Source organism: Polypterus senegalus, chromosome 4, assembly GCF_016835505.1.
Source record: "Polypterus senegalus isolate Bchr_013 chromosome 4, ASM1683550v1, whole genome shotgun sequence".
Taxonomy (NCBI): Eukaryota; Metazoa; Chordata; class Cladistia; order Polypteriformes; family Polypteridae; genus Polypterus; species Polypterus senegalus.
Window position 1 is genome coordinate 31064403 of NC_053157.1, and position 1153433 is coordinate 32217835.

The 1153433-nt window shown below is 38.6% G+C and overlaps 1 protein-coding gene across 3 annotated transcripts; it reads left to right on the forward strand.

The window, feature by feature from the left end:
* The first annotated feature begins 67123 nt into the window (after positions 1-67123).
* On the forward strand, positions 67124-909489 carry dcc (DCC netrin 1 receptor). 3 transcript variants are annotated; one of them, XM_039750409.1, is made up of 29 exons: positions 67124-67380; positions 388999-389316; positions 457144-457431; positions 471039-471189; positions 471380-471516; positions 585473-585627; positions 596636-596756; positions 662301-662457; positions 668039-668193; positions 685104-685252; positions 692574-692712; positions 710749-710798; positions 749613-749754; positions 759788-759898; positions 763742-763936; positions 788607-788702; positions 796003-796241; positions 799866-800004; positions 802575-802682; positions 814220-814414; positions 818060-818092; positions 823597-823662; positions 837615-837777; positions 847825-848048; positions 855544-855660; positions 859944-860099; positions 873367-873585; positions 898697-898839; positions 908257-909489. In XM_039750409.1, the coding sequence occupies exons 1-29, from the start codon at positions 67290-67292 to the stop codon at positions 908344-908346; spliced, it is 4347 nt and encodes a 1448-aa protein (XP_039606343.1). In that variant the 5' UTR covers positions 67124-67289; the 3' UTR covers positions 908347-909489. The 3 variants fall into 3 exon arrangements, with proteins under 3 accessions (XP_039606343.1, XP_039606344.1, XP_039606345.1); XM_039750410.1 differs by having other exon boundaries at positions 859944-860093; XM_039750411.1 differs by having other exon boundaries at positions 796063-796241.
* Positions 909490-1153433: the final 243944 nt, after the last annotated feature.

The following is a 1153433-nucleotide window of genomic DNA, read 5'->3' on the forward strand; positions in this document are numbered from 1 at the left end:
GAAAACAAATGTACCCAAAGCCTCCTCCCTAACAAAATAAATCTTTGGCATTTAAAGGACTATTATGTCCAGTCTTTATCTTTGTCTGGCACTACATGAAAGGGCAGAGATTACTAAAACTTTGCAATACCTTACAAAAAAGGTGGGCACTTAATAAAATATGACTAAACCTATGCTATATAGTTGTCACAAAGCTGAGACATACTCAAAGAAGTTTTGGGGCAGCCACCCGTATATTTTGGTATCCTGGCTGCAAAGTCGTTTTTTATCATAACAACAGCACTAATGTGCATACAAATGAGTCCAAGACAAGACTGAGGGTAAGGGGAAAAAGGACAGGCTTTTAAAGGGGAAGACAGGAAGTGAAGTCATGGGAATCGGCCACGTGTTCGCCACTCATTGGATCAGGCCCGGACGTGACATCAGGGGGGCTGGCGCCGGTTAGTTCTGTCTCCATTGGTTCGGTCCCGGAAGTGATGTCACGAGAGCCAGGTGGAGTCTCCCAGGGATGGTCTACAGGGAAGTGAGAAAAAGAGTCAGTGCACTCTGCCACAGCCCGCCTGTCTCAGAACTGCCGTCACTCAAGCCCTTTAGCTGCCTCCCATGCGCACGTGTGTGACAAGGCCCCCCCTTAGCCCAGACCCATCAGGTCGGGCGACCCTAACCGAGAGGTCGTGAACCCGAGAAAGAGCATCAGCGTTGGCATGGAGAGCACCCCGACGATGAACGAGCGAAAACTTGTACGGCTGCAGGTCAAGAAACCACCGGGTGACCCGGGGATTCGACTCCTTGTGCAGGGCCATCCACTGTAGAGGCGCATGGTCCGTGACAAGAGTGAACTCCCGGCCCAACAGGTAGTACCTCAGCTGAGTAATCACCCATTTAATCGCCAAAGCCTCCCTTTCCACCACTGCATACCTGGTTTCCCGGTCCAACAGTTTCCGCTTAGGAACATGATGGGGTGTTCCACACCATCAACACTTTGGCTCAGCACGGCGCCCAGGCCTGTGTCCGAAGCGTCCGTCTGGAGGATAAAAGGCAAAGAGAAATTAGGTGCCATCAAAATAGGTGTGGACGTAAGGGCCTGTTTCAAGTCACTAAATGCAGTGCCTGTGTTCTCAGTCCATACCACAATGTTCGGGGCCCTCTTCTTTGTTAAATCAGTCAAGGGCGCCGCTCTCTCCGAGAACCGGGGTACAAACCGGCGGTAGTACCCGGCTAATCTGAGAAAGGCTTGGACCTGCCGCTTGGTTCGCGGACGGGGCCATTTCAAAATGGCATCAACTTTGGAGCACTGTGGCCTCACGGTACCCGACCCACCAGGTAGCCTAAATATTTGGCTTCACTTAACCCAAAGAAGCATTTCTTGGGATTAATCCGGAGCCCGGCCTCACCAAGTGTTCGCAATACCGCTCGGACCTGCTGTAGGTGTTCTGTCCACGTGCTGGAATAGATGACCACGTCATCCAGGTAGGCAGCACTGTATGAGTTATGTGGCCGGAGCACTTTGTCCACCAGACGCTGGAAGGTTGCTGGCACCCCGTGTAACCCAAATGGAAGGACACGATACTGCCAGTGTCCGCTAGGAGTACTAAACGCGTTTTTCCTTCGCGGAGTCCGTTAAAGGAACCTGCCAGTACCCTTTGTCATGTCAAGTGTGGTCAAGTACGAGCCTGTCCCAGCCTCTCGAGAAGGTCGCCCACTCGAGGCATAGGATAAGCATCGAATTGGGAGACTTGATTAAGCCGACGGAAGTCATTGCAAAACCTCCAACTCCCGTCAGGCTTACCGACGAGCACAATTGGGCTGGACCAGGGACTATAACTTTCCTCAATCACACCTAGCTCCAGCATGCGCTTGATCTCAAGCTCCACTTCAGCCCTTTTTGCCTCGGGAAGATGATACGGGCGTTCTCGGACAATAACCCCGGGCTCTGTCACAATGTTGTGCTCAACCAGAGAGGTCCTTCCGGGGTGTTCACTGACTACCTCCCGGACGGCCCGGGAGGGAGGGATCGGGGTCCCTGTCCTTCCACGGTTTCAGCTAGTTCACATGATAAACCCGCTCCTTTGGCCGACGATTGGGTTGACTCACCAAATAGTCGACCAGCCCCTTCCTCTCCTTAACTTCGTAGGGGCCTTGCCAATGGGCAAGCAGCTTAGAGTGGGAGGTAGGCACTAGGACCATGACCTGATCTCCCAGGTGGAACTCCCGAAGAGACGTGCCGCAGTTGTAATAACGGGCCTGTGCTGCTTGTGTTTCTTCCATGTGACTTTTAAGGAGAGGCCGAATCTTTCCCAATCTATCGCGTAACTGCGCAATATACTCTAATATGTTTGTAGAGGAAAGAGCCTCTTCTTCCCACCCTTCTTTTAGAATGTCTAATATGCCCCGAGGTTGTCGCCCATATAGTAATTCAAAAGGGGAGAACCCCGTGGAGGCTTGTGGGACTTCCCGATAAGCAAAAAGGACGAGGGGGAGGAGCTGATCCCAGTTCCTTTCATCCTCGCTGACCGCCTTACGTAGCATTTGTTTGAGAGTCTGATTAAACCTCTCTACTAACCCGTCGGTTTGAGGATGATACACCGCGGTCTTTAAATGCTTTATCTTCAGCAACTTGGCAGTCTCCTTGAACGTCTCCGAGGTGAAAGGTGTCCCCTGGTCTGTCAAGACTTCCTTGGGAACACCCACACGCGAAAAGACCCCTAGTAATTCCCGTGCGATAGCTTTGGATGTAGCTGAGCGCAACGGAACAGCTTCGGGTATCGTGTAGCGTAATCCACGAGGACTAAAATGTACTTGTGTCCTCGGGCTGAGGGCTCTAGGGGTCCAACCAAATCGACCCCGATTCTTTGGAAGGGAACATCAATCAGGGTATAGGGACAAGAGAAGCACGGTCCCTCCTGGGAATTTGTCGCAGTTGACACTCCGGCAGGAAGTGCAAAAGCTTACGAACCTCCCTCATTGACTCCCGCCAGTAGAAACGGAGCTTGATCCGCTCCAGAGTTTTTTCGGTGCCCAAGTGGCCACCTAGGAGGTGGGCGTGTGCTAGCCCGCAGACCTGCCGCCGGAAGGTACGCGGAACTAGCAGCAGCTTTCTCTCCTGCCCATCATGCATTGCTACACGATAAAGAAGGTCGTTGTCTAATACAAAGTAAGGTCCCTGTGGTATAGACTGATCAGTGCGCTGGCCATTTACAAGGACCACTGCATTTTTTGCAAATTTCAGGGAGTCGTCATTCCACTGCTCCCTTCTGAAAGAAGCCGGCGTCTCTTTAAATTGAAACCGCAATACAGAGAGAGGGTCAGCGCCGACCTCAAGGGGCGTGGCCTCCTCCCGTTCCGTCTCGGCTTCAGTGGATGACATACCAGCACGCGATGGCCCGAGGGTAACCACATCACTCAGGGAAGCCGCTTCGTCTCTCTCTGCCAGCTGATTACACGGCGTGGAGGCAACCTGAGACGGCTCGTGCCCGCCTATAACAAGGCCCAAAGTATTCCCGGGAGTGGTATGTGTCTCACGGTTTTAATTTCAGGCCAGTTCCGCCCCAGTATCACCGGGTGTGGAGGATCAGGAAGGATTGCCACAGTTAATTTCCGAACCGATCCCCCGTAACTGATGACACACGTGGCGGCCTTGTACCAGCGGGTTTCCCCGTGGACACAGGTTATACCGACCTTATAATTTAACCACTGTCGCGGTAGCACAAAACGGCGAGCAACAATGGTAGTGTTGCTGCCGGTGTCTAACAGAGCAGACGCTTTGTACCCGTTGACGACCACCATGCCTGTGTGTGGAACCGCCAACGGGTTTATCAGAGCACACCAACCCCTCCTCCCCCTCCACCTGCATTCCGCCTCATTCCCAAGCGGTTTGAGCGCCCGCGACCCTGGGGACTCCGGCACAAGCTCATGGTTGTACAGGGGGCTAGGTGTTGGGGCATACCCCGGTTGAGTTCGGCTAGAGGATGGTTCAGCTCCCTCAGATTGTGAGGCCGTCCTTTGTTTCTCTACGAGCTCTATGAGCTCTGCCATGTTTGTAAATTCTCTATCCCAGACCGGCTGGGTGAAACCACGGGGTAGTGTGTCCAGAAGCAGGTAGCAAGCCACCTGCTCTATGACTTGGGAGGGCTTATGTCTGTGGCGCAGCCACTGCCCTACTTTTACCCATAGGGACCAGGCTTGCTGTGGGGTTGGCCGCTCCGGGTCAAACCTCCAGTTTTTCAGGTTACTCACCTGCCAGTCTGGGGCACCCCTAGGTGGAAATCGGGGCTCTGGCTTCACAGGGAGGCAGGCACTCTCCTCCGAGAGAGCACAAACAGCCCTCTTCGCCTCCCTCTTCCAAAGCAGCCCACGTCTGTGAGCCCCTCCCGAACACTCCCTGGCCTGTCTAGATTGCCTAGTAGATAGATAGATAGATACTTTATTAATCCCAAGGGGAAATTTACAAAATTTAGTGGAGCATGCCGGGAGCAGAGCCTGTACCGGGCCACTCCGAAACACGGGCCACCCTCCCCGCCTGAAAACTCGGCCCCGGTACGATCCCACCTGGACGTGTTGCAGGTCCTGTCCCCTTCTCTTCCAGGACTTCTCCATCCTGCCGGCTACGCCAATGTCACAAAGCTGAGACATACTCAAAGAAGTTTTGGGGCAGCCACCCGTATATTTTGGTATCCTGGCTGCAAAGTCGTTTTTTATCATAACAACAGCACTGATGTGCATACAAACGAGTCCAAGACAAGACTGAGGGTAAGGGGAAAAAGGGCAGGCTTTTAAAGGGGAAGACAGGAAGTGAGGTCATGGGAATCGGGCACGTGTTCGCCACTCATTGGATCAGGCCCGGACGTGACATCAGTGGGCCGGCGCCGTTAGTTCTGTCTCCATTGGTTCGTCCCGAAGTGATGTCACGAGAGCCAGGTGGAGTCTCCCAGGGATGGTCTACAGGAAGTGAGAAAAAGAGTCAGTGCACTCTGCCACAGCCCGGCCTGTCTCAGAACTGCCGTCACTAAAGCCCTTTAGCTGCCTCCCATGCGCACGTGTGTGACAATAGTAAAGTACAGTTTGCCACCAAAAATATCGCAAAAATGACCACTCTATCCAATCCTATTCTTCCTTCATGGAAAAAGTAAAAACAAAAATCACATTTGGAAACTTTTCTGTGCAGCATCCTTGTTATGGTAGATAGTATTTAGGGGGACGTGCTGGATGTTTTTATAGTGTCACGCATATGTGCATATGGGGCTTCTCCAAGACTTCTATGACAACTGCAATTCCACCCCCAGACAAAAGTCGGCTCTGTCTCTTACATGTTTCATTCATTTGATCCCAGATCACTGAATACTGACATCACTTCAGTTCATCCACTAGAAGCCCCACCTCTTCTGGTCCTGAGAGCTATGTATTTAAGACCTGACCTCACCAGAATTAGGCACTCATTCTACACTAGCATCAGAACAAGACATTTCAAAGGAGCAGTATGTTGGCTATATTTGTTTCTGGGTTTTTTGGCTAATCAATCCTCTGTTAAACAGGGTTTACCCTGTGGTGCTCTAACTCTTTATGCTTGTCATTGTTATTTACACTGGTTATAAAACCACCCACTCAGACCACCACCATCTGCAATAGTTTTCTTCATGGCATTTTTGCGATTGCTGGATAAACAAAACATTCCAGAAATTTTGGTTGTTCATTCCATTCCTGAGTGGTTTGTGTTACAGATAGACAGACTGACAAACAGGGGAGCATAGAAATTTAACACAATACTAACTTTTAAAGGAACTAAAAAACAGCCTGTCAGTCTGAAAATATGCACAAGCCCTACTAGTCAGTTCGCTCTCTCCCCACAGTGTCAGCTCTGTGGTGTATCTCAATAAGAAACCATTAAAGCAGCTGAAACATTAAAGAATAATAGGAATAAAAACACAAAGAAATGGCTGTGGTTTTAAAAGCTTGCCGAGGTGATTATCGACAGAGTGCTCTGTTCTTAAGCTGCGTGATGTGTCAGAATATATCAGTTTGCTAAGTTGGCATAGTGGACTGTGTTCAATTTAGCTTCTGAATGATGGCGATAAAGCAAATTCCTTTAACACAGTGTGCATAACACTTGCATCCAAAAGTGTGAAATTGACATTTTTTTTATTTTCTGCTCAAAGTACAGAAATCTGAGGAGATGTCTAGAATATAGATCCATGCGTTTGGCTTCATCACCTGGTTTGAATGACATAATTCTTTTTAATTTTTTTTTTTTTTTTTGTAAAAGCACTACAGAAAGTGAAGATGGAGACCATTGATTTCCATTTTTTAAAAGAAATAAATAAATCATGAACTCAAAATTCTTAATTAGGCTACTTACAAATGAAGACAGAATGTGCACTAATATATAGAATAATCCATCTATTTTATAGACTGCTTAATCCAAATAATGCACTGAAGAACCTGGAATGTATGTTATTACCATTGGTGTTAAATAATTAGACTCATCTTTGACCTCACTGATTCTTTAAACTAAGTTCTTTATAGCAAGTGCAATCTCCACAGGTTGTCCAGTCAGAAGCAGGAGACGTCCAAATAATTATTTATTAAACTACAAATCCATGCCAGTCAAATTTTCAAAAGTTGTTTATACCAGAGTTGGATAATGATGATTATATAAATGATACACTGGATGTATGGTTTCCTTTAACAAAACAGAAAGATAAAAATACTACTGTAATAAATGCAAATAATAACTAAGAGAGTGACTGAACTAAACACTGTATGATAATAATATACGGTAGAGAATAAACTGCAATTAACACTATTATACTATAATGGATAATAATGAATAAAATACTATTTGTACTTAAAACGTTATGCACATGACACTGTCATTAAACAAGCTTGAAGCTATTAACACAGTTTAAACAACATTAAGAGACACTCTATTCATGAACTGCATTAGTGGTTACAAATAGCAATACATTTAAAACTACAACTATCTGAACAATATATAATAAATGTATATAAAATAACATGCAGTAAAATTGCTTAACAATAATGATATATATATATATATATATATATATATATATATATAGTACAGGCCAAAAGTTTGGACACACCTCCTCATTCACTGTGTTTTCTTTATTTTCATGACCATTTACATTGGTAGATTCTCACTGAAGGCATCAAAACTATGAATGAACACATGTGGAGTTATGTACTTAACAAAAAAAGGTGAAATAACTGAAAACATGTTTTATATTCTAGTTTCTTCAAAATAGCCACCCTTTGCTCTGATTCCTGCTTTGCACACTCTTGGCATTCTCTCGATGAGCTTCAACAGGTAGTCACCTGAAATGGTTTTCCAACAGTCATTAAAGGAGTTCCCAGAGGTGTTTAGCACTTGTTGGACCCTTTGCCTTCACTCTGCTATTTTATATATATATATATATACTGTATATATAGAGTGTATAGGGGTGGCGCAGTGGGTAGCACTGCTGCCTCACAGTTAGGAGACCCAGGTTCGCATCCCGGGTCCTCCCTGCGTGGAGTTTGCATGTTCTTCCTGTGTCGTGTGTGGGTTTCTTCCCACAGCCCAAAGACATGCAGGTTAGGTGCATTGGTGATTGTAAATAGTGTGTGTGTGTGTGTGTGTGCACGTGCTGCAGTGGGCTGGCGCCTTGCACAGGGTTTGTTTCCTGTCTTGTGCCCTGTGTTAGCTGGGATTGGCTCCAGCAGACCCCCGTGACCGTGTTGTTAGGATATAGCAGGTTCGATAATGTATGGATGGATACAGTGTGTATATACACTCACCTAAAGGATTATTAGGAGCACCATATTAATACGGTGTTTGACCCCCTTTCGCCTTCAGAACTGCCTTAATTCTACGTGGCATTGATTCCACAAGGTGTTGAAAGCATTCTTTAGAAATGTTGGCCCATATTGATAGGATAGCATCTTGCAGTTGATGGAGATTTGTGGGATGCACATCCTGGGCACGAAGTCTGTTCCACCACATCCCAAAGATGCTCTATTGGGTTGAGATCTGGTGACTGTGGGGGCCATTTTAGTACAGTGAACTCATTGTCATGTTCAAGAAACCAATTTGAAATGATTCGAGCTTTGTGACATGGTGCATTATCCTGCTGGAAGTAGCCATCAGAGGATGGGTACATGGTGGTCATGAAGGGATGGACATGGTCAGAAACAATGCTCAGGTAGCCCGTGGCATTTAAACGATGCCCAGTTGGCACTAAGGGGCCTAAAGTGTGCCAAGAAAACATCCCCCACACCATTACACCACCACCAGCAGCCTGCACAGTGGTAACAAGGCATGATGGATCCATGTTCTCATTCTGTTTACGCCAAATTCTGACTCTACCATTTGAATGTCTCAACAGAAATCGAGACTCATCAGACCAGGCAACATTTTTCCAGTCTTTAACTGTCCAATTTTGGTGAGCTTGTGCAAATTGTAACCTCTTTTTCCTATTTGTAGTGGAGATGAGTGGTACCCGGTGGGGTCTTCTGCTGTTGTAGCCCATCCGCCTCAAGGTTGTGCGTGTTGTGGCTTCTCAAATGCTTTGCTGCATACCTCGGTTGTAACGAGTGGTAATTTCAGTCAAAGTTGCTCTTCTATCAGCTTGAATCAGTCGGCCCATTCTCCTCTGACCTCTAGCATCAACAAGGCATTTTCGCCCACAGGACTGCCGCATACTGGATGTTTTTCCCTTTTCACACCATTCTTTTTAAACCCTAGAAAGGGTTGTGCGTGAAAATCCCAGTAACTGAGCAGATTGTGAAATACAAGGACCGGCCCGTCTGGCACCAACAACCATGCCACGCTCAAAATTGCTTAAATCACCTTTCTTTCCCATTCTGACATTCAGTTTGGAGTTCAGGAGATTGTCTTGACCAGGACCACACCCTAAATGCATTGAAGCAACTGCCATGTGATTGGTTGATTAGATAATTGCATTAATGAGAAATTGAATAGGTGTTCCTAATAATCCTTTAGGTGAGTGTATATATATATATATATATATATATATATATATATATATACCTATATATATATATATATATATATATATATATATATATATATATATATATATATATATAAACTGCTCAAAAAAATTAAAGGAACACTATGAAAACACATCAGATCTCACTGGGAAAAAGAAATCCTCCTGGATATCTATACTGATAGACTGGGTAATGTGTTAGGAACAAAAGGATGCCACATCGTTTGATGGAAATGAAAATGATCAACCTACAGAGCCCTGAATTCAAAGACGCCCCAAAAATCAGAGTGAAGAAATTATGTGGCAGGCTAGTCCATTTTGCCAAAATTTAATTGCAGCAACTCAAAATTTAACGCAGCACTTTGTATGGCCCCTGTGTTCTTGTATACATGCCTGACAACATCGGTGCATGCTTCTAATGAGATGACAGATGGTGTTGTGGGGGATCTCCTCCCAGATCTGGACCAGGGCATCACTGAGCTCCTGGACAGTCTGAGGTGCAACCTGGTGGCATTGGATGGACCAAAACATAATGTCCCAGAGGTGTTCTATTGGATTTAGGTCAGGAAAGTGTGGTGGCCAGTCAATGGTATCAATTCCTTCATCCTCCAGGAACTGCCTGCATACTCTCACCACATGAGGCCAGGAATTGTCGTGCACCAGGAGCCACTGTACCAGCATAGGGTCTGACAATGGGTCCAAGAATTTCATCCTGATACCTAATGGCAGCCAAGGTGCCTTTGTCAAGCCTGTAGCGGTCTGTGTGACCCTCCATGGATATTCTTCCCCAGACAATCATTAACCCACCACCAAACTGCTCATGCTGAATGATGTTACAGGCAGCATAATGTTCTCCATGGCTTCTCCAGACAATTTCACTTCTGTCATGTGCTCAGGGTGAACCTGCTCTCATCTGTAAAAAGTACAGGGCACCAGTGGTGCATCTGCCAATTCTGGTATTCTATGGTGAATGCCAATCGAGCTGCATGCTGCTGGGCAGTGAGCTCAGGGCCCATTAGAGGACATGGGGCCTTTGGGTCACCCTAATGAAGTCTTTCTGGTTGTTTGGTCAGAGACATTCACACCAGTGGCCTGCTGGAGGTCATTTTGTAGGGCTCTGGCAGTGCTCATCCTGTTCCTCCTTGCCCAAAGGAGCAGATACTGGTCCTGCTGATGGGTTATGGACCTTCTATGGCCCTCTCCAGCTCTCCTAGAGTAACTGCTTGTCTCCTAGAATCTCCTCCATGCCCTTGAGACTGTGCAAGGAGACACAGCAAACCTTCTGGCAATGACACGTATTGATGTGCCATCCTGGAGAAGTTGGTTGGTGCAACCTCTGTAGGGTCCAGGTATCGCCTCATGCTACCAGTAGTGACACTGACTGTAGCCAAATGCAAAACTAGTGAAGAAACAGTCAGAAAAGATGAGGAGGGAAAAATGTCAGTGGCCTCCACCTGTTAAACCATTCCTGTTTTGGGGGTCATCTCATTGTTACCCCTCTAGTGCATCTGCACCACAGCAGCTGAAACTGATTAACAACCCCCTCTGCTACTTAACTGACCAAATTAATATCCCATAAGTTTCATTGACTTTATGCTATCCTCTGATTAAAAAGTGTTCCTTTAATTCTTTTGAGCAGTATACAGTAATCCCTCCTCGATCGCGGGGGTTGCATTCCAGAACCCCCGGCGATAAATGAAAATCGGCATATGTTTGTATGGTTATTTTTATATATTTTAAGCCCTTATAAACTCACCCACACTGTTAACATTATTAGAGCCCTCTAGACATGAAATAACACCCTTTAGTCAAAAGTTTAAACTGTGCTCCATGACAAGACAGAGATGACAGTTCTTTCTCACAATTAAAAGAATGCAAACATATCTTCTCTTCAAACGAGCGCCATCAGGAGCAGAGAATGTCAGAGAGATAGAGAGAGCGTGACAGAAAAACAAACAATCAAAAAATCAATACGTGCTGTTGGGCTTTTAAGTATGCGCACCGCGATAAAGCAGCCGCAAAGAAGGGAGCAATGTGAAGGTAAGTCTTTCAACATTTTTTAAGAGTAGCCTCCGTATCTTCTAAACAAACAGCCCCTCCGTCAGGCGCAGATAACGTCAGAGAGAGAGCGCGCGAGATTAAAGCAAACAATCAAAAAATCAATACGTGCTTTCATATCTTAGAGGAGCGTCCATATCCTCTAGGCAAACAGCCCCTCTGCTCACACCCCCTCCGTCAGGCGAAGAGAATGTCAGAGAAAGACCGAGAAAAGCAAACAATCCGCTCGGGGAAGCACATCGTATATCATTGAGGAGTTTGAGTTATGTAATACGTGCTCTGATTGGGTAGCTTCTCAGCCATCTGCCAATAGCGTCCCTTGTATGAAATCAACTGGGCAAACAAACTGAGGAAGCATGTACTTTAAATTAAAGACCCATTGTCCGCAGAAATCCCGAACCAGCGAAAAATCCGTGATATATATTTAGATATGCTTACATTTAAAATCCGCGATAGAGTGAAGCCGCGAAAGTCGAAGCGCGATATAGCGAGGGATTACTGCATATATATATATATATAGTCATTAAAAATGACCAATAGACATATTTGTATATTTTATAGCCATGTGGGATTTTCAAATGTAATGAATTCAAATATGAGGTTAGTTTTGGAATTCAATTTGTTTTTTAAATTATTAATGCTGAATTTTATTTGGGGTTTTGGTTGCAGCCACTTTATGAATCCTGTTTATGTGAAGTGACTCCCAGTTGCTGTTCTCATAGGTCGTGACATTTGATGCCATTGATGTAGTTGGTTAACAGTCAGCAGTTATGACCTCTCTTCATCTTAGATTACAGATAACTGAAACCTTTTGCTAGTAAAATTCTTTCTAATAGTCTTTTTGGTTTATGATCCTTTAGCTTGAAAATTCTGAGCATGATTTATATTTACCATTTTGGGCCTTGAAGACAGTATTTTTGAACCTACTTTTGTTTTCTAACGTCTCTTTTTCTGTTCCTACTCCTTTTAATTGCTGCCATCCATCTCTAGATTAACTCACTTAAGACATTTAGGGTTTTAATGTACAAAAAAACAAGCAAAAATGCAAAATTATATGTGATGTTACTAAAAAAGATGATGAGTTGTAACCAATCTGTTTATCTGTCCAGCAAATCATCACACTTCTTATTACTGAAGCAAATGCAAAAATCTTTTGCAGAATACCTAATGGTAACTAATAAATATTTTACTGTGTTTGCTTAAATAATTCAATTATGTCAGCACTGTCACTAGCTGAGAGTGTCCGCATATGGACAGAATAAATAAGATAGCACAGTAGGAGGCAAACATCTAGTTCAGATTATGAGTCACTTTTCATTCAGGAATTACAGCACACCCCTTATGAGTCGGACCATTGATGTGTTTTCTGTGAATGAAACATTTTCAGTGCCTGTCACTGTAGGAATGCAGTTCTAGGAGGCATCGAAACAGGAGCTCAATGAGTTTTACAAGGGTGGCATGGTGGCGCAGTTGTAGCGCTGGTGCCTCGCAGTTAGGAGACCCGGGTTCGCTTCCTGGGTCCTTCCTGTGTGGAGTTTGCATGTTCTTCCCATGTCTGCGTGGGTTTCCTCCGGGCGCTCTGGTTTCCTCCCACAGTCCAAAGACATGCAGGTTAGGTGGATTGGCAATTCTGCATTGGCCTTGGTGTGTGGGTGTGTTTGTGTGTGTCCTGCGGTGGGTTGGCACCCTGCCCAGGATTGGTTCCTGCCTTGTGCCCTGTGTTGGCTGGGATTGGCTCCAGCAGACCCCTGTGACCCTGTGTTCGGATTCAGCGGGTTGGGAAATGGATGGATGGATGCATGAGTTTTACTGCACAAGAAAGAAAGCCTCTTTAGGTGGTGTTCTCTATGAAAGATTGCCTATCAGATAAAAATGAGAAAGTCAAAAATGTTCATATGAAGAAGAAATTTGTAAGCAGACAGTGCTCAGTTGTGGTGTGCAGGTAAGCTTTAAAACTCACCACACACTTAACAGTATTTTGAAATAGTCAAAGTGTTTTGTCAATATTCAGTATGTATTGTATTTATTGAGGCAGGCTCTGAAATGACACCCCTAGCTCTTCACTTGCTATGCAGTAAGCAACCTTTGCTAAGTTCATTTATAAAAACACACCGCTTGGTACATTCTGCTTCCTATCAGCTGCTCAAAACAAGATGAAATGTGCTCATTGTACATCAATCATTGTGTTATGATTTTGGAGTTGTTGTTTTTTTTTTTGGAGCTATATAAACTTATTTTTGATCTCACGTTTTTATGTGGTTTAAAATTCCAGAGAATCCCTTGCATCTTTGGTTTGCTATTGTTATTTTGTTTTAGGCATGTTAATTTAATTCAGGGTGGAGTGGTGGCTTTGAGGCTAGGGGATCTGCACTAGGATGCCAGTTCAAATCAAACTGACTGTACTCCTTTAGGCCCTTGAGCAAGGCTCTTAATTTAACTTGCAATTGCTTCATCGAGGGTATGATGTTAATCTCCAACTTACAGAGAAAACTTGGGGGTTACTGGCAGGATTGGCACTGTAGTCACTGTAAAAAAACCTCATGTTGTTCCAGTGTGGTGCTGAGCTGTCACCCAGTGCACTTGGGTCCCAATCCAGGTGGTTTGATGTGTGGTTGCTCCCAACCTCTCTCTCTCTCACTCATGTTGATTTAATTTTTCATTATATTTTTGAAGCGTTGGCACGATGCATTGTCCTGTTGGTAGTGTGCGTGTACACATTGCATCACATGACATTATCAGCACAACAGTATATAATTTGCTGTCACAAGTGACTCATTGTTCAAGTTTGTGGATACTCCGTGGAAGCCTTGTACAAACTACAGGTTTTCAGGCAAATGAACTAACACTCGTACATAAGTAAACTTTGGTTTACTTTTGTTATATTTTAGCCAGGGTTCCTTCCCTGGCTTATATTTAAATTCCTTTTGTCATGAATTGGGCAGTGGCTTGGGGAGATTCTGAGACTTTAAACCCTGACACTGGCTCTGTGCCGCTCACTTTTAAAATCACTTCTGTAACCCCAATGTTAAAAAAGTCTGGTCTTGATGCTGACAATCTTAACAATTTCCGGCCTATTTCCCACTTACCTTTCCTGTCAAAAGCTCTTGAGCATGTTGTAGCTTCCCAGCAAACCAATTAATTAATGTGTAATAATTTGATTGAACCCTTTCAGTCTGGTTTCAGGGTGCAGCACAGCTGTGAAACTGCTCTGCTACGGGTAACCAATGATCTGCTTATGGCAGCAGACTCTGGACAAACCAGCATATTATTTCTATTAGACCTCAGTGCAGCATTTGACACTGTCAGACATGACATTCTACTGTCTGGAATGGAGATCATGCTGGGTATCTCTGGCACTGCCCTCCAGTGGTTCACGTCCTATCTGACTGATAGGCAAGAGTTTGTTAGTCTTGGCATCAGCAGATGCAGTTCAGCGCCAGTCACACAAGGAGTTCTACAGGGCTCTGTCCTCAGCCCTCTTCTCTTCTGTATTTATATGCTTCCCCTTGGCCATATTATTTGTAGCTATGGACTGGTTATCATTTTTATGCAGATGACACTCAACTCTACTTCAAAGTTAAAAGTGGAACTTCATCAGAGCTTTCTCAGCTCACAACCTGCCTTAGTGAAATTAAAACCTGGATGGAGCAGAACTCTTTAAAATTAAACTGCAACAAAACTGAACTCCTGAAAATTGTGACTAAAATGCAACTTAATAAAATGAGCTCCTTCCCAGTCAATCTTGGTGGTGATCTCATCAGACCTGCCTCTACTGCAAAGAATCTTGGTGTCATTTTTGATTCCTCCCTTTCTTACTCCACCCACATAAATCACATTAACTTTCTTACTTTCACCTCCGTAACATATCCCGTGTTCGCTCCTTCCTCTCCTTTTCTAATGCTGAGAAACTTGTCCATGCTTTTATCACATCCCGCATAGATTATTGTAACTTGCTGTTGGCAGGTGCCACTTCTAATCTTATATCACATCTTATATCAAAACTCGGCTGCAAGAGTCCTTACTCAAACCAGCAGCAGCGAGCACATCACACCCATCCTGCTCCGTCTTCACTGTCTCCTGTGTCTTACAGAATCGAATATAAAATCCTACTAATAATCCACAAAGCCTTAAACGACCTTGCACCAAACTACATCAGTGACCTTCTCCATCACTATGTGCCTGTCTGCCCACTAAGGTTCTCTGATTCTGGCAATCTTGTTGTGCTCCACACTAATCTTCACTCCATGGGTGACAGGGCCTTCAGCTGTATAGTGCCCAGACTCTGGAATGACCTACTGAAATTAATCAGGTCAGCTGACTCCATGAATTCTTTTAAAAAACAACTTAAAACTCATCTGTTCAGGAAGGCTTTTAGCTCTACTTGACTTTATTACCCTTCTCTCAGTTCACCTTTCTGTCAAGATGCTCATGTAACCTGTGTGTGTGTGCTAAACCATCAATTATGCTGTCTGTTAGGCTTTTCTCTGAATTTAGTGTCTTAATCTTCTTTACTTATTTATTTGCTTTGTACTATGCTATATACTGTATACCCTGCCGTTCTTTCTTATATTCTGTAAGTGCCTTGAGCATGGGAAAGGTGCTATATAAATAAAATGTATTATCATTATTATTAATAATGTGTCTTTTCATTTTCTTTGCATATATTTATATGTAATTATTAAGTCCCCACCACTGTTAGTGACATTATATGTATAACCTCAAACTCAAAACCCCAAGATGGAATCCGTTCCTGAATACTTCATATGTCACGTCATGTCATTTAACATACTTAATCCAAACCAGGGTTTTGGAAGCCTATCCCAGTTAGCAGGAGCAAACCCTGGATATGCCACTAGTTCTTACTTGCATGTGCTAATCACTTACCAAACACACACTAAAGCCAATTTAGCATTGCCAATTCACCTGACCTGCTTGAGCACCCAGAAAAAAACCCACACAGACACAGGCAGAACATGCACACTCCTTACTGGGGGTAGGCAGCAGCACTACCACTGTGCCACCATTCTGCCCTACTTTATATGTATATAATCAAACTTGAAACCCCCTGAACTGAGGGGACTAAGTTGTGTCAAATCTAAAACACAGGAGGAACACGACTCCGAAAAAACATACTGACATTAATTTGGTTTCTCTTCAAGCAAAAATTATATGCTTTGAGGTTGATTGAGAGTGCAAGAGCTCAGAGAAGGAGGCTATCAAAGAGGAAGCTAAGTCCCTGATAACATCAAATCTTAGAAATGCCCTTGGAATCGGGTTGTTTAAAATATGTTTTCTAGTGTTTGTGTATTAAATGGCATTCTCTTACACTGCTTTTGGGAGTTTTTTCAAGGTGAGAAATCTAATGTTGAAGTAGTTTTTTTGAATCATTGCTTACTTTTGGTGTTATTAATTATTTTTTTTACACTTGTTACGGATGCTGTTATTTGTTTCTCCCATTTTTAGGTCAGTAACCTGTGTTTTTAGGGGTATTTCTTTGAAGGTCATAAGCTCTCAATACATAAAAAGATCGTCTTTTTTGAACACATCCTCATCTGAGTTTGTGGATAAAAAAAACTTTTTTCTGAATTAATTTATTCTATAAGCTAATTACTCAATATTCGTTTTTGGTACTGACCCATTGTTTGTTATTTTTTGACTTGCTATCATCTATGTTAATATAGTTGTCTTTTTGTCTAATTATGTATCCTACGTCAATTTTATTTTATTACTATTTAGTTCATGTTTTTCTGTTTCTTGTATATTATGAGTGGACCCCCTAAGAGACAGGGACACCAGTACATCACTGCTAGGGACTGCCCCAGTTCATAAATGGAAGGTTGGGAAATGTAGTTGCTGCGGTTCATTGAATGCACTTTGGTGGAGTGTTCGTGTTCTTGAAAGCATTGTGCTTGTCTTTGGATTTTCTAGTGTTTATTAAACTTTTTGCTTCTCTCTGATTTCAGTTTAGTATTTTATATTGGGATATTTTTTTCTTTTGTTGGCAACACCTTTTGTTTCTTTATTGACCTATTATGAACATTTTGTTACATTTTCTTATTTTTATTCATATATGTCCTTTTTTAAAGATTTTTAGCCATCTGTCTATAAGCCAGGGTTTACAGTATTTTGATTATGGTATTTGGGACAAATAAATGTTCCATCACAAATAAATGCAGCATTCAGATAAATGGTGTGGCAAATTACGGTGTGGCGAGTCATTAAATAACTTTGTCTTCTCAGCTCACCAAAGTATAACATTCCAAATTTTAACAGCAGAACTACTGTATATGTTGTATAGAAACCCAGAGCTAAATTTTTAAACTTGGGTAAAAAAAAATTTAAAGAAGTACCCCTAAAACAACAAGACTCCTGGATTTCTGGCCGCTGGTATTATGTATTCACGATGATGCATGGTGTGCTGTGAAAACCAAGGCGCAACAAATGTGGCAGGCAGGCGTGATACTCGTGCATTGAATTTCTAAGTGTACAAAACATTGTAAAGTGCATATAATAGTAGCTGTTATTTCCACAGTATTTCATTTGATTGATATTATAATCTTTCAGGTCATGGATTACATATCCCTTAAAGCACTAATGTCACACAAATTGTTTTTTTTATCAAATTGTATGACCAAAAGCTGAGAAAGGTTAATTAACACTGTACTCTAATACAGTGATTCCCAAACTCGGTCCTGGGGACCCACTTTCGCTGCAGGTTTTTGTTCCAACCAACTTCCGTTTTTCATTGAACTCTCAGCCTAATTAAATGAGTAATTATTTCCCAGTTTCTGAGTTTTTAAGTCAATGTAGAAATTACAAACTAAGTTTGTTTGATTTTTATTAAAATGTAATAAGCAGTTATATGGGGAATATACATTTTTTTAAAGTCATTAATCGCATTTTCAACCTAATTTTCATTCTGCTTTTCTGGTTATTTAATTGATTTTTTACTAATTAGCGGGTCTGACACTGAATTTGTTGCTGCATTCATCATCCCAGGTGTCAGCTGGTTGTTAATTGTCAATATTAGGGGTAAATGAAAAGAGCAAACTACACAGGAAAAGGAGAAAACAAGAGAGTTAGTTATACTTATTTATTTATTTCTACTTATCACATAGAAATATTTCTAAATGTCTTATAAATGTAAAAAACATACTGTTTAGAGTAAAAAAGACGACCTAATGAAATGAGATCAGTTATTATTGATTATTACCACTGATTGTAAATCTGGTTGGAACAAAAACCTACAGCCACAGTGGGTCCCCAGGATCGTGTTTGGGAACCACTGCTCTAATAGATACAGCATAAGGGTTATTCTGAGACATATTCATATAACAACATTTATTTGCATGAATACCGTATATATTGGGAAATTACGTATATTTTCTTTTTTACTTTTGAAGCCAAAGACCACTTGGCCGAATGCACAGTAAGCCAAAGCCAGCCATCAGAGTAGGCAGACAGTCTGCTTGGAAGTGAGTCTTATTTGACTAGACTAGTAGAGAGTTTGGCCTGCTTTTTGGCTCTCATTTGAAGGTCTCACATCTTTTTACCATTCTCATGCGTGAATCATTACAACTCTATTGCTTTACAGCAGAACAGGCCTAATTTATTGGTTTTGAATTGGCACATTGCTGTCTCTCGTTTCATCTTTTGATCTGTTTTCCTCTATGGTATGCCACTGTTCACTTTTTGGTAGTAGATATCGCAAATGCTGTGTACTTTCTTATAGATAGATAGATAGATAGATAGATAGATAGATAGATAGATAGATAGATAGATAGATAGATAGATAGATAGATAGATAGATAGATAGATAGATAGATAGATAGATAGATACTTTATTAATCCCAAGGGGAAATTCACATAATCCAGCAGCAGTATACTGATACAAAGAAACAATATTAAATTAAATAGTAATAAAATGAAAAAATTTAAATAAAATTAATGTTAGCATTTTCTTCCCCGGGTGGAATTGAAGAGTCGCATAGTGTGGGGGAGGAACGATCTCCTCAGTCTGTCAGTGGAGCAGGACAGTGACAAAAGTCTGTCACTGAAGCTACTCCTCTGCCTGGAGATGACACTCTTAAGTGGATGCAGTGGATTCTTCATGATTGACAGGAATTTGCTTAGTGCCCGTCGCTCTGCCACAGATGTTAAACTGTCCAACTTTAATCCTACAATAGAGCCTGCCTTCTTAACAAGTTTGTCCAGGCGTGAGGCGTCTTTCATCTTTATGCTGCCACCCCAGCACACCACCGTGTAGAAGAGGGCACTCGCCACAACCGTCTGGTAGAACATCTGCAGCATCTTACTGCAGATGTTGAAGGATGCCAACCTTCTCAGAAAGTATAGTCTGCTCTGACCTTTCTTACATAGAGCATCAGTATTGGCAGTCCAGTCCAATTTGTCATCCAGCTGCACTCCCAGATATTTAAAGGTCTGCACCCTCTGCACACAGTCACCTCTGATGATCACAGGGTCCATGAGGGGCCTAGGCCTCCTAAAATCCACCACCAGCTCCTTGGTCTTGCTGGTGTTAAGGTGTAAGTGGTTTGAGTCGCACCATTTAACAAAGTCTTTGATTAACTTTCTGTACTCCTCCTCCTGCCCACTCCTGATGCAGCACACAATAGCAGTGTCATCAGCGAACTTTTGCACGTGGCAGGACTCCGAGTCATATTGGAAGTCTGATGTTTATAGATTGAACAGGACCGGAGAAAGTACAGTCCCCTGCGGCGCCCCTGTATTGCTGCACACAATGTCAGATCTGCAGTTCCCAAGATATAATATAATAATAAAAATAATAAGATATAATAAGTTAATTGGGTATTTCTAATGTTGTACATATGTTTTGTTAACGAATGGTAAACAGGACATATGCTCACTTGTAATAGTATTTTGATTTTAAGAAGGTTGATGAGCTGTCTAAACTTACAACCAAAATTTGTTTTACATTGTAGACTACAAACTACCATGCTGGTAGTTTGGATTAGCATGGTGCATGCACACAGCCTACTTAAGCAGATTACAGTTTACTTCAAATCATCATTATGACTTTCTGTGGAATTAAGCATTTTTGAATAAGTTGTTTTACTAGGATACTTTTTTGGTCTCTATGCATGCTAAACTGGCATAAGAGATTCTCCAAGTATTCTCTCCAATGACAAATGTAATTTCTACAACAGCAGTTAACTCCCAGTTAAGCTCTGTACCTACAACTTTTTGCTCAAAGAGTTGGCACTACAGTACTGCAGCTGACTGAGATCAAAGTCCTTTGGTGAATCGGAATTTGCTATATTTTTCATTTAACAAACAGAGAAGGGCCAACTGCTTTGACTTAACTCTCCATTTATTAAATCTGAATAAACTCTGCAAGCAGAAGTAATACTGCTGTGTGCCTTCAAGCTAAATCACTCTGCTTTTACCATCCATCATTCAGTACATAATACAGTATTGATGCACAGTGCACATGGATATGCAAGGTCGGTGGTTCACACACTTTAATCTTTACAATCTTCAATGCATCCTAAAACTTCTTAGTGTGCTAATGCAGACAGGAAAAAACAGCAAGATTCAGACGATTGTGAGGCAGCATCCAAGGAAACAAAAGAAAGATATGTACAGTAAAATCAAATGAAACTACACTATGCCAAGCAAATATGGTGTATAGTAGTAAACCTGTTAGAAGTAACATATAAAGAACACAATGTGTACAGATGTACGTGTAACACAGTCAATTAGCAATTACAGACAAATTTAGATCAAAAAGACAGACACAATGCTGCTAAGCATGTTCCTGCCGTAATGATAGACCACAAGCTGTTGTCCAGCTACGTTATTACTTGGTATACTTCAATGATTACTTATGTAAGCATTTGAGTCACAAATTTGGCCAAAAAACAGCAATTGTCTGAAAAGGCAAGTAATTACCCAGAACAATGTCATCACTTACCAGCAAATGTTGGCCAAATGTTGAATGTTGTGATTTTTTCCACACATGGATAGCACAAAACATGGCTAAACCATAACAAGCTGAAGGTTGAAATCCTAAATCAATAGACAGCCAAACAGATATAGGTTAATACTAGTTAATACTATTGTCTTGGCACTAAGGCCGAGATTTCTGTCAGATTTAAATGGCCTGAGTCAGTCCTACACCTGAAATGTCAGGAGGCCCTACTCCCCTTGGCCGAACACACAAAGGACACAGAGAATAACTAGTAATATCAACCCATAGAAATAGACAATAAATACGAAATCTGAAATAAAGTATATACCTATTAAAGAAAAATAAAATAAAAATGACAAAATATTTTTAGAAGCATAATTTACAGAAGAATACACAAAGATAAAAAATAAAAGGAAAGGACAGCAGAGCCAGGGATAAGGCCCCGGCCATGCCACAACAGTCTGAAGACATTGATACATATTTATTGTTTTTTTAGGTGGTCAACTGGTAGTTTGGGCAATTGAGCAAGTGTTTGAGATATACTGTATATGTGTTTAGTGTTTAGTAAAATAGTGGTGTGCCTTGGGATGATTTTGGTTACAAAAAGTGTGGAAAAACAGGTTGGGAACATCGATGTAGACCAGGAGTGTGCAAAGCCGTTCCTGGAGAGCCTCAGTGACTGCAGGTTTTTGTTCCAACCCAATTGCTTAATAAGAAGCACTTACTGCTTCGCTTGTTTAGATTGTGAACCCGTATTGCTTATTTTAGTCTTAAACAGCTGTATTTTGGTTTTTAATTGCTCCTTATTAGCAATAAGCTGCAAATGACAAAAAAAATCCATTTAACTTGTTTCCATTTACACCTGTTTGATTTAATTAAATACTTTGAAGGAAAGTGAAGAGAAAAAAAGTGAAGGACTGAGAATTACCCCTCCGTTTTGAGTGATATCCTTAGAAAGGAAAAAAAAATCTAGGATATGTGAATGATCTGAATTGGCAGAGATAAAGCACTAACAAGCCATGAAATTAAATTATTGGCAAGGATTGTTTTCTAATTAGGCAACTAGGTTGGAACAATAACCTGCAGCCACTGTGGCCCCCCGGGACTGATTTTGCCCACCCTGATTTAAACAGTAGTATGAGGCAACATTTCTTTGGCTAGCTTATAGAAATTACTCAATTTAATCAGAAAGTAACTGAGAAATTTTCAGGCCTGAAGGAAAGGAGGGCAAAATGTATGGAGGAAATATAGGTATGCTGATGGTAAAGGCAGAATAAGATTTAGTTTGAACTTGTCATGTGGGTGTAGTACAATACAGGTTGGGGAGGGCGAGTTATGTTTTAAGATGTGCAGGTCTGTGGATCTTACAGTGTGAATTTGTCCCCAGGTGAGATAAGCCTGGCAAACCTGCATAGGAGTTGGCAGACTGGTAGCAAATGTAGAATGCAATTAGGGTGGGAATGACTCTGTAGGTGCAATAAATGATAAACTGGGATACATGACTTGAGAAATATCCGAAGACTAGTGATTGTATGATGTCAGTTTTTAATATACAGTGGAAATGGCCAAGGACTGGGCACTATATTAGCAGAATACGATTTGGATTGGATTTATGCTATGAATGTGTTCTAGGACAGACGGAAGTCCACATTATTAGAAGATTATGGATGTGGGGGTGTGGACATTATGGTGTGAATTTTGGCAGAAAGGAGAACTGGGCAAGTTGGGAGAGGATTGGGCAATTTAGAGAAAAGTGTAGTATAAAATTTGAGTGGCAGGTGCACCCGTTCCTTTCTACATCTATAGGGCAAGTTATGGAAAGAATAAGGGGACTGTGTAAGTCACAGACTGAAGTTTTAGAGCACATTAGAAATGGGAATGCTAGCATCAGATTGGGCAGCATGGTGGAAAGGGTATAATACTGATATCCATCCATCCATTATCCAACCTGCTATATCCTAACCACAGGGTCACGGGGGTCTGCTGGAGCCAATCCCAGCCAACACAGGGCACAAGGCAGGAAACAAACCCTGGGCAGGGCGCCAGCCCACTGCAGTATAATACTGATAATACACTGGATTTAAACTATGGGTCTTTTATTGGACAGGCCAAGATGAGTATTGACACTATGATAAGGATCATAAGAGCATGTGGAATGACTAGATAGATAGATAGATAGATAGATAGATAGATAGATAGATAGATAGATAGATAGATAGATAGATAGATAGATAGATAGATATGAAAGGCACTACATAATAGATAAGTCCTGCTTCCCCAAACTGTGACCCTGTCAATTTTTTTTACACCAGCTGCCACTGCGCTATTGTGTAATGCAGCAACAGACTAGTAAAATAGCTTTGTGGGAAAAATAAGGCTTCCTTTACACATGGTATTAATATTAACTTTCAAACATAATCACAATGAGATGGTACTTGACAGCATTAATAACCTGCTATACAGTAAATGCACTTATGATCGGATATAGATTGAACCAACATTTGTATGTAGGCAAAAACCAAATACAGCTATGCCCAACACAAGTGTAAGAAAAATGCATTTTCTATAGGTATTGTAAGAAAGACAAAAAAAATGGTTTGGGGTTCTACCCAGTATATTCGAATTCCTATGAAGAAAATATATAGTGAGTCTCAATGGATGTGAGTAGTTACTTTGGACTGTGTCGAAAATAGAATTGAGGAGTTAAGGGAAAAAAGTAGCTGTTTTTATAGGTGCTGAGGAAGAAAGTGTGTGTCCAAGGGGCCGGAACTGGAAGTGAGGTCACTGGTGGGGAAGGTTCTGGAAGTGAAGGAAGAGTTAGGCAGGCTTCTGTTCAGAGGGTCTGGAGGAGAGAGAGAAATTGCGTTAGTGCATCCCATTAACTCCTGTTCCAGCACATCATGTTTAACCAAGCACGTTGACTGTCTCCCATGTTCTCATGTGTGACAGTATACAACATTAATGTAACCTGTTTCGAATTTTGTGAGGAAGCAGTAACACTTCTTGTGTATCTAGACACAACATAGACATAGGAGATGCATTTTAAAACATGTTGATTACATTTAATGAGTAATTAAAAGATACAGGTCTGCACAAATAGACTACCTATCCATTCACCCATCTTCTTAACTTGCTTAACCAAGACAGGGTCATAGGGTTGATTGAACTAATCCCAGCAATTTTTGGATGCAAGGCAGGAACAACACCTAAGCAGGGTGCCAATCCATCACAGAATGCATACACACAAGGGCCAATTTAACAATGCCAGTTCACCAGCATAAACTCACATGGACATGGTGAGAACATGCAAACTCCATATAGGGAGCACCCTTCCCCAGCCTCCTTGTTGCAAGGCAGCAGTGTTACCACCGTGCCACTATGCCAACCATAGTTTAATTAAAAGACTTACTCTTAGCAGTAATTATGAGATAACAGGTCTGCTTCTCATATTTTGTTTTAACATGCAATGCAAAAACTTAATAAATCTGTGCAAGGATTTTGGAGTATTTCACCCACCTCATCAAAAGCGATAATTTGACATTTATAAATACTAGTTAATATCCGCGGTGTGCTATTAATTATGATAAGATTAATTACTTTCCACTTGTCATTTATCTACTGGGCATAGAGTGGATAATCTAATTTCAGATGAATTACATAAAATATGTATTTTGAGAAACATAGCCTTGTAACAAGATTGCTCACAGATAATTTTGAAAAGAAGCTCAATGCAATTTTGCACTTAAGTACAATTTCTGATTTTATATCACCATTCACTACTCTGTTGCCTATTAGGGCACAGAAATTGTTGTGAAAAAGCATCAGTTTGTTCATAAACTACATTTGAATTGTACCATTTTATAAATGAACATCTTTTGTAGCCAACTACCTGCTTGTAATTTAACAGTCAAAAACATCAGTGGGAGATTTTGTGAGCCCAATTAAATATAACAAGGATTCCCAGTGGAAAAGTAATGGAAATGTAAAGTAATGGATGGTCTGCAGTGTCAGCTAACAACCAAGGTTTACAAAGACACTGATGGAAAATAGCCATCATATAGAAGGGCACTGTCACCTTAGAATCTAATCTTCTCTGACTTAAAGCTAATTATCATCAGTATTATCAACACTGAGATACAGGCTCGGATGTTCACTGGCAAACTTAAGATGTGCCAACAGATGTGCCTTCTTGAGCAGGGGGACCTTGTGGGCGCTGCAAGATTTCAATCCATTACAGCATATTGTGTTACCAATGATGTTCTTGATGACTGTGGTCCCAACTGCCTTCAGATCATTAACAATCTCCTCCAGTGTAGTTTGGACTGATCCCTCACTTTTTTCATGTTCGTCCTCACCCCATGAGGCAAGATCTTGCATGGAGCTCCAGACCGAGGGTGATTGATGGTCATTTTATATTTCTTCCATTTCCGAAATGATCGCACTAACAGTTGTCACCTTCTCACCAAGCTTCTTGCTGAAGGTCTTGCAGCACATTCCAGCCTTGTGCAGGCCTACAATCTTGTCCCCGATATCCTTTGACAGCTCTTTGGTCGTGCCTATAGTGGTGAAGAGGCTGGAATGGAAGAAATTGATTCTGTGGGCAGGTGTATACACATAACGAGTTGAGATCAGGAGTATCTGTAATTGACTGACTGATTGATTGATTGTAATCTGTGTGACATGTGGGCACACAGCCAATCTGTGGGAGCCAGAGTTCTGACTGGGTTGGAGGGGATTAAAGAATTATTTCTCTCAAAGATATTCAAATCAATTTATAACTTTTATGTAATGTGTGTTTTCTGGATTTGTGTCTGATATTCTGTCTCACTCCGTTAAAATGAAATTACCATAGAAATGAGAGACTGTTCATTTCTTTGTAAGTGAGCAAACTTACAAATTCATATTTCCCCCGCTGTATATACTGCCCCTTTCCAGTTTTTTCCACAAACTCTAGTCCTCCAGCATCAGTTTTGCCTTGTTGTTCTTCTCTTGATATTTATATTTAAAAATGCTATTGCTGATACAGTGGCCCAAATACCAGCTTAAATATGTACAGTATACACAATGATGAGCTAAAACATTATGACCATTCCCATATGAAGAGGATGTTGTTGACTCTGATGTAATAATGGTGCATGTCGAGGTCAGGGATATATTGGGTTTAAGCTGATATTAGGTATTTGTAGCTGATGTGTTCATTGCAGAAGATATGGGCAGGTGACTTTGACAAAGGCCAAATTGTTATGCTCACACTACTGGGACCGAGCCTTTACAAAATGACAAGGCTTGTGTGGTGCTCACAGTCAGCTGCGGTGAATACATACTGACAGTGGTCCAAGGAGGGAAATAACACGAACTCCCAACAGGGTGTTGGGTGGCTAAGATTCCTTGAAGCAAGACGTCAATGAAAGCTATCATGTCTAACACTACTGTGATTCAAATCACAGATCATTTTAATTTAAGGAGTGATGAGTTGCGACATAGTGCATTAGTCCCTACTGTATATGGCACTGCATAGCCAAAGGCCATTTATCACGAATGAAAGTGACAACAATGGGTATGTGAGCATTGGGACTGGATCTTGGATCAGTGGAAGAAGGGTATCTGGTCTTATCAACCATATTTTCTGTCACATCATTTGGCTGGCTGGATACAAGTGTGTCATTTACTTGGGCAAGATATGCCACCAGAATGCACTCTGGGAGGTGATAAGTTGGTGGAGGGAGTGTGATGCTTTGGGAAATGCTCAGCTTAGAAACCTTGGGTCTAAACATTGATGCGGATGTTACTGTAATTTGATGTGCACCACCTACTTAAACATTGTTGCAGACCAGGCACATCTCTTCATGGCAATAATATTCTTCAATGGAAATATCTTTCAGCAGGGTAATATAGTTAGGATTGTGAGGAGCTCTGAGTCCAGTTTGTAAGAGGTCTGCATATATTCCTATGCTTATGTGAGTTTTTCCAAGTTTGTCCAGTTTTGTTTTTACATGCCCTGGTACTTAAATTGGCAGCTCTAAAAAGGGTTACATTGCTGTGATGGTGAAGCCAATTATTATTGTTGTTGTTAATACTAATACTAATAATAATAATAATAATAATAATAATAATAATAATAATAATAAAAATAATATATTTTTAGAACTTAGCATATTTATAAGAACATCAGAACATAAGAAAGTTGACAAACAAGAGGAGACCATTCAGGCTTGTTTGTTTAGGTAATAGCTAAGCTGTCCCAATATCTCATCCAGATACTTATTAAAGGTTATCCATTATTTCTGCTTTAACTCAATGTTTTGTACCTATAGATTTTTCACAACTCTTTGTGTAAAGAAGTGTTTCTGGGCTTTGGTCCTAAATGTATTTCCCCTTAATTTCCATGGGTGTCCTTGAGTATGTCATTCAATGTTTAGTTGAAAGAATTCTGCTGGATCTGCTTTATAAATGCCTTTGAGAATTTTAAAGATCTGGACTAGGCCCCCATGAAGTCTTTCGAGGCTAAACAGGTTTGATTCTCTGAGTCTGTAGGATGACATTTCCTTACCTTCTGGGATGCATCTGGTTGCTCTCCTCTGCATAATTTCAGGTGCTGTTATGTCTTTTTTGTAGCCTGGTGACCAGAATTGCACATAATACTTCAAATACATGCTCACTAGTACATTAAATAGTTTATGCATCATGCCCATTGATTTGTATTCAACATTTTATTTCCTTTTTAATAGTTTCTGCACATTGCTTAGATTATGAAAATGTCAACATAAATACCAAATTTCTTTTTAGAGTTTGTTTCCTTTAGGACAGCGTCTCCCATCTTGTATACCTTTTTTAAATAAATTATTCTAACGGAACTGGGGACAAGAAAAGAACCAGACCTGGACAAGAAGAAGGACCATCACACACACTTGTCAGAGATACATACATGAGTAAACTGTGCAGATTCCACGCAGATAACAAATGGATGTGGACTTCAAACACAGAGTGGTGGATCCATGAAGCCACAGCCAAAGATAAACTATGATGCAGACATTTTCACTGACTACAAAGTAAGAGATAAGAAATAGAAAACAATATATTTTCTCTGGGATATTTGGAATTCTGACCTGGTTTGGTTTTTGCCCTGTGTATGGTACTGCCATGATAGACTCTAACTCTCTGAAAACTTATAATTGAAAATAAGACTGCGAACTTAGTTAGGTTAAATAATCTAGTATTGAATTGTTCTGCTATTTAAAGTTGTTCTTATTATAAACAAGTGTGGGATGTGGCCGGCTTGTCATCCCGGCCAATACCCCCAGGCCGCCAGATGGAGACCAGCAGGGAGTAATGGGACATATAGTTTTTATACAAGACCCTGCTGGATACCACAGGGGCCGCAAGAGTGAGCTGCAGGGAGGACCGAAGACTTCTTTGTGCCCTTTAACCCGGAAGTTCGTCAAAGGAAGAGCGACGGGCTTCCGGGGTGAAAAGAAAGGACTTGTACCTGACCCGGAAGGGATTGAGAGTCACATGGACTGGGGATTGGAACACTTCCGGGTCAGGGAATATAAAAGGACTATGGGAGCTCCCAGACGGCAAGCTGAGCTGGGTGGAAGGGTGGCAACGCGTCTGGGAGTGGAGGAATTGTTTATTGTAGTTCTTGTGTTTATTATATGAGTATTGTGGTGGAGAGTGTGTTTTGTGCACTGTGGCAATTAAATAAAGTCGAATCTTGGACTTTTACCTGGTGTCTGGAGTCGTGGACAGGGGTTCAAGGGAGCGAAAGCACCCCCTATCTCTCACACAAGATAATTAAATATTCAGTTATTTTTTTAGGATACAACAAGATACTCAAGTATTTGGAAAAAACAATAGGAGAATTTCCACACTCCAGGCTGATAACCGAACCCAATTCACTAGAGGTATGAGGTTCCAGTATTAATCACTGTGCTGTAATTCTGCCCACATTTTAAAGTTAAGCCATTCGTAATACATTACACTATTTTTCAAAACAACATATATTTTGTCAAAGGACACTGAAACCTCTCATAGTTAAATGAGGTGTAGGGCATTAGCCAGTCTTGATAGGAAAACCACTCCATTAAAGGGCACAGTCATCTATACTATGACACTGTGACAGTTTAGTATGAGAGTGTCAAATCAGGGGTGCTGGCACTTTGGAGTAAGTGCACTATCCACTATGTCAACACAACATCATTTTTTAAGCAAAGGGTCGATTCTGTAAAAAGCCAACACAAGTTCACATCCCTCACAGTTGTTAAAGACAACATAACATAACGTTTTCAAATCATTTGATCCAGTTGAAGGTCTGACAAACCAGAACAAATCCCAGCATCATTGGACCCAGGCAGGAGCTGACCTTATATGTCAGCCCATCACAAAACCATATACAGTACATCCGGAAAGTATTCACAGCGCATCACTTTTTCCACATTTTGTTATGTTACAGCCTTATTCCAAAATGGATTAAATTCATTTTTTTCCTCAGAATTCTACACACAACACCCCATAATGACAATGTGAAAAAGTTTACTTGAGGTTTTTGCAAATTTATTAAAAATAAAAAAACTGAGAAATCACATGTGCATAAGTATTCACAGCCTTTGCTCAATACTTTGTTGATGCACCTTTGTCAGCTGTTACAGCCTCGAGTCTTTTTGAATATGATGCCACAACCTTGGCACACCTATCCTTGGCCAGTTTCGCCTATTCCTCTTTGCAGCATCTCTCAAGCTCCATCAGGTTGGATGGGAAGCGTCAGTGCACAGCCATTTTAAGATCTCTCCAGAGATGTTCAGTCTGATTCAAGTCTGGCTCTGTCTGGGCCACTCACAGATTTGTCCTGAAGCCACTTCTTTGATATCTTGGCTGTGTGCTTAAGGTCGTTGTCCTGCTGAAAGATGAACTGTCACCCCAGTCTGAGGTCAAGAGCGGTCTGGAGCAGGTTTTCATCCAGGATGTCTCTGTACATTGCTGCAGTCATCTTTCCCTTTATCCTCAATGGTCTTCCAGTTCCTGCCGCTGAAAAACATCCCCACAGCATGATGCTGCCACCACCATGCTTCACTGTAGGGATGGTATTGGCCTAGTGATGAGCGGTGCCTGGTTTCCTCCAAACGTGACGCCTGGCATTCACACCAAAGAGTTCAATCTTTGTCTCATCAGACCAGAGAATTTTGTTTCTCATGGCCTGAGAGTCCTTCAGGTGCCTTTTGGCAAACTCCAGGTGGGCTGCCATGTGCCTTTTACTAAGGAGTGGCTTCCGTCTGGCCACTCTACCATACAGGCCTGATTGGTGAATTGCTGCAGAGATGGTTGTCCTTCTGGAAGGTTCTCCTCTCTCCACAGAGGACCTCTGGAGCTCTGACAGAGTGACCATCGGGTTCTTGGTCACCTCCCTGGCTAAGGCCCTTCTCCCCCGATCGCTCAGTTTAGATGGCTGGCCAGCTCTAGGAAAAGTCCTGGTGGTTTTGAACGGATGATGGAGGACACTGTGCTCATTGGGACTTTCAAAGCAGCAGAAATTTTTCTGTAACCTTCCCCAGATTTGTGCCTCGTGACAATCCTGTCCCGGAGGTCTACAGACAGTTCCTTTGACTTCATGCTTGGTTTGTGCTCTGACATGAACTGTCAACTGTGGGACCTTATATAGACAGGTGTGTGCCTTTCCAAATCAGGTCCAATCAACTGAATTTACCACAGGTGGACTACAATTAAGCTGCAGAAACATCTCAAGGATGATCAGGGGAAACAGGATGCACCTGAGCTCAATTTAGAGCTTCATGGCAAAGGCTGTGAATACTTATGTACTGTACATGTGCTTTCGCAATTTTTTTTATTTTTAATAAATTTGCAAAAATCTCAAGTAAACGTTTTTCACATTGTCATTATGGAGTGTTGTGTGTAGAATTCTGAGGAAAAAAATGAATTTAATCCATTTTGGAATAAGGCTGTAACGTAACAAAAGGTGGAAAAAGTGATGCACTGTGAATACTTTCCGGATGCACTGTATACTGATAATTGTATTGCTAATGTAAAAAAAAATGTCCTAAGTGCTCATTTTACATTTTGATTTTGGTAAGCAGATGGAGCTGTGAGCTATGTTATATGGGTTCGAGACGGTGGCACTGACCAGAAAGCAGGAGACAGAGCTGGAGGTGGCAAAGTTAAAGATGCTAAGATTTGCTTTGGGTGTGACGAGGATGGACAGGATTAGAAATGAGAACATTAGAGGGTCAGCTCAAGTTGGGAGACAAAGTCAGAGGGGCGAGATTGCGTTGGTTTGGACATGTGCAGAGGAGAGATGCTGGATATACTGAGAGAAGGATGCTAAGGATAGAACTGCCAGGAAAGAGGAAAAGAGGAAGGCCTAAGCGAAGGTTTATGGATGTGGTGAGAGGGGACATGCAGGTGATGGATGTAACAGAACAAGATGCAGAGGACAGAAAGATATGGAAGAAGATGATCTGCTGTGGCAACCCCTAACGGGAGCAGCCGAAAGAAGAAGAAGAAGATGGAGCTGTGAGCCAGTGTAGTAATACGCATTTTGCTGCGGTAACCAAAATGTGCTTATCTGGTTGTAATTTAAGGAGTACAGTTACTCCTAAACTATATTGGTTGTCCTGGCTGAGCTACTTTAATATATAATCAAACACTAAGGTCTGAGTGCATGTCCAGTCCCTCAGAGCAATGTGATTGGTCAATTTGGCTTTGGTGTGATTGGTCATTTTGGCTTCAGTGACGTGATCAAAAGAGGAAGTGCAGATGTGAGACACAGAAGGGGGAGAAGAAGTATAGGAGGCACTCTGAGATAGCTGCCCTCAAGGACAGGAGGTGACAGTCAGGAGAAGTTCAGACATACAAATACAGAGGAAAGGTGCTGAAGGTGCTCATAGGGCAAAAGGTAGATTAATTAAAAACAATACTAGCTATTACCTCACTTCGACAGATAGCTGTGGCTAATAACATATAAAATGGCATTGTGCTATCATCGGCCATTCATCTATTCATTTTTTTCTAAGTATAATTAATCCAAGTTTAGCAATTACTTTCTAAAGAAGCCCTGTTTTTAGTGGTTGTTCAGCATGTCCACATTTATTTATTTATTTATTTATTGTTGTTTTCATAGAAGGGCTTAGTAACAAATGAGGGTCCTGTATACTAGGTTTGTTAATCTTGATTTATTGGCTATAGTGTGACACATATGCCTTGAAAGCAGCTGTTCGACTAGACATTAGGAACGTAATTATACTAATTAATCAAATACCAATTCTGCAAGTGTGAACAAACAATTACTTTCTTTTAAAGAAACTTTTGCAGTTCTTCTCTAGTAGCAGCAGCATTGTTGTAAAATGTGGCAGGTGGTTGATAGTTAATGAAGATGAACATACCAAGAAGAACATAGAGGTCCACTCACAATTGCATTGATACTCGTAGTCTATGGTTGTGCATGTTAATCAGACAGTGATCCCTGTCAATCAAACTTTATTTTACTTTTACCATAGCCTCAGTCTCAACTCTGAATGTGTTGCTGAGTCTGCTTGTGACACAGAATTATTCTTTCTGACTCACATTTGTAAATTATCCAAGATCCACCTTTTCCACTATGTAGGTACACTTTATTGTAAGTGACTCAAATTGTGACTGGCCTTCATCCATGTATACATCCATTTTACAACCTGCTTATCTAATTTACGGTTATGGAAGAACAGCATCGCCATGGCCCTGAAACATTGCCACAGAGGAACGTGAGCAGCAAAGTGAAACACAGAGCCGGTCTCCTTTTAAAAATTGCACAATCTCACAAAATACTTTGTCGCTTTCTTTTACTTCTTAAAATGACATTGATGCACTGTTTTGACATATGTGCACAATTGTTAGGCGCAGATCAATACTCAATAACATTTTTGTCTTTAAAAAATGGAACTAGTCAGTAAATTTTTAAGGCTTTGTTCATATTGGCTTTTATCATATTCACTGGTACCGTTTAGCTTCATTTTAAATCTCAAGAGCAAGATGATTATTTTTTTAAATATAAAATTCATTTTAGAGTGCAATTTAATGTGGTAAATTAATATAAACCATGATTGTGAAAAAATGCCAAACTTTAAGATGAGAAATGCATATTTAATGCATATTTAATCAGATCCTGACTTTTTCTAATTAAAATCTAATATCTAAAGCTGAGTGTTTGTGCATTTGTACAGTTTACACCTTCACACCATTTACTCTGTCTCTGTCAAATTTTTCACATAATCTCTATTTATAAGGAGAAGAGCCATGTGTTATGAAATTTTGCCTCTTGGAGAACTTTATTTAGTGACTGCATCATTTCTTATTAAAGGAAGTGCCCTTAGGAGCCACATTTGCCACTTTGCACAAAGGACCCCAACAACTACCATACAATCATCTGCCCACCTGACAATCTACATCTACAGTCACTTTTACTCAAGAATCAAATCTTCCCAGATAAGTAGAAAGGTTGACGAAAGGTGTCTAGAACAGTGGTGAGCAATATCAGGCGAGTAGAGAGGGTGGCAAGAACTCCAAGACGCACAAGTCAATTCAGAAATCTTTTCAGTAGTCTGACGACGATCATCGTAAATTGCATTGTGAACTTTTTCAAGATTTTCGTCATTCCTAATTGTGGAAGGACGGCCAGATCTTGGTTGGTCTTGAAGTGACATTTCCCCTCATTTGAAAGTATTTTGAAAAAATATTCAGCCTTGGGATAAATGTGTTTGTTTTATAGAAACTAGCTTCTCAAATCTGGGCTCTGTATTCGATGCATACATAATGACATCATTTTCAAGTTCAAGGAAATTTTTAACTTTTGTTTTGATGGCAGTCATGGACGAGAAACTTAATTCGCATAAATACAATGTTGTAAATGCTATCAAAAATTTAAGAGCTTTGTTTGCAAGCTTGGGATATTCTTGGATTTTTTTGGCCCAAAACTGGTCTACTCTCTGGTGTTTCAGTTTTTCTTTCATATTTTTTGGAATTTCAGTCAGTTGAATGAAACTCTCTAAAACCAGATTCATTATCCATCTGTGATTGTTGTTACTGTTTTGACTTTTCTTTCAGAAAATACTCAAAAGCATTTTTTTAAACTAACTTGCATGTCTGCAAAAACGAGCTTAAAATTTACCATAATAAACACAGCTAAATTTTCCATGAGTCCTTAAATGGCACTTGCATGAATCAAATGTCTTTGTATATTGTCAAGTGAAGTCTACTAGAAATGAAGTATCTTTATAAATCTGTTGATTTTTATCCTGGCTGTTATTATATTAACATTGTGGCCTTGCAAGCTACTATTCAAAGTGTTCAAGTGTTTGAAAATATCAGCAAGGATAGCTAGCTAAAAAAGCCAAAGAGAATAGGAAAATAGGTTTGCACGCACTGATTTAGTGTCTTGTAGGTACATCAAAAATTCTGCTCTTAAATGGAAAAGTCTTTTCAAGATGTTACCCCTTAAATGCCATCTTACTTCTGTGTGATAAAGAAAATTTTCATATAATTAATCCTTTTGTTGACAATTTTTTCAAAGACTATGAGACTGCAACGTTTTTTTCTTTACAAATACTATGAAACTATGAAATGGGCGCAGTTGGAAATATCTGTGGATCTTGTACTTCTTCATATTTTCAAGACCTTCTGTTCAAATATCTTCTGCCATGTCACTTATTCTTCTTAGGATCGTATTATTGGAGAGATGTGCTGTATTGAGCTTGTCAGTCTCTTTTTCACCAACCATTATGTGCACCATATCAACAGCTGTCGGTAAAATCAGATTTTCTGCAATTGTATGTGGTTTAATGGCTGTTGTAATGCGAAATGCAACTCGATAACTTGCTGATAATGCTTTTTCATTAGTTATGGTTGCCTAAGTAAAAATGGCTTGCTCCTTTTGGAGGTTGTTTAGCTTTTTTTCAAAGAATTCCAAAAGGCTTGACTTTTTTCTCTGGATGTTTGGTTTTTAAATGTTGAGCTTTGATGGCCTCAAACTTTCTTTTGACAACATTTCTCGAGAAACTACACACTGGGGTTTATTGGAAACACCAGTAAAACCATATTTGAGATATTCATTGCTGTATACTCTATTTTTCTTTAAATATAGTCAATGCCAGATGTAGAAGGTTCTAATGACCTTTGCAAAAATGTATCCACCAACAAAGTGGTTATAGCTCGTACTTATCTTTCAATATTCAATATTGTACTTGTCACTCAACAGCACAGTGCACAGCTTGGAAATTATGCATCACACTTTGCTGTTTATAAATAAATCCAAAATTGATATTTCCAGAAGACTCCAGTGCCATCGAGCAACAATGCAGTGATTAAAAATAATTAGCACATTCTCTCTCAAACATGGTGGAAAGTCCAAGAAACATGAAGAACAAAGGCAAATTGCCCTAGTGGGTAACAGATGATGCCAGTATTTCTATTATTTGATAACTGTTTTGCCACCGCTCAGCTGCTGTTTGTTGACGAATGGGGCTGAGTACGGTACTGGAGGGGTCACAAACACAATTTTCACCAAAAAGTGGGTCTTACCTTAAAAAAACTTTGAGAATCACTGGGTGAATGAGGTGGTTGCAGCAAATGCAGAAAAGTATCTAGGGATTTTAGGCATGGGTTGAATTGAATAAAAGATAACATTCAACTGATTGCTCTATACCTTGATAGTTGAGATGTAGTCATGGAAATCTACCAGATGTGTCTAATGATCATTTGGTTTTTGGAAGTGTCGATGAGCGAATGGAAGACCAAGATATGGGTGTATTACACAGGTGGCCACATCAGCCCAGAAGGAATCGCCATTAGGAGAGATATTTTTCAAGGTGACTTCTTGTCTTCCTTACTGTTCTGCCTAGCACTGATATAGCTAACCAACATGCTAAACAGCCTAAACCTTGGATTTGAAGACACCAAGAATGACCAAGAGTAACCAAGGCTGCCACCTTATTTATAGGAATAGTATATAGACAAGACCAAGATACAACAAGCCCTTACCACTGCCATGACATTCAGTGACAACATCAAAAAGGAATGTGGGACAAATGTGCAAAGGCAGTTTTTAAATGTGGCAGGCTAGTCAAAACCCAAAAGATCCAAATGACTGACCAGAAAGGGATAAGAAACCTAGATTCTTATGAGACATAAAAGTCTCTTAGTGCCGAAGTGAAAGATGGTGTCAGCAATTCCCGCATGAAGATTATCACAAAGGAATAGTATCATTGAGATCATTGGATACCAAAAACTGAGCTGAACTGCAAGAGCACTTCACAACTATCAACAACATAGCTGTCCCAGTTGTAGCCTATAGCCGTGCTGTAGTCGATTGGTAGAGATCTGAGATCAAGAGTATGGACCGCATGACTCACAAGTCCTGACTATCAGAGGCACCCATCACCTGAAGGTGGATGTTAAAAGACTTTACATCAAGAGGTGGAATGGCGGACATGCAGCAGCAGCACATCTACAGTATGGTTACAACTTGGCTATCATCGGCCTATACAAGTATGTCAGACTAGGAAAAGATAAGTTCTTCTGGATAGTGAGAGAGCATGATGCCAGCAAATCCAAGAATTCTATCCAGAAAGAAACCAAGACCATTATGGAGAGACTGTTGCTCAGAAAAAACAGCTAAAAGCATGCACTGACAAAGAGAAAACAGAATTGACTTCAAAATCTTGAGAGACTGGCAGTCATCAAAGAAATGTCCATGGCATGGATATGCATTTCCAGTCTCAAAGGTGAAACAGAGAATCTGATTATCAGCACATGGAATTCAACACCAAGTACCACCAGAAGAGCATACTGAAGCAGCAAGTTGACAGCAAGTTCAGGATGAGCAACAAAGCAGACGAGTACACAAGCCACATAGTTGCTGGTTGCACAATGCTCACACTGTCCTAATACTGTATTCCTACAGACAAAACAAGGTAGATAGTTACACCCATTGACCCATGTGCAATTAACTATGTGTACAAGTGCCTGACAAGCACTATGGATATGTCCCAGACAAAGTAGTCAAAGTCAACAACATATCCACCATTGTTTCATGCTATGGGTAAATTATCTTTCCTTTGTCCATAGTAACTGATAGGACAATACTAGCCAACTGTCCTAAAATAGTGCTGCTCAATAAAAAAGACAGGACATCACTCCTGACTGTTGTAGTTATTCCAGACGATGTGAACATTTTGCTTAAAGAGATCAACAAGTCCAGCAAGGGCAAGGACCTGAAAATTCGAGATCAGCAGAATGTGAAATGTCAAAATAAGACTTGTGCCATTAATACTGGGAGTATTAAGAAACACGCAAGAGGGGATGTCATAACTACCTTTGAATGTTCCCAGGCTAGCTAGTTAGTGAAGTGCAGAAGAGCACACTCATAGGAACTACACACATCCTCAGAAAGGTGCCAGGATGACTGAATTGCTTTGATCTCTTGTTGATATCTGAACTCAACAGAAACTGCCAAAAACAGGTGAGAAGGTGAAAAAAGTTAAAATAATAATAATAATAAAATAATAATAATCAACAAAACATAACCAACTTCTCCTCGAAAACTACTCCATGGTCAGTTCTACAGTTTGACATTGAACAAATATGTTGACAAGAAACAGACCTTTGGGTGAGTGTTAGGATCTGGGCTGAAGAGCCAGGCAGCGAGTCTCCTCATGGCAGCTTAGGATCAGTCATAAAACATATTATCAGAAGAATATACTCAAGATGGATGTTGATAGCAAGTGCAGGATATGCCAGCAACAAGAAAATCACATCAGTTATATTTTTGCTGGATGCTCAGTACTAATGGCTAAAGAATATGTTAATTGATACAATCAGATAGCTAGTTTTGAGGTTGGTTGCCCAGTGTCTGATCATTGGTATGATCTTAAGCCTGGACAGTTCTTTCAAACAGAGAAATTACACTATTATATACTGTACAATATGGTTATGAACACCAATCGTACCATTGTAGCCAACCAACTGGATGCCTACGTAGCCATTCTGGATGGCATGAACGTCCCAGTCAAAGAGGTAGAAAAAATGGAGCAAATACAAACAACTCAGAATTGCGATTTCCCACATGTGGACCACAAAGGCTTGTGTGATTTTGATCGTATTTGGAGCACTTGGAACTACTTGACTTCTTCTTCATGTTTTAGATGCACCCATCTGGGGTTGCCACAGTGGATCATCTTCTTCCATATCTTCCTGTCCTCTACATCTTGCTCTGTCACACCCACCACCTGCATGTCTTCTCTCACCTCATTCATAAACCTTCTTTTAGGCCTTCCTCTTTTCCTCTTGCCTGGCAGCCGTCATAGAACTACAAAGTAAGGTGCCACCCAGGTTCAAAAGATTGCACATCTCTGAAATATCCACATACTTTGTGAAGTCCTGACCATCAGACAATAAGACTTAAGGAACCTGATGGGTTCCTGGTAAAGAGCAAGCAGCCCAAATGCAGAAGTAGGAAAGATAATATTAATAATATTGGCCCTTTAATGGTTTGACACCCTATCCTGGATTAGTTCCCTTTTTGTGTCAGCAGGGTTGGAGCCAGGCTTTATGGGGCCTAAAGCTTACATTTTTGGGTCAGCTTTAGGAAAAATAACACATTGTTACATATTCAAAGTTATGCATAAAAATAAATATTAACTTGGAATGAGGAAAGAAAATTCATGCCAACTGCAAATAAAAAAATCACAAATTTCACAAACATCATAAAATACATACAGTATGTTATTAATTAACAGGCAGACAGAAGTAAAAGTTGCTTTTTTCCCATAATATTTCTTGCTACAGGCTCTTTGATCGCCTCTTATGACAATGATGAATAGAAAGAAAATGTTACTTTTCCTCCAGCACTGCTGATTGAAATGAACTGATGGTCTCAGACTATGGTGTGCCACAGTCAGCATGGACAGCTTGATCGGCATAGCACTCTCATAAAACAAAAAACATGTACAAGAATAATTTAAATGGATTTAAAACCAAGCTCACAATTTTGCAGTCAAATCAAATTTCTTTTACATTACAGTGACTCATTGATGAATATGTATATGAGTTTTGTGTCAACCAGACTGCACACTTCTGAGCTGCAACAGCAACATCTTGTGTTCACCCACAAACAGAAGGAAATTCACTTGGCACTGAGCACTGTTCCTGCCTCTTTAACGCAGGTGCTGGGAGTTTTCCTGTAAGCCATTCCTTTACTGGGACATGTGGGGAAATACTGACCCGAACATCGAAGAAAGAATTAAACCACATAAATTGGTCCAATCTCTTCCCAGAATCGACTTCTCCTTAGCAGAATCTGACCTGTACCTGCAGCCTGATGCCAGCCCTTTTTGTTGAAATGCACTCAATTCTTTGAGTTGTTATGTGCAGCTTTTATCTGGAGCATTGACTATTTCCTCTGAGGTAAAAGGAAAACACAAGCCTCAATGAGTGATAAGATGCAGCCTGTGGGCAATCCATGTCAACAGGCATTAGGGATAATGTGATGCTGGAAAGACTGGTGTGAGAAGAGGCAGTAGTCTAATCAAAAATATTTTAAAAATATTACTTTTGCAAGTTCAATGAAAAGATGGGAATATTTGAGCATAATGATAAATCTGTCTCTGGCTGAATAAAATGAAGAATTAGTTGCAATGTTATGTCTTATGAGGTGAGACACAAAAATAACTGGATTGGTAAAAAAAAATATTTTTTAATGAATTACTGGATTCTAAACATTGTCTCTACACCGCTCCAAACGTATTTTCCATTGATTGAAACAGAGCTGGAAGTCTTCTTGCTTGAGGCTCTTCAACAGGCTTGCTGTTTTTGTCTTCACTTCATCCGTTGAAGAAAAATGTCCCTTCAGGTCACTTTTGATTTTCGAGAACAAAAATCACAGGGAGCTAAATTGGGTGAATAGGGAGGATGATCGAGGACAGGACTGTGTTTGTTAGCCAAAAACTGCTTTACAGAAAAAGAAAAAATTTGCGAGAAATTTGATGTTGATTCATTATTCGATTTTTTCTCCTAACATTATTGTGACAACTTGTGTAACAATTGTTGTGCAAATACTAACTGGGCTATTCACAGTATATACCTAGACGGTCGGCGGTTTCAGGGAGCGTGTAGTAGTGGATATAGTTCTATGATTCACATCCGGCCAACCTCCAGACGGTTTTCCAGGAAACCCCTAAGCCCAGTCTGGTTATTTTTGAATCTCACCTCGTATTACAATTATTATTAAAATTACTGATAATTTAGATTACATTTTTTAAAATATTTTTTAAGTAGTATAGAGTTCTGTCAGCCTTACCCTGAAACCTTAATAAAGTCTTCTAGGCCATGGTTTATAAGAAGTTAGAAACTGACATAATATTCAGGGATGTTTGGGAATGTAGTTAACTGGAACATTTTGCATTTTTTTGGTTACTTTATCTAAGATTCACTTATCAAATATTTTGTTTATTAAATATTTTGTAACAATGAAACTTGGCTGGTTCACTTCTCCGCTCTTTGTATCTTGTTAGTTTCCTGCATACTTATTTGACCTTCTTTATTCCTCCCAGCAATAGAGTCCTTGTCTATATGATGACTTCTAACTCCAAGTTCACTGGTTAGTGAGCAGAACAGGCTTACAAACAATGGTGTTATGGGGAGTGATCTAACAATTCAGGGGAACTCTTGATCAACATCATGCTGACCCAATTGTCTTCACCCTACATTTATGTTCCAGGAATAATGAAAAGTTGATCACCATCCATTATCTTCAGTCAGATTACCCAGTGTTGGTGGTCTTGTGCAACTGGTGAGTTTGTCAGTGTCAGTATAGTTACCATCAGATCACGTAATGACCCAACACCTCTCTTGTATGACTGCAATTAACCTTCAGTTGTTCCCTGTACTGGGCCTTCTGTAACAATGTATAATCAGCAGTTTTGGAATTTCACATAATAATAATAATAATAATAATAATAATAATAATAATAATCTATTAATTCATCTTCACAGTTACCCAGGGCAGGGTGACAGGGCAGCTGGAGCCTATCCCAGTAATCAAAGAGCACAAGGCAGGAACATTTCCTGGACAGCTAGACAGTTCTTTTCAGATGATGATAATAATAATAATAATAATAATAATAATAATAATAATAATAATAATAATAATAATAATCCATCCATCCATTATCCAACCAGCTATATCCGAACTACAGGGTCACGAGGGTCTGCTGGAGCCTATCCCAACCAACACAGGGCGCAAGGCATGAAACAAACCCCGGGCAGGGCACCAGCCCACCGCAGAATAATAATAATAATAATAATAATAAGTACAGGCAGCACAGTAGTACTACAGACAGTGCTGTTGACTCACTGTTATTGTGTGAATCCTGGCCTGTTTACTGACTCTTTACTGATAGATGTTCTCACAGTTATTCACAGACTGTAGAAATGTGGTTAACAATATGCAAAATAAAAATAAAACGAATTAAGAAAGCAACTTAACCACACATCCACTTCATCTTTGATCACCAAGTGACATTGCTTAGTTAGCGGATATGATATTTCTGTGAAAGCAGTCTCCTCTAACCCTAGGCCACTTCCCACATTGCCCACTCAATAATCTTTTCTTAGGATATTATAATCCATGCACAGGATGAAACAAACTCCCTCAAGCAAAGCTTTCATTTGCACAAATGAGATTAAGTAGATTATTATCCAGTTTTATTCTTATTTTAGCAGTAACATGAGATAAATATTTAATGGTCAATCATACTGAAGTTATTAGCATCAACATTTTTCCTGCTGGGTGACATGCTAATGCACTGGTTAGAGCTGCTACCTCACAGTTCTAGGGCACCAGATTTGATTCCCAGCTTGGTGGCTTTGTAGATATTGTACATTCTCACCTTGCCTACACAAGCTTTCTCACATGTCTGAAAAAAACATGCAGTTTAGGTCAAAATTGCAATTTTAAATTGCCCTGAGTGGGGTCATCTGTCTATCCAGAGTCGGTTTCTACCTTTTACACAAGGTTGCTCTGGCTTGCGACACTGCTATAATATGAAAAGCAACTTAGGAAAGTGAGCTGAATTTCTCAGAAACATGAATGAATTTGGACATTATTTTCTCTCTTTGAATTACATTATATGTGTATTTAATAGGTGTAAATAGGAAAAATTACTGAACAAACCTTTCTTGGATGGGTGCTGGATGATGCATTATAAGGGTACACAGTACATCATATTAGTACTAGGTGAGGTAAAATAACTAGTTTAAATAAATAAGAGGGGTGTTCAATAATTTATAAACCTCAGTAGGAAAGAAAAGAGTTTTCAAAAATGTTTGTTTTATTTTTCAATTTAGTCCTCTGATAGCTCCATCCACTCTATCCACTTTTCATGCAATGACTTTAACTCCTTTGAAAAGACATCTTCTGTTTGACCATAAAACCAGGACAGCACAGCTGCCTTATCATCTTCATCATTTGAACACCCCTCGTATCTATCTATCAATCTATCAATCAATTCATCTATCTATCTATCTATCTATCTATCTATCTATCTATCTATCTATCTATCATGGTGTGCAGGTTTTTAAAGCTAAATTCAGAATTAATTTTAACTTTAGCACCTTGATAGACAGATAGATAGATTTGTTGCTGTTTGTGACCATTTTATAATTTTCCACATTAAACTCAGACTTATAAAGAACCTTGGTAAAGCAATGTATGAACATGGGCACAAATTCACATAATTAAGAAAGGATTAGTGACGGCAAGATCAAAAAAGGAATTTTTGTAGGACCACAAATAAGGGAATTGATTCAAGATGAGTCATATGATGACCAGTTAAACGAAGTTGACAGAGCTGCATGGCAACCCATTAAGAGTATGTGCAGGAATTTCTTGGGGAATCATAAGGCAAACTTCTACTTTGAAATAGTGGATGATCTTTTAAAGTGAATCAAAGTTGTGGAATGTAACATGTCTTTAAAAAGTCATCTCTTAGGTTATTATCTGGACTTTTTCCATTAAAGCTTTTATTATTTACTGTACTCCATTATTTACATGACAGTTACAATTGGATACTAACCTTCACCTATTCTGTTTCTCTTCCCGGTACTCAAATGTGGCACTTGGTGCCACAGCCCACCTGCCAAGTTGTTTTGCCTGCCTATGGTAAAGTCATCCCTGATGGAGGATCGCAGGAATCATGGGAAAGAGGGATCCTTTCATCGGATTGGCTGGCCAAGCACTGTTTCAGCCGTGAAATGGCCAAATGGGGGAGGCAGCTTGATGGATGAGGTCTCCAGGGGCCTCATGTATAACGCCGTGCGTAGAACTCGCATTATAACATGGTGTAAGCACAAAAGCCAAAATGTGCTTACGCACAGAAAAATCCAGATGCAGGAATCTGTGCGTACTCCAACTTCCACGTTCTTCCGCTACATAAATCCCAGTCAGCGTGAAACTCCTCCCAGAATTATGCCTCTTTGAATATGCAAATCAATATAAATCGCCCTTAAGCTCAGCCTTCTGTGAAAAGACAATGGGAGAAGCACGGGGGAAAATATAAGAATTTCAGCGAATACCAAGTGGAGGCAAATGAAAAACATAGTATTTGTTCAAATAAACGTGGTATAATCAACAAAAGGAAGTTGATCGAGTGACATAACGTTTTGGAAAAACTTGAAAGCTCACGTTCACAAAGTCGCAAGGTGCCAGAAATAAAAAAGAAGTCACATAACAAAGTCGCTGTGAAAAGGTGAGTTGTAGCCCACTGTCTGAGTCATATGAAATATTATTAGGGTACAGAGAAAAAAAAGGCACACAGTGGAGAAAAAGCACAAAATGTCAACTTCAATCTTGACATTTCCACTTTAATCATGTAGTTTATTTTGTCATTAAAGTAGAACATCATAAACTTCTTCTTAAAATCGTTTAATTAACCAGTTTCTCAAATCACATCGTAATTAAAGTAGCACGTTAAATGCTTTGTTTTGTATTTGATCTTCTATGTGCTGTGTGTGTGAATCACTACTTGCTTCTTAAACCGGCTCTCTTCCTCCAACTGGACACAGAATCCATTACATTCGTATATCGGATATTACAGCTCTCTGAATAACTAAAATACTGAGATGTATACGTGATATCATTTTTATGATGATAGGAGTTAAAGCACGTTATTAAACATGTGTTTCACGGCGCAGTGATTGTGTGCGACCTTCGATGAAATTTTTTATTGCAGCAGTACTCATGGGTGCCTCTATGTCCAATAGAAAAAGTCCAATGTCAATATGTTATCTTATGCATGGTGGATTGCCACACAATCAGCTCTGTAATAGACGTTAAGCCATCTGTAAGCTTAGAGCGCTGATTCTTCAAAACGTTAAAAGGAAATATTTTTGTAGTACATGTTTAATTATTCTATCCTTCACGCCAGTCCCAGTGAAGAATTTAGATTATTTAAATGAAGTTAAAGTTTTATCTGTAAAATATAATAAACATATTTTGCTGCATTTCATCTTAAAAATGATATCGTCATCATATGTAAAAATGCGCTTTATAAAGATGGCGCAGGTTGTGTAATATTATAACTGTAGTGCAAGTTTACAGTGAGGTAATTGTACTTATAAGTACAAACAGTTCTACAAGGAGCACTTGATTGAGTGTGTTTAAAGTTCTTGGGATGAAACTGTTTCTGAACTGCAAGATCCGTACAGGTAAGGCTTTGAAACGTTTTGCCATGGCCGAGACAGCGTGTGCTTAATGCCGTATACTGATAATTCTCTTTCTGATCAGGTGCTGCTGTGATTCACACTCAGATACAGTGATATAAATACTCCAAGTGGTGCAGTAAGAGTAGTATGGAAAAAGATGATCCGCTGTGGCAACTCCTAATGGGAGCAGCAGAAAGAAGAAGCAGTTAGAGTAACAATGCTAAAGCAGTTATGGTATTTGGTATACTATGGCTATTCCCTGGACCATTATATTGTTACAAGTTAATTACAATCAGATGCGTTACACTAATAAACAATATGCGGTTAGTTTAGGTGTATTTTTAAAGCCGCGTCAGGAAAATAAGGAGTAACCACACAGGAACAGTAGCATTGCTTTGATGCTGGGTGCCGCCAGTTTGCAAAACCGAGCGGAGAACTTGCATACGACAAGGTATAAGGTACTGTGGAAAAGTGCGTGGCTTTACGCCAAGTGTAGGTTTTATATATCGCGATTTGAACGTGGAAAAGTTCTTACGCAGCATTTCTGTGCGTACGCACCGTTTATACATGAGGCCCCAGGACTCTAAAAATATCCAAATCTTATAATGTGATATCATCTACTGTTAAATTCTGCTCCATACATCTATAATTTTTATTTTTATGCTGTATTGAGGATTTGTTCTGTTCTGTGTATTGTATTGTATTGACACCCTTCTTTTGACACCCAATGCACGCCCAACCTACCTGGAAAGGGGTTTCTCTTTGAACTGCCTTTCCCAAGGTTTCTTCCATTTTTCCCTACGAGTTTTTTTTTGGGAGTTTTTCCTTGTCTTCTCAGAGAGTCAAGGCTGGGGGGCTGTCAAGAGGCAGGGCCTGTTAAAGCACATTGCGGCACTTTTCTGTGTGATTTTGGGCTATACAAAAATAAACTGTATTGTATTGTATTTATTTCAGTGACACAGTACATAAAATAAACTATTCATCAAGCACAATACTCACTAGAGAAAAATGGTGATGAGAAAATTGTGTTTTCATTTCCAGGATATGTGCGGTGTCACTGAATTTAATAAATAAAAATATAATTAAATAAATAGATAAATAACCAAAAACATATTTCATGATACATTTAATTATTTTTGTGCATATATCATTGTTTTTTTTTTTTATTTGGTGTCACAATTCACTAAAGATTTTTTTATTTGCATGTGTAATTATATCCAAAATGGCTGTCCATACAAGTCTACCATGTCATCTTTTACTATCCTCTTTCATACTCAAAGTATAAAGGACTAAGCAACATTGTATACTACTTTTAATTCCAGAAAACACCCAGATTAGAAGTAGTACATCGATATATCATAATTTTTAACACCCTAAATTGTAGATGTGTAAAATCCAGATGGAGTGACTGGAGTGAAATGTTGTTTTAATTTCAACCATGCAGTGGGTATCTCCTCTTCATTCTTTCTTTTTCTCTGCAGATAAGCCACAGGATTACGAAGAAGAGCAAAATGTATGGAATAATTCTATCCTGCCCTTTCCCTCATTCCAACCCATTGCTACACCCCTCACTTACCTTCTCACTCATTCCAGTTCCACATTGTGTTAGTACCAGAGTTGAAGTGCTTGTAGGATGCTTATAGGATGCTGCTGATTTAGTGTTTTTGAGCTTTTTTTAAGGTGAGCAGCACCACATTTTAAATCCTGACTAGAATCTCAAACAAATTCTATAATGTGTTTTTATTTTTTATTTAAAAAGGTTCTTTTAAGCCTCATTGCAGCTTGCGAAGGAGAAAAAAAATCAAACAAAATTAGATGGTCTGGGACATGCTTTATTCAATTCCTTTATTTTTCTTTCGCTGAAATGTCTGTAATATCACTCATTCGACGAGTGACGGCAAAAGTAAGCAGTGAAAATGAGTGGCTCTATACGACGAGGAAAGGATGCTGGAAAAGAAAGGAACTGAGTGCTTAATAATATTACCAGACCAAATAGACAACCCACGTATCTGTTGCGTTTCCTTGTTGGATATTGTATTAATATGTCTTTTGGCAAAGATGACAGTCGCATACAAGAAGCCCCATTTTAGAACTTTTTTTATAATCAGTGATTGACGAGCTATGTTGGGGTGAATGGCCCTTTTTCATTAAATGTATTGAACATGGTTGAACAGTTGCTATAAAATTAGAAGATAATAGGATAATTATAATAAAAAGCCCTGGTGAAATGAACTTTGAATCTTAACACTCATTTACTCTGTTAATAATAAGAAAATCTGTCATTTAGCCTATTAAAAAAGCATCACTGAGCAGCACTCTTTTCTATATGTAATTCCTCCTTTTTTTCTTGTTCTTTGTAGTACGTACGTAATAATTACTGTATGGTCAAGTATTACCTATATCAAAATGCACAGGCATTGTTAACTCAAAAAGACGCAGAAAGATATTTGAAAGAGGATGTGCTGAGAAACCATTATGCACAATAGGAACAATAATAATAATAATAATAATAAAAGTACACTTATGTAGAATGGCTCCACAAATCCAACTGTGGTTTGATTGGTGGAGCAGAGGTTTGTTTTTACTTTATCATTTCTTTGCCTTTCTTGAAAACTGTTTGAAAACCATGGATCCATTTATTAAGACAATTAGTGCTGAGAAAATTTTGCACAACACTCCAGAATTATTGTATCTGTTTTTTTTTTTTTTACTGGGGGTGCTGTGTTGATAATGGGCAGAGACATTTATATTTTTTGAAAGTATAAGACAATGGCTAAAAGTAACTCAAAATTTTTTGATTAATGCTTCTTAATGAATTAGAGTTTTCCTAAAGCTTAAAAAAATAATCTTTAAATCTATTTTGGCGTATTTCTAACTCAAAGAATTGGAGTGTTTTTTTATCTGGATCCTTTACTCAATAGTTGGTAAATGAATAACATTATTTTTGACCTCATCTTGTTTTGGTAATGTGTGCTACCATTTTGAGAGCTTTGATTCTCCTGTTGCCTTGGTAAAGCTCCCATCCTGCACCAGGAGTACAAGTTGATGATGTCATCAAGAGTGATGGCATAAAGGTTGCTCCTGGCAAGCCCCGAACTATCCAAGATTGGATAAACTTATGGATTATGTGCGATTCTCTCCTTTGTTATTTTTGTATTTGATCCCTGGTTGAACTGAGACTTTGAATTTTCCCTTACTACTATGAGTTTTAACTATCAATTCTTGACTTCTGGTTTTGACCTCTTTGTTTTTTTGACCACAATAGTTTCCTAGGCTCAAATTTCTAATTTCCTACTCTCTCCTTCAAGATAATACACAACGGCCATCCTAATGCATAGATTTGGGGAGTAATTAGGAAGTGTGTCAATAACTCATTAAAAAAGATATTATTGACAAAACTTCAGCCAATTATTTATTTATTTATTTATTTAGTTTGGTATGTTCCTATTTGAGTCTTCTTTTTTATTTTTTACTAAAGATTCAAAAGATTCTTAGTGATTTGTGAAGTCCTATGGACACTGAACAGAACAAATATCCTCTTTAATAAAACCCCTGTGTGCGTCCAGGTGTCCGTGTGTGTGTGTCTTCTGGTGAAGTGTGCATGCGCAGGGCCACACGGCACGTGTTCAGTCTCTTCCTGTGCATTCCCTGTGTGTGCAGAGAGAGAGAGAGAGACACACACAGGTGTGCGCGTGTGCACGAGAGACAGACAGACAGACACGCAGGCCCGTGCTAGAGATAGACACGCACGCATGCACAAGACCGACGCGCACACGCGCACGCACGGCATACTCACACACACACACACAGGCAGGCCCTCATGGGGGACAGACACGCACACACACACACGCAGGCCCGCCACAGAGACAGACTCGCACGCACACACACACGCAGGCCCGCCACAGAGATAGACACGCACGCACACACACACACACACACATACACACACACACACACGCAGGCCCGCGACAGAGACAGACAGACACACACACACACACACAGGTGCACGCGTGCATTGTTGCAATGTTACTTTTCTTGGTTGTTTATTAGATTACGGATTTTTCAAATGTTCATTTTTTCCCCTGTGCTTAAAACTCATTAAAAAAGGTGTTTTTAGCGAGCGGGTCATAAGGCTATAGCACAAACTCTTGCAGTGTTAGTTTTCTCTGTTGTTCAAGGTTTTCTTAGTGTTATTCAATGTTTTTACATTTAGTTTACTATTACGCTGCATGCATTCAATGGTATTATTAACTATATTTGTGCTTAAAATCTTAAAAAATATATATTTACATACAGTTCATACGGTCTGGAATGGATTAATTGTATTTACATACAATCCTATGGGGGAAATTACTTCGGTTCCACCGAGGTTCCACTGTATTACTGTCCGACAAAATTACAGGCATTTTACGGAAATACAAACCAGTATTACTGAGAGAAAAAATTAAAGGCACACAATACAGTGACACATATTACAGCCACATACAAGGTCCCTTGCCATTTAATATAGACTGTTCCTACTAATGTTCATGCACTACTGTTCTAGCGCCCGTTATTGTAACGGGCTTAATGTCTAGTAACATAATAAAGAATGTAATATCAATTCCGCTATATCCTAACACAGGAGACTTCTGGAGCCAATCCAAGTCAGCACAGGGTGCAAGGCAGAAACAAATTCCTGGGCAGGGCACCAGCCCACCGGAGGGCACGCACACACTAGTGACAATTTAGGATCGCCAATGCACCTAACCTGCATGTCTTTGGACTGTGGGAGGAAACCGGAGTACCCAGGGGAAACCCACGCAGACACGGGGAGAACATGCAAACTCCACATAGGAAGGACCCAGGAAGCGAACCCAGGTCTCCTTACTGCGAAGCAGCTGCACTACCACTGCGCCACCGTGAGATATGAAATATATTACATATTATTATAAATTACAATATTATAAATATTGCGCATATATATATATATATATATATATATATATATATATATATATATATATATATATATATATATATTGTCAAGGGTAGGTCATAGAGTTGCACAAGAGATAGGAAGATAAGACTAAGTTTCAAGGAACAATACCTTTATTGTTGATCAGGCAGAAACCGTCTCAGAAAAAGAGTTTATCTTCTGCACACAAGCTCACAGGTTACAGCTGGCAAACATCCTCCTCTAGCACCCTTCTTCAGTTTAAAAGAACACAAAGTCTTCCACATCAGGAAGGTTCAGTGGCTCTGAAGCAACAGCTGGGGCAGATGCAGTCTGGAGGAGAGAGGACAGAAAATTTCAGAAAGTTTAACAGTTTAGCTGGTCAGAGCGTGTGCTTTTAAATGTTCGAAACATTGCACGAGAAGCACATTGTGCGGTAAGCTGGCAAACCTGCAGTTGATCCCGCAGAAGACTGGTTAAGAGTGTGTTTGTTTCCCATTGAAATACTGTTTAAAAGGGAGTTTTTGAAGGGCAGCTGTATTTCTTTGCCATTGGTTTACTGTTTAAGAGAGTGTCAGCTTGCAGCTGCCAGCATTACACAGCAGGGATACACAGCAGAGGAGTTACTGAGCTGTCCTTGAGCGATTATACACACCACTGGTGAAAAATTTTACAACACCTCAGTTTTTCCACATATTTAATCAGTTGAAATACAATGAATGGCATAACATAAAATGGTAAAAATGGCAAATTTAAGAGGTTTTAATTTAGAGTTTAGGTTAGCAGAAACTGAAAGAAGGGAAATTTCAGAATATTACAAATGGGTCTTCCTCAGGGAAAAATTAATAGGTTACGACTTAGAGATGTTCTGCATCAATTAAAATAAATTAAGCCATGCAAGAGGAAGCAAACAATTTACACAGGTGTCCCAACTTCTGTTGATTAATTAAAGACCCCCCATGTCTCATAAAGCAGAATTTGAACAGACAGTGTTACTACACCCTCTCCACTGTGTAATGGTTTAAATTCCAGTGATGACAAGAAAGCTGCAATCAACAAATAAAATGAGACAGAGCAATAACATATTGCAAATGTTGTATATAATTATACTGTACAGTATATGTTGTATGCATGCTGACCACTGTGTACATTTTATTTATTTTTAAATTTGTATTTTTGTCAGTTGATCTGAGGAGAGATACAAGTATGAATTTCTTAGTAATATGTATCCATACAGATTCTTAATTTGGTAACAATTGGGAGATCATATATTAGTGAATTAGATTTTGTGGTTAAGCTACAAATTACTTTTTGTATTGAATTTTGAAACAAATATAAAGGTATCCAATCTAGAAGATAAAGCTACACTTTGTCACAAAGAGAATCAGAAAAGATGTGCAACAAAATACAAAACCACATGCGCCTGCCCAACTATCTAACTCCCCCACATCCCCCAACACCAGCATCCAAAAAATAATAAAAATCAATAAATAAAAAGGAATAAGACATTGTTGTACTTAACTTTTCATTGAGACTAAACAGAGAGTTACAAAGACTAGAAAGACACAAACACACACAAAGGAGGGACACAAATTTAGCAGAATTAGCTGCATTTAACCAAGAAAACCACATCTTAATTGTAACATTTAATCAAATAAGCAATATGTTCCTTAACCTAAACTGTGATGGCAGGAAAAAAACATTTATTTGTGCTGCTGATAGCTCTAACAAAAGTTACTAAAGGAAGACCTCCATGATGTAAAAAGTAGGGATATCAGGATTCTTCCATCTGGAGAACAGCAAGATTTTGGCAGCAACAACAACAACATTCATTTATATAGCACATTTTCATTGAAACAATGTAGCTCAAAGTGCTTTACATGGTGAAGAAAACAGAAATAAAAGACAAAGTAAGAATTAGAATAAGACAGCACTACTTAACATAGAATAAGAGTAAGGTCCGATGGCCAGGGAGGACAGAAAAACAAAAAAAAACTCCAGACAGCTGGAGAGAAAAACATAAAAAGATAACAAAGGAAAGGAGAAAGAAGAGAAATCTGAAAGCAATAATAATTGAGAGCAGGGAGTAGTTATTCCCCACATAGCCGCAACGTAACATGAGATGAATGACTAGAGCGAAGCTACAGGGGGACAGTCCTAGAACATACTGTATGTATGATGATTTGAGGCATGTTGAGTGTAAAGAGCTAACAGAGAGGGTCAGGCTTTATTCCTAGCGAAAAATGTAATCTTGGTATAAGGTATGTTATTGTACGCGCTGATAATTTGAATAGCTTTTAAAAGGTGTGCCAGCACATAGGTCAGTAGCCCATTTCCAGTCATGACAAAAGATGCCTTGTTGAGACACCGTGCTACCAAGTGTCTTGCATAGGAAGTCATTGCATATATAAATATCTGCCAGTGCAGTTCAGTTCAGTGGATACAGTCACCTATGGCCTAAACTTAAGTTCAGCATTTCTTCTGGTATTCACTCAGTATATAATTGAGTATTCCAATATTGCATTAAGGCAGAGTGAAGCAGAACTATTTCATGTTTGATAAACTATTTTTTGGCAGATTAAACATTTATAGATGGGTGTTTCATTAAGTCTTGCTAATTTATATGTTGCCCAATTGGAAGAATCATATGTATATGCACCTTTAAACTCCTTTACGCAGAAACTCTTTAAAGAATATATAAATAAATATAAATGTATGGAGTATATATATATATATATATATAAAATGCAAAGATGACTGACTCACTTACTGACTCATTCAATTACTCATCAACAGTAACATTATTTCTTTTTTAGTTAAAAAAACTGAAGTTTGACTGGATTTTATAGTCTAGGATGTGTCGATCCGGGGTCCTGCTCCATGCTCCCTTTTCACTTTTGGGAGCCTCTTGAACCCGACACCGTCGGTAATGTAACTGGATGAGCTGGACAATGAGGACACTAATCAAAGCAATGGGAAGGTGCAAACTGCAAACAGTGATTTTATTAGAAGCAGTCAAAACCATAACAGTATCCAAAACAATACTGTTCCCAAAGTTTCATAAATAAATTCATAAAAAGGTAAAAATTCCAAACAGTTAGAACAAGGCTAAAATGAGATTAAAATCCTATATCAGGCATTGGGGTCACACCAACCAAGCACAACTCCTTCCCAGTCTCTCCAGCTCACCCAAGGCTTGCTCTGCTGGAGAGATTTCAGCCACCACGGTCCTCACACTACCGACCCACATCTTGGCTACCTCCGCTGGCATCTGCCAGACCATTTGGGGTTGGTTGTCCTCTCGGTTTCCTTCTTGCACACGCAGCAGGATCCCTAGGGCGGACTCCTCCACAATCGAACCTATTCTTCCACATCATCAGTGTTAAAATTTTATTGTCTACATCCTGGGTATGATGTTAATCTGCATCCATGTAGGCCCTTCAGCCTACAGGTAAAAACTTGGGGGTTGGTGGCAACATTGGCATTCCAGCCACCATAAAAAGCCTCACACTGTTCCACTCCATCTGAACTGGTGTGGTGCTGAGGTGTCACCTGTTGCATGGCTGCACTCGGGTCCTAATCTGGGATCCTGAGTTGGTTTGTCGTATGGTGGATGCAGCAATGCGCTGTATTAATGTGTGCTCCTAACCTCCCTCTCTCTCTCTGGCTTTTGGAGTAAAGCCATATTAATAAAATTAAAAAGCAAATTAATAATAATACTTTTGTACTGCAAACATAACTCCTATCTCTGCCCCCACCCCATTCCTGCCACCTGAACATGTGACTGGTGATAAACTCAAAAACAAATTCTTTAGTGTACAATTGAGTTTAGTTCAGTTGGCTTCCTGTTACAGTGTGATATGCAAATAGTGAGCACTGCAATTTTAGATTTGTGGTTTGCTGTACTTTTTAATGTGATTTTCAAATGTTTATTTGGGATTTATTTCATTTCTTATTGGTTGCAATTTTTTATTCCCCACTTTCTCGGATGTAATCTGTTGTTCCAATACATTAAGCTTATTTCAGTTTGTAAAATGTTTTGATCTAAACCCTCCAAAATGTTGTAATCACATAATCTCTGATTGAACCTACCACTTTTACAGGAAGTGCTACAGTGTGAAATCATATTTCTACGCAAAATTCCCATCATCCCCATTAATTACCTGTTTGAATTACAATAAAAAATACAATCTATCTACTATATAATACAATGCTAATGTCTGTGTGCCCAGCTGCTCTGAACAATCTGATTGGTCAGTTTCACTCTGATGTGATTGGTCTGTTTGGCTTTGGGGACATGATTGAAAGAGACACACAAGTAAAGGCGTAGGAGGCACAGTGAGAGTCACCTTCAAAGGTGAGAAGTATAAAAGCAGACAGGAAGCAAGCAAGGCATATCGAAATCACAGAGTCCAAGGAGCAGATTTAATGGGACAAGATAGGTTCAGACACATGGGAATAAATAGGAAAGGCGCTGCAGGTACACATTGGGCAAGAGATATCAAAATATTTTTAAATTTATACTATTACTTGTCTTTGACAGGTGATGTGGTCTAGTTTCCTATAAAACTGTGTTTTGCAGCGACCATCAACAGAACCCAAGGTCAGTGAGTAGGAAAAGTAGGAACTGATCTAAGGCAGGTATGTTTTAATCCTGGGCAACTGTAAGGAATAAGGAGATCAAGCGTACTAATAATATTAGTCCCTGGTTGATATAACATAAAAAACAACAAATATTGTATACAAAAAGTACATAGTACTTCAGATGCATCCAAAAAACTGATGGAACTACAACTAAGGCCCATTGTCTTAGGAAAGCCAGGTAACACAGCTAGTAATTCATATAATTAATAATATTTTGTGTGGGGTCCATTGATGATATGCTTTTTTACTATTCACTGGTTATTTCAATGGATGTATTTAGAACTTGAAGCCAATCTTAAACGCAATGTTATACAAAACCTACACATAGAAGTTCTATGTTTCACACATCTAGCTATCATCAAAGAGCATTCATTATCATGACATGCTGGAAAATATGTTCAGAGAAATGTGAAAAAGAATTGTCAAAGATAAAGACATTGGATGGGTAGACAGAGGATTTAACAGAAAATCAGATAAACACACTTACAGGAGAAACCAAATGTTTTTCTAATATAAATATTAATATATACTTAGCTTATTGAATATTAAAAAAATAGCTTTTACTCAGAAATGAACCGTTACAGGTAATGTTATGAAGACTGACATGAATTAATAGTAAGCCTATTTGGTGATATATACCTAATTTGGGCCATTAAAGTGCATGAGGAAGACATTATCACAATAAAATCTTTTATCTTTCAAGTTGGAACATTTTTCTCACTGTAATTCGACAGTGTTATTCTTTTGCTGCTCTGTCCAAATCCAATAATTTATATTAGACAAATTATCAGAGCTATGCACGTGAGAATTTTAGAGCATAAGACATTTTAAGGAATGCACTCACAAGGTGAATGACCTCAAGTTCGTGGTCTTACAAATTCAAGTCACATCTCCTGCTTGAGGATATAAACAAGCAATTGTTACACAGGGAGGCCTTGGGGAAAGGTGGCTGACTTAGTTGTGTTTGCTTGTAAATAGTGGATTAGGACACTGTTTGAAGATCTGAATGAATCAAGAGCTAAGGCATTTTTTGTACTACTAGAAAAATGTAATGGGCACAAATTACATGGGTTTACTAATTGGAAGGGTGAGTCTGGATTTTTGTTTGCCTTCATGTTTCATTTATGTTATCTTTGTATTTGTGTACAGGATTTTGAAATTTTAATGATACTTTTGAAGCAGAGGATTGAGCAAACATGGATCTCTGAATGGGGCTGTTGGGACCCAGGCCTGGGGGACTCTCATGAGAATTAAACCAACTGATTAAATTAAAAAACGAGACAGGAGCCTTTATAAGGTAGAACAACCTATTTATTAATTATTATTCTATATTTTGTCTTCAGTTGTTTTTTTTTTCCTACAATTAGACCTGGTGATAGGTGTTGGCTGTTGTGATTGATTTTTCCAGTGCCTGCTTGTAATGTTTGGATCAATTTATATATGTTGTTTATAGGGTTTTAATGAGTTACAATGTTCTTAATTTTTTTTCTGGATTTATACTGTTGGATAAAATTCAAAATCATACTGTTTTAGAGGAAGATTTACATTTAGAGAAGGATTTGTTTTTTGTCAAGATGCTTCATTTAAAATTATTATTTTTTAACAACATTTTGTTTCCTTATGGACAGTGTTTTGTTGCTTTGACTATCCTTCCCATAATAAAGTTCACCAAATTTATTTCCAGGCTATCTGAGATGTGGATACTAAAATAATAAGAAAATTTGACTTTCTTTTTGATTCTGTGACTGAATTCCACTTGTTCTTTTGACACTGATTTTCAGTTAATGTTAGTGATTTTGACAATCTTCTATCTATCTATCTATCTATCTATCTATCTATCTATCTATCTATCTATCTATCTATCTATCTATCTATCTATCAATCTCTAGTCAGTGAAGGATATTTTGAGTTACACGGGTTTCCCCCAGATTTACTTCCTTGTATATGTCAGTTCTGCATCCAAGTGAATTTATTTCATTTTTGGTTTTGCTTTTTTTTTGTGCCTTTTTTCATTTTTGTGCCTGGTTTTGTTTAATGTTTTCCCTAGCATGTCAATGCTATTTTAGTCACTGGGAGCTAAATCCGTTTTGGCTGGCACTTACACTAACCACATAGGCTGAAATGAATCAGTACTACTATCTGTTCCAGAAATCGGGAATTCCCTGCAAAATCTGTAAATTGCCAGTCCTCTTGTATTATATGTGCAGCATTTAAAGCAAAGTAATGCCGAAATAATAAACAGCTTTATGGTTGTATTATTAGTATTTACTGCAGTAATGGAAAAAGCATAATTACTGGTAAAAATAGGTGGCTCTAGAGAAATTTATAAAGACTGTACTTTTATGATATATCAACTCAGTTGGCTGAGCTGCCCTGTGGGACATCCTGAGACTTTGTTGGATCCCCTCAAGATTGCTGGATATCATGGCTGGCCTATGAACTGGTTCTCTGAGTGCTGTGCAGAATGGACACAGAACCTCTGCATTTTTCCCAGTTTTGGGGTTCATCAGGGGTGTGCTTCTACTTTGTTCAATGCTTGCATGGACTGGGTGTTGGGCAAGGACGTGGGGTCCAAAGGCTGTGGGGCATCTAGAGAGATTTACTGATCTTGACTTTACTGACAATGCTGTGATCTTTTGTGGAATCAATGCAGGCTCTGATCGGGGCTCTTGAGAGACTGAGTGAGTAGTCTTGCGTGTCTGGGCTTGCGAGTGTCCTGATAAAAACCAAGATTCAAGCCTTTAATGAGCTCTTAGGCACAGCTATCAGCAGTGGGTCTGTCTGAAGAGACCTTGTCGAGAAGTTTACTTACCTTGGCATTGACATTCATGTCTCTGGTGACTCTTCCTGTGAAGTCAGTAGATGGATTGGGAGAGCATGGGGGGTCATGAGATCGCTGGAAAGGGATGTGTGGAGCTCCCGATATCTATGCAAAGGTCCTATTTTGCTATATGGTTGCGAGACATGGGTACTATCCAGTGACCTGGACTCCATTGGTACTGTGTCTCTTTGGAGAATCCTTGGGTACCGCTGGTTTGACTTTATGTCAAATGAGAGGTTGCTCATAGAGTCTCGAATAAGGCACATTACCGGCATTGTGAGGAAGCATCAGTTACGGCACTATGGCCACGTGGCATGATTCCCAAAGGTGATCGACGACCCGAGTTGCTGGACCAGGCCAAGGAGACGCACACATAACATCTGGCTGAGGCAAATAGAGGGTCATTTCCAGAGGGTGGGACTGGGCTGGTCTGCCTTGGGGGTTGCCAACCAGGATCCCAAGCTGTTTTGTTGTGTGGTGGGTGTGGCAACAGACTGTACCAGTGCATGCTCCCCAACCTGACCTGTCCTGATTAGATAGATGACTAGGATAGGCATTTGATCATAGACAGAGATAGATAGATAGATATTACAGATGAGTATTTTTTTGTATTTAGAACATAGTTAATATAAAAGATTTAAATCTTATAAACTACTAGCTACAGAAACCAGTGTTATTTGTATAAAAGGTTACGGTAAGAAAGCAAATATTTATATGTGTTTTAAAAGTTTTTGTCATTGCTGGCAGAAACATAAAGGTCTCATCTGTCATCTACATTAAAGCTCTGATCTCTGTGAATATCATTTTTTTTTTGCTATCATGAGTCAATAATTTGTTCTTTTTGTCAAGGATTAGCCATAATTGCAGTAACTCTTTTGTTAGGTAGGAACCATGAATGCTACTTATTTTTATTTATTTATTTTCTGGTTAATTGTGGTATAGATGTTTCATCCCACACTAATAAACTGAATGGGTTGTTGAATAATTTAACCTCTGATACAACATGAAAGCCAAGAAAAAATACCATGTTTTGCTTGTTGTTCACTCTATAGAACCACTATTAATGATGAAATTTTTGAAACTCCATAAACTTGATAGGTTAATATCAATATTTTGCATATACATGCAAAATTTTCTGAAACATTCACTTAGCTTTTTTGGAATAATGCATGGCTTTCGTGGTATGGGCACTGCCATTACGACGCCCCAATAAAATTCTTGAAACTTCAAGAAGCCAATACTTTTATTGTGCATGAACAATAATGTAAATTCAATATTTTATGAAAGCAGACACAGCCATTTTTGGGTGATGCCCAGTTTTTTTGTTGGCCTACCATTGCACCACAGACTATTTTTTCCATTGAATCACTAATGTGGAACATAGCATTCACTGTAAGTGGTGCCGAAACAAATATGTCATATTCATTGCCTGCACCATTTTGGTTTTATAATCTCACTTCTCAGTGGAACCCCTGAAAGGCCTTATAGTCTAGATTTATGGTTGTATCAACAGTAATATGCATGCAAAATGTAATTATGTTTGATTCAGCCATTTTAGAGTGATGCCTCTTTTGCCCCCCACTCCTATTATAACCATCGTTCACAATGGATTTTTGAAATGCAATGTAGTGTGGATTTTAAGTTGGTTTAGATTTCTTAAACATGCAAAATTACACTAAGATTGACTTAGCCATTTTGAAATAATGCAGGTTTTTGGTTATTCCCCCATTACAACCAAGACAATTAATTTTATGAAATGCAATATAGCTTGTATTTTAGCATCCTACATGACAAATTTTGTAAAAATTGGTGCAACCACTTTTTCATGATAGGTGAACAAACAAACAAAGTGTTACATGCAGGCAAATTAAATATTAGTTACAGATAAAAGAACATCAGTCAAAAATGGAAGCTATTTAGTGGCTGTGCTGCAGGAACATTCTCTTCATCCAGGCAATACACAGAAGCAAAGAAAAAGACCATAAAATTATTGGATCATATTGTAAAAACTGTTGAATGTGAATTAAGGGACCCTTTGTTCAGATTCTGTTATGTGCTATTGAGATTACATCTGATGAACTGTGTACTCTCCTTTTCAACCCTGAACAAAAAACACATATCAGCTCTTAAAGCAAGGGAGAGAACAGCCTCGACTAAATGGCATTTCCTGCTGTGACAGGCTAGAGGATTAGATCTATTTAGTCTTACACAGAAAAAGCTACAAGGAGACGCAGCCCGGTCTTCAACATTCTCAGCAGCATAGATAAAGATGATCCTGTTGAATTTGTTTAGTCAAATCACAAAAATCCTAAAAACTGGGACGCCACTGGAAATTAAGGGGAAATACACTCTAGAGACAACTTCTTTACACATAGGTTTGCCACGATCTGGAATAAAGCACAGAGTTGTGTGGTTGACACCTTTTAAAAACATATCTGAATTAGATATTGTGATAACTTAGCTATTAGCTATACAAATGACCCTGAGTTCTTCTCTCATTTACAGCAGATTCAGAATTTCTTTAAGGACTGATCTGTATTTGACCTCATTCATCCTCCTCACAATTTTCACCATTCTCCCTGTTCCTTCTGTTGAGAAGCACCTCCATAGCATGATGCTGTCACCATCATGCTTCATGTAAGGATGGTATTGAGCAGTGACCGGTGTTTGTTTGGAGTTTTACCCATATTGTTAAATTTGTGTTTCATCACACCAGAAAATCTTTTCCTCAGGCTCTCAGAGCTCTTGAAATTACATTTGGCTAACTCCATGTGGGGTGTCATATGCTTTTAACTGAAGAGTGGCTTCCATCTAGTCATTCTACCATAAACGCCTGATGGATAGAGTGCAGGTGAGATGGTCATTTTTTCAAAATGGGGTTCTTGGTCACCTCCCTGAGTAAGACCCTTCTTGCCGATTACTTAGATTGGCCAGTGCTCCTGGGAGCACTGAAGGCTTTGGAAATTGTTTCAATGCCTTGCCCCAATCTATGCCTCACCACAATTTTATTGCAGAGGTCTGCAGAGAGTTCCTTGGATTTCATGGCTTGGTTTTTGTCCTAACATACATTGTGAATTGCTGGACTTTACATAATATTTAGTTTGCCACAGGAGGACTCCAATCAAGTTGTAGAAACATCTCAAGCATAATTAAAGCAAAAAGGTTATACCTGAGCACAATTTAAGCTGTCTTAGAAAAGGGTTTGAACACTTATATGAATGAGCGATTTCAGTTTTTGATTTTTTATTAAATTTGCAAAGCTTTCTGAATATTTTTCACTTCGTCATTATAGGTTATTGAATGTTGATTATTGGGAAAAATTGCAAAAATATCTGTTTAAAATAAAATTCACAGCACAATAAAGTGTGCAGAAAGAGAAGGGGTCTGGATACTTACTAACTTCACTGTATAAAACTTTTCATGCTGCTAATAGCCTGACAATCCATTCAAAAGTGTTTCTGAAAGAGATAAACGAGTTCATGAAGACATTGCACATTTTCAGTGTTTGTTGTTACAAATAAAAGCTGTTTATAAAATGTATTCCTCTTTCTCTTGTAATGTGACACGAAGTAAAGTGTTTTTCTAGGATGGAGTCCTGTGGTTAATTTTTTTGTTTTCTTTTTTGTAAGATAATAAACATTAAGGGTCAATTTCAGTGTGCAGGAGATAGTACAGCACAAAAAGTGGATCAAGACCAGACTATGTTGTACAGTACTGAGAGAACATGATCCTCGTGTCTAAGTACTGACTCAGGGCACAGCCATCTTAATGTATGGGCACAATGGGCACTGGGTGGGATCCTCAGGAGCATAGGGTCCCACAGTGATACCTCTGTATGTTGGGGAGCCTATGATGCTGTTAAGATGGCTCTGTCACAGTAAAAAGCAGAACAAGATATGCTCTTCCACGTGAAGCCTGAAAACCATGCGGACTGATTGAGATCATTTATGTTAGGTAGAATGCCCAGTGAGGGCTGGGTGGTCTCGTGCCTCTGAACCCCTGCAGATTTTGTTTTTTTTTTTTCAGCCCTCTGTAGTTTTTTTTTTTTTGGTTTTTTTGTCCTCCGGGTGATCGAACCTTACTGTATTCTTTGTTACTTAGTATTACCTAATCTTATTTTTATATTTTTCTTTTTTCTTTCTTCATCTTGTAAAACATTTTGAGCTACATTATTTGTATGAAAGCATGTGATATAAATAAATGGTGTTGTTGTCCCAAATTTAACTAATCCTCAGCTAGTACTGCTTTGGCTTTGTGTTTCCCGTCGGTTTGTTCAGGTGGTCACTGGAACGCCCTCTCTCAATTAATGATGTTCAGCTACACATTCCTCTAGACTTGAAAGAACATTGTACAGGGAAAAAGAACATCATCATGTAAACTTAAAAAAATAACTGCAATCGTTAAGTGACATTTGATCGAAATGAGCTACATTTGTTTGAAATGACTGTTGCTATAGTTTCTGAGCGCAGCCCCTAGGGGACACAGCTGCTCCTCCGAGACCCCCTCTTAAACAATGTTACAATGAGAAACAAACACAGCCTTTCACCTCCTCTTTGTGGGATTAGCTGCTAGCCTGCTGCCGTGCTGCATGATGTGTTCCTCACGTGGGGCTTCAAGCATTTAAAAGACTGCTCCACAGGCGACCTTGCATCTCACTGCCTTGTGTCTCTTCCCCCAGACACCCTCTGGTCCTCTCGTTGCTCCCAAGCCACCCCACCCCTTTTAAGAGGAAGGCTTTGCGTTCTTTTGATCAAGAGTTGGAGCCAAGGCGGCCAGTTTGTCAGCTATACCTTGGGCAGTCGGATTTCTCCTGAAAGAGACTCGTGTTTGTTCCGCCTGGTCTGGAATAAAGTTTCTGTCTCTGGGAAAACCTCCTCAGTCCTCCTGTGCAACATTGTGACCCAAGGGTGACAAGTTATTGTCAATGTTATTCTCTTTGAGTTTATGAAAAGACCCTTAAATCCCTATGCCAAAAGTAATGATGATGAAAGGTACAAGTTAGGAAAATTGTACCTGCAACATAATTGGCTGTCCGTAACTCACGGCCGAAACTACCATCCAGGTGACCATGGTGGTGCGCACCTTGTGGCTCTGGTCACCAAGGGGCCCTTGAATATGCAAGTAAATTTAATGCCAGCATTTTTTTGATTGTGTTTTAACCTTGCACTCTTCTACACAACATTCATATGCAGTTACTTGTACATTACATCTCCTTGCCTTGATATGACATATGAGTGAACATGTGTTCATATCTCTAATGGGAACCCCCTATTTGTTTTATTTTTTTGTATGATATTCATAGAATCTAAATATATGCATATGATGCCCTGCGGTCTGTGAGGATCTTAATCTGGACCTGATGTAACTCATTTCTTTAATTACATAGAAAATAAGGAAGAGTTCACAATTGTCATTCATTATGCACCTAGCTTTTTCTAATAACCAAATTAATGCAACAGTCACCAAAGCATTTCAAATACCTAATCAGAGGATGGATATTATTCATGAAGGATGTGTCATCACAGCACCCACTTAAGAGTAGAGTACAAGCTCTGTATAATATGTATTACCAGTAATGGCGCACTGCACGATAATGTGCAGTGAATACACCTGATTTGAGCATTCCTAGTTTTCATCCTCTTTCTCTGTACGTTTAGCATTTGTTTGCTCAGAGGTTGATGCGCTTGCTGCTTCCTGAGCAGCTCTTCTTTTCTCCGTCCTAGTGGCCCGCTTCTTCTCTTCTTTGGCCGGCGTCTTCCTGCATTAAAACTGATTAAGTTTGTGTTTGTGTTGCAATAACTTAGTATGTTCTCTTTCATTTTTCACTTCTGCCTCAAGAATGATTTAAGATAGGAAGAGGTAGAGAAAGTGACGGTGAAGGTGATACGGATGAGAATGGCACCTATACGCATGTGCCGCACGACCACCCTGCAGTGCGCTGCCGAGAGTTGATTTTACAATAAAATAAAATAACAATAAAAAGAGAAATAACCTTGGAGGTCAATCATCACCCCAAATACGGATAGCAGACGTCACGTAGTATATGTGTACCAAATTTTAGGTCAATAGGTCAAACGGTTTGCGATCTACAGGTGATTTAAAATGCTGGACAGACAAATGGACAGCCACAATAGCATATTATATATAAAGATGAGTGATCTCCTATCAGATCTGGAAGACATCTGCAAAGACTTTGCCACGACACTCCGAAAAAATACACCATGGAAGAAACTGGCAGCATTTTTCAATATGTACTTTCGAACTGGAGAAGAAATTATTTCTTAATTTTTGACGCTGACTCTTCTTCTTTTTGCTGAAGATTAATATTGGTTAAAAGTATGTGGGTATTTTTCTGTTTCATATATTATGGAAAACCAGTAACGGCGCACTGCATGATAACGTGCAGTGAATACACTTGACTTGAGCATTCATAGTTTTCATCCTCTTTCTCTGTCTCTGTTTAGCATTTGTTTGCTCAGAGGTTGATGTGCCTGCTGCTTCCTGAGCAGCTCTTGTTTTTTCCACACTAGCAGCCTGCTTCTTCTCTTCTTTCATTGGCATCTTTTCGTGTTAAATCTAATTAAGTCAGTGTTTGTGTTGCAATTACTTAGTACATTTTCCTTAATTTTTCACTTAAGCTGCCACTTAAATCTTGAATCTGAGTCAAGAATGATTTAAGATATGAAGAGGTAGGGGAAGTGATGGCGAATCTGGTAGGGATGAGAACGGCGCCCATACACATGTGCTGCACAGCCACCGTGCTGGCCGCTGCGGAGAGCTGATTCTACAAAACAGTAAAATAAAATAAAAAGAGAGATAACCTTGGAGGTCAATCATCACCCTGAAAGCGGATAGTAGAGATCACGTAGTATATGTGTGCCAAATTTCTGGTCACTAGGTCAAACGGTTTGCAAGCTACAGGTGATTTAAAATCCCAGACAGACAAACGGAGAGCCACGGTAGCGCATTATATAAGAAGATAAATATCCCCATGTATCGCTTGTCTTTATCAGTGCCATTAAGTTAAATATATTTAATTGAGCATCACACTATACTTCAGTCCAAATATACATATCAAATATCCATCCATCCATTTTCTAACCTGATGAATCTGAATACAGGGTCACAGGGGTCTGCTGGAGCCAATCCCAGCCAACACAGGGCACAAGGCAGGAACCAATCCTGGGCAGGGTGCCAACCCACCGCAGGACACACACAAACACACCCACACACCAGGGACAATTTAGAATCGCCAATCCACCTAACATGCATGTCTTTGGATTGTGGGAGGAAACCCACGCAGACACGGGGAGAACATGCAAACTCCACGCTGGGAGGACCCGGGAAGCGAACCCGGGTCTCCTAACTGCGAGGCAGCAGCGCTACCACTGCGCCACCGTGCCGCCCCCATATCAAATATGGTTTCCATATTTTTAATTGCATATTAGTGTTTTTTCATTTCTGTAACAGACTGTCTGATATGTGCAGAATTCATTTTGTAACATTACGCACAGTACTGTCTGTTAACTCTGCTCACAAGGTGGTCTAAGTTAAAATACACAACTTTGTTCCCCTTCTCCAATTCAAAGAAGCACACTTCAGCTGCCCTTATTCTTAGTCCTGGTCCACTGCTAGTCCACAGCTCTGTTGTACACTGCAACAGTGCTAAGCCCCAAAATTAGTCTTGTTACCTTAAATACAGACTAAGACCAGATCAGCACAGGATAATCCTGTGCTCACAGCACACTGTGGCTGACCCTAAGGGTTAAAAAGGGGTGTGATGGGAGCACTGAAAAAAATAAACAAAAGGGGATTTTTTTTACATATCAAATTTAAGTTAATTTAACTTCAAATGATCATGTTTGCTGGTAATACTGTAGATATGTGTTTGTGGGTATGACATAAATCACATTAACACAATGAATTGATGTTGAAACAAAATTATCAGATTATTTTCTCTTAATCAGAGGCATAATCTGTCTCAGGTATTGATATCATTTTTCACCTATTTTATGTTAATCATACTCAAAATGAAAATATTTTTATACTCAAAACATGTAATGTCCATTTTCATTATACGCTGTTGCATTAAAAAAACAAGTTATATGTACCATCCATCCATTTTTCAACCTGCTGAATCCGAACACAGGGGTCTACTGGAGCCAATCCCAGCCAACACAGGGCAGGAACCAATCCTGGGCAGGGTGCCAACCCACCACAGGACACACACAAACCAAACACACACTAGGGCCAATTTAGAATCGCCAATCCACCTAACCTGCATGTCTTTGGACTGTGGGAGGAAACCCACGTAGACATGGGGAGAACATGCAAACTCCACGCAGGGTGGACCCGGGAAGCAAACCTAGGTCTCCTAACTGTGAGGCAGCAGCGCTACCACTACGCCACCGTGCTGCCCAGTTATATGTACCTGGTTGTTCAATTCTTGTACACATGACCGTTCTATATTTACATAAACTGATATTTTGTATAAAGAACCACCCCATTCGTTGCATTGTGGTCCAAGTGATCTCCACGCCTTTGTACACTTGGAAAGTTAAAGCTTTTTGGAAACAGTTTTTTTTTAACTGAATGCTGTGGATTTTGAGTGGTTGTGGAAATTGATTTATGATACTTTTTTGAAACTCTGTCAAACTTGTCACCCACCATACATTAAAAAAGCAGCTTTTTCTTATTTTTCAATACCACATGGCAGCTAATTGTAGGTTTGCACAAATGGTTCCATTAATGCATGTTAGCATTATACAATGACATGTGAACCATTGCACAGCTTTAATGAAAAGTATTACTTGTGCTGATAAAATGTACGACTGATTGACTGGCTGATTTTAAGTATTCAGTTAATTGAACATAAGCACGTACTTTACATTTGACTAAGGCAACGTATATTTTATAGCTATACGACAACTGAAACTTATATGAACCTAAGTGTTTGTGTAAAACTGCAATAAAAAAATCTGACAGAATAATTGTACGATTTCCGAGAAACCTGTTGACATAACTAGAGTCCAGCATTTTATTATCTGTTTTTCAGGGAGGAGTCGGAGAAGTGATAAGTGACACACAGATCCCAGGTTATACATGCAGTTATACAAACGCCGATTTTCTAAAATCGCTTTTTCCAGAGCAGGGCCGTCCATCAATAGGTTAATAAAAAAAAGTAAAGCTCTAAAACGGGGTGAAGCAAACGTCACCACACGATAGCTTGATTTTATTTTTTTGCAAGCAGTAATAATGATACAATAACCCCTTAACGGTCGTTAATGTCTTTCCTAATGATATTTTTTCTGTGGCTGCAGGGTTGGGACGATAAAGTGAAAAATATTGAAACAGTCCCGTGTATATTGAGTCCATCTGTAGTATGGCTGCCAAAAAAGTGTGCATCATAGAGATTAATACGAGTGAGCCTGTCTCCGGAATAGCGTCGGCACTCGTGCGCTTGGATACCCATCTTTTTGCGTTTGAATCTCCTCTCCCTTTTGCCAAGTCCCCGTCCGTGCCTTCGCAGTAGAATTCGCAGCACGCACATGTTTGCACTGCTCGCTCTTCATTGCGAGTGAAGGCTGCTCACTTCACATTTTGCCCAGAGATGGCATTGCGAGCTTAGCGAACGAGCCGCTCTGCACACTGAATGGGAAAGAGAAAAAAGGCAGCAAAGGGGCAAGTAGAGACTCCGTTCCGTAGGAGCCGGGCGCCCGCTCCTTAGCTCCAACCTGAGCACCTCTTTAGATCAATGGATTCACAGATCCAAGTCCCAGTGCTAGCGGACAGCTCCCGTAACAAGTGAATCTCCCGGTCTTCTCCTCCTCCTCCTCTTTTCCTTTAGCATATGCATTTTTTCCTCGCTTGCCTGGAACGTTTCAATAAAGATGGAGCAAACAAACATTTGACTCGGCTTGCGTTGGTCTTTGACTTTTTTCATTGGGAAAATTATTCTTTTTTGATTTGCTTTGAATTTGTGGGCTATTGTTTTTCTCTTTTTTCAATTTTTGATTGTCTTCGTCTCCCTCACGATGTTCCTCTTTTAAATTAAACTTCACTACTTAAAAAGGGACAGCACGGCGGAGCGTGGAGTTTATGTCTGTGGGACAGAAGCGTTTCATTTGAGTCATGGAGAATACTCTTGGATATATTGGTCTGAAAAAGCTATTTTTTCTAGTACTTTGGCTAACCAATTTGAAAAGTGATGCTGCAGCAAGTGGTAAGTTAATTTTCCTCGTTTGAAATCCTATCAATGACGACAGCCCATAACGTGCTAAATAACTAATGATTTACCCATGTATGATTTCTGTGCATTCACTAATATCACTGGTTGTGGTGGTAATGTCTGCAGTCCGCCTTGCACGGTTTGAGAAGGATTTATTCTCGTCGTGAGAATTGCTATTAGTGGTTGAGCTATAAACTATATATATGTGCATATATAAAAACTCATATCAACGTAAACTCAAGAATTTTTAACCTGAATTGTAGTTCCCTTCTTTTCTCTGCATTTGATATTTTTAAATAAGAATTGATTCCCAGTTTACACTAAGAGGGCATATTTTACATTTTGCAAATTTTGCTTTTCAGGTAAGTCGACATATCGGAGCATGGGCTGCCGGGTGTTGTATTGTGTCGCATTTGTCATAAATAAATCAATTACCGTATACGTCTGTGGGGGACTTCTTAATACTAGGATATGGATTCATATCGGGATATATTCCCATTTGATTCAATCCTTGCTGTTGGGGACACCGCCTGCAACCCTAATTTAAAGACCAATTAATTCGCAAGCCGTAAGAGACAAACACACATGTCACATTACTGTGTTATACATACGCTTGTATGTGGTTTTATAAGGGATGTTCAGTCGAATAGCATATTATTGCCAGTTAGATGCTTTCAAGGAGGTGGGCATGTCTTTAGGTCATCGGCTGTGCCTGATCATTCCGGCTTTACACATCTTAGGTGCGAATGTAATGAATTCGTGTTTATTATTTTTATTTTGCATTGGAGTGTTTGAATGCCGTCAATTAATTGATAAATACACACTGTGGTCTCCACTAGAACCGCATAGCCTTCCGTTTCCATTTGAATTAATTAACATGATGCTGCTGTTTAAGACGATTCATTTTATTAGTCTTTTTATTGAAAAAAATGTTAAATTCATGTGATGCATACAACAAAAGTGAAATTGCTCACGCAAGGAAGGTCTCTTTCCACCGCCTCTTGGACGACTGAGCTGGAAGACCAAGAGTTCGAATTTTTTAGGATCGCTAGGGGTCACAACCCTCCAGAATCAGTGGGGCTGCTGAGCGTATTGTTTCAACCGTTGAAAAAAACCTAGCTTGAACAGTTTGTGGATTAATCAATCAACACTTCAGCAAGCATTTTGGTATAAGTAGTATGATTTGGTTTTCCCTCTTTTAAGTCGAAACGGCCTTATAAGACACCTTCGGCTGCTTACGTTCAGTTGTGTGCAAATCGATACCCAAACCTAGCATTTTAGTTTCGCGCTTGCAGTAGAGCCCTCCTGTATTTTAAAGTCACAGCTCTACTTTCCATTAGCAACATGGAAGCACGCGCCTTTTGGTTCTTTAGATTTTTCTGATATTTGGGTTTGTTTCTGACCGCTTATCTGAGGATTTGTTCGGTAAGTCGCGCACTGCCCCGCTATTAGTATTCTCCACGAGTGGCAGCGCAGAGAGATAATAAAGCGCAGCAGATGAATACTTTACTTTAACATCCAATTGCCGACGGTTCGCCAAGATAAAACGTTTGAAAATTAGATTGCGGTGCACTTTAACGACACATCGGATCCGCTGCCCTTCTTTTACCTCTTAGAATTTAAAACTCCCGTCAGTTGTTTTAAAGAATATCCTTTTTGTAACAGGTATTCAAACATGTGCCGAATAAAGTTTTTTGTTTTTAGTTAGATTTTAATATTCGTAATGATTATATTCGATCGTTAGCTTACCCCGTTGTTACTGAGAATACACACACACACACACACACACACACACATATATATATATATATATATATATATATATATATATATATATATATATATATATATATATATATATATATATATATATATAATTTACTTTAATTGTGCATTTGACTCTAATTTTAGGCATAAACTACACCATCGTGAGATTTTTTTCGTACTGTCCAAACAATTATTCGCATTTTCTGTATCCCATCTTTGTCCGCATATTCGTTGCGTTGAAATGTTTACATGTAGCGTCATCTATAGAGAAAAACTGAATATAATCGGAGAATTAAAATAAATGAGAGGAGGTTTACACAGATCGGGACTGCAAAAAGCGTTTTAGAGCCCTGATTTTGGCGATTTCATTTTGTAAAGCACGATAAAGCCTTCTCTCTCGCTCTCTCTTTCTCTCTCTCTCTCTCTGTCTCTCTCAGGAGGCTGTGGTGTGGTGCGGGCAGACCCTCTCAGCCGGAGTGGTGCAGTATAAATCAATGCCCTGTCACTGCATCCATTTTAAACTTATTACCAAAGCTCCAGGGCTGCCAGCTGTGTGGAGCATGCAAAACGGACTGTTGGTGTGAATTCCGACCTTTGAAAGAGCAACCCGGCTTGCCTGGGAGTAATTGGTGCCTTTGTTTTGTGTGTGGATTTTCCTGCGTTTTGCTTAGTTTAAGGGGTTGCTTCCGAGTTTATTATTATTATTACATATACAGTAGTTTCCGATTTCTCACCGTCGACTGCTACCCCATCAGTGGTGATCTTAAGTCCCTAAGCCCACTGCTACTTACGGAATGTGCACTTTCTACACCTGCCCCATCCCAAAGAAGGCTTGAATGGGTGAACTGAACATCCTTTTTAAAATAATGTTAGGTTCAGTTGAGTTTAATAAAATGAGGTTGTCCTCAAATCAGGTGTTCTGAAGTCCAGTTGGATCCTATAGAGGTGAGAATTTTTAAAATGATTCCAGCTTGGTCACCTCTAGGTGTACAGTATTTAGATATACTGCAAGATTGTAAGAGAAGTTTTGAGAACAGTAGCAAATTCAACGTATTTAACCTAACAGTTCCAAGATCTGAAAGTCACAAAAGTTCTAAAGTACAACACATTGTGGCTCATGGTTTAGTTTGTGATGCAGTAATTCCCAACAGTAGAGTGCAGGTGCCATGGCCAGCAGCTATACCACTGCTCTGAAGAACAGGTACTCCACCTGAAGCTATGCATGTTTGGGTCTGGCCAATACTTGGATGGGAGACCAATAAGCAAAAGCTTGGTTTGTTGCTGGAAGAGGTGTTGCTGATCCATCAGGGTTTTTTACCTTGTGGTGTGTGCATGTATCCCAATGCTCAAGTGCAGTGATGCTGTGAAAATTGTTCACCATGGCCTGGTCATTTTTGCCCTCTAACCATCCCGTCTTTCTCAATCCATCACCACCTAACAACTAATGTGTGACGAGTGTGCTGAAGCAAGAATACCTACTGTCGCATCATCCAGGTGGATGCTACTTATTGGTGGTGGTTGAAGGGGTTCCACGCTATCAATGTAAATAGCATTGAGTAGGTTAGAAAAGTGCTATATAAATGTAATTAATTATTGAAGTTTATCCATTACCAGCATGTGTTCCTGTGCTTTTACTGAAGAACTCATTACCAGCTAGCATTTCAAATCAAACACTTTACTATTAACAAGCATTGAAATGCCCTGTATTAATGAACTCATAGAAAGTTACACTTTTTTTATAGGACACATTCCATTCTTTGAAACTACTCATTTCAATGCAGCACCGTATGAGCCTGACATGTACTACACAGGTCCAAGGTGGGATCCAGCCACAGATGGGGCAATGATACATCTTAGAGCAAGCCTACACACTCACAAATAAAAAAAAAAAAAGAGAGAAAACTTTAGAGTTGCCAGGCACATGAAGATAAGTTAGAATCCTCACAGAAAACCCACACACTCAAAGAGAACATGCAGAATGTTCCTGAAACCACTCCATCTGGGAATGAAACTGGTGAGCAAATGCCAGAGGCCTCAGTGGCACTTTTTGTTTCTTCATGTTGGTGACAGATCCTTCTGTTTATTAAATTTCCTTCCCTCTTTCAAGGTAGTCCGAGCCTTTCCTGGAGCCATAGAGACGTGAGGCACATCAATCTGCACAATAGGGCAGTAACATTCAATAAATAAAGTTAATAGAAAGCTTAGTTATTAAAGCACTGTCAGATCACTGGAAACAAATTGTTTGTAACAAGTCAAAGTATTATAAAATGTTCTGTATAAATATACCTGAAGTATATATTAAAATAAGTAAAATGAAATATAATTTCCTGAAATGCCTGCAGCCATGAGCATCTATCGTTTCTCAGACAAATTTCTAATGTGATAGGTAGTGTCTATTTCTATCTATTCCGCACCTGTTCAGAACAAAGCTACTCAGTCATTGCTTTTTTATTGAATAGTACAGATAGTTCATGCTTTTCTGGGACCAACAAGAATTTGTAATAAACCATAGTGAGTCAAATTTAGCTGTGAGCAGTGAACGTGGCAGGCCAGTTTTGGTCTTGTGACTGTAAGAGGTGCCAAAGAAGACTTGAGAAGAACTGTGTTGAGGCTCTGACTTTCTACGGCCTTGGGCCCTACACTTTGGGACTACTTATGAACTCTGTTGTTTTAAGTATCATCTTGTATGTTCCACTTAATTATACAAGTTACAAGTATTATGAAGTCCTCTCTTTGTTTGTAGCCAATAAAGTGACAATTCTCTTTGTATCTTGATTCAGTTTTCTAACTGGACAGCATATAGTGCTGTTAACAGTCTTTCCTGAACAATCAGGTTTCAATATCAGCCTGATACGCAGTACTTTTCTACACACCATTTTTTTGTGCAGAATGTATCAGCTCTTTTCAGAGGAAACAGATAGAGAAGAAATGAAATGAACTGATTATTTATGAAGACATGAATCTATTCAGAACAAGCAGTCCTGCTGGATTCTTTCTGTCTGAGCATATTTAGGTTTTGAGAAGGTTCATTGGAGCAGCATGTGCTGTTTAAATCGAATATCAGTTCCAGATATTAATGGGGTGTGCAGCCACAGGTTAATGGTAGAGTATTCAACATATATCAATAGTTCATGAGGTTAAAATTTTAAACTTTAAAAATTGCAAAGACACTTCATATTTATTAATTTTCCGCCCTTCACCAGGAGTAGTTTAGTGTTTCTGGTATCAATTACATCCACAGATTTTCAGTCACATTGCACATTTTATATAATAACCATATAATCTATAGTCTACCATATAAGTTTCTAATGTGATGTGTTAGTTTTTTTTCTGTATTCACTATCTGTTAAAATCAGAACCGGTCAATCATTGTTTTGCCTTGAATGGTACAAACAGTATTGCTCCTGTTAAATCAATGCTTAATTTTAGACAGTATTTGTAAGCAGTGGTACCACTTGTAAGAGCTGTGTTGGTTGTTAAACACTTAAAATAATAGTTCTTTGCTGGCACTTTATAATTCTTTACTGGGCCTTGTGGTTTCTTGCAGCACTATTGCTTGACAAAGCATCATTTCATTCTGGAAAGGGTTAGTTTTTGTGTTGCAATTACTTAGTACGTTTTCTTTAATTTTTCTACTTAAGCTGGCACTTAAGTCTTCAATCTGCCTCAAGAATGATTTAAATGATGAAGAGGTAGGGGAAGTGATGGTGAAGGTGGTAGGGAATGAGAACAGCGCCCATATGCATGTGGTGCACGGCTTCCCTGCTGCGCTCCCGAGAGTTGATTCTACAATAAAATAAAATAAAAATAAAAAGAGTAATAAAAATGGTCACCCCAAAAGTGGATAGTAGATGTCACGTTGTATATGTGTACCAAATTTCAAGTCAATAGGTGAAACGGTTTGCGAGCTACAGGTGATTTAAAATCCTGGACAGACAAATGAACAGCCACGGTAGCGTATTTGATAAGAAGATGAGGAGCCTAATACGGATCTAAATAAATAAAGGTTCTTTCTGGAAACTTCATGTGGATGGACCTTTTGGGAACCAAAAGTGGTTCCTTTATGGCATTGCTCTAAAGAACCACACTGGTAGCTTTTTTTTTTTTTAAATGTGTACTGTATAATATTTTATAATCCTGTTACATTCCAAGCAGACATATTTATAATTTGTTGTAGTTTCTTTTAGAGATGATATGTCTGGTAAAGTACTCTAAATTGCTTTAGAATCTTGAGATTTTGTTTGTTGTGAAATGTACCAAAGGAATTAAAGACTGGTTTTCTAGAAGTGTTGATACAACTTCAACATGGTTTGGAACATATGTGCTAGGAAGTCACATAAGTTGCACAATGCATTGTGGTTTTTCCTGGGATTCTACTAAATCCATTTACCTTAACTTAACCAGTGTCTTGTTATAAATCAGAAATGCTTATTTTAGAAAACTACAGATGAAGGCAAGGATGTAATTTCTATGTTGATAACATTCCTATAACACATTTGAAACTTGTTACAAATAGATTAAAACCATAGATGAAATGGATGACGTTATTTTGGTTTTTTTTGGAGGCGGATTTATAGGGCAGTGGATATGTGGTGATTCTTCTTCACAGGTGAAGAACCCCAAGCTTGTTCTACATGGATTTATTTATTTATTTAAACAGTGTAAAACTGTGATTATTTTAATGATTGCAATTGGAAATATATAATAATAGTATAGTGGTTCTGAGGTTAATTCTGCTGCCTCAGAGATGACACAGAAGCTTGGGTTCTAATCCAGCTCTTGATCACCCTTAACGAAAATGAAATAGATTGCAATATACTGTACCTGAATAATGTGTATATTTTGCAATGTAATATAAAATATATGTAGATCAATGTATATTTTTAAGGTTATATCTGAAATATAATACAACATAATGTACATTTATCTTAATATATTGTAACAAACATATTTCCAAGTGCATTGTGTATGTTCTGAAAGATCATTTATGGCTCAGGCTTCCCACTAACTCACTATCACTTCATTAAGCAGGTAGACGTGTCAGCATATATGGGCTGCAATGCATTCCATGGTCAAACATGTACTATAATCTCAATATTTTCTGATATATTTAAGAAAAATCATTGTAAAAGTTACAATATTAGCAATTATTTAAATGTGTAATTTTTCAAAATTTACAATTAATTAAATGTGTAATTTTTCAATATTAGATTCTAGAGATTAATATATTTACTAGATATTCTAACTGGAAATAAATCGAGAAAATTAGAGCACCTGTTATGCAGATTTTTATTAGTGGAAAGTTAATAACTGTACAATGTGGCATATATTAAAATACATTGAAATATCTGTATACTTTAAAAATGTATAATATACAGTATGATAGCTAGAATTTAAAGCATGTTTAAAATATTTTATAACTAGGGGCTTCGCTCCCTGTTCGCTTCGCGCCAACCGCTCCCACCCACGCCAGTGCTATGTGCCGTTGTGAAGAGGGGGGCTGAAAATGCCAGAGGAGACTGGGCGGTCTCATGGTCTGGAATCCCTACAGATTTTATTTTTTCTCCAGCCGTCTGGAGTTTTTTTGTTTTTCTGTCCCCCCTGGCCATTGAACCTTACTCTTATTCGATGTTAATTAATGTTGATTTATTTTGTTTTCTTATTGTGTCTTTTATTTTTCTATTCTTTATTATGTAAAGCACTTTGAGCTACTGTTTTGTATGAAAATGTGCTATATAAATAAATGTTGTTGTTGTTGTTGTTGAAAACATCCCAAGGATATGCGGTCACTCCTCCAAACCCCCTATTAAAAGGTGTTACAATGGGAAACAAATAACCGTTGTTTTTTTTTTACCTCCTCTTTGCTCAATCAACTGTTGGCTTGCTGCTGCTGCCATGCTGCATGATCTGCATTTTGTGCGGCGCTTCGAACATTTAAAAGCCTGTACAGCAGCTGTTTTCCTTTGTCTCACTGCCTTGTCTCTCTTCTCCTCCAGACATCCTCAAACACTATTCGATCTCTTTTCGCTGTTCTATTATTTCACAGAGTAATATTTTACGTTTGTTTGCGCTAATGCGATCTTTACTCACTTTTTTGAGACTTTCCAATTTTCCTACTTCCATTATCTCTAACCTGTTCTGAATGTGTATCACGGGACTTGCTTCCAAAGGTTGTAAGTATGACATAACTTGAACGTCGCGCGGGATGTGAAAGTGTCTCTCTGTCTCTCTTCCAAAGATCATGTCTCGTCACAGGAAAAAAGTCTCAAGATTTTTTTAATAATAGTGTGCTTAATATTTTTAATATGTGTGCTTTACAAAATATTGATCCTGCAATATGTGTTTTTATATTTTAGATAAATTTAAATACATTGCACTATACAAAAATGACAATAATTTACATATTTGACAGTATATTTCTGTGTAATGCAATCTATTTTAATGTATTTACCTTGAAATTATGTTGCAGCATGTTTTAAAATATATTCATATTGGTAGTGATATATGTAAAAAATATTTTACATTTATTTAATCTTTTTAAGGGTATAGTTCATGTGAGGTCTGTATGTTCTGTATGTACCAAAGAATTAAATGCAGTTAGGTCAATTCTTAGTTCCAAATTGTGTGTGTATGTGTGTGCATGTATACATGCTTGAGTCGAGTCAATTTAATTTTATATAATGTAGCTTACTGAGTGCAGGCCTAGAGCGCTGCACCAAGTTTGCAGCTACAACTTACATGAGATATTTCACAAAACACTTCATGCACACACAGAAATATACAGATTAGGTTTAACATACAGTAAAGCAGATTGATTTCAAATTGATTAACCCAAAGAGGGAATGTAAATAACTTAATTTTATAGTTGAGATATGGCCGGCTTACAAATGAGGAGAGGAAGATACAAACTCCAATCAGCATCATTCTTGGAGAAAATAATATTCTCTTTGGATTCCATGGTGAATTATAATAGAACACAGTTCTATAAATGTAGACAGTTGACTGCTCACTCCCTCTTGAGCATTCCAGGATATTATAATATTATGGAAGTAAGCCCTGTGATGGAATGGTGCTGTGTCAAGGATGTTGTCCAACCATATTCTCAGTGAAGTCTGGAGAAGCTCTGCCTCTACACAAATCTGAATTCGATTTTTCAGATTCAAACATATTAATTTATGTACGTTCATATGTCTTGAGAAACTGATGTTATGTTTGTTAAGAAGGAGAAAAAATGGCTACAGCTGATGTTTGTTCTGTTACTGCAGTGACATCATGCCTACAGAGACTTTATTTTGCTTTTGATGCACCTTCTAATCAGTCTTGTATATAGTGTAATTTGCTTTGTAAATGTCTTTGGATAAAGGAATCTGCTAAATAAATAATAATCATAAGTAATAATTTATGCTGCTTTTACATATTATGAGAATTTGTGTAGTTGCCATCTGTGATGTCACCCATTCCTACTTAGTGCTATTCATGTGCCTTTCTGGTTGAAATTTTGGGAGAAATGCAAGCTCTTGTTGATTTACTGCTTGATTTGCATAAAATGTAATTACACATTCGATCTATTTTCTGGTGAAAATAAAACTCGGAGGAAAAGTGTTAAATGAGAATCTTAATGCAACATAAACAAAAAATGTCATCTCTAGCAGAGCTTGTTTGTCTCTTCTTTTATTTTATTGAAATGAAGTGAGTGGTTTGCATGTTACGACTTAACAAATCTGTGCAAGTTATCCCCCTGTTGTCTGAATGGAAGAATTTTCACTAATGAGACTTTCATTTCCACACTGAATACCTGTTTTGAAGTCACCCTAGACAAGTTGACTGCTTGTTGTAGTGGCCAGTCCTAATTTAACAGTCAGCAGATCACTCACCTGTCAGTCTCCCCGGTGCCACAGAATCCCAGCCAATATATTTGGGAGTTGGGGTCCTCTTAAGTCTCATTTCACAACAAATCTCCCCTAAAAGTTGCCAAAGGAGATGTGTGTTAAGGTCCTTACTGTGCACGTTCTACCACCTTGCCCTCCTACGCTTTGGGGCTACTTAAGAATGGTGTTTCAAATATTATCTTGTATTTTCCTCTTAATTATACATTTAAGAGTGATATTTACCTTAATTCTTTATTAAGGATGTGCCAGCAATGAAATCATGTTCAAGTTCTAAATGTTACAAAGGCCTTTCTTTGCTTGTAGCTAATAATGTGCCAATTTTCTTTATATCGTGATTCAATTTTTTGAAGGGACAACCTACAGCTTTTACAATCCTTCAAGAGTGATCAGGTTTAAGCATCTGCCTGATACCCAGTAATTTTCTTCACACAATTTTCGTGGAGAAACATTTTTACAGAAATGTTTCAGCTCTTTTCAGAAAAAAAAGATAAAGAAGAAAGGTAATGAGCTGATTATTGACCAAAATATTAATCTAATCAGAAATGCAGCCAACAAGCAGTCCTGTTGGATTCTTTTTGCCTGAACATATTTAGGTTTGGTGAAGCTTCATTAGAGCAGCATATGTTAGGTTAAATTGAATATCAGTTCCAGATATTTATGGGATTTTCAATCACAGACACTGTTATTTAACTCAACAAAAACACTTGCCTCAAAGCGAATGCATTTAGATTGACTCAAAGGAGGATAATGGTGGGCCATTCAAAGTATACTAATGGTTCGTGAGATTAAAATTTTAAGGTCTGTAAATGTCAAAAATGCTTAATGTCTACTAATTTTCTGCATTCTTCCAGCAGTAGTGTAGTGTTTCTGGTTTCAAAAGCAGTCACATTGCGAATATTGCAAATTAATAGGCGACTGATCCTTCAGAGGAGACACTCACATATCCACATCCACTCATGTTGAGTTGCAAATCAGACTAAATCCATTGCTTTTGAAGGAATTCAGTGTTCTGGAAGGAAACACTCAAGAACATGATATAAACTCTATACAGAGGGCACCTCAGATGAGGACTGAGTTGAGGTTTAGACAGCAACAATGGATCCTCTGCCTGCATCCCATCTGCTTCAAAAACAGCTAAGGCTCAAATAGAGGTTTTAGAGGGTGTCTGTGGTAAACGATAAGAAATAAAACTGAGTATAAAGGTTGAATTAGATTTGAAGGGGAATTTCAATAAAGCATGGGGCATGTTTTTTAGGTTAATTTGTGCTTAATACTGAAAGACCCTAAAAATCTAATTGATTTGATTAATAAGACTTGGTATTTTTTCACAGTAATACTTCCAGAAAATTCTTTTAAGAGTTCTGATATGTATATTGCAGCATGGTTAACACTTTAATGGCATAATTATTTTGGAAGAGTTCAGTGAAGAAGTGGCATCGTGTCCTCTCCCCACTTTGATGGCAACATTATTTTGGAAGTGGTTTGTGAAGAAGTGGCATTGTACCCTCTCCCCAGTTTTGATTTGTAGTATGGCTAAAAGTAGAATCATTTAAATTAGAACATATTTCATTTGTTGTTTACTTTCCATATCTTAGAATCCTAACATCCCAATGAACCATTGAGAACAAAGCTCTATACCATTTCAGCGTTGCCAGTGTCTCCTTCAGGAAACTGCAGTTGTGGATCTTTGAGGATGATAACATCTCAAATAGAACCTCTGGCTTTATCATCCCATGGTCAGTGATTAAAAGATTTGGCTCCTCAATCATCTGTGATGGTTGTTAAGTCATTCGATGTGAGTGTTCTTCTGTAGTCTAAAAGCATGCTGTGAAGGTAGACAGCTGTCATTAGTTTACACTTGTTTGTTTGAGAGTGATAGAGAATGTGTCTGTGAGAAGTGTTCCTTGTGATGGACTGATATTCTATCTGTGGTGTGATCCTGGTTCCCTGTGCCAAAACTGTGTAACATCCTCGCAAGCCAAAGACTTATTCAGAAAAGCAACTAGTCATGTGTTCCAAAAATGTCTATTTTTCAGCCTGGATACAAAGTTTAAATAACCTAGTATAAATAACCAACAAAATAAGCAATTCAGCTTCAGCAAAACCAAGAAATTGGTTAGTGACTTTTGCAGCACCAAGGAGCCTCTATGTCCGGTCACTATTCAAGAAATGGATCTAGAGGTGGTCCACTCCTACAAGCACTTGGGTGTCCACATCAGTGACAGGTTGGACTGGTCTCACAGTACAGATGAACTACAAAAGAAAGGGCAGATCATGCTCTTTATTCTTAGGAAACTGCATTAACGTGTTAGCCACATCCTGCACATCGTCTACAACTCTGTGTTGGCTGGTGCAGTTTTCTATGCTGTGGTGTGCTGGGCTGGTAACATAACATCAAGACAGGCCCACTGAATCAACAAGCTAATTAAATAGGCAGACTCATTTTTGGTATGCACTCTGGAACCCCTGGAGGTTGTAGCAAAAGAGAGAGCTAAAACAAAACTGTCTGCCATTATGAACAATGCTGCACATCCTTTCTCTGACACACTAACACTGAGGACTTTCAGCCAATGAATTATTTAGCAGAAGTGTGTCAAGAAACACTAGAGCAATATGTCTGCATAGTTTCCTTGCTGCAGCTGGGCCTGTTAAATTAGGTAAAATGTATTATTTTATTATTAAATTATTATTTATTGTTAATTTATTATTATTATTTTTATCAGAGGCTGCTTGGCATGCCAGGAGTCAATCACCAGGCTCTTTTGTCTTACTGATGTTGAGTTGCAGGTTGTTCTCCCTGCAACACAAGACAAAGTCCTACTCTGACTCATCTCCATTATTAGTGCAGCCTGTGATGGAGGAAGCATCTGAGAATTTCTGTAGGCGGCAAGCGCTACAATTGTACTGGAAGAAGACTTTTGTGTAAATGGTAAACAGGAAGGGAGACAGGATAGTCCTTCTGGTATGTGTTCAGACCCTGGTGTGTGTGTATGTACAGTATATATATTTATCTATTTATGTATTTATTTTTTTAAAGAGTTTCTGAAAAAAGGCAAATTTTCCTCTGCAGACAAATAAAGATCTATCTATCTATCTATCTATCTATCTATCTATCTATCTATCTATCTATCTATCTATCTATCTGACCATAAACTATATTCCTATTGATTGTTTTTGTCATTCTAAGGTGGTAGATGCATGCATTTAGTTAGTAACTTACAACTTAACTAAATTTCAAATGCTGGGAAGTGTGAGTTTTGGGTGAATGTCACACTGAGGCCATTGATACGCTGCTTAGTCTGTGAACCACCTGATGTGATGAAGCTCTTAAAAAGATGCAATTAGTCATCCCATTTCCACATATTACAATTGAAACTAAAAGAATGGAACACTTTAACAATGCATAAATTACATTCTGTGTATTAGCCAGTTCAGGGAGAAAAGGGGAATTGCTTATCCGATTTGATAATATGTTTACACCCAAGCTCAGCTTGAAAACCAGATATACATATGTGTGTTTTCTGAAAATATTGTAAAAATGTGTTTCTTAAGGAGAAGATGCTACACACCCATTGTTGGAATGTGAACAGTATTGGGGAGCTGGGTTATTAAAATTATACATTAACATTTTATTCCTCCTGTATAGTTTGGGAAATATAAAGTAAGCAGCGTTCAGGCACTTTGGTATTGAGACTTCCATGTTTGTGTGTTACGACAGGCATAGCAGCACTTCAAATATAATTTCTTTGATAGTTTTAAAAAGTCAAGGCTGAAAAATACCTTCATCAGAGACTTCTGTGCTTATGCTTGCTTTTATGGATTTCCTTTCTCATCACTAGCAATGCCTCAAAGAAAATTACCTTGTTGTATTATAAGCAAAGGCAGTGGTCTCCCTTTAAAAATATTGCATCAACCATGTGCTCAGAGAAAATCTTGTACTGGGGCCAAAGCGACCATTGATTGATACTCCACTTTAGTATTTTACCTTGTCCCAGGAAGGCAGGCACAAATTGTGTGGATTTATGAACTATACAGTGTATTTGTGCACAATGGGAAAGTCGTTGAAACAGAGTTTTAACTAGCATGTCATCTACACTGGGATGCTACAACAGAAAGAAAGGAATAGTTTTCTTATTCCTGTTTATAATACTATTTTCAATATTTAAAATACACTTTTAAACATCAACTCTATTACTGTATGTCTTTCTTTATTCTTTACCTAATAACAAGTTGTATAGGAAAGCCAACTGAATTATAATTATTAGCAATAGTGCCGTGAGCAATAATTCATATTATTTATTGTATAGTGGTTTATTAAATAAAGTAATTGGTCTTTAGTTATAGCCAGAATTGTTCCACAAGTTTTTAATTCTAATTATTTATAATGTTTTATTCAGAATTTCTCCTTCTTCTTGATTTTACCTAAATTACTAAACAATAAAAAGGTTTGGAGGTTAGTACTTCTGTGTTGATTTAGATGTTTCTCGTGTTGGCAACTGCTAAATAAGGCCAAATGTACAGTTTGTGAAAAAAGAACAAGTCCCGTGGACTCTGTATCAGTCCGTAATCACCTCTGATTATACCTTGGTGACCATAATACTATTATTATGACTACTACGACTGCTGATAATAATAATAATAATAATAATAATTACCAAATTTAGTCTGCTACAGGGCCATGGAAAGCTGGAGCCTAATCCCAGAAACGAGATAGGAGAAAACTTCCCAATTAGCGATAATGATAACAATGATGATACTCATGAAAGGCAGCATGGTCGTTCCTTCAGCACCTCATGAATCTGGAGTCGTGGGGTTGAATCCCACGCCCCTGGTCATTGTTCATGTGAAATCTGCATATTCTCCATGTGTCTGCACAGGTTTTCATTTCGGTAACCCACCCACATCCTCCAAGATGTGCATACCAGGTTAGAAAAGAAAATATGCCTGAGGTAGGCTGAGTGTAGTTCAGCGTGTACTTCCAGGACCCTGAAAGTGGATTAGGTGGTTTTGAGAATGCAGTATGTATTATATTATTATAATGTTAATAATAATAATGAATTGACTCCACCAATTTTTAGCACTGATTGTTTACAAAATTTGAGAAAATATCTTCACAGCAATTACTTCTAAAAAGCAAATTAAGTTGTTTTTTTCCATGCTGTTATGGTAGAAAATTGTAAACAGGCTTGATTTGTTTTAAGCAATGCTTAGTCCTAAAATGCTTTACTTGTCTTTTGGATACAGTAGAAATTCATCACTAACAGTAAGATGAAGGTTATTAACCTAGTAAAGAAAATTTGGGTCTGTGGTTTTAAATTGTTGTGCTGGCTTTTAAAAGTAGTGCAGTAGAACACTGCAAAAGGAATAAAATAAGTGTAAAAATAAGCATTGGTAGCTGAGTAAGGAAACAGTTCTGTCACATCACAGCTCTTTATCTTTGGATTGTAAACTTTCATTAAAACATCAGATTGCTGCAGAAGTTAGAGCTGATGAGCCAGAAGGTGTTGGGTCTTCTTGCAGCCAAACAGACATAAAAAAAGTACAAAAATGTTTATTGGCAAACATCTCTGTATTTTTCAAGTACAGCATCTGTCACATTGTCACTTGCTACAGAAGTGACACTTGAACTTGTGGATCAGAAATACCACACCAGTAGCTCTCTTGTAAAATTGGTGTCCCATCTGTTGTGGCCATTTAACAATTCATACTAATCCTAGAACAGTATTGGGGTTAGGGGGGTTTCAAATTCCTGATCTGGCCAAATACTGCATCTTCACTTTGTGACTTGTTACCTGTTTACAGACTGGCCAAAGCATTCAGACAAGTTAATGCTATGTTGTAGTGATGGTTGTGGTGAGCAGACATAATCTAAGAGCCTGATGTTTAGCACCCTCACTCATTCACTTAAGGTGTAGAGAATGTAGAGCTTTTAGTAAATAGAAATGGGTTACTATAAAGATTCAACTCTAAAGATACAAGTATAAAAATGCTTAATATATCGTATTTAATATTATGAAAGCCAATGTGATGACCAGGGTTTCATAGTGATGTTTAACAGAGTAAAGTGTTAGTTAAAGAGTTGGACTGTAAGCCTATTTTTTACAAAGGATCTTTTAATTAAATTAAGGGTGCTACAACTCACAAATACAGTAGAGTGCCCACTGTGAATAACTCAACATGTAGAATGATTATGCATTGTTTGTCTACATGGCTTTTTTCTAAGAAGTACATTAAGTATGTTTGTTCAGTCTTATTAATAAAATAAATGGAAGGATAGTTTACATATTTTATATTATGTGGGGCTATTTTTTAAACAGTCTTCTTGTAATGAGTAAACAAATCAGATAAATGTTAAGTAGCCTCCAAAATGCCGCATGAAACATTTCCTCCCTGGCACATGGAATGTTTATTTATTGCGGCTTTATATATCAAGTGTAAATTCCAATTTTCAAAGTACTCAGGGGTGATTGGAGATCAATATGAGAACAGTAAATGATGTATTCTCATTGCTTCAGTGACCTTGAAGGTTAATGTTGTTGGAGAAACCACCAATGGACATGAATGTCGTTGGCCTCAGTGAAGAAGTGGCCTGTGTTGACTTAGGTGCATGCATTTAAATATATATATATACATACTGTATATATAACATTTACTTTTGCATACTGTTCATCTAAGCTATTTCTGTTTACATTTTAATGGCTTTATGGTATTTATGTGAGTTTTTTTATGCTCATACTGGGTTTTGAAAAATTACATTTTTATTAATACAAAACAATACAATACAGTATATTTTTATATAGCCCAAAATCACACAAGAAGTGCCACAATGGGCTTTAACAAGCCCTCCCTCTTGACAGCCCCCCAGCCTTGAGTTTCTAAGAAAACAAGGAAAACTCCCAAAAAAAACCCTTGTAGGGAAACAATGGAAGAAACCACGGGAAAGGCAGTTCAAAGAGAGACCCCTTTCCAGATAGGTTGGGCGTGCAGTGGGTGTCAAAAAAGGGGGTAAATACAATATAATACACAGAACAGAAGAAATCCTCGATACAGTATATAAATAAAAATATTACAAGTACGGAGCAGAATTTAACAGTAGATGATATCAAGTAGTATGATTTGGATTTGTTTAATGTATCTCATTTACAATTTGTTATAGTTGTTATTGTTTTTGCATCTTTTTTCAGTGGCATTTTGTTTATTGCAGGTGCCACTCTCTTGTGCTGCTATGGTGTTGCTAAAGAAGTGACTCAGAAATTATATCATTTTTTTCTTAATTTTATTTTTTTGTAAAAATTGATTGATTTGTATGGAATGATTGTAATAAAATTAATAAAATTTCAAAAAAAAAAAAAGAAATTATATCATTTTTATTACAGGTTCTTATTTTTAGTTTCACGATGGTGTGCTTGATTATCTGGTTACGACCATTTCTATATTCACCTTTTATCTTCTGGTCCCTTATTAATTCTTTTCCTACATTTTCTCTTCATAGCACAGAGCAGTACCTCAAAAACAGGCTTCCCCTGCACTCCTAGCATGTTTCAGATAAGGAGGTGGTGGTGTGAAGTGTGACTTTTTATATATGGCCATAGTTTGCCCTGCCTTCTTTGATAACAACAACAACAACGACATTTATTTATATAGCACATTTTCATACAAACAGTAGCTCAAAGTGCTTTACATATTAAAGAATAGAAAAATGAAAGACATAATTATAAAAAATAAATTAACATTAACATCGAATAAGAGTAAGGTTCAATGGCCAGGGGGGACAGAAAAAACAAAAACTCCAGACGGCTGGAGAAAAAATAAAATCTGTAGGGATTCCAGACCATGAGACCACCCAGTCCCCTCAGGGCAAATGATGAACTGTATATGGAGCACAGGGGAACCTATATGGGATTTGAAAACTCAGGATGCCAAAGATCTTGTTCTGCTTCCTTTGCAAGTGGCGTGAACATATTTGCTGGGAAATCTGTTGAGGACAGAGACACCCAGGGAGGTCCACAGGAAGGTCAAGACACTGTACTCAGTTCACAATATGTTTTTTTTTCTGTACCGTCTTTAGTTCTCTCCACATTTTTGTGCCTAGCTCCTTCATAAAAAGTACTTCTCTTGGTTGTCTACATGTGAGACTCTTGTGGCTTCTTACCTCTAATCACAAAGAAGTCACTACAGTTCATTTATAGTGAGAAAACAACCAACTCCAAAATTGTGCTCATTTCATTGCATGAGCCAAGTATATGTGCAGCCTTTAAACATCACTGCTGTTTGCAATAAAGTAAATCATGATTCAGTGTTTAATTAGTATTTAATTGCCTGGCTATGGTCTTAGAATAAATACATATTAATCTCTCTATTATATTTAAAAAGTTTTCTATCGTGTACGTGATATTCAGCCTTGATCAGTCCTCTGCACACCGCTTGCCCAATTATTACTCCTACTGCGCACATCCTCTCTCCATACCACTGCGTGAGACTCTCGGCGCCTTTCAACGCATTTGGTTATATTGGGAAGGCAGAAAAACAAACTAACAATTCAAGAATGTTGAATTTTAGATTGCAATAGAAAAACAGTGGCAATAACTGACAATGAATGTCAGAAAAATATCCTGAATAATATGGGAATAGAAATGCAAAAAAGCAACGTTTATAGAATGTAAATGGGAGGATAACATAATTCATAATATTGTTTTTGACGAGGCATTAATGTAATTTAAATTTTTATTTACTTCATATTTCATTTTACTTTTTTAGTTCTACTTTTCTACTTTTACTTTTTACTATCTTTTATTATTCATTGGTATTTAAAATAAACAGTTGTAGTGAAATTCTCAAGTAATTGATTTTCTATCTGTAATAACTAAGGACCAAACCATCTTCCTCCCGCACCCCGCATACTCTTATATATAACAGCTCTTTAAATACAATCACTTCCTCTAACGGAATGGTGCCCTGACACCCTTCGAGTGGCTCAACTGCGAGATACTGGGTGCCCAGTGCCCGCCCCAAGGGTTGGCAAGCGAAAAGAGCAAGAGGCAGAGCCCCCTATTAAAAGTTAAAAAAACAAATTACAACAAAGAAATAATAGACACTTGAACATACAGCTGACAAAAAACACAAAATAAATGCTTGAGTGAACGATGTTAACAAATGAAAATTGTAAACATCTAATAATGATAATAATATATACCCCATTTCACATTATAATTGGCCATTTTAAATCAAAAGAATACAGTTTCCTGTAAAATTGTGTTTTGCAATGACCATCAACAAAAGTCAAGTCACTAGGAAAAAGCAAAAATTCATCTACTGCAGAAATGTTTTGCTCATGGGAAATTGTGTATATCATGTTCAAGAGTAAATGACTCCAGTGACATAATAACCCTGGTAGAAAAAAAAAATGAACCTACAAATATTATATACCGAAAAGTAAAACATTAGTCCTGGAAGAAAGAAATAAACCTACAAATATTATATACTGAAAAGTATTTAGCTACATAATACTTCTGATACATCTGATTAAACAATGGCAGTATCAGCGAGGTAGGCCTACTGTCTTAGAAAGTGTTCCAGGGGAAAAAAAACATAGATATTAATAAAAAATATCAAATAAAGTCATAGTTTGTGTAATGCATATGGTGTTTTATGTAAATCTAAAGTAAAGCAAAGGAAATCAAAACTGATGATGTTTTTTCTTATTATGAGAAGAGTTTAGTATTTTATTAGGAAATGGATAATAATTTATTTAAAACAGGGTCTTGCAGTATACTGTATTAGTTAATTTGCAATATATTACTGTGACTTAATGCCATTCAAAGTAAGGGCAAAATAAAGGGCACTGTAGAAATGATTCCATTTTCAAGTGCATGATGTGTGTTTGCCTTACGAGAAATATGCTTTTAAGGAGTGGCGCATAAATCATTTTGATTATACATGCAAACTCCAGGCGAAGCAAACCTGATAATGAAGAGCTTATGTTTTGCAAACTTAATAAACAGAGTAGAAAAATAAATGGGCAGTTGAGTAAGAAAAGCAATAGACATCAGAGTGTAAAGATCAAAGGTCGCACTTTGAGGCAGCATTATGTTAATGATCTGCATTGTCTATTGACAGCAATTCTGTGGAAGAGGAGAGGCCATACAAAAAAATGCAATTTGTATAATTTTGAATGTAATTAGTGCTGAAATGATCAAGCTGTGTGTAAAGGTGATGTTTAGAATTAAATTAATTTTTTTTTAAGAATTTTATTCTGTCAGTTTTATGAAGCAATTCAATATTGCAAAGCATTTCAGAGAGAGAGAGGCATTTAACTTAAATGATAATCACTCAGTGTGTTTTTAGCCTTGGTCTTAGAAAGCACAGGAATCCTTAACCACTAAAAGACATTAAGGCGTCAAGGGAGAATGTCTGTAGGAGCCACCAGTGGGCAGCATTTCCAAGGAACCACTGGAGTTTCAACGTGTTCTGTGTTATAGTTATTTTTTGTTTTTACCTCGGAACTTTGGTCTTTTATTATTTTGTCCTTTTAGTTTTTTTGACGTCACAGCACGTTCTGTTTTGTGGATTGTTTTTGGCAATGCATAAGGATGCTTTGGATTTTGCAAAATATATGCAACTATTAGTTATCATTAGTAATGCCGTTAGTAATAGCATTTTATCGCTGCCACATCTTCATGGTCTTTTATGCTGCTAATCCAACAGGAAACTGTTGGTAGGTGTGGTATTTGCTGTTCTTATTGACTTCAGGGCATAGACTTTTCTGTGTTTAAAACAAATCATTTTGGATAATGTTCTATGCTTCATTTTCCACTTACTTGTTTGACAAAGTGCTAAACATTGCCTTTGGGATCTTTGGTATTTTCAGACTCTTGATTTTGACCATTGCTTGCTTTGTAACTGTTTTTGAGTGTAGATAATAATGCCTTCCATTTCCCATCATATTCAGGCTAATAACCCTTGTGCTCAAGACTTGTGCTTTTTATATTATAGTTGTTTTACATATACTGTGAAATTTACTGTCATTTATAAAAGAGTACATTGAAATTCTTGCAAGCATGTTTCACCAACATACAACACATCTCCATTATATGCTGCACTAAATCAGCAAGTATCACTAGTCAAATGTGGACCTGTCCTGAAAGCCTCGCCACTCTGTAAAATTTCCCCTCAAATATTATCTGGTATTCTCAGGTTTAGCAATCTGTTTAACACTGAGGCAAATTCTAAGTCAAATTTCTCAATATGAAAATTCTTTTGCTTTACAAAAGTGTGCATTAAAAGTTATTTTCTCTTTAACTTGTTTCTTGTATCCTTGTCTGATCAATGTACAGTTGCTACTGTCTGAGATAACATGCTCCAACTTATCAGTAAGTACATACATTCTTTCTGCTAAATTGGGGCAGAGCCCTAGAAGGCCCAGCTTCCAAATCATATCACACTGACAAGAGAAGATAGCCTTCCAGAAGCAAATATGACATTATCTGAAAATAAGGTTCCATTGATTGAATTATTTGGTTCATCATGTATTGTTATGATAATTTCTGTTCAGAGGTCTTTGTTAACATGCTCACTCAAAAAATTGACTTTTCACAATTGACAGTAACATGAGATAAGCTGGCGTTTTACAATTAAGTGTTTATAAGTAATGATGCATGGTCTCCAGTAAATGTACAATACTATGAAATATAGCTGGTTATTTGAAGTATTAGGGGAACGAAAGAGAATTTCTCAGCTTTCAATCCCTTATGAAGAAAGAGATTTACCCTCAGCAAAGAAATATGTGTAAGAAGCTTTAGTTGAAGTAAAATGATCTCTGTAGCTGGATAAAGCCAATTCCAATACTGTCTTAATCTGATGTCTAACGTCAATTAATCAATAGCCTATTTTGACCTAAGAAGATTGAAAAACCTCTAGCTATCAACACTAATTCTTAGAGGCTTAAGTACAACACAAAAATGTTGAATGTTTCAGCTTAGATTTGAAAGCTCAGTTTTAAAATACAGAAAATCTCTGAAATTGTAGGAAATGTGTGTCTAATGATTCTCAGTGTAGTTGTGCTGTGACTGAATCCACTTAGTTACCTTTATTCTTTCACTGAAATGCATAATGTAGCTATATAAGTCAATGCCTGCAGTCTGATGTACTCATGGATAAATACTACAAAAACCTTCTATATAAAACGGTGACTGGGGAGACCTTTTTAATTTTAATATGTGTTGTGATAGGAAGGCTTGATTTTTTAACACGAGTTATCTTAACAATTTTACATGAGAAACTTAAATGTAGAAATGAGTATGGAGATGCAAATGCATTCTCAAAAATTGTAGGCATTTCATAAGAAATATTAATCACTAAGCTTATCAGCGTAAAAATATACAAGGACAAAGAGAAAGAGTTGGGGCTTCGTCTGTAGACCCTGTTTAATGTCCTATGTTAAAAATGAAAGGAGGTCAGTTAGCAATGATGATGACAGCATCATACTGAAGTGTTGTCTTTCCTTGATGCTTTAGTTGTAGTTGTGCTCCATCCTCTTTTAAAGTTGGCAATGCAGTGAACACTCACTTCTGGGAGATGCAGGATTTACATATGGTAGTGAGCAGAAGAGAGGAGGGCTTGTGGCGGTCATACTGGAACTGACGCCTGTGATTTCTGCTGGCTTTTCCTCTGTTCTAGAGGAAATGAAAACTGCATTAGTTCTGGCGCATCACTTTTCTTCTTATTCCTGAATAAACCCAAAATAATTATCACAGAGACACTCCTGAGATTTGCGTTACTGACGCCAGCAAACTCATCCTCCACTCATTGCTCACCTGGGCTGTACTGGACTGCCATCTCTCAGTTTATAATCAGTGCTAAGAAGCACCTCTGGGGGCCTTTTCTTCCCACAGCTATCAGGCAATTAAATGCTTCCTTTCGACATACTAATTTAAGTTAATTTTGAAATTTCTATACAATATACGTTTATTTATTTATGAACTGATTGATTGGCTCTAGTATCTGAGTCTTTATCCTTGTTTTTCATATTTGTGCTGCTGTATGCATGTGAATTTCCCCTTGCGATTAATAAAATGTATCTAATCTAAACTACTTATTAAGTATATGTGTTCTCAGTTTCTGTTATATGTATTTTAACATCAGGATCGTCACCATTAGTGCAGATCTTGCTCTTGACTAAACCAGATGATACCAAGCACTGAGGAATATTTTTGATTTCTTCTTCTGTAATTTCTCCGCAAACAGTGTGTCAGCAGTGTGTCTGTTTGTAGAGAGAGTGTCGACCTTGTCAAGAGGTTTACTTACCTTGACAGTGACATTCATGTCTCTGGTGACTCTTCCTGTGAAGTCAGTAGACGGATTGGGAGAGCATGGGGGGTCATGAGGTCGCTGGAAAGGAGTGTGCGGCGCTCCCAATATCGATGCAAGAGGACGAAGGTCCAAGTCTTTAGAATCCTGCTGCTTCCTGTCTTGCTATATGGTTGCGAGACATGGATGCTATCCAGTGACCTGAGACAAAGACTGGACTCCTTTGGTACTGTGTCTCTCTGGAAAATCCTTTGGTACCATTGGTTTGACTTTGTGTCAAATGAGCGGTTGGAGTCCCAAATGAGGCACATTACCGGCATTGTGAGGGAGCATCAGTTATGATACTACGTCCATGTGGTGCGATTCCCAGAGGGTGATCCGGCTCGTAAGATCCTCATTGTTGGGGACTCAAGTGGCTGGACGAGGCCAAGGGGTTGCCCACGTAACACCTGAGGGTGGGACTGGACCGCGTGTCTGCCTGGGGGGTTGCAAACCGGGATCCCGAGTTGTTTCGCCGTGTAGTGGGTACGGCAACGCACTGTACCAGTGCATGCTCCCCAACTTGACTTGGCTTGACTTCTGTAATTTTACACCTTTTACTGAAATCTATGAATGGGTCCACTGTATCGGTCATTTCTATGTAATGCAGCCTTGTTACTATTGCATCTTCCTGGAACACAGTTAGAAAAGTGTCAATGTCAAAAAAATATACAGTCAAAATTGAGTATTAATTGGAAGATTGTTATGCAATAACATGTTACATTTTATAACTTTTCCTTTAAGATTTCTGCATTATTCTTTTTTCTTGTGTTAGTTGCTTTTGTCTCATTGAAGAGTGCGTAGCATGACATAGGAATGGCTGTCAGATTTTTAGGTAAGGTGTAAGTTACACTGTACGTCTAGAGCAACGACTGCATGTAGTGTAGTGGTTTAAATCCAAATCAAGGTAGCGATTATATACTATACTATTTTGTCCATAAAACATGCTATAAATTGTTAAGAAGATCCTTACTTTAATTCCTATTTTATAGCCTTACAGATAATAGGAAACTGATCCCAGAATGTCTTGAAATATAAAAGGGGATGAATACATGGAAGGGCTTAGAAGGACAGCAACAGTGGGATTCTGAATAAGCACACTTGTCCATCCCTAGAGTGTCTTCTTAGCATGCTGTAATAAATTGTTTCAATCGACAGCTGTGGCCCCTGGCACCCAGGGGAGATAACAGCCAGCACCAGTTCTTCGAATCTGTAAAAAAAGGAGGATTACTCAACAGAAGGCCTTATTGCCTATGAGTACGTTTTCATTTTTTTGCTTAAGGAAAGTATCTCTTGTAATACAACAACTTGTGAGCTATTATTTCCTGTAAGTAGAAAGTAAGCTTTTAGTATCATACCCTTCTGTTCCCAAGTCTCTTTTTTGAAAATTCTAGAGTAGTAAAGCCAAATCATCTGCTTGTACTATCACAAAAAATACATAGTGTTTCTTTATATTTGGATAAAAAAGATAAACATTTTACAGTATTTTCCATTAAAAGGCACCGATTTTGTAGTTAAAAATGTTAATTCGCAGTTAATCTAATTCAATTAGTGCAAGCAGCCTTGCTCTTAAGGGGAGTCCCTTTATAGATCCAAATATTGGAAAGTTATTTTTTTTCCTTTAATGTGTACATCTGTGTGTGCATTTTATTGAGAACAGTAAATGCTTGTTACTTTCGTTTTTTCATTCCTGCATTTAGTCTCTTCTGAATACCTCTAATGTTTTGATGATATTGGGGATGAACTGATAATCATACTGTTACGTAAATTTATTAGTTTATTATCATTCCTGCTTATTCTAATTCATAGTTTTTGTGATATCTTGGCGGTATAGGATATAAGGCAAGAAACCACCCCCATATAGAATGCCACTCCATTGCATGCTTATCACATGGAGCCAATTTAGAGTAATACATCAAACAAATCAGCATGTTTTTGGTAAATGAGAGGAAAATTAATGTAAGACTCCAGAGACTCAGACTGAAGGTGCTAACACCACAAAGAGAGTACCTGGACAGGATTTGAACTCACACCTTGACGGTTGTGGAGGGGTTCTGACTGGTGCAGTGTGCCAGCATTGTGCTAGAATCCTGCATGATATTTCAGTAATGGTCCAAAACATTGATATTTGGAATTTTCAGATGACATAAGGGTAATGATATTCATCTTCCCAAACAGAGCAGCATACGGTGCAGTGTGTAATGTTGCTGCTGGACAATTTCACACAATTGGTTTCCCAACTCAGGTCTTACAGTTGTGTAGTTTGCATATTTTCTAGTTCTTTGTTTTTATCACACATCCTGAAAACTTGTGCAGTAGATTAATTAGAAACTCTTAAAGAATAGGTCTTGTGTTTTTCAAGTCAAAGTCATTTCTTCACAAACATGGTGTGTATGCATTTGCCATTCAAAATTGTGTTCTAAAGTTAAGAGTTTTACATTGTAGAGTTTGTAAAAGCTTAAAAACATGGCAATTTTTCAAAACCAAGAAATATCAATTGCTTGTCACTTCTGTGGATACTTTTGTGGTGTACATTTTGTTTTCTATCAATATCTAATATATTTGCTACAAGGTTTATTAATCATTTAATGTAAATAGATGCCTAAAGAATGGTAATGACTGAAATATCATTCACAAGACCAAACAGCAGCAACATCAGTCGATTTTCCTTCCAAATTATACAGTCTTGGATGACAGGAGCCAGTGTTTATCCTGGGAGCATCAAATAAAACACATGGATGGAGCACTAGTCACTTGGTGCCATCATTCACTAGACCAGTTAGGAGTTGCCAATTAACTCAGCGTGAACATCTTTGTTATATGGGAAATAAACTAGAGTACTTGGAGGGAAACCCCTGCAGACGCAGCATACACAGTCTTGACATAGACATAGGGATTGACACCTAGGATGCTGGGTCTTTGAGGAGGGAGTGCTAACTACTGTTCCAACACTCATTTATACCAGGTCAGCACAAAAGCCATAGTATTAAAAAAAAATCTTGAATATTCTGTGAAGACTGTGCCAGGGCCAGGAGCTGTTGTTTTGTGTACAGAATACAGTGAAGTTCTGACCTGCATGTTTGAACAACATGCAGCACATCACCGCTCTTTGGGACCATGATAACCAAGGTTGAATGAAAGTGCATAATTTGTTTTAAGGGAAAATACAAACTATTTTACCTGCAATGTTGTAACAAACGTTTGTAAATCTATGTAGATAGACTGATTGATAGGTGGCACATTTATGTCCTAAAGGGCTCAATGAGTAAATAAACAATGCTCACTCCCCACCCCTTACTAATGGACTAATGGATTAAACATGAAAGCTACAGAGGTTGAAAAAGGCTTTTAAGACTCCTGAGAATCCTTTTTGAAGTTCTAGACATTGTGTAAAAAGTCTAACATAACCTCTAGATTTGGCAATTTCTGCTACACTTCCAAATCATAGCAAGGGCCAGAAGTTCTATCCAGTTACTCACGGGAGTCCAAACTGTCCCTTAGGGTGCTCTTAACATACGAGTACTAACTGCTTAGTTAAGTTTAAGACAACCCTCTAATTGTGTTATAACACCCCCAGTTGGCCATACAGGGGGTTACTGTCAGCTTCGCTATCACATTATAAACATTTTATCTATTTATATCACATGAAAATTGACACATCCTCACATGGGACATACTTGACTCTCTAGAGGTAGTAATGAGGGAAAGAATGAAAGCAAAACTGAGTATCTATCTATCTATCTATCTATCTATCTATCTATCTATCTATCTATCTATCTATCTATCTATCTATCTATCTATCTATCTATCTATCTATCTAAAACATACCAGAATTACCGAAAAGATGGATTTACTTTATTGTCATTCAATTCATACAACAAGGATTGCACAGTTGAATGAAATTGCATTTCTCCAGACTCAATGTACAAACACAAACATAAAGACAAGTGCACGTTCCACAACAACAGAAAGACATAATTGACAGCTTAAACAGACAGAATATATCTGTAATCCAATAGACACATTGGTGAATAGTTGTAAAGTGTTCAAGTGACGAAAAACATTAACATAATGTACAGACATAACAGCATTTTAGGAGATGTGAGATTTCAAATATATGCGTTCAAATAGTTCAAATCAGCATGTTGTTTGTTGTTAGAGGGAGTTGAGTAGGCTGATTGCCTGTGGGAAGAAAGTCCTACTGAGTCTGGCTGGCTTGTACCGCATACTGTGTTAGCATTTGCTAGAAGGCAAAAGTCTGAACAGTTCATTGTCTCTGACGATCTTGCTAGCTCTCTTAAGGCAGTGTGACAAGTAGAGATCTTGTATCGATGAGAGGGTTGTTCCAATGATTTCCTCTGCCATACCACCACTCTCTGGAGGAACTTCTGATCTGAAACAATGTAGCTGCCATACCAGACTGTGAGGCTTTTTGTCGAGATGCTCTTTATGGCACCTCTGTAGAATGTTGTGAGGACAGGATGGAGGAAATTTACTCTCGTAATCCATCACAGAAAGTACAGGTGCTGCTGCACCTTCTTGACAAGGGAGATGCTGTTTGTAGTCCATATCAGGTCACCCGTGATGTGCATCCTCAGGAACCTGGTACTTCTTCCTGACTCCACAGCATTGCCATGGATTATAAGTGGAGTATGTACCATGTGTTTCCTCCTGAAGTCAACAATAATCTCCTTCGTCTTGTTGACATTCAGTGACAAGTTGTTGTTGTCACACAAGACAATGAGTTGGTTCACTTCCTCTCTGTAGGCTAAATCATCATTATGGCTGATGAGGCCTACCACCATTGTGTCGTCTGCGAATCTGATGATATGATTTGAGTTATGCCTAAGACAACAGTCATGAGTCATCAAAGTGAACAACAGAGGACTCAGAACATAGCCCTGGGGGACCCCAGTGTTCATGGTGATGGTCTCAGGGATGTTTTTTCTAACATGTACTGTCTGAGGTGTCTGTGAGTATAATAGGGTGTTGATGCCTAGTGGATCAAGTTTTCTTACCAAGTGCTGGAGGCTAACCGTATTAAAAGTGGAGCTAAAGTCAGTAAAGAGCAGCCACAATTAACTGTTTGTTTTCTCCAGATGGGCCATGGTCTGATGGAGTGTTGCCGATATGGCATCAGCGATGGAGCAGTTAGGCTGATACACAAACTGAAGTGGATCAAACGTTACAGGGAGTTTGGGTGTTATATGGTCTTTGACCAGCCTTTCAAAGCACTTAATCATACTGGGGGTGAATGCTATAGGGTGATAGTCATTGAGCATTGATGCTGCTGACTTCTTTTGCAATAGTATGATAGTAGTTGCCTTGAAGCACAGAGGTACAATGGCTTACCTCAGGGAGGTATTATAAATGTCTGTAAGAATGCTCATCAGTTGGTTAGCACATTCCCTAAATACACACCCTGGTATTTTGTCAGGACCTACAGCTTTCCATGGGCTGACCCTGTGAGTGTCCTCCCAACATCAGCTGGGTCAAGACAGAGTGCTTCATCATCCAGGCTGGAAGGGGCATTCATTGTTGTTGTGTTGTTCTTTTCTTCAAACCAGCTGAAGTAAATGTTAAGTGTATTGAGGAAATCAGTTTTGTCATCACAGAGTGGTAAAGGAGACTTATAGTCTTTGATCGACTATATACCTTGCCACAACGGCCTGGCGTCTTTTAAATCAGTGAAGTGACCCTGGATTTTCTGTCCATTAGCATGCTTTGCTTCTCTCAGGCCTGGTTCTGGTTTGCTCGTGTAGATCTAAGAGCATTTTTGAATGGCACTATTCACAATAGTGGAATTTAGCCATGTCTCAGTGAAGATCAGGGCACATAACAGTTTCCCACCTTGCATTCGGTAGTTTAATCGAGTCTCAAATAGTCCATTCTATTTTCTAGTGAGCGGACGTTAGACAACAGAATAGATGGAAGTGCAGGTTTGTAGGGTTTGGCATTTAGTCAAGCACTGGTATCTGCTCGAGTGCCATGTTTGTTTGGTCTCTCACACCGCTTGTGTCACTTTCTGCTGTGGTCAGTGATAGTTGCTGCCATACCAGGTGATGCCATCATGCAAAAAGAAGGGAAAACTTCTGATTTGCCAAAAAATAAAAAGAGCAGTTTTAATCACAGTGAGCCATTATAAATGTGTTTTGCTGTTGGTATGAAGGAACTCCAGTAGCTTTTCTTAACACACCTCTACTGAGTAATTCATTGGCTGACAGTCCTCGGTCTCAGTGTGTCAGAGAGAGGATACGTAGCATTGTTCATAATGGCAGTTGGCTTTTTTTTAAATGTCTCATTCGCCTCCACCTCCAGGGTTTGAGTGCATCCCATGTGTACTAGTATGTTAAGAGCTCTGTAAGGTGCAGTTTGGACTCCATGAGTTAACTAAGCAGAACATCTGCCCCTGGCTATGGTTTGGAAATGTAGCAGCACTTGCAACCACTAGAAGGCACTCTAAGAGTTTACCAGACTTTTTGCACAGTTTCTAGAACTTTGAAAGTGATTTTCAGGGCTCTTAAACATCTTGTTCAGCCACTGTAGTATTGATGCTTGATCTTGCAGGTAGGGGCTGAGCATCTGAGGGTTCAACCTGCTAGATGGAGTAACAGGCCAGAGTGTGGCAAAGATCAAGAAGGGAGTGCTTGTTGTGTACCGTGGGTAACTGGACCTGTCCCCCCTTTAATAAACAGGGCTTCTTATTTGTATTGGCAGGCCCTGTTGGGTAGAAGTTGGTTATTATTTTGCCCTTTTTTGTAGTTTGCATAGTCCCTCTTGTGTTTAAACATTTTATCAATAAGTCCCTCTTGTTCGAATAGATTTGGCCAAATGGGTCATCTTTTGGGCTTTGGGACAACTATGAATGGCCCCAAATTCCACAAGACAAGAACAAGATAAGGTTTGATTTCAGTTTTGATATTTTCCATTACTATGAATTTAGCATCGGATTTTACCAAATATGACAGAAGTCTTTATATTTCTGCATTTTTTTAATGAGAAAACCAGTAGTACTAGCTTGAATGTCATTTGGACTGTTACATTCTACTTACAAAGTTTGCAACATGTTAACAGAAGTGGAGATTGAGTGGGGTCTGAATTTTTATTTCTCGTCATAAGCAGCTTAGACAAGTTAATACTGTATATTGTCGGACTGAGAAACGTTAAAGTAGCTCAGCCGCTGAGTTTGTCATATATACGGGGCAAGGTTAGCCAAAGCCATTACAAATATGAATGCCTGTTTGAATTGTTTCTTATACTAATGCATCAGCATTTATTCCTCATTTACACCTTGTTCTTTTCCAAGATTTAATACCCACCTTTACAAAATCTTGTCAGCTACATTCCAGCTTCTCAATTTTGTATCAGAACAACAAAAAATTATTTGATGCCAACAGAAGGATGCAGTATTAGATTCAAAGTCAGTATTGTGTCCTGACAAGAGTAGTATTTTTAACTGAATAATGAATTTAAAAGACGCAGATAAAAAGGATGCATGAAGGTACGTCTGATTGGTAAATCAGTTATCATGTTTAGTACACGGTTTCTTTTGCAGATGTTTTAAATATTTATTAACGTGCCAAATCTGAGAAGGAACACAATGAAAAAAATAAACAGAATTTTAAGCAGGGGATCCCAGTATTACATTTCTGTAATTTATCCCATTATGTTTCTTCCCTAAGGATACAGATTTACTGTATCTAATGTTACAAACAGCAATATTTTAGCGATCATTGTTTTATTAATTCTGTAGTGTGACAGGGGAATGAAGCCTGGTGTGAGGAGAGCTGGTTCAGCATGGAGCCAAATAACAGCCCATCAGGTTGAACAAATTCATGTGAGAAAAGCAGCAGGTTGCTGGTGCTTTTTGCCAGATGACTGGGGAAACTAATGAAAACAGGTCCTGTCTAATTATTCAATGAAATTTGATTATGAGAGACTAATACATGCATGGTAGCATTTTTTAAGAGAGTTTTCTCACCATTAGTGTCCACATTTGTCTAAGTTGCAAAAAATCTGTTCATTTATTCAGACAAAGATCATTGTTTGTTTATTATATATAGCATCTTTCGTGGATGCTTTCCTTCTAAAACTGAAAAATGCCTCTGTTATAGGAGATTAAGTGCCAGATCTGAATTGGCCTGGAATTTGTGAGTGTGAATGTGTAAGTATGGTCTAAGAAACTGGCATCTCGCCGAAGGCATGGTGCTGGAATTGGCATCACCTCACTCCTGTCACATACTGTATATTGGGATGAGCAGATTAAGAAAATGCAGTGATCTGTCACTTGTGTCCCCTTCAGACCCCAAATTCTGCTTCAGTTGGCGTCTGGTTATGAGTGACTGTGGGTGTGTACAGCAAAGGCTGGTGTCCCATCCTTCCTTGCTCTTTGTTCTGCTGAGTTAGGCTCCCTGTTATTCTACAGTGGAGCAACACGTTCAGAAATCCAATGGATGAATCAGTATTTTCCTCCCAAATCCTGAAGGGTCTCATGTTCGATTATTTGGTGACTATACAGTGTTCCATTATGAGTTAGTGTGGGAGTGCATGTGTGTGTCTGGGAGTTGGCCCTTCTTTGAATTTGATGTCTTTGGGATAAGCACTGACTTATCACGAGACTGGAATGGAAGAAAGGTTCAGTGAATGTGTGAATTGTTGGGCATGCTTTCATATTTTGAATATTTTATTTACCTCACCATTGATAGTTATCTTTTTTAAAATAGGACCAAAATTCTGTTTTCTTTGCATGGATAAGTTCATTTGTCTCTTCTATTTTCTGCTTTTAAGTTACATTATTAGTTTATTTCATTTACTGATTTTTTTCTTAATTTTGATGCCCTTTTCAAGTAGCTATAATCCAATAAGTCTCTTTGCAAATCATACAGTACAATTGCTGAGTGCTTTGAGTAGTGAGAAAAGCGCTATATAAATGCAAAGAATTATTATTATTATTGTTTTTTTAAAACACCGACTGCATATTTCTATTCCTTTACAGCCGTCTCTGTATGGCCTTCTCTGTAATTACCACTTAAAAAGACAATAATTAAAATTAGCCTATTTGACTAAAATTTCAAAATTAGTTTCTTTGAAAAAAAAATGGTTACGTAATGAATTACAGTCAATTCACTTTATCCCTAAGGGGTAAGTTCCTGAAAAACGTAGCAGAAAGAGAAACAGTGGATACTGAAGCATTGATCCTATGAGAAAAATAGGATTAGGCTCCGGTGGTTGCTACCGGTTACCATTAACACATAATTTCCATCCATCCATCCATTATCCAACCCGCTATATCCTAACACAGGGTCACGGGGGGTCTGCTGGAGTCAATCTCAGCCAGCACAGGGCGCAAGGCAGGAACAAATCCCCGGGCAGGGCTCCAGCCCACCGCAGGGCACACACACTCACACCAAGCACACACTAGGGTCAATTTAGGATCACCAATGCACCTAACCTGCATGTCTTTGGATTGTGGGAGGAAACCAGAGCACCTGGAGGAAACACGGGAAGAACATACAAACTCCATGCAGGGAGGACCCGGGAAGCAAACCCAGGTCTCCTTACTGCGAGGCAGCAGCGCTACCACTGCACGACCGTGCTACCATAACACATAATTTGTGTACCAGAAATAGTGTTGCACAGTATAATGGTACTAAAAAGTGTTGAACTATGCAGTCTCTGGTGAGCAGAGTGCTACAGAGCTGAGTGGCGAGCTTGTGTGTTAGCACGAGGTACAGAGCAGTTCGGAGCAGGAGAAGGGGCATGGGGGAATTGATGTCTTTGTTATTGGCTTTGGTATCATTTTGGTACTGGTACTGAGGTGTGAAAGCTGGTTATCAGTACCAAAGTCGAAGTTTTAGTACTGATCCAACACTAACCAAATATCAGCTAAGCTCATCACAATGCATTTGCGCTTAGGAGCATTTTACACTTTGCTGCCATTGTAGAAATATTCATAACTTCATCTGAGAAACTGCATAAAACACTGAGAACATCTGGAATATTGTCAACACTACTGAAGCTGCTAGAACTAGACCACAGCCTCCCCTGTGCAACAGTCTTCTCCGAATTTTATTTCTACTGCTCATGGCTGCAAATAGGTGCGAGTGGATTGCAGGTGTCGCAAAATGGGTTACACTTTTAAAAAAGCGGATATGTGTATCTGCAGAAATGGAATGCAGATATTGAGGATTTTCTGTATATGTTAAAATGTCACCTAAAGACAGGAAATTGCTTATGGGACTCAAAGTGTGCTGGTCATTTCTGAAGGTACTGATGGTTACTGGATATGGTGATTTCTTTTCTGTTCTGTAGAAATTAATTTTCATTTGATTTGCTGAACAGTCCACAGTGGCTCAGTATTTAGTGCTGCCACCTCATAGGTTCTGGAGACTGGGCCTACTAATTATCTGTGTGGAGTCTGCAGATTTGCCCTGTGTCTTTGAGGATATTTGTCTGGGTGCTCTAAAGTAATGCACGTTAAATGATTATTGGTGACTCAAAAATGAGCCTGGTTGATTAAGTGTGAGTGTGTCTTCAGATAGCGGAGTGGCCAGTCCTGTGTATATTCCTGCCTCATAATTGGTTTAACTGGTCAAGTATGCATGGGTGGATAACAGTTGGAGAAAAGTAACATAATGTAATTAGATTTACTTAATTCATTTCATGATTTCCGGAGCTAGAACCTAACATGACAGCACTGTGTGTGATGCAGGAATCAACTGTGGATAGTGTGCCAGGGTCCGCGCTCTCACACAAAACCACACTCATAATGAAATCAGCAATGAAACTATCTTGTACGTCTTTTGGGATGTGGGATCGGCACTGCATAAACACAACGAGAAAGTGTGTGTTTAACACAGGCAAGGACTGGGTACAGAAATGCAGAATTCGCACCCAGGGTTCTGGATCTCTGAGGCAGCAATGCTAACCACTCTGCCACCCTGACACTCATTGGCAAAGCAGCATTCTTAAAATAGACCATTTGGCAGCAGGCAGATTAAAATGGACAATGTATTTAATTAACTCAGTCTTAAAGTTCTTCTTTAACCTATTTATTCTATAAATAGCCCCGAAGTAAATATAAGCAGCAAGTGCATGGTAAATCCTTTCAGTACAATAATTCCTATGCCACAGATTTCATGGAAAAAAACCTCTTCAAGGAAGACATCTCTACATGCATACAAATGCTTTGATTTGTATTCCCTCGTAATATATTGCCCTTTGAGAATCCTCTGTTTAGAACAGGTGTGAAAACTATTTCTGTAGAAAATGGAATCGCTGATCGGAGGCAGTATTTAAAGGGACAGAGCATACATACCAAAGAGGACGCTATCGAATTCTTCATAAACACTCTAGGTCTGCAGAACTAGATACGTTAAAAAACCTAATTAAATGGTGAACTGTTAGCTGGCAGAGTCTTAAGCTTTTGTTTTCCCGGCAGATAATGAGGCCAAGTGTGCATGTTGTTATCACCACAGGATGCACTACAATTAAAAGAAAACTATGCACATAAAGACTTCAAAACAAAAAAAAAGGCTAAAATTGCTAGACTGTTTATCTGTATGATATTATACCACTGAGTGGTCATCATCAATATTGACATGCAATTTAATTCTGAACTAATTTTTCCTCACAGCAGTCTGTTATTTGTATGGATGATTTTTTTATGAATCTAGTTTAGTAAAATGACTGCACCGATTGTACAATTAGCAGACAGTGTTACTAATTACAGAGAGATTTGCCTTACAACCATGTTGTAAATTCTGGCAGACCCAAACGTCATACGTAAAATCTAATGCTCATGCATTTCCAATCATTTTAAGTGCCAATAAATATTGGTAATACTTACCAAAATATCAACCTTAATGACCTGCTTAAGGTCAAGAGGGTCATTCTGAGGTGCCCTACAGTTCTAATGTACTCTTATTTATGGCCTAACATAGAGTGCACATCACTTTAAGCTATCTTGTACATAGCGGGATGGCCTCTCCTGTTTCTCTCCCTACTTATTCACTCCCCTGGCCCATATTTGTATGATGGCTGCATGTTATTTTACCTCAATGGGGTCCTGAGGAAACTGCAGGCCCTTTAAATGGATAACCTTTTGATGAACTTGAATGTAAAAGCTACCAAAGTAAGAAAGTTATTGACAAAGGAATAGATTTTTTGTCTTTTTGATTTAAGATAATTCCCAATTGAAAATAATGACGACACTTTTTTAGGACCATAAGACAGAGAAGCGGTCTGGGTAGAATGCTGGAATGAAATACTTTCATTGAAAGTCACAATGTTCAGCATCTTATGAAAATGTTCTAGTCAATAAAAAATGAAAGACATATTATTTTGACTTTTAAGCAATTAAAAAAATTAACTTGAAACAATATTTATTATCAAGATGAAAAATCTTGTTATTTTTACAAAGTTCACCTCATCCTATAAGTCCAACATGCAGTAGACTAATTAGTAACATAGCATAGATAAAATAAAGCTCAGAATGTAATTGTAACAAAACACAAACTATAATGCTGGAATACCAATAAAAAATGCTATGCAATATTTGTAAATAGCTTAATTATACACTCCAAGTCCACTTTATTAGGTACTCTCATCCTCTACTTGGTAGGACCCTCCTCCAGAAGAGCTGGAATCTTTTAAGACATACATTTTTATTATTTGTTTAGTAGACGTCTTCATCCAAAGAGACTTGCAAAGCAAGTTATAAAACATGAAAGAATAATTTGAAGGTGCAAGAATCAAAGCAACGGAAAAAACAATCAAAAAAACAAGCAAGAGGTAATAGTAGTATTACTTCCTAATTATAAATGTAGCTAGACCAAGACAAAATTCAGTATCTTAAACTGTCAGTACTCTTCTGTATTAGAGACACTAATTATTTAACAAAAATGTGCGTTTTCGAAAGATGATTAAACACAAGGCAGATTAAGCAGCCAAAGAGAGATCTTTCCACAGCTTTGGATCAAGAACAGAGAAGCATTGTGGACTCCTGACACGTCTGGCAAGAGGAGGTACAGTCAGCAGATTGGCAGAGGTAGAACGGAGACTTCTTGAAGGCTCATATTAGAGATATTGAGGAGCAGAACCATTCGGAAAACCTGAATTTCAGGCAAGCATTTTAAACTGGATCCTTACAGCAACAGGAAGCCAGTGAAGAAGCAGGAGCAGAGGAGTAGTAGGAGTGAAATGAGGAACAGATAGCACTAACTGTGGAGCTGCATTGTAGATGAGCTAGAGAAGTTGGAGTGCAGTTGAAGGAAACCCCACCAGGAAACAGTTACTGTTGTCTAGCCAAGATAGAATCAGTGTCTGAATAAGACGCTGCGTGACGTAATTAGTGAGGAAAGGTCAGATCCTTTGACTGTCATGAAGAAAGAAATAACATTGTTGGGTCACCTGAGAAATATATTTAGCAAGATTCTGTAAGCATGCTTAGGTAGTTTGGTTCAGGATAACTCAATAGCATTCTGAAGATGTTTCGAGTAGTATATTCTTGCTGCAGACCATCTATTGACCCTTATATCAAAGGTGCCCTGATTCAGATCTGGTGGAAAGTGCAGGTCATTAAAGTAAACTGATGTTAGCTTGAGATGACGAGTGCTTTGTGATAGGGCGCATTATTCTGCAAGAAGTATCTATCTGAACAATTTTAGGCTGTAGTGCATGTTGTCAGAAACAATGTCAAGGTATGCTGTGGCATTCAAATGTCACACTAGTTTGTATTAAGTGGCCTAGTGTGTGAAAAGAAGACATTCCCTATACAATTACAGTACCACCAGTTTTTTCGCACCCGACTACTGTTGTTTGAGTATTTGTGGCCTTTCTGCTCAATCAAATCTGGGCACTTTGCTGTTGCATCAACAAGTTGTTTTTGTTAGATGGTTTTCATTTATCGCATCATTCTTTGTAAACTCTAGAGATCGAATTGTGTGAAAATCTTAGGAGGACAGCTGTTTCTGAAATACTGGAAAGACCACACCTGACACCGACATTCATATTATAGCCAGAGTCACTTGAACCACGCATCTTGCCCATTTTCAGGCTTTGGTGAACAATAACTAAACCTCTGGGCCATGTCTGCATGTATTGAGGTACAACCATATGCTTGGCTGTTTAGAATGGCAGGCTATTTGTGTTAACCAGGAGGTGAACCTAATAAAGTGGCCACTGAATGTACTGTATGCATTGTTTTCTTTTAAATAATAAATACATTTCTTGAAGTACTAAAAGGACTAGATTCCAGCTATCTTGGATCAGCCTGGAGTGCCATAGATTATGCCGCTGAGAAATGAAGGCTGGTGTAGACTTTTTCAAAATATTAATAATTAAAATATGTATAACAGACAAGAAATATTCAGTGCAGCAAAAACACTAAAGAAAATGTATTTCCTTAAGAAGGAAAGGGTATTAGAGTGAAAGAGAACCTACAAACTTACAATACTTGGACATGGACGGCTCTTGTGTAATAAGGCTAACCTTCCCCAGTTTCTTATATGCCTCATTCACTGAAGTAACACGCATTGTCACAGATTACTAATTTTCACATTTAATTGTATAAACTCTATAAAAAATTTCCAAAATGAGGAACAGTTTACTCTTTCTATAGTGTTCCTTGTTCTTTTTGCAGTTTTTCCCTAAGGGGTCATTGTCACGGAATTGTTCGAAAACAAAAATAACAAGCTGTGTATTTCATTCCCAGTTATAGTATTCTTTTAATGGGCCGTGCTTAGTGTATTCCCTGTTGATTCCTTTGCAACAGCTATAATATTCCAGACTGGTACTGTCAATCTAGTTAAAGATAGAAGTTTCTGTTTTTTGTAATCTCAGATATGTTTGTTTCATTATTACTTTTTGGATAAACCTGTATTTTATCTGGCTACTTTAAATTGTTCTTTTTATGAAGTAGTGGTGTGCTGTATGAAAGGCAGTGCATAAAGTGAACACGGATTATTATCTGCCTTTACCTAAAATGTTATGAATTCTCAGAACTATACTGAGAGGTGTGTACAACTCAAGTTGAATTTTTGAAAATATATTAAAATAATATTGCTGTGCTGTTAAAGAAGGTTTTCATGCTCAGATGAGTATTAGCTACACTCCAGGTAAACCAGCCCACCCTGGTTACCCCACACCAGAGATGGGTTGACCTCTGGCTTAATGTCTTTTCTCCCTCAGAGATGTGTTGCTGTGAAGAAATCTTCACCTTTCCCACACTTCCTGCCTTCCCCACTGCTCTATGCTGGCAGCTCTCCGCTCCATGCCGTGCATCAATTAAGTGAAAATGGCACTTGTCTACTGACAGCTGGTTTTAGCATCCTAAAATCTAGCTACTAAGTTCTGTAGAGGAAGAAGCATTGCTATCATTCAACTGTGGTAGATGGTAAAGCTAATCATGTGTTATATAGAAATGAATGGAAAAGCATCCTTAATTTTCTAACTCGTAATTCCAGACATCATCTTCAGTTCCTAAAATGCCCATGTTGTTCAAATACTTGAATTGCGTCTGTTTAGAATCTACATCTCTGAAGTCAAAACCCTTGCATACCTGGACAGTTTTTTGACATGCAACAAAATGATGCAATAAGATTGGTAAATATGCTATTATTTATCTTCAATTTCAGAAAGCATTTGATAAAGTCCCACATGAGAGGTTGGGCATTAAACTAAAAGAATTGGGTGTTCAGGGTGACTTGTGTAGATGGATGCAGAATTGACCAAAATACAGGAAGTAGGGGGTTATGGTGAAAGGCACGTTAATCTGGTAAGGTTAGGAGTAGTGCTCTTAAGGGTCTTTGCTATTTTTAATAGATATAAACGATTTGAGTAGGAATATAAATTACAAGCTAATTGAGTTTGCAGATGATTCCAAGCTAGGTGGACTGGAAGATAATCTAGAATCCATTGAATCATTACAAAGGGATTTAGATGGCATTTAGATTTGTAGATTTGTGATAGATGAAATTTAGTATAAGTATATGTAAAGTATTACACGTAGGAAGTAGAAATGTTATGTTTGAATACACAATTTGACATCTGAAAGTTGAGAGTACCCTTTATGAGAAAGACTTAGGAGTCATTAGGAGTGGACTTGTCACTATCAACCCTCAGGTAGTGCTCAAAAGACATTAGGACGGCTTTACAGACTGTTAGGTTATATGGCACAATGTGTAGAGTACAAGTCCAAGGAGGTTTTGCTTAAGCATTATAATGTAGTTGTTAGGCTTCACCTGGAGTATCACTTGCAATTTTGATCATCTTTGGCTACAAAAAAACACATAGTAGGGCTAGAAAATGTCATGAGAAGAACAACTAGACTGATTGGAGTTCTGCAGGGGATAGGTTGTAAGGAAAGTTTGAGGGAGTTGAACCTTTTCAGTTTAAGCAAAAGTAGATTAAGAGGTAACATGACTGAAGTGTTTAAAATTAGGAAAGGAATTAGTACACTAGAGTCAGGCTGATAATTTAAAATGAGTTCAAAAAGATCACTGGGGCACTGGTTAAGGGTACGTTTTGTACAAATTTTGGTAATTTTTCCTTTTTCAGCTATAGACTCATTGAATAAATTACCAAGTAGTGTGGTGGACAGAAGGACTTTAGAGACCCTCAAAATATGTCTTGATGTTATTTTGAAGGAATTAGGTGGATAGGATTGATCGAGCTTTGCTGGCCTAAATGGGCAGTTCTATGCAAATTTTTTCTAATGTTGTAATGAATAAATCAGTAAAGATTTTTTGTATAAATGTGGTAGATTAAAGAAAAAAAGACAAAGCTATGCTTTTCTTAATACCTAAACAAAAGAGTTAAGTTAAACATTATTTTTAGCATTTCTCCATCCATTCTCCTTTTTCAGCATACTTAGTCTAGTACAAGGAGCCTAGCCCTATCTGTGAAGCAATGGGTAAAGGATAAGAACCAACTAAAGGTTAGGATGCCAGGCCAACCCAGGGTACACTCATGTACACCCTTAATTAGATCAACAAGCATTCCCACTATTGGGATGTTTCAAAACCTTTCACAGTGTTTACATCAAGAAATAAAAGTTTTTATCCTTAGCACTATGAGACAGCAATCTCAACTTTACCTCTGAGCTACTCAATTCAGCATTCATTTTCTTAAAACACTTTTGCCTTTCATTAATTTTCAGACTCATTTATGCCCGAACATTTGGAATGGGATCTGAAAATCAGCTACTGGAGGACCAGTATTACAATTAAAAGCCAATTCTTGTTGTTAATGATACGTTACTGTATTTAATTTTACAGCTTGGCAGTGCATTCACTCTGTGACACATTGGGCATTTGCAATATTGTTCATTTTCTTTTACTAAGAACAGCGTCCAAATGTTTTTGGCCTGAATCAGCTCAGTACATGCTGTTAACTGGCAGCTGGTTTAGGAATAAATAAGTAAGCAATATACATTTTCAGAATCTTTAAAACTGAATCTGTTAAAATCAAGGCAAAAAGTATGTTCCATTAGCAATAGTAATTGCCAACTAATTAAGAAGATGGCTGGAATGAAAGCCTGTAGGCACTATGGCCCTCATGGAACTTTTGAGGCCTCTGCCCTAGATGATATGAGATGCTCCAGTCTGTCTTTGCAATATTATATATGCCTGGCAAGTGTAGCAGTTCACAACAGTGCAAATGTGTTCAGAGCTGCAAAATACATAATTAAAAGTTAAACTAACAAGCTTGTGTTTTGGATGTGGGAGGAAGCCAAAATACCTGACATCAGTGTAAATGCCACATGGAGTCAATCTTCATAACTGGGAACCATCATAGCATTGCCACAGTGCTGCTACTGTATTGTTAATCATGATTAATTGAATTAAAACTAGCCATTCCCCGCAGCTCCGCCCAGTAGTAATAAAACAGGACAAACTTTAAAAATCAATAAACAAAAAGGTATCACTAGCTAAGCAGAGGCAAGGTACACTCCAAAACACAGAGGTAGACCGATTCCCCAGTCCTCACGTCATGCTTTCCCTTCCCCTTGGCCCACAGACTCTGTCTTGGATTTGCGCAAATATATCACTCCTGCATGCGAACTATGATTCTCAGCACGATGAGAGAAGTTGCAAAATCAACCGGAATGTTCAAGTAAATTCTATTAAAAATCCTGATCTAAATCCGTTGAGTGGTTCTCTCATTTGCTAGCTAAGCGGATGTATGATACGCCCCGACCCTGGCGTGTGAGTGAGGAGGGCCCCGTCCCCCTCCCCTCAGCCCACTGCATCTCTCTGGGATTTGCACAAATAAATTCGTACCGCAAGCAAACTATGATACTTAGCACGATGAGAGAGGTCTCAAAATAAACTGTAATGTTGAAGCAAATTATAGAAAAAAACCCAATCTAAACTCGTTGAGTAGTTCTCTCATTCGCTAGCTAAGCGGATGTATGATACGCTCCGAGGCTGGCATGTGAGTGAGGATGGCTCCGCAAATTATAGGAAAAACCCGATATAAATAAGTTAAGTAGTTCTCTCGTGAAAAGCAGAAAGACATACAGACAGACAGACAAATAAGCGTTGGATTTTATATAGAGAGAGATACTACCAATGAATTAGTTGTTTATAATAACACCAAACGCATAAACTAAATGTGTTTTGAAACCCTTACACTATTCTACAGTATATGCTAATGAATGGTGATGCTGTTGCTGTTGCTTAAGCCAGTTCTTTGAGAAGGCCATTACTGTATATATAGTGGATATGAAATGCTTACACAGCCCTGTTAAAATAGCAGGATTTGTGATGTAAATTGAAACCAAGATAAATCATCTCAGAACTTTTTCCACTTTTACTGTGAAATTTCTGTCAATGCAAAGAAGGTGAAAACAAATCAGAAACTGTTGAGAGAAAATAAAGCTTACAAACACCGGGTTGCATAATTTTAGTTGAAGCACACTTTGATTTTATTATAGCACTCAGTCCGTTTGAGTAAGAGTTTATCAGTTTGGCACATTTCCCCACTCTTCCTTCTTCCTGTCAAATTGCATGGGGCACCTCCTGCACACAGCCTCCTCGAAGTCACCCCATAGAGTTTCGATAGGATTCAGGTCTAGGCTTTGGCTGGGACATTCCATAAATTTGATCTTCATTTGGTAAAGCCATTCCTTGGTTGATTTGGATGTAGGCTGTGGGTTGTTATTTTGCTGACAGGTGAAATTCCTCTTCGTCTTTGATTTCCTAGCAGATGTCTAAAGGTTTTGTGTTGAAATTGACTGGTGCTTGAAACTATTCATGATTCAAACCACTTTGACTAAAGTCCCAGTTCTGGATGTATCTTTTTACAAAAACTTGCTGAAAATGACTACTTTTCTTCGAGAGAAATGGCTTCTGTCTTGCTGGCCTATTCTATAGTCCAGACATAGGAAGGATACGGGAGATTGTTGTAATATGTAGGGAGCAACTAATTCTTGATAGAAATTCCTATAGCTCCTTTAATGTTGGTGTAGGCCTTTTGTCAGCCTCCCTTTCTAGTTTTCTCCTTTTACTCTCATGAATTTTGGAGAGACATCGTGCTCTTGGTAGTGTCATGGCTGTGTCACATTTTCTCCACTAGTAGATGATTCTCCTCACTTTGCTCCATTGTGTATGAATGCCTTGGATATTCTTATCTACGCCTCTCATTATCAATACCTTTCAATAATGAGATCCCATTCTTGTTTTAAAAGATCTTTGAGGACCTGAGGCTTTTACATTAGGTTGCAACCAAGAAGATACAATGATAGCCCAACAGGAAGAGCTGAACTGTATTTGTAGGTACACAGCTTCACTGTGTTTGATGGCAGGTGTATGTTCACTATTGTATACCATGATTGTGAGAACACAGCCACTTTGTTAATTATATTGGAGTGTGTACACTTATGCAAACAGGTTTTTATCAAATTTTTTAGTTTTTTTTTTTTCGGAAGAGTTTCTGGTTTGTTTTCACTTTGTTGGCATAATGTGTGATTTTACAATAAAGGTAAAAAAAAGTTCTTACATGATTTATCATGGTTTCATTTTTTGCATCAATAAAATCTTTAATTTGTAGACTCTTTCAATCCATTGTAAAAAAGAAATTGATAATCCAAAACATTACCACATATACCCATTGGCACAATCTGCAACAGACTTGTAAAGTGAGTTTGTGTTTTTATGAAGTCTGTGGTTGACTTTAAGTATGCACACTTGTAATTAAGCCTGAGGTTTGAGGTTCTTGTATTTACATTTTTAGAACGGAGACTGTTAAGTCATTCATTCCCCTCCCTGAAAAGTAGTACAGTAGGATTGTCCATAACTGTTAGAAATATAGATGCATTGTGGTACCCAGAAGTAGGAGGACTGGCCAGTCCTGCAAAGGATCTATGAAACAACACTGATTTTGAATTTAAATAGACATTTCATGAAAATCAACAATTGGGCCATTTTACTTCTTAAATCTGAAGTCACAAGGTGGTATACTGCACAAATGAAACTGGCCTTGACTAAATTTTCAATCAAAATCAACGTGATTGGTCAGTATAACAGATTTATCTTTGCAATATGCCAGTTATTCAGTTAGTAAGGGTATTATATAATTTCAATCATGAATAAAACACAAAAGTTGAGGATGTTTAAAAATGTAAGTAGACACCAGTGTGTGCATTTTCTTTCAAGACCATAGGCTTGAAACTAGCCATAAGAGAGGGGTTAAACTGGAATGTCATGAAATCAATTTGATTTTAAACTACAATGATAAAGATACGGGCTAATACTCATGCCTACAATAAATGTCTAAGTTGGGTTCAATAAAACCTTAACTGAGTTGATGAGCCTGTGGGGCACTATTTGTTTGTTTCTGTTAGTTTTAATTAGTCAGGCCCTGTGAGATGGCACCATCATTTGTGTCAGATGCATCTTGCAGAACTGTGGTTAAGGCAGTTGATACAACATGTTTGATTCCTTTTTCCTCTGCGCTGATTGAAAAAAAAGTTGCTAATTTTTCAGTTGCATTTTTATAATTTGCTTTGGCATTTGTGTCGTTCATCCTAACACGTTAAGTGCTTACTTTCCAATAAACCTAGGATTTGGAAATGATTATATGTTCATTTGTGACATTTATTCTTTGCCTGTTTGCTTTATTGATGAAAGCACAGGGTTAAGACTCGGACATGAAACTATTTAAACATACTTAGCTGTGCACACATTTCCGAGAGGATGAGATGCCGCTTGCTAGCAACAAAAAACATTCTTGTATTAAGAATGCATGCTGTCACTCAGAAGACAAACATTCCTCCTATACTTCTCATCACTGCAGGTTTACACGGAGAATTAATGCAAATTGAAAATGGCTGCTGTTATTCGGGTGCTTCTAGTAATATAATTATGTTTACTTTAAGTAAATGTCCACAATTGCAGAAGGCAGCAATCTTGTCTTATTTGATTTGTTAAATCTAAATGATGTGTCATACTGTATAAAAGAAGTGAGAATAAGACATCAAAAAGGCTGAATATAACCCAAAATAGCTAACAGTGAAAAATAAAATGAGAGAAACTCAAATGAACATTACCGCACTGTTGTGTCCGTTTCTTTTCTTTTTTAATGAATTGTTTAATGAAGTGGAAGTTTTTTACTATCTGACTTACATTATGTGATGAGATCTATCTATCTATCTATCTATCTATCTATCTATCTATCTATCTATTATACTGTATAATGCCCGTCTTATCTATCTATCTATCTATCTATCTATCTATCTATCTATCTATCTATCTATCTATCTATCTATCTAAGCCTATGTTGATAAACAAAAATATTTTTATATCTGTTGCTTGTACAAAAAGATACATCTTCAGCCATTCGCTCCATACTGAAACATTTTACCATAAAAAGCTTCAAAGCACACCTTGCTTCTTTCTCTGTGTGCACTAGTTCTTGTAAATCAAATGTTGGTACAGATTTTTACAGCATATTGTTTAAGCAATTTAGCATTTTTCTATATTTTGTATGGCTTATATTTTCAATAGTTTACTTTCATCCCTTATTCCTGTGGTTTACATTTTCAAAATTAGTAATAATGTCGTAATGCCTAACTCCAGTGTGGTGTCTTAATCTAGAAGAGACAATAGTAAGACACAGCTTTGTCTGCTCAAGTGTGTGGGGAGAAAGCACAATGAAAGAAGACAGCAGGGTTCGCACTGGTGATGTTTCTTGTTAACATTTTGAAAACAGTTTGACATTTCATACACTGTGAATTAAACGAAGAATCTCTGACATGTTTAACTAATTTTATGTCTGTTGTTTTTTGACACATACACATATATTACTGTATATATACTGTATTAGCTGTGCTACCTGTCTAAGATTGGTTGAAACCTAAGTAACTGATGTAGACTTCAAACGGCAGCGTTTTTATTTCACATATGGCTGTTCATTAAGTCTGGCACCCGATTCCTTCCCCTCAACATGTTCATTTCCTCTTTCTGTTTTTGCCACTACCTCTCAGCGTCACTCATCGAACTGACCACCCTTATAGTTGAAATGTTTTGCTGGGAAAATTCGACGATGAACCCTAGTGCATTGGCGTGGCTTTATCGGTATTTTCCTTCAATCATTGCCTTCTACATGAAATTATCAGCCATTATTATTACAACTATAAACCTCGCTCACAAGGCCCGAGCAGGTGCAAGAAAGTCTTTACCACACTGCTGTTGCTGGTATATAATGTCTGACAACACAATAAGCTTTTAATAGATATTTTTATTTTCATTTTTGATTTATATATACAGTATGTATATATATATATATATATATATATATATATATATATATATATATATATATATAGATTATACCACCACAAACCCATTTTTTATGCATTTTGTGTCACTGTGAAAATGTGGATTTTGAAATGACTGAAAATCTAAGGAAAAGATATAAAAACGATACAGCATATCAGCATATCAACATAAGCTTTGGTATGTGCAATATTGAGCCAACCAGTAACGGCAAACTGCATGATAACGTGCATTCCTTGTTTTCATCCTCTTTCTCTGTATGTTTAGCATTCATTTACTCAGAGGTCGATGCTGCTTCCTGAGCAGCTCTTTTTTTCTCCACCCTAGCGGCCTGCTTCTTCTCTTCTTTCTTTGACATCTTTTCGCATTAAAACTGATTAAGTCAGTGTTTGTGTTACAATTATAAGTATATTTTCTTTAATTTTTCACTTAAGCTGGCACTTAAGTCTTCAATCTGCCTCAAGTATGATTAAACATTTGAGGAGGTAGGGGAAGTGATGGCGAAGGTGGTAGGGATGAGAACGGTGCCTGTACGTATGTGCTACACGGCTGCCCTGCTGACCGCCTCTGCGAGTTGATTGTACAATAAAATAACCCCAAAAGTGGTAGAGGTCACGTAGTATATGTGTACCAAATTTCAGGTCAATAGTTCAAACACTTTGCAAGCTACAGGTGATTTAAAATTCTGGGCAGATAAATGGACAGCCATGGTAGCTTATTATATAAGAATATATGACAAAATAAGTGAACTTTTCCTTTAATGAGCAAAAAAAGCTTGTGACTCATTTTATTCTTTAGAATTAAATATACAATCAGCTGAACATATGTTTATCAGTGAAACATTCAATCAGTCAAACGTTTTTATGTAGAACAGCTCACTGTGCGTAGGGAGGCTTTAGAATAATTTATACTCCAACTTCTTCAGATTCTTCAAGTTTCAGCTTTGCAAAGCTGTCAGAAGTAACTCTTGCAAGTCTGGCAATGTGTACGTTTTTTGTGGAAAAAACACAAATTATTATTACTCAACTGTATGTGTTGAACAGTTCTGTCATCTCACCTCTTAATTTCCTTTTGCTTAAACTAAAAAGATTTAAATCCTTTGTTCTCTTCACATAATTCATATACTACATCATGAAATCAGATCAGATTAGATACCATTTTTTGACGTGGAGAACAAAACTGAACAGAACAATCAAAATGAAGTAATTTATGAAACTGTACATACATGCGCTTTTCTGAAGATGCGTATTTCATTGTAAGGTAACAGGATACAGGAGAATATCCCAGGCAGATCTGGATACACACACACACACACAAATATGTATACGTACATATGCATTTATTCCTGTAGTCAGGGATTGAGCAGTCCAAGTCCTACTGGTGATTGTTTAATGCTTGGAATAACCAAATCCATGAAGTAATGCACAATTCTTTTTAAGTTCCTTCCATTAACCAGAAACAGTTAGAAAAGACTAACGAACTAGAGAGCTTTTCTATCCAAACACCATCTTTTAAATTTAGCTTGGTCAGTTTTGGTCCATCAAGGTATGAGAGAGATAGATATGGCTGAAGATGTATCTTTTTGTACAAGCACAGATATAAAAACATCTTTGGTTATCAACATAGGCTCAGATAGATAGATAGATAGATAGAATTAGTACAATGACCTGCTCAGGAAAAGCGGGTTTGAAAAATGGATGGACTAGAACATTTAAGCTGTGTAAAGAGCTAAACAGCACATGTTAATATAGAACACATTATTTTATTATTAAAATATTGACTGGGATTGCACATAATGGAAGCCTGCCTTGAATGATCCAAAGTTTTCCTGATTTGTAGAAAATTTGTCATGCATGCAAACATTTGTCCTTTTCCTGCTGTTTATTGTTGGCAAAACAAGCTGTGCACGCCTTTGTAACAGGGCTTCATCATCTGCCTTAGGCTGCCAGAGTGGTTTAGATTAGCCCTTCAGCTTGAGAAGAGGGGCCAGGGAAGTGGAGGGAGGTGCAGACAGCCTGTGGAAAGAAAGAAAAAAAAAAAAAAGCCTTGACACTCGTCTTATGTGTGGCATGGCGCTGCATACGAAATATACTCGTGTACAAGATGTAATCAAGATCACAGCTTCAGCCAATGAACAGCCGCCTGTCTGAGTGAGCTGTCAAGGAACAGGGGAATTGGAAATGGAGATTGTAGGATGGACTGTACTAATACTCAATGGAAATGTATGGCTTTTGACCATTTAGATTATTCTGCCATTGATTTCAGCGTTGAATGAAGGAGCTCAATATCTTATTTGCATATAGATAGCCAGCAGACAGGCCACAATAATTACTCTGAGGTTTATACTGTCCTTCTGTTTGAAACACACAGCCTAAGAAGATCCACGATGGTGATTGTTTTACAAGCTATAGCGGTGCACATATCTACACATTGATCTTTGAGGTGTTATTAGAAATCTGAATCCCCTTTGACATATATTCTAAGGAATGGGGAGAATATAGTACAGCTTTTCAAAACTGATTTTCATACTGCTGCTTTGATGGCAGAATATGGGTACATTTCCATTGTAAGGTACCTACTGTGACATAACTAGCCAGAAAAATCATAATATCCATCTGTATTTTTTCAAAACACAGAATCATAGTGCAAACATGATTTTTGATTTTTTTTTTTATTTACATCGTTGGTCATGTCAATGTGCAGCTCACATCCCAGACCAATAATTTAAGAAGTTCACATTTGATTCTATTTTTTAAATTATATTCTTAGTTTATTCATAAAACATGAATTACTAGAAAAGCAGCAAATTGACTAAAGTCAAAGAGAAACTTATTCATCTTAGATTAATTCAATTTATATTTTTACCTTTTTACCTCTAACATTCTGTTAAAACATGATTGCTTATCTACTCTCCACCTTGGTGCTGTACTAAATGATAACTTTTAGACCTTTATGGAATAATTTTAGAGGTATCTAATGTATACTTGAGCCATATAATCCAATTCACATTTCGTCCATTTTCTAATTGAATTATGAGGTCACAAACAACTGAAGCATAACTTTATATTAGGCAAGAGCCATCCCTGTGTGAGACACATAGTTATCCAATGCCAGATTGCTCATCACTTATCAGTCCAACCTGGAGATCTGTTATTTGTGAGAGAACACCAGACCAAAGAAAACCCATGTGAACATGGGTAGAATGTGTAACATTCATGATGACAATGACCAGGCTGGGATTCAAATCCTAGAGCAGTACAGTCATAGAGTTAGACAATGCACTACAATGTTAAAGTTTTTCAGAAAAATAAAATAAATATATAAACACATAATTTTAGGAACAAAATCAGTTTTTCTTCCATATCTCAGAGAGGCACAGATGGTTTTGCCTTTGCACTTTAAATTTTCTTTATATGAGAGAGTGTGAACATGCATATAAGTGTGTAACTGTGATGGACTGGCACCCCGTCCAGGCTTGGTTTGTGCAGCCCTCCATTGGATTGATGAAAGACTGATGAGGTTCTACGAGACAGAGACCTCACCAGACATACACATAATGTAATATTAAGTGGCCTCTCTGAACAGCTCTTTTCTCATCATCTTTGAAATGTTATATGTGTAATGGTTTTTTAATTAAAAAGAGAAAATATTCATTTTTATCGTTTGGCACTTTATTGTAATTTAAAAAGAATGTTTTCTGTTTTATATGTAAATCTTGCCTAATTTTTCTCCCATTCCTTTAGTCTCTTAGTCTTTTTTTTCCCTCTAAAGAAATGCAGAGCATAAATTGTTACTGTAGATTGCTTCTTTAAAAGAAGCAACGCAAGCCGGAAAATTCCTCTGCATTGTGATGTTGCAGCATAACATTTTTTTTCAGTCTTTGGTTACGGTGCTGACACTTGGCTCTTTTAAGAAACTAGTTTGAAATTGCCTTGCCTGCCGCCTGCGTGTTTAATCAGTTGATCTCATTATAGCGTTTTGGTGTGGTAAATTCACAGAAGTGAGAAAGGATTGGATCCAATATTCTTTCTAGAATGAAGCGATATGTTGTTTCCAAGATATGAGGAGATTTTATTCCTGCCATGTTATTATTTTCCCCTTTTTTGACCCCCACCAAAAAACAAACAAAAAAAAAATAAAATTAAAGAGCTGGTGTCATGTTTCTTATGTTTGCAAGGGAGAACATTGCAGTTACACTGTTTTTTTTTTGTTCAGCCTGTTCCATGTAATTTATTATTTCTTTATTTTTTTTCCTTGACCATATCCATATGATTCCTTACTATTTGTTTTTTCATTAGCTTTTCCAAAGACTCTGGCTTTTCCAAATTTTACCTGAGCTGATATGCATTGCAACCACTTCATATGAGAGCACGAGGTGACAGGCTGTCAGTAGTGAGAACACAGAACTTGTGGTGGGAATTGTATTGCAGGTCTATACTTGTAGATTAAACCACATTTTCATCCAATTTTTCATATCCATTTAGGTTAATTTCAGGACACACTATGGAAATTAATTGTACTGTACATCAAATATGCCAGCAGTCCTGTATTACTAAAGGAACCTTTGTATTGTTAGTGGCTGTAGTGTTAGAGTGTTTTACACTTTAAGAAATTAAAAATGATTATTTTTCATTTACAATTGTACTTATCTTTAGAAATTAAGTAAAATATTAACTCATGCTTTTCTTGTATTCCTTCACTTAATATTTTAATACATAATACAATTACAGAATCTCAGAACTGTCATTTTTCAGTATTGCTTAATTCTTAAGCTGCTACAGTGATTACAACTCCAGCCATCCATCCATCCATCCATCCTCTTCTGCTTATCCGGGGTCGGATCGTGGGGGCAGCAGCTTGAGCAGAGAGGCCAGACTTCCCTCTCCCCGGCCACTTCTTCTAGCTCTTCCGGGAGAATCCCAAGGTGTTCCCAGGCCAGCCGGGAGACATAGTCCCTCCAGCATGTCCTGGGTCTTCCCCAGGACCTCCTCCCGGTTGGATGTGCCTGAAACACCTCACCAGAGAGGTGTCCAGGAGGCATCCTGATCAGATGCCCGATCCACCTCATCTGACACCTCTCGATGCGGAGGAGCAGCGGCTCTACTCTGAGCCCCTCCCGGATGACTGAGCTTCTCACCCTATCTTTAAGGGAAAGCCCAGACATCCTGTGGAGGAAACTCATTTCAGCCTCTTGTATTACAACTCCGTCCTCATTTAACAACACTGGTCATTTATTGTTCTGTATTGTTGCATTACTGAACTACTAATTATAATTGTTGGTCAGTGGTTGTATTCTGTGAGATACACTCTCAAATAAGAACTTCATTATACTTGAACACCGTACTCTGCGTATATGGCAATAAAGCTTTGATTGATGGATTGACTTAATCCAAATTTTATATTTTTATTCTTTGTTTGACTACTCACATATTAATTAACATTTCAGCCTGGATATAAAACAGATCGAGAAATTCTTGTCCAGTGTTAAATAAACAGTGATGTGTATTTTGATATATTTCTCAGCTTCATTCCATTATAAGTATATTTTATTTTATATTTTATGTCTTTTATCCTTTTTGTCAGCTTCTTTCTTATGATGCTATGATTTTGAAAGTCATTGTTGTTATTAAGACCACTCTGCTATCGTTTGGTTGCTGTAATGGAAAACAATTTAATGATGGCAGACTACCTCAGCCTTGAAATTTAAATGAATTCAAATGAAATCTCTATAGCTAGGGGCTAAAAGAATTCTGGGTTTTAGGCTTGTGCCATTCCAATCATTGAATTCTGGCTAAGCCCCCATACAAAATTTTTGCCCAACTGACTGACCACTTTGTGTCTATACTACTGATTTCCAAGATGGACATTCAAACGTCTGCCAATCAGTTTGTTTATGGATGGGCACTCTTATTGCTCACTAGTAAGAAAAAAAGAATAAATATTCATTTTTACATATTCACATTTTATAAATATAAAATTGTTGTGCACCAAAGTGAAAAGGCAGAATAATAACTTACTATTAGCTTAAGAAACAAGGTTGAGGGATTGAATGGTCTCCTCTTGTTTACCAAATTTCTTATGTAACTGAATTTTGAAACAATGATAAAATATAGTTAGTAAAAGGGTAGAGGTCTAAACCAAAAACATGCAAATAATCAAAACACTAGTGCCCAAAATGCTAACCAGTACTATGGTAGTTAAACAAACCAATATTTAAAGCCCAGAATCTGCAGTATTAAACTAAATTTAGATTCTTATTATCCAGGGAGTTGTACGAAAAACAAGCACATGCTGGTGACCTAACTAGCAGTGACACAATGACTTCTCCCACTGTTGCTTCTGGTTGATGCACATTGGTAATGGGAGTGTGAATAACATCAACAAGCATGTAAATGCTGTCATCCATGGAACAAGAGTTAAAAACAAAATAGCGACACAAAAACCTCTGTATTTAACTCATTGGTCTGCCAGTTAGCTTACAGTGCTGACTACTCTAATATATACAATTCAACGAAATAGAAGTGTAATGATCATCCCTACCCATGATTCAGGTTTGCATTATCTTTGCTAATTTATATATACAAGAATGCAACATAACCATCTAAATAATGCATGGTGAGAACTTTTTTAGCATGCCAGGAGCAAATGTGGCACACTTTTTGTAATCCAAAACAATTCGAAGGCACACCATGAATCTACCAACCAAAAAACAGTTTAACATCTTAGACGTGCTAAACTGTCTAAAACGGTGACAAAAAAAGCAGCTTAGAGATTGCTGTTTGCTCTGTGAAAGTCGCTGGTGAACACGCACCCAGGCAGATGGACTCCCAAAACGTCTCTTGGTTGCTAAAGTGCTGCAAAACAGTGATCACTGAGCTGTTTTTATGTTGGCTTCTCCAGGTAGTCCCGTCCTCTTTGACAGGTCTTAACCACCTGAGGAGTGTGTTTCTCTCAGGACTGGACCCAGGACCACTACACTGTTATTTCCATGGCTCACCAGTTGAAAAACACCTGTGTATAATTATCAAGTTGCTGACAGCGATGAACAATCAAGGATAGTATTTGTGGAGTTTTAACATAATTTTTAATGTATGCCCATTTAAGAGATACATATTCTTTCAGGTAAATAAGTCTTTAGCAGTGCACTCAAAGTCAACAGTCATTTTGATAGATCAATTTTACTTTTAACACGTCTGTGTCTCATATGCTGTGCCAATTTGTGAATTAATGCATGGGCCTCATTTTCTTTTTGCCTTCTTTTCAATTTGCCTTACAGGAAGGCATCCAGATTCAGGTTGTACTTGCTCAAGTAGCATTTTGTTAAAAGTTCAGGTTTAAGGTCATTTAAACTATGCCATTTGTGTTAATTCAACATTAAATTTATGATTCAGTGTGTATTTACTTTATAATTTATGTATTAATTTTATAATTACATGTTTTACTGTTAGATTAAATATGATCACGAACTGCGATTAATTACATACATTTAATTGATTAGAACATTAGAACATTAGAACACTCCAGACGAGAACAGGCCATTCAGCCCAACAAAGCTTGCCAGTCCTATCCACTTATTTCTTCCAAAAAAACATCAAGTCAGGTTTTGAAAGTCCCTAAAGTCTTACTGTCTACCAGACTACTTGGTAACTTATTCCAAGTGTCTATTGTTCTTTGTGTGAAATTTACCCTTAACAAGTTTCCAACTGTGATTAATTAGTGAATTTTTTACATAGTACTTATACTGAAAAATCAGAAAAATAAAGAAAACACGTCTTTACAAGGTGGAGGTCAAAACTGAACTAACTAACAGGATGAGTCCGGGCTATAAATATGTGGATAAGAGGAAGGGGTGGAGTCAGGGAGGCTGGAACAGGAACTAATGTGGCAGGTAGATGGGTTCTGGGTATTGAAAGTGACGTTATCAGTGGGTGGGCTAGTGGTGATGTCACTGAGAGGCGCAGTCTTCAGCTGGTCTGCAGAGGGACAAGAGAAGAAAGAATCAGATGACAGTGCCAACCTGTGACCTGCCTGAGAAATAGCACTATTTAAGCTTGTAAAATGTTGCCTATGCGTATGTATGTGACCATATTTATTTATATATATATATTGTAGTTTTTGCTATATCTCTATACTGTATTTTACACACTAATTAATCTTGTATTGAGAATATGTGTCACTAAATGAGTAAATGTAAACATCCAGAGAAGAACTAGAAAAAAAATGACAGCTGCAGGCATCATAATTGTCGGAATGTCTGATTAGAGTGACAAAAAGAAGCATATTATTTGCAAAACATTTGAATGTGATTCCAAAGAGGGAGGGTATTATAATCTTAGTGCTGGTTGGTTTCTACCTAATTCCTAGTATGGTTTAGGTAGTTATTTATTGGCCACTGTTGGAAAGGTGAGCTGAAAGAAAAGATGGGCGATAAAATGAAACAAATAGATTTCTCATTAATAAAACATTAGTTGTGTAGGGAATAACTTGAGTCCAACACTGCTTGTAACTATGTACTTATAAAAACAAGCTAAAGATAGCAAAATTAAAACCTTTAAAGTGCGACCTGTAAATTTTATTTGATCACACGGCCATAACAGTCTCCTTGCCCTGCCCTTGTTCAACTCACAACCTTCTGCTAAGTTCAAGTGGTTAATAAGAAACAACAGATTATGACTGGACAGCTCCCACACTAGGAAATGTAATTTTGTTCCTGACATTTCACAATTAGTGGCTACTTGAAGTGTCCCAGCCCATCTCCCTCTCTCTCCCTGTCCACCTAATGAGTTTGTGTAATGCAGTAACTGCTGAATCCATCATCGAAATTCCACCTGCACAGGAGAACTTCAGAGTCAGCTTGCAAATGAGATTCAGCAGCTTATACTGCGACCATCCATCATAGAGGAGTTGCAAGCTTTTAATACCAGGCAGCTCCTGGAGTCAATCAACGGAGCATTATTAAAACGTTGCTTTTCTGTGTCCTTTGAAGAAGGGATCATTTTATCTGATTGGTTCTATAGGGCATTTTTTCATTACAAGTTAAATAATAGCAAATGTGGCAATTGGGAAAAATGCCACTTGACCATATACAATGAATCAATCAGTTAATTAGGTAATAGTTTTGTCTAAAAGATCGGTTAACTATAGAAGGAGGAAAAATAGAAAATAAGTCTCTTGAATATGTCTGAATTTAAGGGAATCACTACGTAATTTTCAACTCATCCACAAGCATTTGAGATAATTCTCAAAAAATAATCACACACATTTTCTTAATTTGGTTAATTCCGTCACAGGGTTGCAAGAAGCCAGTACTGGCTAGAACACACTTGTGCAAATATTGACCTCTCTGATCCTGAATCAGTGTTTTTTGTGAGATAGGAGGAAGCAGAGATATTGCAGAAAACACATGCGAGGCACAGACATATAGATGACAATCAAACACAGCCAACTGGAGTTATGAAGGAGTGGTGCTAACCACTGTGACTCTGTGACACCCACTAAAAATAAAAAACGGCAAAGACAATATAGCTGCTAATTTCCAATTATTAACAACTAACCGTCCCCGACAGCTTCACCTGCATAGAAGTGAAACAGGACAGTGACAGCATGAATATATTGCTCCTGCAAGAGAACTATGATTCTTAGTGCGATGAGAGAAGTCACAACATGAACCGGAATGTTCAAGCAAATTCTAGAAAAAAGCCAGATCTAAATCCATTAAGTAGCTCTCTTGTTCGCTAGCTAAGCGGATATAAGATACGCCTCGAGGTTGGCGTGTGAGTGAGAAGGACCCCGGCCCCTCCCCTCGGCCTGCGGCATCTCTCTCGGAATCGTGCAAACAAATCCTTACTGTAAGCGAACTGTGATACTTAGATCAATGAGATCTAAAAATCAACTGGGATGTTCAAGCAAATTATAAAAAGCAACCCAATCTAAATCCATTAAGTGGTTCTCTCGTGAAAAGCGGACAAACATACAGACAGCCAAACGCACAGACGTTGGATTTTATATATAGCGTGATGTGAGTAGTATTAAACTCCTTCAGAATATGCAGTAAGCAGAAGTTTAAGTGGCTTGAGTTCAAAGCAATTATCCACTGCTATAGCTAGATCTTTAGCCATATTTTTCAAGCATCTCAGATGCATCAAAAATATCAGAATGATGGAAATTTGGTCCTACTCTTAGGAGTATGAGTAATAACATGTTATCAGTTTTCCTAATTTAGGAAACTGCTCCTAACTTACTGTACACGGATTTGGGAGAGCTTGTGAGCTGTCCTGACTCTCTAGGAGCTGCAAGAACATTGCACAGTTAGAGATCAGCATGCACATTCTGAGAAAGATGAAGTGTTTTGCAATGGACTTGTCAAAACACATCAGTTTTACAGAAATTGACTAATATTCGTAACAAGTCATGTACGTCACACGATCCATCCATTTATGTCAAAACACAATGTGCTGTCAGTTGAAATGAAAAGTGTTCATAACGTTACAGATTTTGGTAACAAGGAAAATGTAGCTTTGTAGTATCTATGATTTGGGTATGTCACAACTGACCATTTCTTGAATATTGCATTAAACTTTTGAAGCCCTTACAGTGTGTGGGGTAATACACAGAAATATACATTTCCCTACATTTTCATATGTTCTGGTATTAAAGCAAACTGCATACATGCAAACCACTAATTTTTCTGGTAGTTTCTGGTGTGAAGAGCACACATATGTGAATCACAGTATCAAAACACAGGTGGTCACAAATGCAAGCTGTATTATTCTTGATATTAATAAAATATTGAGGCAGATTATTTCAAGCATGACGCATAATAATGTGAATGCCTGAGCATTTGCTTCGGGAACTTTGTCTTTATGGATGTTTCCTCTTTTTCTACCTGTTATTGCTGGAAAAATCTACGAATCTTAACACATGCACAGGCTAACAGAGTGCAACGGAAATGTGCAGACTATGAAATCCTTAAGTGTACCCTGGTTAAGGGTTTACATGGTCACGTAGCCTGGCTTCCCAGAGACCAGCATCCCTGTAACAGGAATAAGGGTACACATGGCATTTTTGTTACTGGGTTTCTGTGAATAACCAGGTTACTAAAGTACATGTAAATGCACTGATAGTAAGAGGTGACACTAAATTCTGATCTTCAGATTTTAAAAATAGGAAAGTGATGCTGTAGGTGGTGAGATCAATTAATTAACTTAGTGAGATTAGTTCATTAATGGCACTGAGGAGACTTGTATGGTGTATGGTTCAGCACTGCTACACTAAATGCCATCCAACCATTATCCAACTCGCTATATCCTAACTACAGGGTCATGGGGGTCTACTGGAGCCAATCCCAGCCAAGATATGGTGCAAGGCAGGAAACAAACCCCAGGCAGGGTGCCAGCCCACCACAGACACTAAATGCTGTTTTTCAAAATATATTAAGTGTCCTTAGTTTTCAAATAAAAGTGTCATTTTGGCTCAGGCATTTCAACTTCAGTTTAACAGAACATTCCCAGACCTGCTCCATCCAATTCAGGATCACAGGAAGGACTGAAATATATTCTAGTAGCGCTGTGTTCAAGGCAGGAACAAATCCTGAATAGGATGCTTGTCTGTTATAGGGCCCACTGATGCATACACTTACAGTCATACTTACCCAGAGCCAATTTTGAATCTGCAGTTAACTTAAACTGCACATCTGTGGGGAGTTGGGAGGAAAATCCATTCAAATTCAGGAGGAATGTGCAAAGTCCCCTTGGGACCCAGGACACTAGATCCTTGAGATGGCTGCAGTACACACTGTGCCACCATGTCCATTTAAAGTTATGCGTCACTCAAGAATGATTTTTTTTAAATATGTTACTTACCTCATGTAGTTTTTTTAGTGGAGGCCGAGAAAATTTTTTAATCTCTGGTTTTCATGAAGAAACTGTATGACAAAGATTCTAATAGAATGGAATCCAATAGTGACCAATGCTGGACAATAGCAAACAAAATGACCATGGGAAAAGAAAAAAAAATCTTGAATAACTCTTGTCGCATAATCCATATGTCCATTACAAACTCACATGCTCAAAATGTGCAAAATGCATGTATGTTTTCCAAGATATCATTAATGGTTTCAGAAAATGTACATGATAAACGAGAAATACACATTCTCATAATTTTGGGCTCTTAAATTCAAGATCCATTCCCCTCCTCATTCATTGGTCACTAATCCTGTCTTCAGTTCATGTGGTTATGTGACCTGAATTAGGTGAGGATTTTGTTATTTTTCCCAATGATGTTTTTCAGTGGGGGGCCCATTTTTGAATTGAAAATATATGACACTTGACCAATGAATGATGTGACGAGGTGGGTCATCAATTCAATTAAAAAGTGAGATTGTTTGTGATGGGGCTTTCTGTTTACAGACTGCTTTAATTTTATTCAGTTATGTATACATGTGTTTTGCCTCTTTTGAGCATACAACTGGATGACTTGTTATGTGAATTAGCGAACATGAATAATGTAAGACTTTTCCCTGGATGTTTTGGATATTATTTGCTGCTGTCTAGCTTTGGTCACTATTGGGTACCATTGCGTTAGAATTTTTGCTATGCATTTTCTCCACAAAAATATCTGATACATTTTTTTCTCAGCTACCACTACAAACTACATGGGGTAAGTAACATATAAAAATGTATCATTTTTGTGTAGAGTATTCCTTTAAATGTTGTATATCTTCCTTACTGAATGCCTTTTGATCATCATTCACAGCCTAGATGCTTTCAAGCCAAGCATGGACAGGTACTTTTATACTGTTATATCTTCCAGGAATGCTTACATATAGTATATGCTTATAGAGATATGATCAAGACCACCCTAAAACACATGCTGGCTGTCAATGCCTTCAGCATATTTTAAGCCCACGCATTGTGCAATAGAAAGAATGGTGATAGTCAATTAAAAACAAGGGGAGAAAAAAAACTAAAAGAAGCACTATAGGTTCATCAGATTGCAGGCTTGATTGACACAATATATGCAGTGAGCAAAGGCACAGCACAATGTGAGTAGCTAATTGTTCGGCAGTTGCTGGGAGTGACATGTGCAAATTAAGATAATTTGAAAGTTGGTGTAGTCTCATTAAGCATGCATTATTCATTGTCTAAACCTGATAAATCATTGTTTAATTGTAGAACATTTTCAAGAAATATGTCTGAGGAAAGCCTAAACAAAGCTGAAAAGAAGTCACACTCTTTAAATCTTTGGCAGACAAAAGTGAAATGTTCTCATTTTGAAGGTTACCACCAAGTGATTTATTGACTTAACTAACATCAGGGGAGATGGTGTGTCTCCTTATACAGTTTAGACACAATATGGTACTGGGTATCACTTAATGGTAACAGCAAGCGATTTCTCCTGCCTTTTATTTAAGGCTCAGTATATTGGGAAGGATTCCAAACACTATATTCTCCAGAAGCTTTTATTTTGTCTGTAATTTATTAAGAAGGATGCTTTAGGACCAAAAGGAATTCAAAAGAGGAATGATGTGCTAACACACATTTACCAAATTTGAAATGAATGCAAGTTCAATGAGGTTTATAATTATAGGATGTGAAATCAAATCTGTATAACAGGACACATGTTAAGCAATTTTACAATAATTGATTAGTGAATTGTGGCAAGATTTTTTAATTTTGACTACAGTGCTGTATTGCAGTAAATGTCATTAAGGCTAGTGTTCTTTGGCTCTGGTGTATATGATGCACAGTATGCCTGCAGTCGTGCCACTGCCAGCTTTCCAGAGCATCGATAGCCACGACCAAGGATGGCCCCAGACAAGGGAGTAAACAAACACAAGTCTTAATAGTCAAAAGCATGAGTCTGGCACTAGTCAAAAGAATATCAGTTTATTCAAAAGTCAGAGAATATAAGGTGCATTCCAAAATGATGTGCAAAGCAATGCAATGAATAAGTCAATAAAATGTTCTTTAAATAAATAATGAGTTCTTTAAAATCCATGACACAAAATCAATAAAGTGTCACAGGGTGCATACAAATAATTTAAAGTAAGTCAAAATGTCCAAAATGGAGAGGTAAAACCATTATATCTTTTTTTGCACTCAGTCTGTTCTCATCAGTGCAACGGAAGGCATTAGAGTTGCAGCCAGTCACACTCTTGGCCTACCACGCAGGTCAAAACTGCATCATCCAAGGCCTCCTGGTTCCCCAGTGCATCCTGACCATCTACTGGTGCTGCTGCACTGGGCTCCTTCCCTTACACAATCTGCCACATCCTTGACCCATCCCTCAGATCTGACCTCCTGCCACAATGGCTTCCTTGCAGCTCCCAGAGCGCCTGGCCCATCTGACAATGCCTCTGCAGTTTAAGCCTTCTTTCTTCCTCCAGCTCCAGGCTCTCTTTCTCTCTCTGTCTGTTTGTCTCTCTCTCCCACCAGCTCCAAAGCTCAGCTAATGTGAGCCCTGCCACTCCTTGGAGCCTTCAGAGCATTCAGTCCAGTTCTTTAAAGTTTTTCAGCCATACCGATGCTGCCCATTCCAGTGTCTCACTATTTCTCACACCTCCGGTCTCTCACATTCAGGTTTCTTTCATACCATTTCTTCTTTTCCTCTGTGCTAGCCCTATCCTTGAATATTCTAGTAGCACTTCAGTTGGTGCTTTCTGATCAGTGTGCCACACTATAATCAGTTCATTAAGCTGGCACTTGCTTCCTTGTGTGACATTAGCTAAAACGGGTACTAAAATCATTAAACAATTAAAAAACCCCTCATCTTACCAAAGTGTGTAGCTCAAATTATAGCATATTTTCCATAGCTCTCTTACTTTTGCACTTCCCATACAAAGACACACATTATTAAAATTGATATGTATCACTTTAAGTTTATGTATATTATTATTTTTTTTTGAAGTGTGTAATTATGTACTGTTTTTTAAATGTGCTTCCATTCCTTGTGTTTTGTGGGTGGGGTCTTGGGAGGTGAGGTCACCTTAACTTCACCACTCCTGGTGGTGGACTTTTCTACTTTATGTGATCATTTTATTCTGGTTATTGGATTCTGATTCTTGATTAGTGTTTTGGAAGATGCTTGTATTTGGATTAATTTTAGGCTACTCCATTTAGCCTCCTTTTTGCCCTTCTGGGTACGTTTGCTCTGTTTGTCTATTATTCCTTAATAAACTCTTCATTTATAAAAATCCTTTGTTTGCTCCTCAGTGTCTAACTCAAAGGATTAGCGTCAACCTCTCTCTTGTGGGGGATATGATATTTGATACATTTTAGGATAGGCATTAGGAGATAGATAGATAGATTCGATTCATTACACTATGCCTGGTAAACATCTTCTGAACCGGTCTTTGAATTTCCTGGCTTGAGTTGTGACTGTATTTTGGAGGACTTGCATTGATAAGGCTGTGTTTATTACTGACATGTTCAGTTGAGCCCTTGCATTGTACTGGCACTCACTTCAGGGTTGGTTTTTGCCTAGATAGGTAAATAAAAATACATCAATATATTAATTTTCTGTGTCTGCTTTGTCTATTACAAGGTCATAATGAGCTTTTTTCCGCCACTGATAGTCTGTACACTGGTAGTCAGCTTTCTACCCTCACTGGCAACTAGATAGGTTCTCTGAAAACTAGAGTGTGTGTAGAGAGAATCACTAACGTCATATTCTATGCTTTTCTCCTACATGCCCTGTGTAAGGCAATTGGCCAATCCCATACCCTTTTAATATCTGTTGTCTGCCTATCAGTACTAGCTGAGACTGATACATGTCACTCCTATTTCAGATCTTTACGTATTTTTTCCTGTAGCAGCACATGTCAATTTGAAATCCTTCATACTTCCTTACAGAGCAGACAATGGGTCAGCATCTACTGTATGTATATGGAGACGCTTGTGAGGTCCTATGCTCCTTCTTGCCCATTCAGGTTGTCTGATGAATGGTGTCAGTTGATGGCATATCTGCTTGGCAGCAAATCTCATTCAAGAATTTCCATGTGTGGAGCCACCCACCTCCATTGTAAATTACGACTCCCTCAATGTGTTTAAGAAGTATATGAAGACTCTCCTCTTCTGTGAATTTCTGTCTAACTGAAACGTGCTGTTAGATTTTATAACCTAGGAGTTGAAACTCACTTGTCTTTTGTTCTAATCTTCTCACTTGTGATGATCAATTTTGTAACCTCGTCCAGTAACACTTGTTCATTACCAGTCCCCCAGATTGAAGTTTACTTGATTATGTTGAGCTCTTTTGTAAGTTACTTTGGATAAAAGCATCTGCTAAGCAAATCTATCTATCTATCTATCTATCTATCTATCTATCTATCTATCTATCTATCTATCTATCTATCTATCTATCTATCTACATTGTCTCTCTCTTTAAACATCATATATGCACTCCGTGTAAGTCTCAGACCTGTAGTACACCACAATGGTAAATGGCAAGGTCCGTATTAATGCACTCCCACACCCTGCACATAAACGCACCTCATAGAAGGAAACACAAAGATCCCTTCATACATTAAAAAGAAGCAGTTTACCCAATAACAGATGGTGCTGTTCATTGTCAGATTAAAATTTCAACAAGGTCAAAGGAATCCCGCCACGTTCAGAGGATTAATCTCCCCAATCCCTTGAACTTGGAGAACAGAACTCAAACAATATTGGAAGCAACGTTTCCTTTAAGAGTCCTGCTTTTTATCATTTTAAATATGATTTATCCAGCAGGTGGATTGAAATATAAAAAAAAATAATTTTAATAATTTGTAGTGATTTTACCTCCTTAGAATTTTACTAGAATTTTATTTTTTTAAATGGAACAAATGTTCAACAAACAAATCCCTGTGGTGTAACTAATGAACACATACAATCTTTAGGTGAATGCTGTGAGTTTAATGCTTAGCGGGGGAACTGGTTTACTTAAGGAATAATATGTAAGTTGTTTTTGCTGTACAGTGGTGACTGCAATTTGCCACTTTAATAAAGACAGTTCTCGGTATGCATAAAAATGTGCAAAAATGAATTATAGCACACAAGACTGCTATCTTTTCCTCCCTCAGTCCAAAGACATGCAGGTTAGGTGCATTGGCAATTCTAAATTGTCCCTAGTGTGTGCTTGGTGTGTGTGTGCCCTGCTTTGGGCTGGCGCCCTGCCCGGGGTTTGATTCCTGCCTTGTGCCCTGTGTTGGCTGGGATTGGCTCCAGCGGACCTCTGTGACCCTGTGCTAGGATAAAGTGGGTTGGATAATAGATGAATGGAGGACTGCTATCTACACTACATGTTAAAATCAGTGTAGAAACTTAATAATAATACATTTTATTTCTTTGTAGGCGCCTTTCTAAACACTCAAGTACACCAAACAATCAAAAAAACACAGATTATAAACAAAAGTAAAATACAAAAGTTAAAATCAGACAGAGCAATTGTAATCAAAGAGAAAAAGCAGCATTAAACAAATGAGTTTTAAGTTTAGATTTGAAAAATGAAAATGATTCAATATTTCTAAGCTCAGATGGCAGTGATTTCCAAAGCTGGGGAGCAGAGCATCTGAATGCTCTTCTCCCCATAGTGGTAAGGCAGGTGAAGGGGACAGTCAAGTGGAAGCCAATGAAGAATGTTGAAAAACGGGAATGATATGGTGAATAGAGGAAGTTCTAGTAATGATGTGGGCAGCAGAGTTATGGACCAGTTGAACCTTTTAAAGAAATTTGTGAGAAAGACCAAAGAAAAGGGAATTGCAATAATCCAGACAAGAAGTGACAAGGCTATGAACTTGTGCCAACACTTCACAAAGACTCAGACAGGCCTAATCCACTGGAATGGGCCATTGGTTTAAATGTAACACTTAACTGTGCTTACTGTTTACAGATTCCTTTCAGTAAAGTTTCATTTTTTGTGATCATGGTTATTGGAGTTTTCATAGCAATAATGAGGAAAAACAATAACCAGGCAACTAGCAGAAAGAAAGTTATTTTTTTAATTAATCAATTAGAGATGTGTGCATTCATATTAATGCATGGTCTGGCAGTGTAGTGTAGTGGTTAAAGGTTTGAACTTCAAACCCTAAGGTTGTGCTTTAAATCCACTCTGTAATATTGATCAAGGCACTTCATCTACCTGTGTCGCAATTGAAAAAACAAAAACAAAACAAATGCAACCAATTATATCTCAGATAAATAAATAATAATTATAATGCATTGAAAACAAAATATGACGTAACAAATCAGTAGTGTCAGTTCAGAAGTTAGCAAATGAATACCGAAGCTGCAAGGCCTTTTTCAATGATTCAAGTATATATATATATATATATATATATATATATATATATATATATATATATATATATATATATATATATATATAACAATTCATTATAATATATTAACAACTTCATGATTGTACAAATACACAGACAGTCTCATACATGCTCACCTCTACAGGGGTCTTCATTAATCCTAGTGTGCATGTCTTTTGGATATGTAACATATGAATGTGCAAACTCCATATTAATAGTAACAACAGCTTTTTTGTTTTGCTCAAATTGTTTTAATCAAGAAACAGTTACTGCATATGTCTATCCTTTTTCCTTGTGTATATTTTCTTTTTAGAGTAGTGGATATATGTATACCTGTAATTTTAATTTAGCTTCCAACCCTCCATCCATCTACTGTATTTTCTGGACATATACATCCTTAATAGAACCAGAAAACTGTATCAGCATTTTTAAGCACAAGATCTATTCAGTTTTTAATCAATAATTTTTTTAGTAATTTGAAATTCTGTTCTTTGATCGGAACCAAAAAACAGATGATAACCTTCCAACTTACTAATATCGAAAATCTCTGCGTTCAGTGCTGCACATCTCAAGGATCTTCCCCCCACTGTTTGCATCAGAATCAATGGGCTCTTTTCTAGCTGACTAACCTGCTAAACCTTTTCTGATTTAAGTTTGCTGAGGAAAGACAATGACTACAGTCACACTTCATCCTGACAGATGGCACTTTTTTTTTTTTTTAACTGTGTTCTTTCAACTATTGTCAAAATGTGAAGCTTATGTGAATGCAGCTCTGGAAGGCAATGTGTGGGTGAATGCAGCAATGAATATATATTACTGATGTCATATTTATATGCTATGCTTTACTTTTTGGTAGAGGTTTAGTCTTAGGTTGCGGCATTGTAGCAAATATTAAATTAACTCCAGAACCTGCAAGAAATTGAATTATATCTCAGTAATAATTGCTATAAAACTCTTTGCTCAAAAAGTATGTTTTTTTTATTTAGTTTTGTCCTTCCAAAGCCAGTTTCTTTTCCTGAAAACAACTGCAAGTATGTTGTGTGTGAGTTACATTAAAATGTTGGTATTGCCATTGAGTGTTTTATAAAAAAATCTATTAGAACATAAGAAGAAATCCACTTAATTCCTCCAAAATAACATCAAGTCTAGCTTTGAAGATCGCTAGAGTCCTACTGGCCACCACTCTACTTGGTAACTTATTCTGTGTGTCTATGGTTCTCTGTATGAAGAAAAACTTCCTATTGTTTGTGTGAAATTTACCTTGTTCTTGTTGAACTGATTTTAAAGTAACAGCCTTGATCTGCTGTACTAATTCCTTTCAAAACTGCAAACACTTTAATAATGTCACCTTTTAACCATGTTTAACTTTAAAATATTTAAACCTTCCTTGTAACTCATACCCTGCAGACCCAAAATAATCCTATTCGTTCTTCTCTGAAATTTTTTAAGTGCTGCTATGTCTTTTTTGGAGCCTGTAAGCCAAAGCTGCACACAGTACTCCAGGTGACTTCTAACCAATGTGTCATAAGGCTTAAGCATAACCTTCTATGACTTGTATTTCACACATTGTGGTATATAATGTATTATTTTGTTAGCCTTCGCTTCTGAACACTGTCTGAATGTTGACAGTGACAAATCCACTTAGACTCCTAATTCTTTCTCATCGGGGGTACTTTCAATTTTCAGACCTTGCATTCTGTATTCAAATCTAACATTTTTACTTCCTATACTTTACATTTACTTACATTAAATTTCATCTGCCACAAGTCTGCCCATGCCTGCATGCTGTCTAAGTCCCTCTGTAATAATTCAACTGATTATAGATTATCTGCCATTTCACCTAGTTAGGTATCATCTCCAAACCTAACCAGTTTGTTGTTTATATTTGTATGCAGATCATTTATATATTAAAAACAGCAGAAGCCCTAACACTTACTACTGTGGGACACCACTCTTAACTTCACCCAACTCTGGTCATGTTCCTCTTATCTTAACTCTTTGCTTCCTGTGTTTTAACCAGTTGTACACCCATCTATCTACACACTACAACCTGAACTGTCATTACTTTTAGCTTACATGAACACGCTTCCATGCTGAACCTTATCGAATGTTTTTTGAAAATCAAGATAAATAATATTATATGTGCCATACATACATGTACAGTAAATTATACGTTCCACCAATTTCCCTTCAGTGCTTGTCTTTCCAACTATGGTTCTTGTGTACAATATGTACTTAGAGACAAACAAATAGTTGGGGATTTCACAGATGCATGGTCATCATATTGATTTGACCTGGGGCCAGATTGTCACAGGTCAAATGTTATTTGGGCTGGGCATGGACAGGCACCTGCCAATGCACAAACAACTGAAATACCTAAACAGACAAACTCCTTCATTCACTCCTGGACCCACTCGTCCAATAACCCACTCATTGACATTACACACATGCTAAATCAGTTCATACTTGTCAATTGTATATCTGTGCAGTATAAGGTATCATTAAGCATATTTTGCACTGAATTCATTCTGGTGTTATTATATCTTCAAATGAGGATGCTCAGTCATTGAAATTCATATCTTTTCTTTGGAAAATTTACAGTGATTGTCACAATTACATAACTTCTGCTAGTTAGCCTGAAGTTAACGTTCCAAATTAACATTGCAATCAACTATCAGAATATCAGAACATCCTAACCGAAAATATCAAAAGTTGGGTGACAGAGGGTGTCAGTTAGCCTGATGATATATCACTGTTCCATTGATGAACTGACAAACAATACAGATGTGGCACAACTGCTCATTTATGAATGTGATTTTGATGGAGCAGAATTCAGGGAAGAACAGCAGGCACATTGGTGGCTGTGGGGGTCGGGGGGCTGGTGGGCCTAAGGGTGCAGTGGTCTAAGCACCTCTTTTGAGCCACTTACTTTTGAAGAAATGCCCTATCACTTGCCAATCCCACTTCAAGGTGCTAATTTTATAATCGAAGCAGCAAACCTGTAGTGATTAGTAAGTTATCTTGTGAATTATAATACAGAAACTTTGTAATTGAACCACCAAATGTGGAATGATTTAATTTCTTCATTGAGTTCTATACACCAACTTGAGTGCCTTGTTACCATGAATTCAGTGCCTGTTCATTCAAATTCACTGCATTTGCCTGATTTTATAGGTGACTAATGTGTATAATTCTACATAATTGTAATATATACAGTCATAGGCGGTTTTAGACGAGGGCCAACAGGGGCCAGTGCCTTTGTAGAACTGGCCCTGGCCCCTGTGCTGAAGAGATAAAATTTGAATTAATTACTTACACTGATGTTCTGTGCCCCCATGAAAAAACACTGGCCCCACCCTGGCCCCCCTGTTAAATTTGGTCTGGAACCACCACTGTATACAGTATATTTATAAAATATTTGAGGCTCCTATTTATGAGGCTTGCAAGTCCATAAAGCTTAGTAAATCCATTAGAAAAGGACAAATAAACGTGTGAGTGGCAGCTGTCCCTATTCTAAAGCACACTAATTTTACAAATACATAATAAGGAAAGGGTTTGAATTATCAATAAAGTTTATTAATCATTTGAATGGCAGTGAATTCAGATTCTAATAATAAAAATGGCTGCATGACTTTTTAAAAGTATTTGTTATGATATACATTATTTTTTAGGGCATTTTGGTTCTTTGTATTCATTATTTTTATGGCATTTAAATATTTGACAATATGTTATGGATGCATGTTGGTCATTTTCATTTTTGAGGGTTTCTTGGTTGTGGTTTGATGCGCTGTTTTTCATCATGTGACCCTAACATTGTGATGCCTGACACCATCACTGCTCAGTATATAGAATATAGCACCCAGCAGCACTAAACATCCCTTGGCAGATTGAAGGCAAATCCGAAATCTTAGTATTACTGGTAAAGAAAAAAAAATGAAAGAATAGTTTAACTGTTTCAGGTTCTGAATTCCTTTCTTTTCCCGTTTTAGCTAAAAGTTTGGTTTTGCCCTTTGAATCAGTTGAAAGATGTCTCTTCCCCATGCCCTTTTGTACCTCCTTCATCTCCTGACCTTTTTTATTTCACATGCCCGTAACAGTATTGCTTTTAAAGGATTTTTAATGACTCGGCAGTCAGAGAGTTTTAAAAAGTGCTGGTCACTCACCATTCCCTTTTCCCCATAAATTATTATTGGTGTCTCACTTTTGTTAAATTATTATTGGTGTCTCACATTTGTCTGGTTAAACACTACCTGCACAATTCTTTGAAATGCATTGCTTTTCAGCTTACAAATTGACTGAAAGGTACAGTGCACTCTGCCAGGTGCTGTTATTTTCACTGCAAAATGTTGAAAGAACTGATATTCAGATTTTTTTTTACCTGGGAGAAAACTCTAGCAAATCAACCTGTAGAAGCTTAAGTTGAACTTTGAGTTTCTATTAATTAGTGGAAAGCACTGTCCCCCATAAACAGTAACTACAATGCCAGCTATTCAGACCAGACAATATCATCCTTAATTCTGATTCTTAGGCATTTCTTGTGTGTCTGCGTAATGTTGGAGCTTCGATTTTAATGCCAGAGGAATCTTACAGAAGCCTGATCTCCATTTTATCCAGGTCTTTTATTTTTTCAAGAGCTAAGCTGAATAAGGAGAAAATGACTAGATAATAAGATTGGAAAGCTGAGCGAGCCTTGATCTTTTTATATTGCATGGGCAGCAAATGGCAACCAGTCATGTGTGTCTACTTTGACTGGGCTACTTTTGAATGGAAACAAACACTATGGTAATGAATACAAAAAGAAAAAGAGTTAGAAAAAGAAGAAATGCGCTAGAATACAAAGCATCGTCCTCACACTAAATCGTTATAAGTAATAAAATTGTGTTTTGGTTCCAGCACAGGTGATATTGGTTGAATGAAGTTATAGAGTGCTGTTGCTCCATAGTTTACAATAGAATTACAAGCCGTTGAAAGAAAAAAAAGGTTTGGTAGTGGCTGATTCCAACAAGTTCAGAACTTGCTCTGACAAAATGAAACAGGTTTGAGTTTATCTTTTGTTGTATGGGTAGACTCTGTGCACATGACAACCAATGAATGCTCTTTTGGAAATTCAATATATACACTCACCTAAAGGATTATTAGGAACACCTGTTCAATTTCTCATTAATGCAATTATCTAATCAACCAATCACATGGCAGTTGCTTCAATGCATTTAGGGGTGTGGTCCTGGTCAAGACAATCTCATGAACTCCAAACTGAATGTCAGAATGGGAAAGAAAGGTGATTTAAGCAATTTTGAGCGTGGCATGGTTGTTGGTGCGAGACGGGCCGGTCTGAGTATTTCACAATCTGCTCATTTACTGGGATTTTCACGCACAACCATTTCTAGGGTTTACAAAGAATGGTGTGAAAAGGGAAAAACATCCAGTATGCGGCAGTCCTGTGGGCGAAAATGCCTTGTTGATGCTAGAGGTCAGAGGAGAATGGGCCAACTGATTCAAGCTGATAGAAGAGCAACTTTGACTGAAATTACCACTCGTTACAACCGAGGTATGCAGCAAAGCATTTGTGAAGCCACAACACGCACAACCTTGAGGCGGATGGGCTACAACAGCAGAAGACCCCACCGGGTACCACTCATCTCCACTACAAATAGGAAAAAGAGGCTTCAATTTGCACGAGCTCACCAAAATTGGACAGTTGAAGACTGGAAAAATGTTGCCTGTTCTGATGAGTCTCGATTTCTGTTGAGACATTCTAATGGTAGCGTCAGAATTTGGAGTAAACAGAATGAGAACATGGATCCATCATGCCTTGTTACCACTGTGCAGGCTGGTGGTGGTGGTGTAATGGTGTGGGGGATGTTTTCTTGGCACACTTTAGGCCCCTTAGTGCCAATTGGGCATCGTTTAAATGCTACGGGCTACCTGAGCATTGTTTCTGACCATGTCCATCCCTTCATGACCACCATGTACCCATCCTCTGATGGCTACTTCCAGCAGGATAATGCACCATGTCACAAAGCTCGAATCATTTCAAATTGGTTTCTTGAACATGACAATGAGTTCACTGTACTAAAATGGCCCCCACAGTCACCAGGTCTCAACCCAATAGAGCATCTTTGGGATGTGGTGGAGCAGGAGCTTCGTGCCCTGGATGTGCATCCCACAAATCTCCATCAACTGCAAGATGCTATCCTATCAATATGGGCCAACATTTCTAAAGAATGCTTTCAGCACCTTGTTGAATCAATGCCATGTAGAATTAAGGCAGTTCTGAAGGCGAAAGGGGGTCAAACACCATATTAGTATGGTGTTCCTAATAATTCTTTAGGTAAGTGTAAAATGTAGCAATGAGGAATAAGGAACATGGGGTCTTTGGACCTCACAAACAGAAGAGAAGCTTGCCTGTCTGGTGTCTTGTACTTTATGTACCATGACAGAATGGAAGAAAGAAAAAGGAAATGGCAGAAATTCTGGCTGAACTCGCCATACCTATCAGTGGCATAGCTAGAGTTCGTGCCACTTGGGGTGGGGCGGTGCTTCAATTTGCTGCCCTCCATCATATCTGAATATGTTAAACTATCCATCCATCCATTATCCAACCCGCTATATTCTAACTACAGGGTCACGGGGGTCTGCTGGAGCCAATCCCAGCCAACACAGGGCACAAGGCAGGAAACAGGGCGCCAGTCCACCGCAGGGTGTGCACACACAGTCGCCAGTGCACCTAAACTACATGTCTTTGGACTGTGGGAGGAAACTGGAGCACCCGGAGGAAACCCATGCAGACACGGGGAGAACATGCAAACTCCACGCAAGGAAGACCCAGGAAGCGAACCTGGGTCTCCTAATTGCGAGGCAGCCACGCTACCCACTGCGTCACTGTGCAGCCCATGTTAAACTATTTAAATAGAAAATTAAAATGATGTATAGAGAAAAATGAAGATAAATTTTGCATAGATTTATTCATATATAGAGAAACAGCAATAATTTTTCACATATAATTATTTATAAACATCAACTAGACAAGAATATAGCATAGACGCACTGATAAGCCGTGTTCTAATTGTTAGTTTAATATGATTATGCTGCGAAAACCAGAACAAGTGTAGTGAACAAGTGATAGGTGGAGATGTTTTATGTGCAGAGAAAGAACACATTTGGATTGATAACGAAACGAAAGTATAAATTGTAAATTAGTTGTTTATCTTCCTAGAAATTATTATAGGCGTAATGTTTCTGTTTATTTTTGTTATTGTCTCATAAGTTTCAACTGCTGTGTCTGATGCCATCACAGAAGGACAGTCTGAAAATTATTTTTGAAGCATTTGTGGATAAAAATCAGAAAATTTTACTTTTTTAATTCTTGAGTGGTATTTTTCCGAACACTGTCAATAATGTCACCCAAAAAAATGTGCCGCCAGGGGCGGACTGCCTCCTCTGCCCGCCCCTAGCTATGCCACTGATACCTATCAAACCATCACACAGTGCCAGCTCCATCAGGCAGCATGTTTGCTATCAGTAAAAAGGAGCAAGCAAAACTGTGCTGGAATACCAGCACACAGTGATTTTCAATGTTTAAATTGACACGTTCCATCGATGAAATCAACGATTGTATTTGACATGACAAGAAGTCGCATAAGTTGACACTGTCTTTACCTTGTTGCACTGTCACATTTTTCATGCTGTTGTCACTTCCACCTTAGGAAGCCAACCAGGCAGAGGACCTATAAACAAATATGTTTAAACTATGGTGCTTGTCCTCAGGCATTGATGTGATCCCTGAAATTAATATATTAATATTAATATATTGACCTGCGGTGGGTTGGCACCCTGCCCTGGATTGGTTCCTGCCTTGTGCCCTGTGTTGGCTGGGATTGGCTCCAGCAGACCCCCGTGACCCTATATTCGGATTTAGCGGGTTAGAAAATGGATGGATGGATAATATATTGACTGACTTAGGGTGCATGTTTCACAATCCCCATTTAATATGGAATATCTTAAGAGTCTGTGCACTCTCAGAAATGTATTGCATAAAACTAGACAAAATAGTGTAAAAAAAAAAAGTTCACATTAAATAATGATACAGTTTCACCTAAGTCTTACACTTGAGGAAAAAGGGAAAATTAACTTAAATACAAAACTTTAAAAACTGTATTTACAAAAAAATGTACAGATTCAACTGTATTGAGGTTGTCTATATCATGTTTTGAATGCATTATTTATTAGACAAACAGTAAATTATTCATAATACAATCTACTGCATAACAGCATAAAACTGTTAAATTCACTAGTTATTCACACTTGTACATTAGGTGTCGTTTTTATTTTGTATTGTGGCAGTCAGAGTCCTGTGTGACTTCATAATGCATCAGTAAAGGGTCTAATTTTAAATTAGTGAAATATAAATCCACCCATGAGCAATGTAACACAGATAGTTCAGCAATTACATGTCCAGAAAAAAGGTAAGCAATTTTTAAAATTTTAATTTCTTTTTTTTAATATATTTTTTTTTTTTTAGTTTAATGGTTTATCTAGCCATTAGTATCTATTTGTATTCTAGCCTATACACCATGGTTTGCTACTCCCTAACAGGAAGTCACCTCTTATCTCTGAATATTGAATAAAAATTAGAGCTCTGTGAACCTATAAAATAATGGAAATAAAAGCTAGTGTATGACATGTGGCCGTCTCTTTTGAGGGGGAAAAAAAAAAGTCATAGTTCCTTCAGAGGGTCACCCTTCACATCTCATTTCCATGAAAATTGCTGTTTACTATCCATCTGTTTCTCCTGGAATATGCAGATAAAAGCTACGCTGGAGCTCCACTGGCGTCTCTGCAGAACTGCAAGAGCAGCAATCGCAGCAGCTGGGGATGTGATAAAGTTCCTGTTAGCAGCTTCATTAAGGGGACTGCGGCATCGTTTATTAAGTGCACTGTTAATTCTACTTGGGATGATTAGCAATAAACCATGCACATAAGGTTAATGTGAACTTGGCTAGAATTTAATGTTGTCATATCAAGCCACCCTTTGTTTTTGGCAAGCAGTATCATGGGGCAAGTCCAAAGCATATAAATATGTGTGGATCCTGGGCCCTTTTGCGCAATCCATCTCAGATATAATTCTTGTACTTGAAAATTCTCAGTCTAAAGTCAGTTTGATCAAAGTCAATAAGATGGAGAAATTATGAGTGAAAAGTCTCTGTTGATTCTATAGTTAGGAGACCACGAAAGCACTTCTAGTCAGCTGAGCGTTTGCATCACTTTGCTGATGTTAAGCAGATTTGCACTTAGAAAAAAAATTGAGTGACAAAGAAATTTGAATCTATTTGACAGTGATGAGTAAATATAACGTAGGGTGCTATAGTCCCACTTGGCTACTAGCGTGTACAAAGTATTGCAAAAATTGGGTTTACAGTATAACATGTAATATACACTGTATGAAGTTTTTTACATGGTCATGTTAACATTTCAGTAGTACATGTCCTGATTTGTGTTTTGTGCATTGTTTCCACAGTATTTATCATTTTATTCAACAGATAATAGTTTTAGAACATCTTTTTTATTGCAGTTCATATTTAGCTTATTTTCAATTGTTATATTGCTGTAAATGTTTTATTGTTAGTCACGCAAGGTCATTTTGTTTGGGCCTTATTGAAAACTGCTTCATGCATTATTTTCTCCACTATGTTGTTCTCAGCTACTTTTGTTATCCACATGTGTGCCCAGGAGTGTAACACCCACCCACATGGCATCATTATTCTTCCACTGTAAAAGATGGTGGCATGCAGTGCCTGCTGTGTCTGAATTTAGTCTTGGGATAAAATATTATGGTGAAAAAACTAAATAAAAATGCTAGCTCGGTAACTGTTACAAATTGTGTTGTTTTGTAATTATTTTCTGACATATTTTTCTCCATTTTATTCAAGGCAGTTTCTTGCATTATTAAATATGTAGATTATGTGCTTTATTTTGTAATGACTTATCACTATTGTGATGGACAGCAAGAGTTAACTGACATCTCGTCCCAGATAAACACTGCACCCTTAAGTGGCAGGGAGGCCAGTGTTGTAGATGGACAGGGTGTATGCTCCCCCGACATGCTGTTTGATAGCATTCACGTGCCTGCAAGGCATGATGGTAGTTCCAGTCTCAGGGGGCAGCCCTTCTGAGTTCAGTGGGTGCCGCAGAGGAAGGCTTTCCCTAATTTCCAAGGCACCCACCTGACCCAGGAGTGCTTCCTATTTGACACTAGAAGTACTTCTGGATCCAGCATAAAAGGGGCCGCCTCCATCCTCTCTGAGAGTCAGAAGTAAGATGAAGTTCATCTGAGAGGAGTAGAGCAGGAGAAGTGAATTGTGCTGTAGTTTTGGGCTGTTCAAAGGAAAGACCTGTGTAAGATATTTTGTAAAATACATTTTTTTGTTTGCACAGGTAGATTTGAATTATGTTTTTGGGGCTGTGAGATGCCCCCAACAGGCCACACTATGTTGTTATGAAAATTATTTATGTTTACTTTGGGAATCTTTTGCTGTCACTCTGTGTTCCCGTTGCCATTTGAGTTGCCCATTGGGGTTGTGTCCTTGAGAGTCGTGTCAGGTTGCATCATTAGTGTGACAGTTTAGGCAACTGGAGGCAATTGTTGTCCAAGTGTAAACCTCTTCTAACCAATTCTCAATGTGTTTCAGTTTTCAAATTAATACTACAATTTAACAGCAGTACTTTCCGACTATGATTTTGATTTGTGCTCTTGTTGACTGATTTCTCTGGTTTTTCACCTTAGCAAGTTCTTGGTTTTATTTCTCTCTTCTAACCCATCATTATTTGCCCTAGTGGTCTGTCTCTAATCCATAAATGCAGTGTAGTAACCATTGTGATAGGAATTGACTTTGGATGAAAAATGAAATTGCGGTTTTGGGTTAATAAACAGTCATCGGAAAATATGGAAAAGATTATTTTGGAAACGACTGCTCTGTCTTAACTTTAAGTTAACGTTTGGTTTTAAAACACAGTTTCTTCTGACCTCTGCCTGTTACAAGACAGTTCTTTGGAAGATCTTATTAACAAAAGGACCCCAAAGAAGACCTTTTATCATCAAACAACCCTGACAGGTCATACTTTAGCTATCCGAGATCTAATCATGGATGTCTCATACGTATGTCTCGAAAAATGTATAAAAAAAAAAAACACATTCATAATTTTTAAGGCTTCTGTATGTAGTTGTAGGCATTTACATTTTTTACCTCCTAATTTCCAAAGACATGTGCTTTAGGTGGATTTGTGACTCTAGACTGGGCCTGAAACAGGGAGTGTTATTGTTGTGTCAGTGTGCTGTTTAAAAGACTGATGTCCTGTTGAAATAATTGACACTTACATTGCATCCATTGTTATGCTGTATTTGCTTTGATTGTTCAGCTGATTTGTTAATAAAACCAATTTCTTTTGTTAATTGTGTTCTTTTCTTTGTCATTTGGGTTCAGGGATGATGCGTGAGCACCTCTAAAGTCCACAAGTGGCAGGAGAACAATGAAAGCAAATACCCAATGAACACATAGGGATTAAAAATAATAAAACATATAAGCCTTCTGCCCTTCCAATTCATCCCTTGCTTACTTTATCTTTAGCCCTTTTAACTGTCAAACTATTAGGAATGGCTTCCTCTGATTTCCAAACCCCCTGTATACTGAATGCAGTGGCTTTTGGGTTAGTTTTTACAAGTTCTTCTGGAATACTGGGCCAGTGTTCCTCCCATGGCTACTGTTCAAATGCCATATTTGTGTCTTTCTTGTTCATGAGTGATTCCTTTGTTTATGCTAATATTTTTAATTATTTACTTTCTTTATGTTTAAGCGTCTTTCACTAGGTGCCATGTGTTTTGTGGGTACTCCCTCAGGAGTCGGTGCCACCTCTCTATCACCATGAAGGGGCTACCCACTGCTCTATAAAGGCTCAGGATCACCCATAGTCCTTTATTGTTTGTTGTGAAAGCACTTGTGGAGTTGGTGAATTTCTGCAGTGCTCTATTTTTTGGCTATTTTTTTGAATTTGTATTTTGGGATATTGCTTTTCTTGATTGCCTTGACCTTGAAAGCAGCTCCTTTTACTTTTTGTGTCCTTTTGGGGCTTTGGTTATTACAGAGTGGTTTTGTAAAATAAATCTCTTATTTATAAAGATTCTTCCTTGTCTTTTTGATGATTATACAGGGATGACAGATCCCCCTATCGTTGTCAATTTTTAATATTTATGAAATGTATGTGCTTACGGACTCTCTAGTTCATAATAACCAGCAACCAAAGTTCTGCAGGAAGCAATAAAGAGCTCCCCTAACAGCTACTGGCTTCCCTGCCGGGATGTCCATCCTCTCCAATCCTACTGCGAATCTAACCTCTAGTGCCCTGTAGTGCCCCGGGGGATGTTAACAAGGATAACTAATCTATTATTACCTGTTCTACTTTAATACCATTAATGTGGCACTGTACAGAATGAGTGGGTCCTGAAAATGGATGCATTTTACAGGTGCTTATTTATGATTGTGCTCAGTGTTTCAAGGTAGAGTAAGTGCTCATGCAATATCTTAAAATCATTGATCCAACAGAACCTCCATCCATCTATCCATTATCCAACCCGCTATATCCTAACTACATGGTCACGGGGGTCTGCTGGAGCCAATCCTAGCCAACACCGGGCGCAAGGCAGGAAACAAACCCCAGGCAGGGCGCCAGCCCACCGCAGGCAACTGAATGTTATTATTAAAAATAAAAGGTAAAGTACCACTTCCGTTTAACGGAAATGACCTAAAAGTTGATAGAAAACTATGTTTTATACCTATTACTTGTATGCAAAATTTGGTTGACCTAAGTAAAAGCATACTCAAGTTATCGTGTTTACATACACACATACGCACAGACAGACAAACAAACAGAATTCGAAAAATGGTATTTTCGGACTCAGGGATGTCTAAAACATTGAGATTCATCAAAATCTTGAAATTGGAGGAGGATTGGAGGATTCCAAAATTTTTGCTATACTTTGTATACGAGAAAGTCAGGGAGGTCCAAGGTTGAGACTAGTAAAAATCTCGACATCGAATCTTTGGATGATTACAATACTTTCCCTATACTTTGTATACGAGAAAGTAAAAACAAAGCACAAAATATCCAACCATTCAAAATGCAGAGAGATTAGTGAAGACATGTGTTTCTAAGTATTAAATTCCTAATAGAAGAAAGGGAATAAGAGAGCAAATGACAGATAAACAGTAAATATGCATTTCCATACCTTAAAGAGTTAGACAGTTTTTTTTAGGTGAAAAAAGGATCTGGTGGCGGGTGAGCATACGGCTTCCCTGACTTGGCTGTTTTTGCTTTCCTGGTGGCAATGCAAATGAGCCCTAGCATGTTGCCTCATCTGGCAGCTGATAAATGACAGTGGAGCAGTCACGTTTAGTATGGTTGGGGTCTGTTCATCACCTGAGGTGGGGTTGTTTGGGGGCGGTTGGGTTAAAGGGGGTCATGTGTTAAATACAAACACATCATGAGTAGCAATATGTAAAAGTGTCAACATCACTGCCTAAAGCTTCTTGAGCTCTGTGTATTTGCCATCTGAGACCGGCTATAAAAAAGAGCAAATGTAGAGACACAGGCTTCCTCTTTTTGCAGCTGCTCTGATGAATAGTTCAATGATCAGCCATTAATCCATGTTTTAATTGGTCTATCATGCTCACTTAGTACAGGCAGAGAACGGATGCATATGTGACCTATTGAGAGCAAGTGATATACTTTGTGTTGCTGATGAACTGCATAGATGTGTGATGACTTTATTCTGAATTTTAAAACAGTAATCAAATTATTAAAATCTGGAAAATGATAAAACGTTTACAGTCTAACATCTGCAGCATCTTTTACTTTTTGTTAGAGAATACTGCAACTGTTTGCAGTTTCTTGTCTGGCAGGTGAATACTTTCTTGAGGTCAAGAAAGGCCTGAATTGCAGATGTTGTGTGTGTAGAGCACTGCAGACGTGACATTAATAGGAATGAGTGGCAGAATTCATTTTTTATAATTTGCAATGGTTTGCTTGTGACTGAAGGGAGGCTGAATTAAATGAACAAGCTGGTAATGATGAGAATATTTTAATAAATCATGTTATTTACAGTGAAAGTCAAAGAGACAGTGTAATAGTTGGGGTGTTTTTAATTGCATTTATAATTTCTCTATTCATACAGTTTCTCATGTACAGAGTTTTATTGGGAGATGGTCTAACTCTTGTGGAATTCTGAGGAACGTTAACAGGTCATTTGTTGTAGTTTAAGTCTCAAGACTAGCCTTTTAAAAAATGAGTTATGATCAATTAACAATTTAAATAAGATGTTATTTGTAAATTAAGTCTAACACAGTCTTTCTTGCATCTTTCTTCTTCTCTTTCTACTTTCCTGCAATCTATAGTTTTTTTTTTTCAATTTTTTTCTCAGGCAAAATTACTTTAACCACTAATACAATGTCAAAGCTACAATGCCTATGACCATTACAAAAAGCATTTTAGCACATGTATTTTTGTCAATCTGCAGACAGTGCTTAAAATATATTACCTGGAAATAATTTTCTCAGTAATTTAGAGAAATCTATTTAATTATTAACAGCTAGAACAGTTTGGAGAAGTCATTGATTACCTGATCAGGGCATTGTTGTCTGGATTGTTGGCACAGGCTTGCTACTGTCGAAGCTGATGTTGTAATGGTTTCAGAGTCTTAAGAAGCCTTATCCTGTGGGTAGCAAATTTTTGAAAGAAAGAGCTTTCAATGAGCACATACAGTGGTGCGAAAAACTATTTGCCCCCTTCCTGATTTCATATTCTTTTGCATGTTTGTCACACAAAATGTTTCTGATCATCAAACACATTTAACCATTAGTCAATGGTAAACAAGTAAACACAAAATGCAGTTTTTAAATGATGGTTTTTATTATTTAGGGAGAAAAAAAAAAGAATAAGAAATCAGGAAGGGGGCAAATAGTTTTTCACACCACTGTATTTTAATTTGCAATGTTAGCAGTCTGGGATATAAAAGTCCCTGTTTAACTAAACAAGTTCAGTTGTACTGTATGTCTGGGATATGCACAGTTAAAGGACAGTACAAAGAAATTAATATGAATAGTATGAAAATATGGAAACTACTTGGCGGATTCACCACAGCCTACAGTTGAATCAGGGTATGAGGTGGAAAGGTTGTCTCTGCAGCAACATGCCTCCTTCAGTAAGACTTTAGGTCGGTGATTGAAAACTTGAAAGCATTGGTGAGTGTGGTTTTCTGATTATAAATCCTAAATCAATGACAACTTTCAAAACCATCTGGATGAGATAATGGGATAATTTAGATGTTCTAGTAAGAAACCAAATAAGCTTGATAAGCCAAATAATCTCAGTTATTTAGGACATTTCTTATAGTTTTATATTCTAATTATGGATTTTAGTATGAATTGAGGAAAAAATGACCAAATTGTGAATGTTATACGAGCACTGGATTTGTTGGCGTTTTGTCAGATTTTAAGGAAGATAAAGAAATACAACTCTTGTTTATGATGGGATTTTAGGGAACGGTTAATGTCAGCAAAATTCTGGCAACTGTTTTGCAATTTACCTGAATTCAGGCCCTAACTTGCAGAGCAAAAATATCTTACAATTTCCAAAAAAGTAAAAAAAAAAAGCTATGGTATCAGGAAATAAGTAAGAGGTTAGCGGGTCAGCGATTACAATTTGACAAGGTCTTACATGGATAAAGCATGTTATTGGAAAAAGTGCAAAATGTCTAAGTAATGAATCTTGCTACTTTACATACATCATCCTTTAAATTAATTAGACATGAGAGTTATACTTAGTTAATTCCTGTCAATGAGTTAATTTTTTTAATCCTACCTAAGCTTGAGGAGCTTTGAAACCTGCAGATACACTTGAGATTTCTAGATCATTAAGAAGGCCAACAAAGCAATGTCATCTACTCATATTCCATAAATGGCTTAGATGAGTTTGCACCAGATGAGCTCTGCAACAATATCATGATGAAAATAGAAAGAAAAGTATGAAAGGTACTGTATAAACTAGACAAATATTTATATAGGCAAACACTACATGAAAGGCACTATGTAAAATAGATAGATAGATAGAAAAGGAACTACAGTATATAATAGATGATAGATAGTGTAAAAGAAAGACACACAAGACGTCAAAGTTTGGGTTTTTCCGGCCCCATATACTGTGAGAAATATGCAAAAAAAAAAACCAATTGGTCAGTGTAGCAGTTTTCCATGTACAACAACAGACAGTCAAAATGGCGGATTGGGGAGGCTTTATGGAGAGGGACCGGAAGTAGACAGAGAGAGGAATGCTGGGAAGGAACCGAGATGGATGCTGGGAGTGCTGACGTCATCAGAGATCGACAGAGGAAAGACGGAAGAGATATTGTGTGGTCAGGGAGTCGTGGCAGATTCATAGCGACGGTGCATCTTTTTTTCTGCAGGAATAAAGAGAGAGAGGTTAGTACCCCGCCATTCCCTTCTGGCATGCGACTTCACGCTACAGTTTGGGTCCTTACGTGGCCCCCAAATCGCACATGTATGGCAATAGATAAATAATTTATTGTTTCTGTAAGGGCATTCATTCACTTGCTTCAGTAGCAACACAAGACATACAAGTCAATCAAAAGAACAGTTTAACACTACACTATAAATGGAAAGAGGTAATGCATATTGGAGAATAACATATAAGAATAAGGTATAAAAATGGTGCAAACTTTTTATTATTTTTTTACTCATTTCCATATAACACTACAAAAGCAGGACCTTCTCCAGCGCAAACTCAAATCAGACTGAGCACAGTTAGAAGTTAAATTGAGTTTTGCTGTGACATGGCCAAACACTTATGACTAGCCATCATGCTTTTTTACAGGAATGGGTGGAAAATCATGCGATTGCATTAAAACAAAATTCACTTACTCTGTTCACCAGAAAACCTTTCACTACTCTTTGATCATTATTCACCAAATGCTAAATGTTAATGGAGCTGCAGGCTGTGTAGTATGCAAAACAGATTTCCATTGACAAAAAAAGAAAATCATATGAGTTTCCACACTGTCTATGCTCCCTTTTCACCTTTTTTTTTGTCTAATTCACACCCTGCAGGCAAGAAGAAACCTGATCCCCAGCAGCGAGTAAAATAAATTGCCTGGGATTTGCCTTCCTGATGGGAGGCCTAAACTGGCTGCTAGTCAGGGATTTAACAATCTAAATGCAGTTGTATTTGTGTGCAGAAGGGGCTCCCGACTTGGGAATAGACATCTGTTACTAAGTCTTTTTTTCTTTCTGCCGCTCACCTAAATCCCTTCTCTTTGCCAATTACACCAAGGAAGAGAGGGCGAGGCACACTTGCCTCTACAGTGAAAGAAAAAACACATTATCTTGGCCCCCCTCACATAAACAAGCCTTCCTTACTTTCTACACTTACCGCAGTGCGCCGGGAAAGGTAGTGACACTTGAAAGTATTCCCCAGGGAGTTAGCCACAACAATGGCAGCCGAAAGGCCCTTGTGAGGTTTCTTCTTTGGTTGCTAAGAGCAGCATCTGTACAGAATTTGAAGAGGCCCTCCTAAACTTGAAAGTGACGACCAGGAGACAAATTTAATTTGTTGCTGTTTTCTTTTGTGCGCTAAGATGGCCTCCCGAGCAGGCACAATTTAAAACAGGTTTAATAGGAAACGCAATCAAGTCAATAGAGTGGTTGTGTTCATTCACAAAGCAGCTAGGCCTCACTTGTGGCTCAATTCATGCACTGTTTCTGGCACAACGACAGAGTCCCATTTATTTAGTGAATTTTGAGAATTGAGCGTTACAACACATTGTCACATTCCTTTTTACCCCAATCATAATGTTCGATTCTCTATGTCTTGACATTATCTGAGTAGTTTATGTTCTTTCCTTGCATTCATTTAGGTTTATTTTGGTGTTTGATTTTTCTTCAAAAGATATACATGTTAGGTTGATTACTGACTCAAAGAGAGGTAGTATATGAGTGTACCTTGTGACAGATCAATGCATCCTTCAAGATTTATTCCTGCATTGCATGCAAAGTGGATGGATGGATGGGTAAACAGAAAATATAGATAATGGTACAGTGGTTAGTATCGTGGGTGTGAACTCCTGGGTATTTTCTGTTCATAGTTGGCAGTTTTTTTCTGTGTCCAAGTTCTTTTTCCTCTGTATGCTTCTCTTTTCCTCCAGAGATATGTGTGTGTGTGTGTTAAGTTAATTGACAATTCCATTTGCCTCTGTGTGTGTGTGTGTGAGAGTACCTCTTGATGGATTATTGCTCTGTGCAGGGCTCTGTGCTATAGTCTTTGGCTCTGAACTAGAATAAGCAGGTTGGTTATGTTGTGTTAATATTCATCTGCTGTAGACCTAAATGTCTTGCTCCATTAACATGTAAATAATATACTTTATGGTAATTTTTATCAAAAGTAAATGGACCAGTAGTATGTGCCGGATTTTCTCTGAGTTTTTAGATTTGCCTGTTATATTCTTATGATGCATCAGTTCGAATGTGTGGCCAGTAGTGGAATGCTCTGGAGCAGAAACCACACACACCCAGAAATGAGCCATGGGGCCCAAAGTATGAAAATAAAATGTAAGTTATTACAAAAAAGATAATATGTAACAGAAGGTGCAGGGGTTTAGAAGATAGCACATAATTAGGACTGAGAATAACAAAAGGCTAAGTCCTTTTAGACTTACCTAAACTGGACTCTGAACCATAGTTTTGTTGTAGGGTGCACACTTACCCACCTAACTTGTCTCGTTACACCAGCTTCTTCTGTTGCATCCCCTTTCTCATTCCTACCAGTTAAACCTTTGCTCACCATCCAGCTGAGTCCAAGTCCATCATACCGACTTCTAGATAGTGCTTTCAAGGGTTGTCAAACTAGACCTGAACCTTGACCCTGCAAACTGTGGGTGGACCCAGGCGTTTTATGAAAGGTGTAATCCATATTTTAGAAGCTTGGGGGTTAGGAATCCCTTTTATCAGTTTTTGAATGTATTAATCTATATCTCAAAGTTTTCTGTTTTCTATTGCTACTAAGGTCTCGGACGAGTTAAAGCCTGGGCATCCTTTATTACACTTGTGGCCCAGCACCTGCTACTGGTAATCTTCTGTCACCGATGCTGTTAAAAATGCCAGGGCACCTACCAATTTGCCTTTGGTCCTATTTTGCACTATAGCAGTGTCATTGCAATTCCAGTGTATGCTTGGCCAGATTGATCTTGGACTTCTCGGCTCTTTCTCTGTCTTTTACAAATCTTAAGTCCGCAATGTAAGTGTTATCTTTGACAGTAACCTCTCTTTTGAGAAACAGGTTCATTCTGTCTTCAAGAGTTGCTTTTTCCAGCTTCGTCTATTAGGTAAGATCAAGCCTTTTTTATCTTCTAGGGATCATGAGAAAGCTACTCATGCTTTTATCTTTTCTCGCCTTGATTACTGCAACTCGCTGTATTCTGGGATTAGCAAATCCCTGGTACACAGGTTACAGTTGGTCCAGAATGCTGCCACTCGCTTTCTGGTTGGGGCAAGAAAGTATGACTCTATTTCTCCAATATTAGCTTCTTTACACTGGCTGCCTGTCAGTTTTCGAATTGATTTTAAAATCTTGTTGCTAGTTTTTAAATCTTTACATGGACTTGCTCCTGCCTATTTATCTGAATTGTGTGTTTTACACCAGCCATCCAGAGTGCTTAGATCTTCTGGTCAGTTGTCTCTTGTTGTCCCTCGTACTAAGTGTAAAACCAAGGGGGACAGGGCTTTTGCAACCACTGCTCCTCGCCTGTGGAACTCTTTACCTTATTACATAAAGGAGTCATCTACAATTGAACTGTTCAAAACAAGATTAAACACTCATTTCTATTCACTTGCATTCTGTGACCTTCAGTAATACTGATGATTTCCTCATTGTCATTATGTAACATTATTTCTATTTATTATTTATTTTATTTATGTTCATTTATTTTATTTCTATTTATGTTATTCATGTTAATTGTATGTTTTTCTTTAATTCTATTATTGTAATGCACTTTGGCCACAGCATTCCTATGTTGTTTTAAATGTGCTATATAAATAAAGTTGACATTGACAAGTTGACATTATATCACATGCAGTTTTCCGACGATTTTCAATTGTAGCCTTCATTTGGATATTAGCAAATTGGAGGTAGTAAGCTGTGTGATCCCATGAAACCAGTCGCATATTGTGACATGCCCAGATGACTCACTTGAACTTGTTCACAATTTGCCCGGACAAAATCAAACAGGTTTTATTTTGTCTTTAGTTGTAAGGTTGGACGTGTATGCATGACAGCTGAAAACTAATGAATGCTCATCCGGAAATACAATGCATAGGAGAAATTTTGGAAAGTGTGTGTTTTAGACCTGGCAAACAGAAGAGTGGCTCGTCTGTCTGATGTTTCATGTTGTATGTACTGCAACAGAATGGAAAAAAAACCCAGGATTGAGACGGCAGCTGAATTTGCTGTATTTGTTAACCCTTTGTATAGCATGGACTCCATCACGCACCACACTATTGTCTTTTACAAAACAGAGAGAGCATAACTTTGCCGAATGGTCTGCAGACTGTCAGTTAATGTGACATGTCTAGTGATTTTCAGTTGTGTAAATTGACATGGTCTAGCAACATGATCAGCAACCTGTTTTAAAATTTCACATACCCTACGACTAGAAGTCGCATAATGTGACATCGACTTAAAATGGCCTAGTATGAGTGAGTATCTTCTGTGATGTGCCTGCATTCTGCTAGGACTGGCTCCTACAGTTTTAGATATCATAAACCTCTTACCATGGATTATTTCTTAACTCTCTGACCCTTCATTCTAGAACAGAGTGACCCAAATGACACTCACAGTACCAACCAACTTGTTTGTCTGATTTAAGCCTAAAATTAAAAAGAAGTAATGCATAGTGAAATATGTAATTAGGTTGTTTTTTAAACATGCTGTTACACATCTCATTGAGTAATTGTCTTTTACATTATTCTTACTAACTCATCACATTGATCCACAAACTGAATGTGTCTGGAACAAACATCTCGCTCCTTTTTTTGTTAATTTTGCAGGTCATTGCTGCACTCACTTTCTTTCAAGACACATTTGCAAGCTTCAAAAATATTATCTTCGTACTGAGATACCTTTCTTTATCTGATGTGCCCACATTCGACTCTCAACATGGATAATCTTTACAAATATTGAATGCGTGCATGCGGTAATTAGGCACAAAGAAAGGCCCTCTTTAATCATGCAAATGAAAATTACTGAATCAATTACAACACGCACACTAGGGGTCCATTTTTTTTTTTACTTTCCTTTTTGGCAGAGCCAACCAACATCGCAGGAGTTTCAGTTCATTAATTGTTTTTAGCTACATGGGGAATCACTGTCTCCTCCTGTCGTTATGCTCACCCATGTCATTTCCATAAGAAATGAAAACAGCAGTAGGGGGTTTAGGGAACTGCTGAACTTCCACTGCAGTTTCATTCAGCCCTGATGACTGGCTACATCTACTTTATTATGAATCGACTAGATCCAGTAGATTTGTTTGAATTTCACAACTTCTTGGACTGCAATTTAAGTGCCTGTCCCACTGTAATTGTATCTTTAATAAATGGCATATTAATAATGGTTGCATCAGCTGTGCCAGTTATAGTGCTTATGATCCTTTTGCTTCACTGCACAGCTTCCTTGTAATAAAGGGAATGAAACAGAATAAGGCAGCAGCCTCATGGATCACTAGACACAACAAGAGGCGAAACCGGCATACTTTACATTTATTGATAGACATCACGTCGTACTGGAGGTGTGCAGTAGAGAAGAAGAGTGACTATGCATAATGATATAGTGCTGGGGTGGCCCACAATTATCCCAACACACCATTTGTTCTCTCCTTATTCAGCTGTCAGCAAAACAGAAAAAAAAACAGGGCTACAAGGTTATAGTAATTTCTTTGAGCAACTGGTACTGCTTTATTCAAATTTGACAAAAACACACAACTTACTGACAAAATCTAAGCCTTGGTATTTTCTGAATAGGACGGTGTTCTCATGTAATGGGGTGAAGACAACAGTGACAGGTTTTCCGCCTGCACTTCACTTTTTCATCTTAAAGCAGCTAGAGATTAAGGAGCCAGCTGATTTCTCACTTGTCGACACACGGCAGACACAGCCTGTCGTCCAAAACCACGCACTGTTCTACTTCAGCTTGAATCTTTTAATTCTGTAAGTCAAGTGTCTGAGGTATTAGAAATAAAAGTGTTCAAGCTAGAACAGCTATCAAAATAAATTGTCTGATACAGTACACTAGCATTTGTTGCCTTTTAAAATTAAATGATACACTTATTCGTAAAGACTTTAGCACCTTTGTGTCATTGCCCATATCATTCCGCTTCCCATGACTGCAGGATAAACAAACAAGACAAAAAAAATTATTGTCGGAAATAGATAACAAGAATGTTTTGTGCCTTGACATAACAAACAAATATTAATTTAGGCGGAAAAAAACAGCTGAAGGAAAGACTTCCGCAGGTGCATCTTTTTAATATGCTGTGTGGCAGATCAAGAGAAAAGCCATCTGTGGAAAAGTGGGGAGGGGCAGAGAGCCGACAGCTGTGCTGCAGTCCAAGCATTATGAGTGACAAAAAAGCCATTTTAAGATGATTTGACTCCATCCCCGTAGATGGCTGCTTGATTTGGATAACATAAATGGAGATGGGGGTATGGAGGGGACACAGAAAAAAAGAGAAAAGCTCCTGAAATCATAATCAAACTGAAGCAAAGCTAATGGAAAGGCTGGCTTTGTTGATTTAGGCCTGGCCTTTAGCCTAAGAAAAGCCAGACTTCATAACCTTGGTTCTGAAAAATAAATACAGAATCAATGGGTGTTCTAGTATTTTCTCAATATTGTGAATCAAAATGTATTATTCATACAGTGTATAGCCCTTTACAAAGAAATGTGATTGTGAGGCCCCATGCTTACAAAATCAGGATAGTTTACATGTGTTTCCTTCTTGTGATAAGCGATTTGCTCCACAGTAGAGTAGACCAGAAATGGCAGGATGGAAACTTATTGTGCCCAAGTATTAAGATCTCAGGGTAAATGCAGGTTAAGGTACATAAAGGATAACGGAAAGATCAAAAGACGCAATCTTATATCTGCCGATTCTAAGAATTACTACACAATGGTGGGCTCTCTAGCCCATCTACAGGGTGGTCCAGATCTAATTATGCAGATCCTGATCGTCTGGATGACTGATTTATGCGGGGAAGATTCCAGACGATTCTTCATGTCGTCTGTTTGCACACTTCTTGATGGTCCAGGATTTTTTGGGTGATTTTCTATGTAATAAACTTAAGTTATAGCGTAATGAAAATTGCATAATTAGATCTGGATCTCCCTATATACACATTTCTACTCACCTTCTGACATTTGTATAATACTAAACTGAACTCCACATCTGGCTCTTTGCCGGGCAAGCTCTTGCCATTGCTTATCTCCTGACGTACCTGATTGAATAGATGGAGGCATTTAAGAGAAAACTTCCAAGGGTATGCCTGGTGACCTTCTAGTCTACCAGAAAGGACCTCTGTGGAATGTAACACAATTCCTAAGAGCCTCTGTTGGTATTTTATTTGATGCAGGAGCCTGAGTTTTTCCTACCTCTTTAAAGCACTTCCCCAGGTGAAAATGACTTGACTTGGAATCCCCAATGGGAAGGGGAATTGCTACCGGGATGTATAATGTTTTCTTGTACTCTTCAAATGCTAAATATTTTTAGTGGGTTAAGCACATGCAGGTTAATGTCTTACTCACAGTTTCATGTTCAGTCACAGACAGGAACTGAAGCTAGATCCTTGATCCTTAAGATTTAAAAGCAATGTGCCTTAGTCACTGCTCCATAGATACGTATATTTATTGGTTACATAGACAAATGATTGACCATATATTTGTATCAAGGCTATTTGATAAAAACTGAAGTAAGGTAATCAGTCTTTAATACTTCTGGAAAAATGGTGGATTAAGGCTGAAAGCACATTCATCTTTTCTTGCTTCTTCGATAAACAAATGAGCTCTTAAGCTGCTGCATATTTATGCAGTTATGCATGTAGGATTTATTTAGTTACGCTGTACTGTTTTCCCTATTCTTTAATTTAATTTAGGAAAATACTGCATGATTTGTGAAAATAGTGTCTTAATTTGGTAAGATTACATTTGCAGTGTATTTAAAGGCACGTTATGCATCACAACTGAAGCAATATAAGTAGTAATGTCACATCACTGTGACTTAGGTGAAATCAAAGTGTTTGGGAACTTTATAAATTGCACAAAATGCAACTAGTTTTGAGTGGATTATAAAGGTGCAATGGTTTTTTTTTTAAATGTCCCACAGGGCTAGGGAAGCAAACTACACTGGATTTATGATTATGGCAAACAGCATTATCTAAGATGTGAGGCAGCAGTGCTAACCACTGCACCATTGTCCCTTTAAAAAAAAAAAAAAAACACAGACTGAATTAATACCACAAACAAAATATAACAAATGCAAACAAGTGTAGAAAATATACTGTAGATCATTGCGCTCACAGAGTTCTAATTCTGAAAGCACACCTTGATCGCGTCTCGAAGCAGCAGCATGTGACTAGCTTGCTCCATTGTTTGAAATCATAGCAGGAACGTCTTTTTTGTTTTCCCTGTATCTGTGCAGAGGCTTTACCATTTTTTCTTCCATCTTCTGCCTTGTTTATAGTAATACATCTTTTTTCATTATTATTATTTCACGGGGTCTCGTTCTGATTCGACGAGGGGTAGATGGTGGGCTCCTTTAAGGCTTCCAGGGCACAAGGATCAGTGTTATATATCCAGTGGTAGTAATCATCATGATCAACTAATGTATCCCTCAAATAAAAATACTGCAAGATTTTTTGAATAGTGACATCACTCATGCAATAATCTTACAGTAGGCATGCATTGCGTGAAAGTTCTGCACATGGCTGCTACAGCTGTATGATATCATGCTGGCCTTGCAAAGCATCATTGGGTGCTGGGAAAAAAATGTTTGCCTAATTTAGACACACAGTGAATTTCCGGGAAAATATTCAGTGAAGAAGCTCACTGCCGAACACAATATATTTGCTGTGAAAAATATTTTGACGAATTTCACTGGGCAGCACTAATAAAAGAGTATAGCAAATTGCCAGCAAGTGAATAAATTCAAAAGTCGTAAACATTATTAGAGGTAGATGCAGTAAAAAATGATCAAATTACAAATGCATTGAAATATTAGTTTTATTATTTTCACGTCATAACCTATGCATATTTCACTTCATGTCTGCTGCATAGAGCCATCAGTTAACAACTACATCAATAATATTTTTAATAACGTAGTGATAAATATTGAGAATAAAGGAAGGTGAAAGATAAGTTGAGTAGTTTTAAGAGTTACTGTATGTCCAAATACATAGTTCGTTATATCCTTTGGGTAATATTTAAATTATTCTACAGGTGAAACTATTTGTGAAAATAATTGGGGTCCCAACCAGGGAACTCCTGTTTAAATTTGTTGATTTTTTGTTTTTTTTAATAGAATGTTGAGACTATTACATTTCTGGATACACAACAAGAACAGTGATGTGTTAACTATGTTCACTAATGGTCAAATGATGACAACTTCCTGTCATCCTCCCTTCTTGTAGTTGCTGACCCAGAAGAAGAGGTTCTTAGGTTGGCAGGAAGTGATGTTAATGTGTCTTGGGTAATATGTCCACTGTTCTGGAAAAGGCAACGTAATCACGTTATACACAGTGTAAGCAAATTTCCCTCTTACATCTTTAAACCAGTTCTTGGAAGGCACACAGAATGCCCCCATGTATGAAAAGGTATGCAATAAATTGTGTTTCATATTGTGGGCCATTAAAAGTGATATGAAGGTTCTTGTAAAATGAACTTTTATGTACAGTGTATTCATGAGGTGACCAAAAGAACATGTTTCCAGTCTGAAAGAGGAATGAATCACTGGACAGCAATGAAAGAACTCCATCCAGTAAGAGGCTTGGAAAATTGGAACATGATGGACACTGATAATTCTCACTTGCATATAAATGGTTGTCTTCTGCTAGCCATTAGGGGAGGTTAATAATAGTTGATAATGGTTCTGAAAATGTAATAATGAAGTTGTAAGGACTTAAAAAATAGGAATACTATACATCACTAGACATCAGCAAAAATTACAATGGTGAAAATGAATTATATATTGAAAAAATTGTATAAAGAAAGAATAAGAAACACAATATTTTTGTTGTAGAGTTTTTAAGCATTAAATTGGTTGAGCATTAATTTGGTATGACTTTATGACTACTTCAGTTTAGTTTTGTAATAATAAAATAATAACTGTTTTTGTTGTTCTAGCTAAAACAATTTATGGTGAACCTTTGCCTTTGACTGTATTTTTTTCAAACTCCTACCTTCAGTCTTTTTTGATTTATCTTTCACTATCTGCAGTCTATTCATTAAAGAAAATCACACAATGCTTTTGTCCAAACCTATTCTTTATCCCAAATGAATTGTGACTTGTACCTGATTCACTTCTCCTGCAGAGAAGAATTCTTTTGTAATTTGGGACTATAGCAGATGTCCAAAGAGTTCTAAAAAGGTCAGCAAAGCAGAAGTTAAAGTATGGAATCCATGGAATGACTGAAAAAGAAAAAAGAAGAAAAGAGGTTATTACATCAGCACCTTCATATGTGGAAAGCTAAAGGTTAAATGTTTAACATGGGAAGCTTTACAAATGATTAATTGCCTCTACCAAAACAAAAACAAAAATCTCTGTGGATATATTCTTGTGTATTTGTTAAAGAGCATCATAATCTTTATATAGCTGGGCTTTATACCGCATAGTGAAATTAAGTGGATTACTGGGAGTTGGTCAAGCAGAGTGAAAATTTATTGGCTACTGTGCATTCTGCCAGCTGGCTAGTGTTAATGAAGCCCTGTATAGCCAGCATTTCACATTCTTTTTTAAGAATGTTCCTGCAAACCACTTAAATTTTGATTGTCCATATTTTATAATATCTTCGGTAATTTATTATAATTTCACATTATAGGATATTTTCAGAAAAATCATTCATTGTATCCCGTCTCCCAGAGCTGTGAGGCACTATATTGCTGTGTCCGTGTTTATACATTTAAGTTAAGCTTATGTGACCTCTGTGATCTTTTTTGTAGAGGTATTTTGCCATTCCTAATACTGATATTTCTTGAACCAATTTTGTATTCAATTGTGATTGCATATCTCTATATATGTATCTGCAAATCGTCTATCCTTTAGTTTATCACAACCTGATTCTTAACAGTACTGCTTTCTATGTTTCTCCATCAAGAATTCATCTTCAAAACCTCAAAGCAGATGGTGCTAAAGATACTATCACACTGGTCAGTCATACGACAAAATGTCAGACAAACCTGCATGTTAGGTGTGTGACAGACATTAAACTTGTAGAAGGAAATTTTTTTTATTAGCATGAGAGGATAGCAAATTAACATATAGAGCCATAAAAAGTAGTTAAAAGCTTCTAAAACATTAGATTAAGCATAAATAAGAATATTAAGCAAATAAGATAGGTCTAGCAAATAGTTAAGTAAAAAATCAGTTATATTGCATTATTTTTTAGGCTTACATTAAAATTTCCAAAGTAAGAAAAGAACAGCTAATTGATACCCGAGACCCACTTTGGACAGGATAACAGTTTGAGAACACCTGTGATTCAAGGCTAGGAAGCGATAACGATGGCTCTGAAAGGCGTATAAAAAAAGCAGCTGGGCTGATGAATCAGCAGAAAGGCTTTTGCCATAAGCAGGGTCACGCTGACCTAATGCGTGAAGAGAAAATCTTAGTAAATTCAGGCATTAGCAAAAATACTATAAGAATATATTAGCAATTAACTTTAGTGTAGAAATTAAGACAAATCAAGCATGCCAAGCTTGATCAAATGCAGTGGTTCTCAAACTATGGGGTGGGCCCCCCTAGAGGGGCGCGAAGTAACAAAAAGAGGGGCGCGAAGACGTGAAAAAAAGAAGACAAGAATCAAACATATGAAAAATACATCTATTGAAACCAAAACAAATGAACTCAAATTACATTGTGATACTATAAAAAAAACCTAGAGTTAGATAAATGTCGATGAAAGTTAAGTAGGTATAATAAAATATGCGTCTATGATATATCATTAATTAAAAAAGAACAAATTGGTATTAGTTGGCTCCTTTCAAAAAAACGTTAGGGGGGCGCGATTAAAACTGTTATGAAAACTCGGGTCGCAAATATGTAAAGTTTGAGAAACGCTGATCAAATGAAAGCACATACTATACTTCTTTTTAATTAAAGCTTAAGATTCAGGTCACTATTGTAAAAAGTTTGGAAGACTTAAGAGAGAAAACGATGAGAGGAAACCCATATATGGAATTGAAGCCTTGGCCAGTTAGAGAAAATGGGAACAGCATAGAAAGATAACAAATTCCATAAGGGGGCCAGTGATAGGAAAAGTAAGGAGATAATAAAGGTTCCCATGGAAACTCAAGGTTTGGCCAGACAGTAATAGAAGGGAGTCAGAAGTAGGATGGGCAAGAGAGCTCATTCAAGCGAGGTCAGAAAAGATCGGAAATTACATAGAGAGGAAGTCACCCACCCAGTCTTAGACCAATCAAAATAAGCCGAACAGACACCAAGAGGAACAATGGACAGTAAAACTAGGTGCAGAATGAGCTAATCGAATGCAGCCAAAATGATAAGAAATTGTTATAAAAACTTCAATTGTTGTAATGATCAGTGCTCAATCTCATTCGGCCGAAATGGGTTGAGTCCGTGTGGTTGATTTATTGCAATAAAGCTTTAAAACTCTGTCTGTCTATCTCGAGTCCTAATAGCTTTTATTTTTAGGTAAAAAGCCTTCTGATGATGAATTTTTCGCCACGACAAACTCTAGAGCCTATGTCCAGAAAATACACATTTTGAGCTATGAGCCACAGAATGAGGCTTTTGGGAGTTTATATGGTTTGAGGTGGGATAATATGGATTGACAGTAAAGGAAACTGAAATGTATTCCAGTCTATCCAATGCTTATCACCTGACAAATTACAAACTTTTTTGGAAAGCATTCTAATGACAAAAATGTATAGACTTGTTCCATTTTAGGGACAAGACAAAAGAATAGTTGCTCAGTGGGAAGGATGTAAAACAGAAAGAACTCTTCCCCAAAACTAAAGAGTTATTCAGTACCCTTAGCAACTTAGTCAGTTACTTCTGTTGTTTTCTTTTACCTTTTACAAAGACCTGAACCCTTTTCAATGTTTCTGATCAAAACACATATCAAAGGAATAACCTAATTTTATTTTTGTTTTCTTCATTTGATTTTCTCTAGCACTAATCTATTGCATGTTGTTGCTTAGTTAATTCAAAGCATCAACATAAAAATGTTTACACTGCCATCTTTTATAGTGTCATGCATCACATTAACAACATGGAGGTGTCCATGGAAAATGAACAGGTATCCCTGTCAGGACGGGTCAATATTCCTTACCTATCCAGGAGGTCAAACTACCAAAGGGGCAAGAAGAAAGGCAGAGAATGCCCTGTTCCAGCCAGGAATTTGGCATGAGGTGCCCACACAGAAGTGCATGTGCTGGCATCCCTGTCAGGATGATTAAACTATCCCTACCCACCCATTAGCCAGTATAATGGTGGGACAGGGATAAAATAACCTCCATCCATCCTCTTCCGCTTATCCGAGGTCGGGTTGCGGGGCTAGCAGCTTAAGCAGAGAGGCCCAGACTTCCCTCTCCCCGGCCACTTCTTCCAGCTCTTCCGGGAGAATCCCAAGGCGTTCCCAGGCCAGCCGGGAGACATAGTCCCTCCAGCGTGTCCTGGGTCTTCCCCGGGGCCTCCTCCCGGTTGGACGTGCCCGGAATACCTCACCAGGGAGGAGTCCAGGAGGCATCCTGATCAGATGCCCGAGCCACCTCATCTGACTCCTCTCGATGCGGAGGAGCAGCGGCTCTACTCTGAGCCCCTCCCGGATGACTGAGCTTCTCACCCTATCTTTAAGGGAAAGCCCAGACACCCTGCGGAGGAAACTCATTTCAGCCGCTTGTATTCGCGATCTTGTTCTTTCGGTCACTACCCATAGCTCATGACCATAGGTGAGGGTAGGAGCGTAGATCGACTGGTAAATTGAGAGCTTTGCCTTACGGCTCAGCTCCTTTTTCACCACGACAGACCGATGCAGAGCCCGCATCACTGCGGATGCCGCACCGATCCGCCTGTCGATCTCACGTCCATTCTTCCCTCACTCGTAAAAATATAAAATAACCTTTTATATTTATATTGGTTTTAATCAGAAACAAATAACATTCCATACAGTCAAGACAAATTTAACAAATCAAAACAAAATCAACCCCCACCCAACAGAAAGAGAGAGGAACCACAGCTACTCTATAAAAAGAAAAGGAGGGTATCCTATTCTCCGAAATGGCAGCTTATTCTAAAATGTTATTGATTAGATCTTGCTATATTTTTAAAAAGTTTTGAACACATCCTGTAAGTGAGAATTTTATTTTTTTTTTCCAATTTCAAGTAGTTTCGAACATCACTTACCCACTGACTTAAGAGAGTTATTCTTCAGGTCGAGCAAATTAAGTCAACGTGCTAGCAGTGTAGCAAAGGAAATTACAGTTTGTTTGTCTTTTTTCCACTTTAAGGCTGCCTGGGAATACACCAAGCATAGTTGTTAATGGGTTTTAAGTGATTGTGACACCAAGGCTCTCTGATAGGCATGCAAAGATTTTGTCCAAAATGTTGTTCATTTGGTGCATGGCCAAAACATGTGGCCTAGTGAGGCTGGAGCTCGACTGCAACGTTCACAGGTTGAATCTTAGCCTTGAAACATTTTGGACAATTGTAAACAAGACAAATGCACTCAATAAAAGTTTTTAAGTTGAATGGCTGAATGCTTTGCACATATAGAGCTTGAGTGTATTCTGTGGGGGAGAATAACCTGCTTGGACTGTTAATTCCCCTGACATATTAGATGGCAGCCTCCCTGGATTACAATACCCAGAGTTGGAGAGTTGGAGTTGGAGTTGGAGTTGGGTGGAAGAGGACAAACCTCTACTAAATGAGAGAGAAACTTAAATTGCATTAATAAGGAGCCTGTTGGAAAATATTAATTGTAATACAACTTTCATTTGACTTGTGTCTAAGAAGTGGTGTCTGGGGTGTGTTGCTCTGTGACACTTCTACAGGTCACAAAACATTAACAGCAGCACCAGTAAAAAAATTCAAGAAAAGAACACAAATAAACCAGGATGTTCTAAAGCAAGTATGTCATAAATAACAACGTAAGAAATGCGAAAATGGACGTGATCATGCTTTAAGCTTTAATGTGCCTATCACGATGCCCTCAATAAAACTTTCTACATGACGTGTGCTTCTAACCATGCCTGCTTCATTCAGTTGCCTGATGAGTACACTTACTTGATAGCCAACTTATGTTGTTTTGGTTCAATTCATGCTTTCCTTAAATGAGATTCTGAACTTCTTTTTTCAGTTGTTGAGTATTTTATGCCTTTTAGCTAAGCTACTTTTCCTTGTCTTTCAATTATGTAGTATGTTCCTAAATAGCATGTTTTGATCAATTAAATCAGAGCATTTTAGCTCTTTTGAACTGGGACAGAAGTGTCATATTAGTGTCATATTTGCATTTTGTCTTGCTTGTTCATTATGCCCTAATCCTGAAGCTGCCAAAATGGATTTCCTCCTACTGTAATATTTTTTTTCTCGATTATAACACTCTTCAGTTTAGATGTCATGTAGACAGCAATGAGGGTATTAATTTCTCTTCCATGGACTGTTTCCAAGTTTAGGGCTCAGGTTTCTTTTCCATTATACTCAGGATTTACCTGATTCTGCACTCATTCAGTTCAGCATTTCTAGCTGTGTTTATGTACCTCTATCTTAACACATCTCACACTAGGTATTGTCCTTAAGAAAATGTCAAAATATAGCAGAAAGTGTCAAATGGAAAATAATATAAGGTTGGCACCATTATCAGAATATTAAACCTCTTGTGGCTTTCTGGCAGCTCAAAAATTATAGATGAATTTTTAGCAGGACCATGTTATAGTTCATTTACCTACAGAAATCCTGTTTACTCCATCTGTTATAATTACTCATAAATACAGTACATACAATAAAATAATCTTTCCATTTAATGTTACATCACTTAAGAAATGAGATTTTAATAAACAAGGAAAGTTATCAAAATTTATGTTAAAGACAGTATTTTCCGTGAATTTTAAGTTATTTTTGTAATAAAGCTGTTGGAATATGACTATGATGTGAGGCGAGGAGAGACGTCAAGCATGCACCAGGCAAGCTTGGGGGTACCCCAGTGACTGGTGTTGGGTCCTCTCCTCTTCTCTTTATACACTACCTCTTTACTACCCACTATCCAGTCCCATGGTTACTCATATCATTGCTGTGCTAATGGTACACATATGCCCCTGTTCCTCCCTCCAAAGGACCACACGGTTTCAGCTAAAATCTCTGCTTGTCTCACTGATGCTGCAACTTTGATGAAAAAGCACCCTCTCCTGCTTAACCTAGCCTCCTTGTTATCCCAGGTTATCTTTCTATTCCCATGTTTCTTCTCGGTGTTACGACCCATATAACTTTCTTTGCAACGCACCATAGCTCAGACCTTGTCTGTTAGAGTATGCGACACAGCTCCTGCTCCAGGCTTTGATCTTATCATATCTGGACTGCTGCAGCTCTCAGATGGCAGGAGTACCGGCATGTGTCACCTAGACACTGCAGATAACGGAGAATGCTGCAGCACACCTGGTGTTTAAGCAGCCAAGACATGTCACTCCTCTTTTCAGATCACTATATTGGCTCCTTAAAGAAAATAACAGATAACCACCACACACACACACACAGATACCTTTAAAGATTCTTTGTCTCCATAACCCACACACATACACCCTCCCTGCTATTCACACTCTCGCACTCCCCCACCTCTGCTGCATTATGCATATTATAACAAAGATATGGGGAGGATGGGGGAGTGGTGGTACCCCTTTGAGATTTCAGTGAACTAAATAAAAATGATTTCTTCAAGGTTGGGGATCCACTTGCAGCAACAATTGCGCTAATCTCTCTGTATATATAGATTTCCAACGTCTGTCTGTCTGTCTCTTTTTATGCGAGAACTATTTACCAGATTTAGATCGGGTTTTTTCTGTAATTTGCTTGAACATTCCAGTTGATTTTGTGACCTCTCTTATCACACTATGTATCACAGTTCGTTTGGGGTACTGATTTATTTGCGCAAATCCGAGAGAGAGACGCAGTGGACCGAGGAGAGGGGGTGGGGCTCTCGTCACTCACGCATCAGCCTCGGGGTGCATCTTATCTCCGCTTAGCTAACGAATGAGAGAACTACTTAACTGATTTAGGTCTGTTTTTTTCCTAAAATTTGCCTGAACATTCTGGTTGATTTTGCGACTTCTCTCATCGTGCTAAGAATCATAGTTCACTTGCAGGAGCGATATATTTGTGCTAATCCGAGACAGAGGCTGCGAGTCGAGGGGAAGGGGAAGCGTGAAGTCAGGAGTGGGGAGTCGGTCTACCTCTGTGCTTTGGTGTGTACCTTGCCACTGCTTAGCTGCCGATACCTTTTTGTTTATTGATGTTTAAAGTTTGTCCTGTTTCACTACTGTGCGGGTGGAGCCACAGGGGACAGCTAGTACAATATTTGACAAAGCGTGAGGAGACTGTACACAACCATTTACTTCTTTTTTTATTTGTATTGATTTTATTGTGATCATTCCATACAGATAGATCAATTTTTATAAAAAATAGGATTGAAAACAAAACAACCCAACCCCCACTCCTGTGAAAGAGAGCATGGCCAACGGAGTAAAACTTAAAGCTGGTCAAAATACATAAATTGATGAGTTTAATAGGCAGATAAAAAAAAAAAAAGAAATGCGAAGAGAATTATTTCCTCAGTGCTTTCAGAGCTTATTCTAAAATATTATTGATTAGATCCTGCCAGGTTTTGAAAAAGTTCTGCACAGATCCTCTAAGGGAGAATTATTTTTTTTCCAATTTCAAATAGTATAAAATATCAGTTACCCACTTAACTTAAAAGAGGAGATTTAGGATTCTTCCAGTTTACATCAACAACAACATTTATTTATATAGCACATTTTCATACAAATAATGTAGCTTAAAGTGCTTTACATGATGAAGAAAAGAGAAATAAAAGACAAAGTAAGGATTAGAATAAGACAACACTAATTAACATAGAATAAGAGTAAGGACCGATGGCCAGTGAGGACAAAAAAAGAAAACTCCAGGCACTGGAGAGAAAAAATAAAATCTGAAGGGGTTCCAGGCCCTCTGGGCATTCTACCTAACATAAATGAAACAGTCCTCTTTGTATTTAGGGTTCTCTTGGAAGGACTTGATGATGATGGTCATGTAGACTTCGGGCTTTTAATCTATCAATGTAGGACATCACGGTGCTTTGATTAGGTGGTGATGGCGCAGATCACCACCACAGGAAACCGGGAAAAGAAACAGAAGAGAGAGTAGGGGTCATTGCGGATTTTAGAGCCACCATGAATTGTTATTATAATGAATTGAATAAACAGAGTATCAGGATTAAATAAAGGTGAAGTTATCAGGAAGCCATGTTAAAGTAATGTGTTTTTAGCAGTTTTTTAAAGTATTCCACTGTATCAGCCTGGCGAATTCCTATTTAGCAAAATAAGTCTGCGTGCCAATAGTGTAGTAAAGGCAATCACAGTTTGTTTGTCCTTCTCTACTTTAAACCCATCTGGAAGAACACCAAACACAGCTCTTAATGGGTTAGGAGGGATTGTGACACCAGGGCTGCCTGAAAGGCACTTAAAGATTTTGGTCCAAAATGGTGTTAATTTGGTGCAGGTCCAAAACATGTGACCCAGTGAGGCTGGGACTTGATTGCAGTGTTTGCAGGTTGGATCTTGCCCTGGAAACATTTTGGACAATTTTAAGTGACCCAGATGTGCTCGATATATAATTTTAAGTTGAATAATTGTATGCTTTGCGCATATGGAGCTCAAGTGAATTCTCTGCATTGCTACCTTCCACTCCTTTTCTGATATGTTGAGCGGGAGATCTTTTTCCCATTGTCCTCTTGGATCTTTGAAAGGGAGTGACTGTAAAATAATTTTATATATTGCAGAAATGCTGTCTGAGACAATATTTTTTCCAGCTTGGAGGAAGGTGCAAGATGAGGGAAATCGGGCAGGTTCTGTTTGATAAAGTTTCTAATTTGAAGATAGTGAAAGAAATGTGTTGCTGGAAAGTTACATTTGGAATGTAATTGTTAATAGGATGCAAAGATGTTGTCTATATAAAGATCTCTAAGCAATTTAATCCCAAATGTTTTCTAGATATTAAAAACTGCATATGTTTGTGAGGGTTGAAAAAGGTGGTTCTCATGCAGAGGTGCCACAGATAAAAGATTCTCCATCTTAAAATTCTTTCTACATTGATTCCATATTCTGAGTACTAAGGGCTCCTGAGTACTTTTGCTCCAACTCGAAAAAGAAATGTGACCAATTACATCTCAGATGCTGAATAAGGCATCAGCCAAGCAATAATAATTAATTCATCTAACCTACATGCTCCAATACAGGATACAATGAGCCAGAGCCAGTCCCGTCAACATTAGGCACAAGACAGGAAGTTTACATCACAGGGCAGGCTGAGTCATACAAGTGTAGTTTTGAGGTATAAAATTAACCTTACTAGTTCATCAATGTCTTATTGGATAAAACTGAAGACAACCCATGCAGATGCATGGAAAATGTAGAAAATGTCTGACACCCAGGTGTGAAGTAACACCATTAACCATTGTGCAATCATGCCATCCTATAATATGAAAATTCTCAAGATGTAATAATATGTGTGAGAGCACTTCATAAATATTGTATTGTATTTGAATTTTAATTTAATCTTTTTTCTGAACACAATTAAAAGTGAACCTTTAAATAAGGATAGCTCTATATACAAATTATTACTGTATTAATGGTAATAATCATTAAAACAAGTGTTTCATTATTACTTCCTATATGCATACTTTTTACACCATACTACAAACATGGCACAAGTGTATCATGAGCGTGGCATTGTCTTTCTCATACCTACATGCTGTAGGGATTATGAATATGAATGAATGTATGAATCACTTGAATATAAAGAGGACAACTTTTTTAAAAAGCTGGACTTAATGCTTAAAACAATATTGCTGAAATGTAAGTCATTAAATTCTGTAGTATGCCCATTCTAAGTGCCTTGAAAGTGCCCGATAATTTCTGGCTTTCACGTTCTCTTTCAAATTATACTAATTCTAAACAAAGCCTTATTTTCCCCGTATGAAAATTCTAAGCACACACTATTTAACATTCAAACTCACAAGCACACACGCAGACGTGCTGTCGTGTCTGAGTAATGAATTTCAACCTGTGCCGTGCCATCTCAGTTGCTGTGATGCTAGCTCATCTGCTTGTGCTGACAGAGCAGTCCGACCCCCAGCTTCTGTTCCTGTCACTGCTGGCAGCCAGTAAGCAGACTGCAGTCCCCCCAGGCAGCTCCCCTGTGACCTGAATGGGGCAGAATTAAACATCCCAGATTGCTACTTGCAAACAGGGGAGATCACAAAGGTAAAACCTGCCCTCTGAAGCAAATAAAACAGCAAACAAGTCGGTATTGCTGTGTTGGGGTCATATCTGGGGTTAGGGCTGCCATTCTCTCTCTCTTGCTCTCTGTTGATTTTTTTTTTTGTTTTATGCTGCTCAGATTTATCTTCTTTGAAATGCATTACCCAGATGCCACACACACGGGATGCACAGTGTGAAATGATATATAGCGCCGTCCAAAAACATGAAGCTTAATGCTGGCTGCTCCAGGTTTCATAGTCCCTCAGGACAGTGTGGTGTAAAGATTATTACATTTTTATTGAAATTTTCATTTTAAATTAGTTTTACATTTGCACATGTTGCTCCCCTGCAGACTGTAGCATCATGTAAGAACATTAAACAAACTGAAAAAGGTAAAAGAAATGGTGCTTTCCCTTATCATGGAGGAGACAAGAAACTCAAATAGTATTTTAAGGAAGCAATGACATCTCAGAGTCTTTGTTTTTTGTTGATTTGCAGTAATATCTATTGCAGCAAATCGAGCTTGGCCGACACATTCTGGAAACAGTAAGTGACTGAAACGGGATATTAACTTTCGATGGATATGTGTATTGCAGCTCAGATAGCATGTACCTTCATCTGAGCTGCAAAGTCAAGAATGATAATTAGGAGGTAAAGCTCCAGATTTCAGTTCCTTGGCCTCACTGAGCTCAGCAGGGGTTATTGTTCCGAGTAGACAGGAAAATTGAATGCGCAATCCAACCCCATGCTGCCCGTGCTAGGGGACGCAGGTGATTCAGGAGCCGGTTTTGTTAAGTCGGGGGTTGGTGACAGGCCTGGATAGCAGCTGCTCTGACTCCTCACCTCGCAGGTGGTTCTGCGGAGACCCCATTCTGATTACAAGGATAATGTGTAAAGAAGCAAGAGGAGGGGAGGCAATGTGACTGACGTTTGAGTCTTAAAAAGTGTGTTCAAAGTGCACATTCATTCAGACACATTGACACACACAGTTTTACAAATAATAACGCCGAAAACAGCAGAGGGAATCAAGTTTAATTGACAAGTCCATTTATGAATTTACTTGCAGGATAAGGCATAATATAACAGCACGGTTCTATCATTTGATGGCTAAAATGCTGACAGATGTTATTGTCAAATTTGTTATTTGCCTGAAGAATGAATAGAAAAGCTGAAGTAGCAAAAGTGAGCGACTGTGTCCCAGTAATGTGTGCTTTCCAAAGGCACATGTCTGTCTATCTATTGATCTAATATAGTGCTTTTTACATACATCAGTTGGCCTATCTAGTAAATTATTTTTCACATCTATTGATTGGTCTATCTTTCTGATATAAAAGAATACATTTTCTATCTATCTATCTATCTATCTATCTATCTATCTATCTATCTATCTATCTATCTATCTATCTACAGTGGTGTGAAAAACTATTTGCCCCCTTCCTGATTTCTTATTCTTTTGCATGTTTGTCACACAAAATGTTTCTGATCATCAAACACATTTAACCATTAGTCAAATATAACACAAGTAAACACAAAATGCAGTTTTTAAATGATGGTTTTTATTATTTATGGAGAAAAAAAATCCAAACCTACATGGCCCTGTGTGAAAAAGTAATTGCCCCCTGAACCTAATAACTGGTTGGGCCACCCTTAGCAGTAATAACTGCAATCAAGCGTTTGTGATAACTTGCAATGAGTCTTTTACAGCGCTCTGGAGGAATTTTGGCCCACTCATCTTTACAGAATTGTTGTAATTCAGCTTTATTTGAGGGTTTTCTAGCATGAACCGCCTTTTCAAGGTCATGCCATAGCATCTCAATTGGATTCAGGTCAGGACTTTGACTAGGCCACTCCAAAGTCTTCACTTTGTTTTTCTTCAGCCATTCAGAGGTGGATTTGCTGGTGTGTTTTGGGTCATTGTCCTGTTGCAGCACCCAAGATCACTTCAGCTTGAGTTGACGAACAGATGGCCGGACATTCTCCTTCAGGGTTTTTTGGTAGACAGTAGAATTCATGGTTCCATCTATCACAACAAGCCTTCCAGGTCCTGAAGCAGCAAAACAACCCCAGACCATCACACTACCACCACCATATTTTACTGTTGGTATGATGGTCTTTTTCTGAAATGCTGTGTTTCTTTTACGCCAGATGTAACGGGACATTTGCCTTCCAAAAGTTCAACTTTTGTCTCATCAGTCCACAAGGTATTTTCCCAAAAGTCTTGGCAATCATTGAGATGTTTCTTAGCAAAATTGAGACGAGCCCTAATGTTCTTTTGCTTAACAGTGGTTTGCGTCTTGGAAATCTGCCATGCAGGCTGTTTTGCCCAGTCTCTTTCTTATGGTGGAGTCGTGAACACTGACCTTAATTGAGGCAAGTGAGGCCTGCAGTTCTTTAGACGTTGTCCTGGGGTCTTTGTGACCTCTCGGATGAGTCGTCTCTGCGCTCTTGGGGTCATTTTGGTCGGCCGGCCACTCCTGGGAAGGTTCACCACTGTTCCATGTTTTTGCCATTTGTGGATAATGGCTCTCACTGTGGTTCGCTGGAGTCCCAAAGCTTTAGAAATGGCTTTATAACCTTTACCAGACTGATAGATCTCAATTACTTCTGTTCTCATTTGTTCCTGAATTTCTTTGGATCTTGGCATGATGTCTAGCTTTTGAGGTGCTTTTGGTCTACTTCTCTGTGTCAGGCAGCTCCTATTGAAGGGATTTCTTGATTGAAACAGGTGTGGCAGTAATCAGGCCTGGGGTGGCTACGGAAATTGAACTCAGGGGTGATACACCACAGTTAGGTTATTTTTAACAAGGGGCAATTACTTTTCACACAGGGCCATGTAGGTTTGGATTTTTTTCTCCCTAAATAATAAAACCATCATTTAAAACTGCATTTTGTTTTACTTGTGTTATATTTGACTAATGGTTAAATGTGTTTGATGATCAGAAACATTTTGTGTGACAAACATGCAAAAGAATAAGAAATCAGGAAGGGGGAAAATAGTTTTTCACACCACTGTATCTATCTATCTATCTGTCTGTCTGTCTGTCTGTGTAGTGGCTTTTAGGGGGCATAATACAGCAACTGCACAGGCTCTGTTTTAGGTTCAAATTGTTGTTTATTTTTAAGGTGTTTACCTTACACAGGCTTCTATTCACAAAATCAGCGCAGTTTCAGTCACAATTCCAACTCCAGTTCCTCCTCCACTCCTCCCAAGAAAGCTTTGTCCAACTCCTCTTGACTCCATATCACCAGAGTAAAGCATGATGGCTACCTTTATTCCAGTCCTGGGAGTATTTCTTGTACCAGAACATTTCACCCAGCCACTGCCGTAGAATAAGTGACTCTTTTCCCAGCAGCAGTCTCTGAGGAAGCCAACAGGTCTGTCTTCCTGAACTACAAGTCCCAAGGTGCCCTGCGTGTGTCCAAACTGGAGCCTGGAGATTGTCTAGAAGGCAATCTCCCCTAGTCCATCAATTACATCTTCTCTAATGGGGCAAGGAATAGGAACATCCCGGCTGGGATACATATCCATCCATGCTGTCCTTCCCTAATGGCCTACCAGCCAGTTAAGGGACCACTGTCCTTCCCAGTTGGGATGCCAATTATCGATTTTGTCTATATATATATATATAAAATGTATTTGTAAATGCTCATTATTTAACTTATTCAATTGCTGCAGCACAGTTAGTGGTGAGCCCTCCTTCTTCACAAATCTTACATTGGGGGAATTCCATCATTTGTCCACTATACACTGATATCCAGGATGGTATACAATGGAATATTTTTGTAATTCTGTTTGAAAGTGTAAGCTCAACCAGACCTTTGGTGAAACAAAGAATATTTTTCAGTAATGTCAGTGAAAAGTACACTATATAGAGAAAGGTTTGTGGACATGTGACCATCACGCCGATGAGCCTGTTGGACATCCCATTCCAAAACTGTGACTATTAATATGGAGTTGATCCATCCATTGCATCTATAATAGCCTCTGCTCTTCTGGTAAAACTTTACACAAGATTGGGGAGTGTGGCTATGGGAATTTGTGTCCATTTAGCTAAAAAAAGCATTTGTAATGTCAGGAGAAGACCTGTCTCACAATAGGCATTCCAGTTCATCCCAAAGTTTTTCAATAAGGCTGAACTCAGGGCGCTGTGATTACCGCTTGAGTTCCTCCATGTCTTTATGGACCTGGCTTTGTTGCAATTAGGTTGGAAGCAGACTATTGTCATAAATGTCTTTGTATACAGTAGCATTAACAGTACTCTATACTGGAACCAAGGGACCTAGCCCACCCACATCAAGAAGAGTGCCCCTGACCATTATCCCTCCTCCACTAAACTTTACAGTAGGCACTAAGCAGTCTGGAAGGTAGCGTTTTTGTGGCATGCACCAAGTCCAGATTCATCCAGACTGCTAGATAGTGAAACGTGATTCATCACCCCAGAGAACACATTTCCACTGTTCCAGAGTCTCATTGAGGCATCCTTTACACCGTTACAGCCGAATGTTGGCATTGCGGTAGCTGATCTTAGGCTTCTGTGCATCTACTTGGCCATGGAAACCAATTTCATGAAATTTCAAATAAACAATTCACATGTTGTGTGGACGCTAAGGGTTGCTGTTGCCCCTTAAACCCAACAGACAGACATGCAGGACATCTGGGTAAAAGCACCAAGAAGTAGTTTAATTCTTTTTTTTCTTATACAGTGCCCACCAAGCACCACAGCCACAAGTTTACAGGTACGTTATTTACAAACCATAATGAATACCAATCTTCACTCACTATCTAACTCTTCTTCTCCTCCTCCACCCCACCTCCTAGCAAGTGTTGTGCACCTCTTCCCAACTCAGGCTCGCTTGCTGGGTTTTCAGCAGTCCTTTATATACTGTAGCTACCGAGCCACATGACCTGCACACACCTCCGGGTCAGATGTAGAACTGAAGTTTTTAATCAGCCCAGAAGTACTTCTGGACTTCCATTCTCATGACCTACTAGTACTTCTGGGCTAGGCGATAACCTTGTCTCCCATCTTAGTCTTCCCACAGTGTTCCCTGGCGACATCCACGGTACCCAGTAGGGCTGTGATAGCAAACTCCATGTCCCATGATGCCCTACGGGAATCCAGGGCACCGCTACAGTCCAGGGGAGCTGCCATCTATTGTCTTTTGGGAAGCAGTGTCCCAGAGTTGCTGCTTTCCCTCATCCTTCCATTCTTTAGGTGTCCCAGCTGGGTTGAGCTGCCAGCCGTCTCTTACAGTTGATATTGGTTCCATAGGCAATTTGGAGCACTGCTGTGAGTGATGCAACAGAGGAAAGGTGATTTTTACTTGCTATGCACGTCACCACTTGTTCGCTCTATTCTGTGAGTCTGCGTGATCTACAACTTTGTAGTCGAGCTGTTGTTGCTCCAGGACTCTTCCACTTCACAACAATAGCACTTGTAGTTGAGCGGGGCATATACTGTATAACAGAGCAGAAATTTCATGTACCGACTTTTTGGCAAAGGTGACATTCTATGACAATGCCATATATAAATCGCTGAACTCTTTAATGCGATCCATTCTACTGCCAATGTTTGCCAATGGAAATTGCATGGAAATGTGCTTACATTTATGCACCTGTTAATAGAAACACATGAACTCAGTAATTTGGAGAAGTGTCCACATACTTTTGGCAATATAGTGTATCTATATGTTACGTCCCTTTTCTATATCTGTTTTGTCCAATTCAAGGTCATAGAAATAATACACATTATAGATTTTCTTTTAATCTAAAAACTGCTTTATTTTATCTCAGATTCTGTTAGAAGATTTCTTTTCTTATTGATTATACATTTTCTTGAAGGTCACTTGACCCATCACCACCATATCATGTCAACTACCTGTTAAGAGACAGGTAGCTCCATGATCCTGCCAAATCTTCCTATAAGGCATCATAATAATGCATCATAGGCATGTTATATACCCCAGAAAAATGCGGTTTCTGTTAATTTACATTTAAATAATATGAACTATCCAGATCTCTGAAATAAAATCAAATTAATCATCATTTAAAATTATGGGGAAGTGGTTAATGTTGTAAATTAGCAATAACTGAGACCTTAATATTGCCTTCCTTCATTTTATTGACACTTTTGTGTAAAACCTTTGCTTGCCATTTGGATGTTGGTCAGCTGAGGAGACACTTCCTTCATGACTCATGATTACGTCAAAGTCTTTGCAAGCACATTTATGTATTTCTCTACTTTCCGACTGACTTTGCGAACATCATAAAAACTGGAACACTTTGCTATGCAATTATTTTATTTTTGCTTCACGTTTGTTATTTTGTGGAAAATATTTGCTTTCCATTACTGGTTGTTGCTGGCGAGAACATCACATTATGTGTGTGTGTCATCATAAGTCTGCATTTTTCAGCTCTGTTCTCAAATTGACATTTTTTTTCCCTGCAGCCTCAGTCCTCTGCAGACACGAGTGCTTCAACCTCAGAGCTTCAAAGAGATTGCACGTCCATTTAAATGGCCATTACCACGCATCAACTGCACACCGGCAACTGCAACTTTGATTAATGGAAACACTAAACACAACCGAATCCGCACAAGAAACAAAAGAAACTGTGAAGTAAGCACATTGAAGTTTAATGGATGGCAGTAGGAAACACAAAACATCAGTTCGTGCTGGGGGGTGCAGAGTAATATGGTGTGGCCGACCTTCAGATTTCTCATTTGTGGTGCTGTTCTAAATCATCAAGTAAATTACTGCTCAGGATTCTTATTAGACTGTTCTCAAAAATTATTTAAAAAGCTGTACAGATCTGTTTTTCACTGGCTAGCCAAGCATCTTGATGGAACAAACGCAACATCATAGTGAATGTCTTAAAATTATATTTCACAAGACCACACCAATGAAGCAGGGACAGGGTGGAGCTGCAACTGAGTGGGTTCAATAAATGAATGGACGGCAATCAAGCTGGATGGGATTTGCATTCATCCATCCATTGTTTGAATGTACATTTCTATATTACAGCCACAGGAATGTAATATCCTTGAAATAACAGGCAAACCATATGAAACAGCATGCTCAACGATGTTAGAAGCGTCATCAATTAAATTCAGAGAACACATTCTCAATTCCACTCTAACAGAGATAAGGGTCGCAACTCAGATCTGTAGAAAAGCAAAGCCCATTTTTGTTCTTTATGTGTTGTAACACTAGATGGCGCTATACCAGTGCTTAACCCAACACACAGACACTGACCACACATGCTAAAAGCACCAAAAAGTTGTTTTAATGTCTTCTTTTAAATGAATAGTGCCCAAAGTACCTCTGGCACGATAAACAGGCAAGCAAATACACTAATAATAAACACAAGTATCTCACAATTCTCTCCTCCACACCTCCCAGCAAGCTCTGTCCTCTACCTCCCAACTCCGGCTCGCTTGCTGGGTCTTCAGGCTTCCTTTATATAGTGTCCGACCTCTGCTCTTCCTTTAATGTGACTTGTCAGTAGTTCCGGGTCAGATGGAGAATTCAAGTTCTTTAGTCATCCCAGAAATACTTAGGGGCTTCCATCCTCATGACTACCTAGTACTTCCGGGCTATAAGGAAAACATGAGTCCCCAAGTCCTTCGACAGCGGCACCTACGGCACCCAACAGGGCTGAGAATCTGAATTCCAAGTCCCAGGATGCCCAGTGGGAATCTGGGGCATTGCTATACTTCAGGGAAGCTGCCATCTAGTGTTTTGGGGGAGGCAGTGTCAGCAAGTAGCTGCCTTCCCCCATCCTTCCATTCCAGGGGTGTCATGGCTGTCTCGCACAGTGTTCTTAATTACTTATGAATGCTTTGAAATGTTTTTTTTTTTGTCTTGCTTGAGAAAATCCTTACATGTGATATACCATTGCAGTTGTGTTGATGTGTAGTTATGAAAGACATCAAGCTTTTTAGCCCTATAGACCTGAAGCCCTCATTTTTATTCCATCTTTAGACTACATTTTGTGCAGAAAATCACAACCTTATCATAAAGAGTAAACCAATAGATGTCTTCAACAAAAATGATCAAAACTTGAAGGTGTGTATGCCACATAGCTTGATCCCAGGAGATATGAGGGGACAAGTTACTCCTTTTCACAAAACCTCGAAAAAATGGGGAATGGTAATATAGACATAGTGTTGTTTAATGCTATGTCCAGTTGCTGATCATACATATGATAAAATTTTTGACATATGATTTTATACCGTAGGCCCAAAGAGCCACTTCCAGAGCATTCAAACATAAGCATTATAGGGGTTATTGCTTTAGACTATTTCAGAATCAGTGGTTGTGAATATTGAATATGATGTTATTTTTGAGCCTTTACTAGCGATCTGGCCCTCTATGGACTTACAGTCAAGTCCATAAGTATTTGGACTGACACAATTTTCATAATTTTGGTTCTGTATACCACCACAATGGGTTTGAACCAAAGAATTCAAAATATGATTGATGTAAAGATTTTCAGCTTTAATTCAAGGGGTTTAACAAAAATACTGTATGGGCTGTTTAGAAAATTTATATACATGGTCCTCCTATTTTCAGGGGCTCAAAAGTATTTGGACAAACTATCATGATATAAAGATCATAAATATATTTCATTATTTGGGTGAAAATGCTTTACAGTCAATGACTTCCTGAAGTCTGAAACCTTGACCTTCTGCAAGTGCTGAGTTTCCGCCCAAGTGATGCTTTGCCAGGCCCTTACTGCAGTTGTCTTCAGTTGCTGCCCTGTTCGTTGGAATTTCTGCTATCAGATTTGTCTTCAGCGAGTGAAATGCATGTCCAGTTGTATTGAGGTCATGTGAATGACATGGCCGTTGAAGAATATTCCACTACTATGTGCTGAAAAGCACTGGGTTTGCTTTTGCAGTATGTTTTGGCTCATTGTCCATCTGTACTGTGAAGCATCGTCCTATCAGTTTTGCAACATTTGGCTGAATCTGAGCACATAGTATAGCCCTGTACATTTCAGAATTCATGCAGCTACTTCTGTCAGCAGTCATATCATCAGTAAACACTAGCGACTGACTTCCATTGACAGCCATACTTGTCCATGCCATAACTCTTCCTCTACCATATTTCACGGATGATGTGGTATTCATCGGTTACCATGAACCATTATTTCTCTTCTCTGTACTCTTCTCTTTCCAAAATCCTGGTATTTATTGATCTTAGTTTACTTTGCCCAAAGAAAATTGTTCCAAAACTGGACAGACTTTCAAAAAAATATTTTCTCGTAACATCTAATCAGTCCTTCCTATGCTTGAAGTTTACCAGTGGTTTGCACTTTGTGGTAAACCTTCTGTTTTTACTTTCATGAAGTCTTCTCTTGATTGTAGACTTTGGCCATGATAGGTCTACCTTCCGCAGAGTGTTCTTGGTTTGGCTAGATGTTATGAAGGGGTTCTTCTTCACCAAGTACAGAGTTCTGCAATCATCCAGGACAATTGTCTTCTGTTGTTTTCCAGAGCTTCTGGTATTGCTGATACCATTATAGTCCAGATCAGGGTAGTCTTTCACAACCACTGCATATACAGCTTTATTGTTAACCTCAGACAAAAGAGATGCGGTCAATTGAATTGTTATCTGTGGGAGCAGTGTTTTGTCAATGCAACATAACAGGCTTAAATGATGAAATATGATAAAATGAGAAACATACAGTACATAGTACATACACAATTAGTACCTAATATCAAGTAATTCAGATTCATTAGGTTCAGACAATATCTATTTTTGAAAAAGAGGTTTTATTTGATATACAGTTATTATTACTGTATTTTCTTTTTCTTTACTTAGTTTGCGCTGTTTGCTTTTTACAGGGATCTTGTTGTCTGATGGACTTTACCCATTAAATCATTTTCCAATAAAAGCTTACAATATTTCAGGAGAAGTGTTTTGGAAAGGCAGATCCTTATCCTGGCACCGCTGGGCGCTCCTAGGCACAAACACACTCACTTCTAGGCAAATTTAGAGTTGCCAGTTAATGATTTAATTACCTCTTTACAATACACAAGTGAAACAAGAATATCTGGGCTAAAGATGCATCTACAAGGTCATGGGCCAAATGTCCAAATTCAATACAGATGGTGAACTTGCCAGGATTTGAAGCCAGTTTCCTAGAGATCAGAGGTAGCAGCATTAACCAGTGTTCTGTTTGTACAATGCCAAACCAACTCATGACCCAAGCTTGCCAGTTGATTTTAAACTGTGAGAGGGGAAGATGCCAATGGCATTGCTTCAAGTTATGCCAACGTTTCATCCACATCTGAAGTGTATTTGGTTTCGATCTTAAACTGTTCCTTTTTACAAGGAAAAAAGTGTTTCTTCTTATTAAAAAGGTCATAACATTCTATCTTGTTTCCAGTATTAGACACTTGTGCATTTTATGCTGCCGCTGAGCTTCTAAGCTTAGGTTTTGAAAAAAAAAAATATTTAATTGGATGGATTGTGTGTTTTTCCTCTTTCCTGGTTGAAAATAATTATTTTTTAATATTTAATCCTCGTTGGTATTTAAAGTGTTTGTATTGAGCTAACTGTCACAATCTGTCCATCACGTTGCCATCCTATTCAACACAGCTCATGGAGTGAAATTTAAAATGCTTATTGGGGGAAGTTTGAAATTGGTATGCAGATGTGACTAGTGTGATGTGATGAGTTTGTGAACAAGTTAAATTAATGTGCCAGGAGGCTGATGTGGACTGACAGCAAGGTTTAAAATACAGAAATACACTTTCAACATGCCAATGAAATTTGTCACTTCTGCTCTTCATTTACTGTAAATAGGACATTCCTTCAAGAAGTCATTTGGGATTGCAGCAATATGCATTAATAATCCCATCTAATAAAGGTTTGAGTTTGGGATAAATTTGGATTTTTCCTTGTTTTCCCTTCAATATTTTAAAGTAATTTTCAATTTATATGCTGATCTATTTAACATTCAGTGTCACGGAATATGTTAATATCTTCATATGTACATGACAATTTTGCCAAACTGTTGCAGCATATTTACATTAAAATTCAGATTCAACTGATTTTGTTATTCTGTTGTTATGTAATCCTTTTTTTCTGATTACATTGTAAAATCCAGAGAATGATTTTTAAATTTAGAGAACTATACTACAGAGATTGACAGAATGATCTGGAGTTTTAATTGGTACGGTAGATTAATATGTGATGTTTTCAAATTGTAAAATTGTTCATCTTATTACATGGCTTTGAGATAGTGCTCAGATGGGAAGATTCTCTGCAAATAAACCTTGATTTATAAAAAAGTACACTTTTCTATTATTGCCCTGTAAAATTTGAGGTCTTAAGGTGCCAAAGTAGAGTCTTGCTGGTGCTCAAAATATGCACGTATTGTGCATAGCTTTGTAGCTTTGGGTGCAGTCTAAAATTATAAAAAAATATAAATCAGTCCAGGCAAAATAACAGTAAAATAACAGCATATTGTTATTTTCTCTACCCCGTTTTTTCTCTCATCTCTCTGGCATTGCCATCAGGAAGTATCAGTCATTGCTCCAAGCCATGGAAAAGAAACACCATTTGCTCTTCTCTCCATATTTCAACAGGCACTCCCAACGCTATCAAATAAAAAATATTAGATGATATCTTAAAGGCAAAGTGAGCTGCAGGGCAATTAATATAAAATGATAATCTGTTTCAAGTTAAATTGAGTGTGTAAGGAAACATTGATGCCTTTATTGCTTGAAAAATAGTGTGTTCAGTAGAAACTAAAGTGATTGTTTGAGACAGCTGAAACATACATATAGCTTATGACTAAATATTGTTTGTAACTTTATGTTTATTGCAGTTGATTTTCACATGTTTTCATATTAGCTTCAATATATCACACATCTGATATCAGCCTAATGCACCCTGTGGCGGATGGCCGGGGCCCATACCCGCCAGGACGCCCCTTTGACACTGGATCCGGGGGAGCAGCCATGGGATGCACACAACGTCCCCTGGAACACTTGGTGGCAGCACTCCTGGGTTGCAGTAGGGTCACAATTGTGGAACACTGGAGCTCATCTTTGTTGGGCTTGGTGGCCACAGCCTGAGGGAGCTGCACGGCTTCCTTGCCCGTGTGGGCTGTGATGCAGCCACACCTGGAAGTGCACCCTGAAGTAGGTGAACGAGCACCTGGAGCACTTCCGGGGGTGCTATAAGAGGAGCCTGCAGCCACTACTCTATGCGCCAGAGTCGGATGGAGGAGGACAAAGCTGCCTGGGAGGAGTGGAGGAAGAAACTTTAGTTGTGCTTTCAGTTTTGCTTTTGCATGCTTGTGGGACTGTGTTGTGCCTGTGGGAAAAAGGGAAAGGTGTTTCCCACGTGGTGAGGAAGAAAAATGAAATCTTTTCTTTGGTTTTTATACTTGCCTCTGTTGTCAGTCTGTGTCGGGACGGGCACCTATATAGCACCTTATCACAACCCCTACAACCCCTGCACAAGTATGTCGGGTGACCACCGAAAACCACAATCACAACAATTATTATTAAAAATGAAGTGAAATGGTAAATGGGTCCACAACACCAAGTGATGTATAATGGAAAAGTAATGTGTTACAGTATAAGTAAGAGAGTACCACAATACGTTCATTTTACCTAAGACCAGAGGGAAAGGAGGTGCCATCCTTTGGATGAGACACAAAACTGAGGTCCTGACTCTGTGTGGTCATAAAAGATCCCTGGACATCCTTCGTAAAGAGTAGGGTGTATCCCGATGTCTTGGCTAAACTTTCCTTCATGGCCAAGTCATTCTGGTCCTCTGATCACCCCCCATCTCTAACTGACTAACTATCTCTCACCCCTCCACCATTTAACAGTAAATGTTTGGTGAGCATAGTGGCGCAAAAATGGTTGCCGTTGCATCATCCAGTTGGATGCTGCACATTAGTGGTGGCTGACATAGTGCTTTGTGTAGTGAGAAAAGCGTTATATAAATGTAAAGAATTATTATTATTATTATTATTATTGTTTTAAGTATTGTTATTATTACATCCAAGGTAAAGTCCAGGTTTATTGTTGTGTATATATTGTAGAATGAAGTAATAGTGATAACACTAACAGTCAAAAAGAACTGTTGTACGTATTTAAATGTAAGATTCACATATTTTGATTAGCTGCTTCAGTTTCCATCTTTACACAGGCAAAACAGCATGCAATTTTATAGCTCTTGTCCTCCTATGGGGAATGATTGCTAACTATGCAGCACCTGTTACTGTGCATGTTTCAATATGTGGCCATTTCATACTATTATTTTTAATTAAGTATAAATTTACAAATTGCTATGCTGATACTCAGTCACTTCATTACACTATTTTTGTTGTTTAGAGTAAACACACGAGTTCAGGTCGGATCGCAGTTCCTAAAGCAACAGGTCAGTTCAGATCATGGATTAAATAAACATCAGTTTACTGTGGTTTGACTGTAGCTTTATACTGTAGTTGTCAATATGGATCAGATGCGGTTCTATGTAAAGTAACCTGCCCAAACCGCTAGGTCAGGGCCTGTTCTGTCAGCATACTCTGGACTGGGCACTGTTCAATCAGAGATCATACAAATATACATACCCACAAGGGACAAATTTAAAGTTCACAGTTCTTATAACCTGCACTTTTTGGGGATGTGAGATGAAAACCAGAATATAAAAACATTCAGATTTCAGAAAAATGTATAGTATAGACTTCAAATAGACAGTAACTGGACCTAAAATTCAAACCCTAAACGTTTTAACTGTGAAGCAGCAGTGCTGACCACGACCATTGTGTCTCTATTCTGCCACCCCTCCCCCCACAAATAAAAGTAAATCATAATTATAATAAATTAGTCAGTGATTCTTTATTTTATGTAGCACATGGCATAGCTCCTTCTAAGGTGAATAATTTAAAATTTAAAAATATAAACCGTCTCTATTCTAATATAGAGTTGAGGTGGGAATTGAGTCTGTCTTAGAAGCCAAAAATGGAGTGCTACTCCATTAAAGGTTACACTTACTCACATTTGTGGTGGGCTGGTGCCCTGCCTGGGGTTTGTTCCTGCCTTGTGCCCTGTACTGGCTGGGATTGGCTCCAGCAGACCCCTGTGACCCTGTGTTAGGATATTGCGGGTTGGATAATGACTGAATGACTGACTGACTTACTCACATGCACTCTTCTTGGCTCATTTATTGTCACCATTACGTCTAACATAAGGTGCGTATCATTAGGATTTGGAACAAAACTGAAGTATCTGGGGGGAAAAAACATGCAGTCATAGGAAGAAAAATTATTTTTTGGACATGGGAAAGGCATGTAAATTCCACATAGTGTCACTAATTGGGGCATTTGTGAGATTGAATGCGGTCTTCCCTTAGCCCTTTACATTCATATTACAGGGTGAGTCAGAATTATGTTAACACTAATGGTACTGCTATGTATATTACCCTTTGGCTTTATTTTTTGGATTCTTTCAGTTTTGTGTAGTGTTTTTGTATTCTCTTTTGGTTTCTTTTGTGTGGCATTGTTTTTAAAGGCTTTGCCCTATTTAAATTTGGCAACTATAACATTTTATGTTTATATATGACCTCCTGTCTGCTTTTGGGATTGCAGACTTGTTTAAATGAATCAGTTTTGTATGCTATATTGTGTGTACATCTTCATCATAGACTCATTAGATCATGATTTATAATCTTATTAACATAATATGTTCATTCTTTAAACGAGAGTGTTTTTTGTGATAGTTTAAGAAATCCAAACTTTTTTGTGAAAAGAGTTCTGACACAACTCTGAGGGTTTCCACGTTAGACATTGATATTTAAAAATTGAGGCATGCCAGTAACAAAGAATATTTTTAAGGTTGTTCTGTAATCATTTTTCAGCAACTTTGCTGTGATGGGAGACGTCATGATGGTCGTGCTGTAAAACATGGCAGCAGGGGTCAGGCAAAATCGAGGCATGTGGATAAATCCTACACATTTTTCTCGCAATTTCTTTATTCATCCTTTTTTTATTCATATTTTTTTTTAACAGTTGGCAACAAGCTCAGTCATCGTTTGGCACATGTGATACTTGAGAACTGGCACAATGGGGCAATCCCGACCTTATAAGTGTTATGATCAGGCACACACATAGCATTTGTAATGATCTAAAATCATGAATTCTAGTATGATACAGCTGACTAGCCACTACATCACCAATGCCTACCAGGAACGAATGATAAAATCTATACAGTCATCTCAGATCAAAGTTGAATTGCTGGATCATTTTGTTCATATCTCTAATGAAGCCACTATAGCTCGAATAAATATCAATAGAGTACATTTCCACATGTCTGTCGTCAAAGAAGTATTGCATCTTTTTAGTGCTGCTTTATTTATTTAGTTTGCTTTATTTTTGCTAGGCTATGATACTATTAGATCTAGGACTAATTTATGTAGTGCCTTTCTTAAAGAACACCAGCTCAAAGTGCATTGCCCATGTTATTCACACAGTTCTTCAGGCAGTGTGATAACAGTAAGTGAAAGTTAACTAAACTCCCTGCTGTCACAATGACTTCAAGATTTGGGATTAATCAAGCCCCCATATCCCTTAATCGTTTCAAAAATGTTTTACCAGTCTGTGACCGAACATGAAACTGTTGTCAACAACTCCCTCCCCATCATGCAGCATCCAGTCAATTTGTGTTCTCTGGCCGGATTTAAAGCCAAGCCATATGAGTCACCATTGCACTGCATGTTCATCTTCACTTCTGAGTGAGTCAATTGGGACTTCCAGCTTGGTTATAGGATTAGCTGCTGCTGTTTGCAGTTCGAGCTTCACTCGGGTCTATTAAGTTTGTGCCTGTAAAGCTGGTGGTAGCATGGACCATTTTTTGTAACCTTTTGTGAACCGCAGCCTCTTCCACTTAGCTACAATGATAAATCTCATAAGTAAGTGTGGCAGTAATTTTAAAGGACTTTTTGCGGCACTTGACAATTTGCCCAATCTGTAATGGCTGCTGATATTATAAAGTTCATGCTCTTAGGTGAATAAAGTGCTGTACAGCACTAAAATGATGTGATATATAACCAGATAGAATAGGCTGAGCTCGTTCTGAGGAATTACTCCTGACTTAGAGCAATGTTAGTTTAATATGCAATGCTTACTCCCAGACTCTGCAGGCCCATCAAGACCTCATTGTGCCTAATGTTGAACTTGAATCTAAATTGGCCCAGAGTTAGTGAGTTGGTTAGTATTCTCCGTTATGGACTAGCACGCCATAAAGAATTTGTACCTGCCTTGCACCCAGTGCTTCCCATACTGGAAAAAGGTCAGAATATGAATGAAAAGTAGCTACCAAAATCTTAAATAAAAACTCAGAAAACTTAAGTAAGATACTGTATCCTTGTAGCAAAGCAGACCTTGTTCTGTTAATCAGCATTTTTAAAGTACTCTATCTTTCAGCTCTGTAACAGACTTTAACAAATTCTATCCACTCCATGACTGTACAATGGATGTAAGACATTAAGAGAAAGTTATTGGGATCTGATGAGTTTGCCTATAATGTGATTTATAAAAGACACAGAAGACAGTATGGAGAATACGCGTATCCTGTCCAGCATTTTTTTACAGCTAAGATGCTGGAAGTTCTGAATTTCCACATATCTGAATTCTATTTATTGGGAGCAGGAAAAGGATGGATGGATGGATGTATATATGGACTGTTCTCTGTATGTGCACATACACAGACATGTTGCTGTTTATGTACAGTATGTACTCTGCTCATTTATTTTGAATTAAATTTTTTTCAACAAAGGCTTTTTGAAGTAAACAAAATGCAGTGTTATTAAAAGAGACTAACAGTCATTTTTGTCCATTATGGGAGAAAAGCAATTAGAAGTGATTAGTGCCCAAGAGGCAGTTAGAGGCACACTTTCCAGTTTCAGTTTCTAAGTGCATCTTTCACTAGTTAACCCGGTGCTCCTAATGCACATAACAACTGTCTGCTCTCTTCTTTGTTCTCTGATGTTCCTAGCCATGTTTTACAAACCTACTGCATTCCTACAGTACTCTTTCTTTGCTAGTTACATTTTGAACCCCTAAATCCTTTTGCAGGCTCTCATTTTCCAGAATGTAAACATGTATCCTGTTTATCAGCTTGTCTTGGCCTCCTATGCTAACCATTTTGACAGAAATTTCTGCCTTTGTGTCATTTTCTGTAGTTTGTAGTATGTCACGTCTTTGTAGATGATACTTGACAGTATTGTCAAGCCGGTCAGATATCTACTTATACCATCTCTCCTGAGTAAATATATATGACATGAAGACCACGATGGAAACTGAGTGGTAACAACAAGAGGAAAATTGAGTAGAAAAATTTGACATTATCTCTTAATTAGAAACTTCACATTATAGGCATCTTTTTCCATCTCTTCCCGTCCTCTGCATCTTGCTTAGTTATATCTCTTAATTACAAAGCAAACAAATATTAATACTTGAAGTTATTTGCATTATAATGTAATACAGTGAGATATCTTTGCAGGCTAGTGTCAAAATTAGTAATCTTTGGGAATACTCTTGCCAACATTTCTCACATACATCTCTTCCAAAAGACCATTCCACCCAACTGGCTTTCTCCATAAGTCCTTCAGGTTTACATACCAAGCTTCTTATTCATCTTCAGTCACATGACAGTAGGATATATAGAATATCAGCGTCAGCATCTAAGATGTACAAACCTCTAAAGATACACTATCTTGGAGATATATGGACAATAGTGTGAGATCTCCATTAGATATCTACAGCTTCTCAACTGGTTCCTCTCAGGACTGAGAAGGGTGAAGTTCTGTCTAAAGCACCTTCATATCTCCAAGTACAGCATATGGTCTTCTAAACATCATTGTTGACTGTTACTGAGGATGTCAATGTAGCTCAGTATATGAATGAAGAACATTCAAAGAAAATTGCCTGCAACACTGGGCCAATCTAATGATTATCATGCCTCTGCCATGGTGCGGTGCTGTAAATTAACTCATCCTTTTTGGAAAGAAGCACCTGCATACCTTAACAGGCTTGAAGTGCCATTTACCATTGCAGTTTGTGAATGTCGACAGCAAAACATTTACAGTAAGTGAACATTCAAAATTAGATGTGAAAAGAACGTTGAACATATTATACAATCAGAAGATATGTTTTTTGACAAGAGAGCTTGCTTTCTTCTAAATTGGAAAGAGATCCAAATTTGTAATACGGATGAATAAACAACTATGGAAGCAAATCTGATTCCGTGCTTGGCAATAAATAACACATACATAAGTAAAGAGATATGATATGAGATATGTTTTAAACTTAAATATCAATTTGTTTCACTGACAAATAGAAGAAAGTAAGACATTTTTCAAATTACAGTTGCATTGGTATATTGCTAATACTGTAAATAGTACCATAATTATTTTTTGCCAATTGCTAATCATTGAACCACTTTTAGAGCAAATAAAAACTTTTAAGAAAGTAAAAAAAGAAATACAATGCAATGTTTTTCAAAAGTCGGATCTTCATGGGCAATCTTTTAAGGGTCACACAAAATTGCAGTAAATTGCAAATTGTCCAGCTCATTCAACGGTGTCTGTGACAGCCGCCCCCAAGTGTTTTAATTATTGGCCGCTGTCATAGTAAATTCGATGCTGGGCTGTGTGAATCACTGTCTGCAGCATTTCACATGGTGCTTCTAATTAATGGAGCATGAGAGCAGTGGATATCAATGTTCTGCTTGAAGAGCCCTCGGTTTACTGATTGACAAGTAACTGGGCGGCATCTTCTTATATCTGGACATGTTGGTGCTTGGATTTGCATAAACTGGCAGCTGTTTTGCAGTAACATTTTAAGTGACTCCCATCAATAAAGTTCCTGCTGACTTCTGTCAGGAAAGCTGGAAAATGCCTGACTTATTAAAGTGCCCTCATAATTCATAAGGTAACTCATCAATTTTTGTTGAAGATCATGAATGAAATTCTTAAATCTTCAAAAAAAATTTTAACTTTATACTGAATCTAAATCTATTGAGCCATTCCTTGTTTGTTTCAAGCACTGTAAATCTCTAGCGTTCCTGCAGGAGGTACTGAGAGTTGATTGCAGTTCTGATCTCAGAGCTGACATGATCATAAGGCTGTGCTAATGCAAAGTGTTAGCAGGCTGCACTCCACAGTCTAGTACTGATACCTTGAAAGGCAAGAAATAAGAGTTTTTGTTAAGCTCCGTGTTTATTTTTATTATATTTGACAGATTGTTTTACTTAAGGTGTCTTAGAACTCCGGGATACATTACATTTATTTTTTTACAGGTTAAGTGAATTTCCAGGGTACAAGTGATTTAGAATCAGGAACTGAACTGGTGCTTTTGTGATTTAAGATTTAATAGCTTAGCCACTATGTTACATTAATATCATCACTATCTTCATTATTATCACCACTGAAGCCCTCCTAACATGTACAGTATGTTCTCCAGAGATGACTGGAGGTTTGGTTTTCATCTCTTCCATTGTCAACTGTTCATAGATTAACAATTGATGGACAGATTTTGTTGGTATCCATTAATGTTATTTAACTTTGACCCACTTTATTTGTTGTGCATTTATCTCAAATCTGTGTCTTTGAGTGTAATCATCATGTAATTATTAATTTGCAAAGCTTGTATTTATCTCTACCTGTAAACTTGTTACTCCTCTCTGAAGAGCACTATACACAAGTAAACTGAAAACTGATGATCATTTCTTATAACAAATATTATAGCAATGCTTGGGTCAAGCAACTTCATTTTATGTAGTTTGATGCAAAACAGAAGACTGACCATAAAAATTGAAGGTAGCTTCAGCGTATTGGGCCTACACTAGTTTTCCATTCCAAAAAGGAATAAACAGAATGTACATGGTCTGGAAAAAGAAACATTACATGCTAATCATCTTTAACTTTCTTGATGTTACCACCGAACATGACTCAAGCTCAGACTTTAGAATGTTATTATGGTTAACCTAGAGTCAGACTTGGGGTGATATTTAATTGTCCGCTTTATAGAGTAAATAACTCTTGGGACAGTATTCTGCTGACATCTAGTGGACGACATAATATGCTCCAAAAAATCATGAATGCTTCTATGTGTTTTGCCACTCTAAATTAACTCATCAATATACATGAGTGTGGCAGAGACTTCAACTAAAACACAATGGTGTGTTAACAAGAAGTTGTAAATCCAGTTTTAGAGCAAACTGAAACTGAACCATTAGTTAAAATAAGTGATAGTTATAACAATGTGAATTGGTCATCAGAAGTTGGCACGGATAGTGAAACTGATGCATATGGCACTGTACAACCGAATTGTCGTGATATGCCTGATGAATTCAACAACAGCTTCACCACTGTGCAAAACACGGCAAAATGATTGCAAACAAGTAGAACCGCTAACCCCCTAATCACTGTTCATAATGCAACAACTATCAATGTTTATGTCATGGGAAATGTGAAAGTCAGTAAGCTTTGTGTTGTGGTAATATGCAATAACACAAGGTACACATTGATATTGTGGATCAGGCACTGATATTATACCCTCACATGCACAAGCAACAGAAAAAATATAAATATATATAAAATTGTGCAAATAAACACCTTTCTACTGCCCCAATTGCAACATTGGGCTGTGCATCAGCGGCTGTTTCAAAACATTTCACACAAAGGACAGTTACTAAATCTGGAACACTACAGCAGTGGAAACTAGATATCCCTTTCCTACTGTATTTTAGTATTTACATGTTTCTTTTTTATATAATGACAGTTTTTGAAAAAAATTAAATAAACATTTTTGCCTCGTTTTCTTTGCTTAAACATAATACTTAAGAAGGCTACAAATGGCTTGTTAACCAAAACTGAAAAAACAGAGAGTCCATCATTTTTTATACCATCACTTACCTTCATGGTTAACCTTGTAGTCCTGAGATCGAGTCCTGGTTAAGACCTCTGCCAGTGTAGAGTTTGCACATCTTTTGTATATCAGTGTGATGTTTTCTCCAGGTACTGGTTTCCTGCTTATATCAAAAAGACGTGGATGTTCTGTTAATTAGTAGCGCTATACTTTTCCCATTATAAGACAGGGTGCCTTGTACAGCAGTAGATTGGCTACTGGTACATGTTTGTCTGTCATCCAATGCTGCCTGGATAGGCAGTCACCCATGTGTCATTGAAACCGGTTAAGCAGGCTTCATGATGGAGTGTTTGATTGACTGATGGACAAACAGTACCTAGTCTAGCTCAAGAGAAGTAATGGCTTAGATTAAGAAACGTTAAAGATTAGTTTGATTAGGCATGGATGAGTAGCCCATTATGTCTAGGGCTGCTTCCTATCTTATTCCCAGTGTTGTCAGGATAGGCCCCAGATGGCTACAACGCTGAATTGAATCAAGCGAGTTAGAGAATTTTAAGTTATGTTAGGTACAATAACATTTTAACTAGGTTGCTGTATTGTAAATAATGAAACAAATTGCAGTTACAGTTAGTATACAAATACCAGTAACGGCGCACTGCACGGAATACACTTGACTCAGAGCATTCTAGCTATTCCATGTGATCAGCGTCTCTTTGTCGTCGCTGGATGGCGTTTTGTTCTTCTCATTTGCCTTTGCAATTCTGTCACGTCTGACCACAGATTGGCGACGTCAATTAGCCTCTTCCTCAGTCTCATTTGCTGTTGTGATTCTCTTTCGCTCAGTGTTGGTCTGTCTTCGTTGTATGGTCTGTTCTTTGCTCTCACTTGCTCGAGCAAATCTCTTTCACTTTGTGTCTGCCTGTTGTAAATGCTGAGTGCACTCTTCATAGTTTTCATACGCTTTTTCTGTACGTTTAGCATTCGTTTGCTCAGAGGTTGATGCGCTTGCTGCTTCCTGAGCAGCTCTTCTTTTCCCCACCCTAGCGGCCCGCTTCTTCTCTTTTTTTGTCGGCATGTTTTTGTGTTAAAACTGATTAAGTCAGTTTTCGTATTGCAATTACTTAGTACATTTTCTTTAGTTTTTCACTTAAGCTGGCACTTAAGTCTTCAATCTGCCTCAAGAATGATTTAAGATATGAAGAGGTAGGGGAAGTGACAGCGAAGGTGGTAGTGACGAGAACGGCGCTCCCGAGAGTTAACTCTACAATAAAATAAAATAAAAATAAAAAGAGGAATAACCTTGGAGTTCAATCATCACCCTGAAAGTGGATAGTAGACGTCACGTAGTATATGTGTACCAAATTTCAGGTCAATAGGTCAATCGATTTGCGAACTACAGGTGATTTAAAATCCTGGACAGACAAATAGACAGCCATGGTAGCGTATTATATAAGAAGACTATGTACTGTAAATCCCATTGACAGTGTTTAGTAAATCAATAAAAACTCTTGGAAAAATTACACAAAAAATGTCCTTGTACTGTATGTATCAAGAAAAGTACTGGATGGCGTTTTGTTCTTCTCATTTGCCTTTGCAATTCTGGCACGTCTGACCACAGATTGGCGACGTCAATTAGCCTCTTCCTCAGTCTCATTTGCTGTTGTGATTCTCTTTCGCTCAGTGTTGGTCTGTCTTCGTTGTATGGTCTGTTCTTTGCTCTTCTTTGCTGTATGTAAAAATTAATAAGAAGAACAGACAAGCAAATAGTGAAATGAACCTTATGCACTTTTAAATGGTAGCAGACTATATCATTTCTTTCCCTTCATATTTTCTTCCTGATACTACAAACGATCCTAGCAACATTTGCCGCAAGGCAGAAATCCTTAATGCATTGCATAGCACACATAAACTCACAATTTTATCAGCACGTAAGCTAAATTTTCATTATTGCTCCTATATCCATGGAGAAAACACAGAAACACCAGACAGACAGTGAGCAGCCTATGAAGTGAATCTGTGAGAAAGAAGCACTAACAACTGCATCACCGAATAAAATATTTTCACCACAGTATTAAATAATCATTTATTTATTAATGCAAACTGCAACAATATTTCTGGTAAAAGTATAAGAACTCTTTAATTCAAAATACCGGCATAATTCACAATGTTGGTGCAGCAGTTTTGTGTCTGTTCTCCATAGGGTTGAGAAGATTGATGACAGCAGGTGGTACAGTCAAGCAGCGGCAGGCAGCTGTTGGCTCCAGCTGGAAACACATGACTGGACACAGCTGGGCCATGATGAGGTGCAACACAATTTGGTGTTGATGCTGCGGCAAGAGACTAAATGCACCAGAGTTTAACTCTAAGTGTTTTGTCTTTTGTCCTGGAGTAACATCAAGGATGCTGTTTTAGGGCAGTCCTTTAAGCTGATGTCACATTACGCGACTTTTAGTCGTGGAGTATTTCAGATTTGCAGACAGGGCTGCTGATCAACTTACACAACTGAAAATCACCAGAAATGTCATATTTAGTGACTGTGTGCTGACCTTCCAGCACAATCGTGACAACCAACAACGTGCTGCCTGTTTGAACCTGCGCTGTAAAAAGAGTTTATAGGTACCGCGAGTTCAGCCCCTGCATTCTTTATACCACATTGCTGCATTGTATCCATCATACTTCTGGATGAGCATTCATTGGTGGTCAGCTCTCATGAATGCAGAGCCTGCCCCATGACAAATGACAAAATCATTGTTTGAGACGAGTCGCAGACTATTTGGCGTGAGTTACTGGAAATGTCAGACTATGCGACTGGCCTTCATGGGAGCATGTCACAGATTGCCTCTGACTCCCTAAGGTTATGCAACAGCTACAACTGAAAATCGCTAGAAAAGTTGTGTAATGTGTTAGCCTGTGATATCGTGAAGTGGTGCGGAACCAAAAAAGCATGTAAAATCTGCTATCCGAGTGCATGCTATAAGTAATTGTAGTAGCCTGGCTCAATAATGAGTGGTCAGGTGAATGTAAACAAGTGTAAATTATAGACAAAATGTGCATCAGTGCCTTATTTTTGGTTTATTTTGAAAGAATTGAGCAAGGTGTGCTTTACAGGAACATCCTTTACAGCAGTCTCAGAACTGCTTGTGTGTTTTGAGTCTTTTGATCACACACTGTACTTCCAGCCACTGTTTGGATTTTTTTTTTAGCTATGGCAGAAATCTCTCCATGTTTCTGGACTACTTTGTTTTCAAAAAGAAAATCAATGCTTGGAAGCCCTAATTGGTAAACGTTGATCACGGCTGTGGTGTTCCAATATTGCTTTTAGCCTGATTTGTGCCGGCCAGGAAGATGAACATCAAATGTCAGTCTGGAGATGTCAGGGCATGCTGTAAGCATAAAGCCGACCAATTACTGTATATTTTCATAGGACACCAGAAGGGTTAGTGTCCAGGAAATGTTGGCAGCCAACAGCAGTAGAAAATTGCTAGTTAGCTCTTAATTTATTTTAACAGCAGGCAGTGTAAGTGTCAACAAACTTGCAGCAAAGCTGAATTGAATTTTTAAAAACTTGCCTTGGAAATGAAGTCCTTAAAAAGAAGCAGTGGAGTTTTATTTTTGAATTAAGCTCTGTTATGGCTGGTGCCCCCACCGGTGTCGGTTCCTACCCTACACCCAGTGCTGCCAGGTTTTGGTCCACACAATACTAATTAGATTAAGCGGGGCTGATAACGGATGGAGTGATCTGTTATGGCTGAGGAAATAAAGTTGTGTGCTCATAGGCTGTAATGAGCTTTCAGATTGACAAATTGTTCTCCCAGTCCTGAAACAGCTTTCTCCTAGATATTTTATGGTGGCTTTTTTTTTGAGTATTATGTAACATTATGGTCAGTTGGGATAATAGATTGAAGTCTTTTCATAATTGGGCAAGGCGCAAGGTTAGAAATCTGAGGCAAGCACTCCCAAGCAAACAAGTAGTTGTACCACCTAAGATCCACCTTCCAACCTACTTTATCCTGAGCGCGGTCATGAGGAAGCTGGAGCCCATTTCAACAAGCATAGAGCACAACATAGGAACAATCCCTGGACATGCAGGATGAACAAACTAAAACACACAAATGCACATATGCTACGGTCAATTTCACATCAACAATCCACCTAACCTGCCTGTCTTTGGACTGTGGTATTGTTGGAAACTCATAAGACATTAGGTCAGGTCAGGTCAGATTGGAGAGCATGCACTGGTACAGTGTGTTGCTGCACCCACTACACGACAAAAGAGCTTGGGATTCTGGTTGGAAACCCCCCAGGCAGACACGCGGTCCAGTCCCACCCTCCAGAAATGACCGTCTATCTGCCATAGGAGCAGGGCTGTCTTAACGCATGGGCATGCTGGGCAATTGCTAATCTATGTATGTTATGACTTGCTGAGTGGTTGTGTAGGTAGGGGCTCCAGTGCACTGCTTTATCCAGGGGCCTATAATGCTGTTAAGACGGCCCTGCATTGGAATAGCCTTTTAAAAAGAATCAGACCGATAAGGCTAAAAAGGTCAGTTCAAATCCACAAAATCAAAATGATAAAGAGCAAGAACTCGGGTTAGCCAGAGGGGTTTGTTTTTACGCAGGAAGGCAACTCCTCACTAAATGACTGGCCGAAATGAAAATCTACAAGTCCTGCAGTCCACCAGGACTGAGTTTACGCACCCCCTAGATCAAACCTTTTCCATTTTGTTCTTATTAGTATTTTGTTTTATTGCTACACTCCCTTATCAGTTACGTCTATCCTTTGACATCTCTGTCAAGCTTGGTGTGATCTGTCAGGCTGGTTTGTATGTCTGCATGTGGTCTCTCTATCTGACTGCTTGGCAGATTCTCCGGATTAGCTGTAAAATTGGCTCTTTTCTCAGTATGTCGGACTTTCGGCAGTTTGCGTGGCAGTTGGAGGGCAATTCTTCCTGCCCATCACGTTTCTGTGTTCGCTCATAGACTTTTAATCTACACGCTTGCCTCACTGCACCTCCCTGCGATTTATCCTAATTCATGCCGCCTGTGCATTGCCCTTTTTATTTAAAACTGAGAATCTGTTCTCACTGACTGACTCTGGGTGGTATTTGCACATCACTTCTCCCAGCATGTGGAGCTGATCCATTGACATCTGTTAAGAAGGTGGAAGGAAGTGAGCCGTGCACAGGGATTTTCAATAAATATAGTCTGCATATCAATGAGGCCAGAGCTCCTACCTTGCTATTTACTATATGGCCTTTAGGGCCCTGACAAATGACACCCAATCTGGTTCCCATCAGCCTCCATCTCAATATTTACAGAAAAAAATGCTATGCCCCGATGTGCTGGCATTTATTTTGGAGCAGCTAAGTGGCGTCATCTGGTAGGATGAATTCCTGCGCTGCCGATAATTCTCGAGTAAAGCCAGAATGAAGAACGGGAGAATGCGGAAAATGAGGATGGCATGGCTGCCAGGGTGGCAGCTTGGGAAAGAATCCCATGAGCGTTTCCATAAAACAAATGCCTTTAATGTTGCCATTTTAATGTTTTCACATTTCCTGTCCATTCCTGTTGGCAGTAGAACGGCAGAATGTTCACAGTGCCAGCAGTGACTATTGCACTGGTGTGAAGAGATGAGTGTATTGTCAGAAAGTCTGAGGTGGAGTCTGGACACATTTTATAGGGTGTGCCCGTGAGTGGAGTCAGGTGGAAGACACAGTTTCTCTTAGGTGTTAATGACTTCCATACTGGAGGAAACAGACAAATCAATGGTACCAGCTACAGCTCCTTCCTGTTTTCCTGTGATTTTTGTTCCTCTTAACACACCACAATGTTCACACTCCTAACCAACATTTTTTGTAATTTCAGTACTTTGGGAGTAAATGAGTTGTTTAAGGTAACTCACCGATTCAAAAATGTTTTCCTTGTGTCTACGTTGTTTGTTCTATAATGCACTGATGTTCTTTGCAGAGTTGGTTTCTGCTGATGGGATGGCCTCCAGTCTTCATGATTAACCATTGCTACACGTTAGCAAATAACCATTTGATGAAGTTTTTTTTTTTTTTTTCCAAAATAACACATCTATCCAATTTCTAACCCAAATATCCAGAAAGCCAGTGATTGTCTTGGCAGCAGTGGGTACAAAGCAGGAACCAACTGTGTAAAGGTGAAAGTCCATCACAGAGCAAATATACTCATACTCAAGGGTAGATTTAGGGTTAGCAATTAATCTGGCTTCCCAGGGAGAACATGCTAATTCCACACCTGCAGTAATTGGGGTGGAATTTGAGCCCCAGACCTTGGAGTGGTGAGGCAGGAGCATTAACAGGCATACCACTGTTCTGCCCCAGTAGAGCATTAGATTATAAAGCAATGCTTAATACTTTGTGATCAGAATGGTGGCACGGTGCTTAGCACTGCTGACTTACATCATCCTTATACTAAAAGTAAAAGTTCATTAGAGTTACAAGAAGGATTGAAGACTGGAATCTCATAGGACATTCTGTTACAGAGGTCCATTTCACACCGACGTGCTGAGTTAGTGGCTAAACTTTTGCAGTGCTGCAGCATCAATACCTTATATAGTCACATTTAAGTTCTCCCGCGGATAAGTCGGGGCTTGATTTTACTGTATAATCTCTGGTATTTTATAATGTTGGTTGTATAAGTTGAATGTAGAAAACTGACGCTACTGGTCTAAGAGATTATGATATGCTAACACCCACCTCAGATAGTAACCACGAAGCACACTGCCTTTTTTTCTGTGTATTGTGCCTAAGTGACCACATGGTAATACCCAAACTATTCCGAAGTGACATTTGCACTCTTTTATGTTTTTTGTATATCACACCCTCATACACCTTTATTGTAAGAGCATCCCTTATCTACGATGGAGTGTTCGATCAGAAGAAAATATGAAGCTGGTTTTAAATTAAAAGTCGTTGAAGTGGCGAAAGAAATTGGTAACTGCTGCTGCAACAAAATTCGATGTGTCTGAGAAACTGGTGCGAGATTGGAGGAAACAAGAAAAAAATGAAGTGTCATATTTTTGAATGAGCATATAAGTTGGGGTCTGATTTTATGATCTATTTTTCGGGTTTCAAGACCCAACATATACGCGAGTATATACTGTAGGTCCACTCGTTTCTATTATCCATCTTAAGATGGTTCATCATTTTTTAGGGTTGTGAAAAAGAGCTTGTCCAAGCAGTAGTGGGCAGACATTAGGAGTTAACCCAGGATGGAACAGAAGCTCATCGCAATTCACAATCACATCCACACACAACCACACACACACAGTTCTCATTTTTGATTTATAGCCTTTTCATGACAAAATATTGTATAACTCTGTAATGGCCAGTGATTTTCTACACTGGAGTGTTCGGCCTGTAACATCAATTCAAGAGAGGTCCACCTAATCAACAAGTTAATTCAGAAGGCAAGTTCCGTTATGAGACGCACGCATAACCCACTAGAGTTAACAGAAGAAGAGAGAATGATGACAAAACTAATGGCCATTGTGAAAAATGCTTTGCACCCTCCCTCTAATGTGCTATCATTAAATACTTTCATCCAGCAAATTATTCAGCAGACGTGTGTCAAGCAATGCTTTTGGGGCTCCTTCATACAAACAGCAATATGCCTTTATAGTGCCTAACTGTGACTGCTCTCTTATCTTTAGCCAAGCGAGATATTTTATTCTGTTTGTATTTGAGGTACATGTTGAGTTTCTTAAAAACCTCCTAGTGTCAAATAAGGTTCTATCTATCTATCTATCTATCTATCTATCTATCTATCTATCTATCTATCTATCTATCTATCTATCTATCTATCTATCTATCTATTCTGAAGTGACCAGAGGATACACAAACCAGCACAGAGAGAGTATGCAGACTCCATGTACGTTAGACGCTATCTACATAAGTGCCTTACATATCTTTTGCTTTCCACTCAAAGATTTCAAACTGCTCAGACCTCAAGAGACCTTTTAGCTGCTGACACAGACTGTAAATGTCTCCTCCATCAGTTAAGATTCAACTAAATGACACATCGTCTAGTGAACAAAGGGTGAAGTAGTTACAAGTTTAAATTTTCCCATAATTGTATGACTGAATTTTTCTATGTAAATTCTTCTTTAATATTATCATCAATAGTGCAGATGGACTTTAAAGTGTTCATTTCTGTTTCTCAGTTAATGAACAATTGAGACACCCTGTGAATTCTGAAATATTACCGAATTATATTGTTGCCTCTTATAATGTGTTCACTCAAAGGCAATATATCGAATACAGGCAGTGTGATTCTGATGTCTCATTCCATATTAATTAAAAGTTGTGCCTTTTCTGCCAGGATGACCTTAAGTGGCTCAGTAAATAAATAAATGAAAGAATGTATTAATGGCTGAGTTTGGGTATTCTTTTGTTTAGCACTACTGTTGCTTATGTTCAAGTTCTGGTTCAAGAACTGCCTGCATGGTGCTTGGAAGTATTTTGCAATTATTTTTGGTTTATTTTTTTGGCACTCTGGTTACTTTTAACATCCCAAAGTTAAATACGTAGTGTGGTATATGGCCGGCTGTTCATCCCGGCCAATACCCCCACGCCGACAGATGGAGCTCTCCCGGCAACATGGAGGGGCCCCGAATTCCAGCAGGGCATTATGGACCTTGGAGTCTTTCTTCACAGCCCTGCTGAATACCGAGGGCGCCGCCAGGGGATGCTGCAGGGAGGCCCATGAACTTATATTATCCATATAGCCCGGAAGTAATTCACAATCACGGAAACGGAAGAAATTATATACTTCCGGGCTGAAGAAGAAGAAGAGTTTTTGCCTGACCCGGAAGTGCTGGGTAATCACATGGACTGAGGGATCAGAAGCACTTCCGGGTCAAGGACTATAAAGGACTGTGGGAGATCCCAGACGGACGAGCTGAGTTGAGAGGAAGGGAACAACGCGTCTGGGTGAGGAGGATTGATTGTTATTATTGTATTGATTTACATGAGTATTGTGGAGTGGAGGGTGCTTTGTGCACTATATTGTCTGAATAAATGTAATTATTGGACTTTTACTTGGTGCCTGACGTCTGATCCGAGGGTTCAAGGGGACGGCAGCACCCTCTATCTGTCACAGTAGGTTAGATTAATTGGAATCTCTGAACCGGACCGGTGGGTGTGTGAGTATATGCTTCAGTGCACTGGTTTCCCATTCCCTCTTTCTGCCTTATGTTGTTCACCCTGAACTGTATTAGGTGATTTCAGTAATGGATGTGTGGGTAATTGTAACATTTTTGGCATTTGGTAGGAATTTATTTATTTTTTTTTAAATTTAGAGAGTGTTGCAGTTCTTTTTTCAAACTCTATGCCAATCTGTACTACATCAGCACAGTTTGAAGTATTTCTTTTTGTATATGCTGCACTAACAATCTCTGAGTAACCCCTGATTAGAGCCTTTGTCTCATGCATAACTACATGAAGATAATCAAAAACTTTTAAGCTTTGAAACACACCACTGTGATTATAAATTTTCATTATTCAGCGAACCCTCGTCTATTCAGCTATTTTAAGTTTGCTGACACTGTGCAATGGCTGTATGCACTGCTAGAACAATACACTATGGGGTTTAAAGCCATTTGTTATAGGGTGGGATTTTGGTGATTTATTAATTAATTTCCTTATTAATTAGCACTCTATGAATGTGGTCTACTGAGCTGTTTTTTTTTTTTCATTGACAAATGCAATGGGCTGAAACCAAGAGACTGTAACAGACCATCACTGCCCATAATAATGAGGTTTAATCACTTCATTAGTACTCTTGTTTGAATTAATTAGTCAAATATACACTAGTCTTAAATCAGAATAGCAATGCTCGTCTTATAAAATAAACACTTCTGTTATATACTACGTAAAAAATCGTGATGTAAGGTGTATCCTTACTATGGTTAGTGGTGAACAACCTTTTGCATTTTAATCCTAAATTGTCAATCCCAGCAGCACTGGGTGAAAGTAACAAGATGGAGCATCTGTCCATCACAAGTCCACTCATACACAGCCTTACAGATCCAGTTACTGGATATTACACATTTACTCTTATATAACTAGACCTTAGCAATGGTTTCTTTTGATTTTCATGGCACTTATAAAACATCAGTGGATGGGTTATTCATCTCTGTGCAGTGTGGCATGTTAATATGGTGATAAAATGACTTGGTAATATGAAGGATTCATAGGTCTTATACTGAACATGTAATATAAAGAGACACGTGTCTCAGTTGAGCCACGTCAGACCACTCCAAAGTGAAGTTGTGTTAGGAGAACATATTGAATAGATGAATAAACACTTTACTAATTCTTTGTAAGTGATATAGAGACCCAAAGAAGTGTTTGTTATGGTCTTGTTACATAATAGTAAATGAATAATGCATGCATTTTTGCAGTACCTAAACTAAAGTGTTACTAAGTTACCTATGAATCCAAACTACATGCCTTTGCGATGTGTGAAGTGTGGAAGATCAGCCCAGCTACAGACTGTTTTAGCTATTTTGGAACCTAGAACTGAATGTTAGATATGCCAAAACCTTGCAACCTGAGTTAATAAAATAAATGGTTTCAGCAGAGTTTAATGCTATTAGAAAAGGTTTCTCTAATAGTCAGTTTACATTTAAAATGACTAATTAATGATACCTTAAAGGAGTTGACCATTAGGACACTGAAAGAATGCCTGCTGAAAATGGGGCTTTGCCATCATATGTCAGTAATAAATTAAAAATCAGTAATTTTAAGTATTAATAGTCATTAGCAACACTAGAATCAGTCAGTCAGTCATTTTCCAACCCGCTATATCCTAACACAGGGTCATGGGGGTCTGCTGGATACAATCCCAGCCAGCACAGGGCACAAGGCAGGAATAAATCCCCGGCAGGGCACCAGCCCACTGTGGGACACACACTGGGGACAACTTAGGGTCGCCAATGCACCTAACCTGCATCTCTTTGGACTGTGGGAGGAAACCCATGCAGACACAGGGAGAACATGTAAACTCCACGCAGAGAGGACCCAGGAAGTGAACCCAGGTCTCCTTACTGCGAGGCAGCAGTGCTACCACTGCGCCATTGCCACTAGTAATGTCTTGGCTTTATTTTTTGATGGAAACTTGATAGAAAGGTATTAATTTCAATAAAATACATTACAATTTCTTGATTTGTTCAAATTTTTGACAGTTACTATAAGTATGTACATTTCTCTGTGTGCTCTATGTGTGTGTGTGGAGAAAACTGCAAGAGATTAAGTGTCAACCTGTTTCTTGGGTGCATGGTAGATGGGTAGCTGGTGATCTCTGATGTGACGATCTTTTAATCCATTCAGCTTTTCTTATCATTCTCTTTAGTGTCTGGCCTAAGAGTGAAATGCCACACTCTCTCGTGGCTGTCCTTGCTCCTGTCTTTTTTCCCATCTTTTCTTTGCTCCTTGTCATTTTGGTGGGGAGTTCCTTGTATTTTTTTGTTTTGTTACTTCACATTTTTGTGAAATTTAATGACATTTTTATATCCAAAACAAAATTAAAAGATAAACATTTTTCATCTACTATTTTCCTTACTTTGTTTGGAAAGTAAGAAAATATACCTTTTTGTGTGTGTATGCACCGGACTGTATGTACAGTATGTCTCTGATGGCTGTGATTCTAGATGGACTTCATAATGTCGGTCAGACAGCAGAGATAATGTTGAATCTGTCATCTGGCTAATTGTAATTCCACTGTAATGGCCGAGGGTGAGGAACCTTTCTTGAACTGTGATGGACAGCATCTACTAGCATATAAAAGGTGAAAGAACCTGGAGGATAGGGAGAATTATTCAAAAAGAGTTACACTAAGCTTTTCCCAAAGATGTTAGAAGTATTTGCACAGGTGATCTTGGCTTTGGAGCATAATTGTGCTGACTGAAATTAAGGGTGTGGTGTTGGTTTCTTCTCCAGTCATTGTTTTACATTAATGTTTACTGAGTTGAACTTATTTTTGTTAGTTATAAATATGCAAACTATTGGTGGGTAGCAAAAGGACTACTAGAATGTAGCTCTTTAATTTCGTCTCATCATTGTAACACTAAATGTTTTACTGATGTATGTGTACTTTGCAATGAAACTTTTGACAGCAATAGTTAAATATATATATTTATATTGTATGTGTATATATATATATATATATATATATATATATATATATATATATATATATATATATATATATATATATATATATATATTGTGGAGGACTGCCGGCTTCCCATGCTGGTCCGCACCCCCAGGCCGCCAGGAGGAGCTCTCCCGACAGCAGGATCGTGCCCCGAGTTCCAGCAGGGCCTTATGGACTATGTAGTGTTTTTACACAGCCCTGCTGGATACCTTGGGGACCACTGGGAGTCGCTGTAGGAGGGCTCATGGGCCCTTGTGTATCCTATAACCCGTGACCGTGACGGGAAGAAACGACGTACTCCCGGGGTGAAGAACAGGACTGTTTGCACTGACCCGGAAGGAAAAAGGAACTGTGGACTGTTGGGACAGAAACACCTCCGGGTCAGGGGCTATAAAAGGACGGTGCCTCACTCCAGACAACGAGCTGTGCTGGGTGGGAGAGGAGCAAAGTGTGGCTAGTGGCCATCTCCGAAGTCATTAAGGTTTGCGTCTTTCTTACAACAAACTGCAGAGGGAAATAGATCAAGAAGGTGACGTGGCAGATAGAACAGAAGAGCAGCAACATCTGCTGAGAGCAAAGCAAACTGCAGAAACCAAAAACGTGATAGGTAGAAGAAGAATGATAGCCTCAGACAGCCTGTGTGCTGCCTGCTGGTACTCATGAACTACTGGGGCTGGTCTTTGTGTCTTCCACGTCTCTGTGTTTTCTAGTCAATTTGAAATGATATTAAAATATATTTTTCGTATATGTTTGATTAAGCATGCTTGAGAATGTTAAAATATAAAAGTTAGTACATAGCATGTTGTGCACATCCTCTGAGCCTCTACTCAGTGAAGAGTGCTATATAAAACTCTTTTCTATCTATAATAATATTTAACGTAATATACATTATTATGGTCATTATTATCTCATGTACAGAATATAGTCAAACTCTTACTTGCATGTAGTGATCAATATGTAACATGTTGCTACTCTCTAGCGCTATGATATATTAAACCATGAGAGTGAAGAGTAAAAAACAGAGGAAACCAAATGTCTGCTTCCTTGAATGTCCAACAAATCTCTTCCTTTTACTTCCACCTTTGCAGCTCCATACATCCAGCCCTGACTCTGCCTTTATAGGTGCCCTTGATAACTGTAGGTGAGCTGGCAGTTAACTTGGACTTACAAGCCAGCAAAGCCTCTTCTCTCCATCCAGTTTTATTATAAAAAATGTGAACACCAATGTTTTGGAACTCATTTAAAATTGCATGAAATTATGCCTTGTATTAAGCGCCCGAGTGCTTTCTTAACCATTTCCACACTCATCTCATGTTGAGATGGTTTAAATCTCCATTATTTCGGGATATGTTATAAAGTACAATTCTTAACAGATAAAAAAAGATATTTATAAGGAACTACTGTTGAAATAAAAGAGCCAATGGAGAATAATGAGAAGGACAAGTCAAAAAGCAGACAACAAAAAAAAGTTACATGTGTGGAAGAGGCAGAAAAGATAAAATATCTTCAGACAGTGAAAATAATTAGACCGGTGGGATATTACTGTGCCTTTGTGACTGAGAATGCAAAAAGGAAAAAAAAAATGGAGTGAATCGAGTCAATCCATCTGAATGCAAGTGAGCCAGGAGAATAGCGGGCTGACTGTGAGCAGAAATTAAAGTCAAGATCTAAATGAGTCTCGTTTGCAACCGTGTCCCTCAGGAGCCGTCTTGAAATCACTGGGCTCCACTTTGCAAGCTGATAAGAGGTTACTGACTTCCATAATTATATACAAAACATAATAACGACTTTAAAATCACTTAACAAATTATAAAGGAGTTTGTTTATACATTTTGTTAGTGTAACTGCAAGAGAAAAAAAAAATCTTTGTTTTCAGTAGATTGAAATGTTTGCATGGCCTGTACAGAGCATACACCTCTATGCACCCTTAACCAAATGTCAGCTTTTGTTGATGCAAAGGCTGAAATGCTTAATTTTTACTTATTTATTTTAAAAGGAGCTCATTTATTTTTCTTTTAAATATGGTTAGTTATAAAATCCTATTAAAGTTGACAAAAGGCTTCTATGCCTTCTCTTGATTTCAGTCTTCACATCAACAAAAGCCTAAATTTCACTATGGGTGCGAAGACTGCTCATGCAGACATAATCTCCAAAATAACATGAACATTCTTAGACCCATCAACTGGTGCGAAGACAATGCCTAACCCAACTAGTCTCACTGGGCCTGACGTGATTCTCAAATGAGAAAACGCGTCTGGGGACAATTTGCTAAAACGTTTGTGGTAAATAGTGGCAAAAATCCATCACTGTAAAGACTCCACCCACACAGTTTCTTCCTGAAAACCCAAAACCCAAATTTATATGTTTAATAGGGGTCTGGCCATTCTGCCATATAGCCAGATAAGTGGAATGTTGCAGTGGTGGTCGTTCCTATTGGACGTTTCTCCCATCACTATACAGGTGCTCTGCAGCTCAGACAAAGTAGCCATCAGGTTCTTGGTCACCTCTCTTACAAAGGCCTTTTAACCACAATTGTTCAGGTTGGCCTGGTAGCCAGCTCTAGGAAGAGTTAAGAATTATGGAGGATCCTTTACTGCTGCAGAAATTGTTTGTACCCTTCCCTGTACCTGTGCCTCTACACGATCCTGCAGACAATTCCTTCAATCTCATGACTTGGTTTTTGCTCAACTGTGAGACCTTCTATAGACAGCTGCATGCCCTTCCTCATCCTGGCCAATCAATTGAATTGACCACAATTCAACTCCAAACAAGGTGCAGGTTCTTCTCAATAATGATAAATCGAATTGGATGCCCCAAAGCCACATTTCAGATGTCAGAGGAAATGGTTTATACTGTATACTTGTGATAATGTGATATTTCATTTTTTAATTTTTAATTCATTTGCAGAAATTCCTAAAATATTGTTTTTCCTTTTATCTGAGTTCTGAGTGTTGTTTGATGAGGGAAAATTAAAATGTAAACAATTTTAGCATAACAGCACAATATAATAAAATGTTAAGGGAAAGTGAAAAATTTTGAATATGTTCTGATGGCACTGTAAAAGTACAAATTATATACGTATACACTGTAAGAAATAAACCCAAATGGCAGAGATCACCCACACCTTCTAGAACTGTTCTTTTTAATGAATTGCCTTCTTCTTGTCAGACAAAGTTTAGTTAGCTTTGTTTCAAATGGTGAATTATGCATTAGCACACGGTCCAACAAATGTATGCAGTGTTGACAGCTTTTCAGACAATGCGTACATTACCTAAGGTTGTATTCAGTTATTTATGAAAACAGTGTATCTTAAATAAATCGAGCAGGTTTCAGCAGTGTAGCTTAGCATCCGGGATGTTATAACTTGATAGAAGAACCTACAGGTCTGCACTGCAGCATAAGTATAAGACGCCCTTGAGACTGATCATAAGAGAAGCCCATCTGTCATTACCAGCTAAGGCTGTGTGCTGAAGATTTCTTAAGGTGGAGTCACTGTGTAAGTGTGGCTGTGTCAGTCAGTGGGCCTAGCGATGGATTAGCACCTGGTCCATCACAACCCTGAATCGGATTAAGCTGGTGTAAGCATGTTGTGTTATGTATTCACAGCACTCGGTGATGAATTTCTCTAAATAATGTTCCCATGTTTGCTGAACGAGTCATCAATTATGCTGTCAGTGGCTGTTCTTTGAAGTTCGCTCGCATGATTTCTGGTGAATGTTAAAATGCACCATATTTATTATTCGAACTGTCATGAAATCATGCAAGTTGATTTTATTAGGACAAGGTAATGCACTTGCTCAGTCTGAATACTGCAATCTATTATTTAAGCTGCCATGATCATTTGTATGGTTTGAATGCTGAACAGAGAGTTGAATTCTCTTTCCTTGCGACTCCCTTCGACACTCCCTGTTAGTTACGGTATGCAGCACTGCATCTGTACTTCTCTGTCCCATTGGCTGCAGTTTGAAAAATGGCATAGATGAGTGTTCCTATTCCCATCCTCTGCTTAAGAGGACAAACGATTTAGGGAAGGAACCAAATCTTGGTATGGTATCACTTCTAATTAATTACGCTGTGAGACATTAGTGACATTGATTTATGGACTATGGGTTTTCAAATTCATTCCTGGTAATTGTTTGCAGATTGTAACATATATCCTATTGTGCATATACTGTAGGAGCGTATTAGCTGAGGGAATGAAAATAAATGCATCAATAAAGACTAGTGACCATTTTTTACAAAATTAGCTTATCAATGTTTGCATGTTTTACACTGCAGGGCAATTAACAGTCCAAGTTCAATCATGTGTTAAAATGAATCTATTCTCATCGGTCCACGTACCAGCTGAAAACAAAGCAGTATCTCGCCGCTGTCCTAGAGCATAATCAATCTTATCAAATCTATCTAAACCTCAAGAGTGTGGATGTTTTTGTTTAACCTAAACGTAAGTTCGCTTTCTTAAGTACAATAACTTGAGAAAATTAATTTGGTTAAAACGTGCTTGAGATTCTATCATCTACAGTATGTTCAATTACTATTTTAAAAGCAAATTATGTTATTCGTTATAGTTGGAATGAAGAGACTCCAGTCCAGACGTGGGTCCCAGCTTTACTGGGGACTTTCTCACAGCTGGGTTCAACAAATTAGGAATAAAGTGTACATACAAAGTCCACAGATATAGTAGCGGGGTCAGCATTTATTGTGATATGCCCAGGGCAGTAAGAGGTCACCACAGATCACTGCACTGTAGTGCCACCCTATCCTAAATGTGTTTGGACTTTTGATTTTTAACATCTTAATAATTCATCCGTTTTTTTAACCGTTTAAAAGCTCATAGGCAATGTGAGCCTATTGTGACATAACTAACAAGAAGGAAGAACTCCAGTTTAGAATCACTTGTCAACCTAACTGTCATGTCTTTGGAGGAGTGTTGGGCCCATACATTACACTCTTTGTTCATATTTAAGATTCAGCACTATAGCCATCAATTTCTTTAACTCCGTGCCTTCCATGAGAGGGTCACTGGAAACCAGAGGCTATGTTGACAACAACATTAAGAACAAAACAGAAACAAACCCAGGGTGAAACGCCTGTCCATCATAGAGGACACTAACTCTAGGGTTACTTGATATTTGGTATTTCCTGGGGTGCTCCCATGTTTCTTTCCCATTTTTTTGGTGTTTTATTTTTTTAAAAATCCTTATCTGTCCCTTATTTTAAAGATGACTCATTTCTCAGTGTATTGACAGAGCGGTATATAACTTGCTACAGAAAAACAACTGTGAAGTTTACATCCTTCAGTGTATTGTTTTCAAAACAGGAAATATCAGGCCAATCAGATATCGTTATTTATAAAGCGAAACTTACAAACTGGGAACTGTGCAAGTGCGATATCAAAGCACTTAGACCTGAGATGGCATTTTAATCTATATGACTAAACATTGGTGCACGTTTAATAAAGGACTTTAGAGAGAAGTAAAATTTCTGAAATAAGTTTTATTGTGTTTAGAGAACAGCAAACCGAAATGCCAAAAAATGTGGAGGACAATATTCTGTTCCCCATGGATGATACAGAGATATTACTCAGCATATCAGTACCAAAAAATATAAAGATAGTGAAAGGAGTAAGTGTGCCAGGTATGCCAGGCCTTAAAGCAGATATAGTTTATGCCAGCGTATAGCTATTTGCATATCATTCTGCAGCATAAATAAAATATGATTTGAGTGGCTGTATAGAGCTTTCTAATTTAATTGAGTTATTGCATGTGCAGGCAATGTCAAAGTGGCAATGTAACATAGCAATACCCCCCAGCAAGAGCATAAGGTGTAGCTTTAAGTACACAAGTAATGATTTACCTCTTATACGAGTGGCTTTGAAGGCAGTATTTGTTTGGTTTTATTCTTTTGAGTTGTCACGTGCATGAGCTGAGTAAACATGTTTCTATACAGCATTATATAACCATGAAACCTCCAGTCCCTACTCCCCAATAACCCCCGCTTCCTCAGAAGGGCTGTCCATATTCTTTCAGGGAGAATCGGGTCCCCGTAACTCACTCACAATTTAAAGTCTACAGTCAACTTAATATGCACATCTTTTGGACGTGAGAGTAAATCAGACTACCCAGAGAAAACCCAGGAAAATTCAGGGTCAGTATGTCAACATCTGGAATCGCATTTGCAAGGCAGAATACATCTTTTCACAGAGTGACAGTACATCTTAAGGCTCTCTCAGACATACACCTGCATTTACATTTACATGGGACACAATATTAAATTAATGACGCTTTAATCTAACACTGTTTGGGTGAGTGGGCGGCACGGTGGCGCAGTGGTAGCGCTGCTGCCTCGCAGTTAGGAGATCCGGGTTCGCTTCCCGGGTCCTCCCTGCGTGGAGTTTGCATGTTCTCCCCGTGTCTGCGTGGGTTTCCTCCGGGCACTCCGGTTTCCTCCCACAATCCAAAGACATGCAGGTTAGGTGGACTGGTGATTCTAAATTGTGTTTGTGTGTGTCCTGCGGTGGGTTGGCACCCTGCCCAGGATTGGTTCCTGCCTTGTGCCCTGTGTTGGCAGGGATTGGCTCCGGCAGACTCCCGTGACCCTGTATTCGGATTCAGCGGGTTAGAAACTGGATGGATGGATGGATGTTTGGGTGATGTGAGGAGAAAATTCATGAATAGACAGGAGTAAAAAAGAGCAGAGTACAGAATTCAAATCCCAGAGACAGTTGTGCTTAACCACTGCATTATCATGTTGCCCAAGGTTAATATTGAAAAAAATTCTTACATTTCATGGTCTTATGACCATGACCATGGTCTTATACATTTTCCATCTTTTTGTTGAACCTGCTTAATCCAGTTTCAGGGGTACTTGGAGCCAGAGGCAGTCCCAGTGTAAAAGCAACACTCAACATTGTATGGAGTGCTAGTCTACATCGGAGTACACCTTACTTTAAAAGCAACAGCACTACAGTGATGTGCTTATTTATCGTGATTAGTTATGTACTTGTATTCTGTGATGCCCCAAGTAATCCATGGCTTTGGGTGTCTTCCTTTTCATGGACATCGATAATCATAATTGGGATGGACTAGGGCGAATGAGGGCGCACAATAAGAAGTATGCCGCAGATGTGCATTATGGTTTTATTAAAAAGCAGTAGTGTCCAAAACAAAGTGAGGTGCAAAGTAAAATCTCCCATAAATAATCCATTAAACAGTGCAAATGTGAGGAAGTTAAAATGAATAAACAAGTCCAATAATAACTTAATCAAGTATGAAATTCTGAGACTTAATCGGCCCTGTACTCTTGTTCTTAGCACTTCTCTCTCTCATCGTGCTCAGGCATGATGCTGGTGAATGTGATCCTTAATTAACTACCATCCCTGCCACCTTCCGTTGTTGTTTGCCGGGATGCTTTGGACCCAAATCTGTCATCCTACCACCTCCATCGGTAAACCACAGAACCAATGAAGCCCACCCTGAAGCACCGTTCCCATTGCTCCACTAGGGGTGTCTTGACTGCTTCGCTCTGTTGCCCATATTTCCTCCTATTTCTTGGCTTCAATTCTTCCTTTCTCATCTTTCTTTCTTTTGCTGTTTGCTTTCTCCTTCCCTAACTTACACAGACCATAAACTTTGTGAGTGCAGGTGCACTAAATGATCCATGGAGCATCAATGAGGGAGAGCCGATCAGCCTACGCCACATAAATAGCTAATTGGTTCAAACCCCCATTAAGCTCCACAGCCACTCATCACTCATGCATACACCTTCAATCATGACGTCTGAATCACACTATTTTTAAAAAATATCCCACACTCGCTGTCATCTATCAAGGACAAATTCACCACCTATTCACATCACATGCTTTAGCCTACATGGTAAGATGATGTCTGTTTTTCTATGCTTTTAATTATCTCTCATTTATTTTCTTATCTTACTTATTTTATTATAAGTCGAATGAAGACACTGCTCATTATGGCAACACTGAGACAAAGACAGGAACCGTTTGGGTGGAATGCTGTTCTATTGTAGAGCACAGTCATGCAAATTTGACAATTTACTTTAGAATTTAATAACTTAGATATGAATACACAATAGGAGGAGGTGTGAATCTTGAAAGTACACCTTATGAGAAGGATTTGGGACCCATAGTGGACTCATCATTGTCAACATCCATATGGTGTACAGAAGCAATCAAGAAAACTAATAGGATGTGTAACAAGACCACTAGGTGGCGTGCCAGCCATCCAATCCGACAGAGACAGACACTAGAGGCACACTTATAAAAACACAAGTTTTTTATTCTATTATCTTCACCTGTGGGCAATGCCTTCCCCGTTCCCACAGGCACAACACAGTCCCAATAAGCACAATAGCACACACTACGTATAATAAATCTTCTCTTCTCCTCCACTCCTCTCTGGGAAGCTTTGTCTTCCTTCTCCCAACTCTCGCTCCTGGCTCCTTTTATATCCAACCCAGAAGTGCTCCAGGTGTTTGATGACCTATTTCCGGGTGTGGTGGAAGAACCGCCCACATGAGCTCAGGAACCACTGCAGCACCCCCTGGTGGCACCCTCAGATCCCAACATGTTGTAGAGACCATATATATAGAATTACTAGACGCCGCATGACCAGTAGCATCGCACGTCAATGTCGCTGCCATATTGCGAGTGGCACTGCTGTGGAGTGAAGTAATGGATAAAGATGCCTCACACATGTGCTGCTTGGGATTGTACAAACTGCTGTACGCTCCAATCCAGATCCCGGGGGATTACATTTCATAGGTAAGGCTGAACAATTGTTTTGGTTATATTTGGCCATTATAAAATCCCATTTTATAATCTTAACTTTAGCTACGCTAGGCTAAACTAGCAAAGATATGCATTAATGTTCAAGTTAGCCTCCAGAAAACGTTTTGGCTAAACATATTTAGTCACTAACTGTGTAGATTGTTGTTAGCTTGTTAACATTTCTCAAACTTTGAAGGTTTCCCAAAGAAATCCACCTCAGGAAGCAGTGGAAGGTAGCCCTTAGACAGGATTTTGAGAAAGCTGTCCTGTGATGTGTGCTGTGCTAGTTTGGTAACAGATGCTGTTCTGGCATCATATGATCAAATCTACCACTTGCTCACATTAAAAAACAAAGGAGGTTTGATGATTCCTTCTGAGGGTACAGTCAAGGTGGTCAAAGTAGCTGAGTGTGTTATCCGGCAGTTGACAAGTTAGGGCAAGCTGTCAGTGTATCTTTGATCAATCAGTATGTTCAGGCTGAGATTGGTTCAGATGATGTGTTTTTTCTCAAGGAGCACATTGAGGAAACACAGTTTGATATTGACAACCATCATTTTATGCTCATGTCTTTAGTTGTGTCTGTCTTCCACAAACTAAGGCTGCACCATATTGCCAGACTGAATACTCTCAAATTACAGAATCTGAGTGAGCGAGAGGAAGTGTAAGTCTAGAGGAGATCAGTGAGGTAGGGGGAGCAAGACTGTGGAGAGCTTTAAATGTTAAGAGCTGTATTTTGTATTGTATTCAGTATTGAACAGGGAGCCAGTGAAGTTGAGGGAGAATAGGTGTAATATGTCTAGTGGATTTAGAACAGGTTATTATCCTGGCAGCAGACTTTTGAAGAAGTTGTAAGCGAAGGACACGTCTTTGTAGGATGCCAGATAGAATAGCATTACAATAAATTATACGTGAGGTGTCTAGGGCATTAACTAATACTTCAGTACTGTGTTGCGCAAGAACAGGATGAAGTCTAGAAATGTTTCGGAGATTGAAGAAGGCAGTCCGAGAAATGTTACTTATATGGGAGGAATTATTTGATAATAATAATAATTATTATTATTTAATAATTGCCATTATTAGTGTATAAATGGATATAAATAAGTGCATTTAAATGATTCGCCAAAATCTGTTGTATGTAAACGATGCTGTTTTAAACGTTATTGTTTTTTCATCACAAAACCCGGTTTCCAGGTCTACCTGTATCCGCAATGTGGCGGATGTGCTGACATATCGTGTCGACTGGGCAACACAGCGAATGCGGCGTCTATCTATATATGTCTATGGTAGAGACCTCCATATTCCATGGAGCTCTGTGGGAAACCGAGGAACCACTACCTACCAGGGTGTTGCCATCTAGTGTCCCGGGGGAGTTGCTGTTCAGTCCATGCTTGTTCCCAAGGACCATATAAAGAAGAGGCATCCCCACAAGGGCACTGGCCATCCGCCACAGGTGTTAGGTTATATATCATCATGTGTGGAGTAGAAGACAAGGGAGAATAACTCACAAGTGGTGCCTCGCCTGGAGGACATGTGCAGTTTTGGTCTCCATGTTACAAAAAAACATATTTGTGCTAAGGAAAGTCCAGAGAGAAAAAACTAGGCTGATTCCAGGACCAAGAAGTATGAGCTATGAGAAAAGATGAGGGAACTGAACCTATTTAGTTTAAGCAAACAAATATTAAGATGGGACACAACTGGAGTATTTAAAATTAGTACAACAGATCTCAGTTGTTACTTTAAAATAAATTCTGCAACAAAAACACAGAGACACAGTTGGGAACTTGTTAAGGGCAGACTTCACACATATATTAGAAAATATTTCTTCACACAAATAGCCTTAATCACATGAAATAACATACCTAGTAGTGTAGTTGAGAGCAGGATTTTAGGAACCTTCAAATCTCTATTCATTTTTGGAAGGTGGGAGGAAACCAGAGTCCCACAGACACTGACCGAACCACTCCCTGGAACTCTGATTCAACAACCATAAATGGTATGCTTAAATTTAATATTAAATAATCTCAAACATAATGGAATTATAATTCATCCATTCATTTACTAAAATGGTTAATCTGATTTGGGATTGGTTGAAGTCAGGTCCAATCCCGGCAGATTCAGGCTCAAACCAAGAACCAGTCCGTTGTGAAGTAGACTCACACATGGTCATTGACAGTAATATGTAGTCCATAATCAAACTAATGTGCACAGTTTTGGAAACAAGAGAACATCCACACATAAATCAAAGAGAATGTGTAAGAACCATAGAAACATTGACCAGGTCAAGTTGAATCAACATCCCTACAGCTCTGACATAGCATTGATAACCAGTCTACCACCGATGAATGTTATAATTTATTAATTTATCTATTTTCAGAGCAGTTCTTCAATTTCGGTATCACGAAGAGATGATCCCTATGCTAGCAGCATAAGGTGTAGGGCAGGAACCAGTCCTGTATGAAAGACCAAGCAACTGCAGAATGCACTCACCCACACACCCACACTCCTTCATAATAGGACAGTTCAGAGTTTCAGATGAGCCTAACACTTATTGTTTTGAGATGTTTTTGGACAGGACCATTATAGGCAGGCAGGGAAACCCTACATAGAAAGTGGTGAATCAGGAATTCAGATCTGGGACTTTTAAATAATTTTAATTAAATTACCCTTATTATAGACCATCAAACCTTTATTAGATTAACACACTGGAATAATTAAGCTGAACACAAATGTACAACATTTCCAATGTAAAGCTTGTCAGCCTCTTATAATTGTCACAACAATTAAATTAATTTCAATCAGTTTAATTAAATTTTATTCTAGATTTTTGGAAGTAAAACATATAGTAAACTGGCTACTAGCACAGGGACTAATTCATCAGGGAATTTTCTCTTTATTTTTTTGCTGGCACAGTGTGAGCAGTCAAGCAAGAGAAATGAAAATCAATTCCATTGATTTGTAATAATGAGAATTAAAACCTGGACTTCGCTCTCCTGTATGCATGTGGCTGAGTTAGAAAACCATTTATCGCAATTTTTTTTTGTGTCGGCTATTGGATAGTGGCATCTACAACTTGTGCTCCCAGCATTCCTTGCTTCGTGTCATGATATCAGCCCAAAAAGCAATACAGAGTGGGTTGTGAAGCCAAGTGCTTTATTTCCTATGATGTTTTCCTTTCAAAAGAGAAGCCTTCCCTTGATCAGGGATATTTCTCATGTGTTTGCTATCAGTAAGTAGGCGTAACGCTGTCTTATCAGCAGCCAGGACAAAGAAATTACAGCAGATTTCCACGTGGAAAGTAACAGCTGATTACAATCAATAATCAATCAAAGCACTTGTGACAGGCCTCGTATATCATCATGCAGTGAGACCCTCCCTTCTCTTTGGTTTGCTAAAGTAGCAGTTTTATTCTTGGCGGATTCTCCGGGTTCATCTTTTTAAAATCTACAAGAAATTTGAGGCAGAGTGGTAAAAGATCATGAAATGACATATTAATGTTTCATTTTGTAAATAACCTGCAGTTTCCATCTGCAATTATTTTGAAAGATGATGTTCCAAATTGCTTTATTCTACAGCACGCAATTGAAGTCCTCTAGTCTGTCCAGTCTTTCATTTCAAGTCCATGGTAATTTTTATCCGCAAATCCAGTCTGACACATAACACGTGTATGCATCTTAAAAACACAATAATAATGAACTATTAATTAATTGATTAATAAAATGGATTGATAGAGTGGGAGCCTACCCCACCTGCATCTGGCACAAGGTAGCAAGCAACCCTAAATTAGAAGATTTAAGTTAAAATATTTGGGTTGTGTTCTGGTTTCCTCCCACAGTCCAAAGACATGCTGGTTAGGTGCATTGGCAATCCTAAATTGTCCCTAGTGTGTGCTTGGTGTATGGGTGTGTGTGTGTGTGTATGCCCTGCGGTGAGCTGGCGCCCTGCCCGGGGATTTGTTCCTGCCTTGTGCCCTGTGTTGGTTGGGATTGGCTCTAGCAGACCCCCGTGACCCTATGGTTAGGATATAGCGGGTTGGATAAGGAGGGATGGAAGGATATTTGGGTTGTCACTTTTATTTTATGTTTTCAGTTTTATTGTGTTATTTAACCTGAGCAGAACACAAGTGCTAATTTGCAGTGACTTACTGTGAATGTGCTAAGAAAAAGATCCTGCCAGAAGAGACACTGTTGCATCATGTTATTGTGAAATTCAGTCTTTGACATGGCGAGAAAAGGTTGAGGCCGCTAAAACCCACCTAAAAAGTAGGCCAGAACCTAAAGAGGCTTACCCCAGATACAGTCAGTCCCCAGCTACTATCTCCAGGCTTTGGCCTATCACACCCTAAAAACAGGGAACTGGCTTTACCTGATCAAAACTAGCTAAAGAGTCCAGAGAATTATTGAGAACTACACATTAAGCCCGTTAAAATAACGGGCGCTAGAACAGTAGTGCATGAACATTAGTAGGAACAGTCTATATTAGATGGCAAGGGACCTTGTATGTGGCTGTAATATGTGTCACTGTATTGTGTGCCTTTAATTTTCTCTCTCAGTAATACTGGTTTGTATTTCCGTAAAATGCCTGTAATCTTGTCTGACAGTGATACAGTGGAACCTCGGTTCACGACCATAATTCGTTCCAAAACTCTGGTTGTAACCCGATTTGGTCGTGAACCGAAGTAATTTCCCCCATAGGATTGTATGTAAATACAATTAATCTGTTCCAGACTGTATGAACTGTATGTACATATATATATTTTTAAGCTTTTAAGCACAAATATAGTTAACTATACCATAGAAAGCACAACGTAATAGTAAACTAAATGTAAAAACATTGAATAACACTAAGAAAACCTTGAACAACAGAGAAAACTAACACTGCAAGAATTTGCTCTATAGCCTTATGATCCGCTCGCTAAAAACACTTTTTTTAATGAGTTTTAAGCAAAGGGGAAAAAATTAACATTTGAAAAATCTGTAATTTAATAAACAACCAAGAAAAGTAACATTGCAACAATGCACGCGTTAGCCTGTGTGTGTGTGTGTGTCTCTCTCTCTCGCGGGCCTGCGTGTGTGTGTCTCTCGCGTGTGTGTCTCTTAAGCGCGCACCTCTGTTTCTGTTTGTGTGTCTGTCTGTCTCTCGCCTGTGTGTGTGTGTGTGTCTGTCTGTCTGTCTGTCTGTCGCGCATGTCTGTGTGTGTGTGTGTCTCTCGTGTGCATGTGTGTCTCGTGTGTGTGTGTGTGTGTCTCGTGTGTGTGTATGTGTGTGTGTGTGTGTGACGCGAGCGCCTGTGTGTGTGCGTGACTCGTGCGCGCCTGTGTGTGTGTCTGTCTCTCTCTCTGCACAGGGAATGCACAGGAAGAGACTGAACACGTGCTGTGTGGCCCCGCGCATGCACACTTCACCAGAAGACACACACACACAGTCACCTAGACGCACACAAGGGTTTTATTAAAGAGGATGCCCAACTAAGAAGAGAAACCATGTAAATTCAGGCTTGTATCCAAAAATGCAATAAGGAGTCTTTATAAATAAACATTTATTTAAGAAGAATAAAAAAAATGCTCAAACAAGCAAAGAAACAGTTGATTTAAAGGCAATCCAAAGTAAACAGGTCCCAAAAAAATGCCAGTGTGATAGTGAAAAAAATAAAAAAAAAAGCAATCAGCAAAAAAATCAGGGTTTATATAGAACTCCAGTGGACTTCAGTAAACTGTTAATGGATCTCTGCAGCTTGATGTCTTGGGTCTCCACCCACAAAGGACATGGATCGTAAAGAAACAATGCCAAAATGACGTCAAGTACAATAAAAACAAGACAAAAACATAAAATATGCACAAATCCAATCATATATGCATTGTGAAAACACATTAATGGATTGATTCACCCATTCATTTTCTTACCTGCTTTATCCTGCTTTTTCTTGTTTAGGGTTATGGCAGTGGAATTTATCCCACCAGCATCTGGCAAAAGCTAACAACCAGCACTCGATTTAAAGATATAGGATAAAATATTTGGGTTGCCTTTTTTATTTTAAACATTGCAAATTAATCTTCAAGTGTCCACTAAATAAATATACACAATTATTTTATCACTAATTGCTCTCTTTTCATTGCTTTGAAATTTGAATATTATAACCTATCCATCATCAAACCTGCTGAATCTTATTCAGGTTTGCAGGGGTTGAAAATAATGATATAATTAAAGTAATGTAACAAGCTTTTTTTTTTGCTTCTCACAATGTTTCTGATTCAAGTGGTGTTGTAATTAAGCAGCAAATACCTGGTATGAATTTAATTTGAGGCTCCCACATCACTTCATCCCACCCATGGATAGAAATCAAACATCTCTCCAAACTGAAATTATGCATTTTTTGAGGTAAATAGGCACTGCTTTAGCACAGAGCACATTCATTTTTCTGTCTAACCAGCAGCTTCAGATGCACACGTTCTCCGTGACAAATGCTTGTCAGCAATGATGATCAAATTCAGGCTATCAGCATCCTAGTCTCACAGGGCCAGATGTGATTCTCGAACAAGAATACACGTCTGGGGACAACTTACTAAAAGGTCTATAGTGAACAGCGGCAAAATCCGCTGCTGAAAAGGCTCTGCCCACAGAGTTGCTTCCGAAAAACCAACCCACAATTCCCTCCAGTCCATGCATTTTAAACATTTAGGGTTGCAGTGTCCCATTTGCACTCATGAATTAGACAAATCTGTTAAATAACTGGTATGACAGAAAAAGGGAAACTGAACAAAACACTCAACTGAGCAAAAGGCAGTGTGGCATAGTGGTTCAGATTTCAAACCATGAGGTTGTAGGTTCAGATCCCACTACTGACTCTGTGTGACCATGAGCAAATCAATTCATCTACCTGTGCTGTAACTGGAAAAGCAGAAGAAATGTAACCAATTGTATCTCAAATGTTGTAAGTCACCTTGAATAAAGGCAGCATCCAAGTAAGCAAGTGTAAACTTGACGCTTAAAGAAAATGTAAAGGTTTAATTGTTATTGTTTCAGTAGCACAAGACAACTGAAGCTTAGTGATTAATTTCTTTATTGTAATGTACGCAGCAACAGAAGAGACAGACATACATGTAGACCCTTGCAGTTACCTTGCCCCATGCGTTTGAGAATTGCTTTTGTCAGCTACAATATCTTTCTGTCATTTTGACTATTGTACCATTATATGGCATAGCAACAGCAAATACAGTTTAAATAAGCATTGTGGTCTATGTATTTTCTATGTGTTAAATAGTTGCAACTACAGTATATTCTGGCGTGGCATATTCACATTTTCAATTATGTCAACTTTAGTTATTTGTTCACGTGTGCAGTCAGAAGGTGGATGCTGTGCAGCCTTGTCTGTGGTTCTGCTGGATTGTTTTCAGTGTTTTCAGACATATTTATTGATTGTTTTGAGTACCAAAATCTGCATCTCCTGTGGTTTTTTGTTATCAGCTCTCTTAACAGCAGTCCTTTTCACCTCATTTTGATGGGGTGTGACACACCGTTTACTTTGAATGCATACTTTACAGTTCACATTTTATGGACATAGCTGCCAATTCTTTCAATCTTACATTGACTCTTGACTCTTGGCGTAACTGAACAGCAGAGAGCCGACACCACACCTGCCACAATGTATCATTTACCTCCACCACTAGTCCTTTGACATCTTTGCATAAGCACTGATGAATGCTAATGTATAATCAGATTTTTCCCTTGCAACAGATTATATTTATTAATATGTTTATTTTTAACACATACAATATAATATCAACACAAGTGACACACATCTATTATGTTTAATATGGGTCTTTTTACAAACCTTTTTGGCTGTAGACAGCTTTTCTTAGTCAGAAGTTTGTTCTTTGTCAGACCAGGTAAACAAAATCACCACCATAATTTTGATGCCACCTTCATGAGGCACTGGATTGGTTTGGAGATGTGGCACTCAGTGAACCATCTAGTTGTTCCCACCCACTTTTAAGACAAATTCACTTATGGTTGTCTTCAGACTGTATGTATTATAGTGTAGGACACCACCCCGATATAAAAAAGCCACAAATTACTAGCTGATATTCAGTCCCAGAATTCCAAAAGTGCTTACCCTTGAAGATGTAAAGACAGTGAAGCAAATTTTTTTTTTTAAAGTTGAGTAGCATCTGGGAACCTGCTATTGCCCGGAATGATGCAATGATGCATATATATTTATACAGTATATATATATATATATATATATATATATATATATATATATTGTCAGGGATGCCAGGGGCAACGACCCGGCCGGGACGCCTTGAGGGACCAGAGGAGGGAGGGTCTATGAGCGCCCTGGATCACGTGGGGGCCGCCATCCTGGTTGCTTTGTGGGCCACGGGCACAGAGCTTTGAAGCTCCACCCTGTAGAGGCCCGTGGTCGCCACCAGGGGGTGTTCCCGTGCGAGCCCTGGACCTCAGCACTTCCACCACAACAGGAAGTGCTGGGGGGGAAGATAATCAGGGACACCCGGAGTGCTTCCGGGGATGCAGCCGGCACTTCCGCCACACAGGGGCGTGTCGGCGGGTGATTGCCGGAACCCACCTGGAGCACATCCGGGTGATAATAAAAGGGGCCGCCTCCCTTCATTCAGGGCGAGAGTCGGGAGCGGAGAGGACTGAGCTTGCTGGAGGAGGCAAGGAGGCAGCCTGAAGTGGTAGAAAGGCATTGTTGTGGCTAGGACTTTTGGGAACTTTTGGGGGTTTTGTGGTGCACTTGTGTAACTTTGTTGTAAATAAACGTGTTGTGGGTGAAATGAACGTGTCTGCCTGTCTGTGTCCGGGCCAGCTTCCACAATATATATATATATATATATATATATATATATATATATATATATCTGCAGTGGGCTTGCGCCTGTTGGCTGAATTGGCTCCAGTAGACCCCGTGACCCTGTAGTTAGGATATAGCGGGTTGGATAATGGATGGATGGATGGATACATATATATATATATATAATAAAAAAATAAAGCTCTGTGTGTCCAGTCCTTCTAAGCAATCTGATTGGTCAGTTTGGCTTTGGTGTAAGTGCTTAGTTTGGCTTTTGTGATGCAGTGAAAGAGGAACCAAGACTCTTTAACCTTCTTGTGATCCCAAAAAGATCACTTAACTTGTTTAGCTCAAGAAATATTCCTTCGGGCCAAGTGACTGCTAATGTTTATGACTCCCAAGGGATGTCTTACAGTGTCTTCCACTTTATTGCTAAATCACCCAGCAAATAAATGATCTGCCAGAATTTCTTTTAAGTAAATTAGCATCTGATTTTTACAGATAAAATGTAAATGTAGATTGGATAGGTGTTGAGTGGCTGAAGACTAAACTTTAAAGTGACAGGCCTAGCAGTTCAAATTGAACCTCCCTGTGCCTCTTTGAGCAAGTCGCCTCCACCTCTTGGGCTTCAGTTATAAAAAATGTTTTTGAGCAATTGGACTAAAGCTCAAAGCTGTTAGTTTATTGGTTCAAAGATTAACATCTGCATGCTTATTTTGTTCAAAAAATAATTAATTTTATCATATAGTAGATTTTTGAAAAATTATTTTATAATAACAATAGTAGTCATTTGACCTGTTTGATTTACCTATAATTGCTAAACATTTGAGGTAGCAGACATGAACAGTAGCATTGCCAACTCATATCTTTTGAACCTCAGGTTGTTTCTTTACATGTGTAAGATTTCTGTGTGTGCTACTTGTTTGCACTTAGATTTACTTCACAGACTTTTCTAATGAAATATTTAGTGGTGCAAGATCAGGATACATTACAGTTGTCACCATGTATTTTTCACAAATGGAACACGTGATTCTTTTGAATTAAGAAATGTTGTCTTAACTTCTACATATTTTTTCTGACATTTTTCTTTTTTTGGTGTTCTTTCATAGTCGAAAGATGTATAACTAAGTTGGTTTGTTGTGAGAAAGTGAATGTTTTCATGGGTGGGCTCTGTGATTGACTGGAATTGTACAGTATCAAGAGTTTGTCACTTAAATTAGATTTAAACTTCCTGTGATCCGGGACTGGAAAATGCTTGATGGATTTATCGCTTTAGTAGTTAATGCTTCTGAGAACTGCAACAAAAAATAGCTGACCATACTGTTATATATCTGTTATAAAGTAAAGCATGGCCATGGATTAAAAATGTTTATGCTGTCTTAAATATCAATTCATCCATTATCCTAAATACAGGGTCACGGGGGTCTCCTGGAGCCAATCCCAGCCTACACAGGGCACAAGACAGGAAACAAACCCTGGGCAGGGCGCCAGTCCACCGCAGTAACAATTCATTCAATTCTTAAATATCAATGAGATAAGAACACTATGGCCAGTACTGGTGACATGACCTGTACAAGAAGCATCAACACTAGACTGAACATCAGTCCAACACATGGCATTAAATATATTCCATCTATCCTCTTTCAGACCCTCCCAGTCCTGTAGTTCTTGATAACTTGTCGGTCAATTATTGGGCATGAGATACCAACAGGACATAATATTCTCTAACCTGCATAACCCAATTCAGATTCACTGTTAGACAAAAAGGAGGAATCCGTCCTAAACAGGTTGCCAGTTCATAGCAGGGCCCATTCATTCACACACCTACATTCACACTTCCAAAAGGTAAGGTATCTACACTCATTTCTCATGTTTGGATTCCTCATAATATTTTTTGTTTATGTGTTACATTATTTGTATCACATTTGTGACTCTTTTTTTCCTGTTGAAGTGATGCAGTTGTGCATGTGCTAACAAGGGTTCCACTGTGTAATTTAAGAGTGAGGGGATTGTGAATGCGTTCTTTTGTGAAATTTAGATTAAAACAAACAAAAGACTTGCTTTCATTTAAGACTTTGACTCTTAGGAGCTGCATATATTTTAGGAATGATCAGAGATTCACATTGGTCACACGTGGCCAATTTGTAATTAGTAATTAATCTACCATATTAAGCTGACGTCACATTATGAATTAGTCAGAGCAGAGGTCAGACTTGCCAACTGCACTTGCTGATCTTGCCCTCGGGCATGTCAATTTATGTGGCTAAAAATCTTCAGGGCATGTCAAATTATTCAACTGCGTGATGACTTTCTAGCAGAGTTGTGTTCATCCCTTTTATTTAGTCAGTAAGTAGTATACTATCTGACGGAACCAGTGCTGAATGAAAAGTTAACAGCTACACCAAGTTTAGCTGCAATATTGGCTCTTTTTCTCTTTTTCCTATTCTGTCTTGATATGTAAAACATGAGATATCAGACAGATGAGCTTTTGTTCTTATTGGGAGGTTCCTTAATCCTCATTGCTGCATTATTTGCATTCTTTTTCCAGATGAGCATTCAGTAGTTATCAGCTGTCATGCATGGAGCCCACTGCATGACTAAAGATGAAATCAAACCTGCTTGTTTGTGTCAGAATAAGTCGTGGACTAGACTGAATGAGCCACTGGGCATGTCACATTACGTGACTAGCAAAATGGGAGCATGCTGCTGACTACCACCGACTCGCTAAGATTATGCATTATGGAAAAGTCACATAATGTGACATGGACTTTAGGGGGATGTAAAGTGAAGAATAACTAAACTCCGCACAAAGACTGGGTGTAGAATTTGAATCGAGGATGTTATTTTTCCCTATGCGTTACTTCTTAATTTAAATATAAAAATAAATAGGGTGGAGAATAAAAATAACACTGAAATGTTGAACAGTAATAGAGAATTTCTAACTATATTTAGCAATAAGACGTTTGTCTGTCTGGCGCAATGTCGTTACATGTCGAAGAAACGCAACAAGAGGTATAACGAAAGAAGGATGTAAGGCATATCCGGTGAACAGAGGTTCGTAAATGCATGATGCGATCGGAACAGACAGACTTACCATTGTACAATAAAGCCTGTTTTAATAAACAGACATTTCGCTATGCTAGATTCTAATATTTTAGATAGTGTGACAGATAGGGGGTGCTGTCGTCCCCTTGAACCCTCAGACTAGATGCCAGACACCAGATAAAAGTCCAGTAATCGACTTTATTAAAGTAACACAGTGCACAAAGCACCTTCCTCACAACAGTACTCATATAAATCAACCACAATACAATTCTCAATAAATCCTCCACTCCCAGACGCATTGCCACCCTGCCACCCAGCTCAGCTCACTTGTCTGGGATCTCCCACAGTCTTTTATAGTCCGAGACCCGGAAGTGCGTCCGAACGCTTAGTCCATGTGACTTCCTAGCACTTCCAGGTCAGATCAAAAGTCTTCTCCTCATCCTGGAAGTACATTAATTCCCTTGTCACTTTGACTAAGACGTACTTCTGGATTATAGGGCATGTAAGAGTCTCTGGGCCTCCCTGCAGCATCCTCTGTTGGCCCCCAAGGTATCCAGCAGGGCTGTAAAAGAAATGATTCCTTGATTCCATGATTCCCTGCTGGCATTCGGGGCACCTCCATGCTGCATGGAGGGCTCCATCTGGTAGCCTGGGGGTATTGGTCGGGATGACTGGCCGGCCAGAATCCACAATAGTCTTCGACTTTAATACAACTGATCATACAGTAGGGTCACTGACTACCACAATAAGGCCTTCCTCTTTTGGGGATGCTACACAACCACATCAATACATGTCTTTACCCAAAAGTGCAAAGCTGACTGCATATTTGGAACGCGGTTAGTAATTGTAAATTACTTGAATAAATTTTACCTTACTTCAAGCCAAGAAATATGCCTAGCCATTTAAAATCTGAAAATAAGCCTGTGATTTGAATCGACTGTTTATTGCAGTAACAGCTTTAATATTAACAATTTACCATCTGTTGGTTTGCAGTCTTTGTATCCTGCAAGAACCTGACATATCCAATGCACCTGCCTGTCAGATGTTTTGTGCTTTTTCATGAGTCGCTTGCATTCGCATGTTCATATTTTACAGCAATAAACACAGCTTGAGATTGCAACGGCTGAAACTCCCACCAGTACAAAGAACACAAATGGCCACAAGGGTAACTAAGAAAAATGTGCCTTCGGTAGCATAATCAGCCTGCAGCTCAAAGAGAATATGATGGCCTCCAGAGAGCCCAAAGTGCACCAGCTAAAGAAGCACGCTGTCCTGTCTATTAAGAAGGCTCTAACAATGAGGATGAATTGACATAAGGGGTTATTCAGGCTCAAAGCCATCACGCATAGCTGGCAAAAGAAAATATTAATTAGAGCCTGTCTCCTAAAAGCCATTGAAACGACTTGTAATGCTTTAAAGCGCTCCCTTTCTGTGATTTTCAATGATTCTTTTTTATGGTGTTGGACATCTTTTGATCTGTCATAAAAATCACGTTTTGCTTGTAAAATTAGAAGTACCCAGCATTTACACAGACTCAAATGCAAAAAGCACGAGAAAAAAAAATCCAAGAAGCAGCATAGGATATAAAGTGTTATGACACAGAATCTTGTGTAATTTAGCTTAACAAAAGTAAATATCCAAATGGCTGTCATCATTCATTGACAGCAGAGGACAAAATAGGAATGGGAATTCTAAAATACCACACTCTGCGCTGAACATTTATGAGTATTATTTATAGTTAAGTCAGAAATGGAGATCATTATTTGTATTTTACTTTATGATCTGTGTTGGAATAGTTCCATCATGCAAATATGTTAGAACATTTACATATTAAAGGTGGTTGTGCAATCTTTCTAACTTAGTGGTTTAAGAGAAGGAAATTTGTGTCAGGCTCTGAACTGGTGGCATCTTGGCAGGGCACATGTCTTAACCTCATATTGGTAGTAAGATCAGCATTTGTAATACCTTCAATGTATATAGAAGTGCTGCCTGGTTTCCACTTTAAATACTTTTCCCCGTATAGTAGCAAAGGATAGAATTAAAACAAAACCAAGTTCCATTATCGGCACATCCTCTCTGACACACTAACACTAAGGACTTTCTGCCAACAAATTATTCAGAAGACATGTGAATAGGGGGCTCCTTTATACCAACACCTGTATGCTTACTGTGACTGCGACTGCCAAGTTAGAAGTTTTCTGGTGCCTGTTCAGGCCATAGTGTGTGTATTGTCACAAGAATATTGCAAAGACATCAAAAAAGGTTTGGGGTCGGCAAATGTATATTGGGCCCTGAATGCAAATGGGTTTTTTTGAATTGAGATCTTTACAGGTCTAAGTCCAAAACAGAACTGACTTAAGGGCTGCAAATATGGTGGCTTTAAAGGCTGTGACAGGAAGTCATGTCATCCATGAGGCCGGAACTGGCAGTAACATCGTCCATGGGGCTGAACCAGAAGTGACATCAACCTTGGGTTTGGGGGGCTATAAGTGATGTTGTCCATGTGGGCAAAAAACAGACGTGACATCATCCATGGGGCTGGAACCATGCAGAATTTCCCATGGATGGTCTGCAGATGATTGAGAGAGAGAGTCAGTGCAGCTCCCCACCGTCTGATCTGACATGGAACTACTATTATTCAGGCCTTTTAGCTGTCTCCCACTTGCGCATATATACAGTACAGGCCAAAGGTTTGGACACACCTCCTCATTCAATGTGTTTTCTTTATTTTCATGACCATTTACATTGGTAGATTCTCACTGAAGGCATCAAAACTATGAATGAATACATGTGGAGTTATGTACTTAACAAAAAAAGGTGAAATAACTGAAAACATGTTTTATATTCTAGTTTCTTCAAAATAGCCACCCTTTGCTCTGATTACTGCTTTGCACACTCTTGGCATTCTCTCGATGTGCTTCAACAGGTAGTCACCTGAAATAAAACCATTTATATTAACTCTGGTAATTGAAATCTTCCTAAACTCTTCAACATATGCTCTATAGACCCTAGTCGTACTGAAACTGGGTCAATTTACAGTCATTATTATTAGCAATTCAACTACTATGCACATTCTTTCAGAGATGGGAGAGATATGGTACTTTGAATAACTCATCCATTCATCCATTCTGAGCATCATTACTTATCTTAACAGCATCATGCACAAGGCAGGGGCCAACAGTGGGTGGGATGCCAGGTTATCACAGGGCATACTAGTGCACACCTCCTGGGTCCATGTTGAGTCAGCAATTAATCCTATTTGTCAAGTCCTTGGGATATGGGGAGAAAACCAACATCTGTGAAAGGAAAATCACATCCTAGCACAGTTACTGTCAGTGTGGAGTTTGCTTATTCTCTCCACTTTCTTTCTGCATCCCAAAGAAATGCTCATTAAAGCCATTGGCTCTAAACTGGCCCAGTTTGAGCGAATATGCCCAGTAATGGACTCACACCTCATCCATAGCTGATTTATGCCATGTGCCCCAGTGCTTTGGAATTCAGAGGATGAATTGATAAATCATATTTACTTTATGGGTGTCTAGTTTTATTAAGATTTTTTTTTTTTTTCATGCTGTATGTAGGTTATATTTTATTTGCATCAGTATGACTTTCTATTAATAGATAGGTTGATTAGCCTGGACAGTGCGCCCCATCAAGTATAGTTTCATACCTTGTGCCCCAGTCTACCAGAATAGACCATGGCTTTTTCCAAAACATAACCTGGATTTAGTAAAATGGATACCTGGATGGATAGATGTTTACCATGATCACAATATGCCCACAAGGTCCCATTTAAAGACCATTAGCCTAAACAGTTTCAGAGGGAAGAGCTTACAGTACGTGGTGCTGACAAATAATATCCACAACCCCAAAATTGGGTTAAGCTGGTTTGCTAAGTTGTTGAATAAATGGTGTGGACTTAAACCCGGACAGAGACAGACAGACATCGTTATTCCACCTCACACTGTTTATTATACAATACTATTTACAATTAGTCACGTGCACTCCCCAGTGCCTCCTGCACCGTTTCCCCAAATGTCCAGGCCTCACAGTCCTTGTGACTTTCTCCTGGCCGCCACTAATCCTCTCTCCAGCTCTGTCCACTTCCACCTGACTTCCGCTTTCGACTGAAGGGAGGCGGCCCCTTAAATAGGAACCCGGATGGGCTCCAGCTGCTTCCCGGCACTCCTCCGTAGACACGCCCTAGTGTGGCGGAAGTGCTGGGCTTCAGGGATATTCAGGCACCGGGGTGCCGCCTGGCGGTGGTCACGGGTCCCTACAAGGCTGGGTTTCCTAGCCCTTTACCCGAGGCCCCCAACATAACCAGGACGGACGTCCCCTCGCAGTCTAGAGGAGGTACAAGCCCTCCTCTGGTCCTCCTGGGCGTCCCGGCCGGATATGGCCAAGTTTTGAGAGTAGAGAGTTGATTGACTGTGAGTTGTTCTTCTTGGGCCTCACCTAGATCCTAATAAAAAATCAAGAGACAATCATGGCCAATAACTGAATATTGCTAGAAAAGGCAATGCTAAAAATTATTTTAAAAAATGTAAATAAAATAATTGACATCCATCTTTTTTTAACACACTTCTTAAGTTAAGGTTGTCGAAAGAGAGAACCTATCTTAGAAGCACTGGGTGTAAGACCGTAGCTAAACCTGCACAGGGTGCCAGTCAATTACAGGGCACACTTAATCATGCATTCATTAAACATCGAAAACCCATTTAGACAAGGGGAGCACAACTCACCATACGCTGTGGCCTGGTTTGGATTTAAAACTAGAACTCTAGAGCAGCACTAATGACTCTACCATTCACTTGATATAGTCTAGTTTCTGGAAATAAGAATTCACTGACGGTGACCTTTTTGAGACTTTGTTGCTAAATTTGTGAGGTAGCAAATGATTATTTAACGAACAGATTCAGAAACGAGTAGAGATTAAATGTAGCAGGCAGTAATTGAAGATAAAGATACTGACGTCTCATGACACAACGTGTCAAGCCCACTACTAATCATCGCAGTCTATTCTGCAGGTTTTATTTTATCACAGCACATAGCTTTGCTCGGTTTATAGGATTATCTAGGATATCTGTGTCTACCAGTAAAGAACATACCTGGAATAATAATCATTTTCTGTGATGGTATTTGTCGAAGTTCTCATTACAATAGAGGATCATGCAGGTTATGTGACAACTTTGCTTAAAAAATTTTCCTTATATTTCATTTCTGTATGTGTAACACTGTTTACCGAATTAATGAATGTAATGCAGACTGCAGAACAGGTCACGTTTAATGTTGGAGATATTTCTTCTAGCAGAAATGAGTAAAAATATACACCTAATGCACAACTGACTGTATGAAAAAGAAAAGCTTCTTGGTGCTTTTATCTGTTAGCATCATATACTGCTCTGTTTTAGACCAGATGGAGATCTCTATATGACGTCAGTCGTGGTATCTTGAATACTTGATGAGATTTCAACAACATGACCAAATTAAGCTACACTCTGTAGATATTGCGATGATATTAAGCTAGCTTTCAAGAAATTGTGCTAAAATGAAAAATAGTGTGTGGAGATTCTTACGTTAAACTCCTGCATCAGATGATCCATTTTCTAAACATACTTTTTCTAATAAAGGCTTTCCCTACAAAAACAAACCCTAACTCCGATTCCAGTCCATCACATTGTATGGTCACACTCTTGTTAATGCCAAGTCATTTGAGGGTTAGCAAGTGGCCTAACTCACTCATCTTTGGATTATGGACAGAATTCTCACTACCCAGAGAAAAACTATTCTACCATGGGATCTGGTCCTGGAATCTGTGAGGGAGCAATGATAGTCATGATGCCATTGTTGAACCTGCTTAAACCAGCTCTTCCTTACAGAAACCAACTCTGTATACAGTATAACCTTATTCTCTCAAGCAGGACCAGTTAACCTAGCCTGGTTGATTCTGGAAGGTACTCTCTTACAAATAATGTTTTCTGTTTTTTTTTTACTACATTGTGTGGTTTCTTGTAGAACTATTGCTTGACAAAGCACCATTTTATTCTGGGAAGAGGTCTTTGCATATGACGTTGATCCTTCATGCTTTGAAAAGTTTCTTCTTATGTTGATAAAAAAGCTGACATCTTTAACATGCATAGCAGGACAGGAACAGCTTAAGAAAACCTGAAATTAGTCTGTGTTACTTTATGTATGCAGCCAGAGTCCTTTTAACATAATAATCTGTTGGTATTTTGTAAATCTGTTAATATCTGTTAATGGTTATTTACTGTATGGTATGAAGCCTGTTACAATTTTAAATAAATTAAGGTTCTTTCTGGAACCTTTATTTGGATGAGTCTTTTGGGAACGAAAATGGTTCCCCTGTGGCATTGCTCTGAAGAACCACTCTGGCACCTTTTGTTTTTAAGAGTGTGGGAGTTACCGAGCTTGGTTTTTATCCAAGGGTTTTAGAACTATGAGACAGTAACTCTAACCACCCTGCCAGAGCATTGCATTTACAGTAGAATGTAATTTTAACAGTGCAGAGGATTGCTACATATACTGCGAATTTACTTAATATTGTTAAGTTACAGAAATGGGAAATGGGAAAGTAACGACCAGTTTCATAATTTCAAATCACACATAAAGAGAAATCCATGTTCAGAAATGTAAAGTTTATAATTCAAAAATGATTCTCGGTCAAGGACACCGGTGATATCAATCTACGGGTGCCTCAGAAAGGTTGTCTAGTCATATTTGCCTTGATATTAAATTTTAATGAGGGTACTTGGCCATTTACAGTATGTAAAATAATAGTGGTAACCCGCCTGAACCATTCAGTGAACAGATGTAATAATAATATGAAAAAATGGAATCAAATAGAAGAAATTGGGGAACCTGACCTCAATGTGTAAAAAAGTATTCCAGTAATCATTCCCTAGGTGCTATCTTCATGAAACATACAATTCTCCAACTTGCTTAATCCAATTCAGGGTTGTGGAAGGTCACAGCCTATCCCATGTAGTATCCGGTGCGAGTCAGAGCCAATTTGGAATCGTCAGTTGACGTAACACACTCTTCTTTAGAGCTGTGGGAGACACGTGGGAGTATCCGCAGCATAATGTATGCAGACCTGGACAGAATGTGCAATGTCCAGGCAAACAACATCAGTGCTAATTATTATATCACTGTGCGGCCGTTTCATTAAAAAACGGATAAAGAATAATAGCATTAAATAGAAAGAAATTAAGCACATCAGTTAGCAAAGGAAAATATCAGGCATGATGTTTTGGGCAGTGTGCTGTTAATCCAGAACAATATATTCATCTCTCCTATATAAGAAATATATAAATATATAGTTAAAAAGATCTGTACAGAAACAATTTGTAGAAATAGTAACCCCTAAATAGTTCAGTTTTAATGTTATATTTGTGCCCAGTTTTTTAATAGCAAGATGGCACCCTAGAAAAATAGCATGTCTGAGTGACAGCTTGTTTAAATGATGAAGGTCCAATGATGTTGTCTCCCTGAGCAAACATCTTTAGGCTGTTCAAAAATATTGTCATTTTCTGGTTAGACTTGCTGGCATGATTGTTCTGAATTCATTTTTTATAACCTTGCAGTGTTCTATGGCTGTATAATCCAGAGAGAAGCTTAGAGACTAATGAATAAAAGGAGGTGGATCATGCACAATCTCTTGAAAGCTTTAGGGTAAATTTTATTAATTTACGTCATCATGCTGGTGCATTACCCAACGAAAGCAGTGTGTCACTCACACATTCTTCTATTTCATGTGACAAGGAAGAAAAAAAGCCCTTAGTCCTTGCATTAAATCTCTGCCCTAGTTGGGGAGGATGTTATGTGGAATGCTCAGATTGGTTTGAAATGTTGACTGGCAGAAGTGTCTGACCTTTACTGAAAGAAGTACATTATTATGCACACAGAAAGCCATTAAAAGCTAAGTAAGAAAGGTGTTGACATAATGAGATAGTCAGTTGTTAGAGAGTATCAGAGAAAGACCACTACCAACCTTTTTGTGGTGTAGTTTTGGGAACATGGAAAATAGCATAAAGCTAATTGGTTACACTGTGATAGACTGACCTCCAGTCCAGTGTTGGCTTCTTCCTTGTGTCTGAGTGTTTTGCACATAGCAAGTACTTTCTTAAAATTAAGTTCTTCTTTCTTGTTGCCATCTCTGTTTGTCTAATCCTTCTCAGCCAAATCAGTGACAAAGGCAAAATATTTGAACGCTGGAGGAAATCGTAATTACCAGAATTAAGTACAATTGCACTTGACTTTCAATGGTGATGTAACTTGTAACAAACAGCTGTTAAGTCACAGGAGGCAACATATCGTAAGACAATAAGTCTTTGGTACAACATAGGGATGTTTCTTGTCTGTTAATGATGTTTTGTCTCTTCAGTTGTGTCCAGGTGTTCAGGTTCCGAGAACAGATATAAAGGACTAGACGACTTCATGAATTTCAACAGGACAGCATTTAAATGTTAAATCACTGTGATAGACAGACATCAGCAAGCAGTGGAATGTGTTAGCTGCTCTTTTTATAATTTGATACAAAGAGTACGTGTAGGGATTAGTCCAACATAAGATACAATACACTATACAACCGTTCCCTCTATTTCTGTTTGATCACAAACTTCTTGGAAGTTCTTGATAATGTAATAGAATATGTGATTAACCTTGTTTTTTTCTCATTACTCGAGTGGAGTCCCAATAACAAAAGGGTGTGAGACCGTCCACCAGGCTTCACCTCAGGCAGTTGCTGGAGAATTTTTTTTTTTATGCTTTATCATCTTGGTCTCTTAGGCTCACAAGCTGTTCATTATATTTATATAAGAAAAAATTGTTATAAGAGATGTAGATATGTTAAAAGTTGAATCCTGAAAGAGGGTCATAAGATTACCAATATAATAAAACCACTTTATAATGACTTTTGTCTGTCTGTTTTAAGGTTTGCAGACACTTCTCTAAGAAGCAGCCTCTGACATTGAGTCTCAGCACCATGAATATATCCCATTATTGCATTTAGATCAACAACAACAACAACAACAACATTTATTTATATAGCAAATTTTCATACAAAAAAATGGAACTCAAAGTGCTTTACAAAATGAAGAATGGAAAAATAGAAGACACAATAAAAAATAAAAATAAGTCACCATTAATTAACATAGAATAAGTAAGGTCCGATGGCCAGGGTGGACAGAAAAAAACAAAAAAAAAACTCCAGAGGCTGGAGAAAAAAAATAAAATCTGTAGGGATTCCAGACCAAGAGACCGCCCAGTCCCCTTTGGGCAATCTACCTAACATAAATGAAACAGTCCTCTTTGTGTTTAGGGTTCTCATGGAAGGACTTGATGATGATGGTCACGTAGACTTCTGGCTTTCAGTCCATCAATGTTGGAGCATCATGATGCTTTGAGTAGGTGGTGGTGGCGCAGGCCGCCACCACAAAGAAACCGGAAAAAGTAACAGATCATACTACTTTACCTTGTAAGTAATGTGCTTGACTAAAGATTTGCATGCAGTCAGCTGTATGCTAAAGATGCTCCTGTATATTCCTAGCAGGAAGGCTCTGTAACATGTTAATGGCCTTCTAACATGAGAAGAACTTACTATTGGTATATCCCTTTAAGTAGAATACTGAACACAGACTTGCCACTAGATGGAGCTCTCTTCTCCTTTGACTATTCCTAACCCCAGGCTCTTATGGTTACCAGCCGGTTGAGCTTGGAGTCAGGAGGACTGGTATAGGCAAGGGCTCACCTGTCAGAAAGAAGGGAAGCCAGACAATGGAGGAAGAAGAGATGGTGCAAAGCTGAGAAAAAAGTAAAAAAAGTCACCCTACCAGGTTTAATTAAGGCTCAGAGGGGCTTTACTTTTAGTATTTCCCTTGGTGGTTGTTGTTGTACTGTTTTGTATTTACCCTGAGTTATAGCACAGCCTTCTGTAACTTTGTTTCATTGTACTTTGGTATTGCTGTCCTTTGGTTCAGGCTAACTCAACAGGCCAAGTTGTTCAAAGTGGGTATAAATGTAAGCGAAATGAAACATAGCAAAATACATATGCTATATATTTGAACATCCATTCAAAGCAATCATTTCACTAAAATATTATTTATTATGTGCACTGCAGCTTTCATAAGACGATGATGGTATAAGTGTTCCAGTACAGTGATGGCAGTTCACCAAGGCCATCCCAGCAGGCTTCTTATGTAAATTTTTCTTAACCTCCAAATAGTTCTGAATACACTTTACCTCAAGAAAAGGTAAAATAATCTTACTCAAAGAAACTTTCACAACTTCAGATTGTGTCTGTTTTACAATGGAAATGTTGCTTTATCTATCTTTGCCGCACAGGAAAATATTGTACATTAAAATGTCTCGGCAAGGAAAAAGTGAACATTAAGGGCAATTAATATGATTGATACAGTGGTGGAGGCGTGTAAAATGTTTTGTTAAAATTGCTTTAATTAAAGTAGTCAATTACTCAAACAATTACTAGGGGGCACAATCCCTGAGCCTACCTCTAAGTCTGAAACCTCCTGAGAGGTAATTACCATCTTTTTTTCTGTGTCTGCAGATGTTTCCTAATTATATTTTTCACATATTAGCAGATTGTCAATTTTTATGTTGAGCATACACTTAAACTGAAAATATTATTTTTGCTTATACTTGCCACAGTTAAATATATTTGATCAAAGTAGTCCTCTGACACTCCACTGTAATCAAATGCAATATGTTCTTCTGTACAGCTTTACTGTTCATCAATTAATCACATTTTTTCCCAAAAGACAAAAAAGGTTAGAAAGATTATAATTATGGCGTAGTTTTAGTGTAGTAGATTTTTTATTGTTCTTTATCATTGTATATTTGGGGTGGCACCTTTGACTAAAAATCAGCATGCATTGTAGTATAGATTACTTAGTTTTACAAGTATAGCACATGCAAGTCAAGTGACCTGCTGAGGGCTCAAAGGAAGGTGTTTTGATGTCCAGTGCCAGTGCGTACACATTACTAAATACAAATCTGTCACCTTTTAAATGAAATATTAATACCTAATTTAACAATTAATGACAATTTAACAAACATGAAAATATCAATCCATCACACTGTTGATTAAACTTAATTCATATAAGCTTATAGTCGAAGAGTGTTGGCTACAAGCAAAGAAGCAGCCATGGACAAAGCACCACTTGCAGGGCCAGTCAACATAGCGTAGGAAGAGTACTCAAAGTAGACATTGAGAAAGTGCAAACTCCTCAGAGAAACTGCAGGATCTGAAGTTGGACTCTGGAGCTGTGAGATCATACTGTAGCACTAACCACATTAAGAGATATTCAAATATGTAAAATGTTATTCAGTATAATCTGTATATTAAAATTCTAAGAGGTGTAATTTCATGATTGTATTTTCCTACTTATACTCAAACAAGGTTTAAGATACTATGTTATTTGAAAACCACGTAGAAAAGTAACTGAAACTGAATTGCATTAATATTATTACATTAGTAAGTTAAAAAAAAAATGTTGCAAACAGGGCTGTTTTGACTGAAAATTACAGTACATTATTAACTCTTTCATGAAGCAAGGTCAACATCAGGACATGTTTAGCAGGGTGGCACTGGATTTTAATTGGATGTGTAAGGACAGATACATTTACAATTATTCGGTTAGCAGACACTTTTATCCAAAGCAACTTACTTAAGAGGTCAACAAAATCAAATAAACATCGTTATGAGTGACACATTGCGGACATGTGTTAGAGAACAAGGTTATGGAATTGATCTCCAAAAGTGCGGACCAAACAACAATACAATACAATTAAAATCCCACATTATATTTGATTGAGAGTGCATAAGCAACAGATTTTATCAAACTGAACTTCTTCCAACAAATTGCAACAAATTGAATTTGCCAACTGAAGCATAACAAGCCAAATGTCTATAAGGTTATTTAGGAACTGGAATTGTTGCAGCAAGAAACACATGCTGAGTTCACACTAGTATGTGACTATTCTGAAAATCGGCACTTTATTTAATTTTCATGGTGGTGGAGTGACTAAGCACTCCTATGCAGCAACTTCAGGAAATCCGTTTTCCTTTTCAGCCCAGCCTCTGGTGGTGTCATGTTCTATCTGGCTGTTTCAGAATTCTTCCCTGTTTTCTGGTTTCTCCGTTGTTCTAAAACATATGGACTTGAAGTGGGTCCTATGCAGGTTGGTATTCTGTCTTATACAGTGTGGTCCAGATCTAATTATGCTGATCTAGATCTTCTGGATGACTTTGATTTATGCAGGGACGATTCCAGTTCGGCGCGAAGACAATTCTTCATGTCATCAGTTCGCACACTTATCGATGGTCCAGAATTTTTCGGGTGATGTTCTATGTAATAAACTTAATAAGTTATAGCGTAATGACAATTGCATAATTAGATCTGCACCATCCTATACTGAGTGATGCCATCATGGGCTCCCTTTCACCAGCACTCCACTTTAGATTAAGAGGTTTAAAGCCTGCAAATATTGCTTTGATATTACTCAGTAGTACAAAATTCAGAACTGTGGCCTGTGGCTCAGTCATTGGACCTGTCAGCCATCTGATATCACACATATAACCTTGACGGGCATTACTCACATCTTAAAGGAATACTCCACAAGAAATGATATTACTTCATGTAGTTTTTAGTGATGGCTGTGAAAACAATTGAATCTTATGTTTTCATGCTGAATGGAGATAATAAAAGTTTATGATATAATACAAACCAATGGTGACAAATGGTGTACAATGGCACACCATGTGAAAAACTTCAGTGGAAAAAAGAAAAAAAATCTCATGTTATTGTGTCAGAGCGATCCAGTTGTATGTGCAAAACATGCAGAATCCATGCATTTTTGCCTAAACTATTGTTAAGTGAATACTTCTAAACAAATCAGCAAACATCATAAACAGACAATGCAAGTTCACATGGGAATTGCCTTTTTGAACTGATGATCCACCTATCCCTCTCAAGCATGGGTCAAGGGTCTTTTTTATTTGTACGGCCAATTTGTAAGGCATTGGGCACCATGGATTTGTATTATAACATAAACTTTGTTATCTTCGTTCTGCATGAAAACAAGATTGAAGTTTTTTCTTAGCCATCGCTTCAGACACCATGGCGTAAGTAGCATATAAAATAACACAATCTTTGGTTGAAGTATTCATTTAAGTGCTTGTGAAAAACAGATGCATGAAATAAAATAATAAAAAATAGTGTGATTTTTATTATTATTATATAATTTTAACATATCCTCTCTGCTTGTCTGAATTTTTACCCTCTTTTACCGAACTGATTTCCTTCAAACTTTGCATGCATGCTGAGCTCCGGTGACAGTGCAGTATATCATCAGCTTTGACCCAGGATCTGTATGTTAATTACGTCAAATTTAAATTTCTCAGTTCCTTATATTATAGTGGTTAACATGTTGGACGTTCAATCAAATGGTCAAAGTTTTGAGACAAATGTATACAAAGTAATTTTTTTTAATTTTACCAATTTTTTATCATTTAAATATAAATTTGGTGAAATACTCTTAAGTGATTTGGCGATATTGGGTCAGTGGATAAAGTGTTCTCAGAAAGATTGAAGGTTCGATTCTCTGGTAGACAAATGCACATTTCCAACGCACAAGGTTTCCCCGTGGTTAGGATTTTCTGAAATAAGAAATGAACATTATTAAATTTAATATCATAGGTTTGATTCTGGGGCGGCACGGTGGTGCAGTGGGTAGCGCTGCTGCCTCGCAGTTAGGAGACCCAGGTTCGCTTCCCGGGTCCTCCCTGCGTGGAGTTTGCATGTTCTCCCCGTGTCTGCGTGGGTTTCCTCCGGGCGCTCTGGTTTCCTCCCACAGTCCAAAGACATGCAGGTTAGGTGGATTGGCTATTCTAAATTGGCCCGTTTGTGTGTTTCCTGTGGTGGGTTGGCACCCTGCCCGGGATTGGTTCCTGCCTTGTTGGCTGGGATTGGCTCTAGCAGACCCCTGTGTTCGGATTCAGTGGGTTGGATAATGGATGGATGAAGGTTCGATTCCGCTCTATTGTTCATTTCATTTCTGTCAAATCACCTTCCCACCCAAGTCAAGGTTTTTGTAATGAGCCGAGGGCCGTGTGGCATTAGGCTGGCTAACAAATATATAAAAAAAGATTTTTAAGTGACATGATTTTATTCAAAAATGCACTAAAAAGTACTTTTTTTTCTTGTATAAAGACTTTGATGGTCATATGTGACTAAAAATAAAATCATGGGGGCCCATAAAAGAATTAATTTAACTCAAACAAAATGCATAAATTTGTTAAATTGAAATTTCTAGCCAGCTTAACTATGGAAAGAAAATGACACATCATATAAAACTTGATTAAAATATGTAATATCATGGTTATAATCGGAGAAGTGGTTTGATTCCACTCTGTCTTTTCTTTCTAATCATCTTCCTACCTTTTTGTAACGTGCCGAGTACTGTGAGGCATTAGGATGGCTAAGAAATATATCGAAAAAAAGATTTTTAAGTGATACGATTTTATTCAAAAATGCACTAAAAAGTAAGGAATTATTTTTTTGATTTTGTTGGTCATATATGACTAAAAATAAAGTTGTGGGGTGCCCATAAAACAATGAATTTAATTCAATTAAAACACATGGATTTTTTAAATGGTTCCAAAAAAATAACTCTTACAATTGGAAAATTTCTCCAGTTATAACCATTATCCTACATAGTTAAGCTGGCTAGAAATTTCACTTTAACTAATCTATGCATGTTAATTGAATTAAATAAATTCTTTTATGGGCAGCCAACAACTTAATTTTATTCCCATATGACCAACAAAATCTTAGTACAAGAAAAAAAGTATTTTTACATTTTTAATTCATTTTAGAATGAAATTGTGTCACTTAAAAATCTTTTTTTAATACATATATATATATTTTTTTAATGTCTTCTTTCAATCGTAAACGCCATCACAAGGTGTTTTACAATGTAGATACATAGTGCAAATGCTCCTAAACACTTCTATAATGGAAGCATAGTGAATCAAAAGCAGAGACTGAACCATGAACAGTGTGGTTTAAAATTCAGCGGCCGAGTTATAAGGTGATGCTGCCCAGAAATAGTGAATGTTCATGCAATCATTTATACTGCCTGTTAGCAAATGTTAGCAAAAGTTCTAGTTAGTCATACACGGATTTAAAATTCACAAGCATTATTAAATATGCTGGCTTTTCACTTTGCATTATTTTTTATGTATATGTCTTTATCTAAATTTTGTAAAGCTGCTGGTCATATGAAACTGAGCTAATTAAATCTGAGCGCTTTAACCATTTCAAAATTGAATAAAATGTAGATCACAAAAGGCATATTATTTTATTCTGTTAGGCTAAAGATAGATAGATAGATAGATAGATAGATATATAGATAGATAGATAGATAGATAGATAGATATGTAAGGCACTACATGATAGATAGATAGATAGATAGATAGATAGATAGATAGATAGATAGATAGATAGATAGATAGATAGATAGATAGATAGATAGATAGATACTTTATTAATCCCAAGGGGAAATTCACATAATCCAGCAGCAGTATACTGATACAAAGAAACAATATTAAATTAAATAGTAATAAAAATGAAAAGAATTAAAATAAAATTAATGTTCGCATTTACTCCCCCGGGTGGAATTGAAGAGCCACATAGTGTGAGGTCTCCTCAGTCTGTCAGTGGAGCAGGACGGTGACAAAAGTCTGTCACTGAAGCTACTCCTCTGCCTGGAGATGACACTGTTCAGTGGATGCAGTGGATTCTTCATGATTGACAGGAGTTTGCTTAGTGCCCGTCACTCTGCCACAGATGTTAAACTGTCCAACTTTAATCCTACAATGGAGCCTGCCTTCTTAACAAGTTTGTCCAGGCGTGAGGCGTCTTTCATCTTTATGCTGCCACCCCAGCACACCACCGCGTAGAAGAGGGCACTCGCCACAACCGTCTGGTAGAACAATTGCTTCCTATGGTACCAGCAAATCTATCAATCTGTAAATGATTAGAAATGCTTGATCTGGTTCAGCTGTGGGTGTAGGTAGGAACGAACCCTTAAAAAATGGGCACACTCAACTGCCCCGCAACTCTTAGGGTAAGTAATTCAACTAGCAAATAAAAAGATTGTCATGTGTAGAGAGTGTAATGATATTCTTGCTTACATGACTCACCAATATGCAACACGTTGTGGCTCTTGAGCGCCTTGATAAACGAGAACATTTTAAAATATAGAAATACATTTTTTTAATAGAAGATCATCTCATCTGAAGAACTCTTTACCCATATTTACATCTTTGGAATATGGGAGAGCAACTGGAATCCACACAGACAGGTATAATGAACAAAGTCAGCACACACAGAGGTTTAATCTCAGTTGCCTGAACCTCTGAGGCAGCAGTGCTGACCACCATTGAATGAAAATTCTGGTTAAACTTTGCAGCATTTGCTTTTTTTTTTTCATTCATTTACTTTAAAGGCAGTTTATTGTTTTCCCTGCATTTGTGTTTCCATTTTGGCATCAGTTTTTAGGAAATGTCTTTTTATTCCATAGCAGTTTGCCTCTATCGTCTCAAAAATCCATAATATGAAATTAAGTCCAAAAACTATTGCTATTCCAGATGTCTCATATTGCCTGCCTATAAAAAAAGAAAACCTTGCGGTGTATCCTACAAAATTAAAAATACATTAAAGGAGAAAGTTATGAATTGTTCATGCTTTGCTCCTCTCTCCTACTCTCCCAATCTCTTCATTTGGTGGGCTTGAGTCAGAAAGATGGACATATTTTAACCCAAACAGAGCTACATTTTTATTATCAACAGAGTAGCAAGGTTTCCAATTTTGAATCATAGCAGAAATGTCTTGTAGGTGTAGTCTCTAGCGGGTTTGCTGCCTCATTTGGATGAAATATTTTCTTTTTTTTGCTCCTAATATCCTTTCAAGATGACAAGGGTGTTTGACATGTTGCATTTCCATGTCCAATACTTCATTAACCCTGGTGGCACCTCAGTTGCTTTATAACAATGCATCTTGTCAACACCTAGGCAATGTGTTACTTTTTATTCCTAGAGTACCTGGGAACTGTCATCTTCTTTTTGTGTTGTATCCTGGTGTTGGAGAAGAGAGTATTTTCAATGTTAATGACATTTGCTGAGCTTTCTAGTGCATTAAAGGGCAGCTCGAGTGGTTCCTGCCCTATCATTACCAATTCATCATCCAAATTTATCATCCACTTTAGAATAAATATTCTAGAAAACCACAGACCTCAGGAAATGCACTGTGACATGGATTTGTTATGATTTGTTAAAGGAATAAAAATATTAAAAGGGTTCTCCATATTACTGTATATAATTTACATGTCTTTAGTTTTGATTCATCGTCCACATTTTCTTGCCTTATAATTTACAGTGTTATCTGAAACCTAATGTATATACAATAGGTGACAAACTGGTTGAATGTCATACAAAATGGCAGCTTTCATCCTCCTCTTTATTGTGGTAGCTTTAAACACAGCAAGAGCTGTGAGTCTTATAGTTGTTTTTTAAAGGGATGGATTGCAATTTTATGTAAAGCTAAACTTAAAGTCCACTTGGGGGAAAAGACATAACTAATAACAGTTCAGAAAACGTAGTTATGTTTGTACTTTTGTATTTTTGCTTTGCCCCCTTCCTCACCATAACCTGTCGTCTATGTGTGAGGAGTGAAAACTTTAGATTCTTCAGAAAGTTTGATCTCCGGTTTTCAATGGATCTCAGCGTTTTAGGGTCCACTGATAGCAAAAACAGTGATAGCTCGATAATGGATGTGTGTGTGTCTGTGTGTCATAGTTTCTTGAGGACCATCAAGAGCTAAAACAGCTGGATGGAAAAATGTCAAACCCAAAACTTATATGACTATGCTAAACCCTTCTCTTTACTCTGTGGACATTTGAGCAGTCTTTAATTACTAGTGACCCTGGTTAATATAATGAGTTGCCATAGCTGGAAATACATATGAACGTCAAGTGAAAATCTCCAAAACTGGGGCTAGAACCACGATCTTAGTCTTGATTGAAGGCTAATGATGTGTTACACACTGGTGAAGCAAACATTAGGGGGGGAAGCAACCTTTTTGGAGTTATCAGGGGTTGTAATTTTCTTAACGGTTAACTGTTCTAGAAAGTGACATGGCAGGAAGGAAAAGAACACCAGTAACATTGTGATGCTATGGACCTACTGCCTAGATTACCTTCCTTTATCCCAGCCATCAATAGTCATGAACCGAAAAAGCAAATGTCTTTGTCTGAGGAATAACAGAGTTTATTGTAAATATGGAGAATTAAAGTGCAAGCAGTGTATATTCAAAATTAATTAACAGTTCAGGAAATACTCCATAAGATATGTGCTAGTAAAACAAAAAATTCATTGTTTCCAGGTGTTCAGAACAATCATCCATATCAAATAAATAAGTACAAATGCAAATTGGAGCAGGTAAACAAAACTATTTCTTTCTTTGACTATTTCGCCATCTTCATCAGGACACTGTGAGTTCCCCCCAACACATCCACCTCTATCGGTCACTGCAAACCTGAACTGCTTCCTCTTCTGGAGACCACAACTATCAGGGGGCCTTGTTCATCTCTGGATGTCACTGTGTTGGAGCCTCCATCCTTCAACAAGCTCTCGTGGTCACTCCTCATCTTGCCTGTTCCTCTCTTCAGCAGTTCAACTGACAAGAAAGTAAAGCTCTCCCTTAGCCCTCTGTCTTCCTCTCCACAAACTAATCAGTGTAACAGATGCTGCCCAACTCGTCTTTCTTTCTATTAACTCTTGAAACCAGTGATCACGTTCTCTGTGTTCCATAACAACCAGTTATCCCTATTGCTACACAACTCAATTAATAATCAACCCTCCTCCAGGCTCATTTCACCACAGACATCTGCTGAGTGTGAAGCAAATTGCAGAAGCTGCTAACGTGATGATGAACACCATCTTAAGAAGAAAATGTGTGGTGCCATCTGCTGACCATCTACCTCGTGGGTAGAAACATTCATTGTAATATACAAGCATCGTCCCTAGAAGCCCTTCTATTGATAATCATCCAAGACATGCTACATGAATGTTCTGAATTCATAATCAGCTGTAAGTATTGTGTGTTTTAATCATTGATCGTGACATGGAACAGGGCTTCATACAGAATACAAAAACGTGAACAATGTGCTCTATAAGAAGCACCTTTATTTGAGGACCGGAAAGAAAAGGCTTCAGTTAAGAACACAGTTTCTTAAAGTATTGCCACAAATGGCTAAATCTGTTTTTAAGTACATTGATTGTTTGAACTCTATTTGTAAAATCGTACGGTTGATTTAAAATGGTGAATCCCAACCCTACCCCCTATTCCTTTGCAAATGATTCCTAGTGATAGTGGCCCATCATTTTACCCAACACCACTGTCATTTGTCACATGGTAGCATTACCTTCAGCTTCCTGCCTCATCAGTTTGGGAAGCTTTGATTTTAATCCTTTGTGATGCTGGAGCAAATTACTCCAATGGGTAGCTATTACGCTGATTGAAAATCTTCCTCACCTTCTTCTTTCCTCACTGGCAGTGGAAACAACATTTGTGCAGGCTTTGAGGGGGTGAGAGAGAGAAAGAGAGAGAGATAAAAGATGACCCCAAACAGACCATTACTTTCAGTGATGACTCTCATGTATCAAAATGGCGTATGCACTTGCAGTAAATGCACAGAGGACGCAAGAGGAGGACACACACTTCTTTTGTAAATGAATATCAGTGTAACTCAGGATATTTTCAATATGTGGGTAAATGAAAGAGAAGAACAAATTGGAGAGCATTAAACATTTTCAAAATGATGTCAGACTGGTATAGTGTGAGAATTACTGTCCAAAGCACAGGACCACAGCAGAGTTACAGATTGTCTTTCACTGTGCCAAACTGATGGATGGGTGTCGTGGCTTCTCCTTAATGGCTGCTCTCCAGGTCCATTGCTCATTCTTGTGCTCTTTGATTTAATGTTTTAACTCTTTTTTTTTTTTTTTTGGGAGATAAGATTCAAACACCATAACCTATGTTACAAGACTGCTTTAAAGCCAAAAATGATGTTATGAGTTGGAAGTTAAAGAGTTAAGCTTAATAAATGTACTTAGTAAAACTGTAAATGTGACTACTAACAAATATTTACGGAGCATTGGATGCTGAATTAAAAAAAAAAAAGGAAAGAAATTGTTTTGTTGGCACTAATCCATTGCTGTTTGATTCACTCGGCTCTATCTGTATTTATCTTAATACAAAGCTTGCCAAAAGAATTAGGAAAAATAAACATAAAGCATATGGGAGGCTGGTTGCCCCTTTAATCCCATCTGACCCATTGCTTTTTCAGCATTTTGGGTTCCAACAATTGCAATGTACTGCTTTCTTTATTTTTAAAGCGCTACCTGTCTTATAAAGCAAGCAAGAAAAATAACAGAAATAGCAGAGCCCTTAAATGTATGGGACATGCGGTAGGATGAGGTCCTACTGATAAGGGCTAAATTGTCCTTCTGAGCCCATAGCTTTGGCCACATTTCTTATATATTTGTATAAAGATAAAGCAGCTGCGTGCAAAACAATGTGTTCTTTGTTTGGTAGCTTCATACCTCATGTAGGTCACAGACATATTGCTATTATAAAACCCCTCCAAGGTCACAGAAATAGCCAGGATTTATTCAGTTTTGTTTTTTTCTCATGTTGGTAAATCATTGCAACCCTGCCTCGGGGAACACAGTTCTATTTAAAATCTCTTTTTATGAAGAATGTGCTGCTGTTCAGTAATAATTTTAGCTGTTCGTACCAATATTTCAAGTGACACAATTGTTAACACAGCCTCCTAACGGCTCCAGGAACACTGACAATATCAATGTGGGGTTTGTATGCTCTCCCCAAGTCCTTTTGGGTAACCTTCAATATTTCAAAGGTATGAAAATGGAGATAACTGGTTATTCTAATGTAAGAGAAGGCAGAGATGTACGAGTCTGTGCTAAGTATCTGTTGCTGATGGGATAAGCTTTAGTCCCTCTTGTCTATAGATAGTGAACAGCAAACGTTGCAAGTTTTTACCACACACTCTTAAAAACAATATTATGTCCTCATCATGCACTTCTATTTTTTTACTGTCCAAATATACATTATCCTTGGAACAAATAAGACAATTTTATTTATTGCTTTTTTTGCTGGATAAACAAAGATCTGTAGTTTTGCATGTTCACATAATTTTCATTGAGTAAGGAGTGCCTAAGGAGTTGAAACAGAAGTAACAAGGTCACAGTTTACCATCCCACTGCTGCCACACTCAAAACCCATCAGCCCATTTTCAAAGCTGCTTAATCTTGATTGAGGGTTGTGGCAGGAAGAGCGTGCATAACCCAAGAACCAAGTGTGGACAAGGTACCAGGCACACTTTCTCTCAGGATCTCATTAGAAAACATCTTGACTCATTGTCTTTAATTTTGGGAGTAGTTACTATTGTTTTTTTTTTTTTTGCTGTTGTTGTTATAAGATGCTATTTTCTTTCATTTTTGCTCCTTTCCAAATGAAGCCTGAGAACATATTGTACATGAAATCCAATGATGGTGACTTTCACATTCATTTCTTGCATTATGCCATATTTACAACATTTAATACTGGTATGTTTCATTGTCACGCCACATTGCCATGATGATCTTTCCCAGAATCACCTTAGAGTATGTGACATGTGCCATCATTCAGAACGCTGGCATTAAGACCAGCACTTTCTATTCTGGAGTATCCAAAAATTTAGGAGTTCCTTGTTGGTGTGCATTACATTATTTTAAATTGTCTCTTCCTAGTTATGAACAATTTTTTTTAACTGCGCTTATCTTTTTAAACTTGATGATTGGTCGGCTGTCTTTTGCGGTTTCAGCTGACGCCTGTTTTCTTGATCACATCTCCCTATCGGTTCTCATGAAAATCTTTTGCTGTCTTGTCTGGAGTCACTACAATTATTGTCAGGTTTTCATCATAGAATGTCCTGATTTGTTTAATATCTGGAATTACTGCTGTTTTTTGCTAGCTTCTAGGGTCACTGGTGATGTTTTACCATGATAAAAATGGCAATACACTCAAAACAGAACTTGAATTTTTGATCAGCAGAGGAGAGAATTGTGATAGCACGATGCTCTAGCAACCATAAGACATAAAAAACAAAGATGAGGTGTAGTGTGGTTGTGACTTTTTTAAGATGCTTGACATCGGCATAGCACAAGTAAGCAAATATATGCATGGCATAACATTCAGGCATGTTTGGAGACAAGACTGGTTGGTTAGAAAGTTGAAGCATTTTTAAATTTTCTAGTCCTTTATCAAATGATTTATTATTAGAATTTTGTTTATTACTTTTTTTTGTAACAGTGAATCATATTCAATTATAAAGCTGATAACATAATTTACAGCAATTACATGTAATAGTGATGTACATAAAATATTTTTTAATACCAGTCCAGTTTTTTGTTAATGTGAACCCCCAGGTACCACTTGACTGGTCTCAGAGGTCCACCACCAGTTCTTTTGTCTTGCTGATGTTGAGGTGCAGGCTGTCGTCCCTGCACCACAAGAAGTTGTTCATGGCTTTCCTATTCTCTGACTCATCTCTATTATTAATGCAGCTTGTGATGGATGGGTCATTTGAAAATTTTTGTAGGTGGCAAGTCTTGCTATTGTGTTGGAAGAGATATGAACATTCAAAATGGGTAATTTTAGCTACATCACAAATACCTTCAGTTATCTGTGAGAAGAATTACTTTGAAACATTTATGTGAAAGAAACTCTTAGCCAACATAAATCTCAACTAATTTTGAATCAATGGCTGCTCATAATCTTAATCCCATAGTGTCTCCTCTGCGTTTCCCTTTAGTTAGACTCTAAAGGATTCAGTTGATTCGTTTATTTTTTCTTATTGGCTTAGGCTGAACGATTTGTTTATAAAGGAGTTTTAACTCATGTCTGTGTATGAGTTGCTGGTTTTTTTTATTCTTTTCATTCTAAAATGAAAAATTAAATGCCATTTGTCAAAAAAATGTCAAAAGTTGGCATGTCTGTGACTAGATAATTGTTCCCTATTTAGAAAATCCCAAAGTTTTTTGTTCTATCTTTTATGAAAAAACTTATTACCATATAACACATAAAGGTGTCACAAACACCACTGGCATTCAGGAAGGCAGCCTCATTTCTTCCCTTCTTGTCTTGACTGTTGTAGTAATGCCCTGAGTTTCCACTTTATCTATTTAATAGCTGGGAAAGTCCCCTATTTGACTTCAGAGAATTTTGGGACCAAAGTCAGAGAAGCGCTCAAGGCACAGTACTGAGATGCTAGCCCATGTCAACTCCATGCAAATAAGGTGGTGGGTGAACACCACTGTTAATAGTTTGCTCCATCTCATTCCATAGATGCTTAGTTGGATTGAGAATTGGTGACTGGGGAGGTCATTGTATTAATTTGACATCATTGTTATTTGCCCGGAATCATTCTAAAACATCCCTACTTACAATATGTGGCATGAAGTATTAAAAGCCCACTTACAGATGAGTACATTACCACCATGAAAGGATGCACCTCAATACATGCAATAAAAATGCACCATTACACCTTGACCACCAACCTGCATTGTCGACAAATGGTATGATGGATTCATAGGCTCATGATGTTTTTGTCACATTTTGGTCCTGTCATCAGTGTGAAACAACCTGGTGATGTATGTCCAATTCTATAATGTCCATTGTTTGTACTTCCATGTTTTTCAGTAACAGGAATAGACTCTAATCCTACCATGCCCAATCCGTGACAGATGGCTTGACCTGTTAGCCCTCTTTCACCATCACTTTCACTCTTTGTGGTTAACTGATTGTTAACATCAGGAGGTATCAGAATTGCCCAATGACCATCCTGATGCCAGACTCCTTTAGACACCTTTTACAACTCGCAAGTGGTATGCTGACCTTATTTTAACCCAAGATCACAAAGTTGGTTAGGTGGGCTTTAAGGAAGTTATGTGTGGATGATTAGTTAAGTCTCTGTTCTGAAAATGAATAGTCTTGACACACAGAAAGGTTTGGGGCACCCACCCCAAACAAACAGGCAAATATGGTGCACAGATGTGTACAGATTTGAGTCCAAAACAGAACTGAACAGAAACAGAGGTTGTCTTGCTTTTCAAGGGGGTCAGCAGAAGTGACATCATTTTACTGGGGGGATGGGGTAGTTGTGGCGGAACCGGAAGTGTGTTCTTGGGGATGGAACCAGAAATTGTGTCTGCGGGGCCAGAACCGTTAGTGACGTCTTTGGGGCCGGCACCAGAAGTGATGTCTTTCTTGACTAGGGGGGGATGCAGAAGAAACGTCATCAGGGCAGAAACGGAAATGTTATCATTGGAATCAGGCAGAATTTCCCATGTGTGGTCACCCCCTGGCCTGGTGTGGAATTACCTTCTTTTGGTTCTTCTAGCTGCCTCCCATGCGCACGTGTGTGACACTGTGATGTCTGTGTATGAGAAAACATGAATAGTGGTCAAGACAGCAGATGGTGATAGGGACATTTTTGAGGTGAAGGTGGGACTGAACCAGATATCTGTTGCTTTTCATGAAAGTGATGGAGGTGGTGCCCAGAGAAGTGCATAAAGGATTGCCGTATGAGCTCATGTATGCCGATTATCTCATATTAATGAAAATGAATGAAGCAGCATTGAAGAAGATACTGAAAAATAAAAGCTAGTTTAAAAGTGAAAGGTCTCTGTGTAAATGGAGGAAATCCAAAGTGATGGTTAGTGGTGAAGAGGCATGAGGAGTTTAGAAGAGGCAGGTGCTTACCTGTGTGCTATTTGCAGTAGAGCTGTTGGGGAAACGTGATATTGGAAGGGGTTTGTAAAAGATACAGCCATGTGAAAGGTTGTTTGCAAGTGGAGAGTGTGACCTTTATTTATAGAAAGTATGTAAGAGGGTGCAGAATGCTGGTGTAGTAAGTGTAATTATTAGGTATCAGCAATAGAATTGTTTTGAGGAAATAGGAAAGTTCTGCTGATTGGGCAACTATTCTGTCCGTTTCTCTTCCTCATACTTTTTTACAACTCTAAACTTTCTTCCTCCTGCCAACTGGATATTTTTCTCAACTTACCTGCCAACTCTCCACACTCACTGACCTGTTGACTGGGAGTGACCTTAAAAGTTCACACCATAGTTATTTATGGGATAATTTCTGGAATGACTACAGAGTTCAGGAACACCCTCTGAAACAATCTGGGTCTTCTCCCTAGAGCCTCTTTTGGTTGCCCCACACATCTGTACTTCCTGGGGTCAATAAACACAGGTAAAAGACTTAACACTCATAATTTTTCTCAGTTTGCCCATCTTCCATAATGCATAGTATTAGTTATTAGATACCGTATGTGTGTGCATGTGCAGATTGTTGTGTGACTGCTGCTCACTTTGAACGGCAGTAAAGACAGTAAAATGAGCTGTAATTCAGGTCGTACTCGGTCACACTGCTGAAAAAGGAACAAGAAAAGAGCAATCAGTTACTGTTGCTGCCAGTAAATGGCTGCTTAAGGCTAATCCAGCTTCTTGCATGAATGATCATTCTTTCACATGCCTTCTTCTTCTTTCTGAAGCAAGCTCATCAGCCATCCTGTATTTGCTGTCAGGGAAATAACGCATTATATGATTTGTTTAATTTTTCAGAAATTCATTGCATCATCACACCTCCCCACCTTTTGTTACATGCTACTGTATGACATTATGCAATATGTCATTTTCTGTTATATGGAATACAGTGAATTCCAGCTCAGGTCAGGAAGACAAAGGTTAAACTGTCTCCTTTATTGAAAGAATTATGATTGTGTGTTAGCCCTGGTGTATAGCTAGTGTATATTTTCTCAAACCAAGAATTTCACCTCCTTTCTACTATTTTAGAAACATTTTGAATAAACTTAAACAATATCTGCCCATCCCTTTGAATGCAGCTGTTATTCTACATTTTCTTATTCTTAAACAACCATCTTAAAAGAGTTAGGCTTATTCTATCCATTAATGTTTTGCCCCTACAGTATTTGACTCATTGGCTTTATATTCCGCTAGTAATGGATGATAGTCTAAAATACAGGGTGAGTCAAAATTATGTTAACACTAATTAATTATTTTTATCTCGACCACACCTTTCCAGGTTGATGGATAGGTCATGGCGGACCATTGCCATGGCCTCCACGCTCCCCTGAGTTGACACCTTTTGATTCCTGGTTATGGGGTATGGTGAAGGAGTTCGTGTATAGCAGGAAACTTTGTGATATCAATGACCTGAAGGACAGAATACGGAGTGTGGTATCATCTATTCCCCATGAAATGTGTGTCCAGGCTTTAAATGGTACTGTTGCTCGTTGGTTTTTGTGTGTTGAACACGATGGCGAACAGGTTGAGACATTCCTGTAAATCATCTTGCACATATGAGTATGTTTTGTGAATAAATTGTTTCTGCCATTCAAATGTAAACATAATTTTGACTCAGCCTGTACTTCAATGGGTTTCTAAGACTAAAACATTGGTTTAGTGGGTAAATATGCGATATGCGTGTATCTAATGGCATCGATAGATAGATAGATAGATAGATAGAGACAGTCAGGTCCTAAGTATTTAGACAATAAAACAATTTTCATAATTTCAGCTCTGTAAACCACCACAATGGACTTGAAAGCAAATACATGTCCAATTGTGCTGAGGTCAGTTGATTGACTTGGACTTGGAAAATGTCTGTCTTTTCTACACAGCTATATTTCAATCACATAATAATTGTTTCATTTCAGATCCATTGTGGTGGTATACAGAGCCAAAATTATGAAAATCGTGTTACTATCTAAATACTTATGGACCTAATTTTAGGTAGATAGATAGATAGATAAAGTGTAGTTGCCTTTTGCTAATAAAGCCTAATATCATAAACAAATGAGTGTACGGCTTCAATAACAAGAGATATTTTACTATTTCTACATTTGTACTATAGCTGAAATCTCCAGTGTACCCATTGACTGCCATGTTTTTTAAGATAGACCCGTTCCAAAGCCCTGCACTTCACACCTCCAGTCACAAGCCCCTGAATGACATTACAGGGCCCTGTGTTTGGAAAAGCTGCAGTTGGGTCTGTCAATGAAGATCTACAGCCACAGCCATCTTCATATTTTGGACAATAACTGGTTCAAAGAAGGATTAGTTCCAGTTTTAAATGATGTTGTCAGGATTACGACACAAGGATTTTAATATACCATTGTATATTTAAAAAAGTGGTGTTGAATAATCAGTCATCGTATTTTAAAAAGGCTTTATACTATTCTTGGCCATGTAGGTTGAAGCCTAATAAGGCAGCATCAGGTGCCTTGAATGGTCTGCCGGCTCATTACACTGGAGCAATTTAGAAACGCCACTTACTCTAATACTCATGTCCTTGAAATTTGGGAGAAAAAATTAAAAAGCTGATACAGAAACATGGAGAATGGTGAATCAGTGGAACTTAAGAGGACACACATTTAGGACTAAAGTCAGAAAGTACTTGAAAAGAGCTATGGAAATCTGGAACAAACTACTGACACATGAAGCAGAAACCTTGACTACCACTGAGACATATATTAATTTGATATTGTAACAGCTTAGCTATTAGCTATACAAACAAGCCGAATGAACTGAATATTCTCCTCTCATTTTCCACATTTGTTATGCATCCTCATATGTAAAACAACCTCTACACACATAGCTACTTGGCTCAAGATTTGAAACCATGATTTTTCTAACCAATACTAACCAGCAAAAACAATATATATTAAATAATGTTTTCATAACTTTTCTAAATTGTGCACCCTTTTAACACTGTTTTTAAATTATTAATGCTGACACTATTTGGTCCAGTGGTTTAGAGCCACTTAGCACATTAGGTTTCACACATATCTGAAATCATTTTTATGAAGCTGAATAAACTTTTATAATTCCTTTGATCTCCCCAGATCTTTCAGTAGCCTCTTCAGGGGTCTGGTTGTAAAATATTTAGCCACTTGTTATATTTTTTTTTGCAGTTTCCGTAATTCTGTAAAGAGACTTTATGAATAAATCAAAGAATTTTATTAGTAATAACTGTCACAGGATCTCCTCCTCCTACTACTGCTACCAACATAGACCCTGGTTGTGAGTAAATTAATGACAACTTTTAGTTACATTTGTTATTTTCTTTCAATGCATAAGCTTAAACAATCAACAAATACAAAAACAGTTAGTAACTAATTAAAACAAGGTGAGTAACTGTGTTCCAAAATGAAAATCTCCATTTAATTTTGATGATGATTTCTTTTTAACATATATTATTGCACAGTTGGCAACCTCAACGGCACATTCTGTAACTTTACTTTGCATGATTATGAGCCTCACCCTTCTCCCTTGTCGCTTTTCAGAATGTGTTTTGCGGCACCGGGCACCCCATTTTATTGACATAGTTGTGGATGCAGTCAGAATCGGGTTAAATTTTTCATTTGGTTCCAAGCCTTTAAGGCGGGCATGTTATATTTTGTCATAGGAGCCTTCACACCAGTTGGGGAGCAGGCCAGTACCCTCATATTGAACTCAGCAGAGGTACACTTAATACAGCCAGGTCCCAAGTCTCACATATTGGCTTCTGGGGAAACAGACACTCAAAATGGGAAACTGGCCACAAAACTATAAATCCCAAAATACATTACCCAATTGCCCAAACAGTGAGAGGACATCCATAAATTTAAGGCTTTATAATACAGGGCAGACAAAGATTCTTCATAAAAACAGATATATTTTCACAAGACTCACTCTTTAATCACAAAATTCTTACACAAAGTCCCACCAACAGAGTCCAAAGAGATTGGTCAAAGACAGAGCACTCTTTATAGAGCTGTTGGTGGTTCTACATAAAGATGGACAGGTGTTCCCCAGCTCTTAGGGAACTACCCACAGAACACAAGAAAAATCTTAATGAAATAATAAAATCGGGAGTGGTCTCCCCTAGACTTTCTCGTATACTCAGATATGGGAATGTATATTTGAGGAGTAAGCCGCAAGAAAATGATTATATTTTTATATTATGTACATTAAAGAACCATCAACAACAAATCAAATCAAATTTTAATATATTGAACAATTATTATAAAAGTAAAGTTAACTAAATCAGACTCTGCAACTTCATGAATAAAAAAAGTACCACTTCCGGTTAGCAGAAATAGTTCAAACGTTGATAGAAATCTACGTTTTGTACCTAATATATCTACTTAAGCGTACTTAAGTTATCGTGTTTACATACACATACAGACAGACACACTGGCATAATTCTAAAAATGATATCTTCGAACTCAAGGAGGTCTTAAACATCAAGATTCATCAAAATCTCGACATCGAATTATTGGACGATTACAGTACTTTCCATATGAGAAAGTAAATCGGACTCAAGGAGGTCTAAAACATAGGGATTCATCAAAATCTCGACATCGAATTATTGGATAATTACAATACTTTCCCTATACTTTGTATACGAGAAAGTAACAAAAGGAACATAGATAAACATGATAGGCATAATTTAAATTACACAAGGAAGATATAAAAGAAGAACTTAAACTGAGAATAAAGAACACAATCAGACTGAACCAGGACCAATTTCGAGATGCCTTGCTCACCTCCTGGACACATTTTGACTACCACCAATGGCAAACATCATTCATATTCTTGCAGATACTTCACATCTTTAAAGGAGATTCTGGTTGCACCTCATTAGTATTTGGTGACCCAATGTTGCTCAGTAAGTTATGTGCTTTGTTATTACTGAATTAATTTTAAAATACAAAGTAAAAATAATAAAAAAAAATTGTCACAATCAGGAATTGAACTTTATAACCCTAAAGTATCATGCCATCATTTCCACTTTTGAGCAACCAAAGCTAAGCTCATCAAAGCCACACTGACCTATTAGATTGTGTGGAGGAACCAGACACACAGACACACACAGTTAAATGAGGCGGTGTCTGAAATGTCATCCTTTGATGAATGTACAATGACTTTGCTACAATGTTAGGGTGTCCATAAGCACAAATTACATTATGAAATGAAGAATGACAAAAGGGGACAAAAAATAAATGTAACAGAATTTCAAAGGAATGAAAGACTTAGTAAAAAACCCAAATACATTTAACCACAGGCTTAATTTAAACTCCACCACATGTGTCACTCTGATCAAGTCACACTTGTTAGCTAATGATGATATAAACCCCTTTGTAATGCTGTTCACAAGAGACTGGAGCTATATAAAGTTTGTTAGTGTGAAGCATTTTCCAAAAAGCAATCAAAAATTCACTTGGTGTCCTTGGCTGACTGAGAGCTTTACAGTTAGCCTGCAATAAAATGAGACCCACAATAATAAGTTTTTGAAAAATGGCAGACATCTTTACGTGATATGGCAAATACAATTGATTGTTATTCCAATACCATTTTAAAAAGGGTTGCTTGTGCTTAATATTTATTTAATCGGTACAAATAAAAAAATTAAATGAGTGACTGGTTGGATGGTGCTAGGAGACCTTTCTAAAGTCTGTTTCAGTCTCAGTAATTGGGTAGTAATGCAGTGTCTAGTGATGCAGTGTGTTCACTTATAACTTCTACTCTGCCACTATCAGTCATCTTGAAGTACATGGCAGAAGGAGCGAAGGGGAGTTCAAACTTCAGAATCCTTCAGGTCCTATTAAACACTTCTGACATCATGCAGACATGGGAAAAACAGTTAACATCTCTGAGAGATTGATGCTGTCTACACACAAGAGTTCTGCTTCCATTTTTACTGAAAAATGACACACTTGCCAGTAGAGTTCAAACTCAGCAAAGTCCCAGGTGTGCAAGCCTTTTAGTTGCACTGCAGATCTAAAGAGATGACATGCTATAGTGGGAGTGTAATCATGTAGAACAAATGGCTTAACAAAATATTTTTGATATTATTAGAATACTTACCTAATGTAGTTACGATTTTCAAGCATGTGTTTCTTCTTGTTAGCTTTGTGGTGTAGTGTGATTTGGCATTGATGGTGTAGTGTGATTTGGCATTGAGTCAGCAACTAATAATGCAGGTACTACATGTGGTGGTTGTACTTCTGGGCTACATATGAGTCTGACTGCTGCTGACATTTGGGTAATGCACACTCTGCAACATAGCAACAGTCTTTACTGTCTACATAATTAGCAATTTTCAACCAATATAGTTTGGAAAGGTAAGCAGTGCAGTAGCATTTATTTGTTCTGCTGCCTCGCAGTTTCAGGATACTGGGTTAGAATCCCAGGCCAGTGGAGTTGGCATGTTTTCCCTATTCACTTTTCTCCATGTACTCTACTTTATCATCTTTACCACAGAGATGTGCAGGGAGTGTCATTTGGAGCCAGCATTAGTGTTGGCAGTGCCCAGTACACAGACATTAGTTAGTGTTACCTTCCTCATGTCTCAAGTAGAATGGAGCATCAGTTTTCCAATCTGTAACAAATATACATTGCAAGTGAAGATGACTATTATAAATTAAGTATTTAGTTCTTCTTCTTCTTATTTTACAAAAGACTTAATGAGTATTTGAACATTCTACTAATATTAAATCACATTTGGGTTTAAAAAAATGTTATTCTTTTCAGGTATATCCATTGATCTGATCTGTTCTTGTATTATTACCATTTTCCTACATTTACTTCATTATTGTGCTGACTGTTGAGCTACATACATATATATATATATATATATATATATATATATATATATATATATATATATATATATATATATATATATATATATATATATATATAAACTGAAATGTAGAGATGTCAGGTAATTGAAAGGAACTACTCTGAGCATCTCTTTCCTAGGAGGATTTGTTTTGCCGACATGCTTGCAGCACTTAGTGGCGGGAGGAAAAGTGAAAGGGATACCGTTTTCCCAATGTTAGCGGCTAAGCGACTTTGTCTTTCTCCTGAGGTTTAATTTTTCTGACATGCTGGCCCCGATTGTGTTATTAGCAGCTAAGCAAGTTTTCTGTTACCCCGACCCCACCTCTCACTTACAGACCAGACAGACACACACACTTCCAGGTGTTTATATATAAGACTAAGGCTCCACCCCCTGCTTGCTTCACTCGTCCACCTCCCGGTTTGGTTAACTGGATATACAATTTAAAGAGAATGTTATTTTCATGGGAAGTGTTACATATGCATTATTTTCTTTTACTTTAAAACTTCAGTAAAAACAATATATGGAATTAACTTTTCTTCAAGATTGCATTGCATTTTTATTCCGTATTTGGACTTACATCGTGACAATGCAACGTATAACTGCCCGTGAGTGAACTTAGTTTCTTTATCTGTAATTAATTACCCGACTTTTTCGAATGTTTGTCCCTACTCTTTCTTCTTTGCTTATTCGTTGATGCATCTAGAACGTATAAAATTATTGTCCTGATAAAATTTACAAGAGCTGAGAGCACAGGAAGTGTGTCTGCCAAAAGCATTCACACAACTGAGAGGTTAGATGACCATGGTTTGAAAATGTTTGTAAGTAGCGCATGACTTGAAAGAATCTCATGTTAAAAGTCTCCGCCTCGTGGGACATCATTCCAAAAAGTCTGTAAAAAAGTCATGTCTCGTCCTAAGACTTTTTTATTATAATAGATATATATAGATATTGTGATACGTGAGTCGCTGTGTTGCACCCCAAAACTCAGTACTTTAGCTAAACCAGCTTTATTCAACTTATAACAGGAACAGAAGGGTTATTTATTGCAGTGGGAGCTACCACTCTCCTATACACAGACACAGGAAATGGGCATAGTTGGGGCAAAGTTATACTGTTCCCTGCCTTTATAATGTACCTTGCATCACCCATTGGCAACAGGCACATATAGCACGATCTTGATCAGCTCATAGTTGTTTCCACGGCACTATGCTGCTGTCCTGCGAACCTGCTTTTGACTCGGCAACAGGTATGCAGCCCTGGTAATGAAGGTAACGTGCACAGTATAATGTAGTAGATGAAATGTAGTAATAGGAACTATGGATTGTCCAAGTTTTCCTTGCCAAGTTGCGGAGGGAACCAAATAACTGAATCTGAAGAAATAGATACACCAACTTCTGATCATAAGCATTTTTCTTTCTTTCTTAGGTTGAGATATCAACCATCCTTGAGGCTCAGTTTCACCAACCTCAAGCAAGCCCTTTGGTAGCCAGAGCATACCTCATGATGCTTCAAATAGCTCAAGTCAACATTACAGCTTAGATCCTGTTCCATTGTCTTAAAATACATTTTATATTTTAAAATACTACTGCTGGACAGTACAGTTAAAGATGCTTTTTAAAGATATACCGTATTTACTCGTGTACCACACGCCCTTGTGTAAGACACGCACCCTAATTTTTACAAAGAAAATCGCGAAAAAAGTTTTGCCCTGTGTACAACATGCGTTGTGATTTTCTAATGCTAATTTTCGGGAAAAAATGTGCGTGTGATACACGCGTAAATACGGTATTCTTTCCACAAGCTGAATGCTGTTAGAGTAATCAAGGTGCTGTTATATTTTGATCGAGTGCTTTTTTTTCTTTACGTAATGCATCAGACACTCCCAGATAGCAATCACAGTGAGTGCCATGTGACAGGGTTTTGTGCAAGACCTAAATGAACAGTGAACAGGGAGCCAGTCAATTTCAGGATATGCAGTGTTTTATGAAGTGAATCACATTCACACCTGATTGCATTACATTTAAATGCCTTTCTTGGTGAAAAAGCCTGTCATTTCTAAGTCCCTACTCTTAAGGTGGTAGAGCAGTCACATCTGCCTTTGATTGTAAGACGCACATGTCCACTTTTCAACCAGTTAAAAACAGTATATTATCTATATTACTAAACAAAGGTTGTGCATATGCACGGCTGCCAGAGGCCAGCAACACTGAATGCGCACGCGCACAGCGCCTCAGCGCCCCAGAGTCAAACCCAGCGGCTTCCCAGAGTCAGTAGGTGGCACCCAAACAACACAACACAACCTGTAAACTAAACTTCAGGTCACAATACAACCGCCTCCCGAACGCAAACGCGCACACCGCCGCATATACAACCTTCGTTTATTAATGTAGATCTCCAAGCTGAGATCAGAGGCCAAAAGCAAGCCGTGCACAATACAACCGCCGCCCAAACGTGAACGCGCACACCACCGCATATACAACCTATTGACGTTAACCAGATAAATAACCAAGTGATTGGATTGCTTCCTGGAGAAAGCCATGTCTTTCTAAGTACTGACAGTGTTGATTCTGAACACGAAACTGAGCATCTTAATTTCCCATTAGAATATGTAAACACTATTATCCCGGCCGGATTACCACAACTCAATCTTAACCTAAAGTTGGGACAAAATTACCTTTTAAACTTAAACCATGCCAATTTCCCATTAAGGCTGCATTTGCCATGATGATCAACAAATCCAAGGACAAACCAGGGACAAAGTAGGGATTTACCTATCTGAGCCCGTATTTGGACATGGACAATTTTATGTTGGTTTTTCAAGAGTCCGGCATTCGTGTGACGTTAAAGTGAATGTTTTAACTACTCCATACCAGGGAGAGCTAATTCAAGGACAGGAAACCATCTTTACCAAAAATGTTATTTATAAGGAAATTTTTCACCCTTATCAAGCGGGGTCATTTTTGCTAAATCGCTTGTAATTCAACCTCTCCAAATTAGAATCATTGCTGTTATTGAACTATCTGGAGTATAAACACATGTTTGGTCTCTTTGTAAAGGTAACATTCTCTAGTTTCACCCTTAGTAGTCAGAATCACTGTAGGTGTGACTGATGAAAAGTTATGCACATTAGAACTCACAAAAAAAATGAATTTTTTTGTTCTCACCTAAGTTTTTTTATGAAAATAAAGGAAAATAAAGCTGCAGTAGGTAGGTGGGGACAGAAACACACAATGTACCAACAGAATAACTTGTTGACTACTCACATTTCAAATTTGAAAAGAATACCTGTAAAAATGACATTTTTACACCAGTTTTTATGTGGGCATGCCCAGGGGCTTTTTAGAGGGACCATTATCCACATTTTGGAACATATGGAAAAAGTGTAATAACTTTTGAATGCTTCAACCCACATATATCAATGAGGGCTCTACTGAAAGCTTACACCTAAAGGAATCTATATCTACACACAGTGTCACTCTATTAGTTATAAAAATAATAAAAACAATAAAAAATACACATTTCTATGTAAAAATAGTCAATACAAGTCTTATGGGCCAAAAATATATTTATATTTTTATTTTTACTTTTTTTTATAAAATGCACACAAACTATATACATTTCTTTTACAAACTGTTACAACACAGCTCAGCGTTTTTCCATGTGCCACTTGATGGCAGCAATCACTAGCAAGCAGAAAGCACAAGGGCGTGGCACATGTCGCTCTCTGCCATTAGACGTCACCTGGGCCGATTGAATACTTTCACGCCGCGTACATGCATCTATTATTTAATCGAGCGTTTATCGGTACGTTTATTCATATTTAAAATGCGAAAAAACTTGGCGAAATCACAATAAACAACCACGCACCAACTCTGCAGACTGGCACAAATGCCACCTTCGCAGCTCCGATCGTTTTGTTTACAAGTTAGTATGGCAAGTTACATATCAAAATGCTTGGCTGCTCATTGGCTGTAAGTTTTGAGTGTCAGTCACAGTGTCCAATCAAACTGGTAGATTCTACCAGGGTTTGGAGTTTTACGTCATCCTTCAGCTGTCTGTGACACTAGTTGGCTATATGAGGTGCCAGTCAACCCCAGACCCGTCGTAATTGGCCAACTTAGGTGTCGATCAGAAGCTAACACTTCCGTGTTACATGCGGTAGCATGGTTATCGCCGACAGAAACAAATTACGTCTGATATGATCAATATAAATGAAAAAAAATTACGTAGGTGGTCTCAAGTTATGAAACGTTTTCTGGAGTTTTTGTCCCTTTGAGGATATATCGTGTTTTGGACCTAATCGTTTTACTGGATTATATTCGCTGGAGCATTACGGACAGAATGGGATCAATACTGCTTGGAAATATTGATGTTTGACTTGCAGGGGGTCTTCAAAGGTAGGGAAAGGTAGGGAAAGTCAACTCTGTACTTCTCTGTAAAAAAGGCTTTAGTGTCAGTGCTGTGGTTGTTGTGTATCAAAATGGTTTATATCATCGGAAAGACGAGACTTTGAAGTTTCATTTGATGGGTAGTATGTCGAGATGCATGGCAGATGGGCATGCACACATTACTGTAACGTTTTTAAAACGCTGTTATGTCCCGGGACCGGTACGTGTGCGCGTTAAGGGTTAACTATTAGGAATTTACCATTTTATGAATTTTTTGTTTTCAATTTACTTAAGACATTTTGGACTTAAATGATATAACAATTACATTTCAATTTTAGTTTTAATGAATTGGTTAATTTTAGTACAAATATATTTATTTAATTAAATAAAAACTTTCCCAGGACGCTCCCACCCCCCATCATTTTTCATCCCTCCAAAAATCGGAGGGAACAGAAAGTGATTGCCATTCTTGGATTTGCGATTCTTTAGAGAATCGGGGGTTTACTGGTGTTAAGATATTAGAAAACAAATTTATTTAAAATATGTCCACTGTTAATATTTTCATGGACCCACAGTATTTATTTACATTAATGGCAATGTATTGGCATCCTCTGGGCTGTGGGCATCTTCTTATGCATTGGCAGTGGGAGAATACCCACAGGGGACCTTTGACAGGACCCTTAGAATACCATAGGTTCATGCGTTACCTAAACCTGAACAATTCCAAATTCCAAACCAAGCCCGGCCCCCAGGATTTTGGAAACTGGAACGAGGAGCTATATTCATTGTGCTTGGTATGAATATTGTACTGTTTTAAACAGGGTAAATAGTATAGTATCACAAGGAGCTAATGCATAATTCTGTAAGTGGGTATTTCATTTGAAAGAAATGGCAAAACATCAGAGTGGCATTCAAAACTGCAATTGACCTATTTCAGATGAGATCCTTTAGAGTGCAGTAACAAATAATGGAGAAATGTTTTAAGAGCATGCAGGGCAGCAAGCCGGGTCTCAATTAATTTTTTCTTTGACCTCAGCTTGCACATAACAAAGGCAGCTTTTCTGTCAAGCAGAGGCCAAGTGCTGCTCCTGCAAAGCAGGTAATGCAAGTCAAAGCGTACAGTTTTGCTAAGTAATTAAAAGTCTTATGCAGGCTTTGATTATCACTTTGTTTATGATCTTTTTAATTGAGCTTCCCAGATAGCAACAAGGGAAACAAAATCAACATTTTACCTCTAAAAGCTTTGTTTTCATGTATTCTTTGTTTCACTACAACAATCAATTACCAGCATGAAGCATCTGCTTAAAATCATTAAATAATTAAGCCTGCCGGGAGTGATTTTAAGCGCCGTAAGACAAATGCATGTTAAAACCAGCCTTCCGCATTTTAGAGTATATTCATTTAACTAAAGAAGAAAAAAAATTGAGAAGAAAGACTTCTCTGTCTACTGGCGTTAATGGCAACACACTTTTTCTGGCTTAATTTTCAGAGAAATGTTACAATGTTATAATGGAGTAAGACCCTGCTGAGGGCTGTCTGCCCCGCCATAACAATAACCTGGATTAAGTGGGTATGAGAATGTTATACAGTATAGAAGAAAACATAGAATAGCAGAATAGTAATAGAAAAAGTAATATTGAATGAGTAATGAGACACAACTTGGCATCAGCCTTGTAACTCCGAAGTTTGGCTTCTGAATCGTCAAATGTGTGCTGACTAGCTAGACTGTAAAAATGAAAAAAATTATTTGTGATTTGAATTTATGTGTCATTAAAAATACATTAGGAAGGGTTCACAAGACCTTGGCTTTCCATGCATGACTTAGCTGGGTGACAATTGAGATCTTGACTACTTTTTGCTTATTGCATTCCTGATCAGGTAAGCCTACACAGTGCAGTGTGAACATATGATGTAAAGTAAATATAGCGGATAATGAAGGACAGCATTACGTATGGAGTATGGGTGTGGAGGCTGTGGAAAAGTAACTTTTGAAAGAGAACCTGTATGGAACAGAGGCAAACAACAACATTTATTTATATAGCACATTTTCATACAAATGATGTAGCTCAAAGTTCTTTGCATGATGAAGTAAGAGAAAACAGACAAAATATAAAAATAAACTTAGGCAATACTAATTAACATAAAATAAAAGTAAGGTCCGATGACCAGGGAGGACAGGACAAACAAAAAAACTCCAGATAGCTGGAGAAAAAAAAACAACAAAATCTGCAGGGGATCCAGGCCACGAGACCACCAAGCGCCCCTTAGGCATTCTACCTAACATAAATGAGCTCAAAGACAGTATGTACATTAACTATACATTTGTACTCGCGGGTTTAAGGGAAATTATCATTGATCAGCCAGCAGCGAGCACAAAACAGACAAACTGACAACATTAGAAAAACTAGAAACTTGACTAGAAACTCCCATCAAAGCTCAACCGTAGTTGAAATGCTACTTTCCATATTAATAGGGTTTGGTGGCACTTGTGAACTTTAACTAACTGAAAAGTTAAGGAAAAGCCAAGCAAAATGACACCTTTTATTGGCTAACTAAAAAGATTACAATATGCAAGCTTTCGAGGCAACTCAGGCCCCTTCTTCAGGCAAGATGTAATGAAGATGTAATGATGACATTTTGCCTGAAGAAGGGGCCTGAGTTGCCTCAAAAGCTTGCATATTGTAATCTTTTTAGTTAGCCAATAAAAGGTGTCATTTTGCTTGACTTTTCTCTACATTCATAATGGTAAAGACGGTACAACACCCTAGTACTACTGAAAAGTTAAGGAAAAGATTAACTGTTTTATACAGCGACAGAGTGTCAGCCTGGAAGGGCGATGCAAAGGTTTAAAGGAACTAAACAAATGAAATTCAATTGTGTTTGGATTATGGTTGGCACAGACTTTAATAAGAGGACCCATGGGTGTGTTAAAGCAGGTTGGTAATCATTCTTAGAAATGCCCGATTGTATCCAGCAGGGAGCTCTTTTGTAATTGTGGCATTTTACATAACCTGAAAATATATAGATATAATATAAAAAGGCGAAACCCCTCCCTTAGTGATACGGCGGTAAGAAATCACATAGGAGAAATAACTTAGCTTTGTTTAATGACAGCTTACGCGGTATAACAGATAAAGGAAGCTAATGGCAAGCACCCAGTTTGGGAGTGGGGGCCCGATGTGTAGAGTCTGCCATTTTCACCAGGCAGTGGAAGGATTTTCAGGATCGGAAGACGTTATCTCCCATCAGTCCGTCGGCTTCAAAGGTGTGCCAGGCAATGTTCCAAGGCTTTATACTCTTTCTTCACGTGCAGGCCCCCACTTAGGTGAATCATGCAATTCCAAACAAGGCAAAAGCGGATACAGTTTCATGCTGACTTTGACAGACAAAAATATTATACAATAGTCCTCAGTCTGACTGCCCATTTTGCAGTTGTGTCTGTCTGTCTTGTCTTATACATTAATGCTTGCCTAGCAGTTCTATATGGTGAACCCCTGTGCTACATCTGGCTCTGTGTCAAATGTGCATATGAGTAGATAAAGGCAGATTTATAAGATATATTTGCACCAATGTAATGTAATAGATGTAATGCCTAATGTTAGAAGCATCAATGTAGGTTTAGGGGTTGTTAGCTGGTTGTGTGTTTCGGAAGCCAGTTGAGTGCCTTGGAAGTTACGGACACAAAAGAGTTTAAAAAGATACGCTGAGATTTTCTTCAAACCACCAGTTGTCCATATGATACAAGTGCAGTCCTGTGAACACCCTACGTGGAATAGATAAGTTCAGGAACACTAAGGATGCCTGGCCTCTCATATAGATGAATAGTCAGGAGTGCAGAATTACTGGAGGCAGCCATAGCTCTATGGGGAATTTCTGAGAGCATTTCTGACAAGGGCAAGTGGTTCTGTGAGCTTGCTCCTTAAAGTGTACCCAGGATGGGGGGCACAGCCACCAGTACACCGTGACCCCTTGAGATTTGGAGTTGAACGGTTAGTTAGGCTTTGCCAGTTTACCCATAACCTCTTTTTTTCCTGACTTATTGCATTTCTGCTTGAATAGTTGTCTCAGATGGGATATGGCGGGCACAGAGGTGGTGAAACTACAACGGTGAGAGAGAAGCCTGAAGAGGTCATGAAGTGAGCAGAAGAGTTTTATAATGTGAGATACACAGTTTAATGGACAACTGGACAATGGACCACCTCAGTTTATAGAAAGGGGCTTAAAGCTGTTTAGTGAGGCCCATAATTTATTCATGTTGCACTGCCGTTGATCATCTCTCCCTTGTATTTTATATTATGAAAAATAATAATTTCTCAAAGTTTTGAATGTTTGGCTTTCCTTATTCCATGTTAGCGTGGAACACAGAGAACCCCACTGCAACTAGATGACAGGAAATGTCACACACACAATATAGAAATATTCATTGATGTCTTTAATTTATGCATTGTCATTGGGGTTATAAGGAATCATACCATCATGAGTACAAATGACTGATCATGCATTGACCAGGTTGTTTCAGTTCACCACTTATCTTTTACCTAAAAGGGTGCAATCCATATGAGATTCCTCTAACAACTGCCAAAGAAGAGTGAAATCAAATTGCAGCACCAAGGTTTGGTTAATGCTGATGTCAAATTGTGCGACTTTTACTCGTTACTTGTTGGTTATGTCAGATTTGCTGACTCTGGTCACTGATTTGGTCACCTGACCATACGGCAGTTAATAGCTATTTTATTGACACAATCCCGACTTTCCAGTACAACGTGCTTACCCGTTTTGTGACAGCCAATAACATACTGCCTGACGGTGCTGGCACTGTATAAAGATTAAAAGATTTACAGGCACACCAAGTTCAGCTGCAGCCAAGGCCCTTTATATTTTTTCCATTCTGTTCTAGTAGATAAAACACAAAATCAGAAAGACAAGTTTTTCTTCTATTTGCAGAGTTTAAAACCCGTGTTCTACTTATTCCTCATTGCTACAGTCTACAGTTGTGGCCAAAGGTTTTAAGAATGACACAAGTACTGGTTTTTACGAAGTTTGCTGCTTCAGTGTTTTTCGATCTTTTCGTTGGATGTTTCTATGGTATACTGAAGTATAATTACAAGTATTTCACAAGTTTCAAAGGCTTATTGACAATTACATTACATTTATGCAAAGAGTCAATATTTGGAGTGTTGGCCCTTCTTTTTCAAGACCTCTGCAATTCTCCCTGGCATGCTGTCATTGAACTTCTGGGCCAAACCCTGTCTGATGGCAGCCCATTCTTGCATAATCAATACTTGGAGTTTGTCAGAATTTGTGGGTTTTTTGGTCATTTGTGGGTTTTTTTTTGTCCACCCACCTCTTGAGGATTGACCACAAGTTCTCACTGGGATTAAGGTCTAGGGAGTTTCCTAGCCATGGACCCAAAATTTTGATGTTTTGTTCCCTGAGACACTTAGTTATCACTTTGCACGGTACCCCATCATGCTGGAAAAGGCATTGTTTGTCACCAAAGTGTTCTTGGATAGTTCTTGAAAAAGAACTTGCATCTTTAATTAGACTCATGTCCAGACACAAGGCAAGCACACACACACACATACACACATTCAAATATAAGTACATAACCAGGAATGTGAACAGTGAAAAGCATAAAAACACAAACAAACACCAAAACAGAAATGCACACAGCTAGAGCGGTGTATACCCAACACACACAAATGCATACTTCTGAAAATGAAAAAAGTCTACATCTTAACTTGCAACTGCTGACAAATTTCACCTGACATGCCTACCCTATATTAGATCAAAACATTCTCTTGCTTTATCTTTTAAAGCTTCTTTTATCAAACCACATTTTTTTACTTCTCATTACTGTCAAAATAAATGTTCTCTAGAAAGAAAAAATCAGTTTGTTTCTATATAAGTCTATTGCTGAGGTGAAAAACACAGTGCAACCTTCCAAGATGTGTTTTATCAGGCACCTCGCCAAATGGTAGATTTCAGATCATTTGTCACTTAAATTAGAATCTCCTTGCAAACACAGAAGAAGCCTCTTTGGCTTTTTTTTTGGCTCAGATAAATAGTTGAAGGTCGTGAAATTACCCTTTTTGCGATGGCTATAAGCAAACCAGTGGGAGAATAACCATGTATATCTTTTAATGCTGTTGTAGCAATTACATACATGAAGTTTTAGAAGGACGTTTTTGCTTTGTAGGAAGATGTATTTGAAATACTGCGCTTGCACAAAAGTTCTCACATACCTGCCACCAGGGTTTGAACCCTTGCCAAACCAACATCTTTGCGAAGTCTTCAAATTTTGCCCATTACTATGTGATCTTTTAAGCAAACTTCGAATGTTTAAAAGCCTGTACAGCAGCTGTCATTTTGTCTCATTGCCTTGTCTCTCTTCTCCCCCAGACATCTTCAAACACTATTCGATCTCTTTTTGCTGTTTCGTTATTTTACTGAGTAATATTTTCTATTTGTTTGTGCTAATACGATCATTACTATCATTTTTTTGAGACTTTTGAATTTTCCTACTTCAATTATCTCTAACCTGCTCTGCTTGTGTATCACATCAACGTTTTTGAATTCTTTACAATGTTCTACTTTTCTGGCCTCAGGTGTGGTTAAATCTCTTGGCACAAAGTCTAGACTCGTGGGACATGAAAGTGTCTGTCTGACAAGTTTACATTGCATCTCTCTGAACAGGTCTTGTCTTATCCCAAGTTTATATATATATATATATATATATATATATATATATATATATATATATATATAGTGACGGACAGCTGGGTCCCATGCCCGGCCAGGACGCCTCTGCTGCATACGTCCCGGGGGAGCCACCATGGACAGTGCAATGCCTCCCCCGGGGTGCCTGGGGGCAGCCTCCCTGGCCGTGGGTCCTTCCTCAGTCTCCCCCGTGGCTCCATGGGACATGGAGTCCACTACAGCCCGGTTGGGAGATGGGGTGGCCGCTAGGGGGTGCTGCGGAGAGCCAGCCACCACATTGGACGACTTACCAGCCCCACCCGGAGGTGCAATTAAGACCAGCTGGTCAGGCACCTGGAGCACTTCCAGGTGGGCTATAAAGCGGGCCAACCTCCCTTCATTCTTGGCCAGAATCGGGAGGTAGAGGACGAGGTTGCCTGGAAGGAGTGGTGGTGCCAGAAAGGGTTGATTATAGTTTGTGTTTTGTGCTTTGGGACTGACCCACGGGTGAAGAAAAACAATAAAGCCTGTGTGTTTTGTACACGTGCCTCTGCGTGGTCTGTGCCGGGTCGGGCGCTATATAGTGCCTTTTACTATATATATATATATATATATATATATATATATATATATATATATATATATATATATGTTCATATGCATATGTTCCAGGGGAGCAAGCATGGTAAACATAATATCTCCCCTTGGGCACTAGATGGCAGCCTCCCTGGGTTGCAGCGGTGCCTCGGACTCCCCCAGTGCTTCATGGGGTTTGGAGTGTTGTGCAGCCCTGTTGGGTTCCGCAGGCGCCACCAGGGGATGCTGCAGCAGGAGCTGCTAGACCCTTCTGGGCACTGGTTTCTCCACACCTGAAAGTGCAGCCAGATGTCGGTAATCAAACATCTGGAGCACTTCTGGGTGCCCAATAAAAGGAGCCAGCAACCAGCAACCAGCACTCAGCGGCCAGAGTCGGGTGGAGGAGGACAAGGTTGCCTGGGAGGAGTGGTGGTGGTGCAGAGGAAGAGCGCTTTTGTATTGGTGTATTGTGGTTGCGACTGTGTTGTGCCTGAGTGGATTACGGGGAAGGTGTGCCCCACGGATGAAGAAAATAAATAATTTATTTATTTTATACGTGTGCCTCTGTGTCTAATCTGTGTTGGGTCGTATGTGTATATAGCGCCTTTTTACAATATATATAGTCTGATTGGTCAATTTGGCTTTGGTCATGTGATGAAAGAGGTAATTCAAATGTGAAGAAGAGTAAAAGGCTAAAAGAGTAAGAGGCACGCCGAGAGAGTCGCCTTCAAAGATGCCAAATATAAAAGCAGACAGGCGGTGAGAAGGGTGCCTTGAAAATAATGACAGAGTCTGTGTGCATGTATACTTATATATAAGCGGATTAAGCCAAATGCAAAGTTTATACGATGCACAGACCACAGACACACTAAATATTGATTGTACGTCACTGCTGCCTCCATGGACTCCACTTCTGTAGAACTTGTTGTACAGAAGCCAGATCAAAAGCAGCAGTTTTCTGCCACAAGGCATCCATGTGATTGTTCTTCAACTACTCTCACATAAAACATAAAAAGCCAGAAGGCTCATGAAGCCCCAGTTCCATGATCTGTACACCTACTAAAAGTCAACAGCATGCAAAACCAGGTACATCTGTTCCGTGCACAGTTTCTTGTCTCCCTGAGTTTGCTCAGTGTTTCATAATTTGTCTCCCAAATCCTTAAAGTCGAACAGACCTCCATAAAAAAAAAAACATGCCATCCATAAGTGTACTCTGTAGACTCATATTAAATGTTATGTTCTGCGGAAAGTGCATGGAAAAAAAAAATAACTTTTTCTGATTTTTATGTGAACATTCAGTTTGTAGCATCTAAATGTGTCTTGCCAGAAAATGGAAAATCCTTGTTTCTGTATACTGTGATCCCTAAAGAAATCACTCTTATTGCTCTGAAATGTAATGCTAACAAAGTTGTGGCTCATAACTGAGTTGGCCTCTGGCCTTATCAGAGATGGCAGTTTCCTAGCCTTTTATTTAGTCCTTGAACTGTTGCAGCCCTATTTTATTGGCCTTGATAAAAGACAGAGAAGTCCTCATTCATAGTTGACAATTTGCTTTGTCTTCCTGCTCCTCAGCTGCAGACTGACAAATTATGAATTGTTAGATTCTTGCCCATTTCCTGACTACTGCCTGTCAACAAGTAGAGAAAAGGTTAAAACAGGGCTGCACCTTCAGAAATGATGTTATCACACCAATTATAATGCTGTTTCCAGCCTTTTCCTAGATGTTGATGATTCCTTGAACACAGCTGAGGTGTTATTCAAAACCTACAGCTCCAATGGCCTTTAAAATAATACTCGATATATGTTGTTAATGGGGGAAGGACAGATCCCCAAGTCAATGTCCATAATGTTCATTTCATTTACCCACCAGCTTCATGTCATCATTACTAAGAACATCACACTGGGCTGAGAGGATAGTCACCCACATAATGATAATTAGCTGTGATCTTGTCATGTTTTGTATCGAAAAGGTGATGAGGTACTACCATTACAGAGGAAAGGCCTATCGGTGTTTCACTGTTTAAATGAGTGTGGTTTTGTGTGCCAACATCCACCTGAACCAGCCGGCACCAATCATAGGATTTTATAGTTTGGGTCACCATTTCATTGTCAGATTGAGTCTGGATTTATATATCAATTTACACATGAATAAACTAGCACTAAGCAGTGATTTACATGAAGGTTAGGTGCCATCAACATAGTTTTGATTTTTATTGAGAAAGGTGAAAAGGAATTGTTGCAAATTATGTAAGGATAGCATACAGAGATTAGGTGGAACGGCTACTGCATGGTGTGACGACAACAACCTGTCTCTCAATGTTGATAAGACAAAAGAGATAATCGTTGACTTCAGAAAATCACATCCTGCCCACATCCCACTTAGCATCAACGGTTTAGATGTGGAGACTGTTAGGAGTGCCAAGTTCCTCGGTGTGCACATAACTGAGGAACTTACGTGGACACATAACACCTCATCACTAATCAAGAAAGCTCAGCAGAGATTGCACTTCCTGAGGCGGCTAAAGCGAGCAAGTCTTCCCCCTTCCATCCTCACCATGTTCTACAGAGGCACCATTGAGAGTGTTCTGACCAGCTGCATCACTGTCTGGTATGGCAACTGCAACAAATCCGACCGCAAGCACCTGCAAAGCATAGTGAAGACAGCAGAGAACATTATTGGGGTGCCTCTCCCTTCAGTACAGGACATATGTTACAAACGCAGAGTCCGCAAGGCCTGCAGCATTGTGCAGGACCCCTTACACCCCTCACATGGACTTTTCACATTTCTGCCATCCAAGAGAAGATACTGCAGCATCAGAGCCAGACTGGCTGCCAGGCTGCAGTATAGTTTTTACCCCAACGCTGTTAGACTCCTTAACACCATGCTGCCCCCTGGGATCTTCCACACTGCCTCAACCACCTGTAAAAACAGAACTTTTATACATTCAAGCCACTCTCCTGAAAAGACGAGTGTGCAAGTAGAAAAAGAACTGAAGATCTCATACTGACGTTTAAGTATTTTCACACTCTTGATATCCTTTTGCTGTGAAACATTCTGACCTGTCATTGTTTACACATGTCTTAAACAACTATTATCATACACTGATAATTTATGTATTATCTACATCTATTTATTATTTATTTATTATATTACATATCTATTGACTATATTTATGTATCTAGATTGCAAATACCATATATTGCATCAATGTTCATATTGCTAACTACACGCCAATATTACTACTACTTATTTTTCTTGTCTTTGCAGAATGTCTTGTTTGTGTTTTAATTTTAAATTTAAATTTTAATTCTATTTTTAATTTATTATTTGCACGTCATGTTACGCTGTGGTCCCTGAGCTTCGCAATTTTGTACTTGTATATGGTTGAGATGAGAAAAAAGTTCACTTTGACTTTGAAAGGCCTCTGAGGATTTCACTCTCAAAATTGAATATATTCTTCTCAATCTGGCCTAAAAAGAACACAAATAGAACCATAAAAGATAATCGGCAACAAGAAGGATTAAAAATAAAAAAAATACTGTCCTATGACAGTGTATGTTCCTCGTCCCTTAGAGCAATCTGATTGGCCAGTTTGGCTTTGGTGATGTGATCAAAAGAGGAAGTGCAAGTGTGAGATACACAAGGAGGAGTAAAGCCGACTCACTGAGAGTCGCCTTCAAAGAAAGGAGGTATACAAGTGGACAAGGGTCCAGCAAAGCCCCTCAAAATGACAGAGTCGGAGAAGCAGGCATTTCAGGAACGCACTTGACAGAAGGAACACCAGTCAAGAGAGGTTCAGACACATGAGGATACAGAGGAAAGGTGCTGAAGGTACACCAAGGGCAAGAAATATTGAATGTTTTTAAATTTATTCTACAGGTAATGTGAATAGTAAATAAATATATGATGATTGTTAATGTTTCATATACACTGGTCACAACTGATGCCATATAGGAGTTTCTTTGTGGATAATGTATTGTGGAAGAAGAAAGGATCAGAGCCAGAAGAAGGTCAGAGGAATTCCTCTTAGTTGAAGTCCTCCTCGCTTCAGATACATAGGACAAGCAGCTAGGATGTGTATAACCTCAAATGTTTTTTTCCCTGGTGTCCCTTTTAAATTGACTCTTATCAGTCATCAACTCTTATAAAAGTATGAGAATTTATTGAAAGCACATCTCTTTGGTGCTGGTTTAGTCATGCTAGAATCTGCTGTAGGTGGGCCTAACCCATGGAGAGAGACCACTAGCTATCATAGCAGAACTAGAAAAAAAATCAATTTTGTCAAATATTAGTGGTACTATTGACAGTGAATCCCAGAAGTAAAATTCTTTTTATAGACTGTCTAATCTTTTGAAATAATTGCAGATTATTTTAAAGAGTAATGATGGTTCCTTTTCCAGCTTAGTGATTTTCTCCTTTGCAGTATCAGAGTCTGTCATTCTTAATTCCTTACTTCATTTTCTCCTGTATTCCTTTTTTTTTTACCATGAGCACAAATTGCCTGCCACTTGCAAACGTTGAGGTGGTGCACCTCATTAGTAGATAAACAGCGCCGTCACCTAATAGCAAATATTTAAATTGCTGAGTAAATGTCAGGTTCTCTTATTGCTGTTTACTAAATATGATCAGCTCAATTTTTTGTGTTGTCACAATTCATAATAAGAGTAAAGCACAGAGCCAAAATAGGGATGTAATGATCAAAAAGAAAGGCACCACTGGGGCTGACCAGTGACACTCCTGGGACTTGACCCCAAATGAAGCTAAGTGTCTGGCGGTTGCACAGGCTGTCGATATTCAAAGGTGCTATGCATTTCCTAGATTTGTGAAAATGATGTGTGTGTGAAGATGACTGTGAAATTGCACCAATACTGGCAAGGTTAACTGTTCACCTCAACCGCACATTTAAGAGTTTTAAGTGCTCTCTGGAGGGAAAGTCCCATCCAGAGCTCAGCTCCTTCTATTGTCGACCCTTTAAAATGCTTGTGAAGTATACTGTATTGTATGGAGTGAGTGACTAAGACCAATATCACAAGCAAATACAATATGCACAAGATTAATATGGAAAATCTGGCATGCCTGGGATGTTTATTTACTGGAGTCTGTGTGCCAAATAATATATCGCATGTGACACACTTTGCTCAAAGCTGTATCTCATTAGTATTATAATGTGTTCTGGCAGAGAATAAAGCAGAAGTGGCATCCTTAAGCTGGAAGGTATTTGGTAACTATTTAGAAAATAACAGATCAGTGCAGAATCCTAATACAGACAGCCCAAACCTCCCAGAAGGCTGCAGGAATCTCCTTGAGTTGACCCATTAACTCAGACCTCATGTAACTGATATTTGGATGAGATGTAATGTGTTACTGAAGCGGAAGAGGAGTTCTGTAAAAGGTTCTAGTAAATTCCAGGTCCAGTACCCGACCCTGGAATAAAATTATAAAAAAAACACTTTGTTAAACTCTTGTTATACTGATAGCTAGCCTCCAGTATACACCAGTACGTATTTTGTTTTTTTTTAATCTGTTAGTCCAATATAAGGCAGAGAAGAGCCAGAACCAATATTGACAGAGTGGGATGCATGGTAGGAATTAGCCCTGTGTGACATTCTTATACAGAAACACTGCACATCACCAAGCCAATATAGACCCCCTTTAACACCCCTTAACAGGCCTTTTATATCCAGATTGTGTCAAGATATAAGGTAGCTGGATTACATTTACACCTGGATAATATAATGGTGTCCATATCGTGTCAGGACAGAGGTCCCATTTGCTATGGTTTAGCCAGGGTTTTGTAAATTCTTATTTGAGATGTTGTTTTTATGTTTTGTTCAATATTATTTTGTATATTATGTGATTAATTATCTTCTTACTTCCATATAAATGGAAATTTGGTGATGAGGTTGTGATTCTTTAATGTTCAAAACATCGAGAAAAATTGATTTTAGCATGATGTATGTGCATGTGTGTGTTTGAGTGTGTGCATGTGGAAAATCAAGTTTCATGTCTTAAAATTACAATTTTTGTCAGTAAATGATGTACTTTTTTACATTCTGTAGAGCTCCCAAATGATTACATCCCAGCAAAGATAGAAAATTTTACAAGCGATTTCTGAGCTACCTGCACAAATGCAGAGCCCTATGTACAATACAATAACTTCCAAAAAATGTACCTATCTTTTTCAAACAAATTGCATCATATTGGTCTTGATACAGGCTCCAGGCCTAGTGTTTTTAATCCAGTTTGTTCTGGTACTTATCCCTATATCCTTCAATAATGGTTTGACATGTGCCCAATGGTAACTACAATAGAAATGGTTAAGTTTAACCAGAATTTGTACGGTCTGCCCTGTTTAGTTATTGGACCAGTCCTTAATTTGCATAATTTTTGCATTTCTAGTTTTGAGATACATAAATTATTTAAAAATACATGTGTGTACATATGAAGGCACACAAACACACGCACACACACACTACTGTAGAAGAAATTTATAAGAGAAGATAGTTGACAGCTTGTTTGCCCTATTGGAGCATTGGTGCTTAATGATGAAGAGAAAGAAACACACTCAAATACACACAATGCCACACCTAAATATGTAAAGGTTTATGTGCATGGAGGCGTTAAGTCACCCCCAGACCAATCTGTCTGTCTATGCAACTTGTTTACTTCATTTCATTGCAAATGAAATATTATTTAAATTGTTCATTTTATTCAATTTCCTGTTCATTTTACTCTACATTTACTTGTGCACATAATAAATATTATACACGTTTATGTATTTGATTGTATATTACTGCACAGTGCAATATTGCATTGTAAGACCTTCTGTTGAATGACTTCCTGCGGTATCACTAAATTGTAATTTACATGGAAGCACTGGTAATGGACCATTTCATACCGATTTCTGTCTTTGAGGTTTGAATATTGTTTTGTTTAATTATTTAGTACCAGTAACGGCACACTGAATGATAACGTGTAGTGAATACATTTGACTTGAGCATTCCTAGTTTTCATCCTCTTTCTCTCTATGTTGATCATTCATTTGCTCAGAGGTTGATGCGCTTGCTGCTTCCTGAGCAGCTCTTCTTTTCTCCACCCTAACAGCCCGCTTCTTCTCTTCTTTAGTCAGCATTTTTTTGCATTAAAACTGATTAAGTCAGTGTTGGTATTGCAATTACTTTGTACATTTTCCTTAATTTTTCACTTAAGCTGGAACTTAAGTCTTCAATCTACCTCAAGAATGCTTTAAGATATGAAGAGATAGGGGAAGTGACGGTGAAGGTGGTAGGGATGAGAACGGCGCCCGTACACATGCAGCGCATGTCTGCCCTTAATAAAATAAAAAAGGAATAACCTTCGAGGTCAATCATCACCCTGAAAGTGGATAGTAGACATCACATAGTATATGTGTACCAAATTTCAGGTCAATAGGTCAAACAGTTTGCAAGCTACAGGTGATTTAAAATCCAGACAGATAGGCAGAGAGCCACGGTAGCGTATTATATAAGATTAGTGTATTGTGTGAGTTTATGGTTTAGTGTTTTCAATTATATAATCTGTACTTTGTGGGTGGAACCTTTGGGGGTGGAGCCTTCATTTATGTGTCCAGTGAAGCACCGCCCTCTACCTATATATACTGTATTCTAGGCAGAGAAGTGAGTGATGCAGATCGGCATTGAGAATTGTAGTGTACAAAATTCCTTTTGTAAGTAACTTTGTGAATTTTCGCCTTTTTGATTCTTGCATTGTTTTATGTAGATTTTCAGATTGGCTTTGTGGACTGGATTTCATTGGTTTGGCTTCCTTATGTGCAAACTCTGTGTTTTTCTTTCTTTTTTGCACTTGTTTTTGCTTCTTGATAAATGCATCTTATTTTCAAAGAGCCATAGTTTTTACGGTTTTTCTCTTCTTCTTTAAAATGAAAAGAGGACACAATTTTTGTCAAAGCAAAACCTTCCATTTTTGAAAAAAGCCAACATTTTTATACATCTGCATGTCATTACTAAGTGCAATAAAGATAAACCATAATGAAACAAAATGAAACAAGATTTTTAGCGCATGCCTAGTTGCTATTCAGGATATGATAGAAAAAAACAACTGAAGCTGGCATTGGTAACTTTTACTTTTTCTTGATGGTAGACGTTTATTCAAGTCCATTTTGTGATGAGGTACTTTTAATTTTATGCTTTGTTGACGATACAGTGTTGTGATTTGTAGAAATTTTAAATTATCGTGGAACGAATCAACTTCGAATTATCTTTGCAATATTATTGAATAACACCACTCTTTATCTTGTCATAATACAGAGACCTACAGTGATGTCTCTGAACTCCCACCAGTCCCTCTTATGTAGATGCTTCTCTTCTGTCCATGGATTCAATTATTATTATTATTATCAATAAGCCATCCACTTTAGTAATGTGTGATTAAACATGTATTCGTTAGGCTATCTTAATCAGGAAATATAAAGAATCAGTGTTCATGGTTCCAACTGAGCATACAAAAAAAAGAACAAACTCTTATCTAATTAGAGCAGAGAAATTGATGGAGAGGTGGTGTAGATGACGAATGGTAGACTTGCATCACAGCAAGCATTGACAAAAGGGTTAACATTTAAAAAACACAATAGTATTTGCTTTCTTACCTTGACCTATTACACAAATATATCCAGGCAACACCAGGCACTTTGGCTAGTTGACTGTTTATTGCCACCTCTTTTCTACTTTAATCCTTTGATTATTAACATGACATAATATATTATTCTCAAATCTGGGCCATCTGTGCTGTGGGACAGCAGCTCTAACCATTACACCCCTGCACCACCCCTGTATAGGGTGATCCAGTGTGCCACCGCAGGGCACACACACACACACGCTATAACTTATTAAGTTTAATATATAGAAAATCACCCGAAAAATCCCAGACCATTTAGAAGAGTGCGAACTGACGACATGAAGAATTGCCTTTGTGCCGAACTGGAATCATCCCCACATAAATCAAAGTCATCCAGATGATCTGGATCTACATAATTAGATCTGGACCACCCTGTACTTACCTTAATACTGATTTTTCATGTTCACACTTATTTTTCTTCTGTTGGGTGAAACTCCTTTCTAAAACATTTGAATATTCTATTTGTTTCCATTAATTATAGAAAAAAAAAAAAAACTTGAATGCAGCAATCAAATTGCGATATACATCTCCCAGAGTGCAACATAATTGGGCTCATTTATTCTTCCTCATTTGCCACCCAGCTTTTGAGCAGGTTAGCCCTGCTGAGCAACATTTGGGAGTGCATTGTAGTATCTCTGATAAGACTATGTGGTAGCTGTGACAAATTGCTAGCCTCCTCATCTACCGACAGCACTTCCTCTGGAAAGCAGTATGATGAATATGGTTTAATATCAGCAAGATGGCTAGTGTGGAAAGGCCTTCCCATCATATTGAGGGCTAGAAGGACTCTCCAAGCTTGCCGAAGAAAGTAGCAATGTTTCTGTGTACTGCTGTTATGTTTAATGAGATACTTTATCATATATAACAGGCACCCTGTTTTGATTTTGGATGTTCATACAACCCGTGTATACCATCTTCTACAGAGTCATTTATTATTATTATCGTGTAATGCACACAACACAAGATATATTTTAAAAGGAAAGTGAAGTGCCCATACAGTCTATTACTCTGATCCTTCTTGATTTTCCTTATCGACAGTAAAACAGACACAAACTATAAATTGCAAACTTTCTTTTTTTTCTAACTCTTGAAAGTGACTTATAACTTATGATAAATTTCAATACAGGACTTCTTTGGGACCTTTTCAGACTGATTGATTTTTTAATAAAAGGGCACATTATTAATGACTAGAAGGTAGTAGTGCTTCAAAAATACACCGCTCTTTTCCATGAATAATGAAACCCACATTCATTTAAAATCGTAGCAAACTACACAGCAGTCCACTTTATTATGTGCTCATGGCATTAAATATATTTGTAAGCGTTCAATTTTTATGCTGAACACTCATTTATTATTATTCATTTATGCCATAAACTGCTTTAATAAATAAACATCATGAAATTAAAAAGACATTGATGACCTTGAGTCAACCATTTTTGATTAAGCTGTTATTTATAAGACTTCAAATTTCTACTCGCTGCATAAGAAAGGATACTGAAGAGATATACAGAATGTTAACAAAGAATATGTTCTGATAGTGTGAGAGGAATTCAAATAAAAAACTGTGAAGTTCGTGACAAAGTTAAGCCCAAGGGCCCAAATAAAAATGCTCAGAAGATTCACTGTCTGTCTGTTTTTCGTGCCATTGTGGAAGCAATGGGATGGAAATGACTAGAACACTTTACTTTATCAGGCTGTCTGGAATTAGTGTAGACTGTTATTGAACTGGTAGCTTTTTGTGGGGATATTATGGTTCATATAATTAAGAAGGGTCACTATTACTGCCTCTCAAGATTGAATCCCAGCAGTATGTGTATAGATGGCCATTCTTCAGTGCAAGTTCTTCTCCTGGTATTTCACTTTTCCTTCTAAAGAGGTGTAAGTTAGGTTGATAGATGACTCAGAATTGGGTGTGCAAGGGTGCTATTTCTGTAATAGAGTGGCACGTACTTCATGTCTGAGTCTTACATTGCACCCTGTGTCATTCTCCAAGTACTGCAGTTTCATCCAACATCTCAAAGAAAATTGCAAATTACATTGATGCAATTTGAAGAAGAAGAAGATCAAATTGAAACTCTCCTGACAAGAGAGACAGAGAGATACAGACAGACAGACATATTTTTTTATAAGCACTAGAGATCCTGCATATTATGTAAGTGTGGCAGTGAACAGTTTGTCCTGTCCAGCAAAAACAGGTCACTAATTAAGAAAAGGGTTTGAATGAAAACCTGAAGCCACTGTGGCCCTCCAGGACCGGAATTTGAGACCACTGCCCTAGGGTTCACCCATGTAGTGGGATACGTGGGGCCACAAGTTCTCAAAACTTCAAAAAATGTTTATTGGTAATAGAGACATGAGGAGTGTTTTATTCCATTTTGATGGCGTTGACCATGAATATGATAATATTTTTGATATCTGATTCTTCACCGGTGGTCCTAGCCCTCCAAGAGACACTGCCAGAAGGTTAACAATGACAAATTTCAAACATAAGCTTGTACTATATTATTTTAGATTTTCTCAAGGCCAGTGATTACAAATATAATGTTATTTTTTATCCTTTACGAGGGATCTAGCTCTATATAGAACTCTAACACTAGCTCTATATAGAACTCTATCAGAGGGTAAAAAATGACAAATTTCTGTTAGAACTGAAAATATTAAGGCTTTAAACATATAATTTAAGCTCACTTTTTAATATTTTATACATCTGACACAACTATACCTGTTTGTTTTGTACTTCTGCCTCATGAAGTAAATCATTACATTTCTTATGCTTGCGCTAATTCAGACTTTATTGTACTTTTCTGATTATTTTTTTAACTGCTTACAGTTTTTTATGCAGTTGAGGATGATAAATGAAGAGCAATGGCCTTCATGGCCACCATCTGCTGTAGCTATTTTATATTTTGCTACTGTTGCGTGACTTGTAAACAAGTCCAGAGTGCAATGCCCCAGTCCTTCTCAACTTCTAGGTGTCCATTTATCACCACTGAAGATCTCCCCTGCCTTAGTTCAGTGAAGTTGTGGAGTTGAACTTCTGTCGCACTTTAATCTACTTGTGGTTGCAATGTTTCATAAATAAGCTCTTCAATTCTGATGCGGGACTGGGGGAAAATTTCCCTTCTATTTCTTTGTCGCAGGAGGTCTTATGATGAATGGCAGCCCTTGTCACCACCATCTGCTGATAATCATTTTCTGCCTGATCTCTGCAAAATGCCACGCCAGTTATACAGGAAGGGAGAGCAGTCAGCACTATGATATCAAGCTCAGCTCTCCTGCCTGCTGCTCTCCTGGCCAAGAAGTGAATGTCATTAGCTTCACATGAAGAAGAAAAACACCTACAAAAATGGTATAAAAATTTCAGATATCTTATTTGCAATACAAATGCAATGAAATAAAACTTTTTAGTATTATTTTGGCCCTCCACTCATGATTTCTTTGTGCTCTGTACCTAATACTGCGTGGAGGCTACAACTATTTGTGACCCATCCATCCATGTTCCAGTATGCCTAATCCTTTTAAAGGACATTTAGGAGCCAGTGCCTGTCATGACAGCATTGAGTACAAGTCGGGCACCAGCTCTAAATATGGCAACAGGCCATCACAGGGCACACTCTGGTGAATATCTACACATTCTTATAGAGAGCCAGTTTAGAACGCCCTTTAGAGTGTCTTTGGGATGTTACAGGATGAGCCACACAGACATGGGAAGGTCATGCAAATACCACCTAGCTGGGATACAAACTTAGGATTCATCAAATCCATGAGCCAGCAGCACTACCCAGCACTAACCAGTAAGCCACTGTGCCAATCAGAGTCAGAGTGGGGATGGGTATTTGAGGAGTTAACCACAAGACAATGATTATATTTTTATATTATGTACATTAAAGAACCATCAACAATGGAATCAAATCAAATTAATAATATATTGAACAATTATTATAAAAGTAAAGTTGAATAAATCGGACTCTATAGCTGCATGAATAAAAGGTAAAGTCCCACTTTCGGTTAACGAAAATAGAAAAAAAGTTGATAGAAATTTGTGTTTTGTACCTAATACTTGTATGCAAACTTTGGTTGACCTAAGTGATTGCGTACTTAAATTATCGTGTTTACATACACACACAGACAGACACACAGACATAATTCTAAAAATGGTATTGTCGGACTCAGGGAGGTCTAAAACACTGAGATTCATCAAAATCTCGAAATTTAATTTTTGGAGGATTCCAATACTTTCCCTATACTTCGTATGCAAGAAAGTCAGGGAGGTCTAAAATGTTGGGATTCATCAAAATCTCAACATTGATTTTTTGGTTGATTACAACAAAATCCCTATACTTCATATACAAGAAAGTACAGTTCCTCTATTAATTGATCAGTTCTGAGACAGAGCTCTGTCCTGGTCCGAGTTTATGTCCAAATGAGACACCATCTTCTGGGAGTGCCTCAAATTTATAGTCCACTGACAGTAAGGGGCAGTGTCGTCAGTTGCCTTCATTGGGCTTCTTCTTGGAGCTGTGGGAACAGAAACCCCCTTTCATCCCGGGGTGGTATTGCTTACCTCAGATGAGCCTGGAAGGTGACCCTCTGACAAGCACGTGTGACAATTGATAAAATAGATATGCACACACACACACACACACACTATGATTTGAACATGCCCCACGATGGTAAAAAAGAGAGTTAAAAAGAAAGAACAACTTCTGGCTTGGCAGTTAGAGTCGCAGTGTGGCATAATATAGGGGCATTGCGGTTGGAAATGAAGGAGCTCTATTAAATAAAAATAATTTACACGTATGGTATTTTTTTCTTATGGAAATTGTGACTCAATAATGTGTTTATTAACAAACTAGCTACAATTACCTAATAGAAAAAAATTTAAAACATTTTGTATGATAGGAATAATATATTTAATAAAATTATTTTATTGAATTGATAATTGTTTTCAAATCCACCAGTGAAGATGGGTCCACATTACCTGCTGTGAAAACATAATTTGTATTCTTTCAAACACTGCCCATCTTTGAAGGTGACTTAGTTTGTACCTCAATAGTATTTAGCGACCTAGCATCGCTTGGTAAGTTATTTGCTTTCTTGTTATTGAAATGCTCCATTTCAGCTCATTTTTATAAAGACAGACAAAAGATTATTATAATCAGAAACTAAATTTTGCACTATTAGCAAGTATTGCGCCAACATCCCTACAGTTGAGCAACCAAAGCCAAACTGACCTATCAGATTGTTGTAAAGGACAGGCCACATAGACACACACAAACCATAATGTTTTATTATATAGTAGGTTGCTTCTGTTTAATATGACATGGTGGCACAGAAATTAATGGAACGCTTTTAATTTGTGGTACATCTTCTGCCTATATGGAGTTTTCCCCGTGTCTGCATCAGTCTCTTTTCATTACTCCAGTTTTCTCCCACATCCCAAAGACTTGCTCATGAGACCAACTCTAAATCGACACAGAATGGTTGGATGAATATGCCTGGCAGCTCTTTTGAGTCTTATGCCACTGGGACAGATTTCACCTTCCAGAAATCCTATCCCAAGAAAATGAATGATTCTGAAAATGGATGGATTAATATGTTTGAATGGTTAAACAGTCCATATGATATCAATGGTGCATCCTACAGCTGCTCCTATGTAACACTGAACAGGTCTCCTTTCACTCTGTGTGCACTCATCTTATATTATTTCCTGTTCCTGCACAGATATTCATGCAAGTGGGCGATTGTCTTGTTGGTGCCAATTAACCCTGCATCAATTTAAAACCATCGCTGCAAAGGAATTTTTTGTCTGTTTTTCATTTTGTTTAACTACCGTATAATTTCAAATTCAAATGAACTGGGCAAAGTATCAAAATCCTTTTCTCATATTTAGATGCATTACATTTTTGTTGTCAACTTGAAGCACAAAATCCTTTAGAGCATTCTCTGCTGAGTAGTAACAAATGATGCATTGAATAATATTCTTTTGGTTCATTTGATTACCTGGTTACCATCTTAGCTGGATGAAAAGATGAAGGTCACCTTATTTAAGTTTTTTTTCCTTTAATTTAATGAATAATTTCAAGGTTATTTTCAGATATCTTAGTGGGCAGTTTACAGACATTTATCAGGTGGTGGAGGAGTATTTTACTGTTAACTTTTTTTTCCATAAAATCAAGTCTTAACTGACCACTCAATGAGCTCCCCTATTATTAATGCACTATTATGTTCAGCAGGCACCTTTACCCATGATGATATATAATGTCAGGATTCATTTTGTTGTTTTCATATTTTTTTGTATACAAAATACTGGCAGGTTTAGGGACTTGAAAGGGACCACTTTGTGATTTTTGTGTATGATATTAAAGTCCTAACATATTACCCCAGAATCCCTTACTCCAAGAACCAAAAATGTCAGAATGGAATCAACTGCTGTTCTGAGGAAGTAACACACAAAATAGAAAAATGACACATCACATGGCCTCTAAAATACCTACAAAACCAGGTCAACGCCGTCCATAGCTTGCCTAGATTAGGCCTCACCCTAGGCAGTCTGACCTCTCTAATCCAAAAGTACACTTTAGACCTGTCCTTTGCCCTAAAACAAGAAACATTTTTTTAAATGTCTAAAATCTATGAAAATGCCTCTCAACTGAAAGAAAACCCATAACAGAATTCACCTGAGAAAAAAAAAAAAAAACAGAATCATTTATGTAATTGAAAGTAGTAATAATAGGGATTTTTATTCACTTTTTTGAATCAATTATTTCAAACTACCTGCTTAAATAAATTGACTCTTGTGACTCATTTTCAGGATTAGATGTTGCTGCATACATACATTTCTGGGATTGGGTAAGAAGGTGTTTCACTCTGATAGCATCACAAATATATAATTAAATAATTCAAACAGTGTTCTGTGTGTATAATTTAAATATAAATATATATTTAACATGATGATAATTCATAATACATTGTCGTGTTTCATTGTACACAGCCTAAAAACACAATTAAGATGCATAATGTAAAAAAAGATGTTATGTTACAGAATCACAAATGAACAAGAACTGTATGATTCATTCTTGGGTAATGATTTGCTCATGAATCAATTGAACAAGAACCGTGTAACTCGTTCTTGGGTAATGATTCATTCACTAATCAAATAAGAGGATAAGAAGTTTGGCACATGAGAGGAGACCATTCAGCCAACCAAGCCTGTTTGTTTAGCTAATAGATAAATGTTTCCCATGTCTGAGTCAGGTACTTCCTAAAGGTTTTCCAGGTTTCAGCTTCAACTACTTGTCTCAGTAATTTGTTCCAGATTCCCACAATTTTTTGTGTAAAGAAATGCACTTCCCCTTAATTTCTGCTTGTGTCCTTAAGTATATAATTCATCGTTAAATTGAAATATTTGTTTTAATATTGTAACAAAACTGCTAATATATTTTAATTTAAATCTGTTGTCACTGTATTAAATTGAATCATAAGTGACTGAGTTTTAATTTGCCAATATTGATATAGTTTGAACTCAGCCGAATAACAATAAAATAAAACAACAAATGGCAAAAACGCAAAATAAGGCAATAGTATTTATAAAAAAGGCAATCCAGGGCAAGCAAGTCCAAATACCAACAGCAAGATTAAAATCTAAGCAATAATCCAAAAAGATTGAAAAATTAATACTTTCAAGAAAGTAAAATGCACACCAAATGTCAATGGACGACTGGAGGATCCACTCGCCAGCACAGCAATATATTGGCTGGGGGGCGGTCCTTCAGAATGACATCAGGTTGGTCCCACCTCTCGTCCAACCACAAAACAGAAGGAACACAGGAGAATATGGAAGCACAATATATAAACACTAAATTAATGAATAGAACGGTATGTGCAAGACATACATAATTGTAATATATATATATATATATATATATATATATATATATATATATATATATATATATATATATATATATATATATATGAAAAATAATAAATAAAAAAAAAGAAAGAAGTCGACATAAGGGAAAAAATAAGCACCAGAAGAAACCCCAGCTGAAGCATAACAAGTGTGTACAACCAATCTGTAGCTGCTGCTAGGTAAGGCAGTGTCAAGTACGAGTGAAACTTGTGCCGACAGAAATCTCTCAGTCCAAAAGTTTGTTTTAAAACGTTTAGTGGAAATTCAAAGCAAACAATCCACACAAGAATAAAGAAAATGGTTGTTACATAAGTAGACCAGAAAGCAAAACCATGGTAAAAAAAATGTCTCTTCTCTAAACGTAGCCTTTTCTTGTAAAACTCGAGTTGTTCTCTATACTAGAAGATGTTTTACTTCACCTTCAGTACGTTCTAAACTTACAGTGCTGCACATTCAATAGAGCAAGTTGTGTTACATACTATTGGGCATGTTAAGGCATGGTTTGAAACCATGTGCCCTCTTTGCCTTACTTACGGCAAGGCAGGTCACTAACTGAGACTAATCTATAGTCAGAGAGACAAAAAGTAGTTAGAATATACCAATTGCTTCTTGGGGTTATAAGAACCTCTCTTAGACTATGCACTGTTTTATAGGCAAACATTTAACATAACTAAGCAAACAGTTCTACTTACTTGACATAGCCTAAAGAACTAGCAAATGGCTCTTACACCACCCATTGGATTGGAATGTGTCAGGTGCATATGTAAAGCTAAAAGGTAAATTAATATATGATTTTCTAAATGTACCCTGCGGCCCAGCAAACGTCACCTGTGGCCATGTATTTAGTCACAGCCACAGTGGAAAGTTTCATGGCCTACGAGCTACGACACTGACATTCATGCAGACACACTGCCTTTTATTACTATGGATAGTAATAATAAGTAAGATGGCATTCATTGATATTCTGTCTGACGCAAATGCCTTGGAGATATAGAACCCACTTCATTTTGCAACAAATACATATTCGTTAGTGGAAATGGATCATACTAAGAAAAGACAGTACAAATAGAGCTGAGAATCATTTGAATTTTAGAGAAAAATATGTCAAAAGAAAAGTCATTATTTTGCCATCAGGGGAGATGTGTTAGAGTGAAGTACATGGGAGGAAGTGTACAAGCTGAACAGTGTCCAAAAGCAATTTTAAAATTTTAGGCAGATATTCAGATTTTTTTATTTTTAAGACTGAAATTGAAACATTGTGGCTGTTATTTATTTCCCTAGTGTCAATGCACCAGTAATAATAACACTGCAGATAATAATATGCACTACAGCTCTGAGAAATTTCGCAGTGTTCTTTAAACTGGCTGTAAGGCTTTTGGTAGCTTCAGGACTTGGCGTTGGCTTTGAGACCCACCTCGGCTTGAGTCTGATGCAACCACAGAGGTGCACCAAAGCCCCATTCATTATAAAATGTTGCCTTAAAGGATAAACAAAAAAGTGGCTTTCAAAGCCATGTGGAGACTTTTATCCACCCATCCATTTTGAAACCCATTTAATATGATGCAGAGCTTCAGGGGGTCCTATTCCAGGAATAATGGGCATAAGGCAGGTCACAGAATCTTAACAAGTACTGTATATGGGCTCGTGTGTGTTTGCTTTAAATCTCTCTGACCGAATCTCTTTTGTGTTTTAAACAATCATCCATTTAGTAGTCTGACATTTATTGAACCCTGTCCTGCCAAAACTTGAGGGAAAACTCTAACCTGAAAGAAACAAGGTTAGAGTATAGTTAGAGTATCCCAAATTAGACCCGAGCCAGTGTCCAAACACAGTGAGCTAGCATGACTATGTCTGCATCAGTGTGCTCCCTGTTTCTGTCATTATTCATCCTTACATTTCCCAAACTTATTATCTTAATTTGGGTTTGTGACACTTCGATAATGTCCACTTATCAGAATTGCTTCACCTGTTTTACAGCATAGCAAGGAGCATTGTCGTGAACAACAATGGCTGGCTGATTGGGCGCTGCTCTCAGAGATGCAACTACATGTTGACGACAGAGGCTCTGATACACATTAATATTCACCTTAACATGTAGCTGTATGAGAGGTGTGACTCCTGCTGCAGAGAATATCTCCCACACCATGACAGTTCCCCCTGTAAACACGACTGAGTTCCTCATGCACTTTGGGCTCTGCCTTTCCCCAATTCAACTCAAAATGTAATGTTTCCCATCTTCTTCTTTTTTTGGCTGCTCCCAAATGATTGCCACAATGGATCATCTGTTTCCATTCTTCCTGTCGTCTTCATCTTGCTCTTTCATACCCATCACCTGCATGTCCTCTCTCACCACATCCATAAACCTTCTCTTAGGCCTTCCTCTTTTCCTCTTGCCTGGCAGCTCCATCCTTCACATACTTTTTTCCCAGTATTCCCAGGATCTCTCCTATGTACATGTCCAACCCAACACAATCTCGTCTCTCTGAATTTGTCTCCCAGTCGTCCAACCTGAGCTGACCCTCTTATGTACTCATTTCTAATCCTGTCCATCCTTGTCACACCCAAGGGAAATCTGAACATCTTTAGTTCTGCCGTCTACAGCTCTGTCTTATCTGAACCAACTAAAAACTTGCTTTCGTCTCCAAAATGAACTTTGGACCATTTTTCCTCAGTCCATACAACATGCTTCTCAGCAAAGGATATTATAGATTTTTTATTCTTATGCTGATGATAGGCTTGGTCACTGTGTAATGGTCCTCCAGTCCCAATTCTCTCAGACAGTGAGACACTGGACAAGTTCTTGTCCTATTCAGCACTGAATTGGCAAGTAATTCCAGCTGTGGTGTTGAACCGATTCCCTACCTGCACTCATATTATGTGGGTGATTAGCCTTCTTCTGCTAATGACTTTCAATCTTTGTACAACTTCAATATTCAAGAAATTGCAGTCTTGGAATGACCAGCGTCTCTTCCAGTGAGTGAGAGGGTCATCCCATCAGCCTTCATGTGAATTGCCCGACACTGTAACATTTCACTTACTCTAACGCAGCTCACCATCTTCCAAAATGCCTTCCAATATTAACTAATCGGTTGGTGTTGCCTGGTATTTCAAGACATTGCCAGATTAGAACCAGCAGTTAACTCTAATTCTGATAGCTGACCTTCATCAATTATGTTATTTAAATCTTTTATTTTGTGATGTGGGATATTTTTCACTAATGCAATATGATTACAATGTCTCTTATGTTCATGTTTAGACAACATTTGATTTGGATAAGCAGTGACTGTAAATTACAAAAATGTAATTTTTCCTTTAATTTCGGTCACTAGTGTGTGCTAGTGATGCTCCAATCAATCTGCCGCCAATATAAAATATTGATTGATGATTGATAAGTTTGCAGATCTCTTCTTTTCTATGCTTTATAGCAATTTAGTTGTATTGCTCCTTTAAGCAGACTATTGCACTACCTGAGGAAGTGTGCATGTAGTTTTGGGTCCAAAGCTTCTTATAAACAAGGAATGGGTTGGCAGACTTCAGAAGACAGAGACAAGCGGCCCTGTAAAAACCCTTATTGGAGCATTACTAATGTAAATGTCCTCTTACTCCAATTCAGTGATACAGGAAGCCAGAGCCTTTTCAATCAGCATTGTGCACAAGGCATATCATGTCCCTAGACAGGACGACATTCTCAAACAGGACACACACACATGCTTACATACTCATGCTGGGACCAATTTAAAGTTTCCAATCAAACTAACTGACACATCTCTGAAGATATGGGAAAAAACATCAGAGTCTCAGAGAGAAAAATCTTGAGGCATCCAGAGAACATGCATATACTCCATCCATCCATTATCCAACCCGCTGAATCCGAACACAGGGTCACGGGGGTCTGCTGGAGCCAATCCCAGCCAACACAGGGCACAAGGCAGGAACTAATCCTGGGCAGGGTGATGCATATACTCCACATACTCAATGACGGTTTGAAACTTGATATTTGACTTACATTTATTTTAATTCTAATAATGATATTTTCCTAAAGGTGATTGTATCAGGCTCTTTCAAGTATGCCACACAAATAATGTTTTTAATGTTATTTTTCATTTATTACATACTAGCCATCCCACGAGGCTTCACCCACGTAGAAGTGAAACAGGACACAGAGGAAGGCCACGTCTCCCGATGTCACACTTCCCCCTCTCCTCGGGCCACAGCAGCCTCTGTCTCGGATTAACGTGAATATATGATTCTTAGCGTAATGAGTCACAAAATCAACCGTTAAGTAGTTCTCTCGTGAAAAGCAGACAGACAGACATTGGATTTTATATTTATAGAGATGGAATCATCAGGTATAAAGATAGAAGTAAGCCCACATGAGATGTAGTTCTGTCAATTGGTTCACACAGGCACTTTCAGAGAGTCGCCAGTGCAAAACTGGGAGAACATGACAACTCCACAGAGGCAATGACAATATTATGAATTTGAACCCAAGTCTCCTGGAGCAGTGAGGCACAAATTTTAATCATGGCACCACTGCGCTGCTGAAGTGCTTGCATATTTTACAGATAATCATAACAAAATATTCCATATGATTTTAAATGCATGTAATGCAATGTGAATGAAGCTCAGTTTTATAGTAATTTTCCTTAATAGTCTAGAATTAAGAAGTAAGGCCAAAAGGACTATTTGTAATGATCCTCTGATAATCAAATTATCAAATAACTGTGCCCAGCGTTGATTGAGAAACAAATGACAGCTCATTTGAATGCACATAAATCCATTTTACACACGTAACGGCAAATCTTTCTCCCATAATGGTGCACATTATAAGAATCTGGAGCGGCACTCGTAATTTGTGAACAAACAGCAAGCGGAAAATAAGATGTGGAAGCAGGCTCAAATTAATGAAGGCGGTGGAAGAGCATATTAGTCAAGAGTGAGCAACCGTAGGAAAATTCTTGATGGCCTTGAAATTCATCAACTGTTTTCAAATGTAAAGCTATTTTCCTTCTCTCTTGAAGCAGAAAAGTGGGATTTCTGTCTGCCCCTTGCTAATGGCTCTGATTATACCTGTGATGAGTCCCTTCTGTGCAATTTGTAAGTAAAAAACAGGTGTAGTGCTGTGGGTATGAAGTAGAAGAGTAACAAATTCCAAGACTAAAAAGGGTATAAATTAAATTTCATACTGGGGATCTGTTTAGCAAACCAGGCAGTAGAAGATAAAGCTCGCTCGACCGTTTCCGGGCTCTACAAGGTGACAGTAAGCTAGATGATGCCAAGTTGCCTGAACCCCAGCTGCTTCATGTCGGCTGCACTTCCAGGGTTGTGAAAGGCCAAATGCAGTATGGTAGTCTTTAACTGCACAGATGATGTATGTATATTTATATATGTATATATTTTTAATGCTACATTATTGGCTCATGTCAGGCATGACATGTTTGGCTTTAATGTGATTTGTCAGCTACAGATGTACTTACTCATGTGTAAGTGAGCAAATTATACTTTGCCAGATCCTGAGCTCCTGGGGTTTGCTACATGCCTGGTTTTCAGCATTTTTAAAGATGTTCACACCAGAAGCCCCTAACTTAGACAGGGACCCAGTTTGTTGAAGCAGTGCTGCATCTCTCTCTTCGGAAATCAAATGTCTTCACGCAGACCTTAGAAAAGTGCAAAGTGCTATACGTGGGCAAAAGGAACTTCAACCAAAAATACAAGATGGAAGACACCGTCCTAAAGGAAGCAACCTCTAAAAAAGGATTTAGTGGTTTATGTTTACACAACTTTTTCATCATCTAAGCAATGAGCAAAAACTCAGGCAAATAAAATGATAGGTTATATCATAAAAACTGTTGAATATAAATCATAAAAAAGCACTACACTAGTTCAGATGGAATAACTTAAATGTCTCAAAATATATAGCAAAAACCCCATAAGGAATAACCATTAACCTTCAGCTTGTATGAAAAGGGCAAAGGAAGGATGTTTATAAAAAGATTTATTAGCAAAATATAAAAAATATCAGGAGAGACTTCTAGACAAACAATGTCCCAAAACACAACCCAGTAATTAGAATCCTTTAAACAAAAGCCAGAGAACACAAATAAAATTTAACAATAAATGATGGTACTTACAAATTCCAACAATAAATGATGGGTTCCTATCTCTGAGCTTTCTCAGCCACTTCAACAACCCTGAAGGAGGACTAAGAAATGGTGATGTCAGGGTGGTCCTGCCTCTCATGATTCCATCCACAAAGAACTTGGAACATTAAAACATTTAAAGACACAGAAATACCTTAAAAATGTAATAATAAAGACTAAACAGAAACAACAAGAAAACATCTAAATATACATTAGAATAAGTGGTTTAGGTAATGGCTGGCTGAATACAGATTTGTGTAATTTGCGCAATAACTAGACTTTGCACTCTTCTGTCCAAACTGTAGTCTATTTAAAATGTATGTCCAGTCTAACCCATATGTCGCACGCTCTATTCAGTCTATATCCAACTGATGTCCTCCTCTGTCTATTCTGTATCCTGTTGTCTAGATTCTCTGATCTTATGATTTTCAGCCCACTTTGACTCATAATTATCCAGTCCAGTCTGTAGGACACCTCTATTTAACCTTTACTTCCAGTTTATCAAATCTCGTGCTAATTTAATCTGCTCTGAAAAATATTTTCCTAATTTGATTTAGTTCATTTAACAATGCCCACCTCTGTCTATGGCTTTATATAACCAGCAGTGAAGGAAGCACAATCTGATATCGACCACATCGCCACAATGTAATGTTGGTAATTGGTCAGACACAGTTAAGTTCCAATATTTTCTTTTAGCTTTCATTTTTAGGTGGATTCCAGCAAAGTGATATCGTTAGTGCCAACATATTGCTTAAAGGTCGTCGACCTGGAAGTCCAATTTAGCCTCGGTGTCCCCCAGGAGGCATTTTTACTTTAACTGCTAGGTTGATATAGTTTGGAATTCTAATATCCTGCACTATGGTATGGCCAATTATGAACACTTTCTTGTTCTCGGTCTTGACAGAAGTACTGCTGAGTGCTGAGTACAAGTTCTGGGTCTGAATTGATAACCTGTGAGCCAAGGGACTAAATTTTCATTTCTTAGACCCCTTCCTCACTGTTACCCACTCAGCCTGTCGTCAAATTGATGCTGCTGGCTTTGGGCATTCACTGAATACAGTGGGACCTGTAGAGAGTGAAGCTGAATCAGAAATGGACTAATTGTCTAAGCAAGCTGAGTCAATCTGCTGTTCAGTTTGCATAATCCCCATCAAGTTCCTAATAATGTCCACTAAAATGTATGTCTTTCTCCACAAACCATACATTTTTGATAGATTAATCTATCAGGATTGTCAGCAGGAAAATCAAATGTGTACAAACTGCAGAACACACAACATTCCCTTTACGGGCAGAGAACTTATTTTTAGTGCAGAGATCAACATTAGGTGTTGGCTTTCTTAGTAAAATCAGAAATGCTGCTCTTGCTTGGAAGCTTATCAGGTTGGCTATGAGACACTCACGTCCAGGCTTTCATTGCTAGCGGGATGACTTACCTTGCCCTGCTGATTTCTTGCCCACTCGGGTGTTGGCTTTTTTCTCTACCTGGATTTGCTTTTTTTTAATTTGGCTTGGATTAGCTTTCCACTTCTGATAAATTATCACATAATCTCCTCTGCTGCTGCTAAACTCTCAGTCCATTTATGTGCGTGGGATGCTCCTGTTCTTCTGCAATCCTAAGAAAGGATGAACAGAAGAGACAAAGTCAGATGGGGATTGTGTTATTGCCTGGTTGAATAGTTTGCAAAGATTCTTATATGTGATTAGCTTTTTAATGTTTCAGATTCTCTGATATATTCTTCACCCACATTTACATTGCTTGCACATATGAAAAAGCCAAAAAACCAGAAGGTAGCCCTAAACGAGCCTTCAAAGTCATATTGTTAAGTGTTATTAGTGCATTGTAGATGACGCATTTTACTCATCAGACCAACCGTGTTAACCAAAATAAGAAAGATGACCACCTCCCAGAAATAAAGTCACAAACTGTAAACTTTATTGTCAGAATTATTACAAGAGACAGAGTCACTGACTAATGTGCTATTACTTTCAAAACTAAAACAAAAACCTCAGAATTAGCGTGAGTCAAACTAGTTTTGGGTGTTCATAAGAAATGTTATGATTCACTTCATGAGGTAGAAGTACATAATAAACATTAAATAGTTGTACCAGATATTTGAAATATTAAAATGTTTGCTTCAATTTAAATGTTTAATGTTTCAATATTCTTGGTTGTATGGTAATTTGTCATTTTCCACCCTCTAATAGAGGTCCATAGAGGGCTAGATCACTAGTATAGGATCACAAATCCAAAATATAATATTTGTAATCACTGACCTTGGAATAGTCTAAAACAACACCCAACATGCTTATATTTGAAATGTGTCATTTTTAACCTTCAGGGACTGCCTCCTAGAGGGGTAGGACCACCGGTAAAGAATCAAATATCAAAAATATTATCATATTCATATTCAGCAACATCAAAATAGCATAAAATGACACTCCACATATCTTTAATACCGATCCACAGTTTTTCTAAGTTTTTTAAAAAGGAGAAACTTCGACTCCCTGTCCTGGTGAAGGACAAAAAAACATTGACATGTTCATAAGTAATTCTTATGAATGCATAAGGTTCTTTCTTGACTGCAGGTGCTGGGTGGCTCAGTGATTGTCCGATGACCATACTCTTACATTGAAATTATCTCTCACAGCACACATTCATGGCTGAAGCAAGTTATCTAGACATTGAACATATTGGCATTAGACTGCCTGTGTTCTCAGCCAATAACAGGATATCTGGTGTGTTCTGGGAATGAGTTCTATTGTAATTGTGGCATGTTACATAACCTGAATCTATACAGCTATAACAGAAAAGGTGTTACCCCTCCCTAGTGATACAGCGGTAAGAAATCACACAGGAGAAATAACTTTGAATAACTTTGTTTAATGTCGACTTACACTACATAACAGACAAAGGAAACCAGTGACAAAACCCCTGCTGTGTAGAGTCAGTGAATCTCATCAGTGCAGTGGAAGGCATTTTCAGGGCCTGATGACATTATCTGCCATCCGTCCATCAGCTTCAAAGGTGTGCCGGGCAATTTTCCAAGGCTTTATACTCTTTCGTCTTGTGCAGGACCTCCCTTAGGCTAACATGCACTTCCAAACAAGGATATAGTACAGATAGAAATAGTACACAGCATCTCTTAGTCTGATGGCACGTTTTCCATTTGTTCCAATGTCTTATGTCATCCTGTTTGCTTAGCAGTTCTATGTGGTGAACCCCTGTGCTTAATCTGGTTATGTGTGAGCTATGCATGTGAGCAGAAAAAGAGCAGATTTTATAAGATAGGTTTGCACAAAGCCCAGTGACATATCAAACTTATGCTTACATCTGGTTCATAAGATCTTGTATGCTATGAACAGAACTGATTAAACTTGTAATTAAATGTAGTCCACCAATATGCCTTTTGGAGCAGGGGGGGATGTCCAATAACCTAACACAACAGTTTCCAACCTCTTTGACCTGATTCAGGGTCGTGAAAGGCTCCTAAACCTGTCCCAGGAATATTGTGTACAAAATTGGAAGCTATCACATATTTCTACACTCACACCGGGAACACTTTAGAGGTTGGGAGCATGCCCTGATAGCGCTTTGCCGTACCCACCACACGACAAACCACATTGATTGGGAACTGAGTGGAGTGCGTGACACGTCAGGATTTCAAGTTAACCTGCCACAAATGTGTTTAGCCACGTAAGAGGAAAACTGGATGAAGTGCATAAAAAAAAAACCCCTCACAGTGTTTGGACGTGGACTTTGACACTAGTTGGTTGGATGCGTCAGACAGGAACACTAGCCACTGTATTACTGCACTGTCACTACACAGTGCAATGCCTGCATTGGACACTACAATGAGAATGTAGTCACATACAAGGTACAGGATAAACAAAAATGTATTAAGAATGAGATGGGACATCTACACTGGGGCGGACGTACAAATCTGATCCAGAAGATATGGGACTCTTGGTCATCATATCTATGTAAAACAAAGATGGATTGATACTATAATTATTTTGTTGTTTATCTGATTCTGGAAAGAAGAGCTTTGGCCTACCTTAGCGGAGGCCCTTTGTTACATTAACCAGTAGTGCAGGGCACTGAATACTGCCACTGGCGATTACATCTTTAATTGATCCTTTGCGCAACATTTATGGCTAGCGCATTCATTGAAGTTTGCCTTTCACCATTCATTCAGTACATTTACCGCAGCTTGTGGCATGTCACTATTCATTGGGGAAGAAAAAATCAGTTGAACATGTTACAACAGTAGCTTTGAATAGGCCCTCATGGCAGCCTCTAAGAACCCCCGGGAGGCAGCAGAAGCTGAATTGCAAGTTATTGTTACAGAATACATGACACAGTGAACATGGGGTGGGGGTGCAGGTGACTGAGATTTTGCTAGCTTAGCTCCTTGCTTTACTTTATAATAAGAAATGCTAAATGCACAGAAAGAGTGGAGTCTAATTAAAATGCAAAGTTAGTAAAGTCTTTATTTGAAATATTCAGCATATCACGTGAAACATGATTGAATTTATAACAGTCAACAGTAAATCATTCTTTTATACATTTTTAGGTAATAGAATAAAGTTTGCATCTAAAGATCTCATTAGGATAGGATGCAAGGCAAAATGGAGCAAAATGTGAAATTGTAACACATCTTTGGTCACATTATATGTAGGGACAGGTTTTTCTCTATGGTATATATTTTGATTGTTGACAAGACAGGTTCAGATTTAGATGTCTTAAAATGCCTAATCTGGATAAATTAATAATGAAATAAAGCTTAGAACTGTTACATTTTGTAGCTGTGGGTGCATACAGCAACTCTAAGTAATCCTACTTTAGGCTTGTGGTGCAGCAGTTTATGCTACTTCATAGTTCCAAAGTTCATATCCCAGCTACATCACTTTCTTTGCAGCATTTGTATGTACTCCATGTGTCTTTGTATTATTTGTCTCCAGGTGCTCAGACTTTTTGACAAAAACATGCATGTTAAGCTAATTGGGCACTATAAATTAACCTCAATTGAATCAATAGGAGTGTTCCCTGGTAAACTTGTCAGCCAGCCCAGAGTTGCTTCCTGCCTTGTGCCCGTGATAAGCTTTGGCCTTTATAGCTATGGACTGAATTAAGCAGGTTAGATAATGCCTGAATGGGTGTAAGTGTTACCCGTCCACATCTTTTGAGTCTATGACAAGTACATGAGCTTGAGTCATTTGCAACTGTTCTAAAAGAATTGCAAAGGACACAGAAAAGGGATTGGGATATTCAAAGGTACACCCCGTATTGTAAGAAAAAAACTGAAATGTTAGCAGGTGTAGACAAAGAAATATAGACCATGTAGGTCATTAAAAAGGCAAAATAGCCAAAAAGTTCTAGTGCAAGAACTCTCTTGACCACTAAAAGCCGACCTCCGTTGATGATGTTCTTTAAATTTCATCCAGAAAGCAAGAGGAAAGCCTTCCAGTTTGTTAGGGGATGTGACATCAGCATTCTGGAGAGGGATCAGTCCTGGAGGTAAAAGAGGAGAAGATGTTACCAACAGAGCCCTATCCTGTTTGGATGCGGAATTTTGTGTTTCATAACCCTGTAGGTGCCTCCTATTTGCTTTTGTCTGATATTGTAGATATTAACAGAGACCCAGGTCATGTTAACAGGACTGGTGGGCAGAAGCTAACTACAAATCACAAGGGGAACATGATAAGAAACTCCTGGTCTTATAGCTTCGTTCATTTATAATAAAAAAAGAAAAAGCCTTACTCGAACAATGAACTCAAAGTTAACCACAGGCTACAGGGCAAGAAGGACTAAGGATTGTCCATTTATTATATACTGTAGTGAGATAAAACAAATGTGTGGATATGCAACCCCAGCCTAGTTTTATAATCCTGTTGATTTGGATTTGAAGCTCATTTGAGATTATGTTAATAGCCAAATAAAAATGCATTTCTAGGTGCTTAACAGATGTTTTAGTGGTGGCCAAAATTTAAAAGGTTATTAGCCCTTTTCACAATTGCTCTTCCAGTACTCATTGTTGACAAGTAAACTCTCTTCCAGTTATCCTAAACAACAGCAGAAATGTTTAAGATGAACTCCTGTAGTATCCCTCTGTGTTCAAATTCTAAGCATAAGCAACCCTACTGGAGTTTTAACAACTGTTCCACTTCAAAAACATAGTGAAGAAAATGGATCCAAGCTATATCAAAATCAATACAAGAACATTTTTTTTCAAGGCAGCACGTACAGTATGTGTGTAGTCGGCATTTTAAATCAGATGAGTTTGTGAAACTTACATTAATGCTGTGCCTTTTTAACTGGAATAACTTTGATGTCATACTAACATGGGACTCGGATTTTGAAAGGGCAAATGCTCATCTTGAAGTTAATGTTGAGTACTCTGCATAAATGGAAAACAACACCTGTTCCTGGTCAGTATATACAACTTAATGTAGCTGCAATGTGATTAGATTCTTTATTTCTAACAATATAAACCATATGTTTAAAAGTTGAAACCTGCTGAAATTCACCCATGGATGTTGACTTGTACAGATCAGTAAGCTGTGTGGGTATCCATCATGCACAGACTTTTGAATACCTCAAGTCATCATTCAGTATGGTATGTGCAGATCCATAGCTGATATCCAAATGTGCAGCAAGAGAGGACAACATAATCCATCGTTCTTCTCTGATGAAGGTATTCACGATGTCGATGTGAGCTTGTGTGTGTGATTTTGATGGTCCTCCAGATTGAACCTACTTGGTTACACTTGTTCTTCCTGCTTTAAACCTTTCTACCTAGTTCATAAACATTTCACTGAGTTATGATGTTTTCAGTTATGTACTGAGCCAACACTCTTCGTTGAATTTCAGCAGGTTTCACTCCATCTGCCCAAATCTTACTACAGCACCATGTTCAACAATGGCACAGTCCTGCAGCAGAGCGCCCATGTTTATTTGACTTTGGCTTCAACTAGACTAATGGCAGAGTGTGGCACTGTGTGTGTTCTATCTACACATAAGCCATCGTGAGCATGTTGCATTGTGTCAGCTTCTATCTATTAGGGTTAGGGTTAGGGTTAGGGTACTAACATCTGTATTGTTTTATTTATTTATTTATTGAAAGAGCTTCTGTAAAAAGCCATATTTCCTCCTGGGGACAAATAACGCTCTATCTATCTATCTATCTATCTATCTATCTATCTATCTATCTATCTATCTATCTATCTATCTATCTATCTACTTGTATTATGTATACCTCCTGAAATTTATATTGAAGGGTAAAACATTGGATCCATTATTAGGCAGCTGCATACATTTTTAATATAATACTTATGGGTTAAAACATGTGGACTGTGACAGTTAGTAGTCTTAACTAAGCAGTTTTTGATTTGTGCCTATAGGGTGTTGGATGGGTTTGTCGGGATTGTATCTGTTTTTAACATGTAGTTATGGTGCAGGTGCAAAGTAAATTTGACAAAACCAAAAGCAGGTAAAAATTGGTCTGGTGTTCAGTCCAGGAATAGTTACTTCCACTTGCCAGTTACTGCCAGGATGGGCCCTATACGTAAAAGTCGTTTTAGACAGTAAATGGATGGATGGAATGAGAGTATTTCTATTAACAGGATGCCATTCCCACTCAACCCATACAATCCCAACAGCTGAGGTCTCTGGGACTGTGACTGTCTGACTTTCTGTGTGACTTTGTGTTATAACTGACCACAGACCCAAAAACATGTTAATTTTCAGTAGTGATATTGATGACTGGATTTTTTTTATTTTCCTCTGCTTTGTTGTCTATTGGCTATAGCTCAACAATTAATTAAAGGACAGATAATGTTTGGCTTAATTCATGCTATTCAGTTTCAGATGACCGTTTTTGTGTCTGTTTCAACAAATCTTAAATTAATATTAATAGATACATTTAAACAGCACTTTTCTAACCTACTCAAAGTGCTTTACATAGTCCGAGGGGAACCACTACAAGGACCACCAATGTGTATCATCCAAAACAGCCATTCTTGAGCCAGTAAGCTCACCACACATTAGCTATTAGGTGTTGAAGGGGTGAGAACAGTATTTAGCCAATAAGGCTCAGTTGATTTCAGGGCCAGAATGACCCGGACATTGTAGGCAAGTACAACAGGAAACATCGTGATAACAACCTTTTCAAAAGATGCCCAGGGATCTTTTATGAGCAATGAGAGTCAGGACTTGTTTTACACCTGATCCAAAGGACAGCCTCAATTTAAAGCACAGTGCCCCAGTCACTGCATTGAGGCACTGGGATTCACACACAAACCACAGCGTATGTGTCCCTTGATGGCTTCACCAATGCCTCTTTCAGCAACAACGCAAGCTTTCCTTAGTTGGTCTTTGTCTGAGTACTGGCCAGGCCCAAACATTGTTAGCTTCAGGTGGATTATCTGTTATAAAGTGTAGGTGGTATGGATGTGGGTATAGAACAAAGTATCGGATGTAGATCCGTGTGCTCTTAAGTTTGGAGGCAGAAAGCAGGACAAGTATGCAGACATCACACACAATGATCAGGCAAGAAAGCAAACGCAGGCTCCTAGAGCTGAGAAGCAACCTTTTGCCAGCATGCTGTGGAACCTGACTTGTCATTTACAAAAAACATAATCATGTGCTGGTTGGTAGTATAATGGTTACTAGAACAGATGGCGAAATTAAATGTAAAAGGTCTTCTGTGTAGCGATCGCTCCTCGTCTTTGTGGCAAGTGACTGGCGTGGAGATTGCTCTACATGAGATGCATTAGTTATGTTAGCCAGACCTGAATGCCTTTAGTGAGGGCTGCGGCAGGGCGCTCCCCCTTTTAATCTTATTACACAGCCACTCTGCACAAACATGCAGTAGCAGACGGCCTTTAACTGGATTACATTTATTGGTTTATGCTGGAGAAACAAATCTTTCCAAGCTGCCTTTTTTTAAAAAAAAAAAAAGACCCCTGGCTGCAGCCCATTTTGAAAGCCCCTAATATGTTTAGGCTGGTAAATAAGGGAGTGAGAGCATTAATTCAAATAAATGAAAATCAATGACATGACAAATTCCAATGTTCTCAATTAAACAGTTGTTTTGCCCATTGTGGTGGTAGCGCCATGTACAATGGAGAAAGGGAAAGGGATAAAAAAAACCAACAACGTTGACAAAACGGTCTGATGGAGGTTAGTTGTTTTTTTTTTTTTATCCTATTTTATCAACCGCAACCAAAAATGTGCTTAATCTGATGAAACACAGGAACTGCAGATTGTTTTAAGGAAAGCAGAGCAGAACAAAGCAGAGCAAATCATCAGCCTGGTGTATTTACTTGCTCTCGTCTGGCCACCAGCCTAATACGTTTGCACATCCCCTTAAAAATCAGATCCATCTGTTACGGTTTGCATTAAACCCATTTTACTCTTTTCTTTATCTTTTAATGCATGACAGAAATATGCTGGCCATTTTTGTCTTGTAGATATGAACAGAATGCTAATGTAAAGGAAACTGTAGGTAAAATACTTATATAATTTTAATGTAAAAGCATAAGTTTGAAGATAAAGCCTTGTGGTGGGGGCGGAAAGGGGGGGGTAATAATCTATCACTGATAAATTACATGGAAATAAATGCTTCAAAATGACAGATGCTACTTTAATTGCATTCTTATGCCTTTTGGTTCTGTGGATTCAAAAAATCACCTCATGCAAATAAACAAGTTGAATGGTAACTTTGCAGACAGATGTTCCAACCGTTTTGCTTTTCTTTCTTTTTTGTGTCCCCTTTCCTTTTGTGTTGCCTTCTGTAACTTTGGGGATCAAAGGAATTTTGTGACTTAATGGTACTTATGACTCTGCTATGTGACTGAAGTGCCTGACCTTTAACCCTATGAAATCAATTGTCTCATTCATTATGCAGCCTCCTCTTGTGAATGATAAGCAATACAGTTTGGAGACTGACATGCAAAAAGAAGAAAGCATCAAGTGAGGCAACTCCATCAGTCATTTAATCCATCAATGTTTTCAGATATTTTCCTTTTGCCTGTATGTACTCTCAGAGCAGCAATCTGGACCTGTATGGCACCCCAGTTCATCTTATATTCAATTAGTTATTCTTAGGTTTAATTAGCATTGATCATACTGAACGCTATTATTAAACAAATATCCTTACCATTCAACCATTCATTAACTAGGTAAAGAGCCACACAAAAGTCACTACCTGATGTATTTAAATGTTTCACTGAATGGACACAGAAGGAGATGCCAAGGCTGGCTGTTACCCTAGGTGATTGCCTCAATATACGACCCCTTCACTTTGGGTGTAAGAGCTTTGGTGGTAAGGGTTTGTCCATGCATCCCAATGGACCATTTTACTTTTAAAATAGACAGTGTTTATAGATCACATTTTATTTTCCCCTTCAGGCTATTGTTGAAACTATTAAATCAAGAACTATTCATCAAGAACATGGGGACACAGTTGGAAACTTGTTAAGGGTAAATTTCGCGCAAACATTAGGAAGTTTTTCTTTACACAAAAAACGATAGACACTTGGAATAAGCTACCAAGTAGTGTGGTAGACAGTAAGACGTTAGGGACTTTCAAAACTCGACTTGATGTTTTCTTGGAGGAAACAAGTGGACAGGACTGGTGAGCTTTGTTGGGCTGAATGGCCTGTTCTCGTCTAGAGTGTTCTAATGTTCTAATTTTCTAAATGAAGCATTATCTATCTATCTATCTATCTATCTATCTATCTATCTATCTATCTATCTATCTATCTATCTATCATATACTGCCTTTTATTTCTATCTATCTATCTATCTATCTATCTATCTATCTATCTATCTATCTATCTATCTATCTATCTATCTATCTACCACATCTTGACACTTTTGTCTTCCTTTCCTGAAAATGTTAGGACAAATTTCTCATAACCTAGCACTATAATCAATAATATTTTTTAAAATTAAAAAAAAAACACACACACATTCTTATTTATTTAAATGTTTTATCTGGTTTAAGAGTAGACCTGGGGAATGTGGAAATTTCATTCACACAGTGCCAGGCAAGGGACTCAAACCAGGGACTCTGGATTGTGAAACACCATGCTGGCCTTATCCAGAACAATTCAACCAAATTATCTTTGCTTTATATTTTTAATAATATCCCGATTCTACAGTAAAGAAAATGCATGTGAGAGTCTTGCCTAATAATGCCTGAGTGAAATTCACATTTACATTTTTGTCTTCTCATTGTACGTGCTGTCACAAAGTGCTGAGTAAAGCCATTCATAATATTACAAGAGCAGATGAGTGATTTGTAGTCCCATGCTAGGGCACTTGAAGCAGGTCTTTAGCTCGGTCACATGAGGTACAAGTAAGGAACTAACAATACAAGGGATTCCTGTAAATACTTTAAGCACATTAACTATGTCAAACCTTACCTGTGCTACAGAGACCAGTCAGTATATGTGCAATATCTTTTGTAGGCAGACTTCTTGAATACTGAACAAAAAGTAGGAAGGCATGTCCAAAGGTGCTGTTTTTTAACTCTACTATACCAACTCTTTAGTGACCAGCCACAGTGACCGTTACTCTTCCACTTCATTGACTAATCCAGACCTCCAAATCTGCAGCTGTGCGGCCTGTTCAGAAAGCCCTATCTTATTGCAAGGGTCAGCATAACTTGCTGACGGCTTCTCTGTGTCTGCTTGCCAGATCGATCGGCCTGGGATCACAGATGGAGGTGACAAGGTCTAGCCAGCTGATCCCTCACCCTAATGGGAAAGTATCATTAATGTTCTTGTTGACATGCAGCCTGACATCTGGGGGTCTGTTGTTGATGCAGGGCATAATAAAGAGCAGCATCCTCCTGGGTGCCCGGCAGTGTCATCATTCAGTGCTTAGGAAATGCCACCTTAAGTCTTACCATATACTGCAAGAATAAATAAAAACATTTAACAATTGTTTTGCAAAGGTTTTTTTTATTAAACCTTTGTTGGATTACTAAATATTTGTTATGTCTTTGGGCACAATGACTGCTAGAGTATCTTTCATAATTTATGTAAATGATAGAAGTTATAGATTATGGATATGTAAAGTAAACTGATGGTGAATGAAGAAAGTGGTGTTTGAGGAGAAATCCTCCTGCTGAATTGCACTTATGTCTGCAGTGGCCCTGTTGTGTTTGGGTTCTCGCCGTGCCGCTGTTGACTCCACATTATGTCCACATTACAAATGCTTGCTAAACTTGAATATCAAGGATACTTTAATGGAGAATATAGATTGTCCTGTTTGCTGCTGTAGATAGACTGATATAGAGATAAACAGATGAATGGGTGGGGACCTGTAAGAAGCTAAACTGCTTGATGGACGTCTGGGATGATAAAGTAGATCAAGTATGTGTTTTATCAGGATTCTGGTTAAAACATTTTGGGTAGAAGATATAAGAAGAATGGTATGGTGTACTAGTGCAAGATTGTTACATTTGACTAGAACATTTTATGACTCACTGAGCATGTTCATGTTTTCTGTATCATACCCTGTGGTAGACCTGAATCCCTTGCATTGCTAGTTCCTTACTTGTGCCTGGTGTGGCCAAGCTAAAAACCTGCTTCCTGGGAAAACTCGAGGGTTGGTGGCAGGATTGGCACTCCAGCCACTGTAAAAAAAACCTTACACTGTTCATTGTGGTGCTGAGGTGTCACCCGTTGCACGGCTACACTGGGATTGTAATCTGGGTGGTTTGTCGTGTGGTGATTGCGGTAACGCGCCGTAATCAGTGGATGCTCCCAACCTGTCTCTTTAGCACATCTGTCGCATTTTTTATATCTACAGATCCCAAAATAGTTAAACAGATTCAAAGTCTTTGACACACGTCTGTATCTAAAAAGCAACTTCTTATATAGAGAACATTCTTATTGAGAACAAAGTGAAGAGTATTAATTGTCATTACCTCTTTGTTCCTTTGGTAATGTGCTGAGTACAAATGGTACAGAATGTCAGTCGGAAGCACTTTACAAATTCAGGCAGAAGAGTTTTTCTCTATCAATTCCAAAAAATGAAAATGTTTGAACGTGGCATTCATAAACAAAGAGTTGTTCGATTTTCAAGTGAACTTTTGGTGATTGTTAATATACTCTTTCAGCTCCGCAATCATGCAGTAGCTGTTATGTTATTCACTTGAATGGGAGCCTCACGATAAGCTGTAAACCAAAGTCTGGCAGCTTTTAAATTGTGCAGCTTTAGGTGTTAATTGACTTTTTTTTTTGATTTTGCTTCATCAGCTTGACTCACGGCATGTATGAAAGTAGGATGACGCCTATTGGATTCTAATATGGGGAACTTTCGTATGGCACTGAGCTGTGCTTTGTGTTGAGTAAGGGTTAGCAGCCCTGACCACTGGGCCACCCACCAGCAGGATTCTGCTAATAAGAAGGGCAGATTATTTATCTAATGAGATCTTATCTTTAAACACAGTGTTAGCCCTCTTAAACCCAGTGGTGCCCTGGACATCGATATAATGTGCAATATACAAACAGACACATACACTGTATGTACTTTTTTATTTATTGTATACGCTGGATGCTAAACACAGCTTTAATGTAAATGTGTGTGTGTTGTGTGGGTTTGTGTGTGTGAGTATTCCATCCATTGATTCCCATTTTAGGGTCTGATACTACTGGGGTAGTCTCAGTGATTCTGGGCTGGAAAACAAATGGATGGATTATTACCGCTTCCGTATTGCATGCTGTGCAGCTTTCTGTTCACTTGTTGTCCTCTGTCACACTCTGTGACTTCAGACCTTTCTAGCGTAGTCAGCAGTACTCCAATGTCCTTGGTGAGCTTTAACAAAGGAGCAATCTCCATCCTCACACAGACTCATATAGCGTGTAATGTGCAGCTTCTAATATTTGCCTTTGAAATCTAATGTTTTATGTAACCAATGATAACAAATTAGCCCTGAGTATTCACCTCTCCAGCTTTGGGGGAGATGTGCTGCATTTCCTGTTATCTGTATCTTGTCCTCCAAAAACAGTTACAGAATCTGCACTGAAACAAAGCAATTACAGGATTTTGCAGTGCACCACAATTCTACATTTTAAAAGTTATTCAGTTTAGCATTTTAGAAACTGAAAATTGTATAAAAAAAAAATTACATTTATGTTTGTAAATCTAAGCCTGGGCATCATGGTGGTCCATTGGTCGAAGTAGTAGCCTCATGGACTCAACTTTCTGGATTCACATCGTGTACTTGGATGTTTTTTTTTTGTGTTTTGAATTTGCGTGATTCCCCTGTAGCAGTATGGTTTCCTCCATGTACCACTAAAGGCATGTAGGTTAATAATAATAATTCTTTACATTTATGTAGTGCTTTTGTCACTAATCAAATTGCTTTACATAGTGTGTGGGGAGCCACAACAACCACCACTATTGTGCAGCATCCACCCAGATGATGTGACGGCAGCCATTTTGCACCTGTATGCTCACTACATTGTAGCTGTTAAATGGTGAAGGAGTGAGAGACAGTTAGTCAGTTAGGGGCAGTGAATAATTAGGTGGACAGAATAATGACTAGGCTGTAGTGTGCAATTTTACATTCTACATTTAATGAAGGATGCCCGAGGATCTTTTATGACCACAGAGAGTCAGGACCTCGATTTTATGTCTCATCCAAAGGACGCTTCCATATTTACAGCACAGTGTGTCCTCGTCACTGCACTGGGGCATTGGGATTCACATTCAGACCACAGGGTAAGTGCCCCGCTGGCCTTCCAACAGCAATACAAGGTTCTCTTGGGTGGTCTCCTTTCCAAGTGCTGGCTGGGCCCACCCAGCTTCAAGTGGATGACCCATTCTGAAGTCTATGTAGTATGGCTGCCGGATAATTGGTTAGTTAGGTTAATTAGTGACTATAATTTAGCCTAGTGCATCTATTTGAATAGGCTGTGCGATGAACTGGTACCCATTCCGGGACTGGTTCCTATCTTGTACCCAGTGTGGTTGGGAAAAAATAGATTAAGCCTTTTTTTAAATTGTTATGTTAATTATAAACTATATTAGCTATGCAGGAATTGAGGAAGGTATCATCATTAATGATAGAAGGGCAACTGGAACATGATCATTGAAGTTGGCACATCAGCCAGCACTGGCCACATCCTACAGAAGCATAAATTATAATTTATTGTAAATCTAATGTATTATTAGCAGTTCAAAAATATATTGTGGACACTTGCTACATATGTAATATTTAATTTTTTTTCTTAAAAATGCAGTTTAGGATCAAAAAGCAGAAGATTGGAAGTAAAGAACATGCTTGTTGTTAATGCTGTTATATTAAGCTGTTTTAAAAATGTTATGTTAAATTTAAGCCTTACTGGTAATGCAGGAATTAACGGAATTAACATTATTAGTCATGGCCAGGAAACTGTGGAAATGATCTCTGAAAGGGGCACAATTACTGTCCCTGTCCATGTCATACAGTACTTGGTTAATTATCCTCTTCGTGTCCAGTGGCACATCAGACTTTCACATGACGTCGCCATTGCTCTATATTTTAGGTTGTCTTCAATGCAGATCTCTTGGTAAATCTGTCAGTCTTCAGCTTTCACTGTTTCTCGGCCTTCCTCACTTTCTAAGATAGTGCTACCTTTGCTTGCTTATTTGGAAGACATGCAGCACACAAATCCTAGCTACCTCCATCACTCATATCTTCAATACAATTGTCATGTTTTACATTTTGGTGATTATGGAGTCTTCCATTGGATACTGTGGCTGGCCAGTTGATTTTCATGAATTGTCTGAGGCAATTGCTATGAAAACCCGAGAGTCTGTGTCCTGCTGGGTGATACACCAACATTCTCAGCCATTCAGGAGGACAGAAGGAACATTGCTCTGCTAAATTCTCAGCTTGTTTTTTTTTTGAGTTGCTGGATGGATGCCAGAGGGCTCAAAGTCTGGCAAAGACTGTTGTGGCTTTTCCAACAGTAGTATAAATTAATTTAAGTTATTGATAGCATTTCAAAAATTAAATTCAGGATACTGGCTATATATGTTTAATTTTTACTTAAAAATACAGCTTCGTAAAGTGGAGAGCTGGAAATTAAAAATGTCTCTGTTGTTAATAAATATTTCTAGTCAGAGGGCTTAAGCACTGCTGACTCAAACCTCCAAAGTCCTGGGTTTGAATCCTGGGCCTGGTGATTGCTGGTACACTCTCCATATGTCCCGTTGGAGCAACTTGACAGCCTAAATTGGTTTAGTATGAGTAAGTGAGTGTGTGCATGAGTGTTGTCTGAAGTTGACATATGCCTTGTTCAGGTTTGGTTCCTTTCTATCACCCAGCATACCAGGAATGAATTGGATAAGCAGTTACAGAAAAATTTGATTTTGATTTGATATAGTTTTTTAATCCCTGGAGGGAAATTGTCTTTTCATATAACCTTTAGAGGTCACAGCGCCAGGTCTACCCTTATGCAGTGCCCCGGAGCAATTTTCTGGTTAAGGGTCTTGCTCAAGGGCCCAGTGGAGTAGGATCCCTTCTAGCAGTAACGAAATTTGGACATTCCATCTACCAGCACAGATCCTTAGCCCCAGAGCAACCACTCCAAATACAACTGGGCAGATACAGTAGATGGATATATAGTGAAGTACAAAGGCACAGCAGGCAGCATTGTCAGTTTTGCTTGCAGAGTGCACAACTGTTTGGTTGGGATGTTCAGTAATGGCTGTGGTTTCCAGTCGTATTCCAAATCTGTCAGTACAGGTGTGTTTGGGTTTTTCTTTGCCCTGTCAGTAAGAGCTGGCCTTATCCATTCTCCTCTTTGCTGCTGTAAGAGAAGCTAGCTCCCTGCTACCCTGAATTGAATTAAATGAGTAAAAGCATGGAAGGATAGCTTCATTATTATTAATAAACTGAAACATCCATCCAAGGTGATTTCTGCGAGAATTCAGTCATTAAAAATAGATTATGTGGCATATGTCTACTGTATGACATATGTGTTTTGCACCTGTCTATGATCCACAAGTGACAGCTCTCCCCTACTCACTACTATGGTAATTTGCAAAGCCTGAGAGTAGGTGTAAATTATTTTGGGGATTTGCATTTTCCGGCACTCAAAGCAAAATCTTAATAGCCTAACAATTCCTATTTGCACTTCCCACTGTCCCAGATTTCTGCCCGTTCCCACCCTTTAATCTTCATTTCCATACATTTCGCTGTAATTTGTGTGGTCTGAGAATGACAGAGCGTTAACATGGAGTAAAGCCGAGCAGCACAAGGTTAACACCATTTTTGGGCCACCACACATTTAGTCTTGATAATGTTCTCCTTTTCAAGGCGAGTGAAAGTAACACGTGCTGCATGCCAATTTCAGCATTGTGTTTATATGTACATGTTTAAACCTTATAATTTATATTTTGAGAAGCAATCTTAAACATGCAAAAATAATACAGCATTCTAAAACTCACATAGGGTAAAATGGGTATGATTTCGGTAGGCCCCACACAGGCCACAAACAACACAATATGCAATTTTTTGCACGCATACTTATAAATATAAGGACTTACTGTACATATTAAACATTTTAATAAAGTGGCACACAATGACATCAAACAGTCCAACACCTCCTTCCACCAGTCCCCCTAAATCCCATCCCTCGACTGGCCATTGTGACATCACTTTTAATGGCCTTGAATTCTGGGTCCCAGGTGGTAGGAAACAATCCCGATGAAGCCCAGTCCATTTAAGAGCCCACTCATACATTCACCCACGTATCACCACTTAACATAATATGCACGTCTTTGTGGATGTGAGAGGAATCTTGGGTACCTGGAAGAAAACCACACAGTCATGTGAAAAACTTGAAAACCCGTCACAATGAAGTGCTGGACAGAGGATTCAAGGAACTGCCTAATGTGTAGACATCAGTTTTGCTCCATATTGACAGAGTGATAGTTCAATGCTTTTACAAGAATAAATAAAATACAAAGCCAACAAAAGTAACAGAAATGAGCACCCCTCTTAAGGTCTGTGGAGCCCATTACTCCTTGCATGTATAATTTATGTAAAAAACAACACAAAAACAGTAAAAATATGGAGTGTGAAGAAAAGTTAGGATTCAGACAGTCAGCTTTGAGATCCAACCCCTTCAGTATTTTGTATCGCACTGAACACCAACTGATACTCTTAATGTTTGTAAAACACTTTGTCATTGCAATCCTTTTCTTATGCCCAGAAATAAGTTAAATCAATTTCCTGGGTCAAAATGATGCCACAGCACTAGCAAAGAAAATAAGGTTAGGGTTGTTAGTCTGCCTTGAAATCTAACACCTTTGTAGCTCACAGTAGTAAAAAGGAAACCTACCCTCCCCACCAAAAGTAGTTCTTGGGTTTCAAAGTGTTCTGTTGTCTTTTCTTGATAAAATGGTATATGTGTGCAAATGTTGTTGAGGTTGGACCGAAGCTGTGGAATTTTGTAAAGAAGAAGTACAGAATCACAGCCACACACCCACCACACCCACGTTGAGCTTTATACTTAACTAGGAGACACTGCCCCTTGCTTGCTTCGTTCGCCATCCCCTGGGAATCAGATGTACAATTTAAACAGATTGTTATTTTCATGGGAATTATTACATATGCATAATAGAACTAACTATTTTACTTTACAGCAAGTAATTAACCAAAGTAAAAAAAAAGTAACACATAATAAAGTGAAAGAAAATGATGTTTCATGTTGCGTTAGAGGTATTCGTTGCGTTATACATTTTCGTTCTGTTTGGCTTTGAAAATAACACACAAATACTTTTTAAACTTACACTTTTATTGTAAAACTTCAGTAAAAACAATTTTTTTAATTAACTTTTCGTCAATATCGCATTGAATTTTGATTCCGTGTTTGGACTTTCATCGTGACAATGCAGCGTATAACTGCCCGTAAGTGAATATCGTTTCCTTCTCTCTAATAAATAAACCGACTTTTTAGAATGTTTGTCTCTGTGATTTGTTAATTGTCATAGCAAAAGCTATTGTAACAAGAAACTGTAAACATTTTAATACAAATAGCATATCAAGATCTCCTTTGTTGTCTAATGTTATCTGCGGAATATGTACTACATTACCTTTCTTGTCGCATGTTAAAATTTTACATGTCATTGCCGTGTAACCGATCGCCAATTTTCACGTTAATTCATTTGACTTCATCATTTCTCAGTGCTAGGATTGCCCTTGTATTCATTTATTCTGTTGATAACCTTTCGGGATGAAATTCTTCAATAAGATTTGGACATAATAAGTCTTCTTTTATTGGGAACTTAAAGTGAGGAAAATATAAAAATGTATAAGAGCTGAGAGCACAGGAACTGTGTCTGACAAAAGCATTCACATGAATGAGAGGTGAGAGGACCGTGGGCGTGGTTGAAAATGGTTGAGAGGAGGGCAGGACTTGAAAAAATCTCTCGGCAATAGTCTCGTCTAAAGATTTTCTTTTATAATAGAGAGATATTTAAACATCTTGTAAGAGTGACCATGGGCAAGGTAGTGAAGAGAAAGCATAATGAATACCCAGGGCCCACTTGGGGGGTCTTGAAGCCTGGAATGAAAAGTTAGTTTTTGAGAGGGCGAGGCCCACAGAAGACTATTAATATATAGGACCCAGAGTTCTCTGCTATACCCCGAAAGTAACTGTAACCTGCTTATTTGCTACTGCATATCTCTCTTTTTCAGTGTCTTTTGCTGAGCCTACAATAAAACAAGGCCACTTTTTAACCAAGAAATTGTTAAATGATCTATAATAATGTTTTTCTGTGTCAGAAAAGATATTCTTAATTTTATTTTGCTTTTATTGTTTCTCATACCTCTAGAGCCAAAATGTGTTATTAGTTTCATTTTGTTTTTCATTTTTCCCAACATGCTATGCTCAGAAGTTTATTAGTACCTAAGCTTACTTCTGGTCTATATAACAATTGGCTCCATGTGGGAATTCAAGTTTTTTGTTCTGCCCAGATATGATGAGATATGATTTGTAAGATGAAGTGATGCTATAGACACACTAACTCTAAGTTAGTTTGATCAGTAAAGTTTCCCTTCTCATTTTTTTCATCTGGTATTGCTGATGTGTGAATCAACAAAAGCCACACTGTCAACTTGTTGTAAATTATTTTTGGTATTTCTTTTTAAACAACGTAATTTAGCTTATATACTGTAAATGTAAAAAAAATAGGGAGTCACTTTATATTGCCTTCTGGCAAAGTAAATGTATTGACTTAATATCGAACTCTAGGGGGCAATAATCCTCAGTGGCTTTATTTCAGATTGTACTATTGTATTTCTTTACTTTCCTTTTATCCACTGTATCCATGTTAATTTTCGGTCCCTCTGACAGCTGGGCAATGAGGGCAATTGGAGAGCACGGCTCTCTCTTTCCATTGTGGCTATAATCGCTATGATGCCTAATTCATGCACTTCTTGCTTTGTAATAATTAGGATGTAGGGCACGCACTGTGTGACATCCAAGAGCCGCGGAGATCTCAGACTTACCAACTTGTACTCCTCGGGGAATGGATAGCCAGAAGTCTGAACAGATTGTGCTTTTATGGGAGCTAACAGGGGTGGAGATCATGAAGACAATGAAATAGGCAATTAATAGGTCATCAGTCAGGGGTCCTCATGGCAAACAATAGAGCCGGTCTAGAGTGAACAAAGTAAGTTAAGGGCAGCTGAAAGTGGAAAGCATAATCTGGCCCTTGACTCACATTAATTTAGTGAAAACCATTTAAGCATATATTTTACTTTCTGCTGAAGAGAAATAATAATCAGCTAGATATGGTTAGGTGAAAAATGACCTTCAATTTGTGCCATTTATGAAAATACCAAGGATAGGAGGGATGTCCTGTATCTTTAAGTCAGTCCAGAGGTGCCTAGATTAATAAATGTGAACCTGTACAATGCAATGCAGTTGGGATTTGCTCTTTACTGTCATGAGAGTGAAGCAGAGTTTACATGAAGTACGTATATACAGTCTATTCCAAGAGAAGTGGGTGCAGTTTGGGAAGCAACCCTGAATGGGGTGTATGTCCATCACAGGCCTCTCTCACACATGTACATCCAAATAAAACACACAACTTTAAGATATAAGGAAGTAGTCAAATGGCTGACACAAGCATGGAGAAAATGTATGTGTGTTTCGCACAAAATACAGTGTTGAAATTCAGGATTCGTAACCAGAAGGCTGGATTTTTGAGGCAGCAATTAGAATTAGAACCATTATGGAATCATATGACCCCCCCATTTAATACCAAGTCCAAAAATTGACAGAGGCCGAAATCTTATCTATTTGTCATTTACAACGCATTATTAAAACAATACGTCATCACAGGTGCATATACAATCAAGTAAAGAAAATTTTATGAGGACCTTATATGGACATCTAAATACCATCTGTTATGAAGAAAGGCAGAAGGCAGACTTGCAATATGCTGTAGTCGCTGTGGTGTGTCGGTTAGAACACAGGAACAAATCCAACCATTTCAGGAACATCACTTTAATGTTGAGATGCCAAAATTTCACATGAAGTAGAACAACTGTACAGGTAGGTGAGTAGGTGTATGTGTGGTTCTAACAGGCAAACAACAAAATAAGACATTTAGTACATATACATGTTATCTCACCATGCTATACACAAATGTCCAATAGGTGGCACTATAGCTTCACACTTTCAACTTAAGGTGTTTGCAATTACAATTTCAATGTGGTAACGTAAAATATTAACCTACTAATTCAGAACAGTTCTCTCTCTAACTTTTAACACTTAACTTCTAAATATGTACATAAACACTTACATTTGGTCAACAACGCACAAACTTAAACTTTCTCTAGTGGCTCCAGTAGTTCCGGCTTTCACGAGGTACATCTAACGGTTTTCACGTGATCATGCTTCAGTGCCTTAAAGGCACAGGAGCCTTTTTTACACCATCCATTGATCCAACTCCAGTAAATTTTATAGGGACCTTTTTATAAATGTCCATATACCATTCATTAATCCACCTCCTTGAAGAATCTGCTTAGTTTAACAAATGTGGTGATATAAGTGCTGCCCTAAAATCAAGGGAGCATTCATTCATTAATTCTCCAAACCCACTTGTTAGCTACTGGGAGATTGTGCTCTTACATGTAAGGCAGGAAACATCCCTGGACATGTTGGCAGTTTATTGCGGTGCACAATCGGTCATGCCCGGCCAATTTGTAACCATCAGTCAGTATACTTATTTGTATGAGAGGTGTGACAGGTTGCGTCATGAGGATTATTTTTGTCACTACATACACACCTATTTATAGCTTTAGTTTCTTTTTACCTTACCTTGCCAGATGAGGTGGTGTAGAGTGGCTCCGGTAGGGATGTGGCGATTCATTGGCACTAGTACAAACACCCAGGGCACACTTGGGTTGTGGAGTGCTACATGGCCCATGCACACCTCAGGGAAGGAAGAGACAATGGCCCGTTGCAATCCTACGATGGTTGGAGTAAAGGGCATCAAAAAATGTTAATTGTCGGATGATTAAGATAACCTTGTGACTTAAAGTCTCAGGAAGCAGTAGGAGAGAGCAGTCAAGCTGCATTTGGGTAGGCACACACTCAATGACGAACTGGGTTAAGTTTACAGTTCCTGGAAAAGAGAACACAGAGCTTAGAGAGCATCATTGGAGGGAACTGAATGTGCGTCAATGAAGATTGACCTCCATGATTCTTATATAAAACCATGCTGCAAACACTAGGCGTTGTCTTTTAGCTGGGTTTGTTGATCATCTTGGGAGAAAACCTTTTGGACTGTTAGCGATGAGCTGTTAGTAGTAGTAAATCATGTTTTGTGGAAGAACCTTACTTATCCATACCTTGATTTTTTTGGTCAAAGGAGAAAGAAATAAGAACTTGTTTTCTTTTCATAACTATTTTTCATTTGCTATTTTTGCTATCTTATAGTGTGTTGTCAGAGCTGTCTTCATTTTAATGTATGACAGACACAATAGTGATTTGTGCTTTTTGAGTATTATGTTCTGTCAGAGATGGCTGGGGTGGTGACCCGGCCGGATCGCCCAGGAGGACCAGAGGAGGGCTTGCGCCTTCCCCAGACCATGTGGGGGTGATCGCCCTGGTACCTTTGGGGGCCATGGGTACAAAGCTTTGAAGCTCCACATTGTAGGGGCCCGTGGTCACTGCCAGGGGTTGCCCCTATGCCTTTGGAGCCCTGGACCTCAGCACTTCTGCCACACCCGGCAGTGCTGGGGGGAAGAGGAGCAGGGACACCCAGAGTGCTTCCGGGGATACAGCCGGCACTTCCGCCACACTGCGGTGGAAGATTGCCGGGAAACACCTGGAGCACATCCGGGTGATTATAAAAGGGGCCGCCTCCCTCCATTCAAGAGCTGGAGTCGGGTGAGGAGAAGGAAAGAGCTCGGTTGGAGAGGGAAAGAGGCGGCCTGAAGAGAAGAGAAAGGCATTCGTGTTGGCCAGGACTTTGGGGGAGTATTTGAGGTTGTTGTGGTGCACTTATTGACTTGTAAATAATAGAAATATGTATAATAAACGTGTTGTGGGTGACGTCAATGTGTCTGCCTGTCTGTGTCCAGAACACAGTTCGCATTTTATATTTTAACCTGTGCCCTGTTTCTCTACACCACTGGTCAGCTCAGTCATGAATTACTAAGTGCCCATGGTTCAAAATCATGCTGGGGTTCAAGGATCAGATTTGGAAAATATGTGTAATAAAATGCATAACTGTCTTTTTTTTCTCTAGCAACTAGAAACTCTCTTCTGCATTTGAGTGTAGCAGATTCAGTTATGCTGCCTTCGTTCTGTTCATTTTCATCACAACCTTATTGATGTTACTCAGACTTACACCTTTTCTGCCACTTCACCTTTTCCTATTCAGCACATCATTTATTTTTTCTGGGGTTTATAATATCAGGCTCTCATTGACCTTGTGTGCTGCTGGCACCCAGAGGTAGTAGCTGCCAGTTTTACAATCCAGTCTGCCCATTTGGCAGGATCACACATTTGTGCTTTCCTCTCAGTTTGCTCTTAATCAGATATCTCCTTTATTACAGCACATGCCTGCTCATCCTGCCACTCAGCAACCCCTGGAGACAGCCATTTTGCTCCAGGATATCTTTTTTTCCCCCTGCTGACTTAGTTTCCCTTTTTCTGATTCAAACACCTTTTAATTGAGAAATCAATGTAGAGCAGGGTGAGCGGCATTCACTGCTGGAGTCATGTCGCCTGCCAGGCTAGCCGAGGCATGGCATATTAGCTTTTGCCTCAGGGTGTAACCCAAGCAGACAGGTGTCTTGGTACCTTCACCATTTGTCTGCTATCTGAATATTAGGATCTTCTATTAATGTGCTAATTATTTATGGTCAGCTAGCTTTTTAGTTAGTTACACTATACCTGCTGTTTATTAAATGGGATGGAAGAACCTTTGAGAATAGGAAGACGTTACAGTAATTTGGGAGCAAGTGAAAATGGAGACATGCGGTAAATTTAAGAATTTGTGGTGTGTTTATTCAGAAAGAATGGTTCAGTAAGCTGGCCTAGTACGTCCATAGAATCAACTTTCTAATTAATGAAGCAGACACCATTATTTTATTGAATTTCTCTTTTAATAAGTGTTATCCTCATGCTTTATGGGAAACAGCTGTGTTGCCTTATAGTGCTAAAGAGACAAGGGTTCAAACCAAGTCCTTCATGCATTTATGATAGCAAGCTCTAGAGCTTATGATCTCCATTCAAAATATGATTATCACTCAGGTTGACTAGTGATACTGAAGCTGTCTGCTGTGTGTCTTACTTGCACAGGCCCTAGAATTTCTATTGATCCTGAATGGGATGATGGGAAGGTTCAAAAATTAAAAAACGTTGTTAAGAGGGGTGCTAATATTAGCATGGATGATTCATAGTTTACTGCGGTGGGCTGGCGCCCTGCCCGGGATTTGTTTTCTGCGTTGTGCCCTGTGTTGGCTGGGATTGGCTCCAGCAGACCCCCGTGACCCTGTAGTTAGGATATATCGGTTTGGATAATGAATGGATGGATGGATTCATAGTTTAACTTTCTGGGCATTGCATTTTCTTCCTAAATCTGTATTTTCTTTGTCTTTTTTAGGTTAGGTTAATTTTCACCCCCGGCTCTGTGTCTGACGATGCTGTAAAAGGCTTTAACTTATTGATACCCAAGTGAGTTATGTAAAAAGCCAAATGAACTTACCTGTGATCAGTCTTGTTTTATTTCTATGTTTGTGGCTGACTCCCCCTTATTGGTAACTCGCAGGAGGACAAGTGTGAGTGCCTCCTCCTATTTTTTGGCCTTCACTCTCAAAACTAGTTCCTTCCATTTTCCAGTCCTGCCAGTGCTTTCGGACTTCTTGAATACATTTCATTTTAATTTCCACAGGTGTCTTTGAGTACAAGGTCCTCTGCTTAACTATTAACATTCTGATGGGTCCATTTCAATCAATAAATTTGGATTAGGGCCTGCATAGTCTTCTCTGCTCAAGACTAAAGGGGTGTAATTTCTTTAAACTCTCAGACTGTAAAGTCTGATTCACAGGATGGGAATACCAAAAACTCAACAGACCATAGTATTAATTAAATATTTAAGTAAGATAAACACCTATAGTAAGTAAATTCAATTAAAAAACTGAAAAAATAAACAAGGAAGACACTATCACGTGAACTTTGAAAAAATTATATAAAAATAATCAATAACAGAAAACAAAAGAACAAGGCGAAAAAGTAAAGGGGAAACTAAATTTGTTTTTTAACAAATTAAAATGTACGTAATTTACAACAGCAGAGCCACAAATTTAAGAAATGAGAAAATTACATAGTGAATTGGTCAGGAAGAGAGAAATACTAAATTCAAACCCCAAGTGAGAGATGAACTCTCTTACTACTGAGCAAAATGTTTATAGGTAAATGATTATCATAAATCACTAAACAAAACATTTGTTACGAGACTATCATTATTAAAGATTACAGACCAGCAGAAGTAAAACACACACTAGGTCATAAAACAGGCAGGCATCAGAATGGGATGGAAAAGGAGTCTGAGTTACCAAAACCAAAGCAAAACTCAAAGTTAGAAAAAGATTTCAAAAACCTGACCCTACAGCCTACTTGAGTTGAAACTAACTATCACTAAGATCTTTAAAATATTCATGAAGTGTATTCACTGAGGGATAGCGAGTGAGATGAGTGGCGCTATATTTATAGCACCATATTCTGCGAGATCAATAGCACAACTAAATCATCATGTGAGGTTACTTCATACAGTTGCGTAAACAACAAAATAAAAATTTAACTCCAAAAGTGAAATCATTAACATTAAAAACCATGAACTGAATATACCATAATTATCTACATAGAACGATTCAAAACATTACAATATTTCAGAGATACATATTTCAAAGGTAAAACAAAGGAGCCCATACAAGCAAAGGGATCAAAAGCATAGTAAGCAACAGCGAGCTAATGCACAGTAAATAGGAGTCTTATATTCCTCTCAGGTGACTGCATTTATTGTTTTTCAATCCCTTCCTATCCTCTCAATTGAAAATAATGAACAAAAGATAAAAGAAAACAAGTGAAAAAAAGGTGAAAAGGGCAGTGCCGGCAATGGGACAGAGGCGAAAGAGTAAGGCTGACCCTTTTATCCATGACTATTCTTTGGTGCTTCTTCTTTGCACAACTTTTATAGTTATTCTGTCTTTTATTTACGGTAGTGACTGAAATGAGATGTCACTAATAAATTTTTACAGAAAATTCTTAAGATATTTTGATGCTTTGTGGCATCTGTTTTTTCCTTATTGCCTAGGTTCTTTGTCAAGGCAGCTGACTGACTTATAGGTGTTTTGCTGCCATACCTAAACAACTGATTATAATGCAACCAGGAGATGAAATGTAACTCAGGGCCAATGCCATTTTCCAAAGAATCTGTCCTACAAAGAGAAACCAAACATCAAATTTGTAACATACTTTTTCAAAATTTTCAACTAGAGAGTCTTTGTTTTAGGGATAGGGATGGATCCATAGTGCTGGTATATAAAGCATTAGACTGACTTCCTAGATAAGCTTGCTTGCAACCTGACATTGCATCCAGACAATGGAATCTCAAGATGACAATGTCCAAGGAAAAAACGTAAAACAACTTCAAAATACCAGGTTATTAGTCAGTCAGTCAGTCAGTCATCATCCAACCCGCTACATCCTAACACAGGGTCACAGGGGTCTGCTGGAGCCAATCCCTGGGCACAAGGCAGGAAAAAATCCCTGGGCAGGGTGCCATCCCACTGCAGGGCACACACTAGGGACAATTTAGGATCACCAATGCACCTAACCTGCATGTCTTTGGACTGTGGGAGGAAACCTAAGCAGACACGGGGAAAACATGCAAACTCTACGCATTGAGGCGCTGGGAAGCGAACCCGGGTCTTCTAACTGCGAGGCAGCAGCGCTACCACTATGCTACCATGCCACCCACCAGGTTATTATTCAAATACAAATAAGGACAGAATCCAATTCTGTGTATAACAATGCCCCCAGTAGAAAAGAAGTAAGGTAAAAACAGGAAAAAAAACTTTAATGTAAATATATCATAACAATAGTTCAGTTTTAACACTGAAAATAAAGTACAAACTGGTTATTTCAGAGGTGCCTGTTTGAAAAATTGGCAAAATTCCTAAGCCTGTAAATGTTACTGTGGCACTTGAAAGTGTTAATCTTTAGATGTGTTTCTCTACAGAAGGCATTTTCACAGTTAAACAGTTTATAGTAGAAATTTAAAAAGTGAGCAGCAGAAACATCAGCATTGCAGTGAAGAAAACAAGTGATGTGCATAAATGAAGAGGGAATGAGCGATTTCAGAAAGTGAAGAAATGCTGTACTTGTTCAAGATCAGGTAGAACTGGAAACATACAAAGAACAAAGATGAAAGATGGGTAGAATAAGAACATTAAATTATACTGGAAAGCTGATTAATTTTAGATGCACAATGGGTGTTCACTACCCTCTGTGATTAAGTAGGTAGAAATAGTGAATGAATAGATAAAGGGATGAGTTGTGATTGCTATTTTGAAACGCTGCCCATATGTTGTTCAGCTGGATGCCGAATTAGCTTAAGTAATGTAAAATGAATCTGTGTCATATGAAACAATGGGTACTTTTGAATCTTTTAAGATTTAATCCAATAAATTCTGTATCTCAAAATTGTTCTTCTAGTCTAGATTAGGGAAGAGTAGGTATCGATCTTCTCCCCATATCCCCATGAAGGTTTCTCTTGTTCTCTTGTTTTTCCAAATACCCCATGTTAGTTTAATTGGTGAGTTTTTTTGACCCCATGTGACTTTACAAGCATAAATGAAAATTTGCAATGACTGACTGGTGCCCCATCCAGCTTTGTGTTCAACATGACCAGGATATCATCTTTTAGAGGAATGTTATGTTATTGTCAGCATGTATAAGACCAACAGACAACCAATGGACTACCATGCATGTAACTGTTTATTTTCTGAGCCCACTTCATCTAGTTTTTAGGGTTTGGAAACCTAGAACCTTGTCCACTTATTATATTATGGACAAGTGAAACTGGAATATTGTGTGCAGTTCTGGTCACCATGAAAGACATAGCAGGAGTTGAATCTGTAAACAGGAGAGCAATCAAGTGCATCCCAGGACTTAAGAACATGTCGTACTCTGACAGACTCAGAGAATTAAACCTGTTTAGTCTCGAGCACAGGTGACTACATGGTCTGGAAATTTCTCAGTGGTAGTGATAGAAGATTGAGCAGAATTCTTTCAGAATTCTTTCATCATTGAGGACACCAGTGGACATTAAGGGAACCTGCATTTAGGAATGAAGCTGGGAAACGCTTCTTTACACAAACAGTTGTGGGGATCTGTAACAAACTACCAATGCATGTAGGTGAAGCAGAAACCTTGAGAACCTGTAAGAAGTATCTGGATGAGATGTTGGAACAGCTTAGCTATAAGCTAAACAAATAAACTGTATGGCCTGAATGGTCTCCTCTCACAGGTAAAATTTCTTAGGTTCATATTTATGTTTCAGTAATAATAATAATGAATTACATTTATATAACACTTTTCTCACAACTCAAAGAGCTTTACATAGACAGATGCGAACTACTTGAACCACCACCAATGTGTAGCACTCACCTGGATGAAGGGACAGCAGCCAGTATTGTGTGAGTGTTATCACCACACATTAGCTATTAGGTGGTGAAGGTGTGAGAGAGATAGCCAATTGGAAACAAGGCATGATTAGGGGTCCAAAATAGGCAAGGCTATGATGGGTAATTTAGCCAGGATATTAGGATTCTCTACTCTTTTGAAAGATAGTCAGATAGATAGAAAGATTTTATATCTCCTCCAAAGGACAGTGCCATATTTACAGCACACTGTCCCCATCAATACACTTGGTCATTGGTATCCAAACACAGACCAAATAGTAACTGTCGCTGGCTGTTCTCACCTACACTACTTCTTGCAGAGCAACCCAAGCTTTCCATAGATGATCCCATCCAAGTACTGACTGGGCCAAACATGCTTAGCTTTAAGTAGATGACCTGTTCTGAAAAGCAGTTTGGAGGCCACTATACATAGGGCACCACTTCATGTCGTGGCCCACAGCCACACTCACTTCATTTAGAGTGCCCAGTTTACCTAGCACACATATCTTCGAGTTGTTAGAAGAGACCCTGGAGAAAAACCCTGAGAAAGTGTAAACTCAAAAAAGACAGTGCTGAGCACTGTGCCACCATGACACCCAGTTGTTGCATTGACACTCTTCATGTTAGTTGAGGAAGACCACGTAACACATCTTGTAGCATTCTATTAAGGAGAGTTCCCAGATTTTATATGGCATCCGTCATGGTTGAAAAAGTTGGTTAAGTGGGTGGAGGTTACTTCTGCTGTTGACAAATCTGAATGGAGTCCCCTTTATCAACTTGAAAGGCTTTTCAGTATTGTATATGAAAGCTGCTTACAGTCTTTAAGCTGTGGGATATCTGAAATCATCTCAGTAGTAGCCAAAATAATATGTAAGCCACATTTCTCACTTTGGATTAAAATTGAGGTTTTCTAAATTATAACTAATCTATTTAATTTTGCACATTATGGCTGCAGTTATTATTTAATGGATAGCAACTAGTATAAGTGGGCATGCTTTGTTCTTCGATTCTCCAGTAATTTAAAAAAAAACAAAAAACAAGTGGTCTTTTTTTTTTTAGCCCTCCTCCCACTATGTGAACATCTCATTAGCAGATGCCATGGCCTCTCTGTCTGCTGCTTTTGCCACTTTTCTTTCCTCTCATAAAGAAAATGATCACATGAGCTACTTCCTACTGGAATCTCATCCGTTTTCAAAACTGTAGTAAAATGGCAGCTGAGGACAGCAGGCTTCTCTTCTGAAGTCTAGCCATTCAAGTTTTTTGATGCCCTCAAGTAATGGGTCTCTATGAGCAGTAGCCATTTTAATATTTTTACTGTCATTTGGTAATGGTAATGTTTCATTAGTATCTTGTTAGAGTGGTCATAGATCATGGGGTTGCATTCTGGGTCTTCCCTGTGTGATAGCACTTTGAGTAATGAAAAAAGCGCTATATAACTGTAATGAATTATTATTTTGTTATAATTGTATGTAAGTAATCTTATTTTAAAGGATACATAATACTGTACATGGGTTTGGCCTTGAACCCGCACTCTCACTTGCCATCGCAGCTTGCCACATCATATTTACTCAGCGCATATGGCGCACGTTCAATATCAAAACATGGCTTGAACATTTTATCCCATCATAGTACTTTATTAGCTGCTCCTAAATGAATTGCCTAACCTACAAGTACCCAGTATGATGCCAATATATGATATTTGGTTAAAAATATTATGAAATGTTTTCATAAATGGTTAATTTCTCTCTCTTTACACTAATTTGCATATGACTTCACGAGAAGCATGTAACATAGACATAACAAAATCATAACCTGTTTCTTCGTTTCTCATTTCACCGTGTCAGGTTTTTTAAATTATCAGTGTAAAATGCTTATTTTAAAGGAGTACTCCACCCTAAAATTAACCCATGTAGTATACGACCAAGCCATAAACTTTCTGATACTCTGAACACTATGAAAACGTCTGTGAAAAAATCTATCGTTACTCGTGTCGCATTTCTACACATCAGGTCACCCAGTTGTGTACTCACAACATGTAAACAAAAGCATTTTTGCTAAAATATAGTAAAATAAAAACTTCTAAAAAATCAGAGTAGTGCATTTTTAGGTGAAGTATCCCTATAAAGAAATGCTTTGCTCAAAAAACACATGTTACACCATGTAATTTGTAGGGATGGCCAAAAAAAAAATCATCTCATGTTTTCATGCAGAACAGAGAGAAGATGATATGATTTTATGATATTTTATAATATGATATGATACGATATGATATGTTAGACATCTAATGTGACCAACGATGAACAACTGCAAATGATGTGAAAAATATCCATGGCTGAAAAGGAAAAAAATAAACTCACATTACTTGTGTTACATAACCTATATACTACGTATCCACAACATGCAGAAGACATGTATTTTTTGCTAAAATATTGTTAAATGAATACTTCTTGAGATATTTGCACTTATACACAGGAAGAACATTCCCATAATGCTATGCTCTGGAACTGAAGACAGAACTCTTGACCAGTGAATGGGGGTGAGATTTGGGTTCTATTATATCAATTGTTTTTCTCTCTGCTCTTTATGAAAACACAAGATTAAAATTTATCTCAGCCATAACTATAAACTGCATGCTGTTAAAAACATAAAAAAATATATTTTATGGCTGGAGTATTCCTTTAAGGCTCAAAACTGACACTAAGAAAACTAATGTGTAACATAAACTGTATCAGTTTTAGAATAAAGCAAATGCACAGTCAAATTCAGAGAAAAATGGTGAAAGTTCTAACGGTGTGTAAAAGAAAATAGCAAAATGAAAGTGAACACTCAGCTCGTATCACTTCAGTGATATACTGCTAAAATTATTCTATTTAAAAGCCCATTTTATTATTTATGCAAAGTGGCCTGAGTTAGGGCACTTGCTATCAAATTTGTTTATATGGTAGATGCAAATTCTTTGTTATATTGCTTCTTTAGGTAAACTGCTTTTATTTATCCAGGATGTCACAGCAGTTTTAAGGAGAAACAATGCTTTCGAAAATGAAAAATGCAAGCTGATTAATGGCTTAGTAGCCTGCTAATAACTGAACTATCACAATCTGGCTGAATGCAGTAGCCATGGAAATAAAGAAAATTAATCCTCTCTTCTTATTCAGGCTGAAGCACTTTCTCAATGCGTAACGTTGGCTGTCAGGGAAGACAGGGTTTTGGAGGCCCCCTTGACAGCACTTAAATTACTCCTAGGCTGGCAGAAGACAGAAAATACACCTGTTTATATCTTCTATATTGAAGCCTTTTAGCCCGTGCTTTGCAATTGATGTGTTTTGGTACTTGGACAGCAATATAGATTAAGCACAATCGAGCATCTGTAATTATATAGTGTTGATCAATACTAGCTAAATAATTGATGAGAACCTTAATGGCAAATTTATTGTCTCTGTAGAATTTGATCTGTAATAGAAACAGATCAATAACCAATACAAGACAATGGAAACGGTTGGCTTCCATATGTATACTGCGTGTAGTTGGTATGGAGAGGGCAACTTATTATTTTATCCTTATGTAGTAACCTTATCTTTTAGTTTCAAAGCTTTAATTGACACCTTTCTTTCTTTATTTCTTGTATGAAAGATGCACACAAAATTTTATGTAATTTAGAAACTTTTAGGCATAATGAAGTGGAGCATGCAAATGCATTCAGGTAACCTGTCATATTGATTGGACAAATTCATTCACTTTCCCAACAGTTGATTAGGCAATGGATATGCTCAGTTATCTATCTATCTATCTATCTATCTATCTATCTATCTATCTATCTATCTATCTATCTATCTATCTATCTATCTATCTATCTATCTATCTATCTATCTATCTGATGAAGTTCACAGAAGGATATTGTTTTGTGAAAATCAATAAGCTGTTTGGGTACTCATCTTGTGCAAACTTTACCGTACTCCAAGTCGTCATACGCTAAGACATGTGCAGGTTCATAGCTGATATCCAAGTATGCAGCTACTGCAGATAACATAATCTGTCGGTTACACTTGTTTTTCCCACTTCCTACCTATTCATAAACCTTTTGTTGAGTCATGCTGTTTTCACTTTCATACTGAGCCTGCATCCTTTGGTAAACTTCAGCAGATTTTACTCTCTCTGTCCAAAAACATGTCACTACAGTGCGTTGTTCAACAATCGTGCAGTCCTGCAGAAGAGCAGCCATGCTCGTTTGACCTGGGCTTCAACTATACTAACGGCAGAGCACTGCACTGTGCATGTACGAACTACCCATAAGCCATCACAAACCTGTGGTATTATGTCAGCTTCTATTCATTGTACAGTAGTTATTGTGTAATTTTCAAATTTCTATCTATCTATCTATCTATCTATCTATCTATCTATCTATCTATCTATCTATCTATCTATCTATCTATCTATCTAAATAACTTTTTTAATTCAGTTTTAGGGTTTCAGAGAACTTGAGGTGCATACATACAGTATCTATGGTAATCATTTATTAGTTTTTGTTTTTTCAAATATCTTAGATATAAAAATTGAAGACAGCATTTTTCATAAGATTAAAGTATATGGTGTACATCATTAGTATGTGCTACTTCCTTCAAAGAGATTCCTGTGAAGTGCGTTGGTCCAAATGTATCTGCCATTCGTTGTGTCGTGTTGGAAGTCACGATCTGTGGTGGAGTAGTGGCAGCAGGATTTCATAAAAGAGAGAGGGAGAGGTTAGGAGCACACACTGAAACAGCGTATTGCCGCACCCACCACATGACAAACCAACTCAGGATCTGAGATTAGGACCCGAGTGCAGCCATGCAACAGGTGACACCTCAGCACCACACAAGTTCAGATGGAGTAGAATCAGTGTGAGGTTTTTTTATGGTGGCTGGTGTGTCAATTCTGCCACCAACCCCCAAGATTTTCCTGCATTTTTGAGGGCCTACATGTAAGGCTCGATGCAGATTGACGCCATCCCCAGAAGAGAGCCATTGCAGGTTAAGGCAGCGTTTCTCAACCTTTAAGTATTTGCGACCCGAGTTTTCATAACAGTTTTAATCGTGCCCCCCTAACATTTTTTTTTGAAATGTAGATGCATATTTTATTATACCTACTTAACTTTTATCAACATTTATCTAACTCTCTATTTATTGTTTTTGTATCAGAATGTAGTTTAAGTTTCAACAGATGTTTTTTTCATATTTTTGATTCTTCTTTTCTTTTTTTCACATCTTCGTGCCCACCTTTTTGTCACTTCGCGCCCCCCTAGGGGGGCCCGACCCACAGGATGAGAACCACTGGGTTAAGGGCCTTGCTCAATGGCCCAACGAAGTAGAGTCACTTTTGGCATTTTATGGGATTCAAACCAGCAGCCTTCCGATTGCCAGTGCAGATGCCTACCACAGAGCCACCACTCCAACCGAAAGACTGGGCCTAAATTCATCACAAAATGGCTTACTGTTATGTTTTTTTTCTGTTAAATCATTTCATTTTCACATTTTAGAAGATTGGTCACATCAACATAAACTGTTTTTTTCCTAGCACGTTGAGCATGGGAAAGGCACTATATAAATAAAACTTATTATTATTATTATTATTGTCTTGTTAAATGTATTTTGTTAACTCAAATTTAAATCCACTAATCTTCTTCTTTCGGCTGCTCCCGTTACTGGTTGCCACAGTAGATCATCTGTATTGCTGTAAAAAAATTACTGAACTGCCTATCTTTTGATAAAACATATGACACGCCAGCCCATTACAAGGTACAAACGCCCAAATAACATCTTAGTTTTGACCTGTACCATTATTTAAAAGTGAATGGGCGGATTACCATTTTTGCCATTTTTTTTAATATGTGCATACATGCCTGATGTGTGCGTTTCCACTCACTGAATATCTGAGCGAATCTGTTCTTAGATAAATTATCATGAAAGTGCCCAAATCACCTCAGTCAATACCCTGTGTTACAGTATAGTATATCTGTTTTATCAATGAGCCACAAAGCTGTGCACTTTACTGGCTATGAAAGTTGGAATCTTTAATACTGACCAATAATTCTTTAATACTTGGTGGTTTGTGACCATCAGGCAATGCCGTGATCTCCGCCAATCCTCAGACATTTGACAGCTGAGTGGTTGTAGAATATCCGACATACTCAGTTGTTGTTATGGTAGTAAACCCTTCGCTATACTGAGCATGGCTAGTGGCAGGATTTTCACTTACCTTTCACTGAACTATTTGTTGCTGTCATTCGACTCTGGACACATTTTGCAGTAGTGCTTGTTTACTTGTGCTAATGAAACCATAACGATTTTTTTTTTGTGACATTTGTGTTTGTCATGTCATCGTTCATGCCTTGTCTTTTTCTCTACCAAGACTAACCACAACTGGTAAATCGAGGAGTTTACCAGATATAGCCTCTTGTAAACGTTACTTGTTTTGAGTGACTGTGAGTACATTTAAAGTCAATCTGATTTTCTAAATCTTATTAGGTACACTTATGGATAAAATCGCCATCCATATATATGTATTCCATATATTTTAAGAGTTAAATGAACTCTTATAGTGATAAAGTGAATACTGGTGATTTTGCTTTGTAAGTTTATAATTAAAAAATATTGTGATATGTGTATTAAACGCATATATGCAAGTTAATTTTCATTTGAATAACAAAAAAAGCAGGGTGGGCCAGTGAGCAAAGTGGGTGAACACAGGCCTACCTTGGGCATCACACTATTGCTGTGCCTGATGTGATGTGACTAAATTCTGTCTTCACATTGTTCTTGATCATTGGACTGTTCTCATATCTCCTTCCTTTCAGTGTAATTTTAATTTTTGGTTCCAGATGATGAAATTGGAGTTGACTCATTCTTACACACCTCTCAACTGTGAAGCTTTTCATCATGAGTTTGAAGTCTTGGAACAAATTTTTCAGACACTCGATTCATGCAAAGGTTTTTATTTGTCAGAATCAGCAGACGTGATACAAAGGGAATTTCCAGTTCATCATCAGCTTGATTGTTACTCATTCTGAATGTAGTCTCTCGCCTTATTGACTACTTCATCATTGCACTATGCCACAGTTGCATGGGTTATCATTAACTGATTGTTGGCCATTGCAGAAGCTTTCAGTCTACTGATAAATGACAGCCTTACTCAAGCAATCATCACCAAAGGCGATTCTTAACGTTTGAAGGATTTCTGTTCCTCCATTACCATTTTTCATGGAAAACTTGATGCATACATGTTGCTTCGATTTTCTCTCTGGTTTGATTCTGACAAGGGCAAGATACATACCTGTCTTTGCACCTCTCAGTACTGGAATAAGGTATGGGGATGTGGCTTTTATCAGTACGGTGACACAGTGGTTGACGTTGTTGCATCACTGCTGGATTCTTTGTACTGGGTTAGGACCCCACGTGTAATTTTTGTCTGTGCGAAGTTTATGTGTTCACCCCATGTCTACATGGGTTTTCCCTCCAAATACTCTGCTTTTACTTCCACATTCCGAGAAGATTAAAGGCTCAGTTAGGTGCCTTGTTCAAGGCTGTTTTGCATGCAGTTTTGGGAGTTAGGCTTTGCCCCTGTGGCCCTGCATTAGATTAAACGGGTTTGAGAGTGTTATGTTATTTTATGAAGTAAAAGGCATATGTGTGGGTTTTGAAACTGAGGTTTTCTTCATCTCGTTGAAGGTTATTTTCTTTGAAAGCCACCCAAGATCATTCCATTGACAGAAATCTGATGTATTTTTCAAGGTAGCAAAATGAAACACTAATACTTCTTTCTCTGTAGAGGGCGCTCTCAAATGAGCCCCAAACTCAAAAGAATACACAGGCACCAATATAGTGCAAACAGAAAGGGACAACATCTAACAAAGAATAAACAGAAGGAAGAAAGCATAATGCATGACAAAATGAGCCTCACTCTGGCTTATCCCTGCCTTTTATACTCTTCCCACTTTGACTTTTGAACCCTGCCTTGTCTGGGATTTCACTCCCTTGTATTTCAAGGAACCCTGGTCACTACTCCACTGTTGACACACACACATTTTTTTATTTATATATTGTCAAGCAGTATATATATTGTATATATACCGTATATACTCATGTATAAGTTGGGTCTTGAAACCCGAAAAAAATCATAAAATCATACCCCAACTTAAAAATGCAATACATTTTTTTTTACATCTTCTTTCCTCCTCAGTTTCTCCGGCACATCGAATTTTGTTGCAGCAATGCAGTTACCAATTTCTTTTGCTACTTCAATGAACTTTCATTTAAAACCAGCTTCATATTTTCTTCTGATCGAACGTAGATCCATCGTAGATAAGGGATGCCCTTAAGATAAAGGTGTATGAGGGTGTCAGATACAAAACACAAATCAGTGCAAACGTCGCTTCAGAATAGTTCGGGTATCACCTTGTGGTTATGTAGGCACAATAGAGACAAAGAGAGATTAGGAGCACGCGATGATACAGATCCACATAGAAAAAAAAGGCAGTGTGCTCCCTGGTTACTCTCTCAGGTAAGCGTTAGCATCTCAATCTCTTGAACCAATAGCATTAGTTTTCTGCATTCGACTTATATGACCGACATTGTAAAATACCAGAAATTATACGGTAAAATCAAGTCCCGACGTATCCGCGGGAGAACTTAAACGTGAGTATATATGGTATATATATACACACACATTTTTTTATTTATGTATTTTCAAGCACATGCAAGTAAAAGAAGTCCTTGGGGCAATGCCACCCCAGAATGATGGGACACCCTTGCTAACTTAACCTACTTGGGATTAATAAAGTATCTATCTATCTATCTATCTATCTATCTATCTATCTATCTATCTATCTATCTATCTATCTATCTATCTATCTATCTATCTACTTCTCCATCTGCAGTTTAGAGGTACATTGTCTGGATAGTGAAGTGAAGTGAAGTGACAGCACTTGCAGTTCTATGCACCAAGCTCGGAGTCAACACTTTAATATCTGGCACTGGAAAGAGGGGGACATCAAGATAGTGATGTCAGTTGGCTTCCTGGCAAACTTCAAGACTGCAGAGGGTAAAGGAGAAGGATTAAGCAACTGGGCCCGCATTTGGCACGAAGTCGTACTGCTTACCTTGTTGGAGGCCTGAAGGTGTCTCTTATGCGATCATATCCGTGTATATATAAGTTTGGTGTTTAATCAACTGGGAAATGGGGAGACCAGATTCAATCCCGTATTTTTTAGTACTGTACATGTGAAAGGCTAAGACCAAATAAAGCCTTTTATAGAATTAGTCTTATGTCACATTTCATTTTTAGGAAGGCTTTCGCATAGGACGATGTTGAGATCACACAATATTGTATAATATCCACTTTCTTGTCATTTAAAAATAAACAATATACATAACGCATCTCCTTTTGAAATTTGTGTTTTGTAAAGAATGATGTTGAAAAATGTTTTTTTTTTCTCTTGTAAAATGTGTCACTGCACCTGTATGTATGTTCCTCTTCTATTCCTGTCAGATAGGTACTTACAGTTTGTCCTTCTGGTGGCCTTGTTTCCATAGCAATATTTAAATAAGGCACATTGTTTACTTCCTATTATTTTACATAAGTCTTGCTTTTTATTTAAGTAAAACGGTTGTAGTGTTCTCCCATTCAATGGAAAAAATGCCTTATAAGCCATTTGTTAATTCTGACATTAGGCTAAATTGAAGTTAAATTGACATATATAAAATCTCCAAATGATTTTTTTTTAATATAGCAGAATCCTAAGCACCCAGTAATGCAAATTGCCAGTTCAGCAGCATTAATGGTTAGATTAAATGAATTTCACTGGGCCCTGTTATCACTGTGTCTCCAGGTTCAGTTCCTTTTTGTGAGGCTTTGTCTGGAGTTTGCATGTCACTGGATTGATTGCTTCTCTTGGAAGTTAGTCTGAGGTCTGTGTGTGTTTGTGTTCAAGTGTGTGTATCATCAGGGTGCACTGTATTCCACCCAGCTTTGATCATGAATGGTGCCGTCTATAGCTAGGATCAGTTTCAGTGCTATGTGGCGGTGAGCTGAAAAATCTGATTTATTGATCGATTGTAAGATATTGTAACTAAAATACATTTGAGAAATTGTAAACCAGCATATCTGAAAAGTAGCTGTGCTGCCCAATCACTGGAGCTGCTTACTCTTGAACATGGTATACACAATTGTCCATGAGGAAGACATTCCTGCATTCGACTAAGTCCTGTTTTTTTCTGCTCTTCTTAGTGACTTCACTTTTTGTTGATGGCCATTGCAAAACTCAGTTTTACAGGAAAGTGTATTCTTTTGTATTGAAATGGGTAATCAGTATGAATAATATTAAATATTAGTATATATTATTATTAGCATTTCCAATTTGTTTATATCGTTCACTCAGACACAGTATTTCTGGGTTTTTTTATCAGTTGTAAGTAGTCACCCTTTAAAGTCTGTAGATGAGAATAAATATGCAAAGCAGTGCTTGAAGCGAATATCCAGCACCCTATGTATTACACTAATGTATTAACGTGAGCAGCGTGGAGCACAGAACAATTGCATTCCTATGTTGCAACACAATTTCTGCGGCTTCCCCATTGGAAATTCTAGTGCCACTTTTTTTAGACTGACACTGTAGGATGGAGTGTTGATCTCCTGAAGTTTTCAACACAGCGACTGGGGTCTTGAGGTCGATAGAGAGAAATGCAAATCCAAGATGAGAGGCAGTATGCATCTGAGAATTTTGGTAATCAAAAGCAAAACATAGTTCTTGCTAATCTTCCTTTGGCTTCAACCATACAACACGTCTCTTTTCTGCTGCCCAGGACACTGCCCCCTCTTCAGCTGTCCTTCCGTCCTATTGGTTAGGGGTACTGTTTGTGAGGCCCATCAATGGCTTCTGCTGTGTCCTTTGTTTGCATAAAGCCTGCCTCAGCACAGCTCAGAGCATGTAAATTAACATTCTATTAATAGATATCAACAAATAAAAAAAAATTATTAAACATTTTAGCTAATTTTGTTTTTTCAATTACAATACCCAATTTCAACCAAATTCCTCAAACCATGTTTCAGATGTTAGGGTATTTAGTTTTATAAATCCCTAAATATAAATACGCCTAAATATTGATATATTGAAATGTCCTTTCTTTATGAATACCTACTGTGCTAGATGTACCATCTTGCCAAATTACAGCTTTTTAATTACCGTATATACTCATGTTTAAGTCGGGTCTTGAAACCCGAAAAATCGATCACAAAATTAGACTTATACGCCCATTCAAAAATGCAACACTTAATTTTTTTTTTTTTTCACATCTTCTTGCCTCTTCCAGTCTCGCATCAGTTTCTCAGCAGCGGTGCAGTTACCAATTGTTTTCGCTACTTCAATGACATTTAATTTAAAACCAGCTTCATATGTTCTTCTGATCAAACGCTCCATTGTAGATAAGGGATGCTCTTACGATAAAGGTGTATGAGGGTGTGAGATACAAAAAATATAAATTAGTGCAAACGTCTCTTCGGAATAGTTTGGAAATTACCGTTTGGTAACGTAGGCACATTGCATAGAAAAAAAAGGTTGTGTGCTCCATGTTTACTCTCTCGGGTGGGCATTAGAATATCATATTGGACCAATATTGTGAGTTTTCCACATTCAACTTATACGACCGACATTATACGATACCAGAAATTATATGGTAAAATCAAGTCTGTATGGTATGTACTGTATGTATGGTAGACAGGAAATAGTTTTTATGTTGATGAATGAGTGATTGAACTTTGCATTTTATATATTTATACAAGATATACACAGTATATGTATATACATATATATATATATATATATGCAGTATATAATATAATATAATATAGATACATATAATACTTTTCCTATATTTCAAAATGGATTTAAGTTAAAATGAATGCAAAAGACATTTTAACATGCATGAAGAGTAGCGTTCCAAATGTGGGGAAAAAGGCAAAAAAAAAAACTAAATTAAACAGTTATGTCAATTAAAGGCATGAAAAAGGGCCAAAAGCCATTTATTACAGTATGTTAATAGTTACACACCTTTGTAACACTTCTTTCCTATCTATTTTTTTTTTTTTGTGCCGCTTCTCCCTCTTCCTCATGCTTGACTGACTGTGCGCTGTAAGCACTCTCATATGTATAATGGAGTTATTTGTTGTACAACCACTTACTGAAGGACAATATACCAGCACCGACACAACAGCCAATAACTACTATAAAACAGAAGTTAGATTGGTCCGAAGCACAAACTTATGCTGACAAATACCTTGAATGAGTTGCAAAGCTTGTTGAGCTCAAGAGACATAAGCACTAACACTGATGCTGATTTTATGCAGTGAAAATATTTAAAAAGTTACTTTCTGGAAACAGTCAACTAAGCATGACATGTCTGCTTATACTGAATGATGGTTAATAGCTTTGCCGACGATGGTTTGGATTGATTTAGCAAGCTAGCAGGCTGGCTAATGTTAGCGAAAATGTTACTTGCTCACAATGATGAAGATAATGATGATGATGATGAACATCTCCTTATGGAATGTTCTTAAGATGATCTTTTTACTGCTTATTTGATGAGATTTTCCTTATTCTCGTCTAAAATTACACCTAACCTTCCCATATTGAAACACACACTTATTTCATCCAAGCGTCTGTTAAACGTGTTTTCTTTTGAGTGGATCATTAAATTATTAATGTTTTGACAATTTGTAATAGAAAAGTAAAGAAACTGGAAATGTGAACTGTTTAATTTGCAATTTGTTCTTCTGTTAGTGAGACTAAATACATTGTTACTCACTTTTCTGATAAGGAAAACAATATTTTACTATGTTTTGCAGAATGCCCCTAATTGTTTTTAAAATGTCCCTGGATTTCAGTTAGTTAGGCTAGAAGTTGTCCCTTGAAAAAAATTCTTACTACGTACTCTGATTCAGAGTCAGCATCCAATTTGTTTTCGAGATGTCCAAACAGACATTTGTGGTATCTTAAAACATGCAGTAATACATTTCAACATATCTTGAAATGTACTGAGGTAAATTTATTTCACTTATCTTAGAAATGTAAGCTGCATCTCGAGACTTTCTAAGTGCATTACGAGACATCTGCACAGTGTTTATTTGGTTTAAGATTTTGACTTATGATTTTATTTGTGCCAGTGAGATGCTCAGACGGATTTAGGAAGGTAGTTTTATTTAAGAAACTAACGTCTTTTTTCCTCTACAATTTGACATTGTTTTTAATCTTATGTTGTTAGTGGGCAGCATTGTTTTTTACAGTAGATACCATTGCTTCCTAATGCATCGAGCATCCCTGCCCTGTGTTTGCATGGATTTTTAATAATAATAATAGTGATAATAATAGCAATTACATTTATATAGCGCCTTTGTAGCTACTCAAAGCACCATAAATAGACAGTATTGAGCCACTTAAAACACTGCCAGTGCTTAAAATCTACAGTAGCTGTTTCTGTGCCAGTATGCACACTGCATATTAGTTATTGGGTGCTGAAGGGATAACAAAGCAAGGGATGATTAAAGGGACAGAATAGACAAGGCATTGATGGACAGTTTAGCCAGGATATTGGGGTATACCCTACTCTTTTATGATCAAAGAGAGTCAGGACCTTGGTCATACGTCTCATCTGAAGGACGACACTATGTTATTCACCACAGTGTCACTATCACTGGTCAGGGGGATTGAGGTCAACAGAAAGACCAAGTGTCTCTGAGGGTCTCCCCATCACCTGTTCCGGGAGCTTTTCTTAGATGGTCTCTTATCCGTGTACTGGCCAGGTCCAGACCTGCTTAGATTCAGGTGGATTACCTGTTCTGAATTGCAGGTGGTATGGCTTCTGGTTTTGGTCTGGATAATCCAGTTTTCCTGCCAGATCCCAAACACTTGAATGTTAGGCATTTGTATTTGCCTTGTGGGTATGAATAAGTGGGCCCTTTGATGGATTGATGCTCAATGTGGGTTTAGTTTTTGCCTTGGGAATAATGCAGGTGGGTTAGGCTCTGGTCCTCCATGATCCTGAATTAAATTATTGGGTTATAAGAATATTATAATAGCATGTTTCATTTATTATAGCAGCCCATTTACAAATATTATGGACTGAACTTAGCAAAAACCTTTTATTATTTATAGCGCTTTTTATAATGAACACCAGCCCAAGGTACTTTATAATCGATTCAGTCACATCACTGCTGTTTTATCAAGTTTGTAAATTGAAAGATAGACACGGTCATCCAGTGAGATATAGGCAAGAATGAAACCAGTAATTCTCGTTCATAGTTCGGTCGGCTTTTTAAACCACGGCCTTACACAGCTGGTGTGTGTGTATGTATGTATATTTTATATTTACCTAAAAGAGTTTTATTTTCCTATTTTACATATCTAATAGCTGCTTGTGGTAGCAAAATAAATCTCCATTACAACTCCCTGAAATGTCAGTGGAGTTGTGCAATTTTTATATCACGTCTGTTGGAAACTGGTGTCTCTGAAAGAACTTTTAGCCACCACAAACCTATTTATGTCTGGTTTTTCCAAAGTAGTAAAAGGATAAGTGTCTGTGTGTCCGTCCAGTTGCTATGATGCATCAGCAATGCTAACACTGCATTTACAAATACCATACCAATTGGCATATAAAAGAGACATGCATTGCATGGTGTACTGTAGACGTTAACACTGAGGTCTGTTTTGATTATTTAAATTTAACTAGCTATGTAATATTGTGAAATGCTGCCACAAAGCATGTATTTTATGCGTAATACTAATACAAGTAATTGCGTGCTATTCTCACTGTTAGTTTTGAATATCACACATTTAAAAAAAAATTTAATAACCAAAATGTTATATTTCTATTTTAAATGAAGTAAATAAACAGAAAATAATAATACTGCAATTTTCTCAACATACAGAACATTATGTCACATGTATATTTTCTAATTTGTTTGTAGTATGGTGCTTTTTCTGCATGAGGTTTCATAAGGAAGCTGAATATCTTAAAATAACCTCCTTTAATTAGTACTGAATATATCGTGCTGTCTAACCCAGTACTGTACTAGTCACTTGTGTACACCATCTATCTTTGATCAGGGACAAGTCCAATATGACTGTTATGACCTTTATAAGGTTTATTTTAAGTTTTGATTGTGCAATTGTATCCAATATTGCTATTTCCTATGTATAAAACCTTACTTTTTTACATGACATTGCATCTGCCATCTGTAACATTTTTTTTCCAATTCTGGAGTAGTCAACCTTGTGTCATGTCATAATATGAGGGTAAGTCTATAATTATTCACACTTTTGTGATCAATTTGTTTTGGTTGGCCGTACAGCTTTCCCCGTGCACATTTGGAAGCATGGAGTGTCTATGGTGACACTGGTAAAGTTTCTACCTTGACCATTCAGTTTCTGTTGCTGTTTTCTAAGAGTAAACATGGCTACCACACTCTATGTTTGCACCAAAGAAATTGGCGAGCAGTGATCTGCTTTTATAGCCTGAAGGTGTGAACCAGGGGCTGAAATCCCTAAAAGGTGAGGTGGACGGCTGTAAGGACCAGGAGAGGAGCAATACCTCCCCTGGACCACGAGAGGGCAGCCACCCTGGTTTACATGGGGGCCATGGGATCAAAGCTTGGAACCTCAGCACTTTTTGGGCCCGTGGCCACCTCCAGGGGACGCCCAGAGGATTGTGGAGCCCTGGATTGCAGCACTTCCGCCACACCAGTAAGTGCCACCGGAAGATCATCACAGAGTACCTGGAGCACATCCGGGGCAGTATAAAAGAGGCTGCCTCACTCCATTAGTCGAGCCAGAAGAAAATGACAGAAAAGAGAAAGAGAAGGGACTGAGAGCTTTATTGGTGGTGATCTGTGCACTATGTTCATTGTGTTGTGCAGAGAAGGAATTAAATGTGTGTGTTTTGGGACATTTGGCGTCCGTGTCTGTCTGTGTCTGGATTCAAGTCCACAAAGGAAATGGATCGAGGTTTAAAATGGCTGGACCAATGTTAGCACGAAAAATAAGTGGGACTTCCATCTAAGTCCAATGCTGACAAAAATAACAAATATGTCTTTACCGTGATTCTGACAAACTGTTGAGGATTTCCCCCCCCCAGTACTCCTTTAGCCCATAAAAAGAAGATCAGTGCTCGCTGCAGTTTTTTTGGTGCAAACAAGAGAGCAGAAAACATAAAAAAAATAAACTGACTGATTAACTTTGAAACTTTATCACTGTCACCACAGACACACCATGTTTCCACAATTGTCCAGGGAAAGCTGTACAGCCAATGAAATAATCACAAGCGTGTGGATAATTATTGACTTACCCTCATACAATAACCATATAGAAGTCACCTGCCAATGTGAACTCTTCACTGTCAGTCCCACCAGCATCCCTGAAAGATTTTTGTGTGAAATCCTAGCATCTACAATTAATGAAATGCCTGCCTTCCAATATCCACAGTATGTCGCCTGAGGTTCAGAAGGAAAAGCTTTTTAAAAACATTAAGCCTTAACCTCACAGAGAGCTACTCAGTGCCACCGAACAGTAATGCATAAGGATTTTCTGAAGTGCCAAGAAGAAACGTTAAAAGAAGAAAAAAACATTTATATTGTTAAACGAAAAGAGAACCTTGTGCAGAAACAGTCAACATAAAAAATATACTGGTACTTTACTAAATAGGAACAGAACAAATGGAACAATAAATCGCAGCTTCACCTTTGACCACTTGATATATGAAGCAGCATTGCAAACCAAGGTCATAGGTATAGCCTGCCGGAGCTTCAGCGTTTATCTTCTGCCTCATCTTTTTCAGTTGTACTGCTGAAAGGACAGTGGTAAAAAATAAAAGTGAATGAGGATGGAAGAGGACTGAGGTAGAGAAAGAGGAAGAAGAGTGATCTGGGGTTGGAAACTGGTGTCAAACTTTAAAAAAATGATTAAAAACTCATACACATGAAAAAAACAATGATAAACACATGATAAAAACACATACACACATATTCTCCTATGGCAAGCGTAAGCCACTTTTCTTCTTAGTTATTTCATGTTGGAATAGCCTAATAGCCTTATCTAACTTAAGGCTATCACTTTCATCATCACCTCTGGAGAAATAATTGGTACAAATTGGCACATTTGGGAGGAGAACCTCTTTAGTACGTGCGCAGTGATAATGTTAGCACTTAGTGAGGATTTAAAAAATAGCTATTGACAAAAATACAAACAGTAAGGCCTTTTAATGGAATTTTTTAGCTCTCTATAAACTTATGAAGAGCCTACTTAATTAGCTCAAGAGCAAACATTCAACTAAAGTGGTGCCCATATTGTAACATGGGCATTAGCTGCTACAGTAGTTAGCCTGCTAGGTTGATGCCACACTGTAGCTTTTTAAATGTGTTGCGTAGGTCTTAAGGCCTGACATGCTTTTCTTGTCAACTTATTGAAGATGAGTAAGGGACATATTTTTTGTCTGCCAGGATTGATTATTGATTCCAGTGGCTTGATAGTGCATTCTTAATTTTTATTAGTTGCTTTATGAGCGACATAATGGTAGTGCGTGCTCCTTCCAGAATTAATTACTGCCACGTGCTAAATGATGCTAGGGTAGGCTCCAACCTCGAGCTACCCTGAATTAGATTGAGTAGGTTTGAGAATGTAAAGTTATATTGTCGTATTTTGCGTTTTACTTTTGAGATGTGCTTTTTAAGTGGCATAATGGAATAGAGTGTCTCTTTCAGGTCTTGGTTCCAGGTTAGACTCTGGCTTCCTGCAACTCTGGGTTTGAGAATGCTATGTTATGCTTTATTTGACATTGCAGGTTTAGTGTTTTAGTAGTATAACGGCACAGTATACAAAATCCAGGGTTAGTTAGCCTGATGCATCTTGAATAATCTCCATCCTCAGGACTCCTAAAGATTGAATAATCAGATTTTGAAATTAGCGGGATATTAGAGTAGCAATTTACACCACTTTCTTGAAGCGTAGTGGATATGTGTCCTGTATCAGAAGTTGGTAGCATTTTTGACACATATTAGACTTTTTAATACCTATTGAGTATCATTGGAATGCTGGCATACCTAAGCTAACACTTCACCTACCTTTATTTTTTCAAGAAAGTAATGCACCTTTTCCAAGCATATCCCAGGAACAATACTGGTGGCTTCCTGCGGTGGGCTGGCACCCTGCCTGGGGTTTGTTTCCTGCCTTGTGCCATGTGTTGGCTGGGATTGGCTCCAGCAGACCCCCGTGACCCTGTAGTTTGGATATAGCGGGTTGGATGATGGATGGATGGATGGATAATGGTGGCTTCATTTTATTTTGATGTCCCATCCTTTCCCAAGATCTAAATTAAATATAGAACCTTTGAGATAAGGTGTAACTTATAATTTTGTAATAAATGCGTAACTGAAAAATCAACAGGAACTGCTCATGTTATTGAGTCAGTATGGACCAATCTCCCTAAAGCATGCTTAGAAATGATCGGTGAGTCGATGCTTCAAAGAATTCAGACTGTCCTGGAGCCAAGAGGGGCTCCTGCCTGGTACTAAGTAGTTGTCTTTTTTGACAAATGCATGGCAAATGCTCTAATGCTTCCCATCTAGGAGCAGTAGAAGAGGTCAGATGAAGCAGAAGGATCATGCATTTAATTTGACGAGGTATAGCCTTATAACAGTAATAAAAATAGTAATGCTACATATTAATAATACAGCATCAGGCTAGGTGAGTATTGTTTTCTGTTAATTACAGATTCTCTTGTTGTAATTCTGTATTGTAGAATTATAGAGCTTTTTTATTTTAAAACATTCTAGTTTATCATGGGGCTGGAGAGTTGTGGCATGTTGCTTATTAGTCACACGTGTATGTAAGAATTTGACTGTATTCTGTACAAGTGATACTACTACTACTAGACAAGAATACCCTGCAGTTGTCTGCATAGGCCTTTTTCTTTCTATGTCTGAATTTTTTTTGTTTATGTACTCCAGTTTTCCTCAGCATTCCAATGCAAAGCCTGTCATGTTAATTGATATTGCATAAATAATTATAATCTTTGAAAATACTGCTTCAGGGTGTTCTTTGCTGCCAAGCTAGGCTCTGGCTTCCCTTATCCCCAAATTAGGTTAACAACATTTGGGAAAAAGCAGCAGGTCATTTAGTGGAATGAACTGAAGTGGGGATTAGAAATCCAGAAATAATCTCTAAACCCCATATGGAAACTCGTTAAAAATGGTGCTTGCACATTGACACATTGCTGTGTATGTAAAGCAGAGGAAGATCATTTGATATGCTCAAGGGACTTGAACCTGTACAGTCTAATCGTTCAGACTTGGCCATACCACTGCCAGTCACCAGCATACAGGCCTTCCTCATTTCTGGACACGTTTCTACAAGCGTTTGCTGCTAGTAATTTTTTGTGGCGGCTTTAGTTTTTGTCTGATGTGATATGCAGGGTCATTCATCAGTAAACTGATTGTTTAGTGTTTTTTAAGCAGGATAAAACTGGTAAGCTAAGAGCACTATGGGGTCTACACCAACTCTCGATCATGCAAATGGCCCAGCTCCATTGTCATTGTTCACCATACATATAGCTCCTTAGGCTGCTAATTTGCACTTGACTTGACACTCCTTCAGCAGATCTGATCTGCATCCTGCCATAGTTGTTCACAGGCAGGAAGCTTGAATCAATCACATAATGCTCTAAAGCTGTTTTGGGATCAGTTAGATGTTTTTATAGCTCCCAAGAAACTAAATGAATAGTAGTCTGGATTATCGGTGTGTCATACCTCAGCAGCTGATGTTTGTTCACACTACATTAACCAGAGTGCAAGATAAATTGCATTATGTATGGGGGCTCCGGTGCGACTCGTTTTCTGTTGTACATTCTGTGTGCGGGTATGCAAAGAAGTAAGAGCCCATCCCCATGGCCCTCGCACAATCATTAACCGGTGAACAGATTTACAGCCTTTACTAAGCTGTCAATATACACTCGGTCATAAAGACACTGCTGTGGAGAGGTTTAACACTGATTTGAGGCCAGCCATGAGGCCTCAAGCACACGACTCTGGCTGACTATTAAAATCAATGTTGATGCATTCTCTTTTCAAATTAGATTAAATAGATTCTTGGGTGTAGAGACTGCATTTGCAATTATAGAGGATTTTAATTTAAGCAGTTACTCATGTGAGTAATTTTGAGCAGGCTGAGCTTTCGACGCCGCTTATAAAAATTGTAAATTTAAAAGTAAGTAATTACAGTTCTTGTTTTTTTAAATTTACTCTGGTAGTTATTCACTTAGCCTTACAAACACCCAGCCATATCAGATTTGTATTTATGAAATTTACGCTCCCTCATTCTCTCTTGGTCTCCCTCCCTGTTTGTGTGCATATATGTATATATACAACACAGCGACATAGCATTCTCAAAGCAACTTGAGCTGGTTCAGTGTCATGGAATTTGGGGATGGGAAATGTTGAAAAGTAGTGCCAATCCAATTTAGGACCCACTCACTCACGCACAGTCACAAAGGGCCACTCTAAAAAAATCCAGCTGTTTATTTTGTACCACTTAGCCGGGTTATGGGGGCAGCAGTATAAGCAAAGATGCCCAGACGTTACACTTACACTAACTCCTCAGGGGGGATACTGAGGTGTTCCCAGGTAAGCTGGAAGATATAATTTCTGTGAGATTCCTTCACAGAGTGTCTTGAGGATAGCCTTAGGGATAAGTTGAGAAACACAGATATTGGAGAACACCTCAAAGAAAAACCACTACTCCTTCACATCGAAAGGAGTCATTTGAGATGTTTATAGCACCTGATTAAGTTGCCTCCTGGATGCCTCAGACATGTCAAACCAGGAGAAGACCTCAGCATAGACCCAGTTTAAAATAAATTAACCTAAAATAAATACATTTGAGAATGTTAGGCAACTGTAAGGCAGCGATGCTAATCACTGTTAAAAAAGGGCCATCATAGGACCCAGTCACACACACACACCGACCCCACTGTCACGTGGGGCCAATTTAGAATTAATTAATATAACACAGATTTCTTTGGAATCATAAGAAGATCCATAAGGCAGCTGTTGGTAACTATGCTGCTGTGTCACTCTGTATGTATTAGACAATGACCACTCAGACAGACAGATTAGTAAGACCTTGTTTTATCATGTTATCACATGCACCTAACACGAAAGGCACCAGCTAGCCTCTTTTCTAAATGGTGGATTGAAAAACTGTCAGATCTTGAGTTTCACCTGTTACCTATAACCTGTCTTACTGTCCATGCTGTGCCCCACATATTTAAGCCTAGGGACTCCTATGGCTTCATTTATGTCTTTACTTTAACTATTTTATTTCAGCCCCATTCACCACCAATAATAGGCTTCAAAAGGGCATCATCAAATGATCTTAAGACACCACTGTTAGACAAGGAATGAATAATCTAAACATTATCTAACACTAGCAAAATACCCGCGCTTCGCAGCGGAGAAGTAGTGTGTTAAAGAAGCAATGAAAAAGAAAAGGAAACATTTTGAAAATAACGTAACATGATTGTCAATGTAATTGTTTTGTCACTGTTGTGAGTGATGAGTGTTGTTGTCATATATATATATATATTTACACACACACATAAATACATACACACATACATACATACACACACAAATACATATATATATACATACATACACACACATATATACACACACATACATATATATATATATATACATACACACACACATATATAAACATATATATACATATACATACATATCTACATATATACACACACAGCTATTTCGTATCAGTGCAATACGCTGCTTGTTAAAACGGATAACTCCGCTCTTACGTGCAAGTCTGCGTGGATATTATGAACTATCGTATTTGTTCAAGTTCTATTTAAATTTTAAATAGAAGGAATTTTTATTTAGTCGACAGAAATATCTTTGGTAGGAATGGTAAAAACAGACAGGAATATTATTCGTGAATAAATCAACTCAAACCTTAAACAACTTATAATATTTTGCTCTCCATAAAAATTTATCCTGTCTAAATTATACAAGTTAGAAATAAAGTAAACGTTAAAAGAACAAACATTCACATTTCTTTACTCCTATGTAATTTTATATAAAAATAAACTTAGATTTTAAATATCCCAAAAGATTTTGCTCTCCATAAAAATATATCCTGTCAAAATGATACAAATTCAAATATGAACATGCTGCATAACAAAACCTAGAAATATAAATGAAATGTGTTCTTTTCAGCAATAACAAATCAAATCATTCAGTTGTCTTTGCTCATATGTCATTTTAGAGCTGGACGCCTGGCATCTTTTTTGGCCACAGGTTCGTTTATGTTTGGTGTGAGGTTCTGTGTTGTGGAGATTCTCAGGATGGATTGCAGGTGCTCATCAGTGAGGCGACTCCTGTGTGCTGTTTTGTTAGTCTTTATCACTGAGAAGAGCTTCTCACACAGATATGTGCTACCAAACATGCATAAGGTTCGAGCCGCATGTAGACGGACTTTTTGTTCTTGAAGTCACCAAAGCGCCGTGCAAACTCAGTGCGCTCAGTTTATCAGCAAAGTGCGATTTGGGAACACCGTAGTGACGACTTGGTTTAACATTACTTGGCAACAGGGAAAGTGAGGCAAGGTGCACTGGTGCATTTGTGTCTCCCATAAAAGCAGCTTCACTTGAAATCACTTTGTGATTGTGCACGGTTAAAACGTCCGCTGAAGTGTCAGATTCTTATTTAATTATGCTGCTTTCTGTATCTTCTGCATTGCATTCAGGTTAACCTGATGTTTTGTCTCATAGTGCCGTCTTAGATTAAATTCTGTAATTACAGCCACATTAGCTCCACAAATGAGACACACGGGTTTAGTAAACATATACTCAGCCTCCCATCGGTTTTTAAAGGCTCTATTTTCAGAATCAACTTTTCTCTTCAGCATCGTGTGAGCTAGCTTCGCAATAACTTGATTAACCGGTAAGTGTTCGGCAAGGCAGCTGAAGCGCTGCATTATGGGATCTGTAGTTTATTGTGTTACCAGCGCTTCATATACCGGGCTTTAATAACAATAATACAGTATATAAAATGATCTGCGGGCGGATATAATTACGCCGGGCGGATGTGGCCCGCCCTTGAGTTTGACACATATGGACTAAATAGAACTTGAAAAGATATATTTTTCAAATGTGATCGCGCAATTCAGATAGAGTTGACGCACTACAGCCTGCATGCCTCAATAAGTCATCCTTCCCTCGCTCTTACTTTTTTACCGTTCATCTAATGAATACACTGAGTATGGCTTTACCAAAACAATCATTGATGGCGAATAAAGTATCCATTATTCGAGTATGTAGATCGGGTTATATATATATATACATATATATATATATCTATATATATACATATATATATATATATATATATATATATATATATATACCGTATCGCAGCGAGAAGTAGTGTGTTAAAAAAGCTATGAAAAAGAAAAGGGAACATTTTAAAAATAACGTAACATGACTGTCAATATACAGTATTTGTTTTGTGAGTGTTACTGAGTGTTGCTGTAATCAAGGATTTGATTATCATTATTTCTTTCAATCAGGTTCGTATTTGTAGGATGTGTTGTGTTCAAGTTACATTCCGTGTTTGTCAATCGTTGTAAAGATGACAGGTTTCATTCATCGATTCGTTTCTTACTGCATCAATAAACAGCTCGTCTTCTTCTTTATCTGAGACCTGACACACTGCATGCACGTTTTTTTTTACACTGTCTTCCTTTAGCGGGACATTGACTTTTTCCAACGTGTGCTTTGTTTTGGATTTATGAATATGCTTGTATGTATGAGGCGCTTCATATTTTTGCTGCCTTTTCAATTGTGTAATTCAGTTTTGTTCAGCTCTTTGGAACTGTTGCTTTTATCTGTGCACTCGTCAGTTCACGTGAGCGCTCGGTGTACATGCATCGAAGTTTCCCAGCTGTGCTGGTGCCATCTCGTGCTATGTCCATGGCTGTATTTAATGTTACCTTAGTCCTGGCACTTAAAACTTTCTCTCGCAGTTTCGCTGAGTTTGTACCAAACACCACCCTGACCATCTCATCTTCCTCTGCATAAGCACAGTCCTTAACCCGTGAATATTTAGTGGGAGTTTGCTATTGGATTGCCGCGGACGGACGGCCTTTTATGGGCAGGCACTAAATTACAAACGCCATCGGCAGCCTGTCTGTGAACTTAATTTAAAGTGTAGGTTTACATCGTGCTTTGTTTCGAGTAGCAGAAGTCATGAATATGGTTGTATATGTCACTCGCTCGCTTCTTATTGTTTCGCTGCCTTCTCAATTATATAATGCATGTTTTCTTCAGCGCTTTTTTTAGGTCTTCCTGGTTTTCTATGTACTGCGTGATTACGTGGGAGGCGTGATGATGTCACACGAAACTCCGCCCCACGGCGTTGAAGCTCATCTCCATTACAGTAAATGGAAAAACTGCTTCCAGTTATGACCATTACGCGTAGAATTTCGATATAAAACCTGCCCAACTTTTGTAAGGAAGCTGTAAGGAATGAACCTGCCAAATTTCAGCCTTCCACCCACACGGGAAGTTGGAGAATTAGTGATGAGTGAGTGAGTGAGTGAGTGAGTGAGTGAGTGAGTGAGTGAGTGAGTGAGTGAGTGAGTGAGTGAGGGCTTTGCCTTTTATTAGTATAGATTAGCAACACTTGCAGCTGTCAGACAGAGACAAACAATTGTATTTATTTGCATCAAAAACAACAGCAACAAATATAAATTGATGCAGAGAATCATACAACCTGGGTGGGTTCATGTAGTCTTCTTTAAGTCCAACTAGCAACAGCAAGATGCTGGTAGCACTCCTGTCTCGGTTCAGTTCCATAGTTATAGATTGAAAAATGAAAAGAAAAAGATGTCTTGCTAGACAGAGACCTCCCTTTATTAAAAAGCACCCACAGAGAGGGAGAGCCTCCTTACAGAGAAACACTTCTCTCAAAAGGTCCATTTTTTACCAGGCTGCAACTGAACTGAGCTATTTGCAGAAGTGTCCAAAAAGCAAGTGACAGAGAACTGAAAAGTGTCTCCTTTTACAAAAGGTGGCAACTGTTCCCACCTCCTAAATTTGCATATAAATGAAACACCTGGCTTTTTTGCTTTTATCTTCATAATAAGAGAGGATATTTATGTTTTTTTTTTCAAAACACAGAAAATGTTGCAGAATCATTATCATAAGCTTTAAGGTTCTTTTTCAATAGGGATCAAAGACTGCATAGTCTAACTATGCAAAATGCTATGAATCCTGCTGTATCTTTCCAGCTTTACAAAAAGACACTACATTCCTGTTTAGCTTAACCAAACTTTAGGCTAAGGCCTACTGCCTGGCATCCGTCAACTGAAAAATTTAAAGTATATCCTTATCATAGATACAAGTAAGTCATTGATGGCTATTGACTCTTTACTAAAGACCAAAACCCAGCATTATTAATTGCTGTAATCATTTGTTGAACTATATCAATTGTAGCCTATTGAGTAATGTTTCTGTCTTACAGCTTAAGCAGACTTGGTTCCAATCTTGTCCCAGCTAATGACCATGTGGATTCACATGTTTTTTCCCACCCACATACAGTGCTGTGTGGGTTAGGCTACTCAGTCATGATAATTTGGTGCTGTGACACACATTCAAAAGGGGAACTTGTGTTGAATTGGTGTCCCAACCCAGGCTGGGTCTTGACTTGTACCTGATGCCATCAAGTGTAGGCTTTAGCCCTTGTAACCCTGGATTTGATCAAACAGTACTGTGGCAGTCTCAAACCCATTTCAGGGTTGGTTAATATTTATACCCAGTGCGCCAAGAATAGCCTTTAACCTCCATAACCAAGAAATGCATATTGATGGGATAAAGCAAGAAAAGCTTGAATGGGCATGGACTCAAATTGAGACTTGGCCAGGAGTCAGACACAGAAAATGACAGAATTGACTCTGGAGTGTTAGGCACTCGACAGCAATGATTGTTTCGAAAGAGCCTGGCATTGAAATTGTAGTTCAGGTCACTGCTGGACACCTACATGTTTTCCCAAATATATATGGCTTGCATGAAGAGATCCAGGACCTAATACTGGAAATTGTGTTGAATCCACAATCCATTTTTACACCATACATCTCCATCCATGTATATTCATGTATAAATATATGTAAATAGTCAGAATGTTGTATTTCTGTCTTTTAGCGTGAAATTTATTTTGGTTGTTTTTTTCTGTAATTGCACATAAACATATATTCCACTGGCATGATATTTCACAGTTTTCCTCCCACATCCCACAGACAAACATTTTAGGCTAATATGGGATTCTAAGTGTAGGTGTGAGTGTAGGTGTGACTGTGAGAATGTTTTGAATGTACAGGCTGTTAAAATGATTTTCTTGAACCTAAAGGGCTTTGTGCTGTTTTTTTCCTTTGGAAAAATGGTTTTTTTTCCTGAGAAGAATATTGTGGTTTGGGTTTTGTTATTTTTCCTTATTTAGAGGAAAAGTGTATTTATAATTTTGTTATGCAATTTTGTTATCCCACTGCCATTTTGTTTTTCCATGAAGAAACCTTTTTGTGATTTTGTCACTTGTCGGAAACATGGTTTTACGTAACGTGAATTCTGACTTCATTAGCACGACATAGTAAATACCTGTGTGTTTTCTGCTATCTATGATTAGGATAAACCTCTTTAACAAAACCTTTCTCTTTAATTACCTTGTTTTCGAATTTCTCTCTTCAGTATGAGTTGACTCAAACTTGACTTTGCTTTATTTCCTGGTCCCAATTTTCTCAACCATTCTCCACATTGATGGTCTGAACACATCAGTGAAGGCCTTGTGATTGTTCAGTGCTGGTTCCTAATTTGCGCACAATCTTACCTAGATAATGTCTGTCCAACTGTGACCCTAAATTGCATTATGTGGGTATGAGAATGGTGTATGCTATCTTTTTATGTGCTTTCTGTGAATTTAGGTTTAGGTTAAGGGCTTAGACTTTCGAAAAGAACTTACAGGTCCTAGGGTCAAAATCACTTTGTAGGTTATCAGTAGACCTGGAAAATAACGGGTCCTCGTTTTGTGGTTGCAGCAGCAGCAGCACACTCTATTTTCTATCAAATTATCAGTTCCATACAATGATTTAAAAGAAAAAGGAACTGTTACAATGAACTTGCAATAAATCCCATATATACTCACGTTTAAGTCGTGTCTTGAAAAACGAAAAATCATAAAATCAGACTCCGACTTATACGCCCGTTCAAAAATGTGACACTTTTTTTTTTTACATCTTTTTACCTCCTCAAATCTCGTACCAGTTTCTCAGTTGCAGCAGTGTAATTACCAATTTATTTTGCTATGTCAACAACTTTTAATTTAAAACCAGCTTTATATTTTCTTTTGATCGAATGCTTTATCATAGATAAGGGATGCTGTTACGATAATGGTGTATGAGGGTGTGAGATACAAAAAACACAAAACAGTGCAAACGTTGCTTTAGAATAGTTCGGGTATTACCGTGTGGTCACGTAGGCACAATACATAAAAAAAAAAGTAGTGGGCTCCGTGGTTACTCTCTCAGGTTGGCGTTAGCATATCATAATCGCTTGGATCAATAGCATAAGCTTACCGCATTCGACTTATATGACCGACATTATAAAGTACCGGAAATTATACTGTAAAATCAAGCCCAGACTTTCCCATGGGAGAACTTATCTGTGAGCATATACAGTACTAGAGAGTTGGGATAAAATTTGTTGGTTAGACCAGGTGAGATCAGTGGTAGGGATTTACTTGTGGGACAAATAAGCAAGTTCTTACATAATAAACTTACCACACAGAGGCTGACAAACGAAGCGAGGATGGGAATCAGATTGGTGGGGGCCACGACAGAAAATGTTACCAGGGGCAAAAAGCCAATGGCTAGATGAGCTACATTGGTTAACGTGTGTTCATAATTTATCTATCGTACTGTTGAAGCCCTATTGTTGGGCCTTAAATTTGATGAATAACATATTTTTAAGAGGGAGACCCATTTGGTGACCTTTAAGAACCAATATCTAACAGTCATTTTACAATAAATGTATTCCTTAGGGAGTCAAGGTTTGGGGGATTGGGGTTGGTAAAAAAAAACAATGCCTGTTGAAGCTCATTGAGGAATTCCTTGTATGATTTTGATTTTGGGGTATACAAGAAATGAATTGTTGTTGTTCTTCTTTTTGTGGAATTTGCAGCAATTAGGGTGTATGAGTGCTGCAAATATTGTTGTCAAGTGGCAAGTGTTGATAAGTAGGGATTTTTTTTTTTAGTAGCATTTTGTTTTTTAAAGTTTTTTAGGGCATGTGTGGTAATATTCTCCACTATAACACACACAAGAAAATTTCTCATCTATCACTACAAAGCACATTGGATAAGGAACATATAAAAAATATAATTTTTTGCATGGAGTATTCCTTTAATGCATACATTTTGGGATAAGTGAAAAAAATCAAAGCACTTATAGAAAAAAATATGTAGACACAGAGAAAAGATGCAAATTTGCTCAGAAGACAATGACCAAAAATTGAATTTGTGATCCTCTTGTAAGGTACAACACTTCATGCTGCACATGTATTTTTTCAACTTGCCGATGGTAATCTCACAGGAATCAAAAAGTACTCAATACTTGTAATAACGTGCAGTTTAGATTGATGTGCATTACTGTGGATTACTTGTAGAATCACTGATCATTGTTTTAATTGTTATAATCAATGTGACAGAGCTGCCATATATAATTCTTGAAATTCTACCTCACTGTTAACGAGCATTGTCATTACTCATTAAATTGCTAATAATAAATATACCTGATCGCAGACTTAATGGGCACCTACTGGCCTGTTCAGATGTTACTGATGAGAATTGATACAAGCAAGTTGGCAAACATGAATTTCTCCTTTAGTTTTATTTTACTTCTTGCTCACTTTCTCGGGGTGTTTTCCTTGTTATGCAAGTGTTACATGAAGAATCACAATAAGAGTATAAAGAAACACATTAGTGTCCAAGTAACCCTCTAATCACATTCAGGTAACTAATTAGACAATAGTTGCACGCTGCAGCAGAGCTCTAGGTCTGCAAAAGGGTTGACATCCACAGGCAGTAGCATATGCCAAAAAAAACGAGGTGCAATATTTAAAAAAAAGAAGTGATCCTGCCGTGCTGCATACTGAAGAAGATTGGCAGCATCCTGCATTTTGCCTCATTTCTTAATCTCTTGGCTCAGCAGCCTGGAATTTGAAAATGCATTGCAATACACTATAGTTTGCGACCAAAAATGTATATTTGCAATCAGCGTCATTTAAATTCCTGGCTTTCTGCCTGTGGCTTCCAGATGTTAATCTGGTAAACATTTAATTGCCAATGCTGTTTCATGTCCCGGCTTCAGTATACACAGAAGATCAAAGACGCTGAAAATGGATTTTCAACATTTGGTGTTGCAGGCTAGCTGGCTACACTTAACCTTTTTAAAATCGTGTAACTGCTTTGCAGTGCTGACTTTAAAAAAAAAAAAAGAAGAGAAAAGAAAAAATGACTGCCTCTTGCTATAATAGCAGATAAGCAAGAATTTACTTTTTTTTTTTCTCTGGAAGGACATGCCACCCCAGCAAATTCACAATTTGTTTGAAAGGGAAATTGAAGCTGAGCAGCGTGAATTATGTGTGGGCTAATTTGTTTTGGCAAATCTGAAAATAAATGGTTGTTAAACTATCTCATGTGTATGAGCTCTGCCCCCCCACCAACCTTTTCATATTACATATTAAATATAATTTATTATATACCCATTTACTATCAATTAACTAAAAAGTGACAATTAATAACTGTGAAAATGAACTCTCCTTAATTTATACAAGCAATTAAAACTGATATCATTTAAATACCTAATAGACACACACTCCAATCCTCTATAACCCATGCACAATTCTTCTTCATTGACAATTGCTATGTCATTCTCTAAAATTATATAAATTCTTCCGTGGACAGTCCCTTTATATTTTATTTGCAATTCATTATCTGATCGTTTACTTCCTCCATCAAAGTCTACCTTGTAATTACATTTATTTTAAAAAATGCTGGCTCAAATCTGAAACGGCATTATCAACTTGTAACTTCAGGGAGAAAAGTGCAGGATTAATAAGTTAATATATCATACTTAATACATCTGAAGGCCCAATGTCTGAAATGTTGTGTTTCTAACTTTTCTATTATTTTTTTCCTTACAGAATTAACATTTTTCTTTTTCCAGTATAATACAATAGAACAGTTTATTTATATAGTACACCATGCTCTATAGATAAATCCAGTTTATAAATTCATAACTTAATGTAATATAAATCCTTCCACTGTCTAAGCCCCATTTATTCAGTACCATTAATGGCACACTGCACGATACACGACTTGAGCATTCATAGTCTTCATCCTCTTTCTCTGTATGTTTAGCATTCATTTGCTCAGAGGTTGATGTGCTTGCTGGTTCCTAAGCAGCTCTTCTTTTCTCCACTCTAGTGACCCACTTCTTCTCTTCTTCTGTTGGCATCTTTTCACGTTAAAACTGATTAAGTCTGTTTTTGTGTTGCAATTAGTACATTCTCTTTAATTTTTCACTTGAGCTGGCACAACCTCTTAACGCGCACACGTGCCGGTCCCGGGACATAACCGCGGTTCAAAAACGTTACAGTAATGTGTGCATGCCCATCTGCCATGCATCTCGACACCCTACCCATCAAATGAAACTTCAAAGTCTCGTCTTTCCGATGATATAAACCATTTTGACACACAACAACCACAGCACTGACACTAAAGCCTTTTTTACAGAGAAGTACATACTTTTAAGAGTTGACTGTGTCTAACTTTGAAGACCCCCTGCAAGTCAAACATCAATATTTCCGAGCAGTATTGATCCCATTGTGTCCGTAAGGCTCCAGCGAATATAATCCAGTAAAACGATTTAGGTCCAAAACACACAATATATTCTCAAAGGGACATAAACTCCAGAAAACGTTTCATAACTTGAGACCACCTAAGTAATTTTTTTTCACTTATATTGCTCATATTAGATGTAATTTGTTTCTATCGGCGATAACCATGCTACCGCATGAAACACGGAAGTGTTAGCTTTCGAAAAACACCTAAGTTGGCCAATTACGACGGGTCTGGGGTTGACTGGCACCTCGTATAGCCAACCAGTGTCACAGAAAGCTTAGATGATAACGTCTGCTTCAAACTCTGGTAGAATCTACCAGTTTGATTGGACACTGTGACTGACACTCAAAACTTACAGCCAATGAGCAGCCGAGCATTTTGATATGTAACTTGCCATACTAACTTGTAAAAAGCGATGGAGCTGCGTGAAGGTGGCATTTGTGCCAGTCTGCAGAGTTGGTGCGTGGTTGTTTATTGTGATTTTGCCAAGTTTTTTCGCAGTTTAAATATGAATAAAAGTAGAAGTTTAAACGTAAATAAATGCTCGATTAAATAATAGATGCATGTACGCATTGCGAAAGTATTCAACCGGCACAGGGGACGTGTAATGGCAGAGAGCGACGTGCCACGCCCTTGTGCTTTCTGCTTGCTAGTGATTGCTGCCATCAAGTGGCACATGGAAAACGCTGAGCTGTGTTGTAACAGTTTGTAAAAGAAATATATATAGTTTGTGTGCATTTTATAAAAAAAAATTATTGTTTTTATTATGGAACATGAATTTCCATAACTAATAGAGTGACACTGTGTGTAGATATAGATTCCTTTAGGTGTAAGCTTTCAGTAGAGCCCTCATTGATATATGTGGGTTGAAGCATTCAAAAGTTATTACACTTTTTCCATACGTTCCAAAATGTGGATAATGGTCCCTCTAAAAAGTCCCTGGGCATGCCCACATAAAAACTGGTGTAAAAATGTCATTTTTACAGGTATTCTTTTCAAATTTGAAATTTGAGTAGTCAACAAGTTATTCTGTTGGTACATAGTGTGTTTCTGTCCCCACCTACCTACTGCAGCTTTATTTTCCTTTATTTTCATAAAAAAACTTAGGCGAGAACAAAAAAATTCATTTTTTTTTGTGAGTTCTAATGTCCATAACTTTTGATCAGTCACACCTACAGTGATTCTAACTGCTAAGGGTGAAACTAGAGAATGTTACCTTTACAAAGAGACCAAACATGTGTTTATACTCCAGATAGTTCAATAACAGCAATGATTCTAATTTGGAGAGGTCGAATTACAAGCGATTTAGCAAAAATGACCCCGAATGATAAGGGGTCTTCAATTTGCCTCAAGAATGATTTAAGTTCAGAAGAGGTAGGGGAAGTGACAGCGAAGGTGGTAGGGAATAAGAACGGCACCCATACAAATGCGCCGCCCTGCTGGCCATTGCCGAGAGTTGATTCTACAATAAAATAAAAAGAGGGATAACCTTGGAGGTCAATCATCACCCCAAAAGCAGATAGTAGACGTCAGCATATGTGTACCAAATTTCAGGCCAACAGGTCAAACGGTTTGCAAGCTACAAGTGATATAAAATCCTAGACAAACAAACGGACAGCCACGGTAGCGTATTATATAAGAATATTAGCAATTTCGCACATTAGAGAAATTGCATTTTCAAGACTTTATATACAGTACCTACATTCAAACTGTTTTTTTTGTTACAAGAGATGCTCTTATGATTGATTGTTCTGCAGCCGTACAACCTGTGGGTAGAAGTTGTCCCTGAATCTACTGGTGTGAGTTCCAATGGGACTAAATGTAGACAAACTGTGCATACAGTGCAAAGGTGAATGTGCAAACTCCTACCAGGCAGAAATTTATATGCTCTTATTTTCAGTGTTCTACTATCAAACACACAAAATGAGCAGGGTTGTGTCTGACAAAGAATTAAGATAGTGTAATTATAATATACAGTACAAACTTACTCGTGGTCACAGCAGACAGGAGCAGCTTCAGGAGTAGATGGGAGCATCCACCCCGGCCACCACATATAAAAAACCCCAACATATTGCCAATTTGTAATTGTCAGTCATCCTTTAAGATGGTGGGAGGAAACCGAATTACTGGAGAAAACGAATAAAGAAACAGTAATACTAAAGGATGATCGCTCATCTTTAACTATAGTTTTAACTTTGAGGTCAAATAGTAATTTCCAATCAGGAAGACAGAAGTTTTGAGTTAAGTTAGTAATAGTCAGTGATCATGGTGCTAGGGAGTGTTGGTACATGCAAGTAAGTATTTCACTGTAGTTTGTATGTGTGACATTATTGACCCTATGATAATGTAATCTTATATATAAACATTTATGCGTGGAAGTGTGTGTGTCTGTCTCTCCGGCCCTGAAGTGAGAGGTGGAGTTGGGGTAAGGGCTCCACCTCTGAGGAAACAGAAACTCGCTTAGCCGCTAATACACAAGTGATGTCAGCATGTCGATGAAATGAAACCTCTGAAGAAAGACAAAGTCGCTTAGCTGCTAATGCACAAGCGCTGCAAGCATGTCAGCAAAACAAATCCTCCTAAGAGAGAGATGCCCAGAGTAGTTCCTTTCAATTACGTGACATCTCTACATTTCAGTTTTTTTTCTAACAATTTCAATAGTTTATTTTCTTTTTATAGCACGGGCTTACACAGCTAATTTAATATAATATAATATAATATAATATAATATAATATAATATAATATAATATAATATAATATAATATAATATAGCCTCTCTTAGCAGTAACTGTTCCAAGGCAATATCCAACCCTGAAGAGGATCCCAGTTTATCATTGACACATTTCACATACAGACTGCTACACTCGCTCATATGGGTTGTATTTAGATTCACCAGTGGTTAGTGTTGCTGTCTAGATCATGCAGATTGGGTTCTAATTCTGGGTGTAGTAATTGCATGGAGTTGTCATATTCTTCCATCTCCCACATTGGCAATGACATTCAGGGTGTGGCAGGTTTATAAAGGTCATTATTGTCATGTGTGCGGAGTTAATTTACAATTCCAAATTGACCCTGTAGTGGACTGTCACCCTTTCTATCTTTTACCCAGTGCTGCCAGTAGAGGCACCAGCATCCTGCAGTCCTGAATGTGATAAACATGTTGGAAAACAGATAAATATTATTACGTAATATAAAATATGAAAACTTCATATTTGCATTATTTTCTTTGTTACCAATATGCATTTCCGAGCTTCAAGACCTTAATCTATTACTCACTGCTGAATACAGTTAGAAGGAGTGCTACATACAGTTTGTCAACATGTTTACAAATTAAATGGGGCAAATGATGAATTAAGCAGGCTTCTTCACACTGCAGCTGAGTATTAAAAGCAAACCCTTTTAAATATTCATGTTGTAAGAGTGTTATCCCATCCTGTGCAATCCTGAACCGGGAACTGGCTGGTAGACAGGCATTGCTTATCCTGATTATAGCGGCCCGTAATTAGGCCAGTGTCATTAGAAGAACAGGCATTATGGCACATTTGAAAGCCGATTTCATTGTAATCAAACCTACAAGTGTTCATCCAATTAGGAATTGCTTTGCTGGTGCATCTTCTTTTTTTTTCTTGCCCCCTCACTATAATAGATTCATACAGTTTGCCATTAACTATAATTGATATTTATTTTGGCTTCTTTGAATTTTTCTCCTGCTTATTTCTAGAGGATGGGCATAAATCAATCCAGCTTTTGACACAGCGGGCATACTTACGTCTATTGTAATTCCTTGATAAGACTCATACTAATTTCTTTACTGTTCTCCTGTGAATTATTGAGATGGATTGCTGAATGCCAAATTTGTCCATTGCCGACACTTTATGATGAATATTTCATTATGATAATGTAGGCTGATCTGATGCAAGTGCATGCATTGAAACTGGGTGCGTTAGGTCCACAGTTTAAATTGAGCATACAACCTTTAGGTGCTTAGCTTTGCACTTAATTTACTTAGATTACAAATATGAGCAATATGTGACACCTTTTTCATCCACTGTGAATGCATTTCTCCTGAATTGTAATACAGTAATTTACTTCTTAATGCACTTTGAGATGGTGCTAGCTTTGATGGTTGTTATGTAAAATAAAAATATATATATTATTGCTCCACTACAGTCTGATAGTGTCCAGAAGATTAAAGCCACACTACACATCCATTCGTCTTTTAACCAAACCTGAAAATGTAGTTTCAGGGTAATTGAGAGCCTGAGCATATACTTATTGAGTAAGGCAAAAGTAAAAAACAAAAAAAAACATTCTGAATGGGACACACTTACCGTATATACTCGCATATAAGTCGGGTCTTGAAACCTGAAAAATTGATCATAAAATCAGACCCCGACTTGTACGGCCATTTAAAAATAAGACACTTAAATTATTTTTTTTTTACATCCTCCAATCTTGCAACACGTTTCTCAGACACATCGAATGTTGTTGCAGCAGCACAGTTACCAATTTCTTTCGCCGCTTAAAAGACTTTTAATTTAAAACCTGTTTCATATTTTCTTTTGATCGAATGCTCCATCATAGATAAGGGATGCTCTTACGATAAAAGTGTATGTTGGTGTGCGATACAAAACACACTAAACAGTGCAAATGTCGCTTCGAAATAGTTTGGGCATTACCGTGTGGTCACGTAGGCACATTACATAGAAAAAAAGGCAGTGTGCTCCGTGGTTACTCTCTCAGGTGGGCGTTAGCATATCATAATCTCTTGGATCAGTTGTGCGAGTTTTCCGCATTCGACTTATACGACCGACATTATAAAATACCGGAAATTATTTGTAAAAGTAAGACCTGACTTAACCACGGGAGAACTTAAATGTGAGTCTATACAGTGAGATTTCATTCATGCTTATTAATACTTGATTAACTTAAAGTTAACCTACTCTGGAGGAAAACTTGAAAGCATAGAGGACAATCCTTGCAGGCGTGAGGAGAATGTGCAGTACAGGACCAAATTTCAAATTCAGTAAAAGCCCAACATTGAATTTAACTCTGAATTCAACATTGTCATTTTCTTCAAACTCATCTGTAAGTTCAATTACTTGTTAGTGGATTTTAGCTTTTCTGATCAGAAATCCGGTTTATGTATGTATGTATGACCCATGTTGACCCATAACACCAGAATCCCACAAGGTCCTTGTGCCTAACTGTCTCTTCACACATAGCCATGTGTGTCAACAAGCTTTGATTCCTTAGGTTTGCCGATGACACTACCATCTTAGACCTGATCACAAACCCAGTTGAAACAGTCCGTAGGGATCTGCCACATCAGTAACGTCCCCTTTAATGTCAACAAAACTAAAAGAATTGATTGTCATCTTCAAAAATCAAGGAGCAAAGGTCTCTCCATTTTGCTTGAAAAGTTGAAATCCAGAATCAGTCAGCAAGTTTTTGGGCCCCTTATCTTAACAATCGAATTCTCCTGACTTATAACGGCAGTAATCAAGAAGGCCTCCTCAGGCATCTCAGGAAATGTGTGCTGTGTTCATCATTATTTTTAACTATCTCTGTTACCTGCCAATTTAAAAATATCTTGTCTTACATGTACCTTCAGCGCCTTTGCTCTGTATCCTTCGGTGTCTGAGCCTCTCTTGACCGACACTTCCTCTCTCTTGAGTGTACTCCCATAAAGCTTCTATCTTTTCAAGGTGCCTTGATTGCCTACTGCCTGCTTTCATTCTTCCCGTCCTTGAAGTCGACTCTCTGCTGGGCTCCTACACCTTTACTCCTCCTCATGTGTCTCACACTCACACTTCCTCTTTCAATCACATCACCAAAGCTAACTGACCAATCAGATTGCTGGGAGGAACCAGACAAACACACAGGCCTTAGTCTTTCATTATACAGTAGATTCTCTGTAAATCTGTAGAAAAATGGCTTCACAAGGTGGTATGGTAAACATTCAAATTCAGAAGCCCTTGAGGATGGTGAAGACAGTGTATGCTATTGTAGTAAAAGAATGGTGCCGATTAAGAACATTTATATTGTTTTTTTTTGCCTCAGGAAGGCAGGCAGCGTAATGAGGGACTACAGACACCCAAGTCATAAACTTTGTTTTCACTCCTGCATGCCAAACAAAAAGTGCTATTAAAGCTGGCACCTCAGATTTAAACACAGCTTTATTTCTGCAGGCACGTTTGAATGGCACCTCATAATGCCATTTCCTGTGCCTCGGTGACTGTTACGATGCACTTATGCATGCATTGATTATTGTTTGTCTATTAAATGTTGCAGTGTTATTTGTTCATTTGTTTTTTTTATACTTTTTATCTTTCCTTATGAGAACATAAGAACTTAAGAACAATTCTGACCAACAATATCTCTAACAAAATATCATTCAGTCATGTTTTGACAGTCCCCACATTTCTACCAACTATTTGCACATATCTATGGTTGTCAGTGTGAAGAAGAACTCTGTTCTATTTCTCTGAAGTTAACCTTTAATTCTTTTTTAAAGGAACAGCTGAAATCCACTGTAACTAATTCCCTTCATAATTTTGAGCACTGCTTTAATGTCTTAATCTCTTTGATTTCCCTCTCTGTGGTTGGGCTGATTGGCCATCCTGTCTTTGGCATGTGGGAGTTAACTGGAGAGCCCATAGAAAAATCCCACGTAGACACAGAGATAAGGTCACAAATTGCAGTGCTAAACCAGGTACCATTATAATAAAGGCTTATCTGTGGTGTCTATCATCTAAATGCATTTTGGTTATGAATGTATGAAATATATTATTAAGTATTTTTGTGTTCTTTCAGCACTACTTAGTTTCATGCAGTCTTATGTGGCCATTACGAACTCATAATCTGGGCACTTTGCATTCTGCTTCTTTATCTCCAGGATATCAGATGCCTTTTAAGTCTCAGTAGCTCATTATTTCTGTTTCATACAAGTATGAGAAGCAATGCCCTGGTTGCTGTTAAAAAGTTCAGAAGCTGGAAGGGACATCTTGTGTTAGGGATTTTTAGATTTCTGAGTTCCACAGAAGCAAGTTAATTGTAACCATTGACAACTACTGTGTTGGTCGATTTGCAGGATGCTTACAGTTACTCTTTTTTCATTTCTTAAAATTGTGAAAGAGCAAAGGCAAATGTATAAAAGAACAATTAGATGGAAAATCTTTTGGATATGGAGTCTTATTCAATTACAAAACACACAAAAAACAACCCTGAAATAGAAGATTTTGAGAGAAAGATGTGAATATAAAAGTACATAGTTAGGTAACCTGAGAAAGGATCAATGGGCTGAAAAGATTTGTTGTTGGAGGGAAATGACTGATTCTGAAAAAGAGTTTGACCTGAGGTGTACTGTAATGCTTTATTAGTCACAAAAAGAAAACAAAATTTCCATATGAGAAATTCTTTAGTTCATCTCGCTCATTTGGCTGTCTGCCGTAGCTGCTAACCAGTCCATGCCTCTCATGTTACATTTGTCATTCTTTCAGCATCTGGCTGCATCATCTTAGGTAGGTAGGTAGCTTCTCAGCCAGTCCTTCCAGCCATGCCTTCCCAAATGAAGATGTGATGCTTTTAGAACGGTGAACAATATGGCACCTCTAAGAGTCCGGCAGGTATCTTACGCCATTGTAAGAGAACACATCAGGACAAAACAAACGTAATCTACGTATGGTGATCCAGTAAAAAGAATTACTGTTTATCAAATTCTACAAGTGAAATGAGAGTTGTTAAAAACAGGCAGACGACTTATGCATTTAAAACTTAAAAACATACCATAATCAAAGCTGTAATTTAGAAATCAGAAATATAATCAAAAACGCAATAGATAAGGGTGGCTGGAGATTTTAGCGGGGGCTTTGAGCTACACAGTGCTCAAGTACAGCCACAAGCTGAGGACTTGTATTGATCTCTGAAATTCACTTAAGTGTTTTTCATACAGCAAATTTTCTGGAGTTTGCTGGTGCCCTTCTTTGCTTCAAGATTTTCCTGAAAATTTACTATGCAGCAGCTTAGATGGACTTATTTTCCCAGCACTCTTTGATGCTTTTTGAGGCAAGAGTTACATCTCAGAGACGTGGTAGCCAATGTTGGATGAGACAGCCTCCTGAGTATATAATACGGATTCTTGCAATAAGGTGAATCAAATGTTATACCAGATGAAATGTGTCTTCCACTATGGGTTTAATAAGAACTATTTTACTGGTCTGGTAAAGATTAGTGGACAACTTGCAAATACACTTAAACACAAAATGCACATGCAGACTGAAGCTGTATTTCTGTCGTAAAGATAATGTATTTTTGTATAGACTTGGATGTGACTTATGAGCAATACCCCTTATGACAGATGGGGGCGCTGTCATCCCCTTGAACCCTCAGATCAGACGTCAGACACCAGATAAAAGTCCAATAATAATATTTATTTGAACTATAATGTGCACAAAGCACCCTCCATTCCACTATACTCATTAACCACAATCAATACAATAATGATAATCAATTCTCTACTCTCCCAGACGCGTTGTCACCCTGCCTCCTGACTCAGCTCAACCCTGGGATCTCCCATAGTTCTTTTTATAATCCTAGACCCGGAATGTTTCTCTTTTGTCCATGTGCCTGGTAACACTTCCGGGTCAGATAAAACTCCTCTTCTTCAACCCGGAAACACATAATTTCCTCTGTCCATGTGACTAGGATGCACTTCCAGGTTGTAGGGAAAACAACTGTTGTTCCTCACTGCAGCGCCTTCTTGCGGCCCCCATGGTATCCAGCAGGGCTGCTGATAAAAACTCCATTGTCCATAATTCCCTGCTGGCATTCAGGGCACCTCCATGCTACAGGGAGGGCTCCACCTGGCGGTCTGGAGGTATTGACCGAGATGACTGGCCGGCCATATATCACACCCTTTAAGAGTACTACCCACAGTGCCATGCAGTTGATGCAAACAGGAAGGAGTGAAGAATCCATATGCTTTAGTGTTGTGCTTTTAAGGTGGCAGTGGCAGTGAGTGAACAAAAGTATCAGGGGAAAAAAAAAAAAAACGTACTTTTCGGTTTGAGAGAGGTGAGTACTGCGGTGGGCTAGCGCCCTGCCCTGGGTTTGTTTCCTGCCTTGCGTCCTGTGTTGCCTGGGATTGGCTCCAGCAGACATTCGTAACCCTGTAGTTAGGATATAGCGGGTTGGATAATGGATGGATGGAGGGGTGAGTACCTGTTATGAAATCTGTTGGGTAAGCCTTAGTGAATTTATGCTTCTTGCCTGCCACTGTCTGGAAGAAATTTTACAGTTCTGGTAATTAATTCTGTTCATTTTGTCTCAGTGAGGCACAGTGGTGCAGTGGTTAGCACTGCTGCCTCCCAGCTCAGGTCATATTTTTGGCCACAATAATCAGTCTAGCATTGTTGGCAGATGTTTCCCTAGCCCTCAGGGACACTTAAAAATCATTGCACCATTATCATCCCCTCCAAACTAGTTCCGTTGCTCCTTTCCTATTGACTTCAGTGTATTTTGCAGTGTTCTTTGAAGTTCCTGAAGATATCCTCCAAGTCAAAGGAAATTCAGGAGGGTTTGTTAGGACTCCCCTTTTATGTGTGCCTTCTCCTTCCATCAGTTTGATTAATGTTATGTGGCACAGTTAGAAGTGTACAGGGATAAACAGACCAAAGATGATACTAGAGGTGAATCCCAGGCCAAATCCTGAAGGTGTGGTTGTGCTGGCAAAATGAAAAGTAGCAAGCCAAAGGGCATATAGCTGAAAGGACCAGAATATGAAAGACAGAACTCAAACACAAATCAATTGGATAGTTTTGCCTAAGCCCAATACATACAGTATCTCAGAAATTACAGTCACAAATTCTAGCCAAAATAATTAAAATAATAAAAAAGAGAATTGTTTCTAAATCCTGCACACAAAGGTTTTTGAAAATGTATCCACAAACTTTGACCCTTAGGAACAGCATGCTGCCATCTGATACAATATACTGACTTTGCAAAGATGTCACATATTGCAGCTTCTTGCCATTTTAATGCAGGCTTCATCCTCTTATATAATATGCTACCATGGCTGTCCATTTGTCCCTCCTGGATTTTAAATCACCTCTAGCTTTGACCTGTTGACCTTGTCACAAAAACGAGACATGAACAGATAAAGGTTTGGGACACCCACCTGTATAATATGGTATCCCGGCTGCAAAAGTCGTTTTTATCAGATAAACAGCACTGAAGCGCATACAACTGAGTCCAGAACAAGACTGAGGGAAAAGGGAAAAGGGGCAGGCTTTTAAAGGGGAAGACAGGAAGTGAGGTCATAAGGATCGGGCACGTGTTCTTAATTCATTGGCTCGGTCCCGGAAGTGATGTCAAGAAAGCCAGGTGGAATCTCCCGGGAATAATCTACAGGAAAGGGAGAAAAAGAGCCAGTGCACTCTGCCACATCCCGGCATGCCTCAGAACTGCCTTCACTCAAGCCCTTTAGCTGCCTCCCATGCGCACGTGTGTGACAACCTGAAATTTCATAGACATATACTAAGTGACCTCTACTATCCGGTTTTGGGGGTGATGGTTGACCTCCAAGGTTATTCCTCTTTTTATTTTTATTTTACTTTATTGTAAAACTAGCAAAATACCCGCGCTTCGCAGCGGAGAAGTAGTGTGTTAAAGAAGTAATGAAAAAGAAAAGGAAACATTTAAATAATAACGTAACATGATTGACAATGTAATTGTTTTGTCATTGTCATGAGTGTTGCTGGCGCATATATATACACACACACACACACACACATATATATACATATATATGCATATATATAAATATATATATATACATATACACATATATACTGTACATATACACATATACATATACAGCAAAATACCCGCGGTTTGCAGAGGAGAAGTAGTGTGTTAAAGAAGTAATGAAAAAGAAAAGGAAACATTTTAATAATAACGTAACATGATTGACAATGTAATTGTTTTGTCATCGTAATGATTGTTGCTGGCATATATATATATATATATATAGCAAAATACCCGCGCTTCGCAGCGGCGAAGTACTGCCTTAAAATTTTTATTAATAAGAAAATTAAACCTTTTTAAACTGAGGGAAAATATACCAATAATTATTTGTTAAGGATCTCTTTGTATGCCACATTGTGAGTTCGGCCCTCCAGTTGTAATATGACCAAGCTGTAGCTGTGCGCTGAGCTTACTCTTGAGCATGCAACGTACAGTTGGCCATGTGAACAGTAATCATGTTTCAAATCTCACAGCTTGGATTGCTGCTGTCATAATCGGTTTGAGTTTCATGGTTTGTTTCAATTACGACAGTATTTGTAGGACTTGTGTTGAAGAGACGTGAATAAGTACGCACATTGGTTTCGGTTAGCGCAGGGAAGCCCCCTACCAAATTTCATGAAAATGGGGCCATGAATAAGAAAGTTCAATATGGCGGGTGTTGTTGACCGTTATGACTGTTACGCATAGAATTTTTGAAATGAAACCTGCTTAACTTTTGTAAGTAAGCTGTAAGGAATGAGCCTGCCAAATTTCAGCCTTCTACCGACACGGGAAGTTGGAGAATTAGTAACGTTGGAAAATTCAATATGGCGGCCGACAGTGGTGTCATACCACCGAAATAAATGCATACATCGGTTTTGGTTAGCGCAGGGAAGCCACCTACCAAATTTCGTGAAGATGGGGTCAGCCTTCTACCTACACGGGAAGTTGGGAAATTAGTGACGTTGTAAAGTAATTGCAACACAAACACTGACTTAATCAGTTTTAACGCAGAAAGATGCTGACGAAAGAAGAGAAGAGAAGAAGTGGTCTGCTAGGGTGGAGAAAAGAAGAGCTGCTCAGGAAGCAGCAAGCGCATCAACCTCTGAGCAAACGAATGCTAACCGTACAGAGAAAGAAAGAGTAGGAAAATTAGGAATGCTCAAATCAAGTGTATGCGCTGTTACTGGTCATTATCATAAATCACATCAATTACTTCCTGCAAAATCATATACAATGTTATCTATTGAACAAAACTTAGAAATTATGAATGTTCATTTGCATTTCTGCTGTCGTTGTTGAGCGTTTGATGCTGATGTTAACATACTGTATCTTTTAATACTGTCCTTTGGTTATTGTACTGTACAGTATAACAATAAGGTGGTCGACCTTTTTGGCATTTTTCAAATGATATTTAGTCCTCACTTCCGGTGGTAGCCTAACATATTGTGAAGCACAAGTTTACTGGAGGCTGAATTTTTCCTTGGCCACCTTGCATTGTCACTGCCACCGCTACAGTCTTCCATAGTTCCTTTTATGTGGTTCCAATGATCACATCACCTGCCTTTTCATACTGCTCACACCACTCGCTTGTGGTCAGAGGCAACACCATCTAAACTTACTTTACATAACTTACCCACAAACCTATGTGAATGGATTGAAGCTGAGTAGCGGGTCTCGTGAGTTCCGCTCTTTAAGTGCTTGATCATTCTTCTCACTGACTCATACGTGGCTCCTTGGGATGACTCTGCCATTTAGAGTATCCAGAATTTAGCTCTCATAACTCGGTATGGTCAAATTTAAGAGCCTAACTCAGATTAACTAAAGAGGAGACAAAACATTCCAGTGCTTTTAAAAGGAAAAGACAAAATATCCAACAAAAGAAATGTGTGTATTGATACCAAAACACACCCAAGCAAAAAACAACCAAACACAGGAGACTGTTACAAAACAACAAGAAAATGAATGTTATAGTAATGGAGTGTAGCAGTTCAAACCAAAAGCAGAAACACTCACTTCATATTATTTCACATGGCAAAAAATGTACACTTTGATTGCACACTCTCAAGTTACCATGTCCACCGTATTAAGTAGCCTTACACCAGTATTCGGATGACATTGAGGCCATCTTAAATCCCTGTAGTAAACAGAAGATAGCCAGTCAGACAAACGTGTTACAAAACACACAAGAACAAGTCGAAAACTCACTTATCCCACCTGACAGTATGGCCAGAGATATAATCATCCCAGAATGCTACTCAGAGGCTGTGGCTGTATAAAGCTAATTGTCTTAAATTTCATGAGAAGCCCATCACTGGTCTTGTTTCCACTGATGGAAGAGCAAGATGAAGTCAAATCCCTAAGGCTGAGCCATAGGTGGAAAGGGTCTATTTACTTTCATCTGGGCTTTTGTGTGTTTTCCAGTGAAAAAAGGTGGCGATAAATATCATATGTTTAAATTATTCTGCAGGCATTAATTTATGGAATCTTGGAATGCCATATTCCTAGAGAGTCATGGTGCTTCCGTGCTTTCATTCCCAAGGTGAAACTCACCATTAATATTTAGAACAAATTAAACCCTTGAATACATGTTTATTTATGGTACTCAGTGATGATTAGACAGAAGTGCTTTATAATCAGATTTGGCTTCTTATAAAATATCTGCGACATTGAAAGAAATACTTCTGTCAAAGCAATTAATTAGCTGCAACATAAAAATTAAACCTCACTTTGCCATGTGCTTTTAGTGTCATGTAAACCAAAGTTCTCTATCCATGACCTTTGGTGGCTGCAGTTGCCTGTTGTAGAATGATAGATAGATAGATAGATAGATAGATAGATAGATAGATAGATAGATAGATAGAGTAGATATGAAAGGGACTATATAATAGATAGATAGATACTGTAGATATGAAAGGCAGTATATGATTGATAGATAGATAGATAGAAAAGGCACTATATGCTAGATAAATAGATAGATCGATAGATAGATAGATCGATTATATGACAGTAGTATCTGACTTTGTGTGGCTCTGTATTTACCCACAACCCCAAATAATGGCAAGGAGGCCAAAAAATACAAAGAAATTATGTTTATAAAACACAAAAGTTATAAGGTGTAAGACAGTACAAAAAATCAAAGAAAATCAAGTAACTGTTACCTAATTGTGCCAAACTAAAAAGGATTAGGTGCTTAATATGCATTCCCACCAGATAATGAGCTGTATGCTTTTTTGATTCTTGTTATGTTATTAATAGTGAAATTCATCTTAAATTTTAGTCTTCTAGAAAAGCTACCTTTATGTTTGTAGCTATTCTTGTAGCCTCTATCCTAATCAGAGCTCCTTGCCCCATAGCATGAAGGTGCCACCTCCAGGCTTGACAGCTTGACATTATAAGACATGTAGTTAAATTGGAATTAATCAAAAAAAGTTCCATCTTGGTTTCATGAGTACATGAGACCTTTTGCTCTATTATATTAGGAGAGTGTGTCTTTTGCAAAGTCTTTATTGGCTCAGTTATTCTTTTTTCTAAGATGTGAATCCTGTTTTCCCAGTCCTAACCCTTAGCTTTAACATGCGGAGCTCATGTGAAGTGGTTGTAACTTGCAGGGAATGCTCAGTTACTGCCTTAGATATCTCCTATAATGTTGCTGTTGGCATTCTGGCATCCTCTAGTTTCCAGGACATCAGTTTTAAAGGGACATTGTGATGTTTGTAATGTTCCTGGTGCATCCCTAATTCTGTCAGTTCTTGGAGTTTTCTAAGATATGTATAATGACTTTGGAATTGTTTTCCATCTGATCTGTACTGTTCAATAATAAGTAGATGCCTTTATCCATTGCGACTTCGAGAGATATAAACAGATTATATTTCTTTTATGTTTCCATTTGGAGCACAGAGTGGTCAAGTGACTTGCTCATGGTCGCACCATGTCAACAGCAGGATTTGAACCCACCACTTCAGGGTTTGAAGTCCAAAGCCTTAACCACCTCTGTAGATCTTCTCTTTTAATTGTTTCTTATGTAACTTCTTATCTTCACTTTGTAACTAAGCAGTCGTTGTGGAATCCTAGAAGAATATCTGAGTTTATTTAGAGCATATCAGAATCACTTCCACTGATGTCAAGAGAGGGCAAATTACTTTTGATATTTGGAGTACATTTGGCCAAAGCTGAATGCAGTCCATTTGAAAAGAGTGTGCACTCTTCCATAGCCGCCTTTTCCTTATTTGAATTCATTTTTCATAAAAAATATCAATTTTTTTTTCTCTGACTTTAATATTGTCAGTTACAAGATTTTATTAAAGGTGAAAAAAAAAGTCGGACACGATTTGAATTAATTTCAGCCTTTACATCAACAAAACTGACATTTCAAATCAAGGGTGTAGACTTTTGATATCCACTGTATAGACTGTGTGATTTTTGTAGCATATGTTGGTTGGCTTTGAATTGCACACTATGATTTTTTTTTCTCATCACCTTTGTTAGAGCAGAATGTGCACTTAAATCCTCACAGTGGGAGTGCATGGTATGTAAGATGGTCTAGCAGAGAAAATAAAATCTGATTTCTTTTAATCAGAGCCCGGGATTGCCCGGCATGGGGGTTTAGCTCAATGGGGTTTGTCCTTTGAAACGCTTTGCATAATGCTGTCTCGCCTGCAAAAGTCGGAGTTCAATAATGCAGGTCAGCGTTGACGGGTGGGGAAGGAAAAAAAATCAATCAATTCAAGCGCCTGATTGTTGTCCCTGAAAGCAAATAGAAAAGCAGCATGGAAGCTAGTCTGAATAATGCTCTTTGTTACAGATTCCATTTCACACCATTATTCCATCAGGTGTTTAGTCAAAGGCCCTGTGGACAAGGTCTGAGCTCAAAGAATGGGGCACCACGGGGCCTTTTCTTATTTCAAGGCCTAGTGTGTGAACAAAAAGAAGACACCACATTTCGTACTATACAGAGTGAAAATGAAATAGTAAAAATAAATGAATAAATGTTATGTGCATGGAGGAATAGAAAATATTCAGGCAGCAGGGCGGATTTTCCTTATTTTCATTTTGTGTCACTTTCTTAAAAAGGAGCAGATTTGCCTGGGGTTGTTTACTGTAGGTGTCTTTTTGCAGGTAAGCACCTTCTGTGTGGATTGCTATGAGCAAGTCTGCGGCTACAGGGCAAGATGATGTAGTAGTTAAAGAGCTTAAAGAGAAGGCTGTATATTCAGATTTTATGACCAACTCAATGTACGGTCACTGAGAAAATTATTAAGGACACAGTACTAATACTAGCTAGGGCTCTTAAAACAGCCCCCGTACCTAGTGGAATACACTCCACATCCATGACGTTACAAACAGTGCTTTAAGATTCTGGTTCATATTGACATGAGAGCATCACAAATCTCCTGTTCTGCCATTCCCAACAGTGAACTGGGAAGGTCACTGAAGAATACCTAACTCCTTATCATGTTCGTGAAACCAGTTTGAGATGACTTTTGTTTTGTGAGATGGTGCATTGTCATGCTGGAAGTAACCATAAGAAGATGGGTAAATTATGGCCGTGAAGGGGTGCACATGGTCAGTGAAAATTCACAGATAGGCAGGCATTCAATCGATTATGGATTGGTATTAATTCTTCCATTCATCTTCTATTAATTCTATTATTATTCTATTCTATTCTATTAATTCAATTATTCTTCTACTATTAATTCTTCTTCAAGTGTGTGAAGAAAACATTCCTCGCATTATATTACTCCTCCTCCACCAGCCTAGGCTGTTGACACAAGGCAGGTTGGGTACATAGCTTCTTGCCGTTGGCACCAATTCCTGACCCTACCGTTTGTGTGATGCCGAGGTGTTACCTGCTGTACTTGGGTCCCAGTCCAGGTGATTTGTTATGTGGTGGGTGCGGCAACGTGCTATCATCACATGCTCCCGACCTGTCTGTGTGCCTCAGAAGAAATTGAGATTCATCAGACCAAAATACATTTTTCCTGTCTTCAGCTGTCCAGTTTTGGTGAGCCTGTTCCCACTGAAGCCTCATCTTTCTGTTTTTGGCAGACTGAAGTGCAATCTGACGTGGTCTTCTGCTGTTATGGCCGACCCACCTCAAGGTCCGTGTGTTGTGCATTCTGAGATGCCTGTATGCTCACCACAGTAATACAAAATGGTTACTTCCGCTACCGTAGCCTTTCTGTTAGCTTGAACCAGTGTGGCCATTCTAGTCTGACCTGTCACATCAACAAGGTGTTTCCATCTGCTGAACTGCCACTCACTGGATGTTTTCTGTTTTTTGCACCAATCTATTTATTATAATTACTGGCTCAAAAATTAAAATAACTTATTTTTTGAAAACGATTGAGAACCCTGGCAAATGGCTGGATGCTATAGATCAACTCACATTTTCGTAATATACAGTAAATGCTATAAACAGGCATAGAAATCAAAAAGATTGATGGCTACAGCACAGTGCATCCTGTTGTTGGCTGGGAAAATTCCAAGTGATAGTCAAAGTCCAATTCATTTACTGTGTTTAAGAGATTTGGTATGTCTGTACAGCACGTCCAGTGTCTGAAGTGTGTGTATATGTGTGTGTTTGGCAGTCTGTGCTCACTCCTCCGTTACTGTTTGACAGTGCTTTTGTCGCTTACTGTTGGCTTTTTCACATTATCTAAACATCCTTGGACACTTCTTTTGTGTAACCAATGTGATTCTTATTTTACATTTTTATTATTTCAATTAGCAGTTTAATTTAATTTGACATGCTGCAATGACTAATGATTCACAATGTAGGCTTCTCCAAAAAGTTCATTTTTCAACACTGTTACAAAGTTCAGCTTCTTACTGAAAGTTTAATGAACTGCTTTACAGTGTTAATTGACACCCAGGCCCCCTAATTAGCACGGAAGAACATTTCTAAATTAAAAACTCTGATATGCCAATTTAGCAAGATTTTCCTGTGCTAAGAGAATCATGGGATTATCAGCGTCACAAAGAGGGGCCCGCCATAGTTTTAATAGTGCTGTCACTCCAGGGGGTGAGGTGTCAAGGGAACTTCTTAGTGTCATTTCGGACATTTGCTTTTGTCGAAACCTTATCTCGTATTATATTTTACTTTTACAATTTTGTTTGTATTTTATGATTAAAAAAGGGAGCATTCACTACTCAGTCTGTCTACTTCTACTAATATTCCTTGTGATGTTTCATTTCCTTAACAAGATTCTGTATGAAGTAAGGATCTAAGATTTGACAAGTAGGATTAAAGGGAGCAAGACTTACAAACTGAAGCTATAAAACTGTGTAAGGCTGGATGTTTGGATGAATGTGCCCTACTTCAAGAATTTTACCTTTCTTCTTTTTTCACATCACAACATAAGAACAATCAAACTGGAACAGAAAACTTGGCTTCACGTATTGACCCAGGATTGTGCAAATTTCCTCTCAGGCAGTTTGGTATGGTGCTGGCATACAGAATGTAATAGCAGCCAGTTTAAAGAATAGGAAAAGAACAAAAATAAACAGATTTTTATTGAGATTATTTATTTTTAAATTAATTCAAAACCTTTATAAAAATAAGTTCCATGTAACCATAAGTTCCAAATGACCATAAAAATATGAAATAAGATTATTGGTAATATGTACTATACAGTACATGTTTTTTCTACTTTAGTAAAAATCTATCTATCTATCTATCTATCTATCTATCTATCTATCTATCTATCTATCTATCTATCTGGCCAGAAGTTTGTTGACATGGGACAACCACACCCACATGAACTTGTTGGACACTCCATTCCAAAACCATTGGCATCAATATTGAGTTGCCTTACCTTAGCACCCACATAACCCTCACAGCTATAGTAGCCTCCACTCCTCTGGGGAGGCTTTCACAAGGTTTTGGACCATGTCACTGAGAATCTGGGCTCATTCAGTGAAAAGATCAGTTTTGAGGTGAGGTGCTGATGCTGGATGAGAAGATCTTGCCCACAATCAAAGGTGTTCAATAAGATTGTGGCCACTCCTGTTCCTCCATGTCTTTATGGACCTGGCTTTATGTCGTGCTGAAGCAGATAAGAGTCTGCCCTTAACTGTTGCCTCAGAGTTGGAAGCACACCATTGTCTTAAATGTATTTGCATGCAGTATCATTAGCAGTTCACTTTATTGTAATTACGGGACACACTCCAAACACTGAAAAGCAGCCCCAGACCATTAACCCTTCTCCACCAGACTTCACAGTAGGCAATGTGCAGTCCAGAAATTAGCATTCGCATAGAGTCCACCAAAACCAGATTCATCCACCAGACTGTAAGATAGTGTAGTGGGATTCATAACTCCAGAGAACACGTGTCCACTACTCACATGTTCAATGGCTTTGTATTATACACCACTCCAGCCAATACTTGGCTTTGAACTAAGGCTTGTGTGCTGCTACTCGGTCATGGAAACCTATCTCATGAAGCTTCCGAAATACAGTCCTTGTGCCGATGTTGGTTACAATTCCCCCTTTAAACTCTGTTGTGAGTGTTGCCACTGGAACAGGCAATTTTATGTGCAATGTGCTTCAGCAGTCTGTGAATTTGCGTTATCTACCAGTTTATGGCTGAGCAGTTGTTGTTCCTAGATGCTTCCACTTCACAATAATAACACAGTGGACTAGGACAGATGTAGCAGAGCAGAAGTTTCATGTACTGAGTTGTAGCAAGGGTGGCAGCCTATGGCAAGGCCACTTTTTAATTCATTGATCTCTTCAAATCTATCCAATTTGTGGCTATACAGCATGAATGTGAATGGTCATATCAAAATGTGTGTGTGTTTTTTTGCCTATACGCTTAGGCTGAGCACTGTTGTGGTCATCGAGGACCAGCAGCATGGCAAAATGATGATGGAGGAGAGCTATAGCTGTGCCCCCATTGTTGGCTTCTTTCTCATACCCACACAATTTTGCTTCAGTGCCAGTAATAGCTGCAAAGACAGCAAAAGCTAGTCATCTGGCTTGTTTTCACCTTCTTTACCTAATCTTGTATAAGTTACGAACTGTTTGTCATCCCCAAGAGTAAAATGTGACGCATACACTGGCTACTAGCATATCCATTTGTCAGTTTTAATACCATGAGTCGTCTCTCAAATATGATGTTTTTTTGTTGTTTGCAACTCGGATGACTTGTGCAAAAAACATATCAGTGTGCGCATGCATGCCATTCACATTACAGTTAGATATGGGCCACTTGGACTTAAGAATGTGAGTCATCAAAATAGGCAAATCCGATTTAAGCAACAAGTCTTGTAATGTGAACATAGTCTAACTCCACTTTTTTATTTTTAGTTTATTTTAAACATATTGTGACAAATAGACAACACTCGATTTATCAAGTTAAGCATTTTTCTTTACTCTTTTTTTAATACTGGTAGTATTGCACATTCAAGTAAGACACACAATCACTGCAAACATCAATATTCAAACTAAGTTCTAGGACAGATCCACCAGGCAGCATTGGTTAGTGGTGGCCAGCAAACTGAACCCCCCCATTTAAACTTTAGTAAACTCTTCCATTGCCAAAAGCTACAAACCAAAATTAATAACAACTGTTTGAAACCCAACATGAAAGAAATCATAATTAACAGACTAATTTTAGGTGCAAAGTTGCAGAGCCTCCTGGGACATCAGTGCTGTCCGTCGCTACCTCATTTGACAATGGTATCTATGGAGATAGGCACTACAAAGGTAAAAAAAATGTGCAATATCAGTACATTAATAAAGAATAATTCTAATTTAAGTATTCGGAAGGAGAAAAGCATTCATATCAGTGATAAAGTTAAACATATAAATGAATTGTTCCTTCTAATGTACCATATTACTGTACCATACTAAAGTATACCATATTGCTGCTATACTATAATAGATTTTTAGAACCTTTAAATCTCAGTTCCCCACAATACTGCATGTCAACCCTGTGTTTTATTTTAATTAAACAAAGAAACACAACAGAATAATTAATTTACGCCACTGACTCATACATAGTGCAGTTCCACCTGGGGATGCTAATCCTTTGCACCTTTAGTGTAAGACATTTTTTCCAGCCATCTGTCCTGCTCAGATGAAGTCTTTGTTACAGTATCCATCCGCGTCATTCAGTACAGAGGTTTATATGGGGATAAGCTTACTCCTTTTCTTCCAAGTTAAGTTTGCTCACATCTGTAGACCTCATAGGTCTTTGGATCTGAATCCAGTACACTGGATATTATACTTGTTGACTAATTTTCATGAGCCCTTTAGACCAGTGAGGGGTTACATAATGAAGCATAATTCTGTGCCTTTTAAAAACTGCTCATTCCTCATTCCTGGTTTCAAATTTCAGTTTCACACCCTGCCATTTTGATGTATTCAATTGAATAATTTTATTTGTGAGTCATCCATTTTTCTTTACATTAGATCTACCAAAAAACAGAAAATGTGTTCCATCTTGAGCATTTAGCCCTGCAAACTGGTCCTCCAACTCAGGGGTTGGTGGCAGGATTGGCACTCCAGCCATGGTAAAAAACCTCACACTGTTCAGTGCGGTGCTGAGGTGTCGCCCATTGCATAGCTGTGCTCAGATCCTAAATTGGGATCCTGAGGCGTTTCATCGTGTGGTGTGTGGTAATGTGCTGTATCAGTGTATGCTCCTAACCTTCATCTCCTTGGTCAGGGCTACATTGAGCTACCTTTGGCATTTATAACAGCCAATAGTCACTTGTGGTTAATTTGTATTCATTTATTCCTCCTGATATAGAATTATGCGCACCTTAATCTTTGAAAAACTACACTAGCTTTGCCAAGTTTGAGGACATTGATAACCAGCAGCATTGAAGTATTGCCTCTTATTCTGAGGGGATTAAAGGCAGCATTCAGACTGGGCCATTACTGTACTTCTTTGTTCATTGTGTTTCTATGGTATTATATTTTGAAAGACTATTGTACCCTATTCATCATTTCAAGAATCCTGACATGACTGCCATCTTTTTGTGGGTATGGTGTAGCCTGGCTGCTGTGTGGTGTTTCATTTGTACAGGGTGGCACAGAGAAACGGGAAATTTTAGAACTAGGTGTTGGTGACCCTGGGGCGTCAGCAGTTGTTTGGGACCGATATGACCTCGTTTTGTACCCCTTACCATTAGTTATAATGGAGCAGAGGAGTGATGTGCAACGAGTGTTTGCTGTTAAAGCCTTTTATAAGAATGGTAATAGTGTAAGTGCTGCGCAAAGGGAATATCGGCGTCATTACCAGATAGGGCGTCATGATCGTGTCCCGTCTGCTTATGCAACTACAACATGGGTGTGTAATTTTGAAGAAACGGGTTCAGCCTTAAAAAAGAAGTCCCCAGGTGGAGCCACTTCACATACTACCAATCGATGGCAGCTATTCGACGAGTGTTTGGAAGGCATGCCATTTCACGCAACAGTGACGTTCCATGGCCTCCGAGATCCCCAGATCTCACTGCTTGTGATTTTTTTCCCTGGGGACATCTTAAAATCCACATGTCTTGAAACCACTGCTGAACTAAAAAAGGAGGATTGAAGAGGAAAATCGCTGGCATTCCTCTTGACATGTTACATCGAGCAATGCAGAATTTCCATAACAGGCTATCAGAATGTGTATGGAGAAATAGACCACACCTTCATGATGTTTTCTTCAAAAAATAAAATGAATATTGTTGCATACCATTATTAATTGCATATCCTGTATAATACATTTCATCATTAACTGTATTTTGTAATGTGTTTATTTGTGCATTCATTGTCAGTTGATAATTTCCCGTTTCTCTGCGCCACCCTTTACAACGACTGCCTACCTCCTACCATCTGGCTTTCACTCTTTGCAGTGAACTTTACAGACAAGAATATTTTCTGTTTTTATTCCGACAGATTGTCTTCTTTACTACTCCAGCATAAAGAACTTTCTTAAGGAAAGGACTTTGCTCATCCACACTCACTTCAGTGAAGCTGCTATTAAATTTTCTTAAGTCTATTTTTGCCATTATCAAAATGAGCTTGTACTGCTGTGCGAGGTGGTTAACACACTGGTGTGTGCCAAGGTGCCAAGTCACAGTTCTTGCAAAGTGATATGTGACCCTTTAAGGTGTTATGCACCTGTGTCTATGAAGGAGTCCCTTTTTCCTCAGAATCAAGCAGATTTTCTTTTGTCTTCCAGATCATATTAAGGGAGTTGCTGTACTGTACATTCCATAAAGTGGAAATGAACAGCAAACTCCATTTTATTTTTCTTTGCCTGGCACCTCAGACCCAAGCTATTGACCACTTGAGTGAATAAGCTCCTACTTTCTAAAGCTAGATTGAATACTGAGATGAGTCAGCCCTGCTGATCTACACACTTGTAGCCCATTAACAAACAAAAGAACAATAGCACAATCAATAAATAATTAAGGCCAATGCCTCGCGTTCATTTGTGCTCGATATACAGTACCGTACAGCCCTTTATTTAGTGCTACAAGAGGCCACTGTTTCCTTCCTTAATCAAGTCAGCACCAAATGCAATCAAGCTTTACTGTACAAACAAGAACAACAAAAGGCGTCAACCCCTTGAGAGAGATGAGCATCCGGACAGCTCCGAAAGGACATGTCATAAAGAATTTAGAATTCATTAATCTGAACAGCAAAATGAAATGACCTTCTAAGACTTGATTATGTATGAAGCTGCGCTTCGCCCACATCCCATCACTTTTCTCTTGTGTGCTCTTTCACTCTTTCAGCTCCCTGTTTTGATGCTGCCCAGCATTGTGCTTCATTGGTTTAGGTGGCTGCCTCACAGCTGTCTGGGCTCAAACACCAGCCCGGTTTGCACATTCTCCCTGTGTCTGTGGGACTTTTACTCCAGCTAGTCTGCTTCCCTCCCCACATCCAAAAAATTCATATATATATATATATATAGTAATTATCCATATGTTTATGGCTGCGCCCACTGATAGACTGGTGCTATGATTGGTTCCTGCCTTGCACTTTATACCCAAGTGAAAAAACTTCAGCAGCCAATGATTTTTTAAGTTGATCTGACTTGATTCTAAAAAACAGAGAGATGAATGATGTGATGAACTGGAGCCTTTCTGGCCTTTCTTCCTGCCATGGACTCAATCCTGTTCTGCCCCCTATATCTCTGAATTGGAGGTTTATTGATTGATGGATATTTTACTTTTCTATGGTGAATATTTTGTTTAAATACATATTTGTTAAACATTGTCTCTAATGTGTTATATTGTAAGAAGTGTCAAGGAGCTGCACTATAGCACAATGCCCATAGATACAATACAATAAAATACAATTTATTTTTGTATAGCCCAAAATCACACAAGAAGTGCCACAATGGCACTGCCTCTTGACAGCCCCCCAGCCTTGACTCTCTAAGAAGACAAGAAAAAAACTCCCAAAAAAACCCTTGTAGGGAAAAAAATGGAAGAAACTTGGGAAAGGCAGTTCAAAGAGAAATCCCTTTCCAGGTAGGCTGGGCATGCAGTGGGTGTCAAGTAATCCTCAATACAGTATAATAGTGCAATAGAAATATTACAAGGACAGAGCAGAATTTAACAGTAGATGATATCGCATAATACGATTTGGATGACATCAATACGAATAGTGGTAGCATGATGCATGGTGGTGGCCTTGAGTGAGAGGATTTGAAGCACCCTTCATGCAGATTTTTTTTCTTGTGATCATGAAATTATACACAATCTCAGGGCATGCAGAAATATGATCAATATTTCCACATTTTCGTCTGCCCAGAGGTGTTCACTTTGGAAGGAGTGGGACAAGGTGATGTTCTGTATTGTATAATATACAAGATGAATAGGAGAGTTCCTTGTCACATAACCTAAGTATTCATAATTATGTTAAGGAATTTAATGTGTAAAACCTAGCAATCTTTGTGGCCTTGGGGTAAACTGTTACAGCTTGTATAAGACCTTTTGGCCACTAGAGGCCACTGTCTCCACTCTAGATAACATTTCGATTTTTTCCTTCTCACACTAGATGGGCATCCGTATAAATCCAAGCTTAATGTTCAAAGAGCATTATTAGTGAAGATGTAATGAGATTTCATTGTGTATTCTTACTGGATCTGAAAGTAGACAACACAATATATATTCAAATATTAAAATAGTGGGTCTCCTCTCATGGTTCTAATGCCTTTCTGTAGAAAATTGTGTTTATTTTGCCAGGTTTAGCTATAGAAGAAAACAGAAACATTATGTGGTTTATGAAAAGTGCCTTAGAATGGGTTAATGCAGCTAAGAAGCTATATAAATTACACTGTATGGATGGGTGATATGTTATGCTTACAAAGAAACATTCCCCATTCATTTTAGAAGAAAGGAAGTAGGGGTTTTAATCATAGCATAGAGATATATAGGCAAGCAAAGCAGGACATAAAAGCTTTGAGTCAGCTCTACTGCAGCTGCTATTAGATATAAATTTGTATAGCTTTTCACAACAAATGTGTGTTTCCGATATTAGAACCGGAAGCAGCCAACTTTTTATATTATTTTTTTTGTTTTAATGGCAAATGTTATATGCTTGTGAATTATCAGTTAGACTCTACTGTAAATGTAAAGCATGTTCTGTAGTTTCCACTCGAAGAACAAGTCTGTGCTCTGTCCATCTGTTCATATATTTGCATATATCAGTCCATTCATATCTGTAATCTACTCGTTCCATTCAAATTCATGAGGAGTCAGCACCTATGCCTACAGCACTGGGAGCAAGGCAGGAAGTACCAATTCACTGCAAGACACACGTACGCTGACACCAAATTAGAGTTTCTAAATAGATGATCACACACATCTCTGGGAGAACATCCAGATTCGACACAGACAATATCTGAAGTCGTGTTAACCACTGTGCCATCATGCAGCCTCCCCTGATATAAATATATGACATGAATGTCCGTACGAGTAAGTGTTCCAAAATAGATTTACATTTACCACAAAATCTATCCATCCATCCATTATCCATCCCCCTATATCCTAACTACAGGGTCATGGGGGTCTGCTGGAGCGAATCCCAGCCAACACAGGGCACAAAGCAGGAAACAAATCCCGGGCAGGGTGCCAGCCCACTGCAGCACCACAAAATCCTTGTTAGAATAAATTGCTTGGAAAATACACAGGTAGATTTTACATTTTTATGTGAATTCTTTCTGTAATGATATGCTTATACATTAAAAAAAAAATGTAATAGTCCCATCCATCAATGCATATACAGTATAGTGCCGTGTCATGGAGAGTTGTTGGCAATCCCAGCAGGTGGTAATCAACCCTGGATGGGACGCCAGAGAGCTGAGAGTTGTTTTTGTTCCTTTTTGGCTTTACTGTGCCAGGTGAAAAGAGGCCACCTGGCTTAGCTAATCAGGAAGCAGTGAAATTAACATAAATGCTCCGAGTTATGCTGTTCTAAAATACATTCACACAGTAAGTCTTTCAGCATGCTCTTCACAAACGAAACGAAACCCCTAAAATGGCTTTGAAAGTAAAGCCATTGCATGTATATGTTATATTTCAATTTGCTATCATTATATCTTACAGTACAATAAAAAGGAGTTTTTTTTGCTATTTCCACTAGAGCAGAAAATTACAAAATTCAGATTTACAGCTCTGAGTTTACCTACAAATGTAAATCTTAGTAAAATAAATACAAAAGACAAGCTGCTTACATTACCTCCCTGCTAATGAGCTGGATTAACCTTTTCATTTTTAGCTCTCGCTCACTGCGCCGTGTTTACACAGCTAGCTTTTATTAAGGCCATTTGAAAGACGGAGTCGTCGCCACTATTCTTGTCTGCTACAGGCTGGCTGTACAGCTGTTATCGGGAGCACATTCACATCTACTCTCCATAATCACCGTGCTCATAGGTTTTGAATGTCATCTGGCAAACACAGTATGCCACTACTCAAGCACTTCATTTCCAAACACCTCAAGGAGCTCCCTGACAAGCTGTCTGGCCCCTCTCTGTAGAGGCCTGATGTTTCTTTCATCTTATCAAGTCTTCCTGAAGCTCACCCTCTCAGAATGAGAACTGACTAGACCCACCTTTTGAAAATACACAATACCAGTTGTGTCTGAATCATATTATAAATGAAAACTCTTAGGCTAAACCAAGAGGGGCAGTGGTTCAAGTTCTCCTTCTCAGTGTGATGGAATAATTGCTCAACTAATAATTGTTTTTAATAAGGGAAAATGTATGATTAAGTTAATTTTGGAAATGCATATAATTCTCAGATTAGTTTCATATTATTTTAGTTGCATAGAAAGCAAATACATTTTTTAAAACATTGTGATAGTATATCTTAAACATGTAAGATATAAATCTATCTATCTATCTATCTATCTATCTATCTATCTATCTATCTATCTATCTATCTATCTATCTATCTATCTATCTATCTATCTATCTATCTATCTATCTATCAAATAGTGCCTTTCATATCTATCTATCTATCTATCTATCTATCTATCTATCTATCTATCATGCTTATAAAAAATATTCACCCCCATCACTTGATGTTTTCACATTATGTTATTATACACCATTTAATGTGACTTGAAGCATGGCATAGATATGGAAGCTATTTATTAAAAATGTCCCTGATCTGGATGAGTAGTTGCAAGATGGATGGTCAAAAGAGCAGAACAAAATATGAAGAAGAGACAAACATTCAAAAAAATTATTTAAAGTCTCAAAAGGCACAAAAAAAATTTTTGGAACAACATGATAGGAACTTTCACAAAGGTAGATTGCACTGAGAGTCAATCAAACACCCACTTTCATTTCTCTTGCCACACCTATAGGGTGACTGCATGTGGATTATTGTTGCATAGTGACAGATGCTCATAGGAGGGGCCCTGGGCAAATTACAGGCAATACTGGTGGCTACTGGGAGAATACCAGCCAATGTCTGACTTGATCTATCTCTCTTTCTGTCTATTCAAAGCAAAAACATACAAGAGAACTGAAAAAGGTTGAAGCTTTCAGCATTTTCTGCAACCTTACCTATGCTTCTATTTAGTCAGTCTTTTTAGACTCATTCAGATTGTTACTATTATGAGTCTATCTATCTATCTATCTATCTATCTATCTATCTATCTATCTATCTATCTATCTATCTATCTATCTATCATGTTTAGAGAAACAGTTTTAACTGATAAAATATATAACCATTTGAAGTAAAGCCACGGCTCTCACTGTACGGTCTTGTGGGCTACACCTTTAATGACGGAAGTTGCTGCAAGATTTGAAAATGTGACACACAAACAAAAAATAGAATTAATTTAATATGCACATTTTTGGGTAGAGTGCTTAAACCTGTGCAGCAACAGTGTCAATGTTCAGATGTCACAAAGATGTTACACAAGTCCAGAAAGCGACCAAGCCAACAATCAAGCCCGCTTGTGGAGCTGTGCAGTAGGTGGTATAAACCACTGCACCACCATGCTGTTGTTATAGAGAATAAAGCACAACATAATTATAAAGAACATTGTTTTATTTCTAATATTCAGTCTGAGCAGCTTGCCTTTGGTTATTTAGCTCCTCCCTATTCATAGAAATTAAACTAATTCCTAAACCAAAAGGACAAATCCTATTACAGTAAATAAAATAAATCACTAGTCCTCTTCCAAGTCCACTATGAAACACTTTAATTTTACTCCCCACAACGATCACATAGGTTCCACCACCAGTTACAAAATGACCAGTTATCCCAGCTGTGATTTTCCATGAAACCAGGCCCATCTTTCAGTCCTTTAATTAAAAAGTGAAATCCCAGCCTCGTGCCTGGCACCAAGTAGTTGTCTGATTTTAAAGGAAGTGAATGCATGGATGTCAATTTAAAATTTTCTGGTTTGATATTTGTCCCTGCTCTACAATAAAGACTACAAACACAAAAGGCCAAGCCCATGATCAGCAATTCGTTCCCTCCATTTGGTCAAACATGGTTATTCTATTACACTTTGTTAGTATGAGAAACCATCAGACCTAACAAGGGTCTCCCCTGTGCCATTGAAGGAATGGGAAACATGTTTTATGGATGCATAAAATGAATTTTCTGTAAGGAAGCCTCCCCAGCACCACTGGTATTGCTCTGGGCAAATTTACAACCCACGCATGCCATGAGGCAGCAGCAGTGAGTCTGTGTCATAGTGGGATCGGTTCTTTACAGAGGTGGGATGTAAAATAGAAGTTGTAAGGAAAAAAATAAATCCCTTGTTTCTTCTTATGTGCTCTTTTTTATATTATAAGCATCAGATTCCTAAATATTTTAACTTAGTCTTTATAACTGTTGATCTTGAATTTAGCTCCTTTGAACCAAAAGCCACACTTTCATAAATATTAAACTGTGGCAACACGCTGAGGTTGTGTTTGAGGAAAGACATATTTATCAGCAGTAACTGAAAGTTGCATGTCTTTCTGGCTGTTTTGATTTTTAGTACATTTGTGTTTAATAAGTAAGTTTAGTTTTATTTAATACTAGCTGTCCCCCACGGCTCCACCTACGCAGTAGTGAAACAGGATAAACTTTAAAAATCAACAAAAAAAAAAGCAATTCTGGATAAGTGAAAGGTAAGTATGCTCCAGCGTCAGACATTGGCACTGTATCTGACCGTGTTCAGCTCTGACGGGAGAGCGTTCACTACGTGGGTAGAAAAGCACGTGGCTGTGATATCTCTGGCAATCAGCAGCTTACCCTCTAAAATACACGTAGCTGTGATCTCTCACAAAAATGTCAAATGTTACTCCTTCACAATCTGTAGATGATAATGTCTGCTGAACAAACATGTATCGTTAGCTAAGTGGAGGCAAGGTACGCTCCAACGTGTGACGAGAGGTAGAGCGAGTTGAACAGAGGCTGGCACGTGAGTGAGAAGGATCCGACCCTCCTCCCCTCAGCCTGCAGCCTGTCCCTCGGATTTGCGCAAATAAATCGGTACCGCAAGCGAACTATGATACTTAGCGTGATGAGAGAAATCGCAAAATCAACCGTAATGTTCAAACAAATTGTAGAAAAAAACCCGATCTAAATCCGTTAAGTAGTTCTCTCATGAAAAGAGGACAGACATACAGGCATACAGAGAAGCATTTTTGATTTTATATATTATATTTCAAAAAAAATCTTGGGACGAGATGAAACTTGAATGGGCAGTTGATGCAGAGTGCAAGCTAAATCGTATTTTGCAGATCATATGTTGTAGATATGGTGACACAATGGTAGCACTGCTGCCTTACAACAAGGAGACCAGGGTTTTGTGGCCCAGTTGTTTCCAGCATTTAGTTTGCCAGTTCTCCCCATGTCTAAGTGGGTTTCCTCCCACAGTTCAAAGACATGCATGTCAGGTGAATTGGTATTGCTGAACTGGTCCTAGTGTGTGTTCGCCCTGTTTAGGGGTTGTTCTTGCCTTGCACCCAGTGCTTGCTGGGATAGGCTCCAGCTTCCCTGTGACCCTGCTCAGGTAAGCAGGCTTGAAAACAGATGGATGTTGTAGGTAACACTGTGCCCTCTGAATACTGGGCTCTCTTTATTTCTTTCCCACTAGAGCAATTAGCCTTATCAGGGCAGACCATCATTCCAGCATCTGTATTTTAGACAGACCCTCGAGTGGAACAAAACTTTCCATTTGTTAGTTTGTGCTCTGTTTTTCATTTTTTTTCCAACATACCCCAAGCACCTTCACAATGTATGTGGAATCCTGTGGTGACCTTAATGTTGACAACCATATATTTTAACGGCAGTGGGTAAAACGATCATTTACAATGCAGTTTCGCAATTTCGAAATAACAGAGCAGAAAATAATTGCACACTACATTGCCTAGATCCCTAGTGGCTCATTGCTCAGCAGTAGTGAAGAAACTGCTGAGCATTAACTTGAGCACTGTGAGGTTTGGGCACTTCGCTAGTGTAATTAGATTTTAAGGATGTGAATGAAAAAAAAACAAAATCTGTGATTTCAAAGAACATAATTTACTGGAAAAGGGAGAACAGAACAAATGTAAGGAATTTAGGGATTTGGACTCTTGTAACAATTCTCACTAGCATTAGACCTCTCAAGGTTTTCAGTTATCTCAGCAGGTTTCACAATGGCCTAATGGTTAGTGCTGCTGTCTTACAGCTCTGCTGACCTGGCTTCACATCCTGCCACAGCCCCTGAGTGAGGTTTTCACATTCTCTTCATGTCTGTCTTCTGTGGGCATATAAAAGAGTCGGCCCTGCAGATGACCACCTTTTCATTCAAGGTTTGATTTTTGATTCCCAGCTAATGCTGTTGGAATAGGCGTCCGTCTTCATCTAACATTAAAATGACATAAGTTCAGAAAGTAGAGGCAAGAAGAATTTATAGAAAAATCATTATTGATGGACTATCTCATATTTCTGCCTTATTAGATAATAATTTATTTCATACACAACTTATTTCTTCTTAATACCAACAATTGAAAAGAGTTAAATTATTCACTGAAGAGCTGTGTGCTCAGCTTTTGGAGTAAATTTCCTATAGTGCTTGAATTCATTGAACTCATAAGTCAGATTGTATTAAAAGAAAGATATCCATGGTACGTTCTATGAAATTGAGCGGTTTGAAATTTGAACATTATGTGAACACCATGTTACAGTATATACAGTACTTTGCCAAGCTATATGGGGTACTCTAGTGTACCTGCTTTGACTAAATATAGAAACACAACGCTGCAACGCTCCAGAGATACACGATACACAAGATCAGGTGGTACTGTCATTGAGTCGATTACCATTATACCGTAAACATTTTATTTGTAGGTGAGAAAGATTATATTAAACTTTCAATATAAAGTATAGTACAGTACTAACAGCACAATTGCTTTGTATGCAAGGGCATGAGATATACATATTGAACATGGTAAGCTGTTGAGTTTGCTGCTTCTGGGACCAAGGATGTACAGTATATGCAGTCGGACATTGCCCGAATGGATTTTATGTGACGTGTTCCTGCGTTTGTTTATGAAACAGTAGCAAAGCAGAAAGTTTTTATTTTTTTATTCGCAACTTCTCTTTGGTGGTATGATTTACCCTACTTTTTGACAGCCATTGCACACCGAACCTACCTAGAAGGGAGTCTCTCTCTGAATTGCCTTTCCCAAGATTTCTTCACCATTTTTCCCTGTAGGGTTTTTTTTTGGGTGGGGAGTTCTTGTGTTTTTGGGAAGTCGAAGTTGGGGGGCTGTCAAAAACAAGGCCTGTTAAAGCCCACTAACCCATTCCTCGTGTGATTTTGGATTATTGAAGAAATACGGTATGTTGTTGTTGATCAGTATTCTAGTGGGTGTAATCAGTTAACAGCCCTATTCTACTATAGTATAATTTTTGGTAAATGAAAATTGGTAATCATTTCCAGGAAAACATATTAAAGGTTTGAACAACCAGACATTCTGGTTTTCTGGGACAATCTTCAGTTTCTTTGAAGATGTACCAGAATTTGTTAAGGTTGCACAGAGGGACTGAGAGATCGAGAAATGACCAGGAGATTGAAGGGAAGGCAAGAAATTATGGTCAAAGGTTGTAGCCAGGGTCAAAAAACACCAAAATGAGATTGAGCAACCAGGATCAAGGGACAAACTCAAGTCGTGAATAGAAGTCAGAGACTTAAAACCAAAGAAACTAACCTAGCATTACGGCCTGCTTGAATTAGAAAGTAAAGGCGCGTGTAATTTTGTATCAACAGAGAATAACCCAGTACATGAGTGGCCCGCTAATGTTTAGAAACTTCTTGTAATTTTATATGCGTGTGATCCATTGTCATATGATTACAGTAGACAGGGTTTCTTACATATCGGAAAATAAGATGATGATAAAACTAAATAACTATTTTTTAATTACATAAAGTAGTAAGAAGTCAAGCAAAATGACACCTTTTATTGGCTAACTAAAAAGATTACAATATGCAAGCTTTCAAGGCAACTTACTTCAGGTGTCATTTTGCTTGACTTCTCCCTACATTCATAATGGCTAACACGGTACAGCACCTTAATTACACAAAAAAACAAATACAAAAAAAAAATGATAGATTCAGCAAATTGAATGCATTGAAATCCCAAATAATTCATAACTTTGTGCATATATTTGGGTGTATATTATAATCTAGCTCTTGTCCTTTTATATCCGCATGAACAAATACTTCCATGGTAATTGTGGGAAGCTAGAATGGTTCAGTTGTTATGGCCCTGCACAATCTGCAGCTATCTTTCAAGTCGCATTTAAATTTAAGAAGGATCAGTTCACATGATGTTTTCCATGCCACTTGTCCCTACCCCTCACAATCCAATTACATCCCTGCCAGGTATTTCAAGAACCTGCTCACCTTATTCAAGGGCAGTAAAGAGATCATTATACCCATTCAGTGTATTTTATATTTATTTATGCAGACACTAAACCATTTTGTTTGAACATTTTGTTTTGTCTGTGTGCATTGATCATTACCAAGGAGCTGTAGATTGTGAAGTAGGAATTGTAGACCGGACAGGTTTTTTTTTTTCTCATTTTCTACTACCGTTCATTCACAGGTACTGATGGCTTTTATTAGCAGAATGTAACATCAAAAGCCACCAGAGAGAGAGAGAGAGAGAGAGAGTTCACAAAAAGGCTTTTCATACAGAGGTAAAAATAAAAGCCTTGGATATAAAGCCCTTATCTTTAAGTTGAGTAACCAGCTCTTCAATAATGGACTCTAATGAGTTTGTAGCACAGAATTCAGTTGTATAGTAAGGACCGGGCAGCTCTTTGTGGGATGTACAGTCTTCATTTGCCAATCAAGAAAAGACGGAGCAGGGTGGAGCGTTTGGCAGTCTGGGGGCTTCACCTAAATAATTCCTTCCTGTGATTCTGTTGAAGTTGCTTGTTGTTAAGTATATTTTTCAGAAATGTTTCTATTTCCATGAATTTATTGCAAAGGCTGGGTTTTTTATAGCAGTGTTTCTCAGTCGTTTTGGTGTCACAACCATTTCCCATGTAAGTGCCCCCCTTTATATATAATGCACAATCATAAGAGTATGTGTGTGTGTGTGTATAACTTGGTAACCTGAAAGCAGGGGGATTCCGCCTTTGTAATTTGAGTGCAGTCACCAGAGCTGGGGGGTTTAATCGAGTGCAAACGTCTGATCGGTAACCCACTTTGTGATCCACTACCATTATAAACACTAGCAACTTGTGACAAACTCCCAGTTAAAGACACTAATATATAGAATTTAAATGTCATATTTTGAAATATGAAAACGCTGACAATATCAGTTATTTACCATATGAAAGCCTAAATGCAAAATCTTTCATCCTCTTTGATTTGTCTGCTAGGGTTCTGCCTCTGATATTTTTATTTGAGACTTAAAGGATCTACTACATCCAAAAATGACAAATGTTACTTAATCCATCTGGCTTGTATTGACCCCCGAAAAAAATTAATTTTGTGCAAAATGCATACTTTTTTCTAAATAAATACTTGCAGACAAGCAGAGTAGTGCTTGGAGAGGAAATATGTTCACCCAGCATCACACTTTAGAAATGAAAACCTGCCTCTCCCCCTCATTCAGTGGTCAAGAGTCCTGTCATCAATTCTTGTTCTCATGTGAACACATTTCCTCAGTATATATTGCTTTGATTTTGCAGTATTGATTTGACAATATTATAGTTTAAAAAATGCATGTCTTCAACCCATTGTCAGCACACAACTGAATTAATTATCTGACATATGGATTATGTGACTTGACTAACATGAGATTTTTTCATGGACATTTTTATATCGCTTGTCTGTGGTCCAGCGTTGGTTTCCATCGATGTCCATTCTATCAGACAGTTTGTTATCTCTGTTATCTATTGTGGAGACTGGCCTGGACACAGACAGGCAGACATCGTTTGAATCACCACACACGTTTATTTACACTATGTACAATACAATAAAGTGAAACACACACAACCCTAGTACTCTCCCAAAGTCCAGGCCTCACAAGTCCTCTTTTTCTTCAGGCTGCCTCCACTCCTCCCCTCCTTGACTTCATCCTCTGCACTCCCGACTCCAGCCATCGAATGGAGGGAGGCGGCCCCTTTTATACACACCCGGATGTGCTCCAGGTGCCTCCCGATTAGCTTCCGCCAGCACTTGTGGCAGAAGTGCTGGTGACCACAGGCCCTTATAGGGTTGAGCTTCTAAGCTCTGTTCCCGTGGTCCCCAAAGTCACCAGAGCTGTTGCCCACTCGTGGTCTGGCGGAGGCGTAAGCCCTCCTCCGGTCCTTCTGGGCGCCCCGACTGGGTACCAGCACCAGCCTCTCGCCAAACGATTTAAACATGGGATGAAAAATTTTTCTTGGCCATCACTACAAACTAAATGGTGTAAGCAATATACAAAAAACACATAATTTTTGATTAAGAGTATATCCTTGAGCATCATGATTTTTAGCTCCTCAAGTGTAAATGTGTGAGTAATGTATTAATGAATGTAATGAATTAAAGGCTGAGTTAAATGTACCACAAAAGTGATATACTAGTAATAAGCATGTTATCTAAATGATGCAATAAACATTTGACAATAAAATTGCTGCCTGCCCATCTAATCGCTATTCTTTAAAAAGTCTGTCCCAAACAAAGCATTTTTGCCACCATTCTAAAAGAATGAAAATACATTTGCAACAAAGCTGACTTCCATCCTAGCATGAACAGCAGTGAACTGTTGCTTGTGCGTTGCAACCCCATTCCTTGGACTGCCACATGCCCGTTTCTCTTTGTTCAGCTCAATGAGTTTTTCTTTTTTCAAAATGGGTAATCAGTGAGTAGTGCTGATTGACAATGTCTTTTATTTCCATCTTCAAAATACTGCAGTGTGGTCTCACACTGCTAGTCCGCATACATGTGTCTAAAGTTTAAAGTTGGAGTAAATGCGTGAGTGTAATCCATTGTGATTTTATCCTTCATGGGAAGATCAATCATTACAGGTTGCTAAATCATGTACTTGTCAGTTATTTTCTCTGCCTGGACTATAAACACGCATTTGAGGCAGATGATATCATTTTTTATTTAGAGGTTAGACAACAAATGGAACTTTTACTTCGACACACTATTTCAATATTCCTTGGCATTTTGAGGCAATTGGGTTATGCTCTCATCTATTGTACGACCGTTTTAAAAGAAGTTTGCAGGCAAACCTGCCGTTCCAAAGTGGGCTACAGTCTCTCTGGTGACATCAGAATATGGTACTTTCTTAGAATCTGAATTTTGCTTTGTTTTACAATAAGAGAAGCCAATTAGCTTAGTCAGCTACATTTGTCTTGTAACTCAGTGTCGATTAACAATAGTGCAAGTGGTTTAGGATTAACGTGAAGTATTTTTAAAACTTTTATATACAAGTATGCAGTTTGCCTCTGGAATAAAGTTATTACATACTGTACTTAAGCCTCCATGCATGGCAGGTAAAAGCAAAGTGATTGCATTAGTTATAGATTGCGTAGAGTCAGTGACGTTTATGGGAATCCATAATGCTTATGTGGTGGTTTATTCCTTCTTTGGTTTAAATGCTTTCTTGTGTGTGTGAACAACAATGAATTTGATGTTTTATGCATGTGTTACTTAATTATTTATGTTTTATTTCATTTATGTGGCTAAGCCTAGTGCTGAGTGTGTAAGGGGAGATTACCTTGATCAGATGCAGCTGCCAAGGAGGAAATGAAAGCCGGCTGAGAAGAGCTTTTGTTGACAAACTTATTTGACTCAATTTAATTCAATTCAGCTTATTCATATTATACACTCTTTTAATTTGGGATAACAACTATCATATTAAAAAAAGAGACATATGCATATGTATACTAGTCATTCTACTTGTCGAAGATAGGTAATAGAATAATTTTAAAATATTGGCTCACATCTCTTGCCCCACATGTACCTTCAGCACCTTTCCTTGGTATCCTTGTGTGTCTGAACTTCTCTTCACTGGCACTCCCTCTCTCAGGCACAATCCAGCGAAGCCTGCTTTTCAGACTCTGTCATTATTTTTGAGGTGCCTTTCTCACCTCCTGTCCACTTTTATACTTAATGTCTTTAAAGGCGACTCTCCCAGCATGCCTCCCATGCCATTTCTTCTCCTCGTGTGGTATAACATCCACACTTCCTCTTTCGACTTCAATGTCAAGTCCAAACTTACCAATCACACCAAAGCCAAACTAACTAATGAGATTGCTCAAAGGGGTTGGACACACACAGACCTTAGTGTTTTATTGTATAGTATTCCTTTGTAAACTCTTTGTATTTATTCATTATTATGTAAACTTTATTCTAAGTTAGATCCATGCCAATCAAAAAGCAGCCTCTTAGTTTGGAGAGCCTTCAGTATAACATGTTGAACTTTTTAGAAACATTCCCATTGCTATATACTTAATAACAGTGATCTAAGCCTTCTGCAGTCCAGTGACACCCTGACTATGCACCAGCTTTACAATATATGCATTGATTGTTTATGAAAATGTTCTTATTTGGTTTCTCTATGTCCTCTATAAAGTGGGTCTGTGAGTTTGGGACTCTAAGCTTGATCCCAGGTTGGCGAAAAACTTGGTTAGAGTAGTGTCAAAGTCAAAAATACCATGCAAGAACATCTCAAGACGATGAACCAAAGCGTATTAAACATCAATGTGAGACGATGTTACAGTGCATTTGCTGCACCACTTCTTAGCTAAGCTGGTCAGGTCTCTTGTGTGCTCAGGTCACAGCCTTGCCATGAACATCAGGCCTGGGGATTGATTATACAATTTAAGACATGGTAGTCCCGATTCAGTTGCAACATCTATAATGCACTATGAAATGCTTCTACGTAATTCCACATGAATTTATTAAAATTATAGTAATAAACTAACAGCTGACTATTATTAATTTTTACATACTAAAAGTACTGCGCTTGCTCCTATGGGCTATACGGTCCTGGTGAAGCCGGAGCGAGAGCTTGGTTTGCATTGCCGACAGTAAGTCAGGCTTGTTGGTGTGGCAGACTTGTGCTGGGCTTAGTCACTGATTCTGCTCATAATTTTTATTGACAGAATTTCTAGTTAAAGCCAATGTGTGGTGTGATCCAGTTTAGTGATCTCATGCTTTTTGCAGATAATGTGGTCCCGTTGGCAGCTGAATGTGAAGCAGTCGAGTTGTAGATCAGCACCTCCAAGTATAAAGTCAAATTTCTCAGCAAGAAAAGGATGTAACGTCCTTTTCATGTTCGGGAGCAGATGCTACCTCAAGCAGAGGAGTTTAAGTATCTTGGGGTCTTGTTCACAAGAGTGGGAAGAAAGGAGCGAGAGATCGACAGGCGCATTGGAGTGCAATCTGCAGTTATGTCGCTGTTATACCAGTTAGTTGTGGTGAAGGGAGGGCTAAGATTACATTCTTATCTTCACCTATGGACATGAACTTTGAGTCGTGACCAAAAGACCTAACTGGTGGTTATGAGTGATGGAAATTAGCTTCCTTCGCACGGAGTTTGGGCTCAGCTTTAGAGATAGGGTGAGGAGCTCAGGCAATCGAGAAGTCCTCAGTTTAGAGCCACTGCTACACTTCTTTGAAAGAAGCTAGTTGAGGTGTTTCAGGCATGCCCAACTGGCAGACCTAGGACATGCTAAACAGATTGTATCTCCCAGTTTGCCTGGAAGAGCTTCAGTATCCCCGTATGGGAGTTAAAGGAAGTGGCAGCAAAATGAGAGCTCTGGGCATCTAGGCTGCTGCCTCCACAATACTAATCAAATAAGCTGTAGGAAATGGATGGATGGCAGAACATAAGACCAACTAAATGTTGCATTTTCTGTTTACTTTAATGTTGTGTATTTCCTCAAAGCAGTACAGGTTCCAGCATTCAATCTAGAAATATGAAATACGTAATCATCAACACTGACTAAATATTACGTATACTGTTAATAAGACATAGTGCTCGAAGCACAAAAATGGAAAGAATCCATTGTCAACTTGTAGTGTCAAGGGTCAGAAGTGAGAGTTGATCATGCACAAAATGTGTCACTTGAGTTTGTGAACTTGGTACAAATACTGATCAAGGGATAATGCGCAACAGACTTACCATCACCTGACTTAATACAAGCAGTGATCGCAGTCACGTACCACATGCAAATGCATTGCTTATACAAAACAGGAACATTAGAATAAAACAATCAATAAACCTCAGAAATTACAAAATAAACCAAAATACATGTATAACCAATGTTAATTATTACTATTTATTTATTCATGTATTATTTACGCATCTGCTGAATTACGACATTAAAAAATAGGGCATTTCCTGAAATTCATGTCAGACTAAAGATATAGTAAGTCAGGTTGCCGACCAAAAAGCACAGAAGTTAAAAGAAATCAGAAAATCTTTGAAAATGCTGATTTTGATTGTACTACAACATGCTTACTGGATTGTACAAAACACGAAACACGTGTCTATCCTTTCTTTTTTGTTTATGCTTAAACATGAGATTATGTCGTGTAGAGAGATGTCTCTGCACAGCATGACAAGAACCCATTACTGGCTGCCTACTCAGAAGTTTGTGATGTGTTTTCTGCTGTCCATTCTCTGTCATCCCTGGCTACCACACTTTTCTAAAAAGCACTAGATCACTGATACACAGACAAAATGTCAAGCACATTTTTATTGGAATTAGAGTAAGTGTTAGTAGTGAAGCTCTCTGTACTATCTACACCATTCCTCCATAGAGACATTTGCTCATCATCTTTGCTTTTTTTAAGCACTAGATGAGTTAGGTGCATGCAGTATCATTCCTTAAATCAGCACAGAGATGAGAACACATCTAAATTAAATGGGCATAATTACGTCACATGAGAGCTTCCCAGTTTACTTCTGGACTCAATAACATTAATTTTAATTATAACATGAATTTAATCTTCTTTAACAATTCCAAAGACGTGTTTACTGATCTTTCCTGTTATGTGTTGGTGCACTGCTCTGGTTTTGGTTCTGTCTTCAATGGTGTCCATAAATTTAATTGACATAGGCAAGTAATACATTTATACCCCATTGTTACTTTATATTAATGATTCATTACTTTAAATGAACAATTCAGCTTCAAGGCATGACTTGATCCTGGAGAAAAGCAGATTTATACTAATTTGACAGACTGGCATCCTGTTGGGTTGAACTTCTGCTAGGAAAGAATCCAGCCCCCCCACCAGTTAATCAAATGGGATTAAGCAAAACAAAAAGAAACTGTGGATGGGTGATTAAAATGCAATTAATTACCATAACAATATTTAATATTGGTTAAGGAGTCAATTGTCTGCTAAAAAGGGTGCAAAGTAGCACTCTGGGGACCTTTATGGCATAAGTTGAGATTGTGAGTGGGCGAACAGGCAGTGAAGGGGCCACTGTAAAATTTGTTTGGCACAGAAAAATACTTTATGATGGTAAGCATCTTTACAGGCTTGTTCATCAGGTGGCTTTGTGCAGATGCCCTTATATTCAGGTTTTTAGTATTTTTCCCATTGCTCCGTATTCTCTTGTTTCTGTTCCTCTGAAATCCAAGCATTTCAAAGACTTTCTAAAAGCCATTACTACAATATCTGGAGGGTTAAACTGTAATGACTGTAACACATAATGCTTCAGTGTGTGACCATCCGCTCCTTTATTTCAGATCCTGTGAAAAATTTCATTTCACTGCGATTTGTCAGAGAGCCTGCTGATTCCATCGCAGTCAGAGGAGGAAATGTGCTGCTGGACTGCTCTGTGGAATCGAGCCAAGGCACACCAGTCATTTCCTGGAAGAAAGATGGCATCTTTCTCGATTCAGTGGTAGAAGACAGAAGACAGCAGCTATCTAACGGTTCCCTCTTAATTCAGAATGTGGTGCACTCCCGGCACCATCGACCAGATGAAGGGCTCTACCAATGCCAGGCTACCCTCGAAGGTGTGGGAGCTATTGTAAGCAGGATGGCAAAAGTCACAGTAGCTGGTGAGTGGTGCATGAATTATTCAGCTTTTTGGGTATAGTAATCATTGTTGTCTCCTTAAAATGTGATCAAAAAACAAAATATATATTCACATACACTTTAATACGTACTGTATAGGGGTGTCCAACTCCAGTACTGGAGGGCCGCAGTGCAGTGGCTGCAGGTTTTCATTCTAACCCTTTTTCTAATCAGTGGCCAGTATTTACTGCTAATTAACTTCTTTTACTTTCATTTGAATAGTCCTGTTTTTAAAGATTCAGTCCTCTGAATTGATTCTTTTCTTCATTAAATGGTAGCCAAACAGAAATGAGATATGAAGTGAGCTAACAGATGACCAGCTAAATCAGGGCTTCAATCTCCAACCAATTTCACTCCAACCATTTTCTTTATGAAAAGCCAATTCTTGCTGTTAATTAAACTCATTATTTAATCGCATGGCTTGTTGCTACTTTCATTGTGCCATAGCAGACATTTCCAAAGTGGTTAATTTTCAGTTTTTTCTAATAACACCGTTGAAATGTTTTGGTGACCTGAGCAAATCAGCCTTAATGAGACCTTCACCTTTCTATATTTTCAGATGTTATGTGATGGGCACAGGTTAGTTGGTCAGGCAGCGACTCATTTTGTGTCTCAATTATTTTTTGGCGGCTAATTAAATAATTGGAAACAGCTAAGGGGTCTGAGTCAACTTAATTAAAATTAATGCTGTCCACTAATTAAGAAGATGGTTAGAATGAAAACCTGCAGCCGCTGTGGCCCTCTAGGACCGGAGTTGGACACCCCTGCAGTATACTGAAAATGTAGTGTTTATACGTGTATATATGGTACAGTAAGTGTATGTGTCTTTTTCCAAGGCATTTCTCACTTTCATATGGGGTTGCTATATTTGACCACCCTTGCTGCATTCTCCTAAGTGCGGTTCTTCACCTGATACCCCTTTCTCCCTTAGATCCCCCTTTGCACAGTCCAGTACTTTATATTTTGTTGTCTTCTCCTTTGTCCCATTTCCATGATTCTGCTCCCCACATCTTCTCATGACATGCACATACCAGTTTAACCTTCTTCCCTATATCTTTTTAGAGATTTCCCCAACTTTAACTGTACCTCTGATTCTCTAATTTCTGAACTTATGAAGCTTTGTTAATCTGCACATCCATCTCAACATCCTCATTTCTGAAGAATCCAGTTTCCTTTCATGCAGTTTTTTAAATTTACATCTTTCAGATCCATACAACAATGGTGGCCTGACCATTATTTTACTGTAAAACTTTACCCTTCACTCTTGCATTAATTCTGTAGTCACAAAGCACTCACGATACTTTAGCCCATTTTATTCTAACGTGATTGGTTTATTTCTGAATCTAGCCCGCCATCGTTCATAACAGTTGATTTTAGACATTGAAGCATTTAAAGACTTTTAAGCCTTTCCTCCTGGAGGGTAAGTCCTCCACCTTGTTCTTGCCCCTTAAACATGAGATATTCTTTCTTTTCCTACTTATCTTAAGGTATGTATTCTCCACAGCTCTCCTCTGCTCCTCCTGTTTCCTTTCCACAATATTCTTACAGATACCAAACAACACAACGTCTACAAATAGCACGGTTCTTGGGGCCTGATCTATTATTTCCCTATCAATAACATCCATAGCTAGAATAAAAAGAAAAGGGTTTGGTGATGATTCTTGATGTAACCAACCTTAACTTCAAACCCATATGTTATTTCTACACTACTTCTCATTTGTGTGTAGGCACACATACATTTCCTTAACTATCTTTACCAACATGTCTGGTACTGTCTTCTCTCTCATACATCTCCAAATGTTTTGCTGGGCTACTCTATCATGTGCCTTTAAATCAATAAATACCAAGGGCTGTGATTTATGTTTTTCTATATATTTTTTTATAATCTGTCTCTCGGTAAAATTCACATTTTCCTTTTCCTGAAATAAGTTCAAACTGTACTTCCCTGAAAGTCATCTTTTCTCTCAGTCTTTTCTCTCAGTTACTCTTTCACTTATTTACATTGTGTGACACCAACTTTACACCCTAATAATTTCCACAATCCTGGATGTTTCCCTTCTTCTTATATATAGGCACAGTTATACTGTTTCATTGATGTGGCATTTACTCTTTTCTCTAACATTAGCTCCCATAACAAATCTATTCCTTACTCCCCCAGAGTCCTCCAAGCTTCAGCTGGCAGCCCAGCTAGTTCTATTGCCTTTCCATTGTCCATTCTTTCCAGTCTGTTCCTTATCCCTGTTGCTACACCCTCTTCTGTTATGCCATCTTCTGATATTACCCTTGGATTCTTCTCATTCAACAATTACTCAAAGTATACTTTCCATCTTTGCTTAATTTAATGTGCATTATCAAACACAATCCCGACTTGTTTTTTATCTGCTTAATTTAGGTAAGATCTTTTGGGTTTTGTCTCGAGCCTTCACTAGATGAGATGTAACACCGAGGTCCTGACTCTCTGTCATCATAAAAGATCCCTAGGCATCCTTTGTAAAGAGTAGGTGGTATCCCACTGTTCTGGCTAAACTGTCCACCACAGCCTGGTCATTCTGGCCCCCTAATAATCCCCTGTGTCTAATTGGCTCACTATGTCTCACTCTTTCACTTCCTAAAAGCTAATGTGTGGTGAGCGTACTGGCGTAAAAATGGCTGCCATCGTGTCATCCATGTACATATTGATGGCTGTTGAAGTGGCTTTACACTCAAAATATAATGTGCTTTGAGTAGTGAGAAAAGCACTATTATTATAATTATTATTATTATTCGTTTATATCTTTTTCTCCCCTTCTGGTGTTTCCTGTTCAATACATAACTCATCCGTTGCCTGCACTTTTGCAATTTCCGCTGCTCTCTTTGTATTGTTATTTATTCTCTTATATTCCTCCCTGTCTTTTCCCATTCATGTTCTTTCCACCTCAACTGTGCATCCATTTTGACCTGGAGCCCTTGCACTTCTTTTATTCCATCACCACATCTCTTGTATCTGCTGGGGATATCCATGAATTTTATGAAATTGGATGTTGAAGCATATGGCATAAATAATATGATATGATAAATTAAAAATAAAATAACTTTACATTCTCAAATCCACTTTACAAAAATACATGGTTGGTAGACTTGGCACATACAGTATCTTAGCAGTTTTGGGTGCACGGCAGGAAACAGTGCCAAATAGCACACTAGTCCTTCATAAAGTCTACTCACGCGTACATTCACACTGGGCCAATTCAAGGCTTAGTTCTGACTAATGCAGATACAATTAAACACTGTTTTGTTTTCAGTTTTAAAGTTTTTACTTAATGCTAGCATTTTCAAATCATTTTCTAAAGGTTTATGATATACTCTGAAATGTCAAAATAAGAAAAAATCGTCACTATAAAGCAGTAGTACTACGCCCTGGAGATCTCTGTGTGTTTTATGCAAAGAGATTGGATGAAAAATAAGAAAAAGTATTGTTTTTGGTGCCATCTAGTAGTGGCAGCTTGAAGATTGTAGGAATTCCTTCAGTCTTTAGTTATATGACTAATCCTGCTGGTCAGTTGTCCTTTTTATTCTGGCTGGATGGAAGAAGTGGGGTTGGAGGTGGGGAGGAAGTGATGTAAGGCATTTTCTGGCCGCTATTCCTCCTTTCTAAAGAGGGAAATGGAGACTCTGAAAAAGCATTCCACCCCAGTGTACCCTTAAAGTAGTCAATGTAAAAGACTCAGCAATCCTGTGTGTACGACAACACCTAAATCATTCTTATTGGGAATGCGTGGTTTGTCAGCTAAAAGGGCTGTTTGTTTATGGAGTGATCCTGAAGTAAATTGAAATGTCAAAAGAGCACGGAAAGAACAAATCAGACCTCTTTGTGTGGACAGACGATGAAGTAAAATGGCTTTTAAAGGTAACAGACAAATTTGAAGATGACAAAATCTTGGAAAGTAAAGGCCAGGAGTCTTGCCAAAATAAATACAGTGAAATATTTGAGTGTTGGCTGAAGTACAGGTTAGGAAGGAATCATTCCTTAGTAAAGATAATATCACAGCGACAAAATTGAAGTCTGACCACATAACAATCGTATGTCAGCATTTTTGAAAAGCTCCCTTTTCCTCATCAACACAATACTACAAGATCGCACGTTTTCAGATTTAAACAATTTGGAGTGCATATTCAAAACTATTTGTTTTCAGAGGCTTTTTCAGTGTAGATGGAAGGCCAAAACAAGTAAAAAGATCTGTCACTGTTAGTGTGGACTAGGTCCTAAAGTTACCAGTTAACCAAACATGTACATCTTTTGAGATATGGGACAAAACCCGGAACACCCAGAGAAAAACCCAAGTAGACACTGAGAGAATGTGTAGACTACATGCACACAATGACCACGTGAGTAAAACTGAACCCAAGATGGTAGATCAGTGAAGCAAATTGACTCGCTGAGAATGAGTATACATGTGTGTGATGTACAAAACCCCACTCTGGGTTTATTCCCATCATGTGTTCAGTGGTCCACCCTGATTTGGATTTACAGTGGTACCTTAGTATACGTCCTTAATCCGTTCCAGATCCTTTGACTTATACCAAACAGGACATATACCAAACTAATTTTTCCCATAAGAAATAATGGGAAAATGATTGTATATAACAATATTCTTATTGTTATTGGCATATTATACATTGATGGGGTTGTATAAAATAATTTAAACACTGCACTGATACTAAAATACAATACTTGGCATACGGTATGCAGCAGCCAAGTTCCGGATACGCATGCCACCTTCATGCTTTTCAACAATCAATTCAAATTTACATGAAAAAACACAAAATCACGTTGTGACGATGCGGGTTTGCTGTATGCTGTCAGGGAGCCCTTGAACCCTACACTGTCGGTAATGTTACCGATGAGTTTAGCAGTGAGGCACAACAAAGCATAGGGATGGTGAAAAAGTGCAAAGTGCTTTTATTAAAACAATCAACAAAACAAGGTGTTCAAATTAAAGTGCAGTGTCCAAAGTTCCAATAAATAATCCATAAAATTAGAAGTGAAATGTGGAGGTTAAAAACAATAGAAAAAAGTCTTCTTAAAAACAACGAGGTTAAAATACAGCAGGACGCATTCTTTAAAAAAAAAAAAAATACAAAAAAACAAGAAGCCTGGTGCCTTTTTACCTGGCGGCCCCTGTGCTTCCCAACATGGGAGTTGCCCTACTTGCAGCTGATCTTCACTCTGCCTACTTCAGCTGTTCAGTTCACCTCTCCGATCCCTGGCTTCGGTAGGCTCCTCCTGACAGCGACTTGGGATCCACAGCGACCAGGGCGCCTATGCTGGGGAATACACTCGCCCAAGTCCCGACTCCCGCGGCCTTACGTGAAGAGTCATCCTCTTTCCTGTCAATCCCGCTCCATGATCACTCAGCGGGAGTGACCACTACTACTATTCCCCTGGTGTCAGCCCAACACCCAGGCTCCCTGTTCAGCTGCAATGCTCTCCTGCACCCTCTCTCTCTCTCTCTCGTCCGTTCTTTCTTTTTCCACCCCTTCTAGCGGAATCGCGCTTCTATTTATCAAGCAGCTCCAGGAACAGTCACGAATGCGGATGGTCTCTCACCTGTGCACTTAGGTGAGAAACGCCCACATCATGAATCGCCCTGAGAACCGCTTCAGCCACACAACCATCACGCCCCTTCACCAAGCCGCGAGCGCAGTGATTATTTATTTTAAAACTGGCCTTTGACAGGAGCTGTGGACCCGCTATACCACACACGTGAAAATTCACAGAGAGTTATAGCGCGAGTTGTTCACTGAATGCTGGCAACTGGTGCACTGATGCTCATGGGCAGTTGTGGCTTTGTCTTGAGAGAGGTAAACAAGGGTAGCACGCGAGTCGTATTCCAAACAAAGGTCGTATACCAAGCAAAATGTTTCACGTCCAAACAGGACGTATACCAAGTTGGACTTATTCCAAAGCGGACCTATACCGAGGTACCACTGTCCTGGTTAGTAAAGGGATGGATACTATCCAACCTCCATTCACTTTTTAACCCACTTACATAGTTTAGTGGCAGAAAAACAAGTGTAGGTGTGTAAGGAGCCCCAGTCTGAGCTCTGTCTTCACACAACCCTCAAACCTACTTAAATTCTTACTTCTGTCACATATTTGTGTGTGGCGGTAGTTTGACTGGTTTGGAGGAGTTTGTTATTTTTAATTCTGAATTGTGCATTGATAAAAAAGCACATATGACATAGCTTTAATACATTTCTTTACAAAGTGCTGTCTCATAACTACAAATGAAAAAGTATTACCCTAACTTAGTTCTAGTAAGCAAATAAATCATGTGATGACTGTTCAGAAGGAGCCAGCCTAGAAGTTTGCTGAAGCCAATGTCACGTTATGTCCGACTTGCTGAGGCAGTTGCTGATCTCATCGCTGGACATTCAACTGTGTTTCTATTTTCCATCACAGTTGTGCTCACCCTTTTTTGTTACGGTCAATAACGTTCTGCTTGACAGATCCAGGGACATTCAAGAGTTAACAGTTATAGCAAGTTCAGCTGCAATTGCTGTCCTTTTTTCTTTTTTTTCCATTCTGTCATGGTACCTAAAATATAAGACATCAGACAGAGAAGCTTCTGTTTATGAGGTCCAAAACACCTGCATTCCTCATTCCTCATCGCTGCATTATATGCATTATACTTCTGAATGAGCGTTCATTGGTTGTTTGCTGCCATGCTTGTGAAGTCCACAACTATGACTAAAGATAAATTTGTTGGGGCATGGGTTAGTTGGAGTGAGTTCCTGGCTGTGTCAGACTAGATCTAACCAGAAACACTTCATGGGAGCATTCTGTTGACTGCCTGTCTGACTTGCTAAGATTATGTAAATGAAGACTCAGACCAAAAATAACTGGAAATGTCATCTAATATGACATGGCTTTTAGAAAGAGACTTTTCTTATTATCAGTAACATGCATCCATTTTCTGAACTAGCTTGGTCCAATGCAGAAAATGGTACTGAAGCTGCTCAAACAAAGCAGGAGTTATGTCTAAATTGGGAGACTAGTCCATGATGCAGTGTCCTCCCGTACACATTTAGGAACACCAATAATTGGGATGTATGGAGAATATCAAATGACCATTGGAGGCCCAGAGAAGACCCACACAGACATGGGACAGAATGTCCAACAAAAAGTCATTACTGTGATTACCAGGCTTGGATTTCAGCACAGTCCCACATATTCAAACTTTATTGTTGACCACTATCCCAACACATGTGTCTTTGGGATAAGGGAATAAATCTGATTCCCCAGAGGGAAAATGTACAAAAGGTTGTGAACCCGGCCCGGACACAGACAGGCGGACATGTTGTTAAAACACCACCACACGTTTATTCTACAATATTTACAAATATAATGTCACTAAGACACCAGTTCATTGGTCACTCAGACCCCAGTCACGTGCACAATTACCCCAATCACACACAGTCCTGGCCACAATGCCTTTTCTTTGGGCCGCCTCCACAGCTCTCCTGAGCTTTGTCCTTCCACCTCCCGACTCCAGCCTCGAATGATGGGAGACCCCGGATGAGCCCCAGGTGTTCCCGGCATTCCTCTTCTGGCCACGCCCCAGCGTGGCGGAAGTGCCGGCTGTCCTCCCGGCAGCTCTCCGGGCGCCGTCCTAATTCTTCCCCCCAGCACTTCCTGGTGTGGCGGAAGTGCTGGGGTAACAGGTCCCAAGGCATTGGGGCGCCTCCTGGCGGTGACCACGGGCCCCTACAGGGTGGAGCTTCCATGCCCTGTACCCGTGGCCCCCAAAACAACCAGGAAGGCGACCCCCACGTGATCCAGGGTGGGCACAGACCCACATCCGGTCCCTCATGACTTCCTGGCCGGGTCATGGCCCCTGGCATCCCTGACAAGGTGAATGGGATAATATTTGAGCACACTTGTTACCTAAGGTAACACTCAAGGACGCACAGAGAATGTGCAAACTTCATAAAGACAGCACGCAGTTTGGGATTTGAATCCAGCTTTCTGGAATATTCATTGTCTTACCTAAACATGGAACATTTTTGCATACTGGAATACAAATCTGTGGTTACTCTGAAGCTGCTGCATTGCATTGCCAGTGTGCTTCAGAAGTTGTTAATGCCTAAGAGAGCAGCGGTGAAGCAGTGTGCTTTCCTTTTCTTTTTGCAGCAATCGAACTCTCATCTTGAAACATTACATCAAAACCGCTGGCAGATTCCTTTCATGTTGCTGGCCATGAAGTAAAACCGTTTTATAATTCTGTTTGGTGGCAGAGGATGGTGGGGAGACTGAGTTGGGGGTTAAAATGCTCACGCTTACTTTGGTTTTATTGTTTGGAAAAAAAAAGCTATGGGCATGCTCCTTACTGAATGGTTAGACGATATTAATATTCTAAGCAGCCACCGGGATGGGAGTCAGCAAACCCAGACTCAATCTAATCTTAGATTATATCATTTGAAGGCACCGCAACTGTTCTTCTTATTCTCTTTATGCTTAAGCTATGCTGTTCGAATAGTAGAATGCATCCTTGACAGATCTGATTAGGCATGGCAAGGGTCTGCTTTTTCACTTTTCACACACCACCCCCACTTTCCTTCTTTCCGCTCTGTAGTACTTTACCATGCATACAATCATCCTGACCCCTCCTGCAGAACCAAGCCGTTCTTCTGGCTTCATGCCTGAGGGAAGCGGGTTTTAGCAAATTGAAGACGTGTCTTGTTCTCTCTAGCTAACGCTCTCTTCCTTTTCTGCATTTCTATAACCAGTTGAGTCTGAAGGTCTCCACTTGTGTAACATTTCTAGGGTATTGTGTTCCGCACTTTACATTTATCACCAATATAACAGCAGATCTGTCAGTTTTTTCAAACTCTACATTATTTAGATAACCCTAATCAAGACGCTCAAGGAAATATCAAGATTCAGGCTGTGTCTGCAAGTATATTTCAGATTGTAGTGGGGGGTGAGGGAGGTGTTGGTTGCCAGGAATAAATTATCTCTCTACTGCAAACCTTCTGCTATGCTGGCAGAAAAAACACATCTTTCAATGGATATGGAGTCTTTTCCGTAGCCAAAACAAAAAAAAAATAACACTGCCTTCAGCCTTGTAGTACTACGATATGTCGCTATTTTGAAAATGTTTGGACCTTAAGATGACATGTGTGTTTCTTATTTTAAAGCTGAGCACGAGAAATCATGCCATTATCTTACAGTATACTTGAATGGGATGCATTCTGTTCAGTAAATATTTAGGGCGTGTAATGTAGATAAATCTAGAATTTCCCATTCTGTTAGGTGTTTAAGTGTGTCCCTTAAGAGAATTATTATGTCATTTTAAAATCATCATTTATAGTTATAAGCAACATGGCTTTTGTGTACAAAATGACAAGCCAAAGTTAAGCTTTCACGTAAAATGTACGGCCCATACATCTGCAGCAAGGCTTTGAGTTTGCTAAATAAAACCAAGCACACAAACCAGCCAACTGTTTAATTGTACGATGAGCGCTCAGCCCCATTGTGTTCAGAAATCAATGAAAATGTTTGGAAATTGTCTTCCTAAAATAATCACGCAATGCAAACAGCCCTCAATGGGCAGCTTTAAGAGAACAGACAGCTCGAAAGCAGAATGCTACATTCAGAACAAAAAAAGGTCACATACTGAACATGTGTAAGATGTGATAGAAAATAATATTTTTAAAATTTGAAAAGTGGGGCTTTATCATAGCTGTAGTGTGGTACGTCTCATGCATCCTTACATCTTTATGATCAACAAAAAAATATTCATACCTGGTACTTTTTAGACTTAATAAAGATAACAAAAAATGATACAATAAAGTGGAGGAAAACATAAAATAATATCTGATTAGAAGGGTTTCTGCTTTGAGTTCAGAGGAACTGTGATTGTCTTGGACTCCCTGAGACCTTGTAAAGGAGGAAGTGTGTTAGGAAAAGGAGTGAATTAAACTAAAATAAATTATATTGACCACTTTACATATTTGATGCAATGTTATAACATTATTTGCTTTGATTATGGACATTTTTAACAGTGCTACACAGAGTAAAATAAAGATTGACAAATTGATTCATTCTTACCTGAAAGTGATTTCTTTTAAACTCAAGGAAAACTAAGCTGATTTATGTGTAGATATTCTATTGTTCAAAGTGCAGTCTTGTCAATTCTAACACCGGAGAGCTTAAAAATAAACTTTAGTAGATTTACAATAGATGTTATTTTGGTCTCAGGGCTTTCTTTTAATACTCCTATTGATTCCCCATCAAAGATTTGGCTTATCCAGCTTCGTAGGCCTTGAAAAACTAGCAAGATTTCCTACTGTGTGGGATAAAGAAAAACTAATGCATGTGTTTGTGTCAAGAAGAATTTGGTAATGTAATGCTTTATTTTCAAGCTGTTCAAGTCATGCATATAGAAAGAACAAAATTCTTTGAAAATGTAGTGGTAATGATCTCCACACAATCCTAAAAGGTCAAATCAGTTCTTACTAGATGCTGCTTAGTCCAGTTCATGACCACATGGCTCCAAACAGCCTAGGACTCCAGGCAGGAACCTGATCAGGGTTCACTCATACGGTCCTCTTCCATTTCAGGCTAATTTAAAATCAACAGTTAAGTTAACATGCAAATCTTGGAGATGTGGGAGAAAGTCAGATTATCAGCAGAAAAGGTCAATCTTATTATTTCTTTCATTTGAAACTGACTGCACTTTTCCTTGTAACATCTGAAGTCATTACAGTTTAGAATAACTTAGTTCCAATGTCATTAAAATTTGGAAAGATCTGCCTGACAACAAAGTTGGTGATGTCTCCTGTTTGCAAAGTGACTTTACAGACTTCCTATGAATTCAAGCCCAACAATATAACATAGAAATATGTATGAAAATAAATTCCAACCATTGCATTTAATTAGTGTAAGCCCTATTTGACAAGTATCTGCAAATATTATGAAGCTTAGTGTGTGTAGTGTAAATTGGATGGAAATGGTGGCCTGTCACGTGTCTCCTGAAGTGAATGCTCACTGAAGTTTATCTGGTCAAATCAAATGGTTTCATCGGTTCTGATAACGTAGTTCTGATGTATAAGTGATACAGGAGAAGTTACCGTATATACTCGAGTTTAACTTCTCCCGCGGATAAGTCGGGGCTTGATTTTACCATGTAATTTCCGGTATTTTATAATGTCTGTCATATAAGTTGAATGCGGAAAACTGACACTATTGGTCCAAGAGATTATGATCACACCCACGGGAGAGAGTATCCCTGAGCACACTGTCTTTTTTTTATATGTATTGTGCCTATGTGACCACATGGTAATACCCAAACTACTCTGAAACATTTGCACTGTTTTATGTTTTTTGTATCTCACACCCTCATACAACTTTATCACAAGAGCATCCCTTATCTATGATGGAGCGTTCGATCAGAAGAAAATATAAAGCTGGTTTTAAATGAAAAGATGTTAAAGTGGCGAAAGAAATTGATAACTCCACTGCTGCAATAAAATTTGATGTTTCTTAGAAACTGGTATGAGACTGGAGGAGGTAAGAAGATGCAAAAAAAAAAAAAAATTAGGTGTCTTATTTTTGAAAGGGTGTATAACTCGGGGTCTGATTTTATGATCGATTTTTCGGGTTTCAAGACCCGACTTATTAACATTTTCATTGACTAAGGAAAGGCAAAGAAGCAATTAAAACACAAATAAAATGTTAGGTTATATCATAAAACTGTTGAATTGAGGTATATACGATATGTACCTGTGTCAGGGGACAGGTCAGCATCCATTAGTGGGAGTTACACTCCTCAAATGTAATAGGCACCCATTACCCAAAGGTGAAGAAAGAAGTGCCAAGGGCATGTGGCATGTATTACATCAACCTGTACTTCCTAAATGCTTACTCTGGGAGCTTTAATCTATTAAGAAAGGTAAGTGGTGCAGACTGGAAGCCAGATGTGTTTCCCCAAATCACAAAGTGGCAAGATAGAGAATATTTTGTGCTCAGTCTTTCAGTAATGGTATCTGGCCCTTTGAGAAAGACCTGGGCTTAGAAATGCAGAGAAACTCGGGAGGCCGAGGGATCTTTGCAATGAAGTCATTCCTGACTCTGTAAGTTGTTCTGAGGGTTGTGCAGGGAATGCCTCCAGGTAGAGGTAGGAAGCCAGCGTCTCACCAGGGAGATGCAGAGCTTGGAGTTTGAAGGTAATTTAGGGGTAAGGGCTCAGTCTGGTGTGGAATTGGTGTGGTCAGTAATAAGAGACAGAGCAGAGGTGAGTTTTTGAGGTAAGTAGGGTGAGTCAGAGCATACTTGTACACTTTATCATGCTTTCAATGTTATTGTGTCTTGTGTAGTTCTCCCAATGGCGTCTTCTAAATCTTGCTGTGTGTTAATAAATTATAGTTTTACTGTTTTGGGGTTTTTGTTCAGGGTAAGAGGGTAACACAATGGTGTTAATTCTGCCTCTTGCATGTCAGTTTTACATGTCAGTAAACATTGTAGGGCACTGTTCTGAGATTAACCAAAGTGCATTGTTTACCAGTCTTCTGTTAAATATTAATTCAACATTTCCCTTCCCATCTCAAAGATTACTGTATCCAAGGACTTGTGATACCATTTTTGATAATACATTTAATTTACACAAATTAGGATTCTTTACATTTACTGATAAATGTGTGAGGAGCCTCTGTGCAGTGATGTACTGGAAGACTGTGCGATGGCAGTAATTAGTGTGAGAGGTTGTATGATTTTAATATTTAAGAAAAACCACAAATTTAGACTCACATGAGGTGCAAGACACACCACAAATACAGTAAGGCAGTGTACACTGAGTGCATTGGAGGGAGTTTGACATTTAGGTTTAGGGGGACAGACAAACCATAAAAGATAATTTTATTTTTTGGTCTCAACTGCACTGTTACATATTTACATGACAAGCCATCTCAAGTGTGGTGAACTATTCCAAATATAAATTTTACAGTATAAAGAAAGTCTCACTTACATTAACACATTACAGACACTCTGAAATTACAAAAAGTACTCAAATACCATTAACGATATTTAAAGAACAGAAAGCTTTGCTTTTTTTAACTTCGTCAATTTACTTTAATTGCAACAAAGTAAGCACTTTCTTATTTTAGCAAGCTAGAAATTGTACACATAGCATAATATTAAGGAGTGACTGATTTGAAACTTGGAGCATTTTTGTTATTTATTACCTGCATCTATTACCTTTGTTTTTTAAGTATTTTGTCACCTGGGTGAAGTGGAGTGCCCAGCAATACTTCCAATGTCAGACTATTGTCTGCAGGGAGCACTTTTTGGATGGAACCTTGCTAGAACAGAAGATCCTTCTCCCAACAGCTCCCCCAACATGGCAAATCAATGGAACCACAAAACTCATGCTCTTCTCTATGAGTCCAAATGGGGATTTAATAATAATAATAATACATTTTATTTATATAGCACCTTTCCAGATTTAACAAGAGAGATGCTGGGTTGACCACATAACCACATGAGGCAGTCTCTGACTGTTTCTCACTTATTTTGTACTCCTGACCGGGAAATGGAATATTAACCATTCCAGCCTAGATGTCGATACATGACATCCTTCTTCTTGGAAAAGGAAACACCAATTGTATTGGTTGGAATTCCCATCCATCCTGTTTGTCCATCCGTTATAATGGCTGCCTCCTGGGTGGATAAGAGGGCACCATCCATCCCAGGCAGCATGCCAGTCCATCCAAGTCATATATATATGTATATATATATATATAGTCACAATAAGACACAGGAAACATCAAAGGTTTGGGGCAGCCATCCGTATAATCTCCTTGGCTACAAAATGGGTATTTTTTTCTAAGAGTTATGCAAGGTACAATGTCCAAAACAGAACTGATTTGACTTTGTTAAAATGGTGGCTTTAAAGTCCATGACCCGAAGTGATGTCTTCTGGACCATAACCAAAAGTGATGTTGTTGAGAGCAGAAGTAACGTCAGCTGTAGCCTCAGTATCGGAAGTGACATCTTCGGGACTGGAAGTGACATCGTCCAGGGTGCTGGTACTGAAAGTGACGTCATCAAATGGTGCCGGTGCCGAAAGCGACATTATCAGTGGCACCGGCACCTAGTGGGATTTCCTGAGGATAGTTTGCAGAGGACAGAGAGAGAGAGTTAGTACAGCTTGCCACCACCTGGTCTGGCGTGGTACTATGCTTATTTAAGCCCTCTAGCTGCCTCCCATCTAAAGAGAGATGGCAGGAAAGAAGCACCAGCGTCTGCTAATGTAATGATGATGTCACAAACAGCAGCATCTATACTGTTAGTTGTTAGTGTTGGCATGTAAGCAGCTGTATAGTATTTTGAAGGAATTGGGTGCATAGGATGGATGAACTTTGTTGAGTTAAATGCCTGTTCAAAACTTTTCTAATGTTCTAATCACCATCATAAATTTCTAGCAAATATATTGTCTGGCAAATTAGATTTAATTGATTAAAAATTATTAACTTAGAGCTCTGGGCACAGTCATTGTGGCAAAAAAATACACAAAGAGTAGCAGATTGCAGCTGTTAATTGAAAATGAGGTCAACATGAACAAGAGGAGCACAGTTGGAAACTTGTTAGGTTACATTTTGCACAGATGTTATAAACAAACAAGGAACAAAAGATATGTGAAATAAATTGGTAAGTACTTTGGGACTTTCAAAACTTTACTTGATGTTATTTTGGAAAAATTAGGTCAATAGGATTGGTAAATTCCTTGTCTAATGTTTCTAATCAAAATTGTTCTAATGTTCTAATAATGAATAGTATTGATTACAAGGAGGCTACTCCTCAAATAGAACAAGGCAATATTATAATAATATCTAAAGGATACTCCCAAAAGTATTTTGCTGAATGGAAAGAGCTATTTTTATTTGTTAAAGAATTCCTTGGAGGGCAAATGGAGTCATTTGAAGCTTAGTATTTTCTCCATAAGTAACACAATTAAAGGGTGACATTTATTGTTTTGAAAAAGTGAACTTGAAAAGGACCTTGAGACCGATTTTACAATTTTAAAAAACAAGAAAACAGAAAGGCAGCCACAAGAGTGCAAGATTCACCTTGTAAATGTGCAATATGTGTGTTTGGTACAGTTGAACCTCCAGGGTCAGTTTGCACAGTTGGTTGCCACAGATGTTACCATTTTCTTTTGGATGGTCAAAGTGTTTCCTCTTAAGCAAATAAATCTTTGGAGGGTTGGTCTGTCGGCAGCCTGGGGTGTCAGATGATTTTGCTTTGTTGTTCCTTGGTTTTACTGTTTTGTCATATTGTGATTTGCAAATCTTAGTGTAAAAACAAACACTTTAACCTGCTGTAAACATGAACATGAAGCCAGAAAACCCTCTACAATGCTTTATTCATTAACTTTAAGTCAGTTGTGCACAAATCTCGGGCTCCTCATCTTTTAAAATACCTCCTCTGGTTTTAGACACTTTTAAATGTGCAACCAACAGTTTGTCCTCAAATTGATTGACCTTTATCATCTCGGAGATTACCAGTAAGGCAAGTCTATTCATCCTTCCCATCATTGTGACTGAATGTCATTTATGATCACATCAGTTGATTTTTAGACACTTGTTTTACACCAAGACACCATCAAGGTACTGCACCAAACCTCTTTAATGAAACTCTGCACCTGTAACTCTCTTAGCACACAAAAATCATATCATTACACCCTGCTGATCTGCTATCGTACTGTATATGGCAAGACGAGGCCTCCATGTTGACCCGCTGCTTGTGAAGGTCCTCTGAATTGTTCAGTTTTCTGAGACTTTCCCATAGTTGCTGCAGCAGTTCAATGTAATGTCACAAATTAATAGTCTATGGGGAACAAGCTCTTTATGAACAAGTCTGTCAATGTTGAAAAACATTAGGGTGGCTTGAAGAAAAACAAATCACCAAAGTCATTTACACAATTGTAGAATCAACGGCAGAAACTGCACTCGATAATCTGAACATGATGTCACTCAGCAGACTGAGTCACTAGAATGTAGGCATATGATACCTAGCAGTATGTATGATAACTGCACTGTATACGTGCTATTGACCAAGTCCAGGAGTTTTTTGGTCCCCCCTTGTAAAATTTGAACTCTTTATTTGTTACTAAATGCAAAGGTTGACCTCAGTACAATCCTGAAATAAAACGAGACATCATTTCATGCTGTTAAATAACACACATCTCCTATACAAATCAGGCAGCATTGTAAAATTCAGTGCACACCGAGCCAGCTCAAAATTAGTGTACATCTGCAGTGCAGATCAGACAGGAAACACATATCAAGTATCCATACCTTTGTGATGGCTAATGGGTAGTTTAAACACGCACAGCGCAGCACTCCGTTGTTAGTCTAGTTGAAGCTAAGGCGAAATGAACGCGAGAGTGAGATTTCTTCGGGCAGAGGGAGTGAAACCTGCTGGAATTCATCAAAGGATGTTGGCTTAGTATGTGATTGAAAACAGCCTTACTCAACAAAAGGTTTATGAATGGGTTGAAAAGTTTAAAGCGGGAAGAACAGCTGTAACCAACGAAGCTTGATCTGGTCCGCTATCAACATCGCACACACAAGTCCACATCGACATGGCAAATGCTTTTATCGGAGAAGACCGATGGATTATATTGTTCTCTGTTTGCTGCACATTTGGATATCAGCTATGAATCTGCACATACCATAGTGCATGATGGCTTGGGGTACCATAAAGTTTGCACAAGGTGGGTACACAAACAGCTTACAGATTTGCACAAGTGAACATCATTCTGTGAATTTCTGCAGGTTCCACATCCTCTGTTTCTCATTCTTCAGCTATTTCCACCTGACCTCTTTTTACTTCGGTGCTGATGAATTCATTATTTTTAAGACGCACTTTAAATAAATGTGGTACAATTGCCCCAGTTGATACACACAGGCAGTTGAATGATTGGTCTATCCTTACCAGTATATAGTATGTAAGAGAGCCTTTTCTTCTCATCCAGTACTGTATGACAGTTTTCTGCCACATTCTGCCTCTGGCAATGCCTTGCCACCCAGGCAAAATGTCACACAGTCCATCTGTAAGTCCATTTTCCTGAAGCTGTCACCCTCAGTACAAACAGAATGTCACAGAATGTAGCAGTAGCCACTGGCAAATGGCAGGATGAAGACCTGAGGGATATCACCTATTCTTGTGCAATTCCATCTTGTTTTCAAAGTGGGTAAGAAAACTGCACTACAGTGATCATGGAACCTAAAGCTCTAAAAATCAAAAATGAAAGCCACAAGATTTCTAGTAACCAGAAGGAACATGTACACAAGAGCCATACCTGACAATTAGACACTAAACATGACCAGTGCAGGTACTACATTTGACTAGAGCATGCTTTTTGATTTGTATTTGATCCATTTTTAATACACCAAACATCTCCCTAAAAAGAACTTTAAAAATAAAGTGCCACTACTTGTTCAAAAAAAAAAACTGGCAAACACATATGACCCGAGGATGTACAAATAAACTGGAGAGAAACAGTCAATTGATCCATCGGTTCATTATTCTTATTCATAAACCACTGCCAACATGGGAAATCTTTCTGCAGATAACGACCTTTACGTAGATTGTGTCAGGCAACGGTGCTTCTTCTGACAGTACAAAAGGAAGATCTCATTGTTTTTAAATATTCCACTACCTCACACGCCAGGGCCCCTGAAAGGACAGGGACCACTGAAGACAAATAGACAGAGAGCATCAGGCTCCCGTCACCTTAAGTGACAAGCGTCTGGAAAGCTGGTGTCAGGCTCCACAGATAATGGAAACATTACGATAACTGCTGCCTCCAAACCTGACTTTGATTAAAATCATTCGAAATGCACTGTCACTGCTAATCCAATCTGGATTTCTAAACCAGTTTTGACATCAAAGGTAATGTTCGTCAAAATAGAGAGCATCCTCATTTTATTTGACCTATCCGGCTCTCATTGTTCCTTGTGCAAAACAAGGGCCTTCCCTTCTGCCTTGAAGCATTGTCTCTCTGTCTGCTTGCCTGTCTGTCTGTCTTCAGGGCTGTAAAATGAAGACCTTAAAACCAGCAAAATCTTAATCTTATTGCTAAAGAGACCCAAGGGCTATGTGATATACACAAGGTTGTTATTGTTCGGTGCAGTTCTCCCAGGGGAATTTGGATGAGATTTATAAATGAGGCAGTTCACCTTGAGTCATTTAGGAGGCACCATTTGTGGATACTGTATCCACCTATTAACCTTAAGGGGAATCAGAGGAAGAAGAACACAAAAGCAGTAAACGTTGAAATTCAGCGATTGTGAGGATTGCAGCGAGCTAGAATTGAAACATGGAATGTGGCTGATCTTTAATTGGAAGTATATTTGTTGAAACCACTCACTGAACTTAATAGTATCTTGTGTGTTGTCCAATTTTTTTTTTTTTCTGGGCAGCTTATTTTGAGAAAAGGAGCATTGATACAATGTTGACTCAAAACTGTTTCCTGAAGAACCAAAACACCATAACTAAAAAGACATACACTTTTGAGACCTATAATCAACTTTTCTTGTCACAACACTGCCTACATAAGCACTTTATTAGGAAAAGAATAATTGGGTGAGTTGGCACCCTGAGCATCTGACCAGGTTAAAGGTTAGTTCCATGCTAAAAAGGAAAGAAGGTTAAACACACAATATTTCGGCTGTATAACCTTCCTCAGGTGTTCACCTTGAAATGATAGAGCATATATGATTGGAAGAAGGGAACAATACCAGGACAGATAAAAGGAGAAAAGGTAGGAGTAGGTGAGAAAAAGCTGCCATTAGTGAAGATGAGGGGAGAGATTAAAAGGTTAATCGGTCATTGAGACCTGGATAAATATGTCATCCCAGACTGAGAATAAGTTTAGCTTCTTCTGCTTTTCTTTGAAAAGAGTCTTTGAAGCCCTGTGAAAGAACACAAACAGAGAGATCAGTGTGGATATAATCAAGGGATGGGAAGGCTTTGCCACGTCTTTGATTTAAATGACTCAAATGTGCTCGCTGAAATGGTCATCACCCTGCTTCTCCTATGTAGACACTTCTTACAAGAAATATTGTATATACAATTTTTAATCTAGCAAGTGGCTTGTTGTTTAATATTGAATGTACTAGAGGGACCAGATACAGTGGTGCTGTATGTGACATATTTGACGCAGTGGTTTCTGTTATAGCTCAAAGTGACTGGTGAGGGATGTGGTTTTCCGCTCTGAAGTGAGGTGCAGACTAGAAGTTTGCATAGGTAAGGTGGTCGATAGAAGGGTTGGGAAAAAACAGCTCCTGTGAAAGGATTAGTCTGCAAAATGGGGAAATTTTGTTTGATGACCTGTGAGAGAGATAGACTATTAGAGTGGAAATGGAAGAACCAGCAGGATGTAGGTTTCATTACTAGAGTTCCTCTTAGAGTGGATATTATTAGGTTTACTCCTGGCTTGATTGAAGGTCCTGTCCACAATATTAGAAGGGTATCCACTATTAATGAAAAAAACTCCTCATTCTGAATGCTTCATTACAGGAGTCAGACTCATCACTGCAGAGGCAGTAGAGTCCAAGGAACTAAAAAACAGGCAGAGCGTATCTAGTATGCCAGGAACAGAAGGAGCTGTAGAGAAGTTAACATTATGAGTCTGTTGGCTTGTACTAGACAGAGGTTTTAAGTCCTGGAAATTTAATAGAAAGAAATATATCTAAAAATGTTAGATTTGTGTTGGAAATGGTTCAGTGGCGACTGGGCAACAGTCAACTCAGCAAAAAGACAACTTGGCGAAAGGACAACTCGGTGAAAGGACAACTCGGTAAAAGACAACTCGGCGAATTCGGCGAAAGAACCAACTTGGCGAAATACAACTTGTACCAGTTAGGTAATAGGTTCAAAAAGATTTTTTAATTATATTTAAATGACGTGATTTAAAATGTTGAAAATAAATTTATATAATTGACGAACTTTATTCTGCAGATGGAACAAACTCTATCTTACATTATCTTCTGCAACCAAAATTGCTAACCCTGTATATAAATTGTATTGACTGTAATCGTATGACAACAATATTTAGAATATAAAAGGTGACCTGCGAGTATGACTTAAAGAATATCTTTACTCTCAACGTATTGAGACTCTCATAAAGCAGGTGATTCTGTGGATTTTCCTGTGCCCTATGTTGTCATTTAAATATCATTAAAAAATCTCTTTGAATCTATTACCTAACTGGTAAAAGATGTCGCAGAGTTTTCTTTCGGCGAGTTGTCCTTTCGCCGAATTGTCTGTCGCCAAGTTATCCTTTCGCTGAGTTGTCTTTTGCCAAGTTGTCTGTCGCCCAGTTGCCCCTGAACGGTTGGAAACTTTAACTCTAAACTAGAAGGATGGATGGATACTAGAAAAATAATTAATTAATTCCTGTAGCTGGCTTCTGGAACAAGTGACAGCACCAACAGAATCATCGAACTGGCACTCCATTCATCGTTGGTTCCTATGTTACTGTCTGGATACCCTCTGTGCCACTGACCATAAAAAGGCAGATACAGATAATGGACGAAAGGATATTGTTAAAAAGACCTTACCCCACTTTGCCACTTTGTGAGATCTGGAGATCTTGTACAGCTTTTGCTTGCTTGGGTAAACCACCAACTTTACCATCTGTTTTTTACTATAAATCTTGTGCTCATAGTATCTTTTTTACCTCTTGGGGTCTAAATCAAACAAATCTTTCGACTGCATTCACTATTCGATCATATCAGATTCATGAGACTAAATTTGTGTTTACTAAAACAAAATTTCCTTTCTTTTTTGATTATACTGTTCAGTGTTATTTAGAGTATTCAGGAGAATGTTGAGTCGCCTTAAGCCATTTTTATTTGAAATTGTAAGCCTGGCAAAGCCTTTTTAAAAATCAGATATTCCAGCTGCTGGTAAAGGATTACTATGCTATCCCATTTGAAAGCAAATTAAAATTTCATTTTCATTCTGTTTCAAAAGAGCTCAGTTTAAAAGTAAAAAACTAGCAGATGCGGGTTTATTAAATGTAGCTCTGATGCTGATTTGATCCCCATTTTTTGACAGTTGTGATGCTCCTGAAAGACAACTCCGGCAAGCTAATGAAAAACAGTCTCTGGTGGCGCAATAGAGATTGCAAGGAAGCAAAGAAAAAAAATCAAAAAAAGGTGGTTGGGGGGTGTGTGTGTGTGTGTGTCGGGGGGAAGTAAAGGGAGTGTGGGAGACACAAAGAAAGACTGCCAAATGATGAAATAGCAATATAAAGCTGGCAGGCTGCGGGTTGGAAGGAAGGAGTATTGCTTCGGGAGCCGATAAGTGATCTTAGCTATTAAACACCATAGTAAACAGTCTGCTAAGGCTGTTGACTTTTAGAGAATGTTAACTCTTTAAGGTCTCAGTACCATATTTTGCATTCTTTTATTAGCATTTTCATATGATTCATTTTTACTATTTAATTTTCCTTTTACTTACTACTTTTAGCGGTTAAAGATTGTCTTATTGTTTGACCAGACTATGCATAAAGAACTGAATAGTCACTGTGTAGCCCAGATTCATCAAACACCTAAAATAAATGCTTATCAGAATAATTCTTTAGCCTTCACTAGCATTCATGTCTCTGGTGACTCTTCCTATGAAGTCAGTAGACGGATTGGGAGGACATAGGGGCTCATGTGGTCGTTGGAAAGGGGTGTGTGGTGCTCCTGATATCTATGCAAAAGGACAAACGTCCAAGTCTTTAGAGTACTGGTACTTCCTGTCTTGCTATTTGGTTGTGAGACATGGATGCCATCCAGTGACCTGAGATGAAGACTGGACTCCTTCGGTTGTGTGTCTTTTTGGAGAATCCTTGGGTACGGCTGGTTTGACTTTGTGTCAACTGAGCAGTTGCTCATGGTGTCCTGAATGAGGCACATTACCTGCATTGTGAGGGAGTGTCAGTTACGGCACTATGGCAATGTGGCACAATTCCTCGAGGGTCCCAAGTGGCTGGACAAGGCCAAGGGAACGCCCACGTAACACCTGGCTACAGCAGATAGAGGTTCATTTCCGGAAGGTGGGGACTGGACTACGTGTCTGTCTGGAGGTTGCCAACCAAGATCCCAAGCTGTTTCATCGTGTGGTGGGTGCGGTGATGGGCTGTACCAGTGAATGCAGCCCAACCTGACCTAACCTTCACTAGCAAAGTCAAAGAATCTGCCAGACACAGCAGATTCACAAAGTATTCAGACCCCTTCACTTTCTGCACATTTTAATGTGTTGTAGATTTAATTTTAAATGGATACATTTTTCTATTTTTGCCCATCTGTCTACACTAAGTAGTTCATATTGACAAAATGAAAGCATATTTACTGAACGGTTTGCAAATTTATTAAAAATTAAAAGCTGAAATTTCTCATTCATGTAAGTATTCAGGCCATTAATTAATTACTTTGTAAAATCTCCTTTGGCAGCAATTCCAGCTTTGAGTCTTCTTCGGTAAGTCTCTAAAAGCTTTGCACACCTGGATTTGGGAAGTTGATCCCATTCTTCCTGGCAGGTCCCCCCAGCTTTTGTTAGATTGGATGGGAAGCATCTGTAAACTGCAGTTTCTCCACACATTTTCTATGGAGTTTAAACCTGAATTTTGTTTGTTCAACTTAAGTACAGTCAGAGACTTGTGTCAAAGCCACTGCAGCATCGTTTTGGCTGTATGCTTAGGATCATTGTTGTCCTGAAAGGTGAACCTTTGCCCCAGTCAGGTTTTCTTCAAGGGTATCTGTGTTTTTGGCTGCACTCATCCCTTCCTCAATTCCAAACCAGTCTCCCTGTTCCTGCCACTGTAAAGCAACTCCATAGTGATTCTGCTACCACCTTGCTTCAATGTAGAGATTGTATTAGGCAGGTGATGAGTACTGCCTGGTTTTTACCAGACATAGTGCTTTTAGTTCTGTCCAAAAAGTTCCATTTTGCATCATCAGACCAGAGATTCTTTTTTCGTCATGCTCACAGAGTCCTTTAAATTCCATAATATGCCTTGTACTCAGTAGTGGCTTCTGTTTAGTAACTCTACCATAACTGCATAATTGATGGAGCACTGCTGAGAGATGGTCTTCCTTGCAACAGGTTCTCCCACCACCTGAAGCTGTGTTAGAGTAGTCATTGGGTTCTTGGTCTCCTCCCTGCCCAAAGTTCTTCTTGCTTGATTACAGAGTTTGGCTGGAAGACCAACTCTAAGAAGACTACAGGTGGTTCCAAACTTCTTCCATTTCACAATTATCGAGGTTACTGCACTCCTGGGAACACTCAAAGCTTTAGAAATGGTTTACACCTCTGCTCTGATCTTTGCCTCACCACAATTTTATAATGGAGGCCTACGGAGAGTTTCTTGGATTTCATGACTTGTTTTTTTGTCCTGACATGCAGTGAGAATTGTAGGACCTTATCTTCACAGGTACACACATGCCTTTCTGAACAATGTCCAATCAAATCAATTTGCCATATGTGGACTCCAATCAAGTTTAATACTCATCTAAAGCATAATTAAAGCAAACAGGATGCAACTGACCCCAATTTGTAGTGCCACAGCAAAGAGTATGGAATATTTACGTAAATGAGAGATTGCAGTTCTTGATTTTAATGTATTTGCACAACTTGCCCAAAACATGTTTTGACTTTGGCCATTATGTAGATAGATAGATCTGTCTGGAGATGGCACTGTTCAGTGGATGCATTGGATTGTTCATGATTGACAAGAGCCTGCTCAGCGCCTGTCGCTCCACCACAGATGTCAAACTGTCCAGCTCCGTGCCTACAATAGAGCCTGCCTTCCTCACCAGTTTGTCCAGGTGTGAGGTATATATATTTATGCTGCCTCCCCAGCACACCACAGTGTAGAAGAGGACACTCACCACAACCGTCTGATAGAACATCTGCAGCATCTTATTGCAGTTGTTGAAGGACGCCAGCCTTCTAAGGAAGTATAGTCGGCTCTGTCCTTTCTTGCACAGAGCATCAATATTGGCAGTCCAGTCCAATTTATCATCCAGCTACACTCCCAGGTATTTATAGGTCTGTACCTTCTGCACACAGTCACCTCTCATGATCACGGCGTCCATGAGGGGTGTGGTCCTCCTAAAATCCACCACCAGCTCCTTGGTTTTGATGGTGTTCAGATGTAAGTGGTTTGAGTCACACCCTTTAACAAAGTCCTTGATTAGGTTCTCATACTCCTCCTCCTGTCCACTCCTGATGCGGCCCACGATAGCAGTGTCATCAACGAACTTTTTCATGTGGCAGGACTCTGAGTTGTTTTGGAAGTCCGATGTATATAGGCTGAACAGGACCGGAGAAAGCACAGTCCCCTGCGGCACTCCTGTGTTGCTGACGACAATGTCAGACCTGCAGTTCCCAAGACGCACATACTGAGATCTGTCTGTAAGATAGTCCACCATCCATGACACCAGGTATAAATCTACTCCCATCTCTGCCAGCTTGTCCCTAAGGAGCAGAGTTTGGATGGTGTTGATGTATTACTGAGTTTAAGCTGATGGGCTAAAATAACAAATGTATCTATTTAAAATGAAATCTATAACACAAGGGATCTGAATAATTTTTTAATCCACTGTTGTCCTAGGGTCCCTTGGATGGTAGTTTGGGAGAAAGGTTAGAGAGTGGATCATTTTAGAATGTATATTTTCTTTCCACTTCCCATTCCTGTGCCTGGTACTTCTGTAGTGACCATGTGTGTTCGGGCATTGGTGCATGCAATTCACCCTGTGATAGACTGCTGCCCCATTTAGGGTTTGCTCCCACCTTGCTTCTGATGCTACCAAGATGTGCTCCTCAGCTTCTGGCTACCCAGATTGGATTAAGCAGATTTGATCACTAATGCTGTACACTGTATGTATCACCTGACTTTCTCTTAATCATCTAGTATTAACCAAACTGTGAGTTTTTAGTCATGATGCAGCCATTAGATAATAAAGAGGTGAGAAAAAATAAAGGGCACATTACAAAAAAAAAAATTACATTGAAGAAGAAAATAATAAGCATTAACAAAATCTGTATTACTGTAGGCCGAGTTTATGGACTAAGATATCTAATTGTTTGCGCTGCACCTTTGAAACTCTTTTCAGTGAAGCATAAACAAGTCTCAGCAAAATCCAATTCTTGAATAAAAAGGTATTGAATTCAACGCAAGTAGCATCGCATAGCCTACAGCAGGCATTTAAGTGGCCACCAATGCTCCCATAAAAAGGCCATTGAATTAATGGAAACCTTATGGTGTGTGGAGAATGGACAACAGCAGAATATGTCAATGAAATCTTTAAAAACTTGGTTGTTTATGTATTTATTAGTGCACCTTGTATGCTCTGCATTTGTCTGGCTTGTTTTATTACTATTCGAACTGATCCTTTATCCTCTTTGCTGAGTGGGTAGTCCTGATGATGGCTTTCTTTTGCTTAATTGCTGTGCGGTTTTCATTTGGTATATCTAACAAATCGTACCTTTTTAATAAGACCTTATAAGTAACACATTTTAGCTTGTAAAGATGATAAAACCCACTGAGAGTTGTATATATTTCTAAATGTTAACCGTAAGATTTACTGGAACTTTCTTCTGAATAACTGGTTTTAGGTTTTCTGAAATCTTGCTTTGCACACTTTCAGGTGTGGACACTAGAGGACACTCCAGCTTCCCCAAACCCAACACAATAGACACAGGGCACAAGCTGAAAACACACAAGAGTGTTTTTGTTACGTGGGAAACTCTTTCCAAAATATTTCCCACCACCACAGCCACAAGTACATAGTAATACAGCACACAATGACTCTTCTTTCTTTTTTCTTCTGGCCTTTGCCTCCTCCACTCCTTTCAGCAAGCTTCGTCCAACTTCCACCCAACTCTGGCTCATCCCAGTGAGGCCAGCAAGTCCTGTTATATTGGCTTCTGCTCTGCCACCCACATGGTTTGTAAGTACTTCCAGATATAGCGGAAACACAATTCCGTACGGCTCTTCGGTTTTTGCACCCACGATACCCAACAGGGCCTGAGGTCAAGAACTCCAACTCCAATGATATCCTGTGAGAATCCAGGTAACTGCTGCAACCCAGGGGAACTGCCATCTAGTGTTCTTCAGGAGTCAGTGTCCTAAAGAAGTTGCCTTTCCTAATCCTTCTGTCTCTTGGGCATCCTGGCAGTCCTGTACACAAGATACCAACAAGGTAGACAAGAAAATATTCAGGGAATATTCTCTGATATGTGAAAGGGTTCTTTATATTAAACCTTATTCCATCAAAACTATTTGGAAGTATTACGGTCAAGGGAGAAAATAGCTAATCCAAAGAAATATTAAACGAGGGAGTGAAGACACCTTTGGATACCACATACCCCATCTCAATCTGAACTATACAAAATGGCGTTGTTTTCTTTATTATTGTAAACAGATTCAAACGGACCTTGTTGCCAACAGCAGTATGGTTGTATCCATGAAAACAACACAGAAAACAGAAGGCTACAAGAGAAAAACAGTTTACAAAATAGCAATGTGAAGGCATCCAAAAAATGAGAAAAGCAATAAAAAACAACATTACTAATAACAAAAGCCTGTAGTATCAAATAATAAAGAGTTTTCAGACACGTTTGTGAAAGGTGGATGATTGTAACATTGTACCACTAGAGCTGAAGCATAATCCTCCATAACCTGAGTGGTGTTGCTTCAGGTGATTTGCAAAATATATTAAATATTACCAGCTGTGCTACCCATCTAAGACCACAGTGCACCATTTCAATCCATATGTCACTGTTATGTGCCATTTGGTATGGGGTTCGGAACAGCAGTGTTAATGTTTGTGATGCACCATCTATTAGAATGATGAATACAATGCATTTTATTACTATGCCTTTTTTTGGAATGACAGAGACACAGCAACTGGACGTACACACACACAGCTTATCCTTTTATTAAGGTTGAAGTCCATCCATTATCCAACCCGCTATATCCTAACCACAAGGTCACGGGGGTCTGCTGGAGACAATCTCAGCCAACACAGGGTGCAAGGCAGGAAACAAACCATGGGCAGGGCACCAGCCCACCACATGGCGCACACACGCAACCCAAGCACACACTAGGGACAACAGAATCGCCTAACCTGCATGTCTTTGGACTGTGGGGCTAAACCGGAGCACCCAGAGGAAACCCACGCAGACATGGGGAGAACATACAAACTCCACGCAGGGAGGACCTGGGAAGCGAACCCAGGTCTCCTAACTGTGAGGCAGCAGCGCTACCCACTGCACCACCGTGCTGCCACAAGATGGAAGTGACTGGCCAAATATATCACCTAGCAAGTTCTCTCTTGTTCTTCAGTGACTCCTTGTCCTTCATATTGGTGATCTTGACTGGATTTGTAAAAATATTACATCAAGGGTGAGGCAATGGCCTTTGACAGTATAGAGGCTTAGGCAGATATGTGACAAATTTAATTTAATTTAAGTAACTTTAGGGTATTACATGATAGACCCAGGGCTTGTGTTTACTCACCACAGAATTATTATGTACATGCCACAGATTTGTGGTAAAAATTCCAGAAACTCAACACAATAGCATAGTCATCTTTAAGTCTCAGACTGAACTCTTTCAATTATTCCTTGCAGTCCCAGAATCAGCCTAGTCAGTTTTCTTTGTTTTTTTTTTCAGCACTGTAGGTAGTTTTTTAGGTAAAAAGACAAAAACTGTACACTATATTGAAAATGAGACCTCACAATGGGATTATATAGTTTAACAATAACTTCCTTTCACTTGTAGGCAATGCAGCATCCTTTGTGTAAAACCCAAAATCGATATGAACTTGGACTTTCTTAGTCACTTCCGTATAATGTCTGGGTATAGACAGTGATGATGAGTCCACTGTATCTTCTAAGCTCCTTTTCATGAGGAGTAATCTCAATTTTCAGACCCTCATTGTGTAACCATATAAAATATTTGTACATCCTATGTATAAAATTTTTTATTTACTTCATAATTTTATTTTCCAGCACTTGTTCACAGCTGGGTCATGAGGGCAACACTCTTAGCAGTAAAGCCCATGCATTCCTTTCCCCAGCTACACTCGTCATCTCTGGGGTCCCAACGGCATTTCCAGTCCATCTGGGAGATATACTATGAGTAATTCTCCCAGAAAACCCTGGGTCTTCTCTGTGATCTCCTCCCAGTTAGCCATGTCTGTAAAACTACTGCAGGGAGGCCATAAGGGAGACATCTGTTTCAGATACCCAAATCACCTGAACTATCTTATCTTGATGTTGAGCGTCAGAGGCTCTACTCCAGGCCTCTCTCAGATATCTGTGCTTCTCACCCTATCCCTAAGAGAGACCCCAGCTACCCTGAAGAGAAGGCTCATTTGGGCTACATGTACCTATGATCTTGTTCTTTTGATCATTAACCCAAAGCTCATGACCTTAGATGAGGGTAGGGACGTACATTGACATCTTGCTCATCTCCTTCTTGACCACAAACTTATTTACTTGAATCTTCAGATTCCCCAAAATGACATATCATTGAATGATCTGTAAGCGATTACACAGTAAAGCAGTATGGCATACAGAATGTATGCAAATTCACTCCTTTTTATAGCCAATCATAAGAAAAGTAACTGGCAAGGGGGCTTTTATATTCATGACATTTTAAAAGTCAAAAACATTCAGCCATAGGCATGCATTGCCCTTTTTGGGAGTTATTGACATCATGCAGCTATTTTCTAGCCAATGAAATGTGCAATTGGATCAGACGGCAAGAGCCTGTTTGACATTTCAGTGCTATTGTATTTCCTTGTTTTGAAAGTTTCACAAAATATAAACACCTTCAATAAGTGAGTAATCTAATTTGAAAACCACATTAAAGCACACTGTGCAAAGAGTAATAATAAGCACGGTGTACATGTGCTTAATTTGAGGGAATATTTTGTAAAATAGATACACTTATGTATATGGATGGATATGTATTTTTTATTATTCTCTATATTGTATACCTTTATATATATATATATATATATATATATATATATATATATATATATATATAATACTCAGACAGATAGACAATGAAAGGCACTATATAACAGATAGATAGATAGATGTTAGGCATCTATAAATAGATAAATAGAAGTACCATATTAAATTGTGGTTTTCACTTTTAACAGGTTGACATATCAAAATTTGATCTTCATTTAAGCAGTACCTTTAAATAAAGGTAATATAAACAAAAAATAATGAAAATTTAACTTTGCAATAATTTATTCAATGAAGAATGAACAGATATGCCATTTCCATCTATAGAAAAAGTTCGTACCCCCTTAGTACCAACGGCTGATATTGCCCCTTCAAATCTATGTTTCCTGCAACAGTGTTGGACATCGACTAGAGAAACATTTGTTCCCACTTCTCCACCTATGTGCTGTTTCAGAGGTATCTTGCATGCATAGCTCTTTTCCACAGCAGGACTGAGATTTGAGCTTTGATTTGGCCATTCCAGAACCCTACATTTCTTTCTTTTTGACCATTCTTTAGAGGAGTTACTGATATATTTATGGTCATTTTGATATTGCAAGAACCATTTTTGGTTCAGCTTCAATCTTCGCATATTATCCTCAAGCAACATTTGGTACAATGAAGAAGTCATAGCAGATTCTATGAAGTGAGCTGCCCAGGCCAAGATGCAGCAAAGCAACCACAAACCAAACATTTCCACCACCACCATGCTCTACAACTGGCATCAGGTTCTACTGGTCAAATGCTGTCTTTGGTTTTCTCTAAACATGTCTGCTGGTACTGTGGCAAAGCAACTATCTTTGCTTCGTCTGTCCAAAGCATATTAGTTCATTAGTTCCTGGTTTTTGCCTGAGTTTATGTTTATTTAAATTATTTAATGGACTGCAAAATGTAAATGTGGAATATTTGTTGTGTAACCCCTTTATCTATAGATACTGTTTAAATGAAGTTGTATTATTGATATAGACACATATGTTAAAACATTTCATGGGGTTTACTTACTTTTTCACATGGCTGTAGAGAGGTAGATCAATATGAAAGGCACCACAAAATGTAGCTACTGCTATCAGAGACAGACACTGCAGAATGTCTTGCATGTAAAACATAATTTTCAAACCTTTGGGCACAAAGCAGGCATGAGTCCTGTGCGTGATGCCAATCCATCACTGAGCTCATTCACCATGGCCAATATAGGAATATGGGCTTAGAATTTGGAAGGAAAGTCTGAAATAATCATGAAGAAAAACAAAAAGGACATGCAATCTCCTGACAGAAAGAAATTGTCCCCAAGATTTAAACCCAGTACCCTGGATGCATAAGGCAGCAGTGTGCGCCACAGCAGCACCTTGCTGCCCATTTTGGACGCATAGAGAAAGAGAAAGAGAGAAAAAGGAAGAGAGGTTGGGAGCATCTGCCAACCACCTGGATTGGGATCCGAGTGCAGCGGGTGACACCTCAGCACCACACTGGAACAGTTTTTACAGTAGCTGGAGTGTCAATCCTGCCACCAATCCCCAAGTTGACCTGGTGCAGGGCTGGATGCAGGTTAATGTCATACCCAGGATGAAGCAATTGGATACATAGCGGCATATAAATAATTTGGTTCTCTCTGTATGTGAGTGGGCTTTGTAATAGACTGGCGCCCAGTCCGCGGGTGTTTCCTGTCTTGCACTCAATGCTGCAGCGATATTATCCATCTCCCTGTGACCCAGAAATAGATTAAGTGCCATATTATAGTGTGTTATGCTATATTTTTAAATTCCCTGTTTAAAAGTTTGTCCTATGACCCATTAAACTTTCTTACTTACTATTAATGAAATTCATAATTGAAAAATAAATGATTATATCAGAGAGCTAATGCTTACTTTTGTGCACTATTTACTTTAGCCATAAGCAATACAAGATTGATTTCTGACCATTTGCTCATCATCGTTTTGTTTCACCAACATGTCTGAAATATCTAACATCATAAAATATAGAGTTTCTGATATGAGACTTTGTGGGATGCCATTGTTGGTGACCTAACTTTAGATTCATTTTTTAATAATGGTTACAATTTAAACACAATCCTCCCCCTTTTGCCTCAGGCACTGTGTATGATTTTTAAATTATACTGTACTGTATTTGTTCTGCCTTTTAATGTGTACCCTATTCATTTCAAACGTGTTCAGTAAGCAACATACTTTATCTGTTAAAATCAAAATATATGTAAAATTCCGTAATATAGATTTTTTAAAAAAGGTTCATTTAACTTTGCGTGACTGGCAATAAATGCAATGTTTAAATTGGTTATTCTGTGGGAGTTGGAGATTTTCTCCTTTCAAGCTTTATTCTACATGGCTGCCTTTTAATGAAATGTTTTTATGACTAGTCAATTCTTTCTTTTTAAATTTACCTCCTTCACATTGAGATTCTTTAAGAGGTATTTTAGCTTGCCTTTGTAAAATATGTTAAAGGGGCACTGGGGTGATTAATTGGCTTTTGTGCCACACAAAGAGCCATACTTTGACCTAATAAAATCACACTTGCCTGAGATGTGATTGGCAGCATAACCTTTTGTAAGTGGATAGTGTTCATCTTCGAAATTGTCATCTTCAGAGTGTTTACAATTGTTTACACTATCTGCAAACAGCATGGGGCTCACCAGATTGGCACAGCTACCCTGCAGGTTTTAACAGTAACAGTGAAAGCCCAAATGAAAAGAAGATCTCTAGCGTCATGGACTGCACCTTCAAGAATCGATGGGGGATTTGCTTTTCTGAACAATATGGATTTATTTTTTGTAGCTGAAATAAAAGCGAGAAGAAATGCCTTAGTGTCTAAAATGTGTATTTTCCTTCCATTAAATCCTGCCTAAGTGTGGCATCCCAATAATTCTCCATTCAGCCAGGAATTTGAAACCTACTGTATATAGAACTGGAAAGGCACTTATGCTTTTTTATCTTTATAGCTTAAAATGTAGATTAAAGATACTCAGTAATATTAGATATGAAGAAAAATAATTTTGCTGGCCCACAGCCCCAGAGTTCTGGGTTCGAATCTGTCTGTTTAGGTTTCCCTTCCAAAAATGTGTAGGTTAAAGTAATTATTGGCTCTAAATTGACATAACAGGCATGCAGGTAATCAGCCCCTGTTATGCACTGGCATCTTCTCCAAGCTTGGCTACCTCTCACAATGCAGCCATGGCCTGAACTGGGCAAGGAGGTTAAAAAACGAATGTTTCAGTGGATATTTTAAATATTACTTCTCCCTATATATAAAATCCAACACCTGTCTGTCTGTATGTCTGTCTGCTTTTCACGAAAGAACTAATTAACAGATTTAGATTGGGATTTTTCTATAATTTGCTTGAACATTCCGGTTGATTCTGTCAACTCTCTCATCTCGCTAAGTATCATAGTTCACTTGCAGTACCGATTTATTTGCACGAATCTGAGAGAGAAGCAGCGGGCTGACAGGAAGGGGTGGGGCCCTCCTCACTCACACACCAGCCTCGGGGCACATCTTACATTCGCTTAGCTAGCTTAACGGATTTAGAGTGGGGCTTTTTTCTAGAATTTGCTTGAACATTCCAGTTGATTTTGCGACCTCTCTCATCACGCTAAGAATCATAGTTTGTTTGCAGGAGTGACATATTTGCACTAATCTGAGATAGAGGCTGTGGACCGAGGGGAGGGGGAGGAGTGACGTCAGGAGTAGGGAGTCCTCCTCACTGTCCTGTTTTACTTCTACGCGGGCAGAGCCGCGGGGGACGGCTTGTTTTAAATAATTACAGCGTATGTTTGCACATCACCATGATCCATCTTACAAGTTTAACTTTTTCCGGCTGTTCCTTGGCCTCTAAAAATTATTTGAGTCCGGTATTTTCAGGGTATCTGATGCCAAGGAATCTAGTGGTTTTATTCATCTGTTGCTTCCTTTTGTTTTTAAAATTGACAATATGTTGTTTTCCTTATGGATGCTGCCGTGTTGGGGTTAACACATTTAAAGTAATGTGTGTTACAGAGTTGGAGTAGTTCATAAAGTAATGTGTAAAATAAAATAATTGTTTTATTGGAGTAAAAGTACCTGGGTAACTTATAAAAAAAAACAAAAAAACAGTGTTATTATTTCATCTTACTCCCGCCACTAAAAAAAATAAAAAAATACTGCATTGTTTACAGGAGTGTTGCCTGCTGCTGCTGCCAATGTAACATCGTGAATGCGGCTGTCGGATAATTGCTGAGAAGAAGGTTAAGCATGTGCGCAGCATGCAATTAAGTGAAAAGAACTGAACAAAACATATAAGTACAGGCAGTCCCCGGGTTACATACAAGATAGGGACTGTAGGTTTGAACTTAAGTTGAGTTTGTATGCAAGTTGGAACAGGTACATTATTTTAATAAATGCTATTTTTGACCGACTGTAACCAAGTGCTCTGCCAATGAATGATGGAGTTTCACCTCTGTCTGACCTTTTTATTATTTCTACTTTATTTTCAATGGTGATGGTTTTTCTCTTCTTTACTGTATCACCAGCACTTACATCAGATTTGTGTTTCAGAGACATTCTTGAAGGATGAAGACAAAAGGTTAAGATGAGCTCTTCTGCTGCACAGCACTGTACACGCTATCACAGCAGGAAGGCACCCGTCGTCAATACGTCTCAACACGTCATTGAGAATGAATGGGGGCGGTGAGGGGTGGTTCACCCCCCGCCCACCACACAGTCACCTCCACTACAGTATGCTGCCTGCAGCATCCACCCACCGAGAACAAACACAGTGCAGCCAAAGGCGGGTAGTGAATCGCCCACCACCGCCCCCATTCAACAGTCAGCCACCCGAGGCACACTACAATGCTACCCCCTGCCACCCCGTTCACCCTTAATGGCTTCCATTTAGCCACAACTGGTTCACCGCTTGCAGCATCACCAGCTGCCCACAGAGAACGAACGGGGCAGCCGTGTGTGGTGGACGGGCAGTGAAATGCCCCCCTCCGCTCAATCCAGCCTGCGTCCAGTCAGGAGCAGTAGCTGTGGTGGCATGGTGGGCGGGCAGCGAACCTCCCCATCAAGCCTCCATCCTGCACATGAGTGATAGCTGTGGCCCCGGTGACTATGGACCATGGGTCGCCGCTTGCCGCTGGGAGCCACCCGACGGACATTACACTGCGCGAGCAGCGAAATTGCCCCCCTCCAGCCTCCGTCTAGCCACCACTTGCAGCATCCCCAGGCCGAAGATGACGGAGCAGCAGTTACTGAGGCACATGCATCGCAGCTGCGGCCCCATTCATAAGTTGTAGGTCGGATGTCTGTAACTTGGGGACTTCTTGTATACATTTAGTCCTGCATGTGCTGGGGTGCAAATTTAACTAGTTTAAGGTCACAGGGAGCCAGTGATTATCACAGTAACGTCACTGGGTGTAAGGCAAGAAGCAAATGTGGTGGATGTACACGGGATTCAGACGCATACCCAAGCTAAATTCAGCGTGCTGTGTGCAGTCCAGTAACAGAAACCTGTAAATGTTTAGTGTTAATAGCAGCTATTTCCTGGAGATATTTTATATCAGTGCTGTTGGTTGGTGCAGTGGCCAGTGTTCATACCGGGAATCTTCAGGGGCTCAGGATGGGGTTGGAAAAAGATGATGGATGTTCTTTACTTCACAGTGCATAAATGGCTAAAGATAATTTTAAAACACAAGAAAATTGTCAAATGTATCTCTGTTTCTGGTCAGTTTCATGAATGTTCATAGGCTTAGGATTTAACAACAAATGCTGGCCAGTGAAATGTGCAGTTGTTCATACAAAAGAAAGAAAAGTAACACATTACTTTTTATAATAAGTAACTATATAACGCATTTAGTTGCTTTTTTATTATAAGTTATAAATAATTTAGCTTTGGGAAAAACAATGCCCACCAATACTGTTGGAGACTGGTTGGTTGGACATGAAGCCCCGCTGCTAGGAAGAGGTTGCCAGAGGTCGCTGTCATGACGTCCAATAGTGTGAGGCCACCAAGATTTGGATTCATGAAAGAATAAAAAACCAAACACCTCGTGTTCATCTTGGAATTAATTGGTTCCAATTTTTTCTGCCCTTTGTTTACAATTTATATCTTATGTTTCTTGGCACCGTGGTTCTGTGCATCTTTCTGAATTTGCAAGTCTGTTCTCTGACCACGGTTCTGGCTACACATTCTGAGCTTTGTCATTTTATCATTCCCTTCTTACTTTCAATATCTTTATTAATTCTGACGTCTCTGTGCCATCTCCTGATTCCAATTTCCCTCAAAATTACTGTTGCCTTTGTCTCCAAGCATACAGTACCAAAATATGTTTTATGTATTAGCTTTTGTTGTTTCTTGTTAAAAAGAAAGAAATCACAGGCATGAGGAGTATAACATGATGGGACTGGGAATCCCAGTAAAAGACAAGCAAATCCAGGTAATGTGTTACAGGACAAATTAAGGGAATAGAGACATATTGACTGTGGAGCCAGAACTATTTTACAATTATATAAACTGTATTTGGTAGTATTCTGCTTCATTGAAATATTTGTTTTTTTAATATGTTTAGTGCACAGGCAATAATACGTAGATACACAGGATTGAAGAAAGTGCTTAAGATCCCGTTTAACACACACTATCACTCCATTTGTTTTTGTAATTTTGGATGATATCCAATGGAAGAACTTAAAGTAAGCACTTGCAGCCAAACAATCCTACCCATGCCAATTATATTTTACTACCAACTGACTTGTGGGATTATGATGTGTTCTTTTTTTAAATTCGTTTGGAGATAATTTAACCAAGGCAAAGGTCACCCCCCGCCTGTCCCTCAGTGGGAAAGAACCTCCCTGCATGAGACGCCTCAATACACAAGGACCTTTGTGCATAAGATGTTCAGAGCTGGCACTGCCCAAATACACCCTCTTCCATACACCCCTCTCTTATATAGTCCTAGCACATATACCATGTTCAAGAAGCAATGACAGACTGGAGTCATTATTATTTAACCCTCAAAATATTATACTATTACATTAGAGGTGTTGCTGGTTTACTTACAAACCAGCTGATAGTCTCGGCTGGGTGAACAGATTTGACTGAATCTTCTGGTCAAATGTTGCCCACACCCTCATTTGTCTTCCTTCCTCTCTCCCTCTTTGCAGAGGTGAATCGTCTGTCTTCATAATGGATGTCTTTTCATAACACTATACAAAAGGCTACAAATCTCTGCATCAGAATTGTTTATATGAATTATAATTCAGTCTTTAAGACAAGATCTTCTTTCCCTGTATGTTGCTTTCTCATTCTTGGTCCTCTGGACTAGCTCTTCTTCCATCTTGGCTACATACAATTTGTCATAACACATTTACTGTACATTACAAATAGTGTGACTGGAGGTACAAATGAGAAGCTGAATTAGTGAAGTAATATTTCAAGTACAGCAAACTTTCAGGCATATGAGAAGAAGCTTGAAAGCAGAGGGTCCAAATAAAGTGTAAGTAAGCTTAGTTGTCAAATTGAGCCAGAACAGCAAATTATAAATTCCTAAAAAGTGGCCATTTATATGTGCCTTGGGTTTGGGACTACCTTTATGTAGATCTAATTATGCAGATCCAGATCGTCTGGATGACTTTGATTTATGCGGGGACACTTTCAGCTCGGCGCGAAGACAATTCTTAATGTCGTCAGCTCGTACACTGCTTGATGGTCCGGGATTTTTCGGGTGATGTTCTATGTAATAAACTTAATAAGTTATAGCGTAATGAAAATTGCATAATTAGATCTGGACCACCCTATACATTAATGCTTTCATGATGCAAGAGATTTTCTAGGTGGAACAACATCACCATTTTTATTTATGTCTGACTTTGGTAAGATTTTAGAATACTAAATCTGGAAGATTTTGGCTAAGCAGATTGTAATGGCTGGTAATATATTTATATATGGTGTGGCCATTATTTTAAGTAAGGAATAATATATATGTGACGGGTGTCGGGTGACACTTCCAGGTGATCTAAAGTAAACACGGTTAAAATATCCAACTACGCCTCCCAGTTTTATTAAGTGTCTGGGAGCTGTGGAAATTTAAAGATAATAGCACCCAGGTTTCTTTAAATTGGGTGGTGAGTAAGCACTCAATGAAAGACACAGGAGCAATTTCAAGAAAAACAACAGCAACTTGTATTACACCAGATAATATTAAATCTACCAAGAAGAGAAAAGTTCATAAGAATCAAAAAATATCAGAAGTGAAATCCTTTTTAAAAGAAAAGCACACAGTCCACACTCTAAAGTCTCTTAAAACATAACAGTAGAGGAAACAACCTTTGGTGCTGCAAAGTCCAAGTTGCACGCTGTGTTAACACAACGAGAAGTCTTCCAACTGTTCCATTTGCCGAATACTTATTTCCCAACAGAAGTCTTACTTCTTGTTGGCCAGCTTCGCTAGGTATTCTTGTGAGTCTCCCCTCTCTCGTTGGAAGCGGTGTCTCACCAATAAAACTGTCTCTTGTTTCCTGAGGCAGGTGTCATCGTCTTGTCAGCCACATACTCCCGTCTTCCTGTGAATCCCTGCGCTCAGACAGCATTCTAAGTGGACCGTCTCCTCTCCTACACCATCTTCTGGACTTGCTCCATCCCTTCTGCTTACGCTGTCTCTCTTTGCACCATCCAAATACCCCCCACACCACTGCCCAGAGATATACAGTATAACTGCTACAGTCTCTGCTTGGATCAACATATTGATCGATTAAACAATGGTATATACCAATTTCCTTATGTTATCAATAGTGTAAACACATTTTCATGGTTAAAAAAAAAAGTATTGTTGTCACTTATCAAGTAGTTTGTAAACCAATCTCCCCAGCACATGTTAATTTTCAATCCAGGCAAACATTTTCCAAGGAAGCAGGCAGTTCTATTATCATAATTCTGTATGTTGATGAGATATGAAGCAGTTTAATCTTCAAATCAAGTGACTCTTTTGCAAGACAGGTAAATATCTGCGTCCTATAGACAGACATCAACTATATCCTATAACTAGAATTTGGGATTTGCTGTTTCACTTATCAGCCCAGTTTCAACAAAGGGTGCCTATTGCCCCTTTATCTGTTGGTTTTTTACATTTATTACTGACCTGTATTTGCCTAAAGGAAAAAGAAAGCCACCCATTGTACAAAAAATGTTCTCCCTCTGACATATACAGTACCACTATATCATAAATATGAGTATATTCAGTTTGTATACACTACTAATATATCAATGAGAAAGGGAGCAGCTGGCAACAACAGGACTGTCCATTCTGTTTGATATCCTGGGCTGGATTTCCATATTTTCAATCCTTACCACGTCTTACCCAGACATTTCTGTCTAAAACAGTTTATATTCCCCCTATAGGGAGAACATCCACTGAGACTGAAAGCTCTTAGTTGCGCCTGCTGAGATAAGTGGCATTTAAAAGTATTTAGGGAGGTACAGAGCCTGGAATTCCCATTCGTGGTGTAATTATTCTTGGCCTGTCTGATTATTTGGGGGCATCCTGCTTGTGTTCCCCTCCTCACCGTGTTGTTTGAATGTCAGCACTGACGGCTCCGTTTTACCCTTTGACACATGTGTCTGTTGAAAGGGTAAATGTCAGTAATGCACTTTTCTGAAGTGAACTGATTTGCTTTATTTTCTTTGACATTTTGGTGGGGGACGTTTGGTGCTGTTAATAGGCATTTTGCAGTAAACACACACAATCTGAACCTCTTTACAGTTTGGAATTTTTGAATGTATGGTAGGGTTGGAGCCAGTTATTAATGTGCTTATCATTTTTCTAACAGCTGCAGAATTGATCTCTGTAGATGATGTAGTTGATATTGGCAACTTGTGCCCTCTGCTTAGACTAGATAAATATCAGCCGTGGGCAGGCAATGCATGCTTTGGCTAAATTTACAACCCTGGGTAATCATTGCAGTTGTAGGATTTACATCTCCCTTGCTGGCATGAAGCTCTACTCAGCTAAGCTTACGATAATAAAAGACCACAATGCACATTCAAACACTAAGCACGCATTGTGTTAAGACCCATTTTCAACAATCATGTTGCTGATCCCATTTAGCAAAATTATTCACAAAACCCGTTGTATTGTACATGGCCTCCTTCTGCCTTTATTTTAGCAAAAGGAGTGAATTTGCTCTTGTGCTGTCTTTTGTCTCCTAGCCAATCCATTCTAAAGGTTACCGAGGAAAGATTATCACCCTAATGAAGAGAATCAGTATGGAAGGCTAAAAGTAATCTTCATTTAATTAAGGCATTCGTTATGGGATTGGGAGCTCAGCTAAAAGATTCTCTTCAGTCCTCGTTAACAAGTTTTATAATCTGCAGGATGCTTGTGTTGTGTTTATATGATGACTGAGAGAAAGTTGCTTTAATTTATAGTATTTCTTTCTAATTAGGTGCCATACATGCGGTTCATAACACCTTTTTATTTTTCACTTTTTTTCTTTTCCATCAGCTTAGCTACATTGCATTCAGGCTTTTTGAGCTATATCCTTAGAACTCGCCAGTTGATTTCTACCGCCTGTAGTTTCTTCACCTTATTTAAAGAATGTTGGTCAGTAAAGTGCTTTGCTTGTTTTTCATTCTGAACATTACAATTATAGCTTTTCTGCTTTGCCAATTGAGCTTACGTTTTGCCTTGTTGTTAGCCCTTGTGGTCTCCAGGGGGCGCTCCTGCTGCCCAAACCCAATACAAACAGACGCAAGACACAAGTTCAACACGCGCTTTTTAATTTTGTTTGCCTTCCCTCGTCTCCCATCTGTACAGCACAGTTCACAGCACCAAAACACAGCACAACTTTTTTTTTCTTTTCCTTTGTTTCTCTTCCTCTCTGTCTGCCTTCTTTCCACCCGGCAAGTTTTGTCGCTCTCTTCCTCCCAACTCTGGCTCCAAGAGTAGTGGTGGCCGGCTCATTTTATTGGGCACCCAGAAGCACTCCAGGTGCATGATGACCTTCTTCCAGCAGTCCAGCCGGGTGTAGTGGAAGTGCTGCCACACAGGGCCCAACAGTACCTGTGGCACCCCCTGGTGGTGCCCACAGAACCCAACAGGGCTGCACCAAATTCCGGCACCCATGGAGCCCTGGGGGAGTCCAAGGCACCACTGCAACCCAGGGGAGGCTGCCATCTATTGTTATGCTCTGAATATGTTCTCTCCCCTGGTCTTTCTAGTATAGAGGTGTCCCAGGGCGCCAGCCATCCACCACACCCTCCACATGGGGCTAAAACTATAGACAAACGTAGACTTTCTGGAATAAATAAACTCAAGGGAGGGAGGGTTGAACACAGAGAGAGCATAAACTATAAGATTGATATGTCTCAGCTAGGGTTTCATCCCTGCCTCCTGTAAATTTTTTATTTTTAATCTTTTTTTTGTTTTAAATATTATTTTGTATATTTTATAATTTTGCTTTTGGTTTTGTTCATTCTAGTCTAGTGTCGGGTGCACACAGTACAATGAAATTCACACTTGTATGTTTCCTCAGACGGTTAACAAAAATACAATACAATGAATGATATATGTAATTAAATAAATCAAATCAAATAAGTAATAGATAAAAATTATGCTTAGCATGCAACATACAATATGTATAATATACAGCGTCAGAGCAAATTTTACAAAAAATTACTGATCATTGTTCTGCTAATATATAGTATATTAGAATGTGTTGTAACTAACTCTTTTATGATATTTAAAAATCTTTAAATCTGTAATTCTTAGGCTTAAGTTGTGCTATCGCTAAATTTAAAATTGTTTCCCTAGGCTCAGAAAACGTAAATGTATTTTGCCCACCACGTAGGATTTCTTGATCTGTGATATTTTATTTTTTGCTATGTATTAAAAGGCAATTAGTCCAACTGTCACAAAGTGTGATTAGAAAATGGATGTCATTTCCAGATAACACAGCATGGCTTAATATTAACAAGCTTCTTCATATCCCAAAAGGTTGGATAGATATGGACTTATCCCGTCCTCAGGATAGGCAACCTATGACTACCAATTTAAAGAAAGCCATACTGCTGTCAGTTTCATTCATGACAGTAATTCATGTGGGTATGGTTGGAGTCTCAACAGAAATGACACCGCGTGAGCCAGTCATCACTCCACAGCAAAAGAAGGGAGAAATCTTTCAAGCATATCCAACTTCTCTTGTCAGTCATGTTCATGACTAAGTCGACTGAAGTTAAATATTCTCATGAGTTTGACTTTAAGCGCATAATGATACAAGACAGGAGGTGTGCAGTATCTACAAGTAAAGTGAACAGTTAAGTCAGTTAAGTTTAACTCAGTAAAATTGGAAAAAATCTCATTTTAAAGTGCAGGATGTCTCATGTGCTGAATAGCAATACTTATCTTTTCACTCATTTTCTGAACTTTTCTTATCCATCACATAGTCATTAGCAGCTGGAGCCCATCACTTCAGTTGTAAGGCAGGAATGTTCTTCAGACCAGTTAATCTATCAATCACACTCTCTCATATCGGACAGCTTAGAGTCGACCACCATTTCACCCAATGGGCAAGTTTTTAGAACGCAGAAGCAAAGTTAAGAAAACAATGTACCAACTTTACACAGACATTGGCCTCACCGAGTATTGAACACTCTTTTCTGGACTTGTGAGGCAGAGTCTCTAGCTACTCATGTTTATACAAAGCTAAAATACTAGAGTGTTTTTTATGATTTAAGTCCATTTCTTTACATACATAATTTCAGAAGTCTGTCATGGAGCCATACATTATCTCAGAATTAACAGGGACAACATGTAGTGAGAATTTAAGCAAAATGACACCTTTTGTTGGTAACTAGCTAAATAGAAAGATTACAATATTCAAGCATTCGAGCTTACTAATCTTCCTAGTTAGCCAATAAAAGGTGTCATTTTGCTTAACTTCTCACTACATCCATAATGGCTAACACGGTACAACACCCTAGCACTACAGGGACAACATGGACATTTTTTCTGAATTTGAGGTGGACACAAATAATGTTTGTCTGTCTGTTTATACTTTAAAAAAAGTGTGTCCTTGAAGGAAATCTCTGTCTGCTTGTGGAGAAACAAAATAAATCTGATTTTGAAAATCTTCAACATTCACTGTTAGTTGGGTTCTTACTGCTGAGATTAATGATTGTGCCGTTATGGTGCAGGCAATAGTCACCTACCATTATTATTATTAATATTAGTAGCTGTAGTAGTAGAGTTCTTTACTTTGATGACAACTTTATACAAGGGGCATTACAACATATCAACATATATAAAATACAGTTGAATAATTAATGAGTAAGTACAAATTTAAGGGGTGTGAGTGAAGACTTTTAAAGAAGAGCAGTGTCCCTGTTCAGTATCTAAACTACAGTTAGTCTCAAGGCTATCAAAGTCACATTTGGCGAACAGTTAAGGAGGTCATTTTATTATAATCGATATTTTTCAGTTGTCAATTATTGGGTACTTCTCTGTTGGGTATACTTTCATAAATTGTACGTTTAAGAAAATTGAACAACAATTACTCACAGACCCTCCACCACTAACATGCATCTATCAATGCCATTTTCACATCACTTGAATTGTAGGTGCTGTGTATGAAAGCTATTGAGCCATCACAAGGTCATTTGTGCTTCCTTTTTACTTTCTCGTATACAAAGTATAGGGAAAGTTTTGGAATCGTCCAAAAATTCAATGTCGAAATTTTCATGAATCTTGACGTTTTAGTCCTCCTGACTTCCTCATATATGAAGTATAGGGAAAGTATTGGAATCCTCCAAAAATTCAATGTCAAAATTTGATGAATCTCGACTTTTTAGACCTCCTTGAGTCAGAAAATACTATTTTTGCAATTATATCTGTGTGTGTGTGTGTGTGTATGTAAACACGATAACTTTAGTACGCTTTCACTTAGGTCAACCAAATTTTGCATACAAGCATTAGGTACAAAACGAAGATTTCTGTCAATTGTTGGGCTATTTCCACTAACCGGAAGTGGTTCTTTGTCTTTTACTCATGCAGCTGCAGAGTCCGATGTATTCAACTTCAATTTTATAATAATTGTTCAATATATTCTTTATTTGATTTGATTTGTTGTTAATTGCTCTTTAATGAACGTAATATAAAAGTATAATCATTATCTTGCAGTTTACTCCTCAAATCTGAATATACGAGAAAGTCTACGGGAGACCACTCCCGATTTTTTACTCCATTGTATAGTGCTTTTCAAAAGCACGTATTTAATGGAGTCTACTAACACATTGACTAGGATTCTATTATTGTTATTACATTTGAATATGAAAAATTGCTACAAAGCGTTTTAATAATTAAAAATGTAATAACTGACTCGTGGATAAGGAAAATAAAAAATGTCAAATGGTCCAAGTTTCATATTGGTTAACTTAATCGCCTAACGCACCTGAAAGTTATGCCATGTATACATTGTCTAACTTGTTAAACTTGACGAGGTTTCCATTTCAGTGTCTCAGTAGTCTGATCCAATTCTGTTTGTGTAGATGTGCTTTCTAACTTCTGTAATTTCCACCTTTGTCCTTGAGTATGAGGATTTCATCAAAACAATTTTCCTAGATCAATTGTATTGATGTCTTTGAGAATTTTGAAGACTTGGATTAGGTCCCCTTGAAGCCTGTTGTGCCCAGGACTAAGTCCCTAAATCCTTTTCAGAGGTTGCCTCCTGTAAGACCGTGTTTTCCTTCTTGTAATCATAATTATTTTATGTTTCTTTTGCTCATGTGTCAAACTTTGCACACTGAACATTGAACATTGAACTGCACTCACCAAGTGTTCACCCAGTTTTGAAGATTGTTCAGGTCTTTTTGAATTGTTCCTGCTGCTTCCTTAGCGTTTACTATCCCTCTAGTTTTAGTGACAATTGCTAGTTTTCACAAGTTTGTTACCTATACCCAAATCTGTGTCGTTAAAATAAATAAGAAAAAGTAACCACCCAAGTACAAAGTCCTGGAAGAGTCCACACTTTGCCCCATGTGATGCCATTTCTTATTTGTACTCTTCATTTTTAGCCAGGTACTTAGCTTGAAATCCAGTTTTTTTAGTTATATCTGATGTCAATAATTTCTAGCTTCAAAATTAGTCTTCGGTGCAGAAATGTCTTTCAAGTCTTTTTGAAAGTCTAATTAAAGTATGTTGTATGCTTTGCTCTTGTCTAATACTTCAGTTGACTGTTCGAAAAAGTATAACAGATTAATTTATCAGGATGCTCCCCTCATAAACTCATGGTAGATTTTAATTTTGTACAAATAGTCTTCTAGTTTCTTCTTATACTTTTCATAACTGCATGGTGAAGAAGTATAGTAAGGCTTATTGGTCTGTAATTGCTAGGATCCATTTTACCTCTGTTAGGGTTTGTTTGCATGAGATTTGCCTCTTAGCCTTATCTGGTACTTCTTCATCTGATGTTACTGTTGTTATATACTTCATATTTACAAATAAATTATTTAATTTCATATACTTGGTAACATTTCGTCCAGTCAAGAGATTTTACTAGACTTTAGCACATCGAAGGATTGAATCACATCTGTTCCATTTCTTAAATTTGTAACCGCCTTGTCTTTGATTAAATTTAATTCAAGCACTCTGATTTTAGGTTATATTTAGAAGTCTTGCATATAGCTTGAGATAAACGTTCAAATTTTCAGGGGTGTCTAACTGATATTTCATTCTGCCTTGACTTTTTGCATTCCTGTCCTGGATAAAATTTGGTCAGAAAATAAAGGAGTAGATCTATAGATTGTTATAAACTCTTTTGAGAATATGCAGTGCTAAATATGAAAAGCACTGTTAAAATTAAGACCTTATTAAACCATAAACCATAATGATAATTGGGATATAAGTATCGGACGTGCAGAAATAACAAAGAAGACAGTTACACTTAAGATGAACTGTGTATGCCATTATTTATCTCCTCTTTTAACCCTTGTGTTGTGTTTTTGTGGGTTGTCATATACTCTTCATATTCCCGTGCTGTAGTCCCCCTGCCTTTAGAGTAGTAAGAGTATTGTTTGTCAAGCCTTTCTGTTCAGGCGGTCATAGAGATGTGATATTTCTTCTCCGATAAAGTCTAATCTTACCTTGTGTGTTAGAAGCTGAACAAGTCTACCAGAAAATCACTAGGAATCCATATATTTCATTCTCTCTTCTCGAGACTCCATTAAACCAGAAAATGTTTTGACAGAAAGAAGCTTACAGTTCCTATGTGGCCTCTATTCCTTTGAGATTGTGTAGATCATCAACATTTTACATTTTTATTGCTTTAAAAGCCAGATTCTCCACAGTGACCATTCCATCAAAGTGAAAAGCTATCTTTCATGAAAAATGCATTATTGTGACTGCAGCAGAAGAAAATGGCCAGATATGCAGTAAAACTGGAGACTATTGATTAGTTACAAATGTAGAATAAATTCATAGACTTACTATGAGTTGATCGTCTCTAACACCAGTGCAGTGGTGATTTGGGAGTTTGTCCTTTTAAGGTTAGTCTGGAATACTTTGTTTCTAAAGTGACAAAATGTAGCCTTTCTGTCCTCTTTTCCTTGCTGATAGTAGCGTATTTGGCAAGGCATCACCTTATATCTTGTTAAATGCCATACATGTAACGTATACAACTGCTGGTAAAACAGGACTTTAGATTTTTTTCTCCATGTTGTACTTCCTTTCCATACATTTTAGAATATATTTTTCAGATGTGTCCTCATTTACTCTTCTCTCTGTGAGGTAGTTTTCCACTGAACGGATCAGAGTTTTCCTGTTCTTATTTGATTTCTCTCAGGTAGTATATATCATTTTTTTCATACGCATTCACTTGACCTCATCCGTGAGTCTTGTTTTTCTTCAAATCCTGCAACGCTACTTGCACTACGGTTCTCATGATCTCGCCCGTGTTTACTGCTGGACCTTGTGTGGGTGACATGGCCTCTAAGCCATACATCATTGCGGGCAGTGGTTGGTTAAATTGTCTCTTGAAGTCTTTCCTCGTAATCCACAGTTTGCCATTTTTTGTCTCTGAGATGGTTGCTACTGTGACTTAAAGTTCCTGTAAGTTTGTTTACGATGTAGTTCAGTGTCTTGCATTCATTCTTGGTTGCCATTTCTTGGGCTTCTGCTCCTTTCTTCTCCAGCCAATCCCTCCGGTAGCTGCACTTGTCTGTTCTGTGTAGTGTGTGGTACCGATCTATGGCCACTTCTTTCTCCACTGCATACTTTGCTGTTCCTTGCCCAGATCTCATTAATCTAGCTAATAGGCAATGTTACAAGACACGCAGAATGTCTAAAGATTATTCTGAGAAAAATCAGAAGACCAGGACATACTTCTTTAGATAAAAGTCATAATCAGGAATAGCAAAAAATTCTAAACTAATCAGGCAACCTAGAATCACAGGGCAAGATATTACTCAAGAGTCGAAAACAAAATAAAATTTAGGAACCAAAAACCAAACTTTACGCTAGGGTCTACTTGGTTAATAAGCTAAAAGACCTTAAAAAGAATTGATGCGTAGAGGACCCACTGAAAGATAACATACTGTAAAGTCATTGCACCTTTATAGAATCATGTATATGATATCATCAACACAACAATCAGCGTAACATGAAGCGTGGTGTCACATAAACAATACAATAATCAAAATAAACTTAAAAAAAAAAAACGACAAAAACAGAATCACCAAGTTAAAAAAGCATGATATACACATGATACACACATTAAAAGCTCTTAATACTACAGCTAAGTCTCAGTACTTCACCCAAATTTTGCAACTCAATAGATTGTTACAGATTCCCATGACACAATGCTTCTTGGCTTCTGTCTTAAATGAACTATTTTGTAACTCTACCAATGTTCTTGAGTATGTGATTCATTATTCAGTTTAAATAAATCTGATAGATCAATATTACCAATGCCCTCATGAATTTAGGACACCTGGATTAGGACCGTAAACAGCCTTTTCTGCTCAAGGCTAGAGAGATGTAATCATCATAGGCAGACTAAGAGAATTAAGCCCGGCACAACAGGACGATTCCAGCCCTGGCCCACACAAAATATGATTAAATCTCATTTTTGTTGATTAATGTAGGTTAACTATTTCCTAAATCTAATGTCAAAAATAAGATGACTAAAGATGGTGAGATGGCGTCATTGTTCCTGTAACTTATTGTAAAATACTTGTAATGGTTGTAAGACGCTAGGGGTCGCTGTTGCCCTTTTAAACCCCACAGACAAATGCTCAGGGTAAAAGCACTAAGAAGTAATTTTTTATACTTTTTCTTCTTATTAATAGTGCCCTAACCACCACATCCATCAATAAACAGTCAAGTGATCCCTAAATACAATAATAAACACAATACTCTTTCTCCTCCACACCACCCAGCAAACTTTGTCCACCTCTATCCGACTCTGACTCACTTTCTGGGTTCACAGCAGTCGTTTATATAGTCCTTGACCCGGAAGTGTTTCTGCTCTTCCGTCCATATGACCTGCTAGCACTTCTGGGTCAGATGGAGAACTTGCTTTTTATCTTCAGCCCGGAAGTACTTCAGAGCTTCCGTCCTCGTAACTTGGGAGTACTTTCGGGCTATGGATGAGACATGACTTCTCTGGTACTCTCGCAGCATCCCCTGGTGGCACCCACAGTACCCAGCAGGGCTCTGTCATTGGACTCCATGTCCCATAGTGCCCTGCAGGAATCTGGGGCATTGCTGCAGTCCAGGGAAGATGCTATCTAGTGCTTTGGGGGAGGCAGTGTCCACAAGTAATGCCCTTTTATTCTTTGGGCATCCCGGCGGGTTGAGCTACAGGCCGTCCATCACATGGTATTTCTTAAACCAGAATTTGATTAGAGGAAAAACTCAGTTTTGTATTTTTATTTATGTACATTATCAAAGTTGTGTATTTCTAACAATTCACTGATGTTTTATGGAGTTTTATGTACCCTAAGTGGAGCATCCCCTATTGTTTTAATAATGGTGTTCAACTGGTTTTGTTTTTATTTTGTGTTTGCTTTTTGTGTTCCCTTCAAGTCTTTCATCGTATATTACAGAAAAAGTAGTTCAAGCTAAGTAAATTCTCATGATTATATCTTATCACGGGAAGTGTTCTAATGCAGATAATAAAATTTCAGGACTATAATGTGATCTGATGAAGATGACAAAACCTACCAGCATCTCCCCAAGTCTCTAGCATTAGTAAATGTTTATTTGAGTAGAATCACATGCCATTTGCTGTATCGAATGGCTCCTGCTCTGAAGGAATGTGTTTTCTACACTGTAACCATATCGCTTTATAGTTTTCTTTTTTTAAGTTTTGGAATGATTGCTTGAGACATTTTACAAGAAATATTCTGTCAGAACTAATGGGAAATTGTTCATTGACAAAATGCCAAGAAAACGAAACATATAAACAAAATTTAAAATGTATAATTAACAATAAGTAGTTCTTTTATCTGAAGCCAATAATTAAAAAGGAAAAGTCGATTTAAATCTAGGAATGAATATGAAGAGGGCAAAGCTTCTTTTATCTTCACCACTGAGAGCATCAGCCTTATAACCTAAAAAAAAAATGAAAGGCAAAAAAAGCAACACAACAACAAAAAAAAAAGCCTCATCATTCCTTGAGAGGTTCTCATCACTAGATGGTCCTGGTATTGATTCCCATTTCTGAAAGTCATTAAAGCAGAGAAGGGCTGCTCAGAGGGAACCTGATTGAGTTCTGCTTTGACAGCGTATTCATTTCATCAGCATTCCCACTAACAAGGCTTTATTAAAGGCTGGGCAAAGAGCCGCAGCTCAGACAAGACCTCTCTTTCACCCCTGAAGGTAGCATTCAAGCTTCACTGAAGAGGCAGGTTTGCTGTGTTCAGCCCGTAGATGAGTTCGGAACTTGAGCTTCACATTCAGTTATCTGGAGGCACATCTAATACATTGTCATAATAGGTAGGTCATTGAAAGAATAAAATACAGACTACAGTAGACATTTTAATGCCATTTATTCTGTTATTTTTGACGTGCTGGTTTGCAACATTCTTTGCCAGCGTTTATTTTTAGTTATGATGAAACAGATGATTTTTAAAATATAACATTAAAGGTTATACTCTGTTCAGTACAGACACCAGCCCCTGTGACCTGAGCTGGATTAAGTCAGTTTTAAAATGTTTGGATAAATTGAACAAAATAGTGATGCATCGCAGTTTCCTCCTCCCAGTTTAGACACCCATGTTCAGTTCCCAGCTCTGCTTCTTTTTGCGTGGAGTTTGCATATTCCATTCTGTTAGGTTGATTTGCCTGGTGTAATTAAGTGTGGACATACCTGCAGGATTGGCACCTCATCCAGATTTAGTTTCTACATGGCACCTAACCCTGCTGGTGAAGGTTTCCATTGAAAATTAAAATAGCATATGCATGTGCAACAGCAATTCATAGCATATATTTTGGTTGGGGGAGATATTTTTTTAGCATCATTGAGTATATATATATGTACACACAAAACCGGAATTAGGTGAGTAAACATGTTAAGGCAGAAACCTGCTTCTGAAAAACCCCTGTTTATATGTGCAAGTCTGCTTATAAACCGTCTGCCTTGGCAAAACACTCCAAAGTCAATAAAGTTTGTCAACAAGAGTTATAAAGTCATCATCTGTGGCTGTGAATGTGACATGTGAAAGCTGGCAGAGTGCAATAGACAGCAGCAACCTTAGTTGGGTGACCTGTTCTGCTGTGTTTCATTAGAAGCACTTCTTCAAGGACTGGAGGTCCAAGTGTTTCTAGCATATATTGTGGCCTGGAGGGGGTGCCACTGAGCCCAAACCAAAGACCCAATTGTACAGACCCAGGTTTACAATTAATATTTATTTTTTTAATAAAATTAGTTTCCAGATGTTTCTTTTCCAAATGACCTGCACATTCAGGGAGTGGATGTTGAGGTGTTCCACTCATTCAAGTATTTGCTGGTTGACATTAATGACAGGTTGATCTGGTTTCGGAACACAGACGAACTATGTAAAAAAGGGCAGAGCAGGCTCTTTTTCCTTCGGAGACTGTGTTACTTTAATTTGGGAAGTGACATCCTTCACATCGTTTATAACCCTGTGGTGGCCAGTGTGATTTTCTACACTGTGGTGTGCTGGGCTCGTAACATCACTTCAATAGAGGCCCACCGAATTAACAAGTTAATTAAAAGGGCAAGCTCTGTAATGGGACACATTCTGGACCCCATGGAAGTCATAGCAAAGAACAGAATTAAAACAAAACTGAGTACCATTATGAAGAATGCTGCACATCTTCTCTCTAACACACTACCACTGAGTATGTTCAGCCAACAAATTATTCAGCAGAAGTGTGTCAAGAAAGGTACTGGGGGCACCTTTATACCAACAGCAATACGTCTGCATGATGCTTCACTGGGACTGGGACAGCCAAGTCAGAAGTTTTCTTTCTTTTGATTTTTCATTGCTTTATAGTTATTCCAGTATGTGTTCAGACCAATGTGTATTTATTTATTTATTTTTTTATTTACTAGGGGGCTCCGCCACCTGCTCACTTCGCTCACCCACCCCCAGGTTTGGTTTACTGGATATATAATTTAAGGAGATTGCTATTTTCATGGAAATTGTTACATATGCATTATTTTCACATTTAGTTTTAAACTTTTGTAAAAACAATATTTGGGATTAACTTTTCTTCAAGAGCACATTGAATTTTGATTCCGTGTTTGGACTTACATCGTGACAATGCAACGTATAACTGCCTATGAGTGAATATCATTATTTTCTCACTAATAAATAAAACAACTATCTCGAATGTTTGTCCTTGCTTTCTTTTTCGCTTTGTCGCTGACGTGTCATCTAGAACAAATAAAATTATTGTCCTGATAAAATTTATAAGAGCTGAGAGCGCAGGAAGTGTGTCTGCCAAAAGCATTAACACGACTGAGGTTAGATGACCGTGGTCTTGTTTGAAATTAGTTGTAAGTAAGGCGGGATTTGAAAGAATTTCATGCTAAAAGTCTCGCTGGCAACACGAATTAGACGATGTACAAGTCTCAGACTTAAAGTTTAAATCCCAATAATATATTGATCTCTTTTTGGTGTTTCGTTATTTCACCGAGTAATAATTTCCATTTGTTTGCGCTAATGCGATCTTTCCTATCCTTTTTTTGAGACTTTGGAATTTTCGAGCTTCCATTAACTCTAACCTGTTGTTCCTGTGTACCGTGCCAACATTTTTGAATTCTTTACAACATTCTACTTTGTCATCTATTCTTTGTCCTTTATTTCCAGCCCTGGGCATGGTTAAATCTCTTTCTCGTGCATAATGCTGCTCGCGTTGTGAATCTGAACACGCTAAGGACTTGCGTTTGGATCATCTGCTGGCTTGCTGCTGCTGCTGGTGAGCTGTGTGTTCTGCTTGTTGCGCTGTGCGTCGATCCTTTAAAAGCCTGTTCAGCAGCTGTCCTTTTGTCTCACTGCCTTGTCTCACATGACGTCAAAGTGTCTTCCGAGAGGGTCACGTCTCGTCTCCCTTGTCTCCCTCCCAGGTTTTTTTTTTTTATAATAGAGAGATTTTCTTTCTAATCTTCCTATTTATTTTATTGTTTGTTTGTTTATTTTCTAATCTTCCTATTTATTTATTTAATGGGCTTCTGTAAAAAAAATAAATTTCCCCCGGGGACAAATGCAGTTCTATCTATCTATCTATCTATCTATCTATCTATCTATCTATCTATCTATCTATCTATCTAAACATATCCTTTCCTCTTCCTTCACTCTTCTTATAGTCTTTACTTCTCCATTCCTCCCAAGTGGAAGGGTCTCTCTTTTAACAGATGATCTGGGAATACTTCCAGTGCTTAATTCATTCTCTCCAGGAAGCACTTCTGAATCAGGAAGAGCCATTCCGGTTACTCAGCAGTTAATTCCAGACTGATATCCCTGGCGGCTGCCACAGAACCCAAAAGGGCAGCCCTATGGGAACACAAATTCCCATACTGCCCTGTGGACATCCACACCGGAGCCTACCAGAAGAATACTGTCACCCAGTGTATGGGGGAATGATCTGCCCATGTCAAGCAGTCTCCTACTGACCCGCATTTCTGGCCACCCGATCAGGAAAAAGACTGCCAACCACCCTAATCAGATTGCTTCCCCACGCAACACTTCCATCCACAGCTGCGAGGATGCCAGCTCTTGTGTATTTCATGCCACAGTGTCCACCTCCTGGCAATGAGGCGGGGATTGATCACCCTTCCTGAGCTTCCTTTATATTGACTTCCAGGCCAGGTAAAGGAGAAGGGTCCCTCCTGACTGGGACACCAGTCAGTCCTTCTCAATATTTATATAAATATTTTATTGTTTGGGTGTGTCTTTGCACTATATGTTCTTCTAAGCACATACTTCTCTGTTTTTGCTGCATCAGTTCTTTCTTAAATGCTGTGAATTAATTATCTTCTTTGGACTTAACAATAGCCCATCTAAAAGTGGGCACCTGTTCTTCACTGGACACACTCATGCATACTGGACCAATTTATAGTCACTAATCAACCGGAGACTCTGAAGAAGATGTGCATTTTCCAAAAATAGAGTGATGAAGGCAGAATTTCAACCTCTGAGCTGTAAAGGAAGCAGCCGCATGAAAACTGCACCACTAGGCCACTTCCTGCTGTAATTGTAGAGTAAAATCACATGGCAGTCAAGCGTAGTTTCACTTTGAAGGTTTGCATGCAGCACACAATGGATGGTCCAGCAATCTCAGGTCTCACCATTAACAGTGTGTGTTCAAATTGCCCTCAAACAGGAAAAGAGAAATGAAATGAGATACGACTGTCAGTATTTATGTTTCACAAAGGGTGCCTGAGAGAGCACTGCTGCACAGCAGCTTTGATATCCCCAAGATGTGGGCATTTCTTTGACTTCACAATACAGACATCAGAATTCAAAGAGCCTTAACTAACTGGTGGCCATAAATAAGAAGCTGTTGTTGTTTCCATGGTGCACTTATTGCCAACGTTTCAAAAAAAAAAATCAAATTATGTACAAGCAGTGAAGTGTAGTAATTTAAGTGTGTATTAATTCAAAAGTAATGTACCCAACAAAATTCTAAGGAGTGTTGTGGCGTTACATTGACATAGTCTCTGCAAGTTTGTTAGGCAGATTACATTGAAAATATATTACTAAAATACACAAATGGAGGAGGTTAATGTAATCCTAAGGATTTCTACAGCATTGGCTTTTTAATTAAATGTTGTATAGAAGCTGTTATAAACAAATTATGATAAGTACAGTATTATCATTCTAGCTGTAAATATTAATTTTCAGTGACTTGCAGTGCAATTGTTTATGTTAAGCAATATGCTGATAATTTTGTTAATTTGTGTTTATAATATGCTAATTATATGTTAGATTGACTTTCCACACCAGCTGAATGTTTTACAAGAAGTGTGTGGTCTGTGTGGTACACATAGACAGTCCACGTAATAATAAGGAACTTGATAAAGAGGTCAGAGAGTAACCATTTGCCCAGGATGGAGGAATGAAAATGGAATGTAATTAAGCTTCGCCTTCAATAACTGAGCTTAAGAAAAGGCAGGGTAAGCGAGAAGTTTGGTTTCCATAGGCGGTTAGAGGAGACCATAACCCTTAGAACAGAGATGTGCTTGATTGTTCTTCCTTGTTTATTTCCTTGTGAAGTGAAGTGGCTTTATTCTCATACCATCTAACATATTACCACAGCACACAGTGGCATGAAATTGCATTCCCCAGGACTTTGAGGACTGTACTATGAATGAATGAATAAATAAATAAATAAAATCTAAGGGGGGTAGACAGAAATAATTTAAAACAGTAATAAATAAATAATAGGTGATGGAATAGAAAGCAATAAGTCAATAAATAAACAGATAAAACACTAATAATACAAAACAACAGTAGTAATAAATGTACTGTATATGCAGTTCTTTGAGGATGCTTTGTTGCAATCACTGAAGGAACCATAAATTTCCATTTGTATTAAAAGTTAACAGAATGTAAGACCATTCTTCTTTGAGCTAAAGCTAAAGTGAAACTGAGTCATGAAACAAGATAATAAACTGAAGCATGCAAGCAAGTCTTTATCAGTATGGTTAAAAAATATGTGTTGTCTTGCCAAAGGTCAAAATGAAATAATATCAGGAACTTAAATAACAGCTTGTGTGCCTAAACTTGAAAACAGTAGAAAACAATTGGTGTAATTATTGAATGAAAGGGGGTGAATTCTTTTCCACACTGGGCCTTTAAATACTTTTTCATATTGGGCATTCATTATGCCATTCCTATCTATCTATCTATCTATCTATCTATCTATCTATCTATCTATCTATCTATCTATCTATCTATCTATCTATCTTTTTATCTGTCTGTCTGTCTGTCTGTCTGTCTTTTTAATTTTGTCAGTTCTAATCCCTCTGTGTACACTGATCTATTCATAAGTGTAAAACTCAAGAATTTTGATCTTTCATATTTTTCAAGACCTCATATTGAAATTGATACCATGCTTGCTGGTGTTAATCATTAGAAATTCATAGAACATCTTGACCTGTTATGACCCAATCACCTTCTTATGGTTTCTGCAAAGAAGGATCTTGTTTTCATTTGGTGCAAAACAGAAAAAAGTGCCTATCATTTTTATTTTAATTGATAAATAGATTCCTTGAAAAGTAGGATAAAAATGGATCAAAATCAGATAATGATATTATTATTAGAAATTCAACACTCAATGAATCCTCAGTACTACAGAGAAAGTCACATTTATTGTATTTGTTAGCATATAAAGAAACAAGCTCTCTTGGGCAGAACTAAAATGGATAAAAATGAAACTAAAAACAAGAACGCTGAACTGTGGTCCTCACACAGCCACTCATGTAATTTTCTCACATCACATTAGTTTACTGCTGTTAAGCTGCTGGTGCAATGGTTAACCCAGTACTGTAGTGTCAGTTTTCTTGTGCAGTTCTGCATTAAAGGTGAATGTCAGGGAAACACAAAAAAATACACAAGACTGTGACATTCAGGTCATTCCCTAAACTGGAAATTATGATCAAGTGGAGTGACTGGTTTGTTCAGGAGAAGGCAAAAATTAACATAACCTTTGAAATCAGCTTTGACGGGGGGACCATGAAGATGGATAAAACTCGACATCTTCATCCATATAAAGAAAGTATATATAATTATCTTTCATATAACAAATAGTGTAAAATAAGGTTTTTGACAATACTGTTCAATCTTTATACAATGTAATAAGAAATAGGGGCAGAAAAAGGTTTGGTGGTGGCACGGTGGCGCAATGGTAGCGCTGCAGCCTCTCAGTTAGGAGACCCGGGTTCGCTTCCCAGGTCCTCCCTGCGTGGAGTTTGCATATTCTCCCTGTGTCTGCGTGCGTTTCCTCTGGGCGCTCCAGTTTTCTCCCACAGTCCAAAGACATGCAGGTTAGGTGCACTGACAATCCCAAATTGTCCCTAGTGGGTGTGTGTGCCCTGTGGTGGGCTGGCACCCTGCCTGGGGTTTGTTCTTGCCTTGCGCCCTGTGCTGGCTGGGATTGGCTCCAGCAGAACCCTGTGGCCCTGTGTTAGGATATAGCAGGTTGGATAATGACTGACTGAAAAGGTTTGTAGATGGACACCTTATATACTGAAAGAAATAGGCAGCAAAATAAAGAAAACACATCTTTATAATCGGAGTTCAAAATGGAATTAACTATCAAGGGAATCCAGTGGTTTATATATTGCACAAGAAGCAAGTGTGGGAGTCAGGGAGGCTGGAGGTCTGTAGAGGTGGGCTCTGGACTGGATAGGACTTCATTAGAATGTGTTGGAGGTGACATCATCAGTGGGTGGATCAGAAGTGGTGCTACTGGGAGGTACTGTCTTCACTTGGTCTGCAAAGAGACAAAAGAAGAGAGTATTAGAAGGCATCGCCAACCCTGGTCCGGCTGAGGAGTGACCGTTTTTGAGCCTGTAATCTGTCTCCCATGTGCATGTGTGTGGCAACAGGATATGAAAGCTAGCATTACCAGTCAGTGAAAATATTTAAATGATATTCAGTGTGTAAATGCTTTCAGCAATTAATGAAGTGTTTTGTTTCTCATGGTATTTTAACTCAAGTGTACGGTTGCCCAGTGGTTAGTGCTGTTATCTCATGTCAAGGGGTAAAACCCCAACCTTATCTCCATGTCTTTGTGGCTTTTTGTCTCTCGAGTTTGTAGATTTTCTTCCCATGTTCCAAAGACTGACAGGTTAGGTTAAAGTAGGTGTGGTTGAAATGTGCATGAATGGGCATTATAATGGGCTGGTACCCCATCAATGATTGATATAGTTAAGGCCCAGTGCTTCCTGAAGTGAACCATATGAGTGTATTTAAGGTGGGTAAATGCCATGCACCCAATAATGTCCTGAGATGGATTTGCGTACCATCTAGCGTTGACCCCTGCCATGCCCCCATCAATACACTCCCAAACTGGATTAGGTATCTTTAGGAACAGATAGATCACGGGCTGGATAAATCGACAAAGAAGTTAGAAGTTAGAGCATGTAAGAAATGGGACTTAGACAGTGTAAGTGTATTTGAAATTTTTACATTTTAGTAAAAGTGACTCGTTAGCCGTCAGACATTACATATTATACAGTTGTTGGGTCTCTTCCTTAAGTAATAATAGTATTACCACAGAAGTATGCATTTAGCCACTTTGCTTTAACTGTTATCTGTGTACAATGTGTCTTCTAATGAGTGTTATTCAATGATGGAATAATGACATATTGGTAAGGGGATTTTTAAAAGTAAATTTTATGATAGTTGGTGCCTTTGAGCCACCCCTTAACCTAGAATAAATGCAGAGCAGGCCAAAGTATGCCAAAAAATGTTTTATCAACTAAATAATAATAAGAAAGAATGGGGTGACACAAGTAAGAACAAAATGTTAGTTAAACCTGACAGCTCCACTGGGCCCAACTGTTGCAATGTTTGCCCCCTTCTCCACCTGGCAGGAAGCCTTAAGCCCCTTACCACCCATTATATTGAGAACATTTCTTCATTTCACCGGCAAATTTCTTCACACAGCCCTGGCCTCCCTTCCTTCCTCCAGCTGAGCCCTTCACTGTTCTGCCACAAATGGTGACTGGACAGGAACATGACGAACAAAAATGTAGATCAAAAAACAAAAAACAAAGGGTCAAACTTGATCTTTCATCACTGCTAATACATGAACCAAAAGTCAAAGTCAAAAACTAGTATCCCAGTTTTGAAATATAAACTAAGCACTTGCAAGAATCCTTTTGAGAGGATCCGCAAACTTGGACAGTATAGTACACAAAATGGCATCTTCAAAATCGTCACGATGAAAAGATCATGAAATTCAACCTCCAGTAACACACACCCTAACAACAATCTAGCATCATAGCAATACCTTACTGATATCGCTGCACCCACTACAAACAAAATGTTACATTTCAAAACAAAATGATAATAAACATCAACAAGCTTCACACAACATGCAGTGTCTAGAAAATGAAAGCATATTTCTTAAAGACCACATTCAGAATTCTAGGTCTTAGAAATAATGTATAATTCACAACAATTCCAACATAGTCCCTCTCAGTAAAGGATCGACTGACTTTGGAATAAGCGTGAGATGTCTCCTCTAACGAGATTAGCCCCCCACCTGCTTCTAGAGAAAGGATTGCATGCTGGATCTTCTTGAGCCTTCTTTCTAGAGCTCCAGCTAGCAGCTCCAAGTTTTCCTGCAGTCTTGAGACCCAGTTTCCCAATTAAAGTACTGGGCTTCTCCTATGTAGCCTCTTTACTGAGATACATAATGGCAAAGGGCTGTATGTAATGTGATGACCCTCCCTGCTGCTTCCTGTCAGACTGAGGGTCTTGAAAATCATTACCCATCATCCATCATTGCCATGTATCTATTTGTCTGCATTTGGAGTTATCATTTTCTGGGCACTCCCTACCCAGTAGTAGTCATTTCATCTTTCTGGCACTCACATGCTAGCCTATACCTGGCAACTCTTCCCAGCACTTAATCAATAAATGCAGCATTGATAGGATAATTTCTTAATAAACTTTTCTACTTGCTTAAATGTCTTTAGTGCACTTCACATACCGACACCTATGCTGCCAATGTCAATAATGGAACATGTTAAATCATTCTACTGTACATGGAAAACAATACGAGAAACAGTACACACCTATGTAAATGGTATTGTATGAAAAAGAAGATGTTATTCCATAAGTAAGAGGATCTGATACAACAATACATATTGAAATTGTGAATTATTTAGATTTTTGCTAGAAATTTGGTAAAAAAAATCCAAACAATTAAGTTCTTAGGTTTAAGAACTATAGGTTAAATGTTTAAAATAGGAAATAGGAAATACGCTGATAAATGGATGACTAAATAAATTAGGGTTAGGGTTAGGGTGCTAATTAACTGTCAAGTCTGACATCCAAACCACAAACAGAACTAAGAAATGAACGTGGTTAAAAAGATAAAAAACGTGAAGAGAAACTCCCCTGCACTTACACTGCCTGCACTACTAATAAATATAAACTCTTTTTGGAGGGCCTGGATATGTGGCACTGTGTATTGTTATGGGCTTTTATTCTCAGAGAAAGCTTTCACCAAAAGACTTGCTCACAATGTTTATTTAAATTTTTTGAATATTTCATTAGCATTTTCTTTGATGAATATCTGTGCTTGTTTTCACGTTTGAGACAGCAACTTCAATGTCGAGAAGTGAAAAGAAGAAAAAGATCTACAGGCCAATTGCTGTGAGAAGACGATAATTAGCTGAGATGCGGCAGGTTGTCCAGCGGAATTCAGCGAGCCATCAGCGACAAAAAAAAATGACAGATTGTGTTTGTGTAAACGAGTCAGACTAGGATGTGTTACTGGCTCATTGTACGGCACTAAATTACTGAGAAACACTTGCTGAAGGATAAAAGACAATGGAAGTATGCTTCTAGTGAAAAAAAAAGCATTTCCCGATGTAAATAATAATTGGTAATTATTACACTAGATTAGCGAATGAATAGTATTAATTATAGCATACATAATCAACTAAACAGATCAAAACACCCACATTAAGAAAGCAAACTGCTTATTATGAAAAAGTTTAACTTTACAAGTTTATTTCCATAAAAAACACACACATTTCTATACATTAATTAGTTACATAATTATTTTAGCAATAAAGAGACAAGGAATTTCATATCTGTACTCATATTGAAAGGAAAGACAACTGCTGTTTAGTGCTTCTGATACTCATCTGTTTTGCCTAATTACAATATAATATTATATAAAATCCATCTATTCTCCAACCCACTACTGTATATCCTAACTACAGGGTCTCAAGGGTCTGCTGGAGCCAATCCCAGCCATAACAGGGCGCAAGGCAGGGCAAGGCAAACCCCGGGCAGGGCGCCAGCCCACCGCAGGGCACACACACACACACACACACGGGGTAATATAATATAATATAATATAATATAATATAATATAATATAATATAATATAATATAATATAATATAATATAATATAATATAATATAATATAATATAATATAATATTGCTGCTGAATAGGCTCTCACTTCACATTAGCCTTTAGTAGATTAAGCATCTTTCTGAAAATAGGTGGCAGTATAAATCAATAATACAAGACATTTCGATTTAGTTAGTAAAGAGCTGCATCAGCTTGCATCTGCAAAGGAAAAATAAAAAGGTTAAAGGTGACTTCCATGATAAAAAGGAAAGAAGGCTAGAGATAAGTATTTTGACTCTATAGACTTCATCAGATGTCCAAAGAGAAGATAACATATGTAGGAGAGAACCGAGCCTGGGGAAAGGAAACGAGAAAATGGGAGAGTGAGAGTAGGTGTGAAAAAGCGAGATTGAAAAGTTGGTCGGTCATTGAAACGGAGAAATATGTGATCCCAGGCTGAGACTGCACTTCGCTTCTTCTGATTTTTCTGAGAGATCACTATGGCTGTGATCACAGGACTTGAAGTGCTCTACAGTAAGCTTTGTAAGGTCTTGTTCTTAATGGTTCAAACAAGCTCCCTGATAAGTTCTGCCTGGAGTCTCGATGTTTCACCCATGTAGATGGCAGGGCACTTCCTACAAGAAATGCAGCAAATAAGATTTTTAGACAGACAAGAGGGTCGTTGTTTAATGTTGAATTTACCACAGCAGTTAGATACAAGGGCATTATTGGCGACATATTTGCAAGTGACACAGTGGCTTTTGTTACAGCTCAAAGTACCGGGTGAGGACTGTGGCTTTCTCTGTAAAGTGAGTTGCAGATGAGACATTTACTAATGTTAGGTGATCAACAGAAAAACATCAAGGCAGGGCTAGAAAGAAAGGTTTCTGTGAAAGGATCAGTCTACAAAATGGGGAAATTCTGTTTAAGTACATGTGATTGACATAGAGTGTTAGGGTGGAATGGGGTGACCAGCGGGATGCTGGTTTCATTACTGTAGTACTGTACTGTAGTGTGGATGTTAAAAAGTCTACTCCTGGCTTGATTGAGGGCCCTGTCCAAAATATGAGAGGAGTATCCTTTATCAATGAAGAAACTCCTCATTCTGAGTGCTTCATTACAGAAGTCAACCTCATCAATGCAGAGGCAGTAGGGTCTAAGCAGTCTCATATATCACGAGATTCATTTCATTCATGTATTTGCTTTAAGTGCTCAGTTTTTAAGGCTGCAGGCTGCATTGTGTGCAAGGTGGTAACCAACTCTGGGAAAGATTGGAACAACACTACCAATGTCACCACTGTGCTTCTCATTTTAGGATTTTAAAATGACAATATTAGCAGAAAGAATATAGCTGTCCTATTTTGACTGTTTGAACACTAGTTAGAATTTATGTTTTGACTCTTTCATATTAATAAAATATAATAGACTTGTGGAGTTTGAATGGTAACATTTTTACAAAATATTACATTACTCCACATCAGTTACACGATAGATTAATCTCTTAACACAGAGGAAGTATATAAGACAGGGCAGAGCAGACTATTTTATTTTAGGAGACTGTATTCCTTCAGTGTGGGTAGGAACATCCTTTACTTTATCTAAAATTCTGTGACGGCCAGTGTGATTTTCTATGCTGTGGTGTGCTGGGCTGGAAACATCACTCAAGAGATGCCCACCAAATTAACAAGATAATTAAAAGGCCAGGCATAGGTTACAGGATGCACTCTAGACCCCTGGAGGTCTTAGTGAAGGAGAGAATGAAGACAGTACTGATAGCCATTATGAACAATGTTGTACATCCTCTCACTGAGTATTTTCAACAAATTATGCAACAGAAGTGTGTCAAGAAACGCTACAGGTGCTCCTTCATATCAGCAGCAATATGTCTTTTGTGGACGTTAGGTGGCACTGTTGCCCCTTAAATCCAACAGACAGACACTCAGGACGCAAGGTAAAAGCACTGAGAAATATTTTTAATTCTTTTTCTTCTCTAAACAGTGCTCCCCAAGCACCACAGCCACCATAGACAATCATATAAACACAATAAGACCAATATTCTTTTCTCTCTTTCTCCTCCACACCTCCCAGCAAGCTTTGTTCACCTCCGCCCTACTCTGGCTCGCTTGCTGGGTTCGCAACAGTCCTTTAAATAGTGCTCGCCCCGGAAATGCTTCTGGCCATCTGTCCACGTGACTTGCCAGTCGGGTAAGATGAAGAACTTGAATTTTCTTCAGCCCGGAAGTACTTCTGGGCTTTCCTCCCCGTGACTTGGTAGTACTTCCAGGCAATGGGTGAGACATGACTCCCCAGATTCTCTTGCAGCGTCCCCTGGCGGCACCCACGGTACCCAGCAGGACAGTGGTATTAAACTCCATGTCCCATAGTGCCCTGCGGGAATCCGGGGCACCGCTGTAGTCCAGGGCAACTGCTATTTAGCGTGTTTGGGGAGGCAGTGTCCTGAAAAGCTGCTTTTTTCCCATCCTTCCATCTCAGGGGTGTCCCGACCGGGTTGAGCTGCCGGCCGTCTGTTACACTTTATTATGCTTCACTGTGGCAGCTCACATATCTTTAGCCAGGTCATAAGACTTCTTTCATTTTAGTAATTCATTATGTGTATTTGAGGGGGTTGTTATTGTTTTTTATAATATTTATTGAGCTTCTGTAAAAATCTAATTTTCCCTTTGAGATATCTATCTATCTATCTATCTATCTATCTATCTATCTATCTATCTATCTATCTATCTATCTATCTATCTACCTGATAACATTCTCAAACCTGTTTAGTCATATGGGGGTTGTGGGTGGCCTGAACCCATCCTAGAAGCACTGAATGCATAGCAGATTGGCCTGTTCTGGCAATAAAGCGTTTACATTTATTTTTTACGTTATGTTCTTTAAGCTCTCACTATAAATACTTTAATTCAGTGGCATTCAGTTGGCCACTTGTAGGAAGACTAAAATGGCAGGTTATCTTCCAATTACCACACAAGCCTCAGACAAATAGAAGTACCTCTTAACCCCAAGTCACATGGGGTGGTCACAGTGTAAAGTGTGCCCACTTATATAATGTTTAAAGCTTCAGACAAAAGACAGTTGTGTTTTTTCCAGATAGATTATGTAGATCTGTCTCTCATTTTCTGTGTCTGTGAATGAAAGTCAATGTTGAAATGCCTGTAGAGATTAAGGTTTTATTTTTTCATTTTTATGGTGATGTTACAGACTGCTTAAATTAAACTTATCAAACTTGTATCTCCCATCAATATATTTGCTTGATAAAAATGCAGAATACAATGACAGAATATAATGAATATAATGACACATCTAGCAGGAGAGAGACTATGAAGCTGTTAGTCATTCCCGTTGGTCGATTTCTCTGGTCTAGCTTTGGTCCCTTTGTTCCTTGTAGCATATGGGGTTGGGATTTGCACCGCAGTTTTTCTGCTTTGTTTACTGGCCTTTGAAAAATGTTCATTGACATCAAAGAGATAGGCCAGTCGTATAAATTCACATCAGCTGGCATCCATCGAGTGTACCTCACATAGCTTGCTTGTCGGAGATTGAAGCAATCTGTTACCACCCTCCACCAACATCTCTTTCATTGCTTTTCACAGGTCACCACACTCGCTAAGTGGCAGAACCTGCCTTCAGTAAACCTGGATATTCTGCTACGCTTGCATCCTCTTCTTTCTAAAGGTGTCAAAATTGAAATGTTCCCTGACTTAGTCATAAGTCATTTAGCAGTTAATTAATAACCTTTTCAAGCCAACTAGAAATGCTGATCCCACTTGAGTCCACTCATACATTTCTTCTTAGGGACAAAACTCATTACAAAGTGCTCCCTATACAGGATCAAACATGTCTGTTTACTAAATAACTGCTGGGATGATGAACTGCTGCCCTGATGGCAAGCCACCCAGGAAAACTGAGATAATGACACTAATGAAAAAATGAAGCTCACCAGTTTCTGCCTGGACATAATAATTTACGTGTCATTGTCAAAGAAATCCCTGCTGAACTGTGAGCTGACTGAGCCAAACAGATCACTAGAGCGTCAGCATATGGGCATTGGCTATAAGGGCTCAGTAGGATGAGACCCTCAATAACAGGCAGAACAGGAGGCTTCAAGCTAAAGGCAGAGTCATACTGTATATACTGATTAAAAATGGAAAAAAAACTGCATAAACAAAACAATCTGACAATGAAGCTACTTTTTGCATGTTATTTATCAGTGTAGTTTAGCAAAAGATTAATGGTAAGCTATAATTTTCTTTATTTGCTAATCTGCTAATGGTTCCCTTTAGTGTGAATATTATTACATTGAAAGACGATAGTTTATTTTGTCCTTTATGGTTGGTTTTTGAATATTCATCATACAACTGAAGTTTCAGATATGGCAGTTTTCATTGATTTATTACAAACGTATATATATACTCACTGAGCAAATTATATGGACCACTATATGAGGTGTGACAAGTTTATTCCTGGAATGCACCTTTAAAAAATATACATGTAGAACTGTACACTAGTGGCTACTGTCACCTTCAAAATACTTCCCTTGTGCTTCTATACTCTGACTTAAACGGCATTCCCATTTATGGAAGCAGGCCTAGAACTCGTTTTCAATATGTCTTAACGTCCGTCATTGCTGACTTTGACTGTCCATTTGTGGGGTCATCTGTCACATTTTCTCGCCCATCTTTGAACCTCTTATGCCACTCAAACACACTTGACTTTTTCATAGCATTTTCGCCATATGCCACTTGGAACTGTTATAACGTTTCACTAGCACATTTGCCTGTTTTCACACAAAATTTAATATAAATACTCGTACATTGCTCTAAATTTTGATCACCCATTTTTACACCAAAGCGTACATGCAGATATCTATTACCTTCCCAATAGCTAACTATCAAGTGGCTCTATCAGCTTGTAATTTATGCATGTATTAGTTCAAACATGTTCAAACACAAATACTCATGTGATTTCGATAAAATTATGTCACACTATGCGGCCATTCCGGGAATTAAATTGTCACACCTCGTATACTAATACTTGGTAGGGCTTACTTTTGCTCTCAGAATAGTCTTAGTTCTTCACAGCATGGATTCCACAAAACGTTGGAAACATTCCTTTATGATTCTTTTCCATGTCGACATCACACAATTTCTGCAGATGGGTCAGCTGCACATTCTTGTTGTGAATCACATATTCTGTCACATCCCAAAGGTGTTTTTTGGGATTCATGCCCAGTGACCGGGAAGGTCACTGAAGAACACTAACCTCATTGCCATGTTCGTGAAACCAGTTTAAAATGACTTTTACTTTGTGACATGGTGCATTGTCATGCTGGAAGTAACTTTCAAAAGATGAATAAATTGTGGCCTTGAAGATAAGCACTTGGTTAGTAACATTACTCAAATAGGCCATGGCCACACCATGACACCACCATTATCACTGTTGATACTGGGCAGGTTGGGTACATAAATTCATTCTGTTGGCGCCATAGTCTTGTCCTACCATCTGTATGTCTTAGCATAAATCGAGATTCATCAGATCAGGCTACGTTTTTTCACTCATCAGCTGTTCAGGTTGGTGAGCCTGTGCTCACTGCAGCCTCGGCCTTCTGTTATTGGATGACAGGAGTGGAATGCAGCATGGTCTTCTGTTGTTGCAGTCTTTTTTGCCTCAAGTTTTTGATGTGTTGTGCATTTTGAGATTCTTTTCTACTCACCAAAGTTGTACAGAATGGTTATCTGAGTAACCATGTTGTTTCTGTCAGCTTGAACCAGTCTGTCCATTTTCCCTTAACCTCTCATCAACAAGGCATTTTTTGTCTGCAGATCTGCTTCTCACTGGGTGATTTTAATTGCTTTGCGCCATTCTAAGTAAACTCTTAAAACTGTTATGCGTTAAAATCCTAGCCGTTACAGAAATACTCAGACCAACCCGTCTGGCACCAACAATTATGCCACAGTCGGAATCACATTTTTCCCCATTTGGGTGTTTGATGTGAACTTTACCTGAAGTTCCTGACCTGTATCTACATGATTTTATGAATTGTTCTGCTACTGTGTAATTGAGTGATTACATAATTATATGGATATGCAGGTGCATCTGATTATTAGGCCTTATTTTCAAAGGCACTTCTTTCAAGTATGTGTGTTAAGATATTTTATTTAGCCGTGATTCTCAATTCCATTAATCCAGTGGTATTATAATTTCCGTCTAATATAATAACATTTATTTTGATAGCATATTTTCATACACAGAACATAGCTCAAAGTGCTTTACAAGATGTCAAGTAAATAGTTACAAGAAAAGAAAAACAAGTTAAATTAGGCAAGAATAATATTGAATAATTAACAAAAAATAAAAATCAATACAGGCTTACGTAACATAGATATATAATTAACTAGCCATGTGCGCCCAACTACGTTGCGTGTGTTAAAGTTGTCTGTGAAGGGCTCCCTGTTTAAACACGGCTGCCAGTCATGAACTGGACGCTTCGTCGCACAGCATTATGATTTTTTATAAGGGAAACAAAATTACAAAAGAAAACCCTTGGATATTGATTCGATAGGAACGGCCTACTCGGAATCACTGTCTGAATCGTAATTATGTGGTGGTGGAGGAGCATTTCTGCTTCTGTCCATTCACAGTCTGTCTCGTTTTCACGACACTGTCGTTTCTTCTCACGATCTCTTCTCAACCTTTCTCCAATCTTGCAGGTTGCTTTGTGGCAATCCAAAGAGTAAGCCAATATACAAGGAGCAATGGTTATAAAAGGGGGACACATAGGTATCCAGGCTCTTTAAAGCATACTGTAAATAGGGATCACTTCACTGACATGTGAGCAAGCCACGGTACAATTGTGAGATGCGCAGCACTCGCCGGCTACAACGTAACAATAATAATTTCAGGAATGTACTGTTACGTTGTCATTCATTTTACCCACTGTCTTTCTTTCATTCATATGTTACGTAGGCACGTACCTTTTATCTTCGGCAATCTCATTCTCTAACCAGGCCTCAGGAGCTAACCAGCGTAACACTGTCCACCACCCCTTTCGTTATTCCGGCACATTGTTGACATCCGTGAGTAACATCAACGTACTAAACTGGAAGGTGGTCTACGCATGCTGTGAATTCATGGACAAACAAAGATCAAGATCTAAATGAAGATCTCTTTAGTTAATTTAAAGCACAACAATTTGTTTAGTTTGAATGTCTGTGTTTTGAGGTGTGACTGGAGTACTACAGTCTTCAGTAGTATAAGCCTGGAGGAGATTCTTAATGCAATGCCTATGTTTTAGCTGTCTCTCTACTGCCATCTAGTGCTTCTTCTTCTAATTAATTCGCGGACAAACAAAGATCAAGATCCAAATGAAGATTATATATAGAGATAGTAAAGCAGAGTCTAATATCCATTCTTGAACCCTCTTAATTCATGCATAGGATCATAAGGGCAGAGTTTGCCCCAGTAGCACGTGATGCAGTGCGATAACCAACCCTCAATGGAGTGCCAACTAATCAGATGCCACACTCACAGAGTTGCCCACATTTAGTCAACTTAGCCAATTAAGAGTTACCAGGTAACCTAACCAGCACATGTAAAACAGCAAATCAGATATTCAGAGATTCTATTTTTTTGTGCATTATTAGCTACAGTATCCCTTTTAAATGCATGTGTATGTTTTTTATTATTTTTTGTGTATTTTGAACCTGGAGATTTTTTGTCTTTAGAAATACTCACATTTTATAGAACCGAAACAATAAATCACACCACAACTTTGACAGCCCACGGCTACATAACATGCCAGTCTATGAAAGGGCACATCAACTTGCACTGGACCAGTTCAGAGTTGTCATTAATCTAATCTGTAAATGTTTGCCGTATTGGAGGAAAATGGAGTATAATGACATTCACACAGCTCTGCCCTCGACCCCAGCATAATGCAATAATAATTTCATAATGACATATGACTCACATCTTGAGAAACTTCACAAGTTTGCTTTATAAACACAAATCCTATTTCACTATTAAGTTATAGTTTTATTTCATCTTATGCAGTCATTTTTTATTTCTGCTGTGCCATATGCAGAAGGTATTTTAAAGGCTAAAGGTAGCCTGGTATAACGAAAATAAACTTTTATTTGACTTTGCTAATCTTTCATTTTACTCTCTGACTCCCTGTAGGTCCTCTGAAGCCAGTTGTCCAGACAGATTCCGTTTCATCTTTTGTTGGAGACATGGCCCTACTGAAGTGTGAGGCAAGTGGGGAGCCGATGCCACTGGTGCGCTGGCAGAAGAACCGGGATGACTTACCTCTAGGTGTTGGTGGTGATGGCCGTATTGTGGTGCTGCCATCTGGGACCCTTCAGGTCAGCAAGGTCCAGCCATCAGACTCAGCCACCTATCGGTGTTTTGCCGAAAATCCTGGGAGCTCTCGGACTGGCAATGATGCTGAGTTGAAAGTATTAGCAGGTAAGCTTAAGACGATTCGATAAAAAGGCAAGCTCTTTGCCTGCTTCCCTGTCAAAGGTGGCATTTTGTAAAGTGTACTTAAGTGGAAACAGTAGGTCTATAAATTATTCCATCTCAACTTGTTTTTCTTGACATTTAGAAAAATAGGCCATAGCTGTGTAATAGAAGTAGACGTCCCCCCGCTTTGGAGAGTAATATTCACTTTGAAAACACAAAATATGTATTTACAGTTCTCCCTTCTTACAATGCCTTACCAAAAGAAAAAGCAGGTAGGAGTAAAAGTAGATTGGCCTCTCATCCTTCTCCTTGTCTGCCAGTCTTTTCTTACTGTGCTCAGTTGGCTGATTTTTTGTTGTGGAAGCATTTCATAAATACAGATATTTTAATGGCAATTGTTTTAGACTCAAATTAAAAAAAAAAATCAACATTTGTGTAATACCCTGCCATTTTAAAGACACTGTGCATTGGTTTTTTGTCATTATTATACCTGATAACTGATTATGTCAAGTCTTCTTGGCACGATTAAGAGAACATGCTGGGTAGCAGGACCATAATCAAATAATTTAGCTTTAAAAGAGCATAAAATGTACAGTATGTGCTGTAATGGAAAAAAAAATCCTACCACTGTGGACTTTTTTATACATTTTAGTATAATATAGTCTCTTAATGATATCTATTTTCTGACCCATTTATTCAGTAATTATGAACAAAATAATAAACATTACTTAAGAAGCAGTAGCACCATTTGTGATAACACAGCTAAATAGTGATTAAAGGATTACTCCACCCAAAAATGGTATTTTTTGTTGCTTACCCCATGTAGTTTGTAGTGATGGGTGAGAAAAATCTTTAGTGTCATGTTTTTATGCAGAAGAAGACTTATACTTTTATAATATAATAATGATGACTCATGCTGCACAATGGCAAAATATATGAAAAACATTTAATGAAAAAAGAGAAAATTCTCACATTTCTCATATGTCCGTTATCTAGTTGTATACTAAACTTATGCATTTTGCTAAAATATTATTGATGGAAAAGGCAGCATTCACAGTAAACAGGAAAGTGAATTCCCATAATTCTGTGTTTTTGAATTGAAGACCTGCCCCTTCCTTCATTCAATGTCGTTAGTGTTGTGTGGTCATGATAGACTTCAGAAGGGCTTTGTGGGAACACTGAAATACTCCTTGAAGTGTTCAAAGATATCAACTTAAAAGGGTCTCCCATCTCTTGTTCTGGGAGTATGGATTCAGTGTGAGTGGCAAGGACTCGGTTGCCAGGAAAAAGTTTACCAGAATGGTTGCAGAGAAGGGAAAAGAAGGAGGTAGCCAACAGGCCTTTCAGTGAATAAGTGAACCAGACAGTCCTCAAAAAGACAGGTGCTGTTACTAGGCCCAGAGATAGTGTATCCTTCTTTATTTTTCCTGTCCTTCTATTTTTTTGTTGCATCTTCATTATGATCCTACCCATGTGCTTTCATAAAAAAAAAAAATCCTTTTGTGACTTCTTTTTCATTGTTGTGGTTAAATCTGGGAACAGTTACGTAACACTCTTCAAGCTACTTTATAGCGCTTCATATCACCCACCTGGATGATGTGATAGCAGTCATTATTGTACTATTAGCTATTAGGTGATGAAAAGGGTGAGGGAGATAGCCATTTAGAGACAGGTGATGATTAATGGTCAGAATGACCAGACCATGATGTACAATTGAGATAAACCTGCAATTTTTGAAAGATATCTAGGGAACTTTAATGACCACAGAGAGTCAGGACCTTGGTGGTTATACATCTCATTCGAAGGATGGCACTAATTTTTATAGCACAGTGTCCCCATCACTACTCCGGGGCATTGGGATTTGCACATACCCCAAAGGATAAGTAACTCTGCTGGCCTCAGCAACACCTCTTCTAGTAGCAACCCTAGCTTTTCCTAAAAGGTCTTCCACTCAAGTACTGGCCGGGCCTGAAAATGCTTAGTTTAATGTGTATATCTATATGGTGGTATGGTATTCTCAAAAAATGTGGCAGAAGTGCTGCCCCTGCACCCGGAAGCACTCTGGGCGTTCCTGGAAGGTCTTTTTTCCACCTGCCCAGGTGTGGCGGAAGTGCGGGTTTCCCGGGCTCCTCAATGCTCGGGGTGCCCCCTGGTGGTGGCCACGGGCCCCAATACGTCTGAGCCTTCTGGCTCCGTCCTCGTGGTCCCGTCTTTATCCAGGGCAGTCGCCCCCTCGTGTCCCGGGGAACGAATAAACCGCCTCCCGGTCCTTCCAGGAGTCCCGGCTGGGTCTGCCCCCCAGCCTCCTGTGACACTTCCTAATAGCAATTGAAAATCCTCCTCATACTTAAATTTTAGTAATAATCACATCAAAACTCATAGTCATTCATAACTAACCAATTATGACTTTACTGAAAGTGCATGTTTGCTAGCTGTTTTATTGGTACAGCTAAGTACAAGATCTTTGTATGTTACCTAAAACTAAGAGGGTTCAATCAACATTCTCCATATCACCTGCACCAATTTCAGTGTAACATACTGGAGAGGCATAGACAACCATTAATGAATCGTTGATCCTGGACAGCCAGCTTTATTGGGGAGGTAACTAAATAGAATTCCCAACTTCCATCTTTCCAGACAAGTCCTCTAGTCGCAGCTGAGCTGTGATCAGAGAACCCAGTGTGGCCATGGGGGACAGTTTATTAAAGGCTAGATTAACATCAGAATCTGGGAGACCCTATTTATACAGTATAACATCCACTGTAGCTATGCATAGCTCATCAAGTAACAATTCATTTTCCGAACGATCACCTCTCTGATGAGGTAGACAAATGGAGATAATGGAAAGAGATGAAGGAAAACTCTGCTCTAAAACTTAACTTCTTGCGCCTCCACTGTCCCAAGGTGTGTGCCTCAAAAATTGGACTCCTCAGCTATCTGAGGTCACACACATGTAAGCTTAAGGGTTTTGATTTTCATTTAGATTGTTCATCAAGACAGAGGCTCCGAAATAGAAATAAAGCAATTTAAAAATAAAATGTAATCCTTGACAAGTCATCCATCTTATTTTTTTACTCCCAAGTCAAAAGAAGCCAAGCTGGTTCCATTCAGTTTTAACAGTCATGTTACAAATCAATATCCATCAAAAACGTAAATCATATAATACCTTTGTTGTTAAATTCAGCTTAATTTACAGGAAGTGAAACTTTAAATTTGAAAAATGTTTATAACAGTTGGAGAATGTAAACAAATTTATTAATTAATTTATTACATGAAATAGACCATTACTCAATGAATAAATAAAGTGGAATATTACAGGAATGTGATGTGTACCTGAGGTATAGTCAACAATAAACTTACACGTACCAAAACTGTAATCATGAACAAGTGATTCATTATTGGATGACTGAAGATGGGTCTGGAATCGTTTAGTAATTCACAAAATAGAACTTCTCTCTTAAATAAGATGTACAATACCATCTATAAAAAAAAAAACACAGTCAAGGGGAGTTGGCGAATCTGGAAAACATGTAAGGTGAAAAGAAGACTCAAGAAGCTCACAAGGATTTCATATCATGACAGGTTTATAAACTTTATTTCATGTGTCAGACTCGGCAAAACCTGTATCTATGACCACATATCATATCTTCCTGTAGTCAGATGTTCATCTGTTAAATTTTTACAATATCAGCCATCAGTACAATTTTGCTGACCAAATGGCAATGTTACCATTTGTTTCTTCAAGTAAATTAAAGTCTCTGTAGAGGTTGTACCAAATTTTACCAAAAACATGATGCTTACCCACTGCTTGTGATGAACCATCTCTGTGGTGCATAAACTGAGTTCTTGTTTGTACTTTGAGTCTTCTTTGCTATCGGCCAGAAGATACTAATCATCTTCTTCTAAACAATACTTTGCTTGTTATTTTTTGTCCAAGAACAACCTGATTTAAGGTCGACAATTGTGGACTACTCTAATATGTGTCCATGTCTAATCACATTATTTCAATGCTTATCTTTGACACACATGTAAAATTTCTTTGCTTTTATAGCTCACAATTTATATTCTACTTACACAACCAACTATGGTGTGTTTGCGAAGATTAAATGCTCTTCCTGGGTTACATTTTATAATATACATGTCATCATAATTTGTAAACAATTTTTGTGTATTTTTATACGAAAAGTACTTTACTTTTAGTAAAGTAATATCAAACATATAAAAGCCAGATCCAAACAGATGTTATAGGAAAGCAAAGTATAAAATAACTGTAAAGGAATATGAGCATTTTAAAAGACTGAATCGTGGAAGCCTGAGCTTATAACAGGTAAAGATGACTGAAACAGGAGGGATTTTTGAGTCAAAGAGAAAAACTAACTGGATACGTTAACTAATTGAAAGAAGATAAGTATGTTAGTATGTCTAAGTATATGTGCCCATCGGACTGGATGGTTTATTAAGACAAAGCCTGACAAATGACATTGAGAAAACACAACAATTTGGCAAAGGCATCTGCTTCACTCAAATACACTTCAGGCTTACAGCATCTGCTCCTTTGTAAATCCAATGAAAAAAAGCAGAAGATTTTGCTATCATTATCTGTCTCCCAGTTGGCTTCATTTTATCCTTCTTTCTTGAGAATGTAGGCAGTCAGCATTGAAAGTAACCAATGTAGTCCTTTCTTTGATTTAAAGAGTTGTATTATTGTGAGAGGAGTGGAAGTCACCATGTTCATTATTTGATTGGTTGACTCTTGCATCCTAAACTTCACACATACAAATAGACAGACAGACACACACAGATCCTATTTACTTAAACACTGATCGTATCATTTCTGGCTCGTGCAAGTGGCAGCCATTCCAGCAGCTCCGTGTATGACTTTATCTTTTTACCTTTTTTTCCCTATTTTTTCTCTATTTCACTGATCACTTCTACCACTTTCTTTTATGTGGAATCGCTTCCTGGACACTCTTTACTATTTTTACTACTTGACATGGATTTTTACACTCCGAGACTCGCCTATTTAAGTAGCCAACTTAAAGCACTGAGAAGAAAAATGCCCATGCCGGTGTGATTCCCTATTTACCTGACGAGGTAAGAAGACGATATTGGGGCAGCCAAGCTGGCACAAAGATTAAAGATAAGATTAAAGCCAAGCAGCTTGCGAGAAAATGGCGTTATAAACCGTCGGTTTGATTCTTACACAGCCTGTTACTCCTCAGTACAGCAAATAGGGACTTTGTTGTTAATAATACACAGTTGTCCCCAGATATAACCTAAACCTAAGGCTTCCTTGGTCCTGAAAATATCCAAGACAAAGCAGCAGACATCCTTCTCAGTGTCCCCGGATTTAACCTAGACCTAAAGTCTGATGCACTTTGATTCATCACAATAACCCAGACACACTTGGTTAAAACCAGTTACCGACCAATCATCAAGAAGTTCATCCTGTTAGGGAGCCCCCCTTGGCTTGCTAAACCCTGTAAAAAAGATAGTTGCAGTCTCCTTATAATAGGTGTCCCATGTTTACCTTATTGCTTTAATCATTCTAGGTATCAAAACAAAGTATAGAAATTTTAAAGGAAAGTAGTATTTCTTAAAATAGAATAATAACAGTAAAAGAAAACATAGCAAAGTATACAGTATAAAAACTAAGATATTAGACCTAGATACATAGATATTGTCATGGACAATTAGCTTAATGGTCAAAAGAGAATAATGTCCTGGATGGCTTTTAGTTTCAGCAGTCAGGTTGATGCATGAGTTGTGTTCTGCAATGGCCAGTAGTATTGCTTCCTTTGATATATCTGTGTTTTTGATGCTGCTCTATTCATGCAGATAGCCATCCTGTCTGTTTCTACAACTCCATCCAAGGGCCATACCAGGCCACGCCAGACCAGACACCAATCAACAAACTTAGACAGTGAGTCACCTGGTAGGCTCTTATCCAGGTTGTATTAATATTTTATTTTGACAACATTTACATTTGTACTCTGCTAATATTTTGGACATGTTATATATAAATTGAGTAAATTAATATATATGAACACATTTGTAGTTTTTTTCTCCTACCTGTTCTGGTACTCATCTAATTTCCTGAGGCTACAGAGTGTACAATTTTGGGCATTCTGTTATGTGTACATAATAAAGAGTCTCAAAGGGGAAAAGTATCACGACAAAAACAGCCATTTTGTTCCATGAGTACTAGGCCTAAAAGAATGTAAATTCAAAGGAGATGGTGCTCCATGCTTGAATACACCCAATGTCTGCATGGACTTTCTTTCTGGTACTTTGCTTTTTCATCTGTATCCTAAAACATGCATGTTAGGATTATTTATTACTCTGAATCGGCCTGGAGTGACTGAGTGTGGATGGGTGTGAAAATAAATATATTCTGAAATAGACCACCATACTCTCAAGGGTAGGTACCAGGTGTTGGAAAGATCTACAGACTCCTGGGTCATATTCTGAATTAAGCAGGCCCAGAACTGAATGGCTGGATTATCATACTGTACTAAAAGCAAATATGCAGTCTTCTGCCAATTTTGTTCAGATCATTAATAGCTTAATATGCAGAAAAAGAAAAGCATAACAAGCAGCTACAAAGAATGAATCATTTTCAATGGAAATGACCTTACATTAAATACATAACTCAGACATTTTAAAAAAAGGAGATTCTTGCAATAATTTCCAATACATTTTTGTTCTATTGAATGAAATTAAAACATGTCATGTAGCAAGCAGAATAATATTGCACACTGTCTTCCTACACTGTTTCCATCAATTAACTTTATATGCTTCATGGTCTCGTTCAATGTCGTAGGAAGAGACAGAGATCTGGCATTATATTGGGGTTTGTTTTCAGCACATGACCACTATGCAGTATTCACGGCATCCTGCTGAAGAAATAGAGCAATTCACATTTGCAGCTCTCTCAAGGGCAGAAACTGTAGATATTTACAGTGTTTTAATGTGGTATTTAACAGAATTTCTATTATCATTGTCACCATATAAATATTTCTTTCTGTGGTAGGATCAAGCATTTTATTATTATGTTTAGGAATGCATAAATAACAAAGAATTAAGCAAAAAAATTCACTCTATTCTGTTTCATATAAACTTTAACAACATAATGTGCAGTACATAATTTATATGATTTACGGTATGGCCGGAAATTGATGCCTCCCCACCATGACAAAGAGTCGCCAACACAGAAGATATCATCTGGTATGAAGGAGCGCCCTCACATTTTGACACTAACACATGTGCATGATAACAGATTAGGACGTGTTATATAATAAGATAACTGTTATGTGTTTCAACTACCTGTCAAGTTTTTCTATTCCTCTCTGTTCTACTGAACTATTACATTAGTTTCCTAGTTAAATGAACATTTTAATGTTTATTATATTGCCGGAGAATGGCAATGTGTTAACCAGACACACGTGAGAATTTAAGAGTGTAATTTATATGCATTGTGATGTGTGAGTCACTGTCTTGCATTCCAAAACATGAGGCTGAGTCTCAGTACTTTAGCAAAACCAGCTTTATTCAACGTAAAACAGGAACAGCAGGGTTATTTATTGCAACAGGATCTACCAATCTCCTATACACGGACACAGCAAATGGGCAAAATCGTGGCCAGATCTGTGGCCAAGTTTGTACTGTTCTCTGAATCTATACTAATAAAAGGCAAAGCCCTCACTCACTCACTGACTCACTCACTGACTCACTCACTGACTCACTCACTCACTCATCACTAATTCTCCAACTTCCCGTGTGGGTGGAAGGCTGAAATTTGGCAGGTTCATTCCTTACAGCTTCCTTACAAAAGTTGGGCAGGTTTTATATCGAAATTCTACTCGTAACGGTCATAACTTGAAGCAGTTTTTCTCCATTTACTGTAATGGAGATGAGCTTCAATGCCGTGGGGGCGGAGTTTCGTGTGACATCATCACGCCTCCCACGTAATCACGCAGCACATAGAAAATCAGGAAGACCTCAAAAAAGAGCTGAAGAAAACATGCATTATATAATTGAGAAGGCAGCGAAACAATAAGAAGCGAGCGAGTCACATATACAACCATATTCATGAGTTCTGCTACTTCGGAAACAAAGCACGATGTAAACCTACACTTTAAGTTTATAGACAGGCTGCCGCTGGCGTTTGTAATTTAGTGCCTGCCCATATAAGGCCGTCCGTCAGCGGCAATCCAATAGCAAACTGCCACGGGTAAATATTCATGGGTTAAGGACTGTGCTTATGCAGAGGAAGATGAGATGGTCAGGGTGGTGTTTGACACAAACTCAGCGAAACTGCGAGAGAAAGTTTTAAGTGCCAGGACTAAGGTAACATTAAATAAAGCTATGGACATAGCACGAGATGGCACCAGCACAGCTGGGAACCTTCGATGCAAGTACACCGAGTGGCTCACGTGAACTGACGCAGTGCACAGATAAAAAGCAACAGTTCCAAAGAGCGCTGAACAAAAACCGAATTACACAATTGAAAAGGCAGCAAAAAATATGAAGTGTCTGATAAGCATATTCATAAATGCAGCTACTGTGGAAACAAAGCACACGGTGGAAAAGTCAATGTCCCGCTAAAGGAAGACAGTGTAAAAAACCCGTGCATGTTTTGGTAAAGCCATACTCAGTGTATTCATTAGATGAACGGTAAAAAAGTAAGAGCGAGGGGAGGATGACTCATTGAGGCATGCAGGCTGTAGTGCACGTCAACTCTATCTGAATTGCGCGATCACATTTGAAAAAATATATCTTTTCAAGTTCTATTTAGTCCATATGTGTCAAACTCAAGGGCGGGCCACATCCGGACCGGCGTGTAATTATATCCGCCCATGAGATCATTTTATATACTGTATTATTGTTATTAAAGCCGGGTATATGAAGTGCTGGTAACACAATAAACTACAGATCCCATAATGCAGCGCTTCAGCTGCCTTGCCGAACACTTACCGCTTACTACAGTTATTGCGCACTGAGTTTGCACGGCGCTTTGGTGACTTTGAAGAACAAAAAAAGTCCGTCTACATGCGTCTCGAACCTTGTGCATGTTTGGTAGCACATATCTGTGTGAGAAGCTCTTTCCAGTGATAAAGAATAACAAAACAGCACACAGGAGTCGCCTCACTGATGAGCATCTGCAATCCATCCTGAGAATCTCCACAACACAGAACCTCACACCAAACAGAAACGAACTTGTGGCCAAAAAGATGCCAGGCGTCCAGCTCTAAAATGACATATGAGCAAAGACAACTGAATGATTTGATTTTTATTGCACGTAAGAGCGGGAGTCAACCGTTTTAACAAACAGCGTATTGCACTGATACGAAATAGCTGTGTGTGTATATATGTAGATATGTATGTATATGTATATATATGTTTATATATATGTGTGTGTATATATGTAGATATATATGTATGTATATATGTGTATATGTATAGATATGTATATATATATATATGTTTATGTGTGTGTGTGTAAATATATATATATATATATATATATATATATATATATTTATATATATATATATATTTATATATATATGACAACAACACTCATCACTCACAACAGTGACAAAACAATTACATTGACAATCAGGTTACGTTATTTTCAAAATGTTTCCTTTTCTTTTCATTGCTTCTTTAACACACTACTTCTCCGCTGCGAAGCGCGGGTATTTTGCTAGTATATAATATTCCTTGCATAACCCATAGGTGACAGGCACTTATAGTGCGATCTCGATCTGCTCATAGTTGTTTCTGTGATGCTATGTTGCTGCGCTGCGAACCTGTGGTTGCCTTGGCAATGGACAAGCAGTCCTCCACAGATGCGGCAGTCGTTCTTCAGCGTGTCGTCTGATTGGGGGGAGTCCTAAAAGAGTTCAGAAACCTCACAGCATGATGATACTATTACTACTGCTACTACTACTAATACCACTACTGCTGCTTTCCTCTTCTGTTGCTCATATTTGAAACTGTTTTCTTTTCAAGACAGACTTATTTTTCTGTCATGTAAGGGTAAACAGATGCTTTTTTTTAAATAAGGCACCACAAGAAGAGACGTGAGCCAAAAGACAAACCAAAATTTGTAATTCAAATTTGCACTGTCATTAAGCCAAAAGTCAAAACAATAGGTTGTATTACACTAATCGTTTTGTAATTTTCCATAAATTTAGATGAATAGGAAGTGCATGTCATAACTTTATACCTACAGGGCTATTATTTTACTGACCACGCACTTCAGAGTCAATTACCTAGCAATGTGGTAACAACTATTACATAAAAATGGAAGCATTCTCTATAAAACAACACAAAAAGAATTTAATAATGTTACAAAATAAACTATTTAAAAAAAAAAACTAAATCTGAAATTCTAAAACCTAATAAGATGAGGTTTATCAAAACTAATAGTGAAGTGTGCAAAAATTAAATTTGCAACCAGATCATAACATCTATTGCCAATTACATAGCCCTTCAGACGTTATCTGCTCTTGCTGTTTCTTCACAAGAACTATGTCAAAGAATGCATATATGTTGGCCGTAAAATTAAATGATCTTGTTACCAGTTCTTCATATGTGCAGTATGAATAACACATTAACTTACATATAGGACTGTTGATCATACCATATACGGCTAATCTGAGAAGCTCTTTAATTTTACATCCTGTACACTTTACATTAATTTACGACATGTGATCAAAAAATACGGTGAATGTTTTAATAAAGAAACCTTTATTGCAATAAAAGATTTACAACTACTAATCACCCTCCACTTCAAATGCACTTATCCCAATGCTTCTGCCACTTTGCGAAGTAGTTCTGGAAGTTTTCTTTCAAGAGTGTCTTTAGCTGGGCTGTCGTGGCTGCCTGGATGTCCTCAATGGATTGAAATCATTTGCTTTTCATTGTCATTTTTAATTTAGGGAACAGCCAGAAGTCGCACGGTGCCAGATCCAGCAAATAAGGTGGATGCAGACACAACATAATGTTTTTATTCGACAGAAATTGTTGTACTAGAAGGGATGTGTGACAAGGAGCATTGTCATGATGAAGAGTAAAACTATTTCAACATTTTCCTCGGTTGTTGATGTTGAAGGACGCCCTGATCTTTTCTTGTCTTCAACTGAGTCAGATCCATTATGAAATCGATCAAACCACTTGTAAACAGTCTTAATTTTTGGTGCAGTGTCACTATAAACCAATTTTAACATCTAATGGGTTTCCTGAGCTGTTTGCAATTTGAAACAAAATTTCATGTTAATGCGTTGCTCGATATCTATTATTAATGACAAACTTAAAAAACACACTGTGGACTATGGCCGGCCAATACCTCCAGGCCGCCAGGTGGAGCTCTCCCTAAAGCATGGAGGTGCCCTGAATGCCAGCAGGGAATTCTGGACATTGGAGTTTTCATCCACAGACCTTCTGGATACCACAGGGGCCCCTAGAGGACGCTGCAAGGAGGCCCAGAGAATCATATGTGCCCAATAACCCGGAAGTACGTCTTAGTCACAGCGACAGGGGAAATGACGTACTCCTGTAATGAAAGAAGAGGACTTTTTATCTGACCCGGCAGTGTTAGGAGGTCACATGGACTAAAGGATCGAAACACTTCCAGGTCAAGCAATATAAAAGGACTATGGGAAATCCCAGATGTCGAGCTGAGCTGGGTGGAAGGGTGGCAATGCGTCTGGGAGTGGTGGATTGATTATTGTACTGTGTATTGATTATTTAATGAGTATTGTGGAGAGGAGGGTGCTTTGTGCACTGTGTATTAATAAAAAGTCTAATTGTTGGACTTTTACCTGGTGTCTGGCGTTTGGTCTGGGGGTTCAAGTGGACGACAGCGCCCTCTATCTGTCACAAAAACATGAACTCAACAGTTGCTCACAAACGACTGACAGTATCAAACAAGTTGAAACTTGTCACAAACTAGGCTCTAGGATGGACATGTCAGAACCTGCATTGAATTGTTTTGCGTTGCTCTTGGATGGTGCTCTGCATCAACATTTACTGTACTTTTTGATCACACCTCATATATCAAAAATATTGTGGAAGATAACCTTTTAATTCAGCCTACCTATATAATTAAAAATGCAAGACTTTATAATGATGTATAGTGTCCGCTTTGCGATATCAATATGAACTAATGACTCATTTCCAGCCGACATGTAACCAAAGGCAGAGTTAAATAAGCTAAAAAGATATAAATATTTATGTATTAAGAAAACATGTAAATTGTGATGTTGTAATTAGAACTGTACTTATTCCTGAAGTTCTGTTCAATAAGCTAAAAAGATATAAATATTTATTATTAAGAAAACATGTAAATTGTAATATTGTAATTAGAACTGAACATATTCCAGGAGATCTAATCTTATATAAAATGCTGAATAGGTGAGTCTACTGTATAATACAGTAAGAAATAATATTGGTACAGTTTCACAGTATACATATGAAACCAAGAAATTCATAAACTGGAGTGTCACAAAGGCGCCTTTGAGCTGTCTATCAGCCGTACAGCAGTGGAGTGTCAGGAAGCTTCTTTTTCCATTTATTGCTTAACAATTACCCACATGCATGAATTTTACATTGTAGGTATCAGTGAGCCTCTAACAAGACACTAAAGTAAACAGAGTGTAACTGAAGTAAAGGAACATCATAAAGGTGTGGGGCATCTAGGTAAGCCCCATGTAATTATGGATGGGTGAATGAAAAGCCAAAAGTAATGTAGTCTTGTTCAGATGGTAGTCTTCTTTGGACTGCCCCAAGATGGAGCTGGAGCTAGTTTTCAAGGTGGTGACCCGGAAAAGGCAATTAGACATCTGAGTTGGAATAACCGTCAAATCATTACTTCTGCACAGGGTAGAAGAGAAAAGTCCAGAGAAAACAGTGCCTCCCTCTGGTTTGGAGTGAAATTATCAGTAGGTGAGCCCTGAGGTTGTCTCCCAATCACACATGAGTTAATTAGAAACAAGTTTCAAATACATTTCTAAGCTTACCAATAATTGATTTTTCTGTTTTCCAAAACATGTATATTAGGATCATTTACTCTAAAGTGGCACGAATGTAAATATTTCCTGAAATGGACCACCACACTGTCCAGGGTTGGTACCTGCTGCTGGAAAGAACTCCAGCTTCCAGAGTTATAATATGAATTAAGCACGTCCGGAACTGAATGGTTGGATTATCATACAATACTAAACACAAATATGCAGTCTTCTGTCAATTTTGTTCAACTTATTAATAGCTTAATATGGAAATAAAGGAAAGTATAACAAGCAGCTGCTAAGAATGAATCATTTTCATTGGAAATGACGTTATTTTTTTAATTCTAATACATGTTTCTATTACCTGTGAAGTTGCAAGTCTTCCACCTGTATTAGTCCGAACTGGATTGAGCAAATGTGAAAAATTAGTATTATTTAGAGGCAAAGTTCTCAAAAAACTTATATATGCTTTTATTGTTTAATTCGGCTTTAAATATGGATTAAACTTTTCTGATTTCCTACTTAAGTAGAGTTTTCACATAGTGATAGAGTGAACTTCACACGTTCTTCAGTTGTCTTTTTCTTAATTTACAGAACCAGGCCTTCCTCGAGCCATAACATTTCTTCAGAGACCATTTGATGTTACTACTCTAGAAGGAAAAGATGCCATTCTCGAATGCTCTGCTTCTGGATACCCAAATCCAAACTTTCAATGGATGCGAGGGAGTGAACTCGTTCAAATGAGGTATTCCTAGTGACCTTGTGTTCTTCCTAGCTCATAGTTTATATTTTCCAATGCAAACATCTTCTTTTAGCTTTAATTTCCACTCATATATACTTTTACAACTTACCACATAGATATAATATTCACATGATGATCTAAATTAGTATAAATTCTAATTGTGCTATTTCTTCTTCTTTTACTTTCTTTCTAGATCAAAAAAATATTCCCTACTGGGAGGTAGCAATCTGCTTATTACAAGAGTTACGGATGATGATTCTGGGACCTACACTTGTGTGGCATCAACCAAAGCTGAAAACAGCAGTGCTACAGCAGAACTGTCTGTGATGGGTGAGCATCTACTTACTTTTATTATTTTCATTCAGCAGTTGAAAGTTGTTTTACAATCCTGTGCTGAACTTGCATTTCATCCAGGGTGGCTTTCTATCTGGATAAAATAACAATCCCAAAAGCACAAAATCCGTTTACAGCCTGTCATGCAGTATCCACTGCAAAACTAGATCCAGTCCCTGTCAGGTTGCACTCATGTAAATTGTCTTGATTCAAAAAGGTAACAGAGAGATTTAAAATACAAAGAGATCAGAAGAACAAAGCAAAGGTCGAAAGAGAATCCAAAGTTGTAATTAAAAATCAAACCACACAGTTGGCAGTAAAAATGCTAAGCAGAAATCAAAGACCCAAAATATCACAAAGAATGCTTAGTAACCAAAAAGAGTTTATAAAGCAAATTAAATAAACCAATGGCATATTTATATGATACTTGGATAGCTCAAAACCACATGTGCTGACCTTTATATGGTTGCTCCAATGGTGTCTCGTGTCATGCACTCCTGGAGACTTGTGGGTAATTTACCATAGCAATGACCAGACTGACTTTGGCAAAATGGCAGGGCCCATGAATGCTATAAAGAAGCTAGAATTAGATTCCTTTGGTAGGAAAACCTAAGAAAAAATGTATACCGTATATATTTGTGTATACGTCGGGTGTTGAAACCCGGAAAATCGATCATAAAATCAGATCCGACTTAAACGCCCATTCAAAAATGCAACACTTCATTTTTTTATTTGCTTTTTACATTTTCTTGCTCCCTCCAATCTCGCATCAGTTTCTCATACACATCTTTTGTTGCAGAGGACGCAGTTACCAATTTCTTTCGTCACTTTCGGCGTCTTTTAATTTAAAACTAGCTTCATATTTTCTTCTGATCGAACGCTCCAGCATAGATAAGGGATGCTCTTATGATAAAGGTGTATGAGGGTGTGAAATACAGAAAACACAAAACAGTGCAAACGTCGCTTCGGAATAGTTTGGGTATTACCGTGTGGTCACACAGGCACAAAACAAAGAAAAAGTGCGCTCCTTGGTTACTCTCTCATGTGGGTGTTAGCATATCATAATCTCTTGAACAAATAGCGTGAGTTTTCCGCATTCGACTTATATGACCGACATTATAATATAATACGGTAAAATCAAGCGGGAAAACTTAAACGCGAGTATGTACAGTACTTTGCGCAAATCCATCATGGATTTCTCACAGAAATAAATTACAAACTCAGATCATAACACAAACAGTCAACAGCATAGTCATAATTTCTGCTTTGTATATGAAGTGCATGTCACAGTCACTCAGTTTTTTTTTTTTAATTGACTGAATATGTCCTCCTGATTTATAACAGTCAAAACAAAGGCATAGCTAATCAGCATAAACTCGCATCCATGTTGTTGGTGTTCCTGATAGTTTTTAAAATACTGCTGACACCTGAATCCCTAACTACATCAAGAGTGCATCCAATGAAGCAATTTAACGTAAATCCCCCTCCTCCAATTACTTTCCATAATCCTCAATGATGAAATGCTTTTCAGAATAAGACAGAAGGGATGTCAATTAATACTAAGCAAGTTCAAAATGATCACTATATGAAAATACGTTACATGTGTCCTTTGAAAAGAAGTCTTGACAAATAATAATAAGCAGTTTCAGAAAATGGAAGGATGGAGTAATCAATTTTTTGTGATCAATTATTTGTTGTAAAGATGAAAATGTAAAACATAAGAAATTAACTCAATAAAATACCTAAATCAGAAAAAATCTAAATAATATCAAAATAACCAAATCCCACTCTTATGAATATTTTTGGAGTCTACATTGATTCTCATGGCTGATAATTCAAGAAGCAAAAGTTTATAAAATGAGAAATCCTGTAGATCCAGGGATAAAGAACCAGCCTCTCTTTGTGAGATGCAAAGGATAATTTGACAGCTAAAGTACCCAATGAAAGGATTTTCTGCTGGAGAAAGGTAAGAGTAAGGAAAGAAAGGTCTAATAGGAGATATATATGAGGAAAGAAAGGTGTGTTTGTAGCCAGATCTAAGGCAAGAAAAAAGGAAACTGTTTACTACTACTGAGAAATAGAAGGGCAGTTCCAGAACATGTGGGAAACATACCAGTGACTTTGGAGGTGCAGAATGTATAGGGAGGAACAGGAGAAAGACCAATCGCAAAGCGCTTGCAGGAATTATACATAATCAATGTACAATTTGAAATTGAGTATGCTTATATTTTGGATTTCTGGATATGAATTTTATATTTTTTAAAATTGTGATCTAAGATAGGTTTAAATTAGGAGAATGGTCTTGTTGCCATAGTGAGTTTAGAGGATTTGTGTAGCTCAGCATAAAGATAAGAGAGGGAGGGAGCAATAGAATGAGAAAAAACTTTGAGAGGGTGAAGGGGGAGAGGAGAGGATGAACAGGGAGAGGAGAGGATGGATTCACTCCACCGGTTCTGAGAACTAAACTATGCTGAAAATAGAAGAAAAAAGAGGAAGAAGAAAGATACTGTAGAAGCTGGAGGAACAATCCATTATTGTTACCCTTGTCATCATTAATAGAGAAATGGACAGCACACATGGGCTAGTATATCTGCCAGGATTGATCCTAGTCAATTACCTGGATGGGAGACCAGGAATAAGAAATAACAAGACAATTCCTGTCTTTGCCATAAAGCTGGCATGAAGAGTCAACAATTTGAGGAGTCTGTCTGCATCCCAGGGTGGATAAAGGACAACATAATAGAGACTCCATATACTAGATGGAAATGTCTCTGGGCCTCTGCACCCAAATGGAAGCCCACAGGGCATTCTGGGAACTGTAGTGCTGTGGAACAGCTCTGTTGGGTTTAATGGGTGCCACCATAGAATGCTGTGGAAATTTATGATCTGTGCTTTCGGGGACTTCCACTTGACCTGAAAGTACTTGTAATGGGATATGCTCTGGCACCAGAAGTTCTCCCAGGTTTTGGATAAGAGAAGTTGATCTGCCTGAGCCAGGCGAGTTGGTGTTGGGTGGAAGAAGTACAAAGCTCACTTGGAAGGAAAGAAGGAAAATTCCAATAAAGTTTGGTTTAAAAACTTTTTAGTGGAAATTCAAAGCAAACAGTTCACACAAAAATAGAGAAAAAAGTTGGAGGAATAAAAAGGAGAGAAATAGAAGAGAGAAATAATAGTTTATACAATGTCTGAGAAGCCATTTGTTATGCATTGTTGTTAATAAACCCGGGAATGACACCCATGCAGTTGTGTCTAGGGTTTGTGGTGCTGAAACCCCCACAGTGGTCATAATAATGTCTTTTATACTTTTATACTGGGAGTACTTGGCATAATGCAAGACCCAAGCCTTGATAAGATGCTACCTCATTGCACGGAACATTCACACATAAATTGCTAATTATATTAGATTTAATCACAAATTATATTTGTATATTTGGGTGTGACTTGTGATGGACTAGCATCCTTCAAGGATTGTTTCGAGTATTATCTGCAGTACTACCAGGCAGTGTTCTGCATGACCTAGTTCAAAAGAGCGCATTCATTGAACAAGCTTATTTTTCTAAGAACTTAACGCAATGTATTTGCAAGTGAAGAACTTGAACGTGAGCTAGTTCAGTTTTATGTGACATTCTGGATCTGGTATATGTCCAGATTAAACGTTTTGCCTTACCCTGTAACGTAGGAGTAGAGCCGAATCCCAATACGGTATTTGGATAAGCACAAATAGTGTTTTTTTACGGATATTTATTTTGTACAGATATTTTGCCATTTATTTGTATTTGGAAAAAATAACATAAAATCAAATAGGCACTGTCTGTGTCTGCCTGCTTAAGCTGCAACCCTGCTGACATGAGCATGCGGTGAAGCTCCACTTTCACTTTTAGGAAAACGTACTTCGCGAGGCCACTTTATATTTTTCCCCATTGGACATACAATATGTGACGCGAATTTTGACCGGCAGCTTAATTTAACTGCCATCATAATAGGTTAGTTCACCTACACGCTGGTTCCACAGTCACCATTTGTATCACACGGTTGGAAATAGAACGGTAATTTATATGTATGCTTGCATCTATTTAATTTCTTTTTTGACCAGGAGGATATTAGCATATATGGTTATACGTGTCTGTTGCTGGGTATAACTCAATAAAGTGTATTTAAATAAAAAACTTATTGTATTTTATTAAATAACACTGTAATAGTCTAACATAAGACATGCAAATTTGAAAAAAGTAAACTCATGGGTCATTTATTGTCACTCCTTTAAAAATACAAAATGAACTGAACATGAACTAGTTCAAAATTGAAATGGTGAACTATGAATGTGAGTTGATTCATTTTAATCTGTGTGAACTGAACTTTGAGCTCGTTCTTGTGAGGTGTGATACTTTTTATACTTTCGGAATATGGGAGGACTCAGCGGCACCCAAGCAAATCTCAAATGAACACAGGAATAATGTGCAACCTCCACACACTAAATGCCTGGGCCAGGATTTAAACTTGGGTCCTAAGAGCACTAAACCACCCCTGAGTGAGGCCACAAGAGTATTTCATCTAATTTCAAAATAAGAAGAAATAGCCTTACCCCACCAAATTTCAGTATTTATTTTAATTATTCACTTCTGGGTAGACTTTGGGTCTTCTTACTTTGGGTCACGAGCCTACAATTACACAGCGTTTGTCACTGGCCACTCTACCAGCCCGTGAGTGCATTTGAAATACAAAAAGTGTTTTGTTTTTTTTACCGGTTTAGCAGTTTAAGAATGGAAGGCTGTTCTACTAAGATAATTCTTTAGTGGCAATTGTAGCTGTAAATGAACAAGCTTTAAATTAAAATTAATAGGCGCTGATTGGCTTTGCAAGCCTTCTTTTAAAGGCAGTGCTATCTGGTGATTTATCTCTCATGCCTTGGAAGCAAAGGTAAACAAATCTGTGAGACCCAATGTACTGCGCTCCACGAGAAGATACGGGACTTGCTGGCCAATTCACTGCCTGCTCGAATGCAGATAATATGGCTGGGACCTAAATAATGTCTTTGAGAAAAAACAGAATTGAGTACCAAATCAATTACAGTGATACTGTGTGGAAAAGAAGATGAAGAAGGCAGGTGATTGTCCTAATATTAATTGTATAGTTTACCTTAGTTTATTCTGGCAAAGTTAAGCATTTGTTAATTAAAATGTATTGTTTCTTGAAAAATAAGAAACAACTAATTAAGTTCTAAAATACAGCAGACTTCACTTAACCCAGTGCATGGACATTGGCTATGTGGCCTGCAGAGGGCATCACTGAGTCTCAAACCCCAGGCACCACCACACACAGACAGTCCCGGGTTCAAGGGATTTTTTTTTTTATTGAATGATGTACAGTTCCTCAGGTCTCATTTTCCAATCGCCACACAATACAATTCTTTCTCTCCTTCCTTTTCTTTTCCTTTCTTTCCACACTTATTCCTTCACTCCTCCAGGCAAGTGCTGCCCTCTTCCTCCTGATTTTTTTGACACCCCGAGTGAGATGAGGTGAACTCTTTTATGCAGGACCCAGGAGTATATCTGGTGTCAGAACGTTATAAGAAAGAAGCACTCCTGCATCAGACTGGAGCTCCTAAAAAGGGGGACAACCCTACCCTGCAGCTCCCCTTGGCAGCACCCACAGAACCCAGCACTGCTGCCTCAGGGGATTGCAGTCTCACCCCCAACCAAACCCCAAAGCCAGCTTATCTCGGCCTCCTGGCCAGGTAAGAGAACAGGGTTCATCCTAGCTGACTTGCCAGTCTGTCACTGCCATCTGTTACAGGTGCTAAAGCTTATCCTAGAACCATCAGGTGCAAGACAGCATTAACCATCTCATAGAAATAGCAATAATAGAACTGCATTAAAAACTAATGACTAAAATATTTCAGCTGTTACCTGAATTTACTTAATCCATCCGCAGGACAGTCCGGCAGCCTATCGTGGCAGCAGGTCCCAATAGACGGTATTGTGGCTATTGTGGTCGTTAAGACAGAAGGTTTCTAGTTCTGATCCTTGAACCACCACCAACATGTCATCATCACTCCCCTCACTAAGTGCCTGTGCTTCAATTGTAAAGAATGTACATTACTTATATGTACTTTCATAAGCTTTTAAAATATCTAGAAAATCTAATTAGTACAGATTAGGATCTTCCTGGCAGCACTGGGTTCAGTGCCTATAGCAAGTATTCATCCCCTTGGATTTTTTTAATATACAACATCGAATCACAATGGATTTAATGTGGCTTTTTTGACAATGATCAACAAAAAAGTCTTTAACATAAAAGTGAAAACAGATCTCTGCAAAGTGGTCTAAATTGATTATAAATATAAAACGCAGAATAATCGATCGCATAAATATTCACCTCCTTCATGTCCGTATTTAGTAGATGCACCTTTGGCAGTCATGGCAGCGTTGAGTCTGAGAGCACAGGTCACTCTCTATCAGCTTTGCACATTTCCGCACTGTCATTTTCCCCCTTTCTTCTCTGCATAACTGCTTGAGTTCTGTCAGGTTGAATGGAGATCATAAGTGAAAAACCTCATTCAAGTCCAGTCACAAATCCTCAGTTGGATTCAGATCTGTACTCTGACTCGGCCAGTCCAGGACATAAACATTGTTTTTAGATAGCCGGATAAGCCATTTCTGTGTAGTTTTGGCTTTATGCTTAGGGTTGTTGTCCTATTGGAAAACAAATCTCCCGAGACTCAGCTTCTTTGAAGACTACATTAGATCTTCCTTCAGGATTTCACAACATTTTGCAGCATTTATTTTACCCTCATATTCAAACCAGGGCTTGCTGCAGAGAAGCATCACCACAGTATAATGAAGCCACCATTATGCTTCACAGTAGAGATGGTGTATATGTGATAATGTGCAGTGTTATGCCACAGAAGGAGTTATTTAATTTTTATGACCAAAAAACTCAATTTTGGCCTCATCAAGCCATAGACCTTTCTTCCAGCTGATTTCGGAGTCTCCCTTGTGCCTTCTGTCAATATCATTTATGCTTTTTTAATTTTGGCTTTCTCTTTGCCATCCTCCCATAAAGCTCTAAGAGGTAGAGCACTCAGGCACAAATTGTTATCTCTCCAATATTGTCTACTGTACTGTAGTTTGTAAGTCCTTCAAAGTTATTAAAGGTCTCTTGTGGCCTCCCTCACTTGTTTTTGCAGATGGCCTGCTCTAACAGACTTACAGCCATACTCTTTCAATTTCTTAATGATCTAACTAGACTCCAAGAGATATTCAGAGATTTGTGTTTTTCAATCACCTTTTCCCGGAGTAGCTTAGATTGTTCTTTTGTCTTCATTGGATAGGTTAGGCCTTGATACTGACCACCACAAGTAGGATCTTCCCATGAAGGTGTATTTATACATCAATCAATTGAAACCCCATAACTGCAGACAGGTGATCTTTACTGATTATGTGACTTCTAAAGCCAATGATGGTCTAAGTGTGTCATATTAAAGGAGGTCCATATTTATGTGATCAATTATTGTCATGTCATGTCATTTTCTCATTCACTTTACCTGGATACAGGCTGGGACAGGTGCTGGAGCCTATGCCAGCTAACAAATGGCCCAAGGCAAGAGCAAACCCTGGACGTGGCACCTGTCCATCACAGGACGATCACACACACCCACATACACACATACATCCACACACTAGGACCAATTAAGCGTCACCCATTCACCTAACTGGCATGTCTTTGGACAGTGGGAGGAAACCGGACCACCCAGAGAAAACCCATGCAGAAGACACGTGAAGAACATGCAAACTCCACGGAAGGGGGTACCTGGGACATGAACTGTGCCTGTGTGCCATGATCAATTATTTTGTGTTTTATATTTGCAACTAGTGTGTGTGTGTGTGCCCTGCGGTGGGCTGGCACCCTGGAATTGGCTCCAGCAGACCCCCGTGACCCTGTGTTAGGATATAGCGGGTTGGACAATGACTGACTGACTGACTATTTGCAACTATCCATCCATCCATCCATTATCCAACCCACTAAATCCTAACTACAGGCTCATTAGACCATTTTCTACAGATTTGTTTTCCCTTTGACATTAGAGAGTCTTTTTCTGTTGATCATTATCAAGAAGCCAAGTTAAATCTGCTGTGATTAAATGCTGTACAACAATCAAATGTGAAATCTTCCAAGGAGTAAATGGTTTTTATAGGCACCATACAAGTGTCGGACTCACTCGCATTTAGTCATACCTGGCCAGTTTGCTTAAATCCTTCCATTTTTAGTTAGGCTTTAGTAAACTACTTATTCAACAATTTATCACGCTAGCATTTATCTTCTAACTTCACTGCTGCTTAGATGAATGTCCCTTGCTGTTAGATGGATCACGTAATAAAGTGTCTGCTCTGGTGATACTGTTAAAGCTCCTACTGTTGCACTAGCCACATCTTTATAAGCCCTCTGGCCAGTCTTCTGCAAGCACCAGTGCATCAGCCTTACCCCCACATTCACTTAGTCAAGTTCCATGTGCTTCCTGTCATAGACTACTCATTTGCGTTAGTGTTGTCTGCAGAGTAAAAGCCGTGTCTCATCACTTCTGATGCATGTCCTGTTCACAAGTCCACCTTTTCATGCTCTGTCTGTTTAAAGGCTTTCGGAGAGTTCAGACCCTTATTTACTTTCAATTCATTGTTCTCAATCTTGTTAGCTATGCACAGCAGGGGTATTCCAGTAAAGCATTTTATTTCAATTTATCCAATTAAAGCGTAGCCTAAGGACATTTGGAATTTTGCATGGAAGCAATTTTTTATTTATTTATTTTTTTCATAACAATAAATCATGTGGTACAGTGGAGCAGAAAAATAAAGGTTTTGGTGACCAGAATAGAAAAATAATACCCATGTTTTGAACCCCCCACCCTATCCCAACTCCAGTTCTTCATTCGCTACACTAATCCAGCTTATCACATGAAGGAAATGACCCATAGAGGAAGTAGGAATTGTAGAATTGTATTTTTTCAGGTTTAACCGGCGATTTCAACATATTGCATTAAGAAGCTAAAGAAGAAGAAGTGGATCTCAGCCTTGTAGCCCCACAATGAGAAGAATTAGCCTGCACAAGTGAAATGTGTGTCCCCCTCAGCAGTGGCAGCAACAGAAGGGTCCACAGTGCTGTCCAAAAACTTGACTTCACTGGCATATATGGCATTGTAACGATTGGCAATGCAGAAGGCCATTTTCTGTCATAGTAGCTAAGTTGAGTCACATAGTTATTTTCATTTGTTGTGTATTTTTTTCTTATCGTGTATGTATGAAGTATCCATATGCAGGCGGCTAATGGCATTGGATATTTCAAATGTCTTAATTTTTTGATGTAAAAAAGTGTAATGTAGTATAATTACTTAATAGATAATTAATTAAAACTCCTTATTTCATTGCACTTCTTTTCACCATCAGTTGCTTGAATTTTGAAAGACTTTTTTTTTCTATCTTGACTGTCGTGACCTGTCGTGACCTGGGAGTCTTATAAATACTTCCAAAATTTCCCACTGCAGTAATTACTTTGAAGAAAAAGATTTATATTTAACAAAAATGCTCAGTAGTGCAAGTAGCTCCATTTAGCACAAAAGGAATTGCCTGAGAAGAGAAGGCAAACACATTCCCAATACAGAGTCTGAACCAAAACCAAAAATACTGTAGATCACAGGTTCAAAGATCGAGTGGTCGTAAAAGGTACAAGGCACAGTAAAACACAAGTAAAATTTCCACTCCCGAGCAGATTCAACATGAACCATCGGGATCTATGGGAGTCACTCTGGATTTATAGGGTGGAGGACATTTCCTGGTGGTGACAGGCAGGTGGCCCCACCTCATGGGGGACCACCCACAAAGCACATGGGATATAACCAAGGCATCGATGCACCATTATTAATGTAAACAAGAAAATCAAAAATCAAAAAAATGGACTTAAAACAAAGATTTGAACCATAGCCAGATTTGAACCATAGCCATTAAGCTTTTGTATAGGTAATGTTTGTTTGAATTCCATTTTTCGACAGCTCCTTTTTTCTGTTTGATGTTCAGGTACACGCAGGGACTGGTCAGTCACACAAATCCTTTCCAGTTAGTATACAAGTCCTGGATTGTTTGCTCTGTTTTTCAAGTTACCACTAAGCCCTGGTGTGGGTTCTTGCACCTTATGCTGTTTTACTTTTCCTCTGCCAGTCACTCACCAGTAACCTTTGAGCATGTTATTAGCATGCTGTGCTTCTTACAAAATCTAAAACATATTATTTACACAGATAACTATACATAGAACAAGTTGCCTAGCAGTGCTAAAGAAAGCAGTACCTCAAAGATCTTGAAATCTCGATTCATTTATAAAAATATTGACTAATATTGTGTTCAGTTAATGTTCTGCCAACTTCTTCAGCTTAGAACCTGTGACTTGAACTTGAGCTTGTTTCAGGAATAAGTTCACTACTGTGCTGTTTGTTTTTTATAATTTTTCTTTAAATATTAGATATTGACATGTAGTTATTTTGAATTTTTATTATTTCCGCGACTTGTTTGCATCACCATTCTGTTTGCTAGTGTTCTGTGGTGACCATCGTTTGGTGGGTTGGTTACAATGGCGCTCTCATACTGTTGATTGTCACATGACTCATTACCTGTGATGTCATTTCGCTACCCCTACAGAAGGGGCCTGTGCACCAAGTAAACTATTTCTGGTTGAAACCCCAAGAAAGTCCTTTTTGTGGTTATTGATGGACCATTTCAAATATCTAAAAGTAGGATTTTGTTTATCCTTGACCACATATTTATTTTAGGCCTGTTCTTGTAATATTTTATATTATTATTATTTGTATTAAGTACAGTATGTGCCATGATTTAGGAGTTCCAAAGCATGCATGTCCCTTAAAAAGCAGTTCCAAAAATGCCTTCTAGAGGAGAAAAAACATCAGATTAGGCTAGTAACAAGGGCAAACACATACCTTCTCTATATATATAAAATCCAACGTCTGTCTGTCTGTATGTCCATCCGCTTTTCATGAGGGAACTACTTAACGAATTTAGATGGGGGTTTCTTCTATGATTTGCTTGAACATTCCAGTTGATTTTTTGACTTCTTGCGTTGCTCTAAATATCATTATTTGCTTGCGGTACTGATTTATTTGCACGAATCCGTGAGAGATGCAGCAGGCTGAGGGGAGGGAGGTGGGACCCTCCTCACTCATGCACCAGCCTCAGGGGAGTATCTTAAATCCATTTAGCTAGAGAACGAGCGAACAACTTAACGGATTTAGATCAGACATTTTTCTACAATTTGCTTGAGCTTTCCGGTTGATTTTACGTCTTCTTTCATCACACTAAATATGATAGTTCAGTCGCGGCACCGATTTATTTGCACAAATCCAAGACAGGCTGTGGGCGAAGAGGAAGGGGAGGTGGAAACTCAGGATTAGGGAGCCGAGCTTGGAAATCCTCACTAACACTCCTTCCTCCATTTGAGTTGGTCTTCCTCTCTCCATGTGTTGGAGTGTATCTTCCCTCCGCTTAGTTAGCGATACCTGTTTGTTCAGCAGACATTATCATCTAGAGATTGTTAAAGAGTAACGTTTGACGTTTTTGAGAGAGAGATCAGAGCTACATGTGTTTTAGAGGGTACCTGCTGATTGGTAGAATTATCATGGCCACGTGCTTCTCTGTTCACGTGGGGGACGCTCTCCCATCAGAGCCGAACACAATCAGATACAGTGGCAATGTTTGACATTGGTGCGTACCTACCTTCTGCTTGGCCAGCGACACCTTGCCAACTTTTTACATTATTTGGCAAAGAGATCACAGGTACATTCTCGGCCCTGATAGCAAAACCAAAAATATTGTATATGAAGAGGCCCTCGGGTATGAAAGCTACCGATTATAAATTCTTCTCAATATATTTTTTTTTAATTATCTTTCAAAGTTTGCCCTGTTTCAGTACTACAGAGGCTGAGCTGCAGGGGACAGTTAGTTATAAAATAAAAAGGTGTATTTCCAGAAAATTGCTCTGAAAGAAAAGCAACGTCCGTAGAATGCAAAAGGGAAAATGTAGTTGCCTAAAACAAAACGCAATCCTGGCAAACAAGGTCTCAATACAAGAATCCCAAGCAAACAGGTCGAAAATCCATTAATCCACAAAAGCACAAGTAAACTCACTACCCCCAGGCATGTTTGAAATGAGCTGCCAGGAACTGTAAGAAGCCTTCTGGGTGGAGGACAGTTCCTGGCAGTAATCGGCAGATGGCCCCACCTCCTGGGGGACCACCCCAAAACACATAAAACGTAAAATAGGAAACATACATACCTGAATAAAAACAAAAAATAGTGCACATAATTAACAAAAGTAGAATTAGCATGAATACAAGAATCAAAAACAGACATAAAACATGAATGTAAACCCCAGCCAGGGGAGAAACCCTGGCTGAGACATGACAGTATGTTAGTCCAAGTATATTCCTATGTGTCCTTAGTACAATGAAACTCTTACTTGTATGTCTCCTTAGAACAGTTCACAAAAGTACAATTCGAAAAGCAACATAAACATAACAGCCTAAATTTACTGCATATAGGCAGCTCTCTTCGACAAGGAATGTTGTGCAAAGCAGTTGAATAATCGATATGACTGTAAGAAAACATTAGTTGTATGACGTTTTTAGGAAACATCTGAAAGCCTACTAGAAACCACTGAGGTTTTCATCGACCAAAAGTAGAGGATTCATTTATTTTTCATATAATAAATATTAAGTGCAGGTTTATATAACTGGTGCTATTATAAAAAAGTGAATAATTTAATTTTACATATTAACAAACCCAATACATTTATTAACTGAGGTCGATGCTGGTGCATCACAGGACATTGCTTAAAGCTAAAGTTAAAGAAAAGATAACAATTTAAGATAAGGACAAAAAGAAAATGAACACTTTTTCCACTTCTCAACATATTAAAAAAAAAATGGCAACAATACAGTAGATTATAATAAAAAAAGGGAATGGGATAAGTTTTCCACTGTAATCAAGAAGTAAAGTAACAATATTGTTCCATTCTTTTGACTGTTTTCATCTTTGAAAAGGGATACCTGCTGACTTTTCCACTTTGGAACACTTTGAAGGCGGCTGATACCCCAGAGTAAATGCATGCTTGGTAATCTGTCCAGTGTCACATATTGCCCACAGCTAAATTGAGTGTCTCCTAGTAATCTTTGCAGAGAAACATGCTGGTATGACACTGTAGCCGAGCAAATTGAAGTACATCTTCAAGGAAGCAGTCACAGACACCATCGGCTCTGCTACAATTTTTTTTTTCATCAACTACAACAGATGGATTTTCGGATTTCAGGGCTTCCAGAGGAAAGGTTTTACACTTCAAAAACAAATCTTTCATTCTGGCTTATGAGAGTGTTAGTCAATGATCTAGTTTTACAAAATGTTTTAGCCTCCTCTGTTCTATCTGCTATAGTAACATGAAATCAAAGTACTAGCTTTCTTGAGTTCTTTATTTAGAAGTTTTGGATATGTTTGCTACATCTCTCAAAAGCTTTTTTTAAATGCAGTGTCCCTTTTCATGTTGTGTGTATTTTAGTGTTTTTTGGGTAGTGCACAATAAACAAAATTGATTTAAAACAGTACTCCTAAGTATAATGATTAAATCGCTCTCCAAGCATTGTGGTTATGCACTGTCGCGTCACAGATTTAGCCTTCTATGTGGAATCTGCATATTCACCCTCGGTCTGCATGCATTTTGTCTCTCTACATCTTCAAAGCCGTAATCGACGAGTTAATTTATGATTCTAAGTTACCTCTATGAGAGTCTAAATATTTGCATGTTTGTTGTGAAATGAACTGACACCTTATGCTGTTCCCCACCTTGTGCCCAGTGCTGCTGGTATAAATTACAGGCTGCCACAATCCTGCATTGGAATAAGTGGATTTGGAAGTGTATGTAAGTTACAAATCTTCTATCCATCCATCCATCCATTATCCAACTCGCTATATCCTAACTACAGGGTCATGGGGGTCTGCTGGAGCCAATCCCAGCCAACACAGGGCGCAAGGCAGGAAAGAAACCCTGGGCGGGGCACCAACCTACCACAGAATTACTCATCTCCAGTTTAAATATCTACTAGCTGACTGTTTTAATTGTTTCAATACACTTTCTTCATAAATAAGAACTCAATCAGTGATTGTGACATTATATGCTTTTTAGAAGATCTAATAGATCTTGTGTCAGAAACAATGGACATAAACAAACAATTAAGTGACTTTGGAATATCTGAGTCTTTATACTTTACTATACTATAAGAGGTGCAAAGAAAACACTTCCTCTCAAGACATGCCTATGATTCAAGTACATTGAGATAGAGAGAAAGAGGGAATCTATGGGAAAGAATTAACGTCTCATTTATCCATCCATCCATCCATTTCCCTAACTTGCTTATCCAGGGCAGGGTTGTGGGAAAGCAGGACCCCATCCCCACAAGTATTAGGCACAAGGCATCCATCTTGGTATGAACTCACACACACTAGGGCCAATGTAACAACATTCATTTACTTAAGATTGCCTGTCTTTGGGCTGTGGGAGGAAACCGGAGAACCTGCAGGATCAGGTGGTATGTGACAGATTATGCAGCAGAACTCCTGACCCAGGCTTTGGTGTTCAATCAATCGATCAACATTTATTTATATAGCACATATTCATACAAAAAATGTAGCTCAAAGTGTTTTACAAAATGAATAGAAAAATAGGACACAATAAAAAATAAACATAAGTCAACATTAATTAACAGAATAAGTAAGGTCCGATGGCCAGGGTGGACAGAAAAAACAAAAAAAAAAAAACTCCAAAAGCTGGAGAAAAAAAATAAAATCTGTAGGGGTTCCAGACCACGAGACCGCCCAGTCCCCTCTGGGCATTCTACCTAACAAGTCAAACAGTCCTCTTTGTATTTAGGGTTTTCATGGAAGGACCTGATGATGATGGTCACGTAGACTTCTGGCTTTCAGTCCATCAATGTTGGTGCATCATGATACTTTGAGTAGGTGGTGGTGGCACAGGCCACCACCACAAAGAAACCGGAAAAAGAAACAGAAGAGAGAGTTGGGGTCAGTACGGATTTTAGAGCCACTATGAATAGTTATTGTGATGAATTGAGCATACAGAGTATCAGTATTAAATTAAAGTGAAGTTATAAAAAGGCCATGTTAAAGTAATGTGTTTTCAGCAGTGTTTTAAAGTACTCTACTGTATCAGCCTGGCGTATTCCTATTGGCAGGCTATTCCAGATTTTAGGTGCATAACAGCAGAAGGCCGCCTCACCACTTCTTTTAAGTTTAGCTTTTGGAATTCTAAGGAGACACTCATTTGAAGATCTAAGGTTACGATTTGGAATATAAGATGTCAGACATTCCGATATATACGATGGGGCGAGATTATTTAAGGCTTTATAAACCATAAGCAGTATTTTAAAGTCAATCCTGAATGACACAGGCAACCAGTGTAGTGACATCAAAACTGGAGAAATGTGTTCGGATTTTCTTTTCCCAGTTAGGATTCTAGCAGCTGCATTCTGCACTCGTTGCAAGTGATTTATGTCTTTTTTGGGTAGTCCTGAGAGGAGTGCGTTGTCACGTCTGGACTACTCCAGGTCTCTTCTGGCAGGAGTACTGGCTATGTATCACTGGATGATCCAAAATGAAGCGACACTTTTTGGTGTTTAACCAGCTGAGGTGGGCACGTCACTCCTCTTTAGAGATTACTACATTGGCTTCCTGAAGCAGCATGTATTAAGTTCAAAACCTTGATGCCTGCCTACTGGGTCAGCATATGTGTACAGTATATGGTAGAACACGTGAGGTCCTATGTTGTTTCTCCACCATTTAAGTCGGCTGATGAATAGCCTGGCATCAAATCTCAATCCAGGCACGTTTGAGTAGCCCCTAGCTGGTGTTAGTTATGAGCTAGCCATCTCCATTTGAAATTCTAAATACTGTACATTGATGATATTAAGAAACGTTTGAAGACTCTTATTTTGTGAATTTCTGCCTAACTTGTCAGGTTTCTGTAACCAAGGAATGGTAACTCGCTTGTATTTTACTCCAAGCTTTGCACCTCTCGGATGGAGTGATGGCTCTGAGGCTAAGGATTTGCACTGGCAATTGGAAGGTTGCTGGTTCGAATCATGTAAATGCCAAAAGCGACTCTACTTCGTTGGGCCCTTGATCAAGGCCCTTAACCTGCAATTGCTCCGTCCTGGGTATGACGTTAGTAGTTATAGGCGGGGGGCTACTGTCAAAATCGCAATTAGAGCTGTCAATCATAATGATTAATGACTTTAAGCCCCGCCCTCTGACGTCACACCGGAAGTGCCGCCCCGCTGACGCAAGACCGGAAGTCCCGCCCCATCGCCTCCTGATGACATCACGCCGGAATTCCCGCCCCTCCACGTGACCTCTCTCCGCCCGTTGGTGCCGCCCGGCGCCGGATTGTGTAAGGGCCTCCCGTCCTCTCCCGACTCCTCCTCGAACCCTCCCCTGGCCCCTGATTGGTTCCATAAACTGTCAAGGGTCCGTTTGACGGAGGCCTGACCGCTGTTTGAACCCGGATTGCACCTGCCGGGCGAAATAAACTGTCAACGGACCGTGTGATGGATGTCTGCCCCCTGTTTGAACCCGCTCCCACCCCACACCCACCTGCCTGCCCAGGAAACTGTCAAGGGCAGTTTGATGGATGTCTGCCCCTCCTTGAACTCCCCACCGCCCCCCTCTCCCGAAAGACAAGCCCGGGCATGTGACAGCCTTTACCTCGACAAGCTCAGACATGCCCGGGGGATGCCTCGGGCCCCGCCCTTTCTCCGGCACAAGCCCAGACAGACCCTGGGGTCTGTCCTGACCGGCTCAGACCAGCCTAAAGTCGCCCCAGCACCGACCCGAGGATGTTCCGTACCCTGACGTCCTCAAGGGACTGCCTCGGCCTCTGGGTCCGAGGCAGCACCTGACGGACGGCAGCCCCAGACCTCCCAGTCCCCCGATACTTACCGGCCAGTTCTGAAAAGGCCCTATAAAAGCCAAGCATTTTGTTCTCATCTTGGCTTCAAAACCTGCATTTTCCAGCTCACACACACACACACACAGATAACAAACTGTCAGATCAAAGACACGGTCTGAGTCAGGCCGCATTTAACCATAGGCGCCCCACACTGCCCGGCCACTTCTGAAACTGAGCGGCGTAAAACAGCCGAGCGTTTTCTAAAGACTCTGACCGGGAAAAAAATGGAATCTAGGACCGAGGTCCCAGCCAAGCGTCGGCTCCGCGGGGTGAAAAGATGTTTGTTGCCCGAGTTTCTCAAAGCTGAAGCGTCAGACATGGAACGGACCAAGTCGTGTGAAACCAGGGTAGAACCAGACGGTGAGGATCAGGGAAACCCGACGCTAGTTTACGTCAAGCCCCGCCCTTTTACCCTAAATACTCCACCTGTTAGTCCCCGGATCCAGACGGATGATCAGACCTCCGCATTCTTTGAAGCTTTTAGCGCTCTCCGCATTTCGACAGCTACAGACTCTGCAATGACGGAAGTCGGCGTAACATCCTCAGGGTTTCCACCTGAGGCTTCCAAGCCTGAAACTTACCAATTTTATAACTCGGGTTGGACGGACGGCTTTCAGGACCGCCAAGAACGTGACCCGCGTTATTTTACTGTACGACCCGATTACACGCTCTGGGCTACAGACTTTGAGACCGACGGTGGATTTCGTTCTCCAGGGCCGGTGAGTTCTTACCCCGACCTCGCTAATGGTGATCAGACGGAAACCTCTTACCTAGCTCCTGGACAACCTTGGGTGAACAAACAAGATCCGGAGGAACCGATGTCGATCGGACTTTCTGAGACAGATATGGATTGCCCCGATGGGTTGCTGTCTGAAACCTGGGAAAAGGCCCTGAAGCTTATTAAAGGACTGATAACGCCTCTGGTGGACATTATTGTTTACTACGACCAGAAAAAAGAATGTCAAGGATGTGATATAAAACATCCAGGACAGTCTAGGCATACCTGCCTCTTTGAACCCGAAATCGGATACCGACAAGGTCGTTTTCAGAAGATTCTGAAGATTTTCCGTAAGTCTTGGCTGAAACGCTTGGCGGTGAAAGTTCTAGGGTATTATAATATTCTATTGCCGATTCCCAAAATAGACACGGTGGTCGAAAAGACTGTAGATGAATTTGAAAATACCAGCTCTATTCATGACACAGTAATGCAGTCATTCTATGAAATGGATGAATACTCTTACTCTGTTACCCGCCGTGTGGCAAATGAGTTTTGTAAACGTAATATTAATCATGAGGGTCATATGAATCTCTGGACTAAATATGACCTGGAATTTGATGATATGATAGAACTGGTGGGTCTTTCTGAACCTGAAACCGCAGCAGTCTGAACCATGCAGAATCTTAAATAAATGTTTTCTAAGTTGTTAAGTGTTGTCAGTGTTTGTTTCATCACCGGCGATGGAGCAGGTCTTGGAAAAAACGTATTATAACTCTGAGAACCCGGGGGCCTTAGGGGGTAAAGAGTCCTTGAAAAGAGCTCTTTTGCACGACGGACACCGTATTGGAGATCAAGAGGTATCCGACTGGTTATCGGGGCAATACGCCTACACGATTTCGGGTTCAAAGAGGCAGGTATGCCTAGACTGTCCTGGATGTTTTATATCACATCCTTGACATTCTTTTTTCTGGTCGTAGTAAACAATAATGTCCACCAGAGACGTTATCAGTCCTTTAATAAGCTTCAGGGCCTTTTTCCCAGGTTTCAGACAGCAACCCATCGGGCAATCCATATCTGTCTCAGAAAGTCCGATCGACATTGGTTCCTCCGGATCTTGTTTGTTCACCCAAGGTTGTCCAGGAGCTAGGTAAGAGGTTTCCGCCTGATCACCATTAGCGAGGTCGGGTAAGAACTCAACGGCCCTGGAGAACGAAATCCACCGCCGGTCTCAAAGTCTGTAGCCCAGAGCGTAATCGGTCGACAGTAAAATAACGCTGGTCACGCTCTTGGCGGCCCTGAAAGCCGTCCGCCCAACCCGAAGTTATAAAATTGGTAAGTTTCAGGCTTGGAAGCCTCAGGTGGAAACCCTGAGGATGTTACGCCACTTCCGCCATTGCAGAGTCTGTAGCTGTCGAAATGCGGAGAGCGCTAAAAGCTTCAAAGAATGCGGAGGTCTGATCATCCGCCTGGATCCGGGACTAACAGGTGGAGTATTTAGGGTAAAAGGGCGGGCTTGACGTAAACTAGCGCCGGGTTTCCTGATCCTCACCGCCTGGTTCTACCCTGGTTTCACACGACTTGGTCCGCTCCATGTCTGACGCTTCAGCTTTGAGAAACTCGGGCAACAAACATCTTTTCACCCGCTGAGCCGACGCTTGGCTGGGACCTCGGTCCTAGATTCCATTTTTCCCGGTCAGAGTCTTTAGAAAACGCCGGCTGTTTTACACCGCCAGTTTCAGAAGTGGCCGGGCAGTGTGGGGCCTATGGTTAAATGCGGCCTGACTCAGACCGTGTCTTTGATCTGACAGTTTGTTATCTGTGTGTGTGTGTGTGTGAGCTGGAAAATGCAGGTTTTGAAGCCAAGATGAGAACAAAACACTTGGCTTTTTATAGGGCCTTTTCAGAACTGGCCGGTAAGTATCGGGGGACTGGGAGGGCTGGGGCTGCCGTCCGTCAGGTGCTGCCTCGACCCAGAGGCCGAGGCAGTCCCTTGAGGACGCCAGGGTACGGAACATCCTCGGTCGGTGCTGGGGCGACTTTAGGCTGGTCTGAGCCGGTCAGGACAGACCCCAGGGTCTGTCTGGGCTTGTGCCGGAGAAAGGGCGGGCCCGAGGCATCCCCCGGCATGTCTGAGCTTGTCGAGGTAAAGGCTGTCACATGCCCGGGCTTGTCTTTCGGGAGAGGGGGCGGTGGGGAGTTCAAGGAGGGGTAGACATCCATCAAACTGCCCTTGACAGTTTCCTGGGCAGGCAGGTGGGTGTGGGGTGGGAGCGGTTCAAACAGGGGCAGACATCCATCACACGGTCCGTTGACAGTTTATTTCGCCCGCAGGTGCAATCCGGTTCAAACAGCGGTCAGGCCTCCACAAACGGACCCTTGACAGTTTATGGAACCAATCAGGGGCCAGGGAGGGTTCGAGGAGGAGTCGGGAGAGGACGGAGGCCCTTACACCAATCCGACGCCGGGGCGGCGCCAACGGGCGGAGAGAGGTCACGTGAGGGGCGGGAATTCGACGTGACGCCATCAGGAGGCGACGGGCGGACTTCCGGTCTTGCGCCAGCGGGCGGCACTTCCGTGTGACATTTGTTAGAAAAAATAATGTGATAGCAATTTTGGCAGTTTACTGACTCCATCAATGAGCGCGACACCATGAGATTCAAATCGTAAATTGAAAGAAAGGAAGAGAATCCAATAAAAGTAATCAAAAAGGACAGCAACAAAATGCACTCAAATACCTAAGATTCTAACAGAATACATGCCAGTAGTCATTAGTGTATTGGATTATGGATTTGATAAGTGACCAGAATATCAGACCAGAGTGATATCTTACAAATGCCAAAATGTGTAAAAATAAATATTTTATGTTCCTGGCTATTTAAAAAAAAGTTGAAAATACATGATGGCAATGCTTCAGCCACGTTAGAGTTAAGTAATTATACTTCTGGTTCTCCATCTGTACTCAATTCCACCCACAACTTCACTGAGTCACCTTTTTGTTCTGTAATATTTGTATCAGACGCCAATCCTCAGGACATAACTTTCTGCCACTCTTCCCTTTCTTTTGTGCCTCTGTCTTATTATTAGATTTATTTCAGTTTGCCACCGTCACATTACATTGCAGCTATTCGAGCCTTGTACCAAAGTTTTTCTTTTATACTTTCTTTCTTTGTCTAAATATATTAGTCTAACATGGATGGCAGCTGGAATTTATCCATTTGTTATGAAAAGCCAAGCAAAATGACACTTTTTATTGGCTAACTAAAAAGATTACAATATGCAAGCTTTCGAGGCAACTCAGGCCCCTTCTTCAGGCGAGATGTAATACAGAAACTGAAATTCCCTGTGTTTATATCCACACACTAGGACAAGAAACAACATTGGTAAATCTTTAAATGAAAAATCTTAAATGTAAAAAATTAATAGACTGACACAGACAACCTGTCTACAGACCCATATTGTTTTGAAAAACTCATCACAAACTTCAAAGGACTTTGTTGGACAGTTATCTTATCTAAAGATCTTGACCATACATTGTTCCTCACTCTCCTGTTTAATTAATCTTAGCCTGAATGAACCTGAGAGATGTAAACAGTCCTCATGCCTGGCTATAAAACTCTTTGTCTCTATTCAACCCATGTTATAATTTATTAAATTTTAACATGAGCTTAACTTTCCATTCTTTTCTCTCTTGCTGCGTTTTGAAGTTGCCCATAAGCACTGTGACTTTAAAGTCCCTCTCATAGTGTCCATGGCTGTTGAAGTGGGCCGCTACAGGGACATCTGTGTTGCCATGTTTAATGTGGAATCTGTGTAAAATTGTTATGTCCATTTGTTATGTAAATAGTACTGCCAGTAGTCAGAAAAGCTGATTAAATACTTTTGGATATTCTGAAAATAAATATATAAATATCTATGCATGGAAGTGTGCTTGTCTGTCTGTCCAGCATGGAAGTGCGAGGCTACAGCATGACGCTCAAAGAAAGTAACTCTATCACCAAAGTGAAACTGCCGAGAAAACAGAGAAACTCGCTTAGCCGTTAATATACAAGCGAGGCAAGCACATTGGCAAATCGAAACCTCCGAGGAGAGAGAAACTCACTTAGCTGCTGATAGACAACAGAGGCGAGCATGTCGGCAAAACGACACCAACAAAAAAGAAAGAAAACCTTGCTTAGCAACTAATGTACAACCGATGCGATTGATTGGTTGAGGTGCCAGAATTCATGGTTTCTAGGAGCCTGGGCGTTTTACAGCACGGGCTTACACAGCTAGTCTTATATATAAATGTCTATGTGTGGAAGTGTGTGTGTCTGTCTGTCTGTCCAGCCCAGAAATGCGAGGCTACAGCATGAAGCTCAAAGAAAGCAACTCTATTGCAAAAGTGAAACCACCGAGGAGAGAGAAACTTGCTTAGCCACTGATAGACAACGGAGGCGAGCACATCGGCAAAACGAAACCTCAGAGGAGAGAAAAACTCTCTTAGCCACTGATAGACAACGGAGGCGAGCACATTGGCAAAACGAAACCACCAAGGAGAGAGAAACTTGCTTAGCCACTGATAGACAACGGAGACGAGCACATTGGCAAAACGAAACCACCAAGGAGAGAGAAACCTGCTTAGCCACTGATAGACAACAGAGGCGAGCATGTTGCTTAATCGCTAATGCACAACCATTGTGATTGATTGATTGAAGTGTCAGAATCCATAGTTTCTTGGAGCCTGGGCGTTTTACAGCATGGGCTTACACAGATTGTTTATTATAAGCTTCCAGGAATATGTGCAGCTTGGACTTTCTGATTCAGCTTACCAGCTCTTGTCTTTTCAAAGACTGCAATTTCCTGCTGTTGCTTTGCTCACCAGCTATCACAGGAATTGCCAGCACAGATAGCCTGAGGGTCCTTTGTTCCTTGATGTTATTAGCAGATTTGGTTTCTTCTGTATTTTGTATTGTCAATGATCTTCTCTTCTTTGCTTCTTTTTTGTTTTCTTCTGTCCTGCCACCTTGCCTTGTAAGATAGGGTTCAAATTAAGCCTTTTAACTCAGTATTCCCATTGCATTTTTTCTGGTCCTGTCTGATTTTACACTTTCCTTTTTGGATTTTTCACTATAGAAGCCAGTTTAATTCAGATTGTTTAATCTATTCACCCTATCTCTACCCTATCTCTCCCTCACCCATATCAGATCATCTAATCACCAGTAGTCTTTTGACATGGTACCATTTGTGTCTTCCTCATTGGAGCGTGCAGATCTTAAAACCATGTAAGATACCACTGTTTTATGCTAGAGCCAGTGGACTGGTATGGTGGCACAGCAGTGAGAGTTTCGATCTCACAGTCCATGATCCACAGCTTAGTTCAGTAATGTGTGCCAGAGGATTATTGTGAGCAATGGAAAAAACAGGAGATAATAGAGGAGCCAAAATGTGGTCAGAGATGATCCAATGTCAAAGCCAGAAGACAGTCACAACCAAGCTGTTTTATCATAGAGTGGTCTGGGGTTGAACCACTCCTGGCTTTAGGATCCTTTTCTATGTAGATCTGAATATCTCAAACTGTATCCCCATAGTTCTTTGGAAGTAAACATATTAGCCTGTAATGGAGATGGAGCTGCAGTCTGCAACCGTCAAAGTGAATACCTTTTATTACACTTATAACTTTAAATTTTTTTTGTTTAACCCTCTAAATTTTAGGTATTAAGACAGAATAAAGCAAGCAGTGGAGCAGTTTCAAACTTTTATTTACTCATAACATTTTATAGATCTCAATTTTATTTGTACCTAAAGCAAAAGAAAACCTTAGCAAACACCCCAAATGTCCTGGATAGACAGCAGCTTTTCTTGCTAAAATATGGTCACCCACTGTGATTAGGTATAAGGTGGCTCTGGCAAATCTTCTGTTTTGTTTCCAAGCTGGTCGACCTTTGATCTGGTGTGGCCTGTAGATGGACATTATGGATGAGGCGGCAGAGTCCCTGAGGTGCTGGTGGACTCTTTATTTATGTTGGTCTTGTACTTACTACACCCCTTGGGCATCATAGTTTAGAAGCCTGATCTTCAAATCAAATGCACAGTATTGTGTGTGGCACGTTTTATGGTAATATCAAATGCTGAGTTTCTGTAACTGTTAATAAAATTTTACTAAAGAATGCACACATTTTGCACATTTTGACGATACAAATGAATAATAGACATGTGGATAATAAAGCAATATGAGTTATGTGCGAAATTTTTATATTTTTCCATGAAGTTTTTCTAATAAATGCTTTTCCATTATAAAGATACAGTACGTGTTTTGTGATTGGGAAAATGCACTTCCAAAAATATCCAATAGAGGGGGAAATTCTGTCAAAAACCCTGGCTAGACACATAAAGGGCCTCATAGAATTTTTATACAAATAAAAAAAAATATATTTCTACAAACTTCCCAGAGATACAGAAGAAAGCTCTTTGAAGTATAAAAGGCAACGTTGAATTGCCTGTAACACAAAGGCAATCCAAAGCAAATAAGTCTCAATACAGATAGGTGTGACGTCAAAATATAACAATGTACCAACTCCAGAGAGCATTGACAATGAGGCACCAGGAACTGTGGGAGACCCTCTGGATTTGCAGGGTGGAGGGCAATTCCTTGCGGTAATTGGCAGGTGGCCTCACGTCTTTGGGGACCACCCACAAGATACATGGAAAATAACGCAGCCAATGAAAATACCACAGATACTTGACAAAAGTAACATTAACATAAATAAATGGCTTAAGAAAGAACAAAAAGGACAGAAAACAAGACTTTGAACCCCAGCCACAATAGGAACCCTGGCTGAGATATAACAATATGAAACTGTAAAACAGTACACTAAACACTTGTTTGCAGCCTGTTCCCATATCACAAGTGAACAAAATCAAAGGAAAACTAAAAATATGAAGAACAGAAGTCATTGCCAGTACAAGTATTCTAATACTAGGGCCTGCTTGGTAAAGGAGCTAAGTTTTGCAGTTGTTTCGCATATTCAGATTAAGAGGTGACATGTTTCTGAATGGAAGTATTACAGGGGATCCATGGTGTTACTTATAATGAGTTCAAAAAAACTTAGAGGACACAGTTAGAAACTTAAGGGTAAATTTTGCATAAACATTATGAACGTCTAATTCACATAGGGAACTAAAGTTATGTGGAATAAGTTACCAAGTAGAATATTAGAAGGACTTTAGGGCCATTCAAAACTGGACTTGATGTTATTTTGGAGGTATTAGGTTGATCAGATTGTCGAGCTTTGTAAGGTTAAATGGTCCGTTTTCGTCAAAACTTTTTTTGTATTCTGATGTTCACTAATTGCAGCTTACGTGATGACATGAACTTGAACATAATGATGCGAAGTCAACATGAATTCAAGTAAGCAAATTAAACAAGATGGTAACAAAAAACAACACCCTTAAAACATGTCTAAATATGAAAATCCCAAATAAGAGTAAAACATTTGTAGACAATTGGCTAAACACTACAAGTTCCTGGCTGCAGTACGGTGCTAGTATGGGTTTCTTCCATGGATTATGTTCCCACTTCAAAATAATATGCTACCGTGGCCATCAAGGGTGTGCATCTATTCTGGCGCTGTATTGTACCTTTTACACTTTGCTACTAGCCCTTGTTGACTTTGATTTGGATGTTAGTGTGGATTATAGGCAGAATAAAAATTTAAGTGTATTGAAATATAGTTTAGTCATCATATATGACAAAAACTCTAGTGGAGTGGTATCCTGTCCAGGGTTTAATCCTGAAGTTGTTAGGACAGACCCCAACCCCATGACCATGAGTTTGAAAACGTTACCAACTGACAGCTCAAAAGTTCAGTGTTCATATTTAAGCTCAGGCACCATTTACAGTAAGTGGCAGTTTAATCAGGTGTTCCATTTCCCCAAAGTTACGTGGGCTGAATTGAGTGAAGGTGGGTTTGTGTGTACGTGTTCCATCTAATAAGAAATTTTACATACGAGAGCAGACCATTTAGTCCGTCAAGTTTGTTTGTATAGCTAACAACTAAACTGTCCCAATACCTCATCCAGATACTTCTTAAAGGTTGTCAAGGTTTCTGCTTCAACTACCTGTTGTATCCAGCAGGGGGCGCTAGCTCCCTTGTTGGAATGAGTGCTTTTTTAGTTGTGGCATGTTACATAACCCAAAACTATATAGATATAATATAAAAAGGGGATACCCGTCCCTTAGTGATACAGCGGTAAGAAATCACATAGGAAAAATAACTTAGCTTTGTTTAATGACAGCTTACGTGGTATAACAGATGAAGGAACCCAGTTTGGGAGTGGGGGCCCGATGTATAGAGTCTGCCGTTTTCGTCACTGCGTTGGAAGGATTTTCAAGATCGGATGACGTTATCTCCCATTTGCCCGTCGTCTTCAAAGGTGTGCCGGGCATTGTTCCAAGGCTTTATACTCTTTGGTCATATGCAGGCCCCCACTTAGGTGAATCATGCCATTCCAAACAAGGCAAAGAGGACACAGGTCCATGCTGAGTTTGACACACAGAAATAGTATACAATGCCCATTTTGCAGTTGTCTGTCTTGTCTTCTAATGCTTGCCTAGCAGTTCTAAATGATGAACCCCTGTGCTAAATCTGGCAATGTGAGTAGACAGAAAAGTAAATTTATAAAATTATATTTGTACAGAGGACAGTGACATATTAAACATATACACTTATTACACACGTGTCTGTAGATTGTTCCAAATTCCTAAAGTTCTTTGACTAAAGAAGTGTTTCATGGCTTCAGTTCTAAATGCACTTCCCCTTAATTTCCATTGGTGTCCTCAAGTAATGTGATTCACTGTTAAATTGAAAGAATTATGCTGGATCTATTGATGTCTTGGAGAATTGTGGAGACTTGGATTAGGTCCTAACACAGGTTTAGCTCTCTGTGGCAGAGTAGGACATGTCCTTACGTCCTGGGATGCACCACATTGGCCCTACTCTGCTCTAATGAACTGGCACCACAGTTGATGCTGCCAAAATAGGCTTCAGCCCATGTGATTCTATATTGGAATGAGCCAGTTTGGAAAAGTAAATAAATAAATAACATTAATTAGTTATTCTTTGTCTCGCCTCTTCAGTATTAGAAAACAGTAACTCAAGGACCACTAGGTGAAATAGCTTTGTGGATTGGACTACTGTGTCATGCATTTGTGTATGCCATGTAACCAAGGATCCCTACTAATTAACGTTCAGTGTGCTTCAAGCATACCAATAAGAGTAGTCAAAGGGGTTTGGAGGGGTTTTGGAAATTAATGGGAGAATGACATCCCTTTCTGTAATTGTATAGTTTAATTAAATTATCTTGTCACTTAAACTTTCGGTTTTTCATTTGCTCATATCGAGGCCGCTATCTGTGCCCATCACATTTGTATGCAGACTTCCTTTGGCAGCAGGAAAAGCAAAGCTGTTCTAGGGTTACTTTCAAGGCCACATTTAGCTTTTCCAAAGTTAAAAAATAATGATAATGATTCAGACTTTTCATTTTGTGCCTTCCAAGTTAATTTAGTCATGATCAATTTTTAATTTGCAATCTTGAGCAACAAAATTATACTTTCCCTTATCTTCCCAGGGGATCACAATTTATATGAAGGCTTGGCAATAAACTTTGTTCTTTTTAGCTTCAGAAATGTTTCAGTAGTGGAGATGTTATTCAGTGCAATGCTTTCTACTTAAGATTAGCTTTTTTCATTTTTATTGCTATTGCAAAAAAGTAATAAACTATAACAATAGATGTTTTTATAAAAGAAGAATAAGAAAACAAGTAAATGAATAAATTTATTATTCACTATTGAATGGGAAGTGGTGCAGCGGTTAGAGGTTTTGGCTCATGGCTGCAGGGATTCAGATTTGAACCTTGAACTGGTCACTTTGTATGTGTGCACTTGGTTTGCTCCAGGAAATCCTGTTTTTCACAAAAATCCGCATGACGGAATGCCTGGGAATTCTAAATCGGAACAGCATGTGTGGGTGAGTGCGTATTGTAATAAGCAAATATGAATAAGAAATGTATGGCTGACCTTCATGTTTACAGTGCATGTAGGAGTCACACCCTGATGACCAGAAACACCTAAGGATGTAGGTACACCTCAGGGTATCTTAATTAACAAAATTACTCTCGACCTTAATTGAGACCGATAATTAATGCAGATAATTAAAGTTAATTTGGTAGTTAAATGCGTTGTTCACAAAAGAAACCAAGAAAAACTATCTATTTCCCAAGTAAGAAGAACTAGAGTAATTGAAACTGACAAGCTAAATTAGAACTAATTGACAAAATGAGTTAGCTTCAAGAAGAAAATTTCATAAAAAGAAAAGAATGGAAAGAAGAAGAAACAAAGGAATGAGGAAAAAGAAAAGAACAAATGCAAAGAAAAAGATTGAAAAATTGAGACAGAGAAGAAAAGATAAAAAATAAGAAGAGGAAAATAAAAGAATGAGAGTAAAGAAGAGCAAGAAGAAGACATACATAAGAATGGAAAAGAAAAATGGAGCAAAAAGAATTGAAAGAAAAGGGAGAAGGAATAAAATAAGAGAAGGCAAAGAAAGAAATTAGAAAGAGAGTTAACAGCAGAAAAGAAAAAGGAAAGGGTGATAAAGAGCAAGGAAAAATAGAAGAGTAAAAGAGAAACAAAAACAAAAGGTAGGGAGGAACAAGGAGAAAAAGGGAGAGAAAAAATAAGAAAAAGAAAGGGAAGAATGAAAGAAAAATGATTAAAATAACAAATGAAGTAGAAAGAAAAAAAAAAAAGATAGAATTAGGAACAGGTGAAAAGGGATCATTACATCCCAATTAAGAATTCTAAATTAAACAAATTCGGTTCAGCTGTACTTCCCAAAGTTAAGGATCACACATATACTAACACCAAAGCAGCATTGATTCTCTGAGTGGAAGAAAACTAGAAAAAAATCAAATGTTGAAATAGTTAGTATACTTTAAACAAGGGCTTCATATCTAAGAAGACTCATCCACATCACCTCGGCTAACAGAGGAAACAACAAAAACCCAAAATCAAGAAAAAATACAAAGTTGGATGCAAGGAGTTTTGAAACTTTTAGGCTGCAAGGTAACAGGAACAATGCTTGTCCAATCATCTCCTTTAATTGTATAAGCCCCTCCCACAGAGTCTTCATTTTGAAAGCCCCGCCCACAACATAATTGCTTCGTCCTTAATGAACATTTAATCCACCTAAGAAGGACTAGGCCAGGCACCATTGGCACTTTTGAAGTTCTAAAGATAATTACTGAAGTAAGTAACTTGTTATCATAATGAGCAGTCTGCTTTATAGACAGATGTGTGTGGGCTCGTGGCCACAAATTTTCATAGTAAGAGAGTCAAGGGCAGAACCCTGGCCAAACCATCATAATTCACTTTATCCAACTTTATCTAACTACAGCGTCACGGGGGTCTGCTGGAGCCAATCCCAGCCGACACAGGGTACAAAGCAGGAAACAAACCCCGGGCACAGTGCCAGCCCACTGCGGTAATTCACTTAATTTTTTTTAAACATGTTGTAAATGTTGTTATTGGCAATGTTTTTGTTTTCTTGTCTAGCTTTTTTGAGTTGATTGATATTTGTTTTAAATTGTCGTTTTATAGTATGTTAATATTGGTTCCTTTGGTAATGTGTCCTTTGCAGTATATATTAAGTCTCGAGGGATGTGGGCCACCACCAGTGCTATTTAAGAGCTGAGCAGACCATTAGATGCCTGATGTGTCATTGGCTTTAATTTGTGTCTTTGTCATTTTCTATTTTGTAAGTGCGTTTTGTTTTGGGATTTTGTTTCTGAACTTTGGGATTTAAAGGAATACATTTTTGGGATTATGGACTGGTTTGGCACATTTTGGCTCACCTTTTTAAGCATACATTTTTTGGATCCATTTAATTTTAATTGTATTAATAGATTATCATTTTTGGGGTCAGGGGTTTTCTAAGGTTCTATTGTTAGCGTTTTAACTTTTTGAACTTTGAAAGCTTTACTCCCCCTTCTGGTTTAACCTATGCAGGCCAGAAGCCTGCGTCCTGGGTTTGGACTGAAGCTCATTTTGACTTTTAGGCCTTATTTTGAAGGACAACCCTTATTCTGCATTTCATGAGCTAGAAAGATCACAACACCACCTTAGTGATACCCTGTACTAGAAAAAATTGTTTCAGAAAATTCACACATGACTGGACCAAATGCACAAAACCAAAATCTCAAACATCATAGTAGTACCACCTATAAACTATATACAACCACAGCTTTACTGTATGCACAAGCCATTGTGGTTATTGGTTATTCCATCAGATGATATCTGAAGGTGTAACAAGCCTTATAATGTTACTGGTGTCAGACCTGAACAAATGAATTCTGACACTGTTTTTCGGGGGTCTCCTAAGCTCTGAAGCCGAGTTATTGCAGCACTAAGGAGGTGGAGGATTTTGACCACCAAAGAGAGTTGAATGTTAGCCTTTTCAATGTCAATTACCAGAGTCAAATCAAAAGATTTGGGTATACCGCAGAAGCAGGGAAAAAATGCCTCCTCGATTTTTTTGTGTATTTTTAAGAGAAATCAGGCTTAATTTTAGCACCAGCAAATGCATTAGATAGGCTTGGATTAGATAGCAGAAAAATCATAGCTTATTTGAGGAAGAAGAGTAAGAATATGGGGAGCGCTTTCATGGTACACACAGAATATTGATTTGAATGTCCGTGCACCCCACCGGTTTTGCACCATAAGGGAGGCATTGTCAGTCTCAGTGCCCCTAACGTAAGGAGTAGTAGTTGTAGTAGGGTCACATTTACAGATTATAGTGAAATTCTTACTTGCATGTCTGAGCAACAGGCAACATGTCCCCACTTTCTGATGCCATGATAAACAAGAATGAATTAAAAAAAAAAAAACTACAGTCCACAAGCCAGCTTACCTCTTTTTTCCATCGCACTTGTTGCGTGTATCGCTGTTGACGATTGTGCGAAGTTTACCATGTTTGATCACCATATGTCCTTCTCTAGCTTATGTACATCATGCACACATTGCAATCCTATTCAGGGTGAATTTCAGCTTTGTGCCCACTGATGGGGTTGCCAACCCCTTGAAGCCTTGTGGTAGAAGGCATTTCCAGAAAACAAATTGTTTCAAGTTCTTTGTAGGCCGTTTGTATTTCCACATAACACCATAACTATACACTTGGAAAAAAAAAAAAAAAGAAGGCAATACAAAAGGAACACATTCACATTTGTTTTTTAGATGGTGTTTGGCGCACTGGAACATCTACAGTTGCATGGGGGGAAGTATTTATTTATTTGGTTTTTAAATTTATTTGTTTGCTTATTAAGAGCAGTTTAAATTCCTCTGCCTCAAGCATTCCTGAATTACAAAGTCAGTCTGCAGAAATTTACATTTTAATTGAGGCAGGAGACAGACCACGTCATGCAGTTTATTTTCATGCAGTACTGGAGATGAGCAAATAAGATATGTATCAGCTGGAGTGAAGCAATGGCTGCTCGTTTTTTATCGCCTCAAGCCTGACATCTTCAAGCTGCACTATTGACATCTGACAGTGAGGCGGGGGAGCGGATGTTGGAATGGAGTAAGTAATAAGTAAAGCTTTACAACTCTCTAAACTGCTGTGAGAGTTTAGAATAAATGTACGTGTCCGAGTGGTTTTCTGTAAATTTAGATGTTATGCAGTCATCTTTGACATGTTTTTGTTTTTTTTAGCAAGGGGATCTTTTTTTCTCATTTGATTTAAGAATTCCTGAATAAAATATGGAAATGAATTCAGCTACGACTGTACATTTAGAACAGAGATGGAAGGTACATTGAGCTCTTTTATTGTAACATTGTGTAATTTGGCAGGGGCTCAACCTGTAAACACTTCTATTTCCGTCGTTTTGCCCCGGGCCATGCATATTGGTGTCTTGAGCAACATTCAAGTGATGAGAGAAACAAGAGTCATAAAAGAGGAGCTTGAGAGAGGTTCTTCACTGTAGCGTAGTGTACCTTCCCTTTGTAAAAGGCTCTCTTAGTGCTTACTATCTAGTGATCTTAACCTTTTGTCTGCTGTTTTGGATTTTGCATTATTCTAGTATTTTGATACATTTGCTTGTGTTATGCTTTGCTTTTTAACCTCTGCCAGTTTTTGAACATACTTTTTCAGTTTTGGACAGTAAAAACTGTTCCCCTGCATTGCACAGGAAATTTCTTGAGATAATCGGCCCTTAGTTATAGCGCCATCGTTTAATCAGGTGTATCAGAAAGACTATGTGAATAAGTACTTTTGTGTATCTAATATTTGTCAGGTTTTTACCAAAGACTAATATTATTAGCAGACAGTGTGGTGTTGCTTATTAAAGCTTTGAACCTAGGACTTCAGACCCTACGATTATGGATTTAAATCCTACTGCTGACATTGTGTGACCATGAGCAAGTCACTTCATCTGCATGTGCTCCAGTTAGAAAAGCAATACAAATGTAACTAATTGTATGTTGATTTGGATAAAGGTGTCAAATATTCCACCTTAATAAACAAATAAATGTCTGTGTGTCTTTCTAGGTGTGAGTCCAGAGGCTCTGTCTCTGTCATTCCAAAAGATGGTGCATCACAATCATTTTTACTAATCGAATGCATTGCATTTGTCACTCCAACTGATGCCGCATCACAAACATTAGCACAGCTGTTACGAGTCCCATGCCAAATGGCATATAACAGAGACCTATACATTGCCTGGTGTCCTGTAAACAATAACACTGTGGTCTGCATTGATTACTTAGATTAAAAAACTTCTTAAGATGCGTAGCACAAAAAGTAAGTACAGTAATAATATTATTAGGTCACTGCCTCTGCTTAAGTTTTAAATATGTTATACTCAGTTGTCAATGAGTATAACATTCCCGCATTAGATCGTTTTCCTCGTGACTTTATCTTTATTGATGGTCATTGCAAAACACAATTTTACAGGAAAGTATATTCTTTTGAATTGAAATGGGTAATCAGTTGGAATAATTATTAACATTACTAGATGTTTACAGTTTTCACTTGCTTATGTTACTCAGTTTCTTCTTGTGCTTTTCATAAGTTGTATGTTCAAGTTTATATTTTTTTATATTTGCCATAGCCATATGCTGACAATAAAGTTCTAACATGTCACATTTTACTTTAACTTATTACAAAGAAGAACTTAGGAATTTAGGCAGCCCATGTAATGAACTGAATGATTTTACTTTTGGGGCTGTTTTCTCTAGTGCTTGAAGTGGAGGCAAATAATTGTCAGTATTGTCTTTTGGAGGATTCTTAATAATAATAATAACAATAATAATAATAACAATAATTCTTTGCATGATTGGGGGTCCCCCTTTAAAGTCCGCGGATGTGAATGTATGCATAAACAACATTGGAGAGTGGTCGAGTGAGAATGGTGGGGCGTCCTCATTCAAAGTAAGCAGACATCCAATGATTTGGGGGCATCCCCTTTCAAAGTCTGAAGATTCAAATGTATATTACAATGGAGTAGTTTGTGAGGGACCCATTAGGCTTAAACTTATGCCATTTATCCTCATTGTCTTGGATCCGAGGGTAGCACTTCCACCTTTGCTTCAATCTCCTTGATTTTTGGTTTTGGAAAAGCAACAGCAAAGGTCACAGACATGGCGTTTGATGCCTGCACATTCATTTTATGGTGCTTTGCCAATCCTCCTCTTCCACATTGCATACCCCACTGTAGAGGGTCCACCCTTTTGGTAGTGCTGCTCTCAATCATTTTGTTTTCTTATAACCTTCTGTCAGCCCAGCGAAGTTAACATAATATTAATAAATATCAACAAAAGATTTATCGACACATAAAAAAAACGTGTCGGCTAAATTTCTTTTTTCTATAGTGTCACCAAATTTCAATCAAATCATTCAAAGCATGTTTGAGACTTTGGGGCATTTAGTTTTTCTGTTGTGAGGGAGATTTAGGCCTAAATATTAATATATCGCAATGTCCTTTCCTGGTTTATACCTACTGACCGAGATGTATCATCCTGCCAAATTTCAGCTTTTTAACTAAACAGGATAGTATTTTGTTGATGAGTGAGTGAATGAGTCAGTCTGTCAGTTTGGCATTTTGTACTGTATATATGTAGATCATATACTGTGACGAAATAACTGAACAAAACCACAGAAAAAGAGTTGGGGAAGCTTCCCCGTATAATGTCCAGCGTGTAAAGTAGTCAAAAAAGACTGATATTGTAGTCAAAAATTTAAAAAACACATTAGAGAAAACATCAAGACAATGAGGGCTATTTAAATAATGGCAACAGGAAGGAGGTTGAGGGCAGAAAGGAAGTGGTATTATCATGGTTGGCTGGAAGTGATGTCATCAAAGGTGCACTGGAAGTGACATCATCAGGGCTGGCCAGAAGTGATGTCATGAGGGTAGGACCGGAAGTGACATCATCATGGCTGGCCAGAAAGCGATGTCATCAAGGGTGCACCAGAGGTGACATCACCATGGCTGGCCGGAAGTAGTGTCATCAAGGATGGGCCGGAAGTGATGTTGTCAGGGGTGGACCATAAAGTGATGCCATCATGGCTGACCAGAAAGTGACATCATCATAGGGGGGTCAAAAGTGGCGTTTCTATTAGGAGCTGGTAGAGATGGTAACAAATTGGACTGGGGTGGAAAAGAAGGATTAATATTCTGTTGGATTTTGAAAAGAGGGAGAAAAGCATTAGCGCTTCATTCCAATCCCTTATCTTTTTTTATTTCACGCTCACTTGGACCCTTTAACTGCCCCCTAAATGCACGTGTGTGACAATACTATCAAAAAAGTTTTTGTGTCTTTGAAATTTTTTCTTGTTTGTTCTAATTTTGCATTACCTGCTGCATCTTGGTCTTTCCAAAAAAAAATGTAAGCAAATTGACAAAAACTTAAAAATAAATAAAAATTATGAGATCTCCCCATAAATACAATGGAGGTCACAATGTCACTCACCATCGTATGTTGTTGTGCACTACAATGACATGGCAGTGATTTTAATCAGGCTGATGTTTTAAGCAGGGCTGACGCCAGGATAACCAAAACCAAAAACATTAGTATTTATTTGTTTGAAAAGTATGTATTTTTCAGTGACGTACCCTTTTCCTTGTAACAAAGCTCAGAAATGATAAAGGTGCAAGACTCTCACTTAAATACTGTCCACCATAACGGCACTCACAGCTGTACATGGACAATGTTCACATGCCGACTCGTCTCACGGTCCAAAAGGTGTCACTGACGTGCAGTGCCTACAACACAAAATTTTAATAACCAAATAAAATGAATGGATTTTTTCATGCTTTAAAAATAACCATCAAACATGAACAGATCCCGACACTGTTTTCACTACGAAATGCACATCTGACATCATTTAGAACCCTGTCTCCAACACTGGAAACTTTGAGCTTTGTGGTGTAAACCTTTTACCAGAACCTTTCCATAACCAGATGGGGTCTTCAGGTCAAACAGCCCCTAGAAGTTTGAAATAAGTATAATGTCAGGGAAATTACTATCATAAATAAAGAAGAGCCAAGATCACTGTTATTAATGAATCCAAGATGGACGATGTTTATTAAAACAAGCTTGAGGGAGCCTGCTATGTACACCGGTCAGTTCAACATGACAAGAATGGAGAATATGATAAAGCAACGATCATAAGTAGGTAGGTTAATTTGCATAACTTAGTTAAAAAGCTTATCATAGCATACCTATATCATTTCTATATCTAAAACCTAAAATAATGAAAAAGATTAAAAGTCTTTGGCATACATCTACTGTATATCTAGATGTGTACCATTTCTTTGATAATGTGCGCGGGACAAATGGTACAAAATGTCTTAGTTAAACAGGCACATTCAGTCAGAAGTAAGCTCATGCAGAAATAATATAACACAACAAAATACATTCATGTATATGCTGCAATATGCAAGGAAATTTGATAATCACATTGCTTCATTTTGGCATAAGGATTAGCATTAATTGCTGGGTTGTTTGGACTGGACTCCAAGAAAGGGGTTGCGTGGACCCTAAGAATGAAAGAACTGATGTTGCCTCCTCATCCAGGGACAACTAGTCTGCTGGTGCCTTTGGACCCGCTCATCCAGATGCCATTCTGTGGCTGGTGTGAAGCAGGGCTTACATGAAAGGGTAACTCAAGGAAGACTTGGAACACACTGGAAACGTCTTATAAGTGGTTCATTTTATGCAATAAACAACAGGTACCATTTTATTGGAAGCCTTAAAAGGAAAATGTTTGTGAGATACAACTGAGGCTTTAATCTCTAAAAGATTTTAATTCCTCTACAAGGACAACACAAGATCTTTTACTCACTTCACCAGGGCATGCAGCCACAGCCAGTCATTCATTATGACTAACATGCGGTACGTTGCATTTTTCACATGTAGCTATTAATATTTCAGAGGGCACATGAATAATCCATACATTAGATATTCTGCACCCAGAAGATCCAAGAGCTCAATATTCACTGTTTTCTAAGTATTACACTTTTATAAATATTAGCACTGAATTCATACATCAGAGTTCCAATTTAAAATGGCTGTCCTCTGATTTTTTTATTACTTACTTAATTTACTTCATGCCATCAGTCTTATTATGTTGCACTTTACAAGAAAAAGCTCTGATTAACCAAACTTAAGGCATTATCAGAAACAATTTAAAATATAAAAAAAAAATTGACAGAGGAGTCTACACACAAAATAATATTTTCATTAATGTGCACTCTCAGGGTTTATATTGAGAATGTGATAATAAGCCAAGATCATTTGTTTTACTCTGTAGCTGAATTATGGTACTGCTTCAAAGCATTTTATGATTATGCAAACTGTGAAAATTGTTATAAACTTTAAGATACTTTATACTTAAAATAAATAAATAAACAGACTTGTTTGTTTGACAGTTTATACAGATTCATTTGTTTGTTGAGTAGTAAGTAAGAGGAACTACAGCAATAATAATAATAATAATAATAATGATGATGATGGTATAACTTCACACATGACAACAATAACATTCATCCATCCATCCATTTTCCAACCCACTATATCCTTACTACAGGGTCATGGGGGTCTGCTGGAGCCAATCCCAGCCAACACAGAGCACAAGGCAGGAACCAATCCCGGGCAGGGTGCCAACCCACCGCAGACAACAATAACAACAATATAAATATAATAATAAAGATAATGATGATAATGTAACATCCTTACTGAATGCAATTGTGGGGCATGGTAATCATAATAATAATGATGTACATTTATCTGTTAATTCCCCTAATTTGTGCAACAATTGCAATAAACCTTGATGAGAACAATTGTGGTACTAATAATTTACATTGTACACTGTATTAATAGGCCACATGTGACATAATAATCCATCCATCCATCAACCTGCTATATCCCAACTACAGGTTCACGGGGGTCTGCTGGAGCCAATTCTAGACAACACAGGGCGCAAGGCAGGAAACAAACCCCCAGTGGGGCGCCAGCCCACTGCAGGGTGCGCACACACACAGCACAATTTAGGATCACCAGTGCATCTAACCTGCATGTCTTTGGACTGTGGGAGGAAACAGAGTGAACATGCAAACTTCACACAGGGAGGACCTGGGAAACGAACCCGGGTCTCCTAACTGAAAGGCAGCAGCGCTACCCACTGTGCCACCATGCTGCTTTAATGATAGTAATAATAATAGTAATAATAATGAAAGTAATGCCGATAATGTACTTGAATGCAATTATAACACATGCATATAGTAATAATAATAATAATAATGAGGATGAAAGTAATGATGATATATCAACATCACTGAATGCACTTACAAGACATGACAACAATAATGATAATAACATAAATATAATAATGATGATAATTTACATTAATGCAATTCTGAGACATGGCAATCATAATAATAATAATAATGTACTTTTATGTATTAATTTCCCTTACCTACTTTGTACAACAATAACATCAACCTCACTAAAATGAAGGTGTTGGATGTGACACTACTACTACTACTACTACTACTACTACTACTACTACTACTACTACTACTACTACTACTACTACTACTACTACTACTACTACTACTACTACTACTACTACTACTACTACTACTACTACTACTACTACTACTACTACTACTACTACTACTACTACTACTAATAATAATAGGGCGGCATCGTGGCGCAGTGGTAGCGCTGCTGCCTCACAGTTAGGAGACTTGGGTTCGCTCCCCGGGTCCTCCCTCTGTGGAGTTTGCATGTTCTCCCCATGTCCCCTCCAGGTACTCAGGTTTCCTCCCACAGTCCAAAGACATGCAGATTAGGTGCATTGGTGATTTTTAAATTGTGCTTGGTGTGTGTGTGTGTGTGTGTGTGTGTGTGTGTGCACCCTGCCCAGGGTTTGTTTCCTGCCTTGTGCACTATGTTGTCTGGGATTGGCTCCAGCAGACCCCCGTGACCCTGTAGTTAGGATATAGCGGGTTGGATAGATGGATAATAATAATAATAATAGCCAAGTCATTGTCTAATCCACTTAATCCAGACCAGGGTCATGGGGGGTGGTGGAGTCCGTCCCAGCCAGCCTAGGGTGCAAGTCAAAAGCAAACACTGGACACAACGCCATTCCATTGCAGGAAGAGCACACACACACTGGGGTCAATTCACCTAACCTGCATGTCTTTAGACAATGGAAGCCAGAGCACCCTAAGGAAGCCCAAGCTGTCTACTTAATGTGAGACAGCAGCACTAATAATAATAATAATAATAATAATAATAATAATAATAATAATGGTCCCCTCTGTGTGGAGTTGCATTGTGTCAGCTTTGGTTTCCTCCAGATGCTCCAGTTTCCTTCCATTGTCCAAAGACATATAGGTTAGGTGAACTGGGTGGTGATGCTGAGTTGGCTCTAGCGTGTGTTTGGTGTGTGTGTGTTCACCCTGCAATGGACTGGCGCCCTGTCCAGGGTTGGTTCTTGACTTGCACCCTGTGCTGGCTGGAACAGACTCCAGTACTCTAGTGCCCCTGCACTGGATTAAGCAGGTTAGAACATGACAGGTCATGAATTAATAATAAGAAGAAGAAGAATAATAGGGTTAGCATCATTTTATTGCTTGCAACTTTCATTTCTTTAAAATCATTATTGTGACTCTGCATCACCAAATAAGTGTAGATGTGAAATGTTTAATTACTTAAGATGCAGTTTTTTTTTTTAATTTGGATATGGTTGCTTCCTTTTTTAATACAAATTTCATTTTTGTTTTGTTTAGGTAAAATAGAGTTAAACGTTCACAGTAAAAAGGTTCTTCTTTGAAATCACATTTACCATGAATATGATGGTTCAGAATACTCAAAAATAAAATATGTACTATCTTTAGGGAAATAAGGTAGCAATGAATAATCTCTCATCCTCTAGAAGGCCTCCATGCCGACTCACCTTTTATTCTTCAGTCATTAAAGACTATCAGGATGCAGTCATTTACAGAGAAGACTATTCTACATTTTACTTTCTTAACATCCCTAAAGTCATTTTCTTATTCAAGTACGTCCCCATTATGTCCTGTTGATCAACTATGGCATAGCTTACTCAGCTGGCATGAGAGTCCTTCATGCAGTTATTCCCAAATGCACCACTTTAGAAGGTCTAGGCACTCAAAACTGTACCTGTCCTGCTTGCCATGCTTCCAGTAAATTATAATTTTTTATCTCCCAACTGGGACCCATTGATTCCATCTTGTGCTTCAGGAAAATAGAGTTGTGCCACTGCCAATCCAGCAGCTTGCTACCCAATGCTCCTGATCCATTTCCCCCAGTGAATAAATTTTGCCCTCAATAACCTTTGAAAATGTTCTTTCCCTTATTTTGTATTCTTTTTGTGCCTGCTCTCTCTTGGGTGAACATTTGTCAGCTTCTCATTGCAGATATTTGTATAAATCAAAATGCTTTTTAAAACATGCAATATGACTAAATTTCTAGCTGCTGGGCACAAAAATATTATGCAGGGACCTTAATTGCCTTGTTAAAGCAGTCTTTAAAATGTACCTTATAGTAAATATTTGTATAATTTCTTATTGGATTTACGTTCTAAAATTTAAGGCTACCTGAAATGTTTTCTTACATTTTTCAATCCCACTTTTTCCAATTGGAACCATTTATAGACACAATTCCAATTTCAAGGTACACCTACCCATAGTCATCTGGCCCATGTCTGATGTCCAGCCCATCAAATTTCATACTTTTGTGCTTTGGAACATGGAAATTGAGTTTAATGGCTGTGTGGAAGAAAGCATAGCAGCTGAAGCACTCTGCTGCTCAGGATACAGCTAATTGAGATGATACCACACAGCTCTGTGAGTTAGGTGTGCGGGGTGGTAATCCACAAGGCTTCCAACACAATTCGCACCAATGATTCAGTTTGTTATTCTATGAAAGTCTCATAACCTTTCAGTATCTGAGGAATAGAAAAACAGAATCATTTTAGATATCTATTAATCTGTTGCATTGAAAGCATTCACGGATATCATTCTATGCCTCAGTTTGCATTCTAACATGATGTCAGACACCTGTGTAGAGAAATGAGTTTGGATGTATGATTTTTTGTTTAAGTGTGATATTACCACCTTTACTTTTTCTGTTTTTTAAGCCACTAGCCATAGTACCTGCACTTCAGAACAGACAATCAACCTAAAGGAAAACATGTTCAAGGCCTGGCCATTACTGGGATGGGAGACCATCCAGGAAAAACTTGAGTTGCTGCTAGAAGAGTTGTTGGTGAGGCCAACAGGGGGTTCTTACCATGGGGACACTTTGCTGTAAAAGATGATGCCATCCTTTGGGTGAGATATATAATCAAGGTCCTGACTCTATCCTTGTGGTATTGTGGCCTATTAACCAGGGAAGGTGCCATCAACCATTCCAGCCAGGATGCCAGCACATCCATGCCCTACACTATCTATCTATCTATCTATCTATCTATCTATCTATCTATCTATCTATCTATCTATCTATCTATCTATCTATCTATCTATCTATCTATCTATCTATCTATCTATCTATCTAGATAGATAGATAGATAGATAGATAGATAGTAATTTATTTATTAATGCAGTACAATTACAGGCATCTCAAGAGTAAGACTGTGTAAGATATGAGGAATGGTAAAATAATAATTTATGCAATGAACCATGGATTATTCCACATTTAATCGTTCTGTTTCTCCAAAAAACAATGTGGAGACTTTCATTTGCTTGATATATTTTGGAAGATATAATCTCAAACCTCAGTGAAGGCCCCGATTTTTTAAATTATTTTGGCCATGTTCTTCATTTAGACTCTGTTAGAAATCAATTTATTATTAGAAATAGTCTGAGGAAAAAAATGCTAAAAATGAAAATTCTGTAGAATACAAGGTTGCTTTACATGTGGGTGTGAATCAAAAGTACAGGGAGTACTGTGTTAACAGAAATGTACAGTAATGGAGCCATGACATGACAGCATTAGATCATCTTTGTTTCATGGTACTGCAGAGACATTTACGGGCTATGAATGCATCTATATGCCCTGTATCTTCTTTCCTACTTTTCACAGAATTTGAAATATCCCCTGAAGAACTCAGTCCTCCATTCTTCCATTTGTTTATCCATTTCAGTATCACATGGAGAACCAAGCACTGTCGTAGATGTTAAATCACAGTCGGCACATATTATGCCTCCGTGATTTCCACTTGTGTGAACTTAATGTGAGTTCTTCTAGTTTACAACAACAACAACAAACATTTATTTATATAGCACATTTTCATACACACAGTAGCTCAAAGTGCTTTACATAATAAAAGAATAGAAAAATAAAAAAACACAATAAGAAAAACAAAATAAATCAACATTAATTAACATCGAATAAGAGTAAGATCCAATGGCCAGGGGGGACAAAAAAAAACCAAAAAAAAACTCCAGACAGCTGGAGAAAAAAATAAAATCTGTAGGGAATTCAGACCATTAGACTGCCCAGTCCCCTCTGGGCATTCTACCTAATATAAATGAAACAGTCCTCTTTGGATTTAGGGTTCTCACGGAAGGGCTTGATGATGATGATGGTCACGTAGACTTCTGGCTTTTAATCCGTCCATCATTGTTAGAGCATCATGAAGCTTTGAGTAGGTGGAAGTGGCACAGGCCACCACCACAAAGAAACCGGAAAAAGAAACAAAAAAAGAGAGTAGGGGTCAGTACGGATTTTAGAGCCACCATGAGTAATTATTATGAGGAAATTGAACATACAGAGTATCAGGATTAAGTTAAATTAAGTTAAATTGAAGTTATAAAAAAGCCATATTAAAGTAATGTGTTTTCAGCAGTGTTTTAAACTGCTCTACTGTATTAGCCTGGCGAATTCCTATTGGCAGGCTATTCCAGATTTTAGGTGCATAACAGCAGAAGGCCGCCTCACCACTTCTTTTAAGTTTTGTTCTTGGAATTCTAAGGAGTCACTCATTTGAAGATCTAAGGTTACGATTTGGAATATTAGGTGTCAGACATTCCGATATATAAGATGGGGCGAGATTATTTAAGGCTTTATAAACCATAAGCAGAATTTTAAAGTTAATCCTGAATGACACAGGTAACCAGTGTAGTGACATCAAAACTGGAGAAATGTGTTCGGATTTTCTTTTCCTAGTTTGGATTCTAGCAGCTGCATTCTGCACTAGTTGCAAACAATTTATGTCTTTCTTGGGTAGTCCTGAGAGGAGTGCGTTACAGTAATCTAGTCGACTGAAAACAAATGCGTGAACTAATTTCTCAGCATCTTTCAGTGATATAAGAGGTCTAACTTTACTTATGTTTCTTAAGTGAAAAAATGCTGTCCTAGTGATCTGATTAATATGTGATTTAAAATTCAGGTTACAGTCAACAATTACCCCTAAGCTTTTTACCTCCGTCTTGACTTTTAATCCTAATGTATCCAGTTTATTTCTAATAGCCTCATTGTATCCATTATTGCTAATCATTAACATTTCAGTTTTCTCTTTATTTTACTTGAGAAAGTTACTATTCATCCATTCTGAGATACAAGTCAGACATTGTGTTAGTGAATCAAGAGAGTCGGGGTCATCAGGTGCTATTGATAAGTACAGCTGTGTGTCATCAGCATAGCTGTGGTAGCTCTCGTTGTGCCCTGAGATAATCTGACCTAACGGAAGCATGTAGATTGAGAAGAGCAGCGGACCCAGGACAGAGCCTTGTGGAACACCATATCGGATATCATGTGTCTTCGAGTTGTAATTACCACAACTAACAAAATATTTTCTCCCTGTCAGGTAGGATTCAAACCAATTTAAGACACTGCCAGAGAGGCCCACCCATTGACTATGGCGATTTCTAAGAATATTATGATCAATGGTGTCAAATGCAGCACTCAGATCTAAGAGGATGAGAACAGATAAATGGCCTCTGTCTGTGTTCACTCGCAAATCATTTACTACTTTAACGAGTGCAGTTTCTGTGCTGTGATTTGTTCTAAAACACGACTGAAATTTATCAAGAATAGCATTTTTATTGAGGTGGTCATTTAACTGCATAATGGCTGCCTTCTCCAGAACTTTACTTAAGAAAGGCAGGTTAGAGATGGGTCTAACATTTTCAAGAGCCGAGGGGTCGAGATTATGTTTCTTAAGTAAGGGTTTAACTACAGCAGTCTTAAGACAGTCTGGGAAGACCCCCGTATCTAATGACGAATTTACTATGTCAAGAACATTATCAATTAGCACGCCTGATACTTCTTTGAAAAACCTTGTTGGTATTGGGTCAAGGACGCAGGTGGAGGATTTTAATTGAGATATTATTTTTTGTAAATCAGGTAAATCTATCCTAGTGAAAGAGTTTAATTTGTTTCTAACAAGATGCTGGGGTTTAGGAGGATCCTTAGTGTTGGAGGGATATACTATGTTATTTCTAATATCATTAATTTTTTGATTGAAAAATACAGCAATAGCCTCACAGGTTTTGCTGGAAGTACCTAGGAGGCATTTCTTTGAGTTTCCTGGGTTTAGTAGGTGATCAATTGTAGAAAATAAGACTCTGAGTTTACTCTCATATAAAGTTTCTTCTGCTGTTCTAGGTTACTTTTACATTTCAAGATGAGTTTTCTTCCCTTATTTAAGTAAAGTTTGCATGAGTTTTTATTTTCAGTTCCTTGGGTACTAAGTCAAAGATAAAAGTTGACTCCTTTTTGCATTATGTTATCCAGTCTAGTCTCACAGCCACAACAAGAGTGTGTGTTTTATGCTTATTTGTATTAGGTTTACTTCAGATCCTCTTATTTCCTGCAATATCCCATAGATGAACATTTCCTTCACAAGATATTTCTGGTTTACTTCAGGTACTAAAGATAATATATATATAAAACAGCAGTTGCCCTAACACTGAGCACTAATGGACAGCACTTTTCAAATCTCGTAATTCTACCATGCAAATAGAGGGCTCTGCTTTGACACAGTAGTTAGTGCTGTCTCATTATAATTCTAAACTCCTGGGCATTGCCAATGCGGAGCATGCATGGTCACCCCATGTTTGTGTCTGTTGTTCTCCTATATCTCATGGATATACTGTACATGACAAGATAATTAGCCTGTCTGCAACTGGCAGAGTGTGAGTGTACTGTATATTGTGATGGGTTGACAACATGTCTGGCGTGTTCTGCCTACCTTTTTATTTTGATTATCCACAAACTTGGACACAGATGTAAATGTGTAACTGATTTAAATACTGACAAGTATGTGATGTCATGTGATGCACCTACCATTCATGACAAGGTAGCAATTGATTACTGCTGCTGCCAACAAAATAAAAGACATCCGTAAAACAAAATAGTCAGACGGAAACATGAACAAATTGGTGATCAAAATTAAGCAAAGCTTCAAAAATCAAAGGGAATACAAAAAAATAAATGCAGAAATGTATGGCAGAACTGCTTCCTAAAATAGTCTGGGATAGACTGAGACCCATTTGATCAGAATTAGTTAACTGGGTACAGAAAATGGATGGACAAAACCTAAACATTTTGATGTGAGTGGACCCTTCAGCCTAAAACAGCTTATCGGTCCCTATTCAGAATATCATCAAGCTAAAACTGGAATATTACCACCTAAATACTACAGGATCTACTAAACCACTAGATAAAAATCAGATGCCTTTTTGGCTTTTAGTATGAAGAAATACTTTCTAACAGTGCTAAACTTGCCCTTAACCAACACAATATTATCAACTTAGGTTTCTCCAAGCAACATTGAAGATCATTCTTCCAGAATAATTTTGCAGGCACTCTCTGTGGTGCTGATAACATTTTTCTCTTGACAGATTTGAACAAGAAATCTGCATGAAAGGTACATTTTTGTCAACAAATAGTACCACAGTAACAATGTAATATGAGCAATTGTTAGAAACTACTTTTGAAAGGAATGCAAATTCTAAATACATACCAGAAGGACTGTTTACTGTGGCATACTTGTATTGTTCTACCATCCCTTCTTCACTAACCTTGAAGTTTATCGTACAAGTGTATTGTATACTGTCCCCAATAACGAGGCCCCAGGAGCTGATGATATTTTTATAGATGTGCTGAATAACAAGTTTTTAAAAAGCCTATGCAATGGACCATTTAGGAAGGGCGTTATAGTCACAGAATCGGAACCAGCTCACTTGCAAAACCGTATGGATGAACATTAGACTTATTGGATGGCCACCAAAGTCATTTGCAGAGTTAAATCAATGCATGAGAAGTTGCCAAAGGAGGCTTAGCAGCTTAAACCTATAGGGAGGGTTAGAAATTAATGGAATTTGGATGGCAGCATTTGATTAGATTAAAAACTGTGATCTTGAAAAAAGCTGGGCATTTGCATCGCAGTGTATGTGCAAGGTCAAATGATCCTATTTTAATAAACTGAAATCCATTATGTTGTCTACTGTGGCTTTCATTATATTATGAATAGAAAGCTGTCACTGCACTAAGAGGCCTATGGCTGTTTTGCCTTTAATTTACTTCAGAAGCAGCAGTTTCCACCCACTTAGTAAACGAATTAATAAATAAAAGGACATACACAGGCATACATCATGATATGTTATTTGAATAGGACATTCAAGGGAATTGGAGTATCCAGATCATTTGTCAAGGAAAGCGCATGCAAACTCAAGACAAGAGAGTGTCCAGGTCATTTAGGGCAATGAGGAAGCCAAACTAATCGGTGCGCCGGTGGGTCATCCAATAGATAAATGGACAAATAAAAAATGGTCAACAAAAAGCTCTTAAGTGATGTCTGTGGTTGATCAAATGAATAAAACATTGATTAAAACCATACATAAACAAGCAGAACATTCAAAATTTACAGCTGTACAGTAAAAACAAATGAAAATTCAGATGGTCATGTATTGTTGGTAGGCATTTCCAGAATGGCTTTAGTGCATTTCTCATGAATCAGTCGCACCACATTGTTCAGAAGATCGTAAGCGTGATTGTAAATTATGTCAGTCTTGGAATTGTGGTCAGAAGTGCCACGGTGTAGTTGAAGCAACAAACCAAAAAAAAAAAAAAGGGTAGACATCCAAGCAGCAAAAAAAGCACACATCATAAACAGGAAACACATTCCCATAATAAACAGCTTTTGAATTGAAGACCACATATTTCTTCACAAACCGGGTATTGTGGCCTGTAGGGGATATACCAGCTCCCCAAACCTCACACAGACAGACACAAGGCACAAGTCCAGCACAACCCAGGCTTTTATTCAGTGGGGAACGCTTCCCAAATCATTTCCCACAGAACAGTACAACAGAGAACAGTACCAAAACACAGCAATACAGCACCCTTCTTCTTTGGCTTCTCTCTCTTTGTCTGTCTCTCTCTCTCTCTCTCTCTTCATCTCTGCCTCCACTCCTCTCAGCAAGCTTCGTCTTCTTCCGTCCGACTCTGGCATTCAGAGCAGTGGCACCTGGCTTCTTTTATGTTGCACCTGGAAGTAATTCTGTTGGCCCATTGGTGTGGTCCGGAAGCACTTCTGGGTGAGGTGGGAGCCCAACAAGGTAGGGCACTGCAGCCCCTGCACCAGCCCTTGGCAGCACCCATGGAAATGAACAGGGTTGTACCGAACTCCAGCTCCCATGGAAGCCTTGTGGGAGTACATGGTACCACAGCAACTCAGGGGTGCTGCCATCTATATATATATATATATATATATATATATATATATATATATATATATATATATATATATATATATATATATATATATACTCAAAGCATCATGATGCACCATCATTGATGGACTGAAAGCCAGAAGTCTACGTGACCATCATCATCAGGTCCTTCAATGAAAACCCTAAATACAAAGAGGACTGTTTGACTTATGTTAGGTAGATTGCCCAGAGGGACTGGGCGGTCTCTTGGTCTGGAACCCTACAGATTTTATTTTTTCTCCAGCCTTTGGAGTTTTTTGTTTTTCTGTCCACCCTGGCCATCGGACCTTACTCTTATTCTATGTTAATTAATGTTGACTTATGTTTATTTTTTATTGTGTCTTCTATTTTTCTATTCATTTTGTAAAGCACTTTGAGCTACATTTTTTTGTATGAATATATGCTATATAAATAAATGTTGATTGATTGATTGATCTAGCACTCTGGGGGAGATAATGCCATGTGCACTTCCTTTATGAATGCGTTCTGACCAGGTAAGGGCCCTGGCCATCCACCCCAGTATATATAGTATGCATTTGCCATGTGAAATTATGCTCTAAAGTTAGATGTTTTCTATAGATTTTAAAAATGCAAAGCTTGTCCTGGTGTTTTATAATGGAAGTCTTTGGGCAAAGATCCTGAATGGAAAAGAAAAGCCTAAAAATGTACTGAATATGTCCACTTTGAAGTAGCAAAAGTTTTGATATAAAAAGCGCACATTTGTAACAACACGAGGGATATGGAAATAATCATTTAATCGCATATTCCTGCTGCCATTTTTCTTGAGGTGAGAATGCATTTTCTATTTGCTTGTGTGATAACAGAGGTCTTCATTGGGGGAGTTCTCACATAATCACGGAAGTAAATCAACACGATACCAAGCATGTGACAGGAACAGATTAGTGTGATTTTGTCTTTCAAGATGAAACCACACGGTGAGAGGGTGCTGTGAAGGAAGACAAATGACGTGGTAGTGGGCACAGATGGTCTTCTTTTAAAATGCCTTAATTGCATAATATTGGTGTTTTTTTGGTCAAAATGACATGCACAAGTTATTTTACAGTGTGTTTGTAATATCAAAATGCGGATAAGTGTTTACACCCACTTAGTAAATGAATTAATAAATAAAAGGACATAAACAGGTATACATCGTGATATATATGTTTGTATAGGACATTCAAGGGAACTGGAGTACACAGATAATTAGTCAAGGAGAGAGCATGTAAACTCAAGACAAGAGAGTGTCAAGGTCTGCAGGGCGATAAGGAAGCCAAACTAATTAGTGCACCGGTGGCTCATCCAATAGACAAATAGACCAAAAATGGTCAATAAAAAGATGTTAAGTGATGCCTATGGTTGATCAAAATATTAAAACCTTGATTTAAAGCATAGATATATAAGCAAAACATTCAAAATGTACAGCTGTACAGTAAAAACAAGTGAAAATTCAGATGGTCATGGATTGTTGGTAGGCATTTCCAGAATGGTTTTAGTGCGTTTCTCATGAATCAGATGCACCACATCATTCTAAAAATCACAGCCACTGCCTGATTGTAAACTATGTTTGATAGCTTTCTTAGCTTGAAAAAAAGGGTGTATTCAGTAAGTTTGTAGGCTATAGTCGTTTGAAAAATTTATAGAAAACACTTAACTGTAGGATACAAGTTCATGTGGCAAATTTATATATGTCATGTTTGTGAAGAAACGTAACTTCGGCTTAGATACCAAACGTATTCTTTAAGACTGAGGATGGCTTACTGAAACATTACTAACTGAGGCCTTCCTTCGTACCAGAAGATGTATGTTCCAAAGTGAGTAGGAACTGGTTTACCTAAAAGAAAGACTTTAGACTTATAGAACTGAACATGCAGCTAAGCGTGCCCAGTTGTTTTGAATAAAAGTGAATAAAAGTTCTGCCCCCTAATTTAATCCCTCACAGTGAAACATTTTATAGTGGATCAGCTAGAGAGTTTCACTGATGCAGATAATAATTTGTTCACTGCAGCAGAGAATCTATAATGTTGCAGAAATGTAAGGCTTTTCTTTAACTAACACAAAGGAGAGTGAATTTAAAAGTGTTAATCATTATGGAGAAGTTGTATGAGACTAAAACCCTGCCTGTAGTCCATCACGTTCCAGTGGGTTAGCAGAGCTATCCGTATGTGTTTATTACATACCATGAAGTCCTTCCCTTACCTGGGCTTATTTTGCAAAAATCATTTAGGGGCTGTGTGTTGCAGCATAATTTATGTAGTTCTCTTTTCTAAATATTCGTAAGAGGGCTGTCATTGGGTTTGCTGATTTTTTTATTGCCATTTAGAGTATTTTATCAGCTTTGATACTTGTATATGCTATGATATGTGTATTTCTGTATGATAGTAGAAACACAAAAAAATAGCACAAGTGTTAATAATTTGCCTTAAAGTCACTACCTGAAAACAGAGTCTGCTTATGTGGATTTGTCACCAAATGTCTGTCATGCAGTTACTCACAAACTGATTGGGCTAAAATCTTGATCTTGGTCTTATCATCTAATATGTTGTGGAAATTAAAAAAAAAAAAAATTGGTACCAACAACCTCTGTAAACTGTCCAATTGCTGTGCATTTTATGGTAATGTGATCCAAAAAGCAAGTGTTAGTGAAAATGATCACACAAAGAAAAAGAAGAGCATCAACCAATTTGCAGAAGATGACGAAAAATGAGAAATAATTTAAAGACAAGATGCTGAAACACCTCAATAAGCAAAACGTAATCCTTAATATAGCCTGATATATTCTGAAAATCCAAAACATTTTAGGAAACTTGAACCTGGTGGCCACTTTACATGAAAAGTTTATTGTAATTAAACCCTAGTCCTCATAAAGCCATCCATTGATATCTCCACACAGCACATGTGTGTTCAGAATTCATGATTAAGTGTAAGTATTGTGCTTATTGATCACTACATAAAACATTTACATGTAAATAAAGGACATAAAAGTGACCTGTGGTCATATGTTTATGGCCAAGTGATTGAAAAACCACCATAATAGCAGAAACAAAAAGATGAACAGCAACATCTGCTGACTGTCAAGCACATTACAGAAGATGATTAAGCAAGAAGTAATCCTGGATATAGAGCAGGGGTAGCCAACTCTGATCCTGGAGAGCCACAGTGGCTACGGGTTTTCATTATAACCAATTTCTTAATTAGTGTCTAGTTTTTGCTTTTAATTAACTTCATTTAATGTATTTGCTATTTAAGACTAAGCAATGTCTGTCCTGGAGGGCCTCAGTGGCTTCATGTTTTTGTTCCAACCCAATTGCTTCATGAGAAATCAGTAATTGCTCAAGTGACGTTTTTCAGGTTCATTTTAGTGGTCTCGCTTGTTAAGATTTTGAACCCTTAATTGCTTATTTTATTCTTAAACAGTTGTATACATTGTTTTAACTGCTCCTTGTTAACATTAAGATCTAAATGAAAAAGGAACCAGCAGTTCTCCATCTCACTTGTCTCCATTTCCACCTGTGTGTATTCATCATTCGCTGTTTGGTTTAATTAAGAACTCAGAAGGAAACTGAAGAGAAAGTGAAGAACTGAAAGTTACTCATCCGTGTTAGGCTTCAGATCACTTGGATGATACATGTATCATTAGAAAGGACAAAAAAATCTATGATTTAACAATGAACTGACATGGTAGAGTTAAAACACTAACCAGACATGAAATTAAATAAGAACTGTCATTGATGAGGATTGGCTTCTAAATAAGCAACCGAGTTGCAAGAAAAACCTGCAGCCACTGTGGCCCTCCAGGTCAGACGGAGTTGGCCAGCCCTGATATAGAGCAACTGAGCTCATAGGCACGTAACACAAAGTCCAGGATACTGAATGTAAGAAGGACGGAGAGATAGAAATGCCTGGCAACAATGGAGAAGATCATCAGATAGTCAAAACTTCTGAACATATAAAAATAATGCTTTGACAACCTTGGATCACTGTTTCTTCGAAAAGCACTGCATAGGAAAGTTACATCAGTTATGTGATCAATGCTAACCTGTGATTTTTAATGTGGAAAACAAAAGAATGTGTTTCTAAAACTATTCTATATGAGCCACCACAAATAATAAAATACATTGTAAGTTCTACAGGACCTAAAAGAAGAAACTTTTTAGAAAACATAGGAAATCCTAACAACTCCTTTTCTTTAACTTGGATTTTATTTACATTTAATTGTTAGGACAATAGGTCTGCATGTTTCACTAGTTATAAATAAATTCCGATGAATATTAACATTGCATATCTCCACCTTTTGTTTCAATTACAGTATATTTTCAAGTATTTGTTATGCCAGGTCACAATGTACAGTACATTGTAGTGTGGCTGTCCACACACGGATAGACTGTAGAATATTTAAGTCCTGGTCCGCTTACTTTATCTTTTCTTTACACTTGGCCTTTATGTCGAAAAATGTTTGATTTGAACTCAAGACAAGTGGTGGGGGTGGCAAGACTAATTGACGGCTTAGGGCAATATTGTGCTGTGATTCAGACTTTTATTAAATGCCTCTTGGAGGATCATGGCCACTGTCCTTCATGATTTTCACAGCCATTCATTTCCATCCACTGAACTCTGTAGTAATTTCAAGTTAACACCCACAGGTTTTAAAAGGTCACAACAGGCGCAGACAAGCAAAAAGCAGTCTAAAATCCATGGTGAAGACCATTGTGCCTTGAAAGCCAATAGAAGTGATTTTGTAAAGGTACTTTATATTAGTAAGAAATGACATCTGACTACCTGCTAGTTCAGCTCATCATGACTGGCAGTGCTTAGTTTAATGTGCATTTATTTAGAAGCCATACCCTGAAATGCATGAAACCCTTTTTTAACACTAGAATTAGCAGAGCCTACAAAAAAACTCGTAGATCTGGCCCACCTTAAATCTGTTCGCATCTCTCCATCAGCGTCTTTTGTCCTGTAAACGTGCCAATAAAGACAAGCAGCAAGCAGCCTACTATTCCATCATCCCCCCCCAGGGCAGAAAGTGCAAAAGTTCTCCCAGCTCATGCCTTGATTGATTATCTGGGAGTGAAGTGCTGGAATTTTAGAGTGGAAATAATAAATAATATTTGGAAAACAAGCATGTTATGTGTGTTCCATTTCTACAATAATCTGTGTAAACACATTGTTAAAACAGAAATGTTTTTCATATTTTAGTAGTTTCTTCTATCTATCTATCATATAATGTCATCTATCATTGGTGAGGCCAACAGGGAGTTCTTACCATGTGGTCTCTTTGTAGACCCCAATGCCCCAGTGCAGTGATGGGGACACTGTGCTGAAAAAGATGATACCATCATTTGGGTGAGATATATAATCAAGGTCCTGACTCTATTCTTGTGGTATTTTGGCCTATTAACCAGGGAAGGTGCCATCAACCATCCCGGCCAGGATGCCTGCACATCCATGCCCTACACTATCTATCTATCTATCTATCTATCTATCTATCTATCTATCTATCTATCTATCTATCTATCTATCTATCTATCTATCTATCTATCTGCATTGAGCTACCGGCTCAGTGGCAGAATTGGTAGTGGACCAGCCGCATAACACTTCTTTCCTGGGATGATTTTTTGACTCTCTGTCTGCACGTTCCTCCTTCTGTTTTCATGTAGGTTCTGACTTCTTCCTTTAGTCCAGTTTGATGCCATCTGGTAGGATGGTGAATGGCAAGTATGTGCTTTGGGGACTGCATTCGTGAGTAATACTAGTATTCTGTCTGTGTAGGGCTTTTGCCTTGTCATCAGAATAAGCTGCTGCTTCTTGTTAAGTAAGTCTGAAAAATAAAACTTATTTTCTTGTTTCAAAGGCTGGGACATGGTGGTGCAGTGATTTGCACTGCTGCCTCACAGCTCTAGAGTCCTGAGTTCAGGTCCCGGTTTTCATTTTTTTTAAGTTGGCACATTTTCAAAATGTCTGTGTCAACTTTCCCAGGGTACTCTGGATTTCCTACCACATCTCAGAGTCAGAGTTTGACTGATTGGCAACCTACCCGGTAAAAATTGGTTCAAGTGTGCTTTGAGGTCAACTAATTTTGTGGTCAATTGCAGACAGCTGCCAAATCACATCTCCACAGAGTGGTAAATACAACATAACATTTTCAAACTCCCTTAATCCAATAGTTGCAGGGGTAGTGAGCCTATCCTAACAGCACAGAATATAAAGTAGGAAAAAACTGTTGATGGGGGTTGTGATGCCCGGGTGCCCACAGCCTTGGCTTTATATGGTTTTCCCAGGACCTCGATAGTCATTTACTGAGGGTGGACTAGGACAATGAAGACATAAGGTTGGAGTAAAAAGTGCTCAGTGCGGTTTATTTGCAAACAATTCAAAGTTTTCAACAGTGTCTATAGTGCAGTACAGTTCAATAAATAGTTCCATAATAATAATGAAAAAAAGCAAGTGCTCTTGTTGGAGCTAAAATCTATAAATAAATAAATAAATCCAAAGGAATGTTAATTCAAGACTAAAACACAGAGTTCTGTCTATTTTTCTGTGTCCCAGGGTGTCACTCTCCCATCATCTGATCACCCTCTAGGTCTGTTCATCAGAAAAAGACACTGGTGAGCACAGTCTACCAACATCAGCTTTCATCATAGCCACCTCAGCCGGTGACCTGCTGGGAACGCACAAAGCCCATGTCCGTCATCTCACCACCATCTCTCTCTGTCTGTGAGACTACCCTCGAAGCCTTCGACTGCTCCTGCTTCTACCAATGCCCCACAGGAGCAACCCGTGGCTGGAACTCTATTCTCCTCGCCCAGTGCGGGGCCACCCAACCGCCTTGCCTCCTTTTGGTCACACCTGTTCAATCTCCTGATTGAACTCTAAACTTTCTTCCTTGATTTGCTCCTCTTTTCCTTTCTTTTTCCCTCTCTCTTTCTTATCCTGTCTTACTCAAATTCTCTTTTGAACACCCCACAGCCGCACGACTTTCCACCAGCATGTACCCACATCCACAGATCCTGAGCCACATCGTTTTTATATAAAAAAAAATCGGGAGTGGTCTCTCCTTGACTTTCTTGTATACTCAGATATGGGGATGGATATTTGAGGAGTAAACCGCAAGACAATGATTATATTTTTATATTCTGTACATTAAAAAACTGTCAACAGCAAATCAAATCAAATTAATACTATGTTGAACAATTATTATAAAAGTAGAGTTGAATAAATCAGACTCTGCATGAATAAAAGGTAAAGTTAGCAGAAATAGTCCAAAAGTTGATAAAAATCTGTTTTGTACCTAATACTTGTATTCAAAATTTGGTTGACCTAAGTGAAAGTGTACTCAAGTTATTGGGTTTACATACAAACACACGCGCAGACAGACATACAGACAAAATTCCAAAAATGGTCATTTTGGACTCAGGTAAGTCTAAAACGTTGAGATTCATAAAACTCTCGAAATTGAATTTTTGGTGGATTCCAATACTTTCCCTGTACTTCGTACATGAGAAAGTCAGGGAGGTCTAAAACAGAGATTCATCAAAATCTCAACATCGAATTTTAGGACGATTAAATTACTTTCCCTATACTTCGTATACGAGATACCTAATACCCATAGAATACACCATGCAGACCTTAGAAGAACATGCCGACATGCAACTGACAACTTCCAGGTATGGCACTCGGACACAGGACCCTGAATCCATTTGAAATACTTTTATTTGGTATTTATAATTTGAAATGATTGGACTTCTCTCTTTGGTCTTAAAGAAGTAACTCGCTTCGGAAATCCATGCAGATTTTATTTAAGGAGGGTCTGGCTTTTATCCAGTTACCAAGGAGGCAAGCAATGAATTTGACCAAGCAGAACAAAGTCATTGAGCTGAGTATAAAAATCTGCAATTTTGGATTTTTGGACTCAGGAATGTCTAAAATGGCAAGATTCATCAAAATCTCGAAATAGAATTTTTGGAGGATTCCAATACTTTCCCTATACTTCATATATGAGAAAGTCAGGGAGGTCTAAAACATCGAGACTCATCAAAATCTCAACATCGAATTTTAGAACGATTACAATACTATACTATACTTATACCTATACTTCATATACAAGAAAGTAAAAAATCACACACTGCCACAGACCTGTCCGGTGTTTTTTTATACAGTGGTGCCAGTCAATGACAGAGCCTGCTCATGTACACGGTCACACTGGTGAAATTTGGGTCTCTAATTAACCTATCATGCATGTCTTTGGGATGGGGAAGGAAAATCATAATACCCATAGAATATACCATGCAGATCCTGCCGACACAGAAATTTATTTAAAATTTATAATTTGAAATGACTGGACTCCTCCCTTTGGTCTTAAAGAAGTAACTCGCTTTGGAAGACCATGCAGACACAGAATATTTTATTTAAAGAGGGTCTAGCTTTTATCCAGTTACCAAGGAGGCAAGCAATGTATTTGACCCAGCAGAGAACAAAGTCATTGAGCTGAAAATAAAAAGCTGCAATTCTGGATTGAATCAAATGTTCAGACCCTAATGTGCAGGCTTTTTTTATTTAATGATTGTTTCCTCATTGATACACTGCAGTGTGAACTTCCCACATCTTTTCAGGAAATATACTTTTTATCCTTTTATGGATAAAGAAGCATACTGTAACCTGTAGGAAATGAATGTAATATGGCACTAAACCAGGTGATCTAATGGAAAACAAAATCAAAAGTCATTTTGTATTATGAAGTTTTCCTTCACCCAGTTGTCTGCGCCTGTCTTTGCCTCATCACAAACACTAGCAGCCAGCTCTTCTAGTTCCTTTTTGGTTAGTTACTGTTTGTGCCAGAGGGCATTGAGCCTTCAAGATGATTTTCCCTCATTTGTTCTTCAGGTGTACTCTGTCAGATTACACTTCATCATTAGAGTTTTCTCCATGTTATTTGCTTTTGCAGGGCTGGTATGTTAGAGCAGAGTATGTAAAGCCGGCTGATGCCTCTGATTTCCTCCGGGCTAACAGTGATTCTTATGCAAGCACTTTTGAGCCGTCAGTCATTTTAAGGCTTCATTTCCTTGTCTCTCAAATGTTCTCTTCGATTTTTCAACTATTTCAGCTGAATTAAGGCTCAAGCCAAGTATCCTTTAAAATGTTATATAACAGTATATTGTCAACACATTTTAATCAAATCCAGAGTCACTGGTTGGCAAGAGATTATCCTGCCAACACTGGGCAGAAGTTAGAATTATCTCTGGACAGGCCAGAGGTTTACGTCATTCATACTTCCATAGATGGACGAATAGATAAAATGCAGAAGGAAATTTCAGGATTACAGCAGCAGATGAAAACTGAACACAAATAAACAAGAATTAAAATTATCTAAAGTGTGTTAACAAGTGTAAAAGAGCACAAGAGAGACAAGAATTGGGGATCCACCCCCTTTACTTGAACTTTTGAGGAATTTTAAACGCAAGGAAAACACCAAGCAAGTAATGTCAAAGGACCGAGTCTTAACACGACCGATTCAGTAAGAGAAAGGTGGTGAATTTATAGCGGGTAGGGAGAAAGAGTGGGTCTCCTGAGCTGCAACCGGAAGTGAAATCAGGACTGGGAGTAGATGGGAGGTCTCTGGAAGCAGAACTGGAAGTGGTGTCAGCTGGGTTTCCCTTCTGGGAATCCACAGAGGAAGGAAAAAAGGCATTAGAGCACACTGTCATCCCTTGGTCTGGCGTAACCACACACTTAGTCAAGCCCATCGACTGCCTCCCATACACAGATATAAAGATATAAATGCACAAATAACAAGAATTTGTCCATAAGTAAATTAACAAAGTGTTAGTATATGCTTGAATTGAATATACTTATCAGTTACAATTTCACAGTCATTGACACAGTACATGGTACTTGGTGTCATTAGATGTCTGCTAGACCAGCTCAGTAATATTCAGCACACAGAACAAGACCACCTCGCCTGAGGGGCGATTCATTATAGAGCCTGATGACTGAGGGTAGAAACGACCTCACATAGAGCTCCTTGGAACAATTCAGCTGTCTTAATATGTTACTGAAGGTGCTCCTCTCTTTTGCCAAGACCTAATACAGGGGGTAAAGGTCATTGTTCAGGATCGTTTACCAACTTCCTAAGTGACATCTGTTCTACTACTTCATCCAGTGAGACCAGCTTGACTCAACAGATTGAACCAGCCTTTCGAAACAGTTTATTTAGTCTACAGTATTGATACCACACATGCTAATGCTATTTCCTCAGCATACTACCATGTAGATGATGGCACTGGCCACTACAGACTGATATAAAGCATATACGAGGTGTGATCAAAAAGTAGGGTGAATGTTGATGCAGAGCACCATCCAGGAGCAACACAAAACAACTCAATGCAGGTTCTACATTGATGGATTATAGGCCAGAAGTCCATGCGACCATCATTATCAAGTCCTTCCATGAGAACCCTGAATACAATGAGGACTGATCATTTATGTTAGGTAGAATGCCTAGAGGGGGCTGGGAGGTCTCATGGCCTGGAACCCCTGCAGATTTTATTTTTTCTCCAGCCTTCTGGAGTGTTTTTTTGTTTTTTCTGTCCTCCCTGGCCATCGGACCTTACTTTTATTCAATGTTAATTAGAGTTCTCTGATTTTAATTCTTACTTTGTCTTATTTGTCTTTCTTCAACATGTAAAGCACTTTGAGCTACATTATTTGTATGAAAATGTGCTATAGAAATAAATGTTGTTGTTCTGACATGTCCATCCTAGAGCCTAGTTTGTGACAAGTTTCAATTTGATACTGTCAATAGTTTCTGAGCCACTCTTGAGTTCATGTGTGTTTTTCCAGTTTGTCGTTATTAATGGATATCGAGCAACGCATTGACATGAATTTTTTTTTCAAATTGCAAAAAGCTTAGGAAGCCCATCAGATGTTAAAATTGGTTTATGGTGACACTGCACCGACAATTAAGACTGTTTACAAGTGTTTTTTCGTAATGGTCTGACTCGGTTGAAGACGAGAAAAGATCAGGACATCCTTCAACATCAATAACCGAGGAAAATGTTCATCATGACAATGCTCCTTGTCACACTTCCCTTCTATTATGAAAATTTTTGTTGAATAAAAACATTACGCTGTGTCCACAGCCACCTTATTCGCCGGATCTGGCACCCTGTGACTTCTGGCTGTTCCCTAAATTGAAAATGACCATAAAAGCCAAACAATTTTAATCCATTGAGGACATCCAGGCAGCCACGACAACCCAACTAAAGGGACTCTCGAAAGAAAACTTCCAGAACTGCCACACAAAGTGGCAGGAGCATTGGGATAAGTGCATTCTAAGTGGAGGAGAGTATTTTTGAGGGTGACTAGTAGTTGTAAATCTTTTACTGCAATAAACATTTCTTTTTTAGATTGGTTTAGCAATGTCTAATTTTTCCCACCCAGTTTTAATCGCAGTTCACTCATTGTTGTCTCCAGGCATATACAGTATACTAAATATCTGGCTACAGCGGAAATGCACAAGGTACTAACCCTGAACGTCGCCACCATCCATCATTTTGGCACAGTCATGCCATCGACTCACACTGGGTCAGTTTAGAGTCACCAATTATTCTAACACACACTCTTTGGGTTTGTCAGAGGACCAAGAGAACACACCAGAATCACACAGACTGTGACTAGACTAGGCTTTACACACAAGTTGTTTGTCCTATGGATCATCAGCCCTAACTACTCTATCTCAGACATTTCAAAATGTTACTTTACCTTCCTGACTGTAAGCACACCAGATCTTGTGGCTTCTTTTATATGCCTGCATAACATTTTAAAGGACCTGAACGCTCTGCTGACAGTGCCGAACATCACGATGCGTGTTTGCATAATCAAATATAGAGCTTCGGTAGGACACCCAGTGTCATTCGCAATTTTGACGACTTAGCAACTCTAGCAAAGTGACTACCTAATGAACTTTATATTTAAAGTGAGCAACCATTACTTCATGACAAATAGTGACTGGGGACAAAGATGATTGCGTTAATGTATGCCTATTATAGATAAACGTCTCCTATGTTTCTGAATTAAGGACTACAGCTGTGAAGGATAACTGACAGCTTGAAAGAATGTCCTATACGTTCCTCTACTGACTCTGTAATACTGAAGTGCTACATTTTTAACATTGACTCAAAAGAACCCCCACTCAGTCAAAAGACTTTGTTATCTTATAAGCATAGATGATTGTGCTTCAAATAAGTATCAAAAATGAATCTGTATATCCTTGTGTGTCCTTCCATAATGCACTTGCAGGGTGTCTCATTGGTACATGACCCCAGTGGCAAGGGTTTTGAATTAAGGTTGTTTTATGCTATTAATAGAACCTAAAAGTACTGTAACTAAACTCCAACAGTACATTTTCATCCAAGATGGTTGTGGTTCCTGAAAACATTTGCACTTTGATATGCATAATTGGTATAAATATTGAAAAAGAGATATTTTCAAAGATTGCATGTCTCGTTTGAAGGATTAAGACTTACAACAAGAAACTGCATTTTAAACATTATGATTTTGCTTTAAAAACTTCTGACACATCACCACCAAAACATCTCACCATCACTGAAATCTGAGTTGAACATGTCACCGGAATCCATTGATATGCTTTAAGAATATCTATAAGAGAAAAGCCAAGCAAAATGACACTTTTTATTGGCTAACTAAAAAGATTACAATATGCAAGCTTTCGAGGCAACTCAGGCCCCTTCTTCAGGCGAGATGTAATCTTCTCTACATTTATAATGGCTAACACGGTACAACAACCGAATATCTATAAGAAATTGTCAGGGACACCATGATACTATTTCATCACAATAATTTGGTCAAGTGTTGTAACATATTATGTATTGCAATTCAAGACTCCTAAACTATAATTCTCTCTTTTTATTTCACTGAAGCTAAAATGCTAAATATATTTATTGACAGAAATGTGTCCATTTTTTACACATAATAGTAAAAACCCCTGTCTTACTTCATTCCACCTACATTTATCTTTTAGGTGCATCTGCATATAATGCGAAAAGCAGCTATTGCAATTGCTATGTCTGTCTGTCTGTCTGTCCGCACAAAACAACTTGGTCCCCCTGTGCACCCAGTTTAATCAAATCTGGTACAATATTTCTTCAAGGAAATTTGCCAAGGCAGGTCAGCTTCTTTTGAGATATCTCAAACATATTCTGCTATACATAGTTTTGAATTTTGTAAAACATTAGCGATTCTGCATCATCTGTTTTAAAACAGAGAAAAAATCTGTGCGACTTCAGCTACAAATGACTTTGTTTTTAGTTTTACAGACAGCGGTTATACCACCTTCTGTAATTTTTTTTTCTTTTCCGTTCAGATGCCCAATGCAAGTGAGTCAGATGCTAAGGGATGGTAGGCACAAGCACTTCATATAGCAGCACTGCTGCTTTATGTTAGTTAACCATAAAAGTACCCACAAATAAAGTAATTTCTCTGGAAATGAATAGAAGAGAAAAGCAACTATTGTAAGCATAAATAAGACTGCGGTGACTGAACTTATATTACCTACACATCATTATTGTAAAGAATCGACATTAGCAACCTGCAACAAAGTGGTGTTTGAACTAATTAATAACACGTGAAAGGTGCAGCTGCTCTAGTCAGGATAAAAATAGGGTGGGCTTAGAAAGGGAACTGCAGTTGACATGCAGAATATCAGAGCCGCTGAACACACAAAGATTGGTGTGGTATACAAAGAGGCCATAAACACCTACGACAGGGCAGGATTACTGTTTGCGTGTGCTGAGTTACTTATAGCTGACAATAGACTGAGTTGTGATAATGGTTGACACGGACTTGAAGAGATGTTTTTGCTTCTGTGTATCTTCATACTGGAATTAAAATATTTTTGATAATTGTTACCTTTAGCATTCCCATTATACAGGGTGAGGAAAAAAGGACGGATGTCTTTGAAATGGCTAGAACTCACCACTAGGTGAAGTGACAGATGTGCGGTAGGTGGCGTTAGGTTCGCAAAGTCTTAGCATTTTTTAATGTTCTTTTTAGTTAAAGCCATGGAGCTGTGGACGATAGAACACAGCATTTTTGCGTGCGACTGTTTTGTCAAAAACAACCAATCTATTACCGCAGTTCAGCGTGAGTTTCATTGCCATTTCAATATCCACAGAAATAAAGCTGTTCCTGCTTGTAACACTATCCTACATTGGGTTAAAGCACTTTGTACACGAAGTACACTAATGAACAAAAGACCGCCAGGGGCTACACGAAAGGCATGTACCCCTGAAAATGTGGAAAGCGTATAACTAGCCCTGCTGTGCAGTCCAAGTCGATCTGCTCGGAAGCATTCTTCTGAACTTGGCCTCAGTAATTGTTCAGTAAGGCATATTTTGCATTTAGAACTGCATTCCATCCCTGCAAATTGTCAAATGCTATTTCAATATGAACTTAAATCTTTCAATAAATTTCTTTGTAAGAAAAAATTAACAATTTTGTGATTTTGTAAAAAAAGTCCGTCCTTTCTGCCTCATCCTGTGCAATAAATCGTTTGCGTTCCAAGTTCTTCTTAATATAATCGTAATTAATTATTAGGTTTTAACTCATATTAATGGCTGGATGGGGAACTTATTTTTGGGGACTACTCTAATGGGCGTGCTGTAAATGCCTTTCCATATGTAGTTCCTCTGTGTTATTAAATCAGCCCAGCCTGGCATTGATGTGAGCCCCCAAGTTTCTGTAGTGGTGCAGCACCTTCACTTCTACTCCCTGAAATCCTTTGGTGCGGGGAAAGTCAATTACATGTTCCTGTTGCTGATGTTGGCTTTCAGACAATTCCCTTTGCACCAAGAAACAAAGTTCTATACCCGACTGCTACACTCATCCCCCTTGTCAGTATACAGTATCCCATTAAAGCGAGAGGCATGACTTGGTGTTCTATTTCTAGTCTGACGTGTACAGGGTGATCAGAAAATAAGATAGGACAGTTCCTTTCAGTAGCCCTAGTGTTGCTCACATCCACATCAGAGACATGGTGTTTGACTGTCACAGACTGCAATTTTGTGGACAGATAGGCCATTTTCCAGGACATCATAGGCTCAGCCACCTTGATATCTCAGAGTTTACCCCTTAACAGGAATGTTTGGAATGACACTGGTGAAATCAAAAAGAATAATCCTCATAGTGCTGCCAGTTTTGTCCAGATTGGAATAAGCCTTGTAGAGCAGACCGATAATGGCATCCTCCAGTCCAGTCTTAGTCAGATAGGCACACTGCAGTGCATTCAGTTGGTCTACCACAAGAAGACTCATGTAGTCCAGGACCAACCTCTCAAAAGTCTTCATCATGGGGGACATGAGTGCCACTAGTCTGTAGTCATTAGATGAAGAGATGTCTGCCTTCTTTGGAACATGAACAGTGCAGTACTATCTGGAGCCTTATTGACAGACTGAACAGGTGACAGCAGACACCACAAAGTCGTGAACCAAAAATGAACATAAATAAAGAGTGTAAAGTTGCTCAAGATTCAAAAGCCCAAATATTACATTTCTGAGCTCAATTTTTTCAGTTCAGAGAATCTGGAGATGGAGCCTAAACAGAAATATAAACAGTCATGTCATAGATAGATACTTTATTAATCCCAAGGGGAAATTCACATAATCCAGCAGCAGTATACTGATACAAAAAACAATATTAAATTAAATAGTAATAAAAATGCATGTAAAAGCAGACAATAACTTTGAGTAATGTTAGCATTTACTCCCCCGGGTGGAATTGAAGAGTCACATAGTGTGGGGAAGGAACGATCTCCTCAGTCTGTCAGTGGAGCAAGACAGTGACAAAAGTCTGTCACTGAAGCTACTCCTCTGCCTGGAGATGACACTGCTCAGTGGATGCAGTGGATTCTTCATGATTGACAGGAGTTTGCTTAGTGCCCGTCGCTCTGCCACAGATGTTAAACTGTCCAACTTTACTCCTACAATAGAGCCTGCCTTCTTAACAAGTTTGTGCAGGCGTGAGGCGTCTTTCATCTTTATGCTGCCTCCCCAGCACACCACCGCGTAGAAGAGGGCACTCGCCACAACCGTCTGAAAAAACATCTGCAGCATCTTATTGCAGATGTTGAAGGATGCCAACCTTCTAAGAAAGTATAGTCTGCTTTGACCTTTCTTACACAGAGCATCAGTATTGGCAGTCCAGTCCAATTTGTCATCTAGCTGCACTCCCTGATATTTATAGGTCTGCACCCTCTGCACACAGTCACCTCTGATGACCAAAGGGTCCATAAGGGGCCTGGGCTTCCTAAAATCCACCACCAGTTCCTTGGTTTTGCTGGTGTTAAGATGTAAGTGGTTTGCGTCGCACCAAGTCTTTGATTAGCTTCCTGTACTCCTATCCTCCTTCCCACTCCTGATGCAGCCCACAATAGCAGTGTCATCAGCGAACTTTTGCACGTGACAGGACTCTGAGTCGTATTGGAAGTCTGATGTATATAGATTGAACAGGACCGAAGTCTCATAAACCAAGTGAAGCCATCTACAGATGTGCCAAGTGCCTTCTCTACTGTAGTTCAAATGATGAAGCAATTCAAATAAAACAGTGTGATTTTGTTTAAAATGATGAGCTAAAGAAATCAGTAGTGCAGTTAACTTGTAAAGAAAAACATTTTGAACTGTCACCTTCACAGACTCATGGACCGTTACGGTAATCTAGGGTTCTTAAATTAGAGCCTGGCTGTTGGTGGATGAGAAGAGACGACTGGCATCAGCTTTGGCTTTGTCGGCTTGCACTCGAGAATTTGCCTCTGACTTTTGTTTGCTATTTTTGCTTTGAGTCTTTTGTCCTTTCACCATTGCATTTAACTGACATGTGTATCCTCATGGCCCAGCTGGAAGCTTTCCTCATCTAAATAGATTTTTAAAAGGACAATGGCCTGTCTAACCAAATTATAGGAGGCCGTTGACTTTAATACAGTTTAAGATATTAAAGACATCGCGAGCTGCTGTTTGACCCCATGACTTTGTGTTCTGCTTGTTTTCTCTAGGCAGTTGAGTGGCAATTTGTTTCTTTGATCTTAGTTCTTCTCTACGTTTTTCATTTGTATTAATTCACCATGGCAGCTTTCCCTTGGACTGTTCACACCAGCAGGTCACACAGACACATCCTAATGTCTTGCAGCCTTGTAGGTAAATGCCAGCTGAAACAGCCACTTCATGTTGTTAAAAACAAAGAGAGCCGGAGTGTTTGTTTTTGGGTTTTTTTTATATATTTTTATATCTCCAGAGTCACTTTACTAAGCAGATAAGTTTAGGCTCCATGTTTTCCACAGTTTGCAGCCAAGTGAGAAAAATAATTTGGCTTAAAGCCCATTTATTGTGCCCTTTGTTCGCTTTTAATGGCTTTCATTAGCGACTTTTCAGCACAGTAGCTGTGCCTCTCAAGAGTCTGCTTTTTGGTTTTACACGTCTACTGGATAAATATCACTTAACACATTTTAAGGGAAAAGAAAATCACTAGCAACACTTGGGTTTCAAAAAGGAAGCATCTGTTTTATAAAACATGCGTACTGTTTACTTTTGATGGCAAAAGTGGGTTTATTTAACATCATTGCTTATTACATTATGTACATAACAAACAGATAGATAGGAAAGGGGCTATATGATAGATAGATAGATAGGAAAGGCAATATATAATAGACAGATAGGAAAGGTGCTATATGATAGACAGATAGATAGATAAAATAGATAGATAGATAGGAAAGGCAACATATAATAGATAGATAGATAGATGGATAGTGTAGGGCAGGGGTCCTCAATCACGGTCCTGGAGAGCCGCAGTGGCTGCAGGTTTTTGCTCCAACCCAGTTGCTTAATAAAAAGCACTTATTGCTAAAGTAACACTTCTGCTTCACTTTAGTGATTTTGAGCCCTTATTGCTTAATTTTGTCTTAAAAAGCTATTTTAATTGCTCCTTATTATCAATAACATGCAAATGACAAGAGAGAGCAGCATTTCTCCATTTAGCTTATTTACATTTACACCTGTGTGTATTTATCTGCACTATTGGGTTTAATTAAATACTTGGAAGAAAAATGAAGAGAAAAAAGTGAAGGACTAAGAATTACTTGTCCATTTTAGCCTTCAAATCATTTGCATGATAGAAAGGGAAAGAAAATCTAGGATATGAGAATGACCTGACAGAGCAGAGTTAATTTAATTTCATAGCTTGTTAGTGCTTTATTGGCAAGAATTGCTTTCTAATTAAGCAACCAGGTCAGAACAAAAACCTGCAGCCACTGCGGCTCTCCAGGACTGGGATTGAGGACCCCTGGTGTAGGGCATGGATGTGCTGGCATCCTGGCTGGGATGATTGATGGCAGCTTCCCTGGTTAACAGGCCACAATACCACAAGGACAGTGGGAGAGTCACTCTGATGGAGCTCCCATTTGAACACCCTCATTGATTTCTTGAGTCCCTCTGGAGGGAGGTAGGAGGTTCACTTGTCATATGGGGTCTCCACCTGACTCACAAGTGGTTCTGCCCTAGACATCTGAAATGCCAAAAGTCCTGCCGGGTGTGGTTTTAAAAGGGATCTGTCCTTCTATGACAGGTGAGTTGGAAGACAAGACTGGTAAAACTCATCTGAAGTACATGTGGTGGAGGTGGATAAAGAGGAGGATGAGTGTAGGTGGAAGAGAAGGAGGATACAACTATATTATATTGTATGACATTACTGTGTTTTAAGGAAGAGGAATCCTGTTAAAGGTATTTTGGTAAATAAACAGTCTTTTAAGCTAGTGACTGGTCATAATGTACTTGTGGCGTAGGTTTTGGGTACAGGACACCCCTAATGTCCATGATAGATAGATAGATTAGTACTGATTTAATTAACAATTAATATTTTCTAGTAGATTTACAGGGCTGTCATCAAGAAAGAGTAACACCTTCATTGATGTAAGTACCCTAGTTAGTGCATTGTCCAGTTTTGAACTTAAAATTTAAATATAAAATATTTTATTCTTACTCCTAATTAATTAACTTTCCAGTTAAAAATGTATCAGCATGCTTCTCTATATTCTCCTGCCCATATATGCATTTATATTATACAAAATCGTTTTGAAGCATGTGTGTGCAATATTATACATGTTGTAGTGCGTATAGCAGGAGCTATTCCATAGTAAACACCACAGGGGACTGAAATATTGTAGAACTGTTTTCTACAGTTTCTCGTAGAAAAATAAGAAATAATGTAGCCATATAAATGTTCTGTTCAAAGTAAATTAATGCATTTAGATTATTAATTTGTTTTCGAAACCGAATTATTTAAAGTAATAAGGAGCCAGAGCTAACGTTTTATTAAAGTATAACATCTTTCTGATGATGGTCAGTTTCAGGAAAATGAATTCTTTGTGAAATGTGCATGTTCTTCTTTTGCGTTTGTGCATTTACTCCCTTAGCACAGACATACACTGTTTTGATACTATTCTGGTGCTGCCTAGATGTGTTAACAAATCAGTCAGACAGTCATTTCTAACCCACTCTATCCTAACACAGGGGTCTGCTGGAGCCAGACTAAGTCAGCACAGGTCACAAGGCAGGAACAAACTCCAGGCAGGGCACCAGCCCACCGCAGGGCACACACACACACACACACAACACCAAGCACACACTAGGGACAATTTAGTAATGCCAATGCACCTAACCTGCATGTCTTTGGGCTGTGGGAGGAAACCTACGCAGACACGGGGAGAAAATGTAAACTCCACGCAGGTAGGACTTGGGAAGTGAACCCAGGTCTCCTTACTGCGAGGAAGCAGCGCTACCCACTGCGCCACCGTGCTGCCCCTGTTAACAAACATACAAGTTTAAAGCTTCATCAGGGGCCTGGGTTTATTCCCTAGCCCATGTGTTCCCTGTCTTTTGCACATATCTATATAGGTACTCAGTTGTTTTCTCCCACATCCCAAATGCACACATGTTAGGTTGATTTCCAACTGAAATTTTTAGTGTAGTGTTTTGTCTGCGATGAACATGCATTGAGCCCATGTTTGGTTCCTGACTTCTAACCTGATATTGCTAAGAGGCTCTGGCTCACTAAGCAGGCTAGTTAAATGGATGAACAAACAAGTAACAACACACTACATTAATCATCTCATAGAAGTGTCTCATGGCTTATGTTCATCTACATTGATGATCGTTTGTAAAGTGTAAGTTTTTAAACTGCCATCCATGGAACTTATATACTGTATATGGTTTTTTGGTTCAGGTTATTCTTGTAACTGTGTAGATAATAAAAACATGAATACAGCATAAATCTAAGATGTCATTTCTTTTCCCTTTTAGTATCATTTTGTTTCACAATTACTGTGCCGTTCCAAAAATTGACACTGTCTTTTCAATGCATTCATTAGCCAAGCATTTTTTTCTTCCCCTGAAAGGATAATGGTTTTTCCAGAAAATAACAGCCATATGTTTGCAGAAAATGATATGTGACGTGACAGACTTCATGTCAGATTATGCCAAAGGCACTTTGAGAAATGTGTCACTATGAAGGTTATTTACTTGTGGCCTGTATGCTAATGGCAGCATCAAACTGTTGTTTCATGGTCAGTTACATGTGCCACATTGCATTATTGAAAAATTCTTACACAAAGTGTCTCTGATAGTTACTGATTTTTAGCTATGACAAGAACTACATTTTTTTGGTGATCAGTGTTTTGTTATTTTGGACATGAATTGAAGGCAGAATGATGGCACAACGGTTAAGAATAATGCCTTATAACTCTTGGGACATGGATTCAAATTGAAGCCACTGCTGGTTAAGAGTCTGTAAGTTTGTTACTTCCCATCATGTTTCTTTTGAGGTATTTCAGTTTTCCTGAACTTTAAAAAGGGAAACAGTTAGTTAGATTGAGGATTGGATCTGTGTAATCTGAGAAAGTGTGGGTGTGAGTCCTACTTTGGGCTCAAGGCTCCCTTGATAGGCACCAACATCCTGCGGTCCAGTAGGTTCACGATACGTATGAAATCACATCAAATCCAAATGTATTTATAAAGCACAATTTAAACACACCATAAGTGTAAACCAATGTTCTGTACAATAAAATCAATACAATAAAATCAATGTTCAATACAATAAAATCAAAAAAAATGTCAAAAGTAAATCAATAAACAAACAAAAACAAAAAATGAAATAAATACTAAAACAAATAAGTTAAAGGAACCAATTAGCAGCTAAACAATTAACAGAAAAAAGTCAGTCAGTCATTTTCTAATCCGCTATATCCTAACAAAGGGTCATGGGGGTCTGCTGGAGCCAATCCCAGCCCACCGCAGGGCACAAGGCTGGAACAAACCCCAGAGCAGGGAACCAGCCCACCGCAGGGCACACACACATACGCACACCCACTAGGGACACTTTAGGATCGCCAATGCACCTAACCTGCATGTCTTTGGGCTGTGGGAGAAAACCCACGCAGACATGGGGAGAACATGCAAACTCCATGCAGGGAGGACCTGGGAAGCAAACCCAGGTCTGCTTACTGTGAGGCAGCAGCACTACCACTGTGGCACCGTGCTGTCCCAGAGAAAGGTGAATTTGAAAAAATTAATAAATTGATACCAGAGTTACTTATATACAGTTAAAGGGAATTGAAAACAGGTGAGTTTTAAGTCTTGATTTAAACATTTGGGTTGATGATGCTGACCTACAGTAATTTCAATTGGCAGAGCATTCTATAACTTTGCTGCTAGAACTACAAAGGCACAATCACCCTTAGTCTTCATCTTAGACTTTGGCACGACCAACAATCGCTGTTGAGAGGAACATAGGGAGCGGACTGGTGTATACGGGACCAGCAACTCGGTCAGATAGGATGGGGCAGCACCATTCAGTGACTTAAAAACCAAAACTAAAATTTTAAACTGAATCCTAAATTCAACTGGAAGCCAATGAAGTGAGGCCAGAATTGGGGTAATGGACACAGCTTTCTGAGAACCAATAAGAAAATGAGCAGCAGCATTCTGAACCATCTGCAGCCGACAAAGATGAGATTTACTGATACCAGAATAAAATGAATTACAATAGTCGAGGCGCGATATAATAAAAGCATGACATACCTTCTTCAAATCTGAGTGCCCCAGGAACGGTTTGACTCTAGCAAGCAGTCTAAGCTGGAAAAAGTAGCTCTTGAAAATGGACAGGATCTGTTTCAGCTAATGAGCCAAGCTGATCCCTGACAGCCCCATCAGAAGCCATTGGTCCAAATACGATAACTTCAGTCTATTCAATGTTTGACCTCATCATAACATTTATGTAGTGAATTTAAGGACTCCTTAGTCATAGGTAAATAAATCTGGGTATCATCATTGTAAAAATGAAATGAAATAACATTTTTGCAAAATATGGACCCAAGGGGTAGCAAATACAAAGAAAATAAAAAAGTACCCAGAATAGACCCCTGTGGAACACCATATCTCAAATAAGAAGTAAAGGAAAATACATACATAGCCTGGGTACTCAATAACAAAGGCGTTATAAACCAATAAACTTTTATTTTCTTCACCCATGGGGCACGTCTTCCCTGTGTCCCACAGGCAAAACACAGTCTCACAAGCACCAAAAGCAAAGCACAAAAACACCCTACACTTCACCACCACTTCTCCTCGTGGCAAGCATTGTCCTCCTCCTCCCGACTCAGACTCTCGGAGTGGTGGCTGCTGGCTCCTTTTATAGCTCACCCGGAAGTACTTCAGGTGCTTGACCACCTGCCGGATCCCAACAGGGCTGTGGAGAACTCTGCCTCCCATGGAGCACTGCGGGAATCTGAGGCACCACAGTCATCCAGAGGGGCTTCCACCAAGTGGTCCCGGGGAGGTACTGTGCAACCCATGACTGCTCCACCAGAACATATACAGAAGGGGCATCCTGGCCGGGGCCCATCACACCTCCCACTCCCAAAGAGGAGCGTGTTATATTAACTGGCAACTGTTAAGCTCTATTATTTTATTTAGTATTATTTTATATTGGAGCACCTTAATACAAATTAGCAAAGGAAATACTTACAATGAGACTCAATTAATTTTTTTTATGTGCCATAAATTTTCAGCTATTCTGAAAACAATTCAGCCCATACTATTCAGCTAAATTTTCCAAAATAAAATCAAGTCGAAATTTGAAGGTCCCAAAAGTCCTGTTCTCTACCACAGAACCTGGTCATTTATTCCATTTATCTGTAGTTCTTTGCATGAAGAAAAATGTTCTAATAATTGTATGACATCTGCCTTTAACGAGTTTCCAAATGTGTCCCAGTGGTCTTGTTGCATAATTTATTTTAAAGTAAAAACTGGGATCTACTGTCCTTTAATAATTTTAAGTCATGTCACCTATTAATTTCCATTTGCTTAAACTGAAAAGGTTCAACTTCTTTAGTGTCTACTTATACGTCCTGGAATCAGCCTAGTCTCTCGCCTCTGGACATTTGTAATATGGAGACCAAACCTGAACACAGCACTCCTGGTGAGGCCTCACTGTTTTGTACAATAACCTTCAGAGGATTTATGACACAATAATACACCTTTTAAACCTGCTTAAGCTAATGAAGGGCAGCAGCTTGACTTTTCCACAGTGGTTGCCATGCTGAAGCCTACCCTAAATGGGGCACCTATTCGTTTTAGGGAAAAAAATAGAGTTCATCTATCCATTCATCCATCCATCCATCCATTCCCTAACCCAGCTCAGTGTTCTGGATACTCACAGCCTACCCTGGCAGCACTGGATGTAAGGCTGGAGTCAACTCTGGATCAGATGCCAGCCAGTTTTAGGGTGAAAAATTAGCTTGTGACAATTAAAAAAAAATATATAAAAAAATGCCAAAAATAAAAAACAGCTTAATATTTTATTGAATTTACACAATAGGCTAGGAAATAAGTTTTGATTATAATATTTTGCCCTCATTGACTTCTTCAGTTTCCTTTTTCTTTTATATTAATATTGTCACCACACAAAGCAGTAATCAACATATTAATCCAATCAAAATAAAATCTGTTTCATGTAAGTTTTGATGAAATAAGTGCACACATCTCAATATGAGAGGTTCTTGGGTAATTCTATAAAGCAACTACAAAAATACTACATAGGGAAAACTTTATTACATCAGCCTCAGAGTGGCCATCTTAAAGACGTTTAATAAGGACAAGATCATCACCATCATCAGTGTCAGCCACTGTAACTGCTTTCGCCATATGGCTTTACCTGTGGTTGTCTTGACTGCCTGTAGAGCCACTATTTTACAGCCATCTCCATAGTAGCATCTGCATTTTCTTCTGGTGGTCCCTCCAGAGATACCATCATGAGGTCGGACACTATTTCCATGTCCAGGTTGACATGCCAATTTAATTTCACACGGTTCAAAAATGATAACGCTGTCCTGGAAAGCAACACATTTTTTTCTTATTTTTGCTGACCTTCACAAAACCAGTAACAGCATTGGCACATATGACTCTAATAGAGCATTCACGTCCTGATGGTAAAACAAAATCACGTGGTAAAGCGGAATGAATACGACCGCAATAGCAGAAGTTAAATAGCAAGACTTTCTTAGTAGTGTAAACATTGCTGTGGTGATTTGGTGGAATCATAATACCATAGGCCAATGTTTGCTCTATATCATACTGAATTATCACATTCTGCAAAGGTAAAATAACAACGTTCAACTGTTTAAAAACCAAAAGTTCTCTAAAAGGAACATCATTATCTGTAACAAGTGTGCTAATTTCGACAAGTTGCTAGCCTTTTCCAATGACTATATCAACCATTCTACAAATAAAGACCGGTTGTCCAATGTGTTACGTTCAGCAACAATTCTTCTTCTTGCTTCAGTCCTTTTGGTGAGGTCTCTGTAATCAGAATATAAGTTTAATGTTACTGTGCTCTGTATAAAAATTATTTTATAAATCCACTCACATGTACAGGCCAGGCCAAAGTTAGCACACAGGGTCTCTCAGCATTTAGAATTGCTGGGCCAAGCATAGGACAAGATAGATAAAGACAGCTGGAGGAATGTATAGTCAGCCTAAAGACAGGTGTATACTATTTTGTCCTCTGTTAAAAGTCAGCACAAAATCTTCTTTCCATCTTTGGAAATGGACTATTTGCCGACGTGGGGGCCTGCACATGGAGGAACCAGTATAAAAGACTTGGACATCAGCCAAATACTTTGTAGCCGATGAAAGGATGGGTGATAACATCCTTTCAGCGCAGTGACAAAAATGACAAACTATACACAAAGTGTTGTCATGCCTTCCTCGTCTGTTATGCCGCGTAGATCATCATTAAAGAAAGCTACATTATTTACTCTCCTGTGATTTTTACCACCGTATCACTATGGGGGGGATATCGCCTTTTTTTACATTATATCTGTATAGTTTTGGGTTACTTAAAATGCCGCAATTACAAAATAACTTATTCCAACTAGGGAGCTATCACCCTCTAAAGGAACAGTCTCTAAACAAAATAAATTGTTGAATAGTGCAGAGTTTGTGCCTCCAATTTAAAAAATCTACATGTTCGTGTGGCACCACATTAACACTTCTAATATCTGGTTTGTCTCTCCACTAAGAAATGACCCTAAAATTTTATAAAGAAGCGTACGGCATTCACCATCGATGAAGGTTCAGTTTTCTGTCACTGCCTAATTGAAAACATTGTGTTTCTGGTTTGCCACCAAGATACTCAGACACTGCTGAGGGAAAGCTGGGCAATCTTTGAAATACATATTATCGCAAGTTTATATGTCGAGCTAATCTACGACATATCTAATCTCGTAATAATCTCATAACTAATCTTGTAATCTCATAGCTAATCTTGTAACTTCCATTTAAAGGAATGCTTTAAATGATTTCTTAAATATGTTACTTACCACATTTGGTTTGTAGTGATGGAAAAGACAAAACTTTAATCTCATGTTTTCATGGAGAATGGAGGGAATAAAGTTTCTGCTAGAAAACTGGACCAAAGCAAACAATATAAAAACGTCCATGAAAAAAATCTCACATTACTCGTGTCACATAATCCACACATCAAGTCATTTAGTTGTGTGCTCACATTGGGACAAATATTTTTTGGTAAAATAATCTCTAGCGCGCGTGTCACACACAGACATAGAGGCACGCGCTTAAGAGACACACATGCAGGCCCGCGAGAGAGAGACACACACACACACACACAGGCGCGCGCATGCATTGTTGCAATGTTACTTTTCTTGGTTGTTTATTAAATTACAGATTTTTCAAATGTTCATTTTTTCCCCTTTGCTTAAAACTCATTAAAAAAAGTGTTTTTAGCGAGCAGGTCATAAGGCTATAGTGCAAATTCTTGCAGTGTTAGTTTTCTCTGTTGTTCAACGTTTTCTTAGTGTTATTCAATGTTTTTACATTTAGTTTACTATTACGCTGTGCTTTCTATGGTATAGTTAACTATATTTGTGCTTAAAAACTTAAAAAAATATATATTTACATACAGTTCGTATGGTCCGGAATGAATTAATTGTATTTACATACAATCTTATGGGGGAAATTACTTCAGTTCACGACCAAATCGGGTTACAACCAGAGTTTTGGAACAAATTATGGTCGTGAACTGAGGTTTCACTGTATCACTGTCAGACAAGATTACAGGCATTTTACGGAAATACAAACCAGTATTACTGAGAGAGAAAATTTAAGGGACACATTACAGTGACACATATTACAGCCACATACAAGGTCCCTTGCCATCTAATATAGACTGTTCCTACTAATGTTCATGCACTACTGTTCTAGCGCCCGTTATTTTAACGGGCTTAATGTCTAGTATATATATAAAAGCCAAATACCACTGACTCACTCATCACAAAATCTCCCGAAGCATGAGGACTTGGGACTTAAAATTTGAAATTTAGGTTACCCTTGGCCCATAGGTGCTCGCTAAGAAACGGTTTTAAAAATTTTGTGGTCCAAGCGTGAAATTTCTTATAGCTTTTTAGACCCATTTTTATGTCTGTGCGCTTTGACGGAATAACTACTTAATGGATTTATATTGAGTTTTTTTCTACAATTTGCTTGAACATTCCGTTGATTTTGTGACTTTCTCATCGCACTAAGTATCATAGTCCGCTTGTGGTACCGATTTAATAGTGTGAATCCCAGTGACACTCATCGGGCTATGGGAATGGGGGCGAGGCCCTCCTCAGTCACGCATCTGCCTCGGGGCATAACCTTAACTCCGCTTAGTTAGCGAACAAGAGAACTACTTAACGGATTTTGATCTTTTTTTTTTCCGGTTGATTTTGTGACTTCTCTCATTGCACTAAGAAGAGTTTGCTTTCTGGAGCAATATATTCACGCTATTTAGAGACAGAGGCTGTGGGCCGAGGAGACGGGGAAGATTGACGTCAGAAGTAGAGAGCTGGGCTGGGTCTTCCTCACTGTCCTGTTTCACTAATACGTGGGCAAAGCCACGGGGGATGGCTAGTGTTAAATAAATACTTCTGGAAAATCAGAGTAATGAAGACAGGAATGTTCAGTGATGAATGAGATGGAGAAGCAGGTCCTCATTTCTAAAGCTCCATCCTGTGTGAACATGATTCCTATGCATTGACTGCTCTGATATTGAGACGAGAGTAACGTGAGATTTGTTTTAATGGATGTTTTTGATACTCTTTTCTGTGGTCCAGCATTGGTCACCATAGATGCTTATTCCATCAGAAACTTTGTTATATCTGTTCTTCAGGAATTCAACAAATTTTGCACAAGAGTTAAATAAGATGTAAACATTACTTAATATGTTAAGTTTAGCAGCAATTCTTCTGTCTGGCACAATTTTTTTGGTCAGAGTGTGCTCAGAGTAGCTCTTTGTACTGTGCAATGTGAAAACTGCAAATTTCCAGCTTGTCTTTCTACTACAAAATAAACCCCAAAAGTGAAAAAAAAAACTGGCATGGGGTTTTCATTGTTGGCGGAGGGAGAATTTTCAGTCCCTGTGCATTTCTGGTGTTTAATTGTTGGGTGGAGTATTCCTTTATAAGTTGGTCTGTCGTGTTGGTGGAGGCATATTGTGTCTTGAGATTGTAGTGTACCCCTTGTAGTGAGTCATGCAATGGAGAGTTCAGATGTAACTGGATTTAAATGTCAGATCCGTACCAAATAAGGAGGGTTTGAAGTTGAATATGTATAATATACTTATTTTAATTACTCTTTTGTTATTATTTTATATGTGTATTTATTGAGTTATTAGCCATTGTGTTGGCTGATATGATAATCGCCTGACATCTGATCACAGAAGTTTCGAAATATATAGTCACACAATGAAATTGTCCATTTTGTGAAAGAAAACGTTTCTATGGTCATCCTGACCTCTACAAGTGGGAGTAAGAAGCATTATGTCCAAGCATAACGTTAGATGGAAGGAATGTATCAAAGCTGTGTTTTAATGTGATAATGACAGTTGAATTATTTGTAACTCACTGGGGTAAAATCTAAACAATCAACTTAGTTCTCAGCATTAACATTTGCAGTGCATCATCTATTGGAATGTATTTTCTAATACATGTGGCAATAAAATGCATTGCATCTGTCATTCCAACAGATGGCACATCACAAACATTTACTGTAATAAAATGCATTACTGCAAATGTTTGTGATGCACCATCTGTTGGAATGACAAAAACAATGCTTATATCTTTGCTATATGCCATTTGGTATGGGATTCATAAAATCAGAATTAATGTTTATGATATGTTGTTTGTTGGAATGACAAATGTAATTCATTTTCTTACTAAAAATGTTGGCGATGTGCCATCTTTAGGAAAAACAGAGACATAGCAACTGGATGGACACACAGACAGACACACAGACACTTATCCTTTTATTAAGGTGGATGTTTGTACTTTTGATAGTATTTTTTTCTCCTTGTCCTGTCCTTGTTTCATTTTGGGGACATTTTTCCCTTTTCCCCAGCTGTTTCCAGTGCTGATAAGGATGGATTTTAAACTGTACAGCCTTGAGCAAACCAAGCAGAATAGCCTCATGGACTATCGGATGGAATAATTGAGTTGGGCTCAATCAGAAATCCTCAGACCTAACGACCATCAGAGTGATATCATTCCAATGCCCTTTATCAGTCTTTTTGACTGAACTGTAATTACATTGCCAATATTTAATCCAAGCACAATTTTTATCACTCAGTCTGTGCCATAATATTGTAATAATGATTTTGGAACAAAAGGTCATATTTATTCATTTTTTCCATATGTTACTGAAAGATGTATTTAGGAAATCATTTTCAGGTTAAGTAGGCTCATTAGACAAAGTATTTTTTTTTTCAAAGTATCTTATTAAGAAAATTATTTAAAATCGTGAATATGTGTGTTGTGATTTCTGATGTGTTTTATTAGTACACAAGTGGTTATCTATTCTTCCTGATGAACCTTTAAATGGTACATGTTGTATTTTGGGTATTTATTTAAAGTTGAATGGTTTGTTTTTAGAACAAATATGTTTGAATTGGTGTCACTTTCTAAGTCCTCCCATGCTTCCCACCAGTGTGCCATTATAAACTAATACAGTACTTTATCTTAGCTGCTTTATCCAGTTCAGTGTTGTTGGGAGTTGAGGCCAAGCCAGTCCTGACAGCACTGGATGCACAGCAGCAAACACTCTGGACTGGACTCCAGGCCATTGGCAGGACACACACCTACAGTACTTTCACACTCACACTCATGCCAGGGCTCAGTATAGAGGCAAGAAACACAATAACTGGAACTTGTTTTGAGGGTATGAGGAAAAAACCTGGTGACTGAGCAAAATGTGCAGAATCTTCTCAGGCAGTGTCTGGGCACAGAATTGAAACCCATTTGCTTAACCAAAAAGTTCAATTGAATTCATTTAATATTTTTGCATAGTCATTGAGTACAGGCACAGAATACTCTGTCTGGAAACATAATAGTGAATTAATAAATCTTTCAAGCTTTATACACATCCATCCATCCATCATCCAACCCGCTATATCCTAACTACAGGGTCACGGGGTCTGCTGGAGGCAATCCCAGCCAACACAGGGCGCAAGGCAGGAAACAAACCCCGGGCAGGGCGCCAGCCCACCGCAGCTTTATACACATGAAAGTAGAAATTCAGTTAAAAACAGTAAAATGGGAAAGATCTCAGTGATTAACAAGCAAATTAGAACAAAGTTACATTTTTAGCATAAGAATTGATACATGCCTGGCCTATTGAGGGAGGAGAGGTAGTCAAAAATTATAGTAAATGACATTACTGTGGAAAATAAACCCCTAAGGGTCCACTGTTCTAAAGACCACCCTACCCCTCCTGGAATTCTAAAGTACCATCATTACATTTACAGAGCACTTTTTAACCTACTCATAGACAGTGGGGAACCACTTCAACCACCACACAGATGATGTGATGGCAGCCATTTGTGTGCCAATATGATAAACACACATTAGGTTGTGAAGGGCTGAGAGAGATAGTCAGATAGACAGGATGATCAGGGGGCAGAGGGGGCCAGTTTAGCTAGGACATTGGGAAAGACTCTACAGTTTTTGAAAGACCAGAGTGAGTCATGACCTCAGCTTTATGTCTCATCTCAAGGACAGCAACAGTTTTTACAGCACAGTGTCCCTGCCACTGCACTGGAAAATCTGGATCCACACACAGACCACAAGGTAAGCGCCAACAGCTCTTTCAGCATCCTAGGTATGTGCTGAAAAATTATAACAAGAAGGTCATCCAGGTCATTTTTATGGCCTCACTTTTTAACACAGGTTTGAGAGGAACCATTGCCTATGCTGTGTGGCACACAATTTGAAATTGTGACTTTGATTTCAGTCTGCTTTGGTTGTAAGTTACTAAACTCCATCCTCTTACGACACAGCACCTTCTCGTCTTTTAAGCTGTAGTGTCACAATTCAGCAATGAATGTCGGATGGAAACATGTCAGGAAGGATCACAAAACACACATACACGCACAAAGTTTACGATATAGAGCAGGGGTACTCCAACTCGGTCCTGGGGCCCCACTGTGGCTGCAGATTTTTATTCCAGCCAGATTTTTAATCAGTGACAACTCCTAATAACAATGATCTCATTTAATTAGCTGGTATTTTTTCCCTCTTCTCTTACTTTACATTAGAAAAGCATAGCAGCATGATTTTTACATTTATAAGAAATTTATTAGAAATATGTTTATTTTTGCTCTAGATTTAAATGCTTAATTCTGTTTTGTTGATTTCATTATATTTTGCCCTTTTTATGTTGCAGTTTGCTTCCTTCATTGCATTCTAATGATGATAATTTAAAAACGAGCAGAGCAGACACCCAATCAAACAACACTGAATTGTGAAAGGCTGCAACTACTTTAGCGTCAGACCCACTTTGCTTGCCAACCCCCCTGCCTGCGCTACACGCCAGCAACTTCGCGTCTCTGCCGCTTGCGTATGTGGATTTCACTTTCACCAAACAACTTTTAGGCCTCTTCATTGTGAAGAAACACTACTTTTCCCTGATGGCAACACAAATTAGACGATCTACAAGTCTCCGACTTAAAGTTTAAAGCCTTACAATATCTACATACTTCTGTCATATCACCTATGTCCATATATTCGATCTCTTTTAATTTTTACCTTTTCGTCAATATCGCTTTGAATTTTGATTCCATGTTTGGAACTACATTGTGACAACACAACATATAAGTGCTGTGAGTGAATATTGTTTCTTTTTCTCTACATGAACTGTTTCTGGCAATAGCATTCACACAAATGAGAAATGATTGAACCATGTGTGTGGTTGTAAATGTTTTAAATGTGGGCAGGACTTTTCCAAATCTCATTGCATAGTCTTTTCTCTTGCGGGATTTCACTTTCACCAAACAACAAATCTTTTCATTCTCGTGGATATGCCTTTTCATTGAGAATAAACACTACTTTTCCCTGATAGCAACACGAATTAGATGATCTACAAGTCTCCGGCATAAAGTTTAAATCCGAACAATATATTCGATCTCTTTTCGCTGTTCCATTATTTCACCGAGTAATAATTTCTGTTTGTTTGTGCTAATGTGATCTTTACTATCATTTTTTTGAGACTTTCAAATTTTCGTACTTCCATTATCTCTAACCTGCTCTGCATATGTTTCATGCCAACATTTTAGAATTCTTCACGACATTGTACTTTGTCATCTACTCTTTGTCTTTTATTTCTGGCCCAGGGCGTGGTTAACTTGATTGGCACAAAGTCTTGTCTCGCGGGACGTGAAAATGTCTCTCTGAGAAAGTCACGTCTCATCCCAAGATTTCTTTATTATAATAGAGAGATTTATTTATTTACTTATTTATATTGATTGATTGATTGATTGATTGATTGATTGATTGATTTATATTTACCAAGCATAGTTTTCTAATTTCTATATTGTTCCCAAAATACAGAATCTGGGAAATAACAGTTCACTTAATTAGCCCAGAAGTCCAATTAAAAACAGAGGCTGGTTGGAACAAGGAACTGTAGCCTCAGTGGGTCCCCAGGACCAAGTTTGAGAATCCTTGGTATAGAGCCTCGTGTGATGGTGAAACTCTTCTTCTTCTTGGTATGCACATTAGTTATTTTTGTACAAAGAAACACAGGCAGTTTGAATGATGAACTGCCTGCCTTATGGTTTCTAGTCCAATGTGCTACACATCAGGCTACAAGAAAACCCGAGTTATCTGCACTGCTGTATAAGCAACAGCTCATAAGAAAGAAAGAAAAAGAAAGAAAGAAAAGGTACTATATGATAGATAGAGAGATAGATAGATAGATAAATGTGTAGCAGTTTCTGTTAGACTAACAGACATACAGAGAAACACAAAGACATGAAGGCAGATTGACAAAAATAGGAGGTGCCAGGTTTATTGAGTAAAAAGTATAACACATATAACTTAGACTGAAATATCTTTTTCAGATGTTGTGGTATATAATCAATTTTAATTCATTCTTTCAAGTTACGGAGCAAAGATTGCAATACTGAATCAAATAATTGCTTCTTTATGAACAGTCCTTGCTGAAGAATTCCTAAGGCGTACCTTTATTCCAGCTGTGCAGTGCCGATTTTTTATATTTCTTTCCCTTTGTGCTCTTAGTTTCCTTAATCGATATAACTGATGTTACCTTCACAGCTTCAGTTTTTAAAATATTCTAGAAAACAGTGAAGCTAGCAAAGATCAATCAGATATCAAATGCAACAAATATGTGTTTCTGCAACAAAGAAATGATTAAACTAAATAATAAGCTACGCAATAGTGGAAAATTTTATATATATCAGCAACATTCATGTGTATCAAGTTGTATTATAAAGTACAATTTTGTTGTATAGTTCATCATTAATACTTTCCATTTTGCATTGTAAATTGAGTGCAGCATAATAATGTGCACAGGGGACATACGTGGTATTCTGAAACCTGCCTAATCCGGTTACAGGCTGTCCTAATCCATACACTGCCAAAGTAGACCGCACCCTTAAAGTGTAATCAGTCCATTGTAGGGGTCTTTCACCTACACATCTGTGCTTACGCTTACATGGTGCCAATTTAGAAATAATAATGACCCTAATCTTTAGTAAAACGAGAGCACAAGAAGAAAATTGCATGAAGACTCCGGGAGAATATGCTAACTACGCAGACAACAAAATGGGTGTGGGATGCTGAGCCCAGGAGGCGTCTGTCCTCACCACTGCACCACCAAGCTGACCTCATTCAAAGACAAATTATCTCAAGGTTTTACCTCAGACACTTTAATTAGTTGGCTTAGAGAAGCACTGTCAGCTAGCTGGATGGGCTTAAATCTTTGTCCTTGTGGTTTCTTGTTCAACTCCACAGCCAACATTGTGGTTTCACGTTTAATTATTCAGCTAAAAGCCAGCACAGGTCACTATCAATATACAGTAATGGACATCAATATGCTGTTTGACTTTAGAAATGCCTGTCACACTTTTATCTAATGTGATGAAAATTTGAAAAAAGATGTAAGAACATCTTGATAGTGTTCAATAGATTGGTGTTTCCATATTAACGTGGTTCAGTGTTACACTATAAAATAATCCCTTAATCAAAGGGGATGCCAAAAGAAAGAACATATGTACACTATGTGAAAGTCACAAATTAATTTCCAACAGTATAAGAAAATTACCAAATCTACTGTATTGTAAAGCATCAATAAATTTAATCTGAGGTCAAATAAGAAAGAAAAAAAAATGAAGAATAATGTATTTATCCCATTAGCTCTTAACTTATCCTTTATCTATCTGTTATTATTATTTTTTTGTATCGTTAAAAGATTCAGCACTGAGGTTTCAGAACAATGCATTCCCCACCCACTCGACTGCCTTCCCTCGATCTTTGGCAGTTCGGTTACTGGAGACTTGGATGAGAGTTGAAACATGCAGAAGAGGGATTTTGCAGCATAAAATGACTTTAGATTAAGGGCATAGAATCAATTCCTTTATTTTATTATTTTTTTAGACGTCTGGCTTATGCATTTTGCTGCAGGGTTCCCTACCATGGACCGTTCCATGAGGACCAGATTAAAGAAAGAATGAAGCCTGTGATGGAGGTTAAAGCTATCAGGAGATTTCCACCTGGAGGCTATCAAGGTTTTAGCCAAAGTGGAAGACAAATAACAAAGTTTTTTTTTTATGATAAAAGGAAATAGATGAATCATTGGCAGAAGGTAACATCTACAGGAGCTAGGGTGTATTAATTTTAGAATGAAAGATAAGTACACGAGACTCACAGCCAAAAGGAGAAGACGGGTGGGACAGAACACCTAAAGAGAAGTGAAATACACACAGGTGACTTCTGGCCTAGTAAAAGGACACACAGTACATGAGCTGGAAATAGCAGGGCTTAGGTTAGCAAAGGAAAAATCCTATGTGTACATACAGCAAATTTCATAGACCTCCAGAACCGAATTCACAAATAAGGCATGTATATGGTACTTTTCTACTTTTCTCCAGCAGACCCCAGTGACCCAGTAGTTACGATATAGCGGGCTGGATAATGGATGGTTGGATGGATGGATATATCAGGTAGTATCTCATTTTTATTCGTGTTCATATCTCCGTGGGGCACAAGAGGCTGCAACCACCAAACCACAACAATAGAAAATAACAAGGCCTAATTAACAAAGAGGCTTTCCTGATGTGCAGTAGAGGTGTTTCGGTCGAGGTGCCCAGTTCACATCAACTTTATGTTGCAAATCAATTTGATTTCCTCTTCATTGCAATGTTCTTTAGGAGAGTTTTGATTTTTATGTTTCAGAAACACTTCCATAGGTGCACTGTCTGAGTGCTTCTTCATATTTAAAGGGTGTTCATTCAGACTGTTTTGACTGACGATTTCACATTTGACACATTGTCTATTTGTATTTGAATACATTACATAACGTTCCACAAGATCTTCAGACCATCCTCACTGCTGCTGTTAAAGCTTGTCAACACCATCAAAACAGTGAAGCTCTACCCTACCAGACAACACCAGTCTATACAGTCAACCTTAATCCAGTTTCTGCCACATAACCGGGCAGAATCCTCTCTGAAGACTGCAACATTAACCATGAAATACAAAATTGGATCAAAGAAGCATCAGCTGCCTATTATTAGACTTTGGCGGAAGGTCTGTCAAAATAAAAACAACTGCCTATATACACCAAGACTTCTGTATACAAAGCTGTCTGCGTACCCTCCTGCCACTAAAATTGTAAAGGTGGCCACCACATCAAGATACTTGAGTGGTCATATTACGTGAACCTTGGGTCTCTCTTGGCATGATAGGGCACCTCATTCTGACATACCTGCAAAATCTAGCTGCAGAAGTATCAAAACCGCAATTATGCAAAATCAGTTACACTGGCTTGGCCATGCAATACAAATACCCCAAAACTGACTGCAGGTTTGCATAAGAAACTATTTACACCAGACAAAGATTTCCTTGAAACAGTAAAGAACACAACCTGACAACCTGGACGACTCGGCTGCTGACCAAAACAGCTAGTGGCAGCTCATTATGGCAAGAACACATACATTAGAGGAGAATAGGACAGTAGATCCAAGTGGAACACAGCCATGGAGGCTGTCATCAGCACTACACAGCCATACATGCCCCATCTGTAATAAATTCTGTGGACTGTTTAGTTGTCAAAAAACACACCATTGAGGGAGTGAAGTAGACATCATTATCAGATATGGTAAACAGCAGATGGAAAGGAAGGACATTATATAGCATCTTCATAATACTGTTGTACTGTATATTACCAAATTCACTTTAAAAGGTTGTGACCACATTAGGGTGCTTCTCCAACCAGTTTTTTCTTCATTCCTTTAAAAATTCAATTTTAGAATAACACCTTTACATTTCCCATCTCTGACAAGAAGAAATGCCATTATTTTACAATATTAAACAACAGATCCAAAAAAGTTTTGTTCAAGTCTGACACAGAATTAAAATAGGGGTTTATACTAAACCAAATTTAGGAAAGTCTAAGATAATCCAACGCCTCTTTTCTTTTTCTTTTAATCCCTAATTTAGCAGAGTAAAGGACATTCTTAGAGTAATAAACCCTTCTCAGGATCCTCAAAACATGGTCAACTGACAGGAAGAGGTGCTCCACTTACAGTACAACGTATATGTAATTTGTAATGACACAATTGGGCCGGGCACCCTCCCAGTTACTTCTGGTGACCCTTACAGGCATCTTCTGTATGATGCTTCTAGTCCTTCACTGAAATGAGAGAACAGCAGACCCTCAGGGGTCTGGAGTTCCTTAACCTCCCACCAATATTTTGTCCCATCTTTCCCACTCTTGTCATGAACAGGCTTTTGTTTGATTTTTTTAGAAATTCTCCTTGGGAATCTCAAGGTCACATCTTTTTTGGTGCTTGAGACATTTTTAACAATGTTGAAAATAAGTAACGTTCCCTCAAATTGTAATTTTGTTTTTCTTATGAATACCACCATTTTGAAGAGTAGTTGTAGATGGACCACATGATGGCATGGCACTTTGCCCAAGGACTGTTCCTGCATTTCACCCAGTGCATGCTAGGATAGTCTCTGGCCTCACATTCCTGATTTATCAAGTTTTAAAAATTGAAGAATGGGTAGATGTAAATATTTTGTGTTTAGTTTATTGTCATAAACCTTTATTCCTGTTCTTTCTCTTGATTATTTACTCATGCTTTCTTACGTTCTCGTATACGAAATTTAGGGAAAATATTGGAATCCTCCAAAAATTAAATTTCAAGATTTTGATTAATTTCAATTTTTTAGACCTTCCTGAGACCAAAAATATCATTTTTGGAATTATGTGTGTGTGTGTGTGTAAACACGATAACTTGAGCACACGCTCACTTAGGTCAACAAAATTTTGCATACAAGTATTAGGTACAAAATGTAGATTTCTATCAACTTTTGGGCTATTTCCGCTAACCTGAATTGGTACTTTACCTTTTATTCATGCAGCTGCAGAGTCCAATTTATTCAACTTTACTTTTATAATAATTGTTGAATATCTGTATATATATAACTCACTAAGGCAAGACACCCATGGAAAGGCAAGACAACCATGGAAAGCACGCCGGAATGGGCGGGGATTCACTAAGCCGCTGACAAGTAAGACACCTATGGCGCACGCAGGAAGGAGCCACACCGGAGGTGAATCGCCATATACAGCGTGTAAAACGGTTTGCGAGGGGTATCCCATGAGATCCTTAAAACAATCCTTTACAACTGAGGTTAAAACACAATGAAGTAAGCAGTCTTTAAAAACCGAGTTTTCGGTTACGACGCACGACCGCGTGCACCATGGTAAACTGTTTTACACACTACATACAGCAATTAGCATCCGCGACAAACATGCATCTTCTTAGATGCTCCTGCAGGAACACGGAAAGTCTATGTGAGTCACAGGTGCATCTGGACTGTGCAAAGACGACAACGACTCAAGTGACGAGTTGGAGGTGGGCACATGAGCGATGGCGGTCCGCCAGTTTTCAGTCACGGACGATTGTGTGTTGGTTCATTCCATGCATTGTTACAATGTTGCTTTTCTTGCTGATTTATTACATTACCGATTTTTCAAATGTTAATTTTCTCCCTGTGCTTAAAAATCATTTAAAAACCGGCATGATTATGCGGCGTATGGTAGGCCGCGGGTTGGCTAGTATTATTAATTTGATTTGATTTGTTGTTGATGGTTCTTTAATACTGTATACATAATATAAAAATATTATCATTGTATTGTGGTTTACTTCCCAAATATCCATCCCTGTATCTGAGTATATGAAAAAGTCTAGGGGAGACCACTCCTGTTTTTTTTTTTTTATTTAGTATTATTTCATTATTGTTCCGACTGCTCAGGGTCTTCTCATATACACACTTGTGTTCAGGGTCTCTTTAAAACTATTAGGTTAGGTTAGGTAGACTTACTTCCCAGAGGGAAATTTAATTGCTGCAGAAAAGTACAAAACACAGAAAGACTGTTACACAGATACAAGGAATAAAAGCATAGACGCAACAACTGAAAACTAGTGTTATTAGTACATACTCTCAAGATTTGTGCGAAGAAGACTGAATTGTGTTTAACAGTATATAGCATAATTCAGAATTCAGTCTCTCTGCACATCACAGAATTAAAAATGCTTATAACTCTAGGAATAAGAGAGTTCTTCAACATGGTGCTCTATACCATTGGGAATCTGAACCTGAAGCCAAATGGTAACAGTAGAAATTTAGGAAAAAGAGAATGAATACTGTATGGCAAAATTGAGTTGGCCTCCTCTCTAACCTTTTTTTGATACAGCTCAATGACAGAAGCCTGCTGCAAGCCATTAATGTTCCTGCTAATTTCTACAGTGTTGTTAAGATAGTTGATCCTGTTAATATTGAGGTTGCCAAACCAATATGTAAAGGCAAATGTAACAATAATTACAGACAAAAAAGACGTTCCACACAAGTAAGCCCGCCACTTTTAGTGAATTAACAATACGCCTTGAGAACCTGGCAGGGTTTTCTGAAGGGCATCACTCAAAAACTGATCTTTGGGCCTTTTCCAGAAAAATGAAAAGCCTCCAAATGTCAGCCTCCCTGGTACTGTGGCAAGCTGTCAACTTCCCGCTAGGCAGTAGGAATGGCGACTTCCCTCGGGAGGCAGTAATTAGGACGGGGGAGCACCTCTTTTAAAAACACATGACAGATGTTTATTCATAAAATAAATGCTTTAAGGATTTCCATTTTAATAGAATGAAAACGGATTCTGACGTATTGGTTATATCTGTGCAGACCTTTCTTTGTCATGGTAATACCTCAGCTGAAAATGGTCCTATGAAATAGAGGTGGATGGCACATTGTAACCTTTCCATTGACCCTCTTCATTGAAAACACAAGTGACAGCCACACAGCTTAATAAAAAAGAAGAAAGGAAGGCATTATACCTTATGTATAAAAATAGGCATAGAATTCAGTAAAAGTGTGTGACATTTTAGTGAGGATCGAGATAACATATTCAAATTACACTCTCAATATATCAAATATGTTGATGTTTGTGATAGTGCCAGTCTTTTAGTTATTGCTACTATGTGTTTGCAGAGCACATTTTCCAAATTAAAATTAGACTTTATTTCTTGTGCTTATTTTACTATCTCAAAGCTTCACTCTCTTTGGTTCAGATTCTGGCCTAGTTAGGCCTTTCAGTGGAGATTTGTGGGACTTTTTGTCCCTGTGTCTGAGAATTGTCTTGTCCAAGTGGTCAGATTTTCCTGCCTCATCCCAAAGACCATGTCACTTCAATTCATTGATGACTCTAAACTGGCCAGTTGTGACTTGTGTGCTATGATGGACTGCACTCATTCGAGAGCTACAGTAAGTCACCTCTTATAATCAGTTCCTCCGAGATGGCCATGACCACTCAATGGGTGGATCAGCAATAGCTCAGGAGTATTTTCATTCTCTGCTTATCCATGATTCAGTATTTACGTTCAGTTCCTTGTGTCAATGATTTTTTTGTGATTCCTTTTAATAGATTGTTATTTTGTAGTTTTTTAAAGGCCTTATAGAGGCCAGCACTTGGATACTGACATATGCTTTTATAGACTTCTTTGTAACAATTATGAATTTTCTAGAGTTTACCACAATGCACCCTCTTTATTAGCCATAAACATAAAATGCTATGGGCTGCCTGTTTGCCATGTGAAAACTTGCAAACCCCTGGGTCTTGAAAATTGATCTTGGTTTAATCGAGAGCTTGTGTTATGATATCCGTAATACGACCCATGAATTGGACAACTGGGATACATCAGCCGTGTTACTGGTCTTTGGGTCCTTCTCACATCGAGTGATGATGCAGTGATCCACCAGTAAAAAACTGACATGCATGTACACACTATTACTCACAGGAAAAGAACAGCAGCGAGATCTGCTATCTGTGAGGCACAGGCCCATCAGACACACAACAACTGCACACTTTCACGCCATGAAAAACAACGCGATCCATGACCTTAACCCGTCATTAAGGCTGAACGAGAAATTAAGAGAAGGTCCCACACATACTAAAGCAAGAGGACTTGAAAATAAAGCCATTGAGCCATGGTGTAGGCAGTGGAACAAGAAGAACATCAGCGCCATTTGCTCAGCATCATGTGCGACATACACAACTATTACTGACATCTATAAATGTCCATCTAGCAATTAAATATAATGAAGAGTTGATGCTCACCACTACTCATATATACTCATGTCTCATGTGAAATCTGACAAATGCATACACAATTTGTAAACGTCAGTTGTGAATTTTCAGAATAAGGTGCATTCATCCATTTGCATCTTAATTCATTTCAGGGTTATAGGGGCAAGAGGACAATCTTTTGCAGGCACTTGCCAGCACAAGTCTTCACCAGTTACCCTACCTTGCATCCATCCATCCATTATCCAACCCGCTACACCCCAACCACAGTGCCATTGGAGTCCGCCAGAGCCAATCCCAGCCAAGGCGCAAGGGTGCAAGGCAAGAAACAAACCCTGGGCAGGGCGCCAGCCCACTGCAGGACACACGCATACACACACACACGCAAACACACACACCAAGCACACACTAGGGACAATTTAGATTTGCCAATGCACCTAACCGGCATGTCTTTGGAATGCACCCGGAAGAAACCCACGGTGACACGAGGAGAACATGCAAACTCCACGCAGGGAGGACCCGGGAAGCAAACCTGGGTCTCCTAACTGCAAGGCAACAGCGCTACCCACTGTGTCACTGTGCCGCCCCCCCTAACATACTTTTTGCTAAGTAGGAAAACAGAAGTAGCAAGAGAAAAGGCCATGCAGATATGAGGAGAACATGCAAACACCACATGGAAAGAAATCATGATGGTGATGTCCTTGACTGCAGAACTGTGAGGATACAGGGCTTACCTCTGTGGCACCACCCATCTTGTCCAAGCCTGCTCATTCTGTTGGAGATTTGCAGGGTGGCAGAACATTTTACAGCATCCGTGACCCAAAACAAAAATAAAGTATCGACAGGATGTCAGTTCGTCACAAGGCACGATCACACAAATAGTCACACCTACTGCACAGTCACCAGGCACATCTGGTGGTCCCACATGAGCATACAGAGAATCTGATAAGTCCACACAGACAATGATTGGGCTAGGAACTGAATGTGCCATGTACATATCTATAAATGATTATGAATATTGAAAATTGTCCTGCGGTGGGTTGGCACCCTGCCCTGGATTGGTTCCTGCCTTGTGCCCTGTGTTGGCTGGGACTGGCTCCAGCAGACCCCCGTGACCCTGTGTTCGGATTCAGCGGGTTGGAAAATGGATGGATGGATGGATGAATATTGAAAAGTTATTTTCATACGTATAAATGTTTTAAATTAAAAGTAAACATTTGGATCCCCTCCAAGTTTTTTTTAGCTTATACAGTAAGCATGTGGGTCCATTGGTGGTCGTATTACATCCTTCTTGTCATGTTGTGTTAATTAGTCCTTTATTCCAACATTACCCTAATGCATTTCATAATAATTGCTGAACGAAGGGAAGATGTGAAGACTCTAAATGGAAGAAGTTCTGCTGACACGTCCTTTTCCCCATGTCTTCAGAGTTTATAATTGGAGCAAATTCATTTCTTTGCTGGGGCATCAGTGTGCCAACTTTGGTTTGAAATAGCCTGCAGTAAAAATTCTTTTCTGCCTAATGGAAATCATCACAATTTGATTTTTATAGAGATAAATATCATTAGTGGTATTATTGTACGCAAAAAAAACAAAACAAAAAAAAAAAAATGGGCTTTTGTCCTGAAAATGCAAACACTGTAATATTTCAGTAATTATGTTAAATTGCATTATTTTAGCTAAGAAAGGCAGATTTGTCATCAGGATTAGAATGTGCATTTCAGGATCTTATTTATAAGCATTCATGTGGGTGTTAAGGCAATAAAAAAGGATGATAAAGGGTTTTCTAATGATTTTTTTCTGAACTGTTGTAAAACAAAAGAGGGGAAAAAATTGCGATAGGACAACAAAATTGAAAATGTTGAATGAGCGTGTCAGGAAGTTTATGGTAAGTAACAGATTACATAGCTAGCCAGCCTTGGCTGTTTGTAAGTGTAAATGCAAATTCCGCCAATATACAGCAAATCATTTGTAAGCCTTTGACTTGTGAATCAGCAGAGTGAGTCTAAACACTTATTAAAATTATAATGTCTTTTTAAAATGCTGGTGAAACAGCAAAAAAAGAAAAAAATGTACAAGGCAGGAACCAGCCCAGCATGAGATACCAGTTCATCTCAGAGCCCACTGAAACTGGGCCAGATTACAATCACCAGTTAAGAGTGCAGAGGGTGCAGACCTTTAAATACCTGGGAGTGCAGCTGGATGACAAATTGGACTGGACTGCCAATACTGATGCTCTATGTAAGAAAGGTCAAAGCAGACTATACTTTCTGAGAAGGTTGGCATCCTTCAACATCTGCAGTAAGATGCTGCAGATGTTCTACCAGACGGTTGTGGCGAGTGCCCTCTTCTACGCAGTGGTGTGCTGGGGTGGCAGCATAAAGATGAAAGACGTCTCACGCCTGGACAAACTTGTTAAGAAGGCAGGCTCTATTGTAGGATTAAAGTTGGACAGTTTAACATCTGTGGCAGAGCGACGGGCACTAAGCAAACTCCTGTCAATCATGAAGAATCCACTGCATCCACTGAACAGGATCATCTCCAGACAGAGGAGTAGCTTCAGTGACAGACTTTTGTCACCGTCCTGCTCCACTGACAGACTGAGGAGATCGTTCCTCCCCCACACTATGCGACTCTTCAATTCCACCCGGGGGAGTAAATGCGAACATTAATTTTATTTTCATTTTTTTTCATTTTTATTACTATTTAATTTAATATTGATTCTTTGTATCAGTATACTGCTGCTGGATTATGTGAATTTCCCCTTGGGATTAATAAAGTATCTATCTATCTATCTATCTATCTATCTATATCTATCTATCTATCTATCTATCTATCTATCTATCTATCTATCATATGGTGCCTTTCATCTATCTATCTATCTATCTATCTATCTATCTATCTATCTATCTAATCTAATCAGATCCAACTTTAGAGAAGTGGGAAGAAAACCAGAGCACTGAGAAAAACGCAATAAGCAAAATAAAGACTGCAAACAGGCATGACAGTCAAACCCAGCACGCTGAATATGTTACACAGCAGTTCCACATCAAAGTAAAACTATAGTTATTGTGGGGTACAGCCCGGACACAGACAGGAAGACATGACACACAACACACACGTTTATTGAACACTATATATATATACAAGAAAGTGAGCACAACCCAGTGCCGCAGAACCAATCACCCGTTTAGTCCAGGCCTCACAGTCCAATGCCTTTCTCTCTGGTCCGCCTCCACTCCTCTCCTCCAAGACTTCGTCCTTCTTCCACCCAACTCCAGCCATCGAATGTAAGGAGGGGGCCCCTTTTATGCAAGCCCAGATGGGCTCCAGGTGCTTCCCGACACTCCTCCGCAGACACTCCCCTGTGTGGCGGATATGCCGGCTGGGCACCTGGAAGCACTCCGGGTGTCCCCGTTCCTCTTCCCCGCAGCACTTCCGGGTGTAGCGGAAGTGCTGAGGTCCAGGGCTCCGAAGGCAGCTGGGCGCCCCCAGGCGGCGACCACAGGCCCCTACAGGGTTGAGCTTCCAAGCTCCCTACTCATGGTCTCCAAAGCAACCAGGGCGGTTGCCCCCACATGGTCTGGGGAAGACGCAAGCCCTTCTCCGGCCAGGTCGCCTCCCCAGCTGTCTCTGACATTATATACAAATTAAAAATCAGAATGCTATGGCCCATATGGTACTTTCACATTGGGAGACCGAGGGGAAATCACTCAGTGGAAGACTTTACAATATAATACTATCAATTATATTGTGCAACAAAATAGAATTAAGTACATTAATGTATATGTATTATGTACTGTGATGGAAACCCGGGCATCAGCCAGCCCAAACCCCGACACGAGCACACAAGGACAGTCCTGGGTGCAAATAAAGGTTGGTTTATTAACCAAATTCCCTTCAAATATGTCACAACAAGCACAAAAACACTGGTTTCTCTCCCTCTCTCTACAATAAATCTCAAAACTTCAGTTGTGAATTTTCAGAAAAAGGTGCATTCATCCATTTGCATCTTAATTCGTTTCAGGGTTATAGGGGGAAGAGAACAGTCTTTTGCAGGCACTTACCAGCACAAGTGCTCACCAGTTACCCTAACTTGCACTTTTTGCTAATACGGAAGGAAAACGGAAGTAATAAGAGAAAAGACCATGCAAACACCACACTGAAAGAAATCATAATTTTGGTGTCCTTGACTGTAGAACTGTGAGGAAGCACCTCTGTGGCGCCCCAAATTCCACCCTGCTCATTCTGTTGAAGGTCTGCGGGGCGCCAGAACATTTAACAGCATCCATGACCCAAAACAAAAATAAAGTATAGAAAGGATGTCAGTTAATCACAAGGCACAATCAGACAAATACTCACACCTACTGTACAGTCACCAGGCACATCTGGGGGATGTGGACTTAACTGCATGGACAAGCCAGTGTTTCACTGTTACAAGCTCTCCCAACACTACCCAAAGGGGACTTCGTTCGCAGTGAGCATAACCCCGGTTTCTGTATAGTGGTACTTAACTTGTCTGTAGATAAAATGTTTATCGAGATTTGCCCAAAATGTGATGTGAGACTTGCTATTTCGGCTTGTGCTAGCTGTTCACTCCAAACTTCCGTGATCACCCATTACAGAAAAGTAACAGCAACAAGGATCCAAGCTCCAAATAATGCCACTTCCAGCATATTGTATGCCACTAGCTATCAAACCACTCTTCTTTAACTATGACCATAATTATATTTCTAGATGGTTCCATTCCGTCAGAACTAGTGTGGTGCTGAGGTGTCACCCGTTGCATGGCTGCACTCAGTTCCTAATCTGGGATCCTGAGTTGGTTTGTCATGTGGTGGGTGTGGCAATGCGCTATATCAGCACACGCTCCTAACCTCTCCCTCTCTCTAACAGAACTTGATCATAACAGCAATTGATGATTCATATTGTGGCTGACTTTATACAGTATCATCAATATGGAACTTTATTGAATGAAATCTCATTTTGAACAAAGACTTAGGATAAAGTCTTGTGCCTTTTATGATGATGTTAAAAGCTTTGTTACAAACGTTGATTAGTTGTTCTTATAGGAGAAAAAATAAGTGCTTGAAACTACCTGCCTGTTAAATGAGGATAACTGACTTTGTTTGTATCAGCATGCTTTAGATTACAAAATAAGATCATATATAACATTTAACTTTGTGGTTTGCTCTGTGATAACAGTTTGCATTTAAGAAATCTTCTTCTGTAAACCAAAGGGTTTGACAAGACTTTTAATGATTAACTATTCTGGGGCCTTTGGATGTTATTTAATGGTAGATGGGTATAGCTGGAATGTACCATTTATCTGAGTGCCCATTGGTGTGACTGAAATGTTTACTGGCTACAATATGTAAATGAACCTAAGTGATAACAGGGGCTATTCTCTTAGGACATACCAGGCTTGAAATGGAGTGCATTGCTGCTCTCATGGTGAGCCTCCACCAGTTGGTGTAAATAAAGGACGTCCTAGGATTTCATTTATAGAAATGACTCGAGACTTTTTATTTAGTAAGCGTTTTCCACAACAACTCCCCAGAAAATGATGGAAACATTTGGCAAAATGAGATGGGAATGTGTACTTAGCACTCAGTTGTTGCCACTGCTGAAACAAGGTCCATTATTTTGTGCATATCTGGTAAATTCTCTTTTGTTGTTTCAGTTCTGAGATCTTCTATGAATGCCTCATTATAGAGATACTGAATAACTTGGTACATTCAGCTAAAGCTTTCCCTAACAGAGAGATGCAATTGGCTCGTAGTCTGAATATGTTATCCCTGACCCTTACCTCAAAAAGAGTCCTATTGCCTCATTGAAGGGCTTGTAACAGCTTGTTTCAATAATGTGTACTTACAAAGCCAGATATACTGTAAGTACTGTATCTACCTAACATGAAGTAGACCCTGTCAACACAAAAGTAAAAGTCTGGAGAACCATACCTGGACGGAGCCAGTTTAGGCCTGCTAGTTAGCCTAACTGGCAACGAAAAAATGAAATGGAGATAATGTGCAAACCACACAGCAATAGTAAAGATAGGAGATGTAAGGGGACAACGCTGACTGCTTCACTACCATGCCAACCTAAAAGTAATATGAATTACTTTTCTTGTTTTTCTCGTTTTACCCATACTGTAACAGTAATCAATTATTCATGTTTTGCCAAGCAGAAAGGCCTCCGGTCAACGTTGTAGTTTTAATCTTGATGAATTTCCTTCTTTGCTTCTTCCTACGACTGATGGAACAGCTGCGGTCCTCTCTGGCTTATATCACATTTATATGTGGCAACACAGTGGAAACGTTTGGGAAACTGTCAGTCATAAATGAAAGACTGTTCCAAATTTTTATAACTTACTGGGCATACATACTAAAACATTGATCGGAAATGCTGTCAAGTTTTGCAGAAAATGCAGGCAAATTTCGTCTTTTCTGTTTTATAGCACGTAGAAAATATGATGGTGCTGGTATTGAGGGTACAGAAAATGCTTAAAATAAAAGAAAAATCATTTACATGAAAACGCTAGAGTAAGCTCTGAAAATCCTCCAAATGTTTATCCAAATGAGCATAATTAGCAATTTGTTAGCAATTACTGCTTTAACTAAGGGAATCATGTTATGTGAACATTTCTATGACATGTTTACCCAAAGGATTGTCTTATGGTAGCTGCCAAATTGTGTTTCTAAACTTACTTGGAAGCTATAAAAGCAGATGAAATATTTAGATTTTTCAGCTGGCATCTTTATGAAGTATATTTAGCTCGGCTGTCAGGATTAGCCCCAAGTCGCAGAGGGTAAAGTTTTCTTTTGCTGCGTATTTGTAGAATATTTCTTCTGTTAATAAATCTGCAAACCGTTTACCGTTGCATGCCGTGATGAGATGGTGCCTTGACTCAGTGCCACAGAGACTGGTGTTCTAGCACTTGGACTCCTTTGCAGGAGTGTGTAGTTCGCATGACTCACTTGTGTTTTTGTGAGGCCTCACTTTCCCCAAACAGATGGTGATTTCAGTTAACAACTGTCAGTGGGAACAGTGCGGAAGCTTACATGAGCGTCCCCAAAGCTGGGCCGTCTTTCTGTCCACAGTGGGGTTTTTTAACTTTTCCATAAATTCCTACTAAGTGAATGAATGGATTTTTTTTGTCTGCCACCTGTTTTTCCACAAGCCCCACTTTGCTCTTTTCCAACCTCAGTTGAGGATTTACTTTGTTCCTTGACTGACTATGTTTCATTGCTTGTGTCGTTTTGTTTTATGGCTCCTACAGTTACGATATTGCTCTTAATCTTGAAACTTTTTGTCTTCAAAAACATTCAATTTAACCTCTTTAATATTTGTATTGTATCCTCAGATTGCTTTTTCTTTATGCCACACATGAACTTAGCTGACTTTGCTTTATGCCTTTAACATTAAGAGCAGAGCTGCAGGCAAATGTCTACACTGTTATTGTCATGTTTAAAAATATATAATTGAAGTTCATCCATGAAGATACACACCAAAAGCAGCTCAGAATCTTAGAATCTAGAGCTTAACCCTGCAGCATCATGAACCAGCCATATATAAGACATCAATCCACAGCCATACCCCACACTCACTAATACATCGTCAACTTAGGTTTGCCAATTCAAGTTCAACTTTCTTGTTATTTGTGTATAGTGCATAGCATACATAATACAATAAAATTCTTACTTGCATGTCTTCTCAGAACATGTGACAAAAATACAATACCAGTAAAGAAACAGTCAAACACCAAAAGAATACACTGTATGCTATACATCAGGGTTTCTTACTTTTTTTTTTTGGTGACCCAATTTAGCCTTTCTTAGTGTCTTCAAGACCCATTTTCTTGTTAAATGTTGTGAATGTTCATTAGAAAAGTTGCGGAACCCGTTGGAGAATTGGCACTGATCATCAGCATGGGGGAGAATCAAGAATGCTTAATCAACACCCCATAACCTTCTTCACAATCCATCTGTAACCCATTACGAGTAAATACTACAATAACTCGACCCAACAGCAGCTACCCCTAGTTTAAAAAAAACACACATATATATATATATATATATATTGTGATGTATGGCTGGCTGTTCATCCCGGCCAATACCCCCACGCCGCCATGTGGAGCCCTCCCTGCAGTATGGAGGTGCCCCGAAGACCAGCAGGGCATTATGGACATTGGAGTCTTTATTCACAGCCCTGCTGGATACCATGGGGGCCGCCAGGAGTCGCTGCAGGGAGGCCCAGAGACTATTTGCCTTACGCCCAGGAAGTATGTCATAGTCACATGGACAAAGAGAACGATGTGCTTCCTGGGTGAAGAAAAAAGGATTTTTTATCTGACCCGGAAGTGTTCCAGGTCATATGGACAGAGAGGGTGAACGCTTCCGGGTCGAGGAGTATAAAGGACTGTGGGAGATCCCAGACAGACGAGCTGAGCTGGGTGGAAGGGTGGCAACGCGTCTGGGAGTGGAGGATTGTTTATTATTGTAGTTATTGTTATTTAATGAGTATAGTGGAGGAGAGGGTGCTTTGTGCACTGTGGAAATTTAATAAAGTCAGCATTTGGACTTTTACCTGGTTTCTGGAGTCGTGGACAGGGGTTCAAGGGCGCGATATGGCCCTAATCTGTCACAAAATGTATATATATGTGTCACAATCACAATCTGATTGTTTGGTTGGTCACCTACCAGGTAACACTTGTGGATAGTCGGCCAATACCATACCCTCTCAGTTGTAAGAAGCCAATCATAGATATATTATATAGTACTATGTACCATACAGACCAGACAGACACACTTCCGCAAGTAGACATTTAGTTTTCTGTTTCCTTGGAGGAGGATTCCTTACTCAATTTCGAGCCGGACAGACATACACACATACTTCCACGCGTAGACGTTTATATATAAGATGTGAAAATTTCAAAAGTTTTATAGGTACTGTACATACATACATGTATGGAACACTGCCACCTCAACCCGACACAGACAAGCGTGGGGCACAAGTTTAAGGCACACACAGTGTTTTTTATTTCTCTTTTTTACCTCATGGGAAACACCTTCCCCTGTTTCCCACAGGTACAGCACAGTCTCACAAGCACAATGCCAACACAAATCCTTCCTTCTCTCTTTTTTCTTCCTTCTCCTCCACTCTTCTGGTCAAGCTTTGTCTTCCTCCTCCCGACTCTGGCTCCTTGAATAGTGGATGTTGGCTCCTTTTATACTGCACCCCGAAGTACTCCAGGTGCTTGATGACCTAGTTTCTGGCACCAGTTCATGGTGTGGCGGAAGATCTACTCAAAAGGGCTCAGCAGATCCCAACAGAGCTGCACCAAACTCCAACTCCCATGAAGCCCTGAGGGAGTCTGAGGCACTGCTACAACCCAGGGGGGCTGCCATCTAGCGTCTCGGGGGAGGTAACACTCTGGCCATGCTTGCTCCATTGGTCCTTCCAGCGTGGAGGCATCCCAGCTGCACAGTACAACATACATACCTACAATGTTTGTTATGTTACTGAACACAAGTATGTTTGGTTTGCCACTTTTTAAGATGTGAAAGTAAAGCCAGAGAACCCTGAGGAAAACTAACCCAGATGTGGAGATAACATGCAGACTTCACACAGACAATCACCCAAAACCCAAGCTGGAAAACTGCAGTGCTAACTGCTGTCCTTCTGTGCTGCCCCTTTTAAGTAAATGTGAATATAAAAATGTGTGCAGCCACTAAAATGTGCTGTGCCATGTAATTAGAACTGGTTTAAGTTGTCATTAATAACAGAAGTTCATTTTACACAGTTTCACACTGATGCTGTCTATCTGTGCCATGTCCAGCTCTGTTCTCTGCCTCACATCTGGAGTTGCTAGACCCCTCATGACCTGAACTAGTCTGACAAGATTTGGGAATATTATGTTATTTTCTGTCTCTGACAACTTTCTTAAAGTACATGTTGGGACTCCGTTTCTTGAGTTTTGAGAAGAGGACGCTAATCCATATGTTTAGAATGTTCAGGGATGTGTAAAGCGAAAAATTGAATCTGGCAGATTGTTTACAGATGTAAATCTCTTGGGGACACCTGGTGGCAAAATAGGGGAACTGCAATTAAGCATTGACTCAAGTCTAAGGCATTCGTTTAGCCATTTGAGGCACTCAGCTACTCCAAGCTGCACTTCTTATGCTCCTTTGTCTAACTTCCCTTCCAGAGGGATGCTCTTTAAAAGGACTTTAAGGAGAGAGATAAAGGAGCCTATGAAATCTTACAAACTGCTGTAAATCCAGCAGAATAGACGTGAATAAAAAAAAGACAATGTTTAGTATTTAACAATGGAAGAAAGATTAGCAGAACAAACAAGGACACAGTGAGGAAAAGAAGTGAAGGTTAACACTGAAGATGTCTAAGAGGAACAGAATTGTGGAGTGGGAATGTAGTTGGTGGTCAGGCTGATGTTCAATTCTGAAACAGGAAAGGTAATCAAAACCAAGTCCTAAAACCAGAAATGTGAATTGAAATGTATGGAGCATGAAATAAAAACAGATTGAGACAACAAAGCAAGCACAACTCAAAGGCCTCAAACACCTTGATGAATGAGCTCTGAACTGAGCCAGTAAGCTTGATTAAAGCAATCCATCACCTGAATTATTTGACTGTTGAAAATCACCAGCGGGGCCGGGCCAGGTAAATATGAAGGGGTGTGTTTGGTGGCAGTAGGTGTTGCATGACTCACCATTGGCTTTTAACAGTTGGCAGGAAGAGCCGCTGATATCGATTTCATATACTGTCACCAAAAGCTTACCAGACATGTCATTGGGGTCAAACTGACATCTGTCAAAACAGCTATGCACTGACCTCGAGCCTAAAAACCCTTGGTCATATCCTAAGTGATCTTGCTTGTCCTCTACTCTATAAATTCCATTTTAGCAGCTTGACAAGCAATATAATCGTACAATACAGAATAATAACCATGCAGTAAAAGAGACGATTTGCACCATCTGCAGTTGAATGGTAGAGTAGCTCTAATAAGAGTTATGAAGGAAGTTAAATCAAAGGGGCACACCATCTGTATTGCGGCTCGTGCTTTTCTTACCTTTGATTCACATTGCAGTTTCTTCTCTTTGTTATCGTCTGATATTTTGTCATTTGTTTGTAACATGCATGACCAAACGGGTTTCCCATTACAGAATAATAAAGTGAGCCGTGACCTTGGCAAATGGGACAAGACTGTAATTATTTGTGAGCAATTTCTAGTGACAAAGATTACTTTGGTAGAAAAAGGTGAATGCACTACAGTCAGTTTTATGTTCTGAAAAGACCTCCTTTTCTTTTATACATTACCTGAAAACATTCTCAGACTTGTGAGATCCAAATTAGTGTCATGGGGGACCGGAGCCTACCTTGGCAGCATTGAGTGCAGGGCATAAATCATTCCTGGGTGAGGTGTCAGTCCATCACCGCCTGCACAAGGTGTGATTTTTTTTTTTCTTTTATTTCTTAATATTTGCCAGCTATGTTGAAAGGTATTGTATTTCATACATTTGGCTGTTGCCTCTGGGAAATCCCTTGAAAGGAGTCATCATTAAGAATGAAAAAGCATTTCTGTTAAAAAAAAGTCAGCAGAACAGAGCCGTGAAGTATAATAACGGCATTTGATTATTCCGCTTAAAAGTTAATCCATATCTTTACAGATAGTAGTGAGACAGCCAAAGAGGAGCAGATATTGACCTGCACGTCCCTTTGTCATGTTCACATTATTCCCATTCAGTTTAGGCTGAATGATGTGAATATTTTATTTTTTATTGCCAATTATGCCCTTCCTTAGCCTCTCAAATAGGATCACTTACTCAAAGTCACCCGGCTGTTTCTGCTTAGCTGGCTATTTTTTGTTCTTCTTTAGGTGTTGTCACTTGCTGCTTTTCCCAAACTGGGTGATTTAAATTGAATGTATGAAAAATAGTGAAATACCTTTCAAAAATATGTAATGTCGGATGGTTATTCTGTGCTCTTACAGAAAAATGTCTCATTATGAGTAGTGGAGCGGTTGTTAGGTCCTGCTTGGCACTCACGCTTCTAAGATAGGCTCTGGATCCCTGCGGACCCTACAATGGACTAAATAATTGTGAAATTGTATCTACAGATGAATTTTCCGTCAGTCAGTATTCCTCCAACCCGCTATATCCTAACTACAGGGTCACGGGGGTCTGCTGAAGCCAATCCCAGCCAGGCATGAACAAACCCCGGGCAGGGCACACACACCCACACACCAAGCACACACTAGGGACAATGTAGGATCGCCAATGCACCTAACCTGCATGTCTTTAGACTCTGGGAGGACAGATGAATTGTGTTTAGTAGATGAAATAGTTTTTATAAAAGTCTCAACTGGGCAAAACGTGTCATGAGTTATTCTATCCATAGAACAAGAGTGGGGAGGCCAAATAGCATGCGGAGGTCAGTGCTGATGCCTCACCGCCCCAGTGCCCTTGGTTTGATTCATGGCAAGTCTCCTCCTGTCTGGGGTCTTCTTGTCCTCTGGGTGTTTAGATTGGTTTTCTGTGAATATATTGGATTGCTCCCTCTTTCCAAAGATATGCTTATTGCATTATTGGACAATCAGAATTTGCCTGAGTACAGTCTCTTCAAGTCACCTCCTTGGAAGTTTTCACATTTTATCGTTATATAATATTGAATCACAATGGGTTTTAATTTGGCTTTTTAGACACTAACCAACAGAAAAACAATGTAAAAACAAACAAAAAGATTACTTTTTATAGCCACTACATATACAAATGTGCAATGTAAAGGCCTGTTGTCCTTTCCTGGGACGGGTCCTACCTTATGGTTGATGCTTCCCTCAGAAAAACACTGCAAACGTTATTGTAGGTGGTGAGAAGTTATGGAAATCAACAGAATGGAGAATTGTGGATTAGAAGGTCTGACTCTGGGATGGCTCCACATGTATCAGGGTATTAAAATTGTAATCTACAACGAACATTACTGCAATTCTAAATTGTCATTGAGTGTGAAATTTTCACAAACTGTGAATAGAATTTTTTTTTTTGGCTTTAACTCTTAAATAATTCTAATATAATAAAGCTTGAAGTGAATGACTGTGAAGTGACTCAGATTTCTCCAGCAAAGAATTCCTTAAATATCAACTTCTCAGGTAATAAATCCTACTTCACAGTACTCTGTGTACTTGCCACTTAAATGTGGATTTTCTTTGCGTTGTGAAAATGTTAGGTTGTTGGTAGAAACACAGAATTTAAAGAGGGTGTAGTTACTTTTTCATAAAATTGTGTGTCGCTATCATATTGTACCCAGGCAGGTAGGCAGTGTGGTGTAGTGCTTAAGGCTATGGATCTCAAACCCTGAGGTTGCGGGTTCAAATCCCGCTACTGACACTATGTGACCCTGAGCAAGTCACTTGACCTGTCTGTGCTCCAAGTGGAATACCAAAAAGGAATGAAACCAATCGTATCATAATTGTTATAAGTCGCCTTGGATAATGGCGTCTGCCAAATGAGTAAATATAAATGTAGCCAGCACTGTCATAGTGACGGACAGAAGGCTCAGTGTCCAAAGGCTGTAAATTGAGAAGCAGCAGTTAAAAACCAAAAAAGAGCAGAGCTGGTTTGAAAAACTTGAGGACATGTGTTATGGATATAAGATGTCCTCCTGTGACTGATGAACCCTTCTTGTATGTGCATATTATCAGGGTAAAGATGAACAGGGACTAAAAATGAGTCAAAGCGATAAAACAATGAAGGGCAAATTTTGAATTCAAATGATATTAAAGGTCACAAAAGAAACAGACAGGAATTATCCCAGCCTTTACGACATCACAGTATTCGATCTGATATTGAGAAATGGCCGTCTAATAAATGAAGGCAGAAGCCAGTTTCCTAGCCCTCTCTTGAATACAAGGAAGAATGCATAGTTATGATGTTCATAGCTTTTTATTATTTAACTATTTTGGTGTTAGTTTTCTCTATATTTGAATAATGATACATTTTTCAGTTTTACATTATATAATTCTGAACACTGCATATTTTTAGCAAGGCACACAGAAAGAAAAAAGCAATTATGATGGCAAATTCTTTCAATACCAAGATGGCTGTTTCTCTTTGTAGATTTAAAATTTATAGTATTTCTAAACTTTAATTTCATTTGCGTTAGGTATTAATAATAATACACAATCCCTCCTAGCCCATTAACAGCTGTGTTTGGGGTTCTTCTAGATGGGCTCAAAGTGGAGAAAGACAAACAAATTGTGATTGCATTCACTACACTTTTGGCACGCAGACTTATTCTGATAAACTGGAAGAACCCAAACTCTCCTCTTTTAAGTCAGTGGGAAACTGATGTGTTATACTATTTGAAATTGGAAAAAATCAAATACTCAGTTAGAGGATCCGTACCAACTTTGTTCAAAACAAGGCAGGATCCAATCAGTAATATTTTAAAGTAAGTTCATAAAGCACAGAGAATTTATTAATTTAGGTATGTTTACAAGCCTTAAATTTCACGCCGTTTGGCTTGCTGTCTCTCTCAGGGGTGGGGATCGATCTGTTCTTAACTCAATCTTTCTTTTTGTAAAAACTTGATTGCTTTGTATGGATTGCAATAAAATTAATAAAGTATATAAGAAAAATAATAATAATATAATTCTTTACATTTATATAGTGTGTCAGGGATGCCAAGGGCAACGACCCGTCCGGGACGCCGTGAGGGACCGGATGTGGGTCTGCGCCCACCCTGGATCACGTGGGGGCCGCCGCCCTGTTTGCTTTGGGGGCCACGAGTTGAGGGCATGGAAGCCCCACCCTGCAGGGGCACGTGGTCACCGCCAGGAGGCGCCGCAATGCCTTGGGGACCTGTTACCTCAACACTTCTGCCACACCCGGAAGTGCTGGGGGGAAGATTAAAAAGAACACCCGGTGAGCTGCCGGGAGAACAGCCAGCACTTCCGCCACGCTGGGGCGTGGCCAACGGGGGAGTGTCAGGAACACCTGGAGCTCATCCGGGACATAAATAAAAGGGGCCGTCTCCCGTCAGTCGAGGCTGAAGTCGGGTGGAAGAAGGACGAGGCACGAGAGGAGATTGGAGGCGGCCCGGAGAAGAAGGCATTGAGTGGCCAGGACTGTGTGTAGGGTTTGTGTTTGTGTACGGACTGTGTCTTAGTGACATTTAACTTGTATATAGTGTGGAAAATAAACGTGTGGTGGTGGAAAACAACATGTCTGCCTGTCTGTGTCCGGGCCGGGTTCACAAGTGCTTTTCTCAGTACTCAAAGTGCTATACAGTAGATAGACAGAGGGGAACCACGTCAACCACCTTCAATGTGTAGCACTCACCTGTTTGATGCAAAGAGGGCCATTACTATGCCAGTACGCTCACTACACATTAGCTATTAGGTAATGACTTGTTTGAAAGAGACAAGCTTTTCCTACATAGTTAGTAAAACTATTGAGCTAATAAAGGTATTGTAATAATCAAAACTTGTATGTGTTTTTCTATACAAATAGCTATAAATTAATTTCATACGTATTTGGATAGTGACATAACTTTCATAATTTTGGCTCTGTACGCCACCACAATAGATTTGAAATAAATCCATCTAGATGTGATTAAAGTGTAGACTATCAGCTTTAATTCTAGGAGTTTAACATAAATATTGTATGAACTCTTTAGAAAAGACAGCCATTTTTATTCATGGTCCCCCTATTTTCAGGGGCTCAAAGGTATTTGGACAAACTAACAATCATAAATAAAATGATCATTTTCAGGAAACCCATGGCCTTCTCCAAGTGCTGGATTTCCACCCTAGCGACACTTTGCAAAAGGCCTTTACTGCAGTTGTCTTCAGTTGCTGCCTGTTCGTTGGAATTTCTGCTATCAGTTTTGTCTTCAGTGAGTGAAGGTTGAGGTCAGTTGATTGACTTGGCTATTGAAGATTATTCCACTTCCTTACCTTGAAAAGCACTTGGTTTGCTTTTGAAGTTTGTTTTGGCTTATCGTCCATTTGTACTGTGAAGCGTCATCCTATCAGTTTTGTACAGTTTGTCTGAATCTGAGCAGATAGAATTGCTGTGTACACTTCAGAATTTATCCTGCGACTTCTACCAGCAGTTATTTCTTCAGTAAACACCAGTGACTGACCTCCACTCGCAGCCTATGCATGGTCATGCCATAACACGGCCTCCACCATGTTTCACAGATGATGTGGTATTCATTGGATCATGAGCCATTTCTTCTCTTCTGCATATTCTTCTCTTTCCAACATCTATACTAATAAAAGGCAAAGCCCTCACTCACTCACTCACTGACTCACTCACTGACTCATCACTAATTCTCCAACTTCCCGTGTAGGTAGAAGGCTGAAATTTGGCAGGCTTATTCCTTACAGCTTACTTACAAAAGTTGGGCAGGTTTCATTTCGAAATTCTACGCGTAAGGGTCATAACTGGAACCTATTTTTCTACATATAATGTAATGGAGTTGAGTTAGAGATGGCCGTGGGGCGGAGTTTCGTGTGACATCATCACGCCTCCTTCGTAAGTACGTAGAGAACAAGGAAGAACTCCAAACAGCGATGAGCACAAAACGCCATTTCACAATTGAGAAGGCAGAAAAACATTATGAAGCAAATGATGCATACAAGCATATTCATAAGTACAGCTACTGCGGAAACAAAGCACGGCGTGAACCGTAAGTTTATATTAAATTAAGTTCATAGACAGGCTGCCACTAGCGTTTGTAATTTAGTGCCTGCCCATATAAGGCCGCCCATCAGCGGCAATCCAATACAAACACTGCCGGTAAATGTTCACGGGTGAAGGACTGTGCTTATGCAGAGGAAGATGAGATGGTCAGGGTGGTGTTTGGCACAAACTCATTGAAACTGCGAGAGAAACTTTTAAGTGCTGGGTCTTAGCTGACATTACACGAGATGGCACCAGCACAGCTGGGAACCTTCGATGCAAGAACACCAAGCGGCTCACGTGAACTGACGCAGTGCACAGACAAAAAGCAACAGTTCCAAAGAGTGCTGAACAAAAACCGAATTACACAATTGAGAAGGCAGCAAAAAATATGAAGCGCCTTATACATACAATCATATTCATAAGTGCAGCTACTGCGGAAACAAAGCACACGGTGGAAAAAGTGAATGTCCCGCTAAAGGAAGACAGTGTAAAAAAACCCGTGCATGCAGTTTGTCACATCTCAGATAAAGAGGAAGACGAGCTGTTTATTGATGCAGTAAGAAACTAATCGATGAATGAAATATCTTATCTTTACAACGATTGACAAACACGGAATGTAACTTGAACACAACACATCGTACAAATACGACCCTGATTGAAAGAAATAATGATAATCAAATCCTTGATGACAGCAACATTCAATAACACTCACAAAACAATTACTGTATATTGACAATCATGTTAAGTTATTTTTAAAATGTTCCCTTTTCTTTTTCATAACTTCTACTTCTCCACTGCGATACGCGGGTATATATATATAAATGTATATATATACCCCGATCTACAGTACATACTCTCGCATAGACAAGCCACACGCTGTGGCGCAATTGTAGAGTCTCTAATGCCGAGGTTCGATTCCCGAGAGGGGATGCACTGAGTATGTACGCGCGCTACCCGATTCATTTTACCTTCGATCTCCTTGGTTTTGGGACGTATGAAAAAATATTCGGTTAACTCAGAATCATGTTACATTATTTTTAAAATGTTTCCCTTTATTAGCACAAGCACAGCTGAGAAGCTTCATGCATGTACTCCATAACGCGCTAAAAATAACGCATTTAATCACACTTTCAATTCCAAGCAAACGGGAACTTTTGTCAATGCATGATTTCCTGGTACATCCATTACACTGATGCACACATCACAGCTACAAAAATGTTAGTCGGAATAAAGCGCGTTCCTACGACTGATCATTTCGACTACCCGAGCGAAGCCTTGATAAAAGCATGGTTTTGTGCACACTGAAAAGCAAGCAAAATTAGATGCATTACAGAAAGCGGACTTTGTGGCTCTTACTGGGGATCATTGGACTTCCGTGACCGTTAGTAATTCTAAATACATCTAATTACAAAATGTTCAATGATCACACTGTTTTAGCCTAATGTACAAAATAATTTTGGCTAAGGTTACTCAGAGTTTAAAGAGTAAGCTGGTCAAATTACCTTTTATGTTTCTGACTTATTTTTTTAAGAAGAAAAACTGCACTTTATGTTGAAATTTTGGTTATTATTATTTAAAGACAATACTATTCTGAAAATGTACTTAAAGTACTTAAACTACCACTTTATTTTTAAGTCTGCCCAATTTTAACCAGGGATGATATTTTTGTTTCTGTTTTGAATTCAAATGCAGTTTAAAGGCTTTTTTTCAGAAATTAAAACAGCTTCAGTTTACAATATTCATGTCCATGTCTATTATTTGATTCTGTCGCCCACTAAAACACTTTTAAATTAAAAAAAAACATTTGCGATTTGGGGCAAATTTACGTGTGCGATTACATACGATTAATCAAGATTAATTCTTACACAGCCTCTAATTAATTGGATTAATTTTTTAATAGAGTCCCACCCCTAATATATATATATATATATGTGGATATATATATGTAGATTTGTATATATATGTGTATATACAGTATATATGTAGATATGTATATGTGTATATACAGTATGTATATATGTGTGTGTGTATATATACAGTATGTGTATATATGTATATATATAACTGTGTCTATATATATATATGTATATATATGTTTATATATGTGTCTGTGTATATATATATATATATATATATATATATATATATATGCCAGCAACACTCATGACAATGACAAAACAATTACATTGTCAATCATGTTACGTTATTATTAAAATGTTTCCTTTTCTTTTACTTCTCCTGCCATCATAGGTATTTTTATATATATATATATATATATATATATATATATATATATATATATATATATATATATATATATATATATATATATATATATATATATATATATATATATATATATATATATATATATATATATATATATATATATATATATAGATATGACAAAACACCCATATCAATGACAAAACAATTACATTAACAATCATCTTACGTTATTTTTAAAATGTTTGTTTTTCTTTTTCATAACTTCTTTAACACACTACTTCTCCGCTGCGAAGCGCGGGTATTCTGCTAGTTCTGGTATATATTGATCAGCATTTCCTTTGTCCAATGAAAATTGTTTCAGAACTATACAGTCTTTTAAGAAATGTTTTCTAGAAAAGTCTAATCTGTCCTTTCTATCCTTGAGAATTACCAGTGGTTTACACTTTGTGGTAAACTCTCTGATTTTATTTTCATGAAGTCTTCTCTTGATTGTAGACTTTGGCAGTGATAGGTCTGCCTCTCGTACAGTGTTCTTGGTTTGGCTAGATGTCTTGAAGGGGTTCTTCTTCACCAAGAACAGAATTCTGCAGTCACCCAGCACAGTTGTCTTCTGTGTGTTTTTCTAGACCTTCTGGTGTTGCTGAGTTCACCAGTGCATTCCTTCTTTTTAAGAATGTACCAAATAGTTGATTTGACCACTTCTGGTGTTTCTGCCATCTCTCTTATGGGTTTGTTTTGTTTTCTATGCCTAATGATGGGCTGTTTTTAATTGCATGTGCAGCTCTTTGGAGCTCATATTGACAGTTCAGTTTTCAGCTTACAAATGCAAATTCCACCCTTGGAATTAACCTGCTTAATAGTTAATGAAATAACGAGGGGCCTGTCATTCCTAAATGGCTCACATAATATTTTTGGTAAACCCCTTAAATTAAAGCTAGAAGGCTACACTTCAATCAGGTAATGATTGCTTTATTTCAAATCCATTGTTGTGGAATACAGAGCCAAACTTACAAAAATCGTGTCACCATCCAAATACTTATGGACCTGACTGTACTTTTTCACATCCCTGTATATACAGAAAACAATATTCTGTGTAGATTATATGCTTGTGTTTTAGAGTTTGTTGGTAAACAGAGTGCAATTTATAGTAGGAGTAGTAGGATGGCATAATTGGTAACACTGATGCTTCACAGCTACTGCAGAAGTGCATTCAGGTTTTGGTCTGCTCACTGCCTACCAGCGCATTTTGTCCCCTTCATGGAATTTCAATTGGTACACATTAGATTAATTAATGACTAAATTATCCTGTTGTGAATAAGTACGATCATATGTGTGAGCATACTGTGCATGATCTTCCATCTACAGTACCTGATGCCTTCTTAAGAGCCACTAGCTGCCTGTGATCCAGCAAAGGGTTGTGAAAATAAAGGAAAGCCAAGCATGCTTTTACTGGAGCAGTTGGACTGTTTTATAGGAGAAATTATTAGACATTCATTATTACCTTCCATCCATCCATCCATCCATTATCCAACCTGCTATATCCTAACGACAGGGTCATGGGGGTTTGCCGGAGCCAATCCCAGCCAACACAGGGCGCAAGGCAGGAAACAAACCCCGGGCAGGGCGCCAGCCCACCACAGATTATTAACTTTGATTTTCTAATTGAAGAACATTTATTTTCATACTATTATTTTAACTGAAGGGGCATTTATTCTTTTTCTTGCTCAGTGGTGGCATGCAGAGAGAAAAATAAGACTGAATTTTTCAGCTGCAGCATCTTCAGTCCGCTGCTAATCCCCTTATCACCCCTTGCCATATCTCTTCCCAAGTATGGCACAGGTGTTTCTCAGGCTCTCCTCTGTCCAGTGGTCTCTCCAGGGACTCACTCCTGTTTTGGATTGCCAAGAAGAGAAACAATTCCCTGTTTTCAAAGAGCTTAGCCACCTCTGCAGCACATTTTCAGGCATCAGGCACACTGCCTTCATGGGTTCCCAAGTGGCCAAATGCTGCCAGGATTTCAAAGCTTATTACTTTGGAACGGTGCTGAGTTTTCATTGACTTTGTGAGATCCTAAAAAAAACAGCGGGTACAACAAGTAAAAAAAAAAATGGGGTCTTTAAAACCTTCATTTTTATTTTTTAATTGGAACCCTAATCTAATTGACCTCTTTAGAATCTAACAGACTTAATTAACAAGTCTGGATATCTGTATCGTGAATTACACTCAAACTATAAAGATTATTACAGCATATGAAATGCTGAAGCTTACCTATGTGAGCACATGGTATTGAGAAAAATACATTCAATTTTTGCAAAGTTTCTTATCTGAATGGTGTTATTTATTTGGCTCTGACTCAAAAGTTTAATATGTTACACCACTGTGAATTAGTTGGCCTTTAATTTTGTTTTTTTTTTGATAGATAGATGTATGGACCAAGTTAGGGTAATTCCACACCAGGCAAGTGGGTTGCAGGGTGCGCTAAACCTTCTTCTGTTATCTCTGGAGACCAAACTCATGAAAACCTTTCTGATTCATCCTTGAAACGTCATTTACGGTTCAAGCACCCAGAAGCACGTTACTTCCAGTTCCTTACATCGCTTTCGGTCTGGGCAAATAAAGCCTCCATCTTTACAACAGTGATTAAGTTCTTGTATGGACTCCATCGAATGCACATTAGTGTTGATTTTTAAACCCATTACAGCCAGGGATATTATATGGGTGGCTGCCTTTTTAAGTGTGTGGAAACTGATCATTTCACAATAGATAGATAGATAGATAGATAGATGTGAAAGACACTATATAACAGATAGATGTGCAAGGACCTATATAAGAGATAGATACATAGATATAAAAGGTATTATTAGATAGATAGATAGATAGATAGTGTCACACATGTGCAAGTAGGAGGAAGCTGTATGGACCAAGTGAGGGTAATTCCACGGGGTGGCGGGATGCACAAAACCTTCTTCTGTTATCTTTGCAGACCAAACACGGGAAACCTGTCTGATTCATCCTTGAAAACATCACTTCCATTTCCGGTGCCCAGAAGCACATGACTTCCAGCCTTGGCACTTAAAGCCCACCATCTTTACAATAGTGATTCAGTGCTTGTTTGGACTCCATCATAAGCACATCGGTGTTGATTTTCAAACCCATTGCAGCCAGGGATATTATACAGGTCGCTAGCATTTTAAGTCTGATCATTTCACAATAGATAGATAGATAGATAGATTCAGAATCTTTTCAGATCCCTTTCACTTTTTTCATATTTTGTTAATGTTGGAAATTCATTTAAATTCATGATTCCCTCATGAAGTATCACCCAACACCCTAGAATGACAAAGCACAGTGACAGGATTTTAGAATTTTTATACTTTTTTTTTGTGATGTGATGTGGTTGGTGGACCAGCATGTTAGACAGCCATTAAGCTATAGAATGATAATTTGACTACTTTAGCACTAAAACTAGCAACAGGCAGGAATTAGAATGTGGTAGATGGCCAGGCTCCATTTATGTTTTTTACAAGCTAAAAATCCAAAGAAGCCTTTTTTCATTCATTCCTTTAAACATAAGCAATAAATATTTGTGCATTTTTCTGCATAGAAAGTATAGAGGAAATTTTCATTTTGCTTCTTTTTATTATCTTGTTTTAGTTTAGTTTTTACCCAGATTCACTGATTATTCTGCAAGGAATGCTCAATCCTTCGGACTTGTTTGATATTTGCTTATAGGTCAGTAAAGGTTCAATAAGCAGAATGGATTCAGCTAAATTCTTCTGCTTGTTTTTCTTTATTCATATGGTTGTGTTATTGGACTGCTCAGGCACTTAATACACATTTTGGAGGATTGCAGGTGGATGTTATGATTTAGTGCTAAAGTCTCAAATGGGACCAAGGCCTGAATGTTACAAAGAGGCCTAAGGCCTACATACTTTAAAAAAATGTAATTAGCAAATCCCTAAAAAGAAAGGGGAACTACCAAAGCCTTGGCCAAAATAAACTAATCATTTATTTTAATTTATTGCCGTACCGGATGAACAGGACAGCAGCAGTTTACAGTAAGATGGAACCAGAAGATGGATTGTAATTTAATAAGAAGCCAAGGTCGTAACCTAGAAGGCTGGAATTAAATAAATAAAAGCCAGGATGTGAGGCCATATTGTAGATTAAGAAATGTAACAAGAGAGTCAATAACCAGAATATCTCATGAAGTCTAAGACGAATTGCAAGATGTAAATCAAAGTCATAGAACAGAAAATAATTCATAACCAGAGATATCTTAACAATGACAAGACTGTCCTTCATACCATCAAGTCACTGCCAGTCATTTTGCATAGCAACAGCCTGGCAACCCTGCATCACAAACAGCAAATAATGACAGCACCCATAATTAAAACAAAATAGCCTCATGGGAAAACGAATTTCAAAAACATAAATAAAATTTAAACTAAGCAATTTCACAGTTTAATTTGCTGACATCTAAAACCCTCAGATTATTTTTGGAGGCCAACGAAAAGGCTGAAAAATTATAAAACAAAGTCCAGATCATCCATCCATCCATCCATTATCCAACCTGCTATATCCTAACTACAGGGTCACAGGGGTCTGCTGGTGACAATCCCAGCCAACACAGGGTGCAAGGCAGGAAACAAACCCCGGGCAGGGCAGCAGCCCACCACAGGGCAAGTCCAGATCATAACATTTGTTATTAAATAAAGAAAAAAAATAGCAATGCAAAATAATTTTGAAATCTCCAACCATATACAATTGAAAATAATAGCCAATTCCGAAGTAAAAGATTACATTTTTTTATTACTAATAAGCAACAAGACAGTCTAATGCTAACCTAAACAAGTTGAGAACAGAAATCAAAACATGAGGAAAAATTAAAAACTGCAAAATGAACTAAAAGAGTAATGAACTTAAAAAGGAACAGAAGGGAAGCACCAAATGGTAGCTGAAGACCTGGGCTAAGTTAGCTGGCTAATGCCACTGCAATGGCTGTACTCCTCTTACCATGTCTAGAGCTTTCTGCATTTTTAGATGTCTTCCATGGTAGCGAATCTTCTTTACTTCAGTCTTAATTTAAAATTTAAGAACAAAGAAGAGTCATGTGGAGCAAGATCTGGCAAATATGGCAAGTGCAAAGCAGCAAACACATTGTTTTTGGTCAAACGCTATAGGACAAGGTGGTGTGTGCAGGTCTGCTATCGTGGTACAAAATCCAGTTTTGCATGTGCCATATCTACAGATGTTTTTTTTTCTTATGCTTTCCCATAGACGCTTCTTCAGAGCAATTTAAAGTCAGTAATTATCACTCTGTCCGTGGGAATAAACTCTTTAAGAATATATCTGTCAATGTCAAAACATGCAATCATTATTGTCCCTTGAAAATCTGCCTTGGTGGCTTGGAGAAAAAAAAATCACCCAGTCAGATGCATTATTATGGATCCAGTAATTGCACATTGCACGATAACATACAGTGCATACACTTGACTTGAGCATTCCTAGTTTTCCTCCTCTTTCTCTGTATGTTTAGCATTCGTTTGCTCAAAGGTTGATGCGCTTACTGCTTCCTGAGCAGCTCTTCTTTTCTCCACCTTACCGGCCCGCTTCTTCTTTTCTTCCGTCAGCATCTTTTTGCGTTAAAACTGATTAAGTCAGTGTTTGTGTTGCAATTACTTAGTACATTTTCCTTAATTTTTCACTTAAGCTGGCAGTTAAGTCTTCAGTCTGCCTCAAGAATGATTTAAGATATGAAGAGGTAGGGGAAGTGACAGCGAAGGTGTTAGGGATGAGAACGGTGCCCGTACACATGCGCCACACGGCCGCCCTGCTGGCCACTGCCGAGAGTTAATTCTACAATAAAATAAAAATACAAATAAAAAGAGGAATAACCTTGGAGGTCAATCATCACCCCGAAAGCAGATAGTACACGTCACGTAGTGTATGCATACCAAATTTCAGGTCAACAGGTCAAACGATTTGCAAGCTACAGGTGATTTAAAATCCTGGACAGACAAACAAACAGTCACAGTAGCGTATTATATATAAAAATAAACATCTAGAAATTCAGACACTATCATCTTAGCACAATGCCATTTGGTAGACTGATTAACCAGACTGGTAGGCACAAACTTTTATAAAATTACACCCTACTCTCTTGCTATTGACTGATTCCAAGAATTTATGTGACTCCCTCATAATAGTGGCTGCATGATATTTTTTGAAAGTTAGCTGAGTAGAGATCGATGAGCTATGTTGGGCTGAAGAACATGTCTCGTCCCTGTTCTGATGAGAGATCTGTATACTGGCCCATAGCAGCAGATCCATCCCTTTTTTTTATCTGCCTATTTGAGGTCAGGAGTTGCTAGGTGCAAGATGGGGGCCACCAGTCCAGTGTGGGGCACACCCCTTTATCGACACTGGGCCAATTTAAATACACAATAATCTAACCTGCTCATATTTGGGATGACATAAAAATGGAAGTAGAGAAAAACTGTAGTGGATACAAGCAGCTCAAAGAAAATGAGTTTTGTCAAAATAATTTGTGTGACTCTTATTTTGAGGCCCCTCCTTATTCATTTCCATCCATCCATCCATCCATTATCCAACCTGCTATATCCTAACTACAGGGTCACGGGGGTTTGCTGGAGCCAATCCCAGCCAACATATGGAGCAAGGCAGGAAACAAACCTCAGGCAGGGCGCCAGCCCACCACAGGGCACACACACACTAGGGACAATTTAGAATCGCCAATGCACCTAACCTGCAAGTCTTATTCATTTTGCTACTAATTTCACAGTTTAATTTGCTGACATCTAAAACCCTCAGATTATTTTTGGAGGCCAACGAAAAGGCTGAAAAATTATAAAACAAAGTCCAGATCATCCATCCATCCATTATCCAACCTGCTATATCCTAACTACAGGGTCACAGGGGTCTGCTGGTGACATTCCCAGCCAACACAGGGTGCAAGGCAGGAAACAAACCCCGGGCAGGGCAGCAGCCCACCACAGGGCAAGTCCAGATCATAACATTTGTTATTAAATAAAGAAAAAAAATAGCAATGCAAAATAATTTTGAAATCTCCAACCATATACAATTGAAAATAATAGCCAATTCCGAAGTAAAATGAATAATGATTTTTCTATGTCATTTTGTTTTTCTGTCTCTCTTTACAGTTCCTCCGAGGTTTTTAAATTATCCCACTAACCTGTATGCGTATGAAAGCATGGACATCGAATTGGAGTGTACCGTGACAGGAAAGCCCGCTCCCACTGTTCAGTGGGTCAAGAATGGGGAAGTGGTTATCCCAAGTGATTATTTTCAAATTGTGGTAAGTTTTCTTCTAAAGTTTTAGTAGTTGTCCTTCTGCTGATAGAAGATGTGTCTGTTTGAATGTTTTACTTGTGACTGGAACAATATTCTGTTCTGTGCTGCCACACTGATTTGTCATTCTTATTTCTGATGTCCACTGTCCTTTATTTACATATTGTCACGGACGGACATGCTCATTACCTGGCTGGGATGCCAAAAGAATGGAGGGACTGGGGGAGAGAGCATCAGTGAGGCAATACCTTCCCTGGGACACGAGTAGACAGCGCTCCTGGATGGCTGTGGCACCACAGATTCCCACAGGGCATGCTTGGAGCTGGAGCTTGTTACAGCCCTGCTGGGTTGCGTGGGTCTCCTACAGGGGGAGTTGCAAAACCCATATAGTAGACTTCTACCATACCTTGGAGTGATTCCAGGTTATCTTGATGAGCCACCTGGAACACTCCCAGGACCAGAATGAAAGGAGCCGCCTCACTCCATTCGGGAAGCCAGAGTCGGAGGGAGGTGGACAAAGCTTGCTGGGAGAGGCAAAATAAGAGAGAGAGAAGAAAGGACTGTGTTTGGTCTCTTATGCTTTATTGTACTGTGCTCTGTAGTGGGGAGCAAAAAGAAAGCGCCACCCCACTTGGAATAAAACGTGTGTGCTTGATAATATTTGTGTCTGCCTGTCTGTGTCGGGTAGGGTGGCTGGTGAAAATGCTCGTATTTAGCTCTACAGCTTCAAAGATGGTGTACGAGATGACTCGGAGGTGGCATCTGTTTCTAGATATCCTACTGCAAGTTAACTTGTATTTATCAGTCAGAGTATTAACTTGAAATTTTGTGATGATTCCTGAAACTCATCACCAGAACAAGAATCTCGGATTCAACATGGAGAGCATCAGTTTCTTGACTGTTGGTCAGTTCTTGGCTTTTGAGTGTTGCACAGGAGAATTTGTCTCAGCCAGACTATGGAAAGGGTAGATGACTTGATGGTAGTCATTAGGATGCTGTTCAGATGTTAAATGACTGAGACTCCAACCAAAGCTGAAGACTGATAGTTGACCTAGCTAAAATCATTGCCAGTCATTAGAGGGTTTATATTGCACAAAGGCTTTGACTGGCATTGGGAGGGCTCTAAAGGGATATGCAGTTTAAATGCCAATGAAAGTTAAAAGTTCCTTTAGATCTGAGATGCTTCTTCAGTATTCCTTGAATTGTCCAAATAAAGGATAATTAGGACTGTGACTGTGTCTGTTATTACCAACCCTGGAACTCGCAGGGAACTTTTTTTTTCCAGAAATGCTTTTGATAGGAGTTTTGGTTTTCTTCTGAAATGGCCAGTTCTCAGATTATCATGTCAAGGTATTTTACATTGGAATGATTTGTTTAAATGAATCACTGAAATTCAATTTGGATTTACAGTGTTTAACTTAAATGGTGTGTTTCTACATGTAAATGCTTTCTTGTTTGCCATGTTGCTATTATCTTATTATAAATTTATAATTATGTGTAGGTCTCAACTCAATGAAGAGTGCTATAAAGAATTAATTGAATTAAAGTGGGTAACGGTTAGAACTGTTCTAAAATAATTAAAATATAATGCCACTTCTGCAGCAAGCCCAGCATTCAGGCTTCAGGCCGCAGTCGCTTCAGGTTTATTATTCTTGCTTTTCTCAGTTTAACTGTTCAGCAGTTTGACACCAATTCCTCTGAGCCAGCGGCAGGCCTAATTACAATAAATATTGTATTATAAACTATGTGCATCACCTCCTTATTCGCCACTTTTCGTTAGAAGCACTTTCTGAATTGCTCAGTACCTCTGCAATATAAGAAGTCTATTAGATTGTGCAGATGCTCTACCCTTTCAGAACATAAAATGTTAAAACTCGTAAGTGAATCAGCACTGAGTGAGTTCTGTCTCTCCATGGAGGTCACCTTTCACATTATACCACTCAATATTTGACTTCCAGTGCAAAACAGATGTTGACCAGAACACTAGCTGACAGAAGCAATTGATTTACTATACAGTGTCTTTCAATTTTAGGTTATTTTGTTTAGAATAAAAGAGTACATGTGGCAATGTGCTGTAAAGGGTGTGCCACCCAAGTGAAGAAAACATTGTCGCCATGATGCAGACTGGCCAAGGTGAGGCAGTGTGAAAGTGAAACACTGTGAGGTTTGAATGAAACAGGGCTCAGGCGAAACAAGCCCACTGCAAAAATGAGACTCCCTCGCAGTCAGAAGTCCCACTGAGTCCTTCCTTGACTCGACTGGCTAAGATGTTTGCACTGTGCTCTGTTGCAGGACCTTAGTTTACATCCCAGAAGTCTGGTGGGGATGTCCTGTAAAGGGAGCCCTTCCTGTAATGGGAAAATCATGGTAAGAAAGTGGATGTCAAAAGTGACAGCCATTAATAAGCTTTGTGTAGGTACATGGTAAAATAAAATCCAGAACACACTTACGTACATACTGTACAGTCTCACATCCGCATAATCCAGTTCAGGGTTGAAGTGGGCCAAGGAATCACTGGCTACAAGGTGGGAAACAATCATGGAAGGGAACTAACTACATCACAGAGCCAGAAATACACATTTTTAGAAAATGAAGGTTTGGCTCATGCCTTGCACACAGGTTACTAGGACAGGCTCCAGCTCTGGCTCCAGGCTTGTCACTGTACTGACTCAACCATTACTTTTTCTGATTTATATTAATAACATTGATTCTTATATAGTTAGTAAACTAGATGATACTAAAATTAGAGGGATGGCTGACAGTGAGGAGGAAAAGACCTGGACAACCTCCAGAAATGAGTGAACACTTAGAAAATGCAGGTTAATGTGGAAAAATTCAAAGTGCTTCATTTGGGCAAAAGTAAAATCTGTATATTGTGAGAAGACATCAGGAGTAGAGAGCTGGGCGGGGCCCTCCTCACTCATGCTTAGCTAACAATACCTGTTTGTTTATTGATTTTTAAAGTTTGTCCTGTTTCACTACTACGTGGGCAGAGACACTGGGGATGGCTAGTCAGTTATAAATACAAGATAGAAGACACTGTCATGCAGGGAAGCAACCTCTGAATAAAATGTAGAGGGTTTCTGGTGACCATGCTACAAGAAAGACATAGCAGTACTTGAAGCTGGGCAGAGGGTACCCATCATGTGCATCCAAGGACATGTTGTACTTGTACTCTGACAGACTCAAACAATGAAACCTGTTTAGTCTTGAGCAGAGGAGACCTAATTCTAATCCAGGTCTTCTACATTAAGAAAGGCTTTGATAAAGTAGATACAACACTGGAGGAGGAGGAGGAGGTTGGGAGCATGTGCTGATTACAGTTCGCACCCACCACACAGCAAACCACCTGGACTGAGATCCGAGTGCAGCTGTGCAATGGGTGACACCTCAGCACCACAATGAACAGTGTGAGGTTTTTTTTTCTGGTGGCTGGAGTGCCAATCCTGCCACCAATCCCCAAGTTTTCACTGCAAGTTGGAGGACCTGCTTGCAGAGCTGGATGCAGATTAACGTCATACCCATGACAGAGCAATTGCAGGTTAAGGGCCTTCCTCAAGAGCCCAATGGAGTGGAGTCACTTCTGTCATTTATGGTCTTGAGGACATCAGTGAAAATTAAAGGGGTAGTGCATTTAAAACTGAAGCCAAGAAAAAGAGTTGTGGGACTCTGGAACAAACTACAGAGTCATGTAGCTGAAGCAGAACCCTTGACAAACTTTAAGAAGAATCTGGATGAGATATTGGGACAGCTTAGCTGTTAGCTAAACAAACTGGCTTGATGGACTGAAAGGTCTCCTGTTTGTCAAATTTTGTATGTTTCTCATGTTTCTGGCTTGGTCGCTGTGTGCACAGTGTCAATATATTTTCCTCATGTCTGAAATTGTTTTATTCCTGTATTCCAATTTCCTCTTAAGTTTCACAATGTACAAGTTAAATAATAAAGCATTATAAAAATTTGAGCAATATTTCCAAGTATGCTGATCGATCGTCACAAAAGAAAAGAGTGTCTGTGAGCTTGTGCTTTAAATTGTGGTCTACAATGCTAAATGAGTTCCAAAGTGAATGAATGGATTATTATTAACAAAACTGATCAATGTTCAGCATTAACATTAATGAAATTAATTTACCTTGCATTGAGATTAGAGCTATATGGCTAAATGGCAGTATTTGTGGCGTGAAGTAGTCCTGTTTTACTCTTAACATTAGCTTTAATTTTTCAAAGAAAGCAAACATGTTTGGTATATGTGAGCAAAGTTGTTACCACTGAAAACCTTTTATTAGCAGCATGTCACTCCAGAAAGCCGATCAATCAGTCATTTTCTTGTCTTGAGTAGTACAGCAAACTGCTTTACAAAGCAGTTAAGAATAAAGTGCTGAAAAGGCCTGCACACATTCTATTAAAAGGTGATGGGTGTTCACCCATCAAGTGCTGACATTTTATTATTATTATTGTGTATTTGGCTGATGCCTTTATCCAAGGAAATTTATGAGAGCAGCATATGATATATTGTGTGTATTTTTGACAGTTGGAGTGCAGGCAGGTTAAGTGACTTGCTCAGGTTCACACAGTGAGTCAATGGTGGGGACTAAACTGACAGCCTTTTTGGTTTATAGTCCAATACCTCAAACCACTACACTTGCCTATTTATCCCTTTTGATAGTTCATGTTGTAACACAGAACTGCTAATACACAAGTGTAACCTGCACGTCTTTGAAATGTGTGAGAAAACTAGGATACCATCAAAAAGAAAAACAAATTACAAAGGCACCTGGAGAACATCTACATTGTACAAGCAATAAAAAGGCTACTCGTTGAATTCAGGTTGTTCATGGAGATGAAGGAGTCTAAGGACTAACTTGTCAGGGGAGCACATGTTCATCTACATACTGGCCATAAGTGGAATGTATGAGACATGGTGGTGGACTAGTTTGTTAGCAGGCTTCAATATCAGGCAATCATAGGCAGAACACAAACAGGATGCACTGGACTGAGATGTTTAGAAGCTCCACTGCTCTGGTCCAGAGCCAGCAAAAAAGCAGAAGAAGAAACTGGTCACAGCAAAGGTGACAAAGATGGAGGAGGAGTGGTACAAGGTCAAGGCTGCATCATAAGAGAACCAAAGGCAAGCAGGACAATATGGGAATCCATTGCTAACACGCCAAGTAGAGAATTCTACTAACCCAGCTCAGCTTTCTAATAAGATCCATCTATGCCACCCTACCTTGTCCTCACAATTTACACTGGTGGTTTAGTACCAAAGAGAGCTGTGACACCGCTAACCCAAGCCTCTAACACAAACTCACAGGCTGTAAGAGTGCACTATTATAGGGATGGTACAGGTGGTGACACAATCCAATCCTGAGGAAGCTGGCCAAAGTGTTGGAGATCAAGAAACAGGAGACAAATAGAGTTGTACCACCATCATCCGGACAGTATGTCCAGGTCATTAGGCAGGGAGAGAACTGAAGGTACTATCTCAAGGGTTTCAATTTAACTTCTTGAACCTAGTAAGGAATGGAAAATGAGAATCGAACTAAATTAACAATTTGTAGTTCCAACAAGAGATCTTCACATCAAGTTTGTGGCAAGACGTGGTATGATATGATGCATTATTACCAAAATTGCGCTTATCATTGAGCTGACCACCCGATGGAAGAAGGGAGAACAAAGCCATGATAGGAAGACAGCCAAGTTCTCCAAGCTGGCTGCCGAGTGCAGGGAGGGTGTGCTGTCTGCTCAAAGGAATGAGAGTTATGGGAAGAAAGGAACAGACAGCAGGAAGAAAACTGGCAGAAGAGACTGAGAAGGGTAGCTTTTGGTTGTAGCTCAGTAGAAAAGATATGAGCTGAGGTGTTTGAAATGAATAGCCTTAACACATGAAAAGGGTTTGGGGCAGCCACCCGTATACTTGAATCCCAATTACCTTCTATTGGTCCTTTTAGCTGCCTCCCATGTGTGCATGTGTGATAGGTGCTTACAACTGACCCAAAAGCCAGCTGCTAGGGTGGCAGGGAGATTCCCATGGCACTGCTCTGCCACCAGGTGATGTACTGAGGTAGGGAGCAAACCATCAATGAACATCAACATGCTAACCATGAGGTCAAATCATGTAAGCAATTCACTGTAAATGTATCATTTTCTGTGTGAGGACTCCAATGTTCTCAAATCATTTCTTTCTTTAACAACTTTGGTGATTCATCTCATTTTCTAACATGTAAACCCACTTTATGTTGTACTGTAAATGACTCCTTGGAAGACACTTTTCTGAGCCTGTCTCTTTGGCTTTATTGATCAATTTTTTTCCTTCGAGCTTTCACTTTTTTAATTTAAATGGTGGCACGACCAGTGGGATTCTTCTCACTTTTCTCTTCTTTCTTCTTGATTACTCAGCTGTCATATTTACAGGATATCATGACCCAAGCAGCAGCTTTCCAGTTTCATATATTAATGATGGATGTGTCGTGACTGCAGAACAGTTGGCCAAATGCTGTCAAATGGGTACAAGCCTTGGCTAGTGCTCATTATTGAGCACATCACATCCTCCATCTTGAATGAGCTTGAAAAGCAGGCAGTGAATGTTTAAAATAGTAATGTTTAAGAGGGAGGGAAAAATATATATATATATATACATCACCCTTCCGAGGCCAAGAGACAAGCTTTTCAGCAAAGATGTTTGCACAGCTTCAGCGATGCGAACAAATGTTGAATAATTTATGACAGTATGAGTACCAGAGACTGCATGATCAAATTAGACCCAATTAAAAGACCTTTAGCCTCGTGTCTGGAACAGCTTTCTTTTTGCATTCACACTTCCATCCTGACTGTTTGCATCATAAGCACAATCTATACACTAGAAGCTTCAATACATGCAGCGAAAAAACAGATTATGTGTCTGTAATAAAAATATAAGAAGAGAAGTTCAGGTGCTGTGGCATCACAGGATTAAAATTAAATGGTTAGCCGCCCACTTACAACTTTGGCTGTCCTCAAGCCAGAGCTGTTTGTTTGACTTCTCTTCTGAAATCAAGAAATGATAAAATCCATTGTAATGAAGTGCTTGTGGTGGGACTCATTAAATATAGTATTCCAGATAGTCTGGACCATCTCTAGCTGGCATAGATGCTCCACAGAGGATGCCATATCCCCACATACCATACTGGATAATAAAAACTGTTATACCTGAGACTGTTTTTATGGACTACAGCTCAGAATGCTGGCCACTAAACTCCTAGATGTGGAACTTAGTGCCACCCTCTGCAATCAGACTCTCGACTTGCTAATTGGCAGACTACAGCATGTGTGGATTGGTGGCATCACTTCCTCCATACTGATTTTCAACACAGACTGCCCATGAGGTAGCGCACTGAGACCACTTCTATGACTTTGTGGCCAATAAAACTCCATTTCTTTCATTACAATTGCTGAAGATACCACCCTCATAGGTCTAGTAGTGTGCTTGTGAATTGTATACAGGACTCTGAAAGACGGGGAGAGGTGGGTCTCCAATTCAAAAGCATAGTGTTATGGGAATGTGTTTTCCTGTTTATGATATATGCTGCCTTTTCCGGGTGTAACTGTTAATAATATTTTAGCAGGAAGTGCAGGTGTTTTCACTTTTTGAACATACAAGTGGATAATGGACACATTGATTATGCATGAGAATTCTTTTCTTTTATCCGTGGACATTTCACATTGTTTGCTTTTGTACAGCATAGGTCGTCATTGGGTTCTATTACATAGTAAACTTTTTTTTTCTTGCTCTTCATGAAAACATGAGATTGAATTTCTTTCTCACCCATTTCTTGGAAATGTGCTTACACTGCAAAAAATGAAATCTGAGCAAGTGGAAAAGTATTTATATCATGATCTTAAATCTTATTTTCCTTATTGTAAGAATTATTGACTTGTCAAAAATTTGTTTTAACGTTTATTTAGCTTACTTTAAGAAATCTTGTCAAGTAAATTTTGCTTACCCCATTGGCAGATTTTTTTTTATTAAATAAAAGCAAAACAACTCCCATTTAAAGTTTTTGTGTCTAGTTTTTGCATAGACATTTTTTGCAGTGGTAAGAAAACGTTGAATTAGACCAAAATTGAATGTAAAGTCTAGTCCATGGTGCATTTTTGAGAGTCTAATTTGAAAGAGATATATTCAAAGGTAAACATTCTAAATTAAGTAAACATTTCATTTTGTTTTTGATAAAAATGAAAAAAGGAAGATTTTTTGAAGTAAATGAGCATTTTGTTAATGGTATATATATATATGACTAGCGCACTGTGACCCCTTGGCTGCGCCCACATAGTAATGAAACAGGACAAACTTTAAAAATCAATAGGCATTGGCGCTGTATCTGATTGTGTTCAGCTCTGATGGGAGAGCGTTCCCCACATGGGGAGAAAAGCACATGGCCATGATATCTGTGGCAATCACCAGCTACAGTTGGGCTTGAAAGTTTGTGAACTCTTTAGAATTTTCTATATTTCTGCATAAATATGACCTAAAACATCATCAGATTTTCACTCAAGTCCTAAAATTAGATAAAGAGAAACCAGTTAAATAAATGAGACAAAATATTATACTTGATCATTTATTTATTGAGGAAAATGATCAAATATTACATATTTGTGAGTGTCAAAGGTATTGTGAACCTTTGCTTTCAGTATCTGGTGTGACCCCCCCTTTGAAGCGATAACTGCAACTAAATGTTTCCAGTAACTTTTGATCATTCCTGCACATAGGGTTGGAGGAATTTTAGCCCATTCCTCCGTACAGAACAGCTTCAGCTCTGGGATGTTGTTAGATTTCCTCACATTAACTGCTCGCTTCAGGTCCTTCCACAACTTTTCGATTGGATTAAGGTCAGGACTTTGATTTGGCCATTCCAAAACATTAACTTTATTCTTCTTTAACCATTCTTTGGTAGAACGACTTGTGTGGTTAGGGTCGTTGTATTGTTGCATGACCCGCCTTCTCTTGAGATTCAGTTCATGGACAGATGTCCTGACATTTTCCTTTAGTATTCTCTGATATAATTCAGAATTCATTGTTCCATCAATGAAGGCAAGCCGTCCCGGCCCAGATGCAGCAAAACAGGCCCAAACCAGGATACTACCACCACCATGTTTCACAAATGGGATAAGGGTCTTATGCTGGAATGCAGTGTTTTCTTTTCTCCAAACATAATGCTTTTGATGTAAAGCAAAAAGTTCTATTTTGGTCTCATCCGTCCACAAAACATTCTTCCAATAGCCTTCTGTTTTGTCCACATGATCTTTAGTAAACTGCAGACAAGCAGCAATGTTTTTTTTTGGAGAGCAGTGGCTTTCTCCTTGCATCCCTGCCATGCACACCATTGTTGTTCAGTGTTCTCCTGATGGTGGACTCATGAACATGAACATTAGCCAATATAAGAGAGGCCTTCAGTTACCCTTTGGTCCTTTGTGACCTTGCCGACTATTCCACACCTGACTCTTGGAGTGATCTTTGCTAGTCGACCACTCTTGGGGAGGGTAACAATAGTCTTGAATTTCCTCCACTTGTACACAATCTGTCTGAATGTGGATTGGTGGAGTCCAAACTCTTTAGAGATGGTTTTGTAACCTTTTCCAGCCTGATGAGCATCAACAACCCTTTTTCTGATATCCTCAGAAATCTCCTTTGTTCATGCCATGATACACTTCCACAAACATGTGTTGTGAAGAGCAGACTTTGATAGATCCTGTTCTTTAAATGACACAGGGTGCCCACTCACACCTGATTGTCATCCCATTGATTGAAAACACCGGACTCAAATTTCACCTTCAAACTAACTGCTAATCCGTGAGGTTCACATACTTTTGCCACTCACAATTATGTAATATCCGATCATTTTCCTCAATAAATAAATGACCAAGTATATTTTTGTCTCATTTGTTTAACTGGTTTCTCTTCATCTACTTTTAGGAGTTGAGTGAAAATTTTATGATGTTTTAAGTCATATTTATGCAGAGATATAGAAAATTCTAAAGGGTTCACAAACTTTCAAGCACAACTGTACCCTCTAAAATACATGGAACTCTGATCTCTCTCTCAAAAACATCAAACGTTACTCCCTAACAATCTGTAGATGATGATGTCTGTTAAACAAACAGGTATCACTAGCTAAGCGGAGACAAGGTGCGCTCCAACACGTGGCGAGACATAGACCAACTCAAACAGAGGCTGAATAAGGAAGGCCCCACCCGCCTGCTCTCGACCCACAGCCACTCTCTTGGGTTTGCATAAATACATTGGTACTGCAAGTGAACTATGGTATTTAGTTCAATGAGAGAAGTCAAAGGGAAAGTTCAAGAAAATTATAGGTAACAACCAGATCTAAATCCATTAAGTAATTCTCTCATGAAAAGAGGACAGACATACAGAGAAAACGTACTTGGACCACAAAAATTTTAGAACCGTTTCTTAGCGAGCACCTATGGGCCAAGGGTAACCTACATTCCAAATTTCAAGTCCCAAGTACTCATTGTATGGGAGATTTTGTGATGAGTCAGTGGTATTTGGCTTTTATACATCTAGTTTTCAGCAATGTTACTTAAGAAACACACAGCACCACATCATATGTTCAAGTAGACAAATATTTGATACACTGTTACCGTTATGAAAACAGAAAAAGTGACATCATGTGCTTTATGTAAATGTCATTTTAAGTTTTTCTCCCACATCCCACAGCCCATCCAGGGTTGTTTCACTCCATGGATCAAATGATAGACATTAGTATCCTATGGCCTTGGACTAGGTAACTAGTTTAGAATAAGATTACGACAACAAATCTATATGTTGATATATTTTATAGATTAAAACATTAATATTGTTTTCTGTTGCATGCTGGGAGAAAAGGGTCCAGCATTTAATGCAAACCTAAAATCGAATTTTGAGGATTATTTAAATGGATGGATAGATGAGGAGCAAAGTCTCACTTGTTGTCTGAAAGGACACCAATGTTAAGATCTTTACCTTTTCTTTTTTCTCTTAGGGTGGTAGTAATCTTCATATTCTTGGACTTGTTAAATCAGATGAAGGATTTTATCAGTGTGTGGCAGAAAATGATGCAGGAAATGTTCAAGCCAGTGCCCAACTTATCATTCAGGAACCAGGTAAGATAAGCAACACAAAATGTAAATTAATTTTTCATTTTTAGATTATACAAAAACTCTCTTGAGATACAGCTCATTGTTAATGGTACACTCAGGAAAGAGGTTAAGGAGGACTAATGTCAGAGGCATTCAGCTGTGATTTTTGCCTTTCATCTTTTAACAAAACACTATTTGAAATATGTCTGCGTTTCTCAACCTTTAAGTATTTGCTACCCGAGTTTTCATAATAGTTTTAATCGCGCCCCCCTAACATTTTTTTGAAAGGAGCCCACTAATACCAATTTGTTTTTTTTTAAATTAATGATATATCATAGATGCATATTTTATTTTACCTACTTAACTTTTATCGACATTTATCTAACTCTGTATTTATTTTTCTAATATCAGAATGCAGTTTAAATTAATTTGTTTTGGTTTCAATAGATGTATTTTTCTTATTTTTGATTCTTGTTTTCTTCTTTCACATCTTCGTGCCCCCCTAGGGGGGCCCGCCCCACAGTTTGAGAACCACTGAAATATGTGAAGTCTATTGTCTTTTAGAAGTTAAGTGGATGTACTGTATTTATATATAAAAAAGGTTACAAGTTATTGCCATGCTGAAAAGGAAAGAAGATTAACAATACAACATTTCAGCTGAGTAGCCTTCATCAGATGTGCAACTGAAAAGGAAAGAGCAGGTCATGTATTTAGGAGGGGAAGGAGGGAATAAAAGCCAGGGAAATGAAAGAGAAGACTAGATGAGAGAAAAGCTGCCATGAAGGGAAAGATTAAAAAGTAAGTCAGTCATTAAGACTTGGAGAAAGGTGTGATCCCAGGATGAGAATGAGCTAACTTCTTATTTTTTTTGAAAAGTTTCTCTAAGGCCTTGTGAAAGAACACAAACAGAGACCTCAGTCTGGCTGTGATCAAGAGATGTAACGTGTTTTACAATAGGCGTTGTAAGGTCCTTTGATCTCAGCAACTTGGATGTGCGTCCTGAAATGGTCTGCTGGGTGTTATATAGATGGATGGACACTTTCTACGAAAAATGCAGTAAATGTTTAGACTTGCAAGAGGCTAGTTTTTTAATATGGTATTTATAAAAGCAACCAGATGAAGGGCATTGTTACTGCCGTATTTGCAGGTGATACAGTAGCTCCTGTTACAGCTCAAAGAGTCTGGTGAGGAATGTTGCTCTGTGAAGTTAGCTGCAGACAACACGTTTGTGTAGGTTTGGTAATCAACAGAAGGCTCCTATGGAAGGAAATTTTGTTTGATGACCTGTGGGAGAGATCAAGTGTTAGGGTGAACTGCAAGGACCAGTTAGATGTGGGTTTCATCATTGGAGATCCTTTTAGACTGGACGTTACGAGATCTACTCCTGGCCTGAGTGAGGGCCCTTACCGCAATATGATAAGGGAACATTGACTCCATCATATTTACATATAAATGGGCGTACACCATAATAGCACTACCAGAGTCTATGGTGGCCATTCTTTTAGTGACACTGCTAGCAGAGACTTATGTTTCTACATCTCTAGGCCATATGTAGGAATTAAATTGCAGCTTCTCTTAAACACTCATTAGTGGTCTGTTTGATAAAAGAAGTAACACATTGCTTCGTCTCTAAGTTACTAACTTAGGAATTTGTCTTCCCTGATCCTTTACACGGGAGACTACTGCCTTCATGCCAGTGCACACTGAACTTAGCCTTGAATAGACAACCTGGCAACAGCTTTTTAGGTGGTACTTCTATGCTGCCACCTGCCAACAAGACCTTCCATGCCTTCTCTTCTTCTTTCTCTATATATACGAATAGCAGTACAGTGTTGTACCGTGTTAGCCGTAGATTGATACAGGAGAAAGTAGGGTGAAATGACACCTTTTATTGACAAACTAAATAGATTACAAATGTATTTATGCAGCAAATTTGTAATCTATTTAGTTAGCCAATAAAAGGTGTCATTTCACCCTACTTTCTCCTGTATATATAAGAATGTCATGCATATTCAGTGTCTCCTAAATCAACTGACCTCTGAACTCCCAGAAAAATCTCCTATGACTTCTTCCTATCTCTCTCTCTTTCTCTCTTTATTTTTCTTTCTGTCTTCCACTGATGACCCCCGTGTGGCCCATTCTATGGGTCACCATATATGAGAGTGCCTATCCCCATAGAGTCTTCACTTTTCTCTAAAGGTTTGTTGAAGGCCTTGTTTCTGCTTTCTATCATCTTACACAAATCATATATGCAGAATTTCTAGCCAAGAAATCATGTTCCATTATTTAACTTTTTGAACATTTCAGTACACGTTAATATCATCATTTTTATTTATTTTTTGAACCTGATTTCAGCTAATTTAGTTTGTGAACTGTTGACCAGTTATAGTTTATGATATTCTTCAGATAACCAGCTTGGGTCTGTGTATTTTTAATCTATCCCAAAGCTCTTCAGGCTCTATTATTTGTGCCACTTGGTTGTTGTTTATGGAATATATAGTATCGGATTTTCAAAACCGATGCTCCTGTTATACCACAAGGGCTTTAGAGGGCCTTATTAATTCACATCTCCTTTGCAACAGGGAGTAATGCTTTCCATGCTATTCACTGCATGCTGACTAAACACACACTGACTATTAAATTCAAACTAGAAATTGATGCAATTATTTGGTGAAACCTTACCCTGTCCCCCCAGAATAATTTTAATGACTCTACGGATCTGGATCTCCTACAGTAAATTTGTACGGTTTATGCTGGAGAATTACACATACATACCATTTTAAATTTAAGCTTGCTGCATGAAGTTTTTATCTATTTTAAGTGGTTTTAATAAGGTAAAATATAGAAATGCTGCAGAAGAGTCTCAAATGATCTTCTCTTATTTTATGTCACCGCTTTCCCCATTAGAGTCACAGTGGCAGCAAGCCGGGCAGATCAACCAAGACTTCCTTGTCCCCAGCTACTGAGTAACCAGCTCTTCCTTGGGATTTCTTAGGTGTTTCGGAGATATAATCCCTGTAGCGTGTCTTAGGTCTGCCAAAGGGTCTATACCCAGTTGGGAATGCCTGGAGCAGCTCAAGGGGAACTCGGCTGATGGCCATCCTTACGACATGCCAAAACCACCTTAGCTGGCTCCTCTTTATGTAGAAGAGCAGCAGTCTACTCTGAGGCTCTCCTGAATTGCTGAGCTTCTTGCTCTAACATGAGTGTCAGCCTCATTTCTGCTACTTGTACTCATAATCTCATTCTTTTGGTCTTTAACCACAGCATATGGCCATAGGAGAGGACAGAAATTTAGATCAACTAGTAGATTTAGATCGACTGGTAAACCAAGAACTTTGTCTTTAGGTTCACTTCCCGCTTTACCACCACAGACCAGTACAGCACCCACATAACAGCTGCTGTGGCTCCAATCTGCTTGATGATCTTACCTTCCATTTTCCATCACTCTTAAACAAAATCCTGAGATACTTGAACTTCTCCACTAAGGAGAGTTGTCCCCCCCACCCCCATCCCCCAAATTTGGAGAGAGAAATCCACACTTTTTTGGGAGACAACCATGACCTCAGACTTGAAAGTGCAGATCCTCATTCCTGTTGTGTCACACTCAGGAGCGAATCAATGGAGTGCGTGCTAAAGGTCACAGTCAGATGAAGCAAAGATGATAACATCATCTGTCTAAAGCAATAATGCCACCCCTAGCATGCCCAGCCTACCCAAGACACAGCCTTGAAGGAGTCCAATGCTCAGAATGAACAAATTCGACTTAATACATAGTACTCTGAGACATCTCTCACTGCTAACTTACAGGGGACAAAAAGGACACAAGAGTCCATGTGTTACCCCATATTCATGACAATTTAATCTGTTTACAACCAGATTGCATTTTTGTACAAACAATAATGTGTTTATCAGCCATCGAAAGGGCTGAACACCTCCAGTTTTGGATGTGTTAGGAATTCTTATTTGAAATTTTAGGTTATTATTGTCTTCTCAGTGGGATGCACTAATTAGCATTGCATTTATCTGTTTACTCCAGTGGATTGGCCATTCTAAACTGGGTAGTTGTGAGTGTGTTTGTGCAAAGGACAGACGCTCAATCAAAACTTGCCTCTTGCCTTGCGTCTGAAGTAGATTTATAAAATATGTCCCATGACGAGAAGTTTACATGAACAGCAGGTTGTCCGAAGTGAATTGCTGAAAGTTGTGCAGTGAGCTGGGGTTGAGGATTAAATCTGTCCCCTTTCAGCCTGTAGTCCCAACCTCTAAAGCACTCAAACTCACTGCTTAATAACAGTTCAGTAATAAATCATTGCAGCTAAATGCAGTGGACCTTTCAAAAGCATATTAGCTTCTAGATTAATTGTAAACAATTAAAAAAATGAGGTGTGGAGAAAGTGGCAATTTCCTTAGCAGGAGATGTTTAATATAAGTCATTATTTATGAGGTTAATATACAGAATTGTGCAAAATACATAAATAAATTAAAGGGCGCTGAAGAGATAAATCATGTTGATTTTATCTCAAGCTATCTGGATATGAAGCAAATATATAATTTTATGGATCTCTTTGAGCAAGGTTTATATTTAGCTGTGAGGAAATTATGAGGAAATATTTTCTTCTGTATTCCTTGCCAGTAATGAAATGAGAAAATAATATTAAAAAACAGTATAATTGGAGTATAAAATTTTGGAAATAGACAAATTTGAATAATTATGATTTAAATGGTTAGTAAAAACTGGCTGAGATTTCTAATATTAAGTTGCATAACTTTCAGGGACCTGAAGTTTCATGTAAAGTTTTATACCTTATCCGATAATAATGGATGTTGGATTTACCTTGCCAAATACGGTGTGATCAAACTACACTCATTCATTGGAAAAACTGGAACATTAAACCTTTACAAATGTAAATAGTGATTATCGTGCTGGCTTCAAGTACTTCATATTTACCTGATGGCTCAGTGATGTCTGGTATAGGCAACCGGGTTTAAAGAAGTAATTCTGTCAGATTGTAGTTATCCTTAAATGAAAGTTTGCTGTTTGCTTGAGCTTGAATAAAAGAATCCTTTACCAATGTTTATTCTTCATAACATGTATTCCTCTGGGATACATCACATTTAATTAACATCCTGTGAGTTGAGATCTGTTGACTATGAATGTTTGTTTTCGGGGAATATTCTTGTCTTACACAATAAAAGGTTAGAGACAATTTTATACAGCAATGATAATGAAATTCAGGAGATGGTAACATGGTGGAATTGATTACCAAAAAATCAATACCATTATGTTGCATCTAGCAAGGTTATGTTTCCTAGTAACAGTTGACATATTAGGATATAACATTAATCTATCCATTTATATTACCTGAGGCAGTTTAGTGCATGGGGCATTTTATAGTGCTAAGATTTCAACAGCATGCTTGAGTCTGTACATATAACACTTGTTTGTCTATCTATCTATCTATCTATCTATCTATCTATCTATCTATCTATCTATCTATCTATCTATCTATCTATCTATCTATCTACCCAAGAAGAAAGACAGGAGGAGTAAGAGAGATATAAAGCATATATATTGTATGTGTAATTTTTTATGTTTGTGATGGCATTCACAAAGCCACAAGCTTTGCAGATTGTGCCGCTGTTCCAGTACCTATTGTACTATCCAAAATTCATTTTAATTAAAGAGGCTCTAAGGTTATAAGAAAGAGCTCCTTGGAACCAGCCAATGCCAGGATGTCTAGCACACCCATGGCTTCCCTTTCCTTCTAAAGAGTGGATCAGGAACCTCTTTTGGATTGTCTTCTTTTTAAAGTTCTTGATGAATGTTACACGGTTTACCCACACCACCACTGTCTGTCCTGCACTGGTGCTCAGTCCTATGACCCATCCGTGCAACCATGCTTGCCAGAGTTTCTCACCCCTGCCCTTCCCACACTGAAATGAAAGTTGATCTTTTCTTGTCAATTTGAGTCTCCCTTTCTTTAAAGAAGTTTTATTTATTTATTTTGGTAAGTTTTTATTCTGCTCTTTACCATCAGAACATTAGAACAATCTAGACGAGAACAGGTCATTCAGCCCAACAAAACTCGCCAGTCCTATCCACATGTTTCTTCCAAAATAACATCAGGTCGAGTTTTGAAAGTTCCTATAGTCTTACTGTCTACCACACTACTTGGTAGCTTATTCCTATGTGTCTGTCGTTCTTTGTGTAAAGAAAAAATTCCTAATATTTGTGCGAAATCTACCCTTAAGTTTCCAACTGTGTCCACGTGTTCTTGATAAACTCATTTTAAAATAACTCTAAAAACTCGATTTAATTTCAAAAACAACAGGAGTGCGGCGGTGCTCAAACATAAAGAATGCTGGCCGTCATCTCCAGTTCGCCCTTTGGTGGTCGTTCCGAGTGTCAACAGGATGATAACATGCATACAAGATGCAAGATCACCCCCCACCCTACCCAGAAGAAGGTGGTTTACGGCTGATTTCACCCTACAGTATTTTTAGTCGACCAATGAGGAATATGTGTACCAAGTTTCATGAAAATCGCTTCAGCCATTGAGACGTGATGCTGGAACATACATACACACATTGACTTTTGTATATATAGATGTACATATCTTCTTAATCCAATCTTAGCGTGGCATGATGACCAAGGCCATTACTGTTGAACACAATGTATACCATCAATTCACTATATGTTGCGATTTATTTACATTTTCAATGATCTTGATCTTACTTTTAATTTTTTAGTTTTTTCTTGGCCTCTAAAATGATTTGAACTTTTTAATGGGCTTTAGAAGTCAATGAATTGTTTTTTGTATTTGACACGTTTTTAATGGTGGTAAAAAGGAAATACTATCTCCCACCACATCATCTTGTTTTCATTATAGGTGCCGTTATCTTTAGCACCCGCAGTTAGTGGTGCAGTCATAAGTTGCTGTCCGATGGCTCCTAGAAGGCAGGGACCAGCCTCGCTCACATATACTCAACCCTATTGTCACAATTAAGTGACCAATTCAGGGTCACACATCTTTAGGATATGGAAAGAATACTGAAATATCAGAAGGAGGATGTGCAGAGAATGTGCTAAAACCATATGGACAATGACTAGAGTCAAGATTTGAGCCAAGGACACTGGATCTGTGATGCAGCAATGATACTTTCATATAACTATTTAAACTTAATGGAAATATATTATCAGCTAGCTAACGCTTACCTATTGGTAATAGACTAAACTTAAAAATAGCATTCCTCCTGCACCTCTTCTTCGTATCCTCGTGTGTCTCCACTTCTCCTGGCTGATGGGTCCTCTCTTGATTGCTTTATCGTAAAGCCTGCTTTTCAGACCATGTCATTTCAAGGAGCCTTGCACACCTCCTGCCTCCTTTTTGACTACCACCAATGGTAGGCAGTCCCCATTCTCATATTCCTGCTAATACTCATGTCTTTCAAGGCAATGCAGGTTGCACCTCATTAGTATTTAGGAACCCAACACCACTCATTATTCAATTTGTTGTCATTGAAAACCCCATATTTGTCACAATCAATAATTGATCTTCACAATACTAAAGTATTGTGCCATCATCCATACCACTGAGCAACTAAAGCAAAACTGAACAATCAGACCAAAGCCAAACTGTCCATGCAGATTGCTCAGAGGGGACTGACTCACACGCATACAGGCAGCAATGTTTCATTATATGGTAGAATACAGCCTGAAGGGAGTGCATATCTCTCTTCTCCATCCCAATTTCAAATATTTCCAGACAGAGCAGAACTACACATCACGTTTCCCATGATATTTCATCAACTCTCATATTTCATGTCCTCTGATCTGGTTTTCTGACAACTGTACATTTATTTATTGGAAAACTTAAATAACAGCCTTGAAAAGAAGAAATACAGTAATTGGAAAAGAACACCATTAGTGTACCCATTATCAAACTGAGAACAAAATTTAATTCACGTCTACCTCTCTGATGACAGATACAGTACAGGCCAAAAGTTTGGACACACCTCCTCATTCAATGTGTTTTCTTTATTTTCATGACCATTTACAGCACTCCATCACTCTCCTTCTTGGTCAAATAGCCCTTACACAGCCTGGAGGTGTGTTTGGGGTCATTGTCCTGTTGAAAAATAAATGATCGTCCAACTAACCTGACTTTTGCACAACACAACTGCTGGTCCCAACCCCATTGATAAAGCAAGAAATTCCACTAAATAACCCTGATAAGGCACACCTGTGAAGTGAAAACCATTTCAGGTGACTACCTGTTGAAGCTCATCGAGAGAATGCCAAGAGTGTGCAAAGCAGTAATCAGAGCAAAGGGTGGCTATTTTGAAGAAACTAGAATATAAAACATGTTTTCAGTTATTTCACCTTTTTTTGTTAAGTACATAACTCCACATGTGTTCATTCAAAGTTTTGATGCCTTCGGTGAGAATCTACCAATGTAAATGGTTATGAAAATAAAGAAAACACATCGAATGAGAAGGTGTGTCCAAACTTTTGGCCTGTACTGTATATTGGACTTTTCTGGAAGCCTTGGCCTCCCCATTTGAAATTTCAGTTTGTTATGTTTGGCTGTGCAGTTAAAAAGAAATATTAAATCAGTTAAGCAAGAACAGTGGCACCTCAGGAGTGGTACTATTACTCTATAGCCACTTTGTACATAACGGTCAGTTCGCTTCCCACCCCATAAGTGCCAAAGCTTTACATAAATATTTCCTTTTTTAGCATACAGTTCTTCTTCAAGGGAATTACACATTTTATAATGTTTTGCAAATTGTGTAAAAATATTCTGCCTCACCTATCTTGTTGAATACCACCACATATTCAGAGATTTAGTAACACAGATGGCTCAGGACTGAAAATGAATTTGAGAGGAGAGGGAATTACTTTGCCTTCTGGTCCACCAACTTGTAGGTAGTCATTAATACATATGCATATGGGACATAAACAGCTTTTAATTCAACATATTTAATAAAACTCTGCTTTTGAAATTAGGTCAGCTCAGTGATGCAGAGGTTAGTGCTGATGCTTCACAGCTCCAGAGTCTTGGCTCAAATATCAGGCTCTTAGATAAAAATACCAGGGTGGCAATAGTTACCACTCCAGCCATGATACTATAGGAGACTGGATTTAAATGTCAGTCCTATTGTGAGATTTGTATGCTTTCTGACTATCTGTGTGAGCTTTTTCCACATACAGTAGTCTTGCTTTACTTCTCTTTCCCAAAGACATGTACATTAGATTCATTGGTGATGCTAAATCACTCTGGTTTAACTAGCCATGTCTTTTAATGGACTTGGGTTAGTCCTGGCCTTGTGCCTAGTGCTGCCAGGATAGGCACCAGCAGGTTAGATAGATAGATTACCACTGATTTCATTAACAATGAACATTTTGTAGCAGGTTTCCAGTGCTGTCATCAAGAAAGAGTAACATGTTCATCGATGTAAGTACCCTAGTTAGTGCATTGTCCAGTTTTGAACTTAAAACACTATTATATTTTATTCTTACTCCTAATTAATTAACTTTCCGGTCAGCATGCTTGTCTATATTTACCTGCCCATATATGCATTTATATTTTATATCATATTATACAGTACAACATCATTTTGAAGTATGTATGTGCAATATTATATGTGTTGTAGTGTGTATAGCAGGAGCCATACCATAGTAAAGCACCACACAGGACTGAAATATTGTAGAACTGTTTTCTAGGGTTTTATATTTGTATAGAGTAGAAATGAAAGACATAATATGTAACTGCTTCACTCAAAGTAAATGAATACATTTCAATTATCCATTGTGATGGACGGCCGGGACCCTTTCCTGGCCGGGACGCCCCAACGCTGGAAGGACCCGGGGTGGAAACATATCCAGAGCATTACCTCACCCAGACCACTAGATGGCAGCCCCCTTCTAGTGGGTGATGCAGTTGCTGATAAGGAATGATAAGCAAAGCACAGTCATACCAAGATAAACAGTCAACGTTTTGTCATGTCTGGAAAAAGAGGTCTTCAGAGGTTCAGAGCTTCAGATCTCTCAGAAGTTTGTGGTACACCTTTTATATATACAGATGGGAGTGAAAGGGATGAGGCTTCGGCTGTACACGTCAGACCTCAGTGTTCTTTGTGGCTTTTCTCCTCCTCTCCTCTAAGGAAATAGATGGTACAAAAGTTAGTCACACTTAATTCCTTTTCCTTGTTTGTTCAGCATATACTCAAGTGTCTGAGAATGAATAGGTAGATAGATAGATAGTGTGAACGATAGGGGGCGCTCTCGCTCCCTTGAACCCCTGTCCACGACTCCAGACACCAAGTAAAAGTCCAAATGTTGACTTTATTTTTCTTCCACAGTGCACAAAGCACACTCTCCACCACAATACTCATATAAATCACAATAATAATAAATAACCAATCCTCCAGCTCCCAGACGCGTTGCCACCCTTCCACCCAGCTCAGCTCATTGTCTGGGAGTTCCCATAGTCCTTTTATACTCCCTGACCCGGAGGTGTTTCTGCCCAACACTCCACAAGTCCTTATTCCTTCCGGGTCAGGGTAAATAGTCCTTTTCTTCAACCCGGAAGTCCGTCGCTCTTCCTATGACGAACCTCCGGGTCACAGGGCACGAAGAAGCCCTCGGTCCTCCCTGCAGCTCCCTCCTGTGGCCCCCACGGCATCCAGCAGGGCTTTGCATAAAAATTCCATTGTCCATGATGCCCCGCTGGTCTTCTGGGGACCTCCATGCTGCAAGGAGGGCTCCACCTGGCGGCTTGGGGGATTGGCCGGGATAAATGGCCGGCCATCCTTCACAAAAGATAGATAGATAGATAGATAGATAGATAGATAGATAGATAGATAGAAAGATGTTTATCACTGTCACCTCTCAGATTCAGCCTCCAGAGTTTAAATTCAATGCCTGTTTTCTGTCCGCGTTGAGGTTGTATTTTCTTCCCATATGGTTTTCCCTCCTGAAATTCCACTTTCCTCCTACAATCTAATAGATGTTCCTTTTAGGCTAATTAGCAGTTCTAAATTGGCCCCATGTTTGTGTGGGCCCTGTGATGAACTGGCAACCTGACCAGGTTTGATTCCTGCCTTTCACACATTGCTGCAAGGATAGGCATCAGCCCATGCCTGGGGCTGGAATGAGCAATTTAGAGAACATAATGTTATGAACATTACCAATTATAATCTCTGGAGCAGATATTTCCATCAATGCAGTTTGCTAATTTAACGTAAAGAATTGTTGTTCATTTATTAATATTGTTGCAGACAGAAATCATTTGTCAAACTAAAAGCTATAAGTAACCAGATTATTAAAAAGAAATAAATACAATTTATAAACAAGGGTTACTTTTCTCAGAACACTGCAAAACCAATCAAGTAAAACTCCAGGACACCACTCAAGGTTCCTGCATTACCCACTGTAGATAACAGATTTATTTTTCCTTTTTTTTTAATAATTCCTACTCCAACCACAAAAAAAGAAATCTGCAGGTCATTACAAAGCACATTCTAAAAGCTACCGTGCACAGATGGTGACCAAACTTATTACAAGCAACTCAACACAGGGTGCTGGTCGATATCAGGGGACGCTGTTGTCCACCAACATTCTCAGTCATGCAGAGACAGTTTAAAGATTTAATACAAGAATGTCACCCTGCTGTCACAGTACATCTACTCTCTATATCTAAAACCCTAAGACTAAAAGTGCAACGATTTTGTGCAAAGATTTTATGTGACGTTTTTATGTCATGTTTTTTTTGTCACGCTTTAAAGCAGGCTTATTCACTGGCTCCGACACTAAACAAGGACTTTGTCCAAATCTTGTTCATGCCATGTTCCATATGCTGTGGGCATAGACTCCAGGGCCCTGCACTCCTGGATTGGATTAAGCAGGATTGAGTGTGTTATGTAACATGCATAACATTCTCAAACTGACTTATTTCACTGAACTATCATGGTAGAACCAGGAAATGGTTCTGGAGGGGATGCTGCTCCCATACACACTCACACTAACATAAGGGGCAATATGAAAGTGCCAATTAACCAGAGCGCCTGGAGAAAAACCCAACACAGAAACAGGAAGAATGGGCAAACTCCTCACAGACAACGCCTAGGATCCAGCTTAATATAATTATGAAAATTATCATTATGATACATTGTTGTTCTTAATATTCAGTCTGACTTTAATTTTTATTCTTTGAGTTCTTTGCTGACACTTAACAGACAGCTGTTGTTTCTTTTGGTGCAGTTCTGTCTTGCACCTGTTATTACCAGAATATCCTTATGTGGAATGGAAGTAAATGTACTGAAAATGGCAACCAGAGATACTGTAAATGAGTACATTTAATTACATATTACTTAAAGGTGCAACTCAGTGGCCTGGATGCAAAAAGAATTATATAATTTCTGAAAATTGGCAGAACTACAGTAGAGTGGCATGGTGGCACAATGATTAGCTTTTCTGCCTCACAGACCTAATATCCTGTCTCATATCCCTTGCCCAGTTGTTGTTTGTGTGGATTTTGCACATTCTGGCCATGTCTGTGTGGATTTTCCTCCTACATTCCCAAAGACATGCAGGTTAGATGAACTGGCAACTCCAAACTGGCTGAGTGAGAGTCTGAATGACTGTGTGCCTGAGTGGCCCTGTGATGGACAGGCTCGATTCCTGCCATGCTGTTGACGTTTCTGAGGGTGGATTCTGGCCCTCTGTGACCTTGAATTAGAGTCAGCATATTTCAGATCCTTACAGCAGTGCTACATTGGCTTGCTTCTACTTTAAATGAATGGTTCAGTTTTCTTCCGATATTAAGGTTTAATTAATGGCCAGAAACAGACAATCTACAGGTCTTTACTGATTGTGTAACAAGCCCCACAGATAACTGATGCTAAGTGACCAGGCCACAGATAAATCTCTTAACTCAAATGTTTGGGTTTCTTGTGTCTGCTGCACAATAAAGTTTTGAATGCAATGACCAAGATTGCAGTCCCTGACATGAAGTGAGCAGCAGTGCTTAGAGTAAGTGGCTGGGATCTCACATTCAGGACAAAGGCCATTTTTTTAATTTGGATAAAATCTGTGAGATGAGTTGGTACTGTGATTTGTGGGAAATCAGTTTCATAATCAAGATGAGCCTTTCCATTTATCCTTGAGATCAATACACTTTTAGTTGTTTATTTTTAGGAAGTGTTGCTTGAAGTACTGGATTTTGGGAACTTTAAGACAGATACATAGATCAAGCAATGCTTCATATTTTGTGTCACAACAGATCAAGTAATGTCATGTCAAGACAGTGTGGTAGGGCATGACTGTGGGATGAATTGAGTATACCAGGCATTGTCGGAGCCCTGGTGAAATGTAACAACTTTCTTTCTTTCTTTCTTTCTTTCTTTCTTTCTTTCTTTCTTTCTTTCTTTCATTTCAGGGATATCTACCTGACTTAGTAAATGTACGTATTTGCAGTGATGGACTCCTTTTCTATTTAGAGTTGTATGCTGGCTCAGCCCAGTGCTTCCAGTGACCTTGAATTATAATAAGCAGTCAGAAAATACATGAATGAATGCATGGATGCTTCAGTTAAAATATTATGTTTCTGGAGCATCTGGCATTTGCCTAAACCATGTAGTTTCTTTTACTATACACATGCGGGCATTGTTCAACCTTATCCAGCATTAGCATTGAATAAAGAAATGTCTAAAATTGAAGTAAATCTATTAAATATTAGACTAAACTAACATCCGTTTCTGTACATTAGAGGAAAAAGAACATAACTGTAAATAATAACGTTTTGTAGAGCAGCAGGATGCCTTACAAACATATTATAGTCTGTCGATGTAAGTCTGCTATCCAGAGACCATTAAATGCTAAGATTTATACCAACTCTCAGGCCATAAATATGCTAATTGGCTAATGCTACAGAACTTGGACGATTCAAAAAGGGTCAAAATGTTAATATATGCTGGACGTCGATAACAGTGAGCTGCTAAACAGTGCCCTCTTCAGGGTCTGTAGGGGTGTGCATGGAAGGTCTTGCAGCATGGCCTCTCATTTCACTGACCCTTGAAACGTTGACTTTTTGTGTCTCTATTATGTTTAAAAACCCTGCTTGAAACTTTGTTACTGGGCCCATGTAAGTTGTCATCCTTACTTCTTTTAAGATAAATCACATTTTATATCTGCTAGGATGTTTTGTTCATACAGCATCATAAATATCTATCTATCTATCTATCTATCTATCTATCTATCTATCTATCTATCTATCTATCTATCTATCTATCTATCTATCTATCTTTAAAGAGGAGATCTCCCTAGGTGTCAAGGATATTTTTATTTTTCTGTTTGTGTTTATTTAAATGAGAATTATTTACTCAGCAGATAAAGGTACAGATTTATCAATGAATCTCCAAAAAATGCTAAAACCACAGCAGTAGTCCTAGTCCTCTGAAACCCTGTTGCAACACCAGAAACGTTTGATTTGAAAATCAACAATTCTAAGGTCACAGCTTTGATTCTGTTTAATGCATAAGTGACTAATCTAGCAAAATTTGAACATTTTTTTCTTTTCTTTTATACCCTATTAATGGATGGGAATGGTCATTGGTCCAATGAAATCATAAGAGGGACACCCACATCTAGGCTGGAAATCATAGTTAAATGGATTTCAAATTAATATTTACTTGTATGTTAATACATTTTACCAATTTTTACACTTCATGATAAATGTATTAGAGAATAAAATTACTTATCTGTTTGATTGTTTTACTGTTTTGGATTCAATGCTGGAACAATGCAGTTTTCACACAATGCAAAATCCCACACAAACATAGAGGGAAAAGACAGCCTCAACACAAACAAAAGAGAGAAATGGAATTCAAACTCAGGAGGCTCAACCTTACAGGCAACAGTGATAAACAGTGCACAGCCATGTCATAGTCTATCTATCTATCTATCTATCTATCTATCTATCTATCTATCTATCTATCTATCTATCTATCTATCTATCCTTTAACCTGCTGGTGCCTATCCTGGCGACACTGGGCACAAGCCCATGACCAACCCAAGTCCATGAAAAGACATGTCTAGTTAAACTAGAGTGATTTAGCATCACCAATGAATCTATCTTACATGTCTATCTAGCATATAGTACCTTTTCTTTCTTTCTTTCTTTCTTTCTTTCTTTCTTTCTTTCTTTCTTTCTTTCTTTCTTATGAGCTGTTGCTTGTACAGCGGGGCAGATAACTCAGGTTTTCTTGTAGCCTGATATGTAGCACATTGGACTAGAAACCATAAGGCTGGCAGTTCATTGTTCAAACTGCCCGTGTTCCCTTTTTACAAAAAATAACTAAAGTGTATACCAAGAAGAGGGAGAGTTTCACCATCACATGATGCTCTATACCATAAACCTTGTGTGTGTGTGTGTTTTGTGATCCTCCCTGCCATGTTTCCATCCAACATGACAATCATTGCTGAACTGTGAAACTACAGCTTAAGTGACGAGAAGGTGCTGTATCGAAAGAGGATGGAGATTGTTAACTTACAACCAAAGTAGACTGAAATCAATGGCACAGTTAAAGTCACAATTTCAAATTGTGTGCCACATAGCATAGGCAATGGTTTCTTTCCAACCTGTGTTAAAAAAGTGAGGCTATTTCTTGTTATATTTTTCAGCACGTACTTAGGATACTGAAAGAGGTGTTGGTGCCTACCTTGTGGTCTGTGTGTGGATTCTGATTGATCTAGTGCCTTCTCTGTGTATCCTTTTCTCTCTTCATTATGCAGTGCTTTTCCTGTCAGTCCAAACTGACATCTTAAATAAAAATGTCCACCTACATATCCTGATATAGTTCTAACTGCAAGAAGGCAGCACCCATTACAACAGCCATTCTCAAAGATGTAGGAATAGGCTGACATTAGGTGGTGTAAAGTTCAACTGCCATCTAAAATGTGAGCTCCCAATCAGCCCAATGGCATGCCCGCTACAAAGCATTTGGTCCGTAACGTCTCATTAGTCTTCATTTTGTTCTCTCTCTCATACAAACACAGTCTCACTCGCCTGGGAGCCTCTTGTGCTGTTCAACACTACTACTCAAACTCAGGTTTACTTTCTTTCCTACTGTCCAACTGTTGGACTTCAAGGAAGTTGTTTCACCAAAAAGAAGGCTGCTTCCCCTGACAGGTTTCTCATGACTATGCCATCACTTGCTGCAAGAAAGCTGCTACATGTACAAAGTTATTAAAGCCTGCAGCGCCATCCCCCTATCTAAATGCCATGTCACTCACGATTACTTTCCATCATTATAAGCACTGGATTTTTGTCATCATTTTAAACCGAAAAGCATTTCATGCTGATTTTTTCCATCTGCTTTTCTTGCTGAAACGGTGTTTGCTTTTTGGATTTTCTGGCCAGTGGAAATGCCATATCATACTTTATGATTTTCCAAGCCCGCTTAATCCTGAGCAGTGTTGCAGGGAGTCGGAGTCTCTCCGAGCAAACACAGGGTGCAAGACAGGGTGGATGGGAGGTAGGAACATCACGTGCACTACACCAGTCACACACTAGGGCCAATTTAGCATTGTCAATCCACTTCTCCTGCCTCTGTGGACTATAGGAGAAAATCACACAAACATAGGCATGCTGGGAGGATATGGGATATGAACCCTGATCTCCTTACTCCGAGGTAGCAGCACAGTCACTGTGTCACTGTGCTGGCTGCCATTGGAAATAGTTCATCTAAAGAGCATTAAGTATAACTGATTTCATCCATCCATCCATCCATTTTCCAACCCGCTGAATCCGAACACAGGGTCACAGGGGTCTGCTGGAGCCAATCCCAGCCAACACAGGGCACAAGGCAGGAACCAATCCCGGGCACGGTGCCAAACCATCGCAGGACACACACAAACACACCAAGCACACACTAGGGCCAATTTAGAATTGCCAATCCACCTAACCTGCATGTCTTTGGATTGTGGGAGGAAACCCACGCAGACACGGGGAGAACATGCAAACTGGGAAGTGAACCTGGTCTCCTAACTGCGAGGCAGCAGCGCTAACACTGCGCCACCTAACTGATTTCTTATAACAGTATTTAAGTAAGGGTTTCATCTTAAGGCTTTTTAGAGACCATTCTTCCCATTTCTTTATGCATATCCTGTACCTGCTTAATCCTAATCAATGGGTTACCAATCCTGTCAAAAAGCAACGTTGAAAACAATGCCAGTCTGTAACAAGCCAAACTCACCAATGCAGGACTAAATAAGAAGTGCCAGTAAGCCTAACTTACAGATGTTTGGGATGTGGATGGAAATTCAGAATACTCCCAATTAAAGCACTGGGAGAAAGTGCAGATTTCATATAAGCAGTGCCCAGACCAGAACTGTAAGCCAGTGAGGGCAGACCTTTAGAATTGTGAGGTTGCTCTAATAATCACTGCACCATTTGACCTCCTAAAAACCAATGACTGGGAAGGCCACTGAAGAACACTGAACTCATTATCATGTTCAGAAAACCGGTTTGAGATGACTTTTGCTTTGTAATAAGGTGCATTATCCTGATGGAATTAGCCATTAGAAGACGGAAAAATGGTGGCCAAAAAGCGATGTGCATGTTCAGTAAAAACAGTCAAATAAGATGTGGCAGACCCAAAGTGTGCCAAGAAAACACTTTCATTTACTGCACACCATTACACTACCAGCAGTAGCCCGGATTGTTGATATAAGGGAGGTTGGCTGTATGGTTTCATGCTGTTGTACCTCAGCAGAAATCAAGATTCATCCGACCACTCTTTAACTGCCCAGTTTTGGTTAACCAGTGCCCACTGCAGCTTCCTCTTTCTGTTCTTGGCTGACAGGAGTCAAACCAAATATGGTCTTCTGCTGTTGTAGTACATCTGCCTCCAGGTTTGACATGCAGTGCATTCTGAGATGCTCTTCCGCTCATCACAGTTGCACACAGTCATTATCTAAGTTACTGTAACGGCCTTTCTGTCAGCTTGAACCAGTCTGGCCATTCTCCTCTGACCTCTCTCATCAACAAAGGCATTTTTATCCATGTATCTTCTGCTCACAGGACGTTTTTTATTTTTCATACCATTCTAATTAAACTCTAGAGACTGCTGCGTGTGAAAATTCCAGGAGATCAGCAGTTACAGAAATACTCAAACCAGCCCATCTGGCACCAACAATCATGCTATTGTCAAAATCACCAAGATCATATTTTTCCTCATTCTGGTGTTTACCTTTGACTGAAACTCCTTAACTGTATCTACATGATTTTATACTTTACGCTGCTAATAATTAATTGGCTGATTAGATAATTGTATGGATAGGCAGGTACACAGTTGTTCCTATTAATTTCCCGAAAGAGTTTAAGATGCAGATTCAATAATACACATTTTCCTACACATTTTTTCTTTTCTTACTCAGTATTTGACTTTAATTGCTAATTTTTCTCAATTCACTTACTGTTTTTTCAGTTCCTTTTTTAATAGCTGTACTTTATGACATTTGTTTGCAGAATGTGCTTGTTTGGGTTGACTGGTTACGTTTCTGTCTTTAGTAAATTCTGTGTTGTGCTGTATTTGTGTTTAGTGTAATATTAAGATGGCCTAATAGCTGATGGACACAACTCATTTTGTTGTGACATTGCAGGCCCGTCTTGTTTATTACTATAAATGTATATTGTCATATGTTAATTGAATCACATTAAGAGGTAGCTTTCAGTGTGTCTGAGTTGTGTGTTCTTCCAGCTGCTCCACCGTATAGTCGGATATATCTTGGGTTGGACAACATCTTGAGGTTCCGGGTAATTACTTCCTTTTTTGCTAGGGATCGATGACAGGGTTGGGAAAGTGAAAAATGTCTGCAGCACTTTTCTTAAAATGCTTATTTGAAAATATATTGTTAGGGCATATAATGGCTGGATCAATCCTAATTTCAATAGACTTTCACATTTCTATTGAATTAACATTTTGAATGATGGCTTCACTGACTATAAGAAAGGAAATTGAAAAGCTGCTGAACATTGTGCCTCTTTTACAAAATAAAAATTGCACTGGTTTTACTTAAATTACACAAACAATGTAATTTAATGTTTCATAAAATTACCAAATTTGTTTAATTCAATTCAAGGTCTGTAGTCTATCTGGGCAGTATAAAGCAAAAAGTACGAATCACGCATGGGCAGGGAATGCATCCATCACACTGTCCACTGACACTTTACAGTTAACCTAACACACACATTTAGGAATTTAGGAGGAATTTTTTATCCATGTGTACACGGGGAGAACATGAAACCCTGCATATCATCTCAGTGCTGAAACCAGGGGAAAACACTGGTATCCTAAATTTAATTTTATGGTAACATTTTCTTATATGACTTTTCTATTCTAGTTAAAATTAAGTCATACTGTATTTAATACATTAGGTCTAATTCATCTATACCTATTATGTCTGTATTCACCTTCGTGGTCTTGAACTAATTTTAAGTGAGTTTTAATAATAATGAAAGCACAATGGGATAGATGATTGGTAGATTGATTAATATATATTTATTCATTCATTTTGTAAATCTTCCCTGTATCCATCCATTTGTTTTTAGCTTCTTAATCCAACATTGGTTTTTGAGAGGGGTTGGAGGCAATTCTTGCAGCACTGGATGCAAGGTACGAACATCATATGCACTACACTTGTTGTTAATCTATCAGTCCAAAGTTAAGTATTAAATCAACCTATCCACTCACTTATCCACTTATCTAGTATAGTAGTGCAAGAAACCAGAGCGTACCATAACAGCCCTTCTCAAAGTTGTAGGAATACGATGACCTTAGGTGATGTAAAGTACAACCACGATCTAAAATATTGAGGTTCTAGCAAATCCAATGATAGGGACAGCATGCCTGCCAAAAGCATTTGGTCAGCATCTTCACTATTCCCTCCAGATCATAGCTGGAATACAGAAGAGAAACCCAGCATGGTCCTTTCAGCCACAGATCAATGCCTAGAGTTAAAGATTTATATGAAGTGGAAGCTTACCCAGCACGTATTCCATCTATTTACAATGTATTCAGAAAGTATTCAGACCCCTTCCCTTTATTTATATTTTGCTGTATGGCAGCTTTTACTGAAATCATTCATTTTTTCCCCACATCAAGCAACAATTAATAGTCAGGATTTTAGAAATTTTTATACATTGATTAAAAATGAAAACTGAAATATCACATTGCCATAAGTACTGTATTCAGACCCTTTACTTAGTAGGTAGTTGAAGACTCTTCGGCAGCATGTATGACCTGGAGTATTCTTGGTTATGACACGACACACTTTGCACACTTGAAATTGGGGATTTTCGACTGTTTTTCTCTATTTATCCTCTCAGGTTCTGTCAGGTTGGATATAGACCATCAGTGAACAGCTGTTTTCAGGTCTCTCCAGAGATGTTCATTTGGGCTCAAGGACATTCACAGAGTTGTCCCTAAACTACTCCTGTGTTGTCTTGGTTTTGTGCTGATGGTCATTGTCTTTAGCCCAGTCTGAGATCGGTCCAGAGCACTCTGAAACAGGTTTCATGAAGTAATTCTCTGTATTTTGCACCACTCAGTTTTCCCTCAGCCCTGTCTAATCTCTCAATCCCTACTAGTGAAGAGCAACCCAACAGAAAGATGCGTCACCATCATGCTTCACTGTTGGAATAGTATTGCACAGGTGATGAGCGGAAACCTGGTTTGCTCCACACATGACAATAATCTTGCTTTCATCAGACCAGAGAATCTTATTTCTCACAGTTTGTGAGATCTTTAGGTGCCTTTTTGCAAACTCCAAACAGGGTTCCAGATATCGTTTACAGAGGAGAGGCTTCTATCTAGCCACTTGGTGATAAAGTATAGGTTAGTGAGGTATAGCAGTTATGGTTGTCCGTCAAGGATTTTTCTTTCATCTCCACACAGGTTCTCTGGAGCTCAGCCAGAGTGACCCTAGGGATCTTGCTCTTATCATGGCCCTTTTACCCCAAATCATCAGTTTGGCTGGATGTCCAGCTCTAGGAAGAGTCATGGTTGTTCCAAACTATTTCCATTTCAGAATTATAAAGATGATTGAACTTATGGGAACTCTCAGTGATGCAGGATGTTTATTGTAGCCAGATCTGTGTTTCGACACAATCCTGTCTCTACGCTGTGGAGGTGATTCCTTTGAGCTCATGGCTTGATTTCTGGTCTGATACACATTGTCAACTGGGACCTTCTATGGAGAGGTGTGCGCCTTCCCTAATCACATCCAATCTATTAATTTAATCACAGATGCACTCCAAACAAGGTGCTGAAACATATTAATGATGATCAATAGAAGGAGCTTCATTTTAAGTTGTATGGCAAAGGATGTGAATACTTCAGTCAATGTGACACATTTAACTTTATTGTTAAAAATATAAGCATATTCTAAAATCCTGTCATTGTGCTTCATCATTGTATTGTTTTGGATGGTACTTATTGGGGGAATCATGAATGTAAATGAATTTGCAACATAAAAAAAAGTGAAAGGGATTTCTGAATCTATCTATCTATCTGTCTATGTATCTATGTATCTATCTATCTATCTATCTGTCTATCTATCTATCTATCTATTGTGAAGTGATCAGACTCGACACACTTACAGAGGTTTGGGGCAGCCACTCGTATAGTATCCCTGGCTGCAATGGGTTTGAAAATCAACATTGATGTGCATTTGATGGAGTCCAAACAAGAACTGAATCACTGTTGTAAAGATGGTGACTTTAAGTGCCAAGACCAGAAATGATGTACTTTTGGGCAGCAGAACCAGAAGTGATGGTTTCAAGGATGAATCAGACAGATTTTCCAGTGTTTGGTCTGCAAAGATAACACAGGGTTTAGTGCACCCCGCCACTCCGTGGAATTACCCTCACTTGGTCCATACAGCTTCCTCCCACATTACACGTGTGTGACGCTATCTATCTATCTATCTATCTATCTATCTATCTATCTATCTAAGTGTAATAATTACAAGACCTTTCTAATACTAAACATGGCCATATTGAATTTCTCAGAACTGAATGGACACCATCCTGAACTAAATGAACAATGATACACTATTTTGCTTATGTTGAAAAACACTTCCAGGCTCTTGTTTACTACGGGGCGGCACGGTGACACAGTGTGTAGTGCTGCTGCCTCACAGTTAGGAGACCTGAGTTTGCTTCCCGGGTCCTCCCTGTGTGAAGTTTGCATGTTCTCCCCGTGTCTGCGTGGGTTTCCTCCAGGTGGTCTGGTTTCCTCCCACAGTCCAAAGACATGCAGGTTAGGTGCATTGGCGATTCTAAATTGTCCCTAGTGGGTGTGCTTGGTGTGGGTGTGCCCTGCGGTGGGCTGACGCCCTGCCTGGGGTTTGTTTCCAGCCTTGCGCCCTGTGTTGGCTGGGATTGGCTCCTGCAGACCCCCTGTGACCCTGCAGTTAGGATATAGCAGGTTGGATAATGGATGGATGGATGGATGTTTACTATGGTATTTGTTGGATGGGGTGGTAATAGAGGATTGGCTTGAGAAGGATTAAACCATTCTGACATATTTCATGCCTATAGCTGCATGAACAGAGCATTTCAGACTCACATATGCAAACACTGGCGCTGACTTGCAGCATTGTTGGGTGGCTGTCTGTCATTTGGTCTACTTATTTTATAACCCTAGCAAGTTTGGTTTATCTGATAGGGTGCAGTAAAGCCCCTATTTGTCCTAATCTATTTGAACTTTACAGCATAATGAATCACGGCTCTGAAGCACTATAATTTTTGAAAACCTTTTAAAGGGGTAATATATTTCAGTGAGTCATTCCCTTTCATGATCATCTGACTGAAATGTCTAAACAGAGTACATGCTGCACAGGCTCAGCTGAACAAGCTATATAAATATAGGTGTCAAGTCTGACCTTTGGCCTACGACCTTTCTTTTGTATGCACTTTCATTAGGGGATATCTCAGGCTATAAGCTTGCTTGAGCTCGCTCAGTTGAGACTGCCTTGTGTTAGTGTTAATTGAAGCAAAGGTTCATCTGGGGACTCTGTCCCAGTTGGTTTCCTCGCTTCATTCTGTACATAATGAGTGGCCTCGGGAAAAGAATATTTTCAGTGTTGTTCCTGTAAAACCCATAGTGGAAGAAATCGCCCTCCAACTGGAAAACTGTAAACAAAATCCTGCGGGATGAGCCTAAGTAAACTTGCCTGTAAGGAAAATTAAAAAAAAAAAATACAACAGAAACAAACCAAAGTAAAAGGAATACAGAACCCTTTAGCTGGTTATGATTTTTTATTGTACTATTTTGTTTCATTATTTATATTATTGGGAATTATTGTGAGGATGAACAGTACAGTTCACTGAAACTGAATTGAAGTGAGGTCGGAATGCCAGGTGACAAGAAGCATTACAGAAAAGACGTTGAGGTCTTCAAAGCTCTAACTGCACCCCGTACACATGGTGATACTGCCACTGCTACTATTATAAATACTGCTAACAATAAAGGGAAGTCTGACTAGAACAGCATTTATTGTACTTCCAGTAAAATGGAAAGGCCACTAGTTCACTTAGTTCTGTACTTAAAGAAAGAGCCAAGAAGTAAATATTCCAGGTGCACAGAAATGGCAGAATGATGAAAAAGGTGAATTTAATTGAAAGGAATGCTCCACCCAAAATTATATATGTTTTATATATTACTTGCCACATGAAGTTTGTAGTGTTGGCTGAAATCTCTCTTGGAGAAAGGGTATAAGAAAGCTTCTGAACTAGAATGAACTAATGTGACCATGTGCTGTGCTGAACAACAACAAACAATATCAAAAACGTTCATGAAAATCTCACGTCACACACATTAGGTGAGAACAGGTCAGGTTGGGATAGCTGATAGCGTTGCTGCACCCACCACACAACTAAATAACTCGGGATCCTGGTTGGCAACCCCCCAGGAAGACACTCGGTCCAGTTTCACCCACCGGAAATGACCCTCTATCTGCTGCAGCCAGGTGTTAAGTGGATGTCCCCTTGGCCTGGTCCAGCCACCCTTGGGGAATCACACCACATGGCCGTATTACCGTAACTGACGCTCCCTCACAATGCAGGTAATGTGCCTCATTCGGGACTCTATAAGAAAAAGTCAAACCAGTGGTACCCAAGGATTCTCTGAAGAGCCACAGTACCGAAGGAGTCCAGTCTTCGTTTCAGGTCACTGGATAGCGTCCATGTCTCACAACCATATAGCAAAATAGGTAGCATCAGGACTGTAAAGACTTGGACCCACACACCCTTTTCCAGTGACCTCCTGACCCTCCATACTGTCCCAATCCATCTACCGACTTCACAGGAAGAGTCACCAGAAACATAAATGTCACTGCTGAGGTAAGTAAACCTCTCAACAAGGTCGACATTCTCTCCGCAGACAGACACACTGCTGATAGCTGTGCCCAAGAGGTCATTAAAGGCCTGGATCTTGGTTTTTATTCAGGACACTCACAAGCCCAGACACTCAGATTCCTCACTCAGTCTCCCAGAGTCACACACATCACATAATGTAAATGTCAAGTCATTCCAATCACTTGCTCACAACCTGCAAAACGCTTGTATTTTTTTTTTTTTGCAAAATTATTATACAGATTTATATTACAGTAAATACTCATATGTGATACTCTCAGTATCAATTCAATATTCCACCACAGATATCCTCATTGCACTGTCAGTCCTAATCTGCCTGTTAGAGTTGTGGCTTGGGTGATGTTTATTCCCTGCTTCATTAAGCTCACCAGGGCACATTAACTACTTTAGATCAATTAAATACCTTAAAGGCATCTGAGACCATTTAAACCAATTGAAGTCATAATATCACAATTTAAACTAGATTAAAATATCCTGTAACATAAGTCTGTTTAAAATAGTGTCATCGAGATGGTTACAGTTATGACCTAGCCAGGTCCCAAATACAAAAGTCCCAAAAATACTCAAAATGCCCACTAGAAGGGGAAATACCATCAAAAATAAGCTTGTCACAAAAAAGGACAACATGGATATTTTTTGTAAATAAAATATTTATTTTCAGAAAATGACCTGTTAAGGGATGAAGTTCTGAAGAACACAAAGCGCTCAGCAGGGAATGCCTGAAAAGGCAAAGGCAAATCAAGGCAAACAAGTCCCAATCACAAATTCAGCAAATGAAGTCAAAAACAGATCAGATCCAGCTATTCACAAAATAATTCAAAAGCAACACAGGAGAACTTACCATCAACACCACTACTACGAGTGCATTCAATGAACCGCAAGGGACTGTGGGTTTTTGGATTCAGGGCAGTTCCTTAACAGTGATGGGCAGGTGTGCCCACCTCTTAGGGAACCATCCAAAGCACACATGGAACGTAACAGAATACACATTTACATAAAGGAACTAAATAATCAGTATTGTTAACATAGAATATGACTACAATAAACATAACCGCATTTGAACTCCTTCAGTGAGTGAACCCTGGCTAAAACATGACAGTTACATCGCTGGTTTTGAAGGACGTTTGTCTACCTGGCCTTGAAGAATTAAAAATAAATTCTGGAACACATCGGCTGAAGAAGACTCAACCGAATGTTAACACTTTTTCAGATTCATTTCCCTGTTAATGTGTACCTTCAAATGTTTAAATAATAGACTTATAATAATAATTGCTCTGTTATAACCACCAAATACAATGAAAAGCCTGATGGCTCAATATTGGTAGCTGGAGAGCTTAAAAGTATTGTTGTTTTGTTGTTTCTATGACAAATGTGTTTCAGTTGCTTGTTTTAAATGTACTCTGCTGTTTCTTTTAATGTTAACACTGCAGCACATTTTTTAATGATATGAATAATAATACCTTATTAAACTGATATTGATCCCAATATAAAATATACTTTATGAATATCCTTCTCTCAGTAACCGGAACATTCTTAATTAAATAAAACAATCCTATCTCTTTCACCTTCAGAATTATCCTTTCAGATGTTTACACTTAAAAGGTTCTTTTTCAGCTCTGATAATAATTTTTGCATTGTCTGAACACAACTAGCACTGCCTGACATAATTTAGCATTACTTTTTAATTTCAAAACTGAATCTGTGTGTAAATCTTAAAAAGAAATGAGTGTATGTCAGTGTAGCAAACCCGACGTTATGATGTTATGATTGTTGGCCTTTGAATGGCTGCGTTTACTTAGTATTTGAGGTTTGGATGCTGTCTGGGAGTTTCGATATGATGTGTGTGTGTGTGTGAGAATTACCTGTATAATGTGAATTATATAATAGAAGACTGTTTATTGTGCATTTCTCATAAAGAGTACGGAGGCAGCTTAAATGTGATTTTTCAAAGTACTATGAATACAAAAAATTTTGATCCCTGTCTCATCAATTATTTAACTGAAGCAATAACATGATGCTGGAGTTAATTATGCCTATAAAAAGAAAGTAGTAAGATGTGTTAAAAATGATCATGATTGACTAACTGAATTTGTTATTTTTGTAGAATGTTTTTTATTTTAATTAATTACCAATATGCTGATAAGATGTGATATCTCTTTAACCTTCAGTTGCAAACGAGGGTGTCTGCATTGCTCACTATTTGATCCCTGATCAAAAATAAATAAATAAAATACCCAGAAGTATTCAAGCAAAGGGAAGATTTTTTTTTTTTTTACTTTTTAAATACTGTATACAAGTTAGCTTTCAATCAAGGCATCTTTGATCATTTTTTAGTTATTAACAGGTGTTCTAATTTGTTTAGTCAGACATAAGAATTCCCCCTCAATTAAATAGTTAAGTGGGGCCTGCTGCTCAGAGGTCACACAATATATCTAACAAGAATGGCGCACATAAATAAATCACAGTGACTGACACAGACTGATTGGCATTCATGCTTGAGCATCTTTCTATTTTCTTCATGGCTGGTGAGGGTAGAGAGAGTATCTCAAAATGAATGGGCTTCATCCATTAGGGGTGACAGATTTGTATGTGGCAGTAAATGTCTGACCTTACTGGAGCTCTCTCATCCTTTACACTGCTAAGACCAGTGAGAGGCTCAACACTTGGCTTAACTTCTACTTCCTGTGTGCCATCCTGCATGGTACCTCATGTAAATTAATAAAATGCTTAGATTTCATTTGCTGTGTCAAGTTTTATTCCCTGTGATGAGAGCTGCTGTCTAGGGCATTTCAAACCCAGGTCCTGGAGGTCTACAGTGGGTGAAGGTTTTCATTCCAGTCACTTTCTTAATTAATAACAATTACTTCGGCCACAACAACAGATTTCTTTTGTCTTAACTTTAATTAACTTGTTTTTTTTTTTTAGTTTTAGACCCCCTCCTTGTTTCTTCTTAACTGGCAGTGAAAAAATAATGAGATGCAAACTGAGGCTCAAACAGAAGACTGGTTTCTTTTGTACTCCCATCAGTTTTTTATTTACCTGTTAATGACAATAACAACAACATTTATTTCTATAGCACATTTTCATACAAACAATGTAGCTCAAAGTGCTTTACATGATGAAGATAGAGAAAAAAGAATAAACAATTAAAATTAGGGAGCTTTATTAACATAGAATAAAAGTAAGGTCCGATGGCCAGGGAGGACAAAAAAAAACAAAAAAAAAACTCCAGACGGCTAGAGAAAAAAATAAAATCTGCAGGGGTTCCAAGGCCACAAGACCACCTAGCCCCCTCTAGGCATTGTACCTAAAATAAATGACCTCAGTCCTCATTGTATTCAGGGTTCTCATGGAAGAATTTGATGATGATGGTCATGTGGACTTCTGGCCTTTAATCCATCAATGTAAGGACATCACAGTGCTTTGATTAGATGGTGGTGGCGCACCACAGAAAACCGGAAAAAGAACAGAAAAGAAAGTAGGGGATAGTACGGATTTTGGAGCCACCATGAATAATAATGATAATTAATTGAATATACAGAACATCAGGATTTAACTAAGATGAAGCTATGAGAAAGCCATGTTAAAATAATGTGTTTTCAGCAGTGTTTTAAAGTGCTCCACCGTATCAGCCTGGCGTATTCCTATTGGCAGGCTATTCCAGATTTTAGGTACATAACAGCAGAAGTCCGCCTCATCACATCTTTTAACTTTAGCTCTTGGAATTCTAAGCAGACCCTCACTTGAGGATCTAAGGTTATGATTTGGTATATATGGTGTCAGACACTCCGAAATATAAGATGGAGCGATATTATTTAAGGCTTTGTAAACCATAAGCAGTACTTTAAAGTCAATTCTGAATGACACAGGTAACCAGTGTAGTGACATCAAAACTGGAGAGATGTGCTCGGATTTTTGTTTCCGAGTTAAGATTCTAGCAGCGGCATTCTGCACTCGTTGCAATTGATTGATGTCTTTTGTGGGTGGTCCTGAGAGGAGTGCATTACAGTAATCTAGTCGACTGAAAACAAAAACGTGAACTAATTTTTCAGCATCTTGCAATTTTATAAGAGGTCTAACACGTATTTACTTCTATAGTTTTTTAGTGCTCTCATTCCACTAAACCAGAAGGTGCAAGTATTTTGTGAACCAAAACAGATTAATATTTCTCAGACCTTCCCTTTATTCTTTTCATTGAGTCAGACATTATGTGATGGACACAGCTGTAAACGGAATCAAGTTAATCTGTGGTCCCATTTTAAACCTCAGTATTTTTTGTCTGCTGATTAAAGATAAATGAAAAATAAAAATGCAAGTCAACTAAACTCGAGACAACACAGTATGTCCCATTTGTCCCAGTTAGTACCGTATATACTCGCGTTAACTTCTCCCGCGTATCAACCAGGGCTTGATTTTAACGTATAATTTCTGGTATTTTATAATTTCAGTCATATTAGTCGAATGTAGAAAACTCACTCTATTGCTCCAAGAGATTATGATATGCTAACGCCCACCTGAGAGAGTAACCATGGAGCACACAACCTTTTTTTCCTATGTATTGTGCCTACGTGACCACACAGCAACACCCGAACTATTCCGAAATGACATTTGCACTGTTTTGTGTTTTTTGTATCTTACACCCTCATACACCTTTATTGTAAGAGCATCCTTTATTTGGAATGGAGCGTTCACTCAGAAGAAAATATGAAGCTGGTTTTAAATTAAAAGTGGTGAAAGAAATTGGTAACTGCACTGCTGCAACAAAATTCAATGTGTCTGAGAAACTGGTGCGAGATTGGAGGAAGCAAAAGGATGTAAAAAAAAAAAAAAATTAATTGTCATATTTTTGAATGGGCATATAAGTCGGGGTCTCATTTTATGATCGATTTTTTTTGGGTTTCAAGACTTGACTTATACACGAGCATATACGGTAATTTTTAATTAAGGGTGGAAGTGACTGTAAAGAAAACTTACAGCCTACAGCGGCCCACCAGGATCCAAGTTTGTCACCCCGACTTAGATGTATTTATATTTCAAAATTCCTCCAATGTTAAGAAGTAACAGTCATAGTTATTGTGGGGATTTTTTAAAGTTCTTGAACAATAGAATCAGAAATGCTAATCTGTCTATCCTTTTACTTAGCTTAGCAGAGTGGTGGCTGTGAGGCTAGGGATCTGCACTGGCAATCGGAAGGTTGCTGGTTCGAATCCCGTAAATGCCAAAAGGGACTCTGCTCTGTTGGGCCCTTGAGCAAGGCCCTTAACCTGCAATTACTGAGCACTTTAAGCAGTGAGGAAAGTGCTGTATAAATTCAAATAATTATTATTATTAGCTGCTTAATTCATTATGGGGCAAAAATCTGAATCAGAATCACTTTTGTTCACCAGTACTTAATGTATAGGAAATTGACTTGGTAGATTTGGAGCTGCTTATAATGGGACATACCATCACATACAAATAACATAGATAGCATAAGTTAAAAAGAAAAACTTCAAACAAAATTGCAGTATAGTACAATTATAAAGGGATCTGAGTCAAGTCCAGCAATATTGTGTGCCGGTCAGGAAGAAGTCCTGAACAGAGCAGAAAAAAAGCAGAAAAACCAGAAAAGGATGAATACTGTCCAAGATTTTCTCATTATTAAATAACCAGTTGAAGCTCTAGGTAATCTGAATGTTCCTAGCACAATTACCTTAAGCAGACCTCAGGCTGAACAGAGAACGGTATTGAAGACATGAGTTTTTGTAATTCTTGGACATCCTATGACACTTGGGTTGACCAGTATATAACTTTTAATTAAGGGCAGTTCTTCTGTTATATCAGCCTATCTAACAAGTATATAACTTTTAATTAAGGGCAGTTCTTCTGCTATATCTGCCTGTCCTGCTGAATGACCTTTGTCCACTGAAGAGCATTCACTTTAGTTTGCTGTAAAACTTTGTTAATGTAAAACAATTCTCCTTTAGCACCCACACCAGAAATCTGGTGATTTCTGTCACAAGCCGTTAAGTAAAAAAAATGAGATTTTAGAAGGAAAGTGTTGTAGGCCAATATTTGTGGAATGAAATATATGAATCGTATTTTGTTAAAAAAAAAAATATGCCAACAAGAGGAGAATAGTCCGGTTCCCTATTCTAAAACGTATGGTCCTACAGCTTTTGTACTGCCCAGAATAAACCATATTCATCAGTTTATCCATTTTCTATTCTATACTAGCAAACTGGGACATACTATCTTACACAACGGGCCAGTTTGGACTTACTAATCAACCTACCATGCTTATTTTCTTGATGCAAAGAATAAAGTCTATTTTTTATTTCACTGATACATAGAGAAACTGCAAACTCCACTCAGACACTGACTGGCTAGGAGTCGATTTAATGTTCCTGGAGCCATTGAGCTTCCCAGAATGAAGATGGTGTGTTTATTGATTAATTACTGAGAGGACCGAAAGGCATAAAGTATGATATACACTGGAGATCTTTTGTTTCAGCCGTTCAGCCTGTGAGGTTTCCCTGTATTCTGCAAATCTTTTTTCTTACACCAGCTGGTGTCAAGGAACTTTTTGTAATTCACTACCAAAATGGTATTATAATGATGCTGAAGGAAGAGGATACTGGCTTTCTTTGTTTTCCTTTGGCAACAATTATTTTTCTGCTGTGTGGATTTTCTGCTGACTCTGTGAAGATACATACAGCATCTGGAGGTAGATAAATAAACCAATATGGATGTTTTCAAGTAATTCATGAAATGTCTCTTGTGCCGCTGTCTTTACCGTAATCCTTATACAGTATGTTTAATCAGTGTAACTTTATTTTACCTAGTGTTCCCCCAATAATGGGTGCCATTTTTTAATCACACTGCTCAATTTGACTTGATTCACAACATCCAAGGTACAAACCTGCCAAACTGCTGCCTCTCCATCCCTTCAGTGGGTTGCACAAAAACTGAACTAAAGACATTTTGCTTCACCTCAGAGGAATTTCCTTCTTTTGAAATGTGGATCCTGTAACTAGAGCCATAGTTAAGCAAGTTACTTAAACTTTCTTGGAACAGCCAGCAGCCATGACGCTTTTGACTGTAAGATGTTGAAAAGAGTCATCTCAGGCAGGGACAACACCTATCTTATCCATGTCCTTCGAATCACCTCTAAGAAAGATGGAGGATTTGTAGGGAAGGTGGAAACGGGGTCGTGGAAATCTAGAAACGTCTTGTCCTCACTTCCTTTTGATCATACAGGATGGCCTAATATCTTTCTTCTTACAGGGCAATGGCTAAGGTACAAAATGTTATGAACTGTTCCTCCTTCCAGGAATGGTTGCTGTCTTGCAACTGATATTTCAGTGTGACCCTAACATTTGATTAAGCAGGTTTGTAGAATGCATCTATGGATGGATGACTAGTTGAGTTTGGGCATTGACTGTGGCTTCACTTCATCTCTTGCAAGCAACTTAGGCTGAAACCTATCATAATGATGTTATATCGTAATTATAAGGTCACCATGCAGCATCTTACATTAACAATATAACATACAAAGTTTTGTGTACTTTTTTAGGTTCTAGGCAAGAATGAGAAACCTCACATAATGCAGTTGTTTTTATCACCAGATACCACATGAGCCTGTAATCTTGATACCTCTTAAAACTAGAATCCTCGAAGCGTACAAAAAAACTCGTAATCCGGGACATCTTAAATTCCTTTGCACCTCTCCATTAGTGTCTTTTGTTTTGCAAATGTGTCAATCAGCACAAGCAGCAAGCAGCCTGCTATCCCGTCCCCCTCACCGCCAGAGCTTATCTCAGGCAAAAAGTTCTCCCAGCTCAAGTCTGTTTATCTGGGTGTGAGATACCTGGAGTTGTACAGGGTAAATAATATATTGTTATTTGAAATACATGCATTTCATGTGCATTCCGTGGCTACAACAATCTATCAATGTAGGATGACAGGAAATGCGAGGCAAGAAATGTTGAACACATACTTAAAACAGAAACTTTTTTCATGTTATAGTACTAATGACAACATTTTCACACAAAGTGTGTAATTTGTAAAGACTGAAGTCCAATTATCAAGTAAACACTTTCACAAAAGGTACATGTACACATATAACTTACTTTGATCGTTTCATTTTTAACATCTGTGATCTACAGAAACAAACTGCTAAGACTTGTGTGACATACATACGATGGACAGTGCGCGCTTTGAATTTGTGGTTTAGCTTTCCCATCATTACATATTCTGATCTTAGTGAGGTCTAAGGCACAGTTCTCTCTTTAGTTGACTCTGTCTTCAGCTGCTCCTTTTATCTGTGCACATGTCCTTGTTTGCTAAATATCCTCTAAAAATTCATTCTTCTTTTTTTTTTTCTCTTGAGCTTCATCTCTGGAATTATTGCTTTATCATGTTCTTCATCAGGCCATTCCCTCTTTCTTACCAAGCACAGTATCTCTTCACTTGTTTCTCTTTCCCTCCAAAACTTACTTTCATCATTCTTTATTTGACCGTATTTCTGATGGATCTGACCTCTTTATGTTTCATTATCCACTACTCACCCCAATAAAAAATTGAAAAAGAAAGGAAGTTATGTACAATTAAGATTGATAGGACATTTCTCTCCAACTAGATTCGGTAGAAGCATAGCATATTTCTTTTAAGAGACATCACAGAGTAGTCAGTAAATTAGCAGGGGTCTGAGATCTCCTGGTACTTTTCAGAGCTCACAATAATCTCTGGGTACTTAAACGTGTCCTCAACAATCAGAATATAAAACACTATCCTGATAATTTTAATCAAAACATTGAGTTAGTAGTATTTTTTTCATTCTGATCGGTCATGTAGCTATTCCAGTTCTAGTTCTGATCGTTTGTTCTACATTGTCATTCTAATGTATTAAGGCTTCCCAAGTTCCAAAATTCTCCAACATCTTCTAACTTGCTTCTTTCAACAGTAATATTTAACTTTTCTTTTTGATAGTGTCGTTGCTTTAATTGTTTTCAGATTTATTTTCATCCCCAAATTTCGGGCTGCTTCATTTAGCTTGGTGACTAGAGCTTGTAGTCAGTATTAGCAAGTGCCGCCTTGTCGTCTGCTCTACTGCCCAATCTCGCTATGTGTCTCGGCACCTTACCGTTATAGACTTTATACTCAGCACCCAGAAGACCTGCCAGTGCATCTAAAAGAGATTCTTGCAATATTACAGATGTAGCATGGGAGTTGGAATCCAAGGAAAGAAATCATTTAAATAAAGAAAATAATTTAGAGGACGAAATTAGAAATGCAGCCTTACAAAATCTTTACTGAATCCTATGATAACTAAATTGCATCTCCTTGAATCTGTCAGAGAACATTTTTTATGGTTAAAATTATAGTTCTTTATTGTGAGCTGGCAGTCGGTACAAGTAATATATTTTATTTTTTTATTCCTTAGAGATCAGGGTTGTTTTTTCTGACTTTCTTCTTAAATCAATATCAAATTTCTGAACGTAACTAACATTTGCTTTCTGGTCAGCCCATGCACTTTAGGTTTCTTTGCATTGCACTGCTGTCTAAATCCATCACCAACATATCTTGTATTAAAGCAGTCTCCCATAAAAGAAGAAATAGTGATTATGCAAAATTTTTTTCCTCCCAGAATGCTCTCCACTGAGTGCGCTTTACTCAAGGCTATTTCCCTGGAGCACTGTAGTGTATGCCTGAGGTTAGGATCACCAAGTGCTAACTCAATTCAAGGGCCGTCTGCTTGATTCTCAAAACTAAATTTTGCAATATTTATGTGCAGGGCTTCTAAATATATTTGTTTATTTTTCTTGTTGTTTCACTGAGGGCACAATCACTTGTTGTTTGATGCTTGAACAAAGCATTTTTTTAACCTCTGAATAGGCAAAGAAAAAACTTTGACTTTGGCAAATACTGTGTACAACAAAAATGTTTTTAATTAATAAAAATAGGTGAAATATTAGTGAAAAGGCTTAAACTGAATACATTTACTGAAGATAGACAAAGCTGGCTGAGAAAATGGATGGATGGTTGGAGGAAATATTAAAGATAATGGATAACATAGAATAGAAGGTTGAATAGAATGATATCAATAACACCAACAACAATTGTTTAATTAATTAGAAGCTGATGTCCCATTCAGACAGTGACAATGACTCCTCATGAGCTCTCAAAATGCATGGAGGTTGTTGCAAAACAGAAATGATTTTGCAGAGACCCTTCTACCCATTAATTTGATTGGAATATGCAGAAAGAAGAGATACACTAAGTGGTGTGAATAGGTGCAAACCAAATAGCAAAAAGGGAAAAATGAGAGCCTTACAAACCAGGCCAGGACCCTCACTGGCCTGTCTAGAGATAGGTCTCTGCCCAGGCACCCTGACTCTGAATTCTCCAGGCAGGTTTATGCCTGCAGAGGCTGAAAAGGTGTAGCTGACCTTAAAAGTTCAAAACTATTTTAAATGTTCCGCAACGCCCCAAAAAATGACTCTCTAGGAAAGGGAATCCTCAAACCTCTGGCTAGAGAGAGACAAGTTAAACAAGGACTCTTTATAAATAAAGGACTTTATTGGAATAAACAAAAGAGAAGCACAAAAATCCCAGAAAGGCAATGTGGCACAGAGTTTGTCAAAAAGGCAACAGCACAAATTCTAATAATTAACTAAAAACAGAAGCAGAAGGAGCAGGGTGTGTGGTGGCTCCCCGTGGAAAGGGGGGGAATCGGGTGCTGGTTACACGGACCAAGATTGATGGGTGTCTGCGCCTGTTGGTAGACGTCTCTCGGTGCTGCGTGATCCTAGAAGGATAAGCCGGAGAGGCGTCAATTTTAAAAGAGAGCCACCGGGGATGAGAATTTTAAAGAAGACTCCTGCATTGTTTAACCTTGTTTTTATTGGATTATCTATTGATTAATAACCAGCACTTTGATGATTTTATGGATTATTTATTTATTGAACTTTTTTGAGCACTGCATTTTAGACTCTTTTTGGGACACTTGTTTAGTGGATTGCTTTAATAAAAGCACTTGCACTTTTCACAATCCCCTTGCTGGGTGTATTTTGTCCTCATCAGCTCTGCTCATCCAGTTAGTTACGTTATCAACAATGTCGGGTTCAAGAAGCTGCCATTATTGAAGAGGGAGCAAGGAGCCAACCCGCACCGTCACACCAGGTTGGTCCTGAGTCTCAAAGTGGACCCATGATCATTTCCTGTATTTTCATTTGACTTGGATACCAATGGACCCATCACCTCTTAAATGTGATTCCTGTCTAACAAAGTGGGCTTTGTAAAGTTCTAGCCTGTTTTGTAATGGAGATTTCCTATGAACTCCGTATAGCCATACATCTCCCTCTGGCTAATTCACCAAGACAGATTGACCACCTCTGAATCGTGAGGTCCATAGAATGTGATGTACAACTTTGACAGTGGATTCTCTTGTTATAGCAGCTGATGTACGTCCTTAATTTCTAAACAAAAAAGGAAAAAATCTTCTAAACAAAGCCCTTGAAATCATTCACTTCACAGCAAATGCCATGACATGCATGTTTTAATAAACAACAGCTGCCTTAACTGGAAATATGAGCTTGCATTATTAATAGCTAAACATGATCTCAAAAGGCTTTTGGTCTGTACCAGTGATAATAATTATCTACTGTATACTTCATAGGTGGAGGGTGAAGGTTTTATCTGCCTTTTGAAACTTCTTATTTTTTGGCTTAATTTTTTTTTGCTTGGTAGTTTTATTCTTGAATTTACTGATGGTCTCTGCTAATGCCTCGGGGATAAAGTATAATAAAAAGGAAATATTTAACAAAACCTCAAGCATTGCTGGTGGGAGATCATCAGATTATCTAATCTGCTCTTAGGTTTTATTCGATTACAGAAAAGCACAACACGTTTTATTTTGCTTCCTATTTGAAGCTGGAGTTCTTGCTCAGAATTGCATATTACCTTTAATTTTGAATTTTTATCTAGAGATTGATTTATCAAATGTGTTTATGATGACTTGCACAAATCTAATTACATATAGCATTTGAGCACATGTCAAGCAGGTAAAAAGTTAATATGATCTTAGAAATAATAATTTTACTATGAGTTAATCACAGTGTCTTCAGAAACTATTCAGACCCCTTCACTTTTTACCAATTTTGTTATGCTGCTGCCTTATGTTAAAATGATTGAAATTAATTTTTCCCTCATCAAGCAACACTTCGGAATGTCAAAGTGAAAAATGGATTTTAGGAACTCTTGCAAATTTATTATAAATAAAAATAAATTTGATGCTGAGACAAATAACCAGTACTTTTCTAAAGTCCCTTTGACAGTGATTCCACCCTGGAGTCTTCTTGGGTCTGACATGATGAGTTTCACACACTTGGATTTGGAGATTTTCTGCCATTACTCTCTGCCGATCCTCTCAAGTTCTGTCTGATTGCACATAGACCTTCAGTGAACAGCTTTTTTCAGGTCTCCTAAAACATACTCAGTTGACTTATGGACATTCACAGAGTTGTCCTTAAGCCACTCCTGTGTTGTCTTTGTTTAGTGCTTAGGGTCATTGTCCTGTTGAAAAGTGAACCTTCAGCCCAATCTGAGGTCCAAAGCACCCCGGAGAAAGTTTTAATTAAGGACATCTCTGAATTTTGGTCCATTTAACTTTTCCTCAACATTTTCTAGTCTCCCAGCTCCTGATGCTACCACCACCATGCTTTACCATGGGAATGGTATTGCAAAGATGGTGGGCAGTGTCTTGTCTGTTCCAGGCATGATGCTAATCTTGGTTTCATCAGACTGTAGAATCTTGTTTCTCACAGATTGAGAGTCCTTTATGTGTCTTTGTGCAAACTCCAAGCGAGCTTTCATGTGTTATCTGTCAGCTCTGCTATAAAACCCAGAATAGAGAAGTGTTGCAGAGGTGGTTGTTCTTTTAGAAGTTTCTCCCATCTCCAGATGGGTTCTCTGGATCTCGGCCATCAGTAACCATCAGGTTCTTGTTCTCCTTTCTTACCAAGGCCCTTCTCCAATGATTGCTTAGTTTGGCCAGGCAGCCTGCTCTAGTAAGACTCAAACTCATTCCTTTTCACAGTTATGAAAGTCATGGTGCTCTTGGAAGCCTTCAAAGGCCCCAAGATTTTGTAGCCTTCTCCAGATCTGTCTCTCAACACAACCTTGTCTCTTAGCTCTGCAGCCGACTCTTCAAACCTCATGGCTTAGTTTTTGCTTTGATACTCATTGTCAGCAGTGGGACCTTCTATAGACAAGCCTGTATAGTGCTGGACATCAGATTCAAGTTGATTCCGATTCACAATGGTCCAATTTTATTTGCAACTGATTTTTTTCTTGATGGAATTAACGTGCACTGATACAGTTGAAGTGGTGATTTTTTTTAGAAATTACTTAACCATGCTTAAAGAACATTAACATAATGTGACAGATTTCAGTAACACTGTAGTTAAAGGGTGTCTGCTTAGTGACTTTATAACATTTGCATGGAATGACATTTAAGAAGAAATACTTGATTTGTAATGAGCAGTTCACATCAGTATCTAGGAGATGTGGAAAAAAATATCATTGCTCTTTTAAAAAAAATAAAAAAAACTTTTTCACAGCACTGCACTCTTTCAAAATTCACCATAATTTAAATAACATGTATCTCCACATCAGAGTTCATACATATATTGGGGGTTCGCCATGTTTTAATATAATGCAATGCCATCTGTAATGCAATGGAATAATATTATAAACTAATCAAATATTGCTTCTTAAATAATAAATGTTATTCAATAACCTATTTGTGTGTTATGAATCTCCATGTAGACACCCTTCAGCTAAACTGTTAGCCAAATATATTCCCCTATTGGACATTTAAAATAATTTTGAATTAGTTGAAATTAAATATACAGAGGAAAGATTCTTGTCTTTCTATTCAGTCTTCAGTTGCTCACTTGTAGATGTCATGTTAATTAGTATCAGAAATGTGTCCTCACAGTCCTCAGACAAAAAGCAAGCATTTTATAATGAGGATCTGGAGCTGATGCTTGTTGGCAGCGGCACTAAATGAATGGAGCATCAAAGAAAAAGAACCGGCCATCGTGACTCATAATGCTGCTATTATGGAGCTATTTCAAGTCGGCTGCTTTGAGCACACGCTCACTTTAGTATTGTAGGCTGCGCTGAAAATTCCAACAATTGCCTGCTTGCTTAGCTGTGTGAGACGTGTTGCAAATTTTTCCATAGTAGCAGTACAGCTAGCCACATGTTTAAAGAGAAGCAATGTTTATTGGATTTACCAACACACAAACTGGTGATTGATACGGTAATGCAACGGAACAGTGCATTGGAAATGCTAGAAGGGTTTTGGGAACAACAGAGAGTCATCTGAGCAGTTCTGTATGTAGGCAGCGAGGTTGTTCCCAGTGTGACTGGCATGTAGTGTCTGCAACACATCTGCCACTGGTGCCCAGTCATTTTCAATGTGTGATTATCGCAAAGGAATCTTTTGCCCTGGATATTCAGCTATCCACACATCTGATTTAAGTGTCAAAGATGCTGATTTCAGTTAAAGAGGACACACCATTTTATGTGAGGTAGTAAAGTGCTTTTTCCGTAGAAAGCCTTGACAGCTGCATTAGCGCCATCTGCTGGATCAGATATCAAAAACGAAGATAAGCAAAAATCTACATATAGTAATTGAGTAGAGTACAGATTCAGAAGATCTATCTTGAGACTTTAATAACTGATATCAAATCATTTTAAAGAAAATAACAATTAATCGGAACATCGATGTTTTTACCCAGGCCAAGGTGTGTACCTTTCCTAATCACGTCCAATCAATTTAACTGACCACAGGTGGACTCCAGACAAGGAGACCCCAGACAACATCTCACCAATGATCAACAGAATGGATGCATATAAGCCAGATTTTGACGTATCTTAGCAAGCAGTTTGAATACTTCTGTCAATGTGATGTTTCAGTTTTTTATCTTTAATAAATTAGCAAAAAATCCTAAAATCCTGTTTTTGCTTTGAGCTTGGAACAGAATATTTCAATCAGATTTTCATAATGGAAGTCATCACAAAAGCAAAAGTAGAAATCATATTCTATTTATTTATTTACTTATTTTTCCTACTATTAAAGTTTTATTCTGTTGGCCTAACTTTCGTTCTCAGGGGTGGGGGTTGATTTGTTTCGAATCTAGTTTTGTAAAACTTGACTTGCTTGAATTGAATGTTATTTGATTTTAATAAATCCGATTCAATTAAAAAAGTAGCAATACTAAATAACTGGATATTGAATTCTCAGTGTTTTCAATCTAGTAAAAAAAGTGATTCTATTTAAAAATTATGCTCTCATTCAAAATACTGGTACTGTAAATTTATTGCATGTTAGACTCCTTTTTAATTTAATTGGCGAGTAATAAAATAAAAAAGAGCATGCTGATGGTGTGAATTAAAATTATTAATGAGTCTTTAGGTTTTATGCTGATAGCTAAAACCAGCTGTGGAGGGATAGGGGGCACCCTTGAGTAATCCCTGTATCTAGAAATGGTATCATGAATCTAAGATATAAAAATAAGAGGTTTAGCTAGTAAAGTGAAAAACAGAATGGTATGTACAATGTGAAGCACAAAGTAGTCACATACATTTAACAGATTCAAAGTCATACTGCTTCTTGACACAAGCAGCCAATCCCTTTGTGTCCCATATCTCCGCTACCATCCCTCTGTCTTCTTCTTCTCTTCACCCTTTGACTGCCTAGTCTTTAGCCTCCCTGGCACAACACTTGCTGGAGGTCTGAATGAAGAAATCTTTTAGGACCCAACAGACTTTTTACCAGGGTAATTTTCCCAGTCACTTCCATGGTCATGATTGTCCACTAGGACCCCAAAGACTGTTGTCTTAGAATACGTCCATACTGCTACACTTTCATTTTAAAAAGCACATGTTAGCCTCCGTTTTCACCTTTCATCCACACTACCCTGGCATTTTCAACCTCTGAAAATGGAGACTTTTGAAAATGCTTTCCAGAGCTGTATACTGCTGAAAACACTGGCTTGACAGGTAAAAACATAGACTTTTTAAAACACAGACTAATAGCTCTCTGATTTGTTCATGTGTATTATGTTGCCCTTTCCTGATTGGATCTTGCTCATGTCTCATTCCCCTGAGTGGTCAGCTTTCACAGAATAACACCATATTCCAACGTAGTGGACATAGAGAAGTTGTTTTCCATGGTGCTTGTGTGTTGTGTTGCATACATGAAACAGAATGCTGCATAAAGATCATATTTGAACATTCTATGAAGAACATTCTAATTAGAAAAAAAGAGTGGAAGCAAAAAACTCACAATATGTAAGTTGGCCTACGCCTGGACTTAAAGGCCTAAGCCTGGCAATCATGGCCTGACCTGATTCCTCAAACTTAACTTGACATAGCATTCTGAATCTCGCTTCCTCCAGTTCTGGATTGTGGGTGGCTGATTCTATTGCAGCAACCTCAAGACCAAGGCAAGTACCAATAATGGATGAGACCCCAATGCCTCACATGGCTCACCCATGTACACATGGACATACATGTGGTCAGTTTTAGAATTGGGAAGAAAAAAAAAACATGCAGAGCAGGATACAAATAGTGAATGGTAATAATATTCCAAACCAGGGCTGATGGATTCAGCACACCACTATTCTGCACCTCAGCTTAATGGAAAAATTATAATTTTGTGAATGACTTTGTTTTTTAGAATTAAAATATAATAAGAGGATATTACTATTTTCAGAAGTTCAGGTTTTGGCTGCTTGTAGCTTTGTGCTTCCATGGCATACATTTTTTCCATGACGTCTTTTCAAGGTTTGTTCCTTTGTACCATGTTTGCCATTTGACCTGCAGACATTTATGTCATTACTGAGTACTTCTTGGTAGTTGCTTTAATATGCCTTTCAGACTCTTTTCTTCCTCTCTACAACCTCTGCGTCATTTTTATAACAGGCTTGCTTTGAGTTCAAAAATCTGTAGCAATTATATTCATTCTGTTTTGTTTTCTTTTTTAGAGGTTATAATAAACCACTCCCAAATTGGAGAATATAAAAGACTGGTTTATCTTCAGTCCTCTTTCTTCCTTTGACTCACCTGTTTATTAAAGTTGCTCAATTGCTCCTAATTTCCATTGCCAACCCTGAAGCTCAGAATGCAGTTTATTCCATGGTAGCTTTTTACATGTCCACCAAAAATACTGAGCATACGCCATTTAAAATAAACTGCTCAAAAAAATTAAAGGAACACTTTGAAAATAAATCAGATCTCAATGGGATAAAAATCCTGCTGGGTATCTCTACTGATATGGACTGGGTAATGTGTTAGGAATGAAAGGATGCCACATCGTTTGATGGAAATGCAAATTATCAACCTACAGAGGGCTGAATTCAAAGACACCCCGAAAATCGAAGTGAAAAAATGATGCGGCAGGCCATTTTTCCGAAATTTGGTTGCAGCAACTCCAAATCATACTCTGTAATTTGTATGGCCCCCCACGTGCTTGTATGCATACCTGAAAAATTTGGGGCATGCTCCAAATGAGATGACAGACGGTTTCCTTGGGGCTCTCCTCCCAGATCTGGACCAGGGCATCACTGAGCTCCTGGATGATCTGAGGTGCAACCTGGTGGCGTCGGATGGACCAAAACATAATGTCACAGAGGTGTTGTATTGGATTTAGGTCAGGTGAGCGTGGGGGCCAGTCAATGGTATTGGCTCCTTCACCATTCAGGAACTGCCTGTATATTTTCCCCGCATGAGGCTGGGCATTGTCGTGCACCAAGGAGGAACCCAGGACCCACTGCACCAGCATAGGGTTTGACAGTGGGTCCAAGGATTTCATGCCAATACCTAATGGCGGTCAAGGTGTTGTTGTCTGTACTCTAGAGATCTGTGCATCCCTCCATGGATATGCCTCCCCAGACCATCAGTGACCCACCACCAAGCCGGTCATGTTGAACGATATTACAGGCAACATAACGTTCTCCATGGCTTCTCCAGACCCTTTCACGTCTGTCACATGTGCTCAGGGTGAACCTGCTCTCATCTGTGAAAAGCACAGGGCACCAGTGGTGGACCTGCCAATTCTGGTATTGTATGGCAAATACCAAACGAGCTCCATGGTGCCGGGCAGTGAGCACAGGGCCCACTAGAGGACATCGGACCCTCAGGCCACCCTCATGAAGTCTGTTTCTGATTGTTTGGTCAGAGACATTCACACCAGTGGCCTGCGGGAGGTCATTTTGTAGGGCTCTGGCAGTGCTCATCCTGTTCCTCCTTGCCCAAAGGAGCAGATACCGGTCAGTCCTGCTGATGGGTTAAGGACCTTCTATGGCATTGTCCAGCTCCCCTAGAGTAACTGCCTGTCTCCTGGAATCTCCTCCACGCCCTTGAGACCATGCTGGGAGACACAGCAAACCTTGTGACAATGGCACATATTGATGTACTATCCTGGAGAGGCTGGACTACCTGTGCAACCTCTGTAGGGTCCAGGTATGGCCTCATGCTACCAGTAGTGACACTGACTGTAGCTAAATGCAAAACTAGTGAAAAAACAGATGAGGAGGGAAAAATGTCATTGGCCTCCACCTGTTAAATCATTCCTGTTTTGGGGGGGGTCATCTCATTGTTGCCCCTCTAGTGCATCTGTTGTTAATTTCATTAATACCAAAACAGCTGAAACTGATTAATAACCCCCTCTGCTACTTAACAAACCAGATTAATAGTCCAGACATGTCATTGACTTGATGCTATACTCTGATTAAAAAGTGTTCCTTTAAATTTTTTGAGCAGTATACAAAACTGCAATATAAATCCTGTATGATTTGTAGCTTTTTTCCAATCAGGCAGTGTAGCATAGTAGTTAAGGCTAGTAGTTTAAACTCAAACCCTGAAGTTGTGGGTTTAAAATCTGTTACTGACACTGTGTGACCATGAGAAAGTCACTTCACCTTTCTGTGCTCCAACTGGAAAAACAAAACCAATGTAACATAAATGTTGTAAATGGCCTTGGATGAAAGGCACCTGCCAAATAATAAATCAGTTGTGTCACAGCAGAAGAGCCTTACTTTAACATCTCTAATTCAGGCCTCATTCTGTGATGAGTTTCCACCTTCTCCCTGTGCTCTGCTGAGTATTCCTGTCTTTATTCCACATCCCACTGGTGATTCTGATTTGGCCCAGTTTGAATTACTGGGGATGTGTGCATGAATGTCCCCTGTGATTGACTAACATGTCAATTAGGATTGGTACGTATATTGTGTGTGATGATGTTGGGAAAGACTCCAGACATCTAAAGTGGAGGAATATGTTAGAAAATTGATGGATGGAGAAAGAAAGAAAGAAAGAATTTAATTCAAGAACAGCTATTGCTTCAAACCACTTAGTTTAAACAAATCTGTGTACTTATGTGTACTCATTATGAAATTATTCTTTCTTTCTGTTTATGTGTATCTTCCTTTGAAGTTGTAACAGTGCTCTGTGCCTCAAGTCAAGTTCAAGGATTATTTTATGCTTCATTTATTATCGAGCCCTTTGTCCACCTTCTCATTCCATTTGTAGGGCTGCGGGGGGTTGGAGTCTTTCTCTACATCATTGGGTGCAAGGCAGAAACTAACCTTGGACCCAGTACCAGTCCACCACAGGGCATGCTTACTTACACAAGTCCAAACTACTGTAGATTCACCAGTCACAGATATCTGGAAGTTAAGTGGGAGGAAATTAGAATATCGGGAAAACAAAATGCAGACGCAGAGAAATATTGCAGACAGACTCACTAATCGTTATGTTGGAGAGGAGGGGACTTGTTGCTTGTTGGTTACCCAGTACTCTGTACATGTGACAATAATGACCCTAAATATATGAACTCAACACTTAAACTGACCATCTCAGGGCTCAAATCTAGTCTTCTGGTACTGTGAGGCAACATAACTAGTCATTGTGCTACCAAGAGATTTAACCAAGCCCGGGGCCAGAAATAAAAGACAAAGAGTAGATGACAAAGTAGAACTTCGTAAAGAATTCAAAAAGTTGGCGCAATACACATGCAGAGCAAGTAAGAGATAATGGCAGTATGAAAATTCACAAGTCTCAAAAAATGATAGTAAAGATCGCATTAGCGCAAACAAATGGAAATTATTACTCGGTGAAATAACAGAGTAGCGAAAAGAGATTGAATATATTGTTCAGATTTAAACTTTAAGCTGGGGACTTGTAGATTGTGTAATTCGTGTTGCCATCAGGGAAACGTAGTGTTTCTTCCCAATGAAGAAGCATATCCACGAGAATTAAAAGATTTGTTGTTTTCAAGCCCCACGAGAAAAGACTTTATGCAAAGAGATTTGGAAAAGTCCTGCCCACCTCTAAAACATTTACAACCACACACACGGTTCAATCATTTCTCATTTGTGTGATTGCTATTGTCAGACACAGTTCGTGTATGGAGAAAGAAACAATATTCACTCAAGGCAGTTATATGTTGTGTTGTCACGATGTAATTCCAAACACGGAATCAAAATTCAGTGTGATATTGACGAAAAGCAAAAAGAGATTGAATATATGGACACAGGTGATATGGCAGAAGTATGTAGATATTGTTTGCTTTAAACTTTAAGTCAGAGACTTGTAGATCGTCTAATTCGTGTTGCCATCAGGGAAAAGTAGTGTTTCTTTCCAATGAAGAGGCCTATCCACGAGAATGAAAAGGTTTGTTGTTTGGTGAAAGTGAAATCCACATACACGAGCAGCAGAGACACGAAGTTGCTGGCATGTAGCGCAGGCGGGGGGGTTGGGGAGAGAATTGAGCAGGGGGTGAAGCCCTCTAATATTGAAATATAAAAATAAAATATCTATAAATTATTTAACTGGAGATATACTTCATAAAGGAGTTTTGCTAGCATAGTAGTTAGTGCTGAAGCTTCATGGATACACCATTCTGGCTTTGTATCCCACACCTAGCTGTGAGCTCTGCACTCTAACTGCACATTTGTTGGGGTTTTCCACCGTGTGCTCTGATTTTCCCTTCTGCAACTGCAGAGGCATGTAAATTAAGTTAATTGGTGACTCTGAATTGGCTGAATGTAAGTGTATCTGAAATGTGCAGTGGACCGCATGGCTGTGGTCAACTGGCCATAGTTCAGCAACTAATTAATGGACAGATATTTTTGCTTTACCAACTTACCAGTTTCTACTTTGTTTTGTGTGTTTTAACAAATTTGTGTCTTTATGTGTACCAATTCCCTCATGTATTTAGTAATTTGCAAAATATATACTTGCGTCTCACCTAACAAGTTGTCACAGCGTGAAGAGTGCAATACAAAAATAAACTGAATTGAAATTGAATTGAGTGGTGCCCTGTTCAGGGCTCTTTGCTGACTTATGCATGATGCTGTCAGAGTAGTCTCAAGCTCCATAACCCTTGTTTAGATTGAACAGATTTGTCATGTCATGTTGTGTTACATCACATTATGTTACGTTCTGTTATTTTATCTTATATGGTAGACACAATGATCCAGCGCTACCATCGTTTACATCCCAAGGCCTCCCTGTGTTGACTTTGCATATTTTCCCTGTATGTCTACATCGGTATCCTCACTCAGTTCAAAGACATGTAGGTTAGGTGGATTAGCAATGCTCAATTTTGTGTGTGTTTGTTTGTTTGCCCTTCGATGGACTGGCACCCCATCCAAGGATTGTTCCTGTCTTCCACCCTTTGTTTGCTGGTATGGGGTGAAGCGTCCCTGCCACCCTGCTCAAAATATGCAGGTCTGAAGATAGATAGATGGATGAATGTTGTTATGTTATGCATGATAAGGAAGAAGTGAAGCTCTTAATAACACCAATGGCCTTACTATATGAGATCATCAATGTATCGATTTCTAGGTAGTGCAGAAGAACAGAGGCTCCAGTCTTGTGTTAGCCACTCACTTATTACCCTTGCTTGTTAACATGAGAGCCATGTTAGGATTTCAAACTTCCACATTTGAGTATTTGAGTCTCGGACTTAATTGCTGTGAGATAACACTGTTGGACTGTATTTTCTTTCTTAAAACAAAATGATTCCTTTTTAATAGAAAGCAGAAGAAGGAAATGTGAGACAGTAAATGTGCAAGGTGGTCATATCATAAGTTCAGGTGTTCACTGCATAAAATCAACAAGACTGAGGCTGTGGATTTGGTGTGATGATTAAATTTATGCTTGAAATAGCAAGCATACCCCAAGCTCATTCTGTTGAGCACCCGAGAAAGAAGAAAGAATTGAAGTTGACATTAAAAATGATGAAAAGATGAGTACAGGCATTCAGTGCATGAATGCTGATGCAAAGATTAGAGATGTGTCTGTTCCCTTTGGAATATGGAAGCAGTTTCTGCTCCACAACTCATTGTAACCATTTTGTCAACAAGACATCATATTTCAGGAACAAAGGATGGGAATATTTAATTTTAAAGACATTGCAGTTAAAAGCTTTACTTATGGCCTTTTTTCTTGAAGCAGGTATTTTTTGAATAAATGTATAAGCACTTTTTGTTCTGTATATGGGCCAAGAATACTAATATTGAATATTTTACTCTCAAGAACAATACATACTGTATGTGCAGTATACGTTGTCAATTCACAGACATGGGAACAAGAGCCCATCCCAGCAGCATTGGACATAAGGCAGGAAACAAGCTTAGCCATATAGCAGAACATGCAAACTATACACATTGACCAAGCCTAAGATTTGAACCTAGGTGTTGTATTACAGCCAAAGTTTGCATTAATTGTCTATTTTATGATTGTTTTTGTTAATTTTGAATTATCACTATTCATGTTTTTTATGTTTTTTTTTTTTTGGAATGTCTGTCTAAAATGGCATCAGTTCTTTGTGCCAGATGTGGGCCACCCTGATTACAATGTTGCTGCGTCTTCCTTCTGGTTTTATATCTCAGTCAGAAAGAGAGATCTAGCAGTGGATCAGTGAGTGTTCTTAATGTTGTGATTGGTTCGTTTATTTTAATTTTTTCTGGAACCTCCTAGAAATGTTTGGGCCTGTTAACACATTTGTTTATTTATTTTTATCCTTTATTTTGGGCTCTAAGTCTTCCTGAGATAGTTATTCATTTTTACCATTATGTCGCAACACCATTTTGTTTTGTCTTATGGACATTGCCTTATTTTGACAACAGCATTGATGGTTGTCATGGTGCTAAGTCCCAGAATTCTCTGGGGCTGCAATATGTGAGATGTCATTGATGCACACATATAAGTATTGACACTAGTTACCTGAGATTGGATTGGGTTAAAATGCTTGCGGTTGTTTCTCTAGTATTTTTCTGCTTTAAGACATATTATTCTGAACCCTTGACAACAATTCTTGTTTTTCCCGTTGTTCTGACAAAAGATCAGTTTGCTTCCTTGGTTTTGATCTTCACAAAAAATGTACAGAACATACACAAGATTATTTTGTAAGTATTGCTTTTCGTCTGATTTTTTTTCTTGGATTTGTGTAATGGGATTTGTTTACCTCAAATTGCCTTTTAGGCCTGTTTTGCTCTTTTAAGCATTTTTATTCTTTTTGCCCATTTATGGTCAACCTCCTGACTTGTAATGTTTTTCTTGATATAGTTTTGGACTTCAGTGCATTTTGGAACTTTAAAAATCTTTTCCCAGTTTGCTGCCAAAATAGGCTGCAGCCTACAGGTTGGTGGTGGGGGCTGGTTGACATAAAGTGAGCCTATTCTAGGAAGGTCACTGAAGGCCCCAGCCTGCTTTATGGCTGTTTGAGCCTCATACACCCCTCACACAGTGTTTAAGACTTGCATTTATAACGCCTGGGTAATGTATCCTTGAGGCAGTGATTGTGTCACTCAAAATGCATACATACACCGTCAACTTTAATCCACATGCAATTCACTCTCATGGAGACCATGGCCTATTTAAGTAAGACTGGACACAAAGCAGGAGACACCTTGCACAGCATTCCAGTTCTTCAAGGGCTCACTCTCACTTACAAACACACCCTCAATCCAATGTGTAGTCATCATTTAACTCGACCTGCAAGTCTTTAAGAATTATGGGAAGGAAACTGGAGCGCCTGATGAAAAACAAACATGTATACCAGGAAAGCATGCAAAGTCTTTACATACAATGACCAAGCAAAAGAGTCAAACCCAGGATGCTGGATATGTGTCCCACCATACCACCCAGGCACACTAGTGTTTAATGAAATATGAACACATGACTCTTTGTTAAAACAACAAGATGCCCACATGATTGCTGGATTAAAGTTTGCCCCCTGATTGAGATGGCCAATGGCTTTGGCAGCTTTCATTTCTTAAAGTGAGCTGCAAGCCATTAATGCTGATGCCATTACTAAAGCTGCCACCTCCAGGGCCCATTTCCAGTCAATTAGGTCATCCTATTACTTCATTCTCTTAACAGAAGGCAGTCACCTTCTCTGCCAGGCATTTTATGGAAGTGCCAAGGCTTCTAGTTCTCTGATCAGGGCCGGATAACTGAATGCCAAAAGAGCTTTTTTTGCGTGTGAAAATGAGAGGCAACATCTGCTGCCCATGCATGGGGTCTACCATCTTACCAGTTTGTTAATTACATTCACATTTATTTCCAAGCTTCTGTTACTTTTTCTCTTTTCACTCTTTATATCTTTGCTGTTCTCTGAGTGTTTCAAAATGTCACTGAATACACTGGAGGAGCCATTCAATAAATATAACATTACAGCCTCAAACCTACTCAATCAAATTTAAGGTCAAGGTGTCTAGCACCTATTCCAGGTGCACTGGGTGCAAGGCTGTAACCATTGCATGACCATGCTGCTTTATATTTGAAAATGTAATCACTCATGGAACACCATTTTAGAATCCACAATTAAGGAGTCAGTCATTAAAAAATGAAAGGAAAATGATGGTAAAATGGGTGAGTATTTACTTTATAGATAGATGTATGGTGCTGGGACTGAAAATAGAATGCAAGTCTCTACCATAATGAGATAAGGACTGTTTTCTAGTTACCACCATGCTGTCCCATATGAGCTGCAGTGCTTCAGCATTTCAGTGTCCCATACTTTGAACATCACCATCTCTATATATAATCTTTATCTGGATCTTGATCTTTGTTTGTCCGCGAATTAATTAGAAGAAGAAGCACTAGATGGCAGTAGAGAGACAGCTAAAACATAGGAATTGCATTAAGAATCTCCTCCAGGCTTATACTACTGAAGACTGTAGTACTCCAGTCACACCTCAAAACACAGACATTCAAACTAAACAAATTGTTGTGCTTTAAATTAACTAAAGAGATGTATTACGCATGCATAGACCACCTTCCAGTTTAGTATGTTGTTGTTACTCACGGATGTCAACAATGTGCCAGAATAACGAAAGGGGTGGTGGACAGTGTTACGCTGGTTAGCTCCTGAGGCCTGGTTAGAGAATGAGATTGCTGAAGATAAAAGGTATGTGCCTACGTAACAAATGAATGAAAGAAAGACATTGGGTAAAATGAATGACAACGTAACAGCACGTTCCGGAAATTATTATTGTTACGTTGTAGCCGGCGAGTGCTGCACGTCTCACAGTTGTACCGTGACTTGCTCACATGTCAGTGAAGTGATCCCTATTTATGCTTTAAAGAGCCTGGATACCTATGTGTCCCCCTTTTATAACCATTGCTCCGTGTATATTGCCTTACTCTTTGGATTGCCACAAAGCAACCTGCGAGATTGGAGAAAGGTTGAGAAGAGATCGTGAGAGGAAATGACAGCGTTGTGAAAACGAGACGGACTGTGAACGGACAGAAGCAGAAATGCTCCTACACCACCACATAATTACGATTCGGACAGTGATTCCGAGTAGGCCGTTCCTATTCAATCAATATTCAAGGGTTTTCTTTTGTAATTTTGTTTCCCTTACAAAAAATCATAATGCTCTGCGATGAAGGGCCCAGTTCACGACTGGCAGCCGCGTTTAAACAGGGAACCCTTCACAGACAACTTTAACACGCGCAACGTAGTTGGGCACACATGGCTAGTTGTTATAATAAATGGCAAAAGCACAGGAAGCTATAGTTCAGTGATTCTTAATCTTTTTTGAGCCACAGACCCCTTTAAGAATCTGATGAAAGCTATAGACCCCCTTTCCCCAGAAATATTCACATAAACACAACTTTGCATGCAATATATACAATATACTTTATTTATCGACCAATATTTTTCTCACATGATGTTTCTTGCGTAACATTTCTCTCACCGTTATTTTTCTTGCACATTATTTTTCTCACTTGTATGTAACTCACGCATTAGGCTTAGGTGAGATAAATACTTGTGAGAAATATAATGCGCGAGAAAAACTGGAGTAAACCAAAGTCAGTGTCATGTGCTTGGAATGAACTTGAGGTGGTGGGTGCTAAGTGGTATGACGTAGTACACTGTTGGAAGTTTTCATGTAAAAATAGTAGATTGTAGCCATAATGGGATACTTAAGGTCAACAATGCAGCTTAATGTGTACCAAGAAGACATTCCTCATGTTAATATATTGTTGACACAAGACAATATGGATCCATAGACCCCTGCTGTTTACATCAAATTCTGACCCTACCATCTACAGTACAAATTGCAGTAGAAACCAAGATTTGCCAGGCCAGATAACATTTTTTCCAGTCTCCATTTGTACAATTTTGTTGATCACATGTCCATTATAGCTTTATCTTCCTGTTCTTAACTGACAGATGTGGAACTCAGCATGTTTTTTAATGCTGTAGCTCATTCACTGAGGGCAGAACACATTGCGCATTCAAAGGTGCCCTTCTACACACCACTGTGTGAAATGCGCTGTTTCTTGAGCATCTGTGACCAGGTATATTGTTATCTTGAATGTGTCTGGCCATTCTTTTTGACATTTTTCCCACATAGCTGCCACCTAGAGGATGTGTTTTTGTTTATTGTACCAGCACGCCAGAGATTGCAGGGCAGCTGTTTCTGAAATTTTGGAACCACCATGTCTGGCACCAACAGTCCCACCTCGGGCAAAGTCACTCAGATCGCGCATTCTAATATTTGGCCGAACAACAACTAAACCTCTTGGCTATATTTGCATATTGTAGAAGTTGAGCTGTCTCTTGATTAGCTTCTCGGAGGAGTTGGCAGCAATATTTGTGTGACTGAGCAGGTAGACTTTGTAGTGTATGTTAATATATCCATACGTTATGTTATTTAATGTTAGTGATTTATTTGTGTGCCTAATTCATTCCAATACTGAAAAAAATCATCAATTTGTTTTTGTCTTTCTTAATCAAATTGTCCTTTTCAGAGCCTCAGAAAGCTGTTATAGAATTACTTTTTTCCTAGGTGGACTTGGAATTCAAATTATCTGATATTATTTAGCCTAATTTTGATGTAACCATTAAAACATCAATTAAACAGTTTAAGCAAATACAAAATATTTATCAAGCATTTGCATTAAGATTAAATAAAAATGTCTTTTTTCTTAGTTTCTGGGTAAACTCATAAAACAATTCATAACAAGATTCACATATTCACGACATGCAGCCTTACATTAAGCTGGAGAAAACAGGTTTGATTCCCTTAAGAGATTTGTGCATGATGGCATGTTAGCTAATCCCATGTTAGAAATACACAGTAGACGATAGCAATCACTAGAACATGGTGTGGAGGTAAAAAGAAAAAAAAATGCACAGTTTCCACAGACAACTAATCTGTTTAAGAAAATCATGAGCGCTACTCCTAAATAACTTCATGTTTGAAAGAAAGCTGTGAATCTGCCTAGCGGGTATTTATAATCCCTCAGAGGCCAGGGAAATTCAAACACAGAAAGCGGGCATTTGTATGCAGATGGAAGGCCTGACAATAGGGAAATAGCTATTTTCTACACAGTAGATTGGTCAGTAAGCAGTGTGCATAAATTACTTTAAATGCACAAAAACATGGAAATGGAAGATAAAAATACAGACAGATGGAAGGCAGATTGGTAAGAGAATAGAGAGAGGCCCTGGACAGATAAAATCATCTTAACATTGGTTTCAAATATTACAGATAATTATAAGAAGAAGGATAAAAATGGAAGGTATGCTGTATTGTTTTTATTTAAACTCTACTATGAACATTTGAACTAACCCCTTCTGTTCTGCAATTTTTATTTATTTGAATCATAACCAAATTGTACAAGTATATGGTAAATGAACTAATCGGTAGTGGTCTCCCCTAGACTTTCTTGTATACTCAGATATGGGGATGGACATTTGAGGAGTAAACCGGAAGACAATGATTATATTTTTATATTATGTACTTTAAAAAACCATCAACAACAAAACAAATCAAATAAATAATTTATTTAACAATTATTATAAAAGTACAGTTGAATAAATCAGACTCTGCAGCTGCAATAATAAAAGGTAAAGTACCACTTCCAGTTAGTGGAATAACCCCAAAGTTGACAAAAATCTACGTTTTGTACCTAATACTTGTATGCAAAATTTGGTTGACCTAAGTGAAAGCGTACTCAGGTTATCGTGTTTATATACACACACAGATAGACAGACATAATTCCAAAAATGGTATTTTCAGACTCAGCGAGGTCTAAAACGTCGAGATTCTTTAAAATCTCAAAATGGAATTTTTGGTGGACTCCAATACTTTCCCTGTACTTCGTCTATGAGAAAGTCAGGGAAGTTTAGAACGTCAAGATTCATCATTCAACATTGAATCTTTGGTCGATTAGAATACTTTTTCTATACTTCATACTTTCAAAAAGCATTTAATCTCCTTCACTTTTTTTCAAAATTGGCTGTGTTGCAGCTTTGTGCTAAAATTATTTAAATTCATTTTTTCACTCCTCAAGAAACAATCAATACTCCAGAATGACAAAGTGAAAATACATTTGAGAATTTTTTGCCAATTTATTAACGTTAAAAATATCCCACTGATGCTAGAATTCAAGCCCTGCACTCTTTACTTCATTAAAGCAACTTTGGCTGTGATTCCAACCTGGAGTCTTCTTGGGTCTGGCAAAAAAAACTTTTTACACGTGGATTTAAGGAATTTCTGCCATTCTTCTCTTCATATCCTCTCAGCTGCTCTAAGGTTCCATGAAAACTGTCAGTGGAAAAAGTTTTTTAGGTCTCTCCTGAGATGTTTGATTGCATTCAAGTCTGGATTGTGGTTGGGCCACTCATGACCTAAGCCACTCCTGTGTTGTCTTTGCTTTGTGTTTAAAGGTCATTGTCTTGTTGGAATGTGAATCTTCTGCTCAGTCTGAAGCCCAGAGTACCATGGAGAAGGTTTTCATTAAGAATATGTCTGTACTTTGCTCCATTCGGCTTTTCCTCAAATTTAACACTAGAATTACCAGAGCCTACGAAAAAACTCGTAGATCTGGCCCACCTTAAATCCCATCACATTTTGTAACATGTATTACTGAAATATGAAAAGGTTTCTGTTTTAACAATGTGTTTACACAGATTACTGTAGAAACGGAACACACATGAAATGAGTGTGTTCCAAATAACAATCTATTATTTCCACTCTAAAACTCCACTTCACTCCCAAATAATCGAGGCATGAGCTGGGAGAAGTTTGTGCACGTTCTAAGTCGTGGGGGGATGGAATAGCCGGCTGTTTGCAGCTTGTCTTTATTAGCACATTTAGATGACAAAAGACACTGGCGGAGAGGTGTGAACAGATTTAAGAAGCAATTTAAGGTGGGCCGGATCTATGAGTTTTTTCGTAGGCTCTGGTAATTCTAGTGTTAACTATTCTCCCAGTTCCTGCCACTAATAAAAAGAACTCTTTATATTGCTGTCAGCACCATGTTTCACATGTCACTAATACAAAGAACTCTTTATATTGCTGTCAGCAACATGTTTCACAGTTGGAATGGTATTGTACAAGTGATGTGTGGTGCTTGGTTTCTTCCAAATGTGACACTTAAAATTGTAGCCAGACAGTTTAATCTTTTATTTCATCGAGCCAGAACATTTTGTTTGTCATAGTCTAAGAGTCCTTTAGGTGGATATTTGCAAACTCCAAGCAGGCTTTAATAAGTGATCTGGCTATTCCGACATTACGTCCAGATTAGTAGAGTATTGCTGTGATGGTTGTCCTTCTGGAACTTTCTCCCATCTCCACACAGTTTCTGTTGAGCTCAGCCAGAATAACTGTTGGATTTTTGGTCATCACTCTTACCAATGCCTTTCTCCCCAGATTGCTAAGATTGGTCAGGCACCCAGTTTTAGAAAGAGATATGGTTGTTCCAGAATTCTCTATTTAAGAATTATGAAGTCCACTATGCTTTTGGGAACCTTCAATGCCACAGAATTTTTTTTTTTTCAACTGTGCCTTGACCTGTACATCAACACAATCCTGACCCTAAGCTCTGCAAATAATTCCTTCGACCTTATGGTTTGGATTTTTTTGCGATAAACATTGTCAACCGTGGGAAAACATTAACTTAAATAATTGTAGAACTAGGCTGTAGTGCAGCAATATGTGAAAAAAGTAAATCAGTCTGAATACTTTCTGATGGCACTATACAAGATAAGACACAAAAATAACCGGACTGGGCTTGGGGCTTTCCTGGAAAACCATCTGGAGGTCAGCCGGATGTGAATCATAGAATTATATACCCTCCTACACACCCTCTCAAACCGCCGATCAGCTGGATATATCCTGTGAATAGTCCAGTCAGTATTTGCACAACAATCATTACAAGTTGCCGTGATAATGTCGGGTGAAAAAAATTGAACAGCAAGTCAGCATCAAAATTCTCGCCAATTTTCTCTTTTTCAGTAAAGCAGTTTTTGACTGGCAAAAATATTCCTGTCCTCGATCATCCTCCGTATTTGCCTGATTTAGTTTCCTGTGATTTTTACTTGTTCCCGAAAATCAAAAGTGGCCCGAAGGGAACACATTTTTCTTCAATGGATGAAGTGAAGACAGAAACGGCAAGCCTGTTGAAGAGCCTCAAGCAAGAAGACTTCCAGCTCTGTTTCAATCAATGGAAGATACGTATGGAGTGGTGTAGAGATCGGGAGGGGGAGGAAATAGAAGGTGACAATTTTTAGAATGCTGTAATTCAGCAATAAATATTTTTTTATTACCAATCCAGTTATTTTTGTATCTTAACATGTCAGTGGTTAATAAATATACTAAAGAAATAACACTTTCAGAACTTCTTAATCTATTGTAGATCAGGGATGCTACGAAGCTGGAATCTATCCTATCAACTTTAGGTACAAGGTGGAACTCAGCCATGCAATGGATGTCACTCCTTTACAAATGCCCACTTATACACAAATAACATGTTCATTGTGAAGAGCAACTGACAATTTAAGGAAACATGACATTAAAAGGCTCCATGAATTACTAGCAGTGAAAGGATCTGAAAATTGATTCCTAATTTCTTAATTGACTTTTCTTCCTTCTTCCACCTTTCCTTTTTCACCTTTGATTGATAATAATGTTGCATGGCAGGCTACCTCTGGCAACAAAAGAACAGAGATAGGAAAAAATAAGAACTGTCATTTTCTCTTGGGTTTTAGAGACTTGATTTCTTTCATGTTTTCTTTCATTGATTTGTTTGGCTCTTTTAATACTTAATCACCCAAAACTATGAAATGAATGAAAGAAAGGCATTACATCCAATCATACAATTGACTGCTTTTATGAAGAATGAAATCTTTGACTTTAGGGAAAAAGTGAGCAGACCTATTTATAATGTGAAATGTACTTAGATGATGAATTTGCCTGTTCATTCATTTTCAGTGCCACTTATCCAGTTTGGCCTTGTGGGCTCATGAATATTGCACCTTAATAAATTTATACTCAGAATGACTCCAGTGTAGTTTAGAAATTCAAGACCACAAGTGAATCCTGTTTTCTTTCCAAAGGCGAATTCTTGCTTTATTTCTGTCAAAGCTGTTTAAACCACATGTCTGGATAGTAAATATGTTGAGTGTGAAATTAAGCGAGGATCATAGAAAAAGGTTTAGAGTAGCCACCCTGTATATTTGATTAGGATGAAGATTAGGTGAACAAAAGAGCAAAAAGTCATCAATATCTCTTTACACAGTCGAGCCCAAAACAGAACTGATATATGGCTAACAAAATCGCGTTTTTAAAGCTGGGTGGTGGAAGAGACGTCATCGGGTGCAGAACCGGAAGTAATATCGTCAGGTCCGGAACCAGACGTGACCTCATTAGGCCCGGAAATCAGAAATGTTTTCATTGGGCCCAGAAATGGAAGTGACATCGTCTGGCCCAGGCGTAATTTCAGCTAGGTGATTACCAAAAGAAAGAGAGAAAGGATAGGGTTAGTATACACTGCTACATTGACATTGAATTACCCTCTTTCAAGCCCTTTAGCTGCCTGCCATGTGCATGTGTGTGACACGAGTTTGTGTCTTCTCTCCATTTCCTCATGGGATTTTCCACCGGTTATTCCCTATAGTTAAGTGGCAACTCCAAATTCCCCCCCAAAGGAAGCAATGTCAATGTGTGTACGAGTGTACCTTATTTTAGACGTCTGCATCATTAAAAGTTGGTTCTTACTTGGTTGTGACTGTCACTGCTGTTTGAATCCTTTGTCTGGGTACTGAATATGAGGAGTCTGCCCATGTGTTTGTGGACTTTTTCTGAAGGTACCCCACATAGGATTATTATGACCCTTTATGAGTAATCAGGAACGTGTGTGCGAGTGCCGTGTACAGGTGCTCTAGTCTGGGCTGATTTTTGCTTCACTCCTGGTCGTGCTGTTCGAAGGCCAGCACAGATTCTATGTAAGGAGAGTTTTTGCATGTTTCCTATGTCAGTGTGGGCACCCCAGCCTTCATCCCACAAAGGTGCTTTAGTAATTCCAAATTGATACCGTATGAGTGAGTGCAGGTGTGTATGATAGACTGGTAGTCCAATTAAGGGTTGCTTGCTTGCTTGTTTTATGTCTGTCATGCTCTTTGAATCATATGCTTGGGTATTGAACATGTGGAGATGGTATGTTCTCCCAATGTGTCTCTTGTTTTTCCTCCATATTGGCCTTCTGTGAGTGAGTGTGAATGTATGTGATGTACTGGCACCCTTGTTAAAGGTGTGTGTCCACCCTTACTGGTGTAGGCACAAACCTAGTAAAGTGGAATAGATAAAAGAAGGCTGTATTTAGATAAAAATGAAACAAAAACATTTTGGTTGCTAACGATACTAAATCAGTTAACACCTTACAGTTCTCTTTGAACAAATTTCACAAGTGTCCTGGAAAACAGTTTTGATTAGTTTAAGTAGTTATAACACATTAAAGTACTTTGAAATATCAGCCTTATTTTAGAAAATTTAGGTATAAAGAAATCAAGAATTTATACTTGGCTGCATTGCCTGTTCTTGCAACATAAAAATTGTGCACTTCTTTGCCAGTGGCAACTGGAAAATGGAGTATTCCTGTTGTTCATACCTATTAGGGAATGAACCCGCGTGATAGTATTCAGCATCAAAGGTGCCATCAATCAATGGAATTACTTTGGTCTGCTGCACCTGATAGCTGAATATATGGAGTTTACAGAATACTAATTCTAGTGCAGTAGGGAAATATATTTATATATATTATTTATATATATATATATATATATATATATATATATATATATATATATATATATATATAAAATGCAACATCTGTCTGTATGTCTGTCCACTTTTAGCAAAAGAGAGAACTACTTAGCGAACTACTATTTGCTTGAACATTCAGATTAATTTTGAGACATCAAGAGTAGGCAGCGGACCTCCTCACTGTACTATTTCACTACTACTATATATATATATATACATACATTATCCAACCCACTAAATCACAGGGGTCTGCTGGAGCCAATCCCAGTCAACACAGGGCGCAAGGGACAATTTTGAATCGGCAGTTCATCTAATCTGCATGTCCTTGGACTGTGAGAGGAAGCCAGAGAACTCACAGAAAACACAGACACGGGGAGAACATGCAAACTCCATGCAGGTAGGACCCAGGAAGCGAACCCCAGTCTCCTAACTGCGAGGCAGCAGCACTACCACTGAGCCACCGTGCCGCCCTATATATATATATATATATATATATATATATATATATATATATATATATGTATGTATATGTATATATATATATATATATGTATGTATATATATATATATATATATATATATGTATGTATATGTATATATATATATATATATATGTATGTATATGTATATATATATATATATATATGTATGTATATGTATATGAATGTATATGTATATGTATATGTGTATATATATATATATATATATGTATATGTATATATTTATATATATATATACCACAAACATGCCAGTGCTGTCATGCAGTGGCTGTCTAATATTTAGGTGCTGGAGCAACATGAATTAGCACATCTGAGAACTATTATTGAATTAGGGGAGTTGCCCCCCACAGAAACGGTTATCATACAGACAATTCAAGGCAAAGAAGTTGTACTGACACCTTGACAAGGGCCTAGGTCTGAAGCTGACTGTAAGAAAAGGATGGATCAGGAGATGAAATGTCATTATTAAACAATGCAAAATGATAATCAACCATGTGCTTATGCCAAGTAAAAGGTCAGAGTGAAAAAGCAAAGATTCAGTGACCTCAGAACTAAATGAACACCTCTAGCGGGAGAGTTTTAGAAGTATCCACAAACTTGAAAAAAGCAGTAGACATGGCACCAGCATGGATGATGTCACTTGACTACTGGAACACAATGCCTAGCAATGGATGCTCAGAATTGTGGAGCCTGTTAAAAACAAGATGGCAGTATGGTGAAACTCAAAGCAAAATTTCAAACTATGTATGTAACTAGGCTCAAACATGAATTTAATAAGAAAAAGAAAGTATTGTGTATTTGAGTTTCCTGCATTTTAAAACTAAAATAAAATTGCACGTTGTCACAAACATGCAGCCAGGAGGGAGCTGAATGGACCAAGTGGAGGTCATTACCCACCAGGCCAGGGGGTGGTGGGGTGCTCTAAACCTTATTCTGTTATCTCTGCAGGCCAAATATGGGAAAATCTGCCTGATTTAACAATAATGTCACTTCTGGTTCTGGCGTCAAGAAAGACGTCTCTTCCGGTTCTGGCACCTCAGATGACGTCACTTCCTGTCTCACCCTTTACAAAACGGCATCTTCTCTAACACCATTTCAGTTCAGTCTGGAGCTCAATCTATGCACATCACCTTTTTGCAGCCAGGGACAATATACAGGTGGCTGCCCCAGACCTTTTCATTGTGTTGAGACTCATTCTTTCACAACGTTTTACCAAAATTTGTGAAAGAAAAAGTTACATAACCTCAGTAAGCATGCAAGTAAGAATTTCAGTGAACTCTGTATATGTGACAATAGGGACCCTATAATCCGTACAGTATTTACATCCATCCATCCATCCATTTTCCAACCCGCTGAATCCGAACACAGGGTCACGGGGGTCTGCTGGAGCCAATCCCAGCCAACACAGGGCACAAGCAGTATTTACATATTTACAGGGCTGACATATTCATTAACTTCTAGATTACAATTAGTACATTAGAGAAGTTGTGACGAGAGCACAGCAGTGAGCCCAACAAGCTTGTCCTCCTTGTTCACTTAGACTGTCCAAAATAACATGAAGTTGGGATTTGAAGATCCCTAAAGTCCTGCTCTCCACCAAACTGCTTGGTATGTTCAGAGGTTAGCTGACTCCAGAATCACACTGAGAATGCTGAGACTCAAACCAACAGCCTTGAGGCTGGCAGTTCAACCCCTTAACCTCTAAGACAATGTGCCTACACACTCTAGAAATGAAGAATGCCTATTTGATCCACATGAAAGATATTTCACCCACTTGTTATAAAATGAAGGATGATTGAAAGTGGAAATCGACCCCTGTTAGTGTTTGCTTGATCTTTAGTGCAAAAATACTGCAATAAAAACTCACTGGATTGCTTTTGGGCAGCTTTATATAGTACATTATAATCCTCCTAGGCTGCAGTTTTGAGTATTATAATGTAAATGATTTGTTTATGTGTATTATTTTGGGTCTGTCCATCTTGAGCGCTGTACTCGAACTGTGTGACTGCCTGGGTGTTTAGAGGGCAACTTCAGACTGTAAAGCAATTAGTCTCGATTTGGTTTAGTGCAAGCAAACATTTATCAAACTCTTTGGATGGACTGAAAGACTACGGAGTCGGCAGTTAGCCAGCAAATTATCCATGGGCTATCCACTCAGCTATCATTCTCACTATATTGATGCCTCACTCATTATCTCTGCCAATCCATAAAAGCAGATTTACTTAATAGGTTTACATTTCAGGGACAGAAAAGGGATCCAATTAGGAGCACGTGATGCCATTTTGAGCGCCTGTGTTTTCTCTTTTGTTTGTTTAGCATTTTGCTTGTTAGTATAATTACTGGCAAATGCTTAGTATAATAATGATAATTAATACACCGAATTTTGCCGAGAATTCCCCTGTCTCTCTCGACAGCCCAAAATGCTAACAGGCGCAGGCAGTTACTGAAATGCTAGTTGCATTATATGAAACAGGAGGCACGGAGTGGAGCAAAATAGATTTCATGGAATTAAAAATGAGTCGGCCAGAACCAAATGCAGGACATCTCTGCCTATTTATAGCATCTTAGCCTGACGGAGGGGATTGTGCTTGTTAAGTTGCTTCATTGCTGATCACAGTGAGTGGCCGCACCCCAGTTGTCATTTTAGGTGCCTATGCTTCCTAGTGTGCTTTAAACTTGCCAGACACATGCCAGGCTTAAGCGGACATGCTGGCAAATTTAGATTTTAGCATTTTAATGAAATGTTAAATAATGAGCCCATTAAGGCATCACTTAAGGACTGATTAGCTACATTAGGTTAGAGACTACTAATGAGACTCAGGGTGGTATAATCTCAGGGAGGAGAATACTGACTGGCACTTGTGCACACACGCACGCACACACACACACACACACATACAGACAGACACAGGAGATGACTTTTTTCTTTCTGGACCATCTCCTCCTCTGTGTAGAATCCTGCAATTAGGAAAATGGCAGATTCTTTTGTGACAAATGTGCTGGTAATTTTGTTGTCTGAAAATAAGCTAACCCTGTATTTATGTGCTTCTTATGTCAGGGCTAATCATCCCTCTTTGTGTAGAAAAGTGCATATGAGGAGGAGAGTATTATTAGCTCTTTGCAGCATGTTTCACCACAGGCAAATTTGTTTTCAATTTCTAGATAAGCAATTGCAAGGCGGGGGCCCCCACAATGGACATTGACAGCAATTCACATGCTGTAGGGTTAATACTGCAGTGCTCAAGCATGAGGTTCTCAGCATAAAAGGAGAAACTCCGAAAACATAGCTAGGAAGGAAAAAGAAAAAACTGACGTTAGCATCCAGTTTTATTTGAATGAATTCCGTTGTAGAGCTCCTACAAGAAATGAATGGCAGAAGACTAGAGCACTCTGTAATACTCACTTGTTAATCTTATTTAAGTCTTTTCTTATAATACGTGGTAAGGTTTCATTTTGGCTGGATATATGCTTCTGTTAAACATCATTTTAGTATTTATACAGTGCCCTATGGGGTACTTTACTTGAGGCCCATTAAGAATCCCTGAGGCAAAACCACAAATGTAGACTCGACACTTTCAGCTCAGCTTGTATTTCTGTCTGTATTGATTTTCTTTTTCCTTCCTACTGCTCTTTTTTATATCTTCAGTTCTGGAAGCTTTGCACTCCTGACCACCACGGTAAAAGGTTTTGTTTGCTTAGGTGTGATTTTTGTGTGCTCCCTTGTATGTTAACAAATAAACGGTTTTATAGGTCCTCTAAGTCAATAAACCCCCAGCTGCTTCTGGCAAAATCCTTTGTATGGTTTGCTTTTTCTTTGTTTCTTGAAATGGTAAGGATTAATGTAATTCTACGGTAGTATTAATTTATTTTCTGAACTCATTCACATTTGTGGAGGTTCAGAGCCAGAGCTGAACCCATCAGCACAAAACGTAAGGCAAGAACATATTACACAACATAACTTATTAATATTCTATCTATCTATCTATCTATCTATCTATCTATCTATCTATCTATCTATCTATCTATCTATCTATCTATCTATCTATCTATCTATCTATCTATCTATTTATCTATCTGTCAATCTATCTATCTATCTATCTATCTATCATATGGTGCCTTTTCATCTTTCTATCTATCTATCTATCTATCTATCTATCTATCTATCTATCTATCATATGGTGCCTTTTCATCTATCTATCTATCTATGAAAATCCATTCTGTCTGTCTATCTGTCTGTATGGATCATGGATATGAAAGCTATCAATATAAATTCTTCTCACTACAAATTATTACATTAAAAAAAAAATTATAGATTTTTAAAGTTTGTCTTGTTTCACTACTACATGGGTGGAGCCACGGGGGACAGCTAGTAAATATGTGGTATTACTACTAAGTGTAACATATATGGAAGTACTGCATGGACCATTCCATACTGATTTTTTTTCCATTTGGTTATTTCATTTTTGAATTGAGCTCCAGTGTGCACTAACAATAGGTAGCTACCACGGACTTTATTATTATTATATAATATATATTATAATACATATCAGATGATAAGTATATTTTTATATTTGTTTTCCTTTCTCCTTCTACCAGCTTAATTAAAAAGTAATGTTAAAGTTCAGTACATTGTAGTTTGTGTTTGGATTTGAGAATGGAATGCCTGATGAATAATAAATAATAGCTTATATTGTTTTGCTCTGTTAATGAAGTTACACATTGCCTGAGAAGGTGGATGTGCTGAAAAATGGGATACTGTTCATTATTATATATGAATGTAAAATTAGGTGTTATTTTGTTTTGGAATATTTAACATTTTGTGCAATCCTGGGTGGTTTTTTTTTTTAGCAGAATTTGCCTTAAGGGCACTGATGAGAGGGCTACATATGTCAGGAACTACCAAAGAGAGCTCTAGATTTTCCTGACCTTTGAATTTGAAGTGACTTCTGAAAGTTGGTTAGAGGGTTCTGACTGCCAACAGCCTATTATGTTTAGAGACTGGAAGTGAGTTGCAACACGGGTTCTCCAGCATGAGGAAGGGAGGCCATCACAGTCAAGGGAGAGTTTAAGAAGCAAGAGAAGTGAGTGCTTGTGTGCAGTAATGTGTGGTAGGCAAGCTGGTGAGCCGTTCCACCTGTTAGACTGGGAACCTTACCAGTGTATGCCCAGGGAGGCTGCAGCTTCTTTGTGTGTTTTCTTTACTTTAATTTTCCATGTTGCCAAATTTCTATCTATCTATCTATCTATCTATCTATCTATCTATCTATCTATCTATCTATCTATCTATCTATCTATCTATCTATTGTGGACCACCAATTGGGTGCACCAGCTGCCCCAACCCGACACAGATTTATTGTGGTACACAAGTGCTAACACACACTATTATTTTTTTTCTGTTTTCCGTGGGAACACCTTCCCCTGTTTCCCACATGTACAGCATAGTCACAAAGCACACTTCTCTTCTTTCTCTCTTTTTCTTCTTTCATTTCTTACACTCTTCCTGGTAAGCTTCATCTTCTCCCATCCAACTCTGGCTCCTGGAGTAGTGGCTGCTGGTGCTTGTTGGTCCATTTCCGGCAGCACTTACCAGGTGTGGAGAAAGTGCTGCAATCTATCTATCTATCTATCTATATCTATCTATCTATCTATCTATCTATCTATCTATCTATCTATCTATCTATCTATCTATCTATCTATCTATCTATCTATCATATAGCACCTTATCTATCTATCTATCTATCTATCTATCTATCTATCTATCTATCTATCTATCTATCTATCTATCTATCTATCTGTGTTTGTGTTTCTTTTCATTTACTGATCAGACAATACAGCCATTCTTTCAGGACCCTTTATATAGTATAGTGTCTTTCATAGTGAGTACTGTTACAAAGTGGTTCATAGCATGATTAAAGTTTGCTGCAGAAAATGAATCAACAGGAGTTCAATAAGCATACTGCATAAAGTTAAGGCTAAAAGTGAAAGGTCACTCTTAAGGCTTGTTGAAGATCAGGTAACATGCCAAAACATTCTTCACAATCGATATTTGCCTAGAATCTCTCCTTAATGATCCCTGTTCTTATTTTTATCCTTCTTATTAGACTCAACAGCTGTACTCAATTTGTGTTTATTTATCAGCATGTCAACTAATGTTTTTTGCTATTTTTTCATTACTTGTTTAAGATGCAAACCAAGTTTCTACCATAGCAAAAGTGTTTGCATCTAGATTTGTTAATATACATTATTTGCAGTTTATATTATGTACCTATGTTGCTGACCATTTATAAGAAAATATTATTTATGTAAACTACTGTTTCCCCTCAGGGACTAATACAATGTGCCAAATGCCAAGTACCACTAATGTTTTTAATTATATAAAATATACAATAAAATAGAAGTAATACTACTTTTGGTTAGTATTTGCCTGATCTTTTTTTTTTCCCTTTTTCCTTTTTATTTATATATACGAGGGATGTTCAAAAAAGTTTCTGCACTTTTTTTAAACTCTGTTTATTAAGAATTTCAAAAACAAATGACATCAATTTTCTACATAGTCACCTTCTTTTGTGATGCAGTTTTCCCAGTGTCATACCAACTTTTTAATACCCAATTACAACTCCTCCTGCCTTCACTGTTTCCAATGAAAATACGAAAGTGCAGAAACTTTTTGACCGTCCCCGTGTATATATTTATGTTTCTATTGATACTGTGTTTTGGTTTTTTTTCTTTTTATTTAGTTATTTATTTGTATAGTTATACTGTTACTGGTTTACTTTAATCCTTTCATATTATAAGAGAATAAAATCTTCTTTTAATCTGCTTCTTTTCTATATCTCTGGTTTTATTTGGTGCTTGCTTATGCATGCTCTTTGTGCTCTTGAACCCTGGTCCTTCTGCTCCCTTACTCATATGCAGAGGTGAGCCCTACCCCTGTCCCCCAAGTCCCTTCCCTTGTACCTTCCACCATTCTGACTGATTCCTTTCCTACCCCTTCAGTTGTCCCGAGCACCAGTGCCCTCCCTTCTGCCCCCCGAGATGTGGTCCCTGTCCTGGTTTCCAGTCGCTTTGTCCGGCTAAGCTGGCGCCCTCCTGCAGAGACCCATGGATCAATCCAGACGTATAGTGTCTTCTTCAGCAGAGAAGGAGTCAACAGGTATGTGTGATAGACTCTGGTTTCTTTTTGCAACTTTGATCATTCTGGTATATATAGTGCCCCTTGGATTTCCCGCCATATCTTGAGGGCAAGTGTGGTTGAACATAGGAACATAAGAAATTTGACAGATGAGAGGAGACTATGCAGTCCATGTGGCTTTTTTGTTTAACTAATAGCTAAGCTGTCCCAATATCTTATCTATAAACTCCTTCAGGTTTGTTAAGATTTCTGCTTCACCTACACGCCTCAATAGTATGTTCCAGATTTCCACAACTCTTTGAGTGAACAACTGCTTCCTGTCCTAAATGCATTTCTTCTCAATTTCCACAAGTACAAATCTACTTTACTGATGTGTTTAAGTATTTTCAAAAACCTGAATTAGGTATCCACACCATCTGCTCTGCTCAAAACTAAACAGTCCATGAGTCCTAAGGTGCATCTGGTTGCTCTCCTCTTCAAGTGCTTCTGTATCTTTCTTGTAGCTTGATGACCAGAACTGCATACAAAACTCCAGATGTGGTCTCACTAGGGTATTCTATAGTCTTTAGATCAATTAATTAGTGACTGAATGAGCATGTATGTTCCCAGTAGTGGACAGGCATCCTGCCCAGTGATGTCTCTTGCCTTATACCCTATGTTGCTTTGATAAACAACAGCTCCCCGTACACATAAAGTGGATATACAGCTTAAATAGTGAATGGAGATCAGGGTCATTTTAAAATGATTCAGATTAACAATGGAATGAGGAGCCGCAACTTACTATGCCACACTGCCTGTCTCCAGAAGTGAATGCAGCTTTAAAGCAAGTCATTGTCAAAAGAACAGACAAAACACCACAACAAGGTTTTGGGGTAGCCACCCCGTATGATGTAGGTTGGGTTCAAACTGCAAAAATATGAGCAAACATGGTCACTCAGTTCCAAACAGAACTGACTTGCAGGAAACAAAATGGCAGTTTTATGGTCAGGCAGAGGAAGTAAGGTCAGCAGAGTCGGAAGTGGAAATGAGGTCATCAAGGCTGGAACCTAAAGTGATGTCATTGGGACTGGAACCGGGAGTGACATCATCAGGCCTTGATCCAGAAGTGACATCATTGGTCCTGGAACCAGAAAGTAGCTTCATCTGGGCCAGGCGGAATTTCACGCAACTGGTCTGCAGAGGAAAGAGAGTAAGAGTTAGTGCACTCCGCCACCCCTGGTCTGGCATGGAATTACCCTCATTTAAGACCTTTATCTTCCTCCCATGAGCACATGTGTTACATAATATGTAAATGGTTGACTTCAAACACATTATCAACAGTACCATCCATTTCATGTGAAGATAATCAGGTCAGCAGCAAATCCATAGGCAGTATAGTATTAATCTTTCTATTAATAATTCTCTGCAGTGGCTCTGTTTAGTTATTTAGCCATTTAATATGACATTTTTGGTGAAAGTGCTCTCAACTGAGCCATCAGTAGGGATGCCAGGGTTTGTGCCATTTTATATCATTTCATTCCAGTTGCATCCATATCCTTCTCAAGTTCACATTCAAGTTTTGTGTTTACAGTACAATCAGATGAATGCCAGCAGTGTAATACCTAAAATATATAATGAATACCACACCATCTATTACATATCTTATATATAAACATCTATGTGTGGAAGTGTGTGTGTATGTCTGTCCTGCCCAGAAGTGTGAAGGTACAGCATGAAGCTCAAAGAGTCGGCAAGGTGGCCCCAAGTTAACGAGTCGAAAGAAGAAAGATGTACAAAGCTACAGCATGAAGCTGAAAGAAAGCGACTCAGTCGCCAAAGTGAAACCGCTGATGAAAGACAAACAAGAGAGAAACTCACTTAGCTGCTGATAGACAAGGAGGCGAGCACGTCTGCAAAACGAAACTGCCGACTCTGCATTTCAGTTTTTTATCTGACAATTTCAATAGTTTCTAGAAGCCTGGGTTTACACAACTAGTACTATATAATAATAAATGACAGAATCACACATTGGTCCACATATACAGTTATCAGTGTGAGCAGTTGTTGAGTAACCTAATCTAACGGGGCATGTGCTAACAGTCCCTAAGGATGAGGAAGAGGAATGGCTGGCTGTGTAGAATGTCCAAGATCTTTAATAATGCTGTTTAACTTATTAAGGTAATGAAAGAGGAAGCCGTACATTAGCAGTTCACCACACTCTAAGCAGTGCTTTGCGGTCTTCATCTGAATGGTGCCATACAGGATGTTATCCAGCTGGAGGGGCACAACTCTGAAAGTTAGAAAAATAGAAGGCCTTATTTAGGTTTTCCTCTGATATCTGAGGAGGTAAAGGTGTTGATGAGTGTACCCGACAAGCACAGAGATGTGAAATGCTCCCTTTAGGTCATCAGTATTGGACACTCCAAGAATTTTAAGCTATGTGAATTATTTTCATGCACTGTCTATTCTTCCAATATCTAATCCATTCATCCATTTATCCAATTTAAAAAATGATATCATTACAACAGGATTGACTCTCATGTATCTTTGAACTTACATTTTGAAGATTAGATTAGCTCCAGAATGGCTGTGTAAACTAAAATATGCTATAGACATATACAGTAGGACCACAGCAACAAATTACTGAACACTTTGTAATTACCAAATAAAAAAAAATCATGTTGGTGAGAATAGAAAACTGGTGGCCTGTCCATTCTTGGTTGCCAAGTGTGCAATGGTTTCCCAAAGATGTGTGTTTTGATGGATTAGCAGCTTTAAATTTGCCGTGTATCAAGTGTACGTACGTATGTGAGGGTGCACTTTGATGGGCTGGCAGCTGTCTTAGTTTGTTCCTGGTGCTGCCAGAATCTCAAAATCCTAAATTTGATCATTAGGTTTGAAGATGGAAGGATGAATGAATAGATAGACAACTCAGTGCACCACATTCAAAGCCAGCCGTGAATACCCAAGTAGTGATCAAGGAAGCTTATCGAGCATTCCAGGTTTCAAACTTGGTGTCCAAAGTTTGGTAGTAAAGCATCTTGGAGTTTGTTAATCCTCTGTTACTGTTTTATTAAAACTCACAATGTTTAGCCAGAAATGTAAATGGCAGTCATTGTGGACAGAGTTACAGCGGTTTCTTTGTTGGGCTGAATGGCCTGTTCTCGTCTAGAGTATTCTAATGTTCTAATATAAATTGTAATAAATTGTAGGTCTAATGTTTAAATTAAAGGAATCCATTTTCCAAATTTTAAATTAAAACTGACTGTATGACCAGTTGGTTATTTAATATAGTGCAATATTTAGTCAGCTTGCTATGGCCTTTTTAACATTTTAATTTACCTTACATATTTACAGTTCACAAAATATGACTTTGTCTTTTTAAAAGCAAACGATACAAGGAATCTTTGACTACTTTTTTAGTAAGGGCATAAAAAAATAGCCTAATTTAATTTATCATGCGGGAATAAGCTTAATTGTGTCTAATGTTGCTGAAGTGGAAAAAATGCTTTCTAGCTGCATATAACAAAGGGGTTTTAAAAATCACTGTGAATATTCAATGATAGTCTCTATCCACTGGAATAAATATAAGGCAATAATACATCAAGAGTGGTGTAAAAAGCACACTTGATATTAAATTCTGTCTGGGACCGTTGATTACCGTTAGGCACTTCTCATTGTTCTTGTCTGTTGCACTTACAATTGGAACTAATGGCTACATTATGGCTCCTTGAAAAGCAGTTGTATTTCCAGGTCCTCTTTTTAAAGCATTTTTTTTTTCCATGTAAAGACCCTGTGGTATATTTTACGTATTGTGTGTATTCATTTATGAATTTTGTTTTTCAAATGCAGAGGATTGCAGTCAGTACAAAGTCTCCACACAGCATACAGTATACACTTTCTCTTTTGCCTAATGTATTAATAATTATAATAGGTGTAAGGCGCAATACCTTTCATTAGACACATTCACCCTTTTTGGAAAAGATGACTTGAAATGCAAGTAAGGTTGTTAGCTATGGGCCTGGGAAGCGTAACTGCTCAGGCAACCAATGAACTCAAATTTAGCATTTAGTCTCTGAGGATTAGAAAATTGGATTCACTTAAATAGTATAACATAGCATCCTCAAGTCAGCTTAATCCAGTTCTGGGTTACAGAGGGCAGTGTCTATCATTGTAGCACTGGGTGCAAGCCTGGAAAACATCCTGAATGGGGTCCTTCTCTATCACACACTCACATGGGGGGCCAATATAGGATTGCCAGTTAATCTAACTTGCACGTCATTGATGATGTGAGTGGAAACACAAAGTACAAGGAGGAAAACATTCACTAAATCTGTTTTAAAAAATCCATCCAGTGTCACAGATGTCTCATTCTAATACAAAGTCACATAGAAGCAGAGCCAATACAAGCAACATGAGGCAGGAGCCAACCCTGGTGCTGGAGGCATTGCATCACAGGACATGTTAGTCTTGCCCAGACTGGGATAATTTAGTGTCATCAATCATATATAAGGACACGGAGATTTTCTAGAAAAAGGAACTCAGAAAGGAATAAACTTACCTGCTGAGCTGATTTATCTCCAGGCTTTGTCATTTATTTAGCTGTCTTTTTATTAAAAAATAATAAATGCCCTCCGTATGTTATTGAAATTAATATATAGTTTATACAAAATATTGTATGTTATATTACATTATCAAAATTGACCTGCTGTATATAGTGTTTGGGGTAATGAGACATTACAGAATCACCATTTAAAAATCCTCTAAGGTATGAATTAGACAGTCAAAGGTCCCAGCATAGTATTGATACAAATTGCCTTCACCTTGTCACTCCATAAGCAGCTTTTTCAACAAACTAAAATGAAATATCTAAAATCAGAGCTGTATTCTTAATATGTTAATGTAACTGATGGGCTTTAGTAATTGAATTTGTGTTAAAAAGTATATTAATATAAAAAATAATAGTCAAAAGGATATGTAAACAATGAATTAACTTAATGTTTTTATTCTGTGGGCAGATGTTTAGATCCCAGATTAGAGTCTGTTTACATATCTATCTATTTGTCTGTCTGTCTGTTTGTCTCTCTGTCTGTCTCTCTGTCTATTATATACCACCTTTCCTATCTATCTATCTATCTATCTATCTATCTATCTATCTGTCTGTCTGTCTGTCTGTCTGTCTGTCTGCCTGTCTATCTATCTATCTAACTATCTGTCTCTCTGTCTGTCTGTCTATTATATACCGCCTTAACACCTTTCCTATCTGTCTGTCCGTCCATCCGTCTGTCTATTATATACTGCCTTTCCTATCAATCAATCTATCTATCAAAAATATATAAATATAGCAAAATGTCATATACACAGTCACTCTCTAATCATTTAAAGCATAAGGTACATGCTAATTATAGATTATATTTGCTGCAGACTACCAATCAAATAAAAAAAGATGGAGAATGGAAAAAATTTGTTTTGGTATTTTTGGACACAATAGTCCCTTGTGACTTTTGCAGTAATGGCCTTGCTACTTTTTTAATCTTTCTAATTTAGTTTAAATTTAAATAAGTTTAAAGTTAATTATAACTTTGAGTTTTCTGTTCTAATCTTTGTTACCCCGTTATCACAGGGAAAGGGCAATGAACACATCACAGCCAGGAGCACTGCAGATTAGCATTGACAACTTAAAGCCTGAAGCGACATATTCTTTCCGTGTGGTGGCTTACAATGACCGGGGACCAGGAGAGAGCTCACAGGTTTTGAAAGTATCCACCCAGCCAGAATGTAAGTATCAGCAAGTTCTGGAAATAAATATATAAATGTAGAAGGAAATGCTTTGTTACTGTACTTTAATAAGTTTTTTTTTAGTATAAAATTTTTTGTCTACTCGTACTTTCACTTTTACTTTACGTTTTAAAACACATCTAGCTACCTGTGCTCCAATATATTTTCCTAGACACATTCATTTATTCCACTATTAAACCAAAAAATCAAATGGGCTACAGAAACCTGCACCAAATCTAAACTACAGGCTTCTACTGTCTGGCACTAAACACCCAGTGATCTAAGCACACAATCGAAGTACAACACACTGCAGCCCACTGAACAGAACAGGTCTGGTTCTTGGTGACCCCCAGTCTCAGTCATTCTCTGAGGTGATGCTGAACTCACACAGTGTCCTAACTGAAGGTCAAGGCCGGAGCTGGACGCTGGTGACGTGCAATCTCACTCTTAGGTATCTCCACAACTGACGCTGCTGTGTTCCTCAGTGCAGTCTGCCTAAAGAGTCAGGGCTGATCTGCAGGCACTCACTTGCTGTTGTTCACTCACCTCACGTGTTTTGTCACATTACTCTGGGTATCATGGCTCCAAAAATATATCACAAACTAGTTGGGAAAGCCCAGGAAAAGCCTAAAGGTTATTTCTTTAAATGTGAAACTAGGAGTGATAAAGTTTAGGTATAGAGCTTTATTAAACATAATTAATGAAGAGCAATGCCACATTAAAACTAATGTTTTTATGAAACAAATTTTGGTAATTTTCATGTAGTTTGGTGTTATTTAAAGAAAAATGGATACTATTTTAATTATGTTTTCAATTTAAATTAATTCTAATTTGGTGTTTGCATTACAAGAATTCACTTTGCAAAATAGTTTTTAGAGACAGGTTATCTCCTTCTTATATATATTTCTATTTTATTTATTTGGCTGACACCTTTATCCAAGGTGACTTACAACATTTATGATAGAATTGGTTACATTTCTTTTGATTTTTGCAAATGGAGCACAGGCAAGTCAAGTGACTTGCTCAGGAACACACAGTGTCTATAGTAGGATTCCAAAATCCAAATCCTTCTGCCGCCTCTACTCCTCTCCCAACAAGCTCTGTCCTCCTCCTCCCGACTCCGACTGTCTAGTGGAGAAAGGCGGCTTCTTTTATAAGCACCTGGATGTGTTCCAGGTGCCCCTTGATGATCTTCCGGCGGCACTTCCTGGTGTGGCGGAAGTGGCGCATGAGCACCCGGAAGAACTCCGGGTGTCCCTGGTATTCCTTCCGTCAGCACCTCCGAGTGTGGCGGAAGTGCTGATGTCCAGAGCTCCACCATCCTACAGGAGGCCCCCCTGTGGTGACCATGACTCCCAGTAGGGATGAGCTTCTATGCTGAGTTCCTGTGGCCACCATACCAACCAGGGCAGCTGCCCTCTCATGGCCCAGGAAAGGTATAGTCCCTCTCTGGGTCCTTCCAGGCATCCTGGCTGGTCATGGCCCCCAGCTGTCCGCCACAAAAGGTTATGAAGACTAAAAGAAGCCGTCACAACCCTACCTGTCCGTTACACTACATAAAGCAGAGGAAGGCTGTGCACCTCTTGCATTACCGCCAATCCCACTGAATTAGAGTACATTTATTAAGATGGCTTGGACGTACTGAAAGTCACTGTTTAAAGTTGCTGTTACTTGGCTCAAACTTCAGGAATTGTAAAACGGCTAATACACATTTCTAAGAACTTTTTGATTATGTTGAGGAAGATATTCTACATTTACTTGTAGTTTCCATAATTGAGCATACTTACTGTATATATCAGATACTTTAAACGTCCTACCTGAGTAGTTTTCTGACAGGCAAATTTTAGTTTTACATAAGTCACTTTCCAGAAAGATATCTCTAATTTTACACAAGTGTGTCTGTTGGGTATCTCTTATTCCGCTGCAGGTACTGTAAACCAGAATAGCTGCTTCAGCTAAGAAACAGTACCATGGTCTAGGTTTTTAAAGCCATATCACTTGATTGTACATAATAATGGATAGAAAGAAGTTCTCCCACCCAGGGGTCTTCTATGAAGCAGCTGATACCTACAGTATAAGAGACTTTAATCTTATAGTGCCCAACTGTCAGTTAGTGTAAGGGGTCATCTGAAACATAATATGCTCCCAGGTGGAGTGTTGCTTTTTCTGATCATCATAGGGAAGCTTCCCTCACTTACATCATCTTATTTTTTCTCCTTTTGAATATTACTGGTCTTATAAATTGCATTAAAGTAAGAAAAAACACATTTCAGCCAAAAGTGCAATCGACACCGTATTCCAAACATTTATGTTTTAAATTAAATTAAGTCAAACTCAGCACCCCTTATCTAACCAATTCAAAGCGCATTGTGAACAGAGTGCCTATAATGAAGTAGTTCCTCATGTTTTTTGATACAGCAATGAGGTTAAGCAGAGGCCAGGCATGTTTATTTAAGAACAGCAATAATGAATTCCTGCCAAATTCTGAAAAAGCTCCTTGTAGAGGGAAACTGGATTTTCTTTGGTTTTAGATAATGTAAGTCATTGCTTTGCAAATTATATAGGGTGGTTTATGGCTCATACAGTTAAGTAACATAGTCTAAGATATATGTTTAGATATTGTTTAAATATTAATGATGATGTAATTGAAAAAAAATAAATACAATTTGACTTTGCAATAATTTATTTCATGAAAAATGAACAAAAATGCGTTTTCTTTCTGTGAAAAATAGTAAGTACACCGTTGGCTCCAACAGCTGGTAGTATTGCCCCTTTGGCAGAAACAACCTCAAGTAATCATTTGCTCTAACTGTTGTGTGGACAGCCCATTTCAAATCCCATCACAGCATCTTCACAGGAGCTTTAACTTGGCCATTCCAGAACCCTTTATTTATTTTTCTTTTCTTTTCAGCCATTACTTGGTGGATTTACTGATATTTTCAAGGTTATTGTCATGTTGCAGGGTGTCCTTTCAGCCGAGCTTCAATTTTCGAAAAGATGACCTCATATTATCCTCAGGCACCCTCTGATGAATTCTTAGTGGATTCTATAATGGTGTTCTGCCCAGTTCCTGATGTAGAAAATCAGCCCAACTACATTTCCACCACTATGTTTTCCAGGTGGTTAAATGCTCTCTTTAATTTTTGCCAAACATTTTTTCTTGTACTGTGAACATATTGTTTCAGAAGTCCTGCTCCCTGCCTGGGTGTCCATGGGCAAAATGAAGAGTTTCTCTGATGTTGTTTCTGGACAGCAGAGACTTCCCCCCAGCACACCTCCCATTTTGTTCTAACTTGTGTCTCCTCTTTCTAATGGTAGACTCATGCATTTGGACATGAACAGTAGTCACATGACTGTATGTGGTACATTAGTTATACATTCCTTTTTTAATTAATTTTGTTTCAACAAAGTATGCAATCAAAGCTGATAAAATTTGAGGATCTTCAAAATCCATTTAGTAAAAACTTTAAAGAATAATAAAAAAAAAAATTCAACCCCCATCCACACATTAGTTTTCAATTCCAATCCGGCCCTGTGTGATTGTGGCAGTGTGCATTGGTGAGATGTGCGATGAACTGGCGTGTGCTTTATGTGCAGTGCTGTCAGGACAGATTCCAGCCCTCCACAACCCTGAATGGGATTAATTAGGTTTTAATATTTAAAGTTATATTATTTAGGTCCTGCTTATTCTACACTTCATTTCACATTTTTATTTACCTGCAGCAGTTGTTTACTGGGGTGGCACAGTGGCGCAGTGGTAGCGCTGCTGTCTCGCAGTAAGGAGACCTGGGTTCACTTCCCAGGTCCTCCCTGCATGGTGTTTGCATGTTCTCCCCGTGTCTGCGTGGGTTTCCTCCCACAGTCCAAAGACATGCAGGTTGGGTGCATTGGTGATCCTAAATTGTCCCTAGTGTGTGTGGGCGCCCTGTGGTGGGTAAGCGACCTGCCCAGGGTTGGTTCCTGCCTTGTGCCCTGTGTTGGCTGGGATTGGCTCCAGTAGACCCCCATGACCCTGTGTTAGGAATATACATAAAATATGTATATCATGACATTAAATCTTGTTTTCCTTATTGTAAGAATTATTTACTTATGTATTTTTACAATTATTTAGCTTATTTTAAGAAACCCCACTGGCAGATTTATTTGCTAAATAAAAGCAAAACAACTCCCATGTAGTTTTGTTTTTTTTTGTCCCGTTTTAGCATATGCATTTTTTGCAGTGTATAGAAATTATTTATCATATTAAAGACCCAGATCTGCAGTAGGTGTAGGTTAGTAGAATATATGGTCTATGACAGCATGTTTTACCAAACATATGATTCTGCTTTATTTTAATTTAATTTTCAGCAACCAGTTTCTTTTGAGCTTTTCCCTTAAGATATTCTCCATTTCTAAAGTATGTTTAGCTTTATTCTTATCCTGTGTCAGAGATACCCGGGGCCAACACTGCCTTCCATTGAAACATTTCCAAAATGATCCAAAAGCAGACATACTGCACAGCAGGTGGCTTAATTATTTTCTCTTGTAATTTACATTTTTCTAGATGCATAAAGTTGTGCCAATCAAACCCCTTTCGATTTGCATTGCAGTTATAACTGTAGAGTTTATTAAAACTTAGCTGGTAATATAGGATCATGCAGTCTATAGAATAGACATGTTGTTTCCCATCATGACTGTGGAATGTTTTTTAACACATTGTGGGTGACAATTACTCCAGCTTACCACTGCTCTTAATATGAAATCAAATTTTAATAGGATATCTGCCAAGTGACAAGTAGATATTTAAATACTGCCCCTGTACCTAAGTCAGTTTTGATAGACATCTTAAATAGATAAAATGTTTTTCTAAAAAATAGGTAGGAGTCATGCAGCAGTGTATGATGCATTATTTATATGTTTAAGCAACTCAGTATTAATCCCTAGAATTGTGTTTGCAAAGTGGCAACTTAAATAAATTCTAAACTGTTACCAGATTTTAATTGTCATTCTAGAAAGAGTAATATACAGTATGCATAGGTAATCTGCATGTCTAAATACTATTTAGATTGGGAAATGCATAAAAAAAGAAAAAGGGGATTTGATTTAATTGGGGAAGGGGTTAAAGAGTCAGCCTGATGTGAAATTCGAATATAATGAAAGAACCACATTCCTGCATACAAATCAGTTTTACAGATTTAATCAAGTCCACTTGTAATTGTTCTACACACACAAAATCTCAAAATATTCATGAGTATTTTCTATGTTTAATGTGAGTGCTCTGACTTATACTACTTGATACTGCCAAGTTTTGGTAAGCTGTTTTGTGATAAGGTCATGCTCATCTTTATCAGACTCCTATGATGAGATATTAATCTCTTTAAGCCAATCTTTCATTTGTTTTATGTTTGTTCTGTGGAGTAATCATACCTGGATTATTGCTTGAATGTTCAACACTTTAAAATACATTAACCAAATATGTAGATTAATTCTAAACATATTCAAATTTAAGATTTATAGGCCGTAAGAATCTGCCTTCTGTTAGTCCATTCAACCCTGTCTATTATTTATATCACTTTTCCCCAAATGCTAATGAAGGTGAAAAATATTAAATATGACTCCAGAAAAAAGCATATGAAATATAAATTGAGTATGTAGACTGAAATATAAGACTGGACATTCCTAATTAAGGAAGGCTCCTGCAAGGGTTCACTGACAAAAGCGCGATAGACATATGCGCCCCGACAAAACCGCGACCGACAAATGAGCGCCGACAAACCCGCTAAATGGTTTTCGACAAATGTGCGCCGACAAAATCGCGAGAGAGGCCAAGAGAGTGGGACACCCTTGCTGCAATTTTCCTACATATGCAGGGCATGATCTTAAGGACTATGTGCGTGCCGTGCTGATGGCATGCCGCGTCTCATAATATTGACTTCTAAAATAAACATTATTATATATGCTTTAAACTAGTAATTCATATATAATGAAACTTTCGCGATTTTGTCGGCACGATTTTGACGGCGTGTTTTAATCGGAGCTATTTTGTCGGCACACATATGTCAATCGCGTAAATGTCGGGTCACACCTGCAAGTGAGGAATTCGACTGTAATTTATCTTTGTTGAGTTTGACTTATCATCATTCCTTGTTACTTTCAATATCTATCCATTTTCAATCCTCCTAGTCTAGTTCAGGGTTTATAGTCAACTATGCCTATGCTTTTATATTATTTTATTTTGTAATCAATTATTTATTAATTATTTTCAGTATATTAAATTAAAATGAATTGTACAGAACAATTTTAGTAGAACGTATGCCCTGACTACAAATATTTCGGCCAACCTTACTACACCCTGCTAACACAAGCATTAACAAGCAAAAGACATCCAGGATTTAAAGGACTGAACAGAGGTAAAGACGCCCTTAATAGTTTATGTACAAGTAAATGCTTTGTTAATTTGAGACGCAGATAATAACCACATTTATCTATACAGGACATTTTCATACCTGAAGTTAGCTCAAAGTGTTTTACAATAATAATGGTAAAACAGAGGTACAAAAGAAAGTAAAAACTAAAGAACAGGTAGATAACTCCATAAGTAATAATTTGTAAAATGTAGATACCCAATTATTATATGTAACAGTCTCAGGGGATTTCCATTTTGAAACAAGGAGAAGCTTAGCAGCAAGAATGCCTAAACATATACGTGTCTGCTGGTAATAGGTGAGATATTATGAGGACAGATCTAAAAGGATTAGAGTTTCAGGCAGTGGTGGAGTGTCAGCATGGAAGAAAGCAGACAAGAAGTGAGTTACAAAGATACAAAATTTAAAAAAAAAAGAAGGGCAGAAAAGGAATATGTTCAGAAAAGTGCCTGGGAGAGCAAAAATGAGAAAGAGAATCGGGCTGAAGACCCATAAGTACTTGCAGAGAGTACAGTAACGTCTGTGTAGAGAGCTACAAACATCTTGACAGCATGTGATGCAAGGAAGGAACCAATCGTGAATGAGAGATCAATCTGTTCTGATCACATTCAAGGACTCAACTAAACATGGTCAGTCATAGTGAACTAATTTAGAGTAACTAATGAACTTACTGTAACACACAGGAAAAAATCAGGCTTCCTTTGGAAAAACTGACGCAGATGTGGACAGAATGAGGAAACTCTAACTTTGCAGTACAACAGCATTACATATTTGCCACTGTGATGGCTTTTGCAAATTTATTCATGAATACCTTGTTCAGATTTTCGGGCTTGATATCATTATTACATTCATGTAATTCATTTTATATGATTATATGGAGCACTTTCTCCACTCCATGAAGCACAATTTATGCTGTAAATATTAATCATACATTTGCGAATTAGCATGGCACTTTATCATGTTTCAATTAACTCTTTCATGTATACATATTTGAGATTGGTTGTAAAAATGTGACTTCATCTTGCCTGAAGAAGGGGCCTGAATTGCCTCGAAAGCTTGCATATTGTAATCTTTCTAGTTAGCCAATAAAAGGTGTCATTTTGCTTAACTTCTCACTACATCCATAATGTCTAACACAGTACAACAACATAGTACTCCAAAAACCAGTGTAATTTTTGAGTCCCATGGACAGCACCATAACCGTCACTTCTTCTGGAATACGTCAGTAGTGACTTTGTACTTTTAAATACTACATTTCCATTTTTTATCATAATGTTGCAGATTTTTTTGATGTATAGTTTAGAATAGTTTCATTTTACGTGAATTGAAGACAGGGAAGAATACAACATGGTTACATAGTATTGTAAACTTTTATGAAATGTTTCCTTGTCTTCTTAGAGAGTCAAGGCTGGGGGGCTGTCAAGAGGCAGGGTCTGTTAAAGCCCATTGCGGCACTTCTTGTGTGATTTTGGGCTATACAAAAATAAATTGTGTTGTATTGTATTGTAGATAAGGAGGGCAGAAAATTTGAGAAAAGGTTGTTATATCCACTAAACATGGATCGTTGTATGTTGCTAAGTTCATGCAAGTATGCATTTCATATGAACACATGACAATAATGACCCTATAATAACAAAAGAAAATACTTTACCAAATATAATGGCATCTCCTTAAAAACCCAGTTTTAATAAATCAGACATATACTGTAGTGTAGTGATTGAAAGAATAAACCACTATGTGTGAATAGAACTTAAGATTGACTCAGAATCTTTTAAAGTATTAGTTTGCACAAATATATGTTGCTATTTACTTTTGTTAGTTAGTGATAATCATTTAAAGAGTCCCAGTATCCATCAAATTGTGCATTCAAGGATCTTCGTGAGACATTCTTTTACTACTTCCACACGGCACATCCCTTCTATTTGTGTTTTGTTGCACAACTGAACACATTGGTTTTATACTGTACAAAAAGAGCTTTATAAATGAAACGTTTCATCACTTTTTAAAAACAGTTGCATCTACTCAAATGATTTTACTCCCTAGGCAGGTGCAATTCCAACTCTGGTACAGAAAACACCGATTTTGAATTTCCGCATAAATCAGCAAGGATTGTTAATGGCAACTAACCAAAACAGCCTGTGGTCAGTGCCAGTACTGAAAGCATATTGTACATGGCAGTAAATAGCGGGGATTAATTCCCAGCTGACCCATAGCTGTGCTTTCTCATTAAATTATCTCTAGTGCAAGATCTTTTACAAGCACAAAAACGAATCTATCGATATCCTTCCCTCTTGACTAATAGTAAATCTATTTTAATCCTTTCAAGCCCAAATAACTTCCCATTTCTTTGCTTGTGTTTTGTTTCTAGTCTTCACTTTCATTCTGACCGCTTCAGTAGCCAAGCTTGAGACATTTCGTCTTGAATGTGTAAGTCAATCCATCAGTCTTTATTTAATGGAGCCCCATTCCCATGGAACACTTTGTGGAAACACTTTTAAAAAAAGTATCAGGAGCAACATTATGCCATTTAGAACTCAACAGTACAATATGGGAAGACAAAAATTTACAGTACAAGCAAAACTAAATTTTACAGCATTACCTTGGTCAGAGGATATAAAAATACTGTCTTTTTTGCACACAGTACGCACTGCTATATGCTAGAAAATGAAGTAGTCTACCTCCATTGCATTTGCTAGCTGAGAAAAAGAGTGCATTTAATGGCTTAGCCATCCCATCCCCAAACAATTTGCCAAAGTTGACCGTAAAGGTTGTTTGAGTTTCAAATCCTATCTCGCCATGTTTATGTAATCTCAAAGTCATACGCACTTTTCTTGCCAAAAGTTTTTTAGTAGGAATATCCCGACCGGAGCCCCACCTTTAAGTAACAAAAAGTCATGTAAAATTCAACACAATATAACGGCCACCCATTTTCACTGGTAAAGTTGCAGGAACTCCAGCTTGGCTTGTTAAAGAAACAAGTTCCTTGTGTGTCTATGTGTGGCTCACGGATGACACTTTACATTTTGCAGCTTTGAATCTCACACATGTTTCCAAGCAGTATATGGAATTAAGCAACACAACATCTGAGAATGAATGCAGTGAATGTCCAGATAGTAATAAATACACAGTTGAAACTCCAACTTGGACAACCTATGTACAGAATACAGATTTTTAAGTTAATGCAGATTGTGCGTGTTTACAACTGAATTACTGCAAAGTTTTGGCGTTCAAGCTTGGGTGCCATTTTCTCCATTTTCATCGTTCGACAAACTTTAGATATTTTTTGTTATTTATTTTTGTTAATTTATACACAGGGCCAAGCATATGTTACTTGGTCTAGAAGAGCTTTGAAACCAAAAGTTAAAATAAAATTTCTATGGAAAGGCAAGGAAAAGTCATCCCCCAATAAAGATAAAATGCTTACTTAAAATATTTTGATTAAGGAAGTATTTTCATCTTAACTATGTTATTTAATTCAAGGATTTACATTAAGAATAAGTTAAGCTAAAATTATATTTTTATTATTGATAAAGTAGCATTTATTTAAAAAAAAAATGTTTAGAAGTCCAGTCATACCAATGTACTGTATATGGGTTCTGTTATTATTAATTTAAACCCACTTACACGTGGTGAAAATAAACTGACGGCAGACCTTTTGATGTTATGTATGATATACCAGCCCATCATTAGCCACAAACACCCAATTAACATCCATTGTAATTTTGACCAGTAACATTATATAACAGCAAGCTATATTATATGGGTTAGAGACAGTGGCACTGACACAAAAGTGGCAGAGCTAAAGATGCTAAGATTTGCACTGGGTGTGACGGGGATGGACAGGATTAGAAATGAGGTCATTAGAGGGTCAGCTCAAGTTGGGAGACAAAGTCAGAGAGGTGAGATTGCGTTGGTTTGGACATATGCAGAGAAGAGATGCTGAGTATATTGGGAGAAGGATGCTAAGGACAAACCTGCCAGGGAAGAGGAAAAGAGGAAGGCATAAGAGAAGGTTTATGGATGTGGTGAGAGAAGACATGCAGGTGATGGGTATGACAGAACAAGATGCAGAGGACAGAAAGATATGGAAGAAGATGATCTACTATGACAACCCCTAATGGGAGCAGCCAAAAGAAAAAGAAGAACATTATATAACTGCAAACAGACAGATTTTCTTTTTTGCTGTTTGTTGTAATTTGGATATTTACTAAGTGCTCCCCTGTGAGTTTAATGTGAGTCATGTTTTGAACATGATGTAGCAGCTGGAAGTGCTGCGCCACTGTAAGGACATAATTCACATGCACTGCAGTGCAGGAGGAGGCAGAGTGATGAGTGGAGAGACAACAGTTATGTATATCGTTTAGTAACGTTAAATAAACTTCAGTCATCTTTTTCCTGCTTCAAGAGAACATTAGCTGCCGTGTTTTCTATCCCTCGCAGGGCTTTACAATGAGTCACATTATAAAAGCACTTAAACATACAAGTTGCTTATATACATAGAGGCATGTAAGTGTACAAGCTCTTTATCCATTTTCCCATCCTTCCTTTGTGCTTACAGCCAAAAGCACTGTGCGCCTCCTCAGTATTGCAGCCTCGTTTTCATAGATGGCAGAGTGTGCCGTTACACCCAGTTTTCATTATTTGTAGAAGCCAAGAAAATTAAGTTAAAACATGTCAAGCCGCAGAAATCTATTCATATAATGTTGAACCCACTTTTTACAGGATTGAATAATACTTGATATTAATTTACCTAAATGTCATTTAAAAATCTATATTAGGGATATTTATTTCAGTTCTGTTCATGTTTTTCAAGCAGATTTTCACTTATGAGAACAGTGCAGTATAAAGTAATTGCGTATGTGGTTCAAAAAAGAATGCAACATAAACTTGAGGCGTATACAGAGAAACATCATGCATATGGATATATTTTTTTCAGGTACCATTTTCTTGTTTTAGGTTTTTAAGGAACTAACAAGATCAGGTGCAGGGCCATACATACCCAGTTCTTGTTAGGATCCTCAGTCCATCACAGTGCCTAAGGCCTAATATCCACCAATCGACTCTATCTGCATGTCTTTGGGATTGGGAAATGGACTAAAATTCACAAGGATGAGGGATAATCGCATACACCCAAAAACAGTAACTGGGAGTTATAGCCAGGAGCTTTGAGGTGTTAAAAAAGAAACTATCAAGGTCACCATGCTACTCTGCTAACAGGAATACAAAAATGATTGGGACCAGTAGAAGTGATAAGAAAAAGAATATTTTGTTACATTTCAAGCAAAAAAAAGATGTGACTCCTTTCTTTCTGCGGAGCAGGTTTTTCACATTTAAGATGACAGTGTCCAATTAAAGGCACGTAAAGGGTTAGCACTACATTTCAACTCATTTAACACATTTCTCATCCTAAACAGGGCTCAGCTGTACCACATTTGCTGATGACAAGAAGCCTTTTTCTTCCCTTATTATGCTTAATCTCTTCAAAATATAGTTACAGATCAGAAGTGTGGGCATTTGGCTCCGAATGCTGCTAGCTTTGTGGTAATTAATGAGCCTAGACCACCCACTGCACTGCTCGAAACCCAAAAATATCTTGCTTGTGGCAGTGAAAATCACTGCTCTCTTGCTGAATCTTGGCAGCCTTCGACTTATTCTTCCTTTCTGCAGTTCCCTCTAGCGATAAAAAAAACTATTCCGTGATGTTTTATCTTCAATCATTGAGTTATATGTCCTTGTAGTTGGAGTTGCCATGCTGTCCTTCTGCCACTGTGGCTTTTTATTAGACCGTCTTCTGGTTGTGTTGTTTGTATGTAAAATAATTTAAAATCTGCCTTATAGGTTTAAAAGGAATTACCCTTTTAATCTATTTTTATTCTGGAAACAAAGAATGCAATGACACCTAGAAGCTAAAGATATTCTTTCAAGGTTTATTTAAAAAGCCTAAAGGTAAGAATGTTCAAACAAACATCTACAGAGACTGTACCAAATTAGAATACCGTGAAACTGCATGTCTGCTGTTCAAATTTCTGACATCAGGGTGACATCTTCACTAATGTGTGTTGCCTTTCGAAAAACAGAATGCATGCAATACAGTGATAGATAATTAAGCAAAGCTATTTTATATTTATACAGAAACATACCTATACTGTATATGGTTCACTATATTACTCACTTAGCTTTCCTGTGTTCTAACTGTAAAATTACTGTATGGTTTAATGGATATTAACCTTTTCACTCCTGTTTGTTTAAATGACAAACATGGAATAATAAAGCACAAACTGTTCATTTTTCCATTGGCTAGGTCTGGTATGCATGGATTTGCTTGTCCTCTGACCCTCATCATTCACATTGGTGATGAGCCCTCAGCCTACACAGTGGCATTTTCAAACTGAATCCCACATATATGAAATTATATGGGTCAGCTATTCATCACTATTCCCAATCCCAACCTCCAAATCTCATGTCATGGTCCTTTTCCAAGAAAAGAAAATAGTGTTTTGTTCTCTTTAAGTATTAGGTGTGCAGCTATAGCAAGTGAAGAAGTTCAACTACCTTGAGGTCTTGTTCACAGTTGAGTGTAGAAGTTAATGGAGCAGTGGCAGTTGGGTTATGGATGTTGGTAGTGAAGGTGAGGATGAAGCTTTTGCTTTGACAGTTTCTAACCTTGTCTATGCTCAGCAACTCCAGGAAGTGACATAAATTATAATATTCTGAACACAAGTGGTGGAAGTGAATTTCCTGTGCAGAGTTACAGTGCTTAGCCTCGGTAATAACATGAGAACACTGGAGGAGAATTGCTGCTTCTCCAGATTGAGAGAAGCCTGTTGAAGTGGTTTGGACTCATAGGTAGGATGTTCTCTTGATGCCACCATCAGGAGATGGACAAGACACAGCCCTCTGGGTCAGACCCAGGATGTGCTGAAGGGATTTTATCTGCTGGAAACATTAGATAACATAAGATGGTTTGACCTTTCCAGTTCAGCATATTAGCACCTTAACCCTCATCAGGATAAGCAGTGAATGTAAAGTGAAGTTGAAAATATTCATTTTTACCTGGTGAGATTTTACAAGTGAGGATATGAGATAGACAGATAGAGAAAGAGAGAGAGAGAGATGAATGTAATTTTATATATATATCCATCAAATATCCAACTCACTATATCCTAACTACAGGGTCACGGGGGTCTGCTGGAGCCAATCCCAGCCAACACAGGGTGCAAGGCAGGAAAACCCCAGGCAGGGCACCAGCTCACCGCACACACACACACCCCATATATATATATATATATATATATATATATATATATATATATATATATATATATATATATTGTCAACGGCACCCGAGCACAGACAGGCAGACATCTTGTTTTTCACAACCACCACACGTTTATTTACACTATTTACAGTTCATTGGTCACAAAGACCCCCAAATAATGGTCACAAAGACCCCCAAATAATGGTCACAAAGACCCAGTTCAGTGCACAAACCCCAAATAACACAAAGTCCTGGCCACAATGCCTTTCTTCGGGCCGCCTCCACTCTCCACTGCTTCGTCCTCCTTCCACCCGACTCCAGCACTGAATGAAGGGAGACGGCCCCTTTTATAGCTGACCCGGATGAGCACCTGGTGTTCCCGGCATTCCTTCGTTGGCCACGCCCCAGCGTGGCGGAAGTGCCGGCTGTCCTCCCGGCTGCTCTCCGGGCGGCGTTATAAATCTTCCCCAGCACTTCCTGGTGTGGCAGGAGTGCTGGGGAAACAAGTCCCCAAGGCATTGGGGCGCCTCCTGGCGGTGACCACGGGCTCCTACAGGAAAAGGCTTCCATGCCCTTGACCCGTGGTCCCCAAAGCAACCCGAAGGCGAACCCCGTGATCCAGGCAGGGCTCTGACCCTCTTCCGGTCCCTCCTGGCGTCCCGGCGGGTCATGGCCCCTGGCATCCCTGACAGTATATATATATATATATATGTGTATATATATATATATATATAATTAGAACATATAATACAGTAGATAGATAAACTTTGCTTGATTGAGCCATTCAGTTTATTGGTACCCATCCAGTGCTTTTTCCCGAGCTCCTGCAGTAGACATTACCCCACAACTCTAAATTGGATTAACAAGGTTTGACAATGTTGTATTGTGTTATTTGATTAATCAACAGGGAACCGGCCTAATCAGAGTTTGTGTGTGCATGTAGTTTTTCTCAGGGCACTTCAGGTCCCCCCAATACTAAAGATTTGCAGATCAGTTTAAATTGTAGTTATCAACTTCTCTAATAAGAATGATAGAAGGTAGGGGTGTCCAAAAATATGCACTGTTAGCTAATAATGTCCCATCCACGGCTGAGTCTTGTATTGCACTGGCTGCTGTCTGTTTTGCATTGAGCTTGTGCCCTTGAAATCAAACTGATCCTTTTTCAGTAACTCATGGTAACTACTATTCTGAAGAAGTACACATTAGCAGTATGACACAACTTTTCAAAGGTCTGATGATTTTATTTTTTATTTATTGATTGATTTATTTTTTTTTTTTCAATCCGAGGGCTTTAGATTATCCAGGCTTAGTTGGTTGATGCTGCATGGACAGACTCTAACCATTCATGACCCTAAAAATTGCTTTAAGAGTGTTCAGTAAATAGATGGATGGATGAATGGATGGATGTATAGATAGATAGATGGATGGATGGATAGATAATAGATTTCTAACAGTTTAATGAAAGTTGATCAGGATATTCTGTAATTTAACTAGAGTATTTTCCATTTATTTATGTACATCCTTATGAAAAGTTGGCCCAACACTAACCCCTTTTTATGAGTTATTGTAATTTCCCTTTCACTGAAGTACAGGGTGATAAAATGAATTTGTAGACTGCATATAAGTGCTTCTTTATTTAATTTGTTGCGGTGCATTTTTAGCTCTGCTCATTTATTCTGTTAACATCTGACATAATTTTTAATAGTACATGGTTACTGAGTGCCGTATTTAAATCTGTGCTTTTAATGACTTACATATTCAGGATAATGCTATAATTATTATAATGGCTGTTACCAACAACAGTAGCTGCATGCTGAGGCAGCCAAATAGTCAGTAGCAGTGGGTTATGTATTATGCTTGAACGACTCCATTCTAACTCTGGACTGTATGCTCGGAATGTACTTTTCCTTTAGATCTTTGATCTTGTTTAATATATTATTTCATTTTAGAATCCATAACATTCCTATGATTTTTAAGAAGTTCTTCCTACCCATCATGAAATGATTTAGATGATGTGCTAATATTTCTTGTTAGCCAGGTTTTTGTTATCCACTTACCTTTAACAATTAAATTATTGTTAGAAGCCATTTGTTTTACAATTTCTGTTACAAAACAATATAAAAAATTAAATGTTAAGGATTCTTTTTTCCTACTATATTATACTAGCACCTGGTTCAGGGATGGTTCCTGCCTTGTGTCTAGTGCTGCTGGGGTAGGCTTAATCCCCCATATCCCTGATCATGAAGTGGGCTTTTGAATATTATGTAACAATTTTGTTCAGAAACACAACACGGTGACCCTTTAAAACATTTTATATGCAGTTGGGTTACAAATTATAACGGTGCACTTTGTTTCAATATACATTTTTATTTCAAGATGAGAAATTCCCATCAATATTCTAACCTTTCATAGTGATCATGCAGTGAATAATCCTCTTAATTTATATGTATAATGTATTTTAATTTATATACCTTTTTTTACTTATATCCCACTTCTGACACTAATCTGTGGAAGCTTTTAAGAGTTTTCTTAAATGACCAATAAATCAGACCCATTATTTATTAATCATTCTTGAGCAAGGTTTATAGTTTGACACACATAGATGTAGACATAGGCTGCAGCTCCCTAAGGTGTATGTGCTTGTGTATTACACGGGTCACATTCATGAGTTAACTCATGACGTACGTTATCATACATCCTTATTACTTCTCAAAAAGAACAAAATAATTAAAAGAAAACAAGTAGTTAAACTAATAATAAGCACACAATGTCTTACACCTTTTCTCTAATGTTAAATGTTTGCCTATGAGCTTTAAATCAAACAGTTCTCTTATGCAACATATGAGCTGAGGCAGCTCCATAATTAGCAAAACAAAGATACCCTTAGTTCTTACCCTTCCAGATTTTAACATGCCTGGACTCCCCCAAAACCTACCGTATCCATCAATTTTTATAGGAGCAGGGCCAGTTCAGGCCCAAAGAAACAACCCCGGATTGGGCACTGGTCCATCACAGGGCATACTCATGCATACATCCACACATGTACACAGGGTGAATTTGGTTAGAAACGTGCAGTCTGTGTAAATGCATCCAACTGAAAACAGGGCACGTCAGATTTTACTAATATATATATATATATATAATAAGACAGATTATCTTTTGCTATGGGAATCCATTAAAAATTAATTATCATTGTTGTAAAAAGCCTCATGCATTGATTGCATTTTTGTGTTCTTGTGTCCTTACAGTGCAAGTTCCCGGACCAGTAGAGAACATGCAGGCTTTAGCCACATCTCCAACTTCAATTCTTGTTTCTTGGGAAGTTCCTGCTTATGCCAATGGGCCCATTCAAGGTTATCGGTTATTTTGCACAGAGGTGTCAACAGGAAAAGAACAGGTGAATTAAATTTTTAAAGATGGACATTTGATTTATGTCTTATTGAAACAGATACAAGGCAAATGAGTTTTATTGCTGCTTCTGTTGTTCTTGGACTTGGAATATTACTGGCTTTAAATTATTTTTTCACTGAGATACTATACAGTATTTTTAAACAGTAGCTAAACTACAGTATATAATACATGTAAGTTGTTCCAACCATGTTCTCCATGCCACTATAGTCAACATGTCTATTTCCATTATCCATTCTACCTGGTCAGAGGCCATCATAGTCAACATTTCAAGCTCCATGTGTCACTAACCTGATCAAATGCCACTGTAGTCAGCAAGACCTTTTCCATATTCTCTAATACCAGCATGCCCAGTTCCATATGTCATCTTACCTGATTAAATCCCATTGTAGCCAACAAACCTATTTCCGTGTCTTCTTATCTTTTCTGTCCGTCTTCTTATCTTTACATTGGCAGAGACTACATGCCAAATTCCATATACCTTCCTGTCTGTCGAGATTGCATTTTCTCATTTTGGTTTATCTGAAAGATTACTAAACACATTGGTACCTTTTGCATAAGGTCCACTGGAAATTCATTGAAGCTACAAACATCAAGTAAAAAGCATTAAGAGGACCTTCACCACAAAGCATAGCTGTGATGACTGTGTAGCCTCCTCCTGTTGTGTTCCTGGCTCTGCCAAAGCCTTGTCTGTTTTTTAAGTTGTGTCTTCTACAATCCTGTCCTACTCTCCTAATTTATCACATTATTTAAGTTAGATGTTCCATCTGCCCCATATTTGTCCTTTGAATTATCTTATCGTATCCATCCAGTACCATTTCTTTGTTCGACTTGCCTAATTTCAGACCTCTAGCTTTGTATTTTTCTACTGTAAGTTTGCCTAAACCAGTTCCTGTCTGGTCGTCTTCCAATGTCTATTCTCCAGCATGTATGTCTTCTGTTTAAAAATCCACACAAAATAACATGGTTCACAGAAAAGCCCTTCATGTCCACATACTGACTAAACCTCAATGGATGGTTAAGAGTAGATGTGGAAAAATGGACAAATCCCCTTAGGGCATTATTTAGTTCTGATGTGGTATCATGACAAAAGAAACGCTTTTGTCATGAGAGATTATGCTGACATATGAATTGTTTCCAGCCAGAGGTTTAATAGAAAGGATGTTAATTTGACAAACCATATGTGAAAATCATCATTAATAGCATGAAAATCAGTGAGTTTTGCCTCTTGGTATGTGAATACCATTTTCCATGTCTTGATCAATATACAGTATTCTATTTCTTCTAATTTACCTGAAGCTGGGACAAAGCCAGTATACCACCCTGCACATCTGGCTGTTATCAAATGGAGTTTCTCAAAAGGCAAAATAGGTGAGGCCTCAAAAAACATTTAAAAAGCAGGCCAGAAACCTACCTTAGAGATTTATCAGACCTCAACCAGATTTCTATGGCATCTGCTGACTTCAGCTAGAGCTGGCCCCAAAAGATGGGAAGCTGAAAAAACAACTATAAAATCTCAAAATCTACAACAAAAGTCCCACAAGGAGTAACAAAGTAACTCTAAGCTATAGCAAAGTAGCTATAAGTAATATGGCCATAGCCATTAGAACATCAATATAAAATGGTGGCAACCATACCAGAACTGGAATGAAAATGGCAATACTGGAATGATAAAAATGGTAAACAAGAAAATAAAATGTAAAATGTGCAAAGATAAAACGAGCAGCGTCAAATTGCCAAATCCCAAATTCATTACAAACCTCACCCCTCTGACTTCTCTATCCTCACTGAAACAAACTCACTGGATGTTGCTTCTTCTCAGGATGTCTGTTTCATCGTCTTCAGTGTTCCCTGTGTTGTTCATGTTGTACATTAAGGGTACATTTTGCCTGCTTTTGAGTGACAGTGACACTACTGGAGCAGTCCAGGGTCTCCCAGTGTTGATACACTCCAGTATCAGCCTGTCTAGTGTGAAATCACTTTATTTTCACATTTCTGCTCATTGCTGTTTAGTTTTACCTTTCTATAAAGTGTGCAAATGCTAATCTTAAATTGATTTTTATATAAAACAATAAATGTGCAGCATTAAATAATAATTATAAAGTACAGATTAGTGCTCTCAACTATGACCAACTAGCCTTAGAACTGGAGGACCACAGAAGCTGAAGTTAGGTGGGCCTTTTTTCCATAAAATTTGCTGTAAAAGTCTACACATTATTAAATTGTGTGCTTGTATTGCCATTTTTATGTCTGCTGCTATTTACAGTATAACCAAAGTAAGTATAGTTAAATGAAGTAAAACTTCCTCTGTACCTGATGCATACAATATTACATTATAGATGATTACTGTTTTTTTTTTTATCTGTGAATTGCTAGTGATTCGCATGCTCAAAGTTGTGAATGTGCTAGTCTGGCGAATGAGTACAAAAAAATGTTGCCTTGTGGTCATCATCAGCAGTCTGCATCTGAAATGTCCACTGTAAATATGGCTGTTAATGGCTAAAGATTTACATTCCCTGTGCCCATGATTCACTAATTAAAACAAAGTACTTTCCAGTGCCCAGACTCTCAGATTTGATGGGCGAACGTAATAGATTTCAGTTCATTGCATATTTCATGTTGCGAGTTGTGTCACTGAAATAAATAAATGAAGAATTACCTGAGTAAATCAGTAACAGAAAACATACTTCATGAAACATTAAATTATGTAGGCACATGTATCACAAGGAGATTGCATGTTCTCCCCGTGTCTGCGTTGGTTTCCTCCGGGTGCTCTGGTTCCTCCCACAGTCTAAAGACATGCAGGTTAGGTGCATTGGCAATTTTAAATTGTCCCTAGTGTGTGCTTGGTGTGTGTGTGTGTGTGTGTGTGTGTGTGCGCCCTGCCCGGGATTTGTTCCTCCCTTGCGTCCTGTGCTGGCTGGGTCCAGCAGACCCCCCGTGACCCTGTGTTAGGATATAGTAGGTTGGACAATGACTGACTGACATATCACTGTGTTTTTATTTATTTATTATTGCATTTCACAATCTATTCATTTTTTATAATATAATTTTCTATAATAATCTGGTTACTTTTAACTCTTTATGCCTCTGTGGCGAACAGCTGGGATGCCTTTACTATGGAAGAACCGGGAGAGAGGCAATACCTCCCCCGGAACATGAGAGGGCAGTCCCCCTGGATTGCATTGGGGCCACAAGCTTGGAGCTTGGAAGCTCAACCCTGCTGGGGCCATGGCCACTGCCAGAGGGCACCTGGACAGTTTCGGAGCTCTGGACTGCAGCACTTCCGCCACACTCGGAAGTGCAGCTAGAAGAGGATCTGGGGGCACCAGGAGTGCTTCCGGGTGCCCATGCAACACTTCCTCCACACCAGGAAGTGCTGTCAGCTGATTATCAGAGAGTACCTGGAGCGCTTCCGGGAGCAATATTAAGGAGGCCGTCTCACTCTGTTCTTAGAGCCAGAGTCGGGAGGAGGTGGACACAGCTTGTTGGTAGAGGAGTGGAGGTGTCATAAGAAGAGAACAAGATAAGGAAAAGAGGGACAAGGACTGAGCAGGGATTGCTGGGGATTGTGCATTGTATGCTGTAAAGGCAAGGAACTGTTAATAAATCATGTGGTGGTTTTGGACTTGTGTGTCCCTGAGCCTGTCTGCGTTCGGGTTAGGGGGAAGTATTCCCCAATATTCCACAGTCTCATACACCTTAAAGTAAAAATGGTTTCTGAACTTTGAGGACTTGCTCAAACCACATAATCACAGCTTTTATACACTTTAGTATTTCCGTTGCTTCTAAGAAAAAAATATTTTCAGGTTTGTTTAATGCTATCTTACTTTCTTGCCTTACGCCTTATTTTTTCTTATTTAAATATGCATAGCATTTTATTATATTTTTTGTTTTTAATATCATTTGACTCTAACTGTACAATGAACAGCATTTAATTTTCACTGTGCCCTGATGTCTAATAAAATTCAACAGTCGTAAGAAATGCACATAGAAGCATTCTGATTCAGTAAAGTAAGAAAAAAAACGGAAATAATAAGGATACAGCAGCATTGTGTGAGATCTAACAGAGATGCAACACATACATGCTCTGCCATCTTGAAAGTAATCATTTCAACAGATGAGCTGAGCAAACTGGAGGAACGCAAGCACACACAGCTCAGCTGGAGTGGGAAGCCCAAGTTGTCAAACTCACAGGTCAGCTGTCAGAGCTCAGAGATGTCGTTTTAGTGATGATACATCTCTAATATTCTGTCTACAAAGTCATAGTGGATATGGATTTCCATAGAGCTGTCATGGGCTTTTCATTTTCTGAGAGCATCTCACTGAGAATAAAGTGAGAAGAGCGCATGTTGTAAACAAAGATTAGGTGTGGCAAATCTGTGAAGCATGTAAAGTGTCTGGCAGCATGTACAACGTTGTTTAAAACAATCCTGTGATCATAGTGGACTTGTAGTGATGACAACATATTTAACGAAACACATGCAGTGACTTCTGCCCTCTTTGTTATATACTGCACATTTCACAGCAAACAATACAGCACTACTAAACAATTTCATTTGCAGCAGAAACATAACATATAATGTTGGCTCAGTGATACAGATGTGTTTCCTCACAGTTCTAGTATCCTAGGTTCAAATCTTGCCTGTGGCAGATGTGTATGTGAAGATAGATAGATAGATAGATAGATAGATAGATAGATAGATAGATAGATAGATAGATAGATAGATAGATAAGGGAAGAGAATCCACTTCCTAAATTTTTCCTCAATGGTTGTTCTAAATGTTATTAATTAGATCCTGTCAGGTTTTAAAAAAATTTTGCACAGATCCATCCATGCATCCATTATCCAACCCGCTATATCCTAACTACAAGGTCACAGGGGTCCGCTGGAGCCAATCCCAGGCAACACAGGCCACAAGGCAGGAAACACACCCTGGGCAGGGCACCAGCCGACCACCATTTGCACAGATCCTCTAAGTGAAAATTAGATTTTTTTCCAATTTTAAATACTATATATATTCACGTATAAAAATCGATCATAAAATCAGACACCCATTAACAAATAAGACACTTAATTATTATTTTTTTTACATCTTCTGGCTTCCTCCAATCTCTCACCAATTTCTCAGACACATTGAATTGTGTTGCAGCTGCGCAGTTACCAATTTCTTTCGCCCTTGGAATGACTTTTAATTTAAAACCAGCTTCATATTTTCTTCTGATCGAACGCTCTATCGTAGATAAAGGATGCTCTTACGCTAAAGGTGAATGAGGGTGTGAGGTACAAAAAACACAAATCAGTGCAAACATCGCTTTGGAATAGTTTGTGTATTACTGTGTGGTTACGTAGACACAATACATAGAAAAAAAAGGCTGTGCGCTTCATGGTTACTCTCTCAGGTGGGTGTTAGCATCTCATACTCTCTTGGACCAACATTATATTATACGACCGACATTATAAAATACCGGAAATTATACGGTAAAATCAAGCCCCGACTTATCTGCGGCAGAACTTAAACTTGACTATATATGATAATATATAACATTAGTTATCCATGGACTTAAAAGAGGTGAGTTGTGACGATGTGGGTTCTGCTCCATGCTCCCATCGCTGTTCGGGAGCCCTTGAACCCAACACCATCGGTAATGTCACCAATGAGCTAGTCAATGGAGGCAATAACAATCGAGCAAGGGGATGGTAAAGATGTGCAAAAGTGCTTTTATTAAAAGAAACAATCAAAACAAAACAGTGTTCCGTGTAAAGTGCAGTGCTTCGAATTCTTCATTAAATAAATAGTTCAATAAATAAATAATCCATTAAAAGAAAAACGTGAAGGTAAAAAAAACAATAAATAGAAAAACATTAATCAGAGACCAGAGATTAAAATGTTCTTACGGAAGCAGTCTTTAGAAATCAACAACAAGTTCAGTGCCTTCTTTTAACTGGTGACTCCCCTGCTTCTCCCTGTCCAGGCTCCGCAACAGGGGAGCCACTCTACCTGCAGCTGACCTTCTCTCCACTAATGATCTGGTGGCATCCCGATCCCTGGCTTCGGTTCCGCTCCCTCCAGACCGAGTCTTGGCTTCCCTGACAACCAGGACGCTCATGCCAGGGAGTTTACCGCCCAAGCCTCCCGACTCCCGCAGCATTCTCGGCCTTACGCGGCCAGCCATCATCCTTCCCGTCACTTCCGCTCTTTAAAACAGGCTCAGCGGGAGCGACCGCTAACTAGAGCCCATGGGTGTCGGCCGAACATCCCGCTAGGGCTCACTGTCCAGCTGCCTGCGAGCTTAACTCTCGCTTACCCACTCACTCGCTCCTTCTTCTGCACCGACTTCCCGCTTTCTGTAACCTCCGTCCTTTCTTTCTCTGATCTTTCTTTTTCTCCCGTTCTTTTCTTCTTTTTTCTCTCAACCAACTCGCGCTTCTTTTATAGAGTGAGGGGCCATAGCAGCTGCAGCACATTAGCCACGGGAACAATCACGGATGTGGGCAGTCCCTCACCTGTGCACTCGGTGAGAAATGCCCACACTGCAGATCGCCCCGTGGCTTGCTATGGCCCAACACCCACTCACTAAGCCGCCGCAAGAGCGGTGATTATTTATTTAAAAAATGGCCTTTACTAAACGAGCTGTGGACCCACAACACCACATGAGTTAGGATTCTTCCAGTTGAGCAAGATAAGTCCACGTGCTAATAGTGAAGTAAAGGCAATTACAGTTTTGTCTGTCCTTCTGTCTAGAGACCAGATGGAGACGAAAAAAGAGATTGCTGAGTAACTCCATACAATACTCCAATCACAAAGAAATAAAAGCACCTATTCAAGATCAGCAAGTTACATTGTTTATGAATATACAACCGAAGGCTTTTGAACCAAGTACTGATTGTGTGTCAATCAAAAATAGTATTTTTTGTAAATCTCAGGTTGAGTGTTGTGATTCAGTTGGGCTCAAGAGGATTTCTTGGCAGGGAGGTCTAGCAGTTTAAGGCTGAAAAATACAGTAAAGAAAAGAGAAGAAAAAAATTAATCCATAAACAGCTTGGCTTCATCAGCCAATCCTTGCAGATGCTACCGGGAGTCCCCAAATGTGAAATTGGGTGATTAATAGATAAGAATGTTTTTCTGGCTACTGTTTATTCTTATTAAATTGAATATAGCTGAGAGCTTTTATGAATATTACTTGCCGGTTTCATTACAATGTTGGTGCTTCTTCATCTGGTACTACACATGATAGTGAAGCACTTCTCTGCACTCCTCTACCAGATCCTGTTGATGTCTAACACTGATTTCTCTTTTATATTATAGAATATAGAGGTGGACAACCTATCTTACAGACTGGAGGGACTGAAGAAGTTTACTGAGTACTCAGTGCGAGTCCTGGCATATAATCGATACGGACCTGGCATGGCTACAGAGGACTTGACAGTTTCCACACTTTCTGATGGTATGTTTCTCTTCTTATTTTTCAGCCTTTTAATATTCCCACATTATGTAAAAGACACTGTTGCGGACAGACAATTTCTAAATTGTTTAAGTTGAAATGGGGTTTTCATATGTGATCCAGTGCAATGCATTCTGGGCTGCGTTTGAAGGAGGCTGTATTCAGGTTGTGTGCACATACATTTAGGGCCTTTGAAAAAATAAAATGAGCCTGTTGTCTTTTTCTTTTTTTTTATATAGACCAGTCATTGTTCATTTATATATTTGCTTAACAAACACCTTTATCCAAAGCGACTTACAACAGAGGTCAACATAATTGAGTAAACATCAGTCTGGGGGACTGTTTATGAACTGTTCAGAACTGTTTAACTCTATAGCAGGAGGACATAATTCAAATTGACTAGCTGTGCTAAGTTCAAGAAATGTACATAACACAACATGACATTCACATGCCCACTGGAGTGTTTCCTGGTAGCACAGGGCACAAGGCAGAAATCAGCCCTAGAAATGACACCAGTCCATTACTGGGCCATTCACACAGGGCTCACACAGGGCCAAATTAGAATCACCAGTTAACCCACGCTGCTTTGGGGGTTGTTGAAGGTAAACACTAACACTCGAGGAGATCCCACATGGATGGATGGAATAGTCATTGCATTCAAATTCATTAATTTATTTTCTAATATGACTTATTATTTGGGACACAAGGGAAATGGGATACACAATACAGAATCCTACAGTAGTTTGGATTGTATTCCATTTACATTGAGCCATTTTTCAGTCCTGTAAATTGCATGTTTTTGGAATAATGGTGGAAAACATAATGCCAAACAAAAACTAACAGAGAGAATGGGCGAAACCGACACAGACAGAGACCAGCCAAACTCTAAACTGAAGATTCTGGAGTTGGGGTCCAAGGTGGGATAATCAGAGGTAAATAGAGTTGCACAGAAGGAGCAGGAACACTGTGCCAGTGATGGCTACTTGAGTTCTTGCCAGTTATGAACTAAGTTAATAAGACATGAAGTTATGGCATCAGATGTGCTCTGGTAAAAACATTTCTTGAATTAAGTAAAATGTCTTTTAGCAGAGAATAGAAACTTTGATTTGACAACACTAAGTTTACAAAATCGAAGAAGGTTAGGGAAAGCTAAGGCAACGCGAGCAGAATACCTAATTCTTCCACATTGGTATACGGCGTACAAGCCCAGAGTCATCCATGGCTGCAGCAACAGGGGGCACCCACCCCCCCTTGGGTTCAGCATTTAAAAAAGAAGACATTTTTCAATCAATGGACTAATACTTACCTTGCTGCCTTTACTAATGGTACAGAGATTTGGTCCCCAAATCCAGAATTAGACTGAACAGGTTTGTTCCTGTATAGATGGCTGAAAAGACAGATGTGTTAACCACATATTTAAAGGAGTTCTTTGTCATATTTTTGCATAGCACATTGATCAAAAGAGAGAGAACAATAGTGTGCAGTTCATTGTTTGTTTACTAAAATAAGAAGAAAGTTTTAAATGACCTCTGCGCATTATCAGAAAAAAATTGAAGTCCTTTACTCCTAGAAAAAGAAATAAAAAATGACTCCGGGGAGGCGCATCACCTTTTACTTCAAAAGATATATGGAAGCCGGCAGGCATTTAAGAAACATTTGTTTGCTTTAATTGCTATATGAATTATTTTTGCCCAATCTATTTAGCCCCAGTGGACTAGCCCTGTACTTGTTAATGGCTACCAGATTAAAGATTACAAAGAAGATTTTATTCTTAACTCCTTATCAGTCCACTAGACATGGCATGTCTTTGGTGTTTTATTTTAATGTGAATTTACTTCCTGTACATTTTTATTGTCTGAAATTGCCTAAGCAGAATACCTTTTTTTCCATGGTTAAAGATTAAATCCAAAAAATATTTAGCACAGTAATTAATTCTGTGGTGTCATACAGTAGATACTGTAAACTGGTGATCTTTTTAGTTGATGACCCTCACTTTTGGAGTGCTTGATTTCGTTTTTATAATCAGAATTAAAAAACCTGCAGAATTTCAACATTTGCCAGTAGATGAAAACATTAGGTGACTTTCACAATTATATTTATGTTTCAGACAGATGCAGACTAATGAAGCAGAAAACATGCAAATAATGATAATGCTAAAAGGTATTAAAATGACATCACTGTGGCCTTCATATAAACCTAGTCTAGTATTTAAATAAAGATTTGTGATAAAATCAGGAGTATAAGGAAATATCTGCACATCCATCAATCCATAAATGGAGTGGAGAATACAGGGTCCCAGTGAATAAATAAGAACCAGTCCCAGATGCCACATTTGTCCAGTACATATTAGCTTCTGTCCAACCTCCTATCCATTTAGTGATCCAACTTTATTCAGTTTTAGGAAGTCAGAGGATGTCACAGCAGTGGGGTGACAGCAATCAACCCTGGACAGATGCCAGTCACACGCACACCAATATTCACTCATACCGGCCAATGAATGATTATCTTTGATAACTCATGAATTCATAAAGAGTACCTGGGTAGAACAAGTCACACCACTTTATATCTGTGTCCTAAACAGTCATTTAACATCCATGGTCCCAAAAATGTAGTACTCATCTAGTTCAAATCATAAAATGATAACTAGACACTGATAAAAAGTAAACGACTTACTGCACTTTATATTCATCAGCCAAATTATAGTGATGTTCCAAGTGTACACACTTATATTCTAAATATATTCCACCAGTAACGTGCAGTGAATACACTTGACTTGAGCATTCCTAGTTTTCATCCTCTTTCTCTGTCTCTGTTTAGCATTCGTTTGCTCAGAGGTTGATGCGCTTGCTGCTTCCTGAGCAGCTCTTCATTTCTGCACTCTAGCGGCCTGCTTCTTCTCTTCATTTTTAGGCATCTTTTCTTGTTAAAACTGATTATGTCAGTGTTTGTGTTGCAATTACTTAATACATTTCTCTTAATTTTTCACTTAAGCTGGCACTTAAGTATTCCTCAAGAATGATTTAAGATATGAAGAGGTAGGAGAAGTGACGGCGAAGGTGGTAGGGAATGAGAACAGTGCCTGTACGGTCACCCTGCTGGCTGCTGCTGAGAGTTAATTCTACAATAAAATAAAATAAAAAGAGGAATAACCTTGGAGTTCAATCCTCACCCTGAAAGCAGACAGTAGACGTCACGTAGCATAGATCTACCAAATTTCAGGTCAATAGGACAAACGGTTTTCAAGCTACATGTGATTTTAAATCCTGGACAGACAAACGGACAGCCACGGTAGCGTATTATATAAGAAGATATCAGAAAATCTCATTGATGCCAATCAGTTTAAAAATGGTTGCAAAATGGGGCCTCTACTGTATCACAGCTAGACACACTGTTCTAAAATTGTAAGACTGAAGGCAGTTTTCTCAAAGGTGACAGTCTCTTTAGGAACAAACAAATATATTCTTTCAAGAAGTTCACCTGAAAACCTCTGTTATGTTTTGTTTGTGACTGCACTATATTAGGAATGCAGTAGACATCACTGTAGTTCACTTTATCACATCTCTTAATGTTTATTTTCCTATTTCTAAAATATTTATCACTTGTCCATGTTTTTCAGTAGATGTGTCACCTTCCTGGGCAGCAGTTGTACTTTAACTGAAGGTGAAGCATCTGAACATTATGACCAAACTAATGTTTCGACTCACAAAAATAACTTAGGAAATGTCTGTCTTTGAATCTCATGTTGACGGTCTGACTTTGCTTTCACGGTTTGCATTGTGATTTAGGTGATGGATCATGTGGACTTAACAGACTCCAGCTTGTTTTCTGACCATTTGCCAACTACTTGAAGTAAATCTTCACCACATTTTAAATATCAGTTATTTATCTTATTGGACAACTTGGTCTCAAAACAACATCAGAAGAAAACATGATTTAGGAATGTGTAGCAAGGTAGAAATTATTGCACTGTAAAAAGCAAGCTAATGAGGCTTTAAAGGTCCGGAGTGGAGTTTTGTTATTCAGTGCTACCTAAAACAGCATGATAGTATATGTCAGAGTCATCATTTGTAGATAATGGTGCTTCCTCTAGATGCAGACCACTTGTAATCTTTGACGAAATGAGAACTGTGCTTTGTATTGGTGAATTCTGCACCCCATCTTTCCATCAGCTGAGGCTGAAGCACTAGTGGGTCTAGCAATAAGAGAATGATCCTGAACAGAAAAGGAAGCTACCAACAGACCAAAGACATAAAAACTCTAAGACGGCATCTACTAGGCAAAGTCTACACTAAAACCTAAACTGAAATATATAGGTTGAATGTGAAAACAAGAAATGAATACAGAAAAACTTGGAAATGCTGCTGAGCTGATTTTATAGTCCATGGAAGAATGTGTCAAAGCTCCCCCCACCAATATATTGTTCAGGTTATTTCAAATAATGATGGCACAACCAGTTATGACATACTGTACAAGGGGCCAATTACTTTTTCACACAGTGATAATGGATTTTTAATTAACGTTTAATGAGCTGGGTGCAAATTTTTATGACATTAATACCAAAATATGTAACACTTACATTTTTTTTTACAAAGGTGAATACTTTTTCATGGAACACTACCCAATGAAGAATTCATTATCACTGAGAAGGGCCTTAGACAACCAAAATACAAACCCTTAGAGGAAGCATTCCATCTCAGATATATGGGACTATGTTTAACAAAAGTGAAGGTTCATGCAAATAATAAGAAAATAAACGTTTATAGTAACAGCAGTAGTATCCTTAGTCTTTTGTTCGTTTAACACAAATTACCTCTTTTTTTATAGTCTTTTTATAATTCTGTGGTTCAGGCTGTCCAACAACACAATTGGCAGATTAGGTTTCTCTCTGAACTACTCTTGACAGAAATCACCTGGAACTGTTCTTCCCTTAATTTACTTAAGCATTCAATGTTCTTCTTCTTCCTTGTCCAATTATTATACTATGCCATAGCCCAGTGTTGTGCATGAACTAGTTCAAAAGAGCCCATTCATTGAACAAGCTCATTTTTTTAAGAACGGTGAACTTAACGTAACGTATTTGGAAGTGAAGAACTTAAACGTGAGCTAGTTTTATGTGACATTCTGGATCTGGTTTAGGTCCAGATTAGACATTTTGCTTTACCCTGTAATGTAGGGGTGGAGCCGAATCCGATATTTGGATAAGCACAAATAGTGGATTTTTACGAATATTTATTTCGCACAAATTTTTTGCCATTTATTTGTATTCTGAAAAAAAAAATTATGTAAAATCAAATAGGCACTGTCTGTGTCTGCCTGCTTGTGCTTAAGCTGCACCCCTGCTAACATGAGCATGTGGTGAAGCTCCGCTTTCGCTTTTAGGAAAACGTTGTACTTTGCGAGGCCACTTAATATTTTTCCCTGTTGGACATGCAATATGTGACGCGAATTTTGACCGGCCACATAATTGGTTAGTTTACCTACACACTGGTTCCACAGTCACCATTTGTGTCACACCGTTGGAAACAGAGCCGTAAATTATACGTATGCTTGCATCTATTTAATTTCTTTTTTGACCGGGAGGATATTAGCATATATGGTTATATGTGTTTGTTGCTGGGTATAACCCAAAAAAGTGTATTTAAATAAAAAAAGTAAACTCATGGGTCATTTATTCTCACATTTCTTAGAAAATACAAAATGAACTGAACATGAACTAGTTCAAAATTGAACTATGAACGTAAATTTATTCATTTTAATCTTTGTGAACTGAAATTTTACCTCGTTCTTGTGAGGTGTGAACTTGCACAGCACTGCCATAGCCACGTGGCTGGACTGAAGTTCAGTTTCTTTAAGGTAACCTTGTTGCGCTGACCAGATTCCCAGAGACTTCTAGATTCCTTCTGAGACATGTTCCTTTTCAGACACTTCCTAATCATACCTTGAAAGAGCAGATGAGCATGATCTTACTTTTCTGCTGGTATGATTTGGAGTTTTTAATAGTACAGATTTCATTTTTGTACTTGTTTTTAAGTTTTTTTAAGTTTTCCATTGTCAAGGTATGGAAAAATGATATTGTTATTTTTTTTTTCAAACATCATTTTGTTTTTTGTGGGCTCCACTATTTTGGCTACTATTTCAGATTGGTGTGTTTTCGGTAACAAGAGCTCCCTGTTGTTATATCAGGGGCTTGGGCATTGTGACATCACATCCAAGTATATAATGTGGCAGCACACTCCTCGTGGCGTCTAAGATTCTGAATTCTTTAACAAAAAAAATTCTAGCATTAGAAGAAAGAACTAAATGATTTATTCAGGACAATATATTAAATGCACGTTATATCAACACAAAGTTTGGGTTAATGTTTTTGACTTGTAACTTTCAGTATCTTTTTTGATCCCCTGGAATTTTCCCTTTCCTTTTCATTTCTGTCTTGCATTTTCAGGTCCTTTCAAATTTTTTGCTTTTTTTTCTCTGCCACTTTTAATTTGAGTCAGAACATCGGGAATCCTTCATCCTTTGTGCAATGTTTTAACCCCTGCTCACAGCTCCTTCCTCACTCAAACTCACAGCGAACTGTGATAATATTTGCTCAGATGTTTAGAAATGACACATGAGCAGTGAACGGGAATTCATAGCAACATAACTCTTGTCACTGTGTATGCGACTGTGTATACTGATGTTCTGTCCAGGGTTGTTAGTTGGCTTGTGTCAGTGTGGCAGAGAAAGGCTTTTACTCTCCACAGCCTTGTAATGGAGAACAGAAAGTAGATGAGTTCCTAAACAGATGGATAATACACCCAATATATTATTAAGAACCCTCAAATAGCAATATGAGAGTCTGTCATTGTTTTTTAATAATAGAGCATAGCATTCTCAAAACCACTTAATCCAATATTTCCATGCCAGCATTAAGCCTCATTGCTACATAAATCCCTTTTTTACTTAAATGACATATTGGAAGTCCATCTTAGATGACAATCTGATTTTTTTCCATGTGCCTCCCTTACCATGTACCTTTGGCACATTTTTGCTCCTTCACATAGCAGTCAGCGCTCAATGTCAGTTTGAGAATGGCATCCCAATTCATCAGGAAGCCCATTTTATTCTGTCCATTGTCTCTTTCCATTATCTTTGGTGAGGGTAAGCGGCCACAGGAATTTATTGGCTGTCAACTTCTATTAAATTCGGTTTGCTGAATGTCTCAAACAGGCTCTGAGATCCAGGTTTTTCATTTCCCTGGTTAATTAGGGCCCCTTATGTGCTGTAATGAAATTGTGTGCATTGACTTTTCCTTTCATTTTTCTTTGCTAATATACTGGCTTTTCCTTTTTTTTTATCTCTGCCAACACTCCTACGGCATCATTTTGCACATTCTCAGACGTTTGCATGGTTATTATTTCATCTTTTTACATAATGTTAGAGGGACATCCAAAAATAGTTTTGCAAAATCCATTCATGAATTTATACATGTATTCCTTTTTATAGTTAAAATAAGCAGACATATGCAAAAAAAAATGCCCCTGAAATTAGATACAGCAAGTCTGGAATTCCACCGATGGGTATATTCACTTCAAGTCAGTCTGTTCAGTGTGTAGACTTTCTAATCCGGCCTGGCCAGAACAGAAAGTCAAAAGAGCCAAGTAAGCACGGACCTTTGAAACAGAGTGGGACTTCACATTACTTGCTCTCTGCTTACCTGCCCGGACATGAAATGTGTACAAAAAGTTTGCTCAACTTTCCATTCGAGCGTCAAATAACAGATGATTTTAATTAGTGGTGTTGTTAACAAGAGACTGTATTGAGTCTGTGCTCTGTTTTAGAAGGTAGTGTGTGCTACAATGTCTTGTCGTGGAAGGTTTATGGGGTGACTCTGTCTGAATACATTAGATACTTTTATTCCCACGCCCAGAATATTTCTTATTTGGACCCATAAATATGTCCTCCGCTACAACTCTTGTTCTCTTATCCTTGCACTGGAAGGAGACAAACCTCACAGACGTAATTCATTTGCGACTGGGACTATGGTGTGCCTTCACTCAGGATTCACTGCTATTGTGCTTCTCTGCTTTATTCATTAATATCCAAGGTGGAAGAATAGAGCAAATACTAAATGGAAGCAGGGGGAGTAGGTAAAAAACTTTTTTTCATTCAATAGATTCTGTGAAGCCAATCCAGACACAAACAGGCAGGACACCAATTTGCCACACACAACATATGGTATATTTCGTTTTAAGTGCACATATCACCAGCACCACAACAGTCCCTTCTTGCCGGCAGTCCTTCTGCCTCCTCTCCCTCTCAGGCTTTGTCCTCTTCCTCCCGACTCTCACCTCCAAATGGTGGGGACCGGCTCCCTTTATAGGATGCCCAACGAGCTTCTTCCAGCCACACTCCTGGATGTGGCAGAAGTGTGGCTAAATAAGGCCCTGGAAATGTCCATGTGCCCCCTGACTGTGGCCATAGGCTCCAACAGGGTTGACCCATGGCCCCACTGGAAACCAAGGGGGCTACCCTCAGTCGGCCTGGGATAGAAACTGTCCTGAAAATACTCTCTCCTCCGGTCCTTCCACACTCAGGGTGTCCCGGCTGCCCACCACAGTTCTTAAGCATTCTTAATACACCAAAAAGCAAAAGCAAATAAAAGTAAGTGTGTAAGGCAGAATCAAGGGTACAACCTGGATATTTCAGAAGCTTTCACAGATGATGCTGGCCTACATATCTACTGTAATATGTGCGTGGTATTCATTCTCTCGAGGTTACATTTCTGTGTGACTGTGTTTTTCCTCCTTCTCCTTATTGCTGGTTTTTCTCTATCTCTTCCTGCTTGAAGCTTACTTTGCAAAGCTTGTCATGGCCAAGGTGAGACACTTATAACGCCTCCCTGACCAATGTCATTTTGGCAGACTCTTTCACGAGGTGTGCACACACGAACAGTTTGAGAAGTCTCACTTATACTTGGGTGAAATTCCAGAAAATGACCAGCTTCCCATTTAAAGTTCTGACCTTTTCATCTTGCAAATCTGCATTTTTTCAAAATAGTTTCATTTTTGCTAATTTAGATTTCTGTCTGCGGCCTCCGGTAACACATCCTAATTCTGTGGTTAGACAAGCTACTACTACAGAGATGAATATATCAAATCTTAATAAAAAATTGTAGAAGTCAGTTTTTAAAAGCTGCACTTGTTGTCCAAAAATGCTTTTAACAAACATTTTAGAATAGATTGAAGAAAGAAAATTAAAACAAATTTTAGATATTAATAAAGATCCTATTCACTGACATCCACCTATTGTTAACGACTCTGTAATCGTGAAATGTATGTTACTATAATAATAAGTTGAAGTGGCCTGGGCATAACAGATAATACTGCAGCTACAAAATCCTGAGCCAGGTCTTTTCTGTTTTTTGTTCTGCCCGTATTTGTGTGGGTTTTTGTTCATATACTCTGGCTTTCCTGACATAGCCCAAAGGCAAGCATGTTTGATTAATTGGCCCTGTAAGTGTGAGTAGGCCCAGACAAGAATTGGCTTCCTGTCCAATGTAAGTTCCTGTCCACCCAATGGAAATAGAATCCAGAAATGGATTAAGCAAATTTGAGAATGTCAGGTTTTATTAATACCAATAAAAAGCTGGCAGCACAAGCACAACGATTAGTTCTGTTACTTCACAGCTTCAGAAATCTGACCTGATCACTGTCTAAGTCAACTTTGTGGTTTCTACCTGAGGTTGGGTGAGTTTTTGATCCAAGACTTAATTTTTTCCTCTCATTATGAAGTCATGAATGTAAGGTTATCTGATGAATTTTAATGATTTTTTTTAAATGATTTTTATTCCACATACAATATTAGCCTGGTGTGACTGTGAGTGTGTGCCTTATACCCAATGTGATATCAAAAGGCTCTGGTTCCTGTGCCTCTAAACGTGGATAAAGTAGGTTAAAAAAATAGATGGATAAAAGAATAATAAATAGGCATTTATATAAACAAACAAACGAAATAGAGATGGCCTTTGACTCCGCTAGCCAGACATTCTATACCGCTATATTCTCTAAAATTATTATTTTCAGAAGCAATAAGCATCTTTAAATTCATTAATCAATTTATTGTTTATTTAATTTATCCAGTGTAGACCTTTTTCATTGGAGTAATTAACTCGGAATGTCAAAAAGCCTTTTTCATCACAATGCTAATTACTACCATTATAATGCAATCAGTAACAAGTACAAAGAAACACAAATTAAAATTATTGCATTCTAACATTGTCTTTGGTTCATTTTCTTGCTGAGGTATCCATGCATCCATTTTAGCAACTTACTTAATCCATATCTTGCTTACAGGGTCCAAATTCAAGCCTGGAAGCATTTAGCTCAAAGCTGGAACCAATGCTTGATTTGCTAATACATTGCAGGGAACGGTCACTAGCACAGGGGGTCTGTTTAGAGGCGCCAGTTAAACTAAATATTAAAATTATTAGAAAACTTTGACGAGAATAGGACGTTCAGTCCAACAAAAGAAAAACTGGTTTTATTATATGAAGGTTCCTGAAGGCCCACTGCACACCACACTACTTGGTAACTTATTCCAAGTGTCTATGGTTCTCTGTGTTCTTGAATTCATGTTAAAGAAACAGCTTGGATCCACTTTAATAATTTCTTCCATAATTTCATAAACTTCGATCATGCTACCTCTTAATCTCTGCTTCCTTAAATGGAAAAGTTCAACTCCTTTAATTTTCCTCATAATTTATATCTGTTATTCTTGAAATTGGCTTAGTCACTTTCACTGGACTTTTTCTAGCACTGCTGAAACTTTTTTTTTGCACTGCTATTTTTATTCGTAGTTCGGAAACCAAAACTACATGCAGTTATAACTCTTGGGCTTATAAAGCCTACCATGACTTGTACTCTATACATCGTGCTATATAATCTAACATTGTGTTAGCCATCTTAGGGACCTCTGTACTCTATCTAGATGGTGTTGATGAGTCCATTATGACCCCTATGTCCTTTTCATAAGGGGTGCTTTTAAGGCCTAGTCCACACGTACCCGGGTATTTTTTAAAATTGGAGTTATTCTCCTTCATTCTTAAAAACAATCCCTTCCATATATATGCACTGTTTTTTATAAAATCTCCATCCACATGAAAACGCAAAAATCTACTGTCAAGAGCATGCCAAAACAACAGACGACATAACCTTAACCGTAAAACCATGTTAGCCACTCAGAATTGGTCCAACATAAGAAAACCTGGGAAGGCCTCCTCATGTTCTAGAATTCATTTTTTTGACAGGGGGACCATACTAGTTTTCAAATATGTGTTCAACATTGAATTTGCAAAAATATGGCCGCCATTTCAGTACAACATCAATAATTGAACACTTGTAAATACAAGTGGCATTGTATGTTAAGAGAAAACCTCCCCTTTCTGTTCAAATAATCCATGGTATTTGTGGATGGCTGTTTTATTTCTACGAGTCCCATCCACAGCACCAATGCGCTTAGGCATCCCATAGGCTCGGTGAAACCTTGCTACAAGTTCCTCTACTTTGGACTTATTAACAGGTAATTATACATACACAGTGCTCAAGTAGACCATAATTGCTTCATATGCTTGCCCTTACTATTTTAGACACCACCTATCTTGACAACCCAAAGGCGTTTGCCATCTTGCGTAATCTGACCTCGTCTGCTAAATGGAAGAGTGTGCAGGCAACTTTTTTCACAACACAGGAGTTCGCGTTACAGTTGTCTTTCCTTCGATGTGCGGGCAGAGCAGCTCGCTCAAAGGCAACGGCGATGTCCTTGACATACAAAAATTCTCTCACCATTGTTCTGGAACAACCACTTCATACTTAAATGTGTCCCACCAACTAAAGGTCCTATTGAGTCTCGTCCAAAACCGGCGATGTTGTCAGCAGAGTCTGTGTTGTTGGAGTGTTCGATGTAGCAGTGACCCCTGTAATGCATTTTGACGGCTCTGTTTCTCAGTATAGTGATAAAGTAATTGTATGTTTAAATATAAACATGTAAAAAGACCCGTTAACAAGGTTAACATCGGCACTACTTTAGCTATGCCCGCCATTGCATGAAATTGCCTCATGTAAGCAAAACAGATAATGGCCCACACACTGATATCAAGGAAAGATGATACCGGTGCACACTCACGTTATAAACCAAAAACATTTTTCCCTGTCAACATGTGAACGAAATACAGTTTCTAAACACCTCCACCCTGGAAGGAGTTTTTCAAAAACTACTAAAACGCAGTTTGTGTGTGGACGAAAGGCTAAAATGCCTTCAAAAAGCTATGTTTTAAAAAATACCTGAGGACATGTAAACTAGGCCTAAGTTTCAGATCTTTCATTTAGTGAAATACTCTACTGTACATTTACATGCAATAAGTTTCATCACACAAAAAGGCTTCCCAAGGCTGTTTTCTGTCCAGGCTCCACATTAATGATTCCACTGATCTTGATTATCTGCCATTCCTCCAAATTTGGTAAGCCTACATGTTTTACAGTTTCAGACAACACCCTGTAACTTCTGTTTTTCACAAACCGACAGACAAACGGACCTACCTGAGAAGAGACAGGTTCCACCCCAAGCATGTAAGGCGCTCCATTATTTTCAGCCAAGCAACACGATACAACCGTATTTGCTCAGACCCGACAGGCCGGGATAAACAACTTTAGGAACTTAGACAAGATTTCATCTGACAAGATTATACCCTCAAACAACACACTCAAATAAGAAGATCTACTGCCATACCCAGAGACAACCTTCTGGAATATAAAAACAAAGACAATAAGAACCACAACCCCTTTGTTGTCACTTATAACCCACATCTTGAAACACTTCAAAAAATTATAAAAGAACTTCAGCCAATGCTATATAATGACGAAAAACACTGAAAAATGTATTTCCAGAACCTCCCCTCTTGGCATACAGACAACCACCAAACCTTCAGCAACTAATTGTCCGAAGCTCCCTAAGTGAACCAACAGAAAATGGCACATCTCCCTGCCCACAGAAAAGATGTAAAACATGTGCTCACATTTATAATACAGGCCGTGTAGTTATACCACACTGCCGACTAGAACGTCACATAAAGGGATCGTTTTCCTGCAGATCTTCTAATTTGGTCTACTTAATTCTCTGTATGAAATATCCTGACACTGCACTGTGGGAGAAACTGGACAAACAATCCGCCAGAGAATGAATTTACACAGGTTCAACATCAAGCATGGCAACACAGATGTCCCTGTAGCAGCCCATTTCAACAGCCATGGACATTGTGAGAGGGACTTTAAAGTCACAGTGCTTATGGGCAACTTCAGAATACAGCAAGAGAGAAAAGAATGGGAAGTTAAACTCATGCTAAAATTGAACACATTACAACATGGTGTAAATAGAGACATGGGTTTTATGGCCAGATATGAGGATTGTTTCCATCTCTTTAACTGACACAGACAACCTGTCCACAGACCCATATTGTATTGAAAAACTCATCAGACTTTGTTGGACAGTTATCTTATCAAATGATCTTGACCATACATTGTTCTCCTCTCTTGCTTAACGAATCTTAGCCTGATAAGGTCTATTATTTTTTACACATAAGATGTCTCATTTAAAGCTTTTCCAATGTCGTATCTGTCCTAGTGTCTATATAAACACAGGGAACTCCAGTTTCTGTATTACATCTTTGCCTTTGAAGGGGCCTGAGTTGCCTCAAAAGCTTGCATATTGTAATCTTTTTAGTTAGCCAATAAAAGGTGTCATTTTGCTTAACTTCTCACTACATACATAATGGCTAACACGGTACAACACCCTAGTACCACAGGAGGAAACTGATATATTTGAACAAAAAAAAAAAAAACACTCAAAAATGAAGAAACCATACAAGCGTACTTCATGCTGAGTTTTGAACTTTTAACTTTGAGGCCACAGAGCATCAATTGTGTCCATTGGAGGTCCAACAAATATGTTATCTACATGTGTAATATTCACAGCTTCTGTCCACAATTGCTACACCTTGAGGCATACATTTCAGTTATTGATCATTACAACTAAGTCTTTACTCACTAAACCACTCGGATAAATATAATTATTAATTTTCAGTGATTTTGAAATTCTATTTTAAATAGTGGCCATTTGCAGTACGGCCACAGTAAAAAGTTTATATTTTATATTTACTTAGCATGGTGGCGCAGTGGGTAGCGCTGTTGCCTCGCAGTTAGGAGACCGGGGTTCGATTCCTGGGTCCTCCCTGCATGGAGTTTCCATGTTCTCCCTGTGTCTGTGTGGGTTTCCTCTGAGTACTCATTTCTTCCCACAGTCCAAAGACATGCAGGTTAGGTGCTTCGGCGATTCTAAATTGTCCCTTGTGTGTGGGCTGGCACCCTGCCCGGGCTTTGTTTCCTGCTTGGCTGGGATTGGCTCCCTGTGACCCTGTAGTTGGGATATAGCGGGTTGGATAATAGATGGATAGTTAACTGCCATAACAGCATGAGTTTAATGGAATTTATTTTGGTGAAGCTCATACAAATAAAACATCACTATGAATAAGCAACACAGGGACAACACTGATTATCGTTCTTCAACTGACTACCACCTCACATCAACCAAATTCTGTAGATGGCTCTTAAGGTCAGCATTTTCAGTTTGTGCATCCCACAATTTGTGGGTAAGTACCTTGAAATTCTCAAACTCACTACATATATGAGGTCTGATAGTTCTGGACTTGATTGACAGGATGGAAGGGTAGTGGACAGGATGTAGCTTGCCAGAAGAGGTCTTAAAAGCCTTATATTTTAGTCTGGAAAAATACAGAAGGTGACTCATTTTTTCAAGTACACAAAGAAATGAAAAAGTGTTTACCAAGAAGTATGGGCCTATAAAATGCTCTGAAGCAGATGGCTCTGCAAATATGTACACCTTTTTAAACTCCATTCTGTACCTATTATACAGGACATATGACAGTTTGTTTAGTAGTGCTGAATATGCACAGTGCAGGCAGAAAAATATTAAACTTTATGTTAACTTGTAACATTTCTTTTTCCCACACACTATGCCTTGCACCCCATCTGCTTCGATGTCTGCCAGCACTGTCCCCAAAGGTTTGACACTCGGGGGATGTGCACAGCCCTCGCCATCTGACTTGCACTTGACTTGCATATTGTACAGGCCTTACTCAGTGCTATCACAGAATGATTTCACAGTTTATATTTTTCATTGAATTTCTATTTATTATTTCCTCTCATGTTCACAACTTTCTGCGCCATCATGCAGAAATAGCAGATTTTGACACAGGGGGTTGCATTCCCTCTGGACTCCATTGGCAAACGAAATCCCCCAATGATGGAATTAGGGAAGTTCTGCATGACAACACACATTATGTTGCATATTGTATGGAATTTATATAAAAAAAAGGAATTGCCTTTTTTAGTTTCTTTATTTCACTCTTGTGAAGCTGATTATAATGTAGTGCCGTTACTTTTGAAATCTGTTTTTGCTCTTTTCTCAAAGACACACCTGTTAACTGACCTCTATATATGTGTATGTTTGTGTGTCCAGGTTTCATGATCGGCTACATCCCTAATCACCCAGCATCTGTTGTGTTGCCGTGCAGCAGTCTATTAGCCAGCAAAAGCGCTGTGAAGAAGCTGTCTGTTGTTACGGTTCTGCCTTTGTCCAGAAACGGCTCTAGAAACTTTATAACCACAGACTTGGAAAGTCTTTGCCTTGGTTTGTAACTCAAAGCACAGTTCTCAACAAAATGTTGTCAGATATCCGAAATCATAGCAGATCTGTAATTTTTCACATGTTCTGCACGGGTATCTTTGTTGTAAAGCAAAAATGCCACATGATAGTCTGATAGCGGTTGCGGGACATTGTATCTTTCATTGCCGGTACAACAAATAGTTCTGAGCAGCCATCAAGCACAGCACCAAATGTGGTCATTGCTGCACTAATGAAAAGAATGAAGATAAATGCCATCAACTCAGAGAGGGAGAGGCAAGTTTATTGTACCACGTGAATGTCACTGACAGAATAAATCTGAATAATAAAAAAAAAACGCTTTTACAAGTAGCCAAAAATTACACTGAGTGTTACAGGCTCATATCAAATGTATGTTTTTATTATATTATAGTAATAATAATAGCAGCTCACTACTCAATAAGCAGAGCGCCAGGACTCAACCCAGAATTTTTGGGTTATAAGGCAGCAGTTGTTACCTCTACACATCAACTTTTTGTTGATTGACATTTGAGCTCGGGGTTTTAACTCATTGACAGCAACATGTAAATTGAATGTTTTTTTTTTTCTTTGGTTATATTCTTGAATAAAAGCATATGTGTTTATTTGATATTTTGACTAAAGTCTTTACACATTATACACTTCATGTCATTATTACTATAACAAGGAAAAAGTTTCTGTTTTAGGTATATGTTCAGCATTTCTTGCCTCACATTTCCTGTCATCCTACATTTACACAGATCATTGTAGACACAGAACACACATGAAATGTATATATTCCAAATGATGATATATTATTTATCCTATACAACTCCAGGCACCACACACCCAGATAAACACATATGAGCTGTGAGAATTTTTCGACTGACTTCTGCTCCGGCTGTGGGGTCTGGGGTTAGTTTATAGAAGGCTGCATTTACAAAACAAAAGACACTAATGGAGAGGTGCGAAGGAATTTAAGGTGGCCCAGAATTACGACTTTTTTCATAGGCTTCAGGGATAACAGTAAATATTTAGGTTAAGTGAGTATAAATAGAAAAGAATTGGTGTACATTTAAATACTAAAATCCAGCAATACACAGAGCTTGAAAAACAACTGGATAGTTGAAAATGAATTATAGCTAATTGTTTTGCCATGGTAAGTTCATTCCAGATCCATTAATGTAAAAACAGTAATACTGAAACTAACACTGAAATGGGGGTGGGCAAACATGTGGATACCATTGGCCATCTCTCCTTTATTGAAACTGTTTACTCCAGCTGTGAATAATAGGGGACTGTATACATGGATTGGGTGATGACTTACATGTTTTTTTTCTATATATTAATTCTACATAAAGAACTATAGTATATACCATATCATCGTAATGTATATAATAGTTAAACATAATCTGTCAGGGTAATTATACTAATGGAGCAGACCAGTGGACTGCTGCATGCCTATTGCTTGAAGTGTGATCCTAATGCAGCAGCCGGGTTTGGCATATTTATTATACCTTCATTTGAATTTCAAAGTAAAGGTGTCAGCATGTTAAAATGATATCAGTCCAAATAACTTACAGATCCAGGTCCCAGGCTTTAACTGCTAGATACTTCGAGCCCCAGATACCTCGGTTTCCAAAGACATGCATGCGAGGTTAATTAGTGGCTCTGTTTGTGTGTGCACTCTTTAACATGCCATCAAATGTTGGTTACTGCCCTGTCCCAAATACTGCTTAGGCACAATGTGGCATTCTGCGTTCCTATAATAGAGCAAACAAGGTCAGAAATTGTAAAGATGGATGGCAAGTCATAAAAAAGTAAGATGTCAGCAATATGGTAAAAAAATCAATTAACATGTCCTTTGAAGTTTCAAAAAATGTAGTCTTTTCCTTGATAAAAATCACAGAGGTATTTCATTCTATTAACTGCCAAATAAAAAGGTGGCTTCCTTTAGTGTTTTATTAAAACACTGTATTCCTTTTTATTCTTGTTCAGCAAAAAATGCTTATTTACAAAGTACCAGTAATTTAATATGTGTGTACATGTAATTTCCTATTAGAGTAATAACTCAAACATTTATTGCATGCATCAAGTGTCCACATCATGGTTAAACATATGACACTGTTATTTTTGTCTAATCGATGCATTCCTGGCTCTATTCCAAAAAATGCTATAGCTGAGAGCATCCAGTTGAAACGTTAAGGTTAATTAAAACTAACTGATCACTTTGGGGGAAACTCTGGTGAACAGCAACTATGCCTCCATAGTCATTAATTTTGTTTTTTTTTTTCCTTTCCTTTACAGTGCCAAGCTCCCCTCCTTTGAACATTTCGTTGGAAGTTGTCAACTCAAGAGTAAGTAAAATAGAAAGGATAAAAGAAATTAGCCCACCTGCGTAGACCACTTTTCTCCAAACAGTGGCTCATAGCAGTAGATTAATGGAAAAGTCAAGGCTGACTTCACCCTAGCAAAGACCCGCAGATCTCCTACTACACATGGCTATTGAGGATAGACTAAAGGAGAGGAAGCGGTGAAGCATTCTGTGGGAAAGCACAGGAATACAGTATGACAAGGCAGTGGAAAAAAACAGCAAGGTCCTGCCACGAAAGCCTGGTGAAATCAGTGAGAGTATTCAAGGTCAGACTGTAGTAACCATTTAGGAGGCTCAGCAGATCAGAGAAGTTAGAAGATTACATGGTGAATTGTTCTTAAATTGATAAAATGACATCTGTGTTGTTCACATTGTTCTTGTCATTTATAGCATTTAGGTATGTTTCTTTAAGGTAGCTTAGATCACTCTGACAAAGACAAAATTACAGATACATGGTTGAATTTTTTGTGAATCCTCGATTGTTTATAAAAATGAAAAGCACTTTAAAGTTCTATCATAAAACTATGTTAGAAAAAATAAACTTTTATACAATATGTCATACATAAAACATGTTGAATTTGAAGTGTTCACTGGTAGCCTATTTTTAATTCTGTTGCAAAAAACTTACTTAGCATTTACTTTTCTGTTTTGAGGGGTGAAGAGGACAGAAAATGGAAAATAATCAAATGTTTCCAAAAAAATGTTTTTTTGAATTTATAGTTATCTGTCTGTGGAGGGCTGGCACCTTGCCTGGGGTTTGTTTCCTGCCTTGTGCCCTGTGTTGGCTGGGATAGGCTCCAGCAGACCCCCGTGACCCTGTTGTTTGGATATAACAGGTTGGATAATGGATGGATGGATAGTTATATGTAATCATGTACAGTAGAATTGTATTTGCTTGTTTGTTCCATGTAAGTTAGGTGAATTGTTCCAGACCATACAGGAAATGAGCAGTTGGGCTACTGGGATCCTTGTGATTTGTAGTACAGCACATTAGACACAAGAATAAATAAACGGGCATAATACTGTCCCCCTGTCTGCAAATTCTGATGTATACATTTTTACCAAACCAAAAAGTCTTTATTCTAGTTTAACTTCTATTTTTTTTCTTTCTTTTTTCTTTTTGCAAATTTTAAAATGTTAAAAATGCTTGCAATTTCAAGTGGGAAGGCCTACAAAGTAGCAATGTTTACAAAACTGCAATATCTAATAAGAAATTTTCTAAAAGGTCAGTGAAAAATACACACACATTATATATATATATATATATATATATATATATATATATATATATATATATATATATATATATATATATATATATATATATATATATATACACTAGCATAGCTGAACTACCCGGCGTTGCCTGGGAGGAAAATAAAGTGTTTTTTTTTTTGTTTGTTTCAGAAAATTTAATTTACAAAAACACAACTTTAAAAATAAAATAAATTCACAACCAATGACGACTCAACTAATGTGCTTGTTTTGCAGTCTTGTATGTATGTTATCATCCAGTTGACGCACGGAACTGGCCAACTCTATTTAATTTCAAAAGCAACCCTCTGGTGGTCATTCCGGGTGTGAACTGGATGATAACATGCATACAAGATCACAAGATCACCCCCCACCCTACCCAGAAAGGGGTGTGTTAGGGTTGATTTCACCCTACTGTAATTGTAGTCAACCAATTAGAACCATGTATACCAAGTTTCATGAAAATCACTCCAGCCGTTCGGAAGTGATGCTGGAACATACATACATACATACACACACGTACATTGACTTATATATATATATATATATATATATATATATATATATATACTAGTGGGTTCGCGCCCTACTTGCTTCGCTCGCCAAACCCCCAACCTGTGCTACGCACCAGTCACTTCACGTCTCTGCTGCTAGTGTTGTAAAGAGGGGGGCTGAATGCACCCCATGGAGATGTGATCGCTCCTCCGAAACCCCCTCTTAAATGGTGATACAATGGGAAACAAATACAGTTTTATTTGCTCGATCAGGTGCTGGCTTGCTGCTGCTGCTGCCGTGCCACGTGATCTGCATCTTGAGCGGTGCTTCAAACATTTAAAAGCCTATGCAGCAGCTGTCCTACTCTTTGACTTTTATTTACATGGTTAAATCTCTTGGCATAAAGTCTCGTCTCACAGGACGTGAATTCTTGATATTTTTTAGTTTTTAATTTAATAATGGAATAAGAATCTGAAAATCTAACAACATCACATTAATGTTCGATAAATTCTGAAAAGAATGATACCAAATATTTATATGTAGGTTTTAAAATAAGCCCGATTTAAAGTGTGAGAAAAAAGTCACATAAAATGGTTGCACTTTTAGGCTTATATATAGATATATAGAGAGAGACGGAGGCAGAGATAGATATATTAATATGTACATAATGTGTATGTGTATTTCACTGACCTTTTCGGCAATTTCTTATTAAATGTTGCTGTCATGGCAGCACATCCGAACACAGCAGCTTTGCACTCTCCTCAATATTTCTTTTGTTATTTAACTGTCCTTTTAATTCTCCTGTGAACCACTAGTGTGAATTATTTCATAGAGTCACATGGAGTTGCTTAATACTGGACAAAGTTGTGAACATATTTTTCACAATTCTTTTAACTTCAGTAGTATCCAGATGAAGACAGCCCAAATACCGGCAGCTCCCTGAATTACCATCCTGATGAAGTGGAGTTAGAGGCAGCTTTGGGAAAGGAAGCAGAAGCGGGGATAGCATGTGGGTGCACAGGCCCAGCTATGTAAGGCTCAAATGTCCGATCACTTACCAACAAACTGGACAAATTAAAGCTGTGGCTCAAACACAGCGATCTATGAGGGAGTACTGCGTGCTGATTTTTACAGAGACATAGTTCCACGACCTGGTTTTCAAATGAGCTGTGCAGCTAGTTAGCAGGTCAGTGTATTGAGGACAGGAGTCTCTGGTAAGAGCAAGGGTAGAGGGCTCTGCATCTATATAAGTAATGAGTGGTGCACAAACAACACTGCTATAGAGAGTTACTGCTTCCCCATGTTTGGAATACTTAATGTTCAAATGCAGGCCATTTTATCTACCAAGGGAATGTTCTGTTGTTATCATTATAGTAGTGTACATTTCATCTCAAACTAATACTAAGCTAGTGCTGGCACAGTTGCACTTGGCTATCAGTAAGCACCAGGATGCTCATCCATATGCTGCCTGCATTATTTCTGGGGATTTTAACAAGACAGGTCTTCAAACTGTGCTCCAGAAATTTTACCAACACATGCAATGTCCCACCAGGGGATCAAACACCCTGGATAAATTATATACAAATGTAAAAGCCTCCTACAAAACCCTCCTTACCCCAACCCTAGGACACTCTGATCATGTTTCATTATTTCTGATGCCTGCATACATACCTGTTATCCACAGGAACAAAGCTGTCACAAATACAGTGGAAATGTAGCCCAAGTAAGCCATGTCACAACTCCAGGACTGCTTTGAATGCACACAGTAGGAACTGTTTGCTCACCAGGCTGTACAGGGCACAGAGATAGACCTGGAGGAATACACATCCAGTGTTCTTTTCTGTATCCGTAGCTGTGAGGATAATGTCACTCTGGAGAAGATGATAAAAAAATTTTCCAAATACGAAACAATGGATGAACAAAGTGGTGAAACACCTTTTAAAAGCATGTACCCAAGCATTTAAATCTGGGGATCTCATAGCCTACATCATTGCCAGGTAAAATCTGAAAAAAGGTTTAATAAAGACCAAAGACATCTACAGGGTGAGTGTGGAAGATCATTTTTACAGCATGGATACCAGAAGCCAGTGAAAAAGCATTAGAGCTATTACTGACCACAAAGGCAACCCTGTCTCTTCCCACTGTGATGTTACATTGGTCAATGATCTCAACATATTTGCTTTGAATTTAACAACCCTTCTCCACCTAGAAAGATTATAGCTACAGAGGATGCAAAGTCTCCCACCTTCAGACTGAGCATGTATGATATACGGTGTACAGTGCACGCTGCAGAGGGTCAATCCATGTAAAGCTGTTGGCCAGTTTCAGGACAGGTGCTTAGATACTGTGCTGAGCAGCTTGCTGAGGTATTTACAAATATCTTTAATCTCTCCTTGACATTGGAAATGGTCCCAGCATGCCTTAAATCAGCCATTTTTGTATTAGTGCCAAGGAAATCCAACATTGCTCTGACACCGGTAATAAGGAAGTGCTTTGAAAGACATGTTTTGTTTTTCATTTAACCCAGCATCCCCACCTCCATGGACTCATATCCATTTGCTTACAGATCTAATACTGTATATACTCACATTTAAGTTCTCCCATGGATAATAATATAATTTCTGGTATTTTATAATGTCGTTTGTATGTTGAATATGGGAAACACTCTATTGGTCCAACAGATTATGCTATGCTAACGCCCACCTGAGAGAGTAATCATGGAACACTTTGCCTTTTATTCTATGTATTATGCCTACATGACCACACAGTAATACCCAAACTAGTCCGAAGAGACGTTTGCACTGATTTGTGTTTTTTGTATCTCGCACCCTCATACACCTTTATCGTAAAAGTACCCCTTATTTACAATGGAGCATTCGATCAGAAGAAAATATGAAGCTGGTTTTAAATTAAAAGTCGTTGAACTGCCGAAAGAAATTGATAAGTGCGCTGCTGCAACAAAATTCAATGTGTCTGAGAAACTGGTGTGAGATTGGAGGAAGCAAGAAGATTTTTGAGTGGACATATAAGTCGGGGTCTGATTTTATGATTGATATTTCAGGTTTCAAGACCTACAGTAGATCTACAAAGGATGTTGTCTCTTTATCTCTGCACATAGCCCTGACTCATCCTCCAGGAATAGGGCACATATGTGAAGACGCTATTTGTAGACTATAGCTCTACTTTGGATACTATTGTCCCCTCCATGCTGATCCATAAACTGCTTCAGCTGTGCCTCAGCATACCACTATGTAACACGCTATATGCACACTTTCTTCTGCATTTCGCATTAGCCAACTTCTTCACTTCCGGCACTGATATTAAATCAGACTAGCTGTGGCAGTTTTCACAGTATTGCTTCAATATGTGCCCAGGCTTATGGTAAAGGACGTAAGTCATATTATTCAAACATTGAAGCAAACATCAGGAGCTTAAGAGGAGAAGGGCTTCAAATTATGTATTTCAAACATCATCCTCTGTTGTTTGCTTTCTCTTCTTCCAAACCAAAGTGGAATGGAGAAATTGTTCTACTCAATCAACGCAGGAAACGCTCCCTTCTTCAAGATTGTTGCCCTGACTCAGACCCTGGCTCGCAAAAATCCTTCTTTTATAATGCCGGCTACAAACTCGGGTATAGAGACTAATTGTACAGCTCTCTCTCTGGATAGCAACGATCCATTTAGACCAGGTTTCCATATCGGAGGGAAATGTATGAAAACTAAGTACCTTGTTGTACTTACTGGAAGCTGAACATAAAGGTACACAACAATGTTCAGCTGTAGAACTACCTGCACGCTGAAAATTAAACTTCTTTTTCTCTGACATTTTTGCCACTAAACAAAAATCAAAACTGCAGTATTGACTTCAGAAGTAACTAAGCTGGCTGAGATTTCACTGGAAGTACGTCAGCACTTCTGTGTGCATATAGTCAATTAAAATAAATCCCCTCAACTCCCTCCAATAGAAAAAAACTAAATACATCAAAGTCTCAAAAATAATTTAACAGACCTGATTGAAATTTGGTGACATTATAGAAAATTAGCTGATGTGTGCTTTTTTGTCGATATTTATTCATTTTATGCTAATGTACATGCTCTGCTCTTAGATAATTTTAAAAGGTCTCAAAATAACTTACTGCCCATTTTGAGATAAATCCCATTGAAAACATAGGCAATTTTACAGGAAGTCATTTTGAGATATCTTGGATTGCATTTCATATTTCTCAAATTGCCTGGTTATTTTAAGATATCTTAGTGTACTTTAAGTACCACAGGATGCACATAAAAATCATTTCAGATATCCTGATTTGCATTTGAGGTTTTACATAATGAACAATGTCATATCAAGATAGCTTGAAATTTATTTCAGATATCTTAAAATGCATTGAAATAGAGGTACTGTATATTGAGATACAATGTATCTGTAAGATACCTTAAATGTATTAACAGGATGTTTGGAGACTAAGACCACAAGAACTTCTTCTTCTTCTTCTTTTTACTGCTCCCATTAGGGGTCGCCACAGCGGATCGTCTTCTTCCATATATTTCTATCCTCTCCATCTTGCTGTATCACACCCATCACCTGCATGCCATCTCTCAAAGCATCTATAAACCTTCTCTTAGGCCTTCCTCTTTTCATCTTACCTGACAGCTCTATCTTTAACATCCTTTTCCCAATATACCACTCATCTCTCCTCTGCACATGTCCAAACCAACGCAATCTCGCCTCTCTGACTTTGTCTCCCAACCGTCCAATTTGAGCTGACCCTCTAATGTACTCATTCCTAATCCTATCCATCCTCATCACCCTAGATGAAATTTCCTTTGAGTGGCCAAAGACATTCTGGAAACATTTTCAATTGTGAAAGTGATTACTGACGGGGCAGAGGGAGAGAGATAAAGAGATAGGAGGAGAAATGAACTGCAAGTGTTTATTGTGTTGGGTTTCAGATACTGTGTTTAGTGGTATTCAAGTAGAGACCCAATCCAATGTGAATGTCTGGAACAGATCCTGTGTAGTAAGGTATAGTGTGAAAGCAGATAGGATTTGTTTCTTTAAGTGCTTTAGGCCTGACACTTATAGAGTTTGTCATTACCCTGCCAGGCAATACCACTTTCTTATAACATCTTATTGCAAGTTATTCGTCTGGCAACCCCTTTTTTTTCCAGCTATACAGTTTGTCACTGTTAATAACATTCAATGTATCCAAATGAGCAGGTGCATAGACTGTGAGTGCTAGGTCAGCTTAGACACATGCGGCAAACTACAGTTGAACACAAAAGAACTATAACCATAGTCTTCATGGCTAAACATCACAGGTAGGTTCTTAAGAGCAGACAGCCCCTAGCGAATGTCTCATCAGGTGCTGTAACAATTGATTAAACACATTCTGCTATGATAATATAAACCAGGCTTTAGCTAATCACTACACCCAGCAGGCACTTCATTTAACAAGCGATGCACTTGATCCTGGAAGAACAGAGAGGTTGGGGAGAATGTTATTGTCAAATTATATTTGTATTGTGTAAGTAATATACAAAGAAAAGATGTGGGAAGTGAGACAAATGGAATAAATGTAACAGAATATTTTCTGAGACATCCTCTGACTAATGACATGCTTTAAAAGTAAAGAAGTTACATAGCAATGCACATTATTCACAAAAACAAAGAGGTGCCAAAAAAGGTGTAAAGCCAAGTAGCACAGGAGGGTTTACTTTGAATTAGGCTTTGTTTCCCTTTCCTAGCACAGGAAAATAAAGGTTAACCTGCTGCTCAAAGTTCATTTTAATTCATTTAATGCATATCATTTGACATTTCAATATGGAGTAGTTGCTAATGCAGAATAATTACTAATGTAAATGCTAATATAATATAGACTAATGTAAAACTGTTGAGTAGTAGCAGATACAAGGATATGCACAGACAGATAGATAGAAAGAAAGAAAGAAAGAAACTTTATTAATCCCAAAGAAAATTTCAGAGTTACAGCAGCAGATATTTAAAAGGCATAAATATACAAGTAACAAAAATTATCATAATCTTAATAATACATTTTATTTATTTGTAGGCGCTTTTCTAAACACTCAAGGACAGCAAACAATAGACAAAACACAGATTATAAACAACACTAAAATACAAAAATTAAAATCAGACAGAGCAATTGTAATCAAAGAGAAAAAGCAGTCTTAAACAAATGAGTTTTAAGTTTAGATTTGAAAAGTGAAAATGATTCAATATTTCTAAGCACAGATGGTAGTGAGTTCCAGAGCTGGGGAGCAGAGCAACTGAGTGCTCTGCTCCCCATGGTGGTAAGGCGGATGAAGGGGACAGTGAAGTGGATGGAGGAAGAGGATTTAAGGGTATGGGAGGGAATGGCAACATGGAGGAGGTCAGACAGATATGGAGGGGCAAAGCTGTGGATAGCCTAAAAAGTTAGTAGGAGAATTTTGAATTGAATTCGGAACTGAAATGGAAGCCAATGAAGCTGCTGCAAAACGGGAGTGATATGGTGAATAGAGGAGGTTCTAGCAATGATGTGGGCAGCTGAATTCTGGACCAGTTGAAGCTTATAAAGAGATTTGCGAGAAAGACCAAAGAAAAGGGAATTTCAATAATCCAGACGAGAAGTGACAAGGCTGTGAACAAGGATAGCAGTGGTGTGGTGAGTGAGGGAGGGGCGAATACGATTAATGTTACGCAAGTGGAAATACGGAGACAGGGAGATGTTATTGATGTGGGACTGAAAGGATAAAGTACTGTCAAGGATGACACCCAGACTCTTAACCTTTGGGGAAGGGAAGACAGAGGAATTATCAACAACACAGGAAAAGTGATCAGTTTTGGATAACATTGATTTTGTACTAATGAGGTGAACCTTATTTTTGTCACTATTTAATTTAAGAAAATTTGAAGAAAACCAGGATTTGATTTCTGCTATGCAATCAATAAGCAAGGAGGGTGGAAAGGAAACGGTAGGTTTGCTAGTGAGATAGAGCATAACAGTGAAAGCTAACGTTATATTTACAAAAGATATTTCCAAGGTGAAGGAGGTAAGTAATGAAAAGTACATTAAGAAGGTACAAATACACACATAACAAATATTATCTATACGTATATTATCAAACTGTAGGTATTTACCAAGTGTAAAGTGAGTGATCTCTGTTTGACCACTTCCTCCAGTGAGTCCAGTCTGAGTAGTGTAGAGAATTATACAATGTATATACTTGTACATATATTCAAAATCTCATAATTGTACCTGCACCCAGAACACTCTTCATTCTGTATCAACATTATTCCGAAGAAAAATAAATAAATGAAGTAAGTGAATTCCACACATTCTTAGAAATTGATTTCTTGACACAGTCCACTGATTGTGTGTTCTCCTGGTTAAATTTTTGTAAAACTGATTGGTAGCTGGATCCCTGCCGATATCTTGAAACACCACGCCATTCAAGTCATTGCCTACCACCCAATGGACTTTGGCTCATTTTTCACTATTTTAATTAATGTATTGCAGGACTGCTCAATACACCACACTTGGATGGTGACACAGTGCTTGTGGTGGGTTTGCCTTTTCTGATAGCTCCCCTGCAGTTGGCACTGAAGCTGCTCCTAGGAATAACCATTTACCTGCTCAGACCATGCTCTGTTTCTTCCAGCCTTGGTACTTCTGCTCTTCACATTTTCTGCTTCCCACTGCTATTGCTACAGTTGGCAATGTTACAATATCATTTTCTATCTAGATAGATAGATAATGGAAGAATATCTAATATACAGATACAGAAATATGAAGTAGTCATTGCTAGGATGGCACTTGGCAAAACAGAAAACAAAGAAAAAAAAAATCAGCATTACAAGAAAATGTATTTGTTCCTTTTAGGGTTTTTACATTCTTATATCTGTGCAAGGCTCTCAAATGATACTTTACATTTTACATTTTTCTAAATCAAGTGTGTACATTCCCATAGCAGTATTGGGCATAAAGCTATGCAGCATACACATAATGTAACATGTAAAAATGAAAACAGTGACTAAGTATCTAGTAATAAATACACACCAAAAACGTCAATTTGAACAACCCATGTGAAGAATACAGTAAGCACTTAGTGATATTTTTGTATTCAGAATTTAAGGTAGACATCATTAGTTAGGTATAGATTTACTGTATTTAAACCCAGCTCTTGCAGGCAGTTATGGTTCAAGGGAGGTAAGATTTATTCAGTCTGACCGAGTGACTAGAATATTTACTTCTCAGTGCTCTTATTTGCCGATAATGGAAACAGGAAGAGCTTTCCCCAGTTCAATGCTTAGATTAGTTGATAGACTGACATGAAATGTAATTTTGGGGTAAGACAGTGGTTTCTAAGGAGGTAATGACCACAGACAGTAGCTGTAGTTCAAAATCTTCAGAACTACTTGTCAATCCACCAAAATAAGCTATCAAAGTAAAGTGTTTAAAATAGGCTGGCTCCTCCTGGAGGCTAACTTGAGTAAAGAAAGAAGAGACTTCATAAGGAAACACTTAAAAATATATAACTTTAATGGTTTTGTGCGCATTCATTAAAGCAAATACAGCATTGGCATTGCAATAATTCAGTTCTGATGTAACAGTTTGATAAATTATCCTAACAAAGACTTGACTTTGTGCGCCTCAGTAAATGTGTTTTATTCCCCTATGAGTGTAGGCCAGATTTAGTATAGATCTGGGAAGCAGCTGACAGCTTTAATATGGCCAGTTGAACCCAGCAGTGTGTTTATCGTGCTGCCTGGCAGGATCTCTAGAGCAATGAAAGCCTGACCCCCTTTTTTCTGTCAAAGCCTAAAGAAAATGTGAGAAAGGTTTGATAGCGTGTGACAGATTTGTAGGGGCACTCTTGGTGTGGATGGTGTGAAAGGTAAATGTGCTTGACCTGTGAAGGATCAGAAAAAGAGAAAAGCAGTAATGTTAATCACTTGTTAAAACACTTAAGGCATTCTGATGGTTTGTCACAATAGGCACAGTGAATCGACTAAGCAAAGCATTCTGAGTCTATACTTTATAAAAGTGCCATCATATTAAGTTTAGGATCTGAGAAAAATAAGACACTCACTGCTACAGTTGGGTCTTAGCCATGAAGTTCCATGCTGTCTTTCAAAGCAATTTATAAAAATGCGGTGCGATGGTTAGCCCTGTTTTCTCATTAGTCCAGAGTCCTGAGTTTGAATTCAATGCTTGGTGTCTGCCTGTGTGGAGTTTGCACTTACTTATGTTTTCTTTTCCTTGCATTTCGTTCCCTCCATGGCCTTTATTTGGCTTAAGCAGATTTGAGATTGTATGTACAGTGGATTCAGACATTCGTCAGACGCCTTCATCGTTTTGTCATATTTTGCTATGTTGCAGTCATATGCTAAAATATGTTTCCCCAAATCAAACAATACTCAATATCTCAGAATGAGAAAGCAAATAATGCATTTTAGAAATTTTAGCAAATTTATTAAAAATGAGCAACTGAACATTGAAACAAGTACTCAGATCCTTCACTATATACTTAGTTAATACACCTTTTTCAGTGATTACAGCTGGATTTGGGGAGGTTTCAGCCATTTTTCTCTGCAGATCCTGTAAAAATCTATCATGTTGAATGGGGATTGTTGATGGATAGCTGTTTTCAGGTCTCTCCACAGATGTTGGACTGCGTTGAGATCTGGGCTGTGACTGTGAACTCAACTGCATTCCCAAAGTTGTCCCTAAGCCAGACTTGTGTTGTCTTTTCTTTGTGTTTAGGGTCATTCTTCTGTTTGCCCAGTCAGAGGTTCAGAGTGCAGATTTTCATTATGCATAACTCTGTTGTTTGCTCTGTTTGGCTTTCCCTTAACTCTGTCCAGTCGCCCAGTTCCTGCCACTGAAAAGCAGCCTGATTTGAGATTGTCAAGATAGTGGTTTTAAAGGCAAGCATTGACATCATCAATGGGGCCGGAACTGGAAGTTGTGCCATCAGGGCCGGGACTGGAAGTGACATCATCAATGGCCAAGTGACATCATCAATGGGCCCAGGGGGGCAGAAGTAACGTCATCCATGCCAGGCGGAATTTCCCGTAACTGGTCTGCAGAGAAGTGAGATAAAGAGTCGATGTACTCCGCCACCCCTGGCCTGGCGTGGAATTACTCTCATTCAGGCCCTTTAGCTGCCTACCATGTGCATGTGTGTGACAGTATGTATGCATGTATGTGTGTGTGTGTGTGTGTGTGTGTGTGTGTGTGTGTGTGTATTGCGACTACTGTGGGTACTTAGCCAATAAGAACATAGATTCACACTTTACAACTGGCTTCTCCTTTTATCAGTGTTCCTAATGTCACATGCCAGGGAGGGGTTTTGCATTTGACCTATTGCTAGTAAAAGACACATCTTGTACTGCTGAACACTCACACACTTTGGAATACACTCACACACTTACTCACTCACTCACTCACTCACTCACTCAAGCCCTGTTGCGCAATTATTTAAGTGAAATCATTTTTTAGTTTGAGATTTTGTTTTTTGTCTCTTCTTTAATAATAAGCCATACAATATTGTCTTTCTTCTTGAGTTCCCTGTTATGTTTTTATTCTATACATTTTGAGTGGGTACCAGAAGCCAGGGTCCAAACTTAAAACAGAATTAAAACATGCTATTTGTATCAGTGTCAACCTGCCAGATGTGACTTTCCTCTTTACTAAGCAATATATCTAGTAGGAATTGAGAATATTTTTTAATTCTTTCAACCACCTCGTTTTTTGTTTTTGTTTGTGGTGCTTTGGTCCAGTATAGTGTTGGTGAAAGGTAGATTTTATTAGACATAACAGTGAATAGGTGACATAGCTACTGTAAATTCTTAATTTGCATTTTTTGACTCAGTAACAACATGCACAAAGTGTATATACATAGAGAGAAGAAAAGCAATACAACAAACAGTAAGGCACACAAATGTACAATATGTGGTACAAATGTTTACTATTTGACAGACCCTCGGTTAAAGAAGAGTAGTCAGACGTTCATGTGCTCCCGTTATTCATGACAATTATAGAAAGGCAGCTCTAGGGTATGAAGATTTTATTTTAGATAAACGAGTGTTGTGTATTTACTGCTGATGAAACAAGAACTCTATATAGAAAATCAATATTTAACATTTTTGTACTCATCTAACATTACTACTTTAAAAAGCAGAATTAGGAGGTAGATAGCAGTCACTTCAGCACTCAGAAATAACATCATCAGGACAAGTAGTGGTTTAGGTGAAAAGATGAAAGTGTTATTAAATTGACTAGACAGCATTCATTTCGTATATTGCATGTTCAAATCAGTCTTTTGATCCTTCTCTTTGTAAGAATTCAGTCAGGGATACTGGACGGAAGCTTTAGAGGACTTTGAAGAAGTTCAGTCAAATATGCACCATTTTTCTAATTACTCTATATGCAGCTGACATTTCTAAGTTTGGGAACACAGCCCCCAGAGTGCTGGGCTAATAGTCTGTGTTGACTTTTTATGTTCTCTGTGTGTTGAATTGGGTGTTCTGTGGATTTTGATGGATGTTTGTTGGGTTCTTTATGTGTTCTGGTTGGAATTGTTCAAGTGTTCTTTGGACTGTTTGGGTAATTCTGTTGGCATTCTTTAGGTGTTAGTGTGGGTATCATTTAGGTGTATTTTTTGGGTATTCCCTTGTTGTAATAATAAACATTCTTTGTATCCTTTTGTGTTTTGGGGGGGGGGGTTTAACCCATCAGAATTCAGATTCAGATTTATGTTTGGAATTAAGGTTAGAAAGATTAATTTTAATAATGTCTTCATTTTCTTTATTTAAATGAGTCTGTTTTAAACAACATGTGACTATGACCATCATGCTGAAAACATTACAGAATTGACACAAGAAATACAATGGCAATCTCACTATGCATTTTTTATTGGTGGATAAACCTCTTGATAGATAGACAGACAGACAGATGAATATATGGATAGATAGATAGATAGATAGATAGATAGATAGATAGATAGATAGATAGATAGATAGATAGATAGATAGATAGATAGATAGATACTTTATTAATCCCAAGGGGAAATTCACATACTCCAGCAGCAGCATACTGATAAAAAACAATATTCAATTAAAGAGTGATAAAAATGCAGGTATAACAGACAATAACTTTGTATAATGTTAACGTTTTCCCCCCCGGGTGGATTTGAAGAGTCGCATAGTGTGGGGGAAGAACGATCTCCTCAGTCTGTCAGTGGAGCAGGACAGTGACAAAAGTCTGTCACTGAAGCTGCTCCTCTGTCTGGAGATGATCCTGTTCTGTGGATTCAGTGGATTCTCCATGATTGACAGGAGCCTGCTCAGCGCCCATCACTCTGCCACGGATGTCAAACTGTCCAGCTCCGTGCCTACAATAGAGCCTGCCTTCCTCACCAGTTTGTCCAGGGGTGAGGTGTCCTTCTTCTTTATGCTGCCTCCCCAGCACACCAACGCGTAGAAGAGGGCACTCGCCACAACCATCTGATAGAACATCTGCAGGATCTTATTGCAGATGTTGAAGGACGCCAGCCTTCTAAGGAAGTATAGTCGGCTCTGTTCTTTCTTACACAGTGCATCAGTATTGGCAGTCCAGTCCAATTTATCATCCAGCTGCACTCCCAGGTATTTATAGGTCTGCACCCTTTGCACACAGTCACCTCTGATGATCACAGGGTCCAGGAGGGGCCTGGGCCTCCTAAAATCCACCACCAGTTCCTTGGTTTTGCTGGTGTTCAGGTGTAAGTGGTTTGAGTTTCACCATTTAACAAAGTCATTGATTAGGACCTCTTCATAAACTTCTTAATGTCAGTTAGCTCGCACCTCCAGTAATGGCCTAGCAGTAGGATCGTGTGTTTTGGTTACAGTTTAAATTTGCCCTGACTTTCAAGTTTCATATTGTCCTTCTGATCCCTTATTGCCTGGTTTGGCTTGATCTTACAGTTTCAACACTTATTTGTCCTTGTTTTCGTTACCATCTCGTGGTAATTTAACATGCTCACAACAGACCACGGGTATGTACAAGCTTCATTACCACTTGGCTGCTGTGGGTACATTTTGCATTCTCTGAGTTCTCTTGTTGGCATTCTTTGGGTGTTCTTTGGGTAGCCTGTTATTTTGTTTAGTGTTCTTGAAGGTTTTCTTAGGTTGTTTCCGTGGATGCTTATTTAGTGTTCCTGTGGGTATTCATTGGAATCTTTGGGTTGTTTGGTTTCTTTAAATGTTCTTATGGGTGTCTTTTTGGGTTTTTTAGGTGTCAGTTGGGCTTTTGTAGGTGTCCTTGCTGGTGCTCTTTGGGGGTTCTAATGGGCATCCTTTAGTGCTTTTTTGGGTATTTGTTTGAATAGCATGACTTCCTCCCACATCCCAAAAATAATAATAGTAGCATGGTTGTGAGTGTGTGATCCATACAGGATTATGTACTCAATATTCTCAATTTTAGACTATGCAGGGTGAGAAAATGAATGTAGAGTATAATATTTTGCTTCAGCTTTGCAGGTAAGAGAGGCAGCTCCTTATATTTAAGATAAAGAAATGACCCTCTTTTTAAATAACTAATGACTTTCTTAAATAGTCAGAACTGAAAAAAAAAACTTGGCACATCCACTATTGACAAATACACAATAAAGGGGGCATGTTTGTGAGTCTCTGGTGACTGAAGACGCCATTCACTTGTAGCCTTTTTTTACTTGAGTGCTTTGTTTATTGTGGCCTGACTTCCTGTGTCAGACGGTTTACTGTAAGTTATTGCTTCCCTGTGGTCAGAATTCACCTTATATCTGTACTATTTAATTTCCACGCTCAAACTGAAAGCTTCTAAAGTAAATCTATCCATAAATAAGATTAGCGCTAAGCCCTCTACAGTCACTTTGCGGATTTTGTTTCGTTCGTTTTTATTTCATTTTCCCTGGTCACCTGGTTACTCAGGCCTCCAGGGCAGATTTTTATTTTACAATATGATGAATGGAAACAAATAAAAAAATGTATTTTTCTAAATGGAGACATAGAACTGTTTGTGAGCAGGGAAACATGTTCATTACATTACAGAAGAAAGAAATAACAATATTAACATAGGTAAATTTTGATTTTTTTTTTCTATTGATTAAAAAGAAAGTGAAATTTTGTCTCACATTATAATTAAACGTAGAAACAGATTTGCTGTGATATAACTTTCTTAAAAAAAAAAAAAAACGGGTTAAATGCACTCTCCTTAGGGGCCAGTACTGTACTTCAATGGTCCAGAGTCATGGGTTCAAATCCCTAGGCATTGTAGTTCATATATTGATGGAGGTCTTTCTTTGGATATTCCAGTTTTTACTCAATGTGCTTTTTAGGAAATTCTTGTTTCCACATTAGCTTTTTGAGTAGATGTGTTAGGCAGGGAACTGGAGGCCAGTCCAAGGTTGGTTCTCACTATATGTACAGATCCATCCCTTCATGCATTTAATGATGTCTTCAGTCAAGTATGGGTTCATGCCAGAATTTGATCTGGCTGAAAAAAGCACAGGGGAGAATCCCAGTCTGACGAGAGACCAAGTATGAGTGAGTGTGATAGCCTGCCAGCTCATTCACGGTTGATTCCTGCATTGCTATTGGTTTCGCTGGTACTTAATGACCCAGTAATGGGAGAAATGAGATTAAAAATTTGATGGATTTAGAAGCCACCCTTAAACATAAAGACACCAGCAACTATTTTACTCCTTATCTTCTCAGTAGTGACAGATCACTTGTCTTGTTTGAAGTGGCCTCAGTCATAAATATCAAGATAAGGCAGAAAGTATCTGTCTTGCATACCTTTGTAAAACAGTAAAGAGCAGATGATAATACATTTTCCTGGCACTCAGGTTCATTGTGAGCTGAGATGCCCTCCGTATTCACATTCTTTCTGCGTTTATATTGGTTTTTCCTTCGGTTCTCCAGTTTCCTCCAACACTTTAAGGGCTTCATTTTTAGTGTGTCACAAGAATTGAATATGGAGCTTATGTGGAAACAGAAAAGAAATGCAATCTAATGCAGGGTATGCCCTCTACTGGTGGTGTGTGATCCTATATTGGATTGAGCAGGCTTGAGAACAAAAAGTTGGTAGACTGGAACTGACAACATATGCAACATTGTTTTTGAAGAAATTCCCTTTAACAGACACACTAATGAATGAATAAATAATATATTAAATGAAAACCCAATACACAACAACAGCAATCAGACAAACCTCCCCTTTCCCCTATGGTGATACAGTTGTAACATAACAATGAACCACAACAATTTTAGGAGGCCCAGGCCCCTCATGGACCCTGTGATCATCAGAGGTGACTGTGTGCTGAGGGTGCAGACCTATAAATATCTGGAAGTGCAGCTGGATGACAAATTGGACTGGACTGTCAATACTGATGCTCTATGTAAGAAAGGTCAGAGCAGACTATACTTTCTCAGAAGGTTGGCGTCCTTCAACATCTGCAATAAGATGCTGCAGATGTTCTACCAGACAGTTGTGGCGAGTGCCCTCTTCTACGTGGTGGTGTGCTGGGGTGGCAGCATAAAGATGAAAGACGTCTCACACCTGGACAAAGTTGTTAAGAAGGCAGGCTGTATTGTAGGAGTAAAGTTGGACAGTTTAACATCTGTGGCAGAGCGACGGGCATTAAGAAAACTCCTGTCAATCATGAAGAATCCACTGCATCCACTTAATAGTGTCATTTCCAGACAGAGGAGTAGCTTCAGTGACAGACTTTTGTCACTGTCCTGCTCCACTGACAGACTGAGGAGATCGTTCCTCCCCCACACCATGCGACTGTTCAATTCCACCCGGGGGAGTAAATGCTAACATTAATTTTATTTTAATTTTTTTCATTTTTTTTTTTCTCATTTTTATTACTATTTAATTTAATATTGTTTCTTTGTATCAGTCAACTGTCCAATTACTTTTGAGCCCCTGAAATGAAGGGATTGTGTTAATTAATCCCCTTGGGATTAATAAAGTATCTATCTATCTATCTATCTATCTATCTATCTATCTATCTATCTATCTATCTATCTATCTATCTATCAATAAACACTCACGACAATGTTCTTATACAGCCCAATACAGCAAAAGTGGATGAAATGGTTTGGTGTGAAAATGACAATTCCAAGAATATCTTCCATAGTAAATGAGTGAAACAGTCCTACCAGTAGTCCTGAGCGGCGAGGGGTGAGATTTGCAGGAGCGCTTCTTTTGAAGACACACAACGTTTAATCCACCATTATACACACAACAGGCAGGCACTAGACAGTCCATTCATCCTAACGGGAAATGATCTAAGGCACAATTGACTTTACATTGGACAGGATATACAAAAACACTGATCCCAGTTGCTCTGCCAGGCCCCCTTTTCAACTTTGCCGCTGGCCTCGTTCGTCCCCAGCAGCTCCTGCTTCCATTTTAGTCATTCTATGTGGGTAATCCCCATTGGGCTGCTGGGAAATGGAGTTCTTCCCACAGTAGCACTGCTACAGTCTACCTTCACAAAATTTTGTATTTTTACTTTCCTTGACCTTTCCTACACTTGAAGTTACACCTCTAAGTAGTGTTGCCCATAATGCAAATGGGAAATCTAAATGTACTAAAAGCTGTGCAGTGGTAGTAGATGGTCAGTTAAATCCCTCCATCACAAATTCACTGAGACAGGGTATAACATGAGCTAAATCTGTTTTTATTCTGAGAATCTCTCTCATACTAGCTAATTACCTGTACAAGTTCAAAAGTTTGCCAATATCAGTTAGTTTGAGCTTTGTCATGACAATTATGTGCACCCAACAGAAAAAGGAAGCTTTATTGTGATTTCATATTCCCAACATTAGGAGGAGAGTATTGTCTATACTAACATTATAACTTTCATTACCAGAACAAAGTAATTTTCTTAAAGAACGAGATCAAGAAACATCTCAAAATGTTAATATGATGATGATGATGGTTATGCTGATGATTCCAAGAATGGGTACAAGGGGACAGAAATCAATAGTTAGCAGAGCGGTAGTGTTGGTGATGGGTGGAACAACTGCATTTCAGCCAACAACATTTAAAAAAAAACATAAATATCTTCCTTCTTACCTTAACTCATTATATAGATACACCTAGGCAACACTTGGTACTTTGTCTTGTAAAACTTATAGTTTAATCTTTAGTTCTAAAAGTTAACCGGTGATTCTAAATTTGTTCTTCCCGAGTGTGAGCTGGGTTGTGTGCGAGTGGCAGAGACTTTTTTGTGTTTTGTGTTTTGTACCTGATGCTGCCAGGATAGGTGTCGACCCAACCAACACTTGAAATGGAGTAAGCAGTTTAGGAATATTGTGACATACAGTATCACCTTCTGAATCAGCAGTCTTTCTAGATAATCATGAGAAATGTGGAAGAAAATTATACAGTTTAGTAAATTATTGTAAAATAAGAAAATTAGATTGAGTCATTTCATATGCATTATATGAATTAAAATTGCTTACAAAAGAGTATATAAATGTTTTGAGATGTATTTATTTCTTAAATTTAAAGTTCTCTTTTAAATAACCTACATACCCTAAATTGAGCCAAACGACTGAATACTCAGGGCCATTTCTTTAGCTGTTACTATGGCAATGAGCTATGAAATAATTTCATTTTTTTTTCTTCAACTGTGCCATTTTGTGAAGTTAAAAAAATAAATTTGATGGAATATTTAAATAGCTGTATTTTGAAAACTGTCATGAATTCATATTAATTGGAACATTCATCTAATGATTATTAAAAAGAATAGATGCACAAAGCAAAGCTCCTTTATAGAGAAAGAAATTCATATTTATTTTTATTGACAGACAGATGAAGTATTTAAATTGCATTCATTTATTTGTTAATCTAGATATTCATAAAGGGTTTTTATATCTTCTTCGACGTTGAAAGATAATAAGTAAGTAATATGTAGCATAACAAGACAATGCAGAGCTAAACTCATTAGAGGTTTGTATTATAGGACTCGGCTCTTGTGGATATAAAATATGTGTGTGTGTGAATACAGGGGTGGGCAAAAGTAGGTATACAGTTGGGAGTACGTGAAAGAGAAATTTATTCTTGTATTATTATTTATTAATTTTTGTATTATTTATTTATATTATTTGTCGTCTTGTTTCTTCTTATTGTTATTAAAATGTGCTTGAGTGTAGCAATCATAATCTGAAGTAATTTTTCTATATGGACAATATAAACCTACTTTCGCCCACCCCTGTTTACACACACAAACATATTTTATATCCACAAGAGCCGTGTCCTATAATGCAAACCTCTAATGAGTTTAGCTCTGCATTGTCTTGTTATACTACATATTGCTTACTTATTGCAGTTAGGATCATATAAATTTGGACAGAGACGACTTTTTTCTAATTTTGGTTCTGTACATTACCACAATGAATTTTAAATGAAACAATTCAGATGCAGTTGAAGTGCAAACTTTCAGCTTTAATTCAGTGGGTTAAACAAAACGATTGCATAAAAATGTGAGGCAACTAAAGCATTTCTTTAGATAGATAGATAGATAGATAGATAGATAGATAGATAGATAGATAGATAGATAGATAGATAGATAGATAGATAGATAGATAGATAGATAGATACTTTATTAATCCCAAGGGGATTAATTAACACAATCCCTTCATTTCAGGGGCTCAAAAGTAATTGGACAATTGACTCAAAGGCTATTTCATGGGCAGGTGTGTTCAAGTCCGTCATTATGTCATTATCAATGAAGCAGATAAAAGGCCTGGAGTTGATTTGAGGTGTGGTGCTTGCATGTGGAAGATTTTGCTGTGAACAGACAACATGCAGTCAAAGGAGCTCTCCATGCAGGTGAAAGAAGCCATCCTTAAGCTGCGAAAACAGAAAAAACCCATCTGAGAAATTGCTACAATATTATGAGTGCCAAAATCTACAGTTTGGTACATCCTGAGAAAGAAAGCAAGCACCGGTGAACTCAGCAACGCAAAAAGACCTGGACGTCCACAGAAGACAACAGTGGTGGATGATCGCAGAATCATTTCCATGGTGAAGAGAAAACCTTCACAACAGCCAACCAAGTGAACAACACTCTCCAGGGGGTCGGCGTATCGATATCCAAGTCTACCACAAAGAGAAGACTGCATGAAAGTAATACCAGAGGGTGCACTGCAAGGTGCAAGCCACTCATAGGCCTCAAGAATAGAAAGGCTAGATTGGACTTTGCTAAAGAACATCTAAAAAAGCCAGCACAGTTCTGGAAAAACATTCTTTGGACAGATGAAACCAAGATCAACCTCTACCGGAATGATGGCAAGAAAAAAGTATGGAGAAGGCGTGGAACAGCTCATTATCCAAAGCATACCACATCATCTGTAAAACACGGTGGAGTCAGGCAGTGTGATGGCTTGGGTGTGCATGGCTGCCAGTGGCACTGGGACACTAGTGTTTATTGATGATGTGACACAGGACAGAAGCAGCCGAATAAATTCTGAGGTGTTCAGAGACATACTGTCTGCTCAAATCCAGCTAAATGCAGTCACATTGATTGGGCGGTGTTTCATGATACAGATGGACAATGACCCAACACATACAGCCAAAGGAAACCAGGAGTTTATTAAAGCAAAGAAGTGGAAAATTCTTGAATGGCCAAGTCAGTCACCTGATCTTAACCCAATTGAGCATGCATTTCACTTGTTGAAGACTAAACTTCGGACAGAAAGGCCCACAAACAAACAGCAACTGAAAGCCACTGCAGTAAAGGACTGGCAGAGCATTAAAAAGGAGGAAACCCAGCATCTGGTGATGTCCATGAGTTCAAGACTTCAGGCTGGCATTGCCAGCAAAGGGTTTTCAACCAAGCATTAGAAATGAACATTTTATTTCCAGTTATTTAATTTGTCCAATTACTTTTGAGCCCATCAAATGAAGGGATTATGTTAAGAAAATGCTTTAGTTGCCTCACATTTTTATGCAATCATTTTGTTCAACCCACTAAATTAAAGCTGAAAGTCTGCACTTCAACTGCATCTGAGTTGTTTCATTTAAAATTCATTGTGGTGATGTACAGAACCAAAATTAGAAGAAAGTTGTCTCTGTCCAAATATTTATGGACCTAATTTACAATTATTTTTGCTAAAGCATTTACTTCTTTATCTTAATGAACATTACAATGTGTTTTAGATCAACTTGGTAAAGATTTATAGGAATAAAATTTCCAAATTGCATGCTGTAAATAAGTAAATGAAATTCATATTGTAGCCAACTATAAGATGCTTCCTTTTTATGTGTATTTGTACTAAACAAAATTTAGATCATTTATCAAAAATATCTTAAATGCATTATGCAGGCTGTTCAGATCTCTGTAGAAGTGAAGGTGCCCTCCTTCTCCAGATTCTATCTAACAGCTAAGACATGGCATGTTTTCTCACACTGATGGAATTCTCACTTCATATGCCACTTTTCAACTTTATTGAGAACTAACATAACATAATATAACATAACATTAACAAACATGACTAATGCAAATACAGTGTTATGAGGGGCCAGAGACCCCCAAACAGCCCCTCCCCCCATTCATATATATACAATAACACTGGGACAATTTAGAATAGTCATGCCTTCATTGTATTCCTCCATGTTATTTATATGCCATTTGCACATATAGACTTGTGACCTCAGACCTGGGTTCGCTTCCTCCCTGCGTGGAGTTTGCATGTTCTCCCTGTATCTGTGTGGGTTTCCTCTGCGTACTTCGATATCCTCCACAGTCCAAAGACATGCAGGTTAGGTGCATTGGCGATCCTAAATTGTCCCTAGTGTGTGCTTGGTGTGTGTGCGTGCGCACCCTGCAGTAGGCTGGCGCACTGCCCAGGGTTTGTTTCCTGCCTTGCACCCTGTGTTGGCTGGGATTGGCTCCAGCAGACCCCCGTGACCCTGTAGTTAGGATATAGCGGGTTGGATAATGGATGAATGGATGGATGGACTTGTGACCTCAGAATTGTATATTTTTCACATGATGAATAATATCGAGAATTGTCTTAGAAACCAGGAAAATAATATTTCTTTTGCATTTAGATATTTTGTTTAATTCTTTTCACGATGGGCTTTCCAGCATATTTTTTATTATTACTGTGTAAAAAGGTAGGTAATAATAATTAGTAGCTAATCGGCAATGCATCAGGGAGGCAACAACGCCACCACTGTACTACTGTGCTGCCCATAAATCAATCACATAAAAGGAATTAATAAAATTCACTTGAAAAATGGATAGAAAGCATTTTGCCTTTCTACCTATTCTTCCTAATTATTGTGTTCAGCTTATTAAAAAATACATATCTTTAGAATTTTGTCTATGACTTTTATTGAAAGTTATCTGTAACGTTATGAACAGCAAAGAATGGAACTTTATAGGAATTACTAAGAAAACACAAGTGAAGTAAAAGGAGGTTTGTAATCCCAGCAGAAAAATAAATCCTCATTGATTGTTAGGTCGAGGTGAGGTAGTTAAAAGTTGTGACTCAGCAAAGCACTGGTGCTGCCATCAGCCAGAGTCTGTTGAAGCAACATGAACATCAGATAAAGCCATGGAGGCCACAACAAGCAAAAGAAGTGCCCTTATTAGGCCAGTTAAGCAGAGATAAATTAAAGCCATTTCATTTTCTAACCCAGTTAATCCAGAGCAGGGTCACTGGTGTGCTGGAGATGATCCCAGCTAGCATAGGGCACAAAGCAGGGGCAGTCCATCACAGGGCGATTACACAAACCCACACACCAAACACACACTAGGGCCAATTTAGTGTCTCCAGTTCACCTAAACTGTATGTGTTTGGACACCAGAACACTTGGAGGATTTAAATGCGGACACAGGGAGAACATGCAGTCTCCACGCAGAGAGGACCTGAAATGTGAACCCTGCTCTCCTTACTGCAAGGAAGCAGCGCTGCCACTGCACCACCTTGCCACCCAGATAAATAAAAGTACAAAATAAAAATAATCAGGTTGGTTATCCTGTCTTCCTAGCTGGTTGTTTGGTAACTGTGCTATATACATAAAATGTATTATTATTATTATTATTAATGTTATTATTATTATTCATTTTAGTTGCATTCATTCAGTTGTTCTTCATTTTAGTTGAATGCTTACTTTATGCAAAATTCTCCATTTTAAATTAACTCACAGTGTTAGAGTAACCCTTAAAACTGAAAGAGGGGTCCTTTCATCGGAGCAACGTTTTAGCCGTGGCATGGCCAAATGGGGAGGCAGCTGATGGATGAGGTCTCCAGGACTCTAAAAATATTCAAACCTAATTATGTCATATCATCTACTGTTAAACCGTACTTCTAAAATTTTTATTATTATGCTGTCTTAAGGAATTGTTCTGTTGTGTATATTGTATTGTATTGACCCCCTACTTTTGACACCCACTGCACGCCCAACCTACCTGGAAAGGGGTCTCTCTTTGAACTGCCTTTCCCGAGGTTTCTTCCATTTTTCCCTACAAGGCTTTTATTGGGAGTTTTTCCTTGTCTTCTCAGAGAGTCAAGGCTGGGGGGCTGTCAAGAGGCAGGGCCTGTTAAAGCCCATTGCGGCACTTCCTGTGTGATTTGGGGCTATACAAAAATAAACTGTATTGTATAAAACTGTATATATGAGAGTTTCAATATACTGTATATGCATTTTAAGTATTAATTTAACACTAGCATTTTTGCTATGTATCTCATTTCTACACTCCCCTGATATCGGGCAATATTATACTTTTTCCAGGGATCGCTTCTCGTCACATCCAGAAATGCTTCCAAGTTAGGTAATTGCAGTGTGGACACCAGATTGGTGCTTTCAGGCCCTCAGGATATTTGGTTTCTATGTAACCTTGAACCATTCAGAAGCCCAAAGAGACTAGAGGTTACAAGTCCCCCACTCAGAGACAGTGTACATGTCTAGGAATTGATCCTTCTTTAAGTTACACATATTGTATACTCTTTTTTTTCTTTTGTGCTCCAGAATTTAAAGAGTAGATTTTTTCTATCATAAATATACAGTTAAACTATGTAATGACTGAATAATTCAAAGGCTCAAAGAATTCACCTTGATCCATATTTAATATTGTTCATTGCTCTTTATTTCATCTTTGGGACTAATATATTTTAAGTTCTTCTGTTCAAGATTCTTACCTTTACATCTGTACTGGGAGAGCTAAAGATATGTTAACAGGCCTGGGTTGCCATGCATGTTCACAACATATTTCCGGATAATGTCAAAGCATGACTTCTGCTGTTATGAAATCAAAGAATGACAGTACCTGTGATAGTTTGATAAAAATCTGAGCAATGCATAATTAACATGCACCTTGTTCACATGACAATATGTAAAGACACCAGTCAGTAAAAGTACAATCTGGCCAGTTTTAAGGCAAAGTGGACAGAAAAAATATTTCAAGGAAAAGCAATGATAAGCACAGATATCAGTTATTGTTTGAGAATGATGAGAATCAGAGTAAATTTAATATTTCAGAAAACCTTAGGCATATTGTTCCTTTTTGGGGGCGATAGCTCCCTAGTTGGAATAAGTTCTTTTGTAATTGCGGCGTTTTAAGTAACCCGAAGCTACAGTATATAGATATAATGTAAAAAAGGTGATATCCCTCCCATAGTGATACAGCGGAAAAAATCACATAAGAGAAAATAACTTAGCTTTCTTTAATGACGATTTACGTGGCATAACAGATGAGGTAGCCATGACAGCACTTTGTGTACAGTTTGTCAACTTCGTCACTACAATGAATGGCTGACTATACATTCGTCCAGCTGTCTTTGTCTATCTTGCCCTATGCTTGGCTCAGCAATTCTAAATGCTGAGAGCCCCTGTGTGCTAACTTTGGCCTGGCCTGTACATGTAAGTGGATTTATAAAATAATTTTTGTACAGAGCACAGTGACATTAAACTTATATTCTGATTACACATATCTATCAAGCCATTATTTTCATTCTATTTATAAAATCCTGAACTTAATAAGAAAGCTATTGATTTAAACATTTCTGCTGCTGAATCCCCTTATTTTGTTAACATTTGGTAAGATTTGTGCTGCTTTTGCTTACTTCTTTTTGAAGACTCATGTTGTGAAGCATCCTGATTTTAGAGCATGGTGTACCGTAATATTAGTACATTATACAGGAGCCCTTAAACACAGCTGGTTGAATTTTTATTACTGGCTATTTTCAGTTCACTGCACTCCATTTACTGCTCTCCAAATGTCTGTGAGCTGGAGGGAAGGTCTTTAGTCGATCTATTAATTTTTAAAATAATGACGACAGATTAAGAGTTTGGCAGCCTGGTAAAGAGTCATATATTAGCAGCACTTTTTATGTTTGTTGACTCTGACTTATGCAAGCCTGTCAGAGATCATAACTGTCTATCTATATTTATTTACGTTTTAAAGCCAGCTCTTATTTTAACATATAAAACAAGATTCAGTGAGCTTATTTGAGATAAAATAATAAAGATGAATACTAAATATTGGTTGATTTAAGAGGCATGTAGGAAGGTAAATTGCCATCAAATTCAGCAGAGGTGTCACATTAATGAAGTTGGTAATAATTCTGCCACACAACTCCAGGAGTTCAATTGCTGGCCCAGTTACTGTCTGTCAAGTGGGTATTGTCTCCTTTTATCCACATGCATGAGTTTGTCAGTTCGCAAATCCAAAGATGGCTTCTACCTTTACCTTTTTTCAGGATTGGAAACTTGATGTTGGCTTGGATAGAAGGAACGAAAGAAAGAACTTTATTTGTCCCCAGAGGCATATAGACTGCTCAAAAAAATGATGGTAACACTTAATCAATACAGACTAACGTCATATCAGTTAAGCCACAGAGATATCAGTCAGTCCGGTTAGGAAGCACAGGCAACTGTGGATCAACTTCACCTGCTTTGGTGTAAATGAAATTGACAACAGGTGCACTGGAGAGGAAAGAGCATCAAACGCGAAAGGGAATGGTTTTGCATGTGGTGGCCACAGACAATTTCTCTCTCCTTGTCCTTGCTAACTGATTCTTCTCTAGTTTTGCATTTTGCTAGGGTCCTTGTCACTACTGGTAGCTTGAGGCGGTACTTGCAGCCGATTCAAGTTGCACAGGTAGTCCATATGTGCCATTACAAGGTCTGCTGTGTCTCGCAGCAAGTCTCAAGAGCATGGAGGAGATACCAGGAGACGGGCCTATATTCCCATTGTGCTACTACGTCATCTTTGTTTTCTTTTGCTCCGCCGTTTCACAGTTTTTCGTATGTCCCATTGTCATGACAATCCTCCCACAATTTCGGGATGTGTGCCCGCTGTGATATCATCAGAGCAGTAGTTTAGGGTATACTCACATTTGTTCTGTACCATGCCCAATCACAATTGTCCCCCTCTCCCAACTTCCCCGCTTGCCTGCACTAACAATGCACTTTAACGTTCTGGAGCCTGGCACACTTTTGTAATGACCATGCGACTTCACGTAAAGCAGAATGGCTGCATGCATGTCAAAATGATTTTACTTATTTAGTGGTTGTTTTGGAGTCGTGTAGAGCAGGATGACACTCTACCCTCTTACAGATTTAATGAGTGTGCAACGTAGGGTTTTGCTGTTAATCGTGCTGCACGTATGAGAAGATTATTATGGTAACAAATGAGGTTAAGGGAGGAATTTACAACTTTTCTTGCCAACTACAATTCACGTTCATGTGTAAGGTGAGAATAAAAACCTGTTTTTTTCGGTAACTCTGCTTATTTTTTCATTGCCTCAGCCTGTCATTTTTCATGAAATGGCTTAAGTTATTGTCCTTAGTGCATGTTCAAAAGCATACGCTCACATCACATTGCATATTCTTTCATTTCGTTCAACATATATATAAAAAAATAGATGCTGTCATTGGCCAATTCTGAGAAAATTCTGTGACTCCCAATTTGGTGAGCCGAGTAAATAAAACCATCAGTGATTAGTTAGCAGAAGTGCTCCCTTACAAGTAGTGTTTACATAATTATTCAGATCAGGGCTAATTTAATGCTGTTCAAAATAAATTCCTTTTATTTGCTTCCAGAGACAATTAGCTTTAATATGCAACCAAATAGCTAACTGTTCTAAAGCTCCTCGTTTGATTGTGTGCCATGGTTTCGAACTCCAGGGGCCTCAGAACTTCAATATGGATATCTTTTGCAGCAATCAAAGCCGCTGTAATCAGCAATTAAAATTATAGCCAAGTACAGGTGCTGCTAAATGTTAATCAATTGCTTGGTTAGCTGCTAAGCTGCTAATTGAAAATTTGAAATAAGTATTGATTACTTTGATGTTAGGGGTGTCAGAACACGAGCTTGGCATTCCTGAAGACGGCTTTAATTTGCCAGTGTGTAGGAGGGATAGATGTTGCCTTTGAAGAATTCAGTCAATTACAGTGTAACCTTCAGCACTGTTTTACAAAATTTCTGAACTTCACATTATCACCCCAACCCCTCAGCCCCCACACCCCACTATGGTATCTTGCACCATCCCCCACCTACCAGTAACAAAGTAGGAATAAAATGATAGCGCACATTTGACTCATCACGTCTGTAGAATCGTTGCCTGAATTTTAATTGGTTTATTTGCATGTTAACAGGCTGTTCTCTGCAGATGGTACTGTGGTCCCCTGCGCGTCAGCAGCTGGCATTAACCGGACCTGTTACTGACTCAATGTGACAGTCATTAAGCATATGATAGGATTCCTGTATTGCCAGGAGGCTGCAGGCACTATCAGTGTCAAACTGCTGATAGGCCCGTGCATAGGTTAATTAATCCAAATATTTATAATTGTACCTGTGATGGGATATACTGTAGACTAAAGAAAAAAAACTGCAGACCCACTGTGTATGTGTTTGATGTTCTTCTAATTAAAATTGTTAAATATTTTTACGTTTTATTTTGAGTAGAAAATGGACTATTTCAGATAAATATGAAAAGTTGATACAACATAGCACAGAATATTGGATGACCCTGTTAAATACTACCAAGGTGCGCAGTAGTTTCATTGTGAGTTGTTTTGTTTTTACAAGGCTGCATAAGTAACAATAAATAAAATAAAGTTGACTGAACACCAAAGCTTTTAACTTGAGAAAAGAAAATTTACCATATTAAAATGAATGTGTGGATATAGCTATATATATTATGAGAAAGACAAAAAACAACTGTAAACAAGCGGGACACTGGATGGTGAGCCCCATATAGTTGGCCAAACAAAAATCAGAAAAATGGCAAAAGGTCATTATGATTACAGAGAAAGTCTTCTTCTATATCTGACTATATGCTTCTCATATTGGTGTTATTATAGATGGTTGTGGTAGAAAAAGGCAGATCTGTAGCCAGAAAGAAGCAGAAGTGATGTCAGAGTTCCTTGTGCCACTGATCTTCTGTTCTCAGAGCAAGAAAGCAAGAAGAGATGAACAACTGCGCCATCTCCTGGAACGGAGTGTAATTACCATTAGGAAGTAACCCCTGAAGATGTCTCACATTCCCACGTGTGTGAGAATGTAGGCCCGGAAAAGTTAACGCCTTAATGTTTGAGAGTAATATGGCCTATTCCACAGCCGGAAACGAGGAAAATTACCCAGGGAGTGCTTCAGTCAGGGCAGCTTTTCCATACATTTTTTCTTTTTTTTAACATTAGAAACAATAATACAAATAAATGAAGTGCATACCTAAAGAATTACATACAGATCTGTACCATATTTATATACTATATTTAAAAATTGAATGAAATAAAATTTTTATGCAAAGGTTGAACATTATATTACATAGTTCACAACGATACACCACATGTCAATAATTAACGCTGAAGTTCGTTTTTTTTTTATTTAGCCATACTGACATAGGTGCAGGGGAGTCGGGAGGGAGGTTTATGACAGTCCTGGTGCAATTCTAGAGAAAAGTTGCGAAGGTAACAATTACGCTCTCTCTTGTTTTTTGTTTTTTTTTTTTTCATTTTATTTTTCACTAAGAAGATCGAATCACAAAATTCCTAAATAAGTTATTTATCAGTGGCACTTAAACCAAAATAAGTCTCTAGTTCCACTGTATTTAACTCACCAATCTACCAGCGACTGCCCTAATAAAATGTATTTAAAAAATTCTACGAAATAGAAGTGTAATGATTATCTTTTCCCATGATTCACATTTGCAGTATCTTCACTAAGTTATGCAAAGAACATAAGTGTACCATCCAGGTAATGCACAGTGTCAATTTTTAAGCGAGATAGCAGCTATGGAGATTTTTTTTAGAGTGTGAGGAGCAAAGGTGTATGCAGAGTAGTGTTCTCAACTGTTTTTCTGCCATGGCACACTTTTTGTAACCCAACAAAAGGCACATTGTGATTCTACCAATCACAAAAACATTTAAACCAATACATGTGCTAAATGGTCTGAAAGGGCAGATTTCAGTGGGGTGGTAAGAAAAGCGGTTCCGAGATTGATGTTCCCAGACACAGCACTTATTGAGTACTTTGGGTGCATTTTCCAACTACTTCATCCCTTTGCCCACTCATACAGTTGGTCCTCATCCTGCCTTACTCCACTGACCCAGGGTCAGAGGCAACACGTATGCCCAATGTCGCTCACCTCTGCAAGAGTCTCTGGCGAACACGCACCCAGGTGGATGGACTCCTAACACATCTCCTGGCAGCTAAACTGCTCTCTAAGTGCTTTGTCTGCAAAACGGCAATCACAGAGCTGCTTTTATGACAGCTTCTCCAGATAGTCCCATACTCCTCAGACATATACATGTGTTACTGGGCTTGAGTACATTACTTAAAAAAGTGTACCTTTCCATTTATTTTCAAATGTAAAATTATTTTCATCTAAACAAAGCAGACTATTTACTAAAAATAATAAAAACACATGCACATTGTTAAAGAATTTATATATGACTGTCTCAAAAATATGTCTGGATTTATTATACTTATTTACTTCATGGAGAACAGCAATGGCTGCAGCTTTTGGTTATAAAACATTTTAATTAAAGTGCAGTTTGTGCTTTTAGTAGAAAATGTTATTTCCTAGAAAATATGCTTACATTAGTGTATTTTAATATGAACACAGTAAGAAGTGTGACTAGAAACAACATACTGTTGCACGTTCCTTGTTGGCTCCATTTTGACTTGTGCCTCATTGATAACTGTCAGCTGATTGCAAATTATCAGGTATTTTAAGGTATTATAACCAACTGCTGTGACACTTAGTGACAAGACTGAGAGCTGATCCCTGCCTTTACACAGGCCCAGGTCCCAGCACAGTGTGAAGGACTATCAAAAATAAGGATGGCATCTCAGCTGTGATATTCTTGACACAGGAGAGAATACTAAAATGTTTTGCTGCTAAAACACAATTATTCACCCTGATTACAAAAAAAAAAACAAACAAGAGAGAAGGGTGCAATATAAGCATTGGAAAGAGTTTGTGAATTTTATTCTAATTTGTGATTAGAAGTGAATCAAAATGCCATCATTTAGTGGCTAACTGAGCCCAATCACAATATGCAAGACCTTGCCTGAAGACGGAGACCAAGTTGCCTCAAAAGCTTGCATATTGTGATTGGGCTCAGTTAGCCACTAAAAGGGGTCATTTTGCTTCACTTCTTTTAGCATTCACTAATGGCTAATATTATATATAACTGTTTAACTGTATTCTAATTTATGAATATATTACTAATCTTCAAACAATCTCTGTGTAGTAGCACTTCTAAGGTAATTCAGTTAATTTCCATGTTGGGTATTTAAAATACTACAGCTTGGTCCAATTTACATTACATTTACATTACTCTGGTTTGCCTTTTGTACTGGAATTCCACCTTTTGTAACATTACTTTATATAGTGCCTTTCATTGAATACATCACAAATATGTTAAAAATAGTTAATACAATAATGCAAAACATAAATACATTTATAAAATAACACATCATTTTGTCTGCAAATGCCTATTGCAAAAGAGCTTGGAAATAAGTATTACATTTTAGAACACAGAGACATTAGATTACAGTAAAAGTTTCCAAGTATCGCCATCATACTTCCACATATAAGGTCGGGAAATGCGACTGAAGTTGTCTTTCCATGCATTATCCTCTGCAGGAACTCACCGGAACTGCCAGTTCATATTCAGTTTTCACGTTACAGACTTTAAATCTTGCAAAACAAAAATACAGTATCTGTGCCTAGGAAAATCTTAAAATAACATTTATCATCATAAAACAGTTAATCACTGCTAAATATTAACAAGCACATATGATTGGTTATAATGAGTCAGTTTCAGTAGGACACACTAGTAACCTGAGGAGCACAAATAAAAAAATTTTAATAAATTTAAAAATATTACACTAAATTGCATGCCATTTGGTATATTTCAAGACATATTGATTCTTTACAAACTTTGAAAAAAATCAAGGGAATCAGGTCTTGTAAACCATGAAATATCAAAATTTAAAACACCAAGATGCTGTCAGCCTGCGAACGGTGTCTATGAACTCACTATACTCTGCATGTCATTTTTTTAGCTTTCAGATTCAGCATTTAAAGGTTGTTGACTTCCAAGTTAATATTATTGCAATTAATAATCGCATGTTTTCCCTCAGATAAGTACAATTTTAAACTTTTTTCAGATTTTTTTGACCTAAGCAAGGAACATTTGTAACTTCTGTCTTTTCAAACTCAATAAAAAAAAAAGCAAACAACACAGAAAAAACACCATAATTGCAAAGAGTAATATTAATGCAATCAGTGCAGTTCCTGCACTAAAATGTGGATTTTGTGATTTGTATTAACCAAAAGAAATAAAAAAGAGAGATGTTACAAATCAGTCCTTTGAATCATCTAAAGACAGATAGATTTAAAGAATAAGATAATAACAAAGAAAAAAGTTTGGGGTTCCATTTTAGGTAAAATCTCATTTAATGACAAGGAAAGGATGCTAGTGTGTAAAGATGACTCCATTCATTTCAGACATTTGTTAGTGAAGCCAGTGAAGTTACATTCAGGGTGTTAAAACAAGAACAACTGTACTAGACTGCATTAAAGAAATGAAGGGACCTGAGCTTTGATTTAAATGTTACAGCCGATGAAGTCTCACTATAAATAGCCCAGGACTAGTGTGCAAGGAAATGCCATGTAAAGTTCAGTGCTGGGGTTTGGTGGGAATTAAGACTACTGCATGCATGATTTGAAAGTGAGACAGTTAGATCTGAGACGTGAAGTGATATTATACACTGGGACTTAGAAATTGTCAAACTGTTGCTGGCAGTGGAAGATCTCAGCTGTCACACCTGTTAATATGAGACTTGGGTGTCTTGTGTCGCTACTTTGAAATGAAGCAGTAGGGTCTTGAAGATAATTGTAAAATCTTTTAAAGAAATCGTGCCATTAGTAAGGTACACTGCATGTGTTGCTACTGCTAACAAATATCTCTCTTTATCATTTCCATTACTAGGGCCTTCCTGAATCACATTTTCTATCCTGCAGTCTCCTTCTTCACCATGCCACCCTTCACATGTGTCGGTGGGAAAGTAATTTTTCTATATCACAGAAACTCAGTGAAGATACTCTGTGCTGCAAATGCAGCACCGATTACACATTGTATATATTCAGCAGCATTGTCCCTGAGAGGGTGACAACGAGACAAAGATCGACATAAAATGGAAAAGCAAGTGGAAGAGATTTGGTGTAATCATTATTAAAATTAGGCACACTGTGCTTTGGAAGTGCACATGCGGGCAATTTGTTTAAAATATTATCCCTTGAATAACATTTTGATTACTACCTTGACCCTCATCAGTGCCTTGCTGGATGTTGTAATTAAGAGTATTGTTCAGCAGCATATGCTCATGTCAAATTCTTGTCCAGATACTAGCGGAGCACTTTAATAGCAGACTAAATAGAGAGGTTTTGTTATGCAAGAACATATGTTCCAGCTTTTGATTTAGAGCATTTAAAAAACTGCCACACATTCAGCCCAGGGGGGTCAGGCTGTTGGCACTGCACTTAGAAGACAAATCAAAATGTTAATTTTCATCCAGGGTGTTTAGCAATACTCTTTTCATTTCATGGCCTTATCGTGTAATTTTTACTTTAAATAAAGGATGACAAGTTCATTTGTAAAATCCTATTGAATCTGTATGAATAGACATAGACTCCATCTATTCCTCCATCTATCCATCCATGTTCAGATTCTGTGGAGAGCTAATGCCTGTCCTGGTAGGATGCAAGTCCGTCACAGAGTAAACTCACACCAAGACAGTTTAGAGTAGCAAGTTAACCTACGGTATATCCATGTCTTTATGGTGTGGGTGGAAAACTGGATTAGTCATAGGGAAACCCACACAGACACAAGGGCTATGTGACAGACTCTGTATGGGTAGTGACCAAATTTTAAACCCAAGAGCAGTTCAGGATCACAGGGGCCTGGAGTTATCCTGTCAACTCTGAATGTAAGACAGGATCCATGGATGACATGACAGTCCAGTACATAAGTATAGATTTGTTTTTTAAATTTTTAAAATTCAATTCATATATTTTAAATAGCAGCCTGCATGGGTTTTTGAAAGGAAAATCTTGTCAAGCTAATCTTTTAGATTTTTTTAAACAGGCAACTGCAATAGTTAACAAAGGCAAAGCAAATTAAATAATTTAAGTAGACTTTCAAAAAGCCTTTGATTCAGCGCCACACCAAAGATTGATTTTGAAACTAGAAGCTGTAGTCATCAGAGGTAACCTACAAAACTGGACCTCAAGTTGGTTAACGCAGCAGGCGATAAAGAGTACAAGATACGAAGAGAAGGCTCCATGTGGACTGTCCCTCCCCCTTTAAGTTTTCTGATTTATATTAATAATGTAGGTTTTGGCATGGTGGGTAAAATTTGGAATTTTGCCAATGATACTAAAATTGTTGGAGTGGCAGGCACAGAGGAGACAGCAAAAATGATCCAAGAAGGCTGGGACAAGCTTCAGAACTGGGCGAACACTTTGCAAATTCAGTTTGAAGTAAAAAAAGTGCAAAGTGCTACACGTGGACAAAATGAACATCAAAAACAAGGTTGGGGCCTATTCTCTGGGAAACAGCCGCTAAAAAGAGTTTAGGGGTTTGTGTTGTTGTTTAGGGGTTTGTGTTGACAACAACAACATTTATTTCTATAGCACACTTTCATACAAATGATGTAGCTCAAAGTACTTTGCAAGATGAAGAAAGAAAACAATACAAAAATAAGATTAGGCAATACTAAGTAACAAAGAATAAAGTAAGGTGATGAGGACAGAAAAAAAAAAGACCGGGGCTTTAGAAAAAAAAAAACAAAATCTGCAGGGGTTCCAAGACCACAAGACCACCCAGCCCCCACTGGGCATTCTACACTAACATAAATGATCTCAATCAGTCGCTTTTCAGGCTTCACGTGGAAGAATTAGATGAAGATGTTCATGTGCCTGCGGTGGGCTGGCGCCCTGCCCGGGGTTTGCTTCCTGCCTTGTGCCCTGTGTTGGCTGGGATTGGCTCCAGCAGACCCTTGTGACCCTGTGGTTAGGATATAGTGGGTTGGATAATGGATGGATGGTTGGATGTTCATGTGCACCATTGGGCTTCAATTCATCAATTTAGGGAGTGCACAGTGTTTGCATCCGGTGGTGGTGGGGCAGATCACCACAAAAGAAAACCGGAAAAACAACAATAGAGAAAGTAGGGGTCAGTACAGATTTTGTAGCCATGAAAAAAAAGATAATTAAATGGATATACAGAATATCAGAGTTACACTAAAATGAATCTATAAGAAAGCCATGTTAAAGTAATGGGTTTTTAGCAGTTGACAATACATAGCAATGAGCAGCAATGAGAAGAAACAATTAAAAGAACAGGTAAAAAGTTAGTATATCATAGAAAACGTTGAATATAAATCAAGAAATATTATGCTTAGGCTATATAATGCATATCTTAAAAGCACTGATAAAGAAGATCATCAGAATTATTTCATTGTAACAGTGAATCACATTCTTAACGGCACCAGTAGAAATTAAGGGGAGGTGCATTAAGGACTGAAGCCAATCTGATAGAGATATTGGGACAGCATAGGTGTTAGTTAATTAGACTAAATGGTCCCCTCTTGTTTGTCAAATTTCTAGATTAGATTAATAAGAAATTGCTGATACAGTTAAAGATTATGTAATGTAAACTTTGAAAAGTAATGCTTTAAATTACTGTTATTTATGGGTGGAACGGTGGTTCAGTGGCTAGTTCTGCCATCTCACAGCTCAGGGTATGAATCTTAGCCAGGAGATTGTATTTTGTGGATTTTACACATTCTCTCCCCAAAAGGCACATAGGTTAGATTTATTGGACACTGTAAATTAACCCTACAATGGCCTCTGAGTACAGAGGAATAACAGAATGTGTTCTGTAATGGACTGGTGTCCTGCTCAAGGTGGGTCAATAAATGCTTTCTGACCGGTGCTGGCAAGATAGGCTCAATTGGATCATGTGATTTAAAGATTGATGAATTATTCATGAACAGTTCATATTTTAAAAAACTTAATCATACTGTATGGCACAATACTTCCAAGAGAATTACCCTGCTTTTAAATGTAACATATCATCTGAAGCTACACATATTAAATTATGTGGATATAACAGAATATCTTAATACTATGAAGCTGTCCAGCACAGCATAACCACGAATATGCTACAGATATTCAGAAAATGTATTGACAGATTCTGATCTGAAATTGTCTCTCTTACCTGTATGTTCTGTGGACTCTTTTGTGTCCAGATGCTGGCTCCCTGTGAGAATTCTCCAGTTACACTGATTACACCTGCTTTAGCCCAAAGATTTGCATGTTAATTTAACTGCTGGCTCCAGTTTCAGGATGCCATGTGATACCCGAGTGTTTCAGGCCAGGCTAGTTCACTACTGGTGCCCAATGCTGCCAGGGTAGACTCTACTGGTTCAGAATCATGTAATGGACTTGCACATACAAATATATATACAAAAAAATACTTTCTAAAAACCATGTTTATATTAAGTTAAAAAGTATACTAAAAAGTAAAAAATAAGTCTATCATACATCACTCGTAAAATAAAAGTGTGGACTCTTTTGCTAAGATTTTATTGATTGATGAAAAATGTCCTTTTATTTTATGAGTAATGTATGAAAGACTTATTTTTTACTTTTTAGTACACTTTTTAACTTAATATAAGTAGGTTTTTTAAAAAGTATTTTATATGTATATATTATTTTCAACTTTTTAGTCTTGGGTTTGTTTTAGTATAATTTTGTAATCAATATTTTAACACGGGCAGCATGGTTGCACAGTGGGTAGCGGTGCTGCCTCATAGTTAGGCAACCCGGGTTCGCTTCCCAGGTCCCAGAGTTTGTATGATCTCCCCGTGTCTGCGTGGGTTTCCTCCGGGTGCTCAGGTTTCCTCCCACAGTCCAAAGACATGCAGGTTAGATGCACTGGCGATTCTAAATTGTCCCTAGTGTGTTCTTAGTGTGTGTGTGTGTGTGTGCCCTGTGGTGGGCTGGCACCCTGCCCGGAGTTTGTTTCCTGCCTTGCGCCCTATGTTGGCTGGGATTGGCTCCAGCAGACCCCCATGGCCCTGTAGTTAGGATATAGCGGGTTGGGTAATGGATGGATGGATGGATTTCTATCCATTACTAGCACCATTTATTGGTGAAATCGATTCTTCATATGAAAATTTCATGTCTTAATTAACATGGATCAATTAGTGAAACTGATTATTGATCCATGTATTGTTATTGGAAGTGAGTAAGTGTGCAAAATTTCAAGTCATTTGGACAATAGGAAGTGGGTTAAATATCGATTACAAGGTTTGTACCAGACAACCAACAGGTGAAGTTAAAAGAAGGGTGATAATAAAATGGTCAATATGAAGGTGATACTTGAATTTTATGATGTTAAACTACTTGAAAGGAGTAGCGATGACTTACATTTAATAATTATGCATCAGACTAAATGTTTTATTTTGCATCAAAAAAGTTCCCATTCCATCTCGTCTGATAAGAAACCTTTTGGTCTAATGGTTCACCATATCACTTTAATGTTTTGTTGCAAACTCCATGAGAAATGTAACATTTCTTGCTATTAAACGTTATAGAATGTCTGAGATTCAGATATGTCAGACCATTGTACATTTTAGTTCATCTCACTTGCTCAGCATTTTCAATGCTGGTTTTTTCCCCTAGCTTTATATACTTTGATGCTATTCAGTTTAAAAATAAATCATGGGCTATACAGCATAAACTTCTACTTGTTAATATTTAAGTAGACATTCATGCCAGAGATGCTCAGTACTATAATACCTGGATGACCTTGTTTCCATTGTGTTTTCATATCTCCTTGGGCTTCATAATTGAGCCTTTTCCTCAAATACAGTACATATCTAAATGTGTACATATCATCAGAGTGCCTTTCCCTTCTCAGGAAGACATGTTCTTCAAACACTGTGTCCACAAGACCTGTTACAATGTGTTGCTCCCTTCTCACCACTCTCAGGGATTCTTCATTCTATTGCCTCTGGATAAGGATGCTGCACCATCACAGCCAGATCTGTGACGTTATGTGATAGGATTTTCAACCAGTTTGTCAGACTCTTCAACATAATAGGGCCCTGCTATGATCTTCCACTCTATCCTAACGTCTTAGATCACAAACTCTCTCTCTCTAGTTTATGCACAAGTCACTTTATCTGTCATGTCAAGAGATCAGTTGGTGCACTGATCTATAGAACTTGAATTTAAGTAGATCTCTGTGTAATTGTAGCAGCTGCATGGTTTTGTCAGTTTGTGCACACTGTCTAATTTGCACTATGTGTACTGTACTTTGTCATTTCTTCTTTCTGTAAAATTTACTGTGACTTTGACTAAAGGGTATAACAGCAGCCAGGTTTGTTCTTATTATTCTAATATATGGATGTTTCTGAGAAGTGGCTTTTTTGTGACTGTTTCTACATTTTCCTTTACATTATTGTTACAGAGTATCAAGGTCAGCTGGATGCCCCCTCCTTCAAACACGCAGAATGGCTTCATCACTGGTTATAAAATACGGCACAGGAAGACTGGACGCAGAGGGGATCAGGAAACATTGGAGCCTAACAATCTTTGGTACTTGTTTACAGGTAAGTGTCAAAGGTTCTAATTTGATTGGTGCTGTAACCGTAAGATAAGATTCATTTAATATGACCGTGCACATTTGTCATTCTCAAATCCCCTTATTTTAATGCAAGGATGTATCATAAAGTTGCAGCGTTATGGAAGAGTGACAAACAGAAAAACACATATGACATTTTGGCTAGAATTTGCCAGGAGGCACATAGGAGACTCAGAAGTTATCTGTGATCTGTTGAGCTCTTTGACCATCAAACTAAACATTGTGAAGCATGGTGGTAACAGCATCACGCTGTGATGATGCTTCTGTGCAGTAGGCCCTGAAAGGCTTGCAAGAGTGAGAGTAAAATGAATGCGGCAAAATGCAGGGAAATCCTGGAGGAAGATCTGATGTATTCTGTAAGAAACCTGCACCTTTGGAGAAGATTTGTTTTCCAGCCAGACAACAACAGACAACAATGCTACACATAAAGCCAAAGCTACACAGCAAAGGGTTAAAAACAATTATATTTATGTCCTACAGTGACTAAAACCAGAACTGAATCCAAATGAGAATTTGTAGCTGGACTTGAAAAAGGCTATTTAATCCTGATCCCTATGCCTCCTGAAAGTTTTGCGATGAAGAATGGGTAAAATGGCATTATCCACGTGCACAAGGCTGACAGAGACCTGTGCACACAAACTGAAGGCTGTCATGGCTGCCAGAGGTACATTTATTAAGTACCGAAATAAAGGGTGTGAATACTTATGCGATCAATTGTTTTGTAATTCATTTAGACTACTTCCAGTAACCTGTTTTCATTTTGATCATAAAGAGTCTTTCTGTTGAACGCTTTCAGAGAAGTGAATACTTTTTATTGGCATTTTGTATATACAGGGTGACACAGAAAAATGGGAACTTTTGAAATGCGTAGTGGCAGCCATGTACAGTTGGCAGCACTGCGGAACAGGGACCTTGAGCTGTAAACAATCTCGCCATTTAGTAATCATGGATCAGTGGAACGGTCAACAGCGTGCTTTCGCCATAAATTATGACAAACATAAATGAGGACAATGAATTTCTGGACAAGCTGTGGATGTCAGATGAGGCCCATTTTCATCTCACAGGTTACGTGAATAAGCAGAACTATCGTTACTGGGCAGACAGCAACCCTAATGAAGTTCATGAACGCCCTTTACATGTCAGGAAGGTGACAGTATGGTGTGCAGTTTCGTCACACGGGGTCATCGGACCTTACTTTTTCGAAAATGAAGAGTGGATCACAGTGACTGTCACTTTGGATCGGTATGTTGAGATGTTGCAATGTTTTGTTGCACCTGCATTGAACAATTTTCCACAACTTCACAAAACCTGGTTTCAACAGGATGGTGCGACATCGCACACTGCAAGGAAATCAATGGCAGCTGTGTGAGAATTGTTCGGTAACCGTGTCATCTCAAGATTCGGTGACATTCCCTGGCCCTCAAGATCACTGGATTTGTCTGTCTGTGATTTTTTCTTGTGGGGCTACCTTAAGTGTTGGGTCTACACGACTCGGCCAAGGACACTGAATGAATTGAAACAAAGAATTCAAGATGAAATTCGTGGTATCCCAGCTGAGATGTTGCAGCGATCAATGGGGAACCTCAACAGCAGATTGGAAGAATGCATACGTACGGGAGGACGCCATCTACAGGACATAATTTTCAGACATTGATAATTTGAATTACTGTCTCTTAAAAGGCAAGTTGTAGTGGTTCAATTGCTGTCAATACATTTTTTTGTTGTATTTCTTCTATTTTTATTGGGTTTTTCAAAAGTTCCCTTTTTTCTGTGTCACCCTGTATATGTTTAATTGTATATTAAACTTCTAAAAGGAATTCAAAAGCAGATCAGATCAGAGTCACATTATATATTGTATGTTTTGAAAAAAACATGTATTTGCAAAAGATATTCACGTAAAAATATAGACCCTTTAAAGCCAATAGATTAAAAACTGTCTCTTTCCAGGGTCATTTCTAGACTGTATTGTGCCAGACTTACTTGCCTCTTAAATTGTTTTTGATAGATCAATCCTCTGGAAAAGTCTATTTTTAAAGTAACCACTTCTCTCAGCAGTGGCCTTCAAATTAAATGAGTATCTATAGCAACCTTCTAACAACCAAAGACATTGAACTGCATTTCATAAAGTGTAACTTACTTGTCAAATGTGAATCTAAGTATCATTTATTTCACATGGCATATGATGGTGCGTAACTAAATGTTTATCTGCTTTTTTATTTTTATGATGGTGCATGATAAATGCTGTTAAAAAATATCCTATATATTATAGATCTGTCAGTTAACTGGAAGAACAGACACCATATACTTTAAGATCTCTCTCCAGTATAGTTTGCAAAGCTTAGGAAAAAATCACATAGTGTGCTTAACTGAAACAATGCACATTTATTATAGCCTCCCACCTGAACTCATTATTATATATCAAGTGAAAGCAAAACAGTTAATCTTGGAATATTCTAAGTTGCATTCTGAATGGTTTAATAAGACACATAAATGAGAGATTTCATGAAGCCTGTGTTTGTGTTAAAAGTTTCTGTAGTACTGGATGTCCATTCAAAACTGTTGCCTAAATCTTGGAAAGGTCAGACCGTGTAACTCTGCTCAAAGACTAAGTGATAGTCTGTTTTTTTTACAAATCTCTTTTCTTTACTGCAGCATAGGTAAGCCTTAATTTTGTACAATTAAACCAATTATACAAAATTATCCATTGCTGAATTCTGTATGGCTTTTCTCATGCATTCAAGACATTGAACATTATTTTTTATTCAGATTTAGAATATTTACTGGTTACTAGACAGATAGACCCCGTGACCGTGTAGTTAGGATATAGCGGGTTGGATAATAGATAGATAGATAGATATGAAAGGCACTATACAATAGATAGATAGATATGAAAGACACTATATGATAGATAGATATGAAAGGCACTATACAATAGATAGATAGATACTGTAGATAGTGGAAGAATGTCTAATATACAGGTACTTAAAGATAAAGTAATAATTGCTAGGATGTCACTTGGCAACAAAGAAACCAAAGGAAAAGTACAATAAATTCAGGATTGCAAGAAAATGTATTTGTTCCTTTTAGAGTTTTTACTATGTTACTAGACATTAAGCCCGTTACAATAATGGGCGTTAGAACAGTAGTGCATAAACATTAGTAGGAGCAGTCTATAATGGCAAGGGACCTTGTATGTGGCTGTAATATGCGTCACTGTATTATGTGCCTTTAATTTTCTCTCACAGTAATACTGGTTTGTATTTCCGTAAAATGCCTGTAATTTTTTCTGACAGTAATACAGTGGAACCTCAGTTCACGACCATAATTCGTTACAAAACTCTGGTCGAAGCCCAATTTGGTCATGAACCGAAATAATTTCCCCCATAGGATTGTTAAATACAATTAATCTGTTCCAGACTGTATGAACTGTATGTAAATATATATATATTTTTAAGTTTTTAAGCACAAATATAGTTAATTATACCATAGAATACACAGCGTAATAGTAAACTAATGTAAAAACCTTGCACAACAGAGAAAACTAACACTGCAAGAGTTTGCGCTATAGCACTACGAACTGCTTGGTAAAAACACTTTTTCTAATGAGTTTTAAGCACAGGGAAAAAAATGAACATTTGAAAAATCCGTAATTTAATAAACAACCAAGAAAAGTAACATTGCAATAATGCACGCGAGCGCCTGTGTGTGTATGTGTGTCTCTCTTGCGCGGCTGTGTGTGTGTGGGCGTCTTTTGCACGCCTGTGTGTGTGTGTCTCTCTCTCGCACGCCTGTGTGTGTGTCTCTCTCGTGCGCCTGTGTGTGTGTGTGTGTGTGTCTCTTACGTACCTGTCTGTGTGTGTCTCTCGTGTGTCTGTGTGTGTGTCTCTCTCTCACAAGCCTGTGTGTGTGTCTCTCTCGTACACCTGTGTGTGTGTGTGTCTGTCTCTCTCGCGCCTGTGTGTGTGTCTCTCTTTCGCGCCTATGTGTATGTGTCTGTGTGTGTGTCGCGCGCCTGTGTGTGTGTATCTCTCTCATGCACGTGCCTGTGTGTGTCTCTCTCTCTCTCTCTGCACAGGGAGAGACTGAACACGTGCAGCCCCGCACATGCACACTTCACCAGAAGACACACACACGGACACCTGGACGCACACAGGGGTTTTATTAAAGGGGATATCTGTGCAAGGCTCTCAGATGATACTTTACATTTCACAAATTGAATCAAATGTGTACACTTCCATACAGCATAGGACATAAAGCTATGCAGCATAAGCATAATGTAACATGTACTGCAAAAATGAAAACAGTGAATAAGTATCTAGCATTTAGAATTTAAGGTAGACATCATCAGTTAGTTATGGATTTCCTGTATTTAAACCCAGCTCTTGTAGGCAGTAATGGTTCAAGGGACATAAGACTTATTCAGTCTGACCGAGTCTCTAGAATATTTACTTCTCTGTGCTCTTATTTGCCAATAATGGAAACAGGAAAAGCTTTTCCCAGTATACAGTACGTGTTCTGTTATGGACAAAGCTACACTCTATCTTGGCAGCTTTGCCATAAAGTTGCGAACAGCCCTTGAGTGACACCAGGCCATCAAACTCTATACTTCCTTAGAAGGCTGGCGTCATTCAACATCTGCAATAAGATGCTGCAGATGTTCTATCAGACGGTTGTGGCAAGCACCCTCTTCTACACAGAGGTGTTCTGGGGAGGCAGCATAAAGAAGAGGGATGCCTCACGCCTGGACAAACTTCTGAGGAAAGCAGGCTCTATTTTAGGCATGGAGCTGGACAGTTTGACATCCGTGGCAGAGCGACGGGCGCTGAGCAGACTCCTGTCAATCATGGAGAATCCACTGCATCCACTAAACAGTATCATCTCCAGACAGAGGAGCAGCTTCAGCGACAGTCTGCTGTCACTGTCCTGCTCCACTGATAGACTGAGGAGATCGTTCCTCTCCAACACTATGCAACACTTCAGTTTCACCCGGGGAGGGGGTAAACGTTAACATTATACAAAGTTATTGTCTGTTATACCTGCATTTTTATCACTCTTTAATTTAGTATTGCCTTTTATCAGTATGCTGCTGGAGTATGTGAATTCCCCTTGGGATTAATAAAGTATCTATCTATCTATCTATCTATCTATCTATCTATCTATCTATCTATCTATCTATCTATCTATCTATCTATCTATCTAACTCACTGACAAACTAATATACGAGGGGCGTTGCAAGAATCCTTAGCCTTCAGTTTTTAGTGAGCTGCCATCATGTTCACATTGGTTGGAGATGAAACTTATTCTCTTTTGAGTTTATAAAGTTTCTTACCCACAAGAAATCATTGCGAGTGATGTAAGGGGGAAGAGTGAGAGGAGTGGAGGTTGCCCCGACTAATTCTAAACTAGTCATTTTTCCACCATGACAATGCACTAACACACACTGCAAAGCTGAACATTGAAAACTTGGTTTAGTTGAACTCCCTCATTATTCACCAGATTTAACACCTTGTCATTTCTGCTTGTACCCAAAAATTAAAGAATCTTTGCATGGAAATGTTTTTGAGATGCATGATAATCTGATTGATGCAGTGAGTGAGCAACTTGAGAGCTTAACTCAGGGTGATTTTGCTGCTTGCTTTGACAAATTGAAAGAATATTGAGCTTCAGGGTGACTGTGGAAAACGCTTGGATACTGTGTTAAAGTCACCAATAAATGAGCTTTCAATGGGGAAAAAGTTTTTGCTTTAATTGTTTTTTCTTTCATGAAAGGCTAAAGATTTTTGCTATGTCTCTCATACATATTATCAGTTTAGAGTCAAAAATTAATGTAACATGCATGCAATTGAAATGGAATGTCAGGGAGCAATGGACTGATAGAAGAAAAATGTGCATGGACAATGAAGAGAAACTTGCAGATGCCACCCAGAATATCAGTGGTTACGATTTGAACTCAGATTCATGAAGCAGTGCTAATTACTTGAAAATATTACTGTTTTAGTTAACAATTGTGGATTAATCAGAAAATATGTCAGTAAATGAAAATGATGTCAACATTCAATATTTAAGAAAGCATTCTTACTTGGATTTAATTAAAATCTGACTAAGGATGGCATGGTTGTGCAATGGTTAGTGCAGCCTCAGGTTAGGTTTTCCTCTTGATTTTTCAGATTTCTTTCCAAAGATGGGCATTTTAGTAACTGAATTGGCCCGGTATTAATAAGTGAAAGTGTGTGTGTGAGTGAGTGTATCCTGCAGTGCACTGCTGGCCCATCCAGTGCTGATTTTGACTCATACCTTTCACGTAGTGCTTCCAAAATGTCCTCTCAATGACCAAATGAGTTAGATGATGACCATTTCTAATGAAAAACCTAAACAGATGTATAATGGCAATTCTTATTTCCTCCTTTTTGGTTTTTTTTAATATCAGTTACCTTAAAAATGTATTTATAACTGTTATAATCACAGTGCTAGTTAGGTTATGAAAACACAGGTTTGTTCTTGAGAGTAAAAATTGTCTAAGTTTGCCGCATATGATTAATATTATTGACAGCAAACCTCTCAACAGAGAATAGCAAGCTAACATTACAACCATGATCTTTTATTTTCCCAGGTGCTCAAGCGTGAGCGTACAGTAACACAACAGTAGAAATCAATAGACATTATACATTAGAAATACTTCATTTACACCTGCTCTGTTATTTGCTTTTTTCCTACAACTTTAAATTCCCTTACTTGCATATTAATTTCAATGTAGTAATTTATCGGTTAGAAGTGCAGTGTCTTAAAAATCTGTTTTTAATGAATTAAACAAAGAAAGACAAATTACCGGTTGCCCTCTTTTTTGTCTTAAATGCAGTTTAATTAAACACGTTAATTTTTAGTTTGTATTTTTGTCAGTGGGCTTATATAACACAGATGTCAGTGTTTGGGATTGAATTTTGTATATCATTTATTTTTATATTTAATGAGTACTTTACAGGCCATGTGCTCCTCTATAGTATGCCAGAGTCAGATACAGTAAAGCTGTACTGGCTGACAAACAGAGGATTATACCCTATATATCTATACAGAGGGGCCAAGAGAAGGCACAAAGCACATGTAATGCTTAATAGTTTAATAGAATATGATTTAATTCATTGTAGGTGCTCCAAAATCTTACTGAGACCAACAGTATCTGATGTTTCCAATTTTAAATACCGTATATACTTGCATATAAGTCAGGTCTTGCGAAAAATCGATCATAAAATCAGACCCCGACTTACGCGCCCGTTCAAAAACACACTTTTTTTTCTTGCTTCCTCCAATCTCACACCAGTTTCTCCAGCACATCAAATTTTGTTGTAGCAGCACAGTTACTAATTTCTTTCACCACTTCAATGACTTTTAATTTAAAACCAGCTTCATATTTTCTTCTGATCGAACGCTCCATCATAGATAAGGGATGCTCTTATGATAAAGGTGTATGAGGGTATGAGAAAAAACAAAAACAAAACAGTGCAAACGTCACTTTGGAATAGTTCAGTATTACCGTGTGGTCACGTAGGCACAATACATAGAAAAAAAAGGCAGTGTGCTCCGTGGTTACTCTCTCAGGTGGACGTTAGCATATCATAATCTCTTGGATCAATAACGTGAGTTTTTCGATTCGACTTATACAACCGACATTATAAAATACTGGATATTCAAGTCCCAACTTATCCATAGGGGAACTTAAACGCAAGTATATACAGTAGTTGGATGCAAAGGTTATTATTAACTATAATGTTAACGGTTTCTTTTTGGTTAAGTATTTGTTTTTTTAACATTATTGAGATTACATTATACGAGGGCCGTTCAAAATGTTTGCGCACTTTTAGATTTTCGTTGGAAATGATGAAGGTGGGAGGAGTAGTAACTGGGCATTCAAAAGTTGGTACAATGCTGAAAAAATTGCATCGCAAACAAAGGTAACTGTATGGGAAAGTGATGTAATTTGTTTTTGAAATTCTTAATAAACAAACTTAAAAAAAGTGCGGAAACCTTTTGAATGTCCCTCGTACATCAAATTTCAATGAGTGAAACACAGTAAAGTCAAAAATGTGATCAAGAATGCATTCCAGACATTTATTAATAAAATGTATAATGATAAAAAGGATATAACAGAGTATTGGGTGTAGGCAGTACACTGTTTAGTTTGTCTGATTTCAAAAAGGGAATAAAGAATATAAAAATGAAAAGTTGGCCATCCTCTGGTGCCTTTCTTCTCGGGCTGAGTAAATGCATCTCTTCTCAGGGAGCTCCTTGTTGATGTTAGGTTTACAAGTAATTGCAGACTTTAGGCATCATAGTTGTTTAATTAGCCCATAAGGCAGAAGAGGCAGGAGGTCCGAGGTCATCCCAGAAGTGACAGTGGGCTTTATTGCCTTGGCTATGGGAGTAGAGGCTGTTAGCCACTGCATTCCTCTAGACAAAGATCTGTGTATTCTTACTTTGGAAATGGTGCTAGGATGCACCTGATTTGTGCATATACAAGAAATGAATTTGAATTAAGCCAAACTTAACAACTCTCCATTCCGTGATTTCTGGGGCTAACCAAGCAGTTTCAGCCTTGTTTTTAAAGTCATTTTTTTTTTAAACTTGGCCATTTTATATTCCCAATTAACAATATACTTTTACAGTTGTGTCTACCTTTTTAAAATAGATATAGGCATACTCTGAAGAAGATATAAGAGCTTAGGAAGGATATTTATTTTAACAACATTCATTGTTTTAGCTAAAATAAGATGAAAGAGATCTAATAAAATCCTGCTTGATCCTTTTCATCGCATTACAGAAAATACATTTTGAATAAATGTTTACATTTTCCTGTGGCAATAATCCATAGGTATTTAAGCATTTCCATCAGAGAAAAGTGATGCCTAATGTGCAAATGCGAAAACTATGTTCTTATTCAACTTCATTTTGAAGCCAGAGATTGCTATGAATGAGTAACAGTATTGATCATTGTGTTGTGATGGCAGTATCATTTTGGTTACTTTAGCATTAGTGTACTGAGGTGCCAGACAAATTCTCATCATTCCACACCAAAACAAATGTACTGGGGCCAACCTGAAATGCTGTGACATTTTTCTTTTTAATGTTTGCTTTCTCTCTTCTGGGTGAGGGTCTTTACTGATCAGAATGTGAGGGTTGGTCTAATTCAGTCTATTGTTAAACAGCATGAAAGTGCGATGGATATTACTAAACATACATTCATCTGTTTATCTGCTGTCACAAAAGCAGACCACAGACATAAAATGGTTTGGGGCAGCCACCCATATATTGTGCCATTCCTGCAAATGGGCTTAAATTGATTGAGATGATCACAGGTTCAAGTCCAAAACAGAACTGAATGTAATAGGAAAAGATGGCAGCTTTAAAGCCCAGGACCACAAGATAGATGGATAGATAGATAGGTAAATACTTTATTAATCCCAAGGGGAAATTCACATACTCCAGCAGCAGCTGAAGTGATGTCATTGGGACCAGAACCGGAAGTGCCGTCTTCTGGACTGGATGTGACGTCATCACTGACACTGGAACTGGAAGTGATGTCTCTTACACCGCAAGTGACATCATCCATGGTCTCTGGGCCAGAAGTGACATCATCACTGGTGCCGGAAACAAAAGTGAAGTCATCCATTGCACTGGGACCTGGCAAGAAGTCCCATGGCTGGTCTGCAGAAGATTGATAAAGAGAGTTAATGCAGCTCGTCACCCCCTGGTCTGGCGTGGCAGTACTATTCTTAAGGCCTTTCAAATGTCTCCCAATCGCACGTGTATGACACTGCTTTCAGTCCTACTGAGTCTAATTTATGCTTGTGAGAGGTTAGGGCATATTACCAATTCAGTATAAAATATCACACAATATGCAATAAAACAAGAAAAAGAAAACACAGCACAACAAAAATGTATTTGCCTTTATATGCAAAAAATGTAAAAACAAGTAAATACATAACTCATTTTTATTCTTTTGTTATTAGGGTTGGAAAAAGGAAGCCAGTACAGTTTTCAAGTAGCTGCCATGACAGCAAATGGGACTGGACCTTCAAGTGAGTGGTACACAGCTGAAACTCCCGAAAATGATCTTGACGGTAAGAAAATATTTACAAACTCCCTTCAGGTTATATAATTCTTTTCTGTAGTGAAACACCATCTCAGTCTGATCACAATCTCAATTAAGAGAAGCACTGGATAAAGTTTTCCATTTATTTGCATTTGGGCCCCAGGCGGGATAACGGACATGTTCAGGGTCACACACAGAGTCTGAAGTGAAGGCTGAACTGGTAACCTCAAAGTTTAAACTTCACTGCTTTTGCTATCAATCTGCACTCCCAGATTGGCAAAGAAGGATATTTAAGTTGAAAAGGACAACCGTAGAATTGCTATGGAGCTCAACATAAAATATTCTTACTGCCTAAACATATATTATATTGCAGAAACAACCTGCTTACACTAGATTTATGTCATACCATTTTATATTTACCTACAATTTAAAGGTTTAGAAAGTTGATGTGCTTGTATATTTCTTGCCTAAAAATTGTATACACATCTTACAAATAAACAATATATTCTGTCTTTTAAATTAAAGACATAGTTTAAATTGAATTTAAAACTGTTAAAAATGTAGTAACTTCTATATATGATACATACTTAAAAACAAATATGTCTCTTTATTCAGAGTGTCATCTCCTCAACACCATGCTGAATGCATGATGCTCTTCTCAAAATTTGCTCTCACTAGGGAAGAAGTAACTTACCATTTCCACAATTTGTCCATCCATCCATCTATCCATTCTTTGACAGGTTACCCAGATCAGGGACAACCGCATCTTGGCAGCAACCCTGGAATATGCATCAGGCCATCACAAGACACACTAATGCACATACCATAACTCTCTTAAACCAGGATCATGTAGAGTTGTCTTGTAAACAGATATGCCCATCATTGGGATAAGGGAGGAAATACAGTATGGAGTAACCCAGGATGAGAAAACCCACAGTGATGGAATGTGCATACTGCACAAATGTGGTTCAAACCCTGGACTCTAGAGCTGTGTGCGCTGTAATACCATCTCTGGTTCAATAAAACAAAATATAGTTCTGTCCATGATGTTGCCAATTAAAATAAAAGTAGACAAAGTTCAAAGCTTGTCTAGCTGATTTCTTTCAACTAAAACTGAGTATAAGGAGGCGGTGTGTCAATGTTGATGACAAGCTTAGGAAGAACAGAGCGAAGAAATAATAATTTAGTTCAAAAGAGGAGCTTGCAGCATGAAGAGTTAAATTTGCTTTTTTCTTTGCTCCCATTTTTATTGCCACTTCTTCCATACATTCCATAAATATTTGTTACAGAAATTCATCAGCAGTTTCTCCAGTAATGACTTTATAACAACTGAACTGCAACTGGTAATTATCTTTTTTACTGTGTACTGTGCAGATTATGAACCTATTTAAATTCCTTGCTAGTATGCAGAAACACTTTATTGTCATTATGAAGTACTTCAAGAGGCTAGTCTTGGGCCACTTGAAAGTGACTTCCTACATTGCATGATCTTCTCCAATTTGGCTATCGCCGAACCATTCCACTGAAGATGCTAAATCAGCTACTCTTCATCTGACCCTATCCCATCTGGACAAAAAGACAGTTATGCTAGAATGTTTTTATTGATTTCAGTTTAGCTTTCAACACCATCATCCGTCACAAGCTCATAGGAAAGTTGAGTCTGCTAGGCTACAATGCTTCCCTACACAACTAGATCCTGGACTGTATGACAGAGAGACCCAAGACAGTCCGCATCAGAAACACCATCTCCAGTACCATTACGCTGAGAACTGGTGCACACCATGGCTGTGTACCTACTTCTGTTAACTTTGCTGACTCATGATTGTATGGCTGAGTACAGCTCTAACTCCATCATTAAGTTTAAAAATGTTGCAATGGTAGTGGGTCTCATCAGCAATGAGAATGAGTGTGTGTCTTAATGTGGGTAAGGTGAAAGAGATGATTGTTGACTTCATGCTGTCCATACCCCACTGTGCATTAATGGCTTTACAATTGAATTGGTGAAAAGCACCAAATTCTTGGGTGTGCTCCTAAAAGCTGACCTTATTTGGTCAATTACAACCATTTCCATAGCCAAGAAGGCACAGCATCATCTCCAATTCCTTTGACAGCTGAAGAAAGCAAGACTACTCTCCATTGTCATCACATTCTATAGGGGCACCGTCAAGATTGTTCTAATCAGCTGCATCACTGTCTGATTTAGGAAATGCAGTAATTCTGACCATAAGGTCCTACAATAGAACATTCACACAGCAGAAGAAATCATTGGGTCGTCTGGGTCCTCCATTAAAAAATTCTTCATAAAGTGCTGCAATCACACAGAGCCAATAGCATTGTTAAAGACCATTCCCACCACTCTCATGGTCTTTTTGTCCCACTTCCATCTGGCAGAAGGTAGTGTAGCATCCAAACCAGTTTGGGCAGGTTCTGGAACAGCTTCTACCACTTGGCTGTCTGTACTATGAACTCTGTGCTGTCCCACTGCTGTCAGATCTGCTCCTAGTAGTTTTGTTATATACAGTGCATTTATTACACTTGCTAATACTGTTATTTTGTTATTGTTAGATGTTGTTATCTATCTATGTTTGTTTGTTCTTGCTTCTTTCAAATTATTACTATCCATTCACTAACCTATTATTTATTTATTTATATATAGTATAGAATAGTTCTTTACCTGTCTTGCACTTGTCCTGTGTTGTTGCACTAAGTTCCTGGGTAACATTATTTTGTGTCACTATATGCTGCAATACTGTGTATGGATGGTATGACAATAAGAACCCTTGACTTGCCTTTAGTTAAAAAATGAAATGTATGTCTCCTCCTCCCTTTTCACAGTAAGATGGGCCCATAAATGGCACCTGTTATAGAAACACAAACATGAGGCATAGGCATGCATTTGAAATATTCTAGGGTTTATGTATACTTCTGCATAATATTCAGTTTCAATTTCATTTAAGTATTTTACCACTATACTTGCAATTAGTTTAAAAAGCATTTGTGTTATCCCCACTTGGTCCAGAAATAATACAGTATATATAACGTACAATACATTGCAAGTAGAACAACATGGCAGATGCAAACTATCAAACAAGGAATTGGCAATTTAGATAGATAGATAGATAGATAGATAGATAGATAGATAGATAGATAGATAGATAGATAGATAGATAGATAGATAGATAGATGCAACTTATATTAGACACAAGTGACAATCAAACAACGCAAGTCATTGAGCAAGAAAATCAGTAACATGGAATCAGTAGTGCAGTAAAAATAATTTTAATTATAGATTGCATTGTGCTGAATTATCTTAGTATGCATTGTAACCGGATTCGGGGATGTTCCTTCACATAACTGCAGAAAATTCATATGACACTTCAGAATCCATCAATTCCAACTGCTATCATATACTATTAATATGTTTAATTGCCAAATGTGGTCAACATTTCCAATATTTCTAGACAGGTCACCCTCAAAAGTGATTTCACACGTGTTGTTCACCATGTGTCGAGTGATTAGCCAGGACATCCTTAAGGAGAACCTGGTATCCAGTTGTTTTAGCTCTTTAAAATTTCCAGGGTGTTCTACAAGAAGGCAAGCTCACTTTTTAAGTGGAGAATAAATCCTAGCCCAGAATTTATCATTATGTTGTAACTGCTCTTTTTGTGATTCAAAGTAAATTCAGCTGTTTTATATATACTTAACACATTCTTATATCTGTATATGGTTAATTTGACTTTTGACATTCTTATATTAAATTTCATGTTGTTATCCTGTACCATGTGCTAATGCAATATGATAAATACATAAATAAATAAATAACTTGTAAGCTAAGATTTTTTAAACTAAATATGTCCTTTGACCCTTACAGAATCACAGGTACCAGATCAACCAAGTTCGCTCCATGTTCGACCACTTACCAACAGTATCGTCATGAGTTGGACTCCTCCTTTGAATCCAAATATTGTAGTCAGAGGATACATCATTGGATATGGAGTGGGAAGTCCTTACGCGGAAACTGTCAGAGTAGACAGCAAGCAACGATACTACTCCATTGAGAACCTTGGTGAGCATTTGTTAAGATCATTTTTATTTTTCTATGCAGTAATATGTTTTACCAAATGTGAACTTAGCTTGTTCATTTTATAATATCCATTGTATGGGTTGCATAGTATATCATTTAATAGAACATAACCCAGTTGTGTATGATCTGTGTTTCAGTTACGTGCAAAACAGTTGAATAATGGAAAAATCAGCACTCCAGGATATTTTTTCAGAAAAACTGTTAGAGTTCATTGGACAAGTTGCATCCAGTTAGTATCTGTTCATTGTTTTCTGACACTCCATTTCACTCATGAAAGAGATGTGACAAATTCCACATTGTGCAGATTAGCACATATTCCCATAACCCTGAGGTTGTTGATTGAAATCCCATTGCTGATGCTATGCTACCATGAGCAAGCCACTTCACCTGCCTGTGCTCCAATTGGAAAAACAAAAGAAATGTAACCAATTGCATCAGAAATGCTGTTAGTCACTTTAGATAAAGGTGTCAGAGAAATAAGTAAATAAAAAATATAGATAGAATCAGACAAAAGTGGAAGTAAATGAAGCTGAACATTCTCTGTAAAGATACCTAATTGTTAGAAGTATACAAGGGCTAGCATAGGCTTTGGCATATAAAAGATATTGTTCCTGATGCTGCAGTTAAGTATAATTAAAAAAAATGCATTGCTGTAGTTAGGTATAACTAAAATTAGTTGTAAATCAAATTGGTAGAGGAAGACCTACAAAAATAATTTCTTTTAACATCTGCTTATTCAGGGGACAAATATAATTAGTGCAAACTTTTGCCTCAGCAGTAGTATCAAGATACTTGATAAAATGTGAAATTGTGAAGGCCATTCTAGATATTGTGGTTGGAGTTGGTGTTGATCTATCTAAAGCAGGCTTCATTACATTACACAGTATACGATCAAGATCTATGTCTGTTTTAAGATTATGAATATTCATAATAGAAAAGAGTGCAAGAACTTTAGTCTGAAAAAGTAGTATAATCAACACCTGGTTACATTAGCTTTGATGTTTTTCATTTCTGTATTACAGAGGCCTCAAGCCTGTTCTAACACTTTTGGGCATAAAGTAAGTACAAGTCCTGGATATGGCAACAGTCAGTTGTAGAGAAGGGTTATTCACACACCCAACATGTGTCGATCAATTTAAGCTTTACATCTAAGTACCCAGAGGAAAACCCATGCAGGCAATTTGCATATTCGATCCAGACTGTGATTTAGTGCAGAATTTAAGTCCAAGACAATGGGGCATACCAAAATGGTTTAGTGATGGCTGTAAGGCTATTGATCTGCGCTGGTATCTGGAAGGCTGCTGGCTCAAATCCTGTTACTGCCAGAAGGGATCCTACTCCACTGGGCCCTTGAGTATGGCTCTTAACCTGAAAACTGCTCCAGGAGAACTGTACAATGGCTGACCCTGCACTCTGACCTGCAAAGGTCATGCAAAAAGTCAATTTCCCTTCAGAGTTATATATATATATATATATATATATATATATATATATATATATATATATATATATATATATATATATATATATATATATATATATATATATATATATACAGTGGTGTGAAAAACTATTTGCCCGCTCCCTGATTTCTTATTCTTTTGCATGTTTGTCACACAAAATGTTTCTGATCATCAAACACATTTAACCATTAGTCAAATATAACACAAGTAAACACAAAATGCAGTTTTGAAATGATGGTTTTTATTATTTAGGGAGAAAAAAAATCCTACCTACATGGCCCTGTGTGAAAAAGTAATTGCCCCCTAACTGTGGTGTATCACACCTGAGTTCAATTTCCGTAGCCACCCCCAGGCCTGATTACTGCCACACCTGTTTCAATCAAAAATCACTTAAATAGGAGTTGCCTGACACAGAGAAGTAGACCAAAAGCACCTCAAAAGCTACACATCATGCCAAGATCCAAAGAAATTCAGGAACAAATGAGAACAGAAGTAATTGAGATCTATCAGTCTGGTAAAGGTTATAAAGCAATTTCTAAAGCTTTGGGACTCCAGCGAACCACAGTGAGAGCCATTATCCACAAATGGCAAAAACATGGAACAGTGGTGAACCTTCCCAGGAGTGGCCGGCCGACCAAAATTACCCCAAGAGCGCAGAGACGACTCATCCGAGAGGTCACAAAAGACCCCAGGACAACGTCTAAAGAACTGCAGGCCTCACTTGCCTCAATTAAGGTCAGTGTTCACGACTCCACCATAAGAAAGAGACTGGGCAAAACGGCCTGCATGGCAGATTTCAAGACGCAAACCACTGTTAAGCAAAAAGAACATTAGGGCTTGTCTCAATTTTGCTAAGAAACATCTCAATGATTGCCAAGACTTTTGGGAAAATACCTTGTGGACTGATGAGACAAAAGTTGAACTTTTTGGAAGGCAAATGTCCTGTTACATCTGGCGTAAAAGGAACACAGCATTTCAGAAAAGAACATCATACCAACAGTAAAATATGGTGGTGGTAGTGTGATGGTCTGGGGTTGTTTTGCTGCTTCTGGACCTGAAAGGCTTGCTGTGATAGATGGAACCATGAATTCTACTGTCTACCAAAAAATCCTGAAGGAGAATGTCCGCCATCTGTTCGTCAACTCAAGCTGAAGCGATCTTAGGTGCTGCAACAGGACAATGACCCAAAACACACCAGCAAATCCACCTCTGAATGGCTGAAGAAAAACAAAATGAAGACTTTGGAGTGGCCTAGTCAAAGTCCTGACCTGAATCCAATTGAGATGCTATTGCATGACCTTAAAAAGGCGGTTCATGCTAGAAAACCCTCAAATAAAGCTGAATTACAACAATTCTGCAAAGATGAGTGGGCCAAAATTCCTCCAGAGCGCTGTAAAAGATTCATTGCAAGTTATCGCAAACGCTTGATTGCAGTTATTGCTGCTAAGGGCGGCCCAACCAGTTATTAGGTTCAGGGGCAATTACTTTTCACACAGGGCCATGTAGGTTTGGATTTTTTCTCCCTAAATAATAAAAACCATCATTTAAAAACTGCATTTTGTGTTATATATATATATATATATGTATAAACAAATATAAATATTTTAAAAGTAAATCCTTTCCTAGTAAGCACAGTTTTTTATGTCTATTAGAGGGGTGAGTGTGAAGATGAATACATTACCATTTCCAATCCTATAACAAAGATGGCCGAGACTATAAATGTAAAAGTTTTCTCTAAATCCAGAACAAAACTAGACCATTTATTTTTTTATGTGAGCTCACTAACCAAGGTCAGAGATGAAGTGTGAAAGCCACAGCATAAATGGTAATTTTCATCAGCAGTCACAGCTCAAAAAGGTGAGGAAAAAGACATAACATTTTTACACATTTAAATACTAACACTGAAATCATTTGGAACATATTGTATTATTTACACTGACCTTTTTATTGACCTCGTATTGTGTGACTTTAATTAATTGGATATTTGAAGGATTATGTAACTTTGAAAAGTGTCTAGGTTTAAAAAAAATTCTGGAGGATATCACTAACTCAGGAGAAGGTTCCACTTTTCAGTTTTGTCTTTTATTTCCTTGAATGGAAAAGCATATTCCAAGAGAAACACCAATTTTGAAGAAAAAAAAAATTGCATTGTATGTGAAGCTGAAAGAAATAATAAACCAAAGTATTAAAAAAACAAATAACTAAATAAAATGATATACTGAAGAATCCCTTTGTTAGAATTGCACTTTTTCCAATTTGTCCCAATGGGGAAATTTGTCTTTTTATAGAAGCTCAGTAAATAAATAAGTAAATAAATGGATAGATAAAAAAAAAAATTATGTATACACATTCACTATGTTCTGAATACGCACCAGAATGACAAACAAGGAAGAAAAACAATAGAAGAAAGAAAAACGTCTGACTTGGCAGTTACAGTCACAATGAGGCATTATGCAGACGTATCGTCATTGCAATAAAAAAAGCCTCAGTAGCGTTTCTGGACAATATACATACATAAAAAATGATTGAAGTGTTTTTATAATGCACAGTGTATTTTTTGTACTCACTTTGAGGCCACTTTGGTAGGTTTATCATCCTTTTAATAATTTTGATTAAACTGGGCCTACTGATGGTTTATAGCTCACTCCACTTCTTCTATTTAAAGCTCACCTTCTGCTATACACAGTAAAGTAAAATACTCCGCTGTCCTGGCTATACACACTGTACAACCACACGGTCAAATAAAAGTCTGAGAATGAACTAGGAATGCCACTAGAATATTAATCAGTATATTGAATCAGCTTATAAGGAAACAATTGTGTAAGGATTCTTGGTTTCAAATGCCAACCTGGTCATGTTCTGTGTGCAACTGACACATTCTCCTCAAATCTGCTGGGTTTTACTTCAAGTATTCCATGTTGTGACCAGCAAACATCTTCCTCTCAGACAAATGTATATGTGAGTGGGAGAGATTTTTATTTTGTTCTTCCATTTTAAGGGTGAACCAAAGGATTGTCAGACAAAACAAAGTTTGGCATGGTAGAGTTTTAAATGGCAACCAAAGGTCTCAAGACAAAACTAAAATTGTAGTCGAAAAACAGACCAAACTCAAAACCAGAACTGTACTTATTCCTTTTTCCCTAAAGTCTCTGAGTGATGTCTTCCTTTTATTTTTAATAAACTTTAGATACTGTTTAAAGCAGACATTTTTTAAAACATTCCTGGCCTTCTCTTACAAGTTACATAGCATAAACGTCACATAGTTAGCAATTATGTTATATTATTTTGACTAGACATTCATAATAACAGCACCCAGTAAGTAGTTTTAATGAACTATTAAATATTAATATTATATAATATTATTCGCTTTAATGATTTTTTTAGTTTTTGTGAACCACAAACAAATAACAAAAGTATTAGTGTCATAAGATAAAAAAAAGTTCTTACAAGGTGGTGACTTTTGTGATACAGCAACTCAAACTGGCAAAAATGAGACAAAAAGGCTGCCTTTTTTAGGTAAACAGTAAGGCTAAGCAGTCTAATCCAAATCTGAAAATCACAATCCAGAAAACAGAAGCAATAATTCAAAAAACCATAAAATCCAAACAGTACTTAGCGTTCTTAACTCCCCAACCCACAGTGCACCTCCGAGGGATCTACTTAGCCACAAATAGAAAGGTTGATGGCGCTCCCTCCACTGTGATGTAATGGTGGCCCTGCCTCTTTAGGGTTCCGCCCACAGGAAACAAAGAATAAAGGCAAACAATATAAATGCATAGTTCATAAATAAGAAATAATCATAACAATATCAATAACATCTACATAATAATAGTCAAAGCAACAGAAATAACAATAAAAAGGAACACCAGGAAACCTCTGGGTGGAACATAACAGTGATGAAATAATATCTGACATATAATGATAAAATAATAAATTATTGTTATTATTTCATTCTATTTTGATTTTTTGTAGACATTTCTTAGCCACAGAAAATCGTTAAGCTATCATATTGCGGGTCTCTGAGGTCAAGAGTTGCTGTGGTTTCATTTGTTTTTTTTAAATAGATTTTTGTGAATGTTTCTTTTTGAATTTATTCTCCTGCATCCCCATATTTGGTTAAGTGGTTAAGGCTTTGGACTTTAAATCCTGAGGTAGTGGATTACAATCCTGCTACTTCCACAGTCTGACCATGAGAAGGTCACTTCCCTTGCCTGTGCAGGAAAACAAAAGAAATATAACCAATCTCAAGAGATGTACATTACATTGGATAAAGGTGTCAGCCACGTAATAATAATTATATAAACATCACCATCTTTGTTGTGTTGATGCTCAGCTTAATGATTAGTGGGACGTGTTGTGTGACATCAACAGGATAAAGGTTGGCATTGCTTATTTCCAGATCATCTAAGAACTTGGTGTGCACTTTATTTTATTAGTTTAACCTCTTGGTTTTGACTCATTTTGGTTTCCTGATCTCTAGTTGTGTCTCTTGTATTGTATAATAAATACTAATCGAATTCCTGGCTCCCAACCATCTTGCTATGTCCATTTAATCCTGATTTCTTCTTCATATTTTGGGATAGTAATAATAATAATAATACATTTTATTTATATAACACATTTCCCATGTTCAAGGCCTTGTATAAAACAGTAATTTTCTTACTCACTGGCATTGACCTTAGCTTGCTTTTCTGACTTCATCTCCAGAGCCTTAATCTAAAACCACCCATTGCTCAGTCATTACAAATATAACACAAGAACAGAACAGCCTGACACTCCAGTTTTCCTACTACATTAAAAAGATGTGCAAGCAATGGTGTGTGATTCTGTGAACATTCCTTGTGAAGGAGTTTCAAACCATCCACTGCTGGTTCGTCTCTGACAGGGCTGGAGCATGCATGCATGAATGAATATGCGCAACAGTATGTATTCTTGTGTTTGCTAAGCTTGTAACATTTATTTTAATTGTACACCTTACAATTAGGCTCATGGTAGGTTAGTTACATATGGAGTATTTCAGTTGCGATGCAGTTTCTTTTTGACCACTGCCATGCTGATCGTGATAGCATCAGACACAACCCAGTAAAAAATTCTGGACTGGATGCCAGTCCTTTTACCTTCTCGACTAATTCATATATCCACAATCAACACAGGGTTAATTTAGAATCTTTAATTAAAGGAAAAGTATTATTAAACATACTTTGTTTTTCCTGTTTCTGCCTTTACTTTGTTAAACTGCTCAGTGTGACTTTTACTTATCAAAGGAATTTAGAAGCAGTCCATTTGTTTTTAAATGTGTAAAAGGATTAGTTCTTTTGAAATGGCTTTTGCGGACTTAATTTGTTTTGTTCCTGTGGAACAGTGATGAGTATTTAAATGTAAATGATGCTGAATGAGATGATCCCCTTTGGATGTACCCAAGTCTACTCCTTTCTAAATTGCACAACTTAAAACACATGTTTTGAAAGATAATTAAAAAGAGAAAACAAAACATTAAAATTATAAATTCATTAGATAGATTTCTTCTGTTTAAGAAATAGATAAATAATACACACCTTATTGAATTTCCTATGAAACACTCCATCACTGGGCACAATATAAAATGGAGGTGGTAAGATGAAGTCCAATAAGGTAAGGACTGGGGATTAATGAAATTAATTGGCTGCCAATTAATTTCATTGAATAAAAGTCAGTGGCAAATGGCGATCACCCAGAATCAGGCTTGTACCACTCACAATGCTGTTCAAACTCTGACCGTGACTTACTGCATTAGAGAATTCAAGAGAATGAAACTTATATTAAAGTCTTCTTTAAAGTTATCCATGAGTACAAAAGACAGTTTACTGATAGATAGATAGAAGGCACTATATGATAGATAGATAGATAGATAGATAGATAGATAGATAGATAGATAGATAGATAGATAGATAGATAGATAGATAGATAGATAGATAGATAGATAGATAGATAGATAGGCAGGTTTTATTCATCCCAAGAGAAAATTTCAGCTATAATCATTATGTTGTGTTTTCCGCTTTTTTCACTTTAGCAAACATCCTTAAGTTTATTATAAAGCAAGAAACCCACGTAGGCCAGTCTGATGTTTCTGATAACATCCCTTGAATCTCCATGAGGAGCATCTGTAGCTGCATATATCTAGCCACATTCATGTAGACATCCATTAATCTTCTTGAATGTGAAAAATGACTAAGGAGATGCAAAGACCTAGAGTCACTGGAGACTGTAAACCATGTAAAAAGCACTTTTCGAAGATTGTGCAGAATCCTAAACAAAATCCCCAGACAGAAATAATCATTTTGGCAATCCATTTTCCAAACTGTTTTTCCCTTTTGCTGCCTCAAAGGGTATAATAAAAGAAGGTACAGGCAAAAGACAGTCTGTTGTCACAGTTTGTGACTTTAAATTCTGGTGCATCACTATGTGTGAGTGTCATTTCATTTCTCTTTGCTCTCTCTGAACATAACAGAAATTATTCAACAAAGTGAACAAAGTGCGCATTGGGATTAGAGAGAGGGAAGTGCGGGTGATGTACATAAGTCTTCATACATGCTACAGTACACCAAGTAAGATTATCCTTATTGACACACAAACACACACACACACACACACTCATTTACTTCATTTACAACTGTACAAAACACAACTAGTTAGATGGAAAGCAACTCTTCCATTTACAGTATGTAGGAATGTGATTTTCTTCTGTGAAGGGTGACCAGTCAGCGGATGAGATATTGTAACGAGTGCAGTGGGACAGACTACATAATAAGCACAAGCAAATCGGAGTTTGATTAGAGTCTGGTGACTTTAGAAATATAAGGCTCTGCAGAGCAGTTTCAGAAGTCTACAATTTTGAGGGTTAATAAAGCCAGAATAGTTTGGATGGAAGGCGAAAACGCAGAATAATGTCTGCCATTAAAAACAAAACATAGAGTGGATATAGATGGGGTGTTGAGAGAAATTAGCTGGCATTACATTTACATTCATTTGATAGAAACACTCTTATATGCAACTGACTTGCAAGTAGGACTGAATATCAGCACTAATATCCCAAATCAATTTGATTTCAAATCACACCGTCCCAATTGGATTTGATATTGATTTTTTCTTGGCTAAATTAGCGTGCACTGATATATTTGAAGTGCTGGCTTTTTTAGAAATTACTTAACCATGCATACAGAACATTAGTATAATGTGACAAATTTCAGTAGTATTTTATTTTAAGAGTGTCTACATAGTGACTTCATAACATATACATAAACATAAGAATGACATTTAAGAAGAAATACTTGATTAGTAATGGACAGTTAACATCAGTATTTGGAAGATGTGGAACAAAATAGCATTATTCTTTTTAAAACAAAAAAAAAAGCTTTTTCACATCACTGCACTTATTATGGGGGGAGTGGGTGGTGCTTCTTGTTTTAATACAATGCCATGGCATCTGCTTTATAAAATATCTATATCATCTTGTGAATAATATTATTATAAAATAATCTAATTTTGTTTCTTAAATAATAAATGTTTTTCAAAAAACTTATTTGTGTGTTATGACTCTCTATGTGGTCCTCCCTACGTGGAGTTTGAATGTTCTCCCCGTGTCTGCGTGGGTTTCCTCCAGGCACTCCGGTTTCCTCCCACAATCCAAAGACATGCAGGTTAGGTGGATTGGTGATTCTAAATTGGCCCTAGTGTGTGCTTGGTGTGTGGGTGTGTTTGTGTGTGTCCTGCGGTGGGTTGGCACCCTGCCCAGGATTGGTTCCTGCCTTGTGCCCTGTGTTGGCTGGGATTGGCTCCAGCAGACCCCCGTGACCCTGTGTTTGGATTCAGCGGGTTGGAAAATGAATGGATGGACTCTCTATGTAGACACCCTTCAACTAAACTGTTAGCCAAATTCATTCCACTATTGGACATTTAGAATAATCTTGAATTAGTCGACATTAAAGATACAGTGGGAAGACTCTACAAGTTACACATATCTTCAGTTGCTCACGTGTAGCAGTCATGTTAATCAGTAGCAGAAATGTGTCCTTACAATCCTCAGACAAAAACGAAGCATTTTAAAATGAGGATCTGGAGCTGATGCTTGTTGACAGCGGCATTCAATGAATGGTATATAAAAAAAAGAACCGGCCATCATGACTTCAAGTCAGTTGCTTTTGTTTCACAATATGTTCTGAAAATTCCAACAATTGGCCCCTTGCTTCGCCGGGTGTGGCGCATACCTAACTTTTTCCACAAGAGCAGTAAGTGAAGTGAAGAAATGTTTATTGAACTTACCAACACAACAACTTGTGATTGATGCGGTCCCACAATGCAACAGTGCATTGGAAATTCTTGAAAGGTTTTTGGAACAACAGAGGGTCATCTTAGCACCTCTGTACATAGGCAGTGAGGTTGCTTCCGGTTTAACTGGCATGCAGCACACTTGTCTATAAGACATCCGCCACACATGACCAGTCATTTCCAAAGTGTGATTGTCACATAGGAATCGGATGCCCTGGCTGTCTAGCTGTTTGAATCCGTAGTAAGTCCACACATCTGATTAAAGTGTGGAAAAAAAGGTGATTTCAGTTAAAGAGGACATACCATTTTATGCAAGATAGTAAAGTGCTTTTTCTGTGGAAAGCTTTATCAGGGGATTAGCGACATCTGATGGACTGGACACCAAAAATACAGATAAACTAAAATCTACATATAATAATTGAGTAAAATAGAGATTCACAAGCTCAATCTTGAAACTTTTAAGAATCAATATCTAATCATTTAAATGAAAAATAATGATTACTGTATTTTGAAAATCAATATTTTTTCCTAGGCCTACTTGCAATACAGATTTCGTTACTGTTTTACACCATGAGGAGTCAGGATGGGCCCTGGGCACCCATAACCTTAAATAGAATAAAGAAGGTTTGAAAGTGAAACATACCTGGACGTTTTATGTATGGAGGGTCACCTCTACTGGCCTCTTCTTCTAGATTTTATACTATGCCTTGTTAGGTACCTCTACAGCCAAAATAGGATGAAGAAATGTTGTCAGTGTAGAAGAATTATTTTGCCATGAAGTATTGCTTTGAAAGATATTCTTCTGCAAGCTTGAAGAATAAAAAGATTAAAACACATAAAAAATGCTTTGCTTAAAAAATCTAAAATAGAATTTGAAAAATATAAATAACTGTTACTTGATTTATAGTAGCCAGCAGCTGAGGAATATAAAATGTTATGAAGAGTAACTGATATGAATTTACTATGTATTATTTGTAACCTCTGCTAGACAGTCATTCCTTAAAATGATTGGCTGCTTTCTGTGCTTCCTGATGATGTAGGCAAAAAACTATTAATTATTTTCCAATTGTCTTATGCCCAAATTGCTTATTTCTATGTATGTTAATATGTGGCTATTTGCTTAAAATCTTGTACCATTCAGCTAGTTGTGGAGATGCTGTTTGCAACTCTCCTGAGCTGGGGTCCCAGTTCACCTATGAACATATCTTCATTTTGCTTGTGTCTTTTCATGTTTCTAAATGTTTCCTCCATTGACTTTGGTTTCTGTCTCAGCCCAGACACATATTGGGAGGTTGATTAGCAAGCCCAGCGTTGCCTATTGTATATGTAAGTAGGAACCTCCATGATTGTGCCCAGTGATTGCACTGGTGTTCCATCCAGAATTGGTTCCTGATTTATACTACTGTAGCGTGTGATTGTGACAGAATATGTACTATCTTCCCATGACTCTGAACAAGGAGAAACAAACATGGGAAACAGGATGGCAGATATGGAAAGAACAAGGCAGTAAAACATGCAAACTGGGTGTGTCACTTCCACTATAAGACCTTTTTCTGCTTGGTTCTACATTCAAGTGTAGCTAGAGAAAATATATGTATACATGCTTGCATTCTCAAACCTGCTTAACCTGATTCGCAATTGTATGGATGCAGCCTATCATGGCATTATTAGGCACAAAGTTGGGAAGAACCAAGGGCAGGGTGCCAGTGAATTGCAGGGCTCACTTATATGCTTTTTGTTGTAAATTTAGAAAAAAACACTGAAATATATTTATTTTTGGCCCATGTAAATAGGGGATTATAGTGAACCAGGGCTCTTGATAGATACCCCAGTTTATTGTTCCGGACGTTCATAGGGTTTGCAATTTCATTACTAGTGATGACTGTTGTGACCATTATGCAGTGATGTTTTTTTTTCTTTTTGTGGCTGTCATCCAGGTCAGACATATATATAGTCAAAAGGGTCAAAATTCCTCTTCTGGGTCAGTGGTTCTGTGATATAGCCACAGGCCCTTCCTGTGTTCCCTTAAATCGGCCTCTATAATCCCACTGTTGACTTAATCAGCAACAATTATACAGTGATTATAGAATTTCATTTAATTTCATTAAAATAACATATTTTTTTAGTTTACAAGTCTTTATGCTATTATTGATAATCAAATACACCAGATTTTCAGCCAAGAAAGGGTCTGAATTAATACAAGTGTGTGCATTCTATCTAAAACTAAAATATACAGAACAGCACTGTATTTATGAAATGGCTTTAAGGCAGGTTGTTGAAGGCCATGGTATCCTGGAACACTGAAAGCTGTGTTTGTCAAGTTGTTAGATCAATTTTGTAATACATTTTACCTTGGGAAATGTCCAATAAAAACATTGTTATCTTACAGTATAATCTACTGTTATGTAGTATTCTCATGGTGTCACTAAAACACAGTTTACAGGACCAGTGTATTCTAGAATGGCCGATGGACACATTTTCTGGTATGCGTTCAAAAGAGATAATATGCAAATACAATCAAATTTAAACGAAATTAATTTAGAGATTCTGAGAGAGCACATTTAAAATGTTTTCATGTCTATTATTCAAGTGTCTCAAAACTGTCAAGATTAAGAAGTGTGGTCACTTTAATTTAAATGGGTGCTATATGCTTTACTAAACCAGTCACCTAAAATCAATAGACAACAATACACTCTAGTGACTCTAGCTTGTACTAAGATCCATACATGTTTAGGTGTTGAGCCATTTTCCCAGGACTATAAGAAGACTATTTTCACCTATGTCTTCTGTACTAAAGAACAGCAGTTATTGGACTAAAGCATGTTGCAGTGAGTTTATGGCCATTGACTGCCTCTAGAGGTGGATATCTCTATAATCAAAATCAGTTCTTCTTCTTACTGAGCATGGAGGCCATATGCTCTTCAAAAGACAGACAACATTATAAAGCACTTAGCATTTCCTTCTAAGCCCAATGTTGCCTCTGCTTACCCCACACAAGATCTTACAGCACAGGAGATGCCCAACTGACAGGTGCAGTCAATTTTAAAATCCTGGCATGGGTCCCCATTACCAGGCCTTCGACATTCACGGGAGACACCGCCTAACAGGCCACTCCTACTCCCCAGCATTGTTTAGTAGGAACACACCTTCTTTATCCCCAGACTCCTCTTCCCAGGCACACTTCTGACCACCTACCTCCATTCTTCTTTCATATGAACTGTCCCAATCCTGCCTCTCGCTCTGTCTTTCTTGGACTTTAACCTCCATCTTTCCTTTTCATTCTCATCCCTTTTCCCTTCCGTGCAGGCTCTCTTTATACATCCTGATCAGATGCAGATGTGACCGTCCGCCCACTATGAGATGTGAATGCAGCACCTGGCTGATCCGCTCATATTTGCACATGAGTGCGTGTTCAGCCAATTACCACAATCAACCCCAGAGCAGCGCCGTCACATGCACGTCTGCACCTGTTCTGAGCCTGCACGCTTTTAGAACCTGATTATTTATTTAAAACATGAACAACGCCACAGACCTCTTATCACAGGAACATCTGAAAATAACAAGAACTTTATCTTTACATTATGAATAGTGTTCAAAATTAGACTGACAGAATCTGAAGGGATCAGATTTCTCTGTAGGGAATGGAAAGTATGTTGTAAAAATGTATATTAGAATAGTAATGTACTTCTTTGTGCTGTTATGTGGACTATGTATAAAACATTTATTTTTAGTAGTATGCATGTTTTGCAATGTAAAGAGGACTAAAAATAAAATTTTCAATTGCATGGATAATTTAAATTTAGTCAGAATTTAATATCAGTTAAAATCATCAGTCTGTAAATGAAAAACCTTTCAGTCATCTTCTGACCCTGGATATTTAATGTTTGAAATTCTATATTTCATCAACCGATTGTGAGTCTTCTAATCGGCTTATGTAAATTATCTGTCCTTCTTCGGAAACCAACTTTTTCCATGACACAGTCATAAGGATCCAGACCCTCTGGGAAGAATCAGGGACATATACATATAACATAACTGATACATCTGGTCTTAAAATGAATGTATGTCAGTGCTCCACCCCATAACATATGTGGTTTGGGTGTTTGCCTACGCAGGGCCTTTTTGGTGTATGAATATGAATGCAATGCTGGATCCATGGTGTACGCAATCCATAAAACTACATGAATTCCGACAATGCAGTGCTGAGATGGTGAACACACCTGTCAGAAGAAGAATCATTTGCTGATGAAATCCTGGTGTGGAGCCCCATAGTCTGTGCATCAGACCTTCCCATCCAGGGCTGTTTTCTGCCATGCACCTGATGTTTCTAGGATAGGCAGTAACTCTGTACTGGATTAACTAGGTTTAGAAATGTTGAATGTTCTTTGTTTTGCCAAGGAGATATTTGAATGGGTGAATCAAGATTAAATCTCATGCTTTCTCTACACCTTTATGAACGTGTTAACTTTAAATATAGTACATGCTGTATTACTGCCCTGCCTGTCTTATAAAGCTCTCAATTTGCAATGCAAATAGCTATTCCATGTCTTCATAGGGTGGCTGCTTATCTTTATTGTTGTCTGTACCTTTAAATTAAATATCTGACATTATTCAAAATTAAAAACTGAATATTTCCATTTCAAGGGTGTGTTTTCTGCATATAATCAAGCAACTGTTTTTACTTAATATGAAAAAAATCATATACTGCAAAGTACAAGGTAAAAGCAAAGTCAGATATGCTGTACTGTGATTATCCTGTCACTGGAAGGGAGCGATTTGGGAAATCAAACCAGAAGCTCCAGTAATTTGCATGTACTGGACATGCATACTAATTTTAAACTGCAAAAGGTTTTAAGATCATTTTAATATGTATGCATTGTTGCTGACGGCCAGGACCCTTACCTGGCTGGGACGCCTTCATAAAGGAAGGATCGGGGGAGGGAATAGGCACAGGGCATTAGATGGCAGACCCCCAGGGTTGCAGCTATGCCTCGGATTCTCACAGACCTTCATGGGAGTTGGAGTTCGATACAGACCTGCTGGGTTTCATGGGTACCACCAGAGGGTGCTGCAGAGATTGCGGAGCTCTACTTTGTTGGGCTTGTGCCTCAACCGGAAGTGCTTCTGGACCACACTAGCGGGCCACTGGAAGTACTCCTGGGTGCATGTCTTCATTCCAGGAGCCAGAGTCTAAAGGAAGAGGAATGAAGCTTGCTGGAGGAGGAGTGGAGGCAGAAGAACAGAGGAAAAAAAGAAAGGGCCACTGCTTTATTATTGTGCCTTGTGCTTGTTTAGTGTGCTTTTTATGTGAGAAACGTTTGGGAAGAGCCTTTGTTGTGCTGTAACTTGTGTCTGTCTGTCTGTGTGTCTGGGGCTGGGAGCTGAGTGCCCCCTGCAAGCCACAGCCTGTACATGTGAGAGAATGAGATTATATGCTAAAATGTGATCTTTTTTGTTAACATCTTGTAAAAGGACACATATACACGAGGGCTCAAAATTGGCTGGGTTCCTGGGATATCTCCATTAAATGCTTATGAGGAAATTAGGTGCTGTTTTATCATGATATTAGATCACCTATGACATACATCTAATATATGAGATACAAACTAATCTCTTAGGTACATTTCTTACTCAGGGATAGGAAGAAATGTCAAAACCAGCTATGTTATTGTTCTCTGTAGCATCTTGCCTGTCTCACTGTACTTATTGTGTCCTGTGTATTCATCCATAAGGAACTCTGACGGCAAGTTGCCCAATGACAGGGACTGTCTATTTCAACCCAGTTTTCCACCAATAGAGGACTTTACAAAGCATCCTTCATATTAGACAAGGAATGACAATCCGTCACTCGGCAACACTACTAATTGGAAAGAGACATTGAGTTTTTACTTAACAATCATATTTATTTCCATAATAAGCAATACCCGCAAATATAAGCAATACAAAGAATTATACGAGGTGTGGCAGAAAAGTAATGAGACTGACAACACTGCAAGCGATCTGGCAACGCTGCGCTGTTGTCTTTGATAGAGCACGTGTATCAGTACCCTCCCATAGCTCAGTGTGAGTTTCAGTTCCTTCCGTTAACTACGTGATTTTTGTGACTGCTATTAGCGAAGTTGTGTTTTTGGTTGTGCGTCACGCAAAAATGGAACAGCGGAATTTGGAGCAACGTTGTGCCATTAAATTTTGTGTTAAGCTTGGAGAATCGGCAAGTGTGACGTTTGAAAAGTTAAAACAGGCCTATGGGGAACATTCTTTATCCCGAGCTCAAGTTTTTCAGGAGGCCTTCAACTTCGAAAACCAATGAAAACATCGAACGTGTGAACACTCTTGTGAGATCAGACCGTCGTTTAACATTAAGAATGTTGAGTGAACAATTAAATTTGAACAGATTTACCGTTCATCAAATTTTGACTGAACATTTGCACATGCGAAAGGTCTGTGCCAAAATGGTGCCGAAAAACCTCACAATTGAGCAGAAGGACAATCAAAAAAACGCATTCCTGTGGTTCCCCAGCCCCCTTATTCACCTGACCTCAGTCTGTGTGACTTTTTCCTTTTTCCTAAACTGAAAAATGTCCTCAAAGGATGTCATTTTGGGACTTTAGAAAACATCCAAAAGAGTGTAACGGACATGCTGAAGACCATACCGGTTGAAGACTTCCAGCGCTGCTACCAACAGTGGGAACAACGTCTCCATCGGTGTGTAGCTGCCCAAGGGAACTACTTTGAAGGGGATAACATTGATGTTTGAAAAAAATAAAAACTTTGGTAAATAAAAAAACAGTCTCATTACTTTTCTGCCACACCTGTACAACCTGGGTGGGTTCATGCAGTCTTCACTCAGTCCCAGGTAACATTTCTCAGATGGTCCAGTTCACTTAATCGAAAGTGAAAGGAAAGATTTCTTGCAGGAGACAGAGCTCCTTGGAAAGTGTCCAACAGCTAAGCAGCAGATGTTTGTGGCTCCTACCAAAGCGTCAGAAAGACAGCAAATGAACCAAACATTATTCTTGCAACAAAGTACCAACTGAATTAATACTACAGCTGAACTGAAAACTGAGCGGAGACTCTTTTAAAAAAATTTTCTAATAAAAGGAAGCCTAAATGAAAAGCACAAACACCTGAATCACTATCTGCTAGCAAGGTGGGTAACACTGTTATAGTGTCTGTGGACGAAATCTCAGACCCGACAGCAGATGTGGTTATAAAGCAGCTTTATTTTTCAGAGTCACGGTGAGAAGAGTTTCAGAAAAGCAGACAATCAAATATACATGACAGCATCAGGGCTCTTCTGAACCCCGTCTGTTGGGTGGGGTCCAGTTTTATACCCCTAGAATGCATGATTTAATATCATTATAAAATGTAACAGTCAACACTTTATTATACACAATCCTTGAGCCCCTTCAATGTCCCTTATGCAACTTGATTTCTTGGCCCCTTTTGTTATGGCGTTCAGATGTAAGCTAAGGGAAAACGTGATAATGCAGACTCATGTGTGGAATGCTCAGACCTTGAGTCCTTTGCACAAATATTTTTCTGTTTGCTAAAACAAAGCATGCTATTACATGGTTTTGTAAAGCTTACTTCTCAGACATGAATTAGTACAAGGGAACGAAGAGAACATTCGTCTTCCACATGTCTCAAAATACAGGAAAGTTATTGCACAAGCCCAAGAATGATTCCCATGGGAACTGAAAGCTGCAGTAAGCTGCCAACAGTCTGGTTATACTAAATGTCCTGCTGTCCTCAGAATACACTCCTGTCCAGGTCGTCTTCTGGGTCGGGAACTACAGAATTGCAAAAGAAGCAAACAGATACAAAAATTCTCTCGGCTCTCCAGAGATTCTCATGCATCATTCTACTGGCTTAATCGCAGTGGGTTTGTGAGAAAATTCAGGATCTTGTTCATTTTCAAGTCCTTCACATTTACTTTCATATGGTCCCTTTGGTGAAGAATATTAATTAACGAGATTATTAAAAATTTGAATGGCCAGCAATAAGTTCCAGTTTGCTCTGCATGTAGAGTTTAATTACTGATATGAAAATTACAATGTATACTTATGAAATAAAAAATTGCACTATGCACTAATTTTAATTAAAGGATCATTTACGCTATAATAGTGCTATAACTTAACCCTTTCAACCCTGACATCATATTACTAGTACATAAATATGCAGCCATTTTTGTAAAGCAGAGGTACGGTGCAGCCGTTGGAACCGGGCATACTACTATTAGCGCAGACTGGAGAGACTGACATACAGTCCATGAAACATGGAAGTGAAAATGGACACTTCTGGACTGTCCATACCACATAGTAAGTAGCTCCACTTTCAATTTTATTTCCTCAGGAAGATTTGGCAGCTATTGTATAATAATAGTGATAATTTTTTTGTTTTTTCATTTTTGAGCTTCCTAGACACCCAAAAGATAGAATATCCATCCATTTTCCAACCCGCTGAATCCAAACACAGGGGTCTGCTGGAGCCAATCCCAGCCAACAAGGCAGGAACCAATCCCAGGCAGGGTGCCAACCCACCACAGGACACACACAAACATGCCCACACACTAGGGCCAATTTAGAATCACCAATCCACCTAACCTGCATGTCTTTGGACTGTGGGAGGAAACCAGAGCGCCCGGAGGAAACCCACACAGACACGGTGAGAACATGCAAACTCCACGCAGGGAGGACCCGGGAAGTGAACCCGGGTCTCCTGTGAGGCAGCAGCGCTACCACTGCGCCACCGTGCTGCCCAAGATAGAATATCCCACAAAATAATTTTTCCCGGTATAAAAAACAGAAAATCCAGGGCTGAAAGGGTTAAGGATTGGGAAACGCCTATATTCAGGCCAGGTGAGGGACAAAATGCAACTAACATTATACAGTATTTAATTGCACGCTAACATAATATTGCCTCTTACACTATCCATCTATCCATTTTCTGAACTTACTGTTTGCAGTGCAGTGTCACAGGGAGCTGGAATCTTTCCTTTCTGTACTTTTTTGAGACTCCATTATAAAATTGTATTTTATTCCACAATTAAATATTTCAACAGCACATTCTAATGCTATTATATCAGCTACTTTTGCTGTGTGCCTTGCCATTATTATTATTGATTGAGAGTGTCACAATGCATACAGATCCTCGCTCACATGGAGTTTGCATGTTTTTTTTTTTTCCCATATTCAATTCAATTCAGTATATTTTTGTATAACACTCTTCACTGAGCACAGTCATAGAGCACTGTGACAAGTGTTTAGGTAAAATGCAAGTATAGATTTTTACAGAGAACTAAATGCATTCAGGAAATTAGTGCACATAAAGGCACATATTTGTTGAAACACACAGAAAATAAAATATAAACTTATTAAAATAAGTGGAAACCAACAATATCTGTCCATTAATCAACTGCTCACAACAGAGGAGAGTTAAAACAAAAATTCTAGTTAGCAGTATCACTTGAAAAAATAAACCTCTGGGGGTCCATGGGCATTTGTGTGAGAAAAAGTCAAAGATCAAGTCAGATATAGCACAGCCTGGGGACCTCAGCCAACTGATTGCCCACCACCTTCCTAGGCATTCAAAAGTAGAGTCTCTCCTGGACAGTCCAATATCAAGAAAGAACATATCTGTTTTTTTTCTCCTGACAGTTAGGTTTTCTTCCTAAATACCAAGACAATGTGTTATTTGGTGATCAAAAATGGAACAATGTGGAAGTGTGCACAAGTAGCCACTGTGTCCCTCCATAACGCCAAATTGTTTTAAATATGATTAATGTAATGTTATAGCCTAGGATTAGTTTAATTGAATATATAAATGAACAGATGGATTTTGCACTTTTTTTGAAATGTTCCTATTTTGTACAGGCGTGTATATGATTTAGTGTAAATATTTACCAAAATCAAAGCTAATGAGAAAACAGTCTAGAAATTCTGTAAATGATCAATAAAACAACATAACATATGGTTCTCAAACCAGCTTAGAGTCACAGGAGCCAGAGCTTCTACGGGACGTGATGGGGTGCAAGGCAGGAACAATTCCCAGACCACTCCATTGCAGTGTTAAATTATATATTTGTAAAATAATTGATCTGAATTGTGTCATATTTAGTGTTTTGGCTTCAGTTCCTGGTGGAAACCTTTAAGTGCACTGTTTCTCCGCAGACGAACACAGATGGTAATTCAAACTAAATGCCACTAGTAGGAAGTCATATGTTAAAAATACAGAATGGGAAGATTTGGTGGATTCTGAGAAATCTCTTTTTTCAGCTCAGAGTTCTAGTTAGCCAGGGAATCACCCAGCAATGTGGAACGCTAATTAGAATTTCAGTCCATTATAGGCCATATTCACACATACACAGGCCCACACTCACTCGTAAGTGTCTTTTCTACAAACAGTATGTTGTTTAACTGTGTAAAGATTACTATACTTCTTAACTTTCTTGCAAGGCACCACATGCAAGAATGCAAGGTCCAAGCAATATGAGGCAAATGGTCAGCCAACTCAGTGTCTAAAAAGACATTTTTTTTACTCCGAAATATAACTTGTAACTGAATGTTTGCATACGTTTTAGAAATGTGAATACCACTTTTTTAGAAAATGAAGTGTGCAGTCTGTTAGTGGGAATATGATCAGCTGCATTTTCAAGTAGAATGCTGGTCTGGTTTGTAATTAATCGGGTAGGGCATTTCCTTGGCAGTTTCCTTCTAGTAATCATTAGACTGGATTGAACTTTTATATAATATGCTGGCAATTTTCTTCACGCGGGAAATGAGAATTATCTTTGGTTGTTTGGTTAGTTGATTGGTTTAAAAATGTATGAAACTGACACAGTTTGTCAATGCCTGAAACTAAAGACATATTGCAGTTGTTCAGTTCACAAAGAGAACACATGTGTAGGTTTAGTACAATTCAAGGTTAGCATAACAGTGAAACATGCAAAAAGTTGAGATATTTAATATTCAGGCCTAGCTGCTCTATTTTTAAATTATGCTTCAACTGGACCATAACTTATTTTGTGCTCCCCATGCATCCATAAAGTATTAGACATGACCAGCCTTCCTTTTCTCATTGTATAGGAGGCAAAAGAGATTGGTGATTGTGATCTGGTAGTCGATGGAAGTGTTGTATTCCCTGTCGCAGATGGCTGGTTAGGGTTCGACCCGACCAGGATGCCCAGGAGAACCGGAGGAGGGCTTATGCCTTCCCCAGACTGTGTGGGCGCAACCACCCTGGTACCTTTAGGGGCCACAGGTACAGATCTTTGAAGCTCAACCCTGTAGGGGCCCGTGGTCACCTCCAGGGGGCACCCCTATGCCTTTGGAGCCCTGGACGTCAGCACTTCCGCCACACCCGGAGGTGCTGGGGGAAAGAGGAGCAGGGACACCCAAAAAGCTTCCGGGGATGTAGCCGGCACTTCCGCCACACTGGGGAGTGTCGGTGGAAGATTGCTGGGACACACCTGGAGCACATCCGGGGAGGCATAAAAGGTGCCGCCTCCCTTCAGTCGGGTGGAAGAGGACGAGGTCTCTAGAGGAGGCAAGGAGACGGCCTGAAGAGAAAGTGAGGCATTATTGTGTTGGCCAGGACTTTGGGGACTTTTGGGGTATTTGAGCACTTATTGTAATTATAATTATGTATAACAAACGTGTTGTGGGTGACATGAATGTGTCCGCCTGTCTGTGTCCGGGTCGATTACCACACTCCAAAAGCATATGTATTGATGTGGGCATAATTTCTAGTTTGTGCAGTAATCCTTTTTAAACCTCTCTGTTCTTCTGTGTTCTTTCTGCCATCATTACTAGCAAATATACAGCTTTGTGATGACAGATGCCGCTATACCAGCGCCCTAACCCGACACTGTAGATAGACTGCTTTCCTATCTAGTGCAGTTTCCTACCTTGCCATGGCCCTAGACTGGATGAACAGTCTAAAAAACGTAAGGCCGTTTGTCCACTCTTTTTTATGGCATAGTAATTACTTTATTGCCTGCTTACTTTTATCTTTTTATTTAAAAATTATAGCAATTTCTCTGGCTTACTAATTATAATTTTTCTCTTACTGATTTATTTCCAGCAGACTTTATCTCTGAAGACCCATTTATTGCCTTATTGGATTTCACAATACTTTCCCAATGAATGTTGCATGCACTATGGTGCACTATGAACACTTTTGTGCTTCTTCTTGTAGCAAGCACTCTAGTCTGCTATATACAGTATGCATGAGAAAGTTTTGTCCACCTTAAGATTCCTAAGCCATCTTTTTTTCTGGCGTGCTGTTCACTCAAAGAGGGAAAACATGATCCTTTAATTCCAGATGGTGAATAAAACAGCTCCCATATGTCTCATTTGACAAAACAGGATGCAGTTTAACCAATACGGAGGTTTTTCTTTAAGATAATGCTATCCCAAACAGGCTTATTGTGCCTTTCAATCCATATGTTGCAAGAATAAAGAAACACCTGCTGTGTGGAGAATATACACAGGCAGCATCAGAGTGCAGTGGATACCAATAATTTCTGTCATTGGCAAGGAGAAAGTTCTGTTTCTTAACTTTTCCAATTGTTTGGCATACTAAAATCAGCCACAGTTAAATCTCAGATTGGAAAGTGGATCCATTCTTTTCTCTTGCACAGACAGTAGTGGATGTGGAAGCATTTCATGAAACCGTTTCCAGGAAAACGCTGACCTCACACTTCAGAACAAAATTTATTTGTCAAAAAGGGGTTCCTTATTAATGATGTAGTTGTCGCTATTGTGAAAATTATATATTAATTATGACCCAACTGTACCATTGATAAAATAGTGCTTTCTTTTTGTCTATCGTTTGTGCCATGCATGGGAGAAGTTATTCATGTGTATATTATGCAATTTTAAACTACAGTACCACTCAAACATGTTATTTTTTTCTTAAATAAACATTGTTCACTTCATAGCATCTCATATTATTTTCAAAAGCAGACTACAACATTATAATAAATAAGGAAACATAGTGGTAATTAGTCATGATCGAACTTAGCTAAATTTGCTTTGCTTTGACTTTGGCAAAAATGGGGAAATGTTTGGGAATTTTGGCAAACCTGCTAAAATGCATTTAAGTTAATGGGGAAGGAGAAACAAGTAATTTTGAGTGGATTATAATGTTTCAATGGCATTTTAATAGTCTGAGGCCTAGGAAGTGCTTGCCTATTATGCTGGACTGTAAAGTAATCCTTTAAGGGGGAAAGAGGAGCAGGGACACCCAAAAAGCTTCCGGGGATGCAGCCGGCACTTCCGCCACACTGGGGCGTGTTGGTGGAAGATTGCTGGGACACACCTGGAGCACATACAGGGGGCCGTGTGAAATATGACCTAAGCTGTGACTGACACCCACAGAGCCTATTATGCAAGAAAATCAGTGTTATATACTCTGGGGTCTGTCTCCATCACTACCCGGTCTGTACTACTTAGCAAGTATAACGTGCTCGATCCAGTAGTGACAGTGACATAACACACCATGAATCATAAATAACAAAGTGTCTGTGTGATATTCTCATTATGGTCAGCTAGTGATCCCCTTAAATGAGGGACAGTGACATCATTCATGCATTTATATGCCATAATTTATTCATGCATGTACAAAGAAGATTCGAGAGCGCCATAAGGTGTGAGGTAGAGCATGCATGCATGAAACTTCTGCACATACACAAAGCAAATCAAGGCCAGTAGTGCAGATCAGGTAGTGACAACTCCATCCTACATGGCTGCTAGAGCTATGTCACAATGGGCACACAAAGCATCATGAGGCCCTGGGGACAAAAATGGTAAGTACGCTGGCTGCACGGCAGATTTTTCAGCAAAAATTTAACGAACAAAGTCACTGGCCAAATTTTTTTGTAAAAATCACTTCCATGAATTTTGCTGATAAACACTAGTAGTGATACTCTTAAAAAGAAACAAATACTAGCTAACAGTGCAAACTTCTAATTACATGGAACAGAACCAAAAGCAGAATCAACTGACCAGTGCGCAAAAGTATAGTAGTGTTAAAGCACTACTATACTATAGCACAAGCAGAATTTGGTATAAGAAGAGTAACTTCTAAGAATTGCTCCCATAGATCTGAATATGTGTTCCCCAAAAGCAGCAGAACAAGGTTTTGAATCGTGGTATGTACAGTAGATGGCAGTTTTTGAGGGATTTCAGGTATAAGTCAGTATTACAAGAGCTAAGCAGTATAGACTAGCACTCAGAGTGGTTTGGTTTCTGTGCTTTGTAGATATATAGCCAGATCAAAAGATGAGTCACAATGAGAGAGGAAGGCTGTGTGACAGGAAGGCAGGCTAAAGAGTTATATGGTCCTGCTTTGAATTTTGTATAGTAAAGACTCCTGCCACTGTACTATGTACAAAGGACATTAAAATCTCAATGGATACTAAAAGAATTAGGCAAATGCAGATTGGCAATATATGTTGGGCTAAACATCTTATGGTCAATGTTTAATGTTCTCACATCCAGTTTAGCCAATCTGTTTGTTATTTGACCACTGATATGCATACGTCATATCAAAATTGATCATGAGCATAATCTGCCAATGGTTTTTGTATGAAGACCAATGAAAATGAAGTTGCAGTATTCAGGATTAGGCTTGACAAATATCTTTTATCGCCACATGATGTAGAACTAACTACTCACAGTTATTACTGTATTTCAATAAAAAATAAGTTGCAACTATTTCAATGCTTTTGAGGACAACGAATAGCACTGGTTGTCACAGATTCTGACCACATTCATGTCATTTACCCGTTCTCGCTCAATCAATGCTATTACATTTTCACATTACCTGAAAGCAGTATGTATGCTAACTAATGCTTGTTTTCTTGCTTTTGTTTTTTCCAGAACCAAGTTCCCATTATGTTATTTCCCTGAAGTCATTTAACAATGCAGGTGAAGGAGTTCCTCTGTATGAGAGTGCAGTTACGAGATCTATGACAGGTACGTTGTCAAAATGTATCCCTTAGTCTGACATGGTTTACTTTTCAGAATTCACCCTGTTTTTAGCAGTAAGGTGTACCAGGCCTTAATCACATTTTGCATACTGAAAAACAGTAAATAAGCAATTGATTAGTACTGCTCTCCTAAGTAATACACAGAAAGGTGGGCTGTCAGTTCTTCCATTCTACCTCTGAGGTACTACACCTGTAACTTGGTAACCAACCCTCATGGGATGAGCTTAGAGCACACAAAAATGTGAAAAATGTAAACAGATCTTTCAAAGGGCAATGTTTAGCAGATTGGACTATTTTTCATTTTTTAAAGAAATGTTAAGTGTTAGAAAATGATTAAATGTCAAACTATGATTCCATAGCACTGTATGGAATCTGTCATTTTTGAAAATGCAAAATTGAAATCTATGACTTTCTGCATTGTCATCACATAAGGTGCAATGCCAAAAGCAGGAGAGGGAGAAAAGCGCTGAGAGGTTCTCAACTATCACCATTCCAGTTACACTTTCTGTTTCACTGGCAGCAATTATTGGACTTACTTGGATTAGAGAAAATATGATTTCTTCTTTTAATGGACCTGTCAGCTCTTTTATGTTAGTCCAGTATGTTGGCTTGCTGATGCTAATGCTGTAACTAAGTTTGCTCAGAGGTACTGCCTGTCAGGGACTACTGAGAAACAAAGAAATTAACCAAATGTGGCTTAAAAATGACTACCAGTGGAATGAATTGTATGTTATCAGACTTGCCAAAGCACAGACAGTTTTCTGTTTCTTTTTAAGAAAAAAAAATCAGAATACAACTGCTTTTCAATTTAACATCTATTTTTTAATTCACTACTAAGCTACCTGATAAACATGTATTTTCTTTTTTGTAATTTAATTGATCTCTTAAATGAAAAAAAACTAAAAAAATGGCTTAACTAAGTCATTAAATTATAAATTAACAAAATATGTTTTGATTAGGAAAGGAATTAAAGGCCAGCATAAAAGTCATGTCAAATTTCATTAAATTAAATTAAAATTCCGGAACCTTTCTAATGGCTGTAATTACAGTGATAATAATTAAATAGAACTTAAGTGTAAAGATGCTGTACTGTATGTCCATAAGTAACTTTACAATCTTGTAAAATATAATAATATTCATACTAATCAGTGCATTGGAATTCTTTTTATTTATCAGTAAAAATACAACCAAACAGTAAAAAAATATTAGAAAAAGCAAGGACAGCCTAAATCAAGTACAATTACATTTTATTTATAACATTCAGTTATGCACACAGTGCAACTTGTAGTGAAATGCTTAGTTACAGAAGCTCAAGTAAAATGTAAATATTATAAAAAGGAACTCCCCAAACACACACACAAGAATGTCTGGCTTGGATAGCTGCTGCTGTCAATAACAGACTTATAGGTGGCAGTAAGATGGTCAGACCTGCCCAGTAGAGCCACAGGTACAGTACAGTATATATTTAAAGGCATCAACGCTTTGAATAGGCCAGTCACATAGGTTTACATTTTGGGACCTATGTGTGCTCACAAAGTCTTAAAGTTTGACCAAACTAAGCTCAGGTTACCACAAATGACAGATTTTATTTGTCATTATTTATTCAACATGCAGAAGTGATTGTTGCTAAATGCGTTTCTACATGGAGTGAACTGTGTGCTTCTGTTATCTTCTGAATCAAGGGGTGCATTTAATTTTTCACAATGCTAGCTTTTTTTCTTAATTTTGACATAATTAAATTATGTGTTGTTTGTCACTTGATGTTAAATTTGTAAGAATTTCATTGTACACAAAGTGTCATTATACTTAAAATTGCACTTAAATGTAACAACGTTTTAAATTTTACTTTTCCTTTGTTTTCTTGGGATCTTTAATAATACATAGATAATTGATAAGAAGATTTTTTATTTTTTTTTTCTTATTTTCTTGTTTACTTTTTCCTTGTTAATAATGACAGCACCGATTTCTCCACGGCTACAACACTAAATTGTCCCTAGTTTCGTGTTACATGATGTGTGCTGTCATGACAACCATCCTGACTTCCACACAGTAGAGGATTGTCTTTACCTTATGCTAAATAAGTAAAAGAAAAACAATCTCACTAGCAAAAATTATCCCTTTTCCCTAAAATGTTTTGGCTCAAAGTTCTTCCCTGAAAAAAACTGAAGAGTTTGAAGCCCCTGTTTTAACTAAGACACTCAAGCCTGTCGCTGTTGTTTATCAACCTCCTTAATGCCCTTTAAATTCTAAAAATAGTCAGTTCCAGTCACAACATTGAACTATGTGGGCTTGTTCCTTTATCTGAAAATAACTAAATGTTCCTGACACATTATAGACAGCTACTGTCAACGATAAATTCACTATCCAGGATGGTGGAGAAGCCTTTATTCTTAACATGTATGGAGTCATGCAGTACAAAGAAGGCAATGGCTGAATTACAACTGTTGATTACACTTTTTGAATACATAGATATTTACAGAGGTACATGATTAGTTTTCGTTTTATTGTAGGTTACTGATAAGTTACTGGTAAACTGGGCTCTGGAGCTGAGATATTTTCTGCTCTCCAATGTTCCCTGCAGAATTTATGAGCTTTAACCTTGCACATACAACAACAACAACATTTATTTATATAGCAGATTTTCATACAAATAATGTAGCTCAAAGTGCTTTACATGATGAAGAAAAAGAGAAATAAAAGACAAAGTAAGAATTAGAATAAGACAACATTAATTAACATAGAATAAGAGTAAGTTCCGATGGTCAGGGAGGACAGAGAAAACAAAAAAAAAAAACTCCAGACGGCTGGAGAGAAAAAAGAAAAAAATCTGCAGGGGTTCCAGGCCACGGGACCGCCCGGTCCCCTCTGGGCATTCTACCTAACATAAATGAAGCAGTCCTCTTTGTATTTAGGGTTCTTTTGGAAGGACTTGATGATGATGGTCATGCAGACTTCTGGCTTTTAATCCATCAATGTAGGAACATCACGGTGCTTTGATTAGGTGGTGATGGCGCAGATCGCCAGCACAGAAAACCGGGAAAAGAAACAGAAGAGAGACTAGGGGTTAGTATGGATTTTAGAGCCACCATGAATAGTTATTATAATGAATTCAATATACAAGCACAACTGCATGCTGGGTAAGACTAGGTCACATATCATCAGCTTAAAATGAACATGCTTGCTAATGGTAGAAATTACAATTGACACAACATCATTATAAATAAAAATAAGTTAAGAAGTTTGACAGACAAGAGGAAGGCCATCAAGCTCATTTGCGTAGTGAATTACTAAGTTATCTGATTTTTTTAGTCAAACATTCTCACCACATTTATATCAGTATCACTTCTCCTTAACTCCCACTGTTGTCATCAAGTACATGATTCCGTATTTAATTGAGAGAATTCTGCTGCTGACTTTAAGAATTTTGAAGACCTGTAACAGGTCCCCATGCATCCTCCTCCGCTCGAGACCAAAGAGGTTTAACTCCCTGAGCCTGGCAGAGTAGAACATGCAGAAAATAATTAAAACTAGAACCATTATTAATGCTGAGACTACTTGCACTTGATCATGATAATAATTAGCTACAGTTGATAACACCTTATGTTATATAAACTCGTTTAACATGTTCTTTATTTTCTTTCTGGGTCAATTGTGCCAGTTCAAGTTAATGGCAATCAATGTGAAGCAGTTTTTCTGTCACTCTAGTCCCATGTATTTGCTTCCCCAGAGGATGTCTTAATGAAAAACCACTGATGTTTAGTACTGCCTTTTATTACAACAAGTTAAATAGTTTGTCTTGTGGTCTATTTTCATGTCACATGTATATTTTGTGTGATATATATATATATATATATATATATATATATATATATATATACACACAGGTATATGTATTTTACAGTGCCATAGTTCCTTTTAACTGGCACAGAAGTGTTTATTTCTACTGCCTCACAATTTCAGATCCCCTTACTTGATCACTGACTATATGCAGTTTGCATGTTCTCCCTGTGTCTGCATGAATATTTCTTTTGAATATTCTAGTTTTTTGTCATATCTAAAATACATTTGATAAGCTAAGCTTAATTGTTAGCTCTAAATGAGCTCAGTGTAGGTGAGTATGTGTAGGGACAGACTGGTGCCCTTTCTTGGTTTGTTATCCTTCTCTGGCTCCCTTCAACGCTACAAATGGATCCATTATATAGATTGATGGACAATTCCATGTCTTTTCTTGCTTTGCAGTGTCTGCCAGTTATTAATCAATAATCAGATATTTTGAAATGCAAAGCTGGAAGGTCCTCATTTCAAGATTCATCATTCATATTACATTGTCATGCATGATTCCAATAAAGCAATGCCCCGCAAAAAAGGACGCTTTTAGTCAGACTTGAGTCACCGTTCACTTCAATATATCACAGTGACCCATGGGTGTTGTCGCAATAACGGCCATCAAACATTGAGAAGGTTTGGGGCAGCCACCCATATAATTTTTCCCGGCTGCAAAACAGATTTAAATAACAAAACATGTTCATCCAACTGAGTCCAAAACAGAACTGATCATCTGGAGACAAGATGGCGGCTTTAAAGGCCAGCAAAGGAAGTGATGTCATCAATACCGGAACCAGAAGTGACGTCAGTGGCTGCCCCAGAGCCGGGCGGGATTTCCCTACAATGGTCTGCAAAAGATCGAGAGGGAAGATTAGTGCACTTCGCCACCCCCTGGTCTGGCATGGAATCACAAGGTTTCAAGCCCTTTAGTGGTCTCCTAAACACACATGTGTGACAGTGTTAAATATTACTGTATGAAAGGAAACATTTCTATTTATTCTTCAAATAACATGAGCCCATGGCCTTGCTTTTTATTTGATTATGACTAATTGTATTTAGCCTCTAATGACAACCTTTTGAGCTTGTGCCTCACTTTTGCTCTGTTTTAAATCAGCAGCCATTAGCCAAAGCTCTATGTAATCCACATTTCAATTAATTAACAAATTAACTTAACTGAACAAGACAGAGGTTTGAAGAAAATCAAACTCTGAGTACTGTTGAAAATGATCTGTTATTTTTGTTTCCGATGGTGCCCTGCCCAAGGTTTGTTTCCTGCCTTGCCCCCTGTGTTGGCTGGGATTGGCTCCAGCAGACCCCCGTGACCCAGTAGTTAGGATATAGCGAGTTGGATAATGGATGGATGGAATTTTGTTTCCTAAGTTTATCTAAATACATTATACAGATTCCATTTTTGCATAGTAGTGTGTTTAATGGATTTTTATTTGATCATCAGGTCAGACTTATTTAAAGATTAAAATAATTCTTTTCTGTAACCTTTCTGGTGCAGAGATTTAAATAGAGACCAAGGCACTCGTAAAACTGTACGTGGATTTGAGTGAGAAAGTATGCATGCATCAGTAAACAAAACAACGTGAAGGGAAAAAAATCAGATTTATAAAATCCGGAGTATGAACATTTCTGTACAATTTTCCCTTTGTAAGTCACAATCATCTTGTAAACGTGTCGAAACTCACCCAGTTGCCACCCACAAACCTACATGGAGTATGCTAATCAACCTCGTACTTATACTTTTATGATGCCGTAGACCTTCATTGGCTGGTAAACCGCTTCCCACCTCAAACATCCAGACATCGCTACCATGTATTTCAGGAGTTCTATGGCACACTCCACATAGCATTGTAGTGCATTTCTTCTACACTCTGAGGTCAAGAAAGGCATTAGGCACCAGTACCTGAGTGGATAGCCAGTATCACCTGGCACATGAAATGATATGATTGCTTTCACAATGAGCAGTGAACACCATACGAAAAACTAGTTAGCTTATCAACAAGCCAGTCATCACAACTTATTTGTATAGCACTCATCACTGAATTCAGGTGCAGAGTGCTGTATACAATTCTTAGTTAAAATACAAGTGTAGATTATACTAATTAATAAATACAGAACTGGTACACATATAAATGCACATTTGTTAAAACACAAAAAAACAATGTAGAACCAATTCAACGTAAATAGAGACCAACAATATCTGTCCATTAAATTAATTGATGACTGCAAGTCCTCTGTCATTGCTGCTTTGCCTCAGAATAAATAAATAAATCATGGGCTGACCCAGGCCACCAAACCATGGTATTTCTCAGTCTCATATTGACATCACAGACTTATACGTTAATGGAATGTTACTGCTTACGTATAACAAAAGCAGCTTTATTCTCACTTAGTGCCCTTATTGCAATATGGCTACAGTAACTTACTCTGATTACATTAGGAAATCCTGAAACACTCCCACTGCGTCACTTGACATTTGAAAAATTCTTATCATCGTGTTCACTGATAATAATTAACTTCAAGTGATAAACTAAAGTGGGAAAGGAAAGCTTTATCTCTACTTTTATACCCAAGAAACATTTAATGTGAAGTCAGGGTTCATTCTTTTAAATTTGTCATGTTTTAAGTGTCACCAAATGAAAAAAAGCACTTTGAACAAAAAGGCCCATTCAGAGGTAGGCATTCAGTAAGTAAAAGTGAATGCAGGTATTGCATTTGCCAGTAATCAACAGATTTCAAGCCATGTTATGACAGTTAACAGAAGGCAAAATATCCAGTTGCGATTATGTCCTACATGCTACCACATTGTACAAATTCCTTTAAAATAATAAAATGTCTGCCTGCTTGCCTGGTTTGTCCCACTGTCATAATCTGCTGTTCATATAGCCGTCATGTTTTGTTTTTTGTGTGTCATCAAACGTGAACTCTCCTGAACTGCCGTCAGCTGCCTGTCAAAATCAATTAGTGACCACATTATTGATGTCCTCCTATTACCTTTAAGGCATCCCAAAGCGGTTGGCAAATCTAAACATTTAGATTAGTTTGGCCCGAGGGCTACTGTCAAAGCTAGTAAAATGCTCAAATCCATGTCCCCAGTAGTCCAATCAAATAAATTTAAAACCTGAAAGTCAAATTTTAATGGTATCTGTCTAATAATTAATTTGCAATGTCATATTTGTTATCCCTGTTATGTGTACAGCTTCTTAGTAATGTCTCCTAATAGGCAACAAATGTGCTGTGTCCGTCTTCACTATCTGTGCATTGTCTTTGTCTGCTAGATTAATGGGATTTTTTTCTGCCCTTCTCATTCATTTCCCATTCCATTATTTTTGACCTTCACTTTGTGGTAAACTATTTGTATCACTTCCTCCCTTTGTCATTTCTCTCTTATTTTTGGTATTTTTTTTTGGACCATGTTTCTATGCGCATGTATGCATGCATGTACAACCCAGACCCTATTGACTCATCGGACGATGATCTCTACCATCTGTTTGATAAATTCCCTACCCCAGTCCCAGATACCTCCACTCCCATGATCCCACCAGTAGGTGTACAGGCCGTTGCTCTCACACCCGACTCTGTGAGAGTCAGCTGGGCAGACAACTCTGTTTCCAAGAACCAGAAGACTGCAGAGGTCCGCTTCTACACTGTCAAATGGAGGACCAGCTACTCAACCAGTGGGAAATACAAGGTAAGACTTGTGGTGCCATTCATTTTGTAAAAACGCCTATTGTTGCTTAAACAGTGTTTAATATGAATTTCCCTTTGGGGATTAATAAAGTATCTATCTATCTATCTATCTATCTATCTATCTATCTATCTATCTATCTATCTATCTATCTATCTATCTATCTATCTATCTATCTAATCTTATTAGGCTTGTAAGAATGGCTGAAGTTTGGCATTGCAGTTGAGAGGGTCCAGGCAAACTGCACCAGCAATACCATGAAATAATGTATTTACATCATACCCTAAATCATCATAAATTGTTCATAATGTAAAGTTACAATATAAAGTAAATCTCACTTGCATTAACATGTTTAAAATATCAGAATTACACAAAAATACTCAAGTACCATAAACCATTTTAAAATGGAAGTAAATATCAAATTTGTAGTCATTAAAAAAATCAGACCTCTCATTCAAAGTAAATATTAAACTAGCCATTTGAATTTCGTTGGGTGAGAAACTGTCAATATGAATTTTTCAAAGTAATCCCAGATTTAGTTCTAATGACAATTTTAGTAATTAAATTAGTTAGTTAAATAAACTGCAGCAGTGCTAATGTATCAGTCAATCAAACAGTAGACTGAAGTGATAGTTTGTAACACGAAAATCAGTGTCACTATGGGCAGACATCCTCTGCTCCAACAGACAAACTAATGTCAACAGACCTTCTGCTCAGAATCCAAACAACAATTATCTGAACCAATAAAGACTTTGAACTCCGTATATAAGACTATATTCATCAAATATTATATCAATCAAACGCTATTGACGTTATTAATCACATACTCAGCACCAAAATAGTGTAGTGGGCTACACCTACAGTACAAGTGTAACAGTAAAGATAAACTGTTAATGTCTAGACAATAGCTGTTCTTTGATTGATATTAATTGATTCATTATTATTATAATGTAAGAGTTGGATGTAGCCCAAATTTCAATTTTAGCACTTTCAATAAAGAAACTTACTTTGTTCATGACATGGTTATGTGTTTTGTTCTGTTTATGGATTTTCTAAGTGAATCCCATCTTGGACAATGCTTCATAAACAACAGAAACTCTATAGTGGGTGTGAGACATGCACACAAACAACAACAGGAACAGAAATAATAACTAACCCAATATAGGGTCTCCTCAGTAAAGCTGAACTTTTTTCAATATTAACCTTTCTAATTAAAATGGCTTTCTATTACATTGTACCACTTGTTTGCTGCAGTCCTTAGCTGTCAGTGTGACATTCTTCCACTACAATATTAGATTCAGATGCAGAGTCCTTGTTAGTCTTGTCAGTAATTATAAAAACAGGGGTTTGATTTCAGCCATTTTCTAGTACATACACTGAACTAGCTGGCCCAGCCGACTATAAATCAATGACTATTGGTCTGGTGCAGTAGCATCATTTAATTAAAATTAATTCAACAGAGTGAAACTGCAGTCTGCAAAACCTGTGACGTCACTTATGACACGCTCACTTAAGGATGTCATTCTCGACACACCCTTTCTAAGGTGTTTGTTGCATGTATTAATAAAATGCATTGCATTTTTCATCACAAAGAAATACCTATGCAGCTGACACTTTAACCCAATAAAAGCAATATTAAATGAAAAAAAAAAATTATAGGAGATAAACAGACTGATAGAGGAAGTGCTAATTCTATTAAAGCCCACTGACTGTCACACAGACAAAACTAGCTCATAGTATGATTGTGGGGGTCTCAAACCTGGGTCCTGGAAGACCAGTGTGACCTCTTTATGGTCATTAATAGCATTTGTTATTATTTTCATGATTCATTCCTGCTCTCATTTTTCTACGTTGATAAGGACAGATCACTAGAATACTTAACGGACTCACATGAAATTAGTACTCCTTCTCCTTCCCTTCTTTTTTATTACCTATTTTCCTATTTTTGTAGATTTTTCTTTATTAAGTTACTAGTTACATTACCTGTCAAAGACAATTAATAGAGTAAATTTTAAAATATTTGATTTCTCCACTTGTACCCTCAGAATTTGTCCTATGCTTCCTCTCTTGATTGCATTCCCATAAAGCCTGCTATTCAGACTCTGACATTTCGAAGTGCGTTGTTCACCTCCGGTCCACTTTGTGACTACCACCAATTATTATTGCCTGCTGTGAAAGAATTATTCCCTTTCTTAAGAATAGTTCCTGTGCTTAGCTCTCAGCATTTCTCCTACTCCATTCTTCAGTGTCCTTGAGTGTCTTGCCTGGCGCTTCATGTCTTGAATGTTTTTATCTGAACACCCACAGTGAAACTGACAAATCAGACAAAAGCCAAGCTGACCAATCAGATTGCTCCAATGCACCAGTCACTCACACAGACATTAGCATTTTATTATATAGAGAGATGGTGTCAGTTTGTCTGTTGCTTCAGATATACATAATTTGGTGTAGGATTCTCACCAGAGTGTTTGTAACACACTATCTGTTGGAATAAAAAATAAAATTCATTTCATCGCCTACATTAATTACAAAATACTTTCCAAAAGATGGTGCATTGTAAATGTTAACTCTGAATACACATACCAGAATATAACTAATGAATGGACAGAACTCCAAAAATGATACTGTCTGTTTTGTGATTATCAATGGTGTACTTATGTACTTTGGATGTATATGCAAGCTCCAATCTGTATTTCTGAGTTTACTGAATGAAACAACTTCTTAATCTGGATATGAAACACTTTTAGAATCATTAGCTGTAAATTTGGCTATTGGACACTTATTCTCTGCAAGTCACACAAAAATGATTTATTTTAGCAGTGTACTATAGCCACTTAAACTGATATGTGCTTATATACAGCAATGTTTTGTGTTTATTTGGTTTTTAATACTTATAAATGCGTGTAATGGAAACAATAAGAGAGTAAATTGAATGAGTTATTGGGGAGGCATACTGGACCAGTGGTTTGCAATTCTGGCCTGTTTATAGTTTATACTTTCACGTGATATCTTTTTGAATATTCCTGTTTCCCTCCCAATCATATCCCAAATTAGGTTAGCTGGATCTTTGGGTGTTTGTGTTAGGTTACCCTGTCATGGGCTGGCACATTTTCCAGGGTTAGTTCCTGCCTTATCCTTAATGTTGTAGGATAAGCAACCCTGACTTGAATTAAACAGGTTTGAGAATGTTATGAATTGAATGCCAGTATAAAATATGTATGTTCTGGTCCTTTCCGTGTGCTTTTCACCTTTTTAGATTCTCTGATAGCTCTTAACTGACACAATTCAGTAGGGTGTTTTCATGTGATGAAGCAGCTCTACATTTAAGGTTGGTTTCTGCCTTTCGCTCAGTGGTACTTACTGGTACAGGCTCAGACAACCAAGCCTTACCACATACTGTATTTACTTCAGAAGCTGGATGAGATCATAAATTCTACATTTTTCAAGTGTATGCCCTTTTTTCTGTGTATATGAATTGGTACAAGATCAGTTTCCTGAAGGTATTTCATCCATCCCTATCAGGTGTGCCAGCCTATTCCAGGTTACACATACTCATAGAAAAAATGACGAGTCACCAGCAGTATATCACTAATAAACAAGTATTACAATTCATTTGGTCTTTTCTAGTCTGCAGACACCACGGCTCTGAGCCATACAGTGACTGGACTCAAACCCAACACCATGTATGAGTTTGCTGTTATGGTAACCAAAGGCCGCAAGTCAAGCACATGGAGCATGACGGCACATGCCACCACCTATGAAGCAGGTACCCTTTTTAACTGGCTTTCTAAACAGTTGTTCTCCTCTTGAAATTATACATTCAATCAGAATGCTCAGAAAATATAATGCATTTTATTATTTTGTAATTAATGTGTACTCTCACAATCATTGTATTCAGCATGAAGTAGTCTGATGATTACATTATTTGCACATTTTTTGCTTTGTTAAGAATATGATTTTAATGTGCACTATTAGTGTAAAGAATGTCCAAAGAGTGACTGATTCTATGACTGCAGCCCATGACATTGAGGATATGGTGGAATATTTCATAAATAAATAAAGTATTGTGAAATGTGAACAAAAATGAATAAATGTGTCATGTAATGTGAGCATGAATAAATAAATATGTGCTAGGAAAAACTGTATGTCTTTGTTGCTTATGTATTTAATTCTGTCCGTAGTATTCCTCTACCGCATCATGAAATACAGCTTGAAATAATGTTATTTTAAAATGAGTTTTTCAAAAATGAACATGGGGAAGCAGATACAAACTTGGTAAGGGTACATTTTTGTAAATGTTAAAAAGCTTTTCTTCATACTTAGAACCAAAAGTATTGGAAATAAGCTGCCAAGCTATGCAGTTGATCAGCGTCTTTTGGACACTATAAACTATCAAATTGTCAGTCAACTAAATAGATATTGACCAACAATGTTTGATGAAATTTAGAAATTTGAATCACAGTTTTTCTTAAAATCAGGTTTCTCTGCAATTTAAAGCAGCATAGAGACAGACTTTTCTTTTAGTCACACCACTGATTCCTAACTCCTGTCATTGTGTCTTAAACTGCTAGCCGAACATGAAATATGCACAAGGAATGTCCTCCTGGTAAGGCAGGGGCTTTTCAAGCACCTAGCATATTATCATTCCATTTCTCAACACCTTTGAACAAACAGTAGTCTCTTTTTTGTGATTTATGCTTTTTATATTAGGAAGATTTTTCCTTAGCCTGCTGATCTCACAGTCTTTAGAGTCAGCGTGTACTGGAAGTGTGAAAAGTTTTCAAGTGCCTAACCTTCGAAAGTTTTTGAAGTTCTGATGTATCTTTCAATTTGGGCCACTTGCATTTCTGTCACAGTCTGTGGCACATTGACACAGAGGTATTCAACAGTTCCAGAAGACTGAATTATATTTCCAGCTTTGCCAATGTCTTTTTGGAGCTAGCATGTTTCATATTTTAAGTCAGTGTGGAATTTACTTAGGGGCCGTATTGTGTTGCTAAGAGGCCATTATGGTGGTGCAGTGGTTTGGGCAGTTACTTCACTGGTCCAACATCCCAGGTTCAAATCTTTTGTTAGTCATCCTATTCATAACACTGTTGTTTCTCATTTACAGTAAAAAAATAACCATTAATATTGTACACGTCCTGCTTTGGCTATCATCATCTTTATCATCTTTCAGTTGGTATTAGACTCATTAATCACTCCTTGTTGGATTTTAAAATTGCATTTCAGTTGTGTCTTTTGTTAAGAATCACAACTTATTTATTAAATTGCCTAGCAGGTATTACACTTTTTTTTATGAAATGTGATCTTCCCTTTCCTGTTTCTTTCACATTTCCATTACACCTTATTTATTTTCTTTAGGTGTTTTATTCATTTATTTATTTTTAATTAATACAAATCAGGTCAAGTTCGGAGTCAGTAAGGCCACATTTTCCAAAGCAAATTCATTGTTCCTTTTAAGTATCAGGCAGTAATTTATTACCAGAGTTTTCTAACAGATTTATCTAATTCTGATTCTCAAGTTTTTAATGTTAGCCAGGTATAGCAATGAGAGAAAACTCTATTTAAGATCTAGTATGATCTTTTGCTGGTGCAAGGTGCAAAGCAAACATAGATAAATTTGACCATGAAGGTCCCAGCTTCGTACTGTACACGGAAATATGGCAAATTTAATTAATTTGTTCCATGTCTCATTAAAGCATGTTTTGATAGTATTTAGTAAAGGTGAAACATGAGGCATCTTCTGAAATGTCCCATATTGCTGAATAAGTGCAGGGGGCAGAGTGAGAGTGTAATTATGCACTGTGTGAGGTGGAATGTATTTTCTTGTATAATAAGTACACCGTCACATTGTTAGGGCCAGGATTAAGATATTTTGTGATGCACATTACCTGCTGGGGATTATACAAAAACTGTTTAGATTTTCCTGATGTTTTCCTCAAACCTTCCTGCAAGCCATCTGTCTGCTGTTCGGCTGCTAAGAGCTGAGGCTGACCCCTCTCAGTGCTTTGAATGCAAATGATGCTGGATTGCTACAAGGGAAGCAGTTTATTTAAAAAAAATATTCAGGAAGACAGGAAGAACTGTTAAAAGAAGGATCACAATGTTGTACAGCATTTTATAATGTGGCTAGTATTGTGCAAAACCATACTAGGAAAAAAATATTAATACCAAGGCATAAAGGTTCATGTTATGACAAGGGAATTTTCACATGCATAATGTAAACCTAAATTATTGTTTTGTCATAATAATGGTCTTCTAGGCAAAATCAAGGTCAAGGTCTTAAGCTGTTTTTCTTTTATTTTATGTCCTCCTGTGATTCCCACCACTCAGCTCCCAGTTCTGCCCCTAAGGACCTCACAGTAATAAGCAGGGAGGGCAAACCTCGAGCTGTGATCATTAGCTGGCAACCTCCACTTGAGGGCAACGGAAAAATCACAGGTGAGTTAGTTCTGCCTCAAAGGGCACATGTTAATTTTGTATTCTGAGATATTTTAAAGCAGCTTCAATTTTGGTGTGTCTCCTTCATGTTAGTCATACAAATAAACCTTTGCTTTGTTTTTGTAAATAATTTCACATGTTTCGGGTTACACTGTCTGTGTGATAAATATGATCTATACACTATGCATGTACTGTATATAGATATGTGTGTGTGTGTGTATTTACAGGGCTATTCAAAATGAAAGAGCAGATTTCAAAAATGTATTTCAAACAAACTGTATAAGACAGAAGCATATTCCACAAATCACTGGATAGAGGAACGTTCCAAGCTTAAAAGCCCACCTAAAAGTACCAGTGAATGCCACCGAGCGCTGTTTCTCATTTATAGTAAAATGGCGACAACACTGGCATTACCTGAACAGCACCATTCCAGGATGGTGGATTGGAAGAGGTGGACAACAAGATCTTGCGCATCATCTATGGCCTCCCAGCTCCTTACCCCCTGAGATTTTTATCAAGAGTGTTTGTCCCACCTATGCCTGCTAATCTTCAAGATTTGTGACATTGAATTTAGGAAATTGTGAATTCAATAACTTGGACCAGGTAACTCGTGTGTGGCAAGAAATAGTCTACCGTTTGGTCTACACACATCACCAGTTAAATGTTTTTATTTATTATTACCGTGTTTCCCCGAAAATAAGACCTACTCTGAAAATAAGCCCTAGCATGATTTTCAGGCTGCTCTGTATTATAAGCACTACCCCAAAAATAAACCCTGGTCAAGATCGTCAACTGAAAAGTAAGGCACCTAAAGCCAGGTTTATGCTTCATGCGATACGACGTGTGTGCCCAAAACATCCATTAAATTCCGAGGACACCTTGCCACAATATCTCTGAAAAGGATGTTTAATGGTTACATCCATCAATTCAGAGATACACCCATTCCAGCAGCATCGGCGCAAGACAGAAACAAAATCCCTGGACGAGGCACCAGCTCATCACAAGGTGAACACAAGCACACACATACACTGGCGTCATTGTAGCTTCACTAAATCCCCAGACCTTCATGTCTTTGGATGGAAAACTGAGCACACTGTGGAAACCCACCAGAAAAACATGGAAACTCCAGGCAGGGATCACAAGGGACGCAACTCCCTGCACTACCACTCTGCCACTGTGCCACCCCATATGTGTAACTATTAACAGTATTCATTATTTAAACAAAGTTAATGATTTAGCTGTAAAATGTAATATACATATTTAAATGCATTTCATCGTGAAAGTGATATCAAGTATAAATCTAAGAATTCTAAATGTGCAGAGAGCTGGAATATTATAACTTTAATGTGTTCTGTGTGGCGATATATTGCTACTTGCTGATGCTATCAGGTCAGGAGGAATCCCCAACGATTAACAACTGGGTTGGTTTTAAGATGACATTTTACGACAGTCTACTTTAATGATAAAGTAAGCTACGAGGTTAAAGTGGACATTTTGAGTTTAAAGCCAAAATTTCCACTTTAATCACAAAATAGATATTTTCATTATGTCCTTATTTTTTTTTTTCTGTGGCTCAAATACGCCTCCGTACATTCTGATGGTATTGTAAAGGTGCAAAAAAAAAAAAAAGACACAGAAGATAGTATGTGAGACTTTTAAAATATATCGTGTCATTACTTTGGGGAAAATGCGATGCTTGAATATAAAAGCAACATGAATACATTTGTATGTAGGCAAAGCATGCACATCGATCCTGGAGGATCCTAAAAGCGGCTGGAGTAGCAAGAAATTCAGGGTTTGAATGTGGAGAGTTATGACAATTTTCCAAAAGAAAATGACATAACTGTATTTGGATAAATGTATATTGTTGTACATGAATAAATATAAGATATCCCGTGAAAATAAGCCCTAGTGCATTTTTGGAGCAAAATTTTATATAAGACCCAGTCATATTTTCGGGGAAACACGTTGTTTATTATTTGCATATAACTGCAAAACCTGATTATTAGCAGCCATTCCTTCAGTTTCATAATGGTCAACTCTCTTAGCTTGTTTATTGAGACATCAGTTTCATTTTGACCAAGTACGGCTAATACTTACAGTGATTTCTGTTAAATATGAATGTTTCACAGTCTCAGACTCTTTTAAGTAAACAGTTCACAAATAATATATATAAACGTCTATGTGTGGAAGTGTGTGTGTCTGTCTGCCTCTCTGTCCGGCCCTGAAGTGCGAGGCTAGAACTTGATGCTCAAAGAGCCAGCAAGGCGTCCCCAAGTTAACGAGTCGGAAGAAGAAAGAAGTATGAGGCTACAGCATGAAGCTGGAAGAAAGCGACCCAGTCGCCAAAGTGAAACGTCCGATGAAAGACAAACTCACTTAGCCACTAATACACAAGTGAGGTGAGCACATCGGCAAAACAAAACCTCTGAGGAAAGAGAAACTCACTTAACCGCTGATAGACAAGGGGGTGAGCACGTTCATAAAACGAAACCGCCAACTCTGCATTTTCATTTTTTTTCTGATGATTTCAATAGTTTTTAGGAGCCCACGCTTTTTACAGCACGCGCTCACACAGCTAGTACATTATAATAAATACGATGTCAAAAATTGAAAGAAAACAAACACATTTCTGACTAAGATAGTGGCTTGGCGGTATAGAGAGTAGTGCTGCTGGTTTTCTAAATTCAGCATTTACTGTAGGTTTAAAGCCTGTGCCTGCTGGTTCTTTTCTCAGTAGAGTCTGCATTTTTTCCAAGTTGTTCAGTGTGTTTTGCTCAGAGTATTTACTTCCACATTCTCAAATACAGCCAGGTGAGGCTAAAGGGTGATTCCAGGTTTGGAAAGTGTAAGGTGTGTGTGTGTATCAGTGGATTCTGTAATGGACTGTGTCGAGAGCAGTTTTCTGTCAGGCCTAGGGGTGCCATGAGAGGCTCTGACTTTCCGCAACCATGAATTGGATTAAGTAGGTCTGCTATGTTCTGTTAGTTTGATATACACTTGTAGATCTGCAGGATATGTACCTTGCTGCAAGGCAATCTCTTTATCTAGTTTTACACTCTCTGCATTTTAATTAATAACTTATTCCAATTATTCTTTTGTTCAGAATGGGTTGATTGGGGTGTGACATCCTTTTTGTAATTAAGATATTGGGTAGGTCTGTGTTTTCTCCAAAAGGAAAAGATGAAGAACAAGCTACAGCAGTCACTGTCAGCTTGTGTATTTATTTTTTGTTTTGTTTGATCAGTAAGGATGCATTCTGTTGGGATATACAGTAGTGGTTAAACAAGTCTCGGGAGGCTGCTCAATAGCCTGACTATCCTTTGTTAATCTATTTTTTGTTTGGATTGTTGCACTCTTGACTCTTTTCTTTCCCTGGATCAAGAGAATGTGCAAGCACAATTCATTGTTTAAGTATAAGCAATTGAGTCCTGTGTGTGGTAAGATTTTGGATATATAACAGAGTCTGTGTAAACAACTTATTTGTGGGAATAGCAGATCAATATAATATTGACTGAAATGAGACATGTAGGTGCCTAAGCTGATCCTCTATTTTACTCAGCACCTCTGTGTCTTCTTTTCACATTTTTTGTTTATTTCTGTCCTTCTCTAATTATTTTCTTGTTTTTGTCTTGACTTTTTTAACTGTTGGGCAGTAAGTTTCCATTATAACATTTCCTAAAACTCACAAGAGTTTTGCTTGGTACCATTAATAGTGGTTGGCAGCTTAATTATTTTCCACTTCTTTTAACATATCCTTCTCAATAAACAGTGTTTGCCACCATTTTTAGTCACATAACAACACCAACATTTATTTATGTAGAACATTTTCATACAAATGAAGTAGCTCAAAGTGCTTTACTTCTTCAACCCCCGTAGGGTTTGCCACAGCAGATCATCTTCTTCCATACCTTCCTGTCCTCTGCTTCTTGTTCTGTCATACCCTTCACCTGCATGTCCTCTCTCACCACATCCATAAACCTTCACTTAGGTCTTCCTCTTTTCCTTTTTCCTGGCAGCTCCATCCTTAACCTCCTTCCCCCAATATACCCAGCATCTCTCCTCTGCAAATGTCCAAATCAATGCAATCTCACCTCTCTGACTTTGTCTCCCAACCATCCAACTTAAGCTGACCCTGTAATGTCCTCATTTCTAATCCTATCTATCCTTATCACACCCAGTACAAATCTTAGCATCTTTAACTCTACCACCTCCAGCTCTGGCTCCTGCTTTCTGGTCTGTGCCACCCCATATAACATAGCAGCTCAAAGTGCTTTACAAGATGCATAAAGAAAAAAAAATATATAAAAATAAGATTAGGCAATACTAAGTAACAAAGAATAAAGTATGGTCCGAAGACCAGGAGGACTGAAAAAAAAAACCTCCAGTGGGCTGCAGAAAGAAAACAAAAGCTGCAGGGGTTCCAGGCCACGAGACCACCCAGCCCCCATTAAGCATTCTACCTAACATCAATGCTCTCAATAAGTCCTCATGGTTTTCAGGCTTCACATGGAAGAATTAGATGATGATGTTTATGTGGACCTCTGGCCTTCAATCCATCAATGTAGGGACTGCATGGTACCTTGATCAGGTGGGGATGGTGTAGATTGCCACTACAGAAAACTGTAAAAAGAACAGCAGAGAAAGTAGGGGTCAGTACGGATTGCAGATCCATGATAAAAATGATAATTAAATGCTTATACAGCATATCAGGGTTACACTAAAATGAAGCTAGATATATATATATATATATATATATATATATATATATATATATATATATATATATATATATATATATATACATATATATATATATATACTGCTCACAAAAATTAAAGGAACACTTTAAAGAAACACATTAGATACATCAGATCTCAATATGAAGTTGGATATCTATACAAATAACGACAGGGCAATGTCTTAGGAACAAAAGGATGCCAAATATTTTAATGGAAATAAAAGTTTTCTGCCTACAGAGGGCTCAAATGTGTAGACACCCTAAAATCAGAGTGAAATGAAGATGTGGCAGGCTAGTCCATTTTTTCAAAAACTTAATTTCTGCTACTCAAAATGCTTTTCAGTATCTTGTGTGGCCCCACGAGCTTGTATGCATGCTTGACAACGTCGGGGCATGCTCCTAATGAGACGACGGATGGTGTCTTGTGGCATTTCCTCCCAGATCTGTATGAGGGCATCCCTGAGCTGTTGTACAGTCTGAGGAGCAACCTGGCGGCGCCTAATGGACCGAGACATTTCACGTCTATCACAGCTGCTCAGGGTGAACCTGCTCTCGTCTGTAAAAAGTACAGGGCGCCAGTGGCGGACTTGCCAATTCTGGTGTTCATGAGCAAATGCCAGTCGAGCTCCACGGTGCTGGGCAGTGAGCACAGGGCCTACAGGACGTCGGGCCCTCAGGCCATCTTCACGAAGTCTGTTCCTGATTGTTTGGGTAGAGACATTCACACCAGTGGCCCTCTGGAGGTCATTCTGTAGGGCACGAGCAGTGCTCAGCCTGTTCCGCCTTGCACAAAGGAGCAGGTATCAGTCCTGCTGATGGGTTGAGGACCTTCTACGGCCCTGTCCAGCTCTCCGAGAATAACAGCCAGTCTCCTGAAATCTCCTCCATGTTCTGGAGATTGTGCTGGGAGACACATTAAACCTTCTTGCTGCAGCACGTGGATGTGCCATCCTGGAGAAGTTGGACAACCTGTGCAACTTCTGTAGGGTTAAGGAATCGCCTCATACTGCCAGTAGAGATGATTACTCAAGCCAAAACTAGCACGAGTGGAAAACCAGCCAAAAAAGATCAAGAGGGAGAAACTTGAAATGACCTCCACATGTAAAACCAGTCCTGTTTTGAGGGTTTTCTAATTGTTGCCACTTTAGTGCACCTGTCGTTAAGTCCATGAACACCAATACAGCTGAAAGTGATTAACAATGACCTCAGCTGCTTAACCAACCAGAAAATTATCAGACAGGTTTAATTGATTTCATACCAGGCCCAATAAAAAAAGTGTTTCTTTAATTTTTGCGAACAGTGTGTGTGTGTGTATATATATATATATATATATATATATATATATCTGTATATATATATATATATATATATATATATATATATATATATATATATATATTGTGGTCCCGGCCGGGACGCCAGGAGGACGGAGGAGGGCTTGTGCCTCCTCCAGACCGCGAGGGCGCCCGCCCTGGTTCTGTTGGGGGCATGTTAGAGGGCTTGGAAGCCCAGCCCTGTAGGGACCCGTGGCCACCGCCAGGCAGCCCGATGCCGGTTTATCCCGTGTGGTCGGCGGCCGGGGCTGGAGCCCGGCCGGGACACCTTGGAGGACCAGAGGAGGGCGGGGGCCTCCTCCAGACCGAGAGGGGCGTCCGTCCTGGTTATGCAGGAGGCCTCGGGTAGGGGGCTTAGAAGCCCAGCCCTGTAGGGACCCGTGGCCACCGCCAGGCGGCGCCCAGTGCCTAATTATCCGGGAGCCGGCACTTCCGCCACACCAGGAAGTGCCGGGGGGAAGACGACAGGGACACCCGGACGGCTTCCGGGTGCGCAGCCGGCACTTCTGCCACACAGGGGTGTGGCTAGTGCTAATTGCCGGGAGCAGCTGGAGCCCATCCGGTTCCCATAAAGGCGCCTCCTCCAGTCATTGGTGGATGTCGGGAGGAAGCAGACAGAGCTGAGAGAGAGGACGGAGGCGGCCAGAAAGGCACAGAGACTGTGGGCCTGGACATTGGGGAAATCGGAGCAAGAAGGCACTGGGGGTGCACGTGAGCAAAAACTGTAAATAATAGTATTGTAAATAAACGTGTGTGGGTGAAAATATGCTGTCCGTCTGTCTGTGCCAGGGCCAGCTTTCACTATATATATATATATATATATATATATATATATATATATATATATATATATATATATATATATATATATATATATATATATATAGTCACAGATTGCCAGGGTCCTTGTCCGGCTTCTTCACTGTGAGGACCGGGGGAGCAGACTTGGCCAGAACAGTTCCTCCCCAGCGGTTGGAGTGGTGCCTTGGACTCCAGCAGGGTTTCATGGAAGATGGAGTTGGATGTAGCTCTGTTGGGATCAGGGGGTGCTGCTGAGCCTTGGAGAGCATCTCTTCTGCCGCACCTGGAAGTGCTGCCAGAATTAGGTCAATGAGCACCTGGAGCACTTCTGGGTGCCTTATAAAAGGAGACAGCAGCCACTACTCAGGGAGCCAGAGTCGGGAGGCAGAGGACGCAGCTTGCCAGGAGGGGAGTAGAGGCGGAAGAAGAATATTGAAGATGAAGGAAAGAAACAGAAAAGAAGGACTGTGAGCATTGTTGGGGATTGGTGCATTTTGTGGTGCTGTATAACAAAGAAGAAAATAAACGTGTGTGTGTTTTGGACTTTGGACTTGGACTGTATATATATATATATATATATATCCTGTAAAAAGCCAAGACTCCTAGGAACTATTAAAATCTTCAGGAACAAAATTGATATACAGAGTCGGCAGTTTGTTTTGCGGACATGCTCGCCCCCCTTGTCTTTCAGCGACTAAGCGAGTTTCTCTGTCGTTTGTCTTTCACTTTCACAGAGCTTTCAGCTTCATGCTGTAGCCTCGTACTTCTTTCTTCTTCTGACTCGTTAATTTGGAGCCACCTTGCCGGCTCTTTGAGCTTCACAGTGTAGCCTCGCACTTCAGGGCCTTACAGACAGACACACACACTACCACGCATAGACGTTTATACATATAAGATATATATCTATAAGTAACCGAGAGTTACATTGGAAATTGCGGTCACAGAGACATGTAGGACAGTTTAATTGGCAGCTTTAATTTAGACCTGTTTGAGTGAGTAAGTTTGTGTGTCCTGAGATGAAATGACACATCATCCAGGTTGGGCTCCTTCTGTGCATCCAGTACTGCTGGCACCAAATCGAGCCCCCCACTACCAAACACTGGATTAAGCATTTTTGAGCATGTATTTATAATCATCTCTTGGCAGAAAAACACAAGACATTTTATAGAGTAAGAAGTTTACCACCATATTACTTACTGTAGAATTATGATTTAAACACAAATAAATCATGTAAACAGATGTCGTCCATATTTGGTTAAAAAGAAGGAACCAAGACATCAAGCCAAAGAAAATAAAATTCTTTAGCTGCTCAAAAGTATCCAGTAGAAATCCTAGCAGCTATTTAACCTAGGGAAGTAAATATTGTGACTTGCTTTCTACTATTTGCCTTGAGCTCTTGTTACATGGTCTCTTGCCTTCGTAGCTCAACTTGCCAGTCTTTTGCTTGGTCGCGATGTTCATCATCAATCTTTCTTTCATAGAGGGCCTGTCATGGTGATCATTGTCACAGTGCTAATAAAATTCACTTCATGCCACAAAACAAGATCGCATGTTATCTGTAGTAGTGGGTGCTGCAAAACTTGGTGAGAGCATGTGCTGAAAATAGAACTTCAAAGCTGTACTTTAAGGCTGATGTAATGGCTGGAAAATGATGGCCTGGTATTGAGAGGTGTGTAATGCCTAAAATGAAGGGCCTTTATAGTTACTCTGAAATAAAAAGAATTGTAATGCATTAGGCCAGCTGTGGGGTTAAGTGGTTTATCACCTTTGGCATACAGAACTCATTCACTGCTATACTGCAGTCAATAATAACTGATAGGAGTAGATCTCTATTTTTTCAGAAGGCACACACTTTCTGAAAAATAAGTTATTATTGCAAGCCCAGAAACAAATCTGCACACACCACATAATGTGCATCAGAGGATAGGACACTCGAGCATTAGAGGAAAAGGAAGCATTCAAGTTTGTTTTTAATTCTGGTTTGACTTAAAGCATACAAACAACTGCGGGGTTTAATCTGGCAGGCATTACATACATTATAACCCAGCGTCAAAAACTTCTTATACAAAAGTCAGTAACCAGTTTGACAAAAGAATAAAACACTTGCAGAAATGTTTTAAAATGAATCCACAAACTTTGGTAATTATGCTTAAAATAAAATCACACCAATGACATGACACAGCTAAACTTGTGTGACTCTGATCCCAGACAACAAGCCATCATGTCTTTGTAATGGACACTGAAATGGCAGCACCCACAAAAACACAAATTAGACTGAAGCATTAAATTAACTAGTTCAAAAACAAAGTGAAAATAAAATAAAATTCTACATGATTAAAAACCTAAATAAATAAATAAATAAGTAAATAAAGGAAAATGTGCTAAGCTCGGGATAAAACTAACAAAGTACGAGCATTTATCATATAGAAACTATTAGCGCATTATCGTCATCATTCGAATAAGAGTTGCAGGAACATTAGAAAGTTGCTTATCTGTCACTGAGTTTTTGTGCCCAAATTGTGTGGTTTGGTGGAAACATGTCCAAGGGATAAATGGTTTGATGACTTTCAACAAAAAGCACTAAGCTTTTAGACTATTGTGACAAAGAAACAGCAGCAGCCAGGCATGGTGCCTGCGGCTTAGTATCATGTTTAAGTATTATTTACAACATTACAATTCTTTACAAGCTCTTTCTTCTACTCTTCCACACTGCAGCCATGAACTGATGCAAGCATTAATGTCTTTTTGGAAATTTACATTTTTAAAGGAACCTTATTCTACACCTCAAATGCTGGCACAAATTCACAGAATACTTTTATATAGGTTTATATACAGTATGCTAGCAAAATCTATACTGAAATAGTTAAAACAAATTACATCTGTGTCTCCTTAACCATTTAAGTCATAAATCACAGTGACACGCTAATTATTGATTATATTTTCTGCACTTTCCACTGTTGCTGTTGGGCAGCAGCATATTTTTCAAAAATTGAAGCAAGCTTCCTTAAAATTAATTATACATGGGAATTAGGAACAAGTTAAAGAGAAAAACCAAGCATCACATTCGCACAGGTTCTTTACATTTCAAAGGGTCCACCTAGCTTATTGAAATAGTGTGCAAGCACAATCCATTTGCAGTTTACTGCAAGACGAATACATAAGGTTTAAAAGAACTGCTGAATTGTTCTTTCTTTTCTTTCTTTCTTTCTTTCTTTCTTTCTTTCTTTCTTCAGAACATGCTAGGACTGATGGGCAGAATGATGAATAGCTCTACTATGATAATTTAAAATGGAACACAATGCACTTCACCTTAATACTATAGCATTCAGAACTGAAATAGACTCTTAAAAAGAAATTAAGTTACTTGGTGCTGATGCTTAGCTGCACTGGGCTGCTTCACTTGTTGAATGTACAAATTCTGAAATATGTGATATAAAATGGCACAAAGTACAATTTGTACATTAGAATAAGTAATCTATCTATCTATCTATCTATCTATCTATCTATCTATCTATCTATCTATCTATCTATCTATCTATCTATCTATCTATCTATCTGTCCTTCAGTAAACCATCTTCAGTACTCACATATAAAATGTAACTTTAAAGACTTAAATAAAAGTTTCATTTTTATGATAAATTCTGTAATGCAGTAGGGCCTATAGTGGGTTGGACAATGACTGACTGACTGACTTGACAGTAGAGCCATATCATGGAGTTTGAACATCATTGTAAGTGCTACAAGCCTGATTCTGGGTGATCAACATTTGCCACTGACTATTTTCCAGTGAAATTAATCTATCTATCTATCTATCTATCTATCTATCTATCTATCTATCTATCTATCTATCTATCTATCTATCTATCTATCTATCTATCTATCTATCTATCTATCTATCTATCTATCTATCTATCTATCTATCTATCTATCATGGTGACTTTCCTATTTTCCAAATACGTACTGATAACTACATGTGCCACTGAATGCTATAAATAGCTCTTTCAATATTTGAATGAAGTCAAAGTAGATCTCTGATTTTTATTCAGTTAGAAATACAAGTCAAAGTCAAATGTAATAAATCAACTTTGCAAGTCAACTAGATGCATGATACAAGATCCAAAATAATTATTTAATTCATAGGTAAGTTAGAGTTGAAACATTGTGGCCTTGAATTTTCTAATTCATGACTATGTGAGCCCTACAACATTGTACAAATTGAGGAGATTGTTAAGCTGATAAGATATTTTGTATGCCAAGTATTTTAAAACCTGTACACTGTTGAAAGACATCAAGGTATTCCTTTTGTCAGATTGTCAATATGAATCATTGGCTTGTTCCAGATGTTTTCTTTGTCTCTGCTCGGTTACTCAGGGGTTTGTATAGTCTATATTTTTATGTAGCCATAACTTCCAATATGTAAGTGCATCCTGGAATCTGTTGGATTCATGTTTGTTGATGGTTTTGATAATTTCAAAATGTCAGAGCCCTGCAGAGTTTCCTTTAATCAAACCAAGAGCAGATGAAGTTCCTTTATTGTGTCAATTAGAACATCTGGAATGACTACGCCTTCTGTTCTCTTTGTAATTTCAATGTGGGGACATGACAATTCTAGTAGGTTAATGGTTTTAACTGTTTTTGTCCTGTTAATTTATTTTCCCAAGGATACATTCTCTTCTACACGCTTGACAAGAACATGCCAATTGATGACTGGGTAATGGAGTCCATTAGTGGAGACCGCCTCACTCACCAGATCATGGACCTCAACCTTGACACTGTTTACTACTTCCGCATCCAGGCCAAGAATGCAAAGGGAGTCGGCCCGCTGTCTGACTCCATTCTCTTCAGAACACCCAAAGGTTGGAAATGTCTCACAAAACTGTTTGTCAGTAGCCAGAGCAAATTTGTTTTTGATGAAATTACAAAAGAAAATGGACATTAGTGTTATTGTGGACAGTTTAGATAAACAAACACAATCCTAATAGTAGGTTTGAAGACCCTCCTGGAATGCCAGGTACAGTATATTTTAAAAATGTTCTAAAGGCCTATAGCGTAGCAATCAGCAGGAGTAAAGCATAAATTGATTGCAGTTGTTAGAAAGGAGACCTAGAAGCACTAGAAGTGGTATCTCAAGCGGCAAATCAATCATTCTCCTCTGAAAGCACATTTAGACTTTTTCCAACTGATTAAAACAAAACAGGTTTCTTTCATTTGCTCACAGACAATTTGTTTAAGTCTCCACAACAATTTTGTCAGTTCGCACAGCCAGAAAAAATCTCATCAATAAGTGCGTTTAGAAGAAGACACATTTCAAACTAAAAAACAGATATTTTTTTAAATAAACAAAATGGTAAATATGAAATCCAGGTGGCTGTCTGTGGAGAATTAAAAAGAAAGATGCTGGTCTGTGAAAACCGATGGCCCAGTTTAGCCTTTTTTGTCACATTTTCTGACTATAGCTTTGATGTGTAATAAAGAGAGAGAATGAGCTACATATAAAGATAGTTAAACAGATAGATAGCAATGTAATAATAATAATAATACATGTATTTATATTGCAATCTTTCCCTTTTCAAAATGTAATATTATATTTAAGTATTTAAAGTGACAGTACTATTCAGATGAAAATGAACATATAGCATTAGAACGCCATTGGACTATTCCTGTAGCTTATTTACATTGATACAGTTATTTGTTGTTGCAATTCTAGCGTTTAACATGGGACTGTAAAAAGTATCACAAATCTAATACAGTATTTCCCATAAATGTACCTTTTTTAATCTAGTAAACATTTCTGAGGCGCTATTGATGCCAAATCAATGCCACAAAATGTGTAACTGATGACATAAATACACTGTATGATGCTTTGAAATGTAATTTTACAGATAAAATGTAATAATTCTAGATAAACAATAATCATTACCAGTTAGAAAAGAATTATTGTTCATATTTAGTTTTGAAAGAGTTGTTTGGTGTCTCAGCATATTATACCACTACAGTTTTTAGAATTTAGAAGCTTTTTTGGGTAATTCTTTAACAGTAGTGCTCATAATATTTGATTTAATTTATAATATTTGATAATATTTAAGTTAAGGATGTACTCCTTACCACACTTACTTACTCAAGTATGGCTGTTGGGTACTTTAATACAACACTGCAGATTTTATTCTAATATTACAGTATACAGTGGATTCAGAAAATACTAGACTCTCTCTTAAAATCTGTCATTCATATAAATATTCATACTCATAATTTAGTACTTTGTAAAAATCCTTTTTGCAACAATTATAGCTTCAAGTTTTCATTGGTAAATAACTACAAGCTTTGCACACATGGATATGGACGAATTTATCTCATTCTTCCTAGCAGCTCTTCTCAAGCAACATTCAATTGGGTGGGAAACATCTGTAAACTGCCATCTTTAGGTCTCCCCAATTGGACTTTGCACTCAGGTTGTTTGCTTCGGGTCATTTTAATGCTGAAAGGTAAAGCACCAGTCTGAGGTAGCGTGTGCTTTGGAGCAGGCTTTCTACAAGGATCTCTCAGTTCTGACCAGTTTTCCTGTCCCTGTCACTGAGAAGAACTCCATAGCATGATGTTGCCATCACCATGCACCACTAGAGGGATGGTGTTAGGCAGATGATAAGCAGTGCCTGGACTTCACCAGGTGTAGTGCTTGGAGTTCTGCCCAAAGAGTTCATTTTTTGTCTTATCAGACCAGAGAACATTTTTCTCATGCTCTCAGACTCCTTTAAATTTTGTTTGACAAAGTCTTAATGGGATGTCCATTCTACCATAAACTCCTGATTGATGAAGTGCTACTGAGAAGGCTGTCCTGCTGTCAGGTTATCCAATCCCAGCAGAGGACTTTTGAAGCTCTGTTAGAGTAACCATTGGGTTTTTGGTCACTTCCCTTACCAGGATCCTTCTTGCCCGGTTGGGAGACCAATTCTGTGGAGAGTCCTGGGATTTACAAACATCTTCTGTTCCACAATCACTCCCACTGGGCTCCTAGGATCACTCAAAGCTTTATAATTGGTTTTAATACCCTTTCCCTGATCTGTGCCTACAATTTTATCAGAGAGGTCTACGGAGAGTACACAGGTGTGTGCTCTTCTGAACTATATTCAAATAATTCACTTTACCACATGTAGACTCCAATCAAGTTTTTGAAACATCATAAGGATAATTAAAGCAAACAGGATAGACCTGATCACAGCAAAGGGCCTGAATATTTACAGAAATAAGAGATAATGACAAAGTGAAAACATTTGTTTATCCACTTAAAAATAAATGTACAGCACAATAAAGTGTGGAGAAAATGAAGGGGTCTGAATACTTTCTGAATCCACTGTATATGTGCATCTTTTAAAGTAACAGTAGAGGTGAGACAGCAACAGGTAGTTTTGTGCACGTTCATATATCAAGGAGCCACAGACAGACAGATAGATAGATAGATAGATAGATAGATAGATAGATAGATAGATAGATAGATAGATAGATAGATAGATAGATAGGTTCCTCATCACTCCATCAATTTTAGACAACTATTTCTGTGAAGTGCCTTTATTGTAGCGTGACTGCGAATGCCACCATTTACAGTTACATATCTCCATGTTTGAATAGATTGCTGGAAAATTGCTCAGTCCTCCATGTTTCAACTTTCCGAATCCCGGGTCTCCATGTTTTTGTACTAAACTTTATTTCAGGTGTCTATTTAGCACTCCTTTCCATCATATTAGTTGACCGTCTAAATTCTTACTCTCAGATTGCCCATGCTGTAGTTCATATCACAAGGTGGTCTCTCTCTCTCTCTCTCTCCCACCAGGAAATTCACAACATTAGAGTTGCTAAACATAATAAGAAATCATTTATTTTAAACACATAGACACATTTACTAAAGATATAGACATTCTAGTTCCAATGTGGCTAGGGTGATGTAGGACTGTGATATTGGACATAAAAAAATTACAAAGAGCTGGAAACAATATTGACACCTGCTTTGCAATCGTGTGATGGACCGGTGAGGGAAAAGCCTTAATAGACTACAGGTTGGTTTCACCTTTTCGCTTATTTGTGAAACAAGAAACAAGAGAAAACATGAGCTGCTGTATATAGAGGCATCAGAAGTAAATGATTATTATGTGAAGTTAAGAACTGAAATTGCAGCAAAATCTCTTTTCTTTGTCAAACTATTTTCTAATACTTGAAGATGTGCTCTCCCTTGTCTGATTTCTCATCACATGTTTGCAGTTATTAAAAGGATTGCATTATCCAGATACATGGTGCTTTAAAAAAACACATTTAGTATAGTGTTCAAACTGTTTCCATTTTTGGAAAAGGTTAAATGCTCCCTTTGCCTTAAAGAGAAAATAGAAAGTGTCTGTATTCTGAGATTCTTTTCATTGTGAAGCACCAGACTCCCTGTTTCCTCAATCTCTTTGTCAGAAAGCAGTTTTAAATCTAATAACATTATCTTCTTTTCTTTTTCCTTTTTCCTGCAGTGGAACACCCTGACAAAATGGCTAATGACCAAGGTACTTTGTCCCCAATCTGTCAAGACATTTTTTTTGTTACCTGCTGCTCTCTATTGTTGTTCCAGGAATGAAGCACATCACCACTTTATGTGCTGATTTACGTGTATGTTCACTTCAGCATGCCAGAGCCTGTGTGATAATTGATCTAATTAATAAAGTTACATGTGAGAAACCCAAAGATGTACATTATCAGTAGAGAAAATCCCATTATTTACTTCTGTACTGGTGAAAGTCCAATGTCAGCTCATCTTTAGGAGATTAATTTTAAGTAACTTTGAAAGTCCATCTTTCTGGCATTTCATGTAAAATAATCCTGTAAAGTCAGTATAAAGAGTGTGAGTCTGTTGTATATTCCTTGACTAATTCTGGCTTGAAAGGAGTGAAATATTAGCGATGGTGAAAATGTGCTAAGCTAGTATAGCAAACATTGATGAGTCCCACTAACAGCTTTGCACTGAATATCTTTTTCTGTCAGCTAAATATTTAAAACCAGAAAGCAGAAATCAATTATTCATTGCTTGTTGTGTTATTTATGTATTTATTTTTACTAGCTCTTATCTGGTCAGTAAGCTTATAATATTAAGAAAACATTTTCACATAGTGCCATGGGCCTATGTAAAACATACTGTACTCTTAAAACTTACAAGAGTGAATCATTTACACTCAAAAAATATATTACTTTCAAAATATTCTGGCCCAAATCAGGGCCTTAATTATGGCTTTTATATTGTACGCTACCACATGACATTTACTTAAAACTATTTAAGAGCACTAGAAATGAACTATTTAAGAGCACTAGAAATACCTTCATACCTTTTATGATTTTGAATAATAAAGTCCTATGATGTGTATTTAAATATGAATAGCACAAGGTGCAGAATGCTTCAAATTTGACAGTTACCAGATTGCTACTAGAAGCGGTTTTACGAGCAGCACAGTGGTAAATGCTGTTTCCTCACTAATCCATTGTCCTGGGATCAAATCCCACTCTCACTTACTCACATCGGTGTGGATTGTACATGTTTTTCTTTGTGTCTCCCCCAGGTACTCGGTTTTTCTTCCGATATTCAAATTTCAGATTAGGCCTATGTCAATGTGTGCGCAACTGCACCTTGTGTTGAACTGGCATCCACTCCAGTGTCAGAAATTTGTATTAATGTGAGAAAAAGAATTGACTGATTGATGCTAATTAATTGTCAGTTTGACCTTTGGCAATGCCAGCAATTAATTATTTAATAAGGCTCCCATGTCATTTTCCATACCTTTCTCAGGGTGGAGTGGTGCCTCTGAGGCTAAGGATTTGCACTGGCAAGCGAAAGGTTGCTGGTTCGAATCCCATAAATGCCAAAGTGACTCTACTCTGTTGGGCCCTTGAGCAAGACCCTTAACTTGCAATTGCTCCGTCCTGGGTATGACATTAATCTTCATCCAGCCCAACATGTAGGCCCTCCAAGCTGTAGGGAAAAAACCCTGGGGGTGGTTGGCATAATTGACACTCCAGCCACCCCAAAAAACCTCACACTGGTTCCATTCCATTTGAAATAGTGTGGTGCTGAGGTGTCACCTGTTGCATGGCTGCACTCGGCTCATAATGTGGGATCCTGAGTTGGTTTGTCATGTGGTGGGTATGCCAATGCTCTTTATCAGCACATGCTCCTAATTTCTTTCTCTCTAAGTGGGGTTTCCAGCTATAGATTAAGGTGAATAAAACACACTTTAATAAACAAAGTAATAACATTTATTTAAAATGGTTCATAGAAATATGGTAACTATATATATATCGACATAGATACATAGATCCTGTATTGTCCACAGTAAATTATACTGTATGGATGACATATTTTGCAACCTGGCTTAAAGAATGAAATCGAGGAGGCACGTTTCACTCAGGAAAGAAGCCTTTTATTCAGTTCAGTCCTACAGTGGATTGATGAGCTCAATATAACAGTATTTTTACACCTTGGGCAAGATAGGAATTAATTCTTTGTTCTTCAATCCCAGTAATGTTTCCCATTAGTCTTTTTCGAATACTGACATTGGCAGCGTAACTGGGAATAGAGACTGCTACATTGGTCTGAGGCCCATCATAGAAGAACAGTTACAAGCAAGGCAGGTTCATCATTTGTCATGCTGTGAGGTCCTGTTATTCAGCCTTAAGCACAATTGGATGTTGATGTTTTCAAGGTATTTGAAACTTGTGCTGTTAGCACAATACCTTGGCCCAACCAAACAACGTGAACTTCATATTACAATATAGAATAAGTAATACAACTCAGTAAAACCAATAGTAGCAAAAAGTAGGAAGTATATTTGAAAGAGTCTTATTGAAAGATACTTATGTAAGGGTATAGATGATGACGAAGATGAGCCCCTTCAAGCCCAGGAGCATAGCTGCTTAAAACATTTCTTCGATCGGCTGAGGTCTTTTATATGCAATTTCAGTGAGAATGCAGACGTCTGGTCTGGGTGACAGTGAGGGTCTTTTCTTTTGTTTCTTGTGTTTTTTCTGTGCAGCATACATCCTAAAGTTAAAGGGTCACTCCAAGTGGAGTTAACAATGATTACATAAATGACTGATAGCCCTAAAACGTTATTATGTTTACATAAGAAAATTGTGTTCTTATCCCAAGCTAATGCCCATGCTAATCCTAATTACCACCAGGCTAATAAATAAGGTAAAAATTACAAGTTCAAATCAATAAATATTCAAAGTGTAAAACAATGCCTGGCAGATTGCATAGTTCAATATGGCTTGTATGAATGCTAGGTGGCCCCTTTAAACCCAACAGACAGACGCTCAGGACACCAGGATAAAGCACTAAGCAGTATTTTAATACTTTTTTATTCTATAAATAGTGCCCCTAAGCACCACAGCCACAACTAATACAAGTAAATACAATAATCAACACAATTTTCTCTCTGTCTTTTCTCCTCCACAACTCCCAGCAAGTTTTGTCCACCTCCACCTGACTCTGGCTAGCCTGCTGGGTGTTTCACAGCCCTTTATATAGTCCTTGACCCAGAAGTGCTTCTGCTCTTCCTCCCACATGACTTGCCAGCACTTCTGGGTCAGAAGAAGAATTCAAGTTTCTGATAAGCCTGGAAGTACTTGGTTTCCATTCTCATGATCCACTAGTACTTCTAGACTAGGTGAGAACTTTGTCTCCCAGCTTCTTCCCACAGCGTCCCCTGGGGTCACCCACAGTACCCAGCAGGGCTGTATTGCCAAACTCCATGTCCCATAGTACCCTGTGGTAATCCAGGGCACCACTGCAGTCCAGGGAAGCTGCCATCTAGCATCTTGAAGCAGTGTCCTAGAAAAGCTGTCTTCCCCCATCCTTCCATCTCAGGGGCATTCCAGCCTGGTTGAGCTGCCAGCCGTCTCTTACACTTGTTTGAAAAGCAATGATCCAGTGAGTTAATCCATCTTAAACTAGTCTTACTTTTTATTGCAGTCCATCTAAAATTCACAATTCAGATTTGGATTGTTTGAACATTCATTCCTCAGTATGGCTATCGTCACACACCGGAATAGACTGATACTCCACCTCTTAGCCCCTCTGCCTTCTGTCTCTGACCCTACTCCCTGAGTCCGTTGTATATCAATGGCTCCTATGCACTGGTAATGTGATGGAAGACATGTATAAGAGAATCAAGCACAGTTTTTTCACTCAAGCATTTATAGCCTTGCCTTTTCAACAGACAGTGTCCAATTCTCCCTGGTTATAGTAACTTTGCTTCAGGTGTTTTTAATGTTTGCTTTGTTTTTGGATTTTGTCTTTTATCCTTGAGTTTTTTGGAAACTTTTGTCTAAATCGTTTTGCCTTCTCCATTTATAACTGCCAGCCCGTGTTTAGGATTCTACTGTGTGGATTATCTTGTTCAAATAAATGATTTTATTTTTTGATATTTTACATTTTCAACAATCCATGTCTGCTATTCTTTTCCTAATATGGATCCTGCTTGCAGTGTATGCAGTCAGCTGCATTTTACAGAGCGGGCAGCTTTGCAGCATTCTGCTGGTCCACTCTCGTGTGTGGAAGCACTGCTATTTGTGAACAGCACTATATGTGCTTTTTACTTTTCTCGCTTACAAAGTATATGGAAAGTATCGTAATTGTCCAAAAATTTGATATTTTGATTTTGATGAATCTCAACATTTTAGACCTCCCTAAGTCCAAAAATACAATTTTTGGAATTATGTGTGTGTGTGTGTGTACGTAAACACGAAAACTTGAGTATGCTTTCACTCCACCAAGTTTTGCATACAAGTATTAGGTACAAAATGTAGATTTCTGTCCACTTTTGGTCTATTTCCTTTCACCAGAAGTGGAACTTTACCTTTTATACATGCAGCGGCAGAGTCCGATTTATTCTTTTGTGACTTTGGTGAAACCAAAGCGTACCTGACAGTGGGGGTGTGTTCATGTCCTTATCGAATTTGCAAAGAAAATTAACGAGACATACAAAAGGACGTAGCTCTGCTAGAGAATGTCCAAAGAAGAGGTACTAGGCTGATTCTAGGAGTGAGAGAAATGAGCTTTGAGGGTGGATTGAAGGAGTTACATTTTTTCAGTTTAAGCAAATGGAGAGAAAGAGGAGACGTGATTGAAGTATTTAAATTTACATGAAAGAAATTAGTACATTGAATCTCAGTTGCTGCTTTAAAATGAATTCTGCATCAAAAGTCTGGGGATATGTGTGGTAACTTGTAAGGGACAGATTTTGCACAAATGTTAGAAGGTTTTTCTTCATGCATAGAACCATAAACACATGGAATAATTTGCCAAGTAGTGCACTGGAGAGCAGGAAATTAGGAAACTTCAAATCTCAACTTGTTTTGGATCATCTAGGTGAGCTTGTTGGACTGAATGGCCTGTTCTTATCACAGTTTTCTTAAAGTTCTAAAACTTAAACTAGGCAGTGACTCCAAATTGAGCGAGCGTGTGGATTTGCCCCATGATAAACTGGTGCTCCATCCCAATTTACTACCTGTGTTGAGCTGGATGTTGCTGGGATCTGGTCAGCTTGTTTATGATACTAAAACTGGATTCACTGAAATGATGGCTGGATAACATTGAAATGTTAACATCCTGATTTCTTATAAGCTACCAGCCCTTAAACAAGCATGATTTTAATGTTCAGACATACATACATATGTAATGCTTACTGTGCAACATAAGGCCATTCATTTTCTTTTAGTAGGTGGGCATGTACATTTATTAGAAAATTGACATGTACTATTTGAAATCTTAAGACCTTGATCCATGCTTACCGATTCACTGCTTTGCCATTTCCATGACGAAAATATTGACATGAAATTAATTTTCAACCTCTGCCTTTTCAGTTTCAATAATTAAGAGACCAGAGGGGAGAAAAGAGCAGCGAACAGAGGACTCTTGACCTCTTTGTAGATTTCTGAACAGCTTTGCTTATCTCACGTAAATTGTGTCATTTGGATTCCTTTCATGCCATTCCTCTAAAAAACCTTTTTTACTCTTTAGGTCGCCATGGTGACGGAGGATATTGGCCGCCTGACACTAATCTGATTGACAGGAGTAGCCTTAACGGTAAGCACTGGGACTAAATTAAACCCAAATCTTGCTACCATTGAGTTTCTTGTAGGGATTATTGCTTTTTTTCATGGGACTGCCTGTTTCCATAATGCACCACATTTACCCAATCCAAATAACTGACATAAACAGGTGCAAAATTGTCATTCTTATTAATAATTGAGACATTACCTTGAGTAAAATAAGTGACATATTTTATCACTAAGTTGATTGTAAATATTAGAATTGCAGTATATTAAATGGATTTTGGTTGTGTCGTGACTTCTAACCTTAATCTTCTAAAGCTGGTGTAGCATTGTGGTTTTGTGATCAGCATTAGTGCCTCATTGCTCCAGGGGCTGACAGTTCGTGGCCTGCAAGTCATCATCTGTGTAAAATTTGCAGTTCTCTCTGTGTCTCTATGGGTTTTCCACTGAATGCTCTAATTTCCTCCAGGATACCAAAAAGGTACATATTTGGATGACTTGCAGCTCTAAATTGGCATGGTATAAGTGAATGTAGGAATGTGAATATTACAATTAACGGCATACTCTCCAGCTTTCTGTAACCCTGGAATAAGTGGGATCCTAAAATGAGTGGACAGATGAATTTGCCTAATTTAGGCAGTTGTGGTGCTACAGTGATTGCCAGTTCTTGTCTTTTAAGAGTTTAAACACCTTTACCAACTCTATGTGGATATTCACCCTAATGCCTGTTTCCTTCAACAAACAAGGGTGCGCATGTTATGTTAACGGGTGACTGTGCACAAGGTCTTGGCAACGTGTGCATGAGTGCACCCTTTAAATTACTAGCATCTGATCCAGATTTAGTAACAATAAAAACTATTTCTTAACTTCAAGAAAGCAATAAATTCTGTTATTGTACATCCATCCATCCATTTTCCAACCCGTTGAATCCGAACACAGGGTCACGGTGGTCTGCTGGAGTCAATCCCAGCCAACACAGGGTGCAATTCAGGAACCAATCCCGGGCAGGGCGCCAACCCACCGCAGGACACACACAACCACACCCACACACCAAACACACACTAGGGACAATTTAGAATCACCAATCCACCTAACCTGCACGTCTTTGGACTGTGGGAGAAACCGGAGTACCCGGAGGAGACACAGGGAGAACATGCAAACTCCACGCAGCGAGGACCCGGGAAGTGAACCCGGGTCTCCTAACTGCGAGTACATGTGGAGCAGAATAGCTTGTCCTGATTATTATATATAATTGTGGAGAACCCACATAATCATCATCTAAAAGTTAGGAATATCAATGACATAGAGTCTTATCACTTTGCCAAGTATTATTTTGCTGTAGACATAACATGGGATTAATGTAGTGTGCGAATTCCGAAAAATATAATATCTATATACAGTACCTATTTGTTATGGGTCTATCTTACTAACAAATAAAATATTAAATCAGTTAGACCCCAATAAACATACTGAGAATCAGAAACTTATTCAGTAGATTCTTGTAGTTATTTCATCTCCATCTTGACCTTGTACACACTAGGAGTTTACAATGCCATTTCTTTGTGTCAATAGTTTTTACAGGAAGCTTTTCCATCTCAGACTGGACTGCAGCAAATGTTAAACACACATGAAGTATGGATGAAAACTGCCAGAAGAGAAACTGAAAGTTATTAAAGTAGTGTACACTATGGCAATACTAAAAAGAAATGGACTGTCTAGAGAACAGATACTGGGTTTAGAAAACAAAATTCTGCAGTACATCACAGATGATACCAACAACAGAAGCAGCATTTACTTCTATAGCACATTTTCAAGCAAAGATTGTAGCTCAAACGGCTTTACAAGATGTCAAAGAAATTAGATATGAGTATGAATGAATAAATCACACACAAAATAGAAGATTGATATGCACTTACATAACGCAGATATTAACCTACATCTTGGTATGAAGAAGAAGAATCTGTTTGCCCCTGTTCAAAACTGAAGTTCTACTCTGTCGAACATTTACTTAATGATTAGGTACTCGGATAAGAACTGTATGGAGACTCGGAGTTTCCACTTTACCAGATATGTGACCATTCATATTCATTTGCTCCCTGTATCTATTTGTTGAGCCTCATCCTGATCAGATTTATGGAAATTCCATTTGCTTTAGCATCTCAAAAAAAACAATCATATAAACATGGCTTCCAATCTCATGCCATTAATGACTATTTGGTGGGCAGGGCATACTTTATAAATCAACAAAACATTGTCAGAACCAGTGATCAGCAATGTGCTAACTGCAGGGATTGATTTTTATTATGAAGAGGACATAATGGAAGCTTGACCTCTTGAAAGCTCTTTCATGACAACATCCTATCTTTTCTGTTTAATTTTTTGATTACTGTTATGTTTCTAAAAGAGTTTTTGGAAACCCGTTGGTGAAAGCAGCCTCTTAACTTATTAGTGTTTATCAGTGAAGAAAGACTGAAAGAAATTGCTCACTTGGCCCCTCCCACTACCCGTCCTGGCGACGTTACATCACATGACTAAAGACTATATACTGTGTAATTAAATTTAGGCAGTAACATTCTAAACCAATTATAGTATTAGTGTAAAATTGCCTCATGAAGAGCTTTTATTTGTTTAAAAACTTTATTTTTTAATATACTCATTATACATAGTCCTTGTTGCTCTAATTAATTGAGTAGTGTTATAGCTGTAAAGAAGTAAACAATTAATTATCATTTATGATGCTTCATTGTCATTTGATTGGCAGCATTTTCAGTTTGATTAGTCATCAAGATATTATGTTTTAATTCTCAAGCAGTTTCCATTTATCTAAACAAAGCAGCCCTGAATTTACTAGGGAGACTTCCAGAAAAGGGGATGACAGAAAAATTAGAGGCCATCATGGCTAATTCTGCTCAGCCTCTCAGTTTCGTTAAGTTAATGTCATGATTTGATTCCGTGTTGATAATGTGCAACGTTTTTGTTTTGCTTTGTAATGTCTTGAACTCCATTTTGGATCCTCAAATGGCGCCATGTGATTCCCATTGTTAGGGTCACTTCCCATGTTTCTAGACATGTGGTCTCTGAGGCTGGGACCCATGATTATCCACACAACGAGATAAAAGGACAGCTTTGAGTTAATTTCCTTATCCAAACTGTGCATACCAAAACTCTTCTAGAAAAAGAGACTAAACTACCTTGTTAACTCTCATCTTGTATGTTACTTTCATTATGAACCATTTTTGTTCTTTCAACTTTGGTACCAACTTCGCATTTTGGGCTTTTGTTTAATTTTGTTATCATCCTTTTATTTATTTTATTTTCTTCAAAAATGTAATTATTTCCCTGCTGGGTGAAGGACTCATGGAGTGTCCTACACCGTGTTAGAGATAAGTGTGACTTGTAAATCCAGTTGCAGGTAGATTGATAAATGCCTTCAACACCCTTACCAAAAACTACATTCCAAAAAGCAGCACTTAGCCAAAAATTTGTGTCAGTGATAGTATTCCTAAAACTTTGGGGCATTTGCAATGCCTTGTTTAAAGAAATCTATTTCTTTCTTCAAGTCACTAATTCATTCTTAAATGACAATTTACAAACAATTATCAAAATATCAAATACTACCCAGAGTACCTGAAAAGCCAAGCAAAATGACACCTTTTAATGGCTAACTAAAAAGATTACAATATGCAAGCTTTCAAGGCAACTCATGCCCCTTCTTCAGGCAATTTTGCCTGAAGAAGGGGCCTGAGTTGCCTCGAAAGCTTGCATATTGTAATCTTTTTAGTTAGCCAATAAAAGGTGTCATTTTGCTTGGCTTTTCTCTACATTCATAATGGCTAACACGGTACAACACCCTAGTACTACAGAGTACCTGACAAAGACAGGTAATAGAATACCTTAAAAACATTCACTATCACTTGCCCTATGTGCCCTTTCAGTGCCTTTCCACTGTATTCATGTGTCTGAACTTCTCTTCACAGACAAATATGGCAAGAATTTTAAATTCATGGAATCCACCCATCATTGCACAAGACTGTTTCTCAACATGTCATCTTGCAATATAGAAATAACAAAAAAGATTATAATATTGTGATTAGTGCAGTAAAAATATCAAACATATTTGCAAATGATCATTGCTGAAAATACACGTTGTAATGAGGGATGTATGGATCAGCGTATCAAAGTGAACAGAAGCCTAGAGAAGATTTCCATAGGCTCAGCCCTGGGATTTCCTTCACAAGCAAACGAATAATCCTCACAAGTATCCCTATGCTGTTATAAAGCAACAAATGCAATAAGCATAAGAGGATTAACCCCTGGCTTTATTCACAGCTTTTCTTATTAATGACTGAAACCAAAAGCATTATAATAAAAACCTTTTCCTGAAAATTAGACTGCTGAATTAATTGCTGGGAGATTACACAATATGGGTTAAATCATCACATCAAATTGATATTATTTTAAATTTCTAATCACTTTTCGTTTGTGTGGAACTAAAGTAGTCTCAAAGGACATGTTTTATAACTGGTCTCCTGCTGTATCTGCCAAAAATCAAGAGTCCTTAACTTCATTGCAAATTGTATTTTTACATAGTGATGAGGTCTTAAAATAACACAATTTCAACTAGTTCAGAGGTCCAACTTGACAATTAGATTGTAAAAATTTAAAAAGTAATTCAGCATGAATAAATATCACTGACAGTGGATTAGCTGGACCAGAAAAAAATGAAAGAAAATATAATTTAAATATTGTGCTTTAAAGTTTCCTGAAAAGTTTTTTTTTTTGCATGTTTATTGACTGTGTGGAGAAAAGCATATCTGGAGTGTGTGGTTTTCATTTTGGCTGATTTGACAACATCACGCTGTATCATTTGACTTGTGATATATCTGGTAGTATTCTGAAAAGGCCTAGAGCTGTCATTTATATCGCTTTACATACAAAAAGTGTTTATTTGGCAACTACTGTTAGACAATAATATCTTCTTTTTCTTTCGGCTGCTCCCATTAGGAGTCGACACAGTGGATTACCTTTTTCTATATCTTCCTGTGTTCTGCATCCCATTATCTGCATGTCCTCTCTCACCACATCCATAAACTTTCTCTTAGGCCTTCCTCTTTTCCTCTTCCCTGGCAGCTCTGTCTTTAGCATCCTTCTCCTAATATACTCAGTATCTCTCCTCTGCACATGTCCAAACCAACGCAATCTTGTTCCTCTGACTTTGTCTCCCAACCATCCAACCTGAGCTGACCCTCTAATGTCCTCATTTGTAATTCTGTCTATCCTCGTCACACCCAATGCAAATCTTGATATCTTTAACTCTGCCACCTCCAGCTCTGTCTCCTGCATTAATTAATACTATAGCAAAATATATGCACAATTCTGAAATTCCACTAGTTGGGTCAGATGAGCAGATTGGAGACAGCCAACCATCTTGAGCCTGCTATTGAACTCCTGTCTCCATAAAGGGATGGCTTGACCATCTGCATATCTTTTAAGCAGCGCCATGTACTCCCTTTCACCTTCTGTCTCTCTCTTCCCCTTCATCTTTCTTTCAGAATTCTGGAATCTCTTTCTCCCAACCAGTCAAACGTCTGTCCCATATCACATCATAAATACATACTCAATTCTTGTCTGGCAATAAGGTAGCTTTAGACCCCATCATCAGTTCATTTCTTTGTTGTTCCTAGTTTGCCTGGCTGAAGCTCTTTTTTCTGTTTCTTTAAAATGTATGCTTATTTTTGCTTGAAATATGTTAAGTTTCTGACATTTTTATCCAAAACTTAATGTCTATCAGCCGTATGTTCTACTTGCTTCATATGATTGATTAATGACAGATCCATCAAACTGGCACTTGGAAATACCATATAAATACACATGTACACCACTATTTTGCAGCTTTTCACATTGTCATAGTTGTTATTTTTGATGGGAAGTATGAAAAGGTTGTTTTATGAGAAAAAAACGTAGCATCAGGCTGTATAAATTCTCCTCCCTCCATATAGTACATACACATATGCATAAATATGGGTACACATTGAACTCTATGCAGCGATCTTACCATTATTTAACATCAAATTATTTTTCCCTCGAAACAGTTAAGAACTCAGAAATAATGAGCAGGAAAAAATGCATTGCAAAGTGAGGGGTCACATCAAGATATGTGATTGCTGTAGCAGCTTTCCTAAACACACTGGAAAGTCACCACATCTATAGGAGAGAGAAACCATCAAGGAATGAGCATTTTTGCACAGCTATTAATTAAAATTGTTATATGGCTAGATTTTATCCTAAAGAATTATACTGATAATGGTGAATTTTAAGACTGACAAAATTTCTGTATGAAAGGAGTCATTTAAACTTAAAATGATACCCAATTTGATGAAGTCATAGCTACAGTATTAGAAGTAAAATGGGCTCATTAAAGCTCATTGTATATGGAGTAAAGAAAAACATTTGACAAGGTCATTATAAAGTGTTAATGTCTTTTTCAAGTAAAATGTGTTATGAAGGAGAGTAGCTGGGCTACATCGAAATCCTCGGAGAATATCTTCCTGTCTGGGAATGAAATGGTTGACAGAAAATTGAATACTAACAAGTCCTACAAATGTGTATGCATGTCATTATGTGTGTTACACTGATTACATGGCCTCTTCAGTTACAGAATGTGGCTTAAAAAAGAAGTACTTACATTATAGGGTGTTTTATTAGCAGCAAATAGAGGCTGAATAATTAGCATTCTATATCTTTTAACTGCCTAATATATAGTGCACAGGATAAAAAAAGTCTACACTTTTGTATTTAGAGATTATTATTCTATCATTGTTTGGAATACTGCATTTTGTTATACTTTCTTTTGATTACATGTCATCATAAAAAGTATTCCCACCTGTATTTTTGTTACCTACATTTAAAAAGATGTATCCTCTTCTGCTAATTTGGCAGCTTGTTCCTGAGTTTCACCGGATTTTACCTAGAAGCGAGTTTCACTTCATTGTCCTAAATTAATGATACACAATAACTACAGTGGGACACTTCCTTGCCCAAGTTTTCAAAAAGCCTCTGGTGAATTTGATCTTAATATTTTTACAGTAACACAGCTAGTTGACTTGTTGAGAGCTAATGTGCTTGGCAGCTTGTGCAGGGCACAGTTCATAGATAAGCAATTCCAACTCTCATTTCCGGTTTGATTTGTACTTTTTTCTTATATGGCATAGTTCCATTAACACTCCGAAGTACTGGACACATCTGCAAATATCATACCATATGTTTTAAAACAAATCGTGTCACATGCAATAAAACACAACAAAGCAGTGCCAAGTGATTTTACTGGAAATGCAGGAAATTGAAAATGCAAGAACAATGGGAAAGACTCAGTAAGGGCGACCCACTTACCAATAGTTGTAATTGAAGTATGCCAGTCTTAAATAGTGAACTTTTAACCTTGACTGTGCAGAAGGATTACTCCAATGTTTAGGGCCCTCTAGCTAAAGAGTCTTCTACTGTAATTCTATTTATCCCAGAAATGTTAAGACCTGTCATACTCTCTGGTGCTAATAAGGATCTATGCCAGTCTACCACTAGGGAGTACTTGATGCATGCTATGATTTATTTCTAAAAGAAGGGCCAAAACCTTATAGATATCATCCCAAAAAACTACTACTTAATATGTCACTAATTTATTTATTTCATAACGTCTATGGACGCTGGCCTGGACACACACAGACGGACATCATATTTCACCCAACACACGTTTATTTACACTAATAATTATATTTACAAAGTTCAGTCACGTGCACCACAAACCCCAGTGCCTCTTGCACCGATTCCCCCAATGTCCAGGCCACACAGTTCCACTGCCTTTCTCCTGGCCGCCTCTAGTCCTCCCTCCAGCTCCGTCCTCTTCCACCCAACTTCTGCCGATGACTAGAGGGAGGCGGCCCCTTAAATAGGAACCCGGATGGGCTCCAGCTGCTTTCCGGCATTCCCCTGTAGCCACGCCCCTGTGTGGCGGAAGTGCTGGCTGCGCACCCGGAAGCCATCCGGGTGTGCCCTGTCGTCTTCCCCCCAGCACTTCCTGGTGTGGCGGAAGTGCTGGGCTCCCGGGATATTCAGGCACTGGGGTGCCGCCTGGCGGTGGCCACGGGTCCCTACAGGGCTGGGCTTCCAAGCCCTTCACCCGAGGCCCCCAACATAACCAGGACGGACACCCTCGCGGTCTGGAGGAGGCACAAGCCCTCCTCCGGTCCTCCTGGGCGAGCCCGGCCGGGCACCACACGTCAAATAACTTTATCCATTAACAGACAAAGTTATATATGTAATGCATATATGAAACAGTTCTTTAATAGTTGTATTGCTGTAAGCTTCAACTCTCAGAAAAGTACAGTAAACAAAGAACATCCAGTGAGCAGAAGTTTCCGGGTCAAAAGTACCTCACCTTTGAGAGAAGTTAAAGTAGAATGGCATAATGTATTCAAGTAAACAGAAGAGTGGTATGGAGAACGGCAACTCTGAATTCCCAGTGCTTCAAACATTGAAACTGATGGGCTATAGTAGCATAAGACCATGCTGGGGGTCCACTTAGGTCAGCTAAGAACAGGAAAAAGAGATTTCAGTATGCAACAGATCAACAAAAATGAAAGATTAAAAATTGGAGTCACATTCAAATGCTCACTCCTGCTTCGTGTCAACAATACAGGCTGCCGGTGCTAATTTAATGGTGAAGGAAATATTTTCTTAAATTTTTTCTCAATGACATTTGCATGCCATAGTGTGTACAAGATGTTTTGCTGAATATGTGTATCTCTTTATGAACACAGTGTAACTATTTTCCATGACAATACACCATGTCACAAAGCACAAATAACGTCTCGATGCATGCTCAATAATCCAGGTAAGGAACTTCTAGAAAGTTGATTCTAATCATCTGGACATAGTTTTTTTTTCTGATATGTTTCATCACTCATCCAAGTGACTTTCTCAGTCTCAGTTGACTGCAGGTTTCTCCAACCTTATAAACAGTACCTTGGCCTAATGACTGAACTAGCATCATTAATTAACATTGGGTTGTGTGATGAATGATATGCAAATTGTCCATTGATCAATGGCCATGAGTACCATTCACAGAGAGTTGGGGATTGGCTGCAATCACCGCATTGTAAGATGGTGAAAGATGTACCCTTAGGCACCCTCCTTGGTTCAGAGATGGTCGTTTCTTTTTCACATAAATGGCCTCTTTGACTCCTCGCTATTACCAGCATTCCTCCCTGTCCAGGATATGCACATCTTCATCACTGAAAGAGTGACCACTGTTCTGTTTTTCCAACCTTATAAACAGTACCTTGACCTAATGACCAAACTAGCACCATTGACTAACAATGGGCCGTGTGATCAATGATATGCAAATTGCCATTGGCGAAGCGGATGGCACAACACAGAAGAGCTACCTCGTCAGGCCAGGATTCAGCAGTCTATATACATCTACAGGACAGTGGTCACTCTTTCAGTGATGAAGATGTGCACATCCTGGACAGGGTGGAATGCTGGTTTGAGCGAGGAGTCAAAGAGGCCATTTACGTGAAAAATGAACGACCATCTCTGAACCAAGGAGGGTGCCTAAGGGTACATCTTTCACCATCTTACAATGCGGTGATTGCAGCCATTCCCAAACTCTCTGTGAATGGTACTCATGGCCATTGATCAATGGACAATTTGCATATCATTCATCACACAACCCAATGTTAGTCAATGATGCTAGTTCGGTCATTAGGCCAAGATACTGTTTATAAGGTTGGAGAAACCTGCAGTCAACTGAGACTAAGGAAGTCACTTGGATGAGTGATGAAACGTATCGGAAAAAAAAACTATGTCCAGATGATTAGAATCAACTTTTTAGAAAAGCACACATAACTTCATTCTAGTTCAGGGAACATCATCAGTATTTTCAGTTTACTCCAATGGCTGACACAGTCTCCATATCTCAACTCAACAGAGCAGTTTTGGGATGAAATAGAATAGGAAGTTGGAAAAATAAATGTGTGGCCAACAACCATGCAGGAACTATGTGATACTATTGAGAAAACAGTCACTAAGGGATTTTCCAAACATACTGTTAAATGCATATCTTGTAAGAATTCAAGCTGTTCCTGAGAAAAAGGGGCAAAAGTAAACTGGTACAAGACTACTGAGTAGATGCGCATCCCAAATACAGCCCTGTATTTTAGGAATTCGGATTTCAGAGAATGATTGAGAAAGTGATATATTATTACAACTAGAAGACAGAGTGAGGAAGTGCAAGTTATATTTGTATCATGGAGCTCTAACATGACTAAAAAATATATATTGATTTGTTTGGTTTTTTTTACACCATGGCATAAAATATTCAGTTAAACTTGTAGAATATGAGAAGGTAATTTAAACTGCTGAAGATGTGTTTGTTTATATTTGGTGAATTGCATTGTTTAATAATTTACTGTACCTTAGAGATGTGCATATTTATAAGTTGCCCAATCACAGCCTTGGTAAAGTCAAGAACCCTATACCAAAAAAAAGACAAACATTAATTTAAATAACCAAAATACCAATTTAACATGGAAAGTTAAAGTAAAGTGCACTTTTTGCAAGGTTTTTGTTCAGCTCCGTTTTGTTTTCAGCTGGGAAAAGTAACAAAGAGGCTTTAATAATGAGTCTTGCAAGCCATCTAAATTGCAATGCAGTTGACGTCAATATGCTATAATTACATTTAGAGGAGTGACACTTTCAGAATGCTAATTATCTTCAAGCAAGAAATGCTAATTGTTTCAGCGCATTACTGGGCTGATAATTTATTCGGCTAACGATGTCTGCATGATGAAGTCTGTGATAATAAAGCAAAAAAAGACCTTTCAAAGGTGCGGAGAATGTGAACCTTGTTATCTAATAAAATACAAGGTGTCTTTAACCTACCCTGACTGGAAAGCAAGTTCAGGCAGAGCTAAATGAGTTTCCATATTATACCCCAGCAACGCTTTCAGGAGCTCCAAATCAGAGTTGTGCATATTACAAACAACTGCTAAATAATTGGCCCTCTAATGGTTATCGCTTATTTAACAAGCTCAAGAATAAATAAGCCATGAGGAGGTCAGTACCTCGAACAATTATAGTCATTCGGTAAGTAATGCCCAAGGGAATAATTTTAGGCATATCAATGAAGTAGAAGGGTACCAGGCAGGAAAAGAACAGGGCTCTGTGAAATATCCTGCCATCTAACCACTGAGCATATGAGTGTAACCCTTAATAATATCAACGCATGGCTGGTAGGAAGAGACAAAATGACTGCTGGAGGTTGATGTTTGAGTGTAGCAGGTCTTTTATGACTGCTATGGTGATTCTTTTACATGCTGTCCTGTATCCAAGTAGTCCCCCAGTGAGAAAGAGGGCGCTGTTAAATGTAGTGAAGGCACACTACACTCATTACCTACAGTCGCTTATGTATTTTAAGAAAGTGATACACTTGGGACCTTTCAGATTTTTATTAAGATCCTGAAATGCTAAGAAGTATTTGTGATTTCCAGTTGTGTTCAAATTATTGCCAAGAATATTTTATTAATAGTGAACATTTTGAAATGTTCTTAAAAGTTTATTGCAAAGCTCTTTGGCAAACAATTTTGTCTGAATTTTGGTGAATTTATGTATTCTGGATTACTGTCTCATTAGAATAGACTATTATATTGTACCTAAAATTTCCTTTCGCAAAAGTGACTCATTGCAGTACAATATTTGCATGATGAAGCAAATACACAACAAGCAAGTGCAAATGATCAATAACATAATGTGTTGGTTGAGCCAAGGTGATGAACTAAAGCAGCAGCAGCTATGTAGAGCAAATCAAACGGGACATTTCTAAAGATAATAAATGAAATATGAAGTATGACTTTACCTAGTCATCTATTTGCTTTTTGTATTTAAAATATTCTATCAGCCCTCCCAAGTTTCTTCATTTTTTTTCTCAAGCTATTACATGTTGCAGGGTGGCACAGTGGTAGCGCTGCTGCCTCGCAGTAAGAAGACCTGGGTTCGCTTCCCGGGTCTTCCCTTACATGTTCTCCTCCAGATGCTCCAGTTTCCTCCAAAGGTGCATTGACGATCTGAAATTGTCCCTAGTGTGTGTGCCCTGCGGTGGGCTGGCACCCTGCCCAGGGTTTGTTTCCAGTTTTGCACCCTGTGCTGGCTGGAATTGGCTTCAGCAGACTCCTGTGACCCTGTAGTTAGGATATACTGTGGCGGGTTGGACGATGACTGACTGACTATTACATGTTGCATACAGTGTGGTATGTCATAATCATTTAGTTCTGACACTTCTTTCCTTTATGATTTAAATACTTGGACTTGTCATATGTACTTTTTAGTATTTATTAATGAGTTACATCATTCATGAACCATAAATAGGGTTAATGAAAAAAGGCAAAATGTAAAATATATAAATGCACAAATTAATGTATTTCAGACGTTTAGATGATTGTCTACTGCATGAATAAACGTTCAAGCATAAAACAATAAAAATCAGTTTAGCTGATCTGCTGAAAATGTGAACTCTAATGGGAGATGAAAGCTTTAAAAATGAGGTTAACTGCAAATATCATTTTTGAATGACGACAGCAGTGCTATGAAAACAATGAAAAGACAAAGATAATAAAATAAGTGATATACTCACCTAAGCAATAAAAAACAGAAACGAACAAGCAGTGACCTTTTCCAGGTCTGAAGTCAGACCTATTGGTAACTGTTTAAGAAAATGATCAAAGTCAGCATTTTTAATGTAATAACATGGATCATTGCCTTTAATGAGTCTGATATAACTATCATCATCTAGCTGTTACATTTTGGCTAATTAGCACCTACCACCATTTCTTAAAAGGCAGACATGGGGATGATTGGAAATTAAAACAGGGCAAATATAGAACAGAAAAGGGGACATTTTAAACTTGTGGAATGCCTAATATATTGGATTTTATACCAGGAATTAAAATACAAGGGTTGTCCCAAATATAATGCATCCATTTTTTCCTCCTTTCTTTTCTCAGAAAGAGCCATTTGGAAACAAAGCCAGTAACACCAATATGTCTGGTTTTTATTATTGATTTAGTTAGTAAGTTCAAGGGTTTTGAATAGGGCAGAGGTTATCTCTATCTCACACTCACACTCCATACATTATGTATTTTATTTTATTTAATTGTTTGCAAGACTCAGTTTCTAACAACTCCAAATGCATGTTCTGTTGCAGTTGAATTTACTGTTTGTGGCAAATTAATATCCCTCATGTACTTTAGGTGCTTCAGTTACACTTTCAGATATTCTGTAATAACGCCTCTTTTGAACAACACTTCCTGTTTATGGCATGCAATCTCAAGTGCATCTACAACTGTATATCTCTGAATGAACAGAAAGCAATTTCAGGATGTCGCAGAATGCCATTCTGATATCTTAAAGTACATTTCAGGTATCTTAATATGTATCTGGGAACATTGTATTTCAAAGCAAGTGTTGTAATTGTAGAGCAAACTGCCACATACCTTACAATTTGTTTTAGTTAGGGGAATCTCAGCTGAATTTTAAAATATATATACTAAATACTATTGCTTGCTTCATTGTACACAGGAGAGTCATTATTTTCGGAGCTGTGCTGCCTCAACTCGTCTGTACGTTTGATACAAACAATGTGAAGTTACATTGAAATGCTTACTATACTAATGCTTAAATATTCTTCATTGTGACCCTACAGTATATAATAAGTCACATATACTATTTAACTCATAACTCTAAATATACTTGATATGTATTATTAGGTTGACTTTTTAATAATATGATTGTTCTTTGAAGCAAGGTATGATTGATTTTACCAATGAGTTATTATAAGTCATCAAGACCTGAATATGTCTTATATGTATGACACATTCATGTATTGGGTACATATAATCTGTGTATTAATGTCTATGTGTGTTTTTCCCATAGAGCCTCCTATTGGTCAGATCCACCCACCTCATGGTAGTGTGACTCCACAGAAGAACAGCAACCTTCTTGTAATAATCGTGGTGTCAGTTGGTGCTGTGACCATTGTTGTTGTGGTTATTGTGGCTGTCATTTGTACTCGGCGCTCTTCTGCACAACAGCGAAAGTAAGTCAAAACTGGCTCATGTCTTAGTCACCCTTATTCTTTAATTGGTTATCTGTTCAAATATACTGTGTATATATATATATATATATATATATATATATATATATATATATATTGCATACATATACGATATATTCATATATAGTTACTGTATATATGTGTGTTTGTGCGTATGTCTGTCATCATTTAACATGACATAATGCTGCACATCCAATGCTTTGTCCTAAGTTTGATTTGTAATGAATAAAATTGTAGTCATGACTGTGTTGCTTTAGTGAACATGCATACATACATACATACATTCCATCCATCCATTTTCCTGCTTATCCATGACAGGGTCACAGGACTGCTAGAGGCTATCCCAACAGTCATTTGGAGTAAGACAGTAAAAACATCTGGACATACATATTGTATATGAGATATGCAACTTTGAAAAAATCGAGGTGTATTTCTGTAACTTAAAATCAGTTTTATGTACCATCAAAAGAAATGTGAAGCAATTATACATAAAACTTTACTTTTTTGAAGCTAGAGAGAAATTCGGAATGCTAATGGAGGAGCTAGGTGACTAACTGGTCCAAGCAATATGAAATCTGTGAAAGGCTGGTATTTTTTTGTTCAATGTTGTTCTATTACCTTTAAATAAACAGGAAGAAAAAATTGCTCCAAACCAATGAACATAAATGGAAGTGAACAGTGTCATTCAATTATTATATTTTTTAAATATTGCCAGCTGGTAATAGAGAGAAAAAAAGAAAACTCCTCAGCAACATCTCTGGAGAAGTAAAAACCAATGGAGGGTCCACAGTAGACATGCAAAGTCTAAAAACAAAGTCAGACACAGTCACAGTCCTGGAGACCTCAGCCAACTGGCAGCCCACCTCCCCCAGGGAATCCTACAGTGGAATCAGTGCTGGACCATCTAATATGACATCAGAACCGTTCCAGCCGTTTATTTCAAAGCTCCTGATATCACAGATGTTTTTCTAGGGGCAGGAAAGCATCTTGGAAATACAAAATGCCCCATAATAGACTATCAATCACCATTGCAGTGCGAGTAAATGATTGGATTTTTTTGGTAAAACAGGGGTAGTTCACTTTAAGAGCGGAAATTTACTAAACTGGAGTAGAAGTTGGTTGAATTCTGTATGCTAAGGCAAGCTATTTTAAAGCAGGTAGTACTGAGGAGATATAATCACTTTCTTAAAGGGGAGGATTATTTCTACTCAATTTGTTATTAGCTGAGTTGTAGACTGGAGATCTTTTAAAATAATTTTCTTGTTTTGAGACAGTTTCTTTTGTTTTCCCAAGAAGTCCATACAAAGTGATATGCAAACATTCTAACAGCAGCCTGTTCCAGTTATTACAGAAAAAGGTTTTCATTACTTTTTAAAAGTTTGTTCAGCCTTTTCTCCCTGTTTTATCATTGACTGCAGAAATTCAGTACAAAAGGAGGTTTCAGCACGTACATTTTAAAAGCTGATGATTGTGTCCTTTTAAAACTTATGTATACATGTAATAAACCATTGTTGGACTATTTTCTGGTCCATGATTGACTGCTGCCGGGATAGGCTGAAGTTTTTCCTGACACTACAATTCAAAAGCCGCTCCTGGAGAGCTTCATAAAATTGATGAAAGGATGGCTGTTATGAGTGATATGGTGGTCCAATGATAAGTGCTGATTACACAAAGATAAGTTTGAAACCCCTGCTTGATCATTTCTTATGTGAGGTTCGCATGTATATTTTTCATAAGTAAAGCATTTTTAATTTGAACTTCTTTTAATATATACTAACGTCATGTAAAACTTTAACTCTTGTACATTTTTGAAGCAGCATATAGTATAGTACTACGTGGATTGTTGACTCCTGATTAGCCCATTATGAGCTACAACAAATCTAAGATGTGCACTGGAACTTGATTCAGTTCATTAGTAGATTCAGACAAGGATGGATAGGCTGATGAATAAAAACAGTCATGTAAAATCAGTTCTTGAGAGTTCAACAATCCCAATGATGGCCTTGTTTTGTTCTTTATTTATTCCTTTACAGTTCTGTGAGTTAACTCTTACCTAATACAAAATGTTGACTCACAGAGCACTTGCGTTAAATATTCAGGGTAAGATGAAAGCATGTGCAATGTTATCAAGCACCTTTAGAGTTCTCTCAGTAGCACAAATAAGAGATGACATCCACTTGGCTAAATCAAAGCAACTGCTAATAGCAGCTCTCTGTTTTAATATTTATCTGATTCAGTACCTTAAGAAAAAAAAAATGTACATACTCAGTGTTGGGTTTCCTGTTTGGTTTATGCTGTGTTGTTTCCATTGTTACAATAAAAAAGAATTATTTATAACCTTCTTTGCAGATGTAAATCTTAGTTTGAGTGATGACTCTAAATTGGTTACATATGAATCAACATGGGTGCGTATTTCAGTGTGTCTTGTCTCATCAAGAGTTTTGTCCTACCTTGTACCTGTTTCTGCTAAGATAGTGTACAGTGTGGCTTCTTGCTGTCCCCAATTAAAACATAGCTCCAGAAAATAAGTAATTGAAAGCTTAATAACTTAAATGGACTTTCACTAGCCGGCATAAAAGGAAGTTCCATGTCTTATGCATTGTATTGAGGATTGTAACCCATCCTTTTGGATTCCGTGTGCAATTATCATGCATCTAAATTGTCTAAAAATTATTAATTTAAAAGAACGCTTTGTAATTCTGCATTGATGTTTCTAAGAGAAGACCTGACAGAGAATTGTCCTCAAGATAGCAAATTACATTCTGGCTGATTAGATCTGATCTCAAACGTGGTGTTGGCAAAGCTATCAAGGCTCGAGCTCTGCTTCGTCAAAATGCCAGAACAGCAGATTGTAAGGACAAACCTCACATTCATCTTCCAATCTCCTGGTGCATAATCGCCCTCCACATTAATTTCCTAAAGAATGAAAAGATGACAAAGCAGTATGCCTGGGAAACTAATTCATTTATTACCCACCTGTGCTCTTATTGTTGTCAAGTTTGTGTCTTGACTACAGTAAAATTAAGGACACACTGTATTCAGACTTTTTTTGCATTGCACCATATTGTACTTTGAAGTAGACTGCTTTTGGTGAACCTGGTCTAAGGCAAGAGGTTGCAGACAGCACTATATTAAAATTAATTTGAATGTATAAGAAAAATATTCAGAATATTCCAGGTCAATATCTATTAGCAATATGAAAAAAATACTCCTAATGCATAACCCATATTTGTAAAAAGTAGACGCAATAAACAACTGTACAACTTTATACACGAGTACAACAAATGATTGGAAGTAAATGCTATTACATTTTCTTCTCCCTATGTCTATATGGGATGCTGTCTGGGTATACCAGTTGTTCTTGCCACATTCCAAAAGATGCAGAGATTCAGATTACTGGTGGCTGTAAATTGCCAGTGTGAGTAATTATTTGTTAATTAGTACCAATAGATTGGACCGGCACGTTTGTATGTACGTTTTCTTACCCAAAACATCTCAGAACTTATTGGAAGGGGAAATTTGTGTAGGACCCTGTTTCAGTGTGTTTTGTAATGGATTAGTCCCTCATCCAGGATAAGGTCTGACTCCCTGCAACTTTACATATGTATAACTGAAATAAAAAAAAATATTGATTAATGTAGGCTAATTATTACAAATAATTGGGTTAAATATGTTTTGCAATGAGAACAATGTAATTATTAAGCTGTGTAGATCAAAGCTACCCCATAGAATTTTGAGTTCTAGCCTTGCATCGAATTGATCCTGAGAATGATTAGGCACGGTGGTGCAGTGTGTAGCGCTGCTGCCTCACAGTTAGGAGACCCGGGTTCTCCCTGCGTGGAGTTTGCATGTTCTCCCCGTGTTTGCGTGGGTTTCCTCCGGGTGCTCCGGTTTCCTCCCACAGTCCAAAGACATGCAGGTAAGGTGAACTGCCGATTCTAAATTGTTCCTAGTGTGTGCTTGGTGTGTGTGTGTGTGCACCCTGCCTGGGGTTTGTTTCCTGCCTTGCGCCCTGTGTTGGCTGGGATTGGCTCCAGCAGATCCCCGTGACCCTGTAGTTAGGATATAGCGGGTTGGATAATGGATGGATGGATGGGTGATTAGGCACATTCCATATGCGGATGAATGAACCTTTGAGTCTTCAGAAACCTGGGTTCCAGGTCAATCTTGCAGTGAATGAACTGAGTTGATAATGAGGCAATGGTAGAAGGAATGTGACACACCTTCAAATTAAAATGTTCACTTGGTTTTTATTGGTAACATCTCTACAAGCCAGTGGTCTTAGCTTGGCCCGGGTATCAGCACTGATGTCCAAATTTGATTCCAATTCACAATGCTCTGATTCGATTTGATATTGATTTTTTTCATGACTGTATTAGTGTGCGGGGGTATATTTGAAGTGGTGACTTTTTTTAGAAATTAATTAGCCATGCATAGAGAACATTAATATAATGTGACAAATTTCAGTAACACTTTATTTAAAGGGTGTCAACCTCGTGACTTCATAACATTTGCATAAGTATGGAATGACATTTAAGAAGAAATACTTGATTATTAACAAGCAGTTAACATGAGTATTGGGAAGTATTTCACAGCACCGCACTAATTCAAAATTCACCATAATTTAACTAACATGTATTGCCACATCAGAGACTACACATATTGGGGGGCTTGTTTTAATACAATGCAATGGCATCTACTTTATAAAACATCTATATCAGCGTTTCTCAACCTTTAAGTATTTGCGACCCGAGTTTTCATAACAGTTTTAATCAAGCCCCCCCTAACATTTTTTTGAAATGTAGATGCATATTTTATTATACCTACTTAACTTTTATTGACATTTATCTAACTCTATATTTATTGTTCTAGTATCAGAATGTAGTTTAAGTTAATTTGTTTTGGTTTCAACAGATGTTTTTTTTCATATTTTTGTTTCTTGTTTTCTTTTTTTCACATCTCCACGCCCCCCTTTTTGTTACTTCGTGCCCCCTTAGGGGGGCCCGCCCTACAGGTTGAGAACCACTGATCTACATCATCTTGTGAATGATATTATTTTTATAAAGTAATCAAGTATTGCTTGTTAAATAACAAAAGTTATTCAATAACCTATTCGTGTTTTATGAATCTCCATGTAGACACCCTTCAACTAAACTGTTAACCAAATTTATTCCACTATTGAACATTTAAAGTAATCTTGAATTAGTCGAAATTAAAGATACAGCGGGAACACTCATGTCTTTCTATAATTCTACAGGTTACACATATCTTCAGTTGCTCACTTGTAAGTGTCATGTTGATCAGTCTCGAAAATGTGTCCTGGCAAAAAAGGGAGCATTTTATAATGAGGATCTGTTGCTGATGCTTGTTTATAGGGGCATTGAAAGAATGGAGCATAAAAGAAAAAGAACAGATATTTTTGCTAAATACAAGCAAAAAAACTCTTGTGTAAATTTTTTTTTTTGCCTGGTTTTTGCATATGCATTTTATTTGCAGTGCAGTCCCAGCGAGGTATTATCCAGACACATTACCATTGATATTAAGGAGGGGGTCCCTTGTGCATTCCATAACTTTTAATTACTTTGTTCATATTGTGGGTTTTTCTTGAAGTGATGTTCCCAGCCTGGCAACCCACTGTGGAGAATATCTTACTGGCCATCACAGTAGAAGATATGAAGGATGTTACTTCCCACATTAAAGGAACGTCGTTTCCTAAAGAAAAAATAGCTTGCTCTTTCCTTTCTATTATACATATGTAGTTCCTCTGTGTTGCGAAACCACTCTGACCTATCTGTGGATCCCCAAGGACTTGTAGGAGTGCACCGCGTCTACATCAACTCCTTGAAAAGTAATTGGGTGTAGAGGCTCTTTGGTGTATCCAGGGTTGCATTCTTTCAAAATCACTTGCGTATTCTGGAAACAATCCTCGCATCTCTGTCACAACTGGTTATAAGTATAATTTTACAGTAAATATTAATGGAAGTTTAGGAAAACTGGCCTGGTTGCTAGTAACAAAATTTTTCAGTTGCATGTAATAGAAGAAGAATTAAAATGAAAGATGTTTTATAAAGCACAGTTGTTTAAGTAGGTAAATGTATTGTCAGATCTTACATCAATGATATTTTACTAAACTTAGGAGAATTGGAATGGAGAGGTCTGTTGTGCTGAAAGGGCTACTCTCTAATGTTCTAAACTCTTAAGGTCCCTGTTCTAAATGTATTACATATGTTCATTACTATGTACTTTAGCATTGGTGAAAAATTATGATAGTTTAATGGTGCATTTCAGCTTAGCACGTCACCCTCAATTATCTTCTGTACTACCAACTTTTGTTGGTAGCATTCATCCATTATCCAAATCTGCTTATGCAGAGAAGTGTTGGAAGGAAGCTGGAGCCTATCCCAGCAAGCATCAGGTGCAAGTCAGGAACAATCCCTGGACTCTTCACAAAGGAAAGCCTTACAGGATTTTCTTTCCTTTTGTTAGGTGGTCTAATATTAAAAATAGCACATCAGAAACAGTCTGTAATAATTACTTGAGATGGTTCACGACAGTTGCTTCATGGTTTTATGTTCAGTTTGAATAATTAATCATGACATGTCTCAATTAAAAACAACCACAAACTGTAAGTTACTTATTTGCATGTTGACATCTCAGTGCTTTATGTTCAGACATCACAGCTGACATTTTAACTGAAGGGTACTGGTTAAGGAGCATCAGTACTGTTTCAAAAATGAATCATGGAATAAACTATATCAGTCTAAGCCCAGGTTGCTTTGTTTTTGTAATTTAGAGGTTCAGTAGCCACCAGGTTCCACTATAATCTAAAAATAAGTATTCAAGATAAAGCATTGATATGGTTTCTAAATTTTAGAATGAATATGTTTTGCTGATACAATTACTAAGAAATTTAGCTAAGATTTGTTGTACTCTAGTGAGATTAACTTTCAGACAGTATAAAACTGTTTTTGAAAACAACAGCAGCAGTGATTACAGCGCACAGCCCTAGAGACTGTTAAATCAGGCTCTGTTTTCTAATGTGTTTCTGAAGAAATACCATTACATGACAACATCTCATTTTTAATGAAGGCAGTGGCGGAGACAGAAAACAAAGCCCCACTGGAACTCGGTGGTGTTCAGAGAAAGCAGCATTTAATTATTGAAATAATAACACCCTGTAAATGGAGGTAAGGATTAGTGTCTTCAAGCATATTATTAGCACATTTAAAAAGAACTTTCTTTCTATGGACCACCATTATTCAGTCAAATTTTAATTTACTTATTGCAAGGTAAGTTATTTTAAAAAGAAATCTGTGGAGAGGTGAAACATTTGGAAGTGTCTCGCACGTAACATGTGTTTAAAAAGTCAGACCTAATTGTTTATTGGAATACATTGCATTCATAATACGACAAGCCAGTTTTCTGTTCCTTCTGTTCATTTGTAACAACGAGGAAAATATATTTGTCTGGTTTATTTTGATGTCAAACAGCTAACAATAACCTTTCAGAAATAATGTAAATAATTGTTGGTAGAAAAAAAAGAAGTGCCATGCTTTGCAGTAAAGTGCCTCATTTGCATCATATTATGTACAGGTTAATATGTCAACACTTAATAAAAAATATTTTAAGAGCCATAACATTCAAAGTAAAAAACAAAAAATCATATATCCTTAATGTTTATTGATATCTGCAAGGTTTTAATTAGTAATTCCGATTTTCCATCCTCACACTAAACGTAGCTGCAAATTCTAATGAAAGTCTTCTTTTGACTTGTATCCTGTAAAGAGTAGTTAACTGCCTTTGGGTTGTGAAAGAGGCGCTGATATGCTCTGGCTAGACAATTTTAAAGTAGCCATAATTTGTAGAATCATTTCTTGTTATATCCTTACTGATGCATATTTAAGCGTCCATCATTATGCTTTCTGAGTCCAGGAGAATCGTAGCGTATTCATGTACAGAATACTAGTGCATTAGAGAGACTCAGAGTAATATTCTTAATGGAACAATTGAGATTTGTTAATTCACTTGACATACACAATCAGCCGTCTATAGCAACATTGTAGCAGAACGAGCGAAACAAAACAAAGAACCTCACAAAGAGAAATCAAGAGCAAAAACAAGAAAAAATGACCTACAAAAATAAGCATACGAGATTATAAGAGTGTGTCCAGTGAGTCCAGGGCTGATTCCTGCTTTCATCTGGATGTAGTGTGCCTTCCATGATCATTAATTGGTTTAAGTGAGTTTGATTATGGTGTGTTATATTATTTTAAATGGACAGATATTTACACGCCTAGTTCATTTTATTTATCCAAAGAAAGATAGCATATTGAACCTGATGGCTGTTGAACCTCTAAATTACTAAAAAAAGCAACCTGGGCTCAGAATGATATAGTTAATTCCATGATTCATTTTTGAAACATCCTCCTTACCCAGTACCCTTAAGTTAAAATGTATTGTTTTTATTGTCTGTATTACTAAGAAACCATGCAAGAGCTGGATCACAATGGGCTATAGCTCATCTTTGCAAAAATCATGGAGGAAAGATAAGATTATAAGCTTCAAACTTTATATTTAAATATAAGAGTTGAAAACAAGACTAGTGGTGTCTTCAAGTCTGTGGATTCCCTTAAACCCAGATAAGCAGGAGCAGAATATGCAGATCTGTGTAGAGTTTCAACCAAGAAAGGTAGATGATTAATGTGGTTACTGAGAAGCTGTATTTTATAATAGTGAAAACAAAAAAAAAATATGTGGCCAAAATGGAAAAGTTCAGCTTGCTCTATATAAACCACTTTTATTTTAGGACCATAGGTCCACATGTTGCACTAGCATGAAATCACATTTTCTAAACAACAACATTTATTTCTATAGCACATTTTCATACAAATGATTTAGCTCAAAGTGTTTTACAAGATGAAGAAAGAAAAAAGAAATATGTAAAAATTAGAGATTAGGCAATAATTAGTAGCAAAGAATAAAGTAAGGTCCAATGGCCAGGAGGACAGAAAAAAAAACAAGAAAAAAACTCCAGAGGGATGAAAAAGAAGAAATCTGCAGGGGTTCCAAAGCCACGAGACCACCCAGCCACCACTGGGCATTCTATCTAACATAAATGATCTAAATCAGTCCTCATGGTTTTCAGGCTTCACGTGGAAGAATTTGATGATGATGGTCATGTGGACCTCTGGCCTTCAATCCATCAATGTAGGGACTACATGGTGCTTTGATCAGGTGGTGGTGGTGCAGATCGACCGATCACCACAGATAACCGATAAAAGGACAGCAGAGAAAGCAGGGGTTAGTACGGAATTGTGGAGATATGATAAATTATATAAACAAACATTTTTCATGTACAAAAACCAGAAGCATAGCAAATGGATGTGACCATAACAGTACAGCCTGCCTGAATAGCAGTTCTTCTTCCTAGGAAGCCAAGTTACAATGTGCCTAGATAACAGGTGTCTCTTTTCTTCTTGTGTTGTGCCTTTAAGTTGATAGGTCTTTGATCCAGCATGGTCTCTGTATTGAAGGGCAGGGACGAGCCAGTTCTGGTATGCCTCCATGTTGAAGCCAGTCTTGTTCTTCCTGTAACCCTTGGACCAATTGGGTATTTATTGGCCAGCTCCCTTTCACTGTTCATGTCTTGCTCCCTTAAACCAGTCATGGCCAGGCACGAGCTATATTCTCGAAACGTTTACCAGTCAATATCCCAAGCTAGCAATTTGTAATTTTTTTTAATACATTCATTATCACTACATGCCTACATTTTATATATGAAATATAGAACATAAATTTTAAAACAACACATCACAGATGTTTTCAAAGTCCATTCCCATATCGCCTAATGATCAGTCCCTCTAACCTCAACCCATCTTGTGAGTTCATCAGGCAGGTGCTAAATCAGCTTGAGGTTGGTGGAGCAAATACAGGTCTAAAGCAAAGTAACTCATCATGCCTTGTAACCATTCCTATCTCTGTGTCAGTTTGAAGTGTGTGACAAATACTTTTTATGTGTTTATTTTTCAGGAAACGTGCCACACACAGTATAGGCAAAAGAAAAGGCAGTCAAAAAGACCTGAGGCCCCCAGACCTATGGATTCACCATGAGGAAATGGAGCTGAAGAACATTGAGAAGCCCACTGGCTCTGACCCAGCTGGCCGGGACTCGCCAATGCAGGGTTGTCAGGACATCACACCTGTCAGCCACAGCCAATCAGAAAGCCAGATGGGAAGCAAAAGCAGCCACTCAGGTTACTGTTTCTCCATGTTAATTTTGTAAATGGATGTTAAGCCTGGTGAAAGAAGAGGGTTCACTTTTTGTCATGTAATTTATGTTTTATGAATACAGATTATTTTTTATGTGGAAATAGTATTTTTCATATACTGTACATGCATTTTTATTTAAAATTACTTTTTGTTTGCTATCACCAATGAGTCCTACAGAAATGCAACACGTTTAACTATGTTATATTATTTATGTTACTAGTTAATGATGTCTATGAATCAATCCAAGCTGGAAAATGCCTAAACAGATAGATAGATAGATAGATAGATAGATAGATAGATAGATAGATAGATAGATAGATAGATAGATAGATAGATAGATAGATAGATAGATACTTTATTAATCCCAAGGGGAAATTCACATAATCCAGGAGCAGTATACTGATACAAAGAAACAATATTAAATTAAATAGTAATAAAAATGAAAAAAAAAAAATAATAAAAAAGGAGACAATAACTTTGTGTAATGTTAGCATTTACTCCCCCTGGTGGAATTGAAGAGTCGCATAGTGTGGGGGAGAAACGATCTGGTCAGTCTGTCAGTGGAGCAAGACAGTGACAAAAGTCTGTCACTGAAGCTACTCCTCTGCCTGGAAATGACACTGTTCAGTGGATGCAGTGGATTCTTCATGATTGACAGGAGTTTGCTTAATGCCCGTCGCTCTGCCACAGATGTTAAACTGTCCAACTTTACTCCTACAATAGAGCCTGCCTTCTTAACAAGTTTGTCCAGGCGTGAGGCGTCTTTCATCTTTATGCTGCCTCCCCAGCACACCACCGCGTAGAAGAGGGCACTCGCTACAACCGTCTGGTAGAACATCTGCAGCATCTTATTGCAGATGTTGAAGGATGCCAACCTTCTGAGAAAGTATAGTCTGCTCTGACCTTTCTTACATAGAGCATCAGTATTGGCAGTCCAGTCCAATTTGTCATCCAGCTGCACTCCCAGATATTTATAGGTCTGCCCTCTGCACACAGTCACCTCTGATGATCACAGGGTCCATGAGGGGCCTGGGCCTCCTAAAATCCACCACCAGCTCCTTGGTTTTGCTGGTGTTAAGATGTAAGTGGTTTGAGTCGCACCATTTAACAAAGTCTTTGATTAGCTTCCTGTACTCCTCCTCCTGCCCACTCCTGATGCAGCCCACAATAGCAGTGTCATCAGCGAACTTTTGCACGTGGCAGGACTCAGAGTCATATTGGAAGTCTGATGTATATAGGCTGAACAGGACCAGAGAAAGTACAGTCCCTGCGGCGCCCTGTATTGCTGAACACAATGTCAGACCTGCAGTTCCCAAGATGCACATATTGAGGTCTGTCTGTAAGATAGTCCACGATCCATGCCACCAGGTGTGAGTCTACTCCCATCTCAGTCAGCTTGTCTCTAAGGAGCAGAGGTTGGATGGTGTTGAAGGCGCTAGAGAAGTCCAAAACATAATTCTTACAGCACCACTGCCTCTGTCCAAGTGGGAGAGGGATTGGTGTAGCATATAGATGATGGCATCCTCCGCTCCCACCTTCTCCTGGTATGCGAACTGCAGAGGGTCGAGGGCGTGGTGGACCTGTGGCCTCAGGTGGTGAAGCAGCAGCCGCTCCATGGTCTTCATCAGATGTGACGTCAGAGCAACAGGTCGGAAGTCATTCAGCTCACTAGGATGTGATACCTTTGGGACAGGGGTGATACAAGATGTTTTCCAAAGCCTTGGGACTCTCCCTGTTCCAGGCTCAGGTTGAAGATGCGCTGTAGAGGACTCCCCAGTTCCAACGCACAAGCCTTCAGCAGTCGTGGCGATACACCATCTGGACCCGCTGCTTTGCTGGCACGAAGTCTTCTAAGCTCTCTGCTCACATGGGCTGCTGTAATTGTGGGTGGGGATGTCTCACCTATGCTGGTATCAGCAGAAGGATGGTTGGAGGATGCAGTACTCCGAGGTGAGAGTGGGTTAGGGTGATCAAACCTATTAAAGAAGTTGTTCATTTGGTTTGCTCTCTCCACGTCTGTCTCGATGGCGGCATCCCATAATCTTCATCCCATCCCACACTTCCTTCATGCTGTTGTTCTGCAACTTCTGCTCCAGCTTTCTCCTGTAGTGCTCTTTCGCCGCCCTGAGCTGAACTCGGAGTTCCTTCTGTACGCGATTGAGCTCATGCCAATCACCGCCTTTAAAAGCCCTTTTCTTCTGGTTCAAAAGGCCTTTGATGTCACTTGTAATCCATGGCTTGTTGTTAGCATAGCAGCATACTGTTCTTACTGGAACTACAATGTCCATACAGAAGTTGATGTAATCAGTTGTGCATTCAACAGCCTCTTCAATGTTCTCACTATGTGACCCCAGCAATATATCCCAGTCTGTAGTTCCAAAGCAGTCTCTCAGAGCCTGCTCTGCCTCAGGGGACCACTTCCTGAATGAGCGTGTGGTTGTAGGTAGTTCCCTCACTCTTGGTTTGTAGTGAGGCTGAAGCAGAACCAGGTTATGATGTCCTTTCCCAAGCGCAGGCAGCGGGGTGGCGCTGTATACGTCTTTAATGTTTAACTTCTTTAACGATAGTCCTGTTTCCCCGAGTGTTACAATCCACATACTGGGAGAAGGCAGGTAATGTTTTGTCCAGCGTCACATGGTTAAAGTCTCCAGCACAAGTGCCTCAGGGTGCTGCATTTGTAACTTAGCAACTGCGGAATGGATGATGTCAGTAACAGTACAGAAGTCGGCTTAAAAATGTAAAGGAATCTGATTCTTATTTAGATGTATTTTGTGTGAATAATCACAATTACAAACCACTGTGAAGGAGGAACCTTGAGGTGAATCTTTGTGTTTTACTTTACAAATGAGACATGGAAAATAGACAGATTCCACCCAGACAGCAACTAGGTCTGGCTTTGAACCAGAATTTAGGGACCAGAAGAGAGCAACACTAATTCCTGCATCATTAGGCCGTTCCTAAGTCAGTTAAACGGCAGCACACCTACAGAACTGCACAAGTTTAAAGTTTACTGTAGTATCCACATTCTTGGGAGATAAACAGCAATTTCTCTGTTTGTTTTAATGCTCACTTTAATGACCTGCAGCGTTTAGTTTTAATATAACCGTGAAATATAAAGTGAGTCTTAGTGGAGTCATTTACATTTCCTATACTATATGAAGGTATACACGTTGATATTATTTTTATTGTCAGTTTCTTAAAGTTTGAAAAAAAATTTACGGATCCTGGCTTCTGTGTTGTTCAGTTCAAGGAGTATGCAAACATATACTTGCCAGACTTTCTCTTTCATATGTCAATATACTGTATTGAATACTTTTTACAGAAAAAAAACTGCCATCCATGTGGTTTGTTTGAAAACACGTGTTACAAAGTTTGAAGAAGTCTGGTAAATTAATTTGTTGAACTGTAGCTTAAGATCAATATATGGATCTTCCGTTCCTAATATTTTGAATTTTAAACATGTTTTACAAATAACACCTATACAGTTATAAAATCTTGAATGGCATCAGATTTACATTTAAGGTATCCTAAATCTACATCAGATGCTAACGAATAAATAATGTCATGTGTGTTGTATAATCAGATCAACCATCTGATACACATTTTAGCATTTTAATCTAAGACTTGGCCCTTCAGGAGATCCTTGAAACAGAGTTCTGAAATGATAAAAAATTAAACCTCATTCAGCTTACTTAAAATTTAACTGATCTCAGTTTGGACTCAACATCAATTTCCTAATGTGAAAGAACTCAATCAGAGTTTAATAACTTCAGTTGTATAAGGGAAGAAAAACTTGATATGGTGTCACTCTTTCTGTATGTGCAGATCGATGCTTTTACAGAAGCCTTGCCTCTGGTATGTACAGCAGGTGCCATCTGTCAGGGTTTGCCTTCTATGAACACACCGGCAAAGAGGAAATCCAACCTTTCACCAATACTACTAATAGATAAAGATGATGGAAATGCCATCAATGCTGAACACGATCTAACACTAATTAAGAAATCTCAAAATATCTAATTGTACCAATATGTTTAATTGAATGCTGAAGCTATACACCATAGTTTTTCTTTCTTTCTTTCTTTCTTTCTTTCTTTCTTTCTTTCTTTCTTTTAGTGCCTTAAAAAAATACTGGTTTAATAATATTTTGAGATACTATGTTTACAGTAGTTAAAGCTATTAAATGATTTTGCTCACTTTCGCTTCTAATCACCATTAGGCTTTTGGTTTACCCAATGACATTCATTAACTCTGTCACACCCTTTCCTAAACACTAGGCATTTTCTCGACACTTCAGTAGTTCTTTTTTGCAGATATTTACAATGACTCATACACAGACACCCTGTTTTTCTAACATTTGAAACATTCTTGTACAACACTAGCAAAATACAAAGATACACAGGCATGTGGTCATACACTTTGCAAAAAAAAAGGTTATGTGCAAAGCAACCTAAATAGTCTTTAAATTTTTGTCCTGTAACTAATACATTTAATATTCACATAACTTTTTTATTTTTTTAAATTGTCATGTCAGTTGTGGAAACTCCTCAAACTGACTCCCTTAATACTTGTTAATTCAGCATTAGCATATTTTATTGCAACAGCTTATCAAAATCAGACCAGCAGTGTGCTTTGCAGCTCAGATTGATTCTCTTGTATTTTGAGAGTGTGAAACAGCCTGACTTTACATTTAAAGCTGACAATGTGAGAACACCACGTCTGACTATTTCTTCTCACCTCTTTCTTTTGACTGCATGCAAACTACGCATGGTGTGTCTATTGCCTCATAACCGAGGAAGCTGAAACACAATGCCATGCATATGAAGTGTAGAGAGACTGCGGAATGAGTTGAAACGTTAACTGGTCACATGCAAGATAATACATTTCATCAAAATTACACCAAATGTACAGGTTAAATTAATGTGCACATAAGAATAGATTGGTTATTACATGGACTGGGAGTCTTTTAAATTATGATTATAATGAAATATTATTTACAATTATTGTATAGTGCACTGGGCTCATAACAGTTAGTGTGCTTAATAATAATGAATTGAATTAAATTAGCGATAATCAAAATGTTAAAACAATATTTTGGCACCTTATTATTTCATAGGCTTCAGAACAACATTAAACACAGGATATAGCACACAGTTCACAGGCTGTTGGCACTTTTCACACTGTATATACTGTAATATGCAACAAGCGTACGATATGAAATATTCTAACCACATTTCGATACCATGCTGAGCTGGGCATTTTAGACCTGTAGCACTGTTTAATAAAATAAAATACAAATCTTCATTGCACAAATATCCTTTTTGCATACATCATTATAAAGGTCTTTACAATCTAATTAATAAGGGTACACTGGTTAGATCACTGTGTTAAAAATAATTAGGCGAATGATCAATTTTAAACAAGGATTTCAAAGCTACTGAACAAGCAAGCTTTTTAAATCCACTATCACTTTTACTCAAAGCTCTGAACTATAGGACTACTACCCAGCCATTCACCTAACTCACTTAATCTACATACGGATCATGGGACTTGGATCCTGTCCAAGCAGCGTCAAGTGAAAGCCCTAGATGGGGTGCCGGTCCACTGTAATACACAGTCACACACATACCACCACCCATTCTTACCTAGCCATTTCAAATTTATTGTGTGACCTAGTCTGCATGTCTTTCAGATGTGAACAGCAAAGAGAAGTGTCTGGCCAATTTACAGGGTTTCAAGGAGTCACAGTGTATCCCAGTTAGATACAAACTGAGCACGTACAGCTTGTCAATGCACCTCTAAGCACACTCACGCACATACTGACACTCAGTAAATCTTGGCAATTATGGGCTTTCCAGTTAAACTTCACATTTTTAGAAACTGCTGAAACACCTGGGATAGACTAAAGATTCAATCGACTGCTTTAGGATACCAGCCATATCAAAACAGCTCTTAACCATACTTAAAAAGGTTCCTGGAAATAATAAAACTATTCTAACCATACAATAAAATGTACAAAAAAACAACAACATTTACTTATATAGCACATTTTCTTACAAAGGATGTAGCTCAAAGTGATTTACACGATGAAGAAAGAAAAAAATATATAAAAATAAAATTAGGTAATACTAATTAATATAGAATAAAATTAAGGTCCGATGGCCGGGAAGACAGAAAAAAAAACTCCAGATGGCTGGAGAAAAAAACTAAATGTGCAGGGGTCCCAAGGCCATGAGACCACCCAGCCACCTCTAGGCATTCTACCTAACATAAATGATCTCAATCAGTCCTCATGGTTTTCAGGCTTTACGTGGAATAATTAGACAATGATGGTCATGTGGACCTCTGGCCTTCAGTCCATCAATGTAGGGACTGCACGGTGCTTTGATCAGGTGGTGGTGGCACAGATCGGCACCATAGAAAACCGGAAAAAGAAAAGCAGAGAAAGTAGGGGTTAGTACGGATTGCAGAGCCATGATAGAAATAATAATTAAATGCATATGCAGTATATCAGGGTTACACTAAAATGAAGCTATGAGAAAGCCATGTTAAATCAATGTGTTTTTAGCATTTTTTTAAAGTGCTCCACCGTATTAGCCTGGCAAATTTCTATCAGTAAGCTATTCCATTTTAGTTGCATTACAGCCTAAGGCCACCTCACTACTTCTTTTAAGTTTAGCTCTTGGAATTCTAAGTAAACACTCATTTGAAGATCAAAGGTTACGATTTGGAGTGTAAGGTGAAAGACATTCTAAAATATAAGATGGAGCGAGATTATTTAAGCCTTTGTAAACCATAAGCAGTATTTTAAAATCAATTCTAAATGGCACAGGTAACCAGTGTAGTGACATCAAAACTAAAGAGATGTGCTCGGATTTTCTTTTCCTAGCTAAGATTCTGGTAGCTGCATTCTGCACTCGTTGTAATTGATGTTTTTTTGGGTGGTCCTGAGAGGCGTGCATTGCAGTAATCTAGCCGATTGAAAACAAAAGCGTGAATTCATTTTTCAGCATCTTGAACAGTAATAAGGGATCTAACTTTTGGTATATTTCTTAAGTGAGAAAATGCTGTCCTAGTTACCTGATTATTATGTGATTCAAAATTTAGGTCAGAGTCAATAATTACCCCTAAATTCTTTACCTCTGTCTTGACTTTTTATCCTATTGGATCAAGTTTATTTCTCATACCCTCATTATATCCGTATATATATATATATATATATATATATATATATCACTAAGATTTCTGTTTTCTCCTTATTTAGTTTGAGAAAATCTCTGCTCATACATTCAGAAACACAAGTAAGACATTGTGTCAGTGAGACAAGAGAGTCGGGGTCACCAGGCACTAGTAACTTTCTTTCTTTTTTACTATCTCATGAATCAGTGAAAGAAATGAGTGGCCTAAATGTGGTAGAAATGTCAAATTAAGTTCAAATCCCCAATTTATGATCTATTTAATAAGATAATCATATTTCTACAGGAGCAGATGCTGATGAAGTGGCCAGCAGCATGTCTACCTTGGAGAGGTCCCTCGCTGCCCGCAGGGCAACACGCACCAAATTAATGATTCCAATGGATTCCCAACCTAGCAATCCACGTAAGTGTGATATCGTCAGAGAGAAACCAATTATGAACTATACTGTTCATAAGACATGATACATTTTCAAAGAAGCTTGCTGATAAATTTTTTTTTTTACAAATAAATAACACATAATGTTAATTAATATATAACCTTGAAATATTAGCTATGATGTCTGTCTGGATTTTACTTCCCATCCCAAACATTTACAGGTTAGAATAACTGCTGATTCTTAATTGGCACCATGGATGTGTACAAGAGTAGGACAGGCTACCCATCAATGGTTGGTTCCTGCCTACTGTCCTGCCCAAAACTGTTTGAATCTGATTTGTCCCAAATCCTGAAATGGATTAAACGGGTCTGAGAATGTTTTGTTATGTATGCAGACATTTACATACCCAGCTAAATTTGTGTATCTAAAGTCAGAAACATTTTGGTCTCTTTTGATAGCTTATTTATTAAAATACATCATGTGAATTATGGGTACGGCATGATTGACAAACTGCCACAAGAACATTTCAACATTGAGCTACAGCTCTCCACTGCAAACACCGAAGGTGAAAGACAGGCAGACACAAGGTTTGGGAATATTAAAATTATATGACGTTATAGATCCTGCTATTAAATCTGTTTAATTCAATTCAGAATTGCATAATGCTATAGCCTCAGCAGCATGGAGCTCAAAGAAGAAACCAATACAAGATGAAGGGCCAATCTATCGCGGAACAAATTCCCACCAGGCCAGTTTAGATTGAACAATTCACTTAACTCTTGCCTTTGGCACTGAGGCAACTTTAATCAGGACCATGGAAGGCTCAGTTTTTGCTCTTTGAATGGACGAGAACCCCCTGTACTATCATCTGGTGTCTGTGCATGTCTGAACTCTCTCAGATATATAATCTCTGACCTGAGATAGTGAGTGTAGGATGAGTGACATAGAAAAAGAAGTGTTGGGAAATGACTGCAACTATCCTAGTAAGAAGGCACAAATATTATTTACACGTTTTGCATTAATCTGTGGTTCTTTAATGACTGGTTCAGAGGTAAGCAGCAGTAAGAAAAGAGAAATGTGGATTCCTAGAACAAACAGAAGAGTCAACATGAAAAAAGGAAGTTGCCAGTCTGATTGGCACCTGATTAAAAAAAAAATGACAGACCGGACAGTAAAACTAGTTCATGGCTCCTTAGTGACTTAGATCGCATCTCATAAATTCTGAGTTGTGTATCCTTGAGATGATTTAATCTAAGAAACTCCTTTAATAAGACCACAAATGTTTTTTGTTAAAAAAGACATTATTTATTTTGTCACTAGGCTACATGAAATACAAAATATATTATTACAGCTCAACAAAGAATGACAGCATACAAAATATTGGTGGTATATTAAATCACCAGAAGAGGTTTAGAGCACATCCGGTAGTGACAGTCTTTACTTAAAGTACAGTGAAATGAATTTCTAACTTTTTGTACAGGTCTGTAGCACTGTTATCATTTTTTTAGTCCCACTTTCTCAAAAACCTAAAAAAAAATACATTTTGATGCATACATTCATATGATTATAGTATCAAAAGGTCACATCCGTCATGTTACAGACAGGTAATGAGAGTGATACAGAATAATCTGGTACAGTATATTTGTTATATGGTATATAGCATACCACATGGAAGTACTAGTAACATGGTAATACTTTAGTCAAGGCTTGGTTCCTGCATTTTCCCCAAAGCTGCCAGAATAGCATCCTGCCCTGTGAATTCTGAATTGCGTTACACAACTTTGATAATACTTGAATGGTTGGAAATATTTGTTATAAATGGATATCTACAGTGCAGCAGGCATTTGTGCATTTGGCACAGCTAAGAGAGCATTACAAATAGATAGCCAGTGATTTGAATATATCACTTGCAGTGCCAAGCAGATGTGACTGGTTTAATATATACATTTTTTTCAATGCTCATTAGCAGGGTAGAGTTTTGACAACATGTACAATTAGGTATACAATGTCTAAATCTTGTTTCCAATTAATGTTTGCTTGATAACTTTGTGATTATATAAATGAAAAATGTTTCCCAGTACAGAAATACCCATGCTTAAGATGCAGTATTCTTTATATGAATGTACAGTATTTATGTATCAATATATTTAGAAAAATAGAAGACGATGAACCTGAAAATGATCCTGATTTCATAAGTGGCCAAAGATTAGCTATAGTGTACTAATTGGGTACATTACAAGTTTCGGACTTTTCAGCTTATATTCTGTGCATAGTTTATGTATGCGATATGTATTGTGGTATATGGGGGGGACACTTAAAGAAAAGTGTTATTACAACAAAAGACAATAAAGAAGAATACAGGACTTTGGAGGCAAAAACACAATAAATGAGGCACTAAAGCAAAATATACATTTGTCTGTACCTTATATCTTACTCACGTCTAGCACCTTTCTCTTTCCTTCTGCCAAATGATCTCTTACCTAATCTACATCACTTTCGTTCTCCTTCAAAGTACCTCCTGGTCAGGCATTGTCATTGTCATCAATCCTTTATTGGGCATCTGGTATGCTACTGTAGGTGCCAATAGGTTTTGGACATCCCGCACGATTTCCTTGCAGCTACTTCGATCTTGTGCTATCACCTTGGCCTCCGTTAAGCTGAGTCAATGTCATTCGAGGTAGTCCTCAACTTGATATGCCCAAGTTTTCTTAGACACATTTTGTTGTACCTTCCAGGTTGTTGGGTGGATTTGCCATAACAGTCGTTAAAGGAGTCGGTTTCCATCTATTCTATGCACATGGCTAAAGCAGCATAGTCTTCTTTTCTGAATTTCCTCAGCTATACTGAGTTGTTGGAGGCATCTCATCCTTATCATTTCGTTCCATAGGTGTCTTTGAGTAAAATTCAGAGAATTTTCTGCAGGCATCACATCAAGAATGTTACTAGCTTGTTAGGGTGTGTCTACAAAAGCATCCAAGTCTCTGAACCAGAGGAGGTCTGGCATTATGAGGGCTTGGAAGAGTTGCATCGTAGTCTTGATTGTTATGTTGTTTTCTCACCAAAGGCACCAGTGTAGCAACCCAAATGCAGCAGTGGCTGGGCCCATTTGGCTGGGAACCTCAGAGAAAGTGGATGTTTTCTTCTCCTGTGTGATTGACCTGAGATATTTGAACTCCATTACTTGCTCCAGCTGAATGCCATTAAGGTGGACTGCAGCTAGAGACCTGTCAGACATCATTAGATTTGTTTATGAACTTTGATTTTCGGCCCATATGGTTGCACCTAGTTTGCAACTTTTTGCAAAATATCTGTAACTTTGGCATCACTGTCTGCAAAGATGGCACTGCCATCAGCAAACATAAGGTCCGTGACATATCCATTGACTCTTTACTGTACCCTTTGATGGCCATAAAGTGTTTTCTGCATTACTGCGTCAATCACCATGTTGAACAGTAGAGGTGATATAATGCAGCCTTGTCGGACATCTGTCCGAATAGGGAAGTCTTTTGAGAATGCGTTATTGGTTTCAGATGATAATATCCCACTCATTGGACCCTCCAGCTATGTGCCACATATTGTTGAATCTGTATAGTTTCACTAGCAACCTGCATGGCCGCTCATTACCATACTTCCTCTATGATAAATTAAATACAGATACCAAGAGTTAGGAGAATAAAGACTCATTGCAAGGAGGAATTAGCACAGGTAGGCCTGACAAAGTCATTGTCCCTGGATATTATAACATGTACTAGAGTGGAGATCCAGTGTTTATATTTTTGTGAAGTCACCCAGTGGTCTGATCTTGAATCTGTCACTGAGGATGGTCTCACTTGCACATCTTCGTAAGGATGAGTAAATTGGCTAAAGGTATATTGACAACAAGCAAGAAGAGAGGAAGAGAATGGGAAAAGCCACTGCTACTAGGTAAGTAAACTAAAATGGCCAGCAGGTCTGAGAAGAATTAGATGAAATTTCAACTTAAACACAATGAACATGGGTCATGTCTTATAGTAATAAGTGGTCAATCATTCTAGAGCTTTAGACCCTTGCAAATATTCTTGTGCATTGTCTTTCATAACCAGAATTCCTAATTACAATATGCAAAGTTTTGTTTTTGTGAAAATTGCATTAAAATAAGCCTAACAGATTTTTATTATTGGAGGAAGGTGTTAAAAACTTGTTCAGCTGAACAAGCTTTATACATTAATTATGTTTAGAATTCATTGTATTGTAAAAAAACATGACAAACAATTCTTTTAAGTACCTTGGATAATTAATGAGCATTCATTTTTTTTTCTTGATTTTTCAGCTGTTGTAAGTGCCATTCCAGTGCCAACTTTAGAGAGTGCCCAGTATCCTGGAATTCTACCATCTCCCACTTGTGGGTACCCTCACCCTCAGTTTACATTACGGCCTGTGCCATTCCCGACCCTTACTGTTGAACGGAGCTACGGATCAGGTAGAAGTCAGTACACTAAAAGATTTTTTTTCTCCACCGTATTTTCAAAGTAGAAATTAAAAGGTTTATACCTGTGTTTCCAACATGTAAGAATTTGTGTGACATAAATGTAACATACAGTAGGTGTTTGCACAGTTGGCCATATTTCTGATGATGCTACCTATAACTTGTTTTCAGGGAAATAAAACAGTGATATAAATGGTCACTGTGCTATTAGGTTCCCATCCATCCATCTTCTAATCTGTGTTTTCACTGTAGGGTCCAGAGATCCAGATTGTTACAGTAATGCTTTATGAATAAGTGTGTGTGTGTGTGTGTGTGTGTGTGTGTGTGTGTGTGTGTGTGTGTGTGTGTGTTTAATTGCATTAGTGTGCCTAGCCTGAACTGCTGGATCACCCACAGTTAGCCTCTAAGTTGTACCCAAAGCTGCTGTAATAATCTCTGGCACTCTGGTCCTGTGCTGACCTAAGTGGGTTAAAGAAAGTGGATGGTGGGGTGGATTTTACCATTTGTAAAAAGCTGTTTCCCAATGAGCTTTACACAGCAGCTAACATTAAAATAAAACTAAACAAAGCAATTACAAGAGTTGAATAGCAGTAGATGCAGACAATGATTTAAGCCCAGCAATATTTTAAAGATGTGTACAAAGTGTTAATGCACAAAGACTCCGTGCCAGATTTCCAATGCGGTGCACTGTGCATGTCACTTCAAAGTAGAGCTAATTAGCTGGTTGATGAATGGTTTTAAAAAAAGCAACTGTCCATTGACATTTTCTTGGCTGCTGTCCCATTTGACCCATCAACTTCATCTTATGACATGCCACTATTAATCACAAGTTACACGAGGGCCAAGTTTTAGCACTTAATCACACATTCTAATAGAAAATGAATTTATAAATAAGATGTAGAGTTTAGCAGGAAAGCTCTGCATGACTGCTGCTGTTGGTACACAGAAATGTGTCCCACGTGTAACAAAAGCTTAGCAAAAGCCAGAACCTTCTGGGTGTTCAAATTATTTATATTAATTTGAAATAGAAGGTTTCTTTTTAATTTTCTTCCTTTTTATTCATTCCTGTAAAATGTATTAATTTCCCCCTGGTGACAAATCAGGTTCTATCTATCTATCTATCTATCTATCTATCTATCTATCTATCTATCTATCTATCTATCTATCTATCTATCTATCTATCTATCTATCTAGTATGTGAGTAAATTTTCAGATCTTCTTTTAGTGTTCATTTTTTGATGTGCTAACATTATTGCGAGGTTGGCTTCATCATGGCATAGCATAGAGGTGCAGTGGTTACCACTGCTCTTGCAAAGCTCCACAAATCTGGGTTCATAACTGGGCCCATTCACTGTCTTCCCACAACTGTATTGTTCTTTCTCCTTCTGTCTCAATTTTCCTCCAACATCTCAGAACTGTGTAGTCTGTTGTTATTGGTCACTCTGTATTGGCACTCTGTCAGCAAATATTCACTATGAAGCAAGGTTATTATAGTTTTGCCTTTTTATGTTAGTTTTTATTTCTATATTTTTTCTGACCTTACTTGGAAATTCAGTTTAGTTTTAGTTTTCCTTCATCATGTATTTTTAGTTTTAGTTTAGTTTTTATTTCACAAAGACATTTCTATTTTATTTTTATATATATTAGTTTCAGTTTTAGTTTTAGTAATTATGGCATGGAGCGCCTACGGAGTTAGATTTATGTCACAATCAGACAAAACTGTACACTTAACAGATTTGGATATGAGTTTAATGTTAGTGGAAGCTTACTGTACTGCCTGGTTTATTATCTGGTTTTATTTTTGTCTGATAAAAGCAAGCATAATCAAAACTAGACACTGAATATAAACAATTTTAGACAGTTTTATAATTTTTAAAATATTTTCTCATGAAAATCACATGGGCTTAGGAAGAACAGGGCTCTTAGACTTGAATCAGTGTGCAGACCCCACCTAGCTGTATTGAGGGAAACAAAGAACAATAAGCATGTAGTTTCAAGGTTAAGTGTGGTGAGTCTTGAATAGCCCACCATAAGAACAGTAAACCCATAATGAGCAGGGCAAGAGCAGGTAATAAGAGTATGGACAGGCACAAAACAACAGAGACAGCGTCTGAGATTAGGAACAATATATACATTATCTAAACCTGTTTATCCAGAGGGATTTCAGAAAACCTGGAGCCTACCCGCAGGTTTGGATGCAAGGCAGGAAAAATCCCTGGTATGCAATATATATGATAAGGCTGATGTTAAAACAAAATGAATATGATATTTCAACTATCTATTTTGGGAGAGAGAGAAAACATTGAAAAAGGGAGACAAATATTTTAAAATATTCTGGTAATGGATTACTTTCACAATATTAGGGATTTTGAGTTGTGAATATGAACTAAAAAAGATAAATTAATAAATATGGAATAAAACAAAACCCACTAGTAGTTTTTCATTACTTGTCAGACTCCTACCTTTGTTTGTATCGCTTCGTTTTTAAACAATGTTTTTAAAGCAAAAGTGATTGGTCAGTAACAATATGCTGATCTTGTATAAAGACCTAGTCAGTCTCGATCGGCGCATTTTATTTTAAAATCCAGGAGTGGTCTCCCCTCGATTTTCTTGTATACTCAGATATGGGGATGGATATTTGAGGAGTAAACTGCAAGACAATGATTATATTTTAATATTATGTACATTACCATCAACAACAAATCAAATTAATAATATATTGAACAATTATTAAAAAAGTAAAGTTGAATAAATCGGACTCTGCAGCTGTATAAATAAAAAAAAATTGAGTATGTGTTCAGATAAAGTACCATTTCTGGGTGATGGATTTGGCCCAAAAGTTAATACAGATCTACAATTGTGGTGTAACAACCACATGCCGAATTTCATCCATCTATCTACGTTTTGAGATAACGTGTTTACACACGCACAGAGACGCGCACACACGCAATTCCAAAAAACAGTATCGTTGGACACTTGTTAGTCTATAACGTCAAGATTCATCAAAATATCAAGGTCGAATTTTTTCATGATTACTATACTTTCTGTATACTTCGTATATGAGAAAGTAAAAACGATTTCTCCTGTGCTAAGTGGCAGGTAAATTGCTGTCAACAAATAGCAGACACCTGAGAAATAAACTGAAACGTTACTCACTTGTGATTTTTCTATGGTAAACGTTTTATTGACCAGCACATTCTGATTTCAGCCATTTGAATTACATCTTGATACACAAAAAGCACAAAGAAAGGCTGCACGCAAATCGCTTTCTATTTCACATGCTTTATGCACCCGCACTCAGCTTGCTCTGTCACCACAAATGCTGTGTGAACTGCCGCCCTCCTTCACCAGCTGCCGTTCACGGCTCGTGGTGGATGACTTTCTGTTTTAGAGTTTAAACTTACAAGGGTTAAAGACTAACGGCAAGAATATTCATTCAAAAACGAAAACTACAAATATTTTAGTAAATTATTATTTTATTTCAGTTAGTTTTTCCAGCTACTTTAATAGTTTAGTTTAGTTTTAGTTTTTCATTTCGGTTTTGTTAATTATTTTATTTCAGTTTACGAAAATGTTTTTTTAATAATAGTTTCAGTTTTGATTTTAGTTTTCGTTAACTATAATAACCTTGCTATGAAGGACTGGCAACCCATTTGGAAAGTCTCCTGCCTTATGCCCACATCTCTGGATTAGGCAGGTACAGTGTATAGGTAGATGGATGAGTAGATCTATCATGATAACAAGTCTTTAATATCCCACATTTTAGATCTTTAGAGCAAGTGGCTTCATTTATCAATTTTCAAAGTCTACCTGCTATAGGGTTGCATGGAGTCAGAACCTGTCCTTTACAGTGCTGGGTTTAAGGCATGATGGGATGACTGTCTTTCACAGGGCAAATTCACTGTTTTCTCCTAAGTGGTGAATTTTGTGTCACTCATTAACTTAATATGAACATCTTATATAACCTGGAGGTAACTGAATGAAAAGAACAAATACTGTAGGTGTAAATTCCAAAGAGTTGGAAATAAAACTGCATACTTTGAGCATTGTTATATACTGCATCACAATGCTGTCTTGATACAGAATGAATCATTGCTTAATTTTCTCAAAAGATAAATATTTCATGTTGGTAGCTTCTTTTCCAATTCACAGCTTTTACATTGTATTTTAATAAAGTTCAGAATGTTTCTTTGGAGGTTGTCCTTGTGGTCATAAAGAGGTTTTACCAGGATAACAAAATAGTGTTTCCAAAATACAACACACTGTAGCCACTAAATTTCCTTTGGAATTGATCCCAACTTCTCAGAGTCATAGAGCAGAATTTGTAAACAGTGAGCCACACTGCCTTCTCTCTACAGAATGAATCATTGTATAGTTTTCTCAAATACATGGCATGTTCCATACGTATTACTGTAGGTTTCTTTGCCATATCAGAACACTTAGCATATATTGGAGATTCTTAACCTGAACGTCCTTTGTGCCAAATCTATATGTCCTTTTTGGGCCCATGTGTATTTCCCCCAGAACTGTCTTGTCTAATGTACAGCATCATGCTGTTGAGTTAGAATGTAGCACTAAGTTGCTTATATCTGAGTCTGCCTTTTTATGTTGTTCCCACTACTTTACCCAATTCTCTCCATCAACTCCTACTGGAGTTAACAGGTTAAGGAAGGCAGAATCAACATTTAACTTGGAAACATGGAATTCCAGAGAATAATCGCAAAAATATATTTTTGTCTTGTAGAAACATTGATATGGGTATATTAATTGCAGCCATACAATTATACTTAATGGCATTTTTGTTGTGTCATTCTGAACCACATAATGTCCTGTTGCATTACTGTAAATCCAATAATCTTTATTCCATATAATCCACCATTATACAAATCAATTAACCACTGGGTTATTAATTAATTACAAGTGGTTCATTTAACAGATTTACTATGGCTCAACAAAATTAGTATCACCAGTGCTCACTGTAGGTCAAATCTGTCTATAATGTGAGAAGAATGATTACTTGCCCCCAGATTTTGTAACTTTTTTAGGCAAGTCTATATCTGTGTATTCAGAAGGTTTTGATCAAAATCAGAACATTGTAATTCATTTTTTAATGCAATTCAGTTCATTTTAGAATAGTTTTCCCCACTGAGTACAGGCACAGAGCATTGTGATAAGTTCTCAGGTAAAATGCAGGTATGAGAGGGTACCCAAAAATAACCGGAGTCTGTACCTGGCACTCAATCTAGACTTAGTTGCGAATTTCACTGCTAGGTTTAGCATACTTACAGTATTCTGTGGCATTGCTCTGTATTGTTCATATGGCATTCCGTGTCGGTTTTTCTTGGTGCTTATTAAACGTGTTCTGCGATTTTCTTGATGGGTGATCATAAAGAATAGCAAGTCTACGTTAAATTTTGTTTTCTCTTAGGGAACACAGCTGTTTAAACTGTAGTGATGCTTGAAACTGCTTTTAAAGAGGAACCTTTAAGTAAAACACAGGTCTACAAGTGGTTTTCACGTTTCAAACAAGGGGAAATGCCACTTGAAGACCAACCAAAATCTGGCCAACCTTCCACAATTAGGAATGACAAAAATGTTGAAAAAGTTTGCGGTGCAATTTATGAAGATTATCGTCGGACTATTGAAGAGACTTCTGAATTGACTTGTGTGTCTTGGAGTTCTTGCCATCCTCCCTACTCGCCTGATCTTGCTCTGTGTAACTTTTTCTTGTTCCCGCATATGAAAAAAGAACTCAAAGAAGTCAAAGCAAAATCGCTGCAGGCCTTGGACAACGTTCCTCCTTAGCAATTCCAAAAATGTTTCCACCAGTGGGAAAAATGTTGGGACAAGTGTATTCATTCACATGGAGAGTACTTTAAAGGAGACTAAAGTTTTAATAAGTAAAAATTATTAAAACATTTTTTTTTTTCAATTCCAGTTATTTTTGGGTTCCCCCTCATATACTGTAAATTTTACAAATTGCTAAATACAGGATAAATAAACATAAATACACATATTTGTTAATACACACAGAAAGCAAAGTAGAAACTGATTGACATACATGGAAATCAACAGTATCTGTCTGTTAAATAATTGTTGAACAGTGGCCAGTTGCCAACTGAGGAGCTGACAAAAACAACTCCAGTGAGCAGCATCCCTGGAGAAAATGAACCTCTAGTGAAGTCCACAGTCAGTTACAATAGAAAGTCATTGACAAACTCAGACACAGTCAGAGTTCTGGAAAGCTCAGCCAACTAACCCAGTAGAGTCTGGGCTTGGCTATCCAATATGATGACAGAATATTTCATCTGATGATTCTAGTGCTTCCAGATCTGAGATGTTGTTATAAGGTTAGGAATTGAAAGCATGGAGGGTAACACACAGGTAGGGTTCAGATTGTCTGTATGGAATCTTCATATTCTCTCTGTGTCTGCATTCACACGATATATATCTTCAAAGTGTTAATAGTCGAGCAGAGCTTTTTGTGATAGTAAATGATAAAAATATATTTTCTTTACTATGTGGTATTTGTAAGTACTCTGTGGATACTCCAGGGTTCTTCTCAACACCTAGGTTGTGGCTGGCAAGTCACCACAGTCCCTGTGTATGCTATTGTACCTTTTGGTAGACTGAGGCCCTGTCCACATTTAGCTTTTTCCTTGTGCTCTGGCTTCCCGTAACTTTAAATGGGATTTTTAGGATTCACTAAATGGATGGACTGATGTATTTACAAGATGGCTTTATCCCAGCCAACTGACTGTAAAAATGCAGAGTGTATCAAGTCGTAATGCTTTTTATCAAATATCTTATGACAGACATCTTAGGCTTTTGGCCAACTTCCCATTTGTTTATAATGATGTCCAATAATGAAACACATCTCAGCAATAGGCGCTGCAACTAGATTTGCTTGAAATAGATTCAATTAATTTTATATTCATTATGCCATAAAAATAGCCTTGAATGTCTGTATAATTAGTTACCATTTGCTGCTGTTCATATACCGCATGTGATGGCGTATCATTTCACAGGTAACTGGGAAGCATTTGTACAAGGTTTCTATTAAACTGCCAGGATCCAAACAATCGAGGGGATCTTTTAAAGGAAGTAAACACCATTAGCTCATTTTCAAGATAGTACAGAACAATTAAGAATTGGGCATCACACTACCATTTTGTACTTACAAAACTGGACCTGTGCTTATCAGTAAATGAACCGAGTAGTAATTGGCAGCTGAGATATATTAAATGCTCCTCTTTTTTTAATAGTAGCTATGCTAATTCTAATATCTTTATAGTAAGATTGTGTCATAATAGGCATTCCTACTTCAAGCTCCATTTGTAGGTGTTTTTTTGTTTTCTATAGTGTCATGAACAATTAATTTCGATTATTTTTAAAGTGTTTGAGATATTTTTTCACCATGGAGCTTTTCTAATGTCAGTTGTATATATTTTTCACCATCTTTTTCTCATCTTTTTCATTATATCATCTGTTCTGAACATTGCACTTGTCACACCTCTCTAGGGTAAAGCTGATGGACCAGATCAGATTACGGTACTAAAAGCCATTTTACTTAAAATGTAAGGGGTTGATGGTCATTTGTTGTCTCAATGTTACATAAAACGGGAAGGACTCACACTTGAATTAAAGTTTTATTTAAATAATAATTTCAGAAGGAATGTGCACATCTATTAAAAGTTTTGTTTGTTCAATAATTTCAGACTCCCAAGTAAAGCCCTGTCTTGATTTCTGTTCATATTTGCTCCATCAAGAAAATTTGCCTAATGGCCCACTGTTGACAAGGACTCAGTTTATTATATGCATGCATTATTTTGTGTGTTCGTGTTTATATGTTCACTTGCAGAAAGTGCTTTAAAGAAATCCTGCATCACTATATCATTTTGTTGCAAGCACCTCTGTCCTTACCCCGTTAGAAACATGTTGTCGCGGTGCAGACATCTCTTTTGAGCCAGTGGTGAAGGAAAACTTTGCTGCTTTATCCATCAAGGGTGATAGATTCATAGGTGCAGTGGGGGAAAGGGCCTTTTAGTGGTGTCACGGAGAAGCTTTGAAGTGGGTTTGAGATTTCATTTAGTCACAGCCATTGTTAAGTGCAGAAAGAAACAAGGGCTATTTTATGGTAAAACTTTGCTGAGATGGTCAGACATCACTGGATTAACATTTAAGAAATTCAAGAAAGGCCAAATTCTCCTTCATGTTGCACAGCTTATTAAAGATTAATTAAAATCAAACTTTATCCCTTTAGTATCTGAGCCTGCTTTTCTTTACAAGATCACAGTGAGCTCCAGACACAGGGCTGTGAGGATGTCACCAGTTTATGACTGGGCACACTCACTAACAGCATTCCAGCTTAGAGCCTGAAGTCAACCTAACATGCATATTTATGACTCAACAAACAAGAGTACACATGCAAATCCAAGAACTCCGGACTCCACACAAACATTGATTGGAGTCACCACAGGTGTTTGCCAATGTCAAATATAATTTTTACAATTTAAAAAGTTTCACTATGTAATTTACAGTAGTTTATGGAGAATGTGAGATAAGCCTGTTATGGTATTTTCTTAAATTTAAAAATTGGTTCTCACAACATTTTGTTAAGTTGTCCATGTGGGTGTTGCATGGTCTCCTTGTGTCTGCATCAGTTTTCCACAAATGACTTAAGTCTTTCTCCCACATTTCTAAAATGTGCCTCCTTGATTGACTAATAATTCCAGTGTTTTCCCTGTGTGTGTGTGTTTGAGAGAGAGAGAGAGAGAGAGCGTGTGAGCCCTGTTCTGCACTGGCTCCCCACCCTGTGCTGTTCTCTACCTTTTTTTATTTCAAAACATTCCAATATACATTAATAAATCATTCTTTAGGCAATTATTCAACAATAACCTCATTTATTTGGAATTCAAAACATCCACGCATCAAAAGAGCAACCCTACAAAGACAAAAGGCAGAAGGCGGCATGGCTCTACCTAACTTCCAATTTTATTACTGGGCAACAAATATACAGGCGATAAGAACCTGGACACAAATAGAAGAACATACACAGGCTTGGTCTGCAATAGAAGTAAAATCCTGCAGTACTTCTTTGTATTCCTTGCTCTGTGCTCCAATAAACACACGTTATTGGCAATATACAAATAATCCAATTGTGCTCCACTCACTTAGAATCTGGATCCAATGTAGAAAGCATTTTAAGGTGGAGAAACTTCTACTGTATCTGTGGCACCTCTGCAAGAGAATCACCTCTTTCAACCTTCACAAACATATGCAGTTTTTAATATCTGGAAAAAAATTGGAATTAACTTGCTTAGAGATCTTTATATAGACAATGTCTTTGCATCCTATGAACAATTACATTCCAAATTTAACATTTCAGCTGCACATTTCTTTCACTATCTTCAAATCAGGAACTTTGTTAAACAGAACCTTCCAGATTTTCCTCATCTTGCACCCTCATCTATGCTGGAAAAAATATTGCTCAATCTCAAGGACTTAGACTCCATCTCTGCAATATATAAAATCATTTTACAATCCATACCTTTCAAAGATCCAAGAGGACACTGGGAAAAAGATCTCTCAATTAATATATCAGAAAAGGAGTGGAAAGTAGCAATGCAGAGAATTCATTCAAACTCCATATGCGCAAAGCATACAATTATACAACTCAAAATTATATATCGAGCACATCTGTCTCGACTAAAACTCTCCAAAATGTTCCCAGGACATGATCCAACCTGCGAACGTTCACTACACTGTTGGCACGCAGACTTATTCTAATAAACTGGAAGAACCCAAACTTTCCTCTTTTAAGGCAGTGGGAAACCGATGTATTATACTAAATTGGAAAAAATACTCAGTTAGGGGATCCGTACAGACTTTTTTCAAAACATGGCAGGATCTAATCAGTATTATTTTAAAATGAGCTCAAAAAGCACATAGAATTTATTAATTTAGGTATGTTTATAAGCCTTAAATTTCACTCCGTTTGGCTTGCTCTCTCTCTCAGGGGTGGGGATTGACCTGTTCTTAACTTAATTTTTCTTTTGTAAAAACTTGATTGCTGTGTATGGATTGCAGTAAAATTAATAGAAAGGAAAAAATATAAAAATAAATAAATAAAATGTGCCTCCTTGATTGACTGATAATTCCAGTGTTTTCCCTGTGTGTGTGTGTGTGTGTGTGTGTGTGAGAGAGCTTGTGAGCCCTGTTCTGCACTGGCTCCCCACCCTGTGCAGTTCTCCACCTTGTGCCCACTGCTGTCAGCAGGTAGATTTCAGTCCCCCTTGACCCTCAATTGGATTAAGAAGGCTTGAGAATGTTACAGTATGTTGTTGTTATTAGTGTAGCAGTAGAAGTTTTGTTATTATCTATCACCTATTTTACATTAATAGATACTATATGCCTTTACCATTTCATCACATGAGTCAAGTATTGGCCAATATTCAGGACAGCATATTAGCACTTCGAAGTCACTGCTGGCCTCTGTAAGGATCTCAGCTGCAGTTCAGGAAAGAATATGCTTTCTCATGACAGCAGAGTTGAAGACACATTTGATAAATGCGCACATCTTTCTCTTCTCCTTACCAAAGTAGTCAGGCGTGTCCACTGTGGTGCCCCTCAGGAACAAAACATAAGTAGTCATTACGCCCAACAAGGCACTCGTTTGGCAAGGCAACAAAAGGCAAGTCAACCCATTAGCAAAAGTGCAGGCTTGTGCCCTTTTTATGATCTGAAAATGCTACAAGGTCCTGATTTAGGTGACCCCTTCTTAAGAACAGTGAAGACAACACAGTACTGTCCTATTGCCACAATAATACAAATACCCTTATGCTGTTTGTTGTTACATTTTTAATAAAAAAAGAAACCTTTTTTAATAAGTGGGTATTGTGTTCCTGCTGTACTATAATCTGTCTGGTTTTAGGGAGGATCTTTCACTCCTCAACCATTAAAGAACAATTAATCCTTATTAGGCAGTTTTTATTCTAAGACTTACAAACCGAGAACTTAAATTGTGCATTCTGTTCAGTGTAGTGTTGTTTAAATGAAAATGAGACCTTAATGTGGTTGATATATTTTAATCTTTGGCATGCATTTGTCTTATGCATTTTTCTAAAGTGACTTACAAGATATAGGAACATTACAGTTATTTGCTATACGGTAAATATTTTACAACTAGAGAGCAGGCAGGTTAGGTAAATTGCTTGGGCTGACATGCCAAGCTGGAGTGAATCAGGAATTTCGTGGTCCAGAAATGAAGGTCCAGTTCATTAGATACTACACCACACTCTCGTCTAGCCCCTAACTTAGCCAATGTACTTTTTATTGTTTAGATTTATTGGAATGTTGAAGCCATAAGCATTACAAGAGCCTATTGATTGATTTTATTACTATTAGTGCTTAGGTGTTGTGTGTTTGAGAGATTGATATGGTTGGTATCCTTCTTGGATAACAGAATTGGAGTGTTACCCATCTATAAAACTATAAAAAAGACCACATCTGAAGTGGGATTGACTGCATGTTATTTGCCCTTTAAATTGAACTAAACTTTCTTTACGTTATCAGTTCTCATAACTTTTTCCTTCATGTGATGCAAAGCAAGTAGCTTATCCAGCTCAGCTAAAGGAATTAGTCCTAGTGGACTCTGATGCATATGACTTGTGTTAAAAGGAACAGAAAATACACCCAGTGAAGATGATGATGATGATGAAAGTATATGCACTGTATGTATCTCCCATTTTAATTTACAGTCTATTGTACACTTCTTCTGATTTTAGAACACAGCCTTCTGTTGCAGCTTTGCCCATTTCATAGCTGAAAATCAAGCTGGTTATACCTTTGAGCTAAATAAATCTACTAAGTGACAGAAGTGGCTGCTTGAGATTTATTTCAAGGGCACCATAGAGCCATTCAGGTGTCCTGTTTTTAAAATTACCATTCAAAATAAAGAGCAAATCCTAAATTGAGGCTGTCTCTGATGCTCTGATGCAGCCATCTCTACATATTGTTAAGATTACTGCCTTAGTACCTCTTTTCATTTTCCTTTGTTTGTCATTTTCTCTTACTCCCTTGCTGTTGTACTGTTTTCGTTTTACCTTGTCTTTGTAGTTTTGTGTTTGTAGTTCCCTTGCCCTTAGTTTTGTCTGTTGTCTGAGAGAGCATGGCATGGAGGAATTGACAGTTAGGGTTGTCAGGTGCTGTGGCTTCATGAGAGTCCTAAATAAGACACATGCATGCCTCTACCATTACCAGCAATTCACTCTGGCATTAGCTGACAAAAGCTGCTGTGTTATCGAGTCCTTTTGGGTAGTCTAATTTAATTAAAACATTTTTTAATTCAAAAATGTATTGGTTTTGAGTGTCTGTTTTGACTTTTTTCTTGTCAATAAGATTCTCAATGTTGGTTTTTGGCTCTTGTTCTTTTTCTGATTTTTGTGATTAATTTCTGTATTCAGGTTTATGTCTTTCTTTATATTTCTTTTACTTTCCTTGTATTTTGATACAAGTAGCTTACCACTTGAGCTAAGGAATCTCTACTTTAGACTGCTTAGGATTGCGTTTTTAGATAGTTAAACTCATGTCTCTAATTCTCAAGCAGAAATAGCGTAAATGTTAAGAACATTTTCTGATGAAGCTAATTATAATTGGAAATGCTCACATTTGTTATATTTTTTATGTCTACTGTTATCTCTATTTTAATTTTGTTGCCTTAAAGAAGAACTACTACTCTGTTTAGAAAAGATGTACTATTATGGTAAACTTCAGATGTCAAACAAACTCCAATTTTTTTGAGGGGGTATTCTTTATGTTCTAATTAATACAGGATATGTTAAACACTATATATAAAGTCCCCTAAAAGACTGAAAAGCTCTTTATGTAAAACCCAGAATGCAATGAATATTTAAAATGTGTTTTAAAAAAGCAGAGTGTTGATCTTCATTGAGAGGAAAGTTAACTGTGCAGTGAGTGATCTGGAAGTGCAAAGGTCAGATGAAATCAGGCACTGGAAGATCTCAATGTTTTATTTATTACTGTCCATTCAGTGAATTCTGTCTAGGATTCATTGCCAATTTGGGAACCCAATGAAATGACTGCAGTGTGCTACACTATGATGTTGACCACAGATGGCCAAGAGAATTAACTTCTTTAGGTTTATTCACTGCTGTATTCTTTTCTTCACTGTTCTGTAAAACTGGCAGAACCTCTCTTCATATACAGGCAAACCTTCAAGTAATAGCCATGTTTTTTTCCTTCACAGCAATGACTGAGGGCGCGGCAGTACATTCCCAGCAACCATCCCTGCTTGCTCAAACGCAAGCTGAGCATTCAGTACCAGAGGAGGTACCCAGCAGGACCATCCCCACAGCCTGTGTCCGGCCCACCCACCCACTCCGAAGCTTTGCCAACCCCTTGCTACCTCCCCCAATGAGTGCCATAGAGCCCAAAGTACCCTACACACCTCTTCTGTCTCAGACAGGTAGGAAACAGCATACTTGCATTTAGTAAAAGTACCTTTCTCAGTAATTGAGTAGCTACTAGGGTTGAGCACATCATTAGTACAGTGAAAAAAGTGCACTCCCTAATAGTCTAACATGTTTAAACATATTTGACCTTCGCGTTGAGAGAGACATGAACCTTGCTGCTTTTGTACATTTGGGGTCCTTGACCTGGTGAAGTTTGAATATTTTCCCTGTGTTCATGTGGATGTTTCTGGCTTACTGCGAGTGAGTATGTGCATGTGCAGGTTCGTCAATGAACTGGTCTGTGGCGCCCTTCCACTGTGATGCTTAAGCCAGCATCAAAGTCTATTTTTTAATTCTTTTTTTATGTTTTTTTCATAATTCTTTAATTATTATTGTCTATGTTAACATTGACATTTAGGTTTATTGTTTATATAATAATGTCTTTTTGTCTGTTGTGTTTATTGCTTAGTTTCAATGTGTGATAATTTCTTTTACCATGTTTCCCCAAGAGGTGGAGCCACTTGTCCATCTCCCTCTAGGGACTGCCCCCATCCTTGTAAAGGCTCATGGGAATTGCAGTCCCTTTTTGGTACATTGTATGTGCCTGCTGGTGGTGAGTTCTCTTGTGTTTTGCTGAATTACTGGATTTTCAACCCTGTAGTTCTACGTTTTGGCCACTCTATTGAGATTGTGCTTTGAGGCTTGGTTTGTTACTGAAGACAGCTCCTTTTTACCTTTCTGCTCTCTGAGTTTTCTTTGTTATATAGAATATTTTTTTAAATAAATCTTTTATACATAAAAAATCTTCATTTACCCATTTTGTCTCACTCCCAAGGGTTTTTGGTCAGCCCTTCTTTAGTTGGGCATTTTTGATATAATTGGGACTTTTATGAATAGATTTTTGAACTGAAATTTGGCCATGGTGTAAGCTGAAGCCCACCAGTCTTGATGGATCTCTGGCTGAACACCCCTCTCGGTAGACCAGTGGAGATTCTGGCCTGCTTTCTTGGTCATTTTGGAGGCCAAATACTACTTTGGCCATATCGAGTGAGTGGATCACTACAGTAGCTCTTTAAATAATCTGCTGAGCGTTTTTCATATGGATGGATGGATAGATAGATATATATTTTATTAATCCCCAAGTGGAAATTCACATTTATTACTTTTCTTTTCCTTTCTGTGGCATCACACAGTTATGATGTCATCAAGTGTTGCCTTCAGGAAATTTGCTTGCTATGACACTACACATCACTATTCCTGTGTATATGTACATTTTATATAAGAACAAGTCACAAGCTCAGTAATTGTGTGCACTTTGTGAAAATAAAGGAAAGTCTCATTGCCAAGAAAAACATCCAAGAGCCTATCGCAACAAACTTGGGCATGCTACAAGACCCAGCTGTGGATAGAGCATTAGCCCATTATTCATATTAAATTTAATTGTAATATTATTATTATCGTTAAATTTAAGAAAATGATTATTTTTTCAGCTAATGACTTTAATTACTCTGCCTTTTGTTTAGTTTCCGATCTTCAGTTCTTTGCTGTGTGATATCTGCTATGTTTAGATGTGCTAAAACTGTACACCTGTGATGATTTGGCTTCCTCATAAATTTTTTCTGATCTTATTATGTCGCACCCGCCACATGACAAAGCACCTCAGGATCCCAGATAAGGACCCAAGTGCAGCCATGCAACGGGTGACACCTCAGCACCACACTGAATAGTGTGAGGTTTTTCTGTGGCGGCTGGAGTGCCAATTCTGCCACCAACCCCCTAGTTTTCCCTGCAGGTCGGATGGGCTACATGCTGGGCCGGATGCAGATTAACATCATGCCCAGAATGGATCAATTTGCAGGCTAAGGGCAGACTGCCAGTGCACATCTCTAGCCTCTGCGCTGTATCAGTGCAAGCTCCTAACATCTCTCTGTCTCTCTTATTGTGCATCTCTTTTTGAACGTTCTTTTCTGTTCCAAGTGATGAATCCTGCTGGATCTAAATTGCATTTAAAAAACTTTTTGCAAGATGTTTATTTTCACATCCTTTTCTGACATCATCTTGTTTTTGTAGAACATCACTATGGTTCAGTTGACATGGTTGCCAACCAGGAGAACACTTACCACTGCACACTCCTCGGTAATCTGAGCATTGGATATATATGTAGTGCTTGTGGTTTATGCTTTGCCTTATCCTTCTTTTAATGTTCAGTATTAAAGGAATATTCCACCCAAAAATGATATTTTTTCTAAATGTTACTTACCCCTCATAGTATGTAATGATGGCGTAAGAAAATGTTTCGGGCAGAACGTAGAGAAAAAAGTTTATACTTTAATAAAACCCAATGGTGACCAATACTGTGTAATAACAAACGATGTGAAAATGTCCATGGATAAAGAATAAGAAGCCGCACATTATCCGTATCACATAATCTTTATGTCAGCGATCCATATGTATGCTCAGCGTTTTTGAATCATTTTTGGGTGGAGTGTTCTTTTAAGATTCTTGCTTTGTTTTCTCACTACAAACCTGGTTCTCTGATTAGGCTTTGGTAATACAGTAGATAGGACTGATTTTTTGGCTACAAACCTTTCACTTCTTTTCTGACTTACGTTTAATCCCCTAGTCTCTGTTTACTAGAAATAACTAGTGTTGTTTCCATTAAAGCATAATAACACCCTTAAAAAGAATTTCTGTCACCTGCTACAAAAGAAAAATATACATTGTTGTGATCAGTACTTACCTTTTCACTGGAACTGAACCAAATGGGCACAACAGTTACAAATTACTAAAGCAATAGGCACACTTCCTATTTTCAAACATATCCATTTTTTAATGAATAAATAAAAACCACAAATGAGTCTGAAATAGCCCAGTATGAGTGAGTGCGCCCTGTGGTTGACAGGTGCTGTTTTTCCTTTTGCCCTTGTGACCCTGAACTGGATTAAGCTGGTTTGATAAGGATCGAATGGACAGGTTAAAAAGCAAATGTGTTTGCTTTGTTTGTCAAATGAAGTTGCATTTATCAGGTCTAAGACAGGTGAAGGTCAAGTCATGTCTAAATGTGTTACACTGTACAATTGTACAACAGAGTGCTCTGTTTTTCAGATTTTTCATTTTCATTGTTTTAATACTTTTAATTACATTTTTCAAATTTGTATAATTTATTTCATGAATTTTATTAAGTTGTTATTTATTGCGTTTGTGTTTTGCATGTATGCTATGGCTTGAGAAAGAATTTATCAGCTGTTCCTCCTAAATGTTTTTCCCTAAGTTTCATGAGTTAAAATGATGGCATGTTCTGTTTCTTCATCAATCACATTTGCATGAAATGTGATGGCAGATAGTCCATGAAGCTGACACAGAAAATCAGACTTAACATCATCCTTGAAGAAGACTGCTTGATTAATTTCTCATTCATTTTGAACAGTCATCAGTGTGATCAGTCATTAACATAATACAGATGAAGGCTTATATAAGGCATACTGTACTGTAGGTAAAATTCAACAAAAGTTAACGGCTCCTCCTCAGCATTTCTACGCACATTGGGTAATTAAGCACTGCTTATCGTAGTCAGCATATTAAACACTAAGCACCGTCCTGAAAAAACTTACATCTTCCATGAATACTCATATACCCATTTTAATGGAGCTGTAGCAAGAGATGGTGTGAAATCAACCTGTTAGCACAATGAAAACCTAGACCCGTGGGGTCTCTTAGATACATGCAAAAATATCATTTAAAAGCATCACTCAACCTTGCTTCATACATTTAAAATATAGTTTTCAGTGGAAAAACAAGAGAACATGGGGGAAATCTTCACTGAATTGAAGATGGTTACAAGTGTTGTGGACAAAAAGCCTATCAGTTTCACCACTGTGTCATGTTTAAATATTCGTCTCTATGCAGATTCCCTGAATTTTTTGTTGTATACTATGATTGATTGATATGATGACGTAGTAGTTTAGAACATCAATTGACAAAGATCATTTAGCCGTTGCTTAAAACCATATTATTTGATCTCAGGAAAATTGGCTGTCATCCACAATAGCAACATGAATACATCTTTTCCTAAAAACATGTGTAGATATTTCAACAAAGTTACCTACGTAAATAAATATAGAACCTAAACGAAATGAGGGTTGGGATCTAGTATGATGCTCTTTTTAAATTGTAATCTCTAAAGGATGAAGGTGAGACATAATTGTGCCAGAAAAAAACACTCAACGGTTACCATTTGAAAAGTAAATTTCCTCGGAGGGGTAGATCTCTGATTGCCTCTGAAGACAGTCCCAGTCTGAACCCTGACTTCCGGTTGTCGTTTGGTTTAAATATCCCAGGTATCGGACATGACCTCAGTGGTCCTCTGGGCTTTTCTCCTCTCCATTCTAAGGAAACACATGGAACAAATGTAAAATGCTCCTGATGCCTTAACAGTTTAGCTGAAAGTAGAGCCCTGGAGCCTTTGAATCTCAAGTCAAAATTACTTTGGATACATTAGAGGATTATTATTATTGTAAATTTTACTGTATCCAGGGTGATGTAGTACTGTACATCTGGATATGTTACATCTGTTTACAGGTCAAGAATTGCATCCACTGTGCACACCAAGAGATGAAGTGATGGCTGCATGAGTAAAAAAACTGAAATTCTACCTGCTAGACCAGGGGTGGGCAATGTCGGTCCTGGAGAGCCGCAGTGGCTGCAGGTTTTCAATCCAGCCCAATTGCTGAATTAGAAACCAGTACTTTCCAATCTCAGACCTTATTTAATTTTATGGCTTGTTAGTCTGTAATTTTAGGTACTTATATCGTAGATTTTTTCCTTTGCAGGGATGTCATCCAAAAGATTTGATGCCTAAATGTTTGATTTTCAGTCTGTCACATTTTTCTATTGAGTGTTTTATTAAATCAAACAGTGCATGATGAACCCACAGAGATGTAAATGGAAACAAGCTAGATAGAGAGCTGCTGGCTGCTTTGTCATTTATATCCTATTGCTAATGAGGAGCCATTAAACAGTGAATGCAGCTGTTTAAGATTGAAATAAGCAATTAAGGGTGGGGAACCTTAACAAGCGAGACCACTAAAATGAAGCATCAAAATGTCACTTAAGCAGTAAGTGTTTGAGTTCTCATTAAGAAACCTGCAGCCACTGCGGCTCTCCAGGACCGACATTGCCCTAGACTAAATATGTGGCCTTCTCCTCTTACTTGCAAATAAATAGTCTTGGCAGGGTAAAATAATCGTCCATCAATTACAGGCTTGTTGGACACCAGTGGTTACCTGAGTAGAAGTGGGCATAAGGCAGTAAGACTGCTATACAAAAATCAACTAAATTTAATCAAATGGATAAGATACCAGTATGTCACTTAAGACAGACTCAGTCAGCCAGACTAGGCCACTTTACAGTCATCAGGCATTTGTACGTTTGGGACAGGGAAGAAATATCCAGTACTTGGAGAAAATTCACACTGACAATCTGGAAATTCCATACCAGTAAAGACTTGCACCCATGTTCTTGTGGCTATGAGACAACAGTGCTCAACTCCAAGTGTTGCCAAAGTATAATACAGTTTCTAAGAATATAAAAAAAAACATACTTTTACCAACAAATCTTAATAATTACTATTTACATATTATATATTTAATATCTTGGTTAAGCTGAACTATATCATATTTTATATAACATTATATCACTGAGCTGTTGAAAACCTGAATGCAAATTTAAAATGAATTGGATTGGTGTTTATCCTATCAAATACACTTTTTGAAACAGGCATATTAAGTACTAAATGGTGTCCTGTTGCATAGAACCAGATAACTGTTTGGCATTAACCCTGGACAGGATAGCCAATCCAAACTCGGTCGTAAACAGCTCTAGGGTGGAGGAATGGCCTGGAAAAAACCTTTGTGGATTTGAGAGGAACGTTCAAGTTGAACATATAAATGGGATGTTAGGCCATGATGGTACTCTGGAGCTTTGAAGCAGGATTGCCAATGATGACACTTCCCTTCCATCCATTCATCCATTGTCTGAATTTACATAATTAAATTTTAATGCCCTGGCTGCAGTCCACCACCAGGTTCACATGCACACCAGCAGCCATACTACCTGCATTTCAGAACAGGCAATCCTCCTGAAACTAAGAATGATTAGGCCTGGCCAGTATAAAAAGACCAGCCAGGAAATTATGGGTTGTTGCTCGAAGAGATACAACAACAACAACATTTATTTATATAGCACATTTTCATACACAAGTGCTTTGCAGGATGAAGGAAGAGAAAAACAAAAGAAAAAAAATCAAAATATAAAAATAAAATTAGACAATGTTGATTAACATAGAATTAAAGTAAGGTCCAATGGCCACGGAGGACAGAAAAAAAACAAAACAAAACTCCAGACAGCTGGAGAAAAAAACAAAATCTGCAGGGGTTCTGAGGCCATGGGACCTCCCAGCCGCCTCTAGGCATTCTACTTAACATAATTGACCTCAATCAGTCCTCATTGTATTCAGGCTTCACATGGAAGAATTTGATGATGATGGTCATGTGGACCTCTGGCCTTCAATCCATCAATGTAGGGACAGCACGGTGCTTTGATTGGGTGGTGGTGGTAAGGCCAAGAAGGGAGTGCTTACTCTGTGGTCTGTGCATGGCTCCCTATGCCACAGTACAATCATAGGGATACTGTGCTGTAAAAATAGTTTCTGATGAGATATAAAACCAGGGTCCTGTCTCTCTGAGGTTATAAAGAGTAAGGTATTTCCTACTGTCCAGGCTAAACTGCCCAACACTGGCCCCCTAATCACCTTCTGTCCATAACTGGCTAACTATCTTTCTCACTCCTTCACCATCTAATAGTTGGTGTGTGGCATGCATACTGGCATAAGTGACTCTCCTATTGCCTATGTAAAGCACTTTGAGTGTCTATAAAAGCACTTTATAAATGTATCTATGTACTGTAAGCCACTAGGGGGCGTACTGCCACCCTAGCCTCCAACACAGACAGGCAGGACACAGATTCAACTCAATACCTGTGTTAATTTACAGTTTGTGCACCAATCACCAACAACGCAATACACAGTCCATTCCCTTCCTTGCCGCCAGTCCTTCTGCCTCCACTCTTCCTCAGACTTTGTCCACTCTTTCCTCCCGACTCTGGCCCCTGAATGGTGGGATTGGCCCCTTTTTATAGGGCACCTGGAAGGACTCCATGTGCCTAAAAAGCTTCTTCCGGCCACACTTCCGGGTATGGCGGACGTGTGGGCAAATAAGGCCCTGAAAAGGTACATGAACCCACTGACGGCGGCCATGGGTTCCAATAGGGTTGAGCTATTCATGCTCATAACCTGTGGCCCCACTGGAAACCAAAGGGGGCTGCCCTCTATTACCCCAAGAGAGAAACTGTCCCACAAATACTCTCTCACCCGGTTCTTCACATTCTGGACATCCTGGCCAGGTAAGGATTCCAGCCACCTGCCAGACTTTCTAAATCCACAGTTACTCATGTCAAGCCATTGTCACATCACTAACGTGCAAGTCTTGTTGATGTTAGAGGATAATATGTGCATTCACAGAAAAGCCTTTATGGACCCGATATGAACTTGTAAATTATACAGGAAACAGTCATCCTAAAATCTGTCATTTTTTTAATTCCATAATGAATTTACAGTATGTAGAAAACAAGTCATTTTATTTCATTTCTATTTCTGCTGCTTCAAATGGTGCAGCTTTATTGTAGTTATCAGAAAAAAGAGGAAAATCCTGAGATGAACCAGGCCTCCTTTGTCACAAAGATAAGGGTTAAATCCATTTAAGCGAGGGCTAAAAATGTATGATGAAATATTGAACAGTGTTCTTCAAACCCGTGACATAAAGTCTATACAAGGCCAGTGCAGGGGAATTCTCCTTTTCTGAACAAAGGTCTTTCAGTAGGGATGGGTAATGACAGACTGCTCTCTAAGTGAACCGGGATTAAAAATAAAAAGAGGAGTAGGTGAGGTATTAGGAGCTGATTTTCCTTTCCACAAGATTTTTTTTTTTTTTTTTGCTATTGTATGTTTATTTTCATTTTTATCTCCCTATTATCCTTACGCATTTTTGAGCAATCCCCTTTATATATTGCTAACACTGGCATCTCCCATGGATCGATAGGTCAGAGAGAATGACAAGGCTAAAAAGCATTATATTGTGCTGCGGAATTGAGTTGGATTTTTCTTCCGCCCTACAAATTATGGGATGGTCACATTGTGTAAGCAGGGTAAGATTATATTAAATGGATGGTACTGGGGGGGCAGGTGTGAGGATATTTATGTTCGTATGTTCAAACTTAAGATGGATGGAAGTGCCCAACATTTCATATTTAGGTAATAGTCTTGAATCTGAATTCTTTTTCAGCAAAAATGCACATAGAAAAGAATGATAAAATTGTTTTGTTTAATTTTATGACTTTATAAAACAGAAATTATTTTCAGTGAGTCATTCATCTGAGTAGAAATTAACAAGCATTCAGAGTGACTTTAAAACAGAATTTGTGCATATTCTAGCCATGACACAGATAAACAGTACCTGTCAGTCACTTTGTTGTCAAAATAGGCTGTTAACCCCGTAGCCCCAGAGGTCATGGATCTGGAGAAGCAAATCTAATGACTAGGCTGAAGGCTTATTTCTGGGCAAAATGGCCTTGCTCACAATATTTGAGATGTTCTGATGCAATAAGTCTTCCGATTAGCAAGTAGGCTGTGTCATCACAGAGTACCGGCTGCTTGAGTTAAATGGGAACGACTGAAAGGTGTCACTTTAATGAACTGAGGCGTGTTCATTTATCTCTGTCTCTGGCATGGAAACAGACACTATGGCAGGATGGAGGCAAGATCTGACTTCTCCATTAATTCCACAAATTAGACAGTTCCTAATTTTGAATTATTCAATGCAACTACATCTTCTTTCTTTAGTTTAAGTTTTGTTTTTGTTTTTCGTTTTGGTAGTTGGAACCACTCAGCATTAAGAAAGGGATCTGAAAGTGATGTGCTTGAGAAAATTAAACACTATAAATCAGTCATCTGAGTAGATGATTGTGATTGAAGGTTTTGTACACACTTTGTCTTTGCCTCTATTATGCAATCAAATGTGTGTGTGTCACATTGCTCTACAATCCAAATGGGAAGAGGGGTTCATTCTTAACTTTTGGCTCTGCCTTTCTGTGATATTGATTTGGATAACACAGGCTTTAACACTAGAATTACCAAAGCCTATAAAAAAGCTCATAATCATAGCCCACATTAAATCCGTTCGCACCTCTCCGTCAGGGATTTAAGGTGGGCCGGGATTCCGAGTTTTTTTTGTAGGCTTTGGTAATTCTAGTGTAAAAAAAAGGGGAGGAGGAGGTACTGTGCCGTAGATTGGAATGGCGCTACATAATAGGTGGGCATGAAAGGTACTACATTATAGATAGATTAAATAGAAACTACATGGTAGACAGTCAGATTATCAGATATGATGCATAGTTTGAAAAGAAACTACATGATAGATAGATTGTTGTGTTCACATTTAGATGAAAAGCAGTAATAGACATTAACATGGATCAAAGGACAGCCATTACAAATGGCTTTGAAGAAACACTTCCATAAAGAAGTCAGTGAACACGGCAGCACTTTATATTGTTGCAAGTTCTTTACAAATTCAAGCATTATACCCATCAGAGCTTGCATCCCAAATTTAAAGTCTCTTCTTTTTTCTATTAAGAGCAAATAGCATTATCCAGGAATCCAGTGTTCCATTAGAAGGCAAACTTGTTTCAAATTGCCACTATAGGGATACTGCATTAGAGACTGACATGAAATAGGAAGGATGCAGTGAAGTCACCCCTGGATCTCCCCCTCGGAGTTTGCTAATTTTATAACAACTTGGTAGTTCAATTTCAGAACCTTTTACACCTCTTAATCAGCTGTCACATATCAAGTACATTTCACAGAACAGCCTGACAGCCACAAATTGGGTAGTGCTTGTCACCTTTCTTTTAGTAAAATTTCTTTGTTTTCTTTTTTGTTTAGCTACGATCACATGACATATTATTTATTTTTTTTTACAAAAGGCTTTTTTTAATTTATCATACCTGAAAGATGCCATATAACAATTTGGATAGAATATGTGCCAGAGTGGAGTCCTTGAAGTATTGTACATTTAAGTGTCCAACAGAACATAAGCCAGGATTCAGTCTTAAGTGGTTTGCTACCACTAGTACTTAGAACTATTGAGTCCATTAAAATGGAAAGTCACTTATAAAATCATTCTATACTACTGCCATTTAAATTGCTAAGAGTATCTCTGGTATTTTTGTTGTCTGTCCTCCTTATGTATTCCCTTCAGCAGCTCTACAATAAGAATATTCTCAGGATTAACAATAATAATTCTCTTTTTCTTTATTATTATTGCCTTTATGTTGCTGTCATCATATTTTCAAATTTTTGCATTTTTTCACATTTATTACTTCATGGGCAGTGCCATTTTGTGTATCTGAGTTAATAGACTCTAGGTACATGATATACAGTATGTGATTTGTTTATTTGTAACTGTCATGGTGGCTATGTTATAAAAGATTGTCATGGAAATTAATCAGAGCCCAAACTTGGCTAGCAATACAAAGGCAAGGCTTTAATGAAAAATGTTGTTTATGAGCAATCTTCTCTTTAGACAAATTCTAGTTTTACTCTAGTTTTGTTTTAGACTTTGAATTTATCACATCCCCACAAAGCTGATAAATGGTTCTTTCTCTTTCAGTATTTTCACTTTGGCTAAGTTTGATAACCCTTTTTTAATAAGTGTAAAAATCTCTGGCACTCGATTAAATTAAAGTGTCTGCCAGGACTTTTATGGAAAAAAATCTCAGAGGTTCTGACAAGTATCATGCCATTGCTTTTAACTAGAATATTTTTCAACAAATGTAAATGAATCTGCACTTCAGAAAAGAGAATGCAGGATGAGACTCGAGTAATCAACAAACACCTAAAGACCTTTCCCTCAAACCCATTTGAAATGGACAGTGGGTAATAATGCGTTTCTCATCAGACTATACTTCAGTATAAATCCTGTCACCTTAGTTAATGCTTAATAAAACCAGACAAAGCAGCTGGATTAACAAATTATTTTACTATGATATAACTGCATCTTACTAAGCCACAATAGTGAATAACCATTTTCTTGGTGCGTCATAAGTCTTCTTAACACCAAGTAAAGCCCTTAGTAATCTAGTTACATATTAGAAAGTGACTAAAAGATGTACTGTGTGTATGTTGTCCCTCTTCTTAGGTTTTGCCCAGCATTCTGCCCCAGGATTGTTATAAACATTACTCAATTTTAATAATAAGAATTAGTTTCTTTTGGTAGTGATGAACAATGACCCTCTTACAATCATTAGCAGGTCATAGTCACAACCAAGCAAAACCAAACCAATTGTGCATATTACAAATAAAACTTTAATTAGCAGAGCTGGCAATCTTTAGTGGTGTTCTGGTTCTGCTGTAGGTGACTTCCCATTTTGAATTAGCATGAAATGTCAAAAGATAAAAATAAGGCACTTATTTTTGTCATATGATATACAGAATGAAATCTTATATGTGCTTAAATCATTTCATCTCAATTCAAATTAAATTAAACAATTATATTCGGACAGCATTAAAAATTGTTTTGGAAAGAATAAAGACAATTATGCTGATTATAAGGGTACCAATCGATAGCAGAAATGACTGCATTTTCATCTAAAACATATTATTAAGAATATAACTGCTTATGTGAATATATTGTCATGGATTACCCAATGAACCCCAGATGGATTCAAAAATAAGGCAAAATATATGAGTTTGAGGCATACATTATTTATAGACTGAGCAGGCACAAGTCAAACACTTACCAGCACAAAAGGGGCCTAATTAATCATTTGGAGGTTACCTGTTTCAATGAAGGGGTGCCTAAACTGTTTAAACCTCATGTGTCCAGTCTCCCCGCCTCTTCACTGTGCACTACACTATTTCTTTCGTATATCCGGTATGTAAACTGCATTTCTCCCCTGCCACAGAGTTGTCATTGTCTTCCTCCAAAAGTCTGAACTCGCTTAGTTCTGAAAGGAGTGACATTAACTCAAAAACTTTTACACAAGGACTAATTATGATAACTACCAGAATTACAGTGATGACAATAATGAAACAGCTTTAAACATCTGGGGTGTAGTTTTTTTATTTTAAAAGTATTCCTGCATTTTTTAAATAATAAGATAAGAACGAACAGTATGTTATCTACAGTGGATTTAGAAAGTTTTCGGACTCCTTCCCATTTTTTCCCATTTCACATACCTTGTGCTAAAATCATTTGAATTCGTCTTTCCCTCATCAATCAACACTTGATCTTTATTCATCTTTAGGCAGATTTATTAGGAATACAAAACTAGCATATCAAATTGACACAAATATTCAGACTCTTTACTCAGTACTGTGTTGGAGCACGTTTGTCAGCAGTTCCAGCCTGGAGTCTACTTGGGTATGACACAGCAAGCTTTGCACACGTAGATCTGAGGATTTTCTGACATTCTTCTCTGCAGATTCTCTCAGGGTATGAGGGTGGATGGAGACTATCGGTAGACAGCGGTTTTCAGGTCTCTCCAGAGATATTCAACTGGGTTGAAGTCTGAACTCCACCAGGATCACTCAAGGACATTCTCAGAGATTTCCCTAAGCCACTCCTGTTTTAACCTGGCTTTGTGTTTGGAACATTGTCCTGTTGGATAGTGAATCTTCAGCAAAGCCTGAGGTCCAGAGCACACTGGAGCAAGTTTTCATTAGGGATATCTCTGTAAAGTGCTTTGCTCCATTCAGCTTTCTCTCAACTCTTCCCTGTAACGGCAAGATGCTGCCACCCCCAACCTTACCATTTCAGTGGTATTTCACACATGATGGGTTGTGCCTGGTCTTCTTTTTACCACAGTTTCAGAGACCTTTAGGTGCCTTTTTGCGAACTCTAAAAGGCTATCCATGTGTATTTTACTGAGGAGAAGTTTATGTCTTGGCCACTTTGTCTTAAAGCCCAGATCCGTGGAGTGTTTCAGTGATGATTATCCTTCTGGAAGTTTTTATCATCTTCATATAAGTTCTCTGGAGCTCAGCCAAAGTGACTCATTAGGTTCCTGGTCACCTATCTTACTAAGCCCTCAGTCCAGCCAGACAACCACCTCTAAGAAGAGACATGGTTGTTCCAGACTTCTTCCATTTAAGAGTTATGGAGGACACTGTGAATTTGAGACCGATTTAATGTTGCAGGCGTAATTTTTGTAGCCTTCCCCAGATCTGTACCATGACACAATCCTGTCCCTAAGCTCTACAGGTAATTTCTTAGAACTCATGGCTTGGTGTTTTCTCTGATACACAATTTCAACTGTGGGACCTTCTATAGACAGTCGTGTGCCTTTCCCAAACCTGTCCGATCAATTGAATTGGCCACAGGCGGATTCCAAACAAACTGTAGAAACATCTTAGTGATTTTCATTTAAATGGCATATACGATGAGACAAATTTGCAGTGTCAAAGGTTCTGTATACTTGAGTCAATGTGATTTTTTTTTCTGGGGTATTGACTGTTGCTTCATGGGGTTTGCGGGGAGAATGTGCCTTTCATATATCTGTATCTGTTGTTCCTGTGAATTTGTACAGCTTAACATTTAAGAAAAAATTGATGTCCTGCTCATCAGCAGTAATTTTAACAAAGTCAGTGACAGTGAAGCTGTCGGTAGAGTAGGTAATCATATCCAAATTGAAAATGCAGACTTATCTATGCTATTCATTAGTTATATGTTATGCTCTGCCTGACCTCATCTAAGTAACAAGACATTGCTAGTTCAGCATTATTGCAGTTGAGACACCAGCAAATGTGTGCAATCCATTTTGAGCATATCTACACACAAACAAGATCTAGTTCACATTATCTTGAAACTCGGCATCAGTGAAAATGTTTAGCTAGGTGATGTAAACTCTAAACTATTTCTTCTTGACAATAGTGTAATTAACTCGCCCCTGGTTCATGTATCATACCTGGTATTTGTAAAACTGTCCTCTGGACTTTCTTTCACTTTGTTTTTGTAGGCAGTATAAGCTTATGGACAAAACATTGAACTGGTAGCCACAGACCAGCCAGGGAAACCTAAGTTAGTCCCTTAACCTGCCCCTACTCCCAGTGCAAGAAAATGGAATCAATTGAACAAAACAAAAAAAATTTAAGTCACTTTGAAATTAAAGTTACCCAGGATGTCTGCTTTTAAGTGTCTGCTAACACACTGTGCATGTCCTGTGTCCCTTAGGCTAAAGGCACTAAACCATAAGCCACAAGTGTACTGACATATGACCCAAAGCATTCTCTATGCACTCTCATTATAAAATAATAAATGAGTGTTCATTAAGCACTTTTGGGACTGTCTATCATGAAATATACTTTTTAAAAGAGTTTATTTGTTTGATTCTTCACATTCCTGGTCTTCATTTTGCTGCATCAAAGTCAAGCAGAATTGAAGGATTGTGCTTACAAAAAGCAGCCAAGCACAATTTTTATTTAGACCAATTATTCAGTGAACTTTAGTTTTTCACTGAATTTACAAATGCAATCCTCTGTTAAATCAATATATTAGTAATATAACTCACAGTAATATAACAAAAAATGCAATGCTGACTCTGCAAGGCTCTGTAATAAACTGACCAAGCGTTCACTCTGTGGGCGTTCTACCTTAAGGAATGTGATGCTGACAAGTACAGAAGTGTTGATAGGTAGGCAAGGAAGAGGTTAAATACCTACCATACAGTATATATATATATTGTGTGTGTCCTTATTATGCCATTTTGTCCACTTCAGTGTTTTTCCCACCTTCTCCCAGCAATAATAATAGAAGAAACTAGGAACGATGACTTGACTTTGGGCAGGATTGAATCACAAATGTAATAAGTGTCTTGTATTTGTTGGAAGGAACCGAGTAATGTCAATTTACTTGTGACGCACATTAAACTTACTAGCCTATAACAACTTGGGTCTGTCTGATCACCCTTTTTATACAATCGGATGATATTTGCTAGCCTCCAGTCTTTAGGAATTTCCCCAGTATGCAAAGTTTTTTGAAAAATTTGTTTTAAAAGTTTATTGGCGACTCTAAATTAAATGTGTATGTGAGTTTGTGAGGTTATGCCCTATGACGAACTGGTGATCCATCTGGAACTGGTTCCTATCTTTTGTCAGATTCTCCTGGCATAGACACTGGATCCCTACATCCATGGCTTGGATTAACTGGATTTGGTTGTCAGCCCATGTGGTACAATCACTGAATGAGCGTGCAAATACCTGGGAGTGGCAGATGGACCTAACAAAGTGGCCACATATGTTATTTTAGAAGGTTTAATTGTGCAAAAGCTGTGTATATAAAAAAAAAAACTAAATAAATATTTACTGAATAATAAATTTGAAATCTTAAAAAGCAAATCTGTTTACTTCCTACTTCTAAAAGTGTTAGTTAATTGATAACCCTAAACTGGCCTACAATGACAGAGTGTGGGTGTGTGAGTGAGTGTACCCGTTGATGGAATGGCAGCCCCATCAGGACTGGTTCCAGCCTTGTAACCCTAAACTGGATAAGCCGGTTAGAAAATTAGACAGATGAATGGATAGATGGCAAAGAAAAATCAAAACTGAGAACAAGTAAAATGCATTAAAAATGTTCTTTGGAGTTTTTTGCCTAAATTCTTTGACTGTGTAGTATGTGTTAATACCACACAATATGTAGAAATAAAACAAATTAATTGCCCTGTGTTCTTTTAAAATTAAAAAAGTCATAATGTCTTGAACATTGCTTGGTTATGGTCTTAAAAGCTGAGAAATTAGTTTTTAATTCCAGTAAATGTGCATTTTTAAATTTGTAATTTTTGGCTACTAATTATTTACATTCTGTTAGAAATTAGCATTTTGTGGAGTTTGACTGTATTTGTATTGCAAGCAGCAACATGATTAACCTGTCTTAATTCAGTCCTAGGTTACACAGACTGGGCCTTATCCTGGCAGTACTGGGTTCAAGGAAGGGGTCAACCCGTGGGGGGGGCGGTCTAGTCAAAAACAAATACAGGGCCAATTGCAAGTCACCAGTTAACATAAGACATATGTTTTTTGGGATTTGGGAGGAATGTGCACACAAAACTACACATACCGTATATACTTGCAGATAATTCTCCCACGGATAAGTCAGGACTTGATTTTACAATATAATTTCTGGTATTTTATAATGTCGGTCATATAATTCGATTGCGGAAAACTCATGCTATTGGTACAAGGGATTATGACATGCTAACACCCACCTGACAGAGCAACCACGGAGCATACTGTCTTTTTTTCTATTTGGGTGCGGCAAAGCATTTTATCAATATTATTAATATTATTAACTGATACATCTTCACTTGAAATAATTTGTTTCTTTGGAGTCTGAATCTTAAATTAGTGCCTTGCTGCATTAGTTTAAATACATTTTAGGTTTGGATCTACTTAAATTAGAAAGCACTCCGTCAACCTCATAGATAATTATTTGATAGAAATGTTGCTTCATTTAGTTGTTTTTCCTCATCTGATCTGTACTTTGTAGATTTGAGCCTGAACCTTGCAAACAGTGAGTACTTATATAACAGAGAAACGTATACAGCATGTCGTTTTCTTATTTCATTTTATTCATTGAAAACCCACAAGCTGCTCATTTTATGACAGATCCTTTCATTTTGTACAGATAAAGGGAATTTCAAAAGACTAATCATCAGCGACCTTCTAAGTCTGACATTGTCCTCTCCAGCATAAGTACGCAACCTTTGAGATGGTGGAGCTCTTTTTTTTATTTTTAAGGATGGATTTACCTTCTCAAATCTATAGATATCATCAGTCTGGGAAATCCATGAAGGGGTTATAAAAGAACTGAACTCAGCCCAAAGTACAATTCAATCTATGCTGTATTATCTGCTTTGTTCCCAGATTCATACTTGCAGGGCCTGTAATCTTGGTGCTACAAAGGTATAATGTAAGCAGTGCTTATTCATCCACAGACAGATGCCTTTGGTTTTGGTGATTTGTAATTATATGTACACCTCCTGCCTAATGAAGAAAACTTTACCCTAGGTCAAAGTGACAACTGCCCAAGCAAGCTACCGTTTTCTAAGAGCAGTAATAATGCCTTCTTCACATCAGTGCATTTCGTAATTCAAAATACTGATTGCTTTACTAAAATGCTTGACTTCAATAAGTCGGTCAAAACAGTCTGATGGAGAAGAGAAGCCATTCTGATAAATTATTCATTTCAGCTAAACAGCATAGCATATACATACAGTACCTCACAGATTTTACCTTGTATGAGAAACATGATGGACTTGTGCTTATATCCTCCGAAGGCAGCAACACTGTCCAGACTCAGGACTGTGGTCATTTCTGCCAAAGAGCAGATCCAAAGGTAGAGGCAGACATTATATTATTACCTTCTTTTGTAATTTAAATTAACATAGCCTAATAATTGGTTATTATTTATAACTACATTGACGAAAACTCTTAGAGAAGTTTTATCTTATTTCTGTAAAACACAGTGTGCATCTTTTGTAAATGATCAAGTAAAACCCTGAATGCTTTAGTTGATGTGTGAGACTTAATTATACATCCATCCATTATCACACCTTTAACTGTTTGAGGGCTGAATATTTTTCCCACTTTTCTGAAAAGCACACAAAGCAATGGTTTCACACATAAATCAATAGAAAATGTCTTTTGCTACATGCCATGGCTGCTGTCAGCACCCATTTGGCGACTCTGGGGGCAGCGGCTGTATGGAGGCGGCTCAATGACCAGCAGGAAAATGCAATGGGCTGGCTGTCTTTACGCAGCAGTAGCAGTCGCAGTGTGATGCAATCTGGTTTGTACCTCTTGTCATCGTAAGATGCAGTCCTCCCAGGTGAACATTGGCGTAGGTGCATTAGCTACACGGACATGCTCAGCACTATGATCAGCTGACGCTGGCCCCTCAGTTTTGTTTTCAATCTCCAGATCACTTACATCAAAATCCAACAACTCGGAGTCTGACTCAGTGATATGATACGCAAAATGTCGTCCACAGAGTATTTTCACCAGATGTCGATACCATTTGAGGGGTTGTTTGCTCTTTGCTACTCATGCATGCACAGGAAATCTCAGTCAAATCAATAAAACTAACTTTAAAGACAGTCAAACTTAAAAATAATGGTGAGTTTTGTCACAGTTTACCGTTGATTACTGTCCTTTACCCCTGAATTTCGACAAAAGTCGACATCTACCCTGAAAGAGTTAATCTGGTCAAGAGCTACCAGGGCTTGCTCTAGCAGCACAGGGTACAAGTCACAAATCCTGTATAGGAGCCAGTCCATTATACTTATTAATATGGTGTCAGATTACAGCCAGCTTCTCAACATCTGTATATATAAAATGCTAAGGGTTGTCTGTCTATCATGTAATAACACTCAAACCTGAGGGCCATGAACCTTGATCTTGGTCTCTATCAAGAACTTATTCTGTGATATGCGTAACAAAATTGGTCTTCGGATCCTTCTCATGGAGATCTGCAACGTGGACACATTCCATGGCTGATAGGGAAAGCACAGCAGCATGCACTACTGATGGGAAAAGCACAGTGGCACAGGTACACAGTATTGCTGACAGGAATAGATGCACAGAGAGCCCTGTTAAAAGGGAAGCACATTGCACAGGACAGATCATTTACATCAAAAGTGCCAGTCATACATTCATTACGAAGCAGAAAATCATACACTGCCAAAGAATTGAAGGTGTGCGCTTCCATTAATGGACTTTGGGTACACCAAGTTGTGGTGCGATCATGCCACATGGGTGCCAGAAAGCAACAGGCGCATGAGCAAGTGGCATGTCTGTTAGGAAAAGAGCCATGGCTACATCAGATGACAGTGAGGGTCATCACATCAACTTTGGCAGAATGATCTGGGGTGCTGTGTTTCGTGCACCATCTTTCTTTGAGGATTGAAGGCCTGAGTGTCACTAGTCTTTAGGATTTGGAGGAAAAATTGGAGTACATGGAGAGAAGTACACACAGAAATGGAAAAGGACCTGCAAATGGAAAGAACACAGAAATTAACAACAGCACCAGTGTGTGTGTCCTTACATAAAAGAATGTAATTTTTTTTATTATTATTGTTTTTTTGGCAGGCATCTTTGGTCAAGGTAGTTTTCAAGTTCAGAATATGTGAGTATTTCAATTAACCTTTGGAGTGCAGGCAAGTTAAGTGACATACCAGAGTCACACATCAAATCAGAAGATGAGCCAGTCTCCTTGTAGTTTAAAGTGTAACACTGTTTTTTAGTCTGTTACAGGGTCATGGGGGTCCAAGAATAATAGGGAAATGTAGTGACCAAGCAAGGATTGGGCAGCAGTCCATCACAGGCTATACTCATGCACACTCACTCCAAATTAAATCTGCGAATTAAGCTATTCAGTGCATCTTTTTTATGTTGGAGGAGACCATAAAGACATAGAGAGCACATGTACACTCCACATAGACAGTTGATCCATTTTCCAGTAACACAACCAACTGTGCCACCCTTCCATATATCACAAAATAAATGCTGGCTAAAATACTATAAAATGAATTTAATCAGAGCAGTAATTCAACTCACTGAAATTGTAAATGTAAAAGAGTTACATCAAAAGAAATATATCAAATCATTATTATTTTAGATCCACAGATGATATGAAAATCCAGGGAGGTTTCAAGTTACAGAGAGTTGTTTTTTTTAAGCATTTGATGCCCAAAGGCATTCTGGCAGAATAGAAAACAAAGCCATTTGTGTACATTCCTTCCTCAAGGTGTACACAGTATCTTTGCTCAGAACCACATGGGAGTTTGAAATCTCTTGTTCTATAGAGATGAGATCAGTAGCCATAATGTTGAGCTGGCTGAAGCTGAGTAAAATAGGAGTCACAGCAAATACAACAGCTGTCCCTGCTTTGTTCATTTAACTTTGTAGGCTCTGCAGTGGTTTGGCTTCCTGTCCAAGATGGCTTCTCCCTGTATCCCTGAACAAGAAAAGAGACTGTAGAAAATAAATGAATAGGCATTGTGTAGTTTAAGTGGTATAATTTATGTCTTTTTTTATCAAAAATGTTTTGTCGATTAAGGTCAGTTTAATATATATCTGAAACCCCCTTACAATAAAAAACACTATAGAAAAAATGTTATTGAGTACTGATGCTCATGGCACATGGTTTAATCACTGAATGATCTGCCAAATGATGATAAATAACTGGCAAGTACAGGAGAGTTTGACTCCAATATTGATTGCATTGTCGAGGACTGCAAAATAGCCCATTGTTGTGAAGACTGTATCTGTTCCCTCATGAGGAAGGGCAGTGTGCTCAGTTGAGTTGGTATAATTATTTTTGTACATAATTACATTTTTTTTGCTATCTTTGTTGTAATGCTGGCATTAAAACATAAACTTGTGTCATGAATTTTGCATTTAGGCTTTTTTAGTTTATCAAACATCAGATTTTTTTGTGCACCAACCACATTTTGCATGTTTCCTTATGGTGGCAACCATGCTGTTTTTGACAACTGCTCTGCCAGTATCTGTCTTGTGATTGGCATTGGCATTGCATGTTTGTGTCTTTTAACTACAGCTATAAAAAAGGGTGTGTTGTGCACTGTTAGGCCAGGTTTCTACTTCATGTAATGCGACGTGTGCTCCTTCAGATGCTACTGCTACGCATGCACTGTTTATACTTGCATCCATACTTACATAGATATGGAAGATTCCACCAGGTGGCAGGGCGAGATATCATCATGGTGTGAAAACAACGTTCGGCTTCACTATTTTGTGAACTGCCCCAAACATCAATTACATTCCCAGGACACCTTGCCACAATATTTCTGAAAAGGATGGATGTTTAATGATTACATCTATCAATCCTGGGATGCACACATTCTAGCAAACATCGGGCCTGAGGCAAAAACAATCCCTGGATGGGGCATCAGCTCTTTGCAAGGTGGATACGAGCACACACTTACACTAGCGGCATTTTTGCATCACCAGATACCCAAACGGGCATTTTCTTGGAAGGAAACTGAAGCACACTGTGGAAACCCAACAGGTAAACATGCTAATTCAAGAGACATGACTCCCTGCAAGGCATCAGTGCTACTGCTCCACTACCGTGCTGCTCCCACTTATGTAAAATAGTTTTCATTATTTAAATGAAGTTAACAATTTATCTGTAAAATGTGATATACATGCTTTAATGCATTTCATCATGAAAATGATATCAAGTATAAATCTTAAGAATTCTAAATATTCAGAGAGCTGCAATATCATAAATTGAATGTGTTTCGTGTGGCAATTGCTGCCTGCTGCTGCTGTCAGTACATGAGGAAGCCCCAGCATCATGTAGAGATTAACAACTGGATTAGTTTAAGATGATGGTTTACTTTAATGACAAAATAAACTACAAGATTAAAGTAGAAATTTCGAGATTAAAGCTGAAATTTCCACTTTAATCACAAAATAGACCTTTCCACTGTGTCCCTAATTTTTTTTCTCTGTGGCTCAAATATGCTTCTGCACATTCTGATGCTGTTGTGAAGGTGCAAATAAAAAATGATTGCGTCATTAAGTTGGGGAATATGCAATGTTTGAAAAGAAAAGCACCACCAATACATTTGTATGTCAGAATTTTGCTTTACCACATCGAACCATTCATCATACATTAAAGCACGCACATTGACCATGTGGGATCTGCAAAGTGGCTTGCTGTCACGTGTTGATAGTAAACAGAGACTCCGACGTCACGTTCCAACTTGAACAGACTGCTAACCCCGATTTTTTGACTGTACTGCAACTCGCGCATGTGTCGCGTTACTTTCTGAGGATGTGCTCAGAAGACACTTCAAATGACGCTAGTAATGTGTGGCAGCTATTATGCATGCATGTACGGGTTGTGAGCGTGAAGTATATATCGGCCCTTAGAGCATTTTAATAGTTGAATCAAAAAACCTAAAATAACTCTTTGAAATTAAACATCTTGCTTGGGAAATCTTACTTAGTAGTACCTACTTGTTGCTTTGTTAATTTTTACTTTTTTTCTTCTTCGTTTGTTGTGTCAATCGTTCATTTAACTATCGGTTTCCAACTTTTCTTTTGACTATATTTTGTGCCTGTTAGAGTTTTTGTTTCTGCTTTTATTTTTTAGACTTTTTTAAATGGATTTCTGACATTAAACATTCATGAGGTTTAAAAGACTTCTGTACATTTATTTCTGGAAATTCCAATCGCTTAAAGAGTTATCCAATTTTTTAGATAATTTTGTTCACCGTGTTGTATTTTTCATGATTGCTGCTATGTTTTGGTTTTGTTAAGACTGCTTCACTCACCTTCAGGTAGGATACAACAAGATGAAAGGCCATTCATGAATTTGCTTCCTATTCCTAGTGCTGAATTCAAAACAATTTTTCAAATAACTCTTTCTAAAGGTTTATCAGTCAGTTTCCTGCTTCTGACATTTGCAATGAATTTTTGACCACGAAATTGTCTTTCATTTTGGCTTTCATGCACGTGTTTTTGATTTCCTGGTTTTGATCTCTTTCGCTGTTACCTCGTCTATATTGTCAGTCATTTCTCAAGTCCTGTCTATTCTTGGCAATTTCTACTTAATCCAAGCATTGTTCACTCATATCAACTTGGCCTAATAATACTTGTTATTAATGTTGTACCTTTCCTATGCTTGAAAAAGATTTAGAAGGAACCATAGCAAAGATATTCAAGTTATATAGACTTAAGTGTGCTGAACACAAAGCATTATAGGTTTATAGGGTCATTATTGTCACATCTACACTTCTAGTACAGTGACATTCTTACTTGTATGTTTTAGTCAACACTTTCCAGAGTCATAATTGGTGAATATAATTACCTGACCTCAAAATTTATCTCTTCCTAACTTTACCTTGAAACTTCCGTCTTATTTAAAATGTATCAGAACACATTATGCAATTCAGATGGACTGTGACAACAATAAAAAGGAGTACAACCAATAACCATAGATTCTAAAATTACATGCTTTTCTGGATTTGATTTTCATTAACCCTCTTGTCAAGATTAACCACTTATGCACCAGCGGGACACCACCAAATTTTAAGGCTATTTCTATACATTACAATAAATCCACAAGTCAATCAAAAGCAATTATGGTACTTATACATACCCAAGGTTGTCTTCTTTTAACTAAAATCATAAGTTTCCATGTTGTCTGCTCTCTTTCATTATTAAAATGTGAGATTTGCACAGGTATACCCCGAGCCAAGCAGTGCATCACAGATGAGTTCATCTGCTTTTATCAAATATCCCACCTACTTCGAGCCACATACAGTAAAAAACTCCCTAACCATTGAATAGACGAGGTCATCGCATTCTAATGATGTATAGTTGTCTGTGACTGGTCATTTGTACTAAGTGTCACAGCTGTGTATAAACAGCAACAAATTCATTATGTATGTAAGAGCTAATCTTTAGACATTGGTATGCTACAAGTTTAAGTTAGATCCTGAGCAAAGTTTTGACTTTATGGAGAGCCAACATGTTTGATGAAGAACTCAAGGCTGTTGTTTGAATTGTAAGCATTGCCTAATATGACTTTAAAGCATCGCGGCATGGAGTTTTACAGCTCAAGCATCAATTATAATACCTGGAGGCTGTCTGCTACATGTTCTCCTTGTGTTAGTTTTCTGAGCAGTGCTCTTTCAATTTCAGCTTAGAGTACACTGGCAATGTTTCTTAGCATACTGATGAGTAATGGCTTTGCTGTACTTCTGCCCTGAAAGTTTCACAGAAGGACCTCCAGATAGAATGTGACTGTATCAAGCCACTCACGTTCCTCTACCTAGAGCATATGAGAAAAAAAAAGAGTTTTAGCTAGTGACTTGTTCGTGGTATAATGCCTAGCCCCCAACCCTATTGAAAGGATAAAGGATAGACAGCATTGTGTAGTATTTTTCAATTCTCTCACTCAACCCGAATTTTCCCAACAGCAACATCCCCCACCCAGGAGAGAGAAAGGTACGCGATTACAAAAGGGAAATACAATGGAACAGCAGTCACATGATCAGGGAGGTTCAACGGAGCATTATTAGAAACAGGATGAAAAGTCTTGCAAGGCTGTGTCAATCCCTTCAGTGGTGTCACAAGTAAAAAGTGGGGAGCGATTATGCCATGAACAAGACTCATATGCTCGCGAGCCAGCAATGGCCTCCTGAAACTCAAAAGTGGCTGATTTAGGTGTTTGTGTCTGTATGACTAGCTCTGTGCAAAGCGTTGTACCCATGCCTGTAACCCAGCACTGGAAGAAGGTGGCATGAAAATATATGCATTTACTTAGTTTATTCCAAGCATGAAATGCAAGAAAAAAGCAACAACAAAAAAAAAATAAATAAACCTTTGTGGGGCAACAGAAGTCAAGAGAAAATGGTGAATTGCTGTAGAAATGCCCCGATCTGCTGTACAAAATGTAAGATTTTGCTCTGTCTTTTAGTAAAGAGAAATTGTTCTAAGGTCTGGCAAACTATTGAAATGTTCAGCTCTATAAAGAGTTTATAATTTGTCCATCAAGCGATTTCTAGTCTCTGACTCATTCCAGTGTGGGGTTGATGGAAATGGGAACCATGTTTAAATGGGGCAATGAGTTTACAAATTTTTAATGTGTTATTAACTCAAATGAAATATACTTAATTATAATAGCATAAATAACAATAATAATAATCCAAAATTAACAAAAAAGCAAAGTAACACTAAATACACAAAGGTTTAGATTGAGTAAATGTGTGTGCCCAGTCTCAAAGTATCTCAGTATAGAAAAAAGCATTTTATGAAGAACCTAGAATCCCTAGAATCTCATCCATTCTTTTAAAAATTTTGTTTTGGTTTGAATATTCACAGACTTGATATTACATTCCCCCCCTGCTACCCTAAACTGAATTAAGTGGGTTTGAAAATGGTATGTGCTATAAGCATATCCTTAATGATTTAATCTTTGATTACAGGTGCAAATCTTCCAAAGGCTCAGGTGAAGACTGCCTCCTTGGGGTTAGCTGGAAAGGCAAGATCACCATTACTTCCCGTCTCCGTACCAACAGCTCCTGAGGTAGCAGAAGAAGGGAATAAACAGTCGGAAGATCCCTCAAGTGTAAGTATCACACACTGCCCTTCCTTTGTAGTCAAGATTAGTCAATGGAACATGAAATACACCCTCCTGTGATCCCTCTTTAAACATTTTCACATCAAAATAGTTGTACTCCAGACACCTGATAACGCCATACTCACTTCAGCGGTGTGCGGAATGCAGTGATAATTATACAGAGTGGTTTTATAAGATACTTGCCTCGGATTCTCTCAAAGGTTTCCTTTTTCAAGTAGGTAGAGACTTGCATGATAAGGGTGTTGTTTAATTTAAATGCATGAAAGATGTCAAACACACTCTATAATCACTTCTTTTTCTTGTAGACCTGTGATACAGGTTGTGTGCGCTAGCTCCACTTTAACTGCTGCTTCTCACAAAGAACTGTAGGCACATGGAATAAATTTCAAAGTAGTGTGGTAGAAAGTAAGTCATTAGGGATCTTCAGATTTCTACTTGATTTTTTCTTGAAGAATGTAGGTGAACAGGATTGACAATCATGTTAGGTTGTATGGCTTGTCGAATGGCCACCTCAAAACTCTTTTAATGTTCTTACACTACATGCTCCCTGACAAAATTAAACAGTCTGAATTTTGTTAAGGAGATGGGTTCCTGTGTATGAGAGCTGACAGCCAATGAGTGTTCAGCTGAAAGTACCCTGCATACAATGTGGCAATGAAGAATAAGGAATGCAGGTGTTTTGGACCTCACAAACAAAAGAAGATTAATGTACCACAATAGGATGAATAAAAGAAAAAAGGACAGAGATGGCAGCTGCACTCATTGTACCTGTAAAACTTTTTCACATAACCGGCTTGGTCAGGCAGCAAGTTATTGGCTATCAGAAAAAGCGGTGAGCTTGTGATACTTTGGAAATGTGAAATTGTGCTGGAATGTCATCATGGATTCATCTAATGTGACACGCCTGGCAATTTTTGGTCATATAATCTAACATGGTCTGGTGATAAAATCAGCAACTTCGGTCGTGAAATTTGATGAAGTCATGGACTGTGACATCGGCTTTAGGTAGACACAAAGCATGCCTTTTCCAGACAGCTATTTTCATTCAGTTTCAGAAATTATTTAGTAACTGTGTTTTTTTATAAGTAGTCCACTTTAGAAAAATGCCTTTGTTTTTCTCTAAAGCTTTCTGAATACAAACTGTTATTCTGTGGAATCTGTTCCATGCCATTTGAACTCCCTTTCCTTTTTATATTTAGCTTTCTCTTTCTTAAATGGCAACATGGACATTGCTATAAGCAGTATCTCTGAATGTTTGCTTTCAAGCACAGTCACAGAAGTGCACTCAACTGCCACAGACAAACAGATTAAACAGAATTTGATATGGCTTTCCAACCAAGAACAGAAGTAGCGAGAAAAATGGGGGGGGGGTAAGGGGTCGCACTTCTGTTATATGCTAAACTGTTTGTTTGTTGGCTGGAAAGATGAAATTTTAATGCATCTATCAAACTGAAGTACTCTGGGCTTCCTAATTGAAGTCTTCGGTGACATTTGTAAAATCCCTGTTTAATACTGCATAATCAGATGTATAGGCTTACAATTCTTAATTTTGTAGTGCTGGTGATTCTATATTATAACCAGTTGTAGCCACCAATGCAACAAAGTAAAGTTGTTCTTCTTTTGTAGGTTTTACCATATATGATATTAATATTTTATAAATACTCTTTCATAAACATGTTAAACAGTGTCTTAGAGTAATTTGAACTTACAGAGCAGCATAGTTCTCACAAAAACACTGAACATTCATGCAGGTGAAACAACATGCCCAAGAGCCAGTGCTTGCTTTTGACCCCAGAACCTCAAGCTTTCCATGCCAGCTTCACCCTTGTTCAGTGGCCAAGCCCCAGTTACAACAAGAACATTTATTTCTATAGTACATTTTCATACAAATGATGTAGCTCAAAGGCCTTTACAGGATGAAGAAAGAGAAAAAAGACAAAATAAATAAGAAAATAGAATTAGGGAAAACTAATTAACATAGAGGGTAGCATGGTGGTGCAGTGGTAACACTGCTGCCTCGCAGTAAGGAGACCCGGGTTCGCTTTCCGGGTCCTCCCTGCGTGGAGTTTACATGTTGTCCCGTGTCTGCGTGGGTTTCCTCCGGGTGCTCCGGTTTCCTCCCACAGTCCAAAGACATGCAGGTTAGGTGCATTGGCAATACTAAATTGTGCCTAGTGTGTGCTTGATGTGTAGGTGTGTGTATGTGTGCCCTGCGGTGGGCTGGCGACCTGCCCGGGATTTGTTCCTGCCTTGTGCACTTCACTGGCTGTGATTGGCTCCAGCAGACCCCCTGTGACCCTGTGTTTGGATATACAGTGAACCCTCGTTTATCACGGTTAATCCGTTCCAGACTCTAGCGTGATAAATGCATTTTCGCGAAGTAGGATTCTTTATTTATAAATCAAATATTTTCGCAGAGTATAGAAAACCTGTTTACGACCTTCTAAATACATTTTTTTAACATTATTAGAGCCCTCCAGACATGAAATAACACCCTTTAGTCACCATTACACTCATATTACCCAATATTTTAGACAAAATAAGACATATTAGATGTTACAAATATCATATTACTAGCGCACTCGCCTTTTAAGGCGACCGACTTTTATCCTCAATTTTGTGTGCTCCATGTGTACATCAGGCATGTAAGTGTAGAGAGTGAGAACATCAAAGTGCCCATTCATAAAATCTCCGAAAACCTATGTTTTTTATCCCCTCAAGTGCCTGTCCAAAGTCTTACAATGTCAGCCCGAATCTGTACCGCTAAAGACGGAGTTTCATGCACTAAATAAGCTATAGTTGAGAATAAGCAAGCACCATCTCCCCTGATATTTACTATGTGGTGAGGCATTTGTACTCCAGCAACATTAATTATTTCCAGAGACATCATTTGTCTATTTTTCCAGCGCATTGCGCACAAAAGCAAGGGAACGATGAGCACCAGAACTCTGCTCACATCGCGTCGCTTCGTACCTCAAGCCGCAAGTAGTAAGTCTGTAATAAGCTGAATACCGCTACGCTTTGCACTCACGGGACGGAAGGACAATTCCGAACGATTTTATCTAGTAGATTATTGTACTGTACATTTAATTGCACACAACCACTAACCTATGAAGGCACGACCTCAGTAGGAGAGTCTTCAGAGGTGGTGCAGTATCTTCAGCAGGTGCATTGTTGTCTTCAGTGAAGGAGTACTAAGAGTAGGCAGTGGGTGTCTGGGTGCGCGGCTGAAGAACATCTTGTTAGGCAGTTGCTGGCGCTGTCTTTTCATATGCGTGAGGAGGCTTTTGTAGGGTATTGCCATCTTTGATCATATCACCTTCTCCTGGATAGTAAGCATCTTCCTCCGGCGCTTAGTTTTATTGTCAGAAGGCTTAGAAAAAGCAGCATGTTTAGGAGCCATCGCGGGGCTTAGATAAAAGTTCTCAGAAAACGCATGCGTAGTGACGTAAGCGTGTATTAGAAAAAAATCGCGATAGAGTGAAGCCGTGAAAGTCGAAGCGTGATATAGCGAGGGATCACTGTAGCGGGTTGGATAATGACTGAATGACTGACTAATTAATTAACATAGAATAAAAGTAAGGTCCGATGACCAAAACGAAACAAAATATGCAGTGGTTTCAAGGCCATGAGATCACCCAGCCCCCTCTAGCCATTCTACCCAACATAAATGACCTCAATCAGTCCTCATTGTATTCAGGGTTCACATGGAAGAACTTGATGATGATGGTCATGTGGAATTCTGGTGGTGGTGCCGCAGATTGCCACCAGAAAAAAACGGAAAAATAACAGAAAAGAAAGTAGGGGTTAGTATGGATTTTTGAGCTACTATGAACGGTAATGATAATTAATTGAATATACAGAGCATTAAACTAAAATGAAGCCATGAGGAAGCCATGTTAAAGTAACGATTTTTTAGCAGTTTTTTAAAGTGGTCTACTTAGCCTGGAGAATTTCTGTCGGTAAGATATTCCAGATTTTAGGTCCATAACAGCAGAAGGCTGTCTCACCACTTCTTTTAAGTTTAGCTATTGGAATTATAAGCAGACACCAATTTGAAGATCTAAGGTTACGATTTGGAGTGTAAGCTGAAAGACATTCTGAAATATTTAAGAATTTGTAAACCATAAGCAGTATTTTAAAGTCAATTCTAAATGACACAGGTAACCAGTGTAGTGACATCAAAACTGGAGTGATGTGCTCGGATTTTCTTTTCCTAGTTAAGATTCTAGCAGCGGCATTCTGCACTCGTTGTAATCGATTGATGTCTTTTTTGGGTGGTCCTGAGAAGAGTGCATTACAGGTTATTTGTTAACTCTAAATTGACTGCTATGGACGGACACACCAGCCAGAACGCATTGCTTGTGACAATAAGCTGATAACTTGCAATCCTGTCGTTATAATTGATTGTTTAAAAATAATTGCATTATATATATGTTTGTTTTAGCACTAATTTCTTTAGCAAAATTTGTATTTATGGTAGGATCTTAACACAGAAATGTAAATCATTAGCTAGCAAATACAGCACTGTTAAAATCACATTTATTTTCCATTTTGGTGCCCTACTGCAAGAGTAGTTTAAGATATTCCATAGTGTAGTGTTGCTTAAAGCTATGCATAGGTCACCCTAAAAAAAAAAATCTAACAATAATCTTGGCAAAAATGCTAAAAGATGTATGCCAAGCAAAATTAATCTTCTTGAATTTGCCCACAACAAGATGTCAACAGTGACTTATTGTTAATCAATAAATACTCTGACTGCTTAGACTTTGGAGCTGCATATACAGCATTCTAATGTTCTTATATTTTGTTACTGAATAGAATTAAAAAAAAAAACATGTTTAAATAGGGTAGCTTTTGCACTAAAAGAATATTCTTTTCCAGCAGGTGCTATTTTTGCTGATGGTAGCACGCTGAGAGTCTTTCAGCCCTTTTGAATAACAAGAAACAAGAATATTCAGCTTGGTTAAATTATATGAATGAAGCTGATACCTAGTCCTTGTAATTTTATTGTAAGAAAAATCTAAATAACATTTCATTAATCAGAGCCATTAACAAAAATGTTGGAAATGTGGGTATTCTATACATAATTGTAATTGGAGAAATAATAATAATTTGAATGGCATTCCAGGGTGCTTTGTTAATTGACTTGCTGTATGGTGTAAGTGCTCTGTGAAAGCTACAAGATAAAATAAGCTTCATTAATTAATAATATTTTATGCATGAAGTCTAATAGCACTTGTATACTGTATAGATAAAATACCCCACTATTGACTACATCCATACTGAAACTGCATTTTCTTGATTCAACATGATGTGCCTTAAAATGTTTTGAGTGATTTTCTGTTTAAAATTTAAGAACATGACATGCAGTTAATCATTCATCTTGTGTTTCTATATGAATATGTTTGTTACAAGTTTAAAATTAGTCTCTAAAAATGTATCTTGTTAACGTTCACATGGGTGTTAAGAAGGAGTGACGTCTCTGCACAGATGTGTAAAGATCTGTCGCTGTAGCCCCGAAATGCAGTAAGCGGATTTCAATCTGTAATGATATTTATATGATGATCACTTTTAGGGAGTATTACTTTTAAAAGTTAGCTTAGTTACACTAGTCATTACTTACAAAAAAAGCTTGCCTAATATGTTATACAGTTACCCATTACAAAATGTAATACAACACAAACAGTGCACTTCTCTTGCGTTACTTTTGCTTCTTTTATATGAAAACCTGCACATTTGAGAGGCCAGCATTTGTTATTAAATCCTAAACCCAATATGAACCTTCATGAAACTGACCAGAAACACGGACACATTTCATAATTTTGTCATGTTTTATAAATAGGTGTAACTGCTTCTTTGCTGTGAAGTAAATAACAATCATCCCCTTTTTCAATCCCCAACACAAGCCCCATCAGATCACAGTGCTTCAAAATACAACAGCAAATAACTGCTGCAGATATGCAGATTTCTTAATTTTAATTTTCCTAAATTGCATGGAATAAAGTCTGATTGTGTGATTGTGCCCTGCAAAGGACCGGCGTAATGTCCACCACATGTGGTTCTGTCAGTGCTGCTATAATCACTGGCTGACCCTCCTGGACATGTCAAGGCTGAATCACTACTGGCCACTTTCTAAAAGGAAAGCAGAAGTCATTTGGGTCGTTTAGAATTCCCATACACCTAACATAGCATTCACCTCGGTGTTCTCAGGATATTTGATACCAGTAAAGGCGCACTGCACAATAACATGCAGTGAGTACACCTGACTTATAGTTTTCATCCTCTTTCTCTGTACGTTTACCATTCATTTGCTCAGAGGTTGATGCGGTGGCTGCTTCCTGAGCAGCACTTTTTTTCTTCACCCTAACGGCCCGCTTCTTCTCTTCATTCGTCAGCATCTTTTTGCTTTAAAACTGATTAAGCCAGTGTTTGTATTGCAGTTATTTGATTTAAGATATGAAAAGGTAGGAGAAGTGACGGTGAAGGTGGTAGCGATGAGAACGGCGCCCGTACGCACGCACCGCTGCCGAGAGTTGATTCTTCAATAAGTAAAATAAAAAGAGGAATTACCTTGGAGGTCAATCATCACCCCAAAAGCGGATAGTAGACGTCATGTAGTATATGTGTATCAAATCTCAGGTCAATTGGTTAAACGGTTTGCGAACTACAGGTGATTTTATATCCTGGACAGACAAACAGACAGCCACGGTAGCGTATTATATGAGATGATTGCACAAGGAGTCAAAACAAACTGTCACATTCTGTAAATTTGTGACTGGCCTGATGTCAATAAATATGGGTGTGTGCACGGGCTTTGTAACTAGTTCTTTATCTGGATTGGTTCCTGCCTTGTACTCACCAATACTTGAATAAGCTTCAGCCCACTACCCACAACCCTAACACAACATTATTAAAGCCATTAATGCAGTTCAGAACCACTTACTTAACAGCTAATCTTAATCACAAATATGATAAGAAATACTGTAACTTAAAAAACAATGTGTGTGTGTGTGTATATATACGTATGCATCATAGCTATATATTATACATCAATGTGTGTATGTATCCTTGTGTATATATATATATATTTACATACACACACATATATATATATATATATATATATATATATATATATATATATATATATATATATATATATATATATATATATTTATATATATAGTACATGCACAGCATGCTGCATATAAGAAGCAGCTGACATATTCTAAAAGTTAACCTCCTCACTCTTCAGAAGTCACGTTACAAACACTTTTTAATGCTTGTTGAGCTGTGTTATGTCTATTTTCTAGAACACACACTCACTTTATGTTTGGGTACAATGCTATGCTGCACATCCAATCTCTGACGCAATAACATTGACAACTTTCTGCCAATTAATTATTCAGCAGAAGTCTGTCAAGCAACACTTCCGGGGCTCCTTTAAACCAGCAGCAAGACGTCTGCATAATACCTCACTGTGATTTATAACTGCTCTTTTTATATCTAACCAAGTCAGTTTTCTTTCTCTTTTGTTTTCTTTATTTATAGTCATTCTGCTGTGTATTGGGGTGGGAGGGGGCTTTGTCATAATTTAATAATATTTGTTTGTCAAGCTTCTGTAAAAAGGCAAACTTCCCACAAGGGACAGATAAAGTGCTCTCTATCTATCTATCTATCTATCTATCTATCTATCTATCTATCTATCTATCTATCTATCTATCTATCTATCTATCTATCTATCTATTTATTATATAGTGCCTTTCACATCCATCTATCTATCTATCTATCTGTCTATCTATTATTTAGTGCCTTTCACATCTATCTATTATATAGTGCCTTTCACATCTATCTATCTATTATTTAGTGCCTTTCACATCTATTATTTAGTGCCTTTCACATCTATCTATTATATAGTGCCTTTCAAATCCATCTATCTATCTATTATATAGTGCCTTTCACATCCATCTATTATATAGTGCCTTTCACATCTATCTATCTATCTATTATATAGTGCCTTTCACATCTCTCTATCTATCTACCTATTATATAGTGCCTTTCACATCTATATATCTATCTACTCAGATCAAAAATGAGATCAGCATAGATTTTCAAATATGCTATTTTGTTTTTTAGTTATTTACATTGGGATTTTTTTGTTGTGTAATTTTGATTAAGCTTTTCTCCCCACTTTACAGATATTAATTTATTTAGCAGTTTTCTATTAGTCTCAAATGAAATATTGCTCTAGATATCATATGCTATTATGTTATAGATGTATAATAATAATAATAATAATACATTTTATTTATATAGCACCTTTCCCAAAAGGCGGAGTGGTGGCTCTGAGGCTAGAGATTTGCTCTGGCAATCGGAAGGTTGCTGGTTCAAATCCTGTAAACATCAAAAGAGACTCTACTTTATTGGGCCTTTGAACAAGGCCCTTAACCTGCAATTGCTCCATCCTGGGTATGACATTAATCTGCATCCTGCCCAGCATGTAGCCCCTCCAACCTGCAGGGAAAAACCTGGGGGCTGGTGGCAGAATTGGCACTCCAGCCACCATAACAAACCTCCACCTTTTCCATTCCATCTGAACTAGTGTGGTACTGAGGTGTCACCTGTCACATGGCTACACTCAAGTCCTAATCTGGATTCCTGAGTTGGTTTGTCATGTGCTGTATCAGCGCGTGCTCCTAACCTTCCCTTTCCCAAAAGATTTATAGATTTTATTGGTGCAACCATATGAACACTTTACAGACTACACATTAAGTGTCTAAATTGTAATTTGGGTATTGTTATAAATTAGAGGGTATGTTTTTTAAACTTAACATCATTTAAGAGCCATTGTGTGATGACCGAGTGGTTAGGGCTGCCGCCTCCAACTTCGAGAGGCTAAGCTTCAAATTACCCCATCTGTGTGGACTTTTCTTACTCCTCCACCCTTCTCCTGAGTTTCCATTGAATACTCCATATTCCTGCCACATCCCAAAGACATGCACGTCACTTTACGTGGTGATTTTAAGATGGGCAGGTGTGAGGTGACTGGACTTGCATGGTGTTCAGGGCTTTTCCTGTCTGGTAGCTTTAAGCCCAAGTATTATCCTATATTAGGCCAACAGGGTTAAAATGCATAGATACAGAATGGCTACTTTGATCTATCATAGCACTAATTTATTGCAAGCACACAACTCCTCTTTCCTGGGTATACTGTACTTTATTTTATTGCCGTGACTATTAAGTACATGGAGTTGATTTGTTGACACAATCAAACACATCATTACAGTGGTAATCATCATACCCCACCATGTTTATATGTCAACTGAGTGTAATGAAGTTTGACAGCACAATATACAAAGTGAAATTTCTAATATCTGTTTTTTGTTTTGTTTTTTTAATCAGGTATATGAGCAGGATGATCTGAGTGAGCAGATGGCTAGTCTAGAGGGACTAATGAAACAACTGAACGCCATTACTGGCTCGGCCTTTTAACAGTGACACCCAACTGGGGCAAAACAAGTAGAAGCATCACAGCACACCCAGTATTCCACTAATGAAGATGCTGACAGGGAGAGGCAACGCACTGCTGGATCTTAAGGATGCAATTCAGCTCAAGCTAACAGACACTACAGCTCTGACTTCTCTGAAGAAGATTCATTTGGATGAGGCTTTAAGTTAAGGGAAACTGTCAAGCAAAATAACAAACTTGAAATGTTTCCATTATTTTTGTTTTTCTGTAATTAATCTTTTTGTTGGTATTTAACAGCCTAAGTTCATGGTTTTTTTTTCTGCTGTAGGCTCAGGATCTGAAAATGAAATGTGATCAGACTTCATACTGTGCCACTGATTTAATTTGGTTTCAGATATTCCAGAAACACATCCACAGAAGTGACAGAATACAAGATTACTGATTGTAGTCAGTTTTTGGGGAAAAAAAAAATGCAGTCTTTGGGTTTTTGCAGATATACATCAAGTTGCTTCACCATTTTCTCCAGCTTTCTCGGTTAGATGTGAAAGGACACTCACTATTTGCTGCTGGTTTTAAAGCTGGCTTGTGTAATGTATTCCTAATTTATTTCTATTTTTCTACCATTTTTTGAGGAAAATTTCTGTGATCTTGTAGACATTTTAAAAACTCCTTCACATGGTAGCCCAGAAGAATTGGCTTTGTTCATATTAAAATAAAAAGCAATGGGTGAAAATAAGAGTGCACAGTATATAGTTTGAAATCCAAGTCCTTTTAAAGTTAAATGAATTAATGAAAGTGGCAGTTAATTAATAACATTCCATCTTTATTATTATGCTTCAAAAAACAGTGCCAAGAATCAATGGATATTTTTCCCAAAATTACTTTATATTTTTATTATTAGTTACAGGCAAATCTACCAAAAAAAAAAAAAGAACCTTATGGCATCAGTGCTATGTTCTGTAAACTTATTATCCTTTATTTCTTTGGAGGTGTAAACAGAAGGAGAATGAACAGAACAGTTCAGTGTTTTGTTCCAGTCAGCCCATCAAAAGAATTCACCACATTTACTGGGTGTGCATCAAAACCAGAGTGGCACTGAAGAGCTTCATTTTGGCCACGGAAGGCAATGTTTCTTGTGCGCGTACATCTGACGATAGTAAGACTGACTTTTTATTTCAGTTTTTGTACTGCTGACCAATCCCCAGAGCACACAGTATTTTTATAAGAAAAGCACCATTTTTTTTGGGGGGGGTGGTTTGCCACTAGCCAAATCACCAGACTTTATTCAGAAAATGTCAAACTCTCTTTTGCAATTAGCCGTTGTGAGGGTGCGTCATTAGTTGAACGTGTAAGAGCTGAAGTGAACTGAGCCTGTTAGAAAAGTGAGATGTCATAAATGAATACATTTACAAAGAAAGGAATAATCAGCTAAAATTAAAAAAAAAATACATATATACAGTATAACCTGAATTGCAGGACTTCTGCTTTCCCTCAGCTTGCTTTTCATGCTCCATAGCGTAGCAGGGCTTGAATTCACATCCTGCATTAGAGCAACTCGGGACAAGGTGTCTGCCAGTGTGAACTAAATAAATGTTTAATTTATTTTTATTTCTTTACTAATCTGTACAATGTCCCTGTCTTCCTATGAAGAAGCCACTTAAACCACCTTGAATGTGGCATTCTATAAGCAAGTAGTAAGAATTTGTTTTGGTTTTTTTTTTGTAGAAAATTTTAATTTTAATGTCCTCAAAAATAACCTTAAAATACATATTAATATTTGCTGTTATAAAAAAAAAAAATCTGTGTGAGTACTGTACCTTGGGAGTTATTCTCACATCCAGATAATGTGACTGTGGATTCCTGAGTTTCTGGAATGCACTTTTACATTGCGGTATAGCATGACCGTCCACTGACAAGTGCAACTTTCTGATGCAACACATAAGAAAAATGAAAAAAAAAAAAAAGTTTATTTTTATAGCATCTTTCATAAAGTATAACTTGAGAGCAGGCTGTAAATATGCATCCTGGAGCTCTTTTTCCTCAGATTCCTTTGAGGTAAACATACTGTACAGTTTACTGTGGTTTCGTGAGTGTTTCAAATAAAGTCACTACAATCCTTTGTCCCCAACTACTCAAGAATTCATTTGTCAGACTAAGCCAAGATTTGCTTTTGTCGCTGTTTTTCCTTTTGATTAATCACACGTAATGCTTACTAATGGCATACTGACCGTTTATTATAACTGCTTCCTTTGAAAACTTCTAGTGTTTACTAAATACTGTACTGTGTGTTTGTCTCATCGACTTCATTCTTTTCGTAAATCGTCAGCTTCACAATGAAACCAACACACGAGCTCATCAAGAGATGATGGGATTTGACGCTACATTTTAGTGCTTGTGCGTCTGCTTTCCACTGATTTGTCCATTATCGTGCAGATCAGGTAGTTGGAAAAATTGAAGAGATTTCTCAAAAACTAGCACAAGCAAAACTACATTTGACCCCATTGTCTTCTTTATTATGGTGACTGAAATAAGTACCAAGTGTAGAATTTAAAACAGGTGCACTCGAAATCAGTCTCCTCCACCTTCAGAAGCAAAGCACATCCAGATATGTCCTCAATCCCAGTATTACACTCACCTAGTATTCCATGCCAGCCATCTTGTTTAATCACATCCTGTCTTACATCGATGCTTTGCACTTTTAATGGAAATGACCCCCAACTTGCACATTTTTTCCTGTTGAGTTTTTCTTTCTTTGTGTAGTTAATCAATATGTGTCTTCGGTTTAGTGGAAAGGATATGACTTGGAGAGTTTAGACATTATTTTCCCAATTTTTCCATTTTCAAATCTTCATGTAAGTTACTGTTTATCTGCTAATGTTGGAAATGATTCTTTTTGCCACTAGCTTTGAAAGACAGTATATCTGTTAAGTGCTTCACCCGGTTTATAAAGAGCAATTCTGAATTCACTGCCCAGTGAGGCGAATAAGCAAATCCTTAACAGATGTTTGATCACTGGTGAGCTTACTAAAAACATTATTTGAATCCACTTATTTAATGGACATGACTCCGTTTGGTTCATTGCCATCATTCAAACACACCGTTAGAAGTTTGAAAATATGCTAAAATGCAACCTTGGCAAGAGTAAAGTAGGCACGTGGCATGATTAGACTTCAGTAAATGCACATTGACAGTATTCATTTTAGCACACGGTGTTTTACTTTATTTGTTAATTTATCACACACTAATGTCTTACAGAGATGCTTTTTTGAAACTGGCCACCATTTCAAAAGGCACAGATGATGCATAGCATTTTTTCAACCTCATACAACCTGAACATAATTTGTGCTTTGTATCGGTCTTGAGTATTTTTGGTTTTCTCAGGGGCTACTTGATTGTCATAATAATTTCATGATAAGTATATTTATATTTTTTTTTCTTCTTAACGAAGGTTGTCTTGTTTTGTAAATGTAATTATTTTTCTTTAGATACCTCCATTTTGTCAAATAGATGGTGGGAACTTGTTTATGTGCCTGAACTATTTATTTCCTTTGTCCTTTCTTTTCATATATGAAACATTACTGCTAGTATATTGCCTTGTCCTGCTTAGGCAGCTTACAAAAAAAAAAAAAAAACATAAAAAACATAAAAAACAGATCTCCACCCTTCCCATAACACACATGGTAGGCGTATCTGGAAGAGTGGCAGTTATTTATTTTTATGGTATGCCCTACGAGTATACTTGTGTATGAGAAAGAAAGAAAGAAAGAAAGAAATGAAATGCAGAGAAGGTGATGCTGTTTTTATTGTAAAATATGTCAAGCAGTTCCAGTTACTGTGAATTGCTAAGTAGGTAGGGTTTTCTAGGGAGGGATGGTGGGAGGGTATGTCTTATGATTAATATTTAATTTATTATCTAGAGTGTTCTTTTTGATAAATTTTGAAGACGCTGGAAATTAAACTTAGGCTCTAAAACGGCCATATCCAACTCCCATGACACTTTCACGGTTCCCTTCAGAGTTTTGCTTAGTGCCTCACCTTCCTCTGATGCACACAAATACTGTATTTTACATTCATTACTTAAATGCAGTATATTTGGATACAGGATTATTACCTCACTTCTACTTAGTTGCAGTATTTTAGTGGCTCTTGGAAAAATTTCATAACCATGCATTACATTTTTATGTTTTTTAGTAAGCAATCAGCACCATTATGCTTATTTGAATATAAAGGTGTAACAAAATAAAATGTAATAGCATCTAAAACATAATTTATAACCAATTTCTGTAATAAAGTTTCACTTATAACTGAAATTGCATATGCAGTCAAGTACCTAATGATTATATATATACATATATATATATATATATATATATATATATATATATATATATATATATATATATATATATATAATTTTCATAGGTAATTATCAGACATGTACTATCAATAAAAGACTTGACAAGTATGCACATTAACATAAGATTGCGATCATCGTCGTAAAACATACGTACCATTTAAAGGTCCTGGGCTGTACTCTCCAAATAGTTGAACTTTATGCACCAAGAACAACTGGTAGTACTTGATAAACTATGGCTGGAAATTAAACTTAGGCTCTAAAACGGCCATATCCAACTCCCGTGACACTTTCGTTTCCCTTTTTTTTTTTTGCTTAGTGCCTCACCTTCCTCTGATGCACACAGATACTGTATTTTACATTCATTACTTAAATGCAGTATATTTGGAAACAGGATTATTACCTCACTTCATCTTAGTTACAGTATTTTAGTGGCTCTTGGAAAAATGTCATAACCATGCATTTACATTTTTGGGTTTTTTAGTAAGCAATCAGCACCATTGTGTTTATTTGAATATAAAGGTGTAACAAAATAAAATCTAAATAATAATTTGTATCCAATTTCTGTAATATAGTTTCACTTATAACTGAAATTGCATATGCGGTCAAGTACCTAAATGATTTTATATATATATATCGTTTTCATAGGTAATTATCAGACATGTACTATCAATAAAAGACTTGACAAATTATGCACATTAACATAAGATTGCGATCATCGTCGTAAAACATACGTACCATTTAAAGGTCCTGGGCTGTACTCTCCAAATAGTTGGACTTTATGCACCACGAACAGCTGGTAGTACTTGATAAACTATGGTGGGCTCACTCCAGGCGATAAAATAGTGAAAGTCATAAATACCCCATAGTGTACCTTGCTGTGTTTATTTTTTTTCTGTGAAACATCATGCAACATTTTTTTATAGGGGTTGAACACAGAAATGTGCAAATTTTCAACCACGCTCACTAAATAATTGTAGTTTTCATAGGAAAGTGGTTGTGCGCCATTTTCTGCTCGGGTCCATACTCACATAATGATCAAATACTTTAAATAGGAAGATGGGCCATGTCCCCTTTTAACTTTTTATGTGCATTGACACTGTCCACTGATGTGCTTTGTATTAAAAATGTTTACCATGATTATGTTACAATTCTATAGTTGCTAATCAGCAAAACTGTAAAGGTACGATAAATCCCGAATAATTAAACAGAAAAACAGTGAATGAAGATCCCTTTGTTTTCTTAAAAACACCTGATGACAAAAGTCAAAAGCAGCAGTTTGGACAAGTCATTTCAGTCAAATCTGCCAATGGCACAGAGGACAGTGCTACGTCTTCACAGCTCCAGGAGTCTACTTCAGATCCAGCCCTGATCTCTGTCCGAGTTGAGTCTGCATGTTCTCCACACGTTTATGTGAGTTTCCTCCCAGTGCCATATTAGGTTGATTGGTGACTCTGAGTTAAATCCATGTAGGTGTGGAAATTAGTGAAACCGGTGATGGAGTCACAGCTGGCGTCAGGGCTGTCTCTGGTGACCAACAGCCCTGCAGTAATAAGTGGCTTCAGAAAACAATTGGGTGAATGAATTTAATTAAAAAAATGTACAGAAAGTACAAGAAAATAACTACGAAATACGAAAAGTCAAACTGGTAGGCTTTATTCAGGAATTTCAGAATTTGTTTGGAGGTAACCTAATGTTATGGTTGCTTTGAATACCTAACAAAATGTGTTTAAGTGTTCGAGCAGCCACAAAGTAAGACTGGAAAACGTAAGCGAGAAACAGGCTGGGGTCAGGAAACTGTAGGCAGCGCACTAAAAAATGTAATAACACGGAAAAGGTCCTTTAACTAGCTAAGATTCTTTGACCCAAATTATTGCTAACATTAGTTGAAATAGTTTATCCTCTTTTAAAATGTATCCAGTGCTCGGATAGCATACACTGTGTGATGCTCATTGAAATAGACTGATGCAATGATAAACCTCCATGACTTTCCATCACGTACCGTCGCTATCAACAATCGCAGAAATGTTTAACCCTTTCAACATGATGTCACAACAATAAACGAAAAAAAAAACGTTAATTATAGAGTAAGGTTCATTACAACAGGCACGTCATTCATTGCATTTGATTAATCCCTTATTAAATGATTTAAATTAAGTGAACTGGCAAACACTTTTGGTTTGTTTTTAAGCCCCACATTCTCAGTCCTTCTAGAGCAACTCCAGGTCCTGGAAGGATGCAAAAAACAAAATCAATTAAAATGAAAGAAAAAGAATTAAATTAGCAGCAAAAACCGGTCACTAATTAAGAAAATAGTTAGAATGAAGACCTACAGCCACACTAGTGGCTGGAGTTGCAGACACTCAGAATTGTACAGCTACACTTTTTAATCCTTTATTTGCCATATGCAATTTCTTGTTTTAGGAATTTGTCGTTTTTTGCAATCCCAAACTTGTTCTCCAGAGAGTTTTGGGGTCGGAGTGCAGGGTCAGCTGTTTGTGCGGCACCCCTGGTGCAATTGCAGGGTAAGGCCTTCCTCAAGAGCCCACCGAAATAGAATTCCTTCTGTCACTGCCAGCATTTGAACCAACAACCTCCGAGTTACCAGCCCAGGTCCTTTAGCCAGAGAGCCACCATTACACCCTTGTGATCTGAACTGAGCGCGCAGCTCACAAGAGGTTTTAAAACTGAGTAACACAAAACTGGAGTGAAATATAAAGTAATCTAATAATAGAGCCCAAAGCCTCTATGTATTGACTGATACACCTAGGAATTTCTCAAATGGCACCATTTCATATTAAATGCCCTTACTGGCAAAGTTTACCAACTTTTGGGAATGTAGGAATTGTGTCTCAAAAATTTAAATGATCAGAGTCTGTCTCATGCATTCAGCTATTTGGGAGTCCAAAGGCCCTTTACATTCATCACAAAATCACGTCAATGGGGATTAATTGGGAATCCTACGCTGGAGTGATCCACCTATATCATTATTAACATGCCGAAAAAGAGCTTCACTGGAAATTATGGATGGTGAGTGCATGACGTTTGACATCTGGAAGGCAGCTTGAAAGTGCAACAGCTCTCATATTTTGCTTTTTTGTTTTCTTCTTCATTTTCTGTTTACATGAAAATTTAGGACAAGCTTCAGAAAATAAATCATGGAAAATGAAGTCTCGACCGCTTAGGCAAGGTTTTTCCAGAGTCAAAAGGAAATATGGCAAAGAGACCTAAGTATATTTTATTTTAAGCATATGCAGCAGTTCTTAAATTGTCAAATTCTAGCATTGTTAACCAAATTAGATTAGTGATTGCAATATTTAAGTGTACATTTTATTTCTTTGGAGAAGGCGACAACTTGCATACAATTCAAAAGAAAAAAAAAGAGGCTGTTTCTACACACAATCTTGTATACAATTGCTGAAAAAATTGTTTTGTAATGCACTGTAGAACAGTCTGATGTTCCTTTTTTATAGAAATGTTATTTCAATGGTGCATTCTTTTTGTTTGATAAATAAAGTTTTGATAAAAAATAAGAATGGATTCATTTGTGTGGAATTCATATGAGCTGAAATGTACAACATGTGCGGGCCGTCAGCGTTCAGTGAACAGCTTCCTGCGGTCTCTCTCAAGGTCAACATGCAGTCATGGATGCTTATGGAGATAACAGAAAGTTAATGGAAGGGGAGTGACAGAAATACAAAAAATGAGGAACTTTGAAATGATGAAGAGCAGAGATATAAAAGCAACAAGAGAATGAATTCGTATTTCAGTGTATTGCTCACTACAGGATGTGAGGAAAGCAATTTAAAGTACTTTTCTATGTGTTTCGAATGGAATGAGTATGCATGTGTAGTGTGAAATGAGAAGCCTCGACACGCACAAAAAGGTTTGAGGCAGGGTTTTGATAAAGCACTCCTGTGCATTGGTTTGAGTCCTGAATTGAACTGACATTATGCAGAAAAGGTGACATCTTTAAAGAGTTCAGACCGGAAGTGATGTCATCCATGATCATTGGAGGTGACCGTGTGCAGAGGGTGCAGACCTATAAATACCTGGGAGTGCAGCTGGATGATAAATTGGACTGGACTGCCAATACTGATGCCCTGTGCAAGAGAGGACCGAGCCGACTATACTTCCTTAGAAGGCTGCCGTCTTTCAACATCTGCAATAAGATGCAGATGTTCTATCAGATGGTTGTGGCGAGTGCCCTCTTCTAAGCGGTGAAGAAGTAGGACACCCCACGCCTGGACAAACTGGTGAGGAAGGCAGGCTCTATTGTAGGCACGGAGCTGGAAAGTTTGACATCCGTGGCAGAGCAACTGGCACTGAGCAGGCTCCTGTCAATCATGGAGAATCCACTGCATCCACTAAACAGAGTCATCTCCAGACAGAGGAGCAGCTTCAGCGACAGACTGCTGTCACCGTCCTGCTCCACTGACAGACTGAGGAGATCGTTCCTCCCACCACACTATGCGACTCTTCAATTCCACCCAGGAGTGGTAAACGTTAACATTATACAAAGTTATTGTCTGATTTACCTGCATTTTTATCATTCTTTAATTTAATATTGTTTTTTATCAGTATGCTGCTGCTGGAGTATGTGAATTTCCCCATGGGGATTAATAAAGTATCTATCTATCTGTCTAAGTGCCGGAACCGGAAGTGTCGTGGTCCTTGGCCCTGGAACAGGAAGTGATGCCGACAATATGGAATCGGACCAGATTTCCCATATATGGTCTGCAGAGATAACAGAATTAGGTTTAGTGTACCCCGTCACCCACTGGCCTGGCGTGGAATTACCTTCACTTGGTCACTTCAGCTCCCTCCTAGCCGTGCATGTGTGGTAAAGGTAGAACAAGGGACTTAAAAAAACGGGATCTATAGAGAAAACTTTTAATGCAGGTCATATTAGGGCATATAAAGAAGGATTTGAAGACGTGTCATTTTGTCTCTCTCCAACACGGGTACAGAGGTCCGGATGCTAGGACTGTGGGTACTTTCTGGAAACGTCTTCCTTTATGGAGGCTAAGGTGGAAGAGGTGAAGTTATGGGGGACGGATGTGACCTTGTTGGTCTGCGAGTGGGTCTTCCTCTGGTCCTGGATCTGTTAACATGCAAAGTGTGGCCCCATCTCAAAACGTCCTGATAGTCCATTAAATCGATCAAATCAAATTGTAAGGCGCTCACTGTCTTTAAATAAATACATATTATAAACATACACTACTGTGCAAAAGTCTCCGGCGATTTTAATAAAATGCTACAAAATGGCAGTGCTTTAAAAAATGATGCCATGAATTGTTTTATTAATTAATAAAACTAGCTAACCCGCGGCGTAGCATACGCCGCATAATCAGGCCGCTTTTTAAATGATTTTTAAGCACAGAGGAAAAGATAAACATTCGAAAAATCCGTAATTTAATAAAAAAAAGTAACATTGCAACAATGCACGCTACGAACCAACATACAATTGTCCGTGACTGAAAACCGGAGGAGCGCCGTCGCGCTTTCTCCTTCCAAAGCGAAGGACGGGGTTGAACGGCGCTCGTTCAGTACGCACTGCCCGCTTATGTGCCCGCCCCCAACTCCCTACCTGAGTTGCTTTCGTCTGTGTACAGTCCACACGCACCTGTGAGTCACGTTGACTGTTAATTTTCCAAACACCACCTCAGTCGGTTTCCACGTTGATTTTTCATTGTTCTTTGCGGTTCCGGCTGCTTTTTTTTAATTTATAATCCACCAAGTCACCCGACCATGGGGGGCTTTACAAAGGGCAGGGACGTAATCAGTGCGAGCGTATGACCCGCATGTACTGCGAATTTCTCATTCGTGGGGAACAATAGGAAGCCACGGTCTCCATCACGAATGGGGTTCAACGGCTTACCCACGCCTCCCCGCGCCGGGTAGACACACGTTGATCCATTTAGTGTAGCGCGCGTGCAGTACCGGACATACAAGTGCATCACAGACCTGTTAATGCTCAATCTCACGTGGCTGAAAGCCACTTGTCCCTCTAAGAATTTGGACGCCGACCGCTGTTGGGTCATGTAACTATTTAGCAGGCGGGAGTCTCGTTCGTTTTCGGAAATAACCAGCCAAATCGCTCCACCAACTAAGAACTGCCATGCACCACCACCCACAGAATCGAGAAAGAGCTATCAATCTGTCAATCCTGTCTGTGTCCGGGTCGCCTGTTGCGGGGCCTGCATTGGTGAAGCAGGTGAGACGGTAATGAAACAGAGGCACAGGGCTTATTGGTTTTTAAAGACTGCTTCCTTCATTGGGTTTTAACCAATGCACGGAACGAACCAACACACAATCGTCCGTGCGGCGCTCAGGGTGGAACAGGAGGAGAGGAGAAGGACATCCAGTCCGCTCCCTCCGTCATGCTAGTCTGCTGATTTCTCGTTCAGTATACACTGCCTGCTCATGTGCCCACCTCCAACTCGTCACTCGAATCGTTGTCGTCTTTGTACAGTCCAGATGCACCTTTGACTCACGTAGACTTTTCATTGCTCTGTGCGGTTTTGGCTGCCAGTTTTACACGCCGCATATGGCGATTCACCTCTGCGAGAAACATGCCTCTATTAACACACAACGTGGGTCGGAGCTGCATGTGACCTCTGCAACAGACGAATTTAAATGACGCCGGTTTTTCTGTGTCGTGTCCGAGTTGGTGGGCGTGGCTGTGTGAGTTGTCGTCGTATCCAATGGTCTTGGAGTTGGTGGGCATGGCTCCTTCCTGCGTGCGCCATAGGTGTCTCACTTGTCGGTGGCTTAGTGAATCCACGCCCCTTCCGGCGTGCTTTCCATGGTTGTCTTGCCTTAGTGAATTATATATATAGATTCCTGGAAAGTACAGTTAATAGAAAAAAAAACACAAATGAAATCAATATTTGGTGCATCTACACTTTGCCTTTTCTTTGGTCCATTTGAAAGCCGTTTCTGATGTTCCTAGCACGGTTGCTTGTTTTAAACCACTTGGAGATCTTGCCAGAGTTCCACTGCAGACTTTGGCTGTCCAAGATGATTTTCAGATGATTTTCAGATCCGGGCTTTGTTGGGGGCCATGACATCAGTTGCAGGACTTCCTGTTCCTCTTTTCGCTGCTGATAGTTTTTTATAATTTGGCTATGTGTTTGGAGTCATTGTTGTTGATGAATACGGTGTGTGTGTGTGTAAATATATATTGTGATGGAAACCGGGGCGTCAGCAAGCCCTAAACCCCCAAACACGGACACACAGAAAGTTCCAGGTTCGAATAGAGGATGGCTTACGCACCAATTCATCCACACAAGCACAAAGACAGGTTGTCTCTCTCCCCAAAACACAATACCTCTTCCAAATTCCTCTAACCACTGCCGTCCTCCAGTTGAATGTTGCTCCACGCCCTCCCAGCTCCAACTTACCTAGGCAAGGAGGTGCGGTCCCTTTTATTAAGGAGTACTTCCGGTGCCAGGGCTACTGCACAATGGAATTACTTCCAGGTCATACCGAAGTCCCACTAATTAGGGAGCTCATCTCCCTGCAGCACCCCCATGTAGCACCCATATTCCCCAGCAGGTCTGTATTGCTGGACTACATCTCCCAGCATACCCTGCTGGTTCCCAATTGGGCTGTATTTTGGGGGAATAATACATCCCCTGCAGCATCTTAATAATAATAACAATACATTTTATTTGTATTGCATTTTATATTTTAGCAATCTCAAAGTGCTACAGAGTAAAAATAAAGTAATAAACAAGAGAATCTATAAAATACTTTAACAAAATGTCTTTCTAAAAAATTGAGTTTTTAGGTTTCGTTTAAAAGCATCTTCTGGTGGGCTGTTCGTCCATCCACTCCAGCCATCACTTCTGGGCCTGGCTTCTTTCTTTCTTCTGGTCAGGATGCCCATCTGTCTGCTTGGAGCCTCCCATCTGGGTAAGGAGCCATCCCCTTCTCTGGTTGGGATGCCTGTCCAGCCCTTACACACACACACACACACACCACATTCATACATGCATGCAAACACTCAGTTTTTCTTCTACATCTCAGGACAAGCTGCAGCTCCATATTGACCCCACATAAGTGTGTGGAAATGCCTCCTATGACAGATTCACTTTCCGTCCTGTATCCACTACTCCAGCCCACATGACCCTGAAGTGAATTGACAGGGTTTGCCAATGGATGCATGGATACATGGATGGACCTTAACAAACTTAAACTTAACAAATTGAAAACATAACATCAAAGTGACAAGATCGCAATAAAATTCAACCCATAGTGCAAATACAACATGGGGATTCTAGAAGGAGACTAGAAAGGACCTGACCTCAAGAATAAACGAGCAAATGTGTTGTGGACACAGAGGAATCAACCAAATCTGAAGAAGCTTCAATGCATTTAGTTTGTAATGAAAATGTCAGTACCCGGGTGTGTATTCTGCGGGTCGGGGTCGGTGATTTTTCATGGAGTGAGTTGCTTCACTGTCCTCACAGCTGCATTTGTGAATTGCCATCCAGAGCCTTTCTTTCAGGTCCTAATTATTTTACTTTATTCTCAGCAGGGGAAGTCAAGTACATAAAATGAAAGTCACCATCTCATTTCTAATTAAAATGCGATGCAAGCCTCATGTCTGATCAGACTTAGCGGTGGCCTGCAGAAGCTTCTAGGTGTGTTGCATTCTCACCGTTCGATACATCAAATTGAATTAGATTTTCTGTCTTATTTATTTACTTGTATTTTTGTTTATTATTTGGGTTTTTTTTTTTTTTGTAATTTCCTAAAATAGCAGCCGAGACCAAACTAGAAAAAAGCATCAGAGAGAGAGCTGATGATGAAATGGAAGCAGGTGGCGATGCCTTTACATTTAAACCACCTGTGACATCAGAGATGAGCGTGTCATGATTGACGCTGCTTCTGTACAAAAGTGGCAGGGGTGACAATGGCATATAACATAATGGATCGGCTCCTCTGGTGGGATTATGGAAAACAGTAATAAAAATTAAGTATTGTGCACTACTCGGTAAGGACCGTAAGTGCCGAATAGGAAAACAGAGAATGATAAAGAATTGGGACCAGCAGGGAACCATGTTTAATATAAATAACTGAAAGTGAAATGAAAAGGACATCCCAAGCCCTGTGTGTTTGTATTTTTGTCTGGAAAAAGGACTTCTCCATCATGGAGTCTCATTGACTAAGACAGCATAGTCTGGACAGACACCTATTTACAGTGCCTTCGCTCTTTAAAGAGCTCCCAGGGTGGGATCTCTGTGAATGATGCTGTGTATATATACTGTATATATATATATATATATATACAGTCCTAGGAAAAAGTTTGGGAACTCCTCTTAATTCTTTGGATTTTTGTTAATCATTGGCAGATCTTTCAAAGTAGCAACTTCCTTTTAATATATGACATGAAGTGACATTAAGTTTATTGGATTAACAGAAAATATGCAATATGCATCATAACAAAATTAGACAGGTGCATAAATTTGGGCACCCCAACAGAGATATTACATCAATACTTAGTTGAGCCTAGTTTTGAAAATATAACAGATGCCTCTAGACGCCTCCTATAGCCTTTCAAAAGTGTCTGGATTCTGGATGGAGCTATTTTTGACCATTCTTCCATACAAAATCTCTCCAGTTCAGTTAAATTTGATGGCTGCCGAGCCTGGACAGTCTGCTTTAAATCATCCCATAGATTTTCGATGATATTCAAGTCAGGGGACTGTGACGGCCATTTCAGAACGTTGTACTTCTTTCTGCATGAATGCCTTTGTAGATTTCAAACTGTGTTTTGGGTCATTGTCTTGTTGGACTATCCAACCCCTGCGTAACTTCAACATTGTGACTGATGCTTGAACATCACCCTGAAGAATTTGTTGATATTGGGTTGAATTCATCCGACCCTCAACTTTAACAAGGGCCCCAGTCCCTGAATTAGCCACACAGCCCCACAGCATGATGGAACCTCCACCATATTTGACAGTAGGTAGCAGGTGTTTTTCTTAGAATGCGGTGTTCTTCTTCCGCCATGCAAAGTGCTTTTTATTATGACCAAATAATCAGTCCAAAGCACTTTGTTCCAAAATGAATCTGGCTTGTCTAAATACAACAAGCGGCTCTGTTTGTGGCGTGAGTGCAGAAAGGGCTTCTTTCTCATCACCCTGCCCTACAGATGTTCTTTGTGCAAATTGCACTGAATTGTAGAACGATGTACAGATACACCATCTGCAGCAAGATGTTCTTGCAGGTCTTTGGAGGTGATCTGTGGGTTGTCTGTAACTATTCTCACAATCCTGCTCATATGCTGCTCCTGTATTTTTCTAGGCCTGCCAGACCTGCTGGGTTTAACAGCAACGGTGCCTGTGGTCTTCCATTTCCTGATTCCATTCCTTACAATTTAAACTGACAGTTTAAACCTCTGAGAGAGCTTTTTGTAGCCTTCCCCTAAACCATGAGACTGAACAATCTTTGTTTTCAGATCTTTTGAGAGTTGCTTTGAGGATCCCATGCTGTCACTCTTCAGAGGAGAGTCAAAGGGAAGCACAACTTGCAATTGACCACCTTAAATACCTTTTACCACTCATGATTGGACACACCTGTCTGTGAAGTTCAAGGCTTAATGAGCTACAGTAATCCAAACAATTGGGTGTTGCAAGTAATCAGCATTGAGCAGTGACAGGCATTCAAATCAGCAAAATTACAAGGGTGCCCAACTTTTTGCACAGCCAGTTTTTCACATTTGATTTAATTTCATACAACTAAATACTGCTTCACTAAAAATTGTTGTTCGGAAAAGACCCCAGTACTCAGAAGTTCACAGGAAATGAAAGACATACCACTGTTATCCTTTTTGTTGAAAGTAGAGTAAATCATTATGCAGGCTAAGAGGGGTTCCCAAACTTTTTCATATGACTGTATACAGCTAGCATATTTTAACTTTTTGCTAGTTTGAGGTAATTTATTGTATTTTGTTTGTGGTATTTATTCAGTTTGAAGCTTTTGTTGCTTGAGGAACAGTGGTTAGCACTGCTGCCTCATAGCTCAGATCACTAAGACTTTGGACTTGAAACCCTGACATCACCTTTCCTGCCTGGGCTCCAACTGGAAAAACAAAAAGAAATGTAACCAATTGTATCATAAATGTTGCAAGTCACCTTGGATAAAGGCGTCTGCCAAATAAATAAATGTAAATGTTTGGCTGCAATAATCAGTCCTACAAATGCTTCCTTAGCTCTCAGAGACCAGAAAAATACCACTGCACCATTATAAGACACTGAGAACGTATTCAGTTCCTCCTTCCCCTTTGACATCAATCCATTTTGAGGAGTTCAGTGAAGTTCATCAACATTTCCATGATTTCACCAAACTTACACCAAAGCGAAGTCCGCAGGGTTAACTCAGCACTAATCAGTCATAAACTGCTGTTTGTCTCCAGGAAAGAAAGAGTTCCTTAAATCTCACAAGAATTCTTTCACTCAAGAAACAAAACTGTTGAAAGTTTTCCACCACTCCACCAAATGGACTGTCAACCAGTTTTATGGTGAGTATTCTTTAAAAGTTAGGTTTTGAATTAAATGTAACACATGTTAAGTTTTGATATCTAGCCTCTGAGGTTTTATTCTAAAACACACGCTAACAAAAGCTGGTCAGCTTTTGTGGTTGAATATTGAATATCTATACACATAAAAGGCACTTTCCATATCGGTGGGAGGCTGAAATTTCACGTGCTCATTCCTTGCAGTGTACTTACAAAAGTTAGGTATGTTTCATGTCCTATTGCAACACCCAAGGGGGGAAATGGGTGTACCCCCTAATCTGTATACTGTATATAGATAAGGGAAACCCCTCCTCACTATTTCTGCATCTTCCAATATACGTAGGAAGCCCAAATTTCCCATGCTCATCCTTTACATTGTACTTACAAATGTTAAGGATGTTTCATTTAGTACCGTGCCCCATAACGAACTTTCGAAAATAACGGCGGTTTCTCACCATTATGCCATAAGGAACTTTCAGAACTGACCTCTCCTTTTGGCGGTTTAATTCCTTATTTCCGTTAATAGACAATTAATTTCACAGCAGAGATGCACAAGGGCCCCTTCTTTCCGCCCGCAAGCCCGCTGTCCGCGCACCTACTACGTCATTGTCGGGCAAATTTTCTAGGGACACCGCGAAAACTTTTATAAAATATTTAAAATTGCTAGTGTTTTTGAACTTTTGGTTGATTAAAAAGATAATGTTTTAAAAAAAATATTTTATGTTGGAAAAACAGATAACGGAACACTTATGGAAATGAAGGCTAAGAAACGCAAGAGACTTCAAGTGATAGACAAGGAAATGCGCGTCTGTCTTTCGAAAATTGATCCTCGCATCAATCTTATATGTGCTGAAAAACATCTCAATGTTCACATTAATTAAATTTAAGATTTATCCTTTGATTCCTTTATTAATAAAATGTCTTTCAAACTTGTAAAATGAACTGTTTTTATTGGCGATTGCTCATAAATTGTGTCATCATCACTTTATTTATGGGCAGTCCCTCAGTTGCGCCGCGAAAGAAAATTTTTGGACTTAGTGCGCCGCAACTCGAAAAAAGGTTGCCTTTCACTGTACTACGTGGTTGGCTCCCTGCCTATATACATTAACGACATCCTGCACTCATGTGCCTCCTCACTTGCTTCCTTACTTTCCTCAGCTGTTCGTCGTGCTCACTGCTCCCTTTTTCTTTAATCCACCGCTTCAAGCCTGTTATTGCTCGCCTTGCTTCACTCTTCCTACTGGTGACTCCTGCCTTTTCGTTTTCTCCACCGCTTCAAGGCTGACATTGTTGGTTTTCCTTACTTCCTGGTCTGCGTCACTATGACAATAAATAAGCCACAGGGCCAGCCTCAAAAAAAGGTTGGCATTGACTTGACACAAGATTGCTTCTCATATGGCCAACTGTACATTGCATGCTCAAGAATAAGCTCAGCAGACAGCTTGGCCATTTTACAGCCCGAGGTCAGAACTGCAAACATCATTTACAAAGAGATCCTTACATCCTAAAAATGTGCATTTCTCATACATAACATTTACAATCATAAATGAAACTCCTTGCAATCATCAAATTCACTATCAATACTAAAATAAGCTTATGACAATTTCATTGACAATCATGTTACATTATTTTTAAAATGTTTCCTTTTCTTTTTCATAACTTCTTTAACACACTACTTCTCCGCCATGAAGTGCGGGTATTTCGCTAGTTGTTTATATAACACACGCTAAGAAAGCTGCCTACCCCCTGAGGTTTTATTTGAAAGTACATGCAAGTCAGACAGCTCTGAGCCTCTGAATTTACATATTAAAAAAGCAACTACCACCCATAGTTGTATTGCTTTCTAGGGGTAAAGCTTTGCAAACAATAATAAGTCAAGCTGACTCACATATTACAGTTGCTTAGAACTAATTCATAAACACAACATTGGTCTTTTGAACTAAAAAGCAGTAATTTAGAGTGAGATTAATGGTCCACACTGCTATTTCATTGTTGGTTAGGAGATGTGGTGCTGTAATGAAACTGGGTCAGTTGAACTTTAACATCTATCTAAACTCATGACCAGGTGAAATGTTTACATGCTCAAAGAACTGTCACAAGTACCAAGAGGAGAGACAGAGGAACAAAACATAGTTAACAGCTCATCACTATCGTGTGGGTATATTTGTTGTTTAAAATAAAAATTGGCCAATACAGAACACTAGCACCCAAAGAAACTTCCCTACCACTTGGGCCGCGGGGAACACTATCAAAACAACAAATGCGCACCAACGCAAGTACAGTGGAACCTCGGGTCACGACCGTAATTCTTTCCAAAACTCTGGTCATAACCCGATTTGGTCATGACCCGAAGTCTTTTCCCCCATAGGATTGTATGTAAATACAATTAATCCATTCCAGACCATACGAACTGTATGCACATATATATTTTTTAAAGATTTTTAAGCACAAAAATAGTTAATTAAACCATAGAATGCACAGCGCAATAGTAAACTAAATGTAAAAACTTTGAATAACACTGAGAAAACCTTGAACAGAGAAAAGTAACATTGCAAGAATTCACGTCACGCTATAGCCTTATGAACCGCTCACTGTAAACACCTTTTTTTAATGAGTTTTAAGCACAGGGAAAAACAGGAACATTTGAAAAATTCATAATTTAATAAACAACCAAGAAAAGTAACATTGTAACAATGCACACTATGAACCCATCGTTGTAAACAGAAGTGAAGTGGAGGTTAAAATCCAAAAGAAAAAATGATTCATTATATACAACAAGGTTAAAACAATGCTCAGATCTGTCTCTTTAAAAACAAGCCTGGTGCATTCTTTAACTGCCTTCTCGGCCTTACACGGCCAGTCCTCTCTCTCTCGCTCGCTCATTCTCTCTCGCTCGCTCTCTCACGCTCTCTCTCTCGCTCGCTCATTCTCTCTCTCTCGCTCGCTCTCTCACTCTCTCGCTCGATGCACAGTGAATGTACAGGGAGAGACTGAACACGTGCGGAAATTATCGGCGCATACGAACTGAAAGGGAAACTGGCTTGTTCGTCACCCGAGTGTGTGGTCATGAACAGATGCAAAAGTTTGGCGAACTTTTTAGTCGTAACCCTATTTGTAAGTAGTCCGAGACGTTCGTGACCCAAGGTTCCCTTGTACTGGTGTTCTTCATTTTGCCTCTGCTGTCACTAATCCAGACGATCTTGGTTGTACACCTCCATACGCCTGCACACGATTGGTCGACTCCTTGTGATCTCCTCTCCAGCGTGTAGCATATCCTTTGCCATGCTACATTCGTCTTTCCCTTTCCTATTTAAATCTCCTGCAGGTTTGCACAACCACTCCTGAAATGACCTTTCCAGGAAATCAAAGGAGAACTTTGTGTTTCGTCTAACATTAACCACTGCCACTCCAGGTAGCTGCTCCCACATGTCAGTGCATCTGTGCTCAGTTTGTCGGCTGTTTTAATATATCATGCTACCTAGTCGTGGATTATTGGTCTTGTGCTTTAATCCAAGTGCTGAAGTGCAATCTAATTGAAAAACTGCAGCCTGCAATACGTATGACACCACTCACAACACTCTCACTTAGGGACATCGTCATTCTTAATACGCCTGATCCAAGACATTAGTGATGTGCACTAATAAAATACATTGCACTTTTCATGTCAAAAGAGGCCGTATAAAACTGAAAATATGCAAAAATTTCAAAAAGTAAATAAGAAAAAGCTGATAAGAGTGTAATGACTGCACAGGGCAGCAGCAGTTTCAAGCAGGATGGAATTAGGAGACGGAACATAATAGTAAAAAGGAGCCAAGGTGGAAACTGGGAAGACAAGACTCCAATAAACAGGACAAAATCGTAAACTAAGAGTCGTAGTGAGAGCCTCGAAAACCAGAATATCTCACATAGCCTAAACCAAAATGTTACATCAAAGTTGAAGAATAGTTGGTGTAGTCAGTTAACAACTATGATGATAGAACTTTATGCTTTGAATTAGTCAGAAACTCAGACAGTAAATGCTGACTGGTATGTCGTCGTGGTAACTGCATCACTTGTCACACACTCTTGGACATGTTGCTTAGCGACAGCCTGGTAACTCTGCATTACAAACAGAAAACTGTAAAATTCAAAAGGCAAAATGGCCCCTTGGAAAGGTTGTATTTCAAACTTAACTTAATGTCCTTAATCACAAACCAGCCCAAGACCATTAAATTCCTTGACCTCTAAAACCCCTAATAGCGCTACCTCTATTATTTTAAAGGCCAAGGAAAAAGCTGTAAAAACAAATACATTTATAAAAATTAAAAACAAAGTCCAGATCATCATGGCAGAGATGACTCACTAAGTCCATTGGAGATCATTGACTGTCACGCAGTGGTGGGTGGCTGATGGTCTGACCACAAGGGTCTCAAAGTTTGGTCTTGTGTGTTCTATGATTTTATATATGTGTTTTTAATCTACTGTAGTTTGGCGTTTTCATACGTGGAGATTTTATTCCTTAGTTTTCACTTTAGGTTATGCATTAAACATTGATTTTTTCATACCATTTTCATTTTTTGTTTGGTCCGTTAGCACGTTTACATGTGTTTCGATAACCTGGTTATTCACAGCACTGACTTCTAATTTGCCTTGTAAACTCTTATTCTGGTAAGAGATATCAGGTTATCAGTTCCTGAGTAACTGGGTGAAAAGAGGTAGATTTGTCTGCAGATAATCCAATTATGCAGCCATGTAAACCCTTGACTGGGTTACTGTTGAGGATTTTGTAGTCTGCACATGTCTGTCACACTCTGTCAGCCTGCATATGCCTTTGCTTCACACACACGTTCTGCCACAGGTCAAAGCATGCACAAAAGACACCTCCAGATGTAAATATATAGTCAATTGCATTATTCCTACTCCTGGCTGAAATAATCTGTTTCAGTATTTCAAAAATTGCTAAATTTGTGTTGATGAGTTGAACATTGCTAATCCCAGCAACACAATCTCGAAAGCTGTAGGGTAACATGTTAAAAGTATCACGCGTTCAAAGTAACGAGTAACCTAATGCAACACTTACCTTGTTGGAGTAAAAATACCCGCGGCATTAAGTCAAGAAGCACATGTATCGGGAACTTCAATGACAACAAAGCGAATGACGACATTGTGTTACTAAATGCTAATGAGGCACAAACTGAGTCGCCTTCACAGACAAGAAGTATTCGCAAGATTATAAATAATGTTTTCAAAATGTGGTTGTCAAAAATTAGAGAGGAGGGGAGGAAAGCGCCTAGAAATAACACATCCTGAGACGAAGGCTTTACAGGAACGCAATCAACAGAGAGGCTAAGACATGTGAATACACCAAGGAGAGGCATAGGAGGAGCGCTGAGGCTACATGTAGGGTAAGACACATCAAATATTAAATGTTTTTTCATTCATCCTGTACCCTTCTGTAACAGGTAAGCCAGGCCAGTATTATATACCACTGTATCTTACTACTTCACCCAGTATGAGAACCACAAGACCTTAGCTGGGATTAAGCATGTATGAGAAGTTATTTATTCTACTTAAAGGTTTCTTTCATTCAGTTTCTAAGGGGTCTTCCTGGCATCGTTGAATGAAAGACAATAGGTGACTCCACAGGGGCAGACCAAAACACAAATTACACCTCCAGTTTCTCTAACACACTCGAGCACACACATCCACATAATCAAGATAAGTCACATCACTGTGTGATTTCATCAAGTAGGAAAATCTGAAGAAAAAGCTGGAACATCAGATTGCAGGTATCGGCTGGGGTGGTGGGGGGTGGTCTTATATATTAGAATCCTTTTTAGATCTAAGAGATCTAAGATTCTTATTTGAAAATGAAAGATGAAGGGAGAGGCAGGCATGGTAGAGGTGAGGTGTGTTTGGCTATCGAGATGAAAGACACACGATGGTAAACAATCTCAAACACGATGCAGCTGGAATTCTAAATCTTCTTTATATTTTTATTACCATTGTGCCTCAAAGTCATTTATTGGATGAATGCCTTTGTAGTGTCCCATAGATTACACCTCATCTCATCGTAAATCTAAGTGGGCCTCGTTCATGCATCCAAATCGCAGACGCCTTTGTTCAGGCTCGAATCATTAGACTTTACTTTATGTCCCTGGAATCCAATTTTCTCTGTTAGGAAGACAGAACTTCTACTTTGTTCCAAAAATTACTTCCTAATATAAATTCCATCTGAAGTAGAAATGTATGGCGAATAGCAAATTGTTATATTTCTTTTTCAAGTGACAGGCTTTCCACAAGTCTACTACTGAATGTTTTGATTGTATGTTAATCTCACAGCTATTTCAATCATATTGTGGTATATTTTTCATTTTCTTAACACTTGATAAATTGAACTCTGCTGTCTTCAGTTTCAGATACATAGACAACCCGTAGTTTTCTTATACTGTGATTTATTATCTCCATGTGGTAATGCATGCAACTTGTCCACTCCATCCTGAGCCGTCATCAGTTTGTATGGCCGCCTTGACACCTGCTGCTGCTGCTGCTGCCTCACAAGGTCGGGGGGAGAACAGCTTTGAGTCCCAGGCCAGTCGCTGTCTGCTCACCTTCTCATCAAGCCAACACCAGGGGAGAAGATTTGTTTTCAAATACAAATAAAAAAATAAAACGATTGACACAGAATGGGGTAGTGGCAGATGTCAGAGAGAGGCCACCGCAGAGTGCTTTATATGTGGAGAAGACCTCATTAGTGTCACCAACATACACAATGGTGTCAGTCTCAAGTGGAAGACTTTGGAAACGATAGACATAGCTGTCCAGGTGCACATACTTTGTTTTCTAGCAACAAAATAACACCAAGCATAAAAAAACAAAGTATGTGGTTTGAAAACAACAATGTTAATGTCCTGAAGAGGCCAGATCAGGGTCCATATCTGGGACCAACTGAAAATTTGTGGATGGACTAGACAAAGGCTGTTCACTCACGATCTCCATGCAGCCTGACCGAGCCTGAGCTGTTCACAACGGTGAATGGGGAGAAATGGCAGAGTCCAGATGTACAAAACTGCTAGAGACCTGTGCACGCAGACTCGAGGCTGTCATGGCTGACAGTGGTGCATCTACTAAATACGGACTTGAAAGGGTGAATACTTCTGCGATCAATCGTTTGGCGCCTTGTATTTGTAGTTCACTTAGATCATTTGGTACAGATCTGTGTTCATCAATGTTAAAAAGGTCAAATTAAATCCACTTTGATTCAATTTGTATTATAATAAAACATGAAAACTTCAAAAGGGAGTGAATTCTTTCCATAGGCACTGTACCTGACTTGAATAAAGTCAAAGTGCATCACGTAAACTCCAGAGGACTTATTTATTAACTTGGGCGCTTAAATCGAAAACTACTTTTGAAAATTTGTTAGAAAAGCAAAATAATCCCCAAAGGTTCCATTAGCGGAGAGCGGGGTGAACGGAAGACCTCTGTTCCACATTTGCTTACGAGTCTGCAGAATTCAATCATTTTGTTACATTTTGAAAGTTAAATGGATAAAAAAAAACTTCAGAGTATGGAAGTGTCAATGAGAAAAGCAACATCAACAGTGAAGGCCGACTTTAAAGTAAACTTGAACCTTACAGACGCTGTCAAGTAATTATGTGAACAGAAAGCAAAAGAACAGAGTAGAAGTGCTGATACTGCATGCGAAGATAAGGAAAAGTGTCCGTTTAAAAGAAAACAGTGCAGACTTGCAGTCAACACTTCTGGGAACAGACCCCCCAGCAGAGTGAGGTGTAATTAGGGAGAGTCCCCCTAATAATGAGCGCCTCTGCACCAAGCGATCCTCCTGGTTGCTCAGCATTCTTTGCCAATGGTCATCATTAAAACTCATAAACTTGGAACGGACATTTTGCTGGGGGGCCAAAGAACTGCTCAATCCACACGCCATTCTTCCCTAATTACTCGACTCAGGGCTGCTTTCTCAAATTTGTTTTTGTTCCTCATATTCTCCTCAAGTTACCTTTCTCTTTTATTGTTCTAGTATGTTGTAGGCCTTACCAGAATGATGACGCTTAATGTGACCTGCCGACAGTATGGTGCACTGGCATTGCATTTGTGCTTCAGATCGCTCCATCTGACACTTAAGAGGTCCAGGAAAAGACAAGCATTCAATGCAGGGAGGAGCGAGACAAAGTGGGAGACACTGCTCTCATGTGTGGGGATGCCATGAAATCAGAAACGAGAGAAAATGAGTAGACTCTGCAATTGAAAGTGTAATCTGGGAAAAATGTACCACATACAAACAAAAAAATAATAACAATTGACATGGAATGGGGTAGTGGCAGGTGTCAGGCAGAGGCCACCACAGATTACTTTGAAGCGGTGCGGTGCCACTAAGATTCACACCGTCGAGAAGAAGGCGATTTATTTATTTTTATGGTGGAGATTCCAGGGATGCACTCAGCCTTGGTCCGACTTGCACGTCCTCACAAACAGAGGCAAAAACAAAGCAAACCAGTAATCAAACAACAAATAAAGAATGTAATGAAAACAAATGAAATAAAATGAAAACAACAATCCACCCCAGTTTCCCTTATGGCGATTATACATTAAATACAACAAATCACAAACAAAAACCACATACAGTAAAGTCCATGGAAACGGCGACGGATGAAATGTATTGATGGCGATAGATAGTCCAGAGATCCGCACATTTAAGGGAAATGTAAAGATAGTCCTACCGGTAGTTCCTGGTGAAGACGGGTGGACAGTTTAGGAGCACTCCTTTCTTCACAGGATAGCCATGAATCCCCAGACAGTCCTGAAGTAACAGGCAGACAGCAGACAATCCAGACCCCAACCAAGAAACAATGCAGGACAAAAATGAATAAGCACAGGTAACCCAACGGAAGGTGGACAGACAAGAACTTGAAACACAAAACACAAAATACTTTTTTTCTTTTGGTCACTGGCCTTCTTTAGAAAGCCGCGTTGGCCTCTTTTGACCCCAACGGCCCCTACACCCTCAGCAGAAGCCCCTGCAGGGACTGCTGGGAGTTGCAGTTTTTATCCCCAGTAGCACTGCTACAACTTTATATGTGGAAAAGGCCTCATTGGTGTCACCAACACATACGTCTATCTGTGAAAAACATATGGTGTCAGCCTCAGGTGGAAGAGATTAGAAATGACAGATGTAGCTATCCAGTGGCACATACTGTATGACCAATGTGTCAGGGGCACAGGGTGACAATTTGCTGGAGTTGAGACATAATCATTGTCTCATGCACATGTTCCTCTACAACCCACACACAAGAAGACAATGACCCAGAAGAGGAACAATGAACTTCTTCCAGACTATCTTTAATTACCACAATCTGGGGTGCCACAGCAAATGTTCTGAATCCACCTTAATAAAAGATTTGTGTCCATGTGTCCTTCCAGTTATCAAGACCAGATTAAGACCCCCCACAGAACCCTGGGTGACATAGCTCCTTAACAGAGGGACGATCATTCATTGGCAAACTTCTGCAGCACCTGCATACTGCGTCGTTTAATGCAGTGTGATATTCCCCATGGTATTCTGAATTTCTACATGAGATTAATAAAGTTTGTCTAATCCATCCATCCATCCATTATCCAACCCGCTATATCCTAATTACAGGGTCATGGGGGTCTGCTGGAGCCAATTCCAGCCAACACAGGGCGCAAGGCAGGAAACAAACCCTGGGCAGGGTGCCAGCCCACCACAGTTTATCTAATGTAATCTAATTTTTCACCCTTTATTTTGGTGCAAGACTCAAACAGTTGATTGATTTTGGCAGGCAGATACCTTATCATTCCATCGAGCAGGGGGTCTCTACCCTTGTTGGTTTCTATGTTTCTGTCATTCCAACAGATGGCACATTACACAAACATTAATATTGCTTTTAAAAACCCTATACCAAATTACAGATAAATGCATTGCAATTGTCATTCCAACAGATGGTACATCACAATCATTTGCAGTAATGCATTTAGCACGATCATCTGAGCTGGGGAAGTCAGGTGGTCCCACTTGGTGAACTGATTGCAATTCTGCTGCTGTGAATCCAGCGCAATCGTCAGAACAGTGATGGGGGACAGAATTTCATCCAGGGTTGGTCATGGCTCACAGGTTGGGAAATGCTGGTCTATGTTGATTACTGAGATTACAAGACATCTTAGATGGGTAGTAGTACAGATAGTACTTATAGGAATGAGAGATTACAGTTTTTGATTGAACCTGAAATGTTGGAATTCACCTTGGATAAAGATGTCAGCCAGATAAGTAAATAAAAAACACTAAAGTGTGCAGTAAGTGAAGGAGTCTGAATACTTTGTGATTCCACAGTGTGTGTGTGTGTGTGTGCAAGAGCTAGTGAGTGTGTGTGTAGGGTAGCAGACAGCTGGAACCCTTGTCCTGCCGGAATGCCTTGATGATGGAAGGACCAGGGGAGAGGACATATCCACAACAATACCCCCCACCGGGACATAAGAGGGCAGCCTCCCTGGATTGCATATGGGACACAGGCTTGGAGCTGGGAGGCTCAACCCTGTTGGGGCACATGGTCACTGCCAGGGGGCACCTGGACAGTCCCAGAACCATGGACTGTAGCACTTCCACCGCACCTGGAAGTGCTGCTGGAAGAGGATTTGGGAGCATGTGGATTACTTCTGGGGACCCTTACAGCACTTCTGCCACACTCAGGGGTGCTGCCAGAAGAAGATCAGAGTGCACATGGAGCACTTCCGGGTGCACTATAAAAGAGGCCGCCTCACTCCATTCTGGGAGCCAGAGTCAGGAGGTGGTGGACAGAGCTTGTGTGGAGGAGTGTAGGCAGTAAAGAAAAGAGAGAGAAAGAGAAGATGATAAAGAAACTGAGCGTTGTGGTAATTATTGGTGATTTGTGCACTGTGTGCTGAAAAGGGTGTATTTTGCACTCGTGTCACTGTGCCTTTGTGTGTAGGGGGCTGATCGTTCACAATGTATACAGGTAACATAAAGTGTGCTAAGCTGGAAACCAGTTGACAGAGTGTGATGCAAAACCAAACCAAACCCCAGAGGTCGCAGTGTCTGCTGCTTTAGTTCTATTAGGTATCACCAGTTCAACATTTCAGCCCCTGTTTTGTTTTTGTTGTTCACAGACGTGCACTGCAGGGTGTGATTTACACAAGTAGGCAGTTTAGAAAGCTGTGAATTGTCATTATAGCAGGTAATTCTCTCTTTAAAGACACTTCAAATTAAATATCTTTTTGGAGTAAAGATCATGTAAGGAGGGGTGATTAATTATGAGAGAGGCAGAGAAGCCATAATTTAAACATTTTTCTGGTAATAAACTGGTTTTCATGGCTGTGCTGGAAATTATTGATATTTTCTATGGTCTCTATGTTTGTCTGTTTGTTGGTTTTGATGTGTTTGAGTCACGTTGGTTTTTATACAAATGCAGGATTTGTTGCTGTTCTTAATAACACACATATTACGTATTCTATTATATGTTTACTGTATTGCTACTGTTAACTAAGTTGTATTCTTTGTAGGCCTCAGCTTACAAATGAGTTCCCTTCCTGTGGACATTCGAAGCCCAAATTTGTATGCAAGTAGGAATTAATGTCCATTATTGGAAAAATCTGCAAAAATTCATGTTTCTTCATTACTTATTTTACAGAAAATCTTTTCACTCTTATGAAAAATTGACATTGAGACAACTTTTCAGTACTTTAAATCACAAAACACAAATGGTTCAACGTAAGCTGAAGCACAGTTATGCCCAGTGTGTCCACCTTAGGCTTTACCACACTACAGTTCTGGTCATGGCACAGAAGAGTTGGAAAGGCGTGAAGTCTTTGCTGAGCATCTGCCCCCAGTGGCAGCAACCCTGAGTTGACGTGGCTGAGAGGAGTGCTGAGGACGCTAGAAATTACCAGCATCAAGACTAATTGACTTCATTCGGAAGTGAAAAAACGGAAGTTTCACGATGAAAATGAATTCAAAGCCTTCACTGATGTGTTAGCAGGTGACCAGTTCATTACAGTCTCAGCTGTTACAAACAGAAGTTTACCAGCTGTTTAACACTAGAATTACCAAAGCTTACGAGAAAACTCATAGATCTGGCCCACCTTAAATCCACTTGCACGTCTCCATTCAGCGTCTTTTGTCTTGTAAATGTGTCAATAATCCCAAGCAGCAAGCAGTCTGCTATTCCATCCCCCCACCGCTGGAGAAACTGCAAAAACCTCTCCTAAATTAAGCCTTGTTTGTTATACCACGTCTTTATCTGAAAACAGCGTCAGGTCTGGAGGGTGTGTAGAAGCTTGAACGTGAGTGAGTGAATAAAACTGGAAAAAAAAAACGCTAACTTTAACTATAAATTTAATGGCAAATTTGGGAAGCAGCTGATATCAAAACCACGACCTCTTGATTAGAAGACAGCAGTTCCTATCATTGCACCATGCAAGCTGTAGTATCAACCACCTACCATAACCTGCTTTCTTTTTTCTTCGGTTAAATTCTTGAATAAAAGTGTACTTGTTTTGTTATACTTGTACCTTTTGTGAAAGTGTTTATATCATATTTGTATTTCAAGCTTCACACATTATACATTTCATGTCTACAATTTTTCAATAATTACTAAAACATGAAAAACGTTTCTGTGTTAACTACATTTTACATAGATTGTTGTTGACCCGGAACACACATGAAATGTACAGTATGTATTCCAAATGATGATGTACTATTTTACCCTATAAAGCTCAAAACACTTCACTCGAAGATAAACACTGAGTACTGAGAAACTTCTTTGCGAATTGAACTGCAGCGGTGGGCGGGGGGATGGGATGGGATACCAGGCTGCTTGCTGCTTATTGGCACATTTACAGGACAACAGACTCTGACGGAGAGGTGAGAATGGATTTAAGGTGGGCCGGATTTACGAGCTTTCTCGTAGGCTCTGCTAATTCTAGTGTTAAAATAACAGTTACCTTGATCAGGCTACCGAATTAACAAAACTAGCTGAGTTGTCGCTGAGAAAGAGGTGGTGAGTTGAGTGTTCATTTCATTATCTGTTCTTTTGTAGAATTTCTTTCTGAACTTTTATTAATTATTACTGAAGGTACAAGTCTCTTTATTACTGCATAGCATCGCAGAGTACAGTTTAATCAATCTGTCTATGGTTCTCTTTGTAAAAAAAACTTTTTAATTGTAAATGTTGTTGAACAATATATAAATAATTATAATATAAAGTTCATGATGCAGATAATTGATTTATGATGGGTTAAATAACTTCATAAATATAGAATTTAATTTTAAAATATCTAAATGTAAAATGTGTATAGTAAATTTACATGTTACAATAGTTAGTTATTAGTTATTGTTAAGTGACTTTAAGATAATATGTATGTAAACTAACGTGTCTCATGAGAACGCAATTTGGAGTTATCGAGAGAACATGAGAAAGATCTCCCCTATGGACTGCAGGTTTGTGGATGTCTCTCACGAGGCTCTGTTATGTTGCATTTAAAGTTAAAACTATAGATGTCTGAAGTTAAAGCAGACAATCAAAGTGACTCAAGGATTTAAGGACCTCTTTTCATGACAAGCGGCCAATGAGTTCTCACAGCATGGAGGCGTATGGTGTGAGTAAGACAAGCCCAAGCAATAAACGCCTGTTTCAAAGAACCGACCAGTGTCTGTGTTGCTGTGAAGACAGCTACACTAACGTTTGTGCAAAACTTACCCTTAACAGGTTTCCAATTGTGTCCCAGTGTTCTTGATGATCTCATTTTAAAATGTCTCAATCCACTGAACTAATTTCTTTCATAATTTTAAACACTTCATGTCACCTCTTAATCTTCTTTTTCTTAAACTGTAAAGGCTCAGCACTGTTAATCTTTCCTCATAATTCAACCCCTGCAGCCCTGGAATGAGCCTAGTCGCTCTTCTCTGGACCGTCTCCTGTGCTTCTATGTCCTTTTTGTAGCCTGGAGACCAAAACTGCATGCAGTACTCAAGATAAGGCCTCACAAGTGTGTTATAAAGCTTGAGCAGAACCTCGTTGGACTTGTACTCAACACATCAGGGCGCTGTATAACCTGACATTCTGTTTGCCTTCTTAATGGCTTCTGAACACTGTTGGGAAGTTCATAGTCTGGAGTCCACTACAACTCCTAAATCCTTCTCATAAGGTGTACTTTTGATTTTCAGACCGGCCATTGTTTATTCAAACCTAACATTTTTACTTCCTATGGGTAATACATTACATTTACTTACCATCAGCGGTTCTCAAACTGTGGGGCGTGCCCCCCTGTGGGGGCACTGAAGTTGTACAAGGGGGGCGTCGAATAAATGAACAAGACATCAAAATAAATTTTTGCATTTTTATTTCAAATTTAAATTTGCAAGCATATAATCACAACGAATGCATTATAACTAAAATTAAAATAAAACATTTCTAAGGCATAGATCTAATGACTAATATGTGCCTGTTTTAAAGTACACAGCCTGTCCAGGTTTGGTTTGATATTCGAGACAGACATTCTGAGCTCCTTTTCTATTTAAAGTTTGTTTCTATGACGAGCGGCGCTGCTGCTGCTTTTATAGTCGCGTATTTTCAATCCACACGAAAGTTCGCGACGTATCGGTATCTGTCACAAACATTTGGGTAACAGTAGATCAGGTGATAATGTGCCGTGACTGCACCACATTGGCAGCGTAGCCAATATTGCCAAATTGAGTTAAATAATTTACTGCGTATTGGGTTATTTTCATGATACAACTAACAGCGGTTGAAAATATGTTCATCTCGTGCAGATTGACTTCATTAGTGTCCTCGTTTATAAGATTTTTAAAAATTAAAACATATTTCATCGTTTCTTTACATAAAAAAATAATTAAATAAGAATAAATAATTTATACTTTGTTTTTGGGATTAGAATTACTACCAAAAACCACACAAGACATTTTAACAGTTATTAAAGCACTTTAAAAAAATAAAGTGCAAATACTTCATCGAAGTTAGCTGAACACATGCAAATCTTATGGAAGTAAAAATCATAGGATACCCCGACACCGTACAAGTATCATACCTTTGTTAGTTGTATCATGGGTTATTCTCATCTATTTTATATTATGCAGGGGGCGCAGAATTATTCCAGGTAGAAAACGAAAGTTTGAGAACCGCTGACTTACATTAACTTTCTGCCACAAATCTGGCCAAGCCTGTATGCTCTCCAAGTCTGCCTATAATGTTTCAACAGATACCAGATTCAATTTCGCCATTAGTTTTCATCACTTGATGCAATAAAAGGACAGCCGATGTTGCACCTTATTTTTTCTGTGTCTTGCATTCCCTATTGGGTTACATTTAGTTATGAACTACAAGAGGCCAGTGGTATAGGGGGCTCAAATACCTGAGGCATCACAAAAGCGACACAGAGATGCCTGTCATAGAAGCGATTGCTTTCCAGATTTGTTCTTTAGGAGTGAAGCTAATAATTCTGGGGGTTTTACAAGAGTGTTAGATGTTAAAAATGTAGAGTTCTCCATTACCTTTTGTACAGGATGAGCCAAAATGAAGTGCCACATTTCTCAAAATTATTGTGCGAGGTAGAGACAGCTGAGTGGGTTGGGGCGGGGGTCCTTTGATAGGCAATCCCTTGTAGTTTTCAGTCAGAAACATGCCTATGTCTGATGTGCACCATACGTTTGCTGTTGAAGCGTTCTTCATAAACAACATCAGTAAGCAACGTGCATCTGATTGCATTTCAGCATTCCTCTTAAAGGTGACATCCCAAATTGGAAAACAATTCTTCAGTGAGTGGCTAAATTTAGACAGATGGGTACAACATTGAGCAGAAAATCACTGGGCCGTCCTCGGACTGTTCAAACGCCTGAAAACAATCCAAGCTGTAAGGGCATAACTTTTGAAGTCACCTGGACTGTCAGCACGCAAACATGCTTATGCCTTAGGCATTTCCAACACATCTTTGAGGAGGATTGTGCATGATGACCTTAAATTCCTTCCATACAAAATGCTGATAGTGCAGGAGAGAGACTGGGTGAGACGTAGAGAGTTGTGTGTGAACATTCTGCAAAACGTTCATCGAGATGCCATCGTCATGTGCAGCTATGAGGCACATTTCCATTTGAATGGCTGTGGAAATAAGCAAAACTTTTACTATTGGGCTGAAACCAACCCTCGTGAACTTCATCAGAGACCCCTGAACAGTGAGTATGTTACACTTTGGCGTTCCATTGCAGAATTTGGCATTGTAGGCCCTTAGTTTTTTGAGGAGGAGTGAGCAATGGTCACCGTCACTTCAGAATGTTACATTGAAATGCTAGAGACCCTTTTGTGGCCCCATCTGGAAGAAATGGATGTGGTGGATGCCTGGTTTCAACAGGATGGAGGAACAGTCCATATGGCGCAGGGATCCATGCAAGTTTTGCAGGAGATGTTTCCGTTGAAGATGAGGCGCTCAGCGATGTCGGGTGGCCTTCACATTTGCCTGATCTTACTCCGTGCGATTTCTTCTTGTGGGGCTATCTCAAGTCGAAGATATACACACACCAACCTCAAAACCGTGTTCAGAAATCGTTTCGAAGAGCGTATCACTTATTATGGCCACCATCTTGAAGACATCATTTTTAAAACACAGTGAAAAAATCTACTTTGTATACCTGTTTTTGTGTCATAAAAAATGTATTTCATCTTGTAACGTTTTTGTAGAATAAATGGTTGAAATGTGGTACTTTTTGGCTCATCCTGTATATGCTGCAATTAGTTCAAGTAGCACCATAAAGTATGAGGTAGAGTATATTTACAGTAGCATGTGTAAAAGTTCTGTGCATCCCCTTCCAATATAGCTGCCATAGTTCTCTGATGGCCTTGCCTTACAAAACATCATGAAACTCTGGGAAAGAAAAGATTGTATAAGTCAGCTGCATGTTGAATTCTCAGGGACAAATGTCTCAAACAAGGTCATTGACCAACCAAGCAAACTCTCTGCAAAAAACCTTTTGATGAAGTTTGCTGATCAACACTAATAATGAACATAGAGACCAACACAGTCAACATTACAATCACAGAAACACATACTTCAACTCATAACTGTGGGGAGATGGAGCACATCACAGCTGGAGTGGGCAGACCCCAACCCAGAACAGCATGCCAGTCCATCATTGCACCCATTCTCTAACACTGAAACAGAGCCAGCTGGTATCCCGGATGTCTTTAGGGATGTGAGAGGCTCCTGCAGTAAAACCCACAGAAACATGGAGATCATACCAGTACTACACAGCTGATAACTGGCATGGGATTTGAACCCCAAATGCCAGATCTGTGAGTCAGCAGCACAGACCCTTTCTCCAATATGCCATCCCACTAAAATTATCAATGTATTAATACTACTCTGTTTCGTTGTTCTTGTGTTATCCATTGTTTTTTGTAAATGTGAGTGAGTAAAGAGAAGAAACAATACATTTGAAGAATGTGGGTGAATACAGTAAAGTAACAGGTGAACAATGAACTGAATTAAACAAACAAGATTTTAATAAAGCGTTTGACATATTAGGGCGGCATGATGGTAGCACTTCTGCCTTGCAGTGAGGAGGTCAAGACTCACATCCTGGGGTCTTCCCTGTGTAGAGTCTTCATGTTTTCCTCGTGTTTTGTGTGGGTTTCCTCCCTCAGTGCAATGTCATGCAGGTTTGGTGGATTGGTGTTGCTAAATTGGCCCGAGTGTGCTTTTGGCGTCTGTGTCTGTGCGTGTGCGTGTGGTCACTCTGCGATGGCCTGGGATCGTTCCTGCCTTGTGCCTAATACTTGCTGGGTTAGGCTCCAGATAATCCTCACAACCCTGCCCAGGGTTAAGCAGGTAAGAAAATGGCATGAACCATTTGAAAAATCATTTAGTATGAAAACAGAGAAGCCCACGGCGATCCCACTAGGCAGATGTAATTTGTTTTTTAGTTCTAAATTTAGCGACTTCACAGACCCCCTACATGTCAAGGATTCCTTAAAACAACAAAGACTCACGAGTTCTTTTTTTTGTTATTGCTTTGTTTTGCATACTAAAAGCCTCAAATGTAACTTTTTAACACTCCCCGAGGCACGGTGTCTGCTGAACTGGCAAGCATGGGTCGGATTTTCTTGTCATTTTTAATTCTGCTCTATTAAAAGGCAACCCTATCATTTTGCAGGTGCGCCTGACACTTGCCAGAAAAGCACGACTGTTTTGAATTGCATTATTGCAGGCTGTACAAATGAACAACAGCTGATGTCAAAACGTGTTTCTCACACTTGGCTCTCAGCATTAATTTGCATTGCCTACTCGGAATTTCAGACACGTGGTGATCGTCGGCTCATGTGGCAGGCAGCTTTGACAGACGTGCCAAGCCCTACGTGCCAAGTTTGTCTTAAAAGAGTTTGTCCAATTTCAAAGCAAAAAAGTTCACACTGAATTCACACACAACTTGCACAGTAGGCTCAGGACTGTCCCATTTAAAACAATACAAGAGGGAAAAATGTCAGCCTTTGATACCTTGATGCCCTGTCCTCTGTGGACACCAGTTCTTCAAATCATTGTGTGGGAGGCCGCATTGGCCTAACTTGATGGCACATCTTCTCATCCTTGCCATTGAGTAACATCACTAATGGTCTGCGTTAGCAACGCTGTTGGATTCTACTCAGTGGAAATGAGCTTTGAGGTACGAAACACTTCTGACTGTGGAAGTATCAATTTCACCCATAAATGTGCAACAATTAACTAACAACAATAGGAATAACCATTCATTAGAGGTGACAGGGTGGGTTTTTAAAAAGGAATCATTGCTCATATAAATGTCTTCCAGCGATACTACAGAGGAATATGGAGCAAAACCTGCACAGGCATACTGTGCAAGCAGAGGCGGCCTTAGGGGTGTGCAGGGCCTAGGGCTGACCAACTCCATGTGGGGTTATGTCAAACGCTGTTACAAGTATGTGTGGACTGTATAAACTTTCATAAAAATAATGTTGACATACACTGGATTTTCTTATTACAGTATTCAGATAAAATTTTGCAAGAAATCACGCAGACTTTATCAAAATATAACAATATAATCTATTAAAAAAGTTAAGTCGAGTTCAAGTCTTGTATTTGTGTGGTGGGTCTTCTATGGATCAAAGTTGTTTTTCAGCTCATCCCACAGATGCTTGATTGGATTAGATTAATGTGGAGGCCATGCTTCATTCTTCTCAAACCATCCCTGACCAATTTTACAGTGTGACAGGATGCCTTCTGCTGCTGAAACACTGCCATGAAGGGTTGTACGTAGTCTGAAACAATTGTTAGGTTGGTGGTACATGTCAAAGTAACATCTGCATAATTGAGAGTACCCAGCAGAACATTGTATCAGAGCATCACACTGGCTTAACTTCCCATAGTGCATCCTGTTATTATCTCCCCGCCAGGTAAACGATAAATATGCAGCCAGCTGTCCACATGACTAAAAAAAATAAGGTGATTCATCAGACCAGACCACCTTCCTCTACTGCTTATGGTCCATTTCTCACTCTCACATCCCACCGTAGGCACTTTCGACCTTGGACGTGGTGCACATGGGCACTCTGATGGGTCTACGGCTATGCAGCTCCATGCATTGTCTGTTCTGACACCTTTCTCTTTCATGGCCAGCATTATGTTTTTCAGTGATTTGTACACTTTACCCGTCACCCTGTCACGGGTTTAAAGTTGTTCCACTTCCTGATGTTGGAACCAGATGCTCCATTACTCCTTGCCAAGAGTTCAAGAAGAGTTAGGGTATAGAAAGAAGATCTCCAGGAATCAATAGAGACAAAACAGGAGCTTTCCAACTAGAGGCCAGCACAAGTTTGGCAGTGATGGAGCAACGACTGCTAGAGTGGGCTGAGAGGGAGTGTGGAAAGGACGGACCATGAGATGAAAAGCATGAGGTGAGAGAAGAATCTGGATGAAGAGGGAATGCAGAACAACAAGCCCATAGAGAGTTACAGTGGGACACTTCCAAAACATGTGGAGGAAGGTTCTGGTAACATTTTTGTTTTTTTTATTAATTTTATTACAATCTATACAAAACAATCAAGTTTTTACAAAAAGAAGAATTGAGTTAAGAACAGATCGATCCCCACCCTGAGAGAGAGAGCAAGCCAAACGGTGTAAAATTTAAGGCTTGTAAACATACCTAAATTAATAAATTCTCTGTGCTTTATAAACTTATTTTAAAATATTACTGATTAGATCCTGCCATGTTTTGAAAAAAGTCTGTACGGATCCTCTAACTGAGTATTTGATTTTTCCAATTTTAAATAATATAACACATCAGTTTCCCACTGACTTAAAAGAGGAGAGTTTGGGTTCTTCCAGTTTATCAGAATAAGTCTGCGTGCCAAAAGTGTAGTGAATGCAATCACAATTTGTTTGTCTTTCTCTACTTTAAGCCCCTCTGGAAGAACCCCAAACACAGCTGTTAATGGGTTAGGAGGGATTGTGAGTCCAAGGCTGTCTGAGAGGTAATTAAAAATTTTTGTCCAGAATAATGTTAATTTGGTGCAGGCCCAGAACATGTGACCCAGTGAGGCTGGGCTTGGTTGCAACGTTCGCAGGTTGGATCATGCCCTGGAAACATTTTGGAGAGTTTTAGTCGAGACAGATGTGCTCGATATATAATTTTGAGTTGTATAATTGTATGCTTTGCATATGGAGCTCGAGTGAATTCTCTGCATTGCTACTTTCCACTCCTTTTCTGATATATTAATTGAGAGATCTTTTCCCAGTGTCCTCTTGGATCTTTGAAAGGAAGGGATTGTAAAATGATTTTATATATTGTAGAGATGGAGTCTAAGTTCTTGAGATTGAGCAATATTTTTTCCAGCAAGATGAGGAAAATCTAGAAGGTTCTGTTTAACAAAGTTCCTGATTTGAAGATAGTGAAAGAAATGTGTAGCTGGAATGTTAAATTTGGAATGTAATTGTTCATAGGATGCAAAGACGTTGTCTATATAAAGATCTCTAAGCAAGTTAATTCCAAATTTTTCCAGATATTAAAACTGCATATGTTTGTGAAGGTTGAAAGAGGTGGTTCTCTTGCAGGGTGCCACAGAAGAAGCTTCTCCGTCTTAAAATGCTTTCTACATTGGTTCCAGATTCTAAGTGAGTGGAGCACAATTGGGTTATTAGTGTATTGCCGATAGCGTGTGTTTATTGGAGCAGAGCAAGGAATACAAAGAAGTACTGCAGGATTTTACTTCTATTGCGGTCCAAGCCTGTGTATGTTCTTCTATTTGTGTCCAGGTTCTTATCGCCTGTATATTTGCGCCCAGTAATAAAACTGGAAGTTAGGTAGAGCCATGCCACCTTCTGCCTTTTGTCTTTGTAGGGTCGCTCTTTTGATGCGTGGATGTTTTGAATTCCAAATAAATGAGGTTATTGTTGAATCTAATTGCTTAAAGAATGATGTATATTGGTATGTTTTGAAATAAAAAAAGGAGCTTAGGAAGAATATTCATCTTAACAGTGTTAATTCTTCCAGCTAGTGTGAGATGAAGGGTTGACCATCTATGCAAGTCTTGTTTAATTTTTTCCATGCACGCGAAATTTTGTTGATAAAGAGCTTTATGTTTACTTGTGATGTTTACCCTAGGTATTTAAACTGTTCTGCAATGATAAAAGGTAGGGTGTCTAATCTAATATTATATGCTTGAGAATTCACTGGAAAGAGTACACTTTTATTCAGATTAATTCTGAGACCAGAGAATTCTATGAGTACTGCTAAGACTGCAGGCACAGAATTTTCTGGGTCTGAAATATACAGTACCATGTCATCTGCATATAATGAGATTTTCTGTTCCAGTCCTTCTCTGCTAATCCCCTTTATCTGATCAGTATTTCGACAATGTATTGCCAGTGGTTCAATGGCAATTGCAAACAGCAGTGGTGACAAGGAACATCCTTGTCTTGTGCCACGTTCTAGTTTAAAGTAGTCTGAGCAAATGTTATTGATGCAAACTGAAGCTTCTGGGTTAGTATACAGTAATTTAATCCATGCACAAATGTTGGGCCAAACCCAAACTTCTCCAAAATAGTAAAAGGTATTTCCATTCAATCATGTCGAATGCTTTTCTGCATCCAATGATAATAATATTTCTGGGGTGTTTGATTTAGTTGGTGAGTATATTACATTAAACAGGCGTCGAAGATTTGAAGATAAGTGTCGGCCCCTAATAAATCCAGTTTGGTCTTGTGATATTACGAGGGAGCACTTTCTCCATCCTTCTAGCTATGATTTTAGAGAGTATTTTAACGTCGTTATTCAGAAGTGAAATTGGTCTGTATGATGCACATTGTAATAAGTCCTTATTTTGTTTTGGAAAGACAGTGATTAGTGCTTGGCGAAAGGTTTGTGGAAGAGATTGGTTATCTCTGGCTTCTGTAAATGTTGCTAATAGGAGGGGAGCTAGCTGAGCGGAGAATTTCTTGTAAAACTCTGCAGGGTAGCCATCAGGGCCTGCTGCTTTTCCACCTTGGGTGACTTTATAGCATCTAGTAATTCTGATAATGACAGAGGTTTATCAGTTCCTCCACACTAAAAGCGTCAATTTGTGGTATCTGTAATGTATCCAGAAATGCATTAGATTGTATATTGTCTTCTTTAAACTCAGTAGTATATAGGGATTTATAGTAGTCTCTAAAAGTGTACATTATATTTTTGTGTTCGATGATTTTATCTCCGTTAGTGTTAGTAATTACGAGATTGTTCGCACTTCTTGCTTGTGAATTTGTTGAGCTAAAAGCTTATTAGCTTTCTCTCCATGTTCATAATAATGATGTCTGGATTTGTAAATTAGTTGTTCAGTTTCTTTAGTTGTCAAGAGGTTTAATTCCGAATGTAGAGCCTGCCTCCTCTATGTAGAGTCTCGCTTGGTAGTCTGGCATGTTCTTCATCTATTTTAGTAATTTGCTTTTTATCTCTGCTACTTTCTTCGCTTCGGATTTATTTCTGTGGGAAAGATATGAGATAATCTGTCCTCTTAAGAAGGCCTTAAGAGTTTCCCAGAGTATTCCTGCAGAGATCTCAGGGGATGTATTTGTCTCTAGAAAGAATTTGATTTGTTTGGATATAAATTCAGTACAATTCTCGTCAGCTAATAGAAGCGGTTGAGCGCCATCTGCGGGTGAGTGTATGGGGCTTAGTAATTTCAGCTCCAAGATCATAGGTGCATGGTCTGAAATAACAATAGCATCGTATTTACAAGATTTAATCTTAGGCAAGAAGTTATTATCTATAAAGAAGTAATCAATCCTTGAGTAGCAATGATGTACTGGTGAGTAGAAAGAATATGTTCTTGAATTTGGGTTTAAAAACCTCCAGGGATCTGATAAGTTGTGATCAGTTATAAACTTTGTAATTATCTTTGCGGTGTTAGTTGCGTTCCCCTGTGGAGGAAGTCTATCTAAAAGTGGATTTAGAACACAATTAAAGTCCCCAGCCATTATAACTTTATGAGTGTTCAGATTGGGAATGGATGCAAATAAATTTTGTATAAATTCCTTATCATCAACATTAGGTGCATAAACATTTATCAAAATCATTTTACAGTTAGATAAGTCTCCCATGACCATCACATATCTCCCTTCAGGATCCAATACTACATCTGATGCTACAAATGGTACTGTTCTATGTATGAGAATTCCCACCCCTCTAGTTTTCTTTGTAAAACTAGAATGGAACATTTGGCCAGTCCAGTCTTTTTGCAGCAGGAACTGATCCTTATTTAGTAAGTGGGTTTCCTGTAAAAATACTATTTTAGCATTTAGACCTGTTAAGTGAGAAAGTACTTTCTTTCTCTTGGGTTCTGGTAACATTTAAAGAGCGGAAGTGGCAAAAAGCAGCTCTTCTTCTTCTTTTTTTTACCAATCTGGTTATTTTTTTGTCTCACCTCGTACATCATGTCTTTGCCCTCCTCTCTTTTATCTCATCATTTTCAAAAATCGTTCCCAGACGTGTTTCTGTGTGCTGTGCTTGTTGTTGATTTTCTGTCTGCCTCATTAAAGTGGGATTCACATTTGGCACCTTCCTCTCCTTTGTGCTGGGGGTCAATTTTAATTTAAATCAAAAATTCCTCTAAAATTCCTGATCATCAGTTCATTTAACATAAAACTATATATTGATTTCTGTGCTGAATTTGGCATTAAAAGAGTTTAGCCCCCAACTCTACTTTTTTTTAATTTTTGCTCTCCTCAACTTTATGGTTCCTTTTTCCAAATGTTCTGGTCATGCGCCCCCCTGGTACATCTTTGTGGTCCCCCATTTCCACTTTTCTCTTGTTCACTTTGGACATTGTGTGCTGTATTGGAGGGACTAGCACCCTGATGAGGAGGGATGGTAATTTCTTGCCTGGAAAGGATTCCATAATGGAAGAATGTGGATGGACCCACATGGCCAGGTTGTTTGCTGAGAACTTTCCCAGCTGGGAGGCCATAATGAAAGGACAGAGGAAGACTGTTTCCCAGGGCCATACTGTATATACACAGAGTGGCAGTATCCCTCTAATGGAACACCAGTTTTGCACACCCACAGGGCATATTGGTAACTGTAGTCCTAATGGGCAACCCTGTTGGGGTACTTTGCCACCAGGGGGAGCTGCAGAGGAACACTACCACTACTTTGGGGGGATTCCACTTGGCCAGGACGTACTTCTGGGTCCAGAATATGAGAAGCTACCTGCTCTGTTTCAGTGAGTTGGAGTTGGGAGGCAGAAGACAACACTGGCAGGGGAGTTGTAGAAGGAGATGGAGGTGCTGTTTTGAATATTAGACAGTGCCGGACTATCTTTAACTCTCTGATGGTAATTTTGTAACATAAATAACTTTTTTATTTAAATTTGAATTTGTGTTCAGCTGAGTTGGGTCTGTTGTTTGGGGCTCAGAGGCACCCCCTAGTGGCCACCATAATATCCCACAGTCTTTTGTACTTCTGGATTTTTCCCCGCACTCCTTGTCATCGATAAATAAGCAGTACAACCACTAAGGCACTCCTGGAATCTCACTGGAAACCCCAAGTTTATTTCCTAATACATGCCCGGAGGAGGTTATTTTATTACTAAATCTTGTTAGAAATTGCACCTTCTCGCATTACTCTCTTCTCTTCAATTACTACATCAGCTCATGATAAAGGTGTTGCATTCATTAAGAACTGCTTGTTTTGCTTGAATGCTTTAACTGGTGAGTGTAAGGTGGCATCCTGTTAGCACAATGCCAGTTTTGTTTCCTCTGCTTCTGGCAAAAACAAAAACAAAACAAGGTGGAATAAGATGACACACCCAGACATGCACCAACACCATAAAAGATTAGATGCACCAATAAACATAAGAGTGTTAATGCATATATAGAACATTTATATTAATACATCAATGTGCTTAGAATTATTAAAAGCGTATGCTTATATTTTTTATTTCAAATAGCTTAAAAGCCCTCATTCATTTGTTAACATAAAGTTTACTGGCTTTTTTGCTCGGCAAGCAGCCTGTCCTTCTCTCTTGCTGCTCAGTTTAAACCTTCAGTAAGATGATGACAAGTCAAGGACACTGTGTACTCCAAGAGAGTGGAACAGCACATTGTCTTAAAATACAGCTACTGAGATTTTAACCTTAAGAGAACTAAGCAGGCCACCATTTTAGAAAATATATTTTTGGAGAATTTAAATGGATGGATTAATACCACTTATATTAATAGTTTTAATCAAGTTAAAGTAAAATGTGTTATAATAACTAGCTGTTAGTCATATAGAAGTTAATTTTAAAAAGCTCATGTCTATTTATTCTTCTAAACAGCTACGTTTACTTACAGTTAGGTCCATAAATATTTGGACAGAGACAACTTTTTTCTAATTTTGGTTCTGCACATTACTACAATGAATTTTAAATGAAACAACTCAGATGCAGTTGAAGTGCAGACTTTCAGCTTTAATTCAGTGGGGTGAACAAAACGATTGCATAAAAATGTGAGGCAACTAAAGAATTTTTTTAACACAATCCCTTCTTTGGATTCATTTAAAAATAACTTGCTAAAAGCATAAATAAATATGTCAAAATTTTGTTAAAATTAACATATTAAAACCGCAGGAAAATAGAGGGTAGACAGAGAATATGTTGTAAAATTCTGATGGAAGCAGTGAAAGTATCCACTTTTAACATTGCCTGGAGCAGTAAAATTAAATTAACCTCACGGTGAAGATCCTCTGTAGGTGGCCTGGGGTATCATGCAGAGGGTGTTAGTCGTTGTTCATTGTGGCCATCAGCTGAGCCAGTAGTTTTCTATCTGCATAGCCTAGGCTAGAGTCCAGAAGAGCTCATTAAGTCTATTGGTTCTCCTCTGTTCTAATGCTACTGCACACTTACAACCACATACCGATTGAACATACAGAAATGTTTTGCCCAGGCCAATGTCCTAATTTACCCCAAGGAATACAGTCAACTCTGACCTTTTTTGTATATGTGTTGTGACATGGAGACAAAAATCATCAGAGAAATGGTGTGAGGCCTCCAAAAATAATCAGAATCCAGGCCACGATCTTTACTGGTAAGCCCAGAAAAGATTCACTCCAGATCATCTTGCCCTGGGAATTTACCTGGAGGCTTCAACCTGGCTAGGACCAATGTGGGGAAAACAGTCAGTTTGAAATATAAAGAAATGTCTCAAAATATTAACACTGTTCCACAAGAGAGGGGATTACTTCAAACCACTGGCTTGTACACATAAGAGCAACAAAGAATATTTATAAATTAAGGATTTATTTAGTAAAATAGAAAAAAATACAAGAAATGCTCAGCAGAGACAGAAAAGGTGTTGTCAAAAAGGCAATCCATCGAAAACACAATCCTAGAGAGCAGTTCAATAAGTAGAACAAAACGGTCATTAAACAAAACAGAATATCTAAGAGAAAAACTAAACTTATGAAACAAAAACAACCAACAAAACAAAAAAATGCTACTGAATGTGTCGTACTTACAGCCTTTTACAGCCACAAGCAGAATGCAGTAGCAGGGACATCAGCGTGGCCCTGCCTCCTGGAGCTTCAGCTATAAAGAACAACCAACAACAAATATAGGGAGGTCCAGATCTAATTATGCAATTTTGATTACACTATAACTTATTAAGTTTATTACATAGAAAAACACCCGAAAAATCCCAGACCATCGAAAAGTGTGCGAACTGATGACATGAAGAATCGTCATCGCGCCGAACTGGATTCGTCCCCGCATAAATCAAAGTCATCCAGATGATCTGGATCTGCATAATTAGATCTGGACTACCCTGTATAACCCATTGGAAAAGCTCCTTGCTGTAATATAAAAACTGGGGCCCTGTGTTTGCAGTCCGTTCTCAGTTTCAGTCCAGATACACACAGTAAGAACCTCATCTTCGTACTGACCCAGAAAGAGACAGTAAGACTTTTTTAATGAAAAGGAGCAAGAGATGAGATATTCTTGAAAATTATGTGTTAATAATAATAATATTTAATTACATGTATATAGTGTTTTTCTCACCTACTCAGAAGTGCTTTACATAGACAATGCAGAGCCACTTCAACCTCCACCAATGTGTAGCCTCCACCACACATTAACTGCCAGTTGGTGAAGGAGTGAGAGATAGTTAGCCAATTAGAAAATGGGGATTATTAGAGGGCCAGAATGGAGCATTGCTTGTCAATTTATCCAGGACATCTTAAGCACTATTCTGGATTTAAAAGATGCCCAGGAACCTTTAATGACCACAGAGAATCAGGATCTTGGTTTTACATCTCTTCCGAAGGGTGGCGCTTTTTTTACAGCAAAGTGCACTGCACTGAGACATTGGGATTCACACACTGACCACAGCAACAAAACTTTATCCATCAACTAGATCAGTGTTTCTTAAACTGTGGGACACAAGCTATCTTTAATTGGGTTGCACTGAGTCATGAAATACAAATGAAGTGAATAAGAAAGGGTCATGATGGGTTTGCAGAGAGCCCTGCAATGGGTTGCCACTTGGATGGCTGAAACAAACCACCCGGACTTTGTTCATTAGTGATTCTTCAAGAGGCGATTCTACAAGGGGAAAGGATGATGTTCTGGAGAAATGCACAATGTCAGCCCGCTGTTCCTCAGTGATTACAGGTGAAGACATATAATAGGCAAAGCTGGGTGGGCAAGAAAAAAAAATGTTAACAACCACATAGATAGATAGATAGATAGATAGATAGATAGATAGATAGATAGATAGATAGATAGATAGATAGAAGGCACTATATAATAGATAGATAGATAGATAGATAGATAGATAGATAGATAGATAGATAGATAGATAGATAGATAGATAGATAGATAGATAGATTTGTGAGGTCTTATGCTCTTTTACCCTACTCAGGTCTACTGACATTCAGCGTCCATTGATTCCACCTCTGCGTGGTATCAAATCTCAGCTCAGGCTCTCCCTGTGTAGCTCCTAGCTGGTGAAATGAGTTACCAATCTTCATTTAGAATTCTGACTCCTTGAATGTGTTTAAGAAGTGTTGGAAGACTCTCTTGTTTGGAGAATTTCCATCTAACTGATATTATTTGTCAGGATTTTGTAACCTAGGGACTGTAACTCGCTTGTTTTCTGTTCTGAGTTCTTCACTTGTGATGATCATTTTCACAACCTTGTCATGTAACACTTGTTCTTAAACAGTCACTCAGACTGATTTTCACTCAATTATGTTTACCTCTTTTGTAAGTCAAAAAAGCATCTGCTAAGCAAATAATTGTAAAAATAAAACGTAAATAGATTATGTATTTTTTGTCAGTTTTACTTATTGTTTGGTTTCTATATTTGGAGATTTGTTGTGCCATGTCCGTTGTGCTTTGTGGATTGTTCCCTAGTATAACTCAAAGCCAGCCCCTCAAGTGGAAACTAGGCTGCCATTTGGTGCACATCCTCTGGGCTGGCAGGTAAGAATCAGGCCTGAATCCCTGGCTGTCTCTGAAGGCCTTACACCATTTTGGCTGGATAACAAGAGCTGAAATCCGAAAATAACAAATTGAAAAATTCAAAAACTAAAGACAGCAACGCAACAATTTCAAAAAACTTATTTTAACACCGAACAAATTTAAAGGTAGCTGAAAAACACGAGAACAACAAAATGCCTCAGAAGAGAACTAAAGTAAACTGAAGGAATACTGCATGCAGCAGTCAACTGAAGGATGGAATTGCAAACAAGAGAGGAAAGGGACAAAAACTACAAACATTTAAAAAACAACTTAAATATAGAACAGACAAGGGAATGGAGGAAAAGTACAAAGTTTACAAAAATGAAAAATATAACAAAACAAAGACACAAACCTGATAGATAGATAGATAGATATGAAAGGCACTATATGATAGATAGATAGATAGATAGATAGATAGATATGAAAGGCACTATATGATAGATAGATAAATATGAAAGGCACTATTTTATAGATAGATAGATAGATAGATAGTAAGTGTTCCTTCCTTCTATCTAACAGATAAACAGACAGATGGACAGTTTGGTTTGAATGTTGCCCAGCATGTCAACTGATTTTAGTATATCTAGGATAATGACCTTTAAAATGGACAGAATCAGATACACTCAGTAATACTAGAGGTAAGTACAGTACCTATCTATATCACCGATTTTAGCAGTTGTTAATAGCCCCTTTGGAAGTTATCAGAAATTATGGGAGGCATTTTCTTGCCATCCTTGCTGTACAGAATGATGGCTGGAATGAGAGATTTAGATTCCAGGTTCTGTTTTTGTGTTACACACCCAAAGGTTAACTAGAAGACATGGACTGTTTTCAGAAATTCAAAAACAATATTCTGTTCCCTTGCATCTGGTAAAAGAAAACATGCAAGCATCATTGTACTGATCTGCCAGTTGCAGAACTGGCCACAATAATCTAGGAAAAGGAAGTCCTCCATCAATAAATTTTCCCCCTCCTAGTCTCTGTAGGAGGGAGACAGAACTGCTGATAAATGATATGAGGACGCGAGTAAACAAAAGCATCCATCTGATAGTTGATGGACAAGGTGAGGAATCGTGGTGTAAATTAATATATGAAAGCTAAAAATGAATAGAAATACGAAAAATACAAAGAAAAAAATGAAAGTGTACAGAAAAATGGAATATGTGTGAGGAGATTTCTATAAATCAATGTATGTAGCTTTAATAAGAATAGTAAGATGTGAATGAGTGAATGTATAAGTGAACGGATGAATGAGCACAACAACTGAACAAATGAATAAATCAAGCCTTTTTTATCTGCTGTAGCACATTTCTTCAGCAAACACCATCCAGGCAAATTAATAGCACAGGACAATAGGACAATCGACACACACAGTGTATGCTTTACACAAACAAGTTAAATCCTTGTGGTTTAGCTGTTAGGAGGCAACACTTGCTATATTCAGATAATTGAATTATTACAAAGTAATGAAGAAACATATACTGTAAATACATTCTCAAAGGAAATGTAAATTAATTTGGAATACGAAGAAACTTTTGTCATTTTAGAGAGAGAGCTGCCTCATGATGTGAAACATCTCATTGGTACGATATTACGTTTAAAAATGGTACTGGCTGTGTTATTGAAATTGGTGGTCATTTTTCTCTTTTGGACATTCTTTTCTTAAAGGAGAATTCTCTTTCTAGGGTAATAAACCCATTATTTATGTTTCTTGTCATTAACAATCCTAGAATAACTCAGGCTGCCTACCATTACAAATGCCCACAATTAATCTTGTAAAACGCCGTGTCCGACTGACAAATTATTTCTTTGAAAGGATGCCGAAAGACATGGAATGTTTATGAAATTCATGCAATGTTTATGACAGAAGTTAAATGTAAATTCAAAAAGACTAAACATTTTGTCAAACAAATAAGCATGATTCTTAGAAATATTTCATTCCTTCAGAAAGAAATGCAATAAAAGTCGAGATATTTCACAAATGGTGACTCAATGAATGAGATGTTAACTGTAAATCAGCATGAATGCTTAGGCATTAACTGTATCGCTCAAAGCTGCAGGCAGCACAATGTCAAATCACAAGGCCCAGGTGTATGTTCTAAAAAAATAACAATAAAAATTTACATTTGAGGTGAAACTGAAATATTCAAGTATTAGGCAAGAGTCTCTGGAACAAAATTAGGGGAGCTCCTGATCTGGAAGTGATTCTGAGACTTGGGAAGAAGCGACCTCAGGATACAATAGAAAGCCACCATATAGCACAAAGCCACAGAGTCAGCACATCAGCTGGCCAAGTGGCACAACGGGCAGAAGGGAGTGAGGCCAGCACTGAACGAGAGTGAGAGTAAGATGACAAGGGGAATACCAATGGGTGCAAGTCAACATTTTTTATCATTACCCATATTTCCAATGCAGTAACTCAATAGAATGGCACAGCTAAAGAAATTGTAACATTCCAATCCATAAAAAAGTAATGCAAGAAAGTGGAATGACACAGGAAAATGTGCTGAACATGTTAACTGCAATTTATTTAATACCTAGTGGAGAAGCTTTTGTTGGTAATGGCAGCTTCAAGACGCTTCCTGCAAAGAAAAATAAGTCTCTCCTCTTATTCAGGTGGGATTTTGGCCCATCATCTATATAGACAGACTTTAATTGTTGAAGATTCTGGGGGACTTGCTACTAGATCTTGATCTCCAGTTCCCTCCACAAATGTTCTTTTGGGTTTAAGTCTGGTGATTGACTTGGCCTTTCCAACACCTTTATTTTTTCCTCCTCTGAAAATACTTGATAGTCTCCTTTTGCAGTATGTTTGAGATTGTTGTACTACTGGAAGATACACTTACATCTCATCATCATCATCTCAGGGGATGGAATCAGATTCATCTCAAGAATGTCCCGGTACAAGGCTCCATTCATCTTTCCTGGGTCCCGCGGGTACCACAAGAAGAGGAACAGTCCCATACCATGATGATTCCACCTCTGCAATCTACTGTATGTATGATATTTTTTAGGACCGTATACAGAGCCATTTCTCCTCCAAACATCCTGCCAAAATGTTTTTGCCTGATCTGGCTACACCACATTCTCACAGGAATCCAAAGGCATTTGCAAATGTTGTGTAGCAAACTTCAAATTAACTTTAACATGCCTTTTCTTCAGGGATGGAGTCTTCTGGGGTGATAATGCATGCCAGCCATGGCAGAAGAGAGAGCTGACTATTATTTTCTTTGTGATGACTGCAGGTCTTTCTGGAGTTCTTTTTGAGGAGTCCTTGGTTCATTAGCTACTCTTCTGACTGCCCAGTCTTGTGAGAAGCAGTACAGTGATGTTCCTTTCACTTGTGGATAATAGCTCTAACAATTCTTATAAGAACATTTAGGAGTTGAGAAATCTGCTGGTAACCAGTGTCATTGCAATGTTGCGCAGCAATCTTATTGTGAAGGTCCTGGGAGAGCATTTTTCCTCTACCCATTGTCACACGCGTGCGCTTGGGAGGCAGCTAAAGGGCTCAAATGAAGGTAAGTATACGCCAGACCAGGAGTACTTACTCTTTTTCATTGGCAAACCGACTGCAGGAAATTTCGCCTGGATTTGATGATGTCACTTCCGGTTCCGGCCCCCGAGGACATCACTTCCCCTGCCTGACTTTAAAATCGCCATGGTTGCTTGTCTTTTTTTGGACTGAGATCTGTTAAGGCCAGTGTAATATGAACTAAACCTTCATCTTTGGCAGCCATACTACATGCGTGGCTGCCCTCAAACCTTTTTCTGTGTTGTCTGAATCCTTTCACACCATCATGAGGTTTTCCGTGACAGCTATGTAATAAATGATGGTTAACTTGCATTCAGATGTTAAGTCTAGTCTACCAAGTTTCACTAAACTCATTATTGGAATCAGCTGCTGTTTTACTGTGCTTAATACTTTTTTCCTGTGTCATTCCACTTTATTGCACACAACTTTGTTATAGATTGGAATGTTATGACTTCTATGTCATTTTATTCAGTTAGTACTAATGTTGGCCTAAATGTAATGTGCATAGCTCCAATGTAAAAATGTTTAATGACAAAATTTTGACGTGTTGATACGTATTGTCCCCACTGTAGGTCCAGAGGAGCAGAGCGGCTTTAGTTTCTGTTTCATTTTCTTTGTTATTTTGGTTTCTCCTCATCCTCATCCCTCCATTGTGCTGCTTTGTTAATAAGGGTGCCATTGTTGTGTTTTTATATATATAAAACAAAAAAATATATATATATATATATATATATATATATATATATATATATATATATATATATATATATATATATATATATATATATATTATAAAAATGTAGTTAATGCAATACTAACTTTGGACTTAGCTTTGTCAAAATTATGCTAAAGAACTTTAGCTAAATTGTTCATGATGGAGTAATATGTGCTTTGACTGTTAGGTTGATACAACAACTGATCAACAGTCAGAGGTTAGTGCCATAATAATAAACAAAAAGATGGTTGTTTTACCATCGAAAATGCTTTATAAAATAATTATAAAAAGTACAGTACAAGTAACAAATAAGATGGATGTGTTATGTGCACATGTTCCCTTCAATGTCTAGATTTGGCTATGTGAACGGCTTGAACTTTTTAAATTGCTCTGTCAGGTTTTTGTCTTTGTTTTGTTATGTTTTTAATGCTTTGTAAATTTTGCACTTTTCTCCATTCCCTTGTCCGTTTTATGTTTCATTTTTTTTTTAAATGTCTGTAGTTCGGCATGGTGGTGCAGTGGAGACCTGGGTTGAGTTCCCGGGTCCTCCCTGTGTGGAGTCTGCATGTTCTCCTCGTGTCTGAATGGGTTTCCTCCCACAGTCCAAAGACATGCAGGTTAGGTGAATTGGCGATCCTAAATTGTCCCTAATGTGTGTGTGCACCCTGCGTGGGCTGGCGCCCTGCCTGGGGTTTGTTTCCTGCCTGATTCCCACCTGCCAGTCCAGAGGATGTGCACCAAATGGCAGCCTAGTTTCCACTTGAGTGGCTGACTTTGAGCTATACTAAGGAACAATCCACAAAGCACAATGGACATGGCAGAAAAAAACCTCCAAACAATAAGCAAAACTCACAAAAAAATACATCATCTATTTACATTTTATATTTACAATTATTTGCTTAGCAGATGCTTTTTTGACTTACAAAAGAGTGAAAATCAGTCTGAGTGAATGTTTAAGAACAAGTGTTATAGGACAAGGCTGTGAAAATGATGATAAGAACTCAGAACAGAAAACAAGCGAGTTACAGTCCCTAGGTTACAAAATCCTGACAAATAATATCAGTTAGATGGAAATTCTCCAAACAAGAGAGTCTTCCAACACTTCTTAAACACATGCAAGGAGTCAGAATTCTAAATGAAGATTGACACCTCAAATGTATTATTATTAAAAAAATAACTTAATACAGAATTTAACATATTATTAATATTAAATCACATATATTTAAACATCTGCGGTGGGCTGGCGCCCTGCGTGGGGTTATTTTTCCTGCCTTGCGCCCTGTGTTGGCTGGGATTGGCTCCAGCAGACCCCTTTGACACTGTAGTTAGGATATAGCAGGTTGGATAATAGATGGATGGATGTTTGTAGTTTTTGTCCCTTTTCCTCACTTGTTTGCAATTCCATCCTTAGGCTGACCCCTAAACAGCCCTACATGCAGTATTCCTCCTTTTTACTTTAGTTTTCTTCTGAGGCATTCGATTGTCATTTTGTTTTTCAGCTCCCTTTAAATTTGTTCGGTGTTGTAATATGTTTTTGATCTTGTTGTGTTGTTTTTGGCTTTTGAATTTTTCATTTTGTTGTTTTATGATTTCAGCTCTTGTGATCCAGCCAAAATGGTGTGAGGCCTTCAGAAACAGCCAGGGATTCAGGCCTGATTCCCACCAACCAGCCCAAAGGAGGTGCACCAAATGGCAGCCTAGTTTCCACTTGAGTGGCTGGCTTTGAGTTATTAGGGAACAATCCACAAAGCACAACAGACATGGCAGAACAGCCTCCAAAAATAAAAGCCAAACAATAAGCAAAACTGGTAAAAGAAAACATGTAATTACACAAATAATAAATATAAATAACACCTGTAACATAAACGATAATAATCAAAGGACCACAAAATGATAAAAACGGAGATACAAAGGAGTTTAAACTACCTGGCTTAAACATAACATTGGTTTTGTTCTCTTGTTTTTGTTAAATAAACATTATAATAAAAAAATATTATGTTTGGATGATTTGGGTCAGGGTTTTTAAGGTTCCCTCTCCCTTTGGAGACTTAATAGGTCTGGCTTATGGTGTAGGCTGGAAGCCTGAATTTCAGTTGTAGTTCCAGGTACACATTTCGAGTTGAAGTCTTTGAGTTTTATACTTTGGAAATGTTTAAACTGTGGGAAAATACTACCACATTCATTAATTAAAAGCATTAAAAGTGTTGATAACTATACCGAAATGCACAGCCTTCCTCATGTTTGTTAATCTAATTTTTTCGGAAATGAGGCCCATGAGATGCAAATATTTGACGGTGTTAGGTCTTGCCTTCTTCACTGCTACTGATGTACAATATCACCTCTGACTAACTCTGCATCTCTTTTGTTATTTCTTTTATACTAATGCATAGTGCCCTCTAGGGGTGGCATTCTATAACAACATATTATACTGCCATTGTAAGAGCCATTTTCCTAGTTCTATAAGATTCATGAATATTTTACTAGATGAAAATGCATAGTCTATGAGAGGTTCCTATAAGCCCCATAAGTAGAATTGTATTGGTATATTCTTGCCATTTCTAACAGCTTTGAGTAAACATTATTCTTCAGTTAGTGACCAGCCTTGCCATGTGTAAGGTGTGGAAGGCATAAGGTTTTAAACCGTGCCCACGTACGTGTCTACGTGCCCCGGTCTACGGGCCCTTTGAGTGTATGAAGTAACTCATAAAACAGCACTTATTTAAGTGTTGAACCGTATGCTTCAAGCATACAGAAGAAGAAATTAAGATCCTTTAAGTATAGAAAGAAGAAGCTAAGAATCTTTAAGCATATAAGAAGCTAAGAATCTTTAAGTAAAGAAGAAGAAGTAAAGAACTTTTAAGTACAGAAATAGGTGAAGTTTCTCAAGAAAAGCTAAGTTTAGAGAAGATACATTTTTCCTTTTTTTTTTGCCTTTTATTCTACGTGTGTAACTATTTCTTCTTTTATTCTTGTGTGGATTATCTGCTTTTAACTTTCAATAAACATTTTTAAAATGAGCTTTATATCTCAACATATTGTTTTACATAAAAGATGAGAATTTGCTGAGTTGACAGAACTCAACTAGTGTGTGTTTTTGTATTGTTACTGGTGGGGCATTCTGGGCAAAGATGTGGACATAAAAATACGAATAACCTCTCAAAATGCTGTTCTTAGGTATTTAACAATGCAGCTACACTATAAAGTACTCCAATAAATTATTGACTATGTGAAGAATAATGTCAACTTTAAAAAATCACTAGCTGGAGGAACTGCAGCAGTGCAGAGGATAACATCATCTTCTGATGGCATTTAAACTTATTTGCCATATTTCCTGGCAAAGGAGGCTACAAAGCATCGTCTGCAGGCTTTGCATATTTGTATGGATTCATCATTAGATGGTTTCCATTCCACAGTCCAAAGGTGTGCTTCTGGCTGGTTGGTTGAAGGACTTTTATGTTCAAGTTAGGTATACCATTTATTTCATGTTTGATTTTTTGATTTGATATACTTATCATACTTATCCAAGGGGAAATTGTTCTTTTACATGACCTTTTGAGGGTTGGAGTTCAGGGTCAACCATTGTACAGCGCCCCAGAGCAAATTTTGGGTTAAGGGCCTACTCCCACAGAGTAGGCTCTCTTCTGACAATTTTTTCAGCAAAACTAAAATTATTATGCAGTGCACAGTGCGAGCTGTGGACAAATCTAAAATACAAGAAAGCGGCCACATGTCTGTTCAACTGGCAAGCCGTTAAGAGTTACAAAATGTACGAATAATACATAATGAGATAACAACAGTAATAAAAAACAAACCTTAATTATGTGACAGACAATCACCAGCATCATTTCCTTTAAGGAGACAGAGTCTTGTGGAGTAATATAATGCAATTTCATGTTACATTCTGTTATAAAATTTGCAAGTATCCTTCTGCCATTAATTTTCTGCCATTGTGTCGGGGGAGGTTCAGCTGAAATATTTTGCATATGCAAAGACTACCAACTGTTATCCATTAAGGAAAGGGAATTTTATTCTTTTCTTGGCCTTTCTGAAGAATTAATTCAGATCTGTTTAGTTCTGAATATTATGTAGTTCTGTGTGTCTTTGAGCTGCAGTGTTGGGGCATTTCTGCATTAAGGGCCAGTGGGGCACAAGCCCATCACAGGTTATGCAAAGTAAGTAAGTTTCATGCCAAAAATGTCACTAATAATGTCTAGATTGTAATGGCATAAAGAAATACTAAAAAAAAAAAAAAAAAATGAAAGGATTGAGGTAGTTTTATGAAATCCCAGAACATTACAAAGTAAAGACCATTGTTTGATTCCATCCTAACGCACCTAAAATATTTATAATGCCATACATTTGCACCATTGCCATGGCAGGTCATACACTCTAACCTAGGACATTTGGTAACAGTTTAGTTTAGGTACTGCCAAAATGTATCTATTACTTATATACTGTTGTGTTATAAGACATGAATTAAAGCATTTTTGGTGACAATCACACTTACAATGCATCAGTAAAGTTTGTATTCATCTGTGCAGAGTGGCTTTCTACAATAAGCACAAATGGATTTCAGCTGTTGTGATCCACTCACTCGAAACAGCCAAAATGGTGGCCTTCAAAAACAGGCAGGGAAGCAGGCTGACTTTCAGCAGCCTGCCCAGAGGATATGCACTAAAAGGCAGCCTAGCTTTCACTTGAGTGAGTGGCTTTGACCTACACTGGGCTAAAATGCATTTTAAACATATCTGCTGAAATATTCCAAAAATACATTCAAAATGCTCCACTAGGAAGGGGATCAACCCCTGACTAACACAGAGAAAGGCAACAAAAAGGAGAATTTATTAACAAAACATTCAAAAAGCAAAAAGGATTTGCCAACAAGGCATTCTTTAGCAAACAAGTGGCAAAAGAAAATCCAGAAATCAGAATCCCAAAAACAGAAGCAAATGAGTTGAAAAGTTTGCAAATACAAAGAATAAGTGGTAGCAAAAAGGAAAAACTCACCAACCACTAAGTGCACATCATGTACTACGGAGGCACTGCAATTCCTATAAGCCTTCATAGGGCTGAGGGCAGTCCTATAAAGAAGAGTGACAGATGGCCCCGCCTCTTGGGGAACCACCCACAAAGCACAAGGGTCATGGGAGAACAGAGAAAATAAACAAAAAACAAAACTGATTAAAACAAAGCAAAATGATACAAATAATGAATATAAATTACACCATTAACATTAAGATAATAACCAAAGGACCAAAAATTAACAAAAAGAAAAAAAAAATCAATTTAAACTACATGGCTTAAACATTTGCACCACTGCCATGGCAGGTCATACACTCTAACCTATGACTTTATTTGAGGTACAACAAAAATGCATCTATTACTCATTATTGTAATTATAATATTACTAGCCTTCCCCCGCGGCTCCACCGTGTAGTAGTGAAACCGGACAAACTTTAAAAATCAATTAACAAACAGGTATTGCTAGCTCAGAAGGGGCAAGGTCTGCTCCAAAACATGGCCAGAGACAGAGCGATTCGAACGGAAGCTGGCGTGTGAGTGAGTGAGTGAGGAGGGCCCCGTCCATCTCCCTACTCCTGATGTCATGCTTCCCTGTCCCCTTGACCCACAGCCTCTGTCTTGGATTAGCACAAATAAATCACTCCTGCAAGCGAACTATGATACTACATGCAATTAGAGAAGTTTCAAAATCAACCAGAATGTTCAAGAAAATTCCAGAAAAAATAACCCCAATCTAAATCTGTTAAGTAGTTCTCTTGTTCTCTAGCTAAGCAGAGGTAAGGTACACCATCTGAGGCTGGAGGACGAGTGAGGAGGGTTGTGTCTCTCTCGGATTCTCTCAAATAAATCAGCACCTCAAGTGAACTATGATACATAGCACAATGAGAGAAACTGCAAAATCAACCGGAATGTTGAAGCAAATTATAAGAAAAAAACTGATCTAAATCCGTTAAGTAGTTCTCTCGTGAAAGCGGACAGACATACAGACAGACAGACATTGGGTTTTATATATATAGAGATAATATTATAATTATTTTATGTTACTAAACATGAATAACAGCATTCATTTTTTTGGTGATACACTTATAAAGCATCAGTAGTGTTTATTCATCACAATGGAACAGTCACAAGTGACTTAGCTGAGACATGATGTCTCTTGATATTGCATACATCAGTATAAGACCTGAAAGTCCTTCAAATTCATTAGTAAGTTTAGCAGAATATCACAGGCTCTTAATTTTCCATGCTTTGTGGATATGAATAACCATTTTACTGATGCTTTATAAACATAATTAATTCCAAAAGATGCCTTTCTTAAGGTCTTGTTACATAAGACTAACGGAGTAATGGATGCATTTTGCAGTATCTAAACTAAAGTGTTACCGCCATTTTGAACTTCACCTGCTGGTGTCAGCAGCTCGGTGTAGGAGGACTCTAGTTGGTGCCCCTATTCCTATCTTCAGGTATAGTGAAACATTAATTTTCTTATAGAAATATATATACTGTATATATACAGTATATATATGCAAAATAATGTTTACTATTAGAAATTACCTGACACCTCAAATGTATTATTATTAAACAAATAACTAAATAACTAATAATACAGAATTTAACATATTATTAATATTAAATCACATATATTTAAACATCTGTGGTGGGATGGCGCCCTGCCCGGGGTTTGTTTCCTGCCTTGCGCCCTGTGTTGGCTGGGATTGGCTCCAGCAGACCCCCCTTACCCTGTAGTTAGGATATAGCAGGTTGGATAATGGATCGATGGATGGATATTTAAACATTGTAGTTTAAAACACTTCATTTATTCTCTGTCAGATAGTTTAGTAACACTTTAGTTTAGGTACTGCAAAAATGCATCCATTACCCATTAACAGTCGACTAGATTACTGTAACGCACTCCTCTCAGGACAACCCAAAAAAGACATAAATCGTTTGCAACGAGTGCAGAATGCCGCTGCTAGAATCCTAACTAGGAAAAGAAAATCCGAGCACATTTCTCCAGTTTTAATGTCACTACACTGGTTACCTGTGTCATTCAGGATTGACTTTAAAATTCTGCTTATGGTTTATAAAGCCTTAAATAATCTCGCTCCATCTTATATATCGGAATGTCTGACATCTTATATTCCAAATCGTAACCTCAGATCCTCATATGAGTGTCTCCTTAGAATTCCAAGGACAAAACTAAAAAGAAGTGGTGAGGCGGCCTTCTGCTGTTATGCACCTAAAATCTGGAATAGCCTGCCAATAGGAATTCGCCAGGCTGATACAGTAGAGCACTTTAAAACACTGCTGAAAACACATTATTTTAACATGGCCTTTTTATAACTTCACTTTAACTTAATCCTGATACTCTGTATGTTCAATTCTTCATAATAACTATTCATGGTGGCTCTAAAATCCGTACTGACCCCTACTCTCTTTTCTGGTTTTTTTTCGGTTTCTTTGTGGTGGTGGCCTGCGCCACCTCCACCTACTCAAAGCTTCATGATGCTCCAACAATGATGGACGGATTAAAAGGAAGAAGTCTACGTGACCATCATCATCATCAAGCCCTTCCGTGAGAATCCTAAATCCAAAGAGGACTGTTTCATTTATGTTAGGTAGAATGCCCAGAGGGGACTGGGCGGTCTCATGGTCTGGAATCCCTACAGATTTTATTTTTTTCTCCAGCCGTCTGTTTTTTTTTTTGTTTTTTCTGTCCCCTGGTCATTGGACCTTACTTATTCGATGTTAATTAATATTGATTTATTTTGTTTTATAATTGTGTCTTTCATTTTTCTATTCTTTAATATGTAAAGCACTTTGAGCTACTGTTTGTATGAAAATGTGCTATATAAATAAATGTTGTTGTTGTTGTTGAACTTTTGTGTAACATGACTTTAAAAATACTTTCTTTTTCTCCATAACACTTATAAAACATCAGTGGATGGGTTGTTGTTGTTGTGTTGTACAGCATACTGACATGCTGGTAAAATGACTCGGTAATATGAAGGATTCACAGATCTCATACTAAACATGTAATAAAAAATGGGAACTTTTGAAAAACCCAATAAAAATAGAAGAAATCCAATAAAAAAATAATTGACAGCAATTGAACAACCACAACTTGTCTTTTAAGAGACAGTAATCCAAATAATCAATGTCTGAAAATGACATCCTATAGATGGCGTCCTCCTGTACGTATGCATTCTTCCAATCTGCTGTTGAGGTTTCCCATTGATCGCTGCAACATCTCAGCTGGGATACCACGAATTTCGTCGGTTTCTTTTTTAGAGCAGATCCAGTCTCTTCGAAGTTTTTAATCCAAGTTTTTATCGCGTGTTTTAATGGAACCCGACCATGGCACGGTTCACCGACAAAAGCGCGACAGACATATGCGCCCCAACAAAACCACGATGGACAAATGAGCGCCGACAAACCTGCTAACTGGTTTTCGACAAATGCGCGTCGACAAAATCGCCACGACAAAATCGCGAGAGAGGCCAAGAGAGTGGGACACCCTTGCTGCAATTCTTCCTACATATGCAGGGCGTGATCTTAAGGACTATCTGCGTGCCGTGCTGATGGCATGCGTCTCATAATATTGACTTCTAAAATAAACATTATTATATATGCTTTAAACTAGTAATTCATATTTAATGAAACTTTCGCAATTTTGTCGGGGCGATTTTGACGGCCTGATTTTGACGCCGCTATTTTGTCGGCGCGCATATGTCTATCGTGCAAATGTCGGGTCACACCATGGAGCCCTAAGTTGAAAAAACGTCGGAACTCCCTCTGCACACCTTCCAAACTATTGTTTTTGTAAAACATTTTTATGCGAAAGCACGCTGTTTACCGTTCCACTGTTCCATGATTACTAAATGGCGAGATTGTTTACAGCTCAAGGTCCCTGTTCCGCAGTGCTGCCAACTGTACATGGCTGCCACTACACATTCCCATTTTTCTGTGTCACCCTGTATAAAGAGTTATGTCTCTCAGTTAAGCCACCTCAGTCCACTCCAAAGTAAAGTTTTGTTTTAGTAGGTCACATTGCAGAGATGAATAAATGCTTTAATGATGCTTTATAATTAATATGAAGACCCAAAGGAGGTCTTGTTACATAGTAGTGAATGTTTAACGCGTGCTTTTTTACAGTAGCTAAACTAAAGTGTTACTGACTGTTTCTCTCTATCTACTCCATTTTATATTACCTATATGAATGTTCCTCAAGTCCAATTACTTCTGATAACCCCTGCTCTACTATGCTTATTTTTAATTCTTTTAACTGTTAAAGGAAAAGTGAAAATGTACTGGAAAGTGATAATATTTTGGTTAAGTAAAGATAATCTCAAAATACTGGAGTTAATTAAAAGGCACAGCTGTTTGAAATTCAAATTGATATCTTCCAATTTTCATATGACTTCATTACTGTGTCAACTGTTGAGATATATATAAGAAAATACTTCACAGTTATAACAGAGACAAAAATAACTTATTAATGTTTCTGTACAAATTAAATGGTGAGACATAAGTGAGCGTTCTTAGGGCGCATTAATGAGCAGTCATGGGGAAAGAAAGCAACAATGTGATATTTTTAAAGATGATAACAGACTTAAAGAACTTAGCACAACTTTAGATTATTTAAGCAAACTTCACTTCACTTCCCTTTCCTTTCCTTCTCTTATTTTATACAACACTTGTAACTTAATTAAATTTTATTCATTTTGCCTTTATCTGAGCAAATATAAAAGAAACAAAACTAATGGAGTGATAACTTTACGTGTATAGAAAAAACTAACATACATTTCCATACAAAATACTTGTTTCAAAAATGAAGGAAGGTAGTGTGTTCAGTGTAAAATACTGTAAATGGTAAGAAATGTGGCAGAGCGACGGGCACTAAGCAAACTCCTGTCAATCATGAAGAATCCACTGCATCCACTGAACAGTGTCATCTCCAGACAGAGGAGTAGCTTCAGTGACAGACTTTTGTCACTGTCCTGCTCCACTGACAGACTGAGGAGAACATTCCTCCCCTACACTATGCGACTCTTCAATTCCACCCGGGGGAGTAAATGCGAACATTAATTTTATTTTAATTCTTTTCATTTTTATTACTATTTTATTTAATATTGTTTCTTTGTATCAGTATACTGCTGCTGGATTATGTGAATTTCCCCTTGGGATTAATAAAGTATCTATCTATCTATCTATCTATCTATCTATCTATCTATCTATCTATCTATCTATCTATCTATCTATCTATCTATCTATCTATCCATCTATCCATCTATCTAAATGTAGGAATAAGAACTATGGCTAATCCAGGCTCTCCTACCCAAGTCACAGAGGCCACCTGATGACTGAGCTCTCCGTGAGGTCCCAGCCAATGCCACTGCACTTATGTTGGGACGTGACTCCCAGGAATATGAAGAAGCAGATGCACCCACCGGCTTCTAATTGTCAACGTCTTTCTCTCTTTCCCTGTGTCAGCAGCAAGTCTATATGACATCCATTTGCACTATCCTAAAGCTGATACTGGGTGGAGGGTTGCACGTTTATGAGTTGTACCCATTGTGTGCAGCGAACACAGTGGCTTTCCAGTACAGTTGCTCATTAGTTTAGCCTCCCTGTTCAAATGCAGCAGCAGCAGCACTTTGCAGGACACACTCCTTTATTTACTGATACATCCAAAGCACTCATTTTAGAGCTGCGAATTAATCTAACATTACATTTCTATCCTTCATTTATACCTGCAGTTCCCAATCTGGGGTGCCCAAAGGGTTGCCAGATTTCCAAATTCACAGATCGGGACAGCCACCATTTAGAGTGACCAAAAAAAAGATGTTAAGGAACTAAGGAAGACAAAAAATAGATCATTTAATTAAATTGTAATTATAGATATATGAACTTGTATAATGTAAACATAAAAGTATATGTAAATAAGTCCATATACAGAAAAGAACATGTATCACATAGTCACAGAATAATCACAATAGTACACGTTGAACGCTCATTCGCAGCAAATATTCGATGATACGAGCACACAATGTATTCAAACACTTGGATTCAGCTGGCAGTTACAAACTTTATTCATAAAAAAATTTAGTGAGACTCTTTAACTAGATATTCAATATAAAAATTGAATTAAGATATTTTTTCTACATATAATTTTTGTTCAAACAGGATTTTTAGAGGCAATGCGGAACTCAGGTTTTGTGTGTTGAATCCTGGGTGCCCACACTCGATGGCATTTCAGGGGTTGAAGCAAAGAGGAAGGCTGTGTCGTGATTTGGCAAAATTGGGTGAGGTATATTGTCCGACTTTATCACAATGCAATCAATGTCTTGAAGTGTGTTGTCATTTGTCAATCATTTATTAGTTTGTGCTCGTATTCTATGACATGAAAAGAATCAAGTATCGTACATGTAATTGTCACCTGTGAATGAGCCGCACAATTGTGTGTTCTCACAAGTTATTTGCTCCAGGCGTCATGTTCATAAAGGCAAATAACTTTTATTAATAAAATGGCATTTGGACCTTGCAATAATCCGTACAGAAGGGTGAAGTCTAGTATTGATTTCTGTGCAAGACTTGACAGTGAAACATCACTGATTGCATGGTTTGATTGACATTTTTGCCAGGGTGGTACAAAGGGGAATGCAACACCTGCCGCTTACACTCAGCCCATCTTTCCTGCTAGCGGTCCTGGCTGTAGCGCAGCAATTTTAACTGAGTGGTGCATCCATTTTTGAATTGCATCGCTGGTGTTACTGGCGGACAAAGGTCCTCAAATGTATTTCATTGCTCAGTTGTGCGCCTGTGCCCGTTGGTTCTTGAGTTCTCCAATCACCCATACCCTTCAATCGTTTATTACGGGGAAATTTTATGCATTCAGTTAAAATCATTTTTTAAGTCCAGTTTTGTTTACCTGCAGTGCTGTATGTGGTTCAAAAATTAGAATTTAACTTCTTGCAGGAGGTTCTAACATAAATCAAACATTTCTAGGAGTATGGGGCACATAAAAGGTCGGGAACCACTAATCTATACACATTGCCATTATCAGGAATCATAAAGAGCACACTGCACAACTCCAAGCTGCAGGAGATGTCAAACTGGAACATTGCAGTTGCTGATCTTGTCTCCTGATTACACAACAACGGTGGGGTATGTCAAATGTGATGACTTTCTAGTACAATTTCATATTTCCCAAGAATCGTCCCTTTTTCCGACAGCCAGTAATATGCTGCCTGACAAAGCTGGTGCTATCCGAATGCCCGGCAGATTCAGCTCATTTAGTTGCCACCGCTGCCATTTATTTCTCTTCTTCCATTATTTTATGGTACGTAAAACACAAAAAATCAGTCTGACAAAACTCTCTTCTATCAGTTAGGTCCAAGACACCCGTGTTGTATTTTTCCTTGCCACTGCAACATATGCACTGTACTTTGGGAGGAGCAGTAATTGGTTCTGAAATCTCACACACACAGAGCCCAACCATGCAATTTAAGCCAAAATTGAACCTGTTGGATTTTGTTAGGGTGGGCCACAGACTTGTTGGAGTGAGTCGAAACACAATCGGTGGTAACAGGAGAGTGCTACAATTGCTCCTGACCCAGAGAGATTATGAAAATGAAGTCCAAACTCAAAACTGCTGGTAAAGTCACATAAAGTGACAGGTCCTTAATTTTAGTCTTTTGATTCATTTATTTCCCAAAACATTGGTTAACAGAGAAATGAGATAATATTTGAAAATCATTAAGTATTTGCTAATAGACAGAAAGAGAAACGGATAGGAAATGCAAAATAGATGGAGAGATGGCAGGAGGCACCATCTTGTTGGCACAAGTCAGAACCCACAGATAACCACGAGAAGAGAGCCGAATCAGCAGCAGCTGCGGACCCACACATGCTGTACTTCACTCCTTCATTTACTTTCATTATTATGATGCTGCGTGGGGCTTGTGTTGTATCAGCCAGTGCCACCTTGCACCTCTGTGCAGAGGCCCATCAGCAGACGGTCATTACACAAAATTTTAATGAGGCAGCCCTGATCTCCTGCATGTTTCAGTTTGGCTTGCCAGCTGAAATCCTTCTTAAGGTAGTCAATTTTGTCCATTTGCAAATATCTACTTTAATTAATGGGATGCTAATAGATGCAGCACTTTAACGCCTGGAAAGTGGAACTGAACAGGTTGTCACAGCTCAGTGAAAAGCAAAAAAAAAAAAGAAAAAACAAATCACATCTGCTATACTAAACTTCACATCTCTGTACTCTGCCATGATATTTCAGATTCTCTTCTCTTCTTTATAACCCATCTGCTAACCTTAATATCAAAGGAAGCCCACAGATACAACCACAAGTGTCACTGAGTTGCCAACACATTAAGCAATGCCCGTCTGGCTAAAATCTTACTGGGCAAAGGATTACATTTGGCAGCACTCAGATCTCCCTGCCTTTTAAGTCATGGCTGACATGTGACTGCTGGCACTGGCGTTACCGGAGGAGCTGACGTTGTCAGATCTGCCTGCCTTGGATGTGTCATGTGGAATACAGACCTTCCCTTTTCGTAAATGTAGAATGATGTCTCAAGTGTCTTCTGTAGGTTTTCTTGTAACAGAAAAATCATCTCACGTGTGTTCAGATTGGGCTCCATTATGCTCAAAACTGACACAGAAAGGTTAATTTATTGATATATTTTCATAAATGTTCAAGTTCAATTATGAGGAATTTTTATCATCAAGTCTTTTTACATTCTACACTCTTAAAAATAGAGGTGCCAGAGTGGTTCTTTAGAGCAATGCCACAGGGGAACAATTTTTGGCTAGCAAAAGACCCATCCACATGAAGTTTCCAGAAACAGCCTTTATTTATTTAGATCTGTAACTGGCTCTATACAGTAAATAACAATGAATAGATGGTAACAGATTTGTGAAATACCATAAAGATTTCAGGTTTCTTTTACAGTTTAGGAAATTTTTCAAAGCACGAAGATCCAACTTCATATGCAAAAAACCCATTTCAGAATGAAATGCTGCTTTGTCAAGCAAAGATTCAACAAGAAATCACACAACCTAGTAAAGAAAAACATACTGTGCTATTAATAGTCATAAAAAAAGGAACTATTACTTGTAAAAGAGTAGGAACTTATTTTTACATTGCTTGCTTTGTAACTCATTCAAAGTGAAAGAACCCAAAGCTGAGTTTCTGCATACACCCAGAAAATGGTGTGCTCCAGTGAACTTCTTCATGAAGTGACTTCCATCCCATTTTATAGGAGTCGACTATTTTTGTGAGCACCTTTCATTTTATAAGTATTCATGGACAATACAACAACTTGAACTGGGACATCTATGATGAAAATAGGGACCCAGCTACTAGGAATGAAGCTCAGATACACCAAGTGCTACAAATGGGACAGCCATACAAAAGAGTCTCATTACACTAAAGAGAACTGGCTGTTCTGTAAGGGCAGAAAAGTGTGGCACATTCTCCACTTGTCAACCCAACTAAACAATTTCTGTATCTTCTTCATATTGGACTGGAGAAGATATTCATGAAAATGAACAAGGAAGATTAAGGATTTTGATATTTGAGATATTTGTTTCCACAAGTTTGTGGTTCCCAATGCCCCAGTGCATTGATGGGAACACTATGTTGGAAAAATGGAGGATTAGACATAAAACTGAGGTCCTGACTCCCTGCAGTCTTTAAAGATCCGGGACATCTTTTGAAAATAGTAAAGCTTATCTTAACATTCTGGCTAAACTGCCCACCATGCCCTGGTCATTCTGGCCCCCTATTTAATCCTCTCTCTAATTGGTAGCTATCTCCCTTACCCCTTCACCACCTAATAGCTAACGAGTGGTGATTGTACTGGCACAAAAATGGCTGCCGTCACATCACCCAGGTGGGTGCTACACATTGGTGGTGTTTGAAGGGTTCTCCTCTGTCTATGTAAAGTGCTTTGAGTAGGGTGGAAAGCACCTATATAAATGTAATGATTTATTTTATTTTTTATTATCAATAAACTAGGACAATATGTTCAGAAATGATACTGAATAAACTCTGTATTTTTTATACATTCATTTTAAAAAATTCATTAGAAACTTTGCTGACTTACCCATCTCCATATACATTGAAAATTTACAACTTTCACTATCCATTATTTTTTATTAATGCCAAGATAGATTTTTTAAAATTTTTTTAAATTATGACAATAAATCAGCAATAAACATGTTAATATTCAGATCTCACTTTCAGTTTCACTCTCCAATTTCCAATATTTAGTGCAGTCCTGCGGCCCACTCCTTAATGCACAGTTTACACAGTGGTGCCATAGGGTTTTCAGGGGGATTTCTAGTTTGAACCCCACCCCCCGACCCAAGAATTATATTTTCAACTGATTGATCATAGACAGATGTATAATTCATGTGCTTTCTTGTCACCCACTGAAATTATTTCTTGGCTACCCCCCAATTTGTAATATTGGAAGCTGAGCTTATTCAGCACATTCAATGGACCAAAGTACAAACAGAAAAGGAAAGGAACACCTTAATGGTGTGCATATGAATATTTTAATAAAAAGCATGTTTCATTATATTAAAAGATGACAAGCTGAATTGTCCGAGTACAATAGACATTTTTACATTGTGCATTTCCTTATCACCTAAAAAGTAAATAATGTGCATGTTCGGTGCTTTTCACCTATAATTCATGACTACACTTTGAGTAAATGAAACACCTCTGATGATGATTTATGAAATTATTTGGTTGGGAAGATGCTTGTCCTTATTTACTCAGCCTGTTCATAAGCATCCATATTATAATGTGGAGTATGTTATAGACTTTGCATTTCATAGTTTCACAAATGAATAGTCAATTGATTAATTGCTCTAATAATGAAAAGCTGATGGGGATGGAGAAGGGGAAGAAATGGAATTGGAAAGTAATCTTCACTTCTGATTTCAAATTCCAGAATAAAATATGCATTTCAGTTATGACGCCAAAGGGTTCAGCAGATGAATGCATTTGGGACTGGAAAAAGGGGGAAGAATTTCAGCGCAGCATTTGGGAACTAATCTCTTAGCAATGTACAGGGATTTATTTTCTGCATAAATGCTTTAATGTACTGTATGTGTACTGTATGTGCAAGTTGATGGGTAAAATTCAGAAATAAGTCTCTCGATTATTTGATGTGCATATAATAAAATCATATCATTAATAAACTCTTTGTCTATACAATTCCAATTATTTCATTTTGTGCTACAAAACATGAATATAAATTTATAACAATAGCACAATTGTATCCTTAACAGCACAGCTTATTAAATATATTTCTAGTTAGATTTCCATTTAAAGGGATGTAAAGAATAAAATTAGCAAAACAAATTCTGTCCATCTGTTCATTTTCGGAACCTGCTTTTTCCATTCAAAGGGACATACAAAGTCAGATTTCATCTCAGTATCAGCACCAATGGAGCAGACACCAGTCAGGTAAGCATAAGGGTATAGGTGGAGTTTAAAGGGGGCTAGGGGGCCTGCCACCAACGGATACACTGTAATATCAAAATGTATCTCTTTTCATAATAATTAGGCCATAGAGATTCCTCTATAGTCAAGTTCAATTGTCTTTTAGGTGCTCCACCAGAGGCTGCGAGCAACTGCTGTAAGGCCAATCTGAGTGCTTCACTAAACATTCCAAAAAGTGACACGTTATGCTACAGTAACTAAAAACGTACTCAATACTCCCATTACACTAAAAACAACCTCATGGCTGCATTATGTAGAGATTTTGATGAATCAATATTTCTCTGATGCCGTCATTTATTGCAGAAAAGTCACTATGATCCACTATCTCTCTTGTTCAGATGTAGCCAACAATTTTAGCTTAAGACTTTGGCACAGATTTTAAATCTCCATCAGGTTCCTCTTCGAAAAGTTTCATGTTTAAGAAATTTGAAGCAAAATTAGATAGATAGATAGATAGAAAGATAGATAGATAGTGTGACAAGCAAGAGTCCAAGACATCATAAAGGTTTTTCCCAGCTGCAAAAGGGTTGAAATAAGTAGCACGATGTGCATATCACTGAGTCCAAAACAGAACTGACTATAGTAGCCCAAGATGGAGGCTTTAAAGGCCTGTAGAGGAACTGATGTCATCAAAATGGCCGGAACAAAAAGTGACGTCAGCAAAGTGGCCGGCTTCGGAAGTGATGTCAGCAAAGGGGCCGGCTTTAGAAGTTATGTCAGCAAAGTGGCCGGCTCCAGAAGTGATGTCTTCTGAGGTGCCAGAACCTTGCAGGATTTCCCGTGAAAGGTCTGTAGGGAACTGAGACAGACAGTTAGCGCACTCCGCCGCTCCCTGGCCAGATGTTTTATTACAATTACTCAGACCCTTTAGCTGCTTCCTACTTGCACATGTGTGACAATAGATAGATAGATACTTTATTAATCCCAAGGGGAAATTCACACACTCCAGCAGCAGCATACTGGTAATAAACAATATTAAATTAAAGATTTAGTCAATTAGTCACAGACCGTACATATCCAACAACTAACACCACCACAGGAATCTTTTCATTACTTAATATGGAATCTACTCTCTATAAAAGCACTTTCAGTCATATGATAATGTATTAGAAATATATTTTATGTACACACTAGTACATATAATTACATTTTATTAACAGTTATTTTTGAATATGACTCACTGTTAAAAACATATGCAATTACCAAAATTGTGCTAACAAACTCTTTGATGAAGAGAAATTTGAAAATGCTCCAACTTTCGCACCAGAATCAGAATCATTTTTATTTGCCATTACTTATTGTACAGGAATTTGACTTGGTACATCTGCTTATAGCATTACATAACGTGACATACTAATAACATAAATAGTATAGTTTTTAAAAAAACTATACAAAATTGCAGAATAGTGTAATTATAAAGGATATGTGCAAATGATGATGTGCCAGTGAAAGTGTGAGTGTGTGGTGTGTATGGACATGCCAACACATAAATGTACTGTGAAGCCAGCCCCGACACAGACAGGCAGGAGACAGGTTTTGCACCCATCACATGGTTTATTTACAGTGCACAAATCAACAACACACAACAGAGTCCAGTCCCTTCACTTCCACTCCTCTTCAGGCTTTGTCCTCTTCCTTCCTACTCTGGCCACGCTTCCTCCCTTAGTCCTTCCATCGTGGTGGCATCTGGCCATCTGCCACAGTACATATACTGTACATACACACACCTTCATACAGTAGATGACAGAACACATGACTATACACAAAGACAGGCTAAATTACTGGTTTGATAGGGCTGTGGCTCTCGGAAGGAAACTGTTTGGGTCTCTGTTGGTTTTAGTTTTAATGGTCCTGAAGTGTTTACCAGAGGGAAGTTTTTGGAACACGTTATGAGCTGATGACTCCATGGTGATCCTTATAACCTGATTAGTGACGTGAGATGTGTTCAAGTCTGGAACAGATGGAAGAGTACAGCCAATTATTTTCTCAGCCTACTTAACAACACACTGGCATTTCTGTTTGGAGTGTGCCATTGCTGAACCTAACCAGACAACAATAAAGAATGTGATTAGAATTTCAATTATAGCTTTGTAAAACTGTACTAGAATTGTCTGGGAAATATTTAATTTCTTTAATTGACATCAAAAGTACAACCAAGTCTACCAACAGTATTCTGGCATAAGTTTCTTTACAGTCCGGGTGCTCCAGCACAAAGTGAAGGCCCATGTTGATGGCATCATCCACAGATCTGTTTGCTCGATATTCAAATTGAAGGAGGTCGAGATCAGTAGCAGTAACGGACTTCAGATGGGTTAGAACATGCCGTTCAAATATTTTCATTAAAACTGATGTAAGAGCAATAGGTCTGTAATCATCGAGCCAGCTTATTTTATCACTTTTGGGAGCAGGATCAATAACAAAAGATTTAAAGCAATCTGGTAAGGTACACTGTGCAAGAGACTGGTTAAAAATGTCTATTCAAGTCTCCGAATGCATCTGAATGTAACACCATGCATACATATTTTTTGTTTGTTTCTTAAATTTGTGCTAAAGGGACAGGCAGACCCTGAATTAAAGGTTAATTCTCCTTGCCGTGGATTTTTTAAAAGTTTGTTAATAATATTTTTCTTTTCTTGCTTGTCTGGTGCTTAGAGAATTACAGAATAAGATTGGCTCTTAGCCTTGTTAATTTTCTGTCATTTCATACACGAGATGAATTTCAGTGCCTTAGGTTGCTGAATATTTTAATCAGCCTTTTCTGGTTTAATTTTAATAATAATTTACTGTGTTATGGAATGTCCAATCAGGATCAAAGGTAGAAGTATTTACTGTAGGTATATATAGGATACTGAGCAGAATTTGGATATTAAGGAGCCCTAGTGCTATATGTACAGACATTGGGCAACTTCTGTGGCCTTGCCAGTGACACTTGTCCAGTAGGTCCAGGTGGTTTATACTGTATGTTTACTGCTATTGGATGACAGGTGGCAGTTAGAAGGTGTGGCTCCCTGGTATCCATTGTAGTAGACAGATGACTTTTTGGTTGTCCCTTAGTTGAACTCTTAAGACTGCAGGGACCCCCAAGACTGGCCCTGGCCTCTGAAGATGTACCCTGAACAAGACTTAAATGCCTCTTCTCACTAGAATCCCTTTGAGTTTGGAAGTCAGAAGAAAAAGTCTGGCAAGAGCTCAACTTGCGGGAGGAAGAGTAGCCAGAGAATACTTAGAGAAGACATAGAATGTGTGTCACGTATAGATTTATGGTAGAAAGTACCTTCAGAAAGACTCCTTCAGACTCCTTCACTTTTTTCATATTTTGTTATATTGCAGCCTTATGCTAAAATCATTTAAATTCCTTTTTTTCTTCTTCAAACAAAACTCAACCCCCCAGAATGAAGAAGTGTAAACAAGATTTTAGAAATTTTTATAAATTTATTAAAAATAATAAAATATCACATTGACATAAGTATTCAGACTCTTCCCTTGTTACTTTGCTGACGCATCTTTTGCGGTGATTACAGCCTTGAGTGTTTTTGGGTCTGATGGTACAAACGTCAGACACCTGGATTTGGCGACTTTCTGCCTTTCTTCTCTGCATGTCATCTTAAAACATTTTCATGTTGGATGTAGACAGTTGAGAATAGTTATTTTCAGGTCTTTCCAGAGACATTAGATTGGATTCAAGTCCAGGCTCTAGGTGGGACACTTAAGAACGTTCACAAAATAAACTCTATGCTGCTCCTGTGTTGTCTTTGCTTTGTGCTTTGGGTCATTATCCTGTTTGGTGGCTGAGTCTGAGGTCAGGAGTGCTCTGTAGCAGGGTGTCATTAAGGATCTCTCTGTACTTTGGTCAATCTTTTCCTCAGCCCTCTCTAGTGTCCCAGTCTCTGCCACTGAAAAACAAACTCATAACATAATTCTGCCACCACCACCACCACACTACACCACTGGTTTCCTCCAGACATGAACCTTGGAATTTAGGCCTGACAGTTCAAAATTGGTTTCATCAGACCAAAGAATCTTGTTTCTCATAGTCTGAGAGTCCTTCAGGTGTCTTTTTCCAAACTTCCAGCAGGCCATTCTTCCTTCAAGCCCAGATCAGTGAAGAATTTAAATTATGGGTTTCCTTCTAGAAGCTTTTCCCATCTCCACAAAGGTTCTCAACTAAATTGAGCATCAGGTTCTTGGTCAGCTACTGTATCTTCACACTTGATTGCTCAGTTTGGCTGGGCAGCCAGCTCTTGGAAGTGTTGTGGCTGATCCAAACCCATTTCATTTAAGAAGTATGGAAACCACTGTGCTTTTGAGAATCTTCAATGCCAAATATATTTTCGTGGCCTTCCCCAGATGTTTTCCTCAACACAATGTCTCTAAGCTCCACAGGTAATTCCTTCAACCTCATGTCTTGGTTTTTGCTATGATACACATTGTCAGCTGTGGGAGCTTCTACAGACAGGTGTGTGCCTTTGCTAATCCTGTGAAATCAATTGAATTTGACCACAGGTGGACTCCAAACAAGGTTTAGAAGCATCTCATCGATAAAATAAGACAGAACAGCAAATTTCAAGTGTCATAGCAAATGGTCTGAATTCTTGTGTTAATGTGATATTTCAAGTTTTTATTTTTTAATAAATCTGAAAACAAATCCTAAAATCCTGTTTTCACTTTATCGCTTTGGGGTATTGAGTGTTATTTGATGACGGATAAAATGAGTTTAGATGATTTCAGCATAAGTCTGAAACATAAAATGTGAAAATGAAGGAATCTGAATACTTTCAAAAGGCACTATTTGCTGGTGGGAAAGTGCAGAAGGTAACACACTTGCTAGATGAGAGGAATCACTCTTTAGAAAGACCTGCTTGGTGTAGATGGTTATTTGTATTCTGTTATTTATGATCCATGTGTTTCATCCTCCCTTGTCTTATTTAATTTTATGTATTATAATAGTTTTCAGCCAAAAGACGAAGAGGAAGATAATAGTTTTTGTCTTCCTTGAAATATTTGGGTTTGTGAACTGCTTTACAGTGCCAACTAGTGTTAACACGTAATGAAGTGGAGTTTGCATATTCTTCCTGCATCTGCTTTGATTGTTCTCAGATAATTACACTTTTTCTTCTACACTCCAAAGACATGCATGTTATGTGAATTGGCTATTCTAAGTGTGTCAGTGCCATCTGTCTACAGTTCGCTCATGTCTTGTGCCAGATGCCCATAGGATAGGCTACAGACCCCTGTGCCTTGATTAAGCAGGTTTAAAAATGTTAACTGTAAAGAATAACATTAATTAATAATTAATTAGTTCATAAATTTTGTTTTCAGGCTCGAAATGTGGCTAATAATGTATGTTTCATTTTTTCATCCCAATAATTTTTGAAAATGGAGATTTTCATCACAGTTGTGTTTATCCACAGAACAATTATAGAGAGTGCCCTTATTTCATCATATAATTAAGTTTTCCTTTTAGATGACTGGCACTCAATTGCTCCACATTATTTAATTGTCACCTAGAAATGGCATGCGGCCAAAAGAATTCACACAAAGCACCACAGAAAGTCTTGCATTCAACATTACTGGGATATACCACACCCCACCATGCCAGTTTGTGGATAATACTATTTTTGCCATTAAACTGTTTGATTTCAATCTCACATATTTCAACACAAAAAACCAGTATAGTTATTTAAAAAAAAGTTGAAGTGCTACATGTGAGCAAAAGGTATTTCATTTATGAATACAAGATGGGAGACAATGTCCAACAGAGAGCAACCTCAGAAAAGAATTTAGGGGTTTATGTTAACAAATTTTCATATAACAAAGCAGGACGGTAGTGAGACTAGCTTTGTTATATGGGTTGGAAACGATGGCTCTGACCAGAAAGCAGGAGACAGAGCTGGAGGTAGCAAAGTTAAAGATGCTAAGATTTGCACTGGGTGTGACGGGGATGGATAGGATTAGAAATGAGGACATTAGAGGGTCAGCTCAAGTTAGACGGTCAGGAGACAGTCAGAGAGGCGAGATAGCATTGGTTTGGTCATGTGCAGAGGAGAGATGCTGGGTATATTGGGAGAAGGGAGCTAAGGATAGAGCTGCCAGGGAAGAGGAAAAGAGAAAGGCCTAAGAGAAGGTTTATGGAGGTGGTGAGAAAGGACACGCAGGTGATGGGTGTGACAGAACAAGATATAGAGGACAAAAAGTTATGGAAGAATATGATCTGCTGTTGCAACGGGAGCAGCCAAAAGTAGAAGATGGTAACACATTTTCATTATCCATGCAATGCGTATAAGCTACTTAAAACATGAATAAAATGTTAGGTTAAATAGTAAAAATATAAATTGAGCGGCATTATGCTTAGACTATACAAGGCACTAGTGAGACTTCATCTGGAGGATTGTGTGCAGTTCTTGTCACTATGCCCAAAAATGACATAGCAGCACTTGAAGTTGTGCAGGGGTTCTCAAACAAATGCACTTTCAGTGGCTTAGAAGGCGTGCATTTCATTTTGTAGTAGGAATCCAATTTTTTTGTAAATTTGCACAATTTATATTCACTTTTTGGACTACTGAAAAAAGTGGTAGAAAGTTTGAGGTATCAAGCTTTTTGTGAAATTGATTTTCAGCACTGTTGGTGAATGCCAGTTAAAGAAAACAGAGGAGGAGGACTCCCCATCCCCATTTTAGATGCAAAATCAAATCATATTAGATCTGTTTTGTTATATATATCTGCTTACAGCAGTTGCTTCAGAGCACCTTTGCAAAATGATTGTCTGCATAATTTAACAAATTGTAGTGCACAGCTGGATTGAGACTGCATGCAGTTGCCTGCTATCGACTGATAAAGCACACCGTGTAAACATGGCAGCACACTTGAGGGCTGATTAATTGTATGCGTTATATAAAGCATAGGTATGATTTGATAAGAATAAACAAATTACCTTTAAGGAAAGAGACATATAATACTGTGTGTCTATGGAACAGTTACAGAGCAATCACACTGCTACATTTATCCTCTGCAATTGGGACAACAAAAAAAATTAATATAGGTAAGTCAACAATAACTATACCAGCTTACATATTTTAAAACATAACAGTAATGTTTAAATATAATAATGTTGTTTAGAATACATTATATTCTTAAAGTGGCTCAGAATGCCACAACAATATCTTACATTAGACATACATAAATGAAAGACCTGTGTGTGTGTGTATGGAGCAGTCCACACTGCTCACGCTCAGCCACAGCCAGTAGATGGCGTATGCATGCACTTTTACATTTTTTTCGTCGATTTAATGCACCTCTCTATAAAAGTTCTGTGTGCAACAAACGCCACTGGACAACAACAATGTTGTGCTAATGACACAAATGCAAGTGCAAGTGAAACACCTCAGCAATGGAGGGCAAGGCTTGATATTTTCACTGAAAACATTATCTATCTGGAGGTATTTTCTCGAGACAAAGATTAATAGGACTCATATGCCAATAATATGACTAAGATATGATATTGTCAGTGTCTTCTTACGAAAGCCAGTGGGGCAACAAGCACAGGTGGGTCCACATCCTCTGCCCTGTGTAATTCTTTAGAGTTAGCTGATGCCTCTCCAAGTTCATGAATATTTTGTTCTGAAGACCACTCACAACTAGTATTACATACATTATAAATATATATATATATATATATATATATATACTGTATATATATATATATATATATATATATATATATATATATACTGTATATATATATTAGCGACTGGGATCCCGATCGAATCGGGCTACAAATTCTACGTTTGTGAAATCCATACTTTCTCTGCAAAGGAAAAGTCCTTGAAATGATTTTGTTATCATGGCACTGATTTGTGCTTAAAATAGACCTTTTCGGCCAATGTAATGAAGAGCTTCCTGTTTAAACGGGGCTGCGAGACGTGAACTCAGCTCTTCAGCGCACCTCATTTGATTTTTTCCGGCAAACAAATTTTCAAAACAGTATTTTACGACTCTACTCAGAGTCGGAGTAATAATTATGTTGGCGTGGTCATTTTAGATCTGAGATCGGCTAAAATTTAAACAATGATCGTTGTTAATACCCAGCCGTCATTACTCAGTTTGCCAATAGATGTCAAAAGGACGGACGCCAAAAGCGAACTGCCCAAAGATAGATTTTGATGTACCAAGCAAATGGCGATACATTCTAAATTACTTACGGTTCCGGAGCTGTCGAAGGGTTTAAGTCAGTCGATGATGTTCGTCCTGGAAAGTACGCCCCACCAAACCAACGTTCCAAAAATCAACCCAACTTACTGTTATCTGCTCGAACTAACACGACTTACTATACTCAGCCGTCCAGCATTGTCACTGAAGCATTTGAACATTGTTAGCCAATCATGCAATATTGCATCTGTTTTTGCCAAGTTATGTTTTTGGCAGATGAAATTTAATGTCAGTAAATGTAAAGTATTACACATAGGAAGTAAAAATATTAGGTTTGAATACACAATGGGAGGTCGGAAAATCGAGAGTACACCTTATGAGAAGGATTTAGGATTCATAGTGGACTCTAAACTAGCAACTTCTCAACAGTGTTCAGAAGCCATTAAGAAGGCTAACAGAATGTCAGGTTATATAGCGCCCTGATGTGTGGAGATCAAGTCCAAGGAGGTTATGCTCAACCTTTATAATGCACTGGTGAGGCCTCATCTTGAGTACTGTGTGCAGTTTTGGTCTCCAGGCTACAAAAAGGACATAGCAGCACTAGAAAAAGTCCAGAGAAGAGCGACTAGGCTGATTCCAGGGCTACAGGGGTTGAATTATGAAGAAAGATTAAAAGAGCTGAGTCTTTACAGTTTAAGCCAAAGAAGATTAAGAGGTGACATGATTGAAGTGTTTAAAATTATGAAGGGAATTAGTACAGTGGATCGAGACTTGTATTTTAAAATGAGTTCATCAAGAACACGGGGACACAGCTGGAAACTTGTTAAGGGTAAATTTTGCACAAACATTAGGAAGTTTTTCTTTACACAAAGAACGATAGACACTTTGTATAAGCTACCAAGTAGTGTGGTAGACAGTAAGACGTTAGGGACTTTCAAAACTCGACTTGATGTTTTCTTGGAGGAAACAAGTGGATAGGACTGGCGAGCTTTGTTGGGTTGAATGGCCTGTTCTCGTCTAGAGTGTTCTAATGTTCTAACTACAGAGGCAGAGTCCCATTGCATGGTTCAAATTTGTATTGAGTCGAGGTATTGACGCGAACACCATACATACGGATAGTATCAAATTATATATAAGAATATATATATACACTGTATATACTGTGTATTATACAGTATATACGCTCACTGAGCACTTAGGGAACACTGGGTAGAGCCTCCCTTTGCTCTCAAAACAACCTCAGTCCTTCATGGCGTGGATTCCACAAGATATTGGATAGATTCCTTTGAGATTCTGGTACATGTTGACATGATTGTATCATGCAGTTTCTGCAGATTTGTCAGCTGCATATTCATGCTTTGAATCTCCTGTTTTACCACATTTTAAAGGGAATGCTTCTGAAGAACACTGAACTCGTTGCCATGTTCATGAAACCAGTTTGACCTTTGCTTTGTGACATGGTGCATTATCATGTATTTTGTCAGCTGTGAATCTCCTGTTCTACCACATCCCAAAGGTGTTCTAATGGATTCAAATCCAGTGACTGGGAAGGCCACCGAACAACTCTGAAGTCATTGTCATGTTTGTAAAACCAGTTTGACATGACTTTTGCTTTGTGACATGGTCCATGATCATCCTGGAAGTATCTGTTAGAAGATGGGTAATGAGTTTTAAATAATTCAACCAACGTGTATATAAACCCCTGACTTCAACTGCATATAGACAGAAATCCACAAAGGGACAAAATACACATATCACATATCTTAAAATACTCTTTTATTCCTGATCTTTCAACACCTACCAGGTATCATCATCAGAGGAAAGTGATTAGACATAAAGGAATCATGACAATATACCAAGAGAGTGTGCGTGTTAGGGGATAGTAAGATGGCGTTCAAGAGGTGCTTGTCTTCAAGTCCTTTTGTACAATGGTTTGCCACCAGAAGAACTCCCAACTTAGGGTGAAAAGGCAGGAGGAGGACAAAGATTCAGGTGAGCAGAGAGACAGAAGGAATTGTTTTTACTGTAAAGCAGTCAGTTGAAACATATTTTCTTTAATATAATATTCTTTCAACCTGGACTGGAGTCAGATAGATTGTGTCTGGAGTTTAGGGGTCTGTGACATCCCCTAGCGACTCCAATATGTAGATAGTTTTACATGTTGGCATCAGTTTACATGGTTGCAATAAAAATAAAATCTAAAATTTGGTTTCAATGACAGAAATAATTTATTTTTAATGAAAGACCTTACACTGTTTTGTAATGCACCTCCAAGCAGTGAAGTAGAAACGTCTATCATTATCTTCTTAATGCCAGAAGCCCTGCGACCCTGATTGCATACAATGAGGCCTTTCACTTTTCCACAACATTACCTTCTGACGGATGCCTACCAGAAAAGCAATAGGATTCCTTGTGAAATGTATTCAAATCCATCCTGATTTTTTTCAGAACTGTACAATGTACTTAAAAGGTTGGTTCTCTTCATCCTTCCCGAGTTCATGTTTGACTGACCACAGTGGAAATCTAAATGAAAAGCCAATCTGAATGTACTGACACCTGCTGCCCCACACAATTAATTCCCTCAGACTGCACAGTTTTCAAATTTATATCATTACAATTGGAATATTAGATTGAATGAATGAATAAATGGTCAGTAATACATAAGGCCCCAAATTGAATCTGCATTTCATGGATTCTGATGGGTAAGAAGCTGGGAAAATTTGACTACAAGTGCTGCTAAACAATTTATGCAATGCATATTTCACAAAAGAGAAGTGTGACAGATCTTCTAGTCACACAACATTTAGTGTTTTATTCACTAAAATCAGGAGCCAACAGGTACCAGAGCAAGAGTGATGGCCTGGTTCAAAGTGTTTTTCTTTTACAAAGAAGAATGTTAAGAACATAGTACAGTAAAAAAATAAAACTGTGACATGCAACTATAACATAAGAAAATGATGACAGCACGCCAAGTAAAAAGCACCAGAGAACCAGTGGCGCTCCTCAAGTATCTCCATATATATACATATACACTGTACACTCACCTAAAGGATTATTAGGAACACCTGTTCAATTTCTCATTAATGCAATTATCTAATCAACCAATCACATGGCAGTTGCTTCAATGCATTTAGGGGTGTGGTCCTGGTCAAGACAATCTCCTGAATGTCAGAAATGGAAAGAAAGGTGATTTAAGCAATTTTGAGTGTGGCATGGTTGTTGGTGCCAGACGGGCCGGTCTGAGTATTTCACAATCTGCTCAGTTACTGGGATTTTAACACACAACCATTTCTAGGGTTTACAAAGAATGGTGTGAATAGGGAAAAACATCCAGTATGCGGCAGTCCTGTGGGTGAAAATGCCTTGTTGATGCTAGAGGTCAGAGGAGAATGGGCCGACTGATTTAAGCTGATAGAAGAGCAACTTTGACTGAAATAACCACTCGTTACAACCGAGGTATGCAGCAAAGCATTTGTGAAGCCACAACACACACAACCTTGAGGCGGATGGGCTACAACAGCAGAAGACCCCACCGGGTACCACTCATCTCCACTACAAATAGGAAAAAGAGGCTACAATTTGCACGAGCTCACCAAAATTGAACAGTTGAAGACTGGAAAAAGTTTGCCTGGTCTGATGAGTCTCGATTTCTGTTGAGACATTCAAATGGTAGAGTTAGAATTTGGCGTAAACAGAATGAGAACATGGATCCATCATGCCTTGTTACCACTGTGCAGGCTGCTGGTGGTGGTGTAATGGTGTGGGGGATGTTTTCTTGGCACACTTTAGGCCCCTTAGTGCCAATTGGGAATCGTTTAAATGCCACGGGCTACCTGAGCATTGTTTCTGACCATGTCTATCCCTTCATGACCACCATGTACCCATCCTCTGAAGGCTACTTCCAGCAGGATAATGCCCCATTTTACAAAGCTCGAATCATTTCAAATTGGTTTCTTGAACATGACAATGAGTTCACTGTACTAAAATGGCCCCCACAGTCACCAGATCTCAACCCAATAGAGCATCTTTGGAATGTGGTGGAACGGGAGCTTCGTGCCCTGGATGTGCATCCCACAAATCTCCATCAACTGCAAGGTGCTATCCTATCAATATGGGCCAACATTTCTAAAGAATGCTTTCAGTACCTTGTTGAATCAATGCCACGTAGAATTAAGGCAGTTCTGAAGGCGAAAGGGGGTCAAACACCATATTAGTATGGCGTTCCTAATAATCCTTTAGGTGAGTGTATATACTGCGTATTATACAGTATATACGCTCACTGAGCAAATACTTAGGAATTGGTAGAAGATGTGAAGGTTGTCACTTCCCACATTAAAGGAACGCAGTCTCCTAAGGAACATGAGTCTACTCTGCCCTGTCTTATATAGTTCCTTTGTGTTATGAGGCCAGTAAAATATGTCATTAATATGGACCCTAAGTACTTGTAGGAGTTGACCACCTCTATTATCGATTCTTTGAATAGTGACTGGACATTGAGGCTCTTTGGTGCAGTGAAAACCGATTAATATTTCCTTGGTTTTGCTGATATTAAGCGCAAAACTGACTCCTATCCTCTGAATTACTCCCTTAACAATACACCCCATAAGTGCTGAATCATCTCAGAATTTCTGCAAGTGACATGACCTGGTGTTATATTTACAGTCAGAGGAGTACACAATGAAGAGTAAAGGAGACAAGCCTGTTCCATGCGGTGCTCCAATGTTGCTCACAACCATATCAGATACACAGTCCTTGAAGTAACTTCTTCTTACTCCAAAGCTGTGTTGGGATATCCCTTTGGCTATTTGAACTGCACCCAATTTATTGTTGTTTAGGTGTCTTTTGAAGACTCACTTTACATTTAATATTTTGGAACTGCTTAGCTTCACTTCTACAGGGTTACTGCTGTTGTACTGACAAAGACTTTAAGATACTAAAGTTTGTCTCAGTCCTGTTGTAGTCAGTAGTAGTACTACTCCCTTTTACTCAGTTTCTCTGACGCTATGTGATATTTTTGATGTTTGCATGTATTACATATACTGTATGTATTATAACTTGCCTTGTGAGTCACTTCTGGGTGAGGGGTTGTTGATTTAGAGTAATAAACAAGCAGAAACAGTAAGAAGTGTTGGGGTACCTTGCATAAAAAGAATTTCAAAAAAGAGAACAAAAATTTGGGTAAAAGCATTAAGAGACGTCTTTTCAGACGGGAGTCTAGTTTCAACTGACAAAGATGGCGGTTCTTCCAGTTATGAGGTTTTCTGACAGGAAGAGGCAGGCCTAGGCAGATGGGCCCCGGAAGTGATGTCAGCGGTGGAAAAGTCATCAATCTTTCAGTCTGCAGAGTGCCAAGCCCTGGAGCAGTGGAGAATTACTGTCACCAGAGTCCTTAAACTGTCTGTCCCCTACACGCATGACACGAGCTTCAGTGTGACTGAAAAGAGGAGAGTCATGAGTAATAGATATTCATGTAATTGACAGCACAATATACAACATGTGTGATGTGTGACAACCCAGTGATTTTTATTTGCTCAGAATATTACGGGAGTGACTGCCACAAATGTAACCTTGTGGTTTAAGGGGTCTCAGTGTATGTTAAAAATATCAGTCTTCTAGATTAATGTATTCCCCTTTAAAAGCTGACATGCAGGACAGATTGGCTGTCAGAAAAAGGCGTTTGTGGGATATGTTGATACCACCACATGCACACACAGCCACGCTGTCTGTAAAGTTTGTATACTGTTTAACATTCCTTTGGTTTGTTTAGAATGTCAAAAAGAATATCTTTTAATAATTGGATGTCTTGTGATGATTCCTTAAAATAAACAATACGAAGAGTAAAGGATAAAAGAATAAGCAGACCATTAGCAACAAAGTATACATGGTATTTATCAATTACTTACCAAAGTCAGTCAGTTAGACATTGTCCAACCCGCAAAATCCTAACACAGGGTCACAGGGGTCTGCTGGAACCAATCCCATCCAACAATGGGTGCAAGGCAGGAACAAACCCCGGGCAGGGCGCCAGCTCGCCACAGGGCACACATACACACACACATTAGGGACAGTTTAGAATCGCCAATGCACCTAACCTGCATGTCTTTAGACTGTGGCTGGAAACCGGAGTACTCGGAGGAAACCCACGCAGACACGGGGAGAACATGCAAACTCCAGAAGACCCAGGTCTCCTTACTACGAGGCAGCAGTGCTACAACTGTGCCACCGTGCTTACTTGCCTAAGTTTACTGGATAGTTTGTGGACGTCCTTGCCATGTATCATGGACCACACTTTGTGAAACATTGTGCTCAGTAAATAATAATAAAAATTACATTTACAGTATTTAAAACCACTTTATACCACGAAGGCCCTAAGGTTTCACAGAACAGTCAAACTTGGCATCAACTCAACCATCTGCCTCAACCTGAAGTATTTACTTCCCCAAACTGCATAGAACAACAGACCTTTTTCCAGGGCAGGATCTACACCTCAAATTTGGGGGCACTAATTCTCAATCAGACTGCAAAACACTTCAGAGTGCACCTGAGTTCCCAGTCTAGTCAGGACTGAAGGACTACATGTTCTGCAGATGGCAGAGATACAACCCTCATGTCCCTAAACTGGATATTCTCCATGCCTTAGCTACACCTTGAGTGGGTAACGTCCAGAACAATAAGCTCCCAAAAGTGTACAGAAATTCACAGCATTCATTGACTAGTTGTCATAGTTCCTTCCTTGATGGTTTGATCCTTTCTTTGGTGTTTTTTTTATTTGTTTCATATTTTTATCGGTAATGTTATGCTTAGTGATGAGCAAAATGATCAGTGTGAAATTAAATCAGCAGCAAAACAGAGTGTTTTGCACTGAAAAAATATTGCAAAATAAATTGTTTTTAACTTCTTGAGAAATTTGTGCCATTCACACAAGAATACATGCGTTTGTCTGGTAGTGCTTTCATAGATTAATATCACATGTGTCTGTCTGTCATTTAGTATTTAAATAAAGATCTGTAGTGGAAACATAACTCCCTTTCTTAAGTCCTTACGCCAGCTCCCAGTTAAGTTTTGGGGAGATTTCAAAATCCTCCTTCAACATATAAAGCCATACATGGCCAAGACCCCACTTACTTAACTGAACTTATCATTACTTACAAACCAGAGTGCACATTAAGATCTTAAGATGCTGGCCTGCTTATGATTCCAAGGATTAATAAAATAACAGTTTGAGTTTGAGCTTTCAGTTACAGGGCCATGAAGCTGTGGACTGGTCTGCGTGCTACTATAAGAGGCACCCCTTCAGTCTCAGCTTTTATATCCCAGCTAAAAAATGACTGTTCTGCCCAGTGGGGGTTCGGCGGTCTTGTTTTCTCTGTTCTCCTGACCATTGGACATTACTTTATTCTTTTTTACTTAGTATTGCCTAATCTTATTTTTATATTTTTCTTTTTTCTTTCTTCATTTTGTAAAGCACTTTGAGTTACATCATTTGTATGAAAATGTGCTATAGAAATAAATGCTGTTGTTGTTGTACTTCAGTTTAGCATACCAGAACTAGAGCTGCTGATTAGTTGTGCACACTGCATTTCTGTTGTTAGTCATTAGTACTAAAATATAAGTAATGCGGTATTTATAAACTGTTAGTAGCCCTCACCTATTCTGTTTCTCTTCTCGGTATCCTCATGTGGCATATGATGCCACTGCTCTATTGCTAATTGTCTGCCTGCTATGGAAAATTCATCTCAGATTAATTAGCACTGTATTCATCAGGTAGAAGGGTCCTTTCATCTGACTGGCTGACCCAGCAGCGATTCAGCTGTGTAATGTCCAGTATGGGGAGGCCGCTTGTTGGCCGCTATGTCTGGCTTTTTCTACATTCTACAATCTGGCCATGGTTCTACAATAAGCTGATGGACAGATATTGTTGTTTTTCTTTAATGTTAATTAGTCTCTATTTTGTTTTCGATATTTTTTTTTTTTTTTACCGTGTCCTGTTCGGCTGTGAAGCAATCAGAATTGATGTCTGAATGCTGGCGACTAGCCTTACAGTTTTTATCTCAGGTGGAGCGTTACAGCTTCTGCTGACGTCACGCCTGATACCAAAACTTTATTAAAAAATATTTTTAGATGTTTTTAAGATTCGAACCGGACACGGAGACAAAAGTGAAAGAAAAAGAAGAGAGAGAAGGAAGAGATGGAGGTAAAGGGGGAGGGGGGGGTTTCGTATAGAATAAACAATAAATGAACCAGAATCCGCTTCTAGACCTGCAGAAAGAGGGGGAAACAAAAAACATTGCTGCATCAGCTACATGAAGATATATAAAAGTAAAAATGTTTGCTGACAATCATACAGTAATTATTACTGAGGCATTTAAGGCCACCACAACCTTAGATCATGTGCTGAAGATGTCCAAGTCATACTTATGAAATCACCATGTGAGCACCTGTGTGTGTACGCACGCTTGTATGTGTAAGGTTTCTCTATAGGAGCATCCAATAGTGAGTGTGAAGGGCCACAGACCTGCCCCCAAAAAGTGCGGAAAATGGAGGGAGTTCCAAGCCCAGAGATCCAGAGGTCACCCCAGAGCGGAGACCCCAGGGAGGCCGTCACCAGAGAAGCCCCAACCCCCACCGAGAGGCGCAGAGGATCACCCGGGGTCACAACCAGCAGCCGGCAGAGTCCCGGAGATATCAACGGCAAGCCCTCAGGCCCGCCCCAGCCGCTCTCCCCGAGTCGGCCGGGCCCGGAACCCAGCAGCCCGGGACCCGAGGCGACCCACCCGCCGAGGATCCAACAGAGCCCAGGGAACCAGATCCCACCAGGCAGCCACCGGGAGCGACCAGACAGATGCTTAAGGCAGGGGAGGGTAGGCAAAGATGTTGTAGTATTGCCAGATGTCCCAGGAGAGGGGAGGAGTCCAAAACCCCACCTGACATATACAGTCACACACAAACACAGTCATACACTCCCTCCCTCATGCTCTCACATACACATACAACCCAAGACTTACAAGGATGTACGCCAGACACCCATTCACACTCCCCACACACCCTACCTAACTCTGGTCCCGGTGCTGCCGTACCTGAGGTACAGCCATTCCTGGACGTCAGAGTTAGCCCGTTCCCAGGGGTAATAGTGAGCAGGCACCCCATCCAACGTAGAGCAAAGCAACCCACCACTCCAGACCACAGGCAGACGGCCAGCTCCCACTCCTAGCCTCCAGCCCCGGCAGCTAACTGAGAACAGAGTGTGATAAGACCTCTAGTCTCCCTCCGCCTGCTCTAATGTAGTGTTGGTGTGTGCTGATAAGGTGCATTTTGTGGTTGGGGGGGCGCAGGCAGTGCCGGCACCATGTGGCCTACACCAGCTGATGCCAACACACAGCCCCACCTCCCCCCCAAAACTCTCCGTGACTAGGTGCAGTTTAAAATTGGAAGTGGACACCGCACTCGGAGTGAGGCTGAAATTTCCCCACCGGATGCCGTTGAGTGTGCCCACTCCCAAGGCCCTAAGTGTGCATTTGTGTGGAATGTTTTTGTGGAAGTGTTTAATGTGCAAATAAAATTGGGGTGTAGGCTGCCACAGGACTGCGGAAACGGGATCCATACCCGCACCCCCTGACTTACCCACACCCCAAGGCCCTATGTGCATGTTTGTGTGATGATGTGAAGGAGCAGGAGGAGGGAAATGTCTGAGGATGGGGAGGAACGGCTGAGGGGCCTGAGCCCTCCAGGGAGCCAGCTCCCCTACTGGCCCCAATAGGCACCTCCGTTCCCAAAATCCACCCGGGCACGGAGGCCCCAGCCTATCTAGCCATGGCCCGAAGCAGCAGCATCACAGAGCCCCACGGAGTCTGAGGCCACCAACCCACACCACCCCAGCAGAATATTTACTCCCATCCCCACATTTACTCAACATTCAGATTAAGTAAGACATAAGACACCCAGGATAAAGCTGGATCCTCCCTCCCGGACATCCCTCCCCATGGTGGAACTGCCGCACGTTCCGCCCTCTTCCCGGCAGCGTACATGCCAGGACCCAATCCCCAAGGCCCCACCCATATCCCCATCCGGGACGGCCGCCCCAAACCCTAAGCCACCAGGCCCACACCCAGACCAACCCAGGGGCATTGCGGCCACTAGGCAGCGACCGCAGCCACCGTCAAGACCCCCTAAGGCCCTACACACAACCACCAGAAGCCCACCCCGGAGGTAACCCAAGCACCACCAGAGTCGGGCAGCAGCCCCCCAGCCCAAGACCCCCTAGTGAACCCACCCCAGGGATCCTCCAGATACTCCAAGCTCAGACTCTCCACCACATCAACCACAGCATCCCGCAGGACCATATCAATGACCCTCCATCATCGCTATGTGATGGAACCGATCAAAGGAGCCCAGAGAGATTGATTTGAAGTGGAGGCAGAGGCTGTCTCAAGTGTAATATGATCCAATAAAAGATTTCTATACTGGTTAATGCAAAGATTATCTTTGTTTTTCCAGTTTATGAGGATAGTTTTCTTAGCGATGCATATGGCAGTGAGAACCACGTGAACCAAATTTGTTTCAATCGGGACATCCTCTAGGTTCCCCAGCAAGCAAAATGAGGGGGAAGTTGGGATATCACATTTCAGACACTTTGACAGGTCTTCACATACTCTATACCAGAATCCCTGAACAGGTGGACATGACCACAGTGCGTGGATATAACTGTCAGGAATGTTGTCTGTGCAGTGTGTGCAGGTGTCAGATGGCACAAATCCCATCCTGAACATCCGATGACCTGTATAGTGTACTCTGTGTAGAATTTTGTATTGAATTAGTTGTAAATTGGGGTTTCTGATCGTTTTAAAAGTTTTTAAACAGGTTTGGGACCAGAAAGTCTGATCAAAGCTAACTAATAGATCCTCCTCCCATTTGCCTATAGGAATTGCTATTGTATCATCTATTTTGGTCAATGTTTTATATACTTTAGACAGTAATTTGGGGTGTTTGAGATTACAGAAGTCTAATACCCTTGATGGTGTTTGTAATTCTACTTTAAGCTTAAATTTTTCTTTAACTACTGATTTAATTTGGAGATATTCTAAAATCTATTCTTGTCTATCCCAAATTGGGAGACTATTCTGTTAAATGGAATGAAATCCAATCCTTCAACTATGTGTTCCATGTATAGAATTCCTTTACTTTTCCAGTATGGGAGGTTCATCATTTTATTGTTTTGCAATATGTCAGGATTATTCCAGATGGGTGTGCGTCTGCATGGAATTAGTGAAGACTCCGTCATTTTTAGATATTCCCACCATGCTGTCAGTGAGGTACTGATATTAATACTTTTAAAGCTTTCATGCTTTCTTATTTTTGAGCTAATAAACGGTAGGTCCGAAAGCTCTATAGTATTGCAAAGTGTCTGTTCTACATCTAACCAGGACTCATCCAGCGGGTTATGTTGCAACCATCTTGGTATATATTGGAGCCTGTTGGTTAAGAAATAATGATAGAAGTTGGGTAGATCCAACCCTCCTCTATCTTTGGTCTTCTGTAGTGTTTTTAAGCTAATTCGTGGAGGTTTATCCTTCCAAAGGAATTTAGTGATGGAGGAGTCCAGGGATCTAAACCAATCAGATGATGGCTTGTTTGGGATCATAGAAAATAAGTAATTGATTCTTGGTAAAACCATCATTTTAATTGTGGCAACCCTCCCCATAAGTGATATCGGTAAGGATTTCCATCTAGCAAGATCATCTTCCACTTTCTTTAATAGTGGGATGTAGTTTAGTTTAGTTAGATCTGCCAGCCTGGGAGACACATGAATGCCCAGGTATGTAATATTCCCTGATTCCAATTGTGTATTAAGGGAATTGACAAAAGAGAAATTAATTGGAAGAACTGTGGATTTTAACCAGTTTATTGAATAATCTGAAACTCTTGAAAAGGAGTTTATTAGTTCAATTGCCTGGGAGAGAGAGGATTGAGAATTCTGAAGATAAAGTAACACGTCATCTGCATAAAGACTGATTTTATGTTCTATGTTCTTACACTTTATGCCTTTAATAACTGTAGTTTGCCTGATTGCTGCTGCTAGTGGTTCAATAAAGATAGCAAATAGCGAGGGGGAGAGAGGGCATCCCTGCCTGGTCCCCCTCTGAAGACAGAAGCTATCTGATGTTTGGTCATTTGTCCTGACGCATGCTGTTGGTGAACTGTATAAAATTTTTAACCAGTTTATGAAGAAGTTTCCAAAACCAAATTTATGTAAAGTTGCAAATAAGAACTTCCAGTTAACTCTATCAAAAGCCTTTTCTGCATCGAGAGATAATATACTGGTTTCCATGTTTCTGCTATAAGAAAAGTCTATTAAGTTGAGTAATCTACGTGAATTTGTGGATGAATGTCTCCCCTTAATGAAACCAGTTTGGTCTGGATGTATTATGAAAGGGGTTACCTTCTCTAATCTTTTTGCAAGGGCTTTACAAATTATTTTCAGGTCAACATTAATAAGAGAAATTGGGCGATAGCTGGTAGGAAATATAGGATCTTTGCCTGGTTTTAACAGGAGACTAATGTTGGCTGAATTCATGTTTGGCTGTAGTCTACCATTTTCTTGTATTTCACACATCATTCTGAAGAATGTTGGCGCCAGAATGATCCAGAATTCTTTGTAGAACTCTGCTGGAAACCCATCTGGACCTGGAGCCTTCCTATTAGGCATGGAGTTAAGAGCTTCCTGAAGCTCATCTGATGTTAATGGCGAGTCCAGGACTGTAGCTTGGCTATCTGATAATTTAGGAAGTATTATCCTGTCTAGAAACTCATTGATCTCATTATCTGATGGGTTAATCTGTGGTGAGTACAAGGTTTTGTAAAAATCTCTGAAAGTGTTGTTTATTCTTTCAGGGTCATATACTATATTCCCAGTTGAGTCTTTAACAGCAGATATGGCAGTTTTCTCTTTGTTTATTTTTAACTGGTTGGCTAAAACTTGCCTGATTTATTACCGTGTTCAAAGTTTTCTATTCGTAGTCTTTGTGCTAAAAATTGTGTTTTTTTGTCAATAATTCCTTTAAGTTCTAGTTTACTTTTACGCAATTTGTTTTGTAATTCTTCTTCTGGGGATGCCTCTAGAGACTTAATGATTTCTTCTAATTCCTGAATACGTTTGTTTTCTATTTTTTTCTTATGTGATGAGAAGGAAATTATTTTACCTCTCATCACTGCTTTCCCTGCCTCCCAGAGAACAGATGCTGATGTTCCAGGAATGTCATTGTGTTCTAAATATAAAGCCCACTCTTTTTTATAATATTCCACAAAACCTTCATCTTTAAGCAGTGACGTATTAAACCTCCAGTTTTACCTGATGGGATTGTTTTCTTATTTAACAGAGTTAAAGAAACTGGAGCATGATCGCTGACAACTATAGGGTGTATCTCAGTGTCTGAAATGTCAGCCAATAATGAGCTGCTGACTAGAAAATAGTCCAAACGTGAGTGAGAGTGATGAACATGTGAGAAAAAAGTATACTCTCTACGGCTGGGGTAAAAGATCGCCATGCATCACAAAGCCCATAATCACTCATATACTGTTTGACTATATTAGTGGAATGCCAACTCGCTGAGTCCCAGCTGTACTGAGCCTGTCTGAAGAATGATCCATCCAAAAATTAAAATCTCCGCAAGTATAAGTGGACAGTCCAAGTGTTCGGAGAGTACAGAGAAAAAATTATGAAAGAATGCAGGGTCATCTATGTTTGGACAGTATATGCTAACAATACATAAGCTTTGATTTTGTATAGATAGTTTTAGTATTATAAATCTACCATCTGGATCTGAGACTGTGTCCAATACTTTGAAATTTGTATTTTTGTGTATTAAAATAGCTACACCTCTTTGTCTAGAGTTATAGGCGGCAGAGAACAGTGTGGGAAACTCAGATGTTTTAAGTTCATCTGCAACTGTGGCAGACCTATGAGTCTCTTGTAATAAGACAACATCTGCCTGCAGTCTTTTAAGCTGATCAAAAATCTTTAATCTCTTCTCTCTAGAGCCAGTTCCATGAACATTCCAACTGACAAACCTTAGTGTACCCATAGTTGTGTGTGTGATTAGCTAATGTATGGTGCCTTCAGGTGAGTTAGTTAAGTAAATAAATGTATAATTTAATCTGAAGAAAAAAAAAATAAAAAAATAAAAAATAAATATATATATATAAATAAAAATAAAGCAATAAATAAGTAAATAAAAAATATATGCATAATAATGCTAATAACAATAATAATATTATTAATGCTGATGATAATAATATGAATGCTGAAAATAAATAATAATAATAATAATGCTGATAATAATACTAATGCTGATAATAATAATAATCATTCTGATAATAATACTAAAGCTGATAATAATCAGACAATAATAATAATAATAATAATAATAATCAGACAGAACCAAAAGTGTTTGTGGTTGTATGATAAAATGTAATAATTATAATCTAGTGTTTGTATGCGCGCGTTGTGTGTGTGCTGACGCAGTGTAGGAAAGTTGTGTGATTGTGTCATGCGGATGTAAAGTTCCAGAAGCAGGTAAAAGAAGGAAAGGAAAGAGTGATAAAGGTTAAGAAAAGAAAAAAAGTAAAAAGAAAAGGTGTTAGAGGTGTGGGGTGGCGAGAGAACAGGTGATCCCATCATCTAAACACGGATATAGCAGCTTTTTTTTTTTATATCCTGACATGCTCATACCCAGTGAATCCCGATAAGAAAAATAAACTTGTGACCTGATGTTGGGCTAATAAAGCCAGTCTGTCACTCCTCGCTCCTTGTACAGCCTGTTGTTGACGTAGAGCTTGTCCACAGAAATGACAGCGGCTCCCTTCTTGGATGAATTTTTTACGTATTGGGAACAGAACTCTGCGGCGATCCAAAATTTCTTTAGGAAATTGATCATTCACGCTAAAATTTTTCCCTTTGAGCTCTTTCCCGTGGCTCTTAACAAAATCCTTCTGTTTAAAATGCTCAAATTTAGCCACGATGGGACGAGGTCTTCTGCTGTCTGCTCTCTTGGCTCCAAGGCGATGTACCCGGTGAAAGGTGATGTTTTTACCGTTTCTTCGGGTATCTTCATGTGGGTCTGGAGAAAATACTTGATTGTTTGTTCGCAATCCTCCGGTTGTCCTTCCGTCTGCTCCGGCAGGCCTGCGAACACCAGATTGTCTCTCATGCTGCGGGCCTGAAGATCCAAAACCGTCTCCTTCAGGGTCTTGTTGTCTTGGGAGATCCGTGTCCATCCCTCTGTCAGGGAAGACACAGTCTCCCGCAGAGACGCGTTTTCAGCAGCAAGCCGCTCCACCTGATCCTGGCTGAATTCCAGAGATTGTCGGAGGTTCTGGAACTCCTGGTGTAGAATTTCGAGCAGGTGGAGTCGTCCCTCAAATCCCAAAAGCCTTTTATCTATAGAATCTAATAATTCTAATATATCCTTGCGGGGAGATGAGGTCGCCTCGGGGGAATCTTGAGGACGGCTTCTCTTGGTAGCAGGTGTTTCCGTGATAGCTGCTGCTTTCTTAGGCCCCATGACAACAGACTCAAAAACTTGATCAATATAATTTTGTAAACTTTCCAAATTTTCTTCACTTACCTCCAGGTTGAGCGAGTTATACTTACCGGATTAATTGCGTTGTCAGTAAATAAATTTGGCGTAAATGTGTCTTAATTGTTTAGAATGTTCGCTAAAGAGCTGCCATCTGCTTCAAACACTGCCGAGAATCCGTGATCTTCCTAGCCAGCGCTTCTCTTTCCCAGCATGCTCCCGTCTTAAAGATAGTTTTCGATATTTTTAAACAAATCTGTATCCTTATATGTGTCGGTTTTGTATTTAGTGAGTGGTATAATCTTTTCTTTCATTTTGCCATGAGAGTTGTCGTGGCGCTCTGCGTCTACAATTTGTGAGGCAACAATTGCCTGTGCAACAACACAGTTGTCTGTACTGTTGTATTGTATTTCTGAGGTGGCCGTCATACTGTACATTGACCAGCTAGCTCTGTGAAGAGGATTACTAGTGTTCTGTTTTGCATATTGTATTTACCCCATTTTTGACACACATTGCACACCCAACCTACCTAGAAGGAGGTCTATTTCTAAATTGCCTTTGCTAAAATTTCTTCCATTTTATTCCCTATATGGGATTTTTTTTGTTTCTTGTTTTCTTAGGCAGTCAAGGCTGTCAAAAAACAGGGCCTGTGAAAGCCCATTGAGGCATTCCTTGTGTGATTTTGGGCTATACAATAAAATATTCTTGTTGTTGTACAGTTATGTCTGCACAACCTTGTGACAGTGCCGTATTTTCATATTTTGTGCTATGTTTTGCATGCATTAGTATGCATTTTTAAAATGAGAGATGCTGTGTCAAGTAAAGAGTTGTTGCATGCATACTGACTGTTCTGCTGTCTTCATTTTGGCAATAAAAGCTTATCTGTAGGAGGAAAATATAAAACATAAGACATTGTTACACAGATATATGAGAAGATAAGCCAAGACCCAACATATGACAATCATTGTTATAATCAGTATACACACCCATAGAATTAAGAGCTCTCTCGGTACACAATAACAATTCATAAATCAGCAAGACTCTTGCAACTACCAGAATACAAAATGTTTACAGCTCTGGGAATAAAAGTTCTTAAATTGTCTTGCTCTTGATCACTGAGAGCCTAAATCTGCAGCCTGATGGCAACAAATGAATCCTAGGAAACAGCGGATAGTTACTGTTTGATAGAACTGACAAGATGCCTTCTTGCTGATACCTTTGTAACAGAGCCCAGTGCTTCTGTAAACCGACAAATTTACTGCTTATTTTAAAATTCTTTTTAGGCGGTTTTCCTTCTTAGTTCTAAGTTTCTATACCAACATAGAACAGAAGAAATGACAAGTAATTCAATAAACACAGAAAATGCCAATATAGTTTTGTCTAAGAATTGAGTTTTTTTGTAAAGAATAGGTGTTTTGTGCCTTCTTACAGATTTGTTCTGCATTGAGATCAAAGGTCAGCCTCTTATCAATGGTTGTCCCTAGATATTTGTATTGTCCCACCATCTCTACAGTCTGCCTTTTAATTATTGTTGGGGGTGGGTGGGCACTTAAAATCTACAGCCATGGTCTTAGAGATCTTCTTCTATGAAAACGATCGATCACATCAATGAACAAACTCATTAAAAATAGGTCCATGGGTGTCCTCCTCATCTTGCAGCAGACCTACAATGACAGCATCAGACACAGATTTTAAGATGCTTGTCTTTAACTGAAGTCCTGCAATCATTTGTATAGAAAATCAACAAAACAGGAGACAGACATTAGCCTTGAGATGATCCAGTGAATGAAGTGACAAAAACAGCTTAGGATCACTTCACACAAAGATTAGAGAAGGATAGACAACATTTAAAAGAAAGAAAAGGTAAACAAAACATGAAGAGAGGCTGTCCTACTGCTGATCACTACAAGTGTAGTGTCTACATGTCTGATGTCAGTCCTCATGAAACAATTAATTGGCATCATCTTCTTTTCTTGGATTTTTGGTCAGAAATTTTCCACAATGGTTCTGTTTGAGCAACATCTTAGGATTCCTCAAGCCCACAATAGTTCAGACAAAAGCTCCTTTGCTCCATGTTGACTTCTCTGCCATATGGCCCTTTCCTCAGTTGTTTCACTTTCACACGTCTCTGTCTCTGTATTGTAGTCTTTTCCTTGATTGTTTTGTTTCCCTGTGCCACAACTTAATTCTGGAATTCCTTCTCTATTGTATAGCCTTTTTTTCGACTTTTTCATGTTCTGGTGCCATAGCCTTAGCTCTAGCATCCCGTCATCACCATCTGGCCCTTTCCTGAACATTCATGAGCCTCTACCATAGCAATAGCATCTCTTAACACATCTCACCTTTTAACCCCTAACTCGATCAATGGATTGAACCTTTCACATACGTCAAGCATTCTTCACTCCTGGAGTTTCATGCTGTCTTGATAACCAAATCTTCTCCCAGTCCCTTGTGCTAATTGCCTCCCTTTCCTGTTTGGTCATTCAGCCCAAGCTGACTTCGTCCTTATGGCTCTATGACTAACCATGATTTGTGAACACATACTTGTATTTTATACATTTAGGTTTTTTGTCCAGATCATTTATGTATATTAAAAAAAGCAATGACAACAGCACTGACTCGGGGGGACACCACTTTTAACATCACCTCATTCTGAAAAAGCTTTCCTCATCATAACCCTTTGCTTCCTGTGTTTGTGCCAATTTTGTACCCACCTACAGACTGTGCCCTGAACTTCCACTTCCTTACGTTTGATCACTAAACTTCCTTGTGGTGCCAAGATTGCGGCGTGCTTATGATTTCAAGGATTAATAACAATGGGATGTCAAGCTTTTTGCTACATTATCCTGAAACTGGAATGATCTGCTTGCTATTATAAGAGGCGCCCCTTCAGTCTCAGCTTGTAAATCCAGACTAAAGACTCGATACTTCAGTTTAGTATATCCTGACTAGAGCTGCCGATTAGCTGTGCAGACTGAATATTTGTTGTTAGCCATTGTACTAAAACTAAAATATAAATAATTCAGTATTTATAAACTGTTACTAACCCTCGCATATTCTGTTTCTCTTCTCGGGATCTTCATGAGGCACTTGGTGCCACTGCTCTACTGCCAAATTGTCTGCTTTCCATGGAAAACTAGTCTCAGAGTAACGAGCACTGGATTCATCGAGTAGAAGGGTCCTTTCATCAGATTGGCTGGCCCAGCACTGACTCAGCTGCAGAATGGCAAGTGGGGAGCAGGCAATTTGTTGGCCAAGGGTCTCCAGGACTCTGAATGTGTCTGGCTTATCTGACTCCTTTTCTATTATTTGAACAAATCTGTATCCTTATATGTGTTTGTTCCATATTTAGTGAGTGCTATAATCTATTCATGCATCTTGTCTTAAGAATAGTTTGTATTATTGTATTGTATTTCTGAAGTAGCCATGATATATTGGCCATCTAGTTCTGTGAAGAGGATTGCTTGTGTTCTATTTTGTGTGTTGTATTTACCCAATTTTTTCACAACTATTGTACAAAAAACCTCAATTTTCCTCAATTTTTTTCAACTCCTAAGTTTTTTTTTTTTGTGGTATTTTCTTGTCTTCTTAGGACGTCAAGGCCTGTCAAAAAAACAGGGCCTGTTAAAGCCCATGCAGATGTTCCTTGTGTGATTTTGGACTATATAAGAAATAAATTGTTTTTGTTTCCTCATAGAATTCCAGCATGTAAGTGAAACACAACCTCCCTCGTTTGAACCCATGTTGACTGTTCACTAACATTCCTGTTTTTGCTCTCCCTGAATAATTCCTTCCATTAATTTGCCTGTGATGCACAATGGCCTATAGTTACTTGGACCTGCCCGATTATCCTTTTTATATAATGGGATAATACTTGCTAGCCTCCAGATTTTAGAAATTTCCTCAATGTGTGGGGAATTTTGAAAAATAATTGCCAAGGGTTTCTGTTTGTACTTATTAATCATTGCATCCAATGATGGCACTGCAGGGTTCAGTTCCCCTGTCACGCTAGAATGGATAATGTAGGTTTGCGAAAAGGGTGGTTGTTTATTAGAAAGAGAAATTAAGTGTTAAATAAATGATTAGGTATTTTTCACAACATTGTTTAAATGCAGTCCAATCAATTTACTAAACCAAAAGATACATGTATTTACATTTTCCTTGATTCTAGAAATCAGATTTGAAAGAGTAAACCTGCTTCCACATTCCTCTTAAGTGTCAGGAATATATATGACAGTCATATGGCGGTTTAAGTGCTGCACAGCAGAGGTGCATTAGAGTTACAAATGTATCATATACACCGAGACATTTATAACAAAAGGAATACATGACCATATGCTTGGGTATAATTTATGTGTATACACTTTCCTTTCTGGACTGTAATGCTCTTGAAATCAATTCTCTGCTTATTCGACTATAGCAGAATATAAACAAAGCAATCTTTTTCAAAGGGTTGCTGAATAAAGACCCGCCAGACTAACCCTTGTGGACTGTGAAGTCAGAGTCAGACTGCTCAGCGCCACAGGTGTGCTCTAGTATTGGCAATGAATACTAAATAAGATCATCTCTTCATGAATGTGATATGAATAGCGCAGCTACTGATGTGCAAAAACAATAAAAGGCAGTGAAATGGCCCCATCTGCACTGGCATTTGTATGATATGCTGCTATCTGTAGAGCCAAGATGCAGCAGTTTGCATAGAAAGTAGAAATGTTCAGTTTATACCTTGTGCATGTAATAGGACTATTCTGACTTAGCAGGCATGTAAGGTTAGGCCCCTTAGGGCACAGAAACCCACTGCCTTGATGAGTTAAGCTTTCAATTGGTAATTTTAGCTTTGAATTGATGGTGCTACAAAAACAGTAAGACAATAAGCCGACGGGGCGGTAGAATAAGCGCAAATCAATTATTGTGTTTAAAGCGAACGCAAACAAGGGAGCATTTGGACAAATAGCCCAACAGCAGTAACCCTTAAAATCCCAAATGATTTGCTGTATGCAGAAACTGTTTAAAAGCATTCAGGTTTTTGGGGAAACCAAAGATCTGCCGATTATCCATACAACCATCCATCCATTTGCTAACCCGCTTATCAAGTTGAGACACAGAGGAAGCCAGTGGCGTTGCTGGCAACATAGGGCACAAGGCAGGAATGAATTGTGGATGGACCTGTACTGTAATTGTAAAAATAGTTGACTATGAATTGCAGATTCACTGACCAGCAAACAATCGTTAGAGGAATACTCCGGCCAAAAATTATATTTTTTGTATGTTACCTACCCCATGGGCGGAGTGGTGGCTCTGAAGCATGGGATCTGTGCCAGCAATTGGAAGACGGGTGGTTCCAATCTCGCAAATGCCAGAAGTGATCTACTCTGTTGGACCCTTGAGCAAGGCCCTTAACCTGCAATTGCTTCATCCTGGGTATGACGTTAATTTGCATCCAGCCCTGCAAGCAAGTCCTCCAACTTACAAGGAAAACTTGGGGGTTGTTGGCAGGACTGGCACTCCAGACACTGTAAAAAACCTCACTAATGTTCAGTGTGGTGCTGATGTGTCACCCGCTGCACTCGGGTCCCAATCCAGGTGGTTCATTGTGGGGTGAGTATGGTAATGTGCTATCAGCCTCTCTCTTACCCCGAGAATTTTTTTATCTTATGTTTTCATGCAAAATGGAAAGAAAAAGTTCACAACATAATAGAAGCCAATTGTAACTGATGCTGTACAACAGCAAACAATGCGAAAAATGTCCGTGGACAATATTTGACTATATCAGCCTCTCAAATGAAGGGCATGACATCCCACTGGCTGATTAAACCAAGATGTTTTCAGCCCTCCAGTGTCTGATGTTAAGAACATAGAAAGTGCTCACCAAGAAAACAAACCCTGCAGCCTGGTCTTACTATCCTCTCACATGCAGTTTCTGCATCCTCCTATGGCTCAATGTCTCTTTGTCGGGCTTTTCTCTAATCCTGTCAGTCCACCCCCTCATGATGGCAGCTGTATACCAAGCATATTCTTTTTTATAAATCATTTTCTTGTCGTTATCACTGGACACCAGTGTTGTAGTTAATAATTATTATTAATTTATATCTCACTGAGATCTGTAAGCGTAAATGATTTTGAATATTATTGTCATACTGTAGCGAGCATTGATGTGGAAGGACTGAGGCACTCAATTGACACTCAAGCATTTAGCCTTACCCACCCTGTGAAGTGCTGTCTGCTACAATACTTGGCTTGTCATAAAATAAGAAGTTTTACCTAATTATTAGAAGCTATTTAAAGCAAAGCAAATAAGCATGTAATTGCTTAAAACTCCAAAAGGCTGCAGAATGTCTATAAAAATGGATGGAATTTTAACAGGATGGGAACTGTAGGCTGAAAAAAATGGATACTCTTGCCGTTTGTAGAAAACAAAAATCATTTGATTGGTTAGTTCTACCACAAAGAAGTCTAAAATTGTTAAACAGGAATAATTCCAGAGAAAGGGTGGAAGCCTAACAAAAGACAAAGAAAGGAAAATTGTTTGCTGTGGCCCTGAGCAAGAAAATCTAACTAATTGTGTTTATATAATGAATAATATGGTGAACTCCATGATACCAGTATGACTTTATGGAAAGCCAGAAGCTAAGTTGGCATTAATCAGGTAGAATCAGCTTTGGGCAGAATGCCAATCAATTACACAGCAGACTTCAACTCATAATGAACTTAACTCTTAGAGGTCTGAATATTTTTTCCAAAAAGCACAGTTTTCTGCAAGAAACCAAAGCAATGGTTTCACACAAAAATGAACCTAAAACGTCTGATGCCGCGTGCTGTAGGCTGCCAGTCTGTCAGGAATACATGGCAGACTGCTGCCAGGCTGTCTTCAAATGATGAGGGCGGCAATGACAGTCTCGGTCATAGTGCATCGCAAGCTGGTTTGTACCTCTTGTCACTGTAAGTGGTGGTCCTCCTTGGCGAACGTTGCTGTAGGCGCGTCAGCTACACAAACTTTTTCAGCGCCTTCATCAACTGGGAACCAATATACTGGGAACCAATAAGCTGATACTGGTACCTCACATTTGTTTTCCTTCACTTGTGTCAAAATTGGAGTCTGACAAGTCAGAGTCCAATTCTGCGTTAATATGAAAAAAACATTGTCTACTGAGTATTTTGCTTTATGCATTCGCTTCGATCTCTCGTCAGATGTTGATGCCATTTTTGCTGTTGTCTACGCCTCGTTAATCACGCAAGCACAGGGAATCTCGGTCAAACCAATGAAGCTCCAGTTAAAGCATAACGGCGGATTTTGTAACTGTTTATAGTTGATTACCACCGTCAACCCCTCCTTTTGACAAAAGTCGGCATTCACCCTGAAGAGTTAAAGGCTAAGTTTTGTAATTTTCAAGTCAAAAATTTTTTTTTCAGAATCATAGTATATATCAATTTGCTACTTGAAATTGAGCTATAAAGTGAAGCTTAGCTTTAAAGGTTTCAGAAATAACTAGTCTGATCTTGCATTTTATAAAGGAGCTAATGGGTACCAGGGTCCCAATGTGAAAAAAGCCTTAAAACATAATGAATATGTTAATTTTGAAGAGGCAAAGGTTTTCTTTTAAAGTAAACTGGTAATAATACATTTTATCACAGATTCTTGATTCTATTTTACTCAAAGTAAAGATTAATTTCTTACTTCTTTTCTGTTCACAGTGGGCATAGTGGGTAGAGTTATGACAACCCCTTATTATCCTACTTTGCTTCTACAATTCTGTTTCTTCAGTGGTTATGTTCTGCCATGGCTTGTAACTACTGACATTTTCACGCTCAAATCATATGATTACATTTTCCTAAATGGTACTTACCTTTCACCTGTTACATTCTGTGGCATTATTTTACATAACCTATGGAGCGGCATCATGGTGGTGAACAGCACATGCAACAGTTTGATTGTTCTTTATAAACAGAATCATAAATCTGAACTGAACTGTTTACCCTCTGTTGCATTTTTAATAAAAAAAACCTTAGATTTTTTTGAAAGAGCCAAGCCACTGCACATCATATGTGTGTGATAAAGCTAAATCAGGATTAAACACAGTAGATTGAACCACCACAAACCACTTATCAAAATTTTTAAACACATGATAAGTCACACTTGCTGAAGATAGGGTAATGAAGGAATTGGGCAACATTTTTGAGTGAGTAAGCTTACTGACACACTGATACCAATCAGGCTATAAATGCACAGGGACAACGTGCAAACTCCATACAAAACCTGGCGCTGTGAGGGAGGAATGACAGCTCTGTGCTACCACTCTGTCTGTGTAAAACATCTGTACTCAACTTACTAAACTTGAACTTGAATAAAGTAGAATGTATGCCTAAAGCAGCTGTTTATTTCTTGTCACTTGACTGCATGGATCAGTCTTCTTTTGTTTAAACCAGTGAACCACAATTGTGGACTATCATGCTTGTAGCAGAAGGCAACATCTTTGTGAAACAGCACAATAAGCTTTCTTATAGTGCAAGGCTATGAGCAGCCATGTGACTTTTTCAGTTATTGTCTACAGAAGAGACACACAGTTTAATTCTGAGCAGTAATATTCAATAACACCAGTAATGTTGTTTGGTGATGGCTCTCCAAAGTGATAGATTTGGTGTTTATTTGGGCTATTTGGGAACTAGTTTGGTGTAGACAGGTTTTCAGATTTGGCCATATTGGGCCAGCTGTGTAAAGCAAACCTTTGCAGGCTTCACCATAAAGCCTTTTTTATCTCCCTTTTTAGCATAGTATTAGAATGTGTCAGAATTTATGAACCTTTTGTCACTAATTTCACCAGCATGACTAGGACTTCTTGAGTCATTTTCATTCTATGCCACTGTGTCACCATCCTACCCCACTAAAAGAACCAATTTGCAGAATTGATTACATAAGGTTAAAACATTTTATTTTTACAATGAATCAGTCATAAATTTACTTTAACTTTACCATGAAAAAGTTAAAACAAACAAAAAAAAAAAACAGCATTCACAGACCAGGGGCCTCATGTATAAATGGTGCATACTCACAGAAATGTTGTGTAAGAACGTTTCCATGTTCAAATTGCGATGTATAAAACCTAAACTTGGCGTAAAGCCACGCACTTTTCCACGGTACCTCATACCCTGTCATACGCAAGTTCTCCGTTTTGCAGACTGGCGGCATCCAGCATCAAAGCAGTGCTACTTTTCCCGTGCGGTTTATCTTTCTGTTTCAGATCCACATTATTGACGCGGCTTAAATAAATACACTGAAATTAAGTGCATATTGTTTATTAGTTTAATGCATGTGATTGTATTTAACCTGTAACAATATAATGGTCCACAGAATGGTCAAACTATTCTAAATACCATAGCTGCTTTAGCATTGTTACTCTCACTGCACCTTCTTCTTCTTCTCTCAGCTGCTCCCGTTAGGGGTTGCCACAGCGAATCATCTTTTTTCATATTACTCTTACTGCACCACTCAGAGCAGATGATCGGAAAGAGAATTATTGGTATACAGCATCAAGGACACACTTGCTCAGCCACGTTGTCTATTGAACTGCTTCTCACACAGCAAATGCTTCAAAACCTTTACTGTACGGATCTTGCAGTTCAGAAACAGTTTCATCCCAAGAGCTCTAAACACAATCAATCAGTCCATTAACTGCTCCTTGTAGACCTGTTAGTACTTATAAGTACAATCACCTCACTGTAAACTTGCGATACAGTTATAATATTGCACAACCTGAGCCACTTTATAAAGCGCGTATTTACATATTAAGATGAAATGCAGCAAATTATGTTTATTATAATTTACAGGTAAAACTTGAACTTAATTTAAATAATCTATATTGTTAATAGTTAAAGGACACAGTGTTGCTATGCTAGCAAGGATCTGGTGCTCCGTTCACGGATTGTTCCTGCATACCTCGCACTGTATGCTTCACTGGGACTGGCGTGAAGGACAGACTAATTAAACATGTACTACGAAGATATTTCAACGTTCCTTAAAAGTTTTGAAGAATCGGCGTTATAAGCTTACAGATGGCTTAACGTCTATTACAGAACTGATTGTATGGCGATTGGGTATTTGGAGAAAGAAAAGCAAGGACAGGAATTGGAGGTTTGTTCGTTTGAAAGAGACAATACTGCTGCAATAAATTATTTTATCGAAGGTCGCGCACAATCACTTTGCCACTGTATTCCCATGTTTAATAACATGCTTTAACCCCTATCATCATGAAAATGATATCACGTATACATCTCAGTATTTTACTTATTCAGAGAGCTGTAATATCATGAATGTAATGGATTCTGTGTCCTGTCGGAGAAAGAGAAATCCGGTTTAAGAAGCACTTAGTGATTCACACACATAGAGCACATAGAACATCAAATACAAAACAAAGCATTTAACTTACTACTTTAGTTACGATGGGATTTGAGAAACTTGTAAATTAAACGGATTTTAAGATTCATTTTATGATTTTCTACTTTAATGACAAAATTAACTACGTGATTAAAGTGGAAATTTCGAGATTAAAGTTGACATTTCCTGCTTTTTCCCCACTGTGTGCCTTTTTTTTTCTCTCTACCCTAATAAGCTTTCATATGACACTCATCCGGTGGGCTACGACTCGCCTTTTCACAGCGACTTTGATATGCAACTCTTTTTTTATTTCAGGCACTGTGCGACTTTATGAACTTAAACTTTCGAGTTTCTCCGACACGCTATGTCACTCGATCAGCTTCCTTTTCTTGTTTATACCATTGTTTAAACCAACAAATAGTACGTTTTTCCTTGCCTCCACTTGGTATGCGCTGAAATTGTTCTATTTTTCCTCGTGGTTTTGCCATTGTCTTTTGACAGAAGGCTAAGCTTAAGGGCTATTAATATTGATTTACATATTCAAAGAAGCGTAATTCTGGGAGGAGTTGGGGCCGGACAGCAGGCGCATGCACGTGCATTACTTGCTGATCGAGATTTATGTAGCGGAAGAACGTGGAAGTTGGAGTACGCACAGATTCCTGCATCTGGATTTTTCTGTACATAAGCACATTTCGGCTTTTGTGCTTACGTCATGTTATAGTGCAAATTCTACACATGGCATTATGCATGATGCCCCAGGAGGAGTCTGCAATTATACTTGACAATCGCCTTTCAGATGACATTACAATGAGAAACTGCTTTACAAGGCAAAGACTGTTACAATATACAATAAGATGGAAAAACAAACATGGCACTATTGAGGAAGAGGCCACTGGAGAATAGATAGTGTCAGCTTCCTGTGTTTCTTACACTGTATGATGCATTTTTTTTTTCGTTTGTTTTTGTTTAGTTTGCTGTTAATCTCCCATTGAGTGATAACTGTCAACTGATTAAAAAGTCAACGGGCCAAGTCAGAAGTGTGCTGGCAGTGTAAGAATAGACCTTTGGATCCTTGGAGGACATGGCACAATTATCTAAGAGCTAGGAGTCAGGTTGGTAATTATTTCCATTGATTTTTCCTTGGCTGATACCCCCGAGGCAGACATCACCAGTCCACATTATTTTTCTTCTTGATTGAATTGCTAACTCCCTTCAAGAGTTAAAAGAATCAGTAAATGAAGGGAAAGAGCCAAGAGCTTGCGATGTTTGACAAAACTGGGTGAGCATTTATTTTTATATCCACTACTCATCAAACTAAAACCCGTCTGCTTCTGTCTCCCATTCTCAGATTGCCATTGCACAGTGAGTATGTCAGGGACTTGACCGATCCATAAATGGCACATTGCTCTGTGTAAGTTAATGTATGTATAACAAAAAATGGCAGTGGACCAACTCAGAGCTGGGAGAAAACAACATTTAATTGTCTGGAAATCTAAATGCTGAACTGTTAAATGGGTAATGGTTCAATCTGAATAAGTAATTTGGTAATATATTTCTATAAAGCAACTTTATACTGTTTTGTTCTCTTCTGGTTATGAAAACAGTCTTTTTTTCATTGATCCCCTAAATAAAGTATGTGTTTAGTAATTTCAGCAATACTGCACATTAATGTCTTTAAACAGACCTTATTGACCAGTATTGACATTAGAAGTGATTTTAGTGTGTTGTAATTTTGCAAATATCAAAACAATACTTCTACACTTTGTAAAAACTAGAAATATTGTGAAATTAAAGGTTGTTCCTTAATTTGTAGAATCTTCAAACATTTTAAACCTGATGAGATGCTGTTTTTGTTAGATCGTTCAGATGGTTAATTTTCTGTTCTATGGCTATTTTAAAACACTGTGCTGCTAGGAACAAGAAATATGACCAAATAACTCCAGTTCTTACATCACTGCACTTGTTTCCATTCAACTTTAGAGCCAACTAAAAAAGTTTTGATATAAAGTTACAAACGAATTAGCACCTCACTGCCCTGCTTGTCAGACACTGTTAATGAATGTGCTGCCAAACATACATTGTGATCACAATTTTCAGCTTTTCTTAAAATTCCATGGCTAAATAAAGTTACTGGAGGAGACAGAGCTCAAACTCCAGCATGACTTATTGGCCAATGTTAGATGCTCCTTCTCTTTTTAAATCCAAGCTGAAGTGACATTATTTTAATATAGTATAGTCTTATTAGCACTACTTGTTTAAGAACTGGCAAAGTTGAGTCAGTCCTTCAGACTGCTATGGAGCCTTTTTAATTTTATTTCCATTCTTCATGCCCAATAGTGGCATTTGACATCACTGCTATCTTCATTAAGTAACCATCTAGACAGAAATGCCTTAGAGTCAATGTGTTATCACCATTTATAGACTAAAAAATAAATTAATTTATGTGTTTTGATTGAGGTTCAGCTAACTGTTTTAATAAAATAATTAAACATTTGGTTTGGATAAGAGCATGAAAATATTTGCACACCAAAAAAACAGGAAAATGTATACAGCAAAAGAAAATCAGATTTATAAAACCTGGTCTACACACATCACTATGCAACTTACCGTTTAAAAAATCACAATCACCTTGTAAATATGTGCAATAGACCAAAAAGAGAATCTCCACAACGAAAAAGAGTTGGGGACCATCCCCATATATTGTCCAACGAACAAAATAAAAACGAAATGCCAAAATGGTGATCAAATACGTTTACAGTACATCACACAGGAGTTTTACAAAAGGTGGCATTATATACAGAACAAAAATGGTGGACGGATTTGAGTTGCCAGGAAATGAAGTCGAAACAGGCAGAATGATATGACGTCATCAAAAGGGACCGGAAGCGATGTAGTGAGGAAGTGACATAATTTTTGGGAGACCAGAAGTGTTGTCATGGGTCATAACCGGAAGCGACGTCATCAGAGGTTGCCGGATGTGATGTTTTGGTGGCCATGTTGGAACCCAGAAGTAAGGTAAGTGTTTTAATTTTCTTCTTTTTGTCTGAAGAGAGAGAATGAGAAGCGTTAGCACCTCAGGTTAACCCTTTGTCTCGCGATATTTCATTCACCCCTGGGCTTGTTGACTGCCTCCTAATTGCGTGTGTGTGACAGTGGACACACCTCAAATACCACCCGGGCTCAAAACAACCCAAATTCAGACAAAATGGGTCACACACAAAGTTTAAGAAACTGTCATTTATAGTAATTCATTTTATTACTACAAATATTTGTAAGGCACCATCTGTTGAAATGACAAATGCAATGTATGTATTACCAAATACATTCTAACAGATGCTGCTCTGCAAACATTAACAATGAGGTCTATGTTGATTGCTCAGATTTCAGCCCATCTTAGACAGGAAGTGCAGCTGGTTCATATATATTGTCACTTGCATGCAGATAGGGGATAATTTAAGAGCTTGGGTGATGGTAACTCTCCACCACTCCTGGGTCTGGCACATGTGATAATGCCTCCCTCTGCAGACTTCAAGATGGATGGGTTTTTTTACCTCCAACATCACTTCCAGTGTCCATCCGCCTGGACCCACCTCTTCTTGCCTAAAGTACACATAACTGGAAGCTGCACCAACTTTGAGTCAGTCGGAACCAGATTCCTGTCTGAAGAGATGTTTCTTCTGTTAATAACATTTTGTTTACTTTTGAATTTCAGTTATACAGGGTTTACCCACTTCTTATTGTGTTCTCGTGTTCTTACAGTGGCGTAGTCAGCAGGATTATGAAGACTTGTGACATGTCAGAGCAGCAACATGTGGCTGGGCTGTCAAGGTCCAGGTGGGAGAACAACAGACTCTATGCTGGCAGGCTTTCAACCAGGGACTCTGGAGCTCAGTGTAAACAGTGTAAACTGTTTTTATCCATCAGCTATTGCACTTTTGCTAATAACTGACATTTAAACAAATAATTTGATAGTATTTTAAAAAGCTTGCAAAAGTCCTCTTGGCAAGCACATCACAAGTCGGAAGTTTCTGAATGTGAATAATTGGTCTTCAAGGTATTATTCCTCTGTTTACTTAGAAAAAGAACAACTAGCAGTCTGTTTTCTTTCTTTTATTATTCAGTGCCAATGAGCTTCCACTCTTGAACTCTGGAGACAAACAAAAGGTGACTAGGAGCAGAAATGCCGTACAGCCTTAATAAGGCCAATGATCCTACTGGGCCAGTCATGCAGACACAGGGACAGGCAAGAGTAACACAAATATCAACTCAATCAAGAAGACTGTTAGGATGGGACTTTACTTGGAAGCAAAAATTAGGTGCATCCATTTAAAAATATTAAACATTTTTTTAAGTAAAGAATAATTTATGTTCAAAGGCTTTAATGTTTGCCAAGGACAGTACTGTGACTTTGATCAAGTCTATGCCTTCCAATTGCAAGTTTGTCACAAAAAGCACAATGAGACATGAAAAAGGTTTGGGGCAGCCACCCATATATTATATCCTGGCTGCAAAGAGGTAAATTGACAATAGTTCATTACTCTGGTGAGTCTAAAACATAACTGAATTGCTGCCTTAAAATGGCATTTTTTAAAGACAAGCAGAGGAAGTGATTTCATCAGGGCTGAAACCGGAAGTGATGTCCTTGGTAGTTCTGGAACTGGAAGTGACGTCATCGGTGGCGCCAGAACTGGGCAGGATTTCCCGAGAATGGTCTGTAAGAGATTGAGAGAGACAATTAGTGCAACTCACCACTCCCCGGTCGGGCATGGAATTAATATTTTCAGGCTCTTTAGTTGTCTCCAAATCGCACGTGTGTGACAATAGTTTATTTAGGTTTACACATCTTTCACTATATTCCATGTGTTTTATAAGTGGTCTCCCAAGAGGCAGGGCCACCTGCCTGTCACTGTCAAGGGACTGCCAGCTGAGGAAAACTCACAGTTCCTTGTGGTTCATTACGAAAGCACTTGTGGTGTTGGTGAAGTTCTCTTTTGATTATTCTGTGCCTTTTGTTCATTCCAGGATTTTTGATCTCTGTTTTTTTAACCATTCTTGGATTTCATTGGGACTTTGTTTGCCTATTTTGTTTATTTTGCCTTGTGTACTGCGGAGCTTCACTTTTAGAAAGCATTAGGGAAAATACTTTTTATTTTATTTTATACAGTATCTTCATTGCCCTTTGTGTGAATGGTCAGGTTTTGATGCTTTTGCCCACAATAGTGGTCATTTTTGAATATTTTTTGTGGTTTTAAGACTTGGTAGTTGTGAATTGCCATTTAGGCAAATTCTTTTGCCTCCTGTTTTGATTTTTTAAGTATTTTGAAGATTTGCTATAGTTTTGCTCTTAACAAGGCAGGGGTTTACTGTTAATCTCTTTGTTTGTTAGGAATTTTTGATATAGTTTTGGACATAACTATATATTTTGAAATGTTAAGCCAATTTCCCTACATGCTGGGTCTTGCTAGACTGAAGTCTACAAGTAGAGTTTTGGAGAAGCTGGTCTTAGGTGAGTCTCTTCTAGACTAACAAATGAAGCTCCTGGACTGCTTTATTTTTGTTTTGGAGACTACAACTCCTTTTGCCATGTTCTTGACTCCAAATCACAACATTACTAAAGGCTCGTTTTTCCGCTGATGTTTTGTAAGTGTTGTGATTCAAGTGCACTCAGAATAGTAAAAGGTTGTGAGGTCTGCTAAATGTATAAATGGTGCGTACGCACAGAAATGTTGCATAAGAAATTTTCCACGTTCAAATCGCGTTGTATAAAACCTACACTTGGTATAAAGTCACGCACTTTTCCACGGTACCTCATACCTTGTCGTACGCAAGTTCTCCATTCAGTTTTGCAGACTGCCGGCACCCAGCGTCAAAGCAATGCTACTGTTGATGTGTGGTTACTCCTTACTTTCCTGATGCGGCTTTATAAATACACCGAAACTAACCACATATTGTTTATTAGTGTAATGCATCTGATTGTAATTAACTTGTAACAATATAATGGTCCAGGGAATAGCCATAGTATTCCAAATACCATAACTGCTTTAGCGTTGTTACTCTCTCTTCTTCTTCTTTCAGCTCCTCCCGTTAGGAGTTGCCACAGCGGATCATCTTTTTCCATATTACTCTCACTGCACCACTCAGAGTATTTATATCACTGTATCTGAGTGTGAATCACAGCAGCAGCTGATCGGAAAGAGAATTATCGGTATACAGCATCAGGCACACGCTACCTCAGCCACGGCAAAACGTTTTAAAGCCTTTCCTGTACGAACCTCGCTGTTCAGAAACAGTTTCATCCCAAGAACTATAAATGCACTCAATCAAGTGTTCCTTGTAGAACTGTGTGTACTTATAAGTACAATCACCCCACTGTAAACTTGCACTACAGTTATATTACACAACCTGCGCCACTTTATAAAGTGCGTATTTACATATGATGACAATATCATTTTTAAGATGAAATGCAGCAAAATATGTTTATTATATTATACAGATAAAACTTTAACTTCATTTAAATAATCTATATTCTTCACTGGGACTGGCGTGAAGGATTGAATAATTAAACATGTACTACGAAGATATTTCAATGTTCCTTAAACGTTTTGAAGAATTGGCGCTCTAAGCTCACAGATGGCTTAACGTCTATTACAGAGCTGATTGTGTGGCGATCGGTTACTTGGAGAAAGAAAAGCAAGGACTGCAGGGGCAGCCATGCCAATATATACTGCTCAAAAGAATTAAAGGAACACTTTTTAATCAGAGTATAGCATAAAGTCAATGAAACTTATGGGATATTAATCTGGTCAGTTAAGTAGCAGAGGGGGTTGTTAATCAGTTTCAGCTGCCATGGTGTTAATGAAATTAACAACAGATGCACTAGAGGGGCAACAATGAGATGACCCCCAAAACAGGAATGGTTTAACAGGTGGAGGCCACTGACATTTTTCCCTCCTCATCTTTTCTGACTGTTTCTTCACTAGTTTTGCATTTGGCTACAGTCAGTGTCACTACTGGTAGCATGAGGCAATACCTGGACCCTACAGAGGTTGCACAGGTAGTCCAACTTCTCCAGGATGGCACATCAATACGTGTCATTGCCAGAAGGTTTGCTGTGTCTCCCTTCACAGTCTCAAGGGCATGGAGGAGATTCTAGGAGACAAGCAGTTACTCTAGGAGAGCTGGAGAGGGCCATAGAAGGTCCATAACCCATCAGTAGGACCAGTATCTGCTCCTTTGGGCAAGGAGGAACAGGATGAGCACTGCCAGAGCCCTACAAAATGACCTCCAGCAGGCCACTGGTGTGAATGTCTCTGACCAAACAACCAGAAAGACTTCATGAGGGTGACCCAAGGGCCCCATGTCCTCTAATGGGCTCTGAGCTCATTGCCCAGCAGCATGCAGCTCGATTGGCATTCGCCATAGAATACCAGAATTGGCAGATGCACCACTGGTGCCCTGTGCTTTTTACAGATGAGAGCAGGTTCACCCTGAGCACGTGACATAAGTGAAAGGGTCTGAAGAAGTCATGGAGAACATTAAGCTGCCTGTAACATCATTCAGCATGAGCAGTTTGGTAGTGGGTTAATGATTGTCTGGGGAGGCATATCCATGGAGGGTCACACAAACCACTACAGGCTTGACAAAGGCACCTTGGCTGCCTTTAGGTATCAGGATGAAATCCTTGGACCCATTGTCAGACCCTATGCTGCTCCTGGTGAACGACAATTCCTGGCCTCATGTGGTGAGAGTATGCAGGCAGTTCCTGGAGGATGAAGGAATTGATACCATTGACTGGCCACTACACTTTCCTGACCTAAATCCAATAGAACACCTCTGGGACATTATGCTTTGGTCCATCCAATGCCACCAGGTTGCACCTCAGACTGTCCAGGAGCTCAGTGATGCCCTGGTCCAGATCTGGGAGGAGATCCCCCACAACACCATCTGTCATCTCATTAGAAGCATGCACCGATGTTGTCAGGCATGTATACAAGAACACAGGGGCCATACAAAGTGCTGCGTACAATTTTGAGTTTTTTCACTCTGATTTTTGGGGCGTCTTTGAATTGAGGGCTCTGTAGGTTGATCATTTTCATTTCCATCAAACGATGTGGCATCCTTTCGTTCCTAACACATTACCCAGTCTATATCAGTATAGATATCCAGGAGGATTTCTTTTTCCCATTGAGATCTGATGTGTTTTCAAAGTGTTCCTTTTTTGAGCAGTTTATATTGAATATAAAACAGAAAGAGAAAATAACGACACAGCTAAAAATGCAGTGGCAAATTTCGATAAAAGTTAAACGCTTGTGTCATGAGCACGAGGTGGCTATGCAGTGTCTGCAACGGATGTGGCCATCCACCGTGCATAAGATACCATATTGACATTGGACTTTCTCTATTGGACATAGAGCTGCCCATGAGTACTGCTGCAATAAATAATTTCATTGAATTTCACTGAGCCGTGAAACCCATGTTTAATAACGTGCTTTAACTATCATCATGAAAATAATATCACGTATACATCTTAGTTTTTTAGTTATTCAGAGAGCTGTAATATCACGAATGTAATGGATTTTGTGTCCTGTCAGAGGAAGAGGGCCGGTTTAAGAAGCACGTAGTGATTCACACACATAGAGCACATAGAAGATCACATACAAAACAAAGCATTTAACGTGCTATACTTTAATTACGATGTGATTTGAGATACTGGTTAATTAAACAATTTTAAGTTGACGTTTATGATGTTCTATTTTAATAACAATATAAACTACGTAAGTAAAGTGGAAATTTCGAGATTGAAGTTGACATTTCGTGCTTTTTCCCCACTGTGTGCCTTTTTTCTCTGTACCCTAATAAGCTTTCATATGACACTCAGACAGTGGGCTACAACTTGCCTTTTCTCGGCGACTTTGATATGTGACTTCTTTTTTATTTCCGGCACTGTGTGATTTTGTGAAAGTGAGCTTTCAAGTTTCTCCAAAACGGTATGCCACTTGATCAACTTCCTTTTGTTGATTATACCACTGTTTAATTAAACAAATTGTATGCTTTTCCTTTGCCTCCACTTGGTATTTACTGAAATTCTTATATTTTCCCCCGTGCTTTTCCCATTGTCTTTTCACAGAAGGCTGTGCTTAAGGGCGATTTATATTGATTTGCATATTCAAAGAGGCGTAATTCGGGGAGGAGTTGGGGCGTTACATGAAGCGCGTGCACAAGCTTTACTTTTCACGCTGATCGGGATTTATGTAGCGGAAGAACGTGGAAGTTGTAGTACGCACAGATTCCTGCATCTAGATTTTTCTGTGCGTAAGCGCATTTAGGCTTTTGTACTTACTCCATGTTATAGTGCGAATTCTACGCACGGCGTTATACATGAGGCCCCAGGACAGAGTGTTCACTTGCAAGCCTAAACATAGGTCTCACCCCAGGCATCTTGACCCCAAACTTTACTGGCAGGCTTTGGCCTGTGCAGAGCCCAGAATATGGGGAACGGGGTTTAAATGTTCAGAATACTTTAAATGTCCCACAATATACCACAATACCTCCCAAAAAAGGAATAACATCCAATCTTAGGTTTGAGAGACTCAAACAGCATCTCAATAATATATAAAAACATCTCAAAGAATCTTCCCTTTAATAACCCTAGGGAAAAGGACCTTTCAATTAACATCACAAAAAGGAGTGAAAATCATCCATACATTGAATAAACTCCACCGCTGTATATGTCAAGCACTTAATAAATCAACTTAAAATCTTTTGTTGATCACATTTATCTTGTTTAAAATTGTCCAAAATGTGTCTAGGGCAAGATCCAGCCAGTGAATGCTACAATTTATCTCCAGCCTCCCTGGGCCTCAGGTTTTGGAAATGCACCAAATTAACATAATTTTGAACAAAAATCTTTAAATACAGCCTGGGGTCACAATCAATCCTAACCCACTATATTTACATTATATTTTTTAGACTCTCAGATGGGCTTAAAGTGGTGAAGGACACATTGATTGTAATTGCCAACACCACACTACTGGCAAAAACACTTATCTTGCTTAACTGGAAGAATCCCAACCCACATTTTATAACTCAGTGAATACCTAATGTTCTATTTTATTTGAAACTAGTAAAGGCACACTGCAAGATAACGTGCAGTGAATACACCTGACTTAGTTTTCATAAATCTTTCTCTTTACATTTAGCATTCATTTGCTCAGAGGTTAATGCGCTTGCTGTTTCCTGAGCAGCTCTTTTTTTCTCCACTCTATTGGCCCACTTCTTCTCTTCTTTTGTCAGCATCTTTTCGCATTAAAACTAATGAAGTCAGTGTTTGTTTTGCAATTACTTAGTCATTTTTCCTTAATTTTTCACATAGGCTGGAACTTAAGTCTTCAATCTGCTTCAAGAAAGATTTAAGATATGAAGAGGTAAGGGAAGTGACAGTGAAGGTAGTAGTGATGAGAACGGTGCCTGTAAACATGAGTTGACTCTACAATAAAATAAAATAAAAATAAAAAGAGAACTAACCTTGGAGGTCAATCATCACTTAAAGTGGATAGTTGACATCACATAGTATATATGTACCAAATTTCAGGTCAATAGGTCAACTATGGCAGCGCACGTAGTTGCGGCAGCTCGGTGTCCCACTAGTCGGTGTTGTGTTTGGATGTTTTTATTTTTGTACGTCTTGTGCTTTGTTTTGTGTACAGTCAGTCAAGCGAATAACATCTTCAGCCGAAATGATCTCCTTAAGATCGGAGTGAGTTACCATGTGAGTGTGACTATCGAATTTATCCGCTTGCACAAAATACCGGAGGAAATAGTGAGGAGACCGGGTGCTCCGTGGATTACTATCCCAGCGGGAAGGAGGCGCAGGCGGCGTCGAGAGAGAAGGAGGAAGCGAGGCTGCCGGGCTGGCGTGCTAACCAGGCTAAGGAGGCAGCCACTTAGACCACCGCTCCCTAGTCTATTCCTCTCGAATGCCAGATCCCTGGCAAACAAGATGGACGAGCTAAGGTTACAAATAACAGCGAATAACCACATCAAAGACTCATGCATCCTTATGATCACCGAGTCCTGGCTGCATCAATCCATTCCGGACTCGGCTATTGAGCTAGCAGGCTACACCGCACAGTGCCAGGACCAAACAGAGGACTCCAGTAAGAGAAAAGGAGGGGGAATCTGCTTGTATGTGAATAACAGTTGGTGTACTAACACAGTGATCACAAACCGTCACTGTTCACCGGACATAGAATATCTCACTGTTAAATGCAGGCCTATCTACCTTCCAAGGGAGTTAGTTCACCGTCATCATAACAGCTGTTTACATACCACCAGATGCTAATGCTAACGTGGCGATAACACTTCTGCATACAAACATTAGCAAATACCCGGACGCTGTACACATCATAGCTGGGGATTTTAATCATGCAGATTTAAAAACAGTAATCCGTAATTTCCACCAGCATGTAAAGTGTGCCACTAGGGGTGATAACACCCTGGACAAAGTTTACTCAAACATCAAGAAGGGCTACAGGGCCAGACCTCTACCACACCTGGGCCAGTCTGACCATTTGTCCCTGCTCCTAATTCCTGTATATGCCACCATCAGGAAAACCGCGTCGGCCATCACAAAGACTGTTACTACATGGCCAGAGGGTGCTTCTCAACAGCTGCAGGATTGCTTTGATAAAATCAAGACCTGGAAATATTCACGAACAGTGTCCAACCTGAAAAGAGGCATCAGGGAGGCCAAGGCGGATTACAGAAGGAGAACTGAGAACCACCTGGAAAGCAAGAACAGCCGGCTTGTGTGGCAGGGTGTCCAGAAGCTGTTGAACTACAAGACCAACCTAGGCGCTGCTGAAGGTGACCTAGCACTGGCGGAGGAGCTGAACATCTTCTTCACCCGTTTTGAGGTCACTGCACCGGATGCTTTAGAGGCACAGCAACATCACACAGCCCACTGTAGTACCATCATCACTCTGGAGGAACATGAAGTGAGGCGCACCCTGCGGGACGTAAACCTGAGGAAGGCGGCTGGTGGGGCTCATATCTGGGGGAGACAAGTCTGCCTACAGAGATGAGGTGGAGCAGCTGTCTTCTTGGCGCATGGATAACAACCTCCTCCTAAACACTAAAAAGACCAAAGAACTCATAATAGACTACAGAAGAAACAAGACAGAAGTCCAACCACTAATCATCAGCGGTGACTGTGTGGAGAGGGTGGCAGACTTCCGGTTCTTGGGAGTCAACATAGAGGAAAGCCTATCCTGGAGTGTGAACACCTCTGAGCTGCTGAAAAAGACCCAACAGAGATTGTACTTCCTGAGAGTACTCAGGAGGAATAACATCACACAGAGACTGCTGGTGTCCTTCTACAGAGCCTCTATAGAAAGTATCCTAACATACTGCATATGCATATGGTACGCTAGCTGCACAGTGGTGCAGAGGAAAGCACTTCAGGGAGTCATCAACGCTGCCCAAAGGATCATCGGTTTCCCTCTCCTCACACTAGAAGATCTACACAGCTCCCGCTGCCTCAAAAAAGCCCATAACATCATAAAGGACACCTCACACCCTGGACACTCCCTATTCGAACTGCTGCCGTCAGGCAAACGGTATAGAGCAATACATGCAAGGACAAATAGACTCAAACATAGTTTTTACCCAACTGCAATAGCACGTCTCAATGCCACTAAAAGCAGATAATGGTCACATAACAGCTATATGAATTATGCACTGAATTATGCAATTTGCACTACTGAATGTTTGTCTATAATGTTTGTTTAGATTCACTTGTTTTTTTTTTTTTTTTATAGATGTGATAGTTTGCACTACTGAATGTTTGCTTATAATGTTTGTTTATATTCTACTACTACTTTTTTTATATATGTGATAATGCACTGACCAGAGACATCTTCCAATTTCGTTGTACCTGTGACAATGACAATAAAGATCATTCATTCAAACAGTTTGCGAGCAACAGGTGATTTAAAATCCTGAACAGACAAATGGACAGCCACGTTAGCGTATTATGTAAGAAGATTGTCATTTCAAAAACATTTAGAATAAACATTTATTTAGGAGAAACATTTTTTTTTGTTTTCTTTTTTTGCTTTTGGCTCTCATCTATGTCTCTCGATTTTTCTGGCACTGAGGGATCTCATGGAGTGCAAACGTGAATATTGGCAGAGTTTCTTTGCAGCCTTTGTTGATTTTCACAAAGCATTCAACTCAGTTGATCGAGTTGCCCTGTGGGACATCCTGAGTGTTCGCGGTGGGTTCTTGCTCCTACTCTGTTCAATGTTTGTATGGACTGGGTGTTGGGCAAGGTCGTGGGGTCCAGCGGCTGTAGGACATCTGTTAGTGAAGAAAGATTCACGGATCTTGACTTTGCTGATGATGCAGTGATGTTCGCGGGGTCAAAGAAGGCTCTGATCGGGGCACTTGAGAGACTGAGTGAGGAGTCTGAGTGTCTGGGCTTGCGAGTGCCCTGGATAAAAACCAAGATCCAGGCCTTTAATGACCTCTTGGGCACAACCATCAGCAGTGTGTCTGTTTGCGGAGAGAGTGTTGACCTTGTTGAGAGGTTTACTTACCTTGGCAGTGACATTCATGTCTCTGGTGACTCTTCCTATGAAGTCAATAGACAGATTGGGAGAGCATGGGGGGTCGTGATGTCGCTGGAATGGGGTGTTTGGCGCTCCCGATATCTGTGCAGAAGGATGAAGGCCCAAGTCTTTAGAGTCCTGGTGCTTCTTGTCTTGCTATATGGTTGCGAGATATGGACGCTATCCAGTGACCTGAGACGAGGACTGGACTCCTTTGGTACTTTGTCTTTTAGGAAAATCTTTGGGTACTGTTAGTTTGACTTTGTGTCGAATGAGCAGTTGCTCATTGAGTCCCAAATGAGGCACATTACCTGCATTGTGAAGGAGCGTCAGTTACAGCACTACGGCCATGTGGCACGTTTCCTTGAGGGTGATGCGGCTCATAAGATCCTCATTGTTGGGGACTCGAGTGGCTGGACCAGGCCAAGGGGTCACCCACGTAACACCTGGCTCCAGCAGATAGAGGGTCATTTCCAGAGGGTAGGACTGGTCCGTGCGTCTGCCTGGGGGTTTGCAAACTGGGATCCCAAGTTGTTTTGCCATGTAGTGGGTGCAACAACACACTGTACCAGTGCATGCTCCCCAACTTGACTTGACTTGATTTTAAAGTTATTCATTATATAAATTCTGAAAAAAAATTCTGCTTGAATGTACCTTCTTGAGATAAAATGAATAACATTAAAAAGGAGAGAAACAACTCCACAATGAAATCTTAAAAAAATATATATTTAAATGTAATCAAAGAAAGAAATAAAAACATTTGCAGCAAATAAGGCAAAAAGGGGTTTGCCTGACAAGACAACCCATAACAGTAAATTTTCATCCTTAACTCAACAATCTTAAATCCAACAGAAGAAAAAATTCACAAACCATAAAAACTATAATACGAATAGGAAGGCACTCTGTGAAATAGGAACAACCACAGTGAAACACTGCAGCACTTCAGCGATTATGTCAGGGTGGACCACCCACAAAATTCAAACATACAAGACATCAGTTCTAAATAAGATGTAAACAGAATAATATTAATGAAATTTACATGATCATCAAAAATACAAATGAGAAATAATAAATCAGAAAAAGCAAAAATGAAAAAAGAAATTAAAATAAACACAAAGCCAGGAAACACACCCTGCCTCTAACATAACAAATTTCACTGTATGTTCCTGTGGAGGAACGATTAGACTTAGGGGTCACGTAGTCAATTAGGATGAAGTGTTTTGATATGCTTTCTATATTAAAATATAGCATTCATCTTAAAGAACGGCATAAAGGGTTAATAGATGTTGGAAACCTTTTCAGGCATATCAGGACACCAGATAATGGTCAAGTGAACATCAAATTGTACTGAAAGATAACTGAGAGAACACTAAGAAGTTAGTAGATGTCCTGTGGACAACCAGAATGGACAGTTGTTATATACACAGAAATTTCAAGGGTGGTGGCAAATCCATAGGACAGAAGAATAATAAGCATATAATAAAATAGACTTTTCTGATAATAAATGTCTATGCATGAAAGTGTGTGTGTGTGTCTGTCCAGCCCAGATGTGAGAGGTGGAGTCGGGGTAAGGGCTCCTCCTCTGAGGAAACAGAAAACTCGCTTAGCCGCTAATACATAAATGAGGCCAGCATGTTGGCAAAATGAAACCTCAGAAGAAAGACAAAGTCACTTAGCCGCTAACATCAGAAACAACGGTTGCTGCTCTCATTCTGCAATGCCATACATTTCTGAAATTGTTGATTTTCTCTTTTCTAAGAGTAATGGTAAAATGTTTTGTGGACCTGAGCAGATCAATATTCCTGAGACCCTTACCTTTCTTTATTGTCAAATATTGTATGATGGTCACAGTTTGCTGGTGATGTTTTGGCTCATTTTGTATCTCATTATTGTGTGGCTGCTGATTAATAAAAAGAAACAATTAAGGGGTCTGAGTCTTCAAGAACAAGTCAAATCAAATTAATTCAAAAGAAGTTAATTAGCAGCAAAAACAGGTCACTAATTAAGAAAAGGGTTAGAATGAAAATCTGCAGCCCTCTAGGACAGGAGTTTGAGAATCCTGCTCTAAGGCATTTTGCCAAGGAGTAATCTCCTGCCTGATTCCTGATTTGTCCTGGTAGAGGATAAGATTCTTTCTTTAATTAAGATGTTGATTTCTACCACAGTCCAGTTCTGATTTTGAAATTGTTGTGCTTTGTGTTCAGAGTTGCACAAAAAAACACCCAGAAAAGTCATTTAAAGGAACTTAAAGGAACAACTTTGGATTCCATTAAAGACACACAGCAAATGTGATAAACTTCTTCACTCGCTTGGCTGTAGCTGAAAATTTCTTGTAAGTAAAAGAATTTAAAGGCGCCAGTGCTATCAAGCTGCAGAGAGGTTGGACCACAGACACCATAGATGGTCTGTAAGAGAGAAAAACCAGCCTATAAGTGAATGGCAACTAGCAAGATATAAGGGTTTTGGTTACTGTGAGATATGAGGCAAGTTGAGCCTGCACTTGTTAAACTATTATCTCTCAGAAACTGATTTTCTCTTTAATTGAATCAGCTCTGAAAAGCAAAAGCACAGCCCGATTGTGTTTAATGTAAATATTGTGAGTAAACAGGACAAAAAAATGTAATTCCCAAAACTCTGTCCACATCCAAACAAACTCTGTTTAAAGAGACTCCACATTTACATCTGTGCAATAGTATCAGACGTCACACTAAACAGGACATAATTAAAAAGAAGACAACCGCATATCTGGCAACACTACAGTATTACTGCACCCACAAACATCACCACTATGCTGTTAGGCACCATTGATTGGGAGTGTAATCACTCACAGTGAGTTTGTATGCTGCCAGTATTGTCACAACTGCCACTTTGAGCCACTCTCACAACAAGATAGCACTTGTGGAAGCTGTCATGTAGTGCGACACAATCTTATCTATGCTTTCTGCAGTTACCAAATTGATGTACAGCCTGAGACAGAGAGGCTAGGGCTTTACACGTGTATTGCTACAAATTATAAAGACTAAGCATTTTGCAACATTTAACAGTATATTTAATACAATTAAGTTAATTATCTTTTTAAAACTAATTCAGTTTTCTAAGAATCATCAGAAACAAAAAACAAGAGGAATTGGATCAAGTACCTCATGTAGCACAGCTCCGTACAAAGCTGCCACTTGATTATTCATCAGTTGAGCAAAGTTGCATTGAATTGCCAAAAACAATTTCTCATCACAGATGCTTTACAGTTCAAAGTCAGGATAATTTACTCTCCAAGTAAAAAGAGCATTTTGTGAATGACTTCTTTTAACATAAAAGGACTGATTATACTGAGAAGAAACAGAAAAAGCAAATCAATGAGCTAAATTAAACCACAGTGTAATGTCACATGAAATAGAACAGACTATTTCCTAATGTAGTCTAAATTCAGGGTGCTCAAGCAGCTTTTTTTCTTTGTGGATGTAGTCTTTGCCAACATTGAAAATGACTGACTGACCAGTAAGACCAGTTTGGGTGGATGGGGACCAAGCTGCCTTTTTAAGAGAGAATGTAGTGGGGATGGTGCCATGGACGTGTGGCAATTGAATGGTGGCGGGTGTGGTGACACCAGAGACTGCTCATAGGAGCTCCCACCTTGTGTCCCTTGTAACAAGCATGGGCCCAGATGAGGCCTCAGAAGAGTTTCTTGGATCATAAAATAGCCCTGATAAAGGGCTTAAAGTCCACTGCACGGACAAAGGCTTTTTGAGTCTTTAATCAGAAGAAATGGGACAAGAACCGCTGTGTTCCTCTGTCACAAAACTTCAGGGAAAGGCCGGAAGGCTTGCAAAAACCCACAGAAAAGTCCAGACCAACCTTATTTCATACATTCATGAATAGGCCCCACCCCAGGCAGCTTAACTCCTACACAGCTTCAGGCCTACCTATGGACAATAATAAGGACTTAGCTTGTAATATGCACAATATCAAAAGGATAGTTAAAAAAAAACATAAAAAAGCCACTGGAAAAACTAAAACAAAAAGCTGCTGTAATATTCAAATTACAATGTCAGAATTCAAAAAAGATGCCAAAAAACAGAGCAGCACCAAAACAAGGGTTGCCACTAAGGTACATCTAAAAGCAAACAATTCCATTAGGAAAGAAACAGTACCTTGAATGAAATGGAGGTGTTCTGTCCAAAAGATAGTTTCCTTGTAAAGGACCGAGAGAAAGTCGTAAATCAGAGATGCGCAAGGAATCAAACCAATTCTTTGAAACTAGAAGCTGTAGGCATCAGAAGTCACCTACAAAACTGGATCTCAAGTTGTTTAACTGACTGGAGACGGAGAATACAGATGAGATGAGAATGCTCCTCATCAGTGGAGTCCATCAGGGGTCTGTCCTCAGACTGTTACTTTTTCTGATTTTTATTAATAACATTGACTCTGGTAAAGTTAGCAAACTAAAACTGGAGGTATTGTAGACACCAAGGATGCAGTAGAAAAAAATTTTAAAGATATGACCAAGTGTTAGAACTGGGCATACACTTGGAAAATGCAGCGTACTGTAGAAAAGTGCTAAATATGGGCATGAACATCAATTATAAATACAAGATGGGGCACACTGTCTTAAAGGAAGCAACCTCTGAAAAGGATTTAGGGATTTATGTTGACACAACATTTTCATAGTGAAAGCATTGTGCACAGCGTATTAAAAAAGTAAATAAAATGGTAAGTTATGTCATAAAAACTATTGAATATTGTGACACACATGTACATGGGAGGCATCTAAAGGGCTCAAGAAAGGATGATTCCACGCTGGACCAGGGGATGGCGGATCACACTACTCTTACTCTTGGGATTACTCTTTTTCCTCTCCAGAAAGAATATGGGAAATTCTGCCTGGGCTCGATGACATCACTTCTGGTCCCGGCCCAGATGACATCACATCCGTTTCTGGCCAGGATGAAGTCACTTCTACTTCTTGCCCAGAAGATGCCATTTCCCATGCCCGGCTTTATAACCAACCTCTTTTTGTTTACCTGCCAGTTCTGTTTTGGACTGATGTCTGTAACCAAACCTTCTCTTTTTTTTAAAGCCAATTCCAAGTATAGGGGTGGCTGCCCCCAAACCATTTTGCTGTGTGGGCCGAGTCTTTCCACAATATAAATCCAGGGGTGTTATGCCTAAACTATATCATGCACTTGTGAGACCACATCTGGAGCAGAGTGTACAGTTCTGGGGCCTCATACATAACGCTGTGTGTAGAATTTGCACTATAACATTATGTAAGCACAAAAGCCAAGATCTGCTTACGCACAAAAAATTCCAGATGCAGGTGCTACATAAATCCCAGTCAGCATGAAAAGTAACGCACATGCACGCGCCTGCTGTCTCGCCCCAACTCCTCCCAGAATTACACCTCTTTCAATATGCAAATCAATTTAAATGACTATTAAGATCAGCCTTTTGTGAAAAGACAATTGTAAAAGCATGGGGGAAAATATCATAATTTCAGTGAATACCAATGTGAGGCAAGGAAAAACATACTATTTGTTGGTTTAAACAGTGGTATAAACAAGAAAAGGAAACTGATCGAGTGACATAGTGTCGGAGAAACTTGAAAGCTCAAGTTCACAAAGTTGCACAGTGCCCGAAATAAAAAATAAGTTGTCACATATCAAAGTCACCGTGAAAAGGCAAGTCGTAGCCCGCCGGCTGAGTGTCATATGAAAGCTTATTAGGGTACAGAGAAAAAAAAATAGGCACACGGTGGGAAAAAGTCAACTTTAATCTCGAAATTTCCACTTTAATCACATAGTTTATTTTGTCATTAGTAGAAGTAGAACATCATAAACTTCATGTTAAAATTGTTTATCAGTTTCTCAAATCCTATCGTAACTAAAGTAGCACGTTAAATGCTTTGTTTTATATTTGATCTTCTATGTGCTCTATGTGTGTGAATCACTACGTGCTTCTTAAACCGGCATTTTCTTCCTCCGACAGGACACAGAATCCATTACATTCGTGATATTACAGCTCTCTGAATAATTAAAATACTGAGATGTATACGTGATATCATTTTCATGATGTCAGGAGTTAAATCATGTTATTAAACATGGGAACACGGTGGCACAGTGATTGTTCATATCTCAGATGCTTGCTGCGCAATGCGCGACCTTCAATGAAATGCTTTAGTACAGAAGTACTGTATCTTTTAAACGTACTAACCTCCAATTCCTGTCCTTACTTTTCTTTCCCCAAATACCCAATCAGCACACAATCAGCTCTGTAACAGACGTTAAGCCTTCTGTAAGCTTAGAACGATTCTTCAAAACTTTTATGGAACATTGAAACATATTCATAGTATGTGTTTAATTATTCTGTTCATCTATCCTTCCAGTGTCACGCCAATCCCAGTAAGAATAGAGCGCGAGGCAAGAACAATCCGTGAACGGAGCGCAAGCTAATAGCTAGTGCTGCGGCACCATGTCCTGGCATGTTTAATTATTGACAACTAGCAGAATACCCGCGCTTCGCAGCGGAGAAGTAGTGTGTTAAAGAAGTTATGATAAAGAAAAGGAAAAATTTTAAAAATAACGTAACATGATTGTTAATGTAATTGTTTTGTCATTGATATGAGTGTTGTTCTCATATATATATATAGCTATCTATCTATCCATCTATCTATCCACACACGATCGAGTGGGAGTCTGCGGAAGGATCTTGACACACCTGGGAAGACATTCGCCGGCAAGGAATGGTGGGGTACTAACTTTCTCCCTATGCTTCCTTTCAGGAAAAAAGACGCTCTGCCACCATAAGCCGGGTTTGCCCGCACTACGGTTACTTCCGCCCTTCCTCCGCCATCTTGCCTGACATCATCGATCCCATCCTCCCTCACGGTTCCTTCCCAGCATTCCTCCACTTCCGGCTCCTCCTCCATAAAATGGCCACCGACGCCATGTTTCGGTGTCGCGTTTATGAACAAGTTTTGTGTTTATAATTTTGACCATTCTTTTCAATTTATTGTGGATTGCAGACAATATACGGGGCCGGAAAACCCCAAACCTTTTTGCTGTCTCCTTCTATCTCTGTTACATTGGCGTAGTCGGCAGGATAGAGGATCCCCAGAGATGACCGAGGGACAGGACCTGAACACCGTGCTGCAGGGGATGAATGCCCAACTCCAGGCCCTGCAGCAAACGCAAGCCGCAACCACCCGGGAGTTGGAGGCTACGAAGGCCAGGCTGGCAGAGGCCCAATGAGCGAGACCAGACTCGCCCAGACCGACACCTTCCCCTCTAGTGCCTATGACAGAGGCTGACGATATTGAATCTTACTTGGGCATATTTGAACAGATGGCCACCCGGAACGAGTGGCAGCGGTCCAAGTGGGCGTCCATTCTGGCGCCTTACCTGAAGGGACCCGCGCAGCGGGCCTATTATGACCTCCCTGAAGAGGAGGCCGCGAACTACGACCTCCTCAAACCAGAGATCCTGGCCCGCTACGGCATCACGCCAGGCCAGCAGGCGGCAGAGTGGCAGAACTGGCAGTTCAACCCTGAAAAACCTGCCCGTGCCCAGGCTTTCGAGTTCTGGGGCAAGATGGGGCGCTGGCTACGGCCAGAGGGACCCCAGGCCCGGAGAGTCGTGGAGCAGGTGGCCTGTGAGGGCCTGGTGAATGCCATGCCCAGTTCCCTCGCCCAGCAGGTCCGGCGACATCCCTACAAGGATATGCCGGGTCTCCTGGCAGTCCTGGAGCGTCAGCTTGCGGTTCTCTGAGTCGGGGAGCCAGAAAAGTCTACTCGTGGGAACCAACAGGGACGGGAGGCCAACCCCGAGCCCCCTCGACGCGCTGCAGAAGCTGCCAGCCTGTCCCCGAACATCGCAGCGGAGCCGATGGACTGCACCTGGGCATCCACAGAAAGGTACTGTACCTGTACCTGTACTAACCAAACACGGGAGTGGTCTTATTGAATGGGCACACGGTGGTGGCTTTGTTCGACTCCGGCAGCAACATAACCATTGTTGCTCGCCGTTATGTTTTACCGCGACAGTGGCTGAAGCAGTACTTACAAGTCACTTGTGTGCATGGAGGAACCAAGTCGTATCGTACCGCAAAATGTTATATCACCTGGAAGGGGGAGTTAACCAAATTGATGATCGTTGTGTTGCCTGAACCCCCCTATCCGGTGATATTGGGACATGACTGGTCGGAAAAAAATTGCGGTAAGACACTCACCGCTCCCAGGGCCTCGTTGGATCTGGTTATGAGGGGGCAAGGCGCCCCTCCCGCGGACTCCACGCCGTGCTCTGGGGCAGGCCCTAGTGGCGCTGGCACCTCGGGGGACTTTTCCTCAGTGATGGACCCTGACCCGGAAGACTCTGCCGGGGAAGGGACCAGCCAGGGAACTCTTCCGGTGGCCAGGTCACAAGACCCTCTGGGTAGCTTGGATCAACAATTTCGATCCACGCCAGCCTTATTTAAGAGGGAGCAGTGGAATGATGATTCCCTGTGGTTTGCCCGGAATGCGGTAGTTCTGCCAAACAGCTCACAGGCCGACGCTTCCACACCACGCGAGCCCTTCTTTGTCCTTGAAAATGATCTGCTGTATCGGGTGGCGACCCACGAGGGCGAGATGCGGAAGTTGTTGCTAGTTCAGCGTACCTTCCGGCGGGAGATATGCGAATTAGCTCACGCTCACCTCCTGGATGCCCACCTCGGCGCCGAAAAGACCTTGGAGAGGATTAAGCTCCGTTTTTACTGGCCTGGGATTAATGAGGAGGTCCGGCGCTTCTGCCCATCCTGTCCAGAGTGTCAGACCTGCCAGATTCCTAGAAGGGACCGTGATCCTCTCGTCCCTATACCCCTGATCAATGATCCATTTGAGAGAATAGGGGTTGACTTAGTAGGACCCCTCGAGCCCTCAAACCGTGGCCAAAAAATACATATTGGTTATGGTGGATTACGCCACCCGATACCCGATAGGCGGTTCCCCTGTGCTCCGCTAATACAAAAAACATCGCACGGGAATTAGTCAGTCTATTTTCCAGAGTGGGTATACCCAAAGAAGTCCTCACAGACCAGGGTACACCCTTTACCTCGGATACGTTCAGGGAGGTGGCCAAATTACTGAGAATAAAGCACCTGAAAGCGTCTGTCTACCACTCGCAAACAGACGGGTTGGTGGAGCGGTTTAATCAGACGCTTAAGCAGATGCTCCGCAAGGTAGTCGACGCGGACGGCAGGAACTGGGATCAACTCCTCCCGCTTGTGCTTTTTGCCTACCGGGAGGTACCTCAGGCCTCTACGGGCTTCTCCCCCTTTGAATTGTTGTATGGGCGACAACCCCAAGGCATTTTGGATATACTAAAAGAGGGCTGGGAGGCTGAGGCCCTGCCCTCCTTTAACATATTGGAGTATGTTGCGCAACTGCGCGACAGGCTCACAAAAATCAGACCTCTCCTGAAAGACCACGTGACTCGTGCGCAGGCAGCGCAGGCCCGGTGTTACAACCGCAACTCTGTCCTCTGGGAGTTCCACCCGGGGGATCGAGTTATGGTGCTCGTTCCTACCTCCCACTCTAAGTTGCTCGCTCATTGGCAAGGTCCATATGAGGTTAAGGAAAGAAAGAGACTTGGGTGAAACAACCCAATCGTCGACCAAGCGAGAAGATCTACCATATAAACTTATTGAAACCTTGGAAAGACAGGGAGGAGGTTCCTGACTCCCGTAGGTCCCTCTTCCTCTTCTCATGCACGTCTGCCCTTAACTTTGGTGAAGAGCTAACGCCCAAACAACGGCAGAAGTTAACCCAGGTCATCCAAGCCATCCCCGAAGTAGTGAGCGAGTCGCCTGGCCGGACCTCGCTGATTGTGCATGATATAGTCACAGACCCCGGTGTGATCGTCCGGGAGAGGCCCTATAGACTCCCGGAGGCAAAACGCACAGAAGTGGAATTAGAGGTGCAACGAATGTTGGACATGAACATCATTGAGGAGAGCCACAGCCCCTGGTCCAGCCCTATCGTCCTCGTTTCCAAGCCAGACGGCTCCTGGAGATTTTGTAACGACTTTAGACGTCGGAATCAGGTCTCCAAATTCGATGTCTACCTGATGCCCCGCATTGACGACCTGCTTGAGCGGCTGGGTACGGCTCGATACTTGACTACTCTTGACATGACGAAAAGGTATTGGCAAATTCCCTTAACGACATCCGCGAAAGAAAAAACAGCCTTTAGCACCCCTAGAGGGCACTGGCAATACAAGGTCCTCCCATTTGGGCTGCACGGGGCCCCAGCGACCTTTCAACGTCTGGTGGACAGAGTGCTGAAACCCCACCAGTCCTATAGTGCCGCCTACCTGGATGACGTCGTCATCTATTCCGGCACCTGGGAGGAACATCTATTGCAGGTCTCTGCTGTCCTCACAACACTGGCTAAAGCCGGCCTCTGCATAAACCCTCGAAAGTGTTTTTTTGGCTTGAAGGAGGCCAAGTATTTAGGCTACCTCGTGGGACTGGGACAGGTGAGACCACAGTGTTCAAAAATTAAAGACATCTTGGAATGGCCCCGTCCGAATACCAAGAGGCAGGGGCAGGCTTTCTTGGGTTTAGCGGAGTACTACCGCCGGTTCGTGCCCCGTTTCTCCGAAAGAGCAGCACCCTTGACCAATATGAGAAAGAAGGGTGCTCCCTTATACGTGGTGTGGAACGACAAGGCGGAACACGCATTCAGTGACCTAAAGAAGGCCCTAACATCGGCACCTGTATTAAAGACGCCTGATTTCGGGCTCCCTTTTATCCTCCAGACCGACGCTTCGGACACAGGCCTGGCGCCGTGTTGAGCCAAAGCGTCGATGGTGTGAACGGTGACCCATCTCCATTACTACCTGCTGGGTCGCGAATTCACTCTGGTGACTGATCACGCTGCACTTCAGTGGATGTTCCTACATAAAGAGTCGAATCCGCAGGTCACCAGGTGGTTTCTGGATTTACAACCCTATAAATTCACCGTCACTTATCGTAGGGGCACCCTTCAAGCCAACGCCGATGCTCTCTCGTATCCACGACCTCTCGGTTATGTCCGCCCGACCTGACGGTCTTGGGCTAAGGGGATCGTGTCACGCACGCGCGAGTGGGAGTCCGTGGAAGGATCTTGACACACCTGGGAAGACATTCGCCGGCAGGGAATGGCGGGGTACTAACTTTCTCCCTATGCTTCCTTTCAGGAAAAAAGACGCTCCGCCACCAAAAGCCGGGTTTGCCCACACTACGGTTACTTCCGCCCTTCCTCCGCCATCTTGCCTGACGTCATCAATCCCATCCTCCCCCACGGTTCCTTCCCAGCATTCCTCCACTTCCGGCTCCTCCTCCATAAAATGGCCGCCGATGCCATTTTTCGGCGTCACGTTTATGAACAAGTTTTGTGTTTATAATTTTGACCATTCTTTTTAATTTATTGTGGATTGCAGACAATATACGGAGCCGGAAAACCCCAAACCTTTTTGCTGTCTCCTTCTATCTCTGTTACAATATATATATATATAGCAAAATACCTGCGCTTGGCAGCGGAGAAGTAAAAAGGAAACATTTTAATAATAATGTAACATGATTGACAATGTAATTGTTTTGTCATTGTCATGAGTGTTGCTGGCATATATATATATATATATATACATACATACATGTGTACATATATACACACACATATATACTATGGGGTGCCAAACAGGCAAATACTGTACATTGATTTTATGAATATATAAAGTTGGCGTCAGAATATATAAAGTCAAAACTTGAATATATAAAGTCACTGTTGGAATATACTGTATAAAGTCAAAACTTGAATATATAAAGTCAGCGCTGGAATATATAAAGTCAAAACTTGAATGTAAAAAGTCATCGCTGGAATATATAAAGTGAAAACTTGAATATATAAAGTCATCGCTGGAATATATAAAGTCAAAACCTGAATATATAAAGTCAGCGTCGGAATTTATAAAGTCATTCCTGATTATATAAAGTCAACATCGGAGTATATAAACTCACTCCTGAATATATAAAGTGAAAGTCAAAATCTATTGATTGAAACGACTCTGAACTGAACTAAGTTAACAAAAACGTATTCATAAAAATAAATTAAAAAAAAACACTGTCCGGTTAATGTTTTGAAAATGATGCATGTGCCCTGCCCAGGATTGGTTCCTGCCTTGCGCCCAGTGTTGGCTGGGATTGGCTCCAGCAGACCCCCGTGACCCTGTGGTCGGATTCTACGGGTTGGGAAATGAATGGATATTCCAGCGCTGACTTTGTATATTCCGACGCTGACTTCATATATTCAAGATTTGACTTTATATATTCCAGCGCTGACTTTATATATTCTGACGCTGACTTTATAAATTTAAGTTTTGACTTTATATATTCCAACGTTGACTTTATATATTCAATTTTTGACTTTATTTATTCCGACAGTGACTTTATATATAAAAGTTTTGACTTTATATATTCGGGAATGACTTTATATATAAAAGTTTTGACTTTATATAGTTAAATTTAGTCATCATTGCATAACTTTTTCTTTACCATAGAAATTTTAATTCAACTTCCATTCCTAACAAAGATATTTCTGGCGACTAAATAGAACCCACTTATATCCAAATTCGAGCTATTGAGCTGTCGCCTACCTGCCTGAATAAGTCACCCTCGCTTTGCTCTTACTTTTTTACCGTTCATTTAATCATGGCTAGTGGCGGAAAAATTATAAAATGGAAGGAGGATTACACTGAGTATGGCTTTACCAAAACAATTATTGATGGCGAATCGATTATTCATAAAGCTTCAATTGATGATCTGTTTTTCTGTGTTAACCTCATATTTTTTCATACTTCTTCTCAAACCAAGGGTGTGCGAGGGTAAAATGAATCGGGAAGCGCTGATCAATGTAATCGGTGTACCAGGAAATCATGCATTGACAGAAGTTCCCATTTGTTTGTAATGCAAAGTGTGATTAAATGCGTGATTTTTTAACGCTTTATGAAGGACATGCATCGAAGCTTCTCAGCTGTCCTTGTGCTAAGAAAAGGAAACATTTTAAAAATAACGTAACACGATTGTCAGTGTAACCTTTTGTAAGTAGTGCCTGGAGGATTCAGTGTGGAGAAACTCTAGAGACAGCGTGTGTATTAACTTGTGGATTTTTCTGTGAGTATTTGGTGGCAGCGTCACAAACTCACTTCCGTAACACTGCGTTAGCTGCGGAGCTCAGCTCAGAGTGAAATGAGGTGAATGGGAGGGGAGATGATGACGTGACTCCCCCACCCACCTTAACTGTTAATCCCCCACAAACACAGTCTCTCGGAATTTGCATAAGCACAGCCCCTCACCTGCAATTTTAACTTAGTTACAAAGTGATCAAAACTCTCGTTTATATCCTGCGTCCTCTCATTAAACTTGTATCCCGCATTACCCGTGGGCATGACAAACACCAGCGGCAGCCTGTCTATGAACTTAATATAAACTTTAGGTTTACACCGTGCTTTGTTTCCGAAGTAGCAGCAATCATGAATATGGTTGTATATGTCACTTCTTATTGTTTCGCTGCCTTCTCTAATATGACATGATAGCATCACATAGTTGCTGCAGATTTGTTAGCTACACATCCATGATGCAAATTTCCAATTCCTCCATATCCCAAAAGTGCTCTGTTGCTTTCAGATCTGGTGACTCTGGAGGCCATTTGAGTACAGTGAACTCATTTTCATGCTCAAGAAACCAGTTTGAGATGATTTGAGCTTTGTGACATGTTGCGTTATCCTGCAAAAAGCATCAATCAGAAGATAGGTACACTGCAGATATGAAAGAATGGACATTGTTAGCAACAATATTCAGGTAGGCTGTGGCATTTAAACAATGCTCAATTGGTACTAAGGGCCCAAAGTGTGCCAAGAAAATATCCCCCACATTACACCACCACCACCAGCCTGAACAGATGACACAAGGCAGGATGGATCCATGCTTTCATGTTGTTGACACCAAATTCTGACCCTACCATCTGAATGTTGCAGCAGAAATCAAAACTCATCAGACCAGACAACATTTTTCCAATCTTCTGTTGTCCAATTTTGGTGAGTCTGTGTGAATTGTAGCCTCAATTGCCTGTTCTTAGCTGACAGGAGTGGCACCTAGTGTGGTCTCCTACTGCTGAAGCCCATCTGCTGAAAGGTTCCGTGTGTTGTTCATTCAGAGATGCTCTTCTGCATACCTCAGATGTAACATTTGATTATTTGAGTTACTGTTGCCTTTCTATCATCTCGAACCAATCTGGCCATTCTCCTCTGACCTCTGACATCAACAAGGCATTTTTGCCTCAACATCTGCCGATGACTAGATATTTTCCCTTTTTCAGACCTCTCTTTAAACCCTAGAGATGTGTGTGCGTGAAAATCACAGTAGATCTGCTGTTTCTGAAGTACTCAGCACCAACAACCATGCCATGTTCAAAGTCACTGAAGTCACCTTTCTTCCCCATTCTTATGCTGTTTGATCTTCAGCAGGTTGTCTTGACAATGTCTACATGTCTAAATGGATAGAGTTTCTGCCGTGTGATTGGCTGATTAGATGTTTGCGTTAATAAGCACATGAACAGGTGTACCCAATAAAGTGATCAGTGAGTGTATATATTCTGAAAAATGCTTAGTCCAGTTCGGCGTTCCAGGAGGATAAAGCCAATCATGGCAGCACGAAGAGAACTGTGTACTTTAAGAAAATGTATTGCCATGTAATAGAGTTGCAAAAATAGCATAAAACAATGTGTCTCTGCAGTCAGGCTTTATTTCGGATTACAGTCAAGCTTTACTTCATACTAACAACAAGAGGAGGAATATCTGCAGAGCTGCTTAAACACATAATATAAAGCTTCATAACTCTCCCAAAGCAACAAGATACTGGCTGCATTCAGCTTCTATCTGTAAAAATCACAATGCACAAGCCCTTTTCACTTCAGAAGCGAAGACATTTACAGACTTCATTCAACATGACAGCCAGCACTTCACGCTGCCGCTGATACAGTTTGAACTTCTTGGTACTAAATGTGGCACAAAAGGTGTTTCTTTTCGGGAAAGATGGCTTGGGTGTCTCTCTCAAAGTTTCAGGAGCTATTTGTTGTTCACTTTATATAGCACTATGCAGTGGATTCACCTATTATTCAGAACCCTTCAGCATCTGCAAAATTTATTGTGTTGTAGAATTAAGTATAAAAATCAAAAACTGAAATCTCTTATCATGTAAGTACTCAGATATTTAATTCAGTAATTTGTAGAAAGCGCTTTGGCAGCAATTACAACTTTGAGACTTTGTGGGTAAGTCTCTACAAGCTTTGCATACCTGGATTTGGGCAGTGTGTAAATTCCTCCTTGGAAGACCCTCTGAAGCTCTGTTAGATTGGATGGGAAGCATCAGCATCTTTCCATCTTCAGGTCTCTCCACAGATGTTCAATGGAGTTAAAGTCCGGATTTTGACTGGGTCACTCAAGGAGAGTCAGAGACTTGTCCTGAAGCCACTCCAGTTTTGTCTTGGCTGGACGGTTTAAGTAATTTGTCGTGATGAAAGGTGGACCATTGTTCCAGTCTAAGGTTGCATGCCCTTCAAGGGCCTCTCTGTATTTGGATGCATTCATCCTTCCCACAATTCTGATTAGTCAACCCATACCTCCATCCATTCATCCATCCACCCATCTTCTTCCGCTTACCCAAGGTCGGGTCACAGGGGCAGCAGCTTGAGCAGAGAGGCCCAGACTTTCCTCTCCCTGGCCACTTCTTCTAGCTCTTCTGGGAGAATCCCAAGGCGTTCCCAGGCCAGCTGGGAGACATAGTCCCTCCAGCGTGTCCTGGGTCTTCCCCAGGTCCTCCTCCAAGTTAGACGGGCTTGGAACACCTCACCAGGGAGGCGTCCAGGAGGCATCCTGATCATATGGCCGAGACACCTCATCTGACTCCTCTCAATGAGGAGAAGCAGCGGCTCTACTCTGAGCCCCTCCCGGATGACTGAGCTTCTCACCCTATCTTTAACGTGAAGCCCGGACACCTTACGGAGGAAACTCATTTCAGCCACTTGTATTCGCGATCTCGTTCTTTTGGTCACTACCCATAGCTCATGACCATAGGTGAGGGTAGGAACGTAGATTGACCGGTAAATTGAGAGCTTCGCCTTACGGTTCAGCTCATTTTTCACCATGACAGACTGATGCAGAGCCCGCATCACTGTGGACGCCGCACCGATCCTCATGTCGATCTCCCGCTCCATTCTTCACTCATTTGTGAACAAGACCCCGAGATACTTGAACTCCACTTGGGGCAGGATCTCACTCCCAACCCTGAGAGGGCACTCCACCCTTTTCCGGCTGAGGACCATGGTCTCGGATTTGGAGGTGCTGATTCCCATCCCAGCCGCTTCACACTCAGCTGTGAACCAATTCAGAGAAAGCTGAAGATCACGGCCTGATGAAGCAAACAGGACAACATCATCTGCAAAAGGCAGTGACCCAATCCTGAGTCCGCCAAGCCGGACCCCCTCAACACCCTGGCTGTGCCTAGAAATTCTGTCCATAAAAGTTGTCAACCCATCCCTGTCACTGGATGCTGCCACCACCATGCTTCACTGTAGTGATTGCATTTGATAGGTGATGAGCAGTGCCCAGTCTTCATCAGACATAGTGCCCGGAGTTTTGTCCAAAGAGTTCAATTTTTGTCTCTTCAAACTATGCTCTCAGAGCCCTTTAAGCTGCAATATGGCTTTTGCTGAAGAGTGTGTAGCCACTCTGCCATATAAACGCCTGATTGGTGGAGTGCTGCAGTGATGGTCATCCTACATACAGGTTCTCTCACCTCTTAACTCTCTGAATATATTCTGACTTCACTTGTGCCCAATGCTGCTAAAGTAGACTACATGACAAATGTGACCTTTAATTGCATTAAGTAAGTTTCAGATGTTACTTTAAATTTATTTTATATACATTAATTAATTCTGATTTCTTTCAAAGAAATTCAAACTTTGTGCTTGCTGAGGCCAGGGGCTTCATGTATAACGCCGTGCGTAGAACTCACACTATAACATGGCGTAAGCACAAAAGCCGAAATGTGCTTACGCACAGAAAAATCCAGATGCAGGAATCTGTGCGTACACCAACTTCCACATTCTTCCGCTACATAAATCCCGATCAGCGTGAAAAATAACGCTCGTGCACGCGCTTTATGTAACGCCCCAACTCCTCCCACAATTACGCCTCTTTGAATATGCAAATCAATATAAATCGCCCTTAAACTCAGCCTTCTGTGAAAAGACAATGGGAAAAGCAAGGGGGGAAATATAAGAATTTCAGCAAATACCAAGTGGAGGCAAAGGAAAAACATACTATTTGTTCAAATAAACCGTGGTATAATCAACAAAAGGAAGTGGATCGAGTGACATAGCGTGTTGGAGAAACTTGAAAGCTCACATCCACAAAATTGCACAGTGCCGGAAGTAAAAAAGAAGTCACATATCAAAGTCGCCGTGAAAAGCCAAGTTGTAAGCCCACTGTCTGAGTGTCATATGAAAGCTTATTAGGGTACAGAGAAAAAAGCCACACGGTGGGGAAAAAGCACGAAATGTCAACTTCAATCTCAACATTTCCACTTTAATCACGTAGTTTATTTTGTCATTAAAGTAGAACATCATAAACTTCATCTTAAAATCGTTTAATTAACCAATTTCTCAAATCACATCGTAATTAAAGTAGCATGTTAAATGCTTTGTTTTGTATTTGATTTCTATGTGCCTATGTGTGTGAATCACTACTTGCTTCTTAAACCGGCTCTCTTCCTCCAACTGGACACAGAATCCATTACATTCGTGATATTACAGCTCTCTGAATAACTAAAATACTGAGATGTATACATGATATAATTTTTATGATGATAGGAGTTAAAGCACGTTATTAAACATGTGTTTCACTTGATGAAATAATTTATTGCAGCAGTACTCAGGGGCGGCTCTAGGCTTGTGGTGGCACTGGGCAGAGGAAGAATCGGTGGCTCCTTCGCCCGCCAATGTCAGTAAGGTAGCTTATGCACGGTGGATGGCCACGTCCGTTGCAGACACTGCATAGCCGCCTCGTGCTCATGACACAAGCATTTAACTTTTGCCGAAATTTGTCGCAGCGGTTTTTGCTGTGTTGTTATTTTCTCTTTCTGTTTTATATTCAATATATATTGGTGTAGCCGTCACTGCAGTCAGTGCTTTTCTTTCCCCAAGTAACCGATCGCCATACAATCAGCTCTGTAATAGACGTTAAGCCATCTGTAAGCTTAGCGCAGATTCTTCAAAACGTTTAAAGAACATTGAAATATCTTCGTAGTACATGTTTAATTATTCTATCCTTAACGACACTCCCAGTGAAGAATATAGATTATTTAAATGAAGTTAAAGTTTTATCTGTATAATTTAATAAACATATTTTGCTGCATTTCACCTTAAAAATGATATCGTCATCATATGTAAATAGCGCTTTATAAAGTGGCTCAGGTTGTGCGATATTATAACTATAGTGCAAGTTTACAGTGGGGTGATTGTACTTATAAGTACAAACAGTTCTACAAGGAGCACTTGATTGGCTGCATTTAAAGTTCTTGGGATTAAACTGTTTTGAACTGCGAGGTCTGTACAGGAAAGGCTTTAAAACGTTTTGCAGTGGCTGAGACAGCGTGTCCTTAAAGCTGTATACCGATAATTCTCTTTCCGATCAGCTGCTGCTGTGATTCACACTCAGATACAGTGATATAAATACTCCGAGTGGTGCAGTGAGAGTAATATGGAAAATGATGATCCGCTGTGGCAACTCCTAACGGGAGGAGCTGAAAGAAGAAGAAGAAAAATAAGAAGAGGAAGGTGCAGTGAGAGTAACAACACTAAAGCAGTTATGGTATTTGGAATACTATGGCTGTTCCCTGGACCATTATATTGTTATGAGTTAATTACAATCAGATGCATTACACTAATAAACAATATGCGGTTAGTTTCGGTGTATTTATAAAGCCGCGTCATGAAAATAATGAGTAATCACACAGGAACAGTACCATTGCTTTGACGCTGGATTCCGCCAGTCTGCAAAACCGAGCGGAGAACTTGCGTACGACAAGGCATGAGGTACCATGGAAAAGTGCGTGGCTTTACGCCAAGTGTAGGTTTTATACATCGCGATTTGAACGTGGAAAAGTTCTTACGCAACATTTCTGTGCGTACGCACCGTTTATACATGAGGCCCCAGGACTGCCAGCTCAGCTAAATCTTTTATGCATAGTTAGTCAGTCACTCAGTCATTTTCCAACCGGCTACATTCTAACACAGGGTCACGGAGTCTGCTGGAGCCAATCTAAGCCAACACAGGGCACAAGGCAGGAACAAATCCCAGGCAGGGTGCCAGCCCACCGCAGGGCACACACACACACACACTAGGGACAATTTAGGATCGCCAATGCACCTAACCAGCATGTCTTTGGACTGTGGGAGGAAACCGGAGCACCCGGTGGAAACCCACCCAGACATGGGGAGAGCATGCAAACTCCACACAGGGAGGACCCGGGAAGCGAACCCAGGTCTCCTTACTATGAGGCAGCAGTGCTACCACTGTGCCGCCCTCTTTGCATAGTTAATTACAACTAAATAATACTGATACAGTAAAAAAATCCATCCATCCATTATCCAACCCGCTATATCCTAACTACAGGGTCACGGGGGTCCGCTGGAGCCAATCCCAACCAACACAGGGCACAAGGCAGGAAACAAACCACGGGCAGGGTGCCAACCCACCGTAGGGCGCACACACACACAACCACACACCAAGCACACATTAGGGACAACTTAAAATTGCCAATGCAAACCTGGGTCTCCTAACTGCGAGGCAGCAGCGCTACCACTGCACCACCATGTCGCCCACAATAAAAAATAAAATGAAAAATTAAAATTACATGAAGTGCTTCTCCATCTCTGATTGCTTTCTTCAGTACCAACCTTAAATACTTTATTAATTGTTAATAAATTACTAAGTCAGCCTTCAAAAACAATTGAATCTGGTATACAGTCGTGGTCATTCTGTCTCTTAATGGAATATATATTATTCATTATCTCCATTTTTACAAAATTATGAGCAGTTGTCTTGGTATCTTCATAACTAATACCTCAAAAAACTAAATATATTTTAAAAATTGTTTGTAGATATAAAAACTAAGGCCAAGGCAGATTATTGACCTTTATTATTTAAACTAAACTATGCACTATTGGCATACACTAAATGAAAATGGTAAATAAGCCTTGTTAAATAAGAAGAAAAGAGAACTGAAAGATTTCGTTTACAGATTAATTTGAATTCAGTCATCTATTTTCTGAAGCGTCCATTTCATTATGGGGTTTTGGGGGAAGATGAAGCCTTGTTGGTGTAAAGGCAGGAACCAAACCTGGGAATGGCTCTCCATCACCATGCATACTTGCCTATAAAAACGTGTGCATTCCAAAAGGAGAAACTAAAATTCACTTAAAAAGTTCTTCATTATAAACATGTGAATTTATATTTAAAGCTCAAGTTCAGAGTTAACACAGCTTCGCCCCCTTTGTTGATATTATTATCCGATTTGTACAACTTTTATGAATTTTTGATTTACTTGAAAGACTTTTGCAGTACTGTATTAAAAGGACGTATTTTTCCTCTCATTATACCTAATGTTCTATACATAGTGCAGATAAATGTTGCATAACGACAGAGTACTTAGCAGTCTAGATGGAGATTTGCTGTGCGGAGTTCTTGAGAAATCTGTTCACTTTAACTCACCTAATTTTACAGTGTACTTCTATTTGATTTTGCGTCTGATTCATCAGGTCCTCTGCCCGCTTTCACGGGGGGCTGGTAGCTATGCCAGAAATGCTGAGTGCAAAAATGGAATGCCAGTTCATTACAATTAATGCAAAAATAATTTTGTTGTTGTTGTTGTTATTCAAGTATAACTAACCTTAGGGTTTTGTTGGGTCACTTTTACTTCATGTAATATCTTTTACAGTATGCTAAGTGTTTTGTCTTGATAGAGTAATATATTTTGCTCTACTTTCCCCTTTGTATTATTAAGATGTAGCCTCTGTCAGAATGCCTAAACTCACAGGCTTACCACTGTTTATAAGGTATTATTGTATAAAACGTCTCCCCACCTTCCCTTCTATATCTATAACCTTAGGCAATTAGATGTAGTAAAAAGACAAGCAGGAGTTACATTACAATTTAAAATAATGTATCATTGGTAATATTCATAAATAATAACAATATGAAAAGTACATTTGAATACTGGCAACCATACAACCTGATTAAATGGTGATGTGTAGTTTCAGGCACACAGCACACAGCACACAGACTTGTAGTTATTTAAAATGTTTCTAGTTAAGGCATCACTGGTGCTCAGCTTTCAGTCACATGTCTGTTCAATATGGCTGAAGCCGAGCTGTACTCTCCATTGTGTTGTCTTCTTCATCAGATGTTAGTAAGAGAGTGATATTTCTTCATCATCACAGGTTAGCAAGAGAGAGAATGTGATTGAGCAAGCAGATTTATAGATTCTCTGTCCAAACCCTAGAGCCAATAGGACATCATGGTACTTAAAGGCCTCTGAGACAAGCCAATTCCAAACAGCCATACCTCAGACCAATGGGGGAATAGAACATCTTAACACCTGCCACACCCCCAAGACCATATGTTAAGGTAACCTGGCTTCCTTGCGGGGTTTGAAAGACTTTAGCAGAGAAACACTCGCCAAACTGGTTTAATGCACATCACCCAAATCGTGTTGTAAAATGTAAAGAGACCCACTCCTAAAAGGAGATGGGGGGCTAAACACTAAATTACATTGCTTTGCCTAAATTACAAAGACATACAAAACATTTATCAAGTTATATGCAAAATCTCACATCACAACACTAAGCATTTGACCAAAACACGTGAAAAGTGAGAAGGTACTGTTCCTTTTGTGTGCCTGGGTTCACTGAAGAGGTTACAAGCCTGAGAGCCCATAGTGAAACATCTGACTTACACCACTCTGATCTCCACCATGTATTGGAACAGTCTGCAGCTGAATGTGAAGTGGTTGGGTTGAGTGTTAGCATTGCCAAATGGGACATCATGGATCTCTGGTATCCTAGAAAAGAGTTGACATTCCCTAAAGATACAGTAAGTGCTGAACAAAGCAGAGTCCAAGCAAGCTGAGGTCATGTTCACAAGATGGAGTAGAGGTGATCATGAGGTGAGCAAAGTGGCAGAGGAAACCAGAGAAGAACATTTGAGAATGTTGGAGCAGATTGTGGTGGTGAAGTGGGAGTTAAGAGTCTCAAAGTTTTCCATGTACCACTTAGTATTATTGATGGTAATGCGTCTTGAGTAGTATCTGAATGAATAAGACCACAATGATAGGTCAACATCATAAACCAGCTCTGTGGGGCTGCTAAGCTCATTCTCCACTACTTCTTCAGACTAAAAGGAGCTAGTTGGAATGTTTTCACGTGTAGATAAGATGTCCTCTGCATGTACCAGACATTGCCAAGTCAAGTTGGGGAGCATGCACTGGTACAGTGCGTTGCCGCACCCACTACACGTCGAAACATCTCAGGATCCTGGTTGGCAACCCCCAGGCAGACACACAGTCCAGTCCTACCCTCCGGAAATGACCCTCTATCTGCCGTAGCCAGGTGTTATGTGGGCGACCCTTTGGCCTGGTCTAGCCACTTGGGTCCCTCTGGGAAACGCACCACATGGCCATAGTGCTGTAATTGACGCTCCCTCACAATGCAGGTAATGTGCCTCATTTAGGACTCCATGAACAATTGCTCATTCGACACAAAGTGAAACCAACGGTACCCAATGATTGTCCAGAAAGACAGGACCAAAGGAGTCCAGTCTTTGTCTCAGGTCACTGGATAGCTTCCATGTACCATATAGCAAGACAGGAAGCACCAGGACACTAAAGACTTGGACCTTCATCCTTTTGCACTGATATCAAGAGCACCACAGCGACCTCGTGACCCCCCCATGCTCTCCCAATCTGTCTACTGACTTCATAGGTAGAGTCACCAGAGACATGAATGTCACTGCCAAGGTAAGTAAACCTCTCAACAAGGTCAACACTCTCTCCGCAAACAGACACACTGCTGATGGCTGTGCCCAAGAGGTCATTAAAGGCCTGGATCTTGGTTTTTATCCAGGACAATCGCAAGCCCAGACACTCAGACTCCTAACTCAGTCTCTCGAATGCCCCGATCGGAGCCTCCATTGACTCCGTGAAGATCACAGCATCTTCAGCAAAGTCAATATCCGTGAATCTTTCTTCACCAACAGATGCCCCACAGCCGCTGGACCCCACGACCTTGCCCAACACCAGTGCCAGGATGCGGTTGATGGTAGACTTCTTAGGCGTAAAACCAGACTGTTCTGGTCGCTGGTAGGTGAGCAAGTGATCACGGATCCTATTGAGGACGACCCTAGCAAGGACCTTACCAGCACCGAGAGCAGTGTTATCCCTCTGTAGTTGCTGCAATCCAGGCAATCACCATTCACTTTCTAGATAGGGACGACCAGTCCCATTTTCCAGTCAGTTGGGATGATGCCATTCTCCCAAATGGAAGCAAAGATTGCTTGCAATGCCAGGAGGACAGCCTTACCACCTGCCTGGAGAAGTTTACCCCGGACACCACAGATCCCTGAAGCCTTTCCCCCCCTCAGCTGGTTCATCACCTGTGCAATTTCAGTGAGAGTGGGTGGTTCACAGCTAATTGGAGGATCAGCCTCAAGTACCGTGGACCAAGAGATATCCAACGTCCTAGCCAGAGGATCAGATTTGAACAACTGCTCAAAGTAGCCAGCCCAGCGGGTCACAACTGCAGTGTCATCCATAAGGACCGTTCCATCAGCTGCCATGACTGCGACTCTCCGAGGAACAGATTCAGATGTGCGTAATGCTTTGATCCCTCTGTAAGTAGGATGTGGGTCGCTAGACCACAGATGGTGTGTCACTTGCTCACAGGTTCCTCTAACAAACGTCTGTTTATCTGCCCTCAGAGCCCTAGCAGCCGTCCTTTTCAGTTCCCAGTACAGACCAGAGTTGCCATTAAGCCATGCGCTGTGACTCCTCTCGATGATATTCAGGGTGCCCTGCGAGATAAAACACCTCCTTCTGGGAACACCGGTAACACCAACACAACCCTCAGCAACCTTTAGGGTCTTGCCACGGAAGGTCTCCCACATCACATTATGATCGGCAGTCGTACCCAAATCTGAAAGTACCGCACACAAACTGCATGCAAACTCATTAGAAACAGCCTGGTCTTGGAGTCTGGCCAGGTCCAGGCTCATTTTCTTAGCAGGTGGTAACCTACTGAACCTAAGCTGGATCCTAAGAGTAGCAACAACAAGTCTATGGTCAGAATTCACAAACTGGGCACTTTTATAGACCTTGCAGTTTTGCAAGAGTCTCCAGTGTCTGCCCACGAGGATGTGATTGATCTCCTTCAACGCACCACCAGTATTAAAGTACCAAGTCCAACGATGTGGTTCAGGGCGCTGGAACCAGGATACAGCGATTCGTAGCCCCTGACCTTTTGCAAAGTCAAGGAACATGAAGCCACTTTCACCATGGTCACCAGACCCATGGGGACAGAGACAATGTCAGTGCCAGTGGCTGCATTGAAGTCGCCCATGACCGGAGAAGTGTCACCCCGTGGGCACCCATCAACCACCGAGCGAAGCTGTGAATAAAATGTCTCCCTCGCTGAGACATCACTCACCGAGTTTGGAGCATACACTGAGGCTACAGACAAGGCACCCAGGCAGTGCCGTAATCTGAGTCCCATAATAAGCTTGTTGAAAGGAGTGACATCGGACAGCATCGGAAGAAGCATAGCATAGTGATAAGGGTAAACCTAGAACACCCTGGAGAGAGAATATATTTTAACTAAACAGGGAACATTTAAGAATTATCCAAGTGAATCTGGAAAATGTTGGGGTGTGCGGGGCCTAGGGCTGACCAACCCCACGCTGTTACTGGTATGTGTGGACTGTATAAACTTGCGCGTAAATTTAAGAAAAATAATGTTAACATACACCGGATTTTCTCATTACAGTATTCAGCTAAATTTTTGCAAGATAACACACACACTTTATCAAAATATAGTGATATAGTCTATTAAAAAAGCACAATACCACGACAGTGCGAAATGCGATGCGATGTCATGCAGAAATTAGCAGGTCTTCATCTAGATAAATACCCAAATTGCAAGTATACTCTGAGTCTCGATATGCAGGATGTCATAGTCATAACTCACGCTGATGTCATGTCAGTTGGTTATCATTAGCGATAAATGTTTTTGTGCATTAATATTCAGACTATAGAATGTTTTCAAAGATGTACATTTATGGAATTTGACCTTGAAGAGGGATTTTAAAAGGGTTCCTCTTAGAAGCATCTCAGATATATATAGGGTTTGTGCCTCCTCCAGACCGCGAGGGGGCGTCCGTCCTGGTTCTGTTGGGAACCACGGGTCGAGGGCATGGAAGCACTACCCTGTAGGGGCCCGTGGTCACCGCCAGGCGGCGCCCGATGCTGGTTTATCCCGTGTGGTCGCCGGCCGGGGCTGGAGCCCGGCCGGGACGCCTTGGAGGACCGGAGGAGGGCGAGTGCCTCCTCCAGACCGAGTGGGGGCGTCCGTCCTGGTTAGGCAGGGGGCCTCAGGTACAGGGCATGGAAGCCCAGCCCTGTAGGGACCTGTGGCCACCGCCAGGCGGCGCCCCAGGGCCTAATTATCCCGGGAGCCCGGCACTTCCGCCACACCAGGAAGTGCCGGGGAAGACTTTATGTGGCGCCCGGAGAGCTGCCAGGAGGACAGCCGACACTTCCGCCACGCTGGGGCGTGGCCAAGGAGCAGATGCCGGAAACACCTGGGGCTCATCCGGGGGCGTTATATAAAGGGCCGCCTCCCTCCAGTCAGTGGTGGAAGTCGGGAGGAAGCGGACTGAGCAAGAGGAAGGACTGGAGGCGGCCAGGAAGGCACAAAAGACTGTGGGCCTGGACTTTGGGGAAATCGGTGCGAGAAGGCACTGGGGGTGCACGTGAACACGAACTGTAAATAGTGTATGCAAATAAATAGTGTGTGGTTTGAAAATATGCTGTCCGTCTGTCTGTGCGGGGCCAGCGTTCACAATATATATACACATATACATATATATATATATATATATATATATATATATATATATATATATATATATATATATATATATATATACTGGAGAATATAACTTGACAAATCCGCACAAATGGGATATGTGGACCTCAAAAGCGGGGTCCCCTTAGGCACGGCACCTGGGGCGGTCACCCCACTAGCCATCCCCAAATGCCACTCTTGCTGATGAAGTAGTAACCTGGTTTATCTTGCACAGCATCTTGAACCAAAACCTTCACCATGTCTAAAAATATAACATAAAGTGAAACAAATGAACAGAAGACAACATTATAGACCCAGTAATTTGCACAGTAGCTGTGGGATGCAGTGTGTCAGTCTCTCTTATATGGTAAAAGTTGTGAGGCTAATGAACTGACAATATGAGAGGAATGATAGAGGACTAACAAATCAATAAAAGGCTTGGTAGCCAAATATTCTTAAGCCTGCATAATTCAGTTTTGAGTCAAAGAATGTCTGTTCTGAGAGCATCAGGCACAAGTAACCAGCCTGGCATGGTGCATCAGTCTATCACAGGTCGCTTATTCATCTAGCCCAAACAACACTGAGGATGTAGGAAAAAGCTCCCCTCAACTTTCTCCTATACTGAGATAGAGGAAAAGATTATCAGGACTAATTGCAATTAATTACGCAATATTTCTCAAATATCATATTTCTTTCTTTCTCTTCATAATTAATTGATAATATTGATACACAATCATTTACTGTATCTCTGTTTATAATCAAACTTTATATTAAAGTGATGTTTTTGCAATTAGGGAGGTCAAAAATGGTAGGGGAATGTTTTCACGATTACATATGCATTACCTAGATTACGTTCAAAGTTAAAAGAATAAAGCTGAGACCCCACCAAGACTATATAATACCAAGAATTTGCTTTATTTAGGCAGATTTGCACAAAGCATTCATTATTTTAAAAAATTATCTCATGTTGCAGATGTAGGAAACAGCTATAAAGATTTACAAAGGTAAATCCTGCTTTTCAAGCACCTTAGTGTCTACGGTCATTAATATCTGCTTCCCTTTCTCTCACAGCCTCGAAATGAACTGTGACGTCAGATTTGGGTTATGCCAGGAGGTCCCAATTTTTCCATGCTGGAAAGTATTGAAAGAACTATAGCACCGGAAGCTGACATTCAGTCGGGTACCTCCAACCGACTAGCCTAGAGCTCCATGGAGAGCAAATCATTCAGCTGGAAAGAAAGCAAATAAGAGCCAGTGGGCATGTCTTCAAAGGATGTGAGATATTTGTGATTTTAATTTCAGTTTTTCCCTTTACCTTACCTTTGATCAGATCAAACAGGATACCTGGTCAGTCCCCAACCCTTCACAATCTCTCCCAATTCTTGTCATTTACACTCCAGCTTTAGCTTTTAAACTAGCTAATTAAATGCTGTCACTGTCAAGATATTTAAAACTCATGAATCATTTTCACTCAGGCTTTTAAGTTAATTTTCACTTGGTCTGCTAAAGCTGTCATCACATTACATGACTGTGAGTTGAACAGCATATCACACTTAACGACTGCAGTTTGCTGGATGTCTTGCCTTGAGGATATGAGATCACACAACTACAAATCACAGCAAATTATGGATTGCCTGACTCCCTCAGGACATTTCAGCAAAGTTTCAAATTTCCAACAAGCTTACTGAATTTTGAAAGTGCCGCCTGATGATGCTGGGGTATAAATGATTCCCGGGTATGGTAATATCACAAAAGACTCTGCTCTTCAATGTCTTTTTTGTGGTCAACAACACATGCTTTTCTTCTTTCCTTGTAGCCACATTGTATCCACTGATCTTCTGACTGAGCAGTAATTGGTTGCTGGCCCTTGTCCACACAGGAGCTCACCATTACAACCTAAGACAGAATCAAACCAGTCTGATTGTGCTGTGACAAGGCGTAGAACACTATGATTAAGATGCTGAGGGTGCCACTCTACAAGCCTGATGGCCACAGGTACATGCTATGAACTGTCTAGGATTTGCTAAAATTATGTAAATGAAGCATGAGTAAAAATCACTAGAAAAGTCATTTAGTGTGACGCCAACCGGCAGTTTAAGCAAGCAAGCCTTTAGGCTTTTTTCAAAGACTAATAAGCGGTGATGTTGTGTACTGTCTTGTGAGATTAGAAGTCTGCCCAGGTGTAGTTTAATGGCACAGCAATTAGCGCTGCTTGACCTTGGACACTCTCTGTTCAGTCTTTATACATTCTTCTAATGTTTGCAAGGTTTATATTCATCTATTCCAAATTTATTCTACATCCCAAAGGCATGTGTGCTAGAATATTTGATGAGTTTAAACTGGGCCAGCAAAATAGCCTGTGGATGTCCTGCAAAAGAATTAATGCCTCATTAGAACAAAGACAGGGCATTCAGGCCAATACGACTCATAAATCTCTACTTAACTAATTCTTGCAAAATTACATCAAGATGAGTTTTCAGGGTCCCCAAAGCACTACTGTGTACTGTACTACTTGGTAACTTATTGCATTTATCCATAATTGTCTGTATAAGAGAAACTTTGTAACGCTTTTGTGAAATTTATCCTCATGCAAGTTTCCATGTGTGTCCAATGTCCTTGTTGGAGAACTCATTTAAGGTAATAACTGTACCATATCACCTATTAATTTTCATTTGTTTAAACTGAAACGGTTACTCTCCCTCTTCCTTTTCTCATGGTTCATGCCCTGCATTTCTAAAATCAGCCTAGTCTCTCTTGATTGGACTGGAAAAAGCTTTAGCTGTTTCTAAATGTTTAACTTTGCCTTCTGTGCATCTAGAAGTTGCCTGAGTTAAAGGTATTGATTACAGCACTCAGGGTGGATATAAAGGACATTAAAGGAGGCTATAAAGAGAATACACATGGAAATAAAGTACACAGAACAGAAGAGATAAGCTGAACCAGGATATGAAGAATATGTGTCAGGATGTGAAAGATCAGGAGGTATGTTTAAGGAAAACCTTTGACATAAAATTAAAAGATAATCCAGCAAAAATGTGTGGAAATATACATAAAAATAGGAACAAATAAAGAATAAAATTAAAGTACTTAGGGCTTACCTGAAAGGAGTTAAGAAAATTTTTACAACTCACGTTTAAGAACTAGAAAAATTGACATCTGTTGGTGATAAAAAAAAAATAACTGCTGTAGAATCTGAATGCAAAGTGCTTTGTGATAAACTAGTGGTGTTTGAAGGCAGATACACAAGGAACAATATCAGAATCAAAGGACCTTCTGTAAACCGTGAAAGTCTAACCCAGTGATATTCGCAGCTGAATCATTTTCTTAAATAACAGAAGAGGATTTTAAATCCGACACTGAGATCTCAACTGCTTATTGCACGAGTGGATGAAATTCCTTAAAACCTAAAAGTCCGATTGTCAGATTTCATGAACTACAGGATAAACATGTCAGACAGAAGGAGGAGATTAAATCCAAAAACAGCCGAATTTGTATTTTTCCAGATTTCTCTCCTTTAACCACTGCCAAACGAGTTGCATTCTACAATATCAAGCAGCACTTACACATAGTTGAAATCACATATACGTAGCCCCTTATTTCTGGTTAAACTGTAAATAACAGTTGATAGTCAATTGCATTTCTTTAGTTCTTGAGAAGAAGCAGAAAAAGATCTCCAAAGACTGATTCCAACTGGACTTCATAGCACTGCTGTGTTTTGTTTGTAGTATGAAAAAGAAACATGAGCTCGGTACTCCAGGTGAGGCCTCATATATAACTTAAGTATAACCTCGCTTGACTTGTACTCCATCATATCAGGCTATGCAGCTTAAAATGCCATTAGATCTTCTTCGTTGATTCTGTACACTTCTGGATGTGGAGAGTGATAAGTCCACTCTGACTTCCAAGTCTACATTATAATGTTAAGTTTGTCCAGACGTGGTCCTTGCCTTAATCCCATGCCACCATAGTCCACTTAGCTAATTGTGACTCTACTGGTCTCCTTTATGTATTTTTTTTTAGATGAAACCTCATATTTTGCATGTGCGAGATCTTCTGTAGTATTACATTTTATACCTGCAATATTATTTCTCAAGTTATCCTTATTTGAAATCAAACAAATGACCAGGACCAGAAAATATTTATCCTTGTGTTCTTAAGAAGGCTAATGAGTACATATATAAACCCTTGACATATATTTTAAGGAAGTCACTGCGCGCTGGAGAGATTCTGAAAGGCTGGAAAATGGCAAATATCATCCTATTATTTCTTGGTTGTAAAATTGTACAGTAAGTAGATTCTAGCTATAGCAATGCCATTTTGAACTTGATGCAAGTTGGAATATATGACCAGGCTTGTGCAACATATGTGGACGCCCATTACAATTTATGTTGTTTTTATTGTATGTAGTCTTTTTTCGGTTATAAACAAACTTTATGATCATTAAGCAAATACCGTATATACTCACATTTAAGTTCTCCCACGGATAAGTCGGGATTTGATTTTACCATAAAATTTCCCATATTTTATAATGTCATCGTATAAGTCAAATGTGGAAAAATCGCGCTATTGGTCCAAGAGATTATGATATGCTAATGCCCACCTGAGAGAATAACCACAGAGCACACTGCCTTTTTTTTCTGTGTATTGTGCCTACATGACCACACGGTAATACCCAAACTATTCTGAAGCAACATTTAGACTGATTTGTATTTTTTGTATCTCACACACTCATACACCTTTATCGTAAGAGCATCCTATATCTGGAGCATTTGATCAGAAGAAAATATGAAGCTGGTTTTAAATTAAACGTCGTTGAAATGGCAAGAGAAATTGGTAAGTGCACTGGTGCAACAAAATTCGATGTGTTTGAGAAACTGGTGTGTGGTTGGAGGAAGCAAGAAGATGTAAAAAAATAAATAAATAATGACACCAACATTGGGCAAGAAATACATGCCAGTCCCAGTAAATACAGGATATCTGGTAATAACCTACTGGAAAGAGATACATTGATGGTTAGTTGTATAATTAGGCTTGTGCCAATGGGCAATATCATTGGCAATCCACAATTATTGCTTAAATTGCTGATAGTCATTTCCTTGATAATAATTTAAACCATGTGATAAAACACATCATGTTTGCGTTCGGGCCCTTGTATAGGCTGTCAACGAACTGAACGTGCATTGCAGTTACACTAGAAACTTTAAATGTTTTCTTTAACTGAAAGACACAAATTCAAATCAACTGTCCCTCGCAAAATGCAAATCAGCAATCCAACAACCACCTCTGTTGTGGGCTCCAACGTGATAGGCATCCCCTTTTTGTATGCTTGGCATTATTACTGATAATGAAGGCATGCAGATAATGACATTATGGCCTATTATTAAAAGGAAACAAAAGAGGTAGAGAATGTTATATAATGCTGCAATTGTGACAGATCTAGCTAAAGCCGCATGTGTGATTTGTTCAGCTTGAGGAGGAGAACGGATTCAAGTATTGTGAGATGAAATGCTGCTTTGATCGTTCAATGACTGTTACATCTGCCCAGTCTACGCATGCATCATCACACATTTTTCTCTATTTGCAACTAAATAAACTAACAACTAAAGAAATTTAGCATTACTGTCTAATTGTAGCTGCAAACATGCCACGACAAAATAGCTGTGGCATTTTAATACGTTGCGTATCTATAGAACACAATGCTTATCTAAACTCCATTTGCTGTTGTTATGTCACATAGTGATGCAATATTTAAAATGGCAGAAAGATGTCGGAGCAGACAGGGCATGTCGAACTCAGTAAGTAGCTGCAGTGGTCTGTGTACTTGTCTGTCTGTTTACTGTTGCAGTGCTAATCACAACCTGCAAATAATTTATTAAACTTCAGTTACCTCGCACTACTGAGCTCCTGAATGGATAACAGTACTTTAAGCTTTTTATTGTCTCTCAACATCCAGTCTTTGGCCAAGTATCTTTTACTCTCTTCCTGAAACCCTGGCTGTGGTTTAAAAATACACGGATTGGAGAAACTGGGGGCAGATGTTTTAGGAAGAAGCCCTGTGGGTGTAGCGTTTGTAGCTGAGGATTTCACCACAATTAACTACAGACTTTTTAACGGGTTTAAAAATCAAGTCTGACCCTGTGAAGCACAACTTGCACAACTCTAATATGAATGAAAACCCATCCCTTAGTGAAGGCACACCAGGCCTGGCACACCGGTAGCATTTTGCAACGCTACCATTTTTAGAACAGTCTTGAGGAGTCAAAATGTATATTTTCATAAGCAATAATAAAATATCTTGATATTCATTCTAAAACACACACAAAAGGAAAATTGTTAAGAAGCAACATTCTGCCTTACAAAGTTCACTTTTCTCTGCCTCATTCGTCATAAATTCTGTAGAATCTTGATAGCGTAGCTACTTATCCATTAGGACATTATTGATGTTCTACATTATAATAAAATATTGTTTTGAAAAGTAAACTGGCAGGTATGTCTGATCTTCCGTGTTAACAGCATGTTTCATGACAGGAATAAAAATCAAATTACTTTTCTATGCATTGTTGTTTTCTCTATTTAAATATTCAACTGTGCATTCAGTCAATACCATTTATTTGCCATTACTGCTATGATATATTACTTTTACCACTCAAAGTGTTTCCAGTTCACTGCTTTTATGTAGTATTTTATGTTTGAGAATATTGAAATTTTTTTTGGTTAAGTAATAATTCAATTTTCTTGTAATGCAATTCAATGTAGTTGTGTAATAGTTTATTTGTAAAGCACTCTGCCTCTTAAAAGCCCAGTGTGCTATACTTTAATTATGAAAATTGCAATGAAAACACAGAACATAATTCTGAAACACCCACAAACTAAACATGTACTGTATATATACTGTATATAGTGAAATAAACACAAAGAGCACAGATAAAGGTTTTGGGTAGCCAACCCTATATACTTGGCAAGCAAGTTGAAAATAACAGTTTTTACAGACTGAGTTCAACACAGAACTGAATATAATAGACAAGTTTGCCGTTATATGGTGAGTTGGCTAGAAGGGGTGGGTCCAGAGGCGCATGAACCACAAGTGATGCCGGCAGAACCGGAAGTGATGTCATTGGACTCAAGTTCAGTCTGCTGGTCTACAGATGGAAAAAGACAGACAGGATTAGTGGACAGCACCAACCTCTGGTTCGGTGGATAAGTACTCAGGCCCATAAGCTGTCTCCCATGTGCACATCTGTGACAATATATATATATATATATATATATGGCGGATGCTTGCTGACTGGCCAACCAACCACAAGTGTTACCTGGTAGGTAAATACCTGATAATCAGATTGTGATTCAGACTTAAAAAGAATGTAAAACTCACCCTGCCTAATAAGCGAAGCAGCTGCCGTCGTAGCATCAGAAGCTTCGCCTCAGTTGCTGATGTCTGAGGTTCAATCCTCATAAGGGGATGCAAAAGTCTGTACACCTGATGAGCTCCAATAAGGGCAAAACATGTGTAGTGTACTCTTTGTATTATTTGGCAGATAGTGTATAACATATATATATATATACTATACTAGCTGTCCCCCGCGGCTCCTCCTATGTAGTAGTGAAACAGGACAATCTTTAAAAATCAATTCAAAATAAAAGTCAAACATTACTCCTTAATGATCTCTAGATGATAATGTCAGCTGAAGAAACAGGTATTGCTAGCTAGCTAGCAGGGAATGCTTCAACACTTGGTGAGAAGTAGACGACTCGAACGGAGGTTGGCGAGTGAGTGAGGAGGCCCAGATCCCCACTCCTGACATCATGCTTCCCACTCCACTCGGTCCACAGCCTCTCTCTTGGATACGCGCTAATAGATCACTGCCGAAACTGAATTATGATACTTAGCGTAATGAGAGAAGTTGCAAAATCAGAATGTTCATGCAAATTATAGAAAAAAAAGATCTAAATCTGTTGTTTTTCTCTCATGAAAAGCGGACAGACATACAGACAGACATTGGATTTTATATATATACTAGCAAAATACCTGCGCTTTGCAGCGGAGAAATAGTGTGTTAAAGAAGTTATGAAAAAGAAAAGGAAGCATTTTAAAAATAACGTAACATGATTGTCAATGTAATTGTTTTGTGACTGTTATGAGTGTTGCTGTCATCAAGGATTTGATTATCATTATTTCTTTCAATCAGATTCGTATTTGGAGGATGTGTTGTGTTCAAGTTACATTCCGTGCTTGTCTAGTCTATCCCTGACCATCTCATCTTCGTTGTCAACCGTTGTATACAGTAGATAACAGGTTTCATTCATCGAAGTGATCACTACCCAAATCAGTACTCGTGAATCTAAAATGTTTAACAGGCATTCCCGGTATTAAGTTGTGGATTTGCCTGGGAATATTTAGCAGCAGCATGTCTATGAACGTAATTTAAACTTAAGCTTTACACCTTGCTTTCCTATTGATATGTCTACAAAGGCGACTGAGCTGCAGGCTATGGCCGTATATATGTACATAAGTAGGTTCCAGTTATGACTGTTACACATAGAATTTCAAAAACGAAACCAGTTTAACTTTTGTAAATAAGCTGTAAGGAATGAGCCTTCTACCTACACGGGAAGTTGGAGAATTAGTGATGAGTCAGTGAGTGAGTGAGTGAGTCAGTCAGGCAGTCAGGCAGTCAGTCAGTGAGGGCTTTGCCTTTTATTAGTATAGATACAGTGGCACCTCAGTATACGTTCTTAATCTGTTCCAGATCCTTGAACTTATATCAAACAGGATGTATACTAAACACATTTCTCCCATAAGAAAGAAAGGGAAAACGATTAATCTGTTCCCATGAAAAAAAATCCTATTGTTATTTGCATATTATACATTGATGGGGTTGTATGAAATAATTTAAAGACTGCTTAATACTAAAATACATGAATACAAAAACAATTTGATGAAATAAAAAAAAATTTAACTTCACTTTGCTTTTTAATAACGTCTTTGTTTTTCACAGTCGTTCTCGGCATATGGTATGCAGCAGACAAGTCCCAGATATGCATGCCACCTTCATACTTTCATACTTTTCAACAATCAATTCAAATTTACGCAAAAAAACACAAATTCACGTGAACATTCACAGAGAGTTATAGCGTGGGTTGTTCACTGAATGCTAGCAACTGGCGTACTGATGCTTGTGGGCAGTCGTGGTTTTGTCTCGAGAGAGGTAAACAAGGGTAGCGTGCGGTGTTCTAGCACTCAAGTCATATTCCAAACAAAGGTCGTATACCAAGCAAAATTTTTCGCGTTCAAATAGGATGTATACCAAGTTGAACTTATTCCAAAGCGGACGTATACCAAGGTACCACTATATATATATATATAGCCCTGCAGTGGGCTGTTTCCTGCCTTGCGCCCTGTGTTGGCTAGGATTGGCTCCAGCAGATCCCTGTGACCCTATAGTTAGGATATAGCAGGTTGGATAATGGATGGATGGATATATATATAGATATAGATATAGAGAAAGAGTAGAGGAAAGTCCCGATGGATGGATTTCCTGGCCAAGATGGATGATGTCAAGCCTTTTCATTTTAAGCAATTCTTTAAAATTATGAAAAGAATTTACACAGTAGATCACAGCTGTTACTTTAAAATAAACTCTGTATCAAGAACAATGGGACATGGTTGGAAACTTGTTAGAGAACATTTTGCACAAATGTTAGAAAGGCATGCATGAACCAGAGACTCATCAAATGAATTACCATGTAGTGTAGTGCAAAGCAGGAATTTATGGGCCATCAATTCTCAACTTGATGTTATTTTGGAAAATCTAGGTGGATAGGATGGACAAACTTGTTGGGCTGAATGGCCTGTTCTCGTCACAACTGTTTTAATATTCTGAAAAGGTAGCAGCTTACTCTAGTCTTACATGTCAGAAATTGGCTGGAGCATCACCTCAAGTGCTATATTTTCTTTTCCACTTTCCTAGGCACTTTATCTGGTTCTGTTGCTATGCAACACTTATATGACATTCTCATAACATGGAGGTAGGGGAAATTAAAAAGGGAGCTTCTTCTTCATGTTTTCCCACTTTCATATGGGGTCGATGTTTTATAGGTTTTGGTGTCATGTTTACAGCTTGATCCCTTTCCTGATGTCCACCCTTCCCATTTATCTAGACTTGGGAACAGACACACGATAGAGGCTGCTATGTTGAGTATTTCCTTCCGATTTTCAAAATTACCACCCATCACCAGCTCCCACTGTTAAGGTGAACTTTGGCATACATTTTTGACTTTTTATGTGTTAGTATTTATGTAAATGAAACTTGTGTGGATGTTGATATTTTCATTTGTTAATCTGGAGCTGTAATCAGAGCAGGCCTCTGTAGAGAGGTTTCTTATATTGCTTGATACTTACAGCACACACAGACTGGCAAACTTGCAAATTGTAAATCTTAATGAAGCCTCTTATTTATAGAATTCTAATTCAAAGCAGTATACTTCATCATTAAACCGTGGGGTATCTCCTTTTCACTTTAATTACCTTTGAATTGAGCAGCTGTACCTAAAGACATGTTTTGAGATACAAATTATATTTATTTACCAGCTGATTTCTATTATTTTGTACTCAGTGTTCAGCCCTGTGGTTCTTATAAAGTCAACAAATCTTAACATATATAATTGTATCAGACAGTAATACTATTATTTTTATAATTTCATAAATGCGCCATCGGTTGGCTCTAAAGTAAGTTCTTATTGCCAAAGAAAATTGAAGATTGCAAATAATTCTCTAATAATTTAACTGGTTTGTTTCATTAAAATTCTGGATATTAACACTGTGGGTGATAATTAAATCTAAAGTATGATTATGCGCCTGTGTTCACAGTTTGGTGGAACCCAACTGAATCATTCAGGGTAGAAGTCTTTTTCTGAGAATGCCTGCTCCCACATGCATGTGAAAATAAAAGTTATTCAATAAGATTATTGTTATGATCGTTAAAGATAACTGATCCATTATCAAGTATGCTGATGACACTATGGTGTGGTTAGTTGCATATCTAGGAAGAATGTAAGCCATTACTTAAATGAAGTGGACAATTTACTGATCGATTTTCTCAGAATGCCATAATAACTAAAGAAATGATATTTGACTTTGTGAGACAATAACTGTATGTTTACCCCTCAGAGTTGTGAGACAGGAGGTCAAAATACTGATTTAATATAATAGCTAGAAAATAATATTGATTACAGTCTAAATTGGAATAATAATACAACAATGTATATTGTAAATGCTATGAATACTTTCATTGTAAACGCAGACTGGGTTTGTAAATACACTGTGTGTATGTAAACCAATAAATATTTACTGTAACAAAAACGTATGTGATATCATGTCTAATAAATGGGTTGCCATTTTGGGGCATATTTCATTTTTAGTTCATTTTTATCTTTGTTACACTGTAATTAGCTGATCTCATTCTGGCAGCACAGAGCACATTAGCTAACCCTGGAAGAATTGTACAGGAATTAATGTAGAAATAGCAGTACAATGTCACTACATTTTCATTTTTTTCTACAAATAATGGAGAGGTGTGACAGGTCATGTCACAGATTAAATTCATGTTTAATAATTATCCACTGTGGTGGGCTGGTGTCCTGCCTTGCGCCCTGTGTTGGCTGGGTTGGCTCCAGCGGACACCCGTGATCCTATAGTTAGGATATAGCGAGTTGGATAATGGATGGATGGATGGATAGTTATCTATAGCCCTTTTCTTTAAAAATAGTTATTACTGGAAAATACACTTACCGGTAGTGGATCAAAGTAGCCCTCCAGTGAGGGTCAGTACTGAAGCAGTGCGAGAGCACACACTTGTGTTTGGTTCCCTCATTCATTTTTATTATTTTATTCTTTTGCTTACTTAGCTGGAAATCTTCTGTGGTGGGCTGGCACCCTACCTGGGGTTTGTTTCCTGCCTTGCGCCCTGTGTTGGCTGGGATTGGCTCCAGCAGACTCCCCGTGACTCTGTAGTTAGGGTTGGATAATGGATGGATGGATAGCTGGTAATCATAGAAAACTGACCTAGAACCTTCTGAGGATACCAATGTAAGAAGCCTTGTCATGTGCTGTGAGAAACTGCAACAGTTAATGCCAACCTGTTCTACTGGTGGTGTGTGTGTGTGTCTGTCTGTTTGGTTTGGGTAAGGCAAGGGCACAGTTGATACTGAAGGTGAACCCTTCACCCTCGATGCTGATGCTTTAAAGAGTTCTCTAACTTTCTTTCACCATATCCTTGCTTTGCGTGAGAACACATAACCTGCAAGAAAAGAAGACACCAGGGAGTGGAATGATCATCCGCATCCTGCTTGGACTGAATGAAGCACCCAAGTTGCATGATTCTGTGTATCATCTTTTATACACTGTTATTGGTTTTACTGCAAATATAGTAAATTAAAAGTAAATGTCTAATTGTTGCAACCAGCAAGTTAGATAGTCCATTCCTTGTATAGCTGTGGTCCCTTAATGGTTTAAGGGGATGGCTTTGAGGATCACTCTATTGGTGATAGCACTGGGTTGAAGAAAAAGTTTGAAATAAAAGACAATCCCAGTCAGCAAGCAACCTGCCATTAGAGGTCCCTTGTGTTGAAAACCCGGGTTACCATATGGAGATTAACACAGGTATGAGGTTATGGGTGACAGCTGTATTGCTGTTTTTGACATTTCCTCCTATCGTCTATTATGAGAAAAGCCTAAGAGGTTAGTTAGTGCTTTTTGTGTTAGGTGATCATATAAGATATGTAAATGGATCGACGCTAGGTGACACTATTGCCCCTTTTAAACCCAAAAGACAGACATTCTGGACACAGGTTAAAAGCACCAAGAAGTATTTTATTATTTCTTCTTCCAACACAGTGCCTCCAAAGCACCACAGCCAAAATAAGTTCAGCATTAAAAAGCACACCACACCTCCCAGCAAGCGTTGTCCACCTCCTCCAGACTCAGGCTCGCCTGCGGGGTCTTCAGCAGTCCTTTATACAGGGTGGTCCAGATTGACTGGATGACTTTGATTTATACAGGGACGATTCCATTTCAGCGCAAAGACGATTCTTCATGTCGTCAGTTCGCACACTTCTTGATGGTCCAGGATTTTTCGGGTGATTTTCTATGTAATAAACTTAATATGTTAAAGTGTAATGAAAATTGCATACTTAGATCTGGACCACCCTATATAGTGCCCGACCTGGAAGTGCTTCTGTTCTTCCTTCCACATGACTTGCCAGGACTTCTGGGTCAGACGGAGAACTTAAACTCTTTAGTCAGCCTGGAAGTACTTTCAGGGCTCCTGTCCATGTGATCCATTAGTACTTTCAGGCTATATGGAAAGTATGACTCCCCCGGTCCTTCGACAGCTCCTCCTGGCAGCACCCACGGGGGCTGTGAAACTGAACTCCAAGTCCCAGGATTCCCTGCAGGAATCCAGGGCACTGCTATACTCCAAGGGAGCTTCCGTCTAGTGTAATGGGGGAGGCAGTGGCCAAAAGTTGCTGCATTCCCCCATCTTTTCCTTCTTGGGGCATCCCGGCCGGGTTGAGCTGCCGGCCGTCCATCACAGACAATACAACAACATTTGTTTGGATTATTCTTTAAAATGGTTGAACCTGGAGTAAAACCTTGTGAGCATTTGAAGAGAGAGATCAAACTGTGATCCAAGCAATATGAGATGGCAATACTACTTGTTCTGCCAATGTATTGCAAGTTTATAAACAGCTAAATAGTCATCTCCTGTATGAAATACATTTTCGTATATTAAAGTGCTATTAAATAATAAATACGCTCACCATTGTGTTCACACATTTAGAGAACCCTGGTTGAAATAATAATAGTAATGCACTTACAGCCTCACTTATAAGATGTTAACACACCCTGTGCAGGGTACATACTTGACCAATGGAGACCAGTGTTGCAGAACGTCAGGTGGGAAATGCTGATAATCCAGAGGTGTCCACAGAGGGTCAGGGAGACATAGGAACAGGACAAGAGTGACAGAGAGGGAGAAACTTTAAGAAGATCTGTTCATACTGTCAAACTCAGAGAGGTGTTCGCCTACCACAGACTGGGGCAGCCATCAAACCAGCCCTGGAAACCTGGCATCAGATCAACTGTGCAAATTCCTAACTATCTGTTATGTAGCCAAACTACCTAGGATTTGATTAAAATCCAAGACGAGTGGTTGAGACTTACTAAGGAACTGAATCAGACGCCTAGTCTTCAGAGCAAGATATCAAAAGTAGGGGAAAGTGTAATGGACTAAAATCTGTGTTTAAAAAAAGGGGACAATGGTGTGTGCTGTTTTTTGGAAAAAAAAACCCAAAAACATGTACATAGCTAATGTAATAGCTAGTGGATCAATGTTTGAGCCTGGGATGAGAAATAAAGATGAGTAATGTTGCAGGTTATCATTGACAGCCATCGACAGTTCACCTGTCTCGCAAAAGAGTCACCTGCTATGAAGATCAAGTTGCTTTGATTGGTGTCTCATCAACAAACAGTTCTCTTAATAATGGAACTGCCTACTCCCTTAGGAAATGTTTATAATTACTTATTTTGAAATGAATGTGTTCTGGGGATATTGGTCTCAAATCAACATACAGTGGTGTATGTACTTCTTGAAAGTAAGCAACAGCATTATTGTTCAACCAATGAAAATGTGTATACACTATTATAATTGGTATGTACCGTTGTGTAACCAATCGACATTTTCTGCTAGGCAGAGACTGAAGGAGTTATATACTACTTTGAAAATCTGAATAAAATCAGGTATGGTCAGAGATTCCCTTCTTTTAAGTTTTTCAGCACCTTACCTTTGTGGTTACATCCAGTACTAACAGTGGCTTATACCCGGCTCAAGATCCAGGTGACAATTGTTCTGTGGCTAAGGATCTGTGCTAGTATCTGGAAGAGAGAGAGAGAGAGAGATAGAGAAAGGTTTGGAGCATGTGCTGAAAGCATGTTGCCGCACCCATCACACAACAAGCCACCTTGATTGAGACCCGAGTGCAGAACAACATTGGAACAGTGTGTGTTTTTTTTTTTTTTGGTTGCTGGAGTGCCAATCCTGCCTGCAGGTCGGAGGACTTGCTTGCAGGGCTGGATATAGTTTAACGTCATAACCAGGATGGAGTAATGGCAAGTTAACAGCCTTGCTCAAGGGCCTAACGGAGTAGAGTCACTTCTGGTGTTTACGGGATTCGAACCAGCAAACTTCCGATTGCCAGCACAGATCCCTATCCTCAGATCCACCACTCTGCCTGGTTACAGGTTGCAGGTTCAAATCCTGTTACTGCCAGAAGGGATCCTACTTCATTGGGTCCTTAAACAAGGCCCTTAACTTGAAAACACTTCCATGGTGCTGTACAAAGGCTGACACTGTGCTCTGACCCCCAAAAGCTCATGCAGAAAGACAATTTTTCATCCAAGAGTAATAAAGTAAATCAAAAATAAAACAAATCAAATAAAAACTAAATATTTCTGGAATACTTACTATAGTGCACAGTTGCCACTTATCTTGTACATTTAACAGATTGAAAAGAATGGAAAAGGAAAGTGGCAAATGTACGTGTCCATCCGAGTTGTGAATCTGCGTTGGGAGGTGATTCGGAGTAAAGACCTATGCTGGTAAGGGGGTGTGAGCAGAGACAGAGTGGAGTTGAGTAGGAAGGAACATCAAGATTATGATTAAGGCGAGAGAGCAAGTCAAGCCAGTCATGAGGGCTCCGTTTTTATTCGTATTTTTACTTCACCTCTTCCATTTGTGTGAGGAGCTCCACCTGTAAAATACACCGTGTGGTCTTCACTGCTGAGGGCCTTTTTCTAATATCACAGTTTTGCTGATCTTCACAGTGAAGAATGTAAAGTGTGTGTTTTATTTGAAATACATAAAATGTTACACGTTGGAGAAAAGAAAAAGGAGAGAGATAAATGTAAAAAAGCATTGATCTTAACCTGAAACTACTTCAAGGCAACTGTATTTCATTCTTAACAGGCATGGGCTACACAGTGCAGACATTAGTTAAAGCTCTGCTTTGATATCTGATGAAAAATGTGTCACTTTAGTACTTGTATAAGGCCATCTCTGCTGAAGCTGTCTGTTTTGATGAATAATGCCATTTCATAAAAGTATTTTAGATGTATTGCAAAGAAAACAACATTATTATATAGCTGTGAAGTGTGCACTTAATAACACCCTACTACACAAGTTCATATGGGCAATTACTGTATATATATGGCTGAAAGTTTTCCTACAGTTACAGCTGATCATTTTATTTAAATTCCTTTTAGAATAAATGGTATCTCATCCTGGGTTGGCTTCTGGACTGTAATTTAGTGCTCTTGTGAATGGAAAGCTTTTCTTTTCCCACTGAGCATTTGGAGAAGAGCGGGAGTGACTAGTGAGGGAGGTGACTCGCCGTGGAAGACAGTGAGAGTTGGGAGACTTGAGCAGGTAATCTCCACCGTGGGAATCCTGGCCGTTGGAGAGAAGCTAAGTCTCGAGTCTGGGTTGAGTGCACGACCGAAGCCAGGGATCGGGAGGCCTCCAGACCTGTGTGAATGAAAGAAGGTCAGCTGCAGAGAGAGCGTCTCGCCTGCTGCAGGGCCCAAACAGGAGAAGCAGGTGAGATGCTAGTGTTAAAGAAGCACCGGGCTTGTCATTGTTTTAAAGGACTGCTTCCAGCACGTTGTAACTTCGGTTTTAAAGGATTGTTTTCGTATTGATTTTTAAACCTCCATGTTTCTTTTATGGATTATTTATTTATTTACTATTTTTTAATGCACTGCACTATTTATTTGAACACTCTTTTGTTTGATTGTTTTTAAATAAAAGCACCTTTGCACATTTGTACATCATCGCCTTGCTAAGTTGTTGCCTCACTGTCTAGCTCATCTGTAACATTACCGATGATGTTGAGTTCAAGGGCTCCTGAACAGCAGAAGGGAGCATGGAGCCGAAGCCGCATCGTCACAGGCATTCGTTCTTCTACAAAAACAACATCCACATTTCAGCATCCGAAAAAACAGCATCATCAGTCCAGCCAAACTTCTCAGCCAAAACCTTCGTCTCCCCTCCTACCTCAGACACAAAAACTCTCCTCCTTCCAACCCAACACCATCTGGCAAAACTCCATCCTTCCTCCTCCCTTTTCAAGAACAGCACCTGTCCTCCAACAAAATTTTCCTACTCCTGGCAGTAAAACTCCATCCTCCCTCCTTCCTCTTTAATCTGACTTCCCAAAAAATACCATCCGTATTCCACCATCCCAAAAAACTCTTCTGTCCTGCCAATGACTGCTTTATTCCCTCCTATCCTCAAACGGAAAAAGCAAGAAAAAATGCAAGCAGGGTTCTTTGGAAGAGGGCATGGCAGTGGTCAAACATTTTTACAATGATGGCAGTTAATTCACATAATTTGAATCATCAGAAAGAGAATACACATCTGCCAATCTTCATTTCAAGATACACACTCCTCTTCATGATTACATGGCCGGGAATACATTTTAATATGCCAATCATGTTCATTCTTTTTCATTTTTTTTTTATAAATTCCTGCATGTTGCAGCTTCATTACTTCTTATGTTTTTTTGATTATATAATAACTAGCTGCGTGTGGTCTTCGGGACAAAAAACAACCCAAAGATTCCTTAGCTGTTTTACTGTATTGTTGAACTTGCAGAGGCCCTAGCGGGACAGGTCTATCTTGTCCGAGATGGACGTGTAGTCGAGTGCAGCTGTGGCACAAATTGAGTGGGACAGGCTGGACTTGTCTCAGGCAAATGTATGGTAGCTCGTTGTGTGAAGGTACAACATGCGTGTACCACAAATCTGAGTTTGTCTGCTTGGGTTAAATACGAAGCAAGGTGCATGCAAGTGCTGAAAAAATGTAAAAGTGCATGCATGCACGATCTCACCAAGTGTAAGTCACATTTCTGTAAGTTTCTACATCTTCTGTGGAATTCACATCAACTCCTATGGCTGTGGTTGAACGTGAGCAGAGCGGACTGCTCCTTACACATACACAGGTCATTTGTTTATTGTGGTAAAGGCACTATATAGCGCCCGACCCGCACAGACTACGCAGAGGCACGTGTTCACACTCAAAGGGCTTTTTATTTTCTTCAGCCGTGGGCACACACCTTCCCCGTGTCCCACAGGCCCAACACAGTCCAAAGCACAAAATAACCCACACAACCAAACACTTCCTGGCACCACCACTTCTCCCAGGCAACCTCGTCCTCTTCCTCCCGATTCTGGCCCTGATTGCTGGGAGGCAGGCCCTTTTATACCCCACCCGGAAGTGTTCCAAGTGCCTGACCAGCTTGTCTTAATTGCACCTCCGGGTGGGGCTGATAAACCGTCCATCGTGGTGGCTGGTTGTCCGCAGCACCCCCTAGCGGCCACCCCATCTCCCAACCGGGCTGCTGTGGTGGACTCCATGTCCCATGGAGCCACGGGGAAGATTGAGGAGGGATCCACGGCCAGGGAGGCTGCCCCCAAGCGCCCCGGGGAAGGTACTGCAATGTCCATGATGGCTCCCCCGGATGTATGCAGCAGAGGCGTCCCGGCCGGGCATGGGACCCGGCTGTCCGTCACATTATATATGTCTAATATTATTTTTATACTAATCTATTATTTAAAATCTGCATTTTTATAATCAGATTTTTGCAGTTCATAAATTATTTAAAATGTAAAATGATAACATTTAAAGCATTGTTCATTTTCCTTTTTCTGTCATTTAAATTTGAAGTAGAACATTGCACTATTTTGGCTGGTGATTAATTTTTCTGCTGTTTTACACACTGTTTCCATATTTCAAGAAAGGAAGTGCATCATGTTCAAATTGTAAAAAAAAGCTAAGCAAATATGTACTGAAAGCAGGTATGTTTAGTGTAGCTTCTTACAACGTTGTATATAGCAAAAACAATCTTTACAATCTTTTGTACATAAGTGGTATGTTGGAGGAAAACAATCCAATCTCTACACAGACAGAGAAATGACACAGGATTTGAATCCTGAACACAGCACTAAGCACTGCAACATGCTACCCACCTACAAAAAACGTATCAAGCAGTGCCTCTACCAAGTGTGTTATGATCATCTGAGTTGTTGATGGTGCTATACAAGGTGTGACATAAAAATTTCCGGACTTGACTTGGAGCTTTCCTAAAAAAACAGTCTGAAGGTCGGCTGGATGTGAATCATTGAACTATATCCCCTTCTACATGCCCTCTCAAACCACCGACCGGCTAAGTATATCCTGTGAATAGCCCAGACAGTATTTGCACAACAATCACTGCACAAGTTGCCGCGACAATGTCGGGTGAAAAAAGTGAACAGCGAGACAAGATAAGACAACACTCCCGCACACAATTCTTTTTCCATAAAACAGTTTTTGACTGACAAAAATATTCCTGTCCTTGATCATCCTTCCTATTCGCCCAATTTAGCTCCCTGTGATTTTTACTTGTTCCCGAAAATCAAAAGTGACCTGAAGGGAACACATTTTTCTTCGATGGATGAAGTGAAGACAGAAACAGCAAGCTTGTTGAAGCCTCAAGCAAGAAGACTTCCAGCTCTGTTTCAATCAATGGATGATACATATGGAGCAGTGTAGAGATCGGGAGAGGGAGTATATAGAAGGTGACAATGTTTAGAAGCTGTATTTCATCAATAAGCACCAATTTACAGCACCTTAAAAAAGTTTTCAGAGCCCTTAACTTTTTCATATTATTCAATGTTGCAGCCCTTTGCTAAAATCATTTTATTTAACTTTTTTCCTCATCAGAAAATGCTCAATATTCACACATTCAAAAGTCACACTGACACAAGTATTCAGACTCTTTGCTGTAACGCTAAAAATGTGCCTCAAGTACATTTCATTCTGAGGATTATGATTGAGATGTTTCCACACCTTGCTTGGAGTCCCCCTGTGATAAAATTCATTTAAGTACACATGATTAGGAAAGGCACACACCAGTCTGTGGAAGGTCGCTTAGGTGACTGTGTATATCGGAACAAAAACCAAGCCATGATGTTGATGGAATGGCCTGCTGAGCTTAGAGTCTTGAGTGTGTCAAGGCAGAGCTCTGTGGAAGGCTCCAAAAATGTTTTGCTGTATTGAAGGTTCCCAAGAGCACAGTATGCCTCCATAATTCTTAAATTGAATAAGTGGAAAAACAGCGACTCTTCCTAGAGATGGCTGCCAAACTGAGTAATCAGGGGAGAAGGGTATTAGTAAGAGAGTTGATCAAGACCCTTTGTGGAGATGGGAGAAACTTTCAGAAGCACAACCACCACTACAACACTTGACTAATATCAGCTTTAATGAAGAGTGACAAGACAACACATGAAAGCCTGCTTGGAGCTGTCAAAAGGGCACCTAAAGGACTCCCAGTACATCAGAAACATGATTATCTGCTCTGATGTTGCTTAGAATTGAGGCCAAATTATTCTATCTTGGTTTTATGTCTGGAGTAAACCAGAAAACACTATACACCTGCACAATGCCATTCTAGCAGGGAAGATTGGCAATGGTGCATCAGTAGGAGGGACTGGGAGTCTAGTCATGGTTGAGGGAAATCTGAATGGAGCAAAGTACAAACATATTCTTAATAAAAACCTGCTTGAGCGCTCTGGACCTCAGACTGGGGCAAAGGTTTGCCTTCCATCTGGACAAAGAAAACACAGGAGTGGCTTAAAGTCAAGCTGAGAATTTAACCCATTCAAATATCTGTGGAGAGACCACCTATTGTCCACCTACAGCTTCATCAAACCTAGCAGTGCTTGAAACTACCTGAAGAGAAAAATGGCAGAATATTCACAAATTCAGGTTTACAAAGCTTATCTCAGACCCAAGAAGACTCCAGGAAGGAACATTTCTAAATTTCTGTTTTCACTTTGTTATTTTGGGGGTATTGAGTGTTGCTTGATGAAGGAATAAATACATGTAAATGATTTTAGCATAAGGCTGATACAAAATGTAAAGGCACTATACCAGCATATCTTTGCGGATGTGGGAGAAATACCTATGTAGACAGATAGATAGATAGATAGATAGATAGATAGATAGATAGATAGATAGATAGATAGATAGATAGATAGATACTTTATTAATCCCCAAGGGGAAATGATGTAGCCCCCATATCAACAACATATGGTCACACAGCACTACCTACTGAGCTACCATGCCAACCTTTCTATTTTCAATGTCTTAGTAAAAGACTTGGTAGTGTTCACTAATAACTGTAGGCTGCTGCTGGTGAGTCAAGTTCTCATGTGCTAATGTAAAGGCTGACAATGGCAATTTTCTTTCTGAATCATACAGATGTCTGTCTTCTCAAACATGTAGTTTCCCATGTCTGCATTTAACCTGTCAATTCATAAATGCCCCTTGGTGTGCGTTTAAAGAGATGTAACAAAAAAGCTGGATTTTGTTCATACTTACGTAGTATGGATTTGTTCGTCTACAGTTTCCATATTTGTTGATGACTAAACGTAGGCAACAGTGAATAAGAACCTTGAGCATGGGAAAGGTGTTATATAAATAAGATGTATTATTATTATTATTATTATTATTATTAAGATTAATGGTTATTAGTGTCACTGTGTATTCAATGAGATTTGCACTCATTAAGGTCAACTGCTTATATATGTTTTCATTTCTGATTATTTAATTCACTGTACTACAGTGGGCAGTTTTCCTTTTTGTTATGTATTGCTTGCCTTTGTTTTAATTCTTGTGGTGTATGAGATAGCATTTCTGGGAGAAAGGCCAAAATGTTTTTTTGTTCTAGACAGACTTTTAGAAAAGCAGCAGCAAAACTCCTAGTCAGACACAGATTGGATTTCTGAACCAAACCAATGTTATCCATTAAGTTACAAAAAGCATTACCAGAGCTCTAGTATGTTGAGACCTCACAGCCCCGGGACCCTGGACATCCTGAAATAGCACCACATTTGCTGATCTGCTCAATCCTGGAAGTTTGGAATTGCTACCGTCTTTGGCTTACCAGACTCTGAACGTCTGCACACTCCCATAAAATCTAGAGAAGATAACAGCTGGAGCACCACAAGCACCTCAGCTGACCGTTGTGTTCATCTCAGTTCGGTTTCCTGATAGGGTCTGGTTGTAGATTATTATGCTGAATCTTTAAGTTAAGCATAAAATTACGATTTGTATTGTGATTGATTTATGTAGTTGATGTGCCTAGTCTATTGCCGTTGTGGCTTTATGGTGGAAATGTAAGCAGAACAACATTTCCACAGTGTGATTGCTAGCACTGAACTTGGTCCATCTGCTGGAAACCCTGGGCTTAACATCTCCAGAATCTTGGGTTCAAATCTTCATGTCACTACTTTAAGACAACACATTCTCACTACCTCTATGGATTCTCTGGTTTCTTACCACAGGTTAGGTAGATTTGAGGCTCTGTGTTGATCTTGAATGAGTGACCTTGAAGATGGTATTCCATTAGGGGTTGGTTATCACCTCCCCCATAACCCACTTCACCTAAGTCACTGTGGTGGAACAAGCAAGTTCAGAAAAAAATAAATATTTTGGTTCTCTGCACACATAGACAGAAGCTCAATACATACTGTACATACTCGTGCATAAATTGGGTCTTGAAACCCAAAAAATTGATCATAAAATCAGACCCCGACTTATACGCCCGTTCAAAAACTCGACACCTAAATTTTTTTTTTTTAAATCTTCTTGCCTCCTCACCAGTTTCTCAGACACATCACATTTTGTAGTGGCAGCACAGTTACCTATTTATTTCACCACTTCAACAACTTTTAATTTAAAACTAGCTTTATATTTTCTTCTGATCAAATGCTCCATCATAGATAAGGGATGCTCTTACGATAAAGGTTTATGAGGGTGTGAGATACAAAAAAACACAAAACCGTGCAAACATCGCTTAGGAATAGTTCGAGTATTACTGAGTGGTCACGTAGGCACAATACATAGAAAAAAAGACAGTGTGCTCCGTGGTTACTCTCTCAGGTGGGTGTTAGCATATCATAATCTCTTGGATCAATTGTGCGAGCTTTACGCATTCGACTTATACAACTGACTTTATAAAATACCGTAAATAATACAGTAAAATCAAGTCCCGGCTTATCCGCGGGAGAACTTAAACACAACTATACTGTAGACAGTAAATAAATATTCTTATATCATGACAAACAACAAATACACACTAGAATGATTCAAAATAAAGACAACTAAAAAGAAAGAAAACTTCTGACTTGACTAAAGATGAAAAAGAGCAGATACAGCCACAATGAGGAATTTAAAGGGAGATATTGCCATAAGTATAAAGAAGGCCCAGTCATGTTTCTTCAGGCACCTCTGGCGAATAATTCATTGGCTGAAAGTCGTCAATGTTAGTATGTCAAAGAAAGAATGTGAAGCCATCGGTAGCCATCAGTCTTGTTCTCTCCTTTTTCTCTATTCTCTCCTTCGCTACCACCTCTTCGGGGTGGACAGTGCATCCCATAACTGAGCCTGCCTTTTTAATTAGCGTATTGATTTGGCGGTTGTCTCCTGAAGTGATGTTACTAGCTCACGCATCACAGTTTAGAAAATCACACTGCCCATCACAGAGTTATAAAACATGTAAATGATGTTACTACCCCCATTAAAGGAGTGAAGGCTCTGAAGAGAAAAGAGCTGCTCCCAACTTTTTTACTGAGTTCCTCTGTGCTACTAGACCAGTTTAGCCTGTTTTGATGTGGACCTCCCAGTACGTGTAGCAGTGCACCACGTCCTCATCCATTTCCTGAATAGAGATTGGACATGGAGGCTCATTGGTGCTGTGAAAGTCAGTAAGCTGCTCCTTGGTTTTGCAGATGTTAAGTTGCAGACCATTCTTTCTGCACCAAGAATCAAAGTTCTCCACCTCACTCTTGTACACTATGAGGATGAGACAGAGGATAAGGTCAAGTACTCATTATATCTACAATTGATTTTTGTGTTGGTCACTATAATAAAATTTACTAAACCAATAAAAAAATAAAATGAAATAACTGAATGAGTGAATGAATAAATAAATGAAGACAAAATTAATATTTGCAGTTGTAAATGCCTAATAATTGTTGATAATAAAACTATTTTAAAAAAAAAACTAAGGAAACATATTATAATGAGATGAAGGAGTAAAGCAGAGGCAAAGCATGAATTAACAAATTACTGACTGATTAAAATGGTGGCAGTAATACACAGTATCTGCCCTGCAAATAGCTGGTGCCCAATCCTGGGTTGGTTTCTGCCTTGCTACAAATGAATTATGAAGAGATGAATGCTCTATGGAATGTGGCTTTAATAATTGAATGGAGAGATGTATGGATGGATGGATGAGTTTAGAAAATTGATGATAAACATTGTAGAGGATTCTGAGCAAATGTATCGGTAATATTGATTGGTCACCAGTGGTCACTGTGGATAGAAATTGGCCTCTGATTAATAAAACGGATTGGAATGAAAACCAGAAATATTGGTGGTGGAAGGAGAGCTCTCTCCATCTGCGTGCCCACTATTGAACCATCTATACATAAGGACAAGTTGAGATCTTCAATCAATGTAGATCAACACTTCAATGAATCAATGTAGAATACTTATTTTTAGGATGTAAGCGGAAACAGGAATCTTTAACAGATGATCAGATGGATGCAGAGAAATGTAACATTACATAGAGTGTGACTGCAGTGTTCTGTTGCTCTGCACTGTCATGCCACCCTTAAATAGTGTTATATTTTATAATTCATAAAGTGTCCTCTTGATATTTTGCCTTTGCCTTATTTTTTCTTTTTAGCTACCTACTATTTACTTACAATAATGTGCGGCTCCTCTGTGACATTTACTTGTTAAAGATGGCTATTCTTATTGTATTACTAGTCATAGCCATTTCATAAGTCATTGTGATTAGAGACTGTTATCTCCCATTTGAAATAAGCCTGCCATACTGTATTGCTTATTTGTTAATCAGTTGACTAACTGCTGTATGGACACGAAGAAAAACTTCAAATCCTGTCACATTTCAAACCATCTGCTGGAATTATGACATTTCCAAAAGGATTTTAAAATAAAATGGCACCACATGTCCATCTCTATTTAGATTAAATCAGCAAAAAAGCCTGTCTTGCTAAAAGAACAGCACCTCCATTAACTTTTCTTTTCTTCCGTAATTACTTCTTGAGTACTTTTTTCCTGTAATGTAATATTTCCTATTACAGTTTTAAAGGGGGTTATCAAAATGTGTCTTTAAGCAAAAAGAGAATAAAAACTGACAAGGAATTTTAACAAGCAAAAGAAACTTCTTTTGGAAGTAAAAAAAGAAATGATCTGTTCTTTTGCTTTACACAGACTTGAGAATCAGACTCAAAAGAATGAGCAGGGAGATTATTATATAAGCAGGAGTTTTTTTTTTCTAGAAATTCTTTATTCTAATTACTGTTGGGTTTTGCCAGTGTGTTCAATTTATGGTATTTGCTGTTACTTACTTGAAAACCACTATTATATTCATCATCACAGCCATCATTAGTAGCAAAAGCTATTTTATAAAATAACCGGAAATAAAAATTTTAATAATGATATTGAATGAAAATCTTAGAAACCAAAAATCCAAACCAGCACTAAGAGACAAGCAATCTCAGCCTGTTAATATTACCTTGAACTTTATGGCATAAATACAATTGGAGATCTTAAAACATTTTCCTTTTTTCTTTTTAACCATTGTCATGGATAAAATGACTGACCACCCCTTAACTGGAGAGTTTCTAAAGGGACCCAGGATGAGTCTTGTTCCAGATGTCTTTTATTCTTACTTATAATTCGGTTGATACTTTTATCCAAGGCAACTTACTGCATTTGAGATGCAATTGTTTGCATTTCTTTTGTTTTTCCCAACAACAGGCAGGTGAAGTGACTTGCTCACAGTCACACAGTGTCAGTAACCCACAGCACATTTTCATACAATGGATGTAGCTCAAAGTTCTTTATAAGATGTCAATAAGTAGTTACAGTACATGCAAAGAAAAACAAATTAAAATTAAATAACAATAATAATGCATAAACACAACAAAAATAAGTAATGCACACTTAGATGTATAATTAAGAGAAATAAAGTCCTTAAATCCAGAATTGTGTTTTTAAGTCTGTAAATGACCGATGATAAGGTCGGTTGGCCAGGGTGGACAGAAAAAAAAAAGAATTCCAATTACAGTAACTGGAAAAAAAATCTATAGAGGTTCCAGGCCAAAAGACCACCCAGACCCCACTGGACATTGTGCCTAATATAAATGTTCTTAAGTAGTTCTTGATTTTTTTTTTTTTTTTAAGGCCTTGTCTTAGGATTTGAAGCAGTGGGTCTCATGGCAAGTAGGGGTATCTGCTTTCATTATAACATTCAGATATCACAAGTTGCTGCACAGAACTTTGATCAGGTGGTGGTGGCGGCACAGAATAACCAGAAAAGAAAACAGAGAAAAGTAGAGATTAATACTGATTGAAGATTCACTGAAGAGAATCATAATTCTATGGATATCTAGCTTATTATGGGTAGAGCTAACATGTAGCTATGAAAAGCCAAATTAAAAAAGATGGGAACTTAGGAGATTTTTAATATGATCTGTAGTGTTAGCCTGGTGTATCTCCAGAGTTTTGGTACATAGGAGCAGCAGGCTGCCTCAGCAATTCATTTAAGCTTGGCTCTTGGCATAATAAGCAGACCACTATTAGAAGATCTAAGGTTACTGCTTGGAATGTAGGGTAGGAACTCCAAAATTTAGGAAGGGGCAAGATTATTTAAAGCTTTTTATTTTAAAGTCAGCTGCTCCACTGGGCCCTTGAGCAAAGCCCTTAACCTTCAATTGCTCCGTCCTGGGTATGACGTTAATCTGCATCCAGCCCTGCATACATGTCCTCCAACTTACAGGAAAGGCACTCTAGGCACCGTAAAAAAACTCCCACAGTTCAGTGTGGTGCTGAGGTGTCACCCGTTACACGGCTGCACTTGGATCACAATCCGGGTGGTTCATCATGTGCTGGGTGCGGAAACGCGCTGTAATCAGCACATGGTCTCAACCATGACACAGGTAACCAATGCAGCAATGCTAAAACTGGTGATATGTGTGCAGATTTTCTTTTTCTGGTTAAGATTCTTGCTGCTGCATTCTTGACTAAATGCAGCTGATTGATGTCTTTGTTAGCTAGACCAGTGAGGAGTGTGTTACAGCAACAACAACAGCAACAATACTTATTTATAGAGCACATTTTCATACAAATGATGTAGCTCAAAGTGCTTTACAGGATGAAGAAAGAGAAAAAAGACAAAATATAAAAAAATAAAATTAGGCAGTACTAATTAACATAGAATAAAAGTAAGGTCCAATGGCCAGGGAGGACAGAAAAAAAAAAAAACTCCAGACGGCTGGAGAATAAAAATAAAATCTGCAGGGGCTCCTAGGCCAGTAATCTAGTCAACTAAGAACAAAAGCATGAAATAATTTGTCAGCATCTTGCAGTGTTATAAGAGGTCAATGAAAGAGATGAAAAAATGCAGCCCTAGTAATATGTAATTTAAGATTTAGATCAGAGTCCACGCTTACACCTAAATAGTTTACTTCTGCCTTGACAGTTGCGGAATTTGAACCCATGCCACACTGCCCACCAGGCTTCTTCAATGACTTCAAGATCATATAATCCAGAGCATATACTTTATGATTAACAAATTAAAAGGGCATGTGTACAACATAGATTGTCAATGCTATGTTACAGACAGAATTTATGTGTTTTTCTGTAAATTTTGAACTACTATTTTTCCCATGTTTATGCATCCATTCCTTGCACTCTGCGGATGGAGCCCCTGAAAGGCATGTCTTCCCTGACACCACTGCTGCTGGGTCTTTCCTCTTCCTTTATATTCAAGTCAGAGAGGGAAACTCAGGAGTGGATCATTAAGAGTGTTAGGAATTCATAGTGAGTATTGTTGTTAATTTGTCTTTTATGGTTATTGGATTTGATTTTGCTTGTGTTTTTCTATTCTGCTCTTTGGATAATGGCAAAAGCCTTTTAATGCTCTTTTGCAATTTATTGTTCTTGTGCATGATTAATTTCATTAAATTCTCAATTTATAAAGATGTCTCTACAAGTTTAAAAGTTTTTCTCTCCCTTGTCAGATACTTTTAATAGTTTTGGATTACATTTGAACTTTAAAAGCCAGTTAACCATTTTTGGACCTGCTTAGGCCGATGCCTGCAGGTAGTAGTTGGGGGCTGACTGACTAGATGTAACACTTTAATAAGACAGGCCAGTGTAGGTCTTGGCCCTCCTTTATGGCTCATTTTGGGGCCTCACATCTCCATTCTTCACCATGTCTGGAAATCTTTGTTGAGAGTTAAAGGTTTCCAAAATACTGCAATTAACTACCCGATATTTTAACTCATGAAAAGTATCTGTCTAAATAAATACATTCTGTTATTAGTGTGTAATTTACAGGTAACCAGCCTCTGTGTTTGACTTCAAGTTTTTTTGGTGAGCTCATTTTAAAGTAAAAGTTGACATCTACTATTATACCTCTCTATCACGTAACTCCTAATCCCTGTTTAAATTTGTTCTCACAACTCATACCCCACAGTCCTGGAATCATTCTAGTAGACCACATCTTTACTTTTACCATTGTTATTCCATTGTTTTGAGGTGTACTGTACTTATCTTTCATGTAGGTTTTTGCATATTTTGGTTTGACTGCATTATGAAGTTTTATTAATTTATTGACATTATAGCAACACCATTTCTGTGCAACTGCTCTGGATGGCATCACCATTTTATGATATTCTTTTATAGTTGATGCCACGTTGTTCTTGACAACAGCTAACATGACCGTAAACAGTGTAGTATGTGTTGTCATTTTACCATCACTATATGGGAGTGAGGCACACACTCTTAGGGATCTGAGCTTTGGATTAGAATGTTAGGAAGATTTTGACATGCACAGGCCATTCAGTCCAGCAAAGCTCACCAGTCTTATCCACTTAGTTTCTTCAAAATAAGAAGTCATTCTGTCTACCACAATACTTGGTAACTTATTCCATGTGTATATTAGAAATAAAAATTCAGACATGAAAAAGGCATTGACTTGATACTAATTTTTTTATTATGTTTTTTTAAATGATCAATTCTTTCTGCTTCTTTGATATCAGACCCAAACCTGCTGTACGACTGCCCTTATGCTTGTTCCATACTAACCTGGTCCATCCTCTCAAACAAGCTGCCTATCTCTTACCAACAGGTATAACAATCATGGCGCTTAAGGATGGTCTCTCTTGATTTATGAATGCCACAGTGTGCTATGACCATTAGACTTCTTAATCGCTTCTGTGGACAATGAGTAGGCCATGATTCTTATTCACAAGGTGAATTGTCATATTTCATATTTCCATTGTTTTTCATTGTTTAACAGCATCTAATATTTTATTAACTGCATGTAAAACTTTACATTTACCTAAGACTTAAGGTTCCACAATTGTTTTTGATAAGTAGATTAAAGTTATTTTACTTTATATATGTGTAACATAAAGCACAGTATGGTATTACAGTGGTTATCCAAATGTAAGTTTAATTTGCAATATTTACTTGTTTTCTATTTTTTCTTTATTATTTATATATGTGTTACTGTTTTTCAATATTGTTCATGACCTTGGGTCAGTATGACATTTTGGCTCTGAGGAGACACATAACGGATAAAAAATATTGCATTTTTTAGAGTCTCAACTGTACTGCTACTTATTTACATCACATCTGATGTCAAATATGGAAAATTGTTCACAATATAATTTTACGACATGAAGTCTCACTTACATTACCGATTTTAATACTCTGAAATTACAAAAAAGTACATGAATACCATTAATTATATTTAGATGACCAAAAATTTTGCTTTTTTAAGTTTGTTTGTCTATGTATTTTGTTAGGAGCAAAATAATCACTTCTTTATTTTAACATGCATAACATAACATTCGGGTGTGACAACGTTAAATGGTTTGAAAGTTGAAATGCTTTCTGTCATTTATTTGCTTCATCAATGAAATCACATTTTTCTTTTTGAAATATTTTGTTACAGTGAAATGTGAGATGGAGATTTGCTCAGACTTCCTCACCACTGTTTGGTTGGCGTGCACGTGGTACCATTCCAAAAACCAGTTATCCATCCATCCATCCATTCATTATCCAACCCACTATATCCTAACCACAGGGTCATGGGCTAAATCTGAAACAGTAAACAAATCTGTAATAAAAAATGTACAGAGCATTTCTCTATCTCTTTTAAGGATAGGCAATGTGAAAGACAGAGATGCTTTGGGCAAAATTAATAGTATTCATTCGATCCATCTATATGCTAAACTCACTTTTCCAGGGCAGAGGGCAGCAGGAGTTTATCCCAGTTAGCAACGGATGTGGGTAAGAACAACACCTGGACAGGGTGCCTGCCCATTGTACGGTGAACACAAACACACACATCCCATGGTTTGAATCCCTTGCCTGTGAGAGACTGCATGTTCTTTATGTGTCTGTACGGACAAAGTGGGCATTGCCCATTCTGCTAGGCTTTAGTGGCACACCAGGCTTGCTAAGAAAGCAGATTTAACAGGAATGCAGGCATCCAGCTGTGTCTTCTCCACTTGCATTCCAAACTAAGAGACTGAACTCCAGATTGCACCAGGACCTGCCTGGACTTCATCGGATGTAACAGAGGTGTAAATTTGTAATTATAAATCACAAATTAATCAGATTACTAGGACAGCATTTTCCTTCCTGCAATATAGCACAAGTTAGATCCCTTACAACTTTTCAAGATGCTGAAAAATTAGTTTATGCTTTTGTTTTAGTCGACTAGATTACTGTAACGCACTCCTTTCAGGACTACCCAGAAAAAGATATCAATCGATTACAACAAGTGCAGAATGCAGCTGCTAGAATCTTAACTAGAAAAGAAAATATGAGCACATCAATCCAGTTGTGATGTCACTACACTGGTACCTGTGTCATTTAAAATTGACTTTAAAATACTGCTTATGGTTTACAAAGCCTTAAATAATTTCGCTCCATCCTATATTTCGGAATACATTTCACCTTACATTCCAAATCATAACCTTAGATCTTCAAATGAGTGTTTGCTTAGAATTCGAAGAGCTAAACTTAAAAGAAGTGGTGAGGCAGCCTTCTGCTGTTATGCAACTAAAATGGAATAGCTTACTGATAGAAATTCGCCAGGCTAATACAGTGGAGCACTTTAAAAAAAAACTGCTAAAAATCCATTATTTTAACATGGATTTCTTATAGCTTCATTTTAGTGTAATCCTGAATTTCTGCATAGGCTATGCATTTAATTATCATTTTTATCATGGCTCTAAATCCATTCCAACCCCTACTTTCTCTGCCGTTCATTCACCAGTTTTCTCTGGTTGCGATCTGCGCCACCACCACTTGATGAAGGCACCTTGCAGTCCCTACACTGATGGACTGAAGGTCAGATGTCCACCTGACCATCATAATCTAATTCTTCCACATGAAGCCTGAAAACCATGAGGATTGATTGAGGTCATTTATGTTAGGTAGAATGCACAGTGGGTGCTGGGTGGTCTTGTGGTCTCAGAACCCCTGTAAATTTTTTTTTTCTCCAGCCCTCTGGAGTTTTTTTGTTTGTTTTTTTTCTGTCCTCCAGGCCATCATACCTTACTTTATTCTTTGTGACTTAATATTGCCTAATCTTAATTTTATATTTCTATTTTTATAAACTTTTCTTCATCTTGTAAAGCAATTTGAGCTACATCATTTGTATACAATAATACAATACAATACAGTTTATTTTTGTATAGCCCAAAATCACACAGGAAGTGCCGCAATGGGCTTTAACAGGCCTTGCCTTTTGACAGCCCCCCAGCCTTGACTCTCTGAGAAGAAAAGGGAAAAACTCCCAATAAAAACCTTGTAGGGAAAAATGGAAGAAACCTCGGGAAAGGCAGTTCAAAGAGACCCCTTTCCAGGTAGGTTGGGCGTGCAGTGGGTGTCAAAAGTAGGGGGTCAATACAATACAATACACACAACAGAACAATTCCTTAAGACAGCATAATAATAAAAATTTTAGAATTACGGTTTAACAGTAGATGATATGACATAATTAGGTTTGGATATTTTTAGAGTCCTGGAGACCTCATCCATCTAGCTGCATCTCCATTTGGCCATGCCACGGCTGAAACGTTGCTCCATGAAAGGACCCTCTTTCCCATGATTCCTGTGATCCTCCATCAGGGATGACTTTACCATAGGCAGGCAAACAACTTGGCAGGTGGGCCGTGGCACCAATGGCCACATTTGGGTACCGAGAAAAGAAACAGAATAGGTGAGGGTTAGTATTCAAATATAATTATCATGTTACTTATGTTATAGTGCTAATGACTAACAACAGAGATGCAGTATGTACAGTTAATCAGCAGCTCTAGTCAGGATATGCTAAACTGAAGTAGTGAGTCTTCAGCCGGGATTTAAAGGCTGAGACCGAGGGGCATCTCTTATGGAAGCAGGAAGACCATTCCACAGTTTAGGGGCCCTGTAACTAAAAGCTCGACCTCCCACTGTTATTTTATTAATCCTTGGAATCCTAAGCAGACCGGCATCTTGAGATCTTAATGTGCGCTCAGGTTTGTAAGTCATGATAAGTTCAGACAAGTAAGCGGACCTTGGCCATTTAATGCTTTATATGTTAAAAGGAGGATTTTGAAATCTGCCCTGAACTTAACTGGGAGCCAGTGTAAAGATTTAAGAACTGGGGTTATGTGTTCATATTTTCTTGTTCTTGTAATAATTCTTGCAGCGGCATTTTGGATTAACTGGAGGCTGTATAGAGAACAGTTTGAACAGCCAGTGAACACCGCATTGCAGTAGTCAATCCTACTAGAGATAAATGCATGAATTAATTTCTCACAATCCTGTTTATTTAGAAAGCGCCTTAATTTCCTAATATTTTTAAGATGGAAAAACATGTTTTGGACGACTTTGTAATATGCGCTTTAAATGACATGCTAGAGTCAAAGATAACACCTAGATTGCGGGCTGATTCAGTAAAATTAATTGGGATTCCAACTGAGTTAAATGACGACAAAATATTGCTGTGATCAGCGTCATTCCTCCAACAATTAACATCTCTGTTTTATCTGTATTTAAAGACAAGTAGTTCTCATTCATCCATTCCTTTAATTCACTAACACAACTAATTAAAGACAACATCGGAGAAACTTCATTTGATTTAAATGAAAGGTATAACTGGGTGTCATCTGCATACGAGTGAAAATTAACATTATGTTTCCTAATGAGAGATCCCAGTGGAAGCATGTAAAGTGAAAACAGTAAAGGTCCCAGTACTGAGCCCTGGACACCATATTGAACTTCTGTGTATAATGATGGAGTACTGTCTGCACATTTCTGTACATACTGGAATCGATTTGATAAATAAGAACTGAACCAAGCGAGCACGGGGCCTGTAAGCCCAACATCGTTTTCTAGCCTGTGCAGTAAAATAGAATGGTCAATGGTGTCAAATGCTGCACTTAAGTCCAACAACATAATTACAGTGGAATTTCCTTCATCAGAGGATATCAGAATGTCATTTACAACCCGTGTTAGTGCCGTTTCTGTACTATGACCAGTGCGAAAGCCAGACTGGAATTTCTCAAATAAATTGTAACGCGTAAGGTGTGACTGAAGCTGACTGGCGACTACTTTCTCTAGTATTTTAGAGAGAAATGGTAAATTTGAAATAGGCCTATAGTTATTTAGTATGTGTGGGTCTAGGTCTGACTTTTTAAGTAAAGGTTTAATGACTGACACTTTTAGTGCATCAGGTACGGTGCCATGCAGTAATGAACTATTGATAATGGTTAAAATAGGCTGCAAGAACATCCATGGCACTTTTTATTAGTTTTGTTGGCACTGGATCTAGGGAACAAGTAGTGGGCTTCATTTTAGTAATTAAAGTTAAGTTGTATGAAAATGTGCTATATAAATAAATGTTGTTGTTGTAAATCAGAGTTGAACTGACATCTCTCATCCTGCGTCCAACATCAGGAAGAGGTAAGGTAAAAAAGTAGGAGCCTTGCCAAATGACTGGTATTGCCGACGGCAAAACTGATAATTAATTACTCAAGTTAAACATTTCTTTTTCAGATCCCACATCATTATGGCATTCGCTTGGGTGGGCATCTTATTGATTATTATTCATCAAAAATTCTAGAATGGGGTTTTCTCTACAAGTTCTGTTTTCTTCCCACACTACCAAAGACCTGAATAAATATGCAATATAATCATAAAGGCAGGCTCAGGTTAGGGGTAGGGTTAGTGTTATGGGATGCACTCTTGACAGGCTGGTGGTAGTAGCGAAGGAGAGAATGAACACACAATTGATGGCCATTATGAATAATGCTGCACATCCTTTCTCTAACACACTAGAATTGAGTACTTTCAGCCAACAAATTATTTAACAGAATTGTGTCAAGAAATGCCACCGGTACTGCTTCATGACAACAGCAGTACACCTTTATAATGCCTCATTGTCACTGTTGTCTTGTCATTAGCAAAGTCAGATTTTTTTCTTTTGTTTTTGTAAATCTTTTAGGTAGTTGTTATTTATTTATGTACTAGCAAAATACCCGCGCTTCGCAGCGGAGAAGTAGTGTGTTAAAGAAGCAATGAAAAAGAAAAGGAAACATTTTGAAAATAACGTAACATGATTGTCAATGTAATTGTTTTGTCACTGTTGTGAGTGATAAGTATTGCTGTCATATATATTTACACACACACACAAACATATATATATACATATATACATATACATATATATATACACACACACACACAAACATATATATATACCTACATATATACATATACATACACACATACACACACATATATACACACACAGCTATTTCGTATCAGTGCAATACGCTGCTTGTTAAAACGGATAACTCCCGCTCTTACGTGCAAGTCTGCGTGGATATTATGAACTATCGTATTTGTTCAAGTTCTATTTAAATTTTAAATAGAAGGAATTTTTATTTAGTCGACAGAAATATCTTTGGTAGGAATGGTAAAAACAGACAGGAATATTATTCCTGAATAAATCAACTCAAACCTTAAACAACTTATAAAATTTTGCTCTCCATAAAAATATATCCTGTCTAAATTATACAAGTTAGAAATAAAGTAAACGTTAAAAGAACAAACATTCAAATTTCTTTACTCTTATGTAATTTTATATCAAAAATAAACTTAGATTTTAAATATCCCAAAAGATTTTGCTCTCCATAAAAATATATCCTGTCAAAATTATACAAATTCAAATATAAACATGCTGCATAACAAAACCTGGAAATATAAATAAAATGTGTTCCTTTCAGCAATAACAAATCAAATCATTCAGTTGTCTTTGCTCATATGTCATTTTAGAGCTGGACGCCTGGCATCTTTTTTTGGCAACAAGTTCGTTTCTGTTTGCTGTGAGGTTCTGTGTTGTGGAGATTCTCAGGATGGATTGCAGGTGCTCATCAGTGAGGCGACTCCTGTGTGCTGTTTTGTTAGTCTTTATCACTGAGAAGAGCTTCTCACACAGATATGTGCTACCAAACATGCACAAGGTTCGAGCGACTTTTTTTGTTCTTCAAAGTCACCAAAGCGCCGTGCAAACTCAGTGCGCTCAGTTTATCAGCAAAGTGCATATTTGGGAACACCGTAGTGACGACTTGGTTTAACATTACTTGGCAACAGGGAAGGTGGGGCAAGGTGAACTGGTGCATTTGTGTCTCCCATAAAAGCAGCTTCACTTGAAATCACTTTGTGATTGTGCACGGGTAAAAACGTCCGCTGAAGTGTCAGATTCTTATTTAATTATGCTGCTTTCTGTATCTTCTGCATTGCATTCAGGTTACCCTGATGTTTTGTCTCATAGTGCCGTCTTAGATTCATCCATCCATCCATTTTCTAACCCGCTGAATCCAAATACAGGGTCACGGGGGTCTGCTGGAGCCAATCCCAGCCAACACAGGGCACAAGGCAGGAACCAATCCTGGGCAGGGTGCCAACCCACCGCAGCCGTCTTAGATTAAATTCTGTAATTACAGCCACATTAGCTCCACAAATGAGACACACGGGTTCAGTAAACATATACTCAGCCTCCCATCGGTTTTTAAAGGCTCTATTTTCAGAATCAACTTTTCTCTTCAGCATCGTGTGAGCTAGCTTCGCAATAACTTGCAGCATCATAAGCTAGACTTGATTAACGCGGTAAGTGTTCAGCAAGGCAGCTGAAGCGCTGCATTATGGGATCTGTAGTTTATTGTGTTACCAGCGCTTCATATACCCGGGACATTAATAACAATAATACAGTATATAAAATGATCTCGGGCGGATATAATTACACGCCGGGCGGATGTGGCCTGCACTTGAGTTTGACACATATGGACTAAATAGAACTTGAAAATATATATTTTTTTAAATGTGATCGCGCAATTCAGATAGAGTTGACGCACACTACAGCCTGCATGCCTCAATAAGTCATCCTCCCCTCGCTCTTACTTTTTTACCGTTCATCTAATGAATACACTGAGTATGGCTTTTCCAAAACAATCATTGATGGCGAATAAAGTATTCATTATTCGAGTATGTAGATCGGGATATATATATACATATATATATACCCGTGTATCAGCGAGAAGTAGTGTGTTAAAAGCTAGAAAAGAAAAGGGAACATTTTAAAAATAACGTAACATGACTGTCAATATACAGTATTTGTTTTGTGAGTGTTACTGAGTGTTGCTGTCATCAAGGATTTGATTATCATTATTTCTTTCAATCAGGTTCGTATTTGTAGGATGTGTTGTGTTCAAGTTACATTCCGTGTTTGTCAATCGTTGTAAAGATGACAGGTTTCATTCATCGATTCGTTTCTTACTGCATCAATAAACAGCTCGTCTTCTTCTTTATCTGAGCCGTGACACACTGCATGCACAGGTTTTTTTTTTTACACTGTCTTCCTTTAGCGGGACATTAACTTTTTCCACCGTGTGCTTTGTTTCCGCAGTAGCTGGATTTATGAATATGCTTGTATGTATAAGACGCTTCATATTTTTTGCTGCCTTTTCAATTGTGTAATTCGGTTTTGTTCAGCGCTCTTTGGAACTGTTGCTTTTATCTGTGCACTGCGTCAGTTCACGTGAGCCACTCGGTGTACTTGCATCGAAGTTTCCCAGCTGTGCTGGTGCCATCTCGTGCTATGTCCGTGGCTGTATTTAAGGTTACCTTAGTCCTGGCACTTAAAACTTTCTCTCGCAGTTTCGCTGAGTTTGTACCAAACACCACCCTGACCATCTCATCTTCCTCTGCATAAGCACAGGCCTTAACCCGTGAATATTTAGTGGGAGTTTGCTATTGGATTGCCGCTGACGGACGGCCTTATATGGGCAGGCACTAAATTACAAACGCCAGCGGCAGCCTGTCTATGAACTTAATTTAAAGTGTAGGTTTACATCGTGCTTTGTTTCCGAAGTAGCAGAACTCATAAATATGGTTGTATATGTCACTCGCTCGCTTCTTATTGTTTCGCTGCCCTCTAAATTATATAATGCATGTTTTCTTCAGCGCTTTTTGGAGGTCTTCCTGGTTTTCTATGTACTGCGTGATTACGTGAAGGCGTGATGATGTCACACGAAACTCCGCCCCCACGGCGTTCAAGCTCATCTCCATTACAGTAAATGGAGAAAAACAGCTTCCAGTTATGACCATTACGCGTAGAATTTCGATATAAAACCTGCCCAACTTTTGTAAGGAAGCTGTAAGAAATGAACCTGCCAAATTTCAGCCTTCCACCCACACGGGAAGTTGGAGAATTAGTGATGAGTGAGTGAGTGAGGGCTTTGCCTTTTATTAGTATAGATGTATGCATGTAACAAGCTCTAAAAAGCTAAATCTCCACCTTGGGACAAATAAAATTCCCTCTGTCTATCTGATAATTGTTGGACAGAGCACATTCATTTTATGCCCTCTGCAAAAGAGCACAGGAGGAAATGACACATGCAGGCAGTGTGATGTAGTGGTTAAGGCTTTGGCCTTCAAATACTGAGGGTGTAGGTTCAAATCCTGCTACTGACACTGTGTGACCATAAGCAAGTCACTTGACCTGCCTGTATAATTTAAGAAAAGGTATCATAAATGTTATAAGTTGCCTTAGATAAAGGCATTAGCCAAATAAGTAAAAGAGTACAAAGACAAGATAAAGGTTTGGGGTGACCCAGCAGCCCATATATTGTGAAAACAAAATAATAAATGATTTTCAGCGAAAAAAAGAATGTTTCTGTAGAAGCGAGCCTGAGACTAGACTGATCACGACTCTTCTGGTTAAATGCAGGTTAGGCAGCAAGAGGTGGGTGCAGGTGGATAGACAACGGAAGTGATGTCAGATGTGGTGAGGTTGTCAATCATCCATTCTGCAGAGGGAGGAAGAAAAAAGGTATTAAGCGACAGCGCCACCCTCTGGTTTAGAGTGCAATCCCAACAGATGAGCATTTAACTTTTCTCTCATACTCAAGTTTTTTTTTACAAATATACACACACAAAATGGTTATTATTAATTAGATACAGAAACAGTTGCTCTTCCGCTAAGGTGTTGTTTAATAAAGTTGCTATTATCATGAACTAAATTGCAGATTAGGCATTATTTATAATAAAATTGACACGGTTGCTGTCATCAGATACCAATATAGGGTAGATAGCTATGGTTTTTATGTACACCAATTTGAGGAACCATTTTATCCACATTGCTACATAAGCTATTTTTCGACTTCTAATAATTCTTAATACATTACTCCAGCAACCATGAATGCAGTGTGTTTAGTGGGACTTCACTACAGCATGCCATACAGTATATACTGTAACCTTACACTAAGAGGTCCCAAGTGGGTACCTCTGGCTCATACACCTCTTAAAGGCTTGATTGAATGTCACCATGTGCAGCTTGCTTAAGGGTGGTAAACACTTATTTTGATATGTTTAGTAATGCATCTTGTGAAAAATGATGTACTGTCTTTTTGTCAACTATTATAGCCCGTGGCAGACCCCAGCAGGCAAACAGATCTGGAAGAATTCTGAATCACAAATAAATTGCAAGCAAATCCCTTAAACAATACCAGTCCCCTTTGAATACTAATCATCTGGCATGCACGAAAGGTCTTTGTTTTGGTATTTTTTGAAAAGATAAAAATCGATTCACTCTTCATTTTATTAATTCATTTCAAGCTTTGTAACAATAAGTAAGAATTTCTGGTGCTCTTCTGCTTTTCCCTCTGAGTGTGTTTATTCACACAAATACACCACACTAAACAGAAAGGGTAATGAAAACAGGATTGTTAAAGAGACACGAGGATTTATCTGTTTCGTCCATAACTCCAAAGACGTCAGAGTATCCTGGAGACCGAGTTGACGTTGCCTACCTGTACGTCATCATTCCCTCAGCAAACATTAACAATCAATCTGAGAGAACCAAGGAAGTCCACCCATGAGTCAGGACACAAACTTTGTTGGACAACCTTTTAAGCAGATCAACATTAAAGGGGTATTTTCTTTTAGATTCCCCTACTCTCTTCCTTCTTTGTTATCTTTTATTTTATACTGTTCATTTAAGAATAACTTAAGGTTACATGTTCACAAATGTAACAGAAGCTGAAGGACACTGTATCAACACTAAATTTTTATATTAAAGACAATTACATTTAATATAATAGACTCACCATCCATGACGGCTCCTGCTTTGTACTCAGTACTGCTGAGATAGGTTGCAACCTCACGTGGATTAAACAGATTCAATAAAGAGTGGATAGAAGTAGCTCGGCAGTCGCTCTTTTGTTAAGTTAAGCTTAACTTGAAATAAACACATAAGCAAAATCCCTTAATGTTTCCTTTTGCTCTCAGAAGGTTCACTACAAAAGCACATTAAGCTTTGAATAAAACAAACTGGAGGACACGTGTATGTTGCCGTGTCTGAATAAAGAACTTCAGTGTGCCACTTTTGTAAATTGGCTAGCTGAAGCCATTATTTTTAAAAGTAGGCACAGAGAATCTGTTAGTATTATCATGATATCGGAAATACCAACCTGAAAAAAGATGTCTGCAGAGGCACATGACAGATGGAAAAAGATCTGTAGCCAAATGCTTTGACAGCTGCAATAATTCCAGAGGTTTTAATTTTTTTTTTTTTTCCAGATGTGGTCACACTAACAGATTTTAGTTGTCCATTCATGCTGAAAGAACAAATGTTGGAAAATATTAGAACTAAACAAATCAGTATTTTAATATCCAGTTATTAAAGGAAGAGTTCACTCAGGGTATTTGGGCTGGGGTTCAATCACTAGCCCTTCATTCTTTCCCTGCCCATCTCGTCCATATTTGTTGCCATAGCACACTATGCTGTAATAATATGATGGAGAGGGCAGGAAACAAGGCTGTGGGGTCTCAAGTGGAGGTATTGTTCTTGAGCATTATATACTTTGTTCTTTTGCAACAGTCAATATTTTGAGCTCCTCATGGTTTCTAGCGTTCAGAACTCTGATTCATATGCTTTGACCTTTTTTTGAATTCTGTGTTTTGCACACTTCAGCCTGATCATCTTGGTTTTTCTGTGTATGACTATCCACTTTTTTTTTTAATTACTCCTTAGATACTTTCCCTGACAGTAAACAATATCTATACATTTCAAAATTGCTAACGTTAAATTAAAACTTAAAATCATATGAATAAATCAAAATGCGATAAAAGAAGAGTAGGGGCTCCAGAGCAAACCTTGTTTAATGTCCTGCTTTTAAAAAAAAAGAAAAATCGGCAATTAAAGATAATTGCCATTTTGGACACAAAAGTGGCCTCTCCCGTCATTGAGTAGCTTTCAGAAGCTAAGTCCACGATGAACAGCTGCTTCCTGTCAGGCAGCCAGTTTTATAGCAGAGGAAGGGGCGGGGCCCCTTATGGACCAGAAGTGACATCAGAAGACTTCAGCGGGGTTCTTCTACCCTCTAAATTGTGTTACACCAAAACCCTGCTGAACCAACACCAGTGTGACACTCCCAATTCTTGCATGAGTTACAATCTATATACTTTATAAGAATACTTTTCTTATGTATAAGTGTTAATTTAACACTGGCAGTTTTATTGTGCATTACCTTTTTATGATGTTTCTTCTGCAGCTGGCCTTTCATGATCTGCACACAAACCATGCCAGGTCTGTTTTTGAATACACAATGGGCGGTCGGAAAATCAAGAGTACACCTTATGAGAAGGATTTAGGAGTCATAGTGGACTCTAAGCTATCGACTTCCCAACAGTGTTCAGAAGCCATTAAGAAGGCTAACAGAATGTTAGGTTATATAGCACGATCTGTGGAGTACAAGTCCAAGGAGGTTATGCTCAACCTTTATAATGCACTGGTGAGGCCTCATCTTGAGTACTGTGTGCAGTTTTGGTCTCCAGGCTACAAAAAGGACATAGCAGCACTAGAAAAGGTCCAGAGAAGAGCGACTAGGCTGATTCCAGGTCTACAGGGGTTGAATTATGAGGAAAGATTAAAAGAGCTGAGCCTTTACAGTTTAAGCAAAAGAAGATTAAGAGGTGACATGATTGAAGTGTTTAAAATTATGAAGGGAATTAGTACAGTGGATCGAGACTTGTATTTTAAAATGAGTTCATCAAGAACACGGGGACACAGTTGGAAACTTGTTAAGGGTAAATTTCGCACAAACATTAGGAAGTTTTTCTTTACACAAAGAACGATAGACACTTGGAATAAACTACCAAGTAGTGTGGTAGACAGTAAGGCGTTAGGGACTTTCAAAACTCGACTTGATGTTTTCTTGGAGGAAACAAGTGGATAGGACTGGCGAACTTTGTTGGGCTGAATGGCCTGTTCTCGTCTAGATTGTTCTAATGTTCTAATGTTTTATGGAGCAGCAGGTCACACTGCAAACCTGCAAGTTAGCTTTTCCTCCAAGAAATCGATCTAGCTGAGTAAATCTGTTGAGCTTGCCTGATATTTTAGTGTTTGGTCCTCTAATTTGTTTTATTTATTTTTCATTGCTCATAATGTGAGGCATTATTATTATTACAACTTTTTGCACATAAACGCTACCAACATTTTGAAGATGAGTTCCATTCCTGTGGACATTTGTAACCCAATTTTGTATGCAAGTTGGAACTTGAACTGAAAATGTCCTTTAATGGAAATATTTGTGAAAATGCATGATACTTTATTACATACTTTAGAGAAAAAATTCTAAACTTTTTACTAAAATGACAGTATTACTGTACTTTAAATCATTATTAACTATATATTAACTAAAAGGTACAATAGGTATGCACAGTATATTAACTTTATGCTTAAACATTTACAGTTTTCAGGCTTTGCTGAGGGATTGCTAAAAGTCAACTATCCTGGGCATGGCTGGGAGGCATACTTGGGATGTTGGGAATTTTATGCCATAGGTTTGGTTCTGCCTCTCCTCTTCTGAATGGACAGCTGCTTATCTAGCTGCACTTAACCAGTAAGACGGTTTATTGTGTAGGACTGTGTGCACCAGCTATATTTAGTGACATGTCCTGTCTTTGCTTAAGAATAACTAAGAAAGTCACCTCTCCCTCCAAGCAGCTCTACTTCCTGAGACAGCGCTATTGTAATGCATACTGGGACACTGGGAATTACAGTCAGCTTCTGACTGAGCTGTTTACCTTTGACTGAGCTGTTTACCTTTGGCTGAGCTTATACACACAAGTTGCCGATTCAATTTGCCAACACAGGAAGATGAAAGCACAAAATGATTGAAATGGTGAGAAAGCCTGAATCTGTAGTGCTATTCCTCTCTGTTAGTGATGCCTGCTATGTATTAATCTACGTCAAATCTAGTCTACTTTGTTCTAAGTGACAGTTAAAGTCGATAGATGAAAATTAATTGAAATTCAGTTGAAAAGGAATTGTTTGGGGTTTTATGTGCTGATTTGTATCAACAGAATTACCATAACCTGAGACCCATCTCTCTATTTTATTTTATAATTGGAGACCCAGAAGGTTAAGCTATTTGCTCAAGGTCAGAGGCAGGGAATGAGCTGGCCTTATCCATTTGGACTGTTCTGCATAATTTTTAATTATTTTAGTGGTATTACTTTCAAGTTATTTTTGTAATATCATTGCAGCTTCGTTTTGTTGCTTTTGTTTCAGTTGGCTATTCTTGTGTGTGTGCAATTAACGTGTTTATAGCAACAACTCCATTACGGGTCATGTGGCTACTTATGACAGCATAGCATTTCCACTGAATAAGATGTTTACAATGGCGGTTCTCAACCCCAAGTAACAAAAAAGGGGGGCGCAAAGATGTGAAAAAAAGAAAACAAGATTCGAAAATATGAAAAATACATCTATTGAAACTAAAACAAATTAATTTAAACTACATTCTGATACTACAAAAATAAACATAGAGTTAGATAAATGTTGATAAAAGTTAAGTAGGTATAATAAATCTCGTAGCAGTGTATCGGCAGCAAAAAATATAGGAATACATTTTATTAGGGTTTCAAAAAAACGTTACGGGGGCACGATTAAAACTGTAATGAAAACTCGGGTTGCAAATATTTAAAGGTTGAGAAATGCTGGGTTAAAACTTAAAGGATAGCTTTAATATCTTTTTTCAAATACTATTGTTTCATATCTTAACTTTATTGATAAGAACTGAAAAATGAAACACTTTTTTGATAACCTGTTATAACCAGCTAAATTGCAGTATGTGTTATATAACTAATAATACATTAATCATTATGATTGTGGTCTCTTCCATTCATATATAGATATATTTAAAAGTAAATGAAGTCCTTTCACAAAATAAACAGGTATCCTGTAGTTATTTGTCAATTCATTTAAAAAAATATATAATGATTTAAAAACTTAAAGTATTAATGTATTAGGCAGGCCAGTTGTCAAAGAAATCTTTCAGAAAGGGTTAACACTTTGGTTGGAAAAATGCCATTGTGATTTATTCCTTTTGTTAGGTATGGAGGAGGAACAACAGAAAAAAAAATCCATATCCTGCTAAATGAAAATTTAATTCACAAATCACTTTTGACAGACTTCTGAAGAATCTGAGTAGCTTAAGTGCTTCAGATAAATTTTTCATTCTTCTTTTACATTGCAGGCAATCAATATAAAAGAGATGCACCTTAAAAATGACTGACTCACACTGTGTCTTAATATGTCTTAAAGGACAGCAGAAGTTCAATGGAAGGACAGTTTCCAAAGTGTGCCAAAATCATTTCCATCCGCTGAAAATTTAATCCGCTCCCTGTTTTCAACGGTTTAATTACTCCTTATACCCACAAGTATTGTTTCGACCTTCATACTGGTGCATTCTGTTATAATTAAATTTTATTTACTCAAAATACTTTAAAGTAGAATTCTTCTTCTTCTTTGATTCCTAGCTGGCATTTGGTTTTGATTGGCTCCTAAGTCCGTACGCTGCTATTGGTGCCAATGTTTGTCAGATTTCTTTCATAACATGTTTCCGTGCCCAGTGGTCCATGGCTATGTTTCTGGCCTCCTCGATGTTAAGTCTACGATTTCTCATGTCTTCTTAATCCTGCTTGTTCCAGGTTTTCTTTGGCTCTGACCGTTGAACTTTCCACTGGCTGGATCAATTTCACCAGAGGAGTTTGTGCACTAGTAGATTGTGTTTCATTTAGCACACATGGCCAAACCAACATAGTCATGGCTTCTGGATCTGCTTGTCAGTGGACAGTAATTTTTCGCACTGGTGTTGAATTTTTTCATTTCTATTATGATTGCATAGGGAGACACGTAGAACCTGGTGTAGACAACGTATTTGGAAGACCTCAACCTTCTTTAAATCTGATTTTAGTAGGATCCAGATCCATATAGGAGAACTGGCAGAATCAGAGTCCAGAATAGGCAAACTTTTGTCTTGGTTAAGATGTTGGTTCGCTTCCACAGACAAGGAGAGAAATGCTGCAGCTGCTTGACCAATTCGGCTGTGGATTTCTGCCATTGACACAATTTCTTTTCCTGCACCAATGACCCAAAGTATTGGGCCTGCTTGACCTAGATGCCATTGAGTTGAACAATGGCCGGCGATCCATCAGTTGTCAGTACTTCCGTCTTGTCTGTGTTGATTTTGAGCCCGAATTAATTCGCAGTATGAGCGATGTTGTAGAGGATATCTGTGGCTTCTGCATCCTTATTGGCCAATATGGTGCTGTCATCAGCGAATATGACATCTGTTAGAAATTGGTTTTCACCAAACTGGACTCCACGCCTCACCTGGAACGCTGCTCTCATGATGGCATCAATCACATCGTTGAAAAGCATTGGGGACTCCACATCTCTTTGGCAGACTCCAATCTTGATGGTGAACTCCTCAGAAAGATTATTATGGTTCCACACTTGACTGGATGATTGGCCAGAATTCACTTGAAGAAGCTTGACGATCTACTCAGGTATATATTCAGTCTCCAGTGCTTGCCGCAGGGTGGGCCAGTGAATGTCGTCAAATGCGATTGAAAGACGATTACTGTTTGTTTGCTGCAATGGATTCTTTCCTCCATCAACTGTCAGATGGTAAAGACCTAGTTGATGGAATATAATATCAGAGGAACAGAGCACAACATGGCAAACTTAATGCAGGACTGGGGGAGACCAAAGCCAATCATTGCAGCATTGGCCAGTTCATCACAAAACCCACTCTCACACAAGAGGCCAGTTTAGAGTTGCCTATTAATCTAACACAAGCTTACCTTAAAAATATGGGAGGAAAGCCAAAGTTCACAGAAAAAAAAAGGTTTTCATTCTAACTCTTTTTTTTAATGAGTGCCCTGTTTGTACTGCTAATTAACTTCTTATGAATTCATTTTAATTGAATTGCTTTTTTAAGATTTGTTCCCCTGAATTTCTTCATCATTCCTTTGAATTGCTTCATTTCTTTTCTTAAATGGTACTTTAACAGCAATGAAATGTAAAGTGAGGAAGCCAACAGAAGACCAACTACGTCAGGGCCTCAAACTCCAACCAATTTCATTCCAACCAGCTGCTTAATGAGGTGCCAGTTCTTGTTGTTAATTAAACCCGTTCTTTAATTTCGTGGCTTGTTGCTGCTCTTGTGGTGCATTAGCAGACATTTCCAAAATTGTTGATTTTCTCTTTCTAAAGCTCTGTTAAAATGTTTTGGGGACCTGAGCAGATCGACAATTCTGAGACCTTCATCTTTCTCTATTTTAAGATATTGTGCGATGGACACCAGTTGTTTTGGCTCATTTTATATCTCATTATTGTTTGGCTGCTAATTAAGGAAAAAGAAACAATTAAGGGGTCTGAGTCTTCAAGAACAAGTCAATTAAAATTAGTTCAAAAGAAGTTAAAAACAGGTTACTCCTTAAGAAAAGGGTTAGAATGAAAACCTGCAGCCACGATGGTCCTCCAGGACTGGAGTTGGCAACCCCTGGTTTAAAGTGTTTTTAATTGTAATAATAACACAATGTGATTTCAGTATCCATTGCTTACATTTAACCTGTGCTACTTTTTCAAAGTGACTTTTCTTCTAGAATGTTATGTTAGAAGTCCTTGTGACTCAATATTAAAACTATGTGTTTGGAAAATGAATGTGTGAATGAAAAAAAGGCAACTTGTCTGACAGGTATCTTCAAGCCTATTATTTGGAGAGCGTAACCCACATTTAGTTTATTGTAACTACCATTTCCTGTTTCAGCAAACATGGTTAACACGTTAAAAATCAAAGTCATCACAAAGTCTAATGTAGGATACATCACACCGCTAGATCAGAGCTGCACTAATTTAGTCCATAGCTAGTTTAAGTGTTTTTCTTTTTTATATTTCTCACAATGCCCAAAGTGTTAATTAGTAATCTATCATATGACGCAGACAATGCCAAACATGTTCTGTACATTCAAGACACTTATATCATTTGCTTAACTCAGACTCACTCATTCTATTTTCCTTTTTAAAGAAATCAGTTACACTACCTGACAGAACAGACCTACCAGTCCCCAATCAAGACTACTCTTGTCAATTTGTTATTAATTGTGTTTTTTTCACAGGCCTTTAAAGACACCTTTCAAAGAAAAACAGAAGAGGCTAAGCTCTTTCTCAGCCTGCGATCACACACTTCTCTGGGTCTTAATGATTGACTAATGTTTGGATTTTTTTGTTCATCTTCTCTAATGGCAGCACCTTCACACCTACTCTCACCTTTTCTCCTTTCATCTTGCCTGGCTCCTTTCCCTCCCTCCATGTATATACAATATATGTTACCTGCTCTTTCCTTTTCAGTTGCATACCTTATGAAGGCTACACAGCTTATACTTTGCATATTTAGCCTTTCATTCCTTTTCAGCGTGGAAATAACCTTTAACCTTTGTTTTTTATGTGGACATGTACCTATACAGGTATACTGTATATGCTATTAACAGACTGAGTGAATGGTGTTGTGCCTGCGTAGTTAGACAATGCCACATTAACTGACAAATTTATTGATGTTTAAAAGAACAATACCGCTGTGTGATAATGAGAGAAAAATCAGGCAAAAATCAGATTATGCAACTCAGAGATAAAGCAGGTGGAACTGTAGAGTACTTCCCTTATGTTACATTCTTCTTCATCTTCTTCCTCTTCATCGTTTCCCATTTCTATGTGGGGTTGATGTGCTTGATCAACAGCTTGGCCCTGCACCTCCTCGTCAGTGAAGGCCCATTCCTTCAAATCCTCTTTTACTTTATTCATTGTGGAACATGACCCGGACACAGACAGGCAGACACGTTTGAATCACCCCACACGTGTTTATTATCATAGTCCATATTTACAATAGTGCACACAACCCCAAAAGTCCCCAAAGTCCTGGCCACACAACACAGTGCCTCTTTCCTTCTTCAGGCCGCCTCCACTCCTCTCCTCCAAGACCTTGTCTTTCTCCTCCCGACTCCAGCCATCATATGAAGGGAGGTGGCCCCTTTTATATGCACCCAGATGTTCTCCACGTGTTCTCCAGTGACCTTCCGTCAACACGCCCCTTTGTGGCGGAGGCACCGGCTGTGTACCCGGAAGCACTCTGGGTGTCCCCAATCCTCTTCCCCCCAGCACTTCCGGGTGCGACGAAAGTGATGAGGTCCAGGGCTCTCTAGGCCCCCAAAGGAACCAGGGTGGTCACCCCCACGTGGTCTGGGGAGAACGTAAGCCCTCTTCTGGTCTTCCTGGGTGTCCCGGGCAGGTCGCCACCCCAGTCACTTCCGACATCATCCACCTCCACTTTGGCCTCCCTCACTTTCTCTTCACCTGTTCTTCCATTACCATCACTCTTTCACTCTCATATTCATTGTCTCTCCTCTCCACACTTTCATACCACTTCATCCTAATTTCTTGCTGTTTCTTAGATATCTCTCCTACTTTTGTTGTACCTCTGATTGTCTCATTTCTTATTTTGTCCTTTTTTGTAACTCCACACATCCATTTCAACATTCTCAATTCTGCCACATCTAACTTCTTCTTATGTGATTTAACTATATACATATATATACATATATATATACTGAGACTATAGGAAGAAGTTGCACCTCTAAGTATCTGAAAAGTGTCCTCTGTTGGTCTAATTTTTAGATAATTGAGAAAAAAAATAATGTAGCTAAGTATATGCCTTTATATCTGCCATAGATGCTGATCTGATCAGAGGAGATTACTTGGATTAATAACAAATTGACAAGAGTAGTCTTGATTGGGGACTGGTAGGTCTGTTCTGTCAGGTAGTGTAACTGATTTCTTTAAAGAGGAAAATAGAATGAGTGAGTCTGAGTTAAGCAAATGATATAAGTGTCTTGAATGTACAGAACATGTTTAGCATTGTCTGTGTCATATGATAGACTACTAATTAACACTTTGGGCATAGTGAGAAATAAAAAACAAAGAAAAAACTTAAACTAGCTATGGACTAAAGGCAGGGGGGAATACATGCGCTCCAATCTTTTTTTTGTGTGTCTGTATTTCTTGTTTTGCCCATCAGTTTTTTGTAATATAAATGAATCATACAATGTATGTCAGCCCTTGCTCTTGAGCGATATGGACAGTTTTAGAGGGTGATTATTCTCACATTTACAGAGTACAGTGAAATTCTTACTTGGATGTGATAATTAACATGCAATACACGAGTAGAACTACTTTACCTTGAATCTTCTATCTTCATTACTTGAGAATTTTCAGAAAACATTTGTCATTAGCCAACAAATAGAATAAGGAAATTTATAAAATATGAGGCAGATGCTGAAACTGCTGTTATGCACTGACAGTGCCTGTGCATGCATATGGCAGAAGTTTGTTAATTTCCATAAAGTAATGCACACTGTGCCTAGAACTTTTTTACTAGGATTTTACATAAGATGAAAGCAGAAAATTGAACAATCCTGTGACTTTTGGTTGAACCATGCTTGTCTTTATCAGTACTGTTAAGATGGCCCACTTGTATCTTTAAAAGTCCTGAATGTAAAATTAGAATAGTTAAGGTTGAAACAGTTATGACTCTTAGTAACATTGTTGATTGGTTCAAATAAAAATGTTGGAGTTTATGGTGAGCTGTTTGCATCCTAGCTTGGTCTTTGCCCTTTTAGTCATTGATGAATATGACACATTGTGTATGGGACACTAATCATGCAGTCTCCGCCTAGATCTGTGGAGATGTTAGAACATTTGAACAATCTAGACAAGAACAAGCCATTCTGCAAAACAAAACTTGCCAGTTCTATCTGCTTAATTCTTTCAAAATCACAACAAGTCAAATTTTGAAGGGCTCTAAAGTTCTACTGTCTACCACACTGCATGGTAACTTATTTCATGTGTCTATGCTGTCTATGAATGCAAAACTAACATGAATGACAGATACGAATATGCATTCTAATACCAAAATTATAAAAAAAAATTGAAAAATATGACAAAAACATAATGACACATAAGAATCTTTATGAGCCATCCAACTAACCAAATGCCCCCACACACAAAGTACCTCTAACTGAACCCACAATTTAGCTAGCCTAGCTCCATCTCTTGACATTTTAAAACATTTTTTGCAATAATTCTCAGTTCCTTTCTTTTATTGTACTTTTATGATCCAAATCATAAGAAACCATCTTCAAAAGTCCTTGAATGACTTCCTTTAACTTCCCTAACGTGTACTACAGTATATGTAGCTGATTTGGGGCAATTACGAGATGGGCAGATTCTGCTGTCCAGTTTGGAAAATGCCATTATTTTAATAGGATTAGATTTAATATTTAAATAAGTTAATGATAGTTGATAGATAGATAGATAGATAGATAGATAGATAGATAGATAGATACTTTATTAATCCCAAGGGGAAATTCACATAATCCAGCAGCAGTATACTGATACAAAGAAACAATATTAAATTAAATAGTAATAAAAATGAAAAGAATTAAAATAAAATTAATGTTAGCATTTACTCCCCCGGGTGGAATTGAAGAGTCACATAGTGTGGGGAAGGAACGATCTCCTCAGTCTGTCAGTGGAGCAAGACAGTGACAAAAGTCTGTCACTGAAGCTACTCCTCTGCCTGGAGATGATCCTGTTCAGTGGATGCAGTGGATTCTTCATGATTGACAGGAGTTTGCTTAGTGCCCGTCGCTCTGCCACAGATGTCAAACTGTCCAACTTTAATCCTACAATGGAGCCTGCCTTCTTAACAAGTTTGTCCAGGCGTGAGGCTAACATTAACATATTAACATATTAACATATAACATATAACAGGATAACATTGCTGATCTCATTTCTTTAAATGTTGTCTGACTTTTTAACCACTTATTATAATGAATGACAATGTAATAAACTTTAAAAAAGTTGAGGGGGTTCAAGTGAAAGATTACTGTAAAAGTAGATGAAATTTCCCCTAAAAGTGAAAAAATTTAAGAGCAATATAAATATTTACAGATATGCCAAGTTAATACCATGGGACATTTTGAAAAACACCCACTTCTTTCATTAATAATAAGTGCGATAACATGTACTGCAATATTATAAACTTTGCACATTTGTGGTCAATAGTAATTTCTACCACTCTCCTTTTTCCTTTCTGGTGTTCTTTGGTGGCATCTTACGCCACTGCCATCTGCAGCCGTCTGAGACATCGGCAAGAATATGAACAAGCCAGCATTTGACAAGACCCACTGCGTCTGATCTTCTTAGACACCGCATGAAAACAATAAGGATAGAATTTAGCACATTTATATTTAGTAGATGCACAGTGGGAGCTAAATGGTCTTATTCTACCTGGCCATCTGACCATAGCTTTGAACTTATCATTATAATCATTACAGAATTAAAAAGAGTTTAACATTTTAATCAATTCTTAAGGGCTCTGCCATTTAAATAATTTTTATATCTGCATTATGTAAGTATGCAATCTGAAATATTGAAAAATAAAAGTTTTGACAAATTTCCTTTGAAATTGTTATCCAAAGGCCAGTGACTGCAAAATTTCCAATGTGTGACCCATCTATTGATGTCATAAACAGATGTGACAGACAGTCAGACTGATAACATGAGTCATGAACTAGAGGAGTCCCAAAACACAAGTCTCAAAAACACTTCCAAAAATGCTCACTAGGAGGGGATTTCCTGTGAGACTCCAGCTAGATATAAGAGCAAATGCAGGATCTTCATACAATAAAATGTTTGTTCTCACTGGGAAGCTCTGAAGAGCACAAATGCAATCCAAAACAAAGTCCCTGCTCATAATCCAAAGGAAGGTAACATAAAACAGAGCAGGAGGCTAAAAATTCAGAAATCCAATAAATCAAACAATAATAATAAACAGAAGTAAATCTCACCGGCTATGTAGATCATTCACAATGAACCACCAGTGACTGTGGGAGACCCTCTGGATTTTTACGGACAAGGACAGTTCCTGGCAGTTTGCTCCGCCTCTTGGGGAACCACTCACAAAAAACAAGGAACATAACACAGACAAAGAAAATATAGCAGATAATTCACAACAGTAACATTAACATCAGTAAACGGCTCATCAAAGAAAAAAGGACATAGAAAAAGGGTCACACTCAGAATTTATTATACAGAGAGACATACTACAATATTTTTCTACATGTCTTCAAAATCCAATGAGAGAGACAAATATGGTTTGCTTTTCAATCTACACATTTTCTGAAGCATCTGTACCTGTTAAATGTCACATGGGGTCTCATCCGAGAAACATTGTGCGCAAGATGTTACTCAGTAGTGAATGAGTTGATAATTTCTCATCGAGAATATTCATGCCAACACCAAAAACAAGTATCTTTAATTTACCTGGCAACATTTGTTCAGATAGTTTTTGAAAACTGGATTCTGTATAGGATACAACCAAAAGAGCCACCCAGGCCAGGAACTGAACTGTGGACAGAAGAGCTGAGAGAAGGCAGAGCCTCCAACTGCCTCACCATTCTAATAAAACACATTGCCACAACTTTGACAGCCAGGCTACATCTTAACTGATGACGTGCAGAAGATTTTGGTCTTAAAAGTTTGAAAAGTTGTTCAGTACTTAGTGCCAGCTTCTGACTGTTGACTTTGTATGCAGCATGCAATTTTGTTTCTTCATGATAAATTAGGCTCAGTTGTATGCACCAAAGGGATTTCTCGAATCTTTTTACTGCCTGCAGATAGTTCATTCCTGATACACAATAATGGGGAAATCTATGCTCCTGGCTGAAGGAACTGTGCATTTATGTAAATTGATGGCTTATGTTTAATTAAATTATAAATCCAAGAGTTTTCCAGTCAATTACTCTAACATTTTTAGGATGTGTTCAAGCAAAAACATTTGCATGTATTATAATCGGAGAATATATCAGTGAATCTGAAAGGCAGGAAGGAAATCATTTCTTATGCTACTTTGGTGAACATCATGCTACCTTTCAAATTGTGGTACATTTTAATGCAATGCAGTTTTAATTTTAAAAAGTTTAAGAAATGTTCTAAATCAATTAAATATTTTCTTTGCACATTTATTGCATGTATGTAGGCATTCATTTATTAATTTATTTCTCTATAATCTGTTCTTTAACGAAAAATTTGTGATGAAATAAATTGTACACCAACTTGCACTTTTGCCTTGAGCAATAAATGGGGGATTTTTATTGCTCATTGGAAGTCAGGTAGTGGTCAGGAGGATGATGTTTGAAACTGGAATTGATCAACAAATGGCAGCCGATTTCCTGCAGCCTGATAATCAGTTTGCAGCAGGGATTTTAATATCCCTACAGCCAGGGCTGTCTTAACAGCATTATAGACCCCTGGGCAAAACAGTGCACTGGGGCCCTTACCTACACAACCACTCACAAGAATAAAAGCGTAAATGGTCGATAAAATTAAACATACATTTATCGTATTGGTACTTCCAACAAAATCAGTGTTTAAACACTAAGAACATGCTGTACAGCAAAGATTAACCAACAAGTCACAACATACATAGATTAGCATGGTGCCCCTATGCTTTTGGGGGCCCCGGGCACCTGCCCAGCATGCCCAGCATTAATACGTCCCTCTCTCCAGCCATCCTTTAAAACATATTCTAATAAATGCTCAGTTATATTATAATGGCACAATTCAAAACATTTTACATTAACAATGTGGTCAGATATTACTGAATAGAGAGCACATTCTGAAATTATTCCGACCCCTTTTCCTTTGTGCACATTTTATGGTGCTGTGGATTTCATTTTAAATGGATACATTTGCTATTTTTGCCCATCAGACTACACTCAATAGCCCATAATGACAATGTGAAAATAATGTTTTCAGAACAGTTTACAAATTTTTTAAAAATCAAAAACTGAAATGTCTCATTCGTAGAAGTGTTCAGAACTTTTACTGTTCACACCAAACTGTAGTCGGGTGTATCCTGCATCTCCTTGATATGTGTATAGAACTTGGTTGGAGTCCAATGGTAGTGAACTGAATTGAGTAGGCATTTTTTAGAAAGGCAAACACCTGTGCATGCAAACTTTCACACAATTCACCCTGCATTTTATAACAAAAAAAAAAAAAGGCCAAGAAGTCCAAAGAACTCATCACGTTCAAATTGTAGTGAGGCATAAATCAGGGAAAGGGGATAAAACTATTTCTAAAGCTTTGAGTGTTCCCAGGAGCACAGTGGCCTCAATAATTGTGAAATGGAAGAAGTTTGGAACTACCAGGAAGGAAGTGGCCAACCGATCAATCTCAGTAGCCGGGCAAGAAGGGCCTTGGTCATGAAGGTGACCAGGAACCCAATGGTGACTCTAACAGAGCTTCAGAAGTCCTCTGCTGAGATGGGAGAACCTGTCAGAAGGATGACCATCTCAACAGTACACCATCAATCGTTTATGGTAGAGTGGCTAGATGGAAGCCACTCTTGAGTTAAATGCACAAGACAGTCTGCTTGGACTCTGAGATGATGAGGATAAAGATGCTCTGGACTAATGAGACAAAAACTGATCTCTCTGAGCAGAACTTCAAGCACTAAGAGTGGCAAAGACCAGACACTGCTCATCACCTACCTAATATCATTCCTATGGTGTTTCTTAGTGGCAGGGACAGGGAGACTTGCCAGAGGAAAGGGTGAATGCAGCCAAATACAGAGAGGTCTTTAAAGAAAACCCACTCCGGAGCACATGCAATTGCAGACTGCAGTGAAGGTTCATGTTTCACCACAATTATCCAAAGCATATAGCCAAGGTAACACTGGAGTGCCTTCAGGACAAGTCTCTGACTGTCCATGAATGGCCAAGCCAAATCTCAGTCTTTAACCCCATAGAACATGTGGGGAGAGACAGAAAAATGGCAGTTTACTGATGCATCTCATCCAATCTAGTAAAGCTATAGTGAATCTGCCAGGATGAACTGGATAAACCAGGGGCAGCCCCACTAGGTTGTTCACTTAAGCAGTGGCTGTGCTACCAACGCTATTACAGAGTATGTCAGGAAATCTACAACCATCCAGCCGTCAAATGACAAAGGATCAGTCAGCTCACAAATGTGTCATATTTGTGATTCACCAACTCATTCAGTATTAAAGTTTCCACCTTCTTTTATAGCTGGAAAGGCCCGTAGCTTTGCAACTCTTTGAAACAACGGATAGCAGTGTGTGGGTGGAATACAGGATATCAAAAGATGTATTTTTTTCTTCTCACTGGAGATTTTGGCATTTTTGTAATAATCTAATTGAAGACACATTCACTCATGTATTCGGAGACTGGGAGCGCATGTATCAGGTATGCATACACAAATTGCAAGAAATGACAAAATGGTAATCAAACTGTTTACTGTTTTATTATCCTATACTAGTCAAAATTTTACAGGATATTATTTGGCAATTTGTGCCTTCCGATGGGCTGGTATGTCTGATTGTAAAAAGGTGGGAAGTCAATTTATCTTCATGATTTGTAAGTAGATTTAATTTAGCGCTAACATAAACCATTTAACGCATATTTACAAAAATAATGCAACTTACATTTTTTTTATTAATCTATACTAGGAGGCTCTGCCCCCAGCTCGCTTCGCTTGCCAACCCCTGTGTGGGCCCTACACGCTAGTCATTTCCCAGATCTGCCGCCTGCGACGAATCATGCTGTGCTTTTGGATACACACGAATATCAACTCTGTTCTGTTATTTCACGAAGTAATAATTTCCATTTGTTAGTGCTAATGCGATCTTTACTATCAGTTTTTTGAGACTTTTGAATTTTAGTACTTTCATTATTATTATAATTTAGATTTGTAAATTAATCTAACATGGATGTCTTTAGGTGGAAGAATAATTCTGACATCTCACTCTCCCCTTTGTTCACTCTTCATATCTAGCAGATGGTACATATATAAAGCTACTCAACCAGCACTTGTGGTGACACCTGCAAAGTGCTTACCAATTTGTATTTTTATATACATATTATCTGATCCAGTATTTAATGTATTGTGCTGTATACATTTGCTACTTGTAGTACAAGGAGTGTTCAATAATTTATCTAGCTGAGTATCATGTACTTGTGCTACAAATCTGAGCTTCTCACTGGAGATCAGAACATGTCCTAGGATGTCACACATGCAGTTATTTCATATCAAGCATTCAGAGAGAGAGGATGGCAAACACATCTACCTGTAAGTCTACAAAGAAATTAACAGATTGGCAGCATGATTCCGTCATTTAAATTCTTTAATGAAAGGGAAGAAGCCAAATGAAATTAATGAGAGATTGAATATTGTGTATGGAGATGATGCAGCTTCATACTATATGGTGAAGTTTGGGGCCAAGCAATTTAAATGGGGTTGGGAATTGATTGGAGATTACCCTCGTACAGGGCATCTTCACAGGAAATGTGTCAGAAAGTGGAGGCCATGATTATAGAAGATTGTTGTTTTAAAGTTAATTTCATAGACAATGAACTAGGCATTTTAGCTGGCACAGCTTCCACAATCATCCATATTCATTTGATAACGTCAAACACCAGTTTCCAATGGGCAAGCCCAAATGCTGACACAGGATCAGAAAACATGTCACTAGGAATTTAGTCATGAGAACTTGGACCTTCTTACAAAAAATCCTATAGACATTTTCTCTTTGAATTTTACTGGGGATGAAATGTGGCTTCACTACCATGACCCTGAAACCAAACAAGTGGAAATGTCGGCAATGGCACAGTTGTGTCTAGCAGAAGAGGTGGGCATGGTGGATCACGAGCTCCACAAATGAGACACACGGGTTTACCGGCAATGTCAGTAAACATATACTCAGCCTCCCATCAGTTTTTAAAGGCTCTATGTTCAGAATCACCTTTTCTCTTCGGCATCGTGTGGGCTAGCTTCGCAATAACTTGTAGCATGATAAGCTAGACTTGATTAACGCAGTAAGTGTTCAGCAAGGCAGCTGAAGCGCTGCATTATGGGATCTGTAGTTTATTGTGTTACCAGCGCTTCATATCCCCGGGCCATTAATAACAATAATACAGTATATAAAATGATTTAGCGGGCCGTAATATAATTACACGCTGGTTTGACACATATGGACTAAATAGAACTTGAAAAGATATATTTTTTCGAATGTTTTTTCGAGATGTTGGCGCTAGAGGCGAAGCTTCTACTATTGCGCCACGGCGTGTGGTTTGTCTATTTAAGCGTAGCAGTGTAATTCGGTTTTTGTTCAGCACTCTTTGGAACTGTTGCTTTTTGTCTGCGCACTGCGTCAGTTCACGTGAGCCACTGAATATGGTTTTATATGTCACTCGCTCGCTTCTAATTGTTTCGCTGCCTTCTTAATTATATAATGCATGTTTTCTTAAGCGCTTTTTGGAGCTCTTCCTGGTTTTCTATGTACTGCGTAATTACGTGGGAGGCGTGATGATGTCACACGAAACTCCGCTCCCCACGGCTTTCGAGCTCAACTCCATTACAGTAAATGGAGAAAAATAGCTTCTAGTTATGACCATTATGCGTAGAATTTCGAAATGAAACCTGCTTTTGTAAGGAAGCTATAAGGAATGAGCCTGCCAAATTTCAGCTTCTACCTACACAGTAAGTTGGAGAATTAGTGATGAGTCAGTGAGTCAATCAGTGAGTCAGTCAGTGAGGGCTTTACCCTTTATTAGTATAGATACTTGGACGACATATTTGGCATTTGGACATACTCGTGGGAGGAGTTTCAGAATTTTGTCAACATGCTGAATAGTGTACATGACACCATTTGATTGACTGCAGAGGTAAGTCAGGGCTCGGTTACCTTCCTGGATACTCAGCTATATTTTCAGCCAGAACAGAGTAATAACAAAAAATGTCTGCGTGCAAAAGTCTTTTTTAAGAGTACAGACACCCATCACCAACAGCTATCACCCGAAGCACACGTTCTGCGGAATAATCAAATCTCAATTAATTAGATTTCATCAAATCAATAAAAGTGTAAATATGTCGATGACGTGACCCGAATCTCTTTTACAGCTTTAAAACGTAGGGGCTACTCCAAGAGGTTCTTGAGGGAGGTAAAAGCAGAAGTTCAGATAAAGTACAAAGATTATTTAACTCTATCAAATTTATCCCTTAATAAGCTAACGGGGGTCCCACAGATACCAGTGATAGGAGTGGATTCGGATTGCAATTCGGATGATTTATCATGGCTAACGGGGATGAAGTCGGAGGGAGAGGTGCAGGTAGATGGTGGTACAGTATGGGAGAGGGACTTGCATGGTATAAGACTTTGGATTTGGTAAAAGCTGTGACGTGCTTAAAGTGGTAAAAGTAATTGGACATCAGTGTAGAGTGAATTTAGACATAGAGATTATAAAAGGGTTTGCTGACCGGGGGTCGATTCCTCTTCTTTTCTCTTCTCCTCTTCTGTTTTCTTTGCCAGTCTGGAGTCTTCGGGAGCTGAAAAAAAAAGAAAAAAGGTTAGTGTCCTATGACTATTGAATTAGACGGCCTATTCTCTTTTATGAGCAGAGGGAGGCACTGGAAAAACAGTTAAATAAGGCAGCCTATTTTTAACAAAGATTTAGGATGTTTGTGAGAAAAGATCATTGGGATAGATTTACAGATAGCCTAGATATAAAGTTTTTTTGGGAAAATATACTGAAGTGGAGGATTATTTACGGAATTTGGGCAGTTGGACGGCAATTGGTATTTCATTTGTGAGAGAGGAGTTATTGAGGTTTGGTTCTCAGCAGATCTTGGAGGCCAACATCTTATTACGGGGCCCTGATGTTAAGTATCCCTTGGGGGACCCTAAAATTAAGATCACTGGGATGGAGAATATTGGATGCCAGAACCGGGAATGGAAAAAAGGGAATATTGTGAATGTTTTTGAGAATTCATCTGTTGGATGAACCTGCCCCTCGAATAAAACTGAACCTAAGATCAGCGAGGAGGTCCCTAATGTAAAAAGAAGAAACAGATGTAAAAAAAGAAACCCTGTTATTTAACCCATGTTATTTATTCCCCTTATACGATTGTTAGATCACAGCCTTCAGAATTAGATATGCAAGTAAATGGGGGGAGTGGAACCCTAGGGGGATTAACTATTCATAATGGCTCCAAAATCCGTACTGACCTCTACTCTCTCTTCTGTTTGTTTTTCCGGTTTCTTTGTGGTGGCGGCCTGCGCCACCACCAACTACTCAAAGCATCATGATGCACCAACATTGATGGACTGAAAGCCAGAAGTCTACGTGACCATCATCATCAAGTCCTTCCATGAAAACCCTAAATACAAAGAGGACTGTTTGATTTATGTTAGGTAGATTGCCCAAAGGGGACTGGGCGGTCTCTTGGTCTGGAATCCCTACAGATTTTATTTTTTTCTCCAGCCTTTGGAGTTTTTTGTTTTTTCTGTCCACCCTGGCCATTGGACCTTACTTATTCTATGTTAATTAATGTTGACTTATGTTTATTTTTTATTGTGTCTTCTATTTTTCTATTCTTCATTTTGTAAAGCACTTTGAGCTACATTTTTTGTATGGAAATGTGCTATATAAATAAATGTTGATTGATTGATGATTGATTGATTAAAAGTTAGACAGACCTACCCCTACCAAAAGATTAATCTTAATGTCAGTGGGAGGTGCCCTGATGTTAAGATCGTGGGGAGGGGCCCCGATGTTAACATTCCCCTTGGGGCTTGGAGGTTGAATTGGGAAGCTGAAGCCCCTCTATATGAAATATATGGTGGGGTATTAGTTGATAGGGAGAGTGATTGGCTGAAGTGTCTTTTGAAGGGACAGCAGAATGAAACATGGAGTGAGTTAACATTTTTGGGACTGGGAGTGAAATTTGTGTTGGAGGAAAAAGGACGTGATTTAGTGAAGAGAGTGGTGGAAGTGGGGTGGAAATTGAAACCGGGAGAATGTTTGAAGCTTATGAGGGTTTGGAGGGGGTGATGGAAAAAAGTGGACAATGGGAAGAGTGGCCGGAACAACGAGAGGTGGAAAGGTTAGAGATGAGAGTGTCAGGAGGGGTGCAGGAGGAGGGGCATAGAATAAGAGAAAAAGATAAAGTGATCCCATTATTCTTCACATTTTCGAATCAAGTTCAGAAGGTAGCCTGGGTGGTAAAATATAATTTTTTGGCAGTACAGATAAAAGATCAGGATCTGCAGCAGTCATCTGATTGTGTCGGCCTACAGAAAAAATAAAAATCTGAAGGATTTAATAGTTAGAGCTTCTTGTACGTTCCGGCAAAAAAATAAGTGTGCTTGGCAGATTCCTTATGTAGATAAAAAAAATTATTAAAAATACTACTACTGCCAGAGAGTATCCAATTTATCAGCAGCTGTCCCTGTCATCAACTAAATGCATTTATGCAATACAATGCACAAAGTGCTCTCTGACGTATGTCGGGGAGACTAAAAATACATTGAGGGTGAGATGTGTGCAACATCTGAGACTTATGGAGAATCAAAAACAGACCACTGTCCTTTATGTCCATTTTAAGGACCCTAGTCATGCCCCGGTCTTTTTTCCATTAGAACAGGACCCCATGTGGAGTAAGAAGGGCCATCTCCAAAAGGAGGCTGAGTGGATTTCCAAATTAGATACGATCCTTCCCCGTGGCCTCAATGAGATGGGGGAGTGATGGAACAATAGACCATGTGGGAATTTGTGATGTGTAAATGGTTTTGTTAGAGGTACACTATTGGGCATGGAAAGTAATTTAAAAATAATAAAGGTTTTATACTAAGATTGGTGAACCCGTGCATTATTGGCATATCAGTTATGCTGATATCCCCTACCCTAAACCTGAAACCAAACAAGTGTCCATACAATGAAACCATAAGGGGTCACCAACCCACAAGAAGTTTTCTATGCAGCAGTCAGCCGGAAAAGTTTATTGCAGTTTTCTGGGATACAAAGAGTGTTCTGCTATTGGAATTCATGCCACACAAGTCAACTGTCACTGGAGAAACCTACGCTTTCACAATGAAGTCATTACATGAGGCCATCAAACAGAAATATCTTGGGAAAGTGTCAGAATGTGTGTTGCTGTTTCACAACAACGCACCACTGCACAAATCCCAAAAATTGAAGGCTGTTATCATGGAATGTTGCTTCATAAAGCTTAACCATCCACTGTGCAGTCCAGACCTGGCTTCCAGTGATTATTTTCTCTTTCAAAACCTGATGAAATTCTTATGTGGATGGCATTTTCCCAATGATAATGACCTCAAGGAGCCAGTGACTGATTGGCTGGATGACCAAGTGAATCCATCTATTCCTAAGGGATTAAATCAGCAAAGGCAAAGTCGACCAAGTGTGTTGAAGTCAAGGGGGATTTACATTGAAAAGTAATGAGGTTAGTTTGACCATCAGATGTTATTTTCTTAGTCAGGTAGATTAATTATTGAACACCCTTCGTATACAACAGTCCCTAGCCTGAGGGAGGCATATAGTAAGCATTTCATTGCATTTTTAACAAAGTTTTGTAATTCATACTGGTATATTGTGTTTAATGTGGGATTGTTCAAAGGATTCAGACATAAAACACAAAGATTTCTAAAGGTCTGAATACCAGTGCCTTCCGTCAATTAAACAATGTATAGATTTAGGATGAATGGAATATTGTGGATAGTAGCAATTGACGTTCACGAATCAGCCATAAGGTATCTTCAACACTGATACCATATTTTGACTGAGAGATTAACAAAACAGCATCTACAGGACAGTAGTGAGACCAGCTAAGTTTTATGGGCTGGAGAAGGTGGCACTGACCAGAAAGCAGAAGACAGAGCTGGAGGTAGCAGAGTTAAAGATGCTAAGATTTGCACTGGGTGTGAGGAGAATGGACAGGATTAGAAATGAGGACATTAGAGGGTCAGCTCAAGTTGGACAGTTGGGAGACAAAGTCAGAGAGGCGAGATTGCATTGGTTTGGACACGTGCAAAGGAGTTATGCTGAGTATATTGGCAGAAGGATGTTAAGGATAGAGCTGCCAAGCAAGAGGAAGGCTTCAGAGGAGGTGTATGGATGTGGTGAGAGAGGACATGCATGTGATGGGTTTAACAGAAAAAGATGCGTAGGACAGAAAGATATGGAAAAAGATGATACGCTGTGGCAACCCCTAATGAGAGCAAGAGAAAGAAAAAGAAGAAAATTGTACCTCATTACTCATCCATATTGCAATCTAAACTTTGTGGGATATGTTTTTAATGTAAAAATTGCTAAATTTGTCTAAAAGTGAAAAATAGAGTGACAGTTCTGTTACGTATATATGAAATGCTGTGATCTTAAAATCATTTTACAAACTGGTAGATCTGCTCTGGAGAGTAATACTTTAATAGATGCACAGGACCAAACCCAGATGTGCATAGTACAGTGAACAGACATCCATTTTCTAACATATCAAAAGCTTTTTCTGTGTCTAGAGACAGAAGGACCTCAGGAAGCTGACATGGGTACGCATTACATTCAACAGCCTTTGAATAGTGCTAAGTTAACGTCCGTCTTAAACAAATCCCGTTTGATATTTAAATATTAAAGAGGGGACTACTTTCTCTATTCTTTTTCCTGAAACCAAAATTTGATATCATTGTTTAATAAAGAAAATGGTCTGTAGGATGTGCATACTAAAGGTGTTTTCATTCTCTTTTTGGAATATAGCTATAATGCCTAGTGAAGCATATTTGGTAGCATGTCTTCTTCTCCAGCTTCTTCAAACATCAGTTTTTACTGAATTCTACTGAATAGCCACCAGGGATGGCAGCTTTTCACTTTCTTTAAGGATTAAATTTCATCTTGAATTTTGGAGTGCCGCAAACAATCATTCCACTCCACTATGCACAACTTGAGTGCTAACATTTTTCTGTTATGACTCTAATCTTTTGTATGAGCTTTACTTTCCTTACACTCTGATGTGCATGCAATCTGATAGTATTTCTTATATATGTTAGATATTTCTTTGTTTTTAGTGACTTCAGTTCTAATAGCATTATTTATTTCTGATTGCATTCTAAACTTCCTTCTTATGTATTTTTTCAACTAAAACCTTATTAGCCATTCCTGCTTGTTTATATCAAAAATGGTGTGACTTAGGAATAAGAAAACTAGTGTTGTCGAGCTAGACGTATAATATACATACATCTGGCGACAACCATGAGTGAATTTTTCTTAAAACTGGGTGGGGACATTTCGAAGGTTCATAGAGTGTCACATTTCAAATGCCTTGAGAAGGTGGCACTCAAAGTTGGGGCAATAACTTTAAGCTGCAATGAGTTATGGCACCCTTGTTAACCTGGTCCGACAGAGCCTGCTAGAAAGACTCCTATTAAACATACAAATGTTTGTCACATGTGCAGAAAGCACATTGCACATGTTAAAAATAAACCTATTGCAAGAGAAAAACCTTCCTTTAACATCAGATTATACATTGTTATTAGTAGGCATCAATGTATAAGTGGTAAACATGATCGAAACGTTGTGACAGATGCTTTGCCTGCTCTCTGTTGTAAAGTTCTGAAGCAATTGTAGGAGTTCATATAAGCTAGTTATGTTCAAGAAAATATGAATTTGAAGGTATGTATTCGAATGAAATAATGTGTCACACCCGGACATAAACATGCGAAAAGACCTGCCATGAGATGATAATGAAGAGCCACAGGAGATGCAAATTTCAGTACTCAAAACACCCAAATGAGTAAATGTGCCAAACAACACCAACAGAACCACAGATTTAGCTGCACAGATTCCACCTTCTGACTGCACGTCTAAATGAATAACTAAAGTAAATTAACATTAATGTCTAATTGAAAATGCAAACATGCCATACCAGAATATAGCCATAGCGTTTTAATGAGCTGTACATCCACATTACTTATCACTCTATTTGCTGTTGTTATACCATATAGTGATGCAATAGTCAAAAATTACAGAAAGTTATTGTAGAAGCACTTCTCAAACATGTGGAACCCAGTAGGTGGAGTGGTTTGTGTGTGTGTCAGTCTGTCTGTCTTCAGTGTCATAGCACTCACTGCGATGTGAAAATGAATTATAAAGCTTCTGTTATCTTGTACTGCTGAGCTCCTGAATGGATAACAGCAACTTTAGCTTTTTATTTTCTCTCTGGTGTTTTGTTTATTTTTATATTTATTTTTGTTTTTCTCTTCCTGAAACCCTGGTGGTTTAAAATGCATGGACTGGACGAATTGCAGGCAGGTAATTTTAGGAAGAATCCCTGTGGGTGTAACCTTTGCTGCAGAAGATTTTCAAAGCTGTTCACTACAAACTTTTTAACAAGTTGTCCCAGACATGTATTATTATTTGAGTATTATATCTTGACTCACTAAACTATTAGAAGCCTGACCAACATTCAATATCTTCCATGAATATGTAAAGCTGAAAATTGATGTTAGTAATGATGAAGATGAAATAGAAAGACAAAAGTAATTACAACAAGGACCAGCAGATATAGGTGAAAAGCATGGCCTGGGACAGGGAAAGGACAAAAGGCAAAAAGATTGCTAAACCAAAAGACCAAAGTCCAATATACTAACCGAAAATTAAAGTTATTTATCCATGCAAAGTTGTGATCCCCTAAAAGTCACTTTTATCAACTAAACAAACATCAAAATTATTCTGCAACATCCACAAAACTTGGATGATGAGTCAACAATCAGCAAGATAGACTCTTCATTGGTTTGTGCAAAGCACAGTGTAATTGAGGTAAAAACTGTGCATCATACATACCTACTATAATTGTTTTCTAAAATATATCTGGGACGAGACCCAATATTGTCATATCAGGTACCTGCCTTGCTATGTCATTTGTTTCAGGTCACCATATAAAACCCCACACTAACACATATCTCACACATACTTTAGTGGATACACCTACAGATTCACTCCTGGACAGTTTCATCCAATCATCCACTCATTCACATCACACACAAGATCAGCCAGAAGGAAAAATTTGAAATTCACATTGCAAATTAGTTATCCAATGAGTTAACTAGCAAAAATGTCTGTGCCAAAAGACGATTTGGAGAATTCTCATTTCAATAATGAGTCTTTTTAAGGCCATCATTCCAAAACGCCCAGCTTCTGCAATGAAATAGTCACTATCATAAAGGAGTGCTGACCAAGCACAGTAAAGTCTTCACTGACGTGAAGGTACTAAAAGATGGTATCACAGGCATTTTAGCAGAGCTTGTCATCTACTGTTAAACCGTACTTCTAAAATTTTTATTATTATGCTGTCTTAAGGAATTGTTCTGTTCTGTATATTGTATTGTATTGACCCCCTACTTTTGACACCCACTGCACGCCCAGCCTACCTGGAAAGGGGTCTCTCTTTGAACTGCCTTTCCCGAGGTTTCTTCCATTTTTCCCCACAAGGTTTTTATTGGGAGTTTTTCCTTGTCTTCTCAGAGAGTCAAGGCTGGGGGGCTGTCAAAAGGCAGGGCCTGTTAAAGCCCATTGCAGCACTTCCTGTGTGATTTTGGGCTATACAAAAAAAACTAAACTAAACTAAACTTGTTAGTGATACGTCAATAGATAATGTTCTTAAAACTGTGAAACTGATACCTCTGTCTACTGCACCTGCTGAATGTTGTGTTCATGTCTTGGCAGAGAATATACAAAGTCAGGTGATAGATGGCGTCAGTGAAACTGATTTTATATCCCTAGTCATTGATGAATCGACCGACAACGCAGACCTGATGCAACTGTGTTTTTATGTTTATATTTTCATGGGACAGAATTCAGAGACAAACAACAGACTCGTGTCAGGATGAGGGGAAAAGAGTTAAAGACACATGAGCAGCTCTGTCTATCTCTCTTTATCTGTAAGTGCTGCTTTCTAGCCATTTGTGTCTGTGCTTTTGAAGGAAAGCACTTCTAGTGGCCCCTAAGGGCTGACTGTTATGATTAGTGCATTGATAACAGATAGAAAAATGCATCTGCTACTCATTTATTCTTATGTACCAAGACCTTAACAAAGGTTTTCTTCTGGTGTTATTAACACTTATAAAGCAACGGTAGATGGGTTATTCATCTCAGTTTTTCAACTTGCTAAAATAACTTCACTTTGGAATGGTTTAAGTGAGACATATTCCTCTTGATACTCAATACTTCAGTATAAGTGAATCCTTCATATCAACAAGTAAATAGCAGCATACCAAAGAGTCTTAATATGCCACACAGCACAGACATGAGTAATTTATCTACGGATGTATTATACGCATAATGAAAAACAAAAGAAGCCTTTGTTAAGGTCTTGTCAAATGTATAATAGATGCACTTTTGCAGTACCTAAACTAAAGTGATTCTCTGCATCATTCTGATCTTGGTATTCTGACTGTTTTTGTTCAGTGGTTTCTGATTCATGCCTTATGTTTCTGGCCTGGGGAAAAAGATCACTTTTTCTTTTTGGTGTCAACCCCTGCTTGTAATTTTCTACCACGTTTCATCTTTTGATTCTATTATTCAAATCTTTTTCATTATCTCTTGGTGAGAGAGAACACTGACTTCATAAGTGAAGCGTAAACAATGAGAGACTATTTAATTTCATTATGATTTCTGCCCCTTGCCATGTGTGCTTTGTTAACATGAATTCAGCACCTGCCCTTTTCAAAATGGCTGCAAGCGTGATTACAACAACATCATTCACCTTCAACCAATCAGCTTTGAACTTGGCCTCAATCAGAAACCAGGGATTTCAGAAAAAACAAGAACAAATTTCTATTTTGAGAAATAAAAAAGACCCTTTTGTTCTAATTCAAAACAATATACAGAAAGTTCACTGAGTGTTGACAAAGAACATTACTCATCTTTTAAATGCTTAATGAAAGAAGTTTTGAATCCATTGTTAAAAGTGTAAAATTATGTATCTATAATCATTTATAATGTCAGAGGCTGGGTATTGTAGGAAGAACTGAATTCCAATGATATCACGTCTACCATCTGCACGGGAGTTAGTTATTTTTTAGATAGCTGCAGTTTCTACAATTTTAACATTAACTGAAAAAATGTGTTGGAGAATGGATTGGGGCCACAGAAGACGTGTGCCATTTAATAATTATGACTGTTCACAGATCACATATCATACACTTTTTGAGTCACAATTATTCTAAATTGTCTAAAAGCAGTATTTGGAGAATCATCTGATGGAAGAGCATTACCTCAGGAAACATGTAGTACAACACTGCATACTTTACTGTTTGCTTATATCTTACTTAACTGGAAGAATTAATGCACCTCTCTATAACTCACTGGGGAGTCCATGTCTTATTTTAGTAGTGCTGCACTTGGCAATTTGGACTTACCAATGTCAGCGGATGCAAATATATTTGGGGCTTGTGAAGAGAGCACAGTGGTACAAAAAACTTCCATGAAAATGGGGTGGAATAAGAAAACTCCACATAGTGACCAGGGCTTGATGGAAGAAGAACTAACCAGTGCACCACTGTGCTGCTGTACATGAACATTATAAGTTTTCATTTAAATAAAGTTAAAATGCCTCTTCATATTTATTCTTTCATAGCAAGATAGAATTTGAAAATGATTAAAAATGTCAGCCTAAAAAGTTTTAATCAAGAATATGGTGATTGCTGTTTATTGACTGTGTTCTCCTGCCTTTACCTTGAATGCAATCCTTAAATCAGACCTTTTCTGTTCACAGTCTACCAGTGATACCCCAGTGTATGAGTATTATTTTCTTTTTCTGGAAGATTTAGCATTGACAGAGCTAAAGGTGTCAATTAATTAACTGATTTACTGTAGTGTGTCCTGTCCTGTGTTATGGAGTTTTCTATGCAGCCTTAGTTATTACAGAGGGTTCTGTTTTTCAGATGTGTATAAGGAAATTAATTAACAGCATGTATCTGGCTACTGACGTATCAATATACATGTATTGTGACAATACTTTAAAACAATCAACAGGAATATTCACAAAATGGTGTTTCAAAAGAAGAATAATATTGAAATGAATAACAAAGTGCAATTCATGAAATAACACTATGGATATGGCAATTTATGTTTTTCAAATTAAGTTTTGTTTTAAAAACTATACTATAGTGCCTATAGAAAGTATTCAACCCCATGGAAGTTTTCCCATATTATTATACAACAAAGTGGATTTCATTTTTTGACGTTCATGTAGGAAAAGAGAGGTTAACCACTTATTTAATTAATTATCAGTCTCGCCCTCAGCAATGCTGGTAATTTATTCAAACAATTAACAAAACACTCAACAAAGAGAGCCAAATTAATGCAGGTTGAGAGAGGGATCTCTCTTTCATTTTCCAGCCAGGGCAACAGAAATATGAAGAAATTAGTACAATTTATGACAGAATTTCATAAATCAGCGAAAGTCTACATTAAACAACTTCACTTTCTCTGTTGTGGTCAAGTTGTAATAGACATTTTCACAAATAATAAACAAAATAATAAAAATTTTGAACATATTTTGAACATATATATTGTGGAGGACTACCGGCTTCCCATGCCGGTCCGCACCCCCAGGCTGCCAGGAGGAGCTCTCCCGACAGCAGGATCGTGCCCCGAGTTCCAGCAGGGCCTTATGGACTATGTAGTGTTTTTACACAGCCCTGCTGGATACCTTGGGGACCAACGGGAGTCACTGTAGGAGGGCTCATGGGCCCTTGTGTGCCCTATAACCCTGGGAGTACGTCACGGTCACGTGACGGGAAGAAACAATGTGCTCCCGGGGTGAAGAACAGAACTGTTTGCCCTGACCCGGAAGAAAAAAGGAACTGTGGATTGTTGGGACGGAAACACCTCCGGGTCAGGGGCTAAAAAAGGGCGGTGCCTCACTCCAGACAACGAGCTGTGCTGGGAGGGAGAGGAGCAGAGTGTCTGGGAGTGGAGGAGAGAGAATATTTGGTTTATTGAATGTTTGTATGAGTAGTGTGGAAGGTGCTTGGTGCACTGTGGAAAAAAATAAAAAGCCTTGGACTTTTACCTGGTGTCCGGAGTTGTACCTGAGGGTTCAAGGGAGCACTAGCGCCCCCTACTGCCACAATATATATATAGTATTAAAATTTTATTTGCAAATAATCACAGACAATCACAACAATCACATTGTTATGGGAAAATTTCAATAATCAACTCAAAAGTAGTGTATTGCATGTATTTGGTTTGCAAACACTTTAAATAAATAAGGTGCTTTTTAACAGCAGTATTTCCTTTACATAATAGCAGCTAATATATTTCTTTTAAATCTCAACTTAAACATTAATGTAATCAAATCAAATATAAAACCAAAGCTATTTGCCACTGGCAGGGCATTAATGTTTCATCTGGTTTGTTATAGAAAAACAAGTTACCCTCAGAGTCCAGAGCCGCGATCGTAACATTATGACAGGCACCTTCCGAGCAACAGTAAGTTAACATTTTTAAATCTGTTTTCTTTTTTATCTGAACAGATACCCGCTGAAACATTTTCTTTTATCAGGGAGCAGCACAAACAGTCGATGTTCAGTAGCAACTCTTTGAGGGCTAATACTTTTTCCAAAAAACTCAGTTTTCTGAAAAGCGCATATAAATCAACATAAAACGTCTATTGCTGCCTGTTGTACCTGCTGGCCGCGCCTGTTTGCAGTTTGTGGCGGCACAATGTACAGCAGGAATGCACGGTGGGCTGGCTGCCTGGCTGTCTTTGTAAGACAGGTGTGCACGGGTGGCAGATGTACCTCCTGTTATCGTGTCTGTCCTCCCAGGCGAACGTTGCCATAGGTGCATCAACTACACAAACGTATTCAGCACCACAATCAGCTAGAGACCAATCAGCTGATGCTGGTACCTCACTTTCATTTTCAATCTTCATCTCCAGATCACTTGCATTAAAATCAGAGTCCGACAAATCAGAGTCCAATTCAGCGATAATACGAAAAAAGTTTTGCTTTGAGCATTCACTTTGGTGTCTCTCCACATGCCATTTTAGAAGCTGTTTGCTCTTCGCTACTCATGCACATGGAGGGAATCGAGGTCAAATCAACAGACTAACTTTTCTTCTAGCAAAAGCGTATTGAAAAGGACTGTAACAAGAAGATCACTGATCTCTATCAATCGCTAGTGAGACTAAGGCTTTCAGAATACTAATAATAATAATAACAACAAAAACTGTGTTAACACACGATAAAATAATTGTTGCCGTTAATCAATTAATGTGTTAACGCGATAATAATGCATTAACTTGACCAACCCTAATATATATATATATATATATATATATATATTATATATATATATATATATATATATATATATATATATTCCAACTATTCATCCTCTTTTCATCCTGTTATTCCTGCACCCAGCCACAACATATATATATATATATATATATATATATATATATATATATATATATATATATATATAATGGCAAGCGGCTGTGGACGGTACCCACCTGGGATGCCTGTAAGGACCAGAAGAGGGATTACGCCTTCTCCGGACCACGAGGGTCCAGCTGCCCTGATTGGTATGGGGGCCATGGGAACAAAGCATTGAAGCTCAACCCTATAGGGGCCCGTGGTCACCACCCAGAGGTGCTGGCGAAAGGAAAACCAGGGACACCTGGAGTGTGGAATTTAATCGGGAGGCACCTGGAGCATGTCCGAGTGAACAAAAAAGGGGCCGCCTCCCTCCATTCGATAACTGGAGTCAGGTGGAAGAGGACAGATCTTGGTGGAGAGGAGTGGAGGTGTTCAGGAGAAGAGGCATTATTGTGAAAGGCCTGGACTGATGGTGATTTGGTGCAGGGACACTGGGTTGTGCGTACACTTGTATATAAATATATAATAAACATGTGCTTGGGTGTAAACCATCGGTGTCTACCTGTCTGTGTCCCTATATATATACACACACACACACAGACGAAGAACAATGAAGACAATAACAGACATCTTAAAATTACAGAAGTTTAGTAGAACTTTTTTCTTTCCTGTAGAAATAAAATGATTTCCGATCTTTCAATTCATATGGTTAAGACAGATATTTTCTTTAGCTGGTTATGAAGTTTCTGTTGCCTGCAGGTGAAGGTGGTGTTGATTTACTCACAGCTAATCTACACTGGCTTATCCCCCTGTACAAGCAGTTTGTGTTTGTGTGTATGAAATGTGTCTCTGAGCTTTCTTATTAGATTTAGAATGAAAACATTATAACTAAGGACTTATCCTTCACAAGATTTCAGTTACAGTGACACCAACACTACAATATATTATCTGGCTTTGTCCTAAGTTATAATCAATAGTTCTCAGAATTCAAATAGGTGCACTTATAGTTCTGGTGTAGGCGAAACTTTGTTCCCTTTCAGGTGGGTGTTCGTTCTTCAGACACATGAAAGAATCTTCAATGCAGTCTCCTTCTTTGTCTTACTTGCACCTTCTGGATGCAAGTGGTACTGCAGTTTCTCTTTGAGGTTCAAACACACTGTGCCAGTCCTCTAACTGCTAGCAAAATTACATCTTCTGGTCAACTGGTGATCAGTCTTTTTCCATTTTCAGCAATGTGAACATGTAGCTTTTACACAAATGGTTTTCCTCTGCTTGGGCATTTACTATCTTAGCAAGGTTTGGACTAATGGCACCCTTCATCCAACTCCAGTGACTGGATATTTTATTGTCTCCATTCTCTGATTTGTACTTTTGTATTTTGTTTTCTTATGTCTTTATTGTGTAAGTTATCCCACCATACTGACTCAGCACAAACGGGGTCTTCCACATACAGGTGCATTTACACTGCAATCATTTAAACCCCAGACAGGTGATGTCCATGGGACTAAAACGAATTAGGTGCACCAGTGATGATCTACACTCTCCGGCCACTTAATTAGGTACACCTGTTCAACTACTTGTTACTGCAAATATCTAATCAGCCAATCACATGGCAAAAACTATTTGCATTTAGGATTGTAGACATTGTCAAGACGACCTGCTGAAGTTCAAAGCATCAGAATCAGGAAGAAAGGTGATTGAAGTGACTTTGAACGTGGTATGGTTGTGGTGCCAGACAGGCTTGTCTGATTATTTCAGAAACTACTGATCTACTGGGATTTTCATGCACAACCATCTCCAGGACTTACAGAGAATGGTCTGAAACAGGAAAAATATTCAGTAAGCAGCAGCTCTCTATGCAAAAATGCCTTCTTGATGCCAGAGGTAGGAGGAGAATGGCCTGGGCTGATAGAAAGGCAACAGTAAGGCAAATTACCACTCCTTGCAACTGAGGTATGCAGAAGAGCATCTCTTAACGCACAACACATCGAACCTTGAAGCAGATGGACTACAGCTGCAGGAGACCACACTGGTTGCCAATCCTGCCAGCTAAGAACAGGCAATTGAGGCTACGATTTATACACGCTGACCAAAACTGGGCAACAGAAGATTGGAAAAATGTTTCCTGGTCTGATAAGCTTTGATTTCTGCAGCAACATTAGAATGGTAGGGTCAGAATTTGGCATCAACAACATAAAAGTATGGATCCATCCTGCTTTGTATCAAAGGTTCAGGCTGCTGGTGGTGGTGTAATGATGTGGGAATATTTTCTTGGCACACTTTGGGCCCTTTTGTACCCATTGAGCATTGTTTAAATGCCACAGCCTACCATGCCTATCCCTGTATGACCTAAGTGTATTACAGCAGTACTGGTACTAGCAAAGTGTACCTAATAAAGTGACCGTCAAAAAAGCTAAATAAATACAATTTGGTTCAATATTGTATACCAATAAAATGTGAAAACTTCTAAGGATATAATTACTTTTTACAGGCACTGTCTCTGTCCCCAGTACTCACCTCATATTATACTTCAATCCTATTTACTTTGACCTACTGTAAAATTTAATTTAATACATCCAAGCAACAGAAACAGTGACAAGAAAATAAAATTAGCAATAATGAAAAAGCATATATCAGCCAATAAGAAACTAAAGACTTAAAAATAACATTCTCAAATGCACTTAATCAAACATAGTCTGAGGGGGTTAGAATGTATACTGGCAGCACTGGGCACAAAGCAGGAATTGGTGCCCTACGAGGGATTAAGCAGTTTTGAGACTGTTATGACTTAAAATATGGTAAAATAAAATAATATAAGAAAATGGTGAAGGACTGATTTTAGGTAATGTTATGTGAACCAGGACTCCAGGTTTGCTATATAGGCAGATAGTGCAACTGTGAGCACATAAGATGGAAGAGTTACAGGGAATTATGGATCTAATGAGCTCAATCATACAAGGCGCATAAGATCATCATGACCATTTAGTCAATTAAGCATAACAGTACAGAGTGTGAATCTAATAAGCTCTAAGTTTAAGTGGATGATTCTCTAAATCAGCGCTGCAATTCAGTGAAGGATGGGAGGGGGGCTGTCAGGGGGTCAATTAATTAATTAGTAAGTACTACAGGTCTGCAATAGACTGGTTAGATTCTCTAAAACTACTGTCTAACTACTGTAAAATTTTTCTTCAAGTTCCAAAGGTGATAAAATGCTCCAACTTAAGCATGCTAATGCCTTTCATTAATCATTAATTGCTGGAGGCAGTGTGGTGTAGTCACCAAAACTGTAAAGGAAAAACTGCTGGCTCAGTTCATCCCGTGCCTCACTATGAGAACCTGAGCTAATCCCTAAATCCAAAGGACTTTAACTGTAAAATACCTAAAAAATTCAAACATTTCACGATATTGTAAGACGTCTTCTCAGAGGCAGTGGTCAATTATGTGATCACATTTTATGTTGAGCTGAGAAGTTCAACACAGTCCACATGATTTCATTTTACATCTAGAAGACAAGACTCCACAAACACCACAAGATAAAATGACCTACTCTGAATTTGCAGAATGTGCACTTTGTTTCATTTTATTTTTTATAACTTCAAAAGGTTGGTTGTCTGTATCACTGGCTGAAATTTAAAAGAATGAAAGGATTTATGTGATACTGAGAGGGTGGACTTGTCAGTCCAGTGATGCATATTGAAACCATGGCTATTACAGGTAAGCAGAATGAAAATTATCTTTCATGGAGACTTTCTGTCAAATTACAAATAATAAGTTAAAAACCGCATAGGGCCCTAGGGAGCCGAATGCTATCCTAACAGCAGTACAGAGCCCTCGATGAGATGCCAGCCCACTCACTCAGAATGGGTTCATTAGATTGGCTAATCAGCTTACCACAGGCCTTTGCATGAAACTTTGGAAAATATGTAAACTCTACAATGAGGGCACCATAGGTGGCAAATGAAATAAGGTCCATGAAATTTGGGGCAAGCACTCTTTATGATTTGAATACTCATCAGTTATCAAACCATTGTGTTTGTGTGTGTGTGTGTAAATGTAACTTAATACGTGCACCAGTATTTCAATATAGCTAAACTCAAATCATATGATTTTCTGGTCTCAAATGTGTATGCCAACCTCTTCCTGCAGCACAAGTAACGAAGGCTGACAGTTTATTCTCAGATTTGCGTACATTGTTGGGTCTGCTGTATTTGTGAAAACATTGTGAGTGAGTTGCCTATTAGCACTTTGTTCTTTATTTGTAGCTTACACAGTCCACGAGGTGCCATCTCATCATTTCTTCAATTCTCCACATCACGTTGATACTGGCTGTATATTTCATTTTCCAACTTGTGTAAAAGGCATTATGATCCCGTTTTTAGCGGCTTTATACTAATTTTTGTACCTAACTGGAATAACACCAGTTTTTTTTTGCCATTATTTTCATTATGATGCATAGTGGTTATTTTCACATTGCCTGTAGAAGGAAGACAGCAAAATTACATTTGGACAAAAATGTTCAAAAATGTCAATAACATTGACAAGAGAGAATTTGCTGAGGTAAAAAAAGGACATGAAAATGCAAGCCAGAGGGACTGAGAAGCAGCTACTCTTCCCAGGATAGCAGTGTTTAATTGTGTTGCTTGTGGTCTTTTATGAAAGAAGAAAAAAGATATTTCATTACATTTTCTGAATAGAATTTTAGAGCTACAGTAAAATGGGAATTTGCACTGCAGCTATTTAATGAAGGACAAGAGCATGAAACACAACACTCATTGGTGTCACTCATTTGCCCAGAGGGGACTGGGCGGTCTCTTGGTCTGGAACCCCTACAGATTTTATTTTTTTCTCCAGCCTTTGGAGTTTTTTGTTTTTCTGTCCACCCTGGCCATCGGACCTTACTCTTATTCTATGTTAATTAATGTTGACTTATGTTTATCTTTTATTGTGTCTTCTATTTTTCTATTCATTTTGTAAAGCACTTTGAGCTACATTTTTTTGTATGAATATGTGCTATATAAATAAATGTTGATTGATTGATTGATTGATTGATTGATTGGTTGGTGCTGTCTGTGGTACTTCTGGTATTAAAGAGGCTTCTGGAGTCTTGTCATTTTCTGATGGCTCCAGATTTTTTTCCAGAGACACATGGCAAAAGCTGCAAGGCCAATCAATTCCGCATATGATGTCCTGAGAGACATGGCCATCAGAACTCTGTACACTTTCCAGGTGTAGGAACTTCACTTTTTGACCCTTGACAACTTGATGTGACCTGAACTGTTGCAGTTTTGTTTCCTGCCTGGACACATTCAGCCCCAAATGGGATGCAGTTGATTCAGATTGCTCTAGCAAGATCTGAAAGAGCATTGAAATGCACCCAGTAAGGCAACATTTTCCAAATAATGATAGTTAGTAAAGTGGTGTACCGGAAAGATGGAACCATTGTTCAGGACAATGTGCTCAAGAATACAGTCCATGGCCTTGGAAATGGGTAAAGGAACCAGGATGCTACCCTGTCTGGCTCCAGAGAAGTTTACAAAACTCTCGGAAAGGCCGCCATTAATCTTCACTTTGGCAGTGATTCCTTAATGGAGGTCCTTAATGAGGCCGAGGAGAATAATTGGAATACGTTTTTGTTGCAGAGATTTCCAGAAGGCCTCACAGTTAACTGAGATGAAGTGTACCAAGTGTACCTGTGTACCATTGCTGACAATAAAACTTCTTAATTTAAAACTTCTTTTTCTGTTACCTGTGCCTTTTATTTTGCTCACAGTTGGGTTCAGGGTCCACTATAATAATGTATATAAATAAAATAACAGTAAAATTGTGACTAGTGCCCAACAACAATCTTCCTCTTAAAGTTTAAGCTATTTTAGAGCAGTCATGGGTTCAACTGTTCAGTAGATACAAATTCATTAAAACTAACAGATCCAAGAGCAGCATTTATAGTCTGCTGGTTCAATGGAAACAAGAAAGACGAAAAAAACCAAACACTGACAGTCTTATGATTGGAAATCTATACACATTGGCTTCAAGAGAAAGGGGTGTCCTGTGGTAATTCCCAGAAGTGACAAGCCACTTACATTGATAGAAGTACTGAAGAATTTCTTTTGAAATTGTTACTTTACTCTGGGCATTTGCGCTGGAGAAAAGGTCAGTCTTATTAATTTATTTTGGCTGATTAAGAGTGAAGTCTGAAGTTAAAGTGTTCACCTCAGAAGATACACTTGATTTAGTTCATATACTTGTTGGTTTATTGTTGATCAATTTGCTTTGGGAAAACCATGCAATTTCTTTACATCTTTCTGAGGTCTCAAGTCTTTTAAGCAGGGCTTCTGGCAGAATTCAAAGGTCACTCTGCCACCATCTTTATAGAATTTTATCTTTGTCATTTGAATTAGTATTCTCAGATGCTGAATTACCTTGTTGTAAACTTAACATGTTTATTGTAGAGGCAGATTGGGGAGTCCAGAAAAAACAAATATCCTTTCATTTAATTTACCATTGTTATGTCCTTAGTGGCATGGCACGACGGTGTTTAAATTTCCACCTTACAACTCCAGTGGCCTCTTGGCTTGCTTCTCAAATATTCTCTGTATTTTTGTGCCCTATCTATCTTCTTCACAAAACAAGACATACACAAAAGGCTAATTGGAAAATCTAAATCGGTTCAGCACCACCAAATTTGCTTGTCATATTCTGCAGCATGTTGAGCCCATTTGAAGGTTTTTTGCTGTTATTTTTCACAAATTTCTTTACTTCATGTTACTTGTCTTTTCAGCAGCCGTTTTCCCCCACACAAACCAAAAGTGAGGTAAAGTCTCACCTAGAAGTTCTGAAAGAAGAAAACCCATCCATCCATCCATTTTCCAACCCGCTGAATCCAAACACTGGGTCCAGGGGGTCTACTGGAGCCAATCCCAGCCAACACAGGGCACAAGGCAGGAACCAATCCCGGGCAGGGTGCCAACCCACCGCAGGACACACACAAACACACCAGGGCCAATTTAGAATCGCCAACCCACCTAACCTGCATGTCTTTGGACTGTGAGAGGAAACCAGAGCACCAGAGGAAACCCACGCAGACACGGGGAGAACATGCAAACTCCACGCAGGGAGGACCCGGGAAGCGAACCCAGATCTCCTAACTGTGAGGCAGCAGCGCTACCACTGTGCCACCGTGCCGCCCAAGAAGAAAACCATATAAGACAAAGACTGAGTGGCTGAGAGTCACAGCAGGATGCACAATGAACTCTATGCATGACTCTTTGATGTTTTAGTATTAGAATTATACACAACTGAGTTAGATATAACTAGCAAAAATACATGACACACACTTAATTGAATTTGCTTTTGCATTAAATCTAAATTACATAATAAACATCTAGCAAAATGTGTTCTAGATACACTATATGGCCAAAAGTATTTGAGTGACCTTTCAAAGTATTGAGTTCTTCTGCACCCATTGCTAACAGGTGCATAAACTTAAGCAGATAGCCATGCAGTCTCTGTTGATAAATATTGGCAGTAGAATGGGCCCTACTGAAAACTTGGCACTGTTATAAGATGCCACCTTTGCCACAAGTTCTGGTTTGCTAGATCTGCCCTTGTCGACAATTAGTAATGCTATTGTGATGTGGAAGCATCCAGCAACAACAACAAAAATAACAAAATGAAAAATATATTAAGAATAAGCTTCATTTTTCATTCCCTTCTTAAATACATTTGCATGTGTTGCCTCTTGCAGTGGTAACACCCAAGCCTTTCTCAATAACATTATAGAATTTGCAATCTGTCAGAGTTAGAGGTGGTAAGAAAAATATTTAAAATACAGGACAGATCAGATAAATAAAACTCAAATTTAAGTTCTTAATTTGTTTGAAAAATACAGCCACTTCTTTTTTTTAAATTTTATTAAATTTATTAAAATCAAACAACATTCCATACAAGCAAGTCAAATTTTCCAAAACTAGGTTCAAGATAAGTCAACCTCCACCCATGAGAAAGAGAGCTTGGACAACACAGTGAAACTTTAACAGAAGAAAAAATAAGTAAGTAAATAAATAGAATAAAAAGGGGACGAGAATCCACCTCCTCAGTTTAAATGCTAATTCTAAAATGTTATTAATTAGGTCCTGCCAGGTTTTTAAAAAGTTTTGCACAGATCCTCTAAGTGAGCATTTAATTTTTTCCAATTTCAAGTAGTATATAACATCAGTTGCCCACTGACTTAGAATAGGTGAGTTAAGTTTCTTCCAGTTGAGCAAAATAAGTCTACGTGCCTATAGTGAAGTAAAGGCAGCCACTTCAGAGTAAAAGGGATGTTGCTTGTGAGCATAAAGAAAATTAATTTTCTTAAAATTGTTTTAAGATTTGAGTGGTCAGGTCAGGTGAGGTTGGGGAGCAGCGTGTTGCCACACCCACCACACGACGAAACAGCTTGGGATCCTGGTTGGCAACCCCCAAGGCAGACATGTGGTCCTGTTCCACCCTCCAGAAATGACCCACTATCTGCCACAGCCAGATATTATGTTACCAGCCTTGGCCTGGTCCAGCTGCTTGGATCCTCAACAATGAGGACCCTGTGAGCCGGATCACCCTCAGGGAATCGCACCTCATGGCCGTAGTGCCCAAAATGGTGCTCTCTTACAGTGCAGGTAATGAGCCTTATTTGGGACTCTGTGAACATCCACTCAATTGACACAAAGTCGAAGGAATCCCCGAAGAGACACACAGTACTGAAGGAGTTCAGTCTTCTTCTCAGGTCACTGGATAGCATCCATTTCACGCAACCATATAGCAAAACAGTAAGTACCAGGTCTCTAAAGACTTGGTCCTTCATCCATTTGCAAAGATATTGGGAGGCCACACACCCATTTCCAGAAATTTAAGTGGGCAAGATACAAAACAAAAGAAAAAAAATGGTTTCTTAACAAGAAGAAATAATCCATCCATTATCCAACCCACTATATCCTAACTACAGGGTCACAGGGGTCTGCTGGAGCCAATCCCATCCAACAAAGTGCGCAAGGCAGGAAACAAACAGGGCGCCAGCCTACCGGAGGGCACACACACACAAACCAAACGCATACTAGGGATGATTTAGAAACACCAATGAACCTAACCTGCATGTCTTTGGACTATGGGAGGAATCCAGAGCACCCAGAGGAAACCCACAAATACACCGGGAGAACATGCAAACTCCACACAGGGAGGACCCGGGAGTGAACTCTCCTATTAGCAGTGCTAACCACTGCGCCACCATGCACATCCATCCATTTTCCAACCCGCTGAATCCGAACACAGGGTCACAGGGGTCTGCTGGAGCCAATCCCAGCCAACACAGGGCACAAGGCAAGAACCAATCCCGGACAGGGTGCCAACCCACCGCAGAGCACACAAAAACACACCCACACACCAAGCACACACTAGGGCCAATTTAGAATCGCCAATCCACCTAACCTGCATGTCTTTGGACAGTGGGAGGAAACCGGAGCACCTGGAAGAAACCCACGCAGACACGGGGAGAACATGCAAACTCCATGCAGGGAGGACCCAAGAAGCGAACTCGGGTCTCCTAAATGCGAGGCAGCAGCACTAACACTGCGCCACCGGCGCCACCATGCCGCCCAGAAGAAATAATGTCCATCAAAAATAAAGTCCTTTATAAAATATAACTAAGGTGTTTTATTTCCGGTTGCCACTATTTTGTGACATGGTAGGCATCTCATATCTGTGGTTGCCACAGACAATGGCTTCGGAAGTTTTGTGAATTACGCCATCAGTATGTCAGTTTACAGGTCAGTGTGACAGAACCAAACCCATCCAAGGTTGAAGGATTCTGAATGAAACTTTCCATGTTTTCTTTTTTAAAAAAATACTAAATTTAAAGATCCTTGGTTTCCCACTTTTGCTTTTTCTACTTTGATTTTATGGGTTACATTCTGGGTTTGACAATCTTTCTAACACTTTTCTAATTACAACTCCTTGATTGTTTTACTCTTTTCCTGGTCACCCCATTCATTTTGGGTTGGGATTTTCTGCCATTCTTCTCTTCTTATTCTCTCAAGATCAGTTAGGTGGATAAAGACCATCAGTAAATGACTATTTTAACATTCAAAGGTATTCGATTGGTCTCAAAGCCGGCTCTGGATGAGCAAGGACATTCACAGAGTTGTTCCTAAGCCACTCCTGTGATTTTGTTGCTATGTGCTTAGGGTCATTGACCTGTTGAAAGGTGAACTTCTCCACCTTCTCTGGAGCAGGTTTTCATTAAGTATATTGTATACTTTGTTTTCTTCAGCTTCCCTGAATCCCTCCCATGTCTTAGAGACACTGCCAGTGAAAACCAACCACACAGCATGATGCTACCACAACCAAGCTTCACTGTTGGAATGGTATTGCATAGGTGCGTGGTTTCCTCTAAAGATGACGCTACACTTAATTTTATTAGACCAGATACTGTTGTTTCTAACAGTTTGAGAGTCCTTTAGGTGCCTTTTTGCAAACTCCAAGAGGGCTTCCATGTGTCTTTTACTGAGGAAAGTCTTCTGTCTGGCCACTCTGCCATAAAGCCTAGATTGGTGGAGTGTTGAGGGTATGGCTGTCCTTCTGGAAGTTTCCACCATCTCCACCAAAGTTCTGTAGAGCCCAGCAGGAGTGACCATTGGATTCTTGGTCACCTATCTCCCATGATCTCTTAGTTGGGCCAGGCAGCCAGCTCTAGGAAGATTTGGGAATGTTGCACATTTAAGAATTATGAAGGCAGTTCTGCTCTTTGGAACCTCCAAAGCTGCAGATGGTTTTTATCCTTCCCTAGATCTGTAACACAATCCTGTCTCTAAGTCCTCTAGACAATTCCTTCGATCTCATAGCTTGGTGTTTGCTCTGATATACCTTGTCAACTGTGGGATCCTCTATAGACAGGTGTGTGCCTTTTCTAATCACATCCAATCAATTGATTTGACCCCAGGTGGACTATAAACAAGATGCAGAAACAACCTAATGATCAATAGAATGTGATGTAACTGAGCCATATTGTAAGTGTCATAGAAAAGGGTCTGAATACTTATATTACTACATTATTTCTGGGTTTAATTTTTAATAAATTTGCAAAAATGTCTAAAGTCCTGCTTTTGTTTTGTCATTCTGTTATTTTCAGTGTTTCTTGATGTGCGGAAAAATAAATTGAAATGATTTTAGCACAATGCTGCAACACTCCAAAGGAATAGAGATATTAATTATACAAATTGTTCTCAAGTAAAACATTGGCATAAAAGTAAAGAACATAACCTTCAAAAATAAGTTTTTCTTTTATCATGGTTCATCCCTTATGGCCATGTGTCAACATACCCCAATTCTCTCATTTATGCAAAAAATACTTAGCATACTCTCCCTATATCCAGACACCTAAATGATTTCAATATTTTTTCATGGTAATTCAGTGTACTTCATTATCTTTCCTTCATGGAGATCTGGATAAACTTCTGTATTAAGTGTGAAGCAAATTGGACACGTTGTCAGTATAGAAACTGCTACTGAATGAATCCCCCTGTAATTTTACTTGTTCTGTATGAATGTAAATGAATGTTCAGAGAGAAGATACAGAATGCTGGAAGCCTTGAAGCATCCGTATGAGGATGATGACCAGTGCCTGAATAAAAAATAATATAGATTCATTTACATTTTTACTTACTTTACTTACTTTTTTTCACTGATGAGATTTAGCAAAAGCAGTAAAATATTTTCCTAACTAAACCACAAGTACAAGTATTTGTTTCCTTAAATAAAATTGTCTAATTAATATTTTCATGGGCGGCACAGTGGTGCAGTGTTAGCGCTGCTGCCTCGCAGTTAGGAGACCCAGGTTCGCTTCCCGGGTCCTCCGTGCGTGGAGTTTGCATGTTCTCCCCGTGTCTGCGTGGGTTTCCTCCGGGCGCTCCGGTTTCCTCACACAGTCCAAAGACATGCAGGTTAGGTGGATTGGCAATTCTAAATCGGCCTGTGTGTGTCCTGCAGTGGGTTGGCACCCTGCCTGTGATTGGTTCCTGTGTTGGCTGGGATTGGCTCCAGCAGACCCCCGTGACCCTGTGTTCAGATTCAGCGGGTTGGAAAATGGATGGATATTTTCATTTTTGCAAGGGGCAGAATTTTTCATATAAGCATTTATACAAATATTATTTAACTTTCACGTAAGTTGTATTGGTGAGTGTCTTGCTGGCAACACCCAGATATCCTGACCAAGTTCTTTTAAGAAATTCCCACTCAAGAGAGATAATTCCTACAGCACGCTTCTCCTAGCAGACCATGTCTTGTACAGCCCACTGTGGGAACTAAGCAGGATGTCCTAATTGCATGCCTCATTTGACTCCTGGGGAAGCAGTGATTTAGTCCAAATTCCTCCACTATTGCTGAGCTTTAAATTTTCTTATCGAGAGTAAACCAAGCAACCCTGAGCTGGAAACTAATGACTAGTCCAAGACCAACCCAAGTAGCTCTGATTCAATAAAGCTAACCGCTGCCCATGATGCTGGGCTTTATCTTTAGTCTCTCTATTTACTGAACAAAGTCCCAAAGGGGGCCACAGGCAAACTCAGTAGCTTCAGTTGCTACACAGGAATCCAACCTTGTAGTACAATCACAAACTAAAAATTATTCCACCATCTTGTCAGCCCTGTATTATATAAATGGCATAACATGCCAAAACATTGTCAAGCACACTTAGTCCAATTCAGAATCTCATCCCAGTCTATCCCAGCAGCATCAGACACAAAGAAGAACCAGACCTCGATGGAGTGTATTGCAGGGCCCACGCACATGCACACAAACACAAACCCACACTTGGCAAGTTTACAATTATGTAATGTGATGGAATGTGTGAGGAAAACCATGCAAAAAAAGAGAAGGATGGCCAGACTCCACATACAAATATCTGGATGCAGGCTCAAACAATAAGCCCTGGATTACTAATGAACTAAAAGGTCTCTTGAATGAGAAAAGGTGATTGTTCAAATCTTTGGAGCCTGCACACTCTGGGATCTGATTATTTATTTAAAAATTGCAATTTGCCACAGACCCTTTATCATAAGGCCACTGAAAGGATACGATGTGCATGGACAAAAATTCTGCAAATTGTCTCCCATCACAAACTTCAAAGGACTTTGTTGGACAGTTATCTTATCCAAAGATCTTGACCATAGATTCTTCTTCCCTCTCTTGTTAAATTATTCTTAGCCTGAAGGAATCTATTCATTTTTTACATTTAAGATTTTTCATTTAAAGATTTACCAATGTTGTTTCTTGTCCTAGTGTGTGTATATAAACACAGGGAACTCCAGTTTCTGTATTACATCTTGCCTGAAGAAGAGGCCTGAGTTGCCTCGAAAGCTTGCATTTTGTAATCTTTTTAGTTAGCCAATAAAAGGTGTCATTTTGCTTGGCTTTTCCATGACTTCTAAAAGATAATCTCTCTGGCATTAAATGGTAAGGTTTATGAAGGCACTATGAGGAGCAGTAAGCTATATGGGAGTGAGGTATGGCTGAGGAAAGCAGAACACGAAAGAAACAAGGAAAGAACACAAATGAGAATGATCCAATGGATGTGTTGAGTGTCACAGAGTAAGAAGAGATGAATGTCAAGGAAAAAGATTTGGTGTGGAGTTAATAGGTGTTGGCTGAGGAGAATCCAATTAATGTAATTTGGGCATGGGGAATAAAAGGCCAAAGATGACTGGGTGAAGAAGTGCACCAAGATGGAGGTGGAGGTGATGAGCCCAAAGAAGATGTGGTTAGAGGGCATGTCAGAAGTTAATGGAAAGGATGAGTCTCACCCCAAAGCTTGTCCAAGACCATGGAGAGATGAAAGAAAAATATTTTGTGAGGAAATTGGTTTACCTGGGTAAATCTGGAAAATGGCCATTAAACCAGTGGCAATGGTGATGCTTGACTCATAAGGCAGCAGAAGCACTAACCATTGAGCCACTACGTCTCCATTTATTATGATATGATAAAATATAATATCAGTATACTAAAATTCTAAGAGGTATGGGCTGCAAGGCAGTGACTCACACATCACAATATATAAATGTGTTTTATAAGAATTAAGTTTGGGGGAGAGATGTGTGGCTGGAGCGGGGAAGCCCAGGCCTCCCTGTGGTGCCAGCCATGTTTAAACTCTAATATCGAGAATAGAAACAGAGCACATATGCTGTCCATGTTCCCCATGTACATTAGTGTAAAAAAATACCAACACAAATAGTATTGTTTCCTAAACAGCAACGTAATTTTAAAATTTCTGCACAAGATTTTTCTTCTTGTCAAAACAGGGGCTTCCAATCCCATGAACAGACCTCAAATTTTGAATTACATTAATGCAAATAATGTGAATTAATAACTTAATGTGGAGAATTTAATGCAAAGAAAATTACTTTCAACATTTACTCATGATGTGTGGGCGACAATGAAAATTACAGTTGGATTTTAGTGGTGACAAGTGAAAAGATTTAAAATAGGCAATAGAACACAAACTGTATTGCTTTTTCCATGGCAGTTATTGCAAGGCAAACAGTTGCATATGTTGCTGTGTTTTCAGATAATCTAACCTGTGATATCATAAGTAAGAATTCAATATGTTTAAAGACAATAATTTAACAAAGCAAGAAAAGAAGTGAGATCTAAACAAATTGTTTTCAGTGATGTAGTGCAATATGCAGTTTTTTTCTAACTGTACATTTTGTATTGTAGCATGGGATGCATTTTCATAAGTATTTGTAATTGTACTGTGTTGTATTTTTTCTTGACATTACATAAGTTGTTTCGGTTTTTTTGGGGACCTCAAGGTGGAGGTACCTCTAATTTCCAATAAGTCATCCTGAAATTCTTAATGGGTTCCATCTCTGATCATTATTAATGGCTTCTGAACACTGTCTGGCAGTTGATAGTGTCGAGTCCACTATGACTCCTAATCCTTCTCCTAAAGTGAACTTTCGATTTTCAGACGTCCTATTGTGTATTCATCTCTCAAATTTTTACTTCCTACATTACATCTCGCCTGAAGAAGGGGACTGGGTTGCCTCGAAAGCTTGCATGTTGTAATCTTTTTAGTTAGCCAATAAAAGGTGTCATTTTGCTTGACTTCTCACTACATTCATAATGGCTAACACGGTACAACACCGAAGTACTACTTCCTACATGTAATACTTTACATTTGCTGACATTAAATTTCATCTGTCATAAATCTGCCCAGGCCTTTATGTTGTCCAAGTCTCTCTGTGATAATTCAACAGATTCTCGATTATCTGCCAATCTCGGTATCATCAGTAAACTTAACCAGCTTGTTGTTTATATTTCTATGCAGATCATTTATATTACATTTAAACAGCACTGAACCCTGTGGGACACCACTCTTAACATGATGCAATTCTCACACCATTACCTTCTGCTTCCTGCGTTTCAGTCAGTTCTACACCCATCTACACACAACTCCCTCGACTCCACTTCTCTTAGTTTGATGTCCAACCTGTAATGAAGGACCTTATCAAATGATGTCTGAAAATCAAAGTAAAGAATATCATATGCACCACTCTGATTGTATCCTTCTGTTGCATACTTATAGAATTCCAGCATGTTAGAAAAACATCACCTCTATAGGCTATTGTATAGGCTACTCTTAGTAGTGAAGTGAGTTCCACTCTTTAATAACAAAAATTTGTCTAAATTTAAAAAACCATATTAAAACAAAAATGCATTTGAATTGTCTGTTGACTACAACAGTATCTTATACAAGACCACACTCCTAGCAACGTGAGTATAACCATCAACCATTAAAATGTTTTGTTAGTTATTTAAATTACTACCAGTATACCCCCTAAAATTCCCTGATTTTATAGTCAAATGAAAATAAAGTTTAAGCAAATGTAAAGAAAGGCTGTAAACTAACAAAGACACTAATATTTCAATCCAGGAAACAGATACCTTTTGTGTTGCTAAACTCTAATCCTGGCATTTATGTGAACATCAGTGCAAACCAAGTACGCCACTGAGTGGCAAAGGCATTCCCTGATGGAAATGGCATTTTCACTGCATGAATTGTTTGGGAATAGCTTAAGAAACATGACAAAGAGTTCACTGGCCTCCAAATTCCCAACATCTCAATCCAATCAAGTGTATGTGGGATATCTTCTTGCAGAATCCATGCTTTGACTGGTTGGAAGTGTTTTGGAGGCCCACAGGGTGGCGACACGTGGGTGATCAGGATGCTTTGGCTCATCAGTGTATCTGTACAATATAATAGCAGGGATAACCAGCTGAAGGCACTAACTAAATTATGTAACAAACTCATATAGCCTATGATATACAGTTGGGAAATGTGTGAAAAAACTTTGGCAAAGACAGGTACGATGGTGTGGATTTGCATTCTGGAAAAAAACAAGCTGGGTACCCAGCACTGCCAGAATGGGGGCACCAACTAAACTTTGGAACAAAACATAGCTTTTGGTTTTTCACTACCCAAATTTTGAATCTGTGTAACATTTGACAGAGATAGGTTCAATGGTGTAGACTTGCATACCAGGCATCACATGAAAGCACATCTTCATCTTTATACTGTACATGTATATATGCACACAAACTCACATAAACGTGTTTGGCACATTACAGGGGATAATGAATGAAGAAATACAGGTAACCTCCATGACATCGCAGCTTGTTATTCTTGCCATCACATTATGATGAAGTTATATCCGCACTGAGGGTCATACCAACAAGAGCTTCGAGTCACATCTCTGAACTAAAGGCCATGTCTGGATGTGTGGCAGTGAAATATGAACTGAATGACACTGTGAAAAATTAAGAGATGGTGTATCATGCAGATAAATCACTAAGCAGCTCATTCCTTAGACAGCAGTAGGAGACTGAAAAGAAATTTCTATTCACATTTTTGTAGTGAATGTTCTGCCATATTTAATCAAATAACTAGATAAGACTCCTGAAATAATTATGTATTTGATAATCTTTTTTTAATGTTGTGCTTGTGCATGCTGGTTTTCTTGTAAATCACTGAAACATACAGTGACGTGGAGGGTAACTTAACTGATACTCACTGCAATTCTGTGTAAGACAGGAGGTAAAAAAGATGACTTTAAATAGTATCAAAGAACAGCCTTGATAATGTTTACAGTCTTAACTGTCAAAGTAAGTATGGCTGACTTGATTACATAGTGTAACCACAAGGGGTGCCACAGAGCCCCAAACCACATCTACAGTAAAGCACCACACATTATTAGGATCAAATAAAGATGTTTTACTTTGTCCAGGGACGTCTTCCCAATCCCCTCTCCAGTAATCAGCCACAATAATACAATTAATAAATAATAAAGAACAATTCTTCCTCCTTCTCTCCTCCAGTTGAGTGTTGCCCGCTGTCTTTCAGCTCTGACATGCTAATGTGTGGCAGCAGGCCTCCTTTCATGCGAGACCCAGGAATGCTTCTAGGACCACGTCACGTCTTATGGTAAGCACTTCCATGTCATAATGAAAGTAGGGAGGTCCCTTCCCTCGATAGCACCCTCTATTGGGATCCCAACAGGGTTGCATTTCTGAGCTCCATATTCCAAGCACCGCTGTAGGTGTCCTGACTGGGTTCCCATGTGAGGTCCACTGCTACCTAACATATGGTGGATTGAACTGCTCCCGAGTCCTGGCTTCTGCTGGTCTGTCCATTATTTTATACCAGTTGTGCACAAAGTTATTTTTATTCCTGCCAGCCATTCCATCTGTCTTTATGATCTTTCTTCCTGTCTGAGTAATAAACCATGCTCCTCCTTGGCCGGGATGCCCATTCTTATCCTACTATAGATTAGGTTTAATAAGCAAGTAAGCAAGCAGAAGGTGAAGCACTAGAGTTTGGATGCACTCTAAACCCTTACACAGGACTACCAAGTAAGCATCAGAATTTGAATGCCTAATTATTAACTTGTCATTTAAAGAAGGTTTGCCTAAAAATAGTGACTTTCTTATATATATTGAAACTTTCAGTATTGTCTAGGACAGCAGTGTGTGAAAATATACTGCAAGGGACCTTGTGCCATGAAGATGTTGAATTAGACCACCATCCAGCAAGAAAGTCAAGGAGCCATCTATAGGGCCATCCATAATGTTTGCGACAAATACAATTTTTTTCTTGATTTCCTTGATTCCTCTTCTCTATAGTTTAGAATTACAAAACAAGCAGATCAGACCAGCATGCTGCTATTCTCTGGAATCTGTAGTTTCCATTGTTTAACATGAGAACAAGAGCTGTACCAATGAAAGCTAAAGAAGCCATTATAAGGCTGAAAAACAAGAATAAAGGCATTACAGACATCGGTAAAAACCATAGGATTATGTACAGGTATATTAACTATCTGAAATATCATTAAGTAGAAAGAATGCACACATGAGCTCAGTAAATGCAAAGGGACTTGTAGGCCAAGGAAGACCTCCACTGCTGATGACAGAAGAATCGCCTGTCCGACAGATCAGAATGAGTCTTCAGAAGAAAGATTTGTGTGTTTCAGAGACGACTATCCAAAGAAGACTTCAGGAACAGAAATACAGAGGTCACACTGCAAGATGCAAACCTCTTGTTAGCCATAACTTCAGGATGGTCAGATGTCAGTTTATGATAAAAGTACTTAAAAGAGCCTGCAGAATTCTGAAAAAAAAGTCTTGTGGACAGACAAGACAAAGATGAACCTGCAGCTGAGAGATGGCAAAAGCAAAGTGTGAGGTGAAAAGGAATTGCCCAGGACCCAAATCAGACCACCTCATCTGTTAAACATGGTGCTTGGGGGTGTTTTGGCTTAGGCATGTATGGCTGCCACAGGTCCTGGCACAGTTATCTTCATTGATGATGAAGGCAGTGATGATGATGATGGTAGTGGCAGAATGAATTAATAACATTCTGATCTGCTCAAGTTCCAGAAAATGCCTCTAAAATCATTGGACAGCACTATCCTACTACACAATAATAATCCAAAACATACTGCTAAGACAATACAGCTAAAATAAGAGAAAACTATTGAATGGCCAAGGCAGTCACCTAGTTTAAATCCAATTGAGCATGACTTCATATTCTGAAGAAAAAACTTATGGAGACAAACTCTGAACAAGCAGAAGATGAAACTCATCACCTGTTGATGTCTATGAATCTCAGACTTCAAGCAGTCATTGCATACAAAAAATGTGCAACAAAGTACAAAATGTGACTATGATGATTTAATATACCGATCATTGCTATGTCTCAGACATTCAGGTGCTCTGAAATGGGGAGACCATGTAGAGCTAGTTTTGTCATTTCTACATGATGGGACTGAAATGTTTGCAAATACCCTTAAATTAAAGTCTGCAATGTGCACTTTAATCATGTCTGAATTGTTTGATGTGTAATTTTAAATTGTGGAGCAGAGGGGTAAATCAAGGAAAAATATGTCATTGTCCTAAACCTGGGTATGACGTTAAACTTCATCCAGCCTTGCCACCAGTCCTCAAACTTGCAGGAAACCATGGGGGTTTGTGGCAGGATTGGCACTCCATCCACTGTAAAAAAACTTTACACAGTTGTGAGACAACAGAAAGGACTCATTTTCACTCTCCGCAGGAGTAGCTGTGCTGCTGCTGCCCATAGGAAGGCTGCTCGTATCATGAACGGGATTGGGGAAAGCCCTTGGGAGCCCCATCCCTGGAAGAGAAAAAAATAAGACCCAACGGGGTCATGCCTGTTGGGAATCAGAACTGGTGTGGTCCTTTGGCCAGATTTCTGTAGGTGGATACACGTTATATTGGTCTGGTCGCTCTGATAACTGTCACACTCTTGGAGTAGCCTTTTACTATAGTGGATCATCTTCCTCTGATGGTGACCGATGTAACTCCTTTCAACAAGCGTGTTATGAGACTCAGAGTGCGGCACTACCTGAGTGCCTTGTTTGTTGTTTCGGTGAATGCTGAAGGAAGCTGAAGGAATTTTCATCTTAAATGAGATATTAAAGGTGACAAGCCGTTAATCTTTCCAGTTACACAAGATCAGTAGGAAGAGACAGCTTCATGCCTACTAAGGGGATAGAGAGCTACTTCAGTTTAGCATATCCTGACTAGAGCTGCTGATTAACTGTACAGACTGCATCTGTTGTTAGTTATTAGCACTTAAACATAATTAATATGATAGTTATAATTTGTTACTAACACCCTTACTTATTCTGTTTCTCTTCTCTATACTCAAATGTGGCACTTGGTGCCACTGCTGTATTGCCAAGTTGTTTTGCCTGCCTAAGGTAAAGTCATCTCTGATGGAGGATTGCTGGAATCGTCGGGTAGAGGGGTCCTTTCATTGGTTTGGCTGTCCCATCACTGACTCAGCTGTGGGATGGCCAATAGGGGGAGGCAACTTGATGGCCAAGGTCTCCAGAACTCTGAACAAATCCAAATCGTATTATGTGAAATCATCTACTGTTGAATATTGTTCTGTACTTGTAATATTTCTATTGCACTATTATACCGTATTGAGAATTACAGTACTTGTGTTCTGTTCTGTGTATTGTATTGTATTTACCCCCTTTTTTTGACACCCACTGCATGCCCAACCTACCTGGAAAGGGGTGTCTCTTTGAACTGCCTTTCCCTACAAGGGTTTTTTTGGGAGTTTTTCCTTTTCTTCTTAGAGAGTCAAGGTAAGGGGGCTGTCAAAAGACAGGCCCTGTTAAATCCCATTGCGGCACTTCTTAGGTGATTTTGGGCTATATAAAAATAAATTGTATTGTATTGTATAGAGATGACCCAGAACTTTTTGTTAGTTGTTTAGGTGTGACCCAGTAAGTAGTCTTGTGCTTCCCTACTGCCTACTGTCAGCCAGTTGAATTTGGAGTTGGGATTGAAGCAAAAGAAATGGAAGGTGCAGGACAATGCTGACAGTAAGTAGCATGGTGAGAAAAGGAGCCAAGTGTAAGGCTTGGGCGAACCATAGGAAGACATTTTTTGTTGTTGTTGTTGTTTACTGTCTGCTCCGTCATTACGTTCACCCAGTGTTAATTTACTCAAGTTGTCCTAAATAAATACCTGTTGCTTTGGGCTTTATCTTTTGGTCTGTGCCTTCTTTTAGGGTTGGAATTCACTCACAAATGCAGTTCATTGTATATACAGGAAAACCTATGTTGTGGTGTATAAAATCTGTAATTTTGTGTCTATATTTCCATAATATTTTGCTCAAGATGAACTTCAATACAGGACACTTGCATGGGCAGTTTAACATCAAAGCACTTTGTTTTCCTGAATTGTACCAGTATCAATCACAGTAACTTTTTTTTTGAACTGAGCAGGAATTCAGGAGATGCCTCAGACTGTATTGATGATTTTATCACCTGTGAAGAAATGGGCACCAAGACTAAATTGGTTCACAACTTGGGAAAGGAAGACATGCTGATGCTTCAAGCTGTATCCGATTACTTTATAACCTGCAAACAGAAGGAGATGCCATGGTACTAGCAATCACCAAACTAATTTACAGCTTGAGACAGGAGATTCTTAAAACACCAATGGCTGTATTATCTGGGAAAACGGAAATACTCAAACAGATTAAAGAGTTTGAGCAAATCCATCCTTCATATTGCCACTTATCCAATCAGGTGTATGTAACAATCATGTGTTGTGAAATTCCTTTGGAATTTTATAATAAATATTCATACAGTAAAGGACACAGCGATGTCAGAAAAGGGTAAGAGTGATGTCAAGAGGAGAAGACAGAGCGACATCAGGAGAGGGAAGCCAACTACCATTTTCATCCGATTGTCACCTCCATGATTCCATGAATATTGATTGTTAGATCAATGCTGCCCTGGGGTATTCATCTTTGACATCTTTAACTTTTCGTCAGCCTTTTTCTAAAAACTATATATGTCCAGACTTTGCTATCCACATCTTCTTCTATACATTTCTATACTGGTATTATTGCTCTTTAATAAATACTGTGTTGCTTTTAACTTTCTGTGGTTTTTTCTTCATATTTAGAGTGATTAAAGTAATAAGGTATATTTCATAGAGCACATGGAGCAGTGAGGAGTTGGCGTATGATGCAAACTGCAAGGTTTATCGAGCTGCAGACGAAGAGCTTTGTCCAATAATGAACAGTGTGTTAAAATAAAACATTCACTGGTTGATGAATGGCCTGTAGCCAGGGATGTTGAGCCTTTGTATGCCTGAATATTTTCTTGGAGATCAAAGGTAATATTTAGGTCTAAGGTATATCTAAGACATTGCACGTTGTTTGTGCCTATGATGAGTAAGACTCTTGGAGTACTACGGAAATCAGACTGTGCATGTGTTATTCATAAGGTACTTGTGTGGGTTAAAGTGCTAGGAAATAACGTGCATGTGTATACGTCTTTCATGTGGTACTTTTTGTGGTTGGGGTCTGTGTGTATGCGTCTATCTATGTATGTGTGTGTTAATCTTAAAGTGTCACAGTCGACCACCCCAGTAAAGAACCGGATTAGTACACTTATCCCTGAAGAAAATAGGTAAAGGTTAAGTAGAGGAAACTATCACGATAACACAACTGAGATGGCAAGCAATTATTTATAATGGACTCTTTTAGCAATGTACACATACAAACAGTAAAGTTTTATGCTACCTAAACTGTATTATTTTTACTAAAGTGGAAAAAATGCTATCATTTGCAAACAGTTCATTGCTTCTATTTTGTGGGGTGACTCTCCATTGCCTTTTGCAGTGTCTTTATTTGTGTCTGCTGATTATCACTTAAATGAAAATGCCACCATTATGCTGGTTATCATTTCACAATTTTACTTTGTAATTCAAAACCAAAGTATTCCTTAGGGCATATACTTTGAATTCATTGTTAATAATGCTCTGTAGTGCTAGGTGAAAAGCTAGGTTACATTTTAGACTCTTTAACTTTTAGATCAGGAGGGTTTAAAATCAAATACAATCGTTAAAATCCTTTTAAACATATTGAAAGTCCCTATTCTGTGCTTTCGAAGAGAACATAGGTCCTATAAGTATGTCACTGATATTTATGCTTTGAATAATTTCACAGAGTTGCTCAGTTGTGTATCTTCCTCTTCATCCAGCAGACTAAAAGATGAATGCTTCACATCTTAGCACAAACAGAGGATAACCATAGGGAATTGCTCACAGAAAGGTTCAGCTATGGTTCTTTTTTGACATTTGTGAATGACAGAATTGAATTTCCACAGGGATTAATGTTAGAAATGTCAGACACAAAGCACCTTGAGAAAAAAGAAGAGACAGACGGGAATAGAGAGGAGTACCAGCAAATAGTATGTTGTCATGTAAAAGTTTAAAAAAATTAAAAAATGATCAAGTGCAATGACTAGGTTCTAAAGGTTGGCATTGCAGTGAACAGCATGCTGCATCATCTCATTAGTAGGTTTTTACATTCTGTTTTTTAAATGTTAAAAGGTTTAGCAAATAGAGTGTATTTCCAGCTTAAAAATTCTGCTAATGTTTCCTATTGTCTTTTTCACTTTTTTAAACCTCAAAATGAAGAAATGAAGGGTTCACCTAATGTCATGTTGCTCAGTTCTTTGGCTTGCCAGCTTTCAAATATCTTGAGTTTGAAAGGAAATCAGGAAATGTGTATTTTTCAAAAGTGTTTTAATCATTTGTTTTAAACAATTATTAATTATCAATGTTAAAATTAATTGTGATCTGGCATATTTTTTGTCTACAACACTTGAGAATGCAAGAGACCCTCAGGAGCGTAAGGTGGGATATATTAAATACTCATGTATTCAGTTGGTAGCACTGCGATCACTACTGCCTACGGGGCTCTGTTACACCTTATTGCAGGATCAGCCTGTCCAAAGATGGAAAGTGCAAAGATCTTGAGTGAGCATAAAAGTAAGGTGGAAAGGTTTCAGATCTGGCCTGCCTCCCAGTAATGAGAAATGTCTGATTTCCAAAAAACTGGATGAACTGTCACAGTATGTTGATGTACTGAGGCTTTTTGGGTACCGTAGAGAATTGGCTTACATGATCAAATGGAGGAAAAAACGCAGAGGGGAACTGGACATCTGCGTGATTGATCATTGTTGTATTACAATTAGAACTAAAATGTGCAATCCTGACATCAGAAATTTGGACAGAATTCATCATTTATACGTTAGGAAGAAAAGTCAATCACACTTGTTAATGTTTTACTAACTCAGCAACAGAACTGATTAACTCTGTTACCAATGCTAATGATGAATCATTCTGACCCTAGAATGCTGGTGGACTTCAACCAGGGGAACTTTGGAAGGAACAAACATCTTTCAGCAGGTTCCATTTGTGGATACAACAAGCTGGACCTGCTCTATCGAAACATGAAGGCTTTGGCACACCTGGGTTTTGGCACATCTGAACTAACCACATCCTGCTTTCACCTACAAGCCTGTTAATCAGATGTCAGCAGCTCTCTTATTATCCAAGCCAGAAGTGCATTTGAAGGGCTGTGGTTTGTTATGATATTTATATTTTTAAGTGTCATTAAAGTTTTATATAAGTATTGTATATCCATCTGTCTATCTATGTATCTATTGTATAGTGCCTTTCCTATCTATCTATCTATCTATCTATTTATCTATCTATCCATCCATCGTATAGTGCCTTTCCTATCTATCTTTATTTCATGTTCACTAGCTATTCTTCGAGTATTTTTGTTTCCTTCAAAATGTTAAACATAAGTGTAATATCATGGACAATGCTTTGCTTTAAACAAGGACTCTAAACTTTACCTCCTTTGGTATTTGGGAGTACGAGCTGTGGCAGAAAAGTAATGAGACTGATTTTTTATTTACCAAAGTTTTTATTTTTATCAAACATCAATGTTATCCCCCTTCAAAGTAGTTCCCTTGGGCAGCTACACACCGATGGAGACGTTGTTCCCACTGTTGGTAGCAGCGCTGGAAGTCTTCAACCGGTATGGTCTTCAGCATGTCCATTACACTCTTTTGGATGTTTTCTAAAGTCCCGAAATGACGTCCTTTGAGGACATTTTTCAGTTTAGGAAAAAGGAAAAAGTCACACGGACTGAGGTCAGGTGAATAAGGGGGCTGGGGAACCACAGGAATGCCTTTTAAGTTCAAAAATTCTGTTATGGAGAGGGCAGTTTTTCGGCACCATTTTGGCACAGACCTTTCGCATGTGCAAATGTTCAGTCAAAATTTGATGAACGGTAAATCTGTTCAAATTTAATTGTTCACTCAACATTCTTAATGTTAAACGACGGTCTGATCTCACAAGAGTGTTCACACGTTCAATGTTTTCATTGGTTTTCGAAGTTGAAGTCCTCCCTGAACGGTGTTCATCTTCAACGTGTTTTCTGCCTTCCAAAAATGATTTGTGCCAGCGAAAAACTTGAGCTCGGGATAAAGAATGTTCCCCAGAGGCCTGTTTTAACTTTTCAAACGTCACACTTGTTGTTTAATGGCACAACGTTGCTCCAAATTCCGCTGTTCCATTTTGCGTGACGCACAACCAAAAACACAACTTCGCTAATAGCAGTCACAAAAATCACGTAGTTAACGGAAGGAACTGAAACTCGCACTTAGCTATGGGAGGGTACTGATACACGTGCTCTATCAAAGACAACAGCGCAGCGTTGCCAGATCGCTTGCAATGTTGCCAGTCTCATTACTTTTCTGCCACACCTCGTATATACTGTACTTACAACTGTAGTAATATTATTTTTATTATTAATTAATATAATAGTAATAAAAGCAATAAAAATAAGTAATAAAAATGTACTAGAGACAGAAAAGAATTCACAAAGTTTGTAACTCCATAAAACAAGGTAACTTTAATGATTTTTAAACCACATAGCCACATAGCTTTGAGCAGATTTATCAAGCAACCTTTTTCAGTATACAGTATCTGGAAAAAGAATGGCTTCATTTGATAACTATTCAATAGCTATTCTGAGAACATCTGCAAAAATATAACTACACTGTCAGTGATCAACCAGGCAGAAATAAAGGAAAGGGGGAAGGCAGCAGTCTTTGTCAGAACTGGATTTTTAAAAACAGACAAGTTATAATTACTGTACGTTATCCAAATTGAGAACTAAAGGAGCAAAAAAAAATATATTAAGGTAGGGTAGCAAAGAAATAATAAAGGTGAGACTAAAATTGAGACATGGATAGTCTAAGATAATATTTAATATATTAATGAGGTTATAATGGGCATTTGTCAGGTACAGTTGAGGTCAAAATTTTCTCTCCGAATGTTTCACAACACCACCAATATCTGGCTACAATAAATTTCCCTGTGTTAAGTCAATTAGGCTGTAACAGACCTCAGAAATTCTAAAGGCACTGAGGCCTCCACAGATTTGCATAACTCGCATAACACAACTTCAGAGTGGGGAGACAGTTCGCCTTTCAGCATGTCAAGAACCCATAGCATACAGCCAAGACAAAATGGAGTGGATCTGGGACAACTCTCTAACTGTCCTTGAGTGGTCCAACCAAATCTCAGACTTTAACCCTATAGAACATCTGTGGAGTGACTTGAAGATGGCAATCTTCCAATGCGTCCCATCAAATCTTACGGAGCTTGAGAAGGGCTCTGCCATGAAGAAAGGGATAAACTGCTCAAATCCAGGAGTGCAATGTTTGTAGGGACTTACCTAAGAAGCGATGAAGCTGGAATTGCTGCCAAAGGCACTTCTACAAAGTACAGAAGTAATGGTCTCAATACTTAAAGCAAGAGACTACTTAAAACAAGAGATTTCAGTTTTGATTTTTAATAAATTTACAAACCTTTTTTCTGAAAACATGATTTTCACTTTGTCATTATGGGTTATTTAGTGTATGGTGATGAGCAACAATGGCAAATTTACCAACTTCAGATTAAATCTACAACACAATAAACTGTAGAGAAGAAAGTAAAGGAGTCTGAAAACTTTGAATATTTTGTTGGTCAACTTGTGTAGCTGTCTTGTTAAAAGAAGAAAAAATACAAAAGATCAATTCAGCTACATTTAAAAATTTTGATTTGTGTTGTATTGATCTACATTATGTCATCAAATTACTTTTATAATACATACACTGAATATGTACATTGGCTTCTTGATAATTATGTGTAGAAAATTTGTGTCAACCATTTAACAATACTGTTCTTACCTGCAGCTGTCTACCAGCTATGGTTGTTACAAGGAACTGCAGGTCCACAAAGACAAACATTTTGGAGCACCAACCATGTTGTCCAATCATTCCAATTATAAGCAAGCATTCAATGGTGCTAAACAAATAAAAGGCAGGGTCCCAGCATGAGGAACCTTTTTCTCCACTGTTAAGCCTATGATAGTCACAGCGGGAAAAAAGTTCAGTCCTGCAGTGCATTCTCTTATTGAGTGGCGCCTCCTTCCAGGAACCACAAGATATGTAGTGGAGGAACCAGAAGGTTTGGAGTCAATTGCCCTCACTGAGTGTTAATTGCCCTCACTGGGGGTCTTTTCAGCACTGGGGAAGAAAAATCAGAGGACAGTGCTAGTGCCCCATCTTGACCAATGGGGGAAGTACATTCCTCAGAAGAGCCCAGGGGATGATGTACCAATGCACATGCCTGACACTGCAAACCAAAGGACAATTGCTATGCACCAAGCTAGTTCTCATCCCCTGAATGTTCACTATTTGTCATGGGTAGTTGGATGCCAAGGTTCTAATGAAAGCCAACCCATTTTCATGACAGTTAGGAATAATTTACCTGTACACCAAAGACACTTAGACCCACATAAATGTTTACGGCCACTTCTCAGAACTTGACTATCCCATAGTAGCAGACCAACGATGCCAAATATCCACCCAACCCCATTCCTTGAACTGGATCAACATACGACTTGAGCAAAACTTATCAAAACCTAAAGTGAAAAGTAAATCCTAACCTCTGTGAGTAATACAATGGAGGCCTAACTGAAGGTGTTTAAAAACCTTACTTTTGTACATTTTGTTAAAACATGTGAACATATAGCTAATGTCCCATCTCCACATCTACCATTTATTTTTAATCACACTTTATTCCAATTGAAAACCCTGCATGTTATTGTCTTGACTTTTCCTCCCTAAACTAAAAGTCTTGACAATCCAAATATATTTTGTATTAATTTCATAATAATTAATAATACATCTATCATAACGAATAATTATGATAGAAATGTAATAACAATGATACATTTGTGTGATTTGCAGAAAGGGGATTGTTATTTCACTGTTTTGATATTCTGAGCCATATTGGAATTATTGGTAGGCTACAAGTACTTGGTGTGAAACTTTAAGAAAAATATAATTCCCTGAGATTGTGAAACAATAATGGAATTGTTCCACAAGTAACTTTTTTCAGCACTGCTGCGCAGAAACCATATGGCTGTGGTTCTGCTTTGTGCTTTTCATCTGTAGTGAATCTAACTAGAGGTCAGAAGTCAGAATTTTCCAGGCTTTGACAATTCCCTTGATAGGAGATATAGTCCTACTGTGGAAACAGTTTAAGGGGGATGGAACAATAGGATACTAAGCCAGAGAAGAAATATTTGCCGTTTTCAACAAGTGAAACACTAAAAATAATATGAGGATTGCTGTCTAGCTGCTAGCATAATAGCAGGTTTTAAATTTGCTGGACATTGATTGTACATTTTATGAGAAATGAAAAAATAATGATAGTGGAAAACAAGAATAGATATAAACTAATAGCAATAATAGTACATTTCATCCGAACAGGAGATAAACGCTGCTCAAATTTGCATGTAGATTATACCAGATTCCATTTTTTATCATTTGGATGCACAGCTTGGCTTCCAGAATGGAAACAGGATGGAGTAGCTAGCATATATGAATGTGAAATGAAAATGGAGGATCGAGTAGTTTAACGATTGAATGCATCTGCTAAATTGGTGCACAGATATAGAAGTCCAGTCGCTTAACGTAATGGTGGGCGCTCTGAAGTCGTATGAAATATGACAACCATGAGGCACATTAAAAATCAGTCATTTATTAAGTTATTGCCCAGCATTTTCTTGTTCTTAAACGACTGATGTTAATACTGTAAATTAAAATGATGATGTTAACACCATAAATATATCCATTCATTTCCTAAAACCATTTCAGGGTGAAGCTTCCAGGATATGGTTCCAGTTCACTTCAGGGCACGCTAACTCATGCACTCCACTCGCTCACACCACATTAATGATTATCATACATGCATGTGGCATTTGAGAGGAAAACTAGAGTGTCCGGGAAGAAATCATGGGAGCACACGGAGAATGAACTCCAAAGGCAATAAACAGGCCAGGATGCAAACCCAGATTCTTTAAGGTGTAAATAAAAAGTTTGTCCTTACAACTTTTAATTTAATGAAAAACAACATTAGAGCAATTTTGACAAGAACATGCCATTCACCCCAACAAGCTCGCCAATCCCATCTTCTGAGGTTTGTTCAAAATAATATCTAGTCAAGATCTGAAGAATCCTAGAGTTACTCTCCACCACACTTCCTGGTAATTTATTCCATATCTCTCTGGTTGTTTGCATGAAAAAAATGTTCTAACATCTGTGTACATTTTACACTAAAGAAGTTTAAAACCAAGTCCCAGTGTTCTTGTTGAAGACTCTACTTTAAAGTAGCAGCTGGGATCCACGGTATTAATTCCCTTCATTATTTTAAACACTTCGGAAAAGGCCTCAGTCTTTCCTCGTAGCTCATGCCTCTTAGTCCTAGAATCAGCAAAGTTGCCGTCCTCTGGACTTTCTATAGTAGCACTTTTTTTGTAATATAGAGACCAAAACTGCACAGAGTACTCCAGGTGAGTCCTCACTAATGTGTTATATAACAAGCATAACCTAACATGCTGCTAGCTTTCATAATGTAGATAGTGATGATTCCAATATGACTCCTAGATTTTCATCATAAGCCATACTTTCTAGTTTCAGAAGACGCCCAGTGATGCCACCTGAATTCTGCCCCCTCCAGTTTCCTGCCTTTAAACCCTTCTTCTACCAGAAGGAGGTGGTCAGTTCTGAACCAACAGCACCATAGAGCAGAGCTCCACAACACCTGACAAAGACATAAAGAAACAGCTTACCTTGCCTTGGCATTTTTGTTACAGCTATTCATAGCGGTGTGCATTTGCGGCCCTTCTTTTTTTCGATTTTTGCGACTGTATCAAGTAGGCACACCAACATTTTCCTCTGGTAACCTGTAGTGCCTTATTCAACAATAAAATGTAATGGCAGAAATCAGAAATACAAATAAGTCCTGGCAATTAAAGCTATGGAGTGGGTACCACATCATCATATGTTCTAAAAAAACATAAACAAGTTAAATTGTAATCACCACAAAGTAGATATACTCAAGTCTTTCTAAAACTCCCCAGGAAATCATGGAGATAAATGGCTCCTCAGTTTGTTTTCTAATGTGGACAGTAAATAATCTTCATAAAATAAACATAATACATGGAAGGAATCCTCTTGAGTGTTTGACAAAGGCATTAATTAGAAAGGCTTGCATCAAGGCTTAGAAACAGTCAGGAGGTTAGAGCCGAAGAGCTCAGGGGCTTCACAGGTTTCTACAGGAGCAAGCAGTAAAGAGAACACTCCAGGGCAGGTCTTGGAAGTAATTTTGAAGCACAGAAATCAAATGGAGAGGTTTAGGATATATTTACCAATTATTTAGATAATTCTAACAAATAAATCAGCTCATATATATATATATATATATATTTATATAGAGAGTATCCATCCATCCATCCATTATCCAACCCGCTATATCCTAACAACAGGGTCACGGCGGTCTGCTGGAGCCAATCCCAGCCAACACAGGGCACAGAGCAGGAAACAAACCCCGGGCAGGGCACCAGCCCACCGCAGATATATATACTTTGTATATATATATATATATATATATATATATATATATATATATATATATATATATATATATATATATATATATATATATATATATATATATATATATATATATACTGTATACAGGGTGGTCCAGACCTAATTATACAGATCCAGGTCATCTGGATGACTTTGATTTATGCAGGGTCGATTCCAGCTCTGCGCGAAGATGATTCTTCATGTCATCAGTTCGCACACTTCTCGATGGTTCGGGATTTTTCGGGTGACTTTCTATGTAATAAACTTAACAGGTTATAGTGTAATAAAAATGCATAATTAGATCTGGACCACCCTAAATATATTTATATTATGAAGAAATAATCATAGAGAAGCAAATTAAGGGTTGGGGATCTGTCCCTGTATAATCTCCAAAGACCAAGGAGGTGAAAGGGACTGACACTACAGTCAACATAAAGCAACCAAAACAGTAGACACGACAGAAAATGAGGTTTGAGCTTTTATCTAATTATGACTGGAAGTATAGCAGACAGAGGAAATGAGGATGATGTGGACAGCAAGTGACAGGGTTGACGTCATCATCAGTAGCCGGAAGTGAGGACATCAGTGAGGGACCGGAGGGAATCAGCATGGGGGGACAGAGGAATTAGGAGAATGACCAGAAGTGGAAGTGAGTTTATCTATGGACATCAGAAAGGTAGATCGAGTACGGATTTCAAGGTGTTGTGGCTATGTGGTCATCTTGTTTTCTGGTGAAAAAACAGAGAGACATTAATACTTCATCTTAAATCCCTGCCTCACATTTTTTTTCTGCTCTGTCAGGCCCATTGGTTGCTACCTAATCATGCGTGTGTGACTATATATATATATATATATATATATATATATATATATATTGTCACACATGTGCGATTAGGAGGCAGTCAAAAAGCCTAAAGGTGAGTGAAACATCGCGAGATAAGGGGCTGTCACGTGGTGCTTACCTGAACTCTCTTTTATCAACAGAAACCAAGAAGAAAAAATAATCCTGCAACTAACTTCCGGGTTCCAAAATGGCTGCGATGAAATCACTTCCGGCCATCCTTGATGGCGTCACTTCCAGCACCCACAAATCACCTCACTTCCTGCTGCGGTGTCACAACATACCAACCATTTCCTGTCACATGTTTTTCTCTGCTATATAACTGCCATTTTGTCACAGTAAAAAAAGGTTCATTGTAATTCCAAACATTGAATCGCTTCTTTTTCTTATTGTCTGGACGAAAATATACGGGGACGGTCCCCAAAACTTTGTTTTTGTCTTTGTGAAGGATTTATTCTACCACAATATATATAAATACACAGTATACTTAACAATGTACAATTATTTTACAGCATTCTTCTAAAGTAAGCAGCATTCTATAGCTCTATACAAAGGTGAGTCAATTGTTCTGTGCCCGTTTTGTTGTAATTTTGGCAGGCTCAAACCAGTTGAGTTGGTATAGGTAAGAAGAGCACAATGTTTTTTTTTAATTCTTTGTTTTATATAATTATTGGAGTGTATCTATCTATCTATCTACTTGTCCAAGCTATATGGGAACTGAATGGGTCATTCAAATAACATTCACCCAATTTTGAAAAACATTTCTGTTGCATAGTTTTCAAAAACTTTACTTATTCTTTCTATGGTTGAGTCATTTTCAAAAATAATTTTTAAAACAATTTCCCCCTTCCCTGATCACCACTAGCCTGCGTTAAAGATGGCAGATGCACAAACCTGGGTGATCAAGCGACCAAGAGCTCTCAGGGATAAGGGAATAGACAAACACAATTTAAATTTATAAGAGCAGATGTTAAGCTGCTTAGGGTGTTGCCTTTTAGAACCATCATGACTAAGACACACATACAGTAGTAAAGATGTCAAAACAGCAATACAAAGACCTAAGCACCTAGACGAGTGGCAAGTAGGTACTGCCAGGTTGTATGGTGTGGGCTGTCACATCTTTATTTTCAGTTTGGCACATAAGGTAATAGGGTGTTGTGTTCTAAATTTTACAATATTAATTTGCTTCTCTATGTCTCTTTACTCTCCCACCAGGAACTGAGTGTATTATTTAGGTTAGCAGGAAAGAAAGATGCTCCAATAGATTAAACTTTATTTGTTCCAGAAGCTCTTATAATAAATAAATATATAAATAGATATATAGATAAATAGATACTGTATATAGATAAATATAAAAGGGAAGAAAAATTAAAAAGAAAGAAAATGTCTGACATGGCAGTCACAGTCACAGTGAGTCAAACAATAGGCATATAGTTGTTAGTATAATGGAGCCCCTGCAGCGTTTCTTGACATTCTACTGCTGAATAATTTGCAGTCTGAATGTACACAGTGTTAGTATGTCGGAGAGAGGATGCACAGCATTCTTCATAATGGCACTCAGTTTTGTTTTCATTCTCTTGTTGAGTTGGTGGGCCTCTCCTGAAGTGATATTACCAGCCCAGCATACCTCAACCAAGAACATTGCACTGGCCATCACAGAAGTATAGAAGATGTCACTTCCCACATTAAAGGAACACAGTTTCCTAAGGAAGAAGAGCATGTTCTGCACTTTCTTACATAGCTCTTCTGGGTTACAAGAGCAGTCCAACCTGTCATTGATATGGACCCCCAAGTACTTGTAGGAATGCACCACCTTTACATCCACTCCCTGAATATTGATCCGACATAGGGGCTCTTTGGTGCGGCAAAAGTAAATGACCACTTTCTTGGTTTTGCTGATGTTAAGATGCAGACAATTCTGTTTGCACCAAGAAACAAAGTTCTTCACCTGACCCCTCTACTCTCATTCCTCTTATGAATAAGTGCAGAATCATCTGAGAATTTCTACAAAGGTGTAGAAAGTTTGAGGTGTACAGAATGAAGAGAAAAGGAGACAGGACTGTTTCTTGTGCTGCTCCAGTGTTGCTAACAGTCTTCTGAATTTCACAGAAAGTGGATACCATAAGTTCATCTACCTGCATATCTCTTAGTTTACTTCTTAACAGGGATGGCTGAATGGAATTGAATGAACTGGAGAAATCAAAAAACATAATCCTCACAGTGCTGCCAGCTTTGTCCAGGTGAGAATGAGCCTTATGGTGCAGATAGATAATTTCATCCTCCACTCCAATCTTTGTCCGATAGGCAAACTGCCATGGGTCCAATATAATGATACAGTAGCACAACAGAGAATGAATTGCAGCCATTAAACCCAAGTACTATTAAAGGTCAGAGTAAAACAAAATCAGACATTATACTGTGGGTCCAAATTAAAAAGAACCTGCACATTTCAGTAAAAGAGTTTATGTTTTAAGGGGAGGTGCCCGCAAAAGGCTTTCCATGATAAAACAGAAGCCTTATCCATTAGACTACTCCAGATCTTAATGAAAGCTTTCAAAAAGATTGTAAAATAGCCTGAACTCCAGAAATTTCAGATTGCCGGGACATAAAGGCTAATTTATTTAACCTCTAGATGAGCCTTAGGAAGTGCACTGTTAGGGAATATTACAAAGCTACTATACACAGTCATTAGTGTTCACTCCATGCATTCTGTCCATACTTCTTGATTTTATGGACAAATGAAAATTTCTAGTGTACTTAATCTGGCCCTAACTTAGGATCCTGCCAGGTGGCACTGTACACTAACTGAAAATTCTGTCAACTCACTCAATTAAGTATGCCATCTAAATGTTATTAAACTTGAATCAAGAGAACTGTAATTTGCTCAGCCTGGCACACACCTTGACTTAAGAAAAGTATTTTAAAAGCAAAATTCAAGCCACTGCAATTTAGAAGTTTATGAGCCATATAATTGTCGTTTGTCTTCCAGAAGCTATACAGTTCTTCATACATTGTATAAATGCTCTGGTGCTATGCTTAAGTATCCGTCTAGCCAGTCATCAGAATACTGTGATGTGGGTTTGCACCGTGCTAAAAATATTTTTATTCAGTTTTAAAAAGTATCACAATAACATAATCGACCGTTTTTGTCAGGATGGAAGAGACAGCCATCAGTTAGTGGAGCCTGAACTGCGACGTACTTAAAAAATTCAGAAGTGTCAAAAGCCGTCTGCATTTACCTTCCATTGATCAATGTCTGCCGCCTTGAGATCTAA

What these genes read in the sequence shown, in the direction of transcription:
- dcc (XM_039750409.1), top strand. Translation starts at nt 67,290, where the DNA reads ATGGAGAATACTCTTGGATATATTGGTCTGAAAAAGCTATTTTTTCTA. An exon ending in TGCCACCACCTATGAAGCAG is followed by an intron (nt 800,005 to 802,574) that starts GTACCCTTTTTA and finishes CCCACCACTCAG; the next exon opens with CTCCCAGTTCTGCCCCTAAG. An exon ending in ACCTCTTCTGTCTCAGACAG is followed by an intron (nt 873,586 to 898,696) that starts GTAGGAAACAGC and finishes CTTTGATTACAG; the next exon opens with GTGCAAATCTTCCAAAGGCT.